Raw genomic sequence first — 1,028,254 nt, forward strand, 5'->3', positions numbered from 1 at the left:
AATGGAATATTATTACTGTGCAGTCTGACCTCCCGTTTAGGCAACTAAAATTCTCTGTCTGATTCCTTTACCAAGTCTCAGCTCAGCTACAGCAGTTATTTCAGGAAAAAAAAAATAAAAAAATCTCATCAGTTCAACATCTGTCTTTGTTTAAGGATATCTACCCTATTGCTAAATAAGCTACTTAGTAGATGGCTATTAGTATAGGTCAGAAAATACTTTTTCCAGCAACAAAGGAATTTGAGAGTGGGGGTAGTATCCAACTTGGAAAAGCCAGCAAAAAGTTATCAAGGAAATGCATTTCAAGTAAATTTAACTTTCATTTTTTTCTGTAAGCACCTGGTTGAATTACAACATCCTCACTCAACTCACAGAAAAAAAAAATAAATGCAAATTGCAACAAAAATCCAGTTTCAGGCTGGTAATTTGATGATTATACCAAAGGTAAAATATTTTCTATGTGAACATTTATATTCAAAATTTCGTGAAAAACAGAAGCATGGTGAAAAAAAATATATATATATATAGCATATAACTATCCAAGGTAGGTGCTCAAAATAAAGTTGAAGGCATATATTCTTAGAGCAGTATAAATCAATTGTCTCATTCTAAAAAGGTGGTATCTGAAAAAATATTTTTGGTCTTTTTAATTTTTCTTTTTTTTTGCAGTGGACTTTTGTATGCAGTAAAGTATACTGAGGACAGAGATTTTTGCATTCAAGTATGAACCTCCAAAATTCATGCCACCTTATTTACCACAGAAAGATACTAAGTTCCCAGAAGTTTTATGAAAATGAAAGCTGGATCAAATAAGGAAAAGCTCTATCAAACCATCAGTCCCCACACAGGAGAAGAATGCAATCATACTTCAGGCCTTGCTACAAAGAGGACAGAAATGTTAGAAATGTTTTAACCATGGGAAAAGTGTCAGTGGGAACCTTACCTTATTAGGCACTGATGAATTTGCTCCTCCCTCAAGATTTTTCTTCCGTGGGAGTTTCCTGCTCTCACGTTCTCACTTAAACACAAATCCTTAAAAAATAAAAAAATAAAATAAAATAAAATAAAATAAAATAAAATAAAATAAAATAAAATAAAATAAAATAAAATAAAATAAAATAAAATAAAATAAAATAAAATAAAATAAAAACTATATCCCTTTTATTCTAATATGGGCAGACTGTAAAGTCTGCCTAGAAAAATGAGTAGGATAGTGACGTTCCCCAGATCAGAAGTGACACCTGAAGGACTAAAGCAGTGAAATCTGAGTTATTCAGAATAGAAAGGACTTGCTCTCATGCTAACTACAATGTTTTGGGTTTTCATGCCTCTTTATTATTCCCTATTTAACTTCCAAAACTGACTAACCCTTTTAAATTTGTTTGGCATCCCATTTAAAAAGAAGGTATTAAGAACTTACATTAAACAACTCTAATTCCCCAAAATATGATCCAACAAAATAAGGTAAGGGTTGATATTTATGGGGGTTTCTAAAGTAACAGGAAAAGAAAGACAGACAAACAAAATCACCCATCAGCCTTCTATTGAAATACCTATTTTTACAAATGGCAGATAACAGATCTATATCAGCAGTGCGATCACAAAGGGCTCACAGCCTTAGGAAACCATATATATATATTGGTTTATATATATATATATAACATATATATATATGTATATATACTCATATATATATATATATATATTTTTTTTTTTTTCCAGACTGACTTTAAATGAGAGGGCTTCAAATTTTCAGACAAGTATCTCCAAATAAACCTCTTCATCTTAAATTTTAGTATGCACATTCATGAGAGATGATAAATTTTCTTACTTTAATGTCTGAGACCCAGCTGACATACAATTTACAGGCTATAACCAAACAGATGTTTTTCTCCATGGTCAGTAAATGAAAAAATATTATAAAGAAAAGTGTATACAAATGTTACCCTAAAATGAAAATGTCAAAGTAATGCTCTAAGAATTGGAACTATGAAAACAATTTTATTATTATTTTGAGGCCAATTGATGTGAAACTGAAAGCACCTTAACCAAAATTATGTTGACACAGTATTGCAACAAATTTATGCCATCTTCTTAACCTACTAGTTTTAATTCACCTTGTTTTCCTATGTTTATGCATCTTGGGACAGTGCATTTGGGAAAGCGGTGGAGAATACTTTACAAGCTGGAGTGGGAAGTGGAGAATATCTTATGCACCAAGTTCATTCCCTTGTGTGTCTATGTATATGCAATGAAGTAAAGAAATAAAAGGCTGGACATGAGAAATACTATGGTCTCATTTTGGAAGATGCTAAAAAAAAAGTTTACTTTTTGCTTGATTAGCAATTGGAGTAGACAAAAAAGAGAAGAATTGACTATTTCCTGCCCTAGTGGTTGAATTACAGTAATTATGTTTGGTCATATTTTCCTCAGTATTTTGAGCATATGCCACAATTTAGTCTCAAGGAAATTTCCAGACCATCTCTTCATTTTATTCAGCCTTGGAGACTGAAGTCTTAAGGCTCTGGAGAGTGGAATTCACCCCCTGGCCTACAGACTGACCTCATGAAAGCTGCATCATCTCCCAGTGACTTTTAACATGGGAAATGACAAATGTTCACTCCCTAAAAATACACTTTTTCTGAGAGTTGGGCTTAAACCCCATCAGGTAAAGAAAGACTGTGCTAGCCTGCAAGCTAACTTGATACTTTAATTGCAAGGCTCTGGAGCTAAATGATAATTGTTCTTCTCGGTGGACTTTATGAAGGTGGCTATGTCCGAGGGAGGTCCAAGAGATGAAACCTAACAATGTGCTGGCCTGAGCCGCAGAGCCCCATTGCATGGGATGGGGAGACAGGGAAGCCTTTGCTCACAGATCTGTCTTCAGTGTTTTTCATAGGTTGGTTTGGGCTGCCCCCACTCACAGTGTTTGTGGTTGCATTTCTGAGATGTGAAAAAATCCCACATTCACTTTTCAGGCTCTGGGGATAAGAGGTTATTAATACATAATAATACTGATTAATGGATAGAGACAGGTCATGCACAAGTCTCTGAGAAACTACCAGACAGATGTTTGTAACTGGGAACAAAGAACTCATGAGGCAAGGTTTGACTCAGGATGAATAGGAACAGCTACAAGAAGAAAGAACCTTATAGAGGTCTGTAAATAGTATGAAAGCTTGGATTTGATATAATAGAAGACGTTGCATTGGAGGTATTTAGAAATTAGAATGACTTGATCAAAACTTTTGGCATGGCAGCAAAGACCTGTGCTAACACTCAGGAATGTATTTAATTTTCTTTGACCTGATACATAATTATATGTTTTTAAATCTGGGGGAGAAATTCTCCATCTTCTGTTTGTGGATGGAACTGGTTTATAGCTGTTTATCTGATTTGTTTATAATTCAGTAGGAAGGATTTGGAAATTAGATTTATCTTTCAGAGAAAGTTATTATAGAGGAATGAAGCAGTTTGGAACAGAAATAATAAACAAGGATATGTATTCATCTCAGCAATACTGACCTTGCAGGAAATTAATTTTTATTTCTGTTTCTGGGTAATTCCAGAGAAAACTTTGCTAAATAATACACAGTTTGTTACTGAAGTACATTTTAAAAGTATAAATATTTGGAGCTAACTAAACAGTTTGACCATTTGTATTAGGACCAAGTCCAGCTTTGTGGTGTTAAGGCTGCTTCACCTTGTAGCACCTTTTTAGGATGGAGTCCTAAAGCATAGCCAAAGTCTAGAAACACTGTCAAAAGCTTTTGCAAACCACAGTCTTCCAGGAACATGAACACGAGCTGGAAATATACCAATTCTTCTCATCTAGCAGTCTGCTAGTACCAGGATTGAGCCCAGAGTTTTCAAAACACATTATTCTTTTGTCCACTAGCAATTGGGGTTGAGACTTACAGCACTCTTCCTTTTTAAAACATTTGTTTTAGCCATTCCTTGGACAATATTTTTTAAAAAATTATTTTTAAATATTTTTGCAAGTTTGTTTTTAATTTAAATAATAAATAATAAATAAAATAAAATAAAATAAAATAAAATAAAATAAAATAAAATAAAATAACCTGTGGGAGAAATCTGGATAGTCTTTAGAGAGAATCCAATCAAAGCTAGCCATACTATCATACTGAATATAAAAAAAAAATAATAAATGAAATAACGTATTTTCATATATCTTAAGATGACCCTGACATACAGTGCTTCTATAGGAACAGTTAGCACCTTACTCATATTTACCTAACAAGATTCAAGTAAATAGCCCTTCCTGTGTGCACACAAACTTTTCTGAAACACCCCATACCCCACCTTTCTGCATTAGCCATACCAGCTCAAACTTGTGTGCAATGTTAAGGTCTGTGAAGAAGTATCCCAAGTTCCCACACCAATATGGAAGTGATTGGCTCATTCTGTCAAGTTACTTATTAATCACTGTAGGAAACTACATGTTCCCAAGTAACTCGTTTGGTCTTGCTAAACCAGTAACTTCCCAGTTATTAGTAGAGTAACAACAAGCTCTCTAAGGATGACATTCACAGACTGTTCTAAATCACCGTTGACATTCATTTGAGGATAGCTCTCCTTTGGGAGACAACTTTTATGGATATGTTTACATAGACACTCATGTTCTTAAGCCAGAGGCTTTTCAGTCCTACCAGTACCTGTAAAAGATGTTCCTCTTTTGAATGTCCTACACCTGAGCTGGGAGAAAACCTAAGCGTGCTTCTGACTGCAGCATTACGCATCAGAGACTCATGGAAATTTATTACTTTTTCCCTTTGTAGCTTTGCAAAACAGTTTATTGGTTTCCCCTTCAAGAGTCATATTGCTTTTTTTTTTTTTCTTTATGTTCCACTTGTTTTTTGTTCCATGATTTTGCAATGTTCAGCCTGTGTAAGGTGTTGTGTTAAAGGGAAATTCCGTGTGATTATTTTGCTTAGGAGAACATGATATAGTACATAAATACCACATTCATGCTGCCGATAACTAATAAAAGCATCTTGGAAGATCTTTCGGTTCTGCTTCTTGACAGAGGTGAGCCATGCTGCAGACACTAACTGATTGCTAATGCAAATTTTGTTTTGGGAGCAGTGAGTTATTGTGGTCATTACTGATATGTTACAAGTCTTTGGAGCTCCTGTTCTGAAATATTACGTTAAACGTCAAACATAAGACTCCTAGAGTTTTTGAGGTATATTTTACCTGATTAATTTATGGAATAAGTGGTGTAAGAATCAATTTATTTGCCAAATAAAATATCAACTAAAATGGATCTTTCTCTGCTTGCTATGTTGGGAACACAGTGTACCATGGGTTTGGCTAATACACATTGCTAGTTGCTGTTTCTGCCCTTTAAAAAATATTTTGCGGTCAATATGATTGCAGCTTTCAATTTCTTACAATTATGTGGACACCAGAAATTCATTAAAAATAAAATAAAATGGCAAATATAATATCATTAAAATATGAATAATTTTGACTGCCAACACAAAACAAATGTGCACTTCAAACTAGTAAGCGAGGTGATTATTAATGGGCACACACTTACACAGCATGTGAAAATCCAAAGAGAAAATTAAAACTAAAACAAAAATGAAAAAATAATAAAAAAAATAAAAGGTTGAGTTCTGATGTTGGCTGCCCTTCTGTTCTTTGTTTCTTTATCTGTTTTCAGTTTCTTCTTACATATTTTGGGCAGAGCTGTAGAGGAGTTAAAAATACACGGATTAATTCCATCACTTGTTCAGCTCCCAGGAAATCACAGCTAATCCCAGATCCTGCACAGCTGCAGGTTACCAAGGAGGATTCTGGAGAAGGAATTTTGTCCTTTTCTTACTGTTTCCTACTTGCCAAAGAACTACTTGCTAAAGATACATTTGCTTATTCAAACTGCTAGAAAACGAAATCTAATGCCAATAGGACTTCCATACTAATCCAACCCCCTGTCCTGAACAGTGGCAAACAGCAGGGAATGTAAGGAAGAATGTCAGAACAGGACAAAGACGGTTGGTATTTCGTAAGTATTCCCTCAGAATCAAGTGATTCGTGTTTCCTAATCTGGAGGAAACATCTTTGTATTTAACCTTCTGTGGGTTGTTCTTCTATTATTTCTTTTTAATGTTTAATCTGTATAAACATTTACCAACCCTAACATCATCTTTAAGGGTCCATTCATTGTCTATGTACTGTGTAGGGAAAAAAAAATAATCTCCCTTGCTTGTCTATAGCTTGATAGTTTAATTTCATGCCCCCTAGTCTTTGTATTGAGAGAGAGTACCAGCAATCTTTCAGTATTTGTCTTCATGCCACCTATTTTTTTCCCCTGGAATATTGTTTAAAATTTGTGCCATATTAACTTACTGCTAATCTTCCACATCAAAGAAGGTTTAAGTGAGAAATTGCATGCTATTGTTAGCAGCTCAGTTCTTTCACTTGCAAATTTCTTTAGGATCCTTTGGGGATAATGTCAGCCCTGGCAGTTATAGTTCTTTTTATGTATTTGTTCCATAACTTCTACCAAATTTTTACTGAATCATTGCTTACAAGCAAGGCTCTGCTAAGGGCTCTCTAGACTCATCTGGTGAGATCACAGGTGTAAAAAATCTATTCCATTTTTCTTTTATAGCTTATCTTTTTAAAAATGTTGATGTACTTTGATCCTCTATTTGTTATACTGATGCTCTGGCAGGCTTGCTGCTACTGAAGTGTTTGGAAAAGATTTTAACTATTAGTGTTGATACAATTTTCTGAGTGACAGAGAAGAACCAGAGAACACCAACACTTTAGGAAGCAACAGGGAAATATCTGTGAATTGTCCCAAAGGAATTAGAGAGGGCTGTTCTAAAAAGGTGATGAGGCCAACAGACCAGCTGAAGTTCTTCTACACCAATCCAGGCAGTTTGGGAAACAATGGGAGGAGCTGGAAACCACCACAGTTGGAAACTATGACTTAATTGCTATCAAAGAAATGTGGTGGGATGAAACAGATGCTGGAATACTGCAATCACAAGCAACAAGTTTTTCAAAAAAGACAGGCAGTGAAGGAGGGGCAGGGATTTTGCCCTCTATTTTAAGAACTGGATAGATTGTGAAGAGCTGCCTCTGAGAAACAGACACAAACACGTCCAGAGCTTGTGGGTAAAAATTAAGGATCAAACCAATAAGGGACACTTAGTGGTTGGGGTCTACTACAGGCCACCTTATCAAGGGGAACCTGTTGACAAGGCCTTCTGGCGTCAGCTACACGAAGCATCACACTCACACTCTCATTGTGACGGGGTATTTCAACCACCTGGATGTCTGCTGAGAAAGCCACATAGCAAACTGTAGGCCAGGTTGGACAGGGCGTTGGTCAACCTAATCCAGTCAGTGGCATCCCTGCCCATGGCAGGGAGGTTGGAACTAGGTAATCTTTAAGGTCCCTTCCAACCCAAGCCATTCTATGATGCCATGACTCTGATTCATTTGGAAGTTCATCTTCAGTTCTATTCTGCTTTTTCAAGTACAATCTGTCGATCTTATTGGTTTTCTTCATTTGGGCAGTTTCAGCTTTTGGAAGGTTCTTTTTTTTTTTTTCTTCTAATAACCTCCCCAACTCTTCTGTACAGCCATACCAGATTTCTTTTTGTCTTTCTGTAATTGAACACTTGCCCTATAGAGAGTCTTTATATATTTTCCTTGTTGCTTGCCACAGTTTTGCCCTTTGACCACCCCTTTTATTGAGCTTCCTCCCCTGTATGTAATTCTTATTGTTTAAAACAAGAATAACAAGAGTGGCATTTTTGATTATGCAGCTCCTGTCACAATTCAAAATGACACCAACATCTAGGACTTTCCCAGAGTCATCACTAATCTTTTAACTCCGGAGGCTCAAGGGCAACACACTCCATAGAAACTGTATGACTGTTGAGAATACTAAAAATATTTTCATACTTTGTCAGTCCATGAACATTTAATGCAACTCATCATTCTATGACCAATCATCTATTTCTTCAACTTTGTGTTAACTCCTTGAATTTGATTTTTCCCTAATGCATCCTTTCTGCAGTGTCATGTCTGCATCTTTTTTTCCCAACAACATTAACATAATCAATGCACTCAGACCTTGGCAGAATGGCAAACCCTTCATATCCAAGAGTAGCTACAGAAAAGTAGAACATACAATTCATTTTCAGAAACACTTTTTTTTTTTTTTTTTCTCTCCAGAAATAACAGAAAGGAACTTGAAACTAAGGGTTTCAAATTTAATTAGGTAAGTGACCTCTATAAGCAATATATTCAAAATGAAGTAGTATTAAAGTGACTGTGGCTACTGTGGTCAAATTGTAGCTGCTGGGTATTTTGAAATCCAGATATTCACCATATATTGCATTCCCCTGGTAAGTTAGCATCACGGCTTGACAAGTTGAAGTTGGTTAATGACCTTAACAAGCTGCTGAGGAAAACAAGAGTGAAATTACTACCATATGCTATCTAGTGTTCGGTTAGAACAAGGTGGATAGAGAGCAGTGCAGAAAGTCCGGAAGACAAAACAATAAACAGTGAGAACATGAGTAGATGATACTTTGAATCTGAGCCCTGTAATTCATCGTCATATTGCAACCAAAATGCAAGTCAATGACACAGGGCGATGAATAGCAGTTAAGGCACAGAATTGTACCAAAGACTTACAGGATGTGAAAGCTGGGAGCTCTTTCACTAACACAAAAGAGGTAAATAAATAACATCAACATGTAAGCTTAACATTGCATGAAAGCTGGTGTTAGCATTTGATCTTACAGTCTTTCATGTCTTCCTGTGCCGCTGTGGACTGAGATACTTCTAGTGAGTAGATGCAGTTATTTCAAGCATAATGTAATTTGGAGCTCATTTACTTTAGAGCAGTCCGTGCAATCAAAGCTTTCTGATGAAAGCTGTTTTTCAAATAAAAAATATCAACATTAAGGGTTTCTTACTAGTTGGTATATGCAAATGCATTAAGAAAAAGGGGAAAAATGTGGAATGACTAGGAAGGGAATGCATGCACTGTGTATATGCTTGCTCTGCTCTGTTTGGACAGAACTTTAACATCACAATCCAGCCTTAAAAAAAAAAAAAAAAAAAAAAAAAAAGCCTTGAAAATCTTCCCAATTTTTCATAATCATCATCTAGGACATTCTGAGCTTGTTCCTTTGTTTTGGTTTCTTGTCTCAACTGCTTTCTGCCCTGTGTCATCTCTAACAATTGTGGAAGGAATATGTTAAATACCGTCAAATTTGGAAAACATTACATCCACTCCAGTCATTTTGCTAAAACGTAAATCACCACATAAGGTGCAAGGCAATAAAGACTGAGCTCCATTGTACTTCCATAGCCTGACCTTAATATTAAGTCCTGAGACTGGTGAGTCAGTTTCTGTCTGGTATTTTGACATTTGCCTCTCACTAATCATTCTGCAAAATTCCATTAAAAACAGTATATATTAAAGCAGAAAAATTGTATCTCTTAGGATTAATTTCTAAGTTTCCAACCCAAAACACCATTGTGATTGGGGAAAAACTGAACTGACATTTCAGTTCTGGAGATTTGGTCAGCTAATTGCTGACATATATAGTTAATGCATATCATTGCTCAGTATAGAAGATGTTCCACAATACAGCAGTCAAAAGATACTTTAAAAAGGAGGAGAGTGTTTGCCATTATTTCTCTGATGATCATAAAGCCACTCAACTCAAAAAGAGCAGGGTGGTTTATAGAATTTTTAGGTTTGAGCAGAATTTACATGGTTCCATAGCCAAGTGCTTGGTTTTGCTCCCAGATGAAGTCAATGGGATTGCTGCCATCGATCTCAAGGTAAACAGGATTGGGCCTCAAATGCGGGGCTAAAGGGAGCAGGACGAGGCTTGGTTTCTCCTGAGGGTTCAATGATTCCAGTCTGAGCTTCCTCAATACCCATTGCAGCTACCCAATCCCAAGGACATTCAGAGTCAGAGCAAGAGATTTTGAAGTTAGATTCTTAGGTTTTCATTGGCATTTGGTGAAGAAAGATTCAGGGAATATGGGGCAAGATTCAGCTCATGTACATACATTTCTCAAGCAAAATGTAAGCATCTAGGGCTTACACACACTTCATTAAATTTACTGAAAGCCGTATTTTATGTAATATCTACATTTTGTGTAATACTTCTGTAATAAATGCATTTTCCCAAGAAGTGAAAAATGTGTGTGTCCGGGGCCATGTAAACCTAGACTCAACAACTAGATGTCCAGTCCACCAGGCTCTGCTGACTGATGTCCTCCACTTGTCCTGAAGCTGGGCCATTATGCAGCCACAAATGTGGCCAGGAAAAGACCAGATAAAAAGGGTTGCCGTCACCTGGGTGTCAGGAAGTCCTGGTCCCTGTTTCTGTTTTCTTAAACTAGTGCTGTAATAAAATCAGGACTATCAGTGCACATATTTGTGGGGGTGGCTGTTATTTTCTATCCATCTGTTTTTAACAACTTTAAAACCAGTTAGCCTGTCTCAGCCTGAGAGAAAGTATCAAAGATGTAATTTTCATGGAAACAGATGACCAAATAGGAAAGAGGCTTATCTGTCACCACCACCGAGTGACAGAGAATAGCACAATCTCAACCCTTCTCCAGCCACACTCTTAGTCACAACAATAGCCTTGATTCAAGTTGGACCAAGTTGGACCAAGTTGGACATGGAAACGAAGTCTTCAGCAAACCTTACACTGCTACACCACAACAGTTCATATCTACTTCCTCCTACTTTAAGGTTATTTTCTGTTTTTCAGGGTGTTTTTTTTTTATTATTATTATTTTTTTATTATTTTTTTTAGGAATGAATTCTGTTCAAGTAGGCCTTTGTTCTTCACAAAGCCTTCTAGATCCTGAATGGACAAAGGCACGCAATCTCTACAGAATGACAGAGCACACATCTGCTCCTAATATTTCATTTTGTGGACAGATCCCTGCTTACCTGAATGCCTATCTTTCTTCACCCACTAACACTGGCAGCCTGTGTCACAAACACCCTGACTCTTCCTGCTTTTTAGATGCTTACTGTTTAACTTGGACACCTGAAGTGGGTGGTATTGATTTTGTCTGTAGAACATTCCTGTGGATTACAAGGGTTTGCTTTGTCAACATATATTTCTCTCATCCTCATATTACATGGGAAAATTTCTCATATGACCTTCATTAATCCATTCCTGTTTAGAATGTCATTCAACTCATGCTGCTCTGGACTATTAGGCTGTGTTTACTACCATATGCTATTGAATTTTTCTCTTAATGGAGACTGCAATTTTAGACTTTTTAAAAGTTTGGTTACACTGAAGATGAAATTTCTCCTTTTATATCTCCTGGGTAGACTTGAGCTAAGCAATAGAAATCACAAACCATATTGGTGATGACACTGAAATCTCATATCTCTTCTTTCTAAAACTCTTGCTTTTTGTATTAGGCTGATGGTTAGTTGAAGTTTTTGACAGAATGGCGTTCTGAATTCCTAAAGCATGCTGAGTTCAGTCTTCTTCCTGGAGTAAGAGAAAAAAAAATAAAATAAAATCATGTCCTAAACAACATTCTTTCTCTATTCTAAAGATACAAAAAAAACAAGAATCAAAACAACCTCAAACTGTAACTTACTCTAACTGAATATTCACTACATAGTTGTACGGTTCTATTCCAAGATTTTAAAGTCATGCAAAATAGCACTCAATCTTTTAACTATACCAATGTTATTTCTTCCCTTCTTCCTTTACCACTATTAAGGGTGGCCTGGATTTTTCATCCTTTTTCTATCATCCTTTTGTACATTTTCCCTCTTGCTGGAGAAGAGCCCAGTATAAGGTTCCTGTTACAAATACACCCAGATTACCAAAAAATGAAAATCCAGATCCAACTTTTGTCAACTGACCTTAAATTTGCTTTGTTTTGAAGGTGTCACAGAACAAAATTCCTCAGAAGGTAGAGGTTGGTACACTTCTTTTCCTCTCTAGCAAAATTTATGCTGCTTTTGAAAAACTCCAAATGGAAAATTTTATCCCAATGCTTAATATTTGTATTTCTGCCCAAAATAGTCATCATATTTTTTATTTGTGTTGGAAAATAGAAATTTTCCACAAAGGCAGATGCTTTATATAGAAAACCAATTTGTCTCTGCAAAAAGCCAAAGAATCCAGCAGTCAATTTTCTATAGAACAGCAATATTGATGGAAACGTTTGGAGAGGGTTTGCTTACCACAGAATAGCACAGGGGCTTGGGAAAGACCTCTAGAAAAGCTTGATCTACTGACGCACAGAGCTTACAAAGTCCTTTTCACTGGCTGATCAAGTTCTACCCTACAAACTGATTTCTTTCTTTGCCATTGCTGTTAAAATATTTGTACTGAAAAGCTACCTGGATATAAATCCCTATGCTTACTCTCACCTAGGTTAATCCACCTGCTTTTCTGCCATATTTTCTTTAGCCTATATAATTCATTTTCTTTCCTTTTATCTCAGTTTATATTTTAGCAGTTTACTGAACCAAGCTTTCTCTAAAATTCTTGTCTTAATTTCTTTGCTCTGCACCTGCTGAATTCATCTGCCTTGACCATGGATTGCTAAAATTATACACAACACTCTTGACAAGATATGAATGGTCCTTTGTGTGTCACCTAGCTTCATTACTTTTCTAACTCTACAGCAATTATCACTCCTATATGTCCTAAGATCACATTTATTTTTCACAGCCATGTCACACTAATACTCATATTTGCCACACACTGACTCGTACACACACAAATTCCTGCTACTGCACTTTAGCTTATAGAGGAAACACTTGTTCATTGTTCTTTAGCACATGACCTTCCATTCTGCTCTATTAAATTTCCAACTTTTTTGTAGTACTTCATTTTCAGGTGATCCAGTTCCATAAGATACCCAGATCCTGCTTTCTATTGACATCTTGAATCACTAGAGACTTTTTTTTTTTTTTTGTCAGAATGAAAATCATTACTGAAATTAACAAAATAGGACCCCAGCCTGATCTCTGAGGAAATTCACTGCTATTTCTTTTTATTCACCTATTTACGTATCTGCATTATTTTTGCCAGGTTCATTTTACCACATTTTGGCCAAATAACAAATTTTAAAGCTCCATCATTTCAGTTTTAACTAGCTATTTCTATGACACTGTATCAAATGATTCACTGACAGCTATTGAGACTAAGTCTGATGCATTTTCTTTGCATAGATTATATGTCTTAGTAAAGTATGTGATTCTGTTTTTCATTTGTCTTCCCTTCTGTACTTACTCTTTTTTACAGTTCTATAGCCATGTTTGCCATTTTATCAGTTCTTTTTTCCTGCAGTTTTTGAGTTTTTTTTAGGTTTGTCTGTAGGGTTTGCTGGCATTAAAACAACCCTAAAACCAAGAGGGGCAATTTTCCTTTCATTGTATTAGTATATAAAATACTTGTAATTTTCAGAAATATAAATACTTAATTACTTCATGTCCAACAGAGGACTCAAAAATCATTGATCAAACCTGAAACTCTGTAGTAAATCACAGCGGACATGGCATTAGCCAAGAATTTTCTAGCCATATATATATGTCATATAATCAAATTATTTATATTTAATTCATAAATTTAAAATATCAGATTCTATTTTCTCTGTCCATGTTAATGAACAGAATATGCATTAATTTAATGCATTCAATAGGTATTTATGAAAGGACCTGCCTATAAGGGAAATAGGAAAATCTGAATACCCTGGTCACAAAATTGGAAAATCTTCTGAAGAGACCTTCTCTCGCTCTTTTGAAATCACAGAAGACTTGAGAGTCTTACAAATTCTAGGGAGAGAGGATGAAATTGCATACTTTACACTAACTATTATAGATTACACTCTAAGTCTTCTGTGAACAGTGTCCCTGTCTTCAGACTGAAGACTTCATTGTTACAGACATCTTAATCAAGCCAATTTAAAGTTATATAAGTTCTTAACGTAGCAAAAAGAAAAGGCTTATATATATATATATATATATATATATATATATAACTTTTCTGTCTTTAGGAATATATTTTTAGTAGCCAAGATACTTGCAAATTATAGCAAGATTACTCCGAAGACTTCTTTATATCATTATTTTGCTGGTTAGTTATTTGCACTGTTTGGATGTATTTGGCATGTATTGGACAGTTGGTAAACGGTCATTTTGCAGGCCATTGATAAAATAAAAAATCAGTTCATGGAGGTATTTGAACATTACCACTAACAGGCACAATCCCAGCTATAGCCTCAAGCTACTCTTCATGCCTAGAAACAGAAGGGCACTGTTGGTGATATTGAACTGCAAGACAACGAAAAAGCTGAAATTACACTTAAGCCTTTCCTTAGAAAACTTCCTCTCTATATCACGCTGCTTCTTTGTCTAAGAAACAAGAGTAGAGTTCAAGAGATTAGGTAGACAGAAGATGACCAGTAATGACGACAAAGGTTCAAAATAGCTAGGATGACTTTTTGAACATGAACATCTGCTGGAGGTGTAGATGAAACCCACTGATTAATGTTTCTTCTGTTCATTCAGAGAATTTGTACATCACATTCACCTCTGAATGCAACTGAATGCATTTGGTACTGATGGGTCATCTGAAGCAACACTGATGCTTCTCATAAGATGGCTTTTTAGCCAACAGTCCCCTGGAGCTTGGCAAGGTTTGAATTCCCACTGGCACAAGCTGAACACAAATCGCTTGACCCACTCAGGCATACATACATAGAAAAGGCACCTTTTCTGTTGTGCTTTGATCTGATCATTGAACCAGGCTCAATAATAGCATACATTAACAGTTCAAGAAAAATTACCAAGGTTAAAAATTGGGGGAACTTTCATTTTCTTCAATACGACAGATCCAAACAGCATGTACATTAAAGGCAGAAGCAAACCTCCCCTTTTTCATGGAAACCCTCTCTAAAGTCTATTTCTATTGCTGATGAAATTTTCCTGTAAACATCTGGATTGCATAAAAACAAGCAAACAAACAAAAATAATAATAAAAAAAAGCAAGATAACTGTAGAGTGAATCTTTGGGAGATTAGAAATATCTCATGAAGGCTTAGTGTTAAGAGCACTCCTTTTGCACTTTGACTTAGTACTGTGTTCTGCACAAAGTGAAAGAAAAAGATCTCTTTAAGGTCTAGAAAGGACTGGAAACATGTAAAATAACTTGAGCAACTAAAGAGATAACCAGCTCTGAAAGTGGCATGTTATCTAAGACAGCTTGTACACATGCCTTGAGGAAAATCCTTCTAAGTTTTTCATGCTGTATTTCTGGCAACTGTGTGTTATGAATTCAGTAAACAATAATTGTTAGATGATTGAAGAAAATAAAAACTTTTAAACAATGGAAGCAACGGTTTTTAGTCTTTATACACATGACAAGAGCATGATTTGTGGATAGAATGGAAACTGTCAAAACATCTTGAACTCCACAAACAACATAAATAAAGATTCAGCTCAATGGGGCTGATGTCATTGCTTCAAAATGGAAAGCTGTCAGCTTCTCCATGTGCCTGACAAAAATCAGCTACTTGTTGCCTACACCATGTATTAGAGGTTTCTGAAGAAACAGCTGGCCAGGCAGAACAGAAAGTACTTGTCATGGATAACTACTGACATGGATCTTTCCTATAAAGTTATACTTTTCCAACATCTGGAACTGGAGCAAACCTTTCAGCTCCTCCAAGTGTTAGGGGAGCACAGAGCTTGCAGGAACTTGGCATTGCTTGTCAATGGGTCTGTTACCTGATGCTGAACTTTCCATTATCACTTCACTGCCCCCTCTGTAACACCTGTGCCCTGCTGATTCCAAGGAATAACCATTTCAGTCAAACTTCTCCACAACCTCTTTTGTAAATTCTCTCCCCTTTTTTTGGAATTCATACTTTTCCTCCACGTCTGTGCAGTCTGTGCCTAGAGGATACCTCCACAACCTCCACAGAATATCTCTTTATTCTTTCCTCCAAATTCACTAGTTCATTCTTGGAAATGATATCAAATCTACACCAACTATCTAAATTTATATGCCCCCTTGCTTCCGTCATAATGCTCTCCAGTCTTTGTTGCATAAGTGTATCAGACTAATTTTTATATATCTCCATACACAAGTTTAAGTTTCTTTTTGTTCTTTATTTTTTCCTTCAACAACTGGCACTGAATGGTGCTATGTTTAAGTAAAAAGAATTCTAACCATATTTTCTGGGCTTCATCTGTGAATGATTTATATTCTCTTCAGGAAAAAAAAAAAAAAGGCACTCATCTGTATCTAAACAAAATCTTAGTATTTGATGCATCTCTTTCATCTGTTGTCTCTTTCATGTCAAAGAGTCATCATTAGGAATAGTGACAGAAGCAATAACCATCATTATGGTTGTTGTTGTTGATGGTTGGGAAATATCTGATAATTTTTCTTTTTGTCCAAAAACGCTGATTCTTTGAAAACAAAACATGACAAAAGTCTTACTCCGGAAAACCTTCTGACAGAATGTATATAAGTTCCAAAAATTCTTTGCTAGTTCTGGGACATGGGGACTGCCTTATACCCAAGATATGAGTTTCTGTCATTCAACAAAAGGAGTAATGATGACAGTTCCCAAGACTGTTTCTACACAGAACGTTAACACTAATTTGTTAATTGGTTTCCCAGGCTACTCAGCTTCAGCAGCCTAATGAATCATTTGCTCAAAGAATCAAACACTGGGATTTGGTGTCTGGCATCCCTTGTGTCCTCAGCTGCTGGGGGAGTCCAGCTGGTGGACAGTCTGCCTGATAGCTCCTCTACACAGGGACTGCCGTTGGGTTTACTGCTGTACGTGAAGTATCTGAAGAGCCTTGACACACAGAAATTTCAGAGTGACTGCATTTAATGACTGCTTTCTTAGCCATTCATTGCAAAGTTCAAGAAATAACTTCTAAAGAAAGAGGTAGTAAGGATTTTCCAAAACCTTGAAATAATAAGACATCAGATTCCTGTAACAGGGAAAAAGGAAAAATTGTTTTGAGATTGCTATTTTGGAAAGCCCTATAGCTCTTAAGAAAGTGCTAAGAGCATCCCCAGTCAGCATGTGTCAGCAACCAGGAGCCCAAAGGGGAACCCTGGACACTGGTCTCAGGAACTGAGGGGATGCAACGTGCAATTCTTCATTTCCAAGAGGTTTGATCTAAGAGTCTGCCCTGGAGTCTGAGAGTTAGCGGCATACCCAGGTTCTCCTCCGACCCAGCTGTTTAGGAGTAGGTGCAATCTGACATATCAGTTCATCTGTCTCGTACAGAACAAAGTCAATCTGAAGGGGCACAATTTTCTGCTATAATGAAAATATTTTCATTACTTGATCTTACGCCATCCTAGAAGAAGTTTTTATTTCTACATTAATATGTCCCTCTGCTCTCAGCATGCAGGTCATAACACTGCTCATTACAGTTTGTAGTGTTTCTTTTTAATGATATCGCAGAGGTTATAATCAGATCTTTGTTCTTAAAATATGAAGGGAATTTTCTCAAATACATTAAAAAAATATGAAAATTCTCTTCAGGTTTGTCCCAGGAGTGTCTTTGTCTTTTCTTATAGCTGATTATTTTGGGTGGCATAAGACTATTTAGAAGTCTTATGTTGCCTACTCAGTCCCTTTCAATATACACCACTGAAATTACAGCACATGTGAGACAGCAGAAAGATAAATCTAATTTATTCTCATTCTCAGCTAAAAGCCAGCGCATGAACTCTGCTTTTTCTGTGACAATAGACAGGGATTAACACGATTCTCACTTCATTATATATTGTAAGTGCCTTGTGAGGCAAAAGCAAGATCTACACCCAGTACAAACCGCCCGGCAATCTTACAAAGTTGCCTTAAAACATTGTGCCTCGAAAAAAAAACAGCTAGGTGGCACGAAAGGTTTTGTAATACAGTTGCTGATCTGCCCAGGGGTCTCTTGTCCGACCCCACCCCACCGTGTAGGCTTGTGTGTGCGTGTTTGCTCCGGGGGCACCGCGCCCGATCGCCTCGGTGCTTTGACAGGCAGCAGGGACCCCAAAATCCCAAAGCTGGCACCGGTGCCCCGGCACACCGTCGGGACGGGCACCCGGGAGCCTCAAAAAGAAGCCTGAGGGGGCTTCTCGGGCTCCTGGAGGCTGGCAGCGAGGGCCGAGCGCTGCCCACATCCCCACGGCGGCGACCTGAGGGGCGGCGGGGGCGACCCGCACCTCATGGGGGGGAGCGGGAGCGGCGGCGAGGGGGAGGAGGAGAAAAGGCAGCGGCGGAGAGGGGCTGAGGAGAGAAGCGGGAGGGAAGCGAGCCGGGGCGTAGAGGAGGAGCTGAGAAGAGACGGGCAGGGACTCGGCGGGGCCGGGAGCTGACGGCCGCCGGAGCGGGCGGCGGCGGGGGCAGGTGCGGGAGCTGCCTTCAGCCGCAGGGCGGCGGCCGCCCGCGGGGCGGGGGGCTCGGCTCGGCGCCCCCGGGCAGCGGCGGCCCCCGGGCCCTATGGTGCCGCGGCGGGACCCGGCTCCTGCTCGCCGCCTTCCGAGGGGGCAAGCGGAGCCCAACGGCGCTTGGCTGGCATGAGGAACCTGCCGATCCTCCTCCTCCTCCTCCTCTGCTGGAGCCTGGGGCCGGTAAGTCACCCTGCGGCGGGAGGGCAACGCTCGCCCCTCGCTCCGCACCTCCAGCCCCGTCTGCCCCGCTCCTGTCCCGGAGCCGCCCGTGGCGGTTCCCTCGCAGCTTCCCCCCGTCCCCCCGAGGGGGGCTCCGAGGCAGCCGTAGCAGGTGCGAGAGACCTCGGCTGGGCAAACTGTCTCCGGGCGGGAGATACGCGACTTGTCCCGCTGTAACTGCAGAACGGCGAGCGTCCCCCACTTCTCAACAGGGATTTGGGGCTCCTCAGCCCCGCCGGCACCCCGGCAGGTGGCGGTGCCGGGGGGACCCCGCGCCCCCGGCCGCTCCTCAGGGGCCGGGACGGCTCCGCCCCGGCCGAGCGGGGCTGAGGGGAGCGGGCGGCGGCGGCTGGGGCTTGTTCCCGGTGGTTGGGGCTTGTTCCTGGTTATTGGGGCTTGTTCCCGGTGGCTGTGGGTTGTTCACGGTTTTTTTTTGTTACTTCGGCTGTCCCTGAAAACTGTTTCACTGAGAGTTTCCACAGACACCGCAGAGCATTGCCGTGGTACGGTCTGGAGGGTCATTAGCAATTGTAATACGTGCACGGATAATTCCTCTGTGATATTAACATAAAAAAAGCATTCAGAATATTAAAATAGTTTCTTTTAAGGTATCTTCCTTCCACATCTGTATATTTTTAAGTGTTTCTTCAGTTGTAAGAAACTTCGGTTTCTTTCAGTCTTTAAAAGTACAATGTCTCCAAAAACATGACCTCAAATAATAAAAATCTACCCTCTGAATCTAACCGCTTTGTTACTGTAAATTTAAAATCTGAGACCATTTCCAACAAGAGTTGGGAAAACATGCTGAAGGTAAATGTAAACTACTTGTCAAACGAAATGTTTTTGCCGACCGATTGCTATTCTGGGTGCCTTAAAGGTTTTTCATCCACTAAGAATGCTGAGAGACTCTTCAGCTGGATTTCCAAGTCCCTGTGTACCTTTATAGTACACACTACAGTGCACACAGGTCAGTAATCACTACTTACAAAGAATAACCTACACTTGGTAAAGCAGAAGGAAAGACAGAGACGCGTATCTGGCCGGCCCTGAAGGGTGGTGAGTGCCCTCAAAATTCACTTTGGGGTTCTTGATGTGTTTTGGGACACCATCAGTGCCACACAGTCTTGAGCCCTAAATCTTTTTAGCTGAAGAAAACTGGGCTGTGTATTGGAACAAAGTATGTTACAGTTTGGCATGCATCCCGTGTCTGAAAAGTAATGTTGCATTACCTTAGGGTGCTACCAAATTTATGTTCTTGAAGTAATCTTCAATATTAGATCACCAGTAGTGGGAAAGTTGTGGTTCTTTTCTAAGTACTTATTTTGTAAATTTCATTCAGGGCAGTAGCTGCTTTGATTTACTCCTCATTTATTTAACATTGCCATTAACTGGAATCCACCCTTCCAACACCCATTAATTCTCATACTTTTTGATGAGTAAGAGGTCTACAGTCAGCTAGTGAATGCTTGCAATTGACAAAATAACATTTTTTTAAATTATTTATTTATTTATTTATTTTACAAAATCTGTTATGTGGAAGGAAAATGCAGTAAAAGTCATTATGTTTACATTTATTCTAAGTAGGAGCTATCTGTAAAGCACATAATACATAACAATATGCTGTTATTTTCAGTTTAACTCTGAACTTTCTATGGTAACAGCTAGGAATCCTAATTTAAGTTAAGGATTTGTAAAAATTCCTTTAAAAAAATACCTGTCCAGCTTATAATTTAAATGGTCAAAATACGGGAAATGGAAGTAAGGTTCTGTTTTCATAGATGATGAAATAACAAATTCTGAGGAGAAGAGACAGATTTCTGGAGTTTCTGTAGCATCTTCTGCTGTTATCTTATGGTTAAGCTATGTTGTGCTTATGGTTATCATGGTGTATTTTTAAAAGCTGTGCAACTGGCTTGCCCACAGGGAGCCTGTGGAGTAACCTGGCTGTCAGTCCTAACTCCGAATTCCAGGTTCCCAATCACAGCTTCGTTAAGTATTGCAATTTTGAAAAATAGTGTCTGATGAACCAGAGACTACTAGCAGATCCTGCTATTAAATGTCTCCCTGAAAAAATAAGAGACGTCACCCTTTTCTTTGTAACTTAAAGTGTGAGAATGACTGAAGAATAGCATATTAATGTTTTATTTCATTATGATCTCTGTGAATCCCACTGATATCAGCACAGCTTCCTAGTGTCTTGTTTCTCTCCCCATCTATATCCCTTTCTCTTCCCGTGGACATAAGTAAATGGGGGCAGGGCCGTAAGTGAGTAAAGGCAATATTGTGTTCATTTAAATTTTTTATTTTTTTTTCTCCTCTGTAGGACTTGCTTGAATCAAATAATCATGTTCTGAGGCCTTCATGATATAAAATATACATGGTGGAAAAGGGATGAAAATCAAAATTTACCACGTCAAAGATAATGCAGTTTGATTTGTTTTTATGTTCTGTGTTTACTTTGTTGCTTCAGTTTAACTCATTGTTTTGTTGGAGGAAGAAAGTATTGGCAAATGCACTACAAAGTTAAATATTTTCTTGTAAATGACAGTTAGCCTTAGAATGCTGCAGGCAGGAATTAGTGTATGCTCTAGTGCATTATTTTAACCTTTTGTTTTGAAAAGTCAGTGCGTGAGAAGCTAAAATGGGCACCGTTTGTGTGCATAAAATGTTGAGCACATACTTAGGCAAAAATAGTATCAGTTTAACTTGTGGATTTTGTTATTGGTAGTTGGATTCTTTATAAAGCATTTTAATTCATGTCTCAAGACTCTGGCCCATTTGTTAATTTGACACAGGTGAATGGTGTCCATCCAGAATGCAGATTACATTTGGAGATTCACAAGGAGGAAACAAGGTGCATGGAACTTCTAAAGAATGCCAAACCAGTGGACTACAAAGGTAAGAAAAGATGAGCTGTAACGTCGAGACAACTGAGTACTGAGGTTTTTTTCCCTTTACCTTCTTTGCTAGCTCAATTGCAGTTGTCATATTTCTTTGTATTGTGCTTATAATTTCTATGTATTTTAAAATGCATTAAAAAAAAAAAAAGCTTTAAAAAGCTTTTTGCCTTAAAATTACAGCCACAGCAAACATGTGGTGAGAGGTGTGCTGGGCTAGGCATGCTAGATGGGAGAAAATTCGCACTGATGTTTTAGGGTGTTGCTGCTACTATTTTTCACAGACAGAGAAGCTGCAGGGTGGTGATGATAGGGCCAGTAGAAAGAGCAAGTCTGAGAAAAGTTGAAAGCCTTGGATCCAAGTGTCTCATTCCAAGTGTCTTACTGGTTGAAAGTAAAATACTTGTGGCAGGAATGATCTCTGAGCAATGTTTTAGACATGAGATCAGATTCACCTGCATAAGGCCACAGTCATGCAAAGGAAAAATTGGACACTAGTGTTACATTCAGAAAATGAATTTACTCTGTTACGGTAGCATTTTTATCTTCTGTCTAGATAGAAAGAAATATACAGGTGCAGATACAGCTGACAGGAATTTGACAGAGAAAAAAAAAAGAGAGAGAAGAGGAGAATGTATGTATATAAGTATTATTATTTTTTTTAATTTTATTTTAAATTTTCCGAGATTTCCCTGCTACAGTTTCATGTGAGTACAATATAATCTTGTCAAAAACAAACAAACGGAAAAGTATGACAGTTTTCTTTTAAGCTGGTGCTGTGGATAAAGCCATTTGTTCAGCAAGAAAAATGTGAAGGTGACAGATAAATCCAGCTAGAAAATGAAAAGCAAATCTGTAACATTAGTGTATGTAGGATGCCAGGAACTTGGTTAAGTTGGTCTTTTTAGGAAAGTTAGAATCTGTATTTATTACATTTGTGTATTAGTGGTTTTTGTTTGTTTGTTTGTTTGTTTTTTGTTTTTGTTTTAACTGCCAAAGGTACTAATGTTTTGTAATTAGTTATATTTTGTAAGCCATATGCCAGAATTTGTGAGCAGACAGCAGTCTCTATGTCCCTCCCAGTGAAAAGGTAAAAGTGCTTCTTGGAGTGCTTCATTTGTATATGTTACTTGCCCAACACTCCTCTGGTAACATGCAGAATATTGAAGGAAAGGTGGATTCTCAGTGAGATGTACAAAAAATGGAACGAAAATTTAGACCTAAGGGCACATTTTGGGATTCAGAAGAAAATATTGATTCTTGCAGAGTAATGTCACATCTGAAACTAATCATTAACTTTCTGTTGTCAAATGCTTTTCAAGTGGTTGGAAGGATTTCACTTCAAATTAGTTGAAATTTCTCATTGCCGTCCTGCATTTTGCTGTTGTAGTGCTGTTACATATCATCTCAGAATAACTTGGTTCCTTGCAAGACCGCAACTCTTGCAGTGCAGTATTTTTTCCTTGGCTGAATTAAGTGATATGTAGTATATTTGCTTTTCCATAATCTATCCATTTTGAATAGTCTCTGAAGATGATTGTGATACATCAAGGACCTGCCATCTGCAGTGCCCTTTGAGCATAAACAAAAGTCCCAAATCATAATCCCTTCTCCACCTCTTTTCTTGATTTGAATTTGTAAATCCCTCAGTGCACATTCTAATACCAATCTGTATGCAATGATTAAAAGGATCATCACCAGTTTGTATTTTACTATCATTTCTCATTTTGATTAATCCAGATCAGTAATTAGAAAGATGATAATAAGTGATTCTCTTCCAAGCAAATTCTTAATGGAATAATTTATTTACATTTAGATTTTTTTATTTATATGAGTGATAAGAGAGATGTCTGTCACATAGATAATACCAGTGTGAAGCCATATGGAGAAATAATTACTAGCCTAGCTTAATGAATTAAATTATGAATTAGTAAATTCACTATTAGCTATTACCAGGCTTTGAAAGTGAAGTTTTCTTCAAGATGTGTTTTTGTGATTCAGATGCTGGGCTGCTCTAAGGATATCTTTGTCATGCATGCCAGTTTTATTTTGGGTTTCCTTGGTGAAGAGGTTTTCTGGCAATATTTCCTTCAAAGCCTCTTCTCACTGGAAGAGTGGGGTTTCCTGAAGACAAAATGCTGTGTAAGAACTTTATAACCTGGAAGCAGACAGTGTCTTTGATGCTGTTGATTTAGCCGTGCAGGTAGAGATAAAAGAGCAGTGGAAGAATTTATGAATTTAACTGAATGCCTGACTGAAACAAACGGAATATTCCATTTTGTAGGAGACTGTAATAAAGCCTGTATGGTAATAAACTTTATGTTTAATGTTACAGGAGAATTTATCCTATGCTTCATGTTATAGATACCTTTACCAACAACCTGTCCAGAAGAACCTGTGTTAAAAATATTTTTACTAAAATATTAATGTGTCCTTATTTTCCAAATAAAATCTCTGAATTCATACTAAGATATAAGGAGTATTTTGAACAGAGACATGCAGATTTTCACAGCGATACTCTGGCTGCTAATAAAGAAGAGTTACTAATGAAAATTGGCAAGCTGGAACTAGTCCAAGCTCTAGCTGCACACCTAAAACTTGTATTGCTCTTGAAACATAATTCATTACAATAAATCCACAAAACCCACTTCACTTTTTCCTGAACAGGAAAGACAGTTATACAACCCTTGTCACACTTTTCTGACTTCAGTATATGATACCTGCCTGACAAAAGTTACAGTGAAATTCAAGATCCTGTCTAGAATTTGGAAATGCAGGTTTACTAGAGATGTTATCAAAATCAGTGGGAATTTTTCCATTAACTTCTTGAGAACCCATGAAGCCTTCACATCTCTGTGTAACATGCTCCAGAATTTGACTGTCATGCACAGTTAATGAGTTTTGGATGGTCCGAAGTTCATAGGACAGGAAGTTTGTCCCTTTGGCCTAAATAGCAACTACGTGTGGAATACTGTATGTGTACTAATACTTCGCATCTCTGTGCTAGGAATACATAAAGGAAAGATTTAATGATGACTATGGGTTGTTGTTTTTTGTGTTTTTTTTGACACCATAAAACAATGTTATAGCCATCATGAGCTGCTTTATAAAGTGCTGAAGAGTTACTTCACTGCATAATTTCCGTAGTGTGCCTAAAATGATTGGTGATGAAGTCCATGGAGGACCTGCTTGCTTCATGGTTTAATAAAGCAATAGTGGGTTTTGCAAGGAAACACTGCATAAATACTGTGTAAAAATCCTCTGAACAATGTTAAGGATATATTAAAAGCACATGACTTTCTCATTTGCACCCTTTGGGGGAATTTCAGGCATTAGCCTTACTTCCATAGTGGAGAGTATTACACTCCATTTAAGGAAAAAGACACTCTCCAAGGATCTATGGCAGTGCCTTCGTTTGTGTAGTGATCGTGATCTTAGCAAATCTAGTTGTTTATTTTATGTAGACAGCATTAGCTTCCATCCACATTTGTTTTCTCCTTCTATAATTTGACATGAAAGGTATGGATGCACCTGAGCTTGAAGCCTAAGAGGCCTCTAGCTGTTGCTGTCCTGCTTTTGAAGGGCAGAATAATTCCATTCTAAGTTGCCCATAACTTATGGGCTTTGAGGTTCATATGAGAAAACACTATTTCATATTTTACATTCTACCCATGACATGTTCTCACACACACACACACAAAAAGATCCCAATACAAATGATTACAAATGCACAAAAATACTCTGTCAGTTTCTGTCTTTGCTCAGTATTTATAATTTTACCTTTATAGAACAATTGATTAATTTCTGTTCACCTTTAAATGAAAACTGAAATCTTATAATCAACAATGTTGAAACTCAGTTACTAGGCTTTATGAAAGGGTTTTACAATAAAAAGTTATAAAATGATTTCAGTATGAACAAATGAAGTCAATTAAAAAAAAAAATAAAACATTTTGGCTTGAGTGGCTACACAGTTAAATAAATCTTTTCATTTCTTGCTTTCCAAAATATTTTTTTGTGAGACCCATATGCCAGACAATGTATTTATTTTTACATATGACATCTTAACTTTGGGGAAAGGATGTAGATGGAAAGAAAAATGTCTTTGGAAAGAATTTCATAAACCTTTCAAAGAGCAGCTTCTTAATGCCCCTAGTAATGGGACATTAAAATGGACAGGACTACCAAAATGATATGTTCACTTATTCATAAATTTAAAGCAAGAGGAAGCAATGTTACTGTATAATCTAATCTCCTGAATTACACTGCCAGAATTTCCCTCAGTGATTGCAGCACCAAATTTCTCTGAAGGCTGTTCACAATGATGGGATTCAAATATTGGTTAAAAATTAGTTTGTCTAACAAATCTCTGCTGTTAAGGTTATTTCTACAGTTAGGTGCCTATCGTGTATTCCAAACCCACACATATACACACATACATATGTCTGAAGGACTAACTGTGAGTGTAAGTATAGCAGCCTGAAGATCACTTTCTCCTCCACATCAGCAAATGAGAGATGTACACAAAGCTGGATGAGGTCTTTCTTCTGCTGCATGAAAAGGAACCTCCTCAAAGTTCCCTCTTTCTTAATCCTCCCAATCTCATCAAGGTCTTTAATCAGTTAATGTTTTTTTTTTGCAGCTGTTCTCTCTGTAAGATGAGTCAATAGTTTAGACTGCAGCACTGCTTAGAGTTATCTGAGGTGGCATTAAAAGTGGAGTTTAAAGATAGGGGGACCAAGGAACTTCCTTTCACACAGCACCAGTAAGCTCTTGTCAGGACAACTTTTATGAGCTGTGTTGCTGCTTTTCTAGCTGTGGAAAAGGCATGCTGCTAAATTTTGGTTCATGCCTTTTTTTTTTTTCTTTTTTAAATATTTAAGAAGCTGAGGGGACTGTTTTCAATGTTTGGTTATTTGTGGCTTCCTTTAATCAGAGTGTTAATGAAACCATATAAAACACTGTCAACATGTGGGCTTTGGTGTAAGATCTTAATTATCTGAGAGCAGAAGACGGAGTGAGCTGGCTAGTCTTTTAAGGAGCTGGGCCACAGGTGAGAAAGCACCTTGAATGAAATGAGGTGTGGGAAGTGTAGTTGCCTATGGAAAACTAATCAACGTGAAAAAAATGGTGAAGACCAAGAAAATGTCCTGGTCAGCCTCATTTCAAATCTCACATCATGAAGCTACTAAGAGTGATATTCTACAATTTTGAAGGTCTAAAATTTCTATGCCTCCAAAAGGTTATTAAAGAAATTAATCAGTGTATATTAACAAACAGCATTTGGAACCCTGAAGAAATTACTTATATAACCATAAAATAATTTATTATAGCTTTTGGAAGATTCTGAAAGAAACACCAGACACACATTGTTTTGAATTCAAGTCTTGATAGAGACAGCTTTGACCATGACAGTCTACTCTCCATGACATCCAAAGTTTAAATGCCATGAAGAAACAGTCCTGAATGCACTAAAAAAATGCCAACTAATAAAGAAAATAGCACATGAGAAGTAATCCACAGAAATGTATAGTAACAGCACCTTACACAGACTTTTAATTTTTTGTGAATTCTGTAAGAAAAGGGGACTGATATTTAATGATATTTTCTTAAGAATGGACAGCATGTCTGAATTGGGGCAAGACAAAGGAGAACATAGCTCTTACAGTTTTGCCTATACATGTGAGTATTTTTTTAGTATAAGACAATATTCATACAAAAACACATGCTGTTGTCTCCAAGAAACATTTTAAGTAATTAGACAGCAAGATTTACTTGGTAGAAAATTTGAATGGAAATGTATTTTCTTTTTCAGAGCTTTTTTTTTTTTTTTTTTAAAAAAACGTTTAGCTCAAAATTTCTGTATTTCATTACAGTATGAATTACAATATGTAAATTACCTTAAAACTAAAATTGACTTACATACTTTTGATATTCTGGTGGGAAACTGTTCTTCAGAAAGGAGCTATTGTATTTCTGAAATTTCTTAATTTAGTGAAACCCAGTAATCCCCCAGAAGCCTCAGTAGCAACATTTTTGCCATTCCTAGTAATAGGACTGGCTTTTAAAAATCTATAAACAGAAAACATTTTAGTTGGATATGAAATAAAGCCTATTGTATTTTTCATTTTGTTTGACTAGTTAAATCTGGTGTATACTGTATAACATCCATAAATTCTACTTGCTGTGTGTGAGTCATTTTAGTTGGTCAATAATTAAAAAATGTTTATATTCATGTTTCCTCAGTGTTTGTGCCTGATCAGAGGCTGTATACACTCTGCATGGTTTCACAACAGTGCTATAGTTCAGCACAGGCATTATGGGGCTACTTCTGGACAGTTTTGCAGCTCGTGTCCTCATGTACACAGGAGCACAGGCCACCAGCTCCTGGGGCCTGTCCCACCCACAGCCAGGGAGCAGAGCAGGCTGGGGCCATTGGGCACCTCCTTGGGGCATCAGCCGTTGGGTGAGGGTCAGGTTCAAGCCTTTTACAGAGAATCAGGGTTGGACACAGCCACAGGATGGCTGGGCAGGACCATAGGGGTGGATCAGAGCCCAGGCCAAGGCAGGCACAGGCATTGGTGAGGAAGCTGAAGACAGACCATAGCGCAGCTGAAGGTGAGCCCAGAACTGAGGTTAGATGGGAAGGGGGAGCAGGGCAGTCCCCAGGTGATGCTGGTCAGGGACATTAAGGCCTGTTGGAGTGTTCAGGGTCTGGACAAACAGATGCAAATAACTTCAGCAAAGTAGCTCGGAGCAGTGGTACTTTTGTACCTTGTCTTATTATTACCACTTTAAGCAGTTCTGCTGTGTTTTCTTTGCCCAATTTGCTAACTCATTTTTTCTTGAGCTCCTCCTTTTCCTTTCTTTCTTATGTGAAATTGCAGAAAAAACGTCTGTAGTTTCTATATATTCATAATGTTTCAGTCTTGCAGTTTCTATATGTTCATAAATTCTCATGCAGCCTAAATTACATGCTGCAGTGTTCAGACCTACAGTCTAGAAAAGATTGCCCGTAAGAGGTGAGTTTGCTTTTGCTTTGTCAAGTTAAGTACAAAAATCAAAATGTTTCCTGTTTGCAAAATAAACCGTAGACTACCTGACAACTTCCTGGCAGATTTTCTTTCATTTTGTTTCATGTATCACGCACGCTTAGTTTAAAAAAATGGTAAACTTCTCCTTGAATTGGCATTTTTTAAATACAAATGCAAAGTGCCACCTAGTGGTCAATATATGGGTAAGGTGCGTATATAAACAAAATTTTCCAGTATAAACCCACTGTTACATATTTTTACAAGTGAAGAAGCAGACATAGGCGAGCAAACTTGTAGCTCACAGACTGGATGTCAGCAGGATGATGAATGTGGTGGCGATACATAAGCTGAAAAAGAAAAGAGAAACAAAATGATGCTTATAGTCTGTTATATTTCCTTTCGCTATGAATTATCTGCAAATACATCACAAGCACTAAAGACCAAACATTCAAATAAGTAAGTAATCTCTTTTCAACTAACTAAGAATATCATCTGGAGGAACAGGGGCGAGTATCAGAGTAGCCAAGCTTATGAGCGAGTCATTGAACAAAGATTTTCTGGGAAGATGGATTGTTTGCTTGGATAGAGTGACTCACCAGGGAAGTAACTGATGGACATGAAGAGGATGAAAAGAGTTTATGTGTAGGGTGCAGAAGAGTTCTTCTAGGCGTCACAGAAATAGGGATGAAGAACCCTTTTTTTACCCTTTTTTTTTCTTTTTCCTTTGCTAGCCTTATTAATAGGTAAAGTAGGAGGTAAAGAGAATGGCAGTTGAGATACTCAGAAAAGTTAGGGAGCCATGGTAGAGCAGCAAGCTGAGTTGATTTTTCTATGTGTAAATATCAAGGTGAAAGTACAAAAACATTCAAGGCTTGAGAATTTATTACAACTGTATACAAACACAGAGACTAAATCCATGAATGAGCATAATTATTATTTTTTTTAAATGAACGTAAATATAATTTTGGATACTTAGAATAAAATAAACATTTTTGGTTAAATGTGTTAAATATAGAAAATTGCAGGGACTATATGAAATAAACATTGGAACATTTTACTTTTTGACATTTTCTAATAAGCTTTTAAAAATATTACAGCAATTATTGATAGAATACTTATTATAACTAAGGCATAATACCTTACTTAAAGATATTCATTTAAATGTTTTGTATAAGAATTACTTAATATCCTTTGAAGGCAGTAGGAATCAGGTTTATGTATGTGGGAGATAGGTGAAACTTCCAGAGAATGAGCGTACCGAATGATTTTCTGAAATGTCGAAGTGATGAATAACAGTCCAGAAATCCTAACACTGACTGAATAAATGTCTTGACAGAGTAGTAGAGAGTGAGTATAGAAAGCAATCAATCAAGCTAGATATTCTATGTACAGAGACACATTAAACCTAGACCTTATCTCGCCTTCATTTTCCAACAGTATAGATATTTGCAGCACTCTAGGGAGCTCTACAGCCACTGGGGAAAACCAGTCAATTGTAGGGAGCGATCAATCTGGCCTATTTTCATGTGTCTCAGAACAGGGTGAATTGTGTTTTGTCACCTTCTGACAATATTTTATGTTTTTGTGTTAACTGCAAAAGGAGACCATGGTGGCTAAAGAGCAGTATCTGCTTGAAGTCTTGTGAATCCCACCTAGGTCTCCAGGTGTGACACATCTTGAATTTCCAAGATCAGTGGGAAACTAATTGCTATTTTCAATTGTGCATGGTTAAGCTTATGCTATACAGTAGATGGATGTTGTTGGGGTGGAAGAGACAAACTCATGCAAGTGTATGAACTTGTTAATCGTATCCCACCTCTGCAGAACAGGTACATTTTGCTAAGAGAAGAAAATGATATATGACTGCAATCTTGTCAAAACTATGTAGTAATAGGAGGGGGAAATGAGGAAAAGTGTAAGCTGAGAGACCATAAAAGTGTATATTGTTTAACAGTTGTACTTTCAGCAGTCTCTGTCAGCACAGAGTTCAGTAACACCAGAATTTCAGCTTTCATCCATAGACCAGTTTTCAGAAACACACTGTAGTCATTCAGTAAATATAAATGCCTCCAGGACATTTCAGCAGTTTTCTCGGATTTCCTGTACAATAATAAATAAGCCAGTAAATATGCATAAATCGAGACCTAATGTTCTTGGAATTCTGATGACAGCCACTCAGGTTTCACTTTCATGATTGCTGATGAATTTGAATGCAGGGTGGGTTTTTTTGTTGTTGTTGTTGTTTTTTTTTTTTGTTTTTTTTTTTCAGAAATACATCTTTTGTGTTATTTCATCTATTTGATTTAAGGAGTATGAAAATGTCATTCTTTTCTCTGGGGTATATACCTGTAAAGTCCTAGGATACTGGGGAAAAAACGGGGTAAAAAGTATATTCCCTGGAAATTTTTTGTGACTTGTAATGTTTTGAACATCAAAAACTTGTATATCATTTTATTTCCTTCAAGGTAGCTTCAAGATCTGTTGCAAATTGTATTGATGATTTTGGTTGGAATAGGACTTGGACTTCCATATTTCTATATGATATTTTATGTAAGTGAGCTTGAATAAGAATTGGGGTGCAAGGCAGATACTAATGGAGCTCTGAAGTCCACATTGTTCAGCTGCCTTTTTAGCAAAGCCTTAATCCAGTCCATATAGTCGCATGGCATCAATTTGTAAAGGCTTCTGAACAGTTTGCAGGTTGCTGTATCAAATTCACCATCTTACAGAGTATGTGGTAAATAGAAGAGAAAATTTGTGAAAGTCATCAGCTTTTATGGCCGGCATGAACACTTCATGACTCATCTCAGCTCTCACTTGTTACTGAAAATGGGGATGAACTAAAAAGGTCTGAAGTCGCACAAGATGCTAATTATTCTTGTGTACTCCAGGATTTGTTTATGCTGGCTCAAGCAGTGCATCCATCCAAGCCAAACGAGTTTCATTTTGCCACTATAGTTCTGAGTGCTGGCAGACGAAGAAAATAGTTTCTTTGTCTTTCTGATTACTTCTGTGTGATGTTGTCGACATTATTTCTGGCTTAAAATCAATTGGAAAGGAAGCATGACCTGAATTGGCTAGGGTTAGCATTCTTTTACTTTGCATAAGCCCTGGTGTTACATCATAGAGAGTATGACTTAATTTTAAACTCAGAAAGCACCTAAGCATGTTTAAGTCCCATTGACTTCAAAGGGTATCAAGATGACTTGCTCAGATTTAAAGTTCATATTTTAAATTACATACAGACGGCCAAGTCAGCATGGCCTCAGAGCCATGTGTTAGTGTATTACTAACACTAAAAAAAAAAAAAAAAAAAAAGGCTACAAGTGCCAGAGGGAGTTTAAGGTAAACAGATAAAACACAGGATAGATAAAACTCATGAGCCAATTCTTAATGAAATGTGTGAATGAACTGTAGGGGGCAGATACACTAAAAAGCACACATGCTTCGTGCTTATGAAGAGAAAAAGAAGGTGATTTTGGAGTTCAAAGAATCAGGTTGCACTGTCAGTCAGTTGTTAAAAACGCTCATTCAAGAGGTAAGAGTGAGTTGTCCACAGGAACAGGAACTTCTCAGCAGACTTTGGAATACAGATGGAATACTCTTACAGTTCCTAGTCCTAAGTCCTTACCCTAAGGTAAGGTTAAAAGAAGTCAGATATATTGTCCTAGGAGTCCAGAGTTACTAAAGGAACCAAAGCAATTAGTCCATTTTGAAGAAACTGGAAAACTTGACAAACCAAGGTTAGACACAAAGAATTAAGCGGACAAGGGATCAGTTAGAACAAATGCAAATACTTAGGGTCTGGATTCTGCAACTGAATTAATAACTTCAGAATCTCTTGGGAAGAAATAAACAGTTTTAGGATTAAATTGCTATGAACTCTATTAGGTATCTGTTTTAGAAATATATAAATTTAAACATGGGTCAGCAGTGCACCCTTAGGAAGATGAGGTTTACTTGTATACAGTGCTGCATTAGCAACCTAGTAGATCAAGGGAAACAACTATTTGGCAGTTTTGAGGCCAAATACGTCTGGGCTCCATTTCTGGGGTCCTGTGTACAGGAAAGACATAAATTGGTTCAGCAGAGGGCACACAGATGACACTGAAATATGTGACATATGAGGACTGACTGAAAGCTGTCAGTTTGGAGAAGAGTTATCTAATTGCTGTTTTCGTCTATGTAACGGGCTTACAAGGAAAATGGAACCAGGTTCCAGGTTCTTCTTGGAGGTGCACAGAAAAAAAAAGAAAAGAAACCCAAACATCAATGAAAACAATCTGTAGCAAGGGAAATCCTAGTTAGATGCATGGCAAAATTCTTCACAGAGTAGTCAAACACTGGGCTGGGTTACCCAGACAGGTTGTGATATCTCCATCTTTGGAGATTTTTGACACTTAACTGGAAACACCACTGACTAATCTGATACAAGTTTAAAGTTGGCCCAGTTTCATATTGACCTTGACTAAAGGTCAATTATTCCGTGATTCAATGAGTTATACCTTAGGTTCCACTAATTATATTCACTGAATCACCACTAATAATAAAGAGAGCCTGAGGTGGCTAGTGTATTGCAGATGTCTGCATTTAGTGAAGTAAATCTTAATGTTCAATGTGCTGACAAATGGGAAAACTGCTTTTGTGAAGGGGCCCAAAAGTCCAGGTGGCAGTATAAGTCATAATGTTTGGTTAATAAGTTGAGAATAATCATATGGAAATTTGTGTCCTGAAATTCTTGTTCAGTAACTTTCCACACCTTGAAAAGGAGGTGTGATATTGAGCCGGGAGCCTCAAGTGGTTTTGTTCACCAGCTATAAGTAATGTGGGAAGAACAGTGCAAAAGTGTCAGGTGTGTGAAACACAGCCAGTGGGAACTGCGTGACTGTGAAAGGCCTTTCTCAAATATTGAGATGCCTTTTGACAACCACAGCCTAATTTAGTAGAGCATACTATTAATCTTCTACTACTACATCTTCTTTTAATAATGAAGAATGAGGATAACCTAAACTCCTTTTTTTTTCCAAGCTGTGAAGAGTTTTCTTGCTCTTTTAACCGTAAGGAAGAAGCAAAGTTTAGTGTACCTGCCCAAGCGAAGTTTACTCAGAGATTGACTTAGAAAATAGCCCCATCTCCTGGAGCTCACTTCATAAATATTCATGCATAATACGCAGAGACACAGAAGGACCTGGCCTAAGCAATTGTCATTGCTTGGATCTTCTGGTCTTACTAACATGGGTATATGGGATGTTGAGAAAAGCTTTGCTATTTCTGAGGTTGCATCAGAACAAGGATTCCTCCTGTTGTCTAACAAGGACGAGGATTGTTTCTTGACCTCTTTCCACTTCCTGTAATTAAAAGAAGCCTCCTATCAGGACAGTTTTCCCAATATAATAAAACATAAAATAAAGTCATGGAGAGGAAGAGGTGGAGAGAGTGAAAGAGCGTGTACTTCCAGGAAGAAAACAGTGGGCATGTCTGGCCAGTTGAACATACTTCAGGACCAGACCTACTCTAAGGACAGTGGATGAATCTGTATGCTCAGCTCCATATACTACTGGAGGACATCCTGGGTGCTCAGTGCCATCCTGCAGCCTACTGCATAAGCAAAAACACGTAGTAAAGCTGCCTACAAGTAGTCTGTAGCAGTGAGGCAATACAGAAGGTGGGAGGTGGCATAATCGAGAAACATTTCTTCCCCGTCCTCTTACCTGCCCATCAGCTGCCACTAACAACACTTAGTCAATAATGCTATTTGACTATGACAAGTATTAATGCATTATAAAAGAGAGAAATAGCATCTTCTTTATTACAAATTGCATAAAAGGTGACAGTGGCAGGATGTAGGGGAGGACCTAACTTAGAAAGGAAACTTACCTGTGTTTCTGGACCCTCAGCTGAAATAAATACACAGAAGCATTCTTTGTTTGATTCTCTGTTACTTAGTTTTGGAGAGATGATTTTGTGAGTCCATACACATTGTTCCAAGAATTCTTCAGTAATGATGTAGTCATGATATCTGTGTTATTGAGTTCAACAAATTACTTAAATATTTCTTTGTGATTATCAGTTTGTCTGTTAATGCAAATTAAAAAGTTCATTAAACAGTGATTAAGAGAGTCTCAAAATTTTGGATTGCCTGTAAACTATATTAATACTCAGAAGTTGCTTGTTATATTTTTTTATCGTATCTTAGCATTATGCCATCAAAATAACATAGTTTTGATGAGACATTTTGCAAACAAGTATATTAACTGACTTAAAAGAAGCTGGTTAATCAGCAGACTTATGATTCCCTTGAAAATCTCATAGAAAATATTATCTTTGCCTATTTCTTTAAATAGTCTAAACTTTCTTGAACTATTTATCCAAAGCTTCTACCAAGTCTTACCTATTTACAGGATATATACAGTAGGGTGGTTTGAACCAAACTGAGCTTTCATGTCTGTTATTAATGTTTTTGTTACAGGATGTGTTGGAGTTTGGGATAACATCACTTGTTGGCGTCCTGCAAAGATTGGAGAGACTGTCACTGTCCCTTGCCCAAAAGTATTTAGTTTTTATTCTGGAAAACCAGGTATTTCATTTTAAGGTTTACTCTCATGCTTACTCTCTATGTAAAGTTTGGACATTCGATATTTAACAACTCTTAGTATCTTGTATTACAATAACATTTTCTTTTTCTTATCTAAACTCTTCACAATGTTTTAAACTCTATCTCACTTGGGCATCAGGACAGAAAGGTCATTTCCTTTTTATCATTTGCCATAATTTGTCTTATACACAGCTTTTTTTTCATAGCCACCTGTTTACTGCTTGCTTGTGGAACTAATAGGGCGATTTTTTTAGAGGTGCCTGTTCAATTAAGAGGTCTTTTAAAATCTTGTAATTCTGTAATTTCAGAGAAGGAAGACAGCAAACATCTTGCATGGGTGATTCAATTATGGCCTAATTAAGTATCTCAGCACCTTTATAATTTTCTTATGTTCTACAATATATTGTTTATTTAATTTGTATACAGAACATTGCAACTTCACTTGATTCTTATGACAGGAAATTATCAAAATATCTTTAAATGAGAAATCTAAATCTTTTTATTTATCTAGACTACTGAGATGTATTTTTTTTTTCCTGGGAGGAAATTTAAATTCTTCTACAAAAATATCTGGAGTACTTTATTATTCATAGAATTCTTCCAAGTTACGTGTAGACTTTTTTAATACCATCAATTCTTTATATGATTTCGTAATTTAAACTGGGAATTTAAAAAAGTAGTTGTCATCTTTACAGCTCTTGGAGAACCAGCTCTTAATTTCTTCTGTGATGATCAGAATTATAGTTTAAGCATATCACACAATTGGCTACTGAACATTTAATGACTTCACCTTGAATGACTGTTTGCTATAAAAGCAGTCATATTATCGTATAGTGCTTCTGTATTACATAACAATGTACATATATGAATATCAGGTAGTTATTCAGTGAAGTTTCATATTAAAATGTATGTGTCAAGTAACATCATAGGCTTTAAGTTTGGTTGTTGTCTGAAATATTAATTGCATAGAAAGATGGTACAGAAATACCCAATGCCTTCCATAGAACTTGGCCTAACTGTTTAAGTTAGATGGCCTTAAAATACTTACAGAAGAAAATACTATAGCATATTGCATACATAGTCTTTTTCTTGCAAAAATAGCTTTGACATAGTTTGTGGTTCTGTTAACGTGTTCCTCTGCTCTGCCTAATCAGAGAATCTTCATGTACTTTTAAAATGAAAACTCTTCAGAATGTATAAATAGGTTACATTTTCTTTAAAAAATGTCATGTCTATGCCAAACTGCAGAAGTGGTTCTGTAGTTTGAGAAGATACTGTGGGTTGAGGTCAAGGTCTAGTTACAAGCTAGAGAGATGTTGTAGTTTGTTGGTCAACCCTTTGGTAGGATATTTACAACTTTCAGCTGAAGACTTTATACAAAGAAGAAATTCCAGTAACCAATGAGCAAGATAAAAATCACAAAGGTTTTAGTTTGGAGTGTATATAAACACATTTAGTTATTTTTGGACAAAGCTGATCTGTGACACATAAAATTGTTCCTGGGTGATGGAAAACAGACTTCTCTATATCAGTTAAAGACCAGTAGTAACCTCCAAACCATAGCAATATGTTGTTATAAATTCAAGCATCATAGATATAAATATTCTCTAGGAAAGGTGAAGAGAAGTAGCTCAAGATTTAACATTGTAAGGATGTTATAATAATTTTAATGACTGTTCTGTACTTTGACATCAGACTCTTCAGTTTTCTATTTAAGCTGTTCCATCCTATATACACATTAGCACATATTTGTTAGAGTAAGGAGTAGTATCATGGGTTGTCCCAATTCCATTTGAGTGATTTTACAGGGGAAAAGAGTCAACTTCTCAGTTCCAATCAAAAGCTTAGTTTGAAATAAACTGTTCAAAATTACTTTCTAACTATACTTGCACATTTCCTGTACCTTCCATAACTACATTGTTTCAGTGTTTGCTTCAAAGGATGAGATTCAAGATATGTATTTATTTCATTGTTCTTCAACGTATCACCAAATTTGGCATTTAGAATGCATTACCAACTCTACCAAAATTTGCTGTAGCAGTAATTTTTCACCTTAATATTTAAGAACTTTAATAACTCATAAGTTCATTTGTTACTGCCTTCTCAAGAAAGCTTAAATAGGAGTTCAGAACAATTTTCTATCAGATTACCTCATCTACAAATTAGCCCTTCTATAGAGTGAGCTGAAAGCCTTCATTCAGTATACTTTAGACAAAATAAATTTCAGAGTTTTGCAGATGTCATAGAAATAGCTATTATACCAGAGCAGAAGCCTGCAATCACAGCTTGGAATTGCTTTTGTTTTTCTTCAGCGCAAAGGCAACTCAGAATAACATTAAAAGCCAAAGTAAAATTAATGAAGAGTACATGAGAGGAAATGGCTGAGTATGCAGGGGAGCTAGGAAATAGAGCACGTTAGCTCTATTCTGTTATTTACAGAAGATGACAACGTTAGATTGATTAACAGTTGACAATGAGCAGACTTTTGAGTCCTCCTGATTTAAACTCTCGAATTTTGCTTTTCAGGAAATATTAGCAAAAATTGTACGAGTAATGGATGGTCAGATATTTTTCCTGACATCTTCAGTACTTGTGGATATAATGACTATGAGGATGAGTATAAGGTAGGAAAAACATTCTTTCTATTCATTTAGATGCTGGTGTTCAAAAGAAACATAGTCTGCTTCCAAATAATTCACATTTTGCTCTATCAGAATTAATGGAATTCTGTAGATGTTTTTGGTAACATCAGTTGCCATATGCTTGGATTTCAAAGACAAAGACAAAAACAGAAATGTAGAACTCATTGACCGCTTGAAACTCAAGACTATAAACAGGTGTTAATTTCAGTAACACCTGTATCTGTAACACCATGGGTCTGTATTTCTGTTACTGCAGTGTTACTGGGCTTGTGAAGAGTGTATTTTGCATTGTGTTATTTCTAGATATTTCTATTAAAACCCTAATAAAGTAATAATCTGTTGATAATATATGTACCACTTGATCACTTGTGTGAGTTTAAGTTATCAGATTTACGTTGGACTTCAAATTGCGTTAGTGAATAGAAATGGTTCAAAAAGCTATTGAGATATCATAAATACAGCAAAAATGGAAACCTTAATTTGTTCAATTTGTAAAACTATTCCTTGTTTTCTGTTGTTGAGGGTAGTGCTTTTTCCATCTTACCTATCTTCTATCAGTTTGTCTGCTGAGACTAGCAGTGCAAGATTTTGTTTACAGGCATGAGCTCACAGTAGAACTTTTGTTATCATGAACAGATGAAGTCATCTCATGAATACTTTGCTAGTTGTTTTTTTCTGAATTGTAGTATGTGTGAAACAACTCTAGCAGACCTCTTCCAGCTGTTTTGCAGAGGTGTTCTGGTTTCTAGCTAAGATATGCAGTTCTTGTCATCTCTTTCTGTATTTAAAAGCCCTTCCAGCACTATAGTTGAAAACAGGTAATAAAGAAAATAGTTAGAATATGTTGCTTTGCTGTCCTTTCTGTAGACACGTTCCAAAACATCAGTGTCATCTGATAGCAGTTACGTGTTACAAGCAAAAACTGCTGTTTTAAAACACTATAATCATCTGAAACATTGTCATATGGTGGCAAAATTGGTCAAGACATAAAAAAATCAAATTAACAAATGATATTATTTCAAGTGGTGAGATTTACTTAATTAGCAGAAGAAGGAAGTAGTATGAATTGAAAAACAGTTTTTGTTTTACGTATTTGTTGGTAATTTGAAGTAGTAATTTGAAATGCAAGTACTGAAAATTTGAATGAAAATTGAAATGCAAGTCATTTGAAATGACTGTACTTGCAGGAATTAACCTAGAGAAACCGGAAATAGGAAGTAGTAGTGACATTTGAATAAGCCTGATAAAGAGAAAATAATAAACCAACAAGGAAGAAAAAAAGAAGAAATATGGAAAGCAGGTACAGAAAAAAAAAAACACATTAGCAACAGCACAATGGAGAGAATATCCTAGACATCTACCATAGATACTATATGACATGAGCACATAGCATGTTGCAGGGATGGAAAGTGGAAAATGCATTTCAAGCAACATGACCTGAGGGTCTTTGTCCTCTTTTTTCACATACCGGTGTCATTGCTCTGAGAATATTCTTTCCTGACTATCATAAGCTGGTTATTTCGGTGAGACATGGCAATAACTCTTTTTCAACCTCAATTTGACAAGTCAAAAGTAAATATTTATATAATGGTGCTGGCTTGCCACAGGGCAGGTTGTTCCTGTGCAAATACTATATTTTAATGCAAATATGCAACTGTCATAGGGCTGTTTGGTTGGTTTTGGTAGCTAAAGAAAGGATGAAATTATCAGAATATAATCTGAAAAGGGAAACAGGAAAGCATATGTTTAAATCCATCTCGTTGTGGGAGGAAATATAATAATGATAGTATCTTTCAGTAGATTTCAGAGATTTCAGGAGGCATTCAAATGCCAACTGTTACACAAAAAGGAGATATTTTCTTCTATTTGAGTCTTAGAGCTCAGTGGTAACACCTCAAAACAAAATGTTTTTCCTCAACATTAGTCATTTGCATTTGAACTGCATAACAGTTCATTTGCATTTGACCTAGAATTTCAACAAAAAGAGTTAAAAATTAAATCCTAAGTCTTCAGGTACAAAATACTTTGGACACAAAAATTTTACGTGACAATATGCTTTGCAGGCAATGTATGAGGTTACTCTCAGAGTTACAGTAACTAAGGCCATAATATTTTAGGAAAGGTGACAAAATACTTCTCTTATTGTTTTATTTAATTATTGTATTTAATTGTCTTAAATTTTATTTTGTATGCTTTCTCTGAAGAAAATGTTTGGAGAGGAGATAGAAACTCTCTTTGTAGGTTGCTGCCTGTAACTTCACTGCTGAATGAATTTCCATTAGATATCCAATTAAGTATTTATTCTGGTCTTTTACATATTTTAACTATTTATTCTGTATTTTTATGGTCTTTTAGGATACGGACTTATATCTCTAACTTCAAAATATATATGTATATTTCTATAAATATGTGTGTAAAGTATGTATAGTTCCATACATATTTTATATTTATTTAAATATATGTGCATGTATGCACACACACATGTATATGTATCTCCAGATACACACCTGTTTCAAGCAATTTTGAATATTATGGAAGAGGTTGAGAGAAAGACATTGGCAAACAAATATTGAAGAGGTGATTAATTCATAGGTACTGAATTTTTAGACTGAAAGTGCACTGAAATGAGAAAGTTTAAATAAGATACTGAAAGCAGGTCACCCATTATTTCTCTGCCAAGGTCACCGGTACTGTTCAGGGTATGAAAAATATCACTGTTTCCACAGTTCTCATTGATTTTAGTCAGAGTTAAAGCATTCAATTTTTATTCCATGTCAAATGGTATTTTAGCAGATTCTATAAAAAGAAAATATTTGCATAACATTTTGAAATTAACAATAAGTTGCTGATGCAGAATCCTTAAATAGAATGTTTTATTTGATATTAGATCTTAGTTTAGTAGTCTTCAGTGCTTGTCTGTATTTATAGACTACTTTGGCAAGTGTGACTGAACAATTGTCATCACATAAGATCGTGTATTTAAACCTTTATTATATACTTCCAATCTCGTTCCTATAAGAAAATTAAATGCTGCTAACCTTCAAGATCATGTTTTAGCTTCATCCCAGTCGTTTGAATAAGTATCTTCTTTTTTTCCTTGTGTATTTCTGTTCAGCTCGTGGCTCCACAATGGCAAAATGAGTGAATTGATTTGACCGTGCTAGAAAAATATGTCAAGGTGTGTTAACCCAACCTAAGTCTTGTTGCAACCTTTTTTTTTTTTTCATGTGAACATATTTTGACATCTTTTATCTATGAGTATTAGCTGTCCTCATAGGGTATTAGACTCTCTGCATTACTAAAACAAGGCAAGATGCATGGTGAATGTAAAGGACTGAAATATGTACACTTTATTTAAAGTACTGAGTGGGTCGGTCAATACAGTTTATCTAATTTTAGTCTAAATTGGCCCAAGGTTTATTAAATCACACACCATACAATAAATACAATTCACAGGCTATGTGATTTGAATACTTGGGTCGTATGAAGAGAAAGATCCTCAGTGCTATTACACATGAGGATACTGTTGCTGCTTGAGTATAAGTGGAAGCATTGTTGCTGAAAGAAATATCCTCCTGTTTGGCAAGTTGCCTGAAGCAACCACTCTTAGGCTGCTGTCATAATATCCTAGGTGTGTTCCTCGAGGTACACAAGCCCAAAACAGTTGGAGTCATGGCAGCGAGGTCAGGTTTGTCTGACTTGGACAAACTCTGTCTTGAATTTCTGTAGCTACCTTTAGAAAACAGATCAATTACTACTATCCATGAAGTGCATCATTGCCCTAGATCATTTGTCCGAAATCTAAATTGTATGCTTCCCTCTCAAGAAAATGTAATGCAGGTTGCTGTCTATCAATGCTATTTTGTGTGCTTGTGAGTCATGCTATTGTTATTTACATCACATTCTGCATTTTTCATTACTTTTTCATAAGATGCAATTAAGAGATCAGTATACCTTAAAATAAATACAAAATCTTCTTCTACTGGCTCAAAGTGAGAAGGACTGGGCTTGAATATAATCTGATATTCTCTTCTGTGGGAGTACAGTGGAAATTTAATTTATTAATTGCAGATTGCCCACAGACTCTGCAAAATGTCTGTACATACTGAGAATGTTCACATACACAGGTACACATATACTGGTATATATTTACACAGGACAGTAATGAGGTTTTTGTGTTGTTAAAATTGTCATCTCCTTTATGATTTGAACTTTGAATGAGATGAAATTCTTATTAAACAGCTATTAATCTCTATTTTTAATAGGTACTTTAAGCATTGCTGGTCTCTTCTTTTCTTGGATGATATTTAGGCTTAAAGTGAACTGAAAGAGAACCATGTTGAAAAAGGGATATCATTAATTTGTTATATAAAGATGGTTAAATACTGAGGAATACAAATTTTATTAGATATATTTTTAGTAAATTCTGTTCCGTGCCATGTCAACTAAAAATGTGTGCCTAATAATAAGTAAATTGTACATAACATATCATCAATTTCTTTATTTCAGTATATATTTGCACTCTCATATTATGTGCTACAAGTGTTTAGAAATGGCTACTGTGTTGTTGAAGTTAATTTTACAAAAGGAAGGAACTTTTTTTTTTTTTGGTAATATTTATATTTACATTTGCTTGTTTCAGTATTTCTAATGCACTGAACTAATTTACGAGGCCCAAATAATTTTATATTGATTGTGCAGTTTAAGGTTTTCTGATACATTCTTCCAATATCAATATTTGAATACTGTGGAATGTACTCTGACACCTATATTATAAAAATGTGAGAGCTCATATTTTAATATAATTGCAAAAATCACATTTCTGAATACTAGACTATTACGTACAGTATTACAGGAATACACTGGACCCCAGAATAAACAAAATAGCATAATCTGTGATGATAATGATCATACTTCAGTAGTGATATTTTAGTAGTTGTATATTTTAGTAGTTACAATTTTTGATGAAATAAATAGGGAGGTTTGTGTTCATCTTTTATGTCAATAGTAATATCTGGTCAATAGTGAAACTCCTTTGGACAAAGAATCCAGTCCTATACCTCACTTCATTCGACACGTTTTTAGCACACCTCTCACCCCTAGAGGTCCTTCCAAACCAAGGCTGAGGTGGAAAGATCCCCTGGGTAACTGTAACCTTTACTAGGAAGTTTCTGCACTGTGTCTGTTCTATAAGCAAAGAGTACTTCTGTCTCCTAAACTTAATAAAAATAACATGAAACTAACTTTGAAGGATGCATTAGCAGAAAAAGTTGTCCATTCTAAGTAAACAAGAGTGTATAAGAACAAATCTTACCAAAAATGTATGGCAAGTTACACAAATTACACAAATTTGTAATAAACCAAGTTATTTTTATGTGTAGTGTTTTCATATACTTGTAAAACCTATTAAAATCAGTTAGCCAAAAAAAAAAAAAGTCTAAACTTCTTAGTATTAGGTCTTTATTGTCTCGAAAACTGTTAGACATAATGTAAATGTTTCCATACAATTGTGAAAATCATAAGCTACTGTTTTTTGTAGTGCCTAACCACCAACTGAGTTGGTTTACTGGTTGTAATTTGAGTATTTTCCTCAAAACACAAAAAGTAAATTGTTGAATTTCAGTTTTAGAATCAGTATTGCTCAAATAACCATGTGAATATTTTGCAAGGCCACCTATTCTTAATCACATTACAAAAATGCTATTTTTGTTACACATGCAGAAATTTTCATGTCATTTCAATTTCATAATTGTTATTTCAATTTCATATGCATGCTTTAAATCAGTTTATGATTTGAATGGAGTTACAAATTCTGAAGAGATTGATATTTTATCTTTGTTAATATCTTTCAAAAATATATATATAATTTAGTTTTAAATCCTGGATTGGTCAGTCTATACCTTTGTACTCATTTTACTTCTGTCAGTCTAATTTTTTTAATTAAGTGTAGAGGTTAAGCTGAAGTTTAACTATGGCAGACTATGGCTGACACAAAATAGTGAATAAGGAATAAAATATGCCCAGATTACATGAAAGAGATTAATTTTCCCTTGCTATCAGATTTTGTATTATTTTGTCTGTTTGTTTTGCAGTAATACAATATGAAGAGTCTGTTTCTAAATTGTACAATGTAAAATATAGAGTAGTGACAAATATTTAATAGTTATATCTAGGTCAGTAATTTATTTTTCTGTATTTTGACTGCCACAACACAATGTGGATTTTCATCTTTTTTTTTAAATATATATTAAATTCATAATTTCAGAACATCATTTCCTTTTTTTTCTGAGTCTGTAAGAGTTACATAGGTCTTACAGGCATAGTAAGACACTTTTATTTACTCTCATACAGAAAATTTAAGGAGTAAGATTACATCCATTCTGATATTGAACCTGGTAAAGTACTTCATGCTAATCAGCTAAATATTTTACTTGTTTTTGCAAATCTTAACACACAAATTCAAATAATTATAAATTTTGAAATAACAGATTCAAGATCTATTTGCATTAGCTTAGCTTTGTAATAGTTTGAGAAGCAAGCATATCTTTTGATCAGTAGAAAATCATATAATACTTGACCAGTAAAATGACCTGAAAGAAGGAATGTGCTCATTCACCACATTTTCAAGTGTAGAATAGATTTACCTAAAAATCTGTGCATTGTGTGCTAGTATGTTGTATGATAAAATTATTTCTATTGTGTAATCGTTCTTTATTTGCTTGTACTTAGTTTGAACAAAATGGCCATGGTCAGTGTTATGGTAATGTGAAAGTACTGATTAGCTGTCTGCTCCTTCAATGTTGACTTATGCCTCCATGTAGCTATTTCGTATTTGTTCATTTGGCAGGTGGATGGCCAGCAGATAGATTCAGTCCTACTGGCACTGAAAACTAAACTAAAAGTACACAGGATTCTTGTTTTAGTTTTAGTCAGAGTTTTTGTTGTAGGGGTCATGTGTGTGTACAGAATGCCAGAAACGTTATTTTGAATAATGTATGTTTTTTTCTTCTGCAGGAAGACATCCTCTTCCTACTGGGTAGAAGTGACAGGAGTCATTTTACATCCAAACTGCCTGACAGTTACTGTCAAGCTGAGTATGTACCTAGAGGTTAAATTAGAGGCACTATTACATCAGTGTGGCTGGATATCTGATGTTTTGTTAGAAAGTTCATGTGGGGTTTCATCCTTTCTTCATTTAATAATTCTGAACTCAGATAAAAGTAAGATAAGTCCAATTTCAAAAGATTTGGTCAAAGGATTTTCTCTGAAATATATTAAGATTTTTCAAGACAGTACAGAGGTAACTTCTATCAGAGAAATTCTGATAGAAGAATGAAACAAGTCCAGCTTTGTCTTTGGGCATGTTTCAATCAACCAAACACTATTTAGATTGGATAGAAGGAAAAAATCCTTTACCACAAGAGTGGTGAAACACAGGAACAGGCTGCCCAGAGAAGCTGTGGATGAACCATCATGGGAAGTGTTCAAAGTCAGGTTGGACTGGGTGTTGAGAAACCTGTTCTAGTGAAAGCTATCTGTGCCCATGGAAGGGGAGTTGGACTTGGTGATTTTTAAGGTCTCCTCCAACCATTCTAAGACTCTTTGATTCTATGATTCAAACCACAACTACTTTCTTTACACCAAATTAAAAACACTCTCTTATTATAGTCTAATGGCTGAAAAATATTTAAAGTAACATTTTCAGTTCTGTATTCTCAAAACCTGTCATGTAAGTTTGTTCATAGACTGCAAAGACTTTTGTAAGCTTATGCGGCTGAATGCAATTTATATACATACATGTACATCCACAGTTGGTGTTATTATACAATAAACCAGCTCCCAGCTTGAATTATGGGGTTTTACAATGTCTTCAAAATCTGACAAGATGAAGGACCTTTCCATTTTCAAATCCTATGAATACAGTGAATATAACTGATATAATTCCATCTGCTTCAATAGGTGACTTGTAGTGTATAAATGGAGGGTGTGAGGAGAATGTTAATGTAATGGCTCAGATGTTTCTTACTATAGAATCACCCACCAAATTTCGTAGAATCATTTACTTTGGAAAAGACCTCTAAGCTCATCCAGTCCAGCTGTTAACCTAGCACTGCCAAGTCTACCACTGAACCATGTCCCTAAGCACCAGATATACACGTCTTTTGAATACCTCCAGGGATTGTGTCTCAACTGGGCAACCTGTCCCAGTGGCTCACAACTCTTTCAGTGCAGAATATTTCCTCATATCCAATCTAAACCTTCCTTGGCACAACTCAAGGCCATTTCTTCTTGTCCTATCACTTGTTGCCTTGGAGAAGAGTCCAATCCCACCCCACTACAACCTCCTTTGAGGTAGTTGTAGAGGGCAGTAAGGTCTCCTCTGAGTCTCCTTTCTCTAGTCTAAATAACTCCAGTTCCCTCATCTGCCCCTTGTAAGACTTATCCTCTAGACCCTTCATTAGCTTCCTTGCCTTTCTTTGGACACACTCCAGCACCTCGATGTCCTTTGCGTAATGAGGGGTCCAAAACTGAGCAGAGTATTCACGGTGTGGCCTCACCAGAGCTGAATACAGGGGGACAAACTCTTCCTGAGTGATGCTGCTGGCCACACCATTTCTGATACAAGCTAGTATGCTGTTGGCCTTCTTGGCCACCTGAGCACACTGCTGGCTATTGACCAATACCCCCAGGTTCTTCGATGCAGCTTTCCAGACACTCTGTCCCAGCCTGCAGCGTTGCATGGGGTTGTTGTGCCCCAAGTACAGGACCTAACACTTAGCCTTGTTGAACTTCATACAGTTGGCCTTGGCCCATTGATACTTTTGTAGAGGCTTCTTGCCCTCAAGAAGATCAGCACTCCAATGTAACTTGGTTTCATCTGCGAACCTATCCCTATCTTCCAGTTCAGAGGGCTGAGTTCAGAGAACAACTGGTCTTACTACTAAAGTCTGAGGGCAAAGAAGGCATTAAGTAGCTCAGCCTTTTCCTCATCTCTCGTCACTGTGTTTCCCCCCACATCCAATAATTGACTGAGATTCTCCTTAGTCCTCCTTTTCTCATTTATGTATTTATAAAAATGTGGTTTTTTATTGTCCTTAGCAGCAGAAGTCAGATTGAGTTTAAGCTTGGGCTTTGGTGCTTCTAATTTTCTCTCTGCACAGCCTGGTGACCTCTTTGTAGTCCTCCTGAGTAGTCCTCTCCTTCTTCCACATTTCATAAATATTCTTTTCTTTTCTTTTCTTCCCAAGCTCTAGCCAAAGATCTCTGTTCAGCCAGGCTGTTCTTCTTCCCTTCTGGCTCATCTTTCAGCACATGGGGACAGCGTGCTCCTGTGCTGTTAGGAGTTCATCCTTTAAGAGTGTCCAGCTTTCCTGGACTCCTCTGCCCTTCAGGAGTGCCTTCCAAGGTATTCTCCTTCCCCCCCCCCAATTTTCCAAGAAATTTCTAAGGACTGAGATCACCTCGGTAACAAGTTGATAATAGCTGAGCCAGGAGAGAACTGGAGTAAAGGACATGGGAATCCCGTTTTTCCTTCAGGGGTTTTCTTGACCATTCACCATTTGCTTTAGCAGATTATTTACTACTGATTTTGGAAATTCACTATGTAAATAACAGTAGTGTCAGAAATGCTGTTAGACAAATTTGTATTGAATTCTGAGACAGCCTGTAAATCCGTTTAAACTGCTTTCATTCTCTTTCAGTGTTCGTGAACAATCTTAATAGGAATATCCTTCATTTTTTTCTTACTATATTATTGCTATTGCCCATTCATTTAATGCCTTTGCAAAATTGCAGCAGCCAAAGTTGGGTAACGTGGCAACATGATAGATCATAGTCTGGACCAGCCAGCTGAAAGCAGACCTGAAAGGAACAATTTGTCCATTTAACCAAGAGCACACAGGGGTTATGAATTAGATATCAACTCTCCAGGAAATTATGGAAATATTACTGTGGACAGCTCAGTCAAGAACTCCATACAGTGGAGTTTACTTCATTGGTAAAAACAGCAGATAGTATTTTATTCCTAAGGTATGGAGGCCATGAGGTAAAAAATATCTTTCAATGACATTATTCTCTCACTATCTACCTATTTAAGTTTAGATTCACAGCTCAGGAAATAGAGGGCACAAGTCAGAAAGGCAAGTTATATGGTGAGTTAATAAGAGGCAACATAGCTCTAAGACATTGATTGTAAGATAAAAAATGTGTTAGAGAAGGGATTTTAACTTTTGTAGAAGTTTTTATCAAAACTTTTATTTGCACAAATGTAACATAGGGATGCTATTAAGAAGGAACAAATTTGAAATGGACATCCTGTTTGTTTTTTTTTGACACGCTCTAAAATCATTCTGCAGTATTGTCTTCTGCAAGATGCTCTTTAAGAGAAAAGGACAGGATATGTTGAACAAAAATAACATCTGAAGATTATAATATCTAGAATTGGGATGTGTTCATGTTCTCTGTGTGAAGAACTCTGCTCATTGTAGATCTGTTGCGAATGACAAGTCCTTTCACCGATGTCTTACTCTGAATAAATGTAAATAGTAACAGAAGAAAGGAATTAAAAATATGGAGTCTCAAACTCTGGCTATGCTTTCATCAGTTAAACTTTGGTTTTGAACTAAGTTGAATTGAAGAACATTGTCTGATTTGATTTAAATCAGGTTTACTTGAACTACTTTAGCATCTAACTGATTTATAAAATATACATAATATATGTGCATACACGGCTTTATATACATATTAAAATTCTTATATATTGTAAGAATGGTGCAACAGAATATAAAAATCCATAATTTTTATATATTTCTATTTCAAAAGATTATTTATTTAAAGCACACCTTAATCAGTAGCTACTGACACCTGATCTGTAGGTAAATTTCATTTAAAAAAATGTCTCCTCTCTTACTTCTCTGTAATATCTCTGTACCAAACACTACTGTTTTCTCTTTCATTATTTTTCAGTAACTTTGAGATACATGCTCATTGTGTTACATGCTGGTATTGCTATAGGATTGTGTGTAGTTACCAACAATAATAATATTGGTAACATAAGGACACATCACAAAACTGATATTTCTGAATAGTAAACAAAAAAATACACACTTTTATGTGACTAAGATTTAAAACTGACAAACTTCGTCTGACTACATTGTACAATGTACGCACCTGCATTTATTCCAGACAGCCCATGCCTGTCAAAATAGACCAAGTCTTTGGAGCCTGGATGCAAATCATCTCCTCCTAATTTATTTGAATCATCATGAGCACAGTGAAGAACATGAATCATAGCATAGAAGAGTTTGTTCTCCTCCACTGACTCCCTCTCTCTCAGGAGAGAGAATGACTAGTTCTGTTGAGCTGCCTACCCTTTAGAAGGATTAGATACCATCATTATATGGATTAAGCTAAAGGAGACCTACATTATTCATTTCACCTAGTCACTGGTAGTTACTTGAAAATTTTTCAAAGAATATATTAGGGTTGTTGCTTTCATGATATTATTACTGAGAAAACGTATCTGAAATTCTGTGGGAGTTGAACCTCAGTTGCTAAAACTTCCAAACAGAAGAAAAACAAATGCTAAACTTCAAATGTTTGCATTTAAAACAAGATAGGGAAAAAATATATCTATATGTATATAAAGGAAAAAAAATCTTAAATAAAGAGCCAAAGTTGTGTAATATTTTAGTGCCTGATGGAAGGCCAACAATGTCAATGGCGAAACTCCTGAGACAGTCATATTGACTAAATGTAGACACCTATCATCTGCATCTGCTCTAGTCTTTCTAGGTTCCCTTTGTACTTAATGAAGAAGTAGGTGTTTTTATCTCACTATCCCTCTAAATTATTTTAGATGTCTCTTGTAGGACAAGATGAATAACACTGCTGCTTCTATTCCTAGGTTATAATGAGAAAATTGGTACCTAGTTCAGATGAACTAACCTTTGCAAAATTCAGCAGCTTAAGTGCGTCTGTTGCATTCAACAGATGTAACAGTAGCAGATGCATTACTGCATCTGTTATTTCACTGTACTATCCAGCACTTTATTCTAACTTATTTTGAGGAAGTAAACAGAAACAGTACATTCCTGGGCATGGAAAATACTTACAGGGAAGTGAAATTGCTTTTCCTAAGATCGATTTTATAGGGATCTCCAAAAAATTATGCCATAAGAAAAAAAAATCTTAGTTGAATTGCATAAAGCAGATAAATGTCAGTGCTTTTACTCAGTGTAATGGAATCCCTTGTGATTCCAAGAACAGGGAAAGGAAAAGATATATTGAGTTCAAATTGTTCTCGACATGGAGTAACTCAGAACATATAAGCAGAATTGAAGGTTTCCCATGGGAACAGTGGTCTGACTACAATTTCCCAATAATGAGTTCTGGTCCAGAATCATTCCTATAAACTTCTTGGTGCATGCCATCTAAGGAATGGAGTGACCTTGGGTCATTCGTGTCTGTAAATCAGTCGATTATGTGTTCTTTATTTATGTAAGTATACAAGGTTCTGTGTCTAGGGTGGCAATGAAGGGAAGAAACGAATGTAGGAGCAGTGCAAGTCATTCTGAAGTGAAGATGGGCAAAGATATGGAAAAAGTGAGCAAAGGCACTGCAGACTAAACATAGATATAAATGTGATATACTTGGCACCAAACAATTTACATATTTCCCAAGCAAATACTTCCAAGCCAAGACAAAAATTAAGGAGAATATACTATCTCTCTCTAGATCTGGTATGCTTAGGCCTTTTAAAATATTATTAACATCATAAAAATGCAATACACAGATGAGATTTAAATGATAACAGAAGTGGTGTCTGTTTTGCAAGCAATGGGCTTGTTGAATAGCAAATATTGCATCAGGAGAAATGATCCAAAGACAAGAGATCTGTTCTTTTCCATTCAAAATAGAACCCAAATGTGAAAACTTTCACTGTATATGGTAGCTTTTTTTTTTTTTTTTTTTTTTTTTTTTTTTTATATATAAATCTGGTGGAAACTGACTATGTTCAGAACATCAGGTCTTGTGCTGGAAAAAGTTTCTTGTGTCTTTCAGTCTTGTCCATATCTGCACAGTCAACCACATTGAATTCTTTCCAGTCATTTACATAAGCTTACTTTCCATGTATTTTAAAAACTGGAAGGCTGAAATCCAACTTGCAAATCAGAATTCCTAAAGTTAGATATTTATTTGAGATGTAGCTGACTAATCACTAGTGTGTGGAAACAGGGCTTAATGTGTTTGCCTAAACATCTAGCATCATTTTATACACCACTTCCATTCCAGCAAAGAGGCCCTTTGTCATATCTACCATGCAGATGTCTTAGATGCCATGGGGCATTTCAAGCGGTACTAGTTGACTACATTTAGGCAAGTACATACGTAATTACATTAGTGGGATTGTGCTGACCAGAAGGTAATGTCTACTTAAGAATGAACTGAATGTCTCTCTTGGCTGCATTTTTTTTTCAGGTCTTGTTTCTGTAATCAGTATCTCTGGCTGCAGAAGGAGAGCTAGTATGTGTGTTGCTATGCAAGTCAGAAAAGCCGGGTAAACATGATGACATTAAATATTGCAAGTGGGACTGTGGCAGATGAGACTAGATCTCCATCCTGTCTCACTTGGTAATAAATTATCATCCATGATTACTGACAAAGCTGTTCTTATCTCATGTACTGATCTGAAATCAGCTAGTGCTAGATCTGGCATGCTCGTTTCAGTGTAAATAATTTTGGCATTTTATTTATTCTGACCAGCAAAAATGTAATTTAATAATGGTTTTCTTATTGCTTAGATATTTCATAGCTAGAAGATTGTTATTCTCTATTTGTTTTTCCTTTATGAATTTGAAAGGAGACTGATTATCAATGAACTGTGGTATTCTGAACTGGTCAGTAAAGTGCATACTTCTGACTAAATATGATTTAAGACATTAAACATTAAGGTGCTGATATAGCTTACCAGAATTTTCTTACATCATTCTGTGTGATAGTAAGACGTAGTATGCTTGTGTCTGTCTGTTATGCAGCCTGGATTAGTCACTCAGAACAATAAAGATGTGTACCCATAGAACAGTCTTTGAAATCCACTCCCTGTAGAAGTGATAATCCTTTGTGTCAATTAATAGTAAAAGATGTTATGACTCATTTTTGAGAAATTAATGTTATATTCAGTGTCAAGCAAAAGCCAAATACCTGAGTAATGGGTTCTCAAAAAAAGTGAAACATTCAAGAATAGCTACATCCTACTATTGAAAGGAAATGCGTAAGATGAAATTACTTAGAGTTGCTGGACTATTTGATCACTCAAGTAAACGTTGGATAAGTAGTCATTAGCAACAGAATTATATAAAAAAAATTGCTAGTATCTTTATTGCAAATACATGTATTTAATTAATTTAAATATTCTTATGGCTCCTTACATCAAAATAGCAATGAAAAGTGCATGCTGTGTACCTAGGCTTTAGTAAAGCTTTTGACAGTTCCTCACATCATTCTCCCAGAGTAACTGGCTGCTCATGGCTTGGACAGGTGTATACTTTGCTGGGTAAAGAACTTTGGCCAGGTTCAGAGAGTGAATGGAGTTAAATCTAGTTGCAGACCCTTCACAAATGGTGTGCCCCAAGGCTCAGTATTAGGCCCAGTTCTCTCCAAGGCATCCTATCCAGAAGGATCTGGATAGGATGGATCGATGGGACGAGGCCAACTGTATGAGGTTCAACAAGACATCGAGGTGCTGGAGCATGTCTAAAGCAGGACAACGATGCTTATGAAGGGTCTAGAGAGCAAGTCTTACAAGGGGCAGATGAGGGAACTGGGGTCATTCATTAGCCTAGAGAAAAGGAGGCTCAGGAGAGACCTTATTGCCCTCTACAACTACCTCAAAGGAGGTTGTAGTGGGGTGGGATTGGACCCTTCTCCAAGGCAACAAGTGATAGGACAAGAAGAAATGGCCTTGAGTTGTGCCATGGAAGGTTTAGATTGGATATGAGGAAATATTCTGCACTGAAAGAGTTGTGAGCGACTGGGACAGGTTGCCCAGTTGAGACACAATCCCTGGAGGTATTCAAAAGCCGTGTATATCTGGTGCTTAGGGACATGGTTCAGTGGTAGACTTGGCAGTGCTAGGTTAACAGCTGGACTGGATGAGCTTAGAGGTCTTTGCCAACCTAACTTATTCTAGGATTCTCTATATTTGCAGAGTTGTTCACAGAATCTGCAGAAAAGGGGTTCAAGGCCTAATATAAATATCAGCAATGAGAAAGTCAACACGAGAGTTTTTGAATCAAGTAAGGAGGTAAAGGAAGGTTCTAGAGAGAACTAATCTTAAGTCTGGACAGTAGAGACCATGGTACTTAGAGAGGTATACATTTGAGTCAGCTGAGTCATCTGTTTAACAGCAAATGCATGAGCTGGCACATGTCAAACTCACAAACTTATCTTGGAGTTATTTCTACTGCTTAGCCAGGCAGACCTAAGACTGTCTTTGGAGCAGTTCTTATAACCAATTCACAGAACTACTCCACTACTGTGCAGCAGAAAGGGACCTTACAGCTTTTTTAAGATTTTCTAGCACAGTGATAAACCTGAATGAGAGTGAAGAAGACATTTTCACTGGGCCAGGACACAATTTACATCAGAAGTCCTGGTGTATGTGATTACCTTTTGAAGACTATTAGCAAATACCATTTACAGGAAGACAATGTTTGTTTGTTTTAAAGCTACTTGGTTAAGCATTGGTTAAGCTACTTGGTAGTTCCCAGTACAAGAAGAGAGCATTTTAAAGTTGTCCCTATGTCCACTCTTACCAGATTTTTCATGCATGCCTTTAGCACACCTGGAGAGACCCTGACTCTACTATTAAAGCACTCCTGTTTAGCTGAACATCATTGTTAGTAAAAGGGTATCTCTGCTATATTTTTTTTTCCTGAGAAAGAGAACAATAAAAATTTCCAGTCAGTATTTAAATAACACAGATTTATTGTCATTGCAACTTCTTTTGCAAATGACATTTATCTCCCTCAAATTACCAATATTTACATAGTGGACGTTAAGTTTTGATTTAGAGACCCTTCTGATTTCTGTTTGTACATTCTGTAGAAATGTGTTTTAATGGGGCCTCCAAATGCCAACAAGATGATAACAAATAGAACACATTGTGGTTCTGCTGTGCATTGTTTCCAAACTTCACAGACTACATTTGCAACTCCTGATCTGCACAAGATCAGGATTTTTATTTTTTTCCCAGAATACTGACGATGGGAATATAAGGCTGCCAAATTAAGTAATTTATTGAAACATCCTTTCTTTGTGATTTTGCAGAGCAGGTCAGGTTGAATAGGTGAAATAGGGTGCCCAATGTGTTTGTAACATTCCTGCTGCCATGATCTGTAGTAGTTGCTGCTGAGAAACTATTACATTATTACCATAAAATTGCCTGGAGATTGTCTGATGTTCCTTTTCCTATGATAAAAGTCGAATTAAAGAAGCACAGCAGTGCTCATGAGTAGTTGTCTCTAGGCATAGTTTTCAGAGCTGTACAAAAATGAGCCAAATTGGAGAATATAATACTGCCGTTTTAGCAGGGAATTGAAGGGCAGTTCAGAACTGATTTTGTGTGAAATCATGTTGATTTTGGAAAAAACAAACAAACAAACAAACAAAAAAAAACACAGACACAAATTTAGAATTATCCTAGAGAACTACCTTAGAAATAACTTCAAGAAACACTGAAGTCCTATTTAGCAAACATGGGATTCATGTAGAAAGAAAGGAACTTTGTCAGGCATCCATCTAAGTGCGAGCTGGTAGTCTGTGAGTAGCTACACTAGAATTAGTCATTGTGGGGCTTCTCAGTAGAAATATATCCAGTGAAGTCCATATTGACTGCTTATATGGTTAAAGTAAGAGCTTCATAGAAAGCTTTAGAGACACTACACCATCTTAAATGTTAATGTTTGCAGTATTGACGCCTAATGTTAGGTGAAATTGAGCCTATATTTTATGCCTGCGGAGTCCATAGGAAGTCAGTGGGGCTCTCCATATATGCTGCAGACTTGTTATAGGGTCAAGTCCTAGAGAGAGCAATAAAATAATACTTTATCTTTTACTATTTTAACCAGTCAGGGACCCTCTCCCCCTATTCCCCTATTCCCCTCTCTCTCCCCCCCCCCCCGTTTTATAGCAATATTTATTGTTCAGGATTTTAACTGAAAAACTTTATTATGGTCATTCTAGTTACACTGGAATCTTCAGTAAGTCTCTATTTTTGTATTTACTGTGCAGTAAATGAATATTACATAAAGCATACAAAGCGTTATAATGTCAGGAATGCTGTCAAAAAGGTCATTATCTTCCTTCTCTAATTTAAAAAAGAGATTTTTGTTTTCTGTGGTACCTTGCATACCACTTCTAGCTCCTAACAAGCGTGACAGTTGCAATGAACAGTCTTCAGAACTACTGCAGTTAATGTTTTCCTTGTTTTTGTCCTTTAACCACAACTTGTATTTCCAAGTTTCTTAATTTCATTTAACACATTTCATTTAGTCTTGTTCACGATCTGTATAATATTTGTTAAATGAATGTCCAGCTAATTTCAGCATGAATCGAAGTTGCTGAAGTTGCCTCTTCACTCGGCCTTTTAAATTTTATAAAAATAAATATATTAAGTGATTTACTTTTACTTTTGCTAACTCAGTTTATTTAAAGGTATTGCTTTCTCGCTGCTTTTTACAGACATTGCTTTAGAAGCTGGATGTTATAACTGTGTGCAATAAATATTGAAATTCTGTCTGTTTTACACAGCACATTCTACACTGCTATTAAAAACAATTTCAGAATAATAAAGAACTCAACAGTTTTAATATTTTATTTAGCTTCAGTTGAAAAGAATCTCAGTCTAATGACTTCATTGTAGGCACAAATGAAGTAGCTGCTTAATTCTGAGGTATTTAGCATTACGTGATGTTGTCATTCAGAATGGGATTTAATATAGTATGTAGCTGGCAAATTTACACATAACTTCAGTTAATCAACAGACTGTGCTTCACTCTGCTTTTCCTCAGTTGAAAAAATTCCTTTCCAGGTTATAGCAAAGAACTTAACTAAATAAGGAAAGGGTTGTTTGGGTGACAAGTATTTGAACATATGGATTACAAAATTAATGGGATTTAGACCTGTCTTTAAAATTAAGCTCATGTATAAATGCATTACTAAGCACACTGGAGCAGAAGGACAGAGAGATTATCTTTTTGGAGATGATACATTCCTTCAAACTGTGGCTCATTCTTCATTTCAGTTGTTTATGGAAGTTTTAAAATCTTATACTTTCTTTGACCTCACTGACATGGAATAATCAGCTGAAATTGCACCAGTTTGTGCGTCTGAGTTCCTGAGGCTGAATTTTCTGCAGATGTCAATTGGCTTGTTGCGCTGGATTGCAAAAATATGATGGAATAATGTAAGACATTCTCATCACATTCTGTAGAGCAAAGAATGAAAACAATGCTATTTATTTAGTCTCCAGGTGTATTTAATGGAAAATTATATAATTTCAATCAATTCTGCATGTCAGTAAGTACTTTCTGCATATATGTATTTCTGTGCAGGTCAACTTCTATGTAAGGGTGAAGGCAATTTATACCCTTGGACACAGCGTATCTCTGATTGCTCTTACAACAGGAAGTATAATTCTTTGCCTTTTCAGGTATGTATTTTTCATGAGCAAATATGAACAATGGTAAGGCAGTTTTAATTGTCGTTTGATAACTGATTGCTCTGATTTTTAGAAAATGCATTTTTACATTTTTTCTCAAACAGCTGACAGTAATGTGATGCTAACGTGATTTTTGCTAGCATATTAATCACATTAAAAATGTCAAAGCACTTAACAAACGTACAGACATCACAGCCTATGTAAAAAAAGAATAGTCATTTAGGAGTGGACTTATAAAGTATTTTTTCTTTGATTTTAAAAATTTATACCACAAATTGGTCTTGAAAATTAGGAGGTTGCTAGTCTTAACACCAGACAAGTGGGCAGCCATCCTTTTCAGAAGCTTCTGAGTTGTCTCCAGGGGTACTGTAACTGAAGGTAATCATTAATTTGTCCAAGAGAAGTTGCAAGGGTGTGGGTGATTGTGCTGAAGGATAGTGTTGAGTGTACAATGTTTTCTTTACACAGTGTTGGGAAAGGCAGTTGTTCGTATTATTTTTGCCTTATTTCTGGGAGTTTTCTGAGATGGAAAGGAATCCCCAAGTGGCAAAATAAAGAGCAAAATTTTATTATTGATATCATAGCTGTTCTCACTTTCTCTGCCTTCATGCCTCTATGTTTCACTTCTGTCTAGTAGAATAACTTTTATATTCTCCATTATTAACCTCATACAACTTTTCAGTTCCACTCTGCACTAAGAAGAACAAGCAAATACATCTCTCAGATTAGCAGGAAAAAAAGTGAATGTAATTTGTAGATGGCTTAATGTTTGTTTGACAGAGCCTCAGTCCTCCAATAAACTGTTCCTATGCCATGTTCTGTAAATCTTTCAAACTAACATAAAATTTTCTCAATATTTAAATATTCAGAGATGATTACAAGCGGATACATGACCTATGATTATCTTTTGGAATATCTTAAAAAAAAAAAAAAAAAAGTCATTCATAGTTATCTTTGGTTTCTACTACCAAACACTACAGGCAAATCACGCACTTTCAAAACTGCTAAAACCTAATAACACATTGAAGACATTATGTTATAGGCATATGAATACTGTCCATCTCCAGAAGTCAGTTGTAACAAATAGATCAAGAATTTCATAGGTTCACTCATGTCAGCAACTTTACAATTTAAATATCCAAGCTGATATCTCCCAATCTCTCTGTTGGGTCAGTGGAAAGACAGTTTTTTCAGGGCTTCATAAGGTCTTCTAAGTCTCACCCTGAAGTTGTCTGTTTCTTTTAATTACCTACATGGAATCTAGGGGTATTAGACCCCTAATCCACCTAGACTCCTAGATAATTAGGAATCCAAATAAACTGTAAAAATACCCCTGTTTTGGTTTCCCAAGCAAGTAGCAGAGGGACAGTTCTTGTGTATGACTGCAGCTAAAGCAATTGTAAAGTAACAATGAGAGAAATGAATGTAAGGGGCTATGTGTGTATGTCTGTGCACATCTCTGACACATTTTAGGACATCCCATACATTTTCTTTTTTTTTCTAGGGACAGAGACTGGAAAATTTGGATGTTTCTCTAAGGTTTAACTTTTACTACTCAGCTATTTACACCTCCAACCCAAAAAGCATACTTTACCCTGACAGGTCCCAGGGTTCTTTATAGACAATGTCAATATTGAGTTTGTTAAGATTGTTCACTCACTGCTGAGATATATTCACCTCTGAATGTAACCTGCAAACTTTCACCTTGCTATGTTTAAAAAGCAGACCAAAGAACAACTTCTCTAAGTGAAACTATCTAAAGGAGATTTGGTAGTTAAGTAGTGAGTTAAAAAGTTGTTAAAACAGTAAAGTTGTAAAAATCCTGACTTCTTGCAGCAGGATTAGGATTTGAACTCTGGATATTACCAAACCCAGAGATAATTAAAATTGTGCATTGCTGGATTTGTATGTGTGTGCTTCAAATTATACCGCATGTAATCCCAAATATGTGCAGTATTATTTTGTGAAAGAACATGGAGTGATGTGGAATTTAATTTAATTGTAGGCTGTGTGTTCATGACAAAGAAGTGGAAATTCTTTTTTAGGTATTACTGCTTTACTTCTGCACTCCACTATAAATTGTTATGTGTTGTCTGGCAAAGCAGATTCAGCCTTAGGGCTTTGCAGTTTAGAGCATCAGCTTAAAGTACCAGCTATTTTAAACACAAGAAAGGCAGAACTGTTAGGTGTTGAAAGGTGTTTGTGTTTTTTGTTTTTTGTTTTTTGTTTTTTGTTTTTTTGTTGTTGTTGTTGTTTGTTTGTTGTTTTTTTTTTTTTTTGTGGAAGTTTCCATGCGGTTGTAATATCCTGTTTTACATTTATTCTAAAGATGGTTGTCACTTTACTAGATTTTAATTTTTATAGAAATGGTATAAAGGCTCCCATTATTAAAATAAAGGACAGGCTTAGAAGCATTGTAAAAGAAAAGGATCTTATCTCTGGCTGATCTTCTAATCTCAGAACAAAGACATACAATCTGAATGTCTCAGAATACCTTGCTTGACTAAACTGGCAGCATTTTTCAAGTTACCACAGTGTCACTCCCCACATAATCCTCTGTGTACTTACTATGATTAAAGCTAACTGTAAATTTTCTGGCACAATACTTTTCTCTTGGAGGTTGCCAATTTGTCAGGCACACTCTCATTTCTATAAATATGTTATGAATATCAAAAGTAATAATTTTGATTTAGTCAAGGGAAGTGCCTTTACCATTCTTAGAATGCATGTTTCTTCATTTTGAATGTCTGAATTTTAACATGTCATAAAGTTTTAGAAAAGTGGAAACAAAGCAATTGATTTGAAAAGAAGTATTTTTCAGATATTTTAAAACATTGGTTTGTTTCAACTCAGAGTGAAAACAAATTGTAGAATAGCATATTTCTGCCTAACACTGAAATTCTGGTTACCTTAATATACTTTCTTCAGGGTAACTCCTGTATAGCAAAACCTTACCAAAAGCGTGTCAGTTTTTCTAATATGTGTTTATTAGCAAGGAGAAAAATATCAATCTCAGTCATTTTTATAAGATGTGCTCCCATGCATTAACTGTCAGCATTCCTCACATGACATTTTTCTATCATAACTCAGCCTTATCACAGGAAAAGAGGATAGCACCTTTTGTTTCACTGCTAAAAAACAGCATTTTTTTGTTATTCTGAATCATAATACCTAACCCTAATTAAAGAAACTTTCTTGCCCACCGCCTCCAAAATGTTGACAGCCTTTTATAGATCTAACATTTATAATTTCCTCTACTGAAAGGGATGAAGAACTAATAATCTAAGTTAGTCATTCCTGAGAAGTACTTTCTCCCACTCGCATCTTGCACATATCTTTGAGTCCTATAGGAACATGTGATACAGTCCAGAGTAATAGTGGTATTTCAGTTTTTCTCAGAACCATTTTCAGCAAAGGATACATACAGTCACAGAAATCACTGATTTTTTAACAACTGATATAAATTTAGCCTGGTATTATGTCCTTTGCCAAAACGTAGGCTAGCAAGATGGATCTATTATTTATTTCCCAATGCTCACTGTAACTGTGCTTCCTTTAGTCATTTCAGAATGCATTATTCAGTGTTCTGTAAAAATCAAAACCTGAAGACTGCTTGGAAGCTGACATCACACACCACAATGACTAGCCATAGCATCCTATTGCATCTGCATTCTTTCATTGTGTGTACTTGCTAAAATGCCCTGGCTTCATTACTGATGTAGTTCAAGGCTCTGGTTTTGACCAAAAAAAAAAAAAAATCTTAGCAGTTTGGTTTCTGGCCATTTGCTAAAACAAATATCTGTAAAATGGGAAGATCTTGAAAGGAGTGTGTCTTAAGTGAAATGCCCTTGGCTTCTAACTCACTCCTCCTGAGCACCCATTCACTTACTTGGAAGGTTTAATTTGTCATTTGTTTGTAAGGCTTTTGCATGGCTGCTGGACTAAAGAAGCAAAGCTTTATGTCTCACTGGACAGGAAGGATAGGCCATCTAATGCTTTGCATGTATTTTTAATTGTTCTGCATAGACTCACATAGTAGGATAAAAAAAAAGCATTATATAGTGAAATAAAAGAGTTAAAAAAAGTAAAAAATTAAACCAGAAGAAAATAGAAGGGAGCACTTCTGAAATGTTTCCAGGCCAGTCAATGTTTCATTTGCAAGAAAACGAGTGCACACACAGAAGGATATGATAACCTATGTCTACTGTCAACTTACGTTAAAACACCACTGTGATCTTTTGGTCTGTGATACTGAAAAGGTGTAAGAGAAACTTTATTTGTATATTTTGGACAGCACATAATGATGATGGTGATGATAAAAGAAAACAACAAGGCAGTACTGACAATATGACAGAGAAAGAAAGGGTAGGCTCTTAAGGTTCCTATATACTAAGAAACAACCAGAGAGTAACACAAGCGTGTTCAAGAGCCTTTCTGTCTTGAAATCTAAAATGCCTGTTTTTGAATTTCTTAGGAAACTTCACTGTACTCGGAACTACATCCATCTGAACCTGTTCCTCTCCTTCATTCTAAGAGCAATCTCTGTTTTAGTCAAGGATGATATTCTCTATTCCAGCTCCAACACTGCTCCCTGTGCAGAGGATCAAACCTCATGGGTAATAAACCTTATTTACTACCTGGTATAATGCTGTTGTGTCGCTAAATTTTCCTCCTGGGTCCTTGTAAATATTCAGAAATACTGAGTTGTCTGTGTAGACAGTTCTGCGGAGAATATAATGACCAGTCAAGAGGTCTATTAGAAGTAACCAGAGAAGTAAGAAGTTATTGTTGGTTTGCATGTCCATGTACGGACAGCAGGTCAATCTGCCAAAAAAAAGTCACAACCTGCTATAGCTGAGAATAAATATAACCACTGCATTAATCCTGGGAGATTTTAAGATTAAGAGTGCCATCAGATGGGAAGGGTGAAAGGCAGCTTGTCTGGAAGTGTTCCTGCAGCTATATCAGGCATCCAGCAACTGGGCAAATACCAGTGGAGGTAAAGAAAAAGGAAGGAGGAGTTTTCTTTATACTTTATTTGCAGGAGTTACCTTTAACAAGTCCTTTGTACTTTCTGAATAAGACAGAATTGCTGTGGCCTGCATTCCCAAGTGTACTGGGTCTGGATGGGATGGAGTTAACTTTCCCCACAGGAGCCCACACAGGACTGTGCTTTGCACTTGCAGCTGGAAAGGTGTTGATACAGCACCATTCTTTGGGCTGTCGCTGAGCTGTGCTGGTACAGCATCAAGGCTGTTTCTCCAAACCCTGGCCACAAAGGCCAGTAAGACAGGGCTTACTTAAGAGGTGGAGAGGGGACATATCAGGGACAGCTGGCCTAAACTGACTGACAGGATATTCCATATGATGTCAGGGTCAGCAATAAAAGCTGTGGGTAAAGGAGAAGGGGGAGCTCTTGCCAGGAAAGCATTTGTCTTCCCCAGGCTACCACTATGCGTATTGAGGCCCTGCCTCCCAAGAAGTGGCTGAATATCACTCACTGATGGGAAGTAGAGAATATGTTTTTTTCTGCTTTTGCATCCATGTGGCCTTTTTTTCCCCCATTAAACTACTCCTATCTCAAACTCACAAATTGGTCTCAACCCCATCCAGAGGAGCAGGAGCAAGAGAGTGTCTGTGTGGTAATGAGCTGCTTGTCAGTGTTAAACCACAACAGCAAGATAGTGTGTTTACTGCGTTTTCATGCACAAGGGTTAGTGTGTTTCACACACAACGGCCAATCGGAGGTCTTGCTGCTAAAAGACTGGCGACCATATAATATTCCCCATTCTTTACCTCCTTTGTTTCAGCAAAAGAACCCTACACATATTGCTGAATAACTTCAAAATGAATTTACTAGAGTTTAAGCTTTTGAAAATAAAATGGATGGAAGATGTTTTATACCGATGAAACCACATTATCCCAAAGAGTAAAGTCCTTAGCAGTGACTACCAAGCTGTATGTATGAATCAGTAATCTGGGAGCTTTCCAGTGAAGAAGAAACTGCTTTGGATTAGTAGGCCCAAAGTGGGCAATGTAGTTAGGCAGACTGCCAGGGGGAGTAAACCATTGTTAGGTTATCTCTCTTCAATGAGAGAGAGACTGTTCAGCATCTAGAAATGTGCCTGATACAGGATTAACTGCAAGAGGAAGGGAAAATATTTTAACACAGGGTTCTGGTATGTAAGTCAAGTATATAATACAGGAGAGTATGTGTGGTAAATCTGTAGTGGAATTTTGAAGGGATTTACAAAAAATTTAGACATTCACTGCCAATCTGTTGGCAAGCAGCCATAAACATCGAAACAAATTTTAACTTGCATTTTAAAATGCTTAATGTTCTCCGTGTTATATTTTCTGGCCCAATACTGGTCTGCAATGGATATCCCTTCCATGCATACAAAGTCTGGAGCTAAAGTTACTTTTACCAAACAAGATGACCGAACTAAGCTGTTTCTCTGGGTTTCTGTCTTTCTCACTGGGCAACTTATCTCAGGAGAGCTTTCTCAGGACATACCTGTCTCTATAAGCTGTAGAAGGGGCAAGTAGGTGTCTAGCTTACACCAGAAGCCTTACTTTTAGGCAGCTAACATTGGGTGAGATGAATTCAAGACTTTGGACTCCTCTTTAGTTGTCTGAATATGGACATACATACAGGCACATAGTGTTACTGGGGATGCAGTGAGTTATCCAAGACACCACACGGGGCTGATGGACACAAAGAAGTCTCTGGGAGACCCATGCCATTGTGGACCAGTAGCTGGAGGCCGGGGTACCTGAGAGCATTTCACTTAACAGACACCTGTTTAGACAGCGAAATCAATCACTAAAGGAGCACGTTACTTAGGTATTTGATGTACTTGGAATTTTAACAGAAACAGTGCAGGTATGAAGGGTATTTAAAGTGGGGAAAAGAATAAAGCAGGCAGAAAATAGAAGAAAATAAAAATTTTATTTAGTCCATTTTGTTTAGTCTGTTACATTCACCATATCATCACATTTCTCAGCTCAGTCTCAGCAGGAGCATTTTTATGTTCAATTCACACATCCCAGATTCCTGCTGGGAAGTGCCAAAGTAGCAGCAGCCAGCACTGTGGAACATCAGCAGAGCAGAAATCTGAAAATTAATTCTGAAGAGCAGCACAGAGACTGTTAAGTATGGTGGGACTTCATTTTATGATACATGTTTATGTGTCTTGTTAATTAAGAAACACTAAAGCATTTTATAAAGAGAAAATTTTTAAAAGTCCATTCAGATTTTTTTTTCTAAGTCTGCTTAGAGGATTCAGCATATGAAATTATTCTTTGCACTCAGTTTTCAGTTTAGCCTTTAAAAACTAATAAAGCAATTGCTTTGTTAATTTTTACTGTTAGGAAGACAGATGAAATTTTAATGTATTTATTAGCCACCTGGTGGACAATCACTTAATCTAATAGCCATTTATTAACTATTGAAAATGTGTGCTTTTTTTTTCCTTAGAATTCAATTTCTTTTTATATATATACTGTAACACTTAAAATGTCTCAATTTGCTTGACTGAGGGAAAATAATTTCTACTGAACCTGGGACTAGCTTTACACAGAGAGTTAAGATGTGTAGGATATATTAATAACAGAATTACACAGCATCTTTCCTGCAAAAACTTTTACACCCTGTTTTCACGTTTCAGGTGGGCTGCAAGGCTATTTTGGTATTTTTTCAGTATGGCGTTATGGCAAACTTTTACTGGCTATTAGTTGAAGGACTTTACCTCCACATCCTCCTTGTGCTAATATTCTCCCCTAACAGACACTTCACAGTCTATCTGCTGATTGGATGGGGTAAGAACTTAAGCATCTTCCAATTATATATATATATAATGTGTGTATTAGTCAAATTCAGTATTTCATACCAAGCATTCATGCAGTTTCTGTTGGATGACTTTGGTCTGTGGGCATGAGCTCTTGGGTACGTTAGTTCTTCTGTTCAGCTCCAGTGTAGGTACAGCCACTGTGGCATGGAGGAGAGTGGGCACAAAACCTCCATGCTCATCCCTCTAGTTTCTGCAGACCTGTAAATGCTAGCTTGCTTCTTGACTGGCTCCGACCTCTGCCAATCTGCACTCCCTGACAACACTCATGGGGTTGTTCAGGGTGTAGGACTACCACCACATAACATTATGATTCAGGCTGTCCTAATTTAGCAGGGGGGAGAGGAAGTTTAGTTGCACAGCAACAGGCTACTTGCCTTTTACAAAAGCACAATAATATTTTCCATCTGTTTCTAAATACATGTTCCATTCACTTACAGAAAGTGCAATGATATATATATGGAGCAGTTTAAAGCTTCCAGTAATAAGTGGTCATAAAACATTAGGTATTGCTTGGAAATGAGAATAAACCAGTGTGGGAATGGTTATTTATGAAATGATTTACTCTTTGGTTTTATATTGTAGTCCTTGCAAATACATTGGGAATGTCTAATTTGTATCTATATCCTTATAGGTCACTTGGACACCTTGAAAGAAATCTAAGATACATGCTTTGTGTATTAGTGGTTATAGCTACATTTTTATAAGAAATATGCTCACTTCCCCACAGTATTTGAAACACATTGCTTACATCATATAGCTCATCAGATGGGCCTCTCCCTCCATTCACTAAACTGTTTTCTATATGCTGAGTATTTGGGAAATAGATGCTTACTAGCAAGATGGACTTACTTTCTTATGATTGTTCTCTAAACCTCTTTTTTTCTTTTTTCTTTTTTTTTCTTTAGGAATTCCTACCATATTCATTATTACATGGACAGTGACACGGATTATTTTAGAGGACACTGGGTAAGTATGTCAGGAAGGGGAAGCTTACAGCCTCCATCAAGACTAGACCATGTTAATCTTGCCTTGGATCTGGTGCTGTTCATCCTAAAGTAGTTTGCTGTTCTGAAGGAGACAAACACAGAACTTGAAATTTCAAAAATGACAGTAAAGGGACAGGTGTTTAGGAGCTCTTTGACATGCAGCCTATACTTCCTGTTTATTTGGAAATGCTAAGGGCGGGAGTGGGCAGAGAAGGTTATTACTAATGTTACCCCTTGAAACCCACATGTAGAGCTATCTGCCTTGGAGGTCAAACTACTTAAAATAGCAGTGGGGATCCTTGAGTTCAGTGCTGTCATACAGTGTCGTAAGTTGCTGGGCATCCTAATTTGCTAACTAGCAATGCAAAAGATTGAAATCTAGGGTTTTTTTGGTATATCTAAAATATATTCCCAGAAAAGAAGCAATGTAATGTAAAAGTGTATGTAATGTAATGTAATTGTAAAGCAATGTAATGTAAGATGCATGTATTCAGGTAAAACTGTGTCGTGGTTCTGCTCGAGTGGGCAGCCGAGCTCCACCACAGCCGCTCTCTCACTCCCCTCCTCAAAGAGGAATGGGGAGAAAATATGTGAAAGGGGCTCAAGGATTGAGATAAGGACGAGAAAATCACGCAATAATTAGTGTAACGGGCAAACCAGACTCAGCATAAGAAGACAGATAGTAAGATTTATTACTCATTACTAACAAGCTAGAGAAGTGAGAAACAAAGGAAAGAAACCAAAAGCACCTCCCCCCCCCATCCACCCTCTTCCACCTCCTCCCCCCGAGCGGCGCAGGGGAACGGGGGAATGGGGGTTATGGTCAGTCTACAGCACTTCTTCTCTGCCGCTCCTTCTCGGTCACTCTCGTCCCCTGTGCTGTGGGGTCCCACCCACGGGATGCAGTCCTTGACGAACTGATCCGGCGTGGGCTTCCCACAGGCAGCAGCTCTTCCAGAACTGCTCCAGATATGGGTCCGTACCACGGGATCCATCCCTCAGGAGAAAACTGCTCCAACCTGGCTCCCCCACGGGCAGCAGCTCCTGCCAGATCACCTGCTCCTGCGTGGTCTCCTCTCCACGGGCTACAGGTCCGGCCCGGAATCTGCTCCGGCAGGGGTCTTCCACAGGCGGCAGCCTCCGTCAGTGCAGGGCCACCTGCTCCACCGTGGTCTCCTCCACGGGCTGCAGCGTGAAACCCTGCTCCACCGTGGTACTCCATGGGCTGCAGGGGGACAGCCTGCTTCACCATGGTCCTCACCACAGGCCACAGGGGACTTCTGCTCCGGCACCTGGAGCACCTCTCCCCCCTCCTTCTACACTGACCTTGGCACCTGCAAGGCTGTTTCTCACTCCCTTGACTCTCCCGGCTGCTGTGTGTCGCAGCAGTTTTTTCCCTGTCTTAAATATGCTCTCACAGAGGCGCAAAACAACATCGCTTATTGGCTCAGATCTGGAAAACAATGGGGCCCTTCCCAAACATGGGGCGGCTTCTAGATCTTTCTCACAGAAACCACCCCTATGGCCCCCTGCTACCAAAGCCTTGCCACGTAAACCCACTACAAACTGTCACTAACTAGAGCTAAGCCTGGCTCTCGGCATGTGAAGGCGAGCTGAGATACGAGTTTTGTAGGAAGATCAGACTTCCTTCTTCTATCCCCAAGGAATGGGAGAGCTTTCTTAGTTAGTGGTGCAAATGGTTTTCACTCTCACGTTTTTTTGGATTTGTATTATATTTTTCAATTGATTTTTTTTTTTTATACTGAAAAATCATGTCCTAAATAATTTCTAAGTTTTCCTTGCAAGACCATGTAGACTGTAGGCTAACTCCTTTCTCCTTCATTGTTACTATCATAGTTAGAGGAACTCTGAAGGGTATTGCTGTTGCTTCTAATTAGTCTTTAAGAGTATTTATTCTCAGAGTACTCAGACCAAAATTGTTGAGCTGACAGTGAAAATTAATTTTTCATTTTTTCAAACAAAGTTTCAGGTTCAGTCTCATATTTTCCTAAACCAGTTCCAGCCATCTGCAACCTAAATATCCCACGAGGAAATTATGTCATTTAAATTGTATCTGTCAGTTGCTTTAGATCTTCCTGCTACCTAGAGGCTATTGTTAAGTGCTTACTGTAGAAGTATCCTGACTCAAAGTGAAACTAAGCTTACTTTCCCTAAAGGCCGATGATCTCCATAATTTCTAATGGCGTATGGTGTTTCAGCTGATTTGAATATGCGTATTGAAAACAGGGAAACAAAAAGTAAACACAGAAAAAAAAATACCAAATTCTAGGCTAGAACATTTTTTAGTGCTCTTTGATTTGTATATACCAAATACTTCTCTTCATAGGTCATGCTTGCCAGATGTTATTAGTGTCAACACCATTCTCCCTCTTTTTTTTTGTAGTTGCTGGGATACAAATGAGCATGGTGGTCCCTGGTGGGTTATACGAATACCAATTTTAATTTCTATTATAGTAAGTAAACTTTGAAGCATGAATTATATATCAGTTCAGCACTGTGCAGCGCATATAGCCATTATTCTTTACTGCTGGTTACAGACAGGCCAGAATTCTGTTTTAATGAAAAGAAATTGCACTGTAGGAGACAAGTTAAACAGATGCCAGGGCCATTAAAATTTGTTGCCTTCAAAATTTATCTGCCTCCTATTAAATGCTTTTATTTGTATGTTGTTCTTTCTTTAACATCCCTTCTGTTTATGAGCCTGGGGGAAGCAAAAATCTAATTACACTTTTCAATGAAATGCAGATTTGATTTTGCTTGTAAATAGATAGCCCTGCAACTAAGAATCTGATATTATTGCAGCCATAAAAAAATATAGCTGTATATATCTTTCTTTAATTGGTAGTCTACTGAAATACATAATGAACATGAAATATTTGCAAAAGAATACTATCTGAGAATGTTTCATGGAGCTTTTCATATGTGGAGCTCATTAGAATTACTGGAGTAGCATAACAAAATTCCTGTTCATTGTGATGATTGTGTGATTAAATTTGGGCATAATAATCTATTGTTTATGTCCATTTCTGAAAATAGTCACAGTGCAAATTAATTCATTTCAGATACACATGCTTTGTTTTTAACATTTCAGTCAGAAAGTTAAGGCGTTATTAGATTATACAAGATTTCAAGAGTCCAAACTAGTCCAGCGTTTATACTTGGGCTTTCCTTTCAGTCTGGTCCTTTTGAAATAATTTTGGGAGAACTTCCTAGAATTTTCATCAGAGTGAATTCTACAGTCTTTAAAGAGAAACAGAGTACATATATGTGTAAAATGGCATGAGGTAAGGACTCCTAGAAAAGACGTTTTATTATACAGATAATAGGTGTGCAACAGAATTACAGCATGAAAAGGATACGTGTACCTCAGAGGAGCTGGAGGATGGGGTATGATGCAGAGAAAAGAAAATATACTCAAAGATGAAAGCAAAACAAACCACCTGGTGTTTACAGAAAGATAAAAGCCTATTCTCTGGAGGTTCTATTTAAACAGCTATCTGGTAGACAAGATGAGACTTCATGTGCCAGAAAGCAGCACATTTCCAAAGAAATACTAGATCAAGAGACATAAGTTATCCAAGTCTTCATTGGCAGACTTGAACTCCAGCTGAATCTTAGCATAGACTAGTAAACGCATCAGGCGTTAAGAAAATGGAGTACTAACTGGTCAGTCAGCAAAAGTCCAGTGTATCATAAAACATGGACCCTAATCACGGAGGTGAAGGAACAGCCTTGCTCCATTTTTATACTGATTCTCTTACTGCTATCATACAATGGGATTGTATGCAGAATGCATACAACATGCAGAAACATTTTGCAAATGACCTTTTCTGGTTTGCCAGATGCACATGTTTAGAATCTGCTGTTGCCTTCCAGAGATGTCTTTTGTCTTAAGTGGAATGTTTTAGGGATGAGAGCAGCTAAAGATGGCCAAGTGATTCTGCAACATTTTGTACTATGTGAAACCACTTAGTTCTCTTGATTAGATGAGTCTCCAGAAGATTTGATAATTTTCACATTTTGCTTTTAGGAAGTTAAGCTGTGAAAGGAGAATTCAGAAGTACAGGGAGTTATATAAAGTAGTGATACTCACCCTTTCCTGCTGGATAAGTAACATATCTTGTTGGAGCATCAACCTGCGGACATCACATTTGTTGTGGCATCTAGGATGCCTTGCAAGTTTACTGTTGTACTGCTGTGCAGAGTGCATTCATAGAGTAAAAGTAGCTAGTGAAATGTCATGTAAAATTAGCCATTGATGAATGATAATACTGCATACATGGGAAAATTGTATTCATTATATATAAGTGTTTTCAGTTACAGAATCACAGAATTGAAGGGGTTGGAAGGGACCTCAAAAGATCGTCGGGTCCAACTCCCCTTTACCTTTAAGAAAAAATAAAATATGAAGATAAAAGTATTTGAATCGGTGCTGCCTCCCATTCAAAAATTAAAATAGATCATTGCAAGTTCTTTGAATAGGAGTTGTGAAAGTCATGACATTTCTGAAAGTATGATGTGCCAATGTCATGCTCACACAGAGCCTTCAGTCTGTTCTTGAGAATGTAGAAGGATTGGAAAACTTAGCATAGTGAAAAGAATGATGAGTAACAAATGGTTTCATTATTAGAAAGGACAAAGACTTGTAATTAGTCAATTAGATGGACAAAGCAGGATTCTGAGAGAAGCTGGATTTCAGGAAAATAAAGGAGAGTAGAACACAGGAGTTGAAAACCGTTACAGATTGTCTTGTGCAATGGCATGGAAGAAAAACACAAAGAATGGGTAATACTGAAAATCTTTAAGATAGGAAGAAGGGTAAAGAAAAAACAGTAGAACAGAGCCTTTTTGTGAAGATAATGCCATGAATATACTTTTGAAAGGAGGAGGAAATCAAATAGGGAGCAGTAGGTTAACTGCATTTGATTTACCTGGAAGTCCACTTTGTCTTCATGCCATATTCACTCTTTTCCATTGACTTCTCTGTTACCTCCAAACATTTTCACTGTTTAGAAGACTGTATTATCTATACTGTTACCACCCTACAATAAATAGTTTGGTGAGAGCGAGTTCTGAAGTCACGTCTCAAAGTGGGAATGGCTTCAGTTAATGCAGTGTGTCAGAAGCCTTCCCTGGCATCTCATTCTGACAATATTGGCTTGAGAAAAGTTAGCTGGCAGGTTTCCATGCATCATGCTGTACACATTTCAAAGTTGTTTAATTGGAGATGACTATTCCAGACAGTTAATTTGGAGTACCACCCATTTGGCAAATGCTTCCACAGCTGCCTTCTCCATACTTCTACTACAATAAACTTCTTTCATTTGAGAAAGAGTGGTGTTCAGGTGGAAACAGTACTTACTCAGGTGGAAACATTACTTCAGAGTATCTGAAAAATGTTCATCTCACATTGCAGCTAGTGTGATAGACTAAATATCAAGAGCAATATGAAGATAGTTTAAATGATGCATGCTCAGGTCATGTGTTTAGACTCAAAAACTCGGAAGTCAGCAAGTAAAAAAGAGAATCAGCAGCATCTTGGTGTTATTCCAACAAAGAGGCATCATTTGTCATCACTCTTGCAGTTTCTCTGCATTCACATTATTTTCTTTTATACTGTTCTTAGATACTCATTTAACAATATACATATTATATTCTATTTAAAGATGTCATGCTCAGAGGATCTTCACAAAATCACAGAATGGCTGAGGTTGGAAGGGACCTCTGGAAGTCCTCTGGTCCAACCCCCTGCTCAAGCAGGGCCACCCAAAGCTGCTTGCCCATGTCCAGGTGGCTTTTGAAGATCTCCTCTCTGGGAAACTTGTGTCAGTGCTTGGTTACCCTCAGTAAAAACAAGTTAAAACATTTTCTGATACTAGGGTGGAACCTCCTGTGTTTCAGTTTGTACCCACTATCTCTTGTCTTGTTGTTTTTCAGGGCTGAAAAGCTGCAATACTAAAAGTGAAACTTTAGGGCACTGCTTGTTTCATATTTCATTGAAACATATTATTCTAGATCAGATGTATATTTCAAAGGATTTTAACAAATGATTTATTCGATGATAATCTTACATAAATTAAATTGCTGCACTGCAGTAAGGCAGTGGCAGTTGCAACTTTTAGATCCCAATACCCAGTGTCCTCTGGCTGGATTTACAAGGTCATTATTGTCAAGGAGTCTTACAAACTCCAAACAAGAACTCATGTTTTTCATTAATCCAAAACTGTGTTTACAGAGAGAAAGAGACATATTTGAAAACAGATGTAAAGGTAGTACATGAATGACAGTCAAGAATGTGAGTCACCTGTGTCTAGTTTGGCAGCTGATGTGATGCCTCAGAATCCAAAAGAATAACAGTTGTACTAGGATGACTATTTCAGTAGAAAATAGGGAGACCTGTCAAGAACAGTAAGTTATTCTGCTTCTGTGCAAATGCAGAGTAAAGATTTTTTTTTCTATTTTCTCCTATTTTGTGGCTAACATATATACAATGAAGTGGAAGCTCTCTCCTTGTTCATAAATAATAGCTCCAGTGCAAGTACCATACCAAATGTATCTCCATTGATCTGTACACTATGCTGTGATATATAATTATGTAGATAAAATCAGCAAGAATACTGGCTGCTACCTATTACTTTTATAGGAGACTTTAATCAAGTACAACTTGAAATTTGTCTTCCTCCTGAATAAGGTGTGTTTACTTCATTAAAGGCCTTCATTAAAGGCCTATATTTTCTAATGTCTTCTTTTTTATTTTTCTTTTTCAAAAATACTGAAGTTTCCCAGCTTTTTATTTAATCCCTGTCAGTTTCTGTCACTTCACATTACCTGTCATTTCAAACAAAGTATAAAGTACAGGGGGATATGCAGTTGTTACTATCACAGTTCATTTATTAACATCACAAATTGTACTGGGTATTTCAGAGAAGACACAAAAAGTCATTCAACTTGAAAACTTGGTGAACACAAGATGCAAGAAGCCAACAAAGACACTATGGGAATGAGATTTAGGATCTACTGAATTTGTATCTTGAATGTTCTAGACTGATCAGGACTTGGTCATAATGTTTATAATGAAATGCCTCCATTCTCCTTCTATGAAAGAAGACAATACTACTGTTCCATCTCAGAGAACTGTTATGAGACTAAAATCTTCAACAGCAAGGATTCAGTTTCTTCATTCATCAGTGATCATCAGTACCCAAGGCAGACAGATATGTGAGAAGCCCTCTCCATGATTGATGGGAGTGGGCAGATCACTTATGCAGCGAACTTCTCTTCCCCTAATCCAGACAGAAAATAATAAAAATTAAGATGAGAGGCAAGAGAGGGTCAAAACTGTATAGGACTTGTGTTGTCCTTTGGGCTTCCAGTTGTGAATCCACATGAAAATTTAGGGCAATGCTTGATGGCACCAGATCACATCCCACATCCCATCCTGCCAAGAAATCTGTTTTGAGACTAACTGAGATTTTGGAAGAAGGTCACTGCTGACAACTAGGTCTTTGAAAGGCTTTAGCCAGCCAGACCGGAACTGGTAGCCATGTAGAGGTGCACTGGACATAACAAAGCTAGTGAGGCAGAAAACAGACAATAGGTTTGACAGTGTAGAGCTTAACATGTTCTGGCAGGAGATATAAAACACTCACTGCTGAGTTGATTAGTCTGACTTGATAAGCATTTCTTTGTGCTGCGTATGGAATGGAGAAGTCAGAAATCACTGTTCTATTTGTTTTCTTTGCAGTTGAATTTTATACTTTTCATCAGTATTATAAGAATCTTACTGCAGAAGTTAAGATCTCCAGATGTTGGAGGAAATGACCAGTCACAGTACAAGTGAGTCATATTTTTAGACATTACATACAGAACCAAAATAATCTCGGTAAGATTTACCTGTTAGCAGCCATTGCCATGATACTACAACTACATTTAATTCAGGAGTAACTACTTTTAAATGTGATTTAATAAAAATCTTAACATTATGTTGAAGTAGAGTTTAATTTGTTTTCAAATACCAAATTCAGTAAAAAAAAAAAAAATGCAATTTCATGAAGGCCAAGAAACTACTCTTGAATTTGAGTTTAATTCCATGAATAATATGCTTATGCAAGAAATATGAGGAGTATTATCTTTCATTTAATGTATATCTGTTATATTTCAAGATCAAAAAAAGTTTTTGGAAGATCAGAATTTATTGCTTCAATCTAATTTAAAACATTTTTTTTTTTCCATTTCCAAAATACATTTTAATACTTACATATATTTTAAGAGCTGGAAGGAAGTTATGTTGTTCTCAGAAATAAAAAAAAAAAAAAAAGAAATAGCGTCTTTGATTTAAAATAGTGTCTTTGTTTTTCCAGAGTTTAAAAAAAAAAAAAAAACAACACTCTGATTTAGATCAACATGATTTCTGTTTAGGCTTTCTTTTTTTGTGTTCTGATTTCATCATTTAATCCTAACATCTATTATTTCCACAGCTTTAGAATCACAGAATTTTGGGGGGTAGTTTAAATACATTGCTAAAATTGGATTTTTTCTTTGTTATATTACCATATCAGCTATTATTATTTATTATAGTAGCTGCTGAATACTGTAACCTGTAATTGAGATTCTGTTTTACTAGGTCTTATTTGAAAGCCCAGATATAGACTCCGAATTGGCACTTTTTGACACTAATATGATGTTTCAGTGACAAAAAGTAAGATGAATGCTGAAAATTCAAAACCATACAAGTATCATTTAGAAATGGGCTCCTGGATAATACCTCTTCTCTTTAGTTAAAAAATACTGAATCCCTGTTCTAAAACAGCAAAGATCATAGTGTGCTACAGTAAAGGATAACTTTAAAGCCAAGAGGACATTTTTTGTTTTACAATGTGTGACACATTTAAATGTAAAAAGAATTTTAATGCATCAAGAAGATGCTACTAGATAGGCAGAAGGCTGTGCTTCACGGACCTACACAGTTCCTTTTTTTGTGTGTTTGTTGATTGAATTAATTGAACATCTGGGAGAGTTAAATCAACCTAAAGGAAATTATGCAGTCACCACAGCATTATTTAACACAATGACATATATACATATATACATATATACATATATACATATATACATATATACATACAGGCAGGAAATCTACTCAAGTTTACTTTTTGTGACACAAACTTTTCTTTGTTTCCCTGTGGTATTTACGAATTTTACGAAAATGAGGCATTTTCTAGCTATCATTATCATTGTGTCCCATTATTTTTGACAGTTTACTGTAGTGCGTGTAATAGCAACCTTGTCCTTCATTGTTAGGCCTGTGAATTCTTTGCTTTTAGCAATTGATTGCCTGATTAAGTTTGGATTGGATGGTCTTTAGCAGATGCCCATGGGAACAGTAGATTAACCTCCTCAAGAAATAGTGCTTCTACAGATCAAATTAAAGGTCTAGGAGGCTCATTTTTCAAAATGCAAATGCACTTTCTAAAATATAAAGAAGAATAATGCTATTTTTGCCTGGTTCTTTCCTTCACTAAAATGTAAATGAAGTATACAGGAAGTTGTATCACCTAGACAAAAATTATTTAAATAAGAATGAATCAGAAGTGAAAGATGAGTTTAAAACAAATACTACTCATTTCAAGTTTTTCTTCCCTTTCTGTGTCCCATTTCCTTATACCTGGTTCTGTCCTTTTCATTGCTTATTTTACTTTTGCAGTGGGATGGGTTAAGTTGAAATAAAATCAGGAAAATCAGGGAAAACAGGAAAATTGGTGACATCATCATCTTCAGTTGTAAATGAATTTCTTCTGCCACAGAAACCCTGTTGGTCCCACTTACTGGTATCTCCTTTAAGTGTGAGGGTTTTACTATTCTTGAGAAACTTTGCTGTCAGAACTGATTATTTCCACATAAACAGATGCATTCTGGGACACTTTATGCAAAGGAAGTAAAAAAAATAAAATAAATAAATAAATAAAACTGCTTGTGACACTGTGACTTTTTTCTATTAAAATAGGTGAAATCACAGCAGCTTCCTTTATTTGTTGAATCTGGTTATATTCATCAAAACAGTGATGAATTCTGGGACTCAACATTACAATTTCTTGAATTTCATCCGATACCAGACATCCGTAATCATGCATGACTGGTCCTGTATAATCTATAAAACTGATGTTATTAGAGTGAATTGAGTGACAGATAAGGGATAATTAGCAATTCAGCATCTCAGTGGATTCACAGGCAGTTTGTCAAAACTGCCCAGTTTAATAATTTAAAGTTCTTAACTTCAGTAGTGTCTCGTGTTAAATTGTATTACAGAATTGATGACGTTACAATGATTCATGGGTATATGCTTCATACCATCAGTATAGTTATGAGGTTTTAGAAATTGGGGATAAATCTGAAATTTCTGATGAAAATTTCACAGCTGAGATTATTCTGGATTGCATCTTTGAGGTATTGTTTCCATATTGTTCATATGAAATGTACAGGCAAACCTTACAGTCGCAAATGTAAAGGAAATAAAAATATTAATTTCAAATAACCCTTTATGCCAAATAGAAAATGTCCCAAAAGGCCTAATCACAGCTCATGATGCTTTGTCAAACATGGTCCTAAGGAACAGAATCATAGAATCATAGAGTCACAGAATGGTTTGGGTTGGAAGGGACCTTAAAGACCATCTAAATGCAAGCCCAGAGGCTGTCCAGAGGTCAACAGAAAAAGGATCTTCTGGTTTAGAAAGGCCTTGCAGCTTTTTACCAGCTTTTGGAAGACTGCAAGATTCGCAAGATCAAATATGGCATGGAACTGCACACATTAATTTATAATGTTACTGTGTGGCTAATCTCATAGTAAGCTTGAAAGGAAAAAAAAATCAATAAATGACACTAACTCATAAGTGTCATTTTGTTTATAAAACTGAAGTTATATGAGGTTTATCGAAACGACATTGCATCAGCTTCTTATGTTAGTAAAATAACAATTTATCACTAAACTCGTTTTCTTTCTTTCTTTATTTTTCTGTTTTATTTAACCAGGAGACTTGCAAAATCCACATTGTTGCTTATTCCATTATTTGGAGTTCACTACACAGTGTTTGCTCTGTTTCCTGAACGCACTTCCGGCACTTACAAAATAATCTTTGAGTTGTGTTTGGGATCTTTTCAGGTAAATTTTAAGGTTTTTATTCAAGATTTATTGACTTAGGTTAATACTGCATACTAACTAATGAATATTGTCTGTTTCCAGGGATTGATTGTTGCAGTCCTGTATTGTTTTTTGAACAGTGAGGTAAGTCTCACCTTTCCTACCGAGGATATAAGCTATTTTTTTCAATAAATGTGTAAGTGTCCCAACAATTACATTCTATGTAACGTGAAGCTGATTTAGCAGATGTTTGCATTCCTGTTTATAGAATATACGTTTCTGTGCAATGGGAGAAATTAGTGTGTTTGGGTGGAGACTTAAGAGCCATTTGAAATCTAATTCCTTGCAAATTGAGGTATTAGTGAGGGCATCTTTATTTGGTGTGAACTAATTCTAGCCTTTGTACAAGTAATGTGTATTGTGCAAGTGAGGTGCAACAAGACTAGAAAATCATCCAAAACCAGAAATATCTTTTAGTAGGTATTTAGGGGTAATTTGAGAGAATCTAACTCCAGCACAGCAGCAGGTTTTCAGATGTGCTCGGCATGTAGCAGCTTTTCTCATCTTGACTAAGGAAGACGGAAGGAATTCCTGTTGATTCCTTCCTTGTTCCAGCCACTTTTTAAGGTACAATATATATTAAACAGCATTCAGTTTATGACAGGAGGAATCTGTCTGAATAAAGACACTTGCTTGCACAGGGAATTGACATACAGGTCTCCTGAGCGCTAGTTTGGTCTTTGGTATTCATGAGATGCCTGATTTGGGCCTAATAACTTGATTTGGTTTTAAGTACAAGTGATTAATAACTAGCTAGTATTTTAATAAAAGCCACTGTGGCAGCACAAGTGATGCAAATCTGATTTTGAAAGTGGCCCTGGGGCTTCTCACAGACAGTGTAGGCACAGCCTTCTCAATTTTGTAAAACCTGTTTAGAAGCTGTTCCCAGAGCTCCCCATCTGATAGCCAATAAATGTGCAAAAGTTCCTCACATAGAAAGGATGTTTTCAGCCCATCTTGTGCATTGACTTTTTAACACAGGTACAAGGAGAGCTGAAAAGAAAATGGCGGAGTTTGTGCTGGAAGCAGACAGCAGGCAGAGATTACAGACTCCACAGCTCTTCAATTTCTCGAAATGGATCAGAAAGTGTATCTCAGCTCCACCGGAATTCAAGGGCTCAGTCATTTATGCAGACAGAGACCACCATGATCTAAGTCAACTACGTCCCCCCAAACATGCAAAAACCGTGGGTTATATCATTTGTTATATGCAGCTTGATGTGGTATTTTCTAAAATGTAAAATTTAGTGCTTTGCTTTTCTACATGTTGGTATTTGGGAAATTAGTTTGTGCAGCCAACCAGGTAATAACATAAACACCTGCCCCATGCATGTTTCCTGCTTTTTTTTTTCTTTTTTTTTCTTTTTTTTTTTATGACTTTCACATTAATTCTGATGTTCTCTTGCCATTTACTAGCCATAACTATACAAAAACTCATTTGCTGTAATGGTCCCTTTTCCCTCCAACCAGTCTATGAGACAGATGTGTGGGATCCCATTCAATGCAGACTACTTTGGTACATGTTGAAAAGGTTATGATGGGAAGCAGGAAAATTTCTTACATTATATTTATACTTGCGGTAGCATTTATTTCCTTAAGGACCAGGAAATTCCTTCCTAATTATGGAAAACAAAAGAAAAATGTAAGGCTATAATTAACTACACTGAGACTTTAATGTGCTAATCTAGGAAATAATTAACATCATACAGAAAGGAAAAAAAAAAAAAAAGAAAGAAAAAAAAAAGAAGAGCAGTGCTTCTTGGCTAATTGTATGAATTTCAAAGATGATGTTCCACAGAGTTTGATTCCTATCCTGTTGTCCCTTCTGAAAGTTGCTGGTTTTTATGTTTTGGCGCAGAAAGTAGGACTACCTTTACAGTCCACACAGAAATGGCTACTGTAATAGTTTTGATTAAAACATCAGCATTTGCCAATAGTGCTGTTGTAATCACCAGTTGTACTCTTCTGTTTAAAATCAAAGAGATTTGTGTTGATCTTTTATTAAACAATTTTCTGAAGAGGTGCTTTATTGCTAGAGCAGTCTGGCATAGGACAAATAGCCTTGGATCACATTACCCATTGGAAGTATCATTTTTATATAATAGTTTCATTGAAGTATATCTCTAGAACTACATACTTGGCAGCTAAAACAAGGAATATTGTAATAAAGATATAACTCCCGTTTAAGGAATAATACAAGTTTTTTAAGCTTAATACTATTCTTTATCTATCTAAGCTGATTCAGTCCTGCCCATGACTCCAGCAAAAATAAATAAATAAATAATCACAATCCATAAAAAATACTATAAAGGGCATAAATAGAAGGAATTCTTAACAACACCAAACCTCTTATGTTGCCACTTTCTAAAAGAAGGTGTAGAACTGATAAGTTCTTAGAAATACACATGGAACATTTGCAGTCTTAAAAGAAATAAACCCAGTGATGTTTACTTCTCATGTCACGCTTCACCATGTCCACTCTAAGTAACAAGTGGGAATAATGTACATTTGCATGAGTACCTCTGATTGATAAAAGCAATTCCACTGATATTTCGGATAATGGATCATAGGGAGCCAGCAGAATCCAAGGTCAATAATATTGCCAGGGAAGGGGAAGAATGACAGCAAGAGTATGTCTTGGCAGTCATACACGTACACTCCTGAACATACTAACAAGACTGAGAATATTGTTGGCAGCCATTAAAATGTCTGTACACCTCTTGCTCTGATTTAATTTAGCTATTTATCTGTCAAACACAATTTATTTTTGATGGGGTTACCCTGGAGTGATACATTGTTATGTCAGATCAAGGAGAGTAAATGCTCCGTGACTGTCCCATGGGCTGCACTCATGAGTGTTGCATGACACCAACCTCCATGTAATAGGTATTGTCTGGTATTCTAGGTATATCTAGGTATTGTTACACAATAATCAGTAGATGAGTTGTTACTTTGCCAAATTTGACTTTAAAGAAGCTAGCAATCACCTTCAGTTAATCAGAGTGTTATAGACTGTCACTTGGTGAGATATGAAATTCTGGAGTGAATTAGGCTGCCTAATGGCAATCCTACAGAGTCAAAAGATCCCCTTCACCTGTATTCAAACCACATATATTCATATTCCCAAAGGCTTTAGTCTCAGAAACAGCTACTAACCTTTAGGCTTTCTTCCTGGATCTCTAAAGAACTTTATCAACAAACTCCGCAAGTATATGAAGACATGTTTGATCTCTGGGGACTGCTCTTGTACCTCAATCTACACACTTCAGGCTTCTTTGAATGAAGTGTCATTGGGACTGCTCAGCTCCCTGAGATTTGAAACGCACATTGTACTTTTTTTTTTTCCTGGAATTCCTAGAGTGGACAGGTGCACCCACCTGACAAGCATTCAAACACACTTATTGTTACGTTCAAAGGAGGTTCTTTGAGTTGACACAGAGAAAGAAAAACATTATAGATATAGGGACTTAAAGCATCAGTTCCATCAGTCTATACTGCAAGATGCATCACCAATGATATGTATTTAGAATTCATTGTATCCTAGAGAGAACTATCTCTATAAAAGCCCAGAAGGCGCTGTGCTTACTTCACTTTACTTCCAGAAAATTCTGATCTGCAAATAACCTTATGCAAAGTTCCAGCATCAACCCCATCATTATGGGATCTGCTTGACTTCCAGCTGCCTTTTCACACACAGGTACACAGTATATTAAAATTTATGCACAAACTGAAAACCAGTTGATGAATCTAGTACTTGATCAGTGTTTTGCATCTTTACAATGCAAAGAAACAAGATAGATTCTCATGGCTTCATTTTTCATTTGATGTTGCACAAAACTGGAGTTAAATGGTCCTGCTTTGTGCTGTGGTACTCTGAGGTCAAAAGGAAAATACCATTCAGCCCTCTGTCATCCCTAAACATAATTCTTAGGCAGGTATGTGTTTTGCTCACATGGCCTTGTCACTTAGTTCTCCTGCTCATCATTATTCCTTTATTGCCTTTCTCCCTTTGGTGGAAGGGTCCAAACTGAGTCATAAAGTCTTCAGAGCAGGAAAACTATTTGTTTGTTTGTGCCCATTAAAAAGCCATTGACCGGCTTTGAATGGTGGCACCATTCATTCTAAGTGATTTGTATCAGCATTATCTGCTGATGATCCATGAGGAACAGTGACAGATTACTCTTCAGTTGCTAACCGTGAACAAAATCCAAATATACAGGGAGTTGACCTAAATTTTCCTTTTCAGAATCGACGATTTCATCTAGGTGCTTGATAAACTCAGGTGAGATTCATCTGTCCTGGTTTAGGTATCTAAAAGGTATATATCTTTTTCTGAGCTAAAGACTCTTTTTTAAAGTGCCTTCTGTAGTCTTCATAGAGAAATAGGCACTAGTTGTAAATGCTTCATCCTTTGTTCAGTTGCTCAAGCACGTAAACTAAACCACCTTTTTCTCTGTACTTACTATACAATGAGAATAGAATAGAATAGAATAGAATAGAATAGAATAGAATAGAATAGAATAGAACAGAACAGAACAGAACAGAACTTATATTTCTCACTTCACATCTACAGTTAGGTTAAACAGAGCTCTCCAGAAGAGGCCATTCAGTTACGTTGATAGTAGATGATACCTAAATACTGATTTTTAAGCTAAATAACTTGGTTGGTCAAAGTTATCTTTCAAAAATGTGATTCTAAAGTTCAAGCAATGGAGGATCCCTCAGTTCATTTGGTGGGATGTCCCTGTGGTTGACTGCCTTACATGATAAAACCAATGGCCTTCTGTCTTGTTTTGATTTGCCTGGCTTCAACTTTCAGTTGTTTCCTGTATTATGTTAGGTGTTTGGCTTTTTGTCTTTTGTAGAGGGGTCATACACCAAAACAAAGTGCTCTTGAATACCAGAAATTTTCTTTAAGTGAAGTCTTTTGAATCATTGCTGAAATCAAGTCTTAATTCCCCAAGAAACTAAACATGTAAAATCTCTAAAACCCTGACTGCAAGGCATTTTCTCATTTTTTTCCTGTTTCTCTTCTGTGCCACATTCAATTTGTCATGGTTTCAGCCACAAGAAGGTGGAAGTATTGCAGTATATCCCTTCAGGAGTGCACACACCGTTGACCACATTTCTCGCTCCCACTTGCAGTTCACCTGGTCATACCATTACAATCTGTGTATAGTCATTTCAGCTGCTGACCAGGAACTGGTTAATGGTATAAAGTGAAAACATTACTGGCCTTTTTTTTTTTTTTTTTCTATATATAGTAATAACTTGTTTAAAATATGTTGACCTTGGAGTCTGGCTTAGGTGCAGTAATGTGCTTTGCAAAATAACCTTAGGACTGTGGAAAGCATCCTTTTAGCCATTGAGAGATGTGATGGCTTTCATGACATTTTGAGTTAGACGTATTTAAGTAAGTACTCCATGCACACCATTCTGGAGTTCACATGAGCCCAACAGATTGCACCCAACCAGGGTGGTGATGAGTGCTGCACATAGCCAGCTGAGGAACTGCTCAGTTTAAGCATATGTTGGAACTGTACTTTAGTGGCAGTAACTTACTGGTGGCAAAAGGTGAGAAAACACTTTACAAAAATCATTCTAGAGTCAAGTCAGAGGCAGCCTGCCCATCTGAGCATTGACTCCACATACACCCCAAGACCGGCTTCCCTCTGCCTTTAACATGATGAAGGGGAAAGCAAGAATCAGAGCCTCAGCAAACTGGAGAATGTCTGACTGCTTATGAAATAAGGCATTGCTGAGTGCACGGGTCTCACACTCCAAGTGTTCAGAATGAGACGAGTCATTGCCATTATTTGTCTCCTATTTTTGTGAGTCCTAAAAAACTTTTTCTGTTGACTTTCAATTTGTCCATTTTAGCAGTAAACGTGAGTAAAGTCCAAACTCACTTTCCACAGGTTTTGTTCAGACATCTTTAAAAAAAACTAAGCATTAAATATGCCTGATTAAAAAGTACAACTGGCAAGTAACCTGCAGAGAAGGCTTCTGTTTATGTAAGGGTTATTGCCTGAGCAATTGCTGTCTGCGATACAGGAAGACCTTTTACTAATGAAGTACCTTCACACTACCATGAGTGCCTATATAAGCTGTGGGCTGTCAGTATGACCCTGATATAACCAAATAGCAGAAGTTAGTACACAGTGATATTCTGTTGAGTAAAAAAAAAAAAAAAGTATTGAATAAAAAAAGTATAGAATTAATGATGATAATACTAAATTCTGATCTGTTATAGGATTACATCAACACAACATTTAAAAGAGCATTTTTTTTATATGGTTTAACCATTCTGTGTTGAACCTGGTTCTGCCCAGCATGTAGTTAAATCTAAGTTGGTAACATTTCCATTGTCAGCTAAACCAGTGACTGAAATGTCCCAAACACCTTTATTTCCCAAAGCACTGTAGTGAATTTCTTATAATCTACAGCTTTTTTTTCTCCTGGAGCATCAATATGAGCATTGTTTTGAAATTCTCTTTTGTTGTCTTCATAACTTTTTATCTGTCAAGTTCAGTAAAAATTAAAGATGATGTAAATGAATGTGATTATTTTTTACAAATTGTACAGACTATGATGTTGTATAGATTAATGTGTGTAAATAGATTTCCTTTTCATACTGTAATTCACCATACATTTCCTCTGATTTTGCTTTTTTGTTCTTTTTTGTTTTCGGTTTTTAATGTCACATACCTAACAGCCTTTTCTGTGATGTTGTATATAAAGCTGTGAACAAATAAGCGTTTACATCTTTATGCTATCGGTGATAATAGTAGTTAATAACACATAATGGACTGAAGAGGAATCAGAGAATAAAAATTTTAAAGGTTTTGCACAGAACTTCTCTTATTTCTTTCAAGGCATATAATGATGCAGTTTTCTCCCTGATTCAGAGGGTCAGGGCCATGCTGAAAGATGTGCATTTAAAAAAAAAAAAAAAAATCAGTCCCTACCCAAGATACACCACTGAAGAATACATAGCTTCATGGAACATGGGTGTGCTTACATGATGTCAGAATGTCACATGCATACAGCATAGGTGAATGTCAACACCTGGATGGCTGGCAGCTATTCTTACCATACTCCATCTTGCTTAAATGCATTGTCCAGATATCTTTCAGAAGTACAGCATAATGGACTTAGAACAAAAATAAAGCTGGGAATTTCTTCTATAGGAATGCTATGTATCATGTATTTCTTCCCTAGAAGACATGTATCCATATATCTACAATGTGTAATTTTTTTGGAAACTAGATGTGCTCAGAAACCATGTTTTCACAGCTGAAAATGGTCTTCTGCCCTTGGCAGCCAAGGGTTCCTCAGCAATATGTTTGAAACTGATTTTTTTTTTTTTTTTTTTTTTTTTTTTTTCATGGGAAATGAAATGCCAAGGCAGCTCCTGCCATGGGAACGAGATGCATAGAAGGGGTTCACAGGAGCGAGACTCACAGTGGTGTGGGCCAGGAAGGGCGGTGAGCACACACCGAAGAAGCTGTGCCATGGGAGAAGCAAGGTGCCCCACAGGACAGTGCATCCCCCAGGGCAGCAATGCCCAGCAGGGACAAACAATAAAGAGCTGGTTTGCTGTCCCTGATGGATCAGGGAGTCTGGCTCCTTCTATGTGTATCTATAGGCATCGCAGAAGTTATGTCACCAGTAGGGGTCTTCCAACACTTTGAGGGAGCTAAGATCTCTCTATCCCAGCTCATGTGTGTGCCTTTGTGTGCTGAGTGTCAGTTTGAACCTTTTTACACTCAATTACATGACTGCAAAGTACTTCAGTGCCCTTGCTCACACGTCCTCTCTCCCCAGCTGCTAAATCAGGTGGCCCCAGAGCCATATCACCTTGACATCTACAGGTGAGCTACTTTTAGGGCTGATGAGCCTGGATGGGCAGGAGAGCCAGGGTGCTGGTGAGCAGAGGCGGCCAGCAACAAGACATCATTTTCCTACCAGTGTAGGCAAGCTTTCCATGGCAGGCCAGAGTCCTGTCAGATGCAAAACCTGAAAGTTTTTACACTTTTGATGTTGTCAGACCCCCATAGCTAGAGAAATGGATGTCCCCAGAAAATAATTATTCTCCCTTATTCTCCCTTTTTCTGTATCAGCATATCAGGGAGAGAATAAGGGAGACTTCACTCAAGAAGCAGCTCCAAGAATCAAGCACTTCTGTTACAACTTCTACGTGCTCATGAAAGGCAGTACTAGCTGCAGGAGTCCTTACCAGTTTTGTAACCAACCACTGCCTTGCAGGCAGGCTTGGATAAAGCACAAAGCTCCCACTTTCATCTGATTGTACTAAGCAGCTTCTAACTGGGGCTTTTGAAAAGCTAGAGGAGGTCAGTGCCTGGGATGGTGAAGCAGTAAGAAAGTCTGGCTGCCTTTCTCTCCTCTCCATCAAGCAGCTGAACCTCAGAACCACAGCAGACATCCCCAGGAGCCCTGACGGCCTGTGCTCAGGAAAAGCAGTGTTCTATCCCCAAAGCTGCAGGTTTCTCTACAAGGGCAGGGCCCATGTATTACCTCCCTACAACCAAGTGGAGGCTGGGGGGAACTTCCTGGCAGAGGAGAGGTCATCCTGGTGTCCAAGGGGGAATGAAATAAAATGGTTCCTAATAATTAAGTTCTATTATGCATTTTAACACCCTCATCTTCCCCAACTAATGTAGGCTGGGATGTGTAGTGAGCTAGCTGACATGCAATTTAGGTTGAACAATCATCTCAAATAATAATAGGGAAGTATATATTGTACCAAACTGGTTATAGATTTTTCACACAGGCAAAATAAATATTTTTCTAGAGATATCCTAGAGAATATAATCAATGCCCTGGGTTATTCAATTTAATATGAATATGGAATTTGGAAAACAAAATTGAAATGAAGAGCCAAGCTCTATGTTGAAGTCCTTCTGCATTTCTGAGCTGGTGTCTTTGTAATTGAGACTGCTTTTCAACTGAAGCCTGCTGAGCTGTGAAATTCTCTGTTCATAAAGGCTTTATTTAGCAATAGCCCCCAGCCACTGCTTATCCCTGGTTTCCTGCTTACATTCTTCACCTGCTCTTAATTATTGCCTTGGGCTTTGGCTGCCTGTCTCTGTGGGATATGAAAAATACTTCACAAATAATGAAGGAATCAATAATCATGTTTATAACAATCTAATTAATAATGGATTGTGAATACGGGGTATATTTTGTTATGTAGAGCTGTATTCATGAGAAGTAATTTGAAAATTAAAATATAATCTAAGTATTATAGAAAATGGTGCTGTAGAGAGTGATTGTGTCTTAGCCAGGTGATGAATTAGACATTTTAATCATTCCTGCAGATTCTAGCTTCTGTTATTCAGGTAAGTATCCAAACCATATGGCCTCTGTTAAGAAACACTTAACTTGACCTTATTACTCAACAATAAAAACATGAAGAAAAATACTCTTTTCCTCAAAAACACAACATCTTTAAAGAATCATTTTCATGATTTTTCCTGTAAAGACCATAACATCCTGTTTCTTGAATAGGGACAACAATTTATCAACTTAGATGCCTGAACATACCCTTTTGAGTTGTAACATATGGAATTAATATTGTTAAAATAAGTTCAAAACGATCCTTTAAAAGCCCAACATGTACCTTGTTCAGTCTGTAGCTCTGGTTACTTGTCCTGATGCCCCTAGTATGAGCTGATTCTAGCTTGGAAGACACAGACAGTAGTGACTTTTTATCATGTAGGTCTAATTTCTTTCTATCTAACTTTAAATATCTCAGTTAAGCATTCTATTTATAAATTAAATTTTTGCTGAATGCAAAGCCAAAAATCCCGTGGTCCTGCCTCTGGGATAGCACAGGTCTTGCCCCAAGGCAGGGCTGCATGAAGGACCTGCCTGATGCCTGCAGTGGGGAGAGTCCTGTCCCCATGATGTGTTCAGCAAACTCTGGCACTGCTGCTGCCCCTCAGACACACATTTCACTTTCTTTGGCAGTCTGACAGGGCTGTGCTATAGATATGTTGAGGTTTTCCAATTCTTCCAGCTGCGTGTAAAATCTGAGTTTTAATTTAAACTGAATGATCGCTAGTTTTATTGTCATACTCCCATGACATCCAGTTTTTTACTTTGCAACCCTCTCTAGCTTCACTGCAGTGAAATATTGAATTTACAGTAATGCTTTGAGAAGGGGGAGGGGTTTATTTAGAATGATTAATACTGAATTGTTCTTGGATGCACAAATGCAGGAGGATCTTTTGGTTTGTTTTTGGTTCTGCTACCTATGCAAAGTTCCCTAGAAAGTTAGCTGTTGACTGGCATCCCATAACCTGGGCTTGGAAATTAGAAAAGTATTTGCAATCACCATAAGACAGGCTTTGGAAAAGCATAGTGGCATCTAAGAAAAAATCCACTTTTAGTTATCTATTTATATGACTTAGAGGAATAATGTGGTATGAGTCTAAAATGGTGGAGCATTCAACCGCATGACCCATGCACATATACTTCCCCTTATATGACTACAGGATCTTAACTGCATGAATATGTGTGATATTTTGGAAAGAAATCAGAGAAGTTAGAAAAAAGTTACAAACTTTTCCAAATCACAGAAAAAATACTTTTTTTTTTTTTTATACTTTGTCATTTGCTGTAAGATGCTATTTCAGACCCTGGTTTCAGCTGTAGATTCAGTCTGACATGGCTCCATCGTGCCTGGGTGAACAGACAGCACTGTTGATGTAGATAATTTGGAAGAAAATGTGAGTACTATAAAGAGATTTTTAGTCTTAGATCATCTTCTCCCTCTATTGTGCTCTATATTCATCCTTAGCTTAGAAAAGTTCTTCCAATTACCTATTCATATACTGATCCATGAATAGTACAACTGCACTTCTATATATGTTCCCAAAATGTCTGTGATGAATAGTTTATTTCCTCTGAGTTGCAATTATTCCTCTCAGCATTTGTCAATGTTTTTGAGTAGTTTTTAACTTTTCTCATCTAATGTGTCATCAGGTTTAAAATTAAAAAAAAATAAATAGCGGTTTCTTTGGACAATCTGGATACTTGAGTGTTTGGTTGGCTTATAAGTTGGAAAGGGGCTTCTGACTTTCAAAACTAACTTGCAGTTGACTGCTTAAGGACATTTTTAAAATTTAGATCCACTCAAAACAATAAATTAAAAGAAAAACATACAGATTGGTTTTTGAGAGTTTGAGAAAAAAAAAGAAAAAAGATATGAATATGTGGAATGAATGGGGTCAAAACTAGGTTCTTACCTAATGGCAATAAGATTTTATGGTAGGAAGATGGAAGAACTAACGGAAGCCTGGTATGGGGGACCACATGTAGTAGGAGATGGATGGAAAAGGGGTTGTGATAGGAAGTCAAGAGTTTTGCTGAAGAACATATTTGAGTCAATCCTATTTGAAGAATTATGTTTTCTGTGAATCCCATCAGTCAGTTTGTCTAACTTAAAGACTTTAATAAATTACCCATTGGAATGAAACCAAAAGAACATGTGCCCCATGGACCATAAGGTTTTATCACTTTAAGTCTTCAATTTTGAACTACTGCTCTACTGTATCTGCTGGAGGTGTATAGGTGACAGCATGGTACCAGTTAGGAATTTTTTCCTACAAAAGAACATTTTCTTAAACCCATTCAAATATCTAGTCTAGCATATTTCTAGCTTTAAACCTACATTTTAAAAAAACTCCCAACACATCAGTGGATCCTAAGGAGCTCAGCCAGGGTATTGCTGATCATGAGTTTAGAGCAACAGTGCATTTTCTTCCCATACTTATGTTTCATGGTTTCAGCTATACAAATTATATATGATCTTGAGAATCCATTCCTAATAGTAACCTATCATATAGCATGTTTGTAATTCTGTTTTTACACTTTCACATGACACAGTTTATTCTTTTGCAATACTATGAATATTTTATGAAGTTTTGCAATTTTCCCTTGACCTTATACTAGTTATATATTAGTTATTTGCCAGCATTAGTTTGCACCTTGTTACTGTCTCTGGATACAGTTTTCAGAATCATTACAGCAGGAGAACAAGAACAGAGCTACAGCTGAGATGACACAGTCATGAGACCTCTCAGAGAAGGAAGCAGATGAACATTAAGCTAGAGGCCCAATACCAAGGCTGGAAGACCAACATCTATGACCATGCTTCCAGGAAGAGCCTCGAGCACCCATATGGCCATGGCCAGAGACAGGTGGATATGAGCAGAGCTTCCCACAGAGGGGTCTGAACCCCCTTCCCAATATTCTTGGTGTTGAAATAAATCAACACCCCACTAGAAGAACATAAGGGGATGGCTTGGATCAGCTGCACCAGTGTTGTCTAAGGGAGTTATTTGGTAGGCTTCAGTTTACTTATTTCAGTGGATGACTTTAAGGGACAGCAATATTATCTGGGGCCGTTGTACAGCAGTGAAGACAGCTCTGACCTTGCAGGATGACCTCCAGTGTGGATTCCAGCGAGGTCTCTGGCTCATACATCAGAAGGTCTCACTATCATAGCTCAAGATTTCTGTTTATTTTTTCAGATATCTTCTTGCAAATGTTTGTTTTGACTCCTGACATGGTGTGTCAAGTACTGAGGTCACTGTTAATTATGGATCTGATGTATGTTTTGAGAATATGATAGGAGTTACTCAAATCAAGATAGCTTTTATCATAGTTAATTAATAAGAACTTGAGAGATTTGCTGTAGCACTACTTGGAACAGTTTGAAATAGATGGAAATAGATTCTAGCAGGCCAATAAACCATGTTTCAGTGGAAGGAGAAAGTTTGAATAAACTAACAGTGTCAGATGTTGAAGACATAGGACGCAGTGCTATTCATGAGACATAAGAATGACCAGCCAATTGCACAGGGGCCAGTAGGCCAGATTTTGTTTCTTCTTGTCTTCATGAAAAATAACTCTGCATTCTCTTCTAACTGAAATTCAACTCACATTGAACAAGCAAACAGTTATGAAGGTCCATCACTGCACCGAGCCTGTCTGAATTTAAGAAGAGATTGGACTGTGCACTTAGTCACATGGTCTGAACTTTTGGGTAGACCTGTGCGGTGTCAAGAGTTGGACTTGATGATCCTTAAGGATCATCAAAGGATGATCCTTTAACATCTTCATCAATGATCTGGATGAGGGCATTGAGTGCACCCTCAGTAAGTTTGCAGATGACACCAAGCTAGGTGCGTGTGTCGATCTGCTCGAGGGTAGGAAGGCTCTGCAGGAGGATCTGGATAGGCTGCACCGATGGGCTGAGGTCAACTGTATGAAGTTCAACAAGGCCAAGTGCCGGGTCCTGCACCTGGGGCGCAATAACCCCAAGCAGAGCTACAGGCTGAGAGAGGAATGGTTGGAGAGCTGCCAGGCAGAGAAGGACCTGGGAGTGATGGTGGACAGTCGGCTGAATATGAGCCAGCAGTGTGCTCAGGCGGCCAAGAAGGCCAACGGCATCCTGGCTTGTATCAGAAACAGTGTGACCAGCAGGGCTAGGGAGGTGATTGTCCCCCTGTACTCGGCTCTGGTGAGGCCGCACCTCGAGTACTGTGTTCAGTTTTGGGCCCCTCGCTACAAGAAGGACATCGAGGTGCTTGAGCGGGTCCAAAGAAGGGCGACGAAGCTGGTGAGGGGCCTGGAGAGCAAGTCCTATGAGGAGCGGCTGAAGGAGCTGGGCTTGTTCAGCCTAGAGAAGAGGAGGCTCAGGGGTGACCTTATTGCTCTGTATAAGTACCTTAAAGGAGGCTGTAGCGAGGTGGGGGTTGGCCTGTTCTCCCATGTGCCTGGTGACAGGACGAGGGGGAATGGGCTAAAGTTACGCCAGGGGAGTTTTAGGTTAGATGTTAGGAAGAATTTCTTTACTGAAAGGGTTGTTAGGCACTGGAACAGGCTGCCCAGGGAGGTGGTGGAGTCACCATCCCTGGAAGTCTTCAAAAGACGTTTAGATGTAGAACTTAGGGATATGGTTTAGTGGGTACTGTTAGTGTTAGGTTAGAGGTTGGACTCGATGATCTTGAGGTCTCTTCCAACCTAGAGATTCTGTGATTCTGTGAAGGGTCCCTTCCAACTCAGGATATTCTATGATTCTATGATCTAGGTCGCAGTATCACTTACCTTTCTCTAAAATTCATCCATTGCAATGTAGATGAGGAATTCAGGCAAGTGGAGACATAAGCCCACTAGATTTTCCTTGTAAACCCAAATGAAAACCTATTTTTAATTTTTTGTTGTTGTTGTTGTTGTTCTGAATGGATTATAAGAACAGCAGACTATGTAAGTACTTGAACAACTGAGTAATTCTGAATGACATTTACAGTGATTCCTGTTTCTTCCTACAGCCTTGTTTTTCATACACACTTTCTTTCATCTTTTCTCCCCCACATTGCAATATTGTTTCTGATTTATTACACACTGTTTTAGTAGCAAATTAATGAAACACAGAGATGATGACTAGACTTTAAAAAAAGATAGGATGGTGATCTCTGTTATAGAATTAGCACAGAAGTTTCTGTGCAATTAATGATTATACTGGAGAATTGTAAAGCATATTTAAAGTACTTAAGGATTTCTAGCACATCTCACACCATCCAAATGAGATAATTATTGTTAAAGTCATGTCACTGACTGGGAAAAGTAAAAAAGCTAAAACTTGGACTTTTCCAAACTCAACTACAATAACAATGATTGAAAAACAAAGGTTGCCTACAGAAAAAAAATAATGTTCCATAAATAGACACAAAGACAACTATGTGGATTTACATGATAGGGCTGACATTCTATTTGTCTGCATAATGTCAGATTCTCATAAACTTACTTCAAATACCCTCTGACTCTAAGAGTCATTCAATTGGATTCTATGAGATGACCCTGCAAAGGGAAGTAATCAATATAAAGTGATAATAAAGACTGCAAATATCTGTTATAAACTGAGTTACAATGTATATGCCTGCTAGTTTTCAATACTTCTGGTCTCGCTCTTGCTCTGCATTGCTCCATGCTGCTTTGCTGCACACCAAGAGATTTTCTTGCTGTTGCTGATCATCGGAGGATGATTCTTACCCTCCCCCAGCCCCTAAAGTAGCAATTTCCAGGCAGCTTATGCAGATGAAAGCACTGTGATACACCAATGCTTCCCCTCCTCCCCTTAACACCCCCCTCCCCAGGATTTCCACTGCCAGAGGAATGGAAAGCTTCCTTGCACATCAAATTTCTCAGACTCTACTGTTTCCTAAACATTACAGGTTTGCAAAAATGGACAGAATTACAAAATAGCAGTAGACATTATTTAATAATAAAATCTTCCTTGGTTGTTTTCATCCCGCTTTCCACCAAAGTGGAATTAATTCTGTGATGTTAGGATGAATTTTTCCTTGTTATTTTTGTCCAAAGCAGCAGCTGCTTACCACCTCCCTTTGCTTTTCTCCCTCTGTAAGGACTGAACACCAAAGCAAATATTCTCCTCGGTTGCCCACCCAAACTATAAAGCCTTGCTGTGCCCATTTGTCAGCTACAGAACCTTGCTTTTGTGTTTCTTGCAGTTGCATATGAACACCTTATGATACTTCTTTTTCTGTAAGGGAAAAATTTCTCCTTGTAATTTTGTAATATTGCCTGTTTTATACTTTTATTCACATATTTCTGCTTTCATCTGTCATGTCCTTCTGAACAAGCTCTAGTAAAACCTTATGCATCATCTTGTGATAATTTTAAATGTGTTTTTTTTTTTTTTTCAGTTTTTTTTTTTTTTTTTTCCTCCCCAGATTCAAAGCATTTTTCTCCCTGTTCTCCCTGTGAGTCTGTAAAAAGATCTAAGGTGGTGGAAGTGGAACAAAGCTACATAATTTGACTAATATCCCCTTTCCTAATACACAGTGTTTAGGAGCCCGTTCCATTTATATACCATTCCATTCATTAATAAACCATGAAGCATATTGCCAGTACTTATGGGTTCCAATTCACAGTATTTACTTCTGAGGGTGATTTGCAGAATTTAAATAATGCAGCATGTACCTTGTATAGCAAGCTCTGTGTGACTTTGTACAAGGAAGAGCAGTTTAATTCTGCATGATTTTCTGTGAAGAAGCATAGCTTGCTTCTGGATGTAGCTGGAAACAGCAACTGAACTGTTTTTGTTAGAAAGTTGTGATCAGGCAGTAAATTAAACAATCAAACTCTTTTAATTTTGTTACTTCAGGGGTTTTCAATTCACATAATTTGCTAGATTATTTTCACTGAAATGCAGCTTACACCTAAGGGATTGGTTTCTTTCTCTCTCCTGGAAACCAGCAGCAGATAACTGGTGCAGAGCAATCTTATTTTTCAGGTCCTGGTCCAGCAGGCAAGGGAAGGGGATCTAACTATTTTAGCATAGACACAAGGTGTGCTGGTTAAGTGGTCTGGCCTTCTGTCTCTGATCTTCTGCCTCCCTGCATAATTATCCCAAAAGAAAATCAGCCTGCAAAATATGGTGATTTTTAGCTTAGAGAAGTTTCCCAGCTCTGTTTCACCATGCCACCCCACAAACGGTTGTTTTGGCACACTGAGAGTTGGTGCAGGCAAAGAAATAGGGATGGAAGTGGGAAAAATGGGTCAGAGGCTGCTTAAACCAGAAAGAAACACTTGTCAGACTGCACCCATGCGTGGGAAGGTCTACAGCCTTTCAGAAGAGTTACAGGTTGAGTTTTATTACAGCAGGATTAATCAGTAAAGTGTGAATTGCAGAATCACAGACTATTTGAGGTTGGAAGCGACCTCTGGAGGCCATCTGGTCCAACCTCCCAGCTCCAGCAAGGCCATCTAGAGCAAGGCGCTCAGGTCCTTATCCAGATGGCATTTGAATGTCTCCAAGGAAGGAGACTCCACAGCCTCTCTGTGTGACCTGTGCCACACAGTAAAGTGCTTTCTGCTGTTCAGATGGAACCTTCTGTGTTCCAGGTTGTGCCCATTGCTTCTTTCGTGGCACTGGGCACCACTGAAAAGAGCTTGGCTCCATTCTCTTTGCACCCTCCTTTCACGTATTTATAGACATTGATGAGATCCCCCCCTGAGCCTCCTCTTGTCCAGCCTGAACAGCACCAGCTCTCTCAGCCTCTCCCCACAGGAGAGACGCTCCAGCCCCTGCATCATCTTTGTGGCCCTTTGTTGGACTCTTTCCAGCGTGTCCAGGTCCCCCTCATGGTAGAGAGCCCAGAACTGGACACAGGATTGCAAGTGCAGCCTCACCAGTGCTGAGTATAGGGGATCACCTCTCTTGACCTTCTAGCCATCTTTTGCCTAACACAGTCCAGGATACCAGTGGCCTTCTTTCTAGTTCAACTTTATGCCCACCAGGAACCAGAGGTTCTTCTCTGCCAGGCTGCCTTCCACCAGGGTGGCTACCAACCTGTGCTGGAACATGGTGCTTTCCTCCCTAGGTGCAGGACTTTGCACTTCCCCTTGCTGAAGTTCATGAGGTTCCTTTCAGCCCTTTTGGCCAGCCTGCCCAGGTCCCTCTGGACGCCACCATGACACTGGTGTTTCAGACACTCCTCCCAGTCTTGTGTCATCTACAGCCTTGCTGCGAGTACGCTCTGCTCCACTGATCAGATCATTAATGAAGATGTTAAACAGGACTGGATCCAGCATTGACCCCTCGGGTACACTGCTGGTTACCGGCTTCCAACTAGATTTTGTGCCACTGATCCTCACCCTCTAAGCTCAGCCATTTTAGCCAGTTTTCCTGACATGAACATAGGGAAATTTTAGGACTGAAGAGTGAATGAAAAGAGAACTCAAATAAAATTAATTTTACCAGGTGAAAGATAAGATTATGCCAATATGTCATGTTTAAAAATCTGCAGTGCATGAATCATTTAGACTCATACCAAGAAACAGGTTAAGCTCCAAGTGTAGACACCCTGCTACACACGGCAATGAAATATAATTTATATTAATCTTTTGCAGCTCTATACTATCTCAAATAAATGTGTCAAAGTCCTTGAAAGATTTCAGTTAATAAATTCTCCCAGTTTATTAGCTTGATAGAACAAATCGTGTTTTTCCTCGGAGGAAAATTGAATATTTCAAGTCTGCTCAGTTGATACAGGAAGCCTGTGGCAGTCCAGGATATAATCCAGACCTTCTGAATCCCAGCCCTGCTATGTAGCTATGAATTCAGCTTTCCTTAGACTTGGCTTCCTTTGGGTCACATCCCTTAGTCTGAAAAAATGTCCCTGTCCCTCCCCTCCCTCCAAAAGAGCTTTAATCCAAAAAAAAGATAAAGGGTATGATTTTGGTGTGCATTTAGGCACTTTTGGTGAAAATTTACATGGAGACAACTCTCAAATTTACCAGCAGATATCCTGGATTGGCACTGATAAAGAAGAGAACACAAAAACTTCAAGAACAGACATTTTGTAAAGTTTGAAGTCGTCATGTTGTAGGGTTGAATGTAAAGTGCACTAGAATGAATCAGACTGTCACTAACACAATCTACTGTCTTTCTGGATCACAACAAAGTCAAACCAGACATTTTTCTGCCAATTCTTTCCTCTTTTAGAAATATGTGCAAGTTTGCTAGACACTTTAGAGACTGCCCTGGGCTATTCCTATGATACCATTCTGGAGAAGATAGTCTTTGCAATGTGATTTTCTTGAGTTAAAACTTCTTATTCTCTGTTCCCCCCTTATCTGCTATCAGAGTATCAGTATGACTGACTATCTCAAACCCTGCATTATTCAGAGCTTGGAAAAAAAAAGCATGACAGTAACATTGATATGTATCCTGCAGTCCAGACAGCAGCCACTCCAGGGTATTCTCCATATTAGGTTTCTTGATATTTATATTTCATTTTACTTATTTATTTTTAAAATGTTAATTGGTCTAGCTTATCTTCTACTAAAGCTTGATTTTGTGTTTAAGATTTAGTATTTTCATGACATGGTTCTTTTAAATAAAAGGTCTAGGCAGATCCTGGGTGACTCATAGTCCTACTGTGCTTTGTCAACACCTTTTAAAGTTAAAAAGAATCTTTAAAACAGATTACTACGGTCGTATAATCACCTCTTATTTCTACCAAAAACACGTTACCAAACACTTTCTGGGGCTGCAGGTTCTTCTTCAGAGTAACAATGGCAGTTCATGGTCTGTGGTGTGACTATTACAGCACAGTCTTTATTACTTTTTCATTTTCATACAAAAATAGAAAAGTGGTTGGAAAAGATCTCTGTGCTACTGGCCCAGTGTTCCTCTCAGGGGTAAACTGTTGCCACCCTGGCTGATGACAGCTTAGGCTTTGTTCAGCCAAGCTTTGAAGCCTCCAAGGAAGGTAAAATATTTGACAGCAGCCCTTTGCTCAACAGGCATCCATTTCACATCATTACATTTAACTCATTTCTAACATTTCGGTTCCCAAGGGCCCTGTAAGTATATTTCCATTACACAACAAATCTCTGTATAAGGATGTTTTTTCTTGATTTTGTGCCATCAGCAGGCTCCATCAGTAAAATCCTATATTTTTGGACAAAAGTTGAGACTTTTATGTCTCTCACTGCTAAAAAGATCAGCCTCAAGACTGATTACCAAGGAATTCCTCTGATATCTCCCTCTACCCCAAGAAGTATTGCCTGACATTTCATCTTGTTTTCTACACAGCTTAGTCTAATCCTCATCTTTTCTTTTTCTCTGCCTAACTAACATTTTTAAAGGGTCACATACTAAATGCTTCGAATTAATTGAAGTATATATAGCTCTCTTTTTGCCTAAGATATCAGCTTTTATCAAACAGGGATAAGAGATTTTCCAACACAGTTAACTGTGACAAACTCATATCTGATTTCCTCCCATTTTCTATTTAGTCTGCTTTTTTCTTAAAAAAAGTTGTTTAAAGCTATTCTCCAGACATATGAAATAGATTTGGTGCTATGGACTATTGACATCTTGTTAGAGAACTAACAGACCCGAGTGCCAGTGAGTGATATGAACTGGTAGCTGGCATCTTTAATGGCGAGTAACACCCTGACAGTGAACTGACTCCTGTGCAACCAGTTTAATGCAGCCCAAATCTATTTCTCAGAAACTTCTGTCCTAGGTACCGGTAACTATTCAAATGACTGGAAATTAATTTCTGAGTTTCTTTTCTGGCCAGAAAGGAGTTGTTCAGGGGATTTATAGCCCCAAGTTATTGTTTACAGAAACCAGCAAACAAGTCCCTGAAATGTATTATTGTGAATGAGAGCAGAGTTGTTTTACCATTTCTCATGCAGCTATGGCAACAGGAGCATTTTGCTGGAATACTTGAAGCGTGTCAATACATCTGACCCTGTGAGCTGTGCACCAGTTATTTCATATGGTCAAGAGCCATGAGTAATATTCCACATATGCTGGATAACTACAAAGAAGAGGATCTCAAAAATTATATATAAAAGACCCCCCTGAAACCATGGATCTTCCTTCAGGGTCCCGTGACAACATCATGATGCAGCTGGCTCATTTTCACCCCAAAGGCACCCCAAAGGCTGATTTATCTACCAGCTCTCCAGGCAGTCCCATGGGACCCATCTCCCAGGACCTCCTTTGTCTTACTGGACCTAGCGCCTTTTTTCCTGTTGGCCACAGCTGACCTTTGCAGTTGTACTGGACTGGAAGCACGGTACAGAAGACCTGGCAAGCTGTCTGTGAAAGTGATGCGTTGCAGCCTGGGGAAAGCAGGAACTCATCATTAAATACGTGGTAAATAATGACCTATTAATAAAGAACAAGGATGGAAGCAGAATAGCTTGAAAATTCATGAGCGCTTTGAAATAGCAGGAGCCAGGTTACCCAGCATCTGAAGTACATTTAAATTCCTGTAAATGTTGTGGATCAATGATAACTAAACTGCACACTGGAAGGAAACTGATGATATAAAAAGTAATGTGAAAAGCCAGAAATGAACATTAGTAATTTTCTTCATAAAAAGCAAGTTTCCATGACTCATTCGTATACTATCAATTACATGTGTTTAGAGGCTGAGTTTTAAGATTAAAATAGTCAACTAAATTTAACTATGCCATTATCTTTATGTTCTTACAGAAATGTTTTGCCCTGACAATTGCAGAATACAGCAAACTGATTGTAAGAATAGGTTATGACGGCATTTACTGCTTATATAAATGTGTGGACAGGGTTGAGAGATTTTTTCCATTCTTTTAAATATTTGTTTGTCAAGGTGAAACTGTTTAATTCACATCTCATAAGGGTTTTATTTTTGCAGATGCATTTCAATTTATTCATAAAGATGCTACGAATGTGCAATGTGAACTAACTTTCCTAATATCCTGGATGGCAATATATTTACAGGTATTTACCTGCTCATGTTAGGCCTGATGATTTTTACCTCTTCAGCCTTAGCCTACGTTCACATGGAAGTAATTTCTTTGAGAATAAGAACATAAATGCCATAATCTATCAGTCCAGAGATAAGTCTACACGATTAGTCTGTCTGGCAGGAACTTGTGGTGGCTGTAGGGGGACTGTGATAGGAAAGAAAATAAAAACTATAGATAAAGTAACTCTTTCCTGCTTGTGTTCTCACAGTTTGCTATTAGTAGCCTGGCAATATTCTAAGCCATAACTTAATATTCATTGCTAGGTCTGTCCTCCATGAATTAGTCTCAACACAACTGTATATTTTTGATTTCTACAGCATCCTCTAAGATCAAATTCTAGAATTTGTTTATGTGTCTCAAAAAAAAAAATCTTTTTATTTTAATGTTGTAACCAAATAATTTAATTCAGTATTCCTTAAGTTTACTATTATAAAGAAATTATGAATAATGCTTCCTTTGTTTTCTTATTTGTGAGCTGACTCTTTGGTACCTCTCTACAGACATCACTATTCTAAATGAGAAAGTGCTGGGCCGTTTAATCTGTCCTGATATGAAAAATGTTTTGTCCCTCTGATCATGTTCTTCTCTCTTTTAATCTTCTATTTTCTGTCTCTGCTACAGACAGCTGCACATAGCAATAAAGAAGTGGGTGTACCATTGATTTCTACAGTGTGATAATATGTTAAGAAATACATATAAATGGATCTTAAAGATCCTTATTTAATATTGTCTTTTACTTCTGATGACCTTTGAGCACCAAGCCACCATTTCCACAAAACCATATAAAGGAAGCTTTCTGAGTGGATATAACTCACATTCATGTGGTTATAGCTATGTATACATACACCTACGGGTTTTATTCTCCATCTGCATTACTTTGTCAGGAGTAGCTGACAAAAATCACTTCCCAAACAAAACTGTCTTAAAACAAAATGAAGCTCAAAAAATAAATTTCTGAATCCCATCTGTAATTTATTTGATTTCTTCTTTTCAGAATACTCTACCTTGAAAGCCTCCTATCACGGAAATCCTATGGATTTACCTGAAATATTTGAGCAAAAAAGAATTGCTGAACACGAACGTGAATCCTTCTCATAGCAGAATTTTCTTTCCTGTAACTTTTAGTCTCTCTTTTCCTCATATGGCACAGCAGGAGTATTTTGAGTTGATTATAATCAGTTGAAAACAGAACATTAAAAAAAAAAAAAAAAAAGAAGACTTTAATATCCATTTCTTCCCATTTCTATCTGTAGATGAGCCTCTAGCTTTTTTTCCTCACATGGTTCTACCTGTCTTAGGAAATACTGCAATTACACTCAAGTAAAATCAAAGCAGCCCTTAATTAAACTAATTTGATACCTAAGGAAATGGAAAAAGAAAAACCCAGTAACTAAAAAGTTACTTCAAATTTTTGGTATGGCTGTACCAAAAAAAACACTTGTAACAGAATGTCTCTTCCTTCAACAGAAATGTTTTTCTCTAAATGAATAAAACCACATAAATATTAATTCTCAAATATTAGCCGTAAGTTCTTTTCACTAATAGTCAAGATCAGAAACAGTTGAGAGATAGTGAGAGGAATTTCAGCTAAAAGCAAATATTACTTATTAGTTTATCATGCACTATCTAAACAGTTTATAAAATGGGAAAAGGTGAACAGTATCATGGAATTTAAGTTAATTAATTAAGTTAGATGAATAAAAATAATCTAAGGAAGGAATTTGTGAGTGAGATGCATATTAAATGGTTAGGTATTTAAAACCTAACAGAAATACTACTATTTTCCTCTTTATGTGATTATTAACAATAGGTAATAACAGAAGGTTAATATGTCTTCTCTTCAGGAACATATCAGAGCCTCAGTCAAGATTTCCCCATCTTAGCATAATTGAATACCGCAGTTGCTTCCCTCCTCTGCCAAGTCCTGGAGTGTTCTGGGCAGTAGCTACCTTTGGAACCATTGAACTGCAAGAGCCAGCACAGATGTGGGTGAGGAGATACCTCTTTAATCACTGTTTTCTCTAGCCAGTATCCATCTTGCCAAGTCCTCCCCATGTCTGCTTTAATAATGAAAATGTGTTCATAGAATAGCTTGGGTTGGAAGGGACCTTAAAGACTATTCATTTCTAACCCCCTGCCATGGGCAGGGATGCTATACACTAGATCAGGTTTCTCAGGGCCTCATCCAGCCTGGCCTTGGACACCTTCAGGAATGGGGTATCCACAGCTTCTCTAGGCAACCTGTTCCAGTGCCTCACCACCCTCTGAGTGAAGAATTTCCTCCTAACTTCTGATCTAAATCTCCTCTCTTTTAGTTTAAAAACATTCTCACTTGTCCTCTCCTTGTCTGATTGAGCAAAAAGTTGCTTTCCATATATAAAAAAGTTTATAACCCCCCCTTTAAGTACTGAAAGGCTTCAATGAGGTCTTCCCAGAGCCTTCTCTTCTCCAGGCTGAACATCTCCAGATCTCTCAGCCTGTCTTCATAGAAGAGGTACTCTAGCCCTTTGATCAACTTCACAGCCCTCCTCTGGACTCGCTCTAACAGCCCCACATCCTTCTTGTGCTGGGAGCCCCAGATCTGGAAGCAGAACTCCAAGTGGGGCCTCACAAGGGCAGAGCAGAGGGGGATAATCACCTCCCTTGACCTCCTGCCCGCTCCTCAGAATGCAGTTGGCCTTCTGGGTTGCAAAATGCACACTGCTGGCTCATGTCATGCTTACCAGAACCCCCAAGTCCTTCTCTTCAGGGCTGCTCTCAATGAGTTCTTCTTCCAGTCTGTACTTGTGTCTGGGATTGCCCTGACCCAGGTGCAACACCTTGCACTTGGGCTTGTTGAAACTCATTAGGTTCACATGGGCCCACTTATCTAGCTTGTCCATGTGTTTTTTGTTTTGTTTTGTTTTGTTTTTATGTAAAGGCTGTCTTTGCCCTTTCTTAAAAACTGTAGGTACTTTCCTAGCTATTTTTTCCTGTATCTAATATTGATTTGATGGTCATTCCAACATGTACTTCATATGGCTTCTCTGACTTTGGCTTTTTCATAATTGCTGTGCACCTGTAATTGTGATACTTTATGTTTTCAGAACTCATGAAAAACAAACCTGGAAGGATAAAAATGCTATTTTTTCAACAGGAGAACTAGAGGAAGAGGGAATACAAATTTTACTTTCACTTTATTATATAGTTGGTTTAACAGTTTATAGAACTTTATTGGTGGGCACTTCCATCATTTTTTGCTTGTGTTTAACTTTTTGCTCCCTACTTTGCCATTGCACCTAGAGCAATCTGACTTTTAACAAGACAAGATTTTAGTACTATATACTCAAATGACTCCAAATTCTCTGACACAAAACATTCTATTTCATTTTCTGTGTTCTTACAATAAACATTTATTTCAAAAGCCACAATTTAAGAAGAAAATGAGTTGTTTTTCTCTAGAGTATTCTCCAGTCTATAGTCATGCAAAATGCTGTGCATACACAGACTTTGTCTTCCTGCCAGTGTTATGACTAAAGGTTTCTTTTGCACATTCCCCAGTCTAATTTCTTTTTCAAGTTTCATTATAATTCAGATCTTTAACTCAATCCATTCTATGCTTATAAAGCACTTCCCCTAGGTGTGAGAGAGGGAGAAGGTTATTTGCACCATATCATGGCAACAGCTATACTGCTTTATTTTCACTGGGTCTTCACTAACTTGTAATGGCTTTTTACAAGGAAGGTTGAATCAGAATAAAACCTTTATTAAGAAAGGAAAATGATGTACAATAATGAGTTAACGTGCTTCTTAAAGATAGTATGCATGGCACTTGGTCCAGCATCTCTCACAGGCAGCATATCTTCTGTGCACTCCCTGAAGGATCTGAGTTTATATCACAATATTTTCATGGAATTGTTTTGTTATTAGGTTCATCTCAAAAAGAAATGATTTGCTACTATCCATGATGCACATCTGTGATTTTCTCTACACTAGATGATTTTATTCTGCCTTTTCCAGAGTGATAGAAAATCCTCAAAGCAACTTGAAAATGGCAGATTTAATTTCTCTTTTAGTCACTTGACTTTCTGAGCTACTTCTTCCATTCCTGCGGGGTTCTGCAGTGGCTGATTTATTTGTGAAACAAATCTGACTGTTGCACAGATGTCTTAGATAAAATGTGGTTGTCTGGAATTTATCTGGCACACTTAACGGTCTTGTTCATGTTTAATTTTATTTTATTTTAATTTTTTTTAAGAAAAGGGAAGAAAAGAAAAAGAAAAGAAAAAGAAAACAGAAAAAGAAAAAAGTCTTTAAATCTTGAAAAATGTCATGGAAACACACTGCCTCTTCCCACCTGCCCCTGCAGGCCTGGGCTGCAGGCAGGGCCAGGGCAGTGCAGAACGGCGGCTCCCTTTTGGGCCATAGGCCATGGAGGCTGTCCACAAGGCAACAGGGCCTGGCCTGGAAGCCAGAGCCCCCATCCAGGAGCAAAGCAGCCAAGGGGCACCAGGGGCAGCCCCAGCTTCAGACATCCCCCTCCCTAGGGACGGGGAGGGCCCAGGGAAAGGACTGCCTGCAGCACTAGGCCGTGGCAGCCAAAATATTAATATGGGGACACCCTCAGGGCCATGACAGCCTGTTTTTACAGGATTTAGTAAAGGATTACACTTGAACAATGCCGGATAATAAATTTCACTCTTAATATAAATTATTTGTAGCTTTCTTCATTAAGAACCACTCACATCATTCAAGGCCCATTCTCACTTGCCCGTTAATCATGCATTATGCACAGAGCAACAGTTCCCATGCACGGGTTTGCTTGATGAAGGTTTCCATCAAAATGCAACAAGTTTGTGAATGTATTCTCAGCAGAGGCTTGTCTATGAACATTAGTATGCGGTTACTCCAAAGCAAATCTATGAAATACCTCATCTGCTAAGTACTTCAGTGAACTGAGTCAAGGCATAAATTGTCACAGTAAATAAATCCATTCAGATAAATCCAAATCTGCCTGCTCTGACAATTTTTAAACAAAGCCTGTATTTGTGCAGTGTCTTGCAGTCTGTGGTTTTGCTTGGCGTGTACCATTTGTAGAGTAGGCAATTAAATTGCTTCACAGAGTCTCAAAATCTGCCCAACGAGTTTCAAACAAAGCTTAGTTTTATGATCATTTCATATCTCAGCATTAATAAAATTACTGTGAGGTTAAACACCAAGAAAAAAAAAAAAAAAAAACATGTAATTTTTCAAAATCATTTAATCATCTGTCTGAGGAAAACAACCAGAATATATGGATTGTTAATCTCACATTCAATAGCTCATACTTAAACTGATGCATCCTCAGCAATAAAAGTCCACGTGAAACATATCAGTCTGTAGGGACACCAGTGATAACCAATGACGACGATCTATGCAATGCCAGCTGAGCTGCTGCCGGGTTGCTACAAACCTCTTTAAGTTAATTTAATGGCCCAATATTCCTGGTTCAGTGTTTTCAGTGAATTAGTATTGAATTAGTTCAAGTTACAAGGAAGTGCCTCAGAAGCCAAGCAGCGTAAGATAATTACCATTATGTGCTGACAGGATAATCTTATTTTTTTCATAGGCCTTGACTAAGCAAATCACTTATTTGCCTGCTTATCTGGCAAAACATTTATATTCAACTGAGAATCCCATACAGATGCAGCATGTGCCTGAGATACAGTATGACCGGTCATCACCTGTTTTTCATGAGATTTAAATAGACTTTGGATCAAGTCCCAGACTGCAGTGGTCTAGTTCCATACAACACTCTCTTAACTGATAAGAACCTGAAAAGGTCCTGAAACTTTATTTTATAAGCAATATGTTATTCAACAGAGTGAAGGGAGGGCATACAACGCAGGTTAAATATTATTGAGTTACTTCTTGGTCCTGCAAAATATTATATTACTAAAAATGTTATCGGCTATTGATTCTCTTTACCACTTCTTTGGGCTCACAGTTTGATGCTAAATGCAATACTCAAAAAACATGTGAAATGTTCTTTGGGCACAAATGTTCAGTGTACATGTCACTCAAGCTGTGATTTTTTCAAGCCGACTAAGTCAGCTCATAGCTATAATACACACTCATGTGTGCTAGTGCACAGTTTACATATGCAAATATCCACTTGCATAGCTTTCATGACTTAAGGTTGAGGGCCTTTGAGAATGTCACCTTCAGGGAGTCTAAAATGAGAGAAAATTCAGAGAGCTGCAGAGTGACATCTAGAGCTTTTCACTAATAGCAACTGTGCTCTCATGTTACTACTACAGTCAACGCAAGAGTTATTTCCTTTATTATTCCTCATAAGATATATTGCTCACACAATACCGAATATGCGTGAAAGAAACAAAGTCATTTCACACAGCAGTCGTTTAAGTGTCCTTTTATTTAATCTTGATAAGAAATATAACCCACATGCTATTGCTGCTGAATTCAATTGATTTTGTTTATTTGTCTGTTCATTTTGCTGCTTTTATGTTTGAGGTTTTTGACATAACAGAGAGAGGTGAGATGTGCCATTGAGTGTTCTTTGATAAAACAGCACTGACCTACATATATTGTAAGGATAACTATACAAAGAATATCAGAAGCTCATTTCCTCCAAGTTTTGTTTAATAAGTTATTTGAAAATATTTGATATATTGTGGGTAAGGGTTTATATGTATGTGAAATGATTCTTTATTCAGTTCCGATCATTTGTATCCGCTCTCTGAGGCTGTTTGTCAGCTTATATTAACATCTACACTAGTGTTTTTTTATATCTTAGGTTTTTTGTTTTTTTTTTTAATAATAATTTGATATAAATTATAATCGTATTTAATTAATAATTTGGGGGGAAATCAGACCTTTTTATATTAGTTTCTGCAGAATGGACTTCGACCAAATAAGATGGGCAGTATAGTTTAATGCACTGTACTTATACCTAATGTTAAATGCCTTTTGGTTAATATGCTAACAAGCACTCCATGTAGCCTTAAAACAGTGACAAAGATAAGAACCTTGTATCCATAGCAGCAATTCACAGTAACCAGTCTCTATTTCTACATATTGTCTGTTGTAAGGAAACTGCTTAAAAGGTTCTGATCATCAGGGGGGAAAGAAACTAATATCCCACTTGCTGCTTTTGTTAATAGGAAAGTGGAGTGATTAATCATTAAAGAAGGACAAAATGTAATATATTTTGTGGGAACAATGGTGCTATCAGTAAGAACAACACAAAGGGCACCTACACAAGTAAAAAATCCATGCTAAAGTGTATTTGGGATAAAATTCAAGACTGAATTCCTAACAGTTTTCAAATATATGAACGTTTTTCAGTTTTCTATCTTCCGTGTATGTGTTTTGAGGTAAAAAGAACATATTCTACTGACTCTTAAACCAAATTTCTTTAACTTTGAGTGATATTTATTCTCTCATTAAAGGAGTGTTTTTGCCCTGCAAAGTGACTGTGTTTTAATTACTTTATTCAGCTTTCCATCTTACTCAACTGTTCAGTCCCAGAAGCACATTTCAATATCATACTATTAATCATAGAATCATAGAATCATTCAGGTTGGAAAAGACCTTTAAGATCATCTAGATCATCCAACCTTTAACCTAGTTCTGACAAAGTAGGTTAAAGCCTAGTACTGTGTCTTTTGGTTTTGTCTTTTCATTATTTCTTGCAATTAGATACAGTGTTCTATGACTATCTCTACAATGGCAGACAAAGCACACAAAAACCGCAGGCACCAAGAGAAGAAGCAGAAGGTATGCCGAGGTAGTGACTGATAGCACAAGTATCTGTGTTGTTAATTTAGTTCTTAAGGTCAGAATCATGAAGATAGGTCAATATTCCCTTTATTCTTTAATCTAAAATACAGATTAGGGTGTCAGTCACCTTCGAACAACTACTTTCAAAGAGCCATCTAGAGACACAGAGAATCAGCTTTTCTTGTTCTCTACAAGGGAATTTCATCATTTCCTTTTGCAAGGCATTAGCAAAGTAATTAAAATTAAAAATTAATTTAATAATTTATAATGAATGATTAATTGTTATTCATTATTTAATCCAGTCTCCAGTCCCAATTCCTGCTGGTACTCATGTTTTTCATGCTAAAGACCACTGAGTGAGGATGGTGGTTGTAACCATACCCCAGAGAGACTACTCATCAACAAGAAACACTGGTTCAAGACCCCCTCTTTCCATTTCAGTGTAATGGCTCAGCATCACTAGGAAGGATAAAGGGTTGCCTAAATTTGTAGTCTGGCATTAACCTTTAAGCGAGAGAATGACAGCATTTAGGTACATGTATGTGGCTGAATTATCTAAATAATTGTTTAAAGGAAAACAAGTCAATGCTGTACTGTCCTGGTTTCAGTTAGGACAGAGAAGCAGTGTTTAGCTGCCGGCTGGGTTAAACTACAACATGTACAAAATAGGTTCTCGGTGTTGTGTAGTTAGAGCTCTTTTTGTAGTTGGCCAGCAACAGAAATGACAGAAATATTATGCCTGCAGGACTGTCTCCTTTTTGTTGTCCTCATGAAAACAGGAAGCCATGGGACCATCTTTGTTTTCATGGGACATTATAGATCTTCAAGAAATTCCATGTTTATCAGTTCCTTGGACAATTCCATCCTTGTTGAGTACTTCTACACTGAGGACCAACATGTTCTTGAGCAATGACATCTGCAGTTGGATAGAATAGCCACTGGAGCAAGTCAGTGGATTTAGAGTAGGTACTAGCTTGACACATTCACCTTCTTTCCTAGAAACCTTAGGATCTGGAGTCTGTAAAGCATGGAAGCAGGTCAGGGATACCTATTCCTTATACTGATCTGGTTCATGCTTATGGGATGTGTTTAAATCCTAGCAGCCTGGGAAAAGTTCAAATTATCTATGTGAAAAGATAATGTCAGTAAGTTTACAATGGAATAGACATATCTCAGTTGCAATACTCTCTGGGAAAGCACTTCAAAGAGCTAATTCCTGGAAGAAGCATGAAGTCATAGGCGATAAATCCAGCTAATGTTTATAAAATATGTAGAGTTTTGAAACTACTGAATAAAATACACTCACAGAAAATCATACAGAAAGAAGACCTTTTGTCCTTGGCCTTATAGGTTTTTGGCAGTCAAAATAAAACACAGGGTGAGAGACACTCCTACTGTACCAAAGGCAGGAGGTGAACATTTCAGCAGTGTGGGAGTGGGCTGTCCAGAGTCATGGCTAGGATACAGAGCAAGGAGATTAATTGTTTGTTTATTCTGAAGCTCATAGAACTTTTCACTGGTCCTAAGTGGCTCATTATGTACCAGGTCCTTGCTGAAGATGAAGATATGTTTCTTAATATCCTGAAAATGACAGTCCAGTTTCATCACCAAGCAAGTCATGTCTGCCAGTGAAGTGTAACTTCTCAGCAACTTTGTTGATCAAGCCCTTTGGCAAGGCAAGGAGTCTGGCACTGTGATCATGAAGAGACATAAATATCTCATATCTCAGATGCCAGAAGATGACTGGAACCCCAGAGAAAAACTCTTCCTTATGGATACATAGGTATCACTGATGACATGAAGACACTTCAGAGAAGAGAGCAGCTGAGAAGATGTATACTAAATCACATAAATAAATAAATAGATAAGAAGACTGATGGAATGTTACTTGCAGCATACCATCAGTGACTTTGTTTCACTGGACTCCAATCTGTGTGTACAGTGGGTTGCGCCACTCCAAACCCTGGCACTTTTTTTCCCAAAGGACAACGAACAGCCAATTCATGCTCTTTGTGATTCAGGACGCTCCACACTTAGCTGGAAAGTTGTAGCCCATATGCTAGAGTGATGTGATAAAGTCTAGTATCCGTACTAAAGTAACAATATTTCAAATATTGTTTCCATGAGCAGCTACAGAAGCACCAACCTTTAAGTTCCTGATGCAGAATGTTGTTCTACTTCTAGTTACATATGTGTGTATATATATGTATTCATATATATGTGTGTGTATAGTATATATGTGTATTCAAAATATCCAATTTACAAACTGCCGTGGAAAAACACTGCATACAACAGCTGGTTTCTTAATTTCTTTTTGTTTGGTAAAATATCTATTTAAATAGAGTAAAGCCTCTTTAGTTGCAATTTATTCAAGATAAAAACAAGTTGCAGCATCGTCTCAATTATGGAAATATTCATAAAATAATGCAGCATCTTCAGCTGGAAAAGAGTTGAAACTAATAATTAATTGTACTTAAGTGAAGGGCCACATAGGAGATTTTACCTTGGACTTTTACATAGAAAAGAGGAAAAATAAACAAAAAAAATCGAAGGAAAGGGAAACTCAGTATACAGCTCACAGTTCAAGAATGTTTTCTGCAGTAATCAGTGATAAATGTTTCTTCAGAGATATCTACCTCTGCAGGAGGGAAAAACATCTAATGAAATATATGCTGCTGTACAGAAAATTAACCGGTGAGATAATTCATCGAGAAGAGAACACGGTGTATATAAAAATGAGTCAGCATACAGATACATCAACACCGTGATGTTGGAATTAGCATAAATATGCAAGAAGAGAAAGAGATTTTTTCGGTGATAGCCACACTGAACTTAAAACAAAACAAAATAAAAATTGAAACAAATCTGGAAGATCAGGACTTTTGTTCTAGTTCTAGAGGGAACTGCCTTGTCATATTTTAATCTTAATTTGTCCTACTTAATTTGACTGTTTTTGTAAATAAATCATAGAATCAGGGTGTCAATAGAAGAGAACCCCAGCCTGCTGTAAGAAACCTCAAGAAATCTACTGCTTTGCAACCTCTGTTCTCAAGGATTATCTGAGTCTAAACTGTTACTTCAGCATTGTTGTGGCAGGAAGACTGAAGGACCCCTCCTGATAAACCTTGATAAACCATTTTTTGAGGCATATTACCTCATCTCTACTAAAAATCTTCCATTAACACAGTTAGGTTCACACAGTCATCTGGCAACATGCTTAGCAGCTAGAAATTTTTTCTTTTTATTTGGTGGTGGTGAAGATCTTTCAGACTATCAGTCACCTGATAAACTATTTTCTGGTATAATGGAGATAGGAGTTTACACTCAGACATGTCTATTTGCCATTAAATTACATTTAAAGACTCCAGTGTACAGTTCATTTGTTCTGCATTTTGAATTTTTATAGAAATTCCATGCAGCAACTGCAGTAGAAGAAATGGAAAATACTTCTTAAATCATGCCATATTCTCATCTCATAATATTTCCAAGGACATCAGAGTTCTACTTGCTTTTTAACATCTTACAAAGAGAGGAAAAAAGAGAACAAGTGATATAATCTTAAATTCCTCTCTGCTTAATTACTTTCACTGACATTTACATGGCAATATTTTTCACATATTTCAGTTTCCTAAATAAAGGAGTGTTCGAGAAAAATGGTTAAATAATCATTAGATCATTATTACCATCCAAAGAAAAAGCATTTAAAATGTCATTGAACTTCATATCCCATAAATAAAGCACTCAGAGATGGAGTACAGTTTTATGAGGGCCAAGCAGTATTTTGCATTAGTATGCTTTTCTCACAAAGAAATGTAAAAGGATAGCCCTGCTGCAGTCAGAGAGATAGCCTCATCTTTTGTAGGAATATGTTCTGTATCACTGCCATGACTTGACTACTCCCTAATTTAAACTAAACTACTGTCAGTGCCTTCTTAATGGCTGGTCTCTATTTGTTATACTTTATAGCTTGCTCTTGGATGTAGCAAACATAGCATATATCTCCCAGCACAGCTGAAGTAATACAACACTTAACAGACAGTCTTCCAGAGCACATAATGCAAAGCATACAGTTCTGTAGCCATGAGATGGGAACACATTTCGTCTTTTGGTTGCTTTACTGACTTCGGAGGATTTCTCTTCCGAGTTAGAGCTCAGCACCACCAACCCATGCACTGGCTTCTCTGCTCCAAAGATGCTCTGTGCATGTGCTCTTTCATGCTCATGTGGAGATTGTTTACAGTCACGTTGATTATCAAGTCAGCAGATTATACTCTTTTGTAAGGAGTTGCTCCATTGGGTAGCATTCACTATCATTTCACAGAATCACAGAATTGTAATGTTAAACTCTAATTTCTATATTGCACTCTTCCTCTGCTTTTTCTGTCATATACTTACTTAAAGAGATGGTACAGGAAAAAGAAAAAGCATTTAAAATGCTTTTGAGGAGATGATAGTTTACAACATTTTTCATGGTTGGTGGTAGAAAGCAATGAGAAATTCAAGTTTATGTATTCTGCACACCAGAGAGCACTAAGGTGCTTCTGCATTACCAGTGAGAGATGAGCAAATTTCCGTGCTCTGTCTCTGTCACTCTGTCTCTGCCACTGTCCCCTTGTGTTGCTGGCTGCTCTCCCTGATGCAGGGTCTATGCTGGGATCACTTTGCTCCATACTCAGGCTTGTTCTCAGTGGTTTTGGCAAACTCAGCTGTGAGCTTCTCCTTCCAGCTCTGAGTGCATAAACCCAAGCCCAACCTGCCAAGAAGAACATGCAGAAGTATCCTTCAGGATGCCCTGGGTCTCAGGTGCCCAGGACCCTGGGCCTGAACCTGATTGTGTTTTTGCATGGTCATAGTGTGAATGGCAAATGAAGCTGAATTTTAAACTGGCTTTTCAACCATACTCTTAACCAATAGTGTAAATATATGGGAGAGAAAAGGAGCATAGAGGTCTGAGTAATGTGATGTCCACAAGATTTATTCAGTTTGGAATGAGACAGCATTTAAGAAAGCTTTTTCAGAATTATCCTAATTTCCCTGAAAAGTTTTAAATTTTATTTGCCCTTCATCCACTGACACGATAATTACTTGGGATGGACTATCAAAAGTTGAGCACTGAATTTTAGAGTGCTCCTTCCTCATGAACATCACTGCATCAATCCTAACAGCACGCTCCGGTGTCATTAAGGACAACTGGCTGAGCAAGAAGTGACTGTTCTTCCTAGTAGCAAATCTTCCATTTCCTTTGTTATCCAGACAGCTTCTTTCCACAGTGGCCAAGAACTGTGTGTTCAGTCACTCTGTTCAGTCATGAGCACACAGTGCAGGCCTGCAGGAAGGGGAAGATGCATATTTTATGCTGCAAGCCAGCACAATGTCTCACACACTTTAAAACAAGCACTTCCTATTTCATAACTTCGGCCAATTCCACAGCTGGAGAGTGCTTCTGTCCCATTACACATAAGCCTCTTTCGCATATTTCAAAGTCTCAGTCCTACAGCAGTATTTCTGTACTTAAAGGGAAATGAAAATTTCCTTCATGCTATCAGCAATCTCAAACTAAATGTCTTTCTTGGCAGGCAGCTGTGGAGACTAAGTGCTAACCCAGAGAGGGAAGGATATATCTCTTGCTCCAGTTACATATTCTAATAATCAGAGAAAATCTGCCCTCATCTTGAACAGCAATTACTCTTTGGGAGGACGCTGTGTTTGTGTTCAATTTTCCTCGCTGCTTTGTTATACCAGGTGTCACATCAGCTCCCAGCTGCCCAGTGAAGCTAGGTACAGATGTGAGCCCAGTCACCCTGTGGACTATTGGAAGACATTCAGATATTAAAATGGAGAGATGTTGCATTTCAGTCTGTCTTTGAAGCCTATGATACCTGAAAGATATTTAGGGTAGAAAATAAATCAGGATTAAATGGTCGCCAACGAGACTGGTCCTTTTTCCAAAGCAGGAGCCGAATAATACCACCGGGCCAAACTAATGCCAGGGAAGCTTCTTGCTGGACTGGAACAGTAAGAAGACAAAGGAAAAAACAGGATAGGTATTTTAGTAATCATCTTTTAAATTATAATAAATTAAGTGGTACTGGCAGTGGATCTATCTGTGACAGATTTGCTTTGGTCTGTACTCAGTGAGAGTAGTGATGGGAATAAATAATGGCATTTTGAAATAATTTTATTTTCAGTGCAAGTCATTCTGCTTTTCATTCCCTTTATACAGCTTAATTTATGTAATGGATTTGTTGCTGTAGAACAGCACTTTGTTCTGGACATTTCACTTAATGCCCTAGACGAATGGGAAAATGTTTAGAGGAGAGAAATAAAATAACAAAATATATAACATTCATTAACATCTTAGAAAAAGCTGGAAAAATTACCTTTATTTGTTGTAGCATAATAGTCTTCATACACATGCAGGGGTTGTTACAGAGTAAGATAATTCACAGTTTCCCATTTCCAACAATGTAGAACCAGATGGAATCAATTCCATTTGCAGTCATGGGAGATTGGTTTAGGAAAGCATGTGTGCTGCAGGAACTGATAAAGCCTAGAGTAGATCACCAAGGGAGATGAAAGAATCTCCAACACGTGAATATACATTAAGATACATGTCTTGGATTATACGTTATGTGTATCTTTTAGATATACATCTGCTAAAGATGTGCTTCTTACAGAAGCAGAGCGGGGTAATGGAAGAGCAGGCCTTTCCCATTCTTTCTATTCATAATTCATTTGAATTTATAACAGGGTATCTCAGAAGAGAGTCCAGCCCACTCAGCAGGTAACATGATAAGTAAATCATAAAACCTCTAGGGAAGATCACTAGCTCTCACTCTCGAGCAGTACCAGTGTCTAGACAGATGTTGAGAAATCCTCTTGCTTTTCTTCAAGCAAGTTTAAGGAGACATGAAAAGGTTGCCTATTCTGTATCTCCCTGAAACTAAAATTTACTCTAATCACAGCCCACTCCTTCAGTTCCTATGAAATTAGTGCTGATAGATGGGTTGAGAAGGGCTCTTCCTAAGCTGATGGGACTGACACATCCCTTGGTATCCCAGCTGAAGACACCAGCTTGGACAGCAGTGGTCATGTCATGGAGTAGAAATGCACCTTCAGGGTAACGACTCTTCTTTAGATGGTGTGAGGTTATCTCACAAATTTCAAATTGAAATCTTACCATCATTGGCCTTGATGGGAAATTTTCCACTATCTTCAGCAGAAACAAGGTTTTCTTCTCACATCTGGGTTGGATACCTTTCAGACTGGAGGATGTTTAGCTGTGAACCATCTGCAATAACTCCAACATTTTCAGCTGTGGGAACACAACCTTGCTTTAAACTAATTGGATAATCTGAAATTCTGGGGTCTGTAAAAGCTTATCTGACTAGACATGGTACTTATGAAGTACTTTCATTGCTTGAGAAAAACAATACTGGGCCCTTACACCATACCACCAGGTTCTTGTTTTGAACATAGCCAGATACCAACTTTTGCAAGTAGTGACTGAATTTGGAATAACTTCAGGAAGTTAGCAAGAGCTAAAAAGCCCTGGAGATCTGCCTTAGCTCCCTTATTAGCCCATCATGTGCTCATGAAAATTATGCAGTAGCTCCATGCAGGTCTATGTACTTCTCACATCTCCTCCCCTTTTTAGCACCTGCAGCTCTGCACTGTTGGATCACTGCTGCCAAAATACTCAGCCTGAGGCTTATCCACGCCTATATCCAGCCAAGATGCATCTGCTGAAATAGTAATGCAAGGTACCACACTTACCATCACCACACAACTGTCTGCCTTATATACGTGAACTGATGGTTCATGGCAGTTTCCCTCAGGTATGATGTTTGATCAACCCTCAGTGCAAAACGTGCTGCCTGGCACTAAGTATGCCATTATCCTTTAATTCTTTACCAGGCTGCCTTTTCAGGATTTTTCAGGATTTTTACATACAGTGGTACAAACCTTAATCACTCTCCTTTTCCATTACTTACCCTCATGTATTGAGATCTTCATAGCCTTTAGACTTTAAAGAGAGATGTTCAAGAGGTTAGTGTATCTATCTCCACTTCAATTGCTACAGACAATGTAACAAGAGTCCCCATATACTATTTACAAATTACTGTTTTAAAAATTTGAGGCACAGACATTGTTTTTGAGGTATGAGATGCTATTTTTGTAATTAAATATTATAAATCTTCAGAGGTCAGCTTGGCAAGATAGTGCCTGGATGATTTAAATCACTAAAAGTAATACATGAAATCAAGTTAAGCAAATTAAGGTGAAATTGTAAACATCACTTTGACAGACAAAAACAACTATCAAGGGCTCTAGTAGATATTCCCATGCTGGAACAACGTAGCAGGAGCAGAAATTGAGCAAATTTAATAGGAAGTATTGCTGCTGATGTCAGTTAGCAACAATAAATCTAAGAAACCTTGATAAAAGTATTTTGAAAATAGCCAAACACAATAGAGTACTACAGAATGGATTTTTAATTTAAAAAACAATTACTGCACTTTTGAATTGTAAAGGAAAAAATAAAAATAAAATAAGGTCCTAAAGAAATATCTTGTTATCTTTCAGGACATATACAAAGTATGAGGTCACCTGGTTCTTAATCAAAAGCTGAGAAGACCTGAAAAAAATGCAAACCTACACAGCAAAATTTAAACTAGCCTCCCTCTCTCTTTGCTGTAACAAGAAAAAAAAATAGAATCGGCAAAAGGAAAATTTATTGCAACTGTACACCCCATGGTTTCACATTTCTCTGCTTGACCTTGCTGTATTTTCCTCTGGGATGTCCTGTAATCATCAGAACCTGGGCTACAACCACTTTGTGCTGCTCCATCTCCAAAGAGCTGCTGAGCCAGCACTTGCTTTTTGCTTATGTTAATTGCAAGATAAAATGAATTAGCTGAAACCACCTGACTTGTCTCAGCACATTTGGGACAGTCCAAGAGTATGTAAACAATCAGTTAAAGGAGCTGAAACTTGCTTTGCTGCTTGCAGTTGGGGATGTAATGTGAACAGTTCCTCCGATGCGAGGGCGCCCACATGCTCAGTGTTTATGACTAGCTGTACTTGTTTGAAAAGAGACAAATGCTTAGGTTGTTTTTCATCTGTAAGCTGCTTTGTTTTTAAGTGGTATTTTTAACCCTGAGTACTGCCCATCTGTGAGAGCTGAGCAGTATTGTTTCTTCTGGGAACAGTCCATGCAAACTGCCACCACAGCTCCTAGCAGTAGTACAATGAGAGGCTTACCAGAAGACTTTAGCTTGGTCAGAATTATACAGATTTGCTGACCCTGATCTGTTTTGTTATGCTGAAAGAGCCAGATTTGCACCAAGACTGTGGTCTCCTTACTGTCCATGCAAAGTATCTTCTGGCTCATGCTCAGGCTCCTCTCTGGCACAGGCCAGAGAGCCCAAGGAGGGGAAATGCAGCTGGAACCGGAGGCTGGAGCTGTCAGCAATTCCTGCTCTACGTGTGGGATGGATATGATCAGTGACCAATGTACAAAAGCAGCTATACTCTCTTGAGGGGAGAGAACAAACAACCAAGGCCATCTAGCAGAGATCCCGGAGAGCAGCTCTTGAGCAGTGGAGAACAAGCAACTGTTCAGCCATGTCCTGCAGCACAGATTTGTTTTCAAGCGTATGCTTAAATCCACCCTTAGTCAACTAAGTTTACATTTACCAAGGGTTTGGTGAATCTTTATCTGGATTCATGCCAAGAGAGGCAGCTTGCCTCTGAGGGCTCAGAAGGAGTTGGAGAAAAATGTGTTCTGCCTTCCTTCTACCCAAACGACTTTTTATGCAGACTGATGCACTGTGCTTTAAAAATGTGACTGAAGTGCAGCGCAGAGCAAGCCTAGCCAAGCACTGATTGTGACACCCTAGTACTAATGTGCAGACATTCAGGATTTAGCAATTTTTCAAATTGTAATGATAATCAGTTGTTACAACAACAAAAAAAATACCTGAAATGGTATTTGTGTTCAACTTGGCATTTGCACAGTGGACATCATTGTATATATATATATATATATATATATATATATATATATATATATATATATATTTGTGCGTATGTATGTGCATCTGTTGTGTGTAAACCACACACAGAACTGACAGCCAAAGCAAATGAGGCTTAACTTCACTCCCTGACTCTACAATGATTTCATCCTCAGTAGCTTGTGTTGAGCTCCTTCATTTTTTCTTCCTCCTATAGTATCGCTAGTCTTCAAAGACAGCTGATGGGATGATGATCTTTGCTTGCATATTTTGGGTATTTCTGTTCTTCCATAGGAGCACACAGCATCATGTGCCAGTTACCTGGTCCCTGGGAGTGTGTATGATGGAGGAAGAAGATGGACAGATTGTGCAGATACCAGTGAGGAGCAGGAGCACCATAGTGTGTTTGTAATAGAAAATGTCAAAAGACATTTAAAAGGATGCTTCATTTCAGCTTGTACTGCAGGGTGGTTAAAGAGACAGAGCTGAAAAGGAGTGGGCTGGTCTATGCCTTGTTTTCAGCAGAGGGAAGAATTTCAGCTCTCGGCAGCATATCATGCATCATTAAGGCTGTGTGATAGGTAGGTGCAGCAAAACTGTGGCCAGGATGGTGATGACATGAGCAAAATCATTTCATTTATGACTTCAGGCTGTCAGCAAGTACCATCCCCAGAGAGATGAGCAAATGCCACGTTCACCAGCAGCAAATCATGTACTTTCATCTGAACTTACAAAGCACTCACTCTGTTTAACCCCATTTTCCCAAAGGAAAAAAAACATTTCTGAGTTTTGATGGGCCTAAATTCTGACCCACACACATGAGTAACCCAGATGACCAGGATTTGTATGTGAGAAGTGAGGCTAGCTGAAATTTAGCAACCACTCTGTAAAAGTGACTTCATTTCCCTTGATCAGCTCCAGAAATGGTCCCCCGTCAGCAATCACCAAGTGCAGGCCCTGTCTCTGTGGGACACCACTCTCTGTCCCTTACACAGACGTTTTAGAGAAAGGCATAAATCATGATCTCACTGATGTAGATGAAAATCTTTGGAACTGACTTCAGATTGTACTTCTGGATTTCAGAAGTCTTTCCAGTGTGACCTATACAGTCACTCTCTCTGCTGCATTAGCAGAAAAAAAGAAAAAAAAAAAAAAAAGACTCCCTTTCATCCATCTCTCAGAAATCTTGTACCCAAATTAGTCTGAATTTGGGATAACACATATTTCCTAGGAGCTTTGTGGAGTAGAGGGTACATTAACCTCTGTGCAACAACCATATGCTAGTCCCGACTTTTAGTTTCTCTCCATGTTGATGTTCACTGAGACAATTATTATCTCTGTTTTCCAGCCTGTCCAAAGCTGTTAAGTAGAATTCTGACAATTTAGGGCCACATCCTCATTATTCTTGGTGTTATCTTGTCCTTTTGGTTTCCATTAAGGTATTGAAAAATGCAATAAATGTAATTTGTTATTAAAATATTGTCCATGTTTATTAGAGTTTCACAAATGCAACCTGGCCTCTGGACTGGGGACTCTGATTTTACCCATCCTAAGATGAGAGAGCTTTCCATGGTGAAGAGACGTGAGGGGACAGTTCATCCTCTCTTAAAAGAGGTGTTGAAGATACCTCCTTCTTCCTTGCTCCATTTAACAGGATCAGGATTTCTGCAGGATCTTCTGTAAAGATCATTTTTGCAGTGCTTTGTTCCACCTGGGAAAGGAATGGCTCCAAGTGGCAGGGTTCCACCTATGAGCAAGTGAGAGAAACCAAGGGAATTGTGTTATGCTACTCTAATATTACCAAAAAATAGGCTTTTTGCTGACAGATGAAGTTAGAAGCCAGCTGTCTAGTCCTGTGTGTCTTCCCTGTAGCAGTGTTTTTAAAAGGGAGAGATTTATAGAACTAATAACGCGAAGCAAGGCTTTAAATTTTATTGTGTAGATATGAATTTATTTCACTCTTCTGCAGAACTTTGGAAAGCTGTGAGCTGATTTTAGCCTTGCTAAAAAGGGGAAAAAAAGAGAACAGTCTTTTCCTGCATGCAGAGAGATGAGCTGCAGCCTCAGCACACCTCCTCTCAGGGGCCAGGGACCTTGGACCCCTTTCCCAAAACGAGCCCTTCCTCTGCCAAATCCAACAGAGACACCAGACACTTTGCAAGGATCATAAGCTAAAAAGGACTGCTTCAGTCAATGCAAGTGTAACTGCTACTGCTTTTCACCCTCCGGACCCATCTGGAAATGTGCGCATAGCTGTAAATAATGCCGTTGTTGCTGGAAAGAGCCTGTGCTGGAGGCAGTCACCGTCACTCAGGCACGACTTGCAGTAGCCTGGCAGCAGTCCAGCATCGTCATCTGGGACTCACACCTCACATGGACTGGGAGCCAGGCAGACCTCCAGCTTACACCCTGCACTGTTTGCCTGAACACATTTATTTTTAGAAAAAGCCATAAAGAGACTGGCTTGTTATTAAAAGAATAAGATTAAAAAAAAAAATAGAAGAGCTAGAGCATTTCAATCTGTATATTTTCCAAGCTAAAATTCTCTTCTCAGGTCCTGACCCCTTCCTATTCTATACTGGATGGCAGGCAAGAGATTCTTAGCTTATTCTATTTACTTAGCTGAAGGAGCAGTGCATTATAAAGAGAACAGTAATTTTTACCCTATCAGAATATCAGCAATATATATTTTAGAATATTATTATTTATTGAAGAATATTACCACTTATGCATGCACTTTACCTGTATTTTTCATAATTTCCTGCATAATTCCTCCTCGACGGGTCTAGTTAATAGAGGATGATTTCCACCTCCTCCTCAGGAAGGGCACTACCCTGAAAAGCCTCATATCCTTTCCAGCAGCGAAGACACACAGGCAGAGCTAGTGCTGTCCAAAATCCAAGGATGCCCCACGGGGCAGTGTAGTACCAGACGATACCTTCCATGCCGATTGAATGAGAAAAGGTCTATAAGATCTGCTGTAATGACAGCCATTGGACTCTGGCTCTGCATTACATTTTTACAGCTATGTCAATGCTTTTGATCTTTTATCAACATTTTAACAAATGGGAATGCTGCAAACAGAGCCAAATTCATAGAATCGTAGGACCACTAAGGTTGGAAAAGACCTCCAAGATCATCTGGCCCAACCATCCCCCTACCACCAATGTCACACACTAAGCCATGTCCCTCAGCACTATGCTCAACCTTTCCTTGAACACCCCCGGGGACGGTGATGCCACCACCTCCCTGGGCAACCTGTCCCAATGCCTGACTGCTCTTTCTGAGAAGAAATGTCTCCTCATTTCCAACCTGGACCTCTCTTGGTGCAGCTTGAGGCCATTCCCTCTGGTCCTATTGCTAGTTACCTGTGAGAAGAGGCCAACCCTCAGCTCCCCACAGATTTCTTTCAGGTATTTGTAAAAAGCAATAAGGTCTCCCCTGAGCCTCCTCTTCTCCAGATGAACCCACCTCAGTTCCTTCAACCGCTAGAATTATCCCTTAATCCCATTAGGTGCCTAGGCCTGATATCTGTGTCATCTCCATAACGTACGCATTTCCTGAGGCTGTGAGGCTGAGCGGACAACATCCAGTCTCTCATGAGGCACCTACTGCTTACTGTTCAAGCTGAAAGGAGCACAGCAGGAGCACTTCTGTGGTCCAGCAGTAGTCTGTACCAGCCTTCATGCAGTGCCACTAGGCATTTGTTGGTGAAAAATAAGCAAGAGTACATTCTGAACTTCAGACTTTCAAGCTTTGTTCAGTGCCCCATGTGCAAAAGACCTTAGCTAGCTGTAGTTTCAGGCATGAGGCACTGCCAAGTCACAGCAGACTGATGTGGGACATAGCTCCTGCTCCAGAGCCGGGTGCTTGGGAGTTTGATTTGGGCCTAGAGTTGTGTGCCTGCAGCCTGCAGGCAAAGCAGGCAGGTCCGGGGGGCCTGAAAGAGACCTTTGAGTGATACCAGACTCTGGGTGGAGGTAGGTGAGTCTCAGGCTCCAAGTATTTTTTCTCTTGACCAAAGGACCAGCGATATCTCAGGTTCCTAATTTGTTGGTAAGTTCATCAGCATCAGAGCTAAAACTCAAAGGGATGAAACACCCCATGTGCTTCACACAGCAAGAAAGCTCCAGATTCCCACTCCAGCCTGCCTGCCTTCCCCGCCAGCCCACTATATAAGGATCACACCCCATCACTGGTCCTTCTCTTGTCACCACTTATGTCCAGGTAAACAAGTGTCACTTTGATGAACAGCACAATTCTTATCACTGTTAGTTTTCTAACTACTGCCAACTACCCAGCGAATGTAACAGGCAGGCTGTTACAGCGCTGTCATTTATGGCACTATTATTCTTCTCTGAAGATTGTTTTCAGCACCCTCAGCATAAATCTTTGTAGCCAACACTTTTAGACCGAGCTCTAATAAAATGCTGGAGACCTCAAGGCTTGACAAACAGTGTCTCTGCCAGGGATTTTATTTTATTTTCTTATGAACTGGCTCTCTTTAAAAATAAAAATGTGTTTTATGGCCTGATTTCAGGGAGAAGTGAGTATCAACCACACTCTACTAACTGGAATAAAGGCTGTTGTCTTGAGACATCGCTGATGTCTCCATGGCTAGCATGCATTACATTATCAGTGCTGAGAAGGAGAAGACTATGAGATATTGTATTTGTGGATGTGAAAATGGCAGAAAACTAAAACACACACACACAAAAATATTGGGCATCGTCAGCTTAACATTTAGAAAATTCTGGAATTGATGGTGATTCATAGTGAGACATGGATTTGTTATCTTTGGAGTTGAGTATTGAAAAAATACTGATTTTCTTTTGTGGAATTTGGCAGCAGGCTGAAAGCCCCAGCTTTACACCTAGGTGGACAAAACCCACAGAACTGTCCATGTGTCACTGGCATATCAGAAATGTAAGCTCAGAGAGAGATTGCTTTATTTGTCTCTTTTTATATCATCATAAAGGTTTTACCTCAAAAATGTTGCATCATCCAGATTCTCAGTAATAGTTTTTCTGGGTAACATATTTATTTACATATTTTTATGGAGGCCAAAGAAACAGGCATTGAAATAACCAAGATCCAAAATAGTGCCAGCATGGATTATTGTCACTGTTGCTGTATGGGAGAGGAAGCCCTCTAATACCCTTGTTGTAGAGGGTTTCAGACAGTCTGTTTGTGAGCTTGTTTGGAGGATGCTGTGGAAAGGCACCTGCCAGATTTTGGGCCAGTCTGATGGGTAGGGTGGTGGTATCCAAGGTGCTGGCACAACGAGGTGGCAGGGGGAGAGAATGATAGGATGAAACTAAAAAAAATGTTGTAAGATTATGAGTGTGAACAATGAGGACTACTGTCCAGTTGAGAGCATGACAGCCCAAAATGGTATGCTGAAGAATTAGACATAATTTCCCATGCTGCTGGAGCAAACAAATATATGAAATATATTTGAAATATATAAAATTACAATGCGTGCTCCAGAGAGGAACGGTGAACAGCCAGTCTGCCTGCAGAAAGAGGGGTCAGAAAAGGTTAATGTGATGATGTAAGAGGTTTCTTCTTTTGCTGTGTCCCTCATCTTGCACACTGCCTATCAAGACAAATCTTGCCCAGATCCCAGCCCCTTCCTGAGCTCCTGCCTTTTCAAGGCTACCAACATCCATCCATACATCCTGATGTGTCAGTGCCTCACACTTTGATTCATCCCCAGCATTCATACAGAACTATAGCAGGATAGAGCTGCTAGAATTTTATACTTATCTTCATTTATCTGTAAGTATTTTATAGTTATTTTCTGTAGATACACAAGTATTTACACTACTGGTGTACATCCATGCAGCAGCATAGCTGTGTTGCTCTAAAATGTCTAGTTAATTATTTTCACAGGATCATAACTGTGTGGTCAACATGAAAATGTTGATTCAATCAGCAGGGATGACTGTGGTGTTCCGTATAAAGCATTTTTGAGGCAGCTGTTTCTGTGCTGTTTGAGCATTAAATACAGTACATGAAATTTCAGCAGCCCCTTGCAAGGCTGCTGAGCAGTCATGGCAGTTAGGGGTTGAAAACATAGTCAGCACTTTCATTCAAACGATGCTCAAAACTTTACAAGACAAATGGAAAACAAATGCTAGTAAATCCATGTTTTTTAATGCATGAACCACCACTGCAGTCTGTTTAGTCTACACATATGTCAAGACAAATTTCAGTACACTCCAAAGCTCTCCATGGGCAGCTTTTCACATTTGGATATATTTGCCTATTCTTTATGTAACGGGCATCAAATATTTACCCTTTCCTTCCATCCTTTCTTTCTTCCTTCCTTCCTTCCTTCAGTCCTTCCTGTTGATGATTTTATTCTATACTAGAAATGTATGTTTAAACAAAATGTTAGGTGATGCTATTGCTACTATTGCAAATTGATATATAAATGTGCTATAATGCAAACAGCCTTTGTAACAATCATGGTACTTTTGACTACATTTTTAAGGTGTCACAGTGATTGCTAAGTAGGCCATTATGGATGTTCAAGTTTTAAGAATTTATTGATTTAAATTATGTATGTTAATGTACCTATCAAAGTTACAAATGTAGTTTGCAGCAAACTACTTATAAGATATGAATGATAAGCCATAAATAATGACTGTCTGTAAATTAAATTACTCGATTATGCTGCAAAGATGCACTTTAATTTGGAACAGAAAATTACTTTAAAGTGATTTCAGCAGTTAATTCTTTTAGGATAGAAGAGCTTTATGAGGAATAGTCTTAAGTCAAGCATCAAACTTTCTGACAGTGCCCACTAACCTGGTTCATTGGGTGTTGCTGTGACCAGAATACAATGGATGTGACAGACTGACAAAATAATCAGTGAGGACATTTAGGCCAAAATACAGAAGTGCTTTAAATCAAAGTCAATAATGTTTTTGTGATGGGAACAACTGTGGGTATCAGCTAGTGCTAAGCTGATGAAGAGGTGAAATGAGTTAATTTTGGAAGAAGATGAAGACCTGTTTTCTCTAAAGGAGTTACAAATACCTTGGAATTTTAGAACGTGCACACAAAAAAATGTATTAAAAAAAAAAAACACACAACACTATAGTAGGATTTAACTCGAGTCTCTGAAATACAAGCTGAGCAGAAATGCAATGCTTAAGCACTATTCCCATCATGTCTTACATTGCTAGCATAGTAGATTGGATTCTGGATGAATTTCAGTAGATGGAATAACCAAAAATAACTTACCAAACATGGACTTCTGTACTTGAAAATTGCATTGGTAGTTTGTATGTACCTAAATGGAAAGGGAAGAGGTTATGGAAAAGTATTGGAGAGCTAGTGTTCAAGGGTCAGAGAGCCTTTTCTGTATGCTCCAAGTAAATTACTGCATCTGCCTTAACATCAGAGCGTAAACCTCAGGGCTGTTAAGGCACAAAGTAACTGCTCAAGGCTTATCTGGAGCTCAAGGCAACAGTAGCAGTGCTGTATATCCATAAGTAAACTCCTTCTCAAACCTTCTTGGCCCAAAGGACTCTTAAATACTTGCTGGGGCTTGTTGATCCTTTGGGGATTGTTGTTTCACTCAGCTTTATCTGTCCAGTGTGACAACGTACCCCACATTCGTGAGCTTCTCCTTTAGAGTCGCCGTTAACGCTCACCAAGCAAGGGCAAAACATTGCAATGATTCATTTCAGCTGGATGGGTAATCAGATTTCTAGTTACAGAATGACAGCAAAGAGGCACATAAATAAAATAGATTTTAAAAATCCCATTTTATGTCTAAGATCAGAGTATATTTCTAGTTGTTCAGTGCTTTGTTGTTGTTGTTGTTGTTTTAATCCAGTATCTCTAAGTGTCCCAGCTATTATAACTATGTTTCAGAGCCATTTCAGGGCCAATCTGTACTGAAGCCCTGCTGCTCTGATTATTATGCCATTTTTGATTTTTCTTTTTCCCTCTGCTCTTGTCAATGCAAATGCTGGAAGATGATGTGATGGTGCGTCAGAAGATGCTGAAGTATTTAACAGCATTTCACGTAAAAGGACTGTCCTTTGATCACTCGGTCTGATACTATAAAAAATCGTTCAACATTAAGAATTTTTTAGTACATTTTGATTTCTCTTCTACAGGATCCAGTTGGGAGACATCACTTCTGCAGAGGAACTAATCTGGAGTTTGGAAAGCTTCACCGAGTTTTGCTGGGTGTCTGAATGGAGATGCTCAGTCTTGGCGCCCCCAGGGTGCAATCCTCAGGCCGCCAGTTAAAACGTCTTCCAGAGCGATTTTGATGCAAACACCCCCAATCTGTGTCTGCTTTTTATTCTGTTCCTGGGACACAGTAACACCAATTCCCTCCCCTCTCACACCGCACAGAATCCATGTATCATAATGCAGTCTGTCAGAGGCATGATGGAGGTAAGGTAAAAAAGATTTCAAATACACTCACACAAGCGAAGATCTTTATGAAATATATGTACCTCCTAGTCTTGCCTTGCTGTTTCATTTCATTTGGATCATGTCACTTTTAGCCAAAATTTTACACAGCCATCCTTGAAGATCAGACATTAATGATCCTCAGGGACAGCATGCACCACATCCTCACTCAGTTGCTGAAAGATGCAAGTTATAGAAATATTACAGATAACTCCAATATCAAGAACTGCATAAACCTGACACTGCAGATTTTCCCTCTGTCAGCTGCCAGCTTTTTCAACCCAATTAAGACCTATTTTCTAGATATGCCTGTAGAGTTTTGGTACCAGTTTCAGCACAAGCTGGGGTACAGCTGAAGGGCAGAGCAGCAGAGTTGCGCAGCCCTTTCTGAGGCAGTGCCGATTGTGCTGCACTGCAGGATTACATATTTTGTCTCTAATTGTGCTCTGCAGCTTTCCACAACTAACTTTTTTATTGCAAAGCTGGTGCCTTGCATCTGTCATTTGAGAGCTGGAGATAAAATATAGCTATAATGAGCATCCTAGTCTGTCACACTGATGATGGGTTTGGGAGAGAGGATTCTAGATCTCCATTGACATAGATGAAGGCATTTATGAGATTTACAGAGACTAATCTTCCTTCAGTATCTCTTCATTACAGCTGAAACATGTCAATTGGATCATGTCATAAAAAGCTCTGAGAAATATCATGGAGGAACATTTTTCTCCCTCTTTGAAATACATCACCATAAAGTCCATTATGTTGGGGCATTGTAGGAGCATGCTGAGTCCTAAATCTGTCTCATCTGACTGTTACATGTATGGGACATCTCTCACTTGGCAGACTCCAACAGTTCCTGACCCTGGTCCAGGACTCAGGTAAGGGCAAGCTTGTCCATGGCAGGAGGTAATGACGACCACACAGCAGGTGCAGCTGATGTTTACAAAGCAGCTCTTCAGAACTAGGCCCTGATTTTTTCAATAATAAATAAATAAATATTAAAAAAAAAAAAGAGAGAGAGAGAGAGAGAGAGGTAATATATAGGCAGAGTGCAGGTATAGAGGTTTTAGATCTCTAAATTTGATCTCCAGTTTACTTAAATTTAGATATAAGCTATCTAAGTTTTAGATACAGGAAAGTGTGTGTGTGTGTGTATATATATATAAAAATGTATTATTTAGTTACCATTTATATTTAACTTCCATTGATCAGTATTTCCCATATTCCTTTCTCACTTCAGTATTTCAGCAGTATATTTGAAAGTGAGTCTTAAAAAGATAACTATATCTTGTCTTTGGTTCTCTCATAGGAATTGCATGATGTCACTGTTCTTCATTATTTTCACTTTCAAAGATCAATGCTGATCAATACCAATCAATAAACTGTGTTTTTTCTAACAATTTCCCAGTAATTTCCCAGTGCCAGTTTAATCCAATAGTTGCCAGCTGCTAAAATATTACTTATACTTGCTCTGATATTGTAATTTCCATCTGAAAAGATTTAAAAATGGTCATATTATGGAATAAATAAATATCATTTACATGAAAAAGATGCCTGCTGAGGCATGATTAATAAAAACTGAATTACTGTCTTCTATGAAGTCAAAGATAATCTGTTCCTTTCCACAGCATCATAGTTTTTCCACTGCATAATGCAGAGGACTGATTCCCATCACAGGCTCTACCAGCCCTCCTCTAACTAGCTCAGGCTTGGATATCCGTTTGTTTTTATTTTTGCACTTTGAAATGGAACATCTCTCTGGAGACATTCAAAACCAAAACACTAAAAGGGCACACACTTATTGTTGTCAAAATGACAAATCTGTGTAAAGTCAGTCAAGCAGCCAGCAGCTCAAAGACAGCCCATCCTCTGACAGATGAGGCTTACCGGGTACACCAACAGCTATGCCAAAGGAGTGATTGATAGGAGTCACAAGAACCTGGAGCTTGTCTCTTCCTGAGGTTTGCGCGGATTTGGATCCTGTAACTTGCAAGCCCATAGTTTCCACTGGATTACTGGGCATTTGCTCTTTTTCAGGTTCTCTGTAAGGATGCTAACCCCTTCACTCACCTCAGCTTGTCCTGCCCTACCTGTAACATTCCTTTGTTACTGCTCTGCTTTGGAAATCTTCAGTTCTAAAGGAAAGGTACCTTCCTCGTGTCTCTGGGGAGATCAAACATGGATTGCCATTGCCATGTCAGCTACAGCCCGGTTGACCTACCATATCACTCGCCTTATTCCACACCAAAATATGGAATCTGTATTTTAAAGGGTAACAATATATTCCTTTACTGACCTTTCCTGCAGTCAAATAGACTACAATGACACTGTGCCAGTGTCAAAACTCTCAGGCTCTGCTTGAGGCTAATTTCTACACACATCTGTTTCCTTATCTAAACAAGTGTCCTTGCAGCAGGGTCAGATGCAATTCATTGGTATTCCCAGGTGTGACCATCACAGAAAGCACCATTGTACTACTGGGCAAGTTGAAAGTGAGCCAATGTTTGAGCCTAAATTCTGCTCTAAATACAACTCATCTCAACATAAAGATGGATGATGAGAATTTGGAAGAGTTTCTCTATGAGGAGTCATTAATACACAGGGACAGTATGGGAAATAAACCTTTCTCTATTTACCTGCCAGCCAGTTTCCCATTTCAGATTACACAAGGTCTAGGACACAATGAATGAAATGATCACAGAATCACAGATTCACAGAACTGTAGGGGTTGGAAGAGACCTCAAAAGATCATTGGGTCCGACCCCCCTGCCAAAGCAGGTTCCTCAGAGCAGGCTGCCCAGGTAGGCGTCCAGACAGGCCTTGAATATCTCCAGAGAAGGAGACTCCACAACCTCCCTAGGCAGCCTGTTCCAATGCTTTGTCACCCTCACCATGAAGTTCTTTTGCATGTCAGTGTGGAACTTCCTGTGCTCTAACTTGCAGCCATTGCCCCTTGTCCTATCCCCACAAACCACTGAGAAGAGGTTGGCTACATCCTTCTGTCCCCCACCCCTCAGATATTTATATACATTGAGGAGATCCCCTCTCAGTCTTCTCTTCTCCAGAATGATCAGAAGATCAAATGATCAGCCAGTAGGCTTAAAAGAGTGGTGTTTATTTATACAGTGTAATTATTTGGTGGAATACATTACCACATTTTTTTGGAGGAAAAAAAAAAAAAAAAAAAAAAAGTTTTAAAAAAGCTATTAGATGAATTAATGGGAAAAAATGCCTTCCTTTCACTTAAACACTGTGATCTGTTACCATCTGAGTCAGAAAATTCCTATGCCATGGATTGCCAGAAGCTTGGAAGACACACCATACTTGGAAGAAAAATATCATAGTGTGCTTCCTGTGTTATTCTGTATTTCTTTCTTCAGCACTTGCTATTGGCACATGTGGATGGGATGAGACTGATCTGTTGTCTAAATATGGCAACTTTCATATATGGATAGGTTTTAAAAAGACCTTAAACTTCACGGACCAATGAAGACACTAAACAGCTGGGGTGTTTGGCTGATTTTTTTACTTTTTTTTAAGACAGGGATGAAAGGATATGAAATGTAGAACACTGTGCAATCCCTATCTTTGTAAAATATGAAATGAATGTGAATTGGAGCTTTAACAAATGTAAACTACTAGTCTTCAAAATTGTGGGTAGGTGGTTTTCATTTCTGTTTGCACAACAGGGACTCCATGCAGTCCTGATGTTAGTAGCAATGTCTTTGTTTAATGAAATGACCTCTCTGAACAGCCAAAATGCTAAGTATTGAGCAGGTAAACTGAAAGCCAAGGAAACTCAGGGAATATACAGTCTGCAGAGTCTTTCTGTAACCTAGGTTCTAGGCTCGAACCCCAACAATTTCAGCAAAGGAATTTCATTATACTCAGTGCAAATTCTATCTTTTTGGATGAATTAATCTTTAAATGAGGCCCTTTGACACTGTCCTCTAATGTGAAAAATAGTTGGATATCTAAAGTAACCTTAGTAATCATTAATCTTCCAAGTGAGGGTTCGAAGGGTGGTTTCACATTTATTTTTGTCATTATTCTACTTCTCTGGAATTAATCAGTCTGCCCTTTGGCTCAACTGCATGGGCTTGAAGAGTATCGTGTTACCCTTGCAAATAAATGCAGCAATCAACAAAAATCCCTTCCACCCAAATCACATAAGCTCTGTGGGACAGGGTGTTTTCCTGGTCGCTTATTTCAACAGCACAACAGAACTTGACTCCTGACTGGTTGTCAAAGATGATTTTAGATGAGGAAAGTTTATTAACTTTTTCTCTTAATTCTTTCCCTTTAAGGTACAGCATTTGAAGTCTGCAGTACCAAGCAGGGTCACGGTAATTTAAGTCTTTAAGTAGCTCAGTGTAAGAGTTCATTGTTTGACTTTGCTCTTTGAAGACAATAGCAAATACCTGATTATGGACTATCCTTTCTCTAAGCCTCTGGAAGAGCTTCTCTGTGTCTCTAAACAGTACAGGCATTTTACTTAGGCCTCCATTCTTCTGTCTCTTAGAAGACCCAAGTGAATTAAAGATGTGGCTTTTAAAATACACATCTAACCAGCTGCTGTGTTACATCTTTTTTCTGTAACAGACACACACACACACACACACGCACAAAAAAAAAAAAAAAAAAAAAAAAAAAAAACCTGCAGTTTGAATTTGAAGCAAGTTATGAAACCCCTGATGTGCAACAACCGTGGTTTGGACGAGCTGAATGATTTCGCCTAGTCGCAAGACAAGCAACAGAAAAGAGAAATGGAAGTGAAATTGTCAGCTGGTGAGCTCCTGGCAGAACTCCTGGCTATGAGGAAAGACCTCTTAAGAAAACTGTAGCCATGCTGCATTAGAAAACTAATAATATATGCTAACTGCTCTTAATTTATTGAAGTAAACCTAGTCAGCAGCAACAGATTGTCTGTCCTGTGCATGGGATTAATTTCCAATGAGGCTGTTATATTTCAGACTCCGAAAAGCAAAAACCACTTGACATCTGGGAGGAAAAAGGCAACAAATATATTACAAAATTTAATGAATCCAATAGAAGTAAGGGTTCAGCTAAAGGTGAAAAATAATCATGCTATAAATGTCAATGGGTAGTATGGACTATTACAAAATTACTTTATTCCTGCTTTTACTAGGATATCATCACTATTTTCAACTGGGTTGCACCAGCACAAAATGCAAAGAGAGCACTTAGGCCTCTTTAATTTATAAATATGATATAAATTATTTTAAGCTCAGATTCAGTCAGTTTAAAGGCACAATGTCAAAAAGTTTCAACTAGATCTACGGCCCATATATATTTTTCTAAACATGTACAAGTGTTGGTGCTTTTATTAGTCTGCATGTGACACTGTCAGTAACCCATATGAAGACAAAAGTTCAGATTTCTTTGCACTCAAATGATACCCCTTGATTTTACTGAAGAATCACACTGAAGAATACCTCTGTCTGTCTGGTCTGATCCCGTCATATCTATCTAAAGCCAGTTTAACTCAGAACCACGTTGCACTAAGCCACCGAGATCGATAAACCATATTTTGAGAAGAAAATATGTTTCTGGTTCCAAATGAAAAATGTGTACACAGCGCAGGCCCCCGAGTGCCTGAATTAGCATCATCACAGAGGACAAGAAGGCACAATTACATCTGTGTTTCATATGTTCCCTTGTCGTCCCAAAAGCGGATTTGATGGAAAGCAGGACACTTGGAGCTGGCCTTATCTTGCTGCAAACGCTCGGGCGCACCGAGGTCGCGCTGAACGGCAGCCAGGCAGGAGCAGCTGTGGATAACCTCTTCCCTCCCTGGCTGGGGCCATTGCTCCTCAGAACATGGGAAATGCTGAGGGGTGGAAATGAAATCCAGATCTTTTAGACTTCCTCATTCCTCATACGCGTTAAATATCTTAATAACATAGGTACGTGACAGTTCTCAGTGTTTACCATAACCCCCTCACAGCCAGGGCAGAGAAGGATCTCCAGGTGCAGAAGCAGCACCTCAGCAGCGAGGTGGGGAGAGACCAACCAGAGTCCCAGGTTAGCAGAGACCGACCTCACACACACCAGTCCTTTTCATGTTGTGCAGCTCAATTCATTCTGAGCATTTTACTGGATTTACAAACTATTTTCTTCAACACTTGTTCAGAGATTTTTTTTCCACCTAAAACACCTTTAAATTACAGAAAAATGATTGAGTGCTTTTACCTCTCTCGAGTGTCACAGTCACCAGCATCCAACCGTATTACTGTTGGCTGTCCAGGAGAAAATAATTTAGCTTCTGAAAGCAAACAGAGAGGAAAGAGCATGTGTCTGGGAATGCAGGAGAGCAATCAGTGCCTATAAACACATGTATATGAACACAGGAAAAATAAAGACCTGCTGGGAGAAATTTACTTCGTATTACTTTCCACAGTCTTTATAGAAGAAATATAACCTATGTATAGAAAAATTTCCATTGATTTCTGCTGGCTTCAATTCAGTCTACGTGGTGTATAAAAATAAATAAATTAATTAATTATGGACTGGTTCACTATTGCATCTTGTCAGACACAGAGGAAGTCTGCATTGCAGCTGCCAATGCACTATCTGCTCCGGAGGTAAAAATCCCCAGCTCCTGGTACCAGCTATTAAAACCCTTCCAACAGTCCAAGATCTCAGGTGATCTGATTGATGGGCATCTTTTCATCACCAGTACAGTGGGCGTGTTACCAGTGGCTGTAGAACATAGAAAGGAAAAGCTGGATGAATCACAGCATTTGTGGGGAGGGAAAGGCTGTGAAAAACCTTACAAGGAAGGAAGGGGACATCTCTTCCTCTCCCCAGCCATAGTCAATTTCTATTTGCATAAATGCATTTGCTGACTTCTTAAAAAATAAATAATGCTGGACAGGACTTGTATTTAAATAGCTCCAGTGTCCAGCTCCAGACATTTCATGTAGCACTAAATATAGAAAAAGATGAGTAACTCCGCATGCCACTTGTTTTTCACATAGCGGCACCCAAATCACCACTTACCATGTTGTAACATCAAGATGTAGGGCCTTCCACACCAGTTTGAATAATATGACATCAGGAATTAGGGTGATGTATTTTCCATCAATATACTTTCTGAAACCTTTAGGAACTGCTGGTAGAAGAGAAGTTAGCTGATTTTTTTTTGCCTTCTTCCTTTTTATGACCTAGCAGGCTCAGAAACACATGAACAAAGAAGCATTTGTCTGTAAATAGATAACTGAAAAGGTTGATTGGAAATTAAGTTAGCAATGAAAATATGGCTCATTAGCTATTTTCCGGACCCAATATCTTGGTAAATTTTCCTTGTTTGCATGCCACTGCACATGCTACTGATGGCCAAACTCTGGTCACTTCCTGACTATGTGAATCCTACAGATAGGCCTATTCCAACAGCCTGTGTCATTCAATGAACCTTTAGATTTGCCTGCTTTAACCCAGACAATTTCTACACCTAGAATAAACATAGATTTCCATCTCCCTCTGGAAAATAAATAAACAAATAAATAAATAAAAACAATAAATCTGCCTCTAAAAAGAATAACTATTTTTATGATTTATCTGTGTTCTGCTGAAATTTTTCCAGCTATTAGAATATTTTGCCTTTGCTATGGAAGCTGCAATGCTCCTGTGACTTTCAACACAACTCGGCTAAATGACAGCCACGATTAATTAAAGCAAAATTGCATTTGGTAGGATGGTCACCTTCGGTACAATTAAAAATAAGTGTTCTGGTACAAAAGAAGAGCCATGCTATTTCTGTTCTCCCAAGCTCTACTGCAAATATAGGCTGACAGATTAATAAAAGCATTTCTAAACAGTTGTAAAAAATCAGCCATCTGATTCAGGAATTTTGTTCCTCAGCTAACTTCTTATTTAGCTACTGAAAACTTCATTTTCCCATCTGTGAGATGACAAAATCCAATGAAAACAATATTAATATTTATGTTCTAAATAGAAAAGGCTTTCAAAGCATGTTCATAAAGTGGAAAATAAGAGCAGAAGTTTATCCAAAACTTTCTGGCATCTTGCATATTTAAAATTTTTCAGCCTTGCTGCCAGAATTTGCTGGCGTAAGATCAAGATGTGATATTTTATAAAAGTTATTAATATGGGTGGATAGTGATTCAGCTTTTATATCATTAAAACGATAAGTTTCTATTATATGGGTCAGTTAATTTTAACCATGCTTGATTCTGTAAAAAACACATATTCCAAAATTGCCCAAAGGTGATATATATATTGTTAAGACTACTTTAAATGCTTCCCAATACCAGTTTTTACCTCCTAAATCAAGGTCATAGAATCACAGAATGGTTTGGGTTGGAAGGGACCTTATATATCGCTTAAAGACCATACAGTCCCAACCCCCTGCCATGGGCAGGGCCCCCTCCCAGCAGCCCAGGCTGCCTCCAGCCCCATCCAGCCTGGCCTTGGGCACTGCCAGGGATGGGGCAGCCACAGCTCCTCTGGGCAGCCTCACTACCTTCATAGTAAAGAATTTCTTCCTAATATCTAATCTAAATCTTCCCCCTTTTAGTTTAAAGCCATTCCCCCTTGTCCTATCCACTTCACTCCCTGGCAGAGTCCCTCCCCAGCTCTCCTGAAGCCCCCTTTAGGCCCTGGCAGGCCACTGCGAGGTCTCCCTGGGGCCTTCTCTCCAGGCTGAACTCCAACTCCCTCCATGGCAGAGGTGCTCCAGACACCAGATCATCCTAGTGGCTTCCTCTGGACCCACTCCAACCGGTCCACATCCTTCCGGTGCTGGGGGTCCAAAGCTGAGCGCAGGCTCCAGGTGGGGTCTCACAGGAGCAGAGCAGAGGGGGACAATCCCCTCCCTCACCCTGATGCCCACACTGCTGTTGGTGCAGCCCAGGACATGGTTGGCTTTCTGGGCTGCAGGCACGCATCGCTGGCTTGTGTTGAGCTTCTCATGAACCCCCTGGTCCTTCTCCTCTGGGCTGCTGTCAATCCATTTTCTGCCCAGCCTGGATCTGAGCTTGGATCATTCAGTAGAATGTGTACACATATGTACACATATCAGAGCTGCCAGGAAAAACGCTGTAAATGTGAAAACACTTTGGAATCAACGGTGGATGTGTTTTCTTTCATATACAGCTTTTCATTTTTAATTAATCACTTTTTTACTTGCTTCTGAAACATGAGAAAAATCCAATACCTTGAGCTTGCAATATTAATTTCACAATCATTCAAAGTAGGTGATGGAAAATTAAGTGTTTTTTTGTTTGAAACAAAGAGTAGGTGCTTACACATGGAATACTTTCATTCTATTACAGCATACCAGTAATTCCTACTTTTCTGATCATATTCATGGTCAAAAATGCTTACACCAATAATCCCCATTGCTAGGTTACATGCAGTGCCAGTCTAATGGTCTGCATTTACTCAGTGGGAAAATAAGCAAAAAAGCAGCAACTTCCATACATTTTTTCTCACGTTCTCAAGACAGCCATTGCCAGCACAGGATTCAGTCATATTATTACTTCAGTTTGAAGTTTAAGGGAGAAAGATGGTCTTTTAGGCAAGAAACATTGGAACTGACTTGCACTCAAGTCTCCAGCATAAACCATCTGGATCTTCTAGCATACCTATGAACTGTTCGGAGGTAGTGCCAGATACTTCTGTATGAAGGTAACCACTGTTCTTTCCTTTTTGCATACAGGAGAAGGAAAAGGAAGAGGGAGAGGATGACTGCTTACAGCACAGGACAGAAAACCCAAACCATTGTTTACATTTTCCATGAACAGAAGACTCTTCAGTACAAAAAATGAGAATGGTAAGCACTGAAAGTGATGAAATGATAACAAGTAACAGTTTCTCTCAGAAGACCAGTATAATTTCAACACTTTATTTTGACCTTAAATTGGGTGGGTGGGAGAAGGGCAGTGGTTCCATGCATGTGGGTATGAGAGCGAGATGGAGAGAGATTTGTGTATGGGTCCTAGTAGTCATGTTCTGATACCCTATTGCAAAAAATACCTACCATTTGCTCTCATTTGCTCCCTGAATTATTAAAGTTATTCTAGTTTAACTTTTAGTGCCACAGATCCATACATATACTGCAGCTGTGAAGACAGACCTATCCACGTGAAAGCACCAAACCTAAAACTGAGAACACGATACCTTCCACACTGCAATGGTTGAGGTTACTTCAATAAGATATTTGAAAGGAAGCAATATAAACATATTATATACAGGCATTTAAAAATATTCCCCATCATCTCTCTCCAACATATTTTAGGGGTTGATGAAGCAGTACTTCATCTGGCCCTCTGGATTGTGGCTGCTGCTTTTGAGAGGGGAATGTGCAAAAGAACACAATTTAATTTCCTAAGTGATGTACACTGTTTATGTAAGGCACTCTTCCTTTACTGCAGTGACTTGGCACCATCATGTGGCCACTCTGAGTCTGCTCACTTTAAGTAACATTTTACATAGAAAACACTTTGCTAGGAATCAATTAAAATTTACAAATGATTTCAGTCTACTTTAGAAGGAGAAAGTACATAGCTTAAGTATACATACACTAAATTCTGAATGCATTAGAACATTTTTTTTTTCCAATTGTCCTTTTTCCCCCTAAATCTCTGCTCTGTTTGACCATATTTTTCCTTCATGATCTTTAAATTGGAAGTTGTTAGGCTACAAAACTTAAAGGTATTTTCTGTGCTTGTTCAAATGATGTTCAAAACTTAGAATAACATTACAGACAACTATCCTCTGCCTCACTACAAGAGCTTTGAAATGATTTACAGCATTAAACAGGTCAGTGTTTTCTGTTTTACATCAGAAATCACATTAGAATTTCAGTAAGTGTCATAAGCACATTACTTCTAGTGTTTGATCCAAACTATATATCAGGACAACTTGAGCTTTCAGGTATTCTTTTTGTAGTGCCCCAGGGGCAAAATCAGGAGTCAAATCATTTTTTTCATGAAATGGAAATTTGTTTACCTGATGTTTCAAGGTAGATATAAGAAATCTTTACCAAGCATTAGTGTTGTAAAGGCCCAGAGATACAAGTTGCAATACATTCATGTTGCTTACACAGGAGCACAGTTTTATGCTATCCAGAGAAAGGTTTGCTATTATTTATTTCTGAGTAGAATTATGAAAAACAGTAGTATAATTTATAGGAATATATTTCCAATATTTTTTTTGAAAATATACATATTTAGAATTCTTTCAATAAGGAAAGAATTTCATCATTTTTTTGAGCACTATAAGCAAAATTTGGTTCTGTCATTTTTTAAGATAAAATATATTTTTTCATCTGAAACAATATACAGATTTTCTTTAAAATATATACAAGTTATACACAAATACAAAACTATACTACAAATCTTTTAATTGCGGTAAAAAAAATCATAAATATTTTGCAGTAATAAACCCACACAGATATCCTGCTTCTAAAAGGACTGCAACAAAATCAAATTTAGCTTTTCAGATTCCTCAGGCTGAGGTAATGCCCACTTCTTCTTTACACATTGAACATCTATCTGTCCAGAGTCCTCGGCCAGCACAACTCCTAACAATCCATTTGTTTTTTCTGGTTCTCCAAGCAGAGCCATAGTTACAACTCTGAAATCAAAAGAAGGGAGGAGGGTAAGTGGGTTGAGACAAAATTAATAGAAAATGGTCTTTTCAAATGTGTTTTTAGCAAGTTACTTATAGTTAACTGATTCTTCCTTTTCTGCTTATCGTCATAGTGTACTTCTCCCTTTCAAGTCCCAGCATTTAGCTTTTAACCAGTCACAACCATTTAATGTTTTAATAAGAGGAAGTTCTGCCCCTGTTCACAGATTCCATCATCATTTTCTAATCATGACTCAAAGTTATTTCAAGCTTGTAAAAATGAACTGGATACTTTTTATTGTATTTCCTAAACTGTACAGTATAACAACTTAAAAAATGTATTACTTTCTCCCAAAACTAGCAACACTTCGCTACAGCTTGCAAAACAGCAACGACAATTTTTACTTAGAAGGATTGTCACCAAGACTAACTTAAGCCTAGGGAAGACAGACGCTCCCAGCAAGGCACCCAGCAGGGAGAAAGGAAAATCCTCAATTCAGAAAGGTTAATTGAGAAACTTCAATTCTCAATCGATCTACAGGATACTCAGTTTTCTACACTGACTACAGGAACAGCATTGTGTGACTGCCGTGTTGTTAGTCTTGGTGAATATATGCTAGCCAAAAATGTTGTTTACTTTGTGACAATAAACATAATATATTTATATTGGTAAACACATGGTAATATAGGCATTTTAAAATATTCTCCAACATATCTTGAACATTTATGGGGTTGATCCTGATTCAGAAAAGTTATCTTGTTGATCCTGATTCAGAAAAGTTATCTTTGAACTTAAGCAGTCCAGTGATTTTAGTGGGAACAAAATTTTTCTCTACATATAAACAGCAAGTTGTCCACATACAGACATCCATCCATCCCGCTGATAACACCATTTCTGAGTTTGATTTATACTAACATTATTTCTTGTCAGATTATATAAAATAATACATAATCTGAAATTACACTTGCTGTGGTGTCTCTGTCAAGCAATTAAAAAAATACAGTTAGAAAAGCAAATTGTAATTCACATTTTATGTTAAGCAAAAAATTCCCCACCCCAAATGCTAACCAAAATGTCAATGATAATATTATTAATATTTTGTTAAAAATACAGTAGTGTAATGTACTCACTTCTCTGATGGAATAGTTTGCTTTGCCACAGGCAACAGATCATTTTCCAGGAGATCCCAAATATAAATATTAGACAATGCATCCAGGACAAAAAACACTGCGGGTCTTGTTAAAGCCCACTGCAGGGCAATAATTGGCTGGCCATTTGTGCTGTCATTCCACTGCATGAGGGGATACTCTGATGTCATTTGGTGTAATCTAATACTTCCATCTGAACAGCCAACCTGTATCATAGGGAAAAAAAAATATTTCCTGGGAGGAAGACAAACTAAGCAGGATAGAAACTACAAATCAATTATTGAAAACACCAGGCAGAAAAATACTAAAAATACTAACCTGTAGGAGTCAGTATCATACTAAATAAATGCATTTGGAAAAAAGGAAAGAACTTCCACAGTGTAAGTGAAAGTTCAGACTCCGCACATGGTGACACAAAATACATATCCAATAGCCAAACACGTTTATTTTATACCTCAGGCAATCCCAATGTAAACCATAGCATATTTAGACATTATTTAAGAGAGGATCAAGTACAAGTATATGCAGGTCTAGGTGTTTAGAAAATCCTACCAGAGCTAGAGCCAATTTATGTTGAATTAACTTTGAAAAGGCAGACGATTAAAATACTGTGTGTCAATTTGAACTGCAGAGGCTAGATGTGAAGATAACTGTTCACATGTAGGATGCATATGCTGCCAGGCATACACCGAGAGCTTGTCAGCAGGCTGGCTGCAAAACCATGAAGTGGAGAGGGAAGTATGGCATGGAATACCCACAGCTGCTCCACAGACATTTCTTTCACAGATATCTTGTCTCCAAAATGATTATGTCACTAAGAGATATGTGATAACAGTGAGAAACAGCTGAAGTTTAACTCACAGCAGAAAACCTGCTAGCAATGCTGAATTTCAGTAAATCAGAGTAAGTTACAAAGTTAATGGCTGCAGCGAGACTAACATTTGTTTCTGTGAGCCAGATCCTCTATCTTTCACGTATCCAAAGTCACATCAGGACATAATATGTTTGTTACCCTTCATTTCAGTTTGGAATTAGTGTGGTAAATCAACAATCACATCTAGTTAAATACATCAAATTGGAAAATTTTCCTCCATAGGTAATTAAAAATGAAACTTATATTAATTTAAAGTGTTTTCATACCAAAAAAAGTGACTTTCCAAAAGGGAAGAAATCAATTGCATTGACACGTATTGATCTTATTCCACTCTCCTGGGGTCTGAATAGCTTTGGAAGAACTTTTAAATCATGTCTTGTACCATGGCCTATCAGACCCTACAAAAAACACAAGGAAAAAGAATTAAAACAAACAAACAAACAAAAAACACAACTACATTATCAATATTAGAAATTCATAATTCAAAAGTTAAAACTTAAATATTTCACACAGCAGCTACATTAAAAGGTCCTTAATAGCTAATAAAAGACTGTAGCAGTATTTTCAAATTACAAATTTTACATATAGTTTTCTGGTAAAAATCCAAGTAAATGGGACAGCATCCGGAAAAAAATAATGAGATGAATTGTAGCATATTACTCACAATGTTTGTTCCAACAATGAAATGATTAGGATCAGAAGACAGAAATTTAATAGTCAGAGTTTGGGGTGTTCTCAGACGCACATCTTTTGGGAAAAGGCTATGAAAAACATAAAGGTAAAAGGAAACAAAAATGTACAGGAATTTTCTCCTGAAGACATGCAACTACATTACAGAAACTCTTGATAGTTCTAGGAAAAGTGTGCATTAAAAAAATATATATATATCATTAAATAGATAACAGTAACTTAACAAAGTATAGGAAAAATTAGCTTTATAAGATACATGTATATCACATGCGTAAAATAAAAATTAGCTTTATGAGACACACAAGCCCAAAGGCTTGTTTTCTTACCTGCTATTCAATTCCATAGTAGAACTATGTACTAACTTCACTTTCCCTCCAGGAATTAAACCTAAAATTGTATAAAATAATTATTTAAATTGAATTAAGAACTTTGCATTAAGAAAGCGCTATCAGCAAATTAAAACCTAAGCTAACCTTAGGTTTTAACCTTTTAACCTAAATGTAAGGATACTGCACAGTAAAATTGCTTCTTGCAGAAATAGCTTTGATACATAAGAATCCTAAATCATTTGAACTCTTTATTTCAGAATTCAAATCTAAAGAGTTGAAATATTTGAAAGAAATCAAAGAAAGAGGACAGATAAAGTGAAATATGTGAACTCAATTATGTTTCAGTTCTTCAGTACGCACATAAGATCATGCAATATCACTATATAAAACCTAATTCTATCAATGGTGAAAATGCACATTTATGTCACTTGGATCCTTAACCATGAACTATGGTAATAAGAAATGGTAATAATGCTTCCATAAAGTTATTCCATGCTACTTGTTAGTAGAGAATAGCATAATGATTAAAATTATGAAAACCCAAGAACTCTTTGCAGATGAAAAGAAAACGAATGCTGGCAAAAGCAAAGTTGTGTCCAACACATCACCACAGCCTAGCTTTAAAATACACCTCTCCGCAGACATACATATCCAAATCTGGTAACTCAACATAGACAGACAAGGCACAGGAGATTATAAAATATAAAACTGATTAATAATTCTAGTTTGTTAGCATTGCTTCATTGTTTATATTTGCATTCAAAAATGGATCTGGATTTTATTGACAGCCTTTTCCAGATAAGTAGGTCCAAGTTTGTTCCAAGAACAAAAAAGAACAAAAGTTATTCAGATGACTCAACAAAGATTGAGTGCACTTGCTCCTTACCATTTTGACAGAATCTTTTTTCTAATAATGTACCTTAATCAGAAGAGAATTTCCAGGATAATTATCAAAATGGAGATGTATGTAACAAAAACATTATAAGAAATTTGGTTAAAACTGAAAAAAGAACAAGTGTACCAAGTATGACATAAAATCTTGTACTCCTTAAAAAAAAAATTAAAAATAAAAAAAAAGAAGCTGTTGAGGATACAGGTATCTGCTTTGATGTTCTAAGAAATGTGGTTGCCTGTGGTAGGCAGCAATTGCCAGTGCAGAATTAGCAGATAAGCTAATTATTAGCAGATAAGCTAATAATTAGCAATCTTTGCTGCAATCTGAATCAGATTGCAGCTCATGATACCTAACCTACAATCCAAAATAGGAGATATATGTCCTATTCAGGATGGATCTTTTTCTCAACAATTTTGTCCTCTTCTAGACCATTTGATGTCAACACTAATTCTTCCTCCTCCTTAGGAACTTCATCATCTCAAAATCCATGCACTTCATCCTATCTCTACTATACAGTACTTACCTAAATCAGTTTGTGAACCAGATAAATCCACTTTCTTTAATTCTACAACTACCTGAAAAGTCAATATTCAACATTAATAAAAAAATAAGTATTTACCAGACTTTAAAGTTTTTTTTTAACTACCTGTAATAATGTATGACATACCCATCTAAATATTCCTTTAGAGTTAAGTCTAACATTACAATGATTGCAGGTAGACTCTCTATCCTCTGTCAACGTCTGCAATGCTAAAAACAGTTGCATGTGCCTGATGGAAATTCCCTACTGGAAGCAGAAAATGGGAAGTCACCCTCTATACTTAATTGCTTGCTGACATCATGTTGGTTTGATTGGCAACCAAAAAAAAAACAGCCTAAATCCCCCAAGTATGGAATTATAACATATTTCCTGTGTTTTTCACCACCTTTCCATGAACTCCAATTGAAAGTCTGTTTGGCTCAAACCCACTGCTACTAAAGTTACTTAGAGCTTTAAGGGACTTAACTAGTGCTACAGAAGGGAAATACTTTTATCCCCTTAATATTCACGTATCTATTCAGTTCCTCAAGCAAGATAACTTATATGTGAAAAACAGGTTTGGGGGTACCTGGGCCAAAGCTTCATTAGAAAAACAGAAGACTGAAAACATCCGATAGAAAGAAGAGCTGTCAGGACAGTATTTAAGAGCAGCAGACCTGGTGCTTACCTGCCTGTCATATTTTAGGCAGGGTTATCTTATCCACAGATTTTCACATTTTGCCTCTTGAACATTTATTTAATATAATTACAAATATGACTTCTCACAGTACAGTCTCTGAAACCACTGTGATTCAAATAAAATAAAGTAGATGGGTGGAAGAGGACCATGGTCCATTATTTAATTATTAGAAATATTTGAACATGCTGAACTACCATTTGCATGTTTTCATGAATTCATGCACCTGTTAACAGTTTCGCCTAAAGAAAACATCCTGGCATTAGGGAGTCAGGTCAAAGATTTTGAAGAGAATTCCAATAGCATGGCTAGTTTTGCTGTACTTTTCAGGGAGGAAATTCTCATCGGAAATCCAAGATTTGTGTTGCTGTATTTCAAGAAGTATTTTATTATTCCAACATGTAACACCCTCTTTTCATACATATATTACTCACCCACATATTGAGGATTCCATTTTCATCCATTGAAGCTATCTGAAATGGAGGGCCTGACATTTCTATGGAAGGAACAGTAACAGTAACAACTCATATTCACACGCTGACCTTCATCCTGAGCGATATCAAAGGTTTTTAAACATTTGCTAGATTAATATGTTCTCTAAAAGTTTTGTGTTCCTCTTAGCTACATAAAGCACCCTAATTCTACCAAATAAGAAAAAGGCATGAAACTAGCGTGTTCAATTTCACCTACAGGAAAGGCAGATGATCTCTGTCTACGTCTTTTAAAGTATCTAGATTTTGCATGGACTTTGGAATAGAACTTAAGATGTAATACATGTAAATGAAATCTAGTAAAACCTGCAATGTGTAGAACATTTCTTTGGACAATTATGGTTTTCAAAATGAAAATCTGCAATGGCATTAATGACCTTTCCTCTAGCACACTGCCTAAGAATTTGGAGGCATGAGTATGAAAATTTCTTTGCAAAGGTTGGTCATAAGAAAATTTAGGCAAAAGACACAGCAAGACCCGTCAATGACAGTCACACATTTTATGTGCTGTCAGATACACACAAATTGCTGCACAGATAATAGATAGGGTTTCTGGACATTACAGTAGGACTAGGACTTTTCTAAAGGTAGTTTTTGAGTGGTAACTTGTTTTATCATGGAAGAAGAAAATATCTTAAAAAGAGACTTTTTAACAAACAAGAACACTTATCAGATGTGACACTGCACTGAATGAACATTTAATGAAAATGAGAACAGCAAGTAAATGTGAATGTTATTTATAATTGATACTACATAGAACTTAGAAGCCAGAATGCAACTATAAACTGGAATTTGGCTATGATATATTTGTCTTACTGGATACTAAAGAAAGATTGAGATTGAGACCGATCCCTCGCACAGCACTTTACATACCCTCCTGATAAGAAAGGCTTGAGAGTCCATACTTCTGATCAGTGCAGAGAGAGGTTGAGACAGGTTCCACTGCTACTATAGGAGAGGTGTGGTTTACTGAGTTTAGAACACCATCTGCAATAAAGAATAATTAAAAGTAAACAATATACTATTTTCATGAAAAACAACAAAACCCTACTCACTTACTAGCTTATAGGAGAATGATGATTACAAAAATGTGCAAGTAATGAACTTCATGAGTTTGTTTGTAAAAGTCTCAAGTACATATTGCAAACTCTTTCCTAAATTAACAAACCACTACTAGACAAATCAATGTTTCACCTTCTGTTTCTACTTTTCATTTTCCAAATTACTGCCGCATCATTTATGCCACTGTACAATGCATTTCATTAAAATTTGCCATTTCAGAGCTAGCATGAAGACAGCTATGTTAATTTCATGCTCCACCAGTAACAGAGGAAAAACTAAATCACTGCTTAATAACAGGAAAGACAAAATTGAAGGAAAATGGCTTTTATAAAGTGTTATTTAACAGACAGTAGTTATCCTGAAACAAACAGTTCACCATGAAAAAGTATGCATTTACCCTTTAATAACATTTTAAAATAAATGTGTATTTAGAGCTATTTCAATATGTATTCTTTGTCAGTTACTCCTGACTTCTGGATTTGCACACTGAGGTTAATCTTATTTAAGCCTAAAGGAATAACGCTTCCTAAGAATACAGCATTAAAATCTGCTTACTTATTTAAGCAACTACATGATATTGTAAACATGCATATGACAACTAGCCCACTGAGCAACACAAGACCAAATGTCTTCAATCTACTAAAAGAAATTTAATGTCCATCAACAATCAGCTAATTTTTGCTTTAACATGACTACTGCAATTAAATATGTTTGTGAACAGAAGTTCTGTGCATGTACGTGTTTGTGTGTCCTTGTGTCCCATGTGTGTTCTTTTGTCTCCTCAACCAAAGAAAAGGAAACTTAAATAAATAGAGGGTCTCATTTTGCAATCATAAAATTATTTAAAAAAAAAAAAAAGGAAGAAAAAAAGACAAAAATCACACCTTTATTGTTATATGTAATTCTTCATTCAAGGGCACAAGTAAAATGGCACCAATTTACAAATAAGATTGAGATGAATCAAGGGTCAAATTGGTGGAATGTACACCTCATTCCCAGTCTCTCAACATACAACTACATATATATTGAAAACTTCAGTAAGATTAATGACTTGCTCCTCTATTTAAATTTGCACTGAAAAGCAATGATAATAAGCATAAAGACCCATTTATTTCCATCAGATTCATAAACTGAGAATCTCATACACCAATTCCATGCAGAGTTTTTAGGATTGGGTCTACTAGCATGTCAGTCACATGCTGTAAATAAAGTTATGTAGCTTTTGAATTTGTCACCTACGGATTATAAAGAAAAAGTTTAGAAAAACTTTTGGATCATAGACTAAGGGACCAGAGGTGTAGAAAAAAGGAAATACAATAACAAGAAAATGTCAACAGATGAAAGGTCACCCACAAACACTTTTGAAAAATAAATTTTCTTCTGGCTTCCCAATATGTAAGTAACTCTAACTTAGCTTGTATCTAAATAATGAAACAAATGACTACCACATTATTTTTTCTTCCTGTGGTGCTATATTAGGAACCTTGAAGGATCATGCCATGACTCTCAATTGGCACCAATGTTAGAGATTTTACTCATATGACAAGTCAGATGACAGAAAAGTGTATGGCAAAGTTTTGGTCCAACATGAGATTAATACCAGAGAGCTACCAGGCCACAAAGTTTAGTCACAGCTTCAGAATCCCTTCAACAGAAGGCTAGAAGTAATGGACTTTTGACTATAGGAGTTAGAATTCAACTTAGTCCATTACATAAGTTACCTCTGACACTCAGCCTACACTACTTGTTTGCAATGGTGTGATTCCCCAAAATTACTCGTACATGTATATCCTAAACAAATACTAGGTTATACATGGCTGCAATAATTGATAAATTGCCAATAAACAAGCGTAAACCTGATTCAACATTTAGATTATCTACATAGAATTCAGAAGTGATAAAGTTACACGGGTAATTTTCAGAAATGCACAAGGGTTAGCTTCAAAGCAAAGATTGAGATAATGGTATCTACATATAAATCAGCTGTAAAAGATCTGTAAGCGAACTAAATCTAATCTATACGATCTATCCAGTTAACCATACACAGATATCTACATTAGGGTGAGATGAATAGCTTTCTAGATCCTATGGAGTAGCATTGCACTGATTTTAACAGAAGTTATGCATGTATATGCTTTACATATCTCACATGAAGAAACATCAACGTTAAGGTGACAATTTGCACAGATTGTGACCTTTAAATGGTGTTTGAAAAAACTATGTGCTTTACAGTCTTAAATTACTTAGATTTTTTTAAATCAAAATTAATATGTAGGTTTAAATGTAGACTAAAAAAAGAAACAGACTATATTAAGGCAAATAATGATGAAAATTGGTATATCTAGTGGTTTCGGATGAGGTAGTAGATGAGTATTGCATTTTAACATTACAACACCCATTGGGTTCTATATCTGGTTCATCTCCCAATTCTCATTGCTCGATGCATATTTTAACTGGCTAACATTTCTTTACAGCTATTATTGATTAGTATCTTTTACTAGTCTAAATATCATATCTGAACTGCCTAAACTAGACGACTGAGAATCAGTGTTAGTAGAATTTGTAGTGGAATCGTTTCACTGCCCACAAAGTGACTAATCAGAATGCATTCAGTCTCAGAATGATACTAACCAGTGGAAAAAGTCGGAACTCTAAATGTCCAGTCAGTTTCACCAAATGTCATATGAGGGTGAATTCTTGAGTCTTCTCGAAGATCCCACACCAACAATGAACCATCTATTGTTCCAGCAAAAACTAATGTTGTTCTACTGGGGCTAAAGCAGCAACATGACACCTGTTGAGTAGGAAAAATACACATGATTGATATTATGAAAAAGACTAATTTTTGATAAGCTTGAAATATGTTCTTCCTAGGCATGCCAAACCAGGAAAAAAAACAACAGATTTCAGGTGTTTGCTGTAGAAGGACGATTTACTCAAAAGAGTAGCAAGAAGTCCTGACAACATCTGATCCGTGAAATGGAGTCAACATTAAAACAACAACAAAAATAAAACTTTCTCTAAATTCTAGTGTTAGAGCATAAAATTGAATGAGGTTAGTACTCTGCGCACTAGGCTTAAATGTGTTTATAGAAGATGCCATATCTTGCAGCAAGACAAATATATATGTATGTGTATATACATGCATACACACACAAATAATAAAGTAATTTACTCAATAATGGGTGACTACACAATGTTTTTAAGACATACCTCTGAGTCACATATTAAAACTTTCTGAGGGCTGGATGGCTGCCAGACATTCCAAACACATATGATGCTCTTTCTTTTCAGTAAAGCAACATCTGCTTTTTCAGGTAATCCATGAACAGAAAGTAGTGCCTGCCTCTGAACCTGAGACACATACAGGCAGGATATTTTCCGGTCTAAACCATTGAAAAAAAATCAAGAAAACAAAGGAACAAATAAAAAAGTAAATTCATTGCAGATGAAAAACCATAATTAGCTGCTATAGCAACAACCAAAGAACCTAATACATAATTATGAAGAATATTTCTGTTAACAGTAGATTGCTTTTGAAGCTATACAAGAAAAGAGGAGGGACTGCAGAATGAATCCAACAAAATTAGAAGTAAAGTAGAAAGTAAAAAGGAATAGATTCAGGAAGTGAATAGTCTGATTATTCTGGGCATAAGCAAGCCAATAAAGAAGTCTGACCTGATGTCACTATATACACAGAAAATTAAGCTAAGTCTCCAATAGGAAACAGCACAGGCCAGGCTTCTGGTTCATCTCATGTGTTCATGTTAGGATATGTATGTTTTCGTATTATAATAGATCTTCCTCACACAATTACAGATGTGTTATTTTTCGTTTCTCTTTTCATCTGAACTGCCACTTTTTATATGGGAAAGATACAGCTGCGGTTCAGATATATCAGGCGATATTCAAAGCCCCATTCGATCGCCTTGCTTTATTTGTAACTTTGGCCATATTTTCAGCCTGAGAAACCTAGGTGATACTTTGTGGGATGGATCTTCAGCAACCAGGGCAAGAAAATATATGCAGGACACCCTGATATCATGCTAATCACTGGCTATACTTCTGATTCCACAGCAGCTAGGATGCTCTGATGTAACCCATTTGAAACCATTCTGCACCAAGTTACAGCAAGATTAGAACAATTAAAACAGAAGTGAGCTTTATGTCATATACCCTGATATGTGCTGTTTGCAGTTCAGTTATGACGAAGAGCATGGTAGTTAGTGTAAGGAAGAGTTCACACTATATACTAAAAGGTGTATAATAAAGTTCCCTTACCATGGAGGAATGGCTGGTTAGTATTTAACTGGAAACAGCTATCACTAATAGACAGACTGGTTTGTCGAGATCTTAGTTTCCACCTGGGCTGTGTTGCAACTTGATCTTCCTCTAGCAAAACAGCAATCACCTTTCAAACATAATTACATTTACAGAAGTAAAAGGGTCGTCTTATCTTTCAGCTTTGCTACTTCTAGCTTTCAAAAGTATGTGGATGAATTTAATAAACCTTTATCAACTTTTTTTATTAATTTTATACTTTTGCAAATACAGCTTAACACAGACATAAAAGTTGCATAGCTCTGGTTCCATGCCTTTGAAGAGATATAAATCTCACTGATAATGAGTATTATTTAGGTAATTTATTTAAATTAGTCAGAACAACTACTGTGAGTGATCTATCACATGGTATAGTACACTTGCACACAACTCACAAAAGATATGAAGTACATAAGTGTACCTGGCCAGCAGACCGAAGGAAATTTGCTAATCTTTGTGAATCAATTTTAGGTGTCAGAACTGCATTGGCTGACATCTCCTGGCTTTTTATGGGACCTAAGAAAAAACACAACAAAAAACAAACTTGAAGCTTGATTCAAAATGGAATCGATTAAGAAAACCATGAGAAAAATGTAATTTTTAAACAAGAGGAGAGTGAAGGAATCAACCCCTCTTCAGCAATTACAGTACTGAATAACATGTTCTGATGGGGAATCATACCCACTGCCAACAGAAACAGAAATCCAGGAGGAGGAAACTATTTCTGCCACTTATTCCCCACCCTCTTCCACCAGGGGATTCAGAGTGCCAAACTGCAAGCTGATACAACACAGCCTGCCATGATACAAATTCTGACATTAGGAGGATTCAAAAGAGAAAGCTTATGTGCATACATCCATAATTGACTAAGATTAAAACATTCTTTACCTCCAGATACAAGGGCACCTTCTCCTGGATGCTGTGTCCACTTCTCCAATGTCTCAACTTCCTCAGTCTGAACATCTCTCTCAAGATTGTCCTCATTACACTGAACATATGCCTAAAGTATAAAGACATAACAATATGGGTAAAGACAAAGTGATATGGGTAACACAGTGAAGAATGACAGCACATAACTGAACAGAATTTAAATACTTATTTTAAAATTGATGTGCTCAACCTCTTCTATTTGTAAATTCAGACCTAAGCATGCTGACACAGTGTATCCATTCTGTGAATGCATATTTAACCACATTTTGCACAAGAGTACTAGCCCTACTGAAAAAATACACAACTTCTCCCATTACATGTAAAGACAAAACCTAGAGTACCAGGGACAGTGAGCCACAAACATACAGAAACTTCTTTATAAAATCGGGAAGGCAAACAAGAAATTCCTTTTCTAATACAGAAAGGAAATGGTGTATCTAGCCCAAAAAACTTTGATATTATTGCTTTATTGAAATGATTTCACATGAAACATAACTATTTATTAATAAGCTATCCTATTAGTTTAGTAGCTTTGTTTTGCAAAGAAAACTGTTTTCCAAAACAATAAAAAGCACTTATGGGATTTAAATATTACTATGTATGTTACTCACTTGTTTAGTGTTCATTTTACCATAATTTCTAATATACATGTCATACTCATTTACAGGAGGCAAATCCAATAATGAAAAAGTAACTGAGAAGTCCAGATCAATTAGTGGGAGAAGTTCTGCGATCCGTTTTCTGTAGAAAGCATTATAAGAAAGAAACACAAAGATAGTTAAGACCAAGTATGTTTTATTCCACAGGAAAAACAACTTGATATTGTACAGTACCGCCTATTTAAAAATCCATTGATCTATCTGAAATACTATTGTTCCACTTGTATGGATGTGTGGATAATGAAAAAACAATCAAGCTCTGTCACAATTTCCACAATAAATTATCAATTTTAATGTCATAAAACTGTTGAAGATAATATTTCAAGAGTTGAATTATAGATGTCTGTTTACAAGTTAATCCTGTGCTCTTGCCATAATACAGACATCTAGCCAATGCGGAAATTTTTCTTGACTTCTGTCTCTCTCTTCCACTTTCAGATTTTTCTAATACACTTAGTACAAATACAATCCAAACACAATTATGGGTCTGTACAAAATACATATCTAAACAGTCTTTCAGATGCATATTTTAATTGCAATTTCTTCTCAGTAAGACAAGTCCTTAAAAAGGGAATAGACTAGAGCAACGTGAACTGGAATTGCTCCTCCAGTGGTTTAGGCTGGATTTCTCTGTATACATACAGGAAATTTTCCCATCTCCTTTTTGGTACTAAACTATATATATTGCATTGTCTTATCCATGTTATTATTTTTATGTCTTCACACCATTCATACACTTCATATACTACTTTTTCACAACTATTGTGGGAACAGATTGCTGAGATATAATTCAGACTCATGCATGTTGCTTCCTAGTTACAAATCTTAATGACACATTCAGACAAATTCGTACATTAAAGGAATAAGCCTTATAATTATACTTACAAGTACAGAGTGCCACAGCTCATTTATGGGATCTTTTCAGTCTATTAATTGGTAGCAATGTATTAGCACAGTATTAAACTCCACAAACCCTTCACAAGCTATGTTGTTAGCATGTAGAGAAAGTTATATACATAGTTATCTAAGATAGGTTCTATACAGTGGTGCTCTATACATTCGTGTGAAAGGCATTTGAATCAGACTATGGTTGGTGGATTCACTCTATTGAACTTCAGTAGTCTGAAGTTATTTATCTGAACTGCTTGCCCATATTTCCTCCACAATCAGGAGAGGGAGTGACAAACATTTCAGAAGGCAATTCTTCACAGAGAGGTCTTCCTAAATTTCCTAATCTTTATCCACTATGTAAAGAGAAAGCCTAGGCAATGAACTCGCATAAAATCTAGGCATATAAATTTAAGCAAGATGAGTTAGCCTAGACAATAACATTTCCCTTATGTGAAGATCAGCCACTGATGAACAGCCACAAAGCAATGAAATCTAGTATTAACAATAAAACTGAATGTTCTTGGTTTTATGCATCCATTTGATTTAACTGAAAATCAGAGAGACATATGAAGCTCCATATAAATCAGGAACTCCTGGAAAGTTCCAGAAGAAACAGGCATCAATTTGTTTCTTTAAAACAGATATGTCTTAGAAGTCTGAAATCTAGATCAATTTTAAATCAGTAATAACATGTTTTTACACCAACTGGTGTTATCCCTAAAAGGGAATATGCTATTTTGGCAACAGTATATACCATATAGTATCTTGAATATTTCAAGAAATTGTAGTTCTGCAGAGTCCCAAGAACAGCTAAAAGGCTCTTTAGTACTGCAAATCGGTATCTAATTAAGTGACTGATGAAACATACAGAGAAACAACAATGCTAGCAACTCATTCTGTAATGAAATGCTACACAAACTAATATGCAGATAAATCTCCATTGTAAAATGACATATAGAAAGCCTACTTAACTAATTACTTTTAGGTTATAAAATTATATTTTGACTCTAAAACCCACAAGTTTGGAAACTTCATATATTTCAAATATGAAAAAATGACAAATCACATATTGAGGTGACATTTTATATGGATTATTTAAAACACACTTACTTCTGCTTACTAGCCACACTTCTGCTACTTTGTTGCTGATTTGCCTTTTCAAAATCCATGAATATTCCACAAAACGAGTTTCTGGCAGGAGGATATTGCCCTTCTGTGATATTATAAAATGTTGTTAGTGTTATAATTCACACTTTACACTGCACTAAAATGTAAAGAAGCAAGTACAAAAAGCAACAGATTTATTACCACAAAGCTACCAAAAAATTTACTTTGCACATTACACAACCTCTAGCACACTATCAGTACAGTAAGCTTTTTAACTGTAGTGATGAGACAGTCTTTTTCCCTTATTTTGGTCCTTTAGCAGTCAATCAAGATGATTGACAACTGTAATTTTCATTTTTAGAAGACTTTGATGCAGAAAGTGACTCTTCCTTTCTTCTGTCATTAGCAGGTCGCTTGTTACCCTGTATACAGTAAAATGCCCTACGACCAATTTAAAAATTGTATTAAATTCACACACACTACACCAGGTACATACGACACCTCAAGTCATCTCTACAGCTACCAGAGAACCTCATCAACAGAAATATAACTGATGCCCTTGAATGAATAAGCAAAACATTGGAAACTGTTGTTTTAAAAGCAGCATCTGATGTTGTCTTGATTTTACTTGCTGTCCTGGCTAGATTGTAGCCAATTGACCTTAATATCTAACTTCCATCCAGGACTGATGATGTTTCACTACCTTTGAGGAAGATTGCTTTTATTAGGTAGCATTTTTAAAGTGCTCTTAACCTTCCAAAATTATTATTAGAATGATCAATAAACATTTGCACTAAAACAAATCAAAACTTTGTCAAAAAAAAATTGTTGTGTAATTTGCAGTACAGCAGTAAGTGCTATAGCTCAGAATATATATTCTCTCTATATATTCTAATATATTATTTATTAGAATTCTATACTGTTTATTAGATCTAGAGTTTCAACTCTGTTACTGATTCCACATGTTTATTAGAAAAATAATAAGAATAGAGAAATCTGCAAGAAAAAATCCATATTGCAATAGAGTGGTTCTGACTTGCAATGACAACTTAACTGAATATGTATTAATGTTGTAAAGACTTAGAGAAACTCCACGCTATATTCTTCCATCACTGTGTTAGTTCTGCTTTACTATATGATAACTGGAGTACAAACCTAAGATTCTTTTTGCACAATTTGTACTGCCATTCACATGAGTAGAGAGTGCAAAGGGGAACCAGAGATGCAATTCATTTAATAAACAGAATGGGCACTCAGTGGTATCAGATCAACTGAATGTAAAACTGCAATTTCACAGTCACTTTTCAGAGAAAAACCCTGCATCTTAAAAGTAACATAAAACTACACATTTAAGTAGTAGATGTATTTTTCTCACTTTCACAACCAGAGCAGTGGCTTCAACCCAGCTTAAAAGAAGGCCAATTAACGTCACCAGAAGACCCAAACTGCCTAGCACTCCTCCAGTTTTCAAAATCCAAACTCTCTCATTCTCCCTTTAACCAAAGTAAGACATATGAAATGTTAGTCTGTAAATTTTTATACTTCACATTTTAAACGATTAGTAATGCCTCTGAATCATTCTTTAGCAATGTGAAAAGCTACAGCACTTACCCACAAACCCAAGTGACTCATCCAAAGGACCAGATTTCTGCGTTTGAGCAGACTTCCAGAAGAAGGGGCATGTTTACTCATAAGTTTTATATGTTATTCATACATTTGATTAAAAAAAAAAAAAGACTGGTGCCTAGTCACATACCCGTGATTGGTTCCTCTTTTTCATTTTTGATTTTCTTTGGCAGCGAAATAGAAATTCTATCATTTTCTGCATTAATTGCTCTTTGAATTTCTTCAATTTCTGATGTTTTGGAAAAAGGAATCTCTTCTAGTTTTTCTTTTGTGTCTCCTTCTTCACCACTTTTGTCTTCATCATCATCATCAAAATCATCTTCATAATCCTTTAGAAGTAATAGTACTAATAAACATGGATTGCAGATATTGTATTTTTCAGAATCTTTTTAACAAATTATGAAATGCACTAACAGTAAAACAAAAGTATCATACGGATGTCTACAAACCCTCTGACTGAAAGGCACTTGAAAATAACCATTTGATATAAAAACAATAATGTGTTGATTGTGTGGCAATTTTAACTGAGAAAAGAAAATCCCCCAACGTTGCCCTTCACTGCCCAAAATAGATATTTTTTTTTTTAGTATCCTAAAGTAGGAACTATATGTTCAGGTAAGTTATGTGTTCTTTAAAGAAAGAACATAATGGTGTTCAGCAGAATAAATGATTCAGAGATATATAAAGTTATATGCTAGTTTAAATTCAAGTTGCCCTTCAACGGCACTCTCAAATTTACATAACTTCCATTCTACCTGCTTGCAAGTGCATGCTTAGACACATGCTTTAATAATTCTTTGGAGCACAGCTAAGACAATCCGTCTCATGCTGAAGTAAGCATCTGACAAATGAAAAGAAGAAGCCTAAAAGTGCTTTCTTCTCTCCACTGAATGCAAAGGGAATGTAATTAATGTCTCAATGGCAGACATCACACATAACCAAAGTGGAGATGAATTCTACTTTGGCTGAACAAAGATGACAATGTCATTGGTTCAGCTAGCAATGAAAGCTCACTCTGCAAACTCTTCTATCTCAACTTTAAAGTAAACAAAAGAGAGCTAAAACTGGGAATCCAATTAAACAAATTAGTGAAGGGATTGCCATGCATCAATACCTTTTCCAAAGTTTTTTTTCAATGAAAAGTAATGAGGCTTTTTCTCTCTAATTAAATTGATAATTTGATGCCATTATTTAAAATATTCAGCATTTTTCACAGTAAACTATTTAAATAATTTAAATCCAGCAAGATAGAAAAAGAATTTTATGAAGACTTCAACAAAAGAGAAAGTTCCCAACCTTCAGTGAAATCTAAGTATATAGCAGAGAGTTTCAACATAACAGTGTATTTACATATTATTTAGTCAGACACGTTAAGGTCACCGTTATCCAGAAAATAAAACTAAAAACCATGCAACAACCTGTACTTTTCATTTCTATTAATAAAATTAACCATTATTTTGATACCTAAGAATTATTTCAAAAAGGACAATTGTATGTTTTTACTTACTTCAAAATCATCTTCATAATTTTCTGAGAAGTTATCAAATCCTGTGTCTGATTTATAGATGTGTGTATCTTTAATTTCCTAAAGTAATAAATGAAACTGTTATATAATCTTATCAAGAATTAGTTTTTTAATCTGCTAAATCTTAGCATAAAGATAGACATAATTGATCTATTTCTGAAATATATTTCTACATTTTCACAAAAATATGCAACAAATTCAGTTTAGAAATACAAAAAGGGTTTATTAGTGATTATTACTGATGTAAAATAATAATTTAAGATGACAACGGAGAACTCAGCTCTACACTGGGAGGAACAACTGCTTTTCCCACCTGTAATTTTATCAGAAAAGACACAAAAACTGATTTGTTGCCTATAAATTCCATAGTATACAGCAGCTTTCATGATAGTGTAACAGCAAAATAAGACTGTTGAATTTTTGAGGGGATTACACCAAAATATCTATCTCTACACCTAAATAATACCAAGGGACTCTATCAGATAATAAAAGAGTGCAGATGTTGGAACCAGGAAAACAGATACATGGATGCAATGAGAAAATAAGTTTTATACATAAATAAATTTGTTAACATTGAATTATCTACTACTATTTTCTTGCAATAAGATTTATGGCATCCCTGAAATAACTTCAAAGAAACTGTCTTTCACTAACTTATTGATTAAAATAACATCAGGTAATTACCCTAACATGATCAAAAAATAAAGAGCTTAAACAATACACAATAAATAAAGAGCTTAAACAATATCAAATCCTTACTCAGCCTTTTCCTTCAATAGTCTCCTCCAAGTAATAAATTAAATTATCTACATGCAAGGGATTTCAACAGACTTCAAAACAAAAATAAATGTGAGGTTTTATGAAAATTATCCAGAAGCACCTATTATTTCCTTCTTCATTTATAATCCAAGGATAGCAGCTAGTTGTCAAACACCAAGTTAGGCACACATTTGATCCTTTTGTGACTGTTCAAGAGCTTTCTGTCTCAGATAATAGGCTTCAGTCTAGAAATCCATTATCTTTCCACTCCCTGCCAGGACCAGAAATCAGAAACTCATGAAATTCATTGTGGTTATTTCAGCAATTTGACTAGCTCAACACCTGCAATCCTATTCTATCAACTGCAACTACAACATGATAATAGCCATCTACTTCTCACAGAATGTAGTGCCTTCCTCTCCTAAGCAACAGAGACATTATGCAAGTGTAAGCAGCTAACACAGATATCTTGTTTTTCAGAGTCTGATATCAGACTCCTAGCACTACAGTACTTCAGTCATTCTGGTTGCCACTTTGAGTCATTTCCCAGATCAGTCTTGGGATCAAGAATAGATTATATTTGTCAGGTTGACCATCTGGGCAAAACTGGCCGAAATTGGGCAAGATTTCCCCAATTACTTTTGTCTGTGAGGTTGCAGGTACCCAGCAGTAACTAGCTTATATGGAAATGTTTTTTTTCTTACTCCATTTAGTGAAAATAAACGTAGTAATATGCATATAAATATATTTATATTCTTTGTTACACTAACATCTCTGAATCTTTGTATACAGAGCTTTCATGTTTATTAACGCATATGTTTATAACACTGCATCTTTTGCACATGTAGTTTTTAAATAGCAGAAACCTCCAACTGTCAGTAGATGTCAAAATACTACTGTCCTCCTAAGAACCTCTTAAGTTCCCATAGGAAATCAGAAGAATCACCCTACCACAGCTAGGTTCCTACTTTAAAAGGCCTGTGGAGAATATACTGTCAACACAAAGCAAGATGAGGAAGACAAGCTGGACTACCTAAATGACTCTGGCATTTGGAGTAACAAATAGTTTAAAAAAAAAAAAAAAAAAAAAAAAAAGGGCAAACCCATAGAATTTGACAATTATTCCTTTTGAGTTAGCTCCCAAGTAAGCATCTCATCCTCCTGGTTTGCCTCCCATTGGCAATGAAGAAACAGAAGTTAACAGAAAAGAAATCCAAACTCCTTATTTTTCCCCACAAATTACAGAGGCAATTTAGGGAAATTTAGGTTCTCAGCAGACAACTCATGCCTAAAGGTGAGCTGAATCTGGACCTCAGCTGTTGGAAGCAACAGAGGAAGAGAACAGTTTGAATGTATTAGTCACCACAGGGATAAGAGCCAAGCCATTCAAATTAAGTCAAAGAATACATCAGAAGGCTTCTTTTAGGAACATGTAAGTATTTATGTCACGTACAGTATTACGTGAAGCGCCGATGAAAAGTCAGAGTTCAAGTCTGGCCACCCATATTCAAGAAGAATCAATGCAAACTGAAATAAAGAGCTGCCACAATGATGAAAGGAATGAAGAATTTGGCTTGTAAAGGTCAGCAAAATTAAGTCAGAGAAAGAACAAACTTGCTTCCTACAAACTCATAGGGGAAGAAAACCCTAAAAAAGTATTTGAACTAATGCTAGCCCTAAAGTAATAATACTAGAAACATATTGGAAATTAGAAGGAAAGAATAACAGAGGTCTTAGATCAGCCTTGAAATAGACATATTGATGGCATGAAAGCTAATAGAAGTTAGTTTGTTTTTGAAAGATAAATGGCTGAAGGATATATGAAAGATAACTGCCCACAGCACAAGAATACAGAAAAGCATGTCTTCAGTAGGTACTAATGCATTTTCTAAGATCAGGACCACAATCCTACAACATTCCAAGAGAATTTGGGCTTTTTGAGGATGGTTACAAACAGTTCAAAATACATATTTTTTATTCATTTTTTTATAATAAAGTTAGGTTGTGTCTGCACAGACTAGTCCAAATTAACACAAATCTTGCCTTCTACACTTGCTGAAAACCTAGGTAAGTAACAATTTTTAATAACTTTCCATTTATAAAAATACTTTCCTCTCTCTTTTGGCAACTGTTTTAAGTAACAGATACAAACTACATTGTAACTGCATTTTATTTGGCTTGCACTACATTTTATTTGCCTATGTCAGCTGTTTATAAAAATAAATGATATAATATAGGTATGTGTACATCTTTTATATTACTTATGTGTCTAAACTCTTCCCACCTACTGAGAATTACTTTTCATGTGTACTGATACTGAAATAAAGTTGAGTAGATAGCTACCTTTAATGCTTGGCAAATTTATACAGAATAAATTTGTTTTCTAATGCTGTATCCATAAAGAGAGCCTAATAGATATCTGAAGCTCAATCAATACACATAAACATTATTTTATCTTAGAATATCATCGTATTGAAATACTTATTGTAACTGTCATTAATTGCAAGAAAATCACAACATTCTAAGATCCAAAACCAAATAGTTTTACCTCTTGCCTTGTGTCCCTTCTCTCTTTTTCACTGATTTTTCCTTTATCTTTTGCAGTCCTATTGAAAAAGATAATGTAAATTTCATTTGTTAACTCAGAAGAAAGCACTGGGGCTATTTTGTTTGCTTTCTTTAAGAAAAAAATGTTGTTTTTTCCTGAAAATTAAAAAAAATGAAAATTTCAAAAAATATATATTTCTACAAATAATTTTTATAGATCTGTTTATGGTATAAAATGATAATGAAAAAAACAAGTGATTAATCAGCCAAGAATCAAAAAAAAAAAACTTGTTCAAGTGTAACGCCTATAATTGCATCAATACAAAAGAAAAAATAAAGAGAAAAAAATTTGAAACCTACACATCATTGAGTTTTATTAATATCTGCAGCCAACTGTAGATCAAGATCAGACTGGTGTAATATGCTCTAAAGTTGTAAATCAGACTGACATTCAAACCTGGTGTTTCATTGAGGGGTTTTATTTATGAGGACAATGCAATCAGGGCCAGAGAGGAGGAGTAAATCAGCAACCACCTCTGCTCTGTAGCAATTTGTTTGATTATTTCAGAAGCTGAGTATCAGACTTCAAGAAGGGAGCGTTCTGAGTTCTTAAGAAGTGAGTGAGAAGTCATATATACTGGTGTTTGGACAGATGATTGAACATGAAAAAGCAACCATAAAAATTTGCTGGACACTGAACTGGGAGTTAGGGACATTCCTATATGCTATAATGCCATTCAGAAATAGCTAACTCCTTTTTACCAGCTATGCACGGCCAGTGTCTACCCCACAGCACCCCATCAGCAACAGCTGCAAAATACAACCTTCTGTAGTCTATGCTGCTTGACACAGCTGAGTGCTGCTGCTCGGAAGCATCCCAACGTAGAGGGTTTATTTCGGTTTTCTTTTTACAGGAATACACTTCCACAATGTAAACTGACTAACACTGAAGTGATTTGTCCCATTTTTAAGAAACTGTAATTATACTTAGCCAACAGCAGTAGAGACTTCACTGTCTCTGTCAGTGTCCCCAGACACCAGCATGGCTGTCTTCTATTGAGCTAGGAAGCTAAACTAGGATTCAGGAACAAGAATTGTGACTGATGAAATACACAGAGAGTTATACTTCAGAAAGCTGTATAGGAATTTCACAAGGCCGAAACATTAAAGAATGCAAAGAGAACTAGAATGTATAGAAAACTTCTAAAAGAGATTTTCCATTTGCTAATTAAAAAAATGGAAACATTACCCTAAAATTTACTCTTCCTAATCAGGACAACCTCAACCTTCCCCTTTTATAACAACTAGATATCATCCAGTGGAGCAGCTAAGCAGAGATATTCAAATTGAAGTAAACAGTTGAAGAGGGTCCTACACAGCTTGTCATGAACCATACATTTGTCCACATGACTGCATAATGAATTTCACATGGTAGAGCATTGCATTTCTATCTCCCAAACTAAGTGCCTATATTAACATACCTGTAGTTTGCAAGAACTGCAAAATATCTAGTACTACCCTGGTGTAGAAAAAAAAAAAAAAAAGGAATAAAAATATACACATTTTTAAATAAATCCTCTTGGAGGAAAAGCCCTAGACATTATGAGGTTATTATGAGATATTATGAGTTCATGCTTAATGTTTCAGTTGTGACTGTATCTTAGTAGATTGCCATATAATACACATTTATTTTAAATCTCTTTACCTTACATACTGATGGCTCGTTTTTTCTTTTTGTTGATTCTCCTCCTCTTTTTTGTAGTCACTGTTCTGTAAAAGAAGTCACACATTCACAATTTTTATAGGATATCTTCATGTCACTGTATTAGTAACAATGGCTAAAGAATGCTCTGGGCCCCCTGTAAACTGCTTGTCCACACATGAATTGTTAGCCCAGTTATTGGTCCAGTTTTGCCACAGGCCAAATTTCCTCTCTCATTCTAGTACAATGAGAACTTACAGAAAACAGTAACATTTCCAAGTTTCTGATTAAATCTCTATGATACATTGTAATGCTCTGTATTTATATATAAAATATATTTAATGGCTTCAGAAGTCAAGACAACAAACAAATATAAAGGGCTCTACACTCATGTGCCTAATTGTGAGTTAGACGTACGTGTTCCCTTTATAAGAAACATCAAAATAGCCTTTAAAAAAATCCTTATTTTTTTCAGGCAGTCACTACATTTTAATGGACCTTTAGCCTAATCTCTACTTCACAGTGTTAATGAAAATTTTCAAAGTCATAGCAATCAAGAATTTTATGAAAAAATAAACTTCTAACATACATAAGTTTCCCATTTAGATTTCACAGGTGGAATCAGCTCTGGTTTAGGACACTTAAATGCATATGTAGTATGTTCACCTACAACCTTAGCCTCAAATTTCAGAAAATGTTGACATATGATCCCAGTATTTTCATTAATAACAATATATCAACAATTAGAGTGATAAGTTAATGTATTTTAGCGTTAAAAAACTAACCCTAAGATCATGCTTCTTTCTTTCATTTTCTCCACTTTTTACTCTTTTATTAGCTTCTGTTGGATGTCGTCTGTCTCCATGGGAAGATCCTTCTTTAGATCCTTTTGACTTGTGCTTTTCTTCCTCTTCCTTGTCATAAGGTTTATGACTTCTCTCTTTTGAAAGCCTCTCTTTTCCTGACCTAAAATAATGTTCTTGTTTTTCCCTGTATCTCCTCTTTTCTTCTTTATCCAGCTCTTGATCTTTCTGCAACTTGTGTCCCCGTTCACCTTCTTCAACTTCAATTGCTAAAAATTTGTCAATGCCCTTTTTGGTATTGTTATCCTGCAATGAGAAAAATAACATTAAAGAGTTAGAAAGTTCTACAAGACTGTTTTATTTTACAAATCCATCATTTTAATGGTCAAAAATAGACAGATTTGTTAAATACCAAATCTCTTTCTGACAGCGTGGATCTTCCAGCCAAATTTTTTATCAAATATAATAGCGAAGCAACTAACAACTTATCACATCACTTGAGATTCTGAATAGTTCTTCAGAAACACTGCTCAGTTGGCTACAGAAAAGTCTTTGGATTACATAATCTTTACACACTAATTTAATTCTTTATTTACTAGGTGATCTATCATAAAATGGGATGCATACTTACCAATATCCTTGTAATATATATAGCAGAAGGAAAAATTTGATGAAGCTATACAAAAATAAAGCTGTTTGCTATCCAAATTTCATTTTACTTTTTTTTTTTTTAAAAAAAAAAAAAAGGGAGTAAATATTTCCTTAAATCAGAATGGTTCAGATATATTTTGTTATGTATTTTGTACACTTGTGAGAACCTTACTATACATGGCAATCTTGAATTTCTAGACTGGGGTCTGATTTCTTCATTATTTTGCAATTTTATCTCATTTCATTACAAAACACTTAATTCCTTTCTCTTTCTTTACCTTCTTTTCTGCATGTCTTCTTTCTCGCTCTTCATCTCTTATTTTCTCCTCTTCTGAAAAATATATATAAAAATTAATGAGCAGACTTTATTATATTCAAACTCTGTACGTAATTAGCTCCAGACTAGAAAAGAGCATTTCAGGGATATTGATTTCTAAAACATAATAGCTTTCTATAATAACAGATTGTTCATTTGAAATTCTCTCTCCAAAACTGGCTATTCCTGTTTCCTTCCTGGTGAACCCATCTGCTTTAAATTGTCTTTTGTAATGGTAAGAGAAATGACACATGCTACTAACTTCAGCAATAACCCTGCAACTTTGGGATTCAAACTGATCACTCAGTAGACAACGCCTGGGCAGGAAGGTACTTATTCTTTTCAAGTCAACTGACCAACAATAGCAGTGAAATTCACTATCTCTTCAGAGGAAAGGAAACCAGCATCAACATTCAAAAAAGCACCAAAATAAAACTAAGTTATGACAGGATTCTGTAAGGATTTATATTTCAGTAGTTACTCCAACCTGCCTGTGTTCATCCTCTCTGTACAGCTGCACAGTACTTCTACCTAAATATCAAATATTTCAAAGTAAAAGAGCAACACAAAGCAACATACCCAAACGATGTCTGCTTTTTTCTCTTTTTCTATAATGTTCTTTCTCTCTTCCTTCAGATGGTTTCAGATTATTTTGCAGGTCTGTTTGCTTTATCTCATGTCTTTTATGCTTTTTATCACGTTCTCTATCACTCTCCCTGTCTTTATCTTTCGGTACACTGTATCTTTCCTTATCCAAACTTGGCTCTCGAAGCTTATCTCGGTGTCTCTCTCTGTCACGTTCTCTGTGATGTTCTTTTCCCCTTTCTCTCTCTCTCATTTTATCTTTGTCTCTTTCAACAGATTTAAATCTCTCTCTCTCTCTTGTTCTTTCCTTGCTCTTCCCTCTGTCTTTGCGTTCATCTTTATGAGTGCCTGTGTCATCAACAGCCTTCTCTTTCTGCAGTTGCTTTTCTCTGTGCTTTTTGTCTTCATTTTGACCCTCCAGTTGCGATGCCTGGAGTACAAATAATAATAATAATAATATATTAATTTAGCAATCTATTTAGATATAACATATACACGTGAAAAAAAATCAATTTCTGGGTTGCTAACTAAATTTAATTTCCTTAGCTGTATTAAAATGCTGATATATCTCTAGGCTTACTTTGTACATAAAATTGCTAACACCATGTCTGTAATTCATTGTAAAGAGAACTAGTAAGTGAGATTCATAAGCTGCATTTTCAATGTCTGTGGAAAGAATTTGGTAAAACAAATAGTGTAGAACTGTGCATCCCGCTTAGAGTTAGGTCAAAAAATTACTATCTTAAAGCTGTTAGCTCATGTAGACATAAACTATGCCATCTTGTAAAATACGTAACAGAAATAAAGAGCAATGATAGATAACTGGGCATCCCATAACTGTCTTTAGAATAGAAGATTTACTTTTACTTGAAGAGAAGGAAAAAAACAGCATATAAAAGTTGTGAAAGAAAATTTTTGGCCTAGATCCCATGATGATGCTACTATTCCTATCTTTATTTTTATTTTTATCATTATAACAGATTATATTTGAACCTTCTTGAATCAAGTACCAAAACTCCCACTAGTTTCACTACATCCACGATTTCAGCTATTTATTTAGTGCAGAACAAACAGAACTTTCTTTGATTGCAGTCAACGAGTACACTGAATTAAACTTTATCCATCTGTTTCACAGAAATGAAAGCCCAACCACATTACTTCAGTTGGAACCAAAACATTGTCTCAAATTTGTTTGCTCTACCCTATTTGGAAGTAGAAGAAATGTTACTGAGTATCTAAAAAGTACAAAGTACTTATACTGTAGCACTGGCATTGAAGCAATGGGGAGCTTTGAAATGTAATTGGCAGAAAGCTAGGTGGACAAGATGAACGAGTATCTTTTATCAAAGAATTAACGGGGATCTGCACACGACACAGAAAGAAATATATATGTTGGAAAACACCTCTTAAAAAATGCAGCACAAAATGAATATGAATGGTGTTACTAACTGGTGACTGAATGCATATTTGGCCAGATGCCTTTGGAGAAAGTAATTAACCAGTTTAAAAGCATGTGACAAACATAACAGATAATAACAGCAATTACAATATATAATATGCATGTAGGAAACTGAGTAAGTACAGCTTAGATTTGGGCAGTGGGCAAGTCAGATGCCACTGTTTTATTTGGCCACTCTTTCTGAGAAGAAATGTCTCCTCATTTCCAACCTGAACCTTCCCTGGCACAACTTGAGGCCATTCCCTCTGGTCCTATCAACAGTTATCTGCGAGAAGAGGCCGACCCCCAGCTCCCACAACTTCCTTTCAGGTAGTTGTGGAGAGCAATGAGGTCTCCCCTGAGTCTCCTCTTCCCCAACCTAAACACCCCCAGTTCCCTCAGCCGTTCTTCACAGGACTTGTGCTCCAGGCCCTTCACCAGCTTCGTGGCCCTTCTCTGGACATGCTCAAGGGCCTTGATGTCCTTCTTGTATAGAGGGGCCCAAAGCTGAACACAGCACTCGAGATGCGGTCTCACCAAAGCACAGTATAGGGGGACAATCACCTCCCTGGTCCTGCTGGCCACACTATATCTGACACAAGCCAGGATGCCATTCTTGGCCACCTGGGCACCCTGCCAGCTCATGTTCACGCGAGCATCAGTCAGCACCCCCAGATCCTTTCCCTCTGCACAGCTTTCCAACCACTCTGCCCCAAGCCTGTAGCACTGTGTGGTGTTGTTGTGGCCAAAGTGCAGGACCCAGCACTTAGCCATGTTAAACCTCATTCCATTGGCCTCTGCCCACTGACACAACCCGTCCAGGTCCCTCTGCAGGGCCTCTCTACCCTCCAGCAGATCGACACTTATCCCCAACTTGGTGTCATCTGCAAACTTACTTAGGATACACTCAATTCCCTCATCCAAATCATCAATAAAGATATTAAAGAGGATGGACAAGGCATAGTGTCTAGTGGAACAAGTCTTCATGTTTGCTAATCTTCTCTGTTTAGACTGTCAATAAATGACAGTTGCGCCAAGGGAGATTTAGGTTGGAAATTAGGAGACATTTCTTCTCAGAAAGAGTAGATAGGCATTAAAATGGGTTGGCCAGGGAGGTGGTGGCATCACAGTCCCTGGGGGTGATCAAGGAAAGGTTGGGCATGGTGCTTAGGGACATGGTTTAGTGGGTGACATTGGTAGTAGGGTGATGGTTGGACCAGATGATCTTGGAGGTCTTTTCCAGCCTTAATGATTCTGTGATTTCTGTAAGGTAACTTAGCATCAAAAATAATAAAAATAAAATAAAATTACCCTAAGATGTTTCTTAAGTTCTTCTGATTTCCAAGTATCTTCTTTGGTTCTTCTCTAGAACAGAAAAGACAGCAGAAGGCAGTAATCAATTTGCAGTGAAAAATCATTTAACAAAGAATATTTTTTCAAAGGAAAAGATCAAGCTATATATGGTAAGTAGTACGGTATCCTATATAAAATCCCAAACATATAATGCATGATTGTTATTTTTTTAGGTACATATCAGAAAACAAAGTAAGAACATTAATGATGCTAACAGCCTAAAAAGAGCATAGTCAGTAGATATTAGATAAGGCAGTTTGAGATTTATTTTAAAACAAAACAAAAAAAATGTAGCCAACATTTAGACTTGATTTTCCAGTGCCCAAAAAGGTACATCTGCCACTTTTCTGAGGTCAACAATTTTCATCTCACTACCACCACCAGAATATGATGCTTTTTATATATGATGATTTCCCACTTCATTCTTTGCTTTTGCAGAAGACTAACAAATAGAGAGGGACCCTTTTTAAAGTTTGAAGAAATGTAATACCTTTGAGAGCACTGTCCCTCCGTCAGTAAGTACAAAAGTGTCAGAGGAATTGCTGTACATACAGAAATAAATGTTTAGGACAAACTTTAAAAGGATTTATCTAAATTGCTCACCTGGCTACTAACTTAAAAGTCCCCATACACTCATTTAAATCCAAAATAAGATTAGTTATTTAAGCCACACTGAGGTTTAACTCAATTCATGCACCTGAGAACACAGGGAGCTCATTAGCAGATATTAAGTGCCACAATTTAGTGAACTCAAGAAGTTCTATGAAACAATTTGACTTTTAAACATCTGTCCCCTAAACTAAAGATCAAGCCTTATGAAGTCAGCAAACTAAGCATCCTCACTACCTCAGAGAACCTCTTTAAGACACCAAGAGGGGGCTCTTCACTCATAACCTAGAAAGACCGGAGTTTTTCAGAACTTAATCTTACATTCTGTTTAAAATGTTATTCTTATCATTGTTAAGAATGTATGATTCTCTTTAACTATGATTCTAAAGAAAAAGAAACAAAAGCAGTATGATGTATTTCTGCAGTCTTAAAGCCAGAGAAAAGTGCTTTATTCTTCACATGTAAATATTTCTCTCTCTCATTTCCAATTTGAGTTACCTATCTGAGAGCTCTCAAATTGGTAAACACCATGAGTGAGAGCCTTGATTTGACAGAATAGAAACAACAGAAGGAGGCTTTCTCAAACAGTGCGGCTGTACAAATGCCTCTGGATCTTTGGGGGTCTTAAAACACCTGAAACAACATTAGATCAAAGTTTAGCATTCCATCACAATTCACTAACCAGACTGAAAATAGTAGTAATAATAAAAGTGATTTTCTAAATTATCTTTTCTAAAAATTATACCATGATTTATATATTTGTTTACTTTTTTTTTTTGTAAAAATGTTCATGATTTTTCCAAAAAAAGTGATACGATACCATTGCTGTTCCAAGGGAAGATGTAACATAATTGCACACCAACACGATGTAGCAGTTGTTTTTTGTTTGTTTGTTTTTTTTCTTTCCTTTTATTTTGGAGCTCTATGAACTTTTCACAACACAACAGCACCATGCAAAAGTTATGTGAGTCCCTAAAGCACCAAACCTCAGCAGTTACAGAAGTAGCGGCTACCTGAGGTTTTTCGTCTACGATCTGAATCAGGAACAGCTTTGGGAGTTTTCATCAACAACCAGATCCCTTCAGCAGGGAGGTCTGTGCCTGATGCAGCCACCCCAACGAGAAGAGTTATTCCTCTAATGGAATAACCCTTATTCCTCAGGGCATGCACGGAATAAGGGCTTCCTCATGCCACGTAGGTGACAGTTTCATCGTTGCGGTGACAAAACCGGGAGACTTGAGCCCCAGGGCAGCAGCAGAAGAGCTGAGGCCGCCAGCTGGCTGCACCCCTTCACCCCCAGGGCCGAGCCGGACGAGGAACGGCCTCGACCAGCAGCGGAGGATCCCGGCTGCCGCCCCCGCCTCCTCCTCCCCTCAGGCTGCGGGCCCTCCTGAGGGGCACGGGGGCGAGGCGGGACGGCCCCACCGCGGTCCCCTCACGCCGCTCCCGCAGCCCCGCTGGCCGGCCGCTCACCTTATCGCCCTCCATGGCGGGGGGGAGCCGCGTCCCACCGCCACCGGGAGGGCACGAAACGGCAGCGGGAGGGCGTCCGGGCTCGCCTAGCGACCGGAGGCGGTGGGCTGGGCGGGGAGGGAGCGGGGAGCCCGCCCCGGAGCGGGCGGTGCTACGGCCGCACGGCGTAAAGGGAAAGGAAAGGGAGGGCGGTGTAAAATGGCGGGCGGTTCGCCCCTCAGCCTCGGAGTGAGGAGAAACGGTGGCACCGCAGCGGCACGTGTAAAGAGCTGCAAATGTAAAATGATAATAATCGTATAAATAGCTTTGGAGTTGTTTTCTGCAGCAAGGAGTAAGGGACGGCCTGCGGGGAAGGCGGGCGCTGCTTGCACGGCCAATATTTGTACCCTGTCAACGTGCTGCGCGATTTAACGGGCTGACTAAAAACTCCCCTGGGCGCTTGAAGTTTGTTTGTTTGTTTTCTTTTTAGTGGGACAAAATAAAGTTGTAACTACATGAAAGGGGGGTAGTGAGTTTACTGAAGTATTTGCTATTAACATTTGTAGAAAGCTGCTTACCGAGGGGAAAAAGAAAAGGCATTTTGGCATGTGAGAAACAATCGTGAAGTTCAACAGGAGTTGTCATTAGACTTCAGAGATAAAATTTAACCCTGAGTTCTTGACCTTAAATAGTCACTTGGCAAGTATATACAATGCGGTACATCCTTGTATGCAGATTTCTCCTATCCATGTTTCCTTGCTTCATAACATAAATTAAAAAGGCTGTAAAGTTATCTCTCTGTCTGGAATATGAAGTATTTTCCTTTATCAGGTATCACTAAAGCAAATTAAGCAATTAGGATAAAAACGATGATATTTAAAAAGAAAAGACATTATGGCTTTTAAGAGCTATATTGCACTAAGCGTCTATGAATACTAAACTATTTATAAACATTCATATGAATAATTTAGCTGTCTGGCAGAGCAATAATAATCCATAAGCATTTTTTATATCTTCTTCCCTGAAAAAGCAGAAATGCGTGTACAAATCATCCTGGATTAATTCCAAGAGCTTTTTAGCCAAGGTGGTGAAGTGTTACAAGTGCATGGAACTATGCATCTGCTGAGTAAAGCATATTCTGCACATGTGATGTCCTCCATACAGAAGCTGAAGGACAAAAACTACCTACAAGTACTCTAATTCAACTTATTATTAGTAAAAATACAGCAAGCACATATTAATAAAACTAGTAAATGCGATAGCAATACCAAAGACTGGACAGAACAAAATACCTTTTTTTTTTTTTTTTTTGTTTTCAAATTCTGGATGTACCAGCTACTTCTTTAGAGTGTGCATATGTGTTAGATACCAAAACAAACAAACAAAATAACAGTTTTGGCTGCCAGTAGCTTTTTATTCCCCCTATCAGAGTATACTAGTCAAGTAGCTCTATGACAAGAAAAATCACAGATGTGGGAAGGCACCACTAGAGGGACTGTGCAGAATTTTTCAAAGCTTAAAGCCAGTGATCAAACAAGCTTAACTGCTGCATGAGAACGCAAGTTGGAGGAACACCTGTGGAACAACAGAGCTAAAATTTGTGCATGTCTTTGTTTTTCCATCATTTATCAAAATAAATGATAGTTTATCACCAATCTAGTGAGGAAAAAAAAAAAAAGAAAAATATGAATATGTCAGTAGTTCTACTGTTTTTCTAAAAACGGGTATTAGAGTCATGTGAACACATGCAAAAAAAAAAAAAAAAAAAAAGACATGCATCTGTTCTATCACTATATAGCATAAAAGGATGCCCTACTTTCTCTTGGAAAGAAAAAGGTGTTGTAAGCTAGGCCTTTGGTAGCCCTGAGAATTTTAGTGAGATTGTAGGTAGTACATGCTTTTGCATTTTGTGGCTTGTTCTTCACCTGCACTATCTGAAAAACAGGAATACATAATAACAGCTTTTAATACTTCATAATAATGCGTTATTATTTGTCTTGGATGTTCCTCTAATCCTATGATGCAATATCGCTTTTTTCTCCATCTGTGTATGAACTTACATACCACAGAATTACAACAAAAAAAAATATGAGAAATATGTACTCTCATGGGGAAAACATGTCAACCCTACACCGTGTTTAAAAATGATCATTCCTTTACTTAAAAATAATTAAATAAATAAATAAATGTTTTGTATGAAGAAAGAGACTTACCAGGATCTAGGCTTTGTAGCTTTCCCCCCTCTCCCCCTCTCCCCCCCCCCCCCTCTTTTCTGTTGAATTCTGAATTTCTGGTGAATTCTGAGATTCACCAATTTCTGCTGAAGATAAGAAGAAAACTCAAATACTATCATCAGTATAGGCGCATAAGTGATCTCTCACAAAGTGTTCAAAATGGTTTTGGTAGTCATTCCTCCAGACCCATAAACAGAAACAGCAAAAACGCAGATCTCTGAAGTGACCTATGTGCCTTGAGTTTTGAGCAATAATTTGTAAGAGGCCTGTTAGGGGGACAACAACAACAACAACCACAAACAAAAAAACAAATGATGATTAAGGTGAAAACTTAAGAACATATACGTCTAACAATAAATATTTGAGCATCTTATCATTAGTAGAATTTATGCATTCAGTGAAAATGAAGGCAGATTGGGTTATATCAGAGATACATGGGTTTGTTCCAAACAACAGAAGCTCTATATACTGATGGTAGAGTCTTCTAACTCTTTCTCTGCTACATATTAGATAATTTGAAGCAGGCAGAAAATATTCATGCTATATGCTAGATGATCTGAAGCAGGTTGAGACAGCAGGACAAAATCAAACCCAGAAGTACACTTAAATAAAAATATGTTTTCCATTAATAATTCCTTTTTATTTTTTTTTAAAGCTAAAACTCCTATCTGTGTAAACATTCTCATATTTCTATTCATAGTTAAAGATTTCTATTCGGTAGTTAAAAATCTGTAGAGAAAAGCTGCATACTGAAACAAAGCTGTTGACTAAAATAAGGTCAAATCAAGTAAGTATCAAATACTGGTCTTCAGGAAGAATAAGTGTTAATCTGGAAGCAACAATTAAAATTGCTTCCAAAACATATTTTGTTGTGTGAAATCCAAAGAAGTTGGGGGAAACCTAGATTTTTCTTTTTCACCATATGAACTAAAATTTGCCAATTTTTCTCATTCCTACCATTCCCCCCCCCCCCCCCAAAAAAAAAAAAAAAAAAAAATTATAAGCAAGATCTTTCTAGGAAGCTGTTTTCAAATATAGTATTGGTACTTACTGGTTAAAAGGCATCACAGCAAACTACTGTAATCCCAGGTTTTACTCCAATGGAAGCTACTGAGTTTTAATGAAATAAAGAAGGAATCCTACAAAAAGGGGGAACAAACAAAAATGACTAAGAATGTGTGTAAAGGAATATTGTAATCAAAAATTATTAATTAAAATTCTAAGGAGGCAACGGGCCTACAAAGCAGGATATGAAAAGAATAAATCTGAGATAAACGTAATCAGCTCTGTAGCTGATATAATTCACTATAGGATACTTAAGGAAAAGCCAGAGTGATCTCTGTGGTATAAGTACTACAAGTGTTCTTGACATGTTCAAGAAGACAGCTATTGTAAGTATCAAAAAAACAGCAGGATCAGGAAATATGTGAATTAGCTTAACAAACTGAAGTTTCTGGATCAAATTATTCAGCAATTTGCCAACACCAACAAAAATATAAATAAATAAATAAATAAAAGAGTAAACAAATAACTTCTGTTGATAACATTGTATCAAGTACTCTAAGAGAGTGACTTTAACTTAACCCTCAAGCAGCAGATTTTGTATCTTAACAAGACTCTTTTGTCTCTATTATAATAATGGTATGCTAATTTTATACCACCCAGTTTCTTCACCAAAATACTGCGTGAGGCCAAGTTGGTTATCTACAGTTCTAAGAAGTCAGCTGTAACCTCTTTATCAGAACTTTCTCTTGATGTTACAGATAAATGCTTTCAAATCAATATCACAAGATCTCGCTTTTGTTTTCCTATTTGACTGGCGCTGTATCACTCACCTTTAATTCTAATTAATCAGACTTCTGTATCGACTAATTCATCAGTCTGGCCAGGATCAATGCTAGGTTGTCAGGCCTACAATTATGTGTTCATCATACCAAATGCTACTACAAGATTCATTTTTTTTTTTTCTACTGTGCTTCTCTGATATATTATTATTGACTGTATGGGATACTCTACCAGTTCTATATCCAGCTCATTTGCAGAACGCACACCGAGACGTAAAGGACAGCAGAATAAAATGTTGCATATGGTGAAGTGTTAGTTGGCATAACATCATGTTAATTCAATCACTTTTTTTTTCTCATATTTTGAATTTTAATTTTGGTTTGTGGTACAGTAATATCCTGATTCTGATACTGTGAAGCTAAATAGGGAAGTAAAATGGAGCAATGGAGTCCAAAACCTATAATGAAGGGATTGAAAAAATGAGAAAATCATGACAGTATTTGCAGTAATTGAAGGAGCCATCAAAGAATATGACCACTTGTACTAGGTGTTACTCAACCTTAGAACTGAAAAATTCACAAGAAAGTTTATATCAGCAAAACACGTATTTAGGAATCGAGTAAATGCAAACAGACAACACAAAACCACACAGACAAACAACCCACAGCCACATTTACAGTAGTTTGATATTATTGGGATCCAAATGGGTCACAGTCATACTCGATATCCCCAGTTTAAAAAAAAAAAAAAAAAAAAAGCTTTTATAGAGTATTATGCTGCCCTGCAGTTTCCTAGCCATTTGGGAGGAGTGTTGCCAGCAGGTCAAGGGAGGTGATCCTCCCCCTCTACTCAGCCCTGGTGGTGCCACACCTGGAGTCTTGTGTCCAGTTCTGGGCTCCCCAGTACCAGTGGGACATAGAACTACTGGAGCAAGTCCAGAGGAGGGCTTCGAAGATCAGAGGATTGGAGCACCTGACGTACAAGGACAGGCTGAGAGAACTGGGCCTGGTTAGCCTGGAAAAGAGAAGACTGAGGGAAGATCTCATTGATATATATAAATATCTGAGGAGAGGGTGTTGGGAGGTTGGAGCTGGTCTCTTTTCAGTTGTGCCCAGCAACAGGACAGGAGGCAACGGGCACAAACTGAAGCACAGGAGGTTCTGGCTCAGTGTGAGGGAGCACTTCAGAGGTGCCTTCCAACCTCACCCACTCTGGATTCTGTGAATCTAAGGCCATTTATTTTTCCTCGAGTCATCCATTGTGTTTAAGTGCAGGCATGAAGGGAATTTGGAAAGATGATACAGGAACAACACAATCAGGTACCAAGATCTGGACTGTTTCCAGTTTTGCTGTACAATACTGGCCAAACAGCTTTATCTTTTGTGCCATTTCCTTTCTGACTTTCCATTTCTCTGGATAATTGAGATGAGATTGTTTTCATTTTTTAAGGATGTGAAACTAACATAGCTTCCCTGTTTGTCATTTATGTTTTTCATAACTTTTTAGCCTATGGGCTAAATTTGCTCTCCCCTGCCTGTCTCAGAGCCCTGCAACTTTTGTGAAAGTTGGCCGAAGAAAGGAGAAAGAGCCCTGACTGCCCCACTGAGTGGAAGGTTGGGCGCTTATGTCCAGATGAATAATACTGATAATACTCAGCACATAAATGCTGAGATTAATCAACAAGGGTGTACCAGCAAACTGATAAGCAAGGAGAAGCAACAGCTGCCCCTCCCAAAATTGGTGGGGTTATATTATTGACAAGATAAAGGAATGGTAGGAGGAAGGTGTGTGAAGCAAGCATATCTATAAAGGGACATAGGATGCAAACCTGTGGAAAATCAGGATTTATTAGTTCTGCAGAGCAGGACTTGTGTAATCCCAAGAGTCTGGATTGTCGGTACCACCCCGGGTACTCCTATATATTGACAAAATGACAAAGGAAGCAGCTTTATCTAAGGATGTGTGAGTAAAACTTCAGGCGGCACCTGTTGTAACTCAGGCGTTGAGTGACCAACCCCTGGCTCCCCCAAGCCGTGTATCAGCCCATCTTTTAATAACATCCCTCAACAGCAAGCCAAGGAAAATGTGAAGCTTTCCACAGAAGGGCGTAACAGGTGGAAACCTTTCAACCACACGCGTGGCTACAGAGAGAGGGGAGAAGCCGCGGCGTGTCTGTGGGGAGGCACGAAGCAGCGCCCAGGTGCCCGCCATCGCCTGCCTCCTCACAGAGCTCCGCCACCGAGCGGGAGCCGGGAAGCGACGGGGGAGTCCCCTCACGGCCCGGCTCTTCCTCGGGCAGGCCCGGGGCTGTGGAGAGGGAACCTCGGGGCCGCCCGGGATTGCGGGAGGCGGCGGCCACAGGAGTGGAAGGGGGCGGCCGGCGCCTCCCCGCGGCTGGGGCCGGGCCGGGCCGGGCCGAACGCGGAAGCGGGCGGCGGCTGGTGTCGGTGCGCGGCCAGCGGGGCCGGGCGCAGGATGCGAGGAGGAGGAGGAGGAGGAGCAGCGGGAGGAGCGGCAGCAGTCGGAGGAACCGCCGCTGCGGCAGCATGAGCGGGGCCGCGGCGAAGCAGCCCCCCGGAGCGGGGTCCGCGGACAAGGCGGCGGCGGCCGCCGGGGACTCGGTGCCGGAGCCGCCGCCGCCGTCGCTGCTGAGCGTGGACGTGACGGGTTTGGTGTCGCAGTTCGCCAGGAGCTTCGTGCTCATCTTCCCCGTCTACGTGCTGGGCTACCTGGGGCTGAGCTTCAGCTGGGTGCTCATCGCCCTGTGCGGGCTCTTCTGGATCCGCAGGCACCGCGGCGGCAAAACCTCCCGCCTGGGCCGGGCTCTCGCCTTCCTGGAGGACGAGGAGGAGGCGGTGCGGCTCAGCGTCTCCTCGGCGGATCTGCCCGCCTGGGTGAGTGCCCAACAACGCCCTTCGGCGCTTCCGAGGGAGCAGCCGAGCCCCGCGGCCGGCCTGGGGCCCGCCGCTGGCCGCCTCCTCCTCCTCCCCGGGCCGCTGCAGGCCCGTAGCTGGAAGGGAGGAGGCGAGGAGATGCCGGCGTTGGGGTGCCCGGCCCCGCTCCGCCAGCCTCCCTCGGGACCCGGGACCGTCCCTCCGCCGCGGTGGCCTGGCCCCGCCGCCGCCTCCCGGCCCGTTAGCGCCTGAGGCGGCCGCCCTGCCGTGCCCTGACCGCCGCCGCGGCCCGGGTTTCCCTCGCAGAAATAAACTTTACCTCAGGCTTTGGGTTGCCTTTTTAATTATTTTGTATTTTTTTTTCCCCCTCGGATGTCAGCGACGCCCGCCTTTGGGACGTCGCGAGGTCTCTGCGATGTCTTGTGACTGGGGAGAAAGGTTTTCTTTTTTTTTTCTTGAAAAGTTGAGAGCAAAGGCTGACAAAACCAGCGTCTTAACGGCTTTAAATAAAGTGTTATTTAATAGGCAATGACAGAAAAATGAGGTGGGATTCTTGGCTGGTTTCAGTGTGAGGGGAGGGCTAAGGTGAGGGCGCTCAGGTGGCCGTATTTGAGCATCGCTGTGGTTGGCTTTAAAAGGTTTTCTTCGAAAGTGGAACATTCCTGTGAAAGTTTGGGGCTTTCTAATAAATATTTACAGCTAGCTGAAGCTCAGCTTCACAGCTGGCTACTAGCTCTTTGTAATTTTTACCTGTGGCGTTAAATTTCTTTAAACACAGCTAACAGCCAGCCACCCAGCAGCGCTCATCAAGGCCTCGGGTGTCCTGTTCTGCTGGGGTAATCGGCTGTGAGGAGCTTGGTGCTATCTTAGTCTCCACATCAGAAGTCTTGGGGATTTCTGCTGAATCTTTCCATGGGATTTTGTTGCTGCCTGTTCTCTGCTCGGTGATAGCCATGCGTGTCTCTGCAGGGTGCTCTGTGTGCCTGTGCACTAGGCAGGCTTGCAGTGTTCAGTATGTAAGTTGCGGTCTTCTTGTCATCAAATTGTACCTGATGTGACCCATCCCAGCTCTGATAAGGAAGTTATGTGAGTTGCAGACATCCAGAGTGAATATAGGGTATAGGTGTGAAATGGGAGACTTCTTACTTCTGTTTTCTTGTGTCTTTTATCCTAGTTCTTTTTTTTTTTTTTTTTTTTTACAAGATCGTGGTAAACATGGGAACTGTATATAAAAGAGATAAGGTGATTTTACTGCTTGAAGCTGAGATGCGAGTCTTAAATAAAGTGTCCAATAGCTCTTACAATAGCGCTTACAATAGCTCTATGGGTTCTTTTTTTTTCCTGTTACCATGCAGTCATATAATGGAAACGTTCTGATTTGACGCATTTAAAATAAATTAATTGAACCTGGGTTTGTTGTGAGGGTTGTATAAGTAACTATGTGCCAGTAACTAGGCAGTGGATACTCCTGCTTACTGCTGTGTGTAAACTCTAAATCGTAATTAGTTACCTTTGATAAAATAGCAATTAATTCTTGCATGGAATTGGCCAAATACCTACAAATTTAGAAAGGTGCCTCTTGACTTGAATGTATGCTGTGGGTAGAAATTCATAGAGAGAAATGAGTGCTGGCTGCAAGCACCTGCATATCATAGTGCTGTCAGAAAGCAATTGATCAGTATGCAGTGTTTCCCTGAAGGTGTGACTGTCTGATACGTCAGTTGGCAGTTGTATTGTAAATCACTCTTTCCTTTTTCTTCCCCCCCCCTCTTTAATCATATTGTTAAATCTTAAAGGTCTTGTTTCTTTTCCTTCTGCTAACTGTATTCTATATTCTGGAAGTATCATGCATCCAAATAAATGTAGCTTCCAGACTGAATGCAGCCTGGAAAACAGAAGTCCAATCAAAAGTGTTTTTTGTCTGCTCTTATAGTCATTAAGCTTCTAATTATTCTTTTTGCTATCTGTGTAACTTGTCTCGGACAATGGCTATTCTCTTTCCTTCTCTTTTCTATTTGTTATCCTAGAGTATCACAAATTTCAATCATTTTGTGTAAGACAGTGGACAGTGTATGGAGCCTGATATCTCTTACTATTGATTCGTTACTGTTGTTCCAGTTTATCTGTCTAATATGAGCTCCAAACTAGTGTGTGCTCTTTTGGTTTCTGATCATGGAAATAGAGTTAAAATGCAGCACTGTCCTACTCAAGTAAGTTAAAATATAGGGCATTTTATATTCTTCAGGGACTGAAATTGAGATGTAGTGAGCTGTTTTTTTCAATTAATATTACCTAACATCCCAAACACTTGCTGCTTCTTTTTTTTTTTTTCTATTGTTATTGGAAAAGAATCTCAGGTGAGCAGCAATGTATGTAAGGTGTGATTTTTATTAGTTTTTCATTTTATTTTTTCTCATACCTGCATTAGGAGTGATTACTGCATAAGCCATTTATCTCAGTAATATTTCACTGACTTACTTATTTTTAAGAAAGTGGTTATTGCAGGAGTAATGTGTTAAGATTTGTCCTGTGACTATGCTTAGTAATGATTTGCAAGTAATACTGTTGTGCTATCACACTACAGTTAGTAATGTTAATTATTAGTTTCCTAAAAAGATTTAATTTTTCCATAACCAGATGGTTATATGATAAGAACATTCTGTTCTGTGAAAGGAATGAATTCAACATGAATATAAGTCATTTGAAATGTAAATACTCCGTTATTTAAAATATTATGCTTAAAGATCACATGCTAGAACACAAACTCTGCGGGAAGCAATTTTTCTTCTCTGTTCCTTGCACTTTGTATTACTAATAAAAGTGGATGGGGTCAAGAAATAGTTTGTTCACTGTCGTAATAAGATCTGTACTCATAGGCCTGCTAACGTGTAGTTATAGCTCTGCTGCATGTTTGGGAGCTGTCACTGGTTGTATGGGGTAGGAGGGAGGAGAGTTGGGCGCTTTTCCAAGTCATTTGAATTAGGCAACAGAATTTACAATGCAAAATGACTGGAGATCAAAATGGTCTTTAAATAAAGTCAGTGTTTCCCCTGTCTTAGCAACGTTTCATACACTATATGTATTTTATACTGGAATAAATGTAATTAAGATGCAAACATATATAAGGAAAGCAGCAATTAAGAATCCTTACTTTGAATAGAGAAGGTAGGAAACCAGGACTGAAACTTTAAAGGCAAGGCATCATGTTGCTTTAGATGATGAAATTCCATTACTGTTTTAGAAATAGAAGTGGAGTAACCAATTTACTTCATTCTTTCTCAAAACAACCAAAAGAGTTGCCTCGTTTTGCCATTTTAAGGGATTTGGGGTTGTTTTATGTTACTTTCCTGATATATTTGCAGTTACTGCTCAGCATTGTTTTGGATAAGTAAAATTTACTCCTCTTTTCTTCAAAGTAGAGATAAAAGGCCATGCTGACTTTTTTCCCCCGGATTAATTGTAAATTTGGCCTTGTACCAGGTCCTGTATCTGTGCAGTCTGTCAGCAGTCAGCAGGAGACCAAAATAGGAACAAATCTTAGTGGTTTTAGATAATTGATTCTGAAAACATGTTTGGAGATTTTTTTTTGTTTCTCTTTCCGTGTATTATATTATACAGAAACCGAAGTAGTGTACATCTTTGTAGTAAAATTAGTGTCATATTAATATATTGATTACAAATTTTTGATAGTATTTTGTGTCCTATAGACAAGCTTCTGCTGTAGTTTGGGGTGATTTTTATGGTGGCATTACTGATTTTCTTATCTACCTTAAGGTAAATGAAAAAACCTGCCCAAACTGAGATAAACATGTGACTAGTCACCTGTTCAACTAAGCTGATATACAGTGGTAAAGAAACTTGATACTTATTCCTCTTGGGAAGTGGTATGAAATTCTTGTGCTCAGGTAGTATTTTGAATTGCTGTACCATCGCTACACCTGTAGGGAAGATACTTGTGTGTACTGTTTCTGGTAGATGCTGATGTACAGCTCCAGTAATCCATGAATTACCAACCCAGGATTAGATGAGTGTTTTTGCAGTGGTCCAGCAAAGTATGGCTTCTGTGGTAATTGCATACTTGTTAGCTGAGTGTTGGATTGAATGTTGAACAAACCCCTAGTGTTTAAAGGATCACAGACTGTTCTGGGTAAAAGTAGGCTTTGGAACATGTTTGAGAAAGGAAACTATGATTTGTAACTATGAGATGATTTGTATTTAATCATGTGTGTACTTTTTTTAAAACCCTTCTAAGAGCTTCTTGTAAAATACTGCAGTTATGTGGTTAGGGGAATGAAGATTCTAGTAGTTACTGATATTAGGAAGGCAGACCCAGTATGTTCGTGGAAGAAGAACAGTTAAGCAGGTCTAAGTGCAGAGTCATATCCTGTACTGAGTTGCATCTGCAGAGTATAGAGGATCGAGATGGTGGTGCTCTTACATGTATTTGATATGACAGCTTCTGAGTGCTGTAAAATCAAACCTGTGAACTGGATCTTAGAGTGATAATTCAAGACAGGAAGCTTCAAAGACTCTGTACTGATGGCTGTTGAATATGTACTCAGTAACCCTGATAAGCAAAAGGACTTCTGCAATGCTAACTTGTTTTTTAATTTCCATAGAACAAAAAGAGCTTGCTCTCAACTTATAACTTCAGTTAATGCTGTTAGCTATGTGAATTATAGGTATGTTTTAGTATGCTGCATAAAAACTCAAAATGGAGGGTATGAGACATTGTTACACATCTCATCCTTTCCCCAAACATTAGTTGAGAAAGTTAGATCCAATAGAAAAATGACTTCCATGTCTATCTCCTTAATGCTAAGCTGCATCTAATCAGTTTCGATGGTGAGTGCTGCAGATGGCCATATCCTGTGGGCTGCCAGCCTGCATCTGGAAAGCATGAAACAGCGTGAGTGAGGATGGAGTAATAACTTGTGAGTACTGAACAACTGAAGTCCACATCCTTCTGCCTGATGCATGCTTGTGACAACTGCCTTCTGTTCTAGATGCCTGATAGTGTATGTATACACACATGTACTGTATGGTTTAGTGGTTGTGGATTTTCTTTTCTTTTTTTTGGAAGAAGTTTAATTTGGTTCAGTATTACTTCTTGTACCTCAGAAGGTAACCTGGGTGACTTTCTAAGAGTACACCATAGATAAGAGGCATGTGTACGATGGTGCTAGGAATGGAGAACGAGTGTGTGTGTGGGGGGGAGGGGACGGGACACTTCTATGTTTGACATTGATGATATCTTCTGTTTCTCAAATAAAGTTTTCAAATTTACTGTATCAAAATGATGCTGAGCTGATTTCTGTCTCATACTGCTTTCTGTCACATAGTAATGGGGTAAGCATCATTGTATGATTCATACAGAAAGATCCTTTCCCAGAGTGTTTATGGCAGAAAACCATGTGATGAGCTGATGTTTATCAACATATCAAATTATTGTAGAAGAAAAATATTGACCTGAAAATATTAGTATGCTTTTGAACTGTTTTTAGGTACAACAGACATTCTAACTGTCTGTGTATAATGGAATTTTTTTCAATATAACAAGCTGATGCTATCCAACAATTATCAGTGACTTTTGTGATGTGCTGTTTGTCTGAGTAACTGAAGTTCTGTGCCTTTTTATTTTGTTTAAATTTTACTTTCACTTTGGTCTGCCAGGGTTGTTTCCATGCCAGAATAGTCTTTGAATACAGGGGTGGGGCCACCTTGAGCCATATTTGAATAGGTAGGAGTCATAAAGATCTTGTCAGTAAAGACTGAAGCTTTGGGGGGGGGAAGGAAGGCTAGAGTAACAGTCATCCTTTTCTGCCTCTTCCACAAGCTGCTTCTGGCTTTAGAGAAGAATTTACTGCTTCTCAAGACTGTTGGCACATCACAGAGTGTAGTTGGATATGCATTCTAAATTATATTTTTATTTTTATCTTTTTGCATGTGAGAGCCTGCTGGAAAATAGGAAGATGAATCAAGGTTATTATCAAAACATTTTCATAGTAGTTTACAGTAATGACAGCCTGCTGTAGAAATTTTAAGCATTCAAAACAATTCTTTGGTGTCTTGTTCTTGTATTTTAAAATGAAAGAACAGGTAGCATTTTGTTTTTAGTAAGATAAAAATCTTTGTCTTAAATAATTTGCTTTATATTGCAGTTTATTTTCCATTTATCCAGCTGTTGCTAATTATAGCACAGAAAAAGCTTTCTAATTGCTGAAATTGCCTCGAGTGTAACTTTTTGTAGCTTTGCAGCAATTTCTTGCTGACCATATGCCTGAATATGAGGTATGGGTTTATGGAAGCTGTTCTCAAAACATGTTTTGAAATGAGGTTTTAAAAGAATGCTGCTTTTTAAATATCCCCTGTAGTGTCTGAAAGGTGGTTTGGTAGAGCTTTAAGTAGTGTATCAGATTCTGAAAGCAATGGTTAATGATTATAAACTGACCTGTGTCACTGATTTGGTGCGTTTCAGCATGTAAACACAAAGGAATCAATAACAAAAAAGAGTATGGTCCTTCTGGAAGAGTTACATAAACAAGAGATTTTTGTATTAGACTGATAATGTAGGTAGAGAGTTGTTCCAAACATTTTCAGTCTATGAAGTCTCATCTTTCTCTTTATTTTTTTTTATTCTCAGACAATATAAATTAAATCTGATACTCTTCTTTCCTGTGGAATATGGGAATGGTCACCCCAACAGCCAAACTTAAATCCTTGTCTTTGGGTGGTGTGTGTGAGCACTTAATGAAAATAAAAGATGAGGTACTCAAGTGTGAGTAAGAACAGTGGGAAGGAGTATTTTGGTAAGAAGGGGGTGTGTCTTAGCTTTAAACAGCTGTTTGAATTAAGTAGGTTATGAAACTGAACTACTTAGGTCTAACATCATTTGTATAACTTTCGGATTGTATGGCACTTTGATATTTCTGGTTAAGATTTCTATGAGGTGAATAAGGGAAGTATTCTTTAAAGTAAAGAAAGAAGATGTTAGATGGGGAAGAATCAAATCAAGAATTTGCTAAAAGTGACCACCTGTGCAATGGTTGAAGCTGGTTGCCAGCGTGGTGTGATTGACAGTCTATGTGGTTTTCCAGGATGTCTTGAACTCACCCAGGACCCTTGTCAGTCCCCTGTGCCATAGGCTAAATGCTTTTCTCATTTTGCAGCAAAAGACGAGAGGATCAAGCCAGCAGTTGCTTTTTTTTATGCAGTCTTAATACCTTTTCTGAGGAAGATTTGATTTCTCACTGAATGGGAGTAAAGTTCTGTTGGAGCAAGCAGGGAAGGATGACAGTGTGACTGAAGATGTACGTGACGTTTTGTTTTGGAAAATAAGGATGCAATTTAATTTTTTCTTTCTGGCATTTCCCAACTTTTCTGTGTTCTGATTCCATGAATGTCATTCTCTGTAATTTCTACACTATGCTTCTAATGTAAAATTTGTGACTAAAATGATCCAATCGCAAAATGGATCATTGTCATGGCTGGGTAGTGGGGCTGTTCAAACTTGTCGCATGAGCTAATGGAGTAACTGGTAGCACTAATAGGTTTCCTCTCCATTGACTTCAATTAGTCCAGATTAAACTTGCTTTGTAAGGAAGTTTCATTACAAAGGTGAGGTTCAAGAATCGGAATTGTAGAATCACAGAATAGTTTGGGTTGGAAGGGACCTTACAGATCACCCAGTTCCAGCCCCCTGCTGTGGGCAGGGACACCTCCCACCAGGTCAGGTTGCCCAAAGCCCACTGTGTCCCTTACTGGTTTTTGAGGGCCTGTCGTGCTAAATCCATTCCATTTGCCTCATCTCAAGATACTTTGCGTTGATCTTTTTCTTGTTTTCAGGTGAGCTGTGTCCTGTCTCTTCTTGAGTCCCGTTGGGGTGTTGTTTTAGGAGGGGAGATGCTCCTCAGCCTTTTTGCAGTCATTTGATCCCCATGCCCAGCCCAATTTTTATTCCCACATAGCTTCTACCAAGCTCCATGTACCAGTCTTTGTTGGACTTGCAGAGTTCTTGTTTTCTTTGCAGTTTAAATGGCACAGCCTCTTGACAGTTCTGTTCCATTTATGTGTTCCCTGTGATCTTAAAAGAAGAAAGTGAGAATTTTCAAGCTTCTTCCCATTAAAGATTTATATATGTTCTTATGAGAAAGGAACCAGCATCATGAAGTCTTATTTGTAAGCAAAGTCCTGCTTTCCTCTGTGTTTCGATAAGCTTACTGCAGAGAGAATCAGGGAGACCAGTAGTTAAAGTGAATGATGCTGCAATGAAAATAGTTAAAGTGAATGATGCTGCAGTTTCCAAACAAAGTAAAAGTGCACTCCTGCCAAAATTTTAGCTGTCCTACACCCAGGTGCGTTTCCCCCTGCCTTCCTGTGCCATCATTAGCATTTACCTGGCCAGCTAATCACAGGCTTTGTCAGGTTGGATGGACCTTTGAGTAACCTGGGCTGGTGGGAGGTGTCCCTGCCCATGGCAAGGGGGTGGAACTGGGTGGGCTTTCAGGTCCCTCCCAACCCAAACCATTCTGTGATTCTACAAAGCCTGTGGTCAGTTTTGATGTGAAATGAAGCAATGCCTTTCGTGAGAAGACCCTCTTAGCAGGGAGTGGCAAGTAACCCTGCCGAGATACCTTTGATGGGAAGCACAGTGTGAACCTGAGCAGTTTATAATGCCGAGCTGCACATCCAGCTTCTCTGATAACATTGAAACAGGCCTGTTAACATACCTAATTATCAAACATATAAACCCTAAGTACTTTGAGCCAACTTCAAAGCCAGCCCTGTTTTTAGTGGGTGGTTGGATCAGATGAGCTCCAGAGGTCCTTTCCAACATGTTATTCTCTGATTGTTTTTGTTTTAAGCTATCATTTAATTAGCTTTCAGTCTCCAGCTGCGGCTTACAACTAGTAAGAAACCTTTTCTGCATAAAGCACCAGTATTTACTTAACTATTAAGTGTATCAGCAACAAAAGTAGATGATGGCTATCTTTAGAGAGAGGTTCTGTGGGAGGCAGTGAGACTTTTGAAGTCATTCAGATGCCTGTCAGCTAAATAGCTAGTATTAAGGCTCTGTGCAGCAAATTGCTAAAACACAGCATTTTCCACTGGAACTCCAGTTATATAAATAACCTTTCAGAGAGGAGCGTTCCTGCGTGAGTCACTGCACCAAGTTTTGTCTGCTACACTCTGATGTGACTACAGGACTCTCGTCAGCGCTTGGAAACCTGAAGCAGGGCTAACGGTTTTCAGCCGAAGCAGCCCAGGATTCTGCCTCAGGAAGTTGTTACTAGAAATACGAAACTAGATTTACTTGGCTGAAAATAGCCGTCACATGATGGACGGGCATTACATTGTCATTTGGCTGTCCTTATCATATAGCAGCCTGGGTCAAGTTTACGTTAGGTCAAAAGCAGGCTCTTTCCCCTGAGAGGTTTGTGTTTGTGAGTTCAATTGCACACCTTTTTTATGTCTGTTTTAATGAAGACTTGAATTAGAGAGTTCAGTACAGGCTCCAGCCCTGTTGTTTTCATAACCTTTGTTTGCATTCCTTCCGATAGATACCGGCTCACGTGAATTATCCAGACTGACTGAAATAGCTGCTTTGGGGAAGGTTTGGAAGATTAACATGTGAAATTCAAAATGTATTCCCAGCCTGTTGTCTGTCAGTATCCCATCACTGTCTGTTTTAAAGGGCAGGTGGGAGGAAAGCAGGTGAAACTGCCTAGAAGTGCAGTGCCTTCCTGCTTTGTTTTTAAAAGTAACCACAGGATATGCTTAAGTGTGAAGGTGCCCATAAATCCTGAAGTGTTCTGGTTTGAATTAACCCTGCAGTATTACCATCCACTCTTCTGTTCTTAAAAGTTGTGCGTGTTCAGTTAGGAATAGCTTACTGGGAAAAAATGGCTCGTGGGAAGGAAGAAAACTCAGGTGGAGCTTAGCAGCTGAGGAACCTCTTAGTTTGGTATTTATGCACTGTTACTTCTTTGTATTACGTCGTTCTTTAAACCTTATTTCAGCTCTGCGCACCTCAATATAAAACAATGTGTGCTTTCCTGGCTGCCGTTTCTCACACAGCATACTCTGCGGGCTGCTAAGCCTTGAAATCCAACAGTGAGTAAGTTTACAACTTTACATCCAAAATCCCAACAAGAACTGGTGTGGCATTCCTCTGCAGGGAAGAGTTACGAGACAGGCTCTGAGGTGTTTGTGCAGCCTTACAGAGCGAGCCCTCGGGGCTTGTTGGGAGTTAGCACGTTTCACCCGTTTGCATGTTTCCAAGCAGACTGTCATTACCGCAGAGAATATATATTTCATTTGAAGAAATACCTTCTAATTTCTTTCCTTTCTCTCCACCCAGGCTGTTGATGGATCCGGTTAGTCGTTGAACTAGGATGCTAACCGCTCTTGTGTGCGTGGCTAGGAAGTTGTCTTAGCCTAGTAATCAGGTTTATGGTGCTGACTAACTATATATATTTTAAACTACCGTGTTCCTCACCCAATTACTTTCCTCCTAAAATACTTGGAACTGGAAAGAGAACGCTTTTCCACCCACCCACCCTCTGCCAGTTAAATGTCAAATAGCAGCCAGGAAATAAGGGAATTTTTCCATGCGGTAGGGAGGTGGGGGGGGGGAAATCAGGGCTCTGGCTTTTGAGTTGTATGTGGTACAAGAATATCTGATAGCGATAAATCAGGTGATTGATTAGGTACGGCTGATAAATTAGATTAAAATGTAGTTGTTTCTCTGTCTCTATTTGCTCGTGGTAATCTTCATCCCAGTTTATCTTTTAGGGAAAGTATTTGAGCTTTGGAATGTGTCTTTTTTCCCCCTCATCTTTGTAGGGTGTGTTAGGTATGAGCACTGTGGTGATGTGAACGTGCTTCAATTGTCCGTGCTGCTTTGATAACATCATTCTTCTTACTTCTGTCTTGATCATTTAAGTCTTTATTGTGATAATTAGCTCCTTGCTAGATTTGGCTATGCATAAAGCATTTTAAAGAGCTGTGCATAGTAAGTGTTTGTGTTATTTTTGGTCTTACAGACGTATGGTAATTGAAAACTTCTGCCAACAGTTGTGTTTTTCCAGTTCCTTTGTGTTAGGTTGAACTTGTCTGCGAATTTTTTTCCAGTACGTGTCCTACCTTTTACGAGTTCTCCAAAGTGTATTTGTGAATAACAAAATGTTACCAAGCTGTTCACTTGGTTACTTTGATGTACTGAAAACCTCCCTAATGAATTATTTTTCCTTTCTAGTTCGCTAGAGCAATCCATAGAACCATGGATTTGTTTTGGAAAATAGCGTTTTGTTTGTTTGCTTGTTTAAAAATCATTTTCTCATATAAGAACAAAAACCTCAATCAACAACCTTAATTTTAATGTATGAGAGATGAAAAACTACAAAAACTTCTATTTTAAAGCAGGGATTCAGGATTTCCCTTCCAGCACACGTGTGTTGTTTTTAGTGTACCTGCTTCCTATGTACTGAGCTTTCTGGTTTTGTGGTGCTGCTGGAAGGGAAGTCTGTACTAGTAACACCACAACAGTGCTTCTGACAAAGCTGTCGGTGGAAGTGGAGATACCTGAAAGTAGGTATCTTTATTATTTTTTTTGTTTCCCACTTCTTCCTAGGGCTTTTTATGTGAAGTCTGGGGAGAGCCTGCACATATCATTCCATTATGCAGAACTGGGGAGGGATTGTAGTGGGCAGTGAGTGGCTATAGGACCTGCTGGACAATTTTTAAAGATTTACCCTGGAAATGGGTAACAGGAAACCTGTTATGCGATACCAGGGAGCAGTGGTTGTTCTTCCTTGAAGACATCCAGACTTTCATCTTCATTTCAAGTGAATCTGGTATTTGAGATGTAGAATATTTGGCAGCTTTTTTCTTCCGGTGAGAAGTGGAGGCGTTTCTGCTTGAAGTGAAGCTCTCCTGAAGGGATGGAGATGATGGTAGCTTTTCCTTGAAGTTGCTCTAAAGCACTTATCCTTGACTGTAATGACATTGATTCGCATCTGTGTCCTCACAGTGCAAACAAGAAAACTGTAGAACACCACTTCAACTTTGACTCCTTGAAAAGCAATAGAAATGTATCCACTTGCCAGAGAGAGATTATTCCTTATTCCTAAAATTAATGGGTTTTAAGTTCTTGACAAATCACTTTGGAATTTCTTCTCTGAAGTTCTGGTTCTTGATTCCAACGGAGAACACGAGCTCTGAGATTAGGTGTAACCCTGGAGAAGTTGGAAGGTTGCTTACTTCTTTGCTTGAGGCTTGCGTTGCTTGGGGCAATGATCTTCCTTTTTTGTCAGTCTGTCATTTTGTGGGTTTTGCTGTTCCAGTCTCTTCCAACATTTGAAGTGATGAACTCCAGCTCCACTTTTTGCTGCTGTGATTGTTTGCATTCCCATCTGTCCTACTATAGCAAACACAATGTCTAAGGAAGACAGTTATGCTCCAATGTCCCACTGAGTAAGAGAAATGGAAAAAATCTCTGAGTTGGGGTAGCTCAGATCAGTTAACGACATAGGATTTGGCATGTCACTGTTTTAACAGAAATTAACTTTATTGAGTTTCTGAGGACAAAAAAGAACATTGAGAATGAGACATGGGAATACATATCTCAAAGATGGTGTTAATTTTTTCCACTGTCCGTTACAAGACACTTGATTGAGGACTTCTACATAGGCAAACAAATCTTAACAATGTAGTTAAGAGGAAGAAAAAAATCAACTTAGTTGAAACAAAAATCATCTGTAGGTGAATGGTAAGCTGGCTGACTACTTGATGTCCTAATAATTTTTCAAATATATTGATCAGAGTCTGGGCTGTATTGGATGCAACAAATCATATCTGGCAACTGGAATGGTGCATTTTGATTGAGCATCCCTTTTAGAGTGAAAAGAAATAAAATATTTGCCTTTTCTTTTGGCTACTTGGAAAAGTATATCAAATTCTTCAAGATAACTTTTTCAAGTTGAAATGGTATAGCTGCAAATTAACTACTATTTATGCAGATATCTGAAAGTAACTGTGGTATTTTACTCGGGGTTTGAAGCTGTTTTAACTGTCATCGCTGCATTCTAAATTCAAGTGGTATCTTGTGCAAGAAAGCTATTACATGCGATTAAGAGCTGGATACAGCCCATAGACTGCTGAAAATACCTATTAATCATACGGGGCTGGGATTCAGGCCTAAAACAACACAATCAGCAGTAAAAGCTGTAAAAAAATCAGTTGCTGATAGTACAAATAATGATGTTTGCTGTTGCAGACTGAAATGTAGGTTCATCCTGCTGAATTTGGGCACCAAATCTGAGAGGTGCAAGACTTTTTCTGCCATCTGTCTTCAGTCAGTGGGAAGGAATGAGTTGAATTTTTTGCACAAGGTCCCTTTTCTCTGTATAATGAGAATCTCTGTAAAACAAAAATGTAGAGTAACGAGGTCAAAACTCCATTGCTACTTTTTACCTGCCTAAAATTAGGAAAGAGTGCTGTGGGCCACAGTTGTTAGATTTTAATTAATATATAAAGTAAATATTCTACAACAGAACTTTAAAAAAAAAAATAAGATTGGTATGGTACAGAAGCCTCTGTTGTAAATCTGCTGAGAGTTTAGGAGATAAGAATGGTTGGGCTGCGGATAGATACTACTCCCTGCACATGCACAAACGTAACCTCCTTCAAGAAAAGCCCAGATTAAGGAATGTTCTGCTTAGGGGCAATCCAATTAAGTGCTGTAGTTATTCTGTCACTGTCATGTGCATGATTCCCTGAAGCTAGATTTTAGTGAACTGTTGGACTAGGTGGTTGATTCTTGTCAGCTCCGACTGTTGTCTTTAACTGATAGAAACTTCTTCCCACTCATAGAACTGATATTCACTTTGGTTTTAGGCATTAGACATTTGGTTTCCATTCAGAACTAGAATTTGTTTAACCGAAATTTAGACATAAATCAGTATTCATTTGGAATTTTCTTTATGATCAATACAGGAATCTCCAGAGGACTCTATTTGCCCCTGGGGGAAGTGTTTCAAGATGCCAGGTGTGTATCTCCAGAGGTCCTTCTCTCTGTTAATGATAAAGCAGGTGTAGGTTGACTAGATTTCTGTTGGACATCTAAAAGATAGAAATCTTAAAAATTAGCGCAGAATAAATCATCCTAGTGATCACCAATGTTTGAATCTTTAAAATTGGAAACCTTTGAAATTGCTGTGAGCTGTACTTAGGAGAAACGTTGCCGAGAGGTAAAAGGAGTCTTCCTGGCACGGAGCTGCAACCAGGATCTAGTGGGCGCGATCTGATTACCCCATTGCAGCCGTACAACGTGCAAACATCCAAGGTGGGACCACAGATAGAGATCGAAATGCAGAAATGGAGAGCTTAAGTGTCAGTTAGAAGTGACTCAGTCTTTAAAAATCCCATTGTGTGCCTCTTGTTATGATTCAATTGCAGTCGGTGTGCTTACAAAGTGACTTGCTGCTGTCACCAAGTAAAGCAGTAGTAGTTTATGTTGACCACTTTTACTGCCAAATTGTGAAGCGGAAGATTACAGACTGTTTGTAGCGGTAGAGCTTAGGATAAAGGGTATTCAAGAGATCCCTGAATGCTTGGGTTATCTGAAGGATTGATGATAATCAGCAGTATGAGGGAAGAGCTAACAGCTCTGTGCTGCGTTCATATAAGGAAAAACGTATCCAACTTTTTTTTTTCCTCCACTCTCTTGCTTCCTCTCCCTGCTGTCTGAACACCCAACAACTCCAGCAGTCTAATGCCAGAATGTCCCCTCTCTGTGTCCAAGACAACACCAAATCTTAGTCACTCCCCTGCTTGCTACCCAGGGTTTGTTTGGAGGGCAGGAACTGCCTTTAGACCAGTGCTGGTTACCTGGGGTATACCCGCAGCTGTAAGCACTTGCTATGCAGGAGCCGTGGCTGTGTGTACAGAAACAACTTTCTGTGGTTCACGTCAGTGCTCATGCTTGATTGGGCCTGGTACCTGGAAGTAAACCAGTGTTGTTCTTGAAAATCTTGGCTGTATACTCAAGAGGGCAGTTATTTCACAGTTTAAAGTTCCACTGAAGGCTGGTTCTGTAACAGCTTCAGTAAATCTACAGCCTATTCTCTCTAAAAATTGACGTCTTACTCTCTAAATACATGCAAATAAAATAAGCATCATGAATTTATATTAAAACTAGAGAAATGAAAATGAAGTATCCTTCAAGAAATACATTTCTAAATGTTAAGCTTCCTGAACAGGAGGAAGCAGATTCTTTTTTTTTTTTTTTTTTTTTTTCATTTTTTAATATTTTTTTTTTAGTATTGCTTTAAAAATAGCCGGGCTTAGAAAGAACACTTGCATTATTATTTATTTTTTTTAGATTTTTGTGATTACTTTCTTCCCCTGTTTTTGTGATGGAGGAATTCATAACAGAGGCTGAAGAATGTTTTGGCAGAGAGCGTTGCAAGACAACTGTTTTGAAAGATGGCATCGCTGCTGGTTTGCAGCCATGAGAGAGAGCATCTGTGTCCACGGGAAGCTGGAATCTCAGGGGATGTTATCTGGAACCAGGGCCCGCAGGAATTCAGTAGGGTTTTTGACGACTGGGGTTTTTGCTTTATTTAGTCATTTATACATGTATTTTTGTGTTTTCTACTGATTCCTTAAAAGATGTCATCATCTTGGAATCTACTTGCGAATAATTAAAAAAAAAAAAAGTCAAATGTTGATTTTTAAACTCCAAATTTCCTACCCGTAGCAATATTTTGTTCTCCTTGGTTTTGTTGACTTGTAAAGACTTGCAGGGAAGGTCAAGTGACTGGAGAAATGCTGCTGTGTACACAAGTCAAAGGATCAATGGGACATTCGAATACTTAGGAGTGTTTTAACTATAATATTGCAACACGCTGTAGTGCCTTGGAGAAAAGGTACTGTGTGCCCATTGGTGTCCATGTACTAGAAGGGCTTGCTCAGCTGTTTGGTAAGTGACAGACTGAAAGCAAGCTTTGCCCTCCTGCTTATTCTGTGTGTGGTCTGGAACAGCAGCTCTTAGAAGGCTTAAATCCTGTTTATTTCAAATTGTACTTCAATGAAAATTGAGTTTGGTGTCAAAGTTAACAAACTTAAGTCTCATTGCTGGCTGTCAGTCTGTTTTTGTCTATTTTTAATGTAATTATTTGTCATAGACAGTCTCCCCATTCCATGCCCATGCCTTGTTCCCACCTGCAGAAGGATTCTTCCCGCAGCAGTTTTTGCAGCGTAGAAATTGCAGAATTCCTAGAATTTGTACGAGTTGGGTGGCTTCCTTCCTTTGGGTCAGGATTTTACTTATTTTCCTAATGCCACAGTAATGAAATTTAATTGCGTTTAGATCTGAAAACTCTACTGCTTCTGACCTTCCCACACTATCTTTCTGTTGGATGCTGTGTGACTGACTATGGGTCTTGTGGCAGACGTGCAGCTTGGTGGGTGTAAATGTGCAGATGCCACATGCACCGGTTCAGTGTGCAAAACCAGTGTGCTGCTTTTCACCAGTGGATGTGTTTTTCAGTGGTTTCACCCAGAGCCAAAACAGTAAGGCTGGTGTATGAGGATAACAGTTAATCATCTGGGTGGCAGGCTGGATTTTGGCTCCACTGTGCAGCTCAGACACACGATGTCACACACCTGAGCTTAGAAACTTGGTCTGGCAGGACATGCTTCAGTCTTTCCTTAGCAACCCGAGCTACCCAAACCACACCGAGGCTGTTGTTCCTGCTCTGTGCTGAGCAATGGCAGCAAACCCCATGGTGTTGGGGTGGGGTTTATAACCAGAAATAGCACAGTGATGCCTGCGATTGCACTGAGTTGGAATTCAATGGTCAGAGCATCTTCCAGTTGCGTATTTCATTGGTTTCCTGTTTTCAGCACGGTCCTGCCACGAGGGTTACTCAGCCCCTGCAGAATCTGTGAGTATATTCAGGGAGGGGTAGCATCACAGTGCTGCTTTTGTTCCTTTCCCTTGAACATCAGTTGTGGTCGCTGGGTGAGCTGGGCCTTTGATCTCACCTGGTGCAGGAGTCCTTATGTTAAGTGGTGCCAGGGAAGCGTGGGATGTGTTTTGAGTGTCTTTTTCTAAGAAATAGCAGTGTGTTGTGCTCAAATACAGTCTGCTGGGGTGGGAGGTTGGGGACACAACACAAAATAGGGAGAACTGATGTTAGGAATTGTAGTGCATCCGCTTTTAGGTAATCTGACATGAAAACGGTTGAGCTTTCTATAAGAACCAGTACAGAAATATGCAAATAACACTTCCTTTCTGTGTCTGTGACTTTCTAAAGAAATTTGCTTGGACTTCCGAATGTTTCAGAACTTGTTTGGGCAAGCTTTTTGCCCTTTCTGGATCAAATGGTAGTGTTACCAGTGAGCATGTTGTAACTGATTTGTGGAGTGGGTGGTGTACTTAAAGCAATGAAGGAAAGAAATGAACACAGACAGCAAAGAGCCCGCTAAGTGTCAGAGGGCTCTGGTGGGTGGCTGATGAAGTGTTTGAACCCAAGAGCAAGAAAGATACACGTGTCCATGTAAGCTGGCAATGCCACGCCTGGTGCTGTCAAGTTATCTCAGGTTTTCCTCCCTGCTAATTTTTATTGCTATGTTAACTGAGACCCGAATAATGTGTTCACGTTGTTATAATGTTCTGCTTTCTGTCACTTCCTTAGTATAGCTTTAGAGTTTTGGAGAGTTTATCACAGAGTATTTGCAGGTTCAACAACGCTGCCACACATCGCCTATAAAGTAAAAGGCATACGGACAGATTTTATGTCGTAAGCTTGTAGTGGTGCAGGTAGAAATGATACAGGGGGATTTCAAAATGTCCATTATACTTTGAATGACTGTTAAAAAATATGCTTTAATACGAAGAATAAACTGGCTAGATGTACTGGATGAAGTACAGGATGTAGGATGTTGCACACTTTTGCTTCTGTTATGAGTCAGTCAAAACATGAGTTTGCATTTATACCTTTTTTTTTCCAGTTTAAAAACTGAATAATGAGCATATTCTACAGACTTGTTTGACTTCTCAGGATGCAGGTTAACCCAGCTTGAATTTGCATGCTCTGATACTGTTTTAGCTTGAATACTGCACAAAAATGGAAGTTCTCCCTTTTGCTCGTTTGTTTGTTGCAAACCCAGGTTTGCAGTTTGCTCATCCACAAACCAGTAACACTGAAGTGGTCAATATTTGTCAGAGTTCGCTTAGGTTTTATTTTTGAGGTTTCATACCAAGATGTGCACATTGAGTCAATAAGATAATTGTACTCTTCAGTAATTAGCAGCTGGTAAGCCAGTTAAATAACAGGAAAGGAAATTAAATTTCCGTGCCAAGGAGGGCACTGGGTCTTGCGGAAGATGGTCAGTAATTCTTGAACACTTTTTTCTGAAAATTGTTGTCCATATTAATCTGCACAGTCTCATTAGAGATCAGCTGTATAATTTACTGAGTGTTAACAGGGTAAGTTCTCCCTTGCGAAGGAACCTTAAGTGTAATGAGTCAGAGCTCCTGACTGCAGGGGTTAGTTAGGAAGGTGGGTGGTGTGTCAGTGAAGTAAGACAAAATTTTCACTGCTTTAGTCTGTTAAGAGTGGTTGGCAATTTGGTGCAGAGCCCAGCGCTTCTTTTCGTAGCTGTAGACAACTCAAAGGACATGAAGTTGTGCTGCCACACTGGTTGTATAAGGCAGTTTGAAAGCTAATATTTAGCAATCCAGAGAGGAAAATTTTTCTTCCATTGCTCATTAAGGCAGCAAAACACTCTGGTATGCAGCAGGATCCTTGGGAACATGTCTGTATTCCCAAGGGAACTGAAAAGGCATTTGTCATGTAGGCTTAGACATACAAAAGATGTTCCTAAAATGTGACAAGTTGAAAAGAAGGTGTTAATACCTTTATAAAACTTACAAAGCCTGAAAGCTAAAATTTCAAGGTAATTAAGCTTGCTAGGGAAAGGAGGAAGAGGAGTGAAATGACATCTAACAGGATAAAGTAGGCAACATGTCAAGATGTAGGACTGTGCAGCGCTTCAGGTAGCAGAATTCAACAAGAGTCCTTACAGCAGCTGTTCATGCTGCACCCTTCTCAGCCTCACCTTTTAAAACCTGGGTTTCTGCTGCCAGCAGTGATTGCAAAGCTTGTGGGAATCCGGAGATGTGCTAATGTGGGCTGTCGTGCAGTGCCCTGCCCTGTGACTACTGCTTACACCAGACATCTGTAACCTGGTGTGACAGCAAGGCTTGGAGTGTAAATCCAGCTTTTGGTGGCTTTGTTTGTGTGGAGGGTCGTGCTGTTCAGTTCTTCACTTATTTAACTGTGCTTGTCCTGGACTGTCATTGGACATTGGCATCTAAAATATAACTTAGAGAGGTGAATGCTTCATGCAGGTGAGATGGGCAAAGGGCACTGTGTTGTTCTAGCAGCTGAGAACAAGCTCTGGCTTTCTGACCACTTAAGCAGTGAAAGTCACAGATCTGCTGTAAATGTGTCTAGGAAGTGATCAAAATGGCAAACCCAAGAGCTGTTGTCGCCTCCCTTTATTAAGAAGTGCTCAACATCACTTCTGTACCAAGTGGCAGTTTCCAAGAACAGTAAATTTTTTGTTTCAACCACTAGATCATGGATGCCTTGAACTGTTCTTGTTATGAATTTTCCACTCCCCCTAAACTTGGGGATTGATTTTGGTGAGTCCTTGTTCTTGATGGTTTTTGATTAAGGGGTGTAATGGGAGGGTTGGCTCTTGGCAGGTCTGCAGGCCAGGTGTCAGGGGGGTGAACACACGGGGTCTGTTAGGTCTGTGTGTATATTGCCCCTAACCAGGCTTCTAGCCCATGCTTTGCATCTGTATCCAGTGATTTCCTGAGTGCTTTTAAATTGAAATCCCTTTACATGAAGTATAATGGAATTTTTATTATTGGATTAGATTTTTAAAATGAAAATAAAAAGCCTTGCCATCTAACTATGAGATGTATAACTTAATTTTCCCAGTCTGTTTTTATTCTGATGGTTTTTGTTCATTTGGCTGGTTTTTGGCCTTCCTGGCCCAGTCCAAACAGATCACTGCAAACTTGGGATCCTTTTCCAGCTGAAAGTAGAAAAGAAATTTGAATACAGCGATAGTGAAAAGTGATACGAGGTCCTCTGAAATTACAGTGGGAATGAAACAGTTAGCTGGTGGTCTTCATCTCGATATTGAAGTCTGATTTCTGGTACCTGGTACTATCTGCTGGCACTAGAAGATGCTTCTGAAATGAGGCTGCAGTAGATCAGTCGGTGCTGGAGGACTGACGGCTCAAAGCTTTCTATCTGTAAAGAGGTGCACTGCAACTGGGGATGAACAGGCAGAGGGAAGCTGCGTGGCTCCTCTGGCAGCAGCAGTCTGCTCTGTGGGTAAGGTGGGTTTTGCACGCAGATATGACAGAAACCCATGCTGTTTGAAAGGAAATTGTGTAAAAAAGAGCGGCACAGCAAGGGTATAGCATTTGCTTTGTGTGTTCTGGAAGCTACTGAGGCTGAGTTTTTAGGCTGAACGGCGTTCCTCCACTTGGGCTTGCAGAGGCTGAGTGTCAGGCTAGAAGTAGGATTTCCCAGTTTCCTTGCTAGCAGACTACTGTTCTGTCATTTTTCCAGAGCAGCTGCTTAGAATGCTTATCCCGGAGGATTTTATTATGGCAAGCTGCTGCTAAATAGGAGGGCTCTGGGTAACTTTGTCTTGCAGCACGCTCGCTCCATCCCTTTGTACTTGAATGCAAAAATAGCAGCACTTAAGCAAATTTTATTTAGTTTTCATGCTGGTGAGTCAAATTGATGAAAAGTTATGTAGTTTTCAACAAGCCTTGCTGCCAGTATGAGTGAAGCATGTTTAATAGATGCTGAAGTGAGAGGTATGTGTGATGAAAACTGAACTTGGGCTTTGTGCTGCCTCAGCGTCCTTCAGTTCTCAATTGTAAGACCGGCTTCCAGGCGACCATATCAGTTGTATCAGGGCACCAGAGCTTTTCTTTGCAAATAACAGCATCATTTTGAGTTTTCAAAGACAGCGTTTGTCGTTGCAGCTAGGTGGAACATCCAGATAGCAAAGAGCTGCAGGATTGTCGGCTTTCTGAGTGTGATTCCCACTGCCTTCAGCAATGAGAGGGGCTGGGCTGGGGAAACAGGACGGCATTCTCAATTAGTCAGATGCTCTTAATTGGTATTTTTTTAATATTGAAACAAACTGGAATCCTTGTACTACTTAAATGAGAAGATTGTGTACTTTTGTAACCACTGAGGAAAAAAGAATATACATGTAGGCACTTTGCATTTAAAGACATTAAGTATTTTCAATTTAATTTAATGTTCTAATTCTAGCACAGCAGAAAGTTTGGGTGTGCGACCCCTCTCTATAGTTTGGGCCTCAGTGAAATTCAGCAGTGTGTGTATAGGTAGCAACAACTGTGCTGCAGCCTCTTGCAGCATTTTAGGAAGACTTGTTTTATGCCACAAAACCAGCCTATACACTGCTAATCGTTTTCCTTGTTTTCCAGATATAATACGCAGAAATAAATGTCAGAAAGTTTCCATTAGGAACTATCAGGATATTTATCCCATCTCTGTGAGCTACTGTTAATTTCAATCTTAAGCGGGCCAACATTAGGACTTTACTTAGACATTAAGAAGAAGAGGAGAGGAGCAAAGGTGACAGGAGGCTGCAGTGCAATGCAACTTTCTTACACCATTTAAGGTATAAGTTCAGTTCCAATATTTGAGGGATATCACTTTTGTTATAGTAGCTTTACCGTGTTACTATTTAAATCCAAAAGCATTGAAAATCTGTTTCAGCCTTTCTACTAGAGCCAACCTCTTTTGTGTGTAATTGCCACGTTGTTGAAAGGATTACTTCTTCACCTTGGTGCTCGCTCCGACTCCAGGGAACAACACAGCAGGCGTTGCACTGGAAAGCTTGTGCTGAGCAGAGCTCTGTAGCTTGTTGTGGCAGCTCCTAGGACTTGCTGAATTGACAGCAGCAGCTCACGTGGGATGACGATGTTTGTGCCGGTAGGACGTGGTAGGAACATTTGATGTGATACCAAGTATGTGTGTCTAATCCCGCTCTCATCTCATAGGTGCAGAGCTGACTCAAAGGGCATGTAATTCTTTTTTTTTTTTTTTTTTTAATAGGTTTATTTTGTTTTCCAACTTGTTGTCCAAGCATTTCAATGGCTCACATTCCAGTTTATAAATAAATACAATCCTTAACCTTGCTTGGCATTGTGACTGCTTCCTCCATTTAGATAAGTTTCCATTTTTCTAATATTTCCACTTTACTTTCAGGTTTTTACAATGCTCAGAGAGCCATAGCAATCGATCCTAGGGCCCTTCCCCCACTCCTTTAGATTTTCAGATGTTTGAGTTTTGGGTACAGGCAATTACTGTCAAAACCTGTGCTGCTTACTTTACATAGGTTTTAGTTTTAGGATGTGGTTAGTCTTACTGATTTACATAGGCCTTTGTAATTAGAGTTCTGAGGAGTACCCTGTGGGCTGTGACAGTGTATATGACAGAACTGATTTCCTATATTCAGCCGGCTTCTGGATCTCCCAGATGTTTCTGTTGAAAGCCTTTCCATATGCAACACACGCCCAACGATTCTCAATAAAGTTGTTTCAAGGGTCCTTGCCTAATTCCCAGACTGACAGCTTACAGCATTTATAATACTGAATATGAATTTTGCTGTGCAAAGGCTAGTAATTTTGATATATTTAAGACTGCAAACACAGAATCCATGCCAAAGCATGCTGAACAGCAACAAACTGTGATTGCCAGAAAGTAATGGAAACAGCAGTTGTTTGTTAATTTAGTCAGCAAGTGCCTGTGGTTAATTGCAGTGCTTTCAAGAACACTAATTATTAACTATTTCAGCTTCTTTCAGGAATACTGACTCCAGCAGTTCTGCAACAGTGGATGTTTAGTGAGTTTTTTTTTCCTTGTAATTCAGAAGATAAGGGAGCTGCAGCATTTCTGGGGTTGAAAAAGATAAAATTTCCAGAATAACAGTGGAGGTGAATTACTGGGAAGAGAAGATGGAGACAGACAGTGTCAGAGGAGGCAGACCCGGCTGCTCTGCCTTCCAGCTCACCCTCATTTTACTTTAAATTTACTTAGAATTACTTTACTTCTCATTGGAAAAGAGTGGTTGTTCCCAGTCTATGTTTGAGGAGCAGCAGTATTTTCATGTTGTGTGGAGCAGCAGTATTTTCATGTTGTGTGGAGCAGCAGCAGATTATATTATATTATATATTATACTTTTAATTCTCTCGGTGCTGGGATTCCTTTTCTTTGATTCTTTTACCAAATTTCTCCAGTCAATTTGAGTTGAAAGTGCAATGAGCTTAGACAAACTAATCTGACAGTTATAATTCAAAGGTTCACATAATTTTAGTATTTTTTCCATGCCATTTAGCTTTAGGCTAAGTTAAGTAACTGCTTATGCTGTACTTTCAGGAGGTGTTTTAAAGCAGCAAAGTTGCACTTCTGTTCTGAGCATCCTTTAGGATGCTCTCCCTCCACTGATGATGCATGAAGGACCTATGAAGACAAGTTGGGATACCTTTTAAGTTTTAATGTTTAATCTGGACAGCCATGGTTTTGATACAGAAGGGTTTTTGTTTGCAGTTTAACTTTCCAAAGTAAGCAGAAGGGATGGGTATCTCATTGGAGAGACATTTTTTTTAAGTAACTGGAAAGCTGTTCAAGAATACTTAGTTATATTGTAACTATATAAAGGATCTTGGTTATGTTGTGTGACCAGGTAATAAAACTAGATGTGACTAGGCAAGCGTCTTTTGCTTGGATCTTCAGCTGGAGCAACAAATAATTAAGTGCTGTACAGATGGAAGGAACCAGATATAAATGAAGTAATGTGGACTCAGACAGGCATCTTTTAAATGTAGCTAATAAAACACATTATTTTTACTGGAGTCTAAATTTCTACCTGTAATCGTTGAGGTAAAATACAAGGAGGGAAAAAATAGCTACAACATCATAGGATAGTTTTTTTAAAACAAAAAACAAAACAAAAAAACACACCACAATTCTGAATTGCTTTTATTGCTCTTTTTTTTTTTTTCTACGTTGCTATAATACACTGTTCATGAAAAAAATGATTGGTTTATGTTGATATTCTCTGGCTTAGAACTAAGAATTATATCTAAGGCATCAATATTATTCTTTGTGCTTTAAAACTCAGTTTGTTCCCCTTTAACTTGTGCAGCTGTAGGAGTAAACTGGGTTTATGTAGTCCTAACCTAAGCAGTAGGAGCACAATGGGTGTTGCATGCTAAAGGACAAGTAACTATTAATATGTCAAAAATTAAGAGTTGAGCCTTGTTAAGGTGTAACAAAGCCTGTAATGTAGATAAAGAAAATTCCAAAATAATAAATTTGTGTCAGTGGCCTCTTGGTTCCTTCCAAAACTGTTATTTTGTGTAATTCAGGACAGAAAGGGAAGGGTGCTTGGTGGGTACAAGAGGAAGATGCTGCTGCCTCTATCGCAGGTGCGTTGAGTGTCAGCTGTGTGCGTAGCATCCTTTGTGTGGCCTGTGCTTTAACCTTAAATCTGGGCAGCAAATTGGAATGAATTACATGTGGGGGTCCAACATCATGCTTCAGAGATGAGTAATTACTGCAAATTAGCACATTTGCTGTCCGCAGATTCAGCAGGCAAATGTTTTAGGAAAGACACCAAAATGTTGCTTATTAGCAGTAGGACTGGTGCAGTGTTGGTTCTTTTTCTTCCTTTGACTTTTTGACCACTGGAAGCAACTCGAGAATCCTGGGAGACAAAAGTTGGGCATAATCTTCATTCAACTGTAATTTCATGTACGTATGGTAACCAAGTCATTGAAAATGTGAAAATGTAAAGTACTTTTCTAAGAAAGCAAGAAACATCCTCTAAATACAGACTTCTGACATCCTACTCACCATAATTTTCTAGGAATTTAATTCCAAATAAAAAGAAGTGATAATACGGTTCTGAAACCACTCAACTTTTAATAATTGTTTGTTTTTTTTTGCTATCACTAAGGGATAGAATTTCTTATAAAAATAAATCCTGCTGATGAGGGTTGTTGCAGTCAGAAGCAGATGCTGTTGATCATTCTTGTGCCACTTGTAGTGGGTTTGGTAGATCTGTGATACACTTGTAAAAAGTTGTTTAGAGAAATAACTGACAATATTGATTCAGGGTCTAATCCTCCAGCAGAGCTAAAACACGTGTGGTTAGTAGAAATTAAGGAGTGCTCTGAAGATACCTTGAGCATACTCAAGAATATGGTGGTGCTCATCATTAATGCAAGAATTCAATAAAAATTTAACTCAAATTATTAAGGGGGCTTGCTTTCAAATTCTGGTACTTTAAACTTTAGTTGTAGAAGTGTGTATCTAACTTACTGTTCTCATTTGAGATGTGTATGTAATAAAAATAACCAGTAGGCATTGCTGTTAAAACCAGTAGTACAGTCTGCTGTGCTATGAAGAGATGAAGACTTTGCAGATCAGTTAAGCAGAGACATTGCTTCGCAAAAGTTGGTAGATGTAGGTCACAGTTTTTTCGTGTGCTCAGAGGCTTTTTGTGCTTCACAAGTGTGATCTGCATCCTGTCATTGGAGCTGTTCACAGCTTAAAAAAAAAAAAAGCATAGGTCTGCTTCAGCTGAACTACTTCAATTTTTTACCTGTCTTTTGTATGTGGAGTATGTAAGGCTACTAACCATGCTTTCCTTCTGTGTCTAGAAAGCTGCAGTTGTTTTTCCAGCTTTTAATTGGCATTTTATGTTGTGATGGGTGCTTTCATCCACTATATCTCATCATTCTCTTTTCTCTCGCTGACTTCTGCAGTGGCTTAAAAAAATAAATTAGTGAAAATGGAGGGCTGTTGGTAGAACTTCCATCCGTGTACCTGAGCTTCAGCTTCACTGAATAAATATTTCTAACCATAATTTATTGATATTGCAAAAGATCTGGAACAAATGGAAGAAGTGCAGTCAAAAACTTTGCAGTCATGTATGTAATCTTAGAAACCCTTGAAACATGAGAGGTAAATTTTGTTGACATCTTGGACTAGCTGTGTCAGCTATGCTTATTTTTTTTAGTTTGTTTCTAGTGTTAAAGCAATACATTATTCCAGATGTCACTATTAAATATATTCTTGGACTTGCACTTATGTAGTTCAAAAATGAACTCATATTTTATTTCCTTGAATTCTAATATTCTTGTCAAGAATGCTGAGTACTTAATGTGTTGTTTGCTAATATATACCGCTCATATGAAGATCAATAAACTTTTCTGTATTATAAATGACTGGACATGATTAACTAAAACATGTTTTATATTTGTATTAATTTTTCATTTTTTTCATTTTTTTAGGTCCATTTTCCAGATACAGAGAGAGCAGAATGGCTCAACAAGGTAAGGGTAGTAATTAGCACTGCATTCAAAAAAAAAAAAACCAAAAAAAACCACATAGTGGAGGAGATAGGAGGATCTGAGTTAAAATAAATAAATAAATAAAACAGCGGGGAAGAATCTGAGAACAGGATTGTTTTAACTTTCTATGCTCTGTATACATTTGAAGTTTCTACTTGTTGATTCAGTCAGCCATGAGACGTAATCTATCATGATTCTATTTTCATGATGTTGAGATTGCGTGTGATTTTTGGACAATGACTTTAGATGACATTAAAATAATGACAGCTATAATTGCATGGAAGTCATACCAGCTGTAAACACAGTTTTTTATATTCTCTTTGTCTGGGATGCTTTCCAGTTACTGTAGGTTCCTGACCTACAATCTAAAAATAAACCAATTTTGCAGTTTTGATTTGTAACTGTAATAATAGAAGGTACAGATCTATGTAGCTTGGGTATTTTAAAATACTTTTCATTCAAAGAGCAAAGAAGAACAAGTTAGAAAATAACAAATAATGCAAATAGACGTAACCCTCATCACCCTTCTTTCTAGTGTTCAGCATGTGCAGACTGCATTGAATTAATATGATAAAAGGCAAGATTTCTCAATATTACGTTCTTTCCTCTTCCTGTGGTTGGCTTGTGCAGGTGTGTAAAACACACAATAATTGAGATAAGTCCAGATAGCTTTTTTGTATGTTAAGTATATGTAAATGTATGTTAAAAGTTAGCACTTCTTATGTCTGTAATGAACTGTCTAGAGATCTGGTGTGTTCAAAACATTTCTTAACATCAGCCTTTAAAAATACTTTTGATTATGTTTGAAGTTGTGTTCAATGTAGAGTTTTCCTTTTTTTTTTTTTTGTTTCCTTAGACTGTAAAACAGATGTGGCCTTTTATCTGCCAATTTATTGAGAAGCTCTTCCGGGAGACCATAGAACCAGCAGTAAGAGGAGCAAACAACCACCTCAGCACCTTTAGTTTTACAAAGATTGATATTGGTCATCAGGTCAGTTTCTGCTGAAGTTTAAGAGGCTCTACTTTATGTACCATTTTCATGTATCTTGTTTAAATCTACACAAAACCATTTCTCGATGACACTTGGTGGTAAGCCTGATTCTGGTTTCTGTTGTAACATTAAAATAAAAATGTGTTAGGCTTTTTTTAACACTGTTTGGGGTTCTTTTCCCTGCTGTGTCTTCCGTAGAAATCTGCTGGAGAATAAGAGGGAAGACTCAAAGTAAAGTAATTCCTAGTCATGTGAAGAGCACATAGCAATGTGATTTTAATACTGTTCATTAAGTGAGCAGGAAACACTATATCCTTTTCTTATCAGAAGATCCAAGTGCAGTTACCTTGTCTTTTAACAAAATTGCTTTTCAGCATGTGATGTATGGAGTCCAGTCACAAGGCTGCTGGCTCAGCTTTTTCCAGGGCTGCATATAAGAATTTCAGGGAACAGATAGGTGTGTTCACCTGCTGTTCATTCCCATGAAAGAAAGGGTCGTGGTATATAACTCTCACATGCCTGTAGAAGAGCCTGTTTGACCAGTCCAAGCTAAGAATAAGTTCACATTATTTGCAATAGGTTGGGCAGTACTTATTCGTACTTGTGTGAACCAAAATTTTACTTTTTGAGATTATTTTTTTAAAAAGGCGCACAAAGTACTTCACTTTTTTTTTCTTTTTTTTTTTTTTTTTGTGGAGATTATGGACTATTTTCCATCCATTCTGACCAAATTCCCCCAAGGAGTAGTTGTTTAGTTGCACAGGGAGGTGACAGATTGCTTTGTCTGAGTGTCAGATGTGCTCTAGTATAGAGAAATCAGATGTGTATTGACTGGGGGGGAAGGAAGGAGAATAGAAGCTTGATAATAAATCTTTGGTAAATCTTGAAATCTAGCAGTCTAAACCCAGTCTAATTGCCAGAAGGGTTGTGATTGAGTGGATGCTTTTGATTGTTTAGAGCTGAACTGATAGAGTTGCTTCTTTAATAATGCTTAATGCCTTTTAATAATGCTTATAATAAATGTCTAACTTGTTTACCTTTGGACATGAATATTTGTTTATTCGCCTTTATTTCTAATTTAAGAGTTTGATATGATGTATACAGCAGAAGCATCCAACTTTAATTTGCTTCATTTTTTTCAGCCGCTGAGGATAAATGGTGTAAAAGTGTACACTGAAAATGTGGACAAAAGGCAGATCATTTTGGATCTTCAAATCAGGTAGTCTTTATTTTCATATTGCAGCTGCGTCCACACTTTAGAATACGTGCCTTGTTTGATTGGGCAGTTATGCTGGGGTGAGAGGAAAATAATTGTTTTGGTGCACAAATATAGTTACCTCTAATTGATTGCATATGAATGGAGGAAGGAACTGCATGCTGTAAATAGAATTAATTTGGGGGAAGTAGTGTATCAACTCAGTGTGTGACTGTACCACTAAACTAACATTTTTTAATTAAAAACAAAAACTTCCTAGAGCTAAAGCATGACCTTTTTGTGTGTTTTTTTTTTTTTTGTATATTTTTAATGCAATAAAACTTTGCCATCGGGTTTAGTCTAATCTAAAATTTCAGATATAAGATGTTCAGGTATTTTTGTCTTTTCTGAGTTACTTAGATTCTTTATAAACACACTCTGATAAACAGAATGATAGCTGCTGAAGTAACTTGTGCTCATACCACCAACTGAAGTAAATCTATGTATTATATAATGCTCAGCAGCTTCAGGTTTCTTTGCCCTTTCCTCGTGACCCCTTTTATATAGGTTTATAAATAGATCTAGCCAGTGCTTGCCAAAGTCTTTCTCAACACTGTATCTGCAGTTACAGAGTTTTTTGAAAGCATACCCCGTGAATCCAGCAGCATTTGTGTATTTAGCAGTCATAGATATATCTTACAGTGACTACTTTTGCCTTTTTGTAGCTTGTGGAAAGACCATGTTTGTCAGTCAGTTGATAATCCATCCAACTGCCTTCTGCATTTCTTTCTGCTTCCCTGGCAGTAACCAGCAGGATGATTGGTCCTCTCAGCCTGTTTTCCAAAATCAGTTCTGAACTTTGAACTTGGTTATTCTTAATTTTGATTTATCTAAATCCCAACTATGTTGAAGATTATAGGCTTCTTTATCTAAGATGGGCCTCAGAGCGCTAAGATCTAAATTGGCTGCTGCATACTTTCCTGGATTTTAGAGCTGGGAGGCTGATGACCTCTGCAAGCAGGGGCCAATGTCTTTGAGTTGAATCACTTTGTATCTGTAGGAAGAAGAGCTATCCACATCAGGGCTAGGTGGTGTTGGACAAAATACAAGCAGGATTTTTTCTAGAGAGTGTTTCATTGGATGGATGCTGTTAGTAGTACTGAAAGAAAAAATTCTTCAGTTTTCTCTTTCCTAAAAATTTGTAAAAATTAAATACCAGGATCACATTTGCAAAAAAGTTTAACCATTTAAAAACTATTTAGTTAGAATTTAACTAAACTAACTATTAAATAATATGGAGACCTTCTAAAAAACAAATGGAGACCTTCTAAAAATAATGAAGATAGTCCCAAATACAGAATCACAGATCACCGTAATCTGGGAAATAGTGCTATTCTTAGTTATTTTATTTTTTTTTCTCTGGATATCTCCTGTTGGCTACATTGACCACATGCTTCTGGTCTGATTGAATACAGCTGTTCCTGTATTCATACAATACTGTCCTCATTAAATAGTAATCTATCTCTGTGATCTGTACAGGGGTCACACACATTTCTCAGATATTATGATCTGAATGTACAGAATTTGCTTACTAAATGAGTCTTCAAGTTGTATGTTATGTTACAGTGGAATATTCTGTACTACATTGACTGTTGATGGACCCAGCCAAGTATCTTAGCAGATAATGTCATCTTTAACTTTATTACAGGGTTGAAAGTTGTTGACTTTGGATCCTCAACTGCAGTTTATTATTCTTTTACTTCAGTTGGTAGCCATGTTATTGTGGATTTTTCAAATGAACGTATTAATACCCAGTGTTCATTACACAAATAACTTGAGTTAACCTTTCTGCTCTCATTATCATGTTGTCATATAATTTTATATAGATAGAAAGATATAGATAGAAATTACATTGTTTTAAATTGTGAATTAAAAAATTTAAACCTATTTTTAAACTGTACAGTCACTCTACATTCTTTCCAGAGAAAGCAGTAGTCACTTTCCTTTCATATAGACCCCTGTCATTATGTCATCTACCAGTTCCCCAAACTGGACACTTAAAATAGTCTGAAATAAATCCCAATGTTGCACATTACAAGAATGTTTTGGAACTATTGTTTACTTCTGTTTAAAGGCTTGATAAGATTTGCATTTGTTTGACTTCACATAGATGGCATCATCACACATGGAGCGCAGGAGACTGCAGATGCTTTGAATAAAGGATGTCATGAATGCAGTAACTCTTCGTTTTGTTTTCTTTTGATTGCACCTGTTGGTTGTTGGGGGAAAGGGGCGGGGTCCTACCCTCCTGCTTATGTTGTGAGAGTAATTTATTTTATCTTGAGTTGATCTTTAAGCCATGAGAAGAGCAACTCCATTTTTTTGTTATTTCCCAGACATTTCCATAATAAGATTTCACCAGACTCCTAAAAATGTCTGAACAGTTTTTCACTGTACAAGTTACTGGAAAATAAGAAGCCTTTTGAGAATTCAAAATTAATACAGTTCTGCAACTAGCATACCTTACATGACAATCAATAGTAAGGAAAAGATTTCAAACTTGAAAATGTAATTCAGCAGAGCTATTCGGCATATGAAGTCCCACCAGTATCAATTTGTAACCTCTGCAAATATTATTTAAAACAAAAAAAGTTTCCACAGTTAGGTTATAAAACTAACCAATTCAGCTTTCAGGACTGAAGTGTATCAGTTCTAGGATTTCTCAAGCAATTGATCTTGATGCAGCTTTTAATAACACAACACTGTTCTCATGCTTTTGTTTATAGTTGTTTGGGCTTCTAAGGATTAGCTTGGAAGAACAGTAAACTACCTACCTGTTTTTATTAGCAGATAGCAGATTAAAAATATAAAAATAAAAATTCACCCAATTACTACAAGACATTGAGGAATAGTAGTGCTAGATGATTGAATTAAAGCTCAAAAGGGAATAGGAAATCTTGCAGTTGCTCCAAGAGACAGAAGTTTAACTTGCAGAAGCCTTGCTTCTACTGCAGGATCTGGAAAAAGATCCCCTGTAGAGGAAAAATCTCTTTTCAACAGCGTCTGGCCTCACTTAAGCTGCTTTATCTCCTCTCTTAGTTCCTTATTTCATTTTCTTTAATTAGGCAGCCTATTCAGGAAGCTTTTCAGATTTCATTTGTCCTTTCCTTATAACCCATATCTTCATAGGTAGCCTTCTTCTCCAGCCAGTAGGTACAGCTCCTAGTTTGTTCTTGTCTCTCATTCTGTAGAATCATTGACAATACTAATTTCCTTGTGAAATGTCACAAGCTGTCATCCTACATTCCTTGTTAAATCTCAGAATTAGTTTGTTTCTAGACGTAATATACCTCACTGTGGTGGTTTTACCTGGCTGGGCAGCTGAACTCCACCACAGCCTCTTTCTCCCCCTTTCCCTGTGAGGAAGGGGAGTGAATATTATGAAAAATGGGGTCAAGGGTTGAGATAAGGACAGGGAGATCACTCAATAATTATTGTTGCAGGCAGAATAGACTCATGTAGGGAAAATAATGTAATGTATTGCCTATAACTAGCAGACTATAGAACAGTGAGAACTAGAAGAAAACTAAAAACACCTATCCCCATCCACCTTGTTTGCCTTGCTCTGCCCTGGCTGGTGGCCCAGGGGCTGCGGTCAGTCCCTGAGGCTTCATCCTGCTTCTCCCTCATGGTCCCTCTCTGCCCCTGCTCCACACAAGGTCCCTCCCACAAGATGCCATCCTTCCTGAACTGAGCCGGCGGGGGCTGCCTACAGGCAGCAGCTCTTCAAGAACTGCTCCCACACAGCTCTGTACCACAGGGTCCATCCCCCAGGAGCAAACTGCTCCAGCACGGGTTCCCCACAGGCGGCAGCTCCCCCCAGACCCCCTGCTCCTGTGTGGGCTCCTCTCCACGGGCTGCAGCTCCAGCCCAGGGCCTGCTCCTGCGGGGGCTCTCCATGGGCCACAGCCTCCTCCAGGCCACATCCACCTGCTCCACCGGGGGCTCCTCCACCCATGGGGGGGCTGCATCGTGGAGATCTGCTCCATGTGGGACCCATGGGCTGCAGGGGGACAGCCTGCTCCACCAGGGGACTCTCCACAGGTTGCAGGGGAACTGCTGCTGCCTAGAGCACCTCCTGCCCTCCTGCTGCACTTGGGGTCTGCAGGGCTGCTTCTCACCCCTCTCTCCCAGCTGCTGTTGTACAGTTTTTTTTCCCTTTCTTAAATCTGTTCTCACAGAGGTGCAAACAACTTTGCTTATTGGCTCAGCTCTAGCCTAGCCACTGACAGATCCCTTTGGAGTGGGTTGAAACTGGCTCTGATCTGACATGGGGCAGCTGCTGGGCTCTGCTCAGAGGCCACCCCTGCAGTCTCATGCTCCCAAACCCTTGCCGTGTAAACCCAATACACTCACAGCATCTGCAGTTCTAGAAGATTCACTCAGCTCTCTGCTGATATGCTTTTGACCTGTATGTAGCCTCAGGGAATGCAGCAGCTAAAACCTGAGTCTGTGTGCTGTGCTGTTATTTTTTCAGCCTTATCACATGGGCTAAATAGATGGGGATTTTACAGTCTTCTACAAATCTCTCTCTGATATATAGGCCAGTATGTGCACAGTCTTAATCCTCTGACCCAGTAAGGGGTACTGCCCAAAATGGGATGCAAGAACTCTTCAAGGGAGATCTTTCATTGTTTTAGTATGCAGTCTTCTTGTTGCCTTTTCTACCTCTTCAGAAAGGGCTTGATTCTGTTTTGGCTTAAGCATTGCTCAGCGAATTCATCCAGCTCGGCATGTCCAGCTTACTGAATTTGTAAATATGACTGTTATAGCAAGTCTTTGAATAATTCAGACAACTTTCGATTTGTAGCAAAATAACAGCCCCTGTATAGTGCTTCTCATGATTGCACTAGGTGAAAGTGGTTTTAGGAGCACATAGTGTCAATGAGGCTTGCATAATAGCTTTTCTAAAATGGAATATGAATTGTGTGTCTATTATTTCCCCCAAATAAGGCTACACCTGTGTTTTGTCTTATGCATACTTCTGGAGATGATAACATACTTTTTTGTATTAATTTCTGAGTGTTTTGATGATAGTGGTGATATTTTGAGGGGCATGTCTTTTTTTTTATTTTAACTATCTTGACTTTGTTTTAATGTTGGCATGCATTTTTATATGTAGACAGATGCAAAGTGCTGCCATATGCAGAGTAAAACTAACACTATTGCAGTTTAGTCTATAAAAATGAAATATTCTCCATATTTTTTTTCTTAGTTTTGTTGGAAACTGTGAAATTGACTTGGAGATCAAGAGATACTTCTGCAGAGCTGGTGTGAAAAGTATACAGGTGAAGTTCACTATTTTTCCTTTTTTATTTTGATAGCCAGTCATCACTGAATTGTCGTTTGCTGATGAAATCATTGCCAAACTACACCAGTAATTGTGTAATTTTGTTGCTTACTGTTTTTTTCATAATCGCATAATATTGATATTATGTAAACTTCAGTGACATGACTTAACTGAAAGGGTACATTTTTAAATCAGAACCATTTTCTGCTGGAAAAGATAGACATCGTTTCACATCAAGCCAGTGCAAGTGTACATGTGAGATGTAGGTTCATGAGGGGAATCGTGGACCTTAAAACTCTTTTTTATTTAATATCTCAGTGTTAGATGTGATTATTAGTTTTAGGTAGTGGTGCTTTTACCTTTTGGTAATGTTTCACAAGTTTCTTCAAATTTCTGGTGACAGATCTATCTAACATGGAGAAAAAAAAAGTATGTTTTTTTTTTTTTTTTTTGTCTTGAGATGCCTATAAGCATGTACCTACTTTTCTTCTAATACATATGGATTCTACTTGGTACCATATTTATGTTGAACTATGTAATTAATCTACTTTGTATTTTTAGCAAAATTACTACTGATGTGACATAGTATCATGTAGATGAATGAAACGAGTTTGTAAGTCCAATTGTTTAGAACCTGCGTAATTTTTTTTGATTTGGATGGTGTGATGATATAAACAGATAGATAGATATCAAAAATTCTTCCATACTCAGGAACTTCATGAATTAGGAGTGTGAGGATTGCCAGTGAAAAGATTTTGTTTAAAACTCAAACTAAATTCTATTGCCTTTTTTCTTTCCTCTCCTTCTCTAGATCCATGGTACTATGAGAGTTATCCTGGAACCACTGATTGGAGACATGCCTCTAATTGGAGCACTATCACTTTTTTTCCTTAGGAAACCTGTAAGTACTATTATCTCTGTTTCTAGTTGTTTTAGATTGTGGATGATAATAGTCACTAAATGATTGAGTAAGAATTAAGCAGCAAAAGGAAATAACTTGGGAAATCACTATTATTTGGTTGAGCTTAATTTCTCAGAAAAATAGTGGAACACATTTTATGAATGCTAGAAGAAAACAAGGTGAATAATAATTACTTTGAATTATGAAGTGTGTTGTCAGAGCTGTCAAATTTTCCTTACAAGACTTATGATTAAGAGAAGAGCAATAGGTACTGTCTAGGTGATTTGTAAGAAAGCTTTTGATGCTGTTCCCCCTGACAGTCTGCTAGGTAGCATGGTCTGTGTTAAAATTCCACAAGATCTGTGCAGTTGTTTGGAAAACTGTGACAGCACTACTCACCACAAATTAAAGTCAGAGTGGATGTATTGAGATTACCTACTCTACTGATTAAAGTTTTTGTCTTAGATAGCAGGCAGGTAATTTCCATTACATTTACCAGAGACCAAAGTATGAAAACAGGTGAAGCCCAGAGATGGAATTGGCATTCAAGTCAATTGTGACAGTAGCAGAAGTTGGAGGGGGAGAATACGTCACGTAATTCAGTTGGAAGAAGTGCTGGGCCAAAGTGCCTGTTTGAGCAGGAATAATAGCCAAGGCTGAGCCAACGGTGTCTTGCTAGTTATAAAATGCCATAGCTAGACCAGGATGTGTAAACAAGAGGAGAGCCTGCAAGACACGTTCTGTTTCAAGTATGGCATTTCAGCAAAGATATTAACCAACTGGAGAGTATCCAAAGTAGGGAGGTGAGAATTAAGTTGATCGTCAAGGACAGACCAAAAGAATGGGAATTGTTTAGTTTAGAGAAGACTGAGGAGAACATATTCTTGAAAGATGTGAAGGGCTGTTACAGAAAAGCAGCACACAATGTTTTCTGCATATCCATGGCAGATAGGATAACAAATAATCGCAGCAAGGAAGATTCAGGATGGACAAGTGGAATAAGGGAAAGCCTGAGTGGTAGTGCTAGTGAGGGACTGCAGTAGGCTGCCTAGAGACATTTTGAATCTCTGATGTCTTTTAAGAACAGATTGGATTTGCGTCCATTAGGACTTACACATACGTATAACCCTTAACACTTCACAAGGTTCTGATAAGGATGTTGTCCCCCAGCCTGTTGGCAATACTTTGCCTAATGCAGCCCAGAATACCGTTAGCCTTCTTTGTTGCAAGGGCATGGTGTCCACCCTGTGTCCAACAGGAACCGCAGGTCCTTTTCTGCCAGGCTGCTTTTGTGGTCCCCAGCAGGGTGCATAGGGCTGTTGCTCCCCAGGTTCCGGACTTTGTACTTTTCCTTTTGAACTTCATGAGATTCCTGTCAGCCTGTTTCTCCAGCCCATCAAATACCCTCTGGGTAGCAACACAACATTCTGGTGTATCCGCCACTCCCCCAGTTTTGTGTCATCTGCAAAACTTGTTGAGCATACACTCTGCCCCATTATCCAGGTTGCTAATGAGAATGTTAAACAGGGCTAAACCCAGGTACCAGTAAGAGGGGTTAACAGCAATTAGGAACATAATGGAAATTCTTATTATATGCAGACTTCTTTAAAGAAAAGAATTGTTTCCATCTATGATTCAGAAGTATACATTCCATTGTATACATTCCATGTGTCTCAGATATGTTCTAATTACACTGTAAAAATCATGTCAACATTTAACAATTTCAGACTATGCCAGGTCATACATTGCAAGTATATGGGTTTAGGCACTTTGAAACAGTCTCAGACTGATCACCTTGGTTTCCTCATCAGTCTGCAACTTTGAAACGTTGATCTAGTTTTGAAGGTGTTAAGGGATGTGCGTGTATTCTTTACTTGAATAACATCAGAAATCATGCTTTCATCCCATTCTTTCAACAATTATTTTGAGCAAAAGTCCTCTGGTAACTTTTTGCTGACTTAATGGAAAGATGGGCTTCTGAGAGTGTTCAGGTATGGTATAACAAAACCTTTCTAGTGCTGGTTTCTTCTTTCATGTGGCTTGTTTCATCTCTGTAGCGAAACCATGTTTGCTTGGGTAGGGGGAATATAGACTGAAGTCTCAGTAAAACGTGTATGAGATAGGAAGTGGTTTGCAGATAATTTAGTGAGCTCTTTCGTAGAAGTGAAGTACTTCATGCCAAACTGATAAAAACATCGTTGCTCTTATTTGGAGAGAATTGGGCACCAAATTTCAATTTCCACACGTTTCTTTGAAGTGGGTCTAAACATTAGGGAGATGTCTGCTTAGTTTTGTCTCATTTTTATCCTCTGACATGAGCAGTATGGGTTTAGGGCATCTGTTAATGTTCATGTTTACATTGGCAAAATAAGCAGGGCCATGAAAAGGATTTGAACAATGCATTACAACAGTCTGCACTTTGTAGTCCTTAGCATTTTTATTCCCCTGCTCTTATTTCGCTGCTCCCTGCTTTTATTTTGCTGTTTAGTGCTCTCCCAAACAACTTCCAGACTCAGTACAGCACACAGTTTGTTACAGGGACTATGCAATGGGCAAGTTAAATACAAACAATCTTTTCTGGGGGAGCAGGGAGAAGAGTTTAGCTGTGTGTTCACAGGCTTTATTTCTTATCTATGGGGTTAAGAATGATCCATGACCTGTTCTTAATGTTGTCAGTGTGGCTTGTGTCATCTCTCTGTTCTGTTTTGACTTCACCAAGATGGAAGCCAGCATGTGCTCCTCCTGCAGACAGAAGCCTTTCTCCTGGCACACTCCGTGCCTGAGCCATGACAATATTATTATGTATTATGTCTGGACTGCTTCCTTAGAGTATGCCCTGCAGCTATTGCTTCTTTATTGCTTTCTAGGGGAGAGGTAGGAAAACTCACACAGTAGCATAGCCCTAAAGGAAGAGACCAACAACTGGCGTGCTTGTTGTCCCAAATATTTCCTCTGTTTCCCCCTCTCAGCATCATCCTCCAATAGCTTTTGTCCTAACCTTTCATTCTTGGTACTTTCAGGACCTCTCCAGTTGCATTTTAGCTGCAGTAAATGTTTCCATCCCTCACCCATTCTAAGGTCTACACAACTGTGAAGTGCTCATCTCAATCAACCTGCAACTTAGCTAGTAAACTGAAAGTATAGCAAATGAAACACCTCTCATTTGTAGTCAGTAGCTTGCTGAACAAGTGACTTCGGGAAAAACTTTGTCCAGAGTAATTTCGGTTTTAGTCCTACCCCTGTGCCATCTTAATACGGGTCTGGTTGACTTAGTGGTACAAAAAAGGATGAGAAATAGACTAAACTATTAAATTAAAAAGCACCCCCCCCCCCCCGCCCCCCCCCCAAAAAAAAAAGTTACAAAATTATTGGAAGTATTTTCACCCTACTTCTGTTTAAAAACTAAGCTTGGTGGTCAAGTTTCGAGCAAACCTAAAGTACAGAAAATGTATCTGGAAGCAACTTATTCCATGGTTTTAGGTTATACACAGCTCTTCAGGTTTTTTTCCCAAGCAGATTTCTTTCCACCCTCCAGTGTACTTTCTTGGTATTTGTTTTTCTGACTTCTGTAGAAAAATGTAAAATAGGGCTTATTATAGCAGTACCCAAATTCTGTCACCTTACTAGAGAGCAAGTGGCTGCAGGCAAGAAAAGCTTTTCTTCAGTTTTTCTGTTAGCAGGGATGAGGAATTAGTTGGCAGCTAGCCGGAGATTTTGTCCGCATATTTTCCAGTCTAAAGTAACTGGCAACAATTCCACTTGCTCTGTATCATCTGTTTGCTGGCCTTAATGACTATATAAGGCAACACTGCATAAATTAATAGTTCTGAACGTGCTTGTTTAATGAGTTTGCCAGTATCATATTTCCAAGTAATTCATGGGGCTTTTGATGCTGCGAGATTTATTTATTACTTTGCATAAACTTTTAAAATGCTGTATTTTGCTCTTGTTTTTGTGAAGGTATTAAAAATTTCATCAGCTTATAAAGTATGCCCAAATTTGTAAGACATCTCAAGAGAGAGAAATATGTGCATTCCTAACGTTTTTAAGTTTTCTTTTAAATCCATGAGCTTCCATGCTAGAGAAGTTAGTGCTGTGTAAATGGCTAAGGTCTTTCACAAGGTCTTTTTCATGACTTCTCATTATGTTAGTACAATGTATATTTAGCATATGTTCTCTTTCTCAAAGTGTAGTTATCTTTCAGCTTTAGAACAAATTATCACATAGTTAATGAATCTGATTTTTTTTTTCATTTATAGAAAAGTATATGGCTTTTACAGCTGTACTGTGAATTGGTAATTTTCAAAAGCTTGTTTAGTGACATACTTAATATTGAAAACCAGTTCTAACCCAGTCCTTTTCTCTTTAAAAAAACAAAAAAAAACAAAAAAACACCTTCTAGCCACACCCCACCCTCTCCTTTCCCCCAAAAAACACTACCACCACCAAAAAAAAAAAAAAAGCACAGCAAATCATAATACTATTGTTCTAAAAAAAGGATGGAAAGTAAGATGCCTTCCAGGAAAAGTGGGCAATTATTCCAAAGCACTTATTTTTATATTCACACTTTGCCCTTCACTTGCCAAATCAAGCTGTGCTCTGCACTCTTTACAGATTGATTCTGTCCTGTCGTTGTGCTTGATGTAATATTGTTTTATTGTTTCATTTATTATTGGCTGTCTTTGGAAAATTCACTGCTGGATGTGAGTTTCAAAATCATTAGTAATGATGAAAGTTAGACTCTAAAGGAATCCTTGCACCAAAAAGTACTCTGTAGTGAGATGCCTGAAAAAAATAATTATGAAGTGGTTATGTAGAATAAAGAAGAATATTGTTTGGTTTGCTCTCAGTTGATCAAAAAAGCCTTCAGGATGTTTAGGACTATGGGTATTTTCACTTCTTAACCTCTTTAAAGGGCCTTGTGGAACACCTGGATAAATTGTGGAGTGTAGGTACTGCTACAATATGTATATATTTAAATTACCCATGTTACTCTTGATTATAAAGTGAAAATCATTTGCCCTGTTACACTGAATGCGTATAATTTGCTCTAACATTTATTTATTTATCTATTTATTTATTTATTTATTTTTAATTTTAAAGGCAGTGGGATGGTTTCATGACTGTTTTAAATAATTCAATGTTGCTGCGTCCACAATACCTTAGTCTCCTCTCCCTATGCCCTCCTTCCTTTCATTATTAGTGTCTTCCTTTTACCAGTATTGAAACTTCAGATCCTGAAGGAAGCTGGCTCAGGGAGGTGAGCACACAGAATATTAAACACAGCAAGAAGTGACTAGTTTCTTGTTTTGTGTCTTTTAGCACCTTGACCTGTCTCGCTAAGGAGTCAGTGTGCCCATACTAGTGTGAGGGTTTGAGCAAAAATGCAGGAGTGGTAGAAGGATAGAAGTAGAAAGTAGAGGCAATCAGCTTGAATTGTAACTTCAAGCAGATGACACTAAGAAGAATAGCAAGGTGTGTAGGATTCTTGTAGGACGAACCATGAAACTTCTTTTGGTCACTTTCATTCAAACGTTCTGCCGTCTTCCCCCCAATGTATACCTTATCTGTGTAGTTATTCTCTTGCTTAAATCTTTAGATAGTTACAACTGAAAAACCTACTGCTGGTAAACACAGTTCCTGTGCAAAGATAGACATCCATTTCTTAGAACAATGATGAAAACCAGTGTAATTTCCACTTTGTGACATTGTATGATCTAGCCATGCTTGAGAGACTGAGTTTATCGTCTGTTTACTGGGGAATGTCATTTATTAAATTATTACAGTAATATTGCAGTTTTGCAGTACAGTGGTAGTGGGCTGTGTTCTGCTAATGCAGAAAAATTTTACTGTATTCCTGCATTAATTATTAACAAATAATAGAAGAGGGCATGTTACTTTCCTTCTTATAATAAATTTCTGAGAAAAAATACAACTTAGCACTGGAGTTGTATCACTGGCGGGGCTGAAATTTGCTCTGTGGAAACCTTCCACTTCCATAATGTGACTAGCAGGAAGCTTTCCATCAGCATTTTAAAATACTTCGTGGCTTTTCTTCTGAGAATTAGTAGAGCTTTTGGCAGCCAGTAAAGCCACAACTCTGGCAGTGTTTAGAGGCTGCCTTTTGTATGTGATGAGCTATTGCAGTGGCACTGTATATTATGTATTCCACTGTATTCTGTATTCTAGTACATTTGTTTCAATTTGTAAAGGCTGTTGATCTTCACTTTATTTTAGGAGGATTGTCCTATTACCATTGGTTTAAACATCTATGAATATCAGAACTATTCTTGTCTATTACTTACCCTGTCTGTTACCCTGGTACTTGTTCTCTGTTGCACACAACACATTTAGGGATTTATCAAACTTGTTAATGTAGTAGCAGATTGATGTAGAGCTTTATGTGGTTACTGTGACATCTGCAAGGTTTTTTTGTTTGTTTGTTTGTTTTAACAGAATGTAGATAACACCTGTTTATTCATTTGCGTTGTTTTGCTTCATCCACACTTAGGTATGCACCTTGCACATTAGATGCTCTTGAACTCCTTCACAGTCTCCTGAAATAGCAAAAGTAGCAAATTCCTTTGTTGTTTTTCTGGTTCTTTTTACTGTCACTTTTCCAGATGATTAATAAGCATTATGTGTAACCAATTCATCCCATCTCTCACATGTAGAGAATATCTGGGAACTTTCCATTTCTGTTTTCTAAAGCTGTCTCTGGAGTAGGCTTTAGAAGCTTTCCACTTTTCGTGGTGCTTCTGCCCCTGTGTTGTCTAGGTGAATTCCCAAACCAGCGGGTTTGAGGACTCCTCACCCCCACACCAGGCATGCTTTAAAGCCTCAAATACTGCAGATAGATGTCAGGAAGGAAAACAAAGGAAATTTCAGTAAGTATTTAGAACGCAGCTTATGATGGATTTTCTACTCTTATTATATGGTATATGGCATGGTTATGCATGATGTCCAATCTTGCTTGAATGTTTGATTAATAAACTCTAAAGTTATATAACCAATTGATCACACCTTAAGTCAGCCAGGGTTTTAAGGTACCCCAAAAACAGTTTTAACCCTTGAGTTTTCTTAAAACACAAAATAGGTGGGGTACTTTTCAAACAGATCCCAGCTTTAATATTGAGTCAGTCAAATAGTAAAGTTTAAAAACTTGCTAGGAGTGTTTTTCCATTTGGGGTCCTTGTCACCTTGCACGAAGGGAGGAGAAGCTGTCAGATCACTGCCCTGGCCGTGTAGCATCCTGCCTCTACAGGCCTTCCACTGCTCCTTGTGTGAGTCCATCGAGCAGGGAGATGTCATTTCTGACTACTGACTTAGTGCTGCCTTGATTGGACATCCAGGGACCTTTCTTTCCTTTGTCTCATCTACCCTCCTGGGCAGATGCACTGTAAGGTCATCACATAAATAGGCCTTTGTGTGTGGTACGAAAATTTGGTTGGACCAAGTGTTTAAACATAGACATTTTTTGTTAAGGAAATACCGATTGCAATAACAAAGTCACCTAACCCTGTGAGTACAAGTACATCTAATCAGTTTGTTGGACATCTGTTGGACAATCACTGGCTCCCCACATAAGGATTTTATGTTCCTTTTTCTTTCCTCCAGCTTGTGTAATAAAACATTTACAGGAAAAAGAAGGATTTGTGTCTTGGTACGAGTGTACTTTCAGGTGTATTGCATTAGTCCTCCGTATAGCGTAGATAAGACACAGATTTCTTGGTTTTCATGGAAGAAACATTTTTTCCCCACTGCTGTGAGCTGAGGAAGAATTGAAAGAAGTTTGAGTAACATGATAAATGTACTAATTAATTGGGAACCTGAACAGCTGTCTGAAATCCTGCCCTAGGCTGGTTTGCTGTCTGGTAGCAGTCTGTCTGTTTGCAACGCATCTCACCTCTCTGTCGCAGTGAGTTATGGAAAGACACCACGCTGTTTCTGGCTCCTGGCAGAGTTTCACCCGGTGACAAATTCTGCATGCAGTCTTTCCAGTGCCCTGCTCGTTCTGCTGCAGCGAACCAGCTGGCATCCCTTGAATCTAGCTAAACCAAGAGAATTATGCATTGCTTAAAGTACTGACAGAGAAGGAAATGATATTGCTCAGCTATTTTGGATGCTTAGAGGCCAGACGTTTTTCTGATTGTTTAAGTATGGATTTTTCTGTATGCAGTACTTCATAAAACAATTGATTAACTGGCAGTCTTCCTTGTTCCCTTTTCCTCTGTAGGGCACTTCAGGTTAGCGATGATCCTTTAGCTTGCTATTAAAACCACAAGTTTTAGGGGTTCTTCTTCCTCTCCCACAAGTTATGGGATGTAGAATGAAAAGCCTTGTTACTTGGCTGTGACTGGCAGGCCTTCATCGTGCATACCAAGCAGTGCTGTAAATTTGACTACTTTTTTCTTTCTTCATTGGGTGTTTCTGTTGTCAGTGTTCATCCATGTAGTACTGCAGATAAAAGCTTCTCTGCCCGAATTTGGTGTTGCTTTTTGGAAAACTCTTCTTTTTGTGCATTACAAAATGTGTATCTTATACTGGAGAGTGATTGTGTTTGGAAGGCAAAAGTGTAAACCAAGGTTTTAAGAGGAATTAACATGAAGGAAAAACAAACAAAGTGCATCTGTCACTAACAGCTGTAGATTAAGATCAGAGAGCAGCTTGTTTTACTACAGTGATGTCAGGTGTATTTCCAATTACTGCTGGTCTCTTCAGGTAGAACTGGAAAGGACGCACAGTACCGGGAAACGTAGCAAGTCTTGTCCAGAAGAGGAGTGTATCTTCAAAGCCCAAATAGTTAAAGCTTGATTTATGCCAGGAGTTCGAAGGCTTATATCCCTTCCAAAACATTTCATGGCTTAAGATTTATTTGCAAAGCTCTTCTATTAATCCTATAAAGTGCTTAACCTTAGTAATGTTTTTGACTTTCCTAGCTCCAGCTTTGAATGGAAAAGGAATTGTCTTCAACAGTTCGGAAATTGACCTGATTTTTGCTTTTTGTAATTGTTCCTGTACAATGAAAGGATGATTAGAAGTTTCTGATTAATACTTACTGCTTTTCTTCTCTAACTGCCCACTATTATTAGCAAACGTTTTTCAGTTTCTTTGAATGTGTAAATTTCACATGCTTCGTGGCTTAATGGAGGCTAAGAACCAATGACATTGAACTGGTTGCAGTGCTTTTGAGAAGAGGCGTGTAATAATCAAACTATTGATAATGAGGTTGTACCATAGGAATGATTGTGTTTTATATGCTATGATGAAACCCTACAGAATGCTTTTTAGTCAAACTAATTGAAAATCTTTCCATTCTCAATGATATCTCTTAGGTTCTTTACTTTGTTCTGAGCAGTGGCTGTTAATACAGAGAGCACTATTATAAATGTTTCAGCCTAATGTAGGAGATTTTTCTCAATGCTGAATTTCAGCATGCATTATGTTGCTCAATTCAGTTAAGCCTCTTTAGGTGACAGTGAGGGACTTTGCCTTGTTAACTGCTGTATGCAAATGCCAAATGAAACATGAAAAAAATCAAAAGGAAATGCAAAGAATTTCTATTTATTCTGAAAATATCAGTAAGTAAAGCTGTTAAATACAGGTATGTGTGATGCAGGTATGCTTTAGAATAAAGGACTACTTTATGGAGTATATTTTCCTTCTACTTTGCTTATGAATAATGAAGAAAAGAAAAGGAATGAATCTTGCAACAAAATGGATTCCTTGTCTTAAAACAGTATAACATCACTTCTTCCAGAGTCTTGCTACACTGCATAAATTTTCTAAGTGAGACATAATGTAATGTTAAATAATTAAGGAGTAGCCATCTAACACTAATTGCTTATACCATGGAGATGAGCAAATAGATGATAACAGATTACCCTGTGTTTATAAAAGTTGGGATTTTAGAGGTATTCCAACCTATAAGTAATGACACTTGTAATTACAATTTCTAGTGTCCAAAAATTAATTATTTTATCACAGAACTTGTTTTTGGAAAGCTACCCTTTACCATCTGCTCATGCAATTTGGTCAGTAGAGTTTGTATTACATTCAGACAATATCTTTCCTCATAATGTTATTTCATTTACCTCTACTGTTGGTGTGCATCTGGAAGCATGAACTTGGAAGTTCAGGTTTATATTAGATAATATCTGATATTATGTTTCTGCTTTGTCCTGCAAGGTAATTACCATACAGAGAAGCAAGTAAATAAGTGAGAGGATGTCTTTGGAGCATACTAGTTATAAAGACAAAAATAACTTAATTATGAAATGTAATTACCACCAGGCAAATAAAAGTTTTCAGATTCAATTTCTCCAACTGTGTATTTCTCTAGTGATGTAACAGCTAAAAAATAAGTGATACTGGCAAATAATGCATATTTTTTTAATTTTACTTTTTAGTACAATATATTTTTGATGAAACTTGCAAAATGTGGCTTTAGAAATTTCTTAAAAATGGACCTAAGCTTTTATAGTAGCACTGATTCTGTAGTATCTTATTGGAAAGCTCCTGCTATTTCTAAAGGTAAAGGAAGAATGTTATTCATAGTTAAGAGGTGTCTAAAACTTTACATTTCTGTACTGCTTCTATTTTGCTGTGGACACTTTGGGAAAGTGTTATTGGGGTTTGAGGCAGAACAATAAAACTGTGGTTTTTTTGGTTGTTGTTTTTTGTTTTTTGTTTTTTTTGTAATTGCTGTCTCACTTTCATAATTTTTATATCTGTTGAGATACTGAACATAGCTCCTGGGCAAAAATCACTATAGGAAATGGATGGGTAAAGAAAATACTTCATAATTGGGAAGGGAAAAAGGGAGGACAGAAAGGCCCATTTTGCTTCTCTTACCCTATAATTAAATACATACATCTGGCTGAAATTTCTTGTTTACTGCATTTCAACCCACACAATATAAAATTATGTGAAGAAACAAAATGAATTGAATAGAACTTAATAATGAAATTTTGCTGTCATTTTGAGAGCTGTTCCCTTCTGTCTGATTATGTAATGACAGAATGAAAAATGGATTTGACATTCATTCTTTTGCAGTCTGGGAAACTTCAAGGGTTTAGAAAAATTGCATTTAATGGAAGCAAATAGATAAATTGCAATGATCTGGATAACCTTGTAGTTATTTAGTCCTAAGTGCCTCAGTTTCTAAATGTTAAACTAAGTCAGGTTTTAGTTGATGGAGGTGGAGTGAAAGCTGCTTTGGATCATTCTCCAGAGATTAAGGTAGATGTCTGTATTAGAGAAGACGTTCTTGCATCTCTGTGTAGTCAGAAGAGAGACAGAGTGTTAATATGGTAAAAGGAGGTTAAAACAAATTTGAAGGCATTTTCTGAATGGCTACCAGTAGAGCAAGTGCTAAATATTAAGCATATATTGGAACCTGTGGGTTTATTCACCCTTCTCAACAGCATAGTTTGGAAGGCACTAATCTTATAGCCTGGGTGTTACCAGATGCAATTTTTTCTCTTGTAGTAGGTTTGTGGAATCACAGAATGTCTGGAGGTCACCCTCTCCAATCTCCCTGCTTGAGCAAAGCCACCTCGAGGTAGTTGCCCAGGGCCATGTCCAGGTGGGTTTTGAAGCTCCCAAGGATGGAGACTTGACAACCTCTCTGGGCAACACTGCCAGTGCTCTTGTCAGCTAGTAAAAAAGTGCTTCCTGATGCTTAGAGGGAACCTCTTGTGTTCCAGTTTCTGCCCATTGCCTCTTGTCCTGTCACTGGGCACTGCTGGAAAAAGCCTGGCTCTGTCCTCTCTGCACGCTTCAGGCATTGATATTGATAAGGTCCCCTCTAAGCCTCCTCTAAGCTCAACAGTCCCAGCTATCTCAGCTTTTCCAAATCCCTTTTCAAGTCCCTTAATCATCTTCTTGGTCCCCTGTTGGACTCTTTCCAGCATGTTCATAGAATCCTAGAATGGTTTGGGTTGGAAGGGACCTTAAAGGACATCTAATTCCAACCACCTGGCCATGGGCAGGGACACCTCCCACTAGACCAGTTTGCTCAAAACCCCATCCAGCCTGGCCTTGAACACCTCCAGGAATGGGGCATCCACAGCTTCTCTGAGCAAACTGTGCCAGTGCCTCACCACCCTCTGAGTGAAGAATTTCCTCCTAATACCTAATCTAAATCTACTCTTCTTTAGCTTAAAACTGTTACTCCGTGTCCTATCAGTACACCCCCTGACAAAGACTCCCTCCCCAACTTTCTTGTAGGCCTGTAGGCCACCTTTAGGTATTGGAAGGCCACTGTAGGGTCTCCCTGGAGCCTTCTACAGGCTGAACAACCCCAGCTCCCTCAGCCTGACTTAGCAGGAGAGGGGCTCCAGCCCCTTGATAATCGTTGTGGCTGTCCTCTGGACTCAACCCACCAGATCCATGTCATTCATGTGCTGTGGGCGCCAGAGCTGAATGCAGCACTCCCAGTGGGGTCTCACGAGAGCAGAGCAGAGGGGGACAATCCCCTCCCTCACCCTGCTGTCCACACTGCTTTTGATACAGCCCAGGACACAGTTGGCTGTTGGGTCTGCAAGTGGACATTGCCAGCTCATGTTGAGCTTCTTATCCACCAACACCCCTAGGACTTTCTCCTCAGGGCTGCTCTCAATCCATTCCCCACCCAGCCTGTATTTCTGTTTGGGATTACCCCAGCCCAGGTGCAGGACCTTGCACTTGGCCTTGTTGAACCTCATGAGGTTCTCACAGGCCTTTCTCAAGCTAGTCCAGTTCCTTCTGCAAAATGTCTCTCATGTACTGGGGAACCCAGAACTGGGCACAGTGCTTGGGGTGTGGTGTGACTGAATAGAAGGGAGGGATCACCACCATGACCTGCTGGCAATATGGCATCTAATGTGGCCCAGGATACCATTACCCTTCATTGCAGCAATGGCACATCGCTGGCTCATGTAGGTTCTTGCAGTACATCCCATGATATAGCTTGTCTTTTACTGTGGAATATTCAGGCATTAAATCTTAATACTTTTCCATTAAAGAGAGGATAATGATTATGAGCAAATGTATTTTTTTTTTCTCCCAAATTATCTGTTACAGGTAGGCTAAGTGCTTCATAGATAACATTGTTGAAATATTTGGCCACTATTACAAAAGTACATTAAGTAACAGTGCACCTTATGTAAGTAAGCGTATTATGTGTTATCTTTAGTCTAAGTATTCATAAACTATTAATAGATCCTTTATGAAGAATGGTATGTGCTGGTTTTTAAGTAGAAAAAGAATGTGAGGAGATTCTTTTTGCTAGTTTATAGAAAGATGAAACATAATTTCTTGCAGAAATCTGTTTTGTTTCAGCATTTAACTGGACCACCATGATTACTTTCTCAACTGAGGAATATCAAAATACTTTTATTTTTTTTTTCATGCAACCTTTCATTGTTCTTCTGGTTTACTTGGATTTGGAAGCATGGTGTTCGTTAAATGGGTTTGGCTTTGTTGCATATATTCAATTAAATTTTATGCAATTAATATAAAGCTTTTAGTGAAAAAGAAAAGAAGCAAGCTTGGTTCTATTAGTTTTCTTATCTAGAATGAGAAGATTATAGGACTGAAAAGGATATTAGAATTTAGTTGTTAATGCCAACAGCACTGAAACAGAGTAAGTACCTTTACAGCGTTTTTATGTCTAACATTTAGATAAAGATCTTCACTGAAGGAAGTGTATATGATGTAGCAATGAATTATGCCTAGTAATTATTTTTGAGGACTTTTCTCACTTCAATATCTAATCATTTTGATACTTTTCTATACTGCGCTAATGGTAGAATGGATTTGTCTTTTTGTCATTGATAACAGCCTCCTTTGTGATTGCAAACTATTGTCAGGTCCTCGTTTGGCCTTCTTAATCACAGTCCTTCATTCTTTCTGTTGCTCATGTCTTCTAGATCTCTTTATGCTTCTTTTGATGCAGCCCAGGATATGGTTGGCTTTCTGGGCTGCAGGCACGCGCTGCTGGCTCGTATTCAGTTTTTTGACAACCAGTACCCCAAATCCTTCTTCACAGGGCTGTTCTCAATCCACATACCACCTAGGCTGTATTCATGTTAGTAACTGCTCATCTATACCAGATCTGTGGTGAATACACTCTTGAACAGAATCACATTTCATCATTTGATGTTTGCATAAAGTAGTTAACTACATACTTATGTATGTTGGAGTGTGCATGTGTATATTTATTCATTTACATTGAAGAACAAGGATGGATTAGAGGATGGTGGGTTGTCTTCCTTATCCTATTTTAAAAACTATTACAAATTATTTGGAGTGGAAGAGGTTTTAGGTTGCTGTTTAAAAAATTCCTGGAAACTGGTTATTAGCCTTCCACTGATCAGAATCTTTAGTCATCAGATTCATTTCCTCAGTGTTGTGAATTCGTGAATTCTAAGTTGCTTTTCTGTTTCTTTTTCTTTTTCTTTTCCTTTTTTTTTTTTTATTTTTTATTTTTCCTCTGTAATTCACAGCTTTTAGAAATTAACTGGACTGGACTGACCAATCTTCTGGATGTTCCAGGGCTGAAGTGAGTATATGTAAAGCAGTATTTGATACTTCATTCCCCCCATCCCCAACCCCCATAAAGCCATAATAAAACCAAGCTAAATCATTTTAGGTTGAATGTCTCGGATCAGTTATCTTTTAATTTAGAAATAAGCAAGATTGTTCAATATGGAAAAGGTAATGATTATGTGTGTAAGTAAATGTATGTCAAAAGTATATCTAGCAGATCTTCCTAAAAATATTTTGAAAAGATAGTTTTTAATCTGCTTTTTTTAGTGTTCTCAGCCTTTGCAGATTTCCAGATTCTTGTGAATATCCTATGTGCCATCTCCTAGGACAGCAGAAAGATAAAGAGCCTTATTTTTCAGGCTGGAGTGTTCATAATATCTTGGCTTATGACTTTGTATGCCAATAAATCTCTAGTTGCTTGTGTAAAGATAGTAAGAAATACCTTAAGAGTGTGATAAAGTTAAATAAACTTTCTAATTTTTTTGTGTGCTTAAAGATTTCAATTTATTATGTGAGGATCAAATGGAGTAGCAGAAACATTGACCATATATAGTTAGGGAAAATGCTTGGCTTATTCAGAGCTTTTCAAAATACTAAATGGTAAAACCACAAATGAAATAGCAGAAGTACAGGGGAAAACATTCTTTTTAAATTATTTTTTAGCATTGCAGTGCTGAAAAGATTAGATCCATGAGTATCTAAATAATTGTCAAAGTTGTAATAGTTACTCGAGGGCTTTTTAATATTGAGGCAGTGGCTAAGGGGATAATAAATGGATCTGATACACACTTGGGTTTTGCGACTAGCCCTTTTATTCGATCCCAGACTCTCAAGAGTTAGTAGATTCCAGATTTATTTTGATCGTCTCAAACCAAGAGATGGAATTTAGGTATTAAATTAATCTTGCAGTGCTCAGTTGCATGACTGAAGTGGTTCCTGCTTTGCTGAGACATGGGAGGCCGTTGCATGGAATCCCAGTTGAGCAGCTTGAAATTAGAACTTATATGAAGTAGGTTAATGGCTGCAAGAATCGCTTATGTTTCAAGCCTGCTTAACACTGTCTCTGAGGAAAGAGGTTTTCTTGACGAGTGAGAAAATGGCTTCCAAAATACAGCTCCTGAGTAATAATTTGCTCTTTTGAGGTAACAGTAATAAATTTACATTTAGTACTTAAGCTTACAAGGCTCTTGAGATTCATACCATGCCTGACAGGAAACACCAAAACCTCAAATGTAAACAAAGTCTCATTAAGTGTCTCAAGTTTACGGTTTCCACAGCAACTAAGCTTGGCCACATATGTGTATAATAGGGCCGTCTAGATGTGGTATGGTTCCTATAGTAACCGTAACTGGGGTGACTCATGCTCTGCCTTGCCACTAGATTTCTTCAGTGCTGTATTTGTTTTTCTTATCTGTATGGATAGGCTATATATTTGGGTATGACAACTTGACATACTGTTGTTATAAACACTGATGAACACGAGATGGCTGCTGCCACAGGTACCTTTCACGGCCTGTGGCTGCTGGCTACACATTACTTACTTGTACTTTGTAAATGTCTCCTACTAAATGAATTTGATGCAGTTGCTGCTGGAAGCTTGGTAACAACTTCCATTGTTCTTTCTATACAACTCCATGAGGAAAAGGACAAGAATATAATTCATATTCTGTTGTTAGTATAGCTCACAAGAGGAGTCAAATTCAAGTCTCTGTACGAGGAGGATCCAGGTTGTGTAAATACTCAAGTCACATCAGGAGGGGATGTGGAGGACAGGAAGATGAATTCTATTATGGCTGGTTGAGATATACTAAAAGTGCTCTGTGCAGTCAGATCTGTGCCATTTCTGCACTATGAGTAGAAGACAATACAGTAAGAAAATACACAGCTGCCTTTTCTGCCCCTAAAAATTAGAGAGCTCTAACTAGAGAGTAGTATAACTGAGTAGGTAACTGCTTGTTATTCTTCTGCAGTGAAGTTGAGTTTTTGAAGACACTGTAATAAACTGCCTCAAGCATTTTACTTTTCTATCTTTTTCATGAACTGAAAAAATAATTGTACTGGATATCAACAAGTGAAACAGCTTAAGACTACGTAATTAACCAAGAACTTTTACATCAACATAAAGATTTAAATAGATACCACTGTCACTATTGCTTGACCATTTATTTGCCTATCTTTTCCATAGGTCACGCTTCTTGGTTTAAGTAATAAAATAATGATAATAAAAAAAATATTTTTACCTTGTATTTATAAAGAATAATTTTCAGCTGAGAGTATCCCACTTGGCTAATATTTGGTTAGATAAGTTTTAGACATCTGGAAGGTGTCATGTTGTTGTTTAAAATTCACTTAATTCATAATTTACAAGCTTCAGTGTTCTTTTCCAGGATGTTCCGTGTTTTTAAAGAGTGAGTATCTACTACCTCGTATGAATCCAGTTTCTCTCTGTAAAATTCTGTGGAATTCCTTGAATGCCAGTTCATTTTTCATATTAATTTCTCTGATGTTTTAGCAAAATTCAAGTGTTCGTGTTGGCACAATATGGCTGACCTTCAGAATCCCAGAGTGGGATTTTGGTCCTAGCAGAAATGATTGTGAATCCTCCGAGTGGCTGGATTGTGTTGCTTCAGGCTGTTTTTGTCTTATTTAGGGAGGCCTTCAGTAGCTCCCTTTGAATGTGAATTAATCTCTGATCCTTTTGCTAGACTGGGATAGGTATATTTATGTCAGTAGCTTATTTCATAATGTATGTGATAACTATTTACAAGAACACAATAACTTTTCTTTCAAGGTAGCTTTGGTACCTTTGCCTGCTTGTTGTTCTCTGACCTGGGTCATGTAGAACGATTAATCGAAAACACTGTCTTCGAGCATGCACTTTACTGAATGTAAAGGCAGAGCTTTCTCTTCTTATTGGGTAGGCAAACTAACAAAAGCAGGAACAAAGTTTCTGATGTTTGATAGCTATCTGTTGGAGACTTGTAATCAGATTTGTATTTTGAAAAGTATGCTTGTTGCTGGTGTAGCTATTAGCACCTCAGCTTTTCCTTTTTTCTTTTTTTTTTTGTCTTCTTTCAGTTTTTCAAGACTGTTTGAGATGTTTATCTTAAAGCTTTGATTCAACCCTAACAAAATAATGGGAGCTGTCTTCTCGGCTCATGTCAGAGAATGTTTGGCATTCATAACTTGAAAACAAGACATTCGGCAAAACTGAACTGAGGAAGTTTGAAAAGCACCATGTGTTACAGTGATAACTAAAGGAAGCTATTTATTTTCAAAAATATGATTATCTTGTGGTAGTTGTTTTAAGAAGTACTGAAACTGTAAATCTGTAGGGATTAGCATTCCTGTAGAATAAAAATCTTTGTAAATATGACCGGATAAACTCTGCAAGAAGGGAAAGGGAATGAAGGCTCCTATCTAGGACAAATTTAAACAAATTAAATTTAATAAATTAACTTGAGAAGAAACTTTGCCTATATGTAATGTGTTAGCATAATCCACTGACACTTTCAGAGAATAAACATGTGCCTGGGTAGCCCTGTCTTGATGTAACCTTGAGTTTCCTCTGTTCCTGTTGTATTGGATGCCATTAAAAGCTAGCAAATGGTTTTACAGTAGATGTGTTTAAGAAAACTGGTGTCACAGATCTAAGCGACCAGTAAATGTTTTTTATGAAAACTCTTGCTCCCCTCTACCTCCCCCAAAATCAACTTTTTATACAACCTAAAGATTTGTAAGCAAATAAATTAAGTAGTCTGTTATAGTCAATTCACTGAATGTAAAGCGACTGTCTATAGGAGTTGACCAAATGACATACTGGCTCTTCTAAAAGACATTGGTACTGGCAGTTGCATCAGTAGAGTTGTTTTTTTCCAGTCAGCAGTAATGTTACATTTTGAGGTCAATAGCAAGTTTTCTTCCCTTCAGGCTGTACTATTCTTTCCTTTTTCCTTCAGGCTGTACTATTCTTTCCCTTTTTTTTTTTTTTTTTTTTGAGTAATATTCCTAGCAAATCCTGTTCTGTTACAGTTTAGCACTCAGAGCTAAGATGGTAAGTATTTGAGGTTAACTGGTAATACTCCACCCATTACAGTTCAGTCTGTAATCACAGGCTCCAGTTGTTGTCACACCATTATGCCTTTACTTTGCTATGTTTTGTTTGAAGGCTGAAACCTCTCATTATGGGCAAAAATTGCTCAAGAATCTTTTTTTCATCTTTTTTTTTTTTTTTTTTTGTAGAAATTCTGCATAGCACATCTCAGATCTTTTGTTTAGCTTGTGACCAACCATCTAACGAAGATAAATTTTCACTTAGGAGTTTGAACTGCTTCACTGCTGCAGAAGTTTCAGTGAAGTATTTTAGTGAGAGAGATTTCACGCAGACAGCTCCCTTGCGTGTTTAACCTTATAAACTAGAGACCAGGCTGCTGCATATGAGTTAAGTGAAAAGTGCAGCTTCACAGGCTGTAATCCTGAGTTGTCCTCGCCCATTCTAGTGGGTACATTTGTGGTGAAGAAGGACCACCAAGGGGAGGCAGGCTCTACAGGCTGCAAGTCTCTGACATGAAAAAAATATAAAATGGGCCAGGTTGTATTTAATGGGTTAATTCTGTTACCCTTCTCTACCATAATGTTTTTATTAAATGAAAATGTAACATATATTACTTATAATGTAATGTAAATTTATTATATATATACTGTATAAATATGCTAGCTGCTTGAGTCAGATCTACTCTCAGCTGCAGGTTCAGTCATAGAAAAGCTTCACAAGGTGATTACTTACAAGTGCTTAATCTGAAAAAATGCATGCAGTAATCAAACATATTATCTGCATCTGAATTTCATAAAGACTGTAAAAGGAGAATCTTAAAGGAAGTGTACTTAGGTGGAGAACTCATTTATCCCTGGAATGTTTTCACCAGCTTTAGCAAGAGTGCACCTGCAGTTCAGAACACCTCGAGTACTTTTCATCATTTTCTCTCTGAGCCTTTCTAGATACTGCCAACCTCTCCCTGGATCCTCATCTTCAGTGAATTATTCCACTCCTGTCTTCTGCCAGTGTAGGCAGTGCAGCTAACCAGGGGTGTTTGTCTGACAGCGTCCTGATCTGTTCTCAGTTCAGACCCAAACTGGGTGAACCCTTAGCTTAGGAAATGTTAGGAGGTTGGGTTATTTAGTGATTCATTACCACTATGATTGTACCGCCACTCCCTTTTTACGAGCACAAAACCTGTTTTACTTCCCTAGGCTATATTTTACTCGTCCACAGAGCATGCTTCCTTTGTGTTTCTGTTTAAATGACAGTTCTTCTAGCTCCAGAGGACAGCTTGCTTCATAACAATACAGCAGCAGTTAGCCAAACTTTCAGGGACAGTTAAGTCATTACTGAAATATAAAAGTAGGTTAACAGTTAACATCTGCTTGGTTATATGCAATGCAGGCAAGAAGACTTATGCAATAGCCCTTTACCCTGGGTGGCTTTGAAAAGGCGAGGGGGAACTTGGGAGAACTTTTATATTCCCGTCCTTGGTTTATGTTATTCACATATCAGCTGCTTCCACCTGGTGGCCATTTTGGCAAGAATCCTGTATTTAAAAAATCAAAAAAAGTTTTTAGGAATAGATTTGGTTTCTACACCCCTGAAGAAGGGCAAATGTTTGTCCGTTTAGGTGTTAAGCAGCAAAAGATGTAAGTGGTAGCTGTTAACAAATTGCAGTGCTATGAGAATGTAGACATTTGTTTTCTGTTCTGCATTGTTTTCCCTCAACACATGTTTACCTTATTCTAAAAGTGGCAATAAATACTCTTAGCTTCTAAAAGTAATTGGAAACTCTGCATTAATACTTAGACTTATTTCAGTGTGTTTTTTATGTTTTAGAAAAAGGGATCTCAAGTGTTAATATGGTTTTCCATAAAGTTTCATGCTTGAGCTGCCTCAGTATGTTAGTGTGACATAATGTGTTTATTTCCCGTGAAGTAACTGAGTATTGTTTTCTCTAACAGTGGCTTATCGGATACAATAATATTGGATATAATATCCAACTACCTGGTCCTCCCAAATAGAATTACTGTTCCCCTTGTCAGTGAAGTGCAGATTGCTCAGTTGCGGTTTCCTATACCAAAGGTATGTGTGTTTCTGTTAATAGTAAAAGTTTGGCATTTAATTTTGTTGTTGTAGTAATTGTCTGAGGTATGCACATCTGTATGAATTTCTAAATATAGCTATTGCAGTAGTAGAGGTTACGATGAAACTGTTCGCTTTAAATAACCCCATTTATAAATAATTTTATGGAGTTTGATAATAACACTGAGAAGGACTTTTTTTGTTTTGTTATAATCTTTCACATATTACCTGTAAAGCATAGTTCAACTGTGTGTATTAAAAATTATGTAACATGTTTTATATTATTACTGCAAAACATGCTGTTTACTTGAAAGTTGTTACTACTTAGTGCTACTTTGTTCCAGTAGCATGGCATTTCTTGATATAACTAGTATGTTTCTGATTACTGATGACTATTTTTTCTTCAAAAATTTCTCTGAGTCTTGGGTGTTTTGTGTGATATCTCTTGATCCACTGTGTGTCAAAACCAAGTTTCATCTTAAGGAAACTGCAGTGGAAATTATAAAACATATATTACATGAACTGTCATGGCGTGGAAACTTTCAGATTACTACATAAACTCATTCTTTCCTTTTTCAGGGTGTTCTAAGGATACACTTTATTGAAGCTCAGGACCTGGAGGGTAAAGATACCTACCTAAAAGGGATTGTTAAAGGAAAGTCAGATCCTTATGGAATCATCCGTGTAGGCAACCAGATTTTCCAAAGCAAGGTCATCAAAGAAAATCTCAATCCAAAATGGAATGAAGTTTATGAGGTATAATCAATAGAAACGTGTTTTGCATTTTGTAGTGTGGTCATCTAGAATTTATTTTCCTCAAGAAAGTCTCCAGAGTATTTTCTTTAGTAACTTTTTGATATTTCCCTCTGGAGGTCCAAAGGTCTGTAACAAACAGCAATTCTCCATTGATGTATGTGACTTTGTTTAGACTTAGCAACAGTAATTCTGAAAAGTTGTCTCTTAATACCGACATGAACAGAAAAAAAAAAAAAACTGAAAAGCTCTTATGCTTGCTCAACTCATAAAATCACATGTTTTTGCTTGTTGATATGTGTTAATACACAAAGACACTGCTGTTTCAGTGTTTTATTGTTACTGTGCCATTTGACAAAGCCAGTCAGTTTTACCATAGACAATGCTGTCTTACTCTACTTCCAGGCCTTAGTATATGAACATCCAGGACAGGAGCTAGAGATTGAGCTGTTTGATGAAGACCCAGATAAAGATGACTTCCTTGGAAGGTAAATGTTACGGAGAAAATGTGTGTAGATAGTGAAAAGAGATTAAATATTTTGATGTAACTTTTTAATTTAATTTTATTTTATTTTATTACACTTGTATTTCTGCTGTGTTACTGCATTTATAAATTACTTTTCAAATTTTGCTATTAAGTAGTTTCCTAATTCCTTGGACTCTACATGTGTGAAAACAAATTTGTATTAAGATGTGCTGTATGTATTTATACACATGTATGTTTTCATATTCATTAAAAAAAAATAAGGTAAGTGTTGTGGATACCCAGAAAAGGGTGTTTTAATTTTTTATGAATTGCACTGTACCTGCTTTAATATTCTTAAGCTGGCATTGAATCTTAAAGATACATTAACTTCATCTGAAGAAATAATTATAAATGTGTATTTTCCTCATGAGAGTATTTTTTTTAACTGGTTAGCTCAGTTTATTTTTCCTCTACGAGGTGATCTTAGCAATCTGGTTAAAGAAAAAGTATTGCTATAATGCTTTCGCAAACATTACTCACTCTTAGATTCCATAGGCCTACCTTTAGTGTTTACCCATAAGCATTTCAGGGTTTTAGTCAGCTTCTTTCACCAGTAATTTGTCACCTTTATTTCTTGCAGAGTTTGGAGCTTCCCATTGTTGCTTTCCATACAGAGTAGAACTCCCTTATCTTTCCAGCTCCTTCTCTCTTAACAGGAGCAACAGTACCTACTTCTCTTCTCATTTAAATAAAGAAGTAGGTAGTACTAAGGCTTCTTTTCTTTGCACTTCCCTAATCTTACATTGAAGTGGTGGGGGGGAAGAGTGGCAACTTGATCATAATATGTATACTAGTACTAGTAAAACAAAGGCAAGACAAATGTTCATACACCAGCATGCATTTGTCTCCAGTATTTAATTTTTAGCAGATTCCCTGGTACACTTTTGGTTTGTGCAAACTAGTGCTCTGTCAGACAATTCTAAAGCATGAATTTGGTCATAACATATGTCCAGGGGCTAATTCCAGTGGGTAGTTTGGATGTGGTCATGGTTTTGAGAGCTTAGTCATATGTGTATGAGCCATATTTTGCCAGTTGCCCTCATAGCTACAAAATGGGCTCTAGTACAGGCATATTTTCTATCATCCTGTGTTCCACCCTGGCTCAGACATTTTCTCTCTATTTCTTTCTCACTTAGGGGCTAAAAGAATAGTATTGTTTTGCTCTTTTGCTATCAGTGGAAATGTGGATACCAGCAAGCACAGGGTGGGATTTGAGCTCTGTGTTTGGCTTTTCGCTTCCTGTCTAAAGCACTTTTTTTTTTGTTTTGTTTTGTTGTTGTTGTTTGTTTTGTTTTCTTTTTTTCCTAGTTTGATGATAGATTTAATTGAAGTTGAAAAGGAACGACTTCTAGATGAGGTAAGCGTTGGGTAAGTTCTGGTTTAAAAAGCAAAACAAAACAAAAAGCAAACCAAAAAATGCAACAAAACACGATGTACATTTAGTTGTTCTCACATTTTTTCCTGAAGATAGTTCCTGAATAATCTTAACGATAGTGAAATAGATCCCTTGATGAATAACGCAGTGGTTTAAAGGATAGCTGAACTGTTGAATGAAGCCATTCTTCTTCTGCCATTGGGTTTTAAGCTCACTAGTATGTGAATGCAAAAAATGGTGACTTAAGTATTTGGTAAGGGATTTTTCTTCCATGAGAATAGTTATTTGCCTGGATTAACTACTTTTAGACTTTAATTAAACTAATGTAGAGGAAAGTGGAAGTTTTATCCTACATAAAACAGCAATGTTATTAGTGATGTTATGTATTAGTTTGATGTATTAGTAATGTATTAGTTTGTATTTGCAGAACAGCTTTAAAGAACTCAAAGAATTCTCTTGATGTTTTAAAAATGCCTTCACAGTACAACATAGAGGTCTGCATCGGTGGTTTTGTATGACAGAACTGAATAGTTATACATTGTCGTAAAATTTAGTGTGATACAGGACATTTCAAACAATAAATTAGATCTCTTTAGTTTATACAAATTCCAGCTCTAATAGATCTCTAGTGTGTTCTAAAATTTCCTAAATTTCCTGAAGAGCCGATTGCAGTTATGTATTTCTCTGGTGTCAGATTATTTCACACTACTTTGCTTAACTTTTAGTGGTTTACTTTGGATGAAGTGTCCAAAGGAAAATTGCATTTAAAACTGGAGTGGCTCACATTGATGCCAACGGCAGAAAACCTAGACAAGGTATTGAAAGAACACATTAATTTTCTCCTAATCTTCCCCCCCCCCCTTTTTTTTGTGTGTGTGTGCACATTTTAATATGTAAGTGATTTAATTCTTTAGCTGTAGTGAATTTGGATAAACCTCTAACTTTATTCCAAGCTGTCTGTCTTTAGAAATCTCAAATGAGTCATACCTGTCAACGTACTTCTGTGGCATGGGATTTTTAAAATGCTTTTTCCTTCTTTTTCTTTTCTCATAGTGTTATGGTTTGAGAATATCAGCCAACATTTCTCAGTATGGTTACTCACAGTATGGTTTTTATTTAGGTGCTAACTAGCATTAGAGCTGATAAAGACCAAGCCAATGATGGACTTTCTTCTGCATTACTTATTCTCTATTTGGACTCAGCAAGAAACCTGCCTGTAAGTTATATTCTCATGGATGCCCTTTTCTCATAGGTATCTCTTGCTTACTTCCAGCATGTCTTGCTTGGTAGTATGGCACACTGCTTCACTAACACACCTTAAGCCATGTGTTCTATTCTTTCTCTTTTTTTCAAAATGTGTAATGTAAGGTCCATATTTCTAGTAGTATGGTAATATATTTATATAATTAATAAAACATTACTCTTAAATCAGTGTGATTTTTTCTTTAAAGAATGCTCCTTTCCTGGACTTGAAAGGCTGCATGTTTTTATTATGCAGTGCTTTCCATAAATAGTATGGGATCAGCATGGGGAATTATAAGAACTAACTGGGAAAAGGCCTACTTCCTTGAATTCAGGTAAACTTGCTTGCTTTGGTTTAGGATATCTGTGGTAGATTTGAAGGAAATGAAGTCCTCAACATGAAATTTATGGCGTGCGGTTGATGTTACAGTGGCAGAATATTTGTATGAGATTTCTGTCAGGTTGGCGTTTGGAGTAATGTTTATTTGCCTGTGTAAAACGCACATAAAACATGTTTCTGTCGTTATATGGATTATACTATGGCAGTGTGAAGTAATTTGTCTGTGGTGAGCACAAACTGTATTTAGTTTATTTCAGCTTAGCAGTGTTCTGTTCATGGTTGAAATTATGGCAGTAATAAAGTAAACCCCACCATAAATAGATAGGGGAAGCATTGAATTTTTCCATTTTTTAGCATTGCTATTAGGTGAGAAATTCTGGGAGTGATGGCTAAGATACTAATCAAAGATGGAAGTTTTCAGGCCTCATATGTTTTTGCATTTTGCAAATTTGTCCACTCACCTTAAATTTCAGTTAAAATAAAATACTGCATTGAAGCGTAACAAATCGAATCACAGTAGCCTGAACAATTTACATCACTGACTAGTGATTTCATTTAGTAAATAGTCTGTTCTAGCATGTACAGAGCAGTGCTTGAAAGAAGTATTATGGGAGATTTTAAAAGTTAAAGAGATGTACCTCATTTGGAATAGTCTTTTATTATCTTCTTAACCTCACTCTATTGAATTTGGGGGAACTCTGTAAATTAGCAGAGAGAGTAAAATTACTCTAATACAGAGTAAACATAAATAGAATAGAATTATGGCATGCTTAATATTAGTTTCATAATACTGCAACACACAAAAATGTGTCTGCCTTCTGTTTTGTGTGCTAGATTAAATTGAACTCACGTCTTTATTTTTTTGTTAAACTACTGGATTTTACTTAAATGAAGCTCTAAAAGTTTGTTAAAATATACTGAAGCCTCTTAATTAAAAAAGGAATAATTTATACTTCTCTCATCCACCATCTCCTAACAATCCCCTAAGTTTTTCCTTACAATCTTGCTTTTCTGTTTTACAATAGTTTATCTAGGAAATATGTAGAGGCTTTGTCATAAGTTTTAGTTTGTTCCCTTCCTATTTTAAATATTCTTTAGCATTGTCTCCCTCCCTTACAGAGGTTAAGCTGCAAACTTTGTGTTTTACCTACTTTTGGAGATGGTATTTTTGTTTCAGTGTTTCAGTCAGTACTTCTGATCAGTAGATCTCTAAACTCTAGGGCATGGAAAGGGGAAGGAAGTTCCTTGCCCAAAGCTGACTACTTAGCTACAGAATCCCAAATTTCTTATTGCTATTTTGTTTACGGTATAGCATTGCATGCGTAGTGTTGGGGAATAAGGGTGGTCACAGCATGGAACCCGTTTATCCCTTTGTTTTTCTTGTTCTGCCAGCCCATAAAAGTAGTTGCTACAAATAACTCAGTATTTAATTGCAAGTCATTCTCTGTCCAGTAATGTGCTAAAGAATATGATAGAAACTAGCATTGAACACTTGAAAATTCCAAGCTTACAACAATAATAAATACAATACTGTTTTAAATTCAAATTGTCCAGGAACAGATAGGAAAAGGCATTACAAATGGGTTGGAGGGAAAATACCATGGGAGGACAGCTTCTTGTGGCAGGACTGAAAGGATTTTTATAGATTCTGTAATGACAATAATTAGATCCTGTAAGGGAATTCCTACACAAAATACAGAAAATTATAGTGAATACAGCTCTTTTTATGTCCATTTGGTTGTGATATGGAACAACAATTACAAGATTAAACATAGGCTAAACAGGCTAGCTTCTCAAGTTGTGTTCATATTCATTGATAGGGTTGCTGTAGTGTAATAGTAAAATTAATTACTTTTTTTGGATTGTTTATATTTATGGGGAACAAAAGGTTAAAAGACAACAAAGTCTCACTTAGAATTATGCTATTTATTAATAGTTTTTGAAGACTTGTCCACAGCTTTTATGTTAAAACTGAAATATTTTCTGGATGAATAAGAACTTCTTATTGTCTTCAAAATGGATTTTTTTTTTAAGTTATTGCTGATCACTGATACATTTTAGATTTAGCATCGGCCTTATTTTGTTTGAGTTACAGTGGATAGCCCTATCAGACTTCTTTTTTTTTTTTTTTTTTTTTTTTCACAAATGCATTGTAGTTGTGAGCTTGTGAGCATTAGCATGATTTATCAGAAATATGTTTTATGTGAAATAGAAATGGTTTAGAAGTCAGGTCTCTAAACTTGGAACTGCCATATAAATCCGAACTACCAAGAATAAACCAGGAAAGTTGTGTTAATATATTTCAATAATTAATTAATAAAAAAGCAAAAAAAAAAAAAATCAAGTTGCCGTGCTACAGAAAGTTGTTTAACTGTTGGAACTGTTCATAATGACAAATATTTTTGTTATCTGCTGTTTTCTCTGGAATCCTTTGACTGTCTTCTTTAACTTTCTTGTGTAGTAAAGCTGCTTATGCATTCATTCTGCCACAATCCCATCACTCTGCTTTCTCCTTCCATTTCCATCTTCCTAAGAGTATCTACGAGGGAAACTTTGGGTGTGGATACTTAAAAGAGAGGAGAGCATCGGGACTAGTCTTTTGTGAAAACACTACCTCACTCTATAGAGCACTATTTGTGAGTTCTCTGGTGTTATTTGTATTGTACCTTTTATCTGCCAGAGTGTGGATTAGTGCTACTAAAGCCACTCACTCTAGTGGATTGAGAGCATGCAATTTGTTTTGCTGCATGGTTTCAACAAGTGTGCATTGTTTTTTTGTGCTATTTTTCTTGCATTTTAAAGGCTATTTAAATTTCATTGATCAGCATATCATTGGGTAAGTAATTAACCTTTCATGATAAAAACCCAAGATAAGTTTGTTGTAAAAGCTCTTACATTTAACTTAAATTGGTGATTCATTGAGAAACAAAATGAATACTATACTGGCACGCTGGGTGCTGGCAATTGTTGGCTTTTATTGCAAAGGAAAGAAAATGTAATAAATACTACAGCCAGCATCTCAGAATCTTTAATGGTGATGCACTCAACATTTCTAAGAACTTGCAACCTTTCCACACAGGTTCAAGTATTGAGCTAAAAATGGGTGTGATTCTTTGTGCATCCCAAACTACAAATTCCCTTGTAAATTCTGTTTCACTCCATGATGCTCCTTGTTTTGCAAATTCCCAAGCTCCTTTTATTTTTTTCTTTTCTTTTTTTTTTTTTTCTCCAAATTAGTCTGTAGTCAGGAAAATCCAGGCTAGGGATCAAAAAGTTATCAAAAGTTAATATTTTTGCTTTAAGTTAGTGATAGGAGATTATTGCAAACTAATGAGCCTCTGAATACTTACACCTAAGTCTGTAAACACAACCTTGGTATTCCCAGAAAGAATAGGAGTCTGTTCAGAATAAGAACTCTTTTGCCAGGGAGGTTGTTATGCCACTGCAGATTGTGCAGATTTAATTTGTAGCTGGCTGCTTTTCATTCGTATCATAAACCTTGATTTGAAAACACTCTTCCTCCTTCTCCCTCCAATAAACCAACAAAACTAAATCATTTTCTTGGTCTTTTCAGTTAGTTTCTTTGTAGGGATTCATTTTCCAGTATCAAAAAACTTTGCATCTACTAACCGAATCGAATAAAATTTAATGACTAAGATACACAGTTCTTAATCATAGATACTTATATTTTTGGAGAAACGCGTGTAATTTATTGGTGTCATAAGGATTCAAACCATATACTGCATGGTTTAGTTCTCTTGGTGCTAAAACTGATAAGTAGTTGCTGTTTTAATTATAAAAACTATAGATATATCATTTAACAAAAAAAAAGTTTGATAAAAGTGTAGACTTGATGTCATTGTTAGAACATTTAATCTAGATATGACAGCACCTAATGAGACACAGGATAAAACTTTCCAAATCCATGAAGCTCTTTGCAAGTCAGGGTGGAACTGTTTTAAGATAGCCATGTTTGGGTTTTCTTCAACAACACTGTCAGCTGGCTTGTTCTGCAGTTGCTGTTGGGTACCAGTCTTGCAGCAAGCAAAGGGACAGTTTATGGCTGGAAGGTAGGAGAGAGGAGAGGACTGTCATAGCCTAGAGATAACAGTTGTAGAACTGCCCATCATTTTAAATGTCTTATGCACACACCTCTAAGTTCAGGTATCTAACTGACATGTCTGAGTTCTTTTGGGGGTTTGTGGATGTGTTTGGTGGCTGTTAAAAAGGACTTTTACTTCATTTGCAGGAGAGGAACAAAGCCCTGAATGCTCAGATTCTTTCTGGTTGTTTGTATTGACTGCTGGAAACCTAGATTCATGGCACCTAATTCAGACATTTACCCATCTAAATCTGATTTATCTTAAGGATTATGAACTGTGCTCTTAGTATAATTTCTAGAAGTACATAATACTAGTTTTATGATATATTGTCATATATATACATATTAATTTAGTGTGTATATATATATATAACATCTAAATTATCTGTATTTTAAATCAGCTCTTCCATGTCAGTCACTGTCTTCTGGTTATCAGCTGAGAGATTTAGAAACTTCTAAAGCACCATTTGAAGCCCAAGAAAAAAGTTAGTGAGTTAACATAAGTAATGAGTTGCACACCACAGCGTATCAAAATAGCATTTGGCTTAATAATAAAACAGCTTGTTAGGTGCCATATAACTTATGGCCTTGCTATACTAGGATTTACTGCAAAAGTCATTAGCGAGTACTAACCAGAAGTTGGATTTATTTCATTGTGTTAGTTGTCGGTATTACTCTTGGATAACTGTCCCCTTTTCATGTAACTCAGAGATGCTCAGAACCATAGCAAGACAACTCTGTAATCCAAGACAAGACCTTTTCTTTTTTTTTATTGAATACTCCAATTTCTTCTCCTAGTGTCCTCCCTCCCAGCCTTTCAGCCACCTTCCTCATGGACCTGCAGCTCCTTCCCTTGAAACCTGAAGTCTGGCTTAAACATATTTGCCCCAGCTGGTATCCCTGTTGGCCTTCCTTGCTATGATTCCAGAGGAATTGAAACTTGTGCAATAGCCAGGAATCATTGGTTGCCTACCTTTATAATTGATGACAGAGGTTTGTTTTGGGCTTTTAAAACCCCTTGAAACAATAACATAGGGGAAAAACTGTGTATTGAATTTGCAGGTAAAATGCAAGGGAAGGATGGCCAGTAAGTTTGAGGGGCAGTTTATAAATTAAAATGATCCTGATGATCTGCACGTATGATCTGAAAAATTAGGTGCTTTTCAAAAGAGGACACGTTATCCCATATTAACATGGGATAAGAAGAGCTGTCTGACAGGAATAGATCTGTAGTCATGTTGTATGTTACAAAACATAAATACCAGTTTGACTATAGAAAGGAGTGTAGCCTCTAAGATGTGTGGACTAATCCGCCTGTTCTGCTTTGACATCAGTAAGGCCCTGATTTTGGACACAGCTATTGAGGATGGAGACCAACTAAAATGAATCTGGAGGGCAGCAGTGATGATAATGAGTAAGCTAGAAAACATGACCAGCAGAGAAAGAGTAACAAGAACGTGCTGAGCGTTAGGAGAAAAAAATGAGGAAGGAACGGACACAAGACTGCTGCAAAGAGTTTTTCATGTTCATCAGAGAACAAAAAGCTTAAATTCCAGCAAGGAACATACCAGTAGGGCTTTAAAAAGCCTTTGAATGATAAGGAGAGTTAAACGTTTTCATCAATGTGTCTGGGGATATTGTGCAGTCTCTGTGTTTGAAGGTCTTAAGTACAATAATCTTAGACCTTAACATATCTAAATAAGTACTTTTGGAAGACTGCTTAATTTTATTTTACAAAAAAATATATATACATATTTATTTATTTAAAAAAGCCAAGCTTCTTCCTCTCTCCCAATTTCATTATATTGTATGTTCCTTCTGAAACAGGAATGTCAAAACTTAACGCTAGGGATCTTGTCACACAGGCTGGCCAATATATGGATGTGATATCCCCAAAGAAAATGTAAAAAAAAGTATTTCTGCATGAAGCTTAAAATCTTTTTTCAATTTTTAGTCCCTTCTGAGTTTATTTCATGAAAGCATTTCTTTTGGCAGAGCATTAATTATCTTGTTTTCTGTTCATCATCCAGCATGTTTACAAAAGCCACTATGCAATTATTTTTTTGCCATATATTACAGCTTTTAAAGCAAAATTCTCCCTTTAAATAGAAATATGTGCTTGTAAAAAAGCCAGACATAAGTATACTGCTTTGAAATAGGTTTTATGTCAAAAATATATTTCCTGAAATTACCTCTTTTGCCTTGAATGCCATCAAAAATTTTCCATGGTATTTTTGTAATTAACACGTGTCACTTAAAGAACAATCTATTGTTAGTAAAATAAAATGCAAAACTTTGCTTAGTTAATGGAAAATAGGTGTTTTGTTTTGTTTGAACTATATCAGTTCAAACTCCTCCTGTTAGTTTACTTGCATGTCTTTAACTGAGTAAAGTATATTTATTTCTAGACAGCATGCAGTCTTTTATATCATTCATCTGGTTAAGAGTCTCAAACAACTAAAATTTTTATAATAATCTATGTCTTGTTAATGCTTCGAGCATAGTAATTCCTCCTACAAACGTGTTCCTTCACATAACCATTTGATTTACCACAGAAGCTTCTATGTTGGGAAAATATATGCAGCCAAATTTTAAAAAGGTTAATATAGAAGGTAGTGCTTAGGACAGCAAGCTCTCAATACAACCTGTTTTATGAAGGTTCTTTATTACTATAAAAGAGCTGATAAGGAGAGCTGATAAGAGTATTGAAAGGATGTACCTCAGTTTAAAAGCAGAATACAAACATTCAGAGAGGATATGGGGGAAAAAAAGCTTTGTCCATTTTTATTTATTTATTTTTGTTTGTTTGTTTTAGTGATCCCATCATTGTTTTGTTTGAAAGATTTGTGTGGTCTTTTTTTTTTTTTTTTTGGTCCTACGTTTTCATGTAAAAATTAATTAACCTAATGAAATTGCTTCATTGCATGACTTTACTAACCCTTCCTGTGTTCATTCTCTCCTGACTTAAAAGCATAATCCATTAGAATTTAACCCTGATGGCTTGAAGAAGGCTGCTGTTCAGAAAGCCCTAAAGGTAAAACTAATATAGTTGTCCATTTAAGGTCACAACAGTAATTGGAAGTGCACAAATGCCTGCAACACTTTCCTTGCAACAGTGAATGGAATTTCTTATGCCAGATCTATATTTAGTGCAATTCAGTTTTATTTACCATCTGATTTCAAGAAATGGTCAAGATGCTGGTAAAATTCCATGGTGTGTGGTAATCTGAATTTTAAATCAGTCAAGTAGAGCATTGGCTGCTTTAGAAGTCCAAAATAAATTAATCCTGAGAACTAGTGTGAAGAAGTATTTAAAGAACAAAGCCGACATGAAAGCTAAGACATCTTTTACATACTGATACTTCACTGCTCAACTCTGAATGACTAGCCAACAAATTCGATGTCTTACGTATTTTTGAATTAATCATTTTTCTGTTAGATGTTTTTGGAAGCTTTTACATCTTTTATATGAAAGCTGAATAAATTCAGCCCAGCCTTTTGATACAGAAGACTTCAAGTTGACTGGCAAACTTGGAAGGCATAAACCAAGTTCTCAGCTGGAGGAACTTGGACAATAGGCAGGCTGTAGTAGACTGAATATCCTGTCAACAGCAAAGTGGCAGATGTTAGGGGTGTGTTACTGTCTATTTAGCATGAATTATTATTATTTATATTTATGTATGAGAATAAGCAACAGGGTCTTTTTGCAAACTAGTGAAGTTTCTTCATTTTATGAAAAAAAGGGAGCTTTAGACACCTTTTTATGGGTGAAGAAAAAATGAAACAAATTTCTCTTACCATTTTTCCCACCATCAGCTGGAATGTAATCTGACTTTCTTTGTATTCCTTAGACCTTGTAGGCTGTTGTCTTTGATTAAGGCTATATACCTTTTATTAGAAATCACAAAAGAAAGGCAGCATTCATCCAAGAAAGGAGTGATTTCTACCAGCTTTTTTTTCTAGAGGAAACTATTGTTAATAAGCAGTGTGTCACAGTGTCACATTAAAATCAACTAATATTAGTAGAAGTATGATGTCAAAAACATAAGTTCAGATCCAAAATTACCTTAAAATACACTCATTCTTAAATTAAAAAAAAAAAATTATTTGAATTATTTGTGACCTTACATGCATAAAGTAGATTTTAACTAACTTTCTGTTTACAGTTTCCTACAGGTAGAACTCAAAGTATATTAACTATGCATACTGTACTGTCTAGGCCTTTTAAACTGCATTAACACCTACTTGAGATGATTAACTTTCATGTCTAACTTTTCTTTCTGACAATTTTTTTAGTTAATTTAAAATTTTTGAAAAAATATGTTATTGGGAATGTTCCTTTGTGTATGTAATTTGTTTCTAAACTGATGTTTATTTTCACAGTTTGATGTAATGCTATACAGCTGGTGAGCAAGGCTCAGATATGGCAGATGGTTGATTCTCTAGTAAAGAGTATTTGTTAAACTGTAGAAATATACATCAGGTACATCATAGTGAATCTTCTTTCTCCCCAGACTGAAAGTGGGGAATATCAATGTTCTGTTATTACATCTAGCTTAATAATAATACTGCCATGTAAATAAAGTGAACTTTCTGAGTTTGTGTTTTTTCCATATCTTCCATCTATATGCCTTACTCATTTTGCAATTTTAACTATGCTTCATAGCTTTGGGCGTTGTTGTATACTCATTAAAGGATTTGCACCTTTTCAGTTTCATCCAAAGAAAACAGAAAGGAGTCTAAAATTCCTGCTTATTTCTAATGTTTTGTTTTAGTTTACATAGGGAAGTTGGACACCTTCACGTTAATGTGTTCACCAGCCACTAGCCAGTCTGCCATTCCAGCCTGTTGAATAAAATGCTGAGAATAATAGATAGTCATACAGTAGAATGCAAATTAATTGTATTTTTAAGATGCAGACATTTAAGTTTCAGAGGAGACATTTAGGAGAAGAGTTTAGTCTGAAGACAAAGTTTTTGCTTTTTCTTTACCAGTCAGGAAAGAAAATAAACAGCAATCCCAACCCACTTGTTTTGCTGTCAGTTGGACACAAGGCACAGGAAAGTAAGGTAAGTTCCTGCTCTCTGTACCTGTCTCTGTCTGCAGACATTTGGTAGCACTTTGTGGTTGGTATTGGCTATGAAGCCCTTGAGCACATCCACTGCTCTAAAAGTTATCACCAGAACTGAAATTTCCAGTGAGGACCCAAGTATTGAATGGGTTCTTAATTCAAGATGTCTGTGAGTAGAGACCAGATTTGTAAATGTCCTTTCATAGTAGGTTCTGATCTGCAGCTGGGATTCCTGCCACAGTGGTTGTGTAAGTAACACTGTGAGCAAAACACAGGCTTCAAAACACTGATCAGGATTTGAAAATGCATAGACAGAAATGTCTAGGTTGGAGGGGATCAAGAAACTCATCTGGTTCAACCTTCAGTTTAAAGTAGGACCTTTGATTAACCAAAGTGCTGTGTAACTGTCATGGGTATTTCCAGCAGAGGAAATTCTACCACTTCTACAGGCATCCTATTTCAATGTTTTATTGTTTTCATGGTGAAGAATTTTATGTATATGAAAAATAAGAATTTCCCCTGAAGCAGCTGGTGGCTATTGCCTCTTGTCCTGCCATTATGTATCCTTGTCAATGGGTATCTCCACCTGGTCTATAACTACTTTTCAGATATTAGATTAGATTAGATCCCCCCTCCACTGCATTGACAAGAGCTTTATTAGACAAACATATTTTACAATTTGTCTGCTTCCTGTTCTTTCTGTTCTCTGACTTCAGATTCGATACAAGACCAATGAACCAGTATGGGAGGAAAACTTTACTTTCTTTGTACACAACCCCAAAAGACAAGATCTTGAAGTTGAGGTACATTGTCTCACTCTTTAGATACCTTTCTTTTTTAAGACTTTTCAGTAGAAATATTTAGATGTTATAGGCTGTTACGACATAACTATTATATTGTGAACACCATTACAGTTATGCTTAAATTGTTTTTTAATACTAGGCTATGAAATGTTATTAAAAATAAGAAAAAATATTATACCCAGTCTTTCAGTAGAACATGCTTGATGACTGTTATATTTAAATACATAACCTATGAGAAGAAAAGTAATTTTTGATGTCTGTTTTGAATCTTAAGTCTTCTCAATTGCTAGCAGAAATACCATTATGTATGGCTGATTTTGTTACCTTTCTCATACTGAGGAAGTCTTTGCTTTATCCAAATACCATATCCCCTTACACTGCTGAAATGTTATCCATGTAATAAATGAGGGCTGTCATAGTTGCTATTTCTCTAACAGTTATGGGAACTCATTTTTGCACAGGCCATTTGGAAACCACAGATATTTTGATCAGGGATCAACTAGATATATATTCTAGATGTTGATGTAGTTGGTTAGTTGTCTTGCTGTAGTTGTCTTGTTAGTATGTCTTGCTGTAGAAGATAGGGATGAAGAAAGTAGGCATGAAGTATATTTGCTATTTACTTCTTCAGTGTAAAGTAGTCTTATGATCAGGGAAGCTTGATTGAAGAACTATCTATGTTCCTCGTGCTTTTGTGCTTTTGTTTTTAAATAAAACTGTCATTTCATTTTCTTTCTGTGATTTTTTACAAAGTATATGATAACAACATTACTTACCTTCTGTGTTCCTTCAGGTGAGGGATGAACAGCACCAGTGTTCTCTGGGGAACCTCAAACTGCCTCTAAGTCAGTTGCTAGAGAGTGAAGATTTAACTATGCATCAGCGGTTCCACCTGAGCAACTCTGGTCCAAACAGCACTATAAACATGAAGATTGCACTCAGGGTACTCTTAAAACTTTTCACATTGTAAACATATGAAAGTGTATTTAAGACTATTATGACTTCTGGTCCTTTGTCTTTATGAAGAAGATGGTACCTTTCCTTGGCTGTCTGTCACAATGCCTGGTGTCCTTAGGCCAGCAGTGCTACCAAGTACACAAAGATATTCTCTAATTCAAATACATTCTATTTCAAAACCAGAAATTCTTGGAACAAAACAGTAATCTGCTTTAATTAAGACTGAGTTTCCCCTTGTTTTTAGGCTTGGAAACTGTATGGAATCTGAATTCCTGCTAGTCTTTTATGACTTAATCTTGATCTTACAGATCTTACAGTCACTGTAAGATCACTGAAATTGTTATCTTGCAGAAATGGAACAGAGGTCATCATGGTCAAAAAAAAAAAGAATTAAGTTTACGCAGAAAGGAAGTACCTTCATAGTACTAGAAAAATTCAGACCAACTTTCAAGTATATTGGAGACTTCATGAAAAAGCTTGCATGCTTGAAAGTTGGTTTTTGTTTTCCCCCAGGTAATTTATTTGGCATAATATGTCAGGGCACCTCTTTGGAACACTTCTGTTAACTTCTGTTATTTGTTCTTTTCTATGGCACTTTATGTAATATTTGTAACATGAAACTATTTCCTATTGTAAATGAGTGCGTGCGGCCAACATTTTTGGTCCTGGTTTACTGTCTTAATTTAACAACTTGTCACTAAGTACTCCCTGTAAAAACAAATATGTTCCTCTTTTTTTGTAGTATAGTAATATTGTGTCTATTTTAACTGTATCTAGGTCCTTTCTCTTGAAAAGCAAGCAAGATCTCCAGATCATCAACACTCAGCCCAAGTAAAAAGGCCGTCTGTTTCCAAAGATGCAAGAAAATCATCTTTTAAGCCTCAGGTTCCTGTCTCGCCACCACTTGATTCAAACAAACCTGTTCCAGCCTCCCCAGTGACTGACAGTGATAAAAAGACAGATGTGGCTGAAAAAAGTCAGCCTCCCAATGCCAGTCCTCAGTGGCCAACAGATCTCAGCCGAAGTTCTTCGAGTCTTCATGCCTCTAACTTCAATTATTCTCCCAGCCACCTCTCAGTCAAGGAACCAACTCCTAGCATAGCCTCAGACATATCTCTGCCCATTGCTACACAGGAGCTACGGCAAAGACTACGACAACTTGAGAAGTATGATGTTAATTACTTGTTTTGCAATACATCTAAGTTGCTTTATAAGAAAATGTTATGCAGCCAAAGAAATAGCTCAATTTGCATTTCAGTAATATTTTTCCTGTTGCATATTGAGCCTGGAATTAGAAAATCAGCCTTTGAACTTTCTGCTTCCTTTTGGTACCTCAGTTAGACAGATTTTGCAATTAGAAGTTACTACACCATTGTTGTGATCTGCAAGATAAAGTCCACCTTGCTCTCATTACTGCACTGACTATGTAGCGCTGAAAAGAGTGGAATGGTGAGAAGGAAGGATTTGTGTTGGTAAAACATTAGTCACACTCATGCCAGTAGTTGCTTGTTTCACCACTGAATCATATTAGCATTAAGCCAATTTAAGCTGACTATAGCTGGTCTTCTTCATAAATTACACAGAGGGATAGTTGACTATAAAGAATGTTAAGTGACTGGTCAGTTGTTATTCAATTAATGAGGATTGCTGCATCTATGATTTCTTAAATTCTCTATTTTTTTTTACTTACCTCAAAGGGCAGCTATACTTACCAGTAAAGGTAGCAGAGCAGCTATCCTACTCTGAATAGGAGAACAGAAGCCACTAGATCCCTGTTTAAGTTGGAAGCTTCTCTATGAGTCTAAGTAGATTCATAGAGAAAGACAGAGAGTACTCAGAGGAGTATGACTCAGTCTTTTATATAACGTTTGTTTTAAGGAATTAAAGACCATGGTTTAATTTGCTGTTGACTGTCTCTTCAATCTATACAAACCTATCAGCTTCTGTGCTCCAGTTCCCTATTTATCTTTAGGGTCCTTTGTTGGTTTGTCTTCATTTTGTCAGTCTCTCTTTTAGCCCAAAACTGGGTTAGACTTAATTATGATAAATGTTGAAATACTACTTATTATTTAACACACAAATTTAGTACTTCATTATTTGCCAAGAGTGGTAAAGCTCTTGAGGTCCTTTATTGCAAGCCCCATGTATTTAGGTACTCTGACCTTTATTCTTCTTATTTTTTTAGTAAGAAAATACTGAACAGAAATATTTCATTCTAGCCTATTGATCAATGGCTATTGAACTATGAGAAACTGATGAAGATTTGAAACTGATGTGAAGATTTCACATTTGTGTTCTCTCTTCTTTCACGTTGGTGCAGTGAAAGTTGAAATAGATAATACAATATTTCTGGAAATACTGTTCTGAAATACTTAATGAATTTCAGTTGGATCTTACTGTAAACATGTTATTTAAAAGCGTATAATATTCTGCTTTTTCACCACAGTGGAACTACTTTGGGGCAGTCTCCGTTAGGACAGATACAGCTAACAATTCGTCATAGTTCACAAAGAAACAAACTGATTGTGGTAGTGCATTCCTGCAGGTGAGCATAAGACAACAAATTTTATTTTTAGTTCTGTGGATATTTCTTGATATATGACTTTGTCATATCGTGACATACTGTCTTAAACTGATTGCATAGATGGTCTTAATTACTTTTAAAATGACATGCTGACTGTAATTACTTGTAAATACAAAATCGTACAGAGCTAGACTTACAACAGAATCAGTTAAAACTGAAGATTTCGCTGTTTTTTTTCCTTTGCCTATATCAGATTTTAGATTGAAATGGTATGTAGATTTCTATCAGAAGTGTCTAAAATCTTTATCTAAGAGCCTGACTTTTTCATGGAATGACAAAAAGCATGATTTTTGGAAAGCCACATGAAAGCATTGAATTGGAATTCAAGAAACATTAAGTTTCCAGCTCTGCTGTCTACTTACCATTTATCTGACCTTGTACAAGTTACTGCTTAGCAGTTTTTAGATTTTTCTCCACTGTTCTATGTATTAGAATGTAGCCAATATGTAGCCATACTTTGTGCAGGATATTCCACAACTGATTTATGTAAGGATTCTAAAATACAGTTGTCATAAAGATGCAGATGATTCTCAAACGGGTGTTGTTTCTAGAAATATTTTTCAACAAGTTTGATACTTCATGCATGGGAAACATCAAAGATATGTATGTGGTGATGAAGTGAACTTTGTTTAAATATAGAGTGCTAAATTAAGGGATAGTAGTGTGGACACATGCTTAGCAATGTTTATTTTCTAAAAATGTTTTTCCTTGTTCTTCACTGGTCACAGAAATCTAATAGCATTTTCTGAAGAAGGATCTGATCCATATGTTCGAATGTATTTGTTGCCTGATAAGAGAAGATCAGGAAGAAGAAAAACACATGTATCAAAGAAGACCTTAAACCCAGTGTTTGATCAAATGTATGTTCTAAACTGTGTGTAGTAGTTCTATATCATGTAATTATAAAGCTGCCAAACCAAGGTTTCTCAGCTTACCTGAATGGGTGAGTTGTTGAAACTCCCAGTTGTCACCACCAGACTTGCTCATACCTTTCTCTTCCTCTACAAATAGCTCTTTCCATCCTTCTGTTACCTGTTTTCACTATAACCCTTCTTACTCTGTCACCAGCCACTCCTCTCTTCTGCCTTATTCCATGTTGTATTCTGTTTGTGTGAGTAGCTAAGAAGCAGCACGCACTCCTGGGGCAGCTGGTTGGAACATGAGTGCCTTTTGTTTGGCCAGTGTGGCTGGTATTGCCAATGTAGCCTTCTTGACAAGAAGCATGTAGATGTAGATTCTGACTGGCCAGTTTGTTGGCTTGTCTCCTCTGTAGGACTGGCCAGACAGTGTTTGTACATGATCAAATTGCTCCGTCAATCTACTTTGTGGTACTTCTCAGCATCCAGTGAGTCAGGAAATTTCCATGTGGATTAAATCCTGACCAACAGGTTGGGATTTGTGCAAGGTTGTGCAGAATTTCATTGCATACAGATCCTTATCTTTGTACTCAGCTTTCTGATGATGGTTTCACTCAGATGCATACCTCTTCCTCCCTCACCCATCACTTCTCAATAACGAAGAGCATTCTCTATAGATAGGAAATTAGTTTGGGGAAAAAAAAACACTTCAGTACATTCTGTCCAAGGAAATCTGTAAATTGTTAGTTAGAGGCTCTGGTAGATACACCTGGTACTGCAGCTCGCTCCTGTTTATCCCAGGATTTGTTCTTCTGTGCTTTTCAAAGTAAAAGGTATTGCAAAGCGGTAAAGCTGCTTAAAAACTGTAGTGACAAACAGATGTAGGTTGTGGTGCAATCCTGCCCTTACTTTCTGTAAGTTTCAGATCTAGCAAACAAAATGCGTTCTTTCTTAAAAGTTGATAGTTTTCTTGGTGTGAAAATGAGCTCTGGTTCTAAATGAATGAAGATCAAGACTGATCAGTGTTTCATTCTGGAGAATAGTGGTGCTGAGCTGTCAAGATAGTAGGATTCTTCACTTTCTTCTCTGCAGAGTCAGTGATTGGCCTTTTCTTTGTTTTGTTTGTTGCTTTTAGCAATGGGACAGAAGTATCAAATGTTTGATGTTGATTTGGTATTAATATTGATCAAAGTATAGAAGAAAAATTTTAGGCAAAACTTTGGGATTTTTTCTCTCATCATTTATCTCAAGGCTTTTTTGGGGGGGATTTGTTTGGGGAGGGGCATAATTTGGTTTAGATTTGAATTGCTGTTTTGCTGTAGGAACTGAATTTGCACTTCAGTTACAACATTCTCCCTAAAGCTTCACTTTTTTATGTCAGATTTGATTTCAGTGTTTCCCTCCCTGAAGTACAGAGAAGAACACTAGATGTAGCAGTGAAGAACAGTGGTGGTTTCTTGTCCAAAGATAAAGGGCTGCTTGGCAAAGTAAGTTGAAAATAAGCAATTTCCTTTTGTACTGTATGTTGCTATATAAAGATTAAAATTCACTTGTGATATGAGCTTGTTAGTGTTGACTGACATAGCTGATTCAGGTAAGAAGCTTTCAAAAATTATAGATGGCTTAGATGTCAGGCTTCAGTAAAGGAAGGAATGAAGTGCTAAGGATGAGGGGACCTATATCAGACTGTGAGGTAGTAATCTCTTAATCTCTTCTAGAGAATGGTAAGTTCTGAGGCTGGCAGTTAAAAAAAAAAAAAAAGGTAATAATAACCCTGCATGTCTGATTTATTAATTATACAGTCAGAGAAACTAAATAACAGCCAGTAGAAAACTACTGGTATCTCAGGAAATGGTCTGGCAAAGTTGCTGGTCTTAAACACAGGTGGTTCAGACATCTTATTTGCAGCAGCAGTGAGAGCTTTTGCATTATGTCAAACCTAAAGGACAAGAAAAATTACACAGTTATGCTTAGTAATTAAAATTCCAGAAAATCCATGAAAAAGAACTACTGGAGGCATTCCTAATGCCAGAACCAGCTACTGTGTTTATACCTTCACTGTTCAACAGGCACTCATTAAATCACTCTGTTTCCTACACGTAGGAACAGTATATTCTTACACCCATGCAGATTGCCATATTCAAACTCTGTAAAGAGGATGACCACGGTTCTAATCTCTCTCAGTTTATGGCGAATGGTGTGTTCTTAATTTTCCTGTTTACAAGGACATCTGTTAGCATAAATACATCATTTGACTGCCATATCCTTTGTTCAGAAGTTATGCTTGTGAGGTGCTCTGGCACCAGTTTAAGGGTGCAGATTTTTAGGTTAAAACTAGCAGTTTGAAACTGTATTACAAGCCTACAGATAGAAGTTAGCTATGATGGCGGGATTGTAAAACATGTTGTTTATTAATAGTATTATTTATCCTGTAGTTGACAGGATTGTCAAATTTAGTCTTTAAAAGATGTTGAATGAAAGAAACAAGGTGTTAATCACTAATTTCAACTTTCCACAGGTATTGATACCTCTGGCATCTGAAGAACTTGCTAAAGGCTGGACCCAGTGGTAAGTATATTTCCTTTATTAATAATAATATTGCATACTAATAACTTGTATGTTATTAGTGTTAATAATATATGCTAAATGTAAAAACATTTTCCTTTGTTCTCTTTGTTTTCAGGTATGACTTAACAGAGGATGGTACAAGACCACATGGTGCAAGCTAGGCCCATGGAAACTGGGAATTCCTGACACATACCTTTGCCAACCTTTATATATTTTTTAAGCATTGTTCTCACAGATGTACCAATATTATTTTTATAGCTTTACCAATTTAGTTGTTAGACACATCCCCAATAATTTTATAACACTTGGTCATTTTATGTAGACATACAGTTTCTCATTGTTAAATTTTGTATTTTAATTTGCTCAACAGTTTTCCATGTTACTGTCATGTGCAATCGTAAAGTAACCTTTTGTGTTTAAGTTCATCTTTATGGTGGTTATACTTATTAGAAAGTGAAAAGATGTTTCCTGCCTTGTTTTATATCTCACCAAGCTATACTGTACCATGTAAATATATACTATTTTTTTATAATTCTTTCATGCCGGTTTGAATTAAGAAGAAAATTAGATAAAGGATATAGATATTTTCTTCTAAATGCATGTTAATTTCTTCAAATGAATCTCTTTTGTCTTTGCAGCACAATGGTCTTAATGTTAATCATTTTGTGATATTCTTCAAAAACAAACTGCAGAAAAATGTTTTTACTTTATTGTGCTTCTGGCCCAGTGTGGCAACTTTAAAATGTACAAAACATTAACATTTTAGTATTTATATATAAATGTATTATTGGAAAATCATGCTATAGAATATTATAAACAGAAATGAGAATTCTATAAATATTGTATAAAGAGAGGTCCATGAATCACAATTTATAAATTTGAGTTTTCATTTAATGGAGTAAACATTACAAACAGTACAGTTTGTTATACAGGTTCACTTGGGTTTTGTTATTTATTCCTGTACTCTACAGTACTGAACACGTGACCCTTTGAAGGCACGAGGACATGGATTTTACTGTATTATAAACAAATCTCTATTTAGAACTGTCCTGTCTGCCTTGTTTCACCGATAAGGAATACAAATCGGCTTGCAATGTAAGTTCATACAGTAGGCATACATACAAAACATATGTTCTTTTTATTATAGAATACTGTGCTAAATAGTTTATTATTCTATACCTTCCGTAATACTACAATGGAACACCAATATGTAAGAAAGTGTGAAACTGAGTTGAAAGTGACTGTCTTTACAGTTGCCTCATTGCTACTTAGCATGTTTGGTGCATGAAGAAAATGCACATCAGTGGTCCACACAGCTTTCTTGAGAAATAATGGCGTTCTACTGAAGCATTGCCATAGTCTGCTGCAAGATCAGTAGTGATACTCAAACTGATAAAAGTAGACAGTTGCAAGTTGAAGGGAGAGTATCAGCCTCAACAGCTGAGCTCACAGCTCTAGTTTTATGAATTATGGGGTGTTTTTGTATCCTGAACTGATTTTTCTTTTGCTGGTAAGTTTTCTCAGACTGTTATTAAAAAATAAATAAAAATGTGCATTATGAATCCAAGAGAACAGTTGAGCTCTTTCAGAGCCAACAGCCTCATTCTTGGATAAGTATGCAATTAGACAGAAGAAGTACATTATTTAGCTAAGATTCTAGAATGATCTCTCAGCCAAGAAAGAATTTTAAAGCATAACAATAAACTCCTGAAATTAGCTTTATTGTAAAATTACTGACGGAACCTTAATTCTAGATGTAGAATATGCCTACATTACTAGATGTACCAAAGTGCCTACCATAGATGTAGCTTTTTGTCTTTTTCAAGTTTAAGAATTGACTTATTTCAGTTTGTCAAAATTCAATTTAACATTTCTCACACAGATGTGACACACACATACACCTCTATACAGTGATGGCCTTCTTATTGCCACATTTTATATGAGACAATCTTTGCAAACAAACCTACGTTGAAGATTTTGCTGCTGTTTTTCTGAGGGACTGGGCAATAGAGAGAGGTTCTTTGTAAGAAATGTTTCTGTTTGAAGGCTTCACTTTATATGGGATTGTATGAGTGTCTATATACATATACACTCATCTGTTCATCTAAAATATATATATTATGAAACAGATTTTCTTTACTAGATCTCTGTTAAAATGCTAGGAATGAAAAAAAAACCAGAATTATTGTTAATGCAGTGAAAATACAAAAAGCAAAAGGTGTTTTAAGAAAGAGGTGTGTATGCAGTAGTTCAGCACAATTGTCTTTTGCCTTGGTTCAGTCAGAGGTGGAAGGACTTTTGCACTACATCTTAGCCAGTGACTCAGCAGAATCTGATCCCAAGCATGCAGATAAGCAGTTAGACTGATACAGTGCTTCAAGTCTTAAGTGAGGTCTGGGGACTGATGTTGGAAGTCTGCACTTGAACAAAAAGAGCGCGTATTTTGTCTTCTGAAGTCTCCAGGGGAAAAGATGCTGTGTTTGGGTAAACACAAGATGATACCACAAAGTGAGGAACTGAATAAATTGTATTGGACGGGTTTTCAAAAAAGCTCAGGACCCCACATTAGGGATAGATTCTTAAGAGAAGTGCAGTTGCTATTTAGTAATCCGAAATGGAGAGAAGGTAATTCAGCAACAATGCAAATTCCATAATTCCAATTGGCAGGTAGCAGTCATGGATGCCACACCATTTAGAAATGTTTAGGAGAGTGAATCTGGATCAGAATAAGATTGCCTATTGTTGGTAGTGGAAGCAAACCTTTGTATCGTAGTTACCAGGTTCTGAGTGTTCTGTTTGTATGGAAGTAGCAAGGACAAACACCACTTTTCCTCTGGGCAAAAATTGCACTTCATTATCAAGTCAATGTATTCAGTATCAACTGATAGCTTTTCATGTAGTTCTTGTTTATCCTGTGCCTTAAAATACGAACATATGAAGATGTTTAAGAAATGGCTAAAATGAGCTTTGTTACTTGTATGTATCAACCACAGTCTCTAGTATTGAAACTGTTTTTAGGATTACTCTGCTTCACTGACATGAAAACCAGCTCTCTTTTACCGCAGTGATCCAGCCCAAACTCAAATCAGCATGCATATCAATCAAGTTTGGGTTAAAAGAATTTTAGTTTTGTCTTGAATCCTTTATCAGAGCTGCAGCTAATGGTGAGAGTTGAAATGAGAACAAAGGGTAATCAATTTTGTACAGATTGCCTTTTTTGCTCATGTAATTCTACATTATGATGCATGTATTCAATAAATGGTTCATATGGAAGTCAGTGTCTTGCTTCCCTCTAAACGCACCCTGTTTTTTTCTCTTTTGTATTTCCTGTCTGAATTTGTAATCTAAGCGAATTTTATCCTGTTAAAATAGCCACATGTTCCAACTACTGCAACCTAGGTGGCCTTGCTGTGAGGTGTACAGGCAGATTTTGGGGTTTTATGTGAGAGAAAGTGGAGTGAGAAGTACAGGATGAATCTCTGAACTGGGGAATTCCATGCTTGTTGGTTTGGAACAGGTTCACACATAAATTGAACAAAGAGCATATTAAATCTTTTTTTTTTTTTTCTCTTAAAATAATCAATTGAACAATTTCTTACAATTCTAGCACATGCTAATTGTAATGAAATATGTTTTCAAATGCACCTGGAACTTAACTACTTATAATACCCCTTCCTTTAAACAGCTAAAACATGTCTATCCATAGTTAAAAACTGCAGATATCCGTAACCTGGGCACTGTTGTATTTTGAAGGAACCCCACAGGATACACATTATTGGTGCTAACTACAAAATTACAAGGTTTGTGTTGTAGAAGGGTGTTTTGGAGGAAGTATCTTTCTTTGTAGCAGAATAAATGGCTTCTGTTGATCAAAGGGAGGACGAATTTAGATCCAAATCAAACCTTCCCTTCAGGTGGTAACTGGACCTGCACTTGCAAAGTGTGCTGCCTGTGTTCATGAGAACTTGTCAGTGTACAACAGTCCAGATGGGCTTGGTTACTGATCTGATGGGCTCAGCCATACCTAGACTTTTTCTTAATGTTGGTTGCAATGTGTAAACCATTTTGGACCATCCTCTAGTTTCCATCTTGTCAATATTGTTACCAATACAGTTATTTCAGCTAAGAGCTGAACAAAAAATTGGTTTGTGATTAGTGTGATTTCTGCTTTAATTATTTTAATTATGTGTATTTCCACCCCCAGACAAACTCTGAATGTTGGATGGCAACTTGGACATTTGGTAGAAAGAACCAAAACTTCAGATGGTCCCCAGACCTATTTGTGGCTGTAGCTGGCTGCTGAGGGATTTGAGCTATTTCATGACAAGTATTGTTTTTATACACCTTAACAAAGTGTCTACCTTTATCATTGTGTGCTCTTCTGCTAATTTCTAAGGCTTATTGTCAGGCTTTCATCAATATTCTCTGCCATCTTCTGAAATACATTATCTGCAAATTGCAAAGCAGCTGAAGTAAGAAACCCACTTGTATTTCTAAGTGCTATGTCGTGAGCTTAGCTGCCAGATTAGATGGCAGCTCTGGGAGCAAAGTTCGCTCATCTGTATTCATGTGGTAGGGGTGATGCTCTCTGTTCTCAGCATCTGCAGGGAATACTGCTTGCCAGTCACCTACAGTGGGATCCAATTTGAGCAGACTGCTGCATATCTGTTTCCTTAGATGCAACTGAAGTGAAGCCAACCTGTCTCCTTTTGTTCCTGTGAGCGCTCAGTAGCCATACCCTTCACTGCAAAGGAGTTAAGAGCTAACAGGGACCATTCTTCCCTTTAACTTCCATACAGAAACAGGTATGAGGACGCAAAGCCAGTCAAGATGCCATCCTTATACTGGGGCTGTACATGCCCACATCCCAGGGGACCACAGCTGGGGTGATTCTTGGCATGGGGACAATGGGACCGTGGGACCCACTCCTGCCAGAACCTGATAACCCAACTGCCCCCACTGATGGCTGTGCAGCCTGAGAGGTGACGTACATAAGAAAGTCACGAAGTCCCAGCATCCTGGCTGTCCTGTGACTTCATTTACCAGTGCGTAGTGAGAACCTGTTGTGTAACTGTGTGGATCAACTTGTGTTTTATTTATTTATTTATTTATTTATTTATTTATTTTGTTTTGTTTAATGGAATTGTTGTAAGCAGAAGTTTGAACTAGATGACATGTGGAGGTCCCTTCCAGCATGAATTATTCTATAACTCTTGAGTACATTTTTTCATGTTAAGTAAATGCATTTTTGGTCCCATGCAGCATATCCTCATGGGCATTTTGCTGCCTGACCCCAAGCTCTCAGAGAGGGGCTTGGAACAACACTGGCTGAGCACAAAAACAGGGAAAAGTTGCAATCTTTGATAATTGAGTGTGTAAAAATTATTTAGTAATTAAAAATGTTATGTATAGAATTTGAGCTATAACATAGATAATTCTAGCAAAATGACAGTTGTCTCTTGAAGTTTAGTTCAAGTTACCAGGTTTCAGTGTTTTCAACCTAGAATTGATAAGGCTCTTTATCTGGTTTGGCTTGAATCAAACTATTCTCTAAGCTAAAGTAAACATGATAACCAGTGAGCAGGTGCTCTGTTGTGACTTTCAATTCAGAGCTTAGTTGGATAAATGTGACAGACTCTGACAGCAGCATCCAAATGAAGAACTTTTTTTTTAAGGCATGTCGCTCATACAGGTGATGAAAAATGAAATAAAATGTAATTAAGTGAAAATGAGTTCATGGAAATGGTTGTGACTCATGGACTGGTATTTGTGGCAATGCTAAATCTTCATGTTTCATTAGGTAAATCATTAATATGCAGGTAAAGTGAGTTGGAATTGAAGCCTTAAGATACTAAGAGAGATTTCTGAAACGGTTGTAAATCCTCAAGAGTCTTATGTAACTTTGCTCTACATCATAGCTTTCATTGTATTTAACATGCTCTTTCTAGTTCAGATTATTGGGAATGAAAATAATACTTATTTTTTAACATTGAATTTGCTTATAAAGCATTTTAGTTTTGCTTGACTTTCACAATGAGACACTAAAGTTTTGGGATTTATGCACATAGTGCATTTTTTTTTCTTTCTTTTTTTTCTCCTGTAGACACCTTTATATTCCACTAGATGGTAGTGCAGATCCTATTCTGAAATCTGCTGCCTGTTCACTTTGTTTCTTGCACAGCAGTTAAGTGGTGTGGATCCCTGGTATCTTTGGAAGTGGAGCCTGAAGTCAACGTTGCTGAAAAGCAGTGAAAAATGGGCATACACCCCAATGTGCTCTGCTTTCCTTCTTTACTCTGAGGCACAGAACTGAGTTTCATAATGGGGTTAATAACATGGGGATTCATTTTGCCAAAACATTTTTATAAAGGCATCTGCTCATCAGGCACTTGGAAATAAAACAACTGGTCCGTGATTTGAGGAAGCATGAAACTTCTGGAAGATTCAGGTTCTACATTCTCCAAAATCTAGTATACATCTGTGTCAGCAATTCAGATAGGTGTTTCATGCCCTGTAAATTTAGCTGCCCTGTAAAATTGGAGTTGATTATATTACTCCCTAGAGGAGTTGACAGAACTCTAAAGGGAGACAGAAGTCAAATTACAGTTTAAGACATGGGAAAGGTTCTTGACCAGCATATTTAAACATTATTACACTTTAAGTATGTATTTCTACTGTTAGCTCAAGAATGAGGCTAGGAACTCAGGATGTCCAACAGTAAAATCCATCATGCAATAATACCATAAACATAGGGAAAAATGGGCAAAGACAAGGCTGTACTAGAAAAATATTATGAAACAATTTTCCTTTGCTTAAGGACACGATCAGAGAATACATGCCAAATGACATAGTCACCAGGTCTTGTGATGCTAGATCTGTTTGATACACAGACCAGGAATAATTGACAGGTATGTCTAAATCTGTGAGCACTTCCAAGAGCCTGACTCCAAACATAACCCCATATGATACTGCACTGAGCAAGTATTACACTCCCTTAATTCCCTATTTATTTGTTTGTGAATGAAGGAAACTGGGCATGCAGTCTGCAAGAAAAATAGTACAATGGGCTTTGGTTAGGCTCCTGATCTGGATCAGGAACATGGGGAATAGTTGTGTCTCAGCCTTGACAAAGCCAACAATGATGTGAGAGACAAATAAATGCTGGTGGGTTCTACAACCAAGGTAAAGTAGTTTGCCACAATAATACGTACACACACATATTTGCACATATATGTATATATATTTATAAAAGCAACTATAAACAAATCATGTCCATTCTGATATACAATGTACTCATGTTTCATACTAGACAGATGGAACAGAGAATCTCCTATCTCTGATGCCTCTCTATACAGTATTTTTATACTTCTGAAACAGTTCTTTTCTTTATCCATAAAGTCTAAAATAGCTGAAAGGAGATGGAACCCTTACAAGAGCTGTAGGTCTCTTATAATTCAGAATGTTGCGTTTCATAGGGTTAAAGTAGTCTAGACATGGCAGATGTGACTGGTGACTGGAGTGTTTTGCATCTGAAACAAGTGACTAAGTGTACTCATCGATACATAATATTCTGAAGATGCTCATGACTTTATGCTATAAAATTCTGTAGTTATGAATACTAATACTTCTTTTGTTTACAGCAAGATGGATATAGCCACACAAATACTGACATGATAGTTTCTTTTTGTGGGCGTTTAATAGCATTTCAGAAATCTCTTTTAATTTTGATGGTACTAATATTTAATGGAGTAAAATTATCATGATTTAAAACACTCCCTTTAATGAAACAGGTCTAAAAGTAAGAGCATAATAATAACTATTTGATCATAACGCATCATAATAAAGCAAAATAAATAAAGTTGCACTGTTTTCACAGCTGAAACTCGTCTTGGTGTGAACGTGCAAGTCACCCAGCAGTACCAGTAAGATCCCACAGGGTGGCACTTCAGTACTTAAAGAGCATCGCGAGCTACTCCAGGGAGTGGCTTTTAAGAAAAGCTTTTGCATCCCCTGGGCGCATTTTATTTCCGTATTTTTGTTCCAGTTAACAAGTATCTTTTTTTTTTTTTATCTGTAGTGAATGTTTTCTTATTTTTTTTCTACTTAATCTCTTAAACTCCCAAATTGTTCCATGTTAATATTAATTATTTAAGGGAAATAAGCAGTTTCATGGTCTAATCACGCCACCGTTGAAAACTGACAGTTGCCCCCGAATAAAGGTTGGAATGATTGGCAGTATTACCTTCAGGCAAGGGGAGATCTGGAGAAGTGGAATAGTGTGAAACTTCATCTCTCTCCCATGCTGTTCAGATTATTTATCAAAGTATGAGAAGATCAAAAAAAAAAAAAAAGGAAATGAATGCATGTAAATTATTAACAGTGTGCCCCAGAGGATAAGCAGATTCATGGATACTGTATTAACTATAACAAATTATATATTAAAATGGAAAGAAACAGAAGTGAATTGTAAAAGGTTAGTAGATAATGTGTACAATAATCTCATCAGAAATTATCATCTAGAAAAAATGTTGCAAATAGGAAAAAATAAATAAATAAATGCCAAGAAAGCATCTGACACTCAGGGCACTGCCTGTTTGTTTATTTTTACAAGTATTTATAGTGTAGACTCATACAGGTTAAAATGGAATATTTGATACAGTCCAACCTATGATATTCTTGTGAGAGACATTTGTAATTGAGATCTCTCATACAGGCTACCAACAAGAATAAAGACTAGTTTATGAAGTGGTAGCACAAAAGCAAATCTTTATTTGCTGTTGCTCAGCAACCATGTGTGGAAGGCCCATTTTTCATTTTTGCCTTAACTTGACTTGACAGGAAAATGATAATAAATACGAGATTATTATCAAAGGGTATAGATTATTTTGAACAGATGAACAGACATGTCAGAAAGAGGCATGTTATTTGGTACTCGTGAACGGGGGAACATTAGAGAAACTGAAAATAGGGTTATAGCTTCATTACTAGCTTGCAGTTCATGCACGATTCTTGAAGAAAAAAAAAAAAAGATAAAAAAAACTACAAAACCCTATTCTGCCTCTCTTAGTTTCTCCACCTAGTTCTTTAAAATGAATCATACAGTGTTATTCAGTCTGTTGTTACCTATGTTAACTTTTAGTTTCAATACTATGAAAAAATCCTTCTGTGGTTGCTATGCAACACAAATTATAAGCTAAAATATGTTTTAGTTCATTTGCTAAATGGATATGTGCCTGACTAAATAAACAGTAGCCAGGTGATTAACGTAGCATCTAATTAAAAGACTAATCAAGGTATTAATGAAATATTCAGACCACACAAGAAACATGATAAACAAATCCATCAGTTTGGATCTAAAATGTCAAAGATTCTTAATATATGCAAAAAGAGTAGACATTAGCACAATGTAGAAATGTCAGTTTTCATACTTTTCTATTTGCTTTCGCTATTCTCCAAGTGTGATAATTGCTCATACAACTTATTTCGAGCAAACCACTTCACAATCTTTTTGCAGTTAGCTGAATCTTAAGAAAAAAAAAAAGTCAGGTCTTTGGGATCTGAAACAAACCTAATCCTTGAACCTTCTCTATAGTAGAGCAGCAAAATGCTTCCTTCTTTTGGTATTCTGTCCCTGGGAGGCAATGTTTTCACAGGGTGGGGATTAAGGTTGGGCACAGATTTGTCTCTCCAGGGACCCTTCTCTGTGGCTGCCAGGAGGTTGGTTGATGTTGGTAATTTGCTGGATTGCCTCTTCCACACTTCAAAGGAGACAGGCCTTTGTACAGATGCAAAATGATGTGAAGAGGTACGTGCTTCTTCGGATTCAGGTAGAGACAAAGAGTGGCACTGAACTGCCTGTGCACAAAAGACAGGTTATTTTTGTTGCTCAAGAAAATGAATTTCTTGGCTTCTAACTCCTTCTGCTTTATTGTTCCTTGGGTACACAATCATCTTGATTACCACTTGTAAGTAACACAACCCATTCGCCAACTCCTAGAGCAATTTCTATGTGGCAAATATTTGGGTTAAAATCAAGTTATTCCAAAAGTTTCTCATATTAGTCACCTGTTAAATTTTTTAACCAATACAAAATAGCAGTAACTATGGGATAATCCTATAATAACCTATTTTTTCATCCTAGTCTTCAAACTATGTAAAAACAAACATATAGGTTACTTTAAAAATGTAACAGGAAAAGTCTGTAATTCAAATATATATGGCATAAAATGTTCCAGTCTTAATTTTGAATATAAACTAATACCGCGAGAGAGAGTAATATCAAAGAAAATTCCATGTTAAAAATTAAATATTAACAGAATACATAAACACTACTTTTAAAAAGGGAATTTGTGCATATAATAGTAAATTTGAACAGAATTAGATTACATAAAAAACAAACAAACAAACAAAAACACAACAACAATCCAGGAAAGTCCAGTGAGATGTAAGAATTTATATGGAAATTGTTGGGTTTTTGTTTGTGAAGAAAAGCAGCATATGCTGTACTACTGTCAGACAGAAAGTAAACAATTTCAGGCAAGCATCTCCTCCGAACAGCTAACAACACTGAAAAATATTGAGAAGTGTTATGCTACTGCAAATGCAAAATTGAAAGATAGAAGTTAAGCCCTTAACAAGACGTATTGACTCTTCTTGGTTTGTAGAGGAGCTCAAGCAAATGGAACATTTTTTAATTTCACATTTCAAAAATTTTTTTTGAAATTTTTCAACATTTTCAAATTTTACAAAATTTGAAACCTGCTTATGTTTAATTCAAGAAATTGAGTCCAACTATTTCTGCTCACTATAAAAAAAAAAAAAAAGTTATCAAAGTGTAAATATCATCTAGCCTACACAGTTTCCTGTGGCAAGCAGCTTGGTTAGGTCTTCATCATTTTGGATGAAGAATATGTAATGCATGTATTGTTTGCCGTGACTGAGATTAAATGTGTAGCTGTCAACACTAGCAACAGGAACATTCTTGGGGGAAAAAGTCACCAAAGTAATCAGCTGGCTGTTGCAGGCTTTGTGTGTTGACAGAATTTTTCTTTTTTGCAAGAACACTATATCTGTGTTACCAGAGATCCATGGAAGAAGACATGCTGTTTCTTAGGCACGTTTCTTACTTAGGCTCCATTTTGTATTTAGGCTGTTTCTTATACATGAACTTAACTCAATGTGTACTGTCCCAGTCTGAAGTCATCAAGACTTAAGAGCTACAGGAAGACAGAAGTGTCTTCTGTATGTAGATTTACTCCATTTGCCCCTTCCAGGTAATTGGCTGGACAGTAATTGACTGGATGAGATCATAGAATCATAGATTGGCTGAGATTGGAAGGGATCTTAAGGATCATCTAGTTCCAACCCCCTGCCATGGGCAGGGATCCCACCCACTGGATGCTCAGGGGCCATCCAACCTGGTCTTAGACACCTCCAGGGATGGGGCATCCACAGCTTCTCTGGGCAGCCTGTGCCAGTGCCTCACCACCCTCTGAGTGAAGAATTTCCTCCTAACCTCTAATCTAAATCTCGCCTCTTCTAGTTTAAAACCATTCCCTCTTGTTCTGTCATTACCTGATTGAGCAAAAAGTTGCTCTCCAACTTTTTTATATCACCCCATAAAGTATTGAAAAACTGCAATGAGGTCACCCCAGACCCTTCTCCAGGCTGAACACCCCCAGCTCTAACATCTCTTTATAGAAGTGCTCCAGCCCCTTGATAAACTTTGTGGCCCTCTGGACCCGCTCCACAGCCCCACATCCTTCTTGTGCTGAGGGGCCCCAAACCTGGACACAGCACACCAAGTGGGGCCTCACAAGGGCAGAGCAGAGGGGGACAATCACCTCCCTCCCCTGCTGGCCATCCCCCTGTCAATGCAGCCCAGGATGCAGTTGGCAAGCACAGACTGCTGGCTCATGTTGAGCTTTTTGTTCAGCAGCACCCCCTAAGACCTTCTTTTCAGGGCTGCTCAACGAGTTCTTCTCCCAGTCTTTGCTCATGTCTGGGATTGCCCTGACCCAGGTGCAGCACCTTGCATTTAGACGTCTTGAACCTCATTAGGTTCACACGGGCCCACTTTTCTGGCTTGTCCAGCTCCTTCTGGATGGCATCCCTTCCTTCTGGTGTATCAACTGCACCACTTAACTTGGTGTCATCTGCAAACTTGCTGAGGGTGCACTCGACCCCACTGTCTATATCATTGATAAAGATATTAAACAGCAGGTCTCAAGACAAGTGAGCATTTATTGTAAGGTGAAAACAGTATAGCACCATTTCTGCGTAGCCAAGTTTGAGACAGAGCAGAGTAGCCTATATTGGGCTGTCCAGCCGCGTCCATTAACAGGACTGTGTAACCCAGCTCATCTCCCCACCTCCCCTGATCCCACCATGACCCCAGCCCCGCCGCCACATTCCTCAGCCCCCAAAACCCCACCCAGGCACAAGAAAGAAGCCAAACACGCATATTTCGTTTCTCTTTTTGCTTTAATCTCCTGGATTTCACACACAGAACCCCCCTTCCACAACAGGGCAGTGCCCCTGCCCGCCATGGCAGCGCAGACTCTCAGCCCGCCCTGACGGGCGTGAGGGGGAGAAGGAAGCGGCGCTGCTCTCGCGAGACGCGAGCTCGGCGCCGCCCGCCCGCCCGCGCCCAACGGCCGCCGCGGGACGATTCGAACCCGGCAGCGGAGCGCGCGCGGCGGGGCCCGGCCCGGCGGCGCCTCAGCGTGAGCGGGGCCGTGCCCGGTGCCCCCCGGCCCCGTGTCCCCCATCCCCTGCCCCTCCGGCCCCACAACCTGCCCTGCGTGGGACAGCGGAACTGGTAAGGGCGAAGCGGGGCTGTCAGGAGCAGGGGGAGCGCTGAGGGGAGGAGGTGGAGCCCCTGGTGCCAGCCCGTCTCCCGGGGTCGTCGCTTGACAAGGGAAAAGGGGAGAAAGTTGTGGTGGTTTGGTGCCCGTCAGAGCTCTTCGGGCGGGTGGACGTTGCCGGCTGGAGTTTCGGCCATGTAAATGCCCTGCTTAGCAATGCTCGTGGTGGGAACGCTGTCCTTGTTAAAAAGTGGAAGTGTCAACCAAAACATTCTTCTAAATCTGATTTTCACGCTTTCTCAGTCAATCTAAAGTGAATTAACACATACAGGTAAGGCAGCCTAGTACAGTTACAAATCTAAATATTGATTTTGGTAATTGTAATGATCTCTGGGGACATATTTTGCTCACAACCACGTAGATAAAGCTGTACATAAATATATGCTTATATACCATTCACTGAGACCATAAGTGATTATGTTTTGAGACATAATACTTTTCTCTAACTTCATATGTTTCTTTTTCTTTTCTTTATAAAGCAAGGTGAAACAAGACCACAATGAAACGTGAAGAGTTTTTGCAAGTTGTGTCTAAAGAGTCGATTGAAGACTTCTTGCGTTTTACTCAGACTCCCGTAAGTCAGCCATGGTACACATACCTGACTAATAAGATCTAAAGTCTGCTGTCAGTGCACAGGTTTTTGTGGCATGGGGACAGAAACTATTTTTCTGGTATCTGCAAAGGTGCAAGAATAATTGTCATAGGAAAGAACTTCCTATGACGCTTAATGGAACATATAAAAAGGTGTGGAATCTGAAATTTCGCTGTGACAGCCCAGTTGATATTCCTAAGAGTTGGTTGTTCCATGTGCAGTTTGCATTTTTAAGATAATGATTTATACTATGGTAATACTAAAAAAAAAAAAAAAAAGTTAACCTTTGAAAGTGTCACTGTCTTGCTGTGTAAGGAATATGAGCTAATACACAAACACAGCAGAGGTATGCTTCGCTAGTGCTTATTCATTCATCTGATAGTTTAGGTTGTATACTCGTTCTTTAGTCCATGTGTAATCGTACTTGGTAGTTCTTGCTACCATTGAACGTCTTAGAGATGTGAGCGATTGCTGGCTGTAAATGCAACGTGGAGAGAAGCATGAGGAAGAAGAAAACAAATACACTGAAATTCACTAATTAAAAGTTCAGCGTCACTTCTTTTATATGATATTTCACTTAAAAAATTGCATTGTGGTGTTTGCTGCTAAGCTTCGATCTGCTGTGAAGACAACCTGTTTCTCCTAATCATCTTCTGCTAGCCTTAGTAAATGGTATTGTCAGGTTAGTTTCTTAAGCTTTCTCTGTAGCAGCCTTTCTATTCTTTTATTATAAACCAGGTATTACAAAGAGGGTGTCTTCAGGTTAGTTCTGCTTTGCTATATTGAAAGCTAGAGATGTGGGATGTTTTTGTTTTTAAGAATTAGTTTTAGTTTCACACCTTTGAGGATCTTGTCATATAATGTCTCTACTTTTTTATTTTTTATTTTTTTTAAGCTGGGAATCTTTTTCTTATTCTGTTTTTCTTGTCTTCATTTTCTCAGCATCTGTACCTAGCTACCTACCTTTTATCATCCTAATTTAGATGTTAAAAAAGATCTGTGTTATTTTATTAGTAAGACTATTCCGTTTCAATTGATGTCACTTGGTTTGGGTTTTTGCCAATCTAATCAGTATTTTGTTAATGTTACCTGTATCAGGATAGAGTAAGTTGATCAGTTCATCTCTGTGTACATAGAGATGCAACGAATATACTAATATAGCCTAGATATTAAATCTCTCATTTCTACAGTAGAGGTCATGTACCATGTAATGAGCCTAGGCTTGTTTGTTTCCCAAACATCACTGAACCTATTTTTCTAAGTAATTTGCTGTTTTTTTATTTGCACTCTTGTGTGTAATTATAGATGACAGCAATATGACAGATTGCCATCATTTGAAATCTCCTTCCCATTTTTTCCCAAATCTAAACACTTTATTAAGAAACTGTTCCATGTAGGATAACATACAGTACTTCCAAGGTTTTGTTTTTGTTGACTTTGGTGATCTTGTTTCTGCCACCTTCATCTCATCCACTGATCTATCTTAATATATCTTCATCTTTTTAGATTTAAAAATGTATTATTTCATCCTTAGGTTTTTCATCACTAATGCATAGGAGTTATCTTGCAAGAGATTTCAGCTGCATGTCTTTATGAAACTTGATGCCTTTACCAAAGGAGGGCCAACCCTTTCTTATTTTATAGAAGTTCCTGGTTGGCTTATTTCTTTGCCACAATTTACTAGTCTGTATCCTTTTTGTTTCTAGACTGCAGTTCCACTCCCATCAGCCTAACTCTTGCCAGTATTTCTGGAAACTGTGTATCAGCAGCTGTAGTGAGTAGATTGGTTAAAACTGTCTTCGTGATTTCATAGCGTAAGGAAATTTGACTTTCCAGATTACTTTTTGATTGTTAGAGAGACCTGGGTTACACTGTTCATTTTCCTTCCAAACCTTTGGTGATGAAGGGTGTTTAACCACATCTTATCTTAGGATGAGGACCCTCACTTTAGGATCTTTGTTGAGAAATTCTTGACTGATTTTCTGAAGGAGGCTGTGGTAGTATATTCTGTCCTTTGGAAGTATATGTGTATGGCATGCTTTTTATAGTTTTCATGTTATATTATGCTTTGCTTTTTCTATCTATTTAGTGCTGTAGCCTTAGAATTTACCTTTTAAAGGTTTTTTTCACATTCTGTTCTTAGCGTTGCTACTTCTTCAAATGTCTCTCATTTCTCCCCTCTCATGCTTTAATTTTCCTATTCCATCTTCTCATTGCTTTGTTTCATTCAAAGCTTTCAAAGCCAGGGTTTTGATACTTTCCCTTTGTGATTTCCTTTGAACTTTTCACACTTCTTTGTTTTTAGAAGATTGCTATTCTATATTATGGTGCTATTTATCAAAGTCGTTATCAGGCGCTGTTAAATTTCTCCACTAAGTCCTGTTCCAATTCAAGAAAGCACAGTATTTCTTAGAGAGGAGAGCATGAATCACAGATATGACTAGCATACAATGGCATCCTTTTCCCTCAAAGGTTTTGTAATAATTCTATCATATCATCCCAGAGAAAGATCAGAAAGCTCTAGTCTTATTATGGATCTGTTCTTTTTGTTCAAAACGGTACAATCTTAATATCCTGTCTTCTGGGTTTGTTTGAAGTGGAGGGCTGAAGAACTCCCTGTGCAGCCTTTGGTTTATTGTATTTGTTTCCAACTGTAGAATAGAATAGAAATTCTGCTATAAATATGTAAAAGGATCTTTTTTCTCATGGCCTTCTGGGAACCTTCTAATACTCACTGCTGCTTCTTTCATTATTTCCGATTTTTCTTTTTACCTTCAACATTTTTCTTTCTGAATCTTCTTTTTTAATGCATCTGCAAACTAAAAATATTTTTATTACTGGATCATGGCCATTTTGCCTCTTTTCTCCAAAGCATTCTTAATCCTATAAACCTTCACTTCAGTATTGCAAATTACATTTCAAAAATTACCAGTACTTCCTTTTGGCTGTGTCTGCTTATTTTTCTAGTCTGTTTTTCCTTCTTGCCTTTTCTCTGCGTGTTCCCTTTCCTAGCAGGCTGCCCACCCTTTTTTCATGCTAACAAGCTCTTTGCATCTCTAAGGTGGATTCTTCCAGTTTCTTTCACTGAAATCATTCAGATCAGTCTCCTAGTAAAATGGATTTTTCCATGTAAAACATCCTTTAAGTAATTAAGTACATCCTTTAAGTAAGTCCAAAGAGTCCTGTATCTCAGAAAAACTCCCTCCCACCCTCTGAATGGACCTACAAGGCTAAAGAAGAGAGTTTGATATGGTGACCACTGACTCAACTGACTAAATTCCAAACTTGTCTCTTACTAATCATGGCTTCCCGTTCAGTAGAGCTTAAGAGGCTGGGAACTGTAGGGTTGATGTGCTCAGGAGCTACTTTTGATAGAGGGGCTTTAAAATAGTGCAGTATGCACAGCACTGCTTTATGCAGTTTGTGCTCCAAAATCTGTAGTGCTGCCCTCCTGACTCTTACGTTTCAAGTCCTTGCATGAGGTTTTCCTTTCAACAGCTGTCATCAAACTATATTTAAGATAGCAAAGATGTGATCAGTGAATGTAATTTCATGTGGTTGTTAGCTTCTTACCTGAGGATATGGAGTTGTCTTCATTAGGAAAGAAGTGTTTGGAACATGAGAGACAGAATTGGTGTTGCAGAGGGATGATTTATGCTTAGTAATGTTGCTATGAAGAGCTAAGGACTAAAGTCTTTAAAAAGCCACCCTTGTATCATGATAAAGTTAAGCAGCAGAAATTTCACGTGCTATTTTTAAAGAAATAAATCTTATGGAAGGCTTTTTGTCTCTGTAACTGCGAAGGAATGGGAAGTAATCCTTTATGTCAAGAAAGGTGTTAATTTTAGGAAATGAAATAATGAAAAATAAGCTTCAACACTGATGTGGAATTGTGATATCTTCTGACCACAGAAAAATACGCTCGAACCTTTCGACTTGAATGAACTACTTCAAGAATTGCCAAGAAAACAAAAAGAAGTACTATGGGAGAAGCTGACACACCTATTGAAAGAGACCCTGGTGGAGAAACCTGTGGAAACATGGCAGATGACTGGAGATGATGAAAATAATGATTGCATGGATGTTGACATAGTTCCAGAAATGGTAACAATATTGTAAAACAGCAATATGATAGCTATTTCATATTCCCTTGGGAAATAAAATGGAATATTTTCATAGCATCTCGAAACATGGAAAGGTTATCAAAGTCACTTCCAGACATCTCCTTACCATGTTCATAACAGACCTTTTAATTACTGTGCATGGATTAAGCTGAAGTTATGATTGGACTACACTATAAGAGATTATATCTGCTGATGATTTTGATTATAAAAGATGGGTCATGGTTTGGTCAAAACTTGAGTGGTTGTTTTGTATGTTTTATTTCAGTAAACAAATGCTGATCTCCGATGTGCCTTAAATATCTGGCATATACTATAAAAAATCACTACCTGTTTTAGTATGTCAGTTTATTGAATTAAGACTGTGAAATCTAGCTTTCAGTGCTCCTCCCCCAGATTATATTTGGTTTATACAGAATTATCCTAACTCTGACCCTCATTTACTGCTTCTGCACTGCAGTTCATGAACTCTCTAGAATACTGTTGGGAAAGGTTTATTTAATTTTGGAAGGAAAAAAAGAAGTTCAGTGTGGAAATAATTTGGGAGACCTAGAGGCTTGTAGGAAATCTTCATTTGTGCAGAGACCTCACCTACAAGTAGACACATTTACCCTGGATTTAAAGGAATCAGGAAATCTTGCATTTACACAAGACCCTTTCTAGCTCTGGAATGGGTGTCTGTCTGAGTTGTTTTGTTGCAGATGAAGTTTTTTTTATGGAGGAGTGGATAAATAGATACAGTCAGAAAGTTACCGACTGGCTAGACCTGAAAGCTTTTCTAAAATTTTTTGTAAAGGATGTACTTTAAAAACTGTGCTTTGCCTCTTCTTGATAGACTTTAGGTGCCAGTATACTCTTTGTTCAAAATAGAAGCTTAATAGCAACTCGGCTTTGCTCTCTGTTGCTAAGGTTGATTTCTTGTCATAATTTTCTTCTGAATATAAATAAACCACAGAATTGTTTCCTCGACATTGCTTTCTTTCAGAAACAAACTGTAGCTGTGATCCAAGGAGTGACAGCTGTCGTTACTGCTTCCATACCCGTAGTGGATGAAACTGTAAACTACAAAGTTCTTTTAGAATGTGCTTTCATATTGAATGGTGCGTACTTGTCTGTTATACTGTACATCATTACACTGGCTTTTAGCAGATGGGTGTACTAGGCTTTTTGTTTGACCCGAGTGGTCTATGGAAAAGAAATTTCAAGGACAGAGCTGCTACTGATGTAAGTTCTAATTTATGAAACAAACTTAAGGGAGCATTAAAAATCAGTTACACAACCTAAAACTTGGAACTTAAATAGTTTTCCTTCCCCCCATCTGTTCAACCAACTTTACTTATTCTGTGGCTTATAGAATTTTGAAGGCAAAATGAGATTCTACTGCTACTGATCCAAAAACTCGGCCAAAACCTTAAAATTAACAAAGCTGCCTAAATACCCACAGTAAGAATAAGCTGTTAAGACGTGTAAATGTGACAACAGCTGGTATAGACTGAGAGATACACTTAGTGTACTAAGAGACTAGCATTTTACATGGATAATATCATTCATTGCAATAAATAATTACTTTATTCCTGTTGTAGGTATTCTTCCTGCATTACCTGAATCTGAAAAAAACCTACAGGGTGCCATCCAACATATGTGTGAAATGTGGTGGGAAAAAGGACTGGAAGGGAAGGAGCAGCTAGGGAAAACTGTATTTATTATGTTGCTAAGAAAAAGCCTGAATAAAGCTGCTACGGTATGTGAAGATATATTGAATTTTAAATTATTAGTGAATATTCTCAGGAAGAATCTCTCCACAATACACTTCTTTCAATTTATTTTCACTGTCTTAGTGCTTCCCAGTTAATGAAACCTATGATACCATATTTGTTACAAATTGTCTTTTTGGGCTTGCTTGCATAAACCACATTACTTTCCCTGGAATGAACTTTAAAGATTTTTTTGGCATCAGTTTTACAAGAGAACAGTTTGTTTTACAACCATTTTTTTTTCTTCACTCATTTATAAAGTCCAGTGACAAAGGTTTGAGTAGCAATTGGCTGTTTTTTAATTCAGGTTTTAAGTAGTATGCTCAGTGACTCATAAGAGACTTCTTAAGTGGAAAGCGTCCTTTTCTGTTCCTCTTTATTTGTCTACAAATATTATTTCTAGCTTATTTCTCAATTGATGGACTGATTTTTTTTTTCATGTCTTTTGCACTAACCCAATAAGTATCTCCCTTACTTGTTCCTTCCCTTTGTTTTTCCCTGTTAACTGCTTTCATTGTTTAAAGATTTAGAAGTAGAATGATGCAGTTTGCATCTGTTTTGCATGAAATACCAGCTTTCTGTACTTGAGCATGTCTTCCATTGCTGGAAGTCAGTATTTCTGCAGTTACACATTTTTGAAATCTTTTCCCAATTATAGTGGTGAAAATCAATTAATGTTCATAATTTTGCAGTCTGAAAACCTTCTATCTGTAACAGTGAATTTCAAATTCATCATTTTAAATTCTTTAAATAATTCTTCACATTAAAGGTATACCACTATAACATGTTTTTTTTTTTTTCCTCTGTCAGGGTGCAGATGTAGTTCGTCTCTGGAATCTACATCAGACGCTATTGTACTTTGATTATGATTCAGAGGACAGTAATGAAGTCAAGGACTTGTTACTTGAGTGCTTTATGAGTGTAAGACACATTAAAAAAGAAGAGGTAAGCAAATTTTTTGTTCTTTGCTTTTCTTCTGTCAGTGGGCTTTTATTACTCTTAACAGTTTTGCATTAAGCCTTTTGACTGATAAGTTCTGACATACAGTCAACGATGCTGGGGCTGTTATCAGACTTCTTGCTATTTTTTCTGTCTCCGAATAGGAATGCTTTTGATTATTGAAAATCAAATGTTTTTGATTTTGGAGTGGTTTATTTTGTTTTTCAAAAGTTTAATGCAGGAGGGAGGTGAAATATCATTTGCTCTTCCTAATTTTTCTTCTGACTTGTCCTAAGTAAGTAATGTTGCTAAGCATTAATTACAGATTTACTGAGTTTGAGGTTGGACAGCACCCCGGAGATCATCTTGTGTAACACCCCTGCTCAAGGCAGTCAGCTCAAGATGGTTGCTTAGGGTCGTATCCAGTTGCATTTCTGAACATCTTCAAGGATGGAGACCTTATAGTCTCTCTGGCAACTTGTTACAGTATTAACAAAAACCTATTTAAAATAATTTCCTGTATTTCATCTTGTGCCTTTTGCATCTTATCCTGTCACTGAATACCACTAAGAACACATTCAATCTGGTGTGCTAGCTGGTTGTTTTACCACAGTGCTTTGTGGTTTTGAATCACCTGCAAAATTGCTGAGCATGTACTTTTATGTCACTAATGAATATGTTAAACAGTGTTATTCCAGTATTGTAGAGCAGTTTGGGTTGGAAGTGGTCTTACAGATGATCTAATTTCACACCCCTGCCATAGGCAGGGATGCTACCCACTAGATCAGGTTGCTGAAAGCCCCATCCAGCCTGACCTTGAACACCTCCAGGGATGGGGCAGCCACAGCTTCTCTGGGCAACCTGTGCCTCACCACCCTCTGAGTGAAGAATTTTGTCCTTATATGTAATCTAAACCTTTGTCAACTCTTTGTCAACCGCACCACACAGCTTGGTGTCATCAGCAAACTTGCTGAGGGTGCACTCACTCCCCCTGTCCCTGTCACCAACAAAGATGTTAAGCAGCGCCAGTCCCAGTACTGACCCTTGAGGAACACCACTGTTACTGATCTCCACCTGGACACTGAGCCATTGACTGCAACTCTTTGAGTGTGACCATCCATCCAGTTGATGCTCTGGGGTACACTACTTGTGTCTATTTGCCCAGAGGACTTCATGTTCTGACCTAAAGTTCAAACATGTGCAGAGTAATGCATGTGTCATCTTCTGAAAATGCTACTGCAGGACAGGATTTTCTGTTTTTTTTTTTTTTTTTTTTTTTTCTGTCCTCATCTTCCATTTGGAAAATGTCTAACCAGCCTTAGTGCTGTGGTTAAGTGTTGCTACATTCAGGGAAGCTTTTTTATTTTTTTAATCATCCCAGGAGCCTTTTCTGGTCAGTGCAGTATTTTGCCATCACTTATTTCACCTTTGCAATTTCTTCAGTGATCAGTCTAATGGGAGTCTTACTTTGGTAGAAAACTAATTCTTATTCCTCTATATACCTGGCAGGTCACTTTCCATGCTTGAGGAACCTACTTTCTAGTCCACAATACAAGGGGAAGCAAAACCCATCCTGGAAGACTCTGAGATAGAGTTCAGTTAAATTGTGTCTGCAACCAATTTAGGCATCTATGTGGGAGCCAAATCACTTCAAGTCCTGGGAAGGATTTAATTGTTTAAGCATAAGTAAACAACCAATGCTACATTAAATGACCTAAGTTCTTTCAGACATCCATGTGGGGCTGTCATGTAAAACATCTGTCATAGATCTCTGCTTTCTGGAAAACCACCTGAATGTTTAAAATTGTTTTGTATTTAGGCAGTACCAAACTGCCCCAGTCAATGGAGTCAACAGAACATTTCATCTTCGTAAAGCAGTTACTTGACAACTGATCACCTGAATCGCTCTTCAGGCAATTAATATTCTGGAGACTTAAACATCCAAATTTAGATGTCTCAGTTTGTCAGCTGCAGCTCAATTACGATATGTGAACTGCCTATATAGTTTTAGAACAGTGACTGGGATTTCTGTAGCTCTGCAGACAGAAGATTTAGTGTCTTGAAATTCACAGTACAAAAACCATTTTAATGTTGCTGTGAAACTACTGTGCTTCAGTTGCAAATCCTTCTGTTTGGGGATTTTGCATCCTGAGTACGGTTTTAGTGCCACCCCAGCTCATGCATATTCACTAGTCGTCCTGTCTGGTCACTTTGCTAATGATAGGTTTCTTGTAGCAACACGTCTAACACACCCTAAGCATCTCTGCCGTACCTTTTTCTTAACTTCTGTGTCTAAAATGCTAATAGTCGTAGCTAATATCAGCATGATGTCTGAATTGCCTATCAGGGCTCATGTTCCCTTAAAGATTTATCACTTGCAGGCTTGTTCTACAGTTCATAACAAAAGTATTCCTCGTTCTTTTTGGAGTGTGCATCTATGGGTATAACTCCATCGCAGCTTAATGAGATGTAATTCCAGTTGCAATGATCCCGTGTTACTATGGGCTAGCATTCCTATTTTCCTCTCTGCAGCATGAATGCTCATGCAGCTATGTGATGAGTTCATTCAAAGAGGTAGCTGATCAGTTTTCTTCCTAGGAAGATTGTCAGCTAGATAAATTGCTTTGAGTGGTTTATCGTATGCAAAGATGAAGAGAATGGGAGGGCCAGGAATATGGTATCCTGACTTTTAGACCAGACTAGACTGATACAGAATTGCACTTTTATGCTTCATTGCAAGATCAGGGAGTTTAGTTTTTCTGCCTTCCATGACCGTGCTTTTCACCACGAAGTAATATTTCTCGCAGGCTTATTTTAAGACTGCATTACTGGAGTGAGCCTCTGAATTTATCTCTGTGCAATTTATGAAGCCGTTCTTGTTCAGGTGAGATTTCCAATCAACTGGAGAGCCCTGCATAGCATCTATTACTTTGTTTTAAAGGTAGGCCTGTTCTCTTGTCTTCATTGCTAGCCACGTGTGTGTAAATGCAAGTGCCAAAGTCACAAAGTATATTATGGCTGCAAGCACAGCAGTATGAGTTGCTCTGCACCATGTTGATGGGCTAACCCCAAAGATGGCAAGTTCACAGTCTTATCGCCTACCACTGGTTTACCTCTCAGGATACCGAGGATGCTGATGGCGCTAATCAATTCAGATCCGTTGATCACAAGTGGCAGGTTTGATTAGAGTCATTCGCTATTGTTCTCATGATCAGGGTCAATCTGTTGAGATCAAAGGAAAAAGGAATTGGACAGAGTTGAATACAAATTTCTATTGGATGCTTTCCTTGCTTCAGGAGGTTCAAAGGTGCCTTTTCTTTATCTTTTGAGAAGAGTTTGAATATGGCCTAACCTTTGCCTTGTTGAGGTAGGAGCTGTAGGTCACGACTCCCTTGACTTTTCAGTTTGACAAGGATATTGATGGGAGAGTGTACCACTGGGACTCCAGTATATGTGTTAGACCACCAAAGCTGGAGATGAGTGGCTCTTTTTATTTTTATCTGGTGTTTTTCATTCTTGGTAGCATCTCGTTTGACAACAGAAAGGATTCTATCAGACTTGTCAACAAGAATCATGACACTGTATTTAGCTTTTTAGGTCTTGATTTTAATGATCGTCTGTATTTACTTCTTGACTTGCAGGCATTTAACTCATCATTTCCACTAAAGCAGTTTCTGCCTATATACTTCCTTCCCTCTGTCTTTAATCTATAATGTTGTAGGTGCCTGGCATCATTAGCCTTGTTCAAGCCTCTGTTTTTTCATTGGTCTCGACATAACTGTTAGTTATGCTCTGAGTGGAAGAGTCTTTGAGCTTTGTTACTTCATCTTATGAGTGTTCCTGCTTTATTTTGTCTAGAAAAGTACAAAGGACCTTTGCAATTGTCTGACTTGCTCTTATGTATGATCAGACTTCTCAGAGTCTCAGAAGCTGGGTACTTTCACTCCAGGATGGCACAGAGCTAGGCTGCCTGTACAGATATACTATGAGGTTCTAGCTCCATTGGCAGCTCTTGCTGAGTCCAGAAGAGCAAGATTTTATTTCCTATCTCCACAGCCTTCCACTCCCTTTTCTTGCAAAATGTTTTCTTATTTAGTAAAGTTGTTGTTACTACTTCTAATTTGCTAAAAGGAAAGAAAACCTAATTCAGAAAAAAAAAATTATTCTGCTTTTACGAATTAAGGCATCTCCGGGAGGCTGGCAATATTACCTTCAATGAGACAATATGAAAGGAATTGTCCTCGCTAATCACAGCATTTATTTTCCTCAGTGGCCCAGCTGTTCTGTGCTTTTGTTCAAAATTATTTCTGCATCTAATGCTGGAAGAGTTGTGTTATTTTAGCTGTAGCTTCACCAGCAGTACAGTGTCATCCCAAAATGATGCTGCACTTGACAGAGCTCTGATGACCCTTGATGTGAGGGTCCTGAGCTGCACAGTCCCTTATCATTATAGAATACTAGCTGAAGTCAGTCCAGAACAGATTGGACACTGGAAAAGAAGACAGGCAGATACACAATCCAGCAGAGTAACAGCAATACTTGAACTAGGTTTAAAAATTAAGAATCTATATTTACTGCTGAAGTGGCTCTTAAACTGGGTGTTCCTCTAGGGTCTGAATTCCATTTTGTATTGCTTTGTTTACTTTTTTGTTTTTACTCCCTCTCCCTCTACCAACAGGGAAGAAGATTCTTGAGCTTTTTGTTCAGCTGGAATGTCAACTTCATTAAAATGATACATGGAACTGTTAAAAACCAATTACAGTTTTTTCCAAGGTATGCATCACAGCTACAGTTCTTAATGATCTTTAGAAGCTTGGCTAAAATTTTTTTTGTCTCAAGCTAAAAAACCTAGTATGTTGATTAAAAAATATATCAGCATCCAGAGACCTTCAAATCTGCTGAATATAAGTACTGTATTGTTTCAACAATTTCATTTAATTGTCGCTTTGTACATGCCTGTATATACAATTATAGGTGTAGTAAAGTGCTTTTTTAGCAATAGCTAAAGCAAATGATTTTTACTTAAAATGCACTGCATTACTTGCAAAGTTGGTGTTAGAGAACTGCAGGTCTGTTCCTGCTTCTGCAAGATGTTGTTATTTTTCCTGTTAACAACCTCTGATTTAGTATGGTAAGATTCTAACGAGAGATGGTCTAAATAAGAAATAACTTGTAGGATCATAGCCTGAGAACTTGATTGATGGGTGAAAAGCATGGATTTTTTTCCTTTGATTATTCAGAGAAATGTTACATAGGTTATTCTTTGAATTAAAATCAGAGGTTTTCTAATGCTTTCAGTTAAAATAATTTGTGTATGCATTTGTAAACAAGTTAAGGCATTCATTAAGAGATTAAATTATCTGTGCTGAATTTTGACTTTCCTACTGTAAGCAATTTTTTTATGAGTGTTTGAGTTCATTAATTGACAATTAACTTTGTTTTTCTGTAATTATCAGTGTAGACTTTCAAGATATTTACTTCCTCTAAAAGTAATGTTGATTCACAGAATTAAGAATAGTAATGGTACTAAGCAAAAACTTTGTTATTACTTTTATGAGGTGTACGTAGGATGCTTGTTTGACAGTGTTTCCCATATGTTAATGCAGGTCCTTAATGGAATACATTTCAGAAGTTTACTTCAGAGCATGGAAGAAGGTGTCAGGAGAAGCTTTAAAGGTATTACTGTGCTTGAAATTTTGTTTGGATAACTCTATTTTAACATGGGGAAATTATATGAATTTTCAACCTAGGAAAGGTTCCTAAGCAAGCCTTGAGGAGTACTTTCCATAAGGAAATGGCCTCTTCTACATTGCCAAGGAATAAGCAAGTCATGCTATGAATGTTTGGCCACTGTGATTGGCTTGGTTGTACTTAAGCTTCTTTAATTCTGCTGCTGAAATGTTGTTTTATACAACTATGCACGTTAATGTATTTTTTTTTGTAAATGTAGGAGTTACATGAGTTACTGAAGCATTTACTCAGTGTGTGCTGGGCTACATATTTGATATCTTAAATATTTACCAAGTTTTTGTAGATTTCCATGGGAATGATCAAAAGTGTAATTACAGCATCACAGCAAAGCCCCAGTCAAATTTCCACTCCACTGCTTATTACTGTTTTCTTGTGTGTTAACAGTAGCATGTATGTGTTTTTACTGTAGATACTTGAACATAATTGTATTCAGGATTTCATGCATCATGGAATTCATCTTCCCAGGAGCTCTTCTGTTCATTCTAAAGTTAGAGAGGTAAGATCCTGTAAAGCATGACATGATCTAGTAGCATCAAACTCAGATCATAAGCATAAAGCAGAAATTTTCCATTTCCTACTGAAATACTGTACCGGATCTGTCTGGGAGAACAGCCACATATGCACAGCCACATATGATGCTGTGGTTTGGTTGTTCTAAAACAGTGAACACACACCCAAGTTTTAGCTGTTGCTGAGCAGTGCTTGCATGCTGTCCAGGCTGTCTTTTTTCCCAACTCTGTCTCCCTAGCAAGTAGGCTGAGGGTGAGCAAGAAGTTGGAAGGGGACACAGCTGACCCAAATTGACCAGAGGTCTATTACATTCCCTGTAGTGCCGTGCTCAGCAATAAGAACTGAGGGAAGGGGGATTTTGAGGAGGTAGTAGCCATTGCTTGGAGACTGGCAGGGCATTGGTCTGGTAGTGGAAAGTGAGTGATCGCATTGGCATCACTTTTTTTCTTTTCTGAATCCCTCTTTCATTCACTTATTAAACTGTCTTTATCTCGACCCACAAGTGTTCTTACTTTTGTTCTTTTCCTCATTGCACCAGGAGGGGAGTGAGTGGGCAGTTGTGTAGTGCTTAGCTGGAGACTGGGTCAACCCACAGTACTTACCTGAAAAGTAGTATCTGTCTTTCAGAATATTATTAGAACAAATTTTAAGAGGAATTTGCTTATAGTTTGGCAACAGATTTCCCTGTGAAAGTTGAATAAGTAGCTTTTAAAGACAAGGCACTCATATCTGATCTATACCTTCTCGCTTCCTGTGCTTTCCCCCAAATATGTAGAAGCTAGAGTGTACAGTATGTGCAGTAAACAGCTTGATATACCAGTATATTTATCCTATCTCATATCTAGTGGGTTCCCTTGTCCTCTGACCCAATGTATTTCAGGTAAATATAGCAAGCTAGCATAAGCATCCGATGTTTTATCATTACAAGACATGTTCAGCTGTTAAGGCACAGAAGTGTAGGCGTTAACTAACGTATCTGTTACCAACTATTGGTAGCATTGTATCAAGAAAACATACAAGTCTGTGTGCCACAGTTTTTTTCCCCTACTGTTGGTTAGCATTATGCTAGTGATGTTGTGTAAAAAGGCAAAAAGGGACTAAGTATGTGGTCCAGCAAGCGTAACCAGTTTTGGTTGCCCCCAGGGAAATGAAATGCCTAATAATTTGAGAGCAAAAACTGTTTTAAACAGTTTTACAGACTCTGTAAGGTCTTTCATTCACAGTAAGCTGTGACTATCCCTTCCATGAATTTGACTTGTTGATGCTCTTGTTTCAAAATTATTTACAGAACGTGCTTTTTTTTTTTTTTTTAAACTTCATGTTTTTATTATTAGCCAGTACTTGGAATACAGTGCTCAGAATTACTGTATTTGTTTTTTGCTTTTGATCTAAACTAAAACATTACAGAAACAACAGACTATTTTATATATATGTAACTATATATATAAATAACAGAGATTATTACTTAAAAATATATATAACAACAGAGAATGAGTGCCCATTCAGCAACTTCATAGTCTGTTGGTGAGTAGGAGCTCAGTGAGTATTTTTCAGGAACTTAAGCCAGAATGCTTACTTTTATCTAAGGTTATCAACGTTCAGTGGTAACGCCAAATCCACATACGAGCAGGGGGAAGTCCTGTTTCCCTACCGTGTTTAGTCATGGCTACACAGCTCTGCCCAGAATTGCTTCTTTTGCAATGTTGATGCAGTGAAAATAGTTTTTCATTTTCTAGTATAAGTTCCAGATTTTTCCAAGAATATGAAAATAAAGTCATGTCAAAAGCTATATTGGGAATGTATGGTATTAAACAAACAGGTTTTACAAAGTTCAAGGTTAGAATTTTGATGGAGTAGGATTTTGACAGGGTGTTTCATTTTATTGAGAATCAGAGAAGCATATGATCTGGAAAGAGGACGGTGATGTAAATAAATGCCTTGAATTGTAGGGGTGGTCACGAGTCTTGGAATAAATTTGTAATGATGCCCATTCTTTTTCAGTATGCAAGAATTTAATTTAAAATGATCCCGTTAGAGTACAGTAGTTCCTGTAACAAATAATAGCACCAACAAAATACAGTTATTCGCTTGAACAATGTTTAGGCTACGTTATTGAAAGAACAGTAGATTTACAAAAAAAACAAAAAGGGGGGGGCAACAGGTCCAACCCTCCATCATGAATTTAAATTTCTGATTATAAAAAGTCTGTCAAATACCTGACGTTCGCTGTTCTCCTAATGAAATCTATTGCAATACAGTAGTGATTTGCCATTAATTCTGGCATGATTAGATTAGTCTTTCTTGAATACAAATTATAGTCACGTAGCCTCTTGTAAATAACATCATGTCTTTACTTAAATTCATCTGAAAGTCAGGAAAAAGTATTCTTCCACTATAGCATTGTTTCTGTAAAACTGATTCACAGACTTCTCAGTCTAGCTGTAGTTGGGATTACCTGAATTAGTCAGGCTTGACACTGAAAGGGCCTTCTTTTCAAAACGCCCAGTGTATGCATATCATACAAACATACCAAACTACATGATGTCCTTTTTCCCTGGTCTTCTACTTTACTTCTTTGCCTGCATAGTTTAGGTATAGTAGCGGTTTAGGTAACTAAGCACTGTGGTACTTCTTGATTTTCATCAGTGCCTATATGTTTATTACATCTGTAGATTTTTATTTGGATAATTCTATTTAACAAATAGCATTTCTTAACATAGAAATGGGTTTGTTTATTTGCAGTTGATAATTACATTGTTGCAACGTATTTCTGCCAGTTAGTTTAAACAAATTACAAGTTTTTTACTTTAATAAAAAAAAAAGGTTGCAGCAAAGTTGACTCTGTAGCCATGCTTGCCATTCTTATGTGTAGATCTCTATACAGGCTTATTGAATCAATAAATAATGGTGTTTACTAGATTTATTTTTTTTATGATTTTTGTGACTAATAAAATATAGGGTCAGTTGATGTGTCTAGTTATATCATGTCCCTTACTTAGTATGGAAAATTCATTGGTCTTAAGTAAACGATGAGGTAACTCCTCACCACTGCACACTCCCTTTCTTAAATGTATATAGCAGTGCACAAAATATTTGTGGTCTTTTTGTTTTTGTCAGATGCTGAGTTACTTTCATAAACAAAGTAAAGTTCGCCAAGGAGTTGAAGAAATGCTCTATCGATTGTACCAACCTATCCTTTGGAGAGCACTGAGGGTAATTATCCTTTTCAGAATATAAGGCTACCTTTCTCCAGCTATCAAGTTTTGGATCCCTCCCATGTGTCTGTTTTTAATATTATACGTGTGTGTGTATATATTTTATATATATATGTATATAAAACATATATTAATGTTATATGTGTATATATATATATATATATATATACACATACATAATTTTCATACTACTAATGGTTCCATCACTAGAACAAAGGCTTTTTAGTTTGTTTGTCTTTTTTTGTTGTTATTTTTTTCCCTGTTGTGTTTTACATTGACAGCTTCTATGTAAGGAATAAAGAACTTTTAACTGAGAAGTTAACAGACGTATCAAGTAGGTCATAGAGAATTTGCTTTAATATGGCAAAATAGTCCAACTATTGTGAACATAGACTTCAAAAAGGTACAGGGAGGATCTTCAAAAATTGAATACAGCAATTATATGAATCATGTAATGATTCAGTACAAGGAAAGATTCTGCATTCCAGATGATTCAATACCGTACTTGTGATAGGTGAAAGGAAATATTATGTGACTGAACATCAAAATTTGGGTGTTGATTTTTGGTTAGGCCTCTGTCTTGCTTTTGTATAGCTAATATTTCTCATAGTGCTGCCGAAGTATTTACCATTTTTAGAGAACCATTGCTGTGACTCAGAAACACCAGTGCTTTAAGATACAGAACTTAGACTGGAAGCTTATAGTTGTTCCTAGTAGTGTGGATTCCTCTCCCAAGCTTGAAATGTCAGTTTAATTTTAGATAACCAGTTTGATGCTCCTATTTTAGCCAGTGTATAAACCCCTAATTTAATATAGTGAGGAACAAATCTTGTTCTGGAACACTGGTTATATAAAAGAAAGAACTCATAAAGGGGCCTCTTTACCACTCCTTCTTGCAAAAAGAACTTCAGTTGTAACAATAAGTGTTCTAGAGCTGTTCATTTTGAAACTACTTGTATTCCTCTCTAAGCCTTTAAACTGAGAATGGATGTTTGTTATACATATTTGTTTTTCCTAATTGTTTGTTTTGCAGATACTTAGGACAAGCTTACTTTGTGGCTTTTATTTACACGCATTTATAGCCTTTATGCAACCTTAATATACCTTTTTGTAATATAAACCCTTATGTAACTTCTTCATTTGTATTCACATGTTTATTATGAAAAGTAATCCTTACGTGCAAAGATAGCAGAAACAGTTGTGCAGTGGTTGGTTGTTCTTTAACTAGAAAGTGTATGTTTATTGTGAGATAAGTAGTGATTAAGCTATTTTGTAACAAACTCAAAAAATCAAGAACTGTTCCTCCAGGAAGTCAAGCTGTTCAAGAAAGTGATTTCTTTAAAGGGGTGTTTTTAATTTTTTTTTTTTATCATCATACACTTTAAAACTAACTGACTGGTGAAAAATACTGTTTTAAATAATGGGAAGTGAATTTCAGGAGTTGTAAGATCAGATGAAACTCACAAGAAAGCTCTGAAAACAAACTGAACAAAAAATGAAAATGCTGCTTAAAAAGATTCTGTCAGTTCTTCAAAGTAGTACGGGCATAGACGTAAAGATTAAAAAAAAAAAAATCACTTGAATAACTGAAGGCTCCTCTTAAGTTGAAGAGTCACTGTGACATAAAATAGTCCTAGGTTCTACACAGGATCTACACTATTAAATTGAAGGCATTTTTTCTATTAGGAACTTGAATATGCAAGGACATTAGGGATAAATTCCAATTAATTGAAGGAAGGAATTTAAAATGTGGATACCCAGTTCAGAATTAAAATGAGCTTAATGGAATTCAGTGTGATGTAGTTTATCAAAACTTACTTTTTGGAATGGTCATGGTAGACAGTATCTAGCTTGTTTTTTTGTTTTTTTTTTTTTAAAAAAAAAAGGAGGGTTTAAGTTCAGTTTCATATGAAATATTAGGGTAAAGAACTATTTCACCCTTAATTCACATACTAACTTGTTCCTCACTAGAAATCCTCAATACAGACAAGCTTGTAGTTGAAAGATTTTCTGCATCTTTATAGGACTTTATTAAGATTTATCATCTTTCCACTTTTAGCCTGTTTATATTATCCATGATAAAATCAAGTAAAGCACAAATCCTTAACTAAATAATGTATAGATGGACTTTACTTGGACAGTATTAAATTTAGAATTGCTCTTAATTTTGTTGGCCTTTTAAAACTTTGTTGGCTTTTTTCTTTTTTTTCTACCTGGAGATGAGACAACTCCCTCTGCACCCCCAATGAGGATCAATTCAGAAGAGAAATAGAAAATAATTTATAAATAAAGTAATTGTGATTTCCTGGTTTTACTTGGCATTAACTTCTTTAGTTCTAAATATTACATGGTTATACTTTTTTTTTTCTCATCCCTGCCTTTTGTCTGAATATTCTTATGACAAGGGAGGAAGAAAATTGAATAATTATAGCAGGACGTTCCCTGAACTATCTAGTATCTTGTTCCAAAGATTAAGCCTACTTTGCTTGTTTCATAAGATTCTATGTATGCTTTTTTTTTTTTTTAATTGGACCCAAAATCTGAACAGAATTTTTCCTTCTCTCTTGCTTCTAAGAGAAGTGAGCACAGGCTTTTATCAAAGACTACTGTCTTTGATAAATAAAATATTCTCTTGTAGTTATATTTCAGGTTTCTTCCTGAGATGCACTGAGTTTCATCTTTTTCTTCATTTCCTTGACTGCTTGGTGTTTACTACTCTTTATGAGCCCACAGGGCCAATTATTTTTCACCAGTTGTCTAAATATACAGTTATTTCATTTTTCTTTACATTTGGGGCTCTACAGCCAGCAAAACATGTAGTGTAACACCCTGAAAATGGTTACAAATGGTAAAATGTCTGAGAGTTATGAGGCTTGCTTTAGAATTTTGATGAGCTGACTGCAACTCAAAAAACACAGTCCTACTACTTACGTGCATAGATGCAGAACTGAATATATTTACATTGGATAAGTTATCATCTAGGCTTGTTGGTACTTAGTTTCTGAATGCTGTTTTCTTGAAGAAATAGGCTTGAGCTTTTCAATTAAATTACCTTGCTCTGTGTAAACTTAATAGTTAAAGCTTTGCTTGAATTGCAGATTCCTGTATTCCAAAGAGCAGCTTTAAGTATGCCCAAGTATGTGTGTCAGGTGACCAAGAGAAATCCTAACTGCTTTTAATTTATTCAGCATTACAGAAAGCAGAAGGGCTCATGACTCTTCAGGATCATTAAAGTTGATAATGTTTTGAGAGCTTATTGTACTACTAGCTTGGGATTTACTGAATGGGTAGAAATGTAAAGTGCAAAAAAATCATGTTACTATAACTTCTTCCATATATATAAAAGCTAATCTCTTCCGCCTACTTCATTAGAAATACGTGATTGCCAGAAGTGTTTAGAGAGCCATATTTCCTAGGGTATGCTTTTTAATACTAATAATTTGGTAATACTGTACTTACCAAAAATATACTTTTTCCTTCATTCTAACAGGCTAGAAACTCAGAAGTTCGATCAAATGCAGCATTTTTGTTTATTGATGCTTTTCCTATTCGTGATCCTAGTTTTAATGTTGAAGAGATGGACAACGAAATACAGAAACAATTTGAAGAACTTTTTGTAAGTTTTAATTAAGCTGAAATGCTGAAAACTAACTAAAATTAAGCATTGATAAAATTAAAATGTATGGAATTTTAGGATAGTATTCACAGGGAAATACTGAGATGCAGAAAATACAAAATTAGGCTAATATTTTAATTTTCTGTAATATGTTGACAACAGACAACGTTGTACCATTTTTGACTCTGAAAAGGAAATATTTGGCATTGTTACTCATTAACCTGTGAATGAAGAATGCTCTTGAAAGACTAGATGCATGAGTAATGATGGTGATCCTTACTTAACCTAGGATTGGTGGAGAGTGCTTTACATTTATTTAATAAGGATTCAATAGAAGTTTAGTACTGTATTAATAAATATTTCTGAAAAGAAGTAAAGAAAAATAATCTGTCATATAGCAGCGGATTTGCAATAATGCATGTACTCACATTTTTCTTTTGGTTGTTACAGAATCTCTTAGAAGATCCTTATCCAGTTGTCCGTTCTACAGGGATACTTGGAGTTAGTCAGATAACATCCAAATACTGGGAGATGATTCCTCCACCAATTGTTGCTGATCTTTTAAAAAAAATAATTATAGAGCTGGCATGTGATGTAACATCTGCTGATGTTCGATGCTCTGTTTTTAAAGTAAGTCTTTTTTCTAGATGTAAAATCATGATTGTCGTTTCTACATTTCACCTGGAGCAAAGGTTTCTAGGATAGGCCACTTTTAGTCAAGGATGCTGCTTATTCAGCAAAATGACAGATGCAATAAAGTTCCTAGTACAAGCAAATTCTGCGCACGTTTTATAAGTCACATAAGACCAAACAAAATGTTTTCTAGAATGGTGACTGGCTTTATGAATCCCAATCACTTTGCATTTCTAGTCTGATATTCTTTGTATGTTGTTTGGACCTGGTAACTTCATCGTTTTAGCTATTAGAAGTTATGCTTAGTATGCAGGTCAGTTCTGGTACATTTCTGCGTCACTAGTTTTAACATATCCCTAGAGAAACTCCCAAAGTTGTATTTCCACTTAAAATTTTGTGCATGTGTCAATTAATTGTTAATTTGGAGCTATCTTTGTGTTAATCCACACTTACTCCACTACAGCGGAGCTTTATACTGAATAAACAGAAAGTGCTGAGTCAAAAGGAGCTCAGCAAATAAAGACTAATTATTAATCTGAAATCAGCAGAGTTTAGGGAGCTATTATTGCTGCCACAGAAAGTATTTGACATTGTGTCCTTAGAAGGCAAGACTATGGCCTCAGCATAGATCTGAAGCTGCTTCACTTGAAATGAGCTCACAGAACATGGTTCGCTGGAAATTTGATGTACCTTTTGTTAAAGAATACAACAGGAAAAATATGCATGCACAGGATGCCCCTGCATAATTTAACCTTAGAAGTGTCATGGTCCAGTTCAGCAATTTTTAGCTACATCTTTTTTGTAAATCTACTCTTTAAAATTTGTATTTAGCATAATGATTTTTTCTTGCAGTGCCTACCGATAACTTTGGACAACAAACTAAGTCACCCATTACTGGAGCAGCTCTTGCCAGCACTTAAACTCAGCCTTCATGACAATTCAGAGAAAGTGCGAGTGGCCTTTGTTGATATGCTGCTGAAAATCAAAGCTACTAAGGCAGCTAAGGTAGGATAAGTGTTGCTTCATAGGTAGCAGACAGGAAATAAAATCAAAGTATTTATTTTAATAATAACTGTACCTTTGAGACTACTGCAGTCATCATTGAAAGAAAAAAATACATATTTAATGTAGTAACACTCTTAATTTCAGGTTTTCCCTTCCTTATATCATTAAGCATGTAACTGATAGTTTATTTCTAAGACTTGTGGATTCTGTTGCTATTAATCTGTCTTAAAGCATCCATTTTAAAGATTGCGATCCAAATGTAAGTGGTAGTATGGAAGTACTTCTTATTAATGATTTTGTGAATTCTACTGAAATTATGGTGTTCATGAAGAATCCTTTAAAAATGATATATCGATTTTTTTATTTTTTATTTTTTATTTTTTTACTTTTTTTTTTAATTGAGGCTGCTCCTGATGAACTTGCAAGCTCTCTACAGTTGTTCCTCTAGGATGAGATAACCATAGGTGATAATGCTGTGTCTGGATATCGCTGTGGCAAAGATTTTGTAGACATAGTGGAAAAGTTGGCTTCTTGATTGAGCCAAATAAACTCTTGTTCTCTTCTCTCCCACATTTTTTCGCTTGTTCTGGATTATTATTATTTGGAGTAGGTCCAGCAGACTTCTCTGTGCTTACTACTTTTTACTCAGTGGTGGTATCGCAACAATTCCACAATATTGTTTTCTCAGGGAGTTTGTCTTCCCTGCCCTCTTGTGGCCGTGCCATGGTAGGACAGTCAGAACAGCCACAGCTGCTTAGCTCAAGGCAGGACTCTTTCACCTAAAATGCTTGATGCCTTTACTGAATTGCTTTCTTACTTTTTATTTACCTATTTTTATAATTTTTATTTGCCTTTTGTGGGTGGGCACATCCTCCAGCATTTTGTTTCCTTTCATAGAGATTTTAAACAGCTGTGTTCTGCCGTGGACTCTTATTATATAGGGCAATAATCTCTGCTGTTAATCACACAGAATCACAGAATTTCTAGGTTGGAAGAGACCTCAAGATCATTGAAATGGTTTACTAGCGTCAATTTTATATTTTATTTTAATTATGGTTTTGTCTCTCGTTGAGCCTAGTTATTAGGAAGTGCCTCTCTTGTTCTATGCAAATGCATGCTGTAGTCATGTGTATGAATCTCTGTTGTTCGTGACAGAATTAACCTTTGAATAAATGCTCCGTCTGTCAGAATTTTAAGGCTTCAATACTCCAGAAACACATCCCCCCAGAACATGAGAATTACCTACTTGCCACATGTGTGCATTCCAGCTTTGATCACAAGACCTCAGAGACATTATATTAAGACGAGACCACCTCAGTACCTTCCAAATTTCCCCAAATAGGCCCAAAACACAGGATAAAGGGGAGGCCATTTCAGAATAGAGGGTTTTCAGCTTTTTGTTTGCTGGCTTTGGTTTACAATAAGGATGTAAATGCACAGTGGCAGATAGTGAATTTTAAGTCTGCAGACTTTGCTTTTATAATGTCAGCTTGCTGATCCAAGTAGGATTTAAAGGACTGACATCTACAGTCACAATTTGATCCATTAGTATCAGTTATCAGATCATAAGATCAGATTCTATTTTTATAGTAAAATAGTATTTTTTTAACCTGTATAGTAAAATATGAACAAGCTTAATTTTAAGTTATATTCAATCTCAAAGATGCGCTAAATAAAATTTTTATGTTGTTGATTTGTGTATAGTCTTTTCAAAACACAGAAAGGAAGTCTTGTGCTTCTGTTAAATGTATAAGAAATTCTTGTTTAAAAGTTATTTCTCATTCAGTGTGAAAGTTCAAGCAAACAATTTTTTTGGCTTTCCTGAATTATTATGAATATACCATAAAACACAGAGGAAAAATATAATTTGCAACTGCAGGTGTAAAAGTATTAGGGACTTTTTCTTAGTTGTTATTTGTTCTTCAGGCATATTGGAAAACTTCCATCCACTCTGCTTTGTTTTTACATAGTAAAAGACTTGTGTCTTCTAAAAAAGAAAAAGGGATCAGGTTTATGTATTAAAAAAATTACAGTAAATGTTTGTTTTGTCACTAACTTGCTATTTATTTAAAACCTGTAATGTACATCTCTCTGAAGTCCTGAGATTACTTCAGTGTGTATTCCAAGCACTTTCTTTTTATGGTAATTTTAGTAGAAATGCCCATAGTTAGGAATCTCAAGGGAATTAGCTGCTGCAGCTATTTTTACTCAAGAGTATAATAATATTTTTCAATGCCAAGAAATCCTAAATTGTGGTTTTAGGGAGTTTTTTGGGTCGCTTTTTTTTTATGTGGAAGTGCACAGTATAACTAATTCAAGATATTTTCACAAAAGTGGCAAATGTGAGTAGTGTTATGGCTCGCATAACAAGTTGTTTGTTCTTTTTGAATTTCATAGCCTTCAATTACTGCTTTACAAATAAGCTAGAACTCTGCTAATGGTGGGGATGCAATGAACATTTGGGATACCTTTTGGAAAGGGTCTTGCTTTATACAGGTTTCTAGGGAGCATGACATACTTTTAAGTCCTTTGGTCCTACTTTGTTCCATGCTGAAAATACAAAACATGACATATAACAACAAACAATTATCTTTTGTGGTGATATCTTTTTAGAATAAATAATTCCTTCCCATATATGTGAAATTCAATTAGCTTTTCAGTTGTGTTGAGCTGGAATTGCCTGAACTAGGATTTTACCTGTCTATCAGAGGTACCAGGAGTTTTAGAGGAGCATCAGGACAAGAAAGTAGCATTGTTAAAGCACTACACGACTTGAAGTATATCCTGGTATTTTGGTAAAATTAAAAATACTTACGCTTTTCAGGTAAATGCTATTCATATTTGTTGAGAATTTTGATGCAGACTACAGTAAATGTGACTGTTTTCCTTTTTCTTTTTCCAGTTACTTTAATGTATTTTCTCATTTTTTAAAGTTTTGGAAAATCTGTCCTATGGAGCATCTTCTGGCTCGCCTTGAAGTTGATTCACGGCCTGTGTCACGACGCATAGTGAACCTCTTATTCAACTCTTTCTTCCCCATTAACCAGCCTGAGTATGTGTGGTGTGAGCGCTGTGTTACTTTAATCCAGATGAATTCGGCAGCAGCTAGAAAGTTCTATCAGTATGCTTATGAATATACTGCCCCCACCAATATAGGTAAGGCACAAACCATTTGGAAATACCAAAACCACACAATGTAATTGCTTTTCAAAATTTCTTACCTCACACTGACGCATTGTTGGTAGCTCTTTTGGGGTTTAGTATATTACTTCATATGTCTTTGTGTTTTTGACACCAGCAATAAACTCTGACAACTGTCATAAGCCTTTTCTACAGTAAACTTTTTGTTTTTGCTCTTCGATGTTGTACTGTGTGCATAACCAATATTGTTATTTGGTGTCTCTTTCCATTTCTCCTTCCATGTACCGTAAAACTGTCTAAATCAATATATATTTATCATGCAAAAACAGTGAAGTAAAATAGCTGATGTCTCGGGGGATTTGAGATCTCTATGTAGAAGTTTCTATAAGAAGTGAGAAATATTTATGTCTGATAATCTGATACTCTTAAGGCTTTCAGTGACAAATATATGTACTGTAGAGATTTTATAAAAGTGTTATTGAACCAAGTAAGATTGGGAAAAAAGATGTTTCAGATGAATTTTGGTGCTATAAAAACACAGTAGTCAGCATGGGGTGACTTGGGTAAAATAAAGCCATTGCCCCTTGACTGATCATATTACTGTAGTAGGGTACTTTTGAAATACCCTGTTATGGTATTTCAGCTTGTCATACTTTCACCAGAGTAAGCATAACCTTTTCACTTAGATCTAAAGATGAGATCCGCATTAAGCAGTGCAATCGTTTGGCTACTGTGTCTTTTATAAATAATTGGGATGTACATTGGAAGAAATGGGGTTTTAGACATCATTCATTAAATTAATAGCTCTGCCAGATGAACGTAGGAGTTGTGGGAGCTTCCTCTGATCCTGATTTGACTTTTTTTTGAGTAGACATTTTTAACAATGAAATTAAAGAACCTTGTGATAATGTTGCCATTTCTTTATATTTGAGTATATAAAATTTTTGTCCATTTTTCCATTTTTGTTTACCAGGAAATTTGACATCTTTTTTTCCAGCTCTTTCTGGTTCTGTTACCTGCTTTTCAGAACCTAGCATTGTACTTAGAAGCATTTACTAACAATGTTCTTCAGGAATAGTAGAGATCTCATTTATTCTTCTTATACTTAAATGTAGCTAAACTGATGCTAACAATTCGGCGCTGCTTAAATGCCTGTATCCAGAAAGCAACAAAAGAGAGTCTTCATGATGATGATGATGAAGATGAAGAAACTGAGAAGGAGAGCATAAGTGTAAGAAAGTCCACTTTATGCTAAGTTTTGGTATCTTTGTGGTGCTTAATTTCAGATATAGGCAGTTAATGATATGACAGAAATCTGAAGAAAAGCAATTGAACATCTGTGGAATTAGAAGGGGAAAACCACTATCATGGGGTTTTCATGCCCTGCAAAAACAGAAACTTGGTGAAGTGTGTAGAATAAGATAGACGGAATGTGGCGTATACTCGAATATTTCTTTAATTCCACTATTTAAAATAAGTTTGCTAGATTTTGCAATTAAATATTTTCCCCAAAAATAATGTAGTAAGATGAATAGAGTTAGAGGTTATGAATGAATCATGGAGTTGCTATTTTTGCAATAAACACCACACCTTTATGAAATGAATGCAAATTTTCAATGTTTTTGAAACCTTATTTTAACAAATTTGTATTTTAGTATATAATAGGTAACATCATTTGAGTGTTTTTATTTCAGATGTTCAATGATGTGTTATCAGTAAATGATGTGGCAAGCATGGCCAGTTTATTGGAGATTGTAGTAATTCTCTGGAGAAGTATTCGCAAAGCACTAGATCACAATGAAGGTGCCAAAGATTATGCCATCAGAAAATTTGCTTCGGTACTTCCTGAGTATTTAAAAGTATTTAAGGCAAGTCTCCTTGATGGATTTAATTGTTCTTGTGTTATTCTTAAGATTGGGATATTTTGACATTGGCTAATATCATCATCCTGTAGTGCATTTGGAAGCCTGGTCTAGTGGAAGTGTTTGTTTTTTTTTGCTTACGGCTTTTGCAGTGAAGTTTACTGAGTTATGCTGGTTGTTATACTTAGCAACATTCAAGTCAGTTTTAGATAATCAGGGAGTGGAAAACAGTTCAGTTCTACATAATATTCTGCAGTACAGATAGACCAAATATCTTTCTACCCTGAAAGCATTTGGAAGTTGTCAAATCTTTTCTGCTGGAGGATGTAACATCCCTCTTGATAGGTACTGATGAGCAGACAAGATATCCAGCTTTAGCAAGTGACTTCTTGACTTTGATGTGAGTAAGCAGCTTGGATCCAAAAAGACTCGTCATCAGGGGCTTATTTTCTAAAAGACTACAGATTGAGGCAAAACGTCTCTTTCCTGAAAAGCTAGATATTTTTTTTAAACACATTATTTTTAAAAATAATCTTTAAAAGGTTTCAGCTCTTCAAATGTCTAAATAGGTAATAATTTCATTTGATTGTATTCATAAAGCTTGGACAACAGATACACTATTTTTATTTTGAAAAGTTTCTCACATAGACTGGCTTTTATGTAATGTAATTGAGACTATGTAGCGGTCTATACTTTGTATTATAATGTGCTGTAACAACCTGTAGTGTATTTCTACGTTACTATTACTATTTAAGCACCTTTTTTTTTTTTTTTTTTTACAGTTGCCTTTAAAAAAAATTCTGATTTGAATGAATACTTGTTTGAGGCACTAGTTACTTGAGAAGAGTTAGGTGGTGTCATAATTGTGAAATTAAATAACAGCTGCTTCTTGGAAAAGTGTAAGCTAGAGCTGTTATTTCTTTTGCAATGGTTTATTATCTAATGGAGCCATAATTTTTGGTGGTTGTTCTGATAGTTTGTTGGAAAGCTAAATGATAAAATAGTTGAGAATTGATCTCCAACAATATGAATCAGAAGTTTCAGACTGTGAGCCATGTGTTGTTAGGATTTTTTTTCCACTTCCATTTATAATGAAAAGAATAAAATCTTCAGTTTGAGATAATTTAATCATAATGAGTACTCTCTTTAATTTTCCATGTATGACAGTACACATACATCATATCATGCACTTTTTTGTATTGTAGGATGACCGTTGCATGACTCCGTTGGTTATTCTTGCATCCTTTATGCCCCCTGCTGCTATTCCTACTTTCAGGTACTATCTTTCAATCCAAAATGTGAATGACAAAAACTCTCTTGCTGACTGTTTTTGTTAATTTTTCACAAGCTGACATGTGGAATGACCGTGTTTATAAATTAATCCACTAAATAAATTTGCAGAGTTAGTTAGTAAAATCTATGTGGTATGTTTTTTTGGTATTATATTGATTGATTATCTTTGGGTTATTTCTGCACTAATGGCTGTCAAGCTAACATATCTTTTTCCATTTTTTTTTTTTTTTTTTCCTTCTTCTAAGCTGTGGTGTGATCTCCAAACTCAGAAATGTTGACAGTGGAGCTGATGAAAGCAAATACTCTACCCTGATAGACTGCGTGTGTCACTGGGGACAAGTGGGACACATTATGGAATTAGCCGGTGATTGGTTGTCAGACATGTTAACCCCAAGAAAGGTGTGCATACATCAAGGAGTTATAAGAATACATAAATTTATTGTGCTTTTTTTTTTTTCTTAAGAAAGAGCTTCTTCAATGCTATGTTTTCCTCCTTCAGAATTAAAATACTAACATCATTGTACTGGTTTTGTGCTTCATCCTCATTTAGAGTCTTAAAACATCTGAACGACGAGTACGTATCCATGTAACACAGGAATCAAAGCCAGAATTAGCGCTTGATTACATTGAATATTTACTGACTCATCCTGTTAATCGTGGTTGCCTACTCTCTGCACCTAAAAAGAAGCTGAGCCAGCTTTTCAAAATTTTGAGAGCTGCAAAGGTATTGTACCTTTAAAGAATGCTTATAAAAGAGTGCTTCATATCATAACATATATTGTCTTACTCAAGTTAAACTTCTGCAACAATAAATAAATAAGCTTCACTTCTACCTTCTCCTTTATAAAAAGGTTTTCCTTTTTATTTGTACTTCAGACAAATATTTGAAACTAGAAGTACATTAGTTCAAAATTGTTTATAGGTGGCAGATTTTAACTGCCTTATTGTTTTTAGGTGTCTTCAACTTTTGTGATCTAGTGTTGAGCATTTTAGGAGACCTGACTTTTGCAATGTACAGAATAGTCTGAAAATCCATTCTAGTGTTGCAAAATGAAAGTGAAATTATACCTTTTCATTTTATTGTGTTTTTTTTTTTTTTCTTACTTTAAAATATTTTGTTTATAGTTGTCGAGAAAAAGAGAATAAACGTTTGAAAGGAATTTCTGGAAAATCTAATGTAAACTGTAATATTTCAGGAAGTTCTTGACTCAATTCTGAAAGCAACCGATGCAAGTTCTGTTGGCTGCAATCAAACAACTGCCTTAAGAGCCTTCAGCCTATGTTGCAGGTTGAGTATTCATCTTCAAAACCAGGTATGGTTATATCTTTTCAGAATAACGTTTCGCAGTAGCTGGAGTTACAGCTGGCAGTATAAGGAAATACCAAAAGAATTGAAATTAGAAAAATTATAAACTTCTATTGTGTTTTGTTTATTTTTTTTCAGTTTTCTGAAGACGGAAAAGATTACCTGTCAATTCTGAAGGAGACAGGTGATTGGATAGAAAGTCAAGTTGTACCTTGTTTGCTAGCAACTGATCAAGAGGACAGCATTTCAAAACAGAGTAATGTTTCTCAATTAATTATCCAGGTTAGAGGTCTCTTATTGGATTGACTACAGCTTGATTTATAAGTTGTATATGTGGCAATTTTATGTGGCATAATAAAGTGGAGCTTTTGGATCACAACAGAAGATGACTTAAAGGGCAAGGAAAGTAGTGTGATTGTGAGAGACAGGATTTAGATCTAATAATATTTGCTTGCTTGTTTCTCTCCTTCCTTCCTAAATTTTGCACTTGCTGTCATGGGCAGGGACTCATTGGAGGGTCACTGTATTTAGACTGCTCGTTTGTTGAGACCATATCATGACATTCCAGCATGTCTCTTCGTGTCATGTGGGATTACCAAAGCATTGTAACTCGGTTATTCTTGGTGCCAAGATTTTCCTTTTTCCTTTAGTACAGCCATCAGAGTGTTCCTTCAGTTCCTAGGGACAAAGAAAGGGTTTTGGATCATCCCACAGGCTTTTTGTCTCTTGACAATATTGTTCTGTATTCCTTATCTTCAATTACCCTTCACAGAAAACATTTGATTAGATAACGCTTAAGCTAGTTTTGAATAGTCTTCTGTTATATTTCCCTGATGTATTACTTAACCCAGTGTGGATTTTACCATTGAGCTATGGTTCTTTTCAGATTTTGATCAAGGGAAAGATTTGGACTAACTGTAATTGCAATCCGTGTCCTTGAGTGACTCAACTAACCTGAACATAGGCTGGTTAGAAATTCCCTATCCTGTCTGCATTAGTATTCTAGTCTTACCATGTAACGTGTGTGTCTGTGCAGGAAAATGCTCTTTTGCTATGCCCTTTTTAATTTTGCAATTCAAGATTGTTAGAGAGGTCATAATGTGCCTGGGTAAATGCTCAGTGTCAGTGCCTCTGATCTAGAGCCTGAGTGAAAAAGACAGAGGATTTACTGCTTTTTGAGAAATATTTTTCTGTGGAAGAAAGAGCAAAGTGTTTGGAACAGTCTTTGGAACTCCTGCTTATCAAAGGTTGAGAACATATCTGGTGCACCTACTCTGAGTTACTTTCAAATTTAGTCGAGAACACAGGATCGTGTTAAAAATGGAAGCAAGAAACAAAGGGATGTATTCTTTAACAATAACATTGGTCTGCTCTTATACACTGCATTTGACCTTTTACATGTTATAGCTGGTGTCAAAAATGAAAATGATGCTACTTCTGTATTCCTGTCCATACATAGGAGTGTCCCAGAACATAAAAATATATATCAGGATTTTTATACCTATATAATAACCTTGTGTGGTAGCGCATTTACCACTGGATCCCATCATTTGCATTTTTAAGTACATTTGTCCACTAAGTAGTATTTTTACCTTCAAGAAAGGATAGACAGATGCTTATTCTGCTGGACTGTGGAGCTATGAACTACCTCTGTCGAGGAAAAGCTGATGTCCTGTGAGGCAGGAATTCCTAATACACGTATTACTTTTTCTCTTCTGCAATGTGAAAGTGAAAATGGATAAACACCTATGAGTTTATACGTATTAATCTCTCGTAATAATGTCTCACAAAATGCTAGTACTGTGAAGCTTTCTTTGAAGACTTTCCCCCATCCCATCCCTTATCTAATTTCAATATGTAAAAGATAATTAAACGATTCCTTTGATTTGATATTTTTACTACTTTTAACTACTACTGAACTGTTGCTTTAAACATATATATATTTTTTCTTTCCTGATATATTTTTGCATCTCTTTTCCAGGACTACCTGACAGTGTGTAAAGATCTAATAATGGTTGGCCTTGGAAATCTTAAATTTCAAGCATACCTTTTAGATATAGCACTGGCAGTTATACAAACAGGTATGGTATTTTGTGCTAATGTTAGCATCTCTATACATGCTTAGATTACTTTTTTTGTATTAACAGAACTGTTGCTATTTGCATTTTGGAGTCTGTTTCTCAAAACATGGTATTTACAGATTATGTTAGTATCAATAATCAATGTCAGAAGTAACAGCAGCTTTTCAGAAAACGGAAAACTGCAAGCAGAGAAGCAGTCCAGAGTCAGGGCACTCTTGATAACTAATGTTTCTTACTTACTGTTACATTTTAGTTACTGCTGTTTGATATACAAATTATATACATATACACATTATAGATATATATATATATATATGTTAATAATAAAGGCCAGGCTGGATGGGGCTTTTGGCAGCCTGGTCTGGTGAGATGTGTCCCTGCCTATGGCAGGGGTGTTGGAATTAGATGATCTTTAATATCCCTTCAAACCCAAACCACTCTGTGATTCTGTGTGTAGAACAAAAATTATTATCAGTATGCCTTTGGAGACAACATTGTAGCACTATTTAAGTAGTGCTCCTGAAGAAATCTACAATCTTAATCTCTATGCTTCAATAATTTTTGGCAGGGACACTGGGTTTATGCTTGAAATATTGATTGAACTGTATGAAAATTTCAGCTAAAGGTGCTCAGAAACTAAATGTGTTGTCGAGGCTTGGAAACTATAGCTGTTTATGGTATATAGCAGAGTTTTCATTCTGAGCTTGTACCTGGAGAATCTCTCATAACAATTTTCATACTGTGGTATTCATCTCTTTCTCTAGAGAGAGGTGGCTTTTGTACTCCAGTGTTACTCTGTGTTCTAAAAGAAATTACTGAAGCTTCTTTGACTCAAAACACTGAGACACATGAAGTGGAAAGTCTTCTCCATGCTGTACAGACTGTCTTCCAGAAAATTTTAGAATGTGTCTCATGCAGACTCAAGAAACAGCCGGAAGAAGGGATTCAGGTATTATGCTTAAAATTTTCTACCTACCTCTAGATGAATTCATACTTTTTACTCAAATGTGAAGTGGTGTTACACTTGGGTACTTTGAGGTTATTGTCCCATTCAACATATAATTAGATTTTTGGTTATTTTTTCTAATATTATTCTATGTTTTCTCATTTCCAGTGTGTTTGTTTGTTTTTTTTTTTTCTTAAAACTGTTATTGGTCTTGTAGCAACAGAAAAACTAGTAAAATAAAGAACAAGGCATTCTCTTGCAACTGTTCTTGAACTACCCTAGTACTAGTAGATTATTAACCTTATCTGCAATGAAAATGAATTTTCTCATTCCAGAGCAAAGAATTTAATTGTGTATGTTATGATCTTGGCAGAGGGAAAAAAAAATATACCTATATTATTTATTTGTTTCAGCTTGAATTGTATCAGCTTCAATATAAGGGTCATGTCCCAGAGTTCTTCTGACTGTCCTATCTTCTCAGAAAAGTTAGCTTGTATTTTTTAACAGAGACTATATAGTAGTGAGACAGGTGGATAACTGGCAAATAAGATGATCTGCTTTCCAGGACTTCTGAAAAAAAGTTCTTTTTTGGTTCAACTGTTGTTTTGTTTGTTTCTTTCAAACTTATGAGCAAACTTTCTATGCATTGCTGATTTCCTCTCTGATCCCTGGTGAATGAAATACCACAATAGCTTTCAAGGCGTGATCTGCACTTTGCAGAAAACGGTTTGCTGAAATATTTTAATTATACTCAAGCAATCTCAAACAGCAGTTTTTCTTCTCTTTTAGTTAATTCGCTCTATTCAAATGCCTCTTGGAGAATTCATATATGCAGTCCAGTACTGGCGTTCATCTTGCACAGCAGTTCACCAAGGTGTGCTCTCTACTCTCCTAGATGCAATAGTAGTGGAGATAAATTATGCGTTACAAAAGGTAAAGTTAATGCTGACTCTTTTTTACACTGACTTCTTAATGTTAGAATAACAGAACTGCATTCAGAAAGTGTGTTTTTTCTACTGCAGATGATGATTTTGTGTGTTTTGGCATGGAACAAACAGGAAACTTTACCATTGCCATACTGTTCAGAACCTGATACCAAAAAGACCTAACACAGGGAATCAGGGAATTGCTGTTATCTAGGTTATATTTAGAAATGATGTATGCATACTTAAACTTGGAGACAAAAAAGACATTAATTTCTGTTTAGTGTGCTATGCCTTTACAAATAGTAACTAGTAATAAATATTTCCCTTGGTACAAATGCTATTTATTTGTTTTAGTTTTAGCCTTTCTAATTTAAAATCATTTTGTTAATTTGGACTACGCATTTTTTGGTTTAAGGGTGCTCAAAGAATACGTGTGAATGTTTCTTTAATTATTTAAGGATATGTCTTGGTTAGCATAATCACTGAAGTATAGATTTGCCAGGATATTTTCTGCAAACGTATAGTTCTTAATTTGCAGAAGTTGATTTATTTCTTTTTTTTAGGCTTCCAGTGAAGGAGACTTAACTATACCAAAGACTGTTTCAGACCTTCCACCTCTTTCAAGCAGTTTAATGACCATAATTATGAAGACAGTTAATGTGGTCAGGTAAATGTTTCTCCATTAATTTGTCCAATGCAAAAGCCTTTGACATTACAGAATCCGATGCAAACTTGTAATTTGTGGACAAGCAATTGTTTTGCACCAGATTCTGCAGTGTCTGTTATGTTTTCAGTTACTAATGACTCAGTCTTGTGTATTTTTAATTTCACTTACTTTTAATTTTAATTTTAAATTTTAATTTAAAACTTTTAATTTCAGTCCCCCTACCAGTGATAATATTGTCACTTAGCAGTATCTGACAGTTCAGCAAATGTCCTTTTCTTTAGTAGGAAACTATCTGTGTAGGAACCAATTACTTCCCTCTCTTATATATGTGTATTCCGAAATAGCTTCTTGTTCTGAAATATTCTTATTTTATCTCTGCTTGTAGGCTCTTGTGACTCCTGTGGTGGTAGGCAGCTTGTGATTCCTGTGCTGGGGAGGCAGCTGTGCTGTCTCTGCAGTGAGTCTTATTACAGGTTAATACTATTACAAAGTTCCTTCATGGAACTAAAGACTGTGCTTACTAAAGTAAGCAGTGTGGTAACAAAGTGAAAACTCCAGGCAGAATACTATCAGTCAGCAATTTAAGGGTGATGAAATGGAATTGACACTTGGTCAGTTTATTCCACAATGTTACAATAAAGCTATACAATACACCAGCAGCTTCATGAACACTGATTTCAGAGCTTAAAGTGGTGTCATCGTTCTCTGATCTTTGTAGAAGCTCAAACTTTGCTTCAAAATTTTATTCACTGAATCATTAGTGGAGATTGGTTATTTTGTTAATGACATACTTAAGGGCTCTATTGTGCTGAAATACTAAAAGGAAGAGCCATTAAATTTGAAACTGTCTTGAAAATGTTCACCCTTGAATTTGACTAGAGAAACAGACCACTTTCTTGACTCCGTTCTTTCATTTCTCTTAATATATTCTCCTCAAATATTTATGAAGTTCCCTGGTAATACTATCGTCTCTTGCTAAAAGTGAAGATCTTAAGACGCGTTTTTGCATCTTAACATTTGATTGTATTGTTAGTGTTTATCTCAAGCTTCACAATGAAAAGTTGTTAGTGTGTCCATGCTTTTGATATCTAAAATGTAGTTGGAAAGTGTTTCAGGGCTATATTCAGCTATAAATGTTCTTCAGTGCTGCTTCTGAAATTGGAAACGTTTCCATTTTGTTTCTATGACATACATGTTTTTGACTAAAATATCAACTTAACTCCAGGTTCTAATTAAGCTACAAATAGAAATAGATTTAAGGGCATGAGTTGTTACTAATAATACACTGGAGTCATATAAATATATTTTAAACTTCAGTAGAAATTGAAATTAGAAACTTCACTACAAATTGCATAAGTTAAATTCCAGTAAATCTAGTACCTTTTTCAGATGATCCTTCCTAAAGTACTCCACGAGCTCTTCATTTCTCATAAAAACTTATTCTGTGTACAAATTTTTTCTTCCCAAACAATTTACCATTCTACTAACTCAAATGTTCTTATAGTTCTAGGGGAAGCATGCAATTTTCAGCCACCCAGTAACTATCCTTTATCCTGCATGGTATCTTTAAAGCTATGGTGGCAGGGTAACATAGTCACAAGCTTGTTGTTTTCTGTTCTGTTTTGAGGGAAATATTATTTATTAAGTATATTTCCTTTGTTTTTTCTTTAGGTCATTTTTAAATGAATTAATGGAATGCATTCTCTCCAAAGAAGTTGAAGAGATTTTTAGTCTTACAGCTATGGTCTGCATTGTGATTATAATTAAAGGTCAGTCAAACTCTTTTTGTACAATAATTTTTCTTTTTTTGCTATGCTGCTCTTTAAAAGCCAAGTTCTTATACAATTCAACAGGCGCTTTTCCTCATCCTATTAAGTTACCATTTTTCTAAAGAATTTAAGGACATATCACTTGTACATGATGTTGTTAAGCTTAGGAGTTTCAATCTTTGCAGTGAATTTAAAAATACATCTATCTGCTAATTCATCTGGTCCATCTCCTTATTCTGGTTTGCTGAAACACACAGTAATTAATCCAGGGCAGTGAAAATCTGATGTCATATATGTCATATCTAATCTTTAATTGAAGAATCTTTAGTGTTAAAAAGATAGTCTATGAAAATACACAAGTTTATTTTTTGATAAAGCATTATTTTTGTCCAACTTTTCAACATAATCATATTTCAAATAGGTAAGCACAGAGCTTCACTTCTAAAGGATATTGCACCTGTCATTCAAAGAAAGCTGATAACATACAAGGAAACTGCCACAGAAGAATCTAGCAATACAGAAAGGTAAATGTGCTACGGGAAATGAACACTAAACTCCCCTATACCCTCTCTGCAGTAAATGGCTGTGTTCTATACTTAGGTAATACAGTTGGAGCATTCTGAATGATTGCAAGGTTTAAAATAGTGAGTAAAAATCTTGAGATATTGAGCTCAGCACAGTATTAAATTTCCTGCCAGTACATTTGCTGTGATTGTAATCTTTACATATTTTGGGGTGGATTTTTTTTGCATTTAATTTGAATGCATTATGACTTCATCCTGTTGTATCGTGGATCTCAAACTCAGTTTTGTTTGCAGCAGGTGTAGGACAAACCAAGTAGTCTATTTAAGGTTTCTTATAAGTAGAAGATTTTTCTCATGGCTCTTGGTAGTAGGTGTATCGATGAACACATGCAGATGTTAAACATTTAAGTGAATATAACAGTGACTTTCAAACCTTTCCACAGTTGATTTTATTTTGGTCATTTTTAAAATTTCTGTTTTACATGTGGTTGACTTTTAGATTTTTTGGGATGATTTTTTTGGGTGGTTTCTTGAATGTTATTGACTAAGTTGCATTTGCAAGCATTTATTGCAGACCCGCCTCAGGCAGACAGTTATGAATGATTTAGCCTCAAGTGTTTCAGAATTGTTCAAGTCTAAAATAAAATTTTAACATTTGATCTCTGCCTTGTTTATTGAACTGCCTGTGGAAATAGAAAACATGCGGTGTAGACGTTAAGAAGCACAAACAGACTGAAGAAAAGACTACTGGAATTTAAATAATGTAACACATTTTTAAGTACTTCAGAAACTAAGTTACAGTTCCCTGTGTCTCCTGGTTGGTAGGGTTAGTAACTGAGAAGGGTAGGCACGCTGCAGGAAGGATAACTGATTTCTTTACATAATGTTTTTTTTTCTCTCTCCTACTCTTGAATAACAAAACAGATAACTTATTTTGTGGAAAATAGTTCTCCAAGATATTCAACAAATTGGTATAGGGATAACTAGATAAAGAACCAAATTGGTTATGGACACTCATCCATACCTAAAGGAGCTAGCAATGCACCACGTCCTGAACAGGAGGAGGCCGTTGAAATCAATCAATCAATAAATAATTCATAATTTTATTTAACCATTTCATGAATGGCCCTTCAAACATAAACACACCACATTCTTCTGGTGGATCATTGGCCTGAGGCACGTTGCTTTGTGACAAGACAGAGACCTTCCTCAGCTCTGCTGTGACTGAACTGGTGTCCCTCATTTAAAGTTAATACTAAAGTTATGAGAAGCTACTGTATGAAAAAGCAGGTGATTTATTGAGGGGACCACATAGGCTCTATTTCTTTCTATTCAAATCCTTAGAATTTGCACTTGAGTTCTTTCAAGAAGCCCAACAGCTACACTACCTTGTTCTGGCAGTGGTAGAACTTTTAAAGGGCTGTGCAGTAAATATACATTTAGATGTGATTCAGAAGTGCAGGAAGTACAGCAGTAGCTTTTTTGCTAACAAAACACTTGCTCATTTAAATCTGCTATTATATCAGAGCCTAAGGGGTGTTATGTAGTTCTTTAAATGATATATATAATCTTAAGAAGTAGACCAGAAAGTTTTGTGATATGATCTACCTCAGTTATATGCAATCAAAACAAACAAATTTAATAAAAAAAAAAGGAAGTAAAAATAAATAAATAAATAAAATTCAACCCATTATTCCCTATTCTGTTTGACCTAAGTAACCAGAAAACAGAAATATTGCTATCCAGATTTTAAGAGTGACTTCTGCAGAGGACATTGTGTTTGTGTAACATAAAATTGATAAAAACAAAAATAAATAAGTAGATAAATAATCACTGCATAGTTAGATTTCTAAACCTTCATCAAAGTGACTCTGCTTCCTGGGTGGCTTGTTTTAATTAGTTACTGGGCTGTGAACAAAGCTCTTTTGGTTGGGACTTAGCTTAGAAACAAAATCAAGCAAAAATAAACTATTTTTTTCATTGAGTCATTTAGTGCTGGGTTGCCAAGTGTTCTACCAGAATATTTTTAAAAATGATAATTATGATCTGGAAAAGAAAGGTGAACAGCAGAGTATCATGATTCGGTTATGCAATTCTTTTAATCAAGACAGTGGCTGAGAATTTAAAGCAAATCTTAACATGATTAAATAAATAGGCGCATTAAAATGAATAATTGCTACCACTTGAGTGCACTACTGACTATAAATTCCAGTAAGAACACAGATAATTGCTTTGTGGATCTATATGAACATCTCTGCCCAGTGAACAGGGACAAATCATCCTACAAGCTGGGACAGATGAAGAGCATAAGATGCTACACAGTGCTTTAATTCTGTGATATATGAATGACTCCCTTTGTATCATACAAAAACAAGAGATAGCTGTAGATAAAATTAAAAGGTTAGGAATATGAGCATGATGGTGAGAAGTATTTGTAACCCAAATTAGAATTACAGTATGCTAACAAAACTCTGCAGAGCTGTGTGATTGTTTCTGATCTTGGGAGGATTATAGAATTCAAGAACTCCCACAAATATGTTGTGAGGTTAGTGGGTTTTTTCCTCCCTTCTCGCCCCAATTCATGTAGGAAAAGGTTAAGAGGAAGTTCTTTAATGATTAGATTTTCCTTGATTAATTATTAGTGTATTTGTGTTAAATTTGATTACTTATTAGTGCCTTTCTCAGATAGGTGTTCTGCTGGGACAGGCTGGGCTGCTACTGTCTGAAGACACTTATTTTTAGTGCTCTAGTACTAGCGTGCTAATGTATAGCTAAAAGGTGATTATATACAGTCTGAAATGTGCACTGTTGTTTGTAAATGATTTTATCATTGTCTTTTTCCACTCTACTTAGCAAGCCCCTAAACGTTAATTATGGTATGCTGCAAGTTGGATGTCAGATAATTGCTTTGACCATAATCTTGAAAGGCAAAATGTTGCACTGATGCATGCTAAAACATATTACTGTGTTTTTAATTCATACTTTAAGGTATTATTGCTGCTTACTTCTGAATACATTACCTCACAGCAACTCTGATGGATTATTTCTTTTTAATACCCAGGTATGCCACGAAACAGTGATATTCTTTAATTTCCCAAGAGACTTGGCATTCTGTGCCAGCATCTTAAATTTAACGTAGCAGTCATCTATTACATATTAGCAACGAAATAAATAAGTAAAACTCCCATCCGGTGGAGTACTTAAAATGCTGCCATTAAACAAGGAGTTGTTATACTAATTTAGAAGCAAAATTTTTCATTGTAATTTAGACTTTCCTCTTCAAGCTGAGCTAGCAGTTTAAAAAGGCCCTGTGGGTCTAAAGTTGCTGCTCATCGCACTTTAAAATTCTGGACAGCATATTGTATATTGAGAGAATTTCCTCAAGAGTAATGCCACAGACATTAATTTAGTTTATAAAATGCAAGTATTTATTTCTAGAAAAAAAAAAAAGCTACTAAAGCTTCCAGTGCAGTGATTTGGAGGCTAGAGAAGTATTCCATGCTCTGTGAAACAAACGTGCTATAAAATAACACCTTTTAACACCTTGATATTCTGTATTTAATTAGCATCTTAGTAGGTAGTCACTAGAATTTAAACTGAGCTACTGGATGTGCTGAAAGATATTTCTTAATATTATCATTTAAGTAGCTTCCAAAACTCTTTATTGCGCTCTCATTGCATCTATAAATACTGATTCTTGCATTGTTTTGGGACATAACTTTGTGTATGGCTTGTCTGCCTCCTATCAGCACGTTTACTATAGTGGTACCTAGTAAAATTAACTTAAATTTGTTTGGGGAGGCTTACGGTTATGTTGAATCATAGCTTATTGTCTGCAGCTTGACCAGTGTGGTGTTGATAAATGGATCAACTTTACAGAAGTATTATTCTGTTAGCCTTAGATTGTAATAAAATAAAAATTATACAAAGTAACATTGTATATATGACCACTGTGGTCATATACAATTATTAATTATGACAATAATTAACTAATTATTAAAATGAGATACAAAATTAGGACACTAGGTTATTTTGTCTGTAGAGATCCATTATGTCTTGAAGACTGTTAGCATTATAGAGGAAGAGTATGTGACACAACTGTGGCAGTCTGAATTCAGGAAGACCTGGCAACAAATACACTGTTAAGAAAATACGGCTTCTTGTTGTATTTATAGTCTTGGTGTCTCCTTGATGAATGCCCTAACTCAGCATGATTAATGTCTGACTAACCTTGCTTATTCCAGGCCATCGGTATAGGACTGTAATTAAAAAAAAAAAAAAAAAAAAAAGAGAGAGAGAGAGAAATACAGGTGGCAGAATCTTTTACAAAAATAACATGAAGAATAAACTTTATAGTGCTTTACGATGAAATAATAAAATAATATTTTGGCAGAAGACCACAGTCTTTTGAGGATGTCTTAGAGCAGTATTAGGAGAAGTTGTGTGAGAATGCACCTGCAAAGGCTCGGTGAGTGACAATTTTTGGGAGTGCAAGAAAATAAAAAGGGCCTTCCAAATGGAAATTTCAAAGCTGACCTTTGAGACCATTTAGGGAGTAATGTGAAACAAAAGAGTAAGAAAGTGACTAAGATGGATCTAGAAGCAGCTGAAACATGTAGTTAATAAGGATAAGACAGAAAGCTCAGGCTTGGAAAAAAATTACTGAGTTGAGAAGAAAAATTATGAAGACCGAAGAATGAGGGTGAAAGAAAAAAAGTAGAAGACTGAAAAACAGCTTATTATAAACTAGCAGTAAAGGATTTGACCATGTTTTAAAAGATGTAAAATGTTGTGAAAATGCCGTGAAGAAAATGAGTTGTGCTTTTAAATACACATGAAATACAGATGATTAAATATTTGAAAATGTGCTTGAATTTACGTAGTAAATTGAACTGATTTTCTCCAGATTTCAGGAGAGCTAGAAATGGTCAGTAGAAAAATGGGTAAGTTGAAGAAAAACAACTATTTCAAAACTGTAAAGGCAGATATGGAATAACTTGTCAAAGAAATCTCTTAGATTTCTCTTACACTCAAATAGCTGAGGATTGATCTTAGTATGAGCATGTCTAATCCTGTTTTGCATTCTTTTATGCAGTTTCAGAATCCTTTATGAATCATCTCTGAAAATTTTGGATGAACTTTTGAATCCTTGACCACATGGAAGCTTTTGTCATGAAAATTAAAGGAAGGAAGATGAACTGTGTTAAAAAGCATAATATTATCTTGTAAATTTATTAAGAGTTCTATTTTCTGTTACTCTGTACATTTAAAGCAGGCAAAATGTACAAAAGTGTGTATAGAAATCATGTAGTAAAGATTCTCAAAGACTCATAAGGAGGTTGTTTTGTATCAAACTGTCATATATGGGGGGAAGTAAAAAAAAAAAGTATTTTTGTTTTTATAAAACAAATAATAATTGTATATTCTCATTCCTTGAGGTAGCACATAGCCTCAGACATGGAGAAAATTATAAAGCCTATTCCTAAATGTTACAGAAGTCATTTTGAGACACATGAAGGACAAAATAGCAATTGGGTATTGCCAACATGTATTCACTAGGAGTGAATTCTTCCTGACCAACCTCATTTCATTTCCTGCTGTGAACAAAGGGAGAGCAGAGGATGTCACCTTTTCTGTTCTTCGCAGGACTTTTCACCAAGGCTTACGTAGTATTTTTGTAACCAAATTGGAGGGAGATGGGCTGTATGGATGATCTACAAGAAGGGTGGAAAACTGGTTGGACAATCAGACTTGAAGAATAAGGGTGCTACAGTGTCATACTGATGATTAGTGGCATTCTTTAGGGCAGATGCTGTTGCCAGTGCTATTTAACATCTTAATTAAATGCCTGGGCAATGGAATGAAATGCTGCCTCAGTCGGTTGGCAGATGACACCCGTGTGGGGGCAGTGGTTGATATTTTTGAGGGGAAGGGTTGTCTGATTCAGTGGAATCCTGACAAGCTGGACATAAGGATCAACAAATCTCAACGTTCAACTTGGACATGCACAAAGTCCTTCACCTGTAGTGGACTAATTCTATATATCAGCATCAGCAAGTGCAGAAGAGCAACATTACTGTTTTCCTCTACATGAGGAGGATTAAGAAAAGACTGCTTAGAGGTATGCATCAAGAAAACATGAGGCAGCAGACACACTGCAGCAAGAAAAGTACTTCTTGGACATATGAAAGAAAAAAGGATGAAAGCGAACAGAAACTGAAAGTGGAACAGGTTTACCAGAAAGACTGTGGAAGATCCTTCCTTGGAGATGAGGAGAACTTGACTGACAAGGCCTTGACGAGCATGACAGAATTTTGAAATTACCCTGTCTGATCTGGAGGTTGGACTATATTATCTTCTGAGCTTCCTTCCAGTTTAATTGCTGTACATTTGGCTATTTTTATAAATTAATACTGCAGGTAGCATAGACATGTAGGCCAGTTACCTAACTTTTTAATGTGAACAGATGCTCTCCTAAAACTAGTCATAAAATGCTGATTGCAGAATGTTATTTTGCCTTAACTGAGGCATCTATAAATTACATGTCTAAGTTCATAATACTGTTTGCTTTTTTACCTATTTTAGAAGTGGATCTAGTAGGTGTCCCCAGGAAAATGAGTCAACCAAAGACCATAAAGGTAGTATACAAGGACTAGCTTAAACTTGGATATCTAACGCTTAATTATCTTCAAAATGGGGCAGGATGCTTTGCATTTAGTATCTATATAAATGGCTCATTGAGATCTCCAATGTTACAGAGTGGCACTGACACAGAAATTAGCAAATTTAGCTAAATTAAGACAGGCTCTTTATTCTTGATTAGGATCTGTGCATAGTGCTGTACCCCCATCTATCAGGCATCTTTCTGTGGTAGGAGTTGGTAACCTTTTTAGTGCATAAAATTTCACTCCTAGACAGAAGCTTATTTAGCTGAAATGTTGATATTTAAAAATAATCAAATCCTGAATAAACAACTGTCAGGCTTTACAACAGGCACGTCAGTATGGATATGTGAATTCCAGAAGATTTACTTTATCCATGATGGTAGCCTGAGCCAAAAAGTCTAATGCTGCCCCAGCAGGTAGCTGTAGATCTGCCAACTGTTTATCTATCAACATCTTTCTAAAAACTGTGTTCTTTGGCCTTCAGTCTTCTACATCTGTTAACAGGCAGGTGTTCCGGTAATGACCTTTTAAATCTTCTGATTATACAAATTAGTTAATGAATATGTAAATCACTTTCGTTTTTTTCTGCTTCTCAATCTTTCATTGTTTTCTCATATTAAATTAGAAGAGAATTTAAGTTACTGCCTTTTTTCCCTTGGTCTATAGCGCTGCTTTTTCAGTTTCCATTTTTTATGGAGTACCTGTTACAGACCCAATATCCCAGAGCCTGAAAGAAATAAAGGTAACTACCAACATCAGAAATAGACTGATTTCTTCTGAAGAACTTAAGAGGTGACATTGTAAGGGAAGGTAAGAAAACTTAGAGATGAACTTTTGTCCGTATTCTATCATGGCTGATACTCAAGTGGTTCTCAAGGGTGTTGAAATTGTTCTGTGGTGGCAGTGGAGCTGGTGTAGAGATCTCAGCCCGAGATCCAGTCCAGCTGTATTATAACTCCTCTGATAGATGAAAAGCCACGGGCTTTCTGCAACACAATCAATGATGTTCTTTGAATTCTGTGAGCCAAAGTCTGTCAAGTGCTTTCTCCTTGGGTCTTTCTGGTAAATCTCGCAACAATATAAGAAGGTTTTACTTGGTGTTCTCATTGCAAACTAAGTCTTGCCAAAATGTTGAATCCTTGTATTTATCTTTTATATATATATATATATATATATATAAATAAATAAATAGTATATTTCTTAAGCTGAATTACCTTTTTGAAGCCTGTAAATCAGATTTGTTTTATCTTACTGATTAAAAGTGCCTTTGAAGTGCTGTTGGGGGAGAAGGATTGGTCTTTGCTTCTTGTTATGGAACAACTGATAATCAGAGTAGATTTGGTTTGCTGTGCTCTCCAACCTGTATGTCAGAGAAGTTCCCACAGTTTTGGAACAGACCCACTGAGATCTGTTCCAAGTTGAACTTAACTAATAAAACTGTTTGAAATATGAACAAGATAAAACCTTTCTAAGACAACCTTTTAGCAATTTGCACTGGTAATCACTGTTAATGTATATGTATAACTGCCTGAAGAATAAATTTTCTAGTCAAAGTTGTACCTGTAAATGGCATGTCTGGAGCTCTCCTCTTCATGCACGTATATCCGGTTTAAATATTACTGAAGAAACCAATAGCTTTAGACTAATTGTGTCTGTTTTAAGCTCAATCTCTTTTTGTAAAGGGTCTGGGCCCTTTTTTGATGACAAGGTTCTTTTGCTGTTTTCTGACTGGGAAGCAAAGTCCAGCAGTCTTACATCTATGACAGCTTCAAATCGTGAGCTAAAGAAATGCCAGGAGAAGTCCTCTCGCTTCTTCCTTAGCTAAGAAATGTCTGCAAGTTCGGATCCAACTACACAAACTTTGTGGCTTGCCAAGGAAAAGGAAAAAATTCTGCCTTGGCCTCTTGATGTTTACTCAGCTGTACATCACTGTGCATTCAAACTCACGTATGCTGCTGCTACCAAGTGCTACATGATTTTAATTATGTTCTAATTGTAGCTTCAATTTACTTAGAAATCAGTGGGATTTTTTTTTTACTAAGTCATGCTGTTCGGCATAGATTTGTCCCTAGTCCTCCAGTGCCAGTGTGTCGTTTGTCTACTTGCACATCAAGGTCCTAGAAAAGCTGCACCAATTACACATCCATTAGCACTGAGGAAGCTCTAATGGTGGAAATTCACCTTCTGCTCTGTTAGTCAGCATTTTTTCAAAGCAGTGTCACAGTGGTAGTTCTGGCACGTTCTTACTGCTTATGACTGTAGGAAGTAGAAGCTGTTACCAACTTTTTTCTCCACTATGATTTACCAGAGGACCACCGTAGTCTGTTTGTTTGTTTGTTTATTTATTTATTTATTTTTTAGTACTTTTCCCCTCTTCTGTTCAATCACTTTCTCACCCGCCTTACTATTCCTGGAATAATCCTTGTTCTGGTTTTAATAATTTTTACATGCTGCAGTAACAGATGCTTTGCTGTAAAGCCTAACGTTTTAAGTATGTATATCTTTGCTGGAAAGGTACATGAATTCTATATGGCCGTATGCCTACATCCAAGAACACACAGGACAGAGCCAGCCCAGCCTCCTTTTGTGCTCTTTGCATATGTACTGCCATGTGCTTCTTTATCTTTTGGGGCACTTATTAAACACCCAACTGTTTGTGCTGTTCATGTGAATGAAGAATATTAATTTGGCATTTTTTTTCCCTTTGTTTCTTAATATAAAAATCCGTACTTACTAATTGCCTAAATTGGTACCTGAGTACCAGCTGACTATCAAGAAATGTCAGCTTCATGCGCTGACCTTTTGGCAATCTTGCTGTGCTTATTAAAAAAAGGCACGTATTAGCAACTTCATTTTCTCAGAATAGCAGCTGAAGTAAAAATGCAGCATCTGTAAGAAGGTACAAATCCAATTAGACCAATCTAAGAGTACTTAAAAAAAAAAAAAAAAAAAAAAAAAAAAAAAAAAAAGAAAAGAAAAAAGTGACTCTGGTTCCTGCACCAGGCTATCTAAGGCCAGCATGCCCCAAGTCACCCACTGACTGCTCCACGAAGGGAAAAGCTCCTTTTGCTGTGGGGGCTCTTTTTGCTCCCTGCATGACAAAAGCAGTGCCCTTTCTTACACTGTTCTCTGGGATTGCACGCTCCTAGTACACAGTATATAGAAAATGATTTTGCTTGTGGTATTTCTTCACACCAAAAGAAGTTCCAAGGGTTGTCGTTTATTTAGTAAGTGACCATCTTTAGTAACAAAACTAGTTCCCTTTCTCTCTTCTTCTGTCCCTGGGTTCCTTTTGATGGACTGCTGCTCTTGACCTGCAGGACGGCTGTTTTTGTGGGGCTGTAAAATTCTTCTTTTACAGTGAAAGCTGTTTCCATCAGCTGCTTTTAGTCAGTCACCAGGCCTAGCAGTTGAATTAGCCCATGTACAAGAGCTATAAGGGGAACGTTCAGTTTGATGACCACACATTTCGGTCCATCCACACTGGATCCTTGTAACAACATCCAAATTTAAGGACAGTAGCAAGAACATCTGAGACTTATGCTGCATGGCATACTAGAGGTATATGACCCAATAATCTCATTTTTAAACAAAAAAGCAACAACAAAAAAAGTGGGGGTATTAACTTTTGGTGCTTATAGGGCTTTGTTTGTTTGTTTACTTGTTCAGATGTCTGCTCTTGTCAGAATTTAGAAAGTTTAGGTTATGTGAAGACTGAAAAGGAAGAAATGTAGAACAAGTCAGTTCTCAAGGAAATCAAGACCTGTTTGATGCAAGGAACTGAGAGAGCTCACGGAGGGATCTGATTACAGCCCTCCCAGTTCCCTGATTTGATCTGTGCGGGCATAGACAGCAATATTTGGCTCCGGAGCCATCCATCACAAGTCAGCCTGCCTCGGGGGAATTCTTATCTTCCTGGTGAAGATCACAGCCTTCAACTGCCCTGAGCAGCATGCTGAGAGCCGGGAACCCAGCTTGCAGTTTTTAATTTACCAGTGTATCACGATCCATTGATTGAATGCTTGAAAGTGAACTCTTTTCAACGGGATCAAATATTAGAAAGCGCTGCTCTATCTGATGGGGTTCTCCTATGCAATTAGCACAGTGGAACAGGCGTCATGCTTTTGGCTCCTGAAATATGTTAAATTTGTGGAACTATATATATTATGGAAACAATTTTATTTATTTTTAACAGTGTTGAAGGGGAAGAGAAGAATTCTTTCTTCACAAACCTACAGCAAAGACCATCTTCTTCCCTTTACCTCTTACACTTCCTGCGGCAGTTCCAGTTTAGGATATCTCTTTTACTTCTAATTTTATTCACCTCTTAAGGAAAATAGCAGTTACAAGTTAATTTTTGTCTTAGTATCCTTTCAAGCCATGTTTAACTCTTGCTAGTGGCATATTGTACCTCTGCCACCTTTTCACTGTGATATTCCATTCTTCATCAGTAGTATAGGGGATTTTATGACAGAATACTAAAATATCTGTCAGAAAACTCAAAGCAGGGACCTTTTTCATCTGCCTCGTGAATCAGTTGGAGAAATTCCCCTGCTGCAAGGTGGCATTCCCCTTTCTGCTCCAGGCTTCTTTCCAGCACAGTGGGCCCAGGCCAGGTCAGGACTCGAGGTGGTTCTTAGTGCTGTGCCCAGGGCCCTTTGAGGGAGAAATTCCCCCCCAAAAAAAGCCAATATCCTACCTCTGAGCCTTCCCTGCCCCTCTGCGTGGCTGCCAGTGCTCAGCCCCAGCTCTGGGCCCCTGTTTTTCAATAAGCGAGGAGCTGCCAACCCCTCCATAAATTTCTCACTGAATGTTAGGATGGCACAAGAAAACACAAAGTTTAAATATTATGATTTTTGCAATAGTGGCCTGCTTTTTCAAAGTTTGTTGTGACTCCTTGGCTTTACTGAGAGCAATGGATCAACGTTTATTAACATTGCATTAGAAAATAAATCTGTATGATTCAACCTGCCCAGTCATACGCAGTGGAAGCTCCATTATACAGAGCAGGAAAGTTCATGAGAAATGCTCAGCCTAGGAGGAAGATTCCCTTGAGAAGTCAAGTAAGTGTTTTTGTTTGGTCTGTGATGCTCCACCAGAACACTCTGAACCATAACAGAGAGCAAAGGGAAGGCTTTTTAGAGCAGTGATTCAGAACAGGAAAAGAGCATCCTGTCTCTTCTATTATTCAACTTATAATAGTTGCACCAAAACCTATGAATATTCTTAACGTAATCTTGTGCTTACAAAGACACGATGTAATTTCAGTGGAGTTCAAACAATGTTCCTTTACCCAGCTGCCATTACCATGAACTTTCCCTACTTTTTTTTTCAGGTCACAGCAAATCCTCAGTAGCCTTCCTTTAAAAGAAACACCTCATAAGCAATGGTCTTGTGCTTTGAGACACCAGAATGCCCTGAGCAAGAACTTCTAACATTTTTACACTAGAAATTATGCACTTTATTCATTTATTTATTTATGCTACTCAAAATAACCCATCTTAGCAAGAATTAAGCTATAAAACCAAAGTGAAAATGAGCTGAGTTCAGTCCTTGCTCCATTCTAAGTTGCTATCAAACACACTCAATTCTAGATTTGCTCCCAGAAATTTTCTCAGTAATACTCTGTGTTTATAGCTGTACAACTGCTATAGTAAATATTTTGGTCTTTAGCAGAGGAATATTTTACAGATAGGACAGAGAGATGAGCTTAGCCCAATGAGTCTTCAGCAATGAGCAGCCCAAGAGGGAGATGCTGAAGAAAGAAGTGGAGAGGAGCACAAGTGGCTTTGTTTGCTGTCCCTTGCTTCCTCACCATCACAGCACAGGGCTGGAAAATGCAAGCACCACGCTGGGTGCTTTGTGAAACCAGATCCTGCTATGCAGTACCTGACAGCACAGCGTGGAGCTCTCCTAGAAATGAAAAATCAGGCACTCAACAGTCAGGAGACACCAAAATGAAGATGTGCCTGGCTTTAACCTCACTTTTGAGTGAGATTATGTTGGAAGTCATTGTATTTTTAGTTACAATAAGACAAGCTACTTATTCTACACGAACTTCCCTTCTCAGATCTCACTCTGTCTCTGCTCTGTGGATGATTCAAACCCCTCGCTGTTGACAACAGGGTAAAGGTGCTTTTTCTCCCCTCATTGTTCAACACACAGCTCTACACCTAACCTGCTGCATGCCATCCGTACCAGCACTGAGGACAAAGCTGTCAACTTCCACGGTGACATTACTCTGGCACTTTGCACCGCAGCCCCAGATTTTCACAATGATTCATTTGCTTTGCCAGCTCCCCGTAGGTTCCCTTGTTGCCATTTTACAAATGTATAGTGAGACTAAGTTAATTTTTTTCTGTGAATTTTGGGAACTCAGTATGAGATGCCACATTGTATAGCACTTCCTACCTCAAAGCACAGCTCTCACCTGCCTTCAGCAGCAGCTGAGCACTAAGCACCCTCTGAATCAGGGCCCAGACAGACAACGTGAGGTGCACGCAACCACAGATGCCCAGGGGGAGCACAGCAATTCCTTGGGGCACCAGGCCCCTGTGCTAATGATTCAGCCACGATTTTCTCCTCATGCTCTTACTTTCCCCCGAAATATATGTCTCTAATTTCAACTGATGTGGCAAAGACAGCCATCCTGTTTAGTGAGCCACCCAAATTCCCCAAAGCTGGAAGCTGGAGGAGTGCCATGGCTAAAAAATATAGGAATTAGTAGCTGAACAGGAGAGAACTTCATAGCTGTGTGGTTGTCCAAGATGTCCTGTTCCTTCATACTCCACTGATCTTCTTCCTCCTGCTAAGGGAGGTCATTAACTGAGGGAGGGTATGAGATGCACTCAAGGGGGAAGCACAGGTAGACTCCAACGATGCTGTCAGCCAAAAGAAGCCTACAGGACATAGGTCCCGCATTTATCACGTAAGTCATCTTGTCCTGCAACACAGGAATTAAGAGGTCTGAAAACAATACTGTAAGAACAAGCCCTATGGATTGCAGCACAGATACTGAACAAAGCGACATTACACAGTCTTTATCTCTCCAGTTGTCAGGACCCTTTGGTTAATTTCCAAGTAATTCTTATTTTTCTTGCAGCTGTTGACATCTTACAATAGGCTGCTATTTTCCTTCAGCCAAAATAACCAATTCTTGTTATTCAGCTGATTTTTCAGCAACTGGAAACTTGTTTTTGCCCTTCAGAAATAGGATGCGTCTCTGTAAGAGTTATACATATTTGGATTAATATTGCCTAACACCGTCAGGTCATACATGCGCGTATGTTCATTCATAACTTAAATCTTAAAAAAAATCTAGCAGTTACTAGAAAATGAGAGGCAGTCACATTTTCTCAAATTTGGAGGCTATTTCTGAATACATATATCCTACACAACAACTATTTTTAGGTTGTGACTTCAACAGTCATAACTGAATGTCTTTCCTTTCTTTCTTAATTTACATTTTGATAATACACCCATCTTAATTTACCTGGTGATTGATGAATCAGGAAAGCAAAACTTTACATAATCTTAACTATGCTAACAAAATCTCAGATCGTTTCAAGATGAAAGTTCCTTATCCTTCCATCACTGCCCTGCTTTGAGAAGCATCTCAGTCCCATAGGCTTCTTTTATGATTTTTTTTTTATAAAGTTTTTTGGTTATTATTATTATTTTATTTTGTTATTATTATTTTTTATAAAGTTTTCTCCTGTTCAGCTACCCACTCATGTATTTTTAGCCACAGTACTCCTCCAGCTTCCACCTTGGTAGAGCTACAGGTCTATTCTTTCAGGATGACGAAGTGCATTAGTCTCATTCATCTTTTAATTTAGCACCTGAGGAATAGATTTCTCAGGGTATTAGTTATAGGTTGTAAAATCCATTCACCAAATTTCATACTTTACAGATCACAGTGCAGATGGGTAAAAACAGATTTTTTTTTTTTAACTGTTTCTGACCTCCCTCCCATGGAGCATCTCAGAGCTCCTAATGCATTTAAAAATGTGGCTCCCTCTTGACATTTGAAATCTGTTCGGAGCAATGGCAACCAAATGTAATCCTGGATCACACACCTAGGGGTTTCAACCTGTTCTTCAAGGAACAAGAATCCATTCACAGAGAAACATCTGAAGTCTAATCATTTAATCTGGATATACCATCTTGATATGCTCAGATGGTAATTTTTTCAGATGTGCTAAGTGCTCTACACACCCATGCAAATCATTAGGAATTCAGGTGGGTTTAACTTGGAAATTTGTCTCCACTGACTTCTGGACAGGCCAGCCATGGCGTTTAGCCTCTGTATTGATTTGAGCTGATGGTGGGCATTAGCAAGAGCCAAAGCTTTTCTGATTTAAGGAGTTTTGGCTCTAGTGCATGTCTGTGACCTGTGCTGGTGCTCACCGAGGCCGTCCCTCCCCCAGTGAAGCACAAGATCCTTTCACAGCCTGACACTGGATGCACAGATTTCAGAGTCTGGATTCATGTTTTTGTAGCCCCACCTTGAGACACCGGAGGGCTGCTCTGCACCGGGTTGGAATATCCATACACTGCTGCTTGCAGGTGCTTCGTTCTACCTTTTCCTTCATTCCCACCACATGGATATCAGGCGCTGCCACAGCACCCCATTTGATGTAGATACTGCCAGAAGTGCTATTTGAACAAGTCAGCTAGAATTGTAAATGTACATCAAATAAATTTGGGTTCAGTCCAGACCTACCTTTACAGAATCTGCTCTCTGCTGCCTCCCTAGCAAACAACATTTTGGATTTTTTTCACACAGACCCAAAGTACCACGCACACTGAAGTGGCTGGGCTGGTACCAAGAGTTCCTACAGTTTTAGAAACCAACTCAAAATGCACTAACCTAAGCAAGCACTCACAGAAATGTTTAGGGCTTCAGTTAATGTAAGTCACATTTATAGTTTTCAGTTAATGTAAGTCACATCTCCTGCTATTCTCACAGGTAATTTCAATTTTCTCTCTAGCTGCATTTCCTCTCTCGGGCCCTGAAGACTCCATTTTAGGCTCCTTTCCAGCTGCTCTTTCCAGCAGCACATAAAAACCATTATCATTCTGTTACAGCACAGGGAATAAAAGACCAGCTCACAGCTTCCCAGTCATAACTAAAATCAACCTACTTTTTTTTTTCTTCCTTTTCCAAAAAAACTCTGTCAGTCATCCAGTTGCACAGTTCTTGAAGATTTTTCCTTCTGGCTCCGTATTGAACTCCTGTTTCTCAGTGATGCAGAAATACCTCGAGTAAAAATTCTAACGTGCTCCAGAGTAAAGCCATTTTCTAATACTGTTTTAGAAGCAAGGAAAGCTTTAAAATAGCTGAAATCAACAGTACATTAAAACATTGTTCCTAGATACAACTGAATTGCTGTGATATTCATAAAATGAATCCCACCACAATCTTCTGTCAATGGAGACTATTTTATCTAACTACATACAATATGCTGAAAGAGCATTCATTTAGTATTATTCATTGGGTGATACCACTGCAATTTTTTCTTTACTATCTTTAAAAAAGTTTTCCATTCTGCCCAAACATGAGGGAAAATGTGGTTTGGGTTTGTAATTATATAACAAATACTTGGTCACCCTGTCCCAGACTGCTCAGAGGTATCCCGGGGCCAAATGACCTGCAATAAGGCACAGAGTAAGTATAAAAACCACTGTGTACCCATCTGATGGCAATATCTGACATCTTCTACACCCTGCAAATACTGGATTCAGTGAGAATTCATTTAAAAATCTCTCAGACTTTGCTAGTTTTATAGATATGAAATCAATCTAACACTGATGATCAGTGATCTCTGTATTGGATGCTAAGATCCTTTCAAGTACTTTTAGTAATACCATGAAATATTCAATACCTGAGAAACAGAGACCACAATCACTGCTGATGTGACCTGAGGCAGGATTTGCAGGATAAAGTTCTTCATTCTTAACTGTTTTAAAATATTCAAAATAAATGCTACATATTAAATATTAGCCTGCTTGAATCCAGTATTTTTAAAATGTGTATGTGGAACAAATAAGTGAGATGTTTTCTCTTAAGGAAAGGGTTGAACACACACAGCTAGATAAACATGCACAGACTTTTTCGACATCCCTGAATAAAAAAGCTACTTGTAAGCACATGGTGCAACATTACTGGTAATTTTCTGGATACTTTCAGTTCCAAGAGCTATTACAGCCCCCACAATACAGTTGCAATAAAATGAAAACACTATATATATATTTTTAATCTTGTCTGTTTCAACTTTCCATCAATAACATTGAATAATTAAAATGTCAATTGTAAGGATTTGAACGTGTGACCAGTACCTCAGTCACTGTTCAAACACTGTCTTTGTCAGATTGTCCTGAACAGGGTCCAGAGCTCGTCAGCCTCCTAAAGCAGTTTATGGTTGCTCACACCCTTAATATGCCAAGTGGCAATTGTACCATTTCTCTTGTATTCCTCATGGTCCTCCAAGTTGTGGCTCCATTGATGGTTTTTCTATTCTCATTTTTCACAGGCCTCTGAAAGAAGTTCTTAAGTCACAACAAGATGCAGGAGGATTACTGCAGCTCAACCAGCTCTCTGAGCCCTGAAACCAGTACAGAAGGTATCAAAGAATACATGTGCAGTGCCAAGCCTCTAAAGAGCTCCGTTTGGGTCCATACAGAAAATCTGCAATGAAATCTGTGCACAGACACCATTAAGACTCTTGTATGACAAAGGGTTAAATAACTGTCTTTATAGAAGACGTTATTCAGCTAAATCATCTCACTGCACTTATTTCTGACTTTAATAGTATTTAACATTTTTCATGTAAAGTCTGAGAATATTTTACCTACATCCTCAAGAAGCATTAAATGTACATAGTAAAAGAGTCTAAATGCTGTCTTGTCTGGGCATGGATATAGCATAAGCCTTTCTATCTCTTTCTCTCCTCATTCGCCGCCAAGGCATCTTAAAGCTGTGCCAAGATATCTAGGTTACTGAATCTTAGATAAACTGCCTGATAGATATTGTTCCCTGTGGATTTTGGACCCATTAACAGGACAAATGATCTGCAATTAACCCACTCAGAGGCCTTGATGGGGCGGGGGGAAGAGAGGGGAAGGGGCGGCAAGGGGAAGAAAAAATTAATAAGGTAATTTTAATGTCTTTTTTTTTTTTTTTTTTTTTTTTTTTTTTTTTTTTTTAAGGTGTGTTTTTCTATGCAGGTCTTAAGCATAGCTGGAATTGACCTTTTGTTCAGGCTCTTTATACTTGGATAAACTGACAAACAGCTCTGTGATCCTGAGACAGAGCATGCAGTTGTACCGTGCACAAATACACGTGTACTATTCCTATGATCCCACAGATGTACCTGTGCTTGTGTATACATAATTCCTGGCTGTAAATAAAAAACAGGTCTGCAAAAGTTCACAGACATGACCTCACTACCTGAGTACATGGAGAAATTCAGATGCTACCTGTGTGTTTTCTATTCCTCATACTTAGCTTTTATTATTTTAATCCTGTTTACTACATTTTACTCACATCACTTAATTGCTTATAAGCATGTAGAGAGGGTGGTGAGGCACTGGAACAGGCTCCCCAGGGAAGTGGTCATGGCACCAAGCTGCAGGAGTTCAAGAAGCATTTGGACAATGTTTTCAGACATTCAGGTCTGGGATCTGATTTTATTTTTAATTTTATTTTTTTGTGGTGGTCCTTTGGGGACTCAGGAGTTGGACTCAGTGATCCTTGTGGGTCCTTTCCAACTCAGATATGCTATGAATCTATGTAACTATTACGAGTATTTTCTCTTTGTGTATTTTTTTATACCCAAATCATTCTCTGGCAGTGCTCTACTTTAAATGAATCATGTATTTATCTACATTTATCTACCACCATCCAGTTTTTTGTTCATGTAATCTTGGTACCATTTCTTCTTACATTTCTAAAAGCTCTATCATTAACTCAGCTTCTTCCATGCTAAACCACCTCTGCTACCAACATCCTTTCTAACCTGTTTGCTTTTAATAACAGCATTGAATGGCCCAGTGAAAGAGAGAGACAGGGAAAAAGCGAGAGAGTGACCTTCTTAGTGTTAGGTCACCTCTTTGAATCAAACAGAGAAAACGTGAACATTTAAGATCTCATGCCGGGCAGGTGTCCTGGCTACCAGGCAATTTGTCATTCTGGGATCATTCTCAGAAAAATCCCCTTCCGAGTGGAAGTTTGCTTAAACCACATATGTTTCTCATGAAAAGCCTTAGTCAGACAACACAGCATTTTCAACCAGCGAAGTGTTGAAAACCTTCTGTTCAGCTGTGGTTACCATGGATAAAGATGCAAATCTCTCATATGTATAAAATCATATAGATTACCCAGCTCTCCTCTCACTTTGCCTGCCACATTTTTTTACACCTGTAAGGGAATAATAGACTCAGCTCCAGCAATTAAGGACATGATAAACTTTAATGTTATTCACTGTGCTGAAATTTTCAGAGCTGTAATTCCCAACACCATCCTCCCATATAGTCTCTCATTCAGATCCAGACACATTGCCAATGGAGAGCTGACACTCTCACCTCCTAGTGACCATTCAGTGTCTTTACCAGTTTAGAACCCCTTACCAAATAAATATAAATATGTCCTTACAGAAATAACTTACTGATGCACTCTTCTATTCCTTTTTCAAAACTGTCAAGTCCTAAAGTTTTGTTAGAGCCCCACAGCATCCCTGACTTCAAGAATGTAATTTCATTTTTTCCTAGTCTTTCTAGTAATTTTCCCAAATGACTTAAACCCTTCAGAATTTCTTCTTCCACAGTTCTGAAACCCATGGAAAACACCAGAATAAAAACCACAATCAAAACAACCTCATAAAGCCTGTTAGGCCTAAGCTCAGATGCTTAATTTATTATACAGGCTATTAAAAACCTTGGCACTGAGAAATGTCTTGAGAAAAAGATTGTGAACCGGCAAGTAACCTGCATGTGTCATAACATATTTACGCTGTAATTCTGTTATTCATCTAATTTACACAGAGACTGAAGGCTTGCAGTTTTTGCCCATGTCATTAATCAAACTCATTTTATGTAATCCTACTGACTTCAATCTGTCTGTTCCCGGAGCTTTAAAACAGGACTGTGTATCCTTCCTAGGTGCAGCCTACTATAAAACCATAAAATACAGCCAGGCAGGGAATACTTCAGACTTGCCAGTCCTGAGAACTGCTACTTGAGTTATTTCCAAATGCCCCATTCACCTACCAATTGACTCTTTACTCTTTTCTTGACACCTTGCTCCTGCCTTTCCTAACCTCGTGTACTCAAGGATTTCTTCCTGGCTTTACGGAATGCCCTTTCTGTCTTAATTTTTCACATTGCTTCACATGCATTTGAACAAATGTTATTATTTTGCTAATCCCCTGTACAAAGTGGCTACGAGTATTTTAATTTCCTTTTAAAATCCGCATAGTATTTGACCATAAATTCACAGGGGCTATGCAAATCGTTTGATGCAGAGCTGCAATGACTTCCAATAATACCACTATTTTGTATTTTGACGAACAACTTGTTCTCTCGGTGTGCCTGCCATTTGCTCCTTTCTTACCTTCAGTTGTTTTGCAGTTCTCTGCTAATTCAAATGACCTTTTTCCTTGTTCCTACTACTAGCTTTTAAAGCCAGATGGTTTGCATAACCCATGAGAATATACTAATTTATGTTTCAGCGCTTTCATTTCTCATCTTGTCCTTTCCATATAATGCTTTTCCCCCCTTTTTTTGCCTCTATCCTTTCAGTGCTCAGATTTCTTTCGGAATCGTTTAAATTGATTTCCTGAGGTAAAGAACATTTGGCTTAAAGAGACCTTTTGGGTTCATGAAACCACCCCCAGGCAAGGTGTAAGCAAGCATGTAACAGACCTCAAGGACAGAAATGCTTCAAAACATCACCCATCCCTTTTGAAAACCTTGGGCCAGCACCCAGCAACCAGTGTCCTTATATTTTTTTTTAAATTTCTGTTTTCTGAATCCAATATTGTTCTTGATTGCAGCCAAGATGCCAGCCTTACCCACCCAGCAAAGGAGGGGACTTTGCACTAAGCTCTAGAAACCATGACTTTTCCCTAGCATAGAGGTTCATGCTATTCCCTGAGTAAAACAGGAGTCTGCAACTGTTCATCAGGGCACCAAGAACTGTAAAAGCCCTGTTTGGGCCCTGCAGACCTCTGTGCAACCCTGTACCCAGAGCCTGGGGCAAGGCTTGCCCCTGGGCCACCAGCTTTGGCCTAAGGGTCCCAGCTGGTCCCATTGTGGTGGCTGGATGCCATGTGTTGACCCTGGTCCAGCTGCCACTTTTGTGAGCAAGGAAGAAGAGCTGGTGGGAAAGTGGCCGCAGAAAGCCCTTCAGCCACCCCATGCTTTTCCAGGATCAGTTTGTTCTGTAGGCTTTCTTAATTTTCTGGTCTTTGGCAAATTTTAATCCTTTAAAGTACCTTTGGGTGTGTCTGTCATGACTCTGACTAAAGTCACGGATGAAGTTTGTCAGGGAGTAGAGAGCTGTTTACCTCAAGTATGAAGATGATTGGAAGAATCTGAACTTCAGCAGCAAGAGAGGAATTAGGTACATAGATGTTGGGGTGACGGAGGGGGCTGGGACACAGTCATCCCTCACAGCAGCATGGAGCTGGATGTCCTGTCCAAACACAGATCTCCTGCCAGCAAACACAGCAGCTGTGCTATTTCAGCCTGGGGACTGCAAATTGCTGCGTTGAGGACTCAGTATGTGACACTGAGAGTTTGTGAATGAAGAGGCGGTCAATCACAGAAAAATTATAGAATCAGTAAGGTTGGAAGAGACCTCCACGATCATATGGTCCAACCATCCCCCTGCCACCAATGTCACCACTAAACGATGTCCCCAAGCACCACGTCCTTGATCACCCCCAGGGACGGTGACTCCACCACCTCCCTGGGCAACCTGTCCCAATGCCTGACTGCTCTTTCTGAGAAGAAATGGCTCCTCATTTCCAACCTGAACCTTCCCTGGTGTATCTTGAGGCCATTCCCTCTGGTCCTATGACCAGTTACCTGTGAGAAGAGGCCGACCCCCAGCTCCCCACACCTTCCTTTCAGGTAATTGTAGAGGGCAATAAGGTCTCCCTGAGCCTCCTCTTCTCCAGACTAAAAACCCCAGCTACCTCAGTTCTGTGTTTGTGCCTGAGCCCACTGCTCCCTCCCAGAGGTGGACCCAGTGTTCCCAGTCCCAGAGAGGCTGGGGATGGGGACAGGAGGTGGAGGATGAGGGGACCATAAGTGCCTCAGGTGCTGGAGGTGCTGGCCTGACGCCTCACAACGTCCTGCAGCAAGGCAAGTACTTTTCTGTGGAAAAACCCTAACGTAAATAAAAGACTATTGGGGAGGCCACAAGGGGAATCCACCCAGCTAGCGCATTTTCTAGGACAAAACTTTGACACGGGCTGCACTGGGTTTATGTGAAGCAGTCACACTGAACAACCCCCACCGCCGTCCTCCAACGCCCCATTCTCGGCCATCTTCGTGTGAGGGCTTTAAGCGGGAAGGCTCCGGCGCCTCACACCCGGGGCAGGCTCAGAGCCCCCCGGGGCTCGGGGGCAGCCCCCGGCCTCGTCCCCGCTTCTCCCCGCGGGTCCGGGCGCCCCCGGGCGGGGAAGGAGGGAGCCGGGAGCCTTCAGCAGGCAGCGGGGAGGCGGCGCCGCCGAGCGGGAAGGGGCAGCCCCCCGCCTCCGCCGGGCGGGCCGGGGCGGAGCGGAGCGGAGCGGAGCCGGCTCGGCGGCGGTCGCTGTCCTGGGTGTTGAACCGGCTGCGGGAGAAGGCGAAAGGGAAAGCGGGCGGCATGAAGTGAGGGGGGCCGGCGGCGGCGGGCAAGGGAGCGGCGGGGAGGCAGCCTGCGATGGGCCAGGCATGATGGGGGCGCTCGGCTCCGTCGTCCCTCTGCTGCTGCTGCTGCCGGCGGTGCTGCTGCTGCTGCTGCTGCAGGTCGTCGCCGCCGCCGCCCCGCGCAGCCAGCCGCCCTCCGCCGGCGAGGCGCGGATCGGTGAGTGGGGAGCGGGGCGGGGGGCGCAGGGGGGCTGGCGGGCAGCGGGGCCGAGCTGTTCCCCTCCTGCCCTCCCTCGGGAGCTGCCGGCCTCACACGGGCGGCCGCGCCCGTCCTCCGCTCACCTCACGGCCACCGGCATCCTCAGCTCGCCACCGGGCTCCCCGGCTCCCTCCCGGCTCGCCCGCCCGTCCCAGGGGGGATGCACCGGGGGGGGGACGAGGCTCTTGGGCTCCCCTCAGCGCTGCGAAGTTGCACCGAGGCCCCTGAAGTCGGGGTGGTGCAGTGGGGAGGCAGCCAGCCTCGAAGCGTTTGCCCCTCGCCCCAGCTGAGGGGTTTCAGCCATCACCATTGGAAAATGCAGGACCCTAGGCCACAGACCCCCGGCTTTTGGGGGAGACCACCCCTCAGTCGTTCTGCTGGAGGTGGGAATCAGCAGGGCTGAGGTGGTTAAGGGTGGTTTAGAGGTGTCTAAAAATACCCAGTCCAACCCCACGAAGACCATTAAGCAGCCACCTTCTGCTGAGATGTGCCCAGACAAACCCCCTCCTCTTTTAGAGGACACCTTCTGGATTTGACATCTGGAGGAGAACTCCCCACCTGCTAAAATCCTCCTCATGAGCAAGGAGGGGTCCTGAAAACAAACTCCGTGCACTCAGGGTCGATGCTGTTCTCCCGTGACCCTCCCAGGCAGTCAGTCCTCCCCTTGCACTGAGGCTCACCAGAATTGTCTCCAACGATACGTGTTAACACAGTCAGTCTCACTTCACTTGCAGTATCTTCCCCAAACTCACCTTAAACCAAGAAGGTCGTAACTTGTTTTTTGTCCCAGTTTAAGAGCTACCTAGAGTGGTTATGGAGATCAGAGAGTGAAAGCTAAACTAGCTGTCTCTAAGAAACCTTTTCTTCGGAAGACAAAATATAAAATGACTTTCAGTAACAAAGCAAGCCTTTCACAAAAGTATCCTCATGTATGCTCTGTTTATTAAGGAAGAATTAAAATCAGCTGACTTTTTTTTTTTTTTTTTTTTTTTAATGAGGCTTGAGTCAAGTGGCAATAAAAACGATCTATTAAATGCTTGCTCTAAGTGAAGGTGGTGATGCAAGGTTTTAAGGAGAAACATTTTGGACTGGATATACCCCTCCCTTCCTTCTCTCTCTCCTGGTTGCTATAGATATAGACTGTTTCTCCTAATCTTCTGGGGAGAAAGCTTGCATAAAAACACTGAAAGTAAGAGCTGCAATTTTAATGTTTAATAATAATGTGCTGGGTTATGCATTGTGCTTTCAAACTAGCCAGATTTTGATTCACTCTCCCTAAACATGAACTGCCAATCAATCTGGGTCACAAAATATTTTTCAGTGTGTTGTAGCTACAAAGCAATGTTTGTGTGTTTGTCACTTCCCTGTAGCTTCCCTGTGCTTCTGCCTCAGCAAGGATGCCTGCCAGCCTGTAAAGGCTGTCCTTGGAAAGGAGTGGGGGCAGAGCAGGCTGCATTTACACAGTGAATCCGGTGGTCTAGGAGGTATGGTTCAGAGATCTGTCAATAGCAGCGAAGCAAGTTCAACCTTTCTACTTCTGTCTGGGATGGGGAAATATCTGATATCTCACAGTTCTGAAAGAGGGGGAAGGGTTTATTGCATTTGACAAGATGCAGGAAAATGTTTGCATTGCTGAAACTGAAGCAGTTTTAGCTGTCCCTTCTTTTAGAGTTCCCTTCTTTCTTTTATCGACCAGTGTTACCAATTTAAGTAATCTCGAGTTCGAACTATCTATTATAGTAGATTCCATACAACTGTAGATTGCAATTTTTAGGCACAAAGAGGAGATGCAAATGTAATTTTACAAGGTATCTGAGTCTGGGGATTCTTTATGGTTATAGGTGGAAGATACCCATTTAGTTTCTTCTTGGACAGTCCCATTTTCTTTAACTGAAAATTAAACACATGCATTATAAAACCTCTGTAACACATGCTGGAAACTGCTTTAAAAGCCATGTAATTACAGAAACAGTTTTTTTTTTTTTTTTTTTTTTTGTATTAATTTTTATTTTTTAAATTAATAAAACTATTAAGTGTTTCAGAAAGTCTTCCTGAAAGCTGATTCTGAAGTAGAAGTTTATGACCTTTATTATTTTATGGGGTGTTTTCATCTTATTTTGTTCTTTTTGTCTTTTTTTTCCTCAACTTTTCTCTGTGCTTTCCATCATGGTAGTCATCTCCAAATGGTGATCTGTTTCTTTTGTCACATACTTACAAACTTGTTTAGGAAGTTGGAAGTTTTAAAGTCATAATTAAATAAAATAATGTATCTTTGGATTTGTGCTTCTTCTGCCTGTATAATTCATGAGGCTTTGTAGATTGTTCCTGTGGGGAGGTGTTTTTATAAGATGCTATTCTCAACAAGAGCACATATTGTCTTCTGCTTCTTCCATTTCTTGACATTTATAGTAGTTTTTAAAATGTGAACAAACAAGGAAAAGTACGGCCCTTCTCTCTCTGCCTCTTTCCCAGGTTTAGCCCAGGAAAGATATTATCTTTCCACAACAAAAAATACACTGAGTACATTTTAGTGTTCATTAGTCTTTGGTGAAACAGCAGGACTGGGAATTTAATATTCTAAATTAATCTTTATTTGTTTATAAAACACAATCCATTTGAGATTGTGGAACTTTTTTAAAAGTGTTTTACAAAGTAATCTCCTGTAAACAATCTATCCCAATTATGCCTGCTAAATTCTTCAGACTTGGATTGTTCTGCTCCTGTAATGATGGCTGTATAGTGTTTTTTTTATAATTAACTTTTTTTTTTATTAGCAAATGATTATGCTGAGGAATAAGTTAATCTTAAAATTTTCATATTTAAACTTCATAGTTAAACTTATAATTTTCGTAGTAGATATGCTGGGTGAAGTAGAGACCAAAGTAAACTGTGAACATTGATTATCAAATTATTTCATTAGTCCTAAAATAATTTATAGTAGAAGTCATTCCAATATATACTGGTATATACCATATATATAGTCATTCTGATATATACTGGTAAAGAGAGTAAGTCTGGGCATGCTGCAGTGCCTTCGCATTGACCTCTAATGTGTAAAATGATGCATATAACCTTCAGTGAATGCGAGTATAATTTGGGAATAGAAATTAATCCTTTGTGCTGCTCATCATCCTGATTTTTTTTTTTTAATCTGAAGTTTCTTCTTAAATGTGTTCTGCTGTGGAAATTTCTAGAAGCAGTTGTTCCATGCACCATGTAAGAAGTTCCTTCAAAGTTGTATTCAAATCATCATTTGCAAATTTCTGCCGCTTGCATGCCTATGGTTTTAATTTTTAACTATCAAAAAGACAAGTTGGTCAAATTTCAACTTATAAACATGTAAGATTCTTTCAAGCCATAGCTGTGAGCGTGTTACATTTCGTTAGCATTTAAATGCGGTTGACTTTACTCAAAGACTTTTATATAACGTTGCATGTAAATTGTAGGGTAAATTGTAGGACTTTCAAAAAGTGCAGTGTGAATGTTTAATGGTGGAAAGAAATAATTTCAGCATAGGTTAGGAATTTCCTTTGATTGTAGTTGAACAGAAGTAAGAAATAAGAACAGGGATTTCATTTACCATTGTTGGAAAGAATTTCTTCAGTGCGGATTCTTACATTACAAGAGGATGAAGTAAATAGTAGGACAAATAACAAAATAGAAAACCTTTGGCTTTGAGTCAGTGCTTCACATATGATGCAAAGGATGTCGTGATAGAGAGCCTTTGCCTGTGGCTGTTGCATGGGGAATGGCAAAAATGTGGATCTTGTTTTAGTTCTTGTTGGGTGGATGTTACCATGACAAAATTAACTATTGTTCTCATTTCTCATTGTCAACCATCTTGGAGAGCCATGACTGAAGCTAGACTTAAATTTTGCTTCCTGCCACAACTTTGAGCTGAGCTGTAGCTCACTGAAGTCAATGTCAGCCTTCCCATTGACTTCCACAGCATTTGGATCAAAATTCCAGTTGAGTCTTGCAGCAACTGGCTGAGAAAGTAGGGGAATTAGTGTTACCATCTGTTCAGCAGATAGAATAGCTTGACTTTGCCATGACAGAGTAATTTGGGACTTCTTATAGGCACGGAGTTATTTTGGTATTGTATTGCTTTGATGTAATTATTAATGATATGTAATTTATGGTACAATGGTAGCAAAGAAACCTAACAAGACAATAATTTAAGTAAGGCAGTGCTATGTACTCATAAAGTGAAGGATTCAATGCAAGAATTTTCCCTTCATCAAAAGTATTTACTTGCTTTCTTGTATTCTAGAAATGTTTCTAAGTAAGCAGTCATGTCAAAAAGCAATGCTAATGTCTAGCTTGATATCAAGGTATGTGTATCTGCTAGTTCCATTGAAAAGGAGGTAAGAATATGCATGGATTTTTTTGACAGGTCATGACTGTCACAGGAAGTGAATTAATTCATTTATAGGTAAAAGGAAGTCATTGCAGAGTGTTCTGGAGGTTGTCCATAGGATGGGATTTCTAGAGAGGCTTTCTTCTTTTATCTGATTACCTGATTGAGAGAAAACAGATGAAGTTCTGGAAATACAAGCTCCTTTCTGCTTCGCACCTGAGCATACTTCAACATTTCTCATTGTTGTTTGGTGAAGTAAAATAGTATTTCTACTTGTCTTACTTCTTTTTTTGTTACCGAGGAAGAATACCAGACCCCAAAACTTCATCATACTGCACCATCATCATGCCATGCCATCAGTCAGTCTACCAAGAGGAAATGAGGTTACTCCTAGCTGTAAGATCCTGGAATACTTGCGCAGTTCTGCTAACAGCAAAGGGTATTTGATGTTGACACGTTGATGATAAATAATCAGTTGCCTGTGAACTTTGCCACAGTGAACAGCAATGTTTTTAAACATCAGTGTGGAGAGACTGCCCTCAGTGAGAAAAGGGCAACTGCAGTCCCTGAAGGCAGTGGAGGCCACTGATAAGTGGGGAGCTGAGGTTCGTTGATCAGGTTTACATTGTCTGGTAAGAGAGCATAAGAATATGATCTTACATTTAGGTGATTGGCTTTGGTCATATGTATCCAAATCCACAGGAAGGAAGCCCAGAATAGTATATATGCCAGCTTCCTCAAAACAATGAATGTTTTGACCTCACTGTAAGCCTAAAATTTTGAAAAACCTCTGAAGCTATTCTTACAAGAACTGGATATTTAAGGTCTTGCTAAAATCCGTGTTAGTGTTTACAAGCAGATTTAGGAGGGCATCCAATGAAGACTGAAGGAAAGATCAACCTGGTCCTGGTGATAAAGCTGGCAAAGGATGGAAAGCATCCAAGAGGGAAAGGCCACTGCTAATCTCCATTGAAGACAGGATGCTGAGCTGGATGTGCCTTTGGTCAGGCTCAGCATGGTCATTCTTGATAAATTTAGGAAGTTAAGTAATATTGTTGCTGGTGAAATGGCTTTATGTTTGCAGATAAAGAACAAGCAGGTGAAGATGCAGAAGAAGAAGAGACAAACAGCATGTTTTCATGGGAACAATCAGAAGAGAGGCCAAGGAGTAGAGGCATTTGGGGAATGTGGATGTTTAAAAAAGGAAATGAGAAATGAGGTGTTAAAGTAAATGCATTGCAATTGAAGGTCATGAATGAAGATTAATGTGTTGTATAGGCTCTACAAATATGTAAACTGATGACTCGATGGGGTTACTCATTCTCATAGAGGAGCCAGTCAAACGCAGCAGCAAAATTGAGATGTTCAATGGGCCTGGTGGAGGCATGAGAAAATGAGGCAAGGTGACAGGAAGGAAAAGCAGAAACATCAGTTCATTCATTTAGGCCAAAACTATGGCCACAGGGGAGTCAGGTAATGTGTGTAGACTGTGAAAAGTTGTCTGGGGATAGCAAAGAAGGATGAAGTTCTCCTAACGTGAGAGCTGGGATTCATCTAACTAAATGTGATTATTTGAGCTAATCACTCCAGGTACCTTTTAACCTAGATCTAGTTTATACATTTCAATTTTTCTTTCCCAAATGTACATAGCTAACACGGGTCAGATAAATATCTCCCAGAATGCAGCTATTCCTTTCCACTTGGTATTGTCTTCTGTTGTGTAATATTCCCAGGACAGGGAGACTACCTCTCTGGCTATAAGTATCTACGTGGCTGGTATTGCATAATAACAATGAAAAAATCAGATGCTCAGGTTACGCTTGGGGAAAGGCAAGCATACTTGGGGAGTCATTCACCTTTCTTCCCCCACTTAAGAGAGCCTAATGACATAGCTTAAAGTGAAGGTAGGTTGGTTGAAGATCACCTCCTGTATTACTTCAAAACCACAGGCATGACTTTGAGATGTGTAGGTCTCACCAGTAAGCTGGTTAGGAAGGTCTTGTGATTTGTCAAGCATGTTTGTCACATAAGGGGCTGAAATGAGTAATGCTGCTGAAGGACTCCACTAGACCTGGAAAAATTTTTCCTTGAGACAGTCACCTCTGGTAATTGCAAACAGATAAAAGTGACCTCTGAATAAGATGGATGAAATGTGCAGACTGGACTGAGTGAGTAAAGGAAATAAAGCAGGTAAATGAGCAGGTAAATGGTCTGCAGGTAAGATGATAGACAAACGTGGGGGAGTCTGGTGGTGGGAGAGCTGAAGGAAGACACCGTGGGACTTCCTTGTTTTGGACAGTCAAGAGAGAGCATGAAGGGTACGGAGGTTAATGTGTCTGTAGGATTACTGAGTTTTCCTATGTGAGTTTTAGGGCCTTTGCTTTGAGGGGGGTTGGGATGACTCTATTTTTATCTCAACAATTTCACAGTGTCAATAATACACTATAGCATTCCCAGTAACAGTAGGGCATTCAGAACAGCTGTGCTCATCAAAAACTTAAAAAACTTTTTTCTGAAAAGATTAGCAAGGCTTAGCTTTATAGAATTTATTCCTTTTGAGAAGGAATTTTTGAGAAGTAAAGTAGCTTAGGAAATTACTGCATCCTATTTTTTTCTAGAGTTTCTTTCAGCGCAACATACTTGACAAGTACTAAACAGTCTGCTGATGCACAGCCTTTTTCAACCGGTAGTTAACACATAACATTGCATACCTACTTTGCCTCAAACTAATAAGTTGATAAAACAAGCTATTTTAAGGCGTAAAAATCAGTGACTAGAAGTTTTATGGGAAGTACAGCTGGTTGTAGTGGGTGTAAGGTCTTTTCTTTCAGTCATAGCTTAACAGCACGCAATGATGGTTACATAAGCTTGAAATCAGAGCCAACAAGTACAAGGTAAAGCAGAAGGATGTACATGCCTCCCAAAATGTAATATACTTCCAGATGCCCTCAGAGAAAATAATGCAAGTGAGACCAAGCACGCATTACATAATGAGCTTACAAAATTTAGCAAAAGGCAGGAACACCCAGACACATGTAAAAAACTTGTTTACCCTCCTCCCCATTTGTCTTTGATCTCTCAGGCTTGCACCTCAACACATTCTACAAAATACCTTACCAAAATCAATCTTTGGTGCTGAAAGATAGATATACGGGATTTCTGGCACATCAACATTTTCTGTTCCCATTATTCTGCAGGAGATAATTACCTGCCTATCTCTTGCTGTCCTAAAAGGGCTAAAGATATTCTTCCTTATTAACATTCTGGTCTGCACCGAAGGGCTATCTTTCCCCTAAAACTTTCTAAGGGTGGTTAATACAATTTAGCTGAACTCAGAGCAGTTCTTTCTGACAGTTGCTTTACTTGGAAGGAGAAGGTCTCATCCTCAGGCCTGATGAAGAGTTTGTGTGCTAAGAAATGGTCTGTGTTTTTTCAACTATTACCAGGCAGCAGCTTTGCAATACAGAATGTTTGGCAGTAGCAACTGTTTATGGTATTCCTGCCAGGAAATGCTTGATCTTGCCTTTGGACAGGGTATTGGTTTTGCTGAAAAAAAAAAAAAAAAAAAAAAAGTCACAGCTTCTTTCACGAGTTATAGCAGGACTGATGTTAGTGCTGGTATCCCTGAAATGGCAACAGGGAGGTGCGTTTGGGGATAGAACTGTTTTATGCTGATAGTGCCCCTGAATTCTCCACAGCATGAAACTTTGACTTGGGTTGTCCTTATAAAAGAGAGTCTCCTATTAACCTGAGCTTTCTGTTAGAAAGGATTTGGAAGTCAGATTTCATACTCTATTTACTCTTCAGATGTGAATTATAAACACAGCAGCAAGGATGATAATCTGTGATTAATGGAGATAAGACACCACCAAAGAATGTGAATGTTAATTCTTTTTTAAAGAATATGGACATCATGGTGTATTTCTCTTGCAGGATGATTTGTTATAATTTATAATTTGGAATGTGGAATGCTTTATTTGCTATCTGATATGATAAATGTTAGGCTATCAAACATCTTCAGTGAGCTATTGCTCTTTTCATGCCCATTCCTTTTCTAGATTTGAGCACAGCTCAGTATTCCAGTATGGAGTTAGTGCAATGTTTCTTACACTGGCAAAATATTGTACCCTTATGTCTTCTCAGCTAAGCACTGTTTTCTACAGTCATGGCATCTCCGCATGGATTATAGCGACTGCTCCCATTTGTTGGAGAAGGCTGTAGTCACCAGGCACTATCCTACTTCTTACTTTGTACTCAAAGAAGAAAGCAAGGAGGAAGGAGGGGAAGTTGGGAATTAGGCATCTCTCGTGGGTTTCTGGAAATAGACGAATGTTAATGAAGACAAGATCCCAAAGTAAATATCAGGCAAATGAATGAAGGTGAACACATCTTGGAGTTAGTGACATGGCTGACAGTGATAAACCCCAAAAATTCTTCAGCAGAGTGTTTTCCTTTTAGATTTTTGATTTCATTTGATCCATATTTAAGAAACATCTTTTTAGTTTATTTATTTTTTGTAACACTTAAAATCTGGGGTCCAGTTCTGCAATGTTCCCTTTCCTTGAACTGAATGAAATTTCCGTGTGAACTGAAATTCCAAAGATTTTAAAATACTCTTGTTAGCACTACCTATCTGAAGGTTTATTTTGGTTAACTAGGTCAGCTCTTAGCTATGATTTACCAACATGCATTACATTCAGGGGATGACTTCCATGGTCAAATTGCAGCAATAAAAGTTGCTTATTCAAAATGAATGCAACAATAGTAAAAACAAATGTTGAAGAAAAAAAACCCACAAAGTTAACTACAATCCTCTGTGCTATCTGTTATTTTCCATCTTCAGAGTGACAGAAAAATGAAACGATGTTCTTCGGAAGCAATTACACTTTTAGGCAGGATAAAATTTATAATGCTATAATCAAACAGCATTTAAAAAGCAGAATGGGAAGGCTGTTTTAGTACTCTGCGTGTTTGGTTTTATGCCACCCTACCAGACAAAGATCTACAGTTGAGGGCTTTTTTTTTTTTCCCTGTCCATTTGCTTTTGTTTCTCTGGGTAACACCTGCTCTATAGAGTTGGTAATCTGAAAGTAAATAACTGGGAAGGGAGGAGGAAATGGACACAGCACACAAGCTTGAGAATAAACAGCTGTCAAATGGCTGACATTTTAGAAAGCAGAGCACAGCTTTTATGAAGGACCCGATCCAGCTTGAATGGAGGATCTGATCACACCCAGTTGTCAAATTTTCCTAATTAAATAATTACCTGAGAGGATTTTAGAACAATACATTATCATCTTCAGGTTGTAGAACTGTTTTTCTAGTTCAGCAGATAGGAAGGAGCTCTGAAATTTTCAGCTCCCCAGTGCCGGGCTGGCTGTGCAGGTGGCTACTAGGAGTGTAGTTGTGCTGCTTTCTCTGAGCTTGCAGTTTAGGGAGGTTTATGTCATGCAGCATGAATTTTATAGAGAGAGAAACTAAATTAAATAGGGGTGTGTGTAAACAGAGGGAGGGACTCACTTAAGCCTCAGTATGGAGGTGCCAGAATGTGACCAGAGGTATATGTGTGTTTAGCCACCTATTGCTTGTTTAACAGGGTGGGCATCTTTTCGTTATCTTTCTTTGTACCCATCCTGTATTAGGGTAATATTAACTGGTTCATCACTGCATGAGAAGACTCTGCTCCCAACAGAAGTGTAACATCCAGCCTTTCATGAAGAGCTTCACCAGTTTTCCTGGAACTGTTCAGTGTTTGGTGTAAATGAGAAATGTTGCAGGTCCAGTTCCTTCTGACGTTGCTGGTTTTAGTCCAGAGTTCCTGGATTTACGGTGATTTAAGACATCAAATGTTTGAACAGGGCTTGCTTACAGCTGTTTTTATAGAATACGATTAGCTCTATTTAAGATAGGGTATTAGCAAATAAATATTTGAACATTGTCTTTCTAGCCAACTTTCCATCATCTCTTTTCCAGTCTGGAAGACAGCCTTCCCTCAGGAGCTCCCACATTTTCCAGCAGGTGAAGAATCTATCTACTGTGGTTTCTGTTGAGTGAAGACTCATTCTTACCTTTATTTTTTTTTTTCCACCTTTGGGTCCCTTCAGCTCTTGTCAGCTGTGCTAACAGAACTCTGTTTGACCAGCCTCACCATCGCTGTGTAACCTTTGGAAAGTCCTTAAAGTCCTTCCTGGTTTGTAAAAAAAAAAAAAAAAAAAAAAAAAAAAAAAAAAAAAGAAACCATTTGCTGCCTGCAAATGTGACACTTCCTGAATACACATTAGATAAAGTACATAACTTGCTTGTAAAGTAGAGCTTCAGAAGTTAATTATACAGATGTGTATGTATAAATGAAAGCAATGAATTCTGATAGAGACATGTGGGAAACACAAAAACAGAAAAAAAAGGGGAAGAGAGAGTGTTAGGAATAAATAGCCTTTAAATGTGACACGGTGGAAGTTGGCATAGTGTCATCTCTCTGTTCTGCTGGAGTCCGTACACAACATCTCCTCTTCCGAGTCTTCGAAAGTAAACAATCAGTAAACTAGCATCTCTGTTGTATAGAGATTAATTTCATTATGTACTTTCTCAACACTAGTTCATTCCACTGTATTTTACACACTGTTTATGCACACCTATTTTTAGTCACATTTCATTTGTGAATAATGCATCAGGTATTATGATGATAGTTTTTTTCGTGTCATAAATCACTAGAGAGCTGTTTCTATAATAGTTTGTTACCTGAAAGCTATGATTAAGCCTGCCTGTTTAATTTTGGTTCTGATTGCCTATGCAAATACTTAGGCATATGCTTAACTATAGGGAAGTGCTCTTGTCACTTAGGAAATGGGACTGCTCCCCCCATTTGCTTTCACCGTAGGTTACAAAGCAGTTTTGATTATACCTTGAATTTGTATATAATCAGGACTTTGTTTCATTTGTATTTGAGAACTTTAACAACATCCAGATTTCACACACTGGAAGAGTCTGTAATAACAAATTTCACAGTGCTGTCACCCGTGTGCATCTTTAGGGTTACTTAAAGAATTTGTGGTATTGCCAGATAAGATAATTAGAGCAGGGTTTTTAAATTGAGAATAGATACGAATTCCTCAAATTACTTTGAATCTGCTATTTGGAATGCCTTCTGCAATAACAATACTTTGTCTGTCATTTACTTTGTTCTTAATTGATATGGCACACCACTTTAGGATGAGTTAGAAGCTTTGGTTTTCATTCTCCTCTGATGGGTAGGTATCTGGTGACATCTGGGATGGGCTGTAAAAACCTACATTTGAGAAGATGCAAATTAACCGCACATATCTCTGAAGGAGGATTAGTGCCAAAACTGATGCTTTACAACTGCAAGAAACCTGGAGGAGTTTGTTTCTCCTCTTCCAAAGCTGATCCCCAGTATGCACATTGCTAGCTCTCCCTCAAAAGAATAACTTTAACTGGACCTTAAAAATCAAGGAGAGAACACCAGGTATCTTGTAGTTAGAGAGCAAATAAATATACATTTCTGTGATAATCTCCAGATGAATGAATTTTGTATTCACTCTGCAATTTCTCAGTTCATATATTATCTATGTGTAGTTATTCTCCATATGTGAGAAATTGGAAATAGCTTTTTATTCTTGGTCTCATCTCAGGAGGTGCAAAGTTAAATCTGCAAATACATCTTTTTGCAAATGTAAGCTTTTTTTTTTTTTTTTTTTTATGAAAATTGTACGTTGCTATAGAATTAAAAATTATTAGGAATTTTCCCTTTGAGGCAATTGAGAATTTTCTCCACAGAAGAGAGACCACTGGGTAGCTGTGGGGAAAGAAAGTAGGACAGAATGCAGCAAGTGAGAAGTCATTATGGAAATTGCTAAAAACTTCAGTCACCTTTTCCGCTGCATTCTTATCCATGCTGAATATAAACTTGAGTCCTCTGAGGAGCTTTCCTGTGCTTTTAACTTGACCCAGAACTCTCTTAAGCCAGTGTTTAAGTTTAAAGAGCTTGTTAGGAAGATGATAATGTAGTGACAATAAAGCGATAGTTTTTAGGTTTGATAAAATACCTGTATATTTTCCAGATTTTAGAATAAGAATTTTGTCAATGTCACATGGTATTTGTGGGATGAATTATCAAAAAACAGTCAAGTGGGGCAAAAAGGAAAGGGATGATTTCAGATAATCACTCTTGCTTTAAAAAAGCTTATCTACAGTAACATTTTGGCATTTTGACTAAAGGTAGAACAATCCTGAAGCAGGTAAATAGTCTAGATGTGGCTAAACACAAACTCTCCTCAAAAAAAAACAAACAAGATTTAGTCCCAGAAACTGAATTGGAAATGATGCCAGAATTTGCTCATTACCCCCTGAAACACTAATATTTTATAAGAAATAAAATTAAGTCAGTTTTTAGTAGTAACTGTTAGCATAGTGCTAAGTATTTCTTGCCACTGTGGGCAGAAAATACACGAGGTTAAATGTTGTGTTTGCAGAACTGTTCCAGCCAGAAGTCTCTGTCTCTATCAAAGTGCTCCCAGTGGCTTCCCATAGCCATGGGAAGTATAAATATAAATTTGGCTGTACAAAAAATGCCATGCCTTTGTATTGTGCTTTGGATTCCAGTACACGTGTGAATGAAAAATACATTACATTAAGACAGAAGACAGATTTCACATATTGAGCTGGATTTTTCTATACACTGAAGCGATCCCATCACTAAAACCTTCTGCTTGATGCAGAAGGAGGCAGTATAAAAATCTGTAGCAGTTCTGTATGGTAGCATGTGAAAGCTATTGAAATGACTTTAAGTGGACTTTAGAGTAAGCAAAATATACCCTTCATTTGCATATACTTTTCAGCTGATTTGTTTGCCCTTAGAATTAGAAAGGAATAGGTCAAGGATTTGTTTTATTTCTTGTTTTAAAGACTATTTTTTATTAGACCCTCTGTCTAATTTTGGTGCAATATTCCACTGCTCTTCTACAAAGATGCATTCCATTCATAAAATTATGGTTTCTGCTTCCTGCAATGCTTTTGTAATGTAGAGATTTTGAGTGAACACCAGTGAGGTCCATCCCTGTTCAGTTTGTAAGAATTTGTCAGCTGCTAGTCCAGGGTACTGGATTTTGCACATAGAAAAAAAATATAATTAACAGCAGAATCTTTTTTTTTTTTTCTTAATTCTGTTAGCTTAATTTTTCCCTCAAATTAGTGTGAAATAATAAAAGTGAACAATCATGCATAAAATTTGTATGTAAATATGAAATATATAATAGCACAGTGGAGATATGTAACTGAATAAGGTAGAAATGAGGTGCAGTAGGTGTATATTTTACTGATTTACCATGATCTTACACCAGATTGGAGGATATTGTAACCTTGGCTGAACCCATTTTTCATTGCCTTGGTTTATTTTCACAGATGAACCAAGTCTGAAAAAATAGTCAGGTGTGGAAATAAGCAAGCAAAAGATGATAATATTAAGAGAAAGTCAAGACAGCTTCACGAAGATCCATTACTGTTGTGTAACCTCAAAGACAGTTTAAAAAAGCAGAACATTTTAAGGCTTCTTTAAAGAATGAAGGTGTGAGATTTTTAACTAAACAAGAGCATCTTTGTTCTGTGTAATAGTGCTGTGAGTTATCTGAGCAGGCAATTTAAGACAGAAAAATTCCTTGAATCTTCTGGCTGTCAGAACAGGATTGTTCAGCTAAAATAAACCTACAAATATTGCTTTCTTTAGAATAAATACAATGCAACAGAACAAATACATTTAAATCCTCACCCAAAATTACTAATATCAGAAAGTCTGTTGTCTTTCTCATCTTTGGCTGTTGTGTAGAGGTTATTTGAGCAATGACTGAGTTTTTGCTTGAAGAGCTAGAGATTTCAAATTGCCCCCAGTGCTATCACATACCGCAGAGCTGCTACTTTTAACTTTTTGAGCCATTAGATTTGTGTGATCCTTGGATTAAAAATGCAGTAAGTTATGTTTTACAGGAGCAAACAGAACAAGGAAATAAATGTTATTTTGTGATGATTTTTACTCTTTCTATATATTTGCTTTCACTCCTTAATTGCAGCTGTGAGTGTTGTTTGGAGAGGTTTAAATTTTATATGTTCAACAATTGGAATTTTTTTCTTAATGGGACGTTCTCATATGTCAGCACTTGGGTTTGCTCCATATCAAGACAAAAACGTAGAATGAGTATGTTTTAGTAGAATAAGAAATTTAAAAATATTATTATTGGAGAAGGCAAAGTACTGAAACATTAAAAAAATACATTTTTTAAGGTAACATTGAACCTTGCCAGCCTGAACCGCCAGCTTTGGCAGCCTGAGGGCAGAGAGAAAGTTTTGTATTCCTGGTGATAGAAGCTGTAGCAAGCTGTACCTGCAATTCCTCCTATGGCTGGGCTGGGCAGGGTGGAAATTGCTGAGATACTGCTGTGCATCAGCCAGCCCCAGGCTTGACACGGGGCCAGGCTTCTGTGTTCAGCCTGGTGCATGGTGCACTGACACACCTTGGGAGGGGGATTTCAAACACCTGAAATCAAAGTCTCACCAGTCATATCTGATCCAGTGTTAAATTAATCCCAGGTTAAATATTTTGATTTGATTAACTGAAAAAGCTTTTTATTATTTTATTTTTTTTTAGTTTATGCAGTGAAAATTTTTACCAGAAGTATCTTGTATAACTTCAATTTTCTGGAAACTCCATTGTTAATTGAAAGACTTGGTGACAGTCTCCAAACAGCTTTAGTTTACTTAAGAATCAGAATATTCAGAGAAGTTGGGAGGATTATTTTTTACAAAGCAAAACAATCTGATAATCTTGCTTACCAAAGAGCAGAATGTGAGTGGAATTGTCTTAGGGAGTGATATTTCTAAGATATCACAACTCCTTCCTAAGCTATCAGCTGCCTGATCTATTTTGTAGGAGGAAAACAACCTAATGCCTTTTCTCCAACTGTCTTCAAAGGATATGATTTCAATGAAAATGGTGTTTCTGTATGAACTTCTAAAAGTTCCAGCTTTTCCAAAAGTGGTGAAATGTGTAGATATTGTCCTGTAGTGGGAATCACAACAAAAATGGGTTCTGCTAAATTTTTTAATTATTTACTATTAGTAATTACGAATAATTTACTGGAAATCATACTTATTAACACAGACACTATGAGAAATTACAACATGCAACAAATTCTTTTTCAGCTCTAGCAATTTAGTACTTTCTGAGATATCTTTCTCAGATATTAGAATAGAAATTTAAAATTTTGTCAATTTTTTATAACATCCTTTTGGTAAGAAACACATCACCCTTATTTTATTGAGAAAACTTGAGCAGGATGGTTAGTTGTGTGTGCAGGATTCATTTCAGGTAATGTCAGATGTCTGTAGTTGAGGCAGTCACTCTGTGGTCCATTTATAGTCCCTGAAGAGAACAAGACACTTATAGGGCATAATTGATCTGACCTATTTTACGTGTCTGCTTCAGGGTGAGATGAATGGTACTCCAGAAACATTTGGCTAAATACTACCTAGCTTTCCATCGCCTACTGAAGAAGCACAGGGTGGGTGGAGACATTATTAAAGACAAAGTGTAAACTCCCATCCAAACTTTCTAATACATCTCCATTATTTTTTTTTTAAGATATTAAGAACTTCTTTACTGAGAGGGTTGTGAGGCATTGGAATGGGCTGCCCAGGGAAGTGGTGGAGTCACCATCCTGGAGGTCTTTAAAAGACGTTTGGATGTTGAACTTAGCAATATGGTTTAGTGGAGGACTTGTTAGTGTTAGGTCAGAGGTTGGACTCGATGATCTTGAGGTCTCTTTCAACCTAGACAATTCTGTGATTCTGTAAATAATATTTTTGAAAAATCAATTCTTTTGATTTCTTTAAGTGATCTTTTTGATTTTTGTGTATATATATATATATATATATAACATATATACAAATATATACCAAATCATATATATACAAATATCACATATATATATATAAATCGATACAGATATATAAATAAACAATTAAAAAATGGTTTCATGAGAAAATTCTATTTATTAACTCTAAACTGAAAAGATATATGGAAATACCAGTTTGTTTCTAATCTCAAAAAATCATATTGGCCATGAAAAAATGATCATGAAAATGTACCAGTGCAGACACGCTTGACTGAAAATATATTCCTTCCTTCTCATTCTACTGTACAACAGACTTCATGATTTTATAATAAAGCTTATTTATTTTACATTGCCACTGAGTATTGGCAGTATCAGGAATTTTAAAGACCTCTGGAAAGATGTACTTCCAGCCTGAAGGGATTGACAGATTAGGTCAAAAATGTAATAAATGCAAGGATTCAGAAATTGCTTAAATGAATAGTAGTATAAAGATGGTTAACAACATGCTGTTTGCATTAATTTATTTTGAAGTCATGACAGTGAATGCTCTTCTGTAGTAAGAGGAGGTTTTTTTTCAGCTCATTGGAGAAACGCGACTTGTTTAGTTGTGTGTTGGCAACTCAACTGCACTAGGTGAGATAGGCTGCAAAACTCTTTGTAGATATGGGTAAGGACTGAACATTGGCCATGACAGTCACAAAGGAGCGTGTTTTAAGCTACGCACTAACAGATAGAGGAGAAGCTATGTCTTGTCTTAGAGAAGAAAGTCCAGATACATGAAAGTTAGCTGCATGAAAGGAAAGAGTGAACAGGGTGATAAAAGCAAAAATACAAGAAATTGGAGGACTCAAGTTGGGTATTCGAGGAGGGGTTGAAAAGATAGGAGAGGAATATTAGGAAGCAGATAATGAAGAGCTTTGAATGTCAAGTGGTCATAGAACAGGATTTGATTTTTGTCTCCTGCTATGTGACATTAGGCAAATCATGAAATTTCTAATTTTTTTTTTTTTTTTTTTTAAGAGCAGATGATGTGGATAATGCTTGCATACCAAGTAGAGGAGCTGTGGTGCCAACTCTGTTAGTGATGCAATGTAAATGAAATATTTATACTAATTTCAAAAATACTTGAATGAACTTAGTAAATGAGTTAGATTTACAATTTCCTTGACCTTGTGCTCTGTTTTTCAGTAGCACCAATTTACATATTATACCATAATAAAGATTTCTGCAGAGCTTGACTTCTGTATGTAAAGCTTTTTATTTATGGAAGGCAAGTTTCTGCAAGGTGCATTTCTGTATAATCTGTAGGCATACAGAAGAGGTAATGAGAAAGACTGCATCTTTTTGGACTTTACAATCTTAATTTTTTTCTTGACATACATAGGTATGAGATTATTACTAACGCATAAATTTAGCATCCCTATTCATTTCATTACGTTAGAGAAACATGCAAAATAGTATTGTCAGCTGATGGAAGCATCAGTTGATGTATTGATCTTTTTCCCAAATAAGATCCAAACCTCAGTGTCTTGCCACTAAGATGTGCTTGTAGTGGCACATTTTGTAAAAGCAGAATAAAATATGGCAGAGAGAATGCATCATTCTGGTGGGAACTGCTAGTTTACGTAGACCATTTTTGTGACAAATGAGGAAGTTGTAATGATTCAGGTTTGCCAAAGACAGGAGGAAATCAACTACTTTTTGATAAATTGCATAAAAGCAGTAATTTACTTAAGGTTTCACTGTAGAGGTTGAGCCTGAGTCTCCTGAATGCAGCTTTGGAAGAGGAAAATACTCAAACAGTTCAGGAAGACAATGAATTCTACCAATGTCCTTCTTACCCGTTTCTCATGTGCCATTTTGCAGTGCTACTTGGTACCCTTTTTTAATTTACTTGGAACATATTCTTCCATGGTTGTATGAAATTCTAATCTGCACCACAGACAGAGCCCATAAATTGAAACTGCACGGGGAGTTTCAGCAAGAGAATGCAGTTCCTTTTGTTGAAGGCAGAAAATAGCAAAGAATTAAATCTGGTTGTGAGCAGTGTGTGAAGAATGGTTGTGAGCAAGGTCCTCAAGGATTTCACACAGCAGTATCTCTAAGCACTGCTGTTTATGGTTTCCATCTGCCTACCATACAGTGTCTTGTGCTGGTAGATGATGATCAGACCTGGGTTTCATGCACTTTTTTTTTGCCTCTCATCTGGATTACAGTGGGGTAATACACTTTGGTTTAAACTTACTGTTTCCTAATAGAGAGCAGGTAACACAGAACGTGATGCTGTACGTATTCATTTACAGTCTGAGGTAAGTTCATGCAGGTTGTTTTCTGCTTTGAACACCGGTCTCCTACAGACCAAGCTCAAAGCCTGTATCTTTGTTTACCAGGCACTCACCACGCAGTTTCCTGATTCTCTAATAACCCAAGATATGCAATGGTTCCACCACAGATGTAGGATGAGGACTGCTGGTAGAAAACTCTGCTTCTCAAAGACAAATCTTGTCTGTACAGTGGAGAGAAACTTTGCGTAGTTTGAGACTTATACAGGAAATGTGAAGGAAGACTGAGAACCCTCTGAGAACGGTCACATGCTCTTACGTAGGTTGCACTCTTTTATTTTCTATCCATTAATACAGATGCACAGCTCAGTGTGCTCGTCATTTCTGAAAGACAAATAAGCAAAAATCCACCAAAACAAATATCTCAGGAAGTGAATGAGCAAGAGTTAGAGACATTTATGAAGAAAAAATGAGAGAGAAGCAGAGAGAAAACAATTTCCAGAAGTTATATGTTAGTCACGTCACTTGACATGCACTGGAAAGCAATTGGACATGACAGCAAACCAGAACAGATAATGATATAGAGTTCTTCATAAAAATAGGATGGAGCTCATATTTGAAGATGATAATCACTTGAAAAAACTTACATTGTATTTTCTGAATATAATATTTTATGCAGAATGAGTGCACGATTTAGGAAAAACCTATATCTGAATGCATGAAAATGTGGGACTGTTGTTTGGCTTAGTAAATTCAAATGAAAATGGTTATAACTGGGTTTGTTCTGTTTCTCTCATCTATAATGAACAACTTGCAATTAATATTCCTGGTATATTTATTACAATTATCATGACTAATGATTATGAACCAAAATGCAATTATAAGAGGCAGTGCAATAAAAATCCTCTCTATACTTGTGCAAAAAATGAGTTTTGAAACACGGAAGTTTGAGCTGAAGAGAGTTTGGGGGGTTTCCTTGACTGCAGCTATGGAGTTCTGGTGAAAGGAGGAAATTGTTAAATTTGTCAGGAAAAAGCTGTAGTGAGTTGAGGAAACTGAAAGCTGAAGCTAAAGAAATTCATCGTTAAAGATGAGTGTTTTTTAATCACTGGGTTGACAAACCATTGAACTGATTCAAATAGAGCATATGATGCAAGAGTTGTACTCACACAGAAATCGTGGACTGATTGCAGAGGGCACCTGATGACACTTGACATTCTCCGGTGTTTTTGATGTGTTCACCACGGTCTTTTCTGACCTTGAAATCTCTAAATCACGCTTCTGTTTATCATTAGGGAGCATTACATGTCACATATCCCTGTGAAATGTATTCTGTATAGATCTTCCCCTCTTTGCTGTTGGTACAATGTGAGTGGTGGGACCTAATAATTCTTCCACAGCCAAGCGATTTCATGGTGCTTTTATGATTTAAGCAAAGCAATTTGTGCTTGTTCTAAGTAATGGGTTCTAAGAAAATCTGGCCAACCTTACCAGCAAAACAAAGACAGGAATGCTGATCAGTTTCAGTCAAAGTCTTCTTTGGTTGCAAAGTGCTGTTTTGTTTTGATGTCTTCTGTAATGGGATGATGTGTAGGAAGTTTGTTCTGGTGACCTAGTTTGTATTCATAATTTTTGCATTGACTGCTTCCAGTCTTATATCTAAATGTTACTGTTTGTGTACAAATTGCAGAAGAAAAGGATGGAGGTCTTCATATTCTGTAATAGTGAGTGCTAACCAAAAGCATTTTTTAATTTGTTCCCTTTGTGCTATTTTTAAATTGGTGTTTGAGGACTTGATCCTAAAACAGTCAAGTCAATAGGAAGAAGATAAATTCTGAAGGAATAAACCAGAAATAATTCTTTAAATGAACAGTCATCAGACTTCTTCCTAGCTCTTGCTTTTCATCTGTCCCTGGATTCTTCCAAGGACAGATCTTGTGTGGAGGACTGTGGTTTTCATCTCTGCTAGAACTTTATACACCTTACTAAAATCTGTCTTTGATGCTCTGTCTTAAGTAACATGCAGCAGCCACATGATGCATTGGAGTTTCAAGTAAGCAATATGTCACATGAATCCAAACTGGTGTGAGCTACATGTTGGAAAGGCAGTGCTAAGATGAGAACATTTAGTAGTTTAATGTTGAAAAACAGAATCAATGAGGATTACCTTCTAGCGGTCTCTCATGTCACTTGCAGTGCTCAGTCTAGGTTGCCACATTTTGGGACAGACAGTGAAATCCTCAACATGTAGCAGTTTTCCATGTAGGTAGGTGTACGTATGTGTGTGTTACTGATACTGAAACCCACTCCAAGTTCTCATGCATTCAAGCACTGGCTCAGTAGTGCTCATAGCTGCTCACTGTTCTCTTAAACACCCTCTGTGTCACACACATATGTACGCTTACGGCTTCTTCAGTTTCATGTTGAGATTCACCACCAGCACTAGAAAGCATTCGAGCCACCACTGGATTCTTCTGCATTTGTCTATTGAGTTCCCTCTGCAGGGTTTGGGGTTGCATAATCCAAGTATGGCTGCCTGGTCTTATGGTAACTGGGATCGAAGTCACACAGAGAAAAATTAGACTTATCTGAATTTGAAATATCACAGTAATATCTTTCGACCCTAAAGCACTAAATGGATTTTGAATTTTTTTTTTTTTTCAACAGAAGAGGGATCATTATTCTTTTTGGCCTGCTTTTTTTTACTGCAGTGCAGCTTTTTATGCCTTTTTCTGCAGCTTTCCCTGATGCGTTGCTCACTGATAAAGCCAAACGTATCCCGTGACACCCGATCAGTGCAGGATCAGGCCCCTCATCTTTCTTGTGCTTAGAAAGGTCTCCTCATAGCTCACCCTTGCTGTTCAAAGCCTCTTAGTCTCTTAGACTTGACATTGGCATTTCTAAGGCTCTTAGAAATGACAGGGAAAATAACGGGTAGACAATGCAGTAATAATAACAATAACCATGCCCAAAGAAATGTGAAAAGATGTTCCTTGCCCTTAGCTTGTTTGCATTAGAAACATGTTACATGTAGCAACAGCAACAATACATATTTATTTATATATATATATAACGTATGCCTTTTAAGTCATTTTCAGTGAAAGTATCTGTGCTATCAAGACAAATGGGCTATAAGTCATTAGGAGGTGTGGTCTAATTTACATGCAGCTCATGTCACGTTTTACAAGAATAGATTAAATGCTTTCCAGCAGCACTAAACTTTTCTTGTTGACAGCAGGAGCAATTGTGGTTCGCATAATAAAACTGGTTATATAAAATAATTTAACCGTATCTTCCTTCCATTTTACAATGCGAGAGTTTGTGTAACTGAAAATGTCAATAAGGAGATAAATGACTGGCTTTCACAGTGAAAAAATCATAGTATAATTTTCTCATGCCAGAAGATATAGCAGATATCTGTAAAAAAGTGAGACAAGAACAGCTATTTTTGGAGCAGCAGAGGTTTCTTTTGTTCTGTATTCTTTGGCATTTTTTAAATATAATAAAAACTTTTTTTTTCTTTTTTTCTTTTTTTTTTTTTTTTTCCTAAATATTGAAGTAATGAAACTACTGAAGATTTTCTATGCTTTTGAAATTATTAGGAGATCTCTGTGATAGTGAGGAGGTCCTTCAAAATGATGTGCTGTTCTAATACATCATCCCAAAGGGATGTCTTTGTAGACAGAGAATTTTAATGTGTGGCCATCTTCAGCCTGTTTGAGCTCATGATGCATAAGTGTCACGGCTGTTTTGCTAAATGACAGGAAATGTTGAAAGCGAGCCAGAAAATTTTAGATAGTAAAAATGGGAAAGAAAGAATATATTCGATGATCATTAAAGAAAGCTGCTAGCTGATATCTGTAAGTGCATGAGAGAAGCCTTGGAGAATGCTGCTGTGTGTCTGGACTTCTGATCAGTGTTGTCTCTTCAGGCAGTAAGGAGCTGGGACGTGTCTGTGGCAGCCCAGGTAATCCAATAAGTACCACCACAGCCATAATCAGACCGGGAGGATGATCAGCCTGCCCCAAACGTGTTGTGTGACCAACGGCCAGGAGGCACACAGGGACGTTCCAGCAGAGTGGGGGCTTTTGTTTCTTCCATATAACTCCACACTGTAGGTACCTGGGATGATAAGTGACACAAATGATAGTTAAAAAGGTTTGGAATTGTCACACCCATTATGTACAGAATCTACTTAAATTTAAGATATTGTTTTTAAACTGCTTTAATTGAACCATAATAAAAGGGATAGAGCAACGTAAATTATTAGTAACTGAGGCACGACGAATTTATGTTGACCTGAAATTAAATTGTTTGATTTTCAAACATGCTTTGTTAGTCTAATTTTTAAGAAAAAAATACAAACATTTCATAGGTAAAAATAAAGAAAGCTGGAAATGAAGAATTGGGAGTTTGGGTTGTTGAAGGCAATTAGTTCAGGTCTTTTCTCTCAAAGTGTTTGTAAAAGGGTGTTTTTAACCAAATTCCTCCCATTGTCTTTGGTAGGCCTAATTGCTAAGATGGAGCATAGCAGAAAGCACTAAACACACTGTGATTCCTCCATCAGGACAACAAACAAAATTCAGCTCAAATAACTGTACTAGAGGTGGATTTATGAAATCGAGGTTGCCTTGAAGTAATTTGGTGAATTAATGCTTCCGTGAACTAGTGATCTTGTAACAACAAGCTTGTATTGTTTTATTTTGCCTTGCTAATTTTAAATTGTGTAAGAAATCCATGCTTTGTGTATGGATGATATTTGTGCCATGCAGCGCCAGAATGAGATTCCAGGATCACTACTCGGAGTTCTCCTCGGAGAAGACAATCACATTTCATTCTGTCCAGGAGGGAGAATTACGAGCAGCTATCAGTACTGGAGGCACATACTTCCATTTGAGTGGTAACTATTTTTAATTGCTGACAGTTAACAATTCCCTGGAAAGAAGAAACACCTATAACCGGTAATTACAGCCTCTTCTCACCCTGCAGCCCTGGAGGATTCTAGCTCCCGCCAACAATTATGAAATCTGGCACTGCTGGACCACGCTGCGTATTAGGTTAAACCTGAGTAGCTGTCAGGAAGGGGAGAGATCATGCCCAAGACAGACAACCAAAGTAGGGTTACCTTTCCAAAAAGCCTGAGAATTGCTGCTTTACAGAATCCTAGAGGCGCAGATTGGAATGAGCTGTCAAATCCAGTTTTTCACAGGCTATTGTTGAGTTTATAATAATGAGGTAAAGCCTACCTGCAAAACAGGGTGAAGAAAGAGAAGATTAAAAGAGACATTGAGCTCCACTGACTGAACTCGAGGGCAGCAAGAAAAAAGCTGAGTGAAGTTTTTATACACTTAGCTAAAAACTCTGTATCCAGCTATTATCCGGCTAATAGTAAATGTTTGAGGTCGATTTTCTTCCTTTCCTTTTTTTTTTTTTTTTTTTTTTTCTTTTCCCCAGAGCCTTATATAATAAAGGCAGAAACCCAATAATGGATTACTTGAGGTGGCCCTTACAGAACAAATTCCATCTTCTGTAGATACAGTTCATTGATGGGCTGGCACTATGGACATATCAATTTGAGTGTGATGCCCAAGCTTGATGTTAAAATAGATTTGCTTTATAGTAAAGAGCAGGAAATTAATTGCATGAAAATAGCCTCTGCATTTTGCTTCCAGTAAGCATAGCTGTTTCAGCTTCAGAGCAAATTTTTGCTACTGTTACAAATCTACACTCACACTTAGTTGCAATGCAAATAGTGGTTCACCATGCCTGGAAAACAGATGCCAGTTTTCCAAGTGTAAACAGCACAGAAAGAAATCCAAATGAAGGAGGCAAATGGATGTACAGTGCCTGCCTGGCTGGGGGAGTTATATCAGGTTGACTGGATCATGAACACAGACTGAAAGAATTTAATACGTGGCAGTCTGAATCAGTGATTTGGAAGAGATGGCAGATGTAGCCAGAGACACCTTGGTAGCTGAAGGACTGAACGTAATGTTTCTGACCATCTGAAAGTGCTCTCAGAAATGGTAACTACAGGCTATGTTTTCCTTCTGTTGCAGACAATATGTACTTGTCTATTATTCAAATTTGGATAAAATTGCAAGTGTCTATGTGCATTTTCTTCTTCTGCCTTCATCTTCCTACAGGAAATATACACTTAATTTAAATATTTCTGTCTGCTTGGAGTGAAGGACAGTGATAAAACGCCGAAAGGCAGGAACAGCAGTTTATACTATCAGCTCTCTTTGTTTTGCTCAAGGAAGGACTTTATCAGATGGCTTTTGATACAGATTTATTTTATTTTATTTTTTTTTTTTTAAAGAGAATAGAAAAAAATGCAAAATACAGTCTGTTGAGGTGTGAAACCTAATACAAAAGCAAAGTGAGACAGACGGTTTTGCATAGATTTTAGATTCTTACTTGACTGGCAAAAATCCCCCAAAAGTCTCCAGTGATTTAGTTCTAACTAGTTGACAGATGTTGAATGATCTCAGCAAGTGTCTTTGTTGCTGTTCCATAGTAAATATGTAGCAGACTGACTGTTTATAATCTCTGTAATAGGGGATTTGTCAGTCTTTCTTTATTACCTCTGAAATGGATTAGGAGAATAGTAAGATTGCACTGGTTCTTTTACAAACCTAAGAGAGTTAGATGCTCATCCTTACTGGGAATTTTCATGAATAAATATGTCTTTGGTGATTATGTTGAAAATATGAAGACTACTGGCTTTGCCTCAGCCTTCTCTCTTTCTCCTCACCCTGCTAGATCACAGTTTCCACTCTTTCTAGAATTACTGGGAATTACATTCATCCTTGGACAGAATGTGCCAGCATCTTGCTAGAGCCAATTTACGATTTTAAGTCCGCTCTCAGTGAGGCAGTAGTAATGAAGGTGCAGATCTGGCTGGCTGCATAGCAGAGGTCTATATTTCCACAGATGTGTCTTTTTCCATCTTTTATCTTTACATGTTTTTTATCTTTTCATGCTTTATTAGAAACGAGTTGAAAAGATCAACATTGACACACAATGTAACGCGATTCCAAACTGGAAACCATTTCTGTCTTCCTTGCTGTAGAAGCACATTGCTGTTCAGCTGAAAACCTTCAGCTAAATCTACTCAAATATAAAGCAGAGGCATGAGAAAATGTACATTTTAAGGAATTAATTTGAAAGCATTACATAGGAACTGGGAACAAATAAAATAAAAACAAACCCCACAAAGAGCCATTAGGCATATCTGATCAGTTAGAAGGCAAACGTGCTGTTTGACCTACATCATAAACATGTAGGGTAACAATAAACAGCCCCATAGACTAGCCTGGTTAAACCACAGTGAACTGTAAAAGGGATGCTCAAGATTCAGGTTATTATTTGAAAGTGAATGAATGATCCTGCGGTTCTCCTAAGGAATACAAACCTGTTTGTCTTTCTTACCCACTAATGGGAAAAAGTTGTGCGGGTTTGTTTTTGTGGTATGGTAAGGGAGCAGAAGGCAGTCAAAATAATTTATTACAATGAGAATAGGCTGTTTTGCTCAGGAGATAGACAGCTCACAGTGAAACACAGAAGTGAAAGCAGTGTTAAGACCATCACAGGAGTAAGGTCTCCCTGATTAACTGTTTATCTGAAGAGACATTCGCAGCCTCAGCTCTTCCAAAGTAGCAGCTAGAAGTTATTGCTGATGGATTGGTTCAGTGCTGTTTGGGAACATGGAAGATGGCTGAAAGCCAGAATGAAGCAGCAAGTAAAACTGTTTTATTTACTGATGTATTAAGCGAACTTCAGCAACTGTTGTTAAAAGCTTTGGATGATATCCAAGGCTGAAGACAGGAGTGCTGTTGGCTCAGGAGAATAAGGAAGCTTACTGGAAAATAGGAAGGTTAATGAAAAGACGACTTATCTTACGCACCAGGACCTGAGCAAAAGACTAGAGCTTCAGATAAAAGTTCAGTGGCTTTTTACTGAGAGCTTCTTTTACTGAATTCTTTTGGAATAAGACAGCATCAGACCAGGCCCATATTTTCACACTTCACGTATTAAATATGTAAATAGATGAGGACCTTTAAGTGTGCTTGAATGGGTGTATAAAAAAAATGAAATACATCTAAAAGGCAAATATGTCCTAGACATATCCCCAGCTTGATTGACATTTTTGATTGACATTACAATCGCTACGATTCAAATCAAGTTAGGGACCAAAACTCTTGTGAAAATGTTGGGAATCTCCTATCTTTTCCAGCAGCCCAGAGTGCTGAGAGACTTTGAGGGAAAAGATAAGATTTATACCTTTATGTGCCCTGAAGTCACTGAAATGATCTGTGCAAAACGTTTGTGTGTGGATGCTGGATAGAAGGCAGCTCAGGAAAACAATTTTGTTGCTAGGTTAAAGACTTCTCTAGTTGTTTCTGAAGTGCTTCTGTACTACAGGGAGATCATATACCATTAATTTGACTTATAGATGGTTCAGTAAAACTGGACTGGTTTAAAATTTCATTTGATTTTACCCAGTCACCACAGGAACACCTGAAATGCATTTTATATTCTATTTAAATTATTTGTTATCCTCTTCAGTAAACAGACCTCTACAAAATTCCCTAGCTTCCAGAGATTCAAAAACCATAATTGCTACATGGTGAATCCTGAGATCTTAGCAAAGTAAATGTGTGTGAAGATACTGCTAGTAAGAACAGAGTAATACCTGAACTACAATTCCCAAAGGAACTTTCATCATAGCCCTTTATTATTTTTAAGAATGTTTTTGCTTGCTTTCCAGATGTTGTCAGTATGTTGCTTTTGTTGTATTACCTTTTTTTCTTTTTCTTTTTTTTTTTTTTTTTCCTGTTCAGGATTTCCGTAATACTATCAGGTGCAGATTTACTTGAAGGGATCAAGGAGTCTGTACCCTCCTCTACTAAGTCAAGCCACTTCCATGTGATGTGGGGATACCCATGTGCTGCTAGGCACGTATACCACTAATTTAACTTATTTAACTAATTTTAATTTTAATTTAAAACTTAATTTTAACTAATTTAACTAATCTAACTCCTCGTTCAGATGGATTGCATTTGTTCCTGAAAACGAAAGAGATATTGTTCCCATATGTTGCTCTCTTTCCTTTAAAAGTTTAATCTACACTAAAGGACTTAGAAAAATTCTGTTTTATATCTATAGTTTAAAATTTGGATAATAGCTGTGATTTAAAATATTCTTCATTTAAAACTATTACAAGCTTAGCTGGCCACTTTCTGATAAAACTACTTTATATGGCTATGTACTATTATCAAGATTGCTATAATCAACCTTAAGTAATGCAAGTTTTGAAAGGATTGGCCAAAAAATGAGGAGAGATGGCAAGCTTAGAACAGCAACAGTATGACAAAGGAGCATGTAGGTAGAGGGGAAACAGTAGGACTGAAAAGAACATAATAAAACAAACCAAGCAACCAGATTGCCATGATATTGGAAAACAAATAGAAAAATCTACAAGTATTTAGGAAGATAAGAGAAATGTTGATGTGTACTACCACGTCTCATTAAAATTGATACAGAATATTTTTGCCTATGCGTTACTTCCTGAAAAAAAGTTCTCCCCCCCCTTTTTTTTTTTTTTATTTTCTAACAGTAATATTGTTGCTAACATATTTCTTTCAGCTGCATGCGATGACATTTATTCTTAGCTGGAGGGCATAGTCATTTATTTTTCTTTGACCGTACTGCTCCATAACAAGCTATCTCCTGAGTAAAAAGAAAATGCCCAATTCACTAAAAATTAGCATGGTATTTAATATTAAAATATTTGTGGTAGTGAAGTAGGTGTCAAATTAAGTGTTTTATTTATTTATTTATTTTTATTTCATTTCTGCAGTAAGATCAGAAGTGCAATTTGACAGAAAATAAGGGTTAGCAGTAATTATCTGCTAATGATGAGAGTCTGTGCAAAACCTGCACCCAAATGGAGTCACAGAATCATCAATATATATGAAAGGTCTTCTGTAGCTTATTAAACACAAAAATAAAAATGCAATGAGATGCTGGTTCTCAAATATGCAGCAAAACATGATTAGTCTATGCTAATAAACCTAATGTCTGACCCACAGTCTGACCCACAGTGACAGAACAGAGACAATTAAAACAGAGTTTATTAACTTCTGTAATTTGCACAAACTGCCATTCATATTTTCAAAAGTAGCACAGATTGATCACTTCATTGTGGAAAAAATCCCCTATCAAATCAAACTCTGAATAATTTATGACATTAAATTTATATTTAAGTCCTCCAAAGGCCAGAGAAAAGTAATGTATTTATCTGTGGTGGTTTTACCGTACTGGGCAGCTAAACCCCACAACCGCTCTCTCACTCCCCCTCCTTTAGATGAGGAGGGGGAGAAGTAAAGCAAAGAACAACTCACGGGTTGAGATAAGGATAGTTTAATTAAAGGGAAATAATTATAATAATTAAATAAAGACTACCATGAACTAACAATTTAACTAAGGGGAAAATAAAAAGGGAAAGGGGAAAGGGAGGGAAAAAAAAAGAAAATAAAAAGAAGGGAGGAAAACAAACAAACAAAATAAATGAAGGCTATATGGAAGTGCAGAGGAAAGAAATTACTCTCTACTTCCCACAAATGAGCGATGATTGACCACGTCCTTGAAGCAAGGCCTCAACGCACGCAGCCGGTGTTCGAGAGGAGGACCAACGTCTTCCAAACGAGAGCCCACCCCTCCCCTCTTCTTCCTGTTTCCACCTTTTATTGCTGAGTGTGACATCACATGGTATGGAATATCCCTTTGATTGGTTTAGGCCAGCTGCCCTAGTGATGTTTCTCTCCTCACCTTTTGCCCACCCCCTAAGAGGGTTAGAGAAAGGCCTAATACTGTGCCACTGCTGCTCAGCAGCAGACACAACACTGGTGTGATAACACTGCTGTTCCAGCTACAACTGCAGAGTACGGCACTGTATGGGCTGCTGCTGGGAAAGTTAACATTCCAGCCAGACCCAATACATTATCTTACTTCTTCAGTTTAGTCAAGGTCTTCAGTGTATATCCAAAGAATATCACTCTCTTTATTTTGCTGTTGTTAAAATGCCATGGTCTATCAAAATTCCTCTCAGTTCCTTCTCTCCTTATTGTATTTTGGTAAGAAAAATAAAAATATTTCTTCTTGGAGCTGGCAAAAAGGAGGAAATCCTTTGTTTGAGGATGTTAACACATCGTATTTAATATGCAGAACCTTGTATAAAATGGAAATGTCAGAAGGGAAATGAGGAAGAAGGGTAGAAGATGAAGATCCTGCATTCTCTGTTAGTTTCGCTCATCAAGAAAACCTCTCATTTATCCCTAGGTTTGTTCATTGCTTTGAAAAATAGATTAAGGCTTTCAGTTAACATCACCAAGGAATGTAATAATAATTCTGGTGTTCAAGATTAGATGTCTGTGATTTCAAGACTAGATTTTTTCTAAATTGGATCCCAACTGCTTTCAGAAAACTCAAGAAGATCTTAAACTTTTTGTGCCATGTGTCACCCAGTTGTTGAGTTCTTCTGGAATTCTGCTGCACTGAACACATATATTTAATGTCTCTTTTACAATAATACATTTTAAGAGCCAAAAGTAATATACAGTCCTTAAATCCATTATTCAAAACTTACATTTTTGTCACTGCAGCAGATTTGTGGTGAGTAATTCCAACATTTTGGAAAGTAGCCATCAGCTGAATGACTCACAGCAAAGGATTTTACACAAATGCAGATCATAACAGCATAAATTCTTTCATAAAAAGATTGAATCATTGACAGTAAATGTTCTCAATAAAGACATATTCCAAGGGCACAATTAGTAGTTTGTTTTTTTTTCTTTTCCTTCAGCTTTTGTGCTGTAAAAGAAAGAACTTCTATTAAAAATATAGTTACACATACTTTCTAATTTAATATCAGCTTTGAGTAAGTATTCTACTTTCTCCATATTAAGCTTAGATATGAAGAATAACATCTTCTAGTATGTGAAAGGGTAGGATATGCTTTAGAGAATACTTGAAGTTTTCAGGTGAATACAACAATAAGATTCTTGCTAATATTGCATGGAATTCCATTTTATTTGTAGTGTCTTTGATAAAAAAATGGATAAGAACCACAGAAGGGCATGGCAATGGAAGTTTTGCAAACAAAACAAGTTGGTGGCTTCAGTCATTTGAAGGGGTGTTCAAAGGGAATAGATGTTGAGGTAAAACAGTAATGGTTAAAATATGAAAAAAAGGTAGAAAGCAAGAGTCAAAACCATATTTCTAGAAGTGTTAAAAGACTGGTCAGTAGGTAGAAAGCTGATACAGACTAGATCTCCCAGTACAAATTGATTTTTGGATTATAAGGGGCATGTAGGCGGATAGAAAGTGACTTGTAAGTAGTAGTAAAGAAAGGTAACAGCTGGGGAAGACTAGGATTTTCCTTGTCTATATTTCTGTGCAGTTGTTTGTCTCTATGGAGTCAATAGACTTAAATTGAGAAGAAGTAGTAAAGATAATGGAGAAATACTGGACAGGCATGTCTTCAAGAATAGAAACAGAAGGTTTGAAGAAGAAAGCCTTTTAAGAAAGGAATGTGAAAGAAAGAAAGCACTAGAAAGTGGTAAGGAGGAAATTATCAGACTCTTGGGAGACACATATTAATAATGTAAGGAGATTATAATCCCCCAATTTCCTGAAAGGTTGCTAAAATAGGAGAAAAAAATGATTTCATGATTACTAAATAGAAACCTGATTCTATCATGAAAAATAAGATTGACACACACCATCTAAATAAAGTAGTTAAGAACAATAATCAAAAAAGCGAGAGCTGTTTGGATGTGTTTGTCTCTCAGACGCCAAGTGCTATTTCAGCAGAAGTAAATATCTGAATGGAAAATGGCTCAGAAGAAATCTGAGAGGGAGCAGCAAAGGCAGGCTGCTCCCTGAGGGGAAGCCAGAAGCTGGGCAGGGTAACACAGCTGCTGGAGGAGGCCGTAGCCTCACCAAGGGTCCAGTCCCACTGCGCCTGAGCTAGGCAAGTGGGGAAGATCTGGTGACCCTGCCCAGGCCACTGAGCAACCTCTAGTGATGAGAAAGTCCTGAGGTCAGGCCAGGATATTAAGTCTGTAGGTCTGGGTCTGGATCAATAGGGTATGTGTCTAGGCATTGATATGGTTACCAACACAGCTGCAGAGCAGTTCAGGCTGGGCCCAAGGTCTCGATTTAACAGCAGCAGCTCCCAAAGGCAGAGCACGGAGCCCCCTGAGCCTTTCTCCAGGGATTTGGTTTGCGTCAGCTCCTGTCAGCAAGCTGGCCTCAAGCTGCCTTCCTGCAGTGCCCTGAGAGCATCACAGTAACGTGGTGGTTCGCATAAGGAAGAACTCACATACAAAATACATAACTTGGGCATCCAGAAGAAGATTGGGTGAAGGATAAAAGCAGAATAGAACTTTTAAAACTGTTTTGGATTTCCAAACATGTACTCTTTCAGACTCTACAAGGATTTGGGTTATATTATGGGCCAAAGACATCTCCAAAGAGGCAGGTAGGATGCAGATGGTCTGTTTTGGAGGGCAGGGAGATAGGAGTAGAGTGAGAGAAGTCAGCCAAATGGATGTGAGCCATCCTGTGCTAATCATTATCAGGGGCAGAGAACTACTGCTGGTCCATCGCATTTATTTTTAGAAGCAGCCTGGAAGAACTAGTAACAGCATCCCAGACTTATTTGAAGTTAGGTGTTTAAGGAACCCTAAGACAGGCTGTAAGGGTATGGTTTTGGTTGTGGTAAGGTAAGTAGCTCCTTGACTTGAAACCAGCCCTTTGAGCCATGCATCGTGTCCATAATTACATTATGTATTGAGTAAGAGCTTCAGAATGTGAAAGCTTATAATGTGAGTAAGATAAGGAGTTTCAAAAGAGTTAAAAGCCCAGTTCCCAGCAACTGCTAATGAGAGCTGAGAAGTCTAATCCTTCAGGTCTCTCTGAAAATCCTATCCAAAAATAAAAAGTGGATAAAGTGTGGGATTTATTGGCTCTGACTAAAAAAATGAATAGTAGCAGCAAGTCTTCAGACAAGCTGCAGACTAGAATAACAGAAGAGAAGTGATATGAATTTTCTAACAAGACTTGTCAGTTTTCCTGTCCTTATTAAGGAGAACAGAACATCTGCAAATGGGGCAGACATGATCTTGAAAATAAGACCTGAATCAATCATTTCAGCAAAGAACAATCTGTACACATGATTTCGGTTTTGGCAAATCATCAAACAGCTATTAACTGGGAAGCTAAATGGGGTCAGCAATCAAAGCCTGGCTGGAAGATAATAAAATCATAAAAGTATTATAATATTCATTACTTAAATATGAATAGTCAAGGCATATTTGAATTATGTGTGGCAGGATTCAGCTACAGATTAAGACACCTGTGTTTAGATGTCTCCATTTAGGTACCCATACATGAATTAGTTATCTAAGCTTCTCTTATAGTCAGTATAATCTGAAATGTCTGCAGAGCTTTTCAGTTGATCAAATATGGGTAATTAAGTTAAAGGGAGCTGAATAGTTATTGGCTTTTGTGTCTGCTAGTTACCTATTGCAGATACTTCAGTTTTCAGAAGCAATATGCCTTTAGTCAGATTCATCACGAACTTCTGCAGTGTTTGCATTTTAAACAAACAATTATTTCCAAAATGCTTTGGTCACTCCATCGACTGTTTCAAGTTAAAACTTGTTTCTTTGCTGTAATATCTGTATCTAACCGAACACCCAGAAATGTATTTTATAAAGAAATAATACTTGGAATTGAATATCACGTGGGACTCCCATATCCTTCATCTATTTTTGGCTTCTATTTACTTCGGTGTAACCTTGGTCCTATTTTTAATCGGGGAACATCGCTACCTGCCAGTGAACCTGGTAAGAGCTGTTCTAGGTCATGCTCAGGGTCCATCCAGCCCTGTACTCTCTCTTTGCCTGTTGTCTATAGTGCTTATCTAAAAGAGCACAAAAGAGCAGGACAAGTATATAGGCACATTTCTCTGGTTGTGTGTTGCCAGCCTTCAGAAATTTTGAGCTCAAGGACTCCCAAATCAAAGGTCACATCGCTATGTTTAGCTGCTTTCAACAGACTTCTGCTCCATGAGTTCATCTCACTGGTTTCTGGACTCTTGCAAACTTGTGTCTGTCATAACATCCTTGGGCACTAATTTCTAGTGTTTTAAAATAATTTAGTTGAAAAGTGTGCTGTCACTTTATTTGATGTCCTGTGATTATTGTGTTAGAAGGGGCCATGTACTTAATACATGTACTTTCTATTTCCTTTTTTTTCATGCTATGTATGAATTTTTAAGTCTTCTTTCCTACCCACTCCCTCAGCTAGGGAACCAGCCAAAACCTTTTAGTGATTTTTCTGATTTTATTTATTCAGCCACAACTGCCTAAAGTGATGTTTTCATGGAGCCTTGTATTATAACTCTAAGATCTTGTCCCTTGGTTATAATAGTGAGAAAAAGAAGTGTTCATCTAAGCTCTATGCTGGCAACCACTGTTTACATCCTAAGTGTTAGCCTAATCTGAGCTTGCACTGATGTCAAATACACTTCCTTCATAGGGAGCAGGTAAGTAAAAGCATTCATTCACAATAATTGTGGTTTTACCTTTTGGACTTTGCTAAATTGAGAAATATTTTATAATCAAAGCTTTTCAAGGGGAAAGAAAATTAAGGTTAATCACAGCTTTCTAAATCAATAAGAAACTGATTTGGTTCCCTAGCAAACTCTTGCATTCAAGCTTCTTTACTGTTATGTTCATAATATTAAAGTACATCAGGTCAAAAATAAACAATAACGTGCAGCAAAGGATATCCATGAACTACCTGAATTTGGGGAGTTGTTCTACTCAAGTACAAAAACAAAGAAACAAGCAAAAACTTGAAATCACATCATTAGGTAATCTCCATATCACCAGTATTTGAGAAAGTCCTTGTTAGAAACATTAACTCCAGTTTTGTAGGTATCAAGAGGAACAGAAAATCAGAATAAAAGAAAATTATTTAGAATGTCTTAAAACATATTTTCTAAATATAAAAGATATTTCTCAGCCTACTCAGGCTGAAAACTGAATATCAATAGAAGCAAGAAATGTTTGCAGTTTATTTGCCCTATAGCAATATATACCCAAATATGTAAATATATAACAAAATATATCCAAATATTTTCCTGTTAAAAATATTTATGCAAATTGAGAATGTTATTCCATGGTTTAGTATTGATTTTTTTTTCTTGCTTAACTTCCATATTAAAGCTTAACAAAAGAGCAGTTGTTCATGCCATTACATATAGATATGCATTCCAGCTAGAAAACCATAAATAAGGTAGACTTTGAAAAGTTAAATTAGAAATTAATTAATTGCAAAGATGCTGTTGCCCAAACTACTTAATACCTAGTTCTAATTATGTTGAAAAGTGTAAAAATTAGAAAACGGTGTGTGTGCTATTTGAAGAGATTTATAGTAATTATAATAGCTTGGAAAAGTCTAACAGACAGAATGGTTGAGGTAAAAAGGATCCTATAATTTGTGAAGCATTTGGATGGAAGTGAATGGTAATACAGTTCTAGTGAATCTTTGGTCATAAATAAACTAGCTTTTTAAGTGCAAAGAAACAACATCAGTATGAAAGTTATATTTTGCTTTAGAGATGACAATTTTTTTTTTCATGCTTATAATTACTATTAATAATCAATATCAGGTCAATAATGTTAATTAAAATTGATTAACATTTTACATTTATATTACTTTTTTTTTCTTATATGACAAAATCTAAAAGAGTTTTAGAATGAAAATGTCAATTTCCTGTTTGGATGGAATTGCCAGAATTTTTTACATCTCTTCATCTCTTTGAACTATATATTAAGATTAATTCATCCTTTTTTTTTTTTTTTTTGCCTTAGTAGCTAATTTTGCACATAGCCTGGCGCAGAGCTGGCAGCTCTGGAAATGCAGGTTTTAGCTCTGATGATACATACCAGTTGCTTTTGAAGTGAGGTCAGCTGGGATTTTCTGCCTCTCACTTCGAGCCCTGGAATGAAGTTGGCTGGCTTCAGAGAGCGTCACTGGGGAAGGAGATGCCAGGTGCTGTCTGTCCTCCTCACCTGCCCCATCCCCAAAGCTTCAGCTGTCTGCCAGGTTCTGTTTCACCATCTCAGGGCCCGAGTGACTACGTTGGCCATCTTTCTGCATACCGTATATTGCGATAGAATTTGACCAATATTATTTATTTCCACTGAGCTACTTTGCCAAGTAAATCTGCATCAAAGAGAAAACTGCATTAAATATAAAGTACTATGAATTTTATATTTAGGGACTTTTTTTCAAAGTGGAGATGCATCACAGTGACAAGTAAGAGCAGCTAAAATGTAGCAGTGTGGAATACCAGATTATTTATTGGCAGGCAGAGCAGTGATTTACTTGTGAGAAAAAATCCTCTTCTGTTCTTCTGACAATCACCAATAAATTACTGTATCTTTTCCCTAACTGTGAATATTTACAAACAGGCCAGGAGAAAAAAAACAAAAAAAAACAACAAAAAAACAACTATTCTTCATTCTCAGTAGATATTTTTTGTGTCTTATATTATGACTTATTAAAGATATTATGACACTGTTATTTACTGTCCCTTGGAATCTGCAGCTTTAAGACTTCTCTCTCCGTCTTCTGTTTAGACATATAATAAGGGAAGTGACATGTTTCTGTCTCCCTTTAAATATGTCCTGTGGATGTGTTAAATTTAGTTGTTGAATTTAATGGAAGCCCCGAGATGAGTTAAAGTGGTGACCTCCTGCAGCAAGCAGTTATCATTCATCTTGCAGGTTTGGGCATGTCACGTTCACTTATTGAACTGCTTTTAAAGCAAACATGTAACTGCTCTGGACTCTTCACTGATATAAATCAGAGCAGACGAAAGGTAATTATTTTGATCTATCCCCTAGATTTGTAGAGATTCTTCAATGAGTTAATACTTCTACTCTAACTTGATTACTCGGGTCTCTAGATTTGGAATAATGTTTAATTTTGCAAGAACCTGTGTGAACATTTTAACATTTAATTTAGTATTTTAGCCAAATTTGAGGCCTAGGTTATAATTTATGCTAACATTCCTTTTCATACTAAGCTTGTTCTTATTTTGGATTCTTTTGATATTGCTGTACATTTTCCACATATGGTTGCTTTTGCTGTTGCTTGTACATCTTAGAGTTTTTTAATTTTAAAAAATCCATTCAAGTACATTTTTAAAGCATTATTTAATTTTCTCTGAAATAGTTTTAATGATAATTTCCAAATAGAAGTTGAGCTAGAGATAGCTGTGCCCTTATGTGTTTAGAAATTTCTTTTTAATAAGTACAGAAGTAGAAATGATGTAACACTTTGAAAGATTTGGAAGTAGAAATGATGTAACACTTTGAAAGATTTGAATAGTCAAAGCAACTCAGTATGCAAAAATGAAAAAACCATGAGATGCCTTCTAGAATCAGGATTGTTTTTTTATGTCCTCTAGAAGATTTTTTATACCTCAAAAAGTCTTCAGTTTTGTGACAAGTTATGTTTGTAGCCAGGGAACGTGCAGGGAGTCCTAGATATTTTTTTTTTTCAAGAAGCCAGATTTTTCCTCAGTTAATTGCAACTACAAAGTTAATATTACTTTACAGAACATATGTACATTGGCTTTGATGTGAATGCTTATGAGCTTTATATATACCAGTGAACTTGACAAAGCTAAACAGAGTATTGAAAAAAGTTTTACCATCTCTGAAGGACTTTCTGCGATTGCTCATCCTCCTTGTGGATTGTCATTGTCATTCAAGGGTAACAATGGCAGATAGGGTTATTCTAGACATTATTCTGCTGCAAAAACGATGACCTTGATTTGGAAGTGGAAGTTCATTCAGCATTGCTTGCTAGCAGTAATTAAGCATTAGAGTAAGGGATCTTTCCATGGGAACTAAGGTGAGTTTGGGCAAGCAGCAGGAAGGCTTTGGGTAGAGAGGGGATATAGTCTGGAAGGAATACAGATGCTGAGCTGGGCTTCAGTTTAGGATTGGCCACAACTGCGAGTTGAGCACTTGAAGTGATACTTCTGAATACACTTTTGGTCTACAAAATACACAACGAAGTAGTTCTGGTGACAATGTAATAAATACTTACAGAGTAGTTCCACGCATGCTTTAAGCTAGCATAAAGTTACCCTGCTGCCATACAACCTGTCCTGCTTGTCTGCCTTATCCTGGGCTGGCAGTCATTTCCCACAGCCTTTCCACTGCCCCTGTCCTCTGCTGGCTAGGAGAAGGGATCCCAGTGAAAACTAGTTGGGGGTGAAACAGGCAGGAACGAATAACCAGGGCTGTGGTCATGCTGCTTTATGCTCATGGAGTTGTTATTTTCCAGAGCTTCTTTTCTTCCATCTATCTCTGCAGATAATTATGTCCTCTCCTCCCAGAAGCAGAGCCACAGTAAAATCCTTGCTTATCATCAACCAGCTAGTATATTCTGGTGTCATGGAAAGATTTGCTCCGGGACAGGTATTTTTTCTTAGCAAATGAAACTAGCTGCAGCTGGTAATGGGTTGCAAATGACTCAATTAACTTGTCAGATGTCAGAAGTTCAAGATGGTTGTCAGATGAAATTTCTACCAGCTATGAGGATTTTCTGCCACAAATGCTTTAAAATCCTTAATGAAATATCCTGTTTCAGGATTATTTTTATTTTGCCCTCAGTTCCTTTTATCACTTTTTACTCCTTTATCCCAGTTAGGTTGCTGCAGTTACTCACAACTCCAGGGCTGTTTTCAGTTACTTGTCAGGTCAATAAGTCATCAGAATTTGCTAACATACATTCATAAAGCTAATTCAAATACTCTTTTTGAGTACAAGAATGCAGACTGAAGAGAACAATCTAGCAAGCAGCACCAGTATTTTAGCAGAGGTTTATTTTCCTTTAGCCCAGTTCCTACACCTGGGGGAACTCAGCGATGTGCTACTTGACTTCAGAGGCCGGGATGCAGGAAATATAGCAACACTACCCTGGCATGAGAAAACTAAGAAAGCTAGTGTTAAAACAGTCTCCTAGTGAGAAACAGCGAGTCAATGAACTTGGATATCTTCTGAAAGCATTTTTGTTTTGAAAGTGGGGCTACATACTCCTGATGAATCATGCTGCATCTGTAGTATATCCACGTCCCGATGTGTCACATCGATAGGGGATTCAAAGAGAATGACAAGTAAAAGCAAGGAGTAACAGTGTGATGGAATGTAAGTAACATTAGAGTGTCTCTTTTTTTTTTCACAACATGCTATTTAAGAGGTCTGTGCTTTGATGTATAATACAAAAGGGCACTGGTGGAGTGAAATGTGAAGGATGGGTAGGCGTTAGTGATGTGCAAAATAGCAAGCTTGCTTTTAAATGCTTTGGCAAAGACCTAGCTGTGAAAAATAAGGCACTGTTGACAACTTGGAATCTCCCTAAGCGTGATGTCCCTTCTCCTTGAGTGGTCTTAATGTTAAAATAGTGATAGAGTTTTAGTTAGGAAATTTCTTATTAACTTATATAAGGAAAAGCTCAAGAAATGCTTTCAACTTGAAAACAATGTTTCCATTTTTAAATAATAAAGATATTTTATTTGCATATATACCCATTCTAAATAAAAAAGGACAGCAAATAAAGAGTATTTTATGCTATTTGCTGTTATTTTGTTTTATTCTTGTTGCAACATTTTGTGACAAACCAGGTTAATATCTTTGCTCATGATCTTAACTTCCTATCGTTTGCCTTTCATGTTGCTTTTCCTTAAATTCTCATATTAATTTTCTTCAGGTAGAAAATGTTTTAAAGAAATACACGTACATCTAATCATGTGCTATTCTGTATTTTAAACATAAACTGGCCTGCTATATCAACTTGTGGAATAAATATTTTTTATGCAGTTAGACATTTGATTAAACTTATGGCAGGAAATGTTTTGTTGTGCTTTGATCTGAAAATGTTCTTTGCACTTTTATTGCCAAAATCGACTAACACGATGAACCACCCTGAGTTCACCGTCTTTGCAGAAATAACAGTCCTTGCAGAAGGAAAGCCTGAAATCAACAAATATACAGGGAAAGGGTGGACTCCTGAAAATGAATTTCCAGATCAAGGTCAGCTTGAAGCAGTGTCAGTCTCACAATCTTCTTCTCCTTTTAGCAAAGGTGTAGTCTTATGGGTTAGGTGGTAAAGACCTCTTCTACAGAGTAGACTGTTGCTGATGCGCAGGGTTTGCTGAAGTTGTATATAATTAGAATTGATATTTTTTTTCCCATTAAAACAAAAAAAGGAAAGAAAAAAGTATGAAGAGATTGCTGCTTAGAGTTTTTCTGCATGTGCACACATAAACAAGATAACTTGAATCTATTAAATGTGTGAATTGCAAGGGGATTTGTTGTACTACATCTGTTACACGCCCACTCTGTGTGGGCGCTCAGAAGTAAAGTGCTTTAGCACTTTTCGTTTGAGTTCAGCTTATCTGGTTAGCTAGCTTTTCCCACAGAATCACAGGATGACTGAAGTTGGAAGGCACCTCTGGAGGTCATCAGGTCCAATCCCCTGCTCCAGCAGGGCCACCCAGAGCAAGGGCCCAGGCCCATGGCCAGGTAGGTTTTGAAGCTCTCCAAGGAGGAGACCCGACAACCTGTCTGGGCAGCCTGGGCCAGGGCTCTGCCACACACGCCGTAAAGAAGTGCTGCCTGGTGTTCAGACAGAATCTCTCCTAGTTTAGTTTGTGCCCATTACCTCTTGTCAGTTTACCAGGCACTGCAGTGAAGAGCCTGGCGCCATCTTTGCACCTTCCCTTCAGAGAACACATTGATAAGATCCTTGGAGTCTTCCCTGGGCTGAACAGTCCCAGCTGTCTCAGCCTCTCCTCATAGGAGAGATGCTCCAGTCCCTTCACCACCTTCATGGCCCTTCACTGGACTTTGCCCAGCACGTCCATGTCTCTCTTGTACTGGGGAGCCCAGAACTTGGCCCAATATTCCAGGTGAGGCCTCACCAGGGCTGAGCAGAAGGAAGGGATCATCTCTCTCCACCTGCTGGCAGCATGCCTCAGCAGCCCAGGATACCATTGGCCTTCTTTTCAGCAAGGCTTTCTTCTTTGTGGCTGAGTCTTTGGCATTTTAAGCTGGAAAACACCTGTTTTAAGTCTCTCCTCTTGCATGAGGACATTTTTTTTAGTGTGTACTCAGAGACCGTTTTCCCACAGATCTCTCTTGTAGTCAACCTCCATACAGCAAATAAATCTTGGTTTGAGGTTGCCTGGCCACACTTGCCATCCCTTAATTTTCAGAAGTTTGATTTAATGAATACATAGAACTTAAAGGTACACAAAAGCTAAAAGATAATTAAGGTATATATTCCCTGAGGCATGCCTGGAAAAGGCATGTTATCTGGAATTTTTAATTGTTACTTTATTGCTTATAATATGTTCTTCAGAAGGCTTCCTTTGCTCAAGTTCCACACCTCATTCTTTTCTGGCTTTGGGATTAGCCATCTGGTCTTCAGACAAGTGCTGACTTCAGCCAGGCTGTCGGAACAGTAGGAGAATATGCCATTCATGTCTGAATTGAAACAATTGCAAGAATATTGCAAGGCATTGCTGATAGTTCAGTGCAATTTCTCTCGCTGGCTAACCCAGTTAGTAATTAGTAATTAGCAATGCAAGTCAGAGGGCTGAGACCGTAGGGCCCCTGATGACCCATGGTCTTCTTTCTGAGAGGAAGCACCATTTCAGGTACTCCTGTTTATCCCTGTAAGCACAAATGTCTGAGGAGACTGTGCTTTCCTCTATTGCAGAGCAGCCCATGGGATGATCCTGAACCATGTTCATTGTCGGTGGGTCATAAAAACTGAGCTGTTGTTCATAAGGTCTTTATTATTTTAAGAAAAGTGCCCCTGCTGCTGTCTGACCTGTATTTGTTTATAGAAATGTAGATGTTTTCTCTCTAGGGAGTGGATAGTGTTTGTTTGCAGAAGACCTTGGTATACAGTCTGCCATCATGTTTCTGTCCAAGAAATGTAAGTGTAGGAGTTGCATGTGATGGCTCTGGTTATTTTGAGCGGTGCCATGACAACTCCGGGGCTTGCTGGTAGACAAAATTTCCTCCCTAATCCAACCAGACTGTCTATAATGTGTTTAGTCCATACCTACTCTGTTTCTTCTGTGCTCCATCTTTTTGGGAGTTAACCTTTGGTAATTTAAATATTTTGAATATTCTTCACTCTGAGTAAAGTGAGAACAGACAATTCAGCTTAAGAATATAGAGACAGGGACTTGGAAAACCTCTCAATCTCTTGGATGGCCTGCTGTCTCTTTAAGCTGTCATCTTGACCCTTGTTACCTATGGATAAAGACTGCTATACTCAAATGTTAGCACTGCACTAGCATGGTGCAGTGGCTGGGGTAATTTCTCAGGGTTCTGATACACAATCTAGCACCAAAGAAATTTTAAAATCTTTCCCAGGAAAGTAAGATGCTGTTGTTAAATGACAGATGGCAAATATGCCCTCTGCATCCCAGTTCCTGGAGAAAATGATGTATGCAACCAGAGATACGTTACCACCTGGCAATTTAAGAACTTAATGGGGTGACTGGTGAATGTTTATTTAGGATGTAAATATTTTAAATAGCCTTGGATTCATTAAACATTTCTTTCTGTAGCAGTAGCAGAGATATTATCTCTTTATTTATTTATAGATTAATTTTTGCTGTTAGCGTGGAAAAGTAATTGAATGTATCATAGCTTACTTCTTGCACCCTAGAAAACTGTATGGATTAATTAAATCAGGGTAGGCTTTAAACATTTTGTTTACAAATAAATCAGTGGTAGGAACTTTTTTCTGCTTTTCTTTCTGATTGGTCTCCTTTCATGCTAAGATTACTAGAAAATGTACAGTGCAAATTCAGTTTAAATATAGAAGCCTACGATAATAACTGTCTGACTTGTGCTGAGTATGTGTATTATTTATCATCCTCAGTGTTTTGTTTCTGCTATTCTTAGCATGTGGCTTTGTTTCATTCAAGCAGTATATTGTCTGGGAGGACTCTTTAGGAGCAAACCATGCAAGGTTATGAAAACCTCTTTTAATTTTTATTTTAGAAATCAAACATTGTATGAGAAATATTGAAAAGTTAGAGGAATGCCAAGTACAAAATTGCTTGCATTTCAGTTAGGTATTTCTGAAGAAAAGAATTACTAGAAAGGTGAGTTTAGATAAAATATTCAGTTTTTCTATTGTGTATTTACCTCTGTAAAGGTGCAGATACTGTGCGCCATGAAATGCAGTCAGTGTGCCAGAAAGTCTGAACGTAATACATCTGTAGGATGGAGACTAGACCTTTGCTAAAGGCTTTTAACTGATAATGAACTGATTTTTATCTATTTATTTATTTATTTGTCTGTCTGTTTGCTAGGGAGTAAAAGAAAATCCATTTAGTAAGCATTTCTTAAAAATCATAAGCTTCTGTAGCACTTGGGCTCCTTAAATGTTGACAGATTCTTGGTTTCAAATTTCTGTGTGCTTACGCTTTCTTCCAATGCACTTGCTTTAATTTAGCTGAATATTACACTTGCTTCAATTTAGCACTCCTCCAGACTCCATTTTTTTATTTGTTAATTCTGACTCTCGAATAATCTTTTCTACTTTGGCTTCTGATCCCTTGGACACAATTGGTACAGGGAAGTTGACCATCAGAAAGTTGGTGTTCTGCTTTACTTGTAAAGCAAGGTTCTCACATGGTCTGTTTTGTTTCCTCTACTACAGCTGTCACCTTCAGTTTGCTCACACAGTATTTTCTGTTCCATTTCTTGTTTGTCAAGCATCAGGAACCTGCTCTTGCTATCATAATGCGGATCTGTGCTGCTGATTAATAGCACAAGCCGCTAAAAATAGGACTTCTAACAGGTCACATTTGCTAGTAGTAAATTGTTCTGCCTTTTATCCAGCGTTCTCAAATGTAATTTGGGTGATAAAATGACCTCTAATAATCAGAAAATGAATGAACCTTTATACTGTTTTCTTAAAGCCATCCTCTGAAGAATGAGAATTTCTTGTATACATAATGGAGAAGGCACCAACATATTAAGCAGCTTAAATGTTATCCGCTGTTATTTTTCTGCCATCAGTGAGGGAGGCTATTGGGACCATTGTGAAAGGCACCAGTTGCAAACATTTTCTTTAGTCCTTTTTCAAAGTTGGAGGCTTGCTTTCCTGTCTAACAAAATATGATGAATTGTTGTTTCATTTGCAATTCTGAATGCTGTTGAGCAAATGTATGTGTAAGAAGTACACAAGGTGTTTTGTTGTCTACCTGGGATTATACATTCTGATAATGTTTTTTTTTTTTTTTTTTTTTTTTTTCCTCTAAATCTGTATGTAAAGTGTAATTATTCTTGCAATGAAGTTTTACAGTTATGCTTGTCATTAACTGTCACATGGAAAGCTGAATACAAGCAACTGCAGGCAAATATCATACCCCCGGCACTTTTGTAGAGTACTACTACACAGTTAGGTACACTGAGCTGTTTTGTAGGGTAAATGGTCTTCCAAAAAGTGTTAGGCCTGTACTGCACAATTATAAATGTTACAATTTTCTTTAGACCTAAACTGCTAGTATCAATTAGTCCTCAGATGTATCAAAAATGTTGTACCTACTTAAAATTTTCAGAGCAATGCAGCAGCAAACTGAGCACTTTCATAGAAGAACAGGTGGCACAGATCACACAGTGAGTATAAAAAGTTGCTGTTCTTGACCTTTTTTACCACATGTGGATACATTTACAAAAGTTTCATCTTCAGGGCTTAAATTCTCAAAGTTTTGTTCTTCTCAAAGGATTCATGTACTTGGGAAATCTGTGGCAAGTTTTAAATAATTTAATTAGATGTATTTGCCCAGTGGAAAGAAAAAGTCAGAAATTTTACAGTAGCTGAAAGAGCTGTAAAACTCTAATATATGAACATTAGCATTTGTATTTTCCTTTGGATACACATTACTGCTTGGATAAATGAAATAAAATTCTTTTCTTAAAATACTCAGCTTGAAAATATTGCTCAGTGCATAAAGGAAGAACATTTCATTAGCATGAAAAATGCTGTTAGTTATATACAATCTGTGCATGTTTGCATAACTCTCCTTATAGGGACACAAAATACCCTACCCTACCTAAATCTCCTTGGCATTTAGTTCCCAGAAGTCTATGCCTGACTTTAAATAAAGTAAAAATTGCTGCTTAGAGTAATGAAGTACATTAAAACCTGATTTCCACTCTAGCCCGAATTCTAGTATTTGAATCTTTTACACCGTACAACTTATTTTAGGGTGAAGAATAGGAAAACACTATTATCTTCACCTTACTGATGGTCCAGTTGGACTGTAATGAACATGGTAATGCTTCTGGCCTGTAAAGCACTCTATCTTCTGATGGCTTAAAAAAGAGTTCAAATTTGGTACGTGGGAAAAGTAATGTACTGAGAAGGTAAGAGAAAAACAGGGAAGCTTTAACAGTGCAGTGTTGTATTAGATATTGGGAACCAGAAAGCTTAATGTACTAATCTAAGAGAAAAAAAAAATACCAAAAAACAGCAGTCACCCACTCCTATATTTAAACATGATAATAATAACTTGACAAAGTGTCAGTCTAGAAACTTTTCCTTTTATACTGGACTATTTTATGCCATCTGTCTAGGCTGTAAGATCTTTAAGGCGAAAAGAGATGCATAAGTGGCACACAGACCACTGCTAGGACTGCTAATTGCTTACTTTTCACAACATCTGGCAAACACGATTTAACACATTTTTTTTTTTTCTGCCTGCTAAAAGTAGATAATATTTGTTTACCTGCCTGTCACAAGGGCTTTGAAGAGTCTTATGGAAACCCAAGGAATAAACGAGCCCTGAAGGAGAATCAGTGCTTCTCAAACAACACAGCCCAGGTACTGCTGCTAACTCAAAGTTTTTAAACCATGCATTGCCTCACACTGGAAAGGATGTTCTCTCCCTGAACATCTGCCACTGGCCACTTTTGGAGCCAGGGTGCAGGTCTGGACACAGCTCCCCTGATGCAAATCAGGCCCTGATGTTCTGAAAATTTGCACGCTGCTATGGGGAAGCATTAAGATTCAGGCTGGTGATTTTATTGTGCTATCAGTGCCACCTCAGTCGACCGAATGGCTGCTGTCATAAAAAGGGAAGCAAAACATTACATCTCCTGTCGCCTGGGTTTCCTTCTGCTGAGCCAAGGAGACATAAAAGAGCCCTTGGAGTATGGAAATTGAAAAGGTCTCTTCTGTAAATGGTCAGCAGTGCTGCCTTCTACCGAGTGGAAGAACAGAAACAAAATAGGAGCACAAAGCTCACTGTGCAGGAATAGCGTACGTAAGTGAAGATTGATCTGGGTCACATAGCAGGAATTTATTCTTTTTTCTTTTCTCATTATTTTTCCCGGCTTTGAATGATTTCCATTAAAAATGAAACCTCTTCAGTCAGTCATCATAAATTAGTCATCAGCTCGTGTTTGAGGTATTGGCCCCAAGTGAACCAGCTTACTACAGTTAAATACAATTCAGAGCCTGCGTAGCCTTTCTTTGTGAACTGGGCAAATGAGCCTGGATGTGTTCGCTGTTTCTTTGTGCTTAGATTCCAGCTGCTGCAACTAGTTATGGAGGGCTCCTACATTGCTCTTCTCCATAAGGACTTGTACCTTCCTGCAGAAAGTAACCTGCTGGTGCTGTTCCTTTCATCTTTTTGACTGCATGAAACATCCAGATCGCTTCTAGCCTTTTTTTATCTGCATGGAGCTGTAGAATCTATAGAGTTATCCCACAGCATTTTAGCATATGTTGAAAAATGAAATACTGTCAAACTCCTACAGTACTTGAAATAGACTTGAAATAGCCTTACATTTTTGCTCCTTCACACTTTTTTCTGTTGGAATCATTCAGGGATTCAGATGCAGTGGGGTACAGAAATAGAGAATGAACCTCTCACTTGTCAGCTAAAAATTAACCTCTGAACTAAGGCAGCTTTGGATAACTAGAATCTCTCTTCATGCCCACTTTCTGTGTTGCACAGTATTAGAGCCGCTTGCTCTGTGCTGAACACGTAATGCAATAAGTGATACCTAAGCTTGCAGGTATGAAATGTAGCTTGATTTCTAGCAGCATAGACGATGGTCTAGAAATATGCCCTTTGTTATTCTGTCATACCTATTCACTGTATCCAGAAATGAAATTTTATATCCTGATCAGTAATATAAATCTGGAGAGAAACATTCAGAGCCAGTTGTAGCAAGTGGGAGTTTGCTGATAATTTTAAGATGGCACAATTTCACCATTTCCATGTGCAAATAACTTTAGAAATGGGAGAAAAAATGAATTTTAGTACCTTATCATAAACATCTATGAAGGCTTGAGGAAGGTGAGTACTGTCCTGCTTGAATCTTTTAGTGTTATGATTTTATCTTTTTTCTTTACACACACGAGCATATATATGCCTGTATGATGACAGCCTTTGGTTCTGTGGGGGTAGAACCCCACAGTTCTACACCGATTAAATAGTGATGCAAGAAGGAAGGAAGTATTCGTTTCCTTTACCCTACTGTCCTTTAAGTAAGCCGCCAGCACAAAGTAAGGTGAACCCCATTAACCAATTTCAGCTCTAATACTGACTGCAGAAGCACAGGATTCTATGTTCCCATTGAGCTGAAAGCAGAAAAAGCCAAGCTGAAGCATCTAAATCATTGCCTTATGTCCACAGACACACATTCCTAAGTTCACAGATGAACATTTCTGGAATGAGAAATCCTTGTGCTTCCAGAGGTGTTGCTTTGTTAGCTTCCCGAACTGCCTTTTAAATGCTGTTTAACACCATTAAAAATGGTGTTAAAAAATACATAACACGTGCACAGAAAATAAATAAAAAAAATCCCAAATATGTAGGCTAGAGACAGACCTGTGAGGAATATTCTGGATTTTTTCATTTCTGCAAAGATTATTTGAAAACATTCCTGGCTATGTTCAGTGGATGATTTTGGGCTGCAGCTGTCTTGCTGAATATTCATTATGAAATGAATGTATTTAAAAATAAACCCATTAGGTTTGTTTTAATCGCACAAACTTGTCTTTCAGTATGTGCCAGTGACCTGGCATGGTGACTGAAGCTCTTAGACTTAGCTCTCCATGGAAAATCTTCATGTCTTAGTCTTTATCTTCTAAGAATATTCAACAATATTTAGATAATACAAAACATTTTTAGGGACAGATGCTGAAAATAGATTCCGTATTATTTAGCTGTTTACTATTTTCTGCTTTAAAAGCCAAAGTGGGTCTGCGTTTTCTTGTGCTAGCCCTACATCTTTAACATAATACTTCCAGGAAAAACTGTATGCTTGGCAGGGTGGAGTTATTTTGGATTAACAAAGAGCTGCTTATAAATAACGTAAGGCTTTCTGTGGGACTAAAGCAAAATGAAGGGAAGGAGAAGCGTATTTCTCCTTTGTGAAGTAGAAAGAAAGGTTAATTTATTTTCTGTTGTTCCTAGTTTGGTTGAGGAGTCTCTTCTGTAAGACAGCAAGAGTACTCCTCCAGCCTGCTTTAACTCTCATTCCTGTTCTGAACATCCAAGATCCTGACTTTTTCTGTAAAGTCAGTGGTTTGCCAATGAACAGGAACAAGATTATTCCTTTGAGGGCAGTGGCACTCTACTGTGGAAGTATCGCCACCCGCAATGCCATAAGATGAGGCATGTAGAAGCAGGCAGGCCAAGCTGACAATGCCAACAGAGCTATTATGGACTGGAAACTCTGAACAAACTTTAAAGCCTTATGAAAAAGGTAAATATGCTGTACAGTGCCTCCTTTTTAGTTCTTTCTTCTTGAGTCTTTGTATCACAAAATTTCATCCTTATTATAGCATGCAAAGAATCAGAAAAAAAATCCTACACATTTAAGTACATGTGCATTAGATGTAATATGCATATCTGTACATTTAAAATATGGATATATTCGTGTAGTTTCCAAAGGCAGCCATTGATTCTGTTTTGTCAAAGTGGATGGCACTGGCTGAAAGTGGGAAAACCAACACGTAGCAATTATTGAGATTAGCAGTCATGTTTGATCTGTAATTGCAACTGTGTGGTTAGTGCTTTTTATCTGCTGTGCCTCCTGCTGCTACAGGTGGCTTGCAGTCAGGAGCTTCTCAAGTAAAGGCATAATGTACGTTATTATTCTTACAAAAAGGGAAGGTAGTAACGAAGCAGAAAATAACAAGAAACAAAAGCAGAGTAGTTTTAGTCTGCCTTCGTCATAAAGGGAAAAAAACACATGGAGAAAATAGCTTCCATATTTTTAGGCATTTGTGAGTCACTTTAAATCTCTTAGGGTATTTTAGTAAAAATTATATAAAAACCTTCTATGAAGTAATGGACTAGTAAGTCACTCCTTTTTATTTATTTCCCTTCTTTTAGAAAAGAAAAAACTTCAGCGTGTAGTCATTTTTCCATCTGGGAATGTAATGTTGTGAAGTGAGCTATGTGCATTGGAAAAGGAAAGAAGCCTGGGATATGTTTCCTGAGGTTCTTTGTTAGCTTTCTGTAGTCATACACTATGCTAGTGTGAGCAATGAGTTCACACAGCTGGAAAGGTAAGGAGCTGGGGGGGAAATCCATGGCCTAAACTTACTGTCCTGTCTGTAAGGTCTGCGTAAGTAAACTGTAGAGGCTGTTATATTAGGCTGGTGTTGGAGCTGTGGCAGAGAGGTGGTGAAGATCTCTGAAGAGATCAGATTAGTCAGAGAGCATTAATAAAAGAATCATGTCCCTAAAAAATGGTTGTATGCATAGTGCAAACAAGTTTGGGACTTCTGGAGTGACAAAAGGCTCTAGCACCTAGCGGTTGTCTTTTTTTTTTTTTTTTTTTCCCCCAAACCTATAATGTGCAAACACTTTCATACCTTTGTAAATAAAGCAGTACAACTAAAACCAGGAGTAAATATGTAGTAATTATATATTATACACGTGCTCTACCTTTAACCCATAAATACATAAATTAGATGCTATTAAATCATCCTATGACAATGGACAGCGATGCCAAGGATGAGGAAAGCCAGGGTTTTCTGGGAGTGAAAGGGCACGCAGGTACGTTCACATATGGTCTGCCAGGAGCTGCTCTCTGCCCATCCGTCACAGCTGTGCTATGTCCCCATGCCTTGTTTAACCTGGGAGGATGGAGAGCTGGGTTAACCTGGTGTAAGACTCCAGCAGATGTGCCTGCTCCAAGGGCTGTTGTTTTGTTTAACCTATGTGCCTTAACTTCATGTTTTTAGCTGTGTGAATTTGTTAAAACTGTTTGTGGTGATTACACAGAAAGCAACGCAAAATAATTTTTGTTCTAGTTGTTTTGATACTCAATTAATAAATAGCAAAAGGGAAGTTGAATTAATAGATAAAACCTTTTAGCAGTAAAAATCCTGAACCAAATTTGAGCCAAGTCTGCCAAGGGCATGCTTTTTTTTTTTACAGCAACACAACAATACAGCTCATCTTCTGTGAACTCCATTTTTTTTTTCCATGTGCCCCTTAGTGAAACTGTTCCAGGAAATTGCACCAAAGCAGGAGAACTGCAGCTACGCTGGCTGTTGTTCTGGTCCTTGACCTGGTACTCTTCAGCTGTCTGCAGGAAACTGAAGCCAGTTTCTCCAAAAGGCTGGGACCTGATGTGAATGTGATAGCTAAGCTTTGTTCTTGGCAGAGCCAGATGAAGGGAAGAAGCAGTGTGTTGTGTCCTTGTACAGACTAGCACATGATAACAGCCTGCTCTGCCATGCTCTGCATTAATTGACATAAATTCTATGAAGCAGTCTCAGAGCTGACAACTTTCAGACATTTTCATTACAATTGTATGTTTGAAACAACACCTCAAATCAGGTGGCACAAAAAAAAAAGAAAGTTATTTCTGCATTTGGGATTTTTAAAAAAATCTTGTTCCTGTACTTCTACATGATGTATGCTTTGTAGAACAAAGGATAAAGGTCAAAAAGCTTTCCTTCCTTCATTCCTTTCTTCCTTTCCTCCTTTTTTTTTTTCCTCTTTCTCATATATTTGTTTTTTAATAGTGTTATAATTAAGAATTTTTGTAAACACTACATCGATGTACAGAGCACTGTACACATCGGTCTTTGCTGTCTGCAGAGTATTAAATTCAGAAATAGCACAAGATCATATTTGTAAGATATTCATCAAATAGGAAGTTTCCAAGTATGCTGTTAAAGACTCTGGTTTAGTGTTTTGGCTGGAATTCAACTCCTGAAGGAAAAAAAATATTTTTTGAATAATACTGGTTCATTAAAATAATTTAAGAATCCTTAAGAAGGCTCACATATGAGGTGCCAGACTGACTCTAAACCTCACTGAATATCACGTCTCTCAGAATTATGCAAATGCCACTCAACTTACAGTCAACTGTGGACTGAAGACTCATGACTAGAACTTCATGAAATATTATCACTAAGAATTTTCGGAAGAAATCCCGGTCTTGAATAAATGAAACTTCAGAATAGGCTTGCAAACTGTCCATAGAATTGTTGTGAAATAACTTCTGTTCTCAGGATGCCTGTGAGAACTGAGAGAACCCCCTTTGCCACACTGAAATCTGAAGGCAGCACTACCGTAAAGTCAGTGCAGTGTGCCATCAGGAGAGCTCAGGTCTGTTCTTATCTCTGCTACTGGCTAATCTCTGCACTTCAGACTTTTTATCACTTTAGTCTCATTATGCTTTACACACATTTTTGAAAAGGTTATTTTCCTTCATTTCCTTTCTCAGACTCCCTTATTTTCCCATTTCTTCTTTTCTTGCACATTCCTCTTCCATAGCACAGTGAAGTGTGTGCCATCATCTCTCTGCAGTGTTTTCTTTCAAATTTCTCATTTTTCCAAGTTTCTGAGTTTCCTCATCTATCTCCATTCTCTGTGTTTCCAAAAATAAAATAAATTTATCTGAAGTAAGTTTGATAATCCCTCTGTGGAGTTAATTTGCCTTGTTCCTTTTTGTTGCACAGACTTTGGGCTATCATTACCAGTGAGAGCCCAGATCCTGCAGGCACAGACAGTTCTGGAGTTCAGAGCAGCCTCGTGAGGCATTGGAGGAAGCTGGGAGGTAGTTTCCCATTGGTAAATACTGATGGAAAAACCTCTGTTCTCTTCTCTTTTCCACTATTTGCCTAGTAACTCAGGAGAAGAAGGAGCACAGGGAATGGGCACAGAGGAAGCTCTTATGACAGTTGTAAAGATTTCTACAAAAGTGTAAGAAGAAGTCCAAGATGTTCGGTATTTTATAGGTTGTATTGTCAAGATGAGATGTGCAGAAGTTCAGTGAAGTAAGAATTTTGGGGGATATGCTGCTTTCTGTATGGAATTTATCTTTGGCAAATATGCTTTGGGGACTTTGAGTGATTATTTCCTCAGCTTCAGTCTTCAGCTCAAGTTTAGGTGGGAATATGCAAGACTAACATTCAGCTGTTTTCAGAAATGAATTATGATTAAGTTTGTCATGACCTTGAACAGCAGTGTGCTGTATATAACATACATTGTACAGTTGTTTTTTAATTGTAACTGCATGTAATCATGCTGATTGCAGTTCCTGATCTTTCAAAAGGAATACAATAAAGGATGAACAGATAATTCGGACATGTATTTATATATGTTGTATTTTCCCTTCCATTAAAATCAAACTTATAGAAAAGTCAGCCTTTGAGTAGAAAGAAGCAATCCAGGCAGAGACTTGAAAACACTCTATCCCTTCATTAGACGTATCTAATCAATACGTCAAGTCAACAAGAATGGCAGATAATGCTCCTGAAGCCATACAGATGTGTACAGCTTGCCTCCTGAGGCATGGAGGTCTCCTTGGCTATCTGCTACCCAGCCCCTTCAGGGTAATAATGAGAATTCTTGTCCCAGAGATACTTTTCCTTCCCCTGCCATCCCCTTCGTTGCTTCTTATGGAATAAAAATCAAAAGCTTATGTGCACTAGAGTTCCCTGGCTGGCAAGGAGCTGATTTACATTTTCTGTTGAAACTCCAGCACTTTTTGAGAAGAGATGGAAGGCATTGGCTTTACTTAAATCACCCTTTAAAAATACTCCTTGGGAGATGCTTGTTTGCGTTGTACCAAATGCTTCCTGGTACCTTTATGCAGCTGCTTATTTTTTCTTTAAGGTTCAAAAGGTTTCTGTGATGTGGAGAAGTTAAATAAGGGTATACAATGGTTATTATTTATACTACGATGATCAATAGCAGTCCAAACATGACCACGCTTCCATTCTTTTCTCACCCGTTCTATCAAAGCTTGTAAGTTTTTTCCTCCTACTGTCGACATTTCACACACACATTGGAGGTTATTATGTACAGAGGGAAAAATAATAAAGAAAATAAACAACAACAACAAAAAAGAGAGGCATTTGGTCCCTGGTTCACAAAGCTACTCAGATGCATTAATTCTATCAAAATCAATAGGTGTTAGATGCTAAGTTAATGAGAGTTGGGGACTACATTGTTATAATATAGTAATGACTTATGGCTATTCTTAAAATTGAAAGGCACCTACATAAACTCTTCAAGACATCCAGACTTCAGGTTTTTTCTTCCCATTTAAATGACTTTTCTCAAGGGCAGTGTTTTCTTGTTAAAAGGATTTTAATGGCTAGATAAACTTCAAAGTCTTCTAATTTATTTTATTCATTTATTATTATTATTTTTTTTTTTCCCTAGAGAGAGTAAAACTGTCTTTTCTGTACTTTTTAGGGAGGAACCAGAGTATGAATTCTGATGCTACTTAGCATGCGTCAGATTTTTCAAGTTTCAGATTTATCTCTGATTTTCTTGTCTTCCTCCACAAATTGCTTTAATCAAATTGCTTTAAGCCTTTTTCTTAACTAGTTCTCTGATATATGTCATTATGGTGCCTGCCTCTCTACAGCTAGCCTAGAGAAAAAGACATCTCACTGGTATTACAGGGTAGGCAGAGCTACTTCACAGAGACACCAGCAGCATGGATGCTGGGACAGCTGCTTCTAATGCCAGCCTCATATACATCAGGGTGATTCAGGAGTAATTAGAGCACAATTAGTGGTCAAAATCAGGACCATTCACTTGCAGGGCCAGTTTTTCTTTGAAATTGGTGTAATTTCAAAACAAGTAAGTAGAAGCGAATCATTTTACCCTGTAATAACTACTGTCTGGAATGATTTTTGAATCAATATAGGAGAGATTGTTATGCTATGTTATCAGCATAACAAAATGGTCCCAGGTCTGCCCCTTAACGTCAATCCCAGACAAGAATAAGGAGCGATGCCCAGATTCACAGTGCCTTACAAAACCACCAGGACTTGAACAAAGCCACATGGTGCTGCACATTGATTATATGTCAAGGGATAATTTGTATTGATTGGAACAGCTTAGTTCTTAGAAACTTTGCAGGAATTTCTACTACACAAACGTTTATGAGATTCTTGTATTTTTTCTATGGAAAAGTTTTAGGCATCTTCACTGAGTACTCAGTTTTGGCGGGCTACCAGTATTCCTGTATGATTTATTTCCCATAACTGTCTCCTGATAGATAGTGCTGCAGCTTCATTCACAATTCAAATTCCCAGGGTAAACTATAGATAAATCTTGGTGCCACAGTCCATTGCATTTTACCTAATATTGTTCTTTTTTTCCTTTGAGAACTTTGAGACTATGACTTTCTTCATTGACTTTCATTATTCTTCTCCGGCACATGAATATTTAATACGCATTACCCTGGGCTGTTTAAACTCTTTATTAAAGAAATTACCAAATGTGTATAGCAGTGTCTCTTTCATGAGATGAATGTGGGTGTTTTCATCACTGTAAATAAACATTGTGATTCAAAATTGCACAATAAAGTTCTGAGGCTGTTTTTTCACACACTTCCAATAATATCAGTTTAAAACATTTTCAATATCTAGGAGACTTCAATATGGGTATGCAGAAATAAACAGATTTAGAGTCCTAGTTGGTTCTTGTGTCCCTGTTTGGAGCTCATCTGTAAAGTGTATCTCCCAAAGTGTATTTCTCTGCTGTTTTCTCTAGTTTGGAATTCTTTCTAGCAGTAAATGACTTTGGACTTGCTCTTCAGGCTCAAATGAGCTATGAACTGCATTTTTTTTTTCTTCCGAAGAAGTTGTTTTTACCACATCTGCATGATAATTTACCATGGTATAATTAGCTGTGCAACAGGAATTGAACAAAAAGGTGAGTGATTTTCTAAGTAGGAAGAGAAAGGGAAGAAGAAAAAAATTATATGTGACAGATACTGGTCGTACTGCCGCTGTCCACACAGACATCATCAGCTAAAAGATGCTGTACTGTTTGCTAATTAGAACAGAAAAGCCAATCATTCCAGAGCAGTCCTCTGCTACAAATTATTTCTGCTTTTGACGTCTGCTCAAGACAGCACTGGGAGAGGCGTATTAAACTTAAATATTGGGTAATTACTTTTGGAGGCGATATGACTGTATGAGAATTGTGAATTCTGGTTATCTTTTTTTTTTCTTCTCTATTTTCAAGCACCAAACAGATACTCATTAAGATTCTCTGACACATAATGAAAACAAAATTTTGGTGCTTATTAGAGGAAAATGATAAACATACCTCTTTTCCTTCCTTTGATCATGTGAATACTGGAACTTTTCCCAAAGCATGAAGAGCAACTTTAAAGAACTATTTAAAAACAAAACAAAACAAAAAAAAACTGTCACTGGATGTGGAGACTAATTAACGCCAGATGATAGGTCATAAGCTTCTTCCCCATGTAAGTGTTCTGGAAAATTTTATCTTAAGAACTATCTTCCAAAAATCATGACCCCCAGACAGACAGTTCCTAGTTCCTCTATCTAATAGTTCATTACTTCTTCAACCCAGCTCGTCTTAACCCAGAGAGTGGAAGAAGGCTATAATTGAGTTATAATTAGGACTTCGAATCCATTCCATTCCGCTGTTTTGTAAAACAAGTTTACATGATGAGACTGACAGTTACTGATGGGTAAAACAAGATTGACAGATATAATGATGGCAGGAGATCTTTCATAGAATAAATGTGACAGAGGCCACTGAACTGCGGTGTTTGCTGGTCTACGTGCAATCATACCAGATGAAGGCTTTGCTGCCTAACATCATTCTCTGCCTTACGTAAGCCTCAGTTTTAAGTTTTCAGTACCTTATGGCTATGAAAAACACTAGAAGGCCTTGCTGCACACAGATTTTAGGGGGCAGGATATCATGCAGGCAACAGCAGCTAAAAAATTCAGGCTGCTTTTAGATGTATTTCAACAGCAACATGGAATTCTTAATTTAGGTTCAGTGATGTTCAGCCCTCAACTTCTCTGCTAAGTGCACAAAAAAGTTTTTTGCTTAGGTCAGAGTTGTGATTTCAATGGCTGATGGCAGTTTAGTGGCCAGTGAGGAAATTTCTTTTAGCAGCTGGTAACAAGTAGAAAATACTGTATCATAGTTATTAAAGGACAGGTCTGGATTTTTATGAGATACTCTATACAGCTTGTAAGAACTGCACTAAACATTTCCTCATTTTGAAAGAACAGGTCATATGCTTTACATGGTAGAGGTGCTAATTTCTTCCCAATATGGGCTAGCAACATGATTCTTCATGGTGGAGACAATGCAAGTTCTTTTAATATTTACTATGAAAAAAAAAAAAAAAGACTAAATCATACATTGCCTGTATCAGTCCATGACATGTCATGTCCTTCTGAGCCCTGGGCAAAACGCAAATGCTATTCTGGAGCTTTTCTAGTGATGGCCTTTCCCTGTCACCTCCCCTCATGAACAGTTATTACAGATCGCATCTTCAATTATTCTTAATAGTGACCTTTCCTTGGTGCTTTCCAGCAGCAAAGAACTACATCATTGCAATCATGACATTAGTGATCAGATAAGTTAATAGTATTTTCACCATAAAGCAATTCCCTTCTGTAGTGGTGGACAGGCTCAGGACTAATTACATGCAAAAGAAAAAATGTAATTTTTTTCCCCTCTAAACACAGAAAAGACACAATAGCCCCACTGCACGGAGGGAAATAGCATCCTACATCACAGCATTTTTGTACAATTTTGCTTACATAGTGCATCAATCCGCACATGCTGAATAGTAGGTGATATAAAGGAGGCAAGTGAAGCACTAATATGAACTGTGATTGAGGCTTCGGGGCAAGTCTTGGCTATAAGCTTAGTACTGACATTTTCCCTTTTTGAATGAGAACTCTTCATTCCGTGGTGAATTATCCTGGCTAGGATCATATTTCAATATACAGTGTGCATGAAAAATGATTGAAAGAAGCAATAATTCAGAGTTAGGGAAGTGTTAACGCCATATGTTAACACTTATGGGAAATCTTTTCTTACTTTGGAAACTTTTCATATAAGAGACTACACTATCTTCCAGTTAACCACTGCAGGGATTTCATGTGTCATCTTTCTAATTGTTAATTTGGATTGCAGGAAGGCCTGGATTCTTTCACCAGGGATCAGAGCTTTGTTGTACTAGGCTTTGTACACATGCACATGATTAAAAATAATAAAAACATCTCTACTCTCAAGAGCTTACAGTATTACAAAAAACATCAGACACCTGTTACATTCAAAAAACATCAAAGATGGAGTAAGGGCAGGAGATCAAAACTCAGTACTTACTATGCTGTCACATATTTTTCTTATTTTCTCTCCTGGGAGAAAAGATCCTTTAGTATTCTGTGCTCCTTTAATATTGTTTTGACCAGTGCCTAAACTACTATTTTAAGCAGTTGTTGATAAAATGTCAGAGGTTCTGACATTTTCATGAAATGCCTATTTCAATGAGGACTATTCTAGATATCCTGAGAACACATGAAAAATAAAAGAGAATGCATCAAAACATATTCCACTCCTGAGGAGCACCAAGCAGAGGGAGCAGGATGGAGCAAGTTCTGCCCCTCCCATTCATTTCTTGGCCTACTCAGCACATTCACCATCAGGGTGACAGATGAGGAATGCTTGAGAATGCTGGAAGAAGGGAAATGGAGGGCACCTGAGTGGAAAGCATGAGTGGAGATCCAGTAGTTCCCAGCAATTGAAACTGATGAAGAGGTGACAGGTGGGCTATTTGTAGGGCTAGTGAAGACAGGGGAAAGGGTAGGAAGGGTAATGCCTGAGTACTCTATGCCAATGCTTGGGAGGGACAGAAAGAATAGAACAAAGTTTTTTTTTGGAGAGTAGAAGAGAACAAGTAAAAGGTAGAAAATATACTTCTAGGAAAGACAGTGAAGGAGTTTAGAACAGAATAAAAAGAGGGACAGGAAAAAAAAAAAGGCAAAGAAAAATGGGATAAAGAGGAAAGTTGAAGAAATAGGGAATATCTATATATATTATCAGAGAGAATGCCAAAATAAAGCTGAACAAAATGAGCAGTAGCTGATTTTCCATGTGCAATTTCTGAGTAAGGAATAATACATTACACCTATAGTGCCTATGTAACCACACAGAGTAGAGTAACCATATACAGTAGAGTAAGGAAAACAAGAGGAACCCATGATCAGCTTAAAGTATACTCTTCCTTACTATGCTTGCAATTTTGTGTAATTCTGGTCTTGTTAAGTGTAAGTGTGCAGTAGACAAATGAGGATGTATTGGATAAATCACAGATTCAGCAGGCTGGACAACATTATCTTTCACCTCCACCAGTGAGAAGAGCATCTCTGTCAGTCAACCTTTCCTTTCAGTTTTATGTAGAATGTGATACTTGATACTTCCTTCCAATCAATTTGTTGCTTGTTGTTGTTATACACTATCTTGTTTTTCTGTTGGTTCAAAGTTATATAAGCTCAATACTTGTAAAATATAATTCTTAAGCCCTATTTCATAATGCTGCTGTAGGAAAAAAAAAAAAAAAAAAAAAAAAAAGAACTCTATTTAGAGCCATTCACAGGTGGTGCTAATGAACTAGTGAAGTCCATAAGGCATGCCCAGAGTTGTCACAGCCAGGTGTTTCCTTTTTGGTTTCCATCACCAGTGCTTTGCAGAATTTACGCTTCAAGGTCTCCTTACCAGAAAGCAAGTAAACCTGAAAGAAGCAGATAAATGAGGAGTGAATTTTCATTCCAAGTTATTAAAAAAAAAATAAAAATACATTTTTTTAATTGAAGAAACCTCTATTGATTAAAATCTTGTGATGACATTTGATTATTATGGTCTGCAAATGTCAAGAGACATTGGGTGGTTACGCAGCTATTGAATGAAGATCACAGAAGGAAGAGACAGGAAAACCCCAACAACAGTAAGGATTTTGGAGATTTTTATTTTCCTAAATTGTGATTGACAAGCATAGGAGAAATCTAGCTTTCATTGTATATTATTTGTTTTCTTATTTTGATAATATAAGATAATTTCTGATAAAGTGAGCCCAAGGCCTCTTTTTTGCTGTAGCTGGTAAAGCTGCTTACAAACTTTGAGCATTTTCATATGAGATGTATTTAATGTAAAATCAACACAGGTTGGTTAACGGAAAAGGATAGAAAAATGAATGCAATATAGTTTATTTGATCAGTGGATTCAATAAAATAGTTTTCTCAATGGATAAATTAATACAGCTTTTTTTTCTAGAGTAAGCTCAGATGACTTCAGCTCATGCCTGACTATTACAATCTTCAGAGGTGTCTCCTGTAAACCAAAAAAAAACAAAAACAAAAATCCAGTATGGTCTAACGGTCTAATCTCTTAAACAAGCCTAAATTGTCTTTGAATTGAGAAAAGCAAAGCTGCTGTAAGCCTGATGAAAAGAGGAGGGGAATAGTTTTGATAGTGTCTTGTGATAAAAGTATCTTGACAAAGAAGTTTAAACTTTTGGATCCTATGGTATAATATTTTGGGTTTGCAACAGCATTTTTTTTTCCAATTATATTGTACTATTGGTTGTCTGAAAAACTATTTGAGAAGGTGGAAGACTTTGATAAGCTCTATGAAATGTACTTCCTTGTCTAGTTAAAAAAGACTATTCCATGCAAGTGTAATGTACCTTATAGCATAGCTACCCACCCTTATTTAGGCAGTTATAAAGCTTTAAAAAAATGAAAAAAGGTGTATATGTAAGTGGGTCTAACACAAATGGTCCTGCTACATGATGCAGTCTAATAGTAAGCAACTGAGTTATGTTGCTAGAAATTAGTGGGTGCATGACATATCTTTGCAAAATTTTATGCTTAAGAATATGTAAAGCATATATTTACATAAGTGTATAGGGTAATCCTTAAGGTTCTACTACTTGGAGTTTAAACAACTTCTGTATGTGAAAAGGAAAAACTCTCCCTATGTTATAAGTCATGCAATGTAGACTTGGTTACATGGGGAGTTGATGATGAAGCTTACAATTGAACTTGTTTATATGGGTGCTGGTTCACCTGTGTGCCACTATGGCATTGTTCCAGCCGTCTTTGTCACCACTAAGATATGGGATTTATCACTAGGGCCATATAAGTGTTAGTGAAAAAGTGAACTGTTAATGCAGGTCAAGTAACAAACCTGTGTTCTAGATTAAGCAAAGTAATAATAAACACAGTGCTAAAATAATTTCATTAGGTGACAAAATCTTGACTATCCCTTTGATGTGTGATAATTAATGCTAAAAAGATCTCTTCTTGAGAGGACATATGGGGCTAGCAGAATTGGGCTTATAAAATAGTCTTGGTGCTGTAATGCCAGGTCCTTGTATTCACATTTTATTGCATAAATGACATATCTGAATCTACTGCTGCCTGCACTGAATTCTTGGAAAACTTAATTTGGCATACTTAGGTATATAATCAAAGGAGTGCATTTGCGTACCTTTATCTTATTGAAGATATATGGAGAATTTATTTAAGGATTGCTGTATGAAGCAAATTTGGGGGGTGGGTTTGTGTTTTTTTGGGGGATCAGGAGGGTGTTGAGGTGTATTGCGTCAGGCTTATGTATTTTGGGAGAAGATCACTGGTAGAGGATTTGTTTTATAGAAAACAAAATTTTATTTTAATCCCATGAAGCATGAACTGATTTAAGTGCTGACTGGAGACAACGCCTCTTCACTCTTCAGTGGTGACTTATTGCCATCATTACTATTAGTTGGTAGATGATATTTTAAATGAAATACGATGTTTCTTAATGTCACAGTAATAACAACAAAAGATAAATTAGTAGATAAATTAGCACATTGACTGGGTGAAATATACATAATAATAATTAACACTAGTAATAACTTGAAATACACTTTTTTATTTTATTTTCCAAGGAATTTAGAGGTCCTTGTAGTCTATTTTAGGGTAATCATAGATGGATATAGTTTTCTATGTGTTGACTTTATTAATTTGCTCTCCAAGACATAAATTTTCAAGGCTAATGGCATCAAATGCCTAGTTGCAGTCAGCATCTGATAAGCAACTACTATCAAAAGAGGAACTAAAACATGACAAAATCAGTTTTCTTTTGTGCTTTTCATGGAAATGTATTAGGTGACAATGCAAAGTTTATCTAGCAAAAGCAGAGTGCATTTGAGTCAGAATTCTGTACTCATGTAGCCTGGCTCTTCATGTCTTTGTATCACATAATCATGGTGTTCCTCTTCAATCTGAAAAGCAGAAAAATACAGATTTTCAGTATATTGTGGGATAGCCTATCTCTAGCAGGTGGCTTTTGGCAGCAGGTGGCTGTGGTGGCAGCAGGTGGCTGTGGACCTCATTAGCAGCTGCCAGGTGTTTTGAAATCAGAAGGGTTTGCATGAACCAGTCACTGCTTTTACCTTGACTCCACTGGAAACACTTCTGGTTCAAACTCATCTGATGCCCTTAGGATCCTACAGCACAGCCACGGTGGAGTGAGAAATCAACCACAAGACTTCTGTTCTTCCTTGGGCACAGGACACCTTCTGTAGTGCTTCGGAGGAAAAGGCCATCTCAGGCTTCTGGTTTTAACCCCTTTGAGATATAATCAGAAAATCAAGGCAGACAGGTTTTGCTAGGGATTTTTTCCTAACCATAAGAACTTTTCTTTTAGAAGAAAAACAACCTCAAAAACCAATCTTTTATTTTAGAAGAAAAACAACCTTTAGGCAACCTCAAATCTCTGAAAAAGGAAATATTGAAGTACACCTGTCATTTATCTAGTAGTACACAAAGTTGTTTGTTTTTTTTTTTTTTTTTTGTTTGTTTCTTGCAAGATTTTAGTTTTTGAAGTAATCATTACTGTACTTTTAATTAGAGCTTCTGTGCTGTGTAGCCTGTGCTGATGTGTTTTGGCCACTGCCTGCCACTGTTCTTCTCTTAGGTTCTTTATGAGTCAATACCCAGTCAAGGCATCCTTCTGCTCTGCTGGGTTGGCACCAAGGCTGCAATCAGATATCTGCAGGGAGTTTTCAGATGCTGTTTCAGGTCAAGCAGCTGCTACAGTAGACTTGTCTGGAACAAAACTATACATGTCTCCGAAATGTCACAAACTGGAATTTGTGGACTGTTTAGACACATGCTGTTCTGCTGTGCTCTGCTTGCAGAATCCTTTCTGAACCTGAAGCTTTCTCCACCTTTCACAGCCTACCGAAGGAATACTCACAGTTCCTTGGTGCATGGGTAAAAGGACAAGAGAACACTTTTATCAACATGCATATTGTAGGCTGTCATCTTTGTTAAGTTGTGTTTGTGGTCTTTGTGGGTAGGTATGGGTGTAGATAGAAGTGGTTCTGCCAGTGCACCAATGTGACTTGAATTTGTGTAGATGCTTAGCTCAGACCTAGCGCTGTGCTAATAAATCCTGCTGAGAGACATAATTTATTAGTTTAGGCTTAATGATGTGCTAATACAGTTACCTGCTGAAAGGCTGTGCAGGCATACATAAGTCACTCCCTCCTCCTGAACTTTTCTTCTGGCAGGGTTAAGACTTGGGTACTTCATAGACAGAGTCTTGAGCCTTTTGTTTTTTTTTCTTGGTTAAATCAACCTACTTAATCAGTTTGACTCTGAATAGAGATCCTTGTACTCTGCTTCTGGGAAGAGAGGATGTGCTCTAGTGTTTAGGTGTGGTGAAGCAGTGTGGAACCACTCAAGACCACTTGATTTCTATAACTCCATGTTATTTATCAACTTAAGGTACTTCCCAGAGATGTTAAAAAGCTTAATTGTAGAAATGTATTCTCTAGGGCAGTGTCTGTACACAAAATAAAGCCTCATTCCTTGGAGTTTATCCAGTCCTAGTTGTTCATCTTTGTGAGAACACAAAGTAAAGAAACTAGTGGTTGGATTAATAGAGCAGATGCCCTTGCCAGTAGAGTGATACTTCACTTTGCTTCTGCTCTCAGTCCTAGTCCTTGTCCCTGTCCCCCAGTGTGGAGTGACCAGACAGCATCCTGCCTGCCTCTCTGCTCTCAGGAATATCAGCAGGAGCTCATTTCAGCTGCAGACAGGGGGGGTAATAACAAATGTCTCTACCTCATTTGGTGCTATCAGCCACAGGTGGACTGTGGCTGCCACCTGTGAAGATGTGTCCAAGTGGATGAGCTGGGTTTGCCAACCTGGGTGTAGCTTCTAGGGTGAGGGGTGGGCTGGCATAGCAGGGAGCTGCAAAGGAGCCAGACTGGAAACAAATTTCCTGCTTCAAATATGGGGCGTGCCACAATGCTGGGAACAGCACTGGTCTGTCAGTTGTCTGTGAAGGTATCATGGTGTTTGTTGGTAAGGATGGCTTCATTTTTAAGCCTCTCTCCAAAGAGTAAGTGTTCTTGAGGATCTAGGCATGGTCTGTGGTTGCAGTTACTAAATCAAAGCCTGCAGCTTTTTAACCTATTTCAAGCATTTTATATCTATGTTCCTAGTCTTGTCTCGCTGCAGTGTAAATAGCTTGAGGAAACTCCTGATTTCTGGCAGTGTGTAGCAGCATTACTCTGCTGTTGTGTGTGTTGTGTTCAAAGTCAGGGAATGTAAAGTTCCTCAAATTACTAAATAAGAGGAGCACTGAGAAAACCAAAGCCTCAGTAGAGGAATAATGGGGGGAAAAAAAAAAAAGCAAAGGTTATTCTGGATGTAACCAGTTAGAAAGATGTGCTGTCTAACCAGCTTTGTTACTGTGTTCTTAAGTTTCTGTACTGCCCAATTTAGACTCCTAAGGGCAACCAAATGCCTGACTCTTGCTGAGGATTTAATAGCCTGAGGGGACTTCAGTCTGTGCTAATTATCCACAGTTTGAAACCGGTATTAATTTTTACCTTTCTATTGTGTTTTTAGGTTGCCTGTTTGAAGATGACCTTTGCAAATCTTATGAAATCTGTGTAAATGGTAAGTCTTGAATGTTTTGTTTGCTGACTGCTCTGTCCTCTGCAGTGTAATTGCTGTGTGGTCAATTTAATAAGCCAAATCTATATATGAATAGGGTGTAGGACGGACATCAACAACTAGACATGACTGTTCTGGTCAGCAGGTGGGGAAAATTTAATAGACTTTAAAAAAAAAAAAGTCAACCTTGAACAACATCTCCTTTCATGAGAAATAGATAGTAATTAAATTAAACACACTGAAATATGCTAACGTTTAATTTGTCTTAATACAGGATGAAAATAACTTCAGGTTGTTCATCTTTTAAGAGGATGATGTTGAGTAATTACCAGTCTCCTTTTATTCAAAAGGTTATTATTTATTATAATAAGATAGAAGGTCTCAAAGAAAGACTACCATTGTTCTTGATTATACTGCTTCCTTTTTCTGTGATTTCACTTGAACTAGATTTGCAGAAGCAGATTTCTTCTGCTCTCTTTCAATTTCCTTTGAGTAAGTAAAAAAAAAAAAAAAGCCATAGCAAACATATGAATAAGACTAATGGAAGATTAGGAATGACTCTTTGGACAATACTGTAAAATCATTAATGTGCTATATGAAATCATTTAAGTCTTGATGAAAAAACTTGTTTAAAGAGATCTTTTGAAGCAATTACTGTCATAAAGTACGTAGATTCATAATTATGGATTTTTAAAAATTATTAAATATAAAGTTTCTGTTGGTGAGTGTCTGACATTAAGCAGATGTATTTATTTCCATCAAACACAGAAGCCAATAATGTGTCTACTTATAAATGAAATTTATTAAAATCCTAATTTAATGAATATCTAAGATGAATTTGATGTTAAACTCCCAGTATTGTTCATCATCAGTTAAATACACACAAAGGAGGGAATGAAAGACAGAAATATTTTCTCCCAATTCCTCAACCATAAGACTGGTAGACAGAAACAGTAGATTTGTTAACATCTTCAAAGAAAATTCTTTTACAGGATTATAATTTGAGGTTGTTTCTATACTATGCTAAAACTGAGGATTTCTGTGCTCAACGGGGGGAGGGCAGTTCTCTGCAGTGGTGTGTTTTGATGATCTCAAGCACCTAGCTGAGGTCTTCCCAATGCTATGGCTAACAGGGTTGTATTATAGGCAACAACTATATGTAATGGAAGATTTATGCAAGAGATGATGATAGTAAAAATATATATTTCTTTTGACAGTAGGAATCTTCAATAAAGATGTTCCTATGAAGGTTACTTCTTAGTTCCTTGCTCTAAACCTGTTTGCTTAGTTTGAAACACGATTTCTAACGACTCAGTGTGACTTTCATTAGAGCACAAACTTTAACTGTGGAAACTGTCTCTGAATTCAGAGCGGATGCCTTCTGTAGATCCACTATTAGTTTGGTGTAACTGTAACTTAAAGAGATGTCACTAATGAGTAAGACAATCAATCAATGATATGTTGTAATGTCTGACCTTAATTAAAAAAAGGAAAATGTTCTGGGATTCTGTCACTGTATTTAAGGTTATGGCAAAACGTTTGGTTCGTTCTTCCCCAATTGGACGTGTGGTGTCTAGAGTAGATTTTAAATGCTGTCCTTGATGCAAATAAAAATATATCATAGTTGGGAAAATCAACAGAATATTTCAAAGATCATACTTTGAAAAACTAAAATACTTTCAGAACTTCTTATATGTAAGATAAAACATGTTTGCTTCTGCGTATTCCTTCCAGTTTTTCCTGCCCAAACTCCTCCTTATTCAAGCGCATGCCTGAAGTTCACCAGAAATCCTGATATATTGAAATGAGAATACTTTGCTGACTTGAAAGCTCAGAAGCTTAAGTCTTTGGGAGTCGCTGTGCTTGGGAGCAGAGCTTACTTTGTGTATTGCAAGGTCACAGAAAAGTTTGTCTCCTTCGTGGTTGCACAAGTGTATATTTCTAAGTACAGTGCCAATGTGGGTAAGAAACAGGACCTACTTTTAGGCAACATGTTTAAAGGATCTGTGATCTGCAGGTCTGAGTCTGGCTCCTGCAGGAAGGCTGGTAGTTTTGATCTTTTCTTGGCCTCCAGCAAAGGTGGCTGAACTGAGCATGCTTTCAAAAATGAAACTGGGCTTGCTTACTGAAAACATCAGCCACAATCTTTGTTGTTATCTCATACAGTTTTATCATCTGGAGACCTTGAGTACTAGTCATGCGTCAGGCTTGTAAAAGAATAACCAAAACATCAGTAACTGAGCTGTTCCATGCTGTTATACAATTTCAAAAGAAATGAAAACAAAACAAACAAAAAACACCCCACCTTTTTAAAGAAGTTTTTTTTTAATTCTGAAAGCTTTTAATAAGTGGTAACTAGTATGAATAAAAAAAAAAAAGGATATTAGAAGTAGCTTATTTAATTGTCAAAAGCAATTTAATCCAGTTGTAAGATCTAGTATAAACAACAACTGTATCAGTTGCATCACTACATCTGTTTAGGTCATATGCCATTTTTGTAGGGCAAAGAACCTGCTGTAATAATGATTGTTGACTTCTATGCAATTTTCTCTTATCATATAAAGGTCTCTTGGCTTCAGTGATGGGTTCTCACTTATGTTTGTTTAATAGCTCCAGCAGTGTTCATGCAATATTAATTTATTTCCATAAACCTTTTATCAGTTTCCTGAGCTGCACTGACTCATCAAGTGGTTAAAAAGGAACATATTGTTTCATGTTTATTTTAATGGCATGAGGATAAGCCAAGCAAAAGGACTGAGTTTTCCTGGATTTTTTTTTTTTTTTTTTTTTTTTTTTTTTTTTGCCAAGCTAGAGCTTTTAGGGGTGAAACGGCTTAGGTGTCATTTATTTCACTTCTAGTAAATCATTACTTCTCATTTACAGTGGGAGGAACTGATATTTTCACCTGTACAAAATGCTTGAAGGTTGAAAATGTGAAGCTAAAAAACTTGAAATGAAAGGTGGATGTGCTTATGAGCTGCAGACACTAATAGAAACTAATCTGGCAACTGTAAGTTTGGAAATGCTTGCTCCCCAGTAAATGCTGATAAGCTGTTACAGATGCCAATGACAGCAAGTAACAAAATGTCTTAATTAAACAAGATCTATAGAAGGGGAAAGAATAAGGAATAAGAGATGAAGTGAAGGCAGGTGTAGTGACAGCTGTAGTTAAGGAGCATTATAGCACTCATATTCACACACATCTCACTGCCTGTGATAGAAGTTTAAGTAAATGAGCTAGCCCATGTGTTGCATGTGGCATTCTTTTTAACCATTATGCCTAGAATGTGCTTGTAGGGAAAGAAAAAGAAACATCAGGAAGGAATTCTTTATGGTCTCTGAAACAGAACTCCCTCATTTATCCTTGAACACTCCCTGCTCTTATATATATTAAATGTATATATTAACCCTAGTGCAGTTGGCTAAGTGGAAATATGTCATAGTCATGTTCCATTTTGCATTTTAAGTGACAGGTAAAGCAGTTCATGTAAAGTGTCAGCTTAAATGGCTTCCTAGCTGGAAGTCTTAAACAAACAGGCTGCTGAAAGCAGCACAGTGAAGACTAGCGCTTATCCTTTCTTATGAAACCACACTATTGAATTCTGGTAGTGCCACTGGGAAAGATGCCATGTGGTGTAGATAAAGGCGTTCATTTCAAAACAGCCATTCCTTATTGTCCTGGATCCTCTCTTTATTAAACTGTTGGAACTGCTCATTTAGAAGGATAGCATTTTCTCCTTTAGGCTTGCTCTCCAGATATTTTGCCTCAGAAAGAAGCTTTGTGCTGTGTTTTATCTGTTTGTGAATACCACAATATCTTTGCTTCTTATCAGCACAGCCTTTATAAATTGAGGTAGTTTTATTTATGAAAATGTTGTGGCTGCGAGTCTCCTTCCAGCACACAATTGTAGCAGGGTTCATGCAGACAAGATCAGATTGTAGAAAACAGCTCTGTGAGGCCAACCAAGAAAGTTAATTAAATACAGTGGTTGGCGTAGTGTGCATCATTAAGTCAAGCCTTGCTGACAGCCACTAAACCTCTTCTAGGAAGCCATGGTCTAATGTCTGCAGTAAAGCTTGAAGATGCCATGTCTCTGAAAGGCTTTATAAACAGTTATGCACAGCTGAATCAATATTGCTTTATGTATGCAAGCTGTACTTGTTAGGAAAGACTTAAGCTAGTGGCGTGTGTCAAAGGCTGCCGAGCATGGCAGTACAAAGTCATGAGCCCTTCCAAGTTTGGATGGCTCCAAACAGTTCAGAATATTAATGGTCTTTCTTCCTAAACCATTGAGCTTCTCGAACATTTGGAATATGAGTGATTGCATGTGCTGGTGATGAGCCATAAATGGTAAACATGTGCTACAGATGATAAGGGGAAGAGTTAGGATCCCTGAAATGGCTTCTTGAACTTAATGTGTTCCGCTTTGAGGTTTTCCAGATCATTGCCTACTAGGACGGAATTACAGAGGGAGATGCACCTCAGCATTGTTTAGCTAACAGATGTCTCCAGCTACATCTGCATTTGCAAGGCACTGCTCTTACAAAAGCTATCAAATTTTTGTCAAATATCTCTACAAATCTGTGCCTAAGCTTTTCAGTAAGCAACAGTGCTTGTTATAACTAAATTCAGACTTCTGAGGAGTAATGCCAAGTGTTACCTCTATGTACTGCTGCTATATTATGTATAGACAGAATGTCTGTGCTTTCCAAAGGTGTGAGGGCCCTTCACAAATAACATCTGAGGTAAATGGAAATATGTGTATGTTTAGAGTAAAAATTGAACTCATTGAATTAATTAAATACAATGATTTATTTTCAAAGGTTCCTCTACACTGTTTTAAGGACACCGTGGGATTTTTTTTTTTTTTGTCACACACTGATTTTTTTTTAAATATAAGTATGTTGGAAGGATGTCAGAATCTGGTATGATACTCAAAGATAATATTTAAAAATCTACCATTGTACCATGGTATTCTGAAAACTGAAAAATACAAATGTTCAGAAATATTTACACAGCTCATTCAACTGAAATCAAGGGCAAATCAACACTTAAATATTCCTAAGTATTGTTTGCAAAAATGATGCCTTAGTTGATAAAATAATTCACATTTCTTAGAGTTCAAATCTCTTTAAATAATTCTGCACTTGCAGTCATGGAAGTAAAAACCAAGATCAAAAGTTGCTCACTTTATCCCCACGCTTGTCCCCCATTAGATTATGTAACAGTCATGTTATAAGATGAACGAGGCCCTGAGCAACCTGATCTAGTGGGTGATGTCCTTGCCTATGGCAGGGGGGTTGGAACTAGATGATCTCTAAGGTACCTTCCAACCCAAGCCATTCTATGATGGTGAAGAGCAAGAATATGGCATACAGTTTTTTTGGCATGAAGGCTCGTATTTCCCATCAGCCTGGGCAGTCCTTCTCCCTTTGCATTAGCTCTTCCTTCCCCTTGTCTTACGAAGCTCCAAGGGCACCTTGGATGGTGTCAGAGATCCTCTGGGTCCGGAAGAGAATTTAAGTTGCAGCACCTAACGAGGAGCATGACTGGTGATAATCCAGCAGTCGTTGCCTGGAGGAATCTGAGGCTTTCTCAGCTCTCCTCCACCCTACTATGCTGCTGCCTCACAAATTGTATCAGCTGAGTTCCTAAACTTGGAGTGTATGCAGCCCAGCTTTCACAAACAAGAACATTCTTAACGTTGCTGAAAATTTCTGAGCTATCTGAGGTGAAATCGTGGGGCGGGGGGACAGAAATAACAGTTTTACCATGAGGTTAAGAACGCCAGCGCAGGGATGACTTCTGCTACAGAGTACCTCTTTTTCTTCTCTTTAATGCTGAAGAAAAGGTCCATCTATCTTCCAGTCAATCTGTTTGTCTTCTGTTTATCTCACTGTGATGCTAAAATAGCTGCCAATGTGATAGCGGGGTAGAAGTGTCAAGCACAACTGGCATTAAAACTGGAGTAGTGATGACAGGTCAAGTTATGATCTTTTCCTTAGGAAAAGGAGCTTAGTATGATAATGCAGCTATGTTTGTCCGCAATCCCAGCTGTTGCTAAAAGATCTGTTGTGGGTTTTTGTGAAGAATCTCAAGTTGGAGATCCTGCAGGGCAAAAGCCATTGTTCAGGCTTCTCTGATGGCCTGCTGTCTGGCAGCAAGCATGAGGTAAGTATGTGCACCCATAAATTTGCCAGCAGCCATCGCAAATCCTCTATGTTCCTGTGTCCTGGTAAGGCTTAGTGCTGCTGAGTGTTGCACAGTGTTACTTCAATAAACAGGCGTTGTTTTTTTCTTTCAACTCAGGAAAGACCATTGGTGTGTTGTCATCTGGAAAGTTAGTGTTATGGCTTACAATAGTGTATTTTCTCTCTCCAAATATCAGTACTGAGCTTCACAGAACAAGGGCTAGCACTGCAAGTAAAATGGTTCAACCATTTTAAATGATTGTAGGGGATAGGAACGGAGTTTGGTGTTTAATTCATGGTGATTTGGTAAAAGATTCTGCCTCGCCACCCATACAGGGTTTTTGAGGAGGGTGGGGTGGGCATAGGTCACCGGTGAATAAATGTACTTATCTAATACCTCTTCCTTTTACCCAAATTTGTGTATTTGGAATTATAATGTGGATGCATATCCAAAGTTCTGAAATTCTTTGACTTGCTATTTCTTGAAAATACTTAATATTTATTCATTGAATAATTTAGTTGATATGAAGTCTTTATTTTTACAAGATTTGTGTGTGTGTTTTATAACAAAAAGCAAACAAAATCACATCCTATTTCCTTGGTTTTTGAAACTTCTACTAGGATGCATATAATCTATGGTAACTTAGAAAATGTATGTTCCACTACCTTTTTTTTCTTTTTTTTCATTAAGTGTATTTGAGATGCTGTTTGTACATGTATCTTTTATGAGCATGTGGTAGACCCCTTCATTAACTCTTTTTGGTAAGCAATGTCGCAGCTGGTGGCCCATTTACTGGAGATGTTCAGAGATGTTCTCTATTTCATTACTCTTTTTTTGTGTGTGTGCAATAAAATAATTGTAAATTGACATCTGGGAGACTACAGAAAAGTACAGACAGTTTGATAAAGGCATTAGGGAGTCTCAATAAAATCTGTGCCTGATGAATCATGAAACATGAGAGCCTGAAAAGGACAGTGTGGTCTGTAGAGAAGAAGAGAACACCAAGGGATAATGTGCTGGCAATGAGGTGGAAAGAAAATGAATTCTGTTTTGGAGTGACACTGCAGCAGTGTGGCTCGGTGGAAAGTCCATCACGCTTTCTCCCTTCTTGGTGTCAAGGGGGCATATGGAAGAGTTACAGTTTACTTCTTGATTAAGGTGTTTGGATTGTGGCTCCTGAACAACATAAAATAGGCATTTTCTTTCTTTGAACTGTTCACCTCAACTAAAACCCTGCATAAATATAATTATGAATAAAGAATAATAATAAAAAGAAATACAAAACAAAGTAGAGGTGGAGTTGGTGAGTTGGCAGTATTAGCTATGTAGTTACATTGCAATTATTAGGTGACTTCACATTTGAATGAGAGGGTTATTCTTTTTAATCCCAGGGAAAAAAAAAAAGAAGTCTAGTTAGCATGGTGACTACTTAAAACATATCTGCAAAACTTCAAATCTATTTGCTTATTTTGGTCTTTGGTATTCTTTGCCTAATCTCTGTTAGATGTGAATCTGTGGTCTTTGCCTTTATTCTTCTGAATGTCAATAAGTGAATACTGTCTCAATGCAGCAGTAGTTAACTGGGTGAGTCAGACTAATTATTATCATTGATTATCAAGCTACTTGGATAATTAACAATGTCATTGACAAGAGTATCCGAACTAAGATGGACTAGAAAACTTTGAACATGTTTTCTGCCCGAGAAAATCTTTTTCATCATACTGTTTGTATCTTTTTGAAAACATCTGTAAACCTGTCTAGTAGTACATATGCTTAAAATATGGGATAGTGAATCAGATCATATTTTCAAAAACATACCATTTTTGCAAGGCCATTAATGACTGACTGTTCACTCAATACGTTTTGTTGTTGGGTGTGTGGGAAGCAAATCTGTAGACTTCTTAAATGTCTCCTGAATAGGATTCTTTTGAATGTTTCTTGACAACTACAAGATTCTCCATGTTGAAGGTGTCATAGCCATTATTCCTCCCCCCTGCCCCAAATAAATATTTCTTCAGAAGTTCTGTCAAAAATCCTCCTTGTTTCCTATCCAGACTGTGCATCGGTTGACTGCTGTTGCATTAATAATCACGTTTGGTTGCAGACTTCATAGCATTTGATAACCACTAATGGATTTTTGGCTCCTTGGTCTGAAGATAGCCTGTATGTGAAAATACATTCAATAATAAATAACACGATGTCACATAATGAGCTATGGAGGAGGGGATTACTTTAATCTATAATAATCTAAATATGAGATGCAAGCTGATGTGCATATGAAAACCAAATTTAATACATATGAAAATAGCTTTAGATAAATGTGCTAGTTCTAAACAGATGGAAGATTCATTTTTATTTTTCATTTTTATTTAAAAGAATGTAGGTTTGTCTTAAATTGTGGATCTATTACAGGAAGTCCTTATTTTGGGTTGGATTGGGTCCCAAGCAGATCATTCATCCAGAAAGAACTAGAAAATATACACCTTCTCTTTGTTCCAATGCTTAAAACTCTGTAATAAATAAGTGGCAAGCTTTCATGGTGTCTGTCCTCATTTAATAAATAGGAACATTCTGAAAGTGAACTAATTGGAGTACTGGTGATTAATAGGTAAAGACCTGTTAATGAAAAGTCTCGCTCCATTGTAAGCCATTCAAAGCCTTTAATTTAAACAGAATTTTTTTTTAATGCCCTGCAGCCTCCATGGCAACAGCAACAGAAGTTGCTCTAGAGGTAGAAAGAATAATAAATATATTTTATGTTCCCAAACTATTTGTTGCGTTGTAGTCCTTTACATATATAGCTTTGGCTGCTGCTGTGCATAAGTTGAGAAATACTTGGTTGCTTTAGCTGCTGCATCAGCACGTTCCTGTATTGGCTCTCAGGTAGGATCAGCATGATTTAAGAAGGTTGGTAAAAGCAGTGGGTGTTAAGGGGGAGGTAGCACGGAATACAACACTTAGCTGCAAAGAACTGCAGGTCATTGCCTACACTTTGGACTGTAAATGCTTCAAAGGGAAGGTGTCTATCAAGATGAAATTATCTATTTTTCTTAGTGTAATGGATCTAATACTTATATAGATACCAAGCTTGCACTATTTTTATAGTGAAACTCCTAACTTAATCTATTCTATTTATTTTTAGTCCTCTAAATACTTTTATTTAGCCTTCAAATTCATCATCTCATTAACTCGTTGTGAGATTATGAGACTGTACCATTATAGTTGTTTTCTGGAAGTAGCAGGATAGGTATGATTGTGAGCAGTTGCGCACACTGCAATTTTCAATGGTAAGAATCTCTTTTGTTAGCTTTCTCAGTCTGTTACCTGTAATTGATCTTTTCTCTCTGAACTTTAGAATAGATGAGAGGTGAATTATCTATCCAAAAACTTTATTATGTGCTGATGTGGGGTGGTGGTGGAACTGAGGGTGGAGTTAAAATCTGAAGTAAGGTTTCAGTTTCTTTCTTTGATTTCTTTTCCTTTTTCTCGTTTCTGTCTTGCTGCTGTATCTCTGTTTCTCTGAAATTTGGATGAAAAAGCTATTGGGGTAGATTGACAGGTAGGTAAATGGACATTTGGACAGCAGGCTTGCCAACAGTTTCATATTTTATTGGACACTTAGAAATAATGAACTGTAATACACAATCACAGTGGAAGAAGTAGCTTAAATTTGCAGATTTGCAAATCTAAATTAATTCACCTCCAAAAGATGTTTTCTGCTTGTTTTGATTTTTACATTTTCTCACTTTAAGTAATAAACTTAGCTGTTTCTGATGTCTGTAATGACATTAGAGTTTGGAAAGCATTTGCTTTGTAATAGTCACCTAGTAGTAATATGATTTCCTCTCTTAAAATGTTCCCTTACCTTCACAGTTCCAGATGTAAAGATTTACTAGACTTATGCAAGAAAGTTCCTATTTTTCTTTGAATGTGTTCTAAATGTTTGATTCCTAAAGAAAGTAATCTTATTTTTTTTAACCCATTTTTTTCTGATTTCAACAAGTTTTGTGAAAATTGGTTGAATAAAAATGGGCCACTAATATAATATGATGCTGACATACATTTAAGAAATATCAATCCTATCCTGTGTCCTGAATAATTAATTTTTTTTTTTTATTTTTCACTTTGGTTTCATTATGGCAAATTTAACTTTGGATGCCAAAGTTCCACTTAATGGTTTTGTTAACATTTTTTTGAAGTTGAGTCTAACAGTAAGATTTTCTTTTCTATTAGTAGATCAGTTACTGGTCAGTACTGTCATCGCCTTTGCCTTGGAATCCCAACTGGTAATCTTTCTCCTCTGTTATGGCTTACCCATACAAACACTTGACTCAGAAAATTTTTATGACTGAAGAAATGAAAATCTCTGAAACATGTTTTGGTAGTAAAGAACCCGTTTCAGCACTGCGGTCACAGAAGGGTAGAGTGCTCAGTGGCAGAGTGTTGATGGGCCTGTTTAACATTGCAGTACAAATTATAAATCCGTGCTCACTGAAAAGGTGATCAGCAATTTGGAGCCCATTTCACTTCCCTAGATTTAATGTGTTGTGAGTTAGAAGTCACTCCTTCTTGTTGGGCTTTATTTCAACTTATTTAAGAGGTTTATAATAGCCCCCCAAAGTCTTTTTTTTTTTCTAAGGATTTAGGTCATTGGTAATGATGCTTGGCATGTCATTAAAAATTATCCTCCACAAACGATGCAAAAAAAGACTTACAGGTTTTAATTTATAGTTTAGCATTGACATGGTAATTGAAAATAAATTATGACTGGAAGAGAGGTTAACATCGTATTTTAGAATGCAAGGCATCTGCAGCTTCAAACAATCTGCAGAAAGAGTCTGAGAACCAAATCAACCAGAACAACAACAAAAGAAAAAAACCCAACAACCAAACAAAAACAAACATACTTTTTCTATCTCAGAGCATGAATTGGCCAACATATTTTGACTGAGACTGTGAACTCTGGAGATGCCATACTTTCTCAGGGCTGCAATGTCTTGTGAAGTAATTGTAGTGGTTCCATCCCATGTTGCTTAAACAAATAACCCATAAATGCAGATCAGCGTGGTCAAATAATACCTTATGATATTTTTTTCCCAGTTATGTTTCATACACTTCTGGTTTTGTTCCATCATTCTTGCTTTTTTACTTTTTATGTTTATGGCTATAATATTAGCTATTCCTGTGCTTGATTAGCACTTGATGTTAGCTGTACAAAAATTACAATTCTGTACCTGTTAGTCTGTTGAAGACCAGATCTTAGATCCTCCTGGATTTTCACTAATCAGGCAAGATGGGAATTTGTTTATTTCAAGATTTTTATTTAAAAATGTATTTTATTATTGATTTACAATATTGCATCACAGACCAAAGGAAATGGTAGTTCAGAGTTCCAGGATAAAGTGTTTTTCATCATACACTTTATCCGCATACAGTAGTCCATGAGTAAATATTTCCCTTTTTAATTTGAAAGTCTCTACATGAGAAATAAACGGGAAATGGGCGTTTGTTAATTAAGCTGCAGTAAGTGCAAATTTCAGTGTCATTACAAGCTGCCTTTTTAGAAACCATGACAATGACATTAAGAATTTGCTAAACAAAATCTGCTCCTGTATGTCATGCAGTTTACATCCTATTTACTATTAAAAAATTGTTGGCACAGACAGAAGACACTTCGTTAAAAACAGAATAAATAAACAGAATTTTCTTGGTCTGTAATCAGCTACTTTCAGAAGTGTAGTTTTAGATTGAAAAAGAGGAGGAGTCATAAATTCTTTTTACCTTTTCATGCCTGTTTTTAATGAACTGGTGCTTGTAACATCAGGTGTTACAATTTCATGGAGCAGCAGCTCTTGTTATGTGAACATACATCTTCATCAGAGAGCTACTTCCTAACCACATGAAAATACAGATCTGTTCATGAAGGAACACTTAAAAGGAGCCATTCATAAAGGTCTCCCCCAAGAGCATGGGGGATCTTGGTTTTGGTTCCATGTCTCTCAGAGTTGGAAATTTTAATTTTTGCTCAGCAGGGGAGTGACCTGGGGTAATCTCCACCCTTGGTACAGCAGCTGGTCATCTTTCAGTAAATAACACAGTGAGGAAGCATGCAGCCAGAAGAGCAGGAGCTGTTTTGATCCTGTTGCATGGAGTTTGGGACACTTACCTGGATGGCTGTACATGTACGTATCCTATAGAAAAGGTGTTTGGATTAAAAAGTAAGAATAAAATAAAATTCAGAGACAATACCAAATCCCCGAAGGCTGAAAATTGCACATTACTAATCAGTTATGAACAGCTTCTTGTTTTCAAGATGAGGTAAAACTTCCCATACTTAATCCATATCCCCTAGGCTGTTCATTATGTTATTTCAGCTATGTGTTAGTTTTATACCAGGAATTCTTCTGCAGTCTTTCAACCCCAAGCTGACTTTTTTTCTGAAAAAAAAAAAACACAAGAAAAACAACACACATGTTACAGTTATCTAATCAATGACATAGTCTAAAACCACTCCATTAAGGGAAGAAAAAATGCAAACAACGTGAGAAATCTCATTTATCTCTTGTATAGAAAGATGATTATGATGATATGTGAGATTTTCTCGATGGAAAATACAAATTAATGCAGGTCATTGATTTTAAAAACCATTATCCTTTGCTATACAAGGAGATTTTGTAGGCAGTCTAACATATTCGCGGAGGAGCAGAGCCATATGTCACTGCAGCAGGGTTGTCCTTTGGCTTGAATAAAATGAGAATATGAAAGATTTTATTGCTGGTCGTAATCAAGATGAAACCGAATCATCCACAATATCAGTGTGGGAGATGCTGCAGATCAAGTGGCAAAAATTTTATGGGGGAAAAGATTGATTGATTTCTACTTGTTTACCGGCTGTGCCCATGTGTGTGCTGGGTGAACCCGTGCTCTGCAGAGGTGTCTGGGTGTTGGGAGATGAACAGCTCACTGAGAGGAGTCTTGGAAATGTCTTACACCACTGCACTTGAAGAAATGGTGAATAGTACTAATTAGCAGCCATTTTTATGGAAGGTGGAAGAGAATCAGAGTAGGGGTTTATCTACTCATGATTTCATGGTTTGCTGTTAATGTCCGTGCCGGGGGAAGGGGATGGGATAGGGTCCCCAAAAGCCAGCAGCATGCTCTTTTTTCAGATGGACTGCAGAAAACTGTTCTCCAGACCTCCTTGGCTCATTGTTGTTTTTCCAAGTCCTGCCACGCTGTCCTCATGGTATCAGAGCAGAGTCTGTGACCAGACACCTTTTCTCCTTGATGTGGCCTGAGATGTTCTGGAATGTGAAGGGAATGCAATTATATGGTTCTAAACCGAAAGAGGGGAGATTCAGATTAGAGGTTAGGAGGAAATTCTTCACTCAGAGGGTGGTGAGACACTGGAAGAGGTTGACTGGAGAAGCTGTGGATGCCCTAGCCATGGAGGTGTTTAAGGCCAGGCTGGATGAGGCCAAGTGTAAGGTGTCCCTGCCCATGGCAGGGGGTTGAGACTAGATGGTCTTTAAGGTCCCTTCCAACCCAAGCCATTCTGTAATTCTTTTTTTCAAATTGAGTATGGGAATACTGAAAGGATACTGCATGGGGAGATGTCTCAGGACTGCAGACTAGAGAGGGACCCAAATAAGTGTAAGAGAGGGAGAAGGAAGCGAGGGATTCATGAAGGTAGCAGCAGACTGTGGAAGGTGGGGGTTCACCTGACTGGGTAAATAATTCATTTCTCTTGGCTCTTGGAATAGCTTGTATATCATCTCTTGCAGCAGCCAGTTGGGTCAAAAGCACAGAAATAGCTTAGTCTGCCAGGTACCTCCATAGAAACCTTGGACATTGTTTCTATTGATACCCCTTATACCTCATCTTCCATTCCCCAAGCTGTGGCTAACCAAAATTAATATTCATCTCAAATATTTGTTCTTTAGGTTCATAGGAGTCATCCACGCGTCCTACAGTGATGTTTTCTAGCAGAGTCAGGTGTCAGAGTATATTTGTAGTTCAGCAGTTTCTAAAAGTTTATGTATGACTAAGAGATGTGTAATGTTTTAGTAAAAGTACAACTCACTGATTTCTATTCTAAATTTGTTAGTAAAAGTTATTAGTTAATGAAACTAAATTAATGGAATTTACATGTTATTTCTAAATACATACTATTTTCTGTAGGCATTCTTTGATTTTTATACTATTTGAATCAATCTATAGTAGTTTATATAGAATATGACTTTATATTTTCAAAATAATACTTATTCTTAAAATGGGAAATGCTGGGGGGTGGGGAGGGGATTGCAATGCTCTTGGGAAAGGATAAAATTAGTGACTCTGTAATTACTCATGGAATAAGTTACCAGCTTGTTTGCATCCGGGATGCTTGTATAAGGAAGAGACTAAAAGTCTTGGTTTACTTGAACAGTGAGGTTAGCTTCAGTGCCAGAGCTGTGGAAGGTCATATCCAGGATGGAGAGACATAAGGGGAAGAAGGATTATTTTCCTGAATCTTTTTTTTGGATGTCTGATAATCTTAATTTCAGAGAATATGAAGCATGAAAAAAACAGTGAACTAAATTCATTTGGTCTGAAGTGAGTTTATGAGAGAATGTGTCAAAAAGGGCTGTAAGATGCAACACCTCGGTGGACATCCCTTTTGGTCTGCGGGCATTCTTTACTGGGCTGATGTGTTTTTTTTTTTTTTTTTTTTTGTTTTTTGTTTTAAATATATTTTAATAACCCTCACCTGATGTTTCTGAGTAGTTGAGTTTGTCACCAGTGCCTGAATAAAGCAGGCACAGTGGGTTAAAATGCCTGGCTACCTCTGTTAATCACCGTGCCTGCTTAAACAGGTTTAGCGTGTTACCACCTTGCCCTAACCAGCAGTGGTTCAGCAGTAACTGGATGAATTAGCTAATCTCTAAATCCTATTAGTGTTTGTTTCGTTCATGCAGTTGCTGGGATGCTGAGGTGCTGGTGGTGCAGAGCTGTCAGCCGGACAGGCTCGCTTTACAGCCCTGTGATGTTGGGGCTGTGATAGAAGCTACTGCAAAGGGCAGCAGAAGTGGAGCAATGGAATCAGTGATTCTGAAAAAAAAAATTAAAAAAAAAAATCGTTACTTAAGCAGCAGTGTGCTCTGTCAGGAGTTGATGCCAATGCAATGTGTTGCACTGTGGATGGATGCCGTAGCGGCAACTCTATCTATATTATAGGGCAATTCCTAATGAATAGATAAAGCCAGATGCCATGTTCTGCTCCAGAACTATCTAATAACCTTCTTCCTATTTCCATCGTTATTTCAGTGGCAGACAATGTGAAGCTGGTAAGCAAGGACATTAGAGGTGAATTCAGTATGTTAAGTTTAGTCTCTTAAAACCACCTGTTACTCAGGTGAGCCTGAGTAACAAAAACATGGCTTAGAAAGTAGCTTTTGGTAGTGGATTTCAAATACTTGATGTATGTTCTTTTTGTGTTCATGTGAGATAAATGAATTATCAGATACAGCAGCATTGTGTATGATACAAAGGAAATCCAAAGAAATTGTCATGTCTGAGCTCAGTCTGAGGGAACTAGAAATACTAGTTAAATTGCCTTATATTCAACCATGTACTTTTCCTTCTGAAATTAGTTGTCATAGAATGAAAGAGAATCATTGAAATCGGTGTGCAGTAACACAATGGGATGTGGAGGTCTGATGGATTCAGGACTGCTTTTTGGAAACAGATAATAGAGGTGGTAAGGAATTTCACAGCTGCAGAAAATTCAGAGAATTTGATAGAGATGGCAGATACAAAGGAGAAAAAAAGAAAAGAAATATTAAGATTTATGGAAGTAATTCAGATGGCAAAGTTTTGCAGTACTTATGCGAACACTTTGAACTTTGCAAATCTTTGCTGTTTAGAATGATTCATTGTCAGCTGCAAGTAGCAGCAGTGACTGATATTTTATCATTTATCATTACTGTTTTATCATAGTAAGTGTTCTCTTAGTAAGACCACTGTTCTGTCAGGAAAATGTTTGTTAATTTTCTAATGTCTTATCAGTAAGATGTTGAAACGCAGTTTGTTTGTTTGTTTTTTTTTTTGGTGACATGCCACCTGTCTTACAAAAGCAGTTCACATGTACCTACCTGTAAGCAACATAAACGTGGTCAAATGTGATATGTAGCCTTGAACAAAATTTGTATTGAGATGTTCTCCTGCTACATGAAAGGAGTTTAAAATGATGTTTGTGTTTTGCATACCTGTGACATAATTTATTTGAGTTTTGAAAACTCTTATGCTGTTGCAGCATAAAACTCTGTTGCATAAGAGTTTTCCTGCAGGAGATGCAGCTCATGCAGGTCATTCTTTGTGCTGTTGTGGCCAGTATTTCCTTTCCCAATTGTAAGCCCCCTTTGAGACTCTTGGCTGTGCTTTCCAGCTTCCAGACACTCCCTCCCTACTATCTTTGGTGTCTTCATGAACACAAGCAGACAGTCTGGCCGTTCGGATGAGTCTCTGCCTTTCTCCCTTCCTTTCTCTGTTCAGATGTACTGCTGATGTGTAAATAGCACTTGCTATTCTCTGAGCAGTGTGGATAGATTGTCTGGGCTCAGTGTGTCAGGAGCTGATGCCAAGAAGGATAATGTGGGCTCACCTTTCTACTAAGACCCCCATGAGGGTTGTGTCCGTCATGGCTGGGGAAGCCTGGTGAGTGTTGGGATGGAGAGCTGGCAGGCTGCCTGTGAGGCTGTATTTGCTTTGCTTATTTGTCAGATGTGATGGGCCTTCTGTGAAAAGAGGCTGCTGAAGCTGGTAGTGGAGCCCAGACTCTGGTCATTAGGGATGTGCAGTGTTGCCAGAGGTCTCTAGTGCCCTGATACACTTCCTTTCCATCAGTATGGAAAGGGCTGGTTGCTGAGCTAGGCGTTCCTTATAGAAATGTCTTGTCCTTGGCATGTACCTCTGCTTTCATGCCAGGAATACCCTGGGTCCAGCTGAAGTAATCTTCTTGTTGGCATTGGGAAGACCTGGGTGTATTCCAGAACCAGTGTCTCCTCTGCCACTTAGAACTGCTGTCAGGGTGGCAAGAGGGAGGAAGATGTTCACCCAGGCTTTCAGCTCTTGGACTGAAAAGAGAGAAGGCGGAATAAGATTGATCTATTGCAATGCATTATGTCTTCTGCTTGGCCAGAGGCTTGGCAATGTTGACCAGACACAGTTTGCACGTGACCTTTGTGCAAATGGAAAGTGGTGTGCCAGAGGCTACATTGCAAGCATGTTCTATATCCTAACCTCAAAAGTCTGTAAGCTAAGATGATATTGGCATTTAAACCTGAATTAGAGTGTATCCAGTCCATTATGCAGTTTCCTACCCACTAAGGGTCTTTTCTCCAATGATCAGAAAATTCAGAAGCAGAAGTGCAGTCCCCATCTTCGCTCCTACTCAGCAAAATAGTGTCAGGGAAGGTTCTCCTGAGACCCCACCTGAAGTCCTGTGTTCAGCTCTGGGGCCCTCAGCACAAGAAGGACAGGGACCTGTTGGAGTGGGTCCAGAGGAGGGCCACTAGCAGAGATGCTCAGAGGGCTGGAGCATCTCTGCTATGAAGACATCCTGAGGGAGTTGGGGTTGTTCAGACTGGAGAAGAGAAGGCCTCAGGGTGAACTTACAGCGCGGCCTGCTAGGGCATAAAGGGAGTTACAGGAAAGCTGGGGAAGGACTCTTTGTCAGGGAATATAGTGATAGGACCGGGGGGAATGGCTTAAACTGAAAGGGGGGGGGATATAGATTAGACATTAGGAGGAAGCTCTGCTATGAGGCAGGTGAGGCCCTATCCCAGGCTGCCCAGAGGAGCTGTGGCTGCCCCATCCCTGGCAGTGCCCAAGGCCAGGCTGGATGGGGCTGGGGGCAGCTTGTGCTGGTGGGAGGTCTTTAACCCTTCCAACCCAAACCATTTTACTGTTCTTCTCCTGACCTGGTAGGGGCCCAGGCTCAGAGCTCACTTCAGAGTAAAATAGTCTGACTGTCAGGTAGAAAACGGTATGTATTGGTTGTATATGGTGGCTGAAAGCATGGATTTGGGCTGTGGGGTTCCCTTGTGCTGTGACCGTGCTGCTGGAGCGAGGCGTCTCCTAACCATGGGCGATCCCTGCCAGGCTTTGTGAAATCCTCCTCTGACTGGGGGTGTGCCCATAGCATGAGGGCATGAGGCTAATGCAGCCCTGTGGATATTTCTCCAAGCCCTTTCACCAGAAGTGACATTTATATATATATATATATATATATATATATATATATATATATATATATATATAAACAAACTAAAACCCTCATGAAATTACTTTTGTTGAATGTGATTTGGGAACATAATTTGGACCAAACCTCTTAATTACTGATAACATCTGTGAATCATGATGTCCCTTTTGGCCAGTTCTGATCCTTCTTCCTTTCTCCCACACATATACAGGTTTATTTTGCTGTGCTAATCACAGATGTGGAAATAAGGAAGGTTCCATGTTTAGACAGTCCAGGGGAATACAGCGTTCACATCCAGGAGTATAGCTTTAACAGCCAAATTTATTTTTAAAGGAGAAATTACAGCAGTATGCGCTATCTGGAAAATGCACAATTAAAATGACTTATTCTGTAATAAACGTGTATATAGCATAATAGTTATCTCGTATGCAATGAGAGTATTGTCTGGGGAGTAGTTGCCGTGGCAGAACTACCCTGTTTGCTTTGCAGTTCTCTTCTGACCTGCTTATTAGATGACGTTCTTATTAAACAAGATGAATTTATATGCAAGGTGTTTAGGGGGAATATTGTTGTTGAGGGTCTGTCAGCACTTTTGTTTTAAATGTTTTATGAATGTAGGCAAACTGTATTTTAAGCAAGTGCTCATCCTTAGTCAGTAATATGATCAATATGATGTGTTTAATTTGCAATTTTATATGAGAAATTGTTACAGATAAAACCAGGAAAAACCCTAAAAGTGCTAGAATACATCAATTTTATCTATAATTAAAATATTTTACTTTTCAATTATGCATGACTTCAGTTTATAATATTTTCCTATGTAGTAGTAGTAGGGGGAAATGAAATATTTCAGCACAATGCAATGTTTTGCATTATGACATAATGACTTGGTGTGTTTAATTTCAATTTTTTATAATACTACATTTGTTGAAAGGAAATCATTTTAGCAGTACTGTTGTATTGAAGAAATCTTTTAATGTGGAGAGAAAAGTCTTAACGTCCTATGAAATTTAAATAGCTGAGTCAATTCTCCCTCAGAATGAATTTCCCTCTCCTCCTGTTCCCTTTTTTAGTCCCTCCTTGAGTTCTCTGACCTTTTGTTTTCCTGCATTAATGCAGCTCGCTCTCTTGACTCCCCATCGGCTTTTTTCTCTTGTACCGTACTGAGGCAGGCATCCTTCAGAAGCAAACACAGGAGTGTATTGTGCAGGAGCCCCAGCTAAATATCCAAATTCACCCAGTGAATGTCACCAAAGGGAGATGACAGGGCCAGTCTGAAAGTAACATTAATAGGCTGGGACATTGTGGTAAATCCTGAAACTTTGCAAGGAAAAGGAATTTTAAAGCTTAAGTTTTATAAAACACATTTTTATTATTATTATTTTTTATTTTAAATAGAATACCAGCCTGTTAGAAGGCTGTGGAGCTGAGCCCTTAAAGCCAGGATTGCTGTGCAGTGCAACTAGGCTTAAGTGTTATCATAGCAGTGGTAGGTTCTTGTATTACATGAAGTGCTTGGTGGTTATGCATAGAGTATAGCTAGGGAAGTCTGTCACTAATGCTTGCACACCTTAGGAAGCCTGTACATGGTTTCATCTTAGTACTGATGTGTTATTTATCGGTAAGTCAGTGTGAATAGGTGTAAATTACTTTGATGTAACATAGTGCTGACCCTGCTTATATCATAGATGAGCAGATGGTGTGGCAAACATTTTGTACATATGCCAGAGAGAGGCTGTGAGACTGAAAAGTAAACCTTAGGCTGAAAGTCCTGGGTGTGATGAGCTCACTGCTACCATCTCTGGGTGAGCCGGCTGGAGAACAGCCCAGGTATTGTGACTGTGTGGTGCCTTTCCTCGGGGCTGGGGTGGGCATAGGAATCCTGGAGAAAGACACAGGCTTCCAGGCTTGCCGAAGGAGTTGGACTACAAAGCTGATGTTGAGCCATGGCTGCTGTGTACCGTGGAGAGGAGGATATTAATGACCTCCTCATCACAGGGTTGCAACTGCAACAGGAGGATTGGATTTCAGAGGGTTACAGGTTATTTCAGCTCTGCTCTCTTTTAGCACCATTTTCCTTGTGTCTGCATTAAGTTGGATTTAGGAAAGCCAGGGAACGTGCTGCTGCACGGGGAAGGCTTGTTCATCTCGCTGCCCTGTTGCAGCAATTGGCTGTTCAGGTTTCTGGGTAAGGATTCAAGCTGGTGCTTTTTGGTAGCAGTGTGCAGTACAAAATGTCAGAATGTAGTAGTTTGACGAGCAGTCACTTGCTACTAGAGCACAGATGTAATACAGAAGTAGGAAATTTAATTTGTAGTGGCACAGTTGTGTAATGGAACAGGTTTCTGGAGTACCTCTGTATGTTTATAAAAAAAAAATAGAAAATTGTTCGGATATATGTCAGCATGAAGTTATAGCAGGTATGTGTTGTATAAATACAGCATGTGCCATAATCATCAGGGGCCCAATTCAATCACATACAGAACTGCAGGAGAATATTTCTGCTAAGGCTATGGGAACTGTAATGACAGCTTATACCTGCTCATTTGTGGCCGGGTCTAACTCTATAGCTTAGATATTGTAGTGAAAGCCCATAAGGAAATACTCTTGAATTCTGAGAAGTTTTGAGCCTGAAATCAGTTTGCAACCTCACAGCCACAGACTGTGATGCCCAGTGGTGAACTTCAACTGCAGTCTGGATGTGAAAGTGTTCTATAGGGATAAGATAATCTTATCTATAGGGATAAGGTGCTCTGTCATAACATAGAGGAACAAAGGACTGGTTTAAGGTGGTAACCTATATAATTTTCATTCTTTCAGTGCATGACTTTACACACAGACTTCTTAGGGTCAATGCTTTGTTTCTGCAAGATGCTTTGAAAAGCAACAGCAATCAAATTACCCTCTATATAGTAAATGCTTTAATTTGCAGTGCTTGTTCTTTTGGCAAAATAGCACTTTTGAACTACATGTAAATGCCTCCAAGGTGTTGTTTCTATCTTAGTTCCTGACTTGATGCATAAATGTCCATGCCCCCAAGGGTTATAACTCAGTTAATCACTGAAGCATGTGGTTTCTGTTTGATGGAAAGAGTGGTAAGGAGCATGCTGAGAAGCGAACACCTCTGTTTTGATTTATCAGAATTCCTTGGGCTGCTGCTGAAGATACCAATTGGAACTGCAATGCTTTCCATGCCATGATCCACATATTAAATACAGATTCTAGCACTGCTTGTTTTTGTTTCCTTGCCTATGTTGTTAATACATTAATTAAAATAGATTCATCTCAATGTGGAATAATTACTTAGTAGCACGTCTTCTTTTGTGCCTTTTATCAATTCTCATGCAGGTATTTCCCTTTTGAAGTCAAATAATTTCAATTGAGGAGACTATATTGTCAGTTAATCATTCAGCCAGTGACAATTAACGCAGGTGGTAAAATTAGATGTTGGTGAAAGTATTCATACTGTCACAGCTGCACAATACGTGGAAAATCAGAGTTTTAAGTATAATAATTTGATTAGTTCCTGTTACTGGTTCACAATAAAATAATAAAAAAGCAATACAATAGTTGTGGGAATATGCCTCTCACGTGTTGCATGTTGTAAATTTGTACTACCCAATATCATCAATTATGTAGTTTGAAAAATTTGTATTGAAATGTCTTCCAGGTGATCTCACATATGAAATAAAATGAATGCATACACACAAAAATATGACATTGCCTGTTAGATGTGGCACAGACTGTAAGAGATGAACATAGATTTATATTCCCAGAATCAGAAAATGGTTGGGGTTGAAAGGGACCTCTTGAAGACACCTGGTCCAACTCTGCTGCTCATGGAGGCCACCTAGGAACATGCCTAGATGGCTTTTGAACATCTCCAAGGAGTTTCTTGCCCTCTCTGGGCAACCTGTGCCAGTGCTCAGTCACCTGCACAGTATAGAACTGCTTCCTGGTGTTCAGATGGAGCCTCATGTGCTTCAATTTGTGCCCATTGCCTCTTGTCCTGACACTGGGTGCCAATAAGGAGAGCCTGGCTCCATCCTCTCTTCACCCTCGCTTCAGGTATTTATAGACTTTGATAAGATCGTTCCTAAGCCTCCTCTTGTCCAGGCTGAACAGTCCCAGCTCTCTCATCCTTTCCCCATAAGAGAGGCGTTTCTTCCCCTGCATCACCTTTGTGGCCCTTTGCTAGACTCTCCCCAGTGTGTCTATGCCTCACTCATACTGAGGAGCCCAGAACTGGATGTAGTACTCCAGATGCAGTCTCACAAGGAAATCATTCATTAAATGATTTTCTTTAATTTTATCTCTTCTTCTTGGTATTCAGCTAGTGATGTATAATTTCCTTTCTGTATCTTTAATCTCCTTGGTGCCTTAATAGCTGCTCTGATTTGGACCAAGTCTACAGTAATAACTGTAAAAAAAAATAAAAATAAATTACTCTTCTGCACTGGAGAGTGGCAGTGTTTTTCTTCTCATTGATCTCCTACCATTTAGACCCTAATGAGACGTGTGGTACTAATGATTGTTGAATGCTTTTCTTAATGTTCAGAAGCTCATAGTTTGAAGCAAAAACACCATGTAAGAGGATGTGCGGATGTGCTTTTTTTTTTTTTTTTGAAGATGAAAAAGTGTATAATGTTTAGAAGTGGTTTGACATGAGATTATTGCATTGTATACGAATGACAAAACTGTAGAGTAGGAACGAGTTGCACTTTCACTGTGAATAATCTATCTTTGTGCAGTATGGTAAATACCTTAACTGAAAAAGTCCATTGGACCAGTCCATCTGGTCCATTTAATTTAAGATGGAGAAAGAAATTGCGCTAAGGATACAGCTACACATATGACAAATGCAGATGTACATTTTTTTACTTTTTTTTATTTTTTAAAGGGGAGTTAGAGTAATAATTTTCATAGAACCATATAAACAATTCCCTGTCCATTTCATTTTTAAGTGATACAACTTTGACCTAATGAAATAATATACAGTGTACGTGTGTGTGTGTGTGTGTGAAATTTCACCTTTTGTGGAATACACCTTCAGCAAAGACTCAGATCAAGCAGTTTGTCAAAATTCTGGTAATACTGGGAACACTAATTTCAGACTTTCCTTTAAATTTCACTCCCTATTTTCCTTTGCAAAATGAATGCCCTAAGTGAGGTTTGCAATATGTAAAACTTATTATTTTAATTTGTTTTTTTGAAGAATGAAGCTAACCATACAGGTCTTGAAATCAGAGCCTGTGCAGCTGCATAATGCTTGACCTAACGTGGTCTTCTCAGAGGTGAATTTTAGGGTGCAATTTGCTATGGTTGAACCAAACAGGTCCCTGTTGGGGTGATTCTTATCTCTTCTTCCTTCTCAGCCAGGAGCCCCCGTAGCTTTCCCTGTGTCAGATCTGGGGGTTTCTCTTGTTCTAGAACCCTCGTTTCAGATCTGCTTGGGTTTCACAAAGTCTTCATGGTGGACAACACCCTCCATGGGGAAGGTGGGCATCCATAGCAGACTGTTCAAGTGGGTGCCAGAAAAGACTTCAGAGATGTTTCAGTTTGTCTGGCTCTCACTGAAGTGTCTCTGTGCCTTAGTCTCTGCTTCTACAATTTTGCAACCTAATATGCAATAATGGAGTTCAATGAATTTACCTGTCATGTGCATTGTGGTCCAAGTGTTGCTAGGGGAAAGGTGAGCTTTTGAAGTGATCTATTTTCTCTCTTTAGAAACAAACTGGTGTAGAATCAAAATTGAATAATTCCATTTTATTCAAAGGGTGTAATTAAAAGAGACTTGAGTAATAAATCAAGTGTCTGCCATCTTTTATTAAATAGCTTTTGCACTGGATTACAGATTCTTCAGAGTAAATTAGTCTTTTTAGTGATAGCATTAAGGAATAATTAGCTGCAATATTAAAAAAAAAAAGTCTTGATATTTTCTATAGCTAAAGATAAATTTTTCTAAACGTAAAACTGATTTTATGAATTCAAATGGAAGACATGCATAAAAATAGGCTCTGCTCTGAAAAACTTTTATTGAGAAAGTTTTTTTTTTTGGTTTTTTTTTTTTTTTTGATTTGTGGTTTTGATTGAGGCACCCAAAAAGGAAGATATCAGAAATTCTTCAGCCTATAAGGCTTCCCAGGACTAAAAAATGACTGTGCAATGTGTGCTAGCTATGTAATGAGTGCTGGACTTATGGCATTGCTTTGAAGGCTTCACAGGGCTTCCAATCTCCAAAAGCCTAACCTGATTTTAAAGATATTATCCAAAGGTGTAATTAAATTGTGAAACTGTGTTGGTGTGGTTGCCTTGCTGTGAAGTATGCTGGGTAGGAGGTATGCAGCTACTTCACAGAACACTTCCATTTTGCTATGAAAACTGCAAGTTTCAAGGGAGAGGGTTGCTTCTTGGCAGTTGAAGGAAGCACAGGTGCACAATATCATAATTAAATTTAACAAGCTTTGCATATTGAATGACCAGGTGTGGGGAAAAAATGAACAAATACATAATCTCCAGATAGATACATAATAATAGGTATAGATAATCTCCACATAGATACAAAATAATGTTATATGATGTTATATGTATATAATATATATATAAAAAAGAAATTCTCATTAAGGTAAAAGCTTAAATTATAAAATCCTCCATAATTTCTTGTCCTGCCTTTTCCCATGTTGTGGCTTTTTTTCTTTCCAAACATAAAGCAAAAAGCTCAGTTTCATGTAGAACTCAAGAGGGCAGGAATGACGCTGAGCCAGAGCTTAGTTCTGCTTTACTGATAATAGAGCTGAGATTTAAAAACAAATCTACAAAATGTAATTGCAAAATCTTTAACCAAGCAGCATGCAGAACATCTGCAATGGAATTGGCACCTAAATTAAAGTTAAGCATTAGTTTAAGTTCTCAGGAAACAAATTAGGAAGCTAACTAGTTCTGTAATTGCAAGAGGGATTATAATGAACAGAAAGCTGGACATGGGAGGGTTTTTCATTTTTTTTTTTTTTTTTTTTTTTTAATCAATTGTCAACAATTGTAAATATGCTAACTTTCAGGTATGTGTTTATGTAAATGAAGTTAAAACATTTTGCACACTCCTACACTCCTATGTTTTCACTATTCACACTGCAGCAAGGAGCTTCAGTCATGTAGTAGATGCAATCCAAGCAGAAGAGAAATGAGCTTTCTTGCATGCTTCCAGTGGACACAGAAAATGGAGACAGGAAGGAGCTATGATGATACAGAAAGTATGAACAAAACAATAATAACCTAACATTAAAATACTGAATACATTGATATGAATATACAACTATTAACAACAAAATGTGGGTCTCTACAGCTTTTGCTGATTCTTTTAATGCTTCCTTAATATATTTATATTAAATTTTAATTAAATTAGCTTAAGTTAAAATACTGATTACATTATTTAAACGTATTAATAAAATTAAATACATTTTTCTATTTGTGCTGATTGTGATTATCTGTTCATGCTCTGCTTCCTTCCCAGATCACCTCTGAAGGGAATAAAGCATCTGTAATGTCATCATTATTATTAGGGGAATAATAAGAATTTCTTAAGAGATTTAAGGGCATGAATCTAGTATTACCATTGAAAAAAATTTAGCCATGGTGTAAGTTCATTAACAGGTGGATGAGTATTGTTTAAATAATAGCAGAAAACCAAAAGGTTTTAAGTAAAGTTAGCAAAGCAAGTAGGAGTATGTCTTGGTTTACTTAATCTTGATCTCAGTCAGCATTAATGCAAAGCCGGAGTAGGGTATCATTAAAAAAAGTTTTGAAACAAAAAACATAACATGCTAAATGCTAGTTGATATAGCTATGTGGGAAGAAGGTCTTTCATAACAACAAAGAAGTTAATCTTTGAAAATGATTACATTTAGCTGATAAAGTTGAATTGCATTTGGAGGGCACTGAGTTTTGTTGATACTTTGAACTCTATAACGCTTTGAACAAAAATTTAGTGGTAAACGTGTTTATTACATATTAATGGAAGAAAAACTGGATGGTTGACCAATGTTAACCCTGACCGATGTTAGTCCTGAACTGGATTTTAAAGTAGGGTTCAGTTCTATTCAGTTTTACAAATGATTAGGAAAAACTTATATAATTGCTATCCTAAAAATAAATTACTGCAAATCCCATGAGGGGTGGGAGGAATGGTTTGTGACAAGGGCATGACTGCTTTTGTGCTTGCTAGTAAAAATAGTTCTGTTCCATCCAAATGTAAACTTGCACTTCCAGAACAGAGGAACAGGTGCCATGCAAAACAGGGAGGGATCGCCTCCCGAGCAGTAACTCAGTAGTAGATATTACTGAAAAACAACTCAACATGGGTTTTCACTCTTTTATTATGGAAAAAAAAAAAAAAAGTTAATGTAATTCATGCCATGAGAGCAAAGTGTAACTGGGGGTGTGTGTTTTTTCTTTTTTTCTTTAACTTTCATCAAGTCTAATGATAAGGTCAGCATGAGAGTACTGCATCAAACTGTCATGCCAAGTGTACAAAATTATTACCCAAAATTGAATGGGAAAATAAGAGAGGTACTGAAATGATTTTTAAGTTTGAGAAAATGTTAAGGCACACAAGACTCAATTTGTTCAATTTTCAAAGAATATTGTGAGATTGCATGACTACAGTGTGATGGTATTTTAACTCTTGGCAAATATTGTGCGCTAGGACCTCTTCAGACATGAAGACATTCCTAATGTGAATTGGTGGGCGAAATTAGAAAGTGTGTATTAATGTTGTTTGTCATTTTCACTTGTCTTCAAATAAGTCTTTTTAAAATTACTTTTTTTTTTTTTAATAAGTTGTTTTTCTGCAGCACTGGGTAGTTGTTACGAACAGAGGGTTGAAGCAGAAGACTGAGAAGCATGAAGAGTTCAATTAAATGCCCTGATGTGCTATCTTTTGGCCTCAACTCTAGTTGTTCAACTTTTATAGAGCAAAGGAGCAGTTTGGGTCACTTGCTAGATCAATGGATAGGACCACACAGACAGCAATTCAGGAGTGGAGGTTACTCTAAATGCACTAAGGGACAGTTGGAATATAATTTGGGAACTAGAAAAATTGTGCTCTGCACTGTTTTCTGGCCTGCAAACTACTGTGGGTATGCAGCTTATTATGATGATGGAGTTACAGCAATTGCTAACATTTTTAGCATGGTATTAAGCAGCTCTGACCAGCTCAGATCTAACCAACCCAGCTCCTAGGGTAGGGACTCTTACATTAATCAGAAGGTAGCTATTACTAGCAGTGCTTCACTTAATAATAACAGTGACAAAATTTTCATTAAAATGTCCCGAGCAGAGAAGGTCTGAGAGAGAGAATTTAATCCTGGGTCACTTTCTAAATGAATCCTTAGTTCACTGTTTGCTTTGTAGGGGATGTTTCTTTCATGGCCAAGAGTCTATTGCCTCACTTCTGGAGGCGTTCTAGTCAGGCTTCTTAATTAATCTTTTCTCATTTAATTTTGTCTCAGAATAATTTCAGCTTTTTTTTTTAGACCTCTTACCATGTGTGTTTTATATGATATGATAACTATTCATTGTCTGGTCTATCCAGTTACACTTCTTTTTGAAAAGATATTGGCCCTGAAGAGAAAGTTCTTCCAGAATACCCATGTTATCAGCAAGGTGCAATCTGACATTCAAATGTGAAAAACATCTTTTCTACCAGTTAATGGTGGTGTCCCTATGCTTAGTTCCACTGTAAAGCTACTGACTGACTTGTTGGCATTTTTCCATTACGTCTAATGGGTGAACTGTGCTCTTTTTCTCCTTTTGAGTACTGTATGTGGATTTAAGATTGATTGTACTGCAAATTTGATGACAATTATGCCAATTTACTATGTAAATTACTGAGAGTTGAAGAGAGAACAAGATACAGAAAGAGAACCTCTAAGTTATTGAGATCTGTCCCAGTCCCCAATCAAGTTGGAACCTACCCAAATCACTAAGAAAAGACGCAGTATATCTTTGGGATTTACTTGATTTCTCCTTCAGCCCAAAGCAGGATTGTGGTCAGTATCTTTATGTCAGTGTACGGAGTCCAATGGATGAAGTCAGTACTCTTCCTCAAAGAAGTACAGAGGGAGATTCATCAGGCTTAGCCATCGATACGTTCAACTTGGGTATCAGTCTCTGAGCTGGTTGCCCAAAGTTCCCCTTATGCTTGAAAGTAAAATAGGCATTTTTGGGTGGCAGCTGATTGGACACATTTTAGATCTTTGCTGTAGGCAAAGGTGAATTTCCCTTGACTCCATCGCTACAAAAGCTGTGGATAAGATGTCTAGGTCAGCTCTATATATGAAACCTACTGTAACCAGACAAATCCCATCCATTCTGTCTCAAACAACGGCCAGTTTCTGGTACTGGCAGGCAAACCAAAAGTGGCAGGGTACAAAGTAGCTAGTGCAGTCAGCACTCTCCAGGATAACCATTATCTCCTTCCTTTGATTGCCTGAAAATGAAGTAAGTACATGTAGCTGTTGCCTTGCACCTTTCCCTTCTTACCAAACTTCTGCTGATGAGGCTCTTTAAAGAAAGTGTCAGCAGGAGCACCCACAAGTACAGCCTAGGATCTTGTTAACTCCTTGGGGTGGCACACTAATTACTGCACCATGAAGACACACTTTCCCTTTTTCTAAAGACATTGTATAGGAAAGAAGATTTACACGGCTGGGAAAAGAGGATGAGGGAACAGAACTGTATCCTGGTGGATAAATTGTGATTGAGTCCTGTTCTCAAGATTATGTCAAATTTTCACTGAATAGCTGCTTAAGGTACAATGTATGAACTATCTTGGGAGCAGAAGCTGGAATTGATAATTGTGCTCTGCAATCTAATTGGATATTCAACTGGAGAGAGTCATGCTTTTCCTTTTGTTCTCTTTCTGGCTTCATGCAGCTTTTCTATTCATTGGCATGGCTTCAACAAAAAGGAGAGCTGTCCCAGCCCCTCTTCAAGCCTAATAGATTGGGTCTCTCCTATGACATAGCAGATGCGGGACTGAACCCTCTTCAGATTGAAGAACTTTTGATTTCTCACTGCCTGAGCAGAAGTGCTTCTCAGTAGGCTGTATATTTGTGTATTTGTATGTATCCATACATACCTGTAATTCCCTCAAATTTCCTACTAGCCAAGAGCTGCTTTTTAGAAAGATACCAAGTATGGTATCTTCCATCTCACCTCACTTTGTATTTGGTTCAGTTGATGCTTTCAACACGTGCTGTGGACTAGTCTCCTGGCTCGTTCTGAGATTGTTCCAGTTTGTTACCAAGATCAATAAGAGTGGGAATCATATTTTTCAAACAGAAAAATAAAGGGATTTACTGGTATTTTTTGGATATTGGCTGGACTTTCATTTGTAGCCTGGCTCCTGGTGACTTAATATTGAGGATTTATGCCAGCCTTCAGAAGCAGAGCTGCAATCACTTGTAGCCTTCAGGTCAATCTGGGAAACACTTGTGCTGAGTCTACATAAGGATGTGTGTTGTGGTTTTGATTATTTGGTTTTTCGTATGGAGTATGCTGCAATCCTCAACCTGACAAGATAAAGAAAATTAAGTTTTGTATGGTTTTTCCTAATGCATCCATGAGATGTGGATATTTAGTCTGAGCATTGCTGCTATGGGGCAAGTTGCTGTTGTAGACTTCTGTAAGCATTCTGCAGTCTATTGGAAGACTTATTTTCTTAAATCAGGTTTGAACTGGGGCACATAATTTCGTCACTATACCTAGAATATTGTATAGTGTAATACTGATTTCTGTACTAATGAAAGGTTAGAACAATTTAACAATTAAAATAGTTTCCATAAGGAGAGGATTAGACTGTGTTTTTCTCCTCTTAATCCTGAGATTATTGATACCTTTTGCAATACACTTTGCATTTTAACAGAAATACCACTGATTTTTTTTTCCTGCTATGCTATCCTGCTTGACATGTAAATGCACAGTGCACCAAGTGATCGTCTTTAATGAACTATGTATAGATAGAAAATTGAATGTTTTTCCTTTTAATAACAATACACAATGCTTCTATGACGTTTTCATTTGTTCCCATGTGACTGTTTTTGATCTGAGATGGTAAGTCAGAGGGCATCTGGCGATACAGGAAGGAGTCATGTTCTATATACTGTGCTAAAGTCAGTTCTGAGCAAAGCAGTGTCTTATCCGGAGATTGTTCAACAGGTTGATTTGGTTATTGGTGAATGTACATGTACATAGCTGATTCAGAAGGCTTCTCTTAACTGAGTTTAAGGGCAGCAATTAAGACACCTAGTAGCACATTTGTTTATGAATCATTGGGCTTTATCATCAGTGAATACACTGGCATCAGTATTCTGGGAGTTGCAGCTATTTGTAGGTGGGTTTGTTGCAAAACTTGTGCAAATACAGAACTATTTTTTGGAAAGCTATTTGATATTTCTGGCTAACTCAAATGATTATGTGTTTTGAAAATGGCTAGGTTTCACTTTAAGTACTAAAACAACTATTATCTGTAGAGCTTGCTGTCATAGCTCTCTGTAGCTCTTTACCACAGCATTAGCCAAAGCTTCTGTTTATTTTTCATGTGCTTCTTCCCTCTACTGCACTCTCCCACCCTTTTTCAAAGGCTGTGAGGTAGTATTTCTAGTACTGTTGCTGGGGTTCACAAAACGCTGCCTTATAAAACATTTCCCTTTGCTTTAGCAGCAGTAATTGATAGAAAGTCAGACTCCATTATGCTCCGGGTTTATTGATTTAGGTGAATGAGGTCTACTTCTTATTTTAAGGTGTGACTTCAGTTTGATTTTTCACAATACTTTGTGCATCAGTAATGCTCTTCCATCTGTTGCCTGAAAGCATCTGAGAAACTGTATTATGTGAAGGTTAAAACGAGTGCTGGCCACTGTCCTAGAAGTCCAGCAAACATTCTCGGATAAGTCCAAGCAGGAGAAAAATGAACTATTCCTCTTGTGGTCTTCTACTGAGAACCTGCTTCTCTACCACATGAACACAAAGATTTTCTTGCTTGTGAAATGGCGGAGTAAAGCAAAAATAACTCATAATGAGAAAAAACTTGTACTGAAACCATTGCGTTAGTCAAAGCTTCATAAGCACTGTACTTAGATCTGTTCAGAAACCTGTGACAATTCCTGTCTTTTTTTTTTTTTTTTTAAAATCACTCTCACTGTATTTTAAAGCCATGGCATATCCTACTTCATTTGCTCTAGTTGATAGTGCTTTGCTTGTAAACCACCTGAGGATGTGGCTGCTTTAAGCCACTGAACAAAACCCCACAGTCCTGCATTTGCAACTTGAGTGCAAGGTCATGTGAAGCCACAAGAGCTGTAATCACACCAGGATGAGACAGAGCTAGCTCCTGTAGCTTGGGGATTGCAGATGACTATATCCCAATGACCCGTAGGGAGGCAGGATTAAGTAGTCACAAATTATATTAATCTCTTACTGGAAGGAGGAAGGGAGCTCAATCACAAGCAGTTCGGTGATGGTTGCCATCCTGTCCAACACGAGTTGGGAACTGGCTGTGAGACATCCCACAGCTGGGGCCGGCAAGCCCATGTGTGTGGCTGGCTGTAATAGATTTGTATCCTTCTGAAGATGCTTTACATAAGAAACGAGGGGCATCCTTGCTTAATTTCCTAAATTGTAGAAGTATATTGAAGTGTGTGCTCAGTAGCAGGTAACACACAGCTTTCTTTATGGGAACGTGTCTCAGATCTTGAGCTGTATTTCTATAGTAATTCAATTTGTGCTCTTAAATTTTACATGAGCTTAATGTACTTACAAGTTAATAAAAAATGTATTGCAAAGTTATATTAAGTTACACTGGGGGCAGTTAAATTACAAGTTTAGTTCCTCTTGTTAAAAGTGATCAGAACACCCTTTCAGACAAAAAAACAACACCACCACAACAACAATAAAAAACATTTCCAACTCCATTAATTACATTACAAAACTGTTTCTGTTATATACAGATGAACGCTATGCATGTTCAAGATATCAAATACTATATCTTGAGAATAAATGATTGTAGGTACTTCATAAGCAATGTTTGTTACTTCCCTGAGGAAAGGGCTGCTTGAATGGTTGAGTATGTGAAGTAATATTATTAACAAACGTACAAATTATTTAGCAATTGCTATTGAAATTAATATCCTGGAAAGCATGCATGTATATTTAGGGATATTATCAACTTGTGAAATGTGCAGAGAATGCCTGATAAGATTACTGTTATTAATAAGACCATAAATTAAATTGCATGGACAAACAAACAGAATTTCCAAAGGGGAACCATTTAATTTGGCGTTCACCATCCGATACTTCAGCTACGTGACATCTTTGCTGATAGGTAGCTTTTACATATTGACATACATTTTTATTTCACTTTACCTGGAAACGTCAGAAGGAGAGTTCAGGGAAAACAGAACAGAGACTTTTAATTAATATTGCTCACGGCGGGACGCAAGCATTGTTTCAGTTTGAAATTAGAGCAGTGCTCACTCAGGCATGCACTGCTAATATGTTATAATTAAGGACTCATAGAGCAAAGAAAATTTAATGTACAGCATCTCTGATAATGATGCTGCACTTCACTCCTGAGTTGCATTACAGCAGAGGGAATCAATATGGCTTTGTGGTTCAGTTATCATTTCCTTTTGCTTCCAACTGCTGCACAGGTGCACACGCCTGTGCAAAAATTATTTCTTCTATTTTATGGGTTGATTAGAAGTCATCAAAGCCAGAAGTTATAAAAGCTATGGAGATATGTTGTATTTTCACAGCATCAAAAGCTGCTTTTGAAATTCTAGGTGTGTAAATATATATATATATATATATATATATATATATATATTTATTTATTTATTTATTTCGGTATTAGGAAATTTAGTGTGTTTCTAAAGATATTCTTGTCTTGTTTTTCCAGGTTTAATAATACACTATGACATTCTGCACAAAAGCCTTATGTAAAGAATCCTTTGTATTAAAATTTTGCAGGTGGACAACAGGAAGGAATATTGGCTCTAGGAACTGATGTGAGGAGGTCTAGTTTTACCGCTTTTGCACCCCATTTGGTCTGTCATGAGTCAAACCCAAAACCATTGCTTCACAGGTATATACATAAAATTATAAACATTAACTACTTTACAGAAATAATAAAAAAAAAATACAGTTGAGAAAATAGTTAATGTAAGAGATGTTTCATGGAAGTCATGGCAATGACTTATAAATACAGTATGACAACTGAAACAACAAGAAGGGCCCACTTTGACTTTCTTGTCATGAGGAAGGTTATTTATATTTTTTTATCTCATTTCTCTTTTTTTTTTTTCTGGTTCAACATTTTAAAGATAGTAGCTAATGAGCTGGAACCATTTCTTCTCATTTAAAGAGACTGCCACAAGAAATATGCTCCTCTTCTGTTTGTGTTATGGATCTGAGGATGGCATTGTTGCTATGAGGGTGGGAAACTAAGTTTTGTATTTGCTTTGAATTATCAACTGAACATCTGAAATTGTTGCATCCAGATGGATGCATCTCTTTCTCCATCTACTTGTGAAAAGAGATCATCAGACCTTGTTTTGGTGATGATTCATCCCCAACTGATAGCTTTACATAATTACATGATTCTCTACCCAACATGAAACTCATATTTTATATAGTGGTACAAATTTCATTAAAATATTTTAATATAAACTTGCAATTTTATTTCCACCCAAGGATTTCCAAGCATTTCACAAATTTAAATACATTAGGTCTTATAATGGTTTATCTTTTAAGGAAAATAAAGTAGATATTCAGTAAGACACACAAGGCTGAAAAGGGTCTGTATCAACCATACAGACTGAATTTTGAAAATGTATTGCTTTCTGATATGTGCTTGTGAAGAACACTTCACAGAAAACCTAAGTATTAGGAAAAAAAAAGCAGAAGACTAATAGGTAAAGAAAACTTTCAGTTACATGAATTTTTATAACTTTTACTTCCAACGATCACTTTTACATATATACAACAAGAAGGTTGAATGGTTTGGCTGGCATTAGAGACTATAGGGAGTAATAGATTCCTTCTTACAGTAATGTAAAGTCTTAATCCTGTGAGTGGGACTATCAGAATATCAATGACTAGATTCTGCTAGCATGTCAGGCGTATCAGTTGATAGCTCTGTTGAAATAATCAGAGATATCCCAATTTAAGCCATGGCTAGGCAGGAAGAGATTCTCACCATTGAGAATTCTCTAGCCATTTTACATGGTAGTGACATGTGATGAAATGTGATTTTGGGGAATTTTTCTGGAAATAATAAATATGCATAAAGCTACTTTCACTGCAAGATACAAATAACCTCAGTTATTCTGAAAGAGTTGTCACAGTGCAAACAGTCCAGGTATCTCTCCACATTTACTGTTTCACTTCCACCCCACCCTCCACAAAAGATGCGCTATGATAAAGCTGCCTCTAAGAATATGAATGATATTAAAACTAGTATTTTGGGTGTGGCTACCAAATCTCAAATGTAGCACAGCAATAAATGACAAATGAAGTACTTTATTTGCTCAAATGCAACAAAAAGAGTTTGTACAATTCAGATCCCCATTGTAGACACTCAGTTGTCTCCTGCATTTTCAGTTGATTTGGTATTCAGTCCTACTTTGATTTTGTCTTCAATCCTACCTTGTAAATGGAACGAATTATTTACCCTACCAATTCTGATTATCAGTTTTTACCATGTTTATTTGTTTCATTGCCTGCATTGCCTGACATGAGTCTCATAGGAGACTTTTTTTCTAAGGGTCTTGAGATAGTATAGTGCACCAGAGTTGCCTTTTGAAACTTCTTTGATTGTACAAATATTTATTTATTTATTTATTTGGTAAGTGAAGAGAATTCAGTAAGAAACTGTTTGAACAACTTTAATGTCTGTCTTTTCATTAAAGACAAAGTTTGATTTTTGATTTATTAAAGTCACTCAAGTTTGAGGACACATCTTTAGTTGAGAATATTTCTGATGTGCCATCTTTCGTAGCTATCTCTTGTTCTAGTAACGTGATTGTGGTGCTTCGGGAATTTGATGCTAGCATCGTTGGAGCAGAAAGTTCAGATGTTTTTGTTCTGCCTACTGTCTGCTGTTGAACTGGAATGTGAGCTTGTATTTGAACTCAATGGAGCCTTACAAACTGTATATATTTTACGAAAACTCATACTGTGTAATGGTATGCCATGCTGAATCATGTAGGTAACCCTTTACAGTCCCCTAATTTCTCATCAGGAAGTGTCATCCAAGCCACCTATTCCGTATCTTGTACCATACAGCTGATTATTTCTACCTAGATATAGGTATAGCATGTCACGTTTCTCCCTACTGAATCATGTAATTCTTTTATGCCATTTTTCCAATCTGTTAAGATCATTTTGATTCCAGTTTTGTTCTCCAGGAGCTTTAGAGAAGCTGTGGGCCCTGTGTTGTGTGCACACAAATGTCACATTTAATAAGCATTCATTCCATTCCATCATCTAAATGATTAATGAAATTACCGAATGCTATTAGACCCAGGACAGACCCTTTGCAGAATCCTACTTGATGCATCCTTTTCTGGCATCCTGTTTTAACAGTTATCCATTGATAGGTCTAAATATGGTTTTCAAAATGTTTTTTTTTTTTTTGCCATTGTTAAGAGATTTCATCTAGGCTTGAAATGAAAATAATGAAAATGTCATATGGGACAGTACCAGAAGCCCTGCTGAGGTTAACATCTACTGATTTTTCCCCTCACACAAGTGGTTTTATCCTGTCATGAAGAAAATCAATGTGGTTTGGCTGTCTGTTCTTTAAATATCCATATTGGCAAGACTTGTGTAACCTGCCCTATCTTAGGTGTTTTTCACTGGCTCCAGTGCTTTTCTGGGACTTCAGTTTAGGCTGAGTTGTCCACATTTCCCAAGTGCTTATATCTTCTCTTACTCTGATCTCTGAAGATAAGAATTTTGGTTTGCATTTTCCAGCATTCTTGAACCACACGTTTCCCTTGAGTTTTCTTATAGGGCAAGCTACCAAGTGCTCTAAATATTCTTTAGTATGCTTTCTAAGAATGAGTTTCACCGGGACTATGATTTGAAAGTGTAGAATTTGGTTAAATGCTCACTTACCTCATCCTTGCTTTCTTCTTCCATTTCCTAGTGTGTTGTGATTAATTGCCTGAAAACTGTTCTCTTTCTAATGAAAAATGATGCTGAAGTAATTTGAATATTTTCTCATGGTCATCTGTTCTCCTGAGTAACAGGCAGTTGCAGTTTTCAATTTACTTATTCTTGTGGGGAATAAAAACATACAGCTCCATGCCCAATTATTTTAAAACAATCCATGTATTTTTCGTACAATGCAGTTGCAAGGACTTTTATTTGTGAGCCAATTGCAGGATTTTATTACCTTTTCTTTCCTCCATATTTTTCATCTAAATTCTGCAGAAAATTGATGAAATATCTTCAAAATGTATGAGTGTCTTTTTCGTTACTTTTCTGCTATTATGTGGACCATCATCTGATGGACCACAGGCAATCTACCAACCATAGATGAGTGAAACCATGAAGGATTAAATAACCTATTTTCTGACTGTTTTCATTATTCCTGTGTCCTCAGAACATGTTCTTTTTACCTGTTCATTTTGTATACTATACCTTCATCTTTCCAACTTCTGTCCCACTGTGCTCTTGGTATTTTTTATATGCTTACAAATTTGACTTCCAAAGTGATTTCTTTTGAAGAATTTGCAGTTTATTTGCTTATCAGATCTCTCTGTGAATCCAATCCAGAATCCAATTTTTACTTCATTATTTTTTTCCTTATGAAAACTTCATGACCTTTGCAATTTCACCATCTTTTGCACCCACAGCTCCTTTGAGGGGTCTTCAAAAGCCCTTCTGTTTTGCAAGAACAATCTGCTGTTCAGGTCTTTATCTCTTTCACGTGCTTTTATGTAAATAAATAGCACATAATGTCCTGCTGCATTCTGCTTCCAGCGAGCATTTGGTAACTCTACTCTTCTACTTTACATTTAGTGTCCTTGTCTTTTTTTCTTACGTAGTTGATGAAAACATCAGAAACCTATAAATGCTGTTCAGTAGCATACATAAATGTGTAAGTTGATGCCTACAGAAATATGTATTTCTATACAAAGAGCAATCTGGAGTGAAAATGTTGTTGATTTACTTTTGTAAAGGTTTTGCCAAAGGTTGGTTGGTACCTACTTCTCAGTGCTCATGGTGTTACTTGGAGACTGCACTTTCATGATGTCTAGCCAAGCTTTATTGTTTATAATTAATTTAAAATGTGATATTTGTGAAGATTGCTCTAGCACCCACTTAGATCTGTGACACCATGTAAATACCTCCATAGACCCAGCATTGAGTTGTGTCAGCATTAGAGTGGTCCTAAGACTATTCACTATTCTTTTACTGTTTCAATTTTTCCACAACCATTCTCTCATGGTTTCCCAGAAACATTTTATGTGACATGATCAGTCTTTGTCACCGAAGATTCAGTCTTGGCAAAGATTTACTAGGGAAGAGACACTGCCTTCCTTTGTCCTTGGAAAACAGCTGACTCATCTGAACTGCTGCTTCATCACTGGCTCAATTTTTATTTATTTTTTTATTACAATGCTAAAATCTTAAGTCTAGAAACTCCATGACAGCACGAGTTCTGTATGTCCTGGGATGGTGCCACTGATGTACATTTACCAGCGTGGTTGCAGTTGGTACAGATCAGAAAGCACGTGTGGAGTTTAGCATTAGTGCAAAGTATTCTTCAGGGGCTTGTATTTAGGGAGCTGTAGAAGAGGCTCAAATCCTAATTTAGACAAATCCTAATATTTCTGATATTTTGTAATTTTTATTATAGCATGTTACACTTTTCCTTATTTTAAAACTTTTTTTTTGTGTGTGTGTAGGAAGGTACCTGCCACTTTGCCTTCCTGAGTGTTTCATTTGGCTTGAATTTTCAATATAGTATACTTCTATATATATAGTATATTTCTATAGTATATTTCTTTACAGTGAAGTGAGATATAAACTCATATTTGAAAATAAAAACTGAGATTCTTATTCTGAAATGTTACAGGGCCTGGTCTTTTTGAAAGCACCAAAATATTTGGGGACTTATGGTAAAATTATAATTTACAAACAATTTCATAATATGGGGAAAATCACATAACAAATATATTTTTATTAAAAGCTAGAACTGATAACTTGTCTAGGACACATTATGCAGACAAATTTTGCCTCTGTCTTCGAGAATCTCCCCGTGTTGCTTCCTTGTTTCTGCCTCACTAGCTACATGTATAGCAGTGACTCTACATTTACACTGTTTAGACATTTATCTGTTATTACTTTGTGGCAAAAATAATGTAATTTCAGTTGTTGTCTACTGTACTGAAAATTTTTAAGTCATTTGCATTTCAAAAAACATTAGCACAGGGGAAATTGGATAGTTAGAGCTCTCTAAAGCTGCCATGAAGCCTCAAAGAAATGTAATATTGAATATCAGACAAAAACAATACTCTTGTAAGTAAGATTCCTATTTGTTTTTCAAAGCCATACCTTGCAGCTTTATGATCAGTATTAGAAATAATAAAATATGTCTAAAAGTAATGATCTTCAGGAAAGATTTGTTTCTCCAGAAATTACCTTCTATGTGCATGTTTTTTTCTTCTGTGCTTTGTGTGTATCCCAGCAAAGCTATCAGGATGGACGCATAAGCGCTGTGCACATGTGGCTTTTCATTAACAGACAGAGGAGTTTAGCACTTACCAGGCTGATGGGAAGCTTGGCCTTAAGTAATCTGATGTTTTAGACAGATTTTTGTCAGAAGGTCCCATGGCTTCCTGCCAAACACAGGTTGGTGTTCTTTCCCCATGCATCCTTCAGATGGCAAAAAGAGAGGAATTAAGTTCAGGAAGTGTTCAGGAAGCGATTAGACAGCTTCCCCCATTTGACTTCTTGCTGTGTGGGATCAGCACCTTTCAGTACAGGTAAATGGGTTTATCTGTACCTGTCTTAAGTCCTATTTTGAAGTAGAGTGGGCAGAAGCTCCCTCTCTCCAGTACTGGCGGCAGGTGCTGTGCTAATGAGAGGTTCCACTTGGGTTCTCTAGGTTTCTCCCAAGAACTCCAACAAATGTTGCTGAGGATGCCAATGTCACTTTGTATTACTGCATTTCTTGTTTTTCTTCTCTAAGTGAAGGCAAGGACCTTAACTGTTCAGTTTTCTTCTTACTCTTCTAGTCAGCTATAGAAGAGATAATTAGAAGAAGTGATGCAAATAAAGATGTCAAGGACAGAGGCTTTATTTCACTTCCATTGATAATGCTTACCTATGTTACTTCTGTTCATTTAATCCCTTCGTATTAGCATTTGGATTTATGTGTACATCCTCTACATCAGCTGCCAGTTGCTCTGTTTGTATAGAATAAATGCTTTTTTTTTTTTTTTTTTTTTTTTTTTTTTTTTTTTTTCCTGCAGCAGAGCCTCTTCTGTCCCCTTCATTTTATTTTCTTGCTGTTTTGAAGTTGAACACATTTCTGAGGTACCAGATGGCCAGGTATTAAATGCATAAAGTGCCTTATTTCCTCTTTCCTCCCTTGCAGCAGTCTGTTTCTGTCTAGCTCTGCAAACAGGAGTGGTTGAGATTAAAAAAAAAAAAAAAAAAAAAAAAAAAAGCAGAAGCTGCAACTGATATAAAGCCCAATAAAATCAGGGGGCATCGAATATGTCTGAAAAGTGACCAATGTTTAGCAGTCTTAAACTGCTTAGGGTAGTGTTAAATAAACTTGTTGGCCGAAGATACTATTCATTTGCTGTGTGTTTCATGCTGAGTGTGGTGAGAGGGGAGTTTGAAGGTAGGGCTCTTCCTTGGATGTTAATAGCATCTGCTGTGGACACACTGGGGTTACACACTAGGATTCCTCAGTGCTGAGGTGGTAGGTTGTGTTTGTTTTTGTAATAGTTTGCAGCTGCCAATGAGTTGAGGTGATTTTTAGCACAAAAGTGAAGAGGTATATAGGGAGCTCATGTACTTGACCCTGTTGTTGTGGACTCAAGGTGATAAAGCTACAGTAAGGTACTGTTGTTCTTCTATGTTGATTTAGAAATCTTGTGAAATATGGGTAAAACCTCTAACTCTTCACTGCCTACCTTACCTAATATCCAGAATTAAGTCTTGTATAAATTAGGCATGTCTGAATGACAGGTTGGTATAGATAACATATAGATTTCTGGTGCTTCATAACACCGATTTCTCAATAGCATAGATTAGTAGAGAATAACAGAATAGTAGAGTATTTTTGCAGACACTTTGAGTTTTCCCAGTAGGCAGTGGAGGAAAATGTTCCAGCTTTGCCAGTTAGTCTGTATATTCAGGCCCCTTTGCTTCACTGGGTTAAAGTTGGAGATGACTTTTCAGATCTTAAGATTTTGCAACTTAGATGATATTCTATGGAGCCAGAAATTGTAACTTCAAGATTTTTAAGATGTCTTCATCTTTCCTAAGAAAACATGGAGTACTATTTTTTAGGGTTTTGGACATTTGAATGTAGTTGCGTCACAGCTTTATGTATGTTATTACTGTTTGCAAAATATTTTATTTCATTTCAGGGAAGTACTCCTGTAAGATGTGAAGTTTTGTTTCCAGAGCTGTGGAGGCTGTAGTATGGAGGACTACCGAAATTACTTGTGACCTTGCCTGTCACTCATTAGTGAATGTAGCAGCAACATTAATCAAAGTGTACTCATTGGAGAATTTTCATCTATAATATACTGCTCTCATAACTCTTCTGTGTTTTTCCTTGTGTCAGCAAGATCTGACGTTTTTAGAGCAGATGTGTAACTTCTGCAAATATGCGTAATTCACTTTACAGGGCATATATATCATATAAGAGATGCTGTGATGTTCAGGCTTTAACATGTACAACGTTTTACAGTTCTTGTGGGCTCGACCTCAATTTGTGTAAAAATTTTTTCAAATACTAGTGTGGAAGCTTCAGATAATACAGAGTATTCCTGTCTCCCATACAAAGTTTGGCTGGTGATCTGTCCTAAAATACATTTTAATCCATGAGAATAACCCATGGAAATGCTGTAGCACAGCATTGTGAATTAAAACCATGCATAATTTCTACAGATTTCAACAACATCAAAACTTCACCTGCTGTCTTTCTCACTCTAAAACCTGTCATGCTTGGCTGTGAGAACTCAAGCATCATCGTCCTTCTGACTCTGGTACAGATGATAATGTGACCCGGTTGGTGGCTTATTGCTTCTCATCCTGTGTGCCTGTTCCATTACCTCTTCTCTGTACACTAAAGTATTGGATATTTCGTTCTTATTCTTTGACAAAAGTAGGTCAAGAAGTAGGTACATCCCTATTGTCATCCACAGTTCACACTGATGGAAGGAAATCTGTTAACATCTCTCTGCTATCTTGTTATTTTCAGTCTTACCTCTTGTGTTCTGTTTCTCTGACCCTGTTCTCTGCAAAGAAATGTCTGAAATTTCTAATATGGGGCACTACTTAGGAAGAATGCAAGAATTCAGTTATTTGGGAATTTATCCAGGAAATTAGGAGTATTTGTTACTCTACTAGAAATCCTCGTGAGGATAGCTTTGTGATAGGAGATGTGAATGGGAAACCATCTGGTCTGTGCCACTACCCTGAGGATGTGTCTGTGCAGATGGGAGCGACTGTTGTGGAAGCAGCGTACTTGTAGCTGTCATGCTGGGTTCTTCCTCCATGTATCCTGCCCATTCCTTGACTGCAAGCCTGGGGCACCCTGTGTGAAACAGGGCTGGAAACCTTATCTCTTAGTTGTCATGTTGCCACTTCAGTTCCTTTGAAACATGAACAAACAGAAAATTACTGTGAAGTTGAGCTTATTGCTCTCAGTTGTGTGTGTATGCATTGCATGTGTCTCCAATCATACACTGTGAAAAGGAGCATTAGGTTCAAATATTATTTTGTGGTCTCTCGTGTAGTCTCAGTCCTTCTCCCACAAGAGGGAGACACAAAACATTAGAGTATTGAGGAAGGAAAGCATCTGGTAAAAGAAGACCCTAATTAGCAAGCGACTTTACCATTCCTGAGAGAAAGAAACTCGCAGAACAAGTAAATATCAATAGTGTGGGAACATTTGGTATGACAGAATGTTTTCTTGTAAAAGAGAGAGGAAGAGACTGTGTAAATGTGATTATAGGTTTTGAAGGATGGCAAAATGTTTCTCAGCTAGATTCTGGCTGTGTTGATGTTAGCACATAATGTGGTACAATTGGAGCAGGCCTACCAAGCAAAACACTCGATTTGCAAACCTGAAATCAAAACTTGCATGGATTGCAGGAAGTGCTTTCCCTTGGAAAACCTCTAGTCTGGTCCCAGGTCTAGATGTGTTCAGTTGCATTGAAAGGATGAACGCGTGTGCTCTGGTATCGAAACCAAAGTGTGTTCAGTGAGGAGGATGAAGGGATTTGCTACAAAAACACATTTCTCCTGTGAAATAAAAAACTACTGTAAATACACCATCCTTCCATTTTTATAAGTCATCATGCCAAGGATTGTGTTTGACATGCAAAATTTCATACGGAAACCCTGTCCAAACTCAGGTTTTGGCAGAAACACGTTTTCTAGCATAAAATCAAAAGGAATCGTGTATTTTCCTAGAGAGAAAAGCAATGTAGCTGGTAGTGTTATACCAACATCATTTTCCATTACCAAAATGCTTACCAGCCTCTGCAAGATAGGAGTTAATGTAAGACTATTTTGTTGAAAGGGAGGGCAGAAAAGGTGAAGTCCAGTATTTTATTTTATTTTTTCTTAAATGATGTTTACATAGGGACCATGCTGATAGTCTCCCCTAAAACAGAACAATCCTATTCATCCATTCATCTACAGAGCTGCTCTCAAAACCAAGTTAGTATTGATGGTCACTGTTATTTTATTTTATTTTTCCTTTGGTTGCTGATGTGGTTTTCAGCAGTTGTCTTCCTTCTCAGGAATATTGATTGGTTCCTGCAATCAGAGCTGCAGTGCTTTCTGAAATGTTATTCTTCAACTTTGGATTCTGTCTGCTTTTTCTTCCCTGTGTATTTGTACATGAACAGCCTCGTTTAACTTTAACCTTTATCTTCCTTTGTGAACAGCATGTGCAGGCACTGCACTAGATGGGACCCGAGATTCTCATGTATCATCCAGAGCCTTTTTGTTATTATTGTTATTTTTTATTTTTGTTTAAACTTGTTAATGGGCACTCTGTCATTCTGAATAAAATCAGAACTAAACAAACAAAATCCCCCTTTCCATTGCAATAAAATGGTGAATAAGAAAAAAAAAAAAAGAGATGATAAGAATATTTATTTCCTCTTCATACTCCTTCCATTGCTGCGTGTGCTAATGACGAAGTCGTTTCATTACCAAGTGGAAAGATAACAGAAGATTATGGGAATGGCAAATGTTTTGTGTTTTGTCCTCCCTTCTTCAATATTAAGTCTGCAAAAAAATAAATAAATGGTTAGCTCTGCATAGTTAACAAAAGCAGTAGAGTAGTCACAGCTTTGCTGGAACAGGGAAGAAGCAAAAGTCAGAAACCAAATGAAATTTATTCAGTCCAGTTTTACAGCAGTAATCCCAGAGAAGTCACAGAAAGGGTCTGGTGTTCCAGGAAAATAAAAGGTAATGTAGAGCTAACTTAAAAAAGAAGGATGCGAGATGGAGAGGATACATTCTCAGCTTATCTTAAATTTCTGGGAAAAGGCTGGAATAAGTATACTTCACAACCTAATTTAATCCTGTGACAGCATAATAATCGACAGGGCTAAGCATGCACAATAAACCTGACTAAATCTTGACTTCTGGGGGGTTTTTGACACTTGCTTCCTCACTAGAAAGTTGTACAAATATTGTCCAGGTGAAAGCCCTAACCATGGTGCATGCCTCACTGATGGAATAAATCCCACTCCAGGGTGGGGTATGGTATGGGTGGAGGCCTGGGGACAGCAGCATCGCTGGGATTTTAGCCCATCCTCTGTGATTCTGGTGAATGCCTCCCTGGAGGTGGTCACAGATTGGCTGGCTGCCTGTTCGGAGATGCTTATTTGGTAATTTGCAGTGTTTTCATAATGACTTGCATGATGCAGCTGAGAGTGTGCTTATGAAATCTGCTGGTGATGTACAAGCCAGGAGGGCCTGTCAGCATATCCAATGACAAGCTTGAAATTCATAATGATTTAGGGAGAAAAAAAAAAGAAGGATAAATGGTCTGAAATAAATGCGGTGCAATCCTGTAAAACATAAAGTGCTGCACTTTTCTGTAGTATTGCATGCATGGAGAAGGGAGAGCTAGCTAAGAAGCAGAAAACGCTGGGATGTAATGCACATCACAAGCTGTCCCTATTCAGTCCCATCATCGTATGGCCAAATAATCAAGTGTCCTACTGGTATGTTTAAGCAGGAATGTTTTGTCAAACGTCTGGGAGATAATCCTACTCCAGTCTGCACTGGTGAGGTTTATTCTGGAGGAAGGCCCAGTTCTGATGCTGGAAGGCATCCATTTGTCATGATGCAAAGATGATGTAAAGGAAGACTGGTAAAAGGATTGGTGTTCTTTGGACTTAAAAAAAAAAAAAAATAAAATAAAAAAAAAAAAAAAAAAAAAAAAGCCTGTGAGGGGAGAGAAAAGGTCTCCCTGCACCAAAAACAACTACAGAATGGGATATCAAGAGAAAACAAGAGGTAAAATGTCCAGAACCTAAAGATAAGGAGTACTGAAGTAGGTTCCTAGTGAGATGTAGCCTACAGGAGAGGTTCAGGGATTTTTGATCCTGCTCAGAGGTGGGTGATGGGCTATCTGATCTCACAAAGTCTGAACACACATCCTATTTTCCCTGTGATGCCAGCTTGCTTAGGTGGAGACCTCAGAGAATCGAGAGCCAGAGTAACTGTGTGGTACAGACAAAAAATGGAAGCAAAATATGTTCAGCTTCCCAGGACTTTAATCTTTGAGTAGAGAAAGACACAGGTGCAACCAAATGATAGGCAGTAACTGAAATGTGCCAGAATACAAGGGTGTGCTGTGCTCTACCATCTGTTATATTAGTTACGATTCTCATTGCAGCATCCTTCAGGCCTCGCTCTTGTAAAGGATTTTGCCTGCCTACACACTTGTCTTGTATGCCAGCCTCAAGCTTTAAATTGTCTTTAAACTTTGTGAGACATCAAAGTTTTTGTCACTTTGGTCTTTTTTATTACAAATCATTTGAGGTATCACATGGCTTGTGGGGAAGTATTTGGATGGTATAGAAACCATACAGATAAATGGTTATCATATGTTGCCTGTTGTTACTGAAGCATCTCTGTTGTCCGTTCTTGAACTTATTTACATAAGTTAATAAAAATGTTAAGTAAATGAATACTTAATAAAAATATTAAGTAAATGATGTGAAACTAATTTTCCAGTCGCAGACACTTTTATTCACTGGTGCCAATGCAGGTCATATTCATCTGATGCTTCAGCTTTGAATATGGGAAAAAAAATGCCTAATTTTAGCAATTTAGGGGTTTAGGTATGTAGCCTAAACAATCTAGGCTTCTCTTCTAGGAGGTGGATGGCAATAGGTGCAAGGGTTTTTATTGGTAAAGTTGAAGGAAAGGACTTTGCATCTGGAAGGAAAGGGAAGTGAAAGCTTTGATTACAAAAGGAATGGGAAGCATGATTTATCTTTGATGTGGAAAGCATCTATTTTTTGTTAGCTGTTAATAATTTTTTGGTGTACTGTTTTTTTAGCATTAGAATATATTTGCTTAAAAAGGTGAAAAACAAGGGAACTGTTTCAGATGATTTTGTTTTGATTTAGTCATATGTGTATTTTAAAGGTATTTTGACTTATTAAGACAATTAAACCCTTATTATGATTGTGATGTGAATACAAATGGAATGGCATTGAACAGAACAGGCATTTTGTTGTGGGTTCATGTATACAACCTATGATAGTTGTTACTATATAAATAAACTGATTTGAAGGGGAAGGCAATGTCAAAACATATCCTTTCAGGTTCTTTTTCCCCAGTTTCCTTCTGACAGTTGTAGTTATTTTTTTTTCCTCTGCTGCATGAAAGTCTGGAAGAGTTTGTCTGGATTTTGTAGGTAGGAATTACATAAGATGAATCCCATCCATGAAGTTGTATGTCTATTTGCCTGCAAACAATTTGCATGTTATTTAAGGAGGAAAGTAAACTGTACTAGGTCTCTACTTTGCATGGTGCGTAGCATACTTAACACAGTCTCACGTAACCAGCAATGTCAATGAAGCTTACTGAGGATTAATATGATCCAGTGTTTGTTACTGAGATCTGTCTTCTGGCTGCTCCCCTGTAAATCACAATATAGCCATGCACATAAAACATATGGTCATTTATGGGAAGAAAGTTTCATTTCATTGATTTTTGCAAGGTAAAGATAAAACTAGTTCTTGGATGATCTTATATATTGTGCCCTTGTAAATTTTACTTATAAATTTTAGTTTTGGAATAGCAATCTGTCTTTTCATCTTTGGAAACAAAACCTTTTGAGAAATCATACAGAGAAATATGTTAAATATTTCCCATAAACTACTTAGGATATGCTTTTTTCCCTTAATAAATTACAAACCTAAGAAATACTTAAGGAGATGTAGTTCTTTTTTGGCTTCTATTCATGATTTCTGTGATTAATCCTTATGAAAAATATGGTCAACCTTTTAAACGCTTGCTGTCCAAACATAATGTCATTATTAAAAGGTCTGTGAATACTGTTTGAAGTTCTTGGAAGCAATTTGGGACAAATTCCTATTCCCTTTTGGAGGCTGCCATCTTGTGTTCTAAAATCAAAATTTACATCACTGTTCTCTCACTGGCCACTGTAGTTATGAAAATGACTTTTAAATTGTGAACACAGTCTGGTATTTACCCAAATGTGCAGACAGTCAGATATAGTCATCCTCTTGTATTAAAACACTGTGCTCCTAATAATCTTTAAAAACTGCTTACTTGGAAACCCGCTGTTGGTCATTAAGAAGGCAACTGTGATATGAAGAGCTTTGCAACCAACTGTTGGTTTTGATACTGAGTATGTTTTTGGGTTGCCTCTCCCAACCTGCTCCTGAAATTGTCTTTTTTTTTTTTTTTTTTTTTTTTAAATAAAAATATAAATTCAGATGCAGACTCAAATTTCACAAAGGTTATTCTATTTTCCTCTGTTTTATAGTTCTAGATTTTCTTCTGGTTTTTGGTTAATTTTATCTTCTGCAGTATTTTCTTGTTGTCTAAGAAGCTGAATGAGCAACCCAAAGTATATCTCAAGTTGATGAGTAGATTACCAACTAAGGGTATTTCAGAGATTTGAGGGTTGAAGGGGGAACCATGAAAAGGCCCTCAGTATAAGAATACAGCAAACCTATGCCTTTCAGCTGTAAAAGTGATGAGCAATCTTCTCTACTTTATAGCCTGAAGTGTGTTGCACTCAGAACAAATCTAATGTGGGGAGAACGTTTAGGGGAGTTTTCAGTGTCTCCCATACATAAATAAATGAGAGCTGGAGCTGGACTTCTGAAAGTTGATATGAACGGCATATTTTTTTTGCCTTTTTGCATACCTCAGGACTGACAGGTGTTGTACTTCTTTATAACAGTAGTGTATTTTCCTAACCTCTTTATGGTGTGAGTTAGGCAGAACTTGCTAAAACATCTACTGTCTGTCTTTCTGAAATGAAATTCAGTGATATTTGGAAATTCACTTCAAAGTGATAGTTTCTCCACCCGTCAAGATGTAAGTACTGTGAATTATTTTTTATTCGCATACGAAGGAAAACGAATGTATATGTGATACACTTGACGAAGAGGTGCTGCAACTGCTCGTGGTTCATCCACGCTCATGATACAGTTATCATCTCCATCTGCTCTGGAGTATGACATACTCTTAATGACGTTTCGTTTGTTATGTAAAGCCTTTCATGTTTATTTTTAGCATGAATTTGCACTGGGCTGGACATGAAAACATATCTAATATTACAGTATGTATTCTCAATCATAAAATAAAGCTTGAAAGAAATGAATGGCAGGTAACAGAAAAGCAGGGCATTTAAACTGTAAAACCAAGTATTTTTTCACTGAAAGGGTTGTGAGACATTGGACAAGGCTGCCCAGGGAAATTGTTGAGTCACCATCACTGGAGGTCTTCCAAAGACGTGTAGTGCTAGGTTAATGGTGGGACTTGATGATCTTAGAGGTCTTTTCCAACCTAAGTGATTCTGTGTGAGATTGCTCAAATGCAAATGTAAACCAATCACTGAATTATGAATAAAAATATAACTGAAAAGCGGTTAGAAAAGATACTGTTTCTAAGGCTAAAATGTAGACTGTACACTTGCTTTATGGGTAATCTGTGAGTTGCTAAGGTTCGCTAATGGAAACATGGAGAAAAAGGTCACAGTGTCAATATGTGGATATCCATAATCCAGCAAAGCAAAACAGACTTTTTTTTGGAGAAAGACTAGTAAGATGCACTATCATTTATTTCCAAAACACTGAACAGGGACAGGGTGTATGTTCTAGAAATGACTCTGCCATTGGAGGTCTGCAAGTTCCTTTGTGGCTAAAATCTGGGATGCATTTGTTTATCCACAAGCAGCAACTTTCAAGTATAGTTAGAGAAGAAAGCTAGGGCTCACCATGCGGAAAAATCGATAGTTTCTCAATGGTGCATTGGGCTGTGTAAAATGAATAGACAGCTGTAGACACAAATGCAGAGCAGGTCAAAATCTGTCACTTTCCTGAACACCTTCAATACCGTTGTACGTGTTAAAGGTGCAAAGCTGTTATCATCAAAAGTACCAGAAACAACACAAAGTCCCCAGGCTTGCTGCTGTGCTGGCAGTCCTAGCAGATGAAGAAAATTGCAGCCATGTATCACTTCTAAAGACGATGCTAAAGGAGAAGCTGCTGTGAGGTGCCATCTTCAGATGTCAGGGGAAGGGATGGATGACACTGTAATTAATTTAAGACTACTGTTGTGCTGCTTCAACTTGGTTAAGCTGGTGCCTTAATAAAGCAGAGAGCAGTGTGTGGTGCTTTCCAAGGAAGAAACAAGAGGAAACAGGTAGTAGTCTGGGAAAATAAAAGCTGCTCTCGAGGCTATTGGCTTCCATTAATTCCAGTTGGATAAAACCAGAAATCACAAGTTCCACTGGGAAAGAAGATCCTTACTGCTAACAGAAAACATCTAGTGATCCTGTTGCTAAAGGACTAGAAAGGTGTTACGTTACAAATGCCATATGGAGGACTGGGCCAGGGGCATGGTAAACATTTTTCTCAAATTTAGCAGTAAAGCAGCACTTATGTTTATTTGGATTAACTAAAATATATGATTTGTTCAACTGACTAAATCCTTGTATCCTTATTTGTGTCCAAAACCTGGAAAAATCAATTTATTTTTTTGTTCTTACTATTCAGAACTTCTGAAGTTTTCTTTCTGCTTTAGCTGTTAAAAAAAAAAAAAATACAAAGAGGCCTTGCCTACAGTGTCAGTTACTTTTTCATCTTTTTTTCTTTCAGCAACAAGGAGATACGATAATTTAATGCAAAATATCTTCATTTTCATAGGAAGAGAACAAGGGAAAAAGGAAGAAATTAAACCCAGTTCAGGCTATTACTTGATGCAGCAAGAAAGAGGGGTGCATGAAAGTGGTGTTTCAACAGAAATGCTAAAATTACCTAGCCTAATAAAAAGCGGAGGCTTTGTATTTTCAGGGAGGATCAAAAGCATTGAGATGAAATCCTGTAATATTCCCATCTAGGGAGGAAAAATGTCTCTAAAATCCGTTGTGGAATCTGTGATCAAGATTGATTGCAACACCAAAAAGATTTAAATACAGTACAGTAAGCTTTAGTTAAAGGATCAAAGTTCTGGTTGCTTTTTCTGAGCTTATAAAGTTCAGAAATTTCCCACAGATTCCCCAAATTTCCCAGCTGCGGAACATCAGGTTGCTGTGGCAGGAAAGGAGAGCAGTGGGGAGGAATGGAGACATCATGTGCAGCTTCCTGGGGTCTTCCCTTCTCAGGGCTGTAGGCAAGCACAAGTCACTTGCTGACCAAACAGCTGAATGAACAAGCACGAAGGATATCTGAAGCTGCATCCAGGTAAGCTGGTAAACAGACATTTCTTGTCATTTCCTAGCTGCTGCTAATGCTATGACTGCAGGAAGAACATACACATGCAAAGCTGTAGGACCGAAGAAGTTGAGTGTCCCATGTAGACAAGCTCTTCTTTTGGGGTATGCTGTGCCATAGTTCAGTTACTCATTCAGTGACAGTCTCCCAGTTACTCTGCATCTCTCAGATGCTCGTTAGTGGTACTACACAGCTTGAAAAAGCAAAATAAAAGATCTTCGGGGATGACTTCCTGCCAGAGGGCCTGATGTGCTCCGTGGTGCAAATGTGCTGCCGGTTCATTCTGTTCTGCTTTTCCTATGAGCTGTGCGCAGACAACACATTCCTTGGACAGGAAGCCTGAAGGTTTGTCTGGCAGTGCTTTCCATCTGAGACTGCGTGCTCTGAGGCACATCACACAAAGCTTGTCACAAGCCTGGCACAAGGGGATGCCCCACCTGCCATGAACCAGTTGTTTAAAAATTCAGCGGATGCTTATTTTTTCCAGCAAGGCATAAACTGCAACTATTTCTCGTAGCTGTTAGGAGATTATAACGTGGAAATGAGTAGCACTAAAACTACTCAATTTTATTTTTATCTTTTTTATGGTGTTTATGGCTTTTCAGTGCTTTGTAAACTTCTGCATGTCCTTGGCACTTGTTCTGCAACTGCAACAGAGTGCAGGCAGCAGCAAAATTCATCTGGTTATTGCCTTTCCCTGGCATCTTGGGAATTTGTGAAGCCAGTGAAAATTTCAGGTGTTGTTTCTGCCATCCTGTGGCAGTCCTGATACACTGCAAAGGGCTGATCTCGGCAAGCTTTCCTTAAACGTGGACTCTGCCGTGTGATGCTGGGGCTGTGATCAGTCGTGCCCCGGTCCTTGTTCTGTTTGAATGGAGTTCGTGTTCCTCGTCTGTATCCGTGTGGCACATGACTCAAAGGTATGACAGGAACAATTTGGATTTTCTTCCATACGTGCACTTGAGTATACCCTGCAGCAAGCTGCAATTGTTGTTTGTTAGCAAACAACGAAGTTTATTTTTCTCACAGGAAGCATAATACAGAGGGAAATTCTTTTGAATGCTGCTCTTTGGATAATTATAGATTCTTGACATGTTTTTGAAATGAAAAGAAGCAATATCAACTAAGAATGTTAAAATTAGAAAACAAACAAAAAAAAAACACACAAAAACAAACAAACAAAAACAAAAAACACCACAAAAACACAACTAGTTGTTCATACAACAGAAGCGATTAGTTTTTAGTTTTACTTTAAAGCAATATTTTTAATGGAAATCCTGGAAAGGAATTCTGTTCTTGTATTCACATATAAGCCATCATTATTGTTATTGCAGTGTTCTTGTCTCTCAGGCGTGGAATGGCTAGTTTCTGCATGTGATCTTCATGACAGCTAGATAAAATTTGAATTTTTACTGAAATTTAGTGCATAATGATAATAAACCTTAAATTAATCCCAAGACTTTATATTCTTAACATCTCTATGGATTAAACCCCAAACATATATAATGAGAACATGAGATACAGATGAGTTTATTCCGCAATTACTATTTTCTTAAATACATTTCTGTGAGTTGAAGTTGTACCAGTGGAAGAGCCTGGGGCAGGGTGGGGAGATACAAACAGAAGCAGGTTTGGGAACTATCTGAATGCTCCCCCCGTATATATATTTCCCCGATAATATTAATCTCCATCTTTAAAAAGTAACTTCTTATCAGAGAGGTAAGAAAGACAGGTTCTGCCTGTCTTTCGCTGCATGCTCCACCTAGAAGTGTTCAGCTTTCTGGGGGAGGAGGAAGCTGTGCACTCTGGATGTTAAAACCAGATTTATGACAAACTTTTGATAAATATGGAGAGGTCATTTCATATTCTTTGGAGCAGGGACTCTGTGACACATGTGGCATGTAGATAGTACTCCAGGAGTTCACGTACTGCAAGTCTGTCTGGTTTTATTTGGGACAGCCTGTTCATTCTAGTCTATTCAGCACAACTGTTTCAGTTTGTTCCAGACATGGTCTCCTGAATGGCTTTGCTTTTCAGAGGTTCTATATACAGCTGGGATTACATCATTTCTAAATGGAAAATTTAGCTTGAAACATTTCTCCAGCCCATCAGAGAATTTAAGCTTTTCAGTCCTTACCCATCTTACTATTTCTCAGGTAGGCATGATGAAACTATATGTAGAGAGCATTTTTGAGTGAGGGTAAATTCTGGTTATGCAATAGTAGCAGTAAAACACAAAACAAAATTATGGCAAAATTAATTCCTTCATTCCATATTCCTTATATAAAGATACTTGTATTTTGACCTTTCTATCTCTAAACTGGGCACTTGAGTCTTTATTTTCTAACACTCACTACAAATTGAACTGAAACATTTAGGAACATTATGGTCTTTGAATTTGGGGCACCTGATATATGTTTATACCTTAGGATAGTTACCCTGTTCATTTGAACTAAGTCACAAATAACTTTATATTTGGTGCATACAAATGATACTTCTATTTTCAGAAAAAAATATGGAAGATTGAATTCTTTGTCTGTTTTATAAAACCTGTCTATACACATGACCTTTCTATAGTTTAAATATGTTTCTGTGTGCACTAAGCTTTATGTAACGGTGTGCATTGTACAGCAGAGGGAGTATTTTGTCAGGAATCAAGAAGGCTATTTGTCACTGCATCACCGAGTGCTTGACACATCCCCAGCTTTAGCAAGATATACCATATCTGTTTATCAGAAACAATCAGGCATTAGCACATTAAACAGTATACAAGTGCAGAGGTTGGATGGGATAAGCTTTGAGTTACTAAAACGTTTCTTTTTGTCAGCTTGTACAGAATAGATAACGATATTTCTGAAAATGGAGTGGAAAATGGATATGCATGTTAAAGATGAAATGTTCAGTTGCTATCAGCATTTCTCTGTTCTTCAGACTTTTTTTTCTGTGTGTGTGTGTGTCATTTATGAATTAGTTTTGAGCAAGATTTCCCTTCTTTCTCTTCCCTAAATCACTATTTCCTCATGTCTAAGGTTTTATGCTCTTTATGCCCAGGTGTGTAAATTTTCAGTAGTCTAATACCTAGTGGGCTTCATAGCTTTTGCCTCTTGTTTTGAAGATAAAACGCAGTTTTTTGGGTCTGTACGGGGTCTGTGTGATGAAAGAAGATGTGGGCTATGATCTGAACGTTCTTGTTCTAGCACATGAATATATATACATATATGATTTACAATGGACAGGTTGTGCAGCAGGAAGGAGTGGGACCAAATAAATACATATATTCTTGTTACTTATTTTACTACCATATCACCCAGGATTTCAGAATTTGGATCTCTAAGTTTTGTATAAGGCAGGTATTAGGCAACCCCCCGCTAAGAAATCTCTGTTTATGCTATTACAGAAGAGGTGTTCATTTACAGCTTGGTAACCACAAAGGTAAATTGACTTTTAAATTGATGATGTCTTTCTGCCTTGTCCCTGTGCTCCCCTCATCAAAACTGATTGTTTAATTCTATTGGAATTACAAGGAACAAGCTGTCATTGAATCTCTCTCTTTCTTTCTTTTTCTCTTTCTTTTTTTCTTATTCCATTTTCATTAGAAGCAATTATTTGTACTTTCAAATCTTTACACTGCTAACAACTAGCAGTTATTTTTAGTAGTTAAAAAAAAAAAAAAGAGAAGTGGTTACTATATGCTAATGGCTTAAAATGTTAGCGTCTATTTCTGTTATTTCACATTTCCTGTTAGATTTTGTTTTGAAAACTAGATTTATTATTACCTGGATGGTAACAAGACCTGGACACTGTCCTGAATGGGAGGCTCTTGGCAATTCAGTCTCATCACAGAAGCATGTCAGCAGTGCAGGGTTCAAACCCTAGCAGAGTGTATGATGGCTTCGTTCTTGCAGGCTAGGCTGCTTGGTAGAGATGCGTAGAAACAAGCTGCATTCAGTTCAGTGGTGATGTTAAAGACCTCACCTTGCCATTTTGTTTTAAAGGCTGTTTTCATAGCTGAATTAAAGGCACAAAGACAACTTCTCCGCTGAATAAACAGGAAGCTTCCTGGCCTTCTTATGCAGTGCTCTTGGTAATTTTTATGTCTTCTCCATCTGCACAAACTCTGCTTTATGTAAAAGCCCTGCTTCCTTTTTATGTGGAATGTCAGTTCCTCCTTCCCTATCTGGTGCTGATTACTCTGCTGCCTGGTTGAATCCACCCAGTGCAGGGGTCTGCACCTGTACCCAGACTCAGGACCTGGTGTGCTTCCAGGGCAGCTGGCCCTGGTCACAGCCCAGCTGCTGGTTCCAGTTTGGGCTCTACAAGGTCACTTGTCAACACAGACGTGCTATCTCTTTTTGCATCTGAAACAACAAACTCTACTAAGCCTTGAAAGTTGTAGTAAGACATTGCAAGATTTCTCTGTTAACTGTGCCCAATGCTTCAGCACAGAACGGGAACTCTGCTTTACACTTCAAATCTGTTGAGACCTTCTTTGCCAACAGAATAAGAAACCTTTGTTTTACACTAGTTTTGACTTAAATTTTTCTTTAATAAAAACTACAGTAGTCTTTAGCCTCTCTCTAGCCTCTACTTACCTTTTCTTTCTCAGAAACTACTGAGTATGGCATGTGCCTGGTGAGATGCTCCAGTCCTGGGCAATTTGTTCCCTTCAGCCCAACTTTTCTCTGTAGCACAACTGTTGGTCTAGTGGTGGAATTTCTCATTTAAAAGACAATTTCAGTGCATAGACATGTTAATCCTTCATTTTGATGTCGTTGATAGATGAAGCGAGACAGTACAGTGCATCATGCAGCTATCTCAGAATAATACTTCCATTTCTCACCATTTTGTTTACCATGTTGAATACAGCGTGGGGCAGAGATCCCTGAGCTACTGCTGAATAGTCGAGCTCCAGAACCCAGAAGCAGCAGAGAGATATCAGTGTGGTGCTGTACTGGGAATAATTAGCCTTGCTTGAGAGGCAGGCCTAATTAGCCCATGCACAATGTTGCCCTAACGATGTTATATTCTCTCTGAGACCTCAGCTAATATCCCTGCATGGTGCTGTATAAATGTGCTAGTTTGGCTAGCACTGACCTGGCGTTCATTGCAAATGGGTAAATACACACTTGAAAGGGTAAATGGGCATCCAGAAAGAACTTTTCCTTTTTTATCATTTGCAAGGGTATGTATGGCATGTAGGGTACAGCTCTGTAATCCTTGCCCAGTTGGAGCATCCTATTGAAATCTGTGAACCCACTTGCATACATCAAAACACAAGCTTATAATTCACTCAGAAGAGAAATATATCATTCAAGAGCTTAGAGTTTGAGACTTATGAACATGTTACTTCTCACAGAAATACTTATAAAAATGACTGGCTTATAATCATGCAAATTACCAGATTTGTATCAACATGCCTCAGTGGCAACAGACTTTACTTTTCATTGTTAATTCTGTCAAAATGTTAGACAGATGTGGTTTAGCCAATTAAGAAACTTCCATTACTTTTTCTTGTGCCAAGTTGAAGAGTATTGCTTATGACCTAGTCTCAGTGCAGTCTGTCTTTCATCATTGCTTTCAGTTTTTAGTCCTGTGGAGTCCTCCTGTTCTCCATAACTTTCTGGCACAGGCTTGTGGAAAATTTGTCTGCTTAAGTGCCTATTGATTATGGGATTTAATCTTTCTTTCTTTCTCAGCATTGTCAAGGCTGATTCAATTTTAGCTTTGAGTTGGTGAATTTGTCTCTATGTTGCTAATACATGTCTAAAATATTTACAATAGAACATAAATATGTGAAATGCAGTGCCCTGAAATATGTGATGACCCAAGTATTCCCCAGATATTTACTTCGTGAATTTCTAAGGCTTTGATTGGGCAAAGTGAGACATTTGGTACTAGAACGCTGTTATGCCCTGAGGCTGAAAACTTCCCATGCAACAAACAGCACAGGCACGGCACCAGCCTGTGTGCTGGGCACCTTCCAGGTGGTGGGTGCTCAGCTTCACACCAAGCCATCCTGTGATTGCCACTCGGATAACTGACTGTGAAAGCAGCACCAGCAAAATGATTTTGGATGGGTAGGGGGGAAGGTAATGCTGCTCCATACCTTTGTAGATCTCTGAATGCATTTAATGGATATACAGTGAAAGTTGTGACTTCCATAGGCGAACAGGTTGTGCTGAGCTGGTCTCCTCTCACCAGTGGGAAACTGGTGAGAAACCAGTGGAAACAGCAGTGGGTTTCTGGCCCCAGGGCTTGGAGAACCACGTCTCTGTTTTTAAGGTCATCTGGGCTGAATTGTATAAACTAAGGCTTTAGACAATACAATGGGAACTCTCTGTGACTGTATGTTCCATGACCAAGATACAAATACAAATAGAAATACGCTGTGAGAATGGGCTTTAAAGAATATAGCACTGCAAATTAATGCTGAATGATGTGATCTCTTTGGTGATTTGTGTGTGGAAGTGTTTGCTTACTATTAAGCTAACAGTCAGAAAAATTGATTCCATGTTCTCCATTGTAATTCTTGCTTTAACATTGAAGGAATCTTATAAAATATCTATATGAAATGTTATAACCCTTTGTGTATAGATGCAATAGGAAAGTATGAGGTACTTTATCATATAATGGCCATAGGTGCGATCTTTAGGTTTCTCCTGTCACATTTATTTCATATTTTCAGCGTTGCTCTTCCAGTACATATTTTTGTAAATTCTTACTGGTTTCACTGGGGATGACTGAAAGGAAGAAGCATGGACTCTGAAGCACAAAAATATTGCTCCTGTTCAGTATCTCTCTCTATTGTTATTCAACTGCATTTTTTTCTATATCCAAAGTTATTTTATGTCTTTTATCCCAAACACTTAAACCCTTCTGAGATTTTCTTTTATTCTTTTCTTGGTCCATTTGATTATGTTTTATGTCTGTTTTCAATGATAATTTTCATCTGAAAAAAAGCCATGATGTCTTAGTATGAAACATGATTTATTTTTTTTATTGTCGATGGTATCATTTGTGAATTCAGTCACACACTGAGTGCACCTTGCCAGAATATTAATTTCCTACAAACACAAGAGCAAATACTAGGATGCACTGTACATTTTGATCACGAGGTTAAGTGAACTCAGCTTACTACAGAATAGAATATTGCTCTACAATTGTAATTTTATTTCTTCCTGTTGATTACATGTTTAGATTTAGAAGCTTTTTGGGGAAAAAAAGCTGGAGAAGCTATCAAAGAGAGTTTTCAGAGTTAGAGGAAGGAGGGGAATTGTGCAGTAATTTTCTTATATGGGAGCTAAGCATGTTAAATATTTCAATATTCACTTTTAAAGCAAATTAGATCAAACAAATCACTCTACTTTTGATCTTTTTCAAAGGCTTCAGACATTTTTGTCGTAGCATTTTTGTCATTTCTGGTGTTGTTGATGCCTTGACTTTTAATAGTAACAAATCACAACCCCAAACAGTTCTATTTCTAAGCAGAATACATAACTGAAAACTATGACTCTACTGACACCTATGCTATGAAACAAATAAATTTACATTTTAAAGAGAAGCAAACTAATTTATCCGCAGTATTACTGAGTTTCACTACACGGTTAATGTGGACTCTTATTCAATGTGTGCCCCAACCTGTTCATCATCCAGGTACTAATGCCTCTAAATTTGGGCTTGAAGGCTTTTAGAAGTCAAAGTTTAGTCTTGCTGGCTGACTTCCATGTGGTAGGTAAATGACGTAGGTTGCAGTATACAATATATACTGAGTCTGCATATAACTGCATTCCCATTGCCTGAAAAGAAATGTCGTATTGCAAATTGTTTTGATAGGGAGTCAAGTGAATGGTTGGATGCTGGGTTTCCACAAGAGCTCACTATGAACGGTGACTGGGAATGCCATACTGGTGAACTGGGAGAAGAAATTCGCCCAGCAGAGCCTAGTTTAAAGAGCTGCCTTTATGAAAACAAGTTGCTGCAGGGCTGTAGAAATCAGAGGTAAAAAAGAAAAAAAAAAAAAAAGTAATAACATATAGCAGATGACCTGATTGTGCTCATCCATAATTCTGTCACCGAGAAGCAGGCACAGGCTCCTGAAACAAATAGTCATAGGTCACTTTCTTCATTAAGAAGTTCTCCTTTCACTGCAGTCATTGGGCAGTTGTGGTCCTGCTCCAAAACCTCCAGGTTATCTGCAACTTTATTCTTCCACAGGTATTCTCTGTCAGGTCACTGTAGGATATCCTTAGAATATGCTGTCCTGTTCTTGGAGAGGAAATGAAGCTGTGCTATTGCCATGTGCTCCTTGTGTTTGCAGCCCTAGAACAGCCTCCTCTTGAAGGGATATTTGTGTTATTAGTAGAAATTTTATGGAAAAGATCATAATTCTTGGTGGAAAGCTAAAATTCAGCTCAGGGAAAGACAGGCTACCATGTTTCTATAGACTATTCTTAGGCCACTTTAAGGTGAAAATCGTTAACTGAATTGGTGAAATAAAATTCTGAATATAGCCAAGAGGATTAAACGAGATTTCTAGTAGTACACAGTATTTAATAGTTATGTAGTTGGTACCAGTGACCTCAGGATAATTCAAGAAAACCTTTGTGCACTGAACAGTAGTAGGGTGTAGATCTGGACTGGATATGAGCTGTCTCCAGCTGTGCATTTTCACCAGGTGAAGACTAAACTGGATGCCACTAAGTTTAACCCTAGAATGAAAGTGCTACTTAGAAAATTGCGTATGAGTTTGGTAATTGAAAAAGGGAGTCAATCTAGAATGTGCGAATCATGGAACTAAATTAAGAAGCATAATAATAAACTTTGAAACTCAACTAAATATTTATAGTTTGATTCCCCCCGCTTTCTCCTTTGTCATTTCTTTTTCTTATTTTGCTTGTGCTTTTTGCTTTTGGAGCAAAAAAAAAAAAAAAAAGTGTCAAATTCATGGCAACACTATTGTAGAGTATCTCAGCCAGCTGAAGGGAAGCAGATCCCCCAGACTTGCATCCTGCTAAACATTTTTAAATTTCTTTTCTTCTAGACCTAGTAATAAAACTGAAGAAAGCTAGAAAAAAATACCAACAGTGTCTTTTTGAATTTTGCCTTGTGGTTACCTGATGATTTTTGAACAGAGTTAATGATTTCTCCAATATATGTCATTCTTCTTTTTCATGGGAAACATTTTTAAAAATAAGCAATAAATAGAGTAATTGTTTGGAGAATGCCTGTTCTTCATGACAGTCCATATACGTTACAATTCATTTAATGATGAAACTCTAAATAGAAATCCTAATTCAATCTTCCAGATGTTCTGTAGTTCTGGTATCTAGACTTTAAGCTCAGCTAAAGAAATTGAAGAAAATTAACATAGATTCTATTCACAATACTTTTAGTATTGCATGATCTTATTTTGAACTACAGGACTACTTTTATAAATAATGTATGTATCACAATGATATAAAAATAGATAATTTTATAAAGTATATAGCCAGAAGGGTGGTCTCATGGTGGGATGAAGGAATGTCTCATAATTCAGATCAAATTTGTGACCTGTCACATTACTTAATATCTTAAAAATTTAAGAAGTTCCACAGTCTGGTGTTCTCCATTTTTCAACCAGAGAATTAATTGAACTGACAAGGTATGAAGAAAGTACTATAAATCTTTTTCTAATGAACCTACATGTCTGAAGCTTAAACCAAAAGCTATACACAGTTTTAGTCCAAGCTAGGTTTGACTTAATCTTGGCAATGAAGTCACTAAGTATTCTCCTGCTGCCATTTTTTCAAGTTGATATTTTGAAAGTAGTATCTTTTATATGTATAGACCACAAGGGCAACTATACCATGCCAATCATTTCGCTCTATAGAGGGAGTACATATAAATCCAAGGCAGTAGAATAAATCTCTTACAAAATTGTTGCCAAGTAGAATTCCAACAAGAATAAATTTGCTTTCTTCTGCTAATGGTATTTTATGTATGCTCAAAACAAAAAAATTTTTATTTTTTTCTCAGAAAATAGTGGTCTTAGCATTTTTACTGATAAAATTTAGGCATGTTTTAAAAGAAAGCATCCCAGGCTGACATGATCAATGTTTTGTTCTTCTTTTCTGTGAATAGCAGATGTCATAAATTACTGGCTATACCCGGGTCAGTTATCGTCAGTTTGACTAGCACTATGTAGTTATCTGAAAACGTTTGCAGCTACTGAATGAAAACAGCTTATATTTTTATCGTATGGATTTTGAAGAAAATAGAGAAACATAACTGTATCACTCATGAGCTCTTGGCTTTGTATGGAATTAATTACTTTTTTTTTAAAATGTAATATATTGCATTTTTTTTGCCAAAGTCTTCTTGATGCCAACAGTCAAAAAATTCCATTTACGATTTAAGAATTATGTTGTTCACTGCTGATGCCTTAAAATCTACTGGAAGCTATATCCCTACTTGAATTTTAGTACTGAAATGGAAAATTTAATTTGTTCAAGAAAGAAAGTAGACATATTAGATTTTCCACCTGTGTCCTCAAAGTTTTTTATGCTATTATGTGAAATGAATAAAATTATGCTGAATGTAATTTTTTGGGGGAGGATAGCGGAGGATGCAAGAAAGGCAATGGAAACCTGTTAAATATCCAATAACACTGCTTAAGTGTATGCTAAATTTTTGGTGAATTCTTTACAGTGGAATTCTATACCTTTTAAGCTGTATTTGGTTTTAAAAAGTCAAACATTGTATTAAGTGCCTATAGAAATGAGTGATAACATCCTGATTTTCATCCTGAATCTTAATAGAGATTCAGAGAGTTTTGGGAGCTTGTACTGCTCTGTCCAGCCCACCTCTGTCTTACCTCTGTGGAAATCTTCCGCAAGTGAAGAACCCTATCTTCTGCATAGGGTTGTCCTTACCAGCTCCGAGCACCTGAAGAAATGCAGATACTTTATATATGCTTTGTGAAACCATTAATAGCTAAGAAGACCCCAAGCTGATTATACTTTACAAAGAACAAATTAAAGAATAGTCAGAGACACAGGAGGATTAATTCAGGTGAACATTCATAAGTGGGTTTGCAGAAAGTAGAGGTGGGGAAAAGAATTTTGATATTTCCACACCAGTTTGCTATCAGTAAAGAAAAATCAAAGGCAACCTGTAACTTCATAGGCCAGAAAAGTCATGGGAAAAATATAAAACTTATTCTCAGATCTTTTCTCTTCCAGATTTATTTTCCTTTTTCAATTTACAAAAGTTTTCAGGGTACTTAATATATTTCTTCTGTCTTTTTCATGATTTCTGAGCTGGCTTTTCTCAAAGCAGTTGGGCCAGTGTTACGAGATTTCTTGTCTGGTATTGCTGCTTCTTGTTGGAAATGTTTCCTTTCTTTTGTGCATGTTAATCTCACAGTGTCTGTGCACCTTTTATTTCTTGTTCTATTTGTCTTTCCATTCCTTTTTCCTCACCCTCACTGGGAAGAAACAACAACCCTCTGTGCACTTATTTTCTAGTTTATGAAATTACTTGCTCACTGGAAGTGGACAGTTGCCCAACACTGTCCATTGGAAATTTAAGATATTCGTTCACTGACAATGAGTATGGTGAAGGGTATAGAGGAAAGAAGAGTCTCAGTAGCATTTGGACTCATTTCTGTTGAGTTACAATACTGACACTTCTACCTACCAATAAGAGTGGTTGAAATTTAGGAGTATTGTTTTGATCACCAGAGAGCTCTTCTAATTTGCAGAGCTTAATTCTGATAATTAAGGTCAAATTCATTGAACAAACAAAACAAAACAAAACAAACAAAACAACAACAAAATTCAACTGAATACCCTGCTGCTTAAACTCTAAAATATAGGATTTTCAAAATTCTGCTTCATGCCCATATGCAATGTTATGAAAATTGGTGACTTTTCTTCTGTGCTTCCTCCCTACTAATATAGATTGGGCTGAACAGAACAGTTTCCTTCTGAAACTATTTAAAAAGCTAGTCTCTGTCAAAGTGATTTCATATGCTGAGCTACTGTGACTGTTTGGTGTCAAGACCAAAACCCACAAGCATTTCAATACTTTGTATTGTTTAACTTTAACTCAGCTCCTGCATTCTTACTGAATGTGAGCACCACTCTCCTGTGAATTTGGTTGGAGGGTTAGTTCTGTACCTTCTAGTTGTCAAGGTCTAAAATTTTCAGGAGAGGAAATCACAATAAACAATGTAAAGTCAAATAGATGCCCTAGGTGCTTTGCTGTAATGAATATAGAGGAGAAACATAGTTAAACAGTTCTCAAATCCACTTTATGCACTGGTGACCTGCTTTTTTCCTCAGAGATGCTTACTTACTAGGCATACACCATGATCTGAATCCATTTATCTGCCAACATAAATAAAGCTGCAAAGCCTATTTAAATTAAAAGGTAATAGTAATCACGTTTTTTGTTTCAAAACCACAGAGAGTTTTAGAAATTAAATTTTTATATTGCTGACTTTCAAACCACTTTAGTAGCTTTATTTTCTTACATTTAAAATATACATATATATATATATATATATATATATATATATATATTGCTTTCAAATCCGTTTATATTGCTGATGAAACCAAGGAATTTGCCCTTTTGAAAGATGATCAGGTGTGCAAATTGAGTTACCCAACACAAATGTTAGCAGATGTGTATGTTGATATCAGTTGGGCTTCAAGAAAATATCTTTCAGACAAATTTTCTGTTAATATTAGAGTTCTGGTTTTCACATGAAGACATTTAGCATATTCCCATAGGTCATATTTGTCCTCTATGTCTATTCATATAAATACAAATCACTTCTTACCCTTTAGGATGATGTCACAAGTGATATTTATTATCTATCGTTCAGAAATGACTTATTTTGGGCATGAGTGGGATAGGGAACTGCCATTTGGTTTCATCACCTGGAAGAGGTTGTGAGTCAGTGGACTAGATTCACAAAAACACTTATGTAACAAGACCTGGACTTATGCAAGTCTGCATTTAAACAACTGTTTGATTGTAAGCATCTGAGAGGATCTCTTTGTGCTGAACGAATAGTACCTATTCTGTATTTATTTTTATTTTCATCAGTTTGTCTATACAGTGCACTGTACCCACACTGTATGCTGAATACATAATTATTAATTTATTCTTGAGTGTTTCAGTGTCAATCACTACTGTACCATATAAATGTTTCAGAAAGATTAATGAGTTTGCTCAATGGGGAAAAATGATATTTCACCAATTGGGAAATTGGAAACCAGGGAGAGTAAGGCTGAAACTGTCAACACTGAGCATGTATAAAGTTGTTTTTTTCACCCCCTGAGGCTTATAGGTACATTATATATTAGTGGATTTACACAAAACCAACTAATGGTATCTCCTGGAGTCAAGAATGATCATCTATTAAATTCTAATCTCTCCCTAAAGTATAGATATTTTTTGTGGGGGATGGGGGAAGGTATTTAACTATGAAAATGCACATGGAACTGAATTGCTAAATCAGCTTCTTACAAGGCACTCTCCCATGTAAGGGGTTGCCAATGGACCCAGAAGTACTGTTGAGGATGATATGGGACTGCACTGTCACTGCTGTGATGTGCCCCACACTGCAGGTGCTGGACCAACCACCCTGGCATGTCACAGAGGAGCTCCAGATGGAGGCTGTGGCTGTCCAGGCCGAGGTTATAAGCAGTCCCAAACCCCACATTGAAGGGAAGAAGGGATGGCTAGAGGCTGCATGTTAATGTGTGGAGGCTGGAGACTCCTAAGGTAGGGGTGGATGGGAAATCATGATAGCCAGGAGAAGGAAGGCTCTGTACCTGTTTGCAGTGGTGCCTTACAGAATAGATATAGGGCCATGGTAACAGGAGGGGGAATAAGTTTCATCTGGTGACATATAACTGATCCTGAACTGCTCAGAAGCACTAATAAGAAATGAATCCCTTCTTGTCACCACCAAGATCCTTAAAGCTGGTTGGATGCCTGTGGTGCTCAGACTCCTACACAAGCTGCACACAAGGATGACCGTATTTCTTTGTGTGATTTTGAAACCTCACTTTGCTTGCTTCTGCCTTGCTGGTGAGGACCATGGTATAGAGGAGAAAGCAAATGGAAAAGTTATGGTCAGAAATCATCATTGGACGTGTCACTTCACAGATCTGCTTCATTCAGTGTCTCTCTGCTCACTCCATCACTGAGTACAACCTGGACATCTATATCATATCTGGATTTTCAAAGCAGACTTCCATATTTCTACTTTATTAGTAAAGTTATCTGTTTGAACTGTACACACTTTATGATGCAAAATATATAACAGAATATTTAAAATGGATGTAGCTAAACTCTGACTGAGCTCCATAAGTATGTTCAGGTCCTTTTTTTTTTTTTTTTTTCTTTTTCCTTGTTTTATGCCTTTTGAGCTATCCTTGAAGAATCAAGAGTTCATTTATCCATTTGCACTGAAGTGATTACATCATTGTTCCTATCTTTCTTATCTTATTACTGACGCTTATTTGAGAAGTTTTCAGGCAAAATAGCAGATTTGATGTCCTTTATCCTGAAGAATAAGCAATATTTTCTGCAAAGGTTACACGCATTTGTAAGGTATACTAACACTGCAGGACCAAAGGGCATCATCTTAGAAAGTCATCTGTGGCAAGTGAACATTTTGTTTTTATTGCATATGCACACTATCTCCATTTTGTGAAGATTTTATAACTCAAATCCTCAGCGCATCAACTTGTTTGTTCTGTGTTGTCTTATAGACCGGTGTTTTGCCTGTTCTTCCAACATCAGTGCCACTGCAAGCATCCTTCCTCATTTATTTTGTTATTGAATAAAATATCCTATGGCAAATCGATGCTTAATACATATTGTAGCTAGTGCATGACTCTACAAGCTTTCTCATGGTGATATTCATTCTTATTAAGTTACTTTTGAGACTTAACAGTTATATGTTTAACTATAAATGTTGCTGCAGTCTAGTTGAACTCAACCATTAACCTTTGGCTTATTTATCACATCTTCTGCCCTGTGCCCAGCAAAAATAGATACAGTGATTATATAATCACCTGTTGGTAACGTGTGTAGGGGAGTCAGCGTGACTTCCCTCGTAGCGGCATGGCCTGGATAACCACAGAGAGGAATGCGAGCATAAACTGTGTGTGAACAGAATATCCAAAACTGCCTGAGAGGATGTTTGCCCCTGAACTTATTGCACTAAGGGAGAAATTAAAAAGAAGAAATTTTACTTAACAGGACTATCAGCTGGATTGAATGGTATCCAGGGGATTACCTGGAGACATTCAGGAGCTAAAAACAAACACACAAATAAAATGAAAAGTGACAACAAACAAACAAAAACACACAACCAAAAAAAGTGCATAGCTTGAAAAGAAGAATAATAGAAGCATGATAACTTCCCACAGCAGGGAGAGAGAAATGAAAAGATAGGAGTCAAAATGGGCATCGCTGCCCTAGCAGTATCCCAGCGTGCAGCCAGGAGGGACGGCACATCCCTGCTGAAAGTTGGGGTACCCAGCACTGCCAGGACCCACCTCGTTGTCTTGTACCTGGATTTGTGAGGCCTTGTTCACTCCTGCAACTTGCTGGACTGAAGGAAACAGGACAGGTAGGCACAGAGCTGGAGGCCTTCCATCTCCCAAAGGAGGTGCATGTGCCTGGGAGATGGTTGTGTGTGTGCACATAACATTACCGTGGAGATTAGGGATTTTGAAGTTAGCAGTAAGGGTGTTTAGAAAATTATAAGCATTTACTGTCATTTTGTAAGTGCCTCCTATTGTGGTTTGTCTGTTTTACTGATATTGATCCTGAATGTATAGTTCAGTGATTGCCAGTTAATTACATACCATTAATAAATCAATGAACCACTTCAATCTTGATTTCATTTAAGCCATGTGACCTGGCCAATTTTTTTCCCATGAAAACTTTGTATGTAAAATTGAGGAAAAGGAAGATAAAAACTCCAGAAAATACATAATGCACGTCAACTTTATTTAGCACCTCAATTTATGTCATGGGTTTCATTAGCATTGTTAGTTCAGGAGATCCTGTTGTTTTGGTATGTGGCGCTGGCTCTGAGAGCTCCCTCAGTGTGGCTATTTTAATAAAACCAATATGAAATATCTCTAATCTTTTGTTCCAGTTAGAAGTATTGATCTTTAATCAAAAGCATAATCTTTGGTAGCATTTCAGCATTTGTTGTCTTGTGCTTCCACCAAATTTCCATTGAAACTTCTAGTGCCTCTTTGAATTGGAAAGCATGCTTGGGAACATGCCATTCAGATGGCACTGCTTCGATAGGCACAATCACTTTCGGCGACATCTCAGCCTGAGCCATCCACTAGCAATCACTATATTTTGTCTGGAAGTGGCTGATTTAAAACAACAACAACAACAAAACCATACTGGTACTTCTCGTACCTTATGATAGACATTGCTCTTTTTTTCCAGATGCATTAGAATGTTCCACCCCCATTGTGTCTCTGTTTGCGCATCATATGTTAATAAAAATGAGAAGTGTGTTATCAGTCAAGGTTCTATATAAAGGCCAAAGAATCAGGAAGGCATCCAAAATGTATTTATTCTTTGAGCATATATGTTTTTTTCAAATAGTCATGGCCTGGAAGTTGAGAATTAATGGCTGATTTGAACTTTTACTGCTGTTAATGACATTGTGTTTTGTGTTTCTGCTATGATACTCTTCGTTCCTGCTAGAAACTCTTTCTCCAGTGGGCTCCAGTTCAGAGACCTCAGAACTGCATTGAGAACAGCTTCATTAAATTTGCCAGTTCTGGCTCTAAGTGAGTGTCTCAAAAATGAATTCTGAGAAGTAAATGCTTTGAGACATGTAGTTCATAAAGACTATTTTTGCAGGTGAGCTAAGGAGGAGGAATTGACACATGCATCTTTTGCTGTACCTGGCTAATAACTTATAAAAGATGAGAATATGGAGTTCTAACATTCATTTCTAACTGTAAATTATGCCCACTAAATAATTCCGAGAAAGTGTTTCGACTTTATGTAAAACCTCTAACAAAAAACAGCAACAACAACAAAAAGCATAATTTTTAGTTTGTAAGAGGCTCCTGTTGCTCATTTTCAGGCTGTGACTTCCACCTAAACTAATGGATTAATCAGAGGCAAGGTCTAGAAGGAGAAACAGGTTTTGATACTTGATAGAAGAATATATCCCCACTAAAAATATATATGCAGTCACGGGAATGCTTGTTGACACAGTTTTATAGAACAAAACATTTAGAGTTGAAATATTATTTAGAGGTAAGCTGGAATTGTACCAATACAGGTGCTGTCATTTTGCTTAACATTTGTGTCTTAGCTACTGGTAGCTATCTTCCTAAAAAAAAAAAAAAAAAAAAAAAAAAAAAAAAAAAAAAAGTGGCAGGTTATTTTGAAAGTTGAGAACAATGCATGCAATTGAAATTTTTGTGAGCAGAATGGTTTTGCTACTTCAAACTTCCAGACTTGATTCAATAACAGTCTGCTCAGAAAGTCAGCGTCACTCTGCATGTTGGTTTTCAGAGAGAAAAGGAAGTCTGCCTTTTAAAATTTTATGACCATTAACAGCCTATTGCTTATACATTGATCTATAATCAGGAGTACTTACAAGTGCTTTCCATTATTGGGTGTTTAGCAACCACAGTGGTGACCACTGCATTCTTACATCCCACATCACAAATTCAGCACAACCTTTTACGCTAATTGTCAGAAAGATCCAGAGCTTCACAGGTTATGAAAGCAGAACTGCCCTTCTGTGACACCAGGAATAAATTCAGGCTTGAGGCCAGCTGGCTGGATAGATGTACAAAGAGGACTTTCTTTGGCTGCGTAGAAAACTGGAAGTTTGTAGCCAGGTCTGTCCAGTAATTTCTGAAGCACTTCACAGAGCTGCAGCTTTTGCATCCTGCCATGCAGACGTGGAAGATGGTTTCTGGGGAATGTATAGAGAACTGTGCATCGATAGGTGTGGTATTCATCTTGGCAGGAGCTATTAAGACTCAGCTGTCTGTATAAACTGTGGGCTCTTTCTATAAAGCTAATAAGTGGTTCTTGTGGCTCACTATGGATGGCATCAGTACGTGTTTTTGGGCTTATGAAATGCATATATGTATTTCAATAGGTAACATTTCTCAGAATTTAACAAACTATTCGAAAGAGCACTATGGAGGATTTGTATGCTGTGTACATATTTCTGAGACCTGAGTTCTGCCCTTGGGGAATTGACACTGCTACTGCTCAAAGGAGAAGCTATCAAGGGAAAAAATATTGAAAATCCAAACATGAGCAAATAAGAGATGTTTTATTTCCCCTTCCCCTTTTTCCATTTGCAAAAGATTGGAAAATAACTGATATTGCAACCGTAGTGGCAGAAGCCACTGAGAAGAAAAAAAAAAGGATCTGAAAAAAAACCAAATAATATTAGTGCTTTGCTTTATATTATGTCTTCATCATAACCTGCTGGAATTACAGTTTTATCCTGGCTCTGACAATGGCAGGGTTGTTTTTTCCCACTAGATTAATGTTATTTTTCTTCTAGTTGTTGTTACAGGCTATAAATTGCATACGTTTGTAAATTTTCTGTAAGATACTGTCAGAGCAACTAGAAATCACAGCATGTAATTGCTGTTATTTTGAATTTCCTCAGCCTATAGCCTGAGCAGATTCTAGATCCCATATATGAATATTTCTAATATTTAGAGCTTCATTCTTGTTGTGTCCCTAGAAGACAGATGAAGACCATACACGTGAAGAATCATTTACAACATATCCAACTGGATGAGAACTTCCAGTTTTTATGAGAATAATTCTCCCCAGTTCAAGCATTATATCAAAAGGTCTCAGTCCTGCACATATGTCATTTGGTCAGTACAGATTAGTTCCCATTCTGAATTTTTGTGTGTTGAGAACTTGTATTTTGTGTTATCAGATCCACAGATTGCTTTAATCGTCATTACTTGGTGCTTTGCAATATTAGTACGTGGTCAATGTGCTAACTTACTGCAAGTTAAAGATGTTGCCAGAGGAGATGTACAATAAATGGATTTTGTGGCAGGACCTTGGCATTTCTTATTGCACGGAGCAATGTTTCTTATTGTCACACATAGTTTGCTGCTTGCTAGTTTGAAATTAGTCAGAGCCTTGTCAAAGCCTTGATTCAGCAATCACCAGTGTGAATCTGTGTGGTGCTTGGTTTTAAAAGACCTTTGCACAGATTCACAAATGTATCAAGACAAACTGGCTAGGAGATTCAGGACATCAGAAAAAAAAAACAAATATCTGATGTAGAAAGGAAATACCCAAAAAAAGAAACTGTGATTGGGGTAATTTTAAGCACGTTTCTTATTAGTTTAGTTACAGAAAATAAAACTGTTTGCTGGCAGCCTTGTCAGCTTCCGTGCTAAGTAACCCTTCAGTACTCTCTTCCCATTGCACCCTGTAGACTGAAACCTGGTGTGAACAAATACATGTAAATGGCAAGTCAGATGATATCTGGTTTAATCCAGGGCACTAGAAATAGAGACATGACTTTTAATGCAGGGGCAGGCACAGCCCCTGGCCATAAAGCCTGTATCAACTCCTGCTGCTGCTTTTTTCCTTCTCACTTTTTTGCCATGAATAGAGTCATGATGGAAATTGTGCCACAGCTACATCTTCACCTTGGTGATTTGTCCTCTTCTGGCTGCTACTGAGTAATTCTGGGGTGCATGCAGAAAGCTCATATCAAATGACTGTTGCTGAAGTTACATGTTATGCCACATGCTCAGAAAACGTGTTGCAAAATTTTATTAGGGAATTACTGTAGGCCTTGAATTTATTGGAAGTCTAACGTTGAATCTTTAGGGACTATATTCTACACTCAAAGGCTCAGAATCATTAAAATATTCAAAAGTGCCTCGAATCTTTGTTTAAAAATATTGCAACTTGAAGATCTGGTATCTATCTTCTGTGTAGGTCAGCGTCTCTTCTTTTGGGTGGTGGGTATTTCCAGCATCCAGCTTAGCAGGTCCACCAAAAAGCCGATTTAAAAGCATTTTATTTTTGCATGTAGACTACAGTTGCTGATGCTGGACTGATATTTCTAAAACTGCAGTCTTCTGAATGTTAGGTTTGCATTATGATAAAGGTATTTGTGGCTATTACATGCAATCCATAATATATGTTTGTATAGACAGTACCACATCTTGTTAATACATACTTAATATATTCTACATTTACTTTGCTGTAGCAGGTGCCTTGGGAAGGTTAAGCCTCTTCATAAAACTTACATGTACATATTTTGATTCTGAATATATCACAGTACTATAGGAAAGAGCATAGAGGGATCCGGGATCCAATGAGTGTACAGAGCATGGCAGTGTCCTTGGCAAAGTACAAAATTAGTTCTTGAGATTCCTGGAAGTGAACGACCCAGCCAGTGTTTCTGAATGCCAGAACTACACAAGAATAACTACACAAGAAACACCCAGAAGGCCAGACATTAGAAAATCTCTTTTATCCAAGAAAGCAACCTTCAATTCTTATAAGTCTTATCTCACGCATGCTAGTGTGAGCAGAAGCAGAGATGGAACTGGACCGCTGATGAAAAACAGATTTAAAGGACTAACAGGAGGCAAACGAAACACTTATCTTCCAGGGAGGTGATGGATTTTGTTTTATTATTATTATTTATTTTTTTTTTGCTACCCCTTTCCTTTGTAGGTATAGAAGTCATTCAGGAATAGGTGGTAGTTGAGGTGAGAGTGTGTTTATGTGCTGTCCTTTGCTGGGCTTTGCTTGTGGTCTTGAGTCCCAGCTGCTTCCCCAGACCCTTCCTATCCAAGGGCAGCTGAGTCCGAAGTCTCTGCAGCTTTGCTGATCAGCTTTGGCTCAGCAATGCTGTGCACGTAACGGATTTAGGGTCATCGGGAGCTCCTTATTAAACTAGGCTATACCAGCTGCATTGCTGTGAGTAGTTAGCTGGAGGAAAAAAGTTTTTATGAGCTCTTGCTTTAATATTTTCCTCTCTTGGTATGAGGTCTCAGTCCTCACCCTGGCTGTGCCTGTGTTTTCAAGTCCCAGACTTTTTCAGCATTTTGGGCTCGAAATCTGAGGAGCACGCGGAGCAGCACATCCTGTGTATTCACATATGTGATGAAAATAGATTTTTAAGTTAATTAGCAGATGGCTTTTCAATTCCTCTCGAGTGCCTGATTTAGCAACTTTGTATTCGTGCGAGCGAACCTATTGACTGCAGTGGGAGGCTGTATGAAAGGCTGGGTGCTCACCAGCCTGCTGCCAGCAGCTGGCAGGATTTAGAAGGGTGTCTCCTCCAGTCTGTTCTGTGGATAGGAGAGTAAAAAGGTATCTGTATCCAAGAGGCTAGGTGCTAGAAATCTCTACACCTTCCTGAGCTCATTGTCTCTGTCAGCCTATTATCTGCTGTTAAGAATGAGACTGCTGGCATTAGAAAAACACAAAAAAGCAGCATAACACTTGTGGGCTCTACCAGCGGTAGACCTGTGAATTAGGGCAGGATGTTGACTCCGGTATCTGCTTCTTTTTCTTCTTCAGAAGCCTCAGGCCCCCTTTGGGAGTGCTGTCTATATGCTATTAAGCAGTAAAAGCATATGTTAATAGCATCTTACATTTTGATCCTCAGAGAGATTGACAAGTTCCATCTGGTGTATGCAGAAGCGCTGTAGTGTGGGAGAAACTGGAAATGGAAAGGCAAGGGAAAGGGGGAAGAGGGGAAGGGGGTGTCTCCTTTAGACTCCTTGCATCCTGAGACCTGCCAGAGTGGCCATCTTCGTCTTTGTGGGCTCCAGCCTGAGAAGCATCTGCCTAAACTTGCAGAATCTCTCCTCTCCCTCAACATCACAGACACAATGCTGCCTGTGTCAGAGCTGGAGGCGAACTTAAATAGCTGTAGATATAGAGAGGAACAAAGTGAAGGAGTCTTTTGAAGCCCAGAAACCACTTTGAATAATTTAGGGATCTTCCTTATCATCCTACTGGTTTTGCTGGCAGTTTAGATGTACGGATTCAGTGCCTTAGTTTGTCAGAAGAAAGGCAGAGGTTGGGGGAATGAAACAGCTCACGTTGGGTTTTGTCTGAACTTCACTGTGCACAGCCTCCTTCTCCCCCTGTTAGCCTCTTTCTCCCCCTGTTGGAAATAACCATCTTTTTTTCTGAAGATTTCATTTAATTATTTGTTATAATTATAAAGAACACCTAACGGAAAGGTGTATTTTTTTTTTTTGTTTCCCCGTGAACATGTTTATTATAGTGGTGCTCAGCTCCCAGCAAGTAGGTTTATTATTGTAGATAAGCACTTTGAAATCTCATGCAAATATCTTATTTCTTGCAAAATTACCTCTACTTAAAATTGGTAATCAATCTGTCCTTTACATATACAAAGTGAGAATGCTTTTGGAAAAAAAGGTGCACAGAGGCTTGAAATATTCATGAAGGTTTAAAAGTGACTACTGACTTTTGTTTACTATAGGTTGTTTTGGCTTTCATGTAGAGGAGAATTGGCTTTTAAAGGAGAAACCCAAATCTCTTCGAATGCTTGGTTTTGGGAAGGAGGGGGAGAACCGACACTGTCTGATGATTTGTTTTCATGAGATGTCTGCATTAGCTCTGAAATTACAGAGCTGATTCGATGGCAAATTGCAAGAGGCTGCTCATTTGTGACTGACCCTGCCATCTAACAAGAAGATAGACCTTAGGCATAATTGGGTTGATGCTGATTTGATCGCACAAACACACACACGCACACACACAAAAAAGCTTAAAATAAGTCTTAGATCTGCAGAAGCAAGGCAATGCTCCATCCTTAAATTGCCCCTTTTGTTGGTTATCACAGGATTTTGCTACACTGGATGACTGCCTATTAGAAATCATATGCCTATTTCAATGGATTGAGAATAAAGTTATTTTCTATCACTGTTTTACGCAAGTACCTTTTTTGTATGTTTTTGTAGAAAGATGTATTTGCCCAACATCCTACCCCAAGAAATACCACACACCTTACACTGTAATTTGGGTGGAAGCAAGAAATCTAGTGAGATTATACTCCCTAAAAGCTGGTCATGAGCACGGGTTTTAAATTGCCTTGGATTAAGAACAGGAAGAATACCAGATTTGGCTGAGGAAAGTGGAATGCGTCTTGACTAGTCTATGGAGAATTAATATTATGGATTTGTTTCCACTTTCTTTGTAAATCCAAGAATACATGAGCCTGTGGACAGAGAGTATGTCTGGAAAGAAGACACAGGGCTGCTTTCCCTGAGTGTCTGTGTGCATCTTGGCAGACAAATCTGTGTGTTCAATGCCACCGCACATACACGAAGCCGGCCAGCATAACCTAGGATATCTGGAAGATGTCGGGGCAGAGCTGGTTTCGTAAAGCAGGGAATGAGTAAGGGCTGGGAAACCTGTGAGATGTGTTAATTCAGCACCTCTCCGATCTGGTCTTCGCTGCTTCCCCGGGGTGCGGCCAGGCAATTACCCTGCCCTGCTCAGCCGCCGGTTCCTGCTCGGACGCCCGTGCAGATGCAGAGGATTGCAATTTGCAGCTGCCTATACAGGTGAAAATTTTATCCAAACACCCTGCTGCTTAAGGACCTTGATTTTGTGCTTCCGAAAAGGTTCTTAATTATTTGGGAGGCTTACCACTTCTGCTAATAATGGGCTTGCTGAAAGACGTTTTGTGTAAGGTTGAGTATTTTGTTCAGAGATCTCATAAGAGATGTATACAAACAAAACATGCCCATAAATATAAACTGATATTTTAAACAGCTGTTCTGAGGCCATATTGCTATGAAGAAGTGTTTTTAGGCTTATTCTAACATCTTCAATGATGCTGCGAAGAGGTTCCAACTATTTTTTAGCATGGTTGCAGCAAGCATTACTGTGTTCATGACAGACTCCTCCCTTTGATAAGGGAGTAAATTTGCATGGCTGAGTGAAGCCCTCTGAAAATAAGGATTTACAATGAATAAAACACCAATGTACAGTACCCCTTTAATTACCATAGTTCTAAGACAGCATAGTTATAACATGTAATTAAATTTCATTGTATAAATGGAACATGGGCTGTAGTAGGCACATCTTTCATCTTTTGATGTATAATGACATTCAAAATATTCTCTAGTACTCAGCTGATAAACAACTTGAAGAGTCAGGGTCTACAGAGTTGCTTGTTTGATTTTAAATTTGTAAGATTGGCACGTGGTCCCTTTTGACGCTACCGCATTCTGATGTGATCCATTTATCTAATGTCATTAACAGTACAGGCTGAATGTACAATTAAGCTTGAAACTGTCACTGTCAGTGGCTGTTAAAAAAGGGTTGATAAAAATGAGAAGAGGAACCGCTGTTTTGTAATAAGCATCTGTGTTGCTTTTAAGTCAAGAAAAAAAATCAATGAATTTCAATATATTGCTGTCTTCATTGCCAATGTAATTCAATAAATATGTTAATTCACTGTTCTGAGCACTGAAGAGAGTTGAGAGCTTTTTGTGTCATTTATTTTTGTCAGTCCTGTTTTTCATGGTATTATTTTTTGTTTTAGTTAGACTTCCAGCTTAAGTCTAATAATAAAAACGCTATTAAATTGAAATAGAGAGGAAATATTCTATATCTCAGATTTTTAACAAACTATGGCATTTTTCTGAATATTATTTTGTTATCTCTGAAATAGTAAACCAGCAAAGAATGAGTGTATACTTTTATCATTAAAAATTCTCTTGATGCAAGAACAGAAAAGGAACAATTTTAGGTTCAACAAAAGAATACAGTTTTCAACCCCCATGCAAATTTCAGAGCAGGAATGTCTTCGTGACTGTATTGCTACTCTTTGCCATGAAACATGATAGATAGACTTCATATATTTTAATCCTATTTAGGAATTTGCATGTTGTGTTGCATGAATCAAATCTGAAACATTTCTTTAAAATCTCTTTGACATAATACCGTTATTTGGTAGTGAATTATATAAACTGATATGAGAAACACCTGTATTAATATTTCTTTACAAGTGTTCTCTGATTTTGAAATAACTACATTTGTTTTCTAAAGGAAGTATTAAAATATTGTTACATACAAACATTTAGGAAAGTCATGCTAACTGTTGTAATAACACTTGCTATTGTGTTTTCCAGCAAAACTACTGGAAAGGAGAGCTACTTGTGAGCATGCAGAACTGGGTGTCTTGCCATCACCTCAGGTGCTATGTTTTGGAAAAGACTGAGGGGTGATTGCTGAATGAATACAAAAGAGTGCCTGTGCCAGAGGCACTGAGTACTTTTGAGGGCATCTACTTATTAGACTTTTTGTTTAACACGAAATCTGTCTAGAGACACCATTGTTATTGCCTCAGGCCTCTTATACTTCTCCCTTAATGCTTTCCTGATTAATCTTCTAAATAAGAGCCAAGAAACTTAATCTAATAATCACAACATATATATATGTGTGTATATATACATATATATATATATATAACTTTTTGGGGGGGTCTAGTTAATGTCTTTGGCCGCTTGGACCACTGATGTATGTCTGGAAGTGGTTATTTTAAATGTGACCTTGTAAATGGTCAGTGGAAACACCAACAAAGCTACAGTTCAATAAACTATCCGTTAGCAGTTAATATTTAAGGTAATAATGTAGCAACAGATTTGGCAGCTGAACTACTTTCATGCCAATGAAGGTTTTCAAAGGAGACGATCCTATGGCTCTGTTAACACTTGGCCTCAATTTTTGTAAGATTGATGTTAACCAAGATGACTAATCATTAGCAGAAATGGAAATTACTGTAACTAAAGGAAAACCCATTTAAGAAACTCAATGCTGGAGTCCGTGGTGAACAGAATAACCTCCATCCCAGTTTTTTGGGGCACACAGAACAGGAGGTCTGCCAGTAAATGTTGTAAATGCAGCAAGGGAGAGTGGAGAAAAGATCATTTTGCTTATGCTTAAGAAGGCAAGGAGTGTGAGGCAGGGAAATGAAAGCCTGTAAATCTGCTCTGTGTTGAATGGGAAGATGACAGTATAAATCTAGCCAAGATACATCATACCAGACTGACCTGAAGAGGTTTGCTTTGTTTTGTTCTGGTTCATTTTTGAAGGTGAACTAACTTTCTAGACGAAGGAAATGAAAGCAATGGCATCAAGTGGACTTCAGTAAAGCTCTTAAGTTTGTTCCAAATAAGAAACTTTTATTTAAATTTCAGAGTGTGCAGACTAAAAAAGGAATTGTAAAGTGAAAAAAAAAAGTTAGGATGGAACATGGAAGTGGGTAGTATTAGTGAGAAATGTACTTTGGACTGAGCTTAGTGAAAGAATTTCTGACAAATTGATTTTGGAAAAGATCTCACTTTATATTTTTATTAGTGACTTTAGAAAAAAAAAATATTAAGATAGTAGTAATGGAAGCTGAGAAACTTTTTTGATAAAAAGAGGTGAGGAATTTTACACTGCAAAGAGCTGTGAGAAGTAGAGTTAGAGGGTCATGTGAATAGTACAAAGTGAAAGGCCATACAGTTGAGAACTAAAAGCTCAACTGTTGGAAAATTGTCAGTTGGAAATAGCAGAAGAGAAGGGCCTGAACATATTTGTAAACTGCAGGATGCAGTTACCTTGATGCTATTCTGAAGAACCACAGACAATTTTAATACGCATCTATCTATGGCATGGAGGCAGAGTAGAAGGGGATAGCCTCAACGAGCTACCGCCTACAGTACTTGTATGGACATTGCCTTTCAGCTGGATTGAAGAAAGTTTAGTTTAAACTGGAATTGCACGCAAAAGGAAGGCTGGTAACAAGATTAGAGAATGAAGTCTCTTCTCAGTGAGGATGCTAGAGCAGCACATTTTATTTAGCCCTGCAGATTAAGCCTGAGAGATGTACAGATGATACCTGATGATACCTGATCTCCCTTTTGTCAATAAATATCAGGGAGAGAAATTGGCTATGTAAGCTAAAGGCCAGAATTAGCATGAGAATGGATAGGTACTAATGAGTCTTGGGTAAATTTGGATGCAGAGGATCTTTCCAAGCCTTTAGTCTCTGGAGCAGCCTTTCAAATAGGAACTTAGAAGGAAAAAGTGAGAAATGTCTTGAAGATGAAGTTTGATATATTTTTATCAGAGGTATTGTGATGTGCAGCACACATTAGAGGAAGTTCCTTTTGTTCTTCTCATCCTATGCTTAGCTTTAAATTCTGTTTCTATGCTGTCCATTACACAAAATTACACTTCTGTTAATGGTCTCAGATGCTTGTGAGATGCACGTGTGCTTCAAAAGAAAAAAAGACATCTTAAAAGAATCAATATCCACTGCTGTTTATGGTGTGTGCTTAAAAATATGTGGATATATGGGTTACAAACAGGACCAGGGCCCATTGTCTGTCCCTGAATCTGAATGGCATGGGATCTCTGGTCAACATCTCTGGTCAACAGCCAGCCAGGTACGCACTATATTCAAGTGCTCCATGAAATGTTATAGCTCGTGAGCTATGTGTATGGTTACTGGAAAGAGTTTCAGCTGGGATAAAACCATGCCAAAGACCATTCTGACTTTTAACAATACAGGGCTGTTCCTAGTGCCCAGGGTTGTTCTGTAGCATTTAATTTACCTGTGCATACACAGGCCTTGAGCTCTCCCTTGTAATTTGGCTTGATGTGCGTATGAAATACAACGTTTATAAGTTTTTTTATTTCTACTCTAAAACAATGGATCAAATATCGATCTGTTGCAGAATGAGATGAAAAACTACATATTTAAAACATTTTTAAGCCTCTGCTGATTAATTTTCTTAGAAATCGTGTATTTCTGAAATTTTTTCCTTGCATGTTCTTTATTCCACCTTACTAAAAATAATAAATATACTGAACAGTAAGATTTTGTAACAGGTTGCTAATTTATTTATTTTTTTAATTTGTTTGGTAAAACACATAGGAAATTTAGAATCTGTGTGTGCAAATATTTGAGAATTTTTCTCATCTTGAATACAGGCTCAGAATGTATTAAGCTTATTTCTTACAAATAATACAGTTTTGAATTCTTTTTTTTTTTTTTTTTTTTTTTTTTTCTGTTTTACCAGTTACATCAGGATTTATCTTCTGTGTATTCATTTTTAAATAAGCACCTTTGCCCTTCTTCCTTATATCCCCTATGTTTGACAGAAGCTGTTTGTAACCATTCGTAAGCCAACTTAAAGCTGTCCTTCAGATTCCTTCTTGAAATTCTCCTCTGTCAAGAATACAAAGTATGTTCAGGGAGCTGGACTGGTTTTAGTATTGGTTGTTATTCTGCCTTGTATTGCCAACATCTTGCTTGTGTATCCAAATATGAATGACACAAACTCGTTTCTCAGTCTCTTTGGGGGAGAATTGCTTTATTATTTTATTTTGTTTTCATATTTGTTTTTATTTTTATTTTATTTTATTTTTATATTTTAATTTTTATTTTATTTTTTGGGTATATATGCAGTAATATATACATGTATACATATATATAGATACATATATTGCTTTCTTGTCATGCTTTCATTTCAAACATATTATCTGAACAATCATTGAGGATACTAGGTACTGATATGGTATCAAAAATAACTCCTGCTGTAAAAGACATGGTGGAAAACTAGCAGAACTTATAGCCCATATTCCTTTCCTTTGGTTCTTGGTGCTACTTAATATATACCAGCTACTTTTGAGGACAGTACTGTATGGAAACATTTGACTTTCCATATTGTATGATCTATCTGTGCCTTCTGCTTTGTTTTGATTTATTTCAGTTCTGACTTATGCCATATTATGACATTTTCCTGTTCCCTGAAATGGATGCACTGATGGCCATTATTAAGAGTTTCATGAAACTCATAATTTTAGCTCTTTTTTTTTTTTTTTCTTTCTTTTTTCTAAAATACATTATATAAATATATTTTTTTTTCCATCATTTGAAGGTGATCCGATTATTTGAAGGAATGTCCTTATGTTCTGTATTTCACATTCAGTGTTAGTATCAAATGCTCAGACCATTGCATCCTATTAAATCAAGAATAAACACTTGATACGTAAGTATGGTGCATCCAACTGATTCAGCTGTAGCAGGTACTTCAATCTGAAGTGATTTAAAAATTAACTCAGAAATTGACTGCGATAGAAATCACAGAAAACCAGTTCTCTTTTTCTAAGAATAAAAATAAGACATGAAAATGTATTTGAATACACTTAAATAACTATATTTAAGAACATCCAGCTTAATGCTAGGAAATTAACAGTCATTTTATTCATTTGGAGTAGAAATGCCTTCAACCTTTTAGGGAAAGCAAGAACAAATTACAGCCAAATTTTCATTTCACAAGTCATCTTCATCCAGGATAAGCCAGGGCCCCAAGGTCAATTCTTCAATTTGGTATCCTATTTCCATAATGTTATTCTGCAGTGTACTTTCATTATTACTGGAGCAGTGCTCGCTTTCCTATTAGTTTTATAAATGGCTATGTTAATGCCTTTTTGCAGACAAAACCACCTTTTGTTAATATCCCAGTGGATTTCTTAAGGATTAAAATATATTTTTAAGCAGTCATTGGTTCTATTTATATTTTTTTCATTGATGATTAGCCCTTGTCACCTACCCAAAAGTGGCATTGTTCAGACAGAGATTGAAACAGTTTTTAAGAAGATCTGTTGACTGATTGTATTGACTGATAAAAAAAAAAATAACTAGAAGCTGAAAATGTTAAGAATCCTTGTAAAATTTAGTAAGAGCCAAAGCTGTGCAACAGTGTGTGTGTGTGTGGGGGGGGGGGGGGGGGGGGAAGACAGGATATTCTGGCCGGGGAGTAGTCTTTTGTTAAGGCAGATAAAACTGTTTTCTTTGTCTTTACTATGCTGTTAATGGTAAGAAGTTAGGCTCAACTGAGGTACAGTTATTAGCTCTAAATTCGTGCCGGTTGTGCCCTAGGTAATTAGATATTTACATCTGCAGTTGTAATGCATAGGTACAGTAGATAATTAAGACAAAAATGGATGGAAGACGTCTGCTGTTCCAATAGCATATATCCTCACTAGTTACAAGAATCACTTTAGTTATGGCATTATTATGCCAAGTTTGGAGGAGCTATCCAAATAGCTATGTTTAATTTCTGAAATTAGACTGATAAATGATTGGTACCTGCTCCTGACCGGCTTGCAGCTGGAGCAAATCAGGTGGGTTTAGCACCATCAGGACAGAGTGGACCTTTGCTTTTGTTCACCATAGTTCTCTCTTGCTTCCATTTAATCAGGTCTGTCAAGGAATGTTTTTTTTAAAACAGATAAACCATTTTCAGTGACTTTTTTTTTTTGGTACATCCTGACATATATGTAGGTCTGGGGCTGTATGGTTTAGCAATTTGTCATGGAGCTCAGGTATCTCTGTCATACTGCCTATGATGAATACACTTAGGTTGAAATTTTCAAACACGAACATTTAAATATGAGTGGATCTGACAACTTAATAGCATTCTGCTGAGAACGGTTAGCTCTTGCATCAACAGAAACTTGGAGTAAGCAGTCACTCTTTAAAACACATATACGGGGGAAGGAAGGACGTTTTTATTTGGAGAAGGGTGCAGAGGTCCTTGAAGTGATGGAGACTTGAACTAGTGGCCTGCATTGTATGGATGGAGCCAGTCTAGATCCTAAACATATTTGCATGGTCTCATTAAAACATGCTTATTAACACATGTGAAGATGTGAAGGAGAAAGGAGAGTTGTTTTTTTTTTTTTTTTTTTTTTTTTTTTTTTTTTTATAATAGCTTCTGCCTTTGTGTAGCTAACTCCAGTGCACCTGATTTTTGGGCTTTCCCAGAGAGTCTTGCTCCCAGTGATGGTGCTGGCATGAGCACCTGCTGTTGGAGATATGTTTTCGGTTCGCCTGACCTCAGTGCAGGCACACTGCCAAATATAAGTTTAGAACAGAATCTATCCAGAGTCAATGTAGAGAGGCACTTCTGGAGAGTGTAATTCATCCTACCTAAAGTTTGAAGTATCTTCTAAATGTCCTCCCTTTCCTCTTGGAGTGTCTCTTCTCGGAGACTTTGTAGTGTTCTTCATCGCATCTAAAAATCTCCATAGGTCTTTTGACTTCCGGTGTATACATGCTGCCCATTAGTTAAGTTACTTTATATTAAAAGCTGTCAAAGAAAGGAAAGCAATTTCATACGCTTCCCAAATTAATGACAGTCTGCTTGCACATTGGTTGCTTTCTGTTGGCATCTGGGTCCTAGTACAGACTGCCATTCTTAATCATATTTTAATTTTCAAATAAATTGCTTTCATTATCCTTTCATTTACAATACCATGTGTGCATTACTGCTCATTAATGTTTGTCATCCACTTTGCTGAGGCTGGATTTTTAAATAGCCATGGTTGCAATGCAGTAATTAAAGATGATCCATGTTGGTTTTGTAGAAATTATTCTGAAGCCTTCTTACACACACAAAAAAGGAAACCCAAACTCAGAGTGTTGTTGAAAGCAATTCCTCAAATGTATGGAAGCAGCTTAGCAAAAGTGCTTTGGCTGTAGGTAAATGCAGGGCACTTCTAATGGTTGTACTAAAATACCTAAGCCTAATGATGGATTTGTATGGGAACTATATTCCTGTAATTATTGACAAGCCTCTTGTTTTTGAGTATAAAATCTTGTTTTGTATATAAAAGTAAAGTAAAGTAATATTTGTTCACATTTCTTCACAAAACTTTTATTCCAACATCTGTTCAGTATTGTTGGCCGAACTGTGGATTTAATTAAGCCACTTTCTTTCCCCTTTCTTTCACTCCAGACAGTAGAAACATGAAAGGACAGAAACAACATGACAGGGATTTTAAAATTACAGTTTTCAAACGGTATCCCCATGGAAAAGAAGTCAATATAGTAACAGAAGACTTTGCTCTCATTTTGGCCTATCCATGTTCCCCAGATTGTACATCATAGGATGGAAATGCTTCCCATCTCGGTACTTGCAGTTAGTATTTGCTTCTCTATGACACAGTCTGTATGACTGATACAAAATATGGATCTCCATACCCATGCCTATCTGGTATTTTTATTCCTTTGTTTCTTACGTGTACGTGCTCAGCTTTGAAAATCTGGCCCTTAGGAATCCTGATGTGAATGTTTGAAAGTAATGTTACTACTGCTATGGCACAGGAGTAAAGGAACAGTTACACTTTACCGATTGAGAAATTGAAACGGATTTTTTTAAATATGATACCCTTTATGAATGGCAAAATAATTAATTGTTTTCTTGAACTAGTATTTTAAGAAGCACCTTTAGTGATGCACACAACCTAATGTAACAGGGCTTGGCCCCAAAATGTGGTGCAGTCTTATTGACGGGACTGGAAACTTTAGTCCTATGGTCACCTCTGTGTGTTTCTACATGACAATAGGTGTTCATGGCTGAATAGGCCTCTCATATATATCAGGCTGTATTTGCTTCTGAGATGAAAAGATGAAGTACATTCTGCCTCTTTCAGTCTATGCTATCATTTCCTTTTAATGAACCTTGTCACCTCTCCATGACTAAGATCTTAACATTCTGTCCCTGGCTCAGAGCAAAAAGCAAAAGTCTTAAGAACCAATATTACTGATGTTCCTAGTTACTTTTTTTTCCCCTACAATATATTTTTATTTATTTAAATATTTTTTTATTTTTTTTATTTTTATTTTCTAAAATTTCTGTTTCATAGAAGTGTAGTGAAGGGAATACGTTTGGAAATATATGGTGTCACACTCAAGTTAAAATAATTTTCCATATTTTTTTAAAATTAAAATGATAATTTTTCTATAGTTATTTGTTGCAATTTTTATTATAAAATTGATACATGGTTATGAGTATTTAAAATGGACATTTCAGGTCTCTAGAAGCTTGAACCTTGGTCCTGGTTTTGTTTTCTTTTGGATTGTGTTGGGAGATTCAAATTAGTAGTAAGTTTATAAATTTACTTAATTGAGCAGTAGAAGAAAACTCAACACTGCTCTTTTGAACCATCTCTTAATTAGATTATTATTGTACTCAAGCAATCTGAAATAAATATAAGACCTCTTAGTGTTTATTAGCCAGAAAATGAAGTTAACTGAAAACTGAGAGTAGCACCTTCAGCTAAGGTTGAATTCACAGATTTTTAGAGTTTGTTCTTTCATTCTGGCTATTCCATTCATCAAAGCCTTGTGACTTTATTCATACCAAAACATGTATCTGTTCAATTTCATGATTAGATATTAATTTAGATGAATCACCTTCAGCATGTGCTCTCTGTTGGTTCTGGAGGAAACTTGTAGCGACTCCTAATTTACCTGTCCAGTCTCATATGTAGGGTTTAATGGGCTGAATCAAATTTAAGAACACTTTTCCCTAAAGCTCTGGTCATTAAATATGAAAAGAAACATTGCTTTTATTTATTTGTTAGAAATAGTACTTTCTCTTATTATTTCCCTATTCTTGTTAATCGTGAAAAATGGAAGGATATAAGTAGGTGGAGAATTTGGCAACATTGCTCCCAGTTATCTAAACACATTGTCTAGATAGAACTGCAGGTTTACTAGTGAGAGTGTGGTGAGTCTTGTATTATATCTTAGAAGTCCAATTACATCTTTGTGAAATTACTTCATCAATCCCATTCTAAATCTAGAGAAAGCCAGTAGGCACATCACACTGTATTGTGATCACGTAAAACATTCCAATGAAAGCTCAATCAGTATTTGGAGGTCATATCTTTGTCATAAAGTTCAGCAACAAAGAAAGGTGTATTTATGCTTCAGTAGATCATATGGGCTACATATTAGAACAAAGTTTTTAAATTTCCTGAGCAATATCTTATGCTTATTGGCTTGGCTGTAGCCAGCGGCGGGTCCCTTTTGGAGCTGGCTGGAACTGGCTCTGATCTGACATGGGGCAGCTGCTGGGCCACCCCTGAAGCCCCCTGCTACCAAAACTTTGTAAACCCAAAACAGTATTATATGTAATTTTGCAACTACTTTTTTTTTTTTTTTTTTTTAGATTTTCTAAAATTTTAGAATGTAATACAGCCATAGATCACTGAGGATGCATTAGAGACAATTGCTTAAGTGAATAGCTATCTTTGACCATGGAAATGTTCCCAGTAACATCTCAGAGATTTGCAATGAATTTAAACTTAGTTGTGTGCTTAACAGTAGCTGAATTAATTGGAGTTTGTGAGAAGGAGAATGGGCAGCATGACATCCTTTGGTAGTACTAGCAAACTCACATGCTTAAAAATATTTGCCTGAAATCCAAACCTCAACTTTGTATGAAAGACAGAGAATTCCATGAATGTAAAATTCATTGCAGGATATTCCTCCCATTTTCTGGGCTTATGTTAATATATGAAAGACAAAACTTGGAGGGGCCAGAGCTCTCTGCATATGGTGACTTTGGGATGATACAATGACAAACAAATATATTTTTGAATTTTTAAATTTATTTTCTAATATCATTGCTTTGTGATACAGTGAATATATCTAGGTACATTCTCTTACTTAATTACAACACTGCCTTTGGTGAGTAATGATAATATCCTGTACGTGCTGTTTAAAACATGCAAATAGAGCAACAGTTATAATTCATGATGATTCCAAATGGGCCCAGATTTAAGTTTTCATAAGCAGCTATTCTGTAAGGTGTTTATACTAAAAATCAGAATCAGAAGAGATGCAATAAGGTTTTACTACTCCTGTGCATGAAGAATATGAAGATTTGAACTGAAAATCAGAATCTGTGCAGGGATGAAGACAGGAGCGAGAAGTAGTAACACTGGTAAAGAAATGTAATATTGTCAGTTTTGCATAGATTGTCTTATTCTGGTCATGGTTATCACGGTTTGAAGAAGATCCCACCTACTGTGAGAAGACATCCCTCAACACATTGCAGCTGCTCGCAATAGCTTTAGAATAAGCAGTGAAGGCTCACTTTGCAGTAATGTAATAGGGATCTGTGCAACCCTGGTCTCTCTGTGTAAGAAGTATCAGTAATGTCAGGGAATTGCTGAGGACCTGCCAACACCATTAAAAAAAAAAATCTTGTTTATGTAGATATATTTTTCTGTTTGTTTTGTCATATTAAAATAAGCAGAGCAGAAAATGATAGATGATTTTTTTTTTTTTTTTTTTTTGGAGTAACAGTCACTGTCCAGATAAGGTGAGGGCTAAAAGATTTCTCTTCTTCCTACCACATAATATGCCATTTTCATTTTGTGCTGCTCATAACCCTGAGTGTCACAGCTTTCTATTCTAGTCTGAATAGTCAATGAAACATTATGAAGCCGATAAGAAAAGCTGCTCCCCGTTCCTTGGCAACGGCTGTTAAGCAGAGCTGAGTGCTGTTGATTGAGGAGATTAGCTGCCAGAGATAAACCTCCTCTTTCTGCTGCCCTGCTGCTTATCTTTCCACCCATAACAAGTTGCACCGAATATGACAGCAGTCAGCGGCTGAGGCAGAATATGAACTTTGCAGCAAATGAAGTTTGTACAAAAGACTTAGGGTGCTGCCTTTAAAATCTGGAATTTATTAAAATGTGCGGGTTGTTTGCTGGGCTGCCCTTCCTTGAATTCAGGGTGAGCGTTTTTATTTGAAAGGGTGATGCCCCAGATGTGACAGAAATAGGAAGCTCTGTTCCTACCTTGTCCATTCATAAACACCGAAAACAAGAACAAATATTTTTTACACTCTTCTAAAGCTCCTGTTTTCAGTGACATAAAAGAAAGAACTGAAATATGCCATAAAACTACTACAGGTGCTGAATATGTAGAAGTTGGATTAGAGGATTTTGGTTGATGCTTTTGAGAGAAAATGCTGTTGTAGATTAAACAAAGACATATGGTTACATTGAAAATTACATCTACACATACATGTACATGGCATCTTTCTGGTTTTGGTACAGCATTTTGTTGACTGGAAAGTCAAGGCTAGGATATGGTGAGGAATAGAAGCTGGTAGTTTTTTTATCTTCTCAAGAATCTTATTTTTCCTCTAGATTTTTAAAATGTCATTTTATCCCTTCGCTTTCATTAGTCTGTGTAAAGTTCTGTTTACATGACCCTTGGAGAGGTCTCTAGTGAGGCCCGTATTATCACCCTCTAGTGGGTCCCTTGGCCAACCTTATTCTGGACAGAACAAGAGGTAGGCTTGGCTGTGGCTGAATACCTGGAGGATGGCAAAACACGGGCAGAAGAGTGGAACTCCAAGCAGTCTTTGTGCAGAGACCTGGGTGAACAGTCAATATACATCATAAGTGCAGCAATATTCTTGAAATGTGTGTGACTAGTTTCTTGAGTCCAGCAGAAACTTCAGAATAAAAGATTTTGGGCAGAGGCATCTTCATTTACGATTGAAATCCTTTCAGTGAGCTCTGTTGCAATGTGCTGAAAAAAGTGCTGGTTTCTACCTGGAAGAGCACACAGGTGAATTATTAGCAGAGGCAACAGGTGGAACATCTCCTGTATTCTGTACAGTTTTGTTGTCCCAACCAAGCATGTTGATAAGCAATATAGTGATAATAATAATGAGGGAGAAATTTAGATGGCACTCATTAGTGATATACTGTTCCAGTGTGTGTTTTTTTTTTTTTTTTTTTTTTTTTTTTTCCTGATCCTGTAGTCTGGGCTTCCAATTTTTTTATTTTGCATTTTTGATGAACTGCTACTTCCTCCTTTGGTAGCATAGGTGCTTTGTTCAAAATGAATCTTTTATATTCTGTCTTTTAAGAAGTCTTTATACTGAATATACAATTCCTGCATTTAACCACTAAATTCCAGGAAAATCTGAAGCTTAACTTGAAGCTTAAATTCTCCCCCTCAATTCCAGTTTAATAATGGATTTTAGTTTTATACACTATTTTTAAAAAGCACATTACTATTTATAAGTATCCTCAAATGTTAGCAATTTCCTGTGAGTTGTATGCATTCTATGAATAAAATAGGAAGCAATTTGGTGTTGCACAATCCACATGCATTGAGGGGTCTTTGCACCCATTGCAAAAGCAGAAAAATGTGGCTTTTCAGATGCATTCTTACCATTACTCCAGACATTGCAAATCTTAGAAGAAGTTATGTGCAGCAGTAAAGCTGAGGAGAATAAAATACTTCGCAGTCCTATTGCACATCTCCATTCCCATATCATTTCATCTGTCTGTGGGCTTACTTAGAGATACAAAAGATCATCCTCTGTGCTGAAGGCAGACTTTTGCACTGGAAAAGGCTTTTCACTGTAGGGCTTTTTCCATCCCATAGATAATCTCTTTTGCTTCTCTCAGTGTCCTTTCCAAAATTTATCACTCATTTTAAAATTTGGAGACCAGAACTCTGTATTCCCATACTGACCTCATCAATGCTGCACAGTGAATGACATCACCTCCTTATTCCAAATTATTGCTGTCACGTTCATCTATTCACAAACCTTATGAGTGTTTTTGTCCTGGAACTGTCTCTGACTGAACTCTGAGGTCTGAACCAAGCAAGGAGGACTGTGATTTTGTCATTCCTGTCACCTCTTGCCATTAGCGAAGCTGCTTCTGAAATAGCTGCTGGATGCAGCTTCTGATAGGCGGTCCTAGGTATGTAATATATTTAGCTGTCTTAAAACACATTTTGTTTGAGAAATGTCAGATTATTCATTGTCTTTTCAGAAGAAGCAGAAGCAGTTAGCATTTCTCTGTCTAAGCTTGAGGTGAGGTTCCTGGCTGTCCCAGTGCCTGTTTGTAGGCTTGCTTGGTGGTCTGGCTTCTATAGGCATGCTGATATTTCATACTAAAGCAAGTATGATGTTCAAGGTAGCTCCAAAAAGTTTTAATCAGTCCACTGGGTGCGCTGTGTGCAGTTACCCTAATTTCAAAGAGTTTCTCCTCCCCTTTGTAAAGGAATGCATTTAGAATTTCTGCTGATGTGTTCAGGTGGGCATAACATAATTTTCCGTAATTTTTGTAATACTTTGCAGCTAGGGAACAAGATGGAGATCTTTATTACTATAATTTCATGCATATTTGAAGTCAATTCCATTTAGGAATAAATTCAGTAGCTCAGATTACAAAAGTCATCTGCTGTCTCAATAAATATTGTTCTGCAAAGGTCTAGGAAGCTTCAAGTTTGGCAAAGGTCAGCAAGGAAATTTGACCTAACTAGTAGATATTGCCAGTAATGAATATGAATGCAATGGTCAGTAGTCATGTTTTCATGAGAACACTGTCTCCTGCAAACCCATAATAAATAACTCTTCAAATACGAGTTCTTGGCACTTAGCTCTTGGACTCCAGTTAAAACCTTCACTACTTTGTTTTTAATACCAAATGAAAATTAATGCAGAAATCCATTTTGCTGAACATGTTTTCTTGCAGAGTTATTTTTGCCTTGGGAATACAGATGCAAGAGCAGCTCTAGTCTGATCACAAACTGAAGACATTGCCAGCACCAAAGTGGTTCTTGGCACCAACCGAAAATGTAATGGGGATCCTTGAAGTGACTGAAGTACATCTCAGTGATACTTGGAAAATTAGTGTGCATAAATAAGCATTAGTATATTTGCATGTCATTGCTTCCATAAATAAATCCTTAGTCCCTCCAGTAACCTCTGTTCCTAATTGCATATTCAGTAAAAAAAAGAATTGTTCCTGTTTCATCATTCCCCACTGTGCTGGCTCAATAGTAAACAGTCCAAGCAAAAGGGAGCTGCATTGCTCTTTCAGGAAGCTGTTGAACAGCTTCAAAATACTTTCTCCCTGCTTGAAACTTGTTCTAATTCAGTTTGTTCACTTTTGTCTTTTCACTCCATTTCTCCCAAGAATGTCATAAATAATTAATCAACCAGGTTGCATAGACTTCCAGTCTTTTTCCCATAAAGAACCATAGAATCAGAGAACAGTTTGGGTTGGAAGGGACCTTTAAGCCCACCCAGTTCCAACCCCCTGCCATGGGCAGGACCCCCTCCCAGCAGCCCAGGCTGCCCCCAGCCCCATCCAGCCTGGCCTTGGGCACTGCCAGGGATGGGGCAGCCACAGCTCGTCTGGGCAGCCTGGGACAGGGCCTCACCACCCTCAGTCAGATAGCTCAGTGTTTAAGGATCTATGTGGCTATCACCTTTCTTTCCATTTTCTCTGTATCTGTTCTGTAGTTTATCCATATTTTCACAGTAATGATCTGGTCAGAATTTAGTGCAGTATTTTCTCTGTACACTGGAAAAAGCTTTTTCTAGTTGGGGGGTGGTACATTGCTCAAATTTATCTGTAACGAGATAGCAATGTAAAGTAAAAACTTCCATGTTAATCCTGCAGTCCAGTGACTAAATGTGCTAAAGAGATAGCTTTAATGTAAGTCTATTAATACTTGACTTATACTTGAATTTAAGGTATCTTTCCAGTTGGAGAAGGATTTATATGTTTGAGCCTTTCCTCTCTTTTCTCTTTAGTACCATTACTGTCAAAAAAAGAAGTTGCTATTCAGATAATTTGGATTGAAAGCTCCTTTTTTTTATTTTTTATATTTTTTTCTTAAAGACATCATGGTTAATATTGAGCATGTAGTTTTGCTTAGAAATGCCTCTTAATATATTACAATTAGAGTTTGGGTATTTTCTCAAAGGTTGCCTCAAATCTGGGTTGGTCTCTGTGATGAAAAGTAGATGCAGCTGGATTTGTGGCTTGCAGTCTGCAGTGATCACCTGGATGTGGAAAATGTCACAGAGCAAGACAGTCAGAGCTCTGTCATCCTCTCTCTTCTTAATCATGGAGACAAAACCCACAGTTTTCACAGTTTTTATTCCACATAGTTACCTAGATTGTGGAAAACTTGAGTTTGGATCTCTAAGAAATGCTAAGTTATTCAAGCATTATTGCACATTATTATTGGAACATCATCTCAAGCAGCAAAAAAAATAAGACTTGCTCTCTTTACACCTCTGCTTTTTCCTTTTCTTGAACTCCCTTCTGCCCTTTCCTGCCCAGGAATAGCCATTGTTGCTCTGGTTGGGAGACCGATGCAGGACCCATTAAGACTGATGTTTGCTTCTGTGCTGTGAATCACAGAAAGCAGACATTGAAATCTGGACAGCTTGTAGTCCTGGCTGATTTTTTTTTTTTTTTTTTGGGGGGGGGGGGAGGGGAAGTAGGCAGCACTTATTTTCATAGCTAGACTGCTCTTGCTTTGTTAAACTGTAGATAGCTTTGTCACAATCCTTTCCTTTCCTCTTTTTGTTGTACTCAACTGAGAGTAGCATTTTTTTTAGTTACTTTCTCTACAGTTTATATATTTTAGTTGTAACAAAAAAATTCTCAAGGGAAAGTGTGCATTATATTTTGGGACCATGCAATCCACCACTTAAATTACAGGTTAGCACAGAAACACTTCCTGGAATGACATCTCCCTTCTGTTGAAGGTTATATCTGTTTTCTGATGAAGGAAGAACAGAGTCCTCCAGAACTTGCTCGCAGAATTGCTCCTCGAGGAGACTGCAAACCTCAGAGGAGCTTTCATTAGTGCCTCAGGAGAATCTGGAGCTTTGCAAATCCCAGCCCTATCACAGCACTTGCATAAGAGTTAACTAATACTGCTGTTATTGTGAAATTTTAGCATTTAATACGAGCACTTTCATAATTGCTAGCATGCCATCAAATTGTTTCCATAATCAGAAATATTCCAGATGTTCAATCAGGTTTGGGGTTTCTTGGTTGAAAACCAGCCATGCAGTTTTATCCCTAAATGTCTGTGTCCAACGAGGTGAAGAAAGGTGTTAAATCTTGTTAGAGCCCTTTCACAGGACTGTTAAGTGATCTGGCTTTCAGCAGAATTTATAAGTTACCTTTGACTTTCAGGCAGCAGTTTATGTAGTTGCTGATGAGGAGTGTATTCATGGACCATTGTTAATATACAGTACATGGCGGTTTTTTGTTGGGTATTTTTTCTCAAGTTTAGAACTCCTAACTTTATCATTTTCTGTTTCTAATGGTGTCTCTATTAAATCTAAACCATAAATCTACAAAAATATTATTTGTGTTTTATTTACAGTTGAGGATTTACTTTTATTATATAATGTATTATGCCCTAAGTGTTAGCAAAAGCAGAATACCACTACCTACTCTTTTAAAAACAATGCGTGCATTTTGTTTGCTTTCTTAATAATGTGTTAATTCTAGAAATAAATAGCCATAACTATATTTTTAGGTATTGTATTCCTTAATTTTAACTAACTGCCCTAAAAATTTCCACACACCTATTAGCCATTTCGATGGGGAAGGCTGAGGGAGGCTGTAACTTCATAGCTGTGTATTCCAGATGAAGTCAAATGCATCTGAAAGCAATAAATTTAGCAGGTGAATAGCAATTGCTTCAGGACTGATCCTGGAGCGCGAAACTGTCCACTAGATGCCACTCTTACTGCTCCGAAATGGAAATAACCAAGGACTACTGAGGCTGCGCCTAGATAAGCAAAATAAAATGGTAAAAAGGTTTTAAAAGTTTAACGGGGGGGGGGGGGGGGTGGAGGGTGGGGTTGGGATGGGGAAGAGATTGCCTCCTATGAAGGCAGCATTCTCCATGGAGCACTGCAGATTTGCAATGCAGTTAACCATGCTTGCAGGCAGCAGCTTTGCTGAACTGCTGCAGTGAGACTTGTAAGCATTTGCTGTTTGAAAGCATTGAAGTAATATTTTCAAAACATTACATGAGAAATGACACTGTGGAAGCCACTGCTGCTCTTTGTGATCTCTACCTCGCTCATAAAGAGAATTTTAAGGGAAACATCTAAAGTATGAACGTTTTTTTTTAAGTGAATATTAAAAATACGTTGTTTGCTGAAGAGCTTCCTTATAAATGAGTGTAGATTTGTGGGCTATGTCTTCTGAAATAAACTTCCCAAAATGCAGCTTAATGTACTCTTCAAGGAATGGTATCTTTTTGTCTTTTTTTGCAAAAGGATTTTGGAAACAAAGACCTTACTAGACAGAAACAGCAGGGAGAGAAAAGTAAAATACTTCAACACTCTCCTTCATACTTTCTAGAACATTTAATGTCTGTAACCATGAAGTCCAGTATCATGGGACTTTTGAGATGTAGATATAATGCTTTTCATTGGAATATGGTTTGTTCTTTCCAGTCGGAAAATGGGGCTCTAAGCTTGACACTAAGTATTGGCATTCTCATTAGTCCTGGACTACTCTTGGAGCTAACAGCTCCTTAAACCCAAAGCCAGGGGAAGGTGAGTGAAGTGTCCATGCTCAGTGAAAAGAAAGAATGTTCTTCCAGAAGGTTTGGTTGCTGAAGGCTGGTGCCCACTGAAATCTGTAAAGAGGCATTAGGGAAAGTCCTCTGATGATAACTGCATGAGCACAAATGAGACAGAGGTGGCAGCAGATGCAATTTCATCTACTGCTGGATCTTTCATCTACTGTGGGCTTTCTTGTTCACATTACAGCACAGGAACAAAACACAATGCCTACAATATGGGGCAAAACTTTTTAGACAAAGCTTTACTTCATAATTCTTCAACAATTGTCAGGTAATTATAGTAAGGAATCTGAAGTGTTGGTTGGTGTCTGTATGCAAATACTGTTTCTGTCTGCTTCCTTCCCTGCTGCTGCAGGAAACTTGGGCAGCAGCAAGACTGGGTGCTCCAAATCAGCAGCTTGGAGGCTCTTCTGCAAAGGTCACTTGTCAGCGCCATGCAAAAATTTCACTGCATGTAGATCTAAATAATTAATTACTGCAGAACACAATCTTTTAATTTCCATCTATTAAGCTTTCATCTGCCTGCAGATAAACTCCAATGCCTCTACCAGTCCTCATAGCTTTGCTCAGCAGCAAAATTCATTCAACAAGTACTCAGTCTTTTTTTTTTTTTTTTTTTTCTTCCTGGTGTTTAAAACTAGGCCAAATCTTGTATACATCTTTGGATTCTCAGATTAGTCATACACCAAGTATGGTTTCAGGATGGGATATGTTTCTGTAGCCATGGACAGCTTATTAGACTCTAATATTATTTTTGTTTGTTTGTTTTTCTTTTGTAGTAAACACTACAAATGAATGAATCAGCTGCCCACAAATAACCTTGCCTTCAAGGTAAAGGTGGTCACTCCATAAGTTTCTAAAGACTTTTGACCACCTGCTCAGCATGATGCCTGCTTACCTTACCAACTGAACATGTTGACACAATAAACTTCCCAAAAATCTGTTTTAAACTATAGATTTTCATGGCCTCCTTTTACATAATTCAGTACCTAGATGTCATTCATGAATGCAGTGTGTGTGGTGCTTCCTTCCTCAGTAGGTGGCATAAATATCCACTAATTCATGTAAATAATGTACCATGGTCCATAGCGTTGTCTCTAATAGAAGAGATTCATCTGAGAGGTTCATTTGAGATTTTGTTGGGCATCTGGGTAAGGTTAAATTTCTGTATTTTAGTATTAGCATCTAACTATGTAATATGTCTTTGTCAAAATGCAAGCTTTTAAAGAGGAGTTCCTAAAAAATACGTTTGGAATATTAAACACGGTAACAAAGTAGCTAAATACATAAGGAAGTATCTCACCATCTCCCTGGGTATATTATTCCTGTGTTTTAGTTTCTTCTTTGGAAACAAATGGAGAAGCTATCTAAAAGTCAACATTACAATGCTGCCAGCGCAGATGTTCCCAGATCTAAGTATAACTTACACGGTATTACTATGGAAATTTCAGATACTACTTTTTGCTAACTGTTAGCAAATGATAGCACTTTAATAGCAACCATATGTGTATATTGATCGGTTGTCTCAACCTTCCCTCATTCTGGGCATGTGTAAAGAGCAGATGTCTCTCGCATATTACTGTCTTTCTTGGAATACTATTTTAATCAAAGTTCAGTGCGAACACACTCTTAATGGCTGTGGGCCTACAGTGCTTTTCCTTGGATGGTGGTTATTAAAGCATCAGTCATGTTTTGAACTTCCTTCACTGTATGATATCTTCTGTAAAATCTGGAAGCTTTTCTAGTTTCCTTTTTCTTTTTTTTTTTTTTCCAGTGAAATAGGCATACTGCAGGCTTCTGGGGTCCTGCATCGCCCTGCTCTGGAGGTGGGGGCTGCTCATCTGGAAGGGTGCACCATGTAGTCATTCCTTGTAAAGACTGCAATATTTTTAGATAGGTTGTAGCAGGGTAAGCTGGCATTCTGTGTCCTGGGGTGCATCAAGCAAAGCATGGTTAACCGTCAAGGGAAGGGATTGTCCCATTCTGCTCTGTGCTGCATAGTACCTTAAGTACATGCAGTTTTGGGCACCACAGTATAAGAAGGCCATAAAACTATTAGGGAGTATCCAAAGGAGGGCTATGAGAAGGGTCTAGAGGGGCATATGTATGAGGAGCAGCTCAGGTCCCTTGGTTTGTTCAGCCTAGGGCAAAGCAGACTGAGGGGAGGCCTCATGGCGGCCTGCAGCTCCCTCACGAGGGGAGCGGAGGGGCAGGCGCTGAGCTCTGCTCTCTGGGGACAGCGACAGGACCCGAGGGAACGGCATGGAGCTGGGACAGGGGAGGGTCAGGCTGGGGGTTAGGGAAAGGTTCTGCACCCAGAGGTGGTCGGGCACTGGGACAGGCTGCCCAGGGCAGTGGTCACATCACAGAGCCTGCTGGAGTTCAAGAAGCACCTGGACACCTCTCTCAGACATAGGGGCTGATTTTTAGTTACCTTTTGTGGAGCCAGGAGATGGACTTGATGATCCTTGCAGGTCCCCTCCAACTTGGGATATTCCGTGATTCTGTGATTCTGTTAAAACAAGGTTTGTGCTGGACCAATGCCATTTATGACTTTGGGCCAAATCTGCCAAATAGTGTTCTTGGAAAGAAAGAAGGCGAAGCATTTACTTATTATTATTATTATTATTTATTATTATTATATTTTTAAATGTCTCTTGCTTGTTCCCCCCCCCCCCCCCCCCAGTAATCTATGGAACTTTTAGCAGGTCTAATGGAGAGGTACCCTGAAAATTGAACATTCAACCTCAAATTAATTATTTAGTCTTTAAATCTTGCCACAGAAGCCTTGCAATCAAATAAAAATCTAACAGAACAACCTAGGAAGATTACTGTTTTTATTTTATTTTATTTTATTTTATTTTATTTTATTTTATTTTATTTTATTTTATTTTATTTTATTTTATTTTATTTTATTTTTTATTTTATTTTTTATTTTATTTTATTTTAATTTAATTTAATTTAATTTTATTATTTTTTACTGCACTTAACTATGAAATCCACTGTTTACACAACTCCAGTCCAACTGTAATCCCCACTGTAAAGACCCTCCTATTTTACCGATGGTATTTACCAACCGCTCCATGGGGCATATTTCTCTTCCTCAACCCTCCTGGTGCTGCAGATAGCAGAGCAGAGCGTTGTTTAGGATTGCAGCTCTTTAAAGCTCGTTGTGCCCATATTTCAAGTACAAAAGCCAAAATAATTTGCAGTTTCTTCCTAAGCCCTATGGTGTTTGGGTTGCCCAAGCTCATATGATAATTGTTAATTTTAGAATTTAAATACTTTTTGCTGTATTCAACAGCAGTGGGCTAAAGGTTTCTGAAAACTGGTTTATGGCCTCTTCGATTTTGTGGATGAATTAGCTTTTATGTCTATTAAAATGTTTTTAAATGGTACTAATATGAACATTTTTAGTCTATATTTAAGAATGAATGCTTCTCTGGACTGAGAAATAAATTTATAATTATGTTTAATGTATATTATTTTTTAAAAAATCAAATAATATTAAGTGCTTCTTGTCCTAATTGTTTATATCCAGTAATGGTGGTATTTCAAATCATGGTTCTTTAAGAACAGTCCTGTCCTTAAACAGAAATGTTCTGTTCTTTTTTGAATCAAGACCTTATTTATTCCCATTATCCACCCACTTACGAGTGACTGATATTTATATATTTTGCTCATTTCCAACAGCAACAGGTTCTTAAGCAGAGGTGAATATTCCACCCATAATATTTTAATCTGCTGTTATGCTGCTTTATACATCATATGGCAGAAAAATAAACCAGATCTGTACATGTGGTTTCTAAACCTAGTTTCCCATTAAAAAAAAAAATAGACTGAGAAGTAAATTTTTTAATTTGGATTAACTTAATTTAGCTGTTGTAACTGGCTGGAGGATTGGAAAGGTGAAGAAAGCAGAAGTTGGCTAATTTCAATGGGGTATTTGTATTTAACAGTGAAGGCTAATAATGCTTATTTTTTTTTCTGCATCCTGGATTGGTTTATTTTCTTTTATGCCATTATTTGTGTTTAGTGAACAGCTGTGTCTGTAGTTTCCATTTGTAGTCTTTTAGCTCTGTGAAGTAGCAGAGAAAGTAATGGACATTTGCAAATTAATACTTACCGTTATTTTCTGCTAATCTGATGTAGCTCTCTTTGAGCATAGATGTAATATCAGAGCAGAAGTAATTACTATGTTAAAACTAGTACTGCAGCAGAATATTTTGCTAATTAAACTTGTTGCATTTAAATTGCTTCCTTTGGATCACTGTATGGAACTGAACTGTTTTGAACAATAAATGAACCCACTTTCTTTCTCAGAGGCCTAGGATTGCAGATGGTCAGATTGCATGTGAAGCACCTAGGCTCTGAATTAGTCTTTTGTGTGAAAGAGAGAAAGGTAATTTGAATGTTTGAACTCTCTGTTCCTCCCACACATACACAGGAAGCTTGTCTCAAAATGAACAATTCTCTAAATAAAGACTAATAAGAAGCTAAATTAATTAGAAGGTGTGATTTGAAAAGACATTGATGAGAAGAGTCTGTCATTTTAGACAAATGGAACGGAGCTAAATAAATTAGGCCACATTAATATCTCATTGTTCTGTGAGCAGCTTTCTTTTATTGCATTCATTAGAGGGTACTTCTTGAAATGAGCCTTTGCTAGCCATTATGGATTCAGTTCTCATTTACCAATGCCTAACACACAGCTCTTGCATTAAAAACGTTTCAGCAAATCCTCATAGTTTCTGCAAATTAATATTTATATTTCTGGATGCTGTGCTTTTCATCTGCAACATAGTAGGCTCTGAACACCAATTTTTTCCTACTGAATTGGCAGTAAAGAAGTCTTACATCAAAAGATTTGGGAGGCAGAAGTCTGAAATAACTTTATAAAGAAAACTGCAGTCATAACTTATACAGTAGACTCTTCCCCCAAATAATATTCTTTCCAGTATTTATTTATTTTGATAGAAAATACCCTGCCTCATGACTTCAGTAGTCCTTTGATAACTTTTTAAAGTGTCTTTTAAAAGGTCCCTTGAGTATATAATTAGGATACATTGGAAATGCGCATCTCATCACACATTTCTTACTCTCAGAAAATGAACTGTATGTTTTTCCTTTTCTTTTTCTCTCTTCTGCAGATGGAATATTTGGGAGATGTCAGCAAGTGCCAGTAATAGACATATACAAATACGACATTTCACCCCCTGTTCTTCAGCGCCTAAGGATCATCCTGGAGAAGCTCTCACACAGAGGTATAGTGAAAACCCAGGACTGAGAGTTAGTTGCACTGGGGGTTACAATTATTTTGTGCTCCCTCTGTGGGGATGTCTTCAGAAGCTGTCGAGCGCAGTGTGTTCCAGGCCCGGTGGTGCAGACTTTATGAAAGTAAAAAGCCTTCTGACTCACTGAATCTGCAACGAGGGCTTGGCAAAGCAATTTCAGGAGAGGTGCTTCCTCCTTGCACAGTGCGTATCTGTGACTGACACTCTGTATACAATAAAATGTTGGCATCCGTGAATGCCGGTGTCATATAAATAAATCAGCAGGAAAGAAAAATTATTTTCTGTGTATATTTTTGCACCACAGCATATTTCAGGGTGCATGTGTAGGAAACACAATAGTTAGCTAGAAAAAGTTCTTAACTTTCTGATGAATTGAGATGCATCCAGCTTCTCTGATTTCACTACAAGCTGCATTTACTGTGTTCCTTTTAATTTTTGTTCAGCTTTCCAAGGTTTATCTCTTTGCTCTTTCCAAAGATGAAAAGGATGTTCTAGCCTCTGAATGGCATTAACTTGAACTAACAAATCAAAACTTGGATAAAGTGAAAGATGATAAGGTCAACAAACATTTTAGGTACTAATACATGTAATATACCTCTGTTGGAGACAGCTGCAGAACCATGAAATCATTTTAATCTAAATTATTCCTAAAGCATTGTTGGAATGGTTAATTTTGCACTTGCATCATCTGTGTGGGTGTTTGTTCCTAAACAGATTCCAGTTACAATCTCATTTACAAACTAGTCATATTTTATTAATATAATGCAAGTGTGATTATGAGAAAAAAGTGGATTTCTCAGAAGTTCATGACTATACTTGGGATTGGACTTCCAGTTTGGAAAACACTGGTTTAGGTGATTCAGAAATTTTCCAGGGATTTATTTCCTGTTCAGTGGCCCATCCAAATAAAAAAAACTTTTGATGAAACTTGATTGTAGTATCTCCTGGCTGATTAACAGTTATATGTATATAGTACTTGAGGCATTTCACATCTATTTGTCTAAAGGATGACTTAAGCAAATTTATGAAAATACTGTTTTGTCAGGGCAATATGGTATGGCTGGAAAATCTCTGAATATGGTGAATAAGGGATTACAAACTTATCTCAGACAGCTAAACTGATGTCAGCTCTCATTTACATTGCCTGAATATTGTTGATAAGTCACATGTAAAGCTTCCTCCACAGGGATGTCAGAGCTGAGGAAAAACCTGCAGGACTCCCACACCCTTCTTGAGGGCATGTATAGGCCAATGGGATACCCCAGGCGATTTCAAATAATGCTCACCTGCCTCCATCTCCTTGCCTACCATAAGATTTTGGACAGTTCAACTGAACTGAGGTGGCCCCTGCTACTTTGTGCTTATCCGATTAATAAAACCTGTTTAAGGAAACTGAGGTGTTGAAATTTGGACTTGTCTCATATATATATGTAATAGAAAGAGAATGACAATGAATGCACAGATTGAAATTGTGGTAGAGAATGACAGTTTTGCTTTTATCTTTCCTCACTCATGCCATTTAGAGGTGCATACACAAACACATATATGCTTTGAACTGATATAAAACTTTTGCAGGCTGTTTTTGTGGCCTGTGGGTATCCTAATGATGAGAATCTTAAATACATCTGTAAAAGATAGTAGAATGTCCTTGTTCAAAGTGATTGATGTGATAAAATCACTTTTTTTTTTTTTTTTTAATTCTCAGTATCCTTGGCAAATTCTGAAGTGTTTAGTGAGGGCAGAAATATGGAAGGAGCAGAATCAATACAGGCTATCGCATTAATGGATTACTGACATCAGTTGCTCAGGGAAGACTCTGCTGTTTTCTGGTACTATCAGATGTAATACATCCAGCCCTTAGGAAATATACACTGGCCGTGATGGTCACTTGCACAGTTACACAGGAACACTTGCAGGTGTTCCCCTGCAAATAGTGTGCAAAACATCATGACCATGTCTGCAGCATAGATGAACAAGATGTCAAACCCATTTCAGTGTTTTAGCTAGCCTCCAGGAAGGGCTTCATTTTCTTTCTGAAGTCTTATTTTCTTTATCAATGTAGTACCCAGCTCTTGTCCTTTCCGAAAGAGCACTGCCTAGCTCCACTTAGTGATGCCCAGCTTCCCTGGAAGAGATAAGTACAGCATCTGTTCTCTCCTTTTTGTGAAGAGTGGGACACATTTCTTTTGGAAGGCTATGTTGTAGGTCCCAAGACAAGTAAATCTTTTAACAATGTCTGTATCAAACATTTTCTGGCTTTATTAGTCATATTTACTTAACTGTACCAGATACTTTGGAGATAACTAAGTGGTTTTCTAGTTTATTTATTTATTTATTAATGTGTCTTACATTATATTTTGTTTGGTTTGTTGTTTCCTTCATAATGACTTCTTGCAACATTACTCTCTCTCTCTTTTTTTTTTTTTTTTTTTTTTTTCTTGTAACAATGGTCTGCTGGCATCTATTTCCCTAGAGTTAAAAAAAAAAGATCAAAAATCTCATAGAATCCTCATATTTTCATATTTGCACATCACTTCTAAATGTTTCCCATATTTGGATCAAAGTCCAAATGGAAGATTATGTGTTCAGATGCTATAATACAATAGACAACATGATGGGAATAGCAAATACCGTTTGTGATTCTGCTATCTCAGAATGTTTACTACAATAAGGAACCATATGACAGAAACTCAGATGAGTGACACACTTGATGATAATCTCTTTAATAAAGGACTTTGACTAAGATTGAATTCAGGTTTCATAATGATATAGTTTTTATGTCTTCATTACACATTGAGTGTAATGTGTCCAAACTATCTACTAGTAGATTGATGATAGAAATTAATTCCTTAGAATATAATCCTTGGAATATTCCTATGAAGGAATTATCTGTTAGCATTCAAATATCCTTGTTCACAGCATTTTCATTCATACTGTCCTTGATTCTGTAATTTTTTTTTCAAAATACTCCTCAAGAATAAGAGTTTCTAAAGATACCATTTTTATAAATGTATCTATATGGGAAAAGCCTTTCTTACAGTTGCTGAAACATCATGATGAATCACTTTTTGCAATCAGTGGTGTTATAGTTTATAATATATGAGGAACTGAAACATTTCTCATTGTCTGATAAACAGAACAATCAAAAGAATGCTGTTTAGATAGGACTAAAACATTAGAAAAGGGAATTGAAAGAATTACCAGCACAGAGGTGTGATTGAGTAGTGCCTGAAGGAACTGGAAATACTTATCGCTGTGGTTGGTCTTTTGCATCCTCCTTGTCCAATCTGGGAAATGATACTGCTTGGAATACGCCTGGAATGATAAATCATCCATATACTTTCCTGCTTGAGTTTAAATATACAACATATCTTTTTACTGGAATGGATTAAATATGTTATAAATTTTTTTGTGTTCCTCTTGTCCCAACAATGCTACTATGAAGGCAAAGTGATCAAATTAATAAGATTCTTAGCAAGACTGTGGAAACATTTTATTTCATACTAATGGTTGATCTATACGACTAGAAGCAATGGAATGTGAGATAGGAGGTCTAATCATGGTACATTATAACTCAAGTGTCAGTGCATAAATAGTACTTGAAATCTCAGCAAAAGCAATAATAAAAGAGGATATTAGTATTGTTCAACTTGCTTGTTCCTAGAGGGAATTATATTTGTTTCACAGAATGGTTTCTAACCAGTGATTCAGGAGACTAGCTAATAACATGGGACTAACTATGTGAAAGTGCAACTGCCATAGCAATAAACATTGGTAGAATAAAGAGTTCAGAGATGGAGCCTGGAAGACACTCTGCCTCAAAGACACCTTAAAGAGCTCAGGGTCAGGTATTTGCTCAGGGACATGACAAGTGTCTATCTTAGGATTCTGCCTCTGGGAGGGGCCCCTGTGCCTGTTTAGGGGAAGAATGTAAGGAAAGTTCAAGCGTACAGAAGCATTTCACACGATACACCCTCTCAGTATTGGTGATATATGGTTCTTCTGAGCCAGAAGTCCTCTTTTTGTGTTCTTTGTATGTCCTGTGGACACCGTTTCTAGCACAAATCTACAGGACACTGTCCATTAGAAACAAAGCATGTTACACTAAAAATCAGTCTTTCAGCTTATGTCTTCTGTTTCACTTAGATTTTAATTAAATTTAGAATCTATGATTCAAATTACCAATGTTATCCCTTTACTGCAGGAGCCATGCAAGCATGACTATTTGAAAAAAACAATCACATTAATGCTTTTGTTTGCTTGTCTAAGCTGGAGCCATTACTAAATGTTCCCGAGCATGCTTGTCACTACTTACTTTTTTGCTTTAACACCTTGTTCACAACTTTACTTGCAAGGAAAACAATTTCTTTCACACTACTTGGAAATGAGTCCAGCTTGAGGTATTTGACTATCAACAGTCCTAATACAAGAACCAAAAAGAGGCTCGTGGGCTGTGGAAGTAGACAATAGATTTACTGAACATTTGAAAAAAGTACCACTTTTTTCCTCTTGTTTGTCTTCTTTGTAACCCAGGAAGCTCTTGGTGGGGAGTAAAAAGTATTTGTGCTAAGTTTTTTAGCCAGTTAAATGTAAGGTAATTAATATAACTTTGCTAGAAGTAATTTTATACTCTTATAGCAAATTCATTTTGAAAACTGAAATGATGTATGATCAGTTAACTTGAAAATTGAAATGAATGTGGCTTGTCACATGAAGCTTGTGAATTACAAAATGGTTGCTAAATATTTCAGTTGGGACTATTTTTCAGGGAAAATTAGAAAAAATGTATAATTTGTTACTGCAACAAAGGTGACGGACTTGAAAGTGAATTTTTAATGTTCAGTTTTGAAATAAACTTAAAGGGTATAATGCAATTCTTGCACGTATTTGCAAGGCGATTATTTACATTATGGAGGTATTACCTACATTATGGAGGTATATAGAAAGCTGAATGAGGTAGGAGAAAACAGGTTTTTCTTTAGGTTCAAATATTGATGTAAAGGAACGCAAACTCTTCTGTTAGCCTTAGGGGCTTTGCTTGAATAGAGCAGTGTGTTTACATCAAATTTCCTGGGCATCAGCTTGCTCCAGACATCAGTATACTTAGCAAATTCTTCTCCTAAATGGTTGCTGAAGCCAGGAATTGAAGCATAACCTCCCATGACATGCTACACTGGAGGAACAGTGCTGGGACTGGATGTATTTACCTTCTCCTGGTATCGCTATCACACTGCCTTAACTTTTTGGCTCAGTGGATAATAACACTGAAAAAGTTGCAAAGAATTCCTGCCTTCAAGTGCTAAAGCACCACTGATATTTTTCAGGTCTTCAAAAATGTAAGTAGAACTTCCAAAAATTTAGAATGAGTTTCTAAGCAGCAAAAAGTAGACATTTTGAAAACCTTTTGTGAATGCCTGGTTTAGTTCATGTGTTTTGCGTAGCGCAGAACTGAAAATGCAGACAACTTCCATTTGGTTCCCTGAATAGCTGCTCTGCTCACCTGACATAATCTGAAATGGCATTGACTTGCTCTTTACCATATAACACATTTGTGAAATATGTTCTTCTCAGGAATTTGGTCTTTATGAAGAATGTGCTGGCATTACAGAAATTGATTATATGAGCAAAACAGATCCTACGTATTCCAGCAAATATATTAGAAAATACAGAAGAAAACTTTATATAGACATAAATTTAATTTACAACATATACAACATTTACATGTATATAAATTTAATATACAACATTTTTTGATTTTGCATCGTTTGAATATTCCTCTTTGGAAGATATGTATGTCATATCTATAGCATTATATATATATTGTTTAAAATTATGATCAATCAGAGCTTTGACTTATGTTTTTGATAAAATAGCACATTAACTAATATGTTTTATAGAAAGGAGAAAAGGTCTGCATGTCTCCTTTGTGTCATGTTTCTGTCAACCAGCAGTGACAATTGCTGACTGGGATCAGAATTCTTTGTGGCCCAGATAACTTTACAGCTCTCCTTCTGAAGGAAACATAGAAATTAGTGATAATATAATGCAAATATCAAAGACTGTCAATCAATTCCTGTCTTGCCTTCTTTGTTTTGAAGATCTCTGCAGCACCTCTTGGATTTTAACCTCTGAATTAATGCTTGGTCTTTTCCATGAAGCTCTCTGTATTGCCTCTTATACAGTTTGTTCTATTTCTGATCTTTGAAATTTGGAATCCATCTGTGTTTCCTCCTTCTGTGGAAGAAACCAAAGATGTCTTTTCTTGTTCCTGCTGGAATTCACTAAGCAAGCTCAACAGGCTTCTTTCGGATGGCCTTGTTCTCAACATTGGACTGAACAACAGCTCAACAGCAGAAAGTCTTTGTATTCAGGTTATTCATTAACATGCTGCCCTATTAATGATGTCATATGCGACTCTGATCCTCATTCTTATTCTCTTAGATCATTCTTTTTAAAAAAATAATACCTTCCGGAGGATATATGAATGCACTGGGCTTGAAGTGGTATAGGTACATGATGTTTTAAAAACACCGTTAAAAACACAGTAATCAAATTGCAGTTCTTATCAGTTGTTCCCACACTTGGAATGTCAGCTAATACCAATTGAAGCATGAGATTACTTCTTTAGGTGCTTTATTCTCTAATAATACTACTTTTGGAAATATTTGTGAATAACAATCTAGGATATCCAAACTAATTATGCGATTTTGGTTCATCTATAATTCTATATAGCACATTTACACATTCAGTGTAAGTCTGATTTTTATCATTGCGCCACTACTGGTGATTTCTTCCTTGCTTTATATGTTTAATATTAAGGAATTTATTTTCCTCATCTGTTTCTAAATTCACTGCATTTCTTTTTTATCTACAGCTTTCATCCCTGTCTACATGGCCTAACGTTCTATTGTTATCAACTCTTAATGACACCCAGTGTTTGACATTTTTAGCTTTAAAATATGTTCTAAATTCTGAAACATTTAGGCTTACCTTTTCAAAATTGTTTTACTTTTTAAACTTACTCATATAAAACTTCAGTAGGTAGATCAGATCCCCCTTTTACACCATCATATGATTTAAACTTTGGCTTGTTTTAGCCATCAGTACAAATTCTCACGAAAGATTTTTTTTTTTTTTTCACTTTGCTATACAGAATGCATATATATATATATATTTATATATACTTTTTTCACTTTGGATATTTTTATTCTTTATCTTATGGCTTTTGCAGAATGGATCTAACAAATGTAGCAGTTTTCTGCAAAGACTGGGTGATATTAAGTCTCTTTTTTTAATCTACTTCTGTTATCTTTCCTGCCGATTCTTAGCACATACTTACTGTATTTCACACATTTCTTCTGTTTTGTTTTGCTTGTACATATGTGTATGGTCCTGGTTATACAGTGCAGCTCACAATAATAAAGTCATACTTTCCCTCCAACACTTGTCCATTGCTCAGTTTCTCTTTTGAAGCCTTGCACAGCCTCAAAATTGTGTAACAGACTTTCACCTCATTTTGAGTCTTTGATTCCTGTTGCTGTCTGCTGTCTGGTTTCTAATTAAGCATTGCACAGACCCACATTGCATGCTTAACTAAACTCTCTTCAGTCATTTAGGAATTCTTTGACAATTTTTCTGGTTAACTTGCCATATTTCAAACATACAGTTATAAAACTACTTCCCTGCCCTGGTTTTGTTTTTGTTGTTGGGTGTTTTATTAATTGATTAATTAATCAATTAATTTATTTTTAATGCACTATTTTTCACTTTCCTTTAGCATGGTTATATAATAGATTTTCTTTCCCTTATTTTACCTACAGGTTTCCCAACAATGCAGAACCTCTGATTCACAATGTTGACTCCTTAATGTTTTAGAAACACATCTTTTTGTTCCTTTTAGCTTCTGTATCTCCACTGGCTCTGGTGAAGAAGTCAAATTCCTGCCTGAACAGCTGCTAACTGTTTGATCCTAGAAAGCTGTGTTTTCTTTAAATGCTCCTTCATATTCACTACTCTTTTTAATTTTGTTAAAAAAAAATCTGTCAGAGGTGGAAGGACTCTCTGTCTATCTATCTAGTATTTTTTCCTCTTCTAGTATTTTTTCACCTGTTCCCAGCTTCAACGTTATTGGACCAAGCTTGAAGTTCTTATGTGTAATGAGTACCATTTGTGTGCTGTTACCCATTTGTTTAGAAGCAGCTGGCTGTCACATACATATTTAACAGCCAATATATTTTTGGGGGGTATATTGTATTTCATCATCCCCAGCCTGTGTTTTACCCAGCTGACACACTGAAAAGGTTATCTGAGACACATGGAGAGGAGCCACAAGCAGAGCAGGAAACTGTAGGGGGGCAAAGTCCGACAGGGGATGGCACGTGGGAAACTGGAATAAGGTAGAACTGAGCTGGGAGGATCATATCAGACTCATGAGTGGAAACCCATGGTACTGACAAACCCTTTTTGTAATTTAAAAGCAGTTGACTAAAAAGGCTTTTGGGTGAAGGGATAGGCCAGCTGGCAACCAGCAAGAGATCTGAGAGTGTCCTGGGTCTGGCCCCTGAGAGAGTCACTTACCCTTGTAGACAGCATAACACTGCTTCATGTAATTGATGGTGCAAGTGAAGTGTTAAAAATATAAAAATATCTAAAATGGTAAAGATATGTTCGTCTTTACCACAAATTCAATTCCATAATCATTCCATTTTACTTAATCATTTTTTTTTTCCTCCTGTGTTGTAAATGCCTGATCAGTAACCCATCGGAATAACTTTGCTGTACTTGAATGTTAAGAAATGACCTTGATGAACAAAAGTCTGTTTAAGCTAGGGCATTAAATGAATAAGATGAAGGTCACCCACAGTAACAGATGGCACCTGTGCTTGTTTCTGTACAAACCCAACTGCACAACTTGAAACTGGCCCCAACTTTTTATGTCTTGACTACCCAACTTTCTGAGTTTCTCTGCATTTCCAGGTGGTTTGTAATTGCTGAGCTATCCCTAGCTGAGACCAGTATAGATTTTGCAAAAGGTTTTTCTCCTCTTCCTTCAAGTAGCTGCTTCCATTTATTGCTGTATTTGCAAGGTGAGATCTTTTGACAGGGTGTTTTTCACAGACTTTAAATTCCACATCGGTCCTTGTTGGGAGCTGTCAGTTGGGAGCTGTCAGACCTTCATGGTAAATGTCCAATATCTAGTATTACATATCTATGCATAGTGAAAAAGACCATGTGAGAAATTACTAGGGTGTGTTACTGTATAATTTCCTCTGGTGTTATCCTTATATGAAATGTTTAACAACTGTAATTCAAATAATTAATGTTAAATAGTGAAACAAGTTAAATGTTAAATCACACAAGTGCTAGTTTGAGGGTCCTCTGGAGGTTGTCTAGTTTAGTCTCTGGCTAAAAGCAGGACAGCTGGCAACTATATCAGAAGTCCTACAGGAGTCTTGAAAACCTCCAAGGTTTTCCTCCAAGGATAGGGATTTAAAACCTCTTTGGGTGACCTTTTTGGCCAGCCCCAAATAGAAGAGATCCTTCCCATATCCACTGTAAGCCTCCCAAACTTGTGACTTCTGCCCTTTGTTTTACTGTCAGCCAAAAGTAGGACGAATTTGTAGTCTTTCTTCTAAAAAAGGCAACATTTTGAAGCTTTGGGCTTTTTCTTTTTAAAGAATAACACTTAGATACTTCACGTAATACTTGATGTTCATCATTCATTAGTTTCTAACCTGATATGCCTATTGTGGTTACCCTCATTCCAGAAAAAAACCCTACATATTCTAACTTAAACGAGGTATCATCACGTGCTTAAAATATATGCTAAGGTCAATTCTGTGTGACTAAAGCCAAACACTCCCAATGGGAAAAGAAACAGAGATTAAAAAAATCATTATGTTTAAAATTGTTCACCTAAACACTTCATAAAATACATATGAATAATGAATACATTTTCAGAAGTAAGAAATGAATTGGAAACAATTTATAAATAGAAGAAGGGTTAAACTTACCATTTAATGAAATCCTAATGAATAAGTCAATCTGCCCAAAATAGGAAGGAAAATACATTATCATATATTTTGAGTTTTATCTCTGTCATTACCCCCAGTCTTCAGTGGAAAATCTCTGCAAGATTGGGCACTATCTTGTGTTTGCATCTATGTAGGTGATAATGCATTCTTCCCTTTGCTTACATCAAAATGAACTTTCAGGCTTGAGCAGAGGGCAGAGATGTTCATAGAGTGATATGTTGATTTGAAATTTTGGAAAATTTAGGAATATGTTAATCAGAAGTAGAAAATATCTAGTACCAACTTATTAACCTGCGAGCTAATTCAACCACTCAATATATACAAATGGAATGCGGCCCTCAGTGTGAGTTTTTCAAAATGGGAGATTTATTTATTTATTTATTTATTTATTTTTAAGCAGAGAATAATATTAGAAAGGCTGGATACCAAATTCAATTCAGAAATGTGGAAAAAAGCCTGAACCCATCTTGGTGGAACACAGACTTTTCTCCCTTGTGGGCAATGTGAAACCTGTCTGCTTTTAAATTTTAATTAAAACTTAGATTAGTTATGATCATCTAATCTTTCCTTTGCACTGCAGTGTCTGATCACTATGTATAAGTATCTAAAGTTTAATCTACTTCTGGTCCTCCTAGATTTGACAGTCTAATTAAGTGCTCAACTTTAGCACTTAGTATATAAGAAATCCCACTTCATGTTTCAGTAAGATTTTAGATAAAATTGGTCACTACCTATTCTGTTGACATCTTTCAGAATAATTGGATTGCTTCATCTTCACTACTGCATTCGTCTCTTTTAGGAACCAACAGATTTCCTTCCTGCATTATGCTATAAAAGTTATTTGAAGGCCAAATATTGATAGTAAAGCATTACTGACATGGTTCTGGTTGAACTTAAATACATACCTTCAGCACACAATAAACATGCAAAGAGAGATTCTAAAAGTAGTAGCTTATTTAAATAAAATCCACTCTGTTTTTCTCTCTGGGGAGTAGTGCCTTAACAACAGATGTGAGTATCTCTCCAGTATTTCTTACAAAACGCCTTGTGCATCCCTCTCTTGGTCTGCTCTTCAGTTTTCTTCTCTTTGGGGCTCTGCCCTTCACTGCGTCTGATGTTCCTTGTGATGAATTTTTCTCCTTTGAACCTTGGGAAGAAATGGCATTCACATCTTATTGTTAGGCTAGCATCTTATCGCAGAAAAACCATGCACACGTCTACCATCTCCCCTTACACATGTAGATCTTTTTCCTTACGCCAGTTGCCTCAATGAGTACAAAGGCAGGTGATCCAAGTTCTGGTAATGCCAGCATGTATTGTACAGGTGGAGATATTAAATCAGTTGCTCCTAGCATCTCTGTGGCTTACATTTACTCAATGGGTGTGCATCTCAGCAGTAAATGTTTTTAAAGGGGCTGGAAATTTGCAGAGCCATAAACCCTGCCACCTTCACCTCCTCCTGGCCCTGTCCATACTCAGCGACAGGCAGTCTCCAGGCCGCATTTTGCCTGAAGCTTCTCCACTACTGGGGTTGATTCGGTGCACTGAAGGTGTGTGCTCTGCTTGTGGGGATGGCCTTCATCTCACACAGCCATTGTCTACGGTCTGTGTCTGCTGGGGCTCTCCATAAACAGAAAAGAGGTGCTTTCAGGATGTGATTCATCTGTGTAATTTTAGACGACTGTAGGATGAAGTGAATCACATCCTAGATTTCTCTGACCATATTGCTCTGGTCTCCGATGGCTAGGGAGTCCTAGGCTGATTACCTCTGCTGTTTCATTTAGTTGCATGAATTTTGTCCTTTGTGCCTCACTGAATGTGATATTCAAATTCTGCCATGTTTCAGGCCCTGTGGAGAGGTGTTTAGAGGAATTAAGTTGTACTTTAAGGATAAGCAGCTCTGGTGCAGCTTTAATGCAGTATTATATAGGCTGAACAGAACGTGAGAAACAATTTCAAATTCCCAGTGCCAGGGTCACTGAAAAAAAATACAAAACAACTTTGCTATAGTTTGCCCTGGCCTGTACTCTTGCAACATTTTAATTATTTTCCTGAAATCCTCTGGGTACTCATCAGTTATCCGTGTAGCAGCATAAACTAATCAGTGCTCAAATTCTGACCTTTGTTGAATAGCAGGTGCTTAGGCCGTCTCTAATCCTGCTGTGCTATTTTGGCATAAACTTTTTTGTGCAACTCATGCTAGAATACATCCTGGATTTATCTTGAACTTTAGTTTGACAGGTCATGGTGCAGGGCGTTTCCTGACAACTGATTCTATGAACTTTTCTCATTGGAAACAAGTTCAGTTCTTAGCTTTGAAAATATTTTATAGTCTTAATATTTCCTTTACTTTATACTTCATCAATTTTCTTTAAGCTAGGGATAAGATAAACCTGCTAATGTGTCTTTTATTTTCCAGTGACTCCATGTTACCTGGTATTATTTTCCATTATTTTCCTTAAAACAATTTTATAAATCATGTAGTAGGTTGAGATAATGAGTGGATTGACTTGGATTTTTCAGAACATTCTATGTCTCCTCTGAAAATTATTAAAAAAATAGACTACCTTTGTAATTTTCTCAAATGCTGTAGTAATGGATCCGTTGGAACAATCAAACTTCAATAAGCAAATTTTCCATGTAACAAAGAAAGTAGGCCTGGAACTTCCGTATTTGAAAATGTTTCATTAATTTCAAAATACAGTACCAGTTTCTGTGTTTTTGTGTTAGTCACTCTTCACTTAAGCTACTGAAAGCATCAATTTTTATAATAAAACCTTCCATTTTGGAGCCTTTCACCTCCCTGCTGTTTTACTGAGCAAGTTGCTGCTGAGGGTGGGTGTTGCTGAGAAGGAAATGGCATTGATTTTCTGCATTTTGTCAGGAGCATTTTGGGATGTTTCTCTTTATTTTCCTTTTCCTTTAAAGGAAAAAAAAATCTATAAAAAAAGTGTTACACAGTGTAATATCTTTTTATTTATTTTTGCTGTTATTTTATCCACTATTAAGATTTTTTTTCAACCTGTTTTCTCTTTTAAGTTTTCCACCTAATAATTTCACAAATATATCTGTGCAAATGTCTGATTAGCTGACTGTATGTCCTCTTGAACAAGGTGGGCTAATGAAGTGCTGTTACAGGTAACTCTAGATACTGACTTTCATAATGACAGAAGCCAGCTGAAACCTCATATAAGAGAGCCTTTCTAACCTTTTATAAGAGTTTCCAAAACATTCAACATCACCCTGTGTAGATGCTGCAACTTCAGCAGTGCAATAAAGAGTGAGCAGCAGGTGGAGCATGCATATTGATTTAAAAGACTTTTGCACTGCAGGACATTGAATCCCAGAAAGCTGAGTTTAAACAAAATCCGAGAACCCTGAGAGTAGTGCCACCAGTCCTGAGATGGAAGAAAATATCCTGTGGTTATTATGCACCTTATAATTGGTAGTAAGACAGAACTTTCTTTATGGTGGTGCTTGCTGTATTGTTCAGTACTTTGGATAATGAATCTTACATTTTCCATGTGCTCTTTCCAGTTCTGTAAGGTTCTTTAGGTATCCGTGTCTACTTGTGAAACAGTTGTTGATCTGGGGTTGAATGTATGGAGAATAATCAATGATCAGGCTCCTTACCTGCTCTGCTGTGATGCTGATTAATGGATTTAAGTTCAGTACTTCTAGGTTGAGCTCTCATAATAAGTACAGTACAAGTGATGCTTACTTTCTTGAAGATTTGTGAAATACTTGCTACAACTCCTATAAATAAGAGATTTAAGGAACTTAAGATCAAAATAAAGTGGATCATTTGTCTCAAGGCTGCAGAATTGCTTAGCTTGCTTTCCTTGAGTTGGGTAGGCAACAAGTCAGTCATTGCAGATTGTGTGTATTTTTATAGGACACAGTGTTGGAAGGAAGCGATTTTTTATCAGTGGATTTATTGTAGTAGGACCAAGTACAGTAACATCGAATTCTGTGTATTCATTTCATCTGAGCTTATGCATCACCAGTTAAGGTTGCATAGCTTCTGTGCAAGTAATTACTTTGTAACTCCTACATTTAGAATTGTGAAAATGACATTATCAACCCCAGTAATAATTTTCATTAACCTCTGTATCTATTCACTTTGTTTACAAGTTAAAGATGAAGGGCCATTGAGACCTGGGCTATTTGCTTCAATTGTCACTGTTGCATCCCATGTTTCTAATATTGAACAGTGTGAACTTAACCTGCAATGGGAGTATCCAAAGAGAGTCTTTAAGCTGTGCAAATTACTTGTTTCTGTTTTGCTTCCTTACTTAGCACAGACGGGAAGCAGAATAAAGCCCAACATCTTTTCATGTATTGGCAAAGCAGGCTGAAAACTTTGTCAGAAGATACCTGGAAGACACAAAAGTATTTAACTGCCGGAATGTGCAGTCCTATCATAGAGCTAGATCTTCTAGTTGTAGCCAAGCTTTGTCTGAAATAAATATTGTTATTACCCTGTGGCAGCAAACTGCTCTTTTGAATTTTTACTGTTGGTCCTGCTCTCTCCTTTAAGGCATTAAGTCTACTGACATATTTCTGCAAACTGAAAGAAAGAATCCAGAAGCGATCATTTGTTTTAACCATCTAGCAGGTCTGGATAGGCTTAAAAACCTACCGCTCTGGGCTGGTAAATGATAAAGAAGTGCAATATTAGCTCACTTCAATGATTCGTCTAGCTGAACATCCTTTTCTGATAGTTATCAGTGGCAGATATTTAGGGAAGAAGGGGAAGAGAGACAGTGAGTACAGAAGATTTACAAAGCATACAAGCTTTTCTCTTGTATGACTTTTGACATTCTGTGGCTTAAGGACTTCACAATTCTTGTATATTAGTAAGGAAAACTATTTATGATACATAGAGGCAACTAAAATACTAATGCTAAAGCAAAGAAGTCATGACCTATGATGAAATAGGAGAAAAAATGAGCAATAATTGCAGCTAGTCGGAACAAATAGTGCTCCCGTAAATGTCCTTTGTAGATCAGTGAGATTCATTCTCTCTCTCAAATTCAGTGTATAAATAATAGAAACATTTTTTTTGGAATATTGTCTTTCCATAAGCAAAAAATCTTTATTATTCATAAGGACTTTTGAGTTCTCTCAAGAAAACCATATAGTATATCCTAGGATATCTGTCCTGTTTTTCATTAAAATAACTCCTACAGTAGTTAATAGTTTCTTCTTTTATCCAGGATTTCCAAAGCCCTTTGTGAACAGAACACCTCTTGGCATCCCTCAAAACAATCTGAGTTATTCTGAAGCAGAGCCACAGTCAGAAAAAGTTCTGCATTTTCAAGGGCAAGCATTGCACTTGTGCCAGAGCCTGCGGAGAGCACACTGCTCCCCTGCCTGCTCCACCAGAGGACTCTTTCTCCTTGATTCTCATTAATGTGGAGTGGTGTAAATGAAGCCTGGGTGTAGTATTTTCATCCTAATGCTATTTAGCCTATCAGCAGTAAATGTATTCCTTTATAAATGAAGCTAACTGGTTTCTTGGAGTCCTATTTAAAACTGAATATTCTTACTAGGGATGCATTTCATAGGAGACTTGTTTTCAGTTTTCATGATAACAGGCCATCAGGCCACTGTCACTTCCTCATTTTTCAGGGTATCACAGAGAGATTTCCATGGCGTCTTCTGTTTTCTTACTTTGGCCATACCACCGCTGATTCTTATTATGAATTTTTCATACATCATGTGTTCGTGCTTTTGATGGGAAAGGAAAACATCAGCACCTTCTGGTTTGGGCTGTGAAACAGATGGACAGATTTTGCTGAAAATGATGATGCTGTGGAAAAAGTACACAAAAGTTTAAAAGCAAAATGGAATCTGCCATGGATCCCTTTCAAAACTTATTTTGGCTAGAGATTAGCTGTGATCCAGCTGTGGAAAGGAACCAGTTATATGCCCCTTAGTCTTCTGCAAGCTGAGCTCCTGGAAGCTGCATTCCATCTGCCTCGAAATCTGTGTGTTGGCTGATTTTTCACTAAGAAATGCTGCAGCCTCTGAAGATGGACAGCTTTGGGACTCAGAGTGGCTGTGCCATATGATACATCATTTGACTGTTAGACACACTGTTTCTTTACGGGCAGTATGCTTAGTAGATAATCTATTAGGTCCATTTACCCTTTGATTTCTGATATTGCTGTTAATTAGTATGAATTCTGGCCCCATTGAAATGATGTTGTAGGCCATATCTCCCACTGCTTTCTCTGGGATCAAGTTTAATTTTTAAAGTTCTTTAATGAATTTTCATTACTCAAAAAGAAAACCCCAAAAAACAACCAACCAAAAAAAAAAAAAAAAGCCTTTTAATTTTTCTCTACTTTTTTTTTTTTTTTTCTGTATGGAATCAATGTCAAGGCTGCTGCTCAGGGAGAATTTTGTTTGAAATTTAATATTCGCAGAAAAGCAGTGTTATGTTCCTGCCAGAAAACAAAACAAAACAAAAAAACAAAAACAAAAACGTGCCAGCATACTTTAGAAGCTGCCCCAGAGCAGTCTACCTGGATCTGGGGTTGCTGTGTCTTCCTTCTGTTGCAGCCATTGCTATGGATTAATATTTGGACAAGATGTCTTTTTAAGTTCCTGTTGGGTTAGTCACTAACTCTGTAGAAGCTGCTTACATGTAGAGGTATGCAAACATAAATTTTAACAGGTGCTCTTCAGAAACTACGTTCATCAGATTTTTGTTCTGTGAGTTTGTGAAGATGTTGAGCTCACTGGTGTCATATCAATTCTTCAAAGAGAAATGTTGGAATAAGTGGTTTCAATTCACTTGATTGCTGTCCACAGAAGAGCATAAACATCATAATGGAAGATGCCTGAGTATCTCTTTGGGCTCAGGAGGAGTGTTAAGACTATTCCCGTGTTCTGATGGACCTCAAAAAATGTTCTAGCACCCCTAAAAACACTATGCCAGCATGCTGGACAAATAACTGCTTTGATTATTTTGTTTCTGTGTTCCTGCTGAAGGAGCAGACATCCAAATGAGGCAGCATAAACATGAAACAGAATGGTTGGGCTTAGTGTTACAACTTATGTAAAAATCATAACTGTCAAAGACTTAAAAGATTCATCATCTGCTGTATCATACACTGCCTGCCTCTGCGGCAGCACATCCAAGGCAGCAATCAGATAAAGGCAGTATTGAAGCTAGAATCTTTTCTGTGTGTCTCAGAAGGTTTACACTGGACACTAATACATCACTGAGTCCATCTATGTTTCTCTGCCCTTCCAAAGTTTTAAAGCTTTATCCCATTTAACATTTATTTGTTTATCTATTTATTTATTTTTCTGTTACAGTGAAATCCAAGCACCTTTTACTTTTCAGTATTTCTGTTCTCACTCTGTCTCTGGCAGATGAAGAACTAACGTTATCCTGATTTAACAGGTGGGACAGGGGAGGACTAAAGGATCAGGTTCACAGAGATATGTAAATGTTTATATTTCCATTGATTTCAGTGGCAAGTCTCCCACCTGTATAAGACGCTTAAATATGTTTCTTGGACATGGACCATAGTGATTAGCTGAGATTTTACAGGAAATCAGTAGTGGCACAGGGATCTAAACCCTTCAGTGTTCTTTGAGTTCATCTTTTTGTTTTGTGCTTGCTGGGATTATGTGAAGTCTAAGCCTTCCATTCTCACCAAGCTGATTTTAACACAATGGGACAGAGGTGGGGAAAGCTGCTTTGATAGCTGTTTGTGTTGGGCGTTATAAATGACTTCAAAAAGGCAGAAATGACTTTAAAAAGGCATTTACAAGTGACCTGGTACTTGCTGGGAGATGGCCACTGCTGTTGGATCAGAAGCTATACATGTAGGAGAGACAGAAGTAAAATCTCTCTGTACTGTTAAAAGGATCAATATCAGAAGAAATGTTGGGTAGTGGGGGAAATGGGAACGCTGAGAAGGTAACTGTGATAGTTTCTGAATATTTATAACCTCATTTGAAATATGACACAACTGAAAACAAAGGAGATGGAGTCTGTGTTCAGAATTAAACTCTAATTCTCTGGGTTAAAGGGTGAGATGACCTGTTTGTGCTATCTGCTTTTCAGGACAACATATGGTGTGGTTGATACCGGCTCTAAAGAGTGGTGCTCATATAGCTGTAGTGATGGGTATGTGAATATGGTATCAGTTCTCTGGGGAAAGCTATAAATTCAACACAGGGGGATAAAATGAATGCAGTATCAATAAAAAGATATTGCTGCTATTTTTGTCACTTGTGCGCTGACACTCACAGTATTGGCAATAACATGCAGGTCAAAATATCTTCCAAAATGCGATGAAAAACAGTTACTCTGCTCTTCAGTTTCAGCAACTGGGAACACAGATCTGATTTTAAAATAAATAAATATGGTCTCTTGCTTCCACTTTGATGTAAGAGCTGTTGCTACAGTAGCAAAGGTTATGGGAACTAATTCTGGAGAGGAATGTAAATATCAAAATGTAGGATAACAGGGTAATTATATTGATTGTTATAGTAAGGGCATTTTCTTTCCCTGCATGCAACAAAGTAGTCTTTTTTCTGTGTTAAATATAAAAAGAAAGAATAAAGGAAAGGCTGCTTAAAAAAAACAGTTTAGAAAAAAAATACTGCAAAAATACTTTAAAAAGCTGCCTGCCTTCAAATATGTGGTCTCCGAGTTCAAGAAGGTAATAAATGATTTGATCTTACTGAATTAGGCTGAGGTTGGCTTGCTCTTAAAAACAGGATTTTTTAGTCTCTTTGGTCATGAAGGATAAAATTAAGGATAATTACTAATTCAGTATCTATATCTATACTTCCCTTTCTGTGGTGAACACAGTTGTGAAAAGTGAAGCAGCCTTTTCTTATGTACATGCAGGTTAGCCAGATTCTTTTTTTAAACTATGAGCCCCAAATTAAATAAATTCTGAAGCATGGAGTTGTGATTCATTTACCTATGATCTACAATATTATCACAGTGCTTAGATGCTCTTCTTATGGACTTTACTGGGGTTAATACAGTACAGAATCAGTACAGAGAGCTTCTGGGGAACCTGTAAGTTAAGAGACAGCACATCAGCACTTGAAGACCACCGGCACAGCTTAGGAAAGCTCTGAAACAATATTGGTCAGTATATAGGCAGTAATTTTGCTACAGCAAGAGCCCTGTGGAGTCGAGGAAAGGCTAATATGTCTTTGCACAAACAATTCACTCTATCAAGACTTGAACTTACAGCTTTAGGCAAGAATATTAGATACCTCAAGTCTGATATATACAAAGACATTTTTTTTTCCAGTTCAGTTGTTTCTGTACCTTCAAAATAGTGGGTGAAAGGAAATCAGGAGGTTATTCCTGTGTGTTATGACATATTTTTCCTTCAGTTGAAAGTCTGGGAGAAAACTGAAAACTTAGCTGCGGATTTTAATAGTGAAAATTCAATACTGCAGCCTCATTACTGTTCTGCTATGGATTCTGTTCATTCGATATCTTGATATTAGCACTTATGGCAGTAAAATTGTTTCACTTTATTAAACTAAGTGTCTAATAATATTTAGTTGGAGAAAATCAAAAGTGCATGCTAATGTCACTCTATTGACAACCCTTCATCCTCGCAGCGGAACTGCCTGCGTTTATGCTACCGTTCAACAGGAGGTTCTCTAAATGTTTGAGGCTGAAGTGGCAGTGAAGACATTTCTTTCAGGTCACTGCTGCTTAATTAGGCAGTGTTGCTTTCAACACTTCTGCCCAATAGTTGTACTTTTAAAATAACAGGCTTTACCAGTCACTTGTGTATAAATATATATGATTTGCAGAACATAGACTCCAGTTTGAGTATTACTAAAAATTCATTATAGAGATATTCAGAATGATTTTAAAAGTCTTTTGTAGTTAGAAAACTGGCACTATAAAGAACAGCTTTGGTTTGTCTAATTTCATAACATGCTTGTACATATTTTTAAAAATGAAATTTATATGTTGCTAATTGGCTGAGGCTTGATTGACACACTAAAATATTTTTAACTGCAAAGCCTAGATCTAATCTAAATCTAATTTCATCTAGTCTAAAGAAGCTTGACTGATTAAAGGCATTTCATTTCATTGCCATGCAATAAATGTGATCTTAGTGCCACCTTTTTTTAGCAGGCTTTTCAAGGCCAGAAGTAGAATTGAAGCCTATAGTCATGAAGAGAGACAGGGAGTTACATCGTCTTCTAAGGAAAAAAACTTCAGTGTCTCATACGCAAATATCAAAGATAAAATATGAAGAGTAAGACAACTCAGTGCCCGGTCTTGTTTAAAATATAACTTGAAACTAACTAAATAAAAGTTATCATCATTGTAAGGGTGGGCATCAGGATAACATCTATCAGAATATTTGAGAGTGATGATGATAAAAATGCAAGTCTTTCTTCTCTGGACTAACCAGCTGAGCTTTACTGCAGGTGGTATGAAGTCACTTACTCTCATACAGTTCAGCTATGTGAAAGAAGTTAAAGTTAAATTACTATCAGCTTGAGTGATGTGTACTTTGCAGGAAGAGGTAATATGATTTCTGTAATAGCTGATATTCTTGGGGAAAAAAAATGGTCAAGTTTCTGACCTGTCAGCCCTTTTCTAAAATATAAAGGGCAGGCATTGAACAGGCATAGCAGCTGAACTGATGTACTCCTGGGTGGGGGCATGTTGTCAAGGCATTTAAGGAGTTATGCTTTGCCTTTTCCTGTGCCCTACTTGTTCTCTGGGTGAGAGATTTTAGCCTCTGATGTTGACAGCATTTTAGAAGTCACATGAAGCTTTCTAGGGGAGAAAGAATGGCTCTGTGTGTAAGTTTTGGGGAAAAAAAAATCTGTACATGGAATAATGAAAATTGCAGATGGATCAGAGAAATGTACTGATCCAAGTAAATCTGTGCATTTTGGTTGTCTAGGAAGGAGGGAAAATTCCTATTCCATATTGGTCTGTGTAAGTCAGTATCCTATTGCTGTCAGTGCCAGAACAAGATATATGAAGAGATATTGGAGATTCAGTGGTTCTGTAATTTGGACGTTTCCCTCCTGTGTTAACTAGCAGTGGAACTGCTATGGAGTAGCTCTCTCCTGAATTACAAAGGAAATCTCTTTCTCCTGCCTGATATGCCTTTGTATATCTTTATATTTACTCATACAAATGCCTTTTTCTGTCCTACTAGGATTTCCATGATGTCACATATGAGACCCTCTCAATTATTTACATGACGTGATTTTGCTTTTTAAATCTCTTCTAACGATGGGCATTGCTTGCCCACTGAATCAGTTCAGCTCAGTCCTTCCGTAATTTTTTCTGTCCTTCAATAAAGTTTTGAATTTAACCAATTTGTCAGGAAGGCAAAATCTGAAATGTATTCAATGTCTGTGAGCTTTGTGAAAATTGGTAGTTGGATAATGGAAAGATTCCTAAATAAATACCCTTACTGTGGGAGAGGCTACAGAAGCTGTCAGTGATTTGGGTGATGTGTTTGGCTAGGTGATACACAGATGTTTAAACCACCCACAAAAATCAGAGAGGCATCTGGAAAAGAGTGAACATTTTAAAGTGATGAGAGAAGTAAATAAAGGTGAAAAATATAGAAACTGGGATAGGAACTCTGCTGACATAAGGAGAACGGAGCAGAACTTCAGAAGGCAGCAGAGAAAACTGAAAGGTATTTCTATGGAGGTGGGGCGTGTCTGAAAGATAAAGACTCATTTGTCTTTATTCTTACTTGAAGAATAACTTATAAAATATGCTGTTACATGTATGATCATATTCTTGAATTCTGAGTTTGCTTCCCCTTTGTAACTGGTACCTTTTTCTAACATTTCCTTTTACTTCTCTTCTGTCCACCAAGCTAAGAAGAGCCATTCCAATCTTTCTCTGTAAACATGGTTTCTATTTTATTTTTATTTTTTTTTTATCATTCTCACTGTCTGATTTTGAGCCATTTCTTCCTTTAAGATAATTTTACACTCAAAATTGCTCAGAGTATTTTAGTGAGGGAAGGAATTCAGACATTCTAATGTTTCAGTAATAGTAGCAGCCTTCCTGTGTTTCTCAGCAGTTTTTCACTGTCCACAGTTGCACATAGAGAAGATTTTCATTTATTTTTCTGCCCTAGCAGAACAGAATTAAGTTGGTTCCCAGCAGCATATAGACATAGATTATTCTGTCCCATGTATACAAATTTGCATTTTTCTGCAGTTAACTTTCTGTTTTCTCACATTCCCACACATTGTCAAGAACCTAATTCTTCACAGTGTTGTAGATTTTGCTTAATCTGAGGATACTTATTAGCCTGTGAATATGTTGGTACCACCTGTCACACCTCCTTCATACATTATTAAATAATCCAAGGTTCTTAAGGGACCTTATATGTAAGCAAGAACACTGATACAGAATTGTTATTTATATCATTATAATTGCAGGAGGAAAAGAGAATTCTCCTTACTGGTATTTTTAGCTTAAATAGAAACATTTTACATAACACGAGTGTTTACTGGTAGCAAGCAGAAAATACATTGATGGAAATGTTTAAGATAAACAGTGGGGAGGAAATGCTCACATGTGACTCAATGTAATTAGAGTATTTTTTTGGTTGATTCTCTCTTTCATTTGCTCTCTGAAAATCAAAATCATGACTACATACAAGGAAATGGGTGGGTTGCAGGCATGTAGCAGTTATAACTGAGTGCTGGCAAGTGGTGGAGGACCCTCTCCCCAAATCAGCCTTTTCTTGCCTCTGCTTAAATTGTCCTGCATGTTGGCAACCTCTTGGAAATGGATATTGGTACGAGTTTCCCAACCAGTAGAGATCCACTGTGCCAGCAGAATAGCTGAATTTTACCCCTCTTCATATAGCTCTTTTCTTACCAAATGAAGATGTGCTTTGAGAAATAGAATACATTTGACACTGTATTTACCATTCATGTCTACTATGAACAGAATTATTTTATAGACAGACACATTGTTCTCTCACATATTAATTTTTTTAAATGCATTTCACTTCTGCTGACAAGCCATTAAAATTCAGCATTTAAATGTCACACTTTGGCATGTAATTTGCTGTCATGAAAACAACTATGGATTTATTTTCTGGTGGGATTCTTGTTAAGTATTGAGCAATATGTCAAAGCCAAAAAGTGTCATAATTTCTTAAAGGGGGGAAAACAGAAATCCCAAAACAGAGTGGATATTAAAAATTACCTGCACCAATAGGAAGAGATTCAACAGCATTGGGTTATATTTTCAGTATGGAAAAGGCTATATATTTGTTTTCGTGGATTGGAGTTTTGATATAATTCAGACCTAATATATGACAGACTGATAAAGGATGTAAGAGTTAATTATTGAAGCTGAGTTCTGTCAGTTTTTGAATCGGAGACCACCAGTGCTAAACTGAAAATGCTGTACAAAGTAGTTGTTGTTTTGTTTCATTTAATCTTTTCTTTCTGCATCTGTTTAAACATTAAACCAATAATGTAGCATGGCTGTAAAGAGAAGTGTAGATGCCGCTGAGGAATACATGTACAACGCCTCGATCCGCTCTGGATTTTAAAGATGATAGACACTTTTTGCAAGAAGAAAAATATAAATTTCAGTGACTGACACGAACTTAATTTGGACAATTTTCTTTCCTAAATTCCTCCCACACCAGTATAAAATCCATTATACTTATTTAATCGTTGTCCTCATCAGCTGTTCAGTTTTGCTTTATGCTATCAGACAGGCGCTGTATTTTAGCCCACATAGGGCAACATATTAATCTCAGTTGGAAAAAAAAAAAAAAAAAGCTATAATTTTCCAGTTCTTTCATGCTAAAAGTTGTTGGTAGCCATAATAAAAATTATTTTATGCTTAGTACTTTTTGATTTGGCAATATTCTAAAAGTCCAGCTAACAGCTTATTTTTCATTCCCCCATTATCCTGTAGAAATTGCTTTATTCCCTTCATTTTCTTAACACTAAAATATATATGAAATGAAACTAAGTAGCATATTTTTTTTACTTCAAAATATTTTCACTGCAAACTATTTTCCATGATGTGCAGTAACGCATTTAATAACTGAGAATGTGATTACTTTCTTAGATAAATGTTATATTATCTTTGGGGCTTCTGTAAACTTTCCTTCCCCGAGTGATTTCTCATTTTTTCTTCCTGCATTTTTTTTTTTGTTTTTACCAGAAGCAGTAATAGTATGCACAGATTTGGTGTGGCTACACAACAGATTTTCACATGGAAGGTAGTTTGAAAGATTTTTACTAACATTTTCTTCCTGTCAGGTTACCCTTTCTTTCAAAGAGCCCTTTTAGAAATTCTGTTAAAATGTGTGTCTGGTGTCAAGTGCATCAGATATAGGCAGGGATGGGCAAGCGTTCAAAATGGCTTGTCATCGCAAGAGGTGAATGATAAAGAACATTATGCTACTTTGAAAAAAAAATCTATCTGTGCTAAAGACTATAAGAGCTCCTGGACTGCCTGGAAAAGATCTGTATATCTGGAAAATTTTTATATATAACAATTTTATTTTTTTTGGATATAGAATAATTATTTTTTTGGAAATAAAATTGACACAATGGCAATGGTTGCTAGAGGAAACTCCCAACCTGGATTAAAGTTCTTCTGTCCTCTGCTACAGAAATCAAATATTAAACAAAGAACAAAACCCTTCTCATGTGTAAGGAAAGATGCCTGCATTTTCCAGGCACGTCAGCTGTTGGTTGAGATGGGGCCCAGGGATTCGGCACCAAGGGCACTAACCTCGTTACTGCAGGCAAAGAGGTAATCATGTAGCTCTACAAAGTAGTTATAATTGCTACAGGAGTTAATGAACAAAGCCTCTTCCCAAGGCCTCATTGGCATCAGGTTGCTTTTACAACAAAATTGAGTTGCAATTCTAGCAAAGCTCATATTCTTCCAGAGCCAGGAATAGTGCCAGTTACATGGAGCCAAAGATAAATGAAAAAGAAAGTGTCATACTCTGCTGCTAACTAAGGAAGGGATGGGTGATTAACTGAAACTGAGAGCTGGAAGGCCCCTGGCCCCCTTTCTATCAAACCTCAGGTCGGGGCAGGCTCATCTGGAGCAATGACTGGGAAGGTGAGAAGCAGACGGGGCTGTATGAGATCTCCCTGTGACTACAATGGGGCTGTGATGTTTATGGGATGAGTTCTGCAGTTACACTTACTCCTGGCTATCCTGCTCAAAGCAGCTTAGGGTGCTGGCTTACACCTGGGGACTTGATGGAAAAGTGACCTGGATGATGGCCTCTATTTACAGGTCAGAGATCAAACTGTACTTTGGCAAGTAGGAACAGCAGTGTAAGAAAATAATTTAATAGCATAAATAGCAAATAAAAATAGCACAATAAAATAAATAGTTGTCATTAAGAGTATTCTGATTTACCCTGTCTTTATTGTTGCTGCGACTGGAGAAAGGCATAGTTCGGACTTTTGTTCTATTACTTTTCCCTTCTGGTTTTCCTCATTTTGAAAGAAGTAAGCTTAGTGTATGAAGGAAAAAAATCCTGTGCCCTCTGATGATGCTTGCTCTAAACTGTAAATAACCTGTAAGCATAAACAGCACCCAGAACACTGAATCAAGTCTCGTTTCTCCTCTTACATCTGGTTCCTGATTTTCCTTCCCCATAATGCCCCAGAGATGAATACATAAATATTTTTATTAATAGGTCCCCAGGTTCAGCTTTTAGAATGCTCATCCTCTTCCAGTGAGTGAAGATGGGTAGACATTGTAATGCTAAAATAATTAGTAAAAATTTCCAAGGTGTATTTGTCTTTGTTAGAGATGCAGATTATGCTTTTATGTCTTTGAATCTTGGTTAGCACTGAACAAGATAGCTTGGATAGGATTCAATATAACCGTGTCAGCACAGTGCTCTTCCTGGGTTAATTAGCCGTACTAAGCTATACAGTGCTTTGTTTTGTACACATTATAGCTTTGTCAGTTCCAGCTAAGTAGCTCTTTATGTTCATCCATTTGCTGTGTAGACATACCCTTTATGGTCAGTTTTAGAGTCTTACTTTTTTGGCATTACAAATACCCAACCCTTATGTTAAGGCGGGTGGGTCAGATATTTCAGGTTTCAGGTTTGTGCTTACTCTATTTATTATATTTACTTAAGTTTAGTTAATTTTAGTGATTTCATCACATTCATTATTACAAATAGAGTAGGTTGTGCATAATTGCTTAAGTAGATTTCTGGACAAGTCTTGTGTGGGTGGACTTCCTTCATTTAAATAGCTTACAGAGTAGAAGGCTTTCCAAGCTTGGTGCTTTTCTTCTTTCAGAAATAAAAGATTTTGATTTTATTGATAACTTAGCATGTGAATCTTACCACTTATGGTAAAATTTGGTCTGTATGCAGGGAACCTTTACAAAGCAAATATCTTCATATTTTTACCATAAGCATCAGTAGTCTGGTCCTTCTCCCTGGGGGATTACTTCATTTGGAGTGATAGTGAGTTTACATGTACGAGTTTTCTTTTCCTTTTATTTGCTACAAGATTTATGGGCTTTAAGACTTGTGATCCAGTTGAGTATGGACTGTCCAATTTACAAAAAAATATATCTACCAAAATTTCTGCCTTTGCATCTGGTCTTAGTAGAGAAGCCAGAGCATGAACAGGCCCAAGACTAAATGATGAATGGTTGAATTCAATGTTCTCCAAATTAGTGAATCAATGCTTTTGTATTTTGGGTGAAGCACATAATCCTCCTACATCTCTGGTGAGCAGATAATTCAAGGCTCCCCTACTTTGCCACCCCCTTGTATTAATAAATAAATACGGGTGTTGAGCGCTTCCCCATGAATGCCCTTTAAATGGGAAATGAGTGATAAATTAGTTTTATATCAGCCTGCACAAAAGGAGGAATTTCACCTAGTAGATTTGGAAGGAATTAAACTGTGAAAAAAAGATAAAGATTTTTTTTTTTTAAAGAGTGATGAAAAAGAAGTTTTGCCACTCCTCTGTGTTCTTCTGCCTAGATCTCCGAGGAGTATAATGTTATTACTAGATAATTGGTCCAAGCCTTTGCACTGCCATAGTGGATCTGAAGTGCTCACTGGGGAGAGGCTGTGATTAGAGGCATAGCCCTTTTACTTTTTACAGAACGTTCTGCATCCCAAAACGCAACCTCTTTCTTCCCATTTACATGGCATAGACTGATAGTTAGTGCTGTCTGAATGCTGCAAATGAGCTTCTTGCTACACTAGCAGTTTCTAGGAGTCATAGATTATATTCCCAGGCCTAAAGCTATTTACTACATCCATCATCAATACCATTAAATGGTAGTTCATCTAATCTGCCTTAAGGGACACAAGTGAATTTTGTCAAGGTACTCTTAGACAAATGATTGTACAATATGCAGCTATTTATAAATACATTTTAAGAAAAAAAGTACTGTGTGAAAACCAATTGACTTCACAGGAAGTAACAAATGAACATTGCATTAGAGGCAAAACATTGCATTCATTCAACAGCTGTGCAGGCAATGCCAATATGAATGTCAAGTTCAAATTTTACTTTTACAGCCATGTGTATCTAAATGCATGCATGATAGCATCTTTAACTGCATGAACACATAGAAAATTGCAGTATTTTAAAGTCTTAATTCAAAAATAGACATCAATACTCATTTATTTCCTCAGCTGAGAAGTCACGGCCAATTCAGATGACTTGGAATTGAGTAAGACCTTGGGTAACTCCAGTCAGAACAAAAAACGCCATCTTCCTTCAGAAGCAGCTTTTCATTTTGCAGCAGGGAGCCTCAATGCCTTGTACTGAATTATAGAAGTCTGTGGCAGGAAAAAAGGCTCTCTTCTCCCATGGGCAGGGCAATAAAGTAAATATATCTAAACAAGTTCTTTGAAACATTCCACAGACTTTTCTGCAAGATCATACATTGTTAGATGAAAGAACTGCTCAGTGCCAGTTTTTTTTCAAAGATTACTAGTAAGATCAAATCCAAAAACAAATTGCTTTCAATACGAGATAGTGTGATGGACTATTTTCTGGCTTACTTTCTGTTTTCAGACCTCAGTTTTTCAGCTTTAGTACCGTTCCAAAGAGCGAAGTATGCATATAAAAGGAAAGGTGGGATTTTGACTTTCACTCGAAATGCCAATTAAGGCACTGAAATCCTTTTTACAAAAGAAAATGAAAATAGTTTTAGAGCCCCAAACCTAGAAAACATTATTCCAAAAGGAACTGAAGTCCTGTGAAATGGGATAAGGGAAAGGCCCAGAATAGAAATTATTATGTAATGGAATGTGTGTGGTTCTGTTTCCTGCTGAATTTTTTAACATTTATTTATATATATATATTTAGATAGTTTTTTGAAGGTTTGGCACAAGGGAAGGAAAGGAAGAAAACCAGAGAAAGACAGTAAGAGTCTGACAGTGATTTAAGCTTCACTTTGGTCATTATTTAAAATTGAGTCTACTTTGAAATTATTTTTCCTGAAATGGATTGTGCCACTGTCATATTGGAATATCCTGTGCAGTTGCATTGCCATTCACTGGAAGGCTGTTACAATTCCATTAATATGTTTAGCTGCTTTCTTAAATTTTGAGTAATGTGGGCAAAATGAACCATAGTAACTTGGAATAAATGAATCCAGGAGTGTCATAATAGCAGTACTGAGACAGAACAAATTGCAGAACAACAGATGTAGAGTTAAACTGAAAAATAGGGAAGGGAAGGGAAAGGCAAAAAATAACTAAATCAGAATTTCTCATCTGTAAGAAATTCTAACATTTGAAAGACAAGTTATCTTGGGAGATATGGATTGATGTATGGCAGTAAATTTGGATAATTCCTAAATAAATTGTATATAACTAATTGTTTTAGAACTCCCAGAGGTTTGAGAAGCACCATCTACTTGAAGTTCTCAGAGCTTCAAGTCATGTGGATTGAAGAATTGCCAGGATTGCCTGGCTCTCTGCTGGCAGGCTGGAGCTCCAAGGGCTTTTTGTACAGCTTTTCTTTCTAGGCTAATGGGTAGGAAAGCAGATTTCTGTGAAATATTTTCCAGAATGTTTTCTAAACAGAGCCACTTCTTCTGAAAAGTTCTAAACTAATGTAAGATTCAAATTATGCCTCCTTTTGAATAGTCACTGTTGTCTACTCAAAGCTAACAGCAGTACAACAAAGCCATAGGCTTTACATTGGAAAAGATTTTTTTCTCAATATCTGAAATTGTATCATTAGGCATCGTACAGGCCTAAAGCTGAAATATTCTCCAGTAGTGCTGAGAAGGTATAACCCCAGGTGTGTTATTCCTCCTTGATAGAAAATCACTGCTTCAAATGAGATGGAAAGAAGAGATTGTTGATTGTTGGAGTGGGAAGAGAATGCATTTGTGTGAGGGAGCATTAAACTCTAAATTGCATTAATATTGGTTAAACTATTTTGTCTGGAAATTGTGCTAAACAGATAACGTCCTGTATGTCTTAGGGATGTCATTAGAGAGAATATACTCTAGTATGGGCAGTGATCACCTGGTGATTGCTCTTGTGATTTTCTGGTAAATTTGATGCAGTGCAATTAGATTTGCAGTGACCTGGGTGTGGGTCATGTCTCTTCCATTATTTGCATAGAGTTACTCTTATATGGCAGTATTTGACAACAGTTAAACTAGTGCCGTGAACCACTATGATTGCTTTCTGCCTTTGATTAGCAGCAGGAAAGCCATCTTGTGACAATATTCAGACATCTGTCTGAATTCTGTCTGATATCTGCATTCTTCTGTGTCTGTATTCTTCACCAGTGAAAAGATATTATAATCCCAATTGAAACAACACCAATTCCAAAGTAAATTTTTCATAATTTAATGTATTGAAAATGAGAAAATGAAAAATCAACTGTCATTATTCAGTATATAAAGTTTTCATGCAGCTACATCAATGAAAAATATGGTTGTGAATTTATTATTTTTTGAAAGTCAAAAAAACCAACAGGACTAAATAAGATTAAAATCCTACATTAATTTAGAATAATTCTTGCCAGTCTTATCTTTTTTTTTTTTTTTCCTATTGAGATGGCTAAGATAATGCTCATAATTTTGCAAAGAGTAAAATGAAATAAGCACACTAGATGTTGAAGGAAGATATATCTTCTTTTCTACCAGTGGTTTAGCTTCTAATATAAACTGTTTTATTTTTTACATGAAGTTAACCCTCCCCCACACTCCCCATGTTAAGCATTGTACAAACACATCATGAGAGATCGTTCCTCTACGATTGATTGAATTTAAGAAAACAATATAGCAAATAATGACAGAAGTCATAACAGTGATGTTACAAAAGCCCCCAGATACTCAGTGGTGCTATCAGACACACTGCCCAGGTCACTAACACAGTCAGTGCCCAGCAGTGTCCCTCCTGTTAGTCCCAGTTTGAGATCTCAATCAGCTGTGCCAGGAAAAAAAAACACCTGATAACAACCCTGATTTTTTACTTTGTGCAAGGTGATGATGCCAACTAATAATAGGATGTTCTTTTGATTCCCTAAAGGATAATTGTCATGGAGTTCAAGTTGTCAGAACATATTATTAGGATTGTTGGAGGAAGAATGTAAAACTTTGAATAATCATTAGGCAGAGCTGGAAAAGATAGATGCATGAATGCACCTGGCTTAGTGCAGAATGACGATGAAGATGGGACCTTTGAGAATGACTGCTTGCTGTATAGCCTTTTGTAGGGATGCTGTGAGTCAACTTAACACACAGTGAGCTCTGATCTTGTAACTTCTCTCAGCCATCACTGTGTGCTGTTGGCCACTTCAGGGAGCCAGACAGGAATACTGTGACTGACGGAAATATAGAAGGCACTACTCAGTTCAGTAAAAGCAGAAAGAAAAAAACTTATTACCTGCAAATGGAAATTGGAGAGACACTGCTTTTGAATTGGTCAGTGGAAGGAATTAGGATTGCAGTGGGATGAATCACTGTGAGTTTACCATTTACACGGCTAAGGTGGCCTGCTTTGTACTGTCAATGTGCAGAAGATATTGCTGAACCTGAGGCTGGCTAGCTGTTGTCTTGACAGTTTGCCTTTTTGCAATCACTCTGGAATCAATGGACTTCTTCAAGTACCGCTACATGCTTGAGTTTCACTCAGACATTGGTAATTATTACAGCTCCTCTTCTGATTATCAGTAGTTTTTCTTCTGTTGGCTGTTTCCTTTTTGAATGAACTTCTTTGTTGCCATTGAACCAATCAATACCGCAGAGACTTAGAAAAGGAGAAGAGGAACTGAACATAATGCCCATAATCAGAAGGGTTGTTGTATACAAAGAGGATGAAAAATAGGTCTTTCTCCATGATCCATCCAATAGAATCCTCCTTTGTGTTCCTCTGCTTTGATCTTACTACGAAGTGGGGAGTTGGAGGGGAGAAGTTAGTGACGAGCATGCTGAGCTACCACACACTGTCCATTACCTCACTGAAGGAAAAGAAAGCCAAAAAAGCTTTGACCCCAAACTGTAAGACACATTTTAAGACCTACAAGGCTTTTCTGTTCCGCATTGTTGGGATCATTTCCTACTGAGGCAGATACAGCCAGAGAAAAGAACAAGTGTTTTCAAATATGTTACATGGCCTTTATTACGGCTTCTGTGCCTTGAGGTGACTGTTTGGAGGAAATCGTTGGTAAGTTGAGAAACTTTTACAGGTCTCTTGCTGGGATATGTAAGGTTCAGTTCCCCTGATCTCCCTGCTTCAAGGCAGCCAGGAAAATAATGCAAAAAAAATATAGGGTTATTCAAAGGCACAGAGGGGTGACAACTTCAGAAAAGTAATTGAAGCGAACAAGACTATAGTCAGGATTTCATAGTGATACGTGATTCTGGTATACAGACTTCAGTGTGTGCAAACAAGGCAGTTACATAAAGGTCATTAACATTTACTCTGCAGGATAAGCACTGTTTAGCAGCAGAAGATCCGAGCTGCTTAGCACAGAAAAGTCACTGACAATAAGGAAAATGGAGAAACAAAACAGGATCTAGAAATTGTTAACACCGAGTCAGAGAAGGACTGACTGCTCTTCTGAGCAGAGTCATGCCATGTGCAGAGAAGAAAGCAGGGTCTAAGGTCATGCAGACCTCAGGCCTTGCAGATCTGTGGGAAGGAACCTGCAAGATGGGCTGAGGAGAAGATGATAAAATTTCCTGTGATGTGGGAACAGTGGATTCTGGGCCTTAGGTATCGGGGAGGAGAGGGAAGGTTATTTCTTGGGAAATTCTCAATTAAGTGGGATTTGAGTAAATTACCAGGCCCGTGGTCACTGTTGAACCTCTTCACACCAGCCTTAGACAGAACTGACATCCAACCAACCAAAGTAAAGGCAATCTGTGCAGTAACAAAGTCAAGAATATAAATATGGGGGAGGGAGAGATAAGATATTTCAAACTCTTTAACAATTACCCTGAAACTAGATTAGAGTGGAATCCAAAGAGAGATCTTTTATCCTCTGAGGAGTAGTATGAGTAATTCTTGTTTTCATTAAAAGTTATCATTTTTTTAATGATGTTACATTTGCATTTTTTTTCCCTTAAAAGATAAGAGTTGATTAATAGTGCAGTGAATTGTATTTCTGTCTTACAAAAGTTTGTTTTGGAAGTTTTGTGGAATTGCCTCTTCAAGCCACATTTGACTGTCTCAAAGGCCAGGAGCTGTGTTCAGGTTGAAAAAGAGGGGAAAGAGTAATGTGCTGAAGGTAATTTCATGTCTGGACGTTTATGCCAGCTGAGTATTGACATCTTTCTTTGTCTGTGGAGTAGTTCAGAATAGGCTCAGATCTACCCCAATTGTGTTCAGATGATGACATTTCCCAAAGGACTGGGTGTTAGCTGAGTGCTATCAGGGCACTTCCTACAGTGTTTTTGCATCCTTTTTCCTTAATGTACTATCTGGGAGGTTTCTGCCAACTGGAAGGAGTCAGAACCCAGAAGAGAATTTGTCAGAGAATCTTCGGTAGCTTTGCATCAGATTGGATGAACCATCCTGTTTGTTCTTTCATCATCTTGCTCACCCACAATTTAATTTACTCTCTAGAACATAAAAGCTAACACAAATTGGGAAATAAGAACAAACCAAACAGTTTTGATCTTCACCTTGCTTCCTTTCAACCTTTTTGTCCCAGTAGGTGCCATTTGGAGTTTGAGAACAGACTGGATAACCTTGCTTGCAGCATTAGCAAATATATCAGCAAGTTGTTGTGACATTATGTACTTTACTGTCCCTTCAGAAATTAAGTTCAAGTGAAACAAATGTTAGAAAGACATATGGCTTATGGGGACAGGTTTACTCTCTAGTGAAAAGTAAAGTTATTAAATGAGCAGTGCCTGCCAATTGCAGAAAAGTTGGCAGGGATATGTTGGCACTGTGTTTGTTTTTTTTTTTTGTTTGTTTGTTTGTTTTTTATTATTTATTTATTTATTATTTACAAGGCCTCTTGCAAGACTTCTGGATACAACATTGAAAGTGGTAGGTAGTGTATAAATATGCAGGGTCAATGCCCAAACTATGTGTTGCATTATGAGCAGGAAGAATATGATATTCCAAAAACAACCTCAGAAAAATCAATAGATGCAGGTAGGAAATATTTCACCAAAATAGGAAGCCCCCTTTTTTAAAGATTAGACCTGTGTACAAGGAAAGAACTACTCATTTAATCTTTTCTGAAGTCAAAGCGAAAGAGCATTCCTTATTTTTCACCACAGAGTTATTACATAAAAGTTGGTTGATCAGCTAAAAAAAACAACAAGGCAATTGCAATTTTTTTAATATATTTTCTTTTCATAAGAACACTTGTCCCAAAAATCCAGAATAATTAGGTTAGTTTGGAAATGTTTTTATGGATCTTAGAACAGTAAAAAAATTCATTGTGTTTTCAAAGTATGATCTAGCTGCTAGTGCGAAGGAATCCCAAAATGCATGACAGCAGGCACTTCAGTAAGGACTCCTGGCTTATTGTTAGTAAGAGTGGGATGTAAATATTAATCCCAGGGAGCTCTTACTTACCAAGATCCAGAAAGCTTTCAGACAAATGCACCTGAAGTAATGCTTAATGTGAATCTCAGAATAAAGCCAACAGAACAAAACCAAAAATTCTTTCCAAAAATTAAATGGTTATATAGAAACACACTCTCTACTTTATTAATGATATAATCTATTTTTTTTATTGTAATAGTTCACTGAAACTACCTTGTCTCCTTCAAAAGCAATTTTCAAGCAGGCTATAGCCATAAGTAACAGCATGGAGAGGCAACTTAGAAAATGCAGCTGGGATCACATGCAGAAACTGCCAAGGGTTGAGGTCTGTGAGGCTGCAGGGCACATTCAGTACCACTGAATAAGCAAAACCCCGGCCTGCAGTCACCTGGAGGGACAACAGGAATCACTTTCTTGGCATCAGGCTTGCACAGCTTAGGAGCTGAAGTGATTACGGGGATCTGCATATGGCCCTCATACTATTTTTTTTTTTTAAATCAGTTGAAAATACTAAACCCTGTAATTTAATTAATTTATTTTTTTTCCCCCCAAAGTCTTTTTAATTTATTTTAACTTCTGGAACACTATTCTCTCATATTTTTGTATCTCATGAAATATGTATTTTATTTATGATTTTTCTATGCAAAAAGTTTGTGTTTTTTTTTTTTTCTTTCTTTTTTTTTTTTTTTTCTTTTTTAAATGCTAGTGTTGAGCTGTGTAAAAATAATGTGATCATATGGTTTGTAGTTTACTTCTAACTGAGTTGGAAAGGGTTGCCTTTGTACAGGGAAAGCTTCAGCTCTTTTGCAAAGCCGGAGCCTTCACTTTCAGTGGAACGAAATGTATCAACATTGGAAGAAACCGAGTCCTATTTAAAGCTGAAAGCCTACTAGATGGGACAAAAACCCTGCATTTTTAAGGGGGAAGAAGGGGGGAGAAAGCCATTCATGAGAAGTATAAAATGTAATTTTGTTTTAAAGCTCACTAAAAGCTATATAGGTCATGAAGACAATCAGTCTTTTATTCTTTGAAATAATTCACATTACAGCCCTATGTATTACCACCCTTATCACAGAAAAGCCTTTAGATTTGTGTTGGCAGATAATTACAAATTGATTTCTGGACCCTCATTTTGACAATGGTTTTGAAAACCTTTTCTTTTTTTCCCTTTTTAAAAGCCTCTTATGATTTCTCCTGCATCATACTGAAGAAGTACTGTCATGATGAGCTGGCCAGGTGTACTAAACCATTTATACAAAAGAGCCATAGAGTACAAGACCCAAAATATTCTGGAAATGAACTGTGAATGCTGCAGGTAACTGCAGTATACTGAATTTATGTCTATCTTCATCTTTCGTATCATTCAAACTTGAAATAATTTTACAAATAGATGGTAATTTAACAAATGGGTAGTCTAAAATTTTACAACCTGCAGCTTGCTCCTTTCAGTAGCATACCAAATCCTGGTTTCCTTTCATTTTTTCAGCATTTAACATTGTCAAAAAAGTCTTCAGGAGACAAAAGGCTTAACCCTTCATTGTTCATATGTAACCTCATGGAGTCAAGTCTGTCTCTGAAGATGGCGCTAAGTCATTGCCAAAGTTTGGGACTGAAAATTCTGTTCACAGTCTAAGGCCTGTCCTACAGGTAGTAGCCAAGTTTAGAATAATAATCCCTGCCTTTAGGAGCGTACAGTTTAGAACTCAGCATGTTGCAGCTGAAAAACCCGTTTAGGTAAAGTTGATGAGTAGGAAGAGATGATGAGTAACAAAAATAACTGGATATCCTGGCATAGATTTGCTGTGTGCACAATCTGCAGTCAACTGGTGACAGCAGTCGCAGTAATCACTGCTCACCACCTGCTTAACCAAGCTATTTTTAAAGTATAACTGAACGACAGCATTAGTGTTTTTTTGTATTATTATTATTATTGTTATTTCAGAGAATTAAATAACATTATCTCAGCATTTATGGAACATCCAAGGGATTCTCGACACTAGGAATTAGGCATGTAGGTACGTGTATGACATGAAGTAAACACTGACATGGAGTAACTGGAGGCTAAATTGAAATTTTTGAGTATTACAGACTTTATTGATTTGTTTTTGAGTCATTTTCCTTTATAACTGAGACTTTATGTATTATTAAAATGTTTGCAGAACATCAAATATCATGTAATTTTTCTTAGGTTTATTTTTCTTTCAGGGAAAAAATAATCTGTCAGATATAGGGGAATTGTGACCATTATCTTTAGCTAATAACCCACATGCATGCCTTTAAAGTACAATTTCTTTTTCCTTCTACTCCCAGAAGGATGTAATTTGTAAACAGTATTAAGGAAAGCATATGAAGTGCCACTATCTTCAGTAATCTGTAACTCTCAGGGGAGGATGCATTTTGATCATGCTTCTTGTTGAGCTCGAACCTGAATCTGAATAGTGCAAAATTTACCTTCTTTTTCCTGTTCTTTTTTTTTTTTTTCCCCCCCCATGTATTTCTTCTAAGTCATTTCTTCCATTAACCATTTCACCTTTCTTTTGTATTCAACTTTCTTTTTCTCTAGCCTCTTTTGGATTAATATATTCCAGTTTAAAACAAAACAGAAAATAATGAAATCTTTAAAATGGCCAATGGAATACATAAAATGGTATGAAATAATAACAAAAAAGACTAACTTTTTGTGTAATTAAAGTCGTTCAGGAAAACAGGATGTGAGCAGGTTGAGAGGCACTTTTCATTTCTCAGGGGCAGATCCTTAGCTGAAATTAATTATCAGAGTTCCATTTATTTCAATGGGCATTTAACAATTCACACAGCTTGGAATCTGCCTCCTCATTTCCTCCGTTTTTTTAAGAGTCTCTCTCTCTCTCTCTCTCTCCCTCCCTCTTTTTTTTTTTTTTTTTTTTTTTTCTGTCCTTCTTTCTTTGCTGTGCCAGAATTTGTTTGTGTGCATGTTTATATATGTATGAATATATAAGTGCTATAGGTACTCTTTATTTTTTTCTAGACAAGACAAGGCAGTTTAGTATTCTCCTGGAGAATCCTCACTAATTTGTCCCTTTGAGGGTGTTGTCCCATTGCTGACATGAATTGTTTCTATAGACATGCCAGCCAAAGGCAGGAATTTATGCCTGCATTTAAAGTATTTAGAATAGGAGAAAAAAATGAGAGAATGGTTGAGAATGGGGGAGAGAGCAGTTAGGAATGTGTTCTTCCCTTGAGCTCCAAATTGGATCAGAGAAGAGATGTCATAAGTGACATGGCTTTTTTTAATTAAGGAATATCACTTGAAATGAATAGGATTCCCATTTAATGAATTTTGGTTGTGTGTTCTGCTGTGGACACATATCAGTAGCAGAGGAATTGGATGAACTGCCTAATCCTGCTCAAGTCTCCCTGTCTCTCAGTCAGAGAGAAGCAAGCAGTGTAGCTCAGCTGTGCACAGCAATATCCTTTTGGACCAGTTTCTACGCTCTGGTGATGCAAATGCAAAGATTCATTTCTTCCCTGTAAAGCCAATGCTCAGACAATATTGTAGAACAAACCTTTCCTTACACAAAGGTTATTTTCTCTCTGGAGCATTCCCTTTTTTACCGAGAGGCATTGTAGACTAGAAATTCTCTGAGAGTTCATGACACCCTGAGAGCCTTCCTTTCAGAGACAACTGTATAATAATACCGCGTTGACAGAAAAATCGAGGAGAGGTGGCTTTCTCTGATAGAGAATTTGCCTTTAATTCTACCCTGAAGAGATTGCAATGGAGCACCAACCTTTGTTCTTACTGTAGTGCTTCACGGCTATACCAACCATTTGTTAAATGGGAAGTAATTGAGGTTGAAAAAGAATTGAATGAATAAAGCTTTTGGCAGGGAAGGGGAGGAGGCAAAGTATGGGTTAAAGGTTATTCCTTGCAGAAATTTCATAAAATGAGAGGTAATGCAGCTTTTGAGCTGGAATTGTTGGTGCCTCTGGAGGGGACTTGCAGAAGAAAGGGAGGAAAGCAGGTTGCAGAGGGAGACTGAACCTGCAGAAGCACAACGAGAATAATAAACTAGCATCAAATATTCAGCTGTGTGCCATCTTATTGATTATATTAGAAATTTCGCTCTGAGATTTGCAGCCTTGGCCATCTAACTGAGAGTAGAGAGCAAAGGAGGAGCGACTGAGGAGGAGCCAGGCAGCAGTAACACAGGTGCCCTTTAGAAGCTTTCCTATTCATGAAATATTTTAGCATGGCTGTCAGTTGTATTTGCTGCTTCCAGAGGAACACATGTGCTGTGCATTTCAGTGCTTTACTGGTTTTTGGGGTACAGGTAGTTTGAAAAATAATTAAGATGATTTTTTTTTTTTCTGTTTTGAATTTGTATCTGCTTTTAGACCCTCTCCTTCACACTGACATGTTTTTTCCCTCTGCCTCCACGTACCTTCCCCAAAGGAAAAAAAAAAGTCTGTCATGAGAGTTAATCTGGTCTTATTTTGGGCCTGGGGACTTGGGGGATAGGTTTTATATCCTTGACAGAGTCTGTGTCGACTAAAATACCAATATTATGTAAGCATTAATGTGCTTCCATCTAGCCTGCTTTCTACACTGCTTTGTAGCTATGTGATTTTTTTTTTTTTGGTTAATTCTTGTCTTTGAGGTCCAAATGTGTATAAACATATACATTCTTTACCTTTTTTTTTTTTTTGTAGTATAATTTTGTGTTCTTCCAATGCACATTTATTGTGCAAAACACAAGGTTTAAGTATTATTGCCCAAAAGAAACAGATTTTTAAGGACCGCTGTTTTTGCTACACACATATTATTTTCATATATGGCCTTTATGTTTCTACACAGTGAAGCCCATCATTTTCTATGCCTTTGGAAGTCTGGCTTTGCATATCTTTGAATATGAATACCATTATTAATTAATACCATTAATTAATATGAATACCATTCCTTATTTGTATAGAAGGATGCTTTCCACTCCCAAAATAATAATGGGATTTAAATAAGATTGTTTTTAGTGAAATTCCATAGGGGTCAATGCTGGACCAGTTCTTGTCTACAGCCTTGTCAGTAAGTTGGAGATACACATGTACTGGCTGCCAGTGGGAAGAAAAACAAACACCTTCCAGATGACTTAAAGACTATTGGAATTGTGAAGAGTAATTAAGGCCTAACACAAAATTTAGGATGCCTGCCAACATGGGCCATTCAAACAAAATGCATAAGGAGAGTGTGGGCTGGGGGTTGCAATGAGGTTATCCATATTGCTCAGAGATTGCACTTCGAAAGGATCTTAGGGCCAGGGTGGACATGGAACTCCTCAGGGTTTTCTGTGAGAGCTGGGGCAAAGAAGGCATGCTCCTGGACGTAGAAATTAGAATAGTGACTTATAGGGATGGAAGTGATTTATCTATTGCATTAGTCAGGCAGATACTGGAATATCGTGTTCAGTTTGGTGTCTGTGTTTGTTTAAATTATGTTGGCAAACTGAAGAAGGTACAGGAATGGGCCAAAAAATAGTTTTGAGAGAATGTCTTACAGTGAGAAGCTTACAGCTCCATCTGTTCTGCTTTTCTCAAAGAAAGAGAGATGATTTGTTTACAGTGCAGAAGTGCCTTAATGTGTGGAAAATATTGGTTACCAGAAACCTCTATAATATAGCAGAGAAAGACAAGAATTGGCTGAGTAGGCTGGAAGCAGAATCCAGATGAATTCAAATGGGAAATTAGAAACAAATAAACAAACAACAGAAGAAACAACCTTAATTATGCTTGATACTATATGAAAAATGAAAGTCTAGATACTAATTTCTTCCTTGAATAAGGCAGCCCTAAGCACAGTATTACTATTGCCAAGCTTGCTAAATAAATGGAGAAGAAAAGTTCAAAGGATTATTCCATGTTGTAGGAATATCATCACTGGCAAATTTTGAGAAGATCTAGATTCAAATTTTGAATTTTGCTGTAATCAGTCATAATGTCAGACTAGCCACTAACACTGGTAAATGCTTTGTTTCATACAAGCAGTATTATAGCAGCCAGAATGAACGGTTTTCTTGATACCGTTGGAGCTTTTCTGTTGTCTTCAGCAGGAGATGGCCTTTGTATTTAACCACTTGGGACTGCTTGGGAAAATTATATTGTCAAAGAAACATATGTTGCCTGGGAATGGTGTCTGTGTTTGCCCAGAGATGCTGTGGATGCCCCAACCCTGGAGATATTCAAGGCCAGGTTGGATGAGGCCCTGGGCAACCTGATCTAGTGGGTGGCATCCCTGCCCATGGCAGGGGGTTGGAACTGGCTGGGCTTTAAGGTCCCTTCCAACCCAAGCCTATCTATGTTTCTTGCAGTGAGGGTAGTGCTGCAGATAGCATCCAGCACTGCAGTTTAATCAAGGTAAACAGGAAAGTAGAAATTACTGTAATATCTGCAAGATACTGAGATAAAAATTACCTTTTGCTTTTTAACTCCTTATTTTATTTTCTTTTTAATCTATAATGCAATCTATAATATATTTTTTAACATTTTACACATGAATCCAGGCAGTTGGTTATGTTCCTGCTTGACGATACCATAATTGCCTGTAATTGCTTCCTGCTACTTCTAGGAAGGCTGAACTCAGAGGAATTATTATTCAAAAAAAAAAAAAAAAAAAAGTTATGAATCATTTGCAGCTGAAATAACTTTTAAAATCAGGATTAGTAGATAGTTATAAAACATGTTAATTCTGTAAGTAATGTGTTACAATTAGAAATCATCATTAATTAAACGCATTTACAGAATGAGGTATTTCCTTTGTGGCATGTCTGGGTGTTCTCTTTACTTATATTTTTATTACTTGCAATTACAATTCATTACTTTCCATAAAAATGATCATTTTCAGGCATCCTAAGTTAAATGAATCATTCAATAATTAAAAACTAGTAAGTATTTGTTATCACTGAGGGCAGCAAAAATGAATTGCACGTTCTTGAATGTGAAATGCCAGTTGTGTGGAGGAATCAGTCCCTGGGGAGCTTGTGAGCAGCACTGGCACTCAGAGGGAAGTGGGGAGGTTACAGGGTACAGATATTTACTTCTCTTATATTTATGGCCTGGTAGTCAGAGAGGCTGAGCGTTTGAAGATGCAACTGAAGTGAATCGAGTTGAAGGTGCTTCCCCAAAATCAAATCTTCATATATGTTCGCAGTTGACTGGAGGGAAAGAAAAGTTAAAGCAGAGAAATATGGGCAGAGAAGAGACTCAGGCATGAGAGGGATCTGAGTCGTGTGAAGTTAAATGTGGGCTGCTCTTTCATACCTAGAGAGATCAGAGATTCCCTTTTTTACCAAGTGGAAAACTTCATGCATTTTTTTGGAGAGGAACGATCAGCTGTCCTGGTCCAGAGTCAGAGCCAGGGCCTGGGCCACACTTGGACCTCACCCTGCTTGGATGACTTCTGCAAGAGGTCCAGGTGTGTTAGCATTCATGGTGGGGCCAGCACTATGTAAATGTAGGGTACTGAGTCTTTAGCAGCAATATCACTTCAGCTAATGATTTGCAAGGATTTCCCCCACTCCTGGCCATTCTGGGATAATTTTAGGAGGTGGGTTAATTGGGGTGGATGTAGAACATGGGACAGTTTCATCAAATTCAGTGAAAAGAGAATCAGTTCAGTATAATTTCTGCAAATTCCTTTGGCTGCTGCTGCTGTTTCTTCTCAAACCCTTGAACTGACCCAAAACATTACAAATCATATTCTTCATCATTATGTTTCATGTAAAAATCAGTAATCATGTATCAGGGACAATTGTGAAGATGTTTTAGCACGATGATACACGAGCTATTATTTTTTGGTGATTTAAACACAGGTGCACACACACATGTATTTAATATCTGTCTTGTTTCTAAGTTCCGGAACGCATATTCTGGGTTTTTACTTTTATCTTCAAGAAAAGAGGAAAGCTGAGGCTTTTGGCAAGGGCTGAGAAGGTAGCAAAACTAATAATTGAGGGGCTTGAATATGAAAACTAGCCTTGTGTCTCCACCTTTGTCTGGAAGAGGAAGTAAGAAGATATTTATCATACATGGATACTGTCATCTGCTTTGTTGAAAAGAGAATAAATATCCTGCCTAAATTCTTAAAAAAATGACTTCAGCTTTATCTGAAAAATAGACTTTATTCCTTTTCAAATTAGTCATTTCTGCTATGCATGGCATCTCCTGCTTTTCAGTACATTAATTGAAACTGTAATAATTGATGCTGCCTTTACATATTTATTTCCTGTAGAAATAGTTTACACAGAGTCACAGATTCAGGAGATAAAAATAGCATTCTGGTCATGGGCTTCGCTCCTCGACTGGCTGTGATGATAAAAGTGATTTCCTGTTCAGCAGGCAGTCTGGGACTGCAGTCGTGCGTGCATGAAGCTGCTGATTTACAGGGGTGCTTAGCACCCTGAACTCCAGTTTAATTCAGTGGGAGCTTTAGCACCAATAAATTAAAGTCAAGTATGTGTTTGAACATATTTTATGTACTGTGTGACAGGTTCTGATTACTTTCATTGTTGGATAAACTCAAGCCTGCTTTTCCCCCCTTTACTAAGTGCTTTGAGGTGTTTCTTATGCTTCTTTCTTACGTTTCTTACGTTTCTTATATTTCTTAAGCTATTAGAAAACAAACAAACAAACAAAAACAACATTTTCCCTTCCCCAAAGCTCCTGCCCTTATTCTATAAGTGCTTTAGCTTTTGTTCTAATGCAAACAGTAGCACAAGGTACAGAAAATTGTTGAAACTGGTTCAGCAGTGTTTATCTATGATGCATCAGGCTTAGCGAAGTGGCACAGGTTTACTCTATTGTGGCCAGGCTCAGAAATTGCTTAGAGACCTATGCCTGTTTTCAAGGCCACAGATCTTGGAGTCACAGAAAATTCTTGAGACATCAGTGTTTATGATAATTAGATTAAACAGTGTATGTGAGGCAATCAAGTGGTCATATGCTTGAGTGAACTCATATACAGAGGATATAATATCATTAACCACTGAAATACCCATGTCCTAGGAAGGAAAATACCAGGACAGTTAAGAGGCAGGAGCAGCACACAAGGTGTGGTCACATTTTTGAGGTAAGAATGAGGTCTCATTTTTACCCAGTCATATTCTGTGTGTGTGTTGTACACAATAGTTAAGATTAATTAAAAAAAAGCAAAAAAACACACACAAAACCACAACACAACAAGCTCTTCTGAGGGCTGCCAATCAACCATTTAGAAGGTGGACGAATGTAGTTCTGGCATTGCCTGTACTGCCTGAATTCAGCATCTTTCTGTTTTTGCGTTACAGTGCAGTGTCTGATGACATGATCACATACTATATTTCTCTCCATAATCCATTCACCGTTTAGTGCAGGAGGAGAACCTCTTCTTTGGATCACCTGGGATCTGAAATAGCTCCATTTGCAAGCTGATAGTTTAAATTCCTAGCAACCCAGACATGCCAACATAACCACTGAGCTTATCTAAGGTCTTCTTTCTCAGAAAATAAATTAACTATTCAATCCCAAGAGCTAACCATGAAAAAGAAGAAAAATCATGTCATGCACAATTTTTTATTTAAAAGCATTGCAGTTATTTATTATTTTTCTACAATTTGAAGTCTCATTAATCTCTTATTATTTATTGACAATATGGTATGAGCATGAGTGAATAGGATATTATCATAAATACATTGCTGTCTATTTTGTTTCTTTTGAAAACTGCAGTTTTTATTTACTGTCATGAAAAAGAAACAATTTCATGTCCAATGTGGACTGCCGAATAGAATACAAGAGCACGACCGCCTCGCTGGGAACATGTTAAATCAAAGTGGAGTATATTCCTGAATCGAGATTTCTAATAGGAAATTTAAATTGTTTTGAAACCCTAGTTACTGTGGATGCTGGAGGGAAGGAATGTGTTACTGTATCTACTTCTGAGCTGTATTTTGAGAGAGTCTGCATGAGTCGTCAAAGGTGCCTGTGTGAGATGTGACCTTTTCAGTTCGTATTTATTATGTCTTCCCAAATACACACAGTAGCTGTACAGTGCCTGTCAACATTACATTTGGTGAAACTGGTTCTCTGAAGGGACGAGTTCTCTTTCAATCCTTAAATACTCGCCTTCCAAAGCTGGTTCTGATAAAGGGGAAAAAAATGTGAAGAAAATTGTGAGGAGAGGAAGAAACTTAAACTTTCTTTTTCTCCTTTCTTTTCTAAAATCCACCTATTATCCTATACATCTCCCTGTGATCTATTCTTTGTTATTTCACTTTGTTATTCCGAGGGCTTTTGCTATTAGTGAAGTGCAATTATCCCATCTCCAATAACACACAGTGCCTTTGTGCTATGTTGTACATACAATGTGTAGGGCACCACCCTTTCCAGAAGTGTCTCAGCACCAGCACCTGGTTGTTGCTGCCTGTGCTGATCATGGAAGAAAGCATCAAAACATTTTCAGCCTTTCCAACACTTCTGCCTCTTCCTCCTTCCAAGGCTCTAATTAACATCCCGTTGTTCCCCCAAGCTCTCTCACTGGTTTGGGTCTACAGCAGGGTGAACATAGGGAAGCGGGATTGGAGCCAAGGACAAGAAACAATGAAATGTTTAGTAAACCCATTAATAATAAAAAAAAAAGAAAATATTCTGTAGAATAGCCCAGTTACTGGACTCAGGAGGTCCTCTAACTTACTAGTCATTACATTTCATTGTTACATTTGAGAACCCTTGTGTCATACATGGGTTGAGTGAAGAATTGTTTCAAAGCTGAATTAAACAGCCCCTTCTAAAACATGTGGGGTGTTCCTGTGAAACTCTATGAACAATTAAAAAAATAACACTGTTAAGTGTAAATATAGGATATGAGTAGTGTGTAGATAGGAATGGCTTGGTTTTGATTCCAGGCAGGAAGATTTTGGAAGATTTTGGAAACAATCTTTTAACAAATGCTGGTCAGTAGTGTGAAAGCTTAGTACACTTACCCAAATGGCAGAAGGGAATCCTGTTGGACGAGGTCTGGTCCGTAAATCATTGCAACTTCTCATATCTTTCAGTTACGTCATGCTATCAAAATCTTCAGCAAACGTGCAGTTGGTCTTAATACTAATAAGTCCTTCCTAAATCCACACTGAAAATATGGTTGCACTCACGTACGCTGGATCTCATCTCGTCTAGCGCAAGCTCATCCATCTTACTGCTTTGCAGTACTGCAGACAGGGGGAAGAGCTCTGAGCACAAGTGGACTGTGATCCAGGCCTTTGGGCAATCCCATAATGTTTGCAATAAATCAAAATAAACTGGCCAGCTGCTCTGTTATGTCCTCCCATTACCCTGTATGTCTTGTTTGAAATGGGAGAAAGTCTTCTATGGATTGAGGGTTTTGGTAGGGAAACAAAAACAGCCTTCAGACCCCTCAGGTAGCCAGACCGTATGATGGGAAAGCAGCTGGCTGGGGCTTGTCGAAGGCTGGAGTAGCTACACAAGTGCTGCAGGAAGGAGAAAATGTAGAGGAACACAAATCCTTGATTTTGTGATTGAAGAGTGCAGCCTGTCCAGTGTGGTGTCAACTGGAGGGCTAGACCTACCTCTTTTAATGTAACCCTTTCTGCTCTCCAGGAACATCACAGGAAAATGGGGACAGTAATGCACAGGCCAACATTGACAGCCCCATGACTTTCATCTTTATATTTATCTTTTATTTATCCATGAAAGAGTGAAAATTGACCTGGGACACCTGAGACATCCTTCATAGTCCTCATAGGGGTGTTTCAAATGGGATGTTGGTGCAGATAAGTAAGCATCATCATCTGCACATTGAATGCTTGTGTGGGCCTCACTGGTCTTTGTGCTTCAGGGACTTTACATCATTGTGGCTATATGGGGTGGCAAAACCAGACTGCTCTTATTTTCTCATTTATGAATCAGCAGATAGCCCCATTTTCTCTCTCGTTGAGTAACTGGAAAAAATAAATAAGCTTGAAAGTAAACATTCCCAGACTTCTTTTTTTTTTGGTGTGTGTTCTGACTTTCTGCAAAAATTTCTGCAGGTGTAACAGCTGTATAATGTATAAATCATTATAAACAAGGCTTGAAAGGAACTTCACTGTTTATACTATAGCTTCCCTGCCTTTTAGCAGTGATGAAAACTGAAAATACCAGTGCATCTTGAATTCAAAGGATAAAAAAAAAATAGATGAGAGATCATAAAGGGGTAACGCGGTTCAGCTAGACTCAGCGTTTGGAATATTAAGCAGATTTGACCCATGCTGAGAAGAGTCTGAAGAGCAAATTCTTCGCAGCACCATCTCTTATGTCAGGACCCTGATTAACAAAGACATTTAAATAATGTCACTGCACTTCATACAATTTGAGCCTATTTTCTCTTTTGTATAGCTTGTGAATATAATTTTTTTTTTACTTGCCATATTTGACCTCTGTCTCCTAATAGTGGCAGGGAATGATACTTTGAATTATTATGCTGAATATAAATGTAAGCTTCAAAAAATAACAAAGCTTTTGTTCCTTTCCTGATGAAAGCACAATTTTGCAGTTGCTTTAAATATTACAGCTCTAAGTCTGCCGTTGCTACTTCTACTAAGGATTTCTCAGTGAATTCATTAAAAATGTCTGTTTTCATAGCCTGGCTTGTACAAATAAGAAGCAGGGATTTGAAAGTTCAGGGTAGATCTTGCTGTGCTTAAGCTGCTGCAGTGTTACATATGCTGAACCTGTTTTTATGTTACTGGTGGGTAATAATGCAAGCTGAACTCTGAATTCCCTCATTAGAGGTTTAAGTCTCTAAGGCTAAAACTGAGGCTAAGTTTTGATATTTGTTAACAGAATCCTGGGTGAATTAATATTTTCCTGGGAGCACACAGAATTTTGAAAGAACAATTCTAGAAAGATAAAGGTAAGTAAAAGCCACATGTGTTTTCCAGGCATGTGAAAATAATTTCAAGGGTCACTGGCTTCACAGTTGGAATTAACTACAGGGTAACAGAAAGAGGAAGAGGAGAAGGTGCCTGCTCTTCCATTTTCTTGTGCGGTGGGGAGAACAATGATGCTGGGAAAACGTCCCTAATGAAATGATGTTTCTGGAAATACTGCCTTTTTCTCTTAGTCATGTGATTTTATTTTTTCTTTTATTTTTTGAAAACCATCTTAATTAGATCTATTTCTAGACAGAAAAGTTACAGAGAAGAAATGAATGGACTAAACCTGTCTGCTTGTCACACTGAATTGAGGGATTCAGGGAACAATAAATTTACCATGATTATAATTTCAGCTTTCAAGTGGTTTTCTTCCTTTTTGTTTTCGGAAAAATGGAAATAAAACCACTGTTCATTTGATTAGTATACCTGGAAGTAATTTTAGTAAGAACTTGTTCTTTCCTTACTAAGTATCTAAATCAGAGTTCACCAAAGTCTCTGTGCTATGTTTTGAGGTAGCCTGAGCTGCTGTGAGTGACTGCCAACTGTCCAGATGGAAACTGTAAATCAGGCAGCAGATGAATGTGGGATTGTCTCTGCAGAAAATAACATTTTTCAATTGTTTTGCAGATTAGGGACCTGTCATACTTCATCTCCATTATACAATCCTAAACATTTTGTAGGGAGACACAATGAGGAGAAGGAAGAACTAAACAGGAAATTGTATCTTACTTAGATTTCATTGAATTCCATACTATAAACAGGTCGCATTTTTTTTCCTCAAGCCTTGTTCTAACCCTTATTAATTCATTGCACTTAGGGAACATTAAAAAGTCACCCAAATTATTACAAATCATGGCCATCAGTTAAAGATATGGGATTAGAGCCACAAAGACTGAAAAGTTACAGAGAATCATTTGTTGCTTCCAGCAGCTTCTCACTTCATTGTCATAAAGCCAGAAGAATTGGCAAAAGGGCAACTTTCCAGCACCTTCACACCTGGCTTTCAGCAAGTTTCAAACAAGAGGGCTGGAATCTTTCCTTCTATTAATTGAGATATCTTCAGGGTTGGTGGTTGAAAAGAAAGACTCTCTGCATTACAAGTTTGGAAATGTTCTGTAATGTGTGATGCTTTTGCTGCTATTTAATGGCTGCCATGTAATCCATCTCTTCTGCAAAGATCCAAAATATCTGCTTTTGTTTCATTAAAATAACTATTTAACAAGGTGTACAGGAAATAGAAGAAAAAGAAGAGTGCATGCTTAAGAGTTTTTATAAGCTTTACATATCAATGCATGTAGATATGAATTTAAATTATAAAAGAAGTGCCTTTATTTTTTATTTATAATAAAAATATGCAGTAATGTAATAATCACATTTTCTAAATTCTCATAGAGTACAATAAATATCTTCATACCAGCTACCACACACTGTCCTGAGGGATTTTACTAAATAGAGTAAAATTGCTGACTTAGGTTATTCATCTGACCTGAGTGTCTTTCAAATATAAGTATAAAGGATTAGAACTAGATTTATATTTAGGGGGGGGGTGGTATTATTTTGTTTATTTATTTATTTTGGTGAATGTGCTTTTTTCAACAAGGGAATAAAAAGTAACAACGTATCTCATAATTCTTTTGTCCTGTTTTCCTGAATGTGTGCTTGGGCAGTCATTTTTTGCACACTGTCATTATTTGGCTGTTTTTTCTTGTTTGCTTTTTAACTATTCACATTTCAAAGCCAGTTTTCTATTCTAGAACAGTTAGTAGCTTGGCAGCTGTCAATAGGTGGAGACTAATTTATTTTTTTGACTATGATGACTTTTTCTAACAATAAGCAGAAGATCTTTACTTGAATCGATGTGTGTTCTTTTTTTTTATTTCAATTTCATTTTATATTTTATCAATATCTCCCCAAGATTTCATCTACCATTAAAACATCATTTCTGTAGCAAACTTTGCTGACTAATTTCTGTTTAATTAACATGTCCAGCAACATTTGGGAGTGAAACAAGTATAGGTTTTGCAAGAAAATGGCTGCTACAAAACCTGCTGGAAAATGAAGAAGCTGCAATGCTTTCCATAGAAAAAACATTTCTCTAGGTTGTGCTATATACCTAGGTGAAAGGTCTTGATATTTATTAGGTGCCTTTCAGGAGGTACCTAGTATGATCATAAAAACACGTCAGAAACAACTGTTTGCTTTTGCATGTGGAAGACCACAGGAAAATATTTCGATGCCAAAGGGAAATAAGCAAATGGCTCTTGTAGGCTACTTCGTAGGGATTGTGGAAGAAAAACAATAGACAAGCTTTTCTGTTTGGATTCAGCCTATTCATTTAGAGTAACTTTTCCTTTCTTTCTTCAACACTTCTGGTACATTGCATGTGTGTTTACACCACGTGTTTCTGAACAAGGAATTTAGAATTTGGACTGAGATCCAAACACACGAATTCTTCAAGGGCAAAGACAGCATCACTTGTCATTGATTCTGCCAAGCATTTAAGAAGAAGTGACATTTACTAGGGCTTGTTTTGAAGATTTATAAATGCAATATAGATTTGTCTAGAATAGTTGCTTCAATAAATGTTGTGCTGTAGCATGTAAGCATGGGCTTTACCACCAGTGGATTCACTAGCGGTTTGTCATCCAAGTAAAAATAAATATTCAATAAACAATTTATTAGGGATGTGAGTTCACTTCTGCTTCATTCCACTTGGAAGGACTTGACATCTGCTGCCTACATAGTGTTATTAAGGACACAAGGAAATGAAGACAAATTAAACATGGAATTGTCAAAGCTGTATAAGGGAAACTTTCCCTGGCTAACAAAAATAATGCAAAGAGTAATAGGAGAGGGATGTATGCATGAGGATGTTTGAGTAGTAGCAAGAGACAACTAAATCATAATTCTTCAACAGAAGTTGAAGTAGACTCTTTCCTGAGTCTAACTTTTGTTTTAACAAAAGTGCTTTGCAATGCTTCAGTGGCATTTGAAGAACTTACACTGGAAGGAAATATAATTTACAACTATTAGGATTCTCATTTGCACTGCCACATTTGTGTAACTTGACTTTAATGCAAATGATCACAGGAGTAATAGAAACATTTCATATGGCTTCCCAATCCTGTTAGCAACAGAAGGCCAAGTAGTGTGGGAAAAGCTGGAAAGGGCCAGATTTGGCTTTGTCAGTAATTACACGAGTTCCCATCTATCCCCTGTGAAGCCCCATGCCACCCAAGGCTGTGCAGTGGCTGAGTGGTGGCTATGCTGGGTCCCTCTGGCTGAATGTCCCCAGCAGTGCTGGAGAAGAAGCTCCCGTGTCCATCCATTGCTCTGTGCTGTGGAGGTGCCTCGGCAGTGGTGATATTTGCTGAGTGCTGCCTGCACTGCAGCACTTCTACTGGACCAGCTGGGAGACGATCTTACATAGCTTTGGCTGTAAGGTGAGATCACAGTAAATACAAAACATCGCACACACACAAGGTATAGCAACTTTGCTGTCACCCTGACAGCAGTTTTTAAATACAGAATGGGTGAGGAAAGAGAAACTTGATTGTTTGTGACTACATATCAATTCAACATAGGAGTATCTTTGCTGTAGTCTTTGAATTTTGACCAATTTTAATGTACTTTCAAGTAAATAAGATGATCAAAAATTATCTTTCTGAGAAACACTGAATACATTTAGATCTGAATGCATCTTTTACAAATGTAAAAGATTCAAGGGCATGCCCTGATACCGTGTATAGAAAAAAGAATCAAACCCGACATACTGCTAAGTATAATGTGATGTGCAAAAGACAGTCTTATGTGGTCGCCAGGACAGAATTATTCTGTTTTTATGTTTGAACCTTTGGCATTTAGTTAAGAAGTAATTGACAGAAGGAAGTATGTTCTTTCCTATGTCATCTAACAGTAGTAGAGTAAAATCTATAAATGTAGTTTATCATACATATATAGAGAGAGAAGTCAATGGTGAGTAGGAATAGCAAATTAACAGTAGCTTGTTGAATTTGTGATGCCCCATGTTTATATTTTATTGGCTGTAGTAAGTAAAACAAATCAATCCCAGATTCTGGTTTACTCCTTGAAATAAGTAGTCATGAAGTGTAAAATAAAACAGTTGTTTCCTAAGAAAAGAGAATATTCTGTTTGCAGCTGCTAGCACAGTGTGAGGTGCTGAGAACAGGGAACACGAGTTGAAGGCTAGGTTTGTAGCAAGTAAATGAGTGAAACAGGACACTTTCAGCTGTTTATTCACTCGTTGCACTTTCCAACATTTGTTCCTTTGGGGGCGGTGATAACAAACATTTTCTAGGCAGTTTTTCTGGGCTACAAACCCATTTGGAATGAGAGAAGGGCAATTCTTTGTGTTTCCAGTGTTGTACTGGGAACAGCTAAGGAGGACTTCATGGAGCTCTTGGACACCTCAACTCTCAAATACCTTTGCAGGGACATTTGTTCATAATTTCATTACTAAGGAGCAGTGATCTGGTCAATGAAACACAGGTCTTGCATTAAATAACAATATGTTTTTAAAATATGTGCAATAGCTTGCTTTTTACTTTGCATCTTTTGTTGTGAATTAGCTTAAACTGCTATCACAGCAATCAGATTAATTGCTGCAAGTTTCATCTGTCATGACTGTTATAAACAGAGGGTAGCACTGTTGATAATTAAGGGTGCATTACATTTTCCAGTATTATTTATGTGTGCCTGTTGGAGTAGTTTGTAGACGAATAATCAATATTCCCTTCTTATTACGTTTACACCTCTCTTAAAAAAAGAATTAATATGCAGGCTTTGTTTTCTTAATGTGGGAGAAAAATGCATGTGACATTTAGCCAGGATACCCTGAGGAAGTGGAAAACAAGGCACATGAATGTTCCACCACATCAAAAGTACGGTAATAGGTAGTACTCAATTATCTAGAAACATATCACTATTTCTTAATGCTAGCAGCCACTGATCAGAAGACTTATCTTCTGTAACAATACTAAGTGAAAGAGATAAATATAAGCTACACTACCAATGTTTTTGAAATGCTTTAATGTTATTGCTGTTTCACTTCATTGTTTGCTCCAAAGGAGGTTTGCTGCTTTGTATGCCATTCAGAACTACTGATGGACAAATTTCTGGAATTAATGGTATTTTTGAAAATGCATTCACTTTCTTGATTGTAGTTGCTAGTCCTTAAGTAGTGGAAACACACCGAAGTGAAGAAAAAAGCAACTACCTGCTGCTCAGTTAATGACACATCGCCACAGCTCCTGGTGGACCCCATTTTTCACACCACTTCTTGTTTACGCCAGTGCAGCTCTGTGGTACCTGAAAGAGCTTGCAATGCACAGTACAATGTTAACCCCTGAAATTGTGCTGTGGTATATTCATTTTGCAAACAGAGAAGTGAGTCACTGGGTTGGTGTCATGTTGCAAGTTAAAGGGTGGATTGGGAAGAAGGCAAAGGCTATCAGTCCCCTGATGTCCATGCTGTTGGTCTCTGGTGTGGGTGCTAGCACCATGTGGCTCCCTGCAGCTCCAGGCTCTGTCTCAAAGCCCAGTCCTTGCCCAGAGCAAGTTCTCTCTAGTTCTTCTTGAGCACAGTGCAGTTAATGATAGACCTTGGTGGTATAATCATGGAGCTATTTCAGGATATCCAGGTTGAGCATAGAACACACAAAAGAAAACCTAAAAATTGGTGGGGTAAAATGTCTCCCAAGAAAGTTAAGATTGTTATATTCCCTTCATATGTTTCAAGTTAGCGTTATTTCACTGTGGCATGTTTGAGGTATTTTTTTAATGTCAAAGTTTCCATAAATGCCATTTAAATTTAGATTTATATAGTTGTATATATAATTAATGCATAAGATTGTTACAAGAAAAAAAATGATGACACTTTTTGAAGGGATGTATTGTGAATGGACATTAGCTAGAACTGTGCTCACAAAGATTGAAATTTTAGTTCATGTCTTTATGGTCTAGCTCTTCCACTGTAAATATTTTAGTTAATAGAAAAACTTATTCATAAGCACCACACATTTTAAGTATTCAGAGATCATCCCAAAAGGCAGGAAAGGAGCTAGAAAGAGCCAGAAATCAGACTATATGCATCTGACAGAGCACTGGTGTGAATCTGTGAATCAGCACTACATGAATTGTCCAAAAATGTTATTAAAGCTCACTGAGGTATTAACTGTGTGAAACAAGGGAGCGAAAATGTACATCAGGTAGTAAACCATGTTGGTCAGAGCTTCTTATCCCAAACTTTTTTCATTGTTGGCTAAAATAAGTTAAATAATCTCATTTTTACCTGTGGACATCAGCTAGATACATGTGCAGAGACTGCTCCTTAGCTGCCATGTGGTACAGTAATTTGTTAAAAGTAACTGGCTTGTAAATCAGAGACCTGAAGTGCTCAGGCCAAAAATGCCTAAATAAAAACATTCCTGACATCCCATGTGCAGTAAAGTGTATTGTATCCTGCGGTTCATTTGTTGGAAGGTCTAAACCCACAAAGCTTACGTGCACAAGAGAATAGAAAAGAAGATAATTCGAATAGTCTTCAGGCTGAAATGCCACATTGCCTTCCTGAGTTTCATAAACCCACATAGGGTTCATTTCTATACATGGGGTGAATTCAAAATGAAACCTGAGGAACATTAATCAGCTTTTTTGGGGGAGCAGTGTTACCTGCAGATTGCTTGTCTTTGCTTCAGGCAAGCCAACTTGGCTAACACACTGTCGTGAAAACCCCCCCAGCTTTCAGCCACCAAGGTCTTTGCAGGGTTCCTGAGGGAACCCTAACTTCTTCAACTGCTGTGTTTTTATTAATAATAATACCAACACTAACAATTATTGTTATTGCTGTTGTTATTGCTGTAGCAAGAGACTGTACAAATGCATGCAATATATGACCTCCTCCTGGAGGAATTTGCAGTCCAGGAGAAATGACGTAAAAGTGAAAAACGGAGGATAAAGTTTCACACAAACTACATAGAGTTATGGAAGTTTCATCTGCCTGTCATTTAAAATTATCAAAGATTTATCTTTTTCTCCTTTAATTTGCATTGGTTTTGATACAGGATAGTGTACGGTGAGTAGGAGACTGAAGGCTTCTGCTAGAGAAATTGTTTCAAGTATGTCAGGCGTTACTGTTACAGACCACGAATATACTGCAGAAGTCTTTAGTCTGGTTCATGCTAACATTCCCTCTATACTGTTGTACAATGATCTGTACGTTGGTCTTAAAGACATGTCAGAACCAAATGCCAAGATGCATTTGCAGCTGCAGACATTGCTGTAGTGCCCAGTGTTGCAATCCCGTATATTGACTTTATATATGTGCAATTGCAAGCCAAAAACTGATTTTTCACAGACATCAGTGAGCGTTCAGCAGCTACGTGAAATGGGGGTGAGAACCACTATAAGGATCTGAAAGAACAGTTCTGCTCTGAGGCATTTAAAAATACATGAAGAACTGCAGATCTGAGATGAATTTGCTAATATATGTGTAACCTGTATAGCCACATAATTTTATATACTTATTTAAGTGCCAGGACATTTCTGACCAATTTTGCCTTGTTACAAGTGATGTTTTAATTCCCAGATTGAAGGCACTTCAAAAGTCCTTCCCCAGGAACTGTATTTTTCATGACAGTAAGGCTGTCATCCTACTGCTAGCATGAAATGAAATGGAAAAAATGAAATGGGAAATAAGGCTGCTGACTTTATATGCATTGTTAACTACTATTTGGACAATATCTCCATTCTTAACTTTGTATGGTCTAGTATTACCACCAATTTCCACATATGAAAAAGATCTTCCATTATGAGGTGGGTGAATCGAAGTTTAGAGTGGTGTAAGGTAAGGTGTCTTGGAAAGGAATAATAAGAAAGAAAAAGGAAGGAGAAAGGACTAAAAAAAAAAGAAAAAAAAAGAAAACAATATTTTAACAGAAAAAGGAAAGATCACCACTCTGTAATTTAATAGCAGACTGCAGAGGATGAATGCGGTAAAGGCAGCTGTTTCACAGTGTAGGGCTAGAGACAAGCTTTTGGGGATAAATCTGGAATACTCACATGCTCTTTGATGTGTTTGTCAGCTGGCCCAGGTGGGTTCAAAGCTCACTGAAACAAGCAAAGCAGGCTCATCTTTATTTTAGTATCATTACTTTGGATACATTTGAATGTTTCAAGGAGTAACAGCATTGAGGAAATGACAGCATAGTCCAGGGGCAGAAGGGAATGGAGGAATAGAAGATGCACCTTTACTCACCCTATATTAATTCACTTGTTTTTTGATAAGTATGTCACAGCCTAGACATCACGGAGAGCCATTCAAGTTAGAGATGTAGCTGACCATGAATTAATTCTAGGCTGAACTTTAATATAAAATTGTAACCATGAAAGAAGTTCCCTTTTGCATATCTTCCTAAAATTATTTCCTGTGAACAGAACCATCTGCTTTCAAAGTTGAGGGTCATCAGTTTGCGAAGAGGATTATATGACATAGTGGATAGCATGGGATTTATGTCAAGGATCGCAAAATCCTTTTCATGTATCCACTCTGTTCTAGTTTTTGGAAAGTAGCCTATTCTAGTTGAAAGTTAGATGACATATTTTACATTATCATATTATTCTTTTATTACTATCAGCTCTAGTGGCAGAAAAATCTTATGTAACACTTAGAAACTTTATCTTGTATAAACCAATTATTTGTAGCTGTCTACAAGAGATGAAATAAAGGTAAGGAAACATTGCATACTGAGTCCTGTGAGAGTATTTTATAATCTTCTTGGCAAATGAAGCACTCATTTGGCTTTTTCAAATAATAGAAATTCCAAAAAACTGAAGAGAAAAGCCTTCCCTCTACCTTCTGGGATAGTTACTTAGAGTAAATTAAAATCAGGGCTGTAAGAAGATCATGCTAGTAATTTAATTCTATGGAGATTATCACTTTTATGTATAATAAAACAATATATGAAAATTTGAAACTGTAATCCTTAGGCAGCCCTTTCATCTGTTCTTTCAAGTGGAAGCTTTTTGCCTTGTGAGTGTGAGCGAATTGCTGCTGAATTCAGCGACTGAAATTCTTGCATATTATAGAGAAGCTCCCACTAGAAGCTCCAAAAGAGGGCAAAAAACTCAGCAGTGTGAATGTGGTACTCGGCACTACTGCAAAGGAATGGAAGGGGAAAGGGAAAGATACAACAACAACAAAAAATAGCTTATAGTGAAAGCTGGTAGTGACCTTTACTGTGCAGAAGTGGGTTTAACTTCTCTATTATTATTTTTGCCATTAACCTACTGTTGCAACTTGTATCTCAAAATTGCTTTGAGAAGTATTTCTATTTTTCATTTACTGTAATGGCATACATCAAGATTTTATCTGTGGTCTGCATCCTTAGTTAGAAAAAACAGTAATTGAAAGAATGAATTTTAATACACACACCAACCTCAGTATTAAAGCTGCAATTTTGTCTTAGCCCTGAAATGTGAACATTACTGGCCATGTCCTTGAGATCTGAAAATGGAGGTCTGGGATGAGAACAAGTGCAGATCCTCTAGAGGATGTGGAAAGACAGCCTGCAGAAAGCCACGTCTATACGTTGACCTGTCTGTTGTGAAAGCAGGGAAGAAAGCCAATCATTCCCAATTCTGCAGACATTCTGACAGCTCAAGTAGGCATTAACAATTTGCAACACATGGCATGGGGGGTGAAACTCTCTGAGCTCTACAACTGAGAGTTTCTTGGCTGAAATGAAGTAGCAGTTGAAGGTAGCTCAGAGAAAAACCTATTTTATCATATGCTGCACAAGGACAAAATGGATAATAAAACCAAAAAGTGGAAAAAAATTAATGTCACAATTGAAAAATAATAATATGTTCTGGCTTCAAGTGTGAATACTTCTGAGGTTTTTTGGCCTTTTATACGGGGATTTTCCTGACAGAGAAGGATCAGGTTTGAGTATATAGGTTTCTGCCAATATATAATAATCTCCTGTCACTTTGAATGGACTTGATATGTAAAAAATCATTTTGTTGCCAAAATATTGATGCAGAACTAATCATTTTGGATTTGAAGTGGCACGAGAGCTGGAAGAGCCTCATCACGTCAGGCTGTCAGGCACAGGTCTCATTGAAAGTGCCCGCAGATCCCTGAGCAGCCTGAGCATCCTTACCCAGGCTGGCTGCTTGGGACTACAAGCAGGAAGATTTGCATGGCCAAATCCTCAGGTGCTGAGAGCTGTTAGTGCTGCAAAGAAGTTAAATCAAATTATACTGATTTACACCAGAATGGCTTTGCTAAGTTAAAAAGCTGTCATTTTCTTGCCTAGGCATTCAGATTAATAAAGATTTTTTTGTATCAGTAATTTTGTTTGTATCAATAACTCTGACTTAGATTAAGTTAAGAGGGAGAAGTAGCAGATGAGTGTTTTCAACAGTTGCTAATTAATTTGCAGGCACTAAAGATGTGGTCAGGTACATAAGCAGAGGCATCAAGTTGCTCTAAGATGAAAAACAGACTCAAAACCACAGGAAAGGAAGCCATTATGTAGAAAAATTGAACAGCCAAGAAAAGTAAAGACATTTGAATATTGATTATTTTTATATATTTCTCTGTAATTGATATAGTGGCAAAACCAGTGAAGCGAGTTAAAAATGAATTGTATGATACATGTGAAAAAAACTTTGACTTTACTTTTGGAGGCAGAAGCTAGTATTATCTTTGCCACTGTGAATTTGTGAAAACTGTTTTCTTCACTATCTTGCTTTCAATTTCATTTCAATTAATAAAATGATTATTAGACTCTCCATTGACATGGCGTTGAACATAATGGGGACCTAGACAATGCTAATTTCATTATTATTTTTAAACTTTTGGTAATTACAGTCATTGTGCAGTGGAAAGAAAAGATCCAGGGAGATCCCTGATGATAATAATATCTGGAGTACTTTCATTGTCTTTGATGTGCAGGTTGGGATTTATAAAGGTATTAATGTCTTGTATTTGCTGCCTCTACATGATCACAAATTTTTCACTTAACCCAATAGGAGTTACGGAATTTCAATTTAAAAACCAAGAAAATAATTCGACTTTGGGTTATGTTACCAAGAAGGGTAACTACTTGTGGGTAAGGTTTCTACCTATAGCTTTTTTTTTTTTTTTCATGGGGACTCACAACTATCAGTGCTGTTGAGCTGAGAGCAATTTTGTATCTGCGTCATTTCAGTGGCCACCAGTCTCCTTCTCTTGCTCACGCATCGGCATTGTCTGCTTGTGAGAACTCACAGGTAGGACGTGCAGGTGTGGGTGTCCCCCCATACCGCTCCCCGTTAGTGACATGGAAGTAATGTGTGTACAAGAGCACCACTGTGATCCTGCTCAGCCAGTGGAGACAAATTGTTATAACTGGGTGGTGAGCTGGGAGTGGGCACTAGGTGTGATGCTGAAGACAAAGGGGACAGGAAATCGCCGCATGGCATCATGTGCCTCTTCCCAACCTTAATTTTGATTGCAGCTGTCAGCGTGGTATTAGAATTCTTGAATGTGCTATTCTATTGAGCTCAGTGTGTGGGAGAGATGTTTTTTTGTAACTGAAACAATGCTGGAAAATGATTGGCAGAAGGTTGGCTTTAGAAGCAGTTCTGGAGATAGTTGCATAAGGAGCAGCAATGCTCACCAATTGCAGAGGGGAGATTTCCTTGATGATTTTGCATGCATTTTTCATCCATGTGTTGTTCTAACTCTTATCTGAGCTAGAAGTGCTGGGAGATACAGTTGAGAAGGCATAATCCCTTAATTCTAGTTTCTTAAACTCTATAATAAATACTCTGTTTTTCTTTCATCTGTTTGCTCTTTTAATGCTACAGTTATGTTCTTTTTCAGTGTTAAGTACTGTTTGCTTGTACTGGTTGGAAATACATTTTGAGAAAATGTTAAAATTGTGCGTCAGGAGAAAGAAAGTACACCCAAGTTAACAAAAGACAGTTATGACTAGTGAGAATTGGGAGTGCAATGCTTTGCTGTTCTTTTTTACCAAAAACATTCTTTCATGGAGGCATAAAGACCTACCTAGCTATTGACACCTGTCTGCTCCTAAATATATTGCTCAGGACTGAGAGAGATTAATTTCTTATCTTTATGGAGATACTGCAGATGAATTCTTTCATGCTTTAATTTCAACAAAACTCTTGAGAGTGGCTCTGTGTGTTTTTCTTCAATCTTTTCAGTAATTACTGAATAATCTTTAACATTTAAAAAGGCTAGTATTGGCTTAGAGTTGCAAAGTGAAACTGTAGTGATTTTAGAAACACAGAATAGTGGGTTTATAGCTGTATATATATATATATATATATATGTACTTTATCTGAACTTATTCGTTGTACTTCTAAATTTGAATGTTATCACATTTCTTCTCTTGGATGAATTTTTAACATTAGTAAAAATGTGTAATGCTAGGCAACAGAGAAGTAAAGTGAAACATATATATATATATAAATATATATATAAAAACATCCATATATATATAAATCTCCAAAATAAATTTAATAACACTGCGCCAAAATAATCATAGGTGCGTGGTGACTCATTTTTGTGTATTCACATAAGAACTTGTTCTGAGCAGGCTTAGATTGAGATTTGTGAACTGATTTGAATCCATCTACTTACATGGCACATTTGAAAAGGTGAGATTTGCATTTGAAAAGGATGAATCAGATCTAAAAATATCTTGGAGATTCTTCACCCTCCCAAGGGTCTGGAATCATCTACTGTAGCCGTTAACATCTGACATGATTTCAGATGAAGTGTTTCCTCAATAAACTTGAGTAATATTTTTATTTAAGAAAACAATGAAAAGGAACAAAAAGCAGGTGTCAAAGAACTTTTTGGTTTGTTAAATCCCATGCATGCTTACATTGTTTCTAGATTGTGTATTATTATTTTCATTACTGGAAAAAAAATGAATTTTGTGTTGCAGTATACTTATATCTTTCCAAAATGGGAACTTTTTTCCCTAAAACTGCACAGTCTGAATATTTCCTCAGCCTGTTTAATCTTACACCCAACTTCATAGGATCATAGAATCATTAAGGTTGGAAAAGGCCTTCACTGAGGCTGAAAATCTAATAAATTTTGAAGTTATTTTACTTCTGCATGCTCCCAACTGTCTCCTTTGGCAGAACGGACAAATTTCCTGTTTAAGCTTCTTTTTTAAAATCCAGGCTTAAGTAAACAGAGAATGAACACCACCTTAATACCCTGGAAAAATCTGAAGAATATAACCCTTTTTTTAATAGCCCGCTGGATAAAGCACTCAGGCAAGAAGTGAAATGGCCAAGTTCTGGGTTCTGCTGAGACTGATGATGCTTTAGCAGCATCCTAAGAGAGTGCCTATACCAACACTTCTGTTCTGTTCTGTTCTGTGAATGGCGCTGAAGTTTATAGCATGTGCATGAAATAGTGACTGAGCCAGAAATTCCTCTTCTGAGGCTGGTTCTAACAACCAGATGCATCCCTTCCCATCTGCAGCTAGAGAGGATTTTTCTTTAGGCAGTTTCTTACAGTAAGATATTAGCAGGATCACCAAATCTGGAACTTTTATTAATATTCATTCGGGGGTTTTGTGGTGGTTTATTGCACGTGGCATAAAAGCAGAAATTCTCTGCAATTATGTGATATTTAGTTATTAGATAATTACAGAGAATTGCATGGGCAAGTTCTATGAACTAAAGAGTTACTGCAACATCTAAAATCTACAAATCAGATAACAATTATGTTTGGAGTTATATCATTATTATAAGTGTAATTACCATGAGATTGGCAGTGCATGTAATTAATAAGTAATCACTGGAATTTGCCTTCATAGTTGCACTTCCCCCTTGCTGTAAAGTTCTTTGTCACAACATTAAGAATAAAGATAACATAAATTGACCTCCACATGGTTTAGATTAAAACTCAAAGTACTTATTTCTTCTGCAATACTAGCTCCTTAATAGTGTAAAAGTGTAATTTTATATAGAGAGAGAAGAGAAGGGGCAATGTGGTGTGAATGAGGGAGAAGTGATGGAACCACCTGTAGGAAGCAACTATTCAATGAGTACTAGCATCCAGTTTTAAAGCCCTCTGCCTTTTAATAGCTAGCTAGTGAGATAACTCTTCTCCATAGGTATTTCCAAATATATTTTTTTAACATACAAATATATATACAAAAGCTTATTTGTAACTAGCTAAAATTCTATTAAGAATCAGAATCTTTTAAAATCTCATCATGTCTTCTATTCCTTCCATTTTAGGAAAAGTTTGATTAATAAAATTTCTTACAGTAGAGAGGAACCTGTTGTTCACTGCTGGATTCACATTGAATAAAGCTTCTTTTTTTTCTTTTTTTAATTTTATTTTTATATTGTTAATATAGGACATATTATTGACAAACTTTAAAGTTACTAAGCAGTGTTTTGCTTCTTTGTTTATTTGTTTGTCTTTTTCATTATTTATCAGGTTTTACCTGGAAAGATGATTATACGCAGCATGTTATTGGTCAGGAACTGTCAAACATTCACAAAATCCACAACAGACACCCTGATATATTTGTATCTGAAGCATCTGATACAGGAAGGTAAGTGTTCAACAGTGTTTTTGCATGGTAGGTTTTGGGGAGGTTTTGGAAATGATAAGAAACAGATTGGTTCAGAAGCTGAATTAAATACATCACTAAAATACTGTGTAGGTGACAAAAGGAAACAAGTTTTACAACAGTACTGAAAACATGGTTAGGAAAACAGCAGATAGAATGAAATAAAGTACTCAGTCCTGTTCTTATGATTATCATCAGATTAAGAAAATATGTCTTCTATTGTTAACTTAGGTGTCAGAAAACCAAACGTCAGGTCTTTTATCCTGTTCATGCAGTATCTAGTCACAGTTCAGCCAGCTGTACTTACGAATGGCTTAAAAAGGCAGGCTTGTACAGTAAACATTTTAATCTCGAATAAGCCAACAAAAAGAAACAAAGGGAATAAAAATTAGATTCTGGGCATCCATTTATATCTTCAAAATCTTATTCTTCCAATACACAGTTGTAACTGAAGGAGGACTCTTGCAGGATTTTATGGCAGAAAAGGCTGGGACCTTTCTACCTGTACTTTACATTATAGAAACCATTTTCCTTGTGGCTTGATAGATACTGAGGGGCAGTTTAACAGTTACTGATGGCAAGAGACACAACATCTTTAATTGTATAGAATGATATGGATGTCTTGGATGTAATGTCATCTTCATACACAGACATGTATGAATTTACTCTTTTACCTGTTATATTATGCCCCTACAGTCTTCAAGTGCAACCCAATCACGCAAACCCCCAAAAGGAAATTTTAAAAGGTGTAAATTTTTAGAAAATGTTAAAAATGGGGAAATTGGCTTTCTCATACATGGTTTTATGAAAAACAATCTCAAAATCAGTGAAATTCATAGCAACTCTTTTTTGCTAGAAAACTTTCTTAATAGTGGAACAAAGCTCAAGCTTCTAGCCTCAATGGCAATACATTTGATTGTTGGATCTTCATATACTGCAAAGAAGATGAAAACATTTCTGTTCTCTTTTAATGGAAAAAAAAAAAAAAAAATAGCAGCTCTGTAATTGAAAATGCCCAGCAGCTTCATCTGTGTTTATGTCAGTTTGTTTTGATTTAGTTCATAGAATTTGACCCTGTATTTTGCATATATGATGATTCTTTTAATGTAAAAGAAACAAAAGCATACCTTAAAGTTACAGTGCCGTATACTTTGGGAGAGCAGTAAGGTATAAGCGTAACTTCTAAAAGAGACAGTAATCCATAATTTATCACAAAGCAGATAACAACACATGGTAGAATCCATAAATCTGTTCTCACTGCATAGAGGCACTAAATGCCATTACTGCATGGATTACTCTCTGTACATGGTATGAGAAATGATTTTGAATATCTTGAGGATTTTTTTTTAATGATTGTACCTATAACGTTTATTCATGGAAATAAGATAAAATAGGCCAGATTTCCACAAGAAAAAAAAATAATGTATAAGAAGATACGAAAAATAATTTAGGTTTTATACTGAAAACAGATGATCACTTTTAGGAGTTCCTGCTGAGATCAGGTTTGAACTGGTTTGCATTTTTAACTAGAACTATACTTTAAAAAAAAAACACAACATTTTGTGTATTGGCACTTTAGGAACATCAGACTTTCAAATGTGTTCCACTTATAGCTGTTCCCATTGTCGATAGATTTTCTGAAGTTACCAAGCTGTGCCTCTGAAAGCATTATCTTATGTGCCAACAGTTTAAAACATTAATTGATTTTTCTGGTTGTCCATTTGCAATGTATTCTGTAGGTCAGGGAACAGTAGGAACTTTTTTCATGGCTTCTTATAGATTCTAATAAAAAGTGCTGTATGCTTAGTGTGTTCAATACACTTGCTAAAGTATTATCAGACAATAATTAAATAATTAAAAAAGCAACGTAGTGTAGGTATCTCATTATCAAAGAAACATTATGGCAGGGAGACCTTTTATTAAGGATAAAGTGTGTAATAAGACAATATGAAGTCATATTAATGAGTCATTAATCCCCACAGAGTTAGTGAGAGCAAGAAAATAGACTCAGACACTTGAAAGGTAAATTGACTTAGGCTAAATTAGTGCGTATGAAATCTGATGGAACAGAAGACATGGATTTCATCTTAAAAAAAAAAAAAAAAAAAAAAAGGAAACTGGGAGCTTGATTTCAAGATGAAAGTTCTTTCTTTGGTGGCTAACTGGAGTGTACATGGTATTTCCTGGGCCCTTATTAAATTTCAAAAAAAAAACGTTCTTGAAAGAGGATCCAAGATAAAGGAAAAAAATCCATTCTGCACACTGGGAATAAATGTCAGTTGTGTTCATTGGTGCAATTAGGCAAAACCACAAACGTTTCCAGCAAGCTTCAATGTATAAAGTGGGGTATAGCATTATTTCTATAATAAAACCATCATTAAGTCAGTAATAAGATTCTCACAGTATTAAAAGGGAGAAACTCTTTATTCTAAAAAGTGTGGTATCTCTTAATAGAGAACATTCTAGAAAAGCATTATATCTGAGGTGCAGAGATTCAGATATTTCCATGTAAAAGCTTCCAACGCCCTGTTTTTGGTAGGATAGTATAATTATTTCTATGGATAAATAAGTAAGTATATTATTGTCTTTATACACTGTAGTTCTTTGTATGCAAAGTCCTTTTTTTCTGAATAAAATAAAACTGAAAATGCTTCCAAATAAGTGCACAACAAGAACTCAGATGACAGTCATTTCTTGTACTCACCAGGTGTTTTAACATAGTCCTCTTTCATCCATTTTCTACTATCACTTTGTCAAATTTAAAGGAAATATTTTAATTCAGTTACAATAATAGCTCATTTAATGCATTTTACCTTCTGTGTTAACAAGGTGAACAACAGTGATATACTGGTGAACTACAAAGATTTTAACAAATCTTTCAGAGGTATTTGAAGGATTTTACTAAAGTTGCCATCAATTGAAATGTATGCTTTATCAGTCTTTTACATTTTAATTGTTATTTTTTCAGTTTATAGGATAAAATATTATATCTAATATGGAATTTAAACACAATTTTGAGAGAAATTGCTATCTTCTTAAGAAAAAATGAGAAATCATACACCTCAGATTTTGCTTCTACCACCAGTGCAAGTGATTATACACTGTAAATAATGGCTTGAAAAGCTAACCTAAATACTGTCTTTTATCTGTGCATTCAGTTCCCATTAGCTCCAGTGGAAATCCTCAGGGCAGAATTTGGTCTGGTATTTCTGTTTTTCCTTTCTTTTCAAAGTTAGTGAAGAAAGGCAAAGATAGATGTTGGAATTAATTGATAAATGAAAGATGAGTGCATGAAACTGGGATGCCTTCTATGATGAGAGCCTCTTTGGATTAGTTCATCTCTATTGAAGCAGAAAGCATACTGCCCGTCTCTTTCTAAAAGTGCAGAACAGTTTTAGCCTGGCTTTAAGTTGAAAAGGAGGTGGATAACGTTACGTGCACATCCACCCTCCATAGAAAGGCAGAATTTAGAACTCTGCAATAAGAGAATAATATGAACTGCAATAAGAGAATAATATGAACAGCATGAGAAGGAAGCAGAGTTGCCAAGTTCTCTATAGTTTTCTGTGCAGAAAACTTTATTTTCCTAGATTTTGTTTACCTGTTCGGTAACTGGTGGTTCTCCTGGAATTGCACATGGTTGCTTTGGAGGCCCTCAGCATGGGAATGTAAGAAGAGCAGTCTGGGCTGTCCTTCCTTGCATTAAACTTAAGTATATTCTGGGCAGAGAAAGTGATGCAGTAGAGTGTGATGGTTCACAGGGTTAAGTCCCATTTGTGCCAGTTGTCCTGTGTGTGAGGAAACAAGTCTGGACTGAGGAGATGGAAGGGTGTGATGAAGCTTTCACAGCTGCCCTTCCCTGTGGGCTGCAAAGGCCAAGCCATGGCTCTACCCTGAGGCAGGCTGAGTTCTTGACTTTCACCTCCTGAGGAGACCAAGCTGCGCCAGCCGGGGTGGCAGGCCTGATCCAGGCCTCCTGTCCTGCTGCCTTAGCTCCATGATGCATTTGTTTCTACATCCAAAGCTGTCAAGTTCCTTGCTAAAGCAGAAAAAATAAATTTTCCCCACTCACAAGCTGCCTCTTGGTGGGGGTGGATGCTTTTTTCTGGTTCTTCAAAGTGAGCAACCCTGCGAGCACTATTGGTTGCGGTGCCACCACAGCAAATTAGATTATTAATTACATTTATCAGTATTAAATTAGTCAGGACACGCATTTGATACAGCTGTGAACATTGAAGGAAGTCTAATACTTTGTGCATAAAGTAATATAATTAAACCCAAGATTTGGAAAATAAGATAAAGGTACTCTCAAGCTGTGCTCCCAAATGAGCACCATGATGTGAACTAGTGGAATAAAAGTTTGCTTACAGTAGTGTGGAGGTGTTGAAAGTGAAGTGATGCCTTGTCTTCCTAAGCTGGAAGGCTCCTCCACATGGAATTGTTCTTCACTGAAGTGTGTGGGCACATAGGTGGGAAATGGTGACAATGGGAAAAAGGTGAGATGACCCTTTTCTGCATCCCTCAATATGATGTGACACTCGCAGGCAATGAAACAGATTGGGGACCCTCCCTCTGCTGTCTTGCATGAGGAATGAAGTAGCTGCTGGTGTTGACATTTGAATTATCATCATCATTGACATGTTGTTGAGATAGATGAGGAGAGCTGGTAATAATTCAGATTCATTGCACACAACATTCTGAATCTCATATAAAAGCTTCTACACTGCTGTTGGTTAATCACCTTTTTAGCTTTTCTTTGCAAATGTCACCTAGATCTGTTTAAAACAGTCAGGAAACACTGCTATTCTATGATTCCCAGGCACATGAGAAGATCAGAAGAGATACTTTTACCTCATTATTCCCTCATTAAGCTTCTTGCTGGAGCTGACTTGCTCAGTTATTTCACCATGTTCAGGAGTCTTACCATATTCTGTAAATTGCTGTGGGGCCCAAATGGTGTTGATTTCCGTCATCATCCAGCAATTTTTTGAAGCATAAGAACTATCTTGTATCTTTTTTTGGGGTGTAATTTAATCATGCATAGTTTCTTTTTACAAGTGTTTTCTTCTGAATATGACTTGGCCTCAAAGTAGGCATTTTATTTGATTTATTGTTGGATCATTAACTTTGATTCATGAAATAAATTGTTAACAGTGATTTTTTTTTTTACACTTTCTGCTGAAACATTGAATTTTCTGTACTTTTGTGGTTGTTAAGCTTTTGAATGCCTTTTTTTTGTTTTGTTTTGTTTTGTTAAGAACTGCTGAATAGAAGTAACTTCAATGTTTTGCAGTGTAAAACATTACCTTTTATGTTGTGCGGGCTGGTAATGTTCTTTCCTTTGCTTTTGCTGTACAGGATTTTGGAACAGAATGCAGATAATGAAAGAAATTCTGATCTGGAAAATGATGTAAACTTGGCCAAGTCACTTCAGCAATATCTTAAATATCTAAATATTCTCTCCCAGTCTGCAGCTACAAATTTATATCCAAGGAAGAAGAACAACAAAGCTTCTGTCAAGGTTGTATTTTTAATATGGTTCCTACATTCTGTGATTTCTGGCTTTCTTTTCCTGTGAACTTTGCTTATTTTTCAATTTTCCCTTCTGTCCTGACACCAGACATTGTTTCTTATTGCCTCCTCCAACTGATTATCATAACTGCACTAACCAAGTTCTCCTCAAATGAGTTGAGTCAGCTTCAACACTGTAAACCACAGATCTCTTCTAATCTGGATCATTTTACCTAAATTAGGGACTGATTCTATGTTAGGAAAGAAAGAGAGTGGGATAAAAGCTGTAGCATCTTCACTGGCTGATCTGAACCCCGCCCCGTTACAGCACCTGTAATGCTCCTCTCCGAAGAGCTGACAGAACTACCCTGTGAATTCTTGGTGTTTATTCCTACTTCTTATTGATCATGAAGGAAGCTTATGGTGACCAATTTAGGTGCAGATTGTGTACATAATAAATAAAGCTAGGAAGATAAATCACACCTATTAAATCTTGAGTATTGGCTATGATTTTTTTAATTATTATTATTTTTTAAATAATGCCTATTTGAGAACTACAACAATGCTTTCCTTTCCTAGAGAAAATCTATCTGGTTCCAAATGGAGCTTGATAAATTTGTAAAATGATTGGATGATGTGGATGCATATGACAGGCCCTCACAGTCCTACATCTTCTGCTCAAAAAAAGTACATTTGTAAAAAAAAAAAAAAAAAAAAAAAAAAGCATTGATTTAAAGAAATAAACTGCTGTTATGGGAATTCTTTCAAAAAATTGGTATGTGCTGTTTGCATGAATACAGTGTAAATGCAACAACCTTATCTAAAAAATACACTTAAGATTTAGGAAAAAAACAGGTGAAGAAATTATGTCCAAGCCATACTGCTAGCTTTTTCCAAGAACTAACTCAGAAATGTAGAACTTCTGCAGTATTTCTGCATCAGCAGCTCCCAACAGCAGTGTAAGTCGTATCAACGATTTAATCATGGCACATCTGAAGTGTTGTTCTGTTGAGAAGCTGCAACTTTCCAGTTTCTCTGGTTGGGATGTATAACTAAGCTACGATTCATAGCGTATGTCAATGGGTACTCAGCTGGGGCAGAAGAAACCTGCAGGCAGTGGCAAGGCATCTTTGGGGATGGATGGCTGACCACCTTTGTGGTGCTTTGCCTCAGCTCTTTACTTGTGGGCACTGACTGCAGTGAAGATGCCCCGCTTTATATCACTGGCTTTAAGAGAAGAGAAAACTTGCCCAAGAAGTATTTCAGTGGGTCTGGTGCTGTCATGCAAGTTCATAAATAATCCATATGGCTGAGACCTTCTGTGGGGAAGCCTGCTGTGATAACACCACCCACCAACCTTATCGAGTGTTGCCATGGAGATGGGTACTCTGAAGCCTGGGGGAGTGGGATAAAGACGAGGAAATCTGGAAATGAAGCACGTATAGAAGCAAACCATACGCTTCTATTTACTAAGGAGCATTCTAAAGCAGCAGACATTGAGCCAGACATGTTACCTATAATTTAAATTTAAAAAAAGAAGAGAGAGAGAGACAGAGAGGAAAAATATCTTAAAAATCAGCAATAAATCATGAATTTTACATGATCCTGGAGATGTTTTCTTGTCCTTTGCAAATCAAATGTGACTGCTGTTCTTTAAAAAGAAACAAGAGGGACACTGTGTTTGTACCTTGATTCATTGGGTCATTAATGGAATAAGTTTAAACAAAATAGAAGACAAAATGTGTTCTACTCCAGGGAACAGGAAAAAAAAATAATAAAAAAAAAATGGCTAGAAAAGAGTATGAAGGAAAGTAATTGCATGAACTGTATTTGATATGGTCATACCACTTGAAGTCGTAAATGACTATCATAAGCATGTTCAACAAAATCTTGATGTCTTGTTTTGTAGTTCAAAATGAACCTATGTTACACAGTTGTAGCAAGTTCTTATCTTTTTTAGCTTTCTTGACATATTCTAATTAAAAATAATGGTAAGACAAAGGTACTTTACCCTACTTAGAACTGCAGCTTTTGGGCTGTTGCCCTTCTTAAAAAATCATTTTCTTTCAAGTATATATATGTACCTCTGTTACTTCAGCCTTGCTGTCGGGGAGCAGGAGATGTAACGCTGCTCTGGTTGCTTTGATACCTTACCTTCTATGAAGTATAGCTGAATCTTGCAGAAATTGAGTGCTTCTAGGCAGACTCCCTGAGTGGGTTTCTGTTTTGTTCTGAAACTGTCATCAGAAGACTCTGGACAAGAGTAAAAGAAAGGAAGAGAAGAGACTAAGAGAGTTTAAAAGCATCCAAAAGTTTTATTTAGTATCTTAACTTAAAAATTTTTAATCAGTCTTTATAAACTTTTGGTATTTTCCTACTGTGTTCCACATGCATGTTACGAGAATTAAAGTACAGAATTCACCATTAACAGGCAGAGCACGCATACAGTTATGTACAAAGCTGAAAAATGAGCCAGAACAAAACTTAAAACAGGAAACTCTCTTCATATTCCTCTTGTTCAAACAACTGTCAGATAGAGGCTTGATACAACAGTGACAGAAATAACACTGTCAAGCTTAAATCATGTGGTGGAACAAAACCTGTAAGTTTGCCATTTATAGCAAGAGCTCCTTTGAGTGGATTTGGAAGCACTAACTTAGATTTTTATTTTTTTTTCTCAGTATTTAGACAGTATCTACTGCAGGCTGTAATCTAGCCAGCTGATAATAACTCTGCCAGTGGATAAATAACAGTAAATTGGAAGATTTGGTGAGTTTGTTTCCTGAGGATTACAGTTGTAAAGAACATTTCACTTCAGTTCAGCTGGAAAGAGTTGTTCAGAAAATGAGCACTTGGTGGCATTTGTTACTTAAGCATTAGCTAGTGGGAATTTGGGTTGTTGTTGTTTCTCTCTCTCTCTCTCTCTCTCTCTCTCTCTTTTTTTTTTTTTTCCCACTCCACTTAATGAAGGTTTTACCATTCACAAAATGCTGCATTATCAATCTCTGTGATTCGTTTCTACTAAACCTGGACTTGGTATGAAAAATAGCATATAGCTAGGCACATGCACAGCATGAGAAAGCTTGGCTTCTCTCACCTACTGAGGCAAGAAATGCAAAGGCTTCAGGTGTGTGAATTCTCCTGCTCATCTCCTCTCCAGTTAGAGCAGACCTCTCTTCCATGGAAAACAAACAAATAAACAAAATACACACACACACCCAAGGACAAAACCGAAATAAAAACAAAACAAAACAAACAAACAAACAAAAAAACAACACTACATTTTATACATTTCTACTGAAACTGAGAAACAGTTTTGCTGGGCTGTAAGGGATAGCACATAGTTGATATCTCTGAAGCCATCCAGCTGTAAAACTAGAGCTCACTTGCGCTGCTGCTGCTGCTGGTAGCCCTGCTGCTGGGCTCTGCGTGAGCAGAACATAGCAGGGTGTGTGTGTGAAGCCTTGAGGAGAACTTAAGTAAAGTAGTTGGAAAAGGAAAAAAAACAATAAGGAAAAAAAAAAAAGTTGCCATGTCCACAGTGGCTGTTACAAAAGAGCAAAAAGAGGGGCAGCAAAAACAATCAGGACGGAAACAAATGCTGCTGTTGCCTACTTTTCAGCAACCATTAGCTCAGGCAGTAGGCAGTAATCTCATGTTATATATATATTTTTAAAAGTCCAAATGCCTGCAGTTGAATAATTGCATGTGATTTCAATTATACTGCTTTCATCTGATTACAAATAATTTTTTGGTCATCATAGAAAGAGAAGAGATTTGAAATGTGGTCCAAGTGTATTTAAAAGTCTCAAACCCTGAAAGAGAATACAAATAACTCAGCTGGACTGGCTTTTTTTTTTTTTTTTTTTTCCTTTTTTCCCTTTTTTCCTCGATCTACAGTTTGTACATATTCTCATGCTTTCTGATAGTCTGGCTTTTTAATTTTTTAATGCCTCAGGCTGATAAAAATACACTGCTCTGGTGCCATAGCACTGCACAAGCTCGCTTCAAATGCAGCAGCCACATCCACCACCTAAGGACTGTAGGACTAAGAAAGCTGTCTGCTACACTTACACTAATGCTGCATTTCTTGTTGCAGGGGTCTCTGTTTTGTGGTTTTGTTTTTTAAGGATGGAAAAAAACAAGTTACTGCTCTTGTTCCTTCAGTCTGACTTAGCTCCGAGGCTTTCAGATGTGGGTCCCACCTGCAGTTTGGGTCTTCCTCAGGCTGCTGTGCTGCTTAGACCCCAGGACATAGTGTGGAGATAAAATTGATTAACTCAGAGTCTTTGGGGAATTTCATTCATTTTCTGGAGTTTCCTCTTTGTTTTTTAATTACATGTATTTATTTTCAAGGCATACTTTGTGTATAAATATTGTGTTTGCAGAAATTTCTGAGTCTCAGGTATTCTTCTAAGTTTTAAAGGACAGTTTGGAAAAAACAATCTTTATTTTCATCAAAGAAGGTCTTTGAAGAATCATGAAGGGCAAAATGAGAGGATAAAGAGACTGGTTAGTGGCAGTGAGCTATGGCTGGTTGTTAGATCAGCAGTTCAATGGTGCTGAAAGGAGAAAAAGCACAAGTAAATACTCGAGGCAGTCAGCTTGCTGGAATCTTGAAGCTTATGAAGGTTAGGCAGGGCATTTGGTAAATCTTATATTTTGGTCCTTGGCACAAGGGGAAACTTTCCACTCTCCCCTTTCACATTCAGGGAAGAGTACACATAGCTTTGCTGGGTTGAAAATCGATTGGGTCTTTGTAATTGATCTTCTGAAAGAACTAAGATGTGTAATAATTATTAAAAAGGATTAGTATTTGTTTTAGAAAATCAGAGTGCACAAATGCTGCAAGATATACTCTGAACTTATCTGCAAACAGTGATTATGCTGATTAACTAGTCAGAAATTATGCAGTCATTGCTTATTTTAATCTGGAGCAGTAATTCAGAAAAGCAGGACCCTTATTTGTCTAACACTGATTAAAATACAGTGCTGAATGAAGATTGTCAGGAATTGATTTGATGGCTGACTGCTGAAAAGCAAAAAACCTTTCTGAAGTGTATACATTTAAATTCTGCTTGTATAAATGGTAAAATTAATATTTCATATATGTTGGATTCTGCAAGAAAAATGTAATTCACCCTGTGCATAAACAGTTTAGTAAAAATATCAGTAATAATTGATAGAGTAACTCCCTGAAGCTACAGAATTGCCTGTCTATTGGCATATCTACACAACAACCATTAGAGTAATATTTGAATGTCTCAGAACATTGATGTATTTATTTACTTAATGCCCTTACAAAGTAGGGAAGAACTAATATCCCTATTTCACACACAGATTAGATAGCTTTTCTGAGGTCATGCAGGACTATTTTGGTACAGTGTAGACTTAAAGTTAAGCCTCAAATCCCAAATGAGTACTTCATCTGTTGGATCATTTTCCTCTCCATGGCTCTTTTCAGTTAAATAGAAACATTAAGGTCCTCTAACAAACAAACAAACAGATAAAACCCTACAAGAACTGGAGAAGAATTCATTTAACCAAATACTAATGTTTGTGTAAGTGCAAGTCAGCCTAACTTCATTTTATGATCAGTGAAGAGAAAAAGGAATTTCCAAGTTATGCATAACTTGTAATATATATATATATATATATCATACATTATAATGGTCTTGTATATTATAAATATACAAATATCTAAATATATAGAATAAAGCATGGTAAATTCCACATCTGCATGTATCTGTCAAGGATTTCTTCTTTTTTTTTTTTTTTTTTTTTTTTTTTTTTTTTTTTTCTGGGAGGACTGGTACCTGTACTTTCAAGGGTCTAACAGAATCATGGCTAAAAAGCCTAGTAAAATTATATGAAAGCTGTTTGTGCCATAAATACAGACTTTAGTGATCTAATGTAACAAGTGACTTAATTTTTGAGGTTAATGATTTGGCAAGTGAAGATTCTAGTGCCAGAACCATGCTCTTTGAGTCACAAAGTTAACACCTGGCTTTACCTACAATCTATGGGTTTGTGTACAGTGGGGTGACAGAACTTCCATGACTCACACAGAAATCCTAATCCCTTATCACACAGCTGTCTTATAAAGATTAATAGTTTGTTCAATGATTTGAAGGTGCAAGTGCTATAGAAATGGTATTATAAATGGTGTGTGTCAAGTCTGGGGGCTTATTTATAAAGCCAATTCATTACTTTCTAGTAACTAATGGGTGAAGCATTGATTGATGGTTTTAAAATCTCAAATACTGACTGGACAATAAGATTTCCTTCTTTTTCAGACCTCTCCTCACCCTTTCAAAAACAACTCTATTTTTCCAAAATGCCATGTGTTTAAAGTTTTTGCATTTCTTCGGATAAAGGTAGTCTCTACAGTCATATCTCATATGTTGAAGTTATAAATATGTTGAATTGGTGCTAATGTGCTCAACTTTTGGCAGATGAAGATCTTCATGTTTCTATGTAAATCATCTTTAGATAATGAGTTAGCTCAATATACCAGCATATGCCTAGAGAAAATGTGTTTAAACATCTTTCGCTGAAACCTTAAGTAACAGACTTATTGACATATGAGCAAACTGTTCTCATAGAAGGGAGGCTAATAAACCCTGGTGTATCTATTGGCACTGATCACCACGCTGCACAATTTTTACCATCCACTAGGGGCTGTTTGTCGCTTTATTGGTTCTTGTTGTAATGTTAGGGAGCTCCTGAATCTGGTAGCTGGAGAGAGGTGAAGGCACTCTGAGGCTGGCCCTCAAACCAGCATGGCACACAGATTAGACAGCTCCTCACCCAGTGCTGTAGAAACTTCATTTTATCCAATAGGATGCAGATTTGTCAGAAACAGAGACAACAACCAGCAGTTACTTATGAAGACTAAAGCCAGCAAGTTCCTCCGCAGCACAAGAAATGACAACTAATGATAAGAATAATTCATGCAGGAGAGTCTGCTAGAGAAGGCTGAAGGGTAGGCGTGCAGCTAAGAACATCCCAAAGGAGACCAAGAATGGCTGGGAACATTTGTGACTTAAAAGTGAATTTTTTAAATAGTTACTTATACATGAAAGAACACAGTGTAGTTATCCTATGTTTTCTCTTTTATTTTGGAGGTTGTTTTGTTTAAAAATGGTAGAATACACTGCTCTCAATGAAATCTCTGTCAACTGAAATTGCTGCAATGTAGATTATTGAATGCTATACAGTCAGGCCCCAGACAGTTCTGTTACATTGCAGTTTCACAACCAGAATTAGGAAGCAAAGTCGTCACTTGTTTTGACCAAAGGAGATTCTGAGAAGCCCTTTTGCTTGATCAGGCTTTTGGCATTGCAAACTACAGGATGTTAATTAACAGTCTTTGCCATCTTTTCTTCTCCGATGTAGTCCTTAAATTGTTTCAAAGCTGTTATAATTCTCAGGGAGAAAATATGAGATAGCTACAGAAAATTATTAGTGAAATAATAGATCATATGAGATGACTGTAATGGCCCCTGTTGTCTTAAGCTTGTGAATCTGTCAGAAGACCATGGGCCTGGTACTGTACCATCGCTGCAGGAGGCACTGGTTTGGCCTCTTTAGTGGAATCTGGATTATATATTCATCTTCCTAGTTCTTTTTATTTTTTTCCCCCCAGTGATTTCTTGCATGATGTAATATCACTCTCTACTCTATGCAAAAAGGCCATTATCAGTTGGTAGAAAAGGCTTTTGTTCCACTATTTCTCAGAAAATTGAATTTTTTCATTGGGCTTGCCTGTTATTTTCAGACAAACCTAACAATTAACTTGATGCAGTGTGTAACATCATGTCTACAGCACACAGAGGTTTGTAAAGCAGAGATTTCCCCTTCAGCTAGCTTGAAGCCTGCTAAGGTATCCTCCTGACAGTGCAGCACTGCCTGGGAACAGTGAAGAATTAAACCTTTTTTAGTGTGGGGCTGTGCAAGACTGGCTGCTTTAGCAGTGATGCTGTAAAGAGATGGCTCTACTGCTTACCCAGCTCCATCCCAAGGACTTTTGCACTGTGGTCCACTCCACAACACTGATACAGCCCTCATATTTCATTGTTGGCTGAATTTCTCTCAAGGCAAAGGTAAATGGAGGTGTATGAATTTGTAGCTCACACTTTGGTCTAGCAATTGGCTGGTTCTGTTGTGCTGCTGGTGAGATTGGGGTTCACATGAGTACGTGCAAGTTCTCATGTAGCAGGTTGAAATGAGGCAAGTGTGTGTGGTTTGCAAAGTACTTAGACTGCTTCTGACAGAAAAAGCTAAACTCCTTTCCCTCCACACAGTGAGTTAAACTATGAGATCATTTTATTTTTAGTAGCCCTTGGAAACTTTTATTTTAGCTCACTGTTGATGAGGGAAGGCCTGGTGCTAGCGTTTGTTGTGTTTTCTAATTTTAGGGAGCGTAATGTCACTATCTTGCATAGACACAGTAAATAAAATAATGTAGGTGGAGTCATAGTCCAACCAAATTTGTGTGGCAGGAAACATGAATTAATAACTGAAAAAAACAAACAAACAAACAAAAAAACCAACCAACCAACCAACAACAACAGAAAACAAAGAGAAAAGGCTAAATGAAATTGAGGGAGGGACATATTTTCCTTCTGCATTCCTATATAGTTTTTGTTAGCCTATTTCCCTGTAACATTGAGCAGATGTATTCTCAAGAAATGAACTATTTTGTCATAAATTTAATTCCGTTCCTTCTGTTGTTGGGCCAGACATTCAAATCTGTTTGCTCCTTGGTGGAGAAATTGCATAGTATTTATGCCTTGTGATGTATGTGTCTCATCCTTTCCCCTTTTTATTTTTTATTTTTTTGTAAAACAAAAAGTATAGTTCATAGACTTGCAGAATGCATTTGCAAGGTGTAATTTAATGTGCCCTTCTGTGAACTTTCATACAGAAAATGTCAGTTACCTACATACCTAAACTATAGAAGACATTGCCCTAACAATTCTATCTTCAGAAAGGTTAGTCTGTTGGTTTTTTTTTGTTTTTTTTTTTTTTGTTTTTTTTTTGATAATGTGTGAATTATTGAGATAACTTATTTGAAAGGTGGTGAACAAGAGGAAAATCTTTTGCAGATGGAGAAATAATTTTTTTAAATGAGTGTTTTAGCAATTCAGAGTAATTTTTAAAGATGTTATATCAATGACATGAGATAATTGAACAGTACCTTATCTGTTTAAAAAATTGTTCCTCATAATAATAGGGAATTATATACTAACCTTACTCTGTATAAACCAGTTTTATACTTAGTAGAGTATTTTTTAGTAGTTCTGCAATCTCGTAGTTCTACACTCTTGTAGTCTAGGGCTGCAGTTATCCATTGCTGTGTTTTTATGTATCTTGCACATTTCTGTTGGCACATACATATTTGGTGCTGTTTTCTTTGAGATGGTGAGGAGCAAGAAGGAAGGCTTTAAGGAATTTTTTTTTTGTTTGTTTGTTTGTTTGTTTTTTGACATCCAAGTTAAGGATTGCCATACAGCTGTGAGAGACCCTTAATTAAGTCAGTCTAAGCTACATCAGATGGGCTGGTAACTGAGTGCACCGGGAAGACAGCTGAGCTGTCGATGCTAGGCTTTAATTAGAACTTCTAATATTTTATCCTTTGCTGCCCGAAGTGTGACCTGTCAAGCTGCCGAGAGGCTGCCCCTTCTTGACAGAGGTGCAGCTCTGAACCCAGGACTGGCTCTTACTTATATGCAATTTGTATACAATCACTTGGTGTTGCATTTTTTTTCTAGATGTGCTTGTCTGCAAGAGCAGAAAATCATAGATCTGTTACTGTTAAAAGGTATTTAGACTTGTTAAATAGCTCATCAAAAGCCAGCCCAAATCACCTGACCCTAATCTTTCAGAAGTGGTTGAGAGTGTCGAGCAGTTATGCTCTCCCTAGGATTTGGTTTATTGTTAAATCCTTAGATGCAAAAGAGGAGGCTGTACATCAGAGAGCGACCCAAATTAGGGTATAGTTACACGAGATAGATCAAACTGATATAATGTCTTTCTCTGGCTGAAGACATCCTCTCCCCCTGTCATGTTTCTATCTTTCCATATTCTCCCTGCCCTAGTCCCCAAAAGGTCCTCTGAAAGATGGCAAGGTAGGGATCATGGAGGTAGGGAAGGGAGACGGGGTGCACGTGTCTGCAGAGTGCTTGGTGTCTGTGTCTGCTTTGTGTTGTCCTCTGCACTTCCTCCTGGGCGGTGTCATTAAGAGTTAATTACCCCATGCAAAGACCCATGGACACTGAGACAGAAATATGCTTGACTAGTAGTTTTTCACATCCAGAATTTGCCATTAAGTATGTAGATAGCATTCAACTTGTATTCTGACAACTGGCTCCCCCCTTGGTGTTGAGCAGAGCCATGCGTTGCCTGCAGCTGGGGCACTGAACCAGAGCCACAGTGCTGCTGTTTGATACAGGTCCCGGGGGACATCAAAATATTTCACACACAAGGCTGCTTGATCTCTAACGCTATATTCTTTGACACTGTCTTACTCTAGTCCAATTTCTTGGCATTAACAAAACATGCTATGCTATGTTAAAGCAAAAGTCAAACGCCTTGTGTTGGTGGATCACAGGCCAAAGAAGCCAAATGCCTTTTTTTCCTTTTTTTTTTTTTTTTTGGGTAATAAAAGTTTCATGAGCTATAAATATACAAATTATGATATGGAATCATGGATTGAACCTCTTCAGTCACTTCTCAGGGGGAGGATAACCCTTGAGGGCATTATAAAATCAACTGTCTGTTATCAGAAGAAATGCATTGTTCAGATGGAGAGAAAAATTGCTGTCCATAAATAAGGAACTAGATAAAATATGAAATATTTTATTCATTTCTGGAACAGTTTCATGACCTTATATATTTTGCCTTTAAAAACTCTAATAGGAAATATATAAATAATGAATTTTCAATCTGAATTCTACTAATTTCTCTCCTCTGGTGTGCAGTTTTTGCATTTCTGTGGATGTATATCACAGATTTCTGTCCCAAACCATTCTGCTGTCAGTGCAGAGACATGAGAGATCTGCTATAACTCATAGAACTGAGAGTTGAAATTATTACTATCTAAAGTTTCCCAGGTTGTCGTGTGGTTTGTATGACCATTTGACCAACCAAAACAAACAAACAAACAAACAACAACAAAAAACACAGCAGAGATGGTAAAACTAGTTTCTTAAAAAGATAAAATCCTGCCTCCAGGCTGCAATCATTAAAAAAAATATATGATTTTAGGATTAAATTATAGTATATGTAATACTAATAAAAGTTTTCTTAAGGTTTAAAGTAGTTATGGGGCATTTATAATTTGTCCTCAAAATTAAATTTCTTCAACAAAAAGTAGTACATGAAAAAAAAAACAGATATTGTCTTGCAATTTTGGATTTTCTTTTGGTACATCTTTGAAAATCTGAAACTGAGTATAGAAAACTTTAGTGGCAGCCCACTCTTACCACTTTTTTTTCTTTTCTTTTTTTTTTTTTTTTCCCCAGCATTTATTCAAATTAAAATGTGTCTTTAGGGTAATTGAACCATCTTACACATTTTTGTTTAATTTGCTGAGTTGTTTTACTTAAATATAATCAAGGAGTTCAAAATCTATTTAATGGCTCCTTTTACGTTTCTTTATACTTTCAAAGGACATCCTGATTACAAATTTAATTTAGTGAAAAAAATGAACAATTTCATTTAAAATAGAACAAAGTATCTTTTATATACAACATTTTTTTTTACATTTTCTCAGTGTTCTTTAAAAAATGTCATTTTCATTTTTGCTTGCTAGTTTTTGGTAAGTAATTAAGAAAAAAAAAGTTATTCTCTGAAGTCTAGTGAAATACAAAGGAGAATTGCTTTTACTGGATTGTCTGTCCAACTGAATACAAAAAGTGGATACACAGTTAACATCAAGTTTGAACATTATCTTTCTCTCTCTACTCTCTGTCTCTTACTTTTTAATAATCTAACAAATTGTTTTGCAAAATTTTTACCAAAGTGATAGTGCCTCTTTGCAAACTTAACAGTTTAAGGGTTGCAATCTGTGTACACATTACAGATTCTAATTCTTGTTTTCCCAGTCAGTAAAACACAAAGGGTTATGCATGTGATTCCTGCATAACAATAACAGTTACAAAGCAATACTGACCCAGGCCTTTATTTCTACCTTCTACTCTCTCTAGAGCTACATCTATAATGATCCTATTAGGTACTACATGATGCAAAAACCCAAAGAAAGAGCACCTCCTTTGGCCCACACATCAACATCCCATCAACAGTACGCTGAAAATCCCCATGGGAGGACCTTCAACCAGCCTCAGCCAGACAAGTTCTCATCAGAGCCAGAAGTGGGGCTTGACCAAAAAACTCTGATGGCTGCGCTGCATACGTACATCACTCAGAACTTGTCTGCACAAAGCAATGATAAAAGCTCTCACAGCAGGACTAAAGGGTCTCACATTTATGCTGGTAGATTCTACTCTTCTCCAGTCAGCCCTTTTGATGGAACTTTTGCCAAAGGAAAAGCAGAAGATTTCAAAATGAAGAAACCATTCCAGACAAAGCCTGCGTCTGGAGTGCTGGGGCCAACCTCTGAGAAGCTGAATCATAAATCTGCTTCCCAGGATGAACCAAAGGACCCTCTGAGTGTAGTGGATGGTAAAGTTGCTATTTATCTATTTTAATGTACCTGATGTTTCCCTCATGTTCACTGAGCATTTTTGAAATATATATATACAGTTATTCAGATACATCTCTTGCTATTGACATATTTATATCTTTCTACCGTAATACTGAGAATACTAATGTTCCCCATCCTAACTACTCTTTTCCTGCAAACATCTACCCACATTCTTCAACCCACCTTCCATATGCATGCAGAAATATATGGCACTTGGTGAGCCGTAGCATTTATGTAACTCATTATATTTTCAAAGCATTTTACAAACAACACATAATTATGGGTATATCTTTGCTGTCACATCTGTTCTTATGCATGCATCCCACACTATATATAGGTAATATAGAAATGCCTAGTTTTGTTAAATTTTTCCGTGTCTAACTAGAAATTCAAGGACCATGGGCAAAATTCAGTTAGACACAGAAATTAACACTGACATAAATTTTGGCACAGAACATAGAACAAAGGGGAGGAATCTCTCAGTTATGTGGCTATGTGGACAAACAGTAATCCAAATAGATAGGTTTATAGTAAGATGTGGCTGGACAATCTATAATGACCAACCCATTTGCTGAATTTGCATCTTTTTTATTTTTTGCTAATGCAACTTAGCTATGACAACATCCTGATTTCTTTTGTATGTGATAGTTTGACAGATATTTAAATGAACATGGAGCGTAACATCTCATAGGATGCTCTGAAGCATTTTAAGTTCTGCTTTGCAATGCAAGGTGGATTTTCATGTCATGGCTGGGGATCAAGAAGAGTTTAGAAAAAAAACCTCTCATTCACTTCATTTTTTCTCTAAACTAACTTAACTATTGATGTTATTCCAGTGGTCAAAAATGTCTGAAAAATGATAGAATTTTTTCTCAGCCATTGCCAAGCAGTTACATATGTTACACTGTAGTTAACAGTACTCCAATGAATTTAGTGATATATGAGTTTTTGTTTTGTTTTGTTTTGTTTTTGAGTTCCCTCTGTAGTTAGTATCCTCCATAAAGTTTAAGGTTCTTTGATTTGTGGGTATGGTTTTCCTTTTCTTTTCTTTCTTTTCTTTTCTTTTCTTTTCTTTTCTTTTCTTTTCTTTTCTTTTCTTTTCTTTTCTTTTCTTTTCTTTTCTTTTCTTTTCTTTTCTTTTCTTTTCTTTTCTTTTCTTTTCTTTTCTTTTCTTTTCTTTTCTTTTCTTTTCTTTTCTTTTCTTTTCTTTTCTTTTCTTTTCTTTTTCAGTTTGCTTGTTTTTATTTTTATTTGTTTTAATTTTGAAATCAACAAAACCAGAACACACAAAAACATCAAAGTTGCAGCAGAGAAAAGATAATGCTTGCAATCTAACGGATGCTCAGAAGTGAAAGCATTCTTGGTATGGTGCCCAGAGATAATAGGTTTCAAAGAACGAACTATAATGTAAAATCAAATCCAGGTGGCACTGTAAGTCTCTTGCACAGGTTAGACAATTTTGTTGCTAGACTCAAAACAAACTAGGCACATGCTGGTTTCATTATCCTCCAGCTGTTCCACTTCACCTTTCCTGGTAGGAGCCAACTGGGAAAAAAATGCTTAACACTTAGAGGGAATAACATGTTTCACAATTCACTGGGTTGTGCTGCTTTGACTTCACATACATAACGTGCCCTGTAGGAACTTCTTCCGTTGCATTAGCTTTTAAATGTTGCATAGATATAAAATTCTGATCATTTGAGTAGGAAATAATATGGATTCCTTTGTATTTTTGAGCCACTTAATAGTCTCTTAAGGAAGCAGTGAGGACAGATAACATTGTCTTCATGGTCTGAAGTGCTGTCTGTTGGAATGATGATGGTTTGGATTCACATTTGCCAGGCTGACTTTAAGATCACTTTCTGCTTTTAGTCTTTCTCCAGTCTCTCTGGTGCTTCAGGATTTTTGTGTATTTGTCGTTTGTTTCTTTCTTACGTTATCTAAACCACAGAACTGTTCAAAAACTGGAAAGTATGCAGGGCAGTCACATGAGCTCAGTTCTCTGCTGCATCTAATACAGGATTAGACAAAGTAAATTAACTGGCAGAACAATCCAGAAGGTACTGAGCAGATTAACACTGAGAATCGTGGTGGAACAGTGGCAGGTAAATTAGCTAACAAGGCACCCTGAGGGAGGAATACAAGAGAAGAAAATGTGGAGCTACTTTTTATCAGATTTGGAATCTATTACTTCTAGGAGTAGCGTGATATGTGTGGGTGCTGCCTTTGTAGTCACAGTGCAACAGGGGAATCATTAATATGCTTTCTGCACCAGCAGTATTTAGAATTTGCCTCAGTTTTAAGTGATTTGTTCTAGTCTACTCATTTTCAGTGCATTAAATATTACAGAATATATCTCTCTCCACTGCTTTGTTAAGGTCACAAAATTAGTAATTCAGATGTTTTATGGAACATGAATATTTGTGTATGTTCTCTGTCTTGCAGATCTGTCTTGTCTGGGTGATTCTCAACTGCTGAGGACAGCTGATGTGTGGTGTTATGATGGGTTAGAAAGGGACAGTCCACCATGTGGGACTACTCATCCTGAGGAGGAAGGGATGCATTATGATTTCAGTAAAGTTATTGCTGCCACACCACTTGTTGTTGAGCAAACTGGCTTTGGCAGTTGCATCAGTGGTGTATGGAGCATGATTTATGTGCTCTACAATAAAAAGCTGTTTTCCCTTGCTAAGCTGCTATTGTTATCTACTAGGGGGAATTCAACTCGTGAAACTGATATTAAAATTTATATCATCTATGATATATGTGCTTTTAAGGTCATCACAGTTCCATAGTAACTACAAAACACAGTGTGCCTCCTTCAATTCAGAAGCTGGAGCTAAAGCAGAAATCTGTATTGCAGTATAAGTCCTGTGAAACATGGCTGAGCATTGCTGACTCTTTTTCAAAGTGGTTTGAGGGAGAGTATAAAGGCTGTACGCAGGCATATGTGTAATCAAGTACATGTGCTCTTTAACTGCTGTCCCATTGCAGTATCACACTGCTTTTTGATATTTCTATAACAATATTTTATGATTTTAGGAAATTCATAATAATTCTTTTAAATTACCCAAGAGTGTTTTTTAATAGATGCATTTATATTTATTTGTGTATCAGCCTTGTCCAATCATTTGCAAATGATCTGCAAGAATAAACAAATTTTTATACAAGATTTGTCTTAAAATATTGATATAATGGCCAGAACCTAGCTTGAATAAAACTTGACAGGCAAATGCAGGAGTGAGTTATTTTTCTGAGACTCAAAACTTTCTTTCTGCTTGGAAACCCCACATTGCTGATTTTTCAAATCAGAATTATGAGCTTCTTTATACTTGAATCTCTTACAGAATTCCTGTACTTTGAACTGGCTTGTTTATCTTGAATGAATGTACATAGTTTATACAACTTTTACTCAATGACATTGGCTTTCATTGTGTTCTATTTGCTCAGATTTGCTGGAAACGTCTCCCTATGCATTTTACTAAAAATTTTATAGTATTACTAAACACTGAAGTACTTCAAGTGTTTAAACACATGTAAGTGTTTTTGAAAGTTTTTCATAAATCTAATTTCTAGGTAAGATGTTTACTAATAGCTTGGAAGCCACAGAACCAGATCAACATTTTTCTCAATGTGTTACAGCTAGAAAACAGGGATTCTAATGCAACAGGAAAGAAATGTGGTTTCTGTTCTGAAGCTGAACAAATCAAAAATGCTTCAAAAAGGTGAGGGACCCTAAAGCTGTCAGAATCATTCAATAGTTAGGAAACACATCTGGCTTGTGGGAAACTCAGGTATGGAGCTCTAATCAGATATTTTGGGTATGTTTGTGTATGAAGAAAATGACATGAATGAATGATGGGTTTTCTTAGAAGTCTCTCACTCTTGGCATAGACATTTTGCATGTCCATACCACATTTTCAAAGGAGTACAGAAATACAGAGGTAGATCCTTCATCTGCACTAAATATGGTCATTAACAATTCTAAATATTATTGCAGATGTTTTCAAAAACCTTCAAAATTTAATTCATAGATTTTTAACTGCTGTACATCATGGCTTATTCATATTAATGGATAAATGGATACAAGCTCTTTAAAAACACAGTCACTGAAATCATGGTGGTTTTCATTCTTTTGTAGATGCAGTGATGTCAGGTAATCAAAGAGTGTTCCAAGAATACTTTTTCCTACTGTGATGTGCCCTGCAATGTGTCTTTATACATTTAGTTGAAAAGTTTTAGTTTTGATTTTGAACTGACATGTATTCTGTCTTTTCTTTGCTGACTTTATTAGCTCTGCTTCAATAATTTAGGTTTTTCTGTCATGTTATTGGTCGATAGTTCTATAAAACATAAGAACACAAGTGATACCTAAGCAGAAACAAGACTTCTGTAGTAATCTGGCAGTGCTGGTATATCCTACAGCTTAATTTCCTTCATTTCTGCTATGCACCCTTTCCAAATGACCATCTTCTAGACAGCTGGTGTGCTTCTTGAAAAAGTTTCTTGAATTCAGTTTGACCAGGTCTGGTGAAAACTTTTTTTTTTTTTGCAGTTTAGATCAATTTTATCTTGCAGATTGTCTTTCTAAATTAAAGCATTTAGTCATTATGTATGTACTGTATTTTGTTATATAGGGGATGGATACAGTACAATGAAAGGTAGAAAGGAAAATATTCAGCATTTTCTCTTAGCTTCCACCAAATTTTAGTCCTAAGCATCTTGGCCTGTAGAGTTTGACACAGATTAAGTCTTTGACTCTCATTACTGAATACTTGTTTTCTTGCACAAAATACTCTACTATTTCAGCGTGGTACCATAATCTCTGTTGGCTGTCACAGTCTGACAAAACTTTATTAACAGTCACACTTAGGTGTGTTTAAAACTGGATGATTCTATGATTCTAACACTGTGGGATCAAAACAAAACCAAACCAAACCAAAAACAAAACAAAACAAAACAAAACAACAAAAAAAAAACAGATGCGTCCAACATCTCATCCTCTTTTCCCAATGACAATTAATCACAGATGTCCTGCTGCCTTTTCCCTGGAGCAGAAGAGCCTTTTACTACTTCTTCTTTCCTAGTGCTATGAGAAGCAAAATGTTTTCTTTAACCCTTCTGATAATATTTTCCCCTTTATCAGGTTGAACTTCAGGAAAAATTTCTTTGCTGTGAGGGTGGTCAGACACTGGAACAGCATTCCTAGAGAGGTGGTTGATGCCCCAAGTTTGTCAGCGTTCAGGATGCATTTGGATAATGTCCTCAATACTATGCTTTAACATTTGGTTAACTTTGGTCAGGCAGTTGAGCCACATGATCTTTGTAGGTCCCTCACAAGTGAACTTTGAAAAAAAAAGACAGTCTTCGTTAAGGAAAAGATACCTTTCAGAAAAGAATGAAAGATACAGATACAAGCACATATACTTCTTGTATGCAGCTAAATCTTGTGCTTATGTTGTTTTGTGATCCAGAAACACTTATTAAAGGTGTATTGAAGGACCTAGAGAAACACCAGGTGAATGTGGAGAATCTCAGCTCAACAGAACTGGATGAGATTGCTGATACTATTGCCAATGCAATTCAGACTGGTGGCATTCAGGAAGAAACAGAAGAGAGTGCTGGAAACAACGGAGAAGAAAAAATGGAAGCACAAATGAAGACAGGAGATGCTCAAGGAAGAACAGAAATCCATAATGCATTAACGGAAAGCAATGTTAACATACCAGGTATTAATTCTAAGAATTAAGTGCAACAAAAGATAGCTATCCTAATTTTCCTTTCATTCATATTAGTGCTAGACTTTTTCTTAATTGTTTTTAAAGAAGACAGAAGGGAACATTTTTGTATTTTTTCCCCAAAGGCTACAAAATGTTAGCTTTGTTGTTTGCTTTTTACAGCGTATAGTTTATTTACCTAAAATACATCTTTTTTGTGAACCCTTGGCCTTCAAGCTTCACAAACAAGATAAACCTACACACTCAATTATATTGAAAGACAAATTGCTTTATGCTGTGTGTTCTAATTTTCCATTCTTGAAAATGAGATGTTTAAGCAAAATGATAATGAAAAATGATTATATTCCAAGAATGTGTTTCAAAATATGTGGAAAAAAAATAATTGCATTTTACAGATAATAATTCCTTAATATACCACAATTATTTTGCAGAAGAAAGTCTTAGACAGGTACACATAGAAAACAACTTGTTCCTTTTCAAGCTTAGGAAACTAAAAAGGTTATTATGGTTATTTGCTTCTGTCAGAACACATATTTTCATGTTGATACAAATCCAGGAGCCACAGTATTTACCATCCATGAGCAGATTCCAGAATGGTCCTTAAGTTACCATTTATTCATTGTCTACTTTAGGAATGTTACGATATCTACGACACCTAAAAACATATGATATTAGTGACAAACAGTGATTTTAAACTAGTCTTTTTTTTCCCAGTCAAAAGTAGGAGAATTATTACAATGGTGATATATATTTAAAGCCTTACTTATGAGGGATACTCTAGTTATTTTAATTGCCAATTCTGTTTGTAGATTAAAATGAACAGTCTTGAGGGCTTGTCCTGACTCATGCTGGGAGAAATGAATAAGTCTTAGTTCATAAACCAAAGAGACAGCATTATTTGACTGAGGTTAATGATGTGACCGCATATCATCACTGTAGTTAAACTGTAACACAGTTTTGGTAGAAAATAGTACGTAGAAATAGCTCTTTTTCATGACCAAAATATGTGTGAGGGGTGTATATGTTTCTTTTTTCTTTAATGGCCCATTCAGCCAGCTAAAATAATTATTTTTCTTAGATATTGATAAACTGATATGAAGATCAGACACTTAATTAGCAAAATAACACCATTAGATTGGCTCTTGAAGTACCCCGTCTATTGATCTTGCATTAATTGGCTATCAAAGTGGGGTTAGAATAACAATACTGAATTATACAGTGCTCTTTACTTTGCCCTTTCAGCTTTGATGTCTTAATGTTTAAATTGCATGAAAAGGCCACTGCTACAAATAAAACAGCCTATAAGCAGTGTTTATTTCACATATGATGTTTTCCCTTCATAACTATGTATTTGTGCTTTTCACATCTTACAGACAATGGAGTGCATGAAGCCAGTGCCAGAACTGATCAAGAGGTAGAGTACCAGTATTTTAAAACACAAGTATTCCATGTCAGAATATTAGGTCATTGAAGGTCAGAAACACACATTTGAATCATAACAATGGTTTTATATCTTGTGTGGGTATAATTCAGTATCACAGCATAAAGAGATTATTGTTGATACATTGAAATATTAGATGAAGATTTGTCTAAACCTTAACCAAGACAGGTGTTGCAGTTTAAAGAAAAAATCAAGTCCTGTTTTGCCTTTCTTTCAGTTGTAAATATTCAGAGTTTATAAGAGATCCCAAAGTTCAGACAAATTCAGACTTCTCCCCTGGTTAATAAATTCTGAGTATTGAGGTGTTCTATTAAGAACACCCTACTTTCTCCTGTCATTTGGTTTCTGGTTCTGGGGAATGTAAGTGACATTGCTCAGATAATTTCTGGTTTTGAGAGGCAGATGAGTAAACACTGGAGTAAACATGAAGGCACACGTATATGGGAGGGTTCAAAATTCCCTCCCCTTGCGTGGTATCTATCATTCTTCGGTTTTTCACTTTATAATTAATTCTTCCAAATTGTTGAGTATCAGAGATATTTACAAAGGTTTAGGCATTAAAACCAATTCCCCAGGTAGTAACATCGGATTTAGGATAGCTGTGTCCCCTCCCAATCTCTAGTGCACCCCCAGCCTCCTCACTGGCAGGGCAGCACGAGAAACTGAAGAATCCTTGGCTCTGTGTGAGTGCTGCTCTGCAACAACTAAAGTGTTGGTGGGTTATCACCATTATTTTCATTAGAAGTCCAAAGCACAGCATCATACAAGCCTCTACGAAGAAAATTAACTCTGTCCCAAGCCAAAACCATGACAATTCCTCCTGAGCTTTGAATCATACCCTATAGGCTTATGTCCTATAATCAGCCATTTCCAAGGTCTGTTTATCTTTCTTTTTCTGGGTTGCACAGAGATCTCAAAGAGACAATTTTAAAAACTGAAGTGAAAGTTTTCCTGCTATATCCTCTATCAAAAATTAAAACTGCAAGAGTCAAAATAGGTAAACCCTCTCCCGTTCACAGTAAAATCTCTTCAATAGCTGTCCATCTACCAAGAAAGGAAAACACACAGGTGGACAAATTGGCAGGAGATTTAACCACCCACATGAAATTATTTGTAGGGATGAAGTGCTGCGTTCACCACTGATTTGTAGAGGATCCTATGTGTAGATGTCTTGGTGACAGTTTGAATAGTGGATGTGACAGAAAAGAATGTATTGTGACGCAGAGCACAAAGTGCCCATAAACCATCATCTCATCTCAAATGTTTGGCTGCAACAAATTTTTGTGTAATGAAACTAGCTAATGAGTTGTTCCAGGCATGTGTGTTGACATTTACTCATTTGCTTATTGTTTAAGGGTATGAGACAGATTTTCTCAGGGATTATATTTGTAACTTAGTGGATCACTCACAAAGATTTTCTCACAACAGTTTCTGGTTATGAATAAGTGAAATATAATTTGTCACATAATTACATATGTTTTCCTTTATATGTTTATTATATTTCCTTTCCTATGTTATGACTTCTGAGACCCAAAAGAGATATGCATGTTTCCAGTTCCAACACTTTTGCAAATATTCATGGATATTTCTAGTATTTCTCCTTTTCATCAACCTATTTGATAACAAACTTCCACTCTTATCGACACTTAAACACACACTCATGAAAATGAACACTATGAAAAATTTCATCAGCATTTTCTTCTTTGTCTGTTCAAGACAAAGAAAGGGCTATCAAGATTCTGTGATATTTGAAGAAGGAAATAACTATTAATAGAATTTCTTCACCTATTGAACACTGGCATAATTTAATGTTCTTTTATTATTACTGAATAAATATTGTGTTATTGCATAGTCTTGCAGAATATAGAAATTAAGAAAATGACCATAAGTCATCTGTAAGGATAGACATTATCATATTAGTGTGAATTTGAAGGATTATATCCAGGTTCGGTTCATTATAACACGTGTTTAGTTTTATAAATAATAATATTCTTTTAATACAGGAGAACACTTCAAAACTAGTTAACATATTGAAAGAGAATGCAATACCTGAAAATATGCCTAAAGATGTAATACCTGAAGAATCTACTAAGTCAGAAACCAAAAAATCTGAAGACACTGACTCTGCTTCTTCAGAAGAAATAAATGTGGGTGTGGAAAATGTAAAAAGCGAGACTTTCTCCAGGGAGCTGACATCTGAAAAGAGCACTGAATCTGACTCCAAAGACCCAAGTGATACCCACTACTGGATTAAGAACACTTTGATGCAGGATGGAAACTCCTATGAACAGCCTCAGAAAAATGCAGGACAAGGTTTACAGCTTGAAGTGAAGTCTACGGAGGAGAAAGAATATGGCTATATTGTGACAATGAAAGAGTAAGTATAGCAGCCAATTTGAATGGCATTTTTAGCTGGATAAAAGATAAAGTCATTGCACCTAATGAAATATGAATGCACAAGCAGAAAATGCCACAGGCTTGATTTTTAATACATCTGAAACTGTTTGCAACCGGTTCTGTACTTTGATGAAAATATAAGAAAACAGTTCTAGTTTTTTACAATTGCCTTTCTTCCAGTGTGGAAGATATTTAGTTTGTAGGTCTTTTGCTTAGACCTCACTCTATCTTCTCGTGTTCCAGTGACCTTCCAATATGTCAGTAAGTGTGCTTATGGTTAGGATGTGGGCTTTAAATATTTGACTTGAAAGTAGCCTAAATATCAAGGCCTTAGTCATTCTTTGAAAAAAAAAAAAAGAAAGACACACAATAATAAAGCACAATATTTTCTGTGTGGTTTCATTTTGATCTGAAAATAACACAAATAGGAATCCAAACATCACATATGCAGCTAGTTTAGAAAGAAAGACCTAATGATTTCAGGTCATGTCACTAATGAATTTGACATTTAATACCATACTTTCAAAAGGCATCTTTTTTTTCCCCTAGTGATACACAGTTTTTTATAGGAGCATTTGAGAGTTTAGAACACTGTGAGCATTTTTACATCCTCATCCCCCTGTAAGAATAATGTTATATTTACTTGATTACTTGATTATCCATCCTAACACTTTGGTGTGTGAGAAATAAGGAATTTCTAGGATGACCTTACAATATCTGCCCAGCATTTCAAGAAACTGAGACAGAAACTTTTGTAGCCTGGATAGATTCTTTTGGCCTATTAAAATTTATTAATGGGATTGAAGGCAACAGGATTGTGGAATGTTCTTGTTTTGACCACACTGTATTGCTTTGAAATGCTTGTGGCTGGGTACCAGAGAGGGCAGCAGAGAGTACAGCTTCTTTGCCTTTTCCAAGGGGCTACACTTGAAAAAGATGGGATCACACACACACGCACACACACACACATACACACACACACACACACACAAAAAAAAAAAAAAAAAAAAAAAACAAGCAAAAAAAAAAGATGACGTTTTGGGGAAGAGTTTTTATGTAATGCATGGAGAGACAGACAGTAGAGAGTGAAAGCTGAGGCTCGGCAGCATGCAAACATCAGAGAGAGAGACAGAGATAGACAGAGGCTTGGCAAAAAGTAGGGAGCAAAGACCTGCTCTCAGAGATAACGGAAGGAATATATTTCATAAGGACTCTGAGGTAACCCTTCAGAAAATAAAAGTTATCAGAATTTGAAATCCTGAAGGCAAGGGTTCAACTTAAAAGGACACAGAAGGAGGGAGAGTTATGTTAGCAGATGCTTGAATTGCTATTATGTCTCATTCTGACTTTTAGTTTTACCATTTTAGTGTGAATTCCCTTTTAAATAAACCCAATTCTAGAATCTTTTGGGAATTTTGGAGTATGTGCTCTAAGGGAAGTCCCAAATGATTTGTCCTCCTCTCACACTTCTGTTAGTTTTTCTGTGTGTCAATAGCCATTGTTGATCACTTAATCAAGTGCTTTGGATTTAATTAACCAGTGTAAGTTGCTTTTGCAATTACCATTTTCTGTTGTTTTCATGTAACGTGTTCAGCCTCTTTGACTTCTTCCTGCTGGAACCCCTAGCACCACCAATCATTCTCAAAAACCTCCTTATGGAGAAAGCTTGTTATTAATCACAGAATCACAGAATCATAGGTGATCCTGTTCAGCAGGTGGGTTGGACTAAATGATCTTCAAAGGTCCCTTCCAACCTTGGCTATTCTGTGATTCCATGAAACATAGAATGGCTGGGGTTAGAAGGGACCTTAAAGACCATCTAAGTCCAACTCCCCTGCCATAGACAGGGATGCCACCTACTAGATCAGGTTTGCCAAGGCTTCATCCAGCCTGGCCTTGAACACCTCCAGGAATGGGGCACCCACAGCTTCTCTGGGCAACCTGTGCTGGTGCCTTACTACCCTTACAGTGAAAAATTTCCTCCTAATGTCTAATCTAAATCTATCCTCTTTTAGTTTAAGACCATCTCCTCTTGTCTTATTATTATTTACCTGTGTAAAGAGCCCTTCTCCATCCTTTTTATAAGACCTCTTTAATTACTGAAAGGCTGCAATGAGGTCTCCCTGGAGCTTTCTTTTCTCCAGGCTGAACATCCCCAGCTATCTCAGCCTTCCTTCACAGGAGAGGTGCTCCAGCCCTCTGATCGTCAATTAACATGTTTATTCAAACTACAGATAATTAATAGATTATACTTCTAGTCTTTTGTTTAGGTCATATCTTGGTCCATCAGGTAGGTTGCCAGTGGGGCACTCAGGAGTCTCCTTCTGAATTTTTGAGACCAGGTTAACAGAAATTGATAGGAGACCCTAGTTTAACCACATCTCTTGTGTCCTGCATATGAATGCTATTTGAAACAGTAGAATTTCTCTCTCTCTCTCTCTCTTTTTTTTTTTTTTTTTTTTTCCCCACCATCTCAGTGCTATTTCTCCCAAGGCCTTTAAACTCACCTCAGTCTGGAAGTTAACTTTGTGTCCAACAGTATTCTGTTAACAACACCTCCCTTGACCATCCTGATGTACGTGGCTCATAAATTCTCTAAAAGCTTAGAGCTTTCACAACTATCTGTAAGAGAGATGCTCTGACTTCCAGTCTTCATAGCAGGCAGATTCTCCACTCATTTTACCTGTTATTCTTCCTTGCTAGCCCCCAGCTGATTGTCTTCACCCAACTTGTGTCTAATATTATGCAATTAAACTTGCTAAAGAGGTTCTTTTGTTCAAGGTTTCCTGGTCCTAGAGGACACAAATACAATTTAGTGTAGTTTTATTGTAGTTTTATTCATCTCCTTTACTAATTTTAATACAAGAAAGACAAAAAGACATTTCTTACATACTAGATTATTAGATTTTTTAGTAACTGTCAGGCAAGATGCTTTTAGGTAAATATAAGGATGTGGTTAAAAATTCTCAGGTGCATTTTGTAATGTTAGATGAAGCTACTTCAAATGTTTTGAACCCAAAAGTTCAATTTTTACAAACAATTTTTGTCTATAACATTAACTGGCTTGTTTCACAAAGCACATATGACCAGCATCCAGTTAAATTAACTGTTCACTACATTCTTAGCACTCTGAGAACTACTAGATCTCATCTTCTCCAAAGACACTGCAGAGAAAATGAGAATATATTTTCATGCTTTTTTCAGTTCCTAATCAAGAAATTTTAATTGTTAAAGAGAATTATACGATTAAGATGAACTAAAGTAATTTATTTATTTATTTATTTATTAACCAGAATGAAATTTAATTTCTACAGCAAACTATTGCAGGGTGCTTAGCCAGTGGCTTGTAACTTTTCTGTGATTTTCTGTGACTTTCCTCAGAACTTCAGTTACCAACATACACTTTTTTGTTTTGTTTTGTTTGGGGCGTTCCCCAAACAAAAGGTGGGAGGTTAAACTTACTTGTATTAAATAGGTTTAACTGAAATGTAAGAGTAAAATGAAAAACTCATACTTTTTCAAAATAAGTTTTTATAAATTCTGGAATTTTATAGGGATATATTTTTTTAAGGATAATGAAACCTGTTCAGGAGTTTCTACATGCTAAAAATGGACCTGTCCACCATGCAGGAACAGTGAAATATTTTCTGCAGTGGAAGATGGATCTATTACTTACTAATATTTCCCAGAACCATTTCTTTAGTACATAAAGTGGCCTTAGAGAGCAATTGGGTCACTGTAGCTGAGAGTTTTAGTAAATACTTATTTTCATGAATGTTGCTGCAATTGTACTTTTTCTGGGGGGAGAGAGGGTAGAGAGAGTGATAATGTTTGTTAACTATTATTGCACAGAAGGGAAATGTTAATGTTCATTTAATGAACATTTCTTTAGTAAATTTCCTGTATGAGTTTGCTTTTGTACTGAAAATCTTACTGGCTGTCTGCAGTAAATAAGTAACAGTAGTAAATGTCTTTGCAATAAGTGTATGCTACACATTTGTATGTAACTGTACATCTACTCTCAGACAATGAAGTAAGGGGACTGGACCTATTCCTAGTAAATTCTTTAATCTATGTCAGTCTGGAATAACTCCTGCTTGAGAGGTGGTTAAAGTCTGTAAATACTCAGAAAATTGATTTCACAACTGATCTTTGATACTTTGTGTTTAGATATTTATGCTTTTTTAAAAATTCTCTATTTTAAATATGAGGGAAATTATGACTTATATTTGCCTAACAGCCTGAGTTTTAGACAAAGTCATATGTGAAGTATTTTTCTAGCAGTAATGAACACATTTAAGATTATAGATTTAAAATTATGATTTGGGTGTGGCTTATTTCTTTTAGTTGAACCTTAACTTGTGCACATGAAATGAAATCCTGAAATATAACAGCAGAGGTACTTATTTATTTTCCTGTAATAGTGTCTTTGCATGCTTTCTTCTTCCTCCATAAACTAATAGGTCATTGTTCCAATCCATCAATTTTATTGGCCATGATTTTTTTGGAGCAGCAAAGCTTCTTTTTCATGACTGAAACAGTGGTCTTTTGGTGAGAAAGGAAGTAGTCCAGCATATTTGTACACTGAGGATAATAGCTTGAGTTCTTTTCACCTTGTGATCTAAAAATGGAACTGAAAAGATTATACTTGGTGGTATAGTTGACAGATGTCAGGGGTGATCCATTCACTATTAGATTCTCAGGCTTCCATGGCTTTGCGAGTGTGACCCAAGGAGATATTAAGACTGATTCAGTGAACTCCTAAGATGCCAGCTTTTAATTGTGCCACAAAGCAAAGATAAACATTTCCATGTAATACTTGAAGAAAAGATTTGTGATAGTTTAAAGACTTGTCAAAATGGCAGTGTGATTGTCAATGGCAAGAACAATAGGTCACTCCTGCTGTGTTTGTCTAGTGACCTTTCAGATGGTTGGAGCAGTGCAATCCATACCAATCCATAATATCCATCAGCACTAAGCTTCGGAATGAATTGACAGTTTCAGTGTAGAAAATTGTCCAGCAAATCCTCCACCGTGCTGCTTCAGCACTTTATTATGCTGAGAAACCAATCAAATTGAGTGATTTACTTTGTTTACTCTTTTCTCCTTCAGAAAATTGGTATTCTACCACTGTAGGATTTGTGTGAAAGAAGTGTGTTTCTTTCTCAGTGTAACTGCTTTGATCTGTTTCTACTAATTCTAACTCTGAAATTTTAAAGTAATCTTATAAAATACTGATATCCGTAAGGTATTATTTTCACTTGCATGGTGCTTTGGCCATAATTATAAAATATCTGCATGTTAAAGTGGGAATATATGAGTGGTAATATACAGTGAGAATAAGTCAGAGAAATGTGGGACCAAAGAACTCTTCGTATTTTCCCATATTCTAGTTCTTCATGTATGGAAAACTTTTTTTCTCTTTTTTTTTTTTTTCTTTTTTTTCTTTTTTTTTTTTTTTTACTGGAAAAAATGCCAGCACTTCCATTTTTCTGGCAGGATATGCAGATATGCTCTAAGCTGAGGGCCAGTATCCCATATTCAAAACATTTTAAACAGTGTTTAGGCTCCTGAGTTCCTCATGAGGCAATCCAAAGCCAGAACATGTAGTTCTTACCATCTCAAGAAAAATTAAACAGTAACTTCTGCTTGCTCAACAGTTTAAATAGTTAAGTTTATGTGCAATTTTTAAAATATGAGATGGAGTAGCTAGACTTAAATTCACTAAGGGAAATTCTAATTTGAGAATAGGAAATTCATCTGTTTTCACTGCTTAACAATCATAATCTTTTGGGTTTCAAAGCCAAGTCATACTTTTCTGAAGCCAAGCTTGGACACCCAGTTCCTCCAGTGCAGAGGAACATGCCCTATTTTGTGTTTTATCATAATATCATAGAATCATAGAATGGCTCGGGTTGGAAGGGACCATCTAACTCTGCCCCCTCCCCCCCCCCCCCCCCCCATAGGCAGGGATGACACCCATTAAATTATAAATATAAATGCTTTAAGGCATGGACTTGAAGAAATGTTCTATGAGGATAGGCTGAAGAGACCTGGTTTGTCTAGTTTGGAGAAAAAAAAAAAAAAAGCTAAGAGGAACCTCATTGCTCTCTACATCTTCCTGAGGAGGGGAAATGGAGAGGGAGGTGCTGGTCTCTTCTCCCTCATAACCAATGCTAGGATGCAGGGGAATGTCATGAAGCTGTGCCAGGTGAGTTTCAGAGTGGATGCTAGGAAAAAAATATTAACTGTGAGGGTGGTCAAACACTGAAACAGGCTTCCTAAAGAGGTGGTTGATGCCCCAAACTTGTCAGCATTCAAGAGGCATTTTGATAATGCCCTCAGTAATAAACTTTAACTTTTGGTTAACCCTGAAGAGGTTAAGAAGTTAGGCTAGAGAATCTTCTAAGGATCCTTGTAACTGAACTGTTCTAAATTCTAAGATATTTCATCTATATTCTAAGGCTTTTCATGTACATTCAAGATTGCAGACTTCTCATATTGGCTTGTGAACCAACTTCTAGCACCATTGTATTAGTCAATTCCTATATATTTTATGTTTTGTCATATGTTAACTCTCAATTCTGGACTGTCTATATAAAATTATATAGGTTGTAAATCTGTTCACAACATTGTAACTTAATTGGATCATACAATCATTTCTGTGCTTTTAATTTGAGGTAGCTGGAATTCTGTTCAGTTACTCTGAAAAAGCTGAAAATTGATCTACAGTTCATAGTATGAAACTGCTATGAAAGATGATTAGTCTGACCCATTTAATGTGCAAAGGGTTAGGTTAATTCTAAATGCTTGATACTATTTCTGCACCTTTACAAAGGTGCTAAATGATACTGCTTTGCATATAATGATTACTTTCCACAGGATGATGGTCAGGTTAGGACCCTGAAGCTGCATTGTACAGAACTCTTAGTTTATGCACCAAGTTTTCTGTTTTCCTAGGCAAGTCATTAAAGAATTGTATTTTATGGTCTTCATCATTTGTTATCTCAAACAGAGATATGTAGGGCATTTTAATTGCATTTAAAAATGAAATATGAAATAAAAATGAATCACAATATATACAGCAATGAAACAAGAATGATAGTTTTATTCTTTGTTACTGGAAGGTCTTGATGTTTCTTAGAAGCTGAGTTTTTGTATTCCACAAGGCTTTTCAGGTCTCTTTAGAAATAATAACAGAATGTTCTTGTCCTTTAATACACATATACAAACAGAAACACTGATTTGACCTTCTCTGCATATCTCAATGTCTTCTTTGAAATTATTATTCCACATGGAATTATCAAGGGAAAAAGATTTGTGAATATTCTTCACTTAACTTCAACAACTAGTTTTAAACTACAGGAAATTCTAAACATACATAAAACAGAAAAGCTATTGGTACTAAAGTCTGTTAAGATCAGCAACAGATTGCACTGCACACAGGAAAGGAAAAAAAAGGAAATTTTTTTATTGCCTACTTTATCATTTTCACTAATAGACTCTGCTCTTGTATAAACAGGTTCCATAAGTGTCCATCATTGAATTTAAAACCAAAAGGTTTGCTTCTGATAATATAGTTTGACTCTCTACAAGTGGTATGATGATGTAAATGATACAAGTGGAAAATACTTATCTATGAATTTATTGACAAGAAACTATTCTGTCATTTTCTCAGCACCATAATCAATAGATAAATGTAAATCTAGAATCTTCCTTGGTTAACTGTTCACATGTAATTATTCACAATCCCTAGTGTTTTTTAGACATAAAATCTTTTTTTTTTTTTCTTTTCTCTTTGATCCTCCAGTTTCCTTGTGATATTAGTGGCAGAAATCACATCCCCTACATCACTGCTTTAAGGTGTGTTTCACCTTAATTCTGATGATATATATTCCCACAGGAAAATTATATTTTATGCATTTTATTTGTGCACAAGAAAATAACAGAAATGCAGTAGCTATGTGTAACTATGCCGTAGCACAAAATAGAATCATAAAATCATTGAATGGTTTGGGTTGGAAGGGACCTTAAGGATAATCTGATTTCACCCCACTCCCCCAGCTCCCTCTGCCATGGGCAGGGACCCCTCCCACCAGCCCAAGCTGCCCCCAGCCCCATGCAGCTTGGCCTGGGGCACTGCCAGGGGTGGGGCATTCCCCCTTGTCCTATCACCACAACCCCTGAAAAAGAGTCCCTTCCCACCTTTCCTGTAGGCCCCTGGCAGGCCACTGTAAGGCCTTCTTTGAGCCTTCTCCTCTCCAGGCTGAACAACCCCAACCTCCTTAGCCTGTCTTCGTAGGAGAGGTGCTCCAGCCCTCTGATCATCCTTGTGGCCTCCTCTGGACTCATTTTACCACATCCATGTCCTTCTTGTGCTGTTGGCCCCAGAGCTGAATGCAGCACTCCAAGTGGGGTCTCAAGAGAGCAGAGCAGAGAGGAAGAATCCCCTCCCTTGACCTGCTGGCCACACTTCCTTTTATAAAATCCAGGACAAAACTGGCTTGCTAGGCTGCAAGACCATATAGCCGGCTCATATACTCTTTTTTTTTTTTTTTTTTTTTTTTTTTTTTCAGAGGTAATATGATAGTCTGTTCTAATTCTGTTTCCCTTAGCTTTTTTTGCCTCCAAATTGTGTATCCTGGAACATGGTTCTCATCTGCTGAAGTAGATTGCTCTACAAGAGAAGAGTCCTTCTAGGGATCTATCTATCTCTCTTAGCTCTTCACCTCCCCAGATATTTTGCTCCACTTGCTATTGGGTCAAACTTTATATTTTCACTTCTAGAGAAAGATCCGGAGCCAGAGTTTGACTTGACATAACTGGTGATGAACTGATCCATGACTCTGTGTAATGGCACCAAGTCAGTCTGGTCCCTTAAGTTGATGAAATGCGATGGGTAAATTTTGGAGTGCAGCTGGAGTCTCTGGGAGTGCCACAATGACTAGCTCATGTTTTTATCTCTCTGCTTAGCTGAGAAGAGATAGCTGGAAGATGTTCCTTGTTCCACCCTTCTCTCTTTCCATACCTAATGTGCTGCGTTAGCAATCTCACTTTGTGTCTCATGCACCTGCAGCCAGTGCAAGGATGCCACAAGCTCTCTGTGAACAGGTTCAGGTCACTATGCTGTCTCCACACTACCAACCCTTAGGTGGTGGGGCTGCATGTTACATATCTCTGAGATAGAAATGGGGTGGTAAGCTGTGTTTTGTTTTTATCAACAGTGGTAGTCATTAAATCGCTGAGATGCTGCAGTATCTCACAATACCATATGGTCAATACTTCTAGTGCATTACAGTGTTTTTCTGGTAATTACCATGTAGTTCATTATAAAAGAGTGATGAATTTTAAGCTTTTGAAATGTGTGAGAAGGAGAAAGACAAAGACTGGGATTCCTGGGAATGCATCAAACTGAATTTTAATGCAGTCGATTATCTCCCAGTACTTTTTCATCAGTGCTGTTCTGCCCAGTTCTGCGAGGTTCAGCTATAAAGATGCAATAATTTAATTTTCATGCCTGATAAATTTTTTGAATTTCCTGACTCAGATAATGTGTATACAATGTAAACATCTGACCACTAGAAATTAGAATGAAGTCATTTTTATCTCACTCTAAATCATTTTTATGACATGCAAAAAACAAACAAATAAAAACTTTTTAAGTAGGAGTTCAATGAAGACTAATTCAGAACACCAAGAATGAATCAGAACAGAGAAAATAACTCAATTTACCTATTAAGTAGATATTTCCATTTGCACTTCTTGGAATAAGGTATGGCACAATCTAAGGACTGTGTGTATCTGCTTAAGAAATAAATTTGGAGTTAATTTCTTAATAGAATGGAGATTGATTTTATGAAGAGTCCATTTTAAAAATCTTAAATATTTGGATCTGTTACAGAAATGTTTGTGTTTCTTTAATTTCATTATTTTAATGTTATGCTGCTGGACATTCTTGGTCTTCTGTAATTTAAACCATCTGCATTGTGTTGGTCTGAGCTTTATGTTGCCTTGAAGGAAGAGGTTTAAATTTCACTCATTTTTGAGATATTAAGGAAGGGAAGATACGAAAAGTCAGAGGTGCATTAAAATGTGTATCACCACTTGCCCTCAGTCTCATTTATTAATTATTTGTATGATTGAGTAGTTGGATTTGAAAAAACGATTCTGTATTTTCAGGGCTTTTTTGTATCTGAGATTTAGGGCTTGTGACAAGTGAACTTCACCACTGTTTCATGCATCCAGCTTAAAAAAAATCCATTAAGGAGTGCTTTGTTGGGGTCCAGACTCTGAAAGAAAGATATCATTATTATAGCAGAGATTATTGCCATTATTTCCATGTTTCTGCCAGTAACAAAGTGTCTGTATGAATTTGTCACTATTAACATAGCTGGGGGTAGTGCTTACTTGAAGCAATACAAGTACAAGCTGGCACAGGGTCACGCTTCAATTATAACTCTAGAGAGTTGATCCTTCTCGACTTCTCAATCACTCTTGTGTTTCCATGATGCTGTTATCTCTCTGACCTTCATAGCCTTACCACTGCCATCGATTTTTACCAGGTGTCATATGTGTTACAAATTGGTCTGGACTTGAATCTGTCTGTATTAAGGGGTTTAAATTCACACTTATTGGTGGTGGGAAAAGAGGGAAAAATATGAAAAGTGGGAAATTGCTGAGTTGTCAAAATAAAAGTAAGTTTTAGAGTGTTTAAAGGCTAATAAAGCCTCTGGGAAAACAAACATAGGAAAAAAAAATCTGCAGACTAATGCAATAAAACTGCAGTGTCCTTAAAATGATTATGATAACACTGTCATGATGTGAAGCAGCTCTCAAACAATCCAGTGACTCACTCTGTGCTCAAAAGTTATTTGGTTACTTTCATGAATCTTGGATAAATGTGAACAATTTACAAAATTCATTATGATATAACTAAATTTAAGGCACAGACTTGAGTTCAAACCAGACAAAATCTGTTCAGTGCTGAAATACATTTCTTCTCTAAGTATTTACTGGGAATGAGTATTTCAAGATGTGTGAAACTACACTGAAACATGGACAAAGGACACAAACTCAGACAGACAAGGCAGGCTGTTGTAACACTGTGGGCTTGATGAAGCACCAGTGCCCAGGACTTTCATTATAGATTGTCATGTGAGTTACTCTCAGGGGCAATGCCAGACAAGAGAAACAAATACAATTTTGGTGTCTAAATATCTTTCAGGCTTGGTGGGCTCAGGAAGAGTTTAATGGTAACACTATAAATTACTTTGATGTTAAAATGGTCCCAGTAGTCCTTGCTGTACCACTTACTTCTTCTGTGACCTGAAATGAACCCCTCTAATATCTCAGTTTCTTCTCCTTTGTATGGGATCTGTGTTGGGTTGAGTGAGACTCCCTTTGTGTCTAGAAAATGAGAACTAAGAGTTGATGAAGGCAGTTTATACTGGTTGTAGTTTATACTGGCTGTTGCAGACCTAATGAGAATGGGAGAGAGTCATCATCCCTGTGCTGCCATGTCTTCTCTGACTTGCCATGTCACCTAAAGGTGCAGGAGCACATGCTCCACTCTTCTTCTGTGGAGCATGTGTAGCTGACACCATGCACCATTTACTCCCTCTGGAAAACACAACGGCTTTCCTCTGGATCACAAAGCCTGTGTTGGTGGCTAGCAGCTAAATCAGCCAGTTTTTAAGTGACCTCTGGAGTCAGAGAGTAGTTGTGGCAGGAGGAAAAGCATCATCAAGCCAGTTTCCTGGAGACAGGAGTCAATGGGAAGATGGGACTGAAGGTCTCTTGAGGAACCTTGTTGAAGCTGTGTCTGCTTATTGTGATGGTATCAGCAGCTCTTCCATAGTTCAGTTACTATTGAAATTTGCACACAAAGAGAAGTTCACATCTTTCTATTTCATACTTCAGTAACTGAATTTCCAATTATGTTGCATGTTAAAATATTTACTAGTCTTAGCAGAACAAAAGTGAAGAAAAAAAGAGAAAAAATGAAAAATGAATAAAAAACGCCATGTCCTTAAAATAAAAGGTCTTCTAAGGTTTTCAGCTTCTCTGAGCTGCAGATGTGCTGTGATCAGACTCTGAAACCACATCAGTGATAAGCCACTTTCACATCATATGTCTTGGTTATTTATATCTGAAGACCTCTGTGCCTCAGCCTCTAGAAAACCATGCTAGGGACCCTGTTCCTCTGTGGCAGCACCAGGCCTGAGAGCCCCTTGGGAGCAAAGTGCCTTCTGATGGGATGCGTCAGACTCTCCTGGCAGAAAAGCTGCTGCTGCAGCAAAACCACAAGTTGTACCTACCCTCCAAATCAACAGGAGATAAATGGGATGCTCTTCATACCGACTTTAAGGAGTGTGACTCACAGAGCAAGGGCCAGGGTGTCACTGCAGATTAAGGACTGGTTATGAGATAGGAGAGAAAGATTCGTCATGAACTGCTGCTTCTCAGCATGTAAGAGGGATTAGTGGTACCCCATGGGCAAATTGTCTCTGTTAGGAAGAACTATGGAGGATTTAGAAAAATTCCAGATGGATTTAAATACATTGAGGGATTAAGGAGCACAATGGTAGATGAAATTCAGCTCGAATAAGTGTGACAGAATAATAGACATTAACAAAAATAGTCCTTTTGGGAAAAAAAAAAAATAATAAAAGATATTCTTAAAACTCCTCATGGTCTGGACTCTGAGGCTCTGAGGCAGTGGAAAATTTTGAAGAGAAGATTTTCTGTGTTTAGATACGTGAATCCATTGGTATTGTGGGACATGTTTCCAGACTTGAAAATTTAAAAGAAGGCATGCAAATCCTGAATTAAGCAGCCCATCTCTAAAACACAAACCTGTCCAATGTATCACTGAGGTCAAGAATTCAGCAGGAGATTTTAAAAAAGAGAAAGATTTTAGTAAATAATGAGTACATACATAATCACAATTATTTGTAGAATCCAGCAATAATTGTACTTATTTTTAGAAGGAATAGTTTTGGTGTGGGGTATAAGGCAAGAGGGACCAATTCCTGATCTCTCTCCAGTCTTTCTCTAGGCTGCAGTGTAGTGGGTGTGCATGGTGATAGAGTGCATGGCTGGGATTATCATCCCAATGTGGAAACATGGGATTTGTGCATTTTACAAGGTACAAGCAAGGAAAAATTGTCACTGTTCTTGTGCCTCTGGAGTCAGATACTGGATTGACTGGAATCTGGCATTTTCTCGTGTAACATTCTCATTTATTAGGTTAGGTGTCCCTGCTAATTCTGAGGTAGGGTGTTCTGCTACTTTTTGAGTGAGTTTTGGAAAACTGCCAGACTACTGACAATTTCATAGCAGTTCCTCTGGGAACTGAGGACAATGTTGAGTACTGTTTCTGGACAGCTACCTTAACATCTTAGTTCCCTGACTTTTAGCAGCATGAATGAAACAGTACTCAAGAGGAAAACAAACAAACAAAACTAAGTTTCTGTTTGTCACAGCATTGTTTTTCCCAGGGCAGATTGCTCCCTAGATAGTCCTTGCAAAGCTGTGTCTAAAAAAGCACTACTCTCATCCTTCTTCTTTAGAACTTTTCTAGCATTATCTTGGATTTCATTTTATTTCTTGGTTCTTATTTTTGAAATCTCCTGTTCTTACTACTGGATTAAGAAAATCAGGCAGTAGCATGTCCAAGTTGTTTAAAAATAATCTCCCATCTTGTGCTCCTTGCTACTGCTGAGAAGTGCCTCAAGGTCTGGGGTTAGTACGTACTACTGGGGATGTGTACCCTGCAGCAATTGATCCTGCAATTGATCAATGTGGGTGGTTAAGAGGGCTGAAGCTACTGTCACTTATTTAAATAGTGCACCTCTACTGGAATTAATCGACTGCATTCACTAGAGAAAATAATAGTAAAAAAAAGAGACAGTTCCTCGTGTATCTGTAAGTCATTTCGTAGGAGCTCTGAAAGACATCCATACATTCAGAGTCTCATCCCTGTGACCAGAATATACCCAACATACCTGCTATTTCCCAGGAACTGAGGAAGGATGGCAGCTTGTGCTGGAGCTGGCCAGGTTGCTGCTGCCAATTACCCATCACCCATCAGCAGGGTGCTTGCTTGCAGCCTAATCAATGCTCATGCTGCTGGCAAGTGGTTTAAGCAGATGGAACAAACTGGTCATCAGCTTTACTCTTTCTAAAGGTGGCATCTTGAATACTGGACTCTCTAAAGCAGTCCATATGGTATTCCAGACACATATTTCTGAACTTTCCTTTTTATTTAGTTATTTATTTATTTATTTTTAAAGATTTACCTTGTATTAAGGAGATTCTGCTGCATATTAAGAAATTGATGCCATTATAGAGCATTGCTCTGTCAATGAAGGGAAGCCTATTTGATGTCAATGCACAGACAGCATTGAAAAATGGCCAGGCTGAACTTTGTTAAGTAGGTATTTTAAACTAAAGAATTCATTTATTAAAAACAAACAAACAAACAAACAAACAAAAAAAACCCAAACACAAAACCTTCTACCAAGATGTTCCCGTACGTTCCTGCTATGTTAACAACTGCTTAAAAATATCTTAGATACAAATGCTCAAATTCAGAGGTATGCAGGACAAACAAAATTATGTTTGGCAGCTCGAACCTCAGATTAACTTCTAGAGCAAAGTACCAACACTAGAAGATGCTGACATTGGTGAACCCTCCTAGGCAATTGTCAGACAAGATCTTTTGGTAGAATATTCTTTGCTTCACTGAGACATGCCAAAGCATTATTACTGGATCCAGTAATAATATAATAACAGGTTATTATTGGATCCACCATATCCAGCAGGCCTGCGCTGAAAGGTACCTTGTTTGGAGTGTATCCTGACTGCCTTCTGCTTATTACTATAGGGTTAGAAAATGAAGCAGGAGGTGAAAGAAATCTTACAGGACTTACTCTGAGCAGTTTTAACTCATACCTGGGGCACAGTAACCCCAAGCAGAGCTACAGGCTGGGAGAGGAATGGTTGGAAAGCTGCCTGGTGGAGAAGGACCTGGGATTATTGGTTGATAGTCGGCTGAATATGAGCCAGCAGTGTGCTCAGGTGGCCAAGAAGGCCAACAGCATCCTGGCTTGTATAAGAAGCAGTGTGGCCAGCATGGCTAAGGAAGTGATCGACCCCCTGTACTCAGCTCTGGTGAGGCCGCACCTCGAGTGCTGTGTTCAGTTTTGGGCCCCTCGCTACAAGAAGGACATCGAGGTGCTCGAGCGAGTCCAGAGAAGGGCGACGAAGCTGGTGAGGGGCCTGGAGAACAAGTCCTGCGAGGAGCGGCTGAGGGAGCTGGGCTTGTTCAGCCTGGAGAAAAGGAGGCTCAGGGGTGACCTTATTGCTCTGTATAAGTACATTAAAGGAGGCTGTAGAGAGGTGGGTGTTGGCCTGTTCTCCCATGTGCCTGGTGACAGGACGAGGGGGAATGGGCTAAAGTTATGCCAGGGGAGTTTTAGGTTAGATGTTAGGAAGAACTTCTTTACTGAAAGGGTTATTAGACACTGGAACAGGCTGCCCAGGGAAGTGGTGGAGTCACCATCCCTGGAGGTCTTTAAAAGACGTTTAGATGTAGAGCTTAGGGATATGGTTTAGTGGGGACTGTTAGTGTTAGGTCAGAGGTTGGACTCGATGATCTTGAGGTCTCTTCCAACCTAGAAATTCTGTGATTCTGTGATTCTGTACATCATCGAGGATGCTCTGGCTACCAGCCCTAAGGTCCATTATCCTCTTGATGGCACGGTGGTTAATCTTCAAGCATAGAAGTGACAGGGGAAGGTGGGCAAAGTGCAAGAGAGAATATAACTGTAACTCACATCACTAGGAAGAAAAGCAGCTGTCCCAAACAGTTTTTGAGCATGTGTGTGTTTTCATAAGTAAACATTAGAAAAGTTTTTGAAGTAAACATTAGACTAAATCTAAAATCTCTCCTCCCAAAATTACTAGGTGCTAGATTCAGGTTCTGATTTCCTCCAGCTGACATGCAGATTCAACCTATCTGAACACAGGTGTAACCACACTTTCAAACCTTCTTCAGGGGAAATAGGTGGAGTGGAGCTGCCACTGTGCTTGACTTTGGATAGCAAAAGAGAGGCTGTGTGTGAGAGTGACACTTACCTCTATAGAAAATGCACTTTTTGATACTGTTTGGAGGGCTGTAGTTAAGCACTCAGGCAACTTTCAGCCTGTAGTCATACCTGGTAATTTGGGTGCAAGGCTCAGCACTTAAAAATAGGTGAACTGGACTTCATTGCTTATGTCCTGATTTAAACAAATTTTAGGTGGATTGAATCCTACCTTAAGATTTCACTGGGGACTAGACTGACATTTGGGTTTAAGGAGTGCAATTCCCTATATCAGGCCTATTTCTGCACAGTAGATTATTCTTCATTTTTACAGAAAATGATTCAATTGAACTAATCTGACAGGGCTGACTGGATGTCCATTATAGTGCTGCATTACAATTGCTAAACAGAATATTGGAAGGGCACTAGGTACAGACTGGTAAAGACAATACATAATTTGAATGATGGCACTAAGGGAGAATTTTAGAGTCTGGTAAGTAGGTTTTTGAAGACACTTGGCAGTTGGGAGGAGGAAAAACAAATGAGAGCAACTGCTTGGGAGACTGACATAACCTCAGCATAACTTTGAGCTACAAGTTGCTCTCCTTGCTGGGAGCAGGCTTGGCAAACGTTAGCAATCAAACCATCTGTATAACTGGATCAGATTTTTCACAACCAAAATTGATCAATTTATGGGATTATTTTGACAAGCATGTTGGGAAATACAGAACATATAGTTTTCATCATTGTTTACTTCTGTTTTTCCTCTTGTTCCCTTTGACATTGCCCACTGGCTTTTATTAGAGTCTGAGCTCCATTTAACTCAGCATGCAGAACTGGACATGCTGCTAGTGTCTGCTCCCTGCAGAACTCCTCCTGATTCCTCATTTACATGTTTCTTCCTTGTTCTTTAACCAGGAGGGGAAGCTTTGAGCCTTGAATGCATAAATCATTAGGTCCAGGTCAAAAATACAGAATTCATTATTCAAAATGGTTGTTCTTGCTCATCAGATTTCTAGTTTATCTTGGGAATTTATTGGAAATGTGGCATCCATCTGTAGCGTTGTTTGGATAATTGTGGCATGAAGCTGACCAGGTCTTGAGATCAGCATCCAATATTCAGCCCTACTATTTTTTGGAATGGTCTAATCGGCCATTTGTGATGCACATCTGGTCTGTAAAACTGTTGACTCCTAGTCCATTTACCTACAGCAGCCATTTAGCAAGGCTACCAATTCAGCAGAGAGAGAGAAGTTATTTTCCCCTGGATCCAGGTGCTCTAAATATGCTGTAAAATCAGTCAGATATACTGTAAAGACAGTCAGATCCACTGTGCTGAAAAAGTTTTTTTTTGTGTTTTTTTTTTTTGTTTGTTTGTTTGTTTTGTTTGTTTGTTTGTTTTGTTTTTTGGTAGGAAAATGAGGGAAGTTTTTATTATAGCTAAAAAATATTTTTCAGGTTACTTGGCCTTTGCTACTGTATCTTCTCCTTATTTGGTAGGGAGAAATATGCTTAGCCTTTGGGGACTAATTGTCCCCAGTACTGCAACTCTATTATTCTTGGTTCCAGAAAGCAAGCAAGTCAAATGATAATAGTCTTATATTTAACAATACCAGACATCTGACATAGAAAGTTGGTCTCATTGCCTTCATTTTACAGATGGTGAAATTGAGGGTCACAAAGATGTCTTGACCAGGGTCACCTGATAGGCCTCTTCCAGATGAAAACATGTTTTTTTTCCTCATTCATCCTTTGTTCAACAGCAGATATTCTCACTTATGTGTAAAGTGACCGAAGACAATGGGTTTGTTTACATGAGTAAAAAAAAAAAGGCTAGCAAAATTCATATGTAGCAATGACTGAGAAGGAAATCACTTAATATGATTGTTCTAGGTCATGCCAAATTTTTGGAATGAGATTTTAGAAATGACTTCTCATTCCTGTATTTTTCTGGTAAATTGAGCAAATGAAAAGTGAAATATTTAATAGACAATAGCAGAGGAAGATTATAATCCAATGTTCTATTATTTGAATTACCCCTTTAAGTGGATTGTTCCTTAAAATATTTCTGTTTTCAGTTCCCTCAATGAAGGGGATTTAGGCATGGGAAGATACAGAATATTATTTTCACCAGGCAATCTAATTTCCTGTGTTCAATGTCCAGTACGATTTGTGGAAACATTTTAACAAACAATTACATAAAGTTGGTCTCCCAAATCTTCTCTTGAGCATTTCAGTGGATTACTTAATTTTCGGAAGTGCTCAACAGTTCACATTAAGGTGAAGGGATATTTATTCCTCCCCTTTCATTTAAGATTCATCCCTAAATAAAATAGCTTTATAGCCTCGATCTGCTTTCCTTATTAGACAAAACTCATGATGAATTTAAATGGAGTTGATTGGATCATGAGTATTTTAGCACAGACAAGTAGCTATGTATTGGGCTAGTTGTTTTTCACATGGTGTAAATGGATATGGGAGTTTTCATAGCTATGTCACGATGTCAAATCATGACATCAGAATCTTTCAATGAGCTGAGGAGTCATTTCATCTGAAGACATGATGAAGTGCTACCATATAATGTTGGCCATGTTTAGCGGAAAGCTAAATCATATGGCCTACCAGGTATAACTAGTTCTGTAAAAAGCTTTTTGCTGCAAAGTTAGATTAAACAAAAGCAGCAGTGAAATATTTTTCAGATGAGGCTGTTCCAGACTTTTCCTTTCCTCACTTTAAGGAACTGAAATCACAAGCTTAATGGTTCAAATAAAGTCATGGGAATCCTACCCCAATCATTCCCCAAAGTCTTTGGTCTTGATAAAATAATTTTGTCATCATGAATCATATTCATGAATAATGACACTGATACTTCTCAGTTTTTCTCACCTTTGTAATACAGAAACTTCATTCCATGTGGGGCTGAATCAAGCAAGCAGAAAACTGAGCACAGTACACAAAAGATCCCAACTAACAACTGCTCCACATTTGCTGTGTTCCTGCACTGGAGTGGGAATGGGAAGACTGTGTGCAGGAGGATGGGAAATGTTTGTAAATTGTATTCTTTTAACAGTCCTTGAATAAAGTGGGTTAGATGGGTGATGTGGGTGTACAGAGCTGTCACAATGTAGGCTAGTCTGCTTGATGCCATGCTGGTGGGAACAGTGTACTCACTCGGCGTAAACCAAGCTAGAGGCAATCACTGTACAAGCACATACTGTATAACACTGAGCAAAATGCAACATGAATCAAAGCAGGAGGGAAATAAATTGTAGGTAATGATGTTGTGGCGTTTTTAGAGGAAGATTTTGAATATTCAGCTCATCTATAGCAAAACTGTCACAGAACTGTAATAAGCAGAAAAAGTATATGGCAGTGTTTAGAAGTTGGAAAAATAATATTGGAAATTACTCTGTCATAAGTTACTTATTCTTGATGTGAGTCCTCAAATGTGACAGTGTGATCGATAATACTGGTACCAAAGAGGATAATAGATAGCACTATACCTTTGTAAAGTACACAGGTACCAGTTCTGCAGCTCTGCCATGCTGTCATGAATGATGGTTTCTTAGCCTAACATACCCTACGTGAGCTTGTGAACCTGTGTGCCTTAGTTTTCTATTGGATGAAAATTACTAAGACTGCTCAGGCTTCCAAAAGAATGGCTTTCCAGCACCATTTTCTTTCTTATTTTCTCTCCTGTATTCTTGCTGTGTTGTAGCATTCAAATGCTCTGATTGCATCCCACCTTATGGTTACTACATTGGCTTGTAGTGGCATACCTCGTTTTTGAGGTTGGAGCAAGCTTTTGCAGGGGAGGAGGGGGTAAGCAGGGAATGGGAGGTTGAGCTTTTACAAATAAGACTCCCTTGGTTAGAAATGACACCAATGTATGCAGCAGACTTTCCCTGCACCTCTGTGTATACTTGCTATTACAGTAAAAGCCCACTTGCTGACACCAATCATTTCCGTAAAATTTAAGCCAACATCTTTGGGAGAAAAGATTTAATTAACACATAAGCCCCTGAGTCACTATGACAATCTGCTTTCATAGTGATGGGAATAATCACATTTCTACCCACTGTCAGTCCTTGAAATATAGGGGTTTTATGAATAATCTATAATACATTTTTTTTTTTCCTTACAGAAACAATCAGATTCTTTTGTTACTTTCAGACAAGAACATTTCTGTCTCAGACATCTAGAAAAACTCTAAATTTATCTGGTGCCTTGAGGGGCTACCTCTGCCTGTGTGACAGGAGGTCTCTTGAGCATTTTGGGTTAGTAGCGTGAAGGGAGGCTGAACAATTCCATCCTAACCAAGATCCACGAGACATCCCATTATTTAAATAGAGGTGCCCTTAGGGCAGGGTATGCAGAACCCAGTGAAAATAAATAAATAAATAAACCATACTCATTGCAGACAATAAATAAATTTGTGGCCATGATTACAGTGCTATAAAATTAGATTCAAAAACTTTCAATGTGAAGCAGAAATAATAACCTAGGTACAGAGCTTTGACAAATCTTTTCCCCCTTAGTCCAGTTGAAAAGATCATGTCTAACAGTACGTACTTTTTTGACACCTCCTTCTCCTACTTGTTATAAACCCTTGAAGGAAAAATACAGAACCTTGTTTCCCCTGGGTTAGCTTCATCTAAGTTGTTTCTGATTTAAAGTGGCATAAGTCAGATAAGTATCAGGCTTGTAAGGTTTAATTCTATGAGTGTTGGGGCTTGAGAATAATTCTATAATCACAATTTAGAGCATGTTGTATCTGTTTTTCTCACTAGACACTGAGATATCATTTTATTTTCTTTTTACTTTCTTAATACTTTTGTATTTGGTTTCACAGTACTGAACAACAGTTAAACAAGTTATGATCTGTCTATTAGGGACAACATTCATAACATCTGTAGAGTGGTAGCAACTCTAATAACCTGATTTTTTATAAATACAAATTTTGCATCTAGATAAGTGCTTTTTTAAATGATAGCAGTCCTCTTGTGTTATGCTTGATTGCAACCTGTTTTCTAAATTAAAAAATGTAAATGCGGCATTGACAAAGGTTAAAAAGATTTACAGTGGGTTCTGTCAGCAGTGCATACACACACCAAACCAAATCCTATGTATCTAATCAGTGTCCTCTGGACTGTGTGCCTTGCTCCATTGTTTACTCTCAAATCCATAATAATTTTGTATCCTTTCACTGGGCAAAGATTCATTTTAAAAACTAATGAATTTAAAAATATGCTTTTCCCTTGTCCATTTGATACTGAGCCGCAATTTGACTTTCATTGTTTGTTTCCCTCCTTGTCTCATCAATCCTTTTCTCTCTTTCTGTCCTTTTACTTTATTACATTTTTTATTGAGGACTGAGATGAACTGGTTGCTGCATCATGGGCCCATTACACTTCCTAACAATTCCATTTACACCTTATTGTTTGTCTTATTGCTGGAAAATTCAGGTGATTCATCATGCCTGAAGAAGCACCTGATCCCAATTCCCTTGATATCACGATCACTATGTGACAGGAATACAGTTAGTAGTGGCTTTCAGGCTCTAAGAGGCCAAGGTGATAACTCTTTTGGGGCTTTTAGCCTCTCAAGTATTGATGAGTTCCATTTTCGTAACGGTCTGTTTTCTTGCTCCCTTTCAACAGCCCCCTGAGTGTGGAAAAGGGCTTGGAGTTAATAAAGGATGTGGCAGATCTCCTGAAGCTGCAGATGAGTGCCTTCGATGATGTCAAGTATGTACATGGAATTTGGCCCTTTTTACTTTATTGGCTTTCTTATTGTTTTTGAATGGTTTGTCTTACAAGGAAATGTCAAAATTAATGAGAGCATGTGAGAGAAAAAAAGAATATTGTGATGATTTTTATAATGTCTCCTACACACAGAAACAAATTATTTAATAAACATTATAAAGACTGAAATAACCCTATGCTCCCACAGGGAAAAACAGTCTATTCAAAGTGCTGTAAAAATATTACTATCTTATTTAACAGGATCTGGGTAAGGCAAGTATTGTGAAGGGTCATCATACCTAGTGTTGCTGACAGGGAAACAACATGGGTTGTTCCCAACAGATGGAGAAGAACTTCAGTCCCTGGATTTCAGTCTGGCATGTGGCACAACAGGTCATGCCTCCTGGACAGCTACTCATTTAACAAGTCACAGGGAGTTCAACTATGCTGAGAACCTTTTTTTCTTCATATTATCTGTCCTGATAAATGTTCTGCATGTTAATCACCTAAGCTACGAGCTTATGATTTACCATGTCTGGTAAAAAAATTTAGATTGGGATTTTCTTCAAACATTTTGGTAGGAGCATTTACTTTGCAAAATTTTACTTCTTCCTTCATAAAACAGAAAGTAAAACTAGTTTGATGGAGAAGTAACAGAAAAGAAGGGTCAGCTGTGGGTGGCTTGTGACAGCTTGCTAGAAAAGAAGTCATAACTTGGCTCACAGAAAATGACCAATGTTTGTGTAACATCCAATTTCTGCCTGTTTCAGAGTGTTTGGGGTTGCTTGCTTTTCCCCATGAGTCGTGTTGCTGAAAGGCATTATCTTTCTCAGCCTTACTTGTGCTTTTGCTTAACCTTCATCTCCAGTTAATATAATTCATCATTTAATGCTATGTTTTAAGCAGTAGTCTGAAGATGTTGCATCTTTGCTGGAAGAGTTTATTATTAATCAGGAAAAAAAAAATCTACCCCTTCTATATCTGAATATATGGTGGGAAATAGATTACTGGTAAGGATCATTTTAGAAATCTGACAAATACAAGGCATATAAAGTCTAGTTGTTTAGAAGGAAAATACTCTTTTTTTTTTTTTTTTTTTTTTTTTTGAGCTATTCTTTACATCGCTGAATGACTTTTTACTTGTATTTTACGAAATGTACTTTTTATGAAAACCGAGTTTTGTAATTACAAAAAATGACAATATTTTATGGCTTTCCTTATAAAAAGAATTTGCAACCTTGAATTTGAATAGTAGCAGATAAATCAATGTCTGCTGTACATTTAAAGGGATAATTCCATGGAACAAGTTCTCTGCTGGAATCAATGGGTTCTGCTTCATTAACTTCATTCATTTACCATACAAGAGCACTTTCACCTACCTTTCTAATTGTTAGCATAAAGCCTTTTGGTTATTTTTTTTATTTGATAAATCACAACAGCATTGCAATTGGCAAGCTGTAGATTCATTCTCTAATGGAAAATATCCCTCCAGTGAAATAGCAAGCTCTGAAAAACCTTTTTCTTTTCTTTAATATGTGACTTTAGGGAAGCTGCTTATTTTGCGTCCATTAACATACAGTCATAAGACAGTACCAAAATTACTGGTATAGTATGGTCAGTATTTTATAAAATCGTGTTATAAACGGTGATAATTCCAAACGGGACAGGAGTATTATGTCTATCAGCACAAAGCTTTCATCGGTTTTTATGTATCTACAAAAGGTTATCTCAAATCCCAAGTAAGGGAAGAATTTGTCCAAAACAAATGGTATTTACTCAAGAAAATTAGGTGCTTTGACTCAGGTTAAACCCCTGAAGTGCTACAGAAACGTGGAGCTAGACAGCAGATAGAGTAGAACTCAAAGTTTTAGAAAAAGGCTTCACCAAGAAAAGAATAAACGCTTTTTGGATTTGTTCTTTCATCATCATCCATTATTGGAAAACTGTATTTACTTGAAGGCTCTGGTTACCTTCTGAATGGCCTCATGTAGAGGGGTTTCAGGAAAGACTTGATGTCATGGTTATTCCTTATCCATCTTTGACATATTGAAGGATGAGAATGAGACCTCTCAGGAAATATTTTATTTTATTAGCTTTCTTTTTCTCAGAGATTCATATAAAAAAAAAAAAAAAAAAAAAAAAAAAAAGTATCAATAAGCTTGAGACCAAAGATTTATAGCGGAAATGGGAAAATAAACTATTTTAGTTGGAACTCTGACCTGAGCATGAACTTGGATTAAAATTTTCAACTCTCTTAGTCTTCCAGGAATTCAGGAATTCTCAAAAGGAAAAGACAATATAGGGCTGAATATTTTAGACTATTCCAAAGATTTCAGATTAAAGAAATTTTAATGGGAACCAGAGTTCTCATTAATTTCAGAGTACAAACAAAGCAATCATACTCAATAGTAATAGTGTAAGAAGAACTGAGGACAGAGGATGAGTTATTTTAAAGTGTTACGTTCTTTTAAAGTTCTTTAAATTCTCAAATAAAATGTTCTTGTCCTTTTCTTTGGAAAAAAAAAAGTGATTTAAAATGTACTGCTTTGCAAATACATTACAGCATTTACTTAGTTTTGTCTGCAAATATCTTTCATTCTTCCCTATATATATATATATTTATTTTTTTCATTTGCCTTGGAGTTTGGCTAAGTGAACAGTAGCTTTTGCCATGGGTTTTTACCGATTCCCGTGTTAGTTCTTGATTTTAGTTGATGCATGGTAGTAATCAGCTTATCTTATCTTCTCTTTCACAATCCTGCCAACTTTAACCGATGGCCTGCAATTCACAGTGTAGCCTCAGGCTTGGCTCCCAGAGCGTTCAGTCCACTTCTACAGTTGGTTTGTTGTCAAGTTTGCATTGACATAAACTTTGCTCACCCTGTGAAGCAGATGATTGGGAATAGATTTGGAGAATACATAATTAGAAATACTTCAACATTGAAGAAAAGATCCAACATGCTAGCTGTCACTTTTGGATACAGCCTGAATCTTTATGGAAGTAATAGTTATGCTTAATATGTTTTGTTAATGGTTATGTAGCTGTCAAATAAATTCCATTATTTCTTATTACATCATTAGAGACCATTAAAAGGATATTAGCATGCTGATGTAATTATGCAAGCAGACGTAAAATGACTATAGTTATGATTTTAAAATCTAATTATGGGTGTCCAATGCCTCTGGTGATTGATTGTTGGACTGGTATCATGGATTGAAGTCAGATGGGTGGTAGTACTAGGAGAGTTTGTATTTATTTAAAAAATAATTTTACCACTGCAATCTGCAACATTGACCTTCTTCCTGTAATTACAGTTCTTCACACATTATAGAATAAACTTACAAACAAAAGAGATTGTCAACAAAAGTCCAAATATAATAAAACTACTGAAATCTGGTAGCTCAACTGTGAAGGTAGTGGAAATCAAAGACACTAGGTTAGAACATATATGACTTCTTTGGGTTCTCAGAGAAATACAAATCATTGTTATGCTCTTATGTAATGTTCTTATACTTGGGATATTTACTGTGAACATTGCTAATGGGAGGGGTTCAGCTCAACTTATCCGAATACCTTTACATAGAAAGAAAGCACATTATTCAGATGTCATAGTATTTCAGAGTGTACATCCTACCATTCTCAGCATTCTCAGCCTCCAGCTAAAAGTGAAATTTTCTGCTGAATATTTCATCCTTTGATGAATGTTGCAGTAATACTGTATTATTTTTCTTTTCCTTATTATTTCTCTCTTTAGACTTATATGATTTTCCCTATTGTTATTGAAGATCTCTTACTGTCCATGTCTCTATTTTCCAATCTTGTTCTACTGCTTTGGCTTCCTCCATCTGTACATCTTAATGGACTCAAAGAACTGTCCTTCCAGGAGAGGTGATAACTTGACAAAGTGTGCCATAATTTTTCAATGGAAAACCTGTAGTAGAACATCCTGTATTCCTTCCATAAAAACATTAATATTTATCTGCTACCATTGTTTTGGAGTGTAACAGTAATTGTCTATATGAGCATATAATCTATGTATGTAATTTTGGGGATGAACAGGATGCTTATGCTAAATTTCAAGCGCTAATGTAAATAGATTTTGAAAGACCATTCTAATTATCTAATATGAACTGGATTGCAAAGTCATAAAATTTAACCAATATATTCCTTATCATGTACAGTTTGCATGTGTGTCAAGGCAAATGTATGTCAATCCATATCCAAGGCGAAGTTAAGAGAACCCCTCACCAAGCTTTTAGTGTCTAAAGCTCAAACTCAGAAGCCTCAAGTTGGTTGTTTGGCTTTCACCTGATTGTTTCCCCCATCCACACTGAGACTAGAGATGAACTCAGTGTTTTAGCTGAATAGTGTATTCCATGACAAATGAAAATTCAGGTTAACTGAAGCTATGTATGAAAACTATATGGAAGCTTAAGCTGGCAAACACCTTTCAAAATTTCTAGCAGCCACAGCAGTGTGGTTTGACATTTTGAAAGTAAAATGCTATAATTTTTCAGTTCAAGGTAATGACTCATTTCAAAATTTAATTATGTTTGGCTTATAAGGCAAATGCAAAATAAACAAAAACATTGATTTCGGACTGAACTCAGGTGATTGTTTTGTTTGTTGTGGTGTTTTTTTTCAGCTGACCAAAAATAATACCAGTCTTTCAATAATCACTAATTATGATATAGCCTTGAAATACTTTTTTTTTTTTTTTTTTTTTTTTTTTTTTAACAGACCTCTGTCTTACTCCATATGCAGGAAATAAAATGCTCAGTTAATGAGCAGATCTTCAGTGTTCCATTTTATCCTCATTGTTCAATGTGTGGCTTCAGGCTTTATTTACTGCACATTATTCAAATCCTGCTCTGAGGTCAGAAAACCCATTTCTGCTTGTTGTTTTTTGTTCTGTTTTGGTTGGTTGGTTGGTTTGGTTTGTTTTCCTATGGTGCTTTTTACAAGGCTATCAAAATGTTTGACTAACATAAATTGATACACTTAGCTCACACAAGATATGGTGTATTATAAGGACCATACAGAGCTGGCATTTATGCATGAAAAGATTAATGTCATAGTATCTACTAATTCAAGGTGTCCAGTCCAATGGCTTTGAGTGTGGTTTATACAGCCTCTTCTGTGAAGATCTTCACACGTTGAGACACAAGTCCCGTTGCCTTCAGTTACCATTCTAAGTGCTCAGCAGTCCCAGAAGTCAGCTGTCAATTTAGACAATGCTACCTGCTTCCATAAAAAAAAAATATGCCTGAAATGACTTGGCTTCAAATGAACTGAATCTGAATCTGAAGCAGAACCGGGTGGTACCAGCAGAATTCAAGATAATGATAGACCTTTATGTCCTTGTAGTACCATGCCTGGTTTGCAAAATACTACCTGAGGTCTGCCAGCAATGACATTGAGGCCCCTTGAAATATATATATATATTTTTTTTCTCTTGCACTTGACCACCATTCATTAGAAATATTACTGGAAAACAACAAAGAACAACAACAGCAATGACAACAACAAAACACCACTTTGAAGAGAAAAGCTGCGTCTGTAGATACAAAATAAGTCAAGATTGAGCATCTGTAGATACAAAATAAGTCAAGATTGAGTTTTCCTTTTATACTCTGGCATGTCCTTAGCATCAACTATGTTTTTAAGTATTCTATATAAGCAGTGATCTAACAAAAGATTGAATTTGGGTCGTCATCATGAGGGCAGCTGTGAACACATTCTTGATATACTTAAAATCTCTTTCCAAGTAGTGTGATTAGAAACACTTTCCACTATTCAAAGAAAAGGTCTCACATAGCCAAACAGTACCTATCTTTATCTTTGTTCTTAGGAAGGTCTGGAACGGTTGGGCTGGAATAATACAATTTGAAAAGCCAGCGAACCATCCCTGTAAAAAGAACTTGGACTGAGGAAGGTCTTTGAAAATCAAACTAAGTGGTGAAAGTTCGGAAAAGCTTTAAATGTGTTCAAATCAGAAGTGTTGAGTAGGCACACTGATGAGTGGAAATCCCAGCCTCACCTATTATGAACATGTGCATTGGCTGTAGTGTCCTAATTGTGCTGTATAGGTTTTGTTCATTGTTTGTCATATTTTTCTAACACCTGAAAAACTCAATCAGCCAGTTAATCATATTCAGTCATCCAGAACCTAAACACTGGAACGGTACTTGGTATTTTCACTTCATCATGCTGATGGATTATGACATTTGGTATATGTACACTCTAAATGTGAACATCTCAGGAAATTGTCGGTAGCTCGGTAGCTTAAAAGGCAGGATAGTGTGATGGAGGCTTATTTAACCTGGTGATCTGTAGTGGGACAGGCAGTACAATGTCTTCTTCAGTTTCTTTCTCTTTTGGTATCAACCTGTAACATGTAAACTTCACTCTACTGTGGAAGCGCAATTATTCATTTTTCCATGATTAAGTATGATTATTTTTTTCCTTTTTGTTGGACACCTGTAGGTGAATCTTCTTGCAAAGGTTTTTTTTTTTTTTTTTTTTTTTTTTTTTTTTCTAGATTGGCAGATTCTGCCATCTATAACATTTAGATTTACTACTGAGAGAAATTTTCAAAATATTGTGCTTTTAAAGAAAAAACATACAGTCCATGCTGTTCTCCTTATGGTGCTGTAATATACAGCACCATAGCCTAGCAATAGGTTGAATTTTTATCTGTATTGCATTGCATTTACTGTCCAGATATTAAGCAACATTTTTATTCCAGTTTGAACTCTACTATGCTTGGTTTCAATAAACAAATACCTTTTAAAAAAGTTGAAAAATATTTGTCATCTATTCCTTGATTTTAAATAGCAAACCAACAGACTAAGGCTATTTGGCATAATCTTGTTTAAAATGTTATAAAAGCATAACTCAGAAATAATGGTACCACTTTTATTCAAACTTGACTTCTTCTACAGATTTAATGAGTCTGGAAAACAAATTGTCTGAAAAATGTACTGCTGTAACTCATTGCATGCAGGCTTTTATAAGAAATTACATTGTGTTTTCTGGTACATATTGTCTTATTTGACAACTAATTTATAATATAAAGATGCATCAATTTTTAAAGAAATGAGGATAAGGAAACAAAAATAAGGTGGAAGTTTCAACTCTGCATTCCTTTACTTAAAAATGAGTGATTTCTCAGCCTTAGCAATACATTAGTCTTGTGGCTTTTTCCCCTGAGGTATAATATATTTTGTGTGCTTTTCTTTAATAAATGTGCATATAACCAAGATCATTTTGCCTTCTCCACTGTAACTTTCCTGCTAGAAAAATATAAAAATATATTAAAATAACAAGAAGGACTTTGGCCTGCAGCATTTTGTGAATTCTAGGTGACAAAATAGAAAGACCATAAAAATCTACAGAGACTCTTATAAATAAAAATGTAGGAAGTTTGGCTTTCCATTACAACATTTAATCTAATTAAATCAGAGGATTTGTACCTTTGTAATCAAAAGGAGAATGAAATCCCATGTTATAGATACAGATCCATGTACTCATAGGTCTCTACTCAAGAGAAGTTTTTTTTATGGATAAGTGAGCTTCTAAGGTTTATCAATTTTTAACCTCTTCTTTCTCTGCTTTCTCTCTATATTACTGTCTGTACATCATATCCATTTTTTAAACAAAATTAAATTCCATAATATAATATGCTATGGTGGATAAACTGCTTTGTCTGAAGCAAGACACTGGATATGTGCCATTCCGTTGAATTTCTATAACATTTCACATATTAACATGTAATTATTTCCATTCTACAGATGGGTAAATTGAAACTCAAGACAGTTTTCTTGATATTCCCCCAAATGGTACAGAACTTGGTGACAGATATGAGAATAGAAACATAGAACTGTGATTCTCACTCTTGAACTAAAACTTGCTTTACATATAGCACAACCAATATTAGAAATGGAAAAAGATTATCATGTAGGGAAACTGGTTATATATATTTTAAGAAAAGATTCTTTGAAAGATTTGTTTAAAAGAATAATTAATTAAAAATATACGAAATGAAGAAATATACAAATTATGACTTTCTTGATCCTCTCTCCCTTGGCTTCTTGATCTCCTTTTCTCTCTCCTTTTCTCTCTCTCCATTAACTTCTGTATGGGTAGATGAATAAAATAAATATTGCAGACCTGCTGGCGATGCTGAATAGATAAATCATTCTTTTTCACATTTTCTATTTAACACCTAGCCAGTAAATATTTTGTATCCAAACCCATGAGCTGCACCACAACCTACCTAGAAAAAGTTTGTATTCCCAGCAAATCATAAATGCAGTGGGAACGAATGCACTTTTGCAGGTGTGACTGAAAGATCCCAATAATTTCCCCTTAAGTGCCTCCTTTCTAAAGGTATTAGGTTGATGTCAAATGTCTCTCTTTCACAGCTGGTGGAGGAATCCCAAGATCAAATCTTCTAGGTGGTCTTCTCAGAACTAAAGGAGAAGCCAACAGGTTCTTGAGAGGGCAAGCAGTAGGACACAGTAGCACTCTAGCTCAAAGTTTCAAAGATTTTTAAATTGAGGCTGTAGTTAAGTTTGTTTTCTTTGGTCTTCTGTTGTGCTGTCTAATCAATCAAAGAAATTTGTGGCCTCTCAGGCTCCTATTGAAGTTAAAAGGGTCTATTGCTTAAAAGGGTCTTTTAAGCGGGTAGATAGTGATGGTACAAGGGGGAGTGGTCTTAAACTAAAAGAGGATAGATTTAGATTAGACATTAGGAGGAAGTTCTTCACTGTAAGGGTAGTGAAGCACTGGCACAGGTTTCCCAGAAATGTTGTGGATGACCCATCCCTGGAGGTGTTCAAGGCCAGGCTGGATGGGGCCCTGGCCAACCTGATCTAATGGGTGGTGTCCTTGCCTATGGCAGGGGAGTTGGAGATAAATGATCTTTAAGGTCCCTTCTAACCCAAGCCATTCTATGATACTACAAATAAAAGTCACTTGTGCAAACTGAGGGAAGGGAGACTATCAGTACAGAAGACAGATTTTACATGCGAGTTCAAGACACCGTTAACACAGGTGTGCTAAAGATAAGTAGGCCTGATGTCAGCAAAATACATTGAAAACCTAAGACTGCTGCATACTAGCCAGACCACCAAAAGGTATAATGAATGAAAGTATAAATAGAATACAATTATATATATAATTTTTAATCACATAAATTTATTATTATTTAGCTTAACCAATGGAGGGTGAAAAAAAAATCACTGTACATCATTCAAGCAGTATTTTTAGATCATTTTCCCACTCTCCAAGGGTCCAAACAGTCTTTTTCTGTAAAAAAAGTATAGCACTTGTATGTTTTGTTCCTTTAAATACTGTAATTAAGAACCTTATTTGCATTGCAGGCAAAGCTGGCAACTTTCATGTACTCAGCGTGGTGAAAGTGTCAAATTTCATGGTTTGTGACAGATTAATAGAAAAATTATTTTAAAACTCTGCAAATTATTCATAGATCTTGAGTAATCATCAGAGGTTGCATTCTGTGAAGAATAAAAATAGGAAAAACTGAGTATAGCTTCAATCTCTAAATTGAGTGTTGTCCATTTTTTAAATCATTTAAATTGTTAGCTTAGCAAAAAATCTTCACCTTAGATGAATTGAATTGTAAAATCTTTAAAATACCCCTTCATCATCTTTTGCATTGTAAATGAGCATTCGTGTATTTAGAAAAAAAAATGATTTGAAAAAATTGAAGTCAGGCAAAAATGCCAGGTGTTCTGCACGGAGGAGCAATGAGCTCCTAGACAAACTCAAACACAAGCAGGAAGCCTCAAGAAGCAAAGAGAGTGTTGTGGTTTAACCCTGGCAGGCAGCTGAGCACCACACAGCAGCTAGCTCACTCTCCCCATGTGTGATGTGGGAGAGAATTGGAAAGGTAGAAGTGTGAGAACGCATGGGTTGAGATAAAGGCATTTTACTAGGTAAAACAAAAGCTGTGTGTGCAATCAAAACAGAACAAGGAATGATCACCACTTGCCATCAGCAGGCAGCATTCAGCCACCTCCAGGAAAGGAGGTCATCATATACAATGATTTCTTGGGAAGACAAATGCCAGCACTCTGAACATCCTCCCCTTCCTCCTTTTTTCCCCCATCTTTTATTGCTGAACATGATGCCACATGGTATGGGACATCATCCCTTTGGCCAGTTTAGGTCAGCTGTCTTAGCTGTGTCCCCTCACAGTCTCTAGCGCACCCCCAGCCTCCTCGCTGGCAGGGCAACAAGAGAAGCTGAAAAGTCCTTGGCTCTGTGTGAACGCTGCTCTGCAAGAACTAAAAATATCAGTGAATTATCAGCACTGTTTTTATCAAAACTCCAAAACACAGCATGAGAATCAGTGAGATCAGTGCAGCAGGGTGACTTCATGGAGAATAATTTCAGGGGAAGAGAAGAGGGCAGTACAAGGTGTCCAGATAATTAGCTGATTTATGATAGCTGTACATGTATATGGAGCTTACAGAGGTAAATCTGAGCTGCAACCATCAAATCCAGCCATAAGTTTGGTTTCCATGTAGTTACATTTGCAAGATGTGATTGCTTGGAAACTGTCAATCTATCTGATCTTTCTAATCTGTCTGCTGAATCCACCACACCCAGCTGCATGGTTTATATTATTCTGCTGAAATGTAATTGATAATAGAAAGTAATCCACTAACTGGTGAATTGGTAAGAACAGCAATTAGTGTCTTTCCTGTAGCAGAGATTTTGCTTTTTCTTCTTTAGTACTTGGCCATTGTCAGGTGTTGATACAACATAATCTTCTTTAACTTTCTCTCGCTATGCTAGCTGCAAGTTGAATACAAGAACATATTTCCATATTTCTGCAGACAGTGTTGCAAATGCATACTTAGAATATGATGATATAAATATGAATAGTTAAGAAAATGTATTTGGGGCAATAATGCAGCATGTTGTGGAGCACTGTGCCATGTTGTGGAGCACTGTGCCATTCTGCAGTTTAAGAGTTTCCATCTCCAAGAACTGGAAAGACACAAGAAGCTCAATTCGCTGTAATAGGAAAAAAAATTTTTAATTGATCATTGTCTGTAACACATATATATATACATGTAAGCAGAAATGTGAGAATAGATATGGCTGTATATTGACTTTTGATCCATTCAGAAAGAAAATTAGGCAAACTTTTTAAAAGTAAAGGTATTAAAGATGAGGGTTTTCTAATTTTAATTTTAATTTTTATTTTTTTTTAGTAATATATCTAGGTGATGATCAATATATGTTAGTCAACAGTTCGGGGAAGTTATTTTGTAGAATACATTCTTCACAGGTTTTAACAATACATTCTTCACAATGCATTCTTCACTGGTTTCTGGAATGTTTGAGTTTTAGTCAGTACATGCTTACATAATATAAATAGAATGTGAAGCAATGATCCACAAAATAAATGTTGGTCAAAAGTTCTGGTCAAAAATATCGGCGAGACCTGAATCAAGTGACTGATGAGTTTATAGCTAGATTGAATAACAGAAGGAGCCCAAAATAGCATGAGTACACTTTTTAATCCCTCTATGTATTATATAAGGATGACCAGCTGCACTGCTCTGCCTTTGTCTTGCTCTGTAAATCATGTTATTCAAACATACTGTATTACGAAAGTGCCTCTGTTAATCATGAGCTTTTTTCTGTCAATCTGATTTGACATAAATATGTTTATAACCAATACGTGAAGTATGTAACCCACTTACATAAGTGTGACCATTTTAATTTTTCCAAAATTGAGAAGGTGAAAAGGAGGTTTTGGTGCAATATAAACAATGGACATAAAACTTCAAATTCCTAAACACGGGAAGCACAGAAATGTGTACACATTGCAAGTCATTAGTTCAAGCCCACCAAACATTTCCTGAGACAATTACCTTTGCTGCTATAAAATTTACTTTGCACAAGCCTCTGGAGCATTACTAATTGCTTTTCTTAACCCCCAGAGATTAAAGGATTTTGAAATGAACATATAGACAAGTGGTGACTCTAATTTCAAATCTAAGCTTTATTAAGGCAAGCTCTGTTTTACGAAATAGGGTCATTAAGAGAATGTTTAATGTTGACAGTATCCAATCCTGATCCCCTCATCTTACTCCAATCTTGAGAAATAGCACTCTGACTGTATTTTTTAAAACTCTGGTGCAATCTCAACTCATTTCCATCTGGCATCAGCTCTATGTCTCATCTTCAAGAATACACATAACCATGTTGGCACTTGTTTCTCAAATCCTTTTCCACTAGGGGGTATGATAGACTGTGACTGTATTTCACAGTAAACCTTTCATATGATATTGTAGTACACACATATGAGGGAGAAGAATGGGCATGCAAAGTGTGGTACATAATTTATGGAGATTCAAACCCTGTCATTCATAAATATAATTATAACCAAAGGCTTGAAAGTAATACGGACCTTGCCATATTGATCATGCTCCAGCTCTGTTTATTCAGATCATTCATTTTCTGACAGACAAAATAGAATAAGAATGTTTTTAGTCTGTAAAACAATTAAATAAAAGAAATACTTCTATTTCACACAAAGAATATTGTTTATTTCTGTACATGTTGTGCACCCTCCCACCTTCAGATGGGAAATATAAACCCAAGGGGAGGGAATATTATTAAATCAGCAATCAACCTTCAAGTCATTTTGGTATAAACACTGTAATTATTTCATCTCTAGTAAACAGAATATAAGACAACAGCACATAAGGGTGACAATTTGCAATATGCTTTGAATGTCTTTGTTAAAAAAAAAACTATTATGGCTGAAGGCAACATTATTGAAATTAAAAAAAAAAAAAGCAGAAGTTGTGACAGCCAACAGAGGGGGTAATTAGTCAGTAAATTTCAAGTAATAAATTTAGCAGGTCATTGCAACAGACATTACGTTTTGCACAGGGAGAAGTCACCATTTATTGGCCTTGGCAACAGAGTTGCTTACCTTTATTCAAAAATACATCATAAAATGGTATTCTGAAAAAAAAAAAAAAAAAAAGGTAGGTATGGTTATAATAATATAGTCCAGATACCTTCTAAACTCACAATCTTATTTAGGTATGTTTCAGTTCATTTATGTCAGTACAGTCAACTACACATTTACATAGGTGTAACTGTAGTAACATACACCTTGTTTGGAAAAAAAAAAAAAGTTAAACAAAAAATGTAATATAAAATATTGTCTTTCTAGATTAAAGGTGCTGCTACCTAACACTTTTAATCTCTTGGTTAGAGCAGAAGAAACATTACATCACGTGTATTAGATTTAGTTTACGTTTCAGGTATGTTTTACATTTGCAGTTGCTTTCCTGAGCACGGCTGGCTGAGCACTGGCGTGATGTTGCCTGCCACTGAGCAGGGACACACCAGCCTTGATTTGTGGCAGTGGTTTGTTTGCAATTCATCTGGTCATAAACGCTAGTGTGCACTTCAGCAAGCCTTAGTATTTAGAGTGATGTAAAGACAATTGCCATTAATATTAGCTAGGCTGCAGAGGGTTTGACAGCTGCATGAGAAAGCAGTCTTGCCTATCTAACGTAAAGTTCCTGGTTAGGAGGTACCAGGGGTGCGTTTTGTACAGCTTTGAACCCTCTCTCAGGCAGGTTACCATCTTGTTAAAGAGTCTTTTTGAAAAATATTTTGCAGCCAAATAATTACTGGTTTTGTTTAAATGTTCTCGTCCAACACATAATGAACAATGAGGGATTCCCCAGAGGGCATCTATTGTTATTGAAATGTTTATTTATTGAGTGCTTTTGCCAGAAGCCCCCCATGAGAAAAATCTCATTTTATGAGCTCCTCAAGCAGTCAGTTCCCAAAACATCTAGCAGAAATGCAATTTTGGCCAAACAATTTCAAGGTCTTTTGTTTACTTTTAAATAATCATCAGAATGCCAATATGTAAAAAGTTGTGACAGGAGCTGCTTTATTTTCTATATTTTGCAAATATTCTTAGTGAAGTTGGGCTTATGTTGTGCTCGAGTAATTCCTTATATTCAAATATTCAATTATTACAGTGGAGAAAAACAGTATCCCTCTCAAGATTGTAAGAATGGGCATTTAGAATTATTCTGATTCCTTCTTTCCCACAAAAAAAAGGATGGTTATTAACTAATATCTTCCCTGTCCCATAAGGAATTTTTATCCCACCCTGTTTTTCCTCTCTTTACCTACATTCTCTCCATAAGCACATAAAGAGCATTGCCAGTGCCTGTGGCAGTGCTTACATGGGCAGACTTCAGCTACACTGGGTCCTGGTGTGCTCCCGGCTTACCCAGGTAGAGTTACTGGAGAATTGTAATGGTCCCTGGAGCTGCAGCAACAGGGCTTGCTTGTCCAAAATCCCTGCTGGAGCTGGATATGTGAAAGGATCCAGTTTTAATCTGTATGGTTTTAATGATGCTGCTAAGTGCATAGCTGCAGTGAGCTGCAGTGCACAACTGAGGAATGAATGAGATCTGGACCAGAGACAGAAGCAAAAAACTCAGGCAATTGGAGGAGTGGAGGAAACATTTTGTGTCTTTGCAGATAAAGCCATCATGCTTGAAAGCTGGCATCAATTCCAGGCTCTTGACTATAATGGAATACGTGGTGTAGCTTTCACACGTTCAGGTTTGGGGCCCTCAGCACTAGAAAGATGTGGACCTGATTGAGTGGGTCCAGAGGAGGATCACAAAGATGCTCAGAGGGCTGGAGCACCTCTCCTATGAAGACGTGCTGAGGGAGTTGGAGTTGTTCAGCCTGGAGAGGCAAAGGCCCCAGAGAGACCTTACAGTGGCCTGCCAGTACCTGAAGGGGGCCTACAGGAAAGCTGGGAAGGGACTCTTTCTCAGGGGGTGTGGTGACAGGACAAGGAGTAAGAGCTTTAAACTAAAACAGGGTAGGTTTAGATTAGACATTAGGAGGAAATTCTTCACTCAGAGGGTGGTGAGGCCCTGACCCAGGCTGCCCAGAGGAGCTGTGGCTGCCCCATCCCTGGCAGTGCCCATGGCCAGGTTGGATGGGGCTGGGGGCAGCCTGGGCTGGTGGAAGGGAGCCCTGCCCATGGCAGGGGGTGGGATTTAGATGGTCTTTAAGGTCCCTTCCAACCCTAACCATCCTGTGATTTTGTGATTCTATGATAATTTGGAAGGAATATCTGAAGTTGTTTATTTACACAGTCCTTGTCATGGGACAGCTGTGTACTGGGTTGTTGCCTGCTTTTATTTGAAGCAGATTGCTAATTACACTCTAAGTGTCTGAACAGCCAGAGAGGAATCATCATTTCTCTTGGGCTGGGAATACAGAAAGAAGGACAGTGAAAGGCTGGTTATATTCAGTGCATGGTATCGTAAGACTCCCAGGTGTCTGTTGTGGTTGATTGTCTTAGTTAGATTGTCTTAGATTGTGTTAGTAATGGAATCGGGGAATGGCCTGAATTTTTTAAAGAAGTTTATGTATCTTAAGTAAGATATACTTTGCAATTGTTGAGTATTATAGCTGAATGTACTATTTAAATGATGCTGACAAATGCTTTATAATTATCTAACATTATTAAAATACATTTCTTGCACATTAATGACTTGACATCTGGAGTTTCCTTCAGCAATAGAATCTCTACTTTATTTTTCTACCACCCAGAAGAGTATTTAAAGAAAAATGATTGATTAATGACAGTTCCTGTTAACTGTGGAATAGAACGTGCACAGGACAGGCTCTGCCAGTAAAAGATTCAAAGGATGCTCCTTAGTATTACTTTGAATCCCTCTGTGACCTCAAAGCCAAGTCTTACAATCAATAATAGTTTTCTTCAGCCTAAAATTTAAAAAGTTTAAAGGTATTGCTGTCTAGGATGTATGTGATGCAATTAAATGCACTTCATTAACTGCTCTCAGTTGTATGAGTTCAAAATACAAATGCAGAATGGTAGTAAAAGAATAAATTAATACTTCATTTCAAGCCCTGCAGCAAAAATATTTTTCAACTTCTTCTATGTAGCAATTTTTCAGATTTCATTTTCTCATAAGCCACAGCTATAGTAGGTCAAAGCATTTTACATGTATGGCTCCTGACAATGTGCTTAACCACTGAAACACATGAAGCAGGTATTATTCATAGTATAAATGTAATTCTTCTCACTGATTGTGTGAGTAATAAAAACTTAGGCACTCACACAAAACACGTTATGCATGTAAACATTTATCACATGCCAGTTTTCTTGTTTGTTCAGCCCTTGCACTGTGCTCCTCTTAATTGACATTATATTTTCTACTGTGGCTTATTAACTGGAAATTTTCTTTAAAAGACTTTTACTATAGTTATGTGTTTACATTTTTCTTACGATTTTCATACATATGTACTTTAGCATAATATGACAACTGAAAGTTCTTTATTCCTTTTATCAGATGTGCATATAGGTTGGATATTATTGGGATGGGTGGAGAATGAATGCAACATTACGTATATGGATTTATTTTTCTGCAAAAACACACAATGAACATTTTTTTGAAACCCTGAATACCTTACTATGCCATTCTTCATCTAGTTAATTAGTACTGTGCTCTGTAATGCCTCATAGGTTTTTAAGCCATAAAAGACCATCAGGCTACACCTAAAAAGTTCACCACAGAGTTCCATCACTTCTCTTTATAAGTTGTCCAAAGAGATTATTACATCTATTGTTATAAGTTAAGTAATTTTTGCCATCTTTCCAAATCAGACATTTGGATCAGATACATCCAAAATCTTTTCTCCAAATATGTTCTTGCAGATCATGATCAAGATAAATATTCTGACTCTCTTTATTGTCCCTCTGACTGAGGTTCATAACAAGCTTGAGTGAAGGTTAGGCAAATAAAATTTGAAGCTTTATGTAATCTTCTTTAGGTGTTGAATTCCAGTGATGTTCTGTGGTGTTCTGGAGAGAATAACAATTTCTGTGCCTCTATTTTGCCATTTTTGTAATGGGAATAGTATTTACAGGAATGTTTTGAAGTTTAGTTAATGTCTCTGAAATTCTTTCAGAAAGCCACAAGACAAGATACACACAAACTTCCACAAGAGGTATATAAATGTATGCAAATGTAGCTAATGAAGCAAAAGGAAGAGGGCTAAATGGTGTCTTAATAGTTTCTCCTTAAAAACCTATTTTGAAAAGGAATATTATGCCATGTCTCTTGATTATGAGTCTTACATTTTTTAATAATCTCTTCTAGCGTGCTGGGACCAGCTGTGACCTTCAGAGTGCACTCAAACCTCCAAAACATTTCAACTGCAGATATTGCCAAAGCAGCAGGTAAGAGTCCTTATCCTCCATTCCCAAACTGGCCTTCCACTCTTCAGTTTAGAGGACTGTAGTCAGACAACATGGATGGAGGCAGCACACTCTCCCAGGAAGATTGGTGTTTAGGGAGAGTGGCTGAGGGGTGAGTGGCACATATGGGAAAATGAAGTGTAACATCTCTGAGTCAATTAAAACTGCCTGAGACTTCATTGTTTGTAGAGGAAATGGATTAAATACAGACATGGAGACACAGCTTAGCATGGTGAAAAACTCTTCAGTGTTGTCATGACCTCAGAAAAACAGATTAGATATTTGCAAATGAGAATTTAATACCCTTGCTTTTCTGATACTTTGTTCCAGGAAACAAAAATGGTATTACATGTTAGCCTTAATTTCTGGATCAAAAGACGGTGCCTTTGTTGGTGTGCGGTTTAGGCAATTTCCATGACCCGTTAATCTTGGGAGTAAACATTGTATATCTGGAGCTAAACTGCTTCTGAATAAATACCACTGTTCTATGTACTGCTCTTGGCTTCTTATCAATTTGGCTACTAACAGTATTATGGAGGAGCTGTTGACTGAAAGAAATCATTTCTGCAAAGTAACTGAATTGATAAATGATTTGCTTCCAAATTACCCAATTGATAGGTTTTAAAAATTATGAATAAACAAGTTGCAATGTTGCTTGCAAATAGGAATAAAAGAAGTTCATTTAAATAAACATTGGGAGCCCCAAACTGTCCATTAACAACTCCTGTTTCCTTATGGATGAATTCAGCTGTAGAAAGAACTGGGGTAGTTCCAGTGCCAGAGCCCTTTGTGCGGGGCTCTGGAGGATCTATCTCAAAGTGTTTAGGGGTATGAAATTAGGGTATGAAAAACAGTCAAATGAATGTGTAGAGGTTACCAACACCATAAAGTATCCACTCTGGTTTTAAGTAGCACAAGGACAAAATGGTTAAGCACTGGTAGTGTGAAACCCTTCACTTTGAGATTTCTTGTTAACTGGTGAGTAGAGTAACAAACTCACTTTTAAATAGGTTTAACATAAAAAAAAAAAAAAAAAAAATGAACTGTCAAAACTAGGAGATTACAATAAATTATTGAATTATGGGGCACCTAAATCTGTATGTTTTATCTGGTAAAAATTAATATAGTAGTGTCCTACTTTGTAAACCTGTTGACTGTCTCTGAAGAGATCAACAAATATGATACAGCTGGTACAGCCTGCCTGGGTTTCCGAAGACTTTTGACAAGGTCTTTCACTAAAAGTTTCCGAGGAAACTAATTGTTTCTTAGAATACGGAACAAGAAATACACGGATCAGTGACTGGTTAAGAGGCAAATAAAAAACAGAGAGTAAGAATAACTTACTAGTTTTCTCAAAAAAAATAGATCTCTGCTGGGACTGTGTCATCCAACATACAAATGAGCTGAAAAAGAATGGTGAGCAGTGTGATGAGAAAGCCTGCTAAGAGTACTAAATTATTTACAGTATTAAAGGTGAAACTTGATCTTAGAAATGTATAAAAAACATACTAGACTGAGTGACTGGACTCAAAATGGCAGATGAGTTTCATTAGAGATTAATGTAAAAAATTCAAATGGAGAAAAAATAAGCTTTAAATATGAAGTTGTGGGTCTGAATAGACTATTACTGCTCTGAAATAAGATCTTAGTGTAGTAATAGATTAATGAAAACAATTCAGTCATTATCAAACAAGGAAATTGTTGTTGGTTTTTTTTTTTTTTTTTTTTTTGAAAATTAGCCTTTTGCCTAAATGAATATATAAATAAATAAAATTAGATATATGCCCAGGAGTCAAACATTCTAAATTTAAAAAGTATCAATTTTCTCTTTTCTAACCAGTAAATAAAGTTGCAGTAGCCTATCAATGTACTTGCTAATCAGTTTGTTTTATTTTTAGCAAACTTTTTGTGAACTTGCAGATATCTAAAGCCAAAAATAAAAATAGTAAAATGAGCAACAGCAGTACATACTTACATAAGATTTTTTTTTTCAGGTTTTAGCTGCAATTATAAATGTTAAAAGTCAACAATGTCTTAAAGAAAATCATTCCAAAAATGTAATTTACCAAAGGAAACTGAAGCAGAATAAATTGGTGCATACTTCCAGGCATGGGTAAATGTATTACTCCATGGTGTCCTGCTATTATGTAACAACATTCATCCAGGAAATCTGAAAGCAGATCTTGTTTATAGACCTAACTGAGTGAAGAATTTCACCATTCATCACATCCTTAGAAACTCAAAGAACTTAGAAATTGAGGTAATCAGATGCCATAGTAATTATGAGAATTTAAATTATCCAGATTTCCAAAAGGAATCTATTTCTGCCTCTGTAATAATGTCCATGTCTCGTTATTATCTGTGGCAACAGGTTCTTTGCAGGAACTTGCTCTCATTATTTTTGTAGTATATATAGTTTTGTAACCAAAATGGATAAATTGCTCCTTTCTTTGCATTATTTAAGTTTCCATATAGGGAACTATATTTAAAGTTTTCCATCCTCCCCTGTGGAGTCTGACAAATGTGCAGATTAGAGAAGGCATGGGACTCCACAGCAGCTTTGCAAATACATGTTTGACTTAGAATATCTACTGAAAAATAGAAATAGGGAAGTACGATAATAAAAATAGTTTACTGTATTCTCCTAGCATTTGAGATCCATTCTTCTCAGTGTGCACAACAACCACACTGAGCAGAGAAAAAGCTCCCTAAAATCCTTCAGCCATATTCTTGCTGGTAAAACATTTTTTTTTTTTCTAGTAATCCATAGTTCCTATTCTATGTAAATGTTTTGATTACTTTTCTTTTTGCATTTTCTAGGGCTACATAATTCTACAGGGAAACCTGACAACAGAATAATTTAAATTTTTGTACAGCCTGAGAAAGCAGGCTATACAAAATACCGTTAACAATACCTTTATTTCCTCTTTCACTGCAGAGCAGAAGGACTGCCAATGTTTTGCCTGCATTGCACACTTTGATGTTCATAATATAGAACATATCTTGCATGGTGTATCTGTCCTCTGGCCTATTTCTGTTTAATAAGTCAGGCTCAATGGTGCATCTCAACATTTTGATGAAATAAACTTTCTCTAGACATAGATGACCTGCTCTAGAAGTAATTACACTTGGCACATGACATCATTTAGACAAATGAGTATGGATTTAATTTCTCTTCAGTTTAAAGGTTAGGAGAAATCTAGCAGAGAACAACTATCAGTAAGATAACTCAATTTATCTAAAATTGCAATATAGTCACTATAGTAATAAGCAATGAATTTGAATTTGTACAACTTAATATGTAGTCCAGAATTACACAATTTATTCAAAGACATGTAAAGTAACAATGGTAATTAGAAAATAAGAATCTTCTGAAGTTTCCAAATACAGAATTTTTGGATAGGGTGGATACAACATATATACTGCTCACATGAAGAGGAGGTGCAGGAGAGAAAAGTCTGTGCACGGTACTCAGCATTGACAAAATGAAATAAAAGCAAGTGCTTATGTGTAGTTGCAGCCTTTAACAAGTAAGAATCATACTTGTATTTTATTTACTATTGTATAAAAATGCAACAGATTAGGTGTTAAAAAAAATAATAAGAGGACCGAAGAGCAAAACAATGTATTCATAACATAGGTATATTAGTAAAGTGGGACTGGTAGCACAGAGGAAGGCCATGCAAAACCAGATATTAGCGAATTAGCAGATCTTCTATGCAGCTTCTTGTGTCTATATGTGATATATATAATTACAGCAATTCAAAAATCTTGATTTCATTGTTGTAAATAGGGGGTTTTGAACATATATTAGAATATCTAGATTTTTGTTTTATTTATTATTTTTTTTAAATTCCTCTAACTTTTAACTAGGCTATTGATTTATGTTTCTTTAATTTGCTCTTGTCTTGCTGGTAAAACACAGTTTTTCCAAAAGTGCATGGATTGATGGGACCATTAATCATAACTTAAGGAGTGGGTTGCTGAATCATATAAACTTCTTGTCTAAAATTTATTTATCTACCAACTTTCTAACTCTACAAAAAATGCACTGGAGAATTAATTCCCCTTGGGGAAGAAAAAAAAAAAAGAAAAAAAGAAAAAGAAAAAATCATTATCATTAAAATTAAACTGTATAACAAGTTAATTTGAATACAGATACAGCCTGATAAGTATTAGAATGGATAATAACATGCATATAGAATTCCTTTGGAATTTTAAACTGCAGATATAAAAAAAAAAATCTTAATTCTGAAAAATATGAATATGAAAATACTGATGAGAAACCTGCCTCATCAATTGTGATGAGCACACAACCACTGAAGAAACTCCAGTTTATTACTCCCATCTGTAAGGCAGATTCAGCAGAATCACAGTTTTGTCACACATCCAGTCTGAGCCCTGCTAAAAAGGGCTGAGACTCTGACGTGAATGTATTTTCATTTTCTTATAAATTCACTGGTACAAACATCCATTACAGATATATTTAAAAGAATTAATTATAAAGTACAAATGATTGGTTTAGATCAATGGCACATTTTTAGCTGTTTGCAGCAAGTGCAGCATAACTGAAAGATATATTTCAACTTTAGCAAATGTAAGTATAAGATATTACAGATACTTTTATATGAATATTCTCTTGTATTCATTCTAGTCACGAATTGTAGTCCTCTTTGTATTGGTGGTGGTGGGGATTATCTTTTCAGTTTACTACAGAATGTGAATAAACATAATGAACTTCATGGTCTGAAATTTAGCAAAATAAAGAACAGAGGGAAGACAATTTACCCTACATCAGAGAATCAATTGGTGAGGATCCGGTATACAGCTTAAATTGTTTAACTTTAATTTCTAGAAACACTCCAGAGGCTCACTCTGCTCTCTAAACAATAACTATGGCCACTGACCATACCACTGTGGACAGAAAAATTATATATACCTTTATTTACCTTTATTTTATTATTCATTATTAGCAACAACAACAACAAAAATTTAGGAAGCTTTCAGGAAGGAAAAAAGAGAGAGAACTCTCTTTAGATGTATTTTCATATATTATTGTATCTTCATATAATAACTACATACAATATGTACATGTAAAGAGAAATGTAGAGGGAGAAATAGTGACAGCATGTCAGTGAGGAATAAATCATCAACAAGAAGATTATGCAAAGTTTGTAGTAGATATACATGTATTTAGTTAAAAGCATGTTTAGAATAATTGATATTACTAACATTTCTTCTAGTCATCAAATTCCAATGTCAAGGAATTTGAGCAAAACCTGGGAAATGTCAATTGATACAAAGAGTTCGTAATATTGTGCCTTTCTCTCATTATTTTTGATTGTGATTAAATACTGTCTGGCCTTTGTCTATTAAACCATTTTTGGTTAATTGGTAGATGTTCTTTGGATAACGTACTTCAGTGGCAACTTGCCACCTTTTTTTTCATGGTGATCATCCATACAAGCAGGAAACACATTTCTATGCTAAAAGTTTTCCTCTTGAAGAGGTCCTTCATGAATTATTTCTGGATTAAGACAATCCAGAAAATGTTGATTTTTAGCACAAGCTTTGCATGTCTCGTGAAAAGTCTCAGAAAGATGAACTCTGTGGCTTTTGTCACAGAAATGTACATGGTAGCACACTGTCTTGGTTTCCTTTTTCTATCCTACAACAGTGAGATGGATTGTTTTGAAAATATTCATTGGCAAGTCATTGTCAGACTCATAATTCAGCTGTGATGAAGTGAACGGAGCAAGATGAAAGTCTGCGGTTGAATCCCTTCCTTCTATCTAGATTTTTGTAGATCGTGCAATTAGATATCTTTTTCTCTGAGTTGGTAAGAAGTTGTGTGTCTATGAATAATTTGAAGTTGATCTTTGAAGTGAACTGACAGCTTCTGTGTCAGAAACTTTGAACACTGTAGCCAGGAGGCTATGGGGTCCATCTGATTGCATTTGCTGTTGCCCTGGTATAAGAAGGATTATGATTCTTTGGTCTTTAATGTGAAACGTATAATTTTGACAGCTCTTTTTCTGTTTCTAGGTCTCTTAAATCTTTTGGTGCAAGTCCTGATTTCTTCCACTCAAGCCTCCTTAGTTCACATTGTTCTTTTTCACCTCTTGTCCCCTCTGTAGTGGATCAATTGCCTTTCACCTACTGTATTGTCAAATCTATCTGAAGTATTTTCCTCAAATCCTTCCAGTGCTGAATATAGGATGTCATTATATTTTTGAAGTATTATTCAAAATCTGAACTGTCTCCCGCACTATCAAATATCTGTTACTATGATTAATGATTTTTTAGATGGCATTTCCTTCCCACCTTGTTCTTTTACTGAAAAACATTACAACTATGCCAGCCAATATCCTCTTTATCCTGGAATGACTTTTAGCAGTTGTGATGGGTGCTACCATTTGGTAAATGTGCCTCAGACCTTAACAGAGGAAATGTCTCTGGTTATGACTCTTCCCCAGTGACTTCCTTCTGACTATGATAGGCAGGCCTATAAAGACAGGTAAAATTTGGGTCTTTGTTAAAGTAATTTAAAGATCTAAAGGCTTTAAAAGAAAGTTTAAAGGTTAATCATGATTACAAGGTTGACTTTGTTTAAGAGCCCTCTGGTAATATAATGCATGGTAGGGTAGAAGTTATCTAACTCAGTTGCAGCTGTCTGAAAGTTAGACATTTATTCTAAACTAGTTGTGTAGATTGCTGTACATTGAAGGAAAAAATATTTATTGTTTGGTGCATAGATGCTGATGATAGGACTGCCATATGTAAATACTGCAGATAAATCTAGGGTAATTGTTTGAAGTCAGGATTGTAGATTTTTTCAGGATCTTTCTGTATGGTAACATATTCAAAAATATTTTTTCTATTTCTAGATCTCTTAAGTCTTCTAGAGCAAACCTTTTATTCTTCTGCTTAAGTCTCCTTTGTTAACAATACCCTTGGGTAACATACTGAAAGCTCTTTATGAAATCCAAATTAATTTAAGATTGGGAAAATTTACAAAGATTTTGAGTTTGAGAAATATTACCACCTATAATATTGTTAAACAACCAAATTCCTGCAGTCAGCTTGTTCACACCTACAGCTTGTAACGTGAAACAGTTATGTTTAAGTGCAAAGTGGTTTTCTTTCAAGTTTGTGAAATCTCACAGTACATTTTTTACTACGGGAATGAAAAGACTTTTTCCATATTAAACTTGCTACGTATTTCCTTTCACAGATATCTCAAACTGACCTGTAAACTTTAAAAGCACTGTTTCCAGCTGATATGAATCAACAAATAGATGCTCTGGAGCTCTTAGCACTGAGAATGGGTGATTGAAACAATTTTTCATTTTTTTTATTTTTGGTGTAGCATTGGTACTTTATGATCCAACTATGAAGACAGTACCAAAAAGTCCCTATAATAAAATATTTGAGAACTAAATTATATTATAATTTACAGCAAAGCAAGCAGAAATCACCAAGTCCAAAACAACCTGCTTAATATCATATTTCATCATATTATTTGGCAAAATTGCTGCTATTTTGTTTAACATTTTTAGGATGAGCTACCATTTTTCCAGGAAAATGTAAGTATTAGAAATATATATACAATATGTCATAAACAAAAATAACACAATTCCAGACATCTTTAAACATTATATTCCTTCAATAAAATGTTAAGTATTTGCATGTAGTACACTTAAGAGACTATATCTGTTCACAGCAGATCCTAAGCATATTTAAAGAAATTATTTAAAAGTGATACAAGAAGAAATCTGGTGAGAAAAAGACGTCTATCATGCTAGCTTTTCTGTAAGGAATAGGTAGGCTGATCTAACATTTATTTATTTAGTTATTGCTAAATATGTACCTTGTTAGGTAAGGATAAACAAGGCAATTGAAGAAACAGGTCAGATAGTATTATAGCCTAATCTTTATCTGGAAAAGAACAAGCAGTAGATTTTAAACCACCATAATTTTTCAAAATGAGGAAAAAAAGATAAACCTAGTAATTTTAAACTATGCATTCAAATAAACAGTGGGCGCTATGTGGAACAGAGAACAAGGTCATGCCAGCTACTTTAGTTGGTACAAACAAGAAAATGTTCCTTATCTGATATAACTAAATATCCTCCTTTTAATATATAAAATTGGATGATTAGCAATCTTGTAAGTGTTGGCTTTCCTATCAACAAAATAAAATGGCAGAGCAGTGCTACTTCAGAGATATATGAAAAATAACTGTTATTTAAAGCACAAGAACAAAAAAAAATAATCAATTACACAGAGAATAGAATTCTGCTTAGAATCAGACTGTGATCCGTTTTTGTTGGAAAAAAAAAAAAAAAGTAGTAACATTGAAAAGCACTTCTCCCGAAGTACGGTTATTGGTAGCACTGTGTAGGGGTGGCTGACCTGAATCTGTTTTATTGGTACAGCACGATTTATTTTTGGATGACATCTTGGGAAGGAGGCACAAATATGACCTGGGATGAAAGGGCAGGTGCAGGATTTTTGCCTGACAAATGCTTTGTTTGGAGGTCCAGAAGATTCATGTGTCATCTGTCTTGAAAATAACCACTTGCATGACCTACTGCTGATAGCTCATGGGGGAATGTATCTGAGAGGGGAAATAATGAGCTCTTGACAGTGGGACAAGGAATTATTTGAGAGCTTTTGGAGAGTTTGCGAAGAGAAGTTTGTTGGGTGCACTCACAAGGGCACACTGGTCAGTAGAATGCAGTCCTGCATTTTAATACTACCTTCATTTGGAGCAGTCTTTCTTCTCTGGATTGAAGGCTGCTCCAGCAGCTGCTGTTGCTGCCACCTAAGAGCCTGCAAAATTGTTAGGTTATGTCATGACTACAAGGCAAGTGATCTGATGTTCATTAGGTGTTTGTTTTCTGGACTGTCGGTAGTCAAATAAAGTTAGTTTCTTTTTTTTTTTTTTTTTTTTCCCTAACCTTTCTGAACCTCAGGTATCCGTTCTGACATGTAAGATAAGATAGAATCAGATTTATAGACCTTTGATCTTGATTTTATTTGGAGATGATGTTTGCTATTGTCTGACGAAAACTGTATGCAGGATTTAGAGATTAATGACCATTGTAATAATCTACAAATACTTAATCTTTCTAGTATTATCTAGTCTTTAGGAAAACATGCTAAATCCATTTGTTCTCTTTAGAAAATGTTTGCTATAAATTTGAATGTTCTAGATTAAGAGATTGTATAGCTTTTTGTTGGCTAAAGTCAGAAGACATGCTAGATTTAATCTAGCTACAGATTTTCAAGAAGTACTTATAAATTCTCTGTGCCTCTATTTTCTTAATTCTGAATCTGAAATGTGTATAGGAAAAAGGCTTTTTTATGAACAAAAGACTGTAACATAATGATTTTTTAAAAGATAATTCAGAGAATTGGCAATATGTTCTTCTGTTGCATAATTATTGTCATTTGTTCCTGTGCTAGCTCTGCTGCTTTTCTGTATTTTTTCCCTGGTTGCATCAGTGTAACAAAATCAGGATGACAGCAATCATAAAATCATTTTGGTTGAAAGATCCATCTAGTAGGTTATTTAGCCTATCCTCCAGAATTGTGATGAGATTGGTTGGCAGAAGATCATATAGCTAATATTTGATAGTCTATTAATTTTTTTTTAAAAAAAAAGGAAAAGACAGATGAGAAAAAAAAAATGTGTGTGCCAAAATCTGGAGGGTGCCTCTTGGCAAAGTTTTATAGACATTTTAGATCAGTAACAAGAAAAGGTAGGTAGCTACACCCCATTACTCCTTCCTAAACACCCAGGTAATTACTTTTGGCATTTTGACAAGTGTTTGCTGGAGTGAAGGTCAAAGCTGTCAGTGGAGAAGATCTATGCTAATCTGCTCAGCTGGAGAAGACTCAGGTAGCTAATGTTTTGTAATTAGAAGTTGTGGAAACCAGTTTTCACTGTAGTTAGGTACTGAGTAGAAGTGAACTAATAACACAGAGTAATTTCATTTATCATAGTTTACAAAATTAGCTAAATGGATGTCTAGGAGTAGGCAAACCATGTGAAATTGGAGAACTATGGGAAAACTGATACTGTGGTACAGATGCAATATACATTTGTATGCATATTTATGTATGTATGGTGTTGTATAAATGCATATATATTAGTATGGTATATATACACACATGTATGTGTATATTATATGTGTGTGTGTAGCTGAATATACATATAAACAGAGATGCATAATCCTAGTACTTTCAATTTAAATTGAAAAAAAAAAAAGTTGGTCATAAAATAAAGTCAAAGAAAACAAAGAGAAAAAATGTATTTATAGAACTAGACTAGGCTGCTGAATTTTGCTGTAAATTTCATATGCAAAAATTCAGTACATGTGAAAAACTGTTTTTCTTATGAGACATACCAGTCTCTTAATGCACTTAACCCTATGAATGAACTCCTATTATGGATTTTAAACTGATAAAGTACTCTGGGGAAATATAAGAAAATAAGCACCCCCTCAAAATAAATAAAATAAAATAAAATAAAATAAAATAAAATAAAATAAAATAAAATAAAATAAAATAAAATAAAATAAAAAGAGCAAAACAACAAAACCAAAAACAAATAAATTCATTAAAATAATTATGAAAATTATGATTTTTATAAAAGGTATAATTTTTTTAGTGTTGACTACCTCTTCAAGGCATTGTATTCCAGTTCTAATTGGGATTAAGTAAAAAAAAAAATACCATTCTGTAATATTTTTTTGTGCAGCTGTACTATTCTTTGTGCAACAATAAGTGTATCTGTGTACAGGTATGTGTGGGTATGACAGAAAGAGATAAATAGGGAGTTTTTCATAGGAGCGCGAGGTGTTCAGCTATGCTTCCAAACTCCAGGTATGACCTCAAGCCTGCAGTGATTTCACACATACTTAATTGTTCATCCCCTCTAATTTTGCTTCTTTAAGTGAAATAGCTAATGTGGTGACCTTGCAAATCTTTAAAAATCTTTGGACAGACTGACATGTACTGTTGGAATTCAGGTCACGATTGGATAGCCTAATCCTTGATCTAAATGTAGGAAGATAAAGATGTATTATGTTAGAGGCTGCAGTCGGAGCTGGACAGGAACCTTGTACTAGTACCAGACAAAAAGGACCATTTTTTTTTGCCAAGTTGTTAACCTTGATCAGCTCTGCCAGACAAACTGTTTAACTGTCACCAACAAAGCCAGGGATGTCACCAATAATAACAAGGATGCAACACTCATGAAAATATTCCTGTACTTCTTTTTGACTTTACATGTGATTTAAAGCTTGTAGATAAAGAATAAAAATAAGAGATAAAGCTTTACATACATGTCTGAAGAGCAGTAGATCCATCTAAAACATAGACTTTAATTGAGAAAAAAAAAATGCTTATTTCTTCTGGATTTCATGATAGGGCTTTTATTGGAGGCAGTTAAGTCTTTTTCAATTGTAAAATCATTGCAGGAAATCCAGAACATACTGGTTTTGGAAGGAGATCAGAGAATGCTTTTTTTTTTTTTTTTTTTTTCCTTCTGTCCTTCCTTCTCTGAATGGATTTTGTGTATTATGTTACTCTTTGTGACATTTCTTTCCTTGGCATTTTTCCTCTTCAGAGGCATCACCACATATTCATTCTCGTCTTTCATTGCCATTTAACAACTTGAGGGTATATTCTCTGCCCATGTGCAGGGATATAGCTGTGAAACTCACATTAGCATTAATGGGAAATGTGCAGCTCAAATCAACCACACTCAGTGTAGTTACTACCCTTGGCTGTAAAACAGATTGGCATGTTCAAACAAGAATTATTTCCACTTAGGAGCTGAGAATTCAACTGGTTTATTGTATTATTTCATGTTAAATTAAAAGTATTTTAACATTATTTTTAATGCATTTCAAATTGAGAAATCTACCTGCTGTGAAAACAGTTATTTTATATTTCAGCATAATGTTTTCAAAGTTAGGTGACATTTTAGGCATTTCATTAACATGGCAGCTCCCAATACTCTGCCTTATGTAAGCCTTAGGAAAATACATTAATGATTATTATATGATGGTAAATTCATATTTTGTTATGTTATCAGGTAAAGAACATGAATGAATTCTAATGTTTGTAAGGGTTTTCTCAGTGTTCCTGTGATTCTGCTTTTCCTTTCTGGTCCCTTTTCCTCTCATATTCTATCCATTGCTCTTTTTCCTGCTAGCAACAGAGCTCTCATAGGATAATTAAACATTTGAAATCAGCTGACTGGACAAAAAATAAGTGAAAGTTGAGAGATGTTGGAAGCCTAGAATATCAGAGGTACAGGTAACTATTTCCAGAAGTGATGTATGGATGAGGAAGTTGATCATTTTCTCTTGTTATTGAACTGGTAAGTTTAGTGATGAGGCAGAGTTTGCATATTTATCACATTTTGTTGAACATACTGCTCCAGTTACTCTTTGCCAGAATTAATAAATGCACCCATCTTTTATATTATAGTGGTTTCTTGGTGTGTTGCTTGTTAGGTAAAGACTATCGCAGAATTTAAGAACCCTCATTTGGTCTTTTAGATCTGTAATACTGCAAGCAATCATAAGCATTAGAATTGACATATATTTATGTGTAAAAGCTTATGTATCAAAATTAATTATAAGTTGTCCCGAAGAGTTTTAAACAAACTGAGTGGAGTACTGCCATACTGTTAAATAAACATTTGCTTTAAAAATAAGGCAGTAGGTATCTAAGACTCCTCATTCCAAAAGATGTTTAGATCTCAGATTTCTCCATAAAGAAAATGAAAAAAAAAAAAAAAGTGGAAAATATCAAGACAGATTGATTAGTAACACAGACAGTCCACAGCTTGCTTTTGCTAGCACATGTTACACACATTCAAGTCCAGATGCTGGTGCCCCTAGGTATAGCTTCTCTTTGGCCCTTAGTACCCATCTGGTAATGGGTATCAGCTTTTCTCAGAATGTACTGTTACTGTTGCTGAGTATCCTTCCTACTTCCTCTTCTGTATAAACATAAGCATTTTACATATGTACATAAAACTACTGTTAGTGGCTGTTATCACAAGTGGCAAATTTGAGTTTGTGTTAGAGATGTGTGAACTTCTGTTGTTTGTCAAACCCTAACCACACCCAGGCAATTAAGTGGGAGAAATTGTCTATGTTGATACTCAAACATTGGTAGCACAGTTATACCTTATATATTTATATATACTCTACACTCCTTGACACCTTATTTCATTAAAGAGATAGTATATGGAAAGTAACTTACATATCCAGAAGAGAAAAAAAAAAAAAAAAAAAAAAAAAGTGAAACCAGTTAGATCTGAATTTGCCTGGTATTTTTGTTTTGAACACTGTTGGAGATCAAACAGATGGCTAAAGGAAACAGATATGGCCATCCATATAGAAACCAACTCTAGCAAAACATCACTTTGCATTTTTAAGGGTAATATATCCTTCACTGTATAATTCTCATTTTTTCATGCCTGAACTTCATACAGCAAACAATACAAGGAATTCCATTAGATTGCCTTTGTCCACTGTTATTTTTAAAGAAACAGCTATTATACCTGCTAGAAATTAAAAAATGTTTCATTGAAATGGAATGATCTTGAATTTGGTTATATTTTTAACATATGGAAAATACTTGGCCTTTTGTGCATTCTGCACTTTTAATGTTTCTTCTATTCATGGATCTAAAAGAGTTCTTGAATGTATTACAAAATACAAGGATAGGTTCTGCCCTTGCACTAAGGGTGATGGAAATCACAGGTCTCCTCTGGCAGAGCCTATGCTCTTGTATAGGCTCAGTGTAAATTGAGCTCAGTGTATATTGTGATCCTCTCTCAGGATCACTTCTAAGAGGATAGTATTTATTATGGCAAATCAAAATCTCTGTTTTTTGTGAAATAGTTATTTTTAATTCTGAAAGTTGTCCACATTGCTTAAACTATTGGTGTACAGAGTTTCTAGCTGTAAATGTGGTAGCACACAGAGGTAGAACATGCCTGCTTAAAAAAAATCTTTTTATTTCCATGAAGGCTTAAACCTATAAAATTCCATATATCTCTAAAGGTGACCGTTATTTTTTATTTAGGAAGATATCTGGGAAGATTAGATGGAGAAAATTTCACTTTAGTATTTTAGATTCCTGGTAAATCCTGAGTGAGAATTGCCAGATTTAGATATGACATTTATTGTGATTGTTAACTAAATTCTTACGACAGGATTTTGGTGTATAAAAATGAATTTCTCTGCACTTGACATGTCATAAACCAATCAAACTTTGAGAAATATGCTTGGCTAGTTCATCTTTTATCCTAACCCTGGAATATTTCTTTTGAAAGTATCACAAGTAAAAACATGACATTCTAATTTCCTTTTTTATTAATGTTATTATTTTAGTTTATGAACATTCTTTGCTGCTTTCCAAGATCTGCTCCATTTTTAATTTTTTAGGGCATAATTTCCCACATTTTTAATAGAAGACATTTCTTTTTATCTGTAATTAAATCCGTAACTTGTTATTCTCAGAAGGTTATTATGGATTGTGACTTGACTGTTACAAAAAATTAATGACTTAAAGAGGCTCCTAATATCAATTTAGTGTAAGGATTTAATTTATTATTCATTAATTTTGTATTCATTGTAATAGCAGTAATCATTATGAACTCATTGGGTAGGTATGAGAATGTCATGCACGCTATATTTCCATAGGAATTCAGTTCGTTAGTCATCTCTAGCAAAACATAAAATGCCATTCTTACATTAATGCTGTCACTTGTTTCTCTTTATAATTCTATGCCTGTATTTTACATAAAGATTTTAATATGTATAAGCTGTACTGGTGTTTAAAAGTTTCAATACATGTATAAACTCTCTTGTCTCTCCTTATGGTAACAAAAATTTTGCTGTTTAGAAACAGATATCTTTACACAGCTTATAACACCATGGAATCTAATTTCACATTTTATTTTAAAGAAAAAAAATCAAATATTATGGGTTTACAATGACAAAATGTGTCAATTTTTGAATTCATACAGTCCTGCTTTTCAAAAAAAGTGTTCAGTTTGGCAATTACAAATTCTAGGTTTTATTTCCAAACTAATTCATGTGTTCATCAGAAGATATGTAATTTCCCATTTCAAATGTTTTTAATGAAATGCTACTGTGCTTGTATTTAATGATGTTTATATTTTATATTAAAGAGTGTCCAGAATGGAACTGCAATGTATTTTTCACATAAAAATCTCAGTTGCATCATCCTCAACTGTCCTATATTTCTGAGACTAGCATTATTTGACTGGTAAACAATTCTGCTTGTGTTAAAAATGAGTTGAGTGTATGCCTTAGGGGGAAAAAAAAAAGTAAAAAAAAAAAGTTGTGTTTAGCATTGTGTCAACTAATTACAGTGGCTGCCTTGCAGCTCTGCGTTGAATTGGAGTTGTCCTTCTGTGCACGGACCCAATCAGTCATGGTCAGCATTGTGTCAGCTAACTCAATTCTTTGTAATCAAATTTAAACGTAAGAGTGGATTTCATCTTCTCTAACTCAGGTGTCTGTCTTTTAGGTACTTTAAGTGTAAGCTAGTCAACCTCAGCTCCCTTCACAATCAGTTGAATGTAATAAGTGCTTCCAGAGGGTAATTCATTTCATCCCATGAGAGGTGTCTGCTTCATCTGTATCTCCTATATCTCATCTATCTCATACATGTCTATTGCACTTATGATTGGTGTCTAAGATAGGTCGAGTATATCATTCCCTTGAGGATCCTGTTATTCTCCATTGACTACAATGGGAGTCTTGCTTAAATTTAAGGCCAACCAAGATCTCCTAATGAAAGCAAATCCCTTAGATCTGTCTCAAGCACCTTTAGAGCACATTTCAGAATTAATATAGACAAAAATCTGTTGCTGAGGGATAGGTACCATTTTTATGGAGCAAGATATTTCTGCCTTCCTTTGTGCAAAGATGGGATGCGGTTCTCTAAATTCTACAGTCTGGAAGCAGTGTGGGCACTGAGCAATATCCTGTGTTATGCTGTCAAATGCTGCTTCTGAAAAGTGACGGCTTTCACATGGCTTTGTGTTATCTCTGCCAGTCCCATGCTGATACCTGAGGTGCTTGGGCCATCTCCAAGGTCATGTGTGTTTAGTCAACAGAATAGAAAAATGGGGGAAAAGGAGGAAGGGTGTCATTTTGTTAATCATGGCACCTGCTTCACTTTTGCTTCTGTCTATGCACATGAGGTAAGGTTTAGGATGAGTGTAATGCAGTGAAAATATTCTTCAGTGTCTGTGTAGCCCTATTCACAATGACAAATTTCTTAGCATCTGAAAAGACTTGTTCTAAGCCTGCTTGAGTCTTAGGAGATTTCCGGCCCTATGTAGTTGAGCTATGACTCTTTCCTTTCAGTTAGAATGTTACTGAATTGGTAATGAAGTTTGTAATTGCAAATTCTCTGGAAGACCTTGACCTTCTAAGCCACCACCACTGGGACATATGTTTTGAATTTTAAACTTATTTTATTTATTTATGGAAGCCCATACTCTTAATTAAGGAGATGTGAGATATTTTCCATCCTTTACAAATTAAAGAAAATGGTCTGAGGATAGAAATAACTAACATAAGTATGTAAGTGAAGATAAATGTTAGTGGCAAGGTAGGTCATAGTGTTCACCTGCATATATCTGCTTTTATGTTAGATCAGTACAGAATTATTTATTTTGTGTGGCTTTTTAATTCTGAGTATCCTGGGTGTTCAAAAGGAGTTGCAGGTCATTTTGTAATGGTTTCTTCTACTTCAATGCACATCTGGATTCTGCTGAGAACAAACTCCATCCACTTAAAAATAATGAAGTAGTACATATTCTTCCTTTCAAATTCTATGAAAAGCACAAACAAAACCTAAAATGTCCTTACAGAATTGCCTGTTGCAATTCTAGTGCTTCTGTAGCAGTCATTGGCTCTACATTGACTCTACTCCAAGAGAACTGCCATTTTTTTGGCAACAGTTGGCAAAATGTGATAAAAGTTAAGGCACCAGTTTGCACATCAGTGCATGAGAACAGCAGGCGTTTTTGAAAGATGTTTTCTGGTAGGTTGCAGTCAATATTGAAATAAATTTATTTTAAAGGCTAGCTTGGTTCTCATATAAAGTGTTACTTCTTTTTACTCTTTTTCCTCTCTGTCTTCTTCAAATCAGGAGCAACTCTTTGCATTGTTGTGGCCTGGATCATCTCCAAGTGTTCTTTCAAATTCCATGGGTTTTATAAAATCTTCTAATATAAATAAGAAATGCAGTTTCCTACACCTAATGCACATATCTCTGTCTCACTTGTTGATAAGAGCAGCAGAACATCATTATTCCATTGAAATTTATTAATTTCTTCCTTGGAAAGGGTGTATCCCTGTTGTGGTCATTTCTGCTAGACCAGCATGTTTTAGCCTTCCCTTGTCTTTTGCTGAAGCCATCACCTCACTAAGTTTGGATTTGATAACAAAAGAAACAAAAAATGTAGGATATTTGGGTGTTCTACTTGGAAGAGGATGTTTCAGCATATAAAATTCTATCAGCCATTAAATTCATGTTGTTATGCTGCTTGAGCATGCAGTGCCTTCTTCCTCTTATTTGTGCCACTTTCTAATCAAATAAGCTGCTATGTTATTAAACAATCTTTTTATTATTCTGAGAGTAATTCAAATTTTACTTGAGTTATGAATAAAACCTTCATGAATTCCCATTTTGAACGTATTATCTTATTTAGCGGCTTAAGATGCCATTGCTCTTACAAAATAAGAAAAAAAATCATATGCTCCTACATGACAGACATTGATTTTATCACTTTTACTCACTGTGATTTTTGATTTTTCTTGTGATTTCTCTTAGCTTGAATAGGAATAATACGTGCATTGTTAGTTGAATTGTGATTTAGTTGTTTCCCTGTTGTAGACAAGCAGAATCTGAAAGTAACCATCTGCAAAACTTATACATTCTCTGAAAACTACAGGGTACAAATTTCATAGTGCTGATTGTTAAGAGAAACAAATTACAGAGTTATTAACATGTAAAAGATGTATTTCTCTAATGAAGCTTTTCTGTGGACATTCTTTTTTACATAAAATAAGCTATGTCTTCATTGAAGATAAAGCTGAAATAATATATTTTTAAGCCACAGGATATGTAATTTCACACTGCTTTGAAGACAAATCCCCTCTGGAAAATCATATATATACTTCTTTTCACACAGCATACATACATATTCTTTTAGTCTGTATAATAGTGGATTTTTCTCTTAGTAATCCAAAGCAAAATCTTTTTTTTTTTTCATGAAGTGTAATTACTGATATATTCCACCATTTTTACAATTGTTAATGACACAATCTAAACGAAGATCAAATACTAACTTTCTTTCAAACAATTTTTGTGGGGTAGATTATTTTCTCAGAAATTTCCACGTAGGTGAATGCATCTTTAGTTTCTCGTGTGTGTGAATGTAAGCACAGTTTGGCTTATCAGAAGAAAGTGCTTAGATATACTACTGAATAAGTAGTGTTACTAAAAACAATTTCCAACCAAAATGGTTGGAACATGCATTTGAGCATGTTCTATCTTTTATATTTCTGTCTCTTTCCATGGGCTTGATCCTGAAGTACTTTTTGGGAAGAAAGAAGGGGATGGGAGTTTTAAGGGGTGTTTTAAATGATATTTGGCTCATAAAGATACCTACTTAGAAGTGGATTTATACCTGTGTCCACATGTGACCTATATGTGTAAGCATTCATTATAGCATCCGTGGGATTCAGTCACCACATGGAAACATCTGGGGCCACTTGAGGTGCTGTAGCAATCCAAGATACCTGCGTGGGGCTTCACCTATGGGATGTTTGCATCTTTCTAGAGGCCAAGCAGGGTAACCAACAACACTTGAAAGAGGACTAGACATTTAGCTCTCTAAGTCCAACTCCATATTTCTCAACAATCTGCAGTGAGTAAAGCAGAGAGCTATTCAGATGGACAAAAGTAGGTGTCTGATTCAGAGAGATCTGAATAGCCCTCAAAACTCTATTAGCTTTGTCTTTTATTAACTACATTGGGAACTTAGGCAACCAGCTAGTATGCAGGCATATCTGTGTAGGCACTGAGGTTTAGATGTCTTAATTCGAGGGCAAAGTTCCACTCATAGCTTCAACTGAATTTGGTGTACCAGAGTTCTTAATATTTCTACTTATTAAGCACCAAAAGAATTGTCAACACTTACTGTGTGGCACAGGCCAAAATTTTCAGTAGAAACCATGTGAGACATCCTTCAGATTTCCAGTTAGTCATAAACAAAAGTTGGGGAACTAATTTATTTTATTAAGATAAGAGCTTGTCTGTTGCTTTCCACGAGTAATGAAAACATTGCTAGTTGCTTTGTGTTGTTAGCGATAACACACTGGTAACACAATGCAAGTGGTAAGTGTTCATGAATGGATATGCTTCATTTTTAGAAGCAGGAAGAAGTGAAAAGGTGATTTTTCTTCTGTGATTGTCCAGTCACAATTCATTGTACTTTTTTAAGCATCTATACCTGGCTTCTAGCAAAGATAAAATAAATGGGTAGGCAGTTGATTTGAATTCACTAAAATAACATTTTTCTCCTTTCTGTATCATTTGAAAATTCGACATCATTTATCACTGTCAGTATTATAACATCATCATCCCTTTGACAGCAATTAGAGCTATAACAATAAATTTCTGTTTTCAGTTTCTTTTAGAACATTCACAATTCAGATTGCTATTAATATAGACTGAAGGTTATAATGTAGATTCAACCTCATTAAAAATATTTCTTCACTTTTGGGATAAAAATTAAACTACATTTAATTCTGCCAATATTAAATCTGGCAAAGAAATATTCTAAATTACCGATTTTAGATACTGGAAAGTGCAGGAATCTGTTCTAAATTTTTGATATATCAAATAAAATAACAGAACCTGTATCTAGATTTAATAACAATCACTGATGCATATCAATTATTTTAGATGAAATGGGACCAGGGCTTTTCATAATGTCAATAAGATGTCATTTCATTGTTCCGATATTTCTATTATTTCAACATGCTACATTTATTTTGAAATGCCCCTCAATCACATCTCTTAATTCATTCTCTTTCTTGAGTTACGTAGTTCATCTTTCCATACTAGTGTGGAATCTTCCATAAAGAAGATTGAGGCACTATAATACTAATATGCATATGCAGTTAGATTCTTTCGCCCTTATGAGACATAACATTACTCTACAGAAAATATCTCCGTGCTGTCTATTTGTCTTCTCATTCCTTTCTGGTTTGTGTGACATCAGAAGCAGATGATATGGGTCAAATTAATTCCATGTTCATTTACATGTGCAACATGATTAAAATCAAAGCTGTGAAGTGGTCTCTGTTTTTTCTGGCATGCTCAGTAATAGCCTAACCAATTTTCTAACAAAGTCATTGAAAAGACTTTTGACTTCACATGGAATGGTTCGCAGCTGTTAAAGTTACCTAGGCATTTACATTGTGTTGTTTTTTTTTTTTTTTTTGTCTTGTAAACTACAACCGCTGACTATTTTTTTGACATATTTATTCCTTCTGGTCTGTAATAAAAAACACAGTGTAAATATGTATAATTGGACTTCCTGATTAATTTCTATAGATGAAAGCTCTCAGCTTTCATCTCAGCTTTCATCTCAGAAATGCACTGGGCCAGGATATAGGTATGGGTTCACTGTTTTCATCTGCCTTGGGAGTCTGAAGCTATAGCCTCAATCAACATGCTGGTAAAGTATTGGGAGGAGATTCTCAGACTTTCCTCTAGAAGCTGTCCCACCTTGGATGGAGTAATTAAATGTTCACTGGCCTGGGGTTCATGAGAGCAAAAAGAAGCAATGCACTGTAGCCTGGTATGCAGGTGCTTCCCAGGAGTTTCATTACTCATTTCCAAGTCCTTCCTTCTTTGCATTCTTAATGTAAATTAGTGAACTATTCATTGGAGAAAGGACTGAAACCAAGGTCTTCCTTTTGCTGCTTGAGAACTATAGTAATAACATCCATTTTGTGAATAGTCTTTTTTTAACTGACCTCAATAATTTTTTCAGTTTAGGGGGGATAAGTTTGATCTATCTGACAATGCTGTAATTTCTTCTCTGTTTCATAATATGCTGTAGTATGAATGTGTATTTAGAGGTTTTGGTGTGAACCATATCATCCATGCTTCATAGGGGGTGCACTTCACTTGTTTGTTTTTCAGTTGCCAGGAAGGTCAAAAAGTAATGAATAAATGTCAAGAAAGATCACTTATGAGAAGTGGATGCTATGCATAATAAACATTAGCACATGTTTAACAAAAAATTTCCTCCAGTAGAAGTCATTCCCATATTAATTTAATCCTGCTGTCTAAGATAATAAAATCTCTTTGAAACAGTCTCGATTCTTAGTGCATAGGGACCTTTTCTGGATCAGAGGCCAAATTTCCATTACCTGATGAGCTAATCTGACGTGACAGCCTCATATGCAGATGGGGAATCTCTTGTCAATAGTTTTCTTCAGAGACAAAGAGAGACAAATGTCTATATTCATTCTCTCACTTCATGCATGAGTAACATTACCTTTCAGTCTCCCTTTCACTCTATCTTTATTCAGGTAGTCATTGAGAATTTAAATATAAGCTTTTGTGCTTTTCAGTTAGCTTATGCATGCAAAGCTGTTTACAGAAGACTGGCATCCTTGTCTGTTTGTTTAAGTACAGTATGTATTTTGACATGGAAATTTACGTGTGGCATATTTAATCAGTCACAATGATATGCTAATTGGATTCCTGTATGAACTGCATAAAAACAGCATTTGAAAAAAAAATATGAAGGGAACTTATTACCAGCTGAGACGCTTTCTAATCAGCATTAAGCATCATAAAAAAGTGCAAAGATAAAAGTGATAGATTTTCAGGACTTTTGTAACCAATAAGGAAAATATAACAGAAAAAAAAAATTCTACAAAGGAGCAACCCGAAAGTTATAAAACAGCAAGAAAGCCATAAATTAGAATGCCAAAAATCTCTGAAATGCCTCTGCAGGTTTTGGATGTTGTTCACTGACATCGTTTGTGTTCTGATAAGGTTATAGGTTGATCTTGTCTCCAAAAGAGCAATGACATTTAGACTTCAGCCCTGTCTGCCCTGGGGATTTGCTCAAGTATTTCTAATACATTTTTAAAATATAATGTTATAGGCAAATCTCAAACTTATTCAGGTGCAATGGGTTTACTCTAAAGAGAAAACAACCTATGCTGGTATAAAGCCTCTACAATATAGGTATAAGTATAAACAAACCTACAAAACTCTTGCATTCCTTTTCTGGTCATTTACCACTGATGCCTGAATTTCACTGTTAAAGGCAGTTTTAAAGATGATACTCTTTATCTGTTTTTTTAAAACATGCTCTGGGATCTGTTCTTTTGTGGCTACTTCTGACTACCTTTTGTTATTTTCTGTTCTATGGATGGCTATGCTTAGTCATTCTCTAATTTGTAAAATTTTGCTTAGATTTCAAACACAAGAAAAAGACAACTATAAGTATAAATAAAGCCATAGGGTCTTTAAATCGTTGGCTTGCCATTGAAGGAATGGGGAAAACTGGTGAAAATTGCAGATACAAATCTATATATGTGTATGTTGTAATTTTTCATTGTGAAATTCTAACTTTCCTGATGTTGCTTTATTTATTTTTTACCTGTATATATTTCAAAGAAAAAAAAAGAAAAAAGAAAAAAGAAAAAAAAAAGCTATGTTTGAAACATAAAATAAGGAAGCAATTAGTTTAAATAGTTTAGATGAAATATTTTTAAAGCTGCCTAGTTAAGCTAATGTGTATTTCTTTGTAGACACTATTATTTTGCTTACTTTAGCTGACTTTCTGGGTTTCTTTTGGGGTAAGGCCAAATGAATTGAGAGGACCAGTGTGTATTAGTCTCTCACAATCTTCTGCGTATTAAACTCAATCAGTTTGAAACACACCTTTAGTTTAACCAGTGCCATTTGTGTGACCCTGGTGAAGTCCCTTCGATCATCTTTTAAGTGGGAAAAATAACAGAAGGCCTAAGCCAGAGAGACAAGTTTCTGAGCTTTGATAAAGTTTGCAAAGGGCTGTGCGACTGTCAAAGGAGAAGAAGTTCTAATGCACAAATTGTGTAACACGTGGAGTGATGAAAAACACATCCCTGGTTGCACAGCTGCTGTATACCCAACAGTTATTGGCTTTTATTTCAGATTCCTCGCTGTCTGTGAACAACAACAGTAAATAGTGACATTTCTTTACTCAGTTGGCCGTATAGTGCTCCTGTGTATCAGCCTGCTTAAGAGGCACGAAAATACACACTTCCTCTGCATGCAACAGAACATGGGGAAGATTTACAATTTAATCTTTGGTAGTGAAGATTCTGTATCTTCAGCACAGGTTAAGGCAGAACATGTGCGCATTTTTTCCCCTTGAAATGGGAGGAGGCTTAAGGCATGGAAATTTGCATGTCATCTCTGCATGTACAATGTATGGAAAATGTATTTTAGAACTTGGATCTTACTGAGATTTCCAGAGTGGTAATATCAAAAATTGCTCAGGCTTCTATGTATTCAACACCTGAGCTTCAACTTCTGTGTACTTTTTGCCTACCTGTGATGTTATTAAAACCTGTGTGTGTATCATGCCATAGTTTTCTGAATTGTAAAAAGTATTTTATGATGTTTCTGTTGGTGGATTGTGTCTAGATAAATGGCATTGATACGTAACATAACCTTTTAATGATGCTTGCTGTTCTTATTATTCAGTAAATCAATGAATATGTTGTCCATAAATGCTCTTCTGTCTTGCCATTTTACCCTACTAAGAAAAAATGAAGCTTTGTAGTATTCTTTTACCAAAGCTAATGATTCCTAATAGTTACATCTTCATGCAAGGTCATGAAGTACACACAGAGTGCTTTGAATTGCAGGCTGTTCCAAAAATACAGCACCAGTTCATTTTCCTCTGCCTGTCCAAGGTCTAGACGTGGGTTTAATTCAGATTCTTTGCACCTAGTAACCTAGTCTTATCTCTCTGCAAGAGCAATAGGGATAGAAGGAGTCCCAAGACTCACCCTCAGCTGAAGTGCAAATAGAATACCTAACAATTGACATGAGAAACATACAACAAATTTGGAAGGAAGGCGGTGTTAGGGTACCAAATATGCAAAGGACAGTATGAGTGTTTTGGTGAATTTGGTGGAGTTTCAGTTTCAAGGCTTTTAATGTTGAAGCTGACAATCAGATTTAGCACAACATGCAAAGCCATGTCAGCAAGTTATGATTGAAATTTCATGCTCACACAGGAGAAAGAGAGTAAAAAAGAAAAAAATAAATGATATACACAAATAATAAAATATGTGGTGCAGTAGGGGAACTATGATGTTAGATTTATTATGGATTAGTGGACACAGTAAGACTTGCTGAGTGACCTTAGAAAGTCTTTGTCCTGTCTAGATGAATTGCCATAGATCATTTTGTTGACCCCATTAATGATTGGTTGATGGAACTGGGCAGGCAGGGAACCTGTGTGAAGTAGAAGCTTGGTCATGAACACTAGTGAAAGACTGAAAATGTTCCTGTCAGTGAACTGCTCTGTAACAGAAACCATGTTTTACTTAGTTTCAAATCCCAGCAAAGGCACAAAAATTCACTGTTCCCTCACTTAATTTTGAAGACAGAAAATGCATGAAGTGGGAAGAAATATGGTTAAAAATATACTAAAGAGTTAGTGAAAAATTCTATATATGTTCAAGTTTTATGGCGATTGTTTAAAGACATCATACTAGAAACTCAAACCAAACTCTTTTTACCATGTAGTAAAAAAAAAAAAAAAACTTGAGAAAGGCCAAAATTGAGCCAATACAGTAAAACAGAAATAGAATGGAAATTATGAGAAGAAACCAAAAGTACATTCATGTGAGAAAAATAGGAAGAATTATAATGGCAAGTTAAATACAAAAACAGTGAAATAGAGACCTTCCCCCCCCCCCCCCCCCACCAAACAAACAAACAAAAAGATTGGAAAAGCAACTTTGAAAATTCATAAAACCCAATAAGAAATCACTTTCAAATGATTCAGGTGCTGGAAGCCATTGACAGAGCCCATAGGATTGAAGGTATTTATTAATAGCCTACAAAAAAAAAAAAAAAAGACACCATAAGTGAAAAAAAAAAAGAAAGTTAACTTTATAAAGCTATGGTCACTATTCAAGCATTTAGCAAGCTTTCTATGAAATAATTTTTTCTTTATGTAGACAATTTCTGAAATTGAATCTGTGGAACAAATAGGCCAGATTCAGAAGTCTAGAAGATACTTGCACAAAATAATTCAAACAAATCTCCAGTCTGGAGTAGTTGAGGTACTAAGTGTGATGAGAAAGCCTCATCCTAACAGGCCAGAAGATAGCAAATATAATGCCAGTTTTTAGGAGAGACATCAGAGGAGATTCACAGGAACTACAAATTACTAAATGCAGTGTCTACATTGAATAAATTAATATAATTTATTCCAAGTACAAGATTAGTGGACACATGGGTGTGTATGGTATATTGAGGATGACTCAGGTTTTGAAAAGGAAAGTCCTGTCTCCCAGCTTTGGGTTGTTGAATTCAATAATGAGCGTGTGGAGGAGGAAGATGCCATTGATGCAGTTCCCATGGAATTCCAAAGGGCTTTTGACAGTATCACTCACCAAAGAAACCAAGTTGCTCTGGGATAATAGAGAGCTCTTCACATGGATAAATAGTCAGGAGAAAGAAAGGAAGCAGAGGGTAAGAATAAACGTGCCGTTTTCACAATGCAATGTTGTCACCAGATGAATTCCACAGAGATTTGTGGTCTTCAACAGACTCACAAATGGTCTGTAAAAAGGCGAGAATCATTTGCTGAGGATGTTGAAATATTCAGGATATTCAAGACTGTGTAATGTTTAAGAAGGGCATATGAGTGACTGGGCAATAAATCAGCAAATTCAGTTTTAAAAAATGTTATGTGATATTTAGGGGTGAAAAAAGCCTCAATCCTAGTGTTACATATACAGTGATGGACACTGAGCTCACTGTAAGTACTCAGGAGTGACATTTGAAGATATAATATATAGTTCTGTGAAAATGCCAGCTCAGTGCTCAACAGCAGCAGTGAAAGCAAATTAGGTGTTAGGGAAATGAAGAGAGGAAAAAAAGAGAAAACATTATTTTGTCATTTTTACAAATCCACATTGTGCCCATGTAAGTGCATGGAGTTCTGCTCCTCCTCTCAGAAAGGTATATTATTATGGGCAAAGGTATAGAGAGGAATGACAAGGAAGATCAAAGGTATGGAACATCTGGTGAACAGGGAATGATTAAATAGAATAGAAGCCTATTTAAAGATATGTGACTGATAGAAAGATATGATAGAGGTCTATAAAATCATGACTGGCATGGAGAAGTTGTGTAGAATTTGAATCTTTTCTTCCAAACAAGAACTAGGGGCCATCATTTTTGATATCTTTTGTATGACAAACAGTCCTTTAAACACTGCATATACAACATCCTTAGTGCTGACCCTTGGGAAACAAGCTGACAAAAAACAAAAAAAAGTGTTTGTTTGTTTGTTTGTTTGTTTGTTTTCAAACAATGCCTAGTATTAATTTGACAAAGTCCTTGCCAAAGTTTGTTGTGAATATGACATTTTATATGGAATCTTAAATTTTTATGGAACAAAAACAAAAACCAAACAAACAAATAAAAAGCAGCTCTGGCTCAGCTGCAGTTGATTGCAGCACTGTTCTGGACAATACATCTACAGGTCTCCCTTTTTGACTTTTTTGGCCTAGGCTTCCCTAAATATTTAGGGCTGGTTATCATTAGAGACAGGGTTTTAGTCTAAATGGAACTTCATTCTGACTCACTATGACTGCTTTAATATACTGCAGACAGGGAAGGCAAGTTACTTGTGCCATCAACTGTGTCAAGTGACTTACGTATCCTGCCTTGTATTAGCTTTCTGCCACTTCTGTATTGCATTTTGGGCTCTGCATTTACATTTTTCAACTTGATAAACAAGATGTTTACATTTACAGCTTGGTATCATAATAACAATTTAGACTAATTAGGAAATCTTTAAGGGCTGCTAACAGAATAATGCCATTTAGAATCCTGTTGGTCCAGATATATTTCTACTTGAATTTATCTGAAATCAATGAAGTAACAATGGTTATAAAGTCTGCTTTAGGACAATTTTTTTCCTCTATTGGTTTCAAAGACTAAGATGTTATATAGATGTGGCTGGTAAAGATATTTCAAATAGAAAAGCCACAAGGTAGTTACATACTTTCAAATCATCTGACAAGCACATGTGGCAAAAAGAGAGTATGTGAAGAGAACACATTGCAGAATAAACATCAACGAAAATTGGAGAGGAAAGAATTTTGAATCCTTTTGGTTTGTGCTGACAGATGGGGCAGAACATTTGCCTTAGGAGACTTAATACAAAAATAGACATTAAAATTATGCTTCTTTTCCTACTTAAGACAAATCATATGCTATCTTTTTCCAGGAAAAGTGTCATATGTTGAAGATAAAGTAGAAAAAAAAGCAGTATTTGGATATACTTTTGTTAATGTGTGTTTCCTGGGTGTGAAAATTTCATTTACCCTTCTTTAAAAGGATGATAAGGCTTCCTAGGCGTGACAATTTCATTTACCCTTCTTTAAAAGGATAATAAGGATTCTTGAGTGCCCTAGCCCCCATCTCCTTAAATCAAAACTTCTTTTAGTCCATTTGAATTTTTTTGAGTAATTGGCCCCTCAAATATGGTATTAAGAGAGAAGTGAGATGACAACTGAAAGCAATTGGATACTAGTCAGAAGGTGTAATAGAAACAAAACTGTTAGGATTAATTGCTGCTATTTTATTTTAAAATATTATTTTTGTTTATAATAGATTTTTTTTTGTTTATAATAGATTTTTAGAGTGTTTTGTTTTGTTTTGTTTTTCTGGTTGAAGATTAGGTTTGTTAAGTATAATACAATCTAGTCTTTTGTAAAAGTGTCAAAATTCTTGTTTGACTCATATGGCAACTGTAAATGAAATAATACAGGTGAAAATCATCTTTCTAAGATCTTTCCTGTTAAAAAAAAAAAAACAAAAATAAAAAACAAGCAAACAACAACAACAAAACCACCATAGAGTGACCACTGAAGGCCCTTTCAGGCTGGAGACTGGTGGTTTCTCTGAAGTCATTGCTAGAATACTCACTTTTTTTGGACTATGCTTCTCTGTCTCAGAAGTGGACAAAGAGATCACATCTCTCTTTGACACTAAAATTACAACTTACAAAAAGATTCTGTTCTTTGGCATTGACATAAGGGTGCAGAACACAGTTGCCACAGGCAGTGAAAAGGTTACCCTCAAGCTGCTGAAAAAAGCCACAAGAGGCTTCAAAGTAATGTGAAGTTACATGCTATTTTAACTTCCTGAAAGAAGGCACAAACATACAGAAAATCTTCCATAAAATCAGGAGTGCCGGAGCTCATGTCTTGGGATTTCTCCTAATGAAAACTGACTACCTCTTTGGACTCTAGAGATATGTGATTTGTGTTTGCATGAATCAGTGTACTAGCCATAATTATTAATAACATTTAGAATTCAGGCTTGAAGTGTATTATACATGGATGTAACAGAGAGTTTAATTAAATATAATAAATATTAATTTTGGGGAGAGAAGACAACAGTAAGCATTCTTGTACAGTAAATACTGTAAATCTGAGTTCAGGTTCTGTTTTCAAATGTAGAATGTTAGGGTTTTATTAACTCCCAGATAAATGATTTTGTTTTTGCTCATCTCGGATGAAATGCATTCAAAACACTCATTTCATGTTTTTGAGGCACAGACCCTCAGAAAACATTGTTCTGGGAGAGAAAACAGGAACAAGGCATTGTCACATCACAGCCACATCCATACATGCAGTAGCAGCTTCTCCATGCTAACTATTGCAGAAGACCATGCCCAGGCTCCTTTATTTCACAGAATCGCAGAAGGGGTTGGAAGGGACCTCCAGAGATCATTGGGTACAACCCCCCTCCCAAAGCAGGTTCCCTAAAGCAGGTTGCCCAGGTAGGCGTCCAGACGGGCCCAGAGAAGGAGAATCAACAACCTCCCTGGGCAGCCTGTCCCAGTGCTCTGTCACCCTCACCATGAAGAAGTTCTTTCGCATATTGGTGCAGAACTTCCTGTGATCCATTTTTTGGCCATTGCCCCTTGTCCTGTCCCCACAAACCACTGAAAAGAGGTTGGCCAAATCCCTCTGTCTCCCATGCTTAAGATATTTGTAAACACTGATAAGATCCCCTCTCAGCCTTCTCAAGGCTGAATAAACCCAGGTCTCTCAGCCTTCCTTCATAGGGGAGATGCTCCAGGCCCCACATCATCTTTGTTGCCCTACGCTGGACTCTTTCCAGGAGATCTGTCTGTTTTCATACTGGGGAGCCTAGAACTGGACACAGTAAATTATTTTCTTATTTTAAAATTCTTATTTTCTTAGAATAAGGGCAAGACGGGTCCTCCAGGTCTCATCCTGGGGCTTTCCATAACCAGAGGTGCCCTCTGTAACCTGTCCTTTATGGTTAATCCCATTTTGTATGGTTAATCTCATTTAATATGTTCCTATCTATACACAGGTTATTGAGTTCTTGGGAAGCCCTTCCAGGTCCCAGCCTTCAGACTACCTAATTTATATAACTAAATTAGGACAGTCTCCTTATGTAGACCTTGCACTATGGGAAGTTTCCCCAGAGGACAACTCAGAGAATCTAAATTAAGCAGCAACTCTGAATTGCTCTGTGTAGGAGGTTATTTCTTTCCATCTTCATATAAGCACTGCAAGTTAGATGCCTAACATTAATGAGATGCCCAGTGGTGGAATACAGGTTGGTGAGACAGTAATGGCAGTTATTCTCCTCTTTTGGACCTATTTTATGCTAATAGATATTCAAAATTGTTAGCATCTGCTGGCTAATTTTATACAAGAAAATATGAAGTCTTACTGTTCTTTCTGCATCCCTCCAACCATTAGTCCAGTCCTGGCACTGACAGCGATGTTGTGTCACTGTTTCCAGCCCATACTGATGGCTACAGGAATGTCTTGGCAGGACAACACAGACTTTTGTGCTGCCCCTTCCTGGATTTCACCTCTTCTGTGGTATTTCATTCTTAAGCCTTTGTAAAAGCAATCAATAAATATACTTGTAAAACTTTTTTTTTTTCTTCTTTTTAACATAAAGCTACTCTGACCGCATTAATGAAGTATTTCCTGAGCATTAAAACTGGAAGACTGAACATTCCCAGCGGTATTGTGCTGTGGCTGGGGCTGGGAACCTGACTTTCCTTCCTTTCATTAAGGTTTAAATTAGAGGCAATGTGAGTCAGTTTATGTAAAAATGTTTTAATTAACAGGACCCAGTTGCAGCATCAGAAGTTCTATTGGAAGTTAAAAAATATATACCTAGTCCTCTACAAAATGCAGCTATGTAAATTCCTCTACTGTAATGCAAGCTAGGCCAGAAGTTGCTTTTTTTTTTTTTTTTTTTTTTTTTAAGTTATGCTGGGCCATGATAAAAGGATGCCAGGGTTTCAATTTGAAACCATGGCAACAGAAGTGGTGATTTGCATGTTTGCATGACAATGTGATGGTGTTATCTCTGGAGATAATGCACATAGAACACATAGTGAAACTGCTCTACCCAAACCTATAAAGTGGCCTGGAGGAAGAGGTGTAGGGAAATCAACTTTGTTGCTGAAGGGATCGTGTATAAGAAATGAAGGCATTTTTTTCCCCTAGGTGAACTGGAAGGTCAAGAAACCTGTAAGTGTGAATGAGTTCACCTTTTGATTCAATATTTTCAAATACTGAAGTCAACAACAGCTGTTAGGAAGATCATATGGAATGAAAAAAACACGCTTAAAACTTCCTTTTCCAGATCTCTGAATTCCTCGATCCTCACGCATGAAGATGGTACCACTAGACAGTGTTGCCTACTGTTGACACGTCTTTCTGCTAAACGATTGCCAGAGGAGACAAAATCAAATAATTGAATTTGAAACTGATATTTTTAGCTTCAGTTTTAAGAGCAGGTTTGAAACCAGCCTTGGCTCTAGTGTTGCTACCTCCTTAGTATTACTGAAACAGTACTAGGTGACTTCTTTGATTAATTTATGCAAAAATCTGGCATATATTTGGCACAACTGACTACAGAGTAACCTTCAATAGATTAAATCAGCCTATCCAAATAGGAACCAGAAACTCTCACGGCAGCAGTGAATCTCTCTGCCATGAATTCTAAAGACTGATAGCAAGAGCGGGATATGATTTTTTTTTTTTTCTCATTAATGGTGGTACAAACAGAAAAAGGTCCCTTGAAAGTTAAAGCTTAGCTACTGCAGAGTGTCCTCATGTATTATGAGTGAGAAACAAAGGAAACTGAGAAACTTCAAAGCTTCCTGTGGCATTCAGAGCTTTCCATCTTCAAAGCACCTCTCTCTTTTGTAGTTCTGCTCTGGGTTTAATTAATACATTTTAAATATTGTTACTGTAAACAGCATCATCTTTGTTTTCTACCCAGTTCTGTTTCAGAGTAATTTAAATTATTTTATGAAGCTATCTGTCATCTTTATTTAGTGCCTCTTAACCTCTTTTCTCTTACAAATGAGTAGTCACCTCCAGTTGAGATTAAAACAACATTGGAAAGGGGTGTATGTGCATGTGAAGCAGTCCAGGAAAAAAAAAATGCTTTGCCTTCCTTTTATCTATGTTCTCTAAAGTAAAAATAGACATAACCCTCTCAGTTCATGCAATAGTTCAATATTTTAAGATAGAAAAGAGAGATTTAGAAACAATAATGTATTTTTTTTTCCCTTTGGAAAGCTATTTCTAGACAACTGCATGAGAAAAATATATAGATATGAAATTATTCTTAGAGTCTCACTTTTTTATTCATGCTGTCATTAGATTTTTTTAAAATGTATTTTGGTGACTGGGGGTAGGGGGAGAAAGAAACGAGAGGGAGGCTAGAGAAAACATAACATTCTGCATCTTATTCAGCCATTTTTGTCAGTAGAGACTTAAGAATTATTACCTAATTAGAACACATATTTCCTCTTTTATAAAACATTTTTAATTTTTCTCTAAAATATTCATTGATGAGAAAAGGTAGAACTTAATACTGAAGAAATGTAATTTCACCAATTAGTCAAAATACCATCTTATCGTTAATATTACTTTTATAAGAATCTGAAGGAAGCAATTATTTTATACCGCTGAACTAGACATTCTAATATATATATATTTTTCTGTGTTATTTTCACTAACAGTAGGAAGAAGAGGGAAAAATAGCTGGTGAGGTAACTTGAGAAAAAACATGAAAATATTGTCCAGCTTTGATAGGTTATTTGTATGCAGCTGTACTCTCATGGCCAGGGCTCAGTTTCCAGGCTGACTCCTGCCCCAGGACCACGACTGGGATGCTGTGTTGAAGGCAGAGAAGAAGTGTTTTTAAACCTGTATAGCAAGATTTCAATCTCTCACCTTTCCAAAACATGATCCTTCCTGTCCTCCGGGATGTAAAAGAACTCGAGTCAGAGGCCACAGCTGCTAATGAAAGCTTTCTGCCTGACATCCATAGCCCTCATCTCAGGCTTAACGCACGCAATGATTGCTGCTACCTTTAATTCCTTTTCAAGTCCTCTCTTCGAATCATGACTCTCATGTCATGATTCAAATCATGACTCATCTGTTCCCTCTCCTATCTGAGTATCCACCATTATGGCTACATCTTGTCCCACCATAGATGGTTCCCCAGCACCCGATAAACATCAGGATCAAAGTTCAGCTGCGCTTTAAAAGTCAGTAGCAGTCCCTTTGCTGGTACTGGCTTACTGTTGTCTTTCTAGTGCAATAATTTATACCATATCAGTATTTGTAGAGTTATTTTTTTGATGTTGTGCAAAAGAAACAAACACATCTTCACTTTACATTTATATGTGTGTGTGGACAATGCATTTTGACTTTACATCAATGTTACTACAAAGAATGGAAGAAGTGCATACCAAAACTATGATTTATAAATATACAAATATCAATCATTGTTTACCAGACTTGTGTCAGACAATTAGTCCTACCTGTTCTTACAGTGTTTTAGGGAAGATATAAATGGATACTAGAAAACTCAACACACCTATCTATTACCAATTGAAAATAAAATAACACATGTATTCTTAGCTGGGCTAGCTTTGTGAATGTCATTTATTTTTCACCGTTTGATTATTCTTTCATTCTGGTTAGACAGTGTCTATATGCCTCCCTTAGATTTTACTGCAAGTTTCATTCAGGACTTATTCTGTCCTTCCATTTTAATTCTTCTTATAATTCTTTTTTAATTTTTTATTAAATTATGTAGTGCAATGTCGGATTTTCTTTTTCACTTATCTTATTTAAAAATCTTCTTCCTCTAAATATTTTTTACCTCATTTCTATTTTTGCCTCATTTTCTGGTTCTGCAGTATATTTTTGCTGATGTTCTCTGATCCTTCCATTTTTGTAATCCATTTTTTCCTTAGCTTTCTTTCTACTTCCCTGTCTTTTTATGTTCCCTATCTCCACTCATTCCTCTCTTTGGATCTTGTTCTTGTTGTTTTTTTGCTGGCTGACTGTCATTCAAAATACTGCAGTAACATAACAAGAAGATCCCCTGAGACTTCATGAAAAATCCTGTGAAAGCAGCTGGTCTTGTGATGTTTTCAGCAGGAAAAGTGCACAGAAAAGCTAGCTGGACCCAGGCCCCAAATAATGATGCTGGTGAACTGTCCATTCTTGTTGTTTCTATAAGGTCTAAGGGTGGGAAAGGATATTTTGCTAGTCCTGACTTGCCCATCTTCCTAACTGTTATTTACAGCATGATATTCAGGACTTCTTGCTATCAGAAATGTTTTCCAAGTAAATTTTGGAAAAGATACGATTTGGGGTATTTGTGTGTTTGTGTGTGTTTTATTGTGTGTGTGTGTGTGTGGGGGGGGTATTTTGGTATTTTTCTTAGACAAAATGTGATTAAAATTCCATTTAAATAATAAAATATTGCTTCTTTCTAATTTTAAATGTCATTTTGAAGTTTTGCTGGATATCAGTTCATTAATTTAGCTAAGGCCTTCAAGGGATTTATAAATTAGAAAATAGATAATAGAAAAGAAGCCACTGTAGCAATGTTTTTCACATGCAGTTCTACAGCAAAATATATGCTTTCAGTCTATTTGCACACTTCTATGAAAGGTTATAAATAATAACATTTCTAATAAAGATAGAATCCTAACTTAAAAGATACAAATTTAAATGTGCCCAGAAGGATTCCATGTTTATAAGGTATCATCAGCATTATAAAATGCAATGGCTGGTGTTAACGGCTGTTGGAAACTTTTTGATTAAATTATGTTTCTCCTTATACCATGCAATATTGGAGTATTCTATCCACTCTTATTCTTATGATGGTTGTAGGTAATTGTCAGTGTAAAAATCGCCTGCAGTTATAATTTATATTTTTGATGGTATCAGTATTGGGCTTTTTATTATTATTATTTCCTTAATGTTATACTAAATACTATATATATATATACTATATATATAATACTATATATTTATATAACTTTACATTATGGTATGAATTTATGTTATGCAGTTGGTGAAGATGCTTTTGACAGTCATAGTTGGTTTATTTTTGCTTGAAAAAAAGAACTTACATGTCAGGTGAATCATAACCTAAATATTAAAGTTTACTGAATACTTATCTAATATTTTGGTAGAAAGATATAACAGGAGGCAGTTCATTTGTTTATTTTAAAACTACTCATCACTATTAGAGATTTTTACCTCTCATAGGCTAATGTGCAAGAATCATCTGCTCATGTGTGTTTGACTGGAAGTTGATGTTTCTGCACTACTAACTCAAATAAGTATTTCCATGTGAATACATTTATTCACCAGTTTGTTATTAGAGATTGTGCAGTGTTTCAGTCTGGTCTGCAAGTTCTTATTCAAGAATAATTCCTTTCAATAGTAATACTGTTATTTTAGACTTTTTCTGTACAAGTGGCTGGTAGATCAGGATCACATTGAACAGGTAAATATAAAGGTAGTGGCTATCTCTAGCTTTGGTCAATCATTCTAACACGTCCCTATAAAAATAAGTGTGCCAAGTGTTGCAAAATATGGTACTCTAGATATCAAGTGGTATTCAAAATATCTTTCAGTGGCATCTAAGGGTCTCAGCTTTTTCTCATGTTTGTTTTTGCCCATGTGAAGTCATAAAATATTGCATAAATTACTGTGATTTCATTTTCAGGTGCAAAATCGGGCCCAATAAAAACGTTATATATATGAAGTAGGGCTGTATAGAGCAAATATATTCATTTGAGTTAAGTTTTGACTCTTTGTCTATTTCAGTAAAATACATGCTAGGAAAATCTGAAAATAGCAGTAAAAAAAAATTGAACTTTAATCCAAATAACTAATGTAAATATTATGATCTCTTCTGACCTTTCTATTCTTTCCTACCTTTATTAGCTGTATTAGCTGAATACATCTTCCTTTTTTTTTTTTTTTTTTTTTTCCTTTGCCTCTCATTTTCTGTGAATTTTAGCAGGTTTCAATCTTAGAGAAATTCCCAATTAGTTGTCTCAAATCAATCATCTGAGATTTCTAGGTATTAGCATCAGTGGAATTTGTATGAGAGAGTTCTCCAGAAAACATGTTTGTGAACCAAGCTGATAAGACTGTAGTTTTCTTTGTTTCTCACAATATGGTGAAACACTTTTTTCCAGGTGTATTTTTCAAATAGAAACAAAAATAGATCATCACTAAAAGCCACTTTCTTGGTAGCCATAAGAACAAATAAGTCATGTCGTCTGTATCTCCTTAGTTCTGAAGTAATTTGATGTACCTGTATTGAACGCGGTGATACCAATTCTATAATTTTATCTAAATAGGCACTAACTTCAGATGAAACTATGAAAGCTAAATAATGCATACACATCAGAAAGCACACTGTGCCCTTTCTATCTTCCCCAGCCCTCTGGTTTCTATCTAAATCAATATCTGTGTACTGCTGTGATGGCTCACAGCACGACGTGCATTTGGCATACTGAAACTGTTACATGCTTTAAAGCAACATAGGATCTTTTGGAAAGGTATTTTGTCCCTCAAAATGCTACTGCCAATGAAGCCCCATATAAATGGTCAATAACGACCAATTGCTTCCATTACAAAAGTCAGTGAAATGGAAAAGTAACCATACAACAGAAAATAAAATGAAGGGAAATTTTTGTTCTTGATTCATAGCAGGTTTTCTCATAGAATACAATATCCTTAGTTGGAAGGGACCCAGAAAGCTTAACTTTGGTAATATATACTTTAAAAAAAATCTTTATTTGCATTTGTCTCTTGTCTTTATCTCTTTTACTACCTGATTTTTTGACAACATACTGCATTTCTTATAGACATAAATGAATTTGGCCTGCTATGTGATTTTAATGCTTGTTGGTTTTTTGTCCTTCTCCTTTTTTTTTTTTTTTTTGGTCTCTGTCTTTTTGTTGATGTAATGGAGAAATATTTGTATCCACAGCAGTAATTTAATTTTGAGCCATCATTAAAGTTATAGTTCCATTCCTTTCCCTGTAGCAGTACTGGAAATAAGTGAGAATATTTGAATTATTATTTTGAGTACTATAAATGAAAACAGTGAAATAAAATGTAATGACTGGTGACATGTCTTACAAGATCCTGCAACAGAAATATCAGCCAGTTTCTAAAATTCAGGGATTGATGAGGACTTCCTAACTGTTGTGTGGTTGTATTATTTCAGCCAGGGCTGAAAATGTATGGGAGACAAAACAAGCCTCTGGCAAAATATGATTGTTTTATCATATCACTGGGAAAGGAAATGCTTCCTGGGTAGCAGCTTTGTAGAAGGTGAAGTAGGTTTGTTTCCTCATTTTTAAGTCTTCCTGAGGTGGATTAACAGGGAGCTATTAAATCTCAGAGTATTTCTCAAATAATGACTCAGCAGTCACAATATTTCTCTACTGTTAAAGGACACATTTTTTGCATGTGACATCAGTTGTAGGTACAGGTGCAAAGTTTGTGAACTAGGACAGCCTGTTTTCTGTGATGCAGATTTTGAATAACCTGTTCTGGCTTTTGAAAAGTAGCCTGTCCTGATGATATCTCAAAGAGAACAAAGAGTTTCATCTTTCAAACATGGCCACAGCTGATGTGCAGTTCCCGTGTACTGGGAACACCGTTTTCCTTTGCTCGCATTCATTGCTCTAGAAAATTTAGAATTTAGAATAGTTCAGTTGGATGGGACCTACAAAGAGGGCTGTGTTCCACACTTCTGCCTGGGCTGGGACTCAGAGGAATATGTGGTGGTAACACATTTATCAGTAAGCTTTTCTTCCCAAATTTGAGGGGGCTCTAGGAAACATTAAATTTCATTCAATTTGTGTTTACACTGGAGCAGTGGAACTGTATTTTGGTCTTTACTGTAGTTTGAAAAAGAAACTGAAATCCGTGAGTCCAAATTGCCTTAGTTTTGTTTTGTTTTGTTTTTAAGTAATGGCATTTTTCTGTCATACACAAAGGTCAATCAGTACAGTAAAACTGCCATACATCTCTTGTTTTTATTTTCAGAATCTCAGGACCATTATTATATACACAAATATACATTTGCAACTCTTGAGCAACCACTCTAGTAATCATGACTGTACACTGTGCTGTTACTTGAGAAGAAATCCTTAAAAAGAGTGAGAAAGATGAAAGAAAATGGTGCACGGATTTATTTATTTATTTATTTATTTATTTATTTATTTATTTATTTGGTTTTCCTTTTAGTTTCTATCTCTGTTTTCAGTATGCTGTTTAAACATTATATATTTCCATTCTTTCATTCCCATGGCATTAATAATCTTTCATTGATAGGTCTGAGGAGACTAGAATTAAAACGTAATAATAATATTTTTTTTTTACATATTTAACATAACAGATTGCTATCTGCGGTCATCCCAAAGAGATTCTCATTCCCACTGAGAATTTCCAGTACATACATCATATGTATTTTGCTCTTCTAAATCCATATGATGTTATTTAAAATATGTGCAGATTCAGTAGCTACAATTTTATGTAAGCAAGGTATCTTTACTGAATTTATTGCAAATTGTATCGAAATATTTCAGTACACCTAAAATTACGCCAAAGCATTTCTATAAACTTTCAGTACTAACACTTGAACATTTCCAACTTAACTATTGAGATTAGCTGTGGTACCTCTTGCAAGGCCATTTTTTTGTTTTGTTTGTTTGTTTTGTTTTGTTTTGTTTTGTTTTGTTTTGTTTGTTTTACCTTTGTTATCTTAGCTGTTTGTTTCAGCCCAGTGAATCCATATGGTTGCACACAACCAAATCACCAGCCTTGTCACATGTGATGGCAGTCCCGTATAGTGAGCCTCCAGCTGGACTTCTTGTGTCCTCCTCTGTCCAACAGTGGTTTGCTGCTAGATCCCAATGTTCACAGTGGTGTCTGAATTGGCTACATCTCTTTTCTCAATCATCCCATAACTGCAGGTTGACACTGCAGTTATGTATACAGCTAGGATGGGAGATTAATGTTGCACTCTCCAAAAAATTTATGCCTTTCAGACTTTTGAAAATTGACATGGTCTTTATGTATTATGTGCATGTCAGTTTACTTTTGACTTGATAACCATACCACTTGGAGTAGTGAAAGGCATAATAGTAATAGAGGTCTGGGAACACAGATTAAGGGATGTTCTAGCATCACTTTTTTTCATTTACTTTCAATCCACAAGTGAAAATGTTCTTTTTCCTATTATTTCTCAGAAAACTAAAGCTTTTCTATTCAGCAGGTGAATCTTCCAAACTCCATTTGTGGAAACCTTGCAGGAATAAACCAGAATTTTATTTTCTTGTATTACCTCAAATCTATACAGATTTGAGATAATTTGGAAATCTAATGAACACTACTGCTTTGTATTGTAAATTATACACTATTCAGACTTATCCTGCACTTTGATTGTTCCTCCTCTCTGTGGAGGTCTCAATGACCTTTAGAGAAGAACAGCTCCTTTTCACTCTATTTTTACAGATACCAGTAGTACACACATATACACAATAACATGGGTCAGATTAAAAATCTAAATACTTTCTGGTTCAAAAAAATATTTCTCAACATATACAGTCTTCAGGTATTCTTAACATTTTTATGTCCCGTAGGTTTTTTACAGAAGCTACATAACTTATCAAATGAGTTACTCTCGTACATATTGTACCTAATCCTATAACTCAGAAAGCACAGGTTTAACCCATGGAATTTGAGAGAAGCAGAGATAGCATGGAAATGAGATTCATCTTAGGCAAGAGCAAATTGTCTAGATATTTTACTTACTAGGTTTGTCATTAATATATTGTTCTATATTTTGTAATCTTAAGAAACTACAACCCCTAGAGCCACTATAGTATCCAGTCTGAGTCAAGAGCAATTATATCAACTGTGTGTAGAAGTTTGTTCAAACTGTCTCAGTTAGTGAAAGGACAGGTATGATTCTACTGACTCATGCTGATGTGGTTCCATCTCTGTGATACTTGCATTTCAAACGCTTGTTGGCAAAATGACAGTGAGTTTTCTTTCCATATCATTTCCGTCCAAACTTCAGTGATTTTATTGGCTGTGGCTTGCAGAATGCCACGTTCATATCTTCATTCATCTCTCTGTAGACAGTGCTTATTTTTAGTGCTGCAGTCGCCATGGTGCCTGGGAGGGAGAAAACATTTCTGTATAATAATAACTTGGAGAAGTTCCCTGTTAACATAGTAAAGATTGTCATCTGTGATATCACATCTTAAAAGTAGCAACACTGAGCAGAAAATAATAAAGAAGCAACAACCCAGATTTCCAGTATACTCAGAATGCATTTCTACTACCTGTTGTGTATAGGCACATTATGCTGGTATTACAAACTTTGGAGCAGGATGAAACATCTGTGTTCCAGCAATAGAAAATAATAGTTTTATTTGATTTATCCATGTCCTAGATAGTATTCTAGTCACATCTTTCTCAGACTTCTTTAAAAGGATGGGGCATCTCTTCCTGGGCTAGATCACTTAAGGTGCATTATTTTCTGGTTTTGAATCCTTTCTACGACACCTGTAAGAGCCAAGCTAACTGACATTAAGAACAAGGAGCAGTGTATCCTCAGGCATGCATTCCCATCCAAGTGCATTCAAGGATAATCAGCAGCACCATGAAATCTTGACCAGTTATCATTTTAATGATTGTTATATTTCCCTTCTTACCTTCTTCCTTCTTTCTTGTCTTTTTAGTATCAAACAAATTTCAAGAAAGGCACCATCCATCCTTCTATGTGTTTGTTGGCCCTATTTATTTTTTTTTTTATTTCTACATTATAAAATTAAAGGGCTGGGTTTCACAACAAAGTGAAAAGCAACAGAAAACATCTCTGAAAAGAAAGAGAGAATTTTGAAAGACTGCAGTTTTAATCTTGGTGATCTTCTGGCCTAAAGTACTTCCTTGACTTTATTACTTGAGTATATGAGTACTTCCCACCTGACCAGTTAAGTGTTGGGAAATGTCCTGCATCTAGCTTATTACAACCATAAACTAATAGTTTGTACTACTCACTTTATGTTCTACCTGTCCTAGTTGCTTTCTGTTGCCAAGTAATCTTATTGAAAGTGGTGAGTTTCATTATACACAGACACTGGGCATGAAGTAATTTTTCATGAAATAATTTTAAAGTGAGATTTCCTTCTCAAAAAATCAGAGGATTTGTTGCTCATCTCTCTACAACTTCAGGAATACAAAGCAGATCATAATTTTATCATTCATTGCAAAGCTATCCTTTCCTAATAGCCTCCACACTTCCAACAATTTCCAGCAATCTGATAGCTTGTTTGCAGAGATAATCAGTCAGATTTTTCAGTGCTTTATAATCCTCAGTAACAATTGTGTTTTGTTGTCCATTGATCATTATCTTGATTACTTTAATTTTTCTCTTTCTCTTTTAGCCCAAGATTCAAGGTCTTCAAATTTATACAGTGCAACAATAGAAATCAAAATGATTTCTGGCCACTTTTGAGTAGCTGCTAAGTTCTTGCAAAACAAATTTTACAAATCTTTATCTTTTAACATTAGGGACAATGGAAGTGAGCAGACCTGCAGTAAATTCCTGATTAGAAGAAAACTCTGAACAGAATTCAAACCTTTAGCTATCAGAGGTGTATATGCCAATGGTATTGGATGTCTTTAGTGTCCTATTATTCAACCCAGGAATATGAAAAGCTCAAGTAAATAAATACACAAAAGAACCAAGAGAAGCACGTCATTTAGAAGCAGTTCATTTCTGACATGACCCATCTGTCTCCCAAAGCACACAAAAACTAGTCCTTCCTAATAACCATTTTATCAAGTCTGACAGAGTTTCTCTTGCTGTCTTAATGCTGTACCGATCTGGGCTAAGCACATTCTGGCAGCAGTTGCGATTCAAATTTGTATTTTGTCTTTTGCTGGAAAATAGATGATTGATTGCCTGTGCAGTTCAGAAACACATGGGCCATTCATTCCTGGCTAGTTTTCTTCATGCACTTTCTACAATTGTCACTGTTTCTCTCAGTTCTTATTATAGAGCAAATCATTCCCTTGCCCCTCATCCTGCTGTGCATTCAAGGTTCCCAGCTGTCCTCATTTTCTCTATTCTTTTAGGAAAATCTCTTCAAGAATCTCCTCTTCAATGCCTTTTCCTAATTTTCTGTGGTTTTAGGATCTCTTGTAGTGCAAACCCACATGGGATATGGTCATTTGCATTATTCAACTCTATTATCTTGTTACTTTAAGCCATGCCACTTTCAATTGAAGTTGTCTAGTGTATTACTCCAGTTGTGGTTATTCTTTGCAGCATTTACTTTGATCCTCTTCTCTAAATGCAGCATTTGAAACCCCTCTTTGCCTGATGCTTTTCTTCTTTTACTAAGTGTCATGTACATGTGATTGCTGACCACAAAATACATTAGTTTAACAAATATTTGTGCTTTCCAAATGTTTGTCGTGATGCATGCATTGTCTTCTAAAACACAAAAGTACAGGCATAGGGACAATTTTTTGACAAATCAATTGATGACAGGAAATTTTGGATCTATTTCTAATTCTATGTGACTGAGATAATTAGGGAAAGTGAGGTATGCAAATTATCTGCAGAACAGGAAAGATCTTACTGCTTTTTCTCATAAAGTTTCAGCAAAGAGGAATTGATTTAAGTTTCTTGACCGCTTTGGGACTCTGTGGTCTTTATCAGACCTGAAGACAATTAAGACTACTTATTCAAATGTGCTTGAGCTCTGGTTTTATTTTTCATCATTTTAAGTTGTCACAGCAAACAATTAGCTACGTATCTGTAATGTACTGCATATTTAGCCAAGTGGCTAAGATAGTGGTAGTATTGGTGGCAGTATGTGTGGTTTACTGGTAGAGTTAGGTGTAACAGATTGAGGTGATCTTTCTGTCAAATTATTCAAGAGGTGCAATATCAGAAAAGTAATTTAATGGTTTTATCTAATGATTAAACTTCGATGTGTCACATACAGGAGAATAAGGTAGAAAACGAATTTGCTTTGGCATTTTCCATACCGAGAAATTTTTGAGGGAGAAATACAATTCAAGTAAGATTTCACTGTTTTTTATTCTAAATACTGCTATACCATCAAAAACTTTATCGAAATATTTCATTTAACTTTTTTTTTCCAAGATATTTCTTATGAAGAGGTCCCCTAACTGAGGTGAGTTTTACTGTTGGAGAGTTTTAACTTATGGGAGGGTCTAGTTACCATATTCATTTGCCTGCCTTTCTTATACTGATTTATACTACTAGAAAATGAATAATATTTCACTTAAAAAAAAAATAAAAGCTACATATTCAGACTGGTTAGACCTCTTCATAAGCCACTCTTCAGGTAAGCCTAAATCCTGTCATCAGTGTGGGGCTTTATATATTGGACTTCCCTGCTGTTAGTAAAGTGTCTAGTAAACTTTCCATAAATATACATTATCTTTTTTTCTGTAGGAGTTTTGATCCAAGCGTCTTCCATCCTCATCCCCAATCTTCTTTTGAACCAATTCATCAAGGAAACTTCTTACTGATTGAGATCTTTACCAGTCTCTTTTACCAGGAGGATTTTTATTTGAGATTATACTTCTCTCTGTTTTGTAGCAAATGTATCTTTTCTTTAAAAAAAATAAACAAACAAAAAAAAACAAACAAACAAACAAACAAACAGTATGGCATTTATTAACAATAATTTGATTGCTTTCCCTTTTAGCTACATCTAATTTCCCTGATTCCTTATGTCCCCCAAAATTCAGAAGGGTGTACTAAGGTCTGCGTTTTCCTTCGCTGTAAAAATTTATGGGCTATCTTAATACAGATTAGTGAAAGTGCAATACCAAAGCACTGTAGGTGGTAAAACCCAGTTATCATTTGTATGATTAGTTTCACCTTGTAGCTGTGTCTCTGAAAAATGCAATTAACAGTTTCATATTCAGCATAGCTGGCTTTTATTCCTGCTGCATGGTGTGCAACATTTGCATCATAAAAAAAACCCTAATTGGTAAACACAGCCTTGCCAGATTCTCTGCAATTCACCCAATTCTCGTAACGTTAATTGGCTCAGCTTCAACACACATTGGATGGGTTTTCAAAGACAGCCGCAGATTAGAGAGCTTGCAAGCACTTGTGTTTCACAGTACTGACTCCAAGGAGACTGAGGGAGGAAAAAAAAATATTTTAAATTAATGCTGAATGCAGGCGAGCTCTCTTGTCCAATGGTTGCCATGGAAACTGTTTTGTGTGCTAATCTGATAGCAGAGTGCATGTTTATTGGTACACATCTCTAATGACCTTCAGAGACTAAACTCAGCTGGAAAGTAGTATTCTACCACTGTGGTCAGAGACAGCAGCTAAGTGATTACATCCTAAACTCTATTATTGTAGCTTATGCTGTTGTGGTTTTCTTTCCTTCTTTGCTGTTCCCTGCTATGCGTTGCCCCAAAAATTACAATTTGCAGTGCTTAGATGCATATCTTTTGTAACAGATACGGTGTATCAGGTACAGTATGCAAAGTTTTTGTGGTCCTTAAACTGCAAATACTTGTATTGAGCTATGGGAATTTGTCACCGTTTTGGCTGTAATAATGTTTTTTTTGAATCTAAATCTGATTAAAAAAGAAAAAAAAAAGAAAAAAAAAAAAAAGAAAAAATAAAGAGAAATTGAATAAGATGTGTTATCCTGGAAAAATAGGGAGAAACCTGACTTTCCACTTCTTTTTAAGCCCATTTAGACTCAGTCTTTTAAATCTGAAGAATGTTGTTTCTGATACAATTAAAAAGATAATTCTCAAAATTCTTACATGCTTTTAAGTCAGAAACAATTGTAGCTGCTTTGCTGACAGTTTTGAATTTGGCAATAGTAGTACACAAACATTATTGGAACACTACAGAAGCATACAAAACCAAACTGTATCCTAATTAACCAAGCAATCGTTCTTTAAATCTGGGGGTGTATAACTGTTGACTCTGCCTTAATTACCAGCACTGCATGCATGGATGCCATATGATAGCCAATTAATATAGGAGCTGTCAAACTCATACAGAGGATTGTGGGTTTATTTTCAAATCCTACAGACCAAATGGCACCTCAGTGTTAGGCAGAATATTCATGCTGACCAGGTATAGTTTTGGCCTTTATGTATTAATTGTTAACTAGGAAATATCCTTGGCTTTGAGATGCAGTCTAAGGAAAAAGCATCACCAAGGTGGTGCATCTCCTGCCTCCAAGGTGCGAGGGTCACACAATGTGGAGTGGAAGGGAGATGTGCAGGAGAGGGGCTGGTTTCTGCTTTGGACCATTGCTACTTCCTGAAGTTTGCTGCTTCTTGCCTGGAGGAGAGAACTGGGAAAGCTGCTGCCATGCCTCTTCCCCTGCCCTGCAAGCAGTCCATGAGCAGGCACTTTTGAAAGCATCTCCCATGGGGGAGACAGAGGCTCTGAAGGTAGAGAGACCCCACAGAGAAACACCTGACAAAGAAAGATTGAATAAAGACTGGGAGTTGAGGAGAAAAACAGAAAATGACAAGAAGCAAGGAAAAGAAGCTGAACTCAGGAAAAAAAAAAATAAAATTACTCTGCAATAATTTGGAGATGACCTAGCTACCTATATCCACCTCCACCATTCTAGTGAGTGGGGGTGGTGAAGATCATCAAGAATGCAGGGAAGATATTGAAACAGAGGGAATAAGAGGGAATAAAAAGGGACTGCTTTTAATAGGGGAACTATATGAAATGTTTTGTCTACCAGGATGTTCAAATTTTTATTTCCTCACTTAAAAATCTTTGATTTGAAAGTTTTGATCCTTGCCATTAATAAAGAAATGAGATAATTAATATAGAGGGGGCTATGTCCCTATTATAACAAGTCCCTTTTTTTCTTTTATTATTATCACAGTGTAGGAAATATGTCAAAAATACAAAAGATCTACAAGTCTGCTCGGGGGTCAAGTCTTCGAATCTTAAGCAAATCTTAGTGAATGGCACCAGCCTGTGTCTGTGGTCCTGAAGGTGCTCATCTCCTGCAGCACCGCTCCCATGGGGCTATGGCACCAGCTTGCTGGGGAAAAGGGATGAAACCTGTACTGAGATATCAGGTGTTTCCTTAGCTGAGCTGCAGACATGTTTACACCAGATCTTCAAACTGTGTTAGTGCAGAGAATTTATTTTAAACCTTTGCTGAAAGAGCTTTCAGTCCCTCCTTGTCATTCCTTTCCAAGCCTCCCTTGACAAAATTTGGTCATTTGGTGCAGTATCAAATCACCTTGCATTCACAATGGATCATTTCTAAGCTTGACCCCCTCCCCATTCCAAGCTTTGTTCTTTAAAATGAAATAAACTGGAGATTAATATAAACCCTTCTTTTATTTTCATCTGTATTAGCTGTTCTTTTCTTTTGAAAATACCAATCCCTGCATTTTATAAATTTGATTTAAATTGTTGGCTGCAGCTTCTTCAGCCTAACAGAACGGTGTGATAACTTAGCAGTGGCTGCAATTCAAAGCTGTTTATTTGTAGAAGGGCTTCAGGAAGAGACCCTGCTATGTGTTATTGGAACAAAACAGGCATTTTCATGCAGGACTTTGATTCTTCTCTCAATGAGATAGAAAAATGCATAAAGTAAAGGCTAGACTGATTTATTTTTTTTTATCCTTTTGAAGTTCTGCTGACCTTCTTTACAAGAGTTGACTTATGTTCACAAAAACGAAAATCTCCTTCAAATCACTGTCAGGTGCTTCTCTTTCACCAATTAAGGTATTTATCTTCATATATATTTCAAAAAAAATAATGGCAATGCCTTCTGTTCTCCTGTGTGAAGAGTGTCTGAGACCCTCGGTTTATCTAGAAATTGATTTTATTTTTTTTTTATAGGAAGAAAAGCAGTTGCAGTTTTATTCTTTCCTTTCTGTCATTATTCCTTGAATGCAGTCCTCTAGTCTAGTTCTGAAAAGTGCTTGAGAACCCTGATTTTTTTTCCCCTAAATTACCAGCTTATTAATGATCAGCTTTGTATCTGGTCAAGGAGTACAGATAGAGCTACTTAGTAGGCTGTTCAAACCTAATTTCTACATCCTCTTTAAGGCACTAATCCCAATGCCAGTAAAGTCAATTCAAAGTCTTCAGTGAGGAAGCACAAAGTTCTAAATTGTTCCATTTCTCTTAGTTATGGTGTTCTCTGAAAAGGCTCCTTTAAAAACAACAACAGCAACAAAACCCACAATCCATTGGCTGTTTTCTGCTTGAAAAGCATGGTTATAGGAAATGTATTATTTGCACTTTAAAAGAGATAAGGGAGCAGAAATGGAAAGCTGAATTTTGTCCCTCGAACTAGAAAAGGATTTATGTGAATATTGCTGCTATTTACAGTTTTCTAACATGTATATTCTGTCTCAGTAAGACAATCTTTCCTTAGTATCTGACTCTAAAAGATATGAATGTACCATGTCTATATTGCTGTACATACTTAGGCTCATGTTAATCAAGCCAACAACAGTTTGACTTTTTTTTTTTTTAGTATATATATATATATATATATATATATATATATATATATGTTTATATATATATATGAAAAGATTCTGGCATCAAAATACATTGAAAATATATTGAAAAACCAATGTTACATTTTTATAGAAAGTAAATAAAATATGTCAGAATGGAAACATAGTCTCTGGTCTGATACAAAATATTTTATTAAAGTTGCTTTTCCAGAACATTTGAAACTTTTTAAGTTTCCATTCTAATAAAAAAAAAAAAAAAATTTTTTTTCCTTGTTCACATCTGATATATTCACATAAAGAAACATTTCTGTGTAAGAATTTATGTCAAATTTGTTATTCTTGTGCATATATATGTTGACACGTCTGATTTCATTGTTCAAACAGTTCAATTTTTTTAAAGAATTCTACATTATTTTGGGAGGAAAAAAAAATAAATTCTGGACTGCCTGAATAATTTGTGCTTGATATTGTCTGTCATCTTAATGATATATGAAAAAATTGATCTATTTTTGTTTTATGCTTGATAGACATCATTGAAATTAAGTCATTCCATTTATTATTCACTTTGGTTATAATGATGGTAATTTTTTCTAGAAATCAAATTAGAGCCACTTTTCTATACCTAACTTTCAACCCAGTTTATATGTAGATATAAACAAAATGTAAAAGGAGTTTAGGTAATTTTTGCTATATTTTATACCTTTTTTTTTTTTCCAGCACACATGACACAAAATAATGTATCTTTTTTATTTTTCCCATAGTGAGTGAAAAGGCATTATGACTGCTTTCTTACAGGAGTAGTCAAGTAGTTTTTCATCCCTTGCTACCTTGATAACTTGTGGTGGTGAATCACTGTTGAGTCATTATCGTCATCAGTTACAGAGTGCTTTACTGATTTTGTCCAGCTAATGCACGGGTTTTCTGCTGCCATTCTGTCCAAGTGTGAGTTAGTCAATCATTACAACACCCTGAAAGCAGGTAAATAACACAGGTATCAACCTCGTAATTGTTTCAGAAAAAAGAAAACTGACATGTCCCATAATAATTTGAGACAGATGCAGAAGTTAAACTGAAGGGAATCTTTTTGGAATGTGTTCAGTTTAGTCTTGTACTTATTCAAGTTTGTTATAAATACCTTGCCAAATATAATAGCTTCTGAAGTAACGGGAAAAGTAAATAAATATTAAACATTTCTTGGTTGCAATATTTAAAGGTACAATTTAATGATAAGGAGGGCTACATTTCCTAAATCCTCATTCTTATACACGTGGTTAACTTCAAGCTATTGAAGTAAATAGCGTACATCCACAGCTAAGTTTCCACAGAGACTTTGGAGGACAATATTACAGAGGAAAAGGAGAAATAATTATTTTATTTCACTTTTCTCCTTGTGCAGAACTGTTATGCTCAGTACCTTCTCCATTATTCTGGAACAGTTCGTGTCAGACTGTGTCATGTTCTTCAGTTTGTGCTGATTCCTCTTTGCAGTACAAAGGAGTAGTTAAGGCTCTATCAGTGTAGAATACATCTTCCAACATTTAAACTATATTTTCAGGAATTGAATTGAACACTATAGAGAATTTCAAAAGAAACTCATTTCCAAAACACGCCACCTACATTTTCCTGGCTTTACAAAAACTCTTAAGATAAAACAAAAATCTCTGTGTTTTCTTGACCTTTATCGAAACCAGGGAAAGCATTTGACATATAAACTGAAATGAAAATTCAGATGAGACCTGAAATTCATTTGTTCTCAGTACAATTCATCTGTACGTAACATCATGTGTGGTTTCAATATGAATTTTGCTTGAGAAGCAAATTCAGTCTCAAGTCTTTGCCTATATAGACACACACACACAAAAGAATAAGTGCAGCATGAGAAAATTGTCCTACCATTTAAAAATTCTATTTAAATATCCTTTTGTTAAACATGTCATTCTCTATAATAGAAAATGGATAAATTAGTGGTGCTTATTTCCAGTGCAACATGGCTAATTATGTCCCTTAATTCTGTAATCTCTATTTTTCAACATAATATGAACAAATGATCACATAAATCCTGCAACATCAGCCATTACATAGAAAACTTACATTGCTTTATGAGTTTTAGAATTTCTAATAGATTAACCCATCCTAAAACAGTCAAAGGGCTGCTTCATGAAAATACTTACAGGTTAAAAACTTCATAAAAAACTTATGCTACCAAATGGCTCAATTCAACGATGTCACTATTTGTGCAGTTATTTTCAAAGCTGATCCTCCATTCAAACAAGAGAACTATTTTGAGTTTAAAGTATAAAATATTCCCATTAAAATTCATGGAATTTGGCTTATCTATACAGTCTGAACATTTGGCATTTTAAATAACATAGTAATGGCCACAGAAGACAAGGTAGATGAAGAGTAATGCCAAAATGTCAAGATTATGCTGCTTTTTCCACTCTGTCATTGAGAGAGCAAATAGGTAGGCAAGTTATTACAAAGCTAAATGGCCACACAACTTGAGAATACAACAGAAGTATAAATATATGCAATAACTCAGAATCTATGCTGTTCATATTCTGTTGACATATATATCCATATAGAAACACAATTGGTCACTTACTAATTTTCCGTGGTTAAATTTTACCTTTTATTCACACTATTTCAGATACCTCCTGAAGTGCACCTCAGAGTGCACCTTAGAGCTCTGAGATGTCAACAGGGTCTTCTGTTGTTGATCTGACTTATTTGCAGACCTTGATGTGTTCACTTTGAGACAGTGGCAGGAACCAAATAATGACTTGAAAGCCATTCATCGTTTATTTAGGAAAAAAGCATATCAGAGTAGAGAGACCTGTGTTTTAACTTAGACTGCATCTAAGTTTTCCCCAGCCTGGATTCAAAAATGAGTAGTACCTTTAGACATGATTTGCAGAGTCCTGGTCCCTTTGTCCCTTTGCTAGCCTGCGAATCTAGGCTGCCTTCAGTTGGGTTTCTCCTCTCATTTCGAAGTTCCTCTAATTTCAAATGTAACCTTTTGATATTCAATCTTAACAATGCAGGTTTGCATCCTCCTTGGAGTCAGAGTGCAAAATCTCTCAATTGGCAATTTGGTGTGTAATGCTACAGTCTCTTCTTGCCGTTACGTTGTCACCTTCTGGGAGGCTGGGTCTGTAAAACTCAATATACAGGAACTTCTTTCACTGATATGGACAAGTACAGTATTCAAAAAAATTGTTGCATCTAGCATGCATTATGGTATTAGATGTCAGCTCCACTGTCACAGATGTGTTTCTCAATGACGTGTTATAGCGCTCCAGCATTGTACTTTAAAAAGCCTTATTCGGTTTGTAAATATTTATTTAGTGATCAAGGTCTGAAAGTAGCTTTCCTTTCTGATTTTTGGGTTATTTTTTCTCTGTCTAAAGAAGGTTTCACAGTGAAATGCCACCTCTAATCTGATTTTCTGTGTCTACAATATATTTTATTAACCCTTTTTTATTTTCTTCAATGATAGATTAGTAAATTCCAAAGTAGCTTAGAAACATTGCTTAGTGACCTTTTTGTTCTTTGCATTTTTTGAGGAGAAATCAACAAAAGACAACAATAGTAACCTTTCCATATTCATTACCATAAGCTGCACTGACCTTAAGAAACAGCCTTATGATTCCACACTTGTATACAGGGTAAGGCTGCTGTGCTGATTTCAAGAACTTGACAATTTTTCTGTTCTTAGGGCTGTGAGGGACAAAGAAATTAGAAGATATATTATAAAGTCTCTGTGTTCACACAAGACAGAAAGACAGATGAATCTCCCAAACCTTGCATTGTAAAAGCAAGCTTTTGTGAATATTTCCTCAAAAATAAACTTCTGTTTCTAAATATTAAAGTTTTATAGGTGTCTTAGATATCTGGTAAGAACAGGATCATTTTCATGATTAGTTTTGATTTTAGTTAAAAATAAGTTTTTTGTTGTTTGTATGCAATATTTGAGAGAATGAGAAAATTAAAAAAGAAAAAAAAAGAGAAAAAAATTAATACTATATTTCCTTTCCTTTGTCAGAAGAAGAGGATAGGTCAAATAAGGGGGATTAGTGTTTAAAGGGCAAAGGAAAAAATAGAAAGAATCGGTAAGTTCAGCATTGATAAATCTACATTATTATTTATTAAGCCTGGAGTTTCTGGAGTTTCTTGATATTTGATTTTGATATCTTAATTAGTGTTATTGCTAAACTCTACATTGTTTTCTGGGAGATTTGCTGAAAGAAAAAAGGAGGAGAGAAAATAAAAAATACAACTGATATGTGTAACTTGTAGGCTTATTTGGTGAAATCAAAATATTTTCTAGTTGATAAAGAATTACATGATGATAAAATTATTGCATTCTACATTGAGAAGACTGGTGGTTTTTAGTTAGTTTTTAGTTTTTAGACTGATGGTATTAGTTAGTGAAAACTTAATACAGAATAGTCAGAAAACAGCCAAACCTATATTATGTCAAAAACTCTGAACTCCCTGTATTCTCTGTCCTGAATAACCTGAAAAAATACTATGTACCTGTTTTGCTGCCTACCTATGCACCATCCCTTTCTAAATTATTAACAAATCTATTAAATAGCTAGGGACCTAGAAAGTAACCGTGAGATGCCCTGTCATTAACTTTTCGCTATGATAAAAATGCACCATTTAATCATGTTCTTTGTTGTTTTTCTCTTCTGGCCACTATAATTATTTATTTGTATTTATTTTATTTTACTTTTGATCTGGGACATTTTTCTTCTTTACTTTATGTCTCTTTACCTATACTTGTATATAAGGGACCTTAAAAATCATTTTGGCAATCTGAATAAAGTATGTCAAAATGTTCTTTTTTTTTCTCACTACTTTATCAACATACAAAGTTTCTAAGACATGTTTTTTTCAGCGCAAAACCAAACTCAAAGAACATCTTGCTTGTTTTTTGTTTTATGCCACTATTACCACTGCCTCTGTAGTGCACACAACAGTTTATGGAGAAGGGTTACATGAACTGATTTTAAAATTTATTACACAATATCATTTTCAAGTTTTCTTTGTGTGTGTGTTTGGGGGGTGGGGTTCTTTTTACTTCTGATCTAAGTGACATACTAATTCTCCAACAACTGTATTAGTGCAATGGTTAAGGGCATTATAAAATATGTCAAAGGAGTAGAAACCATGGGGGTGGACTATTGAAGATAGCTTTACTAGAAAGTAAAACAGCTATATTCTATCAGACAAGACATGGTGTTTCTTCACAGAAACAGTGCTGATTAGCCCCTTTATTATCATCATCTTCCAAGTGTTTTGTTTTTTCTGATTTGAACTGTCACATCTACTGGTCAGTAATTGACTGGAGTGATTCTATAGCTCTGGATTGATTTTAAATATAGCTGTGCTGTGCTGCATGCAGCAGAAGCACCAGAGTGCATTTTATAAACATTTCAAATAACTTGTAGATGAGCTCAAGAAAGCTTTTCAAGAGCTTTGGATACTTGCTATTTCTTGCAGAATGCCTGGCACCACCATTTTGACAGTATTTCATCCTAGTTACTGGAAAGGAGCATGAGCCTCCTCTTTCACTGAGGCAAATGATCATTCGACTTGTCAGGTGGACCTTTCCCTTCCTTCACTGATACATTACATTTTGGTAGTCTTGAGCAAATTTTTTTTTATCATTCTCATTCTCATATCCTCCAAGTATCTTTTATTTGGCTTTCAATTCAAAATCATTTTAGGGTCTCAGATTTTCCTCTTTGTGGCTGTAGCTTTCATTGTGTCTCTATCAAACACTTTATTTCCAAATTTTTAATAATTTTCATCCAACTTAACTGACCTATTGAATCTTGCCATTAAGCATTTATTCTCATCTTATGCCTTCTCCATCAGGCCTTTTGATACCCTCGTAATTTTTCTTTAAGCACACCAGTGCTTCCTAGGATTCCCATCTTTAGTATCTCAGACTTACAAGAGAGAATAAACTCTCATTTGCTTTTTATGCCATTACAATGGGAGGGAAAGAAACAAAAATCTGGGACAGAGAATTCAATTTTTACAAAATTATTTTCCATTAAGAACCAAAAGTATTTGATGTAGCAACAGCAGAAAAATAATGCTAACCCTTGGCTACTGTTCAACTGAGGAAGTCTTGTGTCCTTTATCAATTCCATTAAAATTCAAGCTCTCCTGCATGCTAGAGCAATATAAACAGCCTCTGGTCACCAAAAGATATGATAATAGTGCCATCCCTTGAGGTGCAGGCCATCTGAGTTAACTCTGGTTAGTAACTAGTAGTCCCTCTGTAGTCAGTGCATTGGAAGTACCTCCAAAAAACAATTCAGATACTCTGTTTTACAAGTCATATATTCTGGTTTAGACATTTATTTTAAACTCCACTTCTAGAGCTGCCTGCCTGCCTCCAGCAACTATAGACAGAGCATGAAAAACAGACACACAGGTGGCAAAATTGGGTGTAATCAGTCCTGCTGTTATTAGCATTTGGGGATTCAGTAAAACCTGCATCTCCCAATATCACCACCAGCCCCTTGAGCAGTTCCTCTGTCCCTGGCTTCTCTGGCAGAATGGAAGAGGGGCAGGATTTTCCCCTTAGATGTTTTGTGCTATATATCTAAAAAGGTCATGATGTTATATCTGCTTCTTAAATGTTTTTTGCTAGATATCTATAAAGGTCATGTTTCACCACAGCCTGAGGTGTCTGTCCTAAGCGGGGAACTGTGTTAGCCTGTTTCTATTCCCAATCTGTCATAAAATACATGGTAAAGCATGGGTTGTGTACTTAGCAATACAAATGTAAAGTCTGCCTTCCTGAAATTTAAATGTATCCAACTGTTTCCAAAACAGTGAAAGATAGTCTACATTCATAAAGTACGGCTTTCACTGTTCTTAGTTTTCACTTTTAAAGTCATGTGATTATGTGATGAGTTTCCTTTCCTTTCCTTTCCTTTCCTTTCCTTTCCTTTCCTTTCCTTTCCTTTCCTTTCCTTTCCTTTCCTTTCCTTTCCTTTCCTTTCCTTTCCTTTCCTTTCCTTTCCTTTCCTTTCCTTTCCTTTCCTTTCCTTTCCTTTCCTTTCCTTTCCTTTCCTTTCCTTTCCTTTCCTTTCCTTTCCTTTCCTTTCCTTTCCTTTCCTTTCCTTTCCTTTCCTTTCTTTTCTTTTTCTTTCTTTCTTTCTTTCTTTCTTTCTTTCTTTCTTTCTTTCTTTCTTTCTTTCTTTCTTTCTTTCTTTCTTTCTTTCTTTCTTTCTTTCTTTTTCTTTCTTTCCTTTCTCTCTCTCTCTCTCTTTCTCTTTCTCTCTTTCTTCTTTCTCTCCTTCTCTCTCTTTTTTTCTTTCAGGAAAAAAGTCTTCAGTTATTGAGGCTTCTTTCCAATAAACACTTGCAGTGTTTTGCATTTCACAGATGTTGAGACATCGACTATACCAGGATTTTATCAAGATTCAGGGTCCATAAAATCAAAATCTCCAGCTGGGGACAGGGTCTTATTTTTCTACCCTTCATGGAAATATTTAATGAACGCATGTTAATGGCACTGTTAGAAAGGCATTGGTGAGGCCTCATGCCTGCTTGTGTTCTGAATCTTGAGAGGTTGCCCCATGAGGCATCTACAAAAAAAGTGAGAAAACTGCTTGTTTCTTGTTATCAGTGACAATCATGGAGGATGTTATCTTTTGCAACACTGCATTTCTAATTTTCATATTTGTTTTGGTTTGTATACATGGCAGGAATGGGGATGAAACCATAATTTCTCAATTGTATAACCCAGCTTCAACATGAAAGGAAAAAAGCATTACAATTATCTCCTAGTAATAATTCTATCTGAGTTTGCGGCTTTGAGAATATACTTATAAAGCCAGATGAACTCTCGCTTGCAAAGGGCCAGTTCTGTAGTTCACTAGCTGAATTTTATCACATGCAAGGAGGAAAAGCATCAAAGTCTGAGAGAGCAATTGCAAACAGTAGATCTTCCCCTTGATTTGATAGTATGGATCGGATAATTTTCCAAATCACTAATTCTTCAGTACAGCGTACGGCACAGGTAGCTGCTGATAACTCAAGCCTGCAAGTTGTCACAAAGCTGACTTGTTCACGGCATTGCTGCCCCTGCCTATGTTGGTATAAAATACACAACAATACTCCTAAGGAGGAGAAAGAATGATAAATGATAACATTAAATCAATAATCTTGATTTGACTCCTTTTATCTTTGTTCAGCTCAGAAGCACAAGAAAATGAAAGCAATGCTTTCTGTGAGAAATTTGGATAACAGAGAGCGCTCAGCCACCATGAAAGTAATTTTGTATCTGGAGATGAGCTGTGAAAGCAGCTTTTCTGTTTATTTGAAGGATAGAGCAGAGGACCGGTGTGGCCAGGAGTTTGAAAACAGCTGAAAGGAGTAGCTGCATGTTTCCCTCTAAGTGTCTTAAATCTCTTTCAGATTAGGAAACCAATCTCATGAGGAGGCATTAAATATGGCACACATCTTCAACCTGCTAAATGGTGGTAGCACTGCCATCATTAGCTATGAGTTTATTTTGGTAGCATGCAGAGATCAGATTGTGTAATTACTGCACTGGCTCTTGCAATATGTTACTGGCTCAGACCTTGGCAGACACATAGTAGCTGAGCAGACTGAGGAGGTTCAGCCCCAAATAGTCTGATTTTTCAGGATACACAAGCCATATGACACATGCACCAAAAAAAAAAAAAATGTTCTTAAAACTTTTTACAGATATTGGATGCAAAAGGAAAGATTTTTTTTTTTTTGTCCGTCTTCTCTGCCATGGTGCTCTGCTCTCCTTGTTTATTTTAGACCCAATACCTGAGTATTACCACCCCCAGAACAACCATATTTGTTAACAGAATTTGGAGCTCACAGTCCAGGCACGTAATTAGTATTATCTCTACGGTCATCATTAAATGGACGACAGCAGTTTATGGGCTGGATAGGGAAATATTTGCATGTGGATAAGGGCCGCCTGTTGTACTTTTTGACTACTACTTAAAATCTTCCTGCCACAATATGGTCATATATTAGTCTAAAGGGAAGTGGAAAAGACCAAAGCAAAAACTCCTACCAGCTGAGACAATTTAACCTACCATCTGTTTCTGAACTGCCGACTAGCTGCTAGTTACTGAGAAAGCTGCCATCCAGTTAGCCTTACTGCACAGCATATTTCTGGTCTTCTGCTAAAGGAGGCAGAATAGGAAGAAATGCACAGTTTTTATCTTCTGTGCTTCCTTTCATTGAGATCTTGTAATCCTGCGTGCCCTTATGAAGCTAAAATCACAGTTACAGTACTTCTGAGGTTTTCTCGTGGTGCTGGGCCTTGCAGATTTTCTGTACTAAATGTGTAGTATTACTATCAAGCACATGGGAAGACTATACTTCCAAACCAGGTTTATTCTGAAGTCATAAGATTATTTCTTGTAGTATTAGCAATTTTTTAAAACATTTATTTTCATTTTGCAGCTTGTCTCTTATATTACTTCACTTTCCAGTTAATTTGCTGGTCCTAGGAACACTGCAGCTTGGATTTGAGCTCACAGACAGTGCTAAATAAACATCGTAGTAGATGGTCTGCAAGTGGAAAGGGACTTAATGTGTTGAAGGAAATGTTGCTAGTAATTCTGTAGGTGGCACTCTTTGCTCTGCATCAATCTAGCCCTTTATACAGTGCTAGTTGTTTTCTATATGAGATACCAGGACCGGTATCTTTGTTTACGTCCAATTTCAGTAGGCAGAGTTTACGCAAAAGGTACTTGAGTCAACTACATAGTCCCTACTTGCTGCCCTAAATTCTCGTATAGCTGTGTGCTCCTAACTCTTAATGGCTGGTGGTGGTGGTGGTGACATTCGCTATTTCTCTTTGATAGTGGACACGTTCACAGTTTTACTGAACGCAGAAGCTGCTAGGTTAATTATTACTGTTGTTATGATTATTAGCAGAGCTCCATGTTAAGTTCTGCTATTTTGGCTCCCAGCAAATTGTACCCGCAGCTGAAATAATCCCACTGATGTCAGTGAGGCAATGCAGAAAGGGAGGTTCAGCCTGGCAAGGAGCAAGGCTGGCTGACTCCGCTCCCGTGCTGGGAGGCTGTCAGCTCTGAGAAGTTAAATCTTGGATGGTTTTCACAGACTTGAGTGGTTTCCTGGGCTGAACATGTAGTGGATGTCTTTTCTCTCAACTGAGGATTGTCAGACCAAACGTGACCAAGTAACAGCTGCATCGTGCTTGATGTTTCCAGGAAAGAATAGACTTTAAAAGAACTTTTGTCTTTTCATCAACACCTTGCTTAGATTATAGGGGTAAGGAGGCTGGAGATGGCATTCACTTTATAAAAAAATTATAGGTGAGTTGGGAATGAGACAATTTTCCCTACAGCTAACAGCTCAGTCCTTGCAACATAAAACTCCCTTGTTTATGAAGTTCCCTGGGAGTGAATTCTGACATTTCAGCCCACTTACTGCATCTGAAATACAAGACCTTAACTATCTAGCATTAGTTGAAGGGAATGCCTGAAAGGAGAAACCATGGGTGCGTGCCTCCTTGAACTAGTAACAATATTATCAACTCACTGACATCAAGAGATGTGAGACACTGATGCCACCTCAAAGGCTTCCAGCTTGTTAGCCTTTCACACTCCTATTAGGATGCTCCTAGTCTAGCTCATTGGGTAAATTCAGTAATTGTCTTTAAAAGATTTATAGAAATCTAAAATGTGGCTGTCAGCAGAGTGTTAGAAGCTGCACGCTAGTTAGTAAAAGGAGCACAGGGAAACTGAGCAAAGTGAAACCTTTACCTGCAGCCACAAAATTTTTAACTTCAACCCCCCCACACACATACCCCACACCCTGTTTTGGGCAGCTTTTAAAGTCTCTTATTTTGCATTTATGGTAATAATTATGTATACATACTAGTGCAAAAGAACTATCAGAACAACTGTTTCAACAATAAATGCAACACAGATATTTAAATAAAGATTTTTAAAGTTAGATTGTTTATTTCTAAAGAGAGAGATGGAAAAAAAATGGAAAGGCATGGTACTCTGGCCCGAATTATACCTTCATTGAATTGTATTGTGGATGGCCATATTGGGGATTGAAATATTCTTATCAAAGTCCTCTCACTACTGAGGCAATCAGATTAATAACAAAATAGAGAAAAAATATTATTATTATTATTAAGCATACGAATTATTAACATTATAGAAATTCAGAATGGAGATGTAGAGGATACTTGTACTGATCTAACTGAAAAAAAAATCTAATTTTTAGAAGATTTTAGAAGGTATGAATTTCTGCTTTATCTTGATGGAGTAGTTTTCCTTCTTAAGTTTTCTGCAGAAATGAAAATTAATGAGTCTTATTTATGTTATATTCTCTAGTTTGCTGCTTTAAAAGTCTTCTGTAATTCGTACAAGCTTTTACTATATGCCAAATATAATAAAAGCAGAGAGCTCAGATGAAAATTACCTAATTGATGTTCTCTTTCTTAAGCAAAGATATTAACAATACATAGAAAAGCTCTGAAGTAAAACACCTGTCATTTTGTAAGTTTTGCCTAATACTACCTATTGGACTGATTCAGTCAGTTCTTTCCACTCTTGCTCACATTATGTAGTATTTTGCTCCTTAACAAGTCATATTGAAATAACTTTTTCTGGAACTCTTCCTGGAAAGGTGGATTTTGGCCCCTGGTATCAAGTTTCAGCTAACCAAGGTTGCAGGCAAGGAATACTGGCTGTATAAGAACATTTATTTGATTGCTTGTCATGAATCCACTTGTATAAGACAAATTTGCCCTCTTAAATGACCTTGAATAAGAGTTACTGAATGTGGGCTCCTGAATACACTTAGATCATTGATTCTCTTCCTCCTCTCAAATATGTGTCCATATTTTTTTGCATGGCAAGGTCTTGCCTTTAATATAACAGGAGAAACCTGGTTGTGCTCATGTTGCTGAGAAAATTCACAAGTATAATGCTCACTGACTCTATTGAGCACAGAGATAATTTTAGAAAATTCTTCCTAAAGTTTCTAGCCTACCTTCTAATCACAGGATTAAAGAACAAGATTAGAGTTAGACCAAATAAGAACTAATGCAAAAGGTTTGGCTAGATATTACCAGGTGGGCTGGGCTCCTGCCAGAAGAATTTCTAAATGCAACATGGGTAACCATCCCCAGCTTCCTTTGTGCCAGGCTTTGGAGGTCAGGATGCTTTTCTTCCAGGTGATTTCTCTATAAAGCCCATGAGGAGTCACTATCGACCTTCACAGCCACATGAGCCATAGGCAACTTTTTTTTTTTTTTTTTTCCTCCAAGTGGCTCTGTTTTTCCCTCCCAAGAGCCCAATGGGGAGAGCCCAGCTGTGTGCAAGCCAAGACTCCTCTATGGCATTTTGGCTGTGCTGTTTGATCTGAGCTAAGCTGGTTAAAGGTAAAAGTCACAGCAAAACTTCCTGCAGTCTTCTTCATGTTGAGTGTATCAGTTGTTTGTTTTTTTTTTATGCCAGGCATAAAAACTGTTCCCTTGGGTCTGCAAGCTGATACTGGATGTTGCATAACCATCAGTCTCTGTCTTCTCAGTAAATCACAGTGCAATTATGGAAGTATTTTGGGATGAGTTAAGAGGCAGAAGTTTTCTGAACTGTCTTGCCCTGGCCAAACAAGGAAAACCTGCAACACATGCTGTTTGTTTTGAGAAGGACTTTAAGAAACAGTTCATAACCAAAAGAAAGACCTATTAAAGCTTGGTTGACAACACGTACATCATTACTGTATTCCAGTCACTTTGCTCATCTGGAGAAAGACATCTGCTAGGACTTGTGCACTAGGAAAAACTGAGCTTATCAGGCATCAAAAATAGCATACAATTGGAAGGAGAACCAGAGTTGTAAAGTTGATAGGTTCTGTTTACCAAACTACCGCGATATGTACAAAGATTTTTTTTAACTAGGTTTTGTAGGCTGTGTAATATAACATGACATTTCTGTATATGACAGGAGAAGGTTCAGCGCTCAAACTTCTCACAGCATGACTCAACACCTCCTGACAACTCAACAAATAACAACAGCAAAAAAATCTTTAATCAATTCCTTTACCCAGTAATCTCAATTGCAATCATATAGAATTACCCATTAGGCTCAATTGGGATCACACAAAAGTGATTGCTCCAAGTCCTTCATGACTTCATATCCAGCATCTTTCAACAGAAAAAAAAAAAAAATATATATATATATTTTTATATATATATATATATATATACATGTATACGCAGCTAATGAAAAGGCAAACTCCCTGTGTACATATTGACATAAATGTCAAATTTTAATGATTGCCCTCTTTGAACTTCGGACAACTTGTACATACTGTGGGATCCTGCATAAGAAACAGTAAATGTCATCAAGACAGTGCATGGGATGTAATATATTATAATAAAAGGCCAAATGACTTGAAAGTCAGGTTTTTGTGCATTTTTTATGAAAGAAAAATTGACCCATTTTTGTGAAAGATGTCGCTAAGTCATAGTGTAATTTTTGTTCGAAAATTGAAGTCACTGACCGAGACTTGTGTTCCTAGAGACAGCTAGACACTTTTGGAAACGCTTTTCCTAATTAAAAGATACTGGCTGATTCAACCAAAAATGCTTTCATCTTTCATCCTGTAGAAATTGGTACATGGCCATGAAAACTGATTTTTTTTTTCTTCTTTCTCTCTGAGCTTTTGCAGACTTCAGCTGCAGTATGGAAACAGACTATATTTTTGGCTGAGCAGAGACCCTTCTGTTGAAAATAGCTTTGATGTCTAGGAAAGGATAGAAGATGAGTCTTTGCGTTTGACATTTTTCTTGAAATTAAATCAAAGAAAATCTTTATTTCACTGCTTCCAATTTTATATATATATACATATATATACACAACCATATGTATGTATTTGGCAATAAGGAACTAACAGACAAAGAGATCCTATGATTTTAACTTTTTCCTACCTTTATGATTAGCATTAATTCTCTCTTGTGAAGCACCTCACTGTATGAAAATACATTGTAATTCTTAGTGTAAGGCTAGCAGCTAATTTAACATGTTGCTTATTTTACATTACTGAAAAGATTCACAATTTTAAAATGAGAATTAAGCATAAATAAATCTAAATTCTGCATTGGATGAGCCCCCTGGATATGACTAAATACATTAATTGGTGTTCCCTTTGTAGTAATATCAATTATCATCTTTTTTTTTTTTTTTTCTTCAAGTCAGCTGATCATTATAGCAGGCTTAATTTAATTCACATAAAAATGCATAAGCAGTAACATTTTAGAATTTGGACACCCCCCTGTTTTGTTTCACATATTGTGCAACACAAGCATTGATGGGTACAAGGGAAAAAGGAGGAGGGATCAAATGCAATATTAATACTTTCTGAATTCATTGTTGTGGAATTCACAGCAGAACACAGCAAATTGGCCATGAACATCGGAAAATTGTGTGCAGGATGCTCATTTTTGGAGTTTGCCCTTTGTTTTAGAATGTAATATATATGAAATTGCTGTGGAAGGAGAAGAAGAAAGAATGTGACACAGAACAGCAGGGAGCCTGTTTAAAAACACAGTTCAAGCCTCCCACGGTGGTATGGTTTAGTTGTGCAGGGAGAGGAAACAGTCCTACAGACTTTCCTTGTGAATCCAAGCAACAGAAAGGGCATGACAGAACCGCAGGCTTGATTTCAGTGCCAAGGGCTCGGCAGAAGCAAATCTCTTGGCTTGGCACCCATCTCCTTGACAGGAGCAAATCGAGTTATCCTGACTTCCCTGCGGGGCAGACAAGCTCCAGACCTGCACAGGCTGGTTGTGCAGCAGCAGCTGAGCATTTGGAGGAAATTAGGATGTCGAATTGTACCAGTGACTTCCCTTCATGCCACCAGCCCTTGTGGGGGGACGGAGCACCCAAAGGCCAGGTGCTAGCAGAGGGAAGGAAGAGACGGAGCTTTTCAGGACCAAGAGACAATGAAACCAAAGCACACAAACCAAGATCTCCTCAGGGATGTCTCGATGTGTGATGATCTTCTTCGGTGTCTTGCACCATTCCCTAAACATAATTATTCTTCATCTGCCTCTCTTTGCTTGTTATTTGCTGCTATGGGTAGCATATGGAGAACCAGCAGCAGTTGTGGGACTGGACACACAGGCACACTGGAGATGTCTGTGCAGCGTATGCAATTCTCATAAGCATATACTGATACTCTGTATCATAGGCTCTACTAATGTGCAAGCCAAACTTCACACTAAATAATGGTAAACGATTTTGACAGGGCTGGGAAAACAGATGCTGGTTTCAGAACCAACCCCTATGACTTGTTTCTTTATGTTTTTGTATTGCTGAAAACTTTGCTTTGGATTGAGTTCCTGTAGAAAGGAATGTTTGCAGAAGTAGCAGAATTCTTCTCAATTTTTATTCATTAAAGTTTTCTGGTAATAATTGTCTGTCCATATTATCTGGAAGTAAATTAGCTACCATCAGGCTTGACAAAGTGCTGTGGATTATCTGTAGGTTCATTCTGTTCATGTTCCTGTTCAGGGCCAGTTCAGTTCAGATGGTCTATACAGATGGTACCGTTTACTTTTTTAAGAAACAGCCAACACAAAAGGAGAATGTTAAATAAATTCCAGAAATAAAACTCCCTGCACACTATTTTTTTTTTCATGTAATACTATTCTGTCCATATTCAGTTTGATAGTCTCACGGTTCTTCCACCAAAATTAAAAACTTATGTTTGGAATGGCTTTTATTGCAAAACAACACTTCCCCAAAATACAGCAAATATATGTAATCAAACACAGAAATATAGGCAAAGAATGTCAAAGGTTCCTATGTTGAAGTGCATTAGGTGTTTAGGAAGATACAGTTAGCACTCCACAGTAGTTTAGGAGTTTAGGGAGAGAATTAGGTGTGCAGAATGCAATTAAACCAAATTGGTTCTTCAGAAATTCTGGGGCCTAAGTCTCCAGTATTAGCACAAGTTCCCCGGGGTCATTCTCAACCAAACAGTCAGGAGCTCTTGCACTTCTGTTGATGTACTCTTCATTAGTATCTTCCTGAGGCATTGGCTTCAGGAAAAGTTACCTGTAATTTTTGGCGAGTTTTCATGTTTTTCTTTAAGAAAACTTACGCCCCACTTCAGCTCCTCCATAAATATCAAAAGAAATCTATTTTCAGTCTCTTTTATAGGGAGTAAAATGCATACCTTGGTGTTAATTTCAAAGCTCTAAAAGTTATTGTGCATTTAAGATAAATTGTGAATTAAATAATTCTGCAGTTATATTAAAGTTCCATAGTAATAATTGCTATTTTTTGTAATATTTTACCACTTTAATTGCAGGTAAATGTCTTGGACTAATGCATCTCAGTAAAGAATAGCCTTGTTTTTAAATAGTTTGTTTAAATATTAATGATGATAAGTACACAAAAGCTATTACAAAACATTGAATGAAAAATTCTTCCTTCAACTCCACTTGGTAAAAGCGAGCTTTTAAAGATATTCAAAACATACACTCCATCCTCTATATTAAGAATTGCTCCTTAATGTTCCTATGTAAACTTCACATGAAAGGGGAAATCTGCTGTCATTTTGCACTGAGTATCAGCTATAGCATTAAAAGATGTGAAGAGCTGAATTTTCTGATTGTCATGCAGGCTTAATTCATGCATGAAATGACTGTGCTTGCTTGTATTGTAGGAGTACGTGCATAGTGAGATCCTCCTAATGCTGACTACACCCGCACCATGACAGACAGCCCTGTGTTTGTATGCCAGTGGCCTCTCATTGCTGCAACCATGGTGGAGCAGAGTGGTGTAGGTAATGGTGGTCCTTCAATTCAGGAGCTTTTGTGTCTAAATAGAAAATAAAAACAAGAAGCAGGCAAAAATAAATAAATAAATTAATAAATTAATAAATTAATAAAGGCCTCGCTGTTCAGCTGGGAAGCAGAGTTATGTAGAGGCTGTTTCTATAGACTTCAAAGTAGTACAGGTAGCTGCTCCCATACATGCTTTTCATATTTGAGTCATGGCTTGAATATGTGATAGCTCTGTGCTGCTCCAGTTTTGTGTGTTTCCTTCCCTTGCAAATTAATCCATCCTTTTGGGTTGATGAACATCCGTGGCTCATTTCATCAAATAAAATCAAATCTCCTTAATGTGGAGTTTTCTCTTCACATGTATCTAAAATTATGCGATGACTTGTGTTAAGGAGTACTTGCACATCCGGACTTTCTGCATATCGTGCCAGACATTTGTCAGATTGTATCACTATTCTAGGAAACAAATCTTAAGATATTGCTTTAGTGCAAACAGAAATTAGTTGCTTTCCTGAGATAGGTTGATGATTTCCTGTGTCTTTGAGTACCTCTGGCTGATTTCACAAGTCAAGAAGTTGCCTAAAGAAATGGTTCACAGTGCGTCTTTTTTAAGAGCAATATCCATATGCTGGAATTTGATGTATTTTATATTTGCTCATTGCAAATACCACTGTATCCCTTGCTGACTGCAATGGACATTTCCCAAATGATCTTTCTCCTGCTGTTGGTGAGACTGAAGTCAGAGGTAGGTGTGAGGGACTTCATCCTGCTTACCTGTGGGTTCCCCTCCTTACACCACAAGATTAAGTACCTCTGTTTGAAAGCAGTGGTGGCAGGAGCAGCAAGAGCTTCAGCTTTGCTGCTGCTATTTATTCTCATTGCGGTCATGCATGGTTGCCAGTGTTCTGCTGTGCTGTGCAGTGCATAAACTTGACTGAGCAATGGTTCTCTCAAGTTTTATGGAAATTCACTTTCCGTTTATAGAACCGGTAAGGGGCTGTGGCTCTCCATGCATTAAATAAATGCTACTCTTGGCCTCCAAAGTGTTCAGTGTTAGAAGACAATGTTTTTTCCTGTTATTTTATCTACTATATCTGTGATGAACCCATACAAAACCATTCAGCTCCATTAAAGCTGTTTTTGCTGCATATTTACTACCGTAAGAAATTAGACAGTTTTCTAAAGTTGCTCTGCTTTTTCCTTTTCTCTCTTGCATTTTCCTAAAACCTAGTCGTGTCATGTATTTTGTAAGGTGTTTGACAAATCATCATCATCATTATCATCATTCCTCTTCTGATCTTGGAAGGTCCACGAGGAAGTATCAGGAAAAAAACAAACAAACAAACAAAAAAAAACAGACAAACTAAAATAAATTGCCTTCTTTGTTTCTGCTATATTCCTACAGCGATTGCCAAAACATAAACATAATACTGGTTGAGCAATGTAATCATTAAAATAGTACTAAAAGGTAACAGAAAACATACTAGAATTTTACATGTATGTCTAAATATATTAATACTCTGTCCAGGAATGTAAAACTGTTTTGTTATGTAGCCAGACAAAAAAATACTGGCTGAAAGAAGCTTCCTGGTGCTTAGATCAAAAATCAAAGAAGCCTATTTACCTGGATCTAACTCTCTGTTAAATAAATATGTTATTTCAATCCTGGAAGGTATTATACCTCTTGTCCATAGATCATTCATTGCTTGCAAGGTGATCAGCCAAATTAACAAAAATAGCCATGTACTTCTGACTTCTTGATACTAAAACAGAAATGAATGAGAAGACTCTTTAAAACATCTATTTGTAATCAGAATGTTACTGAATAGGTAGTTGTCTTAAGAATTAACCTGTTTTATATTTTGGTAACAGTTATTAAGAGGGTAGTCATTGTTTGGTTCTCTTACTGTGCTGTTGTGCTTAAAATTGTGTATGTATGTGAGAAGGAAGAGAAAGGCCATCTACTTTTAAATCTGGAATTGTATTTTCTTCCAGATATGAATAAGATGCTAGGTGAGATATATATACTTTGTTGAAGGTTTTCAATTGAGTGCTAAACTATTCCCCTCAGTTTGTTGTCTTACAACCTCAGTACTAAAACACTGTTTTAACTAACGCATGAACATCGGATTACTTCATCAGCTTGAATACTGGTAGCAGAATGCAGACAGGTTTGGTGTGATCCAAGATAAACATAGTCATAAACTAATATAGAGAGGGAAGTAACGCAGGGCTGATTCTTCATATAGTGTAAATACCACAGCTCAAAGGACTTTTATGGGTCTATGATGATTTCTGCCAGATGGAGTTAGAATTAGCAACTTCTTGCCAGTGCTTGGTCCAAAGATCCAACTTATACTTTTTATTCTGCTCTGATACGGAAAGCTTAGAATTAAGATGTGAAAAATTAGGAATATTTAATTTATTCAGCCTGTAGACTTAGGATAGGTAATTTTTATGAATATATTTTTTTAATATTTTTTCCTCTTCTGGCTAGTTTTCTCTAGGCCAAACTTTGGAATTCATCAAGAGAGGATAGTTTGAATCTCTTGTTTGCTTTTCCTTTCTTCTCATGCTCTAGGTAAAAGTTACTTTTATTTCCCATAGTGATTGAAATAATTTTCTTTGCTGTACTAACTAGGTTTTGTGTTTCATAATTTGTATGCAAATCTAGTGAAAATACTTTGACAAAATGTACACCTCATGAATGAAAGTGCTTTAAGTTTTAGAAAAGCAGACATGTTTTCCTGAATCTTTGAAGTTACATATTTGCCTTCTCATAGGCAATAAAATTTAAAATGTACCCAAAGGTGTATGTCCTCTCCCTACATAACACCTGAACTTAACATGCGAATGGACTGTTTTAGTTCATTATAGGAAACTTTTAATTTTAACTTGATTCCATTATTTGCTGATATACGATCTGTATGGCCTCTGATATATTTTGGCGAAGTGAGAATCAGCTATGGGAGGTATTAGAAAATAGAAGGCTGCATAGCATGGTAGAAAGTACAACAAGGCATCAGCAGTAATCTTTCTTACAACTTAATATGCAGGTTTTATAAGCAAAGTCATGACCCCGTCACAATATCCATTTCTTTTACGGCTTTCATATAATAGAAAAGTTAGTAACAAGATAGGACTTCCCTGCATTGTGATTTTCTTATCATAATTCCAAGCTTTACTGAATTGCCAAAGTACCTACAAAAATTACCTACTTCTTCCTCTTGAATCTGTTTGTGTTAATAAGAAAGAGCAATTCTCCCTCATTTATTTTTTCATCTACACAAGTAAAAGTGGGAGGCCTAAGTGCAGGTACATTAATCAGACAGAAAATACTTTAAATGTGGTCACACTCCCTGTCCCAGCTATGGCAAACATTGTGGAAGAGTTGCCCAGCTTAGGCATGCTGTGAAGTAAAAGATGAGCCCCATGGCAGATCACAGCCTGCCTAGCCCATCTCATGGACCAGCTCAGGTTTAACATCCTCGGAGCTCATGAAATAATGACTGGATGTCAGTCTAGGGTGTTTGGCTACTCATCCTTGCTCTACCTGAGGGAATGATGAAGAAAATGAGGTCCAGATACCAAGAGGGTATCTTTTCCCCATAGGATCCTCTAGCTTTTGTAGACCAAGATGAGGCAGACCTGTCTCTGAGAACAAGCTTAGATGCAACCTGCCAAGATGGCAAAGACGCAAGAGGGTCTCTTTCCATTCCCAAGGCCAAGGCAACCTTCATCAGACCTGTATGACACCTTCATCAGACACCTCTTTCACACCTGTATGAAACATAGGTTTAGACTCCAGCTCCGTTTCCTGTTTGATCTAGGTTAGAAATGGAAGGGGTGGTAGGTGCCTGGATTCTTCTCTTCTTCACAAAAATCCTACATTATTAATTTGATTGCTTCTTAGAAGCAGACAAGACCACTTGCCACCTGTGTGAATTGAAAAAATCAAGCCCACACAGAAACTACGTAATGTCAGAACCAAGGTTGCTTCTGCAAAAATTAATTTGGCCCCTTTGAGTGCAGGCACCATGACAGTCTTTTAAAAACAAATTTTTTTTTTTTTAAAAACAAAAAAAAAAAAAAAAAAAAAAAAACAAAAGTTTTTTCCACATGACCCTGCTTTATGGGCAGTTAGCTTGTGTTTCTTTCCATCCTCTTCATGTGGTATGTGACCCCAGGGCTTTTCTTACCACACAACATTCAAAACCTGCAATGAATACAAAATTATTAGTTGCGTCATTATTCTCATGGTTATCATACCTTAATACCTCACACAGAGTAATGACAGTATCTGCATAACGCCCTGGTCATTCATGGTTTTGTTATCCCTGTTTCACAGGTGATGGACAGAGGCACTGACAGATGAAGAATAAAATAGTTGACAATGTACTAGCTAATTTCTAAATTAATTTTTTTTTCATAATTGTAATCAATCTTTATGTGTATATAAGTACAGTTTTAATCTACATCAATTGCATCTGTAAGTGTTCAATAGCGCAGCGCAATTGTCTTGTATAGAGGCCAGAAAATGAGGAACATCAAACTAATAGTCATCTATAGAAAATGTGAAGTGATTTGTCCAACATCACATAGGAACTCTGTGGCAGATCCAGAAATGGAATTCAGGTCTTCAGTGGCAGCTGCCTTAACCATTAAATCTTATTTTCTCATTCTGTAGTCCCTTGCTGGTTCATTATATACCTTCCAGTTCCTGAAACAAATGAGGCAGAGAGAAATGAAAGCCTCATTCACTACATAAACCTGATTCATTCCCAGAATACCATTTCTCAGAATACCGTCCACAGTGCACACAAAAAGAGCTGCAGCTATGCCATGGAAAAATAGTCTGTGATCACATAATTGAAGATGGTTTCATAGTAGATATGTTGAAGAGGTCCAAATTGAGTTGCATAAGCAATTTTAATCTGGTATTTCCTACCTTTTGAATACTTGAATTTGAATGGCATCCTTAGTAATTATTTCTGATACTTTGAAAAGAAACAGTAAAACAGAATTTCCCTTCTGTTGAACAATACTTTACTTCAGCTTAGATAATCAGAATTTATATCTTCATTGTTATAGTGGAGACGACTAGCACCTGAGCTCTTAAAGTAAATGTTATTCATAGACGGCTACTTAACTTTTATAGGAATCAGTCACTAGAGTGAAAATGAAGTGCACGTTCTTTTCAAAAAAAAAAAAAAAAAAAGAAATCTCTGCCTTTGCATAGAAGTCTAGAGGGAACTTCAGTGTAGACAGGGAAGACCTATCAACTCTGAAGGCTAGGTTATCTTTCTCTCCTTGTGTACCTTGCTTGTCCCTTCACTCTACACAAGTTCTGCCCCTTCTTCACTGATTTTTTGCCATCATATGCTTCAGAACATAATATTTCTCTGTGGACAGGTATATTTGCTGATTAACAGGTTGCAGGAACTGATAAATGGAAAAGAGGTGAAGGCATGACCTATCTAGGTTCTACAAGTGATAACAATGTTTGGAGAATAGGAGTAGTACGTAACTGAGCTGAAATGCTTTTACATTCTTGAGGACCTTCAGAAAGCTGGAATGCAGAGGAGAGTGCCTGGAGTTGGGAAATCATGTGGTGTCCCACATTTTCCTTTCTGAACGGCTCCAGATTCTCTCTCCCTCCATCAGAAATTCAGAGTTTCTTACTGGGTCGATGTCCCAGGCTACATCAGTGTCCTTTGAAGATCAGCTCAGAGCAATGCCTCTGGGTGAAGCTGGCATCAGCCCACCACCAATCCCATACTTCCCATAGGGCAGGGCTTCCTGCCATGCTTAGACTCTTGGCTTTTGGGGGTCACATGTCAACTTTTTATATGTGGGATGGAGGATACTGGTGGGACAAACTTCAATGAATTTCATGTTCTTAACCTACTCCTGGCTATGTGATGAAGCATAACATTTTATATCCTGATTTGTCTGCCATTTTCCACAGTGGTCTATGAACAGTTTTAATGCTGCAGTGCAGAGGCTAAAAGTCAATGAGTCAGGCTTGGGCACAGCTAAATCTATTACTTTCCTAAAGAATTTTGGCTTAGCTTTCTCACTTCGCTTGTTAGTATATTTTTCAGTTTCTGGTTTCTTGGTCAGGAGCCAAAATGTCCTCTCCTGTTACATGCTGCCTTAGGGAAAGGATAATCCCTGTGACTTTGGCAGGTGCCGATAACTTATGAAGAGAAGTAGCTTTTGCAAAGGAGAATTGTGACAGGGAGTGTTGCTCTATAATTTATTCCTATCCCATTTGCCTATCATAATTCAGCTGTGCAGGACCAGCTCATTTGAAATAGCCTCTCGTTTGTTAGCTATTAGTGCATGTCAGATCGCAAAAGAAGCTATGGCTTGCTTGCATATTGTATATTTTCCTTTCAAACTAACCCAGGTTTCTGTTTGCCTACTGCATCTGTGCCTCACATGAAAATAGAATTTCTTTTAAGTTTCCCGGTAACTCTTAAGAACCTTATTGGCATTTTTTTTTCTTAATAAATGAATTATGCTCAAGAATTAAGATCACATTGATCGTGATTTCTGCTGTGACTTTTACATCTGTTTTGTTGGTTGAAATCCATCCCCACGAATTTTTAGAGATGATTTATTTTTTTTAATTTTATACCTTAGCTTTAAAAAGTTATGTAATGTCAAGCATCTTTTTGGCCTTCATTCTGGTCTAATCAGATTATTTGTTTATTTATTTATTTTATTTCATTTTAGGATATGTGCTGTGAAGTGTTTAGAAATTATGAGGATAATTAACAGTTTGCATAGAAATGAGTTCTGTCCCCACCAAGATGTAAAAGGGATGTGAGAATAAGCCACTGACTGAATAAGCCCCCAGTGTTTGTGTCCACTAAAATTCTGTTCTGAAGATTCTGTGAAAAAAAAAAAAAAGTAGACGATGTTCTGCTGATTGTTCAGGAATAAAATTAACCTTATCTAGGAGTAGAGTTTATCAAACTGAGGTCCATAGATCTCTATTGATCTGTGGACAGATTGCAAAAAAAAAAAGAAAGCACACTTTTTCTCACAAGTGAGCAAACGAAAGTAAGAATAGCTACAGATTCAAAATTCAACCTAATTTTTTATTTGTATATAAATGAAAACTCCCATGATTATTCTGTTCAGGGTGAAACAAGATTTTTTCTTTAGAAACTGTTTGAATCATTTCTAAAGATATTAAAATGCATTTTAATTTCAAAGATTATGAACTACTAGCCTAAAGACAGCAGTTGGCCAGATAGGTCACACAAGCACGTTATCATTAGATCTGTGTGAGCTCATGCAGCTGACAACAGAAGCTGTACAGTCAGCCTATTCCCTTGAGATCAGAATCTGGCCCTGAAAGGTCAACAACAGAAATTGCATTCATCAGCTCCAAAATAATGAGTCTTCCCCTGTTTTCATTATTCTACCTTTGTGTGTCTGGCACCCACGATAAAACCTTTCGGCCTTTATAGTAATGGTCACCTCAGAGCCTGGTTCTTGCACAAACTTTCTGCTAGTTTGCCATGTTATTATTTATAAAGCCTGTAATCCTTCCTGTTGGATTATTGCAGGTTCTAGTCATTGGTTCTCTGGAGGTTTGGTTAGTTTAGTCTGTCAGCATGTTCAAAACTGTGGGGAGCACACTGTCGTGCAGAAGGTATATCGCTCAAGGCCAAATGCAAATGTTCTGGTTTGCATACACTCCCGAAGGTTTTAATTGCTGGAGCAAGGCCTCGCATTTAATAAACAAGTATTGGTAAGGCTCACATCTGGAATAGCTATTTTTGTTTTGTTTTGTTTTGTTTTGTTTGGGAATAAAAACAAACAAACAAAAAAATCTCTTTGTTTTTATTTTCAAACTGTGGACCAATTCCTTTGGTTCTTTAGAGCCAGAATTATATTTATTCATTCCTGAAAGAAATCATGTCTGTTCACTGCACATGCTGCACATCTTAAAACATTTTATCAGATGTTTTATATACCATTAAAAAGCTGTGGGAAATACTTCTCATGGACTGCTTTTTGAAATAATTCAATATTCCTAATGAGGCTGAGAACAGTTCAGCAAAATTAGTCATATGTTGGGCTGTCCAAGGCTGTATGCAAATCTGGGTTTGATGCCACCCCTACTTTTTTTGAGCATGTGGTCTCAAGAGACAAGGATGGGAATGCTTATTATTCGTCATTGCAGGGGGAGAGTGAGCTGTTAGCTCAAGGTCATGTGGCTCAATCTGGGGCAGAGCAGGGAATGAGACTCCTGAGAGTTTATGAATCCAGGTCCTCATTTTAACCACCACAAATCCTTGATATGAAACCATGCTTGTCTGATACATTTTGTCCTGCAATCAAAACAAAGGAATAATTGCTCATTTAGACATCATTTCCTACAATGAAGAAACAAGTGAAATCAAAGAGAAGACATGCAAAAATCCTTAATCCATGTCTTGGATTTGAGGAACTCTTTATCCAAGCCATGATGAGTTACAAAAAATGATCAGAAAGCTAATGATAATTCTTATTTGTATTTGAGATGAAAAGCTAGGAGTAAATTTTGTATGTTGCTTAGATGTGGCGTTTTGTTTATAGCCCTGGAAATTTCTTACCAATTAAAGGAGAGCCCAGAAGTGCACAGGGAAGCAAGACCTTCATTCTCAGCGTTCCATTAGGTTGTTAATTAGCCATAATGTTTATGACTTTCTAAAGCAAGTTGCTGAAACAGGCTTAGGTAACACTCATGTTCTTTTGTGTTCTAGCAGCGTATAAATTGCTGTTCAATGTAAGGTATATCAAAGTGTAAGACTTCACAGAAGATTGCAATGAATATACTATTTTGTACAAGAAAATAATAATAATAATTAAAAAAATATATTATAACATTTATTTTGATAAATGTACGTGCCAAATTATGTTTTTCTGCTAACACTTGAGTGGAAAAGGACAGATTTCAGGTTAAATCTACGCAGGGACAACTTCAGCTTCTTGCTGATATTTATGAAATTGTTATTTCTTTTTGTCTCAGATAACTGCAAGTTGGACTACATCTTTTATTTCTCTTGTGGCTTCTCCATATTTCTTAAATAATCCCTTTTTATACTTAGAGAAACACATGTAAGGAGGAGGGGGAGTGTGTGATATTTTTTGTGAAGAGCAAAGCCATTCTTAGTCTTGATAGGTTATGTTTTACATTTTTGAAAGTACATTTATCTTGAAGAATAATGGAGTGAAATAGATTTTTTATTTGCACAGTTATCTCACAAATTCTGACTTTTAAGCATTGTTAAAAATTTCCCTTTTATTTTTTTTTCAATGTAAGACTTAGAAAAAAACATATAGCACAAGTTTTATTTAATAAATGAAGCGAGAGCTCCTAGAACAGCTAGGTAGCTATTTTTGGTGATGTTTAGTGAAAAGGTGACAGCACTGACCTTTAGAGTGTTTGTTGAGTACGAGCGAAGTGCTTGAACCATCCACTCTAGTGATGTAAAGCTGCCAAGAATATAACCTATGAGAGTAGGTGCAAGTGCAATAATAATTCTTTATAGACCTAAGGTTTTGTTCTAGCATTTTTAATACTGTGTGTATTTATCCTTTCTTTTCCTATCACATGTCTACTGATGGTGAAGTTCATGTGTGAGCTGCATTGTAGTATGCCAAAATAAAAGCCAGGCTGTGTGGCAGTATACTAATCTGCAGCACGGAGCTAGGCTCATGCAATTTAAATTATGGCCAGAGGTAATAAAAATTCCTATTTCTAGTTTATAAGGGACCAACATGAACCTTAACAGCTGTAGAACTGTTCACAAGAGACAGTTTACCCACAGTTGCACTGAGGCTGGTTTATAATGTATGATGAACTGTCTCAGACTGGACTTCTCATTTTTAGGTTGTACTATATTTTTATTTTTAGTGAAGTTAATGGCAGGACTGTCACTGATTTCAGATAGGACTAATAAATGTAGTAGGTACCAACCTGAAAATACACTGATAAAATATATACACCTTGAGAAAAATTTAGCCAATCAATATTATGGTTGAATGAAAGGTAGATATTTTCACATTTTGCAGTACTGTTAACGTTGGAAATAATTTTGCTGAAAATTTGTAAAATATGAGAATCTTAAGAAAGATTCTATTTAGATTTGACTGAAAATCAAATAGTGGCCTTCTGAAGGCAGTGATCAAAATTAGACTTCAGAAAGAGGAGGGTAACCATAAATACTTTTTCTTTTTTTTCAACATGCAACTGGAACAGATGTCTGAATGGCAAAAATAACTGAAATACTTTCAAGAGAAGATGAGGAGGCCAGGTTAAAATAATTTGAGGCATGAAAGATTAAACTTTTAAAAGGGAGCTTTATAGTTAAGTAATTGAGATGAAATGTTGTTGTTGTTGTTTCCTGGTTGATCTCATCTGTTTTAAGCATTCCACAAAATTCTTGTAAGTTTCATCTTTCCCCTTCCAGATTGAGGTCAGCGTAAAAATTAATTATTTGCAGCAGCAAAACAGCTACAAAAGTCTGTAAAGAAAAGTCTTTCATCCTGTACTCCACAGATCTTTCGCATGAAGATGTCCCTTGACTGATATGCTCTCAGGTGAAAAAATAGTGTTAAAGTGCACAGTAACAACTATCCAGGCCAGAAATGGAAAGTAAATCCCTTTCCTTTTGCTTAGCAGTGAGAATTTTGGTAAGCAGAACGTAATTAGTGAAACTGGAATTTGGCCATAACGCTTGGGATGATGTCCAATACTTTTGCTCTTAGTCTGGACACTGCTGCAAAAAGCATCTTACTATCTTTGATAATGATAAATGGTGAGCACCTAGCTTTAAGGACCTTTTTTTTTTTTTTTCAGTCAAAGTAAATCAGCAAAGGCTTAGCAACTGGTACTAAGTCTCTCTGAAATTATTGTGCCTCAAGAGGTGTGTCCTGAAACTACTGAGGGACTTTGACTCCATCCATGGGGATGCACAGCAGGAGAATATTTATCAAGAATGCAAGTGGGACTAAATCCCAAAGGCCATGTTGACCCAGATCTCTGGTTACCAAGGTGGTAAAAGCTAAAAATGGGAACTGACAGTTGGCTGGACAGTTTAATTCCTTCTGCTAAATTCTTTGCCAACCATGCTTTGCTCTTGGCTAACAAGGTGCCAGTTTCTAAATGGCTGATATGATTCCTTTCAGTTTATGGACTTAAAGATCAGGTAAAGTTTTTGTCTAGTTTAACCATAGCTTACAAATCTGAAGAATGAAGCCATGTCTAAAGTTAGGCAGTGACAATAAACACGAAAAAGCAGTTGTCCAAGTTGGCCTGCTATAACTGCAGTAAATATCTTTACACAACATGCGGGCTTTGCTATCAAGAATTCATCAATATTTTATAAGAGATAGCTGGCCAGTGAACATCTGCCTATGAAATATTGTTCAAGAAAAGGTGTTGTCCCTTGTGAAGGAGAATTAACAACTAGAAAAAGAATAGAGCCATAAAGGCAGCAGTGACAGATCAGGGGGCGACTGAATCTCAAACACTATACATATTTCTTTTCCACCAAGGGATTCTTATGGTGTAACAGTATTTTTCATCTCTAATCACTGGTGCTGCGTGTCAGTATCTCTTATTCCTTTCCCGATTTGAGTGACACAGTGTGATATGTCTAATGACAACTAGAACAAATTTCAGTAATGAGGTCACCTTGGGCCTGTATTACTGTCTGACTGCTGTTTTCCATAGAAATTATTTGTGAAAGCAGACCACATGCTCTGCATAACTTCCTCTGCTTTACTGAGAGTGACGAAAGGGAGATATGTTAAAACTTGCAAGGTGCAGATGGTTAGCATTGATCTATTCCTGATTTTGAGCTGTAAATTGATATGTAATGAGAAAACTGCTACTTTGGTCCTTAGGAAAAAAAAAAAAAAGTTTATGTTTTTGGTTAAATTGCTTAACTTTTCTTTATAAATGTAAAATCATGCAGATTCTAACTGACGATGGGCAAACATATGCCAGCAAGAAAAATAATAAGTGCTTGAAAGATGAGCTCGAATTAAAATCTAAAGTCAAAAACCTAACTTTGCCTCCAGCTCAAGTTGAATTGAGATTTTGGATGCAAGGAAGTAATGATCCTGAGAGGCTGGGAAATAATAAGGTTCAAGTTACAACTTTTGTAATTCTAGTAAAATTCCACTGTTTGCTAGAACACAATATGAAGGATAGAAAAAGAAATGTTTCTGCTCCTAGTATGTCAAAGAAAATTGGAAATTTTGCACCCAATGCAGACAAAAGAGCTACTGACAAATCCCCTGAGCTATGGTAGTCTCAGGGAAATCATTCTGTTCTCTGTTGTGCAGAAGGAAATTGGGAACACTTTGAGAAGAAATCAAAATCATCTAATTTAGACTAGATTAATTGCAAAGACTATAAGAGATTTGAATTACAGTGATGTGAGGTCCAAATGCATCTACTGGTTACGCACTAGTTTTCACACTGTAAGCATCAGCTCAGTAACAATATTCACCTTAAGAACACAATTTCTGTGGGAGTACTCAATAAATGTGAGCAAGATCAGACTTTAATTATTTTTTAAAGTAGATTCACACAATTTTAGGGAATTGTTAGTGAACAGGAAAACCAACTCAGCACTTCAAAATAGAACCTTACTGAGGTCCAATGAAAACAGAGTATGTATTTAAAAAAAAAAATGTGCTAATGGAATATTGGTGTGTACTTAGTGTCCAACATAAAAGAACAATTTCAACTCTACATTTGGCTTCAGCAGGAATTTTCTGCAGATGGATTTTCTTCTAGAGTTAATGATGAATAGCAAGCTTCTGTCCTTTATAATAGTTCTCTCACTATTAAATAAGATGGTGCTGAAGCAGTGGACTATGAAATGTTTGTGCAAGAATCCCAACCAGCAGACTAGCCATTTATCTTGAAAATCTGCACCATTCGTCATGAATTGACTGATCATTGTTTTATTAGTTAATGGATTTCATTACATTAAATGTGTGCATTTCAAATTCACAATACACTTACAGAGCTACATAAAGATGATCACCAGGCCAGGAATCAAATTATAACTAAATCAATACATTGATCAGAAAGAACATTTCTAAATTAGCTTAATTAAGATGTTTTTTCTAGTACATGGGCTTATGAAAACCCATACAAAACTAACACTGACTGCTTAGTGTCTTCCACAGAGAGCTGTAAAATATTGCCTAAATTGAAAGGTTTGTTGGCTCCTTGTGACGCTCATGCTCATTGAGACTAATTGGTCCTGTTTGTGTTCTCTATAGTTAGTCAGTGGAACTATACCAGTATGAGATGTTCTGATCTCATATTCAATTCTATGAATGTAAAATCAAGTCCACTGTTTTCTCATCTGTAATTCTATTAACTCAGAAAATCAGCATGATTTTTAATTTGTTGGTGTTTTTACTAGTAATAAGAAATTAAAAGGAAAAGCACTTTTTTATTATTATTTTTTTAATGCCATACATTGTCACTGTACTCATTCATTGCCTGTTTATGATTCTTGTATTTTAATGTCAATCTCTGTCTTGGTTTGGAGAGATCAGTTCTGAATCAGATGTATTGATTCAGAATCTTGCATGGAGTAAACTGGCAGTGTTCTGCTGGCAGCTGGTATGGGCTTCGCTTGAACTATTTTATCTATTTTTTTTCCAAGGGATACCCCCTCAGTATTTTCTGGAAAATTTGTGACTGAATTGTAGTATTTAGCATAGGCAGTCTGCATCCCAGAGCTGAGTTTTAAAATAAATAAATAAATAAATAGACTTTTAGGAAGAAAAAAAAAAAAAAGATAAATACATTGAACTTCTCCTCTTCAATTTTGGCCTGTAACTTTTAGAAAATAGACATACATGTATATAACTGCTGGAATAGATATACTGCTGATGGCAACATCTTCCCCATCAACTTGGGAGTCATCTACAATTCTTTTCACTTCTTTTTTCATCTATAGGCTGTACATAAACATATATATACATATATATATATGTATGTATGTATATATATATATATATATATGTAGTCTTATATAGTAATGTTGTGTTGCATTCTTTACAGCCTTCCTTATTTGGTTCTCCCTGGCCTGTATGCATTGGTCTTTACTCAGTCATGCTTCTTAGTTCTTTATTTTAGTAGTCTTCCAAGTAAGATTTCTAGTTTTCTTACTATAAAGCTAATTGTCTAAAATTAAGCTTCCAAATCCACTTAATGTGGACCTTAATGGTCCACATCTAAAAAAAATCTTTTTCTTCTGAAGAGCTATGCACTTGTAGTGCCCAAGGAAATCAGGACTGTAATTTTCTCTTGACTTTGTGATAATTGGAAATAAAATATTTCATTGCGGTAAAAATTTACTTACTTGAGAGGGAATTGTGAAGTGTAATACTGGATTAGGAATTATTGGCAATATGACTTTCAAACAGTGATTTGACTTCAGCGTTCTCAGAATCCCAAATATTATATGACGCATAATATGCATTATGATTGTGTAATCGTTCTTTCCAGGGCCTGGTATGTATGAGAGATAATTGGTGCCAACTTAGGAATTTCAGCTAAAGCTCTGGACCTATTGAAATAATCATCAGAATGTCTTTAAATTCAGGCTCAATAGACTATTTTCAGACTGCATACTTTAGTTAAGATGTTTTCAGTTCTTATCTCATCTTATCTTTTGGAGGATCCTCCATTCCTTGCAGAAAGATATATGGAAAGGAGATAACAGAGGTAGTGTATGTTCTTTATACAGAGGTAGTTCTTCACTGGGACAAGAACTCATTGAGAGCAGCCCTGAAGAGAAGGACTTGGGGGTTCTGCTGGACAAAAAGCTTGACATGAGCCTGCAGTGCGCACATGCAGCTCAGAAGGCCAACTGCATCCTGGGCTGCATCAAAAGAAGAGTGGCCAGCAGATTATTGTCCCCCTCTACTCTGTCCTTCTGAGGCCCCACTTGGAAAACTGCATCCAGATCTGGAGCCCCCAGTACAAGAAAGATGTTGAACTGTTAGAGCGAGTCCAGAGGAAGGCCACAAAGATGATCAAGAGGCTAGAGCACCTCTCCTATGAAGGCTGAGATATCTGGAGCTGTTCAGCTTACAGAAGAGAAGGCTATGGGTGACCTCGTTGCAAACTTTCAGTACTTTAAGGGGACTTATAAGAAAGATTTTACTATGTTAATAATTAAACATTAATAATTATGGTCACAGAGGGCCCAGAGGAGACCAAGTGTGGGGTAGAGTTGAAGGGGCCTCAAGATGAGAGCTCAGTCACTGGACATGTTTTATTTAGCTCCAGAGGACTTGCCATGGTTACATGAGCTGGAGGATTAGGATTCTTAGGATTTGTAATAATGTTATTGTTTGAAAAGAGATTTGATGGACAAGAGTCAATAAATTGTAGGCTTGAGTCAAAAATAGAGCATAGATGTCAAAATTCTAGATGATACTGTGTGGGGAGTTGGTAAACCACAATGTGAAGATTGGATGAAAGTGTATGTTGCAGGATAAAATAAAAATATTTTGGCTATAGAGCATTGGTATAGAAAGTTTTACCTGTGGATAAAAAAGGGGGAAGTTATAAATGGTTTTCATGTTATAATGAGTGAGGCTGGAACAGTGGCAAATTTAAGCTGTTTTTACCATTATAGTCTTGATGGAAGTGGAAGCGTCGGGGTCCCAGGAGGTCTGTGTTACTGCTGAATAGTCCTGGTAAAAATCAGAAGGCTAAAGAAGGTTGCTGATTCATTAAATCCCCAAAGCTGACTTCCCTTAGTAATATTATAAGGACACAGCTGAAGTACTGGATGATTCTTATATTTTCCCCTGATCACTGAATACAAGCAAGGAATACCTTTGGGGCAAATATTTTTGATTTTTGTTTTAAGGCAGTAAAAGTAAAGTTTTTAAAAAAAAAAAAAAAAAAAAACAGCTGACAAGCACAGATGTTTCTATTGGAATACAGTTCTTATTTTGAAAAAAAATATTATTTTGAAAAAATTATGAAAATTCAGCATCCTTAGACTATTCCCAGACTATCAAAAGAAAATTATATAATAAATTTGTTGAGAAATTTACTCAGAGATACTGAAGCCATGAATGATTAAAACCATGAGGGAATTGAACAAAAAATTAATAGAAAAAAAAAATTATCCCTCAGTGACAAATCATGTTATAGACCATTTGAATAGCCATGGATGTTATGACATGATATGAATATCAATGGGAATTACAAACACTAACATATAATACTGTACTGTATTCCTAATGATCTTAAAACATACCTACTGTTCTTAGGCTCAACAGAAACAGGAGTTTTTCTTTCTAGTATGTTCACAAGGGTCTATGTTGTTCTTAAATGATTCAATAATCTTTGGTTGAAATTCAGGGTTGGTTTTAACATTTTTTTCAGTGCTGTTCAAAATGTTTCTTGAGTTTCTGACTGTTCTCTCTTGCAGGGAATAACTGAGACAACAATATCTGAAACAGCAGCACCCATAGTATATTTTTCAGTTGTTTTAAAATTCACTAATCAACAGTGAAAGTCTAAGCTCCTTAGCACACTGATCAGCAGTGAGGACTGCATGACATGTCCACATTTCATATCCTTCAAACCTAAAAAGGAATGGCCAGAGAGATCTAATTATAAATGTGTCATTCTGTATTTACTTTAAAAGAAAAGCTCATTGAAGGACTCTTAATGTAGATGACAAGTGAACAAACTGAAATATACCCCAAGCTGATTGCTACCAGAGAGATTACAGGATTAAAGGAGCTGTGTTGCTTTTCTCATTGTCTCTAAAAAAATAAATAAAATAAATAAATAAAATCTTTTTTTAAAAAAATCTACCACATAATATATTCATAATATATTTCTTTAGCCTTTCACGTTGTATATCTAATGATAGAAAGGTATTTAATATTTAAGGGAAGCATTATAGTTTGGGTTAATGAACACAGATAACACAAATCTTCCCCCTTTTCTGTATTATCTTGCTATTGTTATATTAGCATTATTCATTTTGAGGGAAGCCTAGCTAGGCAGTAGCTGCAGGATACATGTTCCCATACATAGTGCATCTCTTCTGAATAGTTCAGGCTGGTGTGAGGAAGTCATTTTGTCCAGCTATTCTGCAATGCAGCACTCTGTTTTCTTAACATAGGTCCTGGCTTTCTCCCAGGGGGAGAATTCTGATTTTTCTCCATCCTTGTTAAAGTTCTAAAAAATTACTCCTCATTTTCCCTACGACTTAACCCTTGCACAAAAATTGGTAAGGCTTAATCAAAAACACCATCTTCTTCTTAGCTACAGGCACTGGCTTGTATTCTCTCTGGAGTCAGGATACACTATTTCTCAACTGGCTGAAAGAAGTGCTGCTGAGGGGCATGTGGCAATTGCCCCCTGCTCCAGGGCTTTACTGCTGTTACTGCTTTGCACCTCTCCCGGAGGGTTAAACACCCTTGAGAGCTTGAGTCCCTTTGCCATGGTTTCCTTCTTTGCATATTGCCCCTCACTCCAGTGGGAATACTCTAGCATTGTTTATTTGCATTTTCATGTCCTTGAATACTGGTCAGCAATGCTGTGTATCGCACAGTGATTCTGGCTTTCATCTTTTCGAGAGTGGGTATTATTTGTTATATTTCAGGTGCCAGCATGAGTGATTGTCATCCACAGACAGCTGTGCTTTTGAAGTAGCAGGAAAAAAAAAAAAAAGATTGACATGACATTTGACATGATTTTTGTCAAGACTTTAGCATGCCATTTGCTGGAATACCTAGTCTAATGAATACCTTTTACTCCTCCGAGATGTGCAATCTAATGTTATGCTATCTTTTTTCCTCTTTGATATCTAAATGTCAATCATCGGTGGGAAAATTATGTTAGTGAATAGGTAGCATGCAATTTATCCCATAGAAATTAAATATCTATCTGGGTTAGTGAAAAGAGTCTTTCCATACCCAAATGAAATTTCTGCATATAATTCTGTGCTTGCCAAAATCTCATTTGCACATATGGAACATTGTTTTTATAAGTTACCTTGGAGTGAGTGCGTAATACATATGATGTTATTTTAAAAATAATTTTGTACATGTGGTGCTAACAAAGGGAAAGTTACTGGCAGCAGTAGAATTAAGGCTTGCTTCCCCAGGGAGTGCTCTGACCATCGAGTTAAACTAGTAGCTATTGTAGCCTCAGGCCAGAAAAACCTTGCTATTTCACCACAGGCTTCTCATAGCAACACAACACTTTTTTTTTTTTTTTTAATTTATTTATTTATTTAGGAGTCGTGTCTTAATGCAGATATGAAATGCATCATCCCTTAGCTGATAGTAAAAATCTCTGTGATACTTTACTCACTTAATGTTGAGTTACAGTGGAAATACTGTGGAGGTATTTGAGAACTTCTAATTTAACATGAATGATTTCATTATGACTAATGCTATTATAAGAAATTCCAGAGAACTAACAATGATGTTTGTAGCTTCAAAGTGCTATAACAATGTAAACAAACAAAAAAACAAGCAAAACTTTATTATTTAATACATACAGTTTTAAATATCAACAATAATTTGTTCTATGTATTTTGTCTTTTGTGCAAAAGAAATGGTGAAATTTTCAGACTGAATTTTGGCTCATTTTGGAGAGCATGCATGGTGACCAACTTTATCTTAGAAGAGTGCATGAAGATAAACTTTCAATTCATAGTCAGACACATTTGGGGGCTTGTTGATTGTTCTTTATATATATATATATATATATATACATATTAATTCCTCAGGATAAATGATATAGATTTGGGCTAAATAAAAGCAGAAGGAAAATTACCCACTGAAGGAGGGAAGTGTTTAACTGTGGAGTTTTATGATTTAAAGGCAAAAAAATGGAGGTGACAGAGTGGTTTGTTTTGTACCAACTGAGCCAGGAGACCTGGCCACAACATGGCCAATAGGTGGCTGAAACTGTGCAAAAGTAGATGTGAAATGTGTAGCTTTCTCCAAACATTATCACTGTCTGCTACCTAAGATAAATCAGCAGTCTGCTGAGGGATTTAGTATTTCCAGGCAAATGGATAGGTTTCATCCATTCATCATCTTGCCTACTCAACAACTTTTCACCTCTTCTGACCAGGAGATCAATCATGTTATAATTAGGCTATTTGACACTGTTATTGCAATATAAGAAGTGCCTAAGACTACAATAAAATTGCATATTAATGTAGAAATCACAGGAGAGAAAATACCCTTGTGATTAAGAAAATGCAGCTGCTTTGGTTATAGCAGATCAATAACACAGGAATAAATTTGGCTTTACCTTCTAATTTATCACTTAGATAGTCAAACTGGGAGGCTTTCCATAAGGGATTTATCTAAAGTATTCTTACGTCATCACAGCTCACAGCTCATTACATTGGATACAAAAGAAGGAGGGAAACATTTACTCAGGGAAGTAACTGTGAAGTCAAAACTTAACAGGGGATGGGGGTAAATGTTTATACAGGAATATGCATGTAAATGAGTTATAGATTAAAATAATTTTCTCCAACCAGATACAAATAGCTTAGTTAAAATGCCTTCTTTAAGCAAAAAAGATAATAATATTTATAGACTGCAGGAAATCTATTGGTCATTATGTGTATGTGGAAGCTTCCCATGTGTTTGTTTTATCATTGCAGAACACATTGAACTACTTGTACCAAGGAAGGGGGGGGGGGGAAGCACTATATACAAAACTATCTAAACTATCTATAATTATTTATGCAATTATTTATACAATTATTATAAATTTCATCAAAAATAAAATTTCTCCTTTGGGAAAATACCAATATTTTAACTTCGTCTCAATCTGCATTGAAATAAAAAGGTGCAATTTACAAAATTCCAATAAGATATCTTGAAATAGATGTATTTTAAAACATCTAGGTCACTCTTGTTAGAAATTTCATTTCAGCAACATCCAAACAGTTAGGCCTGACAATCTCAGCACATTAGAATGTAATATTGAATTATAGGAAACAATATTGCATTATTTAGAAATTACATTTTAAAATAAGTGCAAATAGAAATGGAACAAGATTGTATCAACAGGACAAAATCAGGTAAGAAAGTCCAATGTTCCATTTTTTATTTGAAGCATTTGAATTTTTCTGTCAAATACTATAAAAATCAACATGTTCACTTAAAACTTCCAATTTCAATGAAACAGCATTTTCTGTTGAGGGTTGGTCTTTGGAAAAATGTTTCCAGCTCTATCAGATAAATGCTTTGAGATAGGCACTCCTCTGGAAAGGACCATTAATTTTGAAGGTGACAATTTCTGTGGTGAAGGAATAAGGTAGACAAGCACTGATGTTACTGTGTCAAAAGGAAATCCAGATAACTTATTTCTTTTAAAAGAGAAGGGGATTGTACATTTGTTTGTTTCAGTAAGTTTTATGTTAGCTGCAGCTTCATTTTGGATTGTAAAGAGGAAGAAATGGGATTGAGTGAATGCATGGGAGAGATCAAATGTATGTGTGTGCATATGTCTCAGTGATCATAATATCACTGGGGTGAGAGAGGGAGTGTGTGCTTTCTCACTATCATATTATTTGTCTTAGTATTGTAGTGAAGCAGGGTAGGATGCTTTGAATGACTCATGATCTCAGACAGAGCTGCCTGGCAAACCCAAAAAGCTAATTCCCGGGTCCCTCTGTGGATAAGACTAATCTCTTAAATATGAATGTTCCATATTCCACCCCATTCTGATGAATTAATTTCTATAACTTTTCACTAAAAAAGTGCTTAACAGTGCAATTACAAGAGACATCACACCCCACTCCAACTCCTCCATTCATAAAAACCTGTACCTTTGTAGGTGGACAGATCTTTTCATTCATGCACATGCGGAAGAAGGAAAGTACTTTGAAGAGAAAAGCTAATATGCATAAAAGTGTTCTCCAGAGTATATTTTCGAGGAAGTGCTCAAATTCACACACAACTTTGGTTAATGGAATTTCTGCACCTATCTCCCCTGGAGGGCTTTTGAAATGTACTCTGTTTATGAGCAGCTAATTAAATGTGCTTTCTGGTATGCAGGTAATTAGTTGTTTTTAACAATTATTCAGGTGCTGTAAGTAAAAGGTAACGATGAATTTTAATTTTAAAATGTAGATTCTTTTCCCACACTGAAATATGTATGCTAAAAGGCAGCTGACAACATCTTTCCAATTTGGCAGCCAAATAACCAAAGAAGGAAAATGTGTTTATATTTGTTTAAAATGTCAGTCTTAAGGCTGTGATCCATCATCCAGTGGATTTAGTAGACCTTGGTTTTGTTATAATTGTAGGCACTCATTTTAAAAAATATACATATATATATATGTATACAAGTGCACGTGCACACACACACGCTGAGCTTGAACTTAATCAAGAAAAATGTTCTTTGGTTTATGAGGTCAGATTAGATGATCGCAGTGGTCCCATCTGTCTCTACAATCCATGAGGTTAATTTATTGATACAACTGAAAAATAATGTATAACTGTGCAAAATTAAATTTGATATATGAAGACTGATAGCTGCTAAATAGAAAAGGTAAATGAAATTTCATTAATAGTGACAGGGAGTCAGAGTTATTTGTTCTTTTAAATTTTATTTTCCTTATCACCAGAAAGAATGAATTCTCTTGGTGATGGTTTGACACCTTTTTTTCCCTTCTATTTGCTTCATTTTCATAATGTAGTAGTTCTTGTTACTTCCATAAAACAACTCCTCATTTTTTTTCAGTCTTTAGAAGGTCAGCATGTGGTCCAATAATTGTGAGGAAGTTTGACAAATATAAAATTTGTTTTGCCTAATTTATGTTGCCTTCTCATGTATATCTAAAAAAGAATTAATACCATCTATGCTGCACAAATTAACATTTATATAAAATAAACATTTGTGTTGCTGTCAGGGTTGCTGAACCATATTGTTCTGGTATTGGAAAGCAAAGGTGAATGACCCTGTGGCATAAATGGTACCAATGGATGCTTTGCTTCAGCCTCACAGTGCAAAGTAACTAGTGTTTTTTGACAATTCCATCCCATTACTCTAATTAGTGCTTTCCGTCCCGTAATTACTCTCTATTTAAAATAGTATTATTTAAGCTGATCAGTGGGTCTTTCTAATTCTGAAACAGCAATATAGTATTTTCACATTCAGTTTCAGATATAGTAAATCAAAATAGTCCAGCCTAGAGGAAGTAACACAAATGGCTCATATATATGACTAATACCTTGTCTAGCATGAAGTGACAATCCTTGAAGGCTACAAACGATTTAAAAATATATGTTTAATGCAATCCAAAATTGCATTTTGGAAAGCGATAAAACACAAAGGTTTGCACAGCCCTGGGAAATGGAAGGCCTGCCTTCAGCTGAGGGTAGAGTGAACACATCCCTAGCTCTTCAGAGCTGCTCTTTTTACGTACAATGATTTTTGATGTTGATTCTTGTTGGTATTCTAATGTTATTGTGGTGATGGTCAGTGAAGAACAAAGTTTACAGTTGAATATCATCAGCAACTTCTACTACTTATTCAATGTATATCTTTCCTGGAGCAAGAAAGGAGGAGACAAAAGTATGGTTTTCCACAAATGATGATTTTATATCTTTAATTTTAATATTATTTCATATTTATATTTAATTTACTATTCATATATTTTTAAAAAATATCTTTATCAGTGATCTGGATGAGGGGATAAAGTGTACCTTCAGTAAGCTTGCAGGCAACAACACCAAGTTAGGCACGAGTGTTGATTTGCTCGAGGATAGGAAGGTTCTGCAGAGGGATCTGGATAGGCTCGACCAATTGGCTGAGGAAACTGTATGAGGTTCAACAAGGCTAATTGTTGGGTTCTACACTTGGGGCACAACAACCCCATGCAACGCTACAGGCTGGGGTAGAGTGGCTGGAAAGTTGCCCAGGAGAAAGGGACCTCAGGGCATTGGTTGATAGCCATCTGAACATGAGCCAGCAGTGTTCCCAGGTGGCCAAGAAGGCCAACAGCATCCTGGATTGTATCAGAAATAGAGTGGGCAGAATCTCTAGAAAAGCAACTGTCCCCTTGTATTCAGCTCTGGTGAGGCCGCATCTTGAATACTGTGTTCAGTTTTGGGCCCCTCACTGCAGGAAGGGCATTGAGGTGCTGGAAAATGTCCAGGGCAGTGAAGCCGGTGAAGGGTCTAGAGAACAAATCCTGTGACCAGTGGTAGAGTGAACTGGGGTTGTTTAGCCTGGAGAAAGTGAGGCTCAGGGGAGACCTTATTGCTCTCTACAACTACCTCAAAGGAGGTTATAGCTGGGTGGGAGTCGCTGTCTTCCCCCAAGTTACAAGTGATAGGACAGGATGAAATGGCCTCAAGTTGCACCAAGGGAGGTTTGGGTTGGATATTGGGAAAAAAGTCTTCACAGAAGGGGCTATGAGTCATTGGAACAGGCTGCCTAGGGAAGTATTTGAGTCACTGTCCCTGAAGGAAATCAAAAAAAGTGTAGATGTGGTGCTTAGCAACATGGTTTGGTAGTAGATTTGACAGTGTTAGGTTAGTAGTGTTAGTAGGTTAACAGTTGGCCTTGATGATCTTAGAGGTTTTTTCCAGCTTAAATGATCCTGTGTTTCTGTGATTTTTGGTAAAGGAAGGAAGAGCAATCCTGGAGAACTCTTTCAGGTTTGATAGAAAGAAGCTATTGGAGTCACTGCATTTTGGGTCCATCAAGTGCTATATGTAGAGTAGTATTTTGGATCTCACCTCATCAAAGGCTTCTGAGGACTAATGGAATCCTGCTTGGCCTCTGACTGTCTCTGAGAAATTAATGATGCTATTTAACTTCACAGTATCGGAGTTCCTCAGTAAAATGCTCATTAAAGGAAAAATAGAGATAGGATTTGGGTTTTCAGAATGAAATGAGCTTTACTGCAATAGCATCATAATTTGATATTCAAGTTTTTGATGTTTTCTGCCATGAAGTAAGGCTTCTTCCTGGTGTCTCAGATATGTTGAAATTTAAATATACATCATGACCTAGAACTGCAAGGTACCTATTATTCCTAAGCATGTTCTCTTTACTGCCAAGAGTGCACTTAAATGAGGGAAACATTTTTGCATGTGCACAAATCCATTTTTTCAGAGAAGGCAGTGAGGTTGATCAGGCATGTTTTACCTTTGGTGAATTCATCCTGACTCTTCCCAGTCACCTTCTCTTCTTTCATATGCCTAAAAATCTATTGCGCGAGGACTGTTAGCATTACTGTGTAATATTTTTTTAATTGGAAGAGTAACTTCTCTCTAGTTAATAGAAATATTTGGAGTGTTTACAGCTTCAAAAGACAACATAAACGTTTTAACATTGTACTTGCCTGTGAGAAATAATATCATAAATTGTACCACATCTCACTCCCACACTGCTCAGTCTGAACCTTTCTTTTCTCTGCTCTGAACTGACCTCATTCTGTTAGGTCATGAATACATTTTTTAATTGATCTGACTGCATAAAATTAGAAAATCCACTTCCCTTGTTCTGATTTCCAGATTTGGTTGTTTTCTTCTTCTTTTTCATTAATGGATGTTACTATAATGTTTGTTGCTTCCGTATCTGTGACATACTTCACAGTGTGACTGAGTCCTCTGATGATCAAATATTTTATAGAGCCACTTGCAAACAGACAGAAGTTCCTATTCACTGTTTGGTTAACTAAACCCAAGATTTATGGGAGGCAGACAGCCCTGGGAAGGTTTCCCAAGTTATTGCAGAAATGACATATCATGTTTAATCTGTGAGGTCAGCTGAGTCTTGATGCCTCACACATTTTCAAATCGATCCTAAGCACCTGTAAGTAGATCTGTAAACCTATTCCTTTGAAGTATATTGCCATGAGAAAGAGCTATATTACTGTGACTTTGGGAGTGCCTTTACTCCCACGGCAGTGCAAAGGATATCCACATGAATACTTAAGTGGGAGGTTGAAATTGGAATTGTATGGTTCACAGCATTTCACTTTAGAGGGACTAAAAAGCGTCCTTCTCTCTCTACATTTTTTTTAATTTTCTTCTGCTGAGTATCACTTGGCCTTTAGTTAACTGAAGGCTTTTTAGGCTGCTGGAAATAAAATATCAAATTAGGTTCAAATAGCTGCCTTTTTTATCCTGGAAGATGCAGCTGGCTTCCTCTCACCTGGAACCTCTTTTAACTTGACACTGGAGGAAAAAACTCTTCCGCCAAAGCTCACATAATAACTTTTTCCATATTTATCCAATTTTGTGTTCTGTGGGGAATGTCATCACTAGGATGTGAGGTCAGGGGATGAAGCATGAAAATGTATACTGCACTGGAGAGCACAGAAAGTACTGTTCCTCAACACCACTCAGTGCAAGTCACTGAAAAAGAGGAAGATGGCAGCTGGGTGTTGGTGATGGGAACGTCTCATGAGCCACCACAGGTTAAAGCCACCACTGATATTCGTCCCTGGGAGCTGTGACTGGGCACTGCACTTCCAGACTTTGCCCACTGTCCAGGAAATGCTGAAGAACCTTTTTGATGTCCTCTCTATTTTCCACAAACATCTTTCTGTTCTCAAACAGAATTTGCCCTTTGTCTTTTCTTCAGTTTTCTGTGGGGGAGACAAGAAAGCCCACAACCCAGTATCTTCCATTTCAAGCAGGTTCATAGAATTTGTTCTGAATGTCACTATTTTTGTTTCAGTGCTTCTGTTTTTGTTACGTATTAGATTTCTCACCAAAGTCCCAGCTGTTTTCTCTCGTCCTTTCTCTATGGTTTTACAATAAAGAAGCTGATGATGAAGCACAATCCTATCAGACATGTAGCAATCAGCACACAAGCACGGAAGTGCTGGTTTTCCAGTGTGCTTTACTGGCAAAGCCATTTCTTTCACTTTAATCAGTATTTTTATTGGCTTTTTCTTCTGCACTGAAGCTTATTGGACTCTGTGGTTCTAACAAATGCAGGTTGTTACAAGGGCATGCAGAAATTCATTGTTTTACGTGTCCGGTAGGAAGAAATACAGAAGGGATTGCTCAGTTGATTGCAGAGATAGGGAAGTGGTGCATGACTATTCAGAGTGGATGTTATGATTTGTCCATCTAACTCTGATACCAGCTGAGATTGCCATGATGAGCAGAGGTGCAACTCCCAGAAGGTCAACCTTCACTAGAGCTATTCCTGTAATGGACTTACAATATATTTTTGTGTTAAGACTTGGCTCAGTTTGAACTCTACACTGATTGAATTACTTGATGAGGACCAACAAATGCAGTAATTTCTCTTAGGAGTTTGTGTTTGATAGCACCCCAGTCTCTAATTTACTGTGTGCATGTGCTAGAATGCAAATCGTTCTCACAGGGTTGTATAATCAGTGTTTATCCTGACCTGTTATTTGAATAAGTACATTATGTAATGACTCTGATTTTTTAATTTTCTATTTTTATGGAAATAATAACTCTTTCCTTTACCTAATTTGAGACTTGGAACTCCTAAACCTGTCTTAATAGCCAGTATTTTCTTCTTCAAATTACTCTTAAAAATGTATCTTTACTGTCACTTATTTTCTTTGTATAGTAAAATTTTTACAGTACTGATCCTTAAGGATGTGAGAGAAGGAAGGACTCTAATGGTGAAAATATTTTGGACCCACTGTTATAGCTGTAAAAAAAACGAGTAAAATGCATAATCCATTGAATAAAAGATGTTGCCTTCTTTTACAAATCTTGTCTCATAGTAAGTGTCAACATAAATCACTTAGTGGGCATGTTGGGACAGATGAATATAGATGGTGTTTACAATTCTTCTTTTATAATAATAAAAAATTATGATGCGTATATTTGATTGTTCTCTGCTCCATCCTTCTAAGTCACTTTTTCTTTCACAGCGTGGAGAGCATTTATCTGCTGTGATCTAAACATCAAAAGTTAGCCATGTAAGTCTGTGTTAGTCACTTATATTCCCTTGTAGTCAGTAGAGAGAGGAAGGTACCTCTGATTGCCTTATTTCAAGGTAGGTATCCAGGATATAACAGAGATTTTCCTTCTAGATCTGCCTGTGTCATTACACAGGTGATAAAGTGTGGACTTCAACATCTCAGGTTTAAACAGTGAGCTATCACAAATCCATGATTCAGATTTTCTAGTTAGAGGTTTTTTCTTTGCATCACTTAGCGCCACAGCAGGTGGATCTGAATGTACTATAAGTAGATGGTGGTGGCAGTATCTTTTCTTTAAGTACGAAACAGAACAGTCAGTAGGAAACATTGAAGTTTAAAATGTCAACCAGCTAATTATTAGTTGTAGACTGGCTTCAAATGTAGTCTCTTTAGCTTAATGCCCTTCTCCTTCACATGAAAGTTGCAATCTGCACATCAGTGTCCTTGCCTTGATCACTGCAGGCTTTCTCCTTCTGCCACTACACATTTTGTTCAGTGCCAGCGTAGTGCCAACGCATTCATAACTCATGCAAAATCTTGGATCAAAGGTGATCCAGGGAAAGCAGAAACAGAGCCTTAGGCTCTGATGATTCAAAGTTTTCATTGCATCTTGTTCTGAGCTTGAAAAGCAACAATACTGTTACTAATAAGAGTGCATGTATACAAACACTAATAAGTAAAATCACACAAGCTTATCGCTTGAGATGTAAAGCTTGATCTTTGGAACAACATTTAGAAATCCATAGGATTTATATTATGATACCAGAATATTCTTTGAAGCAAAGAATTAAATACTGTGACTGATATAGATCAAATACTATTCCAAGCAACATTGCACTTTGAGTTGAAGCAGTAGCAGTAAAATTACAAAAGCATTTAGGAAGTGTTAGATGACCTGTGATAAGTATGTGTCATCCACATAAATGAAAAGCATGGGCAAGTAAGCAGACTAGTGGGATTTCTAAAACCATGAATGAATACCAAAGTAACCAATATGAAATACGATCAAATTTGGTCATGCAGTGAGTAACTTTGTTCTGACGATGTTCTCAGCAACCTATTGTTTTGAATTTATGATTTTCTTTGACTGTGACAGTAGTTAACATTAATTTAGATCATAGAATCTTACAAGCTCCAACAGTTGTTAAATGAATAAATTTTCATTGTGGAAAATGCAGAAGGAAGCAATAATTCCTGGGCTAGTTAAACATAAGATCAGAACAGGACAACTTCAGCATTCAAGTCCATCTCAAATACTTTGTGTTTCTTCCCCAGCAGTATTAAAGAGGATGCTTACATTTCAGATGTCATACATTTCAGATGCCCTTGAAACCTGTGACTCTTGCTTTCTTCTGTGCTAATAGAACTAGCAATAGGATTTACTTTATTAGCTGTATTTTTTAAGTTTAGATTAGAATTATTAAGAACTAGATATATCTTTTGTCATGTCGATGTTCTTTACCTCACTGTGATTTCAAAATCAATTGCATCCAGCCTACTATAACACAAAATTTTTATTCCATTTCTGCAATAACTTTCTCCATTTTTTTGGCCAGTTTTCTTTGTAAATTTGAAAACTGCGTCAATGTAAGCCAAGAAAAATTAACATTAATGCTCTGGTCAGAGTAACATTCCAGATCTAATAATTTTCTGGGAAAGATAATTTACATGTCCATGAAATGTGTTCATCAAACTTGTTGCACTACTTTACCTTCATATAAGCCCAAGATTTGAAAATAGGTTTGTCCAGTCAAGGGCTTTGTCCCAGTTATCTATTTCAAAGATAATTATATGTTGGAGAGACTAAATGCAATAGAAAATGGGATTTTGACTTCTTTTTCCACATTCTGGTTAGCTTGCTTCCTTCTGTGTTTTGATGTCTTAGGATATACCACTACATAATAATCCAGAATTGCAGCACCCTGAACAGATACCTAAGAGAGCATTTAGTGAGCCAACTTAGGTACAAAGAGCAGGTTGGTTACATTATGGTGATTTGAACTGATTTACTCATCTTCTCTGCAGGACTAATTAACCCAAGCAAAGTGCCAGATTAAATGGCTTTGCTACCAAGTGTAACAAAACGCTTTTTAAAAGAGAACCTCCTATATCTACTTGGTGTCAAATTTAGTATGAGAAGTCATCTGGGCTACCAGCTATCAGCAAAGTCCTGCTGGGGCCCTAGAGCAGCCATGGAGAGCCAGGATTGCAGAGCTGTGCTGAGATGCTCAGCTATAGCACTCAGGTTTGACCAAACCCCTCTCAGCTTTCTGGGGTTTGTATAGAAGGTAATGTTACATTCTCTGTTCAAACAGATACATACTGTAAAACACCTGCTGATTTTCAGCCTAGTTTTGTATGAAGTGTTCTTTTGTATTTGCATGCAGATGTTTTTTTTGTTGTTGTTGTTTTGTTTTATTTTGTTTTGTTTGTTTGTTTGTTTTCCCCATAGAAGTTATGCTTCTAAAGTGTAGACATTAGTAAGCAACAATGATAAGTCTCAGTGTTTCCATATATGAAATTTTATGCTAATTAAAAATCATGTGTATGTGATATTCTTATGGTTAGTGAAGGATATGAAGTGTTTGAAATACTGGTGTAACAAAATGGCCATATAAGGGCACGACACAGCAGTTTGCTATGGCAGATGTGTAATTTCTGTTGTCAGTGGCAGTTACATATCTGCCTTAAGAAGAGAAAAGTTCTTTTGGAAATACATTGCTTGCAACGTAACATTGCATATTCTGCACCAAATTACACTTCAAAACTTCAGGTGTTCTTCCATTCAGGAAAAAAATAAAAATAAAAAAATCATCAAATCGCAGAAGACATTTTCATTCTGATCTTTACACTCCAAAAGAAGAAAAAAATCAAAACTCTAACTGTCTATAATGTTATAAACACTATGCATTTTGCAGTTCTTCTCTTTGGCATCTGTATGAAAGAAAGCAATAAAACCATTCCCACTGGTAAGCAGAATAATAACAAGAAACATAGAATGGGTGATAAAGAGAATATTACCTTTTGCTTTTCTAAACATAGACTGTTTGACACACATGTATAGCAGCAATTTTTTTTAAATGGAAATGCTTGGTGTTGACAGTGTAAATATACTTCCATGTGAAGCATTTCAATGATATAACAGCCTTTCTAACTATCCTTCAGCATTTTGTCCATTTCAATTTTAAATGACCCAAACCATTCACCTCTCACCACTTCCAGCAGGAGCCTGTTTCACAATCTAATAGATCTCACCTTTAGGAATTATTTTTTCCTGAACTTATATTAATGCATCTTATCTGAATTCCACTCCAGTCCTGTGCAAAAATCTCTATGGGTTTTCTGAGAGAATTGCTCTTCTTAGTTATTTATAACCTTCAAATTACTAGCAAGGGTTCTCCTTTCCCAAACCTACCTCAAGTTACCCTTATCTACTGCTTGAGAGGGCCTTTTGCTTCATCCTTCTCTGGCTCATCCATTCAAACACAAATTCAGCACTCAGAACTACAGGGTGGAGGCAAGGTCTGAAGGGGACTGGTGTTGGCAAAATTAAAACAAAGATCAGCATGGAACAAATTCCCATTTGGTTTATAGGAAGGGCTCCATATCTTTTCCTCTACTTGGAAACCTTTGCATTCTTGAGATATACAGAATTAAAAAAAAAAAAAAAAAAAAAAAAGGAGAGAACCACAAGAGCATCAGGAGTTCAGGAGTCACGTGGTGATAATTTTAATATTCATTCCTCAGTAGTACCTTTTGGTAAATGTCAAGAAAAGAAAGACTAAAGGAGTAATAATTTTCCAGTTATCTGGTGTCCATAGGAGAAAAAAAATATTAGTTGTAATAAATAAATAATCACATAGAAAGAGTCATTTGAAATGGGAACCAGCTATCTGATTCTGACCTGCATGTTCTAGTAACAAGGTCTGTCAGCAGAGAAGGAGTTACCAAATCTAAAGCCTTTAAGATTAAGGAAAGACTTAAAGAGTTGAGATCAAAAACCCTGGAGCTTTGGTTTCTGAAGGCAGAAAGTTTTTTTAGATGGGCTGAATACTTGTTTGAAGACTTTGAAATGCTGTGAGATGAGATAATGCCGAGACCACAAGAGCTCTGAGGCCTCAAATATTGTTGCCTTTGCATTTTGGGGTCACCTGTCTGAATTAATTTAGAGTATGCTGCACTTTAAAATGTTAAAATCCTCAAAAAATGTGTCTTTAAGTTCTCTAAAAAATGTAAGTTAGGATGAATAAAGCCCATGATGCCTAAGATAAAGTGGAATACAAATTTTTTAAACCTTTTCAAAAATCAAGACCGAAAAACAATGTGAAGCAGTAAAACTTAGGGTGCCATTCTGGGTGCCCAGCCTCACCAGGACAAAACAGATTTTCCAAAACACAGACAACATCAGTCACGACAGCATTGCTTTTCACTGATTTGATTCTTTCCTGCCTCACATCTTATTTATAGCTGTGCAGCTTATCTGATTTAGAAGCAAATACCTTGCAGAAATTGTAAATGACAGCATATGGTACCAAGGTATGGACTATTGCAATTTATGAGCCACAACATTGAACCAAAAGGGAATGAAGTCAAAGTGAAGTCAGAGTGAATTCAGAGTATGGTCATAAGGAGGGTGTTTTTATGGTACAAGGAGACTATCCCAGGCCAGTAACCTTGTACAATGTAGGTGAGTAGCAAGCCTGCTACTACACCCTGATGGTTCTTCCTAGGTTCTCTGAATAAAGTGTAAACACACTTTGAGTCTTGTAGGAAAAGTGAAAATCCTGATAGAATGAGTCAATTTTCTCTACTCATATCAAAATATATAATTGTAGTAAATACATGCTAAGTACTGGCCATGAAATCGAGGAGTTCATGATTTAGAGGGGAATGGAGAAGACATGTAGTAGACCCTAGACTTAAGGAGATAAGACTTATCAGGAAACCACTATGTAGGATTCTGTGGAATAAAACTTTAAAGACAAAACAGTTCAGGGGAGCTGGCAGGTCTCTAGGAACAATAAAGCAGGAGAATGCTCTGTCCTGTTACTCAGGAAAATGACTTCCAGTACAAACAGGGTATATACAGGAAAGAAAGGCAATATAGAAATATAGAAATAATACAGAACCCAGGATGGTGCTAGGAAAGCCAATCTGCACCAGAGTTCAAACTGGCAAGAGACGTCAAGTGCAACAAGAAGAGGTTCTACCACTGAATTAGAAAGAAAAAAAAAAAAAAAGAGGAAAATTATGAGGGCTTTCATGAAGGCTGAAGGAGGCAGGTGATTTAGTGACAACAAATGCAGATAGGCAGATGTACTCAGTATTGTCTTTGTGACCTCCACCAAAAAGGTCTGCTGGGACTTTACATGCAGAGACAGTTTTCAAGAAGAGAATCTACAACAATAGAAGGTGACTGAGTCAAAGAACTCTTGAGAAATCTTAATACAGAAAAGCCCCTGGGACAAGATGGGATGCATACAAAGGTGCAGAAAAAGGTAGCTGAAATCACCAAAAGGCCACTCTATCCTCTTAAATGGTAGAAAGATATGGAGGCAAGGCTGGAGAAATGCAAATATTGCACTCATCTTTGAAAAGAGCAAAAAGAATGACCCAGGGAACTAGAGGCCACTTTGGTCTAAAGAATATTATCAACTGTGTTCTCTTGGAAGCTGTTTCTGGGCAAATGAAGGACAAGACGATGACTGGGACTAGCCAGCATGGATTAATCAAGGGCTAATCATGCCTGACCAACCTTACTGCCTTCTGCAATGAAATGACAGTCTCAGTGGATGAACACAGAACAGTGGATTTTATCTATTTTGACCTAAGCAAGGCTATTGACATAGTCTCCTATGTCAGAATTCACATTCAGACATTTCAGTCTCAGTGAGTGGATTAGTACAAGGGTAAAAAACTGCCTGAATTACTGGAATCAAAGGGAACTAATTAATGGTTTGTATGTTATGACTGAAAAAACATTGTGTAACCAGCAATATTTTCTAGAAGCAGAAAATGTGACAGCCAGGAGAGAGCAGTGGAAGTCATGACCAAGATGTGCCCCAATGTCAGTACATTGCTTGGCTGTCTAGATGCTTGCTCGTATTAAAGATGAGATATTTGCTCCCTTTAAGAAGAAATAGGAAATTACGTTGAGAGACTTATATTTAAATGTTTGCAGAATGCAGGGGTCTTAAATCCACAGGTGTCTGTAGACTCTTCAAATAGTTACTCTGACAGAAGACTGTGAGCCTGTCCTGTGAGGATTCCTTAGGGAGCATATTAGGGTGAGGATGGGAGACGGGTATCAAGGAAAGGAGTTTTGTTGTTGTTGTTGTTTGATTTTTTTTTTCTTTTTGGCAATGTACTAAGGCTCACTTTAGGATGAATCTTTTAAAAGTGTGAATTTCCTCTCAGAAGAATATTATTTCCCCTCCCACTAAACTTCATCATAATGACCTGTGGTATATAGGGTTTTATAACGACCTTATCATTTTTCATGCTCAATAGACCACAATTTGGAATTTGTTGTAATAGGTCCTGCTTCAGATGATGGTGGTCCACAACATACATCCAAAAATTATCACTACAGGACATATACTTCTGAGTCTACTCTTCCTACTATCCAAGGGTCAGGGATCATGGTTTTAAGTCACATTCTCTGTCCTAAGAGTATGTCTTCATCTAAAATCGAGTTATATGTATATATATGCATACATATATATATATAAATATATATATGTTTAAGTTTTGATCTCAATTAAGTCCACAGCAAAATTTCTGCTCAACATAATGATGGTGGGATTTGGCCTTCACGTGAGGAAAAAAAGATCAGAAGTATACCAATGTTCCAAAGGTTTTAAACTACTGGGGGTGCTGTTGGCAGTTTAAAGGTGGCACCTTGGACCAGCACCTAACCTTGGCATTCATTCACACTGTTGTAGTGACACGGCAGAGCTGCCAAAGCCCCGGGTTAAACCTGGCTTGGCTGCATTTACATTACACTCCAGTTTTCATGCTGTCTCTGAAAGGAATATAAATTTTGCATATGTAATTGTGTTTTGCTTTTACAAAAGAGTATTAATTAGAAACTTTAAAGAAAATAAATAGAATTAACAAAATAGGCACAAAGAAAAAGATGAAGAATGAGTATGAAGCTATTTCCCTTGCTACAAGAGCCTTACTTCTACCTTCTGTTAAGGCAGGACAAGTTGAGAACCTGTAATTGTGCTTGCTGACAGCCTGTCTCAAGAAACAAGCATTTGATTGTGATCATCCTTGACAAAGATATAGGGCACAAGCACCCATGGACGCCTAATTTATGGATTTTTATCTTGTTTTATAAACTGTCTGTAGGGTTAAATTGCTGAATAGGAAATGCAAAGTGAGCAGGAGACAAGGTATTTGAAAAGCAGAACTCGAGGAAGACTAATAATGACAATAGACTGGGGAGATCAGAGAGCTAAAAGACTACTTCAGATAAATAAACAAGTAAGCCTCTGACCTCTCTGAAAATAAGTGTGCTGGTTATCAGTCTAAGAAATAGTGTTGCTTTATCAGCTCAATTTTAAACGGGCCCAAAGTACCAAGTACAATGAATTGTTAGATGTATTTATAATAAAGAACCCTTCAGTTAATCTATGATTTTATTATTGTGCATTGATTGCTGCTGTTCTGTCAAAGGTAGCTTCTCCTTTTCCCAGAAGAATTTTATTTATCTTTCTTCAGAAAAATGGCAGTTAGCTGAGGGTAAATACGAGGTATTTAGTCCAGCTTTCTTTAGCTCTATAGTTTTGCTTTACTTTTGCATATATATTTTTTCATTCTGAAATACTCCATGGTAGTGTTTGATTGCAAATTCCAGGCTGGGGTGAACATGTTAAACAATCAATATTTATAGACATTTTTCACTGCTGAACCAAGGGATGTAATGTAGTATCACTAAATCTGGCTTCAGGACAGTGAGGAATTTCCAGTTCTGGTAGTAGGCTGCTGAGTGACTTGGGGCAAATCACTTTTATCTCATTCGTTCACAACCTTCCAATCTCATATCGAAGACGAAGGCTTTAACTGACATAGGTATGATTGTATAAAGGATATATTTCCTTCCAAATCACAAAACAGAAGCAGCTCTGTTTCCTTTTGTGTCCAACTGTAATCAATGCACAACAGTTAAATTTCAAATGAATTGAACTGAACCCCTATGAAAATGTGACCCTGTAAAAGAGGGTAAGTTTCCCATTTGACAGTGCCTCTATGGATCATGGCAGTGAATTCAGTGAGGCACAGAATAGTTATGACCTTACACCAAGATTCATTCCTGAATCAAATTGTGAGTTATGGCATAAAAATTATGCACAAGAAAAGTACTGTTTTTCAAATTAGATCTAACAAAGGCATAATTCCAACCTGTTTGGGGAGAATTTACAAACATGTAAAAGAATTTTGTATAATAAATTCATATTTATTTTTAAATGCTGTCATGATAACTGCAAATTATTCAGTCACCTTTGGTCTTATCAGGCAGATAACCAACACTGTGCTCAAACAAAATAGCAAAACAGAAAAAAAAAAAAAATGCAAGCTCAGTAGGGAAAATGTCTTTTTTTTTTTTTTTTTTTTCCAGAGTTGAATTCCTAATAAAGTGAGATTAATTGGGCTGTGCAGAGATGCACACAGGATAGTTTCAGCTACAGGACTCGGCCAGACATGCTCAGATAGCTTTAGCTGCAAAATGTGAAATGTTATGTATGGCTCCTACTCATTTATTCTGCCAAGGGCTATCATTTCCATGGCAGATCAACAGACTGGGGCATGTGTCCAGCCATCCCCTGTCACTGCCAGTCTTTGGGAGGGCAGAGAATTCTGAGATGCAGAATTTCACCTTGGCAGCTTGGGCACACATACTCTGCTCTACAATAGCAATTTGTATGAATGGACTACTAGATGCAATGATTATTTAGCAATGTCTTAGGTTCCCCCAAGTATGTGCTCCAGACTCTGCCAGGGAGCTTGCCTGTGTATGGATCAGATGTGAATTATATGAACAATGGCAAGAATTATATCCATTAAGAAAAGATATTTTAAAATACGCTTAAAGCAAAGGCAATAAAGGAAGATAAAGAGAGTTGTCTACTTGTTTTGTTCTTATTTTCATAAAATCATTTTCTCTGGTTCTTCAAAAAAATTGTTGAACATATGTGCAATGCTTCCTCCCATACTGGTGCATCTTCACTTCATGCAAAGAAAGACAATTTTTTATAATGTCTCAATTCCAGATAAAGACTGCTCCAAACTGATTCAGTAGAATAGCCAAATCAAATTATAGTTCCTTTATTATGACCTTAAACATGACTCAGAGATGTAGAAAGGGATGGAGAATGGATTATATTTTTCCTGCTAGCCAAAACAGCAAAAGATTGTCTTTAATTTGGTTTAGGTAAAGAGCAATTGTCTCCTTTTCAACATCACCTTGCATGATTTCTATTAGAATTAAATACATGGTTTCAGTTGTGCTTTAATCTCTGTTCTGGCCTTTAAAGTGTTTAGTTCTAGAAAAAAAAAATCAAAATAAATGGTGAACAAAGTCAAAATATTGTGTTTTTCAAGTCAAACCTTGCATTTTTATTTTTCTTTATTTATTGCATGTGTGTGTTTGTTTCTATGCTTGTTTCTATAATTTCTTCGTTCTACAAGGAAGTTCTGATTTTATTACAAATGAAGTAATGAACATGGTCCTTTTGAAAGTCAATATTTACTAATAAGTAAAATAAATAGTGAATAGAATGAAAACCAGCAATAAGTGTGAAAAAAGACTCAATGCCAAAGTTCAATCCCCAAATTAATTTAATTTCTTTATAGTTTGTCTAATGCTGAAAACATGACATATAATATTAACCATTGGGGGGAAAAATTCGTTATTTAAGAATTTTAACTATGATGATGTTAAAAAAAAAAAAAAAAAAGTAACCTCTGCCTACTCCATAAAAGATATTTCAAAATAGTTTATTTTTCATGGTCTAGTGAGGATTGTAAATGTGGGTAACATTTGTAGTTTTTGTAATGTCTGTAGTCCAAAGGCCCAATGTGTCATGTATCTCTCTCTGAATTACTATCTTCTTACTATTATAATTTCTGATAGCAAGCGTAATGATAGAATAACTTGTATGTCCTTCTCAAAGACTGCATTAGTTAAAGCAGGATTTAAACTTACTGGGGTCAGTTCAAACTTTCATTAGATCTGCTAAATACTGAAAGTAAAGGAATCCTTCAGAATCTGAAATCAATACATGTATTTGGTGGCATCAGATGGTTGGTCTTCCTTTGATGCTGTTCTGCTTTTCTATCCCAAGTACTTCATGTTCCACACCAAAGGCGACACTTCACTTTGAACAGCTGGAGTTCAAACTGTGCATAAAAAACATATTTAGATACTCTGAGTGCTTTTCCCTTCAGATGTATTAGGTTTTATAAAAATGCTAACTTCCTTTAGCACTACTGCTGCTGAAATAATAACTTTAAAATGTGGCATAGTGTGTTTTAAGTCGATAGTAAAATTCTACAGGTAATAATAGTTTAACAGAATGGGGTACATGCAGTATTATGATTGATATGATAAAGGAAAATGTATTTATATTTTGTAATTGTCAGATAAGTGGTGGGTTTTGATTCTTTCTGATGAACTGTCAACAGTGCTTGCTGTTTGATTTAGATAGGTTTATGTTCTTAAGGTATTTGAACTATAACTACTAATATAATTTCCACAAACTATTATGGTCCTATATTTAAAGCTTAATTTTATATTAATTATTATTTAAGTATTAATATGTTTGAATTTAATTTAAAGATTGTAATTGAATGCAAGGTTATAATGCATTATTAATGTCTATTATTTAATGTTATTTATAATATAAAACATCTTGTTGATATTTTCAAATAAGAAAATAGATGGGTAGATCATTATACAGTGTGAAATTAGGAAAATGAAAGAGATGCATCTTCTCCTTGTTATCTCTGTTTCTATTCCTTCCTTTATTGCATTTTGTTTCACAAGATATTGAAGATCTAATGAATATTCAAATATATGCAAATCCTATTCCAGCACCATACATCATATACACAAAACACATACACTTTACATATAATTATATCCTACATATATCTCCATTTTACAAGACCTTGGCACTTTTACCCATTATAGATGAGGTTTTGTGGGAATTAAATTCCTAACTTGACCCAAGGAATTGTCCAGATACAAAATTACAGAACATCTAATTAAGTTGGCTATCAGAAACAAGAGATGCAGCAACCTGTTAATTATCTTGCATTCATCTTCTCACCCATCCTAAAAGTGACAAACAAGTCTCCTTTCTCCTTCATAGCTTCACTTGCAAGACAGCAGGAAGTTCAGATTCTCATTCAACATTTGGTGAAACTAATTGCTCAGATTTGCTCGTTTTTTATATGTGGCACAATGTTACCTGAAGGAGCATCAACTCTTCCTGCTATGTGACAATGTAATATAGAGAGCTGTGCTGTTTTGCTGGTGCCTTCATTTATATAAATTCCCAGAACATCCAAATCCTTTCAGGATAACCCTGCAGGCATTTGTTCCTTGTCATAATTTGTCAACTTTGTTTGTTCAGGAAACTTTTTGGGGGTGGAAGCTTTTGTAGACCTTATCAGAAATTAATCAAAATTGATTCCAATAATACACAAAATGCTGTGTTTTTCAAATCAAAATATAACAACTGTAACATTCCATTAGCTTGAAAATAAGGTGCTGAGTATTGACTGAAACAAGTCATCAAAGTATTTAATGCAGCATAATTGCAACGCACACACACAAAAAAAAAAAAAAAAAAAAAAAGATAATTTAATTATTTAGGACAAAAAAATAGTCTGTCCCTGGTAAAAACTGTCCTTTATTTCTGAAAATTAATGAAATATTTTGCAAATATAATTTTAACTCTTTCATTTCATTGCTAAATTAAGTCAATCATCAATCTTATTCACTACTACATAATATCATGTATTATGTAAAAAAAGAAAATGCAAGTATATAGATAGAGAAATAATACTGATATTTATTACTTATTTCCATACCACACGTGAATGTTTTTCTAAGAAAGGATGAAGTACTGTCTGTAAGAGCCTCTATCTCTCTGTCAGCTGTAGAGAAAGTAGGTAAGAAGCTTTTACTAAATGCCTACTTTCTAGATGTTTAAAAGTGCATTGTGAGTCCATCTTTGGAATACAGAATGCAAAATATAGCCAAAGTTAATCAGAAGTCCTGGGTAATTTTTCCATAACCTTCATCACTCTTTCTTTCCTTGAGTCTGTCTTCATTACCCCTCTACCTTTTTCCCAAAACTCTCTGGTTTTGCTGTCAAAATGTAGCAAACCCAGCTGGGTTTGGGGTCTGTGAGGACCCCAAATATTAGTTTGGTTTGATTTTTTCCAAATTTCTGTGTTTCTCTTCTTCACTTCGCTCTACTGCTTTTGGACCATGACTCATCAGTTGAACATATCTTAAAGTGCTTTGCTGCATGAGAACAGACTGAACCAGAAATAAAAATGCTTTGCTGAACCAGAGTCTGAGTGGTGATGGCACTCTGGAGGACAGCAACCTTTCCTCATAAAAACAAGCAGTGCCCATTTCAAGTAAGGGTTTGTCAGTATTTCAAAAATGACAGGTTGGAATTATAGTCTCTTGTGAAGAATCACTGCCTTTAAAGATGCTATATGTATATTTGTAGTCATAAAAAAATTTAAGTTGGAAAGGACCTCTGGAGGTCATTTGGTCCAACATCCTGTGGAAAGCAATGCCAAATCTGAAGTTAGGCTTCCTGGGGCCCTGCTCCACCTGAATTTTGGAAATATCAAGACATAAATATTCTACAGTCTCTCAGGACAACCTGCCCCAGAGCTTAACCATCACCACCTCACTAAGTGAACAGTTTCTTCCTTTTGCCCAACAAGACCATACCAACTTGTGACGTGAACTTTGCCTTACATCCTTTTGGTATGAGTCTCCGCAAAAGTCTGGCTCTGTCTTTTTATATCCATGCCTAGGTGTCAGATGGCAGCAGTGAAATCACTATGTAGCTTCCTCTTCCCCGGGCTGAACAAACCCATCTGCCTCATCCTCTTCTCATAGTCATGCTCCCATCCCTTCAGTAGCCCTTCTCTGGTCTCTCTCCAGTTTGTTGATGTCTTTAGTTTTCAAGGGGGCAGAACTGAACATTAAGGACCCCAACATATTACATGAATCCGTCACTGAGTAAAAAAAAAAAACAGTAGCTGCAAAACATTGGCTAAATAAAGCTGAATGCTGGTACAGTTCTGCAAAGATGAAGAGGAACGAAACAGAACTGCCCTCCATCCCCACAGTGTACAGCAAAGCAACAGAAGGGCACTGGGGAAATTCAAATTATGAAACATTCTTGATGAAATATTAATAAAACCATACTATGGTCTTAATTGCTATAATTTAACACCCTGTATGGTATAAATATTTTAGAAACATGGTAAAATGGAACATTAAGAAGGGGTCAAGGGATAATAATATACATTCATCTCGATTGGTGGAGATGTATACCTCATACTTAATTTATGTTTATATTGCTGTTCTGTAGTCATTTCTGAAGGGTAGTGGGTAGAATAAGCAATATGTATATATCATATGTTGAGACATATATGTTATGTATGTTACATGCATATGTTTGGATTGGTGTAGCGCCCTGATGTATTATATATATAAAATATATATATTATATATGTATGTGTCAGGAATTTAAAATTGCTTTCACAAGAGCATCCTTTCCTTTAGAAATCAGTCATGGATCCAGCAGGCTACAAATGAGGAGTCAGAATATATGCAAACCATTTCCTCACAAAATTATTTCCTAAGGAAGTTGTCTTTACTGGCCTTTTGATAGTTTCTTCACTTCTCCAGTAGCAAATACTTATTGTAAGGTGCATGCAGGGGAAGCTATAGAAACCTGCCTGTGCAGAGGCAGGGGAGGGTGCTGCATGGATGGCTTCGTGCATATCCCTAGGTGGCCTTAGAACCTGTCCTGGTGGGAGAAAGTCTGCCTGCCCAAATGGAACAAACATCTCACCAAGCTTTTAACTCTCCTATAGATTTTCACCCCATAAGGAAGCTATTGTGCTAATTTTTGCAGAAAATGGCATACAGAAATTGCTTGAAATTGCTGACACTCTAATAGTGACCTATGCCCGTGTATGCATAAAGCGGATAGTCATTTCATTTACATTTATCGTAAATTGTATGCAGTAATGATTTCTATGTGTTAAATTGCATAATCCATACAAGTCTGACAGTCTCATAAAGGCTGTGGGCCGATGTCCTCTTCTGAATGCATCAGTGCCAATGAAAGTGGTTTTCGTACCCTTGACAGAGGTTACCTCTGCCTCGTATCTGGTATCAGATGGTGGAACTGCCTCTGCCATTGCTCTGTAAACCATGTCAGTCAAAGTTTACCAGGAAAGCTCGGAAAGTACAAATGGAAGATTTTTTGCTAATGAGGCACATTTTGTCAAAAGGATGAAGGAGTACTCATAAGAGTGCGTAGCTGGCATTTTAAGTGACAGTAAATGTTTTTACCTGCAGGGCTACCTCTTGATAAAGAGTATTAGTCCACAACCTCCCACTCTCAATTAATCTTCTTCAGTTCTAATATTTCTTCAGTTTCTTAATGATTTCTTTTTAAAAATATGACAGAAATGCTTTTCTTTCTGAATGTGCAATTTCCCCACAAAGTGGACAGAGCTCTGAAATACAGAATGGCATTTTGCCCAACAACAGGTTTATAATCTGACCTATAATCCACTAGGGTTGAACTGAACCTACAGGGAGCAGGGAAACCCAGGTATCCTTTTTAACACTTTGTAAAGAATTCTGAAAAAATGTTTTCAGAGCATTGTTAGAGGAGAGACAATGCCAGCAGAGACTCATGCCAATACACACTGGGTTAAGCCTACTGCAAAAGAGAGATCTCCCCATCACTCCAATTACAGAAAAGGAAAGCTTTGCCTTTGCTTCCAGCAGTTCTGGGAGAGCTGATCATAGTGCCCTTTCCTGCCATTTCTCCTTATTTTAACCCCTGCCAATAAATCTCTTCTGCTCCTCTAAACATTAAAGCGGGGAAAGTGCTGCAGCTTTTAAAGGATTTATAAGGCTTAACTGATCACATCATTTCCTGTGCCAAAAAAAAAACAAAAAAAAACATAAGAGAAAGAATGCTGTGTGGATGGATGTTGCTTTGGTATCCTGCGATTTTATTACCTAATATTAATTGTCATTTTATTCCTGTCTGTAGCTATTCACTGTCTCCAGATGTTTGGTAGATTTAAGGCCATTTGCACAGGAACCACCTGTTAGTTTTGTGTTGCACAGTGCTGTACTCTTGAGGTTCCTGGCTCTGAGAAGAATAAGTGATACATTAATAACAATTAATAATTAACAATAACAACATTAATACTAATACTAATACTAACACTAATACTAATACTAATAAATAGTTATTATGTAATAATAATAGCGATAGTAATATTTTGAGTATGACTTCAGCAATCCTTTCTGCCTAAAGTAAGGATGGCTGTGGGAAAAAGAAAATGTAGAAACGTTCACTGTTTTTTTTGGTGTACAGGATTTGTACTTCTGATAGCTACTCAACAAACTCCGAAGAAAAGCCTTCTGAGACTGGCAATAAGGACTTTAACCTTTCCTTGTAAAGCTGTCCCCATGGCCTGCAAAGTAACAATTCTTCACATACATAGGTCTTTTCCATTAAATCCTTCTCATCGTTCTTATCAAATGTGCATACATGTGCACACATGCATATGCAAATTATATAAATGCATTTAGGACTCAGTCATTTCTGTAGACAAGCATTCATCCTCTTTATTTCGTACTTCACCCATCCAACAGTAAACATGATGCTTTTTTATGATGTGATTAAAGTGCTCTTAAAAAAACATTGGGCCGGTATTTTGGAATTTACAATCAGGTTTTCCAGAATCTTCCACTTTTTGCTAATTTTTTTTTTGAAGTAACTCTTTTAAAGTTTACAAAATAGCCTTCCAGATTTTCATTGTAATAGTATTATGAAAAATCATTATGAGTAATGATAGGCAAGTTAACATCATCCCTGTTCACTCCCACCTGAAAGCTTTATTGTGACTCTTGTTACTAGTGGCATCCTTGGTAATAAATATTTTCATTTTATTCTGAGGGCACAGCAAATAGATTTTGTTAGTGAATGACCTTGTGCATTAGCTGTGTTATTCATGATTTAGTGAACCAGTCAGTTGAAATATTGCTAATGTTTTCCCAACTCAGTCTTGTTACATTTGTGCCATGAGGATGACATTAAGTGTAGTTGCAGATGAATAACAAATAGCATGGCTTGTAGTCGTGTTTTGGATCATTAAAGAAATGAACCTAGAGGGTACTGCTTTATTAACTGTGGAAGTTGAAGAAAAAAAATGGGAAAAAAATGACAGTTCTTGCATGTGTATTTATTAAAAATAGAGACAGTTTGGCATGCTGAGAATTAGTAGTATTGCCCCTTAAATTTCTCATATACCAAAGCAAACACGCTACAGCATCTACAGGCTGTAGTGTGCTTTACACACTACCTTTCAGGCTGTTAACATGAGAAGTCTCCAAGTGGTATAAACAGGAATGCTAAAAAAGTATAGCATAATGAAGATGAGGCTTAACGGCTAGAAGCCAATATATGTACTTTTAAATATTCTGTGTTGGAATACCAAAGAGGGTCAGTGTACTTACCAGGATAGTCGTCAGAGGAGTGGAACCCTGCTATAAATGAGCAACAATAGTTCTTAGTTCTCTTTTCCTGAGTCTTTTCATTTGTTTCATATTGAAAAAAAATAATGGAAATGATAGAAAATGTAGCTGGTAGGCTTCTGGAAGGATGGTCCAATCCTTTCCCTTGCCTCAATGACATATCCATTTCAGAGAATCCACATAAGTGCAGTTAAAGTCCAGATAGCTGTAATTCTTTAATTTCTGTGAAGCTGCAACCATCATAAGTAGCAATTTCTGAATCACTTTGCTGGTTCTTTCTGCTTAGAAAACACCACAATTAATATTGTTAGAAAAGAGAGAACATGCAAGAAAATATATTTTAGATATTACTCTCCCCAGACACTAGGTAGTTAGACATTTTTGTTCCCATTAGATGGAGATAGCCATAGAAACTTCTAATTTTTCCACTTTTCCTAAAATGCTGAAAGGACAAGGAACAGATCTTACATAGCAGTTTATATTTTTCAAGAGTACAGACAATGCCTATATGAAAACAATAATACACAGAAAGGAGATGCAGTGGATATCCTGAGGGACTAAAATGAAGTATATGGAAGGAGAAAATATTCAAATAGAAGCAAAAAGCAGATACACAACTCTAGAATATGTAGCTGTCCTTGAAAAGCCAACTAACTGTTATCTCAGTGTTTGATTTTTTGTAGTATTTTCATCACAAGAAAATTAAAACAATCTGTTAAATCCTTAACTATAAATAAAAGAAGGCAGCTAAACTGGTCTTCTATAATGCTATTCCAAAATTCTGTTCATTTAAAAGGAAAAAGAAGCAGCTTTGGCCTTAAGCTCATTTTATGGAGTGTTATTTTCCACAGTGTTGTGAAGGTGAGGAGGCAAAGCCTTCTCCGCACTAGGAAAAGCTGAGAGAGATCCAGATGGTCCTTCTTACCCTCCATCCCCTGGGACCACAAAGCTTGCCTTGTAATTTGTAAATGTTAAGGCTGAACATATGATGGTGAAGTTTAATGTTAAGCTGACTGGGACTTTAAAAAGTACAATTAAAATGTTGGTCTAGACATTAGCAATCAGCCCAGAAAGGAAATCACGGAGAAAAATGGTCTGCACTTGCATCAGTGCTCATGCTGCATTGGTCTACTTGAATATATTCTGCTCTGGCTTCTGCTCAACATGCTGCAGTGTTTTATATGAGTTTTCTGTATGGAGATAACAAATTTTGATGTTTTGACTTCTGATTCCCCATGGTGGAACAACACTGTTGTTGTGTGTTTGTTTGTTCATTTTCTGCTAACACGGGCTGAACTGTAATATTTACCTTTATTTACCTATTTAAAGGTAATATTTATCTTTAGCTGTAAATATTGGATCAATATTTTAAGTATGGAAGCAAATTATTATACATACATACACTGTATAAAGCATAAGGAGTCATGCAACATGTAATTATTACTGATAAAGTGGTTAACAGTATTAAAAGTTGTCATTGTTGAAAAATCATGGAAGTAAGTTCTCTATTGTAGAACATACACTACTAAAACATGGTTATTTTTATTCTTAGAAATATATAGTATATATATATATAATACTCTTCTGTTGATGCATATAGACATATAATTTAGGAGACTATTTTTGAAAATGGGTTTCTGAAGCTCTGCAAGACAGTATCTACAACAGATAAAGGATATGCATTTCTACAATGCTAATTCATATAAACTGGTATTGTTTATACTTCAGGAACACAACCCTTGCATTGTATTGGGTTTTCTTGGCAAGGGTTTGGTAGCAGTGGGGCTGCAGGGTTGGCGTCTGTGAGAGGAGTCCAAAAGCTGCCCCAAGTTGATACTGTGCCTTCGAAGCTCCTCTTTGTAGCTAAGTCTGTAAGGCTGTTTTACTGCTGAAGTATTTTGGAGCTTGTATATATATGTTTCTTACAAGGGTTTGCCTGTGGGGAAAAAAAAAAAAATGGATTGGTTGACCCAAGATATTTACATATGTATCTCATTTATATGATCATATATATTCATCATATATGTTTCTATATGATGAGAAAATGATACCTATCTCAAGATGAGATAAGTCAACCTCCGGTGATACCTGTTTGCTCCTTGTGACTAGTGAGGGAACTTTAACTGACATTTTAATTGAGACAGATAGAGTAAGCAGAGAGGGATCCCACTATTAACATAACTGCTCCGGAGAAATGCAAGAATATTATTTAATATATACCAAACTCCTTTACTATAATTTAAATATCATATTTTAAAATAGTAGTGTGCTCATTTTAAAGTACAGTTACGAGAAAACATATAATTGAGCAGCTATTTATTAAATCACTAAAAATAAATCAATACAAGCAGTCAGGCAAAAAGAATATGCTTAAAATACATGTCTAATCTATGCAAACAGAGAGCTATGTGAGGTCCTGATATATTAGATCTTTGCAGCTCTCAGCTTCAATATTATCTGTCCATGGGACTTTGGGGACATGGGAGGTAAATGTTTTAGAGAAGAAACAGTGACGTCATTTTAGTGAAAGGGTTTAAAAAAACATACAGATCTTGCTAGCTATTCAAGTATGCACCAATTTTTCTCTTATGGGAGTATGCAGTGCTATTTACCTGACAAATTGAGTTTTTGTGTATTTTTTAACAGAATTAAAGACAAACAGAGATGGAAAATTCCTTGATTGTGTACATGTAGATTTGTCTATCTTGTACCAAAAACTGTGAGATTCCAAAGGTGCACTGGGAGTGGTGAACACTGCCTGAATTTCCATCTGTTAGTTTTATTGGCTAGAGCAGGTTGTAAAGGATGTGTGCCCTGAAAATTGCTGGAGATGCAAACGATATTTTAAATTACTCCAGGCAGCAAGGTACTCCGTCTGAGCAGATTGAAAGCTGAAATGTTGATATCAGAAATTAAATTAATGCACGTGAGATTGAAACAATATCTAATTAAAATCATTTGAAAAATGACTTGAAAATTGAATATGACATAATATTTAGCAGGCTGTCGCTCGTGCAGATATGTGGCTTTGACTTCTCTGTAACCATTTTCATTCTAGGCCTGGCTGCCAGTTAACTAGAAATTACATATGAAGCTACAATCTCACTTCATCACCCAGTAACAAATGGAGGACAAAATACCTTTTGCCCACAGCCTGTAAACTTACTTGTCCATCACTAACTGAATTGTAAAATTGGGTAAAGGGAACCTTCTTCTCATTGTATCTACTTCAGTTAGTCATTTTTTGTTCCTAGCTGTAGCATTTTGGATTCTTATGTTGTGTTTCATGACTTATTTACTTGCAGCCTGGTTCTACTCCTGCCTAGGGAGAAGAGCTTACAGGGTGCATCTCCTAGAAGAAGTGCCCAGGGAGGCGCATAGGTGTATGCTGTTCTTCTGAACATGGGGGTACCTAAGTATCTAATTCAAAGTTCATTAAAATGCACTTTAATTACTTCCAACAACAACAAGTACAGCAGGTGGGAAAACCAATATAACATATCCAGATATCCAATATTCTAAAAAACTTAGAGAGTGCTGAACTGCCTGTGTCTTTTTTAAATCTGCTTCCTTTCATTTAGTGTTGTGAATGCCTCAGCAGTTTCAGGAGGTGCATCAACCATGCAAAAGCAGGCTTACTCTGGGACTTCTCAACAGAAAGGCTGAGCATTATGGGAATCCATTTTCATTGAATCACAAGAGACAAAGGCTTTTGTATCTGCCGTGTATGCAAGCCACCCATGTGCATGGGTCCACCAGGCATAAAGACAGACTTTCTTGTTCACTTTATAAAAAAAACCTTTCTATATAATCTGAAGGTAGGGCAGGAGGAAGCAAAAACTAACTAACTTGGTGTAAATAAAGGCAACATCTGCTTGTGTTAGATTTGGGAAATGTGTTTAAAAGTTTAAAGCTGTAATAAATACCATCTCCCTGGATTTTCCTTCCTCCTTTTCCCTTTTCTTTCCTCAAAGACAGGAAAACAGATGAAATTGTTCTGAATGTGTCTTTATGAAAGGGGCATTGCAACAAAAATATGGAAAGAGGACGATTGGTATAGAATTCATCAGACAGTAAATCTGAATTAATTGCTCTCTATCGTTTTATTGACTGGAGGTCCAGTCAATATAGTTAGTGAGTCCAGGGCATGAATTGACTTATTCTAAAATGGGCATATAATAGAGGTCAGGGGAATTGTATGTCTGTAAGTACTTTTGTTTTTTGTGTTTAATTAGTTAAAACACACCTTCAAAGTAAGATTCACAGCAGAAAAATAAAGTTTCCTAGTGAGTGACACCATCTTCCCATAAATACTTTTCATACTTAGGATGGTTTCTTCCCTGGAGTGGGTAAATCCTGCAGCACTGCAGGAGATGGACTGCAAAAGCCTTCTGCAGAAACCCTTCCCTCATCCCAATTGTGCCAGTGTGCACGCCGCTCCCACAAGAATGCCGAAGGGTGCAGTTGTGCTTGGCAACCTGCTTTAAAACAAAGCTTTGTGAACTACTCATTTCTTAGTACTTTCTTCTTCCAGAAGTGCTGTAATGAGACTGGAGGTCTGCTCAAAGCCATCTGTACCTTGCTTCTTCTAATAACCAACAGGCTCTGAGGTCAAACCTGCCAATGACAAAACTAGGCACTCAAATTCCTGACTATGCCACTGCCAGATAACTTTGCTGAAGGAAATAAATGTTAGCCCTCAGAAAACACATCAGACCTCCCTCCGGTTAGTGAAGACTATGAACAGTGACAATCGCTACCCTTAAACACTCAGTAACACCCTCATCGTGCTCTCTAATAGAGCAAAGCCATTAAGTTGTCCCCATTGTAATTTAGATCACAGAAGAGACTTCCACAGATTTTTTCAGGTTAAAATAACTGGTATACAGAGAGTAGGCAAAATTATTCTACTGTAGCTACGTGCTTAATTATATGGAATACTGCATAAATTGTCAAGTGCAAAGAATTATTCTGATAAATTAAAATACTAATTAAATAGGCTATTGCAGAATTTTGAGAACATTATAGGGCTCCGCTTCTCCAGGTAATTTGCATATCCTTCATCTAGTGAATTTAATTTAAAGGCCTCCTTTTTTGTGTGTTTGGAAGCCCTTTTTGTTTCAGTGGAAGATTAAAAAAAAAAGGAGATTTATATGTAGCTAACTGGGTTAGGATTTTTTTTTCTTCTTTCTTTCTTTCTTTATTTATTGAGTAGCTATTTTTATTATTCTTCTTTGCTGATGAGTGTGCATGAGTCCTGCATTATTATTTCTGGACCATAAGCCATGGCCATAAAATATCAACTTTTGTGGAATGTGTAATATACCATGTTACCTAGGATTATTGTTTCTAGTTCATGACATTGCAGCAGAAACATTGTCTGCTGAATATTTGTATTGGAGTACAAACTCGTAGGTAGTACACTAAAATACCCTTTAAAATGTAGACCAGTTTTCAAAGGATTAGTAGATTGTTCTAAATATCTGAATCTAATATCCCACCACTCCTTCCTCATCTATTTATAGGCTATTGACTGTGTTTTGTCTTAAATTCTCAACTACAGATAGCAAAAGTTAAGAAGTTCTATTCAATGTTCAGCAGCTTCAAGCAGCATCTCAATATGTGGTTGACGCTTTAGCCTTGGCACCGCTGTTTTTGACAGAATTTGTTGACCTTCCTGAACTGCTTGTGGAGTTCAAGGGTAGCTAAAATATGCTTCTGTACATGCCTGGAGTGAAGATGCTGGAGACAGTTGGCTGTCTCTCTCTCCACAATCTGACAGTGCCTGAGCTTGACCATTTTCAGGTTCTGATTTAATCAGTAACACATCGTGACTTCATGCCTCTTAATTTCAGCAGGGTTTATGTTAGCATGACTGTCAGAGCTGTCCTTTTTCTTTTAGCCAATATCAAGGGGGAAGGGAATGTTAAATACACTTTATGTAGCAAAGCTTCAGAAAATAAAGTCTGCAGGAAACCCATGAGAAGAAGGTTGGTCAAATATGTGATAGTAATTACAAAACCCAGTGATTCAGCAGACCTAGTATTTTCTGTCACCTATTCGTGTGATAGAAAATTATACACTGGGTTTTAAGCCTTTTTGTTTACTTGTACATCATTTATTTTGCAGCCACTTTGCTCTGACATTTTATTTATCCCAAACTACTGAAGAATGATTTTTCAGACTCCAGTTTATTTGAAGGATGCCACAGAGCCTCTTGTTTTTATAAATCTTCTAAATTTTTGCATTTGTTAGAAATCTACCGTTATATGTTGGGTGAGAGACTGTTGGTGTGCTAGATTGGCACATCTTTCAATGACGTAGCACGTCCAAAGAGGCAAATGTCAGCATGGCAGGTCATCAGCCATGCATGAAGCAACACAGTCCAGAGTCCATCTCAAGGATGAAAATCAAGCTTGTTTGCAAAGATTTACTTTTTGGAAATTCCTACTGTACAACATATATAACAAAAGAAATACTAAAAGTCTCAAATCATGTGATCCAGGCAGCTCTGCTTGTAGTGCAGTCCCAGTGACTCTGGGTGGGATAAATATGTTTGTGAATGTGTAAAGCATGGTATAACTATTAAGTATATGAGTATTGTGCCTATTTTTTAGGCTCAAATCCAGCAAACCATGTGTTTGGTCTAGGGACTCCATGCTCCCATCAGCTCATCAGATGGGTCAAAAAGCTGGACAGAGCTTTCCTCTCCATTTAAATCATGTGAAAAATTCATCCCTTGATGGAAGAAGTCAGGAAAGTTTCTTGGTATTACAATTGCTTGAATTTTTACATTTGATTCTTTGCACATATGAAGCCTTACAAAAATAATTTCACATTTTGGATATATGAGGTGAAAATGAGACCTGATGAAACGACTCGCCTCTGATATAAATTTGAGTCATTTGGGTTGCACTTTGGACAAACTAAATAAAACATCAGCTCACAATATTGTTTCTAAGAACTGTCTGCTGCAATGTGAATTGTTCTGAATGTTTCAAGCAGCAGCAATTAAAGCGTATTTTTCCAAAATGAAAACAACAAAAAAAATATTTTTTTTCAGCAGTAATTTAACTGTTTATGATATATTCTGACACACTTCTTGTGCTTGCTGGTAGGAATATTTCCCTCAGCCAACATAAACTGAGAAGCTAAGTCTATCCCAATTGTCCCAGTAATCAATGGAAAGAGAAGGGTGCCTCCTGATGTGTGTAAGATATGTGGAATGACTCACCGTATTAAATGTCCATCTCTTTCCATTGACTGCAGAGAGAACCTAGATGACTCACTTGGATTAGATAGTCAATGACTAGATGGCTAAAGTGAGGAGAGTTTAATACGGCTGTAAGGTTTCATTGTTATTAGTAAATAAAACAGGCCAGGAGTCTGTTTTTTTGGCCAGGAGTCCAACTGACACAGTGTGCATCTAGATAGTTAACATCTTCCTGTCCAAAACAGTGTGACCTTACCCATACTCTCAGCTGAAAATAATCTCATACGTGTTTAGTATGGGCAATAGTGCTCAAGTCCATGCCCAGGACATTTTTAGGTTACAAGTATAGATGTAGTTTTAGTTATTACTATCTCTATTTTATATTTCTATGCTATTTTATGCTTGATTATTTTTGGATGCTTTTACTGATATGGAAGCTGATAAATATGAAAAAATCTCAATTTTAGAAAGAAAAATATTGTGCATCACATTCCAGTGTTGTCAGATAAACTATTTATCTTCCATGCTAGGTGAGACTGTCATTTATTCTGAAATGTCTTACACAGTGACAGTTCCGTTGCAGTGGTAAGATGCTGCTCTGCTCCTTGCTGCAAGAAAGTGTGAAGCTTCTACAAAAGAGAACTTCCCATATATATTGTGCATGTGTTAAATATGTGATACTCTGTATACAAGGGAGCAAGAATTAATTTGACTTGCTTTTTTATATAACAGTGAACAATTAATGGCACACTTATGTATTCAAAACACTGAATAGATGGAGTTGCTATCAGGGAAAAATATTCCATAGATGGTGTAGGTAGGGACTGTCATGAATTTGATGATGGAGGATAGGAAGGAAGGTTGGTTATATTATAAGTGCTGCAAAAATGTGCATATTTCAGCTTTCCCATAACTCTTTCAATCTTAATTTTCCTTGCAGCCCTGAACAAAGAGAAGCTTGAGAAAACAACTGGGCTGAGAATTTTGCAGACTGGCGTGGGGGAGGTAAGTGGCTTGGGGGCATTTTACACTCTCAAAAACATTTTAATTGTTGTGTTTTTTTTTATGAAATCCTGGAGCTCATGAACGTTTGTGAACTACGAGTCTGATAGTGCTAAGGGCCTTTTTATGATACAGTTGCATCTGTCAAAATACAATCTGCTGCACAAATAGCACTGTATCCCACAGAGAAAAAAATACCATCCTTATGAGGAAAGTGCAGCCGGCTTTCAGAAATGCAGTTTTTTGCTTTGTTGTATCACAGGAACAAAATCCCCAAAGATGAGCACAGCAATTGAAGTCGTTGTATTATTCCCCTTGGTTTTGTTGGAGTGGTAGCTCATCTAGATCAATGAAAGTTTAAATTTGGGGTAAAGTCTCTTCAGCTGTTAGAGGGAATCTGTCAGTGAATGATTTGGTTATTTTGGATGCAACTTGAAACATAAATAAAACGTGTCTGTTATTATGGCGATATCACTAAGCAAAAACTCCACTAAGCAGTTCATCATTTATTAATAAAGATGATGCTATCTGCTAAGAACCTTGTATGAACTACAGTTGATTGCTAATTCTCGTGCTAATTTTGTGTACACAGTTATCTTTTTTTTTTTTCCTTTTCATTTAAGTAATTTTTCTAGTGGTGAATGCTCATAGGGCTAGACAAATGCCTTTTTCTTGTGATTACATTATTCTAAGTATTGAGAATAATGAATAACTTGTAACATACTGAAGGAATTCAACTGTGTTTTTTTTTCCTACTGATTTTCATTTTCGATATTTCTGTTTTTTATAAGTTTATGCTTAAGAACTTACCTTGCCAGTATTTCTGAGATTCTTTGTATAACTTTATTTTCATTTTGAAAAGACTTGGTCCTGAAGAGGCACCATCAGTAAGACATGCTGAGATTCTTGGGGTCAAAACTGTAGGAATTTGTTCTTCAAAAACAATGTAGGTAAAATCATTAGAAAATGAAAGCCAGCATCTCTCCTTAACTGAAACTGATTTAACTAGTTGAGGGATTCAAGGGTGCCTCAACTCAAGAGTTGGGAGGTGTATCCTGGAGCATGAATGCACACCTCAGGATGTCTTGACTTCAGGCCAAAGTGAAGCTTGTGTTTGTGGTAATCCCAAGCCTTCTTTTCTGGTAAACAACAGGAGAACTACGACTGTTGCTTATACTATGAAAGCCATATCATATTACATTTTGTTACCCAGAATTCAATGGAATTCTGCATGCTGATGAAATACCCCCATGTATTTCACCTAATTCCTATCACTGAATGGATTCCAGCTGGCTTACCATTAAATGAACTGTTATTTTATACATGTAATATAACAGTCAATGGAGAAAGAAAGCACTTTCAGACATTTGAAATGCAAGGAATTGCCACCTGTTAAATGCATCATGTTGTAATAATATGGTTGTTGTAACCATGGTAGTCTAAGCATGTACTGGCAACATAGCCTCGAGGAGCTCCTAGTTCTTTTAAGACCATCTAGTAGGACTGAGAAAAACTTAAAGCTTTTAGGCTAGAGATATCCTTACTCTGGTTCTTGTGCTTGGGCTAGTAAAAGTAGTCACTTGTCACTGCAGAACTCACCTCTCATATATTTAGGTTATCATATTTTTTTAATGGTGACACTACTTGATTTAATAAAGCCTTTTGACAGAAACTTGTGTTTTACACTCTGCCAAATATGTATTTTTAGAAGGCAAAAAGTGAAAATGAATTAACAAAAGAGAAGAAGACATTTGAGGCCTAATATATTACAGGTTACATTTGGAAAAATTAAGGTGATGGAAGAGCATTTATTCAGCTGTTTATATATATATTTTTTCTGTTAGATGTGAATTCTTCCAGCTGTGTATATTCCTGTTTCTAAGTCTTATCACTTATGATCGTGTACAAAATGAATACATTTCTGAAGTCTCACCTGCATGAAAAATAATGGAGTGCTGTAACCAAGTTGTTTCTTTGTTGATAGAGTATCAGATTCAGTTTACTTCAGGTTAAATCAAACTATGTTAATCCATTTCTGCAGTTTGTTATTGATTCATCCTGGTGTTTAACAACATCGAAATAGCAAAGTACATATTTTAACACAATGAAAAAAAATATTGAATAAGGATATTTTTAGCTTCACACTGTAAGAATAAATTTGTATGTAATACTAACTGTAAATCTCAATCAAGATACTCAGATAAGAAGTACTTAGAATAAACTTCAGTTTCAGAATGAGAAATGGCCTTTTTGTTTGGACAGTAGGTCAGATTCATGACAAAATTAATGGATATAAAATCTTCACATGCGGGACTGTAAAATAAAAGGGATTATTTTGTATGGCAAGTTTCATATCTGAAATAGCTCAAGAAAAAAATGGCTGAGATACTGGTGGCAAATGGAACAGCTATATAAACAAATACAGAAACTGTTCTAAGCTCAGCAATAATTCATGTGTTGCTCTGGACAGTGGAATCTGGTTTAGGTCTTGGTCTCTTATGAACAGGATTTGTGCTAGAAACATTTAGATGCCAGGCTTTGGGTGAAGGAAACTCTCTCTTATAGTGAGGAGAAATGTTTTGGTAGAAGGAAATGTTCTCTCTCTTATGGAGAGGTGAAATGCTTCTCAGAGCTCCTCAGCCTCTCTCTCAAGAAAAGCATTTCAAAAGCAGCAATACAATTCACGCCAAGTTTACTGAACCATTCAGGCAACTCTGGGAAGGGCTGATGAATTCCTATTATGCCACTGCATAAACATGTGCCATACCGTCATTAACAATATGGGTCTGAAGTTTACCACTCTTACAATACACTTCATTATCCCTATGTCATACAGAAGATTTCCACAGCCTCAGTGAGTCTTTTGGATACCGCTGAATTTAGCTGCACTGTGTAAGTTTAGAGTAGGTTCTGGCTCTAATTCAGGAGGAATAAAAATGAGTTCATTATCTGCAAGAAAAGCAGTTCATGTGCCAGGACATTAGCTTAAAAGCTCTATACATTTCATGTTAAGGTTTGGATGATATATATATTTCTTCTTCCTCGGGGATCTTCAAAAGCCACCTGGACATGAACCTGGGCACCCTGTTCTAGGTGGCCCTGCTGGAGGAAAGGGTTTGGACCAGGTGACCTCCAGAGGCCTCCTCCAACATCAGCCATTCTGTGATGTAGTGCAAGGCATGGTCTCGTAACTAGTGCAGGTAAGCAGAGCTTTTAGGTCATTGCAGAACAACAGACCCTTACTGCAAACAGACCCTTTTACAGCAAATTTGCTTCAACATCTAACATTTGCTGTCAGAATATTCAGGGTTCTGGAAAGCCATAGAGTTGGACTGGGATTTGAGGTGCTGTGCATCACTCCTAAAGAGCTAATTATTTTGGCACCTATCTCTTTTGTAAGATGGCTATTATACCAGGAAAAAAAACAACAACAACAACAAAAAACAGTAGTAACTGCTGTAGAGAAAACCAGTGCCGATGTAAAAATCCTGAAGATGTGTGCATTGCTATAGTACCAATTACCTATGGCATTGTATTTGCCAAGACATCTATTTTCTACTCACAGTTTTCCAGCACCTACAACACTCTGAAACTCCTAAATGGTAGCCCTCCAAGGTTTGCTTGAGTCATTCTCAGACATTGGGATGGGTTTCCCAGGGAGGTGGTGGAGTCACTGTCCCTGGGGGTGTTCAAGGAAAGGTTGGACGTGGTGCTTAGGGACATGATTTAGTGGTGACATGGGCGGTAGGGGGATGTTTGGACCAGATGATCTTGAAGGTCTCTTCCAACCTTAATGACTCTATGATTGTCATGTATGATGTTTGTGCGTCACAAATTCATCATGAGATTTTCACACCTTCCTGGTTATTCAGATAGGATGAAGATGCCTTTGAGGTATTTTCTTTTGATCTCCCCCTCGTGAAGCAAATCTCTGGAGTCCTAAGGTCACCTTTAGTAGTTCAAGAACATCCCATGGTTGAGTGTATGTGAAAGTGTAAGCGTAAATATTGTGGTATCTGTGTCCTATTTACAGAATGCGATAAGAGGCTTGGCACTGGTAAGAAGCCTGAATGTCCAAACTGCAGGACTCATTCTCCTGTCTCCCGAAGTGGCAGGGAGTGTTGTGTCCCATGTGGAGGGAGCTGCATGACTTCAGCTGAGTTCAGGGTTCAGCAGGGCTGGGATCCCCATCCCATGCAGAGGTCATCCCGCTGGGCTTGTACCCAGGAGCTTCAGCAGGCACCAAGATCCACGGGCCCACACAGAGTCCACTGGGTGACCTGGAAGTCCTTCCAAAACCTTTAGGAATTTAACCTTTTTTTTTTTTTTTTTTTTTTTTTTTTTTTTTCTCGCCTTTTAAGCACTTTGAAATTATTACAAAACCATGGTATTTCTCAGTTCAGTGCCACTCTGAGTTTAGCTGTGATCAGCGTTTCTCTGGTTCAAGCCCAGTTCCAGTTCAAGAAATATTCAAATGGTTGTTCAAATACATGCAAAAATAACTGCTTAAGCCAGCTTTCAGCTGAAATTTCCACAATTTCAAGTCAGGGTCTCCAATGGCTCAAGAAAGCATGTTTCAAATCAGTTTGGGGGGGCTAGGAGTGTGATTTGAATAATAATGTGTCTGAATTAAGGCCCAAAACAAACCAAGGGAATGGCACAGTCTCCGACCTGGTAAAACAGCACCCACCCTGGAATGTATTATTTTAAATTAATACAAAATATACTTATCACTTATATGACCGATATACAAATTTAAAAAGTTTTTCAAACAAAGCAGAATTAATCCAAAATATACGTGAAATGAACATTTCACCATATCTATGGATGTTCTAAAATAGATCAGTGATGTTTTGGTGTTATGGGATATTCACAATTATAGAAATTTTGATAGGCCTAGAATTATATTGATATTGCATAAAGTGATGTTATGACAATAAACAAAATAAAAGTGCATTTAAAAATTCTAGTTTTTTCTTTTGCATTTCCAACTAGAATTTGCATTCTAGTGAGGCTAGAAGATTTGCAATAATAATGTGCAATCTTTGTGAGAGGTCACATTTCTAAATTATTATCTCTCATTCCCAGATTTTGTCATTAATGTCTGTGTATCCAGATGTGATCCAGAATGATATTGGAGTTTAGTTCCTTTAAAAAAATAGAGTGAGTGAAGAACTTGACAAATCATTTGCTATTGCCAAAGAGTAAGGTACCATTTGTTTTCTGATCTTCTCTGACTGCTGAGTAGCATCTCCAAAGGTTGGCTTTTGGCTTGCAAAGCCCAAATTATCCAGGGACCTATTCTAGCTGACTTTCTTACAGTGCCATCTTTGCAATGCTCCTGATGTGCAACAGGTATGTTATCCAGAGGTGGTGCACTGACATAGAAAGGGACATTGGACCCAAGGTCACTTAGCTCTGATATGGACAGCAATGTAGCCACGGGTTGGGGGGGGGAGGGGGGAGAGGGAAGGACAAAAACAAAAAACTAACATAACTAAGGGATCAAAAAATCAGATTCATTTTTTCCTTGTTACTTGCAATGTGTGATCACATATCCTGCAGCAGGCTCTCAGTGTTGGCTGTTGCTAATTGGTGTGGCTGTGTTGTTTAAGAGTTGAACGGGGTTTTCCAGGAGGACAGTGTTTTGGACCAACAAACATTGCTATGGGCAAGGCACGCTTCAGGTCACAGATGGATTCTTTGCCTTACGGCATGTAACTGTAGGGCTACGGAGACAGGAAAAATAATTAAATGAAAAACTTCAAGGAGTACAATCTTTGAAATATTCTTGGCAAAGACAAAATGAAGATGATTTACTTTATTCCCTCTACCCCCACTCACAAATTTAGATTCTAAAGCTGTGTAACCCTTAAAAACTCATAGATTATATATTAAATAGAATGCTACTAGTAATATACATCTTTTATGGAGTCTTACTGACAGTGAATAATATCGCACTCTTACAGTTTTGTGAATATACATGTATTGTAGACTGATACTAATCAGAAGTTGGTCATAAAACAGCATTTAAAAGTAATGCTTCAAGGGCTTTAAGAAATAAAGCTAAACAGAACATTAAATTTCTCCAAAGAGAATGATGGAGCTCTATGGCTCATTTATTTAAGATCTTGTATGTTTTTGCAAAATGCATTTTAGCTAATATTTAGAGATAATGTTAATGCTATTTATTAACTATTCATTATGGTACATAGCCCACTAGAGGGCTGCTTTTCTAATAAATTGCATCCAGAGTGTTAATAAATGGCAAAATAAAAACAAAAAATATGCAGCATAATATATATATATTGTTTTACCCCATTATTTTGTCATATACCTTCTGTGACTGCATGTTGTATGCAGGACATTCTTAAACAATACAAATCATGGCCAAAACTCTGCAAATATTTTGAATATGCTTAGCTGTAGATGTATCGTTAGACTTCCCTTTTAAGCTACTGATAAGTTTAAAGAGATGCCTGGTTGCTACTGAGACTGTCTTCTGTCACATATCACACCATCTCTGGCTGTGGAGGGGCAAAATTCCAATATTTATCCCCTGTATTTGATTTGAATATTGCATAGCAGAGGTATTTTGACATCTGAGTGACAGGTCACAGCCTCAGTTTGAAAATCAGGTGTCAGTAGTAATTTCTTTTCTTGTGCTCTGATTGTGACAACGCCCTCCACCTTCTTTGCAAATTTGTAGAGAACACGACAAGAAAATGAGGAGATTATAATGTTAAGAAAAGTATAGCAAACCCGATTTTCAGAGACAACACTCAGTGTATATTGATTTATGTTTTCCTCATGAAATATTGTAAAAAAGCACAAGTATTCAAGTGTCATGTTGGTTCATGAATTCCTTTACAGTAGCACTGTGTGATTTAAAGGAGCAGAAGTGCCAAGTGATGTGGCAGTTGCTATGGCAACTACAGCAATTCAATTTTTATTCAGTATCATGTAAAATGAAACAAGATACTGTTTGCCTTGTGGCTTCAGGAACTTATGCATCCTACCCATGTTTTTTCTTTTTGTCTTTTTTAACATTGTTCCTTTAAAAAATAGCATATGTTTGTTTTAAGCATTTGTCTTTTTTTTTTTTTTTTTTTTTTTTTTTAGGCCATGTCATGCCACTGTTTTTAAAGCCAAGCACTGCTTAAAAAACATTATAGATCTGCAGAGAAAAAGATTTAGATACTAGCATTGACTACACAAGCAAAATGCAGTGTAATTCTGCTTAAAAATCAATGTTATTATCTACCCTATGATTTAGCAGCCTGCATTTGATATATTCATAGAGAAGATATGTAAGATCTTTACGTAGGAAGATGTGATTGTTTGTACTAGATATCTTACTGATTCATGAAATTCAGCATCCTCCCTCTACCAGCAGCCAGCTCATTGTGACTCAAAGGGAAACAAAATTTTCATTGTGATGGGATGGCTGGGGAAGCTGCACATGAAGATTAAATTCTGTTCGATTGTGACAGAGCTGGTCAGAAATTTTGGGAAGGGAGATCCTGCCACCTCCAGAGGGTGGTGCTTGATCCTGGGAGGAACACATGGATTTCAAGCAATCTCAAATACATATTTGGTAATCTAAGGTGGGGAAGAGGTGGCAGTTCCCATTCCTTCCCCATACCTGTAGCAATACGTAGGCAACAAATGTTCCCCTGCAAGTGTCTAAGCCTAAGCAAGATCCCAAGATCCAGATCAGGGACCATCCATGACAGGCAGCTTCACTGTGATCTGTTTTGGGCATTATAAACATTAAGGCATCTGTTTTCCTTAGAATTCAAGTCTGAGTTGCAGGTAGTGAATCAGATTTTTTTTTTTTTTTTTTTTTCCTTGTATCAGCAATGTGTTTACTGAGGAAGTAGTTTAAAGATTTAGTTAGGCAGATGTTTGTGTTGCTTTCACTAAGCATAGTTTTAGTTTTGTTTGTATTTTGACTGATATCAAAGGGGAATGCTGCTTTTTAAATAGGACTGTGAATTTACTGAAATTGTAACTCAAAGTTTTGTGGAAACATTAAGCAAAGTAATGGCTCATGAACTGCAGAATATCAGATAGGGCTCTTTATTTTCACTTTAGCACATGCAGGTATCTCTGATTGGCATTGCTGAACATTAGGCAGAGGCACTGAGAAAGTAACTTACTTTATAGCTATACACTGCTGCTCCAGAAAAACACCCGTATCAGTGAAGAATTGTATGTGCCTAGGTACTGCACACCAAGACCTGTACAGGTAGGTGTGAGCACAGCACTTTGGCATGCAGGAAAACAGCTCCTGGGTCAGTATGACTGCTTTTAGTGCAATGAATGGATCTATCATGGAGCGATTTTTCAATGTGAGCTGAGGATATCAAGTGTTTGAGCATCAGAACTTGTGACAAGGAAAAGGGAGGTGATTCTGTGCCACGGAAAAATGACCTGGTCCATTTATGCGTGAGGATCATTGTGGCTGACAACAGTTCAGTGTGCACTTTGCTCTTGCAAAAGGATGTCATTTTGTGAACAATTTCTTTCTCTGGCTCTTTACCTTTAGCAGGTGGAGTAATGACTTCATTTCACAAATGTCAGTGCTGTTTTTATGATACTGGTTTCACTTGGTTGTTAAACTGTTAATTTACAGATCTTTACTAAGTGAATGCAAACAAATCCTGGTCCTCAAAGCTCTGATAATGCACAATGTTTGAATTTTAATTTCCAGTCCATCTTAGATTATGGTGATGAAAAACAATATTTAATCCCTTGTTAACACATGAATAAGCGGAAACTGTCATTTCCCACCAAACAATAACGGGATTATCTCAAGAACTGTCAGTTTATGTGAAAACATTATGTTGCCCAAATTTTCATAAAAATTAGCAGTGGGTAATATTCAAGATCAGAGCAATGGAAAGAGAGAAATCTGCATTCATGGTAATAAATATTCATATTTGTCTGCTCAGGAGATGAAAATCTAATCAAGGGGCTATTGATGCGCTGGCTTTTTTTTTCCTTTTTTTTTTCTTTTTTTTTTTTTAAACCAAGATGTTTCATCTAAATTGGGTTTGATATGGAAATTAGTCTCACTCCAAGTCCTCCAGGCCATGAGCATGCTGGGATAACACTGGAGGTGTCCGGTACATCAGATGTTGCTGCTGGCATCTGCTTCTACAGACAACAAACACAATAAAATAAAATAAAAAATTGACAACATCTCAAGGGTCAACCTCCCAGTGGCATAGGGTGTTGGGTTGTTCCCCCTACCCCTCCCCCAGACATTTTAATTTTATCCCAGTTAAATCCTCAGTACTGCAGGATTAAAATTGTCGGCATTTTTTGCTTTTGTTGACAATTACCATAAATCAGAAGACACTCTGCATGAAGCTTAATGAAATATGTATGATCTAAAAATGGGAAGAAGATAAGTGCAGTATGCTGCTTTAGGGTTTTGTGTGTGTATCTATGTAGCTGTGTGTTCATATGCACAACCTGAAGAGCTAACCTTTCTGACTATTTTAGTGTTGTGCACTGAATGGAAGAGTCGGGCAATTAGCACAGAACAAAATAGGTTCTCCAGAACCTATATAGGTTCTCCAATAGGTTCTCCAGAACAAAATAGGTTCTTTACAGTAAAAAATGTATCACATGAATAAAATTTATTGTCATTTGTTCAAAAAGTGAGTGTAGTATGCTTTCTGTATCAGTTAATATATTCAATTAATACTGTTAAAATATTCCATTAAAAAAATACATCTTGAAACTGTATTTTTTGTCTCCAAACAGAAATCTTTGCCTCGACTTTTTTTTTCAGATTATTATTTTATTTATTTATTTATTTTATTCTACAACAAGTACACATGGTGTACTGGGAAATGGTCCGAACTGGGAAACCCAGTAGTTGTACATAGCTTCTTGTCCTTCCTTGTACTTTCTGTGATTTTTATGACCTAGTTTTTAAATTAAATATATCATTAAGTTCCTGATATTCCAAAAATTTACACCTGTATGAGAACATCCTTTTATAAGAGGATGTTTTGTTTTCTTAGATCTACTTACTTAGATCTACAAGTGAGTGTTACTGGCCACTTGGCAGTACCATCTGGCACTGATCACTGTGCATACAAAAGTTATGGATGACCAGTCCTTTTAAAACTCCAAACAACACCAGTAAGCTTATTTAATTCCTGGAGACATTGTCCTACATAAGGTATGGTTTTTAGATTTGGAACTGGACAACAGTCATATCAGGAGCATTCAGTTTTATTGCCTGTAGCAGGAAAGAGCAGAAAGGAAAGATAAGCAGGGACTGCTCTGAAAGAAAGTGTATTCTTGCTGACCAAAGGAGGAGAATAGCTAGAATATAAATATTGCTTGTTGAGGAAGTTGCATCCTTTCATTATCAAATCTATAGCAAATGGAAATACAGAGATATGGCTTGTACTATTTCAGTATTCCAATAATTTTGCAGTAAATCATTGATAGGCAAGTATAAGCAGCCTGCAGAGTGTGGTGCACTTGCACTGGCAGACCCGGTATCTTTTAATGCATAATCTATACTGACATCTTTGTCCAAAATGTTTTCCAGAGACTTTATCTTCCTAATCAACTGCTTTACCAATCTTAAAAAAAATAGGGAAAAGAAAAAAAAGTGCATGTGGCATATACGCAGATGGGTATTCAAGAGCATACAGGTGTCTGGCACACAGGTGTAAGAAACTGTAAGGCCATTTAGATATTTTATTGGAAATCCCATTATTTATTCTTAAAAGAAAGAGTCACCTATTTGTCCAGTGCCACCTGCACTAGAAAGACATGTGCCTGAGAGTATTAATGATCTCTTCAGTTACCCATTTGACCAGAAAGGTGCTTAGACCAGAGCTACCTTTTTATGTTTCCACAAGACATTAAATTGGTTCTTTTAAGGTTATTGTCTTCTGCAGCAGAAGAGCAGCAGATGAGGCTGTACAACTTGATTCAAGTTCTTCTTTCACTTCACCATCTTACAGGTTTTGCTACTAATCTTAGTGTAAATAAAACCTGTTTCATCACCAAGAGAATAAGGAATGCCTCATATGTAACTAAGTAACTTTAACTACAATAGATCAATATTTAGGGTAAAAGATCTAATCAGTTATAGTAGCTTCTACTGAAATACTAATTTAAATTTAGCTCAAGTAGAGAGATGATGACGATACATTGTTTAGAGAAGCATTAAGCTGCAATACATCTCAAGCAAGAGGAAAAGCAATACAGTGTTTCCTATAATTAATATATACAACACTGAGTACTCACACCATTAACCTCCATAACCTATTTTAACTGCTTAAGATACTTTGTAGTGAGTAAAGTCTTTGGGTTCGCACCACAGGCATGGGAGAGACAACAGGTGCTCCACAGCCCTCAGTGTCCTCAGTTGTCCCAGGCCCCTTTTCTAGCCACCTTCTTGGTGGACAGCTGCTACTCACACTGACTATTAAAGTAACACAGGTAGCTTATATGTGGGTGCTATCATTTTCCCCATAAAAGTACATACACATGTTCAGAAGGACACAGTTCTGTGTGCTGCAGAGCTTTTTCATATTCTGGAGCATTCGTGGTTTCCATTTAAGATGAAAACAAGTCTTTACCTAGTGGTTGGGTTGTTGTTTTTTGTTGCTGTTACTGTTTGTTTTTTTGTTTTTTGTGTTTTTTTTTGGTTTTTTTTTGGTGTGTTGTGTGTGCTTGTGTGTTTGTTTGTTTGTTGTTGTTGTTGTTGTTTTGTTTTGTTTTGTTTTGTTTTGTTTTGTTTTGTTTTGTTGTGTGTTTGGTGAAAGCACAATAGCAGAAAGCCAGGCTAGACTGGAATTCTAAGTCCTCATGCAGAAGGAAGAAGACTCAGATTTTCTGCACTCCTCTTCCTCCAAGTCTCAATTCAATGGAACAACCATCATTAACTGCACTGGGTAGTAGCCTCCTGTGACTGTTTCACTTTATGCAGGTGTTTTAATATTCTGGACTTTTTATGAGAACCTGGGACAAATGGGTATTCAATATAGCTCCTTGTTCACACCAAGATGCTTATTCTGAGTCAAGCATGTAAAGACTTGAACTTTGATTTCCCACAGGAATGCTCTGACACTAAGCTGTAGATGTAGTAAAGCTGTAGTAAAGCTTTCTGTCACCCAACTTTTAACAAAAAGTCAAATCTTTGGCATGAAAGAAATTCCCTGTTCAAAGTTGCCTTCAACCTGTGTGGATCCAAGAAAAAAATCATTCTGTACCAAACTGATATTTCCTTGTATAAGTCATTTAATTAAAAAATAGGCTGAGTAGATTTGAGTCACAGGGGCATTACGGTAACACTTTCTAAACAGGATTGGGATCTCACTGGGTACATTCCCACACACAGAGTATTAGAAAAATGCTGCCTTTGAGTGATTACATATAATCACTCGAAAAGTCAAAACTAGAAAAGAAAGGGAATAAAAATTGTCACTGTTCTTGTTTTAGAAATAAGGTTCTGAGTTATATTAAATGAAATTGCCTGAACTTGAAAACAAGTCTGTGAGAAATACCAAAGCCCAATCCAGTGCCTGAACCAGATGCTTACCTTTCCTGTCCATTAGTATGCAATTCCAGGAACATCAGGAAGAAAGCTTATCTTCAGACTTGACTTAACAAAATGTTTTAATAATCCTAGCTGTGAAATGCTAGGAGCTGATCTTGGATTTTACAATAAGAGACAAAGTGGCTGCAGTATGGTATGGTATGTAAATTATATGCAAAGTGCATTGGCATGCAAATTTGAATGCTAAAAGGAAAATCATTCTTTTTTAAATCAGAGAAGAGTGTTTTTCACCTATAAAAGCCAGAATCTGCCAGCAAGTTTTTTAAAACAAATTGTCAGGATTTCATTACATTTTGAAACATATTTGTCTTTCAATGCAAGATAATTTCAGCTCTTTCTAAACAATTTCAATTTCTTTGCTGATACCAGTGTTCCTGTTTGAGCATGAGGATTGGTCTAGATGACTTTCAGAGGACCCTTCCAACCTTTAACCTTTCTGTGATTCCATGATTCTGTGAAGTAGACAAAAATGATAGAAGTTTGTTGGATAAATAAGATCTTATGAAGGTGCCAAAATAAAATAAAATAAAATAAAATAAAATAAAATAAAATAAAATAAAATAAAATAATAAAATAAAATAAGAAAAAACATGAATAATTAATGTGTGAAATTTTGGACTGTCATTACACATACATGACACATATATAGGTATTTTGGTTTCAGTTGTCAAAGCTTGGAGCAGATCCAGGTGTGGTTTGTGCCCTCTCTAGTCAGTAGTATCCACAGTGGTTAATGCCACGATGCTATTGCTGTTTTGTATCTAATAGACAACAAAACGTTCATCTGTTCATTGTTGTGAACGTTGGAAACATTAATGGACTAATATAGGACTGATATATTTCAGGAATCAGTAATATTTTTAGGGCATGATGAGATACACCTGTCTCTTTGGCTCTCCAGTAACACAATGGAGCTGCTAAGCATATTTTGTTAGCTGAGACAAGAGAAAGCAGAGCAACAGTAGCTATGGCTGCTGTCTTTTCTGTTTTATCTTTTTCATTTTGAGCCTGAGTTTTGTGCCAGACTAATAGCCTATGGCAATGGGCTGGGGAAATGAAACTTTTGCTAAGATGAGGGAATGTGCAGAAAACAATGTGTGAAATCCTGATTTGACAAGGATGAACAGACTGGTGAGGGCACAGAGACATTTTGTGAAGAGAAACCATATTTGTACCCAATGTGTCTAGAAAAAACCTGTAACAACAGAGGTGGCAAAAGATCCCACCCAGGAGACAATAGACTGATATCCTCATTATACCAGTCAGTGAATGAAGGAGGTGTGGAGTTTATTCTGCCTTTTTCAATTACTGGCAGCTTATATTAATTTATGGTAGTGGAGTGATGTGTGTGTTGTTGTGCTCTGGGGTGATTATTCTTGCGAGACTGTAAGTTCAACAGTTGTCATGCAATTTGGAGTTGCAGACTGGCAATTTTCGTAATTGAATCTCAGGAAATAAACAAAATATGGCAACTTGATACATTTCAAGCAATTAAGTTTCCACTGAAATTTCTGCTTTATCTTGGGGACTCCCAGATTTGCTCAGCCAAATTTTCTCAGTGATTCAGAATGTGAATAACCTCCAGGAAACAGAGGAAGGCAGCCACCTTTATGTATACAGTGACACAATGATATATTGTATTGGCACCTGGCCTTGATTTAAAACATGATCTTAGAAACCTGCCATCAGACCACACATCAGGAGAGCAGACAGAAAAATTGTATCAGCCATGTTTTTTCTGGCTCAGGAGATGTGGCACAACAGAATTCCTCTGTTGTAAAAGTACTAATTTGTAGTGTATGAACTTTTTTCTCCCACCCAGCTCATTCATGATGCATGGCCAATGTCCAATATATTTCTTATTAATTACTATTACGCAGCACCCACAGGGAACTGCCAGACTGGATTCCCTCATGCTAAATACCTGACAGATGAGTGAATACTTGGGTTTCCTGAGAAGATGAATGATAAATGCAAGTTATTTAATTGGTGCAATTCTGTTCATTTGCAGAAATTGCACTTCAACTCTGTTACACAGGACACTGGAGGAGCAGGCAGATGCAGGCACCCAGTTTCCAGGCTCCCAGTTTCCAGAGCATTGAAAACAGTGTAAATACGAACCAAGACTGGTTCGCAGTTTCCAAGCCTTCCCTCCATCCTTACCTGCTCCAGTAAGCTGTGAGCCCACTGATTAGAAAGGTCTATTAGTAGCTACCCTTGTCCCCCCAGCTTAGTTGTACAGACATTTAACTGAATCATCTATGATTGGAGTGTAGTCAACTGAGCTTTATAATCAGCAGAGTCCAGCCATGATTGGAATTGCCTTCTATTTCCCACCTGTGATTACAGGGAAAGACAAAGGTTTAGTTGCATAGTTAAATGGGATTTAGTTTCAAAGCTAAGATTTAATAGGTTGGATCTCCACTGGATCTGAGGTGCCAAGATGAACCTGTCATACAGATAACTAGGTAAATTTGAGATATCAGAATCTGCCTGCAATCAGTTCATTGAAGATGTGAATGGTAGAAATCACGTTTGTCTCATTCCATATTGGTCTGCTGAGCTTGTTCTGAGGATTTCCAAGTGTGATCTTTAACCATTTGTGGGCATCCTTGATTATCTGAGCACTGAGGCTGTGTTTTTACTGGACTGTGTGAGCACACCGAGCTGGAACAGTCAGTTTATCAAAGCCCGTCAGGTCTCCCAGATCCTATACACTTCTGAAAGGCCATAAGAGGCCATTTTCAGGCCTGTCCTAAGCTCCCTATCCCTAAGACTTGGTTGAGGAGATTTCTTGGAATGGAGTTGAAATGGCCCCTGTTGTGGGAGGGATTTTCCTGGGAGAAGAAGGTGAGACTCTGAATGTGAGGGAAGATGAAGACTGACTTCAGGCTGCACCATGCTATTTTGGACCAGGCTGCATCTTGATACCCCAGTGGTTAACTTACCTTCCATGTGAGCCCTGTGAGACACTCTGGCCTTTGCAGCCACTATTCGATAATCTACATCAGTTTCATAGCTGATCCCACTGGAGAAAGAGTCTCTTCTAGTAACCTGAAGCCCTCTCCTTACAGGCAACAAATTGCCAAATATTGTCTGTGTCTGAAACACAAAGACAATAAAGATTTCATTTATTTTCAGCTGGTGTTGAAAAGTGGCTTGAGGGTGGCCATGCTGACAGGGCACTTTGAGAGGAAAGAGGAAGGCGTCTGCTGTAACTAGGGGATACTTCCTTCTTTTCTTTTCCTTTTTCCTTTGTGTTAAAGATGTATGACTTCCCAGTCAGCACAGCTTGCAGCACGCCTTTGTTTTCCAAATTAGAAAAGCAAAACAAGCTGTTTCTCAATATAGTTGTTGGGCAGTTTGTTGCATCAAGCTGTGAGCAATGTATGGCATGGGAAAAGCCCTGGCAGATGCCAACAGAGGAGATGTGTGATTGGGATACAAAAATAGTCATGCCACTTGTAGTGTATGCAAACAACTGTGTTTCTCTTCAGGTAGTGTAGAAACCCCTAGTGTGTTCCCTAACCTCAAAGCTAACTCACAAGAAAAATATAATGTTGTCATCTTTTATTTTGTTCTTTCTTTCATTGCTTGCTCAGCCCTTCCTAGGGGATGATAGGTAGTGTCATGGTAGAGGACAGAGTGCTATAACATGAAGAAAATGTGCAGTTGCAATTCCGTACCTGTAGGTAGATGCTGGTGTCTGCATAAAAACTCACAGACACGGAGAAGCTGGGCCTGGGCTCTGCTCACACCAAACCTGTAGCCTCACACATCTGAAGGGGAAGCGTTGTAGGTCCCTTAGGGTGTCTGGATGAGCCAGAAGAGGGAGACAACGCACACACATTATAGAAGTCATGAGTTCAGAACGGTGAAATAGCTTTGAAGTTGTCTGAATGTCTTTTAAATAGCTTGCTGGAGAAGGTGTGATTTTCCAGGGCACGGAATGGTATTAAAATTCATTCTTAGTGACAGAACAAGTTTATTTGCTAAAAGTTTGTGGAGCATATGTACTATACTGAATACTAGTTGGTTAAAAAACATCAAACATAGTATATTCTGCAAGCCATTTCCATGCATTTCTTCATATTGGGGACATCTTTTCCCTGTCTATTTTTTGTTTGTTTGTTTGTTTATTCAGAACAAATCAGACAGTATAATATTCCCTCAAAAACTCTTTACTGAATTGGCTTAGCATTCATTTTCATTTAACATTGCCTTGGTAAGCCAAAATCAAGAAAAAGGTTGCTCAAATAGAATTAAATTTCAGGTTTCTATAAAAAACATAATTGCAGTAGTGTGAAACAGAGAGTATAAAAGTATTTTAAAATTGCAAAAGGGCAATTTTACTCGTATATGCCAGTTCCTCATTGATTTTCAGAGTCAGCTTCCAGCCATCTGATGCTTCACATCTTATGAAATATAACACAATATATAAAAATAAATCAGTCAGAGATCTCAGGATTCCAGTATGCAGCATGACAATGTCAGGGGTAAATGAACCCCTTGAAAAAGCAACAAATGTACTTCAGCGACTGCATTTGTTTAGGTTTTATCAACCAGTATGTAGATTTTGTCTGTCTCAACACAGTGCAGTCAGCATTTATCTCCTATAAAATCAGTCAAAACAGAAAATCCTGTGTAATCAGTTTGAGTCAGAGATGGTTTTGATGGTGGTGGAGAGAATCGCTTCTCTCTAGTACTTCTCAGGCAGCAATGCACGTCTGGTCGAGAGTCACCTAGTGACTGTTTGCTGTCATTAGCTGAAGTATAGTGATTAGTTAATAGTCCATGACTTCACAGGTTACAGATTGTACAATTATATCCAAGTCTTTAGCATTTGGTTTCTCCTGAAAACCCCTTCTCATACAGAAATTAGTATCAGGTCAGATCATGATGGTTGCTTATCTATCTAGTATGTAGTTACCAGTAAGTGCTTCCTTTCCTTCACCCACGTTTTCTATCATATTTTATGTCTTCCAAGTGATTGCTACAACTTAAGCACATTATCAAGAGAAAATTATGAACTCCCAAAAAGATATCGGTGTAATTTTCTTGAACTTTGTTCATATTTTAAATTTTACGTGGGAAGTGTTTAAAGAACTTACTGTCCGCATCTCCCATACCATACTAGGTCTGCGCAAGAGGAGAGGTCTTTCAGATTAGCAGTCATGACCCACCCTTTGCAGGTTTTACAACATGGCATAAATGGGAGGTGACTGCCACATGCTTAGCTCAAGTAAAAACGTGTACTTTTTTTTTTGTCTGTAACTGCTTTTGTCTGCAAAAGATCCTTTAGCTTTGAGCATAAGGTTTTTGCCTAATACCTAACAAATTCTCCCTCTTCTGTATGACGACTTTCTGAAATTGGAGGGATGCATTCCCTAGCCTGGCAGGAAAAGCAGACTTTTGTACTGCTTAGCTGAATCAGACATTCATCAGATGTACAGCATCTGGTTCTGTATGAAGCTTGTAGCCCATAAGAGGGACAGGAGCATCTCTGGCTCCCAGTGTACTGTCAGCTCTGCCTTATTCTTCCCGTAGCCCAAATAACCATGACTGTAATGCCCTTCCTTGGCCACCTGCGACGATGTTTCAGAGAAATATGGTCAAATTTGTTCATATTGCTCTCATATTTCACTTTTTTTTTTTTTTTTTTTTCACTCCAGAAAGCATCTAGAGAACCAAAAACAAAATTATGAAAACATTGGCGGAAGGGACCTGGTATCACTTAGTCCCATCTCCTGCTCAAAACAGGGCAGTTGCCAATGCTGTATCAAGCAGATTTCCTTCTTGTACAGGCAGCTTGAGGTTCAGTGTTAGTAGATAAGGACTAACTATGAAGGCAGAAAGAAAAGAGTGAACTACTACTTTACATGTAAGAAAATGTCATCCTTCAGGTGATCCTAGTACTCACTTGCTGTGCAAACTGGCCTTATGCCTTTTCTGAAGACTTGTTTTCTAGGGTCTTTGAGTTTTGCTGACTTCTGATGACCTTGGTGTGTTCCCAGGATAATGACCTTGAACTTGGCATTGCTATCATTTGACACATGATAAATGACACTGTTCTCTTTGTCTTTCTTAACCTGCTCAAAATCCATACTAAAAGCTGTACATCAAAGACTCTGCATGCAATAAAAATATCTGTCACAGATGTCTTTGGGGTTATGATCACCAGTGAGCCCAGAAAGCATCCTTTCCATTCCTACCTGGCCAGGGTGGTGGTGGCCCAGTGCTCCTACACAGGGTGAGGAAAGCAGTCTCTTGCTACCTTATGGACTGGCTGGTGCAAGCTAGCCTTGACAAACAAATCTAAAGTTCCCTGCAGCTATTTTCCCTCTATCAATTACCAGGGGCATTGGATGAGTGTGCTGCAGTCTTATTTGGCCCTAGTGAAACTTTTAGAATTGACTGGAATTGTTCTGGACACTGTCGCTATTAGAGCTCATTCCCCTGTGCCTGCTGCCAGCTCTGAAGAAGCTCAGTACCATGAGCCTACAATAGATCTGATTTGAAATGCAGTGAAATCAATGGAAGAATTGCTTTGAATTAGGTGCCACACAAATGCATCAGGGTCATTAGGATACAAGATAAAGCAAAGATAGTAGAAAGTCTACTATATCCAACTGTGTCTGCATAAAAGGGAAAGACAAGGAGAATGAGAAGCTTTCCCATATAACCCCACTCCCTCAGGTCCACTTTTCTGGCCTAATTTCAAGCCAAAAACACCACTGGACAAATTTTGTTAAATATATATATATAGTGCTATATATAGTACTATAGTACTCAGCAGAGCTGGCCCCACTGGAAGGAGTGGTGTAGCTGCCTGTTGCATTGTCATGGTTCCTTCAGGGATCCTCCTCAGGTTTCTGGTGTGGACACACTCCAAAAAACCTTAGTCTGACTTTTAAGTGCCCACCAAAGGGTACTTAAAGGCTTTGCAAGCCTTTAAAGGATGGATTGTGTTTTGGATAACTTCCGATTCAAGACTTTTGAAAACTAAAACAAACTGTTATTTGTATCTTATGTACCTTTGCAAGCTGTTCTTACATGCACAGAAAAGACAGAGATTTGTTCTGCTTGTATTTTTTACGGAAGCTTGCTCTAATACTAATGGTGATGAGGACAATATAAGTTGATAAAAAAAGTGAATGTAGAAAATAATTCTTTGTGTGCTGTGAACTTAAGATAAAGATATATGACTCATTTTTATAAACTTTATGCTCCTACTCTAATTCCTAGACCATGATCCCCACCTATGCATCATGTTCCTACTGATACTTTTAAGTTAGTTAAAGAAGAATATATTTATAGTTTAGCAAAATGTGAAGTGCTTTATGGATGCAGGTGTCGCATTTTGGCAATTAGAACAATAATTATCTTTGACTACTATCTAGTCATTTTAAGATTTGCTCTCATTAATAGGGTCAGATTTTGTTACTGTTGGAAAGGACACTTAAAGACAGCTGCTGAGATTTCTAAACAGAGATCACAAGGGTTAGATTCGATTGTCATAATGATTTATGTGACTTCTGAGATATTTTATTGCACGGTATTAAATATAAACTGCAGGTACAACAGATGGATATTGCCATACAATCCATTTATGCTTCATTCTGTAATGTGTGGTTATCACTGCACATATACAAGATGTTTGGCCTTGCAGAAGTTTTTCTATGGGATTGCAGCAGGATTTGTGCTCTCATTTATTAAACAGCAGCCCCAGACCACTACGTGGTGCTACACCACAGGTGCTGTTCTCCACAGAACAGTATTTTTTGTGTTTCTGACTTTCTTTCAGTCAGCTGCACAGCAACTTTAAATCATTCATTTCTTTCTTTTTGTTTTGAGGGGGAAATGTAGCTGGAGTTTTACTTAACTACCATTTTAGCATGCTTGGCTTTTTTTAAAAAAAACCTACCATGTTCATTTGTAAAGTGGTCGATCTGCCCGGTGAAAGGAGCTGTTGCTACAGCCCTGCCTCATTAGCTTTTTAACTGACTGCATTGGATGCAAGCCCTGCCTGAAAGTACAGGGAGGTGGTTTGCTTCTGGTCTCATCAAAAGCAGTTTTCAAGCAGCAGCATGAAGTTACGGGAAGTTATTTGTTAAATTAACCTGATAAAAATGAGATCAAAATTGGGACCAAAGACTCCTGTCCCTCATCCCCGCGTTCAAATATCCTTTTTTATTCTTTCATAATAAATGGTTTTCAAATCCTAGCAGACAGGTTTGGAGTTACTAATGACATTTTGAATGGAGCTTTCCTGTCATCCTCAGGGGAGTGTACACAACACTGTGCCGTGCACTGGAGAAGCACTGCCTTGTTATTTAAGTGACAACTTCACATGCCAGGCTTTTCTGGCACTGGTCATATTTATTTTTCAATTTGACATGAGTATATTATTTAACAATGACTGCGTTAAGGTTTTTTATCTCCCAGGTTAGTATTCTGCTATGTGTTTATTTCTGTTTTAATGCCATATTTCACAGTCAACAAAAGCATTGAATGTGGGAGCTTCTGCATCCACTGGCTTTGGGTAACAAAAGTTTTAATTCCCTTTTTTTAGACACCTGTTTTACCAGCTTGTGCATACATGTATAAGTGGTTAATATTGAGAGCTGAGCCTTCACATCCAAAATACTTGAAAAAACAAGTCATCCTAGATACAAATAACAGATAAATAATAAGTGGTTTACCTGAAGTCTGTATCACGTACCCTGACACAAATGTGAGCTTGGCAGATGTGAGCAGCATCTGCCCCTGGCATCCACCTCTAACATTCACTGGTGAGCTCTTAGTGGTCTCTCTTTCGAAAATTGTGTTCCCTGTGAAAGGACTTGTCTGAAGTTAAATTATCTGTGAGATCACTAACTCTGTCTCCATCCTAGTGTTAAATTCATAACAATTTCTGTCAACCCTTGGTATCATGTTTAATGAAAATCTTATAGTATTTAAACTACATAGGCTTGGCATGGGTGATGATGAATCAGAAGAAAGCCCTAGACCATGCCATCAACTTATCAAGTAAAGAACTCCAACAGGAGACATCCATTATTGTAGGTGGATTTTTGGTCACTTTATCTATCTATCTATTTATTTATTTGTTTATTTATTTTGGTGTTTGTGGTGTTTTGTTTGTTTGTTTGTTTGTTTGTTTGTTTGTTTGCTTCTTGCTTTCTCTTTATATTTAACCTAAAAGAGTAAACTTAGGGATTGGTCTGAAGTGGTATTCCTGCTGAAATGAAAACGAGTGATTTAACATCCAGGTTGGGAGTTCATTTCTCACAGGGTTGTTACAGGTTGTATGATAAGGCATTTCATACTAGGCTTATGTAAATAGATAATCTTATTTTGCACTTCACAGTACAAATATTTTTCCTCCCGTGGCATTTCTTCTCTATGATAGTTTCATTCTGTTGTCGTGTTACTAAATATGTCATTTACATCCATCCAATGTATCCATTTACATCAATCCAGAGAGCTATCTGTAAAAACTGACAGTATTTTAACAGAGGTTTTGTTTCACTAGATGGAAAGTGAAGTAATGCCTGAAGGTTCAAAAATATACACCAGGAAATCAGGAAACTTCTATGAGTAAATGGTTGTTGTGATAAATTTATGTTCATAATTTATGAAGACATGACAGTAGATTCTGTGTACCAGCTTTTAGGCATCTGTTTTCATCCTTGCTTTACAGTATATAATTTCAATACTACATTTTCACCATCAAAGTGCAAAAAACAGTGCAAAACTGATGCACAGCCCAGCAAAAGACAAGGTCTCACTACTCTCAATAATATGACGTAACCAGTGTAAGGTACTGACTTACAACAAAGCTATGCTGCAGAACCTAAGATTGAATTTTGGCTTATGGAGCAAGTAAGAGACAAATTTGTCAGTGTTTGCCTGGAAGGCATGCTGAGCAGCAGCCAAACTATGCACAGGAGCTTTATGGTGCAGGTCTGTGAACACAAAAGATCAAAATAAAAACTTTAAATGATAATTGAGGAAATAAGAGTGAAATAAAGCTGTCTGCAGTCTCACCAGTGAGACTTCCTGACCTTTTAATGATGGGGGCACTTCAGTGTACACTGAATTCAGCTTAGCTTCTGTTTTCACCCAACCTGCTAATGGAAAGAACATGTTTGATTATTGACTCAGGGAGTGGATATTTGCGCTGCTTCCTGCAGTTAGGTAGCTAATGTTTAAAAACACACTATTTTAATGAAACCAAAAATAAAATAATAATAATAATAATAACAATAATAATAATAATAATGAGTATAAAGAGTATCCAATGGGAATAAACATTATCCCTTAATTTCTAAAAATAATTATAATATGCATCTTAAAATTCAGAAGAGTGTGGCTCATGAATAGGAATGTAATTTCATGATTTAAATGCTGATGGTACAGCTAGCAAGCAACTGAAGTACATTATACACCAACCTAAGATTCTCATATTTTTCTGTAATATCAATTCAGCATTAGCAACGCTAAGCCACCTGCTCTTTCCTTAATAGAGCATGAGTTATTAAGACCAATGTTTTAAATTATGTTTATGCTCTAATAGAAAGGATCTGGTTTCTTAATTTAAGTGGTGATTTAGTTTACCTGCTTTGCTTGGCATATTAATTATTAAGTCACTGTCTGAGTGTCATTTAAGATTAAATCTTGCTGAATTGCTTTGAAATACACAAACAATCAGGAAAGATTGGTCTAAGGAACAACTCAGCAACAGAAGACATTAGCATTCTCCAAAGCAGATCATGACTTAGAGGTGGCAAGAATAGTCCTGTGGTCATGGCTGAGCAGTGGTAGCTAGGAGGCTCAGAATTTCTTTTATGCTGCCAAAAACTGTATTTTTCTTTCTTGCTGAGGCTCTTACAGATGGAGTTTCAAAAATACTTTTCAATTTTGAGCTCTTTAGACTTTTTAGGAAGACAGGAAAGGTGGTGGTGATTAATTGGGATGCATCAGGAAGTGTGGGACCTGAGTATGTTGATGGTAGAGAATAAAGGGTGGATATTGTCCTGATTTCAGCTGGGATAGAGTTATGGTGCTGTGTTTTGGATTTAGGATGAGAATAATTCTGCTAGAAAACTGATGTTTCAGTTGTTGCAGAGCAGTGCTTACACTAAGTCAAGGACATTTCAGTTTCTTGTGCTGCCCTGACAGTGAGAAAGCTGCAGGTACAAAAGGAGCTGGGAGGAGACACAGGACAGCTGACCTTAAATGGCTAAAGGGATGTCCATATCACATAGCATTGTGCTGAACAATAAAACTGGGGTGGAGTTGTTCAGGGGCGCTGCTGGGAGTCTGGCTGGGTGCTGTTCAGAGGATGGTGAACAATTGCATTGTACATCACTTGCTTTTTATTTTCTTTTATCATTATTATTATTATCATTATTATCACCTCTTCGTTTTCTGTCCTATTAAACTGTGTTTATCTCAACCCATGATTTTTTACCTTTTTTTCCCAATTCTCAGTCCCATCCCTCTGCTGGGACTGGGGAGGAGTGAATGAATGGCTGTGTGGTGCTTAGCTGCCTGCTGGGTTAAACCACAATGCTCCTATTTTTAGAATTTCCTTATACAGTAAATGTGGTTTTAGAGTAGAAATTTCTGTAATTTCTAGTTTTCCATCTCATGCATTACCAAGTCCTAATAATTAAAACATCTATTTCCACATTTAGTATTTAAGACTGAGTTCACTAAAACTAATTTGAATTTTCTTTTGAAAAGTTACATCAACTTGAAATGGTAACTTTTCAGATTATATGATATTAAATTGGAAATTTTGAGCATTCAGTACGTGAAAAGGAAAACTGACTGACCTAGCTATTTTAGAGTGAACATGTTGTCAGCGGCTCTGGTGCCTAGAAAAGACATGCTGAAAAATTTCCTGTTGGCTCCAGAAATAGAATTTTCTTGGTGTTGTGTATTTGACAAGGCAGATTCATTAAGATGAAGGAGTTAATTTTTTGTCGTATTTATGGGTGGTCAGAGCAAAGCATAATTCTATCAAATTTATTGGATTACATTTTGCAGGATATGGTTAAGGAGACAGACAACCACTACAGAACTGTAGGATCAGTTTGTTCAGACTTTCTTTACAGTACTTTCTCATCTCAAGGAATTATTATGTTTGGGAATTAAATGTTGAATTTAAGCTCCACTTGATAAAGCATAGCAGACAAATCTCCATCTACACTGTCATTAAAAAAATCTGAGGTTTTTCTAACTAGGTGAGAGATTTCTGAACTTCAATATATGAAGTCCATATAAACGGGGTGCTCGTACATTGTGAGGTGCAGTAATACACATCCCTCATCTGTTTAGAGGCATGAACGTGTGTGAGCAGGTCATGGAATACCAGAGCATGTTTCATATCAGGTGGTGTCCACAGAAGAGCTCAAGATCCTTCAGCCGCCAACCTAAATCCCACCATGTTGTAGGATGGATACTGGAAAGATCATGAACAATGTGAGAAAGCATTGTGACTTGCCTCTCCAGCTGTTCTTATACTTTTATACAGGTACCCCCTAACACTGCTGCTACAGGTGGTGTTTTGAACTTTATGCATTTTTGCTCTACCTTAGTATGGCCACTTCTACATTTTTAAAGAAGTCTACATCTCAAGTTTCATTTAGTAATTAAGAAAAGATCAGATTCTGCTTTTGTAGACAGATACTTATATATATCTTCTGTTCAAATGTAGGAAAAGATAAGCCTTGTCCTGCAGTATGCAAAATAGAAAACTGCTGGAGACAGAGAGGCAGAAACCAGTGAACTGGCTTCCCCACTGTAATACAGAATTTCAGTAGCAGGGCATTTACACAAATCCCAGTAATAGGATTTCCAGAGATGTCTCCATGAAAACCAACTTGCACATGATCCTTACCAAGCTGTTTATCATAGCCAGTGATAGGGATATCACAGCAGGAGTAACTGTGGTTTTGATAATCCTGGTGCATTACCCAGTAGTGCTCTATTCCTGGATTTCTTAAGATTACGAGTGGATATAAAAGTTCTAAAATTTCTTCCTAATGATCATCTATGAGAGATACAAGGGTGGTCCTTCTGAATGTCCCCCTTTCCAACCAACCCTCTCCTCCAAATGAGGAAATCCCCAGTAGTTACAGAACAGTGCCTCTCTTTTAAACTACTGCTTATGCTGTGTTTTTTTTTGTTTTGTTTTGTTTTGTTTTTGTTTGTTTTTTGTTTGTTTGTTTGGTTTGTTGTTGTTTGTTTTTTTTTGTTTGTTTGTTTGTTTTGTTGTTGTTTGTTTGTTTGTTCATTTTGTTTTTGTTTTCTGAATAAAATTCAGATGTGCTCTCTTCTAATGGCTAATCGCACCAGAGCTATATAGTTATAGGTAGTTAACTACACTTATGCAAAGTGGGAATAGAGTGCTCCCAAATGTGGAGAGTGATGTTGAACATTCACTTTTTATAGCTACAAGCGATAGCAAATGGTGCAAGAAATCATACCTCTGTGCATGCTCCACTGCATCAGTTTTTCATTTTTAAGACAGCTGATTTGGACCTGCTTAGTCAAGTAGTTTCATACCTTTAGTTGAACTTCGTTCCTATCTGCAAAGGTGCAGCTGGTTTTGATAGAAATTGATGTGCCAACTTTGCTTATCCCACTTGTTAATATGGCATACAGACATTCTCCTCCTCAAATAACGAACAACAATTTCCTTATTGAAACAATAAATTATGGAAATTCTATTTATTTATGTCTCTGCCAATCAGATGCTGTATTGGGTTTAAATAGCAAGGTTTTGATAGCAGGGGGGCTGCAGGGGTGGCCTCTGTGAGTAGGGCCCAGCAGCCAACTCCAGACAGCCATCCCCAAAAGGACCTGCTGCTAGCCAGAGCCCAGCCATGAGTGACCCTGATTGTGCCCCTGGGAGAGCAAAGTTAAGAAAGGGAAAAAACTGCTGTGCTACAGAAGCTGGGAGAGAGGAGTAAGAAGCAGCCCTGCGGCCCCCAAGGTGAGTGAAGCAGGAGGTGCTCCAGGCACACAGAACAAGTTCCCCTGTGGCCTGTGGAGAGGCTCTTGGTGGAGCAGGCTGTCCCCCTGCAGCCCATAGCAGTACTTCCATCCTGAAAAATTATGTCTTTCTTGTCTGCAACTGTTACCTCTGTCCATGTCCAGCAGATCGATATCCAGAGCTAGACTGGATATTAAACTGGACATGAGGAAAAATCTCTTCATGGGCAGGGTGGTGAAGCATTGGAACAGGCTGCCCAGGGAAGTGGTAGAGATCCAGTCCCTGAGGTATTTGAGACATGTGGATGTGGCTCTGTGGGGCATGGTTTAGTGATGGGACTTGGTAGGTCAGTTTGATGGCTGGACTTGATCTTAAAGGTCTTTTCCAATCTAAATGATTCTATGGTTCTAAAACTAAATCCTATTTATGTGACCAAAATTGTGATTTCAAAGGACTGCAGAAGCCCAAATCTATGCAAAAACAAACAAGGTCAGTTACTCTCAGTGGTGAAGTTCAGTGAAGTTGTTAGCATGCCAAATGAAAATATGACCCTACCCAGTCCTCCCAGCAGCCTTGTGCCACTTACTTCATCGGGATGACTGGGCAGTCACTGTCTCACATGGTGGCTCACAGACATCCCAGCAACAGCAAAATAGAAGATAAGTTATCTAGAAATATCCAAATATCTGTAAGACTCTTTACCTTTCACAGAAAACAGTCCCAAACTCACTGAAGGAAGAAAATGCCCTGCCAAAAATCACAGCTCTTCATCTTCCTTTTGGATTCTCTCTGGATCAAGTGGTGGCCTTTGGGACCTTGACCCCTGGTCCTGTTCTTTCTGGTGCCTCCCTCCTGCTACATGGAAAACAATGAGGCTGCAGCAACTAGAGGCTGAATCAGGCTTGATTTTGGGACGTAGGGCTTATCAGATCTAGGTGGCTATTTGATATGAAGTGGCTATTGTTATCCAGCCTCACACAAGTTCTTAGCATACAGCTATCTGCAAACACCATTTTCACGTGTGATACTAATTCTGCCTCTCTTATAGCCCCCATTACTGCCATGGTGTGAGTGCTCCCAGACGTTAATGAAGGGATGCTGGGAACCCCTCTGAGGCGCAGTCAAGTATTATAATCACTCCTACAGCTGGGAGCTGGAGCGTAGAAATTCACTGTGAGTGACTAAGCCCACACGGAAAGTCAGCACCAGACCTGAGAATTAGCTTCATTTCTTCTCAGTCTCATTTCTGTACCCTCTTTTTTGTGTTCTTTCTTGTTCTTTTTCCATACTGTGCTCCTACTTCTGACTGAAAGCAATATCTAGGGACTTAGGAAGGAGTTGCTCCTTCCAAGAGCACCATGGTTCACAGGTCTTGTGGGAACCATCCTCTGTCAAACTTCTCATAGAAAGGGCTTTCATTCCTACCAATTGCACATTTCACAAGGACTCATTCATTTTTTAGTTTAAAAAAATCTCTAATTTGTTCGCCAAACTATTTTATCAGTTTGTACCCATGCTACTCAGCTGTGTGCTCTTACTATAGAATCCAGCTACCTAGTAGTGTTGAAAGTATTTGCTTTTTTGTCTGTCCATCAAGGTAGGAAAGTATTGCATATCCTTTACTTACAAATGGAGTGATAGATAGGCTGTGCTAGCCCTAGTCCCAGAGGATGCATTTGCTAATCCAGGTCTTCCCAGTCCTAGACCAGCTCCCTCATCACTGGGCAATCCTCTCTCTGCCCTTCCTTGAAGATTGTTGAATTATGGAATTATGGGACTCTACTCTCAAAAAAAAAAAAAAAAAACCTTTCATCCTTTCATCCATCCATCCATCCGTCATGCATTGCTATCACATTGAGAAGCAGATGCACACATTTGAACCACATGAAAAGTAAAAAGGAACAAAGACCAATGTTTACCATAGGATGGTTTGAAATCTTTGTAGTTGGCAACTAAATCAAAGGAATACTTATGTTTTGATGTACAGCAGTCTTAAATCATTTGTAATTTTCTATCACCTCCTTTTATCAACAAATTAACATCTTGATATATAAGATCATCAGTAAATTGGCAATCAGCACCAGAACACAAATTTATATTTTAATGTGTGTACAAAACAAAGGGCAATTGTTAATGTGTGGTGTAGCACTTCACATTTTTAAAGGGAAAATAGAAATATTTATGTATGTTAATATATTTGTTAATTTATTCCAGCACCTGCAATTGGTGAATTTCTCTGGGCTTTGTGTCATTTTGATGTATGTGCTGTCCAAACTCTTCCCCTTGCAAAGTGTCTCCTATTTTCATGAACAAGAGGGGAGGATGGGGAGCTATATGAAGGAGAAGGAAACACATCTGCGTCTCTCTCAATGCAAATTTGTAAATCTAATATTAAGAAAAACACTGATTTCAAAGATAAATTCTACATGTAAGGTGAGGGCATTTCCTGTAAACAAAGCAAAGTAATAGTGGATGGATTTAACGCTAACATATAAAATTGCAGATCAAATCCTCCTCCCCCAACAATCATTAATTCATTAATCCTTGAAACCATCACTGCATTGTTTTCTGGTAATTATACACACCTCATATGCTGGCTTTTTAAGACATTAATTGCATGATTAGTTTTATGATTTCTTCTGATTACCAATTAAGTTACCTTTTTCTCTCTTTTTTGTATTTCATACATACCATTAGACTTTATAGTGCTTCTTTTTTAATTTCTCACCTAGCAGGGGTTCTCACACATTCGAAGACTGCATTATCCACTCAATAAACAGAGAGAGAGTTTAATTTTCTGTGTAAAGTATTGGTGTGGACTTGGAAGGATGATGTTTCAGATATTATGCTATCAAGAGTGACATTTAATTTTACAGGGAAAAAAATCTTGTTTTTCCCTGTCATAACAATGTTCACAGAGCATGATTTTAAGGATGTGCAGAGACCAAATCAAGTGATTCTGACTGTTGGCTTAGCTGAAGTTGTCACATCTTCCTTTTTTACCCAACATGTATTGCCAGCTGGTCTTCAATTCTATTAGTGTAATTTCTTATATAGAGTTCTCAGGGCCTGTGCCTACATATAAAAGTAGCATCCCATATATCATGCATCAGATGCTCATGAACAATGCTCTCAAAGATTCAGGGAAAAAAAAAAAAATAGAAAAGATCAGTGGGACGGCTAGTTTCAATGGAACTGAATTTCTAAATCTCCAGTATAACTGCATTCCAATTATCTTTTAGCCTGAGTCCTTTAGATGTGGAGAAATCTCAACTTTTTTCAAGCACCTTTGACTTTTAGCAAATGAGACACCTATTAACTGCAGTAGCAATATGCTAATGCCTATACACATCAGGTGAGCACATAGTTTTGTTTTTAGAAACTTATAGACTAAAATATTGCACAAAACACAGAAATACAAAACTAAATGCAAATAAATGTTTTTTACTCTCCATACTTGGACAAAGGCTGTGCATGTCTGTTTGTGTTTCTTTTTTAAAATATGTTGGTGTTCTTGCTATAGCAAATATTTGCATGGGGTTCATATACATATTCCACATTATCTTTGTAGAGTGAAAGCATTAGATTTAACAGTCAACATCAGATAAGAGGTCTAAATAGAAATTAATTGGGGAAAAAAAAAAAAAGACATTACATAAAGGAAACATGGAACTGTCTTACAGACCTTCTCATACCAACTCATAGAGAATAACAGTCTAAAGTGTACTGTATCTGTGTGTGTGTTTAAGACAATCTGGTATCGATTTAAATGAGTACACACTTCCAATTTCCTGACAGCTATGTCAGGTCAGAATGGAAAGACTCTGGGAGTTTCAGGGTAACTCTAATTGGACCAGCACAGAAAATAAACTCCCAGGTTTTCTGTTGATCCTTAAAATGCTTGCTTGCTAAAGCTGTACTACGGTTCTCTAGTAAGGAAAAAAAAATGTCCACAGTGTACCATATGCTGTTCTACAAGCACCCTGTGGACTGCAAGTCAGCATGGAGAAATGCACAAAATTGAAGGTGTTCCTGTAATAACCAGTAAGGACACTTCCAGCTCTATAAAAGCTGCAATTTTTTTTATAAATTGTAGGAAAAAAAAATATTGGGTTCTCTGATTAACCTTTATTTTTCTATCATGGTTTTATTTTTTAAGAGATCTTTTAAGTCTATTTCATTCATTGTCCTTCTTGGTATTGAATAATACATGAGGCAGCATCGAAGTCTGTCAGTCTAGAAAATACGAGTAGGGGTGCTGGTTGTCACTGGCCTGACAAGGTCAGGAATGCATTTGGAATGCCCAGAGCTTGCCATCACCTTTAGTTACAAAAAATTTACTAGCCAAGTGCATTTATCTGTGATTACTTTGGAATTTGGAAGTACATTTTAGACAAAATCTGCATATTTGGCTCATCTTTTATATTGAAAAATCAATATGAATTACTTGAAATATTTTTCTAGCTCTCCCCCCCAAATTAATGTGTATTTATACTGCTTCTGTCTGCTTTTTAAGCTATGTCAAACTGTATACTCTGATCAAAGCAAAAATATTTCCTTCTAATAGCTGCATTTTTTTATTATTTTTTTTTTTGTAATTGCACTCCCCTGCTTTCAGCCATTCATAACAAGTTGTACTTATATGAGGTAATGAGGTAAGACCAAATGTAGCTAACTTGAAAAGGAAAAGAAGAAGAAAAGAAGTAGCATAGATTTTCCCATTTCTTTCTCTGGCAAAAATTACTTGGATGCTGTTTTTAAAGAAAGATTTGTAAGAAATCTGGAGGAAAGGCAAAGGGAAAAAAAAGCCATAACTGTGGCTTGCTTTTGTATGAGGCTTTTATCAGCAGAAAGGCAAACAGCATTCCTCTGAAGACATGGTCAACATTTTTCCCAAAAGATGTTTTCAATATATTTTTCTAGTTCTGTTTCTTCTTTTCAGAAGCGTCCAAATCATCATTTATCTTTCAGAAGGCTGAGGCTATGACAAATACCTACTTTTGCCCTTCCCTTTGGACACTATTTATGCTATTATTCCTAAATTAAGGCATTCAGAAGTCAATAGACCTACTTTCATTACAGAACTCATGGTATGAATTAAATAATCAAATCATGATCCCTCCTGCACCTTTACAGCACTGTTGGCAAATGTATTCTTGGGCATAAAAGATTAACTCCAAATAAAATCTCCCTCTCTGTATAGGAATAAATTCATAAAAGTTATAATATAGATTAATAACCAGTTTAGTTAGTGTAGAGAAAAAGATATACATCCATTATTGTTACAGCCATTATCCCAAATGGTGTAGAAATCAACAGTCTGAAGAAAGAAATTTTGAAATCAACATACTTCAGAAAGAATATATATATTTTTAAAGGAGATGATTCTGGATGGCACCTGACAGGCATCAAGAAATACCCAAAGACTTGAAATCTGTGAAGCATTTCTATCTGCATCCACATATTTCCTATTCTTATGAGTGCAATGAACTTTTTGCAGCTTGGTTTCGACATGGAAGTGCCACCCTGTGGCATGTCTGGGATGCTTGGCAATACAGGGGCTTGTGTTGTGCTGCCACAGTTCAGAGCCACCACAGCCCCCTCAGCCCTGGCTTTCTTCCTCACTCATTCCATTGCCCAGCTTACATGTGCCTAAGTGCTTCCTGGGCAGACTCCTGGGTCTTTACCACTGACCTGATGTGTGCCCTTGGACAGGTTGCATAATCCCTCTTCTTCAGTAAACTGACTGTATGTGCAGACAATATCAGCAGGATGATATAGACTAGGCAGTAATAACAGCTGAATGTGTTTGTTGCCGAGAAAATGAGTTACTGCCCTGAGAGAATGCTAGGGGTTTTAGACTTTTCATTGGTATATCAGAGAAGATGCTTCCAGAGCAATATAACACATCCTGGAAACTAAAAAGTCAAAACAAGCAGCATGGAAATACTGTCAACACACTCCCTGATACCCTCCAGCCTTATTTTAATAGAAGTACGAATAAATGAACCAGATATTTCTTCATCTTCCAGACTGATGTAACCCAAAACTTTAACAAAAGTTTAGTGATATTCAAGTAATTATTTGAACAATACATTTTTATTCTCTTGCATTTCCTGTATCTGTGGGTTTAGTTTCCACTGGATATATGAAATGCTGAAAGTGTCATAAAGTTTTTCTTTTCCTAAGACCACTCGCAGTTGCATTTTCTATAAGCCCAGGAGGTTTGGATAAGTAATTTTTTTTTTTTTTTTCAAACCAAACCACACCTCCAGAATTTCAGTTTGATCACTAATATTCATTCAAATCCATGTTTGAACTGGGGACAAAACTATATTCAGTTTACAGAAATGTAGCTATCCATAGCAACCCAAGTGGATTAGAACTGCTACATCAGGAAAGTCCATTAGTGCAGTGTAAAGTACATTTACAGTACAAGCCATTTTGAAAAGTATAGCTGCCTCTGAACAACTCAAAAAATCCTCTTATTTCTGAAAACACAACATAGAAATTCACATAAGGCTTTAGGCCAAATATGTCCGGTACATTTCTTTTTAAAAGTAGAGTTTAACCCACAAATGTCATCATTCACTATTTATTTTTGGTTATTCTACTGTCCTTTTTACCAGCACAATTTACATGGGCACTGAAGACCATCACGAGCCTCTCATCCACTTCTCTCCCTTGAAGCACCCAAGGAACTTGATGCATTTTTTCTGGCCTCATGACACCAGATAGTGTCCTCACATCAATGAACTGCATGCAAGCATGGCATGTAGAAGGCAAGGTCCAGGTGACAAATGACAGGAACTAAAGACTATAGAAGATCCTGGAGTGCATTATTCAATTCTGGCAATGGGGTATGTTAAAATCAGAATACCAGTATGAAAACCCTGATCTCTTTGGTCATAACAATGGGCAAATTGGCCAACCTGCTTACTCTTCCGACATACTCCTTTATTTTTTTTTGCTGCAGAATTCTTAGTTTTGTTCCAAGGGACAGACCACTAAGGAAGCCAACCTAATCTTTGTAGTTTCTACTTGCATTAGCACCCAAATTTAAAACCCCTAGGCCATGACTAATTGTTCAAGCATAAATAAAGGTGGTTTTGGTATTAGTCCAAGAATATTTGTAGGGCATAAACCACTGTATCCTACAGCCTCTGAAACAGTTGTGAACCCAAGGATTATAGTTCCCACCATGTACTCAGGAGCTGAAAGCAAGGTGGTTGAGTTCTGGGGAATACAGTGGCAGCCTTCAAAGTGGTGAGGCTGAAGCAGCACTAAGCCGCTCTAGTTGGGCATCTCATTTGAGATCCTTTGTCACCTTCCTCCATTTTCAATAACGTAATCTTGAAAACTTGTTTCTGAAGACAGAATCCCTATTTATAGAGAGAGTTGTTGCTTTTTTATATTTTGCAGTAATCTTTCATATTAAAATTTGTTTGATATGGAAATATTGTATACTTGCTGCTTTTAAACCCACCTACACACAAAACAAGTTTCTGAATTACCAATAAAAGTCTATAGGCTTTTGTGCACAAACAAAATCAGCTTTTTAGTATGCACCTGCTTAAGCAATTTCTTTGAAAACAGCATACTTGGATTTTTGTTTTTGCCTATAAATAGCCTTGCTTTGTAGAATGCGGCTTATTACAGACTCTTTTAAAAAACATTTCTAAGGAAAAATATGTAGTTGTCCTGATTAAAAATGAATTACATACATCAAAATTAAAGTTGTTTGCAATAACACAACATTCTTCTGCATTTTCTGCTAGCATCAGCACAATCACTGGAAAACATAAAAGGAGAAATCCCACCCCCCATTTAAAATTACCATTGCAATGTTGGGGGAGGAGATCTTTTAAGAAATATATTTTTTTCCTGAGCGCAAGGCTGATTTTCTTAAGGACCTGTGATTCCCACAGACATCTGGCTACAGCATATACCTCTAAATCAACATTGGAGTAGGTGGCTCCAGGAGGAGGAAGCCCTGCCTCACACATAGGGAGATACCACGAGGCTGCTTAAAATAACAAGCTATGCTACAAAGTATTAGAAAAAAAAAATCAGATAAGAAACAGTAATTATATCATTATCTTTGAATCACTTTGAGACACAAAATACCTGTTCCTACTGGCATTAGCTTTTACAGATAAAACTGACTCCTGGGACTATTCAAATAACTCAGTGTGAATGTAGCTTGTTTTTTGATGCAGTCAATCAGGAATTCGTGTTCCAGGAGGCTTTGATAGATCCATGCCATCCTTTGGAATTTCTCACAAAGATTGTTTAAAGTTATGGATTGCTGCTTGGGTAAGATCTGAAGAAGTTAAAAGTTGTGATAATTAGGTTGTATTTTCATAATCTAGTAATTTCGTAATTTTTGAGTAATGATACAGAATTTTGGACTGTCATTCAACTCACATGGTATTCATGATGCAAATAGTAGTCAATAGTTGACAGACTGCTTAGCAACACTGACGTTTAAGGTTCATCTCTGTCTTCGAATGGGTGTTTGAGGTGTACATGGGTACCCTAGAAGAAGGCTTTTATGTAGTGTTATCTTACTGGGACCATACTTTTTTTTTTTCTTTAATGTTTTTCTCATTTCTAGACTGTCATTAAAATATTTCAGCTCCCCAGCAGTACTGGATAAGTAAGCCTATGATCTAGTGGTGATAGACACATCAAAGTTAATCACAGCCTTAATTTAAAAGAGGTAACCCAGAAAGCATAACCAATAAATAGAAAGGAAAGGTTGCACCCATTTTGAACCCTATATCATAAATCCATTATGGTATACATTATAAAGACCAGGCTGCTATCAGGCCCCACAAAACTCTTGACCATTTCTTTTTTCATTTGTTTTGGGACTGTCAGCAGTACTTGCTGATGCTTATTCTAATCTCCCTCTAAGCTAGCTGTCTCTGCCATCCTTGAGAGCTTAACAGATAATTATGACAACTGCAATTCCTAAATTAATTCACTTGAATGTGAAACAATGCAGCACAAGAGCTGAGCACTGTAGCTTGTGCACTTATATTGAATATTTGCTCAGTTTTTGAAGTTGTTCTTGTTTTCTGCTTTGGAAGCAGTACAGACGATACATTTGTATTCTGTGTGTTTCCTCTTTGGAAGATAAAAGACACTTTTGATGGAAGTAGAGACTGTCTTCATTCATGGTAACATACAAAGTACGGTGAAAATATGTCCCATCTAGACAAAATGAAATTTCTTTATTAGGTAGTTTGTTTATAGCTTATACCTAGGAGCAGGTTGGACAGGATTACCAACCATTACAGTTTCTTGGTGCTTTCTGCTGCAAGCTTTCATCATTTGGAAATTTCCAGCATCTACTCTCTGTCTATGGCTGAATTTTCTTAGGAAGATTTCAACACAAACAACCCAGAGATTTCAGAATTGCACTAGGGAAAATTAGCCTTAGCCAACTGTGAAAAAGTTATGGTGCTTTTTTCTTTCAAATATTCCAGCGGTCCATCCCTGTTACCTTAGCTCAGAGCTGATTGGCCGTGCAATCCATGTGACAAGAATTTGCCTTTCACTCTTTCTTTATGGAAACCCAGATAATTTTTTTCAAATTAGTTTTAAATCTGTGTATATGTGTGGTTTGAACATGCCCTAAAGAAACTTGTGGTATTTTAGTGTCTGAATTCACCAGGGAATACATCCCTATGGGTGGACAGGTGGGGATGAACAAAAAGTTGGTTGTGGGTCATGAACTCGGGAGTTTGTTACAGACCACACAATCAGTTGAGGCTGCAGAGGAAACGACCAGGGAAGCCACAGCCAAGGCACTACAGAGACACCCTAGCAGAAGGATCTGGGATTGGATAGGCAAGGAACAAGGGGCAAGGAAAAAGAAGTGTTCATATTTAGAAGGCAGTAGTCACAAAAGCTTTGCCTAGAGTACCTTCCTCAACATTCTGGTCTAAAGTCACAGGTTTTGTCTTAGAGTCCTACATCAGCACATGCATACATGGGGGCACTTGTAACACTTCACCTCTTTCACCGTTCTTAGTGTATTCCAGTAACTCAAACAGTGGAGATCTGGATTATGGATATTAAGTTCTGTGATGAGCTGTAAAGGTACATTTATTCAAACTAGAGAGAGGGTTTTTGTTTTGGTTTTTGTTTGCTTGTTTATTGTAATCAAAATTTGGTGGTTGTCTTTTTTATTTTTCTGAAAGAACATCATTGTGAAGTTAAGCCCTCAAAATTAGAAAACACCTGAATTATATTGTTTATGCACCCTTAATTTGTCCCACTTTTCCATGTATATTAAGATGGAATCTTTAATTACAGACTCCAGCTTCATTTGTATGCAGAAAGCACCAGGTCTGGCAGTGAACTAGGACTTGGTGGTAAAGCAAACGATTAAGAGGCCACTACCTCATTTGTTAAGTAAGTTAGAAAACGCAGAGTGAATGAGATTGGATAGTTAAAACAGCTCTCGGTTAAAACAGCAAAATTATTCTGTTTTTACAAGAGTCTTTATATGTACTTATGTAGTTCCCTTAGCCCAGTTATGTCAGAAAGAGATATTTCTTTCTCATATTCTAGATACAGAAGACACTCTGCACAGGGTCTGAATCATCAGGTTGGTGAGCACTTAACCAAAAAAAAAAATGAATTGGAGAGTGCGTGTGAATGTATGAAGTACTACAGAATACAGAGCTATCTCAAACTGGGTACCCAAAAACTAAGTACTTTTTGACATAAATCTCTCCATGCCTCAGATCCTCTTTTTAAAGAGGGAATAAGGCCCACTCATGTCATAGGCAGGATATTAAAATTCTGAAGTGGTTGTGTACTGGAGTAATGAGTACCAAAGAAGGAAATGAAAATATTGAAAATTATTAATCTATCATTACAGCTGATATCTGTCATCAGAGAAGGCTTTGTGTAATGTAAGGTAAATAAGGCCAATGGATAAACACAAATATAGACATAAAAGCACTGCACAACTCTTCAGTAGTGGTGAACTACTAAGGGCTGTGAGCACAGACAAGTCTTCGAGAAAAAACATAAATTCAAAATATAAGCACAAGACTGAGCTGAATAGGTAACCTCAATCCTGGCTTTTCCTGCCATCTGAGTGCTTGTTTTTCCAACCTCAGCCCAGTAATTAAAAGGTTTCTCAGGAACAGTTTGTTCCGGCAGAGAGCAGCAGGTAAGTCCCACAGGACACTAACAAAACTCTTGTTTTGGGAAGTATCAGCTGACTTTTCCTGCATCCCAGATGCAGAATGAAAAGTCAAATCCCTCCACCCCGCTGCAGCACTTCACCCACGCACTTTCCTCTGGGCTGTGCACTGAACTGAATGCTGTCATGTCTTTGTTCCAGTAAATACTTCATAGACAATACTTCAACATTCATCAGAGCAGAGATGGGAATCTCTCCCTGGGGAACATCACAGCTACTAAGCTGCAGTGCAATGCTCACTCTCTGGCCCAATGAATATTTAATTGGGCCAAGCAAAGAGGAAGAGTTTCAGCAGAATGGGCTGAGAGAGACCTCAGTGGGAAACCCCAGCTCTGGTGGCTTCAGCTGCCCAGCAGGAGGAACAAGTCCTGATCCCATAGGTGGAGGAGCTGTTTGATCAAGGTAGGGGCCCACACCAGATAGACAGCTGCTCTAATTACTGAGCTACTAGATGAAAAGGGGCACTATCATCTTGTCCTCATCCTTTGAAAAGACCAGACCTCCTTTGCTTCTCTAAACAAGGGGTGTAGCTATCTCATTTCAGAATAATGTTTATCTGTGAACCCTAAGTGCAAATAAATGCCCCTGTGCTAGTGACTCCCTGAGTGAGGCAGGGCTGAAGCCATACCTAAATATCTGACATCTTGTTCTGTGATTCTACTCAGTAGGCTGGGTAGTGAGGCGATCCAGTGAGGCGGTAGCTGTGAACCTTTCAGTCTGGCCTTTTTTGTAAACCAAATTGCCTAATTCAGAGTTGGGAAATGATCTCAGCAACAGGGTGTCTGAGAGGTAGTTGTTGCAGTGAAGCTGCCTAACTTCCTTGGGTTACTCTAGCTCAAGGATATATTTAAAAAAAAAAAAAAAAAAGAGGGGGGTGGGGGGATATTTAGGGATGGGGAAGATGTAGTCCACATGTTGATAGGTAGCATCTGCTGGGAAATCTGCATAATCTCAGAGGAAAGCTTTTCATTAATGTAAGATACAAGGTTGTTCCTGAGAAACCTTTTCTGAAGTGTGTTTAAACTATGTACTTCAAAGCACGCTGATGCTTCTGAGAGCCCTTACTTCACAAGAAACTTTCCCATATATACAAAAGAGGAGAAAATCTCCAAAGTAATATATGGAAATCAGAGGAAATGCTCCTCTTGCATGAATGTACCTGACTTTGACACAAGAAAGGAAACAGTAGACAGAAGAAGCTCACAGCTCTCAGTCGCAGCCCTTTGGGAGTAATAACACATGGATTTTAGCCTAAACTAGAATTTTCCCATCAATTCAGTCTGCTGTTTTTTGTGGGGTTTTTGTGTTTTGTTGGTTTTTTTGTTTGTTTGTTTGTTAGGTTTTTTTTTCTTTTTTTCATGACCTGTCCAGCTTGTATCCTGGAGCATCACACGTGTTAGTACTTTAAGATGCTGCAGATGTAGCCTTCTCAAGATAACAGAGTGCTAACAGTAGGTGGAGATACAATACAATTGTTGTGTAGCATTTCCAATCTGTAGCCAGCCTGATTCTCTATTAATTTTAATTAAGCCTTGCAATAAAAATCAACAGCACAGTGAAAAGTGTGAGCAAAAATAAATGTATAGGTCATGCTTTCAGTTCTCTTTAAGCGGTAATCTGAAATTTTGTAGCAGTAATCTGAAAGGTTGTTTTAGCATTGCAGGTGGAACACATAAAACTAGCTTTAATCTCTGCTGTTTGTTTTTCTCTCTGAAAACATGTCTTCCGCTTTTCATTTCCCTCAGTAAAAGAAAATTCAAATAGAAGGAAGATGGTTCTGAAACCAGTTCAACCATCAGTCTACAAGCTGAATTTAAAAAATGTATTGGTTTATTCTAGGTTCCTAGGTTGTGCACCTTCTTTCTAAAGGAAAGGCAATCAGGAATGCTGACATTCTTTTAATTAAACTTTCACCATAGCCAGGTTTGAAATGATGTCTCTGATATATTCTTCCTGAAAGATAAAGCCAAGCTGTGACCATCTTTTTCTGTGGGACTGAACTTTGGAGAAAAAAGGACACAACCAGTTTCTTGCTCTTGCAGCTACACCCACTTTGCTCCCCAGGCAGTAGGCAGTGGGTATCTATATCTTTCCACTTTGATTGTACAAACTGTCCAGGTTTTCCAATTTTTGCAAGCTTAGTGTTTTAAAATTCACCATTAATTAACATCCTTTTTACTCACAATATACTAATCCAGGTGGATATCAGGGAACTATAGTTTTCTTCTTTTAAAATCAGAATGATATTCTCTTTTTGCTATGGCCCAGCCTCTCCTTCTGATAGCCTCCAGAAAACACGAATACAAGACCAGAAAATCTGACCAGCACTAGACAGAGGGATGGCAGAAAGATTTGTGTGGATTAAGGTACAGCGAAGCGCTTTTCTAGGAACAATTCTGTTTCCTGAAGGTAGCTGCTGTTTTGCTTTCTGCTTTTATGCAGATTGTTGTGCACAGCATTTCTCCTGTCTGCTTTTTCATGCTTATCAAAAATCTGATGATAAATAAAACTCGGTTTATCCCTAGATCTCTAGCAGTGTTACAAAGAAGCCCTAAGAAGCCCTAAGTAGAGGTAAAGATACAAGGGTAATAAAACTATGAAGTTACTAATCACACAACAGACAGAGGAAGATTGTATGGGGGTACCTACAGGCCTTGAAAATTACTTGCTCCTCTCAGGAGCCTCCTTATCCATGGTTTCTTATTCCTATGGCAAAACGGGCAGATATGTCACAAAAGATTATAGTAAGATGACAAAAATGATAGTTAATAGAAAGCTATTTATAAAAGACTCTGTCTTTCATATTGTTACTTTGATGAACTTGATTTTCAAAAAACACCAGAATTTCATAAGGAAATTTAGGGAATAAGCAATTATCTATCACGTGAAAAGTAAGTCACATACATTTCACTGGTGTTTTTAAAATCTCACATCAGATAATTGCTACCTCTGGAAAATATCAGTCTTTTAGTGCTGCATATCATGTTCATCCTACCAATAAGACTTCTTTTCATTAATAATTGCATTAAAATATCACCCCACTCATGTTCTGAAGCAGCACTCAAAACTTACCAATTACTGAATTTTAATTACATGATTTGCTATTTCTTCACTTTTTCTAAGTTTTTTTTGGTTATGCCCAGAAAGCTAAGAGATTTAAAAAAATAAATAAACATTGAATGAAAGAGCAATGTGTGCTACCTTGTGTGTATTTGCCTGTGTCTCTCTTTCATCGAACAAATCGAATGCTCCATGAACAAAAACATGTGAAGAGACAGACACATCCAGCCAACAGCAGGCTTCTAGAAATGTAATGACATGGTCTGCCACAACCCCAAATCCTAATATTGAGGAGGGTTACTTCCAACAACTGTGTATGTGTATTGCATGATTTGGTAGCACATTCTGGCAGTAGAACCCCACACTTAGGCAAACCCTTGGAAAACAAAAAGGAACCTGTTTTTGAATTGAATCGATCTTTGCTGTTTCACATGATTGTGCATTTTCTAGCAACAAATTTGTATTTCTGTGGTATAGCAAATAATGATAATTCATAATACTTCTGTCAATACAAACTCATCCTACCTTCCTCTTTGTCTTCATAGGAAAGTAAGATTATAACCACATAGATATTTTATATCCATATGTTTAAAACAGCACGAGACATTTCAGGATCCTTTAGATCAATTTTATAGGGCCTCATATTTGTTTTAACTTACATATGGGCAAATTCAGTTGAACCAAGAAGCATATAAAATAAGATAAGGGTGCTCAATACACAGATTTCATTAGTTTAATTCCCTCAACCTAGGCTTCTACAATTGGCCACAGATGTTCAGCTTTAGTTTGCAGACCATATCTTATAAAGCAGGGGCTGTAACTTCTGGGATCTGATCCCAGAGTCCTAAAAAGTCTGTTACAGAGAGCAGTAAGCACCAAACCCATGTCTATCACTTTGATGAGTCATTTTTGCCTCCTTCATTTATTGTGATGATAACCATCAGTAGCAGGTTTGGTGTATACTGTCTGTGTATCCATCTGAGCCCCTAGCTGCAGATATGTTTATAAATTGCAAGATTTCTGACATGATAGACAGTATTTTAACAGTAATTAAAGTGCATGTGATATTGAATCTTAATAGAAACAACTCTACTGCAAAGACTTCAGTCTGCCAGCAATGGAAATCTGACATTTATGCAGGCTTTGTGTTGTTTGAAGGTACTGGCCATTATAGTTGAATTGCTGCACTGCTCTGCTCAGCCAGTCTGCTTCCCAGAGGTGTTTCAAGAGCGTGAAGCCATTTCTTTTCCTCTTTTTGTTTGTTTGTTTGTAAAAAGCCTAGTGAGTTATGTAGCTTTCCCTGGGAAATAAAGACTTTCAAACATAACATTTATTCCTCCCTGACATTTCAAATCTATATGTTGGTGGTTAAACATTTAGTTACATGGCTATTTTTCTAATGAACTGCCTTACTTAAAAATGAACAATAAAATGCCAGCCTGCCTTAACAACTATATTATGGTCAAATTCCCTGGTGAAGTATGTGTAACTCTTGCTGAATTCAGAGGGAGCAACGTACATCTGAGGGCAAATTTTGTATCTTATGGATTGATTGTCAGATGTTTGGTACTATGTGCCAGATATTCAAAGGCACTTAGCTCCCAGCAACTCCTGTAATGAGGCTTCTGGCTGAATTTTCACAGTTGTTTTGTGAATCTCACATACAATGTGTAAATAAAAATGGGCCTGAGTCCTCATGTTCAATGGGAAGTAATTTATTCTCAGGAGCAGTCCCAATGTGTATCTCAATCCTATTGAGATGATTAAGTACTTATTAACATGAGTAAGAGTTACAGATTACAGCATTCTGTTGACTGTTTAAAAAATCACGAGACACAATTTATATTAAAGTCAATGGGCAGAGTTAGGAGGAGCAGGAAGTATTCATTAGAGAGGCAGACTGCACCAGCGTCCCTGGGAGCCTGTGTTGGTCAAGTTTGAGGTGTGATTTTTAAATTGTGTCTTTGGTTTTGTGGGTACCGCTTCACACTTGCAATGAATTGTGCCCGCAGTTTTGAAATAACAAGGTATCTCACTTTCTCTCAGCTTTTTATCATGGGCAGTAAATCTCACTTGCAGAATTAGAATCCAATTTATAAATTAATTTAAGAGAGGATATTGGCAGAGCGTTTTATTCTATTGTCAAAATCAACTTTTTCTTTGGGCTTCACTGCTCATAAACAGCTATCTACATTTTCCTTTCCCAGGTTTACAGTTTGAGGGATGTATTCCAGAATGTTTGGTACAGGTTTCTAGCTGTTTTTTTGGTGACGTTGCTTCTGCCACATTTCAGGAGGGACTCTGAGGAGAATGCTCACAGCTGGAAAAGAATAGTGTAGTGTAGCATAGGATAGGAATAGAATAGTTCAGTTGGAAGGGACCTACAAAGATCATCAAGTCCAACTGCCTGACCACTTCAAGGCTAACCAGAAGTTAAAGCATATTATTAAGGGCTTTATCCAAATGCCTCTTGAACAAGCTTGGGGCATCAACCAGTTCACTAGAAACCCTGTTCCAGTGTCTGACCACCCTCACAGTAAAAACATTTTCCCTAATAGGAAAGTGGGGTTGTGATTCCATGCACCAAGTGCTGGCAATGCGTTTGGAAAATGAGACCCAAGCCTGAGCAGTCTGCTTCAGATTTAACCAAAAGAACAATATTCAGGGTTTGTGGTATGAGCTGCATTTTGAAAATGTATCCATACATATTTATGAGTTTAACAGTTGTTTAGAGTAGATCTTTTAAGTTAGAAGCATGCATCAATCAGACCTACCACCCAAATTGAGTACCAGGTTCTTTTTGACATTTTTGGCTTGTAAACTAGTTTGCCTAGTGGATGGTCAACATTTATTGTGTTGTGTTGTTTGTTTGTTTGTTTGTTTGTTTTTATAGAAAACTAGCACATGTTGATTATTAGTTTCATTTTGAGTCTAGTCATCATCCATTTATCAAATGAGATGCTACTTGACGGGTCAATGGTTGATGGACTCATGCAGATTTGTGAGCCAGACAGACTTACACTAGAAACAGTTTACACAAGAGAGAGGGCTATTTCCACATTAGAAGTCATTCATACATTCTCATAAAAGTTTCGCTGATAATCTAAGAAATACTATATGGTTTCTTATCTTGAACTAGAAATAATGTAATCAAAGCTTGTTGAACATGAGATCTTGGAGCTCAAAAGGTTTGGATTTATCTGAATAATGTGTTTATGCACACATACACAAGGCTGCTTTATATCCTACAACTCAAAGCTAAGTACCTTGAATTGAGAGGTCATCTAATATTTGTGTATTTTTTTTTTTTATCATATCATGTATACATACCCTGTAAAGAACTTCATAAACCTCCAAATCCTGTGTCACACAGTCACAGACCATATTATATTAGTCTCATGTAAGTGTAGCTCAGTTATACTATACATAAAGACGATGGCCTTTGAAAAGGACAACTATACCATGTGGTTGTTAAACTTGAATTAGCCCATTCTAGACATACGGTCAGGGAGAAAGATGCACAGATCTGGGCAACAGCTGAGCATATTATTTCAGAATATAAGCGTAACAAAAGAGGCCACAATGAAACCTTAGAGACCTAACTTCAAAACAAAATTATTAATAGCCAAGAGGGTAAAAGCTTTAGTGAAATTTGGAATCCAGTTCTAAATAGGATCTCCACTTCAAGAATGAATAATAGATGGAGTCCAACTGTTCTGTGGTTGAGCACAAATTAGTGATTCATTGATTGTAATCAAAAGCAGCTGCTTGTAATCAAAGCATAGGTTTTGATAGGTCATTATCAAATGATATGCTAATTTTCTATGTATATAAAGAGCAGAGATAGAGCTTGTCAAGAAAGGTCTTGATGATGCAAAATACTGTTTTTGTGAGAAGTTTACCTCAGTGCTTTCTTTCTTATTTTTTTTCCCACTCACTATTTTCTGTCTCCATAATTAGTTTGAGTTTTGTGACAGCTTATTGAAAATGTCACCAGCACCTGGGTTAGGGTAACACAGCACAATAATGCAGTTTAAGGAAGAAGAAAGGTCTTAGCTCTTCCTCTTCCATGTAACCTTAACTCACAATGAATACCCCTTTCTGTGGGCATAAAATTGTGAGTCTGAATTTTGTGAATTGTTTATACAAGTCTTTTCAAATTCACCTGTCTAAAGTTAAAATATCACCATTTAAATGCTCAAGTTTAAACATTCATATGGAAATACCTGGCCTGTAGGTTTCATAATCTAGTAGCTACTTGAGTCAAAGCTCTATGGAAGATTAATTTCTGTACTGGTATCATAGATCTCATATTTAATTTCAGTAACATCTTTAAAGTTCAAAACCTTCCTGGTTCAAAACCCTTTGGGAAAAAGAGATTATTTTGCCTGTTAATTGCTAGAAAGTGGTTGTTAGTGTCATCTGCTGGTGGGAGATATCTGGTTATCTCCTTGCTTACCCTGAAGCAGTCTGTGAGCCAGAAGGTCATTCCTTGGGTTTGCTTGAGCAAGGGCTGTGGAACTAAAAGAGAGAAAGAGGGAAAGCCCAGAAGGACAGTTGCGATTCTGCAGTCTGACTTCACAACACAGTAGCCATTCCAGTGGAAATCAGGCCAAGCTGAATGGGTTTTTAAAGGACAATGTAGCTACCCCCTTTTACCTTACTTTTCATTTGCTGTTGATCCTAGGGTTTGCAATCTATAGTTACTGTTCATTCCCTACCTGGGTTTAGGTGCTCAAGAGGATTTTTCCATATCATTATAATGAGGATTTTTTCCATATCAATGCAGCCAGGAGATAGGAAACTAACTCTTCCTAGCCTTCAGCCTTGCTTCCAAAAGCCATTCCCTATATCATTGCTAGACTGTGGTTGCAATTTAAATTTAAAGTGCTCTGGCACAGAGAAAGTGGCCAGAGAAACCAAAGGACTTACATTGCCTCTAGCTTTGCCTATGTATAAAATAAAAATGTATAATCCAGTAAAGAATTAATAAGAAACATAAATTCAACTTTAAAAAATCACATCACTTTTCTTTGTTACAAAGTTTTTCTTTGAGAAAAATAACAAAAAAAAATAGCAACAACAACAACAAAAAAAGGAATGATACCATCTTTTATTTTTCCAGGCTCAGCTTTAAGCCATTGTAATTGTTTGAGTGATGGTGCAGAGCAAGCCAAGCCAAGCTGGGAGTTTGGCTTCCTGTACTGCTGACTGATGCATTGTTATTCGAAGTGTTGCATACCTCATTATGTGCAGTTAATAAAGTAGCATTGTGGGCAGATCTGTGGTGCACTCAGGTCTGTGGAGTAGGTTAAAAAGTGGACCAGCACTTAGAGGTTGTGAACAGAGGAAATGATCTGCAAAAATTCACAGTGAATAACAATGCTGGCCTTGGAGCTTTGGACACTGTTGCTTCCCTGTTTTCTGCTCTAAACCACAGCCAAAACAGCTCACTCATTCTCTCTCTCTCTTTTTTTTTTTTTTTTTTTAATCTCTTTATATATTCACCTTGGCATGTTTCTTCATTTATTTATGAAACTGTATTCAAATATCCACACTGGCACAGCAAGGCTAAAATGTCATTTTCGTTTTCTAGGTGAAAATATCTTTGTAATAAACAAGGGAAGCTGAGATTTGCACCTAGCTTCACAGAAAGAGTAAAATGTTTCTTATCAAACTGGAATTTGATAAAAAATTTACTACATTTCTAGAACACAACATTTGTTTAATTGTTGGGGAGGCTGTTGGTAGACAGAGAAATACAGAGAAATTTTAACAAATTTCACACAAGTCTTCAAATAAAGGGGTTTTGCATAACAGTTGTAACAGAAATTTCAGAGCTTTCTGCAACTTCAAAAAGAAATGTCTTAAGAAAGTAGAACAAACAAATAAACCTAATAGGGTTCATAGGATCCCCTGTCTACTGCAGTTGTGACATGCCAGTTCTCAAAGGATTAGGAACGTGGTCTGGAGTTCTAGATGTTAGTTTTCTCTTCTTGGCCACTTCAGTCAACTTTCCTCTTTGTATGTAATATGCCTTTATACCTGCATGCCCTAAGATGTGAAAAGGGCCAAAGATATTCCTGATCTCAGAAGCACTTGAGGTTTGATGCTTACATCCCCTCCGTGCCCCAGTGGCCCTCCCTGGGGGCTCTGACATCCTCTGCCAGTGGAAAGCACAACTTCCCACCAAGGCTGCTGAGTATGGCAGATGAGTTGGAACTTTGCCTCTGTGTTACTGCAGTCCGCTTGAGGGAGCACATTTGCTTCTGCTACTCCTACTGGTACATTCACCAGGCAGTAAGTTCCAGGTAGTCCAGATGTTCCCTGACTTTGAACCACCAAGACATGTCTAAAAGAAACAATTTCATATGTGCTGTCACAGATGAAATTATATACTTTACTCATAAGAGAGAGAAGCAATACATTTGTTGATATAATGCAGTGATCTAACAAAGCAGTAAATAAAACTGCAACTTAACAAGATTCAAGATGGCAAGGTACACTTGATTATTTACTGCGTAGAGGGCAGGGTTAATCAGACATGTCAGGTAGACCCTCCCATTGAGTTGAAAGGCTCATAGTGGTCTCCTTGCTTTCCAAACTCCTTGAGTCAAAGAGTTAAGGAGCCCAGGGGCAGCTGAATCCACTCATAGTCCCAGACTTGGTCAGTGGTTTTATGTCTAAAGGTTTGAGGATTACATGTGCAGAATCAATCCAAGATAAAATCTTAGCAAAGTTTATGACGTTTAGAAAGCTATTAATTACTAACCAAGAATCTGTTGCGGCGAGGAATCTCTCAGGAGGAGTAAGGGATCTCTGCAGCAGGTGTGACCTTGAGAAGCATCCCTGCTCAGGGGGAGATCCTGTTGTGCAGCCAGGGACTGTGCAGAGGAGCTCAAAGGGCCCTTGGCCTACTCACTGTTTATGGGGTAGATGATGGGCTAACAGTGGTACTGTTGCATTTTTTCTTTTTTGGTGCTTGTTCCATTGGCCCTCAGCTGCTGAGCAAGACATCTGTCTGTCAGTTCTTCTAGCACCCAGCTGGAGCTGATACTGTGGTCACTATCTGCCTGAGCAAGGCCTTGGGTGCAACAGCCCCTGTTTAGCAAGGCAATGGCCAGACTGAAGGCAAGAAGTTGGGACAGGGAAGGAACACACCATCACATGTGCTATGAGCAATCCAAGTCTTCAAAACTTCAATGGGTTTTTAGGGCAGTGAAAACATTTTAAGAATCCAGGTTGACTAGTTTAAAACCAGCGGTTGGATCCAACAGGCAAAAGGCATACTGTGAGGAAAGGAAGTGTTTGTGGAAGAAGCACATAAGCAAAAAGCTCTCGGCCATGATTTTATTTACAGGAAGATGAGCCTGATCTATTGTCTTTACTTCTTGTTTGTCCTACAGGACTCCTTTATATAGCAAAAAATAAGTAAGGCATAGGCAATCTGTTAAAAAGAACTAAATAAAAGTTGTTGACAAAAAATCATAATGTGCATTTGATTATTCAGCTTCGGTGGAACAAATATTTAGGGTAGCATTCAAGCTTTCATTGTTTTTATGACCAGTATGTTTGCTGCCATGAACTCAATCATGGCACAATAGGAGGTGAGACTAAATGGTTTGACACATAACAAGTAATCATGATAAAAGAATTGACACTCTACGCAGTGCAGAGGCTGTTACATTTTTAAATGCAAAATTAATTTCAAGATTGATTGAAGTCTTCTCCCTTTCTTCTAGCAATGGAATTAGCGTATTATTGTGGGTCTCCTGCCTCTCTTTGTCTTGTGTATGGCATCTGCAGTGAGTTCAGCAGTGCTTAAAAATGCATTTAGATTTGAGCTTCACAATAACCTTTGTGAATACTTTTACCCCTTGAAACTTCACAATGAATTTGATACTGGAGATGGAGGAGGAGAAGGAGGAGGGGTTGGCATTAGAGCTTCAGAGGATACTGAAGGGCTCAGGTAAATTGCTGGAGATTTAGCACACAGCTCATGCTATTTGTCTGAACGTGACCTTGAGAGGACACCCTACTCTGGTTTGAGGGGGGTAATTTTGTTTCATGCACTTGTCAATCTTGTGGCTGTTTCTCCAGAAGCAAGCAAGCGTGCTGAGGGAAATGTGTGATAGTGCTGAGAGGTGGCCCACAAAAGTGTAAGGGATGATTATTAATTAAATCTGCAATGCCACAGTGCAATATATATATATATTTTTTTTTTTTTTTATTATTATTATTATTTTTTTTGGGGGGGGGTATGTTTGCTGTACTAGCACAGTTTGAATTTTACACATACAGCTATTCACATACTAAAGCAATCACTTTTATATGGCAGTCCACACTGTTTTGTGAATGTTCTTCCTAGAGGCGCTGATGAATATATACTTGCTGGAGGGCTGTTAGAACAGATCTGTGTTCAACAAGATGAGTTGTTTTTTTTTGGCTCTTGGGTATTCCTGTAGTCTTAACTAAATCTGACTTGTAGGGCACTCCTAATTGCTTCACTAGCTTCAATATGCAGCCACAAACGAAAACGGTCTGCCCTAATTCCTATTCTGAATATCAACAAGTTGTGAAGTGTTTGTGTGGGAGAGAGCTGGCATTATCAGGACAGGGGGTGCAAGCAGGAGATTAGCCTGAGGCTGCGGGGGCACAGCTACAAGGGAAGTTTCCTCATCATCGTCTTTGGTATGCTAATGCTCTTGTTCATTACATTAACTCCAGCATTGCAATTAAAAATAATAATAAGAAAGAGAATAGCAATAAATAGTGCAGTGCTTAAAGTACTGAGATAAAATGCATCTGAATCTGCTAACCCTTGTCAAGGAAAACTCAGATTAATCAAAATCTACTAATGTTTACTCATGCTGGGAGAACAGTTTCTCTGGATTTCAAAAATTTTCCTTCATTGTGTATATTTCTTTGTACATCTGTTTGTCTGTAACAGAGCTACATGGAGAATAAAGATCTTACCATCTCAATGATCTTTAAAAGTCCATCCCAACCCAAACCATTACATCATTCTATGAATGATATGACCAACAGTAGTTATTCTTTAAAATCAGCCTAGTTTAATTTGGCAGTAAGGCCTGAGCACTGGGAAGCCAAGCTCTAGGCAGCTTAGGAAATCACCAGGTCCCAGTTACCTCCTTCTGCTGAAGGCTACAACCTGCACAGAGGACCTGGGAGGAAGAGGTGTGCACTCACATCCCTTGGTGCAAAGTTGGAGGGTTAATATGAACCCTTGCTCCTGGCCATTAAACCTTTGAATTTAGCACCAAGGTGCAGGCACATTTTTTTCTGCCACTTCTGTCACAGCCAGGGAAGCTGGTAGGAGGCCAGAAGAGACCACTGGGAACAGTTGCATTTTTTGCCCCTTGAACTAAATTTCCCTTGCCTTTTGGATCATTCAATTTAGTGGTGAGCAATATCCTTATGGCAAGGAGCACTTTTTTTGATACTTAAGATTCTTGTAAAGGTGATGCACAGATAAGACGGGCTTCTTCAGGCATCTTCCCTTTTGCTAGGAGGCAGGACATGGACATAGATACTGCAGAACTGTTGCACAGCAGTTTGGCACACTGAGAGATGAGACAAGGTCGCAGCCAGGCACTTCTGAATGTTTGCCCAAAATAAATAATGGTAATAAAATAAAATAAAATGTTAAAAAACACTTAGAAATGTTCTTTCCAAGCTCAATAAAAAACTAGAATTAACACCCAGTTTTAAGCACCACATGTGGTTCACTTTATGGGTCTAGTCTGGAATTTTCCTCTTAAATGTTACTAGGAGAAACTACAGTTTTTAAAATTTTCATAGACAATTTAAAAGAATTATACGACCTCAAAAATTGTTTTTAAAAATCAATTTTGAAATGTTGAGGTACGGATTTGGGAATGTTTTCATAACTACAACCATTTTTTTCTGAAATTTTAGAAGCTATTTTAGAACTTGAAAATGGCCAAAACAACAAAACATTGTAAATTATTTAAAGTGTTTATGATGATCCAACTAATTTAGTAATATTTGCAATGTGTCAAAATTGATCCAATTAATACAATTCAGTTTTTGAAATCCCTTAATTTTCTATGAGGCAAGAAAGACTGTTTCCAGCTCAGCTTGGCTGCTTTGTGTGTGATAGAAAAGGAGAAGCTTTTGAGAAGACTTGAAGCAATTTAGGGCACTATTTTTTTCCTTACTAGTAGCATCTTCACTGCAAATCAAGCCAACCATCTGAGCTCCAATGGAGTCCCCTAGTCCTAAATTTTCTTTAGATATTCAGTAATGCTGAAGTGAAATCTGTACCTTTCTAACCACTTTGATGGGAGCAGTACTTCACTCTGACTAAGAGATCCAATGAATCATTGGCATAATCAGTGGCTTATGCTTACTTCAGCAGTAATAATTTCAATAATATATGTATAATTCTTTTGCATTCATAAAGACAGCTCTAAGCTTTCAAAATCATGAAATCTGTATTTACTAGTTTGTAGTGATTTCCATTTTATCTTTCAATTTTGAATTATTTTTATATAATTATCTTTCCACATGAAAATGTTCTGTGTTCATTGAGCACTGAAGAGCAATGTTTCCGTTTGAAAAGTCTTAACATTCCAGATGAATATAGATCCATTAATTACTGTTTTTTTTCCTAAATTAATTTCGTCTGACTGCCTCTACATAGGGCTTGGCCAGTATTGTACCAATTGGTTTTAATTGTACAGAATAAGTAAAAACAAAAGCTTCAAGAGATTTAATGTGTATGGAGAACTGGAGTCACCACCTACCAATATGATTGCCTAAAACTCTCCAGAGTAAGGTCATCCTTGCATTTTTTCTATAAATAAAGCAATCCTTACTTTGTTAAACCTGAACTTTTCCTTAGAAATGATTTTACAGGCTGAATTTCCTCAGTAAGTAGTGTATACATTTGTGTGATACTTTCCAAGAATACAATTAACTGGTTAAGCTACAGCAAAGTTACTACAACCGGGCAACCCAAAAGCATGTTCGTTTCTGTTATGGCAGTTGTTCCTGTGAATACTTGGACTTCATGGATAATGAAGGTTTCCTTCTCTCACTTCTTCCCCAAGGCTCAGGACAAAAAGTGCAGATAAAATATTCAGCAGTTGCTTACTCATGGAGCACCAGCTGAGGACTTTGTGAAAAAGTGGTTTGTGATTGTGTGATTAATGACAGCATCGAGATACATATTCATGAGCTAGACAGATTTTGGTATTTCCTAATTTTTGAGTGCTTGTCTCTGTAATCTTAATATTTGTTTCTTCTGAAAGTGCAGTACATCAGTCAGGGTGGGCATCAGAAGGCACAGATGAGTCCTCTTCTGAACCTGCTGAGACCAAGAGGCTTCCCTGCCTTCTGGGCACTGGATAGGAGCCCAAAGTACCTTATTGTCTCTCCAACGGGGAAGTCAGTCCATGGGGAAAGGTAAGGAGAACAGGGTTTCTTCCTGGTGAAAGGCAAGGAGAAGAGGGTTTCTTTCAGGCCTGTCAGTCTCACATCAGTGCCTGGTAAAATCATGGAGAAGATGGTTCTCGAACGTATTGAGGCGCACCTGGGGGACAAAGCAGTCATTGGTCCCAGCCAGCATGGGTTTGTGAAGGGTAGGTCCTGCCTAACTAACCTGATTTCCTTTTATGATAAGATCACCCGTATGGTAGACCAAGGGAAACCAGCCGATGTGATTTTTTTGGACTTTAGCAAGGCTTTTGACACGGTTTCCCATAGGATCCTACTGGACAAAATGTCCAGCATACAGCTAAATAAAAACATCATACGATGGGTGAGCAATTGGCTAACGGGCAGGGCCCAAAGGGTTATGGTGAATGGGGCTGCGTCAGGCTGGCGGGCGGTCACCAGTGGGGTCCCTCAAGGCTCCATTTTAGGGCCGGTACTTTTCAATATTTTTATAAACGATCTGGATGTAGGAATAGAAGGCATTTTGAGCAAGTTTGCTGATGACACCAAACTTGGAGGAGTTGTGGACTCGAATGAGGGTGGAAAGGCCTTGCAGAGGGATCTGGATAGGTTGGAGAGCTGGGCGATCGCCAACCGCATGAAGTTCAATAAGAGCAAGTGCCGGGTCCTGCACCTGGGACGGGGAAACCCTGGCTGCACGTACAGACTGGGCGATGAGACGCTGGAGAGCAGCCTAGAAGAGAGGGATCTGGGGGTCGTGGTAGACAACAAGTCGAATATGAGCCGGCAGTGTGCCCTGGCAGCCAGGAGGGCCAACCGTGTCCTGGGGTGCATCAAGCACGGCATCGCTAGTAGGTCAAGGGAGGTGATTGTCCCGCTCTACTCTGCGCTGGTGCGGCCTCACCTCGAGTACTGTGTGCAGTTCTGGGCACCACAGTATAAAAAGGACATGAAACTGTTGGAGAGTGTCCAGAGGAGGGCTACGAAGATGGTGAAAGGCCTGGAGGGGAAGACGTACGAGGAACGGCTGAGGGCACTGGGCCTGTTCAGCCTGGAGAAGAGGAGGCTGAGGGGAGACCTCATCGCAGTCTACAACTTCCTCGTAAGGGGGTGTCGAGAGGCAGGAGACCTTTTCTCCATTAACACCAGCGACAGGACCCGCGGGAATGGAGTTAAGCTGAGGCAGGGGAAGTTTAGGCTGGACATCAGGAAGGGGTTCTTCACAGAGAGAGTGGTTGCACACTGGAACAGGCTCCCCAGGGAAGTGGTCACTGCACCGAGCCTGACTGAATTTAAGAAGAGATTGGACTGTGCACTTAGTCACATGGTCTGAACTTGGGTAGACCTGTGCGGTGTCAAGAGTTGGACTTGATGATCCTTAAGGGTCCCTTCCAACTCAGGATATTCTATGATTCTATGATTCTATGATTTCCATGATCCAATTTTTCCCATTCCAAGGAAGTTTTGAGTCTCTTTCCACTTGCATGCAAGTTATCTGCCAAATACAGGTGAGGTGAGGAAATCGGAGAGAAATTACAAGGAATATTTAGAGCATTTTGAAAACAAATGGGGATGTGTGTCAGTATATTTGTTTTGAATATCAAGCTGTATGGCTTTAAATAACCAATAAAGGTGTTCTCGGGTCTTAACCACCCAAACCCTCTTTATCCATGCTTACATATTCTCTTCACGATGGTTAGTTCAGTTGGAGTAAAGACAGAGACAGAAAACATGCAAATAAAACTCTTGCATGTCCTTCAGAAACTGCCTGTGCAGCCTGCAATTTCTGAGGCAAAGGTTTGTTGTCTGATGCTGCCAGTGAAGTTTGAAACTGAAACAAAACCTGGCTCCTGTGGAGAAGAAAATGTGTTTGAGTATGTCTGTCCTTTTTAATCAATGCATGTAAGAAAAAGTGTTAGATCTAAAATATATAGGTTTTGTCAGAACAGGCTTCTACAGAATCCAAGCCATAGAATGTTGCTGTGCCTTTTTAATAAGATGTAGATTTGAAAATATGTTTTTATAGAACTCTATCTCAGTCCTGCCATGCTAGGCAGAACAGTCAAGGAACCAGGAAATCAAGATAATTTATAACAGACTAAGTAAAAAATATGATAGTTTAGCTTTTTAACTAATGATAAAAGAAATAGAGAAACCCAATATGTACCAAAATAATTATTGAAGAAGTATTCTTATAAAATATTTTATTATTAAAGAGTTTAATTACATTTTACTTAGGAACAATTCCTGCCCTAGTTCTTGTGATTATGTACTAGTATGATTTAGATATCTCCATCCCTCTACAAGAGTGTAAAGAGGAAACATTTTCAAAAATTCCTAGAGGCAGGGCTCTGATTAGAGCACCTGCCATCAAGTTCCTGTTCTATCATTGGCTTATGATAGAATGTTATGTTGAAAAAAGTACATTGCAAGGGCTTTTTTTTTTTCGCCAGATGATTATCTGTTTTGAAGGAAGGACTTCTTCAAGGTAATATAATATGTATTGGATCTATCCCATACACACACACATGCATTTATGAGTGTATGTGTATATATACAGACATAGAAAAAGTTTTCTGGGAAGAGAGCATCTCATTATTGCTCTTAAATCCTAGAGAGATGAGCACATCTCTTTTACACAAAATTTTAATCCAAAAGGAGAGAACTGACTTTACAATAAGAAGCTCTGCAAAGAAAGGGATGCAGACCAGAGCAGTAGCCCTGGAAGTAAAGGTGAACATTTCCATCAGACTCACTAAATGTCCACTGTGGCTGTCGCTTTAGCATATTATGTATTGATTCTATCTGTAAAAGTTTGGAACATGGAAGACATTGTAGAGAAACATGCAAAAAAGAAATCTTGCCTGTGTATGAATCTAAGTCTTTGAGCTTCCTTGAACTCATGGCTGCTAAGATTAGTAATTTTCTCAGCTGTTTCATTATTTGATGCCCAAAGGTAGGCAATTACAATTTGTATTTGAGTTTCAAATATCCTCTGAAATCAAGTGACTTACTAAGTGCTTAGCTGTGAACTTAGTCCAATTTCTGTTACTCAAGCTTGAATATATTGGCTAGCATACTTTAAAAGATTGTCTCCAAAATTAATAGGCATATGCAAACACAAATCTTGATCTGCTCAGTTTTTGTGTTCCTGCTCCTTTTAATAGGTACTCAAACATCACATATAACCTTTTGTCCATCTCCTTCTCCACAAGGCTATATTTATAAATGGTTTCACCTTTAATATGGCCCTGCTTTCCTATTTTAGAGAACAGAAATGACTTATCAGCTTGGTAGCAGATCCTTATTTTGTCTGCCTCCCACAATCCATCAGGAGAGGGTTAAGAAAAGGACCAGTTATCTCATAGCAGTCAAATTCTTTGTACATCATTGAGTTTTACATTGAACATCTCTGTGTGCTGTCAGCTGCAGAGAAAGAAGATTACACTGTCTGTCTGCTACATGAATACCCTGTAAATACTGCTTCAGTTCAAAAGGCAGATTTCTAATCAGCTATGAAATAAACAGAAACTGCTAGTTGTTTTAGCATTCGAATAGTCAAATTTGGTTGCTTTCGTGCACAACAGCAATTTACTTAATATATTAACAGGCATCTAATAGAACAACAGCCAAAATTTCCAAAGTGGTAATATGAACCCCACAAAGAGGCAGGTTATGACATTATTCAGAAATAGCAAGAGGACATGCAAGATTATTTATGGATTTGTGTTTGTTTGTTTTCCAAGACAGTTTTTAAAACCATCTTTTCAGGTACCACTCAACACAGTTTAAACAAAAGCTTTTGTTTGATTTAATAGGAAACAACTGCTTAAAGGGAAAAATGAAGACATAATTTGGATCTGAGCTTTTTAATACATCAGGTTGCATCTCTGTGGGCATGAATATGTTGCAGGACAGCTGTTTATGGAAATGGCAATGTGGGGTGAAATCGGTAGCTAGTCTTGAATGTATCTGGTTACATAAAGGATGTATCTGTATAAGACCACATAAAGCTCTGATGAATTCTAGAGGAGAAAAAAATCTGAATTAGGGCAGTGTCAGTTTCTTGTAGGATAGCCTTGTATCTCTTGAGAAATGGCAGGGATCTTTATGAAGTGACACAGGAGTTGCAGAATCAGAGCAAATGTGTAGATTGCTCATTCTACAGCTAGTGGGAATCATAATAGTACAGCCTGCATTGGGCTTTGTTTTTGCAGTTAGACACAGAGACAAATACAAACTTCACAATTAAGGCATCCTAGGCTTTTAAAAAACTCTAACTCTGCTGTTCATGATGTTTCCCTGAGGACTCAACACTGACCAATAACTGAACTTTTAATGTTGGCCACAGGAGGCTTTTACAAATAATGGCTCTTGTAACGTCCATAGCACAATGAACAGCCTTGCTGCTAGAGATTTACTGCTTTAGAGACTCCAACCTCTAGAAGCCCCTTTCCTGTGGCACTTGTAAATATGATTGTCTAAAAATTAGTGTAGACCTTTAATAAGGTGCTACAAAGCAGAAGTTTTAAGCTCCGCAGAGAAAATAACAGCTTCTTTAAAAAAAGATCATTTTTTTCAAGTGATATGACAGAGAATAGAGACACAGCCATCGTTGATGGTTTTCTGTCAACTCAGTTTAATACAAAGAAAAATCTGCACATCAGCCACCATCCTTTGACACTTTTTTGTTATTTCCTTGTCTTTCTTCAAAGCTTCCATTTTAATTTCAATACTGAGAATCTTCAAACTTTTTGGATATTCTGGTTGCCTCCATTTCTTATGCAAAACTAGAGGCATTAAAATGGGGCTTACAAATCAGAGAGCTGTGATGCTTAATGAATACAATCAATGCTCTGTTGGGGCACAGGGATTTAGGTTCCCTCCCCAGCTCTGCTACTGGCCTGCTGATGGCCGGAGGTGAGCTGCTTGGTGACTGTGTCCTTGGTAGAAACAGGTGGCTTTAAATCAAATGGATGGGAAATGTAACTTGGTTATTGTGGTTCACTTCCCTAATATCTTAAAAACTCTTTAAAAATTGCAAAAATGCCAGGAACACTGAAGAAATGGATATTTTTCTTACATACCTAGTTTCCCCTACTGTTGACAAACTGAATTCCACATGTGGTTTAAAAATTGTGCTTCTTCAAATCTTGGGCACGGTATTTTATTCCAGCCTAGCTTGTAAGGAAAAAAAAAATACTTTGAACTCTTAACCAGGACATTTTAAGAAGGAAAGGGGGGATGGGGGGGGGGTGGAATCTTTCACTCTTAAAATCTGGTATCCTTTATTTTTTTCTGAGCTTTGAATTACTGGTTTATTTATTTATTATTTCTCTTTTAATGAAAGTGTTGTGGGGAATAAAAAGAGAACCCTTTCTTGTATGTGATATAAAAGAACTAATAAGTAAAACTGAAAATAGCTGGAAGAAATATAAACTCTTTTGGTCCTTGCTTTCTCTTCCTTCAGCTTTATATCAGTGTGACTCTCTAGTCTGGCATGGGCAGTGGCAGTCACATCAGAATTAGTTTGTTTTTTTTAAATGCATTAGGGAAAATACTCATTGCTACAACTAGTATAGAATTAAACTGCACTATTTTCTTCCAGACCTATTCATTTGTTTTCTTCGAGACCTAATTGTCAGAGGTTGAGGTCAGACACAGACATACATTGACTGGATCCAATAATGGCCAGGGTCTTCATGTGAAAATAATTTATAATTTAGAGTAATTTACAATTACCTCCTATTTTCAGGGTAATAAAAACCATATATTTTAGATAACATGGAAGCTAAGATCATGCAATTGACTTTGCAATGTATGCTGGCTGCAGACTTGGAGTCAGTTGCAGACCTAGAGCTTTGTTTTGTGTTTACCAAACAGTAAGCATCCCATTTCCCACAGTAGCATATAGGAACAGTGGCTCCTCTGCTTTGGTGTGTTCAACCACAGATAAGCAAGTCATTCCAATTTTAAACTAAATAAAAAAAAATTGAATTGTTGCAAAAAGATCTGTTAAAAGTACAATAGCAAGTCAAAAAATCAAAATACATCATTCATTCCCTCTGGAATGGATTCCTGATGCTCAAAGGCTTCATTTCAATCCCAAAGTAAATGTGAGCAACTTTGAATAGCTGCGAACCATCTTTTGAAGTTATTTAAAAAAAATAAAAATCTAGCAATGCTGTATCCTCAAATCTTATTAATCAATAAAGCTATAAAGTAACAAGTCAGTCACATCCTCCTGCTAGGGTAAATGATGGTTTGGGTCCTTTCTAAAAATTCCTTCCTTTTTTCCTCTCTTCTCCGTCATAGCATTTGTTTTGTTACAGACTGCAAATGTGCTTTTCTGACTGCACTTTGTCACCCACAGATTCCACTGCACAGTGGGTGGAGAGCTGGGGATTTGTGTTCTGTTTTCATGCAGAGTTGTGCATTAAAAACTGTGCTGCTGCTGTTGTATTGTGAGCGGAACATCTTACCAAACCGGATTAATGACAGTCTTTCCAATCTAAATAAAACGAAGTAAACCAAGACGATTATTCTGTACTCAGAAAATAAGAATTTTTTATTTAAGTGAGAGAGAGGTGGGGAAAAAGAACAAAATGCTTAAATCTGTGGTGATTCCTATGCATGTATATTCTGTTGTGGTTCCATTTATAGTAAACTGAAGTCCTTTAATGAGGAGACAAGAAGCATCAATGGTGCCCCTTGTTATTAGTTCTACTTTTCATTATGAGTAATTCTGACCTGTATAATGAAATCAGATTATGCATGAAAAATGAAGCAATGCCATCCTGAAATGCAGTGTGAAGGTCAGCTGTGGATTTTGTAGCTGTGGGAGAGAAATAGACAACTCATTTTTGAATAGACCAAATAAAATATTTCTGATCCTGAAATACAATTCAGGAGGGGGATAAAAGGAATGGGAAAAGAGAGGTATGGCTTGAACACCCAAAAAGAGAACAAGGAACTGGAATATATTGCCCACAAAGGCTTCTGACACAGAGCTTGGTTCCAGTCACTGTCTCCTTCCTCAGTTTTGCTTTGCTTACACAAGGAATCACATCAGGTGTCTGGGTCAGGCTTCCAGTGTTGGGGATGAAAGCATTTCCACTGTCTGTAGCAGTAGCTCACCTTTTAGTGCTTCCAGTTATTTACACTTATTTATAAGCAGATTGGTCTTGAATTAATTTTTATTATTTAGAAGTGAAAAAAAAAAATCATATTGATGCTCAAGAAGTGAAATTATACAATGATATTGGCTCTGCATTTAAATCTTTAAATACTGTGTGGCACTCTTAAGGTGAAAAGTAGGTATTCTGAAAATAATTATGGCATCTAATCATACACCATCAGTGTGATGTGTGTAGATTTAATACACTTAAAGCATAGTTTTGTGAGTCTTTTTTTTCCCCACTTTTCCAAAATTTCAATTTCACAAAAGTGCAAGAAACACTGAAAACCTCAGATTTTAATATTCTTGAAGGTAGATGACAATGGTAAAACCGATAAAGAATGAAAACATACATTTCTAAATAACTACTTCAGAATAGAAAAGGTTGCAATACGAAAGTGTTACCAATAATCCTCTAATTATGTAGCTTGCTGTAGAGAATACTCACCCTCTGTGAAACTGATGCTTGTAGTCAAAAAATTAAAATAAAAAAGCACTCATAAGAAAGACCGCAAATCCGTTTAAATTTAGAGAAAAGAAAGATGTAGTTCAGAAATAATTCCAAAAGGATGGCATACACAAAATACAGACTGAAACACTGGGTCTGTGATCCTGCAGCCTACCGACTGCAAGGAACAAGGTTTCAGACCCAAATCTACATCCAGGACCCCAGGAGAGGTCAATCCCCGTTTTCATAGAATCACAGAATATCCCAAATTGGAAGGGACCCACAAGGATCATCGAGTCCAACTCCTGGCACCACATAGGTCTAGCCAAAAATTCAGACCACATGACTAAGAGTCCAAACACTTCTTAAACTCCAACAGGCTTGGTGCAGTGACTATGTCCCTGGGGAGCATGTTCCAGTGTGCAACAACCCTTTCAGTGAAGAAACTCTTCCTGATATCCAACCTGAACCTCCCCTGCCTCAGCTTGACACCATTTCTGCAGTTCCTATTACTGATGACTAAAGAGAATAGATCGGCACCTGCCCCTCCACTCCTGCTCATGAGGAAGCTGTAGGCTGTGATGAAGTCTCCCCTCAGCCTCCTCTTTTCCAGGCTGAACAGGCCAAGTAACCTCAGACGCTCCTCATACATCTTCCCCTCCAGGCCCTTCACCATCTTCATAGCCCTCAATTTGATCGTAGCCCTCATTTTGATCTTTGAAAGAGAAAAAATGAGCCATATCCCTCCATACACCCAGCCTTTGACAGGCCTTGCTTTCTTTCACACTGTCAGGGTGAAAGCCATCCTCATTTCAGAAAGGTCCGCAGGGCTGCCACTCTTCTTCCAAGTGCTGCTCATTACAGGCAAGTGTAAACATATGCCAGACTCAGTGGGAGGACACAGGCTCCATATTCATCCCACAGCAGTGTGAAGTTTCTTCTATTTTCCATCTAGATCAGAAGAATGTGACTCTTACAAGGGGACATAAATTCTCTCAGGTCCAAACGGGTAAAACATCCATGATTGGATTATTTTCTTTTTGCTCGTATTGATGTCTTAATTTATTTCTTATTTTTCAACAGAATTTCATAGATGCTTGCCTTGTACTCTAGCGAGCTCATCTTTTTCTGTTCATTAATGTCTCATTACCTCTTGTAGAAGTAGGTATGAGAAAACGATTTCATATTTGGCATTGTTAAACAGAAGCTGACTTTCTGGGAGGAATTAATGTTTGTCAGTCTATTTTTTATATTCAGGTTTGTGAAGGACTTTGAGATCTTTTAGATGACAGGAAATACATAAAAGTAAGTTTTATTATGCAGATGAGCAGAACCGATCCTAAAAATGCTTTCACACAATCCCACACAATTTCATGTGTTAATATGAGGAACTTGGAAATTGTCAGCACTAACAATAATTTGCTGAGCTACTGCTTTAGGACAGTTATGTATTTCTGAGATACTTGCTTTTGCTCTATAAATACTGTGTAAAGAAACATCTCTTTCACTAGATATCTCTGCAAAAGTGACATTTCTCTATTGAAATTCTCAGTTTAAAAAGGTGTTCCGGTTTTTAATCTTAAATAAGATCAAACTAAAAAACTCAATAGAGAAATGACTACAAGAGTTGATCATGTTACAGTCCCCAAAGTAAAGTGAGATGCAGTTTACTAGGGAAAAATGAATATCATGGATTTGAGGGTATTGGGAGCTTTGCCAATTTTTTAATTAAAGTATGAGAAAACACATATAAGGCTTCTAGAAACAGTGGGAGAAGGTGAGTGCAGGCTGCTCTGTTTTATGAGCCTATGTTCCTTCATGGGGGAATTCTGGTTTCTGGTGAAGACTTCACTTTTGCAAAGGCTTAACTTTCCTCATAAACTTGATCTGAAAAGGAAGACTCTTTATTTTAACATCTGATATATACCATAATGTCTGATTTATCCATTGACTTTAGTTAGCTGTTACCTGTCCAAGGTCGACTAAAACTGAATAGCAAATTTTCATTTAAGCATTTCTGTTAGCTCAAAACAAAATGCTATGCTAAAGAAAGAATCTGAAATTAGTCTTACTGTGGTGAAGGCATAATTAGCAAGTTGCAGGCTATACATGTTGTATGCTGTACTGAAAAGAGTTAGTTGAATTGGAAGCTGGAGGACTTCCTCTTGGCTTTGATTTCTCCAGAAAAGGAAGATGATTTCCCTTTCCCCAGGCAAAAAGGAGCACATTAAGCTTCAAAATGCCTTCTGGACTTTGGGGTTTTGCATGCAAGGCTCAGGGGCCACTAGAAGGTGCCTACACCAAGCTAGTTTCGGGCAACCTCATTCACGTACTGTGTTATTGTCCCTGTGGTTTTAGGCAGCAGGTTCCAAGCCTAGAAAGACACAGGGATGTCTCAGGGCTCAAAAATCCTGGAATCTTGTTTAGGAACAGAAGTTACAGCTGGTTTGAGGTTGATGCCTTGTCTTGGAGATACAGATGTTCCATGTTGGAGCTTACTATGAATTGAACAAGTGTACACTAGGTGTTCTAAAGTGTGATTAAATGCATATATGTTTAGTACTGTTTTTATTTATTTTACAAGAACAGAATGACAATCCCATGATGACTGTTCCTGTTTGCCCTGAAAATAGCCCAAACATCTCCATTTTATTGATTCATACTCAGCAGTGCAAGGTCCACGTTTATGGAGTCTTGGCAGCTCTTGGAAAGGCTGACCCTTATTGTCATTTCCATAACATTAGCTATCCTAATTGGCAAGGTTTATACAGCATACCTAATCCTGCATTTTTGAGATTACTTAACGTCAGAACCACTGCTCTATGAAAGCTTCTGAGACTGAAAATTGTTAATCTTGCATGACATGCTAGAATATCACTGTTCTTTGTGAAGTCCTAATCCAGTGCTTCTTGGATGGTGATCCTAACTGAGGAATAATGGAGTGGGAAAGGGGCTATAGAGTGAAGGCTCTTTTACTGAATGCAGAATCCTCTCTCAGAAGTCATGTTTCCTAAATTCAGAACCATCAAAATGTTTCTTGGAGGTTTTGTTTTGTTTTGTTTTGTTTTTAATCAGGCATCAGTTGGTGTTTAAATGATTACTAGCATGTTATGAAAATTGATCTATGCCCGAGACTCGCTTTATAGTTAGAACTAAATCATTATTGATTTTGTATTTTTGTATTAAATTATATATCATGGCTTTAAAGTGCCAAATGCATGAATAAAAATGACCCATTATTAAAGCAGATTTAAAGCAGATTTTAAAGCAGATGTTATTCTCCCAGAAGGTGGCAGCTGGAAAGCCCATACTACTACATAGTGTACATCTTACTACAGTGTGAACACTTTGTGTAGGGGAAATAAGGTTATGACAGAGCAGAAAGGGGGAAGTAAACACTATTCCACACAACACCATTCACATCATGAGGCTTCAACAGGGAGCCAGAATGTTATCCTGAATGTTTTTAATGGAATTAATATCTCTTTTTCCCCCACAGGAAAACAAACAAACAAACAAACAAAAAAGATCAAGTAGAATTTTGTAGATAGTCTTAACCTTTCATGTTCCTAAAAACTTCATAAAGCTGATTTCTGATTTACAGGAAGAATTTACACAGTTTGTTACAAGAAAAAATAAACTAACAACAAAAAGAAAAATAGAATTTTCTATATATTCTATTTTTTCTACAAAATATCTATATATATATGTGTGCTTGTATGTATATTTGTATGTATGTAGGAAAGAAACAAAAGGTCTTTAAAAAGGGAAGAGATGGGAGCCAAGTCATAGTAGTGAGGGGTAGGTACAAGTGGCAGAAGTCCAAGGAGAACACAAATGTAGCTGTTCAGTCTGGGCTGATAGACTCTAGTGGAAGATCATAAGACATTATGTCAGATGGAAAAAAGATGCACGGTGGTCCAAAATGATCAGAACAAACTGGGAAATTAATACCAGTGGTGAGGAAGCCTGTGATGGTGATGGATGCAAATTCCTGCAGAATTTTTAAAATGATAGAATTTTTTGGACCAAGTCATGAGACTAAAGGAACATTTGTTTGATGTGATTATGTGGTACATATGAGAAGGTGGGTGGCAGCTGCCAAAATCTGAAAAGCCAGGGCTTGCTCAGGTCAGAAGAAGAATTTTGCAGCTGTTGAGTCTGCAAGCAGCCTGGTGATTATATAGCAGGAATAGTCTGACTTGGCCTTGTGTGGATTTTTTTAATTCAGCAGTGAAACAGTTGCCACTTGATGGGGATGGCTGTACAAAATGTCCTTTGCTGAAGTAACACCTGATCACATTGTCTTAAGTTAAAAAATAATAAAAAAAAAAAAGCATCTGAAAAAAATGGAAATGCAAATAATTTATGTTTTGTCAGAGGAATTTCTTAAAACAGAATAAGGTGTTTTGTGTTTATATATATATATATATAATTAAAAATAGAAATTACAACTTTTTAGCTTTTAAAGCAGTAAGCTATGTGTTTAGCAATTTAAGTTAAACTTTGTTAGCTCAGTTTCTTGAACACTTAACAATGTGGGCACTAGAAAGCATTCCTGTTTGAGAATTAATTCTGAGAATTAATATCCAGCAGAATGTTCTTTGCATCCAAATAGGAAAAATACATTTTAACAGGCATTTCAAGCCCCTTAATGAGTATCTTATGAAACAGAAAGTTATGACAGAAATGTTGAAATTAAATAAATAAAAAATTAATGCATTCTTGCAGACTGAAAATCAAAAAATTAGCTTGCTTGTGATGAGCAGTTTTGGTGTTGCTGGAATATTAGCTTGAGTTTTGAGAACAGATTTCATACATGAATCCTTATTAAAAGATCTGCTAAATCAGCAGCAATAGTTTCAAATTCTGGCTTCATTTTTGCTCCCTCTTTATTAAGAACAATTATAATTAACAGCTTCTGTTGGTGACACTCAATTTTATCTTGAAACCTTCACAGGAATCTCCATAAGAGCACAACTGTTTTCTGTTCAATGAAATTTAATTGGCTTTAACACGGTTTCTGCTAATAAAATAGAAACTAATATATCAGTAGGTGTCCTCCCTTGTTGCTTTCTCCTGTTACAGCATACCCACACTGGACCGCAAGTGCAATTTGATTCACATCTAAATCAGGAACAGTTTCTTAGAGGGCGATTTGTGAGGCACACCACTGCTGCAGAAAGTAGTTTTGATTAGCAAGCGGTTGACATCCTTTTGTGGAAAACCTTGTGTTACAGAGAGCATTTTGCAGCACTTCAGGTGGAGAAATTAAAAGACTATTGATCTCTTGTTCATTAACAATCTCATTGCACTTTTGCCAGACTGGCTGCCTAACGCACTGTCAAAATTCACTCTTAGCTGCCTGTCATGCATCTGCATACTTTCCAGCATCAGCTCTGCTGGATAATATGACGTTTTTTACTTTCTGCCTTAAAGTCTTCTGCAGTCTTGTTCTGTGATATTTACACTGATCTGGGAGCAGTTGCATATCAGCACTTAGTGAGAGAATCCCTAGGCACACTTGAGTTGTACAAATGTTAGGGCCCCACACTTACAATAAATATTCTAACACTCATACAGTATTAATAATACAAATTCATAATATTTAGAATACATCCCAGGGGAGAGCAAGGGAGGTTCAGCTGAGTGTATTACACATCATTTCAAAAAGATTTGGAAACAGCTGCTTTCTTTCCTGGCTCATGGCAGCTGATGGATGCTGCTGCCGTTGGAGACGGTGCTGTCTGACATCAGGTTATGTATGTGCTGCCGAGGAGCTAGAGCATCCCTCGGGATACAGGGAGCCTCATGGTACGGTTGTTCAGTGTGATCCAGCACAAGTGGAAGTCATTAGTGCTGCTATAATAGCAGTTGTAGGAAAACAAGTGCATCCATTGCCAAATCTGATGATAATTTCGCCTGTAAAAGTTTGTTCAAGGAAAATGGTTAGTCACACCTGTTGAAAAACACAATCATTTTTATTTCCCTTAGGAAGATAAATTGCACTTCAATCAATGACAAATCAGAAACATCAGTCACTTTTGAGAGCAAAATCTCTGTGACCAGATGCTGTATTTTTTTTCCAGGTTCTTATAGATAGACCCAAACCTCAGCTCTGCTGCCTTTGCATTTTAAAAATAGTAAAGATACAGCAGTCAGTGAAAGATCCCATTGAGCAATTAGGATTAGGGTTTAAGGAAAAGATGCTAAATGGAGTTAGGGCTTCAATCCTTTGAAAATCCTCTTCTAAGTCTACATAAAGTAGACATAAGACCTATATAAGGCCTTCATTAGAAAGGCCTTATATAGGCCTTATATGAAAGACACTAAGGTAAAGACAGTGGTATGTGTAAGCACAAGTACAGAACAAATTCATATACTTTACCGTTTCAAAATACCTGCCCCTTTCAGTTTGTAGGAAGGGTTTGTAGTCAGGACAGTATACTTATTCTGGCCTTCTCCAACTCTTGACTGAACAAACTAATTATAATCAAAACTAATTATCAGATTCCCAAAGTATTTTAAATAAAAGGTATTCTGCTAACTACACTTGAATTGGTTTCAGGGTATTTCTTCTTGGCCTTAGGTCAGGCCATACTTCAAGGTTGCCTTTTTCATCCACCTGCAAGTACTTTGAGACCTTTTAGCTCACTTGTGTTGGGACCTCCTGTTTCTCCTAATCCCTGTATTATGTAGGAAGATGTTGGATTGTTTTTAGCTAAGCTAATATGGCCCAGGTGTGGATTTTATTTGGTAACAATTGGGATGCAGCAGGTGAGTGACTTTGTCAAACAGGTGTTTTAAATAACATCAAAATGCAGTCTGTGATATTCGATTACTTGGAAAAAAATCTATAGACACCCATCAAAAGCTTCTGGGATATCAATAAAATTATAACCCAATGAATATATATTTATATATAAACATTGCAGATAAAAACTAAACCAATGACTTTTTAATATCTTAAAAACCTTGCTCACGTGAGTTGCATCAGAGTCACAATGGCTTAGTCTTCTGTACTTAAATTGTAGCTACACATTGGTAGGGACTTATAAAATATATTTCTTATATATATAGTTATATATATATAGCTTGTATATATATATACTTATATATATATACTTATATATATATAAGTATATATATATATTCTTGCTTATATATAACTATAGCAAGTTATATATATATAACTTGGTTTTGTGTAACTATTTGTCAGTAATGAGCAGAGACAACTAACTCTGAAGCATCATAGATCAATTTGGCTGTTGGGGAAAGCTGGATATTTCTGGGGGAGCCACAATATGCAGAGATCTTCCCAAAACATCAATGAATTTACAACCTACCAACTGAAGTGACTGAATTTAAGCAGAGGGGTTAAGTTGGTTTGACTTCATAGCTAAGGTTCTGCAAAGTCCTGTCTCAAAAAGACTTTGGACAGGGGAGAAAAGGGTGACAAATAGTCTCCCCTGGTAAAGAAGAGGATGTTGAAGTTTCTTTTGCTGCTTCTACTATATTGCAGAGGGGAGAATCCTTACTTAGCTGGAAAGAACTGAGACATCGAATTGATATTTCTCCCTTGAAAAGCATTTAAAAAAACTGTTTCTGCTCTGTTTGAAAGACAGGTTTTAGAGGAAATGCTCCACCACTGTGGAGACTGGGAGCCACGCATGCAAATGCCAGAAGCAGGAGCGCAGCAGATGCTGTTCCTGCAAACTGTAACTTGGATGTTCTCTTCTTGTCTGTGCTAGCTGGGGATGAGAGGATAACAATGATGAGATCATTCAATTTTTTCTTTATTTTTTTCCAAACATGAAAAAATGTGGAAAGGTGATATTATTTGTAAGAATTACCACATACATGTCTATGTATGTGTGCTACCAGTGGTCATCAAAAAGATTATTTGATCGGACAGTTGAAAAGGGAAAACCCTGAACCTGGCTTTCATCATGGTGGTCGTCCTGGAAATGCCTTTATAACTCCTCGAATTTATGACTGGAGAAAGTCCCATTGTGCTCATTTTGAGCTAGTCTCAGGGCTCAGATCTTAATGCAGTTCTATAAAAACACAAACCTGTAATACATGCCTGATTTCAGCTGTAAAAGGCTTTTGTTCCTACAGTGGCCTCCCTTTGCTGGAAATCTGCTCTGCATGAGCTCTCTCAGTATGTAATTACTTGAGGATCTATAGGTAAGACTTTTCAGTACTTAAATAACTGGTATATGAAAACTCCGTGGTGAGGCCTTTCATAAGTCAGAGGAGGCTTTGGTGCAATTGATTTGATGATGCAGTTCACTCTAGGGGCTGGGACTGGTGGTGTCTAATGAAGAATATTGAAAAGGTTACAGAACTTTCTCTTGCTTTTTGTGCTTTTCGTCTCGAATAGTAGAAACAGCTGAGTTCTTAAAACCTGCATTTTTCACTTCGATTTAAAATAAGAATCTCTTCATATTCTGTTTGTTTCAAAACACATTCTTGACTGCTTTTTTATTTTCTTCTGGCAGTACAAAAATGACTATTTGTGGTTAACAATTACTGGTACAATTCCCATGTAATTAATGCTTTTCGTTTGTTTGTTTGTTTCCTCATGTTCTTACTGCAAAAATATACAAAAGTACAAATTAGGAAGGTGTTGTGCTAAAGGTGTTAGTAAGAGATCATACTCCTCAGGAAGACATTGGTGGCTGTTTCTTATTTGTAATGTCTTCCTTCCATCTTCCCTCACTTGCAGGGAGTTATCACGGCTTGCAGGAGCGCTGCATTGCATTGTAAGGGCAACGTCTAAGCCCTGTCAGGGATGCAGCCCAGAACAATGGCTAATGGTACACAACAATTTTCAATATGGCATTATAGCATGAAATTCTCTGAAGGAGGCTGTTCCCTGTGGTGAGAGTGCAAGCCCAGCATTACCCTAGGTCAGGCCACCATTCACAATAGGTGTCAGTGAAGCCCTTTCTGTGGAGGACTGGCGAGCAATTGTTTTCAGTCTCTGGAATTATATATTTGCAATTAAGTAAAATATATAGTAATACTATGGTGGTTTTTTTTTTTGTTTGTTTGTTTGTTTTTAATTAGTCAAAAATAGTAATATCTCCTCCTGTCTTCTTTCCTTCAATTTTTATTTATTTATTTATTTTACGATAGCAGAAAAGGCTAAGGCTGTTTTATTCCGATTTGGTTCAAGAAATCTTTAGATAGCGGCCTTAATCTTATGGCACAAAGGCAAATGCCATTGCATTTGTACTGCTTTTATATTAGCAATCACATCATGGCAGAAATAATAATCTCTTGCTAAGCTAATTTCAAAATGATGATAATGACATTGATCTCCTTTCTAAAGTGCTTTGAGATTTACTGATGAATGCCTCGATGCAAGAAATAGATAAAAATTATCATCAAAAGTGTTCATGTACAGAAATTCCAAGGAAAATTATCAGAAAATTTAGGTTGCAGAGTTTAGTACTGAGATGGGAAGTCTCTGTTCTGCCATTACCAGCAGCAAAGTGTGAAAATGAACATGAAAATATACATGGCCGAAGTAACCCTGTGTGTGAGCCCCCCCTGCTGCCTGTGACTGCTATTACCAATAGCAGCACTGAGCTCATGTATGAGGTTCAAGGAGAAGCAAAGAAGCTGTGAGAGATGCCAAACTAGGAAGGGATACTCTTCCCCAAGCACCATTCTCCCCCCAAAAAATACCTCTAAGATGCGTTTTCTAAGAAAACAAGCGTTTTTCAAACTTTATTAAAGATAATAACACTGTTTACTTTCTAAGTTGTAACTATCATTTTCAAAATTTCAGCACAGGTTAAAACAAATAGGGCCTTTGGGCAACAAATAGGGTTGCATTTGTGCAACTTGAGCAGGAAAAAAAAAAGATAATTTTGCTTTCTTTAAAAAATATTCTCTTCTCTCCTAGGTTTTAAATGCTGTGATTCCAATAGCAAAGATTTGGTGATGAAAGAGCAGGTGTAAGGATTTATACTCTGCAGCCTTGCAGCTTGTGTGCTCATTTTCACCTGCTCAGCAGGAGAGGAAGGCAGGAGTGAGTGCTGCCACAAGAAGTGCAGCATGTAATGGCTTTTGTGCAGAACTGTAGATATCTAGGCAAGGCAGCGAAGGATCAGGTCCCTTGGGAGGTGTGCAAGAAAACAGACACACCAAAAGTGGGTTTCTTTCAGTTGAAGTCAATATTGGTAGCAGGAGGTTGGTTGCTCATGAAAATTATCTTTCAGACTAGATGCATATTTAGCATCCATTGTTGGAAATGAGACCATGACACATTTCAGTGCTTGGATATGCTGTTCTGTAACTGGTGCCAATATGAGCGACAGTATGAATGTAAGTTCTCTGTTTTGGTAATTCTGTAGAATTACTATCAGTTTCTATTTCTGCTTTCACGTTTTAATTCCCAGTATATACTGTGGGGAAAAAATAATTTCTTATTTTGACCTAGACGTGAAGGAAGTGGGAAGGAATCCCAATTATAATTACATCTGTGTGTCTGTCTATCTGCCCATGTATCTAACATCTGTCCTCTGAGCTGGTATGAGTGAATTGCAGTAGAATTGCGAAGGTATAGACATCGCTGAAGACAGGAAAAAAATATATATTTGAACAATGGAAAACTGATGGAAGGAGGAAAATACAGAGCTAGGTTGCCCACTACTGCAACAAATCAGCTGCAGTGTTAACAACGTAGGAATACTGATGGCAGATCAGGGGTGGGAAGATGAAACTGGAAGGACCGCAGGGACTGAAGCAGACAAGGCAGACGCACTCCAGCAAACTGCAGGTGCTGGCTTTCATGGGAAGCCCGTCCTGACCTGCTGTGCAGTTTCCTGAAGGCTAGAGACCTCACCTGGAGGTTAGGGACTTTGGGGTAAACTGAAAGAGCCATGAGAGAACAGGGTAAAGCTATAGGGATCGGTTTTAAAATAACAACAACAAAAAACAACACAAGGTCAAATGAGGTTACATTCTCAGAGGGACTACCTAGAGATTCAAGGCAAAGCATACGCTGCTAAAATATGTCAGTGGCTACACAAAACCTACCTAAGGGGAAAAAAAATCGCATTTTCTTCCAAGTAGTGTGGGTTTGTTCTACGCTGTAAAACGGTTGCTTGCTCTGTATCCATTTTGAAAGCTGCAGAACTTCAGGAGTGTATTAACGTGTGGAATGTGTGCATGTCCTTCAGGATGAAAAGGACACTGGGTTTTATCTGAAACTCAGTGGTAATATTTGCCAAGAATTCTGTAGGCTTTGGCTTAGAATAAACAGGTTTTTATAGGTACTCAAAGTAAGGAAATGAGTGTCATTGCTTAGCAAATTTTAGCACTCCTGTATGTTTTGGGAACTTTTTCATGAACTAACTAACATAGGTACCAAACACGAGGTTGAGGGGCTATAATCTCCTTCAGATGTATCTGCTGTTAGCTGAAAGCCTTGAAATTTTCATGCTGTGGAACTTGTGGCAATAAAGTGTCAAGCTGTCTTACGTAAGACTTTCAGCAAATTGTGAATCCGTCACAACTGCTTAAGAAAGCTCTTTCAAGGCAACTGTTGACCTTGGATTTATAACTGTCATGTTTTTGACATTCCCTTTCTTATTTAAGGTGTATATTCACTTTGCACTGTCTTCATCACAAATACAAGCTGAGATTGATGAGACTCATCCTTTAATTCTAGCTTTTTTTCATGACACATGTCTAACCCATCTCCTTTCCCATCCTCCAGCATGTGCTTTTCATGTTAAGTAAGTCTGAACTTTTGTAAAAGAAAAGTACTTGCAGAGATACAAGGAGAATTAGGTCTTTCTAGATCACACAGTTTAATTGCTTGACTTATTATTTTTTTTAATGTGATTCCTTTCAGGGATGCAAAATGATGATATTTCTATTTTCCTTGGTGAAAGTCATGGGAATTTATGCTAAATTTAAAGCAGTGGCTAATTCCTTTGAAGGGGTGGGCTCGGTGTCCTGATTGCCTTGCCAAAGTCTCCAATAATCTGTGACTTGGCTCCCGTCTTGTTTTGAACCTAGATAAAAGTATTGAATTCAGCATTGTTATTCTTCTGAACTTGTCTCAAACATATGTCCTGAAGTCTCAGTAATTGGATAAGGTTATTGAGCTGAAGCAAGGGTCCTTCTTCTATCGTACCCACTGCAGGACACACCGCAGTACATGCCCATAAAGAAGACCTGGTTACTTCTTAATCTGGAAACAATGTAAAAAAGGGGAGCAAAGCAAAAACCTTAAAGAAAATAACATAGCAGTCAAAAAGACAAGGTATCTTCCTTATTTTAGACAAATCCTGATACTAAAATAAATAAATAAATAAATAAGCCATATACTGACACCCTCATCTTAATCACACTGTAGAAACTGAAGGACACTTCTAGGATAGGTTTAGTTAAGGATTAGAGTTACAGTTGCTGTAGGTATACTGAATCTGCCATTTTTGCTCTCTGACCTGTCAATAAATTCTCTTTTACAAAAGCTGATGGGCAGCAACCACTGCGCTGTTATTGAGCCAGACATGCTGATAGTGACACAACCTGTTAGCATGCTGGGCAAACAAAATGTGGGTTTAGAGATGCATTGCTCTATTTTCTCTTATGTGAAATAAGGAAATCCTGGCTGACCAGAGCACAAAAAAGATGGGTGTAGGGAAATTGCTTTTATGTCATCTTGGTTGACCTGTTTGGTATTTTTCAGCAAAGAGTTAAACAAGGCCTTTAGAGGAGGGAAAGGGGAAATGGGACAAGGGGAATGGAGCACAGCCCGGGAAGGGTCACTTGATAACAACAGGGTTGCTGTTAATTGGGGAAGCCCTCTAGCTTGGCTCCAGCTAGCCTGGCAAATTGTAATCTTACCAGGCCAAACCTCTAATCGCATAAAATACTGACCCATGTAATTGTCTGGTAGTGGCAGGAGACGGAGGGCTTATGGAGTTGCAGAAGTGGCCAGTCCTTAGCGAAAGGGAACCTGAGAGCAGGTTGCATTGCTGTGTCTCACAGATTAGAAAACTGTAGGGAGAGCTGGATGAGGAGAAACCTGTTCATACACCTTTATTGTGTTTTCTACCCCCTTAACATGCCATGCACTGTTAATGAGTAGACATTGCTATGTTCACATAAATGTTTTGGGTTTTTTTTGTCGTTGTTGTTGGTTTTTTTTGGTTTGGTTTGGTTTTTACTCATTAAAGAGGTTTTAGAAGTGGCAAATAATGATGATCCATGCTAACATAACGTGGAGAGCCAGTGCTGGCTGTTCTGACACCCAGGCCAGAGCCACTGGCTGTGGAAAGCAGGCTTGTAAATGGGGACAGGCAAAAGGCTAGTGTGGGCTTACTATGATATCAGCAAAATTTACGGGGCTTTTTTTGCTAAGCATGTTCCTGTGGACACTTAAGGTACATTTAATTTAAGGAATCTCACAATAATTTTATCTATTTATTTATGATGAGGAATGACTATTGCCCTGCCTCCTCTGCTTTAGTTGCCACCTAAAAACAAACAAACAAACAAACAAAAAAATAATAATAAAAAAAAATTTAAAGGATGCTTTACTCAATAAAGCTATGAAATGACCTTATAGATGTTGTTAATTTTGCTTCTTAAAGTATATTTTTCAAAGTTTTTGGACATCTTTAAGTAGTCTAAAAGGAAGGAGAGGAGGCAGGTGGCAGGAAAGGGAGAATTAAGAGGAAAGTGTATATCCATTAAGTACATAATACCATAGCGCTAATCCTGACATTGGATATTTGTGCAGGACCCAAGGGCTGTGGCTGATCAGAACCACAGGATAAGAGTAAAAAAGTATTGTGTTTTGTCATGTTTGCAGACTGAACCTGACAGATTTTATTCAGATTTTATATTATTTATTTTTTCCTCTAATTTGAACTTCTTATCTCAGGGCTGTTGGCTTTGGTGAGCCAGCCGAGCTGAATGCTGGGTGTTGCATGTGTGCATAAGCACGCAGCAAAAGCTTAGTTATTGTCTATATTATCTCTGTGCACTGGGCTGTGATTTTTCATTTCGTAGCTCTGTCACAAATTGGTGTGCTTGAACTGGTGACACAAAGGAAAGGATTTGGACACATACTGGCAAGGGTTTCATTAGCCACTGCACTGCCCTGGTCTGAGCTGCTTTTACAGATAAATCCCCCACTCTTACCCTAGAAGTAAGCAACAGAATAATTGTTTAGAGGTATAGTTTGTGTAATCTCCATATGGCAACACTCACATCTTATTTCATTTTACAACAAGCACTTTGTTCTGCTAAATGCTTCCCTTTCCTGGTAGGTGAGAGGGGAGACATAGCTTTTCTTTGTTTTTTTTTAACCTGTGCTATGCATCTATGTCACATTACCGGATCACTAAATAGATTTTCAACCTGCAAGCAGACAAAATCCTGCTTTGGTTTAGCTGCAACTTCACCAGCCACCATTTTGGTGCCCTTCAGCTTCCAAAATTTCAGCGAAGGAGAAGGCTCTTAATGCCTTGCAGGATTTTGGGGGATGAGCTGAGTGTCATGAAAGGAGGCTTTCCAGCGTGGGGCAGGTCAGAGAATCTGTACATCTTGATAGAAGGAGAAGAATATAGGAAAAAGCATCGTGAAATCATTGACATGCCTTCCCAGAATCTGAAGTGCTTTGGATGTTCATCACATCTCATCTCTTAGCTATTTTTATCCCTTCTGGTCATTGTTATTATTATCATTATTTTTAGCACAGAGGCCATATTTGCTATGTTTTCACAGATATTAACATGCTTCCAGAGACATCACACACTGGGAGTTCTGAGGCTGCATTTCTGCAGACATCGCTCTTGGCATCAAAGGCAGCATGAGCTGTTCCCACTCTCCTCCTTTTCATCCCCATCTGTTTATTCCATTCATCCCCAACTGTTCCCTCCAAGGGTGGCACCTCAGTTGTGCCGTGGCCACTTTTTGCAGGGCTGCAGCTGAACTGGGTGACCTCAGCTGAATTAAAAAGATGCTCGGTCCTTTTTTTTTTTAATTCTTTAACAGACTTAGTGGTGAGGTGAGTTTCTGATCTAGTTCACCACAAGACCCTACAGACAAATGGATCAGCAGTGCTGAGGGATGTGGTCAGGGAGGGAGAACCATGCTGCCCTGTTTTGCCTCCTAGAAAAAAGTCCCTGAGACTATGACCTGAAGCACAGCCAAGGGTCAGAACTAGGACAGTCATTGTGAGCCTGGTGTCTGAGATCTCCGTTTCCCTTATCAGAATGATTAGAAATCAATATGGAAACAAACTGTGCTTTTAGATGCATTCTTAACAGAGAAGGTGAATGAGTATTTAAGGCTGGAGCTTGACGTATCGATAGATTTGGCTTTCCAACTGCCTTCTGTCCTTCTGTGCAACATATTCTAATGCCTCCTTAGCCATATCCAGTGAGGTTGCCTTTATCGTCCAATTGTTATCCCTTTCCCAGTCATGCAGGAACAAATTTTGGCTTTCTTTGCTGGCTCACCTTTTAACTTCTCTTGTTCCAGTGCTGTTTGTCTTCTTCACACTAAATGCTGATGAGATGCTATTGGGTCTGTCTTCAGCAGTCATTTTCTGGGTAATTTCTTTAAGCAGCAAACACTAATTCCTCCCACTCTTTAAAGTGCCATATGGGATCAGATTACCAGATTAAACATGAATCCATTTTTGGATGGTATTTCTGTCCCATGCTAATTCTATTAAAATTATTGGCTATCTGGCCAAAAATACTGCCTTCTAAACACTGACATGTAGCTATTTTCAGGCCAGAACAAGAAGGGCAAAGGGCCATTTTCAAATGTTGTTTCTAACATCTTTATCACAAAGTTTGCACTTTATGTGAGCATATTGCCAACTGGATTGCATTTGTTCATGTTAATAGGCGCTGAGACAAATGCAAAAATATGCTTTTAGCAGTTATCCTGCTAAGAAGTATTTCCAATCCCAGCTGACACAAGCAGTAATTCTGGAAGATCTTGTGGGGGCCTCAGCAAGAAAATGTGGCCCTAGAGATTATTTTCATTGTTCAGACAGTAAAGTTGCACACATTTTAGGAGGAGATGATAGTTCACAGGCTGATATTTGATAGCCTTAATGGAGCTGGGTGTTTATTTGTTAAAGGAACTGGCATGAGGAACATGTTTAAAAGAATAACACTCTTCTCCTGGATGAGTATTTCTGATGCGTTAATACACAGTGGGTGGACAGGGTTTGGTAGTCAGGTGGAGACCAGTAGTAACTGTGTGTGTTATGTTATTCTCTCTTGCCAATTTTATCTTTTTTTTTGGTAAGGGTGAGTAATGCATGGCTCAATAGCATAGCTCCTGCTCTGGAAAGGAAGAAGGATGCCCTATATTTAAACTGTGGCTTAAAAGAAGCCACATAGTTTCCATACCCAACCCCTTGGTTCTCCTCTCCCCATCCAAAGAGGTGTTATAGTGAAGTGTATGGGAATTCCTTCACACCAGAGGCTTCTGGGAGATGAGGGACTACTCCATCAGCCAAAAATGGTATAAATGAGATTTAAAATCATTAGCATGGCTTCTGCCATTACGCTCTCAGCAGATATTGTAAACTTGCAGGATTTGATTCATCATTTCTATTGGTGCAAAATTGGCCGTGACTGCCAAAAAACAATTGGCTGTTCCTTCGCAGCTGTTTTCTAATTACATTAGAATACTGCGGCATCTAATGCAGCCGCTCAGCCGTGGTGTGACCCGCCTTCTCCCAGAGGGACCTTTCCAGAGCAGCAACACTTGCTTTCAGGCGAAATCAATAGCAGGGGTGCCTTATGCACCGGTAGCTGTGGCTCTTCCGTTGTGGCCAATTTGTTTCTTTCCCAGGAAGCCATCCTGCAGCATGGCCAACTGCAGAGAGGCCGGGGCTTAGAAAAATTACACAGAAAACTGTCAAGTCATCTCACATCATGCTGGCATACAGCCCAGAAGTGTGTAGAAATGCAACCTCATCAAATGAAAAGGAGCTATTGGAAAATAGTACAGAATATGTACAGAATAGTACAGAAAATGCCTTTGTGGCTCTAACATGTTATGTGTGTCTGGTTTGTGTGCTGTGTGCAGCTTCTGCTAGCCTCTCTCCAGCAGGATGTCATGGAACTGGAAGGTGAATGCTTGAGCAGAGGAATTAAGCTTCTCTGCAAGGTGAGACTGCACAAAATCTCTTCATTCTGGGGAAGGAGTCATCTCTTGAAATGCACGAGACAGTGGACCTCAATGGTGTTTAAAGGTGTACAAAAGTATTAATGATCCAGAGGGTGCAGAGAAGAGATGAACATTTTAAAGGGGTTTAAGAAATTACTAGACAAATTCAAGACAGAAAGATGCATCAAAGGTTATTAAATGCAGTATTCTGGATACAACTCCAGTTCAGGGAAAACTCAAAGTCTTTGACTGACAGAAGCTAGAAGATTACATTAGGGAAATATCACCTTACAACTTCCAGCTAAATGAAGATGGATTACTAAATAGATGAATTTTCAGCTTTCTTCAGTTTTTCTGGATATCTTAGAAGCTTTCTTTCTGGAGAATGGACCACTGAGAATTGAGCTTGGAAAACTGTATTTGTATACGTTTTCCATGTCTCTGAAGGGAAAAGGTTCTTCCAGTAACCTTTCCTGCACCCACACCCTGCTTCAGTGTGTGCTGCTGGTTAACCTCAGGAAACACAAACTCATTTTCCCTCTCTCCATTCTTCCAGCTCCCCACAGATGCAGCTCTGCATCTTCTTTCTACCATGATCCCTTAGACTCTTTCTGTTCGTCTGAGACTTTTTGGAAGACAACATGGGGCAGGGATAGGCAGATCCTTAAGCAAGAGCTAAAAATCAGTTGAACAGCTTGAGTAGCAAATTGTAAGGGTGCAGACTCTAAAGTTTCTTTGAGGGAAGACTTGCTTTTTGCAGTAACCCAGGTGCCTTTGCCTTAGGATGAATGAGAAATGTCCATACTTTTATTTATTTATTTTTAAGCAGAGAAAATTAACACGTCTTAAACCAGAGAGGTTTTGTCTGCAGGGAAAATTTGGTTATGTCCTGAGTCTCTGTTTAAGTAACAAAGAAGTCATCATCTTTTTATGGTTGAAAAGATAATGATGAGGTAAATTAAGTGTAAACAGACCAGACTGAGTCAGAAGATGGTCTAAAACAAGAGAGAAGCAGGCTGCCTTCATCACGGTGATGAATTACCTGATGTCCAGTTAGGATGATATTGTTTCTTTCACTGCTAAGGAGAACTTTCAAGGAGAGAGGTAGATAATATGTATTTTAAAATGTTATATATTAATAAAATAATATACTCATGTTCAGTGCAAGTGCTTGCTACCATCCTGTTTCTGATATCACACAGCTGGGAAAAAACAAAGCACAAAGATATCCTCCATGGCCTTTAAGCACTGAAGTCCCCTTGGGATTATGAGCTGGGCACCTCCGAAAGAACTACGTGTCTAAATCCCTTTGGGGCTCTGACCAAGAGCCCAGCAGGCTGTCCAAGCCCTTAGCAGGGCTTAATGTCTGGTCTGGATAAGCTTTTTGTTTTTCCCTGACCTTTTTGCAGTTCAAGCCTCTAAATAAAGGCTGACTAATACATTCATTTTGGTGCTTCACAATAATCATTCCCTAGCATCACTAAAGCTGCTTTAAACATGTATATCTGTTGCATCTCTAGTTATTTATTGAATCATGTGAGATATGAAACAGGGAGCCTAAAGATTGCTTGTACATGTACTTATTTCTCCTTTTTACCTGTCTATAAATAACGTATTTCAGAAAAATCAGATCTCTTCTTATTTGAAGAACATGGTTAAGAAGCTTAATATCATTTTCCCCCAAAATATTTGACAGAGCATGATTTAAAGAACTCTTGACATGCTTAATGATGTGATAGAAACAGTAACCTGTGTTAGTTTTTATAAAGGCTTTCAATATCCTCTGGGTTATGTTGACAAAGATGATTCATATGTCCTACTAAAAATAATTTGAAATGGAAGGTGGGTGTTTGTTTTTCTTCCTGTCCTACAGAGATTATTGTAGAGGATGGCACAGTACATCTAATGTGAGAGAGAGAATTAAATACTAGGGGCAGGTAAAATGTCTTAGTCCGTTATTTCAACCAAAGTGGGTAAGCTGCTCAAAATTAAGGAATTTTGATATTTTTCTCACCTTCACGTTATTTTTATATATAAATGTGTATATATCCTTTTGGAAGGATTTATTTGTAATCTCATAGTGTCCTGTGCCTAACATAATAGTGCTTCATGGGGATAGGTGTTTCCTTAATAGTTTTAGGAGAGACCTTTCCTGCTTTTTGTCATTTCTGTAGCTCATTGGCTAAATGTGGCAGCCTGCTAAATTAGAGGCTGCAGGCTGGTGAGCTCACAAGGGCTTATAAGGCTGCAAACCTCAGTTGTGGACCACACAAATATGGCACCTGCAGCTAGTGACACCCCAAAAAGTCCCTCAGAGTGAATACAAAGTATTGCCACAGCGATAGGAAAAAGACTGCAGACATCCAGAGAGAGATGCTTCTGTTTTGTATGAAAAGGTTTTAAAAGGGAGAAATGCTGCGCAGAAGGGCTTTGGATAATCCAAAACAATTTACATCTGGGCTTGTCAGTGCTGCATTTCCAACTCTGCAGAGGTTCTGAGCATCCACCTTAAGCTGTTATTGCCATTAATGATGATGACGAACCTATTTCTCTCTAGCAGTGGAAAGTACTTGGGTGTTTCACCCTCTCAGTGTCTAAAAGCAAAGTGGGACTCTGAAATTTTGCCTGGTGAGGTAGAACATAGTAACAGACACTTAACATATGATAAGACCAGATTCAAAGAGGACACAGGATCCAGTGTGGTATAAATATCTATACTGATAGCTAAAACCAGTATCAGTTAAGCATATGAGCTAATAAAATGAGCTTAGCCCTCCAAAGAAATAAAATAGTAATTTATACATACAGAAAACGGGAAAGATTAGCAAGATCTGCCATTTTTATTCTACTCTTAAGTTTTGGGGTTTTCTTTTCAGACCAACACTTTTTTATCCACTGTACATTTGAATTACATCAAAATTTTCCAACCCAGACATTTTACTTACTTGAAATAAGACCTGAACCTGACTGGTTAATTCATAATACAGTTCTTGTTTATTTTTCTGTATAAGAGAATTGCAAATGTGAGTAGGGTTATTTCCTTCTGGAGGAATTACATGGTGGAAACAGCAGGTGTACACCTAAAACTTTTCTAAATTATTTAAACTATCAAATGAGAGAAAAATGTAATTCAGATATGCTGCTGATGTGTTTAGGTTTGCTTCATTTGGAATTTCATGAGGTTAAGGGAAAAGTTACAAGCATTCTTTGTTTATTATTATTATGTATTCTTATTTTTAGGATTTCAAAGATATGTAAGGTTTCTTATAAGATAGGAAAAAACTAGTTTCTTGTCCAGGTAACTGCATTAGTTACAACAGAGAAACTAAGACTCACAGGAAGACTTTGAAGGGGAGATTCCTAAGAAGGATATATCCAAATGACTGTGACATTTTTAAACATTTTTTGCATTCTTTTGCTTTTTGCAGATGAGATAGTGTCATCTTTTTGAGAAAATTGCTGCAATAAGGAAAGTGTCTGGGAATACAAGTAGGTAGGATGTTGTGCAGATGCTCCGGAGAGAACCTGTGAGAAAGTACAGTGAGGAAAAGAGGTTGCTTTTAGCAGTAGAGTAAAAAGTATGGGAGTAGCTACAAAGCAGTTACAGGTTCAAGACAGGAACAAACACTGATTAAACTCATTTTGCTGTATCATGATTCACAGTCATCTTTCTCAGTGGTAAAAGACTGGGAGGTAGGAGGAGGGAGGTAGTTCCCTGAATCTAGGAAGATTATTCACTGAAAATATCCTGTGTTTTTGAATTCTCACCATTATCCTGCACACACTTCATAATTTACAGACAGCATAAAATGTAGTAACAACATGACCCCTGGGGTCTACTGAATAGCAAGAAATAAAAGTTGAGATATTAAACCTCATACAGTACTTTAAGGAAATCAAAGTAGAAGATTATAAAATCATATTTTTTAAGTAGCAGTACTGATATCCTAAAAATGGAAGCATGTCACAAAAGAAATATAAAGGTCTTTGTCATTTTTATATCCTAGATTCAAAATGTAGCTGTTGAGTCTAAGAAGCAGTTATTTACAGAATTTATGGTTTAAGTTTTAAGTGAACGATGTGTGTTTTGTCCCCTCCCTTTATTCATTTGCATTAAAAGAAAGTCTGCAATTTCCACTGACTCCCAGAACTCTTGTAGAGGTCCTGACCTCTGTGTTTTGTTTGGTGGAAACAAACCTGTTAACAAACCTGTTATGCTATTCTTTAATAACTGTGAATAAGCTGTTCCAGCACTGTTTCAGTACATCTTTAGATTCCTGTTTATGATTAAGGATAGCTAAAAATGAAAAACAATTGGCCGGATATCATCACTTAAAGAGGCTCCTGGTTTTGGGGTACATCTGTCTTTGCATCCTCAAATGGCATGCCATCAAGGGCATTTACTTTTGGAATGTGCTGAGCCCCAATATATGAAAATCAGTCCCTTTTGTAGTATTTCTTCTTCTTTTGTCTTTTGTCTTTGTGCATACAGAAGTAATTATTCTTCAGAATAATTTTGAAGACTAGCCTAAAAGATTGTACTTTGAATATTTTAGCAATTAAAACACAAGAATATGCTAGCTTTTGTTTGCTATAGCAAGTTTTCAACTAGCCAGTGAAACCGCATGAATACTGAGTGCTTCCATTTATGCTCATGACTGCTAAAGTATATATGGCTCTACAGAACAATGTTTGGTATCAATATTGTATGCCTTTTCACTTTCTGTTAAGGAGTGGATAATTTAGGTCTAACTTGAAAGAGCACTTGGCTCCAATGATTCTAATAATTGAAATGTATGAGAATTCTGTTTAAATACAAATCTAATCAGGATATCGCTGGTTGCCCAAGTGGAATTCAGAGCGCTCTAATACTTTGATCTATGAAGGTCTTTTCTAACAGGAAAGGGAATTAGTCTTGGTTGCTAAACAAACCAAGTTTGGTTTCTTTTATTTTCCTTTGCCTCTGACGTTTCTTTCTTTTTGAAGATATCTCTAAAAAAAAATTCATTTTGTTTTTCTCTCTTTGTCTTTGCTTCAAACACCATCTCTTCTGTTTCTTTCATACATGTATGATTCCTCAGATTCCTTCATTCCATGGCAGTGACCTGCCACTGCTATCTCACTCTTGTTTTGGAGGAGAGAGGAAAAAAAACAAACAAACATAAGAAACATTCTTTTAGGATAATAGAAGGCAGTTGCTTTAGTACAGCATAAAAATTGAACCAGTTCAATCTGTACAAGAAGTGAGGTCTCAATAGCTCTGGGTCTGGCCACTTGGTAAATCTCTGAGAAATTTCTTTTTGAGGGAGAGTACCAGGATGCCACAACCACAGCTAGCCATAGACGATGACTTCTACAAATTCACAACACCCAGAAGGAAATTAGCTCAGGTTTCTTGCCAGTCTGTTCTTTTGTTTGCATTGCTTCCATGCAACTAATGTGTCCTTGCATTGTATTTTAGAAGCCTTTGCTCATTATTATGTTTCCTTTGTCATGGGGTCCATCAAATCACATTTTACTAAAATATCTTACATTTGCTAATGACATCTCTTATTTGATGACTATCACTTCAGAGACAAAACAAAAAAAAAAAAAGAGCTTTACATTTGTGCCACCAAATCCCATTTATAGGAAAAGGAGGATGACTCAATAGCTGTGATATTCTCCATTATTCAGAAAAACATTAGATTAGTCCTTTGCTATACTGCAGCTTTTCAATGTAACTTGCTCTCTTTGACCCAAATTTACAAAGCCTCAATTTTGCCAAAGTCCTTGTGTCTGCTGCCTACTCTTGACTGACAACTTCTTATCAGCCTAGACCTCCTGATGGATATTAAATAAAAGGGGAACACCAATGAGAGTAGATATTTCAATTCAAATATTACAATTGAGAGTGGATATTTGCTTGCCTTCTCTGTTGGGATGCCTCTTTATGGACAACCCACTCAAATAATACAGGGGCTTAAGTGGAATTCAAGTTATTCAATTCCCATTTATAGTTGTATGCTTTTTTTTTTTTTTTCCTCATCTTTCTTCCTTCACTTTCACCTGGTGTACTGATGTAGTTTGTGGAGTTTTCTAGTGAACCCAATAAGGGAATTCAGCCTTACATAGATCAGCCATTCTATTTGAAGATCTTGAGATTTGAATAATTTAACAATTAAAGGGCTTGAGATCTTCTGTGTAGCATTAGTCTGATTAGTCTGGTGACTCCAGAATACATTCTTGCCATATGGCTTGAGAAAAAGAATACTTTCTTGCCATATAGAACAACTGTAGGTTAGAATATCAGGGAATTATAACTCTTTAGTATGCAGTTTGAAATTTCCAATTCTGTGCATTACATTTTTTTTCTTTTTTTTTTTTTTTTCTTTTTTTTCCCCACTTTACACCAACACTTCCCAGTTCCTCAGCTAGCTAAGACAGATGAATATCGAGCAGGTGTATCAATAGAGACAAGCAAGATCTTAAGCTGCGTTTTTTCTTCTCCTTTTCCTTGTTACCACTTGGGCCTCATAGTTATACCATCTTACTGTCATTGCCAGCAGACTTCTAGTTCAGGTTCCCTGAGCTGTTGTGGACAGGGAGTTTTTCTGTAAGGTTTATGGCATAGTTTGACTAGCGGCATTTTAATGTCTGTGTCAACAGGGCCTTAATCACACTGAAATCTCTGGATCTCTTAGATTTACCAGGAGTTCTCCAAGGAAATCAGAATTGCAAAGGCTGAAGAAAGCCCCAGAGGCCTTCCAACTTAATTAGGAGTGAACTCCTTCCCTGTAAATGAAGTGGTTCTTTAAAATGACTTGGATTCTCCATTGGCATCTCCTGACAGTGCTATGATGAAGTACAAAATATTATTAGAATGATGTTTCCCTCTTGTGACACTCGCTCTCTCATATATCTTATGGAAATAGCCATGTTTTGTGAGTACCCATAACATTATTTCTCTTGTGATAAAAGACAGGTAAGACAGGTTTAGAAACACTGCGAAATAACATCTCTGAAGCATTGCAGTCTGGTCTTTTCTATTTTTAAATACAATATTGTGAATGTGAAAATGATCACTGAATGAACAGTTCTTGAATGAATGGATGAGATAAAATGATTTATAATAGACTTAATCCTGTAAAGCGACATTGTCTAGCTATATTGCACATTTAAATTGACACTGCTGTAAAAAGCAAATGGTACACTCTAATATTTATTGTTTTATTAAACACTTTTATCTGCAAAGACGAAATGGTTTTTCCACTCTGGTCCAGTATTCCAGGTGCACACAAAATTCTTAAAAAGCTATTTTCCCTCAGGTTAACTGAACAACACCAAATATTAGTTAATGACAGACAAATCTGGAGACAAGAACCAGACAAGCAGTTCACATTCTTCAAAATTTGCTCAAAAGCCTTTCATTTATGGCTGATTTATCTATCATTCTTCATTCTGTGTCATTTAACAAGCAAAATACTGCCTAACCTCCTATTTATATATCATAAATTACACATAGTGGCACTAAAACACAGTTTTTCTGCTTAATTCGAAATTGGCCAGAGTTTGCTTATGGCTCACCAGAGTAAATATGAAATAGTTCTATGAGGGTTGCCTGAAATACGTAAGATTTACAAGGATTTTGGGGCCCTTGTTTGTAATACATGACTATCTGTTTGGTTAAACATTAACATGTAAAAGGTTTTATACATTGATCAAGTCATTTCAGGGTAGTTAGGTAAATATTTTAAACAGAGGTTCTGCTCTGAGGAAGAAAATGGACAATGAAAATTTATCTGAAGGAACTCGTGACACAGCCTATGGATGGGCAGAAATATGGATATGGGGCCTGGATCTTTTTATTTTCCTGGTTACTCATGGTTTTTGTGCTGGTATGAAGGAGAAGAATCAGTCCTGAAGATTTTTTCTAGACTTTTCTTCATCTATTTCAGCAATAGGAGAAAAGTTCGGGAAAACAGAGAACGTTCAAGTCACTGCCTTTGGATGATGGTGACGGAGGGCACCATTCATTTCACAGGGTAGATTGTTACCCAGTTTTACAACTAGCTCCTTTTGCAGTAAAACCCTTTCTGAATATTCTAGGTTTTCTTCACTGGGCTGTCATAGATACTTTCATGTTCCACATAATTCAGTGACATCCAGTTGTAAAAATCAAGGAGGTCTCCGTCCCAAATTTGGCCCATGGTGACACTGTAGATGCTCTGCAGTCAAGCTAGTGATCCCTTAATGAGTCGTCCTAGTGATTCTTCCAGCTATCGATTCACTTAGTGAATCAAAGCTGCTTAGAAACTAACATTAAACAGGGTTTTAAGTGTAAAATATAAAGGAATCTTACGGTCTCCTTTTGGAATAACACAAAATCATACATCAGACTTGTCTGTTCTCACACTGCAGTTGTGCAGAGAGGGAGAAATTACTTGCTTATTTCAGGGCAGGGGTGGTTTAATAAAAAGAAAAGAATGAAACAGGGTGAGTTTAGCCATTATTGCTTTGATTGCTGCTGGCTCATTAGCATTGGCCACGCTCCTTCAGATTAGCAGTAATTAAACTGTGAAATCAGACCGATTGCCTTAAGCTGAGACACCATACCAGGCTGTCAAGAGAAATCACAGGGGATAAATCAAGGGCCCTGTGCATCTCGGATCACCCTTGGCATGGGTGAGAGTGTGAGAAGCGGAATAATGAGGACATTCAGTTTTTTGTATCTGCTGGACTCTCGGCAGACAAGCTTTGGAAGCGTTGTCATGACGATGACAACAGCAAGGATAAACTCTTACTCCCACTAGCTGTGGTTAATGAAGATGATAATGAAAAATTATGCCAACATTACTGCAATTTTTTTATTCCAACTGGCACTTGTAACCTTACGCCTAATGACACAACACAATAGTGACAGTAATTGTGCATTGATAAATGGGGTAAAGATGCTGAAAAAATGTCTGACTCAAAGATATACAAGTTTAGTTAGCTGAGTAATTTCTTCCAATAAGCATTTGCTTTGTTCTTTGAACTCTCACTAGGTGGTTTTGGACTGTGCATGCCAAAAAACATCTCTAATCACTTTTCATTGTTTACTAAAGAATAGGCCCAGCAATTAAAGCAAAGAGTGCCTGTGTTTTATTTCTTCTAAGCAGAACAAACGCGATCAAGATAAATAACTGTAATAAAACAACAATACTTTTTACAAATTCTGAATGGGTTTTACAAATTTGGTGTTTGTTTAACTGCTGGTTTCTAGGACATCCAGTTTGTCCCACTCAAGATGTAAATCTTTGGTGGATAAATCTCCAATTATATTATGTAATGGCTGTCTCCCCTCCCCATTGCCCCTGCCTAAATGCCACCATTTATTCAGATTGCATTAGCACTTACGTAAGTGTCTTTTACAACCACAGCTCCTAAAGCATTGTGTTCTTCGGGAAGGACCTTTACTCCTATTTACTGATGGATAAACTGAGGGTGTGGTTTAACAATATAATTAAACTGGTGTGAAAACTCTCTTCTGTCTTACCCCAGCCACGTGCTACTACTTCCTTTCTTCCACTAAGCTGGTGGTCACCCATGGTGAGCCAGCTCAGACTGCTAAATGGGTGAAAATTTGTTAATTTCATATTTTCATAATCTTTTACCAGTTCAGCTCCCTGATCCAGTGCTGGAGGAGAAGTAGAAAAAGCACATAGGCAGAAATGGCAGTGAAAGCTAGGCTCACCAAAAACTCAAGCCCCACCTTGAGGCATGAAGGGTGTGCTTGACTTTGGGAAGGGATTGGCACTTGAAACTCAAACTGCCTTCCAGTCTCCACTACAAGCACTACAGGACCATAATCCCGAAGAGGCTTATGGAGGCTGTTCAAAAAGTGCTCACAGCAAGAACAGTGGCAGCCACCAGAGCTTTTGCAAACACATCTCTCAGCGATTCCCAAGGAGCCACGCGGCATGTCAGGAATCCCTCCTGCTCCCCAGGGCCACCCGATTCCCACTGCTGAAAGGTTGTTGTTTCAACAAGCAAGCATGATACGGACAATACAGAATAGCAAACTCTTTAATTTATGTAGTGGATTCCAACTCTGCTGAAATCCAGCATCCATGCTCCCACTTAAGAAGCCACAGCACTTGGCTTTAAAGAATAGCCTGATTGAATGTGTGAGTATGCTGCAGCACAATAACCTCTCTGGGATTAGACAAATAAATGCAAATGAATCATTTAATGCAAACAAATCACTTAAAGGAGTAAGTGTTGTTTTATTTACTCCAAAACTAACTAAAATAATAGCTCTTTTGATAGCCTTCGTAAAGTGTTTGGATTTTTTTCTATGTAAAGTTGTACTATTGCTTACCAATGGTCTCATTCCATCAAAGCTTTAGAAACCTAGCTTGTTGGATGTAGGGTTTTTTGTTCAACTGGTGTTTGTTTTGTTTTGTTTGTTTTTAAGAAAAAAGATTAATCACAGAGCATTTGGAGGTATATCAGATATATGAGGGTTTCTCCTTGTCTAAATGGTATTTGTCTCTTCAGTTCTTGAAAGGCGGTATTAAGACAGCACGGTAGTGTTTGTGATTCATGGTTGCAATTCTCTTTTTATTGCTGAACACCAGCAGTGAATAGGAGCTGCAGAAGGACACATTTCCAATTACTCTATCTCAGAGTTCTCCATTGCTTCTTAACAGAGATTTCTCTATCTCTGAAAGTGAGTGCAATGCAAAAGTTTATTTAAAATATATTTTCTTACATGTATAACAGAAGTTTATATATATATAAATAGAAGTTACAATTCAGCCAGAGGAAGATTTCTTTACTCTTTTGGCTCTGTTCTGTTTCAGAGTTGGCTCAGTCTCTCCAACCTTGTTGTCACTCTTCTAAATAGATGAATAAAGACAATTTAGCCATTAGAGGAAAGTATTACATGAAGAACGTTGTTTGGAAACAGCTGAGATGACTCCTGAATCCTGAGTAGCAGTCTCTTTGCAGAATGTGACACAAAGGGTTTATGGTGAGATTGTAATTCCTCCGGCTTGTAATATTCCGGACAGAGGATTTCCAAGTGGGAAACTAAGAGAATGATTTATGCTTCTAGAGGAGGAACGAAATCCTTATTTCTTCACTACATTCTTCATACCTTGATAAGTTTAGGCCCTTATTCTATAGTAGAATGGACCAAAGCCTGATTCATGTCTATGTAGGTGCAGAGACTGACAAACCCAAATGCAGTTTTTGGCTCACCTGAAGTAGCTTGGCTGGTCCTTCAAGTAATGGTGGGGATGGGGAGGCTGAACAAAAACCTCAATCACATTATCCTTGAGCTTCTTTAACCTTTATCAGCACTGATATTAAAAGAGATTTAAAAAAAAAAGAGAGAGAGAAAGGAAAAACATCAAAATATGCTATCTAAACATTAACACAGAGCACAGCTCCCAAATTGACAGAGAAAATCAGTGCTGAGAAGAAGTCTGGAATAAAGGATCAAAAGCAGACACACTCTCTGAAGAAAGGAGGATAACAGTACAGAGCACCATGCACTGAGTGATTTTGATTTAAAGAAAGCCTTTTAAAAGAAAACTCCATTTACTTTGGAGACTGACAAAAGTTTATACATTCATGAATGAGTTCTTTATGTATTTAAGAGGGATGACAACAGACAAAGGGAATATTTGATGAATGTTCAGGCAAGATTCTGAAAGTCAGAGATCATTGAGAGAGGACAGAAGGTTTTGGCTTTTTCTTACAAATAGCTGAATCTGTTTGGCACTTTGTATTTCCATTCTGTGTGCTAGAATTGTGATAGAACCAGAAAATATATTTGGAAGCTGACTGGGGAAAATATATTTGGAAGCTGACTTTGGGAAGCTGACTTAAAAAATATGAAAGGTTTAGGAAAGCTATGGATCCCATACTTACATAGTTTCCTTTTCATCATGCTCTGTAACAGAGGACCCTGGATAAAATTAGCAGCTGGCAGAGACAGGACAGCTGTAGAGAGTAGGGCTATAACTTAAATTCATTGGGAGAACAAGTGGGACAGAAAACAGGTAGTTCTGAGACATTTCTATTTTACCAGCTTTTGTTTTTAAGGCTTTTACTGAAGGTATTTCTTTTAACCCTGCCCTGTAGAAGGGTGAACAAAAAGGACTGGGCTCTTGTACTTCAAGGGCATCACTTTGCAGACTGATATCCCAGTGGTTTGAAGGGGCTGTGCAATACAAGCCCACATTGTGGTTTGCTCTTCTGTCCAGGGATAGTAACTTTGGCAGAAGGCTTGAAAAAAATCACTGAGAGCAGTAATATCTAAACCACTTCAACAAAATTTGCTAGATTTCATCTTTTACAGCCCATCTCTTCTGATAAATCAGCATATCTTGAGGTTTCAGGGAAAGTTCTTAATTATTTGTGATGCAGTTTAGCTTGTAGAAGAATTGGAGACCGTGCATTGAAATATTGTAGGTAGTTTTTTAATCTGAAGACTAATATTCTAAGGTGGTCAGGTGCCTTCTTGGTTTGCAAAGTGATTATCATTTTAAAACTTTGGTTGTTACTTCAAATACATAGAAGACAGAGCTGCTGCTGAATGAATTAAGCAAATGAAACATCATGTCACTGATAGGATCAGGTTACCAGACTGTAGCTGAAATCTTCCAAGATCTCTAAAGTAGCTTGAGAACAGAAGACTGTAGCTGGACAGTAAGCAAAAGGACTTTTGGTGTTCTGCTGGAGGAAAATAATAATAATAATAATAATGATTAAAATAAAATAAACATGACACAAATCATTAATTGCTCTAAACCACAATGCACCGGTTCAGAATTGCTAACATGGAAACAGATCATATTGCTGGCTGGGCTTATGCCAGCAGACCTTATGCCAGACTAAGGAACACTTGCCTGTGCCCATTTACTTCATCTCCTGCAGTTTCCATACAGGCCTTTTCCATTCTCACAACTTAATCACTAGAGTCCCTGCACAAAGATTTTCATGTCCCTCTTTCAATGCATGTTCAATGTGTGTCATTCCGTGTGGTGCTGAAGCATCATCTGGTTAGCTTTTTCACCGAAGTGTTTTCTCTACCTTGCGCAACAAAGTGCCAGTCTTCCTTTGGCTTTTTCTGTGTTGGGCTGTCAAGAGTAGTTGCGTATCAATGCATGGGATACCTGTAAAACAAGGAAGATATGATTATCAAGGAATTTTACTTCTTGTGCTTCTACTTTGAGTGGTGTGGAGTCGCAGCTGGTAATAGGGCAAGTTGTCCCTGTGTCCCATCCTGAGCCAGGACAGTGAAGGGTAGACAGAAGTCATGAAGAAAGAAGTGCATTGAGGTTGTAAAAGGCTTCATACAAGCTGCACATGGAGGAGGTGCCATATCAGTAGCCAAACTGGAAATCTGGAGTACATCATCATCCTCCACCTTAGGCCTCATTAGGGAGCACGATGTAGCCCTAATACCTTCTCTGCATGTCTGTGGTATGTCAAGGGGGAGAGGTGGCAGCAGTGTGTCCTGTGCATGCTGTTCTATGGCTTGTAAAAAACACAGCTTTTCATTATCAGTCAGAGATCACAGCGGTGAGGAACCGCTGTAACCTCCCCAACTATCTAGACTGACCTTTGCTTTGGCAGACGAAGCTCTGTGCTCCCGCTGCTGCAAATGAGGAAGTTCAGGGCTGCTCTCATGGTGCTTCAATGCTGTTGCCAACATGGCAGCACCTCGTTTCAGACACAGCAGGCAGAAATTGCTGGGATCCACTCAAAACTGCTCATGGCTGGCACCAGGTGATCCACAGGGAAGGCAAGTGGTGGCCAAGCTGGCAAGCAGGCTCAGATGTCAGCACCATGCCTGAGGCTCGTGGCACTGTGTAAAACTTTCATGCAGATCCTCACATTTGGCAGTGGCCATTCAGAGTGTGATTGTGCTACCAGAGCCACGAGCTGTCTCTGGCCTCATCCTGCACCAGGCTGCTTGCCTGCTGTCAGCTCTGGCTTCAGACTTAGGGGACCAAACAAAACAGTACCTTTCAGTGAGACTTAATCCTTGCTTACATTTCAGAATTCTTCATCTTAAAATAAAAAAGGCAGCTCTTTAGGGCTTGGATGCATCTGTTTTAGTAGGAAAGTTTGGACAGGAATTGCTTACTCCTTCCCTTGTGATTCCAGGATGTTTACCCTCTGTTTCTTTCACTTCTATCACTCGCTCCATTTTATACCTAGCATGTGAAAGATGCTTTTCTGATTACATAGTCATTCTTAATTTAAGATATATTTCATTTTGAAGTGATTTTATTGATTTAACTTTCCAGCACTCGTGGTCTCTCCATCATGTGTCTTATGTGATCCTAATGGACTTACTTGTCAAAATTTCTGTAACAGTGGATATGCCCAAATGAACCTAGCAAGTCCTTGTCACCACATAGAAATTGTTCAATTGTGTTACACATCTGAAAAGTAATCTTGAAGATGTACAGCAAATCACAATTAAAATTATAGGCTATCATTTTTATATTCATTGACTCCAATAATAATATCTTTACCGAACTGATTTCTGTTTTTCTTCTATCTCAAATCTCTTCCTTCTTCTATCAGTAGCAGTTGTTCAGAGCCATTACAATGACGTGTTGTTATTTCATATTCTGGAACCCCCCGTAGGTTTTCAGTTGCTATAAATGCTGAGGGATTGGAGTAATGAATCAATTTAAGTCAGTGATAGCTTAGCTGTTAACTTCATGCATATCAGGATTTTGCCTAGCTGTTCCAATTCATTTGGGGCTGGATCTTCTGTATTATTTATGCTGTTATATATTTAGGAATATCACAAAAGAAGAAAATTTGGACATAAAGGCAAGTAATAACTGATCCCTATGTCATTTGAACATGTATCAGATGTTCCATTCAAGTTTCCCTTAAGTATCTTAACTCCCAGAGGAAAAGAACCTTCCAAGGTTTCTCTAAAGTGACTCACGTCAATATCAGCAACTCACCTACTGCAGAGCACCAAAAAGGAGGTATATCAATATATGTACCGATACAAAAAGCTTGTGATGCCCTCTCTGTTTTGTTTACCACTATTAAAACTGCCCCGTCCTTATGGTAGAACTGAGCTCCGTTGTACTAGACCCTTGTACTACAGAGTGCAGACCTTTGCCCACTGGTAACCAACAACTTCATTAAAATGGTGTCTGGATCTCCTCTATGGGACAGTTTTTTGCAAGAATTAAGCAGAAGTACAAACGTATATAAGGTTCAATCCTTCAGAACAGTTTTCCTCAGTTTTAGCTGTTTGGTTTGTTATAATGCCTTCTAAGAGGAGCTGAAGTTTCTTTTGTAAAGGATTTTGTTGATTTCTGAGGTGACCAGCATGTTGCATATAGAAGCCACTTTCTAGTACTAATAGTTATTACCTATCAGGTGTAAGTGGGTAAATATATATATATATATAATTATATATATATATATATATATATATATATATATAATTGTATCATTGTTTAGTTGATGTTATTGGCAGAAAAAGATCAAAACTACACATTGCATTGTAGCTTTCTCCCTCTGAATTAATCACTTCTGGCTTCCTTTACAGTCAGTGGAGGAAAATAGGCATTTTTCAGATGTGATTTTTCTGGTCTATTTTAGATATCTAGTTTAGGACAAGATGAACTGCAGCCTAGAAGTGTCTATTTCTCATAGCTGATTATAAAAGGAGTCTAGACATCTCCCAGAAAAGTAGTCAGCCAGATTGCAGATGTTTTTATTTGGCATTGTGTGTCTTCATGTGGCATGGGTAACTAAAAAGGCTTCTGAGCTCTATTTTGTTAGAATTATTCCAGCACAGTAAATTTAAGCCTCACAACTGAAAATGAGAGATCTTTTTATAGGTTATTATTTTGTAGATAGCAATTAACCACTCAGAAGAGCTGTTAGTTTTGCCACGCACACACTCAGCCACTTCATGCTTTAATGTTAAATTATATTTGACATTTAATTTAAGCTCATATTGCCTTCATTCAAAAATAAACCCTACTGCATTAGTAGTGAGAAGGTGGAAGCATAATTTTTCTCCCCAAATTCACACTCAGTGAAATTTAAACTGATTCTTTATGCTTAGTTTTTCAAGTATATTATGTGCATTCTTCTGAATATAAGTCTGTGCAATTACTTCTCAGATGTGGGGGAAAGAAATCAATGCATGTATCTTAGTAAGAAATTACAACATAAAAATGTATTTTTAATAGGCGCTTTGAAGGCTGCGCATACTGTGAGGTGTGTTGCCTCTTTGAACCGATTGTAATCGGAAGTGACATAGACCATTATTTATTGGGTAAAACAGCCCTGATTTTGCAGTTGCACCCATGTGATCCCTTTAGCTCTTACAAACTAAGCAGGATAAAGACATAGCTGATGGACACGTGTAATAGAAAGGCACGGAAGGAGGTTCTGCCTCGTATCATGTCCATGATACTTATCCTACCTGAGTGAGAACAGAGATCCATCCTGCCAGGTCCCTACTGCAACATTAGACCTGGAAGGAGGCTGAGGAGAGATTGCTTCTGCCTTAGTTCAGTCTTGCGGGTGCAAGCCATAACTCAGTCCTTCACTTCGCAGACTCTGTTTCCGTCCTTGGGTTCATCCTTCTTGCTCTTAAAAGTGTCAGGCCACTCTTTACACTTTTTTACACCTTTTACTTCATAGCTATGTGCATCACCAAAAAAAAATGTTGTGATTCCAGGCAATCTCTTCCCTCTGAAATTCTGCAGTACAACTAAGTGGAGTTTGAAGTTGGTATCCTGAACACTGATTCCTGCGAAAGACCACGTAGAACACTTAATAAAAGCAGTTTATTGAGACAGATTAGAAATAGGCCATGTACATTCTCTTCATTGTTTAGCTCTTCAGCGCATCTTGACTGCTTCTGGCTTTCCATGCACATCACAAACAAGACCTGGGAAACAGAAGTATTTGGCAGTGGACGAAATATTTACAAGGCTTGCAGTCATGGGAAGTGGGTGGTGACTTTCTAGGGAGCTGCCCATCCCTGCATACGGCTATCCTCAAACCTTTTCAGTGATCAAGAGTCTCAGAGTCTCAGGATCTTCTAGATACAAACAATCACCCACCTACCCCCCAGAAAACAAAGTTACAACCCCCCAATGTCAAATAAGCCAGTGTAACTACAGCTCCTCTATACATTTGTCTTTGCTGTTAAATTGAGCGATTTATCCACCTTGCAAAAGACATTAGCATTAAGGGACATAGTCTTTCTCAGATGTAATTCATTATTAATCTTAATGGGATTATGCTTCAAAGACCACTAAATGCACATCTTCAAAGTACTTAAATTACTCCCTATTATTACTTCTGACAATAAAATAAATAAAGCTTAGTTAAATTCTACATGCTAAACCCAAATTAGTTTTTTCTTTTCACAGTGCCAACCAAAGCAAAACAGACCATTCAAAATTAAAAACAATTAAAAAAAAAAAAAAAATCCAAAACCTCCACTCAAAACCTTAAGGTTTTTAATGAATTATGATTAACAAATAATCATAAAACCAGGTTGCAGACATTTGAAATGCATTTTTTCATTGTAAATGTATGCAGCATCAAAAGTATGATTACAGTGAGAGAAGAATAAATATTTAACATCAAACAAATTTCTTTATTAATATAATTATATAGTGCAAAATGCATTTCCTAATATTGCTTGAAAATATTTTTTTTAAATTCATATTGCAAAGCTAACATTATCAACAACAGAATCTAGATAATAGGTAAATAGCTCTTTAGGTGACATTTGCTTTTAAAACAGCAGCAAAAGCCAAAATTTCCATTTGTCTCTGTTTTCTAATGCAAATTCTTCGTAAGCTTCACACAGAATAAACACATCTAAGCTTTGTCCTGGCTATAGGGAGCTGTGTGACAGGGAGACATTTTCTGATGTTTGTGCTAATTGCATTGGATCTGGGCTCTTCCTAGGTTGCTGCACAAGAGTCATGAGAAGGAAAAAATGAGAATATCTTGGATAAATGATGTAGAACATTGCTGCAAATGAGCTTGCCAGCTGTTGGGGCTATCCCCAGACAGCCCCGGGCTGGGGCACATGTCAGTCCATGCAGTGGTGCAGCCCAGCTGCCATGTGCCTCTCCAGCAACCAGAGCTCTCCACCTGTAGGTCTTGGTCTCCTGTCAACTCCTTTCTTTGATCTTTGTTACTCTTTTAGCAAGACTCCAAAATGTGTTATTTAATTCTGCTTTCCCCTGATAGGGAGGCTTCAAGATACACCATATAATGGGAGGGTTGCTTGTATTGGGGATTCTGTCATCCAAGGTTATTGCCCAGCTCAGGGATTGTACTTTCTGGCCTCCTTTGCTTATGGAGGCCATAAAACGAGCTTTCTCTCTATGCCTGGGGCACTGTTTGCTTGTATTTCCTCTAACCTGTGCTAAAGACTGGCTGGGGCGAGGGAATTGTTGCAGTCTGGCTGACCGCTTTTGTTCTCCCTTCAGTTCCCCTGCTGAGATCTGCAGGTCCTCTGCTGCCTTCCCTTTAACAGACTGCTTGAGCATAGGTGCCTGTCCCGACCACCATCCTTATTTCCGGCTAGGAGGCAGGTCCCCTTAAACTTTATGGGGAGATCTTCATTTAGGGATACTATTGTTTTGAAAGATGTCTGTTGGTACCATCAGTCAGTTCTTTGGTATTCAAGCAATTGCAGAGGTACCTGAGGCAGTGACTGTACTAAGTGGATGGTAGGAGCCACACTTTCAGTTTTCTGGGTATCCACCACTAAACACAATTGATTATAAATATTGGTGATAATTTTCCCCTGGTTACCCAAGAACAGAAGAGCATCTTGGGCTGTGTAAGTCTGTGTCCAACTGCAGGCAACCTCAGGATGGAGAAGGTCCAGTGTGCAGTGACACTTCACTTATATACATGTATTTCCCCAGCTTTAGGTGATTTGCAGTCAAGGGACTTCCAGAACCACAGATGGTATCTTTGTGTTAATAGCCTTTGATACATTTTTCTTTCTTCAACTTGCTTCAAACTTTCCCCTTGAAATGGTGGAGAAGAGCAGATGTGCTGTTCCCTAAATTTACCGTGTTACATTCAACAGAAAATATTACACTGAGCAGAGTGTAGAGTCTTCCAGTCCCCACAAGTTGTTTTTATTATATATTTACGGTAGTCGGGGCTCTCAAACTTGGTAGAAGCAAGTACTCATTGATTTAGTTTGTCACAACTACAAGTGACAAACTACTATTTGTGTTCCTACCTGTTGGTTAACCTCAGTTGAATCAGAGTGAAAGAAGTCGGGATAAATCTTAACAAACAAAACCAAGAATCTGAGAGGTCATGAAAGAGTCAAACCAAGGGTCAAGGAAGGAGCCTTTTTTGAAGTGAGGATTTCAGATACCAGCAAGCTAGGATGAGGCCTCTCTACAAAATTTGGTAGAAAGCAACTGGCTGCTTGGAAAGAGCTGTTGGCCGCAACTGGGCAATAGCTTGTTGCATACCATCCATAGTAGAGGGGTTGGAATTAAATGATATTTAAGGTCCCATCCAAGCCAACCATTCTGTGATTCTATGATTGGAGTGCAGTTTTGTCTTTGGCGTCTTTTTAGGGGGTCTTTTTGTCTTTAGGGGCTCTGACTTCACCAGGCATGGGCAATGGGGTTTCCAGCATTTGTAACCGTGGCGGTCAAGTTAGGCAGCAAGGCTCATGTTTAGACATTAAAATAAGTGTAATTCTCAAAGTACTCATTACCTGAAGCCTCAAATTACAATGACTTCTGAGTGCCAACAGGATATTCAGGATAGATCAGGATATTCAGAAATTTTTGTGTATTTTGTTGCTGAGCTAAAACTGCTCACAATGAATATTTTAAGTATGGTACAGGAGACTTGCTTGTGTTTACATAGATTTTATCTGAACCAAGTGACTTACGATGTTTCGTAAATGTATAAACTATCCAATGCATCTTTTAAGTGTTGCTGTGTCAAGGTTCAACAGAAGTATTTTTAAATTTCATGAATGCCTGGGGAGACTTACGAACACGGTTTCAGAGTAACAGTGAAACAGAGCTTGTCAAACTGTACCCAATATAGGCTACATGTTTTTGAAAAAGACACTTTGCAATTCTACTTCATTAACTTAAAAAAAAAAATCTATTTTTATTGTACATTTATTTATTTATTTTGCAATATTTAATCATTTTGGTCTGCTGTACAAGCTTTGGCTTTATGATATGAAAAGAGGTTCCTGGGAGAGAAGCTAGTCCCACACAAACATCAAAACTGGATTATTTAGTGCCAAAACCTCTAAGAATTTTCATTTTACAGCACAGAGAAAGTATAACTTAGGTGTCAAAATCACAGAAAGAAAAATTGCTCTTATAAAGCTTCACTGAAATGTTTGCATTTATTTTAGGCAAATGGAAACATCCACAATGACTGCATAAAGTGTTCCACTGCATAAAGTGGAGCAGCTCTTGGACACAGGATTGTTAACAAGTTTGAAAAAAAAAAAAAAAAAAAAAAAAAAAGCCTGCATCATTAGGAAGAGAAGAACGAGGAAATAAAGATCTAGCTTTCTTACTTCTTGATATTTATGACTTGTATAAATGTCAGAGGCCAGATAACTGACTTTTATTCGTAATGGCCTTAACTGTATTACAATGCATATACGTAGTTATTACTTACAACGATATATCAGCAAGCTGCCACACCAGGTCAGACCTGGTTATATAATATCACGGGGTAATACACAGGCTTGGGAGTTCTCTCCTGACAGGACCTTTGTGTCCTTCTCTTATAAAACATTTAGATATATATAGTCTACTGTTGTAACAAGGAAGCATAAAACATCTAATACAGCAAGGCGTTTATCATCTTCAATGTCCATGCAATCACTATTTAACAAGCAGAAATTAGAAAAGAGAAACGCAAGAATTTTATACAGCTTAGTTAAAATCATGCCATATTGTGGTCTACACTATAGATTTTCCAGTATTGTGAGGGACAGGGCAATTAAGTTTGCTCACCTCTCTGTCAAAAGACTACTCCACTCAATGGAGTAGTACTCAACTCCAACAATGGTTAAAGACAGCATACTCCAGTAAAGCCTGCCATACTCTGAGTTTTTTCTGTATCAATTCTTTCCACATTAATATTTCCAGTGTTCACTTGAATATTTCTGATGAGACAATGCACATATATTTCTTAGTGCTTCAAGACCTGTGGTTCTGGTGCCATTATTAGTATTTTAGCACTGCATCACTTCTTTGATTTGTTACTTCTAAGATCTTCCACTGCATAATGCCAGGGAGTCTTACCCACTGGAGCTTGCGGCCTTTTCTTAGAAATGTTTTCTCAAGCACAGATTCTCTTTGTATATTAGTATTTCATGCTTTTGGAGTATAGGAGATGAATACTTCCATTTTTAAAAATCCTTGGTCTACATCAGCATGCTCTCATAGCAAATCAGTGTATAAACCTATATGATCAGACACATACAGTTTCTACAGAATGAAAAGGAAATTCCACAGGTGCATGGGAAGAGCAGGACTTCCAGTGCATTGTACCGGAGGGTAAATTCATGAGAAGCTAATGTAGCCTTTGTGCTTAGAGTTTAATACCAGAGCCCATGCAATGGGAACTGTTGAGAGAAAAGAATAGAGGATGCAATAGGAGGAGAATTCCTCTATTTCTGTTTGCTTTCATACCTTTGGAATTGAGGTTAGATCTGGCAGACCCAGCTGATGGATGATTGTGACTGAAAAAAATAAAATTAAAAAAAAAGAGAGAGAAAAAGGAAAAAAAAAAGAGAGAAGCAAACCATTTTATTACAAAGCAATACTTTCTCTCTGGTCTTAAGCTGCACTCAGTGCAACTGTCAGTCTTGGGGGAAAAAAAATCAGCACCTGATCTAGAGCAATCTAGACTTCTCATTTCTAATTATGTATTTATGTATGTTCTAAGTATGCTGTATCTATACAGTTTAAAGCTAAGATGTATTTTAAATCTAAAAATAAAGATGAGATTTTGAATAGTCTCAGAAAAGAACAAGTTATTTCCAGAGCTCATTCAACTTTTATGATCACTTCCATGTAATAAATGAAAGTTCTCCTAAAAATACTGATGTACCATTACCTAATTAAACTATTCCATGCAGTACTACCTCAGAAGCCTGGATGCTTCTAGATTCAATCTCTAGTAAAATGTCCTTCCTACAGATAGGGCAGGAAGTTAGGAAAACACTCGATTTTAATAAGAGCTGCACCTGAAATTATGCTGTTTCTCATGCTAATGTAGATCAGTCAGTATGGATGAAAATATAAAAGGTCAACTTGGAAAAAGAGGGAATTCATCTTCTTGCCAAAGGCCTTCATTTGCATCCCATTTAACCTATTTTGAAGATTTTTTTGTGGATCTAATGAACTCATGTATGGACCTGTGTACAAGTTTGAATTTTAGAAACGTACCCAAAGGTGTCAGTAAAGGAACTGTGGAATAACGAGAACATCTTTCCTGGGGACAGAATTTAACTTCTCTGGAGGACTAGGCAGAGAAGAGAGACTGTGTCTAATTGTAAATCCCTATGCCCCGCTGCATTTTGGGTCAGGTTGTCCTGTGATCCTTTGGGCTGTTTGCAGCAAGTATGGGCCCAAACTCTCCCAGGACAGAAAATAAGGTACAACTTGATGAGAGGGTTAACTGACTGGTTTCTGCTAAACTTTGCCCTCATAACCACAACCTGCAAGAACACTACTATAGTTATTTTAATTTTAATTTATATTGTGTTTATAAATAGTCAATGGAAGACAAAGATTAATGCTCAAAACAGCGTATTCTGGTTGATTGTTAGGAGTAACACTATTAAAAAGTGATAGTGCTCAAGCTATAAATGGATGCAATTTAATGGATAGTATTAACAGCAGAGCTGTTCAGTTGAAGCCAAGGCTAAAGGGACTCAGGTTTAATAACTTTCTAATTACATCTGTATAAGCTGGGTCACTTAGCAATAAACTGACAGATTTACATTTCCTTGTATACTAGGCATTGCTCTGTGTATTAGCCCTACAGTAGCATTGCAAATAGAAAACAATTGGGTTGCTTTTTAGTCTCCCCAAATGGTTTAAATTAATGGCAGTGCAGATCAACAAAACGCCTTCATGTGTGTGAGTTTAACCTTCATTGATTTTCTCTGTTTCAGGGCAGCATGACATTGGCTAGAAAACCATGCCGATGTGATGCCTGTAAAGCTGAGTGGAGAAAGGAGGTTTGCACAATATTAAATTAGTTCCTGGTATTCAAGAGCACACATCATAGAAAACTGAAGGCTCTGTTCTCCAAATTATAAGTGTTTGGTATTATTCCTTAGGGCTAAGAAATTTAGCATTATTCTGTTTATACAATCTGGCATTGGGTTTGCACAAAGGTTTGAAATGTCCTGAGAAAATTTGATGCCCGGCTGAGATGCATCAGGCGAGTTTTCACATAGAGAAAGGTGGGAGTGGCTTTAAACAAACAGGCTGATGGAGATTTCTACTGAACCTCTTCCACATCTCCAAAGATAGCACACTTTAAATTTTATTAATTGCTGTAGCGCCTGTTACCATGACAGCTAGGTGCTGCAATTACCTCACACCTCAGGGAATTTTATGCTTAGTGCAGCATTTGAAGTCTTCTTCCTTACATTTTGTTTTTATTTTGCTACTTTTTTTTTTTTTTTTTTTTTTTACTTTTGAGGGAAAGTATTGTACGAAGCATAGATGCACCATGAAATAAAAAAGTATCTTTATAGTCCCAAGGCACCACAAGCCATATTTAGCTGTGTTCTAATGATCAATGTGGGGATCAAATACAGTGGCTGCAGCTGATATTTTTAAAATTTTTTTTTGTAACTGCCCAGGATGGCCAGGATGCACTGAGAAGAGCTCCTAGATAAAATGAACATGCTGCACTGCAAACTAACATTGGCAATGAGCTTTAGTGAGTGAAAGCCACAACACCCTCATCCAGAGGGATTAGCCTGAGGTCTAGCCGTGAGCTTCCACGTAATCCCGGCATTCCAGCTTTGGGGAAATGCCGCAGAGCAAAAACTGCATTTAGGAAGGATGTCCTTTTCCATCGGGATGCCGTTGAACTGGACATCTGTAAGCAGGCACGTGGGGTGTCAGAGCAGGGCAGAGGCCACACTGCTGTCCTGAGACAGAGGTGGAGGAGAAAGAAGGAAGGAGACACAGTGCTTAAGAAAATACAGCTGTTAATCCCTTCTTTAAGGTGTTAAGCAGGCTCAGCTGGCATGCAAGCCTTGTGCTGGTGATCCACTACAGCATACTTTTTCTGGAAGTAGCTGATTTGAAGCTCACCTAAGGTACAATATTACTTTAAAGAGTATTTGAAAATTAATGCCCCCTGTGCAAACCTCAACCCTTAGGACTGAAACTATGGATAGTTATTTAGACATTTACACCCAACCAATAACAGTTCATGGATCAAGTTACCCACCTAATGTAGCAGCAGTGCCATTTTATTTGATTTTGTCAGCATTTTCACATCATAAACCTCAATGCTGCAGTATATCTCAGCTGTTTCTAATCCCTGAGAGCTGAGACCTGGCATATAAATTGCTAACCTATATATTAATATCAATAGCAGAAGATAAAGCTATGTCTAAGTTATGCAACAAATTATATTGATTTTTATTTCAGTTACAGAAGCACTTGCTGCCAAACTCTGGTAAAATACAGCTTTCACCACAAGGAATGGCACGTTCATTATGTTTTACATGAACCAGTATCTTTTATATTTTTTAAATGTTTTTGAAATAGACATTAGAATGGAATCCGTGAACCAAATGTAGGTCCCTTGGCTTTGGTCTTGTGCTATTTATGTAAAGGTATGCTACAAGATTTTTTTATTTAAGTTTTGTTTTGTTTTGTTTTGTTTTTTCTTTTGAATAGTAAAGCCATATATTACAGTATTTGCTGACAAAAATGCACGTCTCACTGAGAGGTAGAAAGATTATTATTGTTCAAATGTCACAGCATTCAAATGTTGAAGAGATTTCAAACAGCATTAATAGAAATATGTTTATTTTAATCTTGCGTATTTACAGGAGAATGTTGGTTATGTTTTTGACCTTAATCCTATTGCTAGTGCAAAGGTATTTACCTGTGTGCTGGGAGAAGAGGGGACTTGATTGATTCTGTCTTTAAAAAGGGGGAAAAAAATCCCTGGCAGCTAGAAAATAGCCTCCAGCAAACAGAAATGATGTACCTAGGATATGCAAAACATAAGTGCACTTCATTCTCTGTGTAATACCACACTCACATGATAGCTTGACAAAATCAAATTTACTTCAGCTGCCTCCTAATGAATTTTGAACATTCTAAAGAGATAGTGCTATTGTAGTTGGAGTGAATAATGTCTGGCATACTAGTATATACCAGTCTAGAAGTCAATGAGTTTTCTCATAACTAGGGAGTTTTTACTGAGATGTTAATTCAAACTTCAAAATCGTGAGAGAAAGTCATATTCTCTGGTGATGTAAATTAAGCTGGTGCTTTCTCCCTCTCCCTCAACCCCTACTGCCCAAACAGACTATCAGGAAATAGTGATGTTCAGCCAATAAAACACAAGCCATTTTGGAGATGAGTTGTCCAGTGGTTAGTGATCCTGAGTTCAGGGCACTGTTTCTTAGCAAATTTTGAGAATGGATTAACCTTCTGTGTGCATTCCTTGCACTGCATGTACAACAAGACTGCTTCTTATGCCCATTCAAACAGTCAGATATGTGTCCTACAGATCTATCAGAGTTCCCTGAAAGAAATATACATGTTGCATTGCACGTGCTGTGAGCTGGGTGCATTTGGGATACACCAAGCAGCAGTTAAATCACTGCATAGTCGATCTGTCCATGTACAATAACACAGACAGGCCTCAAACACCTTTCTTGTGGATATATCAACTCTACAATACATAATCCAGGTTTTCACTACTATAATAAATTGCAGCTCAATGTGTTTCAACGTATGTGATAATATGTTTAATATAGCATATAAAACAGAACTGACTGGCACACGTGCAGTGACTTTTTCTATGAGATTTCTAGGCAAAGCTTTGGTCAATACCACAGCTGTTTAAAAGTTGTCAACAATAAGACAAATTACCCTTTCTTCTGCACAAAAGACAGTAAACTTTGGAAAGTCGAAATACTTGGGAAACTTTGTTAGACAGTAGAGTGCAGTGTGGAGACTGCTTTTGAAATGACACTCATCTGTAGGTGAGTGTTGTCTATTATTTTGTGATCTGTTCTTCTGATGTAAATAGAAAATCCTTATGAATATTAATAGTAGATTCCTGTGAATTGTCTAAACAGGAAAGAACAGACAGTATTAAAACCAAATTATTTGACATGACTGGTTAAAAAGCCTTATACCATAGTAAATTGTCAGCACCATTCTTTATACTTCTGAACTAAATTAATGCTTTCACAATTGCTATTCTTGTTGTTACCTTTTGTGTAAATAGCTATGTTTTCCAAGTTAACTTTTCTACTTAGCATTATATAAAGCTACAGAAATGGTGATTGGAAAAGACATGAGCAGGTCTAGGCCAACTTCCAGCTCAAACTGCAGATATTGCCAGCACGCTCTCGGGTCAGTCATGGTACGGTCCTCTTGAGTCTTCAAAACCACAAAGAGTGGAGATTTCACAGCCTCTGTGGGCTGCTTTCTTCATCTAGTCACCACCTTCATCACCTCAGCTGCTGACCATTGTCCTCAGTATGTGGTCTAGCACTGCCACAAAGAGTTTGGTTCTTCCATCTTTGTAACTAACCCTTTCAACTCCCCTTCTCCTTCTGCACAATTAACTTAGAATATGTGTTTTTGCCTAATGTGCTTTCTGTTTGTGTTATTTCTAGCCTGTCCTATTGCTGTTTATGCTTAACTCAAACACTAAGGGTGAATTTTCTTTTAGTACATCTTGTTCCCACAGTATCCTGTACTACATCTTTTCAAGTCCACTAGGGTAGGATAAGTCTAAAAGCATCTGTACTATGAAAAGCTTCCTCCATCTTCTGATGACTGATTTCAGCAGGTGGAGATAAAGATTTCAGCGGTAGCAAGGAGTGAAAGTAGGACCAGGTTGTAAATGATCTGCAAGTTAAGAAGATAACCACAGTAAGAGTTTGCTCATCTGTGTTGGCACAGAAACAATCAAGAAAGTTGAGGTTCAAAGGCTTTGTGCATTTATTTTTTCCCCCACTTTCATTAACCTGGGATGTCCAGCAGGTGATAGCAATTTATGCAAATCCTTCTCTCTATAAGACATTTTAGCTTTTGACAATAGGCAACCAAGCAGATGACACAGCTACAGACAAGAGGGTTTTGAAGACCCAATTTAAAAACTGAGCTAACATATTTTTTTTCAAAAGCTTTTCTAAGGATAAGATAAGAGTGTAATCCCTTAGTTTGGTGCAACTGTTTTAAGACTGTGTGTTTCTAAAATCCAGTTTGAATTAGCCTTGAACTTTAAAGCTGTTTATGTCTACTGAACCAGAAGATACCATGTGATGCATATAATAGAAAGTATTGTACAGTTGCTCTTTTTCTCCTCCCCTTCTGACACTCATCTATAGTATTTGCCAAGAAAATCATCCAAAGGCAAAATGTCATAGCTTCAGAAAAAGAAAATGCTAGTCCCTTTGCAGCAAAGGACTTACTAAGCTTCCTTTTCCTTATACTTCTCTAGCCCTACAATTTGTTAGGAACTCATGCTACCAGATATGCTTAGGGTGAACTTGATGTTGTATGTGAAATTATTTCCAATAGCATGTTGTATGATTCTTAAAAAGGCTTGGACAAAAGGTTTGCTGCATCTTTGTGAATCGATACTTTGGGAATCTACATGCTGATGTAACTTGTGAGAGGAAGGTACATCAGGTGATGATATGTTGGCTTGCTCTCATTTTTAATCATGTATTATTTCTGAAATTAGAGGAAGATGTTGGTCTAACTCTAGTGAGTTCACTTGCTCCTCCTAATATAAGCCTGCCTAGATCTGTTCTACCTTGCTTTCACCTGAAATAGGCATCTTTATCAACTTTTGCATACTTTCATAATTTATCAATTCTTTTCAAGTGTGAAGTCATCATACTTTGGTCCTTGGAATAGGTTACCAGTTGTGACTTAGATTACTCCTTTAGATGCAACATGGATTTCATTAGATGTATCCTCTTTTAGCCTTACCTTATCAGTGTGGTTACAATAATGGGGATGTGATACATAAGCACTCTTTTTGAAAATAACTTTCTCCATTTAGTGGTTAAAAATCTCATGGTTATGCCAACTAGTTTATTTAACAAGCCTGAATGTGTTGGTAGGAAACTTCTAAAGGACAAGGAAGGATAGTCCTTTGCTTATGACAGTAGCACGGTGCTCACAAGGTTAATTCAAAATGTTGCTCTGAGTCAGGGAAGTCAGTTAAAGCTAATCCCACAGAAGGACATAAGACTCCTGTTCTGAGTGTTTTAGCACCTGCGCTTCTGGGTGTCCACTCTCTCAGAAGAATTCAGAGTCCAGGTTACCCATTCCGTAAGAGGACTTACATATACAAGAGATCTATAAAATTAGCATGCTGAGCAGGGATCTGTTTAAGTGGTGCAAAGAGGATTAAAACTACGTAGCTCTCAGGAAACAGAAAATCAGGAGATCTAGATGGGAATTAAAAACCTGAACTTTCTTCTAGTAGTAGATTTTTACCCATCAGACTGTTTTCAAGGAAAAATATAACAGCAGCAGTTGGAGACAAAAGCCGATGCTTTATCTTCTGTCCTGTAGGTCACCAGTTTCCACTCAGTCTCAATTTTCATGCTTTGAGATTATACATGCCCTATCTCCTGGAAATGTTTTAACTTACCAGACCTATTCTTTGAAGCTGTCCTATTCAAGTTGCATTGTACATTGAAGAATTAATGGGCTAGAAGGTCACCATCATAGTTAGGATGCTCTCTACAGTGAAGCATGGAGATCTTCTGCCTATGAAAGTCCATTTCATTTTAAGTATTTGTGAGAGCAGGGATCCACCAAACAGGCAGAGGGATTGCTGGTTTGCAGATTCCAGTAGATTTCATCATCCGCCTTCCTAGCACCACTAGGATTAGAACAGACCCAATAACAGCCCTTTACATGGTTATGAAAAGAGTAGTTATCTTCTCTGATAACCTGACAGCTTACGGTTCTTCGAGACCTCTAGAGACAGGCGGCAGATAAAAAGAAATCTTTGAAAACTGTATGTATACTCTAAATGACTAGAGAATAAGTTACATAGAACTTAGATCTCTGATCTTCAAGGGGACACATGCCACCATAGGCAACCACTGTAGAGCTTTCCTTCTTCTTCTTTGCTTCTTCTTTTATTCTCTTCTCAGACTGAGAGAATCAAACCTGTATGTGTCCATTGGTAAACAGGCATACAAATACCTAGACCACTGTAAAGGTAACTGGCAGCAGTGCCTTTGGCAGCCTTAACAGTGGGATTGCTCTCAGTACTTAGGTTGTCCCAAAGCCAATTTAATTTATGCTATCATTAATAACAATGAAGGCCCTACCCTAGGTTGCACCAAATCCCTTTCAAAAGGTGCAAAGACCCTCACAGCAGAGTACAATGAACACACCTGCCATCTGCTTTCTACATCTGTAGGTGATGCTTATATTCAAGGGCTAGTACCTGTTACAGCTATTTTGGATTAAACTACAGAGATGACCTAAATATGGTGTTTTAACAAAAGAGACATTTAAAGCAAATGGATAATCGACAAAGCTTTATTTACAGTGTGTCAGGCCATTATACTAATGTTTTAAATATCTTGCTTTTTGTCTCATTCATCTGTGCCTGAGTGGAAGAAAATCCATAACAAGTGTAGCTTCCTAATGAAAGTAATATGCGCAAGAAAAATCTTCTTAGCTTTAAAAGTAAATGTCACGTTCTATGTAAAAGTTAGTCTTTTGATACTGTTTGAGAGACCAACATCTTATTGAATTACCTTTGTGCTACTTTTCCACTCTCTAAACCCCACTCTTCAAAGCTTTATGGCTGCACATTGGTGTGTGAATAGGCTTATGGATGCTATGAACTCTTAACAAAAAAAAATCCATTATAATGATACTTTACTGTTTCAGCGATATTCACTGTATAACAATCCTAATGGTTCTGGTGAAGTAATAGGTATGGAAATACTGGGTAGGAAAGAGCCTCTCCCCACTTGAGTTTCTGTATGAAAGGTTCTGGCTCTAGTTATCAACGATCTAACCACCTGCAGCACTTAAACTTGCATTTTATTTTTGTCCCCAGCAGTAGTCCCATTGCATTGAGTAGGACTGCGTGCATGATTAATGTGAACGAGTTCTAATTAGTGAATGAAGTACAGCCATCAGTGCTGCAGACAGAAGGCTATGCCCTGAGCCTGTCCTCCAGTGCCATTTTTAACTCCTGTACCCTTACCCATGCACCTGCACAAGCAGGAGCTTGGATGTGTCTGCACACATAATGTTGTTCTGAACAAATATTTCAATCCAGATGTAAACTAGTTTCATATTTTGAGTCCCCTAGAGAATCTGACTAGAATTATTCATTTTGATTCCAGACTATATCAGAACTATTTCGGGAACACTTGGTGAATGCAGTGATCTCTTTTAAGGGGAAAATTAGCAAGTGAATATTTATCTGTCCTAGTTTTGAAAGAACAGGAACATGTCCAGTGGCAGTTAAGGGCTCAGTTTCCCCATGAAAAAACATAGCTGCTCTGGCTCTGTGAAGTCACTGGAGGAAGAATAAGGTGTGCCTCTACAAAACGTTTCACCCCACAGCCAGAACTGCCTTGTAGAGCAGATTTGCTTCTTTCTGTGGCCCCAATAGCCTACAGAAATTAATTACCCAGTTTAACTGGCCAGGGAAGGTGCCTCAGGTTGTATAATCCGAATCTTTAAGGTCTTTTGCTGCTAAGCTCCATTACAAACGCACACTGATGGCAATGGTTATCTGCAGTGTTTAGCAATGCATGTTTTACAGAACAAAAAGCAGTTATTGATTTTTGGGGTCTTTTGTGTGTGTGAAGACAGCCAACACCTGATGTGTCAAAGATGGCTTTATCGCATTTCCTAATGTGGCAGGTTTATGAATGGCATTTATGGTCTTGGGGAATGATGGAATGAATATCATAAAGGTATATTTTTTCTGTAAATGATGGTATCGTTTAAATATATATATATATATATATTAATATATATATATTAATCATCAAATCCCAAATAATCATGCAGGTATTAGTTAACAGAAGTAGGGTAAGCACTGGGCCAAAATTGAAGAACTGGCTAATGGAAAAGATGAGAGGTAGGCAAATTGGTTGGTGAAGTCAAATTGTACCAGTGCATGTGCTGTGAATAAATGCACTGATACCACAAATCATGTTTGTGAAAATGCTAGTGAATCTGCAGAGCACTGTGAGTTTTTGTGGGCACCAAAAAGTCACAAAGTGAATATTCATGATTTGCTGTTGACAGTGACTTTTTTTTCTAACATTCAAAAAATTTCATTCATTGATTCAGGATAAATGAAATAATGCCATGTTAATTAGATGGAAAACTAAATGACACAAATAGTGAATATGTAATAATTAAAAGAAAAGGTTCCTATAATAGTTCAGATAAAAATTTTCAGATTGTGAATATTTGGCAAATATTTATGAATTATAAATGAACAGCTAGAAAATTAATTATTGACTTGTGAATTATTTACTAACTAGAACAGATGTTAAACTTGTGCATTATTTATTATGATGCATTTATTTCAGTGCTGAATATAATCTATGAAGATAATAGTGATATTATAACTGTACTTAACAGTTAAACAGGTTGATCGGTTGAAATTATTAGTCTTACTTAACAGGGGAGTCAACTATAAAACACAGGATGGGAGATTTTTGAAGGACCCAAAGGGTGGAGTTGCACAAATCTACTGAAAATTAATGCAACATGTTTCTGAATCCCTCTGGTGTTTATGAAAAATCTTTCATAGGGAGGTTAAATTGCATGCCCAGGAGATGTCAAGAGCTAGCAATAGAGCCTGGGAGTTCTGGCCTCAAAATAAATTTGCTACTGATTGTATGCAACATTTCCACTGTCTGGGGGTGGATATTTGGTTGGTTGGTTGATTGTTGTTATTTTTTCACATTACTAGAATGTGAGAGTCTTATTACAGATCAGGCTTTCCTAGGTACAGCAAGCACTCCATTCCATTGGCCAGCCCACATTAACAAATTCATTGTCCAGATATTTTTATATTTAGGTTTTGCAATTTCTCTTTATTATTTCCTATCTCTTTATTTTTTCCTCTTTCACTCCAAGACTACATTGAAACAACAGGTTGTTCTTGTTGTCGAATGAAACTATCTGTCCTTTAGCAGACACCTCATTAAATTGAGGATATGTTGTATGTTATATTTTATGGGTGGAGGTGAGATAGGTTGTCTGATGTCTCGTATCCATAGCATATTATAAGATACCAGCAAGATCATGAAATTGCAGTGTTGGCACTATAATGATATTAGTGAACTTTGAATCATTCTGAAGTCCAGTTATACTTTTTTTTAAATAAAAAAAAAAAAAAGTAAAATATAATATTTTAAATAAAATAAAATAAAAGGATTCCTCTTTGTCCCTTGTCATTCTGCTCTTGGCATTTCTCACAAAGCCACCTTTGTTTATTCCTGCTTTATGGCACTTGTTACAGGAATCTGTCTGAACATCTGCCCATCAGCTGTGATATTTAAATTAACTGCAAGGTGTCCATCTTGCTTATTTTTAAGCCAGGATAAAAATACTTGGATATCTTGTTTAATTTAATTGTTTTTTTTTCAGTGCCCAGTCTTATATACTCAATTCCTTGTTAGTGGTATTGTGTCAAAGTTTTGCAGCAAGCTCAGAGATTTGACACCACAGACAGTGAGTTCATGAATCTTGTTTGCTAGAAATCCACACAATCTAGAGACAGGTCTCTTTTGGTGGTCCTAAAGGGGAGTCACATCTTGTTCAAAAAGAACGTGCCACTTGTGAATACCTATAACTTTTCAACTTGGGCAATAGAGAAACAGATAGAAGATGGTTGTGGTAGTACAAGAAAACCTGTACACACATTTTTTTTTTCTTCTAGTTTGTATTCTGCTGTGTAGGGAAACAGATGTTTCAAGATTTGATGGTGAGGCTTTGCAATTTATACAGCAACTTTTGGCAAAAAACTTGAATGCATCTTATAAATTTTAATGAATTGAACTCTACAACAGCCTTGTGAGGGACAGAAGTTCTTTTGTGTCCATTTTACAAATAAGAAAATACAGGAGCTGAGAAATGTAACGATTTGCAAAAGGTTATACCATGTGTCATGGACAGACATGGGAATCAAACTAGAAACTCTATGACCACTTACCACTTCACCTTCCCAGGTTCCAAAAATGTATGGAAATCTGTAGAACAAAATGCCTTCCAGTCATTGTTAACTCTGGGGGGCTTTGTATGCTGCTCTGATGAGATCTGGCATCAGTCTGAAGATGGAGATCACCACAGTATCTGCCCCCCAAATTACTTTAGTTTGAAAAGGAGATTATTATTTCAAAAAATGCATTGTTTAGTTTGGGGATGGGCACTTTGGGGGATTCAGAGCAGGCTAATAAGTCCTGCAAGTAACATTAGGAATTTGTTGTTACGGAAGTTTTCAGTTGTGTCCTTAGCCTGGAGTAGGTATACTGATACCAGTTTCCACTGAGGATTTATTGGTCCACCTTGTGAGATGGTTTTATGTTGATGCTGATTTTTCTTGAGTACGCAGGCCAGGAGAGGTTGAACAGGACTCTCCATAAAGGTATCTTGACTTTTCCCCAGACAAGCGTCTTAATTTCTCCTCCAAGTGGCCCCATCAGCTCATAATATCTGCAGTCCCCCTCCCATCTGCCCAAATCCGCCCATTCTAGCCTACACCTGCCATTAAAAGCCTACAATACCAACTGTGTTAAAAAAAATCCTCCAGGCCTCCAATTTGTTGTTGTTATTGTTGTGCTGACAATCCTATTAGGCAAATGTAAGGAAATAAATAAAATGTTTTCATCTCTTATTTTAATCCTCTTTTACTTCAGTTGTTTAAAAAAAAAAAAATCCAGTTTTTCCTTTAAAATCAAATTGAGTCCTATTCTTATTGAAATGAGATGCATAAATCATTCTGCCAGGACAAGTTGTTCAGATATGATCATCGCAAAAATAATAATAATAAGCTGGTACATAGAAATTAGTGTGAGAACACATTTTCTACTAGAAGGGGCAAAAAGTGATCTGTAACAAGAAAAAGTACTCTACTGGGATCCTTTTTAATAAAGAAAAGCAGCAAGCCGCTAGAAAGGTGTTAGAGTCAAAGCACATCTTAGTCACGGAGTTTATAGCTGAATTCCAACAAAAGAGATGTTAAAGTATGCTTTGGTGTTCCTGTAAGTAAAAACTGCTGCACCACACATACTTTATAACCATTTAGAGTTTTGCTGACAAATAGATTCATATTAATATTTTAAATTAATGTATCAGTAAGAGTGCTTGATTTGCTTCAATGATAAATAATCCAGCAGTTCTGTAGATGATGAATACGTTCTCCCTGCTCTTAGAAGCTTGAGAGCTGACACTAAGGGAAAATATGTAGTGCCAGCAGCTGCTGCCCCTGAAATTGTGGCTAAATTCGCTACAGGATTTAGGAGCCTGAAGTGAGAAATGCCAACATCCAAAGTGGCAGTCCAGCTGCCCCCACTTCGCTTTCCTCCAGTTATTGCCTGTCATTATACCCAAGATGCTCTGAATCTGTGCGTTTGTAAGAGAGTGTGAACTTTTATAACTCATCTAGCTGCAATGTCCATGCTGGTTTTTGTCATCCACATCAGGTCTCTCTGTGAGGAAGCCTGGCTGGCCTACTTGCCCCATGATGGCCACGGGATGTTTCTGTGATGAGGTGGTAAAGGTCTCTGGTGTGCAGGCATGGGCAGTTCTGTGTGTCAGAGCCTGGCGATGTGCTGAGGGCTACAAAAAAAATAAAAAAAAAAAAGTCTCTTTTAGAGGCATGAGGGATGGTGTGGAAGTGATCTTTTGCTTCTCTGCTCCAAGTGTCATGTGTGCTGGGGAGAAAAAGCAGGCCCTGAGCTCTGGACCTGCCTTCTGACCTGCTGTCTCCCATGTTCAGTGCCACATTTATCTCAGGTGTGTGAGTTCCTGGAAGCTGTGACCCACCTCCCTTCATTTACTATCATGTCTGCTTCCAGCAATGTTCTCTCTCTTCTGCAAAAAAGCATGGCTCAAATCTATAAGAAGCCTTCCCTCAGCCAAATACTGCATGGAGAGGGGAAAGGAACAAGTGCCCAGCTCTGAGCATGCCAGAGAGTAGACACTGCATTGCTCTGAACATCTGCAGCTAGCAGTGACCTGCTGATGAGGGGAGCTACGGCAGCTGCTGTGTCAATGCTGTCAGTCCAGGCACGATTCCTTAGCGTGCAGCTGAGGGACATGGTTACTCAGCCTGTTTTCTCCATTCAGGTAGCTCACCCTTGAAAATGATGATCTGTAATTGTAGCCCTAAACCACACACTGTAACTGTGAAATAGTACAGTTGCCTGATTTCTTCTCCTGTGAAAAGGACTTTAGATTTATTTCCTTTCCCAGTGACTGGAAAGCAATTTATAGCATGGTTGTTCTCTAGCTCTTGATAAAAATGAGGTCCAGCTTTCTGGACAAATGTAGAGTTTATTTTGTTTAACATCTATTTCGTTAAACATGTTAACATGTTAACAAAATTGCAATCAAAACCATATTTTGTTAGTACTTACACTCAAAAATTTCTCTTATCCCCCTTACCACATGTCAGCAACAAGGCTTGCACAGCCAGGACTAAAGCCAAACTTTAGGATCTCTTCATGCAGTATTGTAATGGGATGTAAAGCAACAGAACCTTAATTTTAGATCTTTGGTCTTCTCCTTCTGTTGTTGGGTGAGTTTGTTTGTTTGTTTGTTTGTTTTTTAGCAGCAGGGAGCAAAAGTTAGAACTTGGTGGGAAACCCACAGAAATCAAACATTAAAAACAAATAACAGTCTTGAAGGTTTTGTTGTTGTTTTCTTTCTTTTTTTTTTTTTTGTTGTTGTTCTTTTTGTTTTGCTTTGCTTTGCTTTCTTTCCTGCTTATTAGCCTTCAGGAAGATGAATCACCTTTTATTATCCAAAGTGGCATGTAGAGATTATTTCATAGGTGGTATAAATGGTGAGACAGAATAGGCACTGCAAAGAGAAATCCAAAGTTGGTCAGATATTGGGAAATAAGGTATAGCTTGTTCCTAAGCTTATCCCCTGTATTTCTTCATCAGCTGAAGGAATCAAAATGCTATCAAGGCAGCTGGATAATCTGCTGTATTTTAGCCCCACCATGCATTTATTGCAGGCAGCCTAGTGCACAGGGGAACTTCCCTGTAGAATAGTTCCATTTGAGCTAGGAATCTCATTGAAAAAAGTGCCAACTCCAATGGCAAAGATGAGAAGTAATTTGGGGCCTTCCTCCATCTCTTATTTCCATGTGCATGAATGCTCGAGCTTGTGAAGAGCATGCAGGATTTGTCATCCCACACGGATAAGACAGAAGAAGAATTTGGTCATCTTTCTGAGACATTTCCCCTTTCAAGGGACCAGTCACCCAGCATCACCCTAATTACAAGTGAAAGGGGGCTCACTAAAAAAAGAAGCATGATGTTTTTAACGTGTTTTAATGCACCCGTGCTGTACTTCTACCCTGAAGGAGTAACCTTTATGGAAGGAATCGATACGCAGCCACTCTTCTGCCTCTTTCATGCAGGAGGGTGCTCAGGGACCTGCCTAAGCCAGCCCTGCAGTTGCTTTAGAAATGCAGAGTATCACAAAGCAATTCGAGTGGGCCAAGATCCAACCCTCATCCAAGTACAAGAGAAACCGATGTAGAAAGATATCATTTTTCTTTGTCATACATATGATAGTCATGTTTCCAAACCCTGCAATTTCAAAATTGTTTAATTTTCATATAATGTTAATCATAGTTATTACGCTACTCTATGTTATGTCTAGGGGGAAAAATGAGTGGGAAATTTGTTCTGCATGAAACTAACAGATTGAGGTATACAGCAGTCACATGAGCTTGTGTCTACAGTAATTTACCCATTGACTGCATCTTAAATTTCATATTTATTCTATCATACTCTTAATTAAGCTCTAAGCAGCTTAATGCTTTGAGGTGGACTACTGCTTTATTTCTATCTGTGGTGTATGGAAGTGTGATTCATCCATGTGAATAAAAATAGATGAGGACAGATCTTCCCTAGTGTAAACTGTCGCAGCTCCAGCAACTTGTGTTTTGGAGAGAAGACCGGAGAAGTGGCACGGAGAATTTTGTCGAGCTGTGTTACTCATACATGGCAAAGCTACAGAAAAACTCAGGGTTTCAGGGCTGAACCTCAGGCCTTCACGTTGGTCCCTATTTGCATTTTTTCTCCTGTCTGAAGGCAGTTGACTAAAGAGGAGAACATGGAAAAACTCTCCCAAAGAAAGAGAAAGTTAATACCTCCTGCTGAAAAAACAAGGTGAGGAGGTCTGCTGAAGAAACCAGCACCTCCCTTTAGCAGTTCTCACACTTCACCTAAAAATAGTCCATGCTCACATGTGGTCAGCAAGGAGCGCTCTGTCAGGGCAATTTCAACATGTTAATCACCTAAATTTGATATTGAAATTCAAGATATGTCTTTCACAAGGACCACGTGATTTTGTGGCATTGAGTCCCTGAACCAGTAACTGTATTTTGCTGATCCAGACAAGGTGGAACACCTGTGCTTTAAAGCAAAGTAATCTATTTCTATGTGAAACTTCTTGTACGGCACTGAATATAAACATAATTACTAAAGATTTAAAATTGGCTTCCAACTGAAAACTTGCCAAGATATGTCTGTGTATCATATCTCAGCCTTTCCTTGCTGGGAGCTGTACCCTTCTGCCTCTTGCTAGATGCCTATGGAGCAAAGCCTTGTATCGGTGCAGCTGAGGCACAATCTGGGCTAAATATGGGAATGCAACTCTTCATGACACCAGTGATGTGAAGTGCTGATGAAAAAAAGATACCTAAATATTTCTCAAATGTGGTCTTTCCTTTTAGAAATTAGATCAGAAGCATGATATCAAAGATTACTCAGCTACAGCTGTACTAGTGTGCATGGCCCTTCCTGGTTTGAGGAGGAAGAACACTACAAATGCTTATCTTTCTGATTGGCAGAATATATAATCAAAGAAATATATAATCAAAATCTAAAACTTAATTTAAAATGTGTTGCCACTGACGAAACTTTTTTTTCTGTTGGTGTCTCCAGCCTTACATATACCTTTCCTGATACCGCACCTCTCCTTATCTTCACTCAATCTCAGATTCATTCCTTGGGTTTATTCTTCTTTGTCCATGCCCTATAGTTGAGGTGGGAATAAAAAAGACAATTCTGACAGCAAAGAACAAAAGGTATATTGTAACTATAATAGTATGATGATTATGTAATTTAAAAATTAGCTAAAATTGCAATAAAATACTTCATTTCAGATTTCTCTTTAATGTGGGAAAAGGTTAAAGTACCTTTGATAATTCAAATAGCTATTTGGACTGAATTATTGGAAGAAAAACAAATAATTTTGTTTGCCATTTTTTAAAGTGCCTGGCCTTCAGAGTTTACTTCTCTCTCTGAGCAAACAATAAACAGGAGGTAAAATGGGGGAAACAGGAAAAAAAAAAAGTGGGGAGGGGACAAAGAAGGAATGGGAAGACTACTACTACTAAAACTTCAGAAGCAAACTTCTGAAGAATTCTTGCATTAAGAAAATGAAAGAAATGAAACATTTCTATAAGAGCCCGCAGAACAAAAATTAGTTCAATTTTGTTGTTTTTCCTCATTTTCAGGTTGGCTCTACTACAAAGAAAATGAGAAAACTATCTTTATTATCATTAATCTGGTTCCATTCAGCCATGCTATTTATCTACAGCAGAGCCAGTAATGCAAAGGAAAGACACAATGCCTTATATTATTATCTTCTCTAAATATGCAAGAGTTTATGAATAAAATATTTATCCGCTTTCTTTGTGACCAACTCTGAATTTTCTTTACATTTGCATTATTATTACCTGGGGAGTACCTTACACTTTGGCACATTTTCTTCCTCTTACATATGATCAGTGTCTTATGTAGATGGACATTCTTCTACTTCATCAGAATCTGTGAGAGTTTGCCAGTGATCCCATAGACAAATGATGGAGTAGAAAAGTAAGATTAATGTTATACTACATATTGGCACAAAGAAATTGAAATTATCTGCTATAGGACAGAAAATGAGTATCATAGCCTCGATTAGCTTAAATTAGGAAATTTCTCAATTTGAAAATTTCTTATTTCAAGACACCACATTGAAATTCTCTCTGTTTGTGGAGGTTGTCTGCACTGTCTCATTTCAGACATTTTTCTTTCCATTCATCTTGTTGACTTCTATGTACATATCTATTCAAAATTATTCTTTCTCTCTGACTAGCTTTTGCTGGTGTTTCTCATATTCTGTGCATTTTGTCATTCTTGATTTTTGTCCTCTCCTTCCTCAATCAGGTGTCTGAATGAGGGATGACAGTGTTCAAGTTTTCTCTAGGGATGCAAAATGGAACGAGATAAAATCAAAAGTTGGGTCATGTAATACATATTTACTGAGTCAAAAATGTCTCTATCTTTGAAAGAGTGTGTATTTATGTATATATTTTTAAACTAATGACTCACTGGATATGTTGCAGTTTTTAATGGTGTATGAGTAATGCCTGAGAGTTCATATTTAAATGTGAGGGAAATCTTGACATTTTTAAAGGGAATTCTCTGGTGTTGTTTCTATGGTAACTTTTCTAAAAAGACGGTATTTGTTTCAGTTGGTTTTTAATTGCGATCAACAGTAGAGTAATGACTATATTTAATGTAAATGAGAATAAATTTTATTTGTTATGAGCCCTTTTGGACCAGCAGGATGCCAAGGGACGGGCTGCTCCTCACTTAAGCCCTTAACTAGGGGTTTAAAGGGCTTTCTGTGTTTCTTGGACTTGATTTGTGTGTTGGAAAGCAAGAAAACAGGGTGAAAGAAACAGGCATACAACTGGGAACATGGTTAGGAGGTATGGATATACAAGGACATGGGCGTACAAGTAGTCCCCAGCAATGCAGGGTCAAATATTTGGCTTAGCGAAATAGAAAACAGGGTAATCATTCCCAAGAATTAACTTAGCTAAAGGAACATTATTAAACATAGTGAATTAAAGAGAATGACTTAGGAAAATCAAGACCCTAAAGAATGCCTTTGTCTGTCCTTTTCTCTATGGCATCTTCTCCATTTGCTCAAAGAGCTGAGCTGCAGAATGTTTCTATTAACCATAAGGTTATAATATTAAAAACTTTAAGTAAATTTACATTTTAAACAATGGAATACTTTCAGATTCAATTTCCTTTCTACTGTGCCCTAATGTGTTTTTGTCCCATAAGCAGTGCTAAGTAGTAGGAGAAGGTCTGAGCTTCAGCTGTGGCCTGCGTTTACAGGCTCTGTCGTGCTTGGTGTAGATTTATGCTCTCATTCACAAAATGTTTGATCCAGGCACCAAACCTGCAACTCTTTCCTGGGTGTGCTTAAAGTCCACCCAGAGATCTCCACAGGAGCACAGAACAGGATCAAGGATTCTGGAAAGACATCCAAAGCAAGGTTTTCCACATGGACTGTTTCATTAATTCCTTTGAATTCTCACAGAAATGTAATACATAAAGCTTAGGAGCAGCTATGTTGGAGAATATGTAATCCATTTTGGAAACTAAATTCCATATGTAGTTTGAGATCATGCAAGAACCCCTACATTTTCCTGAGTTCTGCATTTGAAAGGGTTGTAACATTAATATTACTCACAATTTTATATTTATTTAAGAGGAATCTTTGAGATTTGTTAGAAAGATTTTTGAACAAAGTAATCACATATAGAATGGGTAACTAAAAGGAGGGATGAGGAAAGATTATATTTTCTTTCAAAAGCCTGAGAAATCCATCACCCAGTTGCATGTCGTTCCCAGTGAAGTCAGCTGGAGTTTCATCAACCACCCAGCTACAAGCCTACAGCAAGAACATAAATGAGAAAATTTCTTATATTCTTGTCATACAATCTTATAGTAGTAAATAGGAGAACTACAGCTGATTCTATTTCAAATATTAAGTTTAAAAAGAAAGTTCATGCTCAGCCTTTAATTTCTTCAATTATTATCGTATATGCCTTATCTATTAGGGCAGGTATTGTGCAGGAAAGTGATAAACAGAAGATCTTTTCAGAAGCTCTGACTTTCCCTCTGTAATTAGCTTTGCATGAGAGACTTGTCAGTGCATGTCTTACCAAGCTCTGGCATGATCCATGTGTCCTTTGCCCTTTGGAAACTCCTGATGAAGTTACGGGAATCCAGTGACAGGCATGTGGACATAGCTCTCGGTGCCTCTTCTAAAGCCACTGTTTAAGGATAAAAGCTCCTGCTTGTGTAAATCACCAGTGTTGCTCTTCTTCCATTTAACACAAGAAGCCTTTGGTGCTAACCATTTCAAACACCAAGTGACTGAGTGTAGGTGAAAGCCTGGGGAGCACAGCTACATTTAGTGTACATTGACATGCCTGAATCAGTAAAGCAATAACTCTAAAATCTCACTGGTTTAAGTAGGATTTTAAAGCTATAGAATTTTGTTTTGAAATTAATAGAAAAAAATATAATAAATGTGTATGTGTATGCCTCATTACATGCAAAATGAAAAACACAAAACATAGGATAAGTACTTTTTTAATCATCTTCGTGACTCCATATGTAATCTGAAGGCATACATTTAAAGCACATATTTTTTAAATGACTGTGTGATGTATTTATTTTAGCGTGCTGCCACACGTGATTATTTTTCTAGGTTTATAGCTTCTGGTTGCATAAACCAATGTAGTCATTTTTCCATTCCTATAGCCAGAAAAGGTGAAATGTTATAATGCTCCTCAAAGCTTGTGTGACTCAGAGAAGAAAAGGGCCCTTCTGAAAGTTATCCAGTCTATCTCCCTTCCTTTCTCCTTTTGGCAAGTTTTTGTACTTTCAGGAGTGTACTTATATGAAAAATGACACAGAACACATGCCTGCTTTCTGTACTGCCCAAGGGCCAGTACACCAGTTGAAATCAAGGGGCATTTTGTCATTTGATTCAGCAGGAAGAGAAAATTAAAAAAAAAAAAAAAAATCTGGAAATAAGTTGGATTCTAAAATATGGAACTGGGGGTGTGGAGTGAGGTGTGAGGTGACACGATGACTTCATTAGAAGTAGTGCAAGTATATGAAGGATTTTACTCTGGCACCTTTGCCAAATTACCAGTTAAAGCCCAGGACCAGTATGACAGAAAGGCCCTGTTAAAGGACCCTAAAATAATGGTAGCCAAGCAGAAATCTTAAATTCAGTAGAGTACCTACTGGTGCATAAACTGGAGTTGGCCTAACAGTGCTCATTAAATCTGACAATCATTAAAACAACTTCATATACCAATTAAAATGCTGTCTGAATGCATTCTCATGAAAGGCATTGTCGTATTTTCTACAAATATGGTCTTTTTCTTCATGCAGAAAGGGAAGGTCAGTGCAAAAAGAAACTCAATGGGAGTACATGATACATAAAAACTTCGAAAAACATCTGCTTTAGAACTTTAAACTATTTATAAAAACATTTAGTTATTTTAAATTTATAATGTAAACAATTTAAAACTAATAAAAATGTTTTAGCATTAGATTCAGGCAGGTTGGAGGTGATTTTCGATCAATATAATGAAGAACAATTTTCTAACATAATCTGTGTTTGGCCTGAGGCTATCAGTATTAGAAGATAAGATAGAGCAATATTTGTGTCAAAGGCAGAAAAAAACACGTCTTGATTTCAGATCTCATATGGATTTGCAGCAGTGGCTACCATTCTGGAAATACTTTTTCTCATGTAAAAGGTGCTAGTTGGTTTTCATCTCAGGAAAGAGAAAATAAATATCCTTTTGACTACAATATTAAAATAGCACTTTAACAAAACTAATCTGCTTATGTTACAGAAGAAAAAAATGATACCTAACAGTTCTCTGAATTCTTGGCATGTACAGTGCTTATGTGTAAAGTTCAGCATTGCCACGTTTAGTTAGAACAAGATCACTGTATAAAAACATGCATTTCTCATAATGTTTTACCATTAAACAGGTTTTGAGTTGACATTTTTATAGAAGCTTCTTAATCAGGCTTTCATAATGACAGTATTTAATCTCTCATGTTAAAACTTCAATTAATATTTTTATATTCACTGAATATAAACCTAATCATAATGCAATTAGGGTTTCAGTATTGCAAGCATTTTGGTGAAATATTGATTTACACAAAGCCTGACCCCCAAAACATTTAGTGTTTTGTTCCAGTTGCTATTCTGATTAGTACTGTTGGTTTATAAAGAAGCTCTCAGACTGGGTTTGGCAGGATTGGGCCCTGAATTACAAAGGGACGCAGACTGTTCTGAAATAGATGAAGGACATGTTTCAAAACACCTGCTGTAACTCCCCAGGTATTTTGAAACTTTTTCTCCAATATCTAGTTTTCCTTCAACTGCTGCTGCTCAAATATTTGAAGGATAGAATTATTACAGAATTATGTAGAATGACACTTTTTTTTTTTTTTTATCTAACTACTAATAAGGCTGCCTCCATCTTGTCCTGTGGTTTATCTCGAGAAAGAGGTTCACCTGCAAATCTAAAACATGCCAACTTTAATTTAATTGAAAATTCACAATTCAGTTCATCTACTTGCTTTGTGATGTTTTGTCTGTGGATCACTATCTGTAGCAGACAAATGGATCACAAGGATCTATTTTTTGTCTTAACTTGGAAAAGTGTAATAAAACAAAATCTTAGTCTGTTTAAAAATGTATATAAAGGTACCCTTTTTTTTTTTAATCACTGATTATCTCTACAAGCAATACCTTATTAGAGTGACACTTTTATAGGATTTATAGGATCAACCAACTAAAGGGCTTAGTTGATCTCCTTAAAAAGTTGGACCTCATTTTACAAACAGGAACCCTAAAACAGACAAAGAAACAGAAAACAGACAAAGTGTCTCAAAGTCGTTTTTAGTTTTGATTTCAAGTATTTTCCAAAGAAAAAAAAAAAGCATGAAAAATTGTAGAAATTCTTTACTGAAACGGTGCTGATATCAGGGTTTTTGTTTTCCCATTTACAAATGCATTAAATCATATGAAAAGATGTACTTAGATTGCCTAAATGTATGTTATTCAATGGAAAATGAGTTGTTATCAAGTACCAGTAAGCTGATTCACAAATGAGGGCTGTGAGTAGCAGTTCTATGAGGACTTTAAAAACATTTTAGAAGTTTTAAATTAGTAAAATATTCAAAATTATTTCTAACTGGCAACACATCCTAGGTTTTAATGAATAGCACATTAACTAATCTGTTAAAATAATTTCTTCCCTGTGATTTTACTCTCAAATATATTTGCCATCCTTTCAAATGTTGTATTTAGCAAGTGATGACAGTAATGAAAAGTACATGAAAATGAAAAGTATTTTAAATTTCACTTGAAATTCCTCAAAATTTCACTGTTTGAAAAAAAAAAAAAAGTGCATTTTAAGTAGTATTTTTCTGTCTCTTGAGTCTTTTGGCCAGTCTATTTCCTGTGCAAGCAGTTTGTCCCCAAACAGTTCTGGGAAGATGCAATATTTGCCCAGGAAATGATAATTGCAATATTTGTAAATAAAAAATATAAACTACAAAGCTAATGGAAGTATTTATCAGTTTTAGACAGTTCATTAAAAGGATCAATATGCAAACACACGTGTCCTTTTAATGAAATGTCTTGGCGGGTTCATTTGTCTTTCAACTTAAGTAATACAGGTTAGTGAGCAAATTATGTATGCTGCATCTCTTCCTGGGGCAGGAAGATGTTGGAAGAAGAGCAGTGCTATCAGGCTGACAGACTGACAAAGTAATAAGTTGGTACCGTGCACTGAAAATGGAGCTGATTAAATGTTTGGAGAAGCCAAGTTGGCATTAATCTGGGAGGAGGCTAAAGGATTTTTGTGAGCAGAAGCTGGGTAGGAGCGCCAGGAGTACCTGTTCTCCCCCAAAACTCTGTTGTCAAAACTCATGTTTTGCTGATGCAAAGAGCATCATCCTAAATCTGAAACGGGAAGGGTCCAAGCGTGGTTTTCAGGGCTGAGCCTATGGCACAACAACTCCTCACTCTTGGAGTGTGGTAGAACAACCCCATAAAGCCGATGGTGATGCCATTTTCTGTGCTGTCCTCTAGGGTTAAGTGTCACTCCGGGGCAGGGTGGACTGTCTGGGGCCACCTCGCCATGGCTATCAGGACAGGCCCCTTGTCCTCACAGGGACAGTGGGGGGAGTATCACTGGGGAAGGGGAAAAAAAAAAATGAATAGGGAAAAAAAGGGAGAAAAGGGAAAGCTACCCATGGGGTTGCTGCCGTGTCACCAGGGAAGCCATAAAAAGGCTGCCAAGAAGGCACAAAGCCCTCTTGGCTGTGTCCTGACAGGAAGGGGGGACCTCGGGGTGGGAGGTGGCAGCTCCCCTCCCAGATCCTCCAGTGATTTGGGGCTCTCTCAGCTTAGGAGGGTGAGGAGTGCAAGGACGGCTGCCCCTCAGTCCGGGGGGCTTGGGAGGGGAAGGGGAAGGGGAAGGGGAAGGGGAAGGGGAAGGGGAAGGGGAAGGGGAAGGGGAAGGGGAAGGGGAAGGGGAAGGGGAAGGGGAAGGGGAAGGGGAAGGGGAAGGGGAAGGGGAAGGGGAAGGGGAAGGGGAAGGGGAAGGGGAAGGGGACCTCCCCGCCCGCGGACAGCGGAGTGCCGGCTGTGCCCTGCCGGCCACCTCCAGCTGTCGTGGCAAGGGGAAACAATGGGGAGAGGGAAGCGAGGGGGGGGATTCACGGGATGGGGGGTGCTAAAGGAGCCTCCCAAGGACTTGTCCCCTGCACCCAGCAGCCCCCCATTCCTTCTCCGTCGTCCCGCTCCCGCAGCCGGGGATGCTTCGGGGGCGCCCCCGCAGCGTGCTTGGAGGCGTCGTGCTACAATCTGGGGGGGACGGGCAGGGACCGGGGGGGGTCGGTTTCTTTCTGGGGGGTGGTGCTGCCCTGGCACCTGCGCGGAAAGCGCCGTGAGCGCGGCCCCGCGTGTGCAGCGCCGGGCACAGCGCGGCCCCGCTCGCCGAGTCCCTGCCGTGATTTCTCCCCGCTCCTTCGGCGGGCTCTTTGGGGAGCCTGGGCGGGAGGGGGAAAAGTTTGCACCTCCTTTCCTCCTTACTGTGATTTTTTTTTAAATTATTTTATTTATTATTTTTTTAATGGAGGAAAGTCTTTGCAGGAAGAAACGTTGCGGGATTTTTTTTTTCCTGTATTGTCATGCAAATGATCTTTGGGTTTTCCTTGCTGTCCTGCTTTGATTCTTTGATTTTATTTATTTATTTATTTTTGGCTCCTCCGTCATTGTTCTAGCCCCGCTTCCATCTTGCAAGAGTGACACCCAAAAAAAAAAAAAAAAAGATGGGAGGGGGGACAACACGTAGGGAAAAGAAAAAAAAAAAAAAATCCCGCATCCACAACAGAAACCCCAACCAGCTTTTCCAAATGAGTGACACAGCCCGTGTCCATTCATCGCCTCACTCCGGCGAAGGCTTTCTGAACAGCCCAGACCTCCTTAGCCAATTGCTGCCAGCAACATGTGGAGGGGAGGCATCGCTATAGCAACCGGTGGATGGGCCATGTGCGGCAGCCGGCAGGGGCTGCGAGCCGCCCGATATAAGGAGGGCAGAGCCGGGGCGCGCCGGCATCCTCCGCCCGCGCCCCCCGGGGCCGCCCGGGACCGCCGGTTCCCCCCGGCCGGCCCCCGCCACCGCCCGGGGAGCGCCTGTGCCTGCCGCCGCCTTTGTCTCCGCCGAGGAGGGGAGAGGGGAAGGGGAGAGGGAGGGGGAAAGGGGGAAGTTTTGGCACCGGAGGAGGATTGCTGGAGCCCGCTGAGGTGCGCCGAGCCCTCCGAGGGAGGAGCCGTGTGGGTCGCAGCGCCATGGCAGCAAGGTAAATGCGGTGCTGATGGGGGGGGGGGGGGGGGGAAGAGGTGAGGGGGAGAGAGGTTTGGGAGCGGGGGGGGCGTGGAGGAGGGGGAAGGATGAGGGGGCGCAAGGGGAACGGCCGGCCGCCCCGTCGGGTCGGGTCTCATCGGGTCGGGGGTGCGGTGCGGAGCCCGCTCAGCGCCCGCCCCCCACCCCGCTCCCCCCCGCAACCTCCTCCTGGACCCCCCCGAAGCCTCCTCCCGGACCCCAAAACCCGGACGCCTCCGGCCGAGCGGTACCCGGGTGGGGGGCATCAAACCGTCGAGGGGCGGGCAGGGGGCACCCGGCGGGGCCGGGACGCTGCCTTCCCCCCCGGACCCCCTCTAGGTCCGGGGAGGGGGGGTCTCAGAGGCCGCCTCCGGAGCCCCAACCTGGTCCCGGTGAGACGGGGCAGCCGCGGGGGGGCCTCTCGTTCTCCCGACGTGGTTCCGAGGGGCGGCTCGCCCGCTGGCACTGGGCTTTGAGGGCGCTTTATCTAATCCCGAAATTCTGGATGTGCCTTCAGCATCAGCATGAGGTCAGCGCTGGCACAGCGGCTTGGGTTGCTCTTGCTGAAGACGCTTGGTTACGCTCAGCTCTGGCTGGCCGTCCTCTTGGCGCTTGGGCTCTGACACTTTGTGGCTTGGACCTGCTCTGTCCCTCTGTTTATGTTTCACTCGGGGCCAAGGAGGAAATCTGCTTCCCGGTGTTCCCCTTCCTCTGCTTTCTCGTAACCGCTGCTGAGCCCCTAGGGCTGGGAATGGAAGTTTCTCCACCGTGGTGCCTTCTCTTCTTGCTGCCACCCCAGAGGCGCTGCGCGGCTTCGGGCAGGACGGGCTGTGCTCCGGCATCTCCGTCTCACCTACCTCCTCCGCGGGCAAGGATGCGGCCGTCCGGTTCCCTGAGCCGTGCGTTATCCCCAGTGTCTCAGTGATGCTGTAGGCTCTCGTGCGGTGCTTTGCCTAAATCCCGACTCGATCCTCAGGAAAGTCTTGAAGCTCTCTGATTTTCCTCTTTCGTAGCCGTGTGCCTTCCACACCACAAACTTCTTTGGGGCTCTCGGATATTTTGGCGTTTCAGCATCACCTTGTAGTGGGATTCAGGACAATGGCTATCGTTTCTTGTAACTCTAACCAGAAACTTCACTTCTGTTTGCCTTTAGGAAGCCAGAGGAAAATATCTACCACTGAGCAATGGATCTTTGAACTCGCTGAATTCTTGATTGTATTCAGTCATTGTTCATGGTATTAATCCTACTAAAAGGTATAGAGATGCTCCAGAGTGCTTTGTGGTGTTGAAGGTTGCGGAAAGATCATTGTACCCCTACAGATGAATAGATCTGTGGCTCTTGCAGTGACCTTTCTCAGCGATTTGAATAAGCTGCAGTTCCCAGAAACCCATCTGCCTTTTGTGTTGGTCGATTTGTCTAATCTTCCCGACCCCTGGAAGATGCAAAAAGTACCTTCCCGTCCGATTTCACCCTCCCGAGTAAAAGCCTTAAATTGACCTCATTTCAGGTGACAAACTGACATCTGCTGAAAGTGATCCTGGCATCAGGCGAGCTTTCTGGGGAGGGGTGAAGAGGGAGGCAGAGGACAGCAGCCCCAGAAACCCCATACTAACTCTAAAAATCATGCCTTAAAACACCAACAAGTAGCCTGGACCATGTAGCTCGGGTGCACAGTGCTGACCCTAAAAATCCCAGTGTGCTCTTAAGATGAGCACCCCCAGGCCCTGCTGCCCCACGCTGACCCAAGGGGGAGTGTAAGGCAGGCGAGGAGAAGCAGGGACCAAGACTGATGGAAGTGCTGCTTTCCTCTCCTTTCTTTTTGCATTCCTATTTTACTGAAGGAAAATCCTGCCTGTAGGCTTCCTGAGGACAGATGGGGGTAGCCAGGTTTGTCCTGATGTAAAGTGTTTCTTGGGTTTTCCAGTAACCTATCAAAACTTAGGCAGCACAGTGCATCCCAACCTCTATCCCCAGTAACCTCTTAGCGGGAATTTGCTAGAAGTGAATTTAAGTTTAGATTTATTTCAGCAAGCAGCCAAAATGGGTATATATGAATACATGTTGTATGTACATCCATACACACCCACACACATCCCTTTCTTCATGTTTTCTGTATTAAGGAAATAACACACACATCGTTTTAGTACCAGTGGCTGAGACTTGGCAAAGGGTCCTTTTAGAAAAAAAATAAAATGGTGAACTAAAACTTATTTTACTGAAGTTTATTTTCAAGAAAAACGATTTTCTTGTAGAATTCTTTTCTTCTGCCTAGGCACTTTTTTCCCTCCTTGAATGGCAGATTTGCAAGTACAATTTCATCTGCACAGAGGAACAATAGCTTTCAGTTGCACAAAGGATTTCTCCCACCCTGAATCCAAACCACAATGCCTCTTGCTCTGATAATAGCTTCTGAAAAGATTTTGTAATGCACAGAATTAATACATGATTATTTCCGCCTCACTTCTCTCATTTATTAGATTCTATAGTGAATTCCAAATTAAAAATAGCACCTCTCGAGTTTTTTAACGTTCTAATATTTTGAAACAAATCATATTCTGAAGTTCCTCTTTTTGCCCATGTTTACTAAGAAATCCATTTTTTTTATTATTGCTCAGAAACTAAACTGTCTAATATCAATGTAAAAATCAAGCTATGCAAAAAATCCTAAAAATATACCATCGGGTTATTTTTAAATGAATCGTAGGGATTTTTCCTTTACTAACTGGAAGAAAGGTTGGGCGCAGTAACTGGCAAGCTGGGCTTTGACTCAGAAATACCCTTTTAAATTTACAAAGGGGAATAAAACCTCAACTTCAGTTAGAGTTTTGTTTTGGCAAGGACCAGAATCAGGCCCTGTGACCTAGAGGAGATAACGAAGTGTAATTCTGCTGAGGCATCTGGAAGGTGAGCTTCCACATCACTGCACGGGAGCTCTTACAAAGTGTGTTTCCTCCACACTTTCCAACATAGGTGTGAGAACTTATTTACATGAAAGCGTGCATTAAATATTTACTGACATTTGCCTGGAATTTGTTTGAAATGTCGGCTGTTGTGCTGCATCACGGGATGACACCGCGGATCGGGACGCTGCTCTTTGATTAGAGCAGTGATTTGTGGCTCCGGCGGCACGGCTGCTTCTATTTACTGATGCACTTTTTGGTGTGCATCAAGCGCGTTCTGTCAAGGGACCGGGAAAGCCTCCGTGAGATCAGATCCCATGCATTTTTTTTCCCCTCTTGAACAACAGCAACAACAGAACAACCTCAGAGGAGCGGTGTAGCTCAAGCAAGCACTGTTGGGTGGAAGTGGTAGGTGTGATGTTGGGCTGAGGCAGGGCGAAGCTTTGCCTTCGAGCATTTCAGCGTGGACCGGGCTGTTTGAAAGGAAGCAAAGCCTGGCTGAATCTCCAAAGCCTGCGTATTCAGAGTCACTTCCTAAGCCACCCGATTAGGAATTAGCTGTTTTCCCTTCCCTGGGACTCTGTGGTGCTACCCATTTTTCCAAAAAGGCAATCTTTCAGGGGGATGTCAATATATGCTGTTACATAAAGTTGAGAAAACGCATAGCTACATGGAGCTGGGTTTAATATTTAATTACGTGTAATTTATGTGGTCTATTTATTTGTTAAGCCTTAGGGGGAAGAAAAAAAAGGTGATTTGTTTTTCTTGTTATGCAACAGCTATTGTTCCCCTTCCACCCCAGGCACACACACCATGGCAGCCTGGACGAGCGCAGGGAGAGGTGTTCTGCCTTAAAAGACATCCGACTGTAAATGTCAAATTCATAAATATTTAAACATTTTTCTTTCAATTTCGAGTCAAGTCTGACAGGACGCCTCTAATTAACCCTGGGCTCCGTTTCAGGCTGGGGCCTTATTGCAGGGAGGAACCCGAGGTTCAGGCGAGGTGGGGAAATCTCTGCTCCTGCCTGGGAGGGGGGAGGGAGGGATGGAGGGAGGGAGCTTGCGGCGAGCCGCCTCGGTTCGTTTTTACCCCTTTCAGACTTTGATGCTTGGTCGGACACAAGCCGGGTGAGGGGGCAGCGGGTTTATCGGGCTGACCTGGGAGCAGTGGGGGCCGTTTCTCCTGCCGGGACCCGTCGCGGGGGGGGGGCCGGGCGTCGCTGCAGCCCCACGCACGGTGCCGGAGCGGGACCCGACGGCGGAGCGGGATCGGGGAGCAGGGCTGCCCCGATCCCCGTGTATGTGTGTGTGACCCTAAACACCGACCCTCGGCGGCAGGGAGGGGAGAGGGGGAACCTCCGCGCCCCGACGGCAGCGGGGAGCAGGGCAGGGAGCCCCGCGGCCGAGCCCCCGACGGGGCGGTGATGCGGGGGCTGCTGCCCCAATCCCCCAAACGTGATTTATTATTTTTTTTATATAGTATTATTATTAATTTTTATTTTTGCAAGCCTTTGCCTGCCTCGGCAGCCCGATGCCCGGCACTAGGGACACGGCTACGTGAGCCCCCCGTGGAAAATGCCTCCAGACGTTGTGTGAACGAGGCTAAAGACCCCCCTGCAGCCTCCCCCCATGGGCAGGTTTCGAGCTCTTTCACCAATTTCTGGCTCCCAGCGGGGCTCTGGGGCCGTGCGGGTCTCCACCAGCGCCTTTGTCCCGGGGCCAGCCTCTTCCCGCAGCCCGGCTCTGCGGGGAAAAAGTGCGTGGCCGAGCTGGCGAGCAGCATCCCGGGTCACTATAACTACGGCAGGGGAAGGCGAAGCACGCTCCTTCTCTCCCCTGTGTTTACCCAGGGCGCTTGACAGCACTTTGCTCCCGTCCTTCGCATTGTTTCCCTCGTGCAGCCCTTTCCACCCCTTGGCGTTTGCAAGGCTCTTTCTCACACGGCGACGGGGGAAGGAGAATCGTTAAAAATCGCCGTGGGGGGAGCAGAGGAAGGGGGGAGCCGCGAGCGGTGTCCCCCAGCCTCTTCCTCACCGTCCCTGCTCCGGGGAGCGGGGATGGAGCGGCCCGGAGGGGGGGAGGTGGGGCGCGCCCCCGGGGCTGGGGGCGTAGGGGAGGGTAAGGGGGGGGTCTGAAGGGGTCGTGGGCACCGCGGGGGGCCCGGGCTGGGGGTCAGCATCCCCCCGCCTCGCTGATGGGAGGCCAAACACAGCGCCGAGGCGGATTAACGTCCCGGGGCGCAGCCGTCGACGGGGCGGGGGGGGGGGTCTCCGGCACTTTTTTTTTTTTTTTTTTTTTGCGGGGGCTGCCTATTGAGATGCAGATCGCGACCCCTGGCCCCGAGGGGACGGCGGCCTTTCACCGAAATGCTAATGGCAAAGCGCGGCGGCCCTTCACCTCCTCGGGCCCCCGGGGCCGAAGCGGCGGCTGCTGCCGTCGGTGATGCCCCCCCGCCCCGGCTGTTTGCGAGCCCCCTTTTCCCCCACCCGGGGCCGGGGAGCCGGGGCAGGTGCCGGTCATAGTAGAAAGGGGGGGAACACACAAGGAGGTGCCCCGATACCCTGGAGCCCCGCGGGACGGGGACGACGGAGGATGGGGAAGAGCCGGGGGGGGGCAGCCCCATCCTCCTGGAGGCTGTTGGGATTTGGAGGAGGGGCCGTTACGGGGTGGGGAGGGGGGCGGGGAGGCGGCGGATCCGGGCTTGGGGGGGGGCTGCGCAAAGCCTCGCCTCGCCCCGTCGAGCCCCGCTCCCGCCCCCCGCCGCCCGGGGGCTGCCGAAGGCGGCCGCCCTCCTGCGCTGGGCTCGGGCAGCGAGGAAAAGCCGGGAGGGCTGCGTGAACCCCGCATTGCCATTAACTCAGCCTCAGCCCCGGCTAATCCGCGGCACTGAAGGCAAGGAGGCTAATTAATGACAAGCTTTTACAGTCAAGACCGGCGATAATTGCTTTGGTGGCCTTTATGATTACAAGATAAAAATGGACCGGGCCTGACATAAGAGCCACTGTGTACACTGCAAGACAGGAGGAAATTAAGAGCTGGCTAGCTGAATGCGGAGCAGAAAATTACTAATAGAGGAGAGATAATGAATAGGCCGGCTAGGCATTCATGGGGAAAAATCCATTTTGTTACCACGCGAAATGAGGTGGTGGAAAGGAGTTTGCTAATTGTTCTCATCTTGTAGCAACCAGGACTGAGGCAGGGGCGTGCTTTTCAATTCATTTCCCCGGTAATTGTGAGAGGGGGAACGCGGGCCAAATGAGTCTTGCTGCAATTTGCGCGCCTGGTCTTTTCATTTTCATGTTGCGTTTTTAATTGTTGCTAATATAGCTTATAATGAAGCTAATGAGGGGAAATTATCGTACAACTTTTTAGCGCATGGAGACAAGTGAAATGCACGAGAAGGATCCTCTCCTATTGCTGCAAAAAAAATAATAGTAATCCGGAGGAGTTTGGAACTATCGGGCTTTTTTTTCAATCCTTTCCTTCTACACCAGACAAAAGGAAGGACCGCCACCTACTATTTTTATTGTGTGTGTTTTCATGTTTTATTTTTCACTGTAGGAAAAAAAACTAAAATCTGATTTTCCTTCGTTGCCCCCTCTCTGGGGGCCTGGGGTGGGGGGTGGACTTGGGGCTGCGGACTTTGCGCGCATCCAATGCGCCCCCCCCCAGCCCCCCGCCTGCTGCTTGTCGCTGCTTAAATACCGCGGGAGGGGACGGGAGGGGCCAAGAGGGGGGAAGGACAAGCGATGCTGTCTCTGCCCGTCCCCTCGGCTCCATCCCCGGCGGAAAGTTGGCGCTGCCGGGGGCTTCCCCCGACGGGTCCCCCCCCGCCCTCCTCGCCACTCAGGCGCTGCCTCTCTCTCCTCCCCTGCAGAAGAGCCACGTCCCGCCGCTCCCACAGCGCGGGGAAGAGGCAGAGTCCGCCAAGTTCTTCCTCCTCACCCTCCTCTCCCTCGCCTGCATCGCCGGGGTCCTGGCGGCGTCGGGGGTCGTCTACTGCCTCCGGCACCGCGCCCACCACCGCCTCAAGGAGAAGCTCTCGGCCCTGGGGGCAGACGCCGGCTCCGACGCCACCGCTGCTTATCAGGTAAGCAGCAGCCTTTCTCCTCTTCCTCCTCCTCCTCCTCCTCCCCGGACCCCTCTCTCGGTCGGGCTTGTTTTGTTTTCCACGCCGGCCCCCCCCCCTCCTCTTTCTCCCATGAATATCCCCACAGATTCACCGGACCGGCTTCTTACTGCCGGGGATTAATCTCGGCTATTCTGGTGGTTGCTGTAAATTTGTGGCTAATTAGAAACATTGAAAGGGGAAAAAAAAAAAAAAAAGCCCTCGCCACTGGAATTCTCTGAAAAAAATAACATTAATATCCATAATCTGTCACCCCTGCCACTATTAATAACGAAAAATCTTTACCGTTTATGAGGAATGGATTGCACGGTTATCTGAAGATGTCTCTCTTTTTGAGTAATCGACTTCTTCAGGGTCTGATATGAAAAGAGCCTTTGACCCGATCTGTTGCCACCTTCTGCCATTATTCAGATAAAATGAAACCTAATGCTGATAGATGGGGAGGTAAAGCGGGGCCGTTTCCAGGAGAACAATGGTAGCAGCTGTGTCCCCGGTAGTGCGGGAGCGCTGCGCTGAGGTTTGCTGAAATAAATCAGGAACCTCAAGGTTTCTCTTTCGCTTTCAAAAGTGTGGGGTGGAGAGAGAGGCTGCAGCTTCCTGAAGTTTGCTTTAGGTACCGGTACAGGTCTGGTGTGTGCAGTGGTGAGGCGGTGCATGTGTTGTGGTCCTGTGCCATGCAGCCTTGATCTACCTTCCCAAAATATTTGGAGCGTGGCTAGAAAAAGAATTCGAGAATGTGTAAACATCGTTGCTGGAGTATCTGTGTCTGCTCTGCACTGATAGGGTCCCGCTAATGGCACTTTTTTGTCAAGTTTTGTTTTACCTTCTTGCCCTGCTCAGCATCAGACCTTATGGCCTTTCGGTATTCCGGGGCTCAGATGGATTCAAATCGGCAGCAGGGAGTCATCCGGGAGGAAACTCCTATTTCCTTGCAAAGTTTGTGTCTCTCTGGACCTCTCCTGGGTCAAAATTGAGCATGTTCAGTGCCTCTCCATAGTTCAGGGAGATTTTAGTAATGAATGGTAAATACAAATGTTTCCGTAACAATTAGCATTCTCAGGAATGGCTTTGCTTTTCAGTTTAAATTGAATGCTTACTGTAAAAAAAAATAAAAATAAAAATCTTTAAATTACTTTAAATCTTCAAATCTACTTTCATCTAGAAATCTCCTTTAAATCTTTCAATTTAATGACTTCCAAAGCAAAAGAGAGGTAGATCAAAGGCATTTCTAGGGGAAAAATGGAGTGTCCTACAGGACGAAGTGTGAATAAACCATCAGTTTGTCAGGTTAGTTTTGTTGGCCGAGGAGACCTTGGCTATAAATAATTTTGGTTTTAATAAGGAACATGCTGTTGACTTATTCAAACCACACAAGTAATAGGTAGTCTTTTTTTTTTCATTAAACATAAATACAAGAATTCTTAATTTCGAAAAAAAAAAAAAAAAGCCCTCCAGGTTCCAAAATCACACTTGAAACTGAATTTGTGATAATTAACAGGACAATCTTCCTAGTGACAGCTCTAATTAATAGTATCTGTAATTAAAATCGTGCCCTTCCAGCAGGAAAATTGTTTGAATTTCTTGGAGTGACCTTTTTTGCCGTTTCTCTGGGGAGTATAGTGGTTAAGTTGATATTGATTTTATAATGAGCTCTGGTTTGTTTAATAAGAATCTGTAATCCAGACACTAAATGAAATGTGTGCTTCATTTCTTCTTCCCGGATTTATATATATTTTAAAATCTCCCTCCTTGGATCTGAGAGAGTAATTTTCTGTTTGAAAACCAAAACAGGCGATGTTTTGAGGATGCTCAGTGTTCCCATGGCAGGACTGCTTTAATATTCTTTGTTCCTGACCTTTGGGCCCAGTCCTAACCACCTGACTTCTTAAACATTTCCATTGGTTTTTCGGGAGAACTGTCCTCATGAGGAGGAGGAAAAATGTTTTTCCTTAAATACAAAGGTTTCCAAGGGCCTGGCTCTCCTCCCGTGGAAGTAGATGGGAATTTTGCCATTTGTTTCAATGGCAGCAGTGGGAGGCCCCAGTACAGGCAGACAAAATACTTGAGCAGTTTTGATGCTGCTAAGTAGCGTTTTATCAAAATGAATCACCAGGCCTCATTTTGTATATAATAAACTATTCACGTGGATTTGAAGAGAAATTAGGACTGAGCCCTGTTCACACAGTCAACATCACCGTGTGCTGAGCTGTGATTTAAATGTAATGGGTATCTGGTGTGGTGCATGTTTTGGATAACATCAATTAGGTCTCAGAAAAGCATCAATTATCCTTTTCCTCATCTTCTCTGATATTCATAGGGCTATAATGTGACCCGTATTCATATGGGGAAAGAAAAAAGCAGATAGCTTTGAAAATTGCACCTACTTGGTTCTCTTCTGTATCAGTTAAAGGCTTCACAAGTATCTATCTACTCAGTTAACTTGGTATATTTTAAAAATATGAAATATTTCAGCAGCTGCTGCCACTAGACTTTAAAGCATGATACTCCCAATATGTTGCTGGTTACAGCTTAAGTGACAATTCAGATTTATTTTTTTTTAATTTGAAGGGGGGGTGTGGAATTGGTCAGTATAAAAGGGCCTAGTGGCCCAGCGTGATTCAGAGAGAGCACTGAAACATCACATTGGTTCACGTGCTTCTCAAAATGTCAGTGGTTTATATCTTCTCTTAAACACGACTGACCTAAATTTTTAAGATTTAGCCGAGACATTTTTCATCCTAACCCAGTTCAGCCAGGAGAGTTCACTCGGGGTTTTACTCATTTCTTCCTCACCCTGTGAACTTGGAGGAGGTTTTTCCCACAGCTATTTGGCTGGTGGTTTCTTTTTTTTGGTTGGTTGCGTTTTGTTTGTTTGTTTCGTTTTGTGGTGTGGTTGTGGTTTTTTTTTTTGTTTTTTTTTTTTTTTTTTTTCCTTGCAGTTTACACAGTGAAATACCAGATTAAAAAGGGAAAAACAGACAAATCGTATTTCAGGGAAATAGCAGGTTGGCTGCTAAGTCTCCTAAGATGCTGCTGGTGAGAGCTGGGAGCCAGCCCAAGCTGCCGCTCTGCATCAGTTCCCTGCCAGCTCCTGCACCAGGGACCCCGCGCCTGCGCCGTGGGGACATCCCCACGTCACTGCCCAAGTGTTTCTTGTGCGAGAGCACCTACATACCAGCACAAGGGTTTTTGGTGTAGAGGCAGACCGGGTTTAGTCAGAATGCCCAACACCACTTAGAAGTTGAAGCGGGCAAATAAGACTCCAGGGGTGCCTTCGCTAACCAGGCAGGTGGACCAAGACTGATGGAGGTGGTTGAGTTGAGGTCTGGAGGTTTCTTTGGAGGTTTCCTGAGGCAAGCAGCTGGCTTTGAAAGCGTTAAAATAAGGTCTGTGAGACTAACCCTATTTGAAGAATAACATTAGGAAGGATAGATACACAACTGCAACTTCATTTATCTTTGAATCACTAAGCAAACGGCAAATTATAGCCTGGTTTAATTAGACTGTGGCTAAGGAGCTTTTCAGAATGAATGGCAGCAGTGTATCTCGTAAAACACTACATGTGCATGAAACACAGCTTACACAAAGGCAGACACTTTTTGTGTACCTTTTAAACACGTCTCCTGTCCTTTCAAATCACATGTGTAACGATTAGATAAGTCAGCGTCAGCGTTCGTGGATGACTAAAAAGAGGTTCGAGCCACCCTCTCTGTGCCTGTGCACATGCGCACACCTACGCTCGTGTTGTTAATTGTTGCTCATGTCGCTTTGATCTTCTCTGAAAAGCAAGTTTAGTATGCTGCAAGTCCCCTCTCTGGTCCAGGAGATTAGGGCAGAAGCGTTTTAGGAATTTTCAGCAGAGCCCCTTTGATTTATTTCACAGCGCCGAGCAGATTTTTCCTCCCGCACTTTGAAGCCTTTCGAACATCACCCAGAGAAAAACGGGCATTCAGACATGGGGGGCAGGCTGTGAGCAGGGCCACTAAGTGCACATCTTACTTGTCACCGCTCCCATTAGCGAGCAATTTATTAACGTAATGAGTGTATATTAGCGGCTGCTGCTATTTAGAGATGCTCCGTTGGATTCAGGGTGATGTATTTGTGAGTCCAGCTGAACCCTGGCTTTTGACCCCTGTGTGGAGAGTGCTGGGTTGTGCAAGATGTTAAATCATCAGCATATTTTATACGTCGAGCTGCAGAACTTTCCTGTGAGCATAATCTTCTGCATCACTGCTAATGCTCTACAAAATGTTGGCCATAATGGAATTTAAAGGCAAAAGTTGAAATGCGTTGAAGCTAGCTTCAGAGAGCCTCCCTGTTAATATTTTATGTCAATAATGTGCTTTTTAATTTTCCTTGATCTCAGCCAAAAGAACTTCCTTTAGAAAGCGAGGGGGCAAAGACCAAACAGTTTACAATGAAGTCCTTCTGCAGCTGCCTGAGGTATTCAAGGTTACATGAGCCGTGCACCATCAATGCAGCTGGGTTACATCATCCGCTGTTTTAAAACTTGTTCAAATAACTTGATTTGGCAGGCATATAATTGTAAATTATATGTTAAATTCCATATTATTACATGTATTATGTTATATATAAATTATATACTCCTTTGTCAAATTCAGACTTATTAATTACATGATCCTTCTGGATTCAAAGCCACTAAAAACTCTGTGCTTTTAAAGATTTGATCCTGCTGGTATTTTTGGTTAGACAGAGACTTTAAGAAAACAGTATTCACAACAGTTACAATAGGGATTTTGCTACAAATATTTTTAAAGGCTCCATCAGAAAGAATCTGCTTAGCCATCATGCCTATTTGGTGTATTTAAATACAGATAATTCATTGCATCTAATATGGCTTCAGGTTTTAGACTCTAGACTGACTTTCATAAGCAAATATGTTATTATCGTATTAGATCTTAACATTAGAGCAATATTATATATCAAGTCCTTGGAAAATTGAATTTTGTGAACTAAGTGAAATGAAAAAAAAAAGGAAAAATGAGCTGCTATTTCTCAAGTTCTCGGTAATATTCAAATTAACATCAGGACCGAGAGCAAAGTAAGCTGGCAAACTGGGAATGATCAGTGCCCTAAAGCAGTGCCTCGCATCTATGTAAGACTGCTTCTTTTTCAAGGACCCTCACTACACTTCAGCAAAAAAGCTATCACTGAGGATTGAAGCATTCACTACATGAGTATTTAGTAAACGTCAGTAAGGAATACATTTAGTAAAGATTTTGGATAGATGAAAATTTTGCCTTAAGGCTGAATGCTGCGAAGGGCTTGTTTGTGTTTTCTTCAGGGAAAACAAGGGACATAACACATTTTTAATCCTTTCCTGTCCTTATTAAAAGAGAAAAAAAGTCATCTCACATGACTGTGTAAAATGACTAATTGTTTGCTATAAAACATGGGAGGTATATGTATCAGAAGAGTTGTCCTTGTCCATTTAAGGCTGTTTACTGTGAACTTTAATTAGAATTTGGTCTTAAAATAAATTCCCAGTAACTTGCAAATGCACTGTATGTAATGTTGCTACATAAAGCACTGAACTTTAAGCTGAGACAGTTTTTAGAATCTTCCAAACAGTTTGCACAGAAGTATACGTAGCAATAATGGGGGAAGAGAAAGAGCTGGGAAGTGTTTAAAGGTGGCTAGAAGAGAGTTTACCTTTTGTTAAAATATTTTGTTGGTGTCAGACGGTGGACAGCCAAAGCACAATGAGGCAAAACGAGAGGTGTATGCATGCAGATCCAACTTACTTATTAACATTTTTATGATTTTAAGCTCCCAGCAGCAGGGAGCTGCAAGGAACCCCTTCCTATGGGTGGAAGATATTTCTTGTGCTCATTACAAATAGCTGTCTTCCAAGAAGAAGAATATAACTGAAGAATATATTGAGGAATACAACTTTTGTCAGTGACTGCGTGCTAGAGAAGGGGGCTTGTCCCAGCCAGGTGCTGCAGCAGGGGCAGTGCAGCAATACTTCTTGGTGAAATGCTCTTTTCCTTAGAGAGGGCAGGTGGAGAGAGAGGGTTTTTTTTGAAAGGCAAATGTGTACGCACACAACTCCTGGAAGAGCATGGGTGAGGAGGTGCCGTGTGGGTTTAGGTTTGAAGGATGCAATCCATCTTTATCAAGCAGTCAGCTGTTGGTTTGCACAGAGAGAACATGAAGTAGCAGAGAGCAGGTGACGGTCGGCCTCTCCCCTTGCCACACTTGCTTCATTTTTCCCTGTCTAAAGGAAGAAAAGGGCTTGGTGTATTGTGGAGCAAGAAAAGAAAGGCTCCATGCATCTCACAGTATCGTTTTGGGGTATTTTGGATGTAGAAAAGTGCAAAGAAAAACGAATAGTCAGAGGGGAAATGAAGTTAGTGACTCATTTTTAATTACTGGGAAATTCAGAGTCCTTACCCAAGCAGGTCTTTCTTAGAAAATGTGCTGGAGGTGCTCTGGCCTGGCAGGCTGCATCTCGCCTGGTAAATTAAACCAGTAAATTGCTCAAACAGTCCTGGCATGGCTTCAGGCCAAGCCGCCCAGCTTTTTCCCAAACAATCTCTTGCACACAGTTAGCATAGGCCAAGAAAAAGACATATATCCATTCTCTGGGCAGTCTTCTGAATAGTTTGGCTGTGCCCAGCCTGTTTAGAGGGTGAATTTTATTACTGCTTTACCAGCCGTGAGCTCCGAGCATCCAGCCCCTGCTGCAGAGCCCCTGCGCTGCTCCTGGCCATGCCGCGGGGCTTGGTTTGCACAATGGATCATCTCCCTCCCATAAATCGATTATGTCCCAGGGCCTGGACCTTTGAGAGAAGCCAAAGATAACCATAGCCTTGCCTAATGGGCTGGAGAGTATTTGATCTGCAGTCCCAGGCAGTACATCATTTCAAGTGTCCTGATTTCTTTCTGGAATGACTGTAGTGTCTTCAGTGGCATTTTTCCTGATGTTATGCAGAGGATAATCAGGCCTGTTTTTCCAACATATCCCTGCCCTTTTTTCTGTTTTCAGATTTATTTATTTATTTGGAGCAGCTATGTTACTGTGTTTCATATTTGACACATTTGTCTATTGTGTACTCTCTCAACACTCAGCAGCTAATGCTGTGATCTGGCTTTCTGAGCCCTTCCTATTATTCCCTTCAAGTGCTATGCTGGAAGGAAAAAAAAGGAGGGAGGGATGGGGAGGAAAAAAAAATATTCTTAAAAGTTTTTAACTGGGAAGGTTTTTATTTTGCAGAATAAATCTTGTATTGGGGTCGTGTTCCCTGGAAGAAAGCAGAGGTTAATTTTGCCTACATAAGCAACTGTTGCAGGTGATATCTGTCAGGTCTTGTAGCATCTCCCTGCCTGGGAGCAGGAACAGGTTGCAATGTGTTCTCTGAAGCCTGAGGGTGCAAAAAAAGGTGTTCTTCTTACTGCTTCTGTTCATTCTGCACATCGATCTCACGCAGGGAAGTAGGGAATCTTTTGTCCTCTCTGCTCCGTGTGTTTGTACTCAGCCTTCATGAAGGATTTGAAGCTGACCATGGCCACCTGAGTTTTTTCCCTGGCAAGCCATGCAGACTTTGCTGCTGGGTGGGACAGAGGGGCAGAAGTAGGGGTTGCGTCCTCAGCTTCCCTCTTGGCCTGTAGCCTGCTTGTGCAGCTCTTGGAGGGAAGTGAATGTTGCAAAGCCAAATATTCTGGGTGGGGTGTGACATTTTTGTTGGTTTTCTTGTGATGTAAACCATAAGAGAAGGAGTTTGGGTAGAGTAGGCTGGAGCTCTGCTGAGGTCGTGCTGCACAATTGCCCTGGTCTTCCCAAAGAGACCGGGTGAGGCGGTGACCTCGTGGGATGTGTGGGAGCAGAGGCACCCATGGGTGGGCTTTGTGCAGAGCTGCCAGGAGCTGGAGGTGGAAGGAGGATGTGGTCTGTGCTGGCTGGACAGGAGGCCTCGTCTTGTTCCTATCAGCAGGGGCAAAGCTCAGGAGATGAGGACCTCTTACCCCAGATGTTTTCCATACATTTCCAGGCACAACAGAGCTCTAAATTCTTTCTAGTTTAAGGGACGGAGACAATTCATCTGACTTCTTTGTGCTGTGATATTTGCTATTACAGGTCCTAAACTCTCACAGCAGCAGTGAATGCAACTGCTTGGGTATTTCTGCAGTTATTCGTAATCCAGTTCAGGTTCTCAGCTTGCAACATGTAGAGCTTGTGTTCATCACCTGCATTTTTGGAAAATAACCAAACCAAGATTAAAGAAGAGAGGCTGTAAAAGAGTGTGTCTAGAAGTGAAATCTTTCAAAGAAATAAAATTAACTTGGGGGGTGGGGGAGAGGATGGGAAGGAACAGCTTTTGAATCAGAGAAAATCTAATTTAGTGTAGGTGGTGGCTTGACCAAAGGGGAAAATGCATTAGGTTTTCTCTAAGCCTTCCTGTCCAGTTTCTAGATCTTCTGCAGGACATATCAGTGATGTTTTATTGATGTTTGCTTGGGATGCCAGCATTTTGAACAAGCAGAGATTTTGATCAGGGAAATAGTTTGTTAAATTTTTAATATTTCAGATGGATAAAATCCTATTCATGTTCTGTGCAGTTTTTATTTTTCTGCGTTCATACCTAGCTAACTTAGTTCCAGGCTTCCTGATGATTCCTGCTTTTTCATTCTACATCAGAGTGCTGCTGCTTTGCAGAACTGTGTGCAGCAACATGTAGATCTCAGAAGTGGCTGCTCTTATCCTGCAAAGCACGGACAAGCTCATCATTACCATGATAAAACTCACTTTCAGTATTGGGTTTGCATGCTTACCTTGGCTGGTTAAGCATCGAATGTCACCTAACTTGGAGATTTATTCATTTCATGCAGGCACGAAGGCTCTTCCTTGGTCAGGCTGTCTGATAACAGCTGAAATACTTGGTCTGAAGTGGGCAGCAGCAGAGCCATAACTACCAACCCTACCTATTTTCTACTAGGCTGGTTTGAACATCCTACTAATCTTCCAAAATGTATCAGGGAGAATATTCACATGTCAGAGAAATATAGATCTTTTCTACTAACTATGAATAGAAGAGCGAGGGAAAGATGAAAAGGAAAAAATCAGTATGCCACTGCTTTTTTGACAGCATGGGGAGCCAAAACTTGGATTTTGCCTTTTTCCAGCTTCTCAGCTGGACTTCATCCTGGCTCACTGTGAAGGGAAAATGCCTGATTCTGAGTGAAAAGGTGGGATCTGCTGGGGGAGGTTTCATTGCAGTGGAACATAGCAGAAGGTGCCAGTGGCTGGCCCTCCACAAAGGGTAGGAGGAATGATGTAATGAAGCTGAATGAAGTTTTGGGATCAAGAGCAATTTACAAATGTCAGTTCATGTGATATAGTGAAATTATGTCATATAGCATCTCTCCTATACTCTGGGGAAATAATATATGTAGTAAAATAGGAATGGGAGTGTGTAAAGTCCATATACTGTCATCCACAAGAGTGAAATAAAGAGCTGCAATTCCTAATTAACCTCACTGGAAAGCTCTTATGTATGGAATTAAAGTATGTAGGAGGGTTGCCTACCAACCTGTTCCAAATTTGAGCTTGTTTTTGAAGGTCTGGGTCAACCCAGTGGCTCTCTAAGCATTGTTGACTAATAATTTTGTTTGTTTGTTTGAAGACCTTAGAAGTTAATTAAGTGAAAATCAATGATGGAGGCTTCTGTAGGTGCTGGTCACTCCATCTCAGAAGGAACGCTGCAGAAATAGAGGGGGGGGGAGGAAAAGGTGACAAGAATGATTAATGGCAGGGAAAACTCATACAAAGAGAGACTGAAAAGACAGGTTATTTCTTATAAAACAGTAACAAAGTGGCACTGTAGAAAAGTAAGATGTGTATAAGATGAGGAGCTGAAGAAAAAGCAAAACTCTTACTCTCAATTCTGCATAACACCTAGGGCAAAGACTAGCGATTTAGTGATGCTAAATGCATAAAACCTCTTGGTGCTTTTGCTGCTTTTTCTGAATGGGAGGTCTCCCTGTATCTCTGAACATCAGTACTAAGATCTGAGTACAAAATCCCTCTCACTTTTTCCAGTATCTCCTGTAATGCTAATAAAGTGGATGTGTAGAAATATTGACCAACATTTTTAATCCTTGAAGGCTTTTGCTGTGTCTGATAGAAAGAATGTCTGTGCTCAGAGATATGATAGAACTCATACATTTTTATTATTTTTTTTTCAGAATTTAGGAGGGTTTCAATAAAATACCAAGTTTTTAGCTCCTAATAACCTCTTTAACTTACTAACAACACTGTACTTTATATATTCCTTTTTCCCTGCTGTTTCCTTGTTCGCAAAATTTGCATTTGTTATTCCTAGCAGAGCTAAACCGTGATTTCACTTTTATTTTCAGTGGGGAATGGGTGGAAAGCAATGACGTTAGTTTTCATGTCAGGAGAGGGTAATGACTGGCACCTTCAACTGTCATGATAGATGATGTTATGAAAAACAAATGTCGCCGATGGCCATCTTTGATAAATACTTCCTTATCCCAGCATCATGTCTGCTGTGTATAGCCTCCTTCCATGAAAAAAAAGGATTTGAGTTTTTTGGAAGCTTTTAGGGCTTCTTTTTGTATTTCTCTGCTTGGTTTTAGTGCCTCTGTTACCAGGAATGCAGTTACACAGACTTTAGGAGAAGCAATAATAACCCTTGGAATGGGGTAAAAGAGCATTTTTAGACATCAAGTTGTGGCTGTACGTTTGTTTCTTTCGGAGCTAGAAGTGGATGCTGAGTTCTGCCGGCGAGCTGGGAATTCTCACTTCTACCAGAAATGGTGTCCCATTTTCAGTCTTGCAGGACAATAAAAAAGTGGACTTCACAGCCTTAATGTATATTTTTCTTGAGAAACTACAGCTGGCTGGGGACTGCGTTTTTTGCCTGCTTTGGGCCCCAGGCAGCTATAAACGCTGGGAGTGGAAAAGGAAACATTCGTGGCGGTTCTCTTTTAGAGCAGGGGCATCTGCTGGAGGCTGGTCCAGCTTTCGGGGGTGTGAGCTAAAGTCAAAATACGTGAGAAATTTGCACGTGGTTCTGCATGGCCTTGCAGGTTAATTCAGTCATTAATACTGTTTATTTGTGAACCATACTGTGCGGTGAATTTACTGTCCGAATTCATATTATGCAGCAGCTGGGGCCACGTCAGCAGGCATCAGAGTTAGTTAAATATGAACAAACCATGGAAAAGGTTATGTGTGTTTTACACATAAAGGGCCAGTTGTACTGGTTGTAGGGCCAGTTTTGCAGATTGCTATGGATACAGGACTGCACCAGTTGGGATGCTCGTGTCTGGGCACTACATCCAAGTTTCTTAGCAGAGATGAGGGCTGAACTCTTTATTTCTCAACGTCCTCGTTACTCCTTAACATATCTTTCCTCTCCTTGCTTCCCACTTATCATTTACTTTTTACATACCTTATGCATCCACACTTGCAAGGTGGGAAATGCAATTCAGGCACCAGGTTTGGTTGAAACCACCAAAAATATATTCCTTTTTTTTTGTTTGTTTCCTTTTTATCTTCTGTCTGTGAAGTCCTTTACACTGCCCTCATGTTAAGCCAGGCATCTGTTTGATGAAACTCTTCCCTCTTTCAGAAACCAAAGGTGGAACTGTCTTGTTCTCACAGGCCCATTTAGAGTGGTATCTTGTAATGTTGTGTAGGATGAAAATCCCCAGCATAGTCACCCAAACATGATCTTGAAATTGCCCTGATCCCCTGGCAAGTAGTATAGTCTGCAAAGAAGCTTACTCTTTCCTGGTGTGGTAAGCAGAGAAAACAATATTTTAGGGCAGTATCATCTGACCTATGCTGCCATATCCTCCTTACTGAGTAACCAGCTGGCTGTTTAGATGTCCAGCCCATTGATGAGAGTCACTGAAAGAATTTAAATAAGAATATTTTCCTCAAACTGTATCACTTAATCAGTGTCTCTGGTTGTGTGCAAATCAGAGATGTTCATGACTGCTGGACCTCATAGAGCAAGACCATGACGGAATATGGCTGTTTGTTTGATTCGGTGGGATAAGGCAGTGCAAATTGAATTTAAAAAGAGGAAATAAATATACAGAAATGAAGGAAGAGTCATTTTCCATCTGAGGGATAACTATGTTTTCTTTGCCTTTCCCCTCCCACATGGCCTTTACTTTCTTTTTCTTTTCTCTTTTTTTCTGATGAAAGGAGAATGATAATTGCATGAGTTCCTACCAGGAAACACTTAGAATGCTAAAAAAAAAAATAAAAAAATAAAAAAAAAAAATAACAACTTTTTAATTTCAGAAGTCATAATCAAAATTGGGGTTTTGTTAGGAAAATGGGTGCTTGACTGCGCTTCTCTCAAAGAGAAACACCAGCCCTGCGTTTTATGCCTCTTAAAATCAAAACAAAGCAAAAGTCCTATTCTGGGGCTCAAGATGTATGGTTAGTGGTATGGTACGAGAGTATGGGTAGTAAATTGAACACTGCAAACCAAATCTATACTGACAATTAAATATATACATTCTGTGGTCTAATTATTTTTTCCCCACCCTCTGGGATCCATCACATACATGTCTGCATAAATACAAAATGAACAGAGTGTGGCTATGGAACGCTACGTTTGATGCTGTGGCAGAGGTGTGATCTCTCAAAATATGGCTTACAAACATTTTTCCACTATGTCCCTCTGTTCCTTTCTTGAAGGCAAGCTGATCTCAGTAGTTGCCTTTTCTGGCACTGATAGAAAATGCATGTAAATATTCCACACATATAAATAGCTCTTTTACTGCTGGACAAAAAGCATGTTAAAATGAAACTAAAGCTTGAAAGTATGTTTCAATAACTCAAAAATAAATGGTAATAAAGCTGTAATTATCCCCAAAGCTACAAACACAGTAAATAAGTTAAAGTTAAATTTATAACACCTGCAAGCATATTAAGTATGCAAAAGCAAAACAAAGGCAGCCAAATGACTTTAGCTTCACCCTGTAGTAACACTAAGCAAATTTGGTTAGAGAATAATGATGTTTGTAGTCCTAGATTCATTTGTTTAAAAAAAATGAGCTTACTTTGTTTTTTCATTTTTTAAATCTCACTGCATTATAACTACATCTATCGCAAAATGGTTAACTCCATGCTGTAAGTACAGACTTCACTTCATCCAGTGAATGATACATCCTTAATTTAAAGGAAATGAAAGATTAATATTCACTTAAATGTATTAAAACCGAGAAGAATAGAATTCTTAAAGATCTTTTTTTTTTCCACACCTTGCTTATAAGAGGTTATGTATATTCTTAGTTTTCATTATTTTGTTAAAAAGCATAGCCTAGGATCTTTTAGAATTAATATTTAGCATTTTTAATTTAAAACTTCTGCAAAACAATTTTGTTTCACATGTAAAGTAAATACAGGGTTTCTGTACATTTATTACTTGTTTCTGCTAGAACATTAGGCAGGTCAAGTTGAAAGGGCTTTGTGTATGCTCATCTACCAGTTTTAATAAACAACATTTTTCTTGGTTTAATTTCTCTTCATTTTCTTAATAATTGTACTATGGAAGTGTTTATTCTTTCTTACATTTTTTAAATTCTGAAAATAATTGTGCCACTCTTGTTTCTGGACTAGGTCAGGTGATATCCATTTGAATTTGTCAAGCAAAAGATTTTGAAAAGACTGGAAATGTCAGGCCTATTTCTTTAACGTTATTTTTGGAATTATGTAAGTCTGGGACTCGGTTTAAAAAAAAAAAAACAAACTCATGAATATATAGTAATGAAATCATGTGTGTGTGTGTATATATACTTATTTATATATATATATATATATATATAAACTAGAAAGTTGGAATTTCCCTCAGATCCCAGGTTCCTGTTGAGCAAGTTTGAGGTGACTGTGACTGGGGAAGGACAACTGTATTTTAGATAGGAAGCTACTTTCATTTACTTTGGACTGAAAATTTTCATTTTATAGTACGCCTGGTACCAGCTGGATGTGAACAATGCACATGCCACAGTTGGTGGCTGAACTAGGGCTGCCTGAAGATTATTGCATGAAATGGGTATTTTAATGAACAGCAGTATCCTAACTCCAGGCAGCTTGGAGGTGGAGTGGCTCATCTTTACAAGGAATGAACATAACACCGAGGTGCATGTTGGCTGTCCCTTAACTGGGAAACCCAGTGTAGGTCCTTTGCCTGTGACTATCTGCCTTGAGGTGGCTGCTTTTTGCCTTAAATTCCACTTTTGCAAATAGTAGCAACAGATGGTGGACGTCATGCTTTTGCCTGGGTGAGATAATGATTGTGTCGTGCAGTTGTGTAGGGTTTTATTGGTGTGGGAGACATTTTTGCCCTGTGCACCATCAGCAGAGCCACTCCTGGGAGGCTTTGTCCCCAGTCAGCAGGAGTGAGTCCTTCACCAGTCTGTGCTGGCCCGACAGCAGCCAACTCTCATGCGTGGGGACTCCTTTCCTGGGGCCCTGTGGTGTCTTCTCTGGCAGGGTTCAAAACTCTGCTCCTGGAGAAACAGAATACAAGGGGAAAAGATTCAATACTGACCATCTTCCAGGCTGGTTTTAGTGTCACACTCTCCTATCCTCTTACTCCCTACCAGGGTGTATACAGTGTTTCTTCTCCAAAAACAAATATTTTGGTAAACCACATGGTAAGGTGTCTGTGGGGTTCATTTCCAAAGAGGCACAATGCCTCCTCAGTTGAGAGGAGAGTTTCTTACTCTTCTCTTCAGGTTCAGAGACCCCATCTAACAAAGCAGCATGGTAAGACTGGCTCTCTGTCCATGAGTTGTTGTCCATTAGGCACAACAACTCTATTGATGCCCTTCATTCAATTTGGATAAACTACATTTATGCCGTGATGTGGTTCATTCACAAGTGGACTGTATGGATCTGAAAATCCATTTCTTGTACCTTAGGAAATAATTGCTGCTTTGTGCTTCTCTGTATCTCTGTGAGGACAACCAAGTATTAGAAACACTTTAAAACCTTGTTGGAAGAGGTCCAGGGTTTTTCTGAGAATACTCTTTATGGTTTGTTTAAGGTTATCAATTATGTTTCAAATAAAAAGCTCTCTACAGATGATCATTGTGCTGTACTTTGAACTCATTTAACTGGACATTATTTACAGAATATTTATCTTGGTTATGGCAGTTTTTGTCACACAGCGATATTACTTTTCCATTATATATTGCATGTGACCGCCACATAAGTTTGATAATAAATGTTGGGAAATAAAAAACAGAGTAAGTGCCTCAGTATGATAGCAATTCCCATGTGATGGGAAATAATGTCATAAACTTCAAATTACCTTTTAAATAAATGTTTACGTCCAACCCATCCATTAGATCATAGCCTGAAGGGTCAGGAGGATCATTTCTTCATATTTCACTGTATGCATTATGATTGCTTTTTTAGGTGTAAATGATGTTTTTAAATGAAGAATGGCACCAGAACTATATACAAACAAAGGCTAGACATTACAGAGTTGCTATATGGCAGAAATAGCCTCAGCCACTCTGCTAAATATAGAAGTGCAGCAGTAAACTGAATTCATTCTTAGAAAATATTTTTAATGGTGCAAGTGCTGAGACGATACAGAAATACGTCTGTTTGTGTCATTCATGCAGTATGCAGCTTTGACATTTTAGTCAAGTCTGAACTCTGATTGTGGTTTGGTAGATGGCTGTTTTGCTAAATGCTTATGAGAGTCAAGATTTTGGAGAAAGGGAAGAGCATACCTGAGTATGCAGAGAGGTGTATAAATTGTTTTCTATAACAATAGGTATGGGGGATAGTAATGGGGGTTTTAACCACTCAGGGCTTTGCGTGCCTGTGAAATGGTCCCACCTCAGTGCTCAGGGATGGTGTTTCTTGAGAGCACCAGGAGAGAAACACCCCACGTGTTGAAACCCCACTAGTCCCAAAGCCTTTCACAGGAGAGGGCCAGAACAGCCTGACACAAGGATGAAACAAACCCAAACCCTACATTTAGATACATACCTGACCTGAGTTGGACATCCCTAGTCCATGTGTCCTGAATGAATCCATTTGGACCCTCAAAACAAAACGTGTTGAAGCTTTTGTAGATGGTGGTGTAGATGGAGCTACATGAAAAACCCCAAGAGGGGGCAAGATGGTCAGGCTTAGCAGGGGGGTGGCTTTGATAAAGCTGTAGGTGTCCCTAGCATGTGGGTATAGGCAGGTTCCTCAGCCTGGGCTGGCTGGGACTGGGGGAAGGAAGAGTTGCCAAGGGCCATTAGACTAATCTAGAGATTAATTAAACAAAAAAATCTGTTTACAGGCAGGGAAAAAACCATTGTCTTGGTGATTTAAAACACCAATCAAGAAACTCAGTGGTGTTTTTGCTGCAACTCTGATTTGACCTTCCTGTTTACATTAAACATTTTTCTGGTGGTGTACAGTGACGTGCTTGCTTTGTTTAAGGTATTTGACAGTTACAACAGTTCTGGGAATAATTGTTCTAGTTGTATATATGTCAGGAAACAAATATGTTAATAAAGTTACTTTTTTCTTTAAACTTAAAATTTGTCATGCTTCTCAACCTTACCATCCTTCATGAGGACCATTAACGTTGAACTCTGGCTTGAAAACAAATTTTCTCAGTAGCATATTAAATAATTTGTCCAAAGCATTTTTAGTTGGAGGTTAATCTGATCTAGAACCAGTTGGTTATAATATTACTTCTTTTACAGCTTACATTTCCTAATATTAATTTCTTCGAGTTCACTTGTTCCCGATTCTTTTTTGTTAGCAGAGGTCTGTAATCCTTTCCACAGCAACCACTTGTAAAAGCAGAGGATTATGACTTGGGGCAGGATGTGAGCAGCAGGAACAGATCAACTTAAAAACAAAGATCCTGTCTGAGTATAAATGCTATTGTTAGTAGAGAGTTGGGGTGAGTCAAGTGGCAGGATGTCTATTAGAATAAGACAAATTCATATTTACGCCACATGGCATGCTAGCCAGAAGACACATCCTTTCAGCAGTTGTGTGATAGAGTACATATTTTTATACCTTTTACTTTTTGTAGTTTTGTCTAGTCCAGTAAACTATTCCCTCTGAGAATGGCTGGTATCTAAACATCTGAATAGCTTTTTGGTTTTCTGCAGATTTATTTTTCTGTCTAAAAAGTTTCCGTACTGTTATGCTTTTCCCAAAATCTGCTAAAATTACACTACCGCAAGGTCATTCCAAGGTTAGCAATAGCCATTTTGTGCTATTACTGTCTTTTCTGATGACGTGTGTGATCCTTCATAAAAAAGGAGAGGTTTTTTTTTCCTTGGCCCTATATTAAAAAAAAAAAACAAAAAACATTGTATTAATCATATTTTATGCTGATAGTTTAACTGACCTATTTAACACTGATATTCAAGGTTTGTTGTTGCTGTTTGTGTTTTCTAATACTTGGCCTAAAATAAAGTCGGTACATAACTAAGAAACTAAGGTACCAAGTGACAGAAAGCATTCAAGTGGAAGTGAGGAAAAAACCCTACATTTTGTAAATACAGAAAACTTCTACATAAGCACCTCTAATGGCAAATCAAACAGATGTTCTGGTAAAAGGCAGACAAATGGAAAATGTTTGGATGGGTCTTTAATCATTGCCACATTGAGGCAAGAGAAGTCTCAATGCTTGCTACTGAATGAATTAGGATCCCTCTTCAGTGTCCTAAAGTTTTCAAGGTCAAAAAAAAAAATACTCCTAAAGTTACATTTCTAACTCCCATATGAAAAAAAGATTTTATAGCAGTTGATATATGGAGTTTTTTAGATCATCCTACTGATGGCACTTGGGCTGTAACTGTATTATCAGTGAATACGAAAACAAAGGCTCCAGCATTTCAACAGTATGAATTCTTCAGACTGTATTATTTTGTTAGCCTGAGGCAAGAGGCTGTGCTCTTAGGATTCGTCTGTGCAGAATGAGTAATCCGAGACAAATGTGCAGCCACACCGCGTGTGCAATATGTCCAGATCCCATGGACTAGCCGCTCTTGCTGTGCAACACAGGCAGCCAAGTGTCTCTCATGGACAATAGACATATGTTAAAAATGATAATTTTATTATAGTCTCTGAGATTTTACCACACATAAGTGATTCTAAGAGCATTATAACAATCACAGCATAACTGTGGGTCTGTTTATTCCATTAGTCAGAATTTTGTACTGTAGGGAGTTGCTTTTGCCAGTAGGATTTTGTGTTACCTAACCGTAATTCTGTATTTTTAAGTGAATTCTATGCACGGGCACAAGTGAAAATATATATTCACAGTGCAATCCATTTTGGTGTTTTTACATGGCTTGCATTAGAGTGTGTGATAGCTTGAATTTTCTTTCTTTGCCAAAGCTGCTTAAACAATACAATGACAGATTTCTGTTTTTATTCTTCATTAATGTCATTCTTCATCCTCTCTGCCCCACATCAGGGAGGAAGCGTTGTGAGTTTGCTATTTTAATGAAGAGAAATGATGCATCTATCAACTGGAATTTATAGAGTAGGGCACATCAATTCAGTTGCCTTGAGCTTGCTGAGTTTGCATATTCCAGGCCAAGCAGTGCTCTCGATTACTCCTGTGCAACCCCATTAACTTCAGTAGGTTGCACAGTTCAAAAGTGGCTGTGCTGATTGCAGGGCGGTGGTAGGGGAAAAAGGGAGATCTGTTGGGAATGTCAAGCTCCAGAATATTATTTTTTGTTATCATGAAAGGCAATGGGCACACAGTTGTAATTAAACTTTTGAAAGGTTAGGAGAGCCAGCATGTAGTAATTTCATTGAGAATTTAATCTTTGTAGATGTACAGAACAGAACAGACAGCCTCCCAAAAATCACTGCGGTGAGGGGGAAAACACTTCCAGCCCTGGAAACATATTGTAAATCATATGTCTTCAGCAGAGTGTATCCTGTAATTACTCTTAACCGTAGGTTGTTTCTTCCTTTCTCTCTCTAGGAGCTATGCCGTCAGCGCATGGCAGTGAAGACATCTGATCGCCCGGAGCCGCTGCACGCCTCTCGAATCAATAGTGTTTCTTCACAATTTAGCGATGGGCCCATTCCCAGCCCCTCGGCCCGCAGCAGCACCTCATCCTGGTGCGAGGAGCCTGTCCAGTCCAACATGGACATCTCCACCGGCCACATGATCTTGGTAAGGTGGTTTTTCTTCACGGCACGTACAATGTTGTCAGAATGTGAGATGCCTGCTCAGCTTATGGCAAGAGTTAACTTTTAAGGGAACGGAAGCTGTCTGTTCACACATCAAAAGTGTTCCTGAGCTTCACTGGTAAGCTTAGCCTTGTATAATTAAAACTAAGAGGATTTTTATTTCCATTTCTTTCTCATTATATTGTTTATTTTTCTCTCTGGGGAATATTCTTTTATCTCAGACATACAAATTATTTGTGTGCTTGCTTTAAAAAAGATAAGTCACGCTTTGTCCTTTTGTGCTATTAATTTATGGTTAACTCAGCTTGGACAACTGAAGAAAATTGCTGAATTTCTGATCAGCTTCTTTTTCTTGTGTGTCGTTATTGTGTGGAGGTATCTAAGCTGAGAATGCAACAGAATATTAGCAATACGGACCGTTTTTTTTTCATTACTGTTTGAATGGAGAGGGACCTGAATTTTGAGACTAGCCTGATTTTAGTTATCCTTATCAGGATTTCTTCCAAGCTGTATCTCTTTTATGTTTGAAATGATACAAATACCTTCTATTAATGGAGTCTGCATTGGAAAACTTGGGTTACTTCCAAACATGACTTGCAATTGGTATCAGTGTAGAAGATTGACACATGAAGATCTGACTGTATGTATGCAACAGCGTTAGCAGCCCAGGACAGAGTCTAGTGGTTGGGACTTAATGTTTGCTTCTGTCTCTCTGTCACTCTTAGCATCCTGCTGGGAGAGCTGGGGAGCAGTCCCCTGGGTTTTGTGCCTTATTTTCCTCCTCCTTTAATTATTTGCTGTCTTTGTAGACTACATTGAAATCGGCTGAGAAGAAGCTAGGTGATGGTGAAGATAATAAGTCAGGTGTTATTTTGCTTTCCATATTTGATTTCTGCAACTTATTAGTAGTACTGACCTCATGTAAGCACCCTTTCCAGTTGGTAGCATTGCCATGCTTTTGGAAACTTCCCTATTGTATTTATGCAATTCTGAAGATTTACAAGTGGTATTTCTGAGAAGGAAGGTTCTCTCCATGATTCCATACTTTTGGATCATACTTCTTCGACTTCTTTCTCTTTTTCTGGATTTATTTTTGGAAGTACAGTTTTCTCAGATACTCTTTGAGTTCTTTTAAGCCACCTCACCTAATGGAAGATGGAATGAAGTCAGGTAAAACCCAAAGAGCTAATTTGACTCCAGCTACATTACTACATTACTGACCTTCTTCAGCCTTGGTCAGGTCAGCTATAAAACTGAGCAAAAGCAGGACAGGTTTGAAAACCAGACTCCATACCAGTGTGTCACCCTGAGTAAATACTTCTTCCCTTGCCCAGTCTTTTCCCCCCAAAGAGTTAATTAAATCTTGTATTATTAAACACTGATACACAAGCATGTTTTGGAAGGGGAGCTGCCAAGGCAGAAAATTATATGTCACAGTTTCTGCTGTCCCACTTTTGCCTAACTAGTACAAAATAAACTTGAGTTTCATTTCATAGTTAACTGAAATGCTTGAGAAAAAAAAAAAAGTACTCTGCTAATCTACTTTAGAAGTAGATTATTAGAGAAGTACTCTAGTAATCTAAAAGTACTCTAATTGTCCAACCTGAAAATAAATACAAATTCCTGTGGTAAGGTTCTGAGGCAGTATATTTCTATGAAAATAAAAGCAAAATTTCCTATATAGATGGAAATATGCACTTGATATTTCCAAACAAATCCTACTAGTTTAAATTGAGCAAATTTATTTTTGATTATATTATTATGAAAATCTTTTTAAAAATAACAATATCAAATTTAAAGGAGAGAAAATTGCATATGGGAACCACTTATTCTAGATATGTAAATTCCTGCAAAATTTCAAGAAAGAATTTTTTCTTCTGTCTGTGAATAAACTTTAGAAAAGGATGAGGTTGGACAAGATCATTCTTATGGTGTTCAGTGTCCATAATTCAGCCAATCCTATTTAACCCTGAATGAACTCATACATATGTTAGTGATCTAGCAGCATATGTTATTTCTTAGGTGGTGAGGGTTCAGTGAAGGGTAACAGAAACACTGTAGTGTCTTGAGAGTACAAACCACACAGAGAGAATAAAAATAGTTAATTTGTTTAGTCTAAACTGAACAAACAAAAATCAGTGATTCAGGGGAGTCTGCATATTGTGCTTTGAAATATGGGATGGGGAAAAATTGTTCTTAATGGACACAGATGATACAATTAGGAAGAAAATATGGGTTAGAGTCTAAAGGATGCATTTAGCTTGGATATCAGGGCAAGCCTAATAGGAGGGTCAGGCAGGCAGTGGGGTTGTTTACTTAAGGGAAGTAGTTAAACCATAAAATCAAGATTTGATGAAGGCGAAGCTAGGCTAGGTTTACACGGGAAGATCAGCATCATGCAGCTACAGCACTAGGGCAGATGATTGGACTTGATCAGAATTGCTCATGTTTTGTGTCACTGTGGGTCACACTGAAACCGGAGAGCTGACCCAATTTATGTTTTGCTCAAAAATAAAGACATGTATCTGTAATATTTATTTGCCTGAATTTTTCTCCCTCTGGAGACACAGTAGCTTGTTGAACTTCAGCAGTAGAAAAGGCTTGCCTGAGATGAGCTTTTTCTCCATTTGTCCTGCAGCTACAAGTCAAGGGGAGCGAGGGGTCCCACTTTGCAACTTTTAGATCATTCAGTGCAAGGACTTTTCCAGTTCTTCCTATTTCCTGCTGCCAAAATCCTCTTACCTTTTGAATTTTTATGGATATTTTTCATGAAAGATATCTCAACGCCTAAAAAAAGCAACAAGATATATTAGCAAGGGGCCCAGTAAGAATGGCAAATGCCATCTGCTTTGCAGGGTAAATGCACTTATAGCTCTGTAAATGTGTTTTTCAGCTCCACAGTGTGCAGAGAATCAGCAGTTAGCTGAGTTAGGGCTCCTCAGTCTTTATTGTTCATAGGTGCCAAGGCCTCCCCAGAGAACGTGAAACAATGGATTACTGTATAAAGTGGAAGCAGGAAATATTTTATTTTGATATATAAACAGAATAATCCTTTAATGGAAATAACTTGGAAGAAATCTATCTACAACTGCCGAATGACTCCATGTAATCCCTTTCTTGCCCACAGGTACTGTTGGTCAGAAATGCTTCTGTAAAGCCGATTTAGTTTGCTGGAAAGAGCCAGCAGATTGTACCTGAGATGTCCAAAACGCACGAACCTTTGATTTGTTGGAGTTGGTGGTGGGCCACGGGTAGTGTTTTCTTAGAGGACTGGCTACCTTAGGTTAGCCAAACATTTATAGTACTTAAGGTCTGGAGAAACCAGCAACCTTCCAAGCCCATGTGCCTGTGGGGCAGTCTCCTCACTTAGACTCAAGTCAGTCTTTCAAAGAAAAAAATCTGCATTTCTGACAGTTTCCTATACAGCAAAGACAATATCTCCGTACTGCTGACAGTAGCATGAGGTAGTTTATACTATTGGCAGTAGAAAGTAGGGAGGACTCAGGAGGCCCAGAAGGACGGTGATAACAACATTCAGAGCTTTTTTTTCCTTTTTCACGTTCTTTTTCCTCATATTTGCAGCAGGAGGATGGCCCATATGGCACTTTCTGATTCCATCATCTTTCTAAAAGATCCAAGCACTTTGGAAAGTGTAATTAGAGGAGCATGTTTTATGCAGTCATGTTTGTGGCACTGACTGGCTGGTTTCAGCATCAACAACAGCAAAGATGTGACCTCATTTCAATCACCATTGGTTTTGCATGAAAATAATTGTTCTTCAGAAGGTCAGAGCAAGGGAAGGAATAGAAACTCAGAATTGGATATCCATCCACTTTATTTCCATATGTACATCTATATTGCAAGTGCCAAGAGAAGCCTAATAACATGCCACACTGCCACTGTAGTCCAGCAAAAGGACCGGGGGGGTTGAAGGTGTCCAGGAGAGATTTAGTCTACTTGGCTTGGGCTCCTAATTGATACCTACAGTTTAGGCACTTTCTGAAGAGGTGTTTTTGACTTGATTCCATAAATTCACTTTCTAGTTGGTGAAGAGAGTGGGTGGCTATGAAAGTCTCCAGAGAACTAGGCAGACAGAGGTTTTCTCTTTGGAGGCCTCCCGTTCTGCTTCCACTATCCCACTGACATAGGCAACTTACAGAATCACAGTGTTTGAGGTTGGAAGGGAACTCTGGAGGTCACCCTTTCCAACCCCCCTACTCAAGCCCGGACACCTAGATCCAGTTGCCCAGGACCATGTCCAGATGGCTTTTCAATGTCTCCAAGGATCTCCAGCTTAGATTGAGGAGTCTCTTTTTTCATGCTCAAGCACAAGTTCAGCACAAGTTAGGGAGGTTGTGTCCCACATCTGCTTGATTCCATGCTTGTTTGCTTGAAATAATTATAATCTTTTTTCTTTTTTCTTTTTTTTTTCTTTTTTTTTTTTTTAAATGAAGAACTGTGCTGCAAAAAGGGAATGCATGCTTTTGGCAACATTCTGAGTTAATTCTCTGAGTACCATTATATGAGAGGGAATTTGCAGAAGCAGAACTTACTTCCTGTGTGTTTTTTTTTATTATTTTTCCCTTGTAAAAAAAGACATGCAACATTTGAAACATTGTACATAAACAAGAGTTTCAGAAAGTGTGAATTTCCAAAAGACCCTTTTTGGTAGTAGTTTAAGGTGGAAGTCTGAGGAGTCCTCTCTGAGGGTATAAAGCTGGTAAACTGTCTGCGATAGTTTTTTCATACTCTACTTTTCGGAAGGAGAAGAAAGTACTGTAATGGGGCTGAATGAGGTAGTGGGAGCAAATGAACTAGAGGCTGAAATCAAGGGCCTTGTGTGGAGGAGGTGTAAGGCCACTTGATCCTCTTGCCCTTGGCAATATGCTTACAAAAAAACAAAAAACAAAAAAACAAAAGGACCTTCCCCATAGAGAAGGAAAGGATGGCCTCATATAAGAACTTCTTGTCAAAGGAGAGTCACCTTTTGGCCTTTGAGCACATCCTGGGACACAATCCCATCCAGGGGGACATGGGACAGAGACCTGCAGCTGGGAAACCAATCATACCCAAGATGTTGGATTTTGCATCCGGTTCCATTGTTATGCTTAATCAATGGAAGACTTGCTGTGGGACTGAGAAGGATGACAAGGAGGGAATAGTTTCCAAGGTTGCACCTGGGGCTTTTTGATAACATTGGTATCTTATAGTCTCTGCATGATAACTTTTAGATGGTTAAAAGCAATTTTCCCCTCACTCTCGTTTTTTAAAATAAATCTTGTTTGAAAATGAACTCTGTGGGGTAGCTGCTATAGATTTTCTTTTAATTGAATGTGGAAGAGTGTGGAGTTGTGTGATACAAGATGCATTCTAACAAGAAAAAAGTGCATGTTAAATCCTCCACTACAGTTTGTTGAAATTCCTCGATTTTACTCCTAAAGATGTAATAAAAGCATGAGCAAAAGGCATCTAAGTGCACTTCTCTAAATAAAGAGACAAATTTCAGGATGTGAGCACTATGCTAGATGCAGGTGTACTTTCCACCTTCAATTTAATCCCTATGCACACAAAACATTTCCTGAGTGAAGGAGCATGATGAACAGTATGCAAGCACACTGCACTGCCTGGGGACACATGCTGCAGGCGTGATTAATGCTGGCGGAGACAAAGGTGAGGAGTACAGGTAGGGAAAACAAGGTCTTTGTCACAATTATGGCATGCTTGATTATTTAGTGTTTTTGTTTGATTGTTTTCTATTTTTATTTTTTTTCCTTCTACCACCATTATTTTCGCTGTAATTCTTCATGAATTCAAAGACTATAAATACCATGTTTAAAAAAGCTTCTGACTGAGAAAACAAACAAATAAAAATCCTCCCTCACATGAGAAAAGAGAAAAGTCAGTGGCAAAGTTTAGTTAAAAGCATGAACTCCTTACACATGTGCTAAGTGGATCTGAATCCCAGTTTATTTTTCAATTCCACCAGTATAAATAGTTGTAGTAGTCTCACAAAATGCAAGTCTCAAGAAGGCTTTGGACCTAAAAGCCATTTCATCACGGACAGTCAGACTAGAGAAGCCATGTGGGAAAAAGCTGTTGTGCATATAGCATTACTCAGTGACAAGATAGCCAATATCCCCCAAAGACATAAATACTGTGGATGGGAAAATCTTTACCCCTCACCCTGAGTTGTCATGTTTTTAGGAACAAGCAGAGCTGGTTGCCTCCTGAAAGATTTTTTGCTGATGAAATGGCATTTATCCTTTCATTTCCATTTTTTTCCTCCCTCACTTTTTAAATCATTTGGAGACATTTGCTTCTGTTTGTTTAAAGCCAGGACTTGAGATACAGGAACAAAGAAAAGCTACAAAGAAAAGTATAAAAAGTCTTCTTGCATAGAAAAACAACTTAACTAATAGAACCATAAATCTAATAAATGGATGTATGTTGTACATAGATTTCTTCAATAAAACTCAGAAAACATATTCATGAACACGTTACCCTTTGGTTCTTCCATTTTTATTTGTTTCATGTTCAGTTGCCTCCCTTTTTCTACATTGTTGAATGGTCCTTAGGAAATGACAATTACAGAGTCAGTGTTAAGTCAAGAAAAACATTAATCTTGAATACTGTACAAAATTAATTTCAAAATCTCTTTTTTTCCCTAAATTTCTCCCTGTTGGTTATTTTTCCCAAATGTATTCATGATTAGCAATAACTTGCCAAATTTCTGTGAATACATCTTCGTCTGGTGCTTGACAGTGAGGTGTTTATTTCAGCTCTGTACAAGCTGCTTTGGTTGAACACTTTTAGCTATCATGTACCTTCCCGTTCCATAAGGAAAAAAAAAAAAAAGGCTTTTAGTAGAAAGATGAAGAAAGCATCTCTATTAACATTCTAGAGTGCTAATGTTAAAAGTGTGACATTGGGAGAAATATTTGATACTGAACTAGCTTTTGCAGCTATGTGCACAAAGTAAAAGAGGATCGTAGCCACAGCTGACACAAAACCTGGTGGCTACCTGATTTCTTTTCTCTCAGGTTCTCTCAATTTCTAGTGAAGGTCCAACTGGTGTCAAGACAAGACTAGTACCAGTTGTAGCAAGCAGCAAAAGAGGTGATAAGAGGTTGTTGAAGAAGATTTGCTTTTTGATTCTTCAGATTGAAAACAAGGGATGTTCCTTGGTCCACAGCTGCTGTTAAAGTCTCACTAGGGATAAAAAACAGAGATGAACACTCGTCAAGGAGGCTACTGGTCTTTTCTTTTGTTTCCAGACTTGTCCAAAGTAACAAAATATTTTTCTCTGTATTTGTCCTATTCTATCAAGTCATTGTTAACACAGTGTAGCAGATATAGCAGTTGATCATATTTTGTATCTAACAGGTGGAAATGCCTATTTATAAGGAAAAGGGCACTAAAAAGAAGGTGGCTCAGAAGGATTTCTCAGGCAGGAGTCCTGAGATGATAATACAAGTTATATATTTCTGAGCTGGTAGCAGAGTTCAGGCATTGAAAGGAAGTGAATTTTGACTCATTGTGGGATAATGAAAGGGCTCATGCAGGTTGCATAGATGGTGCACCATTAAGATCAAACAACGTGTGGTAAATGGGACTAAACTTCAGATCTTCTGAAAATACATAACAGTTTGGGATGAAACTGCAGTTAGTGTAATGGTACTTATAAGGAAGAGATATCATTTGGGGGAATGGTTTTAAAATGAAAACAGGGAGATTTAGATTAGTGGTTAGGAAGAAATTCTTCACTCAAAGGATAGTGAGGCACTGGAAAAGGTTGCTCAGAAAAGCTGTGGATGCCCCATCCCTGGAGGTGTTCAAGGCCACGCTGGATGAGGCCCTGGGCAATCTGATCTACTGGGTGGCATCCCTGCCCATGGCAGGGGGTTGGAACTCAATGGTCTTTAAGGTCCTTTCCAACCCAAACTGTTCTATGATTCTGTGATATCATATTGGCACTGTGTCTTTGCACTAACATACCAGTTGCGGTTTAAGCTACCCAGGAACTCTCCAGTGGTATCTTGAAGATCTCCTTCTCTTCTTGTGGGCTATACCAGCAGAAGTTATTGGAAATGCTCTGGTTAAGATGCTGCTAAAGACACCTTAATCCATTGACTCAAGATTCTTTTTATGCTCATTTTCAGGGCAAGATTAAAAATATATATATATACTTCACTTTATGAAACTCTTTCTGGGATAAAGCCTTCATTTGGCAGTGTTTTGTAAGTGAGGTATCTGAATTTGGGTGATATTTTGAAAATTTAATGTGTAGGACACAGGCAAACTGCTCTTGTGACGATCAAATTTTACATATGCACCCACGACACAGCTGTGGGAAATTTTTTAAATAAGGAGATAAACATTAAAATAATCTGTGAAGTATGGTTATGGATGACATAGTATTTGTGCTTTATAAGAGAGTACTGTGTTATTTTTTGGTCAAAAACAGATAAAGTGGAAGGCTATTAACCTCAAATATTCCATCATCCTTAGCATGTCTTTATAAAACACATACTTTTGCTATAAATTTCTCTCTTTTATGTAAGTCTTTTTGTTTGTTTGTTTCAAGTTGGGTTAATATCTCCTCATTTTATCTAGTTGATAGCTCTCCCTCTATGGTGTCCCATCTCTCTCATCCTCTTGTCCTAAAACTGTGTGCTGGTGCTTCATGAGGTTGCCCAGCTGGCCAAAAGAAAACAGATCAACGATGGGAAGAACTAAGCGTTGCCTCTTGTTTCTGGCTGCTTGCTGTACCATTTCACTGAACTAAGAATAGAAAGGGGGGGGTGAAAAAGCTCTCACAAGCATCACCTCCTTCAAGCGTGACTTGTTACTGCTCTGGGAATTATTCCCTGCCCTTTTCTTACTGGAATAGCTACGAGGGCTGGCACCAAGGTACTAAAATGTTTCTGTCCTCAGTCTGGTTAGTAGTAAATCCACTAAGGTCTGTTAAAGACAGTTGGTTTCTAGATTCGGCATGTCTTTAAAAAACATTTCTCTGACCATGTATCACAACTGTATTACTTTAATTATGTAAAGGTTTTCCTACTTTTGACCTGGCTGTTTGTACTATCAAAAGCATTCCCATGAACATCCAATAACCCTAATGTGCAGAGCAACTAAGCTCCTGTAGCTGTTACAGTGCAGTGAACTGAAGTAGGCACCTGTACTTATTTGATTAAATACATGCATATGCAACTCAGTCCTTTAAAGAAAACAATAAAATAAAATGTCTCCTTACTGGATGCAATATAGTTAGACTCTGAGATTGAAGAGAATCTGGTCATTACAAAGACATTTTTGCTTTAAAAGATTCTGAATGTGAGAATACAAATAGTCAGTTAATTAGTACTGACTAGTTCTTACATTCTTTTCTTATTTAATTTCAGTGAATCTTAGCTAGTTAAAAAAATAAACACCAAAAAAAAACACTGAAGGAGCAACAAGACATACCATAAGTTGTGTTGTTGCTGTCATCCAAATTCACAGAAAGAAGAAAACATATTGAAGAAATTTGATAAGACCAGGTGGTCTGAGTGAATAATTTTCCTTTCATTAACATATTCCCCTTATTAACTCTGTAATTAATTGTACATAGCTAAGGAAAGCTATGGAAATTGCATTTTGAGATGTATCAAAGCTGACTTTATGCTTCAGACTTCCATGCAATTTACTATTAATGAAGCAAGAGATGGAGGCCCCAAATCTATAATTATTACTTACTATTTGAATGACAAGCAAAGAATTTTATCAGCACAGTTTCAAATGAAAGGGGATTAACAGCTAATGTTGAAATTGTTAATCTTTCTTATTAAAATAATTTTGACGAGAGTGTTTAGCCTGAAAGAGGTTTCTGGAACATCATTTACCATTAAAACAGCTATTTTCTGAAGCTCAGTATGAATTTGTCTAAGTTTGACAGCAGGGTGCAAATATTTTTTAAATGAATGAATATTTTATGGGAGCTAAGGCTGTTCATGTGTGAGCTGATGCCGAGCTGCTTGCTGTGTGCATATTCCTGGAATGTGTAGCAGGGTGGTAGTACAATATCCATCTTACAAAAGTAAAGATGTCGACGGAGATAACAATAGGAAAAAAAAAAAAACATAGCACAGCATCTGAGTACTGAAATTGTGCCCCAGGCTGCATCTGCACAGTGCTGATTAGCAGGTGGGAGCTGCGTCAAAATTGGGCCCCAGATCTTGGTGATATTTTAATGTGACAAAAAAAGCCTATAATTATTGTCTGGTAACATAGTTATTTCATGTTTAGATAGGCCCTCTTACTCCTTTGCATTGTGGTATATTTTCAATTTTCATATATTTTTACCATGGTCATGTACCTTAAGATGAGTATTCAGTAGTGGGCACTTGTAACCTACATATATGCTTGTGTACCAATATCATATACAGTAATTATATCCTCATAGAAATATAGATAAATATTCGTGAGCTGAGATATAATACACATAATGTGTATATCTTTAAAATATTAATGAAAACTACTTGACATTTCAAAAATTAAAACTTTTCTGTGAAGTCTGCAATTTTCATCTGTTACAGAAGCACACAGTTGAAGCTGACAAGGTTGTTGTCATTGCTCAGGATGAGGAAATTGTAAATATATAAGGATGTAAATGGTGAAAAGCAAAGGAGTGATTAGTTACAGAGTGTAATTTGCGGTGGTCTAAGCCACATGAGGACTGAAGAAGGTATATGTTAAACAACACTATTCATTTGCTTTCATCTCATTAAAGAAGAGCACTAATGTAAGAGATGTCACATGCATTTGACAGTGATAAATCTTACCAGCTGAATAGATAGAGATCACTTAAATGCTTTGATTAAGACACTATATGTGCAAGTAGATGGACGTTGCATAAAGGTACCATCAACACAACAACCCCCAAGTACCTGCTCTACCAGGAGGCTGCTCTGAGCTGTACCTCTCTGGGGACTTGTGGAACTTCTCCGGGCTCACTCAGAAAATGAAAGGTTACAGAGTGAACCTAGTGTCTGTAGTCCTATGAATGTTCGTTTGCAACATTCTTGCAGTGATATGGTAGCAGGAAGCACTATAGGCTGTATCTACACTTCATTCATCAGGCAAAATCAAAGGGTGTTTAGCTTAAACATAGAAGTTGTTAAACAGCACGCAGTAACATTACCTGAATAAGCACTTTCTTTATAAGAGCATGTTTTGTATATAATATCATTGCATGTTGGGTCCAGGACATAAAGATTTCTTCTTAATCTGTAAAAATCCTAACACTCCCTGTAGACCACAATATGTGGTCTTGGTACAGCTTGGTAGGCTGTAGTTAAGAGGCAAAATTTGTCAAGGATGAACTTATTGCCAAATCCTAAATCAAAACCTTCCTAAACACAGGAGTATTTCTGATGCATTCTGTATTTATCTATTGCTTTCCTTTAGTAGAAAGGCACCCAGAAGAACTGATTTTTTTAACCACAAGTGCCACAGAGAAGCAGGAACATAAAATCCCTGGGCTGATGGCCAATGACCAATGACTTAGTACATGTGTATCTTAACAACTGAATTTTGGGAAACTTTGTCCTTCAGGTAGGATTTGGGAGCCTGAAATGAGAAATTTTGATTAAAGCCACTGGGAGCCTTTCAACTAACTTCAGTAACCAAAATAATAATAAGCTGACTCTTACATAGCACTTTTGATCAGTAGGTTCAAAGCTCTTTTTAAAGGTCAGTATCATTATCCTGTCTCTTTATTCTAGGAAGCACAGGCACGGATAAGAAACTGTCTGACCACGACTAACCTTAAGGTCAGAAGCAGAGCCAGGAGTAGACCACCATTCTCTGGTGTTACAATGCTCTGCTCTCACAGCTAATCACATTGGCTCTAATAAACAAGGGATCATATCGAAGGGTAATATTTTTGCCCTTTTTTGTCCCTCATTAGTCTTTTTTAAAGACATGAAAGCATGACATAAAAGAATATGGGAGTTCTGCACCTGGGTTTGTCATGTTTGATTCCGCAAGTTTAGTTTTGGCCTCATTATCTAAGAGCAAACTATTCCATATTTGGAGAGCTGGCTGAAAGATATTAAATACACAGTGGAAACCTTATGAAAACCAAACCAATGATGTGCAGTCTATGGTTAGTTATCCCTGTGATGTAAAAGGATGCCATCTACTCATTTTTGGGTCTCTTCTAAATTTATAAGTGTTCTTGAAGAATGTATTTTCAATCTGCTAGATCATAGCCATTGCAGACATGCAAACACATACCACAAGTTTTTGGTTCTTTAATTTGCTTTTTCCTTCTGTTTAGCAGTAAGTAGTACTTGTGTTGTCTACTCAGAACTACTGGTGTCAGTGCTTTTTTCCTTGGTTCAGGAAGCAAAGTGTTCCAATGAAAAGGCACAGAACACAGGGAAATTTGAACTGTTACTGGTTATAAGCCAAATTAACTTCTTTCCATAGCATTTTTTGTTTGGTTTATGTTTGTTTGTTTTGTTTTTCTGATTTCCTTTCTTACCAGTACAATGCCTTCTTTCTTCTTTTTACATCTTTGTTGGCCTCTACAGCCATCTCTTGGCTTCTTTTTCTGTCCTCTTTCACATTGCATTTCCCTTATTATTTTCTTTTTGCCACTTTAAATATTCTCATTTGTAGATTAGACTAGTGTTCCTCAAACTTCTTTATGGTTTGGTCTCTTACTGGCTCACATGCTGTCAAGTAAACCCAAGAGTCCAAGGAGTAGGTAAGATGTCTTCAGCTTGCATACTTCTAAAGCTTTTCTATCACTACTTCACAGCCCCTTTTGAATGCTGTCATGAGAAAAATGCTTGAAAATCACTGAGCTAGGCCAACCTCAACTGAAAATCTCATGGAGCATAGATTAAAAGTAACCTAAAAGTGGGATATTTCCTGTACATTTGGGAGCTGAGTAGATACCAGCTACATCTTTCTCATGACCAGCATTGATTAGCCTCCTACTGCACGGTGGTTCAGCCATAGCCATGAGTGTGACATGGAAAGGGGAGAGCCAGGTGAGTCTTCTCCCACAGTTGTCTCTGAAAGTACTTCTGAAGAAAAAAGAGTTTCTTCGGTGCTTATTGTCCTCACTGGCAGTTACTCTAGTTGGGTTGCTTGTCTGCAGGTAGAAACTTTCCCCACACCACAAGAGGAGAGTCTGGGTCGCTGGCTGGTGAATGGCTGAGACTTCATCTGCCAATATAGCTACATGGGCTGAGAAATCTGTGGGTGGGAAAGCTTTGTCCTATGAAGAAAGGCTGAGAGAGCTGGGGATGTTCAACCTAGAGTAGAGAAGGCTCCGGGGAGACCTTGGTGTGGCCTTTCAGTGCTTAAAGGGGTCTTATAGAAAGGATGAAGAAGGACTCTTTGCTTAGGTAGATAATGATAGGACTAGGGGGAATGATCTTAAACTAAAAGAAGATAAATTTAGATTAGACATTAGGAAGAAACTCTTCATAGTAAGGGTAGTGAGGCACTGGCACAGGTTGTCCAGAGAAGCTGTGGCTGCCCCATCCCTGGAGGTGTTCAAGGCCATGATGGATGGTTCCCTGGGCAACCTGATGTAGTGGGTGGCATCCCTGTCCATGGCAGGGGCTTGGAACTAGGTGATTTTTAATGTGCCTTCCAACCCAAGCCATTCTATGATTCTATGACAGCAGTTTGCAAACATGGATCTTCCTAGGTCTGGGATGTAGTTCCAAACTGGTCTTTGAGTGCTAAGATTTGATCATTTGTGGAATTTGAAGTTTCCTGGCTCTGCCTGTTATGTGAGTTTTCTAAGAAAAAAAGCTGATTATCCAGTCTGTTCTTCCGCTGCTTTTTCTCACAGGTGACCATATGTTCACTTGCATTTGTGTATATTCTGCAGCTAGGCTGTGGATATAATATGGGTTGCAAGACTTCTTAGATGTTATATTACAGATTCTCAATTTTCACACAAACCTGTGTGCATTTATATATACAAACTCACATTACCAATTTTTATACCTTAAAAAAAAAAAAAGAAAAAAAAAAGAAAAAAGAAAGAAAAACTGAAAAGTAGAGGGATTCTCCTTTGTGAGTCATGATAGTCATAATTTGGTCCTGGAGGAATACTGTTTCACTTTTATTCACACATTTAAGAAGGGTATAAGAGTATCGCTCCTTATTCCTTTGCTCTAGAGGGGATGTTATATCCATAGAAATAACATTTTCCTTCCACCCTCGAGATGGCCACTGTCTAGTAGAGTCGTAATTTGCCCAACTGTCTATAAATCACATCATGTGCTGTATCACTTTGATGTACTTGGTCATGGTTGCATGGGTTTTCATACTCTCATTATCTCTGAAGAACTTGACCATGCTTGAAGAAAATACTATTTTTAAACATGACGTTTTCCGAATTCTATATTTATCTCCTGGTAATTTTTATATATAGTAAATGAAGATGACTGTACTAGTGCTCTGAAAAGAAACACAGACTTTAATTCATTAAAATCTAAATTTGCAAATACAGTATCCAACCGGGAACCCAAATTTAGATGCTTAATTGAGTTAGCAGAGCTTGTAGAGGAAGAAGGCAGGGAATTTGGTTTTGTGTTTTCAGCAAGGTAATTAGTATGTGTAGTAATATATTTTTAAAATTTTCTTTTCAGACTTACAACATCATTAACAGGCATATAAATAAATCAGATATGTCTTGGATTGTGGTATGATGTTCAAACCATTAATAAAAATATATACTGAAGAGACAATCTGAAAAGTAGGTTTAATGTATAAGAAGAGAATAAAAATTTCTTGTGAGATTGGAATTGGACATCCAATATTTATTGTAGTTCAAGGACTTGACTTTTTTGGTGGTGGCGGTGGTGGGTTTGTTTGTTTGTTTGTTTGGTGCAGTTTTTCTACTACATTTTATTCAACTGTATAGCTTGTGCTTTTGCTGTTTAACAAAACTACCAAAAGCTCTTCTCAAGATGCCCCATTTGAAGAATTCAGCTAATACTGTCCTTGCTGTCAGTTTGTACAGTGAAGAATTGTCTTTAATAGAGAGGTTTGGGTATTTGTTTTGAATTTATTTTTGGTTTTAAGAAATGTTATATCACATGCTGTGAAACAGCAGTATTTGACTATGGTCTAGCCCCCTATTTTTCAAAATAATATTCTTCTTTTATTTAAAGCTTATTAATTATTTAGGAGTTTTATTGTGAAATCTACTCCAAGAAGTACAGAAAGACTGGCAACTGATTTTGGCTAATTCATCTTTTACATTTTTATTACTTAGTTTGGCATGTCTTGTACAAATAGAATCTAATGTGCATAAATTATATTCCTGAATTTGTCAACCACTTAAACCTTCTGCTTCTAAACAAAACAACAAAATAAAATAATACAAAAGAGAACAACAACAACAAAAAATAAACAACTGTCATAATTCCATTAGAATTAGAACATTTGGTATGTTCTAGTTACCAAAATGTTATCAGATATGTATTCGTGAAGGCTGCATAACCTTTAGTTCTTTCTATAAACATGAGCACGAGAAAAGTAAAAACCAGTGGTCGAGACGACTGAGCTCTAAATTTCCCTACAACGTAGCTGTGTTAGAAGCATATTCTCTGACCCTGGGAAATTCACTTCAATGTTTCTGCCCTTTCATTTTCACATCTGTGAAGCATCGATGATACTTGCCTCCCCTGCAGAAGTAATGTGAGTACTTTCAGACAGCTGGACAGAAGGAGCTATAGAAATACGGAGACTGTAAGGGAGCAAATTATATTCCTTTTATGGTAATCATCTTCTCCTTTTTGTTGAGGTTTATTTAAAGCAAAGTAATTGCAGGGGTGAAACTTCGTAGGCATAATTTAGATTTCAAGAAAGGGTGTAAGGAGGAGGAGATGGAGGTGGTTGTATTTTAAGGCCCAGAAGACACCATTAAGTAGATGATAATCCTTGAGAAGGGTTTCTTTGTAGAGTGAATTTCTTTCCCTTCTGCTATATTTAGGAAAAGCTTCGTCAAGTATTTCATAATTAAGCTATTTTTTAAAATGTTTAATTTCTTAGCTATGTTTCATTTCAAACATATACCTGCTTCCATTATTCCCATCTTGAGCAATGTTTATGTCACATGTATTTTCCAAGGTTTCCTCCAGAGCTGAAAGCCTCCAGCAGTCCACACCAGGTTGTATCCATCCATTTCACTGGGATTTCATTGAGCACCTTTGGCAGCTGGGAGCTGTAAGAAAAGGGATTAGCAAGTGTTTGTCTGACACACAGTGATCCCAGCACCTGCTGATTGGATTGAAGTAATCCTTTTACGAGTTACAAAACTCTATTATCAGAGCATTAACAGAGGGGGAGGCAGTGATATATGCTACATCAAGGGTATATTAATTTAGGTAAACAGAACATAGGTTGCCATTTAATGTACTTGTGAATTACAGTTATTCTCACAAAAGTTGCACAGTAGTCATTTCATGCATAATGTCATACACTGCTCAGGCAAGGATGATATTTCTCTAGAAACCCAAGGGCAATTGTTTTGAATTATTTTAGATGGCATGCCTGAAGCATGACTGTGCGCTCTGCGTACATGCTTAGTTGTTTACAGCAATCTTTACATCTAAAAATACAAAGTTGAAACTTTGTAATGTCATTTTTTATTGTTGGCTGACATCACCATTGAAGGTTATTTATTTCCTAATAATACACCTGATTTGAAACATAATGAAATTTTTCTCAGCCAGACTGAGTAGTTGCCTTGTCAGACAATTGCCTCCCTCTATGTTTTTAGTTTTCCTTCATCACCTACCTTATTATATGTGATGTTAGTAGTGGTTTATGCCAAGCTACAAGTAAAGCTGCATAGTAGCTTTCAATACTTAATTAAAAAGGCTTCAAAATTACTCTTTTCACTGTTGTATTCAGATACTGAGAAATATGAGAAAAAATAGATCAAAATACGTTACTTTAGTAATATGTCTCCAAGCACTGAAGAAGTAGAATATTTTCTCAGCATATTTTATAAAGACAAAAAGCATGCCTCCAGGTTTTTTTTTTTTCCTAGATTTTTTTAATTTGTGGTTACCTTAGACAGTTCTCAATTATAACATCAGGAGATCCAGAATAACATGGTACAAGTGAGAAGAGAAAAAGGGACCTCCATTATGAAAAGAGTTGACAAATCAGATGATGAAATCCTGGCTCCAGTGAAAACAGGAGTATTGCCATTGACATAAGTAGATACAGAATGTTCCCAAGGATTGAACGTATGTGAACGTATAGCCAGATGTTAATTTACTGAAGTTTCTTCCAGGTATGAGTTCTGTGAGATACTGAGAATGAGTTGCCACAACAGAATTTTGATTTTATTTCATAGATATATATTGTGTAAAGTCACAGTTCTCTACAGGTAAAATTGAAAACTGGATTTGCCATGTTAGAAGTAAAGTTAGTGCTTTTAACAGTTACAGAGTGAAATCTGATATGTATCATCTCTTGGGAGCAAGTATATACTCTGCATTATTGCAGGTTGGTTGGATCAGATAGTCAAGAACACCTATGTCGTTTTAAAAGAACTGTAACTATTGGAGAAACTGGGATTTTCTTAGTGTATTGGTTGACTGAAGGAACTATATTGATTGAAGTAGTGCTTCCTGTCTTTATGGTCTGCTTTGTTAAGCAGGAAATGTTGGAAAGAAATGGGCATGTATGTATGGTCTGGTTCCATACTTTCTTTCATGGGCCACCACTGTGAATATGAAAGCACACGTGGTGAGCTTGCAGCCATCCTCTGCAGGAGCATCACAGCAGCTCAGAAGTAAAGAGCTGACCTTCTGTATACAAGGAAGAGCCCAACGTAACTTCAGTATTTCTATGAAACTGTGTTAGGAGATAGAGGAAATGCTTATACAATGTGAAAAAATGTCTGTGTGGTCTGAATATGGTTCTTTCGGAATTCTAATAGTGACACATCTTAGGGAGCTTTATTTGAGCAGTACTGGACAAGTGTGGGTGCATGAGAATAGAAGAATAATGTAATCATAATTTTAAAAAAGAGGAATGGGGAGAAGGAAAGAGAAGAGAAATGTTCCTTTCTGTTGCTATTGCATGAGAGCAGACTCCAACCCTTGAATATAATGGGACATATATTAAAAAAGAAATTGGTGATTATCTAGTGAGAGATTTTTCAAGGGCACAAAAGAGAGATAAGTGTGAGGGTCTCATTTAAGATGATGGGGAAGACTGGAGTCTTTCCTTTGTGTGTTTGCTAATCTCCTCCATCCTTTCCATTGAATAACTGCACAATGAGTAAGAATGTGCATAATTTTATAAAGACTAAATCTTGCCTGGACAAACTTGATTACTTTTTATTTAACTAAAATTACAAAACCAGTAGATGAAGTGAAAACAACAGATGTAATATACCTGAATTTTAATAAAGCCTTGAAACTGTCTCATGAGTAGTTAATTGAAAAATTAATGTCAGGTTTTTTTAGAAGACAATTATATAGATTGAAATGTGGCTAAAGGATGATGCACAAAGAGTAATGATTAAAAGCTATATGGTAGTATCTTGGCAAAGTACAGGAATTGGTGTTAGATACAGTTCTATTTAACTTTTTAAATAGTGATCTGGAAGTGGATGGAAATGACGAGTGACTTTTACAAATGGTATTGCACTGCAAGGTGCTGCACAGAAGTGATGACAGAGGGATAATCCAGAAGCTTGGAAAACATACACCTGAAAACACGTACAACAAACATGGTTAAATTATCTTTCAAGAAAACAACCAGAAGAGGAGAGGTGTGTAGTTTGCATAGGTACATTTATTCATGGATCAATACAGTGAAGATATTGAAATATATACAAGAGGAAATTATAAAGAACACCAACATACTTTGTAAGCAAACTAGAGCTGTAATGAATGGAAGGGTGACAATCAGTAGCAAATTAAGCTTGCAATAGGAAAGCCATAGTTTTGGGATGCCTTTGAAAAAGCCATCTCTGATAAGGAGCACTATCCCTTATTGGAAATATTTGAATGCTTCCAGGAGTAAAATGTATAGTCCAGAACAGTTTGTGTCCCAAGGAATAGTAATGAGCTGTGGTTTAGGTTCCTACTTTAGATATGGGGCACCTAACTGTAGCTAGCAAAGTTTCTTCATGAAGTAGAGAAAACAAGGCCTTGATGCAGGTAACCAGATTGGGCTCTCCAGTCTCTAACTTCTGTAGCAGGCAGGGTGAATGGTATGAGTGGAAAAAGAGAAATTTACTTTGAAGCCACTAGTGGTAAGGCATTAAAAAGAAGGAGAGATTCATGTTCTGTGTTGAAAGTAAATTGGATTTACCTAGAGAAATGAAATACACTTTACATACAGTGATTATATATGGTTAATGAAATACGTGGGAGGAGGGCAAAAGTCTAAGCTGAATAATAAAACTGCAGAGAACAACGTAGCCTACAAATTAGCAATAAACAAAGCCCCCAAAAAATTAAAAAACAAACAAACAAACAAAAAAACTTTACATAAGTCAATAGGAGAGAATAATAAAAATAATTTTTTCACATATGGTTTTTTGGTGTTTATAGCATTTTTGCTGTTGCTGTATAATAGCTAAGGCCAGTTCTCTCCCATCTACATTCCTTCTGAGGAAGCTGGTGAAGCACCATGGTATTGTCCTGTGGTCTTCTCTGTCCCTACCACCTCTACACAGCAAGGCAGGACCAGCTACCACTGTTGAAAGGTTTCATTTCTCCAAAGCCTTCAGCATGTGCTGTGCTGTTCTGGGGGTCTGGTGGAAAAAATGAGAGGAGGAAGGGCAGAGGGTCTCACAGCTTTTGATGAGGATGCCTGTTTTGGAGGAACTGATCGCTCTGGAAGTTATATGCCCTAGAGTTGTGTAAAACTGCTTTTCCTCTCACCCAATTTTGGGCAGTTCACTTTTTTACTATTGTCCAGGGAGTATGTAGCAGGATGAGCAGAGGCTGAGCATGGAAAGTATCCCAGACCAACTGGGATTTATGATGTAGACTTATTTTTCTTAGTTGGAGAAATAGTACATTATGTACCTGGCAGCAATGCTGTGCTCACCCATGTGCCTGTTCCCTGCTGAAGTACTGAGGCACAGAGCAACAACAGCTTAGATGCTGTCACATCCAATTCTTGCTTTGATTTTCTCTCTGTACCTCCAGAAAAAGCAGCAAGAGTTTCAGAGCAGTGGTTCTCACGTTGTTAGGTGAAGGGTGTGAATTTGAGCAGTCACTGTTCACAAGGATTAGGATAATGTCCCATCCACTTCTTCAGCTGACATTTGAGATTGAATTAGAACTGCCAAGGCCTGTCAATTTAAGAGTTCCCTATCTTTTCATTAAAGGAGACATCCTCAGTCAGGAAAAGGGTGTCTAATCAAGTACCATATTGGAATATGTTGTCAAAAACAATTGCTTTTTGAAATAGCTGAACATCAGCTAATAAAATAGACATTTTTGAAACAAACAACTTGACAGATACAAACCATAGCATCTCTGAAGAAGGTATTTGGAGTGTACTGGGTCTCATCTAAGGAGGGGGAGTGAGAGAGCGGTTGTGGTGTTTAGCTGCCCAGCACGGTAAAACCACCACATGGAGATAGAATTTAACTGTGATATTTGTTAACCTTAATTTAGCCACAGAGCAAGCATTGGATGCCACTCCTTGAGCAAAGAAAAAAGTAAAAGAAAACAAAGTGGTTTGACACAATATTACAATATCAACTGAGAACTCGGGAAGCTTTACCAAATTCAAGCCAGGCCGTTGTACTCTTTGTGCCTATAGACTCATGGTATCATCTAGGTTGGAAAAGACTTTCAAGATCACCAAGTCCAAGATCACCCTGACCTACTGAGTCCCATCAGGCATGTCGAGTCTGTCATAGCATTTGCCACAGGTACTGGTTCTCTTGGCCAGAGATTCATTGACCCTGGGATGTTTTTTCATCTTCTCTCTGAAAGCTAATCTGTTGCATTACAACTGGTATGTCTTACACAACATACAACATACACAAGCTTTTACAGCATGTCCCCTCTCCACATACATTGCTGGGAGAGGGGGTGACTTTGCATCCTCCTTAACGCCATGAAAAGCTGGGTAGTGAGAGTATCTCATCTGTACATAGAAGAGAAAGTATAAACTGGGATGTCAGTTGTCCTTGCAGGTGAGGCCTTGTGGAAGGAACTTAATGAAAATTAAGATATGTCAGGAGATCTAGCCGAGCAGGCAGTTGTGTTTAAATATCAGCACATGCTTGGGATTACAGGGCATGTCTTGATGTGGGCATCTTGGTGAGACCAGACCTCCACCCTTTGCTTTGAGGAGCTTTGTGGAGCATTACAATAATGGTGGTGACAACCTCTATTTATTTTGCCAGCTGCTGTGGGACAGGGAAAATCATGCGCATGTTTGACATGTTGGTAATGAATTCCTTTTGTACCAGGCAAACGCTGCAGAATGTCTCATGAAAACATCCTAATTAAGGAGTGGATCTGAGTAGACACACAATCTCTAAAATATCAGAAGTTCCACTCAATTTAATGTACATCCAGCAGTTCCCACGAGAGCATTTCAAAATCACTAAGCTTCTGTTTAGCAAAATGGGGATGAGAGCAGGGGCTCGGAAGGACTGTAAATGAAAGATTACTTAACTCTGAGGGAATTGTCTGACTTCTGAATGTTTTCGAGCAGGCTTCTTTCTCAGTAGCTATTTAAACATGTGCATAAAGCAGATGTTCATACTGAGCTGAGCCTTCCACAGGTCCGTTCAAATAGTCAAATGCTTTTCAAGATCTGTCAGGAAGTGTTCTGTGAATCTGATCCACACGATGCAGGTGTCGAGACTACATGAAAAGTGGCTGTCTGGTAAAAGTAAAGATTGCAGTGTGTTTTCATTGTACTTTCATTTTTAAAACACTCAGGATTCTCTTAAAAAGGAAGGTAAAAGTAAAAAGTTTTCCTTTTAAAGAAGAGGTGAGTTGTTTAAAAATTCATATCCACTAAAAGCAATCAAAATACCTTAACTATGACATATTTAGCAATTTTATTTTATTTTTAAAACACAGTCCTTGAACTTGTGACACAGACAACTCAGAAACAGCAGAAAGCTGCTTGCTATGTGCAATCCTGCCATAGGAATCAAACATTCCTGAAGCTTTTCCTACAGTTTCATGGACCTCACAGTATTTTGGAAAGGTTTGGTGTTGGCAGACCCATGTATAAATAATAAATACATATAAATACTTCATAAAATGTCCCTGAAGTCAGTGAGACATTGGTGATGGGCATGTCAAAGTGAATCAGATTGCAAAACTGTGGTTTAAAATGGGGAAGATCTGGTATCTGCCCCTTGCCTGCCTGATCTCTGCCTGCCACGTGCAGAACTGCCTTCCTGAGGCAAGAGTCCTGGCCCCACGGTACTCTAAGATTTCACCATTTTTCCCCCTTTTCCTCATAAAAAATTCTTATATGCCCATATCTCTGTGTAGGAGGATTATCTTTTCCTGATGACGTTCAGTGTACAGGTCCAGGCACAGATTTACCAGGAGAAAAGAGCAGGATAGAGATCCTTTCCCCAGTAGCAACACTCATTTGGCAAGGACAAGCAAACTGTCAGAGGATGGGATCCTTCCAGCAGCCTGCAGCTTAGGGCTGGGCTCACATTTTCTCACCCACTCCCCTAACATGAAATGGGGCAACGCAGCTCCCTTGGCTCCCCATCAGTCAGGTCAAGGCCCTGTTCCCTGTCATGCTTTTTGCTTCATTTGAGCAACGAAGCAATCACACAGTAGGTGTTTTGATTGTATCTAGGCCACCACTATTTTGTACCTCCTTCAGAAACCCTTCTTCCAGCGCAATATGTTTCTGTGTCCTTAAAGAAGCATTCAGGTAGTCTTTCTGGAAGCATCACTTCTTGAGTTGCTTTTCACAAATGGGCACGATTTACGTATCTCGTATAAAGATGCACACATCTGACAAACCTTGCACAAGACAAAGCTGTGTCAGAAGCTCTTTTGTAACCAAAAAAAAATCATTCCAGCAGCCTGCTTCACCTGTTTGGTGGGGAGTGCAGTGAATGACAGCTTTAGCAACGCTCACATTTGGCAGATGAATTTGGAGCTTTCTGCACCTTCTGTTAAACCTGCCAAGAGGGCAGGATAGCCTTCTTTCTTTAAAGCATGTCAGGGAAGGACTCTTTGACATAACAGAGGTGTTCTATGGTTTTCTAAGCAGTTAAAACGGCTTTTTATACTTTTTGGTGAATTTTTTACAAGGAGGTTTTCTAGACAGCATCAGTATATGCTCCAGCAGGAATCCCTTGGACCAACATGGGGCCCTGAGGTATCCACAGCTCTGTTCCTGACTCCTCTCCAGATCCTCAGCTCACTCCTAAACAACCTGTTCTGTTTTTGAGTCTGTTTAAGGATGTTAACTTGGGTGTAATCTGCAGTTTTTCTGTTGCTCTGAAAGGTTATTTTGTCTGCATAAGTAGGCTTTAAGTACCAGGTGATAGTTTTCTTTATGTGACTGTTAAAGAGAAGAAACAGTTTCTGTTCTTCCCCACCATTCCTCCTTCTTCCTCTCTTCCTCTTACCTATTTGGAACAATTTTCAGGACCATGAGATGAAGGAGCAGGATTTTATTTCACTATTGGCAAACCACTGGAACTGAACTCCTGATCTGGTTCTGTACTGAACCTCCAGCTTTGTGAGATCTGCAAAACCTACACCAATATGCTCATTCCTGGGACAGCCTGTTAAATTTTCTTTGGAGATGCTTCTCCTAACACTATTGACTTTGCTGAATGCCGGGTACAAGGCACAGCCTGTGACAACATATATTAATATTAATTAACACCACCTTCTTAGTTCAAGACCGGCTCCGTGCCTATCCCTATGCAGTAGGAGCTCCTCATGACCCAGGACCTGAACTATGACACTTTAGCCTGGCAATTTTTTAATTCTTCCCAGCAGATGTATTGTTGATGATTCAGGTTTCATGTAACTTGCATATGTATGCTTGAACTTTAGTTTTAAAAACTTCAGTTTGTCTTGAGCTGTTGTTGTATGAAGTCATTTTTATCCATGGACTCTTGTTTCTTTTCCACTGTCTGTGTACTGTGTATTTTCTGTGTACTGAAGAAGAAATAGCTTGCTCCCAAAGCTCCATGACTGGGGGTTTCAAGCATTTCTTCTCAGTTAGTGCTGGTGCATTTTAGTGTTCATATTTTGAATAGCACAAATGAGCCTGACATAATCTCTCTTCAGTAAATGAATTAGTAATAAGACTGAGTGTGCTGTGTCCCCAGAGCTCAGGACTCCTGTGCTCTGATTTTTGACTCCTGACCATTCTTCCCTCCCTTTAGGATAAAGTCCAAGTTTCTGAACTTTCAGCAGTTTTGAAACTTGGAAACGAACTCTGATCAAGTACTCGGATAAGTTCTTAATTGTACCTGAAGTCTTCCCATTCTGCTTTCTATCCTGAGATACATCCTTTTAGCTTCGCTTTGAGACCAGATAAGCCAATGCTTAATACAGTGTTCTTTTATTTCCAGTCCTACATGGAAGATCATCTGAAAAATAAGAATCGTCTGGAGAAAGAGTGGGAAGCTCTTTGTGCTTACCAGGCTGAACCCAATGCCACCACCACCGCACAGCAGGAGGAAAATATCCAGAAGAATCGCTCATGGGCTGTGGTACCATGTATGTATGCTTTACTTTGCATGGTTACATTTTAAGTTCTCAATATGATTCTCAATACCCTTTGCACAGTGGTTTGAGAGCTACAGATGACAGGCAAACAGAGTACAGAGTAGTGTATATGTGTACTAGAAGATAATAGCTATAAATATTGGCTGGGTGCATGTCCTGTTCTCATTTCAGATGCTGTTTATCTCCTTAGAAGTTGCATATCTGTTACAAAAATGCACAAGCCTGTCACCCAGCACTGCTGCTGCAGCTGTGCTGTCTCATGAAATTCAATAGCCAGGGTGTTTTTCAATGCTGGAATATACTTTCTGTGCAAGAGTGGCATCTGTAGCCATTCAAGAGAAAGAAGTTTGGCTTGTGTTTAGACAAGTTGGTATCATGTCCATCCAACAGTAATACCAGCAGTCTATAATCAGAGCTAGATGATCTGTTTATCAGATACTCAGCTGTACTGAATGAGCCCCTTTAGGTTTCAGTGGATAAGCTTGCAAACTGGCTTCTCTCTCTTCTAGGCTTACAATGAAAAGGAAAAAGAAAAAAAAAAAGCAGACAGTGTTTATATTCCTAGAATTTGCTTTTTCCTGTAAGCAGCCACTTTTTTTTGAGCTTGAAATAAAAGCTCAATTTCTTATGCAAATATATATCTCATAGATTACATTGGTAGTCCATGGCCACACATTTTATTAAGCAACCAATGAAACAAAACTGAAACTGAGAATATATGCAGAGACCACAGCAACAAAAATGCTCTCAATCAGTGTGCCCACAATCCAGCTGGGTAGCTTGGCAAACACATATAGCTATTTTAAATTTTAAAGTGCCCTGAAAACATTAATTTTCCCTATGAGAGCCTAGAGTAAGTACTATTCCTCCATTAGAAATGGGGAAATGACAGGTAACACATTAAGTAAATGTCAGAGCCAGATTTGGAGTGAAGATTGTTTGGAGCTACATAATTTCACTGAGCCCATCAGTGCCTGCATATTTGTTTCAGCAGGATTTGGCTCTCCTTAGTGTAGACGTTCCTTCTGCTGTACTGTGCTGCTTGGGAGAGGAGTGCAGTAGCTTGGCAATATAAATTCTCCTGAACAATATGGTGCTGGTCAAAAGTCTGCAAGCAACACCTGACTGACTTCATTTGTTTGGGGATCAGATCTATTGGAAAATTCTAAAAACGTACGCAAGAAAGTTAAACGAGTGCAAGACTTCTGTGCTCTTTTGTGTCCCGAAAAAAACAGCATTTAATGGACATAATACAAAGTGAAAATTGTTCCATGATAACGTGTATTGATCCAAATTGATCTTCTTGCTTAAGTTGTTCTTGTCAATGTGAACTTACAGTGTGGACCATCTTAAGCTGTTCCAAGACCCTGTTCCAAAGTTAAGCCAGATTGTTTCTATTTGCTGCCTCGGAGACAGCATGGGAGTCGCAGGTGTTGCCAGAAATTGATGCTGGTTATTCAGATGATGCAGTAAATATGTCTGCATGATACAATGAGCAGTGAGATAGGCACCTTCAGATTAGAACAGTCTAGTCATGAGTCCAGAAGCATTATAGCTGTAGCAGGGCTAAAGAGCAGAAAATTTGAGTTTGGGTGTCATGCCACACTAGAGAGCTGAGCTATTTTCAGAGCTGAGCTGATAGCTTCTTTTCATCGTATTGTACCATGTGGATGAATCAGCCTACAGTGATCAGCCATCAGTTTACAAATCCCTGCCCCTTGCTTCTTCCATGGTGCATTGTATCCCTGTTCTTCTCAGCACTGAGTCCAGACTGAATCAATACTACTTGTGAAGGTATTTGGACACCAACAGGGTGTCTGAAGTTTATTTAAAGCTTTAATTAGAAGTGTTTTAGTGCACTTAAAGTCTGTTAGTACTTCTACAAGAGGAAAATGCTATTTCGTGGCTTTGTTACAACATGAAAACTTCTGTTCTGGCTATTAGCATACTTGGAAATTTCCATTTTGACTGAGTTGCACAAAATTACCTGTTCTTACTTTCCAAAGTTGCTGTGCACTGGTAAACAGCTGTCATGTTATACCCCTCAAACTACTTTGATGATAGGTGAAAAGCATGGCACATAGCTTAAACAATAATAAATTTTGATAAGATGGTGGTTATTGTACATTCTAGGATTAGACCGACTTGAGAAAGAGCCCAGTTTGCCCAGGTTTTGACTGACATGAAGACTGTAGCAAAAAGTCACAGATTTGCTTCAGAATAAATTAAGAAGCAAAGTTGATATTCTTTTGATATGCTACTAAGTTGTTATGCTATATTCAAAGTATTCTCAGAGTAATGCCTTGTTAGCATTTCCTTACCCTTTTCATATTCATAATCACCTTGACAAGGTAAAACAAGATTGCCAATTCATGCAAAAGATTTCATCTTAGGAAGGCTTCAAAAAAGCTTTAATATCACGTTGTATTTACTTTACTTTTTTCTTTCTCAACCACTCTTAAAATATTGGGATATTATTCTTACTGATTACATAACTGATGTCATTTCTAGATAAACAAGATCTTTAAGCTCACAATTCTATCCTATCTTATTCTTTTACGTGTCTTCTCTCTTTATAGATTCTAAAATATTTGGTGGCAGAAGCATCTCAACACTGCACTTAGTTAATTAATTACTAGTTCAAAATATTCAAAGTGAAGTAACCCAGACCTAAATTAATAAAATTTCATCATTTTATGCAAGCAACAGGAAGGTTGCCATAATTTAGGGTGATGCAGTGCCTCCTTTTCTTTATGAACACATGAACAGCCCCATTTGTTGATGTCAAAAAAAAATGGTTTTCGCATTTAATTTTCTCTTCTTGCATCTCTGAAAAACACATCAATAGGATCAATAGTGCATGTTGTTATATATGAGAGTATGTGTGTATACCATAGATATATACATGCATTTTAAACATTTGGGAAATATTCTTTGCAGTGAGCATCTTGTCTATTATCACTCTGTCCACAGGTCGTGGTATATATTAGAGCAAGCTGCTTATTCATGATTCTTCATCATGATTCTTCACAGTCTTCAGACTGTTCCACTTTTGCTCCTCAATAGTTCTTCACTTTCTTACTTCCGTGTAGTTCTGTAGAGTGCTTTTATATCTGCGTGTATGTGGAGGGGAAAATGCCAGTCTAAATCTGTACAGAGGAATACAATGGTCCAGGCAAAAGGTGCCATCTTGGTTGTTGGGAGTGATGCCCTGCTATACGATGCCAGGTTTCAGACAACCTAAAGTCTCCCATATGCACTGAAGCATCAAATTAATGATTCACTGTGAGCATGATTCTGTGAAATCATAGATTAAGATGCATAAATTTAAGTAGCTCTATGTAGTTGGCTCCATGTGAACCAAATGTCAAAACTCCCATTACCACCATTGAAGAGCTCAGTCAGTGCAGTGGTACTGAAAGAGCTATGCAATGCCCAAAAATAGGTTTCTAGTTTACAGTGGAATTAATAGCTCTAGGATGATCTTCAGATAGCCTGTGTGAGTTTCAGATGCTGGTCCAATAGGAAAGAAGCCTTTAGGTTTTGTGTCATATTTGTTAACCTTGTGCAAACATCTACTCTACAGTTTCTCATATGTTATGGAGTTGATGTTTAGCCAACTAAATCAAGTCCCATTAACTGTGACCTAGTATACATAGATACCATTATGTAAACAACTAAATTTAGGTGTCTCAGTGTATAAGCTGAGTTTTTATATATTGCAAACTTGTGTTTGCTTTATATTTTATCATTTATCTTCTATTCTTTATACTATATTCCTTATGTGTATAAAATACCACATTGTGTTGTATTTCTCCTCAGCTATATATTAGTAGTAGCCTTCTTGTTTAGGAAGCCTCTCTGCCACACACGTCTATCTATACACTTTATTTTTCTCTCAGCTGTGGTTTGGCTCGAGCGATAACAAATGCAAAGTAGTGCAGCATTTGTCTGTAGCTATTGTAGATATTTGAAATGATGGCTAGTTGTAGCTTGCCCAGATTGCAGTAGCTAGTAACAGCATTTGTCTTTTCTCTCACTTCCTTATTATCTTCCCTCTCCCCTCCTATTTCTTCATTCATCTTTCTTGCGTGCTTTTTAGATTGATCTTATATTTCTTACTTTTCTTTCATCCCCTTCCTTTCTCTTTGTATTTCCTCATTTTCCAGCTCCTTTTTCATTGCCTGTAACATAATCAACGTGTAGTTTACAAAACAAAAACAAAAAACCTTGTACATTCGGCATTTCCCCATAGTTGCTTATTGCTTATGTTAACATTGCTAATTGTTAATGTAATTCTTAGCAAATGGGTGTCTGTGGTATTTTTTTTCCTTTTCTGCCTGTTTCTGGAGAGCTATTATGCTAGTTCCTAGAAGCTTTGAGGTGATAACAGGCATAGACAAGCACAATCTGTTCATTGTCAATATGAACACTTAATGCTGCAACTGAACCACACATGGGTGAAAACTCTTGCTATGTGCAGAAAACACATGTCCAACCTTTTTTGCACCTGTTTGTTTTTTTTCTTTTTTCTTTTTTTTTTTTTCCTGAAAGCAAGTACAAAGTCTCACTACTATGAAAGCATTAACTTGTGTCACCCTCTGATAAACCCTACAAGACAGCAAGATAATGATAAGGTACACTAAAAGGGGGGATCTGGATAAAATATTATGTTTAAGAAAAGAAAAGATTTCCAAAATTACAGATCTGATACTTGACTTTTTATTGGAGAACCATACTAACATCTGTTTGCTAAATACCGATGAGTCATAGTCCCTGATGTCTCCCACATCCATTACTTGAAAACACCTCACACATTTTCTTTGGTGATTAGTTCAAACACTTTTGCTGTATAATGGATGCGTCTGTTCTTAAGAGTTTACTTAGCCTAAGATATGTGAGAGGAGAGATTTTATGCATTTAACCTGTGTATCTCCAATAGCCATTTTTGGTTATACATTTTGAAACTTGTTTCAGATCTGTAGATCTTCTTCAAGCACTCTGTGAAAATGCTTACTGTAAAGCATCCTGTAAAAAATCTTGGGTAGTCCCAAGATCTCAGATGTTCATTTTTCTGTTTCATTTTTTGGGGACAGTGGTGCCAAAGTAAAGGTGAACAATATCCATGACCATGCTCCCTTTCTCATCTTTTTGATCTTCATGTTTAAACCTCACCAGAGGAAATAATTTTATGTGAATAGTAATGAATGGTTCTTCATTTATTTGTCATGCTTTATTTGTCACACTTCTCGTCTTATTCCAGGAGAATGTTGTTCACATGAGCCTTTCACATATTGAACTGACATGAGATTACTGGTGAATAAATATAAGCAGTGCTCAAACCCTGTCTTTACTTTCCTGTGTACTACTTACGATGTTTGATACCCCATTTATTGTTACTTACTATTAACATAAGAGTACTTAATAATTTCAAAAGCCAACTTGTAGTTCTACTATTAAGAATGGTATCATGATGGTCACTAGACAAGATACAAAGGGGTCAAGGTATGTTTATGTACCCTTACTTTGGCTTTTTGAGTAACTGGTGGAAAGATCCTCTCAAAACATCAGTTTCCATGTTCAACTTGGAAACACCCAAAGTAGAAGATTACTGGAAGGGCATCTCCACAACTTCTCTCCACACTACACTGTGCAGGGTAGGTTTGCTGAGATGTGTGAACCATGCTGATTATGTATCATATACAAGTTGTTTGGAATTCATATTTAAAGATGTAGACATTTCTTGCATAAATTATCTGTATGTGGTCTGGTCTTCTCTCTGTAGTCAAAAGAAAGAAAAAGGAACTTCCGGTGTGTAATTTGTCTGGCCTGAGACAGCTAAATCAAGATGAGATGATTCATCACCTATAAATATTTTTTTCTTTTAACGAAAAGTGAATCTAGATGACTGGAACAGATGCAGACATCTGCATTGTCACTGTATACATACAGACAAATAAATGCCATCCATTATATATACCCTGAAATTTAAAAAAAGGGCTAGAGTTTGAAGGTTAAAGAATTTAAAGGGCAAGGATATCTGCTCTAAGCATAACTGAACTAGCACCAGAAAAATACCAGTTAAAACACAGTAAAAGAATCATGATGATGGACAAACAACATGAGTAAATCTTTTACGTCCAGAGTTGCTGTTTTCTTTACTAGTGGTGCCTGAACTGGCTACATTACTAACAGCGCAGGAACATCTGTATGTGCTCCCATCATACTTTTATTTGTAGCTGTTATCTGATTTTGTCTCTCCTGTGAGCACCGCCAAGTCATATTGTCTCCTCACATCACGTGCAGCACCACACAGCAATGATGTTTGATCAGGTCACATTAACTTTCTGTCCAGCTCTAAATTGTACTTCGATGTTCCGGCTGTTCATTTTATAGAGAAACCAGATGGACCAAATCCATCAGCTTACTTCTTCCATGACCCTGCAAACATAAGAATGTTTTCTGTAATACTGTATTTTTTTTCCTAGTAATTTTCCTAGTTTAAATCTTAAACTCCCTGAACAACACCATATTATGGTGCATCTCATAGAATCACAGAATCACATAATAGTCTAGGTTGGAAGAGACCTCCAAGATCACCTAGTCCAACCTCTGACCTAACACTAACAAGGCCTTCTCTAATGAAGACATGCATTCTCTTACGCATCCTCCGAAATATCATAGAGCTTCGTTCCTGAGTCAGGCTGTGACTCGGTGTTTCCATCAAAGCTGTGCTAGGTTAGGAATCAGAAGGAAATATCCTGTCTGCAATTTACACTGTTTAGCTGTCTTGAAATAACACATTAATCTGACTTTGCATTGTTTAACTTACAATGAGTAAAATATTTGTATAGAAACTTTCATCTCTTTATTTTTGCCTTTGCAGATGATCATTCCAGGATATGTCTGAAAGCTGAAAATAGCCACGACAATTCAGACTACATTAATGCTAGCCCAATTGTAAGTACAGCAACCTAAGAGAAATAATCCAAATAATCGGTCCCTGTCTTTCCCTGTTGTTAAAATATGATAACTTGAGGTACCTCACTGCCGCACAACAATGATGTCTCAGTGTACTTTCTCTTTGAAGAGAAAGAAACATCCTACAAATGCATTCAATACTCTTAAGGATTATGTACTAAGAAGATAGTCACTAGATGGTCATTCTTCTACCTCGTAATAATGTCAGGTTTTCTGTGCTTGATGTTAGTAATTTACTGATCATAAAATTCAGCAATATACCCTTAGCATGGCTTTCCTTTTCTGAGGAGATAAAGCTTTCTTGTTTTTCACTCATTTTTTTACCTAGTCCTACTGCTGTCAGAGGAGGAATGGTTTTTGCAGGTGCAGACAACTGAGCTCCATGAGCTTCTGAATTTCTGGACATTTCCTCCTAACTTTCCTCATCTACCGCCTTCCCGATGTGTAGCTCTATGTTTCTGTAGCTCTCCTGGTTCTTCTCTGAGCTTGCTGTTTCAAAAGCAAGAACAAGTTCCCTCTCTACTCATGTGTCCATTCAATCTGCAAAATAGGTCTGCCCAGTTTTTGCCTCTGAATACTTCATCCTGGCCCAGCTGCCCTTTCTCACCCTACGCAAACTGAATATGGATCCTTTCTTGTCAATGAAAAGTGACAAGAAGAGGTCTCCACTATTAGAAACAAAACAGCTATGATGGAGCCAGTAGCATTGCCCTGTCCTAGCTTCTCAATGGAAGTGTCAAGATAACATTTGAGGGAGAAAAAGTATGGGAGTCACTTTGCACTTGGTTCTTTTTCACATTACTTCAGTATCTAAATTATTATAGGGAAACTGTGTGAGAAAGAATTTAAGACGGAGAATTAGCTCTCACTGTAGCGGGTTGTGTATGCCATTACTGTCTCATTTTCCTGGGGAGCATCACTCCCCCAGTTAAATCAATTCATGTGGGCAAGGCAGCTGACAATTTGCAACAGCATGAAATTACAGGCTGCTTCCTTCCTTCTAATGTTGTTGAGAATGCTTCTTCCAAAACAGAAAAAAAAAAAAAATATATATATATATATATATATATAAACTGTTCTGTGAGCTTCATTGTCTTTACTTTCAGTGGAGTTCAAAAGCCTCATTTCCTTGAATATATAAAAATGTTTTATTCACATAAATACGCATTTAAAAACACATAGAACTCAACAGGCATCTTCAGGATGTTTTTGTCTTTGGCTTAGGGTAGAGGGTAGACCAGAGCACCTGCATGTTTCAGGGATTGCCAGCTGTCATTTTAGAAAACAAGGATAGATGCACACAGATTAATGCAGTTTTTAGACTACTTTTAAGTATGTCTCTGCCTAGACCAAGCTCTATCTGGCCCTAGGATTAGAAGATCATCAAAGTAACTTGGAGCTCCAAGGAATATTGGGTGAGTTCAAGCCTTAATTTGATAGTAAATCTGAGAGGTTTCATAGCAAGTGCAAGATGTATATGGTAATTAAGATACCATATTCTTTTAAGAGCTCAGTTGTCATTCACATGACTACAGGAAGTGGAATTGCAGCATTTGTAGACATGGGGCTAAGCCAGGTTCAACACTGGCAGCAGCACAGATGGCAGGAGTTTTTACCAAAGACACCAGGATGGGTTTCTGCAACTTGCCCAAAAGTTATTGTGGACACATCCTGGTTTTAATACACAGATTAGCATGGGTAAGGGGGGAAAACTTGCATGTGTGTATATACCTGTTGCAATTTTATTTCTAGATTATACTGTAGTTATTCCCTTAATTACACTGATGAGAAAAGTTTGAGATCGGGTAGTGTTGTGGGTGGAGAAGCAAGACCAAGATATTCCATTGACATAACTGGGAAGTAGTTTGCTTTGTCTGGATGCCCTGTGGTAGTGAAGGGAGAGGATCTCCACTTTCACAGCTTTTTAAGTAATGTTTTAACAGGGAGTTGTAGTCTTGCCACTCCATCCAGCACTCAAGGGTATTTTCTTCTGCGAGACTAGAAGATATTTCATTTTTATAGCTTTCTCATACTTGAGAGTTTTGTCCAAATAAGTCACAGTGATGAAGCAAAGTTCTAGTTGTCTCCCTATCTCTTATGGCAGTATTTGTATACTCAGAGATAAGTGAGCGCACAAGTGTTTCACTGGGTTAAGATGAACACTCAGGATCTTGCATAGCCATAGAAAACTGCCAAGAGAAACTTATGATCTCCTCTACCTCGTGGTAGGATAGGGATCCTGCTGTGTGGGAAGGAGTGCCACAGCCCACATTTACGTAGACGACCTGTTATTCCAAGGAAAGAGATGCTCCAGATGGTTTTGTGCTAACTCAATAGTCATTTCACTATTTTGGAAGCCATAGATAAAATGTGTGTTTCCTGAAGGTGATGCAGTGGGAGGTTGGTAGGAGGAAATCACTACTTTGCAAGCCCATAGTTTGGAAAGACTCCCTGCAAACTGTTTCATTTCAAGACAAATGAGATATATTAAAGTTAGTGTCAGTGTAATTGTATTTGTTAATCTGGAATTGTTTGTGAACAGTGAGGTAGAATATAGGAGTGATAGAGACTTTATGAGCTGCTTACAACCTCAGATACCTACTGAAATATTATATTGGGCACTTGATTCTACAGTATTTTCTGCAGCCTGAGCTGGACATACTTACTGTTACTACTGCTGTTTGTTTGAGACATTTTCTGTTAGCACACACATTTGATCCACTTCTTTGTGAGCAAGTCTGCCTTTATTCACTCTTGAAAAAATCCTGCAATTTCTTTCTTTAAGAATGCTGCCTTTCAACTTAAATAACCTCAGTAATTACCGTGTCAACATGGTGATGTTGCTTCTGTTTTTGGGTTGGAAGCAAGCGTTGTAGTGGGCTGCAAGATGGGCACTAAAAGCAGAGGACCAGTACAGCCTGAACTGACAAGAAGAGGATTTCTCCTCCCTGCGCATGTGAGCTGTCTGGCAAGGGAAGAGTGTAAAATAAAGTAATTATATTTGAGCTTCGGGTAGGGAGGCTTCCAGTCGCGTACAAGTCGCAGGGTATCTCCAGCTTCTGGGTCAGTGGTCCAGCCTCCAGCTGGGGCTCACTCAACCTTAACTTAAGTCTAAATGAGTGCAGCAGAACACAGTAAAAAAATCCCCTCGCTAGACAATGGGCTGGCCACCTGCCCACATGTTCCTGCCTTTTAAAAAATGCTACCCCCTCAAGACCTCCTTTCCCTCCAATATGTTGTGAAAACTGGGGTTAGATTGATGGCCTCACCACAGCTGGAGGTCGGTGAGGAGAATCAGCAGAGATTTAGTCCAAGTTCTTCCTGTAGCCATTTAACTTCAATGTAGCATCAGGCCAGGCAAAATGAGTCCTTGGGAGAATTTGCAGGGTAAAAGTGGGGTAGAAATCTGTTTCCCTCCTCTCTGAAATAACATAAAGTACTATGATAATAACTCTGCTATCGGCAGCTGAATGAAAAGCTTGCAATTACAGCACAAGGAGACCCTGACTGTGCAGAATAAAACTGTGATAATTACATCTGTCATATTTGTACTTAGTCCTCATTAAATTTCAGGAAAATCATCCAGTAGTAAATAATGTGCAATCTTTGCTTTTAAATCAGAGGTCATGAAAGTAAATGGGAATTCTGTTTTTCCTCATAGGGTGTCTGAGAGAGAAAAAAAATCCCATCAACTACATTTAAAAACTCAGTTTGCTTATTATTGAAGACACCAGACTGAGGAATGTCATTAACGTGACAGTTTGTTCAAACACAGCATACAAATTTCATCACCAAGAATAGACTCCGAAATTCATAATGGCATTCACAGCCAGATTTACTTCTTTCATTCCATTAGGGGTTTTAAAAGAAGGATTTAAAAATTGTTTTAAATTTTAATTCAAACATGAAAATGAGGACTGGTCTACCTTTTTAGTTTTAATGCTGAAATGTGATTACAAAGTTCACCAGTATCTGCTGGATACAATTTGTTTTACAACGACCTTTTTTTTTTTTTTTTTTTTTTTTACTTTTATAGATTATCTTTACTCTATAGAGTGCTTTAAATAGATACATGAAGGTAGATTTTATTGGCATGATAAACACATTGAATCTGGAAACTACTCAGTACCTTGAATCCATACAAATTCTTAAGGCATTAATTAATCAGAGTTCAACTTTCTTTCCATCATGTTTAGTCTCCACTGGATCTCGTTCTGCTCTCATATGATTTAGGAATATTTCAGCCAGACACAGAAGATTTAGATCAAGGCAAATACAGTGTAACTGGGAGCACATCTCACCGAGCATTTTTCTCTGTGGCAAGTAAGGATTGGACAAGCTGATGGGGAAGGTAAAGGGCAGGAATGAATCGATGCATCATTTATGTGAGAGTCCAAAATAGTCATTGATACTCAATGCTTACAATGACACAAAACTGCTTAACAAGAATCTATATGTACAAGGATTTTCTCCCAGTATGTATTGATATTGCTGTATTTCATCAGCATTATCAGTGAAATCATGCAGTGCTAGGAACTCTATGTAAAAACTCACAAAAATTCAGGAGTCTTCAGGGAAACCATGCAAAAATAAAGCAACTGGATATTAGAGCTCTTGTAAGAAAAAATAGAGTAGTTTTGGTCTGTGGTCTGGTATTAATTTAACAAAGTTGCAACTAATTGTGATAGTGTTCTTCCCATATTTTCCTACCTTAAGATACAGCTTTAATTACAAAGAAAAAAAATTACTATAGAAAAATACAAGTTTTTATTAGTTATTTTTAGTTGTTTTGTTTGTTTGTTTGTTTGTTTGTTTTTATATTAGATGCTAACATATCTAATAGTTAGGGACTGTTTTCTGTGGTATTTCTTTTCCAACAATGAACATAAATGCTCATCCTGTTTGTTTCCATCTTTGACGGTGGCAAAATGACCAAAAATGACCACCAAAATGACCACAGTTAATTGCATGGTCAGTTGCAGTAATCCTTGATCCCTTATTCCCCTTAATACAATATTAAGGAAACCTAGATTGAAACATTATCACCAGGCTTGCCTTTGTTGTATCACTGCAGAAAATGAGAATTCATCCGTAATAGAACGGAAGTAATAATTGCACCTTTTTTTCTTGCTAAAAATGGCTGTTCCACCCAGTTCTAATGTTACTCATGTGAATTTTGTTCTTTGATAAAAAGCACATAATAAAACATAAAGGGAAAAATATTGTTATTTTTAAGCAATTGCTAGTAGGGTGATTTCTGAAGAATTTTCCTAAGTCAAATATTAACAAACAGTTGATTTTTGTTTTAATAATACTTGATGGTATGGAGCCTGGTGTTCTCTATTCTTCTTGGAGAATACATTTTTTGCTTTATTTTGGTGAAGTGAGAAATCTCAGGGATTCTTGAAAGAAAGTAATGACTACTGACATAAAAAAGCTTTTTACTTGATCCTTGATTAGTTAGTTTAAAACCCATTACTGACTTTATTTCTTTATTCAAACTTTTGTTAACTTTGATAGATTAAGATGCTGTTGGTGTTCTTGGTGACCTTGAGAGAATAGAAAAGAACGTAACAAAAACATTGAAGAACTGTCCTTCACTGTCGCCTGCTCATGTTAATTTGAATGTGACCAGAGTAGTGATTTTTTACATTTTTCTCAAAATACTCAGCCTTAAAACAGTACATATAATAGAAAATTGATGAAACCAGGAATTTCATTTAATTAGTTTAATCTTTGCTCTTACTGTTGTTCAGTTAAAGATCATTTAATAGTGTGATAGGGCTTTCTGCTGCCTTCTATTTGCTCCAAGCAAGAAGAGTTTCTGCTCATGATTGTTTTCTGCACAACACAATGTGCTTGGAATGTAATAATTGTAGTTGTCTTTTGAATTATTGTTAAACTGCTGATACACTTCACTACTCTGTGCTTATTGTAATGTTTGCCACGTTCCAACAGCACCTTTGTGACAGAGGTTGATTAATGCTGAAATGCCAAGATTGTCCTATTCCTGATTTATCAGCTGAATGTTGAGAAGTATTTCTTCCATGACAGCGCAATTTGCATCATCCTTGATTTCTTCTGCCTTTGTTTTCTGGCATGTATATATACAAAAGAATTTATTTTAAGGAGAAATTCAAAGTAAACTATTATTTTTATAAAGTTGGGTGTATTCACTGTTGGTTATGTTTCCAAGTCAGGCTCTTGAGCTCACGAATAGTGAGGTGATGTCATTTTCATGTACATGCAGCTTACAGCAGTTTCTATGGGGAGTTTTAAGTCCTCAGTGCAGATCACTTTTTCTAAGCTAAGATTTTTAGTTACAGTGCAGAAAAACATTTAAGCAGATGATTAAATCCTATGGATCTCTGTGGGATTCAAAACAAAACAACAGAAATTATTTCATCCATCATAGAGCAAAATAAATTTTAAGCCTGACTTTGCTTAATCGCATTTGTTGTTGCTTTCAGTGTTTAGTTTGGTGCCCCAATTCTAAAAGGAAACAAGCAAAACAAAACAAAACAAAAAGAAAGAAAAAAAAACATTGCCCGTTTTGAAATAGTTCCTAAGTTTTTTCTGCTAATACTGCTTTCTGAAGAAAGTTACTTTTTGACTTTTTCCCCAGTGTTAAAATACCTGCAGTAGTAAGTGTCCTGCTATCAAATTGCTTTTGTCAAAAGGCAAGGTTGAAATATGTTTTGAGCAGTTGCTTGTTGTGCAGAGTTGTTTGCTGATCAGAGGAGCATCTTAATGAAGCTCAGAATAAAATGATGGTATTATAGACACTATGGTCAAGGTTTCTGATAACCATGGTGAATTAGAAGTGTAAGCTTTTATTCCAAATGGATTCAAGTGACTTCATTTTACCTGTGTTGTGTTGTCATGGAGAATTTTAATATTAAGTCTGGTTTAATTATACATCAGAAAATTAGAATCATAAAAGGGTTTTCTTCCTTTTTGCAACATTCATCATATTGTTGTTCTGTTAGAATAACTTACATCTGTTCTTTATGGTTCTTCCCTCTTTTATGTTGCACATAATTATGAGGTGCCTTCTTTTACACTGACATGTACCATCACTGAAAATTTTGATAGGCTATGAATAAATTCAGTAGATTCCTGTTAATGCAAATGTGACTCACATTCATTCTTATTCAGATCTTTACTTATAGAAGAAAATCATGTATTGAGACAAATTTTGCCTTCAGCTACATGGGTATAAGTTAACTCTCGCTGTTGTCAGTGTCACTGAGTCACAACCACACATTTGGGAGCTGAACCAGGTCTTTTTTCTTTATGTTCAAAGTTTTGTATTGCCCAGTTCAGGTTTAGAATGAGTTTGTTTGTTTTTTAATCCCATCAGCAGATCTTCTTTTTCAGCAGAATGGTTCCTATGATTTAGAACCAAGAAAGCCACCCATCACTTCAAAAACATTCATTGTAACACACTAATCCTATTTACTCTTGATGGCTTTGTTTCTTAGATTCTTTATTTTTTCTGCTCAGTGAATTTTCTGCTCCTTGAATTAAATGCTATAATTAAGGCCTTTAAGCAGAACTTCCTCTGTTGAGGCCAAATCCATGCATTTAGACAACTCAGCTAACCAGAAAAAGCCAGAAACTGAATTTGTTCCCCATTTTTGCTTTTTCTGAGTTACATGTGCCCTTGACTGGCACGGTGGAAATGGAGAACATATTTAGTTGTGTGGAGCATTCTTAACAGTCAGTGTAGAAAAATGTTTCAGATGGCTCCTAGGTTGCTATGAAACCACGAGTACTGATCTCAAATAAACGCCTTTGTCAACCAACATGAATGATCTTACGCTGCACACTGAAGACATAGGCTGTTGCTCATCATGTGTACTGATACTCATGTGGTAGCATCAGTCTTTTGTGGAAAAAGGTCTCCTCTGAGTTTATAAATAGAAATAAAATCCTTTGCTTGCCAATGAAGGATGGAAGGGCAAAACAGTCCTTCAGGAAGTCACTTGTTAGTACCCTGGCATACTTTCTGTCTCTAACACAGCAAGGGATTTTCCTTCAAACAAATCCAGTCTGTGTTCTCTTTCCTTATTCCAGATGGACCATGACCCCCGAAACCCAGCATATATTGCCACCCAGGGCCCGCTCCCTGCTACTGTTGCTGACTTCTGGCAGGTAAGTTAAACATCTCCTTGAAAAGTGAGGTTAGGTTATAAGCCATGTGTTTTTCTGTGCTTCTCAAAACATAACGAATGTAAAATCTTTTGTGCTTGAGTCTCAGAATTTGAAAAAAAACTTTGATGAAATGTCTTCCTAAAATTTAGTATTTGGATATTATATTTTATGTATGTGACAAGCCCTGTCAAAGAAGAGTTGATCTGGAAAATATATAGAAAAAAACTCAGGGTAAAGTATTCATATTTTAGTGCCAAACTTAAGGCCAGAGTCCATAATTAAACTGTTGCCAAGAACTGGATGATTTTAGAGGGTCTGACCTTCTTAAGGGCATAGTCAGAATTCATTGTCATTCTCCAGATCAAAAAGGACCCAGCACAGTTTGCTGTGGATTTTTGCATGAAAATCTACTTCTCACATGCTTTGGTTCCCCAAAATGCTTAAATTTTTACACATTTTCCCTACCACATATTCTTAAGTGTTGAGTTAGAATCCTGCTGCATAAAGTTAAGTAGATCCACAAATTTTTGCAAGGCTAAAAACACTCATTACCAATGCGCAAATATGGGCTTACTTTGCTCGCAGTCGTTTTATGTGCTCATTCAGCTCTCAGATTTGGACATACACACAGGACCAGGCTAGGTGTGTGCCTACATAACAGGCTGTCTGTTTGCATGATGGGTATCTGCATTCAGTATTCCTTTGTAAGTGTAAAAGTCTGCCTGGAAGCTTATGAAAGCTGTTTATGGAGGAAGTGTTACAGCTAACTATGGCTTATTAACAACACAAGCATATGTTTTTATTTTCTGTTTTGCATTATGAATTTAGAAACTTTTGTTCTGAAGATAGAGAATATCTAAGGAAAAAATTTAGGAAAGCTGTTGTATTTTAGGAGCTTGCATTCAGTTGAAATCGTCGTATTTTGTCATCTTCATCACTTGGTCTGTGATTTTAAACTATCACCTGAGCCCTGTTAAAGACAACTTTATACGCTCTTCATAGCACAATTTCCTACCATTTCTCTGATAAATTTTCAAAAAGTTTGTTTGATTTTGAGTGTCTATATATTTAAATGCTCAATCTGAGATATTTTGGGCCTTGTTTTTAGAAGTGCAGAGCAAATGCATTCTGCTTGAAGTAAGTTGAGCAGTTGTTCCAGCCTAAATTTTCAAGTAACTTGTGATTTTTGTCTTAAATATTTGGCAATTAGACACAGTTGAGAAGACTGGTTTTTTTATTCCCTTGCTGAGTGCGTTCCTTACATCAAGCATGCTACCTGAAAATATATTTTTTAAGTTAAACATGCAAAATCAAATACCATGTTAGCTATTCTGTAATAGCGGATTTTAAATTGTATATTTTTTCATATTTGTATATTTTTACCTCTAGCTTTTACATCTTTACATGTTGAAAAATTATACATTATCATTTTTAAAGGAAGCATTTAAAGAACAAACTTTTATGAGCATTGCTGCCAACACAGAAATCAGGATTAATCCCACCATAGTATGAAGAATATATTTTATTCTTCTCCCATTCTAATTTGAACAGTTAGGCAACATATTTGCAGAGAGAGTGACTAGAAATGAAAAGTTATTTCTTTGTTCTGTGACCCAAGCTGTTTCTGTCCAACTCCATTGTCAAAAGTCTCTCTCAACTTCTGTTCTTCATGCCATTTGTTACTTGAATTTCTTCATTTTCTTTCACTTTCTTTTTGTTCTCCTTAGCTATTTCTTCTCCCAGTAAAAATCACTCCATTGGCACAGGTCTGCTGCTTCATGGACACTATTTGGCAATATCAACTGCTTCCCAAGTGTGGCTATGTGTCCACTCTTCATGTGATATACTTGATATGTGATATTTTACTGGTTCTTCTATTGGTTTCCATTCAAGCGTATTTCTTACATTTATTTTGATGATGTTTGTCACTTCAAAATAACAAGCTTCCTATGTCAGATTCGACCATGACCCACTTTTCTTTGGTTGTTTTTTTTAAACTTCCTGCAGATCACATGTCAATATGCTGGTTCAGTTGTTATGGTTAATGTCCAGATGCAGGAGCAAAGTTTATATCCATTTTTCACCAAACAGTAGCTATTTAAGATAAAGAAAGGGAAACTTGAACTTGCTAAGGAGAATAGGGTATTAACTCCTTTCGAGGCAGAATTCTTTGATGTTCACTTGAATACAGTTTTCTGTAGTTTATACACATTGTGGTGCTGCCACCAGGGATTGTTTGAATTCAATTATTCATTCCTGAAACATCTTCTCAGTGGTTCTCCTCCCTCTCCCTCCTCCACTCAGAACCAGCTGATACTGAGCTGTGCTTCTTTCTTCCCCTTCTGCATGCTCAGTGAAGTAGTTATCCTACTGATAGTAACAACAGCGACCGATTCCAGAGCAGAGACCTGGGATTAATCTGCTGCTCCTTGTCTAAAGGCATCATGTCATGCTTTAGCAAATCAAACAAAGACTCTTGGAGTGTGGCGTACCCTTTGCCAATATTTACTAGATCTATTGCTTTTTCTCTTTTTGTAGCCTTAGATCCTAGTTGCATGTTGGGCACCATCCGGTCAATTTTTCCTTGTCTGTAAGGCTACCCCAGCAAGAAACAGGTATAATTGTTTCAACTCCTGTAAGCAATTCAAGCTGTTTTCTCTAAAACACTTGTCTACAAAGTATTTGTTTAGCATGAAAGCGTACATGTAAAACAACTTTCCTGGCATTTACAGCACAGCTGATATCCATCACAAAATCTGAACTGCTCCTGATCTGTCCTGACTATCTAGTTTTCATGCTAAATTCCAGACACACAGTTTCTAAATGCAGTTTGTCTTAAATTTGCATTGGATTCTTCCACCCATCAGTCATACTATATTATACTTACTTTGTGGGTTTTATTTTGGACCAATTTTTTGTTGGTCTGATGGACCAAAGGCATGTTGGCAGGGGGTAAGGCTATGGATACTTCTGGATCTCTTTTTCCAATGTATTTGCATGCAAAAGGAACCCAGTTCCTGAGCTCCAACACTGTTCAGCAGTGCCTGCTCTTCTTCATGTCTATGTTTTCTGCATGATCATGTGGTCACATTCATTATCTCTATTTAAGACCGAACAGCTTATTTAGTTTTGGATAGTCTTTTTTCCTGTTTTTATTGGCAGGCCCATCTACAACCAGTTATGTTGATGCAGTGCCCAGTATTTTTGTGCAAGTGCTGTTAGACACTCAGTAATCAAACTCCCATTTACTACTTTCACGTTGCCGGGATCTGAATGAAGATAGTGTCTTCTCTGTCTTCCAGGCAAAAATCTTTCCTAAATCATTGCTGATGCTTTACCCAAGCTCATCCTGTTTGGCATTCTTACTCCTGATGAACAGATCCATACCTAGTACGCCTGTGGGACAGGAGAGGGACCAGTTTCAGTCTTCTCACTAGTGATCACTTCTTGAAAGATTATGTCCTTTTTGGTAATGTGAGGAAGAACAGCAGGTATTGTTCTTCAGTCCCATCTCACTTAGGCCATTAGAGCTGGTGATTAGATTCAACATTTTGTGTACATTTCTGTTCATTTGGGTTTTAATGTTAGTCTGAGAAGGATTAGCTTGCTGGAATTTTTTCTTTCAAAGATGCAGTCTCTGAGCTGGAGATAGTCCAAATTCTTGTACATAGATCATTTTCAAATAGTTTTCAAACCAACTTTATTTATGTTGTAAAAAATAATAGTGCTAAAGAAAAAGACATGGGTCTTAGTGCGGCTTTTACAATGCTTTAAGGCCATTTCCAGGCATCAGACTTGCACAGTTGTCTGCCCCTCTGTTCCAGTTCTCTTCTTCAACCCTTTATATCTTTGCCATAGCTCTTATCAGCCAGCAAGCCCCAAGTTAGTTCCAACTTTTCTGGTTTACCTTTTTCTTTGAAAACTTTCTTGCCTGCAGCAGATGTGTTGTCAGTCACCTCATTGATCTGTTTTGCCACAGGGCTTCCTAATCTGTCTGGTTACTCTGTGTTTGCGGCTCAAGCAGAGATTTCATCTCTGACTGCATGTCATCTCTTAGACTGCTCTGGAAATTTTCCAGCCACTACTTTAATTAATTTTGAAAAGCCTCCAGCTGATTTAGGTCTTCTTTTAATTTCATCTGGTCTTGTTTTCATCTCTTTTTACCAATTACTATTTGTGAGAGATACTTCCTTCATTGATTCTATTTTGGTTCAGTGGGAATTCCACCTCACAGTTCCCTTTCTTGAAAACTGGATGCCTCTTCTCACATGGTATTAATCCATTTTTACCTGAGTGGTTAAACAATTTGCCAGGTCTGTGTGTTGTTTTCTTCTCAGCTGGAAAGAGAATTCATCATCAGGACAGGGTTTTGCTTTGATATAGTTCCATTTTATTTACAAAAAAAGTATGGAGTTTTATTTCCTTGAACAGAGACAGAATCAAATAACAAGCAATGAATTCTTTTTTTTTTTCTTCTTTCGCAAACCTCTTTCACCCAGTATTTTACCCCCAACTTCTCTTTCAGCTTTTTTTCTACCATGATCACAATGCTAGGTTGTCGAGCTGTGCTGGTGATTTCTTTATTCCTTTTACATGTTTTTTTTTTTTTCTGCTTATCTTGATTAATCATCTTGCCTTGATTAATGCCTCTCTCTCTGCATTAAGCATATCAGTTTCTAGAAAAACTCATGGGTCCACATGCTTCACATTTCTCTTGTTTTTGATGATAACTTCTGTAATTTCAGTTATCAAGCTCCATAAAAGAGCTTGCTTGTTTCTTGCATTTATCTTGAATGAAAGGTGATGATTTTGTCCAGCAGCTTCAGTGAGATTTCACTGAGCTCTTTCACATAACACTATTAAAATTCAACATCTCTTTGAACATAATTCAAAAGAAAGAGGATGTAGAACATTTCTGATCTATAACAAGTTTTCGCAGCAGGAGTTCCATGTTGTGAATAATTCTGGAGGCATAAAATTTTATTATTTTCCATATGTGCTGGGTTATAATTCCATGAAGTATTTGACATGAAGTACATGCCTTAACTTTTAAAGCATTCTAAGAAGACTAGGGATGATAATATGCAAGAAACAGTTTCTTGGAGTTAGAATATTTAGAGCCAACTGTCCTTACACGAAAGAAATGTTCTTAATTATGCCAGTTTTATAAATTGCATATCTGTTAAAGTTCATTGTCTGAAAATGGAGGTTTCTGTAGGAGTCCATAAGCTTTTCCCGCTGGAAAATACAGTCTTATTCTCCCTTTAGAACTGCTAGTACCCACATTATGCTTTGCTTTTATTAATCATTTGCCCTTCAGCCTTTTATTAAACATTTGCCCTTCCTCTTCTTGGGTGGAAGTGCAGTTTCACTACTTTTTTTTTTTTTTTTTTTTTTTTATTTTACCATAGTAGGTGAAATAGAGGGAGGGATGAAGCAGTTCCTGCCAAGTGGCCTCGTAATTTCCCTGGAAAATCAAATCAAGTATGATATATATTTACATAAGTATTTGTTGTCTTTCTTTGATTTCCTGTGTTCATGACCAACATAATTAACAAAGTATATGAACATTGTATGACTTCTATGGAAGGAACAGAGGAATACAATTCTCCTTATTTGACAGAGAAACAAAAGGGTTCAAAGGACCTACAACAATGAGCCATCGGATTAAATGCAGTCAACAATTATAATTTGGACTAGGAAATCCCCAGCCTTTTTACCTGAAAAGATCTGTAGCTCAGGCTAGATAGTTCTCCCAGTGCCTTAATCCCCCTGGAGGGTCCCAGTCTGACTGGAGTCTTGGAGCAGGTACCACACGTGAACAGCACTGAATCCATTACAGCACCAGGAGGACAGACTGCAGGTGTTGACCCTTTGAACTTAGGATGCTCTTCCAGGATATGAAAAAGAGCTTCATCTGACATGTTTTGAATCAAATACATGATTTTCATTACCCCATCTTTCCTTCACTACTCACCAATACATGAAATATTCTTGAAATTGAGATCTTCACTCTTCTTGTTAAAGACACACTATTGCCAACTGCAGCAGAGGTTTGTGCTGTTGTGACTGGGGCCTCCAGCTGGGCATGGTGAGACCTCATCTCTGCTCCTTTGATTATTTTCTATTTTTATTGCAAGACTATTAAATGTAAATTGCAGAAAGAGTCCCAGGAGTAAAGACCAAAGCCCTGATCTGAGCCATGGAATTCCATTGCCATTTAATTTTCATTGCCCCCTATTCTGCTTTTCTAAATCTAAAACTATTTTACAGTATTTTTTTCTACCCATATTCAATATATTGTCAGAGTCAGTTCAAAATTTGTCTGTCGTTTTACTCCCAGATCAGCATGTAAAGAACCCAATTCCTGAATTTCAGACTTGAGGACTTGATAAATGTTTGCATGTCTGTTTGGCACCATTTGCTTTTCTTTTCCAATTTTGCAATTCAGAAAAACAAATACAAAATACCGACAGTTGATTGTTTCCTGTGTTAAAAAAGATTAGTCATCAGTGCTCTCCAAAGGCAAATCCCCATGGACAAAAGACCATGTGGCTGTAGCTGAATGAGTCTCCTTGCAAAACTGGTGTTCCAAGCCCATGGGTTGAGTAAGAGCAACTGTACCAAACTCTGCTCTGATTGCTGGTTTCTGTGCTCCCAGTTCAGCATGTTTTGTGAATGCTGAAATTAATTTTCAGACTAGATTATTTTTCTCCATTTTGTTCATCTGTGCAGAACACAAGGCTTTCAAGCAGTCTTGATTCCCAAGTTTTATTTTCCTTGCCTGGAACAGGACTTCCTGCATGTCTAATCAGTTTTCACCTTCAGAAAGAAAAGCAGATGAAAAGAGAAACAGAGCAATTCAATGTGTAAAATATGCATATTTTAATTTAATAAAAGAAAAACAGCAAGGGAGAGAGAGGCACAGAACAGTAGCCCCTAGAGCTCTAGTAACTTATCAAGCCATGTGAAATAAATATTGCATTAGGAATTCCATAGGCGTTCTGTGTAGGAGTGTGCATTTACCATGCTCACTTCTAATTAAGGCTTAGGTCAGAGAAGGTAATTAGAAGTGGTCCTTTTAAAAATATTGTCCCTTTAATTTTGGGGTTCCACCTCTCCAATACTAAAGTGAAAAGCTAATTTATGGAAGTTTTGGTGAGACTGTCCCCTTTTAACGTGGTTTTGTCAGCACTGCAATACTAAACAGAGTATTTAAATTATTTAATAATAAGGCTTGAGTTATCCATCTACTGAGAAGAATAAGAGCAGTTCATGTCTCTCAGAGACAGCAGAAGGTACAGCAACACATGCAGTCGTCTTGAGTCTGCCTTCCTCATTGACTTCCAAAGAAGGGTTGTTGCAGCAGCAGGAGCATAATGCATGCAGCCAGCCTGACTGCCACCTGCTTATATATGATCTTCTCTGAAGTCATCACTGCTGCAGTGTGGCTGCTCCTGGCCAGACTGAGGAAAGCTCTGAGTCATAGCTCCTGAATTCAACTTCAACATGGAGTACTGTTTTCATCCGGTGTATGGAATGATTTCCATTCGCTTCATGTTTTAAAATGTCCTTTTAACTGTAATTTCTAATTAAACATAAAATGTATAGCTAATTTTTAAAACTATGGATTTTCTTGGTTGTCTTGCACACATATGACTCTGCAAACAGACACTGATTTTGTCGGATTTGACCCATTTCACATCAAAAGGCTAAGCTATCATCAACCAAAATATTTTGCAAAAAGCTTGTTTTGCAAGCAACCAAAATTCTAAATCCCCCTAAATATTTTTTTAAGTTAAAAGCTCCCCACTTTTCTTTTAAACTAATTAAAATGTTGAGGTTTATTTTTAAAATATTCCAGAAAATACCATTTTCTGACCGTCTCAATACAACATTTTCTATTTCCAGTGGAAAACTTGAAAGAAATTACAGTTGAGATGTGTAATAGGATGTGTACAATCTGATCCTGTAAGTGGTAATACCTTACTTGTTGCAGTTTTAGGAATTGTGTTTATTTTTGTTGATTTTTGATCGCCATTAGGAATTAGAATTTGTTTGTTTGTTTTCCGCTTTTCCAAACAGTTACACTTGCCAACTATTTGGGAAACTTAAAAGACAGAGAAGGTAGATTCTTCACTTTACTGGAGATCTCTTTCAGAATGCAGCTGGTGTGATTAGCCTGTTATTTTTAGTGAACAGGCTGGATTTAACCGATTTTCCTAGTTATTTTCTACTTTTAAATCATCACATTTTAGAAACTTCTCCACCAGTCCCTGTCAAAAGAACAGCATCTGATTGGAACACATATCTTATCATTTCCCTATCACTAAAACAAAGAAGAAAATGGCTGAAAAGGGGTTTTGGGGTGGATCCGTAATTATAAAAAGAAGTTTCAAAATGATCAAGTGTCTGACAAAAATAAGAGGATTCATATCAACTATTTTATTTACAAGCTAGTAAACAACAGAATTTGTAAATATGCATACAAGCTTTAAAAAATGCTTGTTTTATAGGATTTGTGGCAGTTGTAGCACTGATTCTATTTGTGCCTTTATTTTTTTCCTTATTTGAAAAAGCAGTTCTGTGCTCCTTTACAAGTAATTCATACTAAATTTAATTCTTTCCAATGCAGAAGTCCTTTGTATGGGACTAGCATGCTCGATAGCCACAGCATGAGGTCTCTCCATGTGGTGGGTTTCATCAACAGGGAATCCTGCGGATGTCAAATACACTGCTCATCTTTGGGTTGCAGGATTCAGCCTTTAATTTGCAGTAAATGGAAAGGGATGGTGTTATTCTTGTCTAAGGAATGTTTTGAGAATGATGCATACAGCAGAACCTCATTAAAGATAATTAACATGGCATATAGGCTGAAGGTAGACATGTCACACAATTATACAGTTTTCCCTTTTCCACAAAGCATGCACTGCAAAGCTCTGTAGTTAGCTCTTACGCGTAACTCAGACTTTATCACTTTCATTCAGAAGATTCCATTCCACGTTCTTTTCCTCCAAGTATTGCCATAAATTACAAACATGAAGCTGCCTATGCAAAGTGATCTAGAGAAGTTTAGTTTTATATGGTTATTTGCCTAACAGTAGTTAACGCTTAGAGCCTAAGGCTTAATTTTGATAGGCTCTACACAAATACCTAAAAAGAAAAGCCTCTGCCCAGAGGACCTTACTTTCTATTTAATTTTGTATCATATTCAATAGCTTACTTTCAATTGTGGAAGCATATAAAGTTCAGAATTATGTGAATTATTGTGAATTTGTGTCTGAACCTCCTTTTTCCTTCTCTGAGCCCAGATGAAATGTCACTTTGGTAACCAAAGGCACTTCCCCAGAAGCTGTACTGGTGCTGTGCAGACCAAAGCTGTGCTATCTTCTCCTCCAGTACAGGGACACACTGGCTGAGGCCACCTCCTAGCACACAGCCCTTTCTGCACACTGGGCACAGCAAAGTGTTGGGTGTTGGGACCTGAAGTGCCTGAACCCATCACCAAGTTAAAGTTGGGGTGATGAACTGGCCACAGTATAAAACTGTGAGCTGCCTCTGACTTACCCCTCTTCTGCTTTATTTGGCTAGAAATACAGATAACATCCCCGTGGTCTAATACTTAAATTATTAAGGAAACAAATAAGAGTGGTAGTCCTCAAGTCGCAGCCTGTGAGTCTTAGTAAAGATCCCATCTCAATGGTAAGCACACGAGATGCGGTGACAATTGCTTGTAACAGGGGTGATGCCACTACATTGTATTGCCTTCTTGATTTAGTAGATTTGACTTCTACATTTTCGCGCTATGACCTAAAAGAAATATTATACCCCGGAGTAACTTTGAAATTGTTTGTTTAAATTAACTTTCATTTGGATTTATGCTTAATGAAATCTTCAGAGATGCAGACAGCCCCTCTCTAATGAAATGCTGTATCTTTGAACCAATGAACAGGGCTGCCAAACTGTAAGGATTCCTCTCTAAACGAGTGGGCTTTTATAATGTTACACTTGGGTGGCACAAGCAGAGTGCTAGATGATTAGTTTATGGTCTAGATCATTGTATTTTTATTACACTCATAAAAACTGTGTTTCTCCTCATTTTCGTAATGGCTTCAATGAGCTTCTATACCTTCTAGAGGCACATTAAATCGTTATGTGATGAAAGTACTGATTTAGTGGGGCTAGTTTTAAAGTAAGATACATGTTTTGAATTCTGATCTTAGTCTGATTGCTAACTAAAAAAGGTGAAACTATGATAGAATGAATGAAAACCAATTCATCTTCCTTACATACAAAGAAGGTTGCCAGCTGCAGTCTAAAACAAATGCAAAGACAAAAAAAGATACAAATGATAAATCTACATCTGTCTGAAAAAATAAATTATCTATCAATTTATAGCATTTTTTTGGTGCTTTTGCAGTATTGTCAGTTTTTAACAGGAGGATGGGCGGATTACAGATAGTTTGATTTGAAAAATCTTTTCAAGGGAAAAAAAGAAAAAAAGAAGGGTTTTTCTGTTCCTTATATCCAACTACAATTTCTTTCCCCAGTTCTATCTATATAAATTATAAATAGCCCTATTCTGTGCAAACCCTAGATTAATTTCTCTAAATAATTCTAAGCTGTTTTTAAAAGTTGTTTCAATTATGTTACAAAATGGAAAAGAAAAGAAAAAAAAAGGCAAAGAAAAATGCTATTTGTTTCTATATATGCAAGCTATTCTTAAAAGAGAAGACAACATCATTATCCATGAATAGGAAACCTTTTATTTGATATGTAATTAAAAAAAATAATCCTTGAATTGAATGTATCATCTCATCTTTGCACAGTTTAGACAAAGGCCTTTTTTGTTTACAAAATTTACATGTCAATACAGTTGCTTATAAATATTTCTGTGAAATAAACATAACCCTTCACAAAAAGAGTAGTTTATTCTTCATTCAGTAATTTTATATGCTAGCAAAAAGACAATGAAAGTTGTATGCAAATATAACATCAATGTACAGCATAATAATAACAGTTTTTAGTCATTATGCTGTTTGGTATTAATTCATAGGAGCCTTTTTGTTCAGCCATGGGCTGTGTTTGGAAGGGAGATGCACCAGACCAGAGTATCTCTGCTTGTTCTGCTGTTTGTGTGAGGCATCCACAGATCTTTTAGCTGAGGATGTGTTGGATTCCTGTATCCTGGACCATGGCTAGTCTAAATTGTTAGGCGATTGTGCTGATAGTGAAGATACAAGAGTTTCCTTCTGTTCCTGCTATACCTGTGCTTTGACAGCGCACAGTCTGCAGCATGGGTTGGACTTCCCTTCTAGCTCCAGAAAATGAGAAAAAAATAAAATAAAAGGAAAAATAAAAAGAGGGAAGAGGAGTGGGGGAGAGAGAGAGAATGAAAGAAAAAGAATAAAATCAATGGAAAAGAAAAGGGGAAGGAAGGAAGGAAGGAAGGAAGGAAGAAAGGAAGGAAGGAAAAGAAAGAAAGAGAGAGAGAAAGAAAGAGAGAAAGACAGAAAGACAGAAAAGAAAGAAAGAAAAAGGAGAATAAAGAGAAAGTAAAAAAGTAATGCACATTTGCAGCAAATCTTTTGTAATTGTGTCTTTGTTGTTCAGGTGCAACTTTTATGATTCTTTCAGTAATGCAGCGGTTTTTTAGCTTTTGCTTTGTGGCACACTGTAAAGAGAAACAAGACTGAAGGTACAAACAGGTTTCAGCAAATGCAACTTTAGCAGGTCAATATGCTTTTAGTGGTGTGTCCATGCTCCTTTGGTGTTTAGTATCAAACACCACATAGCCATGTGTTTTGCAAGCATTGTTCAGTATTTCCTTTGTGGATCTGAAAGTTTGACAGAAAAGCAGCTGAACAAAGTACCGAGAAAAAGGAGAGATTTTGTAGAAGATACAAATTGAAATTGCTGGAAATTCTTTAATATTTCATGGACGCCTGCAAAATATGGTGCCAGTTTATTCAGGGATTTGAAAGCAGCTGCAGAGTAAAAGTGTCTAATGAAAATGAAATAAATTTCCTGTGAATGGAATAAATTTTGATTGTGTGTCTGAGTGCAGTAATTATACATGTCACGCAGTAATTAGGCAGTCACAATGTGGCCACGGTGTCTTTCTTTGTCTGCAGATGGTCTGGGAGAACGGCTGTGTCGTTATTGTCATGCTGACACCCCTCGCGGAAAACGGAGTCAAGCAGTGCTACCACTATTGGCCAGACGAAGGGTCAAACCTCTACCACATCTACGAGGTACCTAAACAAAACGCCGGGTTGTAAACGTGACAGGAAGGGTATGGCTCGATTTCATACGGGGCAAAATGCTGTTTCAGCTGATCTGAGCTGTACATCGAGTTGAGGTCTTTTAAATCCCCTCGGTGTGTCTTTGAGTAGTTTTAGATTTGTGGGAAATTTGGGCGTCGTTTTCATTACCTGGTAGTTTGCGCTGGGTAAAATCTAGTAAATAATGAACCAAGTGGTGCCGGGAAAAAAAAAGACAATGATTTTGTCTTTAAAATGTTTTTGCAAGTGGTTGAAATATAAAAGCACATATTTATATTTTATAGGAAATTAGTATTTTTAAAACTAGTGAATTTTGCCCTAGGAAAGCCATATGCATATGTTTGTGGAAAAGCCTCTGTATAGCTTTAGTAATTAATGCTATTTTTACCTCTTGCCTCATTCACAACAATAAATACAGATTTTTATTTTCTGCTTTGCATTGCTACCCCAAAATACCATATCATCAGTTTTCTGGAAGTGTAACCTTGAGAATGGCTGTCATGTTTTTCCAGTTGTCTGGCTGACCAGAGGAAGAAAATAACAACACAATGCCAAATATGAGTAGGAAAACGTGAAGAAATATTGTCATTTAAACCAACATGTGAAAAAAATTTTCTATCTGAAAAAACTAACTCTGAAAATAAGCTGCATTTTTATGTTTATTTTTCTATGTGGGTGAAAAATTTGACTTTTAACTTCTCATGTGAATTCCTGTGAGATTTTTAAGATCACTCAGATGTGGCCTGAGCAATGCTTTGTGGGCATCTTCGTGTGAAAAGCACCTGGCAGTCTGATGTATATGATGTTACATGAATACAAAAGGCACGGCCACAGCATCAGGTTTCAATTTAGTGATTTTTTTTTTTCTTTTCCATTAAAATTGACAGTAATTTTTTAATATTTTCAATGAAATAGGAGTGGCAGCAAACCCCTTCCTGACAACAACATTCATTGCTAAATAAAAAAAATATTTTCACCTCACTGGCCAATTTGCTAATAAAATTAGCAACTTCCTTCACCCAAAACAACTCACACCTGTAATTCTGAAGATGCAAGCAAAATCCCTGATCCCCATTTATTCTCTGTGGTGTAGGTAAACCTTGTTTCTGAGCACATCTGGTGTGAGGATTTCCTAGTGAGGAGCTTCTACTTGAAGAACCTGCAGACAAATGAGACCCGCACGGTGACACAGTTCCATTTCCTCAGCTGGAACGATCAGAGAGTTCCTGCTTCCACGAGATCACTTCTGGATTTCCGCAGGTAAAGCACAAAGTATGGCAGTTTATTTAAGATGATCCAAATCTGAGGAACTAAACTTGAACTGTCTGTACTTCTAGTAGTGCTTTAAGTAATTCTGTTTTGAAAGAGTGCCCTCAGCCTGTGATGCTGCAATGATAAACTAACATAAAAATCTGCAATAGATTGATTTTTGGTGTTACCTCACAAATAGACACACTCACTTCCTATTTAGAGATTGATGCCTTCTTTCCTTTGTACAGCTCTTCAGTGCTACTGTATTTCTTTGTTTTCCAAGTATTTAGCCATCTGCAACTTCCAAGCCTTTTGTGTGGCTCCCCTATGATCCTTATCGCAGGAATCTCACAAATAAATTATGTAGTATCAACACACTTTAAAAAAAAAGTCACAATGGAGTCATATGGCAATAACAGCATTCCCATGGTAGTGTTTGCTTGTGAGGATCAAGCAGTGAAGCTTCTAGACATTTTTTGGCTGAAGAAAGGTGGAGATTTGAGACAGCAGATGAAAATGTTGACAAAGCATGCCCTCTGGAATTTTAAAGGAAGTCAGCGTGGCTCTAAAATAGAAACATACAAAGGCAAAACCTGTGAAAGTCCTTGTCACCTTCTCTAATGTTTGCTGTGTCTATCTAAATTTTAATTTGAAAATTAAAGCCATGCATGATAAATACTGGAGTGAAATAATCTTTTCTTGATTGCAAACCGTGCCCAGTGCATCGCGTGTAGGTGTTAGCATGTACCAGCTAATCCACAGCGATGCGCTTATGACTAATGAAAAGAATCTCCAGGAGGTTTGGGGAGTTGGTTCTCAATCCACAAGCGGCCTCGGGGATCTCCTATTTTCCTCTCCGTGCTACAATATTATCCACAGCCCCCTGAAGTGATTATACAGGGATCAGTGCTCAAAAGGTCCAAACTTGTTTCTTTCAGTAAGCGCTCGGAGCTCTGGCTGATGCTGGTAGGAGTTACGCATCGGCACCCGAGGGGAGAAGCTGGCTTATGTCCAATGGGAGCTGGCTGCACAGTTGTCTGTTGGCAATATTTTACCCTTAAAAACTGAGGGCTAAATGCCACTCTTTATCCATCAGTGTTCTTGTATGTATAGCAAGGATTTTTCAGAGCAGAGAATCATCTCATGCATTACAGGTCAAGTGATAGAGTGCAGCAGTCGCTGTGAACTGGGGCAAGGTAAGAACATCTGGACGTGCTCCAGGGTCACACCACAAAAGCAATAGCAGAGGAAGGAAGCAGGGCCATAGGATGGAGGATGAAACTGAATTTACAATGGTTCTCTGGGTTCAAATACAGATTTTAATGTGATTTTTTACGTTGATTTTCCTGTGCTTTTGACACTGTGGAAGTTGCCTGTAGTGAATTTTTGTGGTGAAAATGCTGAATGAGTTGCACTAAGCCATGCAAGGCTGCAGCACTGGTGCAACCCAGCATCCAATTCTACCCCTTCTGAATTTAGTGGGAAATTTGCTATCATTTCTAACTAGGCTACAAATCAGCTAGGACATCTGAAACTTGGAGCACCAAAGCTCCTATTTGGTTCAATAAGACTCAAGGTCCATGCATGAGCTGCAGGACTAGGTCTAGAGTAGATCATAGTTCACATCACCAGGAACGTGCTGCTTAGTGACACTGTGTGAGCGTGAAATAGCCTCATTGAAGAACTGTTGTGCGATACTTTGAAAAAGCAAAATTATAACTAGATGAGAAAAGTATCTGAGCTGCCATTCTTTCCATTTAAAGCAAGTATGGGAATGAACCTGTTAAGATTTAATTGAATTCTGAATGTTCATTTAATATGTATTCACAGTCCAGCGTAGGGTACCGTAATCATTTGCTATGTGCAGATTTTGTACGATGAACTCATAATACTGAATGCATAGTAAAATTCCTTCTGAAAAGGAATTTTGGCATGCACTATGGCTGGTCTATGAATCTCAGTTTTCTTGGTCATCTAATTTTGCTGTTTATTTAAGGACAAAAAAAAAAAAAAAAGGAATATATTTGGAATTCATTTATACAATACATCTTTTGCACCTGAAGCTTCCTATTTAAAGTATGAGCTCTGCTGGATTACGACAGCTGAGTCATAAAGCCCCCTGAATGTCTGACAGCACTGCCATACTTGTAGTAAGGTGGTGCTAGGAAGGGGCTGCTCTCATTTCTTTTAATCTATCTATGTTTTTATGTGCATTCAGTGTGTTTGTATATATATATGGATATGTGTGTATATTTATATATTCACATACATATATGAAATTAAGCATATACATAACCAACCCTCTATTTTTTATAATTCATCACCAAGAAAAATTGGATTCCCAAAATTACCTTGCCCAGAGTCTGTGGGAATATGGACCTTATAATTTTTATTCAAGGAAATTTTTCAAGTCTCTTTGAAAACTGAAAGCTTACATTTCTCTTACTGTGTATCAGACAGTGTTTCAGTATTTAGCAGATGCATTAAACCTTGAGGAATAATCTATCACACTTTCATAATGTAGGTATAAATTGCCAAAAAGAGATTATTCTACGTATTTCAAAAATCTGTGCCAAAGCCAGTCCCTGAGAGGTGAGGCTACTACAGAAATCACTGGTCAGTTTTAAATGCTTCTGGAGTCCTAATTTCATTTTGAACAATAGACCAATCATTATTGCTCTGGACTAGCTTGTTAGTCATGCACTGATATGTGTAATTAAATATTTCTTGAGCCCAGAGGGAGCACATTTACACTTTAAAGAGGGACTGCTAAGCTAAAAGATAATTAGCATCACATGTGAGGGCTTTGCTTAAAATATATATCTATTATGCTATCACTTCTTGCTGTGTGCAATGGCATTTACTAACACTGCTCACTTTAAAAATGGACAAATTCTTATTTTGCCAGCTAATTAGCGGTTGCCAGTGTCATTTTTGTGATGTTGCAGCTAGTAATATGAGCCCAGTTGCATAGTCACAAAAGTGATCATTGGAAACTGTGACTCTGCTGCAGGGACAATGTGGGAAACCCCTTTTCTGAGCCTCTAACGACCTCTGACCTTTGCTTGCTGATGGTTTGCATGATGATTTCTTTTTCACTCAATGAGCCAAGGGTTGGTTTGTATTACTAATCATTCTTTCTAAGTTAATTCTTCCTGTATATGTTTATATATATATTATATATATTTTCTTCAACATTCAAGAACTTTGCTTACTGATGAATTTTCAGCTCACTCTCATTAGCCAGAACTAAGAATGACGTGAAACGTTGCTGCACTTCTAAATACTTTCATAAACTATATGTAGACAAAACTATGAACCAGCTGTATTGAAACCCTTTGTTTTACTGTTTTCTGAAATGTGTGATAATGAAAATGTTTGAAACTGTTCAATAAAACTGGTAAACATAAGGTGTCTTTCCCTAACATGCGTCTCTGGCTGTCTGATTTTCTGATAGGTTCAGTTCAAGTTTGTCATTGAAAGTACATTAGGACTTTGGTAGGTGGCTAGTCACAACATGCAAGTATAGTAGTGCCATACAGGGAACAAAGGAACCACATAAGCAGAAAAAGAAATGGCAAATACCTCTCTGTAATTATTAGCTTTTAAGTAATACCTTAAGTGCAAAAACTGCTCTTCTCCTAGTGCAGATGGTGGGAGGCAGAGTTTTGCTTGATAGTGGCTGTATATGTGTTATGGACAAATAATTGTCCCATTTAATTTTCAAAGTCAGGTGCTTCTCAATGGCTTGCCATTTATTTCATAGAAAGGATAAAGTTATTCTATTGCATTACTTACATACGAGGAGTATAAAAAGAGACAGAATGTCTCTGCGGATATGAATTCACATAAATGAGCAGAAGAGAGTAAGGATTGTGAAAAATCCTAAATCCTAGTGTTTAAAGGGAATCATTAAGAGAACTTAATATTGTTATCAAGTTTGGTTAGAATCTTGAATAGTAAAAGGTGGAATGTGAAAACCCAGTTTCATGGGACATCATCAGCATCTCCATAGCCTGCTTGCGTTGACTTCCAAATATCCAGACTCCTTGTCAGATTTAGAAGTTTAGGCATCTTCAGGCTATACTGTAAGCAATGTTTAAAGATATATGCATGCTTTAACAGCACAGATGTTAGTGAATAGATGAAGAGCCAAGAACTAAATGATTCAGGAGGTTAGTTATGCTTTCAAATTCATAATAACATTGTTGCACGGTTGCCAAATTCTGGCAGTTCACTTCATCAGTTTAGCAGTTAGGATCCTCTGCAACACTTGGCAAAGCTGGGGACCATTGGAGTAACTGGGCATCTCATGGAGCTGCCCTAAGAAATGGTTATATAGGAGACCTTCTAGCTCTGGTAAACTCAAGCATCTCATCAAGGAAAGTGAAAGGTTTTGATTTCCTGAGGAAATGCTTTCCCAATTAATCCTTTATTCAGCTTGCCTTGTTAACATATGCACACGTATTTGGTGGTTTTTTGGTATGTAACAAACTTCATATGTAAAATACATTCTAGAGCAGAAGAGGGATTTGGGATTTGGGTTTTTGTAGGGCAGTTTAAATAGTTTTAAAACAATTTTGCAAGCTTTATTCTTAGACTGAGCATCTTGGTTTGCTTCAGCACTAGCTAATTCCTTCACTGAACTTACATATTGGCAGACCTGTTCTATAGCTTTGTTTTTATTGTTGCTTCATGAGCAAATTCATGAACTCATAGTTGGCTTTAAAATTAAAGCATCTTGTGATAATCTTAGTTTGGAGCTAACACATGAGACATTTGAGAAAAGAGATTATTTCATTTGCCTAACCAACACTGGTAATAGGATGTTACCAAGTATTTCTACAGCAGCAAAGCAGAAGCAAACTTTAAACAAGATTATGTATGTAACAACTGCTTGTTATATCAGGAAATTATCAACTGGACTGTTTTTTTAAGGACTGCAATATTTGCTTTTTCTTACTGCTTATTTTTGACAGTTGGCTAAAGAAACAGTATGTAATATGCTTAATTAATTTTTTGTGTCTGTTTTATTTCAGAAAAGTAAACAAGTGCTACAGGGGTCGCTCTTGTCCAGTAGTTGTTCATTGCAGGCAAGTACAATTTCTAAAATAGCTTCAGAGAGATTTTTGTGCAAGAATTTCATATAGGTAAAAACAAAATGGGTAAATTAAAGCTTTAAATAAATCACTAACAAGACAGTAAGGTAGGCTGAAGGTAGGAAATATAAATCATCTGTTTTTTAATGCTAAATAATTTTTAGGGTGTGTTTTCCTAATAAAATTATCCTTTCCTGTGCTTTTGTAGATGTTGTGTCTTGAACTAAGAATGCATGGCTACCCTTTCAAATATAAGTAGTGGTTCCATGCATTCCCTCCCAATTTAGTCTTTATTAGCACTCAGTTAATTTTTTTTCTTCTTCACTTGCTTTCATTGATCATGGTAAGAGGAGGGTGGTGTTGGGGAGTGGAGACCAACCCACAGATTGAGTAATCCTTCAAGCACAGATTATTTTTAGGCCTCAAACTTTGCTAGATGCAATGGAAACCTATTGGGTAGGTCAATGGAAAATTTTGCCATAGTAACATTAATGTTTGATTTTGGACATTGTGAGTTTTAAGGAGAACATTGCACTTAATTATTCAAAATACTCTTGTAGACAAGGAAAACAGAAACAACAAAGCCCTGCTAAGAGGCAGGTTGTTTGACGTGACATTCCACTTTTTGTGGGAGGGAGGAGAGGGAACGTGTTGTGTCACCAGTGGCTCAGCAGTCACCTTCCCCCAGATGCCAGGAGGCATTCTGCAGATGAGAACAGCCTGGAGCAGGCTCTTCTACTTTGCTTAGGAATCCTAAGAAAAGAAACATTTGGCACAGAATGAAGACCCTTGACGTTTCTTGTTCCTCTCTTATGATGATGGATGAAAATGTCTACCATTCGCTCAGTAGTTTTCTGTTGTTGTTTTTTTGTTTTGTTTTGTTTTGTTTGTATTGAGCTTGATCACTGCTTTGTCTCTCACCATTCAGCTTAACTAATGAGATTATGCCTTTGTTCCCTTCACAGCCATAGGAAAAAAAATATATTACCATTACCTCCCTCTCTAAGAAGTCATCTAGTAACTGAAAGAGAAAAAGCCTTTCTACAAAGACTTAATAAAAATGAAGTTTCATAGCCTGCCTGCCTATAAACAGAATGAAATAATGTGCCTCACACTGTTCTATTATTTTTCCTTTCATTTATTCTTGTACACAAATTGAGCCATCAATAAAAATAAGGGCTTAATTAATAAAACTATATACAGTCTAATTGGTCACACATGCACCTTTTAAAAATTTGGGGGAAGGGAAAGAAAAAAGCTTTTACTTAAGGTCTTAATTATGTTTGCTAACAGCAGCTCTAAAAGAACATCACACTGGCAATTATATGTTGATGTCTGAAAGGGACACAAGCTGCATTCCCATTAGGGAGCTTTTCCACTCCCAAGGCTTGTTCTCTCATCTCTGAGGCAAGACTGATGGCACACAAAAGTTAAAGCTGTTTCTCAGGAATTGCATAATATTTTTTTCTGATTGTTGCAACTACGGAAGAGTTGAAGCAAACGGTAAAAAAGAAGAATCACTTGTGATATATAGTGAAGAAAGACTGCAGTCCATCAGTAATCAGATATATCAGTTCTTAGACCAGTGTCTCAATGGTGTCTCTGGCCGCTGTGTTCAAATGCAATCCACAACATTTTGGGACAGTGTTGGATAATGTGCTGGTCTAGCTTATTCTGCAGTTCTTGAACTCAAGTGCAAGTGACTATAAGCACATTATATTTACACTTGAAGAACAAAAATTACATCCTTTTAGGGGTTTAATGTTACTGACTTTTCCAATGTTGCTTAAAATGTTTTTATTGCATAAACACAGCTTGGCTTAAAAAATCAAAACAAAGCCCTTGTATCCATGCAGGCTAATCTTCCTTGAACAACTTGTGTTAATTCAGGGCAAGCTCTCTCTCCCCTTCTCAGTACCCTACATTTCCCCTCATTCAGTCCTTGTGTAACAGTATAAAATAATGGCAGGTACCTTTATGTTGAATCTAGATGCACATTGATAGGCCTTATTTTTTCTTTTTCCCTTTCTGTTGGCAGTGATGGTGCAGGAAGAAGTGGAACCTACATTCTAATTGACATGGTTCTCAATAAAATGGCTAAAGGTGAGAATCAAAAGGCTTGTTACTTCGTTGGTACTGAAAGATGTGCTTGTGTTGCCATGACAACGTGGGGAGCAATATTCACAGAAAACCTGAGAATAAATTAGAGGCAAATTGTACTTTTTCCTGAATGTTCTTAAGTTTCATTTTCATAGTGATTTCAAACAACAGACCCAAATGCAAATGCTTTGTGAATGAGCAGATGTTCTTGTGCTGTTGAGAACTATTTGAATTTTCTAACTTTACCACTTAAATAGTTAGTGCAGTTTTTAGAAGAAGATACTTCAAGGCTGTACAATCCTTATTTAGTGGTTTCGTTAGTTAGGTCCTGAGCTGCTTCATGACTATTGCCCAGAGTATTGTCACCTACTAAGCCACAATGGTCAAGCACATTTGCTTTTTCTTGTAGCTGGCCATTGGCACCATAGTGCCTAGAAGATCTGGTACCAGACAGGTCCCCCTGTACAAGGTGCACAAATTTGCACAAATTTGTCTCTTTGCAAAATTGTAGTGCTCTGTTTGCAGTTCTGTCTATGTTCAATGCTGAACAACTTATTTAACTTTCCTACACCTTGGTTTCCTTGTCAGTGAAATGTATTTCATGAAATATGAAGTGTCTTAATGTTTGTGTTAAAAGTAAAAATCTATAGATCCTCTAGAGATTAGAATCATTATTTTTATTGATCATTATATGGTTCACAATGAGAAGTGCTTAAGATAGCCTGAAATAATCTCGGTATGATACAATTAAACCAAATTTTTAGTACTGACACAGTCTTCAAAAGGAAGGAGGGTAAAAGCGGGCAAGTAAACCTGACTGTATATTAAAAAGACATAATTGTCAACTTGATATATCATACCCCTTTCCCACACTGTTTATATTACACTGTCATAGAACTGCATTTTAAGAGGAAGAATAATCTCTGAGGTTGAAAATAAAAAATTGTCATTAGCCTTTCTAATTCTTGTGCTAAGTTCTTAAGCTACCTTGATCTGCCATTGTGTGCAATGTGTTTGTGTTTAAAGAAAAAGGATTAATTGTAATAACATAAATTAATTTATATGAAATAATAGACCTTTGATTTCTAATCACTTTACGGTTGTTTTAAACCTTCTAAAGTAGTCATATTTTTAGATTTATTTTAAAAATACACTCCACACTTTGCAGTCATATATTGCATCCACATATCTCAGTCCTGTGGGACATAATGACCTGGTGCCCCATCAGAAAGAAGAATTTAGCATTTTTTCCTCTGTATTCTGAATGTTAATGCATCTGGTCACACATGCACATAAACGGGTATGTTTTCTGTCCATGAGCATCATAGGGAACTTGCTCCTGATGTTAAAAGAAGTTGGCCTTCTCTTCTCCTGTGTCTGCCTTCTCCTTAGCCCTGTCCTGGAGATTTTCCAGTGGGATGGGATCAGTTTTTCATGCTTACTGGAAAATAGGTTTTCCCTCAGTGAGAGAATGTGGAGATATTTGCAGCACTTTTCCACGTGGCAACCTAGTCTTTGAAAATAGAAGCAATGGTATGTAGTAAAATTAATGTACACCTTTGTTAGGTGTTTGTTCAGCTCACTTCAGTCGTCAGCAACAAGAAGCTGTAATGAAAACTAAATTTAAAGTATATGCAATTTACTTGCATAAAGAAGTAAATGAGAAGTATTTTCTAGCTACAGGCTTTCAGGCACTTAAGGGAGGGTTGACTTTGTTGTAAAAGCACTGAAGAATGCCATTTATTGACTCCATTGTAGCATGTAATGTCAAATTCCATTTTAAGTGCGGGCTTAGTGTTTCACAATACGAGACAAGTCATGTGAAACTGGCCAGAGAAAGGCGTCACAGGGCTTTTTGGAGATCGGTCACCCCCATTTTGTTCTTGACCTGCTCCCCTCTGCCGATGGGGGTGTGCAACGCGAAATCCCCTGACCTGGTGCTTTGGCTGGGGTTTAAATGAAAGATCAAAGGGCAGAGCGGGCATCTCAGCCCTGCTGAGGTGGGCCTTTCCCAGGCTGTCACACTGTGCGGCCGCCAAAGGTTTTGTTCGGGCGGGAATCGCGGCCCAGCCTGTGCGGCCGGGGCCCTCTTTGTCTGGCCTGAGAAGCTGGAGGCCCAGGTTGAGGATCCAATGTTCATCAAATGATCAAAGGCCTGAAGCCCTGGACATGAAATCTTTCTTTCCATTTCCTTTTCTTAGAGAATGAATTGCACGAGTGGCAAAGAATGCCGTTTCCAAAGCTTTTATGTGGAGTGCGAGGGCTAACTTCAGAGTCCTTCAGTGCTAAACATAAAAATGTAAGTGCACTTTCAATCTGGGCCCAGCTGCAAGGCCAGCATCTAGTAACATTTCTTTCAAAAAGGCTTTTAAGGATTAAGGCCTTCAGTCTTTCAAAAAAAAAAAAAAAAAAAAGGACTTTTAAGAATAAACTTAGAATAATTTGAGTTTCTTGTTCCACTGTCTGGTTTATTAGAAAGTAGACAATAATGCATTTTTAAATCAAAGTAAATAGAGGAGTACTTAGTTTCGGCAGTGGGAAAGTAGAAAGCAATCAATAAATGCCTTGGCTCTTTAGTGGGGTTTTTAATGGGGTAGATGGAGAAAAGGAGCTCCTTTTTTCATGTAATGATTTACTTCCCTACATTCTCTTGGACAGTTAACTGTAAATGCTTTTGTCATTAACAATTTTTTCCCCTACCGCTCATTGAATTAGTGCTAATACTTAGTCTATTAAGCATGTTATAAATTGGTATCTTCTACTATCTCGCCTGTTGCCATGTCTCATGTTATTTTATACACTGAAAACCACCGGGAAGCAACCTGCTCCTATAGTAGGGAGAAAAAAATTGAGGGCTTTTGTGCTCGACGTCTGCCACACCAGTCTGATGGCCCCAAAACAGGAATGGAACTTAAAAAAAAATAAAAAGAAAGCACCCTATTTTAGTGCATGGTAAAGGTTGGGAGGGTGGCAATGTCTCCACAGGGTCCTTGTGTCCCCTGGGCAAGGGTTTGGGTGGCAGGAGGGCACACAGAGTCCCACAAGGATCCCTGTGCCTAGCAAGCCTGGCCTGGCCCCAGCTGCCTCACCGGCCCTTGGGCCTCCCTGAGGCTCTACACGAAGGGTTTCCTGTTGGGCGGGGGTTTTAATGAATTTCTCTGTCCTCTCCACAATAAATATAATGGCTGCATCTGTGTATTCACTCCAAATAGCTACATTAAATAATCTTATTAGGTAACTGGAACAGTTCGAGAACAACGATGTCTATTCAGTCCTGTCATTCCTGTGTCATGTCAGTGGAAAGTTTTAAATGCAAGTGTGTCCTTGTGTTTAGTTGTTCCAGTAACCCAGCAGTGCTATTTATCATGTAGTTTATTACCATAATTATTTTTATTGCTAGATTCATAAGCAGAACGGTTACAAGGCCCTAATCCTGTCCTCATCAAATAACAAAAACTATGTGATAGAGACAGGCCTTCCAGTAGCATACTATTTTTGCATGAATATGAAAATTTTAAGAGTTATCAAAGTTACCTCCAATTTCCCTGACAGACAGCTTAGGGCAAGTTTTATTTTTGAGTGAAAAGTTCAGAAATGATGTATTTCAACTGTATGTGCGCTTTCATGATTTAAATAAGTACAGAAAATGATAATTGATTGTTTTTGTAGATAACAATGCTTGCTGGATTTTTGACAGGGACTTTTTAAAGGATGATTTCTGCTGAGAATTTTAACATTCTTAATGTACTTACAAATTTTATCTTTTGTTACTAGGGCGGACAAACTGTTTTAGATGAGTCTACTTGATATTCCTTCCTCACCACAAACTCAAAGTAACTCTGAGCTAATCAGTTTGGGGGATTTTTTGTATGTGATTTAGAGAAAAAGTGGGAAATTTCTCATTTATTGTCTTTCCTGCAAGCATGTATTAGTAACTAAAAGTTTGATATATTTAAAAATATTTGTATTAATTGTTTCTGTCATGGAAAAGACAAGAGCAAGATTACGGGTAAAAAAAGATTATTCCTACTTTCATTCTTCTGAACTGAAAGGCTTGGATAGTGTAGATAAAAGTTTGATTTTTAGATATTAATCCAGCTAGCAGCTGTTCGGGGTTTGCTGACCATCCATTTTCTTGTGTTTGAACTAGCTGGAATGAGATGAGTGAAAGGGAAGGTAAATATGAATTTTAAAATCCTTTTAAAGTATTGATTTCAGAATTCTAAAACCCAGCAAAAAGATTTGATTTAATGAAGCTGAACCAATGGTTTCTTCTCTCCCATTCAAAACGCCGGATTATAATTGATGAGCGCACACACTCTGGCCTGGGCTGGCTGTGGAGGTTATCTCTACAAGTCCTTTCCTTGCCCCCACTACACTATTGTCTGAGGGTCTTGTGAGTCAGCTCCTGAGCAGATGCAGTTTCTACCATGACATTTTAAGGCAAAACAAAAGATTCCCTAGTTCGCCTTCTGACTCATCATGATCAAATGATTTTGGCTAATCTGAACCCTTGCTGAGGTTTTGCTTATCTGCTGTGTGGATTTAACAATCATAATGAAGTTGTAGGGTTGGATCCTCTCTGAAAGGATTTTATGAAAGAAAATACTTGCCCATATTCATGTTAAAATGGATACAATCTGCTTATTCTTCAACCTTTATGCAAAGTCTGAGAATATTGTAGTCTTAAGTGTTAGAGATCCAAGTCAAGAGCAGTCTATTTCTGACATACTCTTGGTGAATGAGAAAGTATTTCTTCAGCCCATGATACAGTTTCTCCTGTAAATTTAAAACTTAATATACTACAAGTGTCACACAGTGGTTGAGAGAATATGTAGTGTAAAGGAGAGATTATTTTTTTAAATAGTATTTAATGTTAAAAGAGCAAAAAGTGGAATTAGAATTAATTGAAATTCTTGAGAAGAATTTCTCAGCAGAAGACTTTAGAATGTAATTATTTTCATGTTCTAAGTTTGAATCTATTCCATCACTGCTCTTTGAGGTTTGTGGGAGTTAGATGATTATCTCTAGGAAAAAATGCAGGCCGGTAAAGCCAAAAAAATTAGCTTTTGATTTGTGTGCTATTGTGCTACCCACAAGACTGCCTCAGTTCTTAGCAGTGATGTTAACCATAGAATTCTGAAACGTGGCTATTTCGTTTTCTGAAGGAAGTTCTTAGTGTCCTTGTAAACATATCATATGTTATAAGGCCTGTTTTTCAAGTGAGCTGCATTTATGTATTGTAACTTTTATGTAATGAGTTACCCTGGAAACACAATTAGGCAAATAGTGCTCATTCTTGCAGCGTTTCCCAGCAGATAATTAATCACAATGAGAGCTGGGCCCCCAGCTACATGCAAAAGTGTAAAGGGAATGTATAGGGCAGCTTTTTACAGTCCAGGCTGTGATGCTAAGGGAAACCTCGCTATTTAGAAAAAAAAAATAAAATATTAAAATATTAAAATAGTATTTGTTTCCTCTGCAAAATACATGTTGATGCATAAACTTTTAAAGTCTTCCCACATTATTGACACTATATTCATTGATTAATAATTCATAAAATTAAGATAAAAACCTAGCACCTTCTACAAACTCTGGTTATAAAATGAATAAGTGACAATGGGGAAGGTGATGTTGGTTGATGTTTCTTTGTGTATGTTGTGTGGACTGTGTTTTTAGGTGGATTCCCAGATGGAATATAGAGATTTCAAACAAAAAGAAAAGACATTATTGATGTAATTTCTTTGTAGGTTGGTTGTTGTTGTTTTTTTTTTTTCCTTTTATACAGTTTAGTGGTCAGGCGTTACCCTAAAAGAGCCGTATTTCTGACTTCTTTGCTGTTCTCAGGATTTTATTGAAAAAGAAGTGGGACTAGAAAAGTGTGGTAGAAAGCAAACCTAATTATTCAAGTTTTGGAGCAAATGAATTGTGAAGAAAGACTGATCAGACATGGACTATTCCTTGGGAAAGGGAGCACGAAGGGGGGTCCCCATAGAGCGTTAGGAGACCCTGAAAGGAATGTATTGATGTCAGTAAGCAGCTTGAGATAGTGACTAATTTGAAAACAAGAGGTCATTGACTGAAACTAAGGAGGAGACAAGCAGATAAGGAATTTGGGCAGCATTTTTTTCACACAAAGTGTAGGTTAGAATATCGAAAAGTGGAAAAGCTGGTCATAGAAGTACAGTACTATCAGTTTGAGAACCAGCTGGGCAAATGTTTGGAAAAGGAGGGTTACACACAGAGTGAAGAACTACTTTGTAGTTAATCTCACGCAAGTAGTCTGTAGATGATTTGAAGAGAAGTGTTTAATTGACCAAGATGGTAGTCTTCTGACTTTAAAGGGTACAATGTATATTACCAAACTAAAGTGTGATTATTCCACAGCTTCTAAAACTGGACCAGTTTAGTCACTTTTAAGAATACACTCTGTTAAAGAACAAATCCATAGTAGTTGCATCTTTTATACTCAATCCATGTACTGTCGTGAAAGCATTACCACCTACGTGCAACATGAAATGAAAGCAATGTGAAATGTAGTTCTTACAATTTAATAGTTGGACGTGGGCGAGCTGCCTCTGAGTGCCCTGCAAAGTAAATTCTCGTTTTCCAAAGGGGACTCCAAGATTTCTTAGGGCAAACTGAGGCGCGTTTTCAGAAATGTGATTTTTGCAGTCAGCATCTTAACTTTGTTCATGTTTGACTCAGCACATGGAGATGAACTGCTTTTGAGGTAATTAGCTGACATTTTGTAGAAGAGGTGCTGAAGGAAGCAGATTGTTTAGAGCTCTATAGGAGCTGACACGGGGGAACACCTATACACAGGCAGTAGCAGCACATCCTCGATCCTTGCTGACTCATCATCCCCTTTGTGTGTGTGGGTGCACGCGTGCATGCATAAATTAAATTTAGGTGCATGCCATAGTATTTTCTAGAGTGATAATGGGTGATTATAGGATATCTGCCCATATACAGAATACAGCTCATTAACTTCTATTTCTCAAATTTAGTAATTTAGGCATATTCCTATTGCTTTTAGCTTTTGGGTAAAATCTAGATGTAACAGAGAAACAGTTTCTGTATGGTATAAACTGTGATTTGACTTAATCTCATGCACAGTGGAAGTGAGGATTGGGTCTCACATTAGCACCCATTTGCATGCAGTTACAGTGAGTGGTTTCTGCATGTTTTTTCTGCATTGACAAAGGATATTAGCTTAAAAACTGTCATGTCAGTAGTGAATTTCTCTCCCTGTAAATCACTGAATGCTCAGAAGAATTAGTGTCCTGTAGCAGTTTTTAAAATACCAGGCTGCTCCTTTTTCATTATCGCCTTCCTTTGGATTGCATAAAGCCACATAACTTACATTTGTACATCCAGGTTATGTGCAAATGCAGTTTTAAAATATTAATATAAAATATGCAACCAATAACACATTATGCAATGTATACTCTGTGTGCATGTGCATGAATGTCACAGTATTTTTCTCTTCTTCACTTTTATTACTGTTAGTACTCCCTTCTCCATTTATATGCTTCCTTTGCCAATTGGGTTTTTGGATGGTGTTTTTTCTTGTTTTGGTTTGGTTTATGGTTTTGTTTGGTTTGGTATTAATAATGGTAGTGAAATTTTAATTTGGGTCATTTTTAGGTATATAGTAGCACTTACATATTTTGACTGAGAGTAAAGACTGTTTGCAGATTCAGGTATGGGTTGGGTCCATCGCTAACTACATATACACATGCACACAGATTTTGTTCATCTCAGAGAGAATAAGTGTTTAATGAAAATGCCAGCCTGAATGCATTTATCTTTTTTGTTATCTTTAAAAGTGAGTCCCTCATTGGTTCTTTAGCTAATGCTTGTCTCTTTCCATGAAAAGCATCAAAAGATCCTCCTGGCCAATAGCAGAACTTCAGCAGCTACAGCAGTAGATGTCTGGATAAGTACAAATAAAAATTGGTTTTGGTTTTGTAGTTTGTAGCTGTTGTTCAGCTCCCCTTTTTAACTCTAATATTTACAGGTGTTTTTACTTACTAGGAACTCAGACAATGAAAGTTGAAGCAAGAAAATACTCTTGTTGGGTTTTTTTGTTTGTTTGTTTGTTTTTGGTTGGTTGGCTTTTGTTTTATATTACAGCAGTTACAAACCAGCAGTTACAACCAGCAATTACTCTTACAAAACATTTTTCACTTCTGTGGTACTCCCTACATTGTACTGCAGATGGTTTATCTTTTGTTTGTGGTTCCTTGGTGCTTTTTCCTTTGCCATTTCTGTTAAGGTTTCCAAACCTTAGGGAGGAAGGGGAAGGCAGCAGCCGCAGAGCACAGATCTCAAACACCATTAGATTTGACAGATCCCAGCATTCATGAGCCTGAAACCACAGTGCAAAAACTCATCTCTTTTCAACCCAGGTTCATTAGAGCTAACTTTGGCCATATAAACCATTTAATGTTAAGTGTCTCCCCTAACCTAGTTGTCTAGGTCTCCTCAGTTGCTGATGGAGAATGATAAACACCTCTGGAGAATAATTCTCAGGCAAATGAATTGCCCACCAGGGCTCTCCCTCTCTCTCTTAGCTGTTGGGAGAGGAGATGACTAACTCAGATTCGAACTTCAGGGATGGCTGGAATAGATAAGATGAGGCTGGGCCTTTGAGACTAAGCTAGTTAGTAAATACTACCAGTGTGCCATTAAAACTAATGGTCAGTGAAGAAGTGGTGTTACACTCCCCCTAGTTATGACCCTTTCTTCTTTAATCAGATTGAGTTTGCCCCTCATATGGTGTGATTAAATGTTTTGCAGCAACATTAGGCACTCAATGGGGCAAACACTGTCTGGAGCAGCTATGCGAGCTGTCCTTTACAAGCTGTCAGTGGGAAGCTGGAGGCATCTAGGGCTTTGGGGGCACTGCAAATCTACAGCATAGCTGTGCTACGTCCAGCTGGCTTGGGCGCTAGAAACACCATAGCTGTGACAGTGTAATAGGCCGTGAGTGCTGATTTACGTTTCTAACTCTCCAGAGAGCCCACTGCTGTTTCCATATACCGTACCGCAGCAAGCAGTATAGATGTGTATTTTTTGTGTATTAGGCTCATGGCAGACCTGGCTCTAGGTAGTGTCTGTCCTTCTTCAGGAGGGGTTTGTCCTTGGGTCTCCACAGTTCAGTGTCTGCCTCCTTGCTAAGGCAAAGCCGAGCGCAGAAAAGGGCCAGAAAGTGTTGTGCTAAACCCGAGAAAGCCAATTTGTCAGAGTGCTCATGTGGGGAGGGAAGAAAGGCAGCACAAAGCCGCTGTGCACGAACCTGGTTTGGCCATGAAGCATCGCTTTTAGGTGTGAGTCTTGCAGTCATCACCCAAACACAAAAACGACTTGTATTCTTCCTAAATGCAGACACACAGTGATGAGACAGCTGCTTGTCCTTGCTGACACCATATTTTTGCCCTTATTTTTTCTCTCACTTGTATTCTCACTCTTTCGTCCTGTTAGATGCGATTCTTCCCCAGCGTTCCCGACTGCGTGACTCTGAGGCTAAAAGGCTGCCGATCAGCAGCCTCTTGCAAATATTAATTGGATCTTTTTCAGCTTCTAGCAACATCAGTGGAAAGAACGGTATTAGGGACCCTTCCTTCAAGATTTTAACAAGCTGCTTTTTAATCTGACCTAACAAGTCTCTTTGCACTTTTAGGCCTAATTCAAAATCTGTGAAATGTAATAAATATCAAAACATGCATTAAGAAGGTAATATCTGACTAGAATGAAACCAAATACTTACTGCCGCATAAATAAAGGCACTTGACTGGTCATTTCTGTATTCCCCTTACTACCTTTTTTTTTTTTTCTGTTGGGATAAATGCTTCTTCCCACACAGATCATCATCGTCACCTTAAGAAGAAATGGTACCAGTACTAATAATCCCATATTTACAACTGCTTGCCATGACTCATGCATCATATATTCAGCTTTGGAATCACTTTATGATCAAGGGGATCAGAAAGAGGGCTGAGAAAGGTGCAGAGGGTATTGAAAAAACAACAAAAAGAGTATTTATCTCAGTCCTCACCTCTCTACTATCCAAGTAGCTTGTAAACGGATTTACCTTTATAACAATTAATTAGGTAGGAAAAAAATGGACCATTTTATAAATGGTGGTGTGAAACATAGGGTGAATTTAATGATTTAACTAAAGTGATGTGGGAAGTCAGAGTCTCAGGCTGGGAGAGAAGTCAAATGTATCTAAACATAGCACCCTAATGACCAAGCTACCATGTAGGTTTCACAGTAGCAGATTTATAGCCATTCTGCAGACTTATAATTGTATCTTTTTGAGGATATGTGCCTGTAGATCTGAAAGTTTTTCCCAGCTAGAAAAATCCTTTTTAATGTAATATTTATGAGTGATACATATTTGTGAAACATTCACAAAGAAACTCCTCAGTTTGGGTAATTTAAAAAGAAACCCCCCACAAATAACTGCTTTGATGAAGTATTTAAGGATCATTTTATTTTTATAAATATACAGAAAATTCAGAGCATCTAGAATCTAAAATATTCCTTTTAATATAGTGCTTTAATATAAAATTCTATCAGTTTCACAGAATCTGTGCTGCACTTTTCATCAGTAATGAATAAAATAGGATTTTTGACTTTGCTTTCAGTTCAAGTATGTTCAAGCTTATTACTTAAAAATAAAATCTCAAAGCTTGCTTCAATTAAGCCAAAATTTTCAATCTTACATTTAACAAATGCTGAATGTTATTTTAACTGGGAAAAAAATCATTGTGCTTCCAGGTGCATGATCTCTGTAGTTTGTTAAACTTAGTAACACTTTTTAATGATACACCATCATCATTTCTTCCCAGCTGATATGTTAAAACACATTGCACCTCTCTACAAACTTTGTCACATTCCTGTACCATCATGGTGGCCTCAATGCTGCTGCAATGTGGAAGGGATTATCCTCCACCGAGTGCTTCTCATGTGTCTTGTGCCTTTCAAAACTGGTCCCCTGCCATGTTTAGGGGGAGGAGACATGAGGAAAGATTTCATTATTATAGTAATAAAGCTAACATTAGGTAATTCGTAATAATTTTAAACATTGCGAGCTGCTGCTGATTACCTCATGGAGTTTATCGCAGCAGTATTTGGCTAGCTTGTTATTTATTGCATGAGGAATGGGGAATTCAACTTTTTCCATGTTTTCATGACATGCTGGATACTCCACTCGTGCAACTGTCTAAGGGCAAACACTTTAACCCCTTGAGGTCTGCTAATCGGGAGCACCAGCTGTTAAGTGCCAGTGTGCTTCCTGCATTGGTGCCTGCGGGAAGAGAACGGGTTGAAAAGGATATGACCCTAAACTTCAGAAACCGCTGCTCTCCTTGGGGGCAAAATATAATTCAGCTTGCATCTTCTCTTGCTTTCTCTTCATGTATCCATGTGGTTCTGATGCAGATTGTTGTGCACTCACTGTGAATGCTTAAAGCCTTGAGAAAGATGATAGTTAAAATCTGCCTTGCACTGGTATGGAAGTGTTTTCAGAGGTATTTGCTCAGCTAGCTCACTGAGCTGCTGAGGGCAGGGGGAAGGCTACGGGTATCTTGCTCACAGTGAATTATTGCAAACGTGTTCTGTGTGTTTGTGGGTTTTTGTTTTGTTTTGTTAAAAAATAAAAAGGGATTGCATGGATGATTTTTTACATTACTACCAGTACAATGTTACTTCAGCCTCACTCTACATTACATTCTTCCATTCATTTGAAGCAAGCAATGAAATTTCATGTGAAAAAGGAACCCATCACAAACAGAACTCAAATTTAATCCCTATAGCATAAAATAGAGTTAGAGGTGAAAAGGCAGCTATTATTCTTTAAATGCTCACCCTCTATACCCCTGTTATTTTCTGAAACAGTAGCATTGTTAAACAGACATACATATTGGAGGGGCAAAAAGATAAAAAATCTTCTGGTTTGGGCACATTTTGTGTTCTCTTACAGTTTTCTGCAGAGCTGTCCAGCCTAGTATTTTTAACCCCTCCTCTAGATTATTTGCTGCGTGATAATAAATTAATGTCTATTAATGAAAGTCTGTCACTAGACTTCACAGTTCAGTAGCCTGCGGAAAACATTTCCAGTAGTGGGATATCCTTGTAATCACTGGGGCAAATTCTTCCTGCTTTTACTCTAAAACATCGTATCAAATTTAGTTTGTATGTGGGGTTTCCAGATAAGCAATGTTTAAAATACCTTTGTAGCGTGTGAATATTTTGGGGCCATCTCAGTAAGAACATGGTTTGACCCTATTGTCCTTAGATGCAATTTCCCTCTCTCCAAGTGTCGTGTAATACATGGTGCATTCTGTCACCTGAAATGGCTTAAAAGCATAAATAAAGTATTATTAGGTACTAGAGAATGAAAACATGTTATACTGTGCTGTTATACTCCCAGATTAAAAGGAAAGCCTCAGCATGGCAAAGATGTTGAATTTGTTGCATATTTCAACAAAACAATTCAAAAGAGGGTTGAAAGCTCCGACTGCAGTCAAACACTGAGCTCCCATCACCTGTGAATGCAGGTTGGGCTCAGGCCTCCCTTTATGCCTCGAAAATATCTTCTTTGTCTGCCTCTTGTCACCAGAGAACTTTCTACAGACTACTGCACACAGTGGAAGGGAGCTGAATTTACATAATATAGCAGCAATCTAACATAAGTTTGAATAGAACAAAAAAAAAAAAAAAGCTGTCATCACAAAATGAGGTTTAATAGTGGACTTGGAATATATACATTTAAACTCATTTGTTTTAGGCACAATAAGGGAATAGATGGAGAACATGTAGTTGGGGATGCGGAGGAGGAAGAGAGGTTTGCTAATGTGGAGGGAAAGCAAGTCAGGCTGGCTTCATCCTGTGCTGTTGATTGCATCTTTTTTGCTGTGAAGTTCCTTGTTCCAAGATATTTTTCTTCCAGAACAGCTCACCATGCTTGCAGCACTAGGTTGTGGTGATCAGCTTCTTTAGGGACTCAGGTACTTCCCATCACCAGAGTATCAAAGGCATGCAGAAACATTAAAAAAAAAAAAAAAAAAAGGTAGCAAACCGATCTTGGCCTTTGCTTTGCCTTGCCTCTTTGGGCAAGACCATGCTTTGCTCACTTTTTGTCTTCTATTAGCTGTGGCTGTGGACATCAGAAGGGCTTGAGGGTGCCATGCTGATCACAACCCATGGGTTTGGGAACAATGATCAGTAAAAGACGTTGATTCAGATTTGTACTGGCAAAACACTTCAAAGCAAACTTCCCATTAAGCACACTGGCCCACCAGGACTATTCTCATGTTCCAGTGCGAAAGCATATTGCTTTGGTGTTTTGCTAAATCCGGGTTTTATGACCAGGCATTGTTCATACTATTAGGCGTGTCATTCTGTTAATGATGATAAAAAAGTAAGCATTGGTTCACTAGTGAACGCCTGCAATCTGCATCACCGAGATGGAGGAATTAACTCTTTCAAAGGTAGGCTCAGGAGCCTGTCTGGCCAATAAGGAGTGTCATGAGGTCTTGTCACGAACCTTTTCCCAGTTCCTAATGTGTTGTCCTCAGGCTACAGTAGTTTAAAATAAAGAACATCCCTCGCTGGAGGGGGAACACACGTGTCTGCAGCCACAGGGAAGCCCACGTGACAAGCGAGCATGCCAGCTCCACTGGGAGAATCTTCTCCAGGTTCATCCTTGCAGCACGCCACGGAGGCTCGTACAGTTCTACAATTAACCTAGTCCATGGATGTCAGTGTCTCATATCTTAATTTCTGAGAAAGAGAATTCCTTTTATGTTGAACCAAGATGATTTTAATTCCTGGGAATTTAATGAGGCCACTAGTAAGGCTGTAAAGCACGTGCGGTACTCATATTGCTCTGCTCCCAGGGAACACTGTGGTGGAACAGGAAATTCCTACCTAATTTGTGCGTGTGTGAGAACAAACACTGAAATGAGCTACTGTGTTACACCAGTGCTAGGGTTTAAAAAAGGTTCTACCTTTACCGATGATTTCCAGATGAATTGCAACTCTAAAACCCACAACACACTTAAGGTATAATTGCTGCCACTGTTTTTAGACTTTAAAGCGTATGTTGATATGTATTGTGGTCTGTTGTAAGGATGTGTTTTTTGTTTTGTTTTGTTTTTACTTTAAAAAAAAAAAAAAAAGTTTACTACTTTGTCCAGCACACTTTCCCATAAATTCCTGTACATTGTATGGGGGGGGGGAATGGGGCATGGGCAATGTGTGATGCCTCAAACCATGGCAGTTAGCAAAAATATCTGTATCAGATACCTTTTCTAAGTTGTCACTGTTATATGTACTGAATGAATTCATTCCATTTCTGATACAGCTGAAGAACGTATTTTCAAGGAGGCACTTGCTATTGATTATCCTTCTAGAGCTGCCCTGGAAGAATGTGCAGACGAGGGCAGTAGGGGATGGGGGAGTGGATATGGGGCAGTCACACCATGGTCAGGGTGACCCTCTGCCCACCTGCCTGATGCCTTGGCACTGCAAGACGTTCTTGCAAGGCGCAGAAGGGGACCAGTACGAGAGAGCCAAACTCTAACTCCTCAGCAGTGAGGGTTTCCAGCCCTGCTTCTACCCTTGCAGTTCATACAGGGATTGACAGGAGGAACCTAAACTCATTTTCTCTCAGTCCCCTCCAATAGCATGTATCAGGTTAGGCACTCAAGGAAAATGAGGGGGAAGCATCTCAAACTGAAGAGGAAATTGAGGAGGAAAATGGCACTGCACTGTCCCCTTTGTTTCTCCGGGTTATGATGAGAAAGATGAGGACTCACTTTGCTCTTCACAGGTGATGTTTTAGAAGAACGTTCCTCCGTTTGTACTGAGGCAAGAAGCCAGTCCCCACAGCAGTTAGGCTCTGCCTGCCTGTTTCCTGCAGCCTGGCCTTGCTGTTCAGCACTGTCCAGACACTCAAAGTAAAACCTAAAGAAAATGCCGTGGGTTTTGCCATCTCAAACAGCACTCATGCAGCAAGAGGCTGCCGGGTGCTGAGCTAGGTCTTTAGCTGCAGGTGGCAAAAGTTCACCTAAATCTTGTTTTAACGGCATGAATATTTGCGTGGGTCAGGCCTACTCTTAAAAGTGGCAAAGGGGCACTTGGTGGCACGACCACAGCGGACCCTGAGGTTCTGCTAAATATATTCTGCTCTAGGTACAGGGGGGTTCTTAAGAATTTGTTTTTCTCTGGCTTTTCATGAATTAATGTTAATAAAAACTGCCCCTACGTCTTATTTTTCTATATGAACACAAAAATTGCAGCTGCCTGCCAAGTCTGTTGAGAGATGGATGTAATAATTTTCAATCGGACTGTTAGCCCAAAGGGAACCTGATAGCAAGAGATTGACAGATGCAGCATGGATTATCTTGTGCTCTGAACTCAGCCCAATTTGTGGTTTGTTGCAGGTGCTAAAGAGATTGATATTGCTGCTACCCTGGAGCACTTGAGGGACCAGAGACCAGGCATGGTCCAGACAAAGGTACTGTCAATAAATCCACCGGGATTTTAAATACATTAAAGGTCTTTCACAGTAGTTGTTTTCATGACAGAAGAGAGAGGGTATGACCTAATTTAACACAGGTCGCTTGCTGATTACTCTGTTTGGCTTCCTACCAACTGAGGTTTATTTATGCTGAAGATTTATCTAGGCTACTTTCTTTGGTGTTTACTGCTCTTTCTTGTAACATCTCCAACATCTATCTTGATTACCATATATGAAGGGCAATCAAGACAGCACTGTATAGTCTACTAAGGAAAATACGTACGTGAAAAAAATGTTCTTGCTTAAATCCTGAATATGGATTGTTTTCTTAGAGCATCTCTGCCTAACTGTGCATGTAATATTTTTAAAAGGCTTCAACTCATTAAAGAAAGTGTAACTGCTGATGCTTTTTTTCTGAAAAGAAAGTTTTGAATTAAAGAAAATACAGTTTTGAAGGATATCAAGTCATTTTTAGTATCACTGAAGGAAAAGCTTATGCCATGCCTAAAGCAATGTCCTTTATGGATGTAGCATGGTGACTGCATTTATACCCCGTGGTGAGTTGAATATCTTACCCTATAATGACTGTCAGTTGTAATAGTCTCGAAATTTTATGTAATTTATAACTTTTAAAGATAGCTGATACTGTGATTGTAGTTCCTTACATCAGGAATGAAACTTTCTATTGTGATTCTCAGTGACGTGTGGAATATTTTGGGTATTTGCTGCAAGTTAAGAGCTTCAAATATGACAGTAAAGAAACCTGTTCATGACATAGAGGCCAAATAAATCTGAATATGACACTGTAAAATACTGAATGAAAGTTATAACCCCAAACTGAGTATCCAGAGCGATGTGACAGCACTCTGTCTTGGTTAGGCAGGAACTGATAGGAACATCTGCAGCATTTAGGGAGTTGCAGTTGCTGAGGGACAAAGGTGAAATAAATCTGTTTTGCAGGAATCATTGGCTCATAACTTTTTCTGAATCTCTTCTTAATCATTTTATCTTCCCACTAATATTAGAAGTGATGCTGCAGAACAAGGGAGGGGTGGGGAAGGAAGGATTAATTATTATTTACCAGTTAAGTAAGTGCATGAAAAATTAAGATGAGCCAGCCAAAGCTAGCTAAGCTTTATCAGCAAGCAAGACACAAAATTGCACAAATCTTTCTTCTGCTTTGATTATTCAGACTGAGAAAAAAAAATGGATATAGCACACAGCATCCAATGTCACATATATTTATTCTGCGGAAAGATGCAAGTCCTGAGCTACTCTGTAAATGCATCCAATTTATATGGCAGCTCCGTAGAAATACAGAGCTCTGATTCTGATTTGTCTCTCAGTTCAGAGAAATTACAGTTTGTTGCCTTCAACAAAAGGAAAAAAAAAAAGCACAGCTCTGGTACCAAAGAATAAGGTTATGTGAACAACTTCTTTTACTTAGCTCAGAAATAGTTACCCGAGTCCCATGAAAAGCTCACTAAAGACATGTTTCTCCCCTCCAAACATTTATCTGGAAGAGCTCCAGAAAGGCAAATGTATCCAGTGTTTTCACCCAGGATGAAAAATTTTCTCAGGATATTGCTTATCTCTCCTCTTGCTCCTTCTTCCATCATTGTCATTTTCTCAAAACCACCCAAATCACTTATTCAAGCTAATGTCTTGCAAATTATAAATATCTGGTTACATGCTAGCAAGGCACTATCCCCAGAGAATTTTTCTGACGGATTTAAACAAACCCCTGTGCTTTCCCAGCTGAATACAAATGAGGAATATTAGACTCCTGGAGTAATTTAAAACAATGGATTAAAAGTCAGGTTAGAAATGCCAATTACAGAATATCCCTAGGCAAAATAAACACCAACTTACTTTAGCAATGTTATTGTGTTTCCAGCAGGCAGCGCTCCACATTTTCAATAAGCATGTGAAAGATTTGTTTGCAACATTTTGTCTTCTGGTAGGGATCTTTAATTCAAAAGCACTGTATATAATAAATGGTAATGAAATTATCATAACGACATTCTGCATTTCTGAGAAGCATAATAGAAGGTTTGTGGTTTTGTTATTTTTTTGCAGGGGAATCGTAAAATAGAATTGATATGCCACATGTGAGAGGAAAAAATAATGAAGGAGGAAGTGTATTCTCTGTGATGAGAAAAATATTCTTCGTTTTCTTTTTCTCTCTCCTGTATCTTTCCACGTGCAATCTGTAATGTTTAGCTGAGGTTCTTTATTTTGGCATATATGCTGCATGCACCTAGTGTGTTTTCCAGGGAATTTTTATTTGAAGACTTAATGAAATGCAGCTTTTTTTTTTTATCTAAATATATTACTTCTAAATATATTCATGTTGCCTCTGCATTATAGGTGGACTGACAACACAATGTGCCTGCCCACCTCTGTCTTCTAGGCAAAGCCTAGAAATATCTAGATATTTCTATCTGTTTCTGATAGCCTAGATATCTAAGTCAATCTTGTATATGTGAGTAGTGCATGTGAACGAGCTGTACAAAATATCAAACTAAGCCTCTTTAAAATTGCTATTACGTCTATCTATCTGTGGTTGCTCTCATGCAGTGGTGCAGGAGGGGTGTGAAGGCTTTTCTTTGGAGGGTGGGGACACACATCAATGGGAGCTGCACAATGTGCTGCTTGCCTGTGTGTATTGTGCAGAAAGAAGGAGGGGGAAGAGCTCAGCTGCACCATCCCAGAAAGACCAAGTCCTCACCTCGCCTTCTTTGTTGTCCCCTTTATGGCAGTTTCACGGTCAGGTTTGAGCTCTGGCTGTAAAGATGCTCTGATCAGCCTCACTGATTTAGGGTCACGCCTAATGAAAGGTGCTGGACTCCACTGAGCTTGTCTCCAAAATCCATGTCTGAAATTGGGAGTTGCTGTTAATCAGTCCAAGTCCTCATGTGGCATAGCAGCTTCTCCATGGTGTAGTGATGCCCTGTGGGGCACCCATCAGCGAGAGGCAGAGTTGCTTGAGTTCCCAGGTCTCCAGGCTGGCAGCTCTTCACAATGAGGTGGACATGTGTCGGACCAACAGGGCTTAAGGGCAGATTTCCTGAGCGAAAGACTTATTTTCAGCAATGGGACTATTATTAAAGTATTGTAGTCCCTATATTTCAAGCTTTTCCTCACAGTAAAACACTCGGATGAAGAGCACGTTAGACAGCCTCACTGCCATGGCACCAGTTTGGTTCCGGCGTGGCATGTCCAGATGAATGCCTCCTTTGCCTCCTCTGCCCTCCAGCTACTCTCACGCATTCGGTGAGAGTATATTTTGATTCTTGCTCAAAATATAACTGCTGCTCCTGGGTGGCCACCAGCATTTCCAGCGTCTCCTCTAATTGCAGAGACCTTGAGGCAGGCACAGGCAAGCGTATACACCATTTTCTGTGCCTAATGAGGGTGAGTCCTACTCTTTAGGGTGAATTGATGTCTGATTAAAAACTGCTGGATGCAGTCCAGCAAATGTGCAAGGATGCCACTTTGACAGCACCAGGCAGAGAGCAAAATCCGTGAACGCTGGTTTCTCTGAGAAATTATTCTCAGTTTTAAACTTCTTTTTCCTCTCTGGAGCTGTGCTTAACGTCGCTTCTCTCTGAGGCATCTCCACATGGGAGATTATTCTGCAGTGGGGTAAGACAGGGCAGAGAAGAGTGGTGATGAAATGCAAGAATTAGAAGTCAGCCATTTATGAACTATGAGTTGTTTACTTGTAATTTGTTCTCTCATCCTTGCTGCAGATTTCCACTGTTGCAAGTGAATGCTATTAATCCAGTAATCACCTGTGGGGTTGGCTGCATCCTGCAGCCGTGTGCCACTGCTGCGTCCATGCCTGCATTCTTCCTACACAGCCCTGGCAGCTCCTGCTGGAGGCACCTGCTGGACCATTCACTTCCTAATTGGAGGCACAGACAGCATCCCAGCAGCGATCTTTGCAGGGTGTATATCAGACCTCGATTCTCAAAGTTGGTTCTTCCAAAGCTCTTAGCCCCCATTGGCTTAAGCTGCTGGAGCACTTCTAGAAAATCTCAGTAGTTTTGCACGGTCCATGAGTGGTATCCTGAAGTTGCTTGTACTCCAAGTAAACCGTGCACATTTCTTTTTCCCTCTGATAAGAAACAACCAGAAAATCATCCTGTCAGATCTCAGTAAGCTAAATTTCTGAGAAGGATTACTTGCTTAGAAAATACACCGCCTGTTAACCTTGAGGAAGTAAAGCTCCTTGTCCTTCTGTAGGACTAGAGAGTTCAGGAGCATGTTAGGGACACACTTAGATGTTGTGGCCATGCCTGCCTGTGTCCTTCACACCTCTGTTAACCCAGCACAGAAATCTGTTAGTAATTTTGGTTTTATACTTACAGTAAATTTGTAGCAGAAATGTTCCCAAATATTCCCTAAGCAGGAATAAAGTGGACTAAACATTGCTAGGTAATTTGTGGGTGCAGAAGAGTAGTTAAAAAAAGAAGGAGAAAAAGAAAAATAACAGGTAAAGGAAAAAGCAGACATTGTTTTGTATGGTAGATATAATGTGAGGAAATAGTTATTTAGCTGATTTCTGCTAGAAATAGTCCTGAGAGAAGCCAAAGGCTCTCCTTTGCAGCATCTCACCTGTTTCATATCTCAACTACGTTAACAAGTTTCCATCTTAGTGTCAGAAGGAAATGGCTGGTGATCAACTACTCCCAAATGCTTCTGACCAAGCAATCGCAATACATCATCGTGTCCCAGTAGCTTAGTTTGTGCTACCAACATTTTTCTCCATTAAAATGACTGGTTTCAAGATGCTGTCAAACATGTTATATAGCATCAATAATCCCTAAACATTTCACTCCTTTCCGTTGCAGTGTGGAGTTCATCCTGCATATTCATATTTTCAGCAATGTCTTGAGGATGCTCGGCTGCAGAACAGTGCGCCAGGCTGTCGGAAATTTTTTTTGTTTTATTATTCAGTGTATGCGTTTGCTCTCTCCGCAGGAGCAGTTTGAGTTTGCTTTGACAGCAGTTGCAGAAGAAGTGAATGCAATACTCAAGGCACTTCCACAGTGAGCGGCTCGTTCTCCCGGAGGTTCCCGCAGGATCCATTCCTCGTTTCCTCATCCTCGGTCCCTGTGAATGTTCTTGGACACCACGACCTGACCTTAACTGTGTATCTTCTGTTGTAACCACATAGTGATAGGGTCCTTACAAACTCCTTTAGCTGGTAAAAGTTCAACAGTTAGAAATGTGTATTCTGTTTTTTGGGTTTTAAAATAAATTTTAAAAAGTACATTGAAGCCTCGGATTAAGTGACAGAATAGACCATCTAATTCCTTTCACATCCTGGAAGCCCTGAATGTCACTCTCTGAAAGCACACATTCATGTTCTTAATAGCAAATATACAGTATTGTGGGTAATTAGTGCAGTCAATATAGTCTCAGAAAACAGTGTTTTGTTATATTTTGGAACTCCTCAAAGGCTGAACAAGAGTGGGGGGCCTGAAAGGGATGGTGATTGTTCCTACACAATGCCGAGCGAGGGCACGAAGCAGTGCTGAGGGTGTGAGTAAACACAGGTCCAGGCTCTGGCAAAGGGAGCTTGCACCTTCTCATGCTGGGCTTTGGCAAGCAAACATTTTCTTAACTGTTGTTTACTTTTCAGCTTTGTGCTGTGAATGGAAGAAAATCTGAGCTATAAGTAAATAGGCCTTCACAGTTGTTGCAACTGGGGAGAACAAGCTGGTCACGTTAATGGGAACCTGGGGGACAGTGAGCACGGCCGCTCTGGCCAGGTACCTACAGAGCGGAGCAGGCGAGCGTAGACACACCTCCAGGCATCAGGTACATGTCCAGAGCTGGTATGGACACAGATTCTTGACTTTATGGGGTTACTGAGGAAGAAAATGGGACTCTCCTCTTTATATTTTTGCATTTCCCTCTGTAAAGCTGTGCTGTGCCATCCTTTTCAGCCAGGGAAGTATATTTCTATAAAAGCCTGGCTGAAGAAAGAATCACAGGTCTGCATTGTATGATCCTCATTGCATTTGTCTGAGCCAGACATTTGTTGCACCTTTCTGCTCTTTCCTTGTTCTGAATGATGCCTACTTTAACTATTAAGGGATAAAGAAGCACACAGGTTGAATTTCAGAGATTCTTGTGTTCTCAAAATCCTAATGCCTACTGTTGTGAAGTAATGCTAAAATATGTCTGTAAATGGCTTGGTTATGCAATTCTGCTTATATGAATTCACAGTTTTAGTTGTGGCACTCTGCTAAAGGGAATGAAACTACTGATGGCGAGTACTCTTATTTGTTTGAATGTAGGGCCAGAGAGTAACATTATCAAATGTTCTTAGGTGATATAGGCTCTGAATTTCATTTTCAAAAGTGAACACTTGGACACTTTTTCATACGCTATCCTACATTTCTGTGATTTAAGAATTTATTTTTTTCCAAAATCTTGATAGTGTTGTATGCTTGAAACTATATTAGGCTAATTGATTTACCTCAGCACTGGAAAATACAGAATTGAATTTAATTTAGGAAGGGGGAAGCCTTTATAAACTTATAATCAGTGAAATGTTAAAAATGCAATATTGGAGAATTTTGATGGCACAGAGGTAACAGGCATCTATCGGAATCAACCATGTTGCAATTTTGTGTTGTAGGTGTGAATATTGGTGATTTCTTCTTTTTAGCAATTAGTTATTAAAAAAAAAAAAAAAAGCAGAAAACTTGTTACTTTTCTCCATACTTTTCTGTATGCTTTTCTTGGTATGTGCTGTTGCTTAATTTGTGCATCCCATTACTACAGCAGTACAGAGCAGTTACTGCAGATGCCATCATCCTCTTAAGTACACATACTGTACATTAAGCCACATGTTTATTTTATGGCCTAAGCATTTTAGAGCTTTCCTAGCAATAACTAAAAAAACTAATGGAGTATGAATGAGAAAATTGCCTTTTTCATTTGATAATTTAGGTTTAACAGGATTCTTTTATTACTTTAGCTAACACAAAATTGCAGATCAGGGCAGATGAGATCCGTTTGAGCAGTATCAGCAAGTGTTTGAAGTAGATTTACTGTGAGCCATGTACTGCATCTTTCTGAAAATACAGGTAGTTATATCCATACAAACAGTCCAAGGACTCAAAATTAGGGCATCCTAAGCCAAGCCCTCCCATTGTCAGATAAAATTATTTCCCAGTGCAAGATGCTGTACCATTACCTACTGCCAATGGGATAATGGGTTTTTAGCACAAATTTCTGCCCTGGGATTCATTAGTGTTCGCCTTCTGACCGTCCCTGTGCATACTACAAACATGGCTGACGAGCCGTTCGTTTGCACTTCAGGAATATTTTTTAATTGTTCTTTTGCAAATATTTGCATTTCATAATAGCAATTTCAGGGTGATCCCTATTAATTCACAAGCAGCTGAGTGTGAGACTAAAATATTGGTCTTCAGGCTTTGGAGTTTATCTAGCGTAAATTAGAGGGCATTAATCTTCCCCAAGGCTAATGGGGCAGGGATGTATTGTTTTATTCATACTGGTAGCCTGGTTTACACAACAGAAGGATGCAGTGTTACTTAGAGGGTTGGGATATCTCCCACTGAATGTCATTGACAATCCTGTTATTTCAGCCATGTTTTGCACAGTTCTTCCACAAAAAGGTGCCAGGCTTATTCTGTTGAATGTAACTTACCTCGCAGATTATTTCATCTGTGCAGGTAGGATATTGTTGATACCTCTCACTAAATGCCCTGCTTCTGGGGGTGAGCCTTTGCTGCAGAGCCTACAAATGAAATGTAGTTTCCGTCGCACCAGGGTGATCCGGAGGGGTTTGACAATCCATTTTCTGGGAGATGCCAAAGCCATGGAAATACAAACCTGATGAAGCCCCAGAGATAGATTTCTCATGCGGGGCAGGTATTTCTTTACCCTTCTCACTGCAAATGGGCAAAGGATGTTGTTCAGGCTGCCCCAGGCCAATTAACACTGGAAGTGGGACCTGCCCCATGTTCCCTCGCAAGTGAAGTTGAGCAGAGCTTCTTCCTGGAAGCCAAGATGATACAAGAGCCCAGGGTCAAATGAGACCCACACTTCTTCCCCGTTCAATATTCTGCTTGATCTTTAGTAAACGGATTGTGATTGAAGCTTGGGCTGGTGCCTGATGCTCAGCCATAAACAGCATGTATTTAATATTGACCGTCCTCTTGTTCTTGATGAAGACAAATTGAATCTACAGGTGCTGTTTATGCAACTGAACTTTTTAATGACATTTAAGAGGGGAGCTGCAGGAGGATGATTTAACCCCAGTGCTCAGTTTCCTTCCTCACTATTCAAAGCAGAGGGAAAATAACTTGTCCCACAAGCATGGCAGTGAGCATGGCTGGTTGGCACCAAGGATGGTGGTGGTGACTGGACCATAAACCCATGCTTACGTAGTCCCAGAAGGTGTCAACATGTTGGATGGGGAGGTGGTTGTCACCAATTGTCCTCTCCAGTCTTCACCCTTCCCACAACACGACCAGAATTTGGAGGGACTGAAGGAAAGGACAGCACGGTTACCCAAAGCCCAGATGTTTGGGGTTTGGCACTTGCCAGGGGGAAAGCAGCGTGGGTTTTGCTGTCAACTGCACTTGTTTCAGGCATGAATTCTAACCATTGCCCTTGACCATCATTTGTGGGGGAACCTGGTGCAGCCTGGGTAACATCCAGTGGAAGTCCTGGGCAATCCTGAGGGCCAAGAATGAATTGAAAATCCCAGAAAATCCCATATCCAAATCTTAATTCAGTAGCAAAACATGCAAGATTATTTTTATAGATGCTACTAATGGTTTAAGACACTTTAAAATATTTTTTAAAATCTACACCAATGCCTAAACCTTGTTCCTGTCTCTAGCACGCATGCAGAACCAATCTCCATCCATCCCCAGGGGAATGACAGTTATAGTACCTGTAAGGAGTTCATGCTTTATTAGTCAAGTGGAACATTAATAAAACCCAGCCCACTCCATAATTTCCAGAATAGTCATTAATTAAAAAAAAATGTTTATTGGAATAGAAAACAAGTATTTGATTAGCTTTGTTACAGAACAATAGCTCTCCTAATTTTTATTCTGCATATTTTATTCTTTGTTTAGAAAATTCTCTTAAGAAGCAGTTGAGATAATTCGCTTTTTAAAATTGTACAGTTTCTATGGTTTTGCTTTTTAAATGAGAGTACACTTTGTAGATTTGATTATTATATTTTTCTGTTAAGATTACATTGGACATTACAAAAGCATTCCCCACCACAGTGAAAAGAAAGCTATCCTGTTGGTTTATTGTAAAAGAAAAAAATAATTAAAACAAAATTGCAGAGCTGTGGCATACTCAATCCAATTAGAGCATGACTCTTTACTACTCTTCATTTACCACATTAGAAATAAATTTACACCAGCAAGATTTCATTTGAAGCTGTTCTTGCATGCTGTTTGTACTGTATTTGATGGCATAATATTGTTTCATTTACAACCTTTTCCTTCTTGTCATTCTATTATATTCTTTCTGTATATAGTTAAAAAAAAAAAAAGAGTAAAAAAATGAAAAAGATTATACAAAGTATTTTGTTCTACCTCTGTAAAAATCATATTTGTGAATAAAGTCATATTGTCTGTGGAGTGCAGTATCGTGAATGCAGCATTAGTAGCTGGTGCTTTGCTTTTATTTGGGGGTGGGCGGGCTCCTCCCTCTAGTGCTGGATTCTGAATTCCCAAGATGTCCAGGTGGGGCCGACAAAGAGGGGCTCAGGTGTCCTGCCGACCCCATAGAGGTCCATGCTTCATCTGCTGTGAGCAAAAGAGGCTGCAGCCACCTCTGGCTGTGGTGTATGGCCTCTTACAGTGCAGCTTCCAACGCTGATGGAGGTGGGGGTCATGGTGCTCCAGACAGGGAGGGGAAAGAATTTGGACTCTACTTCAGTAATCCATGAGTGTGCATCACAGAGCATGCGAGGTAACAAATGGAGTATTTAGTCCCTCTTTCTGTAACATTAAAGGCAGGGAGATGTTTGTGGACAGGGCAGGCTGATGGGTCAGAACATCGTAAATTGGGTGGTGTGAGCTCTCCAAGGTTTCAGATTTAAAATAGCAGCAGGATTCACTGAAGGATTAGAATGGGTGTTGGAAAATACTCACTAAGGTTCCCGCACAGCATAAAATAACCAGTTTTTCCCTGGGGATAGGAAGTGATTTTCCCATAAACACTGTCCATTATATGAAGGTCTGTATCTTTGCATGAAGTATCTATTGTTAGCTGTTACCAGAGGCAGTCTTTAGGATTAGGCAGCCCTGCTATGGTAATTTGCATGGTGCTGTATTGTGTGCTAAAACTTCACTTGTGTTTTGAAGAAGACTCCAGATAGTTTGCCACTTACCTGAAAATAACTTGAAAAATATAAATAAACAGGAAGGTAGAAACCATCCTGGCCCAGTTCACTCCCTTACCATCAGAAGAATCATATTTTACATTCTTTAACCTTGTTTATGTAGTTGCATGTTTTTATATTTGTGCCTTTCTCAGTGTAAGAAGGTGACTTTCATCTTGGAAGCAAAATATATGCACCATCATAGCTATTTTCCTGGTGGTGTAATTTAGGAGGCCTTTCATCTGCAAGATAGCCTTCTGAAGCCTCTGGAAACATCAGATGGAGGACTAAATGAGAAATACATTTAACTATGTAACTACTGGAGCATTATGTATATTCTAGGCAAACACTAAAGCCATCAGTTGCACATACATCGATTTGTGTGGCCAACACTTGCTTTTGCTTCATGCTACACAGATAAACGTAGTCTCACTTTCTACAGTGGTCTCAGATGGTAGGTTAGTGTCTCAGCTGCTGTCAAGGGGCATTGCTTTGCGGCTTTTATGCTTGTTTTCGTATTTATGGCTCTATCTCAGGCAGACTGAGCATTGGCTGTTTGGGCTCAGGAAAGAGCTGGGTTTGAGTTCCAGCTAACACTAGTGAGTGTGAATCCCAGCACACAAGGAGCTGTGGCATGCCCCTGCTCCTAATGCCAGCCCATCTTCTCCTCAGCAACCTGGGGGCAGCAGGAAAGAACTGCCCCATCCACTACCCTGCCAGTGCAGCTATTGCTGCCCCTACACAGTAGCTGCAGCTATCTTTAGCTACTGCCATCCCCTATACAGTATGAAAAACAGAGACTTCTCAAGTTATGCAAAGAAAGAACCTTGGGGTTTCATTTTTAGAACTTGCTGTAAAATTTGAGCGCTGATGGGGTTGGTATTTGTGTTTTGCATGCTGAACAAATATAAAGAGCTATGCATCTACAGGGAGGGGTAACCAGTAGGCTGTGTTTATTCTTGGTTTAGTGCTAGTACCAGTACATTGTGTGCTTCAAACAGCTGAATCCTTGGGGAAATTCTTCTTATTGCAGTGAAGTTAAGCCAAAAATTAACTTCTTCCCTTGAGAAAGCACTGGCTATCCCCCACACATGGGTAAATAAATCAGCAATACAGCAAAGAGGCTCTGTGTGGAATACCATCCTGGGAGATACAGATTTAAACTAAGTTTTGGGATATATAGCTGATGTATCTGCCCTGCACCAGATTTTTCTCTGTAGCAGCTTTGACCATAGTTCTCAAAGATACAGGACTGTGGTACTCCATCATTTCCAGCAGAGGTTAGAGGTGGGCTTCATCTTAACCAACCTTTGTGTATGTTTAGCCGAGACTTCTGCAAACTCATCATAACCATCCTTTGTAGTCAATGGAGGAAAATAACCACTTCTAAGGTGTAATTTATCTAATCTGGTTTGAATGTCTACTTTACCTTAAGGTGAGTCATGCTATTCACTCCATACCCTGAAACAGGGAGTTCCAAAGTTTACTGATGGTTAGATAGAAAAGCATTTTGTTTTGATACTGTAAACCTGTTTCCTTATACATACATCAGATCACTTGTGAGAAAAAGGGAAGTCATTTCTGATTTTGTACACCAGGGAGCGGAGGGGCAGGCACTGAGCTCTCTGGGGATAGCGACATGGAGCTGGGACAGGGGAGGGTCAGGCTGGGGGTTAGGGAAAGGTTCTGCACCCAGAGGTGGTCGGGCACTGGGACAGGCTCCCCAGGGCAGTGGGCACGGCACCAAGCTGCAGGAGTCCAAGGAGTGATTGGACAGCGCTCTCAGACACAGGGGCTGAGTTTTGAGTGGTCTTGTGTGGAGCCAGGAGTTGGACTAGATGATCTAGTGGGTCCCTTCCAACTCAGATTATTCTATTCTTCCATGAATCTATGATTTCTATTTCTAATATGCTTGCACTGAGGTGCACAGGGCCCAGGCTGCAGTGCATTGTCGTGTAGTGATGTTTATCTTTTTTTTTGGAATTTCATTCATAGCAATAGCATAGCAATACCAAGCTCCCTTGTCTCCCTGGCAATAGCTTGCCCAGAGGTCATCATTGTGTCTTTATTGTTAGGGATGTCTTTCACAATGCACATTTCTTTATGTTTATCAACAGCAACTTCATCTGCCATCTTCACACAGTCATGCATTATCACAAGATCTCTCTATGACACTTCACACTTACTTTTGTTTTTATGATTCTAGATAATATGTGTCATCCACACTCTGTCACCTCACTATCACCTCCTCCTTTTTCAGATTGTTTATACTGGGGAATCACCACCACTTCAAAAACTGCCCATTTCTTCCCAACCTGTTTCTTGTCTTTTAACCACTCATTAATCGACAAAACAACTTCCCGGTAATCCCATGGCAGCTCAGTTTCTGTAAGAACCTTTCATGTGACAGCCTTTGCCAAACACTTTTAGGAAAAACAAATACACAAAATCAACTAAATTACCCATATCAGAGCACTTACTGGTTCCTTCAAAGCCTCTTAGCAGGCTTTTGAGACATGACTTGCCTCTGCAAAAGCTGTGCTGCTTCTACATCCCCTTTATGCCACCAGTTACACAGGATCTAGACACAAGGGGTTGGATGTTGCTTATTGAGTAAGACACTTAAATTAAAATGACTTCAGTATTCTCTTGGAGTTAGTGGAGCATTGCTGAAAGGACTTGAAAAGTCTTAGGAAGCTTGGCAGTTCAGCTAGTCCAACCTCCCATCCAAAGCAGTGGCAGCACTTAGAACAAGTTGCTCAGGGTTATTTTCCAGTGAGTGTTGAATATGTCCACAGATACAGATTCTCCTGGGTCCATTTGTGAAAAATATCTTTTGAAAACCAACTAGAAATTTACCTTGATGCAAATTGGTAGCTATGCAGCTCCCCAAAAGGAGACACCTATGTTTGGCCAGCCAAATCCCTTTCAACTCCACCAGCAAGGTTGTCATTCACTGTAGCAGGTACTCAGACATGTAGCACACATGGAAGCATTTATATGTAAGTATCTTAATCTGTAGGTTAAATCCCACCCTCTGGGCAGGATTCAGTGCTTGTTTCTAAGTGTGCAATGGCATTGCGGATGCTGTGGGTGTCTTGCTTGGCCTCCAGCACTCATGCCAAACAGCTGAAGGTCTGAAGGCTTGTGTTCTGTTTGCAAACTCTGTGCTGATGGCTTAAATCTCTCAGGGTGCCTCAAATGACACTAGGTGTATCTGTTTAGGGAACTGAATCCCACATCATGTGTCTTCCCGTTGTACTCTGTAGCTCCTACTGAAATTCAAGATACGGGAGGGAATTTGACAGGACAGCAGCTTCCCAAACATAACCCACCATCCCCAATCTTGCAGCAGCTTTTGAAACCCCTCGTTATGCCTGTTTGAACACCTATCAGTACTGGATTAGAGGGAGAGCTATGACTTCTGCAGCAGACAGTATTGTTTGAGTGTACACCAAGCCTGAGTACGAGGTGCTGCAGTGACAGCGGCAGGGCACAACTGGAGAGTAGCCTTTATGCTGGGTAGCACTGAATGGCTTGGTGTACCTCATAGCTGGTGACAGACCTGTGTGGGAGCATAGGCAATGTTCCTTTGCAGAACAAGAGTGGAAAAAAGGGAAAAGTGGCCAAAAAATATGGTAAAATATGACTTTTGAGTTCATGTTAAAAAAAAAAAAAAAAGTGAACAGCAGTGTTCTAGTAGTGCTTGTTTCTAAATGTGGCACCCATTTCCTTCATGCAGGAAACCGACTTCATTTTCCAGAAGATTTCATTTGTGTTGTCCAGGTTAGAAATGTTTGTTCCTGCACACGGATATTATCACAACGTGTGAGCATGAGCAAGACCAGTTCTTGCAGCGTTACTGATGTTACATCTAATCTGTTGGGCAGAAGCCAAAGCGGATCCAAATCTTTGCAATCCTGATAAAAGCATTGCCAAGGCTGAAAGGAAAACAGTGCTCTCATGAGTGGCCAAAGGGGGAAAGCAAACCAACACTTTTTCCAGAATTGCTTTTTCATTACGTATAGGTTTGTTTCCATGAGCAGTAATACACCGCTCTTTTTGAAAAGGGTAGCTAAAACATCTGGTGTGTTTAGCCATGGTTGAAGGAGATGGGAGCTACCAGGATTCCTTTGAAATAAAGGACTGTTCTGCCTGTCCCATATATCTCTATTGCGAAGACCAACAAGAAAGACAACCAAACCAAACTGTTCCCAAGCCATTATTAGCTAAAACTTGGCCTTCATTACAGTTTTAACACTAAATGCTGAGCCTTTTAAAGAAACACTTATGTCTGTTATGTTAAATCACCTTCTTTAAAAACATAAAGAAGTCATCTGAAGTTGAAGGAGTAAAGACCTAATAAATCAACCTGATAAGATACTGAGATGACTCTAGAAGTATGCACTACTGGTGTGTGTACTTACAGTTAGTTCACTCTGAAATACTTTGTTACAGTTGCGTCTGCTACCCCAGAGTTTACATCATACCTTGCTGCACTTTCTTATGTCACCACATCTCACCACTAATTCTCCATTGTGTTTTCTCCTTTCCTATCTCACGAGTTCTGCACTCAGAATCCTTGAGACCTTCAGAGGGCAGGTTTCTTTCTTGCCACTTCTTTTTTACCTGTGGGGAAAGCCAACCTGAAGTCTTCCAAGCTCACAAATGAAATAAATTTAAAAATAAATTAAAAAAAAAAAAAAGCCTTAAATTTTCCTTGCAAAGCTCTTCAGTGAGAATAGCACTTGGAATCTCAGTCATGCCAAGTTCCTGCCCTGCTGTCCTCTCCTTATGCTTGACTTCCACTTGTGAGATGCCAAGTGGAGTTGGACAAGGCTTGGGCCCCCCTGTCATGAAGGTTTAAGGCATAAGAATAGAAACTTTGAAGATAAGAATGCTGTTAATGTGATCTCTGCAGGAAAAATGTGGGTCCTTGCTCTGCAGTAGGGTTGCATCAGCAAACCCATACCATGCCATCTGCCAAGGAATGGGATGGAAACCTCTGTTGTGATCTGCCACTGTTGTCTTCTCACCATCTGGGCATGTCCTAGTCTCTAATAATCTTGTTCTTCTCAGTAAAAAGAACACATTTTTTGTCAATGCTGTTGGTTTTTACCCTGGGACACCTTCACAGTTCTGCATCCACCCAAAGTTGCTTTTCTGCAAGTAGGTAACACAACACCTAAAGTGCACAAAACCAGTGTCCATAAAGCTCCTTTTACTCCCTGTAAAAGCAGGTCTTATGAAAATGGCAGGCACCAACAGCCCTGTCACACATTCCCCCCATCCTAAAGCAGACTCCTACAGCTATGTATACAAGTTTGGCTGGGTCTGACCAGCACGAGTCACTAAGATCACCACATTTTAGAGGTTTGTTCTGAATAGATGGCTGATGCTCTTCGTTACACTATATCTAATGTATGTCAATTAATTAACAATTTAATGCTGGCTGAAAATGCTATTATAGCTTTTACTTTTGGCATCTGTGAAAGCTCCTTTAATATTATTAAGGTGTTTTTTGTTGTTGATTTTGGTTTGGTTTGGTTTTTAATCAGGGAAAATTAATTGAATTAGTTTTCTGTGTTTCCTTTTAATGTACAGTGAGATGTGGAGAGATGAGCAGGAGGGAAAGGAAGCACCAGGATCTTGATAAACTCCTCCTGTCTGTACCTGCAATTAGGGAATGCCTGGTGCCTCTGTGCAGGTTAGATATTCCAGCAGATGATAGATAACAGCACAGAAGAGTCTCACTAATACATATTTTTGGAAACACACCAATACGTATTTCCCGAATGTCTCTCTTGGGCTGTGTTTCTGTGAATCACTGCACCAAGCTCCTCAGGCATTACCTGTCTGAAGCACTTGGTGTTTAGGCATTGCCCACAGCTGCATTGTTTGATGCATCTCTTATCCACCTTTATTCAGAAAAAAAAAAAAAAAAAAAAAAGTCATGCTCTGTCGAGTCATGCACAAGGGAAAATCAATGCACCAGTTGTTTGTATTCACTCCCCAAACACCACTGTCCAGCTGTGTAAGTGCAGGGGCACATGTACACACTCACACACTCATACTTTTCTCTCCCCATCCCATCTGCTCCCAAACACTTCAGCCTGCAATGTAGGCATGGAGGGTGGGATTTGCTTCCCCTAATCCAGCCAGCTAAAAATTAAGTGATAGTCTTAGCTAATCCTTTCGGCTTCCTCCCAAATCAGCAGACAGATAAGCACTGTTATTTAGCCCAGAATTGTTTGGGGGCTGAAAGTGAAAAAAAACTGTTCCCAGTGGAAAACACAGGCTGGGCGTTAGGTAGGCAGGACTTTACTGAAATAGCCTCTCCTGCAGAAGGAAAGCATCACAAGATGTGGAAAGACATCTCCCTGAAAGCTGCGTCTTTTTATTTCCCCAGAAAGCTGCTGTTCGCCAGCATGCCTGGGTCTCTGGTCAGCAAAAGATCATCTCTGATGGGAGCATTGTGGTGCAGTTTTGAGCTTCTGGCAACTTTGAACTTAAGTTTACAGGATGTTCATGATAGGAGTGCAGGTGGTAGGGGGTACCTCCAGGACTGTGAACCCAAGCTGAGAAGCTGCCCTGGCGTGGTGTGAAATGGCTAAGTGGGAATGGAAGACAAATTGTCCTTAATTAAGTTAGGAACCAGATAAAGCTGCCTGAGTGACACTGTGGCTGTGTGTCCACACCAGAGACACAGGGTCACCTCCCAGACCAACTGAGACAACATTTCAGCCAATATTACACCCATGGTTCAACATTTATGTACACAATGGGGTATGTTAGGCCATGGGGGAGGGGAGCCTATTTCACTTGGTTTTCACCCAAGTTGGATCAATGAAGCTTTTTGCACCATATCAGGGTAAAATCTCAGAAAGGTGGTGGGTTATTTTTCATAGCTTGCAGTGGTCCATCCTGACCTCAAAGGCTCTGAGATGGGGCAGCAGTCTTTGAGGAGAGCAGCATCAGAGCCAAATGAGAACCTGCCCCCTTACAACCCAGTACAGGAGGAAGAAGGAGAGACCCGCACAAATGAAGCAACACAGGGGATTTCTTTCCCTGCCTCCCTTCAGCATCTGATATGCTGATAATGGCACCGTTTCATGAATGACAAGAGCTTGTGCCCCTGGAGAGAGGGACATAAATTCATTAGCCAAATGAAGGGCTCAGAGGTGAGTCATGACAGGCCTGGTAATCTGATAAAAAGGAATGTTTCCTCATTAAAATACAAATGGAAAGCTTTATTATTGTTATTTTTTAAAATCTATCTTCCCCACTGAAAGGCTAGCAGATAAAGGATATTTTTGTTGTCTCTGGGAAAAAAAAAAAAAAAGGTATGGAAAGGAGAGGACAGGACAGGTTTGCACTTTTCACCTGGCTGGTCTGGAGATTTTATTGCCCCTATTCCTTATGTCCTTCCTCCTTCCTGTCTGCCAGGCCACTATAATCTGGTCTACTTTCCTTCCGTATTTGACTTAGCATAAATGGCTCTACTGTCTCTAAACACCTCCAGGCACTTAAAGGGCAGCAAAGTGAGTTTGTAAGGTCTAGCTCACTTTTTTTTCCTGATATTATCTTCTTTTTTTTATACTTTGTTTACATTTGAAAATGCATTTTGTTGGGCAATCGCAACTAATGGGACTGCAAATGTTGTTAACTCTTCTGCTAACACAGTGGTTTTGTCCCACTGCAGACCATACCTTGCATACAGATGTTTGCCTCCAGAAATATCTCTGGAGCTATTATATATATCAGAGATATATATACACATAAACAACAACAGAAAAAAAAATATGTATATATATATCAAGAGCACAGCTATGTGGATAGCCAACAGATGGATACGTGCACCTCCAGACATTTGTGCTGGATAAAATAGCGTCACAGCACTCCTACCAAGCACATGTTCACTTACTCATGATCGGGCATCTATAGCTTTTTGGTGTAGGAGACGTCCACCCCTTCGCTACCATCTTGGCTCTGCTAGGAGCTGGGAGTAATTTTGCCTGTCCCAGTTGGTGTCTCTGTGCCTGGCTGGCAGCAGTCCCTCTCCCACCAGCTCCCTGTGCTGACTCCACCAACACAAGGTGGTCCTGACTGGTAGGAAACTGCAAACCCAATAACCTCCCAGTAACCTCTCTCATCGTAGCTGTAGTTTTGATGGGTTTAAATTAATAAAAAGCAAGACAGTTAGTTCTAACATGAAAGTCACTTTCCTAATGGATCTTCAAGGATGAATAAACACTCGCATTCCTCCAGGTATAAAATAGGGATGGTGAGGCTCATCTTTGCTAACTACCCTGAGGTTTGTATATATAGTGACAGGATCTGCAGTTAATTCTTCTCTCTCCCTTGTGTGGGTCAGGATGCAAAATACAAAGTTAAGATACCTTAATTGCTGCAAGTATTCCTGGAGCTAATATAAAAAAACAATTGGAAAATTTTTAATTGGAACATTTTTTTAAAAAAATGATGCCTGGTTTCCAAGTAGCTTGAGAGTTAGTTGCAAAACTGACCAATGTCTACTGAACAATACAGTATTTGGTGATAAATCGATGGGAAAAAAAAATAACTGAATATTTGCTCTTCAAAATGCTGAACCTCTTCAAGATTCAAAGGACCCTTCCCTGAGGCTTGGCTATCCAAAACTGAGACTTTAGCCCAGTCCCCACAGCTACTGGTCTACATAAGAAACTCTCCAATTTTACTTTCAGCTGCTTAAAAATGCTGTCTAGATTCTGCACATGCTGTAGATGGAAGACTGTAGTAGAATGCCATGAAGTTCTGGGGGAAAAAGTTGCCACCTACCATGGCCAGAAATGTTTCATCACAAAATCATTCCAGCTATGGGGAGCTTTGTCCTCATGGCTGCATGAATTGTCACAAGTAGCTTTCCTACTATTAGCCTTAAAAACTAGAAGATAATTTTGAACCCAAATTAACGTTCAGAAGCTGTGGTAGATGTAACTTTAAGTATCCTCATCCTTGGAGCTTCAGTCTTTAATGGTTCCATGCTAAGACTGACATATGTGCCCTGGCTTCTTCTCCCACCTTCCGAGAAGCTTGTGTCACTTGCCACATCCCAGCCGAACCTGCCAGCAGTGGGCATTATACACACTGAGGAGTTGCTCACATTCCTAGGTGGCTGCTGGGAGGACCACAGACCAAACAGGGCTTGCATACATGCACCACCAAGGGTTTTTCTCATTGCATCCTCCACAGGTATGTCCTGGGGACATGGGCCTTGCCATGAACACGTTGAAGCCAGTATCTCCTTTCAGATGTCCTCTCTGAAGGTGCTGGTGCACCCCAGTGCTGCTGGTGTGCTTTCACCATGAACACAAGAGATGGTCAGGGATACTCTTTGCTTCCTTCTTTTCCTTTAAGGGAAGGTTTATGATTCATTGCAGTCCTTGCTGCCTTTGGAGCCAGCAGGAATGAACAGTTTTATTAATCCCAACCCAATACTGAGACCATCTAGTCTTTCAGAAGGGAGGCAGATGCCTTATACTTCAAGAGGGCTGGCCTCTCCTCCCACACAGGCTGGGATATTGGACTCTTTGTCTTGTCAGCCTCTGCCTGACCCAGCCACCTGCTGAAAGCCCCGTGTGTGTATGTAGGGTAATCCTTCCCCTCACTCATCTGGACAGCATGTACTTGCACATGCCAACTCCTTAGTGAGTCCGTGCCAGCCCTCTGGCCAGGTGATTGCAGCTTCAGCTGCCTGAGGCCCTCCCTGGGGAGTGTGCTGGGGAGCCTGGCCTCACCAGGGCAAGGCAGGCTGCACTGCTGGGTCATTGGGGTGGAAGAATGAATAATTTTCACAGATCCAGTTAGGAGCTTTCAGATAAATTGCTAAAACATACCGAATGTACGTGACGGAGGACTAAAAGGTAAAGCTCTGACAACAAAAAAATTATTCTTGTTCTTCGCTCCCCTGGGCCTTATCCAGCAAATGCTTGGCTTGACTCCTCCATACAGTGCTCTTGGTTTCAGAAGGAATGTTCACAGCGTGCTCTATGGAACTGGGTCCTTATTTCATCCATCTGCATTTCTCCTCTAATTTATTGACTTCTCCAGTTCTGATGATTAGGTCAGGTGGTGTCACATGCTTCAAGTACCAAGGCCAATTAACACCCTTTCTGGGTGACCAGGATTGCTGATCGATTAAGCTGCTCTGTCCCACTGAGATTCCTCGCTGTTGCAAAGGCAGATGCGTGGTCATATAAAACACATTGAAATAGAAATAATGAAAAGCCGGGCCTGAATGACAGCCGAAATGTTTTTTCTTTCTGGAAGCAACCCAAGAAAGGGCTTATTGCACTCCTCTTCTTGGCACTTGGAAAGAAATAACTACTGTTATTAAAAAGAAAAGCTTTTAGGGAGGGGGGAGGAATTCAGTTCAGCAAAATAGATAGAACCTGCTAAAATGACTTCTGAACCAAACATCCCCCTCCCTTCCAGAAAAGGCTGGAAGTGTAAAATAATTGAAATAATAAAACTGAGGCTTCTTCAAAAGGTCTCCACATTGTGCACATTTCCTTCTGCCCTAGAAAAATGTATTTTTAAGAAATATTCCTAAGCTGTTTGGCTCACTGTCCTCAGTTTTTCAATACCTAAATTGAAATGGAATTAACTGAATATAAGTGCCTACATAACCCTGAGGAGTTGTGCTTGCAGTATTTCTTCCTGGAAACCCAACACAACATCCCAGCTTGCTTCATGCTACAAGGGACAAGAGCCTGCAGGTGCTGGATGCCCTCATAATGGGTGAAGGGGATGGTGGAGACATGGAGAGGAGGTTTTGCCTGCCGAAGGTGACTCTTGGCACCACGCACTGTTGTCCTTTCCAAGAGGGAATCAGACTGGCATGAACCAGCACCAGAGCCATCCCTCGAGCATCAGTCCAGATTTTCTCACTCCTAGCTGGGATAACTAAAAAGCAATCTACAAGCAAACACACATAATTTTCTTGGCTATATACACCTTCAAAAGAACACTGGGCAGTTGAAAAGCCAACCAACACTTCTACACAAGAGAAAGTTGGGTGAATATCCCTGCTAGCTTCTACTCTGAATCAAAACCAGAGTTCATGCATGTTGTAAGATGCCCACGCAAAGCAGGTCCAGAGCCGTGGCAGAGAGGAGAGCTGAATCACTGGATGACAGCAGCTTTTACCAGCTTTTTCAGGTAGCTGGAGCCTCAGGCCTCTCAGGGAAGTTCAGCACAGGCACAGTACCACATTTCACCTTAAATAAAGCTCAACTTTCCATTTTCTCTTTTGTAAACTGCCAAGAGATGCTTCTCTGACACTAATGCAAGCTGAGCTGGCACTGAGGTTTACAGGCTCTGAAAAAAATAATTGGTGAGAATGCAGTCAGAAACGGGGCTTGGGAAAGGCAGAGCAAAGCTTGAATGAAAGGAGGCAGAGGGTCCCGTCCCCAGAGCAGGGGTCTGGGAGGACAAGACACAGAAGACATTTGCATCTGCTTTTCAGATGAAAATTCTGATTTATCCAAGGGCAACCATTATGTCCCTGGCTCAGATTTGCACCCTCTATACCAGGTACAAACCCACCACAGGAGTCTGCTCCAAAGAGGATGATGCCTAACCAGACAAGAGAAATTAAAGTTAAGGATGGCAGCAACCAAATGATTGATTTAGCTGAATATAATGTAGAAAACCTGAATAGGTTCCCAGCTTGACACCCTGGGCTTGCTTGGCAGAAGAGCTTTCTGTGGGACAAAGTCCTGTTCCTAATTTTGAATCCTCATCCTGTGATTTGCTCTAGTGGCAAATTCAGTCCCAGCCTGAAGAGCTGGCAGGGCTCTGCCTGTGCAAAACACCCTGTTAGCAGCACTAAAGATCTGGATATCACAGCTCCACGCAGGACATAGGGAAAATTGAATTGCATTGTCCCAAGACTTTCTCTCGGGTATGCAGCCGATTTCCCTTGTGATCTGTAGCTTCTGACGCCTTGGTTTGGATGGTCTCTAATGCCAGTCAACTCATCAGTTTTCTGCAAAAAGAGAGTAATTTTGGAAAGCTGAAACATGGTCTTAATTAACATGCTATTGTGGTTAATCTGTTTTACCAATCCCTTAATAAAGAGAATCAATAGTTACAGACATCAAAGTTGATGAGTTCCCTCACAGGAAAAGAAAAATCTATAAAACATAGATGGCTACACTTCTCACAGCTGCAAATTAAAACCAATGAGTTCCACTAAACCTTACCCCAAGGTGAACATTACTGGTGCTTTGACCCACTGCACAGCTGCATCGTGGGCCAAAATTTTTACAGACTTTTGAGAAGCAGGGGTCTTGTGACTACTGCCATCATAACCATGCTAGCCTAAATTACTCCCCAGTGCATAACCTGGTGGATCTGCAAAATTCGTAAGATTTTTCTTAGTACAGACCATCTCATTGTAGGTGGCTGTGGCAGTTATCTAGATAAAATAGTAGAAACATTTGGTGTTGCAGAGTGGTTGAGAAAAATCTACCAGGCGCAGTATTAACTTGCCTTACCTGACTTTTACTGTGATTGATGAAAGTAAAATGTGAATCATGAGGTACTTAGCTGTCAAAAAATTCTTTTCCATGAAGTATAATGTTTTTCAGTTTCAAAGTATGTGAGAAAGATTTATCCCTGCAATAATTTGGTGACTTCATTAAAACTCTACAGACTAAAAACCACCTGAGACCTGGACAACTTCTTCTTGCTTTTGTGGACTGGAAACACAACCACTGTGGGCTGGAGCTTCATCCATCTTTGCAGTTGGTCTAAACCAATTAGTTCTTGAGTTGATCGTCTGCATAGGGGTTGCTCCTTCCTCTCTTTTATAGGTGTGAGAGACCACACACATCCCTTAGTGAAATGTTCTTAAATGTTGTCTTTAGGACATACGTCAATAAGACACTCAGCTGGACACTGCCAACAGGACAACTTTAGGATTGAAGGGGGGAAAAGAATTGCAAGGACTGTTTCAATACTGAGGAATTGAGATGTATTGCTAGCATTCTGATTGTCTTTGTATGTGTCTCATCACATTTAGTGTTAAGCTTACACTTTGTTTTATGATTTTTTTTCTCTACAGTTCTGCTAAAACATGGCTAATAAAATCCTAATATTTCTAAGACAATCTAAATAATGGAACATACACTGTGGGAGACAATCAGACCTCTGGCACTGGGAAGACAAAAAGCTATGGACCATCAGTTTGCACTTTCCATGTCAGTTTTACTTCTTTCCCTGTTGCTTCCCTATGCTAAAACCATTTCCACTTGCAGCTGCCAGGAAAGAGGGCTTGATCAAGCAAGCTCATCTATGGACCATCCAACAGGACATAAGGAGTCTGGCAGACCCTTTCCTTGGACGTTGTCATTAGCATGAACCCTTTGGGCATGAAATGGCTGGATCAGAGCACAATTTGCTATGAAGGTCTAGGTTGTACCAAGTACATGTTCTTCCTTATGCTTGGTACTTCTCATACAGGAATATTGCAAATTTTCTAGCCTTTAAGTTTTTGATATTTTTCTTGGAGAATAAATTTTACAGAGGTGCCCAAAAGCCAATCAAGAGTAGACTAAGGAATATTGGTTCTTTATAGTAGTCAAATACCATTGTTTAAGCCTTTATTTATAGGCAGAGCTATAGCACAATTTTCAGCCGGAAAGCTGAGCAAACAGGTACTAGCTTGGTGAAGGAAAAGCAGTCTTTGGGGTCTCAGGGCCTTTAAGCAAATAGCTGAGTTGATGGACAGAATTCTTGTTGCTGCTCACAAGGTGTCCGAGTGACATAGCTTTTCCTGCACATCTCACTGCCTGCCTTAGGGGGACACACAGGGTGGGTAAGGTGCACCACCGTGAATCCAGTTATCAAAGAGGACCCTTCGCTGTACATTTCCTCTTATCTCTACTTCTGTGTCAGAAATGTTCTCTTCCAATTTTCTGATAAATCCTGACTGCTGCCGGCCTGAAGTACTGATGTGACTTTTTACCTCTTGAGTAAGTCCTTCCCAAAGTGATCTTTTTGACTGTATTTGTATAAAGATTCTACTTTTGTGTTTTGTTTTGTGTTTTGTTTTATTTTGTTTTGTGAAGCTTCAGTACTTTGTGCCTTCATCATGTTATTTCCTGTGTTCTTACATAGACTGATGTCATCTTGACTGTGTCTGAACAAAAAATGGGCTAGCTTGCAGGGCTGTGATGTCACTGGGGAAATTATAGATGTCCAAAGTGAAAAAAAAAAAAAAGGAAAAAAAAAAGAGTTAGGTACCGTTCCTCCTGACACCAGGCAACCAAATTCCCATAGGGTTTTTGTAAAGCATCCCCCATAATATCTGTTTCTCTATCTGATTAATATCTGTTCTTTGTTTAAAAATAAATCTCTCATTCTTTCCATGTTTCTAAAAATATTCACACTTCTAGCTGAGATGCTGCTAATTGGTGACATCTTTGTATTCTGAGTCTTACTCACTCCTCATCAAATAGAAGAGTCAGGCTTCAATGATTCTTTGTGTTGGTGTTAAAAGCTTCATGCACTGGATGTCATTCCCCATCCTATGCAAAACAGAGATTGTGGGTTTTTCCTTAAGGTGTATGAGATTTTGAAGGTCATTTTCTTACTATGGCTCTTGCCCTGCCTTATTACTGTTCTCATATCTTCCTATATTCTTTTTATGGCTTCCTCTGTGAGAAGAAACTGCATATTTTAAAGGCTTGTTGGTGAAACAAATCACATCTGTGAATAATTGTCCTAATCCAGTGCTGTAATTTATGTGGGCAGGATGCAGATCCACTAATTCCATTAGGATTCAGTGTGTAGGACATTCCTGTGAATAAACTCAAGGAAATCAATGACTTCTGGAGGGTTAAAAATATTGACAAGAACAAGACTTGCATGTAGGGTGGGAGTAACAGCACATACAGGATGAAATCCTGGCCCTGCTCATGTCAGGGATGGGAGTTTGGAGTTGGTAGTTTAGATTCCCCTCATGGTTCGTTGTTTTCTTCCCTGCAAGTTTTAAAGATGTGTAATTATTTGCACAAAAAGAACAGGACTGGCAAATTCAATAAGGCAAGTTTTTGATAAAGGTCTTTTGTTAATTTAGTACCAGTGTTGGAAAAATATATATAGCCTTAGGCTGTTGAGATTAATGAAGCACATTTTGGAGGTGTCCTGAACTGGATGCATTAGCAAATGTATCTAAGCCAAGAAAGCATCAGCTAAGAGCAGTGCAAGATGCCTGACTTAGGAACTCCACAGCAACTTAAGAGCACACAGAGGAGCCAGAAGTAAATAGAGCCACAGTGCAACGGTGATGCAATGGGCTGTTCATTGCTATGGGTTGAGCAGGTACAGATCACCCTACGTGGAAGGAGAAAGAAAATGGTAAATCTCTCTCCAGAAGTTGCCTGGCTGACATTGCCTCCGTACAGTAGAGCATGGATGAGCAAGCCACCTCTCATTATCACTTCCATCTCTCATGCTGGGTTCTATAGTGTGATAAAGAATTAGGTTTAGCAAATTAGGTAAGGGAAAGGGAATTTGGAAATGACACCCCTGATGATTGATGATACTAATAAGTATTGTGTCAAGGAAATCCCCTTCCTCCATCAAGCAGGGCACATGCACACACAGCCCTTGCACACCAAATATAAACATCACTGTATGCAATATATATTGAGGTATTTAGAGAAGGGGAAATAAAAAATGTACATGGCAAACTTTATTCATACAATATCTGCACAATGCTGCTAAATATACATACACTATGCATAGAAGCAGAAACATGCAGAGAAGCACACAATTTATATGCACAGAAATATGTATATTTTAAAAATTCTACTGCACACATATCTCCTTTTGCAAAATAGATAGCAGGACAAAACCATGACAGATGATTGTTAATCTTGTGCTGCAGGAAACTCTAGTTCAGCTCCCTGTTTTTGCTTCATTTGAGGCAAGATTTGAACCTTTCCCCTGGGGGGAAGGAGTTCTGCAGAGGAATTCTTTTTGCTTCAGCCTGTTCATTCAAACAGGGAGAACTGGAAGTAGGTTTATGGTAGGATGTGGGAGGAGGAGGTGTACTTTTCTGCTTCAAATGATTCAGAGTAAATTTTGAACCTGCCTGTCACACATCAGTGCTTTAAACACCAAGCTGCGCTGGGCTAGGATGTATACAGACTGGCACATATAGAAATGAATACATGGACATACTTGTCCTTATGCTGTCTGCTGGGTGAGCCATATCCCATTTAACCATCTTCCCAAGGTGTTTTCAAGACACTGGAGATTCAAGTGGAGAAATTCTCTCTTTGAGGACCTATCTTCAGGTCCTGTTTTGGCTTGAGCTGAAGCCCCTAGGTGCTGCTTAGCTATAGGCAGCATATTTACTTGGGCACCTTGAGCACACAAAGAAGTGTGTGGCAGCTTAATACGATTTTAGTGACTACAATAGCACCTATCTGGCAGATTTGGGTGCTGAAGGATTCCTAAAAACCCTTTGAAGAGCTGGACCTCTGTTGCTATGGTGATAAAAACTGTATAAAAAGCTACATGGAACAGAATAAAATATTGTGTTTAAATAGATCCGCAGAGATCTACAAGTTTATTTCTTTTTTAGGTTTCATATCCATGCCTACTGATGTGTGCCTACCATAGCTTCAATCTGCTTCTTTGGGTTGATACACGGGATTAGGTGAAATGGCAGCACGCTCTCTGCTCCCTGTGCAGCAGGCAGCCCATACAGTCAAAGACTTGTCGTGCAGTGAAACCTGGAAATGCTACTTTTGCCCACTCATGGGGAATGTGTTAATCACATAGGAAGCAACTGGTGAGCAGTGCTAGTAGGTATTTGAAAGGTGGTGTAGACGTGTGTGTGTTGACAGCAGACTTCTTTGCTGCAGACTAAATTGGGGGCTATTGCTACATGGATGACTGCAAGTGTGAGACTTCGATATTACTCACTCCCAAACCTGGTAACAGTTAAATGAATGCAGACTTCTTTCCTTAGGGTATTTCCTTCTCTCTTCCTAACATTTTAATCCAGAGCACCACCACTGTCGAGAGTCGGATGGGGCTCCCCTACACAGCAGCTCCTCAGTCTCTATAAGAATCATTTCGGAGCATAAAAAGACTTTGTTCTGCTGACAGCTGAGAGGCAGCTTTTCTCCACTGCAGCACGCAGCATCTCCTTCCAGCAGATTTCCTTCTGAAATTATCCCCAGCTCTTTGTACCATGACGGGAAACTCACAGTCAGTCCATTCATATGTAATGGTGAACATGCAGCCCTTCATTTTATACCAGTTTATGGATGAAATTCTTCCAGTCATCTGCTACAGTGATTTTTTAGATAAAACTTTTGCTCTTGGATTTTTTTTTTCTTTTTGTTCTAGTCTCCTGGTCTGACTCTGTCATTTCAGAAGCCTGGAATTGCATTTGTGCTACAGATAACAGCTACAAAAATTACCAAAATTTTCTTAATCACAGAATCAGAAAAGGTGATTGGAATGGATCTCTGGATGTCTCTAGTCTCCATCTTCCTACTCAGCTGGACACTCGCCCACACAAACAGGTCCATGGCTTTGTGTAGCTGAGACTCACAAATGTCGAATCATGGAGGTTGCACAATCTTGCCACTGAGCTTTGCTGCTGCTGCTGTGCCCTCCTGCTGAAATATGTTTTCTTAATGTCCGAACTCAAATCCCAAATCACAGTGTGTGGTCTTTGTCCTGGCACTACCAAGAAGGATTTACATTTTCCATCTTTGTAGCTGCCCAACAAGACATTTTAGCCATTAGTCTGTCTGCTAGTCTCTTCTCTGCAGAGGCCAAACAAGCCCAGCTCCCTCAGCCTCTCCTTGTGAGCCACAAGCTTGCAGCCTCAGGCCATTTTGGCAGCCCTCCATCAGGCCCTCTGCTGCTTCTCTCTGTCCCTCTCCAGCAGGGGACCCAAACCAGGCACAGAATCCCTGGTGGGACCTCGCCAGAGCCCAGTACAGAGGCTATCTGCTTCCTTCTTTCTTCAATCTGCTGACCACACTCCTCTTAACATAGCCCGGTAGACTATATTAATACCCCTTATTTGCTGTGAGAGCTCAGCACTGGCACATATTCTGCCAATATTATCTCCCTCCAGCAGGACCTCTCCAGCGGGGTTGTGGCTCAGCTACTCTATTACCAGCCTGCACCTGTGCAAGGCTTAATTCTGCCCAAGATGTAGGACTTCACTCTTCTAATAAAGCTCCCGAGCTTTCTGTTGGCTCCTGACCTCAAGCTGACCAACATCCTTTTGTCTTGAGACTCTGACATCTATCGTACCACACTCCCAATTCATTTTTTTTATCTCCTCCAAATCTGCTGTGCAAAAATGTGTCACTGCCTAGGCTGTTGTTGAAGATGCTGAACAACATGTGGTTATTCCTTCCCAGGTGCAAGAAAAAAAAAAAAAAATTGCTGGGGAGGAGCTCTGCAGAGAAGGATCTAGGGGTCCTGGTGGACGACAGATTGACCATGAGCCTGGTGTCCAAGAAGGCGAATGGGATCCTGGCGTGCATTAAAAGGAGTGTGGCCAGCAGGTCAAGGGAGGTGGTCCTCCCCCTCTACTCTGCCCTGTTCAGGCCTGACCTGGAGTACTGTGTCCACTTCTGGGCTCCCCGGTACAAAAAAAGACAGGGATCTCCTGGAAAGAGTCCAGCAGAGGGCCACAAAGATGATACAGGGCCTGAAGCATCCTCCCTATGAGGAAAGGCTGAGAGACCTGGGTCTGTTCAGACTGGAGAAGAGAAGACTGAGAGGGGATCTTATCAATGTTTACAAATATCTTAAGTGTGGGAGACACAGGGATTTGGCCAACCTCTTTTCAGTGGTCTGTGAGAACAGGACAAGGGGCAATGGCCACAAAATGGATCACAGGAAGTTCTGAAAAAATAAATAAGTAAATAAATAAATTAAACCCTAGTATCTACCCTGAAGGACTCTGCTTACCAACCAGACATCAAGCCATTAATGACCCGTCTTTTAGCAGTGACAATAAGTTGTTTCCCTGAACTGCGGTAAGGATCCTGTGAAACTCTGCCACTCTCACAGCTAAGTCCTCCTACTCTCACTGGGGAGAGCTTCAGGACAGAGGGCATCAACAATGTGGGCAGCTTTATCATTGAAGGACATGAGGGCAAAGGACATCAGGGTGGGATTATGGAGATTATGAAAGATTTTGTAAGCTATCACTGGACAAATGATGAGTGTATAGGCTGCTGTGGCCACATTGGAATCGCTTCTGTGTTGACCAAGTGCTAATGTATTTCTGCTTTCCTTCACTAAAAGGGGATAAAAGGGCTTGCCTTGATTCATAAATTGACTTACAAGCTCACACCACAACTAAACCTCTTTGAAGTTTAAGTTCTCAAGATGTAGCACCCCTAAACCACTGCTTTATGAAACCGTGTGGCACCTAAAAATCTGTGGGCATCACAACCTCAAACATCAGTTTTCCTGAGGCAACTAATGTTGTATTTTTGGACATTCCCAGAAGTTTCTCAGTTTTAACAAGTCTGAGCAGTTCAGCATCTATTTCAGACATGACTCCTGTTGGTATCCACAAATTAGGCATCTGTCTTGCATGCAGGGGAGCCTAAGCTAGTAATTCAGGAGCAAAAGAGCAGATGATACACAGAGAGAAAGACAGCAAATAACCAAAGAAGTCTACTGTGACAACTCACTGCCAGTCCCCTGTCAGTGTCCCTGCAGACCTTCCCTTTTGCAGGATATTGGCTGCCTGTGACATTTTTTCTTCATCCAGCATTCAAATTAGAGTGATCAGAGGCTGACCCGCAGAGTTTAGTTCATCATGAATTTTTTCCTACTGATTACATAAATAATCACAGGAAGGAAAGTGCCTTTTACATTAATACACAATTGCACAAGCTTCTACAGGAACATAAGGAGAAATATGTTCAGCAGTCATGCCATGCTTCAATTGTCTTATTAATTTTGTGAGTCTAAAGGCTTGTCATCCACAAAGTGACAAAGTTGTCTGTTTAACTTAAACTCGTCTTGATTTTGTAACCTATCAATTCATTTGGAGTGCATGGATAAACGTCAGCTTTTAGCATTGATGTTCCTCAGGATTCTCATTTCACCAGGTTCTGGAAGAGTCTATGAATTTTGTACCTTTTTTTTATTTTTTATTTTTTTGAGGGATTAATGGCAGAGTCATGAGTAAATTCGAGAGACTGACAGAAATTTTTGCTAAAAAAATGTGCAAAAGCAAAGAAATAGGCAACTTGACATGCCAATCAAAACTATGGCATCAAGTAGAAAATGGAAGTGGAATTGCCCAGAGAAATGTGATGAACAGACACAGATTTATGAAAACACGGCAAGGGTTAGGTTCTCAGATGGCCATGTTCAAGAAAATATGGAGACTGTAGTGTAAGGTCAGAATGATCTAAGACTAAAAAGTCTGCCATTTGGGTTATTTGCCTCATGTTTGGTCTCACAGGACAGATGGGCAAATGCAGCACAGAAGTTTTTTTTTATCTCAGTTAGCAAAATTTCTGAAACAAACCCTCCCGAATTCATCTTAAAAAGTGTTTTCCCAACAGATGATTGAAGGTCTTATGAAAGAAGATTAGAGCCTTTGTATGGTCATGCAGTTGGGGCAGCAATCAGAACAAATGGGTCAAAATCTCTAATATTCACCATAGATGTCTTTACACTTCCCAGAAATTAGCCTCTATACCTAGACTCTGCAACCACTCAGCCAGCTGGCATGAGAGCCCGAGACACCTTTTGAGCACCCTTTCATGTCACTGTGGTAGAAGTTTCCTCTGTTCCCTTCTCTTCTGGCATGGCCATGCAGCCTGCTTATGGCTGGCCAGAGTCTCTTCGAGCTTCAGATCTGTGTTCAGCATCACAGCTGGGCCCTGCTGCTACCACAGCTAATTAGAGTCCTGCAGGTCACTGCCTTCATGAAGATGTTTTTGTTGTTCTGGTGCTGAGTACCGTTTTCCTTTGCTACTGGCACTTACCCTGCTTTCAGCACAGAGCCTTAAAGCTCCAAGACACCAGTGGAGACAGACTCTCAGTACAACAATTAGGCTCAAACACAGAGGGAAAGCAGTCCATGTTCTCCTGACACAGCCAACACCACTTGTTAGGTCTTCTCTCTCCCCATCTCAGATTGCTTTATGGTATGTGCAATAGTAGCGTGCTCTCATTAAAGCATTTGGGTCCAGTTTGTTGTATCCCTGCTGGACAGGGAGCTCTGCTGGAAGCAATGACATCTATTCACCTGCAAGGTGAAGTTTCACAGGCAGGTAAAGAAACACCTGGGTTGTCACTCACGGGAGGCACATAAAGGAACATGAACTCTGGTCACTGTGATCTTAACATCTTCATTGTGACGTTTAACATCAAATGCCTGTGAAGATCCAGCCCAACAGGTGAATGTTGTACCCTCCCAGAGAGTGTTTGAGGTATTCTGTTAAGGATATTGCACTTATCTGCTGTATTTTACATCATGAAAATGGACACTGACTGTTGCATTTTGAGAACAGGTTAAATCAGCCAAAGTGTGGCAAGGAAAGAGAAATTCTCTATTTTCCGAGGAGCCTTTAGATTTGCAGTGAACATCTAAAGAGGAAACATTACAGCAACTGTAAAACAAGAGACTTTCTTCTGTCAGCGTATGGATTAGTTTGATGACAATACTGTTATCTGGGTAGGTAAGGAATAAATCCCCTTCTCAAAGAAACGCTGTTTTGCTGATCGACCAGTGATACTTATCAAGAGTTTTATTGCTGAAGCATCTAGAATTAGATGCTTTGTGTTTAATTTTCAGGGGAGATAAGAATCTTTCTGAATAATCAAACTATGTGAATATGGATTGCAAATAGTGCCAGAGCCTCTGGAACCAGATTCACCAGGGTGTTGGAGGTGTCCAAGTACTATTTTGTGTATTAACTTCCAGACCAGCTATCCTCCAAACCTTCTCAGTACCTAAATTACATAGATGCCTGGGCTCTCCCTTCCCCTATAGGAGTCCCTATGGCACCTGAATTTCTGCTGCTGCTGCTCCCTATCTCAGGCTCACAAATCAAACATTCCCCTGCTTGCTGTGCTCATGGGACCTGAGCTATTCCACGCTGCAATAAAGACATAAATATTCATTAAGTTGGAGGAAACAAGAAGCTGTAAGGAGCCGATTCTGCAGCCTTGGAGGCTGGATCCCTTCATGGGGGGAGAGGCAGCACTGGGGCCTTCATTCTCTGAATGCTGAATTACATGTGCAAAGATATGGGTCCTACAAAATGGGAAAATAACTTTTATAGGATTGATTGAGACTGCTCCATCCTGCCATACCCCACTGGGTAGAGAGTCTCCAGAAAGAGGGGAGATCCAACTGTGAGTTTCTGTCCCAGCTCAGGCAGAGCAGGCATTTGACTCGAGGTGTTCTTCTCACCATTGAAAGAAGAACTGGAGGAAGGGTGTGACAGAAAGGGTGTGAGCACAGAAGGGGGTTTCACTGTGTTTTGTGAGAAGGTGCAGGGAGGCAGAGGAAAGCAGCTCCAAGAATAGTTGCAGGATCCCCTTGCCTAGGTAAGGGAAAATTCATCAGTGAAATGGATGTCAAGCAACTCAGTCATCAGACTGCAGGGGAAGATCTATCTATACAAGCCCAAATGGCAAACTTTACCAACAAAAAGTTTGTCTTTTAGGCAGTTAAGTGCTTTCTGTGAAGGGAAAGGAGGAGGAGAGAAAAAGAGGATCTACATTTGTACTTAGAACATAAAACTGCTGTGAGTATCCTAAGCTGTCCTTGTAAATCCAGCCCCAGGTCTGTTGCTTGTTTGTGATTCCAAGTTAATGTTTTTAACCACTTGCTCCTTCTCTCTAGGATTTACCAAAAATAGTAAAAGAATAATAGGGCAAGAAAAACGTAAGATCCAAGCACCCTATGGGGCAGTGTCAGCAGCGCACAAATGATCGCTCCCTCCCCTGACTGTACTGCAGGCAGTTATCAGTATCAGCCGAATCCCTCGTCTCCCTTAGTGTGATAGCAGCTAAACAAAAGAGACCAAGCGGATCCCATTGCTCGAGGTTGCTCAAGCTACTTCGGGCATGGGCTTGCCCCATACATTTACCAGTGCAGGAAGCGCTGCTGCGCCTGCATCTCCCCGGGTGAACCTGCAGCTGGTCTGCAGTCCACACCAAGTGTCTGTTTGTCTGTCACTGCCTCTCTCTGCTTCTCTTTTGGATTCATAGGAAATATATTCCTGCCTCTTTTGTCTAACCTTTGTCTTCCAGTTTTTTGTCTGCCTTGTGAATTCTGCCTAATTAGGAACCTTTCAAATTCCCTTGTGGCCTCGAGTTTTCTCATGCAGAATTTGGAATTAGAGCATTTTTATGGCTGGTTTTCAGGGCCAGGGCCATGCTTTTAAAGCGATATAATAACAATTAATAATATTTTGCACTTCCATAGAGTTTTATGTTTTTGTTGTTTGGTTGGTTTTGGTGTATTTTTTTTCTTTTCCTCTGGGGATCTCAAAACACTTTCTAAGTGGCAATTAATTAAGATTCAACGTTGTGAGGGGAGGAATGTGTAGGGACACATTTCTTTTCCACTGTAGGAATGCAGCCATCTCTGTGGTAGACAGCAATAACTGGTTTAAGACAATTGGTGCAATATATTGAATACCAGACAGCAGTTTCTAGGACAGAAAGTAAATCAATACAATACAGAAGGGATTTATACAATCAGACTGAAATGACACGTTAATTTTAGCCACAATGCCAAGGTTAGTCCTCCTCCCACCCAAGGCCAGAAATGCAGCTTTGCATCTCGTAGAGAAAGAAGCAGCCCTGCTAACGGACTGAAGCAGGGCACTTTCAGCCTTCCAGCCTCCACGCAGACCGTGCTGGGACTCGGGCTTGGTCCTAAATCAAGAGCTAATAGTGCCACCTACTGCACCCTCAGCTCCACCAGCTCAGGGGTGACTGCCCAGCAGATGCATCACCCACGCCTCACATGTGAAAACCGGCGTGTTTTCTAAGCAATGTATACACAGTACGTATATACACAAAGAGAGACAGACAACAGAAGAGCTGCTATGCCAGAAAAGAAGCAAACTTTGTCTTGTTTACTGATAGCACTTTTTTATTACGGTGACAAGAAAAGACACGAACATGGACCAAAGCACCAGCTGGAAGCTGTGTATTTTGAGGCCCCACGGTAGCTAGCAGTCATGTCTTGCCTCTGCTGCCTTAGTCTTCAGAATATTAATGAAGGAAAGAGTGTTTGTTATTTCCAACACTCCTTCTCCTTACAAGGATAGTATTAATGATATAAGGAAGTAAACAATTCACTGAACCACAGAGCTCTAACAGTTATTAATTTCCGAGGAACTATCCTCACACCAATCTGGGAACTGGAACATTGGAGAATGGTGCGAATAAATATAACACATACACATTCTGCCTTACAAACATCAGGCACTGGTCCAGTTTGTTAAAACTGTTCCTTTGCAACAATCATGGATTTGGGCATTTGACATCTAAAACCAGCTTTGGCAAAAACCATCTAAAAGTCTTGGCAAAACCCAGCACTGCTCTTGTATGCCTGACGAGTGCCTAACCTGGCTGCTGCCTGGTTCTCTCTTGCTTGCATGGCTTGGCATGAAAAGACGAGGTGGTGAATGCTCTCGACCAGGATACAGAGTGGTCTGCTGGTCACAGCACTCTGGAGGTCCTGGAAATGGGAGAACATTTCCACCTCCGGTTGAGGAAAGCAGCGAGATGGAGAGATGGATATTCCCCCTCCTAGTTCGGTGCCCTACTGCCACATCATACAAAACATGAGAAGTGGCACCACCAGCACTAGAAGCCTGTCTTTAGGAAAAGGGAATAGAGTAGATTTCAAAGGCATGAAGACCACTAACATGGCTTTCTCTACTTTCCTTATATCTCACAAGCCAGGAAGACAGAAGCCACCTCTGCAGGTTTTTATAGTTGCTTATGCCTTTGCATTGCCTGGAAAAGAGATTTGGGTGGGTGTTTCCCTCCCTTTTTCTTCATCACAGGCTCCTAAATTTCAGCCATGTGTGCAAATTAAACCAGTTGGGTTCTGGCTGCTGGCAGTAGTCCTCACTGCCCCTTTGAGATTATCCCAACAGGTCTTTCTGTGCAGTGCCAGGGGGACCAGACCTTAGAAAGCTCTGCAAAATCCAGGCAGAAAAAGTGCATTTGGGGATCAGCTCTCTGATGAGTGCAGAGCCAGCTAAAGGCTGATCCTTACTGCAGGAAAAATTTGGTTCTGCAAAAAGCCGGAGAAAAAAATGCAGATTTTGAGGAGGTTTATAGGAAGGAAAATGGGAGTCACCATACTGGGGAAAAGATCACTTTTCTAAGTTCTCTTTGAGCTACTGGACCATCTGCCTAAATGTTGTGTGAGTGGAGAACTGGAGATGCTGGACCTTCTGCTGGAGATGCAGAAGGAAGACAGGCCTGGGAAGGAGGGCAGGACTTTCTACTTTGTTGCTGAGGAGGAGGAAAGACCTCTAAAGTAGTAATTGTTGGCTCCTACAGTCTCTGTAGCTGTGCAGATAGTGACTGGCCAGACTGGGACCAGGGCAGTGCTATGCCACATGCCTCTCTCCGGTCAGCAGAGCGAGGCAGCCTGCCAGCCCTTGCTGCTGCAGGCACCCATCAGCTGTGCCTGTCCGTAAAGGTGGCCCTGCAGGAATGAAGACTGAGGGGTAAGCTGCTATCTTGGAGCACAATTTTTCCCAAAAGCTTTGTCCAGGAGCCAAGATTCATCTTGCTGGAGCCCTGTGGAGGTAACGGACCTTCCCAAGGAAGCTCCCCAGCACACTGTGGCTTCAACTACCACCACCTGAGCTTGCGTTATCAACCTGTGGGGAAGGGAATTCATTTTTTCTGAAAGGCAATGGCTGGTTTCATTTTCTTATATATGAATCCACATTTGATTGCAAGATTTGTACACGGTACTGAGCACAGAGGCCCTAATCCTCACCTAAGCCCCTGGGTGTGTCTTTACTACAGGAACAAATAAAAATAGTGATTGCATTAGGTATCCATTCATCAAACTGGGGATGTCTAAGGATGCTGCCTCTTACTGTCCTTCTGTAGTGCATAATCTTCCAAAACAAAAATAATTTCAAATAATAATTTAAGTTTCAGGTTGCTCAAAGCCAGATACTCATAAGGGCAGGCTGTCAACTTTCTAGCACCAATTAATGTATTGATAAAGCTTCTGGAGTAGTGACATTAACAGCATCTTCTTACAAAGATACCTGCAGGTAATATCAACCCAATTACTATTGAATCTGAGGTGGAGGAACTGGCAAGCCTGCCTTAACAGAATTACCAAGATACATTGAATTATTTCTACCAATATGGAAACTAATACAAGAGCGAAGCACTGAGACATATTTGTCTTTGTTGAGCAAAGCTGAAGCACAGATGTTCCCCAGGCCATTCTGGCCCATGTTGGTGATATATTCAGAACTCTTGATGTTTCAAGTAAATACATCCTTAGCCTCACTCCCTCTGCTGTCCTTACTGATATTCATTAAAGAAACAGACTCTTAAAGCGAAGACAGACCCACCAACAGAAAGGTGATTTATAACTGAGACACCACAGCCAGAGACTTAGCACCAAGGTGGAACATCAAAAGAAAATGTTTTTACGGAGATATGAATTTACATAAACCATTCGTCCATTTTCACTGCCGCAGCAAAACCCATGTGGCCAAACCAGTGTTTAACATCCTTTGGACTTACTCCAGTCAATTCACAGATTCAGCTTCAGGGTGAGGGGAATGGAGAATGTGATCAGACAAGAACAGTCACAGGGTGTTGTAGTCTGAACAAAAGGAAGGGATGCTGGACAAGAGAAATGTGGATGCGTCCATCTTACGTGGCAAATGGTTCTTCTATCTCAAAATATTAGTGTCCTATTTAAAGAGAGCTTTTAAAGCCCTAATGTGCCCCAACCACTTTCTCAATTAATATAAGTATATACATGCATACATGTGCATATGTGTATATATATCAATGTGTATTTTTTACTATTAAGTGATCCATTAAAGAAACCAAGGAGCTAACAACACACAGGGTGATCAATCCTACTCCAAGATGTTGCTTTCACTCTTTCTCTTGCTTTGGTAGGTTGTTATATTGTGCAATGATGTCTTCTCACTGTTTTCTCTTAATTATCCCTAATTCTATTAAACAGACAAACATCAACTGCAAATAATTCATGCTTAATTATGCAGTGTTGGTGGTTGATACAGTATTAGCATCAGCTTTTCTTTTAATATTTTGGCAGCACACAAATGAAACTGTTACAGTGTTTAAATAGCCGCTCTCACAGTAATGGTCATGAATCCATCGTACAGTAGCCTCACCTCCAGGCATGGAAGGCCAGCAGGGACAGTGAAAGGAAGCAGTTCCCATCCCAAATGAGCTTCCAGATGCCCTTGCTTGATATGGATGTGATGGCAGGAGGCTAGCAAATGGTTGCCAGGTGACCCTGGAGATACGCAGGAGGCGCCGTCATGTAACACAAAACAATCACTTGCAAAATAAAGCAAAAATTCTCTGGGTTTTGTCATCATTATTATTTGTAATCGCTTCTGAGGATGGAGAAGCCTTGTCAGACCAGATGGGGCCAGCATATATAATGAATGACACACTACACTGCACAGGAACCAGAAGTAGCTGAGAGCAATAGGGTCCCTGGACTGCCAGTATTGCATTAGGGGCAAACAGATCCAATTGGAAGATGGTAAAAGATGTGGCCCTTTTCCTGAAGACGCTGCAAAAGTGCCAGACAATGGGCAGCATTTTTTGCTTGAGAACACAAAAATAAAATCTGGCATAATCTCATATATCAACCACTGGAGCCACAGGGAGCAGCTTGAGCCATGGTAACTCGTATGGGTCCTCCAGGAATCTAAGATCTCAAGTCTGGCATTGTATAGCATATGTGCCACAGAACCTGTGATTAAAACCAGAATAATTTGTTCAGTGCTTCCTAGCTGTAAAAAAACTTTGTGAGATGGGATTTATTTTGCTAGGTGCTTTGCTTTGCTTTACTGTCTTTTCTGCCTAGCACATTTTCCTGCCCTGTTACACAGCAGCTAAACCAGATCCACGAGCCATGTCCCCATTTCAGAGGCTAAAGTATACCTCAGGGTGGCCCTAGGCTTCATTCTTTCCCTTGGCAACCTCCCATCATTTACCAATGTCCAGGCAATAAGAGGCACTGAACCGATTCCTAGGCTGGATGACAGTGGGCCCAGAGGATGGTTTGGAAGTAATGAGATAGGACAGGTCTTTTTCGGGGAGTTGGTCAAGCTATTCCAAGCAGATTCATACTTGTGTTAATTTCCAGGAGTAAATGCTGCTTGAAGACATTGCATTTGCTCAGAATAGGACTAGGAAGCAGATTTGGTTCTTAACCCATTTGGTTCATAACGCATATACCATACCAAACGTAACATGCCAAATACATTTCTCCTTCCAGGCCCATCCAAAATACTTTAAATGTGTGGGGGAAATTAAGCCTCAAGCCAGTCCTGGGCCTGCTTGGAGTGGAAGCTGGGCTAGGCGGTCTCCCATGGCCCATGTCTGTGTGAACGACTCTGGGACTGTGTGGTGAGGGGTAGAGGCCTGGGCCCTGAGAGGCCCCGTTCAGAGGTTTTGAAGCATCCAAAAGCTCATATGGCCAAAAGTGCCAGGAGTACAGAGACCCTTCTTTGCTGGCTTCACACAGTGGCCAACAAATGAATTGGTGAAGAGCTTAAAACAGCTTCACAGTGCAGAAGCAGCTCCCTGCGTTAACATGGCTGAGTCATAAAGGCCAGCGGCAGCCTTCCGCTAACGCGGGGCTGGCACAAAAGCTGAATAATGAAGGGAAGCTTACGCTGCTGCTGCTGCTGCCTTTACTCAGGGACTTGTTTTATTCTTGCAAGCTCTCAGCCAGTCACTATTCATGCACAGGTGCAACTATAAAGGGGCCAAATGTGGAAGGCAGGGTGTGACTAAGCCCAAAAATGAGCGACACGAATGCATTATTCATGCAGACAGCTTACAATGCTCTGCAATTCCTTTCTTCAGAGCAGATCACTCCACTATCAACATCAGCTACAAGATTCTTTGTTTCTGACACCTGCCTTTGTGTCTTTTTTACCTCAGAAGCGAGGTGACTGTGTGTTTGCATGAAATGGCTGCTTGGGCCAAATTTCCCAGCAATGCTGGGTGGCTCCCTGGGGCTATAAGGGAGCAGCATGGGCACAAGTGGCAGTGGGGTCCAGAAATCCTATGCCACCAGTCCCTCTGAGGACAGGAAAGGGTGTGCTGTCATGAACTTTGTTAGAAATATTTATTAGAGTTACTGGTTAAAAGGGTGGAAATATATTTAAAGGGTAGAACAAGGAGAGAGGAAGAGGGGGATAGAGAAAGCAAAAAGGGAAGGTTAGGAAGGGGGGGAGAGAGGAACTTCCAATCAAGACAAAAAGAGAGCTTGAAACTTGACTTCGTTGTTGAAAATAATAGGGTTTTTAACAGTTAAAAGGTTTTAAAAGGTCATTATGCATTTAGCAGCAAAAGAGCAATATGCATTTCTAAGCAGCAACATCTGGAAGATCAAAAGAAATCATACTTCAATCAACATGAAAATCTCTGCTCATTACACGCAATCATATTTAGTTATTAATAGACACCGGCTAGACATTGACATTTTACACATTTCATCCTATGATGCGCCAGGGACACTTCTGGCATTTAGTTTATCATTTTCATCAGTGTCATGGAAAGAGTGACCGATATGACCCCAAAAAATCTCACACTGTCAGTCATCGTAAGTGAATTTATCAACACATACGAAATCGGAATCCACATGAGAGTTTTAACTGTTTGCATACTAAATTACTTCATTCTTCACGCTTCAAAAAAAATTCCTTTTTGCATAATAAATAATGATAAGGGGCAGCGGACAATTATATAGGTGGAAACAATATGCAAAATACTTAGAATTCAAATTTGTTGTGTGAATATATCCAGAAGTTGCTTAAGTAATCAGCTCAGCGGCTGTATTACCCATTGTTAGAGGTTAATACAAAAGCTCTTCAGCTTATATTAAAAGCAGACCAACTTAAACTGTAATTGGCACATGTCCTGTTAGTATTTTCTTTTTGTTATACATCTTCCAAATAGTTCAGAAACACAATTAGGTCAATATTAAAATTAGCTGGTCTGTTGTTTTGATTCAAAAAATGAAAAAGTCTTTGGGAGGAAGGAGTCGGTCCCAAAATAGCATTGACATCAACATGAGCACAAAAGAAGAATGTTGTAAGCCAGCAGCACTCGCCTAAACCTCTGCCTTGTGGTGTGAGAGGGAAGGCTCGTAACTGGGAATGGCTTGCTCAACTGGCATATTCGATTTCATGACTGATTTTTGTGTGTAATAATTGCATTAAAAAAATAATGAGAGTGGGTTTCTTTCTAGTTTTACCAATCACTATGGCAAACATGCTGAGACGCTTCAGACAGAAATGTGATTTTACTTCTAATGACAATTATTTTTGGACTGAATTGTAATTTAGTTCGTTAATTAGATCTGTCACTGCATTTTCTAACTCAGTTATTGCATCCTTTGATGATTTTACCAGAATTATACTTCTATTTCTGCCACTTGCATTCTATGCTTTAATAATTCTTCAGACAAATATGCTAGGCGGTTGATTACATTTTGTGGCAGCAGTAATGTAAACCCTCTCCTGTGTTACATTGATTCAAAAATCATGCTGATCACTGAACCAACAAGCCAGGCCAATGCTACTCTGAACAAGTGAACTATTCAGAGGAATTCAGCCAGGAGCAGATTGTGGACATGCTTTTTAGTTATTAAATTGATATAAACATATACAAGCAATCATAAATGAAAACAAGATTTTTTTTTAAAAAAAAGCACTTTGAGTGTTCTAAAATTCATTTGGTTATCGGCTAAATGAGATCTCATCTACTGAATTATTTCAAAGCAAGTTGACATGGGATTACAATTTATTAATGATCTGGGATTTTTTAAGATCTTGACATTTCTATAGCTTTAAAAATGAGAGTGTTTTTATGTGAACTATAGCTTATTGCTGACCTAGACCTGTGGGTGTAGTTAGAAATTCACTTTTGGAATAAAGACAATGTGATCAAAACAGTCGCTTTAAAAAAATCTTCAGCATTTTCAAGCTACCAATTCCTCAAAGCTTCTCTGCATATCCAGACATCTGCCAGTCAGGTGCTGTGTGACGCGGACTACAACACAAAGTCCTGATTCTGAAAATACCCACCACTAAACATAGCTGTTATGGCAGCAAGCAACCCCACGAGGCTGTGCTAGGCTGTAATTTCACTGCCTGCCCTGAACATGGGACAGCCTGTAGCTGCTCTGGAGCAGGGGCAGAACAGGGAATGTTCACTATTTCCCTCTCTTTTTGCTTGCTCAAGGAAGAAATATCTGCTGTACTTCTCTTTGTGGAATTAAAGTGCTTCTTTTTTCACTCTTCTTGAAGAGAGAAATCATCAAGCTAGAACTCAATTTACCTAGTTTGCCTTCTATCTTCTTATCCAGTTAAGCCTGATGTCTAAGAAAATGTATTCAAAACAAGTTTTTTTGGCTTTGTTTGTTTGTTTTTATTAACCATATTCTGTGAGATTTTTAAGATAATTCTCACGTTTATTGTTGGTTTTTATTTTTTATTTTTTCAAAATAACTGTGCAGTGTCCTGTGAAGACATCCTCTGGTATAGCATTTGGCCATTTGGCTCCAGGGATGCTGTGAATTTCCTTGTAGTGCACTGCAGGACTTCGAGGACACAGGGACCAGCTCATCACTTCCCAATATTCTTCCTTCTTCATTTCATTTAATTCTTCCAGTGTGCCCAATTTTCAAACCACTAACTACCAGCTCAGGGTAAAAATATTTGTAATTATAACAGTTCTGTACAGACTTGTAATTATTTCTCTTAACCTCCATGGACTTCCTTTCTGTAAGTGGATCATTTCTGGAAATGTTGGGCTGTGAAACAGAAATGGTTATTGCTTGAAAAGGCTTTAAAAGACACAGAAAATGGAGCAATGCTCATGAACCAGACCAGTGCTCAGAAAGACCTTGCTGGAGTAGGAAGGAAACACTGAATGAATACAGCCCTGAGAGGAAGCTGTGCATTATTCTAAAATCCAGAGCAAAAAATTATCCTTAAATCCTCTTTCATATGTTTCTCAATGCTAAAAGCACACTTCAAAATAAATAGAACTAATAATAGTAGATAGGAATCTGAATTGTTAAAAATCCCAAGGATCCGATTAAAAATAACCAAGAATTCCTGATAATGGTGCTTCCCAGACTGTGGCATGCAGCCCAAGCAGGAAATGCTGGTGGGGATGAGCTCATGAGCTTGGAAGTGGAGCCCCAAGAGAAGACGTCTGGGAATTTCTGTCTTATCGTCCCTGTGGATTTTTGTAATGCCATCATGGTTTAATCTTGGCAATTTACCTCCTCTATTATAAATGTAGTTAAGAAATTAATACAGTGTTCACTTGTGTTTTCGTGGACTAAAGTAGGGTTTTCCAGGGCATAAACCACCCTACTAAACATGTCATGAAAAATATTGATACCTAATGCCTACTCTGTTGTATGGAGGGGGAGAAGAAGGTGACAGTGGTTAAACAGACACAACAGAGAAAGTTAAAGCACACAGACAAGTGGAAAAGGTGTGCCATTTGGCCAATTATTGCAGAATTAGACACTCTGAAGAAAACAAAGCTGTTAAAAGTATGAAGCTGTAGGAGCACCATATGAGCAGGGCAGGCTGGGGGCGGGTTTGAAGGGAAACATCAAAAAGAGAAATGCTGATCTTATAACTACTACTATTTATACCTACTTGTAACTTTGCAGAAAACAGGTGCAGAACTTTAGGTTTAGGACAGTAAGAGAGCTCTTGGCTTCTAGTGATGCCTGGATGTTCCTTGGTTGTAGCGGCATGCTTGCCTTTGTCCCCATGGTTGCTTTTCTCCTGCATGTTCTGCCCCAGCTACTGGTTGGTGACAGCACCACATTGACCACAATCCAGTAAAAATTGGATGTGGTCTTCTCCGGGAGAGAAAAAGGTTCTGGGAGATCCTGGGTATGGTATCATGCTGGGTCAGTAATTGAGTGGATGAGGGGAGGAGGGGGGCAGCAGCAAGAGGGGTGTCAGGCAAGCAGGAAAGCAAAATGTTTGACTCTTGGCACAGAAACTGCCCAGTGACATGGGTCAGGATGCTTGTGGAGCAGTGGGGTTCGTGCAGGTAAGAATTAAAACCAGGCTAATGGAGGCCTGAAGCAAGGCAAGGTGGGCTAGCTGTGGGAGGACTGTCAGGAGGGATGTAGTCACTCTGAAATAGAGATGCCTCCGCACAAAACTTGGAGCAGCGCAACTCATTCCAAAACAGAGTCATGCTGCTTCCAAAGTGGTTTAATTAAAGCAGAATCAAAATGTCAGCATAAAAAAAAAAAAAAAAAAAAAAAAAGTTACAGGGGAGAGGAAAAAAAAAAAATCCATGTTGCCAAAGCCCTTTCTCACTGGAGGGAATTTCAGCTGAATGGCTGCCACTGCCGGCAGCTGGAGTCGCAAAGCGAGCAGGGGAGCAGCGGGGTTCTCATTCTCTTGCCTTGCTGGCCGAGGGCTGGGACAATCCAGCTCATTATTTTCAAAGGCACAGCTCAAAGCAGTAGGTCTGGCACTTGCTGGGCCCACATTAGTCCATTTACAGCATTTGTCCTAGCCCGTTACCAGGCTTCTGGCAGGGATGGGGATAAAAACGGTGTCTGAAAGGAGGCTGGGCAAATGGCAGTGCTGAAAAGCACTCCTGTTTTTGCCGTTCAGGGGGAATTCACTGGGAAATCCAGCACAAGGCAGCGTCCAGCTGCAGTGGGGAGGGAGAAGTTCCTCGCCACGTCCCGCGGCAGGAGGGCTGCAGGCCATGAGTTGCATAAAATCTGCTGTTGCTTCGACCCAAGTTGATGCAATTCTGCCACTGAACATTAAGGGTGGGTCTACAGGCATCCACGTGCACTTATGAAGTCAGAGGAAGATTGAGGAAACTGAATTTGTGGTTGCTGTTACCTTACACTTGCGTGATGATACGAGTAGTTCCTGAGCTACAATGCAGCATCAGCCTTTACTTCCCTCCATCCGTGCCACTATCACAATTCTTGGTAGCAGCTCAGGAGCTGGTTTTAGAAATTGCACCTCAATGATAGACTGAGCCAAGTCAGCTGATGGCAAGAAGAAACTCAGAAAATGTGCAACAAAGATGATTACTTCTGTTAGCCATTGGTACAGCATTCCTAGTCCACAAACAACAGTGAACAAAATCTAGCAAAATTTTTTCTTTAGCTGAGAAATTTCACCATGGGGCAAATGTTCCTGGCTAAGTTATAAACCCAGTGAATTGACAATGGTACACTGGAAATGATAGAAAACCTATACTATAACAGTGCTATTGGGAATCCCTTAATTCTGGTAGATGTTTTTCCCTTTGTCCTGTTATGGCTCCTTTCTTCCCAAGCTAGAAATAAATATATAAGCTAAATGGAATAAAAATGCCCACCTAATTGTGCAGATGCATAGTTAATTAATCACTTAATTTAACCCACTTAGCTTCAATGGGAAAGAAATGTAATCTGACAGTCAAGGCAGCAATATTTTTTCTATTTACTCTGGTGTTTGAAAACATCTACATGTTAAAAACAGTGCCTACACACAAAGGATTGATGCTAATCTTTTTGCTTAATTTGGTTTTAAAAAGATTTTATAGCATTTAATAGGTAAAGTATGCACCCTGGGTAAAAATAACAGTCCCATTAAGCGTCTGGTAAATATTAACAAATTTTATTAAAAACAAATACATATATTTGTGGATAGACAGATTAGAGAGCTACTTAGCTGTGAAAATTTGCTTTGGGCTGAAACTTGATCAAAAAATTGTGTGCTTTTGGCTCCAGAGTACACACTGCTCCAAAACATTGAACTGTGTGCTTCATTATACTTTAAATCTAAGCTTCCCCGTGTTAATGGCTCTCCGGTACACATTATCATAATGCAGCATTAAACAAGCCACGCTACGCTGCCTCCGCAACGCGCTTCTGTCCGGCAGTGGGGAGCCGGCCACTGGGGACTGCTTTGGGGTCCCCTAAGGAACGAGGTGGCACCTGAGCCTCGGCGGAGCCCCAACGTTGAGCGTGGCCCAGCAGGTTGTGCTCGCATGGCTGTGCCTCCTGCTCAACACAAGCTTTGTAGAGATGGGGGCCAAAAGGCTGCTCAGTCTGTTTCAGGCAGGAAGGTAAAATGGAGATTTTTGCCTTGAGGATGAAGGATCAGGGTCAGGTTGCTGGGTCTATGCACACCGGAGGGGATTTGGGGCTGGGATTAATGATGCTGATCCTGCCAGGGGTGGCAGCGAGCACTCCTCCAAGAGCTGTGCTTCTCTCACCCCAAACAGGAGCTGGGACCCTCAATGCCGTGTCTCACCCCAACCAGTAGCCCTGCTGGTCTTGTCTGCTCTTACAAGTGGTCCTGCTCGAGGAAACAGTGGAGAAAAACTGGGATGCACTCAGCACACACAGCACACAGCTCTATGCTGCACATGCTTTGCCCTGGCAGGGTTGGGGTGGTTTACAAAACAGAAGAAAAGGCAGGATATGACTGTTAGGAGGGTTAGCAACAAAACCCCACACTCTATATTCATGGAAGACTTTTAGAAAAGACTTAAGGAAAACTTCCAAGCAAAGCTCTGTGAGATTACCGATGCGCTCAGACATAAGTATGGGCTTAAATCTTGGACTGGGTCCAAAGCTGTAAAGAAATTATATCCTTAACAATGTAGACTGTGTGCCCCTCCACAAGCTATATTGAGCTACTATATTTGGGGACAAAACTGCCACGGCAAAATCTATTTTTTTGTTTACAGATGTACACTCAGTCATAAATGTATATATATCTAAACATATGTGCATTTATATATGATATATATAAATCTACCGCCTAAAGACCTTAAGATGCTTTCAGCACAACCTTCATGACTGAGACCATCTACTCTGAGCTTTATAGGTAATGGATTTCTATCTCACTGGTAGCTCTGGAAAAATGTCATTGAAGTTATTGTGTCTCACTCCAAATTGGCCTGCCAGTTATCAGCAAACAGGGAGATGTTTTTAGAATCATTGTAGCAGGTAAAACAAAATGCTTCATTTGCCAAAATAATTTATTTTCCTTGTGATATAAGCATTTTAAACTGTTTTGATATTAATTTTCATACCATTTCTAGCTGAAATGTATTTTCTGATAAAAAACAGGGAATATACCACCCTGATGCTGTTAAAAAGAAGCATACTGCCTATGAAATTATAACAAATATCTCAATGAAATAAGTGTGTTCTGTAGACTTAATATCATGAAATCTTCAGAAATTCATCAGAAATTTTAAATAAAGAAGTTCTCACAGCTCTGTATTTTGGGCCCAGGATGTGGTTCCTATCTTAATTTTGAAGCTGTAGACAGACTGGAGGAAGTTTAAGGTATGTCCATAGTCCTCCAATTTTTGTGCATAATTTTCCATCACCAGGCGTGCCATTGGGATAGGAGACCATCAGGGAGGGAGCACATAAGTAAGGAATGGTATTTAGGCTACAGCAGTCTGGGAGATGAAATATTTACTTTGGCAATGAATGGGAAAACCAACCCAAATTAACCACAGTGGAAAAAAAGTGGAAGGAGAGCCGCTACTTGTCTGCAGTGGAGCAAACTGCTTTGCTGAAAGCGCTTCTGACATTTCTCATGGCCAAGAAATGCCTGTAGGTGTGCTTTATCCAGAGGACAGTTCAGCAAATGAAGCAGGTGAACAAGTCCTCCTGCCCATCCGCTGTCCAGATGAAGAGGCTGGTACCTGTGTGCTGCCTAGGAGCCATACCCGGCTTGCAGGAGGTGGAGCAAATCAAAGAAAGCCTACAAATTGCTATAGCCTAAACATATAGCAAGAGAATTTAATGCACACTGAGCCGAGAAGACAAGCATGAGCATGTAGAAGAAACCCTGGCCAGTAAATAGCATAAGCAGAGAGGTCACTCTGTGCTATGATTTGTTTAACGGAAATACGATGGGTGACAGTAGAGGAAAAGGTCTTGATCCTCGGTGAGGCGTGAGCTTTGCACTCCGAAAGTCTTCCTTGAGAACTAAATTCATACTGGCTCGAATATGGGCATGGTCACGCAGAGTGACAAGCGGCTGAGTGGCTGTAAACAAAAGGTAATGATAAATGACACAGCACCGGGCCGCCGTGTCTGCGTGGCAGTGACGGCCAACGAGATACCATCGCAAAGAGGCTGGAGCTGTCACCGCGACAGCCCGGTTTCATTTTAACATCTCTGCTAATGATCTGGAAAAGGCAGGAGAAACACACGGCATTTCCTGCGTTTGATTTCCAAGGGAAGAGGCAAGGCTCTCACCTGCTCCTGGGAGACCCCTGCTATCAAAGCACCTTCCTCACCCCAAACCCCTGTCTGCAGCGAGATGGATCGCGGTGAGGCTGTGCAGGCGATTGTTTTAAAAAGCGCCCGATGGTGGAGGTGGTGGCAGCAATACAAAAGAATATGTAGCAATTATCTGCCCGGCGAGGGGGCTGTCCGGGAGCAAACCAGCTCTTGACGTAAGCAAAATGCAGTAAAGCTGATAGATAAACCCACATGTGTCCGGGAAGGGGGTGTTTTCGATAAACCTGCAGGGATTTTTGCTCCAAATTGTTTTAAGTATCCGTGATATTTCTTTGAGGGATTTCTGATCACCTCCTTTCTGTTGTCACTGGGTTCATTCACCCCACAGAAATGTGAGTAGAGAGAAAGAGGTGAGATGGCATTCATTCCCTGAACATCGAGGTTTTTGGGGACAAGGGGGGAAAGAGCAGCAGGAGGAAGGTCTGAATGGGCAGAGCAAAGGAGGAGCAGAGGCGGAGAAAGGCAGCAGTGTGGCTCAGGCAGAGATCCCACCAAATATGCTGAAGCCAAAGGGAAAAGGATCATTTCAATTTTGTCTTTCCTAAAAAGATGGAGGCAGGAGTGGCTCTGCCACATCCTGTGCACCTCGCGGCCAAAACTGGAGCAAGGCGGTGTAAATGAGAGCGAGAAAACCTCCAAACGGGGAAAACGGAGGAGATGGCAGACAAAAGAAGTCACAAGTAACCCTTCATGCTGGGGGAAGGGATAATCCCTTCACGCCACAACAGGCCCAGGGGGATTGGGATTGCTTTGGTCCACTCCTGTGGCTAGTGGAAAGGGGGGGAGGAAAGCAAGCAAGCTCTGCTGGGTTTCACCTATCCAGTTTCTGACTCCTCTCATTCATAGAGAAGATGGCTTTTAGCAGGCTGCTGGAGAAGCGGATCCTCTAACCACTCCCCTTATTTCTTGATCACTGCTGCTGTATTGCGTAGGTGGTGCTATTGTCAGATGCCGAAAGCCATCAGGATTTGAGGAAGAAAGAGACGGAGCATGGCAAGGAGACTGAAAACAAATGATTAATAATTTCTTTAGGAATTCAGAAAATTGTGCGGGTCTGCACTTCTGCCTGGGTTTTGGCAAAGTGAGCACACTGCTGCCCTTTCTCAATTTTGCCTTATTTCCTTAAAGGTGTTTTCAAAAGTGCTTTTATTTTTCCCCTTTATTGCTGTGCAGTAAGTCAAAGAATAATATCCCCGTACACAGGGGAGTCCTGCCATTTCGTTGTGATGTGCACAGGGAGGAATGTCGTTGCTGAACATCAGCTGAATGGTGAAGCTGAGAGGTGGGGGGATGTTCCCAACAGCCTGAGTCACATCCTCAGCGTGTCACTGCTGAGCTAACGACGAGGTGAACTGGCACTGTTTCATGGCACTCGGACTAGTTATTCTCACATCTGCCCCAAAACGTGGAAATGATGGACTTGCAAGTAAAGGCAGTTTGTATGTTTGGACGAGATACCTGAATTTGTGGGTGATGTTGGAGTACAAATAATTAATAAAGACAACCAAGAGAATGCCTAGAAACTGCTTCAGCCTTGGAATATCAGGTGTCAGCATGCGAAGGCCTTTTAAACAAATCCTTTCCCATTGCCATCATAAAATAAAATTGGCCCTTGACTCTTTAAAAGCTTGTTTCCCTCAGCTCCGAGTGGTATAAATACAATATGATTTCATGACTGTAGACATGCGGTGCTGTCCAGAGCAGGCTGTTCTGTGTCACTGAGACGCCAAAATTTGGCTAGCAGAAGTGGAAACACAGCAGGTAAGAACCCAGCGGAAGCAGGCTGATGAAACTGCTTTATTCTGTTCTGTGCCATGACCCATGTTACAGCAGAAAAAATATATCGGATTGCCGTTCTCTCCCTATGAGCCAAAAAGAAGGGAGAGTTGTTGTGCCTCCCCGAGACACAGTCATGACCCCAGGTCAAGAATCACTGACACCGTGGCCTAATAAAACTCTTCTCTTTGACTATGGCAATCAGATCACGCTGGGAAACTTCCACCTCTCTTGTCATAAGAGATTCAACAGTCAAAATTCAATCCCATTCCTATTCAAGGGCAAAGATGCCACTGGCATCAATAGGAGCAGCACGGGTATGAAAGAGTTCAGATGTCAAGTGTGTATTTGCAGAAACTGATTCTGCTGAAGACTATGCAGATATTATTATGCTGCTCTCTTCCCCATTGCTCTCCTTTTATATGATATGAGGCAGAGTGCCCGCAGAGGACACAGATGCACTCCATTAGATGTAGAGTTGAGTATTGTTAAAAATATCCGCTCTAATACCAACTACATATTTACTCCTTTGTAACCTCATCAACTGTGACACTATATAATTACAGATTGTTCAAGAGTCTTGTCTGCCCACTCAGTGCCAAAATGAAAAACAACTAAAGAAAACATAAAAAGCAAACCAGAAAACTGAGCGCGAGCCCTCCACCATGTTCCCAAGAGGCTCAGGAAGCAAATAAGCACTCCACATCTTAAGGGAGATAATGCCACCCTACAGCATTCTCCTCCTCGGCAACTCTTTCACTACACTAAAGTTGTTAACAGAGGAAAACAGCAAAACGTGGGAAAGTAAAGGTTAAATGGAGTCAGCATGGATGAGTCACTTTTAATGGTAATTCTTATTTCAGTTGCACAAGTTTTCAAAAAATATCTGTTTTATTTGTGTGTGTGTGTAATGATCTCTTCTCTCACGTTGTGCTGGTGCACAGTATTATGCCAGGACTAATGTGCAGTGCCTAATGTGCAGTGAAGTGCATGTCCCTGATGTCCCTGATGATGTCCCTGTGTGTCCCAGACCTCAGACACTGTCCCATAATCAGACCCACCTGAGCAGAGCATCGCCCATGCAGAGCTCTGCTGAGCTTTGGGAGCTCTGCATGGATGAGGCAATCTTCCTACGCAGATCAAGGGGGGGGCTTGAGAGACAAAATAACAAACAAAAGAATAAAATGCACTGTGAAATACTGGGTAATTTTTTTAAATGTAATTTAGCAGGTGTTTAGTTATTACCCTCAAAATAAGGCACAAACGTTTTTGTGACTCATATTTGCGCTTTAGTTAAATTCTCTCTCCATAGCTGTAATTTAAAACATTTGCTTCATCCTGGGAGAAAAAAAAAAAAAAAAAAAAAAAAAAAAAGATGTTTGAAATAAATCACTGCTGCAAAATGTACCCCTGTAGGGTACACACAGAAACTACAACACCAGCAAATGTTGAATTCTGATCGTGGATCCTCCTTGGGGAAGAGCTGTACTCACCTTCTTATTTTGGCTCCCTTGTTCCTTCTAGTCTAAATGCTTTGATCTGGTCAGCTATAAATAGTTTATGTTACAGCCCCACAAGCTTTCTGCGGTGGGACAGTGATACGTTTCTGTCCTAATCTAGTGATGTCTTACACTGGCAGCTCTATCTTGATATTTTCATAATGTAAAAGTTAAGCAGTAAATGAATACTTGAATAACTGGATGGGCAGGATGAGAAAAAAAACTTACGAACAGAAGATTGATTGTGAAATGTTTATTATTCCTTTATGTTTGATACAGACTTGCTAAATTAAGTGGTTGGGATTTTCTGTGAACATTTTCATGGATGTTTGGCCCCTTTATTTTTGCTGAAGGTAGGAGAGTTAAGGACACCTAACACTGTACAGAATGCTACAGGTTATCACTGCTAAAGCCAATGCTCATTATCAACCACACACCTCTTTATGAAGCACTTTCTACATCTGCAAATGATATAAAGTGTGAGATCTCCACTGGCAGGACATGACCTCACCAGAGCTTAGCTGATTTATGGCAGATGTGGTCTAAGACAGGGGACTGCATTGCAAGCATTACCTCCCAGAACTGTAGAAATGAGCTGACAGGCTGTTTGGGTGAAGGAGAGAGTGTCCAGCAGAGATTTGCTTTTCAAGAGAAAATGTCTCTTTAAAATACACGAACAGTGATCAATCACCAGACAATTCCTTTTGAACCTTTCTTCTTTCTTTCCTAGATAATTTCTTTCCTTTTCCCCATCACTTGCTAGAAGACAGCATTGGTTTCCAACCATGCAGCACGTAGAAGAAAGGAAGCTCTGTCAGGGAGATGTGGGGAGAGCAAGGGTTAGGAAGTGCTTTTTCAGAAGCAGAACCTCAGGTAAGTTATAGAATTACTCTATCAATTTATATAGGTATTTACTTGTGGAAAAGATACCTAATAATGGGCTTTCAATCTTGTTGACAAAAGCTTGAACAAGATTGAATGGCTGGAAGTTGAAGTTAGACAAATTCAGCCTTGAAACAAGACGTAATTTTCTGGTAGACAGGGTAATTAAACACTAAAAGATTATCAGTGAAGGTGGGGATCTCACTGCTGGATGGAGGTTTTAAGGTGATAGCAGACACCTTCCTAAAAGATGTGGTTCAATTCAACCTCAGTGGGGGAAAAGGATTCCAATTCTCTCTCATGCACAATTGGCTGGGTGTATATAATTGGGGGGGTTAGGGATATTTTATTTTATTAATTTTATTTTTTATTTTATTTTATTTTATTTTATTTTATTTTATTTTATTTTATTTTATTTTATTTTATTTTATTTTATTTTATTTTATTTTATTTTATTCAAAATTGCAGACTAGCCATCACAGACAAGAAGGCACCAAACAAACTGGATCTGTATTCTGAACAGATACAAAAAGACGTTCCTAGATACCTGATAAGTATTTCTGGCTTACATGCAGAGAATCATACTGATTGGCAGATTTAAGATTGGAAAGAATTTTTTCGAGTCAAATTGGAAAGAAGTTAGTTAAAAAATGGGAGAAGGTATTACTTTCACTAATTGTGATCAATTAGGCACGTCCCATTTAATAAACTCATTGCTGTGGCCTCGCACATACTTGGCACTACAGCTTGCTCTTTCTGCCCCATGCCTGTAGCACACAACTGTTATCCCTGAAGACATTAGGGCTTTAATCTAAAATCGTGCTGCACTGAGTAGATTGTGTTGTGCAGGAGATCAAGCTAGATGATCAGGTTCTTTCTTATCCTCGAGGAAATTACTCTGAGAAATTAAGGCTCAATGTTGTTTCCATTGATCACAATATGAGTTTTGACACCAGCGTCAACAAAATTCCTATAAATTCAAAGCTAACGTAGGCATGACGCGAACACGCCAACTTACTTTGCTAATGGCTGTGAGTTCAAGACCTTCCTGAGAAGCTCAGACAATGCACAATGCAGCAGCCCACTGTGTCACACGGGATTGCTGAAGGGGAATTGGGGCTCTCGCTCACAAATAGCATTAACTATTACACATTAATTATCTGTGCCACTTTTATTCACACAACCTGTATCAATGTTTCTGCAACGTGGGCACTTGCTCCTTATGAAACATCCAGAATTCTGCTATTGTGGCCTTGTCTACAGAGGAATCCTACGCACCATGGAACTTTTTTTCCCCAGGCCATTGTGAGATGCATAATGGCAGCTATTTGAAATCCGGCGGAATTATGGGATATGGGGACCATATCCAAAGTCCCATTATCCCTCTTATGTCATTGTTTTATCTCAGTTTGGGATAAATGGCAACATTTTGACCTATTCTATTTGATCATCATTCTATTTGATCATGGACAAAACAGTGTGCTGTGTCACTATGGCAATCGTTGCAAATATGCAGTGGTTTCTGGAGATGCATTAGACATCTCCCTACCGGTTAGTTTCATCTTTCCAAGTCACCTACCAGTCCACCGAGCTGCTTTTAAAGCAGTTTTTGTGGCTATGTTTGCAGTGATCCTACCACCAGCTGCTGCAGGAGTGGGAAGGGAAGGCCAGTAACCAGTTGCTTTGGAATAACTTTTTCTGTCTTGTTCAGAAAAAGGCTCTTTCCTGGCTCAGGAAAGCATGGTTGTGCATGGAAGAGGGTTGTGCAGCAGACGGCAAAGATGAGCACGGCCAAGAAGTTTTGAGATGACACACAGCTCTTTTGAAGAAGACAAATGTAAAGACAATGAAAAGAAGGCATTTACATTGAAGACAATGTAAACATTGATAAGATTCTCTTCTCAAGAAGAGAAGACTAAGAAGGGATCTTATCAATGTTTACAAATATCTTCAGTGTGGGAGACAGAGGGATTTGGCCAATCTCTTTTCAGTGGTCTGTGAGGACAGGACAAAGGGCAATGGCCACAAAATGGATCACAGGAAGTTCTGCACCAACATGCGAAAGAACTTCACGGTGAGGGTGATGGAGCTCTAGGACAGGCTGCCCAGGGAGGTTGTGGAGTCTCCTTCTCTGGAGATATTCAAGGCCTGTCTGGACGCCTACCTGGGCAACTTGCTCTAAGGAACCTGCTTTGGCAGGGAGGTTGGACCCGATGATCTCTGGAGGTCCCTTCCAACCCCTACAATTCTGTGTTTCTGTGATTCTGTGAAAGTGAGTTTTCTGAAGAGCTTTAATGTTTGCAGCCCATCGTGACAGCATGTTGTTTTGGGTCTGGTGATCCCAATGTGCAGCCTTCCAGGACATGGGCTCATCTCAACCTGAGGAAGACAGAATTAAATATAGCAGGTGAATTACGTGCACAAAGGGCTTGTTTATCTCCATTGTCTGGGCTACTAGATCTGCTGTAGATGTCTTATGAGTAAACGTCTAACCTAAGATGAGATAAATCCCATCACCATGAAGGGGAAGGACTGGGTCCCTATTAGATTGCACTGTAGTGGCTGCACTTCATTTCACTGCTGACACACAGAAGGATGAAACGGGATCAAATGTGAAACATTGCCTTGCTCTAAGAAACAAAAACCTCTGTGGCACCAGCAGGGTCTGAGCCACTCTGATCTATCTTCCCAGTCCGTATCTCCCAATATCCTCCCATCCAAACAGTAGAAGTGTTACAACACTTTTGTATATTATGACAACTTTTAAATGAGCAGGCCTCATCAGCTGGACCAGTCTGGCTAAGCTTCTGGACTTTATACTAGAAGATTTTTTTTCCTAGAGCTCTATCAGAAATATGTGAGCCATATCCCATCATATGTAAGTGGCATGCATGTTGAGAAGTACAAGGCACAGTTTTACATCAGCATTTTTCCTCCAGTACAAAACATAGCATTCAAGGACTAAATTTTCCTTTTAGGATCTCCTGAAAATCCAAAGAGATAATACAGACATCAGTAACAGAAAGAGTCAAACCATGCCATTAACCTGTAAAATGCTGAACAATCGTTGCAAAATTCCTTGTATTTCACAGCAGACTTGGCGCACATCTACAGGCCATACACAGGAAATCAAGGTACAGAAAGTGCCATGGCCCTAAAGTTAAGGGGCCAAGTTGCGTTGCCGTCATTCCAGGGAGGATAGTAATGTTACTCTAATTTTGCAGCACCTCACTTGGGGCATTGTCTCAAACTGTATCCATGCATATGGTGTCAGTTCTCTTTAATCAGATCCTCAGCCTCCTAGTCACATGAAATAGCATCCCCTCTGCCATGAAAGGGCTGCCTATAGAAAGGTTTGTGAAGCTGTTAGCATATCTACCTTCTTGTCCTATTTCTTCAGAAGTCTTGCCTGCCAATTTAGCCTTGTAGGAAGAGGTTGGACAAGTGGTAAACAAAGCACACTCACCACCCACCATCTAAAAGCTCCAGCAAGTGCTCCAAGGCAAAGGTGTGCAAGATGGAAATGGGCTTGACACAGGTGCTATTAAATGCTGTTGCAGAAAAATAAGGGGTGAAGGAAGGTCCTTGCTATCCTTTAAAGTTAAAAACGAGCAATTGCCCGCTATTTTCTACACCTTTGACAGTCGTGGCACTGAGCCTATGAGCAGGATTTTCACTGAAATCCCAGTCTTTAGCAAACCTAAAGGAGAACTTTGCTCTTTCTAAAGACGGTATGTTTGGGAAAACTCCCAGCAGCCTCAAAGAGGTGAGCCCAAATGGGACGGGTTTGCGTCTGGGAACCTAGACAGAGGCCCAGGGATAGATTAAAAAAGGACTCACCATATCCCTGTTCATACTAATAACAAGAGCTGCCTGTCTTAGGGTTTGCTAACAGAGTGTTCCCAGTGCCCTTGACCTGAAACTCACTTTGCTTTTGACATTTCCTGAGCAGCTGGCATTAAACAGTGGGTTTCTTTATCTGGGCTGCGGTACTCTACTTTATCCTTTGTTGATTCTCATCAGCTTCATCACACCATACAATGTTTGTGGATTAATGTAAACTCGATGAAGATTATTGACAGTATAAACCAGCTGAAATTACATAAAATGCTTTAAAATACAAAAGCATTGTTGTGAAGAATATGCTTGTGCTAAAGCACTGTTTTAGCATTGTTCTAGTTAAAAAATGCAAAGCTTTTGTGTTTGCAGAGTCCTTAACAGAAAAGGATCCTTAGAAAGTTTTTTTTTTCAAAGCAAATTGAAAAAAAAAAAAAAAAAGCCCTGTGATTTTAAAAGTAAGAAACTTCTGCTGAAATAACAGCATTGAAAATTTTCAAAGAGAAAAATAGAACTGATATTTTTAGTGGACATGGATTTGATTTTTTTTTTTCAATTAGATGGTACAGATATAAAGAAAATAAAATACAATTCACTTCCTCACTTTCCTTTGTCATAACCACTCCTTCTTTCTGAAGACTGCCTCATGGCCATGGCCACACACCAACCTCCCACTCATCATGCACCAAAAAGTTCCCTTCCCTCATTCAGCTCCTTCCCTAAGAGCTGCTGCTTTTGTGAAAGCTTCCTGCATCACTTTTCTCCCTGTCGATGGCTCTGGACCTTCTTGCACTTGAACTATTGTCGCTATTGTCTGGTATGTATTGTATCCATTTGAGTCATATTGTTAGGTCCATACCATAAAGGCCTCCAGACCCTCCTGCATCCCTCAGCAAACAAACACAGCCAGGGAACTATAAAATCTTAACCAGGAAAACTCAGCCAGATTCCTCCTGAGGAGCCGCTTACAAAATGTCCTGGGGGAGTCACAGGGCTTGCTGGAGTTGAGGTTTCTCTGCTCAGCAGGTTCAGGCACTCTTTAGTGACATTAGGACCAATTCATGAAAGTAGAAGATAGACTGCAGACATCATTATGATGCTTGTTTTTTCTAAGACTTTTCCACAACCTGGCAGCACAGCCTCCAAAAGAGCTAGGCCACATCTGTTTGAATTTCTTGTGCTTCCTCAGTAGAAGTCATGGAGAGATACTAGGGCCATTTATAGCACTGGAAGTATGTATGGGCTTAAATTGCATATGTGCTTAAGTCATTTGCTGCCTCTTTGCTGACTGTTTAAGCTATTCCAATCTCATGGTGCATGCTCCATTTATAAAGGTGTGGGAATAATCATCTTCCAATGGGTTAGGAATAGAATATTACATATAAAAATAAAGATCTCTAAATGAAAACTTTAAAACACAATTATTTGGTTCACAAAAACATGACCTACATTTCCTGCAAATATAAACCGTTAATGTAGTCTTCATTTTAATGTATGTTGCACAGAACCGTTGTCTCTCACATACACACACACACAAAATCAAATTTAATACATCCATATACACAAATGTTAATGCTCTGTTTTCAGCAAACTGCATCTCTCCGACATTTCTGAGCTTTAAGCACCATTGGGTCTCTAATGGCACATCTATAGCTTGGATTTTTTTTTATTTTAATGGATTTTGATGAATGCCCTGTCAGGAATGGGTGGGATAGGCAATGCAGTTTCTCCTTAAGCATTTTCTTCAGTATAAAACATTTTAATAATAGGAAATAATAAAAGGGAAGGGGCATCACAATTGAAGCTTTTAAACCAGCTGAAGGCCAGAGTTAAATGTGTTTTCTACATCTGTACACGGGGTTTCACAGACTTTCTTCGTTTATTATTTTTTCAGTGCTCATTGGTTTTTACACAACAGAACATTTTGTTTAATAATCCTAGAAATAAGGTATCATTCTACTCTGAATCACAAGAGGGTCAGATATATTTCATTTTCGTCTCAGAACTCTCACTTAAGTCATTTACTTCTCCCTGAGGAAGAACCATGAACCATTCAGGATCTGAGGTGTAAAAAGCATGAATTCTACAATACAAAAACTGTAGAATTTCATCTAATTGCCTATTCATTTCCTTGCTGAGTAAATTGCTTAGTGTGTGGTCACCTTAAAAGCAGGGCTTTTAGGGGACTGGAGCCAACTCTTCCCTCACATCAGTCATGAACCTTCAAGGTACCAAGAGCCCCTGATGTGGTCAATATTTGGACAGCTGAGGATGCCCACACTTGGCTGAGTCTGGCCTGTGTGCTAATGTATGCCAGAATTACACATGCTTACATCTAACACAAAATAAGGATCGGGCTCATTGTTTTCCCTAAACCAGACAAATAATTTTTCAATTTATATTTGTCCACAGAGGCTTGACACAGAGAGGATTGAAGTCATTTGTCATGAGTAAGGAAAAAAAAAATTCTAAACTTTGCTTAGGCACAAGAGAGGTGTCTACTTTGATACCAGTATTCATTAGGTATAGAAAAATATAATAATTTCTGTAGCATAACATGCCCCATACTTCGTAATAGATGAAGATTGGGGAAATTAAATGGATGGTAGCAACCTGTTTATTCAGGTGTAAAGTGTGAGATGCTTTGTTTGCACAGGGGGTCCAGCTGGGGAGTCATCTGCGGGCAATAACAGTGGCTTTGCAGTGGTGAGGAGCAGGCATGGGGGAGACGGGGCAGTCACAGAGCGCCCCTCTCCAGCCAAACCTGCATGAAACTAAGCAGGCAGGAGGTTCTTAAGTTATATTTGGGTAAAGGCGTCGTTCATGAGGCAAGAAAACCCAGGGAACTGCCCAGTCTGGCTGCTCGACTCCTCTGACACCATCGCGCTCCGAGGGGACAATTTCCTCTCCAACTGCTAGAAAATACCACTTCTGCTGTTTGTATCCCATTTGGTCTCTGAACCAAAGGAGGGGGAAAAATAATACCCCAACGGGTCACAGAGTTCAGTGAAAATCCTACAAGCTTTTCCTGAACAAATAACAGACAGTGACCTCTGGCCCCGTCTTTGCATAAGAATTAGCATCAGTATTCAGGAGTCACCGCTGCGACGGGGGACTCCGCAAATGCCAGATTCTGATTTAAAACTCAGATTTTTTTTATTATTATTTTATTTTATTTTATTTTTTAAGAACCCAGAAGAAGGGGGGTGTCTTGCAGCTCATCTGCATTACAGATCAGGCCTCTTTGAGCGGGCCACGCATCCATAATTCATTACATGTTTCCTGCAGGGCCTGGAGACGGCCCAGGCCCTAGCAACAAGAGGCATAGCAACGGCAGCCGGCCCCAGCCAATCGGCGGGCACCTTTCAGGCGCCGCTCAGCCAATCCCGTGAGGCAACAGAAGCGAAGGAGCCGGCGCCCGACGGGCCCGCGCGGCCGGGCGGGAGTTTGCGCGAGGCGGAGCCGTTAACGGCTCGCTCGGCGCCTGACAGCGCCGGGTTGGGCGGGGGTGGAAGCGCGTTTGTTTGGGGGAAAATTGGGTGGTTTTTCAAAGCCTGTCCAACCAAACCCTAACTGTACAGTTAGAGTGCGCCCCAAGTGTGTGGTGGGTTTTGATCGGTGGGGTGTGGAATAACGATTGGTTGCCTTTAATTGTAGGCAGGAGCACGTATTCTAAGGCGTTTTTACCTCGAGGGTGACTTTTCTGAGGAAAAAAGTTGTGTATATACCTAAGGCAAACCTGTTCTGAGGAGAAAAGCTATGGATATACCTAAGGCAAACCTGTTTTGAGGAGAAAAACTATGTATATACCTAACGCAAACCTGTTCAAAACTCTTCCCTAATAAACATTTTCAACTGCAAATACTTGGGTAATGTAAAATGCGTGATTTCGTGCTCTTGAAACAGTTGGTTTCTCAGAAGCAGAAATAACCTGCTACTACTAATACTCCACCACTGCGAGATGTGCTTTTGAAAGGCTCAGCTTAAAAAACAGATATTTTTTTCCCCGAGTTGCACCCTCCAACAATAATTACCGCACAGCAACATTGCCCTTCCTGCTAATAGCTCCTCTTGCCTCGTGTGACACTGCCATTGTTCTGCGCTGACATACGGGAGAACAAAGCAAAAACGCAGGAAGTGGGGACGACGAAGCGTTGCAACAACAACCAAAAAATAACGGTGTCGTAGAAGCCGTGCTTGGAAACAAAAGTGCAGAAAGTGTTTTGAGCCTTCCCACGTGCAGTGCGTTCACGAAGTTTTGTTAAGTGCTGTAAAGCTGTAGTACTGCTACATGCGTAAAAATGCGTGATTTCATTTCTTTGAGGGGGAGGAAAGGTACTGAGCTTTGTGCAGATTAAGTAAGAATACCAGAAAAACCTTCTTGATCACTAAAGGCACAGGATGGTGGCTTATTGCAGCCATCATGTTCTGTAAAATAATTCAATTTTTTCTCAGAATGACATAGGTAATACTTTTTTTGTAATATTTGTATTTAACAGAAATTTTAAAATACTGCATGTCCGTGTATACGGAGGTACAGAGGTCTATAAAGCCTCGTATAAAACGGTATCTGTTATCGTTTATCTTTGGGGAAAATGAAAAGCAATCATTTATCCAAACCTGAACATGGCACTTGAAGCCACAATACCGCAGGTTATCTAGGCAAGCGTTTCACCCTCAACCTAAAAGCCGATCCCAAATTCCACTCTAATGCATATGTTGCTCAGATAGTGAAAGCTGAGATTAGAAGATTTGCTATGGATGCTTCAAAGCACATTTTGGGACCCAGTGCCCTGTATTGAACTTTAACAGATGATGCATAAATTGACTAAAGCCATGAAGGCTGCCAAGGGAAGATTGAAAAATACATTCCAATCTACCCTCATGTATTTTATAAAATGTTGCAAATGACCTGCTTTGTCAAGGCCATGCCTTTTGAGATTGCACAGTTGAAAAAAATACCTTATCACTAACTTTTGGGGTCTAGCAAATGGCTGAGAACTCTTCTTTATCATTCATTTCTTTCAACAAATTAGTAGGACTAATTACGATGGTTTCTGTTTAAAAGTGGCTGGTTTTCCTTTGCTTGAAGAGAAGACATTGAAGATTTTTGCAGCAGTGTCTTGCAGCATTTGAACCTGAAATCAAAATGTTTATTTTACCTTAAGAAAAAAACAACAACAACAATTAGACGCAATGAGTCTGAAAAATAATTACTGGCTGTAAATTAAAATTTATATTTTTTTCCCATTACAAGAAGGATTAATTTAGCAATTTCATATTTTACTTGCAATTAGACACAAATGAAGACTTGAACATCAGGCCTATGACTGTTCATTAAAATCATTTAATGAACCCTGTGGTCTGCATAGTTAAAAATAAGAAATCGCCTTCCAGGATGGTTAAGTTGTCCCATACCTTTATCCTTAACTTTGACAGATTCAGTGCAGGGCTGGAGGCTTGCTCCCTCTGAAAGGCAGTGTTCTCTAATGAGCTGTTACAATCACACAACTTAAGCTAATGAATTTCTTATCCTCTTATGCGGATAAAAGTTTCTGGTAGAAGTCAAAAGATCTCAGCTTTTTAAGTGGATTTGTACTTTGCGTTTGGGGAGGGAGGGGAGGAAAGGATACTGCAAAGACTGAAATTCGCTGTTACTCTTAGCAGGCAGCACTGTGTGGCAATGACTTCCTCAATGAAACCATCACAATAAAGGATCCTGGCATCCTCAGTTTGAAGCATGGGATGCTCCAAGGCAGAGCCACAGATCCACGGACATGAGTGAGAATAGGAGCTCCAGCACCCCACTTAGATGCAACAAAGCATGCAGAATAATGCTTCACTTCTGTTTGCAAAGGCTAAGTCCTTCGTTCATTTGGGGTTTCATCTAAAGCACTGATGACTGGCATCTGCCCTCAGCTCCACGGTGCTGAGGTGCTGTAGAATAATAATACTGCACACTTCCACAGAGATCCTAAAGCATTCTGCAGCCATTCACTGCCCAAGCTTCATGGTGTCACGCAGATATATTTCACCTAGGGGATAAAAACTACGTTGTTCCACATTTAAGCGCTGCTACCTCTATGGAGACAATGCATTATCTCAGGGGCTGGATGGGAAAGGCTTGAATGGTTTCAGTGCACTGACATGAGCAAACTGCAATCACACTGCCAGGGGTCAACATCTGCCTTAAAAGAAGCTGTTCAGACTCCACAGAAGTATGAAGGAGAAGAGATAGAGGGGGGAGGAAGAAAGAGGGAGAAGGTGGGGAGAGGGAGAGGGAGAGGGAAAGGGAGAGGGAGAGGGAGGAAGGAAGAAGGGAAAAAAGAAGAGAAAGAGGAAGAAAAAAGCAAAAGAAGGGAGGAAGGGAAGAAGGGAGGAAGGGAAGAAAGGAGGGAGGGAGGGAGGGAGGGAGGGAGGGAGGGAGGAAGGAAGGAAGGAAGGAAGGAAGGAAGGAAGGAAGGAAGGAAGGAAGGAAGGAAGGAAGGAAGGAAGGAAGGAAGGAAGGAAGGAAGGAAGGAAGGAAGGAAGGAAGGAAGGAAGGAAGGAAGGAAGGAAGGAGACGGAGAAGGAAAGGAAAGGAAAGGAAAGGAAAGGAAAGGAAAGGAAAGGAAAGGAAAGGAAAGGAAAGGAAAGGAAAGGAAAGGAAAGGAAAGGAAAGGAAAGGAAAGGAAAGGAAAGGAAAGGAAAGGAAAGGAAAGGAAAGGAAAGGAAAGGAAAGGAAAGGAAAGGAAAGGAAAGGAAAGGAAAGGAAAGGAAAGGAAAGGAAAGGAAAGGAAAGGAAAGGAAAGAAAAAAGAAAAGAAAAAAGAAAAGAAAAGAAAAGAAAAGAAAAGAAAAGAAAAGAAAAGAAAAGAAAAGAAAAGAAAAGAAAAGAAAAGAAAAGAAAAGAAAAGAAAAGGAAAAAAAGAAAGAAGTCTTGACTCCAATTTATTCTGCCGTAAATGATCTTGGGCTTCTTCAAGAGGATCTCTGAATCTTGCTAAGCAATTCACATGCAGGATCTGAGTACAAGTTAATTTACACTGACGAATTGGTTTCTCTGCTCAACCAGTCTTGTAAGCATGTAGAAAGTCTGTGCGTCTTCTGTGAGCAGCTTGCTGTTCCTGTCATTTAAAACAGTGAAGGCTGAAATTTTAGAATGCCTCTATGGTGCAGAAGTACACTTTCTACCTTAGTCTTAGGGCTCAATTCTTGTTCCAAGGTGAGCAGCTACACAGTGCTTATTTCCCATGGCTCTGCTTTAGAGGTGGCAAAGACCAGCTCATGGACTTCAGTGGGAACTGCAAACCCAAATTCTGATTAAATTGGCCCTAGGACGTGAAAGAATCAGATCAACTGCAAAAACATAACTCTTGATGAGGGATCTTAATTCCAGATCAGCTCCTTAAAGGTATTCCCAGAGACTCATTCAAAGATGGAAGCCTGCTCATGGCACAAACCAAAGCGTGTGAAATTCAGCCATAACGCTTGCACTGATTTCAAAAGATTTGGGTCGGGCTCTAAAGGGGTCTCCTGCAGCATCTCAAACCCTAAACATCAGGCAGGAGAGCCATTTTTTATTGTATCCTAGTTCTGCTGTGTACACAGAGGTCAGTAGAAATTTCTCTATGGATTTGCAGCTGCTCTGGGCAGTGCCACCACGACCCCCAAACGACACCAAACCTCCACCGCAGCATTTCCCTTTGATTTGGCTTTTAAAGCTTCGTTCGACCAATGCTACCGTGCCCCGGCAGCCTCCCTGAACATTCCTCAGAAAAGAAAACTGGGAACGGCCCTTTTGTTATTGTTTCTTTCCAAAAGGGGCCCAGGTAGTGACTTGTGAGCTGCCTCTACACAAAGCAGAGAGGGGAAGAAAAAAAAAAAAAGAAGAAGAAATAATCCCTCCCGCCCCCCGTGCGCGAGAGAAAGCCGGCGTGGCGGAGAGGGCGTGCGTCCGCAGCGAGAGCACGGCTGGGGCAGGGGCTGACCTCCGGCTGCCGACCCGCCACAAAAGGGACCGTGGCATTGACACAGCCTGCCTGCTCTCCTTCGGAGGGCACAGATTGAGAGGAAGTGACCCTTACTGCCCCGCTCCTGCGGGGGACCTTGTGAAATAACTGTTGCTCTTCTCTTCCTTCCTTTCTTCCTCCGGCGGGGCAGAGAAATTAAGGCTGAGAAATCCCTCGCTTTTATTTTGTCATTAGAGCCAGGAAAAAAAAAAAAAAAAGGCTTTTTCCTTCAAATGGATGAGCAAGAAGTTTAGAGATGCTGAGTTTTCACTGTTCACTTCTGTCCTGGGAAATGTGGGGTGGTTCCAAAACCAGACCACGGCGTTCACAGGTGGCAGAGGGAGGGGGCATCAATCCTGTCTCTAAGTGCGGCTGTGTGAGTCCCCCTGGCTTTGATTTCCAAGGAGACCCATTAAATGATCCCTGCAGCTCCGTTCCCAAGAATTAGGAGCAGGCTCCATTCATCGGGAGGTTCAGAGCTGTTCAGCCCCACCAGCTCATGGCGTCTGGTCAGCTCCTTGAGAAACCCAGGCCTGCGTGTAGAAAAAGGAGGACCCTGAGGATGGAGAAGACTGATTTGGGGAATGGAAAGGAAGCAGGAGCAGTTAGGGCCACTTCTCAGCTGTGTCAGCAACCTCAGCCCATCCCTGCTGAAGTTCAAAGGGTTCCAAACCTCGCAGGCCTGAATAAGTCGGCTCTCTGAGGTGACCATCTCACGCCCATCCCTGGCTCACGTCTCTGTGCCGCTGAGGGGCCGTAGGTGAAGCATATGGACCCAGTTGTGCTGCTCCCTCTTCAAAGCAGTTTGAAATGGCTCTCAGCTGCACTTGGGGTGAGTCGGGGAGGGAGGGAGTGACCTTTGGATTCTGCCTGTAGAGGGAACCTGAGAAAATGACCTTTTGGCCCTTAGCTCCGCAGGGGCTCGGGAGAGGTCGGGAGGAATGACTCTTGGTCCAATCTCGCTCTCCACAGGGGCTAAGGGGAAAAAAGAGAGAGAGAATGAACTCCGGGAATACGCGATCACGGGAATTTTTGTCTCCTTCTGAAAGAGGGGCATGTTTACTTCGTAGCCCCTGTAAGAAAAATAACCTGCCACTGAGAAACAAGCGACTCCATTTAAAGCAAGAATGAACCTCAACTCGGTGACCTAGAAATCAAGGCAGAAAGTAAAAGCTATTAAATAAATAAATAAGTAAATAAAATAATCAGGGATGTCGTGCAAAATCAAGGGGTGCCCTCTGAAGAGGTGTAATCAAGGCTCTGAGCCATCAGTTATAATGGTTTTGATTAAAGAAAGCTGTGCAGAAGTAATCTATTTTATTTTTAAATGGCCTGATTTTCCCTACTCGCTTGGAGGCTGAACCTAGAACAACTTGAAGGAGGACATGAAATGTTCTGTGAAAAAAAAAAAAAAAGGCAGGTGAAAAGGCATGCATTTAATAAAACAGAAAACTCGCATCTATTTAAGTTACTTCGGGTTTTAATGGCACACATTAAAATTGGCTGAAAATAGCACTGCTCGGGTAAAATAAAAACATGAAAGACCTTCCAAATCCTGGCTGATAAAGCCCCACCGTTCTGCATTCTTCCACAAAACCCGCGGTGTAATTATAGGAGCACTTGTCACGCTGAGCCAGGGATGGGGCTCAGCACACGCTGCGTACCTAGAAGCACAGGGGTGTTTATTTTCTCTGTGTATTCTTCACAATGTAAAAACTGAAAATAAAAAAAAAATCCATCCTGGAAACTTCATATCTATTAACAATTTTGAACTTCTCATTTCCATTCTAGCCGAAAGCTTCTTTAAGTCTGGAAGCCTTATATAGGGTCAAACGCATTGCCTTTGCTTGATAAATAAAGACAAATAGCAGCAAAGGACCTCAAAAGGATCACAGCTGGGGTGGGAGGGGAGGGAGGTTTACATTTTCTTCCTCAAGAAGGTCAGGTGTTTATTCAAGCCTATCCGAGCCTTTTGAACAGAGCACGGGCTGCGCTGGAAATCTCATGAGAACAGCATTTCCTGGAGAGCAGAGGGAAGAGCTGTCTTCGGAACAGCCAGCCGCAGCGTGCCTGACACTGCACAAGGTGTACCAAAATGCAAGGTGCAGAAACGTAGCCTCTTTCCAAAAAAAAAAAAAAAAAAAAAAAGAGAGAGATTATGAGTTCTTTTAATGACCTATCTTGTGGCAGCAGGAATAAAGCATGTGTTATTTCCTACCAGTTAGTGCCTGCCCAGAGCTGTGAGTTCTTCCCACGTGATTTATGTGTTGGAAATGGGGGCGCTGCGTTTACCAACAGGGTTCGTGGGGGTCAACATGCATTTTTTCATTCACAGTGTTCTTTAGGAGAACTACAAAGCGTTATTATCACTGCTCGACTCTTTCTCATTTGTTTTCACATTAGTTAAAACAACCTGCATAAAATACTGGCGAAGCAAGGGGAGGCCAAAATATCTACAAAGCGAGCCACTTTGATTTGTAAGTTGTGTGTTTCAGTGGATCAGGTCACTACTTAAAACCAGTTCCTTGTCTTGTCTTAGACAAGAGATGTCTGTTTGCCCTTACTTTCATTTTGACACCTCTTGATGCTTCAGGTTCATGTCTGCTTTATTTCCTCATTCCAAGCTGGACACATAGACTAATATTCACAGAAATAATTACTTCTTTTTTTTTTTTTTTATGAAAAACCCATTGTGTAACATAGCTCTGTAAAAATGTCGATAGCACATTTGCAACATAGCAGAGCTGCTTAAAAGCTGCGTGTCTGAGCCCTCATTTGGGGAAGATGTTTGTGAGCAAATATCACCCAGGTAAGCAGAGATGTTAGTGCCCACAGCCAGAGCTCCCTGTTGAAGGACTGTGAGCTGGAAACACTGCTCTCTCCATAAAATACCCAAACCCAGACAAATCTACAAAGTGTAAATTTTGCCTGGAAATTATCTGTGGCCTCAGTGAATGGGCAAAAGCTTACTGCATCCTCCAATCCCAGCTCATAATTAACATTTGATTTCCAAAAGCGTGGCAATCTTGTATGTTCTTTTCAGTAACAGCATGTGTTCTATATTCATAGGAAATCAAAGTTGTATGATGTTTACATTCCCACAGCACGCTTCGGAGAACAAATTTAGCTATTCAAGGCAGAGCTACTTTTAAATAATATTAAGAAAAGAAGAAAGTCGTGGAACAGGGGATAAAATGAAGATACAGCCCTCACCTGTTAAAATTACTTTCTCAGTGTGCCATCTGTTGCCTTAGGTTGTAGGGTCCAGAAATGAAATAAGCAATGGTCTGAAATAAAGCTGCTTAACCCTTGCCTGTATCTGGACCATCCCTTCCCCAAAGTGGGACCACTCTCCCCCACTATTTGGGAGCACCCTACCCAGCAGTATCCCCTGCTATCCAGGAGCATCCTACTCGTGCAGGACTTCTGCTGGGAGGAGTGTGGGCAGGTTTGGTGGTTGTAGACCTCTGGCAGCTCCCTGCAGCCTGGGACATTTTTCTTTTTATATTAGCAGCCGTCAAGGGAGCATTATCATGGAGGTGGCCTTTGCTTACTGGCCACTGGTTGGTGAGTGGGTGGATTGCTGGGTGACTCCACGCACCGAAGCAAGGGACTGGAAAGTCCTGAACAGGAAACTTAAGATACACAAACATAAAACACTTGTGTTCACCCTGGGCTTCCTTTTCTTCATCAAGAATATGGATATTCTTAGGGGGAAAAAAAAAAATAGAAAAAAAAAAAAAACTGTTTCCCAGTTAAGGCCTCATAAATACGAATGTACGCAAGTAGGAAGCAGAGCAGAGCAAGCACATTTGAATCTAAAAGTGTCCGTGAGAAAACAACATGCATGCATTTAACATCAAAATTACATCCCACTACATCCCTTTGGCATAAACTACATGTTCCCACCTCCCAACTTCTAGGGAGCATGGAAAGGACACTGGAGAGATTTTCTAAGGATCCAGAGCACAGAGTGGATGGCTTCTGCCCTGAGCAGGGCTCAAGCTCGGCTGGGCTTCTCATGACTAACTCTTTCAGGTTAGAAAATCTTAGATCCTTTTAGAAACTTTTTTTTTACAAGATATTTATGCATTGATATGCAACAGTTTCGGATGAAATGCTCCAGTCATCATCTATAAGGTCTGTGGTACCCTGAGGTACTTTGGCGTCCTTCAGAAGAAAACCTGCTACTTTAACAATGCAGAGAAAGCTGGATAAAAGTGCATTTGTCCAGAAAAAAAAATAGATCCTTTATGTCATTTCCAGGTAGGAGTTGTTTAGGTAGTAGGAAGAGGTCTCCTTTGGAAGATGTGCAAAGCAGAAGTAAAAATAGTCACCCTAAAGGTACAGAGTCACTTGAAACAAGCAGGAACTCCTCACCTGATTTCTCCCGCTGACAGTACAAATGCACCGAGCAAATCCCCACATTTATGAAGGACAGAAGAAGAGCCACGTGTGTCACATGCACAGTTAGGACCTGGGCTCAGCAGATGGTTCTCCAAGTGCCCTTGGTCTGTTCATGTGAACTCTTCACAGGTCACACACAGCTCCCCGCAGCTCACGTTCCATGTAGGAGAATCGCCGTGAATCAACTGAATTTTTACCATTGAGGAATAAAAAATGCATTTAGTCCATGAAAAATGTATTTGGTCCATTATTATTAAGTGAAAGAGGGCAATGCATGGCTGAAATCCATGCCTTTGAAACCAGTGAAGTTCTTTCTGCTAATTTCAGTGAGTTTTGGTTGTAAATATATGTACATTTGTATGAATGATATGGAAAATAACCAGAAAGATGGCTGGAATCACAGGGGGGTTATGGTTGTATTTTTATCCCTATCCTGCTGTGATACAACTACAACCAATAGTTGTGGTTGTATTTTTATCCCCACAGGGACTGGTTGCCATGCCTTTAGAACGTATTTTTTGTCAAAATACCACAAAGCAACGCATGTGTGCTGAAACTCCAACGTCTTACGTATGTATTATGGCACATATTAACAGAAGAGGGGAGGGGGATCCACTGACACATTCTGATTAATTGGTTAACAGGAGCTCCCGCGTACTCATTACAGCTATTCAGCCATATCACTTTCTAAATCTGAAGACACAATTTTATCGGAGAGCCCATATGGCTTATCAGGAAGCTGTGCATATAGAAAAGTACCACAATCCCGAACCGAGATAATATTTATCTAATAGACCATAACAGCTTGGAAAGAGTCAATATGGTCTCTCATTTGAGCATGCATTTTGCTGTGCATTCTACCTATCCAAACACAAGGCATTTACATTGCAAGCTATCTGCCTAGTAAATCCATTTTCAGGTAATTCTTGTAACAGTGGATTATTATTATTTTTTTTAACAGGAGAGATTATAAAGATCACTTGAACGTACTGTAGCCCGGGTACTAATTTGGAAATTACTGAGTATTTGCCTGATAGATTGTAATGGACTCTGATGGAGCTGTTGGCTTTTATCAGCTAACCCCATATTTTGATAGGTAAGCAAATTAGGAAATAAAAAAAAAAAAAAAAAAAAAAAAAAGCAAAATATTTGCGGAACAATCAGCCAGGCTGCTGGGTCTGACGTGCAGCATCCTGCCTGCTTTGAGCCACCGGGTGGATGAAAGGAGCAGCCTGTCTGCTGCCAGGGCCCAGGGCTGGCAGAAGCGAGCCATTACTGCAAATTCTCTCTTATCCTTTCGACTCCAAAATCCAGGAGTACGAAAAGCACCTTGCTGGGGGTTAATGGCCGAGTCGGAAGCAAAGAGGTAACCTTGTCACCTCATCCCATGCAACTCCGCAGAGAATATCCTACGGTGAAGTCAGGCTCACCCCGGAAGTCCTGGGTGCGTCCCTGGCTTTGTGTTCAGAGATCCTTTAACACTGCGGTTAAATAGGCTTCATCTTTCTCTCCCTCCATATTTTATGTTCTGATTTCTCTCTACTGGAAAAGCAAAGGAAAATAAGAAGAAAAATGGAGAGAAAGGAGGGAGCTTTCGAATATGCAAAAATAAAATCAGCAATAAGACACTGCTTAGCTTTTATTTCAGTGTCTTAATACTGTTCAAAGTGGAGGATCACAACCTTTTCAAAGAACACACAGGTTTTCATGAAAAATACATTTAAAGAGAAACTTTTTGACCATTTATTTTTTTTCTTTTTCCTTTGGAAGGCTACATTTTGGACAGCCAGAGGACAGCAGAGGAGAAGTAGATCTTCCTGAGGATGGACTGCCCAAAATCAAGGAGTGGATCCTTGACATAACCATCTCTGAGAGCCCACACGAAGAGGGCTGAAGGTGTCTGTCGCTTTCACTGAATGTAGAGGGACCCCAAGTGGCTGGTGTAGACATGTGCCTAATTCCTAAATGCTTCAAGTTACAGATGAAACCAGCTTTTTCCACCAAATCCTCTCACTGAAGAAAAATGGTAAAGCAGCCAGGCAGTACCAGCCTTTTCAGTACCTTTTGATAGGTTATCAAAGCAAATCTCCCCACACACCAATGTTCACAGCCCTTTAAGTAAATTGATTTCCGTGTTGTGTTTCTGCCATCTCCAAGTCATTTGGTGGCATTTCCAGAAGAAACAGGAGGTGTGGACACTGAGTGGAACAGGGAGAGACTTTCTCTGTTGGAACCACACAGAGAGCAAGGACCTTGTGCACTAGAGTTTTGGTAGGTCCTAATGCAACTGTGCTTAAATGGAGTTATTGCACTAATTACAGTCATGGTACATTTATGAAGTCAGCCACAGAGTGATAACATAAGAATTCGGATAAATAATGTAAACTGAAGTGCAAATATCTATCAGATTTCACTTTTCTGGAGGAGTGTCAGTAAAATGGCAGCTGACATAGTGCCAATGAGATGGTATAATGGAAGGTGATACTTAATTTCCTTGAAAATGCATTTAAATTTGATTGTTGAGGGCTTGTCATCAGCTGTTAAGCAGATAGAACAGACATCAAGATCCAAATCCTTCCTACTAGCTAAATAAATAAACACAATCTGGATCCCATTGAAACTATTGACGAAGCAAGTTACAGTGTGCTAGAAATGACAGTGGCAGATTCTGGCAGTAGGTGTTTCACTAATGACTGCAGCTTTGCCTAAATTTTTAAGAGGATTGGAGAGGAACCTACAGAAGAATAATGGACCTATTTCTGCCTTGCTGTGTTTCGCAGATCTTGGAAAGTGAATGAGGGGATAAAGTGGACCTTCCCCCCGTATCCTCTGCTTTTGGTGATGTAGGATGAGGGCACCTAGGAAGCCCTGATCCTGTTAGTGTGCATTTTGCATGGTGAGTAAGTGTGCTACGTTTAATTTCCATTGACATAGTAACACGGAGTCAACAGTGCATCTCTCTGAGGCTTCCTACATACCTGTATGTCTTGTCTATACCAGCCTCACTCTTTGCTGTTCCTTGATTCCTGCTCTCATCACATCACTGACAGTTGTCTCAACAGTACTCCTATCCCAAGCCTATCTCCCACTGTCTCCTGTTGTGGTCTTCAGCCTCGTGTGTAGCTTTTGTCTCGGTAAAGCATTTTTTAATCATAAAATAAATCTAAATGTAGCCATCACATTATGCCTGTTTTAAAGAGGATACATTTCAGACCAACAGCTGTGAAGTTCAGGAAAGCTGAATGCTTGGCATCAGAGAGAGCTTTCCACATTTGAAGCATGTATTGAAGTGCTTTGCAGAACCAGAGCCCCAGTCATTTCTGTGCCTCAGTTTCCCCATTGTCTCTGGGGGATATGTCATTTACTCACACCACAGTGGCACGGTGAGATCCCACTGATCAGATGCCCATAATGTGCTTGGAAAAAATGCCATTAATTTCTCCAAAGGTCTGAATCGCCTCACTTTAATTTTAATTGGTTTCGTTCGTAACCTCCAATGTGTGTTTTTTTTTCCTTACAGACTGTGTCTGTGCTTGATTTCTTTACGGGTAAAGTCAAAATGCATCAGGAAAGTTCCCGAATAACAAAACGCAGCACTCCAGCCTCCTGGCGTTTAATTATACTTGTGTGCCCACTCCTGCTTCAGTGACTCTTTCAGAGGTTCCCACTCACATCTGCAGCTAAGTGGGCATGTCTTAAGGTGACAGCTTGAGAATGTATGTTCAAGTACATATATGAGTGTATATACTTTCCCAGTTCTCCTTTGTTTCTGCCACCTGCTTGGTGATGTTAAAATCACACGCTTGCAATTTAATCCCCAACATGCATTGTTAGGGTGTTTCAAAATAAAAGCGTCGCTCACCTGCCTCCCTCACCTCTCACAGAATGTCACACGCTGCTTCCCTGCTTGCTCACCCTCATTCCTGATTTGACAAAGGACTCTCCTACAGCTGGAGATCCTCTTCTTTGGCCATCTCCTTGTCATCCCAGTGGAAGCATTGCTCCTGCCACAGCGTCACAACCTAGCTCTAAGCTGACAGTTGACTAAGAAACCTTTAGATCCAAATCTGTGGATCTGTGGCAAAAACTTTCCTTGTAAGATTTTAT

At 37.9% G+C, this 1,028,254-nt stretch overlaps 5 protein-coding genes and 1 long non-coding RNA gene across 12 annotated transcripts; 4 read left to right on the forward strand and 2 right to left on the reverse strand.

The window, feature by feature from the left end:
• The first annotated feature begins 18,335 nt into the window (after positions 1–18,335).
• Positions 18,336–83,501, forward strand: VIPR2 (vasoactive intestinal peptide receptor 2). The gene is made up of 13 exons (XM_038174746.2): positions 18,336–18,662; positions 21,497–21,599; positions 35,102–35,209; positions 37,754–37,851; positions 56,484–56,581; positions 61,065–61,206; positions 64,261–64,411; positions 65,349–65,409; positions 67,834–67,903; positions 73,195–73,286; positions 76,478–76,607; positions 76,689–76,730; positions 77,628–83,501. The coding sequence occupies exons 1-13, from the start codon at positions 18,609–18,611 to the stop codon at positions 77,799–77,801; spliced, it is 1,323 nt and encodes a 440-aa protein (XP_038030674.1). The 5' UTR covers positions 18,336–18,608; the 3' UTR covers positions 77,802–83,501.
• A 52,102-nt stretch (positions 83,502–135,603) lies between these two features.
• On the reverse strand, positions 135,604–166,163 carry DYNC2I1 (dynein 2 intermediate chain 1). Of its 2 annotated transcripts, none has more exons than XM_027450450.3 (24): positions 165,855–166,163; positions 163,731–163,784; positions 160,976–161,411; positions 160,359–160,411; positions 159,412–159,735; positions 158,630–158,694; positions 156,926–156,983; positions 153,601–153,678; positions 152,224–152,422; positions 150,471–150,573; positions 148,422–148,551; positions 147,769–147,880; positions 147,302–147,396; positions 146,842–146,971; positions 145,774–145,946; positions 145,192–145,354; positions 142,372–142,485; positions 141,442–141,503; positions 140,314–140,365; positions 138,893–138,953; positions 138,541–138,637; positions 138,143–138,274; positions 136,985–137,208; positions 135,604–135,859 (listed from the first exon to the last, which is right to left on the reverse strand). In XM_027450450.3, exons 1-24 carry the CDS (start codon positions 165,867–165,869, stop codon positions 135,688–135,690), a joined length of 3,102 nt encoding a protein of 1,033 aa, XP_027306251.1. In that variant the 5' UTR covers positions 165,870–166,163; the 3' UTR covers positions 135,604–135,687. The 2 variants fall into 2 exon arrangements, with proteins under 2 accessions (XP_027306251.1, XP_021122261.1); XM_021266586.4 differs by lacking the exon at positions 165,855–166,163 and adding an exon at positions 164,263–164,343.
• A 6,101-nt stretch (positions 166,164–172,264) lies between these two features.
• On the forward strand, positions 172,265–252,790 carry ESYT2 (extended synaptotagmin 2). 4 transcript variants are annotated; one of them, XM_027450445.3, is made up of 24 exons: positions 172,265–172,746; positions 199,184–199,225; positions 200,100–200,234; positions 201,377–201,453; positions 206,705–206,777; positions 207,591–207,680; positions 222,170–222,225; positions 228,219–228,339; positions 228,919–229,095; positions 229,498–229,580; positions 230,927–230,975; positions 231,719–231,808; positions 232,114–232,209; positions 235,110–235,211; positions 239,649–239,711; positions 241,672–241,746; positions 242,465–242,551; positions 243,345–243,494; positions 244,286–244,674; positions 245,955–246,053; positions 246,821–246,952; positions 248,331–248,436; positions 249,468–249,517; positions 249,633–252,790. In XM_027450445.3, the coding sequence occupies exons 1-24, from the start codon at positions 172,399–172,401 to the stop codon at positions 249,676–249,678; spliced, it is 2,736 nt and encodes a 911-aa protein (XP_027306246.1). In that variant the 5' UTR covers positions 172,265–172,398; the 3' UTR covers positions 249,679–252,790. The 4 variants fall into 4 exon arrangements, with proteins under 4 accessions (XP_027306246.1, XP_027306247.1, XP_027306248.1 ...); XM_027450446.3 differs by lacking the exon at positions 239,649–239,711 and having other exon boundaries at positions 172,266–172,746; XM_027450447.3 differs by lacking the exon at positions 235,110–235,211 and having other exon boundaries at positions 172,266–172,746.
• A 9,406-nt stretch (positions 252,791–262,196) lies between these two features.
• On the forward strand, positions 262,197–306,909 carry NCAPG2 (non-SMC condensin II complex subunit G2). Of its 2 annotated transcripts, none has more exons than XM_038175156.2 (28): positions 262,197–262,337; positions 262,863–262,957; positions 266,888–267,079; positions 268,082–268,196; positions 268,680–268,837; positions 269,661–269,795; positions 274,468–274,562; positions 275,396–275,465; positions 275,950–276,036; positions 279,168–279,263; positions 282,756–282,881; positions 283,332–283,511; positions 284,367–284,519; positions 287,453–287,675; positions 288,776–288,891; positions 289,355–289,528; positions 290,728–290,798; positions 291,061–291,214; positions 291,366–291,539; positions 292,012–292,128; positions 292,260–292,403; positions 294,103–294,202; positions 294,967–295,151; positions 295,938–296,081; positions 296,638–296,741; positions 298,413–298,510; positions 298,932–299,034; positions 304,130–306,909. In XM_038175156.2, the coding sequence occupies exons 2-28, from the start codon at positions 262,883–262,885 to the stop codon at positions 304,185–304,187; spliced, it is 3,447 nt and encodes a 1,148-aa protein (XP_038031084.1). In that variant the 5' UTR covers positions 262,197–262,337; positions 262,863–262,882; the 3' UTR covers positions 304,188–306,909. The 2 variants fall into 2 exon arrangements, with proteins under 2 accessions (XP_038031084.1, XP_071889931.1); XM_072033830.1 differs by lacking the exon at positions 262,197–262,337 and adding an exon at positions 262,544–262,654.
• A 14,574-nt stretch (positions 306,910–321,483) lies between these two features.
• Positions 321,484–965,380, forward strand: PTPRN2 (protein tyrosine phosphatase receptor type N2). Of its 2 annotated transcripts, none has more exons than XM_027450443.3 (23): positions 321,484–321,774; positions 385,746–385,796; positions 483,949–484,062; positions 545,591–545,708; positions 551,085–551,247; positions 563,450–563,924; positions 569,421–569,675; positions 571,058–571,098; positions 573,129–573,502; positions 595,271–595,357; positions 612,590–612,669; positions 728,847–728,911; positions 860,113–860,325; positions 879,351–879,545; positions 904,158–904,305; positions 911,201–911,274; positions 919,375–919,452; positions 931,587–931,706; positions 932,830–932,996; positions 938,027–938,080; positions 940,125–940,189; positions 955,648–955,721; positions 960,714–965,380. In XM_027450443.3, exons 1-23 carry the CDS (start codon positions 321,642–321,644, stop codon positions 960,783–960,785), a joined length of 3,216 nt encoding a protein of 1,071 aa, XP_027306244.3. In that variant the 5' UTR covers positions 321,484–321,641; the 3' UTR covers positions 960,786–965,380. The 2 variants fall into 2 exon arrangements, with proteins under 2 accessions (XP_027306244.3, XP_038030258.2); XM_038174330.2 differs by lacking the exon at positions 321,484–321,774 and adding an exon at positions 385,169–385,196.
• On the reverse strand, positions 793,746–795,575 carry LOC110351218 (uncharacterized). The gene is made up of 2 exons (XR_002398322.4): positions 795,260–795,575; positions 793,746–794,793 (listed from the first exon to the last, which is right to left on the reverse strand). It is a non-coding gene; the product is annotated as an uncharacterized lncRNA (long non-coding RNA).
• Positions 965,381–1,028,254: the final 62,874 nt, after the last annotated feature.

Source organism: Anas platyrhynchos, chromosome 2, assembly GCF_047663525.1.
Source record: "Anas platyrhynchos isolate ZD024472 breed Pekin duck chromosome 2, IASCAAS_PekinDuck_T2T, whole genome shotgun sequence".
In the NCBI taxonomy this organism is placed as follows: Eukaryota; Metazoa; Chordata; class Aves; order Anseriformes; family Anatidae; genus Anas; species Anas platyrhynchos.

What these genes read in the sequence shown, in the direction of transcription:
- VIPR2 (XM_038174746.2), top strand. Translation starts at nt 18,609, where the DNA reads ATGAGGAACCTGCCGATCCTCCTCCTCCTCCTCCTCTGCTGGAGCCTG. An exon ending in ACTATGAGGATGAGTATAAG is followed by an intron (nt 37,852 to 56,483) that starts GTAGGAAAAACA and finishes ATTTCTGTGCAG; the next exon opens with GTCAACTTCTATGTAAGGGT. An exon ending in CAATTTTAATTTCTATTATA is followed by an intron (nt 67,904 to 73,194) that starts GTAAGTAAACTT and finishes TTTTCTTTGCAG; the next exon opens with TTGAATTTTATACTTTTCAT.
- DYNC2I1 (XM_021266586.4), bottom strand. Translation starts at nt 164,322, where the DNA reads ATGTACAGCAATTCCTCTGACACTTTTGTACTTACTGACGGAGGGACA. An exon ending in GAAAGAAGCATGATCTTAGG is followed by an intron (nt 158,695 to 159,411) that starts GTTAGTTTTTTA and finishes CTTCTTTTACAG; the next exon opens with AACAGTGACTACAAAAAAGA. An exon ending in ATGGAATCCTCAATATGTGG is followed by an intron (nt 140,366 to 141,441) that starts GTGAGTAATATA and finishes TTGACTTTTCAG; the next exon opens with GTAGTTGTAGAATTAAAGAA.
- ESYT2 (XM_027450445.3), top strand. Translation starts at nt 172,399, where the DNA reads ATGAGCGGGGCCGCGGCGAAGCAGCCCCCCGGAGCGGGGTCCGCGGAC. An exon ending in GAGCAGAATGGCTCAACAAG is followed by an intron (nt 199,226 to 200,099) that starts GTAAGGGTAGTA and finishes TTGTTTCCTTAG; the next exon opens with ACTGTAAAACAGATGTGGCC. An exon ending in TTTTTTTCCTTAGGAAACCT is followed by an intron (nt 207,681 to 222,169) that starts GTAAGTACTATT and finishes TGTAATTCACAG; the next exon opens with CTTTTAGAAATTAACTGGAC.
- NCAPG2 (XM_038175156.2), top strand. Translation starts at nt 262,883, where the DNA reads ATGAAACGTGAAGAGTTTTTGCAAGTTGTGTCTAAAGAGTCGATTGAA. An exon ending in GCTGCTATTCCTACTTTCAG is followed by an intron (nt 290,799 to 291,060) that starts GTACTATCTTTC and finishes CCTTCTTCTAAG; the next exon opens with CTGTGGTGTGATCTCCAAAC. An exon ending in AGCCGGAAGAAGGGATTCAG is followed by an intron (nt 295,152 to 295,937) that starts GTATTATGCTTA and finishes CTTCTCTTTTAG; the next exon opens with TTAATTCGCTCTATTCAAAT.
- PTPRN2 (XM_027450443.3), top strand. Translation starts at nt 321,642, where the DNA reads ATGATGGGGGCGCTCGGCTCCGTCGTCCCTCTGCTGCTGCTGCTGCCG. An exon ending in CTCATGGGCTGTGGTACCAT is followed by an intron (nt 904,306 to 911,200) that starts GTATGTATGCTT and finishes TTGCCTTTGCAG; the next exon opens with ATGATCATTCCAGGATATGT. An exon ending in ACCTCTACCACATCTACGAG is followed by an intron (nt 931,707 to 932,829) that starts GTACCTAAACAA and finishes TCTGTGGTGTAG; the next exon opens with GTAAACCTTGTTTCTGAGCA.